A 1115304-nucleotide genomic window follows, 5' to 3' on the forward strand; every position below is an offset into this window, starting at 1 on the left:
TGGACGCATACGCAGAATTAACCCACTATGAAAATAGATTACTCATTGTTTACCGTCTGCACGAAACCTATGGAGGATCACGGTTTAGTTATAATTATTATTAAACCATTAATTACTGGAACTTAATTACTGGAATTGGTGGAACTGGTTTAATTATTCGACCGGGTTTTGGTTAAGGCGCAGAACTTTGGTAAACACCCCTTCCTAAAACTGGATTTACATTTTCAAATCATAATAAGGCCTACTATTCCTGTCATTCTATTCACAAATTCTATTTTCTTCCTCGACCTACCTCGCCTAACATTCTTCTCTCGAATGCCATTGGTCCGTTGCCCTTTCCATTTGCCTAGCCCCGGAGGCCGGCCATGTTTTTTTTTTTTTACCCAGAAGCTACAAGTATACCATTAAACTCACACAACTCGGAACTTAGGCATTTTTTTGTATAAACATATACACGTTTTTTGTAATGAACATATATTTTTAATGCATATGTTTTTATTTATTATATGTTTATTCGAGCGTTATTGGTTTTTAATAACAAATAATGAATTCCCATGGAGACCATTTAATTATGCTTATTGTTTTTTTTCGAATTTCTCATCTAAAGTATTTTCGGCGATAGCCGATAAGTACCCGGTTTGATATATTATCCTACTCTTTCAAAGGGAATTCCTTAAATCATCCATTCCTACGGATATTTCACCCTCTCGCATAAAAGTTGTCGTCCCTGAGCAAGTCATCGCCCGTGTTTTGTCTCTCTCCCGTTTTATTTCTCGCTCTTTTCACAGCTAGCCGGCTTGCGGTTATCCGTGTCCGAGGTTTCCACGGCTGCGATTGTTTCGAATTCGTAGCGATGAGGGAGATAATCCCTTGGGGGTGAGGACTGCCCTGGGCTGTGCGTTGACGCTGAACGGGGAAGGGTTCCGTCGGGGCATTGCGTTAGTGACCTCCCCTCTGCCAATTACTACGCTCACCCTGAAACCCTGTAAATCATGGGAGCCACGGACTCGGGATTCGCTCCGACGTGTATTCATCTCTGTTTCCAGTCCCATAAATCTATAAAAACGGATATCCACGAAAAATGAACGGAACGGGATTTTCCCCCCCGATCGTAAATGGGACAAAAAAAGAGGTCAACGAGTATCCGATCTTTGGTGTCAGCAGGGAATATTAATTCGATTCGAAGGGTTAGTGAAACGTCCTAATCTGAATTAAATTAAGGGATTTATGCTTCTTCTTTTATAGGGGTTGTAACGTCTGATTATCTTTTTATTGCCGTTAAATTCCTTATGCTACTGTTTTAATTAATGTTTAAGCAGTGGTTTCATTTAAATATGCAGTAATTTGGTTGATAGAACGGGATTTTTCCACGTTCGTAAATGAGACGAATAAAAAAAGTCAAAGAGTGTCCGATCTTTGGTGCCAGCGGGAATGATAATTCGATATTGAGTCGAAAGGTTGGTGAAACGTCCTAATATGAATTTATTAATGGAAATTTCAATGCCATTACGTAAGTAGTAACACCTTGGCATTTTATAATATCCGTTTATGTTACTGATGTTAGTTTTTTATTACTGTTTCAGCAGGGATTTTGTTTAAATAAGTGGCTCTTTGGTTGACGGAATGGGATTTTTCTACGTTCGTAAATGGGACGAAAAAATAGTTCAACGACTAGCCGATCTTAGAGTCAGCAGGGAATACTAATTCGATATCGAGTCGAAATATTAGTCACACGTCCTAATATGAATTTATTAGAGGGATTTTTATATCCCTTACAGGGGTTGAAGCGTCTGATTATTTTTTAAGGCCGTTTGTGTTACTTTTAGTGTTTTTATTTCTGTTTGTGCTGCGATTTTGTTTTAATATGATCTATTTTGTTTCAATGCTTAAAATTGTTTTAAGCATGGGAATGCATTTGCTTGTGAGAAGTTTGTTAATATAGAATACGGTATCATGTTTTATTATGGGTAATGAAAGAAATAGTTGAATGCCACGAATGATACCATGTTTTTCAGTTTAGGACCGGTTTGTGGTCCCAGTCAATTCCGAAATAATCGTTGTAAAATTAAAATTTTTCTGAGAATGAATTCATTAAGTGAAAAAAAGATTGTTTGCCGCTACAGCATCAACATAATTTAAACTGAAAATAATAATTTCATCAGTGCTGATAAACGGATCTGATAGAAGAATAAATAAGAAATAAAAAGTAAATTTGATTCATAGTATTTTCAAATAACTCCCTCTCTCCTGAAATATTCATCTACATCTACATACTAACCCATAAGTCGCCTAAAATGCGTGTGGCAGGGGATGTTAGGACGCCAGCCATTTGCACATAAAAGGAAATGCTCTAACGAAATTAGGACTGGCATTTATTGAAGTCCTTTATGGGTCGGGGGGAAAAGGAATTCAAAAATCTATCCGTTCGGCAAAATATCTCTCTTAATTTATCGCTTTTATCGGACCTGGAAATATATTGGGAATCTAATATGTTCTCCGTGTCGCTGTTAAAGATAAATCAATTTTTCAAACATCCTAAGCCTAGCGCGCAGCCTACGAGTCTCCAGCGGCTCCAAATATATATTGGAATATATAATATTCCGGAATATCTAGGCGTGTAACGCGAGTGGTCCTAGGAAAGCTACTTATGGCTACTCAATTAATTTTTTGTGTTGGAAACAAAATTTTTCCCGTCCACTGTTTATATGATTGAAGCATCCTATTATTCACGGCTGGTATCACAGCACCATTCGCCACACGTAAGATACAGCGCACAGTGGGCTAGAATCGAAAAAAAGCTGGCCAAAACCTCAAAATCGTTTTTTTTGAGCTAGGAAGTTGAAAATTCGCATACATATTCTCAAATAAATTGTGCATATTTTTCCAGATTATTTCTTTCCTGTGTTTTCACGTTAACAATATATGTGAGGTCAAAGTTGAACAAATTTAGCGAAAAACGACCAACCACGATTTTTTCTGAAAACTGCCAACTTTATCCTCGTGCAGTGGTTTTATGAATAGTTTTATGGACAAAACTGTTACACCATCTTAAATGACACTTCTTTTTCTTCCATTTGAGGGGTTTTCAAAGATTATATAACATAGATATATAACAAAATAGCGGAGCCTGTTTTCAGCCTATTTTTTACATAAACGTAGAGAAAAAGTAGATATTGCCACGGACTTCCGCCAAGTGACTGATACCACGTCGTTCTATGAAGCTTCTGCATTTTGGATCTAAAGTCAAACCTTGCACCAACTGTGCGGCGGCTCAGATAGCAGTATGTAGAACTATGTATAACTTTATAGATCATACGGATATGATTATTTTTTGTGACCCACTTCTCGTGACTTGCAAAATACTATTCCAAGAAATAGCGGTGCACTTACGTCACTCTAGGAATTCAAATCCGTGAGATTCACACCTCGACTTAAAAAGAAATTCCTTTTATTTTCAATCACGCCTCTCTTGAAATTTGACTACTTCGACGCTTCACCCGTCCTCGATCGACCCACTAACCGTGAGCACGGCGCGACGACGTAATAATGACAACACCGAAATTATCTCTCGTGACCTTTCGGCGGATCGGGAGGGAGGAAAAAATTAGTTACGCCATCTCCGCCTCGCGTCGGTCTCGAGAAATTCACTTTCACTTTTTTTTCCGTGCGGTCGCAGAGATGGCAGAGGTGACTAATACCGTTTGGGGCGAATGGGTGGGTGGCCTCAGGGAAGGGATGATTCAATAGAATTCGCATGCCCCAACTAGTATATGGAGCCCTAGGACAGCAATTATAGTGGATAGCAAATGGTAAGAGGAAACAGGAGGTATGGATGAATTGAGTACTTAAGGGGGAGAGAGGATGCTGAAAACAGTGTTAGAGGGTAGAATGCCGGTCAAATTAGGGAGAAGAAGGAAGAAAAGAGGATTATTACACACAATGAAAGGGTATTTAGTATAAGACTGTTTGAGGAGGCCCAATTCCATTTCGATACCTCCACTGCAAAAACGCTCAACAATCGCCTATCCAATCAAATCCGTTCATCTAGTACTAATGGGGCGACAAATAAGAGATTACCACGACGTAATATTCCGTCTATGGCACACGAAGTGTTAAACTACAGTCCATATTGAGGTTCCGGCCGCATTTCCTAACACCCAACGCCTAATCCTCACGAATAAATACCGGCATTTATACATGATTTGTCATGAGAAAAAAATTTCCCTGGACCGGGTACCGACCACACACCTTTGGCTTTCAGCGCCATTGAGCAGACCACTACGCTATCCAGGTTCCTGATCTCCAGTGGCAATTTCACCGAGCATCATGGTACTCATGGCTCATGAGCCTCGATAGCCATGAGAGATCAGGAACAAAGATAGCGCAATGAGCCATGAGAGGTCAGGAACCTGATTAGCGTAGAGGTTTGCGCAGTTTCCCGGAGAGCTAAAGGTTTGTGGTTCGATTCCCGGTCCAGAGGATTATTTTCTCATAGCAATTCATTTAATTAGGCTGGGAGCCGCTAGAGACTGCTTGAACGATATTGAGAACAGATATCTTCAGGAGTGACACGGAGAACATAATATTAGAGCCACAATATATTTCCAGGTCCGACAGAAGCGATAAATTAAGAGACATATTTTGCCGAACGGGTATGAAAACGAATGAACGAATAGGTATGAGAATTCGTTTTTCCCCCGATCCATAAAGGACTTTAATAAATGCTATTCATAATTTTGTTTGAGCATTTGCTCTATATAATTATACGGCTGTTGTCCTAACACCTCCCGCTATACGGTTATTGAGACGGCTTGCGGGTTATTATGTAGATGTACATTTCACCGCCGTTCACGCTGCAGGCTTTGAAATATTACACGTAATTGTATTAATTGCAACCAGAAATCGCATTAATTTCACAAAATCATCGGCTAACACCGGATGAATCATTACTTTGGCCACCGAGTCAGCCTGAATGATTCATTTGGCTTCCCATCCGGCGGGCTCCTGTTCAAATCCCGGCAGTGGGTGAGAATTTTTCAGAGACCCCGATCCCTACTTGAGTGTTGTGTGGAGGACATTTCAAGCGAAACACTCCGTCTGTCGGATGGGACGTTAAGCCGTGGTCCCCTTGGCGCCTTTCGTTAAGAGCAGGCTAATGCCGACGCCAGGTTTCTCTCCACACTTCCTTACCTACCCTTCCCTCATGGCGCAAATGACCTCAGCTGTCGGTCGCCTCCTCCAAATACCAAACCATACCATACTGAATGATTCATCGAACTGATATTTTTCGCGTCCCGCGTTGGTGGGCGCTGCTGTAAAAAAGGGAACTCGATGCGCTCGACAATGACGCCCACGCGGATGGACTAAGAAACATCCCACGCCGGGGCTCGCGATGGAAGAGGAGGAAAAGGTTGTCGCCGTCGGAGAGATGGACCAACCCGGTATACGGCCAAGGACTCGCGGTTCACGAAGGTGTCGGCGAAGGAAACCCTTCCCCCACCGTTGGTCTGCTGCCAGCCTTCTCGCTTAATGGAAGGGAAAGGATGAGACCCGGCTTCGCTCGCTGGAATTCCCCATCACCCGGGGTCATGACTGCCACCCCCACCCGCCTTAAAGGTCCCCGACGAAAAGTTTCCTAACGAGCGCATAGTCACTCTCTTCGCGGTATCCTCACGCCTAGAATGAGGGCGGCTTCTTATCTCTAGAAAAATAGGAACATCGACGCGTCGTTGGATTACATATAAAAAATTGCGAAATGTGGATGAGTGTTCGATCGCACTTTTGTAAGAAACGAGTTTGAAATGTTGTGTAAAATATGATGACGAATCGCTATCACTCTGTGGTCTGAGGTCGCAGTTTATCTATAGAAAAATTGGAGCATCAAGAAGTCGAGAAGTATTAAAATTGTGAAATTTGGATGGATATTCAATCAACGTTTTGTAAGTTATGAGTTTGAAATTTTAAGTAAAAATATGCTATCGATCGCGAAGTCACTCTCTTTTTTTGTATCCTCACGCCTCACGTGTATGAGCATTCAATCCTAATTTTGCAAGAAATGAGTTTAAAAATATCGCGAAAAATATGCTGACAAATCGCATTCACACAGCGGTCTGAGGTCTTAGTTTACATCTAGAAAAAATAGGAACGCCGAATCTTCGAGAATTATTAGTATTGTGAAATCTGGATGAGTATTCAATCATATTTTCGTAAGTTACGAGTTTAAAATGTCACGAAAAAATAAGCTAACGATCGCGAAGTCACTCTCTTCTCGGTATCCTCACGCCTACAATGAGAGCGGCTTCTTATCTCTAGAAAAATAGGAACATCGACGCGTCATTGGAATACATATTAAGAAGTTGCGAAATTTGGACGAGTGTTTTGCAAGTTTTCAATGCCGGGTAAAATATGCTGACGAATCGCCGTCACACAGCGGTCTGAGATCTCAGTTTATCTCTAGAAAAAATATGAATGCTGACTAGTCGATAAATATTTGGATTGTGAAATTTGGATGAGTATTCAATCACCTTTTTGTGAGTAATGAGTTTAAAATTTCACGTAAAAAATGTCCACGATCAATATGTCATTCTCTTTTCGGTATCATCATGCCTATAAGACGAATTGGGGGGTAGCTATTCTCTAAAAGAAAGGAAGGCTTAAAATTGCCTCAATGTTTTCCCATGCGTAAAATTTAATAATTTGAAATACAAAAATAGTTATTGAAAAAGGCCAACTCTGTAGGCCATAACAATTCGTCACTGAAAAAAATACGTCTAGTTGATTTGCCCTTTTAAAGCTTATGAAACATTTATCAAGAAGCGGAAACCGAAATCGGTACGCCTACGCATCAGGCCAAAATAATTCTGAGAATCGTGTATGTTAAGAGGCAATGAAGCTTTCAAGGTCCTCGTGCGGAGGACCTACAAATTCAAGTTTGACGAATGGCTATCCCAGTGAGATACAGTCATCATATGAGAATTTGCTAACGGCAACCTCTCACGCAAATGATGATACACAGCATATAGGTAGTACCAAACTGACAGAGAAAGAAAAGGTGTACGTGGAAAAATATGCGACTCATGTTCAAACTGCAAGGAAACTTAGCCATTTCATTCCTACAACGGTATTCACTATAAATGGTGCTAGTAAGTCACCTACAAATATTTTTCCTCGGTGAAATAAGAAAAAAAACACCAGAAAACCACTTTCAGATACACTTAATTACGAAAAGACATCGTCCATGTATTTAAACTTGTAAAGACATTCATTTGAACTGGATATTTTTCTGCGGGTTATCCATGAAACCTCACTTTGGATTATTGAAAGTGGGGAACCAGTTGCTGGTTAATGAACTTGCTGGTATAAATTCTCCGAGAACGCAAAATAACGTTATTGATGCAAGCGTAACTCACTTTATGCAAAAGCATTATGAAAGTATTCGAAGTCAGGAGTTGTCCAGAGTATCTGTCTACAGGGCAAACTCGCAGCCAATGCAGCCAATGGAGCGCTCGTCTCAAGTTTCAGCGATTAAAAAAAATGGTGCGTTTTCGGCATAAAAACCATTGGTAATTTTTATTAGTATCCAGGATTAAAATTTCGTTCCACAATTTTTCTCCACCCTGTATACTTTGAATCATTTATGAATACGGAATCAAACAAAATAATATGCATAACCGATAAGGGTAGCTTCCTTCATCAAAGAAAACGAAAGGCATTGTTTGTGATTCGTTACCGACCATTAGTGTATTCATAGTATACAAATTATTTGGTTTTGGAAATCCCAGTTTAGACGCATGTTAATGATAAATTTTATCCTCATTTGAAAAAGGCCAGATTGGCGCCCATGCGATGCCACTCCACGTGACGTCACAGGGACCGAGTAGATAGGAGTTTTACATCGTCTAAGATTACCAATGCATGCATATGGCACAGAGCACAGGGGAACTTTTCTTAATAATCACCTATTAAATTTGCCTAAGGTCGGAAAGTTTCCTTCGTTTGAAAGGGTATTAATAATCCTTATTTAAGCCAAGCGCTACCTGCTAGTAGGGTACTCTGCTACCTACTAGCAGCATGCATAGTAGCGGCGCTCATAGCCTTGCACCAAGGTGGCCTCACACGGCGGAAGCCGGAACTAGAATGACGTCTCAGGGGCTTTTCCAAGCATTCATACTTAACCGTCGCGTTTTCGCGCGCCTGAAATTTTTCACTTTTCATTTAATCGCGAAAAATAGATATCGTCATTTAAAAATCTAAAAGCGTGAAATACGTACTCCAGGAGTAATAATCTTTCGATGTAGGCAATAAAAAAATAATACGAAACCACCCTATTTATGACTTAACTTCTATAGAACCGATTTTTTATAAATACCTTCATTGCATCACGTACAAACTAAACTACCTTGTTTGAAAAATGAGATGGTATTGCTGAAAAAATCAATGGAATGCACATCAGAAAACATTCCGTATAAATGGGGTTCAATACTTGCCAACATTTGTCGAAATGGAGGTACTTTGGGGGTTTTCTTACTTTCGGGTACTTGGCATGCCGTCGCAAAGCGCTGACAGTTACAACGGCAAAAGTAAATTTAAATCCAAAGAGAGTCCCAATGGTATCAGCAACCCACACATTAACAGTATGATTAGCCATCAACACAGAACAATCCTTGATTATTTTCTCCACAGGTCCCCGAGGAGCCCATTTTCTTATAGAACGACACTTAGGCATGTTGTACCAACACTGACGTCACATGTGACACTCAGCTCTCTCTGTGAGAGAGGCCACTTTTATCTACACCGGATGTAGCGAGCGAGAGCCGAGGCAACCAGTGGGATGGGGACCGGAAACTGACGTCACCATAGGGAATTTATAGGGGGTTGATGTAATATACTGTTTATTAACCTTTAACATAAAATTGTACATCACCAAATACACCTATGGAAGCAGAATCTGGGGTCAAATCGCTTTTACAAAATACAATTAAACGATCTTCAGGTTTAAACTTCATACACCTCTTAGAAGTTAACACATTCGAAGAAACAGAAGTACAATGCTCCTTCTGATAAGATTGGAAATTATTCATTTGAATAGTTTTAAAACACAAAACATCAGATGAAGGAAAACTCTCCAAGCCACCAATGTTCATTGTAACATTATCCTTGCATAGCAAATAGTAAGCCAATATGATCCTTGTGCATTGTGATCGCTGGATTGGAAATTGTCACTCCAAGACTGAACCACACGATCATTTTTAGCGTCCCTCAGAATGCTAGCTACAGCAACAGCTTTTCAAGGACCAGAAGAGTGATCGCACAAACCCATCATTTTCTTATTTTGAAACCACCCTATTCAGTGCAATATTTAGCAGCTGTGATGGCTGGCTAACAGAGAGAACCATTAAGTGAAGTTCTACACTAAGGGAGCTGAGACATTACTTCCACATTTCCGCTGAATATATTTAATATCCCCATTAAAATTCCCCACCAGTTATCTGGAAAGTTCAGGTACCGACCCTTAGGATTTCACCTCATGCACCCATGTTTGAGCTTACGAGATAAAAGGTCGGAAGATTTTATTTTATATCTTCCCAAATTCTTCAAAATGCGTTATCTTATAGGAAGGATGAGAGGATTATGAATTTTTTATCTTGACGTTTTCCCGGTATTGAAAGCGGGCATTAATAATTCCGACCGCACAGGAAAAGACTTGATCCGAAAGAAATTCCATCCTACCGTGGGATGCTCTGGGGATTTTGCGCGCTAAAAGGGATTAAAAAAAAATGAGAATAACGAATGCGTGATGGGATTATACTAATGATGAGAGTTGAAGCGAGCACAAAATCGGAGCTTAGTTCTCACAACTCCCAATCGTTGGGGGGGGGGGGGTCCACAAAGTCCCGACATGACATAGTCATTACAAGCAACGACTACCGAGTTATATCACACCCCCCCCCCCCCCCATTTCGCGCCGCGGGGCGCAGTTAAGATTTACCCACCTCGCACGATGATATGCAATTACGATCGGTAATACCACAATTCGAGACCACTTAATCGGGGATTCGTCTCGATTGCAGTTGAATATGGTAATCTGTGCAATCGTCCGCGGGACCGAACTCATGAAGCAACGCCAATCCTCTATAATCCAATCTCGATATCACTCCGTCCATTTTAATAACGAAGGGAAGCGAGGAATTCCACTGCCCCCTTAAAACTATCCCTGAAGCTTGTAGCTAAGGGGAAACAATTTGCCTAGTTGAGCAATTGATTACCAACGCTACCGTTACTGTGGTGAAGAAGAAATAATACCAATTATCTACCACGGTGACACAGCATTTACGACGATCACGCTTGCGAACGAGCCCACTTCACGAAATGACGAATGTCGGAGATGGAATCACCACGCTAATAGAATTTCACCTAATGGTCTCCGATGAAATCGATAATGGTAATAGTAAAATGTTTACACGAAAGCAATCAAACATTGCTAACAAACACGATTTAAGCATGCATGCAAAATGATAAATATAACATCATACGCCGAAAAAAGTACCTAGTATCTATTTTTTTCATATAATTCACAAATTTAAAGGAAATTTTATAGAACCATTGCATGGTCTCCAATGAAATCGATAATGGAAATAGTAAAATATTTAAAAGGAACCAATCAAACATTGATTACCACCACGATTTAAGCATGCACGCAAAACCATGAATGTGACTACTTCATACGCCAAAAAAAGTACCCAATACCTATTTTCCCATTTAATTTACTAATATAAAAGAAATTTTATGGAGCCATTGCAAGAAGGTAAAAGATTTTTGTTGGCATTAAAAATATACCTACGTACTTACATGTTCATTTTATTCCTTTTGGTAGCAGGAGCAACAAATACTCTGACTATAAATATTCTATCTGATAATTCAATAGAAAATTAATATAAGCACTTTTTTGAGATAAAAATTTATTCAAACATGAGGTAAGTGTTACAGAAAAGGTTTCGACCACCAAATGATATAAGGGTGGCTATAAACGACATTGCTGCAGGGTATTTCTGCAGCTATTGGAACCAAGTCATTGAAGTGATCATTGTGTCCGTTCGGGCAACACACGAAAAACATTGTATCTATGTTATCTTTCAAAAATCTCAATCAAATAACCTCCAAAATACTAAATAGGATGATACAAGTATAAGCAGGATCTGAGCACAATACGTCGTGATTAGATTAAGCCCAATGGGCTCGTTCATTAATTTTTATATGTCTAATGTAATAGTTTAAGAAATGAAAAGAAGGTCATTTTTCCTTGCCTTGATCATTCAAAAACCTCTTTAATATTTTGACATGCGAAAAATCTGCAGTATTAGCATTTCTGAGGTTTAGTTGATGACATCACTGGCTCCTGACAAGCGGGTCACCGCTTCTCAGCAAAGGACTCCTCTCCTTCTCGCATGAGCCTTTCGTTTTTCACACTTTTTAATGCGATCCCTCCCACAATTAGTGCATCTCTTTGAAAGAATTCATGGACCTTAAGGATGATGACGTCACAAACTCACGGAAAGCGGGAGGCGACTTTCGCGATTTTTTTTTTAGAATTTAAACTTATGAGAGGATTACTGAATGAGGAAGATTTTTTAAGCCGTGACTTCATTTTTCGTGCAATCCACCATTTGAGAACCCTAGAATCCAGGGGGGTACAAATGCAATTAAATTATTTTGGAGATAGGTGCAGATAATGGTTGTTGGGATACACAATACCGTTGAGGTAAAGCAAGATATAAAGATTCATAAATAAATACTGGTATACAATGTTGTCAGGGAGTTGTCGATAAAGATGATTGGGGGATTGCTGCGAAGAAGATTGAAAGTTGATTGAAAGAGTGAGACAAAAAACTAATTTGAAAAAAGTAAAGAGGCTTTTGGAAAAAAACAATAGTTTGACGTTACAAAGTGAATCACTGAATCCACATACTTATCTGTTATGAATTTGTATACCTTTGGCACATCAATATTGTGTACCCCAACAACCATTATCTGCACTTAGCTCCAAAATTAATAAATTGCACTGGTACCAATCAGCTTCTAGGGTTCTCTATTGGTGGATTGCACGAAAAGCTAAACAAAATCTAAAGATAATCTTCCTCATTCAGTAGTTTTCTCTTAAGTTTTAAAAATAAAAAAAGCAAAATTCGACACCCGCTTTTGGTGAGTTTGTGGCGTCATCACAGTTACGGCTCATGAACTTGTCCTAAGAGATACGCTTATCGAGGGAGAGCATCGTACTCAAAAATGCGAAAAAAAAATTGAGCTGCGAGAGCCGATGCGAGAAAGAGAGGAGTACCTTCCTGAGAAGCGGTGACCCGCTCATTAGGAGCCGGTGACGTCATCAACTAATCTGCGGAGAGACTAATGTCGCAGATTTTTTACCTCCAAAATTATAAAACTGCACTTGTACCCATCGGCTCATAGAGTCCTCAATTTATTTCAATGAATTGCGATTTCGAAATCGAGCGAACGGCTTCATTCCTTTCAAACAAGACTGAATGCTGAAATGAAATGAGTCAAGCAGTGAACATCTCGGCGCGGGGGCGTCTCTCCGTCGCTGAAGTGCTGCCACGAAAAGAGAATACAAGGAGAGCCGTAAATGACTTCATGACAGATCAAGGCAAGGCGGGTGGGGTGCTTGAAACGGCCATGGGGAAATTGCTGGCCGAGAAATTCTTGACCAGACCCGCCCGGCTATGCACAGCTTCCTCGTCAGCGAAATAAAGTGAGGAATGTCTCACCTAACGAGAGAGCGTGAGTCATAAAGATCGGAATACTTAGAATATTTCCAGCATTGCTAATGGGATTCCCCTTCAATTTTACCTCGAGAGTAGTATTTCATGGATATTTTACCACTCCCCAACGCATTTCAACTGGGACGCGCTCGTGGGAATGCAATACAAAAGCCTTGTTTTGATCGCAGAGGCATTGAAGCACTAAGCGTTTAAAATTAGAATCCCAACGATATTTTATGATTAAAATTTAGTTGCCATAAAATTTTAGACGTTATAGTTGAACTCTCCTCAAGAGTGACATTTCTCAATTTTCTCTCCGACATAAAAATTTACCAGTAGTATCATTGATCCTGGATGATCCTTGAAGTGAGTGCCCTCGAAGTCAGGTAAAAAAGGTGACGTGCAAGTCAAAGAAGTTCTTCCACTTGCGAGCTGTCTTAATACCGCCACGCAAGCGAGTCATGTTTACCGAATTGCATGATTCCTTGAGCAATTATTACAGCAAAGAATATTAAATCATGCATTTTATGCATGAAAAATGGTCCATTACTCAGTAAAAAAGAACCAAGGTCGAAGCAACACAACGGGGATAACAATAGTGATTTCGCGAGACGGGCTTGCCTAGGAGTTTATGAGATATTTATTAACTCTTTCGAACTATGAAAATGCATTGCAATAAATGCATTGTTTAAAAAAGAAACAAAAATGACGGTTGGGTAAAATTCTATGGCATTTTATAAGTAGATGGGCCCACAAAATGGTTTGAACGAAAAAGAACTTGTTCAATTTTAAAACTTTTACTTCCTGTTTATCATTTACTAACAATCGGGTGTGCTTCGTAGTGCTCAGATTAAAAGAACTGTTACACAAGATAGTGATAGTATTAGCTCTTCAAAAAATACTCCAGTTAGATAAGAAAATGATACAATAACATCTGCTCCAGATTCTGGTGAAATTTTACAAGCTTCCATAAATAGAGAATCTGAGCCCTTCCTGGTGAATAGCATGGATGAAAGTTTCTCGGGTTTCCAACCGGGTCAGGGTCTGAATTGTGTAGGCCAACACAATTCAGACCCTGACCCGGTTGGAAACCCGAGAAGCTTTCATCCATTCCATAAATAGTCTCATTACCTCCATTTATTCGAGATAATATCGATTCCCTTAATTTTCATTTCGACAATTTTAAGCTGCTTTTTTTCTCATTCACTGAGAGTATCAATTAATTTTTTTTATTTTCTTTTCAAATATTTAATACATTTTGAATTCCGGTATATAAGTGGTAAATAACAAAACCTGAATGTAAATAAGGATGTGAAACTTGCATTTATACTGCAGAATAATGAAAAAATAAGTTTACTAATATCTCCGAGATGAACATTTCCCTGCGCTATAGATAATAACCAAACAACTCCATAAAAAAGACCCAATCGATCGACCATTAAAATAATACTTGATACCCACAAAAAATGCCCCCCATGCTTCATTAGAGTTGTAAAGAAGGAAAATATATGTATTTCAACGCTCCAATTAATATTTCTACTAATTAATTGGATGCCACGACATTTACGTCCACCATAATTCAGATAGACTCGATGCTTGCTAAATCTCTGAGAAAAAAACAACGTAAAGTTTTAAAATAAATATAAAAACAAAAATAAGTAACAATAATAACTTACTCGTTTTATTTTCACCAACTCATCCCTCAGTGCTCATTCATAATAATGCAGTCGTATTTCAGAAATCGATTCTCAGACCAAGAATGCCAGGTGTTTGCCAACTTTTTCCTTGGAGTGTTAATGAAGAATGTGATAAAAAATTAATGTGTTCTATTAAATTCACTTTTTCAAAGTCATCAATGGGAGCAGTGATTTAAACAACTCGTAACACAAAACGACCTTCATAGGCGAAATTCATTAAAAAATAACTTTAGTGTTACGCACCGTGATCACCACGATGTTATGTACCCTACGAATATAGTGTGGCACACTTGCATTATAATGAAAAAACCATATAAAACGCACAGATAGTAAAATCTCTCAAAAATCCGACTATTAATGGATATTACATGAAAAACTGTCAATTGTTAGACAAGAGTTTGTCGGGGGTGAATAGGGAACGAGTGGTGGATATTGAAATGAAGAGTAGCCTAAAAGTTAAGTTCTAAAAGTGAAAAACATATTAAATGGCAGCAATTTTTTTATTTCCACTTCATTGAAGGAACCTAGATATTATGTATGACCAATATGGACAGAATATACAGAGGAATGAAGCAAAGAGGATTCAAAGAGATATGTTTTATGCGGACGATCAAGAATTAATTAAAGACCATCAACAATCTCCAAGCGATGAAAACCGATCTCTGAATTTCCATGTCTCTTAATCAAGGGGACTGTATATAGGATATGCCCAATTTCATCCCATAGAAGACTGATTTCTGTTGCCACTTCGGTCGCATTTTAATCGGTTTACAAAAATGTCCGTGACGCGGTGTTGACCGCACTTTTTCCAATATTTAGCCGTATAATGTTTTTAATGGCGAAGAATAGCATTAAACTTTTATGAAATTGAAAGACCTCATCATCATTCACTCATATAAATTTCGATTAAAACCGCTGATTATACCTTATTTACCCATAAAACTGAGATCAATATGTCCGTTAGAGGAGCGAGTGGCGACTTCGTAAACCCATTTAAATGCACGGTGGTTGACATCGCATTTAGAGGCCGACTTAAGGATCCTCTTTCGTAATATTCGTGCTCTTTGTGCCTTCTTTTACTTCTTAAAGGCTTCTTTCACTCCTTTCTTCATTAGTTTCATTTTTCTCATACGACGTCATCTTTTGCCGTTCTTCGTGCCCACTTCTGCTTCGATTCCTGACATTGTCAGACCATCCGGTGTTATTATTGGATCAAGTTAGTAGTAATAAGAACTTAATAATGAGCAACGAGATGCTTCTCATACCGCTTTTTTTAATGTGCAGATAACATTTTTCCTGTAATCTTTAGTGCCTGATTGACAGACCAATAGAATTTGTTGAGTTTTCATCATATCTAAATAATTCCATTTTCAGATTGATGGGCTGCACACCTCGACTTTACCATTTCAATCTAAGGAGCATTATTTTAGTAGGAAAATATGACTTTAAAAAAATAGAAGATAGAATTTACTTCCCTAGAAGGCGAGTCTTCTAACTCCATTATGGCTTCAAAACGCTGTCCTCACGAATAAGAGCGATTGTCATATTGCCAATAAAGCGCAAAATTAATCTTCCCTTAATTAAATGATATCTACCACATCGATCCGCGGCAATGGAGATTTCCGCGCATTTTTAAACTTTCGAATGATAAAATTGTGTTTTGTAGGGCATAATAATAACGAATTTAATTCTTGATCACTTAGATAAAAGTTGCATCAACAGCTTTTTTGAAATTTAGTCATTGAGAAGGTTCAATTAAATATAGGAAAACATTAATATATATTACAAACATATTACTACTTTAGGAGGAAAATTTGTTCTTAAAAATCGAAGGTGAAATTGACTTACCAAGAACACAAGCCTTCTAGCTCTAATAAACGATTCAAAAATATATCCTGACTATGAAGAGCGATTGGTTTATTGCCAATAAAGGTCAAAGCTCATCTTCCCTTGATTAAATAATTTCCACCTCATCGATCTGCGAGAATTAAGATTGGCTAATGGAAAATCCAAGGCATAATAAAAGCCTCAGGCGACAACCCCTTGACACAAGCTTATCCGCCACCGTCGCGGTCTGATATACGGCATTTGAAAACGCCCCCGCCCAGAAATCTATAGGGATGATTTTAGGGGGGCAAAGAGGAAATGACGAAAAACCTCCCCACGCATTAAGGACACAATGAGACCCTTGAAACTGTGAAGCTCTTTGACTCCCTCACAAATACGCAGGCACGCTTTCGCACATTCACTTTAAAACTTTTCTTGGACTTAGAAAATGCCTCTCGCAGAAACAAAGGGAGGAAAAGACACAGGGCTCTTAATAAAAGAAGTCTTTGGAAGGGAGAGGGCCTTTGTTTCCATCTTGCTGGCCTCGCTGCAATAAAACTTTAGATTGGGAGACCGAAATGGGAGAAGGAGTCAGGGCCAGGCCAAATTCCGTAAAACCTCTGGGGCTAGGGGGAATGAATGAGCAATTAAAAGCGGTCTTTCGGGCGTAGGTAGATTTCGAAGTTCATATTTATAATGGAGGTGATGAAAATAAAATACTATTGCGCAAAACCCTACGTAGCCAAACAAAACTTTTTCGGAGGGACCTGAGGGATTTTCTTGGAGTGGGTAATACAATTTTAAGGGCTTCATTTGTATGTGGTACGCGTAAAACTGCATTTCATATGCATTTCGGAGAGTTTTGAATCCCTCAACCTCCTTTCCCATGAGCCTTAAAAGCTAAGTATTTGTACACTCTCGAACGTTAATGTTCCATTAGTAGGCAATAGCCTATTTGCAGCAATGTGTAATAACAATAATATCGAATTTAATTTTTAACCACTTAAGATAACATAGTTGCCACAGCTTCTTTTTGTTTGCTTATTGAAATATAAAGTTCAGTAAAATAAGGGAAACATACATGTGCCTTAACCGATTATGTACATAGAAACAAAGGCAAAATGCTAACATGTCAAAATAGAAATATACTAAAGAAAAATCCGTTTCAATGGTAACTGCAAGTGTATCAAAAAAAAAGTTTTCGCTTCCATAGCTCAGTAACTAAAGCCTGAATCTCATGATAATTTTTTCGCCATTTGCGAATGATCACTCCAGCAATTTTATTTTCGCGATCACTCCAATGATGAGGTTTCCCATCACTTTCTTCATCACTCGTCTGGTCGCTTTTTCCGTCGTTTAAATCATCACTGAAACACCATATCAGCCAATCAGAACGCATGCCCGTATGGAGCGATAGCAGCGCAACGTTTGACAACCGAGGAAACGACATCTATCTATATACCATAAAGCCCCTTCACGACCACTCATTCATTCATTCACTCACTCATACAAATTTTTGGGGTGAAGGAGACGAGATACGGCAAAAAGTCTTATGAAGACCCCCTCTAAAATTGTCTGAAACCCCAGGAAAAATTATGAAAACACTTAATTTACCATTATTTATCTGTCTATTCATATAAAATTGAGTATGGGGATTAGTTCAAAAAATGGCCACCAAATTCCAATGGCGGCGCGGCAGTCATACAAGCAAACAATCATAGCAACATATTTGTTTATGCAAACAAGAGGAGCTAAATTGGGAAAGAAGATAAAGGAAATAAAACGAAAGAATGATAAAGATAAGGGGGGATATTTACTTTGTAATTTTTGAAAAGTCAATCTCTTAATGGCTTCTTTCCGTATGAACAAAAATTTGATCACATCAAAGCGTATTCAAAGGAAAAGAGGAGAAATACAAGGTAAACAAACCTTCCTTAAGAGATAGGTAGGTAAAAACGATTTTGTTTTCATTCTTTGTGATGGCGATAACGTTTTATTTTTCTTTGCGTCCTTTTTCTGTTACTAACCTTTGTAATGTGCAATGTTATCCGTGAGCTGGTGAATCAATGGCAGTGAATAATAGAATATGGAGAATAAGTGCGATTATAGAATCAAAAGTGTGGGTGTTATTAATTCCATAGTTAACAAGTGCACATAACGTAGTTCCTCTCTTGTTGACAATACACGATTGCAGTAGAAAGATATCTAAACAACCTTTTCTTAAAAGATAGGAGGGTAAAAATTATATTTTGCGTTTTATTTTTCTTTACGTTCTTTTTCTGTTACAATTTTTTAAATGTGCAATTTTATCCGTGATCTGGTGCATCATAGGAAGTGAGTAATAGAATATGGAGGATAAGCGCAATCATAGGTATTTCTTATTCAATTACTTGTCTTACGAAAAGCACGTTTCATTGAGTGACTAAGTTTTTAGCTTAAATATATTCTAAATCATGACATTTATGATGCCTTGTTCATTAAAAGTTGTCATCTGCTACTCAGCAGATGATTTAATTTCGCATTATATTGGATATTAAAGCTGTAAGGAGATGTTTGTGTATACCGACTCATAAAAAAAATTATAGAGGTTTTCCTGGAGTGGTATCATTTGCGATCATGACGAATAATCTTTCAAAAAATATTAATTTCTAAATTCGTCATAATAGGCCCAATTCATGCTAAGGATCTCCACTTATCAATTAAAATGTAGTTTACTGTAGTGCATTGTATTTCGAGCGAGCGAGCAAAGCGAGTAGGTAAACATATACACGCAATATATATTTTCTTGATGCGGGTCCCATGACAACGAGCCATGATATCGGGAATGATGCGAAAGGCGACGGCGGAAGGGGCCGTGTGATTCAGAAAAATGATCACTCGAGCGATCACTGTTCCGGTTGCGAAAAGCGATCGCTCGAGTGATCACTAATATGGACGAAACGAATGATAGTGTGATTCAGGCTTAAGGAGTTGAGACCCCATGTTTATGGACAAAAATATGATTAAAAATATCTCCTCTACCACCTCCTGAAGTATTTCAGATTCCTCATGAAACACCTTTTATGTACAAAGCCATAACTTAGCTAATTAATTCATGGGCGTATCCAGCGGGGGGCAGAGGGAGCAACTGCCCCCCTAGAAGCAAAAATAAATTTAGTTCATAACAAAAGTTATGACCAAATTTTTCTTTTGAAGAAAAATATTATTAGTATAAGGTATGGAACTAAAATAATCATTAATTTTTCAAGCAAATAATTATAACAACTAATAAATTGCTGTCGTAATTTCCTTTTGGTTTCATTAACCTTTCCGGTACAAAAAAGTAACAACTTGAACGACCACAGCTAGCTGTGCCTCCCCACCCCGTAGTTTTGATTCTGGGTACGCCCACGAATGAGTTGATAAGTTTTTAACAATGCAAACTAATTAAATTTAAAAAAAATAACTGTACCCATTTAATACAACTGGAGTCTACTAAGATGCTTAAAAATGCCTTAAATTGTACCTACCAGCTCTACTACCTCCTGAATGATTGCAGATTCCTAATGTACAATAGACGTGGAGAATAATTGCACTATCTGACGTGCGTACGAAGTTGCAGTCGAAATTGCGTCGTTTAAAGCGATTAATTACTGGAAATCATGCGAGAATGCATAAACGTGAGATGGAAAAATAGCCCGTTCTAATTTCGTAAGTGCATTCACGCAATTGCACGCCGTAATGAGAAATGAATGCAGTAATAACCTGCACAATTACGTGCCTCGTGTAAAACGGCGTCAAGGGAACGACAAGGGCGCAACGAAAAATATACCTAACACATTAGATAGACCTCAAATTTCAATTTATTTAAAGGTCCCTCGGTGGAATTCTCTCGTGAGATTGTCTTTTGAGAGAGAGGAATGCAAAGTGATTGTTCTCCTCGTGGCGTGTGCGATGGAATGGAATAAACCACGCTTAATTTTTTTCCCTCGGAGTCAACAATGGGCAATAAATGGTCCGCGTAGGAGAAACGCCCTTTCCTCTTTTATCATGGTTTTCTCTTCGTCTTATAATAAAAAATATTCGGGTCACCAAGATTAGTTCTCTTCCATTAAATGAGGGTTATAAATATAAAAAATATACGGATGGCGAGGCTAGGAAACGAGTTAAAAGAAAGCGGAGATTCCTCGCTGATAAAAAAGGGAAATCATAAAACACAGGGAAGAGGACAAAGGACAAGAAGGGCATAGGGTGACACGGGTTCCTTAATGAAATGCTCCGGTCAAATTCTTCCGAGCACCCCTATCCCCCAGCTTCAGGCTAAATAATACTGGCTAAAAAACTGTAGGTGTATGATATTCGCTGTTGTAAAGAGTTATTCCGTCAACAAGGAATAATTCTCGGGTTTATCACTACATGTGGCTTAGGGTAACTTCTCCTAAAGTTTTGAAGGCTGATTCTGCCACCGTCTTCATGGGTAGTATGTGGAGTCATTCACATAATATACCTATATTTCACAAGCGTTTCCGCTGTCCCGGTAAACCATGTCTACCATATCACCCAGTTTACAGCACAATGTTTTTTTGCGCATTTGTTTATGTTGTGAGTATAGTGTTATGTTTACGTTACCAGAATTTAAATACTAAACAATGGATCATATTAGATTGAAATAGTTATTAATACATGACAACAAAAGAAATAATTTGCTATCAGTCCACATATAAATAAATTCAAAAAGAATTTTTTTAAATGTATTTTCTTGCAAAAAGCAATATACTTAATTTAATTTATCATTTTTTTTCATTATATTTTTTATATTTTGATTCATTTTCTTATTATTATTTTTCCTCATTTTTCGTGGACAAGAAGCAACTCAGTACAATAACAGTAAACTTTCTTAAACTAGGAGAAGGAAAGACAAAGGATAGACTCAAGTTCTTGTCGGTATTTATACCCTCGAGAACCTTTCAAATGAGCCTTTATTGGTACTTCCACGATTGCTGATGTTTTCGTGCGTAGTGATTCATTATGTTCTTCCATGTATTGCTTATCTGGAAGCCTTTCTCTCTACCGATGTTCTTTTCTAATAGGCTTATTTGTATTGATTCTTTTACGATGTGATTTCGATAATTTTCCGTGCGGCATATAACCTCAGTTTTTTTTAAATTTATTCCATGTCCGAGGTCCAACAAATGATCTGCTACCGCTGCTTTCAGTGGTTAGAATTCAAATTCTACATATCCCTGTGCAAAAAAACCACAGAGAAAAAAATCATTCGCCTTGACCGGGATTCGAACCCGGATCCACCGATTTCCGATCGAGTGCTTTAGCCAGATGATCTACCGCGGTATCATTCTCCTCTGTGGAAATCCTCCTTGTGAGTTCGAATCCCGGTCAAGGCGAATGATTTTTCTACGTGGATTTTTTCGAAACCCCGTAAAGATATCACCGCGGCTAGTCCCGGTATACTTAAAAATTAATCTATATATTTCGTCGATATTCACCGCAGCTTGCTATGGCTTATGTGATTGAATGCGTGCTGTAAATTCAATGAAAATGAATTTATTAATTCTGTCGTCTAAAACCCAGGTGACAACAACTTAAATTGGTAGAAATTGACTAATTGTGAACCAGACCAATTAATTACATATTCCTTCAACCACGAAAAAAACCGCGCATCCATCGTAAAATCGATTCCAGAGGACTTACGATAGTTCTCATATGTATCGGACTAGTTTCAAATACTTCTTATAAATACTTCTTATACATACTTCTTATACTTATACATACTTCTCTGACAAGATTGAATATTTAATCTCATGACGTTTCCTATTGAATGTGCCTGCACACGCATGTTGACAGATACTCCAGTAGACGAGCGATCACTTATACTACAAGTAATTAATTTCTTGAACGGAGTTGAACAATGGTTTTCCTGCTTAAAACTGCTCTCTATCTAACGACCTACAATTTCATTCCTGCCTATCTATTCCCCACTTTTTTACAACCTTTTCATTCCTCGACATTTTTTAACATTTTGACTGAAATTCCTGCAGGAAAGGAATTAACCGATTTGGAACCGAAGCAAATATATAAAATAAGGGTTGGTAGATACATTTTTTCGAAAATATTAATTTGCATAGAGAAAAATATAGCAAACTGAGAAAACCTGGTACACACACGTCAAACTCCCAACGCGATATTTCTACAAATCCCCAGTCTCTACCTATGATTAAAGAAGCCTACGCTGCATCAAACTTGTGTTCCCCATTTTATTTACGTACATACTAATCAAAGTGAGGGGAAGCTTGGTAGACAAGGCAGCAGGATGCGAAAGAAAGAGCGATAGATTTTCAAAAAAAAACTTGATACACGCCCGATCTCATTACAGCGAATTGAAACCGAAATTGAATTTTCCAGTTCAGTCAGCATGTACGGGTGGTGGCGCGACAAGGGTTTGGAATGGAATAAAAAAATAATAAAAAAAAAGAGATGGAGAATGGATGGATAGGAATGAAATTGCAGGCCGATAGAGAGGGCGTCAAGCAGGCACGGCTGCGCTCATTAGGGCGAAAATCCGAAAGATCAAGGAAAGGTAGCAGCGGGAGAGAGAGAACGCGATTAGATTCGGATTTCTCGCCTCCCTTGAACTTCAACCAGTCCCCCAGAGGGAATCGGAAAATATATTTTTTATTTCCCATTGAATTACGACCGCGTACCGGAGTCACTACTATTGGATAATATTACTAAGGTCCACTTCTCCAATCTTCTTTTTCTAGGGTCACAGGTTTCATTTAAACGTACTATCAATGATTAAACTGCATCGGTATGAAGCAAGCCATCAATAATTACTTTTACAATATGATAAGAAATGTTTAACTTCAAATTCTAGTGAGTAATAAATACAAAAAATCTCTAATCGTTGAATCAGGTCGTATATTTTCTGTCTCGATATTTATATTTATGTGTTGGAGTATAAACGTGGGATTTAGTTTTGAATATCGAAGGTACTTTTAGCTAACTAGAGTCATTTATGTCATCATTAGAGTGTACACTAAACTTATAGCCCAAAAATGTTTGTTGATATTTATTGCTTCGTGCCAAATTAATATCCCTAGGCTCCGTTCATGCATCGTCTACAGTACCCGCTTCGGCATTGCATTTCCTTCCATTCATCGGGGGCGAAAAAAGTAATTTAATTTCCTTCATTGTCTCCTCGATGGAAGAAAAAGAAATCAGAACAATAATAAATTTCACCTCACTTTACATACTGAAATTATATACTCAAAGTAAATAAGTTACAAACTCTAGTTACGAGCACATGTGATGCGTGAAAGAATAGATAAAGTACTGAAAATTATTAAATTTATGACGTAATGGCACTAATAACACATACGCACACTTTTAAAAAATCCAATTAAATCCATATTCGCTATCACGCAATATTTAAACTGAGCAAAAGATACTCTTAGATAAGAGATAAGAGCGTATTTTGTAGAACTTAAAAGGGTTGGTATGAATAATAATAATTCTTTTCAAGGGGTGGGAAATTGAAATAAAAACAACGGCAGCTAGATAAATAATATAGTTTAATTATCAAATAATTAATGTATGAACGCTTACATAAAATTACACAGTAAAATTGGCGACGCGCTACAAAGAGTTGGAACAAAACTTGCCTGAACCTTTCGTGGAAAATCAAATGGGTCATGCTGATAAAATTACGCCGGTAAAATTAGGTACTGCTAATGCCATTGGATTAAAATGTTTCGTTTTGACCCAGAAATCTTTTTACACAAATGTTCACACATACTAATCGCTACCTTGGTTTGACAAGGTTCTAACCAACATTTTTGCAAAATTTGGTGTTTTCACTCCAAATAACTAAGTTTATGTTTCTATGTGTGTTCACCGGTTTTTATTCCTTTATGTAAAATATTAACAGATTTAGAACAGTGACAAAGTTCCAACTGCAAGGAGAAAAAAACTAATATTTGGTGTGACAAGGTTCTAACTGCATTTTAATTATTTTATTACTCATATAAACATGTAAAAAAAATAAAATAAATAACATATTTTCTTAAAGTAATAATTACTAGTGTATCTAGTGGATCACTAGTGTATTGCCAAAAATCAAAAATAAATTCCTATTAACAATAGAAATAGAGCAGTTTAAAACTTTGACAAGGTTTTTCTCAAAACCAGCTGAAGGTCAGTTAGAACCTTGTCAAACCAAGGTAGCGACTTGGTGATGGTTTTCCGGGTTTACACCGCGTTGATACATGTTTTGCGGACGACAGTTTAATGTATGAACGCTTACATAAAATTACCCAGTAAAATTGGCGACGCGCTACAAAGAGTTGGTACAAAACTTGCTTGAACCTTCCGTGGAAAATAAAATGGGTCATGCTGATAAAATTTCGCCGGTAAAATTAGGTATTGCTAATGCCATTGGATTAAAAAATAAGTAAAATGATAAATATTTCCCTAGGCTGATAAGGGAGGCGATTGAAATAGCGAGTCACCCAAAGAACTTCAATAGGGAAGACGGCTATCCTTTATCCTCATCTTTCAAACGGCTTTTCCAACAATGGAATTAAAGTCAACATCCGTTTGACTCGCTGTAAATAAATAAGGATCACAGATCTGCAAATCATTTGGACCCGAAGACGGGAGCTGGAACGCGCCCGAAACTGTCGTCCGCAAAACATGTATCAACGCGGTGTAAACCCGGAAAACCATCACCAAACAACTAACCGCGGAAGCCTCCGTAACAAGGTAGCGACTTGTTTATATTCTTTGACGTTTCACTAATAGTGTATATTGTATATCTTTTGTATTGTAACTTATTTGTATTGTTTGTGTTTATCTACCATTTTTTAATACGTTTTATTGCCGCTATCGAGGGGTTGGGTGGGAGAGCGGACTTTTTAGTCTCAACCTCGCCCGAATAAAGGCATATTTTTATTACTGTTATTAAAGGGAAACGATAAAACGAGGTCTAGGTTTAGTTTCGTCCCTGCACCAAATTAAAATCACCTAGGAGTTTAGTTTCCACCCGGGACGAAACTTTTCCCCCAGGTACGAAACTAAATTAATCGACTCTTCTGCTCGTAGTAAAGTTTCGATCCCAGAAGTTGAGTGGAGGGGGATAAGAGGGAATAGTTTCGACCCATTAAATTTGAGGTACGAGTAGAGAGGTTAAACATTGAGATAAAAAATCGTATAGCCAGTTTGCGTTCACCGTTCTCCAGTAAGTGGTAAAAAAAATGAGTTTCCCATGGATCTAATGGCTGTCGGACGAGAACTTATACTTCATTTTCCCGAAACATAATCTGCGTTTCATTTCATCCCAGAGTTAACTTGCATAGAGAAAAGTATAGCTAACTGATCAAACCTGGTACACACACGTCAAACTCCCGACGTCCCAGGTAGTCTAGTTTCGACCCTGTCGTTAGTAGTTTTGATTCCTATTTCGTGTCGACCCTGAGTTTAGCTCCCCGGGTCTAAATCCATTTGGTTTCGTTTCTACATTCCGCTCCTGGGAAAAAACTATTGAAATTTTACAGGTTTTGACTTGCGTTTAGCTTCGATTGCCAGCCCTGAAAATAATCCACCAACCAATCCAATAATAAGAAGGCAGTGAAGAGTTTCAAAATTCTATCAAAAGCGTATAATTTTGAATCGAGAAATAAAGAATATGTCGCGCAGATAGCAGCGGTAAGCTTGTGCTGAAGTCATGAAAATCGAATGGGAATCAAGTCGTGCTTCTGAAGGGAAGAGCATCTCACATGCCTCGACGTTTTCAGACATTTCACCTCTGCGGCCCGTCTCTTCTCGAAAGGTCAAGCGAATTATTACTGCAAGCGGAATCAAATTGATTCCTTGGAATGCCGTTCGGCAGATGTCGCAGGGGGAGGAGGAGTTGGATGAGGAGGACATACGAAGAAGGCGGAGGAATAGGGAGAGATTTACTTACGTACGGAATGCCTTTCACTAAAAATATTTAAAAAGAAACAGAATCTGAAGACATCATTTCTCGAATAAGGAGAAATTTTGTTCTTTCAAAAAAACATACGAGTTATCACGAAATCAAAATAGCAAACCTTTATTATATCTGCGTTCGCCTACGGCATTTCATAAATAAGTGGAAATACGCAGAATAGGAGACGAAATTAGATTTTTCAAAAAATATTTCACTTCAAAACATCGAATAATTCTTGTATTGCAGCCCACGTAAAAGGTACAATTGTCCCCAGTTACGGCTTTCGTTATTTAATGCAAAACGCACGCATAAATTCCAAATGAGCTAGGAAACGTTATTTAAAAAATTCTTAGCAATACATTTTTTATATATGATGTGGTATCACGTCATCCGCACAGAGTGATAGACAAGTGCTATGGGTTGCTTTTTTATTTTTTTTCTACGCGATGTAACAAAAAATAAATACGTGGGAAATGAATTAATCTTGTTACTACTTGTTTTTCCATTGATATTTTACTATTTCCATTAGAAATATTTGGCTTTCATGGATGTAATAATAATTATTAGTGCAGGGAATCGCCGTGAAAAGCTGTGTGAATGGGATCGTAATTCAGTCCAAGGTGGTTCGTACTATTCCTTGCACTAGTACGCCTTAGTATAGGGGTTTGTAGAATATTGAATAATATTTTTATTTTCTTCTCGAGCTACTATTCTTATCAGTGGCTTCCATTACACGTTTCTTGTTTTCAGCAACAACACTTTCCTCCCAGCGTTGCATATTTGTCTCCGAGTAAGGTGTACCGTAAGCTCACTTACGCAGGCACTCTTGAAGGACAGCTTAACTTGCGGGTGAAAATGTCACCAGTTGTTTCATGAAGCAGAATTCCCCTCAAGCAAATTCCCGCACTGCATTCCCTCGGAGGATATATGGCCTCCACCGCGTCGCGAGCTTTTCTAACCCATCTCACCCTTCCTCCCTTCCTTATAAATGAATGTAACAAGGTAAGGGAATTTCTGCCTGCTGTCGCCGGCCCTCCTTCCACCTCCCTGAGACCTTATACGCATGCGCGGGTAAACTGACTGATTAGCGAAAGGCATTATTCTGATCCGTGTATTCGCTGACATAATTTTTCTGCGAAAAATGATATCAGGGTTCGCCATAAAGCAACACTATCACAGCCAGGAAACCAAAATGCGAAGGATTTCATCAAGAATAACATTGGGGAATAATTTTTAGCTTATTTTCCTTCAATACTCCTTGTTTGACTTCAATTTTTGAGCTGCTATTGGGTAAAATAGGCATACTGATTTAACATACTGAAAACTGTAGTTAGTTTCCTTCTATCACGTTAAGTTTTTTGTTACTACTCCTTGTGTGTTTCAGCAATGGTGGATATATGGGGGGGCTACGGGGACATCCAACTTACACTAGATAGATAATTTTTAATAATAAGATAGGTAATTTTTGTTCGGACCCGCAATACTTTTGAGAGTTTATCCCACACTTAGCCCGCCCCTTGTCCCTATCCTGGATCCGCTACTGTGTGATTGCGAGCACTTTCTGCTAGATCGAGGGTCGGTCACAAGAGGCATCAATGCTCCTCAATTGGCTGACGTTGACCTTACAGCCCGGTCAAATTAGCCCAAAAAATAGGGGTACCCTTACATCAATTCCCAACAAGCTGAAAATTTACATGAACATTAGGAATACCACTCTAATAAAATGCTGAATAGTCCCCATCGATTCCGTGTGAGTAAAAAAAATCATTCAAGGTCAGAGGTCGCAAACATGAGTTTTTTTGCATTTTGTGGGCAAACAGTTATTTTTTCGATAAAACTTTCTCAGACTAAAATTGTAGATCAGGAAATTATCTACAAAATTGTCCCCTTACTTTTTTCTCTGAGATTTACCATTTCTGAGAAGAAGTCATTGAAAAGTTAACTAGAGCTGTCCAATGATGTTCGCAGAGCGCAACAATATAGTCATACACATTATTGAGAATGCAGCTGCAGCTAACTTTCAAATGTCTTTTTCTCAGAAATGGTAAATCTCAGAGAAAAAATTTCATGACCATTTTGGAGATATGATCTAGAATTCTAGATCATATCTAGAATTTTGGTCTGAGCAATTTTTATCGTAAAACTAACCTTTGGGCCAAAAAATGTAAAAAAAATCTCATTTTTTAACCTTTGACCTTGAATAATTTTTTTTACACACACGGGATCAATGGGGACTTTTCAGGATTTCATAAAAGCGGTATTCCTGCAAAGGTCAATGGCTATTTCGACCGGGCTATTATGCTAATGTTGCAGGGTGTCAGACGCCATAGGAGGCCAGCTACAGGTGCATAGTAGTCTAGTTATGCAGGAGATACTGCAATTAAACTGTCCAAAATTTCATTCGTAGTCAATGATTAAGAACGACTCGCTCATCGAAACGTCGGCCTTAACCGAAATCCCGAGTAATCCACGTTTACAAAATTTATTTGAATACAAATAAAATTCATTTTGTTTTTAGCGAAAATTTCTCAGAATTCCGTTCAAAAAGTTAAAGAATTCCATTGGGGACTTTCCGCCGTCGCTCGCCCAGCCTTCTTTCACATCCCAGGGACCTGACGCGCATGCGCGGGTTTAACTGACTGATTAGCGATAGGCATTATTAAACGGGAGGCCTGACTGAGCGAATATCTCGAGTGCCCTTAAGGTGTGCTAAGTCGTTAGCATCGAGGGGCAAATCGTGGGAAGGAGGGAGGATAAGGGCCTGCTGGAGGTAGGATCGTTCCTAATTGTACCCCCATCTCTCTCTCTCGCCCGGGAAACCCTATTTCGGGCGAAAGCAATGCTTTCCGCAGTCCTAACGACAATTTTCTCGACTTTCGTCATGTTTGCGCTGGTACATCGGCATGAAATTTTTCTGTAATTGATATTTGCTACAATGATGATGGATCATCGATATTTTTTATCCTATTTACTTGTTATCTCCCTCCTCTTACTTTTTAACAATGGTTTCTGTACTGTATGTGTATCCAGTCCCAAGAAAATAGGCTTTACGATCAATAATTTCATAAGAAAAATGTTGATTAGAGCTTGAATATATATTTAGTTTTGATGAAAAATTAATAGGAATTAAAGTATATCAAACTTACTAGAAATAACATTTAAAAATTCACCGTATTATATATATATATCTAATCATTTGATCCATTTAGGTGAAAGAAAGGACAAAGAAGTATTTCACAATGGATTTCGTGCCCAACTATTATTTCGTATTTCTTATTCAAGTATGATGCCCACCTTGGAAAGCGTTAAAAACGCCCAGTTGAGATAAAATTTTCTTTTTGAATTATATTTACATAACATCGGAATGAATTTTTTCCTGCAATTGATATTTAATACAATGGCGCTGGCAGATAAATTGTTTTTTATCCAATTTACTTATCCTCCTCTTATTTGTTATAAATGGTTTCTGTATCCCATTTACGAATTTGCAAATCATACAATCCCTTTTAGTTAAGAAAGGACTCACAACTACTTTTCCACCTATGATTTCGTACCTAATTATAATTTAGTAATTCTTAACCAAATATTATGCTCGATTCGGAAAGCGTTAATATCAAGCGTTTAATCAAAAATTTGTTTATTATTTATGTGTCAGTATATTGGAATGAGTTTTTTCTATAGCTGATATTTTCTAAAATGACGATGGGTGATCGATTTTTGATCCAATGTACTTATTATCTGCCTCCTCATTTTTAGTAACGGTTTATGTGCTATATGAGTATTTGCAAATCATATGATCCCTTTCAATTAAAGCAAGGACTCACAATTGGTATTCTAATTAGAATTTCGTACCTTATTATAATTACTTAATTCTTTATCGAATATTATGCTCAATATACAGCGTAAACATCATCCCATTGTGATGAAAAAATTAATTTTTCAATTAATATATGATGACGGGTAGCCAGATAAGATGATTGGTGATCGATATTTGTTGATCCAGTTTACTAATAGTTAAATAGTACCTACCTCTCCATATTTGTTATTAATGGTTTTCGTACTTTATGAATACGTGCAAATCATTTGATCCCTTTAAAACAAAGCTAATAAGAAGACTAACCATTATTCCAAACGTTGTCGACATCCCGTTGAGATTTTTTTTATAAATATAGCCAGAGGAAAAAAATAGGTACTGAGGGCTAAGATTTTCGCTGACTGATTGTATTTTCCCAAAGAAGTGACGGACCAAGATACACACATACACATCTCTTTTTTGGCTGTAGATGAATCTAAAACCGGTGTTTCAGCGCTGAAGAATTGGGCTGGAGAGGGAGTGATCAATTAACTTTGTCAATGAACTTTTTATTGTTATAATTATTTAACTATTGTTATATATAATTTATATAAATAATAATAAGCTATCAATATAATTGACTATAGAAATTGAAATGATATTTAAAGAAACAAATAATATTTTTTATTAATATAATAATTGATGTGATAAATATTTGTGGCGCATCAGTCGATGATCTAAAATTTGATGGGCATGTTTTGCAATAATCATCAAAATAGCATTTACTTTATAGATTCAAAAATAAGCTTTGTTGCTTCCCACGCAGCATTTTATAAGAAATTCTTCCGGTTACGACCTTTTCAGGTCAATATCAAGAAAAAAACTACAAAATTCAACAACAGAATTCAAAGAACAAACAACAGATTATCAAGAGGTAAAAGAATTATTTTTGTTTTTTTTCTCCTTTTACCCCTTGATGATGACCTGAGAAGGTCGAAACAGGTATAGTTTCTTAATAAATACTGTGTGGAATATCACAAACTTTTTTTTTAATCCATCATGTCACCATTCCACGAAGCGAACTTGCAAACCATTGATGGCATTTACTTTGTTTCAGCGCATAGTCCAGAGATTATAAATCGTAGAGCCCAGTGGATCCAGAATAGGGGCAAAGGGGGGGGGGGCTAAGTGGGGTTAACCTACCATCTGTAGTGGGCGTCTAGAAAAAACTACAATTCTCTCTAGTGTAAATTGGATACCAAATGGGGGGGCTATAGCTCTCTTAGCCACCCCCACATAGATCCGCCCCTGGTAGAGCCTATTCTTTTATGACATCCAGTAGATACAGTAAAATTTGAAGGCGAAGGGCATATTCTGCATTTTTCATTGAAATGGCACATACTTCGTTTTTCCCATCGATTTTCCTAAGCGTTTAATTGGAAGTCGTGGATTCGCGTCTTGATCACTGGCAAAGACTTCTCTTTCCGCTCTAACAGTGTGGTTACAGGTAGGGAGACTTCGGAGCCTTGTTAAACACGCCGACTGGATGAAATTACCGACCGAAAGGGGAACTCTGATTTACTGCAGCCTCGGCACACATACCAGATGGTGACGAACGGAAGGATGTGCTCAACACAATCTCTTTCGATCTCTCTCTCTCTCTCTACGCTCTTACACCTCCTTCGTTCCCTCCTTCTCCCTCCAAGTTTCCAAGTCACCGGACGTTGATCTTGCCCGGGAGATTAACCTAGTACAGAGCCCAGAAACACACCGGCACCTCATTAGCGCTCAGCTCTTGCAAAGAGGTCCTTGAAATTTCCTTATCGGCGTAAATTGATCACTACCCTCTCCGGCCCGAAACTTTAAGGCTCGGTAAACACCTGAGTTGGATCCGTTAAATCCATGTATATGCAACACGCATCATTTTTCGACGATGTTGCATATACATATATGTGTCTTAGGCTGTCACGTCTTTACTAAAACAATATTGAGGAAATTTTACTTTTTTTACTCATATAAAACAAACATTTATTACATTAATTAATAACTATTAATTCATTCCCTAAATTTTATTTCAATTTCTATAGATAATTGTACATCATTTATGTATATTATAACCTAATAATAGTTAAATAATTATAAAAACAATAAGTTCATTGACAAAGTAAAGTGATCATCCCCCTCTTTTCCAAAATTTCAACGCTCAGTAAACACCTGTGTTAGATCCCTATACAGCCAGGAAAGAGATTTATTGGATAAGACCATAGGCGGATTTATGAGAGGGGGCACAGGAGTACGATCCTCAACCCCCCCCCAAGACGCTTAAAAAATAGACAAAATTTTTAATACGGTTATCATTACGTTCGTTTCGTTTTTTGAATTACGGAGCCTCAATCATTTAATTTCATATTAATAACTTTCATGTTAAAATGAAGAGAATATTTCATGCAGTAATTACTGTATGTTGTTTTTAACCTCAAATATGAGAAGACCGTTTGTCAGTCAGGCTCCTCCCCCTCAGAAAAAAATACTGGATCCGTCCGTGGGTAAGACACGGTATAAAAGTCAATGAAAGGCACAAACACATCACACGTAATTTGGTGACGTTCTTAAATTTTTTAAATCATGATTCTTATAGTTTGATGAATACTGAATCATTTTTATGTCAACGTGACCCATGTTTTCTAATACCAATAAAAGTTCTTCCTATTCTTCTTACGTTTCGGAAAATCTCCCTAAGATCACGTGTAAAGCTGCGGATTTTCGAACGCAAAGTCCAGAAATTATACGAGTGTTTTTCTGTGCCATTCTGGTCTTTTATAATGTATCTCACCCAACCTGGGATATTTAAGCTCACTTCTTGATATTCCTATATATATTTATATCTTAGGCTGTCACTTCTTTAAAAAAAGCAAATTGAGGAAATTTCAATTTTATTCTAAATTCCAACCTTCCCTGAGTTGTAATGCTTCACATTTTTGTAGTTACGTTCTTACAGACTCCGGCTAATATCTCGACCTTTCATGAATTCCAGATGATCATCATACGTCCAAAAGCCTAAGAAAATTATGTCTGTCCATTTTCCCATTAAAATTCATGGGGGCGTTTGGCTTAAAAATGGAACACACCGTTTTTCCCACAAAGGAAATGTATGCAACGTTTCGACTTGGAGAGGGAGTAGTGCTAATAATGACCACCCTGAGGACTTTGATCTAAAATAGGGTTTGGCGACACACAGGCAGCATGTGGTCCCTTTAGCAACTTCATACCGCCAGCATCACAAACAGTCACCAATAAGTTAGTTGATATTAACAATAATGAGATTACATGATTGATTACATGAAAGATGAAAGATCGTATAATCGAATTTTACTGAACTAATAGTACTTTAATGAAGAGATATTGGGAAAGTTTGACTCGGAGGCTGCGCGTTAGGCTTAGATTTCTGGAGCCATTGGGAATGGATATCTTTAATAGCGACACGGAGAACATAGATAATATTAGAGCCGCACTATGTTTCCAGGTCCGACAGAAGCGATAAATTAAGAGAGATATTTTGCCGAACGGATAGATATGAGAATTCGTTTTTCCTCGGTACCATAAAGGACATTAATAAATGTTAGTAGTCAAGGGTGGATCCAGATTTTTTCTAGGGGGGACACAAGGGCCTGCCAGGCAAACGTTCTTCTTGTATTTGAGATTTAAAACAACATACAACAATTACTATGCGAAATATTCTATTTATTTTCTTATGAAAGTCATTAATATGAAATGAAATGATTAAGGCTCCGTTTCACGCAAAACAAAACGAACGCAATGGTAACGTATTCAAAATTTTTTCTATTTTTCAAGCGTCTTGGGGGGGCGTGCCCCCCTATCCCCACCCTAAATCCCCGCCTATGTTAGTCGTAATTTTGTTTTGGTATTTGATTTTTACATGTAAACGGCTGGTTTCCTAGCACCCCCTGCCACAGACATTTTTAGGCTGCTTTCGGGGTAGTGTGTAGATGTAGATTTCCATCCCACGTAGCTTTTCAAATTTAGGGTATCAATAAATCAAATCAGTTATTTTTCAACAATTCATGCAGTAGCAAGGACAACATAAACAATTTTGTGGTACTAAGTATTTTGTTTTGCATTTTGGTTTATGTATATTATTGTGTAATAACTTTATGTTACCACCCGACTACATGGTCGACTTGTAACCAATTATTTAATAATAATAATATGTACTATTAGACTGCAGAATTGGCAATGAATAACCTGAAAACAGCCCTCTAACAAATAAAGCAATAAACTGAAGAATTGCTTGCGATCCTCGGCTCCAATTGATTCGGTTTATTGTCTTCGAGACACGTTTTCACGTGATATTCCAGAGACTCCCTTCCGCTTGAGATTTTGTCTGAGATTTTCCGTAACATTTCAACAAGTAACTGCGATGAAACATTCTATTCTCATTTCTGAAAGGTCAAGGAGATAAACCAAATGGCAAAGAAACAAACGCATACCCGACCACAGAGATGGATACAACATCACTGATGAATTTCATACCGTACTAGCGGGCCACCTTGCGTTGCTCGGGAAGGATAGTATCCAGAGATGAGGGAAACTCGGAACCTCCCCCTCTAAAGGCCGTTTTACACGGGGCATGGAATTTCGCAGGTTAGAGCTACATTAATTTCTAAAATGTCGTGGAATTGCGCGAATGCATGAACGAAATTAGAACATGGGCTATTTTTCCATCTCACGTCCACGGATTCTCGCATGTGTTCTAGCAATTCACCGCTTTACACGACGCAATTTTGACTGCGCTTTCGTACACACGTCAGATTGTGCAAGTACACACCCAGTGTAAAACGGCCTTAAAGATTACCACGGTATTCTTAAATTTGAAGGAAGACGGTGAGCTGAAGACGCTGAACAGTGATAAGAAGAAGAATACTATTTCCGTATAGCGCGCACGGAATAAGCTTATACCTCGCTCCACAAGATTGATCATTATGTGTGTGCGTACGTGCGTAGAGCAAAAACGTCGTGTGAACGTATAAAGGGTAGCATAACGCATATAGGGTCAACAGTTAAGTGTAGAATCTTTGAGTTATCTTTAAGCTTTAGATTATTATTTCCCTTTGAGCGCATCAAGAGGTGTGCCTACCCGGCGGAATATCCAACCACAGATGCTGTATAATGTGACGCAGTGGCGTAACTAGGAATGTGCTTTGGGGGATGGGATGGTCCAGGCAACATGGAAAAATTTTGTAAAATGACATGCCTGGAAATACATTTTATATCATTTTTGCACTAAAAAATTAAATTTAAGCAGATGGAGTTTTAATATGTCAAAACTAGAAAATAGCTTTAATTTTTTTCTAATTTCTCTCGGGCTTTGGGGGGGGGGATCTATCCCCTCGCCCCCTCCCCCATAGTTACACCACTGATGTGACGTAACAAACGGTATTGAGAAAACGACGCAAAAGACACCTCGGACGCAACCTGAAGTAGTACTACGTGGTTTGGGAGCATGAGATGCACCTATGCAAAAACTTTGGTCGCAACCCATTCAGGCGTATGGAAACACATAGCAGACAGACAAATGGATATCCCCTTTTATAAATATATAAGATAGCCTATACCTCTATGACCTTGGACCTTCGTATTATCCTTGGAGGTCATTTAGTGGCTTAGACGGATATTAGGACAATACTAATGACTTGGGCACCCTTTAAAACCTATTGATCAACAACTTTGCTAGTATGCCATTCTTTTTGCCTCGCATATGACTTTGATTGCGACGTTTCTGGGTCAACGGTTGAATTTTCGTAAATAATAGTCATCTTAGTCACTGAAATTCAGACTCTTTTCTATCTCGATTTCTTTAACATTAAAACCCCATAAGGCAAATTCAAAATTTTAGTTTGGACCCAAAGTGTGAGGTCAATAGGTCAAAATTGTAAATTTTGCTTGCACTCAACAAAAATTAGGACTTGTCCCCATAGGCATGCCAATTTTCACCAATATTGTTCCAGAGGAAGTTACTAAAATTATAGGTCACAAATGACACACGACTAGCGGGACAGTCTGTATATTCGTGGCCCACGGAGTGAGTGCATTAATTTACAAATAGCACATGAATTATTCACGCAGAAACATAAACCACGATAATACGGAATGGCATTTGTATAAATTCCAAGAATTTTTAGCAATATGAAGAGGATTTATCCAAATTGGAATAAGGAGGTAAAAATTAAAAAAAAAAACTTCAAATTAACTTTTCAAAATTATGGAAATAAATGTTTTTTGTGAAAAATTGCATCTAATTATTCAAATTGGGCATTCGTGTCCCAAATTTACATACCTTCCTAAGATAAAACTTTTTAAGTGCATCTCCTAAAACCGATTAAAATAAGAATAAAATCCGAAGATCCAAGCGTGGAATGGAGTGAAATTTTTCTCTTGAAGATGATGTAGGAACGTTGAAATCTAGGTCGGAATAAATTTTATCGCCGTGAAAAATTGCAAGTGTTTATTTCAATATAAAATAGGAATTTTGTTTAACATGAAGAGGTAGCCGGGATGCTCTTAAAAGCAAGTCAAACTCCGATATAAAGCCTTCCTTCTAAAGAGCCAGGCCTTTTCGAGGCTTTGATCTCACCGAGAAATTAAAAAAAAAAACAAATTTTTACATGACTGCACTAAAGGGATTAATAGGAGGATTAACAAATTATGGAAATAAATGTAAATTTAATGGAAAATTTCATCAAATTATTCAAACTGGGTATTTGTGCTTCAAAAAGCCGAACCGATTCGAAGATAAATCTTAGAAGTGTATCTTCTTAAACCGTTTCAAAGATAAAACTTTTGTATCTCCTAGGAATTTAGTTTAACATAAAGACGTAGCCGGCAAGCTTTCAAAGCTATCCAAACTCTGATGCTGAAGCATTCCTTCAACACAGCCAGAGGCTTCCTGAGGCTTTGATTTCGTAGAGAAAGTTAAAAGGACAAATTTTGACATGACTGCACTTAATGGATCAATAGGAGGATTAAGGATTAACAAATTATGGAAATAAATGTAAATTTATTGGAAAATTTCATCAAATTATTTAAATTGGGCATATGTACTTCAGATAGCCGAACCGATTCGAAGATAAACCTTAGGAGTGTATCTCCTTAAACCGATTCTAAGATTAAATTTTTGTATCTCCTAGGAATTTAGTTTAACATGAAGATGTAGCTAGCAGGCTTTAAATGCAATCCAAACTCTGATGCTTAAGCATTCCTTCAACACAGCCAGAGGATTCCTGAGGCTTTGATTTCATAGAGAAAGTTAAAAGGACAAATTTTGACATGGCTTCACCAAAGGGATTAATAGGAGGATTAAGGATTAACGAATTATGGAAATAAATGTAAATTTAGAGGAAAATTTCATCGAATTCAAAAAACCGAACCGATTCAAAGCGTGGTTTAAAAGAACAGAACCGATTCGAAACCGAACCGTGGCATAAACCTTATAAGTGTATCTCCTAAAACCAATTTGAAGATAAACCTTTTGAATCGCACCTCATAGGAATTTAGTTTAACATGAAGACGAAGCCGGCAGGCTTTCAAAGCTATCCAAACTCTGATGCTACAGCATTCCTTCAACACAGCCAGAGGCTTCTTGAGGCTTTGATCTCGTAGAGAAAGTTAAAAGGACAAATTTTGACATGACTGCACTAAAGGGATTGACAGGGGTAAAGAATCATCAAGCGGTCTAGATTATCTTCGTCGTCTTCCTCCTCGCAGGATGCTAAACACGGTTCCCTCCTCCTCTGAAGATTCGGATGAATTTCGACACCGGGTGCTCATCATGTCTCCTCACGATTCCCTTCGCTCGCTGTGATGAAGCGAGCATGATGACACGGTTCGGCGCGCAAGGGGGCGGTAAGGCGGGTCGTGCTAGTCAAGCGACTGTAACGCCCATCCCCCCTCCCGAGAGAGAAGTTGAAAGGTCGTCGGAGGGAAACACCGCAGGTTATAAAAGGTTACAACGAGGTCCCTTCCCTTTCTTGAACCGAGGCTGAGCATATATTAAACTTGAGGATTGATGGCGCCTTGTCGCGAATTTTTACTTTTCTTGCACCCCTGAAAAATGCGCGGTCCAACCAGGCAACAGACACAGGGAAATTTGGCGACAGAGTCAAATTAAGCCAGGTAACTAATATCGATAGCCTAACTAATGTTATGCCACGACTGCGGGATTTTGTTTTTCATTTTTACTATTTTCTATTTTTTAATACAGCAAATCAATGATTATACCAAAATATGTAACTGAAATAAATTGCACAGCATTAAATTTTTAAGTGGCAGTTTCACATTAAATGCACGCTATTTAATTAATTTAACGTTGTGATCCTGCTAAGTCAATATTGGCTTAGCAGCAAGTGCCTTTTATGGTATAAATTTAAGTCACTGAAAATTATTTAAGCCTTAAATAAAATTCAGTGATTAATACAATTTTTAAATTGTTCTCACTTCCATTAACATGATCCATGTTAATAAGCGAAACTACCGAATACATTATGCAGGTGAACTATAGGAAGTAGCTTTACAGTACCACTTTTTTAAGGTACTTGATCATACCGCAGTTTTCAATGTGTTTTGATTTCAATTACAGAATAACTTCGTCAATAACTCATCGATTAGTACGGTGATATATCTATGCTTCATTTCGCCGTGCTTCCTTCGTTATGAGTCACTTTATATCAATTTCCGTTGAAATAACATCCACATTCTGTTAGCAATCTCCATTTTTTTCTACGCCCAAGCTAGTACTGCTTTGGAACCCGTTGTATAAAATGTCTGATTTTATAGTGCGAGTTCCAAACCACAGAAAGCCTAATTTTTTCATTGACTGACATTAAAGTGCAATAAGGAGGGCATATTTCACAATTCCATGAACACAACATTTCTTTTACAGCGGAACTCATATATTTGACTGTCGATGACATCAAAGGCCCTTTTACACGCGGCACGTAATTGACGTGTGCACGAGGGCCAGTCAAAATTGTGTCGTGTAAATCGGTGAACTGCAAGAACGCAGGTGCGAATATTAGGACGTGAGATGGCATTTCTATTCTAATTTCATTCGAGCACTCTCGAACTTGCACACCATTATGAGAAAATAATCCCGTTCTAACCTCCACAAATACGTTCCTCACATTAAACGACTATTAAATACTAATCTTAAGAGCCAATCTGGCAATACCAAGAAATTTACTAAGATTCGAAGCAAAACTTTTTAATTTGTGTCAACTGAATTTCATCAAGGGCTACACGTTTCACAAGTTGATAATCTAACGATCACCTCAAGAGAATGAAAGCAAAAAGCAAAGGAAGCGGGAGAAAGTTTTCTTTAGGATAAAAGAAAGACTGATTTTTCAGAGTTGAATTTTTAAGGTGAAGGAAATAACCACGGACTAGCCAGTAGCGTATCTTATAGAAGTCACCCGTAAGCACGGACTGAGATAAGTTAAAAGAACCCATAGGCATTATATGTCTGGCAGCATTAACCATCTTGTCCCATGAAGCCAATAACTCCGCTTAGCAAGAAGATGGGCGATCAGTGTTCGAATTCCCGTCACGGAAAATGATTTTTCCACTCAGGAGTCTTCGCCTTTCAATATACGTGAAATAATTCCGCAAATACATGGAAAAAACTTCGATAAACAAAAATATTCGATACCTCTATTCCGCAAACACTCAACAATCGCCCACCGAATCAAATCCGCTCATCTAGTGGCTCCATTAGTACTAGATGAACGGTTTTATCGTAGCCACCGGTGGCTACGATATGCAGTGGAGGTGTCGATATAGGAAGCTGAATAATGTTTACGAAAATAATTCAGGGCTCAAAGATCTCATCGAAGAAAAACAACGCCCTAAAATAGTATCCTCTCAAAAAACAGACAGGTTTGTGCGAAAAAACATAAGCCTGTGCGTGACGTGATAAGTGGATCGGTGGTGAATGAAAATAAATTAAATTGAACATAATCACCCGTCACTTTCTGAAATCTCATCATAATTAAGGTCTCGAAGAAAACAAAGAATTTCCATTCGGCTAACATTAAATTAGCTTCGCATTAACACGTAGAGGCCTTTGGAGAATACCATGATTCTGCCTCTAGAATTCCATGCCTTCAGAACTTTATACCGGAAAAAATTATTAAACTTAAGAACAATGTTGATTCGCAGCTCATGTATCAAAACATGACGTATTTCTTCGCTTAAACTTTAGCGGTTAATTGTAGCTGTTGAATGTTAATGATGTTTTTCCGGGTGTACCTCGCGTACTTATTCGGTTTGTTGTCCGACGATAATTCCCTAAGATTGCCTAAGAAATAGTGACCAGCAATGGCCAAAAATCGTCACACAACAAACAGAATAAGTACGCGAGTTATACCCGAAAAAAACATCATCAAGAACACATGATGTGTATTTTGTGAAAACATGATGTGTGTGATGTGATTTTGTTGTGCGAAAACTTTTGAAAAATAACATGCCTGGAAATACATTTCACATCATTTTCGCAATAAAACTAACTTTAGGCAGACGCAGTTACAATATGTCAAAATAAGAATATTTTTTTTTATATATTTTTTTCTCTGAGGCCTTGGGGGGGGGGGATCTATCCCCCTCATCCCCCGCCATAGTTACGCCACTGTGTGTAATCACTTTCAGTGACCCACGCCAGAAACTTATTCCTTTGCAGAGTGGAAGGAATGATGAAGTGAAAAAAAAATTGAATCCGTTGCCTTCGCATGCCTGAAATAAAAGCAAACAGAACTTAAATTCAGTTTGTTTACAGCATAAATAACTAGGGCCCTCTTAATATATCTATATGTTGGGGGATGTGAATGTCGACATTGAGCGTATTGTATAAATAAATACATATACAGTGGAACTTGGTTATAACATCATCAAAGGCACCAGAAGATTTTTAACGTTATATCCGAGTGACGTTATAGAAAAAGCAGCCTTAAATCTGAGTGAAAGGACAAAGTAAAAACTCAAATGTTCTGCTATATACAACACTGTTTATTGAAATCTACTCGTACATTGGAATATGCATAATAAAAAACGTTAATAAAAAATGATATTCACAATTAAATATGTTATAGCCTAATAAAAACCTTACTTTACTGTCGAAAAGAATCTGTGATCTTCTTTTGAACGGTCCTTTCAGAAATATAAATTCTCTCCGTTGTGCAACAAACGTCTTGAAGCGCGCTGAGTGTTGAAGCGGTCGTTTCCCTGAAGTTTGATGTTTCTACACATGGTTTCTATGAACGTTGGGACATAATACAATCACATTACCACTTTTGCAACCTAAAAATAGCAAAATTTTTGACGCTAAACCCGAGCGTCGCAATATTTGTTAACGATTTAAACGGGTTTTCGTACACTATAAAATGTTCAATTTTGGCTGGTCTGTATAAAATGTGACGTTAAACCCGAGTTGACGTTACTGCCGATGACGCTATAACCAAGTTCCACTGTATATTGAGCGTATTGTATAAATACAACTCGAAGGAAAATCGCGAACGTCATCCAATCAGACGGCTCGTAAACTTAAAGATAGATGAGAACCAACGCCTCTTTCAATTCGGGATCGCGCCTTCGAAGAGACTAGCGTTTTTCAACGCACGCGACCTTACGTCATTACCGAGATTAAACCGCAAGAAGCGTGCCCAGCCTTTTATTCATCTCCGTCGCAATTTGCCGTGCCGCTTCATTTTCCATACATTTCTTCCCATCTCATTCCTTTGGCAAGGTTGAGTGAAGATGAGACCGCTCTCCCCCCCATATCGCTTTAACGGTATTCGAAGAAAGGATCCTCACGCGACCATCAAGGTTGCCGGGGAAACTGTTCAGCAGAAAGCGAGTTGGGATGATTCCGCGATGTGCCAACGTCACAATAAAACTGTAATGAGACGCAATATATAACCTAGGGAGCGCTGTCGACAGAGTATCCTTTTCCGCCTAACGTTTCTGCTAATAGAAATCGCTGGGTTTTCCACACCGCAGAACCACATTCATATCCGGGTAGTCGCAGGCATAATTGTTCGGCGATAATGATATCAGGGTGCTGTTGAAATATGAACCCATAATAACCCAATGTTGCTTGTAAGTAACATCAAAAAATTATACATTTTCAGCTCAATTCTGCAAATATTTAAACAACGTGTTCTTTCGTGATATAAAGTTCAATGACGACACAAGTAGCTACCACAATAATTATGATTGAGTAGAAATATTTCGCATTTTTAAAATGAGAAGTCTTGAAATTTGATTTCTCTAAGGAGCTATGGGTTAGGAAGGGTCAATATGTTGGGCTCTTTCAATTGTTGTTAATTGCGGCTCAATTGTTTGTTAATTCATGTCTGCTCAGACTTTCTAAGAGTATGGATTGATCGATTGTATCGAGCAGTCGATTCTGTGCTTATATAATGGCCCGCTCAGATTACGATTGTCCGAGCGATCGTCCTAACGATAGTTGGCAGAACTAGCTGTGTGCATGCATGTCTGGACAATAGTTCTCGTAGTTCCTAACGTTGCCACTTTACGGTGGTTAGACGCTGCTCGTGAAGCTCCCTTCGCTCTATTTTTTCATGGATTTGTCCAAGCAAGGAAGAATAAGGGCGGAAGAAAAAATTATTCGTTCAATACACATTGAACACAGTCGTATCTTGACCCTTGCATACCTCAACAGCTTTGCTAACCGTCAATATCTCGTTCACTTTAGATGTCAGCACTAGAGGGCAGCACAGGTTTTAACCATCGTTGTGTGAATACACGATATTTACAACGATTGTCGGAACAGTCGTAATCTGAACGAGGCTTAACTTCCAGTGCACGCGATGAGGAGTGTTTTCGCGCTTTTCTCGTATGTTGGTGATTTGCTACATGAACTACACATTTTAAAATAATTAAGTGCGAGTATCCTACTTATTACCACTGCCCGAAAACCTGAAAAAAATTATACCAGGGTGTACCTTAAATGCATTACTATCACAGCCAGTAAACGAAAATGCGAAGGATTTAACAAAAGTAGAATGATCGAAAATATTTTTGTACAAATATCATTGTACTTCAAATGGAGCAATTCATCATAAGTATAGTAAGTATAGTACATCATATATTGTATGATATGTGTCACGTTGTGTTGGAAGTGATAAATATTATCTAAATGATTGAAATTTTTCTGCTGAATATATTTGATCAAGGCACGTTTCGATGTTGAACTTTGCTGAAACAAGGGAACGCGCCGAGCTAAAGTTATTTCAGTGGCAATTTTGCAATGATTCATTTAACCAGTATGTAATATGGTATGGTATTTGGAGGAGGCGACCGACAGCTTAGGTCATTTGCGCCATGAAGGAAGGGTATGGAAGGAAGGGTGGAGAGAAACCCGGCGTCAGCATTAGCCTGCTCTTAACGAAAGGCGCCAAGGGGACCACGGCTTAACGTCCCGTCCGACGGACGGAGTGTTGCGCTAGAAATGTTCTCCACACATCATTCAAGCAGGGATCAGGCAGTCTCTGAAAATTCTCTGCCACAGCCGGGATTTGAACCTGAGCCCACGGAGTGGGAACCCAAAATTCTAGTCACCACACCAACACGATCCCCAAAAATATAATATGAATTACAGTACGATAAAATAACATCATAATTATATGGATAACATAAAATTAATATTTATTAAATCATATTACAATTTGGATTAGAATTAGAAGAAGCTCTCTTTGCAAAATAGAGTTTCATATTGGCCCTGCCGGGTACAACATACGAGAAAAGCAGCCTAAACCTCCTAATGTTTGTCCTAAAGACATGAACTTTCAATTATCCCACAAAAATTCATGAATCAATGTGATAAAATTAATTGTTACTGCACATAGGCATATTGGGCGACCTCTTTACGTAAAACAATCGACCTGATCTTTCATCAAATTAGATTGCACTCCACATTGCACATTTAAGAAGTTCAAATGAAGACTCCGAGAAAAATTAAATAAGCCACACACTGATTCCTGAATGAATCGAAGAGAGAGCATGCCCGAAGGTACTTCGTGAGAAGCTGCAGCTGGCACGGGTTAAGCAAATACCTACTCTACCTATCCCTGTACTAGTTTCGCTCGCCTAGGGAGACGTAGGTCCTTCATGGGCAAACACAGGTGAGTCACCTAAATTGGTTCACTAGGTAACGCAATTACTCCCCACAGCACATGGTATCACAGAGAAAGAAAAGTTTCAAAATATTTTTTAAACTCATCAGTGAGTTGCCACTAAAATTCACTTTTGCAATTTTAATATATTTGGAGCCTCGATAACAATAATAATTTCGTCTTTATTATTCAAGGGAATTTAGGACAACATTGTCCTCTCTTACAATTAACTTGACTGACAATCACAAACATCCATGCCCTGGATGGTGGTCAATCAACCCAGGCGGGATTCGAACGGACGACCTCTAGGTTAGCAGTCGGGGACTTCACCCCGGCGCCACCGAGGCCGACAATTGTAGAATGGTGGAACACTCGATGTTGGAATGAAAGCGTTGACGGATTAAAAAATAGATTAAACAATATTGTTATTTGCGTCAACGAAAGACAGAGACTGAATACGGAAAATATAACACAAATTTAATGGGACTTATTCTAAAGACTGATTTGTTCAGAGAAATTAATTGTTTTCTTATTGTTATCTTTAATGTCAGTCATGAACGATTAAAATGTCTTCTTTATGCTGTTTATTTACCGCACCTCCGGCTAAAATTTGAAGTGCCCATGCTTCACTCAGTTTTTTTTTTCAAGGCTTCACGGTCAAGAGAAAGAGGAGACAGGAGATAAATAATTCAAAACTTGACACTAATAATTGGGTCAAAATATACGTGCTCAAGAATTTCGAGAGCAGGTTTATATTTAATATTTTTTTGCGAGAGAGAGGGAAATGAAAGATTGCTGCAGAACGGTCGTACATCAAAGATGACGCGATTCCTAATTTGTAAAAACTGGAGGTTGAATCACTTCGTCCCTCGCCTCTCTGAATCACGGCATAAGTAAATTTTAAAAAATAATAATTTTTCACCAATTCAATCAAGGAATAGGTCGGGCTGGGACCAAATTCATGGCCATAAAGCCACTACTTAACTTGACTAGTAAGTACTCGTAATTTGAGGAGGCGACCACATCAAAGATGACACGATTCCTAATTTATAAAAAAATGGAGATTGAATCATTTCATTCCTCGTCTCACTAGATCACAGCATCAGATAAAATTAAAAAATCAATTTTTACGAATTCGTTCAAATCAGCAGAAAAGCCCGAGCTAGGACCAACATCACGGCAATCAAGTTACTTTGCTCGACTAGTAAGTAAGGTTTCTTGGAAATTTCACTTTTACTTATTCCACTCATTTTTTATGTAACGGGACCTGGGTTTCGTTGAGTTATCATCATCTTCAGGCGTAAATTATGATGTATTTATCTTATTATTGTTACCTAGTTACCTAACGGAGGGAGAGATGAATTTTAAACTTGGACGACAGAATGGGGGAAAAGGATGGGTGAAGATATTCGTTTATCAGATTGCTGTCCTGACTTTCAATAATTTCTAAAATTTCCAACTGCTCTCTGGAGTATAATTCACGGGGGTTGTTGCATAATTTTAAAATAGTCATTTATAAAACGCTCCTATGGCAGTTGCATATTCACTATTAAGCAAAATTACTTTTACTATCTTTCTTATTTTTGTAAGCACTTAAAAGTTCTGTCTTCCTGACTTCGAAGCTTCTTCCTGTCTGCCTCACGTAGGCACCATTGCCATCGCTTCATTTCAACGAATACACTCCACATCTTTCTAATTGTATATCGGATCCTTATATTATACAAGCAGTCTTATAAGAGTGGCATTACGTTTAAAAGCCATGCGAAATTTGTCTCTAGGTAAATTATGAGCCATTTTCATAGAAAGTGCATCGAGGTACTTCACTCTGCACGTCAAAAACGGACTCCAGAATCGGGGAAAAGGTGGGTAAAGATATTCGTTTATCAGATTGCTGTCCTGACTTTAATTTTTTTTTAATTTCAACTGCTCTCTAGTTTTTAAAATTCATCTCTTCCTCCGTTAGGTAACTAGGTAACAATAATAAGATAAACAAATCATAATTCACGCCTGAAGGTGGTGATTACTTATCGAAACCCGGGTCGGGTTATATAAAATACTAGTGGTGTAAGTAATAGCGAATTATCCAAGAAAAAATTTATTCTTAATTACTCCAGAAATACTCTTCACAACTAAAAGTATAAGTTAGACGACAGAGCAATCCAAACTAATCTACGCATATATTTGAAAATTAGTCATTTTTAAGATTTTCGATCCAACCGTTCCGACCGATGTTTTCACCCAACAAAGGCGCTTCGACTTCAATCATAGCATCCATCAGTAGATAATTAGGTAGAAAACGAAAAATAAAAATATACGATTACCAATTTGCATTTATAAACCTTATAATGGAATACCACACGGTGAAGAATGAGTTAGTGGATTTAGTAAGTACGTACTGGTGTTTCGGGGAGGCGACGACCTTTTTACTCATTAAGGCCATGAGGTAAGGGCGAGGACGGAATGATGGAGAAAAACCCGGCGCCCGCATTAGCCTTCTCTGGCCCGCGACGGACGAAACGCTGTACGTGAAAATCCGACCACAAAACACTCAAAGGTCATATGAGGGGCTGAGAGGCCAAGAGAAGCCCAGTGGTTTTCTTTATAAACCGAGTTAGCTACAGAAATTGATGTAAGAAATATGCAAAATCTTGGTGCCCAAGGGATACGAATGAGTCTCTGCTCTGTGCTGACATTACAATCTGGTAATTAATTAATTGTAAGTGATTCGGAAAAATATCCACGAAAGAACCTCAAATCGATAAACAACAATTTTTCCATGGAAAAAAATCATTATTTGTAACACAAATTAATTTATTACTTTGTAATAAAGGGATGCAACATCAATTCTATTTCCTTTTTATAATCAACTTAGTTGATATTTTTGGGTAATCTTAATAATAAACATTGTACTTCATTATTGATGTACCTAATCTTGGCACAGAAAATTTATTTAACATGTTTTTAGGCAAGCTTATAACCCGCAACGAAAACTTTTGAGCAATAACTACAAAATATAAAATTATAATTATTATGACGTAAAAATTTCCACAATTTCAGCTTCCCTTTCAAGTATTCTACCGAAAATGCAATGAGATATGAGTGGGTTGGAAGCCAGGGGGTACAAGTGATTTCTTATTTCTAAACACGGTTAGGTATAGAAAACAAACGAGATCAATTAGATATTTGGTACTGCTTATGATTTTACACTCGATGTCAGCACAGAACTGAGGCTCACTCGTATCCCTTGGCAACCAATTTTTTGTGTATTTCTTCGAAAAATTAACTTTACCTAACTCTGATGAGCAAAAAATCACTTGTACCCCTTGGCTACCACCCAACTCATATACAATACGTTAACGAAACAAAAGAAACACAGTGCTGCGTTTTAATTCCGTCAGGGGAAAAGCATTGAATTGACGTGGTGGAGGTTTTATTTTTTTTCTACAGAACAGCCACAACTTTTGGAGCGTAGACAGATAGGTGTACACACGGTAACCATCCGTAAAACCAGTCATCCTCACGGGGCGACCGCGGAAGCCCATATTACAACCACGTGTGTCCCGCACAATGACGACTGGGCTCGTGAATCCACGGGAAATAATCAGACCCCCACACGCGACACGGCTGCGTTTTATACTGACCACATCCATTCTTCCCTCACCCTCTAAAAGCGTTTTATACATCCCCCGGATACAGTACGTACCTACACGTTTTCCTCTCTTCAATAAAAAGTCCCGGACGCCAAACGAACTCACTCAGCCGCCATTCGCGTCACAAGCGCCGCAAACCAAAACACATAAAAATTGAACAGCGAGGAAAAAAAACGTAAAGAAATAAATAAAACGCGAAACAACTGAAACGCATCACGCGCACCCGTCGCATTTTGGATACGCCCTTGTAGGCCGGGGAAAGAAAAAAAATTCATGAAAATATAAAAAAAAGCTACAAAAAATAGTGGCGTCTGTTGTGATGGAGAAACGGAGAAAAACATAAAAATAAGTATTGTGCTAAAAGAGGAAAGAACTTTATAATTTGGAGGTTTAGGTACGAAAAGAAGAAAAAAGGTTTGCTCATTAAGGAGGCAAATTCGAGATGTGAATCAAATTTAATTTTCATGCAAATTTCGAGCTATGCTCTACCAATAATACCTCATTGGCTAACGTCCACGAAGAAATAGGATTTCTGAGTTATAATTACCGAAAAATAGATTTGAATTCCACATTTAATTGAAGGCTATTACGGTGAAACTTGTCTTAACGTAGAATAAATGCAGTTTAATGTTAAAATGTATGCAACCCTCAATCGAAAAATTGATACAACGTTCACTACACCATAATATTAAAACTACAGTTTCGTCACCAGATTACTTTTCGAATTATAAGTAAATTATAACTGTAGTCGCATCCCCTTGGTAGGCAATATGAAAATAGCGCTACCGTCGGCTAATACAGCGTAAAAAATAAACTTAGAATTGAATGATACACATTCAATTGTATTTTGTGTTTATCAGAATGGATGCCCTGTATGGCTGAAAACATTATTTTAACACTAAGAATGCCTTTAATTTCCATATCCTGACAGTTTTTGAAATAATATTATAAATATTTTAACCATCGCGCAATTAAGAACCCACATTTGTGCTGCACGTTACGTGAGCAATGATGAAGGACCACGACCACGTGGCTCGCACTATGTCGCATCCATGCACGACAATAAAGCACAAAAGTCCACGGGGAGGGGGAGAAAACTCCGTGTGCGAGACACGGAAAGCCAATGAAAGCCAGCAAGGTACAAGATTAGGTAACATGGTGCAATTCAATGTCACCATTTCCATTCATTTCCACCATGCCAGTCGACAGGGTAACAAACCTTTCGGTGCTACACGCACGCATGAGTACACGGCGGGAATTCGAACGTCAATCAGCTCCGACAAAGTTGTTTTTTTAATCCTATTCAACCTCGAAATCCTCGCTCTCCCGCGACTAAATGCTGCAAAAATAATCATGACGGTCGTGGAATGGATTGGAACAGCAATGGGAAGCACATCCAGCACTCTCTAAGCGTACGTTTTAAACGGTGCGACTGAAAACGGATTTCGGGAAAGGACGCTTCCCAATCGTTCAGCTGGGGCTTTTTCACGAAGAATAACTCGTTTAAAACTTACGCCATCAACTGAAAAAATAATTGCGAAAACCGTATTCGATTCGCGGAAGCGAATTCATATTAAAATTGAAAAGAAAATCGAATACTGAAAAAGAAAGCAATATAAGAATTTAATTATACACATTCAATATAATTAGATACTGCGTTTAACCAGATTTGATGTCTTGTATGACGGAAAAGCATTATCTCAATGACGTGAGGGAAAATTATTTGTTTTGAACCATCGGGATTTTGAATTTAGAATCCATATTTCCGGTTTGGTACAAAAAATATTCAAAATCCGAAAAAATAAATGAAAAATGAAAATATGACTGCGTCAATCTGCAATATTTAATTTTAATCATTGTTCTTTTTTTGCCAAATTGTTATTTTTAAGTTTCCTATTCACACAAAAAAATCAGTTTACACCATTACGCAAACTTATGCGCCAATTAAATTTCAAATGTTTTTTTAACTATGTGGTTGGCGTGGTTCAAGGAATCACTTGAATGCAAAGTTGAAAGTACAATATGTTGTAGTGAAATAGTAGACCAGCATTCAAATAGTGACAATTCTTAATCACGAGAAATATCAGTTTGGCGCCAGGATAACTGTTCTTTAAAATCACGCATGATGTTATAGAGTAAAATGAGCACCCAGCGAAAATATTTTTTTAATCAGTATTTATTATAACATATTGTGCACTAAAAGCACTGCGTAGTCACTTAGGACTCACGTGTCATGTTATTACTGCATTATGTGGTACAAATGAAATTCTAAAGTTTGAATAAAACAGTCAATATTCGTCAGTTTAACGCGAGAGGCTTCTAGTAAATTCCAATTTATAAAACCAGAGTATAGTCACGAAATAGTGAGGTGTCTGTACTCACTGAAATCATAGGTAACATTTTACCTGGAATACAATTGCAGGACATACAGTTCAATATAAAGGAGAGAGTCATTCGTTGGAACAAACTGCCCAACATTAAAAAAATGTTGTTTTCTTTACATGGGGCCAAAACTATTCAATTTACTGTCCGATAAAATTTAAAAAATTAAATCCTTAAATAAAATTTTAATATTTGCTAAAGACTGAATTTTCTCTCAAGAAGTGATTGAACATTTATTTTGATGTCAATTCTTTAAAACACTTATGTAATGTTTACCGCATTATTTTTTCGGCATGCATTTTTGTTATTTGATGGTGGCTCAATAGGGTAGTTTCCTTCATCAAAGAAAACGAAAGGCATTGATTGCGATTCGTTACCCACCATTAGTGTATTCATAATACACAAATTATTTGGTTTTTGAAATACCGGTTTAGACGAATGGCAAGGGTCAAATTTTATCCTCATTTGAAAAAGGCCAGATTGGCGCCCATGCGATTCCACTCCGCATGACGTCACAGGGACCTAGTTTCTACACGAGAGGATAGGAGTTATACATCGTCTGAGGTTACCAATGCATGCATGAGGCACAGTGCTCAGGGAAACATGTCTTAATAATCACCTATTAAAACTGGCTAAGTTCGGAAAGTTTTCTTCGTTTGATAAGGTATTAATAATCCTTATTTAAGCCAAGCGCTACCATCCAGCAAGGTACTCAGTTATCCGCTAGCATCCTGCGACGTATCAGCGCTAAGCCTCGCCTCAAGGTCACCTCACCGGGCGGGAGGGGGAACCAGAATACGACGTACGGAGATATTTCCTGGCATTCATACTTAAGCGTCGCGTTTTCGCGCGCTTGAAAATTTTCACTTTTCATTTAATCGCGAAAAATAGATGTTGTCATTTAAAAATCTAAAAGCGTGAAATACGTACTCCAGGAGTAATAATCTTTCGATTAAAGCAATAAAAAAATAATAGGAAACCACCCTATTCTGGTCCTATGACGTTGGAGACCAAGGCTCCTTATCTTTGTTGCCTTTATTATTCAGCTGTAAATCAAAAAATAGGAGTAAATAAAATCGTTAATCAATTATAATACCTATAAATTTTAAGTAAGAAGCTTAAATACTTACTGGAATTTTTTCAGCCAGTATGAAAAGAAACCGAAGCGGTTCTCACGAATTCATTAAAGCAATAATTTTTTTTATTCGTCATCCACTATCCACCAGACAAAGTTAGAAGTAACTTTTTGCAAGAGAAAAATCCTAACCTGTTTTTTTTTAGGACTTAAAATTAGTCCCAATTGAAACGACCTTACATAGAAATTGCTAAAACGCTTTGCCATGGCAAACAACGCATTTGCGCTAATCGAGAAGTAGGGAAGAGTATCGCTGTGTCTCCAAATGGGAGTTTCCCATTAAAAGGTCGCTGGCCAGCAAATCAACTCGGCGGAAATGATCACGGGATCGGATGGGAAATCCAACTACGTACTCCACACAGACCGAATGCACCATGCGTTTATCGCTTAAGCCCATTTAAACGGGAATTCACCTCTGCATTTTTGAAATTCCAGCAATCGAAAGGGTTTCAGAGGACAAAGAGGGGGCTGACAATACGCAGGAAATAAAATTGAAATCCCTTACATTTCGGATGAGGCTGACAAGTTTTCCACATTCCGTACCACGCAGAGGACCCTAGCATAGAAATGACTTGTATACGACTAGCGAAATGGCAGATTTTGCTATGCATTTGAGCAAGGGCGTATCTAGGATTTTTTCTGGGGGCACCAGGCTCTGACAGCCTTCTAAAAGGTCTTCTAATATTCAGGATTAAAAATTACCGGGAAAATAACTATACGATAAATAGGTTTAATTTTAATATAAAAGTATTATTGTGTAAATAATTAAAACTTTTGTATTAGTAAAATATAAAATTTATTGACATTTCGCTACCTTAGTTTGACAAGGTTCTAACTGACCATCAGCTGGTTTTGAGGAAAACCTTGTCAAAGTTTTAAACTGCTCTATTTCTATTATTAATAGGAATTTATTTTTGATTTTTGGCACATACACTAGTGATCCACTAGATACACTAGTAATTATTACTTTAAGAAAATATGTTATTTATTTTATTTTTTTACATGTTTATATGAGTATTAAAATAAGTAAAATGCAGTTAGAACCTTGTCACACCAAATATTAGTTTTTTCTCCTTGCAGTTGGAACTTTGTCACTGTTCTAAATCTGTTATTATTTTACATAGAGGAATAAAAACCGGTGCAACACATAGAGAAACATAAACTTAGTTATCTTGAGTGAAAACACCAAATTTTGCAAAAATGTCAGTTAGAACCTTGTCAAACCAAGGTAGCGATTTGTATTAAAAATCTAGTATATTTTTTAGTGTCTGGGGGTCACGTGCCCCCCTTTAATCCGCCTATGCATTTTGGTGCCAAGAAAACTTTTACAAAGGAGGCTTAGTCGCCTTTCAATGGTGAGCACCAGGGGACACTCAAAGATAACCGGACGAAATTTTTTTAAATTTCAGAATTTATTTTTTTGTGTTACAAAGGTTTATCACATTCGAAGCACTCTTCCATTAACCCTGATATATTGGCTCAAACGTTTTTTTTTCACTGTGCGAAACACCTTTGGTACACGTCTTTTCCGATGCCTTGCAGCGCCGCCTTCGATTCTCTTTTTCATCTCCGGAACATCATCAAAACGTTTCCCTTTCATCACCCATCCGGGGGAACAAATAGAAATCACATGGTGCGAGATCTGTGTTGATTAGAGTGGGTGAGGAAGAGGTGTCATACGGTTTTTTGCCAAAAACGGTTTGACCAGGAGTCAACTAGCGGGGGATGAACTTCTTCGCGATTCGTCTCATTTGCAAATCTTCAGCTAAAATGCGCAGCAAAGAACTCGGCGAAAGATCAGAATGTTCAGCGAGTTCATCAAAAGTACGGATCCTATCCTCTTACTCTAGGGTACGAGTGTTCTCACACGCCCAATTGTATTAGGGCTCAACTATGTGGAAGTTAATACTCGAAAATGAAAAGGAGACTTCGTTGATTTCCACTAATTTATTTTGTCCTTACGATATGTTTCGAACCGTAGAGGTCATTATCAAGTACCTTGTAGTAGTAGGTACTTGATAATGACCTCTATGGTTCGAAACATGTCGTAAGGACAAAATAAATTAGTGGAAATCAACGAAGTCTCCTTTTCATTTTCGTTTTTCACACGTCTTCATCAGTTCTGGACTCGAAGAGGGTGAATTGTAACCCATATAGTGGTAGAGCGACGCGCGCAGCCATTCCCGTCCGGTTATTTTTGGATCCCCCCCGATAAGGTTAAAAACGCTCCAATACATTGCATTTCATTTTGACGTGCGTCTAATTATTCCTCTCAGGTCCGTGCTGGGCCGCCGGGTCACCGGGACGTATTCCGGTGCGCCCTTCAGCCTGGAAATCTTTGGCGCCCTCCTGTTCTGAAACTCACAAATTTTACAGCCAGGATACCAACAATGAGCAGTTAACTTGATTTCAATTATGTCTCATTTAACAGCATAAAGGCCGTTTTACACGGGGCACGGAATTGCGCAGGTTAGAGCTGCATTTATTTCTAAAATGGCGTGGAATTGCACGAATGTATGAACGAAATTAGAACGGGCTATTTTGCCGTCTCGCATCCACGAATTCTCGCATGTGTTCTAGCAATTCACCGCTTTACACGACGCCATTTTGATTGCGCCTTCGCACGTACGTCAGATTGCTCAATTCCGTGTACCGTGTAACACGGCCTTAATAAAAACCGTCTTAAGTAAAGAAAGTAATAATTAAAATTAATATTATTCAATCTGGTGAGATTCAATTCAATCTCAAAAGGGTAAGGATTGAAATTTCAAAATTTATTTATTATATTCCGCAGGGGCGCAGCTAGGAGTTAAAGCTAGGGGGGGTTTAGATGAAACTAATCCCGGAGTGTGAGGGGGTTTGGAATACCCACCAGGATAAGTGGCAGGTGCGAGATTAATAAATTGCGGAATTTTAAGATAAATGGTTCAAAATGGTGAGTTTTACGGCTTTCTTAGGGATAGTTTATTGATCTTTCACTATTCTATTTGTAATATCAATCCAATCAAGTAAAATGGAAAACTTAAAAATTTCTCTGAGCTCTTGGGAGGGGGGGGTTTATGCCCCAAACCCCCCCCCCCTCGCTGCGCCACTGATATTCCGCACCCCCAGACCCTCTGGCCATGGCCGTCCACCGCCTTAATAAGGGGTCCAGCACGGGCCTGCTCTGGCCCATTGATGTTTGAATTTCCCACGCCACGCGATACATGTGGCTGTGTTCATGGAAGACGGTGCTACCCACCTGCTCTCCCATGATCCTTACTCTAAGGTGGAAAGGGAGTTTATTCAAATCGTATTTTTTTGCCAATTATTATAAAACGATGAATAGAGAGTGAGCCTTGAGTTCGTCTCTAGCCCAAACTACGATGAATAGTTATACAAGAAGGAGAAATTATATTTATTAGTTGTGGCTACGTATAGAAATATCGGCAAAATTATAATCAATCTAATGACAATTCTATCAATCAATCTAATGAAGAATTCTTTATCTACTTGGTGTAAGGAATAAATGTTTTTAACAACCATAGTTCTTTTCCATTTCTCCTTACAAGAAAATTTCTTCCGTGGTGCAACGGAGTACTTTTTATCCTTCTAAAGTAAAGTAAGTTCATCTTTAGAGCAAACTGCAATGATACGATGAAGATAAAACCAACAGTTGTATCATTCCGAAAAATACCTCAGTTCGTATTCATTCATCTGTATGTACTAATGCTGCACCGTGAAGGTAAATAATACTATATAAATTCAGCGTGATTAATAAAGCCAATATAATTTCCTCACAAGCAGCTGTATACAGGAAGAAAATAATTAGTTTTAAAAGTTGATAAATGCCATACCTTGGTAGTTTCCTTGGATTTGGAGCCATTCCACTCTTTCCTCGTGAAAGAACCCGAATCCTAATATCTGAGTATCGTTCGGTATGTTATTCCTCTTCTGTAAATCTCACAACAAGCTACACAATGTAACAGCCACCACAGGATGCTTCGCCACGTACACACCATAGACCACACGAAAACATTATACCATGCGCTGACCTAGTGATCCCCAAATTCAAATACTTTCTCACTCCACATAAACCAATGCACTACTTCACAATTCACTACGAACAATTTACGTGTTTTAGATGCATAAATCACTTCCTTGATGTTTTTTTTTTAATGGGAATAATTACTTCACGAGACGGAGAAGACATGCCACTCAAATATAAATTTCAATACTCTCCTCACATGGCTGTCTAGCAACTGAACTTATTCTGAGACGCTTCGCACCGATCCGAAATTTTCTTCACCCTCAACCCTGAATTGCGTCATGCCGTTGGCCTATATACACTGCCTCTTCCTACCGTTGGTATGTACATGACTACAATCCACCACCAGCTTTTTGTCCCTTAATAAATACGTCTGGTTGAGCGGGAATGATGCATCGTGTTAACTGCCCTTGTGAATGTTAGCAATTATTCATGATGACATCGTACGGAATCGAGACTTGTGTCTTCCCTTTGTACAATAGGAAGCGAGGGATAAAAGGCCAGCCCTCGCAGCGGCATACGATAGATTCGACTCAAAACTAAAAGTATAAGGTTAGACGAGGACTCATAAATCTATACGAAAAAATACCGGTCACCATTTTTCGCCATCAGCTGAGGCATAGTCGCCCGTGAGACATACCATAAGGGCTGAGTACTACATGTGGAAAGAACTTCGGCCCATTTGGTCAAACCGGTAGAGCTAAAAGGAAAATTCTGATGTAAGAGGCACGGATTTTAAAGCACGAGGATTCTCAACTAAGTTGCCACTCATCGCGAATTTACACGGCTTTACAAAAGTGGCAAAACAATCCGATTTTCATGGGGAGATACGCTGATAATAGGGATATTAACCAAAACTTTTGTTCGAGATGATATAATCTATTAGCCCTCCGTCAGTCGCGTCACATTTTCGATCGCAATTTGTCGCGCGGCGTCTCACAGACGCCATTATGGAATGGTTAAAGAAAATACATGCCAGTAGATATAACTGTTTTGCCTACAAAAAATTATAATTGCCATTCGTATAATATATAATTTCATGCATGGGCATCAAATATATGCATGATAATTATGGATATATTAATATTAATAAAATACTCAATAAACATTCTTTTACAGTTTTATTACATGTAAATAATGTTAACATGTTAACTATCATAAATGTGTAGCAAAAAGGCGCGTACCCCAAATTTAATGCTCTAAATAGTTGTTTATAATGTTTTTTTAATTATTAAACGTTTTAAAAAACTTTGCCATGAATATCGCGAAGGAATTAGCTTAAAACGTATTGTACCTCAAGTTGTCGCATGTCGTTTACCGGACGCCAAAAGCAACAAAATATTCGTATTCATGCAAGAAATGCGACGAAACATAAAATCATATTGGTGACTAATTCAGAAGTATGGAGTAATAAGATACAAGGAAGGACAGTTTCCTAACTTTGAAAACACCATGTGGGTAAAGAAAAGAAAATAGCGACCAAAGGAGGGTTAAAATTTATTTCCCTTCCACCCTATTCCTCGCGATTTCAGGAACTCTCACCCAAATGGAATGGGAATAAACTGACCAGTCAGCACTCATCGCCGGAATACGACCGTATGGAAAACCATTAAAAATGCGTCACAAGTAACAATATAAACGAAGCTTCTACAGGATACAAAAAGGGTCTCATTTTCATGTTGATTCATTTTCGAGCATCAATATCAAAAAAGGAAACCCTCTGGACTAAGTTTTTTTCTGGTAAGAAAAAAAATAACTTGACAGAATAAAATCCAAAACAATTCACTGCAGAAACAAGTAGCTTTGAGTACGAGGTAAGAAAAAAAGGCTAGACAGAATAAAGCACTGCAGAAGCAAGTGAATTGTTCGGTAAAACCCACCCCGAATTTCACTCTAAGAAAATAGATTGGTGGTGTAACTGGCTAACACACCTGACCGGCAATCGGGAGATCCGGGTTTGAATCCCGGCTAAGTCAAATATTTTTTCATGTCGAGCTTCAACCTTTGGTGTATTTTCCAAAATAATGCACTCTCACCAAGATTTAGAAAGCTTCCTATCTCTCATTGATCGTGGAAAAAAATACATTCTGAATCTTTCTGTTCTACAGTCTATCTCTCTTATTTTATTTAGATGATCTGATCTTCCGTAGCATGTTGGCGTCCGATATAGTGTGCCGAAGGGAAGCTGTGGTTCAGTATGATTCTAACCGGTCCATTCATTCAAAAGAGAAGTATGAATGACGTCGAAGCGTTTAAAACTCTTTAGGGTGAATGTATATCGTGGTGACACTACGTCTAGCATGTGTTTTTCGTTACCACGTTTTAATATCGAGAAGAGTTAACACGTTGCCAACCGAGGTATTCGTATTCATTTTAACCTTCCGATCCGGGTGTTTTTTAAAGCTGACCAAACAAACATCAGAAAAAATGCCATAACTGTGTGATGCCTAACTATGTGCCAATATGCGCGAACTGCCTTTGATTTAAACATGGTTAAAGATCTAATGTTTTAAATATAACTTTACCTTATCAAGCACGATACGTCCATTCGTGATAAGTTACAAGCAATATCTGTAAAATTACTTACTAATAAATACTTATAAAATCCTTTTTTTAAATAAAGTATGATTTAAAATATTTTTAGTCGACGCGTCTAAATAACGAGAGTTCTTCACTAACTCTTTAAGTCCTTTTCCCAACACTTTCCCCAGGTATGGAACACTCGGGAAAAAATTTGTTTGGTAAAATCGAAAATAATAGGCCATAAGCAATATTAAAGCTCAGCGTAAAATAGCATATTGCACTCCTGAATAAGATAAATCAAGTTTATTATGATTATTTTACGGTGACTGTCATTAATATCCTAAACATATGGAATTCTGGCGGATTCTGTTTTCATTTTCACTTGCTACATGGCAACAAATTCAACATAAGGTTGTACCCTGATCCTCGCCCCATTCCTTAACTCGCGCTACGTCATTGAGCTCCGCGCAAATTTTGATCAAAATCCGAGAGCCAAAACGAGAATCGCCTTAGAAATACATACTAGGGAATCAAAAAGTAAGCTATGCTGTTAGAATTTCCCAAGTCACCAATGATATGCCATAATCGCCATGCGTGTACATCTTAAACTGATTGATTAATTTTGAATCGTGGCAATAATTTAAAATTATGGAGAGGATAATTAATGAAGGACTTGCCTTAAAAGTTGCCTTAATTATTAATTATTATATGAGCTAAAAACACGAGGAAATCAGCATAAAAATTGGATGAAGGAAACCGCACATTAAATTAAGCATTATTTTAGTAACACGAGCATTCTGAGAACGACATCGCCGCAGACAATCCATTATTCGAAATGTTTCTGCGACATGAGTATATGAACGATGCGATCGAGTGGATTGCGATAAATCATTCAACATCGGCTTATCTGGCCAAAGTTGAGTGTTTTTTTTACCTTTTTATCCCAAATGACCTCCCGTCGCAGTCTATGATCAGAATTCAAATGTCGCGGTTAACTCCGACTGAACGACGCGATCCTAAGATGTTTTTTACTTCCGATCTTAGACCATTTAAGTAAGTAGACGTGCCATTCAGGCGGAACGCTGTGGCCAACATCGCACGGCGGGGAAGTGAGTGGGATGAGGGAGCGTGACGTCACGGTTGGGACTGCAGACGATATTCCGTATGCGCGCTTGAGATATTTTAACGCTCATTCGCTGCAAAGTCGCCGAAAAGTGACGATATTGGGCACGCAAAATGATTATACATTTAATAAATATATTTTTACGATGAACTAAGGCATTTTATAGCCTTGACTGTGCGCAAAAAGCTAAATAAATCAAGATGAAGCTAGAAGCGATCGTATTAAATAAATTGATTAAGAATGTCATATGTAAACATGGGCGTACCCAGCGAAGGCCAGGGGGAGCAGCTGTCCCCCTAGAAGCAAAAATCGCAAAATTCTTTAAGCAAAATCAGTACTGAATTGGAACGAAAGTATTCAACAAATTTTCTTCAAACCAACGGAAAATGATATGTATTAGTATAAGTTAAGTATCTGAAATAAAACTATTTTTTCAAGGAAATGATCTCATAAACTAATAAAGCGCTGTTATAATGTTCTTCATTCATCTTTTCCATGCTAAAATGTCTCAACTTGGCTTGCCCCCCCCCCTCCTAGAACATGGCTTCCCCCCCTAGACCATGACTTTCCTCCCCCTAGACCATACCTTTTCACCCCCTCTAGGTAAAAAGAAGGGGTCCTGGCAAGTATCTCGTAATTTTTTCCGCAAAAACCAGTTTATTGCGATCTCGGTAATCTTCAATAAAAATAATTAAACAAATCGTTTTATTTATAAGCCCAGTACAATGAAGCCTAGATTAACGTATTTACACTGAAAATACGCATTTTGAAAAATCCTACGTGAGATTAGAAAGAAGGCGTGGAGCAAAATCCCACGATATCTCACAAAGGATGAAGGGAGGGGTCCATAAAAAGGCAAAATTATTTTAGAAATATTGCTTATTACTAGTAGATTAACCTAACGGTGACATTCCTAGAAAATGAATATTAAGACTGTACCAGCGGTCGTGTGTCATTTTTAACCCGTAATTTTAGTAACTTTGCATAGAGCAATATTCATGAAAATTGGCACACTAATATGGGGAAAGGTGCTAAGTTTTGTTGAGTTTAAGCAAAATTTTACAATTTTGACCTTTTGACCCCACAATGTGGGTCCAAACCAAAAATTTTAATTTGCCTTATGTGGTTTTAATGTAAAAAATCGAGATTGAAAAATGTCTGAATTTCATTGACCAAAATGTCAATTGTTGGGTTTTCTGACGCAAGAAACCCAAAAAAAAAACACTTTCATTTACGAAAATTCAACCGTTGACCCAGTAAGGTCACCGTCAAGGTCGTAAGGGTGGCAAAAAGAATGGCATTCCAACAAAGGTGTCGATCCATGGATTGTATAGGGCACTCAGGTCATTGGTATTGTCCAAATACCCGTATTATTCACTAATTGACCTCCAAGGTTAATACGGAGGTCAAAGTCCATAGAGGTAAACGTCCGGCCATCGTGACACCCAGGTATCGAACCATATGTTTTGAAGGGTGCCAAAGTCGATTTTTCAGTTAATAGATCCGTATTGTTGATTTGTTGACCACCGAGGTCTCAATGGGGGTCAAAGGTCATAGAGTTAAATGTCTGGCCATCATGACAACCAACGTGTCAAACCATAGGTTTTGAAGGGTCCCAAAGTCGGTTACGCAGTTCATTCATCCGTACAACAATTTATTTTGACCTCCGAAAGTCATAATACGGGTCAAAGGTCATAGAGATTTTAGTCGACCGCTTTGACTTTCTGACCGCTTTTGATTCCGATATTTTAAACTTCATTCGCTACTTCGATTACCAAAATTTTATCTCCCTCAATAACTTCAATAGCATTTTAAAAAAGGTGATTGTTTGTTTTTAAACTCTAGCTAAATTTGAGGATTCTTTTTTCAAAACTCTCTTCTACAATTCTAGGCCATTAAGCCTGATATAGAAAGTAGGAATTCATGGGGTGGTATAATTTAAAAATTCCATCTACAGCTGACGAAAGAGGTAACTAGCGCGTTTTACTGTAACCAAGTATTTTCTTATACATGCGACTTCCGCATTTTCACAAAATTCGTTCAGCATTTGAAGACGCACAGTGTAATGTAGAAATATAAATATATTTTAATGACAATATTTTCCACATCTGCGGGCAACAAAACAGCAGCTGTTTGAACGGCCTTATGTATCATGTGCGCTGCAAAACCGATTTGATAACTTGTGATGTACAGACCTTAGATCTGAAGGAATGACTATAAAAAATAGAATGGAAATACATCCTTCTGCTAATGCTAGTTTCTTTTCTTCGTTTTCATAAATTGTTTTTACTTAAAATTTCTGTATTTTGGAGGAAGATAGAGCAGTATTTAAATATCTTTTATGGTCTTGCGTCTCCAAGTGCTTCGAAATATCATACTGCCGTGAAAAATAGAAATTTATCCGTTACATTTCACACATTTGACAGAGTAATCGCGTCTGGATTTTTTTAATAAAATGAGATTCACTTCTTAGATGATCTTTGAATCCACATCCTCTTTTCTTACGTATTGTGACAAGAATATAAAAAATTATGTCGTAAATTGTTTAAAAAAATTTAATTGAAAACTCTGTAAGTACATACGTACAAAATTACATAAAAATATTTAAAAAGTTATTCAATATATTAAATATAATTGATTGTTATAAAGCAAATTTATTTTTAAAATTATTTTAATCCAATCCTCTCTTTCTTTCTAATTATAAATATGTTAATAGGTATTATTTATTCCCAGAATTTTCCGTAGCGTACGTAAATCGTAGGTGTCACTTGCAAAGCCGGCGCTAGACCTTTTTCCACCATCGCAAAATATATATAACACGAGAGTTGTCTGCTAAATAAAAAATTATGCATTTATGAAATAACTAAATTACTTAACTAAATAATATGAATGCTGATTTGTTGACATCCCTTTTTAGTAGCGCTAGCGCGCAGCTCAATTTGCATCGCATAATTGACCGTTTAAAAATTACTATATGCGAAGGCGTTGCCGCGTTACTTCGTGGATGACCGGCAAATTCTTTACACCATGACCCTTTTCCTCTCTAAAATTCCCCCCGTTTACAACTTTTGTACAAGATTTCATGTTTTTATAACGATGTTCCGAATGAAGCTAGATCGCTAACGAGATAAGAAAAAAATCTGCGGAAGTTTACAAAGGGCTTTGTCTTCATTTTACTGCCACAATATTTTTTCGTCGCTGCCAATGCCGAAAAATGCCACTGTCCATTAATTGTAAGTTCACCAACCCAACCATGGCTGAGAGAATACTTGTCATACATAACGCAATAAATATTAGTACTTTTAATTGAAAAATCGCGAAGAAAATGGTCAAAATACCGCAGTGATACAGTGAATCCCCATTCGTAGCCATGCGCTACGACGATGAGCGTCCCAACCGTGACGTCACGCCGCTTTAAAAGTGGGTGGGGAAGGAAGGGAGCGGAGGGGAGATGTTGGCCACACGGCGAGACATGGGTAGGGGTGGGGAATGGCGGGTCTAGTTCTTATATGGTCTAAGCTTCCGATCAAATAATTACAGCAATGCATATTTTGCTGATATACGCACAAGCTACCTATACTCATGAACAAAAGTCAAGAATACACTACATGTATGCGAGGTATTGCAGAAATATCTTAAAAGACGTCAAAACTGTACGTGAGCAACGAAATGTAGAGGTGCATTCTTTGAAATATAAAAACTCTGTCCAGAGACATTCCATGGTAATAAATGTCAAAATACGAAGCATCTTAATGAGATGAAAATGATGGCAATTACATTTCCTTGTAGTTAAACTAACAGCGAAATTAACGCATAAAATAACTTGTGTAGCTTCCATCACAACGGCCACACCGGCTTCAAATCACAAATCAATAACAGACGAGACACTTAGACGCGAACCATGGTCCTCAAATGAAGCCGCAAAGGTGATATAGTGACATCACAACCGAATACATTCTTAAAGTTAAAAAACATGGCGAAAAAATGACCGAGAAACACCAGAAAAACTAATTCGAGAAGCAAAACTATGAACGTTACGTATTCTAATACGTCACAACTACCCATTCTCCGACACGGAAGCAGAGTGGCGCAGTGGAAGCGTGCTGGGCCCATAACCCAGAGGTCCGTGGATCGAAACCACGCTCTGCTAACTTTTTTTTCCTTTTGTTTCTCGAATATTTTTCACTTTTATGGATTATGCCAGCTCACAATCTTCATCGATCTCGTTAGCCGTTATTTTTTCACAATGGAGACCGCAAAATTTTTACCACCTCATTGATGAGCTCAGATTTCTTATTTTTGTCCTTCAAAACGTGTTCATTGAGAGCAGGCTACTGAAAATTTATAAGGGTAGTACTACTTAAGCGTATCGATGAATATCTTCAAAGCACCTCTTACGCTAACGTGTAACAGCAAAGGAAAAGTTATGTGGACGATTCATGCCTCCAGCTTAAAAGCGAAATAAATTAGTAGCATGCTGGAGGAAAATGGAAAACTCCATTTCGAGGATTAAATGTTTTCGGTTCACAGATTCATATATTTACAGTCTTGCAGCCATCATGCAATCAACTGCTTGACTTAGCCAAGAGAAGTTAGCTTTAATAATTGTAACTACGTAAGGAGAAAACGGCAAAATTATAATTCATCAAATGATAATAGGAATGAAAATTGTACAAGTAAATTTCTTCCATGCTACTGCATATCCACTACAAATTTTCAGCCATCAAGTGAACGAGTGAGGAAGTAAAATAGTAAATAAGTTTCATCATATGTTGGATGAAAAAAAAAATGGAAAAATGAAATTACGTAAGCAACAATTTTTTCAAAAATAAAATTTGTAAACTTCGATCAAGGATATCACCATCAATGAAAATAAGGACTTCATTCCATATTTAAGCAAAAATGTTCAGAAAATAATAAGGAATTAGGAAAAGGGCAAAATCCTACCTATTTGGAGAAAAATTTACAACACCCTTTTTGACGTTCTATAATTAATAAATTAATTCCAAATAAAATATTTAAACAGGAAATAACATTTTGTGAAATTCGTGGAAATAAACAATCAAAAGGCAGATTATATAAGATTTCAAAACAATGTTGATGGTTATTACTATATTGGTTGTAACACTTTTTATCGTACTGGCCTCTTTCCCGAGCTTAATATCCGCCCATGTTACCCTCTGCAGTTTTAATTAGCGGGACATATATTTTTGGGTTAATATAATATCCAGCAAGTCTATCTGAAATGAAAAAAGCAACTTTTTTTACGACTTACAGTCTCCATAATTCCGTTTTGGGAAGTATAAATATGATTTTTCATGCAAGTATATGAAGAGGTCATTTATTTATTCAATGCAAGGATTGCTAAGTCATTGATTAATAAGGAAAATTGTTATGATTATTTGCTTTTCACCTGGTAGATGTTTTTACAGTGATATCGCCCATGCGTGGAGTATACAAAAATTGGGCATTGGGCAGAGATGCTCGCAAGAGAAGCATTCTTTCTGTCATAACACCCAAGCCAGTAATAAGTGTGTCAGCGAATGAGAGAGGCTGTTCCCGAGTCTGTACAAGCAAACCTTTACCCCGAGCGATTTCCAAATAACCACTGCCTTGCTCATAAAAGATCATATCTGGTCAACAATTATAAGATTGGTTTGAAGTAGCTCTCGACTCAATTCTCCTATCAGCCAATCTTTTCACACCTGCGTATTCATTCTTTTTCACATATTACTTTACCTGTTCCATATATTTTGTTCGGGGTCATCCTTTTCCGTTCTTGTCATCCACTCGTTCCTCGACGATAGTCTTCGTCAGGCCAAAATGTTTCAAGATGTGGCCTATAAGGTTGTACCTTCTTCTTATTAAGGTTTTCATGAGGCTTCTCTTTTCTCCTATAAAGTAAGTTGGGTAGGTGCGACTCCTATGCATGTTGCTCATAAAACATCCCATTAAATATGCTAAAAAATTCCAATGTTTGTGGAAAGACATTTGCGTAAATAAATACAAATATTTGTTTCCTTCCCAAACAACTTTTCGAAAATTCCAATCTCTCGGTCTTTACACCGTGCAAGTTACGGTCATCAACAAACATATCATACAGTAGTATTTTTCCATCGGTTGAAACGGCAGAAAATCAGCTGAATCAGGAGCTCATCATTATAATTGCTTCGGAGGGAGGAGAGATATATGATAGCCTAAGAGAAGTACTGACCGTTTCAAAATTGAAGTGACTGTAGTTTGAAAGCTAACATCCTAGTCACAAATTTAATGAAATGTGCGACAGAAAAATAGATTATTCTCTTCATAATTTATCGGACTAACGGTAGGATACGAATATAATAAAATATTTCCACGGCCACCCTTGTTTACTTGGTGCTAACAAGGTTGCCATCAGTTTGGTATTCACAGTGTAAATGTAGTATGGTCTAAATCACAGCACTTATGGGTGACGCAATAGTGTATTATTGAGGAACAACGTTCAAGAATGGATTGATTCCTTAACGTGGTACGCTATTTGCAATATTTGTGCTAGGTTTCTATATATCCCTCCTGTAGGCACGCGAATGGCAAATTTCCACATATTTAAGTCTCTGAGCTCTCCGTTTGGCGGCGTTATTATTAGGAATACCCCCCGCGATTGCAGAAATTATTAATAATGCAATAAAAAAATTAATCATTGTCATTTTTCCTCGATAGGAACAAGTGGACCCACCTTAAGCGACAAAAAAAGCTCAATCACCATCGTATGAGCACATAATGAAATAACTATTGATTAGAAATAATTTACATGCCATCAGTCTACACAGAAATCACGGGCATACCCAGAATCAAAACTAGGGCGGGCAAAACTAGCCGTTGTCGTTCAAGTTGTAACTTTTTTGTACAGAAAAGGTTAATGTAACCAAGATTTTAAGGAAATTATGACAGCAATTTATTAGTTTTTATAATTATGCATTTTCTTGAAAAATGATTTTTTATTTTAGTAACACGTCTTATACTAATATCATACCTTTCTTCAAAGGGAAAATTTGTTCATAACTTTTGCTTTGAACTAAATTTATTTTCGCTTCTAGAGGGGGGGGCAGTTGCCCACCCTTCCCCCCGCTGGGTATGCCCATGGCAGAAATCAACGTGTTTAAGTATGGTGTATTCCGCTTTAAAATCGAACGAGCGCGCGGTCTTTGATGTATTAAACTTAAAAACCTGTGTGACAGAATTATGGGACGGATGGTAAATTTATTAATTTATTTCACAGTTCAAACCAACGTAGCCAACCGTGTACTCGGTTACCTCGGGAACGCACAGCAATGACGCGTGGTCCCACTAACCTTTACGAGACGACTGGCGGCGTCTCTTTTTGGAATTCTTTGAAAAAGTAATGAACCCTTTCCCCTACACATCTCCACGAAAGGCAGGCTTTCCCCTTGTCCGTCCACACCGATGTTCGCTATTATGCGCGTCGCACGGAGACAGATGAAGCGACCCGTTCTTCCACTCTTGTCTTTTTAAGGCAAGTAAACGAGTTCCTAACCATCCCACACCACTGGGTCAAGTCCTCCCCCTGTATTCGTGGAGGCCGTTTCATTGCGTACACTTGCCTCCGTCACGTGAAGTTAAAGATTAAAAATATTTACAATTTTAAATTTACCGTTTAACTGCAGTGAACTACTCACTTCTTATCGTTCCTTTTTGAAGAATTTCAGTTCTTTTTAGTTACTAGTCACAAATAAGACGGCCGGTGACTTCAAGTCTTTCAGGTAAATTTCAATGAGAAAGGTCAGCAAATTAATCATAAATCAAATAAGCAAATATGCAATAACTATAACTTTGTAGCAAAGAGATTAAAAGCATCAATAGATATGGTCACCGAAAAAATAATAACTTGATTAAACGTGAATGACTTAATTTAACGTGGTCACAATATAACGCTTAATTTTAAATATCCAAATTAATAAGTAATGCTTTTGATAGGAAATGTATGAAGCAATGTAGCAATATTTCTTCATATTACTTTCTTATTGGTTAAGTATAACTATATGGATGAATTATGCATGCTTAACTGTTTACAAGGTTCCTCGAAGAATTGCCAAAATTGTATTTAATAGCTAAAAACTTTTGATATCAGCAGCAAGATAATTCTTGCTTTTGTACATACCTTACTGATGAAATTATTAATATGATTTAAAATAAAATAATATAATGGATGTAAGCATAGGTGGAATGGAATCAGGAAGATCTTCAGGCAGTCGGAATAGTGATGTAAGTGGTCGCTTAGACAATATTGATAAGAATTTGTGTGAAATCACGCATAGCATTAATTTCATGAGTGCACGGTATGATGAGTTGTGTGAAAATATTAGGGTGGTCAAGGAACTCAAAGACATTATTTTTGATTTGAGAGATGAGTTAAATTGTAAAAATAAAGTGATTGATGATTTAAAAATTAGAGTGAATGAGCTGGAGCAAAACGCAATGATGGATAAGGTGGAAGTAGTAGGGATAGATTTAAATTATGTAGATACTTCTCCAATTGAATTAGTTAATAAGATAGCGAAATCGATTAAAATAGATAATCACAAAGATGATGATGTTCGAGATGCCTTTTTCGTAAATAATAAGTCCCCAAACAAAAAGTCTAAGCTGGTTATCTCCTTTACAAATAAAAAGGTTAAAGATGCATGGATAGATAAAAGAAAAGGGTTGGATAACAAAGATATTACTGAAGGGAAAATTAGTGGGAAAATTTTTATAAATGAAGCACTCACAGGTTATTATAAAAATCTCCTGTGGAAAACTAAGGAAAAGAGTAAAGAGAAAGGTTTTAGGTATGTTTGGGTCAAATTTGGAAAAATACTAGTAAAAAAAGATGAACATTCTCAAATCATCAGAATAAGGTCAGAAGATGACTTAAATAAATTTTGAAATTGCTAAAAACTTGTGTGAATATAACTTTTTTTTAAATACTAAGTATAAGAATGGATTTGTTTTCTATCATAGATGATGATTACAGAGAATGTCATACGTATAATTTATCTGAAAGTTCAAAAATAGTTAAGACTTATGATGAAATGTGTTTACACTTGAATATACGAAGTCTCCGAAAAAATTTCAATGACTTAATTATTCTTTTGCATCAAATTAATATGAATAACAAAGTTGGAGTTGTGGTTTTAACGGAAGTTAATATAAAGGAAGAAGAAGTTGAGAACTTCCAAATACCGGGCTATGAAATGATATTTAAACTTAGAAATTTTGGTAGAGGAGGTGGCGTGTTAATCTATGTCTCTAATGATAAAATTTATCATTGTATTTCGGTTAATAGTATTTCTTATGAAGCGATCTCTTGTGTTGTAAATATATTAGGAGTAGATATAACTGTTATGGGACTGTGTCGACCACCTAACCTCAAATTTAAAGATTTTTTAGAGGAATTTTTTGAAGAAATTATTAATTTACGAACTAGAGATGTACTTATATGTGGAGATTTCAATATTAATTTCATGTCCAATCTTGGCACAGATATTAATGTTTACAAAGATGCATTAGCTCAAAGAGGATATATACAATTAATTAAAGAAAATACTAGAGAGGTGATAGTAGATGGAAATTTAGTTTCCTCATGCATTGACCATATACTCTACCGAGGGAATGCCTTTCATTGTGATGGGGTGATATTTCAGACTTGCATATCGGATCATTATGCTGTAGCAGTTGGTATGGTTAAAAAAGATAATTTTCCCTCATTGAAATTGACTACTTTAAATAATACAATTTCTGAAACGTATGTTTGTGAAAGAACGGTGAAACAGCTGATTTCAAGCCTTGATTTAAACGATCTTCAAATGTTAGATTCGCAATCTCCTAATGATATATATCTAGAATTATCACGTCTGTTTCAAGGAATATACAGTAAAGCCATGAAAAAACGTTCTCGGAAGGATAATAAAGATAATAAAAAAACTTGGATTAATAAAGAAATAATTGAAAAAATTAAAATTAGAGACTGCCTCTATAAGAGATGGAAAAATAGTCCCTCGAATTTGAGTTATAGAAGGGAGTATCAAACTTTTAGAAATCAAGTTACTAAAGAAATCTGCCGAGCAAAAAAGAGTTTTTACTATCATAGTATAATTCGTGCAGGTAATGATGCAAAAAAGATTTGGGAACTAGTTAAGTTAATCACTGGAGCAGATAAAAATAAGGGGCTTGATCAGTGGCGCCGACTCCATGGGGCCTGAGGGGGCTCGAGCCCCCTCAAAAATTCGTTGTGGGTGTAAGGAAAAAATGTGTCAGGCTTGCCGATTTTCCCCGGAGTGTCCAGATATCGAGATTCGAGTTATCAGGGTTCTAATACTGATCATATGACTCTTCTTAAATGCTTAAAACACTTAAAATCACTACCTATATAATTTCCCGAGGCAAGATCCCCGGTTTAGGCCCCCCAATATTTTTTGTAAGTCGGCGTCCCTGGGCCTGATCATACTATTGTTAAATATTTCTCTGGTAAGATGAATTTAAAATCTGTGGTCAATCTCTTTGTAAAGCAGTACTCAAAAGATAACGAAGAGCTTAGAATAAATTGTTCAGAAGTTTTATACGAGTACAGTCCTGTTACAATAAATAATAGTATAGTGGTAAATTATGCAACTGAAAAAGATGTTAAAAATATTCTTAAGAATATTGAAAATAAAGGACCTGGAATTGATGGGATGAAAATTAAAGACTTAAAATCTAACAGCATCTTTATACCGGTTTTAAAAAAATTTATTAACATTAGTTTAGAAAATTCCATTGTTCCTGTTGCATTGAAAACAGCTATTGTTCGTCCGGTTTATAAAAGTGGAAATCACCTTCAAACACAGAACTATAGGCCCATATCTATCTTACCTTGTATGAGTAAAATATTAGAAAAATATGTGGCAGACATGCTGTTAAATTTTTTGGACAAAAATAGAGCAATTTTTGAGCATCAATATGGTTTTCAAAAAAAGAAAGGTACAAAGGATGCCTTAGAATACTTTTCAGAGAATATTCGAAATAATTTAGATAGAGGAAAGAATGTTGTAATAACTTACATTGATTATAAAAAGGCTTTCGATATGGTTGATCACACTTTGTTGCTTAAAAAATTATACAATATTGGAGTGAGAGGGTTGTTGCTTGATTGGTTTAAAGATTATTTATTTAATAGAAAGATGGTAGTGAAAGTTCAAAATGTTGTTAGTGATATTACCAGCATAAAAATGGGAGTGCCCCAAGGATCGATTCTGGGGCCAATTTTGTATTTAATTTATGTTAATGATATGCATGAATGTATTAAAAATTGTAATTTACTTTTGTATGCTGACGACACAGTCTTGATATCTAGTCATGTCAACTTCAAAAATGCCGTCAATAATATGCAGAATGATATCAATAATATGTTAAAATGGTCCCATGACAATAATTTAATTTTAAATGAAAAGAAAATCTAAAACAATGCACATCACTTATCTTGCTTCTAATATTAAATCAATAAATATTAAATCTCACGGTCATGAATGTCTACATTCCAGCATGATAACTTGTAACTGTAATATTTTAGAACAAGTGAACGAATATAAATATTTGGGTTTGATTGTTGATTGTAATTTCACTTTTAATTCTCATGTATCAAAATTGAACCAAAAGCTCAGATGCATTATGTACAAATTTTATTATCTGAAGGACAGCGTCACGAAAAATGTACTCACAATGATGTATCACGGTCTTTTTGAGAGCCTTCTCAGATATGGCCTTACTGTGTGGGGATCATGTGGTGTGACTAATATGAAAAGATTGAAGTCCAACCAAAAAGGGATTTTAAAAATGATTCATCAAACTAACTTTGAGGAAAATGGTGGATATTCAGGTGACTCGTATTTTAAAGACCTTGGTACATTACCACTTGATAAATTGTATCAGTACATATTAATAATTGATAATTATTTTAATAATAGCCACAAAAGGAAAAGAAATATTAATAGTAATATCGATTTAAGGGCTTTAGGAATGTATGAGATTCCGCGATGTTATACGCATAAGGGTTGTAGGCAATTGAAAGTTGTTGTACCTAAACTGTTCAATAATTTGAAGAGCGAATTTAAAGAGTTAAAATCTTTGAATGAAGTAAAAAGAAAAATTAAGACATGGATATTGTCTGGTTGTTGATAATGGAATGTAACAGTATTTTATATATTGATATGCTTAATTGCTATTAAGAATGTTTTTTTTAATGAAAAAATTTGTTTGTTAGTGAAATTGTTAATTTAGTAATTTTTACAAGACACAAATTGTAATGCTTAAGTTGGCACCTGCTGACAAGCCAATTTCGGCTTAGCGGGACCAGAATGTTTGTTTTCATTTGTAAATTTACACTGTTGTATAAACATTATTTCTTGTTTGTGCATAGTTAAATGAATAAATAAATAAATAAATTTAAAAAAATAGCCATAAAATCAATGAAAATTAGTCTTATTGATTAGATCAACTAAAATCATCAATGAGGAAAGACTTCGCAGAGAACAGCTGCCACCCTTTTTTGCAATCAGCTTAATTAAACTAACCTCACGATGCGTGAAGATTAATCTTCTTCAATTTTGAAAAAGAAAATAATTCGTACCTCAACTGCCTTGCTATAATTCGTTCAGAATAAAATTTGGCGATGTTACGATCCACGAACCGCAAGGAAATGTATTCGGCACGCCTCCGCTACGCCACACTGTGTATACTTGGAAAAAATGAAAAAGTATGCATACATTTTATATATTTATGTAAAAAAATGAATTGAATATTTTTAACGGTCTGAAATGAGTGATTTATCTTAAACGCGACTATAATAGATTTATTTTGGATAAGTGAAAAGCAACTAAGTGATTGACTTCCGTATATGTCTACATTGTTATTTTGGTCTTAGCGTGCCACACATTATTTGGTTAACGAAATTTTCCGGTGGAATAGATTAGAAGAAATGGCAAATTAGGCAATCACGGTGAAATAAGCAGTCTCATAAGGAACCATTAATGCACGTGGCCGTATTTTTAGTACCATACTAGCAGCGTAAGTCACTATTTCACAGCATTACTAGATTTGGAGGGTCAGCTACAACCCAAGCCAGGGCCACTTAGCACGAGAAGGATGTTTGCTTGGGGGAGTTCGAAGACTACACTGAGCGTTTGAACTTTAACCCTGAGATCAAGCACTCCAATCACAAGCCACCAGGAGTGACTCAAACTTATCTATAAACTTAAATAGTTAGACAGCGGCGTAAAATATAGTAACGTAGATACAAAGTTTACTATGAAGTCCTAACCCATGAAGAAAGACTTTAATTTAAGTATCCACGTCGATAAAATTAACCTTCATCATCATCAGTCAACAATATTAAGAATGGTTTGACGAAGATCTCCAATCCTCTCTCCTATCTGCCAGATTTCTTCTCATTAACATCCTTTACAACCTGTCCAATGTAACTCATTCGTCCCTTGCCCTTCTTCCCTTCCTTACCTGCCCTTCTACGATTGAATTCATCAGATCATCATGCCTCATAATGTGGCCTACTATATTCTGCCGTCCTCACCTTAAGGTTTTCAAAAGACTTTTCTCCTCTCCCACTCTTCTTAACACTTACTCGATCTGTATAACATAACTGAGGTCATGCAGAAATTTTTGATGAGGTCATTTAGAAAATAACTTAAATGCACATAGCTCGACTCATCATAAGTCAACAATCATAACGTTGGTTGGACGTAGGCGACCCGTTCCGCTCTTCTATCCTCAAGCCTTTTAATAGTGACATATTTCTTCTCTGTTACATCATTTACAACCTGTCCTATGTAGCTTATTCGGGGCCGTCCCTTGCCCTTCTTCCCTTCCACATGTCCATCTACAATTAATCCTATTGACGACAAAGCAGAGCGATGTTGCAAATTTCACATCATATCTCGGCGTGTCCTTTCCCTTGTGAGTCGCAGCACACAAAAAAATCATATCCCATAGAGTACGAAGCATCCCAAGAGTCCTCTATTGCTGAAATGTTTCAAGCGCACAGCAAGGGGGACTGTCAGCATGAAGCGACCGAAATGTGCTGAAAATGACATTGATGGCAGCGAGGCGAGAATATCAAGCCAGGGATATTTTTCCTGCGGGAGGATGCGCGCTTCAGCGCGTGGGAATGCCTCAAATGTAGTGAGCGAGGCGAGCACATAATTGGAGAATAAAAAGTTCCTTCCCCGGCCCTCCCTTACATGACGTCCGGGGGTCGCGAAATCTGGACTCTACCCCTTCGCCGCGATGCATTTTGATGCACGAAAATCCGTACTCTGCGAACTAATCTCATCCGATAGACCACGGCACGCGCTCGCGTTCCAGCGAATCGTCCAAGCGGGCCCGACCGTGAAGGGTCAAAGATCAATCCGTCAACGCCGAAATATTGAGCGTGGTCTCATTAATGCATCCACGGGTGGATGGGTTATGTGTGCACGGAGGAGATTTTCCGCTTCGCGGATTACGCAAAGATTACCACCACCACTACCGTCCAACCCAACCTCAATCTGACACACACACGGACATGTGCTCTTATTAACCTCCAAAACGATTTCGCCGATCCCTTTAACTCCTACCGTTCGGATGGGCATCACAGGCCTTTTTTTTAAGTGGGGGAACACAGATAATTAATTGGGTCCAGCGTGCAATGGAATAAAAAGTTATGACGCTGCGGTGGCGGCGGTGAAGTCTGACGAGGGATTATATCCGCCGCGATTTGATAGAGGCCAAAAATGGCCGTCGCCAAAGGTTCGCCGGCCAGCCGAATGATGATTGCTGCGGTGAGCGCGAGTGTGTGCTACTGTCGTTAATTACGAAAGCGAGTCTCCATAATTTTCCTCCGCGGTGAGTCGGAATATGATGAATACGAGCGTTTAAGGGTGTCACATACCTCCCATTACAACACGCTAGTACAAGTTCCCAGTCTGGACGCGATCGTCTGTGACGATGTCTAAGTGATTTCATAGCAACCATGTTCGCGAAAAATTGATCTTCGAGAAGGATTTTCAGTTCACCAAAGAGGCTGTGCATATTTTATGCCTCACACTTAACCTACCTTGTTGTTTTGAGAGCAAGATTGTGAGGGGCGAGGTCAGGAAGATTTGGTGTTTTATGGTCACTCCCCATAGCCGAATTTGGCACAGGGAATAGGTGGTTCTTCGGGAAACGCATTCAGTGTTGGTAAGTAATTGAGTAAAAGTAATCGGATTAATTTTAACGATTACTTTGCAGTAATTTGTACTTGTAATGATTACTCTTATGAAATGTTATTTTTATTCGTAATTTACTCCTTACGGGGAAAAAAGAATCGTTCCTTTCGTAGTAATCGTTACTTGTTCGACAATCACTTTACAGATTTCACTCATTTATCGATAACTTCGTCCGTCCGTTCCCCTCAAAAATCACCCGGGCTTTATACGCGGAATCGGTCCAGCTGCCGGAAGAAGATTTCCGACTTTCCGATCGAAAAATATTAATATAATTTTCCCGAGTTCGCCAATGGGTAAGAAATTTAAAGTCAGTCAACTTTTAGGGTATCAACAGCTACTAAAATACAAGCCTTAAGAACAGGCGACGAGTTGGAATCCGTAACGCCAGGTCATCCGATGGCGAGACCAAGAATATGACATCCGGTTTATTCGCCGGGAAAATAAAAAAATCAAGAATACAAGAAATTTTGTTCTCACCTTTGATTTTTTATAACCGAAACCACAGGTTTAAATGAATTTTTGCGATGGCGTGATACTTTGCATGGTATTCTATCAAGCTTTAGAATTTTTTTCGTAGAGTTAAAAATTTAAGTAGAGTAAAATATTTTTAAACTTAGACTCGCCATAGAAGTAAAACAAAGATAGAGAGGAACAATTTTAACAGGGACACCGACCTAAAAATAATTTGCACTTGGCAACCCTTAATTATTAAAAACACCCGCCTAACAATGACTATTCTCACCTCCTACCCACAGATACCATATTAATTACAAGTGTAGCTCACACACTCGATAGGTAAGTGTTAAAATCCTACCCTTCCTTGGAATAGCATTTCTTAATTTTTCAATGATGGACTCGGACTGAAAAACTATTGGCATAATGTAAAAAAATCGATAGTTATACAATTAATAAGTAGCAACATATAATTAATAATTAATAAATATTCGAAATTAAGGTACAAAATTAGGAGCGTAGGTAATAACTTCAGAAGCAAGGAGAAAATTCTAAGCTAACTACATTTAGAAATCGGCTTCGAATATCTTAAATTGAAAGAAAAGTCCAAATTGAGAGAAACGACATTTTATCATACAATTGACTGTTGGTAAATATGAATCTTCTTCTCTTCTTCATCCTAGCGTTTGTCCCGCGCTATTGCAGGGTCCGCTTTTCTGCAAAGTCTTCTCCACTTGGCTCGATCTAGGGCGTCTACTGGCGTGGCGTTGATGGTCTTCATGTCCGCCTTAATTTTGTCGAGCCAGCGCATCTTTGGTCGTCCTAGCGGTCGTCGTCCTTCAGTACTCAGCCGCATTGCTGTTTTGGCCACGAAGTTCTCATCACTACGCACCACATGCCCATACCACCGCAGTCGAGCCTCCCGCATCTTGTCTGTGATCGGTGCAACTCCCATTCTTTTCCGAATGTCTTCATTCCTGATGTGATCTAGGCGGGAGATGCCTAGGATCCATCGCAGCATCCTCATTTCCATGACATGCATGGCCTGTTCTTGATTTCCTGTGGCTGGCCAACATTCTGTTCCATATAGGGCCACTGGGCGGACTATGGTCTTGTATACTTTGGCCCTGAATCGTTCGGGCATTCGACGGTCGCACAATAAGCCAGTCACTTGGCGCCATTTCAGCCATGTTGCATTAATTTGGTAAATATGAATCAGGGAGATTAAACATCAAACTGTCAAAAATGAATTGAAAATAAATTCTAAAACTAGCAGTGTACTTGGTGAGACAACAAAGTTTAAATAATTAAACAATTACAATTGTTGAATTTCCTCCCTCACCAGATTCCCTTGATAAAGTGATCAGCATAAGTCGGGAATCTTTGGGGCCACTCAAAAATTGACGCGGCCATATAGCTCAAAAAGTTTTTAAGTACCATGACTTAGATTTTATCAAGCTTTCTGACACACTCATCAAATACTCAAAGGAAATTCACATCGTAAATATCAATAGGGGTAGCATCAGCGGCTGGAAAAGTCACAATAGCCAGCGATTGGCGACCTAGTGACCCAGACATCTGATCACCCAAGTTAACGACTTTTCTGCAGAGAAACTCACGATGCGGGGATGAAGCACAAAGAAAATATAGGTTCAGTCATTTTTTTGTCCCACATCTCGGCATCCAGAGGTTATTTTAATCTCCATTCATTTGGTTCTTATGCTTCGATGAGCGTCCACCACTTTCTCTGCTCAGCTGCTTATTTTATATGTTACACGCTTCCATCATGCTTTCCGTTACTTCTCCACGTTCACCAAGAAAACTTCTTCTGAGAATTAAAAATGCCCACCGCAATTAATCCATTTCATCCATAAAAAAATGAATAAATTCTTAAATAAAATGTTAAGCTCGCCATAAAAAATATTTGACTTAGAGAGATAGGCAGAGCAAAGTTGAATACATACACCTTAAATATTTTTCACTCCGACAGTGCGTTCTCTAATGAAAAATGTTGAAACAAAGTTCAAAAGTTAATTGGCTATATAATTAATAATCTTTAAAAAAATATGTTATGCATTTCATATGAACTTTTTATTTAAATAATTAAATTTAATGTCAAAATGCATAATTATTTATTGCTAACTATTATTTTAAATGAAATGTTCAATCTCTACTGAATCGGTCCGAATAGTCGATTTTTGGTTTTTTTTCAGTCTCCACGAATGTGTTAAAAAAAACTCCCGGGGTCAATTTTTCGGAAAAATATCATTAGATTCATGTTATGTAGCCTGAACGAAAAAGTTGGAAAGATTTTATCGAGCTACTAATAAAAATATGGAAGATATGATTTTTAGCCAGGTTTTTTCGATTTCAGCCCACTTTGCGACAGTGGCTTAGTAAGCACGACTTCCGCCACATGTGCCATTACGTGGACTTGTGACGTCAACACCTTGCTCGGTAAAAACCACCCCTAAGTATGCTCTGAGAAAATGGTCTGGTGGTGTAACTGGCTAACACACTCGACCGGCAATTGGCAGGTCCGGGTTCGCATTCCGGTTTAGTAAACTAAATACTAATTGTGCTAATAACATAACAAATAATAACGATGCTAATTTTTTCATGGTGAACGAAATACTTTGGTTATTTAAATTTGCACCCGTTCGCGTGACTGCGTTTCCACGAAAAGCCAATTGTTTAATGCAGTGCTTTAAAATGTTAAAACTTGCTAAATACTGGCTTTTTCTGAGAAAAAAATTAACATTTATTTGATGATTAGTCATTGTAAAGGCCCTTTTACACGGGGCACGGAATTGCGCAGGTTAGAACTGCATTAATTTCTAAAATGGCGTGGAATTGCGCCAATGGGCAAACGAAATTAGAACAGGGGCTATTTTTCCATCACACGCCCATGCATTATCGCATGCGTTCTAGCAATTCACCACTTTACACGACGCAATTTTGATTGCACTTTCGTACACACGTCAGATTTTGCAAGTACGTGCCCCGTCTAAAACGGAAAAAGAATATGCAAGTGGCAGTTTTTGCCTTCGTTTTTGTAGCATACATTTATTTTTTCATATGTCGGTAGCTCAATTGTGGTCCTTTGACCTCGGAGACCACCTAAAGCTCTCTCCTTTGCTTTGCAATTGTTATTACATACGTGGCACCTGTAATATATTGTAATTACAGGTCGTTCAAATATGTAAACCAGGTAGCGGTCAGTAGATGTTTTACGCTCTTTCTTCAGTAAATATTTCGCTTTCATTTCATTTAGGAGTTGGAGGTTTACGGAAACTCAATATTTTGAACGAAGAATGCTAACTTTGGGTACTGCAGTGTACATTTTTTCATTCCGATTTTCATAGTCAACAGAAATATTTCTAACGGCTAGCTCACGAAAACAGGAAAGTTTTATCGAAAAAACTGAGAGCGCTGCATACTAAGGATTACGCCCCGTGTCACCAGTGACGTAATGGCAAAATTAGCTGTCCCGGAACGCACTTTCCTTAACTTTTTTTAGAAGAGAAATATTACTCTATGTTTTTTTTCATTGCAAGTCATTATTTACATTTTATTACTAAATTTTTTGTTTTGGTTACGAATGTATATATTAGAAATTTCGAGGCAACAAAATTGATGTTTTATTTTTACTATTTCGTCTCTTGTTAACCAGTGCCGGAACGGCGTTGCGGCACCTTGATATTTCTGCGTGTCACAGAAAATTTCAGCCCTTTTCGATGAAAAAACCAAAAAAAAAGAGTGGACTAAAAAATCTTATACCGCTCATCTAATAGCGGTACCTAACCGACCACACGTGGTTAAATTAGGAACACTATTGACCCATCTATCTGGTATAGATGGTTCATTCAACTCATTGCTAGTTTGTCTCATATCTATTTAATATTTATTTTTATGGTGTGCAATCACAAGTTATCTGAATTTTTTCTGCTTGTTCTCATCCTTTTGCTCGATACTATTTTCTCTCATTGTTTTCCTCCGGTCATTTTTGCTTTCGATGTATTATTTTTGTTTTTTTGTTGAAAATAGAAATGTGCCTGGCGAATATTTCATAGCGTCAATTTTATTTGCATGTTATAATTTTTTAAATATTTGATTGCGGAAATTTTGTTGTATTTTGTATTTGCTCTTGTGGGGAAACCCAGAGCAAAAATGAACGTTCATTCGTTCATTCATATCTTTTTCCATTGTTCTAACACCACATTGACATACTGCATGAATTACTAACCGTTGCTCTGACAAGTTTTTGCCTTTTATGAATGTGAACTGTGCCTGTATTTTTTGTTATTATAGGCATTTTTTATGGCCGTGTGGTGTGTCAATGTGGGGATCCTGCTGGTGATTGGCCAACCCCTGCCAAACACCCTTCAAGTGGCTCGCAGGGCATTTTTATATCGTAGATGTCAAAATGGGTGAGTTTGCGCAATTGCATTGTTAATAATAGCTCAATTATCACGTTTAATTAAGCTCAAAGTCAGATAATTTTAATAGCTGAATTTTCGCCGGCATTTAAGAAATTCAAGTTCCCAGTTTTGCAGCTGTCTACTGAGAGTGTATGGATCAGTTGGTTTCACAGTTTTTTTTATAATTTACGGTTTGGTCATGGCATAGTATCAGTTGTGATTAGATGGAGGTGGGAATTTTATGTTTAGCGGAGGGTGATGGGGTATAATCCCAAAGGGAAGTCATCAATTCATTTTTGGTGGGGATTTCTGGAATAATATAAACCGCACATTTTCGCCCAATCTTAATTAATACTTAATTTTCTTTAAAATCCATGGTATTATAATAAAATTTGAAGAGACTGAATACCCAAGAAAAACCGTTTTGCAAAATGCATTGAAAAATTTTGGTTCTAAGGTTTCCGCAGCGATTAGATGCATTATTACATTACATTTTTCGGGTGCACGTCTGAGTGCTTAATATTTAACTCAAATTTAAAGAGAGTTAAATATTAAGAACGCAGTATTAATGTTTGCGTTGCTATATCTCACTAACTAAGGAGTTGTCATTCCATTTTTATGGTCAGAAAATACTTTTCTCCCCCATTACCTCCTGAAGTATTTCAGAACTTGTATTTAATGCTGAATATCAAATCACGAAGGTGGCAGCTTATTTTTTCAGTCAGAGAAGTTACTGAGACCTCCGAAAGATAGCGACTTCTTCGTTTTTAGTTCTTTGTTGTTTTTTTTAGTAGGGTCAGCGTAAACTGACGAACGAATAGATTTTCTTTTAGTATGGACGGAGAAAATAGAGGGCCAATCTCATTCCAAATATTTTCTCTCGAGGAAACTTGGGCGATGTGGATCGACACGACCTTATTTTGTATGCATAAAAACAGGCCTCAGCTAGCTCTACGCTATTACTTCCGCACAATTCCCGTGAACCTATCTCGATCTTAAGGCTATTCATAAGGTACCAACTGAGGAACAAAGATAAGCCTTCTCACTAAATTACCGGTGACGCAAGGCAGTCTCATGCAAAGATAATGACGGAAAACGGCAAATGGCCCTATTTCCAAAGTAAAGGGATTACTCTGGCGGCTCCATTATCTTAACGCACTCTCTGGTCCCTACCTATGCGTATATAATCCCTCCTTTCCCTCACATACCCTTAACAATGGAGGCCATGGGTAAGGTCTACTCCCGCGCCAAAATGATAGCACGCGAAAAAATTGGATTTTATTAGCAAAAACAACGATTCCGCCATTACCCGAAATAACTTTTGCGACCGTCCACGCATAATTACCAAATAAAATGACCCACGGGTCGCAATCTGTTTTTTCCTTATTCGAGAATCTACGCAAATGAGACGTCAAATACCGGAAGTACCTATGGCTCCGAAGATATCAAACCTTAGAAAACCACATTGGCAAATAATTGGCATTCCTGGTTATTTTCTGATATCTGTAATTATTTTGTTGGTACCACAACGTCGTCAGTAATATATTTTATGCATTCATATTTAAGTGAATGACCTTTCAGAAGCCGTTCATTGCTACAGTTCATCATTTACTTTGAAGGTGGTTTCTAGGTCCGCAAATACTTGCCTACATTTCCAACGTAGGCCATGGGTAAGTCTACTCCCGCGCAAAAATGATAGCATTCGAAAACATTGGATTTCATTAGAAGAAAAAAAAATCAACTCCGCCATAAGCCGAAATAACGTTTACGACCTTCCACGCATAATTTAGCCAATAACCTGTGGGTCGCAATTTGGATGCTACATTTTTTCCTTACTCGAGAATCCAGAAAATTGAGACTCCAATTTCCGGCTGATTTCGAAAGTAAAGCTCCGAGGATACCAAGTAATTACCATTGGAAATCATGTATAAACATTTGACATTGTTGGTTTTTGTTCTGATTACTCGTGTTATTTTGTTGGTATAAAGCCATCATATCATCATAATTAATATATCTTATGCTTTTAAATTTAATAAATATAATTATGAAATATGAAAACATAAGTATTATGTTTTCATCTTTAAATATTACTTATATATTATTTATTTATATGGCCTTTCAGTTGTCATTCATTGCTACGATTCATCACCTACTGTGATTGTGGTTTGACGGTTGAAGGCATTTATGGTAACCAACGTAAAACACTTTTTCTTCTCTATCCAGCTAAGAATATTGTTTTTTTTAATCGAAGTCCCGCATTTATGGCCATTAAGAACCCTTTTAGTACTCACCGTGAGCTCGTAGCGGATATTTTAACTATAATATATTATTTCCTTGATTTTTATTGCAATATTTAGTTGCCCCTATGTATTGAAATACCTCCTTGAAACCAATAAAAATATTCCTTCTTTTTTACTACTTTATTTTCTACTTATATCTACTCATTATAAACTTTCTACTTTACTTTTTCCATTGGCACGACGATTCCACTCATTACACCTATTTAATCATCAAAACCATGGTCCTTCCGTGATCACAACATTATACTCGTTGCGTCTTCCATATTGGAACATAACTTCAGAGCCTTCAGCGCAGCCATCCGTGATTTGAGGCTCGAATAGAAATAGGGGTAAATTTGTTCCAAACTACTCGCATTTTTTATATCCAAATTTTGGGAGGAAATAATGACCTCAAATAGGAGAAAAGGTGGGTAGCTTCAAGGCAAGAGGGTATATTCACCGTGAAAATACGTTTATATCAGCATATAGATAGTGGACACTCAAATCTCAAGCTTCAATTCCCTAACGTTTCCAGACTTTCAGATTACGTTTTTAATTTTCCGGACTCGTAGATGATCTGTTTATTCAGACCTATTCAATGAAAAGGTAGATAAAATAAGATAAAATACAGAAAAACATTAAGTGCAAAACAAATTTTTATGGCGAACACCATTTGTTTTTAATAATTTTGTAATAATTTATGCAAAATGAAAAAATAAACTTTTTACTAGGTAAAATAAATATTAATGAAAAAGAGCGACTCGGGTTTATTCACATTGTTACATCACCATGTTCCACGTCAATAAGCTTTTAAACCCGGATCGCGCTTTTCCAAGTATATTAGTGAACCTAATTAAATGTAAACTTTAATTTTCCATAGTGGAAAACCTTACACATTTAAGACTGGAGTTGTCAGTTATTTAATAATTTAAATTATTTATTGAGATTAATTACTTTCCAAAAATAATGAAAACAAATCATTTTTACGACCACAATCGAAAACCAAAATTTTGTCTCGCGGCATCGAACGCCCAAAAAAATCCTTCCCTGATTACCTCATTGATGTAATCCTGCTGTAACTTAGCAACGGTCTCCGTGCAACAATGTATGGCCTAGAGTGGCAAATGGCGCTTCATTACGGGCATTCAGTCTTTCTCCCCCATTCTCCAACATTATCTTAATGATTGATATTATTTATTACGATATTTTACATTCCAGAAATCATGATAATAAATCATTTATTACCACAATAAATAACCAATATTTTCTCGTAGGTTTGAACACTCGAGAAATCCCTCCCTGACAACGCCATCGAAATTACTTATTATGATATTTAACTTTCCACAACTCATGAGAACAAATCATTTTTTGCAACCACAATCGAAAACCAAAATTTTGTGTCGTGGCATCGAGCTCCCAAAAAATACCTCCCTGATTACGCCATTGAGCCGTAGCTTAGCAACGGCTGACGAGCAACATTGTGTGGCCTAATGTGGCAAATGGCGATAATTCTGGGCATTCAATCCTTCTCCATCCTCCAACACTAACTCAACATTCTTAATCACTATATCTTAATAACTGATGTTATTTATTACGATACTTAAAGTTCCAAAAATCATGAGAATAAATCTTTATTTACCACAATATATAACCAAAGTTTTCTCGTACGGTTAAACATCCGAAAATCCCTCCCTGATTTCGCAATTGATCCTGCCGTAGCTTAGCAACGGTCTCCAAGAAACAATGTGTGGCCTAGTGTGTCGTAATAATTTAAGTTATTTATTATGATATTTAACTTTCCAAAAACCATGAGAACAAATCATTTTTTGCGACCACAAATAAAAACCAAAATTTTGTGTCGTGGCATCTAGTACCCAGAAAAATATCCCTCCCTGATTACGCCATTGAGCCGTAGCTTAGCAACGGTCTGTAAGCAACAATGTGTGGCCTAATGTGGCAAATGGCGCTTCATTCTGGGCATTCAGAACTTCCCTCCCTTTCGCGGCGTGGAACCGCCTCAGCCATTCTCCCCCACCGTGCCCTTGCGGTGCGGTGATATTTGAGAACGTCACGCGCATCATTTCGCGCGGAGAACTACCCATTGCGGACCGCTTCGTGAATGCCATCGGCGAGCGAGCGAGCGAGCGTGCGACCACGATGGAAGGGCGCGGAGGTAGTGTTCGAGAGGGATCGCTGGAGGCCCAAAGAGCGTGGGAATGGACCCAAAGTGTGCGAATGGATAGATGGACGCGGCAGATGATCTGATGAAAGGGGCTGGGGACTATAGGATTGAGGCATCCTCCGGCGAGGTCGCCACAGTTCAAAAGGGGGGCAGCGAAGGAAACGGCTTTAAACTTTGCGATATAATATTTTTAAATACATGTAGTCTGGTCCAAATAAGTTACTCAGAAAGAATAATAATTGAGAGGATTGATTGTTGGCCTTTTAACCCTTTCTAACCTAGATCTGCTTCTGGGTGAAATCGAATTTCAAAATTTTTCATCTTGAAAACTTCAAAATTTTGCGCTCAACCATAAGTATTGCTACCGCTAAATATTTCGTCGTTACAATTTACACCACAAATTAATCCTTGGTTTATATATTTCCTAAATAGAGCAGGAAATTTATAAATTTTTGATGTTGCTAAGAAGCAACACTGGGTTATAGTGGGTTGAATGTTATTTTAATATTTAAAGCAATGATCGACCGAGGGTTTATTCTTTGATACTGCTCAATGCGTTATATCTCTTGGAAAGAGGGACGTGGTAGATGATCTGAGAAGAAAGGTCGCGGAGAAGAGAATTGAGGTATCCTCCAGCGAGGTCACCACAGTTCAAAAGGGGAGTAGCGAAGGAAACGGCTTTAACCATTGCGGTCTAATTTTTTTATTGCATGAAGTCTGGTCCAAATTAGTTACTGAGAAAAAATAAATAATTGAGAAAATCGATTGTTGGCCTTTTAAATGTTCTTATTATACTATTTAAAGCAATTATCGATCAAGGGGTTTATTCTTTGATACTGCTCAATGCGTTATATCTCTTGGAAAGAGGGACGTGGTAGATGATCTGAGAAGAAAGGTTGCGGAGAAGAGGATGGGGTAGTTTCCTTCATCACAGAAGACGAAATGCATTGATTGCGATTCGTTACCCACCATCAGTGTATTCATAATATACAAGTTATTTAGTTCTAGAAATCCCATTTTAGACGAAGGCTAATGGTCAGTTTTAACATCATTTGAAAAATTCCAGATTGGCGCCCATGTGATGCCACTCCATGTGACGTCATAGGGACCTAGATTCTATACATCTATAGTAGTCGGGAGTTTTACATCGTCTGAGATTACCAATGTATGCATGTGGCACAGAGCTCAGGGGAACTTTTCTTAATAATCACCTATTAAATTTGCCTAAGGTCGGAAAGTTTCCTTCGTTTTATAGGGTATTAATAATCCTTATTTAAGCCAAGCGCTACCTGCCATTAGGGTACTCTGCTACCTGCTAGCACCCTGCATTGTAGCGGCGCTCATAGCCTCGCACCAAGGTGGCCTCACCCGGCGGCAGCTGAAACCAGAATGACGTCACAGGGGCTTTTCCCAGCATTCATTCTTAGCAATCGCGTTTTCGCGCGCTTGAAAATTTGCACTTTCCATTGCATCGCGAAAAATAGATATCGTCATTTCAAAATCTAAAAGCGTGAAATACGTACTCCAAGAGCGATAATTTTCGATTTAGGAAATTTAAAAAAAATAGGAAACCACCCTATTATTTATCAAATATAAATAATTGACAGGATTGATTGTTGGCCTTTCAAATGTTATTTTACTATTTAAAGCAATTATCAATCAAGGGGTTTATTCTTTGATACTGCTCAATGCGCGATATTGCTTGGAAAGAGAGACGTGGTAGACGACCTGAGAAGAAGGGTTGTGGAGAAGAGAATTGAGGTATCCTCCGGCGTGGTCGCCACCGTTCAAAAGGGGAATAGCGAAGGAAACTCCTTGAACCCTTAGCGGTCTATTTTTTTTCATTCGAGTAGTCCGCTCAAAATTAACCCTGATATTCATTTTGAAACACCCAGCATAATCTGCTACTTCATCGACAGATTCGTCGTTAATTCAAGCAATTTTCCCATGTCTAAAGACTTATACCATGAAGAAAAACACCATCACGATTTTGGCGTATAGACATGTAGTACTCAGTAACCAGAATATGCTTACAAAACTGCTTTACCTGCATGTGTCAAAATATTACTCTTAATGTTTTTATTACATCATAAATCATCCTGTAGTTTACTTCGTATCATTCATCTAATATGCCAAAATTTATTTGAAAGGTAATTACGAGGCTATTATCTGGCTTTTAGCATGAAAATGTATGCTTCCACGGACTGCTAGAAATGCATTTTATATTTCGTTAAAATAAATTACATTTCTAGCAAAGCATAATAGTTCTCGCACGAAATTAATTTGAAAGTAGTAGAATGCAAAGTTTGCACTATTTTCAGGGTCAAAATAGAGACAAACATGGTCATTGGCATTCCTATAAATCCCAAGTGTTCCAAAACGGATGGAGAATTTAACGGGGAAAACATTTATTTTTAACGAGTCAGGAAAATGCGTGCCCATTCATAATTTAGGGAATTACCTTCGTTTATTTTGAAGATTAAAAAAGCAAAAAATAGCCATAAATTTGGATTCGAAGCTATTGAACGTGCTTCGAATGACATTATGAATGTTTTTTCAGAGGTAATATTTTTTCCATATTCATTCTTTGATAAGATCGATATTAATTCCAGTTCATCTCACTTCTACGCGCTCACTAGTCTGCATTCCTCGGTAAAGTATTAAGTGCTTAGAGACATAATTTCCGCGTCATTATTGAGCCTAATAGTGGGAATTGAGACATAAAAAGTTATGAATAAGCTAAGTTTTTGCATTAATATATACATCTGACCTATTCTCCAAGAATTATTTTATCATTAATTAAATGAGGTCAAGATAAGAAGAAAAAATCTAATTATAAAAAGTCTTTCAACAGTCTACAGTTAACTACTTGGAGGGAGGCTTTTCCTTATCTTCTTCAGGCCCATGAGTCTCTAACCTGTTTTATTTATGTTTCAGACGCCTTTAATAATCAGAGTGGATGGAAAAATGTGAAATTTGAAAGAAATATTCGCTTACAAATATTATGTAGTAGGGTGGGCCGAGAAAAGGTTATTTTTTCCTGATCAAATTTTATTTATGCGGGAAAGTTGCGAAATGATATCAGGATCTCGCACACAAATTTTTTTCATAGCGGATGATATTAACCACTGCCACCCGAGCTCTAAAGTTTAAAATTTTGCGAAAAATCAGGCTGATTTCAGAATCAAACGGTTATGAAGACTAATGTTATGCAAGTATGGGATAATGAATAATATTAAAGAGTGGATAAAAGTTTATAGTTTATAAAAAATGAAATTTGTAGTTTATTTGACAAAATATATGGCTCAAACAATGTCTATGAATAAACTACAACAGTATAGGATACATGTCCAGTATGGTACACATGTAAAGTATGGTGCACATGTGTAAATTTACAGTATGTATAAATATACAGTATGGTACACATGTGTTCACTTTGGTATTTTACGGCAATATTTTAATGTCCTCGATAATGCGAAGAAATTATTCCCATCAAGAGTACTTTCTCATCATTCATTATTTTCAATTGATATAATCTTTATAAACATTATATATTAGTTTTAAACAACTGGATACATAGCTGAATAAAAACACTTGCGTCGCTCACTCATCTCGCTTGCCGTTGTGATATCCATCTTGTTTTACGAATGCAAAAAAAATAAATGTGTCATGTAGTGGTAGAATCGTGTACTAAAAGGTACAAAGAAGTACAGTAGTGGGTTTAAACGACAATAATTCGCACTTGAAGGATATTAATAATAAAATCGTTGTGTTGCACGTGTATGTACCTTGGATATTAAGAGTTTAATCCCTTAGTTGATAGTCTCCTAATTACCTATCAAATCAATTTTGGTTCATAAGATGAATGAAATCAATAAAATTATAGTACGAATTTTAACATATTTAAAACATTAAGAATAACACCTTCACTTATACTGGATAAATCAGTATTGTAAGCATATTCTAGTGCCTACTGAGTACAGGCACAATTTAGTAACCTACTTATTCCTGAATGCAATGTATCCCCTGCTAAAGCCTTCGTAAAAAATACCGGAAAATATTCTCGAAAAAATTCTCTTGAGGAAAACTTTCTTTATCAACAGTAGGATTCGCTCTATTTATGCTAGATATCAATTTTGTAATAATGATTTTTATAATAATTTAAGAATAATTGCCTGCAATATGAGTTTAGGGGAAGCATGTTATTTGAATGCCGTGCTCGGCACGAGTAAAGCGTAATTTTTGAAAAGGTAGAGGTAATCGATTGTATCGCCGTAGTTGACCGGTCGACGGCGCGGCTCGACTGTGAGTCGACTGGTGACTTCGGCTTCGCCCTGAAAGTAGTCAGTCTCGTACTGGACGCGCTCGGGTGCAGGTGGCCTACCACCTCTCTAAGAATATACCTGTTTTAAAACTACTTTCGTAGCCTATCATTTATCGAACACGTAAGAACGACACTTCTTTAGAACCATATGCCCAACATGTTTCCCCCAAAGCTCATATTGTATGCGATGGCAAACCAAGCTTGATAACATCATATAAAATAGGCATATCGTTATTTATTGAAAACATCTTCAAGTATTATTTCCAAGTAGGTATTCTTCTGAAGGTATTAATTCGTACCTAAGTGAGAGGGTACAAATATTTGTATGGCATTGCAATGAGAGATTTTAGGAGAAATATTTCCAGCTAATCACGAGTCAGTGAGTGTAAGGTTACTACATTAGTGCTGGATGCTGAATTAATTGCTCAATCTCTTGTCTTTGTTAGCCCCAAGAGGACTGCATAGAGGAGGCCCAATTCCATCATACAGAAGGCTAATTTCTGTTCCCATGTCGCATTTTAATCGGCTTTCAAAAATATTCGCGGCGCAGTGATGAGTGCAATGCGACACTTTTTTTCCAATATTTTGAAGCATAATGTTTGTCATTGCGAGGAATAGCATTGAAAAAGTAATTCATTTGATAGATCACGCCAAAATTTGTATAAATTTCGGTAAATACCCCGGATTAAACCTTATTTCCCCGTGAAACTCGGATCAATTTGTCCGTCAGCGACGCGAGTGGCGACTTTTGAAAACCCATTTAAATGCGCGGTGGATGACAACACATTTAGAGGCCGAGTTGAGGATCCTCTTTTGTTATATTCTTGGTTACACGATCAAAAACCAATTCGGTCAACCTCGGCTATCCTTGGCTCGACTAATTCCTTTAGCCCCTTTCGCCGGAGAAGCAATCGCCGAGGGCTTTCGGGTCTAAAAATAACGCTAACACCTGCTATCAAAAACCTACAGAATGAAAAAAATTGGAAGCCTCCGGGATCGTAGATTTTGTCCAATTCGCAGCGCGAGGTCCTTATTAATGAAGCGATCACTGAGTTATGCAAATAACAGGCCACACATTCGGCTTTCTAGCGCCTCGGCCGGCCCGCCGGGGAAATACTTGAGGCGTTGAAGGGCAATGTATTAACCACTCTTTTCCCTCGTCCTTCAAGTCAATAACTCTCCTTTACTGGTGCTACTTACGGCTCTATTTAAAGGTAATTGGTCATTTTTATCGACTTCTTCCACCCAGTTCGTGATTCCTAGTATTTATGTCTCTGCAAAACCAAATATTTCCCGAAACGGAAAAATTCATACCAGAAAGTTTCCAATAATTATTCCCTGGATTATTCCCGTTATTAAGGCCGTCACGAAACATTGAGTCATCGTGTAGGCAGAATAATTAATTAATATATAACGTGTCCAATGTCCATACAACCGAATAAGCAAAATATAATTCAGGTCACCTCATGACGAGCTGAGATTGTCCCACTTTTTTATATAAACCATGGCGTCAGGAAATAAATCAAAATTTAAAAATGAGTAATGGTGGTGTAATAAATCTCCACCGCAGGGGAAAACTATATTTGATATAAAAGAGTAGAATTAGTGAGCTTATTACAACATAGTTCATATTATAACATTCCAGAATTGGGAAAAAGTCGGTCCAGTTGACGGTAACGACAAAGCAGGAAGATTAAAGTGAAACTATCGAAATAATTATTATCAATAGTGAAAAAACATAGAAATTTAAACAAATTTCAAAATATGCTGGCCTCGGTGGCGATGGGGTAAAGTCGTATTCTGCTAAACATATTATGTTATGTTATTTTATATTTTATTATATTATAATATAAAATATAAACTCCTTCCTGCTCTCATCGCAATATTTTCTGCTGGATAATATCAATGAAATTTCTTTTTGTAGTTATTTAGTCCTTAAGGGGCCTTCCTATCATTCTCGCTAAAGCATAATAACATTGATCTCTTCACTAGGAGCTGCACTCCCTAATTTAAATACGTGAACTCCAAACTGAATATGAATACTAATAATGTCGTCTTTATTAAAAGCGAATTTAGGATTATATTGTCCTTTCTTACAATTTTTTTGTTTGGGAATCACATACAACCATTCTATGAATAGCAGTAAATCCACCCAGCCGGGATTCGAACCCACGACCTTTTGGTTGGCAGACGGGGAAATAACCCGTCGCCACCGAGACCGGCAATATGCCTAAGTTTATTGATTATATTTACTGCCGATTAATTATTTATATTTAATTAATTATATTTACGGCCGATATTAAGTATAATTGCTCGCAGAATCAAGATCTGTAAAACAAAAAATACAATGGACAGCAAAGATAAATAGAAAATAAGATTTTTCTACATGATAGGAAGCAAAGCAAGAGGGCTCCGTTGTCAAAGGATTTCACAGCCTGAGGCACCAAAATTAACCAAGCGAATGTGTGCACAACAATAGGATCACAAGGATCGCGTGCAGGAAGGAGAAAAAGACATACGTGCCGAGTTTCTTCCGCCCAATTTGAAATCGAACCCGGGTCCTCGAGAGAGAAGGAGCTCTCTGGCTCTCAAAGGCTTTCCCTTGACCTTAAATCTCAAGCGAGGCGCAACCCTGGTATATCGGTCAAGTTTCCAAAGAGATGGAGCTCGTGAACTGATGTTCTCGCCGGCGCGGTAATCACAACACGCCAAAGCCGCGTCTATTATTCTTTCGTCGACCTTCAAAATAAAAAATAAACGCTCGAAAAATCGTAGGTATCCACTTTCTAAAAAAAATAAGTCCATGAAATCTATTTTTTTTTAATAATACGCTATCTTCCTCGGAACCTTTTCATTTTTTTACACTTTTTTTAAATTGCCCTCGCGTCTGCCACGGTCAAGTTGTTGGAATGCTTTTGGTTGCCAGGGTGACGGAATCTCGTGTGCTCGACCGGCTCGTGTTCCACGACGAACTCTAATTCCTCTATAGAGGGAAAGCGCATCAAATTCTTGGAATAACGACAAAAGTTTCGAATGATAAATCAAGGAAGTCCACTCTTGGGACAGTTGAGGGGAGGATCTTCATTTTTACCAAGGTTACATTTCTCTAGATACAAATGCTTCGACTTTCCTCGACCATTTTTCTTTGCTAAGAATCCCATGTCAAAAACGTTCATGAGCTAATGCGCCTTACCTCAGCGTGAAAAAATGGATGGACGTTCATGAGCTCTGGCGCGTAAAAAATGAATGGATGTATATTTCGGTGGTATTTCACTGCCGAGATGCATGTGGTAAGGCTCATCGAACCAAGAGTTAAACCTAGTAGAACCAACTGACAGATATCCAAACGATCCATTGATAAATAGCGAATAAGCAAGGAAAGTAGCATATGGCTGCTTTCCTCTCTACCTTTGAATTCTTCGACTTTCCCCTATCACATTTTTTTTTCATTTTTCCAGCCTAGGATCCCATGTCAAATACTAAGCCTTTGAGATTCACTTCACAGCGTGAATAATGAATCGAATGCATCTCTTTGTGGGAATAAAAACTGTTGAAATAATATGAGCGTCATATTGTACGAGATGGATGTTACCGCAACATTACGATACACGCGGAGATATGAAAAACGTAAGGATAGAACGGACAACGGCACCGACAGCCACATTCGGAGGATTATATTCCATCGAAAATGAGTAATGGTTCACGAAGATGACAGAGAGTATTCGGGGAGCAGTATATTTTAGGGCATCTAAGGCTGCATAGACTGCATAGGCTTGCATGTCCTAAAATAAGAACGTTGGAACGATATTTATTTACAATCATTTTTTAAGTTTATGTTCATCACTCCGACAACAGCGCATCAAGAGCCTTTACAGCGGGGGGATCTAACGAATAACAACTTAGGGCGTTCACAAACATCAACAAAAGAATTAACAGTAATAAGGACGAGAGGGCATACGTCGAGAAAGTGAAAAGGATAAAAAATATCACATAGCTCAGCCAAAATTCATCATAATATGGTGCTAGTTCAACAAAAGTTTTCAGGGTCGACTGGACCCAGTTGGGCTACAACGCGATGACTTTTTTTTCGGCCTTCCTAGGGTTAATGTGCATATTGCTCCGAGAACGGGATTCGATCGCATTGCTTATCTCACAACAGTATCAATCAATTTTTAACTGACCCATTAGTTACTAATGTAAGTTTGTAAAGGGTGCTTTCCTTACAACAATTTCAAAATTAGAGGCATAGACAATATGTTATTTGCAAATTTAAAAAAATGCCCTTCCTTTTATCGTAAGTAATTGGAACAAGAACTACGAGAATAGCTAGCCCTCAAATCTGGTGAACTTGATTTTGTGGTCAGTAAAATGCGTAGTTTTTGAGAAAAAAATGAAGTATGCGCAAGAAAAAGAGGCAGACAACTTTTTTGGTACATAACCTAACGCAGGTTTGTACATCAGAACAACAATTTCTCATGCTTTTTGCTACATTGAAAATTCTCGCTTCGCTTGGGCGTTACACCTCCTCGAACTAGGGAGCACGAATATTACAAAAGAGATCCTCAAGTCCTCCTCCAAATGTGTAGTCACCCACCGCGCATTTAAATGGGTTTACGAAAGTCGCCACTCGCGTCGCTGACGGACAATTTGATCCGTGTTTCACGGGGAAATAAGGTATAATCAAGGGTGTTAACCTAAATTTATACACATCATGATGTGATCTATCAAATTCATTGCTTTTCAATGCTATTACTCGCAATTACAAGCATTATATTGCAAAATATCGGATGAAGTGGATTGCATTGCGCTGAATACCGTGCTGCGAACATTTTTGAAAACCGATTTATATGCAACAGTAGTGGCAACGGAAATCAGTCTTATATGGGAAGGAATTGGGACTACCCTTTACAGTCCCCTTGCTAGGGAGTCTCGCTATTTTTCAATGGTATAAGACACCCTGTCAAAGATCATCAACGCCTCCCGAAAACTTATTCTCGCCATAAATCTCGCAAGGCGTTGTCTGAGTGAGTGAGAGAATCGGAAAGACTACCGAAGACAGCCTTCGCCCGCGTGAGTGAGGAAAACCTTCGCCGTCAATGGAGGTCAGCGCCTGGATGACGTCTCCCCTCTAAAAGCCACCGTTGCTTTTTCACTCTCTTTTCCCTCTCCACCCTACAAACCGCTCGGATAACTGACCCCGCCCGAGCAGTCTGAAGGAGTCGGACAGCTTCCGCAGATGGCAATGACTCTCAACTCCGGCGGGACGTCACCCATTATATTCCCGTTTCAATCTCCCGCTTCGTATCATAGAACAAACGCAAACCCTTCACTCTCCTCCATTACTTCCTCTCCGACAACTTTTATCCACAAGTCTCTCGTCAGGTGCACTTTGAATATGGCCTGAATCACACGATAATTTTTTTTCCTTCCGTCAGAATGATAGCTAAGCGATATGATACGCAAAAATATGCGATATGTGTTATGAATCGATATGCGATGTGGAGCAATTTACGATAAGAAATGATGCACGAAATAATTCGATTAGATACGAATGAGTAATAGCCACAACAGTGATGGGTTTTCAGGTACAAAAAAGTGGTCGTTGGACCCATCACTTTCTAAACACTTCCTGATCATATTTTTCAGTCCATCAGAATGATAGCCAAGCCATATGATACGACATGAGACGCTACGATATTCGATATACGATATGAAGCGATATAATACGCTAAGATACGCGATATACGATGTAATCGATTGAAAATATTAAGTGATATGATACTCTACGATACGGGATATACTACGTTAATCCATTGACGATATGAGGGGAGAAGATACGCTACGATACGCGATAAACGATGTTAATCGATTGACGATATGAAGCGATAGGATACGCTAAGATACACGATATACGATTTGAATCATTGACGATATGAAGCGATATGATACGCTAGGTTACGCGATAAACGATATGAAGCGTTATGATACGACAGAATAATAGTCATACCAGCGATAGGTTTTCAAGTATCAAAAGAGTGATCGTAGGACCAATAATTTTCGTTATCATACGGTCATAACCACCGTCCCTTTTTCCATCACTTATATCGTCACTGTCTGTATTTACAAATGTCATTCATTTAAAAGCCTAGCGTGGAGCAGAGAACAAAAACCAAAATTATTGAAGAAATATTTGGTGAGGTTACAGGGCTAGACAGGAGCGCTTTTTGAGGAAAAAATAGTTATCCGAGAAAAATACATATTAAGGAAGCGAAACGTCACTGCTACATTTGACCATACGCCTTGGTGAAAACGATTCCTGCAAATTCACTTACTATAAATATTTCGTTATCCAAGCATTTCGATTTGCATCCGTAACGAACAAAATAATTTTTCCTGATTGCAGTCGAAAATACCAGTATTCGGATTGCTTGGACAAATCTGCGTCACCACCATCTAACGCATTTAGAATTCAAAGTTGTTAACGTCATAGTCTTAAAAAAATATAGGTAGGGGAGAATGTATCAAAGGGAGAATTAGTAAAATATGCTTATTTATTGCATTGTAGATATTTTAAATATTTTTAAGTATCTCCTTTCTCTAAATTTTTCTACCTGGCTTGGCTAATTTTCTTCTTTTTTAACTTTTTAGATGGATAATCGAGTTACCACTACCGCTTGAAAAAATAAATTTATTTCACGACAGGATTTCCGCCATAATGAAGTACATTAAGGAAATGGTCGTAGGAAAGTGTATTTTTGACATAAAATTTCATTGACTTTGTGGTGTATATTTTTATGATTGATAAATACCTCCGAGTATCCCGTGAAATAATGTCTTTTAAATTAAAAACTTTTGATGAAAAATGTAGAAAATTACGATAGGAGGTAGGTATACACAAATAATAACAACCTGATAATTCTTAACATATCTGATGAAGTTAATTGAATAATAACATTCTATATTGCTCAGTATTTTCTTAAGCAAGGAGAATAAAAACAAAAGATTGAAAGGAATATTTTTAAATATTTTCATATAATCGTAAGTCGAGTAGATTCTAGCTTACTCGATAAATTAACTCAATATTTCATACTTAATGTAAAACTATTTGGATGTCCAAATTAATAAGAAAAACATCCCATTCTATCCTAAAACATGCCTTAACTACACTCATACCTGTCCTTACAGACTAAAAAAAAAGACAAGTCAAATAAAGCGAATCTTCATTTAGTTCCAAAGCTGGCAAACAGATATCACAAAAGCTTGGCTCTCTTTGATCTCCGAAAAAGCGTCCCGGCACGTAACTTCAACAATTCGTACCTATTTGCTTTGAAAATTACCTCCGGCAGAACGATTGTAAGAATAACAGAAAAAACGGCAATCTTAGCTTGAAGTAGGACGATTTGACCTGGAGAAATATTTTTCTTTCTCTAGCGGAACGTGCCATGCTTCGAATGAATAGGACGATGAACATTTTTTACTAAAAAAATATTTAGAATAGCTGTACGAGAGCTTTCAAAGGAACAAGAGCCCAAGAAAAACATTTAAATATGACGCAAAGTATGTCAAGCCAAAATTCACAACGGAAAAATGATTTGAAACTAGTGATTGCAGGAGAAAATTAAAATCAAGGCCTGTTTGGGAAGGATAATGAATATCATTTATTAAATTTTCAAAAGGTTCAACTCTCGGAGAGCTGGAAACACATTAGGATGTCGAAATATCTCTTACTCATAAAGCAAACTTCTATCAAACAGATATCCTGAAGTATATCATACTGCATACGCCCAACTTTTCCAAAGCAGCAGGGTTACAAAGATAGAAATACTGAAATCCCAATACCAACTCAGAAGTTTTTAACGGATTCATGTGAGTTTCAGATATTCCTCCACAAAATCTCAAGCCAGGGTCAGCTGCAGAACATATAGATTCAACCTATAGTTCTAGTATTATTTCCTCTCCGATTATCAAATAACACATCAGGGGTCCGCGGAAGATGGCCACGGAATAATTTATCATCATCCTTATTTATTTATTATTTCTTTACTTTCATCACCCCGAATACAGCACTGTTTGGCCTTTACATCGGGGAGGTTTACAACAGGGCAATTAAATTTGTGACGGAATTACCTTCAGAGAAATCTATGCAATGGGATATAGGATGCTACATATGGAGTATGTTTCTCTATGGAAGCGAGGCTTGGACGTTGACAGCAGCAGAGAAGTCAAGAGTGGAAGCATTCGAAATGTGGTGCTACCGAAGAATGATGAAGATAAAATGGATTGACCGTGTGAGTAACCAGGAAGTGCTAAGAAGAGTGGGAGAAAAGAGAAGCCTCCTAAAAACATTAAGCAGAAGAAGGGATAAATTAGTTGGCCACATTGTGAGGCACGATGGTTTGATGAAGACAATCGTTGAAGGACAAGTGGAAGGGAAAAAGGGCAAGGGACGGCCCCGAATGAGTTATATAGGACAGGTTATAAAGGATGTAAAAGAGAATAAATATGTAGCTATGAAGAGATTAGCGGATAGGAGAGAGAAATGGAGAGCTGCGTCAAACCAATCTTAGGATTGTTGACTAATGATGATGATGAGGATATTTCGATGAAATTGTAAAATACAAAAAAATGTTGCCAAACTTCTAACTAGGCAAGATCAAAAAACATTTATGAAGGTGATTTTCAGATACAGAAACAAAATAAACGATCGAAATGCCTTCTAAATATGCCCAAAATTAAGATATGACGGAACTACTGCCAGGTCAACCTCCTAAGTGTAATGATTTCAAACATCTTAAAAACTGTGTCGAACGAAGTATAATTTGAAAACTTTTAATAAGGCTCTGAGTAATGTTTCAAATACTGATTTCATAAAATTAAATCATTTAGCTGTTGATTCGTCAAGATAAAATATTTCAGGCCTAAATTTTAATTTGAGAGAAAAAGTTGATATTTTTATGGATATTCCCAACAATTAAAATAGGACAATCGCAAATAAAAAAGTCCAGGTTAGAGGTAAGCTACCCAGGCAGGACTCAAACCCGCGACCTTCAGTGTGGCAGGCGAGGACTGTACCATGGCGCCAACGAGGCCGGCATGTAGTTATAAATTAATATTTGAATACCCTAGATTAATAGCTTTCGACATCGTCACACTATTCACAACAACATTGGTACGAACACATATTTATTCATGGATAAGGCGTTTATTTCATCTACTTGCAGTGGCACCGACTCCATGGGGCCTGAAGGGGCCCAATCCCCTCAAAAATTCGTTACGGGTGTGAGGAAAAAAATGTGCCAGGGTTATAAATACAAACTTTCCTGAGGCAAGATCCCCGGTTTGGGACCCCCCAATATTTTTAGTAAGTCGGCATCCCTGTCTATTTTAATACCAATTCGCCCCCAGGATCATCAAAGCTTCTCCTACCCTGATGGTCCATATGTTAAGCTTTGGGCTCAGAGTAGAGGTTTCATTTTTTGTTTTTAAAAAGCACTTTCACTCAAGGCTGGAAATTTTTTAACGGAAGGCTGAATAAATTAATTTTCTGATCCTTTACATCAGTTTTCCTCAGGCAAAGTATTTTCCTGTAATCAAGTTATCAGAAAAAAAATCTCCCAATTTTTCTCTGAAATCAACAACTTTAAAAATTTCCTTGGCAAGAAGAGATGAGAAAAATAATAATTAAAAATTGTAAATAAGTATAGTATTAGGTGAATAAGTTTGACATTATTCTGTTCAGTGCTTAACGTTATACTCATAGTCACTTCTCTTTCGACTTGTGTTTTAAAATGCAAACTGACAAAAAGAAATATGCCCTGGTAGGAAAAAATCTTGCACGTTTTGCTATTTTAACATAAACCTTGAACACGGATTTTTTTTCTTGAATTCCACTCGGCAGTTGCGTAACTAGGAATATGCTTTGGGGGTGATGAGGGCGGTTAGTGGGGGCTACCCCGCAGAAAACGGAGTTCAGGAAAAGTTTTGAAAAATAACATGCCTAAAAATGCATTTTACATTATTTTGGCTTTAAGCAGATGAAGTTAATACATATAGATTCCAGACAAGATTTTTAAATATTTATTTTGATTTCTGTGAGGTTTTGGGGGGGATAAATCCCCTTTTCCCCCCCATAGTTACGCCTCTACCACTCGGATTATAAACATCACCGTAACCAGCCTTTGGAAGAGCGCGTTTCTCATCGTCTTCAGGGCAGTCTGATGTAGTGATCGACCAACCGTGCTTATGCACGATTGCCCAGTTTGCCGCATGTGATTGGTACCAGTCACAACCGGCTTGACCCCTAGCGAGAAACATTCAGAGCTCACGCACGCCAAGAGGGGGTCTCTTTAATATATAAACTTTGAAAGTGACAGGGAAGGCAACAGCTAATAAATGTTTCCTAATTTTAATTGACTTTGAACGCACACTTAAGTAAATCTCAAGTACTGATATTTGAGTATTGATTTCATTTCTCAAGTACTGAAAGGCCAATGGAAATGGTAAAATTTATTCAAATGCATATTTTAGAGAACAATACTTATAAAAGTTTACAAATTCGTGATGATATAAACAAAAATGTTATTATTATATTTTTTTAGATTTTTGTAATGCGGGTACGGCCTATGCTTCCGTAGATCAGGCATCCGTTTCACGGCGAATGTTTCAGCTTCATATGAAGTATAAACTTGCGAAATGCACAACTCACGCTTATTTCCGTAACATTACTTCCTTCCGCAATAACCAATCATCTCAGACCGGAGAGACTCCGGCATTATGAGACCGGAAATAAAAATTCAACGCGTTTTATGCTGACGATTTTCTTTCCTTTGTCAACATTCAATCGCCATGGCAACGATTTTACTCCATTCACGAATAAAGCATATGAACGCAATATTTTCACGCGTCATTGAACGTAATCGTTCAAGTGCAATATCACACTTGTGATGGAAAAATCGATTTCGATTAAAATCTAAAATCGAGCCATAAAAATGAGCCTTAAGAGTTTTGACCCAAACTCGATTTTTCAACTTCGATCTTGACCATTTCGTTTAATCTCAGCAGCGGCTAATGATAACGTCATCCATTCCAAGTGATGGACTTTTATCTAAGGCTGGTAAAATTGGAAAGGCACACCTTCAATCATCAAGAAGGCATCTCAATCGGTTGATCATTCTTAAAAATTCCAATTCGCCCGATTTTTTTCTAGCAGTAAACCCAACACTTTAATGCACGTGCATTTGTAAATTTTTACTAAGGCTAATTCAATTACATAATAATAATTTATTACTCCACATTTGTTTTTTACATCTTAATACAATGAAAAAAGAGAAAGAGCTTTAGGTGTTCTCGAAGGTCATGGACCAGAATTGAGCCACCATCAATGAACAAAAATGTATGCCAATAACATAATAATGCAGTACATGATACATTAAGTTTTATGTAAATAACATCAAAATAAATTTTCAACTGTTTCTTGCGAGAAGAGCCAGTCTTTAGCAAGTCTCAACATGACATTTGTGGTTTTATTTTTTTTAATTCTAGCGGACAGTAGATGAAATAATTTTGGCCCCATGTAAATAAAACAGCGTTTATATACAGTTAACTTGGGTCTATTTGCAACTATAAATGACTCATTCCTTAAATTATATTTATATTTGTCACTTACACTCGGCATATTTCCACTTCTGGCAAAAAACAATTTAAGCACTTTGTATAAATACAAATTATGTATTGTGAGTACTTTTTTTGGAATTTCTTATACCACACAAATATGTATTTTGCACATTTTCGAATAATTAATAAAATTTCTTTTACGTACTGTATTTTTTTCAAAAAAAAGAACCGTCGATTATTATTCGATTTATCCATACTTTGGCTCAATTTTTTATTTTTGTTGAAGAGTCGGACTTTTCAAGTCGATTAAAAATCGAAAAATCGATTTTGACCGACATTTTTCGATCACAAAATCACACCTCCTTCTAGCATACATCTTCCCATGCACACATCACATACGAAACTGCTCACCCGCGCGACGAGAGCGAACTGCTGCGGCCATTTCGTTCACCTCACTCCCTAACGGCGAATTTCCTTGACGACTCAATGCTACTACCTCAAGAGGACGTGAATCACAATTCGAACGTCACATGGGCGTGGCAGTGGACTCGGTGCCCATTGCAAAACTGAATCAAAATGAGGGAAAAAAAGTTTATTGAAATGGAAAGAAGTGAACGGCATTTTGAAACCAGTCCGTCTCGAGGTCTTTGCTTCTGATCCCGGTCGCGCCGCCTTCCACAATGGAAGCTCAGAGAGGAGTGGCAAAAAAAAAGAGAAAAACTAATAAATGGGAAAAGAAATAAATGAATAAACTGGAACACATCGTCGTATTACCCCCTTCCAGGGCGTTTTCCCCCAACTCACCTATTGCCACCACATTTAAAATGTGGTACAGCTTGTAAATTCAAGATAACTTCCCCATCGGTGCTTAAAAAACCACGCCTTTGCCACGTGAGCTTTCTACACAGAGACAATTTCGGAGGACAAAAAAATGGATTAACTTAGGAGACTTTTCGTTCTCACCTGCTATACATGCCAATATCTCCCCAATGCATTTTTATGACATGTCAGTTATTCATCGCGAAATGATACCCTTTCACTCATCGGTCATAGGCGGGTGAAATACTTCGATGTTTCTTGTTTTCCTACTTCCGAGAACGTTTTCTTGCGAAAAAAATCGATTTCTCGCGATACTTTTTTCAACAAACTTTGATTTTTTTAATTTGTTGTTATGACTTTTTCTACTATTCTCCTTCCTTTCCAATGATCGCAGCGCTACCATTGGATTTGGGTGGCCATTTAATGAGCAAATCTCCTAATTTAATTTTAAATTCTGAATAAAAATTGAGATACAGTTCCAATCATAATAAAATTGTTCGAATATTACATTGTCACCTGGTTCTGAATTATCCTAAACAGTTCTGATTGGTAGCCGATCGAAAATTGGGTTAAAATTGAGTTCCAAGTTCCCTGACAAGACGACAAACAACAAAGCGAGTGTCTAAAAACGTTGTGATAATATTAAGTATACCGGGACTAGCCACGGTGATAACTTTTACGGAGTCACCCGCAATTCACAAATAGTGCGAAAAATCCACAGAGGAAAAATCATTCCACTTACCCGAACCGGGTTCGAATCCCGGTCAAGGTGAATGATTTTTCCTCTGTGGATTTTTCGCACACGTTGTGATAAAATGGGGGCCGGCATCGAAAGCCTTAGCGGCGGAACGACAACGAATTTTATTACAGTACGCAGTGTATCGTGCTTAAGTATCACTAATGGATTTGCATTGTGTTTGCGTGACGGTAATGAAACCCATGGAGGTCAAGAGAGTTCCAAGGGCAGCCAACTGATCGCTGCACACTGATGCAATCGAATTCAGCCAGCATTCACTTCGAAATGGGAAGATGACGGCCCAGGAGTTTCAATGCCAACCACTCATTCGGTGTAGCGGTCGCATCCTTATTCCGCACTTTTTAAGACCGTCAAAAAGGGTCGAAAATAGGTCCACTAATCCGCACGCCTGTATTCCGCAAATGGACGGCATGTATTTATTCGGAGCGGGTGTAGGGGCTGTGCTTGGGATATTTCTGCAAGGTGCTAGGTGTATGACACAGTGCGAAGTTTTGATTTTATAGTATTGCTGTTACACTGAAACCTTAAAATTGAAATTTACTTTATCCTACTTCACTGAAACCTGAAATTGAAATTTAACTTTCGTTTTTGGTTTGGTTAGTAATGTTTACTATATACATCGAACAGCTAGAAAACGCATTTTTTTAAATACAAATTAAGATGTTTTCTGCCCTTACGTACCAGACAAGTATAACTATATACCTTTGGCGTAGCAGAAATATGCGAAGTCTGGACGCTCGCGGTCAAAAAATTTGGGTTATGGGTAACGTGCGGAATACGGGCAGTTGCGGTTAAGGCAGCTTTGGGTAACATGCGAATGATGGACGTTCTTATCTACCGAAGCAGGTAAAATGTGCGAAGTGCAGATGAATCGGGTTTAGCCACTCCACGTCCACGGATTCCTAAACGTTTACATTTCTACCCTTATATTTCGGTAAAACCTTAATTTACCCTCATCTTACAAAGAAAGATCCCATTTACAAAGACATTAAGTTGAGAGCATGGTAGTCTAGTGGGCTCCGACTGATTGCAGAGTCCAAAATTAAAATCTGGGTGAAACTTTCTGAGACTCTTAAGGCCGTACTTACTACATGGGACACGTAAATTCACAATCTGACGAGTGCACGAAGGCGCAGTCAAAATTGTGACGTACAAAGAGGAGAATTCTTGAACGCTTGAGAGAATTTATGGATATGAGATGGTAAGGTAGCCCCTGTTCAAATTTCATTCGTCCATTCGCGCAATTCCACCTTATAATGAGAAATTAATGTAGTTCTAACCTGCACAATTACGAGCCCCGTGTAAAACGGCCTCAAGACACTCCGCAATACAACCTCGCATGATGGTAAGATGCCAACTGAAAGGAAATCAGCCGCCCGGCCTGAAGAGAAATTCATATCCCAAAGGTGATCCAACCACTAATGCCAATCACGACTGTGTTCACGTTTATTAACGTAGATATTTAAAATATATTTATATCCACACTAGAAAATTTTTACGACAAATTTTACTATCACCGGGAACGCCTCTTAGTTGTCATAAATTCACTACATTTGACCTTTATTTATGGTAACGTTTGAATACTTAATTTTCACTACCGTCATTTCCCTTGTGACGACGACAATAGCAAGGAAAAACCAATATGGAGGACGAAAGTTAGGTTTAATTATCCCCTAATACCATTGAGAACCGATTTTAAATAATTAACAATGTTTGTAATATCCATATTCACGCTAAGAATATAATTACGGAAAATGCTGAATCCCAACGCCTCCGTGGCAACACCCAATCGGACTTTACAAAGCACGATGGCAATACTGTCTTCGTTGCTTCGAACAGATAGGATTCTTATATCCCCTTATACCATTTACGACTCATTTACATTTTTATAATGTTTATAATAACCATATGCACGCTGAGGATATAATTACGGAAAATGCTACATCCCTACGCCTCCATGGCAACACTCAAGAGGGCTTCACGAACCACGCAAGCGGTAACTGTCTTAAGATTGAAGAGAATAGATGGGAGACTTATCTCATCAACGCTGACGCATTATTTCACGCGCCGCCAAACTCGGCACGCCAAAACTTCTCCTTCACCCTTTGTCGACCTTCTTTGCATTCAATAAGATTTTGTGAGCCAGAAAGTAGTTCAGGGGGTGGAGTGTTTGGCTACACAATGGAGGAACCCGGGCTCTCATCCAAATTCCTCTTCCAATCCACTTCCAACAAAATGGGCCCTGTATTATTTCCTTTAAATCGACAACTCACCTCATATTTTCACCAGCAGCTTCGCTTTAATGAGCTTCTCTTCATCGTAATTTCCCTGTATCTCAAATTAATAAATTTTATGCATGGAAAAGTATAGAGATCATCATCATCATTAGTCAACAATCCTAAGATTGGTTTGACGCAGCTCTCCATTTCTCTCTCCTATCCGCTAACCTTTTCATAACGACGTATTTCTTCTCTTCCACATCCTTTATAACCTGTCCTATGTAACTCATTCGGGGCCGTCCTTGGCCCTTCTTCCCTTCCGCCTGTCCTTCTACGATAGTCTTCATCAGACCATCATGCCTCTAAATGTGGCCAACTAAGTTGTCCCGTCTTCTGCTTAAGATTTTTAGGAGGCTTCTCTTTTCTCCCACTCTTCTTAGCACTTCCTAGTTACTTACACGGTCGATCCATTTTATCTTCATCATTCCTCCGTAGCACCGCATTTCGAATGCTTCCACTCTTGACTTCTCTGCTGCTGCCAACGTCCAATCGTATTGAGATCATTTTTCTTAATTTGTGATGTATATTGTTGTCGAATGGGTTTTTGCTTTAGATAGCATTAGGTAACCCTATTTTTAAAGATTCAAGATCAAGAAGGATTTGATTTCTTACCTGAGAATGGTGGCTGTGAATTTCTCTCGGGCTTTCCACCGGGTTAGGCACTCCATTTCTCCCCACGTATTGATTAAATACTTTTTCATTGTCCTCGCGGCTCTTTGAGGACGATTCATCAACCAGTCCTGAGGGCGACGGAAAACTGTTTCGTCGAAAAATCGCGTCGACAGAAATGGAGTGCCCAACCCGGTGAAAAGCCCGAGAGACCTTCGCAGCACAATAATAAGGTGGTTTCCTATTATTTTTGATTGCCTAAATCGAAATATTATTACTCCTGGAGTACGCATTTCACGCTTTCAGATTTTTAAATGACGATATCTATTTTTCGCGATTAATTGAAAAGTGAAAAATTTCAAGCGCGCGAAAACATGACGGCTAAGTATGAATGCTGCGAAAAGCCCGTGTGACGTTATTCTGGATCCCGCTTTCGCCGTGTGAGATGAACTTGGGGCGAGGATATTGTGCGCCGCTGCGATGCTGGCTGCTAGCAGGTAGCAGAGTACCCTGCTAGCAGGTAGCGCTATCTACTCGTATAGAAACTAGGTCCCTGTGACGTCAAGTTGAGTGGCATCGCATGGGCGCCAATCTGGTCTTTTTCAAATGCAGTTAAAATTGACCATTGCCATTCGCCTAAACTGGGAATTCTAAAACCAAATAATTTGTATATTATGAATACACTAATGGTGGGTAACGAATCGCAATCAATGCCTTTCGTTTTCTTTGATGAAGGAAACTACCCTATTCTCTATCTCCTTTCCACTGTGACTGAACAATTAAAAACAAATTGGCACTTGATTCTAACATGTCAGTTAAATTGTTCAAAAATACTGGTTCTGCATCACATCTACATATTACTACGGGTCAATAGGCGTTTGGCGGCAGGTGTTGAGACACCAGCCGTTAACCTGCACAAGAATGCTAAACTAATTTACGTGGCGTTGTGAGATATTTGATCGCGCAAATTCGAACCAGCCTTAATTATAGTCGTTCGTTTTTCAAACAAAAAACATATTTCCACACCTAACCTTTCGGAAAAATACGTATATTATGTCGCAGTTTCCGCCGAAACTGGAAATATAACGCGCTTTTAAGGTAACGTTTTCCGTGTCGAACTAAAAAAACATTTTATTCTCATTTACTCCGGAAACACTCTTCACTACTAAAAGGCTAAGTAAGATTACAGAGCAATCCAAACTAGTCCACGCATATATTTGAAAATTAGTCATTTTCTCAATTTTCGAGCTAACCTTTACGACCAATGTTTTCACGCAAAATTGGCGCTTCGGCTTCAACCATAGCATCCATTAGTAAATAATTAGCTATGCAACGAAAATTAAGGGTATTTGTCAGTCTTTCATTTATTCGTATCGTAATTTTAATGACGCATCAAATAACTATGTATCAATTTTTAGCCAAAGTGGCGTTAGAATTCTAGTTTTAATGAGCATTTTCCAAATTCTTCAATTCACCATTAAATATGCCAAAGGCTTAGCAGACCCACCTGCGTACAGGATAATCTTATTTACGCTTCGCAAATTGCGATGCATAGCGCTTCATTTGTTACGCAAACAAGAATTCTATCGCAGTAATTCGTAACTTGTCGTGAATTTACACGGCGAGAAATTTAAGACGGTAGTTCACGGATGAGAGATAATTGGGAATGGAAGGAGAACCGGTGAACTATATACTTTTTAAAAATAAATCCATGCTAATGAAAGGGATGGGGGGGGGTAGGAAGGAACGCCCTCCGGAGTGTGTGGTTGACGACCTCCCTCCCTTTCACCTTGATCTACTTTTTCTTCTCCCGCTAAAGCCTTAATGCATGTGGCCGACACTTGGCCATCCTCGCCACGCCCGTCACAACGCTTGCCATTTCGTTTCATCCCCGCTCAATTTTTTTTTCGTAATGTAAAAACCTCGTTTTGCTGAATGCGAGGCTGGCTCATCCTGGAGGGGCTCTTGGGGAATACACAGAATGTGAAACCAAAAAAAGAGGCCTCAAATAAAACGAAAAACTTGAGCGGAAAAACGTCACTTTTTAAGCCTCGCCCTGTAAAACTATGTTTTTACTTTACCAGCCTCAGTGACGGTGGTGTAAAAGCCTAGCCTACCTAATCGAAGGTCGCTGGTTCGAGTCACGTCGTTAATCTTAAAAAATTAAAATAGGAGAGGCTCGCGTGGAGGACTGGAAAATATATGAGAATATCTCATCTGTTCCGATTTCCGGAAAAGGGAAATTTGTACCCAGGATTATAGCATGAACTACTCAACTTCCGCTGAGAAGACGAATCTCAATTCTGAGGTGCTGTGATTATTTTCGGAGTTTATATTTAGCTTACACGCACTACTCACTCGTGCGGTATTGAGGAGTAAGATGTTAAGCTGCGATTTTCGCGATCTTTATATTTCCCATCTTTCCCGACATCGATCTAAAGACGCCAATAGTGTCACTAGTGAAACCGTCGTCAATCAAAATTTTAAAATGCGGTGATAACCCGAAAAATTGAGAATCACTAGAAGTCGTACAACAATATCGGTCTAAAGAGGGTATGTTCTCTTTAAAATGCTTAAAGACTTTCTTACAGGAATGTATGCTATAAGTGTAAGTTACAATCAATGCTAATTACAATTACCTCAAGGCAAAAACGATGATTCTTGTTTTGAGGAAAATTCTCGATCATAAACACAGGTGATCTACGACCCGTGGAAACATGAGAAGCGAAATTTGGGATAGTTACTTATTTAATCGCATTCAAAGAAGTAAAGGCCGTTTTACACGGGCCACGGAATTGCGCAGGTTAGAACTGCATTAATTTCTAAAATGGCGTGGGATTGCGCGAATGCATGAACGAAATTAGAACTGGGGATATTTTTCCATATCACGTCCACGCATTCTCGCATGTGTTCTAGAAATTCGCCGCTTTACAGGAATTTTGACTGCGCCTTCGTACACACGTCATATTGTGCAAGTACGTGTCCCGTGTTAAACGACTTTAAGAATATTGAAGGAGAGAAGAAACAGAGCGACTGAAACCGCCTATTGAGCGGCTCATGAGTCATAATATCCTTAATAGGTGTAAGAGAGGAATGTAAAAAGTAGGCTGATTCACCTATAGAGGAATACTGAAAGTCATTGATCATACTGAGTCCGTGTGTCACAAATGGAACGAACGTATAACGAGACATTATAAGGGACAGACGTAATTTTTTTAAATGAGAGGATACTTAGATAATGAAATCACAGATGAATGTGACATTTTCTCTTCAATTCTAGCTATCATGTCTAAAACGGTTCGGAGGCTTTCAATTCAAGCGATAAAATACCCTGGTTTGAGAATTGGTATGCAATCAGGGATTGAGGACACTACGATAAACAATCAAATTCCTTTACCAGTTGCATTAACTGGCACCGTAATGACATAAATACCTATCATGTCCCCCGGGGTGACCAACTTACCCTCAGAAATTTTATACGTATAATTAAAAGAAGGTTATAGCCCTTTAAGAGGTTCAACTTTTTCAAATCATCCAATCGAAGAAACTTGTTTTTAACAGTCCACGGGCACGGTGAATGGTGGATTAACGACAAGAAGATGAAACAACTTCAGTTCAATTTGGTATCATTCAAAATTCACGAATCACGAGTCATAAACCGAATCGCAGAAAAGCAGGCAAGGCAGCAGGGGAAAAATGTCATTGAGGCACTAGTCGCCCATATTTTTTCGCCCTCCTCTCACAAGACATCAAATTATAATCGGCGAGCACGAGAGCTGAGTTACGAAAAGCTTTAATGGATGGAAACATTGAAATAAGTAGGCCATGTTTCTCATTAAACTTGACTTTCTACCGAGGTGAGAAAAGAAATCTGAATGGGGGAGCCATCCAAAATCTCGGGGGCCCAATGAAGCGTCCTGAAGAGTTGGCCAACTCCTTGCCGAACGGAATAATTACTACTCGCCACAATTTGGCACTGGCGTATAACGAGTAACAAAATGACAATGCTTCCAACTATAATTCTTTGTTGAAAAATTTCTCGGGATTCCCACCGGGTGTGGTATTGGGTTAATTCTCCCAACGTTTCAATGGCTGAGTATGCATCGTCTTCAGGGGTTTACTCTTAATGGTACTTTTTACGGTACTAAAAGGTACGATTTTTTAATGGTACTTTTTTGCGGTGTTTTGGTATTTTTCATCAATCTATACGCCGGGAAAGCCTAAAATTTTATATTATAATTCTTAGTGTTCGTCGTGACTTAATGGAATCGACTTAGCATAATTAAAAGGAAAAAAACTTTTAATTCCACATAAATTTATTAAAGTAAGACCTAGATTTTGACGAGGCACAAGATCATCTGGTTCATTTGAATAAAATACTAACATCATTCTTCCATTCAAATATATCAGATGATGACGTCGACACTTAGGTCGTACTTTAATTATAACAGGAACGACCTAGTATTTACTTTTCATGATGTTTTCAACTATCTTTCACTTTGAGAACGAAATATTAGACGTTTAAAATGACGTAAAATATTTTAAAAATGGTTGTATTAATTTAGCCTCCGTGGATAAAAACTATGAGCAGGGCTTCGTATCAAATGTACAGCTTCATTGGTAATAAAATCACTAAAAAAACGAGCTTTTCCCGGCAAGAAGGGAAATGGGATTACCAAACGGATATTGAATTCGAATACCTAATTGCTTCGCTGCGTTTCAGGCCCGTTTCAAAGCAATGCTATTGATCAACCACTACTATAAAATACTATTTCACTACTCTATCCTGATGCTCTGTTACAATACTATTTGAATGATTCATTCAAATTTTGATTTAATGGCAGCAAATGCTAGATTTAGTCAAACAGATCTGTGACACAGGCATGTGCCGCAAATATCGCCAAACCATGCGAAGTCATTCGCACAATCAAAGATGTAACGCAATATTTTCACAAAATGATAGAGGAAGAGATTAATAGTTGAATAGCTCTTTCACAAAAATGAAGGATAACACAAAATAGAGCACTATTACTCTCATGTAACACTCTTGGTTGGTTACTGACGACTGTAGCACCATCCGGGGTAACTCGGTGGAATTCATCCATCATGGAGATAGAATATAAAATGCAATTTACGTAAGTACTTTTTTTATTGTGATCTTTATTTCGACACATTGTTATATCTTTAGAAGATCAACATTAACACCATCTAAATAAATTTTAAATACTGTTTTTTTGCCAAAGTTTCGGCATATTTGCACACCTCATCAGGGATTGGAACAGATATAACTGCATAATTTTGATACATTTTATTATTAAAGTATTCCAGCGATTAAGGTAGGTCTCCATGGAGTACTTAAGAAGAATTCTGGGAGCCTCACCTTCCAACAAGCACTTCCCCCTTAAATTCACAGTAAGGCCGACTCCCTTTCATCCTACTTAAAAACCCTATTATTTACCTTCCTCTCCCACCTTTACCTAACATTCTACCCTCTAACAACGTTTTCAACATCCCCTTCCCGTTAAGTAGTTGCTCCATCTGTATCTTCGGCCTCTGTATCTCATCTAAAAGTTGCCTCTCCTCACCCACCATGTCCAGCACTTCGTCGTTCCTCCTCTCCGTCCACGTGACCTTCTCCATTCTTCTCCATACCCACATCTCGAATGCCTCCAATCTTCTCTCGTCTTCTTTCCTCAGTGTCCACGTTTCCGCACCGTAGGGCGCCACACTCCAGATCAAACTTTTCACTAACCTTTTCTTTAAACTCTTACATAACGATCCTCTTAGAAGCTCCTTCCTGTTCATGAACGCCTTTGCAAGCGCAATTCCCTCCCTGATGTCCTTACTACTGTATCCGTTTTCATCTAACGTGCAGCCTAAATAGTTGAATTGCTCTACCTGCTCAAGTTTTCCCCACCCACCTTTATCTTTGGTCTCACATTCTTCGCTTGCGATGCTTTACAAAACCGCATTGCAATGGTCTTCTTGTGATTAATCCTCATCCCATAGTCCTCGCAACGCTCGTTTAATGCATCCAAAATATATGTAGTCATTCTCATTCCAAGCCCTGATAAAGATGTATACTTACACCGAAACTTTGGCAAAAAAACTGTACTTCAAATTTTCCATTACCTACAATCTTAGAAAATAATCTAATATTATTAAATTATACAGGCATAAATGCAGCGTTTAAATGTCTACTTCTTTGATGAGCGCCTTCACTGAGGTCAGCAAGTAACATTTCAAAATTTTTACCATTCAATCGTAACAAAGCAAACAATGCCAATCGCTAAACCGAAAAAAAATCAATAGAAACGCATCATTCACTAGTTCAGACCAATTAGAGGTAATGTTTTATTTTTCTTGGGAATCCTCAGCATTGAAAAAATCTTATTTAAGATACTTGACTGAGGAAATACCTTAAACGACTCGCCCCTCCTCGTGGTCACCTCGAAATCGTTGACTTGGCCGTGAGTGAGCGACCTATTTTCGAAGGGAGAAGAAGACAGACGAGCAGTCTCGGCCAGTCGGACCGACCGACCCATCGTCCCTGATTGAGTATGATCAATCAACGCGAGAAAGTTACCCTATCGAGCGAATGCCGATGCCTTCCCCGGAAAGACAATTAACCCTCTTTTTTTCTCAATCACTCACTCTCTACGTACGCCATTCACAGTCGCCCTATCAGGTATCAAGATGTGCTTAGAGTCCTTCAGTGGCGGAATGATAAAGAAAACGATGCTTCCTGAGTACGTAGGGGAGGCTCAAGGAAGAAGCATAGTGCGGGTAAGAAAAATAAGCGACTTTTTTCACAAATTTCTAATAGATGGCGTCACGATACGCGTAGGCCGGGTCAGCTGATCAGTTTGGCGATGCCATATCAGTTAAAACAAAACCATACAGACGCGAGTTCGCCGTTAAAGTGAATAAGAACGTCGTTAAAATGAACAATAAATCTCATTCCTGCTGTTTTCTTACGATTTTCGCTAATGTTGGTTTGTTTTTTTTTTGCACTAATTGTATAGTGACCAATCATAGTTTCTATTTGTTTGATGGCACGTTTCTGACTCTGAAATTTGTGAGTGAAGTCTTCCACTGACCGCCAAAGATATCTGAAAGTTTTATGAATCTTTCTAATGTTGTGGCTAGGGGCAAGACGGATATGGGAAAAAAGGTTAGGTACACGTTTCGGGTGAGAAACACAACTTTGAATTGACTACCATATATAACATGAACAAACGGGTGTGAATAGCAGCATAACTACCACCATCAATAGTTTTATCTATCAAAAGCAAGAGCCAACTAAGAGTAGTGAGCGATGCAGAAAAAAATCCACTGAACACTAAATAATATTATTTGCTTCTGCAATGAAGTCGGTTGCTCTTTTCTTAAGGTTTCCGCAGAGGTTTATAAATATTTTTTGTACCAATTGTCTTTAGGGCAAACAGAAGGACTCAGTCCAAAGATTGTGAAACAAATTATTGATTTATTATGAAGAAAGTTCTGTTGATCATACATTTGTACCTTTTTGTCTACACTTTCCCTTAAAATATGCGTCTTGCCCAGCCTCCCCTAACTAACCACAGTTACAAACTGCATATCTGCGAAAAGCTAACAACACTAAAGTTAGGAAAAGTTGGTGCTTCGAAACTAGTCAACGATTAACGGTTGAGTCGTAGAAAACAAAGTTTGATATTTTTCCTCACTTAAAGTGGAATTCTACAAGGTTAAGACCTCAACAAATCAGTACTTCCGATGCTATACTAGAAAATAATTTACGTCTCTGAGCTCCGGTAGATTACGTCGTTATACTATTTGACGATTTCATGGTGTCGCAATTAATTTTTTTCTGATTGTTCTTACTTGATGATGGATCTGACCTTACTTTACTTTTTCATCTATATATTTCAAGGTTTGCACTACAGTCTCAAGAATGAGCCCTTGGATACATTGACTAAACAAAATATATAAAACTCCAAACAAAATATCCCTTTGAAATATCGATGCTCCACGCAGATACCAAGACGCAATCGATGATTGACTCGACGAGCCCAGGATAGCTTGAGATTTGCACTGGATGTTAATTACATATCATTTTTGTGATTGCTTAAAAATATGACCGAATTGTATTTCATCGACTGAAGGCCACATGAAAAGGCTATGCGTGACATAATACTTGAAACGCGTTTAAAAATCCACATCTTTACTCAGGCTCTAATAGAAGTGCTTGTTTACGTATCGGAAAAACGTTGAATACCGTTGGAACATAAATGAAATTTAATGTTTTTTTTAACTGATATGATTTTCATTTTACCTTACGAATGATAACATAAAAAAGAAACGTAGACGCGTCACTGGATTTCTTTTGAGTCATTAGCCAATGAATGCTATAATTAAGATCAAATCACGTCAGTTATGTAAAAATAGAAGAAGGTATAGTAAGTAGAAGGAATTGCAGCGAATAGGGAGACATAGTGGGGTGAGGTTTACCCTCCAATACTAAGATCGTAACATGTTAGACTTGAACTTGTCAGAGCCACATGTGCAATTGCAAGTTACGCTTATAAGCACGTTCGCACTATTACCTTCAACAAACACAGATCAGCCGAAAAAATACTTGTTGAGTTTTCAGTAAACCATATAAAGTTCAAATGAATATTGTAGGCATGCATACAAATCGATACCTCCATCGCAAAAACGCTAAACAATCGCCCACCGAATCAAATCCGCTCATCTAGTAGCCCAACAATAAGAATCCGCTCAGCTAGCAGTGTCCTGAGCATAAAAGCTCATCTCCTATTCTCCAAGCTTAGAGGTGAGCGTTACCCTACGGACATTGTAAGCTGAGCGGATTCGTATTGTTGGGCAACTAAATGAGCGGATTGGATTCGGAGGGCGATTGTTGAACGTTTTTGCAGTGGAGGTATCGAAATGCGCATTGCACCTTTGACGAACAATGTTGACCGCAAATCTATGACGACTATTCGAATACGGATTAATTAGGAAAGTCTGACCAGAAATGAATAGAAATCTTCAATATATAGCGCTGGAGAAGGATGCTGAACAACTATGTGAACGAAGGAATGGTTTAGTAGAGAAACATTTACCTGAATTTCCACAACAAGTCTGTCAGCCTAATTTATTTAATTCGTTAAAATCTCTATCTCAAAACAATTCAAAGCAGGATTTTCAGTAATACGTATGGGATCTGAAAATTTCTGCGCAAAAGAAGACTCGCTCGCTCAATAAATAATTCTAGAGAGCAAAATTTTTGAAAAAAGAGAGGCTATCTTAGGCAAAGTAGGTTTTTCCTCGGGTGGAAACAGCAGGCCGCATGTTCATTAGCCGCGATCGGAGCCAGTCCGTAAAAGTCCGGGAAAGGGGGAAGATTCTAAAGAATTCGATCTTTCAAACAACTGCGTGAAAAGAGGAATCCCCAGCCAAGTAAAAGGAGAGATTATGCTAATCTTTCGTGGCCTGGAATAATCGTATTCGCAGCTCACGCCCAAATGGGTAAAGAAGGCAAAGGGGAATAATTCGGAGCCAGTGGGGTGAAGTGAACTGAAGATATAAATTAGAACCGGAATTAATTTGATGGGGAACGCTCTTCAATGGAGTTCAAATCTCGTTCTTGGTCAAATGACGAGGAGATAGACAAAGAGATCGATGAATCGATGCTTCCAGCATTGCTCTCGCTCTAGTTTACTCTACACTTCGATAACAATTCCAGTATTTTTATAAACCGTAAATACTACATTAAAGTAAAATTGGACATTGCAATGTTTCCACTGAGTTTTATTTTGACACTACGCGTTTCGTTGAAACAAACAACATTATCAACACACTTGATAACATTATCAACACACATGATGTTGTTTGTAACAAAGAAACGCGTAATGTCAAAATAAAACTCGGTGGAAATATTTCAATGTCCAATTTGAGTTATATTAAGAACTTCCACCACATCATGCCTAACATCATAAAATATATTCGTAAATACTACCTTTAAAAACCTTTTTTGTTGAATCCTACAGTAGGTAATTATTCTGAAACAATTCATTTTTTTATATTAATATGCTTTTTATTCATTAATTAGTTGATGAAACACCGTGCGGCGTTTTTACTGTAGTACTCCTGTACTGTAGTGCTAATGCTACTCTTCTCTTATTGGGTTAATTTCTTCAGGTAGTGGGAAAATCGTCAAGTGCAGTGAGTGAATTTATTCATCAATTCTCTGATTCAATTTTTTTCGCGTATATATCAATGAGCAGGCAGATCTAACAAAGTATGTAAGCGTTCTGTCTGAGAAACTGTCAGTAGAAGTTCTTCAAATCAATAGCAAAAAGTTTGCGGAAGTAACTAGCCACGTACGATGATATTGCAACTAATTATTGATAAATGTAAAATAAGTTGCTCCAAAAGCCGCAACGAGTTACTTTTGTCCGTTTTACATCGACCCGGATTTGTGAGTGAGTAAGTGGCTTACCGGTTGAGAGGCTGTATTTGGTCCCTGCAGTCCTTTTCTATCTTTGCAAACCATTGCAGCAAACCTGGGTCGGTGTGAAACGGACAAGTGTAACTCGTTACGGCTTTTGGTACAACTAATTTTACATTTACCTGTCAAGGCCGTCGAGCTAATTCCCTCATATTTAGTAATTATTGATGGTGCGAAAATTCATAAAAGAAAAAGTCGTTCACCTTAGCCGAGATTCAAATCCTAATACTCCAACTTTCGGTCCAGAGCTATAGCCAGGTAAGCCACCGAGGCGTCATACCCCTCGGTGGAGTGACTCCGCATAGTTATCACCCGGTATTAATTGTTGATATTTCACTGTCCAAGATTATTCAAACCAATTTTCTCGAAGAGATATTAATTCTCGCAAAATAATCATTCACAAAATATAAAGCTGCCTACCAGTGGCGGATCCAGGATAGGGACTAAGATTACGATTCTATCGAGTGTAAATTGACTACCCAAGGGAGGGGCTATAGCCCCTTTCTGGAGCTACCTCTGGATTGTAATATACCAAAAGTATGTTAAATAGGCCCTAAGTTTAGAGATAATTTGTATTTCAATTCGTGAAAGAAGGTAAATGTCAAGGAAAATATAACTAAACACTTTTGTGCAAAGAGGTAACTTCCAAATACTTCGATTTTACTTAGTTTGTGTTGCGACCCATTGGGGGTGGCCATAGCCTCCTTAATCAACCCCATAGATCCGCCATTGCTGCCTACCCTTACTCCACCTTACCCCAACCATTCATTCTACTTCTCCAACTACCTCTCAAAGTACAGGGTGTTTCAAAAAGGACTTTACAACTTGTTGTTGCAACAATTTTTAATACCACAGATTGATGAGGATGACCGAGAGCGAAATGTTTTATTTATGCAAGATGGCGCACCACCACACTGACGTCCGGGATTTTCTAAATGACCGCTTCCCAGGTCAATTGATTGGCCGTGATGCGCCAATTGCATGGCCCCCCCGTTCCCCAGACCTGACACCACTCGATTTTTTCTTCTGGGGTTTCATAAAAGATATGGTGTACGTACCTCCTTTGCCGGCCACTCTAGCTGAACTTAGAGCAAGAATTTACGCTGCTGCTGAGCAAGTTACACCTGAAATGCTAGTGAGAGTCTGGGAATAAATCGACTACCGATGGGATGTCTGCAGAATAACCAACGGAAGCCTCATAGAACATCTTTAGTTTAAGGTAAAAAAACACTTGAAGTTTTTTACTTGAAAATAACACCAAAACTAGCTCTGTACCTTGTTTAATAAAATTTATATGAATTTTCAAAGTTGTAAAGTCCTTTTTGAAACACCCTGTATTTTGTGAATTTTCTCCGAACTTAAACCCCTTAAATAGGCAGTTGAAGTTCAAGAGATATCCGCCCAACATCATCCCCGGTTGATGCCGGATCAAAATGCCACTGCTGACGAAGCCAGGAAGAGAAGAAGAAGATAAATGGTTATTCACATAACTCGCCCATGGTTCTGCGAATTCCCCAGAGATAGATCGCAAGCTTGTGTGTATTCACCAATACATATTTTTCTCCCAACCTCGACGGAAAACGGAATTCCCAAGCATTGTGATTTTCGCTTTCACCCTCTCCAGCGCTATGGGAAGTGGAGGATAATTTTCTCTCGATTTAATAACATCTCCGGAGGGAGGCAAGCCAAGCGCGCGCGTTAATGAAATTCCTCGACACCATACGCTGAACACCATTGAAGCTCCACGAAGCGGCTTCGTCGAAGCGGAGCGCGGTGAGCGAAAACGCCTTACGCTAGATTTAACGATAATCCAAAAAAAAAGTCATATGAATGAAGGATATACGGAAGGAAGCGCGATGGAAGATTGTTCGAAAGAAGGAAAAAAAGGGGAACTTGGCGCGTCGCCGTAAAATTTCGTTTTCCGGGAATTCCAAGTCCAAAGGAGCTCCACGTAAAAGAAAAGAATGGGGGAAAAATTAAGGCATGCAGGTTAATATTCTTTGCGGTCGATGATGCATTCCGTTCTTCGTACCTAATTTTAATTCAGTCACTCACCCAATTTTACAGCATGGAGAGAGAAAATAGCTTTTTGCAAGGCCATTAGTCAATAGAATGAATATTATCCTACGAGTTACGAGTTATCAGACAGGGTAAACGAGTATCTGGCTTCGTACGTGGCTTGGTAACTGGCTTCGTCCGAGGTGGCATTTTAACCCAGTATCCGACGGGGATGATGTTGGGCGGATATCTCTTCAGCTTCAACTGCGTATTTGAGGGGTTTAGGTTAGGAGGAAATCCACGAAATACTTTGAGAGGTTGTTGGAGAAGTAGAATAAAGTAGTTGGTTGGGGTAAAGTGGGGTGCGAGTAGGCAGAATTACATTTTGGGTACTATGATTTTTCGAGAATTGATATCAAACAGGGTAAACGGGTCTACGCCTGACGCATGCTTTAGGGCCTGCATGCGAGAGAAATTACTTTTTCTCGAAGTCAATGCTTAGTTTTACAAAAAAAAAACTATGATACATTTAATATAATACATACATATTATGTAAGATAAATGTAATACGAGCATATTTAAACCTATACGTACGTACTAAATACAATTTTGGTTTTACAGAGTAAGTACACATATAGATAGCGTAATCGTTATTTTGGTACATTTTTGCTTACATTTTTATAAATATTATTTCAATAATTTTTATCACATTTATTACTACCTATTTTAGATTAGCCCTTTCCAACCCTGAGATGCTTCTGAGAGAAAAAAAAATCTCAAGACTTCTCATTTATAATGTGTAAATTTTCTTCTCAACCATAATTATTACGGCAGCTACATATTTCGCCTTTAAACTTTGCTGAGCAAGAGAACGCGCAGTTTAAATCTTTCCTGAATAGATCTGAAACTTTATACATTTACGATGTTAATTGCAGCATTGGGTTATAATGGGTTAATATACTTTGTCGCTATCCCTATCAATAGCCCACTATATGTTTTCTTCTCTAACTCAAAATATTCATACAACTTCGTTTCAAAAGAGGTTAGCGTTGAACTTTGTTTCAAAGGTAAATGGAGTGAGTTCCAAAATTTCTTTGATGTTATTTGGACTGAATTCTGGTAGTTAGTAGCATGATGAATGAGGATGAGGAAAAGATCTAGGTTTTTGAGCGAGTGATATTAACCGAGTACTGAGGATTATTATTAAATATTTTGAGAAAATAATACGGATGACTATTTCCTAAAAGTTCATTTAAAAGCACTTCCAAGCGATATTTTCTCTTATTTTGAACCTTCAGCCACCTCAATCATATTATGTGGGGAGTTATGCTTTACACAGCTGTAATAACAGTTCGTATTCACACAGCTGTTATATAAATCTTAAACGTGAATTTTAAATGTGTAGTTAAAAGCAACCAGGTCATGAGAAGAAAGACATTACTACGGAATCTGAGAGAAGTTTTCAATCTTTTTTAATATTATGAACAATATATGGATAAATACACGTGTTTAAATCATCCAAAAGATGAGTTGCTTCCCTAGATATTAAGCTAAGAATATTAGAAACAACAAAACGTTTTTAGGCGGATACTGTTTTCACTCTGTTGAAGCTGAACTTATATTTGATTGCTAAGCGTATTATAGTCTACCACATTGAATTGCCTTGGAAAAATCGGCGGGTAGCTCCCCTACCATTTATTTTATTCATTGTGTGAAGAAGAAAGGAAAAAAGGGACAGGATTCGATAATTTGATATTGTATAGCCAGCAATAGTCTGATTGAATCATAAAAACCGCGATGTCAAAAATTACCGCTCTAATGTATGTAAACGTTGTATCCTAGCGGAGAATGTACCTGATTCATGAAAGGATAAGGGTGGTAAAACGCCACTATCTTCGAAAGTACAAAAAGCATTACAAATACCATAAAAACGACAGAGTTAATTGCTGTGGCAGCAAGCAGATGAGTCAGCTCGTTTGAAATAGGAAAGATAATGAGAAGCATTCCAGGTACGTATATTTTTAATAGCTCACAATAATTGCAATGCCCAGACATGTTAATTGCTTTGTTCTAACGGCTCGTCTAAGTAAGAACGCGTAAGGGGAAGAATGTAATAACCACATTCCTATACGTAATTTCAAATCGCGTAATGAAGAATGCCTGTGAATTGCATATTGCTCGAAGATTGTCAATGGAAAAGTACTACGGGGAACGAGCAAGAGATGATGAGAGAAAAATGACTCGTTCAGAAAAATTGAATAAATTTATAATCTCTCTCTTCGTCACAGCTGAACTGTTCAAGTGATAGGATTGCCGTGGAAAAAAATTTCTGCGAAGGTACTGTTCATTGACTTAATCTCACACACCTCATGACCCACGATATTCTAAGGACCAGTAAAAAAAAATTCCCCAACATTTACGGGACAATTTCCTAAGTGCTCCTCCTCACTATTATGGTTAAAACCACAAACCACATTCGATTGACCAGGACGCTTTATGGCTTAATGGTCTGGAAAGAGAAAAGTAGGTACACAGTCACTCAACCCTTGACTGAAAGAAAGCGAAACACCAATTGACAAGCCATAAAGAACCCAAACAAAGGAACGATGTCCCAGTCAGCAAGATGTTCTCACTATGGAGATGAACAAGGAATACTCCTCTTCTCTTTCACTTGATGTATTATTCATTGCTATAAGTTAAGTGTATTAAATATTATAAAGCGTTAAAACCCCCTATTCATTTTGAAGCACCCGGTATTAACGCTAGTTTCAATGTAGCTGAAGGAAATTTCCCTAAGGTGCGCTTGTAAATCGAGTGGATAATCTTGTATAAAGACCCAGGCTTACTACTTAACCTTCCAATGCTTTCTTTTGGCTGAAATCATGACTGAAATTTTGTAATGGGCCTGATGAACAGGTAAACCGAACAGAAGAAATTAGAGGGCCAGGTGCTAAATAATATTGCAATTACAATAAAACCATTCCCCTTCCTGTCCTTAAAATTCCCTCAGCCCAACGCTCCATAGAACAACCATGGTACTGTTCCGAGATCCATGATAATAATTAACATAAATGAATAGGGGTAATAATCTCCTAGTATTCTGCCAAGCATTGATTGATGTTGATAGGGCCGGATTTAGGACGTGGGTGGCCCGGAATCCATTTTGCTGGGTGGCCCGGAATCCATTTTGCTGGGTGTCCCGGAGGTGCCACTAGTTGTGTTCCGATCTACATTAACAACGCCAACGGATGAAGTGTTTTTTAGCAGCGTTAAACATTTATTAACGACAATGCTGACGACTACATGTTAGCCAAAAAACAACCCAACTTCACTTCGAATCTCCTCGTTCATTTGTGGAGCCAAGAGTGGGGACTCGAAGAGAGATGTTTTGCCGAACGGATGGATATGAGAATTCGTTTTTCCCCCGAATCATAAAGGACTTAAATAAACACTAGTCCCGACTTCGTGATAGCATTTAATTTTTTTATCTGTAAACGGCTTGTGTCCTAACACCCCCTGCCAAACGCCTTTTAGGCAGCTTACGGATTATTATGTAGATGCAGATGTAGATATGTTTTTTCTTCTGTTTTTTTTCGTTTTTGTGAGATTTACCTCTATATTGGTGGAAGGCTCATGGTTTCTCAGGCCTTGTTGGCCCTGGGTGGGTGGGTGACCCAGGGCCCGGGTCCCTTGGTCTCTTTGATCCGGCCCTGGGTGTTGAGTGCACTTGAGTTGGTTCAAAAAGGGGATTATTTTACAGTTACATAAGAAGAAGGGGAAGGGGAGAGGGGGGGAAAGGGAGGGTAGGGTTTGTTTTGGCTTTTAATGGGCGATGTTTAGCCCGGGCGTTTCAAACGCCCTTTCAACCCAGATGTGGGCCATCTCCCTAGTCCTCACCTCGATGATAGTTGCCCTCTCTGGCAAAACTTCAATGAAGGTTAGGGAAAAACATTGGTCGAAGGTACTGTTGTGTGAGGAAGTGTGAATGGGGATGGGTTCATGAAAGGGGGGAGTTTTGCAGGAGTGCCTGTGGTTATTCATTCGGATGGATATGGGTGTGGTACATTCTCCTATGTAGTACGAGGGGCAAAAATTACAAAATAGCCTGTATACAACGTTGGAGGAAGTGCAAGACGGTGTGGAGGAGGATCTATTGATGACAGGTGAAGTGGTGGGGCGTAGAAGGGGGCAGCATTTGCAACGGGGGCGGTTGCATGGAGTCAGGGAGGAAAGTGGGGGCAGTGCGTGCCGTAAGAGGGGGCGGGTGGATTTTAAAATATTACCTAAGTTAGGTGCTCTTCTGTAGGCAATGGAGGGGCAGGATGGAAGAAGAGCAGCCGTGATTTTGTTTTTGCTGATGATAGGGTACAGATCTTTTAATATTTTTTTAATTTTTTGAGTGCCCGGGAAGAATGTGGTGGTGAGATTAAGTTTCCTGGTTTGTTCTTTTTTGGTGCGTGGGGTGTACTGTTCGGAGGGAGAGAGTATTTTCTTTTTAAGCAGGGGTTCTGGATACTCTCGTTTGAGGAGAGCATGATGGAGGTTCTGTGTGGCTCTTTGAAGAGATGGTGAATTGTTGCAGATGCGATGGGCACGGACTGATAGGGAGTAGGGGATTGCGTGTTTGGTGTGAGGTGGATGGCAACTGGTGTAGTGCAGGTATTGTTCATGGTTGGTGGGTTTTTTGTGGATGGAGGTGCTGAAGGTATTGTTTTCAAGGCGGATGTTTATGTCAAGGAAGGTAAGGGAGGAAGCAGAAATTGATGAAGTGAAAGAAACGGATGAGGTGGAGTTGAGGGATGCAATGAATGTGTCTAGCGAATCACGCCCATGGGCCCATAGTAAAAAAATATCGTCGATGAAGCGGACCCACAGGAGAGGCTTAAGGGTTTGGGAATTTAAAAAAGAGTTTTCCAGGTGACCCATGTAGAGATTTGCGTAGGCTGGGGCCATTCTGGTTCCCATCGGGACTCCTCGCTTCTGTAGGTAGATGGTGTCGTTGAAGTTGAAGGCGTTTTTGTTTAGAATCAGTTCAGCTAATTGGGTGATGAAGTTGGTGGAGGGAGAGTGAGGCTGAGGGCGTTGGGCAAGAAAGTAGTTGAGGGCATTGAGGCCTTCGTGGTGGGGAATGGAAGTATAAAGTGAAACGACGTCAATTGTCGCCATTAGGAGATTGGTACCGGTAGGGATAAGGGTTGAGTTAAGTATGCTTAGGAAATGATAGGAGTCTTTTATGAAAGATGGGAGGGTGGTGACAAGAGGTTGCAAGTAGTGATCTAGAAGGGCTGATATTCTTTCGGTTGGGGAATTGCGGCTAGACACAATGGGACGGCCAGGGTTATTGGGTTTGTGTATTTTGGGGAGAAGATAGAATTGTGGAGTGTTGAAATCGGCAGCTGATAGAAGATTAATATCGGAGGGGCTTAGTCCTTCTGCGGGGCCAAAATTTTTAAGAAAGGAGAAGATTTCTTTTTGAAATTGCGGATTGGGATCATTGGGGAGGGGAGAATAGGAAGTCGGGTCGTTCAGTTGCCTTAAACCTTCCGCCACATATTTCTCTTTGTCGAGAACGACTACCGTTGAGCCTTTATCCGCTGAGGTTATGATGATGTCTTTGTTGGCGGAGAGATTTCTTAAGGCCTGAAATTCCAGGCGTGTGAGATTTTTAGGTGGGGTGAGAGAATGGAGGAAATTGTGATCACTGATTCTGTTGAGAAAAAGTTTGATGAATATTTCTACGGGATGGTTAGCATGGAGTGGTTTAGGCTCTCGTACAGTCGACGCCAACGAGCGGGCAGTCCTCAGCAAAGGATTATCTTTTTCACCCACGCCGAGAGTTAACCACGTGAGCCTTGTGACTGACGCCCTGAATTTTTGCCGGAACCTGCGATGGAAAGCATTCTGGCAGTCTCAACAAAATACATCTTCCAACCATGACACTCTTCACCCATTGGCTCAATTCGCCCCACCGTCTGTACGTAACATATTAAAATGTAGCAATACCTTTGTCAAATTTTGATTCCCTATAAGATAGATTCGAGGCCAATAAGGGCTAATGTTTTTTAAAGGGTCAAAGTTGCTTGGCGATTAAGGGCGGAGAAGAACACTTCAGGAGAAAGCTGGCGTAGTCATCTAACCACCACCACCACCAAAAACGAGTTTCTTTTCGCATTTCAGAGAACAACACAACACCATCGGCTGTGCTCGTCTTGTGTGTGGACTATACTTAGGACCAAAGAATCAAAATGGAGAGTTTACAAACATCTTTAACCCATTTCCGAAATTTTTCTGCATGCGATGGTGAAGTTATTTACGTACGTCGCAATGGTGGTATTTAGCTATCCAGTGAATCATTTTGGTTAAGCATCAATTTCCTCCTTCAGAAATGACCCGTAATGACCCGTAGAAGTCACCGTGTGGTGACTACTATCGGCGGAAATAAGGGAGATCGCTGAACTTAGAGCATTTGTATGAAATTCTGCCGAAGCTCAATGGTGCATTTTTGTAGTGTGCATGCCGCGGGGTGATTTTCGTTTGTGTGGTTTATTTTAAGTAATATGACCAATAAAAAGATTTCCTAGCGTGAAAATTTTGGAAATATTTTTTCCATGTAGTATAAGTAACTTCGATATCCATGTACTTTTCTAAATCTCGGAAATCGAAATATACCTTTCGGCCATTTTAAAAATCAGAGAATGGGTAAATTTTAATTTTAAAAAGGTATTTGTGATGCGGAGTTGTCGTTTTCTCCATAAAAAATACAATAATATGCATCAATCAAATATTTTGCCCGTGATGGGATGAAGACGACGTTTCGCCGTTCTCATAGTTTTTCACGTGTTCTTCTTCTCTCTTTCGACCGTAGAAGCTATACGTTTACGTTTAAACAATGTTTAATGATTTATTGTTGTAGTCGAAAAAACAATGAGTAAAACGATATATGTCACGGTCCTATGGAGATTCGGCAGACTTTCATACATACATTCAAAGTTCAGCGTTCTACCTTTTTTGCGCCGATAGTGGGTTAGAATCTAACGTTGTTTACTTTCTACGAGTGACCTTGATATAAAGGATCGAAATGAAAATTTTCAGGGAAAGTATAATCAATACAATTTTACTAATAAAAATAAACTATGCAATGCCATTTCCACTTTATGATACTTGCATGTAATTTACAGGCAGTAGGCGTCCATCTTGAATTTTCGTTTCGCACCCGTCTCTTTCCATCAGCGGGCTTATTCCGATTGGATCCAAAAAATGGACTAATAAGTTAATTAAGTAGTTGCAAGCTTCAACAACACATTTGTGGAAATTCGAAACAAAAAAGGAGTTCGGGTTTTCTTCAAGAGACTTATGTACTCAGAATGGTATAATGTAACTATATGGCCATGGTGAGCGGAATGGATTAATAATCTGAAAGAGACTTCTATCTGTAGGGGTATTGTGTCCCCCTTTTTCTTGGAAGGATAAGAAAATAAAGGCAAAGGTTAATGTGTTGAGGTAGATAGAGAGAGAGAGCTAAAGAGAAAATATTTTATTTCGTAATCCCAAAAAAGATTTTTTTTCAAATACACATACTCGGAGGCTACTCATATCAACATTCTAAACATTTACGAGAAAATAATCGTCCGTATTGCACAAATATTCCAGTACTTAGCGAAACATTTTTTACAAGAAATACAAACAAAAAAAAGATACGTTGATAAAGGCAACCCAACGAGACAATTCATAAACTTAGACAGAAACAAAGTTTTGCGCAAATATGCCATTTGAACAAATTGCATTTCATAACATTTACTATGGTAAGGCCGTGATCTTTGTTTTAGAAACAGGTAGTGAAAGAGTCTTTGCCTAAATATACGGTTATTTTTGTAACTACGTATTTCACTGGATAAGGCAATCCATAATGCCATAAGGTAGGGAGCGCGATAAGAAAAATGTTTGGAATCGCAATTCTAAGAGTTGCTTTCCCTAGCAAATGCCTCTTCCTCCACCTGACCTCAGCCTTAAAAGCAAGATTCGTCCTTTTTAAGGTCGGTCGTTCAACTCTTTTCACACCTACCACCCATTCTCGGCAGCTGTTTTCGCTTTCCCCATTCCCTAAACTGGCAGACCGAACCGTGAAAGAGGAATCCCCCAAACTTCTATGAAAACGTTTGGCCGACATCGGATCATAATAGACGGAAGAAGAGTATTAATACCCGGGATAGCATAACCCTTAAGACGATATATTTAACTATGATATATTATTTGAAATGTTTTCAGTTTGTTGAAAGAATACTAGGAAATTGCGACGAGAAATTAGCTACAGTTCCCTCGTTAGATCCCTTTTGGAACACGCTTCTTATGCCTCGTTAATGTTACTGACCTCTTAGAAAGACTCGAATGGAAATCACTGTCGGAGCTTGGACTGAGAACTGGACTAAACCTATCATGTAAATTTAAGAACAGTCTATTATCAAACGAAGTAAGCCATTTGAAAGAAAATAAATTCCCTAAGGCCGTACTCTTTGCTGTGCATAAAGGTCTTTTGTTAGAGTAAATCAGCTAGGTGAGTAATTTGATCCTTAAAGTAAATCTGCTATGTGTGTGAGTGAGCTTACGCGATTGTTTGTTTCATGGTGTTTCAGCTTAATTTTTGTCTATCACCCCACCGTCATCCTTCCAACTACTCCCTACCCTCTTGCATTTTTGCCCAGCAAATAGTACGGCCTTGGGGAATTTATTTCATTTCAACTGTTATAAGCCGTAGATTGTTTAATCACCTGTATCATGAAGTTAGCCATGCCTTACGAACGCCAACATACTGCGGAAGATCAGATCATATTAATAAAATAGAAAGATTGACTGTAGAACTGATAAGTTTATAATGTCGTTTATTCCACGATAAATAAGAGATTATAACGGCATAGTTAGAACTCACAAATAGATTAGATGACTTGTAGTGTAATATTAGTGGTTGCTTTCGAGGATTAGAAGATTTAGAGAATGAGAGGGAAAATTCTCTTGAAAGACTCCCAGTAGGAGGAGTGAAACGTCGAGCAGATAACGTTACCTACGCAGCATTTCCCGAAAGCAACCACCAACATTCATTAAAGAAGCTGTGAAAATCTTCATACAAAAAAAGACTTGTAGTGTAGCCTACTAACTTATGTATACCTCAATGCATGATTATGAATTTTCTTATTATTTCTAAAAGCATGTTTTACGTGTTTGACTAATGAACTATGGTCCCCTCCCCACCTTTGCAGCGGTTGTGTCTCCTGGCAATCCACTAATCACCACACAAACCAACGGCGGTCGATTCCCTGCCATTAAGATTCTCTGTAAGAAAGTATTTAACAAACAATCTCAAGCTAAGCCGGTAAATCCTCAATCATACGTCGATGGTGACCGCTAAAATAGTCTACTGTGATCTACATCTACATAATACCCTGCGAACAACCTCTAGGGTGTTCGGCAGGGGGTGATCAATCACCAGCATGCAGCATGCAATTGGACTCCCACATGCACACCATACAATTCTCCAGAAATTAGCTAGATGAAAATATTACATCCACGCCCAGGGTCATGAAAAATGCACCCATGCAGGACTCGAACCCGCGACATCTATGCTAGGAAACATGTCAGGCGAGATTTTCACCCCATCTCCAAAAAAACTGGCAATTTGGACTTAGTACAAGGTTAAAATTAATAAAAACCATGACTCTCAATAGCCAACCCGTTATTTCTTTGAGAATTAGATAAATGTCCGCATTTTTTAGTTAAGAAGGTAAATAGTCAATATTAAATGATATATTGCTATTTAAGTGTTCTCCTGGTAGTACCGAAGGAAAAATTTTACTATTCCAGTCCTTGTAATTTTTGTTGGCATCAAATGGCCGTCAGAGAGAAATTAGACCCTAAAAATCGACAGATCATCGATAACTCATCGAGGCGACCGGCTCAAAGTGGATAAATTACAATCGTAAGTCCATGGTAAAATTGAGTATTACGATTTACGGAGCAAACATATTACAAACATACCTAATGGAATCATATATATTCTCATTTAAACTTAAATTAATTATTGCAGTACTTTGAGGAAAAACCTGGCGAAAGGGTCTAGCAGGTTAAGATGGTGAAAAGTGCCCCCCGATATTTTGAGAAATAAAAAATATACACTTTAATATCAATAATATTAGAAACTGATCAACAATAGTTGCTCTCAACAATCAAACCAAATATCCTCCTAGAATGCATATATGCAAATGGCGCAAAGCAGTTATTCGGGTTTTTGACCCTGTTCCACCAATTTTAAAAATTTTAAAAAAATTACGATTATACTTTAAGATAGGGGTAACAACATATATTTTTTTCGGCGTGTCTATTGTTTCCTAAAATTTTTAATTTAATTTTTAAAATTTGAAACTTATGTAAAAGTTTAGTTTTCGGTTCAAAAATCTTGAAAAGAATCAGGATGGTGGACCATAATAGTATACACAATTTAAAATCAAGAAAACGATATTACAAAAATACAAACTGGAGATATGGCTAAAAAACTAAAAATCGTGTTTCAATTTTTTCTGGAGTTATTTTCCATTTTTGAGGCCTGAAACTTTGGGTAAACTCACAATTTTGGATAAACTTTAAGTGTATATTTTTTATTTCTCAAAATATCGGGGGGCACTTTTCACCATCTTAACCTGCTAGACCCTTTAGCAAAAAATCACATTAATAGAAATTTCATGAAATTTCTCAATAAATTTCATGAATTAAATTCAATTTAAATGTTCTTAATTACTTGCATAAAAAATCCATAGTCACTGAAAATGACTTTACCACCGCGAGTAGTGGCGTAAGAAGAAATATACTTTGGGGGGTTGGCATAGAATGGGGTGGCAACCCCCTTCTCAGATAACGCGGGATCCGGGAAAATAAAAAAAATTGACATGCCTGGAAATACATTTTACATTACTTTGGCTCCAATCCCCTCTATCCCCTCATTATTCATCGACGCGAAGTGCCCAAAGTGGATCAAATACAATCGTAAGTCAATGGTCCAAATTGAGTATTACGATTACGCATAGTTACGCCACTGACCGTGAGGAACAGTTGGCAACGAAAAAAATGCGACAGCAAATAGTAACTCACTTCACATTCGGCGTCCACTAACAAGACGTAGCAGCCTTAGAATAACAGTTACTAGGGACGTTACTAGAGATAATGGTCGATAGAGCAAATATTACTTGGAAAATTTAATCACTTATCACTTCATATCTAAATCCCTAGGGCTACAACGACCACGAAATGAGAATCACTGGAGTAGAAAACAACTCAGCGCCTGCAATTGAGAAAAAAATGGGGGCTCCTTGAGGTGGAGTGTGACATTTTCCGCAAACAAGGCACGCCAAAACAAATTGTCTTGCAGATTAATCTGGATACAGAGGATTTTAATAATTTATTAAAAACAAATAACCAAACAGAAGAGAAAAAGTACTGTTTCCAACAGATACAATTGAACTAGAAAGATAAATTACCGAACGGATAGGCAAAACAATACGAAGTATTCTATAACGAAAAGATAATTAACAATCCCTAAAATTTTATTGATACGAGTATGTACGTACTATATTTCACGATAATGGGTGGCGAATAGTAATACACCATAATGATAACATTTAACAATGATAAGTTTAATATGCATTGCACCCCAATCTCGCTAAAAGTGAGATAGCTTATTTACAATTCTGTTACAAGAGTCTATGTTTTTAACGTTAATGTTTGATAGCCCTCCACAAGGTCAATTTCAAGGTCTGCAAATTTCACGAAAAAACAAATCTCATTTTTTTTAGATTTATTTTCGATGAATTTTAATAATATTGCACATTGACTCAACTTAAAAAACATATTCTGCTACAATAACTTGTGTAACTTGGAAACAACAAGCTAATCTAACTGTAAAATGAATAAACAATATTTATAAAGTGGTTTAAATAATAATCAGATCATGCACCTTCTAGTTAAGTCTTTCTCTCAACCTCTTAATAATTTTAACTACCAATTTAAACTAAACAATTTAAATAATTTTGTTTTTTTTTAATTTGGGCCAAAGTTACCTTGAATTGGGGTAACTTTGGCCCAAGCAAATGAAAAAATATAAATCTAGTTCTAAACCATGAGTTTGAGCAAAGTACTGCACACAGAGAAATTTAAGTATACCGGGAGTAGCCATGGTGATGACTTTACGTAGTCACTCGCAATGCAGAAATTGTGCGAAAAATCCAGAGGGAAAAAATTATTCGCCTTGATCAAGATATCTCATAGAATTTTTTCTTATAGTGTTCCTGTGTTCAAGTGATTTTAACCTGTAACTTTATTTTACTTGGATCCATTTATGGACCTTGATTCAGGAGTGAATCCAGTGATGCTATCTGTCAACTTATGCAACAACTAAATGCAAATAGTAAAATAAAGAAACATGAATCTTTTTACATCCCTAGACCTAAGTTATTCCATTTCACGGTACGTAAAAGAGATAGGGTGAATACAATATTAACATGTTCAAAAACTTTCAGTCAAGCCTTATGAATTTGGCAGACAGATTTAGAATGTCTATTTTCCACGATCAATAAGAGATTAGAACAGCAGCGTTAGAACTCACAAATAGATTAGATGACTTGTAGTGTAGCCTACTTACTCATGTATAACTTAACCCATGTTTCTGAATTTTATTATTATTTCTAAAAGCATGTGGTAGTATAATTTTTTAGTATGCGTGACGTTTTTGGGACCGTGTGGTGTGCATGTGGGAGTCAAATTGCATGTTGGTGATTGATCACCCCCTGCCAAGCACCCTAGAGGTGCCTCGCAGGGTACTACGTAGATGTAGATGAATGTAATACACGAATTTTGCACCGCCCTCAACTCCAAATCACCTTTACCGTCAATAGACTGGCAAATATTCAGCAATAGGGTAATCGGTCCCGGTATTGTTCCGAATGAATCATATGACAAACGGGAGTTAAGTGAATGGCTGATCGATCTTAAGGGAAATTCCGTTAGGGAGACGAACAGACGCAGAACGAATTCCCTCAGCAGGGAGTGAGAATGGATTTGAATCGGGACCACCAGTGAGCGAGTTAGGGACTGTGGTTTCGCACGCCTCGCTTCCAGCTGCTGTGGCCACGGACCAGCACGACCAACGCAACGTCCGAGAGAAAATAGGGTCGAGCAGGGAACAGGTGACCTGACTGCAAGGACAGCTGGAACAACCGAACGCAAGGCCACGGGGGAATAATGATGCGGCGACCGTCTGATAAGGGGTAAGGGTGTGGTCGGTCACGTAGCTACATCCACGAGGTACCGTGCAAGCCACCACCAGGGTGAGTGGCACAGGGTGATTTGACACCAGGTGTGCAGCATTCATCCTGGCCTTCATCAGAAACGCACTAGCTAGTCCGATAGTTCATATTTACAAATATAAGAAGTCATTAACTATACTCATTTCGAGTTGAGCTATCCTAGAGCGAAACTATCGCAGGTGTTATGGTCCCTAAAGGCCTGTTTACACGATACATTAACACGTACGAGTTAATTTACGTATGCGTGAATGATTTTTGTGGACCGGAACGGAACATGAACCAAATTAGAACAGGTTCTATTTTCTGTGCATGCATTCGCACAAGTTGGGTGGTTACATGGTGTATTTTGGCGTTCATTCTCGCGTTCATACATTTAGACACTAACCCGTACGTGTTAATGCACCGTGTAAACAGGCCTTTACTCTACGCGGAAGAAAAGGACAACTCAAATCTATCGGTTCTGCAGTCTATTTCCTTAATATTATCTTTGTGATCGTTATTATCATAATAATTAGGTTCTCTAAAAATATCTTGAACATCGGGCGAAAAGTTTCCTACTCGAAAATTCCACAAAAGATATCTAATTTTTCTCTTCGATCGGTTAGACTTTCCAATTCTACGGAACTATGTACCCAGGTGACACATCCACCAACCCAATTGTTAAGAGCAGGGCATAATTGGGATGCGCGGCATATACATGCATCGATATCTACATCTACATTGTACTCTGCGAGCCACCTCTAGGGCGTTTGGCAGGGGGTGATCAATCACCAGCATGCAAGAGGATTCCCATATGCACACTACACGGACATAAAAATGTTATGTATACAAGCAAATTATAGTTTCACATTCATGCAAAGGCCAAACTCACCAATTATTCATGAATGTAATCTGATAATAATACTAGAACACAAAACATATGCTGTTAGAAATACTAAGAAATTCAGAACATGCATTAAGATATACATAAGTCATTAGGATACACTACTAGTCAACTAACCTATTTGTAAGTCCAACGCTGCCCACTGCCGTTATTGTCTTTTATTGATCGTGGAAACAACGACGTTCTGAATCTATCAGTTCTACAGTATATCTGTCTTATTTTATTTATAAAATCTGATCTCGCCGAGTATGTAGGCGTTCGTAAGATATGGCTAACTTCTTCGGAAAATACACTACTCTTAAATTTACCTAATATTTTAGTCTATTTTTCAGTCTACAGTTAGATTCCCATCCGATTTTACCTAAGAGGTCAGTAGCAGGTACATGGCTAGCTAGCGTAACTATCGTAACGACTTTTCACGCACCTGGAAGGTCTTCTATGCACGCGTTCTAAATCTGTTTTTAAGCCTATTTCATGAGAATCCTAGCACTAGCAGCGTATTCTAAATTTGGTATAACGAGGGAGAAGTAGCTAATTTCTCTCACTTTTTGTTTGAAACCCTAGGAAAATTTTTGAAAGACTAAATTTTCTATCTATTAGAGTGCTGCCTATTGCCTCTATGATGTATGGACGACGCGAAGCAAAGCCAGAAAGAACTACATCTTCATTCTCATGGACCCGCAAAGCCTTCATGGGGTATTATGATGAACTCCTTTCAATTTATTTTGAATTCTCATATTGAAACCCCTCCGATGGGAATGTGCAAATAGAAAAATCCTTTTATTTCTCGCGTTTTGCTGAATAAACTTAAGCAGATACAGCAAACCTTGTGGATTTAATGTTGTTTTGTGAAACGTAGAAATAAATTTGACTTATGAGACTGATCGAGGCCATAAAAAATTCCATTGCGTTCTTATGTTTTAAAATTAAAACTTGGAAATATGTAATGTGCGAAAGTTCCTCAGAGAAGAGTTTACTTTTTTATAAAATAAAATCCCAAACAAATTTACACTTGAACTATTTCGCGTTCTATCCTCAGAAAAATACCGAAACAGAAATGATAAGAGAAGAAGATATTCTGAAACAACACACTAGCAAAAGGAAAGATTTCCGGTTCAATAAAGCAGCCGCGAAGGAACTTTCTTAAGGGCTAAAACACATGAAAATTTAAAGGGCATTCGATATCCTTTGAACAAGGGCGAGCGGGTATAGGAATAATTAACGATTAACCTCAGTATCTCCAGGGCGGGGAGTCGAACATTAATTAAACCACACTCTTCCGGGGTATTCAGGATATAGGGGAACGAAACTTCAAGAGGAAATGCTGGGCCGTAGCTTACCGACGCGTTCTGGATTCGTGGATCTTCCGGATATTCGCCGCGTTGGTTTTCAGAGGTTGAAATCGGTACGATACCCAAGTAGCAACTAATATCCCAAAAGCATGCAGACAACATTGTCGGCGTTAACATATGACATCTGTACAATATCCATGCATATCTAATTTACGTTGTAAGGGTATATGTCAAATATTCAAAGGACCTGCCTGACAACGCTGCGACGAGTCGCAGCGATTTCCAACAGTGGACTTGCAGGTCAATATTACATCATCTCTTAGATGAAATCGAAAGAAGAGTGGATGCCTCGGAAATTCGGGAGATAGCAACAAAAGGAAACCTTGTTAACGACATAACCTTTCCCAACCCACCCCCCTTAATACTCATCACCCCCTCAAATCCCCCACCCCAACTCGAATGACAAACTAAGTTTTCCCCTCCTTCCCTTCCAGGAATTTACCTAAGCCCAGCTCGGAACCAACCCCACTCCATTAACAATCATAGTACGTATAAACCTGTCCCCACCATATTTTTTTACATTTTCTGTAATTGATAATGGTGTCACAGCCGAAATAGAAATAGAAAATAAAAAAGGTCATAAAATAGAAATTTTAATAAATATTTTGTGGGTGTAATAAAGTGTCTATTTTTGATAATATCTCTTATATTATTCACAACGTCTAATGAGTAGATAGTGGATGTACTTATTATGGTTTTTGGCAATCCCCAGACATACAAACAAAACATTTGTGCTCTTAAATTCCATACAGAACAAATGCTATACTATTTGGAATAACAATTTTTTAATGCCACGGATATTAAAACTTTGATATCTATGCAGTGATACTTTTACAACTCGTCGTGGGTGTTACAAATATGATACCTATGTAACGTTGTCAAAATATCCATCATGAAATAACGTCTTTTGGATATATCAACCTTATTTAGATATCCAATGGATATCGTCTGCTGCTTGGGTGGGGGCACGATAGACCACATGTTTCCTGCAATAAACAAATATTTCTGCCTAACTGCCCATCCTAAAGACTACCCTCCCATCGGTGCGGGCAAACTTCAATAAAAAAACTACATGAGCCTCTCACATGACTACCTTGGCTCAAGCTCCTTACTTTGAAAATCACAATAAATTCAAATTATGAAGACCGCTTACGTAATTTTAAATACTTTTTAGCGTCTTCAATGTCGAAAGCTTAAAACTAAATTAATGGTTGCCAAATTTTGGAGGCAATAAGGATGTGTCAATAGACCGCATGTTTTATGCAAAGATCAAACGTTCTAAAACAACTCCCTCCTCAAGGCTACCCACCGCCAACCATACTGTGACTATGATGCCGACTACCCTATCTAACCCAACCTTTTCAACCTCCGACAACCGACGCGGCGAAAAGTCTGGAGGAGACGACTAAGCACAACGTGACGTCACGTATTATGTGGGATTGGAGTAAGGCGTGATCGAAACTGAATTCAGAGTTGATCGCATCACTGGTATCACGCACTCATAAGTTTCAGTAAAATTCTAAATTCTTGCGACTTCGATTATCCATATCTCCATTATTTTCCATATCTCCCCAATTTTCTCAATTAATAGCGATGTTTGGAGGGAAACCCGGTGCTCGGTGCGGATGATTTTACCCAAAAAGGGGAACAAATTATGCTTACAAATTACAATTAAATTAAATCTCATACAAATTAAACTTACCAAGAGAAACAAAAATACATATTGCAAGTGAATTTCCATAGGAATAAGATATCTATGAAGTAACCCTAAAATTTAGCGACTTTTGGAAAGGAAACCTGGTTATATAGTATGGATTATTTCACGAAAAAAAATTAAAATAAATACTATGTAAACTTACTATGGAAAAAAAAAACAAAATATAGCAAGAGAATTTCCATATGAATACGCGATTTATAGAGTAACATATTTAAATTGGCTATATCTCTTCAAAATATATTACTCCACGACCATTCGACGGAAAATTTCAGTCTACTTATCACGAAGTATTTTTATTGCAAACAATAATCCCTTATTGTATTTTTTCTGTTCTGTCAGGCTCCACGATAATACACAAGTCTTTTCAGCCTAAAATTCTGACCAAAATATCATCCCCCCTGCCTCAAACTAGGGGTGGTCTTGCCGGGAACTGAAGTGATTTGCACGATCCGCGAGTCTGACCAAGGGCTGATAGCGGGTGCAGAACAGCGACCTCTCCATTCTAATGGATGTATCCAACCCAATTATGATTTGCTACCAAGACTTTCACCCCTTCCTGCACGGAGGTCCCATGGTGTAATGGTTAGCACTCTGGACTCTGAATCCAGCGATCCGAGTTCAAATCTCGGTGGGACCTAAACTTTTTTCACGTCATGCTGTCAACAAGTGATAAACTTGGGTATCAGGTGCATTTTAGAATTCTTGAAAGATAAAAATTTCCATTTTTTAATGCCTTGTCTGTAAGCTGAACGATGGAAAGTACAGCTCTCACTGGCCACCATGCCCAATTCGCATTAAGTAGTGCTTGTAAAACTTAAATTTACTCGTTAAAACTTTGATAGATTTTTTACAGAATACGATAAAAATTCTCAATTAATTAGCCACCCGTAAAATAACGCCATTTTGCTCAAAATCGTGCAAAATTGCATGATGAATTCATGATGATGTTACAAAAGAAATATTTACAAATTTATAATACAGGTCTCTAAAACACGAAATTACGATATTTCGTGAACCTCCACATATGAAAAAGACGCCATATCAACTCGTTTACACTAGGGGACATTGCAAATAAAAGGTGACGGTACAGAAAGCCTCAGTTCAACAGGTTGCCTTTAAAAAAAAGTCTACTCTCAGAAGACGTGAGCGAAATCCTATGCTTTCGAGCTGTGCCCACGACCGTTAAAAGCGCTACGTAACTATATAATCACTCATATCTCTGAAAAATTCCGAGATGCCGATTTTTCTATTGCTACCGTAGCACCTACATTACCTCGACCCCTCCATCAAAACTGGCATCAAAATAACCCATAATCATTATGGGCAGAGAATTTAAGGTCTGAATAATTTAAATAGACTGAAGAGTAATCGATTGATGTCATCCTGCGTGTATAAACATCACAAATAGATTTAAAAATCCGCACAATATATCCATAAAAGATCCCAAGAACAAAATAGATACTCCGAAACAGCTTTTAGACTATGAGAAAAATTCTTTCTCATATGGCGGGATAGGGGAATAGAACGGGCTACCAAGGGTAGTTTTTTAAGCCTTCCCTTGTAAAATAAAGACCATCATGAGAAGGTTAAATAATATTGAATTATAAGACTCTTTTTTATTTTCGAATTTTTTCTATGTGTAGGGTAAAGTTTACATTCTATTTGTTTACGTGTTTATCCATGTATACGTGTTTTTATCCATAACAACGTCATGTTTAAGCTTGGGTAAAACCAATCCATGTTACCACCTAACCGAATGGATGACTTATAACTTTTTATTTAATAATAATAATATTGCACTGAATTGTTGAGGCCTTTACTTTGTAGAATTCCATTATATGGTTGGAAGGAAATTAGTCCTTCCAACCAAATAATAATATTAATAATAATTACAATAATAATGACAAAATACTTTTTCCTTTCGAATGTGGTTTCATTTATTTTCCAAAAGTACTAACGAATCGTTGATAACACTCCTTCACGGTGCGTTTACTTTTTAAACTAGGTGTTTAGCTGACTACATGATATTATTGGAGTTGAAGGAGTAAAACCGTGGCTTTTTCCAAATTTCGTCCGACCATGATTTCGTTACAGAATAACATTTTCAAGGTGGTTCAAAGGTTTTATTTCGGCGACCTCGAAAATGTTACGGTGTAACGAAACCTTGATCGGACAAATTAAACCGGCCTCGATGGCGGTGGTGTAAGTCCTCGCCTGCCAAACCGTAGGTCGACGGTTCTAAACCCGCCTGGGTAGGTGGTCCCTTTTAATGGCATAGATGTTTGTGTCTTGCTATGTTAATTTCTCCGTTGTAAACACCAATATGTGCTATTTACGGGGAAGTTGAAAATGAATTAAACAAATTAAATAAATCACCATGCGGAAAAAGCCAAAGCTTTTTTTCCTTCCTACTCATACGATAAAGGACTAACACCATGCCCGCTGCTATTAATTATATATGATACTAGCTGACCCGGCGAACTTCGTACCGCCTAACAATCATTGAACTTACAGTTTACTTACACCATTTATAAATCAAGAGCGGCTGTATCGTTTTTAATCATGTTTAATTTATTGTAATAAAATAAGGATACAAATCATATAAAAATACGTAAATGAGTACCAAAATTGCTTGTCAGAAAGACATTTTCTTTATTGAATCTTCATAGTGTGAATCGGAGCACGTTTACGCGGATTTTTTTCAACAAATTTTCTTACGTTTTAGCTTAAGAAATTTTGGGCATTGTGGTTTAATAAAGCAGTTCATGGAATAAAAATTATACGCATTCAGTTGTTGGCTATTTGCGTTATTAGCTGTAAAAAAATGTTTTTAGGTCCAAGTCTGTTGCATACACTGGGCCCATTCAGGGGGCAGGTTGACACGACCCCAGACCGACGCTTGACTGATGCTCAAAATCATGCAAGAAAAGACCCTATGAAGCAGCATTCGCATTAAATGACTTAAGGCGCGCCAGTTTTAGTATCTCTGTTTGGAAAAAATGCACTGCGTAAACGTACTGCATGCGTAAACGCACCACGGTGAGCCCTACACATTCGGGTTTAATGTCTTGCGTTAAGCACCTTCTGAGAAACAACAGTTTTTGTTTTGTTATCAGGCGCAAGATGAAGCGGATGAAGCTAAATAAATATAGCGAAGCAAAGCAGTGACGCAGCGAGGGGAGGTTTTGGGGGATAAACCCCCCCCCCCCCCCAAGAGCTTAGAGAATTTTTTCATGAAAGATTTTGTTATTAATATTAGGGGGACGGATGACTAACAAACAAAACATATTTAACTATTCACACAGCCACAAAACCCACTATTTTGAACCATTTATCTTAAAAAATGTCTGGGGGAAGTGCCCCCACACTTCCCGCTTACCTTAGCGAGTTTTCTATTCCCCACAGACCCGTGGTATTAGCTGCGCCCAAAACCCCCTATCCTAGCTACACACTTGAAGCGAAGGAAGAAATAGAGAGGATGGTTTATCGACTCGTGAACATAGCACGCTAAATTGACCATGAGAAAATCATGGGTTTTCATTAGCACATGAGCACAAACAACACAAAAACTGAAAGAATGGCCATGCGATTTTTTAATCGTTATCACGAATGCAACACGAATTGTAAATTGAATACGTTTAAGCTCAAAAGGGCATATGAGTTGAGATCATGGAATCTACGGAATGAGGACTTCCTAACCTTTGAATTTTCCTTTGAGTAAAGTTGCGTGAATCACATTCATCACCAATTTTTTTAATGATCAAACACGTTCCGTTGGATAGTTATGATTGGTTTAGGCTTCGAAAGATCATGAGCACAGAAACTACATTTTTCTGTAAATCGTGCCTTGGTAAGCCAGGTACGTCCAAGGACTTAAAATATTCAGATAGATAGTTGGTGATTTCGTCTTCGTTTGTTACACATTTAAAAGATTCGAATCCATGCAGAGTACGAACTATTTGAATTTACCTCGTTTTAGTCATCCACATCTTCGTTCTTGCTCGCTAAATCAACCATCTTTGATTCTTTTGGTGATCAATCATATTCTGGGACTCTTTGTTGATGAGCTCACTGAAACTAATTTGCAATCATTCCAAGGAAATGAGTTAAAACTACTCGATTCCTTGACAGGAACACGGACATTACCGTTTGTCAACAATTGCTTGGAGATTTGTTTACAAACACGGTAGTGAAGTGTCAACTCGAGCTGGGCCACGGCTGGGCTTATAATCAGCTCGAATTAAATTTTTTAAATGTAATTTCAATTTAATTAATATTTTGAATATATTTAGTAATTAAAATGTTATATTGTTACTAAATTCAGTTATTAAAGTGGTAAAAACAAAACAAATTATTTAATTTGTAGTTTTGACCGACTTATCAATTGTTGTGTTACTATAACTCCTAAAAGCATGCCCATAGGAAAGAGATGAATTTTTGTGTGAAATTATCCTTTTTTTAATGGCCTATATGTTAACCCCGCCTGAGACGAATCTAAAGAACCAAATCTCATTGAAATCGGTGCAGCCGTTCTCGAGTTATAAGTGTTCTAACTAACACGATTTTCGACTTTCTTTTATATATATAGATTAGACAATGATTAAGATGTTAACTGCACAAATTCATCACTAGACTAATTTAATACGAATGAACAATGGTAAATAAATAACATACGATTTAATAAGCCTCGTCAGATGGGTTACTCGTCCATTTCATGGGTTTCATCCCTTGATTTTTTCCAATATTTAGAATAAACACAGCATACAGCATGGTAGGCCCAGGCGTCCATCATAATGCAACGAGCTGGGAAGTGCATTTGCAAGTTTTCTACGATGCTTTCCAGCCGCCGTAAGCGTTCGTGAAAGATTCAGGACTCATGGCCTGTGGTTTTCAGCACATGCAGCGGCCGACCCTCGCGTAAGCTGTTACCGTACCACTTCCCTAGACACGATGCAAACTGATACGTAATTCTGGAGAACATGGGATGGCGACCGAACAAGAACGGACTCCCACAAGAACATCCTCCTCGCACCTTGTAACAACTCGTAACTTGTTGAATATTTAGCGATTTCGCCCTCAACAAGGCGTTAGTTGTTCATAATTATCATCGACGGGGTAATTTTAATAACAAGAACTACATGCGCCTCTGACTTGCTTACCACGGTTCCAGCACCTTACATTTAAAAATACTAGTAATTCAAATTAAATAGAACACGAGCGCAAATTTAAATATTTTAGTGTTTTCAATTTCGAAACTTAAAAATTAAATTAATGGTCAGAAAATAAATGTTTTAAACGATGAGAAAGTGTTAATAGACAGCATGTTTTTGCAAAGATCAAATTTTCCAAATCAACTGCCCCTCCTAAAAACTATCTAGCGCCAACTGTACTATATACGACTATAGTGCTAACTACCCTGTCTTAAGACTTGTTAAATGTCTAAATGTATGAACGCGAGAATGAACCCCAAAATGCACCTTGTAGCCACCCAACTTGTGCGAATGCATGAAAAAAATAGAACCCGTTTCAATTTGATTCACGCATTCGTACACGTTCCATTCTTGTCCACAAAAATCGTTAATTACATCAGACATTAAATTGTACGTGTTGATTCATCGTGAGAAGAGGCCTTAATCCAATGTTTTCCAAGAAATATAAAAGTTGAATGTTCGTCCTTTAAAAACAATGAGTAATTTTCAACTTCAGGAATAGCGGCAGCGTCATATGATTGCATCAGTAAATGACAAGTCGTTAAAATCAGTCTCCAATGGAGATTATGGTTTTCATTAGACCACTGGGAAACATATATCACTAATAAACCTTTATGGGAGAGAAAAAAGCTAGGGAATCCGTAATACAACGCTCTATCGTGAGAAGGCCAACTAATTTAGTCGCAGAACTCAACTATTCCCTCCACAATCTGTTTTTCCCTTTCTTCGACAAGTCCAGAATTTATCGGACTGCCAAGCAGTTCCCAAGAGTCCTCCTCACACAAAATTCCCTACACGACCTTCCTCGCCCGCAAGAACGCAATTTTCGACGGATCCGATAAAATTTCCCCATAAAGCGATTTCCCACCAGCCTAATATATGGTCTCCTCGCCTCTCCAGCCTGAGCCTCGTGAATATTGACGCGGACATGGAATGCGACGCCCGCCCGCCTGGCACTCAAGAACCCCGACCGCAGGGAGAGTAGCATGGCTGCATTCCATCTATTCCTTCTAGCAACCAAGAAAAGCCTCAATGATTCCCGAAATAAGCTATTATTTATGAAGGAATTTTTGTGAGTATGTAAGTTCTTTGTAAGTTTCAATTTCCTTTTAACCCATTAATGCCCAGAAGATTTTTTTTTCAAAATATTCAACTTTCTTCGCTTAAAATATGATTAGATATGATATCGAATGCAGGAAAAAAATGTTTTAAAAAATCTCCAGCATTTGCGTAGTACTTAATCCTATACTTATTTTAAGTTACATATAGGCACTTGAGGGGTCAAATGGGTACGCCATCATTTAATTGAATTCAAGTTTTTGCTAAACAGTTTATCACAAGTCACTATCAGCAGTTTTTAATATTAAAATATGAATTTTTATTGATTAAACAGTGAAATGTTGATAAAGTTTTATTATCCATACAATATACAGAAGCATTTTGAAATTTTATAAAAATAATCTAAATCACATTTATACTATTTAACGGCTTTCTTCTGTAATATTTGGTAAATAAATTGAATGAATAACAAACCGAAGAGATTTTATGATTTTTTAAAGTATGACGTATCTAGAGATGCGTATAGGCTTTAGTGGGTTAATATCTTAAATTATAAGCATGATTCATTGTGGAACCTGTCTGAAGTGGCCGGCCACCTGAGACGCAATACTTACACAATCATATTGCCTAAAAAAATTTTCCGTCGTCTCATTTTTTTCTGATTTATATTTATTTATATGGATGATTTAATGTAAAAATATAATTTAATTTTTTTCAAATAGAAGAGGAGCTATGCCACCTGTCTACTTTAAAAGAGCAACAACATCAGTCAAAATGACGGCTTAAGCGTTTCTGTTTTATTTGTAACGGCAACGCGTGTTTTATTCAGGTACTACATTACGTCTGGCTATTTTGACGCTTTAGTTAGCAAATTTATGCATTTAACATTTCCTATTGCATTTTTAATGGAAATGAGCAGCATATCTGCCCTACAGAGTGGCGTGTGTCAGGCCAGTGTGTGGGAAGCAGGAGAGACGTGGCCGATGTTCATTTAAAAATTTTTATCGTATAATTTTTCTCAAAAAAATTACTCAGTTTTATTGATAAATAAAGAAATGATTTATATTGTATGAAGTTATCAATTAATATAAACATAGACGAAGAATTATTTTAAAGAATTACTACCCGTCATAATTATCTACTTCTAAGCAGGGATGGCAAGTGAAACGAAACGGAAATGTTTTGCAATTTTAGCCCCGGAGGGGAACGAAAATACGAGGCCTAGGTTTAGTTTCGTTCCCGCACGAAACCACCAGATGTAATCACCAAGGAGTTTAGTTTCGACCTGGGACGAAACTTTACTCCCAGGAACGAAACTGAATTAATCGAAACTCCGCTACTCATGGTTAAGTTTCGATCCCAGAGGTTGAGTGGAGGGGGATAAGAGGGAATAGTTTCGCCCATCACGTTTGACATAGGTTAGAGTGGTTAAAACATTGAGCTTAAAAATCGAATGGCCAGTTTGTGTTCACCGTTCTCCTGTTGGTGGTAAAAATATTAGAACCCCATGCATCTAAAGGCCGTTTTACACGGGGCACGCACTTGCACAATCTGACGTTTGTACGAAGGCGCAGTCAAAATTGCGTGGTGTAAAGCGGGGAATTTCGAGAACACATGCGAGAATGCGTGGACGTGAGATGGTAAAATAGACCCTGTTCTAATTTCGTTCATGCATTCGCGCAATTTCACGTCATTTTAGAAATTAATGCAGTTCTAACCTGCGCAATTCCGTGCCCCGTGTAAAACAGCCTTAAGCCGGGCGCCGCATGCACGATTTTCCCCGTCCCTACAACACTCAGTTACGAGTATCCCATTGGCCGCAGAGATCTGCAGTTTTCTCAATTTCATTGAAAAGTTGTGATTCGTATGAAATGTTTCAGTATTTTTTTTACTCCGATATGCGATTACATTTATTAAGGCTAACTAGGATGGCTCCTGTTAAAGTGACAGCATCAGAAATTTCACAACTTTTCTGGATAAATACGTGGATTCACTTCTTATGTGCCCTCAACGTAGGAAATTACCAGGTGTAACAACTAATGAACTGTCCATTTCTGAAGTCCCTTATAGGTATCAAGTCTTGGAAGTTATAATCATAGATAATGTTGAATGAAGTTTCGATAGTTCGGAATATAAGCTATGATTTAAGTCGTCAATAGCAAACGGTTACATCAACACTGCGTCGGATTGGTGTAGGTGAGGATCAGTGCTGTAGTTCGGAGAAAATTTAAGCGGTACTCACCAAACATCACTTAAGGAGGCTCCAGATGAACTCGTACTGGACTTCGTTGAGTCGGTCACATTTTCGACACGCTGTTTCTTTAGCCGAGCTGAAAATGTACTACACATCCGGGCGCGATTGAAATGTCAAACTCCAACTCTTATGGGCCCAATTAGTTCCAAGTTGTGCCACGAGATAACTCTGAACGAGTAAATAATCATTTCCAATCTTTCTTTCTCAAATCCATTGGACAATTTACAGTAGGGATATTTTGCACAAATTTAAAAATTTGTGCAAAAGAGGCATTTTAACCGGTAATTACGAATTTGGATTTTAAGGGGTACGCCGCACCGGCCCAACTACACCAGGGATGCCGACTTACAAAAAATATTGGGGGGTGCCCAAACCGGGATTCTTGCCCCGGGAAATTTTATAAGTAGTGAGTTTTAAGTTTTTAAGCATTTTAGAAGAGTCATATGATCAACATTAGAACCCTGATAACCCGAATGTCGAAATCCGGACACTCCGGGGAAAATCGACAAGCCTGACATATTTTTTCCTCACACACAACGAATTTTTGATGGGGCTCGGGCCCACTCAGGCCCCCTGGAGTCGGCGCCACTGAACTAAACCACAGGTGAGGATAGATCCTGCCTCCTTCTAAGGAAGTAGTGTGGTGCGGTATTTGTGGAGGCATCCGGTTCTCACGACTGTTGCGACACAAAGTTGAGGAAGAATTAGCGGGGAAAAACCCGGCGTCGATTACGTCAGTCTTATCATGAAAAGCGCCAAAAGGATATTGGCTTTACGTCCCATACGGCGGACCGAGTGCTGCTATACTTTAAGTGCCCTCCACTTTGCGCACAAGTACCCCCTGAAAAGCCTCTGCCGCCTCCGGGATTTGGATCCGGACCCATAATGCGGAAAGGTGACCATATTGCCTATCGGTTGTTACCAGCCTCTTTTTTTAGGCACTTCAAATTTTCCACAATGTTTAAGACATATGAATAAATTAGCAACGGGTTAAATGGATTATGAATGTCGTTACAAGGAAATCGGCCTTATTATCGAGGAGTTATTGATTTTTTTGTTGTTTTTTCACATTGCTATAATTAATTAGGTTCAAAAGCCATAATAAATACGAGGAATATTGATAAAGTGACGGCAGTTTGCTCACAGGAAAAAATATACTCATATGAAACACATTTTATTTGCACTTTTAGATAGAAACTTACTTCACTTCTCCACATGATCGCCGTTCACTTCTAACCATTTTTGTACCGCTGGAACAGCTTCTTTAACCTTTCTGCATGGAAGCTAGACGCCGGAGAATTGAAACAATTGACAACGCCGTTCTTGAGTTCCTCTTCGGTTTCGAAATGTTCACGGCACCATTTTCTAGCCTTTCTTTCACTCATAACTGTAACATAAACTAGGGATAACTCCCGATGAATTTCAGCAGTCGACAATCTTTTTGCACGTACAAGAATCGTTAACAAAACGAACTTCATAGCTGGCGGGATCAACGATTATTGCGGTCATTGTTTTTTGCATGCACGGACAAGCAAACGACTTCTGAAACAAAACAAATGCTGCTATAGTTTCTCATTGAATCAGTAGATGGCGTTGTAAAATTGAAACTGTGTTCTTGGGCGCCAATATTTAATTATCAGCAAACGGCCCTTTCTTTACGAATATGCTTCGTACAATCTACGTATTTTTTTATCAACTACACTCCTTCGTTGACGACCATAGTATTTTTCTCATTACCTCCTTGCCCGCTCTGAAATGTAGCGTTGCCTCTCAATAGGAAACTTTCTATTTAAGGTATTTCATCTATTGGTGCCATGCATTCGAAGACGACACAAGTAATTTTTGAAGATTTCTTAGAAGGCCTGGGACTAACTAGAGTTGTATTGATTTAAATAACATATGATATTGAATGCATTAAAGTATCTATGCAAGAGTACATTTCGATCAAATGACTTTTATTTCATAATTATGTTTGGAGTGAACTATTCCAGTGGGGAGGAGGCTATACTACCTATCGCGCGTCGTCCGAAGTGTATGTCTATTGAGCTAATAATTATAAATTTACGCGTGCATCGAAATATTATCTCATCTTAATATTTGTTGCGAGTAGATATTGAACTCTGGGACACCCTGCTATCACATCCCGGTCATGTAAGTTCTCCCTCGGCTCGACAACTCAGAAACTTTTGCAGTAACGCGATTCCAGCTCTGTAGATAATTGTAAACTCCATTCGTTATTGGTTAATGATATTTTTCGATGCTAAGAAGCAAAATAATGGCGCAAGTAACCCGAAAAAATGTAAGATTTCACTTTTTCCCGGCGTATTATGGCGGTGAATTCTTCTCGGGTTTCCATCCGGGTGAGCTCCATCTCCATCGCTGCCGACGTTTCGATAGAATCCTTTTCTATCGTCATCAGGGCCGATGATGCCAGTAGGAAAGTGCCAGGTTTATATATCCTCGGTCGTTATGTTGGGTCGTTCTGATTGGCGGAGAAAGAGTGCGCTTTTCCCGCCACTTTCAAAATCGGGTTCCATGCCTTACTCAAGTTGAAACCTTCGTCTCTGTTGAAGTTTTTCTTGGAGAGTCGTATTTCGTAACCGGAAAAAATCTTTTTTTCCCTAATCTTTTAGCCAGGCATGACAAGTGAACCGATACGAAAATGTTTCGTTTCGACCCGGAGGGAAACGAAAATACGAGGCCTAGGTTTAGTTTCGTACCCTCACGAAATTAAAATCACCAAGGAGTTTAGTTTCAACCTGGGACGAAACTTTACTCCCGGGAGTGAAACTAAATTAATCGAAACTCCGCTGCTCATAGTTATGTTTCGATCCCAGAAGTATAGAGGAGGAGGGGATAAGGGAGAATAGTTTTGACCCATAACGTTTGACATAAGTGTAGGGAGGTTAAAACATCGAGCTTTAAAATCAAATGGCCAGTTTGTGTTCATCGTTCTCCCGCTATAGTATAATGGAAAAAATATGAGTGCCCCGGGCATCTAATGGCGGTAGGTCGAAACTCTACCTCATTCAACCATACTTCGTACTCGGTGTGTGGGTCGAAAATAGACTGTTTGGAGGTGAAGCACGTGGTCCATCCGGTACGAAACATTATCTGCGTTTTAGTTTAGTTTCGACCCCAAGTAGTTTTGACTTTGATTTCGTTTCGACCCTGAGTTTAGCTCCTCGGGTTTAAATCCATTTCGTTTCGTTTCTACATTTCGCTCCCGGGAACGAAACTAATGAAATTTTATTGGTTTTTACTTTGGTTTAGTTTCTATTTCCATCCCTGCTTTTAGCCGAGTGTCTGCTTTCATTCAAGTTGCATCATTTGATATCATCTCTGCCATTAATTTGCTGTCAACTCCATAATTAGAATGGTTAAGTGCTCTAGTTTCATTTTTGTGGTCACTTTATATGTCCTTATATGTACTAATACCTACTAGTATTTTTTGACAAAAAGACATATATTCTAAATGCCTGGTTACACGATACATTAACACGTACGGGTTAATGTCTAAACGCGAGAATGAACGCCAAAATGCACCGTGTAACCACCCAACTTATGCGAATGCATGCACAGAAAATAGAACCTGCTCTAATATGGTTCATGCATTCGTACCTACATATTCCGTTCCGGTCCACCAAAATCAGTCACGCAAACGTACGTTAACTTCTACCTGTTAATGTACCGTGTAACCAGGCCTTAACTGAAAGGTTCATATTTGAATTGAAATGGAAAAATTAAAATAAAACAATCTTAAATCGAATCTATGGACCGAGTTCATCCCAAATATTCTGTTGATCGTGGGAAAATTACTAGGAACATATCCCTTATCACATCGGCCTGTCCCTGAATAAGTTCTCGTCAACCAATGGAATGAAGTGAGGGTTATATTCTTCAAATTGAGAACAAAATCACATTTCATTGAGCTCGGATCTTCGTTTGTGATCGAAATGAATATTTTTGGGTAATCAGGCATTAAATAATGTGAGGAAAGAAAGTTTTGATGAACGAAACTCGGAGAGCCTAATTCTATCGTTGCTTATGGAGAAAGTCGGCGCGTTTTTGTTTGCGAGAGCTGTGGAGAAATTTTATTTTTAGGCTTCGGTTTTAAATTCCTAAGGTTCGATTGTTCATTCCTCCCAAGATCCTCGAGAGCTAATGGTGGTATGTTTTCATCCTCCTCCGCATTCATGAAAAAATATATATAACCCCACAATCCGTCAATTAAAGGATATGTTATCGCGCGTTTCCATTCAACGAACTCGTCAAATGTTTGAAGTCTCCCTGTTGTTATAAAAGAAACGGGAACATATTAATTCTCAAGTCCTACTTCATTGTTTGCACTACCACGGTTATAGTGCTCCGATTCTCAGCACTTCCGGTAGGTTTTTTCGAAATGTTCACGCATTTTCTATCAATGGACTAAATTTAATTTGGGTTGTCTACGTCTATATGTCAAAAGCTGGACTCACCCCGCCTCATAGGGAGGAAAGATCACGCATTCAAAATTAAGTTCAGAAAACAGACATTTTGAAATAATCCTTCCTACATAGAGGAATAAAGGAGTGGGACGACCTACCTGAAGTTATTTTTAAGATATTCCCCGAATGTACCAAAATTTTTAGGAATAAGTGTTCATCATACCTTGGTTGATGGCATAGTGGTTTATCATGGAGTGTTTTAAATTTAAATAGTTGGGTAAATGTTCATTTGTTAGTTGTACGTAATTAAAATTAATGTATTTTATGGAGTGTTTGAAATTGGGTTTTTTAGGGCAATGTTCAATTGTTAGTTGCATAATATAGGAGTTAATGTATTATTTTTTATAGGCGTCTTTACTGTATCTTACCATGATATTAGATAGGTAGACTTATTATTCATGTGTGTAAATCTAATGCTACCGCCTGGCAATAGCGTACTTACAGCAATATTTAATAATAATAATGCACTGTGGACTCTCAAACACTAAAATATTTCGCATGCTGGGTAGATCATCACACCCGTTTGTATGCGAAAATTTCTTCTGGCTTGGAAATGGAAAAAAAAAAACATTTTTCATCCATTCAAAAAACTGTCACACCATAATAATAAAAACTCTTTCCTTCTTCGATAGCAGGTTTTACAAATATTTTTATTACAAACCATTGATAAATAACAAAATGGCAGTGTCCGTTTTCAGTCAATCATTTTCACATAAACAAGCAGAAAAAGTAAATACTTCTGCCGAGTTCCGCTGAGTGACTTATAACACGCCTTTTTATGAAGCTTCTACATGGTGAATCTAAAGTAAAATATTGCTCATACTCGCAACTCGAAATTTGACATAATGTTTTCGACACGAGGGCATTAATGAAGTTTCTATCTCGGTGGGAATCCCGAGAGAAATACAATTAATTTCCTCCCATTTTACCAAGCTTGCATGGCTGAAGGCCAAAACGAGAAGAAAACATTTGCTCAGTTCCTGCATGCATTGTCGTTTTCAAAATCAGCGACCGGGTTATCTGAAGCAATTTTTTTCCTCCAATTGAGGTAAACCCACATGATTCGTCGGGAAAGCATCAAATCCTTTCCCAGATAAAACCATTCCTGACGTCGGTGGCCAAACTGTAGGTCACGGATTTGAATCCCGCCTGGGTAGGTGATCCCTATAGAGTATGAGCACCCGGGAGGAATACGATTGAAATGCAGTTTATTCGATAAAATGTATCATAATTACCATTACTTTCGATTAACAGCATTAATTGTAGCTTAGTTTGTGTAATAATTAATATGCATTGTTTTCGCAACGATATTAGGCAGACGAAACCCCTCATCTATTGGCTCCTCGGTATGTGACGTCATTCTGTTCTATCTCATCAGCGGGCAGGTGTTTCTCGTGTTATGATCGTGTTTATGATTCAATAAACTACGTGTGCATTGGAAAACGTTGGTGGATCTGATCTGTGTAAAGGGAAATACGTTTAAGTGCATATCATCGAATCAGGTTTCTTCAAATAATATCCCGAAGGTGGATGCTTCAATGATTGACCGTGCTGATTATGTTGGACTATACCTACATGCCTCGGCACGAAGTTTTAATGTTGAACTGGAGCTTTTTAGTTGTGTTGCCTCATTCATAATAAAGAGCAATCGACGGGAAACCTCATCAAAAATTAGGTAAAAGTGAATTAAGTAAGAGTGTTTGTAACGGTAGGTAATTGGCCAAAAGTTTGTAAGCACGCAGGGCATGGATGATTGTGCCGTGCTTTGTTAATTCCTCCGTTGTAAAGGCCTCTATGCACTGTTTACGAGGAAGTTGGAAATAAATAAATAAATTACCTATTTTGGTCATGCAGTTAATCCACGAACTATCTCTCTCTCTCTCTCCTTTACGAAAAGGTTTTTCTCTAGATACGAATTCCAGCGACACGAACCACTATTGAGGATGCTCACTGATCACCGAGCAGCCAGACGAAATACCTCGGAAGGACTTTTGCACGCCCGTGAGGCGAAAAAGTTTCCCCTCCTCCCCAGCAAAAAGGAAGGAACTTCCAAATGAAAAAAAAAGTATAAAGACAAACGGACCCTCCGACGGAGCTGTTTCGGTGTCGAAAGCACGTCGCGCATTTCGACGTCGGTTTGCTTTTGAAACGCAATGAGGGTAATGGAATGTCACGCCACAACCAACTCCCCAACGTGGGAAATGGCCGTCCCAGCCTCCAGCGGACATCAGGGGTACTCGGAGCGTAGATATGTTCTCCTGGAAATTTACACCTTTCGATATATCTCTGACCCAACTAAATCCAACTTATTTCCTGACTTCGTAAAAACTATAGTTGTAGAAGCCAGATGAGTGCATTATGTTTTTGGTATTTACGACAGTTTTTTATTAAAATTTAGGTATGTTTGGATATTTTTTAAAGTTATTTTAATTCGTTAATTTCAGATTAATACTATAACTTAATGGCATAATATACCTATAAATCTGTACAGACTTCTGAAAACAATCGTGAACATGCACTATCGATGCTGTTTCACGATTTCATATAAAAGGAAATATATGTTGCAAGCACAACCAGTCGGACGATGTACTGCCTGCGTATAATTCTTTACCTAAGTCTACATTAATCGAAACATAAATCACAAAAAAAGTCGAAATAAGAATAACCTCTTCATACCAAAGGTACACACTCGTGCGTCTAAAAGTTTTATTATTATTATTACAATCCTTAAAGTGTGAATTATTGTCATTTAAACCCACCGCTGCACTTCTTTGTACATTGTAGTACACGATTCTGCCACTACACGGCACACGTGTTTTGTTTTGCATTCGTAAAACATGATGGATTATAAAACGGCAAGGAAGATGAGTGTGTGTCGTCAAGTATTTTCATTAAGCTATGTATTCAGTTGTTTAAAAGTAATAAATAATGTTTATAAAGATTATATCAATTGAAAATAATGAATGATGATAATGCATTCTTGATGAGAATAATTTATTGGTATTAATGTAATGCATAAAAATATTGTCATAAAATCCCAAGGTGCACAAATTTGTACCGTGCCATAAATATTTGTCAGTAAATATTTCTCGAAAATTTCACTGTAGGTAATGTTATTTTTTCCATCGGCTCTGATTATGAAAGGAGCCTGAAACAGAAATAAACAGCTAAGAGCCTCGTGGGTCTGAAGAGGATAAAAGCTTAATTGATATAAAAGTTTCACACACAACTCAATCCGATTTGAAATGGCAATAAATTTCAAACCCACACAATCATAAATCATAACAGCGGTCACAATCTATTTGGTATTGAAACTTGTTGTTAAAAAAATCTGCTTTTGTTGATTGCAGTGAGATTTGTAACTTAAAAACAAGATTTCCAACAACCATGCCGCGTAAAAGGAATTCTATTTCATGAATTGAATTCTTCACTTATTCAGTCATCCGATTAAAAAATTCTTTACCCTCGATCTTGAGTGCGGAACAATCAGAAGAAAAAAATTAAGCTGCTGGACTGACCCTAATAGTTACTATAGGGGCCACTAGGGTGTGGCTTTGGGGGCTCTTACGGCCAGTAACAACAACACAGTAAAAAAAAAGGCTTCATGAGCATACATATATAGGTGAACCGTTGTCGGAGTCCATTAATTTCGGATTAGTCAAAATTATATTTCAGTCATTAACAATAACGATAATCCGAAAATGGATGTCGAAAGTTTAAAGAAATTATTTTTTTAACTGCAAACATAGTTTTCATCATAATTAGTCAAGGATCCTAAGTTTGGTTTGTCGTAGCTCTCTATTCCGCTCTCCTAGCATCTAGCCTTTTCATAGCTATGTATTTCTTCTCTTTTACATCCTTCATAACCTGCCTTAGGTAACTCATTCGGGGCCGTCCCTTGCCCTTCCTCCCTTCCACCAGTCCCTCTCTGATTGTTTTCATCAAACACGTCGCAGGTTTAAATATGTTAATTTGTAAGTTTTATAGCTTCCGTTGAATAAACCAAAGCTAGATTTAGGGACGTTTGGCGCTTTTTTTTACTGTGGGCGACCCTTTCGGTAAAAGTCATCCTTAATACCTTATGAAAGTGAGTTATCAACCTCGTCCCGTTCTTTGTCGCTTCCCTGCGACATTTAGTACTGCGGCGAGCATTCCACATGACCGCGAAGCCCGGTTGTAGGGGAAGAGAAGAGAAAAGCTCGGCGTGAACAATAGGGAGACAAATGACTGCTATATAGAAAATGCGGTTGGATGTTTGCGGAAACACGGAACGCGTGAAAAAAAATTAAAGATGGCAAAAAAAAAAGACTGCAGGGCCGCGCTCGCAAGTGCTAAACCCGTTGTTACGCGTTCCGGCGAAATGGCCACACCGCTTTGTGACGACTGAATAAATGCCTACGCTTTCCACACACACACACGAGCATGCATACCCGAACGATAGTGGTCGGGGCGTAGGGTATCAAACACTAAACTCTCCACGATGGATAGGGGATCGCCGCATTCCACGCGAGGAGTGAGCTGAAGCCAGGTGGATCACATACAGAAATATCTCGGCCCATTTAATTAGTGAATGTGGAATATGCAAATATGAATTCGGCTCGGCTTTTCAAATTAAATATGTACATTTAATCAGCGTCTTGGAGCGTAGACCTTGATAAATTTTAAAATGCAATTTTTCGCCAACGTTTCGGTAAATGTATACACCTTCATGAAGGCTTGGCATGGATATGAGTACATACATACATGTGCACATTTTGTACAGTTGATACATAAACACTTAAAAAAAAAAGGTTTTTTACAATAATAAAATAAGGGGAAAATCCGTTTAATCGATGAAAAAATAAGAGACTAGAACTTTTAGTATTTCTTTCTAATTAATTTACAACTGAGTTGTTTTTCTTTATTTTATATTTTTATTCTGAAAACATATTTATAATCTTTAATACTGTTTATGTATCAAAATTATGCACTCATTTCATTACAAGCATTGATTAAGATGTATAAAAGTATACCTAAGCGTTAGAAAAAAATTGAATTTAACTTTTATCAAGTCCCACACTCACAAAATATTCGATAGCAATGAAGAATAAGGATACATGGTGGTGGCGATAGTGGAATATTTATTATTTCTATTCCATTTTAATTTTATTCGACAAACTACGTCTGTAACTAAAGGTCTAAGCCTTCGATGATGCTTGCGAAAGGCGAAACGTTGGATTCAAGCAAAATATCTATTGAAAGAACGACTAAACTTTCCAGAAATAAAGGCAATCATATCAAAATGGTCAAAAAAGGAAACATCATGTACGTCAACAATTTACTTTTGTAAATGCGCTAATTGCACTGAAGGAGTCCAGATTGACCATCTAAATCGCAGTCTAAACCGACGCATATGAATAAAATTGTGCTGCGCTGTACGAGAAGTGGTCCGCCGCAAGATTCGTGCCATTGCTTTTAGCTTCAATCGTCATTCCAAAAACAGGAACGTTATTATGGTGTGCATACCAAAGGAACTACGTCACGCGCATACTTCCTGCTTTGCAACCAGCGCCTATCGGCGTAACCAAAAATATTCCTTCTGTTGGCTCACTCTCTCTCTCTCTCTTACTCGCTATTGCGCTATATCCCAGCGATAATTTCCTCCCCGCTTAATCCTCATGGATAATTTGCTTAGATTATGGGGCGTTGTCGTCGGCTTTGCTGTCTGGCGTTGGGTTGGCTTCCATGGTCCCCTTCTCTCTATAATCCCGCCCGACTTTCGCTCTGGGGCTTTTATGGTGCGAAATCGTTGTTAAACCCTCTTTCGATTCTTCGCCGGAATGATAACGATCCCTTGTCCCATAAAATGTTACCATATAATTTGATGACCGTGAATATTACTGAAAATATCTTTATACGGATACACTTACATTCATTGCTAAGTACTTAATGTTAACGTAGACTGCAATCAGATGATTATACATTAATGAATTCATCTCGGGTTTCTAACCAGGTTAGGGTCTGAATGTTTTAGGCCGACGTTTCGTTGGGAGATTTTCTCACATCTTCATAGCTGAGGATACCGGTGTCAGTGGTGTTCTGGTACAAATACCCCTCTTCCTCACCTAGGTGGTCCCTGATTGGTTCGTTTTGTTGTTGATTTTCCCGCCCTTCTTAAGATCAGCTTCCAATTGCTGCCTAGATGAAGTCCTTTATCTATATTCGTGTTATTTGAATAAAGGCGAATCTCCATTGCTTTTTTGGTTATTCTGTCCCTATAACCTCAAGTCCTTCCGATGCTTGACTTAAAATGCTCCTCGGACAATTTTGCTGTCCTGAAAGCCCCTAAAATACCACTGGCATTATTCAAACTTGTATTGAAGATGGCACAGATTATTTAAAAAGCCTTAGCAAAGGGAAGAAAGAAATTTTCCGTACAGCCACGACTATTCCTTGAAATATTGACGTGATAGTCGGCACTGCAATGGTTACTACACTACTCTTCAAGTAAATACATGATAAAATCTTGTCTCCACACATAAAAAAAATTTAATTGCTCGGCGGTAATAAAAACTATTTTTCTCGGCATATGTCCGAAAATTGGGTACTAAATTCCAATAAGTGTCATCGGATTCCCAAGGGACAGAACCAGTAGAACTTAATTGAAAAAAGGACATAATACAAAATTTTCTTAAAGAATCTGTAGCGAACATTTCCAGAATGCGATTTCAAGCTATGCATTAGGCGTATTTAATATTCTACGTCCAGCGTAGACTATTTTTATAACGTAGAAATCGTTTCGGGCTTGACGCGGTAGAAATGCGATGTATCTATGATGAAATACATGAATATGTGATGCAATAGTGCTTTTAAGTGTGGAAATCACTAGTGTTGTTTATATATTATAACATGGATAGCCTATTATTGTGTCTTTTAAAGGTAAGTCACCAAGGTATGTCAAATGCGCAAGGAGAATTTTTTGAACGATACATCCATTTGTTAATTGGAAATAATTGAAACCGCCGGCCTCGGTGGCGGCAGGGTAACATTTTCGCCTGCCAAACAACAGGACGCGGGTTCGAGTCCCGCCTGGGTAGGTTTCCCCGGTCCAGGGCATGGTCGTTTGTGTACGTTTACTTGTTACATTTGTTGAACACCCCGGTGTAAAATGTCCTATAAGAGCTGTATTCGGTGTTTTGAGAATAAAGTAAAATAAAAAATAAAAAATTATATATTTTAAATTGCACGGTAACGGCGGAAACTCCTTCGAACCATCGCTAGTCGTCCAAAAATTACGCAATACAAGGAGGGAGTCGAAGATGCATATATATATTTAAAATTTCCTCGGTCAGGGGGATCACTCGCTTAACCATCCCCACACACAATCTAAAATGTATACCAACGGCGTTTCGAACGCAGCAACGTAGGCCAAATAAGACCAAACGCTTCGTTTGTTCCGGTAATTTCACCCACTTTGCGTTGTGTAACCAAATGTCTTTCTCTTCTTTCGCTTACGTTTTTTTTTCGAAATCGAAGCGCGTCTTTGTTTGCGGACTATTACATGAACGGAAAGAGCAAATATGTCCGAACGGTGAAAAGTTGGGGAAAGCAAACGCCGGACTCATTCGCCGGTCAACGAGCGTTACGACGCGTCGTTAGGTGTGTATGTGTGTACCCTATTCTCCCCTTGAAAACGCGCGAAGCGGACGAGGAGTTAGCGACTCGCGCCGGAAAACGTAAACAAACTCGCGAAGCTAGAAAAGCGCGAGGAATGAATGCGTGGATGGGGAGAGGTGACTTAAAAACGGTAAATATGCGGGTCGAAATTTGTCACTCTCACAATTTTCCGAGGAGGACCATTACGGGGGGGTAATCTATTCAGCAAATTTTCGAAAAAAAATATTTTTCATCACTTTTTCTAATTATTCGCAGTAACTCACTTTGCGACGAGGATAAGCGTATTTGTCAACTTTGAAACCGGATGTGCATGAATATTAATATGCAAACGGGACACCCTAGCAGGCGAGATATGCGAATATTCCTCTAAAAGAAATTGGCGAGGAAAGCTAACAAGGCTCCATAATTCAAACTGGAACCCATTTGCTTTTGTTGCTGTTCATGAACTTAATAACACAATGAATATAATTATAATTTCTAAGTGCATTATTTAGCTTAATAACTGTATCAATGAATAGACGAGTAGGTTAAATCATCTAATTTATCTAATATAAGACATGAAAACTATAAGTTAAGTTGTGGAAGGTTACACGGGATTTCCACCGGGTCAGGTTCTCCAGCTCCATCTTCTCCATCTCCATCTCAGCCTAGTATGTTAAAGATGGAGTTGGAGAACCTGACCCGGTGGAAATCCCGTGTAACCTTCCGCAGGCTTTCCCGGCGTATAGAATTGTGGAAGGTTACACGGGATTTCCACCGGGTCAGGTTCTCTAACTCCATCTTCTCCATCTCCATCTCAGCCTAGTATGTTAAAGATGGAGTTGGAGAACCTGACCCGGTGGAAATCCCGTGTAACCTTCCACAATTCTATACGCCGGGAAAGCCTGCGATTATTCTATAAGTTAAGTATCTAGTTAATCTAATTTGTAAGTTTTATAGCTGCTGTTCGATAGACTAAGTCTACATTTCGGGACATATGACGTTTGTTCTTATTGTAGGAGACCCCTTGGTATAAATTAGTGGCGGGTCCAGGATAAGGACAAGGGGAGACTAAGATTACGATTATATCTAGTGTAAATTGAATACCCAAGGGGGTCTATAGCCCCCCCACCCCGGCACCTCTCTAGATCTACCACAAGATTGTAACAAACTAAAAGCGTGTAAAATAGGCCCTAAGTTTAGAGTTAATTTGCATTTTAATTCGTTAAAGAGGGTAAGCATGTAGGAAAATATAACTAAACACTTTTGTAAAAAGTGGTAACCCCCAAGTATTTCGATTTTACCTAGTGTGTGTTTCGACCCAATATAAGGGGGGGGGGCTATAGCCCCCTTAGTCGCCATAGATCCGCCAAAGGTAAATCGTCATTGTACCTTTTGAAAGTGAGTTATCATCATCAAGTGAGTATCGTTTTTTTCACTTAAATTTCTGAAAGCTTGATTGAAATAATGAGCGTAGCAAAAAATTGACCGGTAAGTTATATGGTATACCAAATAAAATTAATTAAAAATGGGTCGAGGAACTTATGATAGCAAAATTGTATCGTATTGTCACACATACTAGTCAAAGGCCTTAAAAACTTAAACTTACATGGGTCACTTCCCGCTGCTTCTTTTTGTTCACGCAAGAAACATTACATAAACTTGATATGGGGGGCGCCCGGATATTGACAAGGGGCGTTCAACACTTTTGGAGTGGAGTAATCACCATTGAGAAAATTTTCACTTTCTCAAATAACTAACAATATATATAAGATCATTTTGACGGCGTCGAAATTTACAAAAGAGAGTTTCCATTGAAAAAATGCAGCGGAGGATTAAATTTCACTTCACGCGTCCCACATTTTGAAACATTTCAATGCCCAAAAACGAGTTTCAAAAGTTTGCCAAGGGTTAAAATACACGGCTTGATATTATTTGACAAAGCCTGGGTCGTAAATTCGATTTCGTGATGTTTAGCGATTGATTTCTCCATTTCCCTTAAACACATATTTCGGAGGGCGGCACGTATACACCGTAAATAAAGAGATATGGGTCATGAGGGTATTAAGTAACAAAGAATCAATAAAAAACGAAATATCTTATATATTATTGCAGAAAGGTCTTTTTCTGTCATTCCGTATATTCTCCGTCAATACTGCATCTATAGTGATAAATAAGGTATCATTTTAACCCTTAGTTACAAGCTATGCGGGGATTTTGCCGCATTTTCGAAATTTCGAAATAGCGCGTTTACTGCGCATAGATCACTAAGTAGCACACTTTGGTATTCTATTTCTGTACTTTTTCCTCGACCAAGAACCTTATCGTCCGCAATCCTTGAGAAAAATTATTCAAAGTATTTATCAATAAATTTGCATATTAATACTTATCCTTTATTTTTGTTCTTAAGTGAAGGATGAAAATATTTGAAGTGATTTTAATTATTCGAACTTGTCCAAACGCGTTAAAATCCCTTAAAGTTTTCATGAATATTTAGGAAAACAAAAAATATTCAAGTGCGGCAAAAAAGCCGCAAGAGTGCACTGGCGCTATCCTCGCGCGCGCGTGTACCTAAGGGTTAATCTTTGATTCGCCGGCTAGTGACAGAAAATACAATCTCGAATTCCACTATTTACTAGAGATGGGTCGAATGGTATTTTTCTCGAATTCGAATATCGAATATAAATACCTATTATTTCCGAATACCTATTCGAATATCGAATACTGCATTATTAGATACTGAAAATACATTTTTCCGCCAATTTTAAATACAGACGGCTATAAAAATAAAAAAATGCTGAAAACTTTCCAAGTCATCAATCACTTCAATACGGCTCCTTAATCCTAATGCAACTGTCATCCACGATTGCATCAAACTTGCGCGTGAGGCGATCACCGCAATTCTTTTGTTTTTCGGATTTGAAGATAATCACGGACGATCTGTGCTGTGTGTTCGAAATTCAAATAATTGATGACTTGCATGATCGAATGTCGAATGGTATAAAAAACTCATTATTCGAGATATTTGGTGATTCGACTATTCGAACGTCCCATCCCTACTATTCAACCATTAAGTTGAGTCAAAAGTTTCGATTTTTCATGTAGATTACTCAATCGTGGTATATCCACTCCAGACCTTTTTTATAAACTTCAATAAAAGGTCAAAAAAACGTTAAATTCAAAAATAAACCAAAGAAACGCAACACAAGCAGGCAAAAATAGTAAAAAAATAAAATCTAACAAGTTTGAGACATTGATATTTTTCTGTTTTTTTGTCCATGCAAGTTGCGTGCAATTATTCAGTAACAGAAGACAAGATTGTTCCTTCTGGTACTTTATATAAACCCTCTTACCTGTATTGTATTCATGTGTTTTGTATATTTTTGCCAGAATACAAGTATAATGAAAGTACATTATGATACACCTTTTTCTCCGTTTAAACCCCAATTACACCGTTTCCTCAACATACTTATTCCCTGTCAGCGTGAAAGTGCGGAATTTTCGCTCATGTTACCTAGTTTTATAATTAGTATTCTTCCACTTGAATTATCGTCACCCAGCGAGTTCAATATTCGACACAGAGAGACAGAGAGAAATTTAAGTCCGCTTGGGTGAGCTATTGGTAAAAAAAAAAATCGTTTTTTGGATATGCATTAGGTAATTACTTCGCAGGGAATCAGTCGCGAATAGTCAGAGGCAGTGAGCGCTATTAACGGAGCTTTCAAATCACAAAAGAGAGTATCTCGGAAGCTCGAAATTGAAGATTCATCCTTTCATTACGGTGATACAAAGCTAAAATTTACTTCCACATGAAAAGGATCTTTCAGCGCCATTGAAACAAATTGGACAGTTATTATTTTTACTTGGAAAGACTTCCTGCTTTGCGAATTGGGTGGTACAATAGGTCATATAAAATCAGGTCATGGTGAATACGGGTACCTACAGGTGTTTGTTGGCGGAAAATCCTCTGCACACGGAAAGCAAATGATTTGAAAAGAGGTCAACGCGGATGTATGGTTGCATCCATATTTTATTCGTTTCGCACAGCAATAAACAAAATGGAATACCAAGTAAAAAACTAATACGAAGTAGACTTGGGGGGGGGTTAGGAGGGTGGAAGGAACCCCTCCCCTCAAGTCTACAGTCACCCCCCCCCCCACTCGCTCTGGCTATATGTAAGGTATTTAAGCATGTTGAACCACTGTACTTGTCGCTTGAGAATGACGCGGAGCGTCGAAACCATGGTCGTGTAATTATAAATATATTCTGTGGAAAAACAAAGTTTAAAATTTTTTATTCATCAGAGTAAGTTCCACTCAGTAACGCCTCAAACCATCAACATTATCTAGCATTCGTAATAGACCTAATCAGTATCCACCTTTATTCTCCGAGTGGTGAAAAGCTTACTTTCAACTGCTCTCGGAGAAATCGTATTTTTTACCTTTTTTAATTTCTTTATTGGTTATTTTTATTTCATTTTTTTTAACCCCAAACCAAAACCTAACACACCCAATGCACGTCAGCGAGATCGGCCGTCGAGATATTATTTATGAGCTCTCTTTGTACTTTGAGGATACATTTCAAAACGCTCGAGCTGCATATAAATCTTCCTCTTGACGCGGTGAAGGACTGACTGCCTTAGTGGTTGAAAGTGACAGTCATATTGGATTGGAGAGAGAAAAAGCTCAAATATGACAGCACATATTGCACAAACTCAGGATGGGTGGGCCTGATGTTGACGATAATAGTCATACTCTTGTCCTCGATTATCAAGCGAATTTCGGACTAAAAAGTCGTCTCTGATAATTAACATGATGGAAATGCATACGCAACCAAACCCTGAATGGGCAAAGCCCTCCTATGGTGAGATTCTAACCCGCGGCCTCTAGATTAGCAGACGAGGACAATACCCACATCAATAACTACCGCGGCCGGCAAAGGACAAGGGAGATTTTAAGGTAAATGATGGAGAGAAATCCCAGGTCGGTATAAGCCAGATACATCGATTACTAACGATTCATTCTGATTATCTATATAAATGATATAAAAATGAGGTAACTCACTCTTACTCGAAATGGCAATTCATGATATGAAATTCGGTAGATGGAAGAGAAATATACGTTGCGATGAAAAAGAAAATTTCCTCATTCAGCTACTCTCCCATCGGTACAATATTAATTTTTTTATTATTGTTTCCGCCCACTTTTCATGAGTTAATGACGTCATGACTGTTAAATTTCATTTACTTGTTCAAGGAGAACCACTCATTGAGGGAAGGAATCTCACACTGGAGAGTAAACCATAACGAATCACGTGAGACGGAAGGGTAGATAAGAAGCGGTGACCTTCTCGGAAGGAGCGAGTGACCCCATCAACTTATCTGCGAAAGGGTTAAGGCCACCGATTTTTTTCCACAACTACTTGGAGAACTATGTGATGAATCTGAGAAAAAGTAACAAGTCTCAACTTTTTATTTTTCAAATTCTTACACGATGGACAATTTAAAAATTGTCGAGCGAGTCCATTGCCGACCGATGATGATGATGATGAAAAAAAAAACAGTTGCGAAGGAGCGAGGGCAAAAATTTTCGCGAAATGCTGTTTTTTTTCCAAAAATAAAGGGACAAACAAATGAACATGCAAATGCGCCTGGGAGCTAGAAGAGTAAAAGTCGTCCGAGAGGATCATTTTCAATGAGATCTCTCCTTATGAGAGGCGATGAAGGAACTGACCCTCTTGGCAGTTACCAGTGCCAGGGGCTGCTCTCCAATGAATCGCTCTCTCCGCACATGTATGTGAACGTACTTGCGGCTCATCCAGCAGAAGGCGTGGATCAGGCGAAGTACATGATTAGGGATGCATAGCGTGACGAGGAAACGCGAGCACCTGGAACCCAGAGAAATATTTTGGCGGCTCCACAGCCCCGGTTTTTCCCCTACGAACGTGATAAATTTCTAAAACAGGCGTGCATGCACGTATCTAGAACAATTCGCACGAAAAAGGGAAAAAAGGGAGAATGGTATAGTGTTGGAGATGAAGTTATTTTTATTAGGCGAGCGATTAGAACTTTTGACAATGAGAGGAGTATATATTTCGAGCCAAACGTTAATGAATTCACCACATAACTATTTCCTAATCTGGATAACGCTTTTAGCTTGAAATGACAATTTTCACGAAAATGAGGAAAAAGAATGGTTCATTGAATTGGAGAATTGGACTGAATTATCTTTCGATTCAAAGACTAATGAATTCAACTTTTTGCTATGTCCTTTTTTACTAGGCCTTAAGCTTAAGATCCGTTGGAGACAGTGGTGAAGCCATCCAGGGATGTCCGGAACCCCCCCTCCCCCTCCGAAATATAAAAGCACCATTATTTTCCTTCATAAAAGAAAACAAAATATTGAAAAATCATGAATTTACCAAATTTTTCTTTAACAAATGAAGTTTTTTCGATTATGAAAAGTGTTAAAATTAGTTTAAAACTCTCTACTTAGTACCCTGTTTCTCGAAAATCCTCCCCTCCCCCCTGCTTTTGGATCCCCTCGAACGAATTCCTGGCTACGCCACTGGTCACAGAAATTGGGTCCACTATGACAAATATTTCTTTAAATTCATTTTTGGAGACTTGGCAACCATGCTCGACTGATAATCCAGTTTATTTACAGAAATTGAACCAAGGCTAACGTTGATCCTGCTATTCAGCAAAGGTAAAAAAGGTATGTCTAGTATATTCCTGTCAATTTTTTTTCAAATTCGTTTCAGTAGTTTTAGAGCGCTTGAGTAGCACATAGTAACCACTCAATTTGTACATGCTAATGCAGCATGAGGATCGATACACTGAACTTAGCAAAATTATTCAGCCAATGAATTTAAAAATTGTAAAAAAAATAAATATCTTCTGAGTGAAGTGTAATAGAGATAAATTGAATCCAAGTGACTCACTATCCCACCTCACACGCAACACACAAATTATGCTCAAATATGCCTGCATTGTACGAATCCAATATACCGGATAAATACCGGTCACTCCTCATTTCAAGACAATATTCACTCTAAGCTTAACTTATTTTTGGTGCAAAAATGTGTTTACTCCGTTAGTGCTAGAAGCCCCGCAGCTAACGTCAGGTAAGCTTTACACAAAACTAAAGGAAAAACAAATAGATTCTCAGAATATTCGAATCAGAAACTTATCATAAATAGGAAATTCTGAATAGAGAGAAAAACTTGATAGCATTCAAAACAAGTTTCCGAATATGTTTTTGATTCGATTCTATTTGGACGAAAGTGTGCCCCTTCATTCCAAAAGATGTAATTAATGAAATCATAATTAAAACTTTAATCGATCAAAGTTCGCACGGAATTCAGTACCGAAATGAGAGTAAGTAATTCAAAACACCTTGGTCGCAACAAGCATGTTATGCCATACGAGCGATGCAATAATGGCTTAATGGAATTTTCAGAGATACAGTTATTACAAAATAAATGTTTCTATACACTGAGAGAATAAATATTGGTACTAATGGTTACTTACAGATATCACACTAGCAGTGAATAATATTTTTACGTGCAAAGACGTAGATACAGCAGACGCATATACTATCACAGCTCATGACGGATAGGTTGGTTCAGTGGTAGAAGAGTTGTAGAAAAGTTAAGAACACATTTATATTTTCATATAGAAAGCCAACGAGTAATCAGACGCTCATGCTATAATGCTAATGGAATCAAATAATCTCGCTTGAGTAATTGAAAAAAGAAATATTTAATTAGAAGTAGCCACTGTTATCTGAAAACTAGATTCTCTGCATGAGCTTATGCATTACGTTAATGGGAAAGGAGGAATCCCCTCAAGTCCACCTCCACACATTTTATGCTAATCAAAATAATTTAATAATTTGGTACACAGAATTATCTAGAGATAAAGCGAAAAATCTTCGCTCATGATGGGGGAACGAAGAATAAGTACAAAATTGGCAAATAAATTTTTTTTTAAATTTAAACTCTGAGGTGGGGATCAGATTGTGTTGGTGGGTGGAGTGTTGGTCTCTCACCCCGTGGGCCCCGGTTCACATACCGGCGGTAGCGTAGATTTATTCTACACTAGTCAATCTCTAATTCAGAGCTTCAAGAACAACACTCCGAACAACAAATGGGACGTTAAGGCCACGGTGGGCGCCTTTTGCTGAGAGAAGGCTGATGCCGACGCCGGGTTTCTCTCCACCCTTCCTTAATTACCATTCCCGATGGCGCAAATGAACCAAGCTGCTGCCCACCTCTTCCTTATATCGACCAAACAAAATACCTTTGTATGCTTAACAGCAAGGTGTGTAAAAAATCGTTTCATGCTTGATTTTGTGGAAGTTTGCTATATCCATGACAAAAACACAGATGGTAATTTCCACACTATTTAATTTAACACTCAACGACTGACCATGGTTTCAACACTTTGTGTCATTTTCAAGGTTTCAAGCCATGGTCGGTCGTTGAGTGTTAATTTAAATAGTGTGGAAATTGCCATTTGTGTTTTTACCATGGACCAAATTGTGTGTTGCATATTGCCTCAGTATTTCGGAAAGCCCCCCAGCATAGAAATTTGCGAATGGATACGTCGTTGATTACGATAATGCAAAACCTTTAATGCCCAATGAACGGAAACAGAGATGAATTGAATCAAATTGATTCACTTTACAGTTACATTTCATTAACTTGTTCTAAGAGAACCGTTCACGAAAGGAATCTCTCACTGCAGCCAGTAGGGTAGCCAGGAATTTCGTTCGGGGGGGATCCAAAATAAGGAGAGAAATTTTTTGAAAAACGGGGTACTAAGTAGAGGGTTTTAAACTAATCTCAACACTTTTAATCGTCGAAAAAACTTCATTTGTCAAAGAAATCTTTTGTAAATTCATGACTTTTCTACATTTTGTTATCTTTTTTGAAAGAAAGTAATTGTGTTCTTTTATTTCGGGGAGGGGGTCCGGAACCCCCGGACCTCCCCCTAGCTACGCCACTGACTGGAGCGTAAACAACAACGAATGACGGGAGGCCGAAGAGTAGATGAGAAGCGGAGAACTCCTCGGTAGGAGTTAATGACGTCATGAACTTAACAATGAAATCATTAACGCCTTCCACTTATGAGCTATGACGTCATCAAATTATCTAACGATTGGGTAATTGGCACATTAGCGAGGGTTGACATCGTGTGAAAAGATAATTCAGCGGTGGACCGACGATCAAAAAGTAAAGCTCAGCTCGTTGAATAAAAAAAACGAAGCCACTAAAAAAGAAACCTTAACCCTTAACGCGTGACATAGAGAGCGGCTCCCTACTCGCGAGTAAATCCTAGCAGAAATAATGATCAAAATGGCACTGTAGACGGCAGGAAGAGCGAGAAGAGGGGTACCGCAAGGACACCTCAACGGACCCATCTTTCTGACACGGCAAAAGAGAAAACCACCGTGCGTGCTCCAACGAGGAACCGTTAAAAAAAAGGACAGGCTGACTGAGTGTGTCCGACTCCTACCCATAATGCCTCGGGGTGACGGGTGAAACGAGGCCAACTAGTGAAAGAGAGAGGAAGGGAGGAGGAGGGATGCTGGGAGGCAACAAGTGAAGGGCGAGATGCGTCGGCGAAAGAGACAATAAAGAGTTGGCCGAGAAACTAAGGAAGAAGTGGTGTGAAATAGAGAGAGAAAGTGAATGAAGGAAATAAAAGGGAAAGGACAAGAAAGGAAAAAGACAATGAGGAGAGATGAAACGAAAGTATCGCTGTTTACATACAGTGAATTCCTCTTACCTGGGACGCATAGGGGTACTATTGACCCATTTATCCGAAGCATTTTCTAATTATGCGAGCATTGGCGTTTAAATGGAACGTAAAGAATAAAGATGCATAATTACTCTATCATCCATTGGTTAAATTACAAATTAGAAAAATTCTAAAATTACAAACATTTTATCCAAAATTAGTAGTATCAGCAGATAAAAAAGTTAAATAACGGAAACTTTCAGCAGCGGTAAGAGAGACGATACAAGAGGATGGGTAACCAGATTTGGTTCAGAGGAAATGGACAAATTGGTTTCTATTATTTAAAAATATGCATGGATATAACAAAGGTACGAATTGGCAAAATACTAGCGATGTATGAAGCTGTTTAAGTGACCTCCTTATCAAAATAAGTGCAAAAACCCGTATAAAACTTTAGGAAATTCTAAAATGGGGTCGTTTCCTTGGAAAATTGTCCCAAAAAAGTGTGCCCCTAACAATATCGGGATGATAAATCGAGATTTGAGGAAATCGCGGACATAAAATCATTTCAATGAATCTCATAAAAATATATCACCATGACGACGTTTCTGTAAGTAACAACTTATCCTGCGTCCAGCTCTTCATTCGATTACCCAGTAGAACATTGATCTTTGTATATTGAAGTACATACCTGAACTCAAAGCGCGTACATTTGACAAGGACTGCACCTGCAGAAATTATCTGCACTTTGCTATGTGAAACTGCACGGATCCAGTACTAAATATTGGGACGGAATTTTTTTAAATTGGTGAGACTAGAGGTAAACAAAAAATTCTTCCAGAAAATATATGCGGAGGAAAGCAAGCATGCTCGTGCACTAAATTCGCGCAGACCGCAGCTGCTACCTCTCTCGGTAAACAGGTTCGAGAACAAAAGCTGCGTAGAGGAAGTGTACATCTAGAGGGGCCTAATAAAATTTGAAGGAGAGGAAAAAACCTGAGTGTATTACTTACGTTATACCATCGGGAAATAGTTTATGTAAAAAGAGCGAATGCATAAATCATACCAATAATCAGGTCAACTAGACTATTTTGAGCTTTGAACGAGGACTAAATATCTCACCAAATTACGGGCGTACAATTAAAGTTATACATCTCCATCCTACACCGAAAACATGTTCTTTGCACTCTAAATCTATTTCTTCTAATCCCAACTAGAAATATGAATATGTCGATTTTTCTTGTAATTTCTTGTGCATCGCATTTGTTTATTGACATTGACCCTCAAGTTTCTGATGAAGTTAGCCATTTGGTAGACTGCATGACATATAAAATCAGTTTAAAGAAGCATATTCGTGCGAATAATAACCTTATAAAGCATGATAAACATCTGATACAAAGCGGAGGCAAACATCCTACAATATGTAGAATATCTATGACACCTTCAGAAATGTATGGACGGAAGCGTTGCCCATAATTTTTAATTCACAGGAAGAGTCACGCAAATCAAGATTCGATGATAAATTTTCATGGGTTAACACTGTATTACATTGAAAATAGGAGCTCAGTTATCTGAAATGAATACATTTATGATTGTTATTAAAATAATAATCAATTGTTAAAATGAATCAATCGCTCTAACGCTCTTGGGCAACTACGTGTTAATCACGGCATAGTATTTATTTGAAACGTCAAGGAGTATTGCATGAAAAGCTCACAAAAATTGGAAAGTTTGAATATTTTATAAAGAGTATACAATATCCCTTCCTCAACTCCTTGACATTCTGAGAAAATACATGCGAAACATGTCTCCCCCCTTTGTTCTATAGGTCTTCTCTGGCTAAATCCTTCATTTGTACGAGATCGTGAACAAGTAAGCATACCAAAGTTCTTCCTAAGCCATTGTTTTCTCTGAAGCTATCTTAATTCCCAATCCTACTCAGTGAAAATGGAAAGTGGAGTCAAGGATTTTCCCTGGTCGGGGAAAAAGGTTGATTTCCTACAGGTGCAATGACGCATGGGCAATTAGAGTGGGATAATAAAGACATTTTTGTCTCTTTTTACCAAGCTCTAAAAAGAGGATGAGAGACGGCTACAACAGATGCGTCGAGGTACAAGGAAAAAATTATGACATCCATGTGCCTTAGCTAAACCAAATTTTACTCTCATAAATGAAGATAACCACTCAAGTTTCCTAAGAGTGAGAAAATGCGCAAGAAACTGCTCTGCACAGAAAATAATTTTTTTAGTGAATCAAACTGTTTTCAATGCTATCTAATAAAATTAATCAAAAATACACCAGTGAACGACAGTAAAGGACAATGAATATCTAAAAAAGAAATTCAGGAAAAAAATCATGGTAAATGAAACAAAAAGAATGCTTTAATGTGCTTCAAGATATTTTGCAGAATTACGCATCATAAATGGGGTGTCTTCGAGTAATTCGAGTAATCAGTAAATCTGAAAAAAACTCTCTATTTGTTTTACATTTGTGAAAGCAAACGGGCTAAAAGTTTCCGGTTCGTCGCGGGAATTCCATATGAAAAGTAGTAGTTACTATAATCCCTAACGAGGAACTCGGGTACTTCATGTACCACCATTAAGTGCAAAATTATGGACTTGATATTGGTAACACTTCTCGAATGCTCACTAGTAACGCAATAAGTATGGAGCCATTACCAAACAAAAAGGCGATCCGCGGAGCAAAGAAAGGAGTCATCCTAACGGAAGACTGGAAATTTGAATTAGTCGATTCAGGTGAGATAAGAGTGATCTGACTGATAATCCTATCTTTTGTGCATCTCTACCAGACGATGACGTACCACGTGGAAACCTAGGCCGTACATTAAATATTTATGTGGAATTTTAAAAGTTTGTTTACTTTTCATTATGTCAAGTAGAGTTCATAAAGTCACGCCTGAAACACCTGATTGTATCTAGGTTCGTTGGAAACGACCAGGAGGGAAATACCCAGCTAACCGGATACACAGAGGAATTAGTTTTTTCTACGGGCAAAAAAGGAATAAGTGAAAAATTGAACAATAACCAAAACATTCTCCAATCATGCCCTTAATTTTAAAAATATGTGCACGGGTTTTAGGCTAGTATTTTCTGGCAATCCCCGTCACGCGATTATTGAGGTGACTTGGGTAATAAAAGGTAGTTAAAAGCTATTTAGTAATAATAAAAGACACTTTGTTTCTACCACAAGTTTATAAAAATTTATATTTTATGACCGATTTCGGCTATTACACCATTATAAAATACTATAATAATATTAACAAAATACTATTATAACAAATACTATTATAACATTAACAAATACAATAAGTAACTATAAGTAAATAAATATAGCCGAAACCGATAATAAAATGTAAATTTTAAAGATTTTTATAAACTTGTGGAAGAAACAAAGTGTTTTTCACTATTAATATGGAGCCCTTCCACCAAATACGTGCTTCAAGTGTCGATTTAAAAGCTATTTAATTGAACCGGAATTTGCAAAGCACCGAACAAGAAAAGGTGTGGAGGGAAAAGAAAAGAAGTTTAAGCACTCAAAGACGAACGCCACCCGAAAACGGTGTTTAATCTCCTTGTTTGGATGGAAAGTCCACTGTCTCTCCAGGAATCTTCTTGTTTGGAACCTTCACAACATCACGTGAGCCTCACGTTCCGGTAAACGCCCACCGCAAGAGGTGTATAAACGTGTAAATAAACACACACCACTTTCTTAAGGTGAGATCGAGGAAGTGACTTCAACGCACGATGTTGCTTTCCACGCTCTATACAGGATTTGCTTATCGGCCCCAGCGGGGTCGTACACAAACTGCTTTACTAATTCGCATTAAGGGTCAAATAAAAAATTATCACGGTTAACTAGAGTCTAAGCTAAAGTCCTTGCCAAAGAAAAGCATTTTTTTTTTCCTCACATCATACGTGAGGCTATTGAAATGGAAAAAGTGGCAGACGATTTCAGTAGGGATGATGAGTATAGACTAAATACCACACGGAAAAGACACGAAAAGGGGAGCCAAAATCGAGGTCCACGACGTCGATTGGTCGCGCCACTGGTAGGCCGCCCTGAGGAGTGCCATTTCCACACGTCGGCCCTCAGAGCTGATCTGAAGACTTGGCCAGCATAGGTCACGAAAAGTCGTTTTGAAAACAACTAAGCTAACCCGAAAACAATGGACAGAACTGCAATTATGTACATGTTTCCATCAGGTCCACTAAAGTCGTTCATGGATTCATACGTAAACTTGTACGAGATAATTCATCCTGTAACCAGGGGCCTGATTCTGGTTCTTTCTGGCTATAGCCAGCGCGATTTGTCGAAGATATTGGCGAATGGTATGTGCATTCGTATTCTCATTTTCATTCGCTAGCTATTTCAACATGAATGCTTCGCGTCGTATCCCTGGCGACGAAAAAGTTATTCTCGTTCTGACTGGCGAGCATATATCGAACGCAAACATTCGCCATTGCTTACGTCACAATCTTTCGCCAAGATAACGAAGTTACCCGAACTGAAGCGATTAGCGGGGCGAAAAGAAAAGAGAGTAATCGAGTAGAAAATTTTCACTTCGTTTCGAGTTGCCTTGGCGAAGCGAAGACGCGGGCGAAAGGAGAACGGGAATCATCGCCAAGGCCTTAACATGTGCTAAAATATTTTGTAATTTCTCCTTTCGTTTTAAAAAAATTCTGAATACGTACTTCAAAAATGTGTTCAAATCAAAGTTGGGCGTTGAGTCATCACCGGTGGTCAGAATGACAAGGTGCTGCACGAGATAATAAGAGCCCAAAATTCGTTCGCGCCCACATTCCAAAACTCTAAAGTCATGTGCATTGTATACCGTTCTATTTTTGGAATCGACACAGTGCAAGGGAGAGAGTGTGATATGGAGGATGAGGATCCGCCGTTAAAAATAGCCTTGGAATGCGGATCTCATCCATATGGACCGAACAGAAAGTGATCCTCACTCTCAAACCACTACGGCCGCCCGTGCTTGCTTGGCGGGTTCGGGAAATATTATGGGCGACAGCAGCGGGGGAAGCCGGCGAGAGAATGGGAAGGAAGGGAGAAAAGAAATAGGGCCTGTGTGCCCACTAGTGGGCCGAAGAAATCACACCTTCGAGGAATGAAGGGATGGGTGTTTTGGAGACGACATTCCAATCTCACCACCTCCAATGTGTCACTCGCCCTTATCTTTTTCGCGCCTTCCAGCGATCGGGCTCTATCCGAATACTCTCCCTAACGGGCAAGTAGCCAGGGGAATTACCCTATATTTCTGGATGAAAATGATCACATTCGGAGAGCCGTCGGATCTCCAACTGAATCCTTCAATGAGTCACTGATTTAAATCAATGGTTCGCGAGTTCACTTCGTAGAATGGTGACATGATAGATTCAAAATAAACTTTATTATATTCCACATTACATTTATTAAAAACTCTACCGGTTTCAACCTTTTCAATTCATCTACATCTACATAATACCCTGCGAGCCACCTCTAGGGTGTTTGGCAGAGGGCGATCAATCACCAGCATGCAATTGGATTCCCACATGAACACCACACGGTCCAAAAAAAGTCACGCATACTAAAAAATTATACTACCATATGCTGTTAGAAATTATAATCAAACTAAAAAACATGCATTAAGTTTTACATAAGTTAGTAGGCTACAGTACAAGTCATCTAATCTATTTATGCCGTTACAATCTCTTATTGATCATGAAAAAGGACGATCTGAATCTGTCTGTTCTACATTCTATATCTCTCTTCCTTTATTTATATGATCTGATCTTCCTTAGTGTGCTGGCGTTCATAAGATATGGCTAACTTCGTTAGAAAAGACACTGCTCTTGAATTTATATAAAAGGTTTGGTCTATTTTTCAATCTACGGTCTGACAGAGATTCCTATCCGAGTTTATCTAAGAGGTCATTATCAAGAGGTAATATATATAATAGATACATAGAACAGAGGTAACAGATAGATGACAGATTTCTGTTACCTCTTAATAATGACCTGATAAGGTCGAAACAGTTAGTTTTTAATAAATATTGTGTGGAATATAACAAAGTTTATTTTTGATTCTATCGTGTCATGAATTTCTCGAGGCTACATAGATTCATCATCATAAGTCAACAATACTGAAATTGTAAATGATCGTAGTTTTTCCCGGCGAATCGAATGAATAAAATATTCTCGGGTCAAATATGGAGACCGCTGATAAATAAAATACAACGGTCGCGGTCACAATTCAGACTCCAAAACCCTTGAGCCAAATTTGAATCGGCTGGTCAACAATGGGCCTCAACCGTCCGTTGGCTAGCTCGCTATAAATACCCGGCGTAGACCAAGCTCGGCATTCAGTCTCAGCCCTGAAGACGATGAGTGAGGTACTCATTGAAACGTTGGCCTCAAAAAGCCTGACCCGGTGCTTAACCCGAGAAGATTTTATTCAATACTGGAATTGGTTTGACGCAACTATGTGTTCCTCTCTCCTTTCCGCTAGCCTTTTCATAGATATTAGTATTTCTTCTCTTTATCATCCTTTAAAACGTGTCCTATGTAACTCATTCGGGGGCGTCCCTTGCCCTTCTTGCCTTCCACCTGTCCTTCTTCGATTGCTTTCATTAGGCCATCATTCTTCATAATGTGGCCAACTAAATAATCCCGTCCTCTCCTTTAAGTTTTTTTGAAGACTCCTACAATGATTAAACGATGGCAATGAACCGTTCCCGAGGAAGTAAGCAGTTTCCCGAGCGCTGCAGGCGAAAGGTTTAATAATAGGAAAAACAATAGAGTTTCAGTTTACGAGAAACGATCACATCAAGAACAAGGCAATAGAGCAAGAATAAGGCAACAGAGAGGAATATAATCTTAAGTTCTTTAGATGAACGGAAGAAAAAAGTTAGTATATAGGAAACATAAAGAACAGATATCCTTATTATTCTGTGGATGCAACTTTTCGATGAATTTATCCTTCCACTGTATTACAAAAGTGAAATGGACCACTACCATTAACGCCAAAAGACCGCAGGCGAGCGGAGGCGAGTTTAATAATAAATACGCATTAAGGCGTACGTTCTACTGGCCAACTGTAACATTCCGTACACTGAAATTACAAAATGGTCCGAAGAATGGAAAAGTAATGAAATCCAGTTGGAGACGTGACTTAACACCAACCAGCTACACACTACATATTTCATTTAGCGGCACAATAAAAATTTGCACTCCTTCAGCGAAAAAATGAACTTTTGTTATTAACCGGAAACAACTAAAAAGCCAACGACTGAAGCAAACTTGTGAACGAGAATGCAATACACAAATTCGAAATAAATAAATTAAAAACTTAGTAACGAGGTAACCAGGTTACGAAACCCGGGTCGTGCCCATAATTAAGTAAAAGTGAACCTTACAAAGTTTTTCTTTCTTTATTTCCAATATGGAGAGGTTTCACAAAGTAAAGCCTGAAGTTATCAGTTATACGATACACATTTTTTTTCAACTTGAGGTCAATAATTGAGGCATTTCAGCTGAAGGCAGAAAATGTGTGAGTACTTAATGATAAAGCAAACTATCTATTGCATTGATCCCCATTTTCAAATTACAAATCGGAAAAAGTGCTCCTGTTATAGTCACCTCATATGTCTCACCCTGCAATAAGTTGGGTGATGCTGGAAAAGTATAAAAATACCATACTCAAAAATTTTATAAGTGCGTGGAAGAATCTCTACAAATTCATCAGTGGATTCGTTAACAATGCCTTCTGAGTCGCCACCTTAAATACTTCAGCTCATCATTTTGAAATCCAGCAGGCAATCAACTAGGAAGACACTCTTCAGGAAATGGGGCTCTGACTACCTTCACCTTCAGAGACACCAATAATAAACTCAAGAATTAATGCGACTTGGATTGAGTACACCATGAGGAAGCCATTCGCCATCAAATAAGCCAATGCGTGAATGGAATATAAGTATCATGGGGAATGGCAGCGAGCCAGATTTTCAAGATATATAACCCTGTTTCCACAAGATCGGCAAGTATGCATGTGATGAATATAAATTCATTGCATAGAAGGACGCCTGGTTCACTTAAAATGGTTAAGGTGCTCTTCATGGATTCCAAGGCTACCGGGTTCGACTCCTGGAGCGGGCAAGTAAATTTCGTCGCGTGCACCATTTATTACTCGGAAGTGAAAGTACTGTTTCACGGAAAGTAGCCTACTGTGCACCACCACTGACTAAGGCTACCTGAGTAACACCGAAATACAGGGTTGAGCATAGTCAATGCTGATGCATGTATCTAAAACTGCTGGTGTACGACCAACGGATCGCAATATGGACTTGATCCGAGCCTGTCCCCGCATAGAAGACCATAATACCAATATGGAAAATGTCATAATTATACGAAGGAATAATTATATCGTATAATTACGACATTTATCATAAATGACAAACGACGAAGTGCTACACATGGTGGGTGAGGGGAGGCAGCTTCTAGATGAGATAGGGAGGATATAGAAGGAATGGATGGAGAGAGTACTCATCTGGTGGGGTACGCTGAGAACAGAGTTAGAGGGAGAGAATTTTAGGTAAACGAGGAAGAAATAGAAAAAATAGCATTATTTAATAGAATGAAAGGGAGTAGGCCATACTGTGAACTTTAGAGGGAAGCCCATGAAGGAAAGGGAGTCATGCGTATATTTACTTACTATCCCGTAAGATACCTCGATAAACGAATGGCGTGAGGAGTTGGAACACAAGCCGTTGTATTGTATGAGAAAATAAAAAATTGGGCGTGCGTTGGGAGAGATGTGACTGCCTGAAATCACATCCAAAGAAAAATCTCAGGACCAAAATCCTCTATAGGTTGGTCGTCCCTTTAACAATGAACTGTCTGAATCTTTTTTTTGCGTTATGACGAAGCGAGATGGAGACGGAGCGTCGCGTTTTTTTGTGCCAATTATTGTGGATTTCACCGTCGTTTACGCGGCAGGTATGAAATAATGAACCACTACACAATATTCAATAATCAGATACTTGATTTTTTTCAATTGCACTCTTGCTCATAAAATAAATTTACAAATTGAAAAATTGTTTTTAATTTTCTCAATAAATGACGTTAATTTTCTCTTTAACTTTTGACAGCGACAGTTGTCAGAGGAAACGAATTCAAGTCTAGGCCATTCCGAAAGTCTGTTTTTCAAATTTTAACTTTTCTCACGATCAGTTTTATTAGTAAAATTAGTACTAAATAGAATTGTTTTGAGATTCGACATTTTCAGATATGTCGAAATGTAACCGAGTAAAAAAATCGATTACATGATTCCCAAAAAAAATTGGGACTTCTCCGAGAAGTAGCCCCTGGCGCCCTCTTCCCTTCCATAAGGAGGGGAAATGTCAGTCTTTTGACTTCATCATCCATCTCTATTCAGCCATGCGAGTCAAAAGGTCAGCCGTTTAAGTCCCTCTTCCTGGCGCACGCGAGAGAGTGGGGTAGTTTCCTTCATCAAAGAAGACGAAAGGAAATGATTGCGATTCGTTGCCCACCATCAGTGTATTCATAATATACAAATTATTTGGTATCCGAAATCTCAGTTTAGACGAATGTCTATGGTCAATTTTAACCTCATTTGAAAAAGGCCAGATTGGCGGCAATGCGATGCCGCTCCACGTGACGTCATAGGGACATAGATTCTATACGAATAGTCAGGAATTTTACATTGTCTGATATTAACAACGCATGCTTGAGGCACAGAGCTCAGGGAAACTTTTCTTAATAATCACCCATTAAAATTGCCTCTGGTCGGAATGTTTCCTTCATTTGATAGGGTATTAATAATAATCCTTATTTAAGCCAAGCGCTACCTGCTAGTAGGGTACTCTGCTACCTGCTAGCAGCCTGCATCGTATCGGCGCTCATAGCCTCGCACCAAGGTGGCCTACACGCCGGCAGATGGAACTAGAATGACGTCACACGGGCTTTTCCCAGCATTCATACGTAGCCGTCGCGCTTTCGCGCGCTTGAAAATTTTCACTTTTCATTTTATCGCGAAAAATAGATATCGTCATTTAAAATCTAAAATCGTGAAATACATACTCCAGGAGTAATAATCTTTCGATTTAGGCAATTTAAATAAAAGGAAACCACTCTAATAGGGTGATTCGAGAATAAATCTGACTGCTGCACTTCCCTTTTTCCCCAACCTTTCTCACCTTACGCATCGAGCATTCCCTTCCCACTCACTTATTACCTTCTCAATATATTCTTAAAGTCTTCCGATAAATACGCGGGTGGGAGGGAGGTATTAAAGACTTCGTGAGCTATTCGCTTTTCCCTACCCCACTCTCTCAAGGTGAAATTCCTCCTCGGCTTTCTCTCCTGAGTTCCCAGTTGCCGCACTCGGCTGGATGTTGGCTCCAATCCCATCCTCCTTCCTCGGAGATTAAGGGAGGGAGAGGTTTACTTCCATGTAGTAAGACGACTCTGAAGGTCGAGAAGAAAGAGCTTTATGCCTCGTCGTTCGCCGGTAGGAAATGCACGAGTCTATTCAATACCTCAACTACATAAACGCTCAACAATCGCCCACCGAATCAAATCCGATCATCTAGAACCACTACGGCTAAAATAGATGAGCGGCTGTGATTCGGTGGGCGATGGTTAATAGTAATAGATGAGCGGATTTCATTCGGTGGGCGATTGTTGAGCGTTTGTGCAGTGGAGGTATCGTATTGTCGTCGCACGTTGTATCGTTTAGTTTCCTTAACAGTTAAATATACCTCACCGAGTAATGGTTTACAGAAAATAAAGTAAAAAAGATTAAAAATCACGCTTTTACGAAAAAAACAGTGTAAAAAATGCGCTCAAAAGTACAATATACATTTGTCATCGCTCGTGGTAGAAGAGCCTGATTGGAGAGAAAGGATTGTATTGTTTGCAAGAAAGTATTGGCGCGGACTATCAAAACCTATTCACCACTTACGTTTATTCTCCAAGTGATGAAAAGCTTATTTTTCTAATAAAAATAATGCCATGAGCCGACCTAGCAAATGACGCCATTAATTCTATTGAACGAGACGCCGCGCCGTTTCTATCCTTAACGGATTACCTAACGGATCCTACGAGGAAAGAATGGCATTTTAAATATCTCTGTTTTGCAGTCTATTTCCGTCATTTTCTTCTCGTGATCACGTCTACCATAGTGCGACGGTAAACGAAGGATGTGTTTCACGATACATGATATCCATTTTCACAAGAAGTGAAGGAAAATTAACATCATAAAAAATGTTGGGGGATTATGTCGTAACTGTAGATCGCTGATTGAGTCACGGTAAAAAAATGGCAAAAACGTGGCGAAAATTTTCTCTTCCTCCATTTATATGTCAACGGAATGGTTGATCCATAATCACGGAAGGCAAGCGGCTACTTCCTGTTGGACTAGGAAGTCCGGAAGAACAGGCTCGTCGACTTCAAAGAGAGGGAAAACAAAAAAAAAAGCAAAATCGAATGAGGATGTTCCCAACGCGCGAAAGAAACCAACTTTCATCGCGCCGTCTCTTTCGGAAAACAAGGTTCCCAGTTCAAAGACAAGAAAGCTCTCAACTATGTTCTCCCAGTCCAAGAGAGATGCATTGTCAAAGAAGACGCCTTCGCAACCGCCGAGCCATTCAAATTACCATAGAGTAAGTATATATACGAAGGACATAATTAATAAGAATTCTCGAATAAGAGTTCTCGTTTTAAGAATATAAATAAGTAAGAATATACTTACCTACTCTATGATATTACATCCGGAGATATCTTTACGCCCTACAGATATCGGTCCAGGATTTTCTTATACCAAAAGATATATTGTTACCACCATATTTTGAAACAAAAAAGCCGCATACAATTCTTGACTTCGAAATCAGACGCAATTGAACTAATTTCAATTTAAAAATTATTATTTCGGCTACGTTTCAAAGGAACTTTAATCTTAAAAATTCACTCTAGCTTCAAGTAAACTCCATTTAAAAACAGTTTTTCTTTACGTGTAATTATTTTTAAAAAATGTTTATAGTTTTTGTGCATTACTTCCATGAAGGCCCTAGAAAATAAAAATTGACGGATCTCTCATTTTATGCAAAAATTCTGGCATAATAATAACTCAAAATAATAATTAAATAGTTCCAAGACCTAAATCTACACAATTTTCCTATCTATAATGTATTCCATGCCTACAAAATTTCCTAAATCGCCTAAATGAATGCCAAAACAATGAATTGGAGAATAACATACGGAGAAACTTATTATAAAGGACGGAATTGTGATTCTTCGTTTATCGATACTCATCTAATAGGAAAATGACATTAAACAATAATTTTCTATGAATGACTCAACAATGCCACTTAGCATTCCACTGGAGTTTGAGTCGACTGTGGGTCCATTTCTATTTAACCTACGTGCTTTGATATCATGTACAGCAAAAGGTGTTTTATAAATCGGAAAGTATACCGGAGGGCAATCTAAGTTCCACTATCACGCTTTTTCCCGTGCTTTGACGCACCCATTACGCACCAGTTCTTTGTCAAAAAGAGATATATTTTCTGGCTATGATATACATTTTATCTACGCATGGACAAGAATCGTCTTAGAACCTATGCAAAATAAGTGATTCTTAAATGTGCAATCTTTAATTAAATAGCACAAAAACACAAACGTTATCAACGACAAAACAGTAGGAGAACTGATATATTTCCCCACATGAAATGATTTTTCCTCTGAGGAATGTATATATACTCTCGCAGGCGACTCCTTAAAGATGGCTATGCCTCGGTTATTTCTTTAAATAACAGCTGGAGGATAATTGGAAGGGCATATTTTGAAATTTTCACGAAAGTATTCGAGTTTATACTCATATTATGGTACGGTGCTTAAAATAACTCTCACGAGCGGGGCATGAACCAGCTTCCTCGACGACAGTAGGAAAAGGTCTCAGTCGGGTGATCAACCGAGGTCGTATGAGTCAGGATTACCCCCAAAGGGCAGAATGGCTGGCATTGAGACGGTGATGTGGACCAATTTTACCCTTCCAAACGCTCATTCTTCAATGTTTTGATTTTGGGAGGAAATGCTTGAAGACTTGAGTGTGGAAGGTATAATAACGATTACAGCATTATTTGATACAAGGACAGCCGAAGTACTTCACCTGATTTCAGAAATGAAATGCATCCCCCAACACAGTGGCGCAGCGAGGGGGGGTTTTGGGGGATAAAACACCCCCAGAACTCAGATGAATTTTAAAATTTAATACATTTTACTTAATTGGATAAATAACATATGGAGAGCGTTGTAAGGATTAATAAAAAATCCCTCAGAAAGCCGTAAAGTTCACCATTTTAAACCATTTATCTTAAAAATTTTCTGGGTGATGGCACCCGTACCTCCCATATTCCATACCCCCCAGTATCACGTGCTACTAAAACCCCCCCTAGCGTTAATTCCTAGCTGCGCGCCTGCCCCGGCATAAGGAAAATAACTCGTTGAAAGAGAAATTAGCATTGAACTCGCTATCATTGTTAATTGCCAGCGTTGTGCGGTCTCTTTCGGTGGCAAAAAGAGTTAGTTAGCAAGTTATGATTATGCATGCACGATCACTTTCACAGAATTATTCACCCCTTGTGGGAAAGCGAAGTATGTAGGGCGTTCGGCAACAGATCCAAGGTTCCCGGGTTCCGGGTGAAGTCTATGGACAATCCTCGAAGTTTATAATATTCTAGGGTAGGGAACTGGCCTGAATCCACGCTGTGTTAAATTCCTACTCTAGTGGATTAGTCCAAACCAGTGGCGCAGCGAGGGGGGTTTTGGGGGATAACCCCCCCCCCCCCCCAGAACTCAGAGATATTTTAAAATTTAATCCCTTTTACTTAATTGGATAAATATTACTTATATCATAGTGCAAGGATTAATAACATAAACTCAAAAAGCCGTAAATCTCACCATTTTGAAACATTTATCTTGAAAATTTTCTGGGGGAGGGCACCCACACCTCCTGTATTCCATACCCCCCAGTATTACTTGCTCCAAAGCCCCCCCTAGCCTTAATTCCTAGCTGCGCGTCTGGTCCAAACCATAGTCCAAACTCACCTCAGTCCATAACGATGAATCACGGCTTAAGAGTGTACTTGATTTAAAAAACGCGAATTACAATTTTTCTCGTGCAATTCCTACGAGATGAAATAGTGACATCAGAGGCTTCACCGAAAATGTACATGTCTGAAATAAGATATGTACATTTTGATGCTTTCCCGACGAATAATATGGGTCAACTTTTTTTGGGATTCCTACCGGGTTAAAAACTCCATTTCTGCCGACGCTTCCAGCTCAGACTCGGGGATCGAAATGTCGGCAGCTCGGGCTCCGAATCTGTTATACTTTCCGATTTATAAGACAGTTTATGCTGTACATGATGTCAGAATAATAGGTTAAATAGAAATGGCCCAACAGTCGACTCAAACTCCAGCGGCATTGTTGAGTCACTCATAGAAAGTGATTGTTTAATGTCATTATCCACAGATGAGTAGCGATAAACCGAAGAATCACAATTCCTTCCTTTAAAATAAGTTTATCCGTGTATTTTTCTCCAATTATGACGAGATATCATTTCTAATTCTTGTATTTCCGATAAATCCTAATTACCTCGGCCAACGTCAGTATTGAAGTTCCTGGTCACCAAACGCCTACTTCCAGGCGAGACGAAAGCAAAATAAGCTCTCGAAGCGAGTTGTTCTGGGAGGCAGCAAATTTGGCTATTGCAACCATACCGCTGCCTTCAACGGCGTGTGCAGAGCGGGTCGCCCAAGAAATAGGTCACCGCCGACGCGAGATCCTCACGCAAGAAATTTCGACTGCGCTCGACTCTGGTCAAACAGGAATTCATGTTCTCACGCGCAACTGAGCACACGGATAAAACCATAGGCGGATTTAGGGGGAGGGGTACAAAGGCACGTTCCCCCCTCCCCCATACACGCTAAAAAAAATAGACAAGATTTTAAATTGGTCCCGTAATCATTTCGTTTGTTTTTTTGTAATCAGTAATAGAGTTAAACGTAGAGGGTAGGTACTCGTAAAGCTTTTCTTTCGCACGTATATGCAGGTGTTAAAAATTAATTACATCCCTCTTAAAATAAAAAAGAAGGTAGCGAACAGTGGCGCCGACTCCATGGGGCCTGAGGGGGCTCGAGCCCCCTCAAAAATTAGATTTGGGTGTGAGGAAAAAATGTCCCACGCTTGTTGATTTTCCCCGGAGTGTCCAGATATCGATATTCGAGTTAAAAGGGTTCTAATTTTTATCATTCGACTCTTCTAAAATGCTTAAAAAACTTAAAACTGACTACTTATAAAATTTCCCGGTGCAAGATCCCCGGTTTGGGCCCCCCCAATATTTTTTGTAAGTCGGCGTCCTTGGTAGCGAACCGAGATGGTCTAACGCTCAATGGTTTCCTGCTCGACTATGTGGAAGTTGAAGTTCACAAATGACAAAATGTCTTCGATTTATTCCACGAATTTATCTTTTTGGTACAACATATTTTAACCTCACGAGGTCATTTTCAAGTACTTGAAAATACTTACTATTATTTACTTGAAAATGACCTCTTCGGGTTCAAATATGTTGTACCAAAAAAAAAATCTTTGGAAGAAAACGTAGTCGTTTTGTCATTTTTTTATGGTATCACGCGATCATCAGAAAATCATTACGGCGAAAGAGCATATCATGCAAAAAATTTTAAAAATCTGTACTGATTTTTCCGCTATTGATCTCGAGATAATAATAAAAATATAGGCTGTCTTAAGGACAAGCAAAAGAAAACTGTCGTTATTACATACGCAACTTATTCATATTTTCATTTTGAAACTTTTATCTTCAAATAAAAAGTATATTTTGTGAATTAATTGTTTCACGTTGTTCTTAATCCCAACTATGAGAAGAACGTTAAACCTTGTGCCTCCCAAGAAAGAAAATTCTCTATCATCCCTTGGACATAACCTCTCATCCTCTCGTTCGCAAGAGATGATACAAACCCAATTCCATTTGACAGAAAAAAGTTTTCGCAAATGAGACATGTACATATAACCTAAATCCCGCTGGGTAAGAGTGAATCGAAAAAGCTAGCGATAAGTCTGAAGCCTGAATCAGACGATATTTTTTTCCGTCCCTCAGAATGATAGCTTCAGTGGTAGCTTTCCAGGGACCAAAAGAGCGATCGCTCGAGCCATCATTTTCTGAAGCATACGTTCATTCCCACAGTCTCTTTATCCATCGCTTATTCTTTCATTTTCCGTATTTACAACTATTCATTCAATTAAAAGGCAAGCGTGGCGTTACCATCGCTGTTGGCGGCCGTACGTCCTGCTTGGCTGAGGGACGGTGCAAGTTATCGTTTCAGCGACGGAAAAAGGGACGGGGTGAGAGATGGAAAAAGGGATGGAAATCCCGTCCCTGGAGCCATCGCGGAAAATGATCGCGAAAAACGGTCATTTTTTCATCATCATTGGAGCGATCGCTAAAGCTGTCCCTGGAAAGGGATGGAAAAAATGATTTTGTGATTCCGGCTTGATGCAGCGCTTCATGAAGCGGAAACGAGGATAGAGATGAGGAGGAAAATAAGGAAGAAGTATAATTAATATGTATGGGAATTGGGGGATCCAGAGAGGGGCTATACGCCCTTGAGTATCCAAGTTACACTTCTACTACTGCTGGGAGGTCCTCCACCTAGCCCCCCCCCCCCCCTCAGTGGCGCAGTGAGGGGGGGGGGGGCTTTGTGGGATAAACTCCAGAGCTCAGGGAAATTTTTAATTTCGATCCAAATTACTTAATTGAGTTGATTTTACTTATAGAATAGTAAGGATTAATAAAATATCCCTTCAAAAGCCATAAAAACTCACCATTTTAAACAATTAATCTCAATTTTTTTCTAGGGGAGGGCCCCCAGATATACCGCTTATCCTGGTGGGCATTCTGCACCCTCCAAACTGCCCAGTATTAGTTGCACCCCCTAGCCTTAATACTTAGCTGCGCCCCTGCCCCACCTTGTCCCTATCTTGGATCCAGCACTGAATATAAGTAAGGAGGAGAATGGAAATGGTGAAATGAAAGGACAGAAAAAGGAACAAGGAAGTCCAGACCCCACCTAAATATAAAATGCAATTATTTTCCTTCATAGAAGGAAACAAAATATTTAAAAATCATGTATTTACAAAAATTTTCTAAGACAAATAAAGTCTTTAAAATTATGAAAAGTATTGAAATTAGTTTAAAACCCTCTACTTAGTACCCTGTTTTCAAAAATTTTGACCCCTGGTTTTGGACCCCCCCAAAAAAAATTCCTGGCAACCTGTATGGTCCACGATGTGGTGGATGAGAACAAGATGCTTCAGAAGGAGAATAAGGAGCAGGCAGAAGGTTTGGTCGGAGTCAATAATAAGCGTAGAAGCTATGGAAACCGAGAAAGACAGAAGAATATTGGGTTGTGGGATAGGGCTAGAAATAAAAAAGGGTTCCACACCTATACAAATAGAGAAAACTGTCTTTAGCGGGTACCAAAAGAGTTGAAGAAAATTGGCCGCTTTAGGAGGAAAGCATCGTATACAGTTGAGACACATAAGGTTCTCAGGAATGAATACTAATAATATGAGTCAGTAATTGCTTATCGCACAATTTGTGAAAAAAATAGTGACATGTTAAACTTGGGTTGCACTAGCAGACACATAAGTCCTGAAAATAATATCCATTGCCACTGGATATCATTTACAAAAAATTTGAAGATAACAAAAAATTGTGAAATTTCTATCATCTGAGTTCCATAATAAACTTCTTACAAACTTCTTTATTACTAATGCTAGATATCTGATTAAAATTCTACTATGATTAAAAAATTATGGTTATTCTTATTTAAGTGTAAATTATTAAAAAATCAAAAATAATATTTGTTTAAAAAAAACACAGATGATGCAAAAGTGACCAAGGATTCATGATAAGAAAGATTTAGAGAGTTGAGTGCAGTGGCTGTAGTAGCAGGCAAAACTCCAATCCAAAAAAAGAGCTCCATAGAGAGCGGTTTAAAATATTCTCATGCTACTCATAGCACAGAAACATTTTCCTCTTGTAGGCACTGGCAGGAAAGGGTTAAATTTAAGCTTCAATGCGCTGGTGGTAATAGTTAATATTATCCAATTTTAAGATAATTTTTTATCTGACAGCCTGATCTCCAGAGAGTACGGAATACACCCCCAGAAAGAGAGGCTTTTTCCCATGTAAAATTGCGAATGAAGACACGAGCCATATGTGATTGAATTCTCCCACATTAGGGACTAATAGACATGCATTTGCGTAAACACTCCCTTCACTCCTTAACAAGGATACAAAAACTATTGAACCAATATACAGTGAAACCTCGATATAACGACACCCCACGGTGCACTAATAAACACTCGCTATAGCGAATCGTCGCTTTACCGGAGGTGGAGCAAATAATAGCCAATATACCTGTTGCGAACAGATATACAGGAACAGGAGTGGTGTGGCGACAGATAAACATCTATCCGATAAACGTAAGCATAAATCCAGACGAAAGGCGATGTTTTTTTGCATCACTAAATTTCCTTACTCAAATAACGACCAACTATTCAAACAATTTATAAGCGCCACACTGAATAAAAATCATGCAAAGCATTGTTTCGTCATCATTATATTTATCGATCGACAGTTTACCACATAAATTTGAGACTGAGCACTCCATTAACTTCATTTCTAACAGATCGCTAGCAATTACAGAGGTTAAGGAGTCTTCATGGAAGTCTTCCGGCGGTGAAACCCTCGCTATGGCGAGAGCCAACAACGAAAGGGTCTCGTAAAAACGAATTTTTTAACATGCTTATTATAGGGTCAATTGACGGTGCATCGGCTATCTCTCGTAATAGCGGGGGTGTCGCTATATCCCGTACTCGCTTTAACGAGGTTCCACTGTAAATTATAAATTTTTGATAAAATTTTTATGATTTTTGAATTCATGACCCCTGTGACCCCCTAAATCTGCCACAGTCTCAGTCAAAAACTTTATAATAGTTAAAAAAAAAAGTCCGAGGATAAGTTCCCCTGGGCTATCTGTAAAAAAATCCTAAAGGGAGGTATGGTGGGTATTTGCCACAAGGGCAAATATTTCAAGGGCTGAAGCCCCCAAGGCTCCTGATACACATATGTGCATGGAAGATGAGAAATGCAATAAAAATGATGTGACAATCACGGTAGCAGCATGAGGAGTAAACAAGAGCATTGCAAGTTTCTTATTTGTTTAAATGCCACCATAAGGAAAATACAAGGTACTAAGTATTCAATAAAACTAACAACAATGCTCAAATTTGAGTAAAAATATTTTCCACAAATGTTTTATTCCAAGTCAGAGGAATATTTTAGACAGTTTAAATATAAAACTTTCAACCCCTCAGTAAAAAAAAACAAACTTTCATTCACTACTCTAAAAGAAAATTTGATGACCGAGGTAAAATATTTAGTTTAAGAGTTGTACTTTCAAAAGGATAAAGTCAGTTGAAAATAGTTTACTATTCAAAGTGATGAATCATGCATAGAATTGAGCATCCACTAGGTCGTAAGTGGATGCGTTTGGTTAACTGTTTACATGGAAAGGCCTCATGTCACATTTCCTTAAATGGACTACATGTTTGTGGATATACATGACTCTGGTTTACATGTGTGCAATGAAGCTATAAAATTAGCAGGCAGAAAATATTCCTCAGTCTGAATAAAATATAGTGACTATTTTCCCACACATTCCCATTCACACACCTTTGAACAATCATTCGAAAATCAACTTTAACAGCACACAATCAGCAGAATCACACTACAAAAATACACATCTATCCATTTTGGTTGGTGTACAGGTACATGCAAATTTTTTCCCCTAATTCTTTGCACTTCCATCATCTTTAGTCTCGGCAAGTCCAAAATTTGCAGCGATGTAAAACACTCGTGAATAAATATCCCACAGAACAAGACACCTTTTTTCATCTTGCTGATTCCACAGTTACTTCTTCGAATCAATCACACCAAATGGACATCTTAAGGCACAATTAATGAGAGAATTATAAAAATCATCAACCACATTCAACCCAAACACACATGGATTTAAAATAATTCCATACACACGCTGATGCTCACCAAAGGTGCATACCCCCAAACAACCGTATGCATCAAACACCGCACATTCCATCACAACCACACACGGAAACTTGCTCATCTTCTAGTAAAATCTGCATATATAAAGTTCTTAAAACCATCTACTTCTACAAACACAATTAATTACATTCACTGAATATCCACACACTTAAGATGTTAAGGTGATCGAAATACGCCAGCAGCACAATCACATGATGGACGACGATTGATAAAGAAGCAAATTCAATAAATAATTCCTGCAATAAAATGACACTAACTGGAAATGATAAATAATTTGTTCAACATTACCGTGTCCCAAAGTTACACCATGAAGACTAAAACAACACATTCTTCCCGATTTGTGCACTCCAGTATCAGGGCAGCAGGTATTTTTTTTTGGCATAGATTCGACAAAAGAAGTACTTTCACTTCTATACATAGTTTGTTGGCATGGCTAGTTACTTTAATCCATGTAAAAGTAAACTAATGTAAGCATATATGAATGGTAGGCAGATTAGCATAGTTCACCATTCTGAAAAATGAAAACGATGAATCATTTCTACTTCCTTAATATAAAAAAATACATCGACTGTTCATCCAAACACTTACTTAAGAACACTTTGAAGGTTTTCCATGAGTTTTTGAGCCAAAAGAATCTCAGCTCAACTAAACCTTCAATTCAGTCACTGATCCCATCAGGGATGAGCCAACAGTAAACATTCAGAGACGACATAGATTCTTGCATCCATCTGCTGTTGGGTTGGAGCACTGTGCGCATCGAGGCATGGTAGTCTTTAATGGTGGAAATGACACTGAATGGAAAAAAATTTCCACAGACCACTCCAGTTAATCTTCCAATGCCATCAGGTGATCTCAAAAGAAAGGGCAGTTCGTTTTTCACCAAGACTACATAATGCAGTCTCAGTCTGTTTTCTCTGTCGATGCCATTGGAAAACGAACAATACGAAGTTGGTTTCCGTAGTCACACAGTGCCTCTCCTCCCCAACCGCCTGCGCCACCGTCCCTCAGCAGAACTATCTGCTTCACAAACACGCAAGAGTCACAGTTTCCAAGCCTCACGATTCTCACTGGATCCCCTGTGCGTACGTCCCACACAACCAACGAGCCCTGGCAAAAAAAAACATGCAAATATGAGAAAAAATTCTCTCAGAATGAATTATAAGACTTCTTTATTACACACCAAAAAAAAAAAACTTTCACTCAATTACTCTTCCTTTGGGTTAATATGATAGTAAAGATGATTTTTTTAATACAAATGAATTTGATGACATAACTGATAACTTCAGGCTTGACTTAGTGAAACCTCTCCATAAAGGAGAAAAATAGAGGAGTAAAAAGAAATAAAGAGTAAAACTTTGTCAGGTTCACTAAATAGTGGTCGTATCCATATTAATATGATATTATCATATTAATGTTATTATTCAGGTACAAACTGACAAAGTTTTACTCCTTTATTTCAAATTTGATGATATTTTATGATATTATGATTTCTTAATTGTCTATGAATACTTTTTTAGGCCAACTTCAATGAGAAAAAAATGCATATCTAGTACATATTGGTGTGAAGTCAATTCTTGATTGCCAGTCTTCATTTTAAGGAAACCCTAATACTTTTGATTCCAGCGATGCAAATATTATTTTTAAGTTCTTTTCAATAATTATCAACCTTATGTGATAGTCTTAAAAGTCCAAAAGAATTATTTAATATAATGTAGCTGAAATGCAGCAATTTATACAGAAAATCCAACAAGTTGCCTATTATATTTATCATGATAGAACATCAGATTATGCTTGAGGGGAAAGCTGATTAAACAACCTCGGTTTTGAAGTAAGACTTCACCTTCTTTGGGTTAAGAGCTAACGATGAGTTCTTACTTTGAAACACAGGTCGTTTAACATGTTGACCAACGTGGTGTTTTCATACACGTTTCCCCTGACACAATCGGTGTTATTTCAATACTAACGTATTATTGATTCATGTCACGTAGAAATATCATTATAATGAATCTAAAATAAAGTTTACTATAATTTGAGGTGATTCGGCCATAATGACCACTTCGGTCATGGTCTATGCCAAAATATCTCTCCTGGTAACCGTTGAGGTGAGAAAATTGCGAGGAAAAAAATATTCAGAAGTTTGCAATGAAATGACAAATGATCAACCTTCTTCACCACAAAAATGAAGATACATTATAAAGAATGCCACATAAAAAACTTAAAATATATTTTTCTAAATATTCCCAATAAAAATATGCACATAACTACCATGTCAATGAGTCACATGCATCATATTTACCTGTTTACTCGTGATCAGAAGGTTGTGAGTCAGCATCACCATGCTAGAGCAGTACGTATGAGACTGAAAGAAGATAAATCATGAGATCATTCCCGAGTCAGTTAACAATTTCAGATTAGGATAAATACCTATCACTACCATTTGAAAGATACATATTTCTGCTGTAAAGCATACATGCTTGAAGCTAAGGTGCATGTATAGGCCAGGGGAAAAAGCTCCACTCGGTGCCTGGTGTGCCCATATGGGTATGCTAATTTAAAGAGCAAATTAAAATTTAAGCTAGCAGCAAGGGAATTTAAAACTGGCCGATTGAGGCTAATGGACTCCGCAGTGGGAAAATTTTAATTGGAATGAAAATTAACGATATTGATTAGGAGAAGAGACTAAAACTACAATAGCAAGACAAATTAAGTAAATTCAAAATTCATGAAAGAGGAAATGATGTCGGAATCTTAAATTTTGGTGCATTTAGAAAATTAATTTTTGACACCAAAGTGTTAGCAGCGTTTGAATTCGTGCTAGTATCATGGCAGAGGGATACGTCAGGCTGACGACTGATGTGGCGGAAGGAGCGCCGCTAGCGTGCGCGAGGAGAAGGAGAACTGACGACGTGCTAAGCCTGTCCGGAGGCGGCATATTGGATGCGAGCCCTGGCCTGAGCACATGCATGGTCAAGTTGTCTTTGTGCTAATAAATGTGTAAAGCCGAGAGTCTCGTGTCATTTTTAAAAGATTTAACAAAAGTATTTAATCTGAGGCCAGACAAGAAATGATAAATTGAGAGCAACTTTCCTGAAAGAATATATTCAATAATATTTCCCTATAAATTCATAGTAAATAAACTACAATTATTTTTCTAAAAAGCAAATAATGTCATACTACCAACTTGGTATGCAGTCACGTGGACGGATACAAAGAAAGAAATTAGCATTGATAAAAGATTTGACTTGACCAGGATTCAAACCCTGGATCTTCTGGTTGGCAGTCAAGTGTACGGCTACCAGTCTCACCACCAAGCAATAACTAACTGAAGCCAATTTCCTAAGCAATTTAACCAAACAATGCTTGCACCACCAATCCATATCGCGGAAGATGCAGTAATATTTCTAAAGGCAGAGAAAGTCAGCAATTGCTTCCTTCTTCAACAATCAATAAAAATCTCTAACATACCAAAGAAAAACTTAAAAAATATTTTAAATAAAAAAATTTCATTGATTCCCGAAAACATTCCTGAACCATCAAATACAGTACATATGATATAACAGTAGATAATCTTCATTCACACATTTCCATCAGCTAAAACACTACATATTGTGCACAACATGAGATGGAAGATTGTCATAATTAATTTAAATGCCACAATTCTCTATGATACTCACCACTTGTATTGTGTTGAGGAGATGACCTTGGAATCTTTCCCAGACACACAGCCTTTCATCAGTGCCAAGACTGATTACATAAGATGCTGAGTAGCTAAGGGCACATATGCTCCCATCATGAGCCTGTATGCTATACATGCAGGCACCTTGAATTGAGAAAAATCATTAAAATAGCATCACCCTCATATTTTTAAAAGAATATTCCTATAACCAACCTACATGTTTCCTTTCACGGAGAAGAAAAATTTCTATGGAGGTAATCAAAGTGACTGAAAAACTCTCAAAATAAACATATGATCTAATTATCTCCATAATCCAAAAGCATTGACTGATATGGAGGGAGAGAGAGAGGAATTTCCTTCCTAAAAACCAAGAGAATAACTACAGATTCAACACTTTGATACTCATCATCAATCAATTTTGAGCAGAATTATTCCCAAACATAAGATAAATTAAGGGACAAATAGTATATTAATGAAGAATAAATATTTTAAGCAGAAGAATATTTCTTATATCATTTATTTATCATTTAACAACTTATGATGCTCTATGATGTGATGTATTTCCAAAGCTCCAAAAAAGATTCCCGTTCCTCTGAAATCCATAAACAGTTGTACAACCCAAATCCTAATTCCCTATTCAGAAAGCACCCATAATCCAGAACATTTTCAGTAAAAAGGTGTTCTTTGCAGAAAACATATATATATGCTAATTATTTGAATTTGTCTTCACCATATGAAACTGCTAGACAATTAAACAGTAAAAAATTAACAAAAATTCTCCCTGTTGTCTCTTTTGAAATTAGGAGACACAGTCACTCTTAAAATTGTTAATTGCCACACCAGAAATTGATGCATACACTGTACAGATGACTCGACTTACTCAGGCGATTGGCTTGATCTAAACTGTTTTATTTACCATATCATAGAAAATTTGCAAATCAAACTACAGTGGAACCTCGTTAAAGCGAGTACGGGCTATAGCGACACCCCCGCTATTACGAGAGGTAGCCGATGCACCGTCAATTGACCCTATAATAAGCGTGTTAAAAAATTCGTTTTTACGAGACCCTTTCGGTGTTGGCTCTCGCCATAGCGAGGGTTTCACCGCCGGAAGACTTTCATCAAGACTCCTTAACCTCTGTAATTGCTAGCAATCTGTTAGAAATGAAGTTAATGGAGTGCTCAGTCTCAAATTTATGTGGTAAACTGTCGTTCGATAAATATAATGATTGACGAAACAATGCTTTGCATGATTTTTATTCAGTGCGGCGCTTATAAATTGTTTGAATAGTTAGCCGTTATTTGAGTAAGGAAATTTAGTGATGCAAATAAACATCGCCTTTCATCTGGATTTATGCTTACGTTTATCGGATAGATGTTTATCTGTCGCCGCACCACTCCTGTTCCTGTATATCTGTTCGCAACAGGTATATTGGCTATTATTTGCTCCACCTCCGGTAAAGCGACAATTCGCTATAGCGAGTGTTAATTAGTGCACCGTTGGGTGTCGTTATATCGAGGTTGCACTGTACTTCATTTAAATTTTATCTCATTTTGTTATACTTCATCAAATCCCCGCATAAAAGACATCAGAGTCCCCATAATTAAACCACGGTTAATACTTCATCACCCAAAATCCAGCAAAGTCCCAAATCCGGCATCACCCAAGTCCCGTGGTGCCATACTCGGAGTACTCAACTCCATAAATCTGCTCTGGCCAACTTTACAAAAAATGAGATATACATATTTGTTCACATTATTGTCAAGGTGCACCAGAGAAATCTTAAAAAATGAAAAAAAACACATTGGCACATAGAAAGTAAATAACAAGAATAGTTCTTCAACAGAAACTCAAAAGTAATACATGCCAATAAATAAGTTACCTCTTTAAACTGAATAACACAATTCCAGTGGAATTTCAAAGAATAGAGGCAGCCATGAACTAACCTGTTACTAAGTCCCAAACACAAAGCATTCCATCTTGGCTGCCACTCCCGGAGAGAAGAGGAAACATTTTATCAATGAACAAAGCCGTGATTGGCCCACAATGGCCGTGAAGTGTATACATCTGGAGATGGTCTTCCAGTCGAAAAACCTGAAGTTTTGACAATTCAAAACAAAAAGCATTATATCAATACTCTATATAACATGCCAGTTTTATTCACAATTTTTCTTTACAGAGGAAGCCGAATACATAAAGAAGTGGTTATTTCAAATAAATAAATGCAATAATTCTTGAATTAAACATTAATTTCACTCCATTCTCTAATGCTATTCAAGAGCCTTTTCAATGATAACAATCCCTTATTCTGCCACTGAAAGAAATCCATTTTTCCATTACAGTAGCCATTATTCAGTCTCAGCAGCTCATGAGAATAAGGAGCAACATTAAGTTAACTTTGGCTTCCAGAATAATGAACACCACAAAACATGATAAAAAGGGTAGTAAAATTATCACGTTATCTATTTATCACAAAGCATCAAAACGATGGCTTGAGGTATTATTGCTTTTGCAGTCACAGAGAGCTTACTCGAAACTCAGGTTATGAGCATACAAGTGTAGAAGGGTAGGATAAAATATATGGATGACTTTTAATTGATTTAAAATGGAAAGATTTCCACCTCTAAGACATTAAATGTGAATAACAGTCTAATGCAAATATCCTGACCATGTACATGATTAGAGCAATATAGAATTGAGTCTAGAAGAGCTGTATACTTAACACTTAACACTAACCTTCAGTGTATGATCTTGGCTTCCAGTGAGGATACGTCCTCCTTCAGAATCCAAAACAGTAATAGGCTGCTGGTGAGCTCGAACAGATCCCAGGCGAACGCATCGAATGTCTTCATCTGATTGCAATATGGAGTCCCAATCCAGTGAACCAGCACTTCCAGTTCTTACATGAGCTGTAAATATAATAAATATTATCTTGATGAGCTCTTGGGTTTACTTTTTCAGCATATTTGTTCCGTAAACAGAGGTATATTTAGTTCTTGTAACTGCCACCGGAGGGCGTAGTTGTATTACGATGTTCAGTTTTGTGTGTGTGTGTGTGCTTACGACGAGTCGTCGTAATTCTCGAAGTGAGTTGAATCAGTGAGGCAGTCAGCGAGTGGAACTCATGGTGAAAGTGCGTGGTGCCAGCAGTTGCCCCGACCACTCCCCCGGCCCCCAAGTGTGCGCACGTGTTGGCCAAACGACAGACAGGAGGATTTGCTGACTGACTGATGGGTGAAGTTGCCCCCACTATTGTACTGATTTGTGAAAGTCATTATTATTTGTTGCTTTCTTGATATTGTTAAGTTGAGAATATATGTATTTTTTTGAACGTTTAAAACTGTGTTTCTCTGGTCCTTCGGGTGATAGTTGAAGAAACATCGTTCCTTTTGTCCCGCAACAATATTACTTTTAGGAAGAAAAATTCTAATCCTGTGTAATGCCGACATGTGGTTAGAAAAAAAGCAAAGACACAGATTAACCTGATAAATAAGTATCCCACCTCATCCCTGAGTGAAAATTCCAAAGAGTATGTAATCAATTAACTTGAGTGGGCTACCCTGAATTTCTTTGAAAGATTGCCCATATTCCTCTGTACTATGTGACTTTGTTACTTCAAATTAACCCTTACTCAATGAGGCCAGAATATAATGAAAATGCCATTAAAGTTTCCTTTCACATGCATGCTTCCAGTGGGGCTACACACCTTTTTCTCAGTCAAGGGACAGCGATAATTTTGGTCACTTTCCCCTTAGATTGACAATTTAGGCATACATTTTTTAATCAAGTATTTTTTATGAAATGATTTTGCTAAAAATATTGTTGCCAAAGCCAAAAATACTGTTAAATTATAAAATTATTATATTTTTACCATCTCTTTATAGCATTCTACGAAAATCTACTATTCAAATCAAGCTCCCCACCAAAAAATATCATATCAATGGTTAAACACTCAACTAAGTTGGAAAAAACTGCAGAGTTCATTTTAAAATATGCATTAGTATACATAAGCATAAGGAATGAACTTAAAATCATCAATTAACAAGCAATGAAAAATTTCCCAAGTAAAAATATGCTAATTTTAGCTAATTTTGTTTCATATCTTTGGTTTCAGAGAAAATCATGACTTCTTGTAGCAAAATAAAAACAAAATGTAAAATGCAATTGAGAAAAACAAATTAAAAACTCATCGTTCAGCAAATACAGTGGAACCTCGATAAAACGACACCCCCCGGTGCACTAATAAACACTCGCTATAACGAATTGTCGCTTTACCGGAGGTGGTGCAAATAATAGCCAATATACCTCATATTATTCCTTTATTTTTATTTTCTCGCTTAGACGTGTTTGGTGTTTTTTTGGCCATGGTGTGTTCCATAAAATGATTTCTCTTCATGCAACTCATGGACGTGCGGGTATGCTGACGACTGCTTTCTGCCGCTCGAGGAACAAAAGAAGATCAAGCATTCGCAAATGCTAATGCCACAATATTTTCACCAAAATTAACTACTTATTTATCGAACGACAGTTTAACATATAAATTTGAGACTGTGCACTCCATTAACTTCATTTCCAACAGATCGCTAGCAATTACAGAGATTAAGGAGTCTTGGTGTAGGTTTTTCCGGTGGTGAAACCCTCGCTATGGCGAGAGCCGACACCAAAAGGGCCTCGTAAAAACGAAATTTTTAACATGCTTCTAATAGGATCAATTGACGGTGCATCGGCTATCTCTCGTAATAGCGGGGGTCTCGCTATAGCCCATACTCGCTTTAACGAGGTTCCACTGTACAATAATTATGTAATTAGTTGATGTAAATGACTGTGAATCACATGCTAGAATGGACGTGTTTTGAAAGTGTCAGCAATAAACTTTAACTTACTGCGACGATGATAAGAGTTGAAATTCCAGTCCATCTGCTTTCCTTTTCTGTAACTTTCAAGTTCAAAAAAGTCTATGGATCCACTCAACTTAGCAGCAACCACTCTGTTTCCAATTATCATAACTGAAGTTATTCCAACACCAGAACCATCTTCAAAAAGACACTGCGAATGGAGAAAGAGAAATATAATACTTTTGATTTTTGTCAAGTAAATAACAGATACATAGTGTTCTTACAGACCATACATCATCAGCTATATAGGCAGTAAAATGCCGATGCAAGGCAATTTTAAAATGGATTAGAAAATTATCACTGGGATGAGACAAATCACGTTGGTAACAAATATGGATGAAAAGATCACAAGACACTGAAATAGTAAGCAAATACCATGACCTATTCATTACGACCCTGCCAGCAGAGAATGATAACTGGTGTTTCAAATGCATTAACATGTTTTAAATAAATACATAAAAAACTTAATCCAACTGTCAAAAAAATTTCCTTGTTAATACAAGGCACAAGCATGAATCGCAGCATATAAAACCTAGAATGATTACCGAGTGTTTCAACAGAGAGTAAAATCGACAAATACATACACAACTGGATCTTTTCACTTAAAGGCTTACCAGGCAATATAAGATCGACTAATTATTTCACAGAAAATTCTATCAAATGAGTTCGATCACGGTCCCCAAAATTTGTTAATGCGCTTTTGGTATGCTACAATCCAGTGGCAGATTCAGAGAGGGACTACCCTTGGGTATCCAATTTGCACTGTAGAGAATGGTAATTTTGTTTGGACCCCCACTACCGCTGGGAGGTTACCCTCTACATACTTCGCTCCCCTTGTCCCTATTCTGGATCCGCCACTGCAATCCATCAACCACATTTGCTCAATTCCCAGGAAAAATGAATTGAAACTACCAAATCTCACCTTGAACTTTCCAGTTGATCCATCCCACAGTTCCAGGTGGCCATTAGCACAACCCAAAGCAATGAGATTGTCCCGAAAATCTATACACCACACAGGAGGAGCAGTAGTAACAAAACGTAGTCTATCCGAACTTCCATTTTGGGACATGGTACCCGCGGCCGACATCTCCACACTGGATTGCAGAGGGCTTCTATTTGGAGGGGATTTGTCCATCCAATTTCCATTTTCTTGAGCTGTAGAAGTAATTTTACAATGAGCAAATGAAATTAAACCCTAGCACTGAAATGCCATGTCTAGCTTGTCATGAACTTTTGATGCCAAAACACACAATGACAATGTGTGACGAGTGTAGCTCATAATCAGATTTACATAATTTTAGCAATATTTAGGGAAAGAATATAAATATTTTGAAAGTTTAGCAATGTTAAAACACCCAAAATGTACATGAAGAACTCATATTTCATGAAATATGATGCATTGGGAGTAATAAAATGATTTTATACCACTAGCGACGGCTGTGATTTTGATGCATTAAACTAGATACGAAATATGAAATAATAATCACTTTTTATTTCACTGATCTATGTTCATTGAAATCAAAAAAATATTATATCATTTTCTATCATTCCATTCAAAGAGAACTACAACAAAAATAAATAGAGGATAGGAGCACAACGTTCAGAAAATAAATTGAAGTGGAAGGGGTTCAAACACACAAATTATTACAGGTTTTAAAAAATTAATGAACTTTGCTTTAGTTTCTGAGAAGGAAAATTATACTCAAGTGATTGAAAACATCAATTAAACCTTCTGCAACATGGTATTTACTCATAACTTTCAAGCTCTTTATTGTACTTTTAACAATCATTCAATTATTTTCTTAAATTCAAGTTTGTAGCCTAATAATACCAACCAAAGAAAGCATAGATTGAAATTTATGAAACTATTCCTGCCTCGCAGCAACTAAAACGTTCAGAAATTAAAAAAAAAAAGATGATTAGGTCTATTTCACACTTATAACCAGGGGCAGATCCAGGATTTCTTTCTGGGGGGGGCACAAGCAAGGCCGTAGCCAGGATTTTGTTCTGGAAGGAGCACTAGGATACCTCGTAATACAAAACCAATGCAATGATAATGGGATTTTATTAAAATCTTCAATATTTTTTAAAAGTCTGGGGGGGGGGGGCACGTGCCCCCTTGCCCCTCCCCCCGAGATCTGCCTATGCTTATAACATTGGCAATATCCTAGCATCTCTTGCAATGAGCATGAACCAACCTGTTGGTAATGAATTGTGAGGCATCCTGACACGACCATTTCCCATTATCTTCTTTTCACTGGGCCTCATGCGTCTCTGACTTATGCCATCTGGAGACAGCCCTTGGTCTCTCTGCGGTACTTTTACAGCCATCGACCGCCTCGGTATCAGGTTATTTCTGGTTGGATTGGTGAGCCCTAAGGAAGTATCAGGCTCCCCAAGGTCCTCTTCTTCCATTTCTGCATCATCCTCCTCAAAAGCTGACTTGCAATGTTCCTCGTAGAGGCCTCGATAGCGCTGGCCAAAATCGTACCCTTGCTCCTTCAGATTGATATTATTCTGTTGCTGGTCTACTGCAGATGTCTGAAAATGAATGTTGTTCAAAAGATGGTAAACACTTATATAATTTCCCTAATTTCTTAACAATTACCCATTGTCCGTGAATTACAAATATGTACTCAACTTGTAACCATCGAAAGTAAGAACAAAATTATGGGATATCTTTTTATGCTTTGCATTTTAAATCTAAGTAAATACCTTCACAAATTCAACATATCGTATTACCTCATTCACCACGCCATTGGCATAGTCTTTTCATCGAGACTGATAGTTTCACTTCATATTAATTATCCTACTTCCATTAATCGAGGTTTTGCTGCTAAGGATACTCATCTGTTCTCTTAAAGTTAACTATGTTATATATTTTGCTAAATCAGTAATTCAACTTTAAATTCTTGTTTGCATTCATTGTATACTACTAATAATGTACAAAACTAAATCCCAGGCTGGAATAGCCTTTGGTAATAAATACTGTTGCTTTTTTTACATATTTTTTTAGCTTTAGGATGCTACAAATTTCTCTGTAAGCATGTGCAAACATGGCAATAGTCACCACTATAACACTAAGAGCAGCTCTGTAATATTAGTGCATATTTATCCTACTGATAAACTGCATTTTCATGGCTAGTACAACATGAAGCAATGAAATCACCATTTTAAGCCCCTATCACAGTAGGTAACTCCACAGAGTTAACCACAGAATCAACTATACAGAATTATAAAAAGAACAGGTTACAGACAGATGTGATCATGTCCACAGCAAACGAAGGAATGAGGTTATATTCCCATAAGGGTTTATTTTCCCTCATATGTACTTATGTCCTGCTTAATTTGGCAGAGAAATTACTGTTACATTATTAACATATGGTGCGATATACTTACTTTTGACCGACTGGCTCCAAACTTGGTGTTGATTGATGGCCTAAGATCTGGCATACTCCACATCATTTGATTGTTTGGATATGACCCATGTCCATTGAATGAATATGCTCCATGATGTTCCTTTTTCTGGTAGCTACCATCTATCCTAGGGCACGCTAGTTCACAATCCATCTCATTAACTGGAAAACTCCCTTTCCTGAAAGAAGGACCAAAAATCAACACATTCTCATTAGGCATTTATAAATATGAAATCATTTTCTTAAGTAATATTTATAAAATTATCACTGTTTCAAACACTAAATCATGACATAAGCTACATAACTTTGTACATGGAAAATTAATGGCAGTACAATCGAAAATAACCAGCAAAAGGTAGTCTTAAGGTTACTTATTTCCAAGTACATATTAAACACAGAAGATCTATCTAATTATCACCTGTTGCTGAGACTGCTTGGTGAAGCAAGGTCATATAGAGAAGCAATCTTTCCTCCCTCCCCCTGAGAAGGAGGAGAACCAGATTCATAATCGGAAAGGACCATTTCTTCCATATCATTCTCAAGGTGAGGGGCAGATGATGAAGGTGATTTCCCCTGAGAGGAAAAGAAACTGAAAGAAAAACAAAAGATGCAATCGACTAAGGAACTGATGGATTAAGTCACACAAGTGATCTAACATTAAACAGTGTTTAAAATGCAAGCCGTGAGTTGCATAATACATTGTATTTAACCGAAAATCCTGCAATCGATCAATTCCTATTACACAGAAACAAAATGTACCATGTAATGATCTGAACCCTTTCTGTAAGTAAAGCAGAAATTTCAATGTGACAAATAAATTCCTTCCTTTTAATGATCACAGCACTGCCATCAGTTTTGATGTCCGTTTTTTTAAACTAATTCCCATATTTAATGTTAAATTCTGAATAAAAATTTACACACACTTCCATTCATAATAAAAGTGTTAAATTATTTCATGGTCATTTGGTTCTGAGTTATCCTGAAATTTTCAGCTTGATAGAATGATAGCTAATCAGAAAGTGGGTTAAAATTGAGTTGCATGATTGTACCCTGACAGGATGACAAACAACAAAGCCAGTTTAGAAAAATGTTGTAAAATGGAAAATTTGCCCAGCAATACGTCATTTCCCATAGCTAACACCACTTTAATTGAAGGCATAAAAAATTAATTCAATTCAATAAAATCAATCATCTATAACATAAGTTTTGAAACTTACCCTTTCCTATCAACAAACATAAGGAGTTCCCCAGTGGCCTTATCCCACACCCTAAGCTGGCCAGCCAAACAGCAAGATGCAACAGAACCTCCCGATGGATCGTTCGCCATGCATTCGACTTCCTGAGGATGGCCTTCCAAGGTAAGGGGAACAGCTTCCAATACAACCTGCAAAAAGTAATGATGATAATTACATAGTTAAACTGACTGATTCTTCAAAAACGATTTAAGCTGCATAGTGAATTATAAGAGAGATGAGTCTCAAGCAAGTTAGACCCTGAATAAGTTGCACCATAGCACCATATTAGACGTCATATAAGATGCACTTTTTTTCCATAATAGGTACATAATTGCTCAAAATAATCAACTGCATCTTATACGTGAAGATTCGACCTCCATAGGTTAATATTCATAATATTGACTCCATTATATTTATTTACTAATTCACTTTATTTACTAACTCCACTATATTTATTATTCAATTTAAGTATATTGTAATTATTATGATTATTACTAAGTCCATTGTCACTACATGACTGTATTTATTGTTTCTTTTTTATATTATACATTACTATCATTTTACAAGCTTCTGAGATATCCAAGGAGATGGGAGCGAGATATCGAACGAGCTTGATATGCACATATGATAAAGTTCGTGTGATATCTCGCTTGGATTTATAAAATCTTACAAGATCTAAAAGGAACTAACTGAAGTTGTTGGGGAGCCATGCCTTGGCACACACTTTTTTTCTTGCGCGTGCCATACTGAAATGAGGGTGTGTCTAATATACCACTACGTCTTGAATGCTGTCAAATATGGTATATCCCCGAGGGATCTGCAAGGATCTCAATCCAATTATAAGCCATATTCACTATAACAGGCATCTACAGTACCTGAGGAGATGTATCCTGTCCATTGATGCCTGTGCTTTCTTCTCCTGACCAGCTGGCTCTCCACTCTGCATAGTTCCGAGAGCACACGCATCTGTAGAGGACAACCATTGTGTAAGAAACAACCGCCACAGATACAATGCAGAGGACAGATGTGAGGAAGAGTTCCATGGGTGATGATGGCACATAAGGGGCAGAGGATGATGTGGATGACACGGAAGCTGGTCCACCAGGCTGAGATGAAGATGATGGTGTCGTCGCACCTCCACTCTCCAATTCTGAAAAAAATAAAAACACAATAAATAGGGTGAGGATCATTCTAAATGGGGCTCCGTGAATGTATGCATCATTGCAAATCAAGGGCATTCATTTCCCAATGAACCACAAAATATTTCCTTAATATGTCATAATAACAAAATGAATACTGAACCTACTAGAACAACGGCAAGGAGCACAGATACACTGCTTTTATATGCAACATGCTACATTGTATGAATCTTAGTCTCGAAGACATGATTTCATTGTATAAAAAGGTGAGTTTTGGGAGAAAACACCATGCAAGTATGAGCCGGTGTGATCGTCCAAACTCATGTCACAATGTCTCGCATGTCCAAATTCGCCCCAACCCACAGTTATGTACATATTACCGTTATATATTACCATCATTTTGTTTGCTTCTGAGATATCAAAGGAACTAGGAGCAAGATACCAAACGAGCTTCATATACATATATGATCAAGCTCATGTGATAACTCGCTTTGATTTTTACGATCGTATACGATCTAAAAGGAGCTAACTTAAGTAATATATTACGGTACTCACTTAAATTTCTATAATTTTGCCCCTGCAGTGCAGATGCCCTTAAGCAAATCAATGCTAAAACCCTCCATCACATAGCATAATATTGGTCTATCTCACCAGAGAAATCTAGTGGATCCAGGGCTGCAGCGAGGGCTTGCCATTGGAACTGTCCCCCTGGACCTCCTTCCTTCTCTTCCGGATGACGCATGTGCAGGGCCACTTCAGGGGCAACAGGGATCCAGATGCTGATGGGAGGGAGGATGCTGAGGTAACTGCTCGACACGCTCACATTGTACATGCCCAACAATGCTGGCCAGTGTCGGTGAGAGAGACTGCTGCCCTGGTTACGCCACACCTGCTCCTGCCTCATGTTACTCGCAGCTTCAGACTGAAACAATGACCAAGTAATAACTTAATGTTCATCCACAGGATAAGTGTTTTTAAATGTATGCCATTAGTCACTTCAATACTTTTTCACTGGAGCATTACTACCTTTATATTATTTTAACTTATCATTAAAATGCTTGCATCACTTTATTTTTTTACATCAGGATTTTTTTTAACTTAATCATTAAACGTACACGAACATCCATGCCCTGGATAGGTGAAACCTACCCAGGTAGGACTCGCACCTGTGACCTCTGAATATTTTAGCATAAAAAGAATTTCATTAATTATTAATTAGAAACCCTTTTGCTGTCAGTCCATTTTGTGTGGTGAATGTGACCACTGCCAACAGCTGTTTTCAGGAAGTTTGCTACATTTCAGATTTTTTAATTATTTTCAGTACTTCCATACAGAGATGGGTCGAATAGCATTCTTCTCGAATTATAATATCAAATACAAATACTTAATTTTTTTCCGAATATCTCACTCAAATATCGAATACTTCATCACTGAATACGGAATATGAATTTTTACACCAATTTTAAGTACAAATGAAAATTAAAATAAAAAAATGCTGAAGACTTTGCAAGTCAATGTACTTCAATACAACCCCTAAATCCTGAAGCAACTGTCACCCACAATTACGTAAAACTTGCGCCCGTGGAGCTCCGCAATTCTTTTGTTTTTTTTATTATGTGCATATTAAAGGTTTTATTATTACTAATGCCTCATCGCATTCATTACAAAACTTAAATTAAATAAAGAATTGAAAATTGCTTTGAAATTAGAATATGTAAAACGTAAATTTCATCATGTACAGGGAATCAAGGAAAAGGAATAGCCATCTAGCGTGCATTTCAACGTATGCAAACATTCTTCTTAGAGTTGTTCCCGTGGAGTCGTCAGCATTTTACATATTTTAGCACTCACTTGATAAGTTTTTGTAAGAATATTATTAAAGAATTGAACCAACCAAATATGCAAACTTTCATGTAAGACCCAACCATTTTCTACGGATTTGAAAAGAATCAAGGACGATCTATGCTGTGTATTCGAAATTCGAATAACTGATGACTTCGTGACTTTGAATACCAGATAGTTTAAAAAGCTCATTATTCGAGGTATTCAGTGATTCGACTATTTGAACGTCCCATCATTACTAATATTACCTGATGCATCAAGATTTTCTCCCAATGATGAATATATTTTAGGAGATTATTACCAAGAAATTATACAGGTTTTATATGATTTTAATTGGGAAAAAAACAATTTTTAAATTATTTTTGAACCTGAAGGTCAGGTTCAATAGTACAAGAGAGTAACATCAGGAAAATAAAGGATCAGTCAAAAAATTAATAGCAAAGATACTCCAATGGGTCGATTTATGATGAGGGTTTTTTTCCTCCCAACTCCAGTTGAAAAGAGAGCTCGTCTTAAGGCCGTTTTACACAGGACACAGAATTGTGCAGGTTAGAACTGCATTAATTTCTAAAATGGCGTGGAATTGTGTGAATGCATGAACGAAATTGGAACAGGGGCTATTTTGCCATCTCACATCCATGCATTTTCGCATGTGTTCTAGCAATTCACCGCTTTACACGAAGAAATTTTGACTGCATCTTTGTACACACGTCAGATTGTGCAAGTACAAGCCCCGTGTAAAACGGCCTTTACAATCAGATGCAAAATTCTCAACTTCAAATGCAGGCAGCATAATCTATTACCAAGATCAAAGGTAGATATTCTGAGATGAAATCAATTCCAAGGGAACAAACTAAGGAATATTTTTAAATAAAGGAAATCGATTAAGAACAAATTAAGAATTGCAGTAATTTCAATACAGTCAGTTCTTACATATATGTAAAAGTTAAGGCTAGCATGAATTGATTGTAGTTCCATTTTGAAATTTCATTTTTTCATTTTTTTAAATCCTCTCAACTCACCTCAGAAACATGATGGACAAATGGGCTTCCACTAAAAGGAGGTGATATGACCTTGCCACTGTCATTCCTAGGTGGAGCCACAGCTTCTTCATGACCCCCTGTCCCTTGGTCAACGTAAGCCAGCCTATCCACAATTCCAGTATTGTACACTATGACGGATATCCAAACCACCATTCCAAACATGAACGCCCTCTGAATTATCCTCGTCCTCGCCCAGAAATACAAAAGTTTCAAACGTTTGGGCAACTTTGCCACCAATGCCGAGGAGGCAAATTTACCACTGACAGGCACAGGAGAAGCAGTCACGCTATGGCCCCCAGGAGCAACCACATCTGCAGGATATCCACCGTTGAGCAACCGCGGATGAGAACGAGACCTTGAGAGTTTTTGTTTCTGCGGACGAGAGCCACTGCCAAAGCAGAGTCCCGGCCAAAACATGGAGGCCATCCCGTCTTCGCCCTGGGATGGCCACCCCTTGGCTGAGATTTGGTTATCGAGGACTAGCGATGATGGGTAACCCATGTGGCCGTGATGGTGATGGCGCTGGTGTTGTGCATCGAGGGATTCCAACCGTTTGATGTCAACTGCGAGAACGGTGGCAAAGAACATCATCTGCAGAAAGAAGTCGGAGAGCAGGCCAACCACAAGGAAGATGCAAAATTCCTATGAGGAGAAAACAAAAATAACTATCATGAGAATTGGAAAATCACAGCATGATTCAGTGACATAACGGGAAAAAAATTATGGGAATTCCACACAAATAATAGTTAATAATTTGAAATTTAAAAAAAGCCATTCCTTATCCTATCTGTCACCAAAGTAGCTTGTACCCAAAGATTCTTGCTGTCTTTTTTTCTGTAAAATTATTTCTTGTTTCCACTTGCTATATTGCTTTTTCGTCCTCTAATTTATGTATTGTTATACCTGTGCTATATTATGTACCTGGCCACTATAAAATGGCAACTATATGCTGTATGTGGTTCTCTTTCTTTAAAATTAAATTATAAATTATTAAAATTAATTAAATAAAATTAATTAAATAAAAATAATTAATTTAAAAAAAATTAAAAAATAATAAAAAATATAATAAAGTCACCACAAAAAATCAATTATAACCTTAGATTGCAGGTGCTTTCCTTTCGGTTTGCTGACGACATATGGATAAATGACTCTACACTTCATCTTATTTCCACAATATCATGACCACTCACTTCCTGAGCTATGTTCTTTCAGTAATTGGTCACATTTGGGCTCATGTAATTTCATTAAGCTCTCAAAGAGCTCACAGTTTCCTTTCATTATAAATAAATGTGCATGCACTGTCAAAATATTTCCTGCATAGTAACTGATAATGTCACCCAGAAACAAAAACTATGTGATATTAAACTTGTAAAAGTGTGATTCAAATGCCATCAAGGCATGATGAGAAAAAGGAAACAACACTAAATGTCCAGTAAAATGATAATATTTGGATAAATTTTCATTGGCATCAATCAAAAAATTGTGAAAAAATAGCTAATACCATTCGAGATTTTAAATATCATATTCAACATGAGTAAACTGCCATATAAATCCTACTAAACATCTCACATGCATGAGAGATAAAAAAATAGATTTACTAAACAGCTGTATGCATACAGGTAATTACATATATTGAATTAAATGCCATCTTTTGAAACTTTGGAAAGTTTTCCAGGTGATATAAACTTATAAATTATTAACATGAAATCATAAAACTCTCTTCCTTGGCCTTGTGACATAATATGCACTCAGTTCATCAATCATAGCCTTGAAGCAAAAATATTTGTTTCCTATGAGACTAATAATGATTAATAATTTTTCACACCATGCTTTTTTGTACGGCCAAGTACTTCCATCCAAAACTAGTTACAATCCACACATTTATACCATTTCACAAAAACTAATTCCTTATGTTTTTACTCCAACTCCATTGATGCATATTATATACTAGCAATTTGCTTTATGCTTGAATACTTTAGAGATAGTGTCCAAACTGACTGAAAGTATCAACAGAAAAGAACAAAACAAAAATGTGGTAATTAACACTTAACCCACTGTATCCACACTGAAAGCTATTTTCCATTAAATAATTAATTAAACAAAAATGGAGAATAATAAGCATATGCTCATCCTATGATACTCATAAACAATATTTTGAAAAAATTCTTATATTACAAAACCAAAAAAATGTGGAGACTTGATAACTTCAACCTGAAAATAACACCAATTATTTAAGAACTGAAACAAAAAATACATACTTGTTGCCAGCTGGCCATAAAAAAATCATATATAAGGTTCCATAAAAAAATCATATACCTGTATAGCAGGGACAAAGGTAAAGAATCCAATGGTAAGAATTGTAACTTCAGCCAGGAGATTCTTGGTAATGGACCAGCCTTCTCTGCTGAGAGCACGGGCGATTCTGATTTTCGTGTCAAGGTGCGGAGGGGTGGATATTGCAGCTCTGGTCAGCACCAAGACATTTTCCAGTCCAACCACTGCGACGAGGTAAGGGTAAAAATCTCTTCTAGCACTTCCCTTCCCATCTCCACCATCGAGGGAGAGGGCAAGCCCAAAGAAGAAACATAAACCCACAGACATGCAGAGGGAGGCCAGAACTGTTGCCACTGCAGCTAGAGCCACTCCAATCTGAAAGGGGGGCAAATGTAAAAACCTAAGTCGATGAGAACAAGCAAATTTCATCGGCACTCAATCAATCACTCATTTATAGAATTCTGTAGGGACACAGTAGGTAATAAACTTCATTGCAACGTGAATCACATTCAGAAGAAAACCTAATGAAATACAGTCAATATCAATGCCATAGGTCACTATGGTTACATCTTAGAGTAATGCTCATAATCACCTGAAGTGATAATTGTGGCTGTGTTTCATTAGGTTGTCTTCTGAATGTGATTCATATTGCAGACAAATGAAATTTTTCATAATCATGGAATGTAAGTAGCAATTTCATATCCAGAAAATTTTTAATCCATGAACTAATTTTAGACTTGGCAATATGGCAGGAAATCGGTAGAGAAAATAGCAGAACATAACATTTCGGCATTGAATTACAGCTTACCTTGGATCGAACAAGTTCCATCTTCCGGACAGAGAAATAAATGTAGAGGAAGAGGACAACATAGGTTGCCATCAGAGGAAACATTCGATGAAGGCTGAAGTGGCCTGGGTAGTAAATATGCAATATACTTTCTGGGTCATCGGAAGCATTGCCAGCCACCTCTGCCCCATCACCTCCGTCTCCTACAGACCCACTGCCACTCTGATTGGACCCTTTCTTCTCCGGTGGATGAAGAGATGTTAGCTTATGCTTCAATCCGTCAAGATATCTATTAAAAACAAGTAAGACAACATATAAGTCATGCCCAAGTCTACAAGTAGAAAAATGACTATAAAGGTGGATTACATTAAATCAGATTTCAATTCTCACTATGAAATTAAGTCCCTTTTAACTGCTAAAACGAGTGGGTTGCTAACTAAGCAACTTAAATAGTCCTTAATTGCCTCTAAATTTAAAGTTTTTTTTCACTATTCCACATCAGTCACACTACATTACTTAATCATTACATAAGGACTTATATAGCAAAGATAGTGTAATGAAACAAAGGTTCTAAAATCAATATATGCAAGATCAGTCAACGTGCCAAATAGATTAGAAACAAACTAAAAATAATCAACCATTTACAAAATTACGTATATCCACAATAATGAGACAAATACCAAAACTTTTGAAGGATCTAACCTAAATACAAAGGCCTAACAATACCAATGAAGTCATTTTCTTAAACAGAGGTAATAAATATCTAAGGAATCAGAAGATAATACCAAAGCTAACTCCAGATAGTGGTTATTGCTTTTACTTACAATGTACAAGAAAAAACAAAGGGATAAAAAGAGTTTTGGAATCCTACTTACATTGGGTCATATTCCTTGAGTATTATAGTGATAGCGTATTGTACGACCCTCTGCCTGGTCCTCAGAGGATACCGTTTAATGCCCGTGTCTTTCATACTCATGCCAAATAGGAGCTCAGCAAGGCTGATCTTACCCTTCTGTATGCTCTGTAAAGGACAATTAACAGAAGTCAAGCAGAATATATATCATAAATACACTTATGAAGTATCGCACACTAAACACATTAAAAAAATGGAAAAATGTATTTCACTATGGATAATGACAGCTTTTTTTTAAGAATGATATTGGGCATTTTGGCAAAAAATATCCACTAAAATCTGAATTTAAAATATCCACTAAAAAAAACACCAGCAATATTGGATAATACTTATCATTTGGGATAAATTTTAGAGAAAATCTAAGCTCATTAAAAAGTGGGTTGAATACCATTGACTTTGACAGGCATTACGTATTCACAACCCATTACAGCTTGATCTACATTAAAAAAGATACTCATAATCTATATCTAATCCTGAGGTCGGATGAATTGCCGGCCTCGGTGGCGGCGGGGTAAAGTCCTCGCCTGCCAAACCGAAGGTCGCGGATTCGAGTCCCGCCTGGGTAAGTTACCCCTATCCAGGGCATGGATGTTTGTGATTGTTAAATGTTATCAACCCTGATGTAAAGGCCGAACAGTGCTGTTTTCGGTGGTGTGTGAAATAAATAAAAATAAATGAATGTATTTGTATTAAAGTCCAAATATTCTTGCAGCAAAATACACTTTTCTATTGCTCTAGACTACTTTATATTATTTTCAGGTTTATGATACACTAGTTTTCATTCTTCACAGACTTGAGTTTTCAAAATAGTTTTGAAGATTATGAGGATCTCAGGAGTTCATGCACTTGACTTCATGATTTGAATTTTAATAAACGAATGAAAGGCACACACTACCTGATAGTTGAAAATTGTACTCAAAAGAGTAGGGTCTGCCTGGAATGTCCCCTTATCCTGCTGCCACAGGTTTGCTGGGGAGAGCATCAAACAGTTATATTCTGGCAGGACCATTGCTTGTCTTTGTGCAGATTTTGTCTTCACAGCTTCCACATGTAAGCACACCTGACTCAAAGTGCGTCCCCTAATGAACGATAAATTGAAAGCAACAGATAAAATACATGTACCATGCAAACCAATGTACATAAACCACTACATTAGCAGCAATAGTATATATGTACAAGATAACTTACCTCACAGCATTTTGGTAATTTCTTATGACCTCTAGAAGATCGAATACTTCCGACAAAGGTGCACGGAAAGCATCAGTGAGAATAAGATTATCTGTCCATGGAGTGACAGCAGTCTTTACAAGAATCTGCAATATAATTAAATGAGATTACAACTTTGTAGGAAGAAGATATAAAAATATAATAAACACCACCATTAGTGCCATGCCCCATAAAAACATGAAGTATGAAGAATCAGCAAAACAAAATCAAAGGATGCCATGTGGCAGGGTTACCCTTACCACAAGGTGACCTTCCACTGCAATTTATTTTCTGAATATCGTACTGCTATCCTCTACATATATTTTTTCTGAGGTTCTTTTTAAATGGAATGGTAAGTAATGAAATTACACTTTGCAGTTTATAATTAACATAGAATAGTGAAATTAAAAGTGATTACTATTTCATATTGTAAATTATCTAGTTAAATACATCAAGAACACAGCTATTCCTACTCGTATAAAATCATTTGTTAGTTCCAAAACATCATATTTCACGAAAAATGAGTTCTTTATGTACATTATGGATGTTTTAAAATTTTTGAACTTTTAAAATATTCATATTTTCCCCTATTTTGTGCAAAAATAATGAAAATCTATGATGGGCTACACTTGTAATAGCATGATTTAGCATCAGAAGTTCATGACAAGCTAGACTCATCATTTCATCACAAGGGGTTAAAAAAATAATAGTCAAAAAACTCGGTATAAGTAAAGAGCAGCAACAAATGAATCACCAAACGGTAAAACCATCAAAAATCAGAGAAAGACTGATAAGCTACTTCACCACAAGGTTGCTTTGCATTTTTGCACCTGAAAGAAGTATGTACAAAGATTACATAGGTAAAATCAAAGAAATATTGTCAAGCACAAACCTGTTGGATGTATCCAACTGGAGATCCCCTGTACCACCACGGGAGTTGCCCCTCAGGCACTGGGGACTCCCCATTGTTCTTCCCCGCGACGGGGCCATTTGTGAAATTCCCACCGTCAAGTGGGCGTAAACCAGGAACTGTGTAGTTAGTGACAGACGTCAACAACTCTTGGGGTACATTACCAGGTAGCGGGAGGTTGAGCAATGGATAACTGAAAGAAAAGAGAATGTTTGAGAGTTAACACTTCTATTTATCCATAGGATTTTAAGTACAATAACAGGGCTGTTAGAAGATTCATGAATTCAATTGCCTTGCATTGCCTTGCACTATTTATCTTCATTTACAATGACATTTTTGCACTCTAGCAATTGGCTTGGGTCAATTATGGTCAATTTTACTTATGAATCAAGTTTTCTTGGGAAATACATACACATCACCAGGGGCGGAACCAGAATTTCTTTCTGGGGGGGGGGGGGGGGGCACAAGGATTCCTCGTAATACAAAACAAACGCAATGATAATGGGACCGTATTAAAAATCTTACATATTTTTACACGTGCCCCCGTATCCCCCTAGATCCGCCTATGCACATCCCAGTTCTTACAAGTTATTTAGAGGATCTTGAATTGCGGCCAAATTATGGGGTTATCACCCAAACCCCCCCCCCTCCCCCTCACTCCGCCACTACTCAGTAAAAGAGGAGGCCCTCAACAAACTCTCCACCTCCCCCCTCCCCGTTTTCGCGTTTTTATTCATGTGACGCTCTTAGTTCGAGCCTCGGTTCATAACGTTAATCCGCATAATGTATTTCTCAATAGCCTCTCTGGTAATAGTACAATAATAATCTCTCGACAAAAACCGATCACTCTTACGAGAATTAAAACCCTTTAGCTTCGAATGATTTCATCGAGACGCACGCTTAAGCTCTGCGGTGACATAAAATGCATTCCTGGGTCGAGCACTGCGACGATACCAAAGAAAACATGTTAATGCGATTACAAACTTCGATCGAGAGTGTTAATGAGATGTGGAAACCTTGAGAATGCACGCCGCAAGGGCAGAGCTCGGTGAGGATATAGGTTTAATGCACTGGTATCCCCAGTATTGAACGTGAATAGGAAAATGTGCAAGAGTTCGACCGCGAAGAACTGATTCCATATTGGGATGAATCTAGGGTTACAAAATACAATCGCAGTAACACTCAAGTCGTTAAAAAGAAAAAGTACACTTCCCGGACGGCTATTACTCAACGCAACACAGTTTGTAGTGAACCGTGAATTGAAGTTCAATGGCGCACGGACGACATTTAACTACACTCGACGGCCGTGAAAAGCAAAAAGAAAAAAAAAAAATCTCTTTCGCGGGCACGATAAACGCAAATGTTCGAGCACATACGGAAGGGAAAAGAGTATGCAGATAGTTTTGCAGTAGCCGTATTACGGCGGCGACACCAAAAACAAACGCAATTTATGACTCTACCTTCTCCAACAGGGTTTGATACGAAAGAAAGGATGGGTCGGTTCCTATTCCGATACAATTCCGGCCCCATTCCGATACGGTTACGGCATCGGTTCTGATCTTTGTTTTTTTTCTTCATTTCAAAGTCATGTAAGTATTAACTATTAACTTGAGTACACTATAACCAATACTTTGAGTAAACTTGTGACCAATTTAAACGCCTGGGTGGCAGGTTCCCCCCACCCAGACGCTTAAAAAATAGACGAGATTTTTAATACAAATATAAATAAATTTTATATTTTAATATGAAAGTCATGAATATTTAAATATTAATAACTTTTACATAAAAATTAAGAGTATATTTCGTAGACTGATTGTAGCATGTAGTTATAATAATGTAAAATAATCCTGGATCCACCCTTAATTATAAGGTCATTGGCCTTGCTGTTTAATTTTCCTACAATTTATCGAAGCCTTATGCTAAATTAGGGTACCTGAATTTAAACTTAGGCACAGGCAATTTTTGAGCTTAGGACAAATACCATTAACCAAATACGATGCAATACCTGCCATTCCTCTTAATAATGTATACGATAGGGTTAAATTAAAATCTGTACTCAGTTAGATATCCCTTTCCGCAAAGCTCTCCTTCTTTAACTTAAAGAAAATATGCTAAGAAACATATCACTAAGCTTTAATCCAAAGCTTTCACTTTCAGCGAGTGAAAATTTCTGACAATGGCTAAAAAGTAACACGAATAAAAATGTTTGGTAATCTTTCTGGACATCATTACCTTCATTCCACGAAGTCAAAAGTCACACGAGCAGATTCAGAGGCTATGGAACAGATTTCCATCAACATAACCTTCCTTAAGTTTTCAAGCAACAAATAAAAGCTTGAAATTAAATTTCAACACGTTCCAAGAAAAAACACGCAACGGAAAAATAACCAGAAACCAATGCATAATGCTGAAATTAAAAAAAAATCAACTTTTAACGAAGATGAAGGAGCAAATATTTATTATAAAATATTCCCACCAGAGCCTTACCAAAGCCCTAATTATAAAATGATTTCCACTTATTTTGGGTGAAGTGGACGCAGAGGAAAAGGAACGACGAAGTGCTGGACATAGTGGGTTAAGGGAGACAGCTTTCATATGAGATACGGAAGAGGCAGAAGGTACCTATGAATGGAGCAAGTACTTATCGGGGTGGGGATGTAGAAAACAGTGTAAGAGGGTAGAATGTTGGGAAAACGAGGGAGAAGAAGGAAGATAATAGGATTTAAAGCTAGAATGAAAGAGACAAGGCCTTATTGTGAATTGAAAGAAATTTCATGGAGGAAGGGGGGGGCAGCCAGAATGCTTCTAAAGTACTCCATGGTAACCAGGGGTGCCGACTTACAAAAAATATTGGGGGGGCCCAAACCGGGGACCTTGCCCCGGTAAATTTTATAAGTAGTGAATTTTAAGTTTTTTAAGCATTTTAGAAGAGTCATATGATCAACATTAGAACCCTGATCACTCGAATCTCGATATCTGGACACTCCGGGGAAAATCAACAAGCCTGACACATTTTTTCCTCACATCTGTAACGAATTTTTGGGGGGGCTCGGGCCCCCTCAGGCCCCATGGAGTCGGCGCCACTGATGGTAACCAACCTTAATCGGTAGAATATTTTAAATAATAATTGCTAATGTATAATCACTAAAGATGGGACAGAAAATGAAGTACACGTTTTCATACAGTTCTCGCACATTAGCGTGGTTGCAAACATTAATACAAAACCATTAATAAGACGTCTCGCCACAATGCTAAGGCTGAAAGCTATTGCACTCTTCCTCATTGAGCCTTACGTCAGAACGACAAAAACATACAATATGAATAATGAATACAGAGACAATTTCCTTTGAATTTAAATGAAAAGGACATTTCTTTCATTCGAATCATGCTGATGTACGAGAAGAGCCAGAGGTGAACACGAAATTGAGAAATTCATTTGAGCTATCAAAAAAATTTAACCCGGCTCTTCCCACGCACGGGCAAAACAGTGGGGAGACACCGGCGACGTCCTTGGAGAAAAGACCGCAACGCACGCACAAAAAAAATCGAAGCCAAGCCACCGCAACGTTCATCGGCTGTGCGGTGGAGTGCGTCGAGGTAATGCAACTCCATGAGCGGCGCCGCACCGCATGTTTCAAACATGCTGCACAATAAATAAGCATTTGATGCTGGATAAGTTTAGCAAGACATGCCTACATTCTGTAAACTAATTTACCATTTTGAAGTCCCTAATATCGGGCAAAATAAGTAATGAACATTCTTGCACTCACATACCGCACATTTCAAACATGCTTCATAATGCACTGAATGGTTGAGGCCTTTACCTAGTAGAATACCATTTAAAGTTAGGAAAAAATCAATAATCTTGAAAATGATAAATAATACGTTATACACTATATATTCCCTGAAAATTTTAAGATGATAACGAGTCAATCGTCTCGAATATAAAAGACGAAGAATGATCGATCGAGAAAGAATATTTCGTCCTCTTAAGGAAGCATTTACGAAAACACAGACTCAGATAAAATGGTCCAGGAGAAACAGGTCACCCTTGCTATTTCTACTGCTTTCATAAGAAGGAAAAAAAATGACCCGCGTAATAAATGAAGGAGATTGAGGGAGCATCTTCGTCATCGCTGAAAACGAAAGCATGATTTTTTTCAAGAATCGCTGCGAAGAAAAAAATTACCACCGCTTAGTCAGGATTCTCAATTTATCATTTTGGTTTTTTCGAGAAAGCATTGCGATAGATAAAGCAAATATTATCGCTGGATTACAGCATCTACTCGTACACAGTTTTGAGTAACTTTTCCGCTATATTCCAAAAACCTTTCCGAATTTTCCTGTCACCCACAGTGTTTAGCAAAGTTGTGTGTTATGAGTGCTTGTTCATCTAAACTGGATTTTATATCTGAGGACTATGTACAAACAAATTAAATAATATCCAAATTATAACAAATAATAGGTGAATAGAGGGAAACCGTAGGCGGTTCAACATGCAGCTTTCGCGAAAAGACGATTCGTTATGAATGCGACCATTCTGCAAATAATTTCGACACGGCTTATAATTGCCTTGGTAAGTAGCGACGAGTGAAGTAGAAAAGCAGTAGGCTATGTACCGAGGTAGTCATTCGCGCATTACGCCCAAGCCTTTGTTGGCCTAACGTACGAAGTGCGATAGCGTAGTAGGGTGCGGAAGTCTAACAATAAGATAACGTACATATGGCTGTGTTTGCATTTGAGTAACTACCTCATTCACTCAGTGATTCAGGTTGATTTGGATAGATGAGGGTAAAGCTCACCCCAGAGTAAGCCTCAAGCGTGTGATATCACTCATTTACGGTTGACGGTCCAGTTCCTTTCCCAGGGCCACCTCGCACTTCAGGGGTTTTTGTCAGGTGTCCGAAGACCTTAACCAGGATAAGAACCCGGGTCCCTTCGATCAGAACCATAACGCTCTACCCACTAGGCTGCCACCACCCGCAAATGCATAAATAATTTCCAAAATTATCGACATGAAAACATATGAATTCACGTTAAGACAGACCAATATAACATTGACACCAAAGAGGTCACAATATTACATTAATACTAACTTTTTAAAATATTCAATGAGTATTGCTTCAAATGCGGCAAAATTATCAAATGGTTGGATATAATCGATGGAATTTGCATTTGCTATCAGAAAAAAAATGGATAAGATTTAAATTTTCAGACAAAACCAAGCAAAAAATCCACTCTTCGAGAAGGAATTAATATTTGAAAAAAAAACATATTCCTGGCAAAATCGAAGCTTAATATCGATATTCCGTTAATGATTTGCTCAGCTCGATATTTCTTCGATCCCTTGCAATTGGCAAATACGTCCACCCAGAGAGTGGACGGATTATTATTTGAGATTCCACTATCAGTGCTCAAGTTAGTGACCAAATGGAGGGATACCGCGCATTTGCGATAAAGAGGACAGCTCAGAGATAAAACAATAAACAGCCCCACAAGGAAACTGAGAATAACCAAGGTCATGACTGCATAGCGACCGACTTTCGATAACGTGCGTGATATAACGTATTAAAGGAGAAGATTTTGGCCATTTCGGGAGCATGACTTGTCGGAGGGCAGACTTCATAGATAAGATAATATCGACATAAATGAACACTTAGAATGATATACGATGAGTATGATTAGTGACAATAATAAAAATGAAACGGCAATCTTTCACATAATTTTGAAATTAATATTGTCACCATTAGATAATTGCAGGTTTACACGACTTAGGAAGCCGCAAGGGACTTGGCTGATTCTCATCACGCTTTTTGTTAGCATTGAAACAGTTTTTGAACCAAAACAAATACCTTGAAAATTTTAGGATTACAAAGCAGGCCATTATCAGCATTTCCTTGTACCCAAAATTTGATGAAAACATAAATATTTCCATCACAAAATATAAAACAACAATTGTAATTTCCACACTTATACGTACAACTCCAGTACCGACCATGGTTTCGACACTCTTATGCCATTCTCAAGGTGTCAAATGTCATAAGAGTGTCGAAACCATGGTGGGTAGTGGAGTTGCATGTCTAAGTTTGGAGATTACTATTTTTGTTTTTTAGTTTATCATGGATGTATCGTATTTCCACCACGTCAAGCCTGAAACGATTTCATAAATCAATACTTTCTCGATTGTAAATTTGAAATCTGAAATACAGGCGAATTTTGACAAAGGTCGGCTTGAATTGAACCCCTTGAATATTTATTGAGGACGACTGAATATTTAAAAGTTTTATTATGCTAAAAATATTTTTTTAAATACAACCGGTGGATAGGAATAAAGCGTCCTCTAAACAGGAACACTCGTATTAAAGGTTATTTAATTTTCATCGCGGAAATTTTCCACCCTGACGACCTGTGACCACGAATGAGGGTTGAAAATATTTCTTGAATATTGATTAACGACGACTGAGTTATTAAAATTGTATTATTTCATCAAAAATATCAAAAATACGGCCGGCGGATGGTAATAACTCGTCCTCTTAACAGGAACACTCAAATTTGCCTGCCTCGGTTGCGGCGGGGTAAAGTCCTCGCCTGCGAAACAGTCGCGGGTTCGAGTCCCGCTTGGGTAAATTACACCTATCCAGGGCGTGATTGTTTGCGTACGTTAAATTTTTAACATGATTATAACCCCGATGTAAAAGGCTGTACACAGCTCTTTTCGGTGGTATGGAAATAAATAATAAATAAATTAAATAGTACTTCATTTTCATCGTCAAAAAATTCCAGCTTTGCAATCTGAGACCACGAGTAAACGTTGAAAATGTTAAAAAAGAAACTCTTCCCTCCCACAAGACGATGAAAACCCTAAATATCAGCTCCACTGACAGTTAATTCTGTAATCATTGATGCCCGAGCGATAATGAGATTCGAGTACCTTGTATGTGCATCCGAGATGCCGACTGAAGATTTAAACGATTGTTATTTCGCTAAGAAATATTTTTTAAATACGACCGTTGGATGGGAATAACGCGTCCTCCTAACAAGAACAGGTATGGGTCCACCGGTTACTTGGGACAGCCGCTTAATTGGGGTAGATCTTGAAGAACAGAACCCAATAGAGGAATATCCCAGAGTATTCACCGCTTAATTGGGACAGCATGCCGATTTATTGGGCCATGAGTCGGCGACATAGACTCTATACTCGCGACGATTTTTTTTGTTTTTGTTATAATTCTGAAAAATTATAATAAATTTACTAAACTCGCTAATTTTTTCATCAAATTAATAGTTTAATTAACTTATGTTGCATTATAAACATTCTTTAGTCTTCTTTCTATTATTTCAACGTTTTTTTATGCCCATATACAGGATAGTTCGCCTAATTGGGGCAGCCGCTTAATTGGGGAAAAGTGCAAAAGTCCCGATATGTCCCAATTAACTAGAATCTACTGTATTAAAGAGTATTTCATTCTCATCGTGAACATTTTCTAGCCTGACATTCTGAGACCATGAACGAGGATAGACATTTTTTTAAATAAACACTTTTGCATCCCTCAAGGCAACCTAAATTCCACCATCACAGGCAGTTAGCACTGTAATCATTAATCCCCAAGCGATACTGAGATTGGAGTACCTTGTTGTGTGAGCATCCGAGGCGCGTGAATGGCTGCCCTTGGTCGCGGTCAATGCCGAGAGGGTGGCACTAATCGATAAAAGAGGAAAGGTCCCTTTAATGCATAGGGGTTATCTCCATCACTCTCGACAAGCATATCTACGTCATCCCAGATTTCGGATGCATCTCCAGCCAACACACTAGAACACGAAGGAGGACTACACGAACCTAAACCAGGGTTCCCACTCTAACTAAAATATAAAATTCACGGTTTTTTTCCGGTTTTCACGGTCTGAACGTCGTCAAATTCACGGTCTGTTGATACGCCATTTCAGGTAGAAATATTGATCACGTAACAATCATCGGCCGCACATTAACTACAAATTTAAAAAAACGCGACAGACCGTAGCCACCGAGCGGTGGCTACGGACAGACCCCGTGAGTGCAAACGCAACAATGACAGTGCTATCTCACATGACGTCACCGAAGTGAAGAAGTGTCTGATATTTCGCTAGGCTTAATGAACACTTTATCGGTTACCAGTCTTCCAATCACGGGTCAATGTGTCGTCATGGCACACGGACCAATAACTGACCGTTGAATACACGTGTGTAGATAAATGCGTGGACAGCGTCTGCGCGTGACTCGCGTGGCCTTGAAACATGATCGAAATATCGATTTTTCTTATCATCTGTCAATCGTGGTTCTACAACCAATTTGGAGAGATTTTTAAGGTTTCATGATGAAATAGGGTGGTTTCCTATTATTTTTTTATTGCCTAAATCGAAAGATTATTACTCCTGGAGTACGTATTTCACGCTTTTAGATTTTTAAATGACAATATCTATTTTTCGCGATTAAATAAAAAGTGAAAATTTTCAATCGCGCGAAAACGCGACGCGTAAGTATGAATGCCGGGAAATCTCTCCGCACGTCGTATTTCTGGTTCCCCCTCCCGCCCGGTGAGGTGACCTTGAGGCGAGGCTTAGCGCTGATACGTCGCAGGTTGCTAGCGGGTAGCTGAGTACCCTGCTGGCTGGTAGCGCTTGGCTTAAATAAGGATTATTAATACCTTATCAAACGAGGAAAACTTTCCGACCTTAGCCAGCTATAATAAGTGATTATTAAGCAATGTTTCCCTGAGCTCTGCGCCTCATGCATGCATTGGTAACCTCAGACGATGTATAACTCCTATCTTCTCGTATAGAAACTAGGTCCCTGTGACGTCACGTGGAGTGGCATCGCATGGGAGCCAATCTGGCCTTTTTCAAATGAGGATAAAAATGGACCATTGCCATTCGTCTAAACCGGCATTTCTAAAACGAAATAATTTGTATATTATGAATACACTAATGGTGGGTAACGAATCGCAATTATTGCCTTTTGTTTTCTTTGATGAAGGAAACTACCCTATTCACGGCTTTTTCCATGTTTTTTCACGGTTGACTAAATTCACGGCTAATTCACGGTTTTAAGGTTTTCACGGTTAAGTGGGAACCCTGTAAACAAATATACCGGTCGTTTCAACATTATTAGCGGGGATTTAACGTATTATAATATTATAAATGCTACGTCAAATGAAAGAGCAACTCAAATAGTTTTGTTTGTTGTCAACACTTTGCATGTGCACACAAATTTTCCGCTGCCGTCCAGTAGGGCCGTTATACACGGGGCACGTCAATGCGCAATCTGACGTACGTACGAAGGCGCAGTCAAAAAGTTACGTCGTGTAAAGCGGTGAGTTGCTAGAACGCATGCGAGAATGCGCGGACTTGAGATGGAAAAATAGCCCCTGTTCTAATTTCGTTCATGCATTCGCGCAATTCCACGCCATTTTAGAAATTAATGCAGTTCTAACCTGCGCGATTCCGCACGTCACTGCGCAATCAGACGCAGACAAAATTGTGTCGCGTGAAGCGGTGAATTGTTACAACGCATGCGAGAATATATGAATGTGAGACGACAAAGTAGCCCCTGCTCTTAATTCCGAGCTCGCATTCCCCAATTTCAACAAATATTTTCGGTGCTAACCTACGCAATGACGTGCCCCGCGTAAAACGGCATTTAGAAAGAGTTAGCAGCAAATTACTCAAAAGACACTAATACAGGTTTGGGAAGAACTCTCATATGTTCCGTGTGATGAATGGTAGCTACATTGAACACTTGTATGCTTTTATGTAAAACCTTAACAGTTGTACTTTCATTTTTAATATGATTTATAGTTGTTAAGTTTAGTGTAGTAAATATTAGAAAGCGTTAAAACCCTTCTATCCGTTTTGAAACGCCCGGTAAAAAATAATTATCGCAAAAAATTTCTTTAAAATACTAATATAATACGGTTGAGAATTACTGTCCATATCCACGATAGGTATTCCCATTAATAATAAAATGAGCTAGAGGTAACTAAAACAGCCGGTATTGATTGACTAAAAAATTTCTAATCTTCCCAGTACTTTTTAACACTTCTTTAGTTACGGTATTTATTTTGCGCCTTATGTATTACATTTTACTCAGAGCAACGCGTTCTAGGCTACTCTCAGCAGCGCTTAAACAAAGATGCCACGGAAAGCACGAGTGGCGTGCATGCATATTTACGAGAGAAATTGGGTTATACAGCTTATTAGTGGAAAAAAATAGTCTAAATAACGCTTAAAGTATAATTAAAAATACAATGAAACCATAAACTTGAACAAAACCCAGCGGGTGATAAAAAAAAGCTATCTCTTTGAAAACAGAATCGATTATAGTGATTGCCCGCAGCTTTTACAGAGCCTGGATAAACTGTAGATTACTTAAATAATCCGAAACGGATAATTTTTAATTCATTTCTTCGCAATGACCGCGAGCCAAAAATAATTTCTGATGAAGTGCACACTTAAGAAATAAAACTATCACCACGTCGTAATTTCACAGCCTAAGATGATGATGAAAAGCATTCCGCGTTGACAAAGAAGATGGGAGTTTTCCCTTTAGCCAGAAATCTGATATTACGCAATGAAATCAAGGGGACGACCGAATCTTTGGACACGAGAGAGGCGGCCTTTGGACATTTGAATACGGTCAAATACGGACAGTGCACCCACGAGAGTAGAGATAACTCTAGTAACGTGGCCCGCATATTTCATCATTCATCTAATACTTGAATTTTCTATTCTATTAGCGCGGGTCGCATTAGAGAAATTTACAAGTTTTCTTAGTTATAATTAGATAGCATTCAAGGAAATGCAAACAGTTTAAGAAGAAAAAATACTTTGTGTCATGGAAACGATGCCACACAAATATATTTACCTGAAACCAAAATCTGCTAGACGCAAATATTTCATAATACGCAGACAGCAGCTGAAATCACGTTTAATCATACAAAATACTCTCGAATCTAAAATATGAACAAAATTGTGAGAGCATGAGGACCAAGAACTACAAAGAGGTACCTTAAACACGGTTCAGTTAAAATAAATATATTGAAAAACCGGAAAGGTTCACGAAATCCTGCAGGTAAGAATCTTAATATCTGCTTATAGCACAATAATACATGCTTCAGATTCCATGGAGAAGAAAATTTAATTATTATGAGTAATGAAAAATGCAGAAGATATCTTTCGAAATTAATAGAAATGATGTGCAATTCAACGCAATCAAAAACACTCTCCAAGTTCGATGACATTGTATCATCAGCAGGCGACGATAGCGCAGTGTCATCGAAACCCAAATCGCGGTTCGAAATATAAGCTTTTTTTTATAGAGGCGACCAACGTATAAATTCTTTTCATTTCGACGAATTGTAATAACAGGCGATATTGACGGTGACAACCGAAGGCATCTTTCGACGACGGCAGAGGAATCAGTAACATTTTTATTCCAATATTTCACATTAGTAAGCCGGCAACCACACGTAAAATTTAATTATTCAGCTCGCCACGTATACTACCTCATACCATGGACAGGGGCGGATTCACCATCAAAATTTGGGGGGGGGGGGTGTTAATCACCTTCATTCTGGGAGTGCGGAATACCTCCGGGGAGAGAGGGGCGTTCTTCCGAAAAAAATATTTTAAAATACCGATTTTTACGTATCTTGGAGCATAAAATTTCATTTTTAATCTTAATAACATGAGAAATAGAACAATTTTTGACATTAAAAGACACATCAACTGCGAAACTAATAAAAAGTAAACGTTTATGATAAAATTTGGAAGGGGGATCATGACCCCTTTGACCTCCCCCCCATAACTCCTCCCCTGACTATGGTTGGTAAAATGAAGAATCTGAGTTTTCCCTGGTGAATGAATTCTTCTTGGATTTCTAATCGGGTAAGGGTCTGCATTTTTATGCCGACGTTTCATTGGAAGACTTTCCCAATATCTTCAGGGATGATAGCGTAGGAAAAGTCTCCCGACGAAATATCGGCCAACAACATGCAGAATCTAACTCGGTTGTAAAACCGAGAAGAATTAATTGAAATGGATAGTTTACGACATTATGATGGATATGTGAAGCTTGTTCTCTTCCTTCCCCTTTATCGATTGCTCCATCAGCTTATCAAAGACTTGCGCATCCCTTCGCCAATCGCTACTTTCTCCAACCACTTACTCCCTCGCCTTATCATTTCCAGAATTTTCCTTCCTTGCCTCACCAAGTCGAGAACTTCCTCTCTCGTATTCTCTATCAAGATAAACAACTTCTCCATTCTCCACACACAGCACGACACAATGAGCGGCAATATGGCGTCAAATAAAAATGTGATCGAAAATAACCAGAGACTAAAGACAAGTTGCGGATTTTACTTCCTGATTCAATATTACGTCCGCGTTATTTTTCATCCTAGGTGTCTTCTTCACAGTTAGAATTAACAAACAAAGGTTACACTGCGCACGGAAAATTTGAATACGACACCGAACGTTCCAAGTTTCACGCACGAATATTACAACAGAGGAATCTCAAGGTGTCCTCTAATTGTGTTGCTACTCACCCCGCATTTAAATGGGTTTTCACAAGTCGCCACATGCGTCGCTGATGGACAGAGTGATCAGAGTTTTATGGGGAAATAAGGTACCAATATTTAGGGGTGTCAACCGAAATTTATACCCATGATGATGTGATATATCAAATTAATTACTTTTCAATGCTGTTCCTCGTAGTACACAGACTGTCCCAAGGGTCGTGTGTCATTTTTGACCTGTAATTTTAGTAACTTTCCATAGAGCAGTGTTCATGAAAATTGGCACACTTATGGGGAAAGGTCCTAAGTTTTGTTGAGTGTAGGCAAAATTTTAAAATTTTGACCTTTTGACCTCACAATTTGGGTCCAAACCAAAAATTTGAATTTGCCTTAAATGGGGTTTCAATGTTAAAAAAATCGAGATAGAAAAATGTCTGAATTTCATTGACCAAGATGTCAATTCTTAGGGTTTCGGACCCGAGAAACCCGAAAATCACACTTTTATTTACGAAAATTCAACCGTTGACCCAGTAAGGTCACCGTCAAGGTCATAAGGGTGGCAAAAAGAATAGCAAACCGACAAAGGTGTCGATCTATGGGTTTTATAGGGTGCCCAAGTCATTGGTATTGTCCAAATACCCTAAGTAGATTCGATTATCAGATTTATCATGCTTTTTGCTCCATTGAAAATTGTCGCTTCGATTGGGCGTTAAAGCTCCTCGAACTAGGGAGTACGAATATTACAAAAGAGAATCCTCAGGTCGTCCTCTATGCGTTGTGAACCACCGCGCATTTAAATGGATTAACGAAAGTCGCCACTCGCAAATTTTAATAATAATAATAATTCCATAATTTTATTTACTTCTACGTTTTGACTTTATAGCTGAATAACAAAGACAAAAAGAGGAGCTTTTGGTGGTCTCCAAGGTCACAGGACCAGAATTGAGCCACCATCAAAAAACAAAAATGTATGCCAATAAAAGAAAATAGTAATGCAGTAAATAAATATTACACGAATATTATAAAGAAACAACATCAAAAATAAATGTTCAATTGTTTCCTGTGAGATAAATGCGTCTTTGGCAAGTTTTAACATTTTATTTGTAGGATTTCATTTTTTAATTTTAGCGGGCAGTAAATGAAATAACTTTGGCTTTATGTAAAGAAAATAACGTTCATGTAATGTTAACCTTGGTCTATTTGCTACGACAAATGCCTCACTCCACTCCACTTACAAATTCCACCAGGTTACGCGCAATTTTTTCCTTAGAAGCCGCCACACACGAATGAATAACGGAATCTCACGCTAAGTGCTTCGAATGATTTATGGCTATTTTTTCCATCCCAACCGGCATAAAAGCAAAAAAAAAAAACATTTCTAAAAAACAAGCCCAACAGAATCATAACATTGTATAAGAGATGGCGCCACCAAAATCTTATCCTACTCCTCACACGAGGATTTAACCACGAATATTACAAAAAGGGATCCTCAAGTCACAGGTCTAAATGTGTTGTCACCCATCGCGCATACAAATGGGCTTACTAAAGTCGCCACTCGCGTCGCTGACGGACCAATTGATCCGAGTTTCACGGGGAAATAAGGTATAATTAGCGGTTTGTACCGAAATTTTTACACATGATGATGTAATCTATCAAATGTATTAAATCTCAATACCATTCCTCGAAATTACAAATATTATACGGAAAAATATTGAAAAAAAGTTGATCAAATTGCACAGGTCACCGCGCCGCAGACACTTTTGAAAACCGATTAAAATGCGATCGAAGTGGTAACAGAAATCGGTCTTCTTTAGAATAAAATTGGGCCTCATCTATGCAGTCCCCATGGACTGAACACCACACAATTTGACTTCCTATGCTTCTCTCCTTCTTCAATAAGGTGCTCGTCATGTTCTAACCGAGAGATAAAACGCCTCCTTTGGCGACGTTATACTGATATTTAAGTGCGCATTGGTGTGTCTGTAATCCTTCAGATTTAATGATGCTCACTCTACTCTGCATAATCGTACCACAACACGCAATCTCGAATCATTAATCATGAACTCGTTTTCCAAATGCTAGTTTAGATTTTCCTTTGCATATTGAAATATCACATTCAACGTCAAAATGGAAAGAAAGATACGACCTTTACCCTAAAGTAAGCTCTTGGAAATAATAATTTTTATGGTAACTTTCTAAAGATTTTTTTTGAAAACTCAAATTCCACGAGAAAAGTTACTTGACTACTTTAAGAGCGTGTTTTCTCTTCGAAGGAGCTGAGTACTGGATAAGATGTTTTTCTTTTTTATGAAAAAATGATATTACATAACATCCAAAAATTACGCCAGGTACAAAACCACAAGGAGGAACTAAAAAAAGAAACGAGGAATCACAGATAAATTAGTCTGCAGCCAAAGTGCCAGAAGAGGCCCGTTTTTTCATTGGATTTCTTAACGATCTCTGCCTCCCAACCATTTAATTTCAGTGTCTTAGATACCATCTGACGGAAGCATGCGAACTTCTGCGTGAGAGAAAGAAGATGTAGGTACTAAGGAAAAAACTAATGAAAACAAAATTAAAGGCAGAGCAAACGAGAAAATAGGCACCAAAATAAATCCACTGCGTCAGCGCTGGCCTCATTTCTTGATGAAAACGACGCTGCAAAACCCTTTCCAATTAACTGCTCATCGCGGATTTTTAAAAACTCTTAATTGGTTTCGAGGGCGCTAAAATTCTGAAGAAGCTTAAGTCGCAAGTCACACCGCAACCAAGGATTGGCGGCTCAGCGCCGCAGTAGGTACGAGAAACAGTAATTAATTGAATCTTCTTTCCAACTGAATATATACTATCATAGAGTATGTGCATACTCACTCTATAATAATATGCAACAAGGGAAATAAATGTATAAATTCCTTTAATTTTAGTTCACGTTAAATTTTTTATTTTTTTTTATAGAGAACCTATTACTACTTAAGAAAAATTCTCTACCGCAGTCAGGCGAGAATAAAACAATGCTCAGGCTCGACATTCATGAGGTGCAATGGTAAAGCGTGAAATGATATACGGCTTAAAAGTAATAAGTCTTCTCAAATAGGACAGTCCCTTTCGTCCCAGATGGAAAGGAGTAATCACGAATAACGTAACGCTCACAATATATCTCAGGAAAAGCGAAGAATTACATCACAACTTTCATCAAGACGCATGCTGACCGATATTTATTTTTACACACAAGCAAAATATTTTATCACACGTCATGGCATGAAAATAATCTAGAAAGTACGCATACATAACAACTAGAACTAGCAAACTAATATAAATCACCATAATAAATTTTCATCAACTAGCAAATAAAAACCTACGCAAGAGATTTCCTTCGACTATAATTTGTACGCTTAAGCATATATACCAGCATTTAAACATTCTACACGTGCCCCGCTTACTAGATAATGCGACCACTGATAACCACACTAGATGAGCTGACATACAGTAACATACATGCGCATGAATTTGGTTCACGCATTTATCACCGTTATTATATTATATTGCGTTACCGTGTTTTCATTTTGAACCTAGTATCCCACCCAGTATCACAGTAACCCAGTATCAAAAAATTTATGGAGGCGTTAACATCACCTAATTTTGAAAGGATGTTTCTTCAATAAATAAGCTTCGTGCATCAATTTTTTAACAAGATTCGTCATCCCCGTCAGTATCAACTTTGAAGTACTATAATCGGGGCTTCTTTGAAATTATGAAATAATATAATAATAATAATAATTCGCTTTTATTGCGCGGGATTGGGACTAGAAAAGTCCAATCTTCCATCTAACCACCTCGTCATACATGAACGTCATATTTTCTGAGGAATACATTGCCAAGTTACTCTTGGAATTAAATGTAGTCAAATTTGAACAAATGAGACAGATTTATGCATTTAAAAAAACAACATAAAATGCACAGTGAACAATGGTACATTTGCCAAGTGTAAAAAGACGTGAACAAAGGTGGGTAAAACCTAAGGATATAGACTTTCGTCCTCATTGAAAATAAAACCCCACTGCAGGAAAACGCCCACATAAGACGGAGATGTCTTTGAAAACCTGTCAAAACCTAAAGTGGCTCGGTTAGCGGCAGACCCTGTGTGGTTGCGTTGTGGTCACAACACCCTCCCCCTCCGAGACAGTAAGTTCTATACCCTGGAAGCTTAGAAGAAAGACATTTCTGCGGGCGTAAAACAGGAGATGATAAACAGTAAGCCCCACAACGCATATATGGATAGAAAATTCTATACGCATGTTTGAACAGCATGGGAGCAAATTGGTTGGACCTAACATAGATATAGACTGATAAATCTCATTCAAAATATGGAAGCTATAAGGGAGGTTAAGAGGAGGGCAAATGTTGCAACGAACATAAATAATGTTACTAGAAATATGTAATAACTCTGCCGATAAATCATAAAATGCACCTGCTTATAATCCAAGAGTGGAATGCCCAAAAATATTTTGAAATCATCACGAAAATGACACTGGTAGAATAGTCATTCGGAGGAGGCGACAAATCAATCCTTTAAAACGAACTACATCGTCTCGAAATGATCAGGGATGAAAGAGTAGAACCCACTCAGCATTTTTCTGTACAACATGAAGGGAAGAATTTAGGTATGGGGCACAAGGGTCATGACCCCCACTCCCATTGATGTCATGGTAAAATTAACAGTGCCGGAACGCACTTCACTTAATTTTTTTGGAAGTGAAATATTACCCTATGTGTTTTTTATTACACTTTATTGCTTACATTTTATTATAATTTTTTTGCTTTGGTTACGAATGTACGTACTAGAAATCTTGAGGCAACAAAATTGATAAAAATATTATTTGACAATTATGTCTGTTAACCAGTGCCGGAACGGCGTTCCCGCGCGTTCGGGCACCATAACACCACTACCCCCTCCCCATATTTTATCATATATACTTTTAAAATGTCATTAGTTTGGTAGAATTTTCATCCATGTAAAGGAGTAAAGGGAGTTTATATGCAAATGTATGGCTACAAGTCCCAAACGTGAGAGAAGTGTGAATTATATGTACCGTAGACCGTAACACTCCTTACTGTAAAAACGCCCCTCTCTCCCATGTTAATATTCCATAATCCCCAAACCCAGGTTATGACCCTCAACCCCCCACATTTGATGTTTAATCCGCCCCTGACAACAATCATAAACTTTTCACATCTTATAAAATACTGGGGTAAAATTTTAAAACTTGCGGTACAGTCAAACGTTGATAAGGGTCCACACTATATGGAGGGCTGATAAACATATTCGTGTGAGTGAATTTTTGTTGATTTTGAGATACCCATGACAACCGACTCCAAAATAGTCTATCTACCAAGAATATAATGATGTCAGTCAATATTACACTTGGGAGCCAAGTAGCAGCAAATACCGGGATCCCTCTGCACAGTTTTAACTACTTTGCAAATTATTATTTAACTAGCAGGCCACGCGGAGTTGCTCTTAAGGATAGCACCTAGAGGATGAACTTGGAACTTGGATTTCATGGTCATACAGGATTTTAATGTTTCCTCTTTAAGCGTGTCAAGAGGTGTGCCTACCTGGCAGGATGTCCAACCGCAGAAGTTGTATGATGTGACGTAACAAACAGTAATATGATAACTATTCAAAATATAATAATAATAATGTAATAACTTTAGCCGTAATCCGAGCAGCCATATGGAGACGCACTGCGGGCATAAAATCAAGCTGTCATACACATAGGTTATTGAAACTTTGATTTTTGACTTACACCATTATCGATGGCTAAGTTCTAACGACACGGACCTCAAAAATGGCAACTTTTCAGGAGAGCAAAAAAAACTATTATTTTTTTAATTATATACAATTGTAATCGAAATTAAAAACCAAAAATAAATAAAATATTAAATAAGAAGCTTAAATTTGCACACAAAGAGTTGTTTTTATGCTTGAATTTTATTTTTTATAAACAGTATTACCAGTATTTACTCATACCGGCCAAATTTTGAGATACGAGTAGTTTGAACTTGGGCATCGATATGTTTCTAAGCCCTCCATATGTACCCTGAAATTTTCAAACAAATAGCTTTGTTTTGAAACGAGCGATTCGTCGAGGAAAAAAAGCCGGTCGTGCGGGAACGATGAGAGGCCTACTCACCAGCATAGCAGCACGACGGCGATGACAAAGGAGATGAGCGCCCACGGGTGGCTGGACACGAAGAGTCCGTGCGAGTAGAAGATCTGCGCCACGCGGTCCGGGACGCTCAGCTCCCGGGAGAAGCAGCTGCGACCGCCTCCGCCGCCCCCGCCTCCGCCCCCGCGTCCTCCCCCGCTATCGGAGGCGCTCTCGGAGCCGGTGTCCACACCGCTGCCCCCGCACCCCCTCCTCCTCCCCCCTTGGACCAGCACCGCGCCTCCGCCGTGGATCACATCCTGCCTGAACGCGCTGGCCATCAGGTGCTCCTCCCAGGTTGGAAACCCAGGTGGCACACCGCTTCGTCCCGTCCTTGCGCGCCCACCGCGATGATCTGCCTTTTGGTTTGCCGGTCCGCGTTTGAGTCCCTCTCTCGCCGCCGCCGCCGCCCCCCCGCCTGCCTCCGAGGCTTCAACACAGCCTCTCCCGCCCCCCGGTCCGAGGGTCTATCTCACGTCCATCCTGCGAGAGAGAAGAAGAAAAAAAATGCAAAGGTTAATTTCATATATAAATTTGACATTTGAAATTTCTTTACAATTTGTGCGAAAATTCCACATAGAAAAAAACATTCACTTTCACCGAGATTCGAACCCGGATCCCCCGATTATCGGTCGAGTGCTTCAGGCAGATCGGCTACCGAGGCGTCAGTCCCATCTATATGGATATGGTGTTGACTAAACCGGACAAGATGGCCTGGTAGCTTAACAGGCTAAATACTGGCTAAATATACTGGCTACAAAATACAATTAGTAAAGAGGGAGCACCCGACAGCACCCCAACGTGACAAGATGGCCTGGTTCCCAGAGGCCCGAAAGTATTCGGTCTTGATAAGGAAAATCAGTCTCACCCAAATAAAGGCCGTTTTACATGGAGAACGAAATCGCGCAGGTTAGAACTGCATTAGTTTCTCATTGTGGCGTGCAATTGCGCCAATGGGCGAACAAAATTAGAGCAGGGGCTATTTTTCCATCTCACGCCCATGAATTATCGCAGACGTTCTAGGAATTCAAAGATGTAGATACTAGTTTAATTGAGCGTTAGGGTACGTCGACGGCCAGGTCATTCTGCACCACTAATCAATAATTTGATTCAAATCATGTAATTAGAGGATCGTTACTGCACAATTTATTTACGTAAAATAAACAGGAACTTTTAAATTTTATTAAACAGACCTATTTCCTTGAGAAACAAAATTATACTATTTAAATTAGTAGGGTGGTCTCCTAGCAGGGATCCAAGGTCTCCCCCCTATATTGAACCGTATCCGCGCGACACGGTATTCGTTACAACTGTCAGGATGTCTAGAATGTTCTATGTTCTAGAATTTTAAATCTTTAGACGATGCCATTTTGACAGTTCTGAGGCTATCGTACACACGTCAGATTTTGCAATTATTACGTGCCCCGTTTAAAACAGCCTTAACGATAAATTTCATACGTTGAAGCACGTGATGGGTTGCGAAAGAATGGAGCGGAAAATTACAATGGCGGTGGTGAGAAGCCAAAGGGCAGAAGTGATTTTATTTCTACACAGAGTAAAACTAAAACACAACTATACAAAAATTATAAAAAAATTTAAAAAATAATAAATAAAAATTTAAAATATTTTTTACAAAAATTTGATGCCAAGGTATACGAGTTCACGTCTCTGTCCTGCGCTGACCTCGACTGGAAAATCAAATGCACTAATTAATATATAACAGATCTCGTTTGTTTTCTTTACTTAATTTCAGTACCTAACTCTGTTTAGAAAAAAAATTCACGTGTCCCATAATAGCAATGAAAGACACTTCGTTACTCCCACAATTTATTTAAAAATTACTACCAGTTTCGGCTGTTACGCTATTATCAAGTAAATAAATACCAAAAAATATGGTTAGGACAGGTTCACATATACTAGGGTGGTTATTAGAAGGGGGGCATTATTTGCTTCCCCCCACTCCTTACCAATCCCAGCTCCTAGCCACCTCCCTCTAAAAACCACCATAGAATATATAAACCTGCCCCACCATATTTTTTGGTATTTATGTACTTAATAATGTTATGTACTTTATAATGGTATAACAGACGAAACCGGCAGTAATTTTTAAATAAATTGTGGAAGTAACAAAGTATCTTTCATTGCTATTATGGAGCCCTTCCACCACGTACAAGCTTCATATTTCGATTTAATCACTTGTAACCCTTGGCTTCTCACCCCATCAATTAAATGAGTTATCTACGTCAGTGGCGTAGCGAGGGGGGTTTTCGAGGATAACCCCCCCCCCCAAGAGCTCAGAGAAATTATTAAGTTTAATCCATTTTACTTATTTGGATCAGTATTACTTATAGAATAGTGTGAGGATTTATCAAATATCCCCTAGAAAGCCGTCAAATTCGCCATTTTGAACCATTATTCTAAAACAATTTCTGGAATAGGGCCCCCTCAACTCCTGCTGACCCTGTTGGGTACGCAATACCCACCCTAAGTATTAGTCACCCTAAAACCACCCCTAGCCTTAATTCCTAGCTGAGCCCCTGATCTACGTTACCATGTGCGAATGGATTATAGCGGTGCGACCTAGGACACCCAGTTCGTCTCTGATAATCCATGGGAAGTCCGTCGGCGACCTCAGTTTCTTCAAGGAGGGATGTGCTTCGAGACGGTTGCAAGGGGTAGAAACTTACCACTCGCCGCCATTCATCCGCCTTTTGTCGTCGAGGACAATGGGCGACGCAATCCCGCTCCATTACCGCGAGGACTCGGTGCCCCTTTCATTATTTACTTTCCCTCCCGTCCCCTTGGATCAATTCAACTCCCTTTCTTGCCACATTAGCGCAACTCAAAGGCTCATTCTGCAAATGTCCGCCCGCGTCTTTCTTTCCCGCTGGCGAGACTTCCTCCACCTTTCCTCTGTGTGCGAATTGTCTCGCCGCTCTAAAGAGGATATATTAAATAAATCGCACACTTCTCGAAGACTGTAAGCGGTTGGCCGGTCGAGGTCTTGACGCTCTTGCACACATCAACCGCCCTAATTGTACGCCCGAGTCCATAATACAAGAGGGAATATCCACAAGGTTTAGCCTAGCATAGAATAGAAATTTTCCTTGAACGTCTTCTTCCACTAAGAATGTAGAACAAAGTTCGTATACTGGTTGGAGGAAAATTGGGTCCGGAAATCTCGACCATGGATAGCTCGGTCGAAAACGTACCATTTTTAAATTGCAGAAACTTGGAGCCAAGCGATCCGATTCAGGGGCGCAGCTAGGAATTAAGGCTAGGGGGGTTTTAGGTGCAACTAATACTTACGGGTTTGGGGGTATTGCATACCACCAGGGTAAGCAGGAGTTGCGGGGGGCCTCCTCCAGAAAAAAAATTAAGAATAATGATTCAAAATTGCGAGTTTTACGGCTTTCTGAGGGATATTTGATTATTACAAACACTATTCTATAAGTAATACTAATCCATTAAGTAAAATGGATTAAACTTAAAAATTTCTCTGACCTCTGGAGGGGGGTTTTATCCCCCAAACCCCCCCCCCCCCTCGCTGCGCCACTGATCCGATTGGCCGCGAGTTTTCCCTGTTGCCAGATGCCTTGGATACATCGCTATCTCTGGCAGGCAAAGCATTCGAATTCGTTAGTTGTCTAGGGCATCTGGCAACAGGGCAAACTTACAGACAATCAGAGATCATGGCTCAAAGTTTCAGCAGTTTAAAAATGGTGCGTTTTCGACCTATTCACAATTGTTAATTTTGGTTCTTACAAGCATCAGCTGCCCACGGTTAAAATTTCGTGACACATTTTTTCTCCACCCCATATATTTCACCTCGATAACGCACCGATTCTCACAGCAATTACATTATTATGAACAATAGCAAAAATCCTTCAATGAGTTTTTGCACACTTAATTAAATTAAGACCCTACTTGGTTGAATAGATTAAAAAAACATTTTTTGAAACTAATACTGAACTTTATTTTTAATGTCGGTAGGAATAAAAGTATTCGACAACCTGGCCCCGGTAACTCACAAAGTTTTTGGTAATTATTAGCCCTGTGTAGAGAAAGAATAGAAGTATCAGGAGTCATTCGGGTGGTAACATCAGCCATGTTTCCTCAAGGAGGACAAAATTGTTCCAGTTAACTAGGCGGCTGATTTTGAAAAAGGCAAAACAAATATGGACCAAGCAAAGATTTTCTTCTGGTTTTGCCCTTCAGCCATGTATGCCAGGTAAAATAGGGAGCAATATGGTCAATTTTCTTGAGATTGAAGATAAAACGAACACGCATTTATGCATATCAGGTTTTAGGAAAAATTTACGGAGTGCTCAAGATAATCTTCTCACTAAAATAGAATTCAAGATAAATGAAATTGACCCCGTTAAGTTGGCTACAATGCCTAATCGACGCATAATTTAATGCAACATGCTTCACACGTCGCGAGTTTTTTGGCCCCTTAAGAGTGACGAGTCCTCACAAAAACCCCAACGTGAAGTGAAAGAGACATAACAAAGGCTCAAAGATATTCGGACTTGAGAAGGGAAATCAGCCTCAAGAATAGAGCGGAAAATTAATATTAGTTACAATTACAAAATTTCGTTATCGACTTCACACTCATCAGCACATATCCATTCCAAACTACACAACATATAATCACCTATAATCGACTTCTCATTTACAAAAAAAAATAACAAGCACTGTCCACATTGCTAAATTTTTTCGAAAGAAAAGATACCCCCAAAAATATTATCGTTATTACCCCAAAAATTGGGATGCTTAAATTTTTCATAAAGTCACTAGGGCCGCACGGTCCACGAGGAATAAACGGTATAATTGGAAGAAAGTTGGACATAGGCATAAGCGCAATATGAGTTCGCGAAAAAATAGCGTAAACACACGAATGTTTAGACGACCTTCACCGGAAATTCCTTTGACGACTGGAAGAAACTTTCTCCGGCACATTCCGAACTGTCAAAACAGTTCAGTTCCAGCCACGCGATCGTAAACAGCAAGAGTAAGTGATAATAGAAAAAGAAAATAAAGATCAGGAGATAGGAGTTTCAGTCGTAAAGTCAATGCAAAGTTACCCTAGTAAAGGGAAAGGGCGTACAGATATTTCGTACGGTTGCACGAACACTAAATTTTCAACTCAACTCGAGCTCGTCAACAACTCGCGAGTTTTGAGTCAAGATTGAGTGTCTATGCTATATTTTACATTTTTAGCTAAACTTGAAATCATTAGTCTAATTTAATTCTAGATAAACTTCCCAACCGTCATCAATATCAAAACTGAAAAAATACAACTTGATATTGAATTGAACTGAACAAAACTTCCTTATTTTTCCTAAATAACGAGTAAAAATGATGAAACACTTACTTGCAATTTTCCACAAAAATAAAATTTTTTACTACGACTTAAGTTTCGATGATACTACATCATTTTCAAGTAACAACAAAGAGTTGTTACTTGAAAATGATGTAGTATCATCGAAACTTAAGTCGTAGTAAAAAATTTTATTTTTGTGGAAAATTGCAAGTAAGTGTTTCATTATGAATCAATTCCACTCCATCTCGCTTGATTCCTCGAATTTTATGAGTAAAAATGATTTTTTAATATACAACTCTGTAGACGAAGGAAGTATTTCTCTCCTAGTTTCAATATGTGAATTGAAACTTAATAAGCGTGACGGTAGCTACATTGAAAATTTTTAACCGTGAGAGAACCGAGTGATATAGCGAATTTCTTCATCGTCGCTGACTCCGGTGAATTCCCGGTAATTAATATGTCCATGCCATTTATTACCAATATACTAATTTTCTAAACTTATTCATGCTATTGCTGCTTCAAAACACGAGGGTTATAAAGTTTACCTGATGAAGCTAATGGCTGTTGATTTTTTTTTTAACTGTCGAAGCACACATCTACGCGGAGAAAATGATCTTCGTTTGGCGTGGCTTGTTCGGAGTGGAAGGTTAGAGCTCGCTGAGTAATGGCTCCATGATCGTCTAATCTCTATGCGCTTGATCATATCCTGTAGAGGAGAGGCCGGATCCGTGATTGTTGCGGTGAGAGGCAAGAATGTCAGTTCAACGACCAATGGGCGAGCGTTGCGTGATTTCGCCCTGCGCCACAAATGTGGGCTATTACGTCGCGGCGGCCCATCGCGCCTTCGTTTTCTCCGTCCTTGTTTCTCCCTCCTCCTTCTACTTCCCTCTGCTTCCATTCCGATCAGTGCTACCGCGCCCTCCTTCCGCTTTCAAGGCGTTTCTTACCTTCTCCACCTCATCCCGCTCTTAGAATTCCACCAGTGGTCACCGTCCACCCCTCCTATCCCTTCGTTAGCCGCCAGTTTCCCTGATTGGAGCCGTGAGACCATCAATAAACCCCTTTTTGCAACATAACGTTGCCGCTGGGGCACTGAATGTTTCCAGTACATTATTTTGAATTAAAAAAAGTATTTTAGAAGGAAAGATGGAAGTGTGCGGTCATTTCGAGAGAATTTAGTTCTGATTTTGAGGACCAAATGACGTAGCATTTTTGCATGATTTCTATAATCCGTAACAGAAAGATAGATTGTTATAGATGCGCACATTGACTCAATTATATACCGTATGAAATCAGAATTCAATATTGGGTGGCTCATGTCTTGAATAAACTTGCAAACTCAATAAATCAGGTACCTGGAAAGTCATGGAAATGCAAATTAAAATTAAGAACAAGTGAAAATTCGTCTTCGCTGTAAAATTCACGCGGCATTATTCCTAATTTTACGATTTTATTTTCATTATTTATATTGCCACATTTTACGATCATTGTATGTTACAATAAGCGAAACCTTCCAGAGTAACAAACAGAACATCACCTTCGGAACGCTCTTTATTCCTCGGAAAGTCTAAGACAGATTCAGGATGTTCCTTTCCGAGTGCTATTTAAGAAATAATTAGCTAAATTATTCAATGGAAGTGGCAAAAAAAATGTTCGACTCTAAAGGAGACAATAAAAAATTCAATCAAAGATGCTCTTCCGAGGAAAGAAGCCATCGAACTGAAATGAATTGGGAAAGAGGAAAATTCCCTCAATGGAAGACAATATGTTTTTTATATCAATAAATAAAATTGCGCGTTTACCACTGACCGCACATAATCATTCATCACTCTCGAAGAGCGTATTAACCTTGGGGGCTAATGTCGAAACTAAGCTTCTCCGTATCGCAAGCAAAAAAAAGTCACTCGAATGCATTACCTAGAGTACGCACTCCGGGCGCTCCATAGAGTTGAGAAATTTTTACCAGTTTAGCGAAAGATAAGAACCTTGAGTGCCTCCTTTGCGAGCGACAGAGCTAATACGGAAAGTGGGGCATCTAGGATGGAAATGACAAATGGAGAAACCTGCCAATCAGAACCTGAAATCTCGAAGCAGCATAAGATAAACGAACAGGATAATCCGGAGAAAATAAAAACACCGATTTGTCCACAGGTACGTACATGCAAGTCACAAATATATTTAATTAATAAATTACTAACCATGCCAACTAAAATTCTGGTTATATAAGTTTTAACAGAAATGTCCACTCGATATAAGTTTTTCTTAAGGGTATTTTGAGCTTATATGTACAAAAACGAGAATTGTTTCCACTTACTAAATACAAAAATTTACCTTTCGCCATAATACACAGTCATTAGAGATACGTGAAAATCGCACTTTCATCTTTATTTTATCGCACTTTCAATAACAGTTTATCGCATTTTATAGCATCTATTTTTTATTTTCATAAAGAGGTAGATGACGACAAAATGTAGTGAAACACAGTTATATGATAAAACACAGAATATTTTAATAATTATGTTGTAAAACAATAATAAATTAAGGAATAAAACATATAGTGGCGGAGGTGTAGCTTGCGCCCACTTGTAGTTCGCGGCCACGTAGAGTCCCAGCCAACTAGCAGCTGGACAGTCGCTCTCCATTTAAACTGCGCTCGGCACAAAATGTACGAATTTTGCCGTCGAAAAGGCAAATTTGCGTAAAAATATCATAAAAGTCGAGTCATCGCATCTATGTCGCATTTATTCGCGCACATCGCATCTATATCCCATTTATCACATTTGCAATTTCCACGCATCTCTAACAATCATTAATAACCAAGGATGAAATTCGCCGTGAAAAAATCAAACCGACAAGGCATGAAGTTGATGCGTAGTTTTCCGCGGCGTTGTCTAGATGATGTCTCCATGCTTCTGGGTTTCACCGCATGGATTTTCTTTGCGACGACAGTTTCTCCGGTATCCCAACCGGCGTCTTCAGGTCGATGCTGACTGGTTCGACCTGAAGACGCCGGTTGGAATACCGGAGAAACTGTCGTCGCAAAGAAAATCCACGCGGTGAAACCCAGAAGCATGGAGACATCACCGATAAGGCATGCTACCAGCTACGTCACCAGGATTCCTGACCGGCAAGCGGGAGATCCGGGTTTGAATTCCGGGTTGGAGAGTTGTTTCTTCCATGGTGAATTTCATCTTTGGTGTATATTACTTTGCACCCGCGCGCATGACTGCATACAACGTCATTTGTTCAATCCAGTGCTTTGATACACAATCATATCAATATACAGCTTCACAGTAGTCTACTGAGAGGATAGTCTAAACGATGAATATGCTTTCACCAGAAGTCTGCATCACGAAAATGATTAAAGCATCCTATCACTCGTTTCGATTAAATATTATTTGCCTACCTATAAGAAAACACTTATTAAAACGATTAAAAACCATATTTAAGGCTTGATCATTCTTTTAAATAAAATCCTGGAGCGATATCAGTAGATTTGGTAGAAAGTTGTGCTTTGTCAGGTCATGAAAGGAAAAGGAATGGGAATACATTCAAAGCATTTAAAGCGCTCTTTTCCAACAACTCTTTCCTTCAGTTAGTTGATCCAACTTAAATCATGAATTTTTTCCCGCCACCAGCTAATCCACAATCGTGTGAAATGAAAATACGAAAATGAAGTTTAAATATGCGACTATTCTAAAAAATTTGAAAAATATCACAGAGAAAAGCCTCACTTCATCATAATATTAGCATTAAAGGTTTTCAAATATGGATGACCAACGAATATAATCCTCACTTGTAAACAAACCCAAAAAAGACTACATGCATTTCCATCGACATTTGACTAATGGATTAGAACAGGAAATAATAGCTATTGTGGCTTTCGCGATTCGTCCGCAACTTCATTTTCGAAATCGAATTTATGGCATCGTTTCCGGATAATCAAATGTGACGCGGCAATCACAAACTCATTCTTCTGACGTCCATTGCGGAATGGAAATAAACTGCAAACTTCCTACCTTGAACTCCCCGAGCTTTCCACAATCAGTGGATCATAAATAAATTTTTTTCGCGAGCAAGAAGAGATTCCTAAGCGTATTCCTTTCGCTAGCTCGTTATATCTCATAACCGGGTCATTCCATGTGAATTCAACACACCACTCCACCCGACCACCTCAGATTTCTTTCAAATTTGGTGTATTCAATGGTACACTGGTAAGTGATGGAAAAATACCAATTTGTAGAGGTCAATGATGATTTTGACAAAAGTTACAGGTCCGCAAATGTTGTGAATTTGTCGAAATTTCAGTGTGTCTCTCTAAAGATAAATGACTATAATTCCGGTTCTATTCAAGGTAGAAAAATAAAACTTATGGTTTTGGAAAGGTAATATATAGGGCTTTACAATGATATAACAACACGGCCTATTTATAATAATTTTAATACTCGAGGTCATTGACTTTGACCTTTGACCTTGAATATCTCAAAACACCCCCCCTTCAATTTTTTTATAAAAATATATGTTAATGCTCATACATTTCCGCAGAAATCAAATTAGCTGGGATTCTACAGAACAATACTTTCAACCTCGTAACTCCAACCCTCGCACTAGTAATAATATTAATAATAATAATTTTATTACTCCACATACAAATTACATAACAATAGCAAAATTGAGTTATTTTAGGAAGCCTCAAAGGATAACCTGTTTGAGGCTACCATCCAAAATAATAATAATACACTATGCTTAACAGAAAACGTAGCTCAGTTTGTGTTACCTTTGTAGTCCATGTTAACAAAGCTTAAGTGCGTACATAAAAAATAATGACGAAAATTGTGTTTATAATTCATTTAAATCACTATTTTATAACAATAGTTGTTCTACACTTTCTTTAGTGAGAAGCCAAGAATGTGCATTTCGCAAATTAGTAGGATTGAGATCGAGAAAAACAACAAGATCATTAGACCATTTCTCTATAAGTTCAGAGAAAAAGTCAACGGCAGTTAAAATGATTACTCTTGGACACCATTATTTTCTGGAATGGCGTACTGGAAATAATTACGGTCCATTTTTTCCATCACTCATTTCGCATTTTCAATCTCCGATAGTCGCATTTTCAATCTCCGATCTTTTCCGAAAAAATTGCTGCAGCCAATCAGAGCAAGGATACAAGCAATTGTTGTCGCCTATTAATGGAAATGATTAACACTCACGATCCCGTTAGTAAAAAAATGAATAACTTGACTTTTTTGTCCAAACAAATTGAATCACATTCCTTTAGTCACAGCACAAACCGTGCATCGACCGTGAAGTCGATTCAAGGGAACTTGAAATCCTTTTTTCCCTCTCGATATACGAAAATATCTCACTTGACAAGCTACCGGTTAATTCCCAGATAAATTACTGATTTTCTCAAAAAATAAATTACCTAAATAAGTAACTCCATTTCAAGCCATTTTAAATCAACTGACACTCTTTTAGAGCTTTCAACTCCATAGTTACGCCTAGATAAGTCAAGTTTAGTGGCCGTGAGCAACGCTTTAAGGCCCGTCTACCAAGGTACATCAGCTCGTAAAAGTTAATGTCTCAATCCATGAACGCGAGAATGAACGCCAAAATGCATCGTATAACCACCTAACTTTTTTGAATGCGTGATCAGAAAATAGACCCCATTCTAATTTTATTCATGCATCGCACATATTCAAACCTTTTCCGTTCCGGTCTACTAAAATCGATAATGCAATCAGACATAAACTCATACGTGTAAATGTATCGTGTAAATTGGCCTTTACAACCACAAGACTACAAGTAGTCAATAGGAGTAAAAATGAGCTCATTCATTACAAGAATAATGTGAATTCGTACCTCTATAATCGCCCGTGCCATTTCCCCGATACATAATGGAAAAGCGCAGCTCAAGTGATCGACTCGAGTATAAAATGATCCAGTACTTCAGGTTGCACAAATGCGAGCCTGGGAGACTTGAAGAAATGACAGGCAACAAACAGACGGAGGGTAAAAAGCCAATCCCCATCGCGAGAGAGGTAAGCAAATGAGAAAATCTCCAGAGTCACTAGACGAAGATGAGAAAAGGGACTCCTGACGGCGAATCAATCAAAGTCTTCGGCCCAGAAATCGAAGAAACTTCTGCGAAAGACATTTCTTAATGGAACGCCCATCTACGAAGATGACGTTCCGTGGACATAATGCGGACTAATATAAGTCTTCAGTTTGGATTCAAGGAGAGCAGGCGTATTACAGCTTAGAAAGCAAAAGCGCCAAAAATAGTCGAAATCTAATGCACGAGATGGGGACTACTATGAAGATGGCCCATGGAAACTTGAAAAAAAAAAGGTTTTACCACAATCTCTAAGGCACACGTATGCAAACTATAATTGCCCTTTGTGATTTTTCCATTACAATTTGTGTCACGAAGTGGCAACGCATGAACTTAATACCATAACCCTCAAAGCTCACTGAAAAAGGCCACCGCAATATTTAAAGGAAACTCAGCACATATGGCCTTAGCTTTAGCAGAAATTTCCTTCGCTTATCGGAAAAATCTTCGCCTATGATAAGAGTCCTTAAAATGGTGACAATCTTGAACGGCACAAATTTCGACGCATTACCATTTCGAAATCGATGCGATTAGAAGCCATCACTATTAAACTGAGGAAAATAGAAGGGAAAGTTGATTTTTTCTTATATCGAGGGACTGTACGACATCCGGTATGCTTTAATGCAATTAATTTTAACTGAACACGGAATAAATGGAGCGGAAATGTCGCCACTCGTTTACCTAGAAGAATATACAACCCATAATAACGTGACCCACATTGGCGTTATTCCGGAGAGAATGATAGCAATATATCATGCCAATACTCGCAAGTAAAACACGAGAATCAAAAGTAGGTATATCAAACTTCGTTTTCATGGAGTTCATTAGTCGAGTTCATGTGGAAAGTTAAATAGCAACTGCTCTTCAAATTCTCGTTCAATGAAAGCTTGGCGGAGTTTGTGAATATAAACATGCAGAAATGTTTATAGCGATTTTAACTTTATTCATAACCAATTGTATTTTTGTAAATCGTGAAGTGGCGATGGTTAATTAAAACTTATAATACGGCAGGTCAACTGATAGAAATTAGCTCAGAGGTGAAATTCAGGGTTATTGCGGAGATTTATTTGTCGGCTAATTTAAAGTGACAAAAATTTTTATAGTTAGAATTTAATTAGCATGTAAATGAAGATCGTTTCATATAACACCGTGTTTCCGAAAAATAAAGTTGAGATGGTGTCAAAAATTTATGACATTTATCGGTTAGTACGTATTTTCGGAGAATAGACAGAAGAATAGGTTCAATAACAATAATTACTGCTAACATGTTCTCCCAATTATAAGCATTTTACTATTATGGACGAAACACGTTTCATACTACTGATGGCAATGATACCCAGGCGGGACTGGAACCCACGACCTCCTGTTCCGCAGACGAGGAAACAATACCGCCGCCAATGAGGCTGATTTATTACGAAAAAAAACGAAATTATATACATTAAGTCTAAAGAGAGTGAAATGAAGTACCTAGGAGTTTTCCAATGATTCCTTAATTTTCCAATAGACGAACTCAAAAGAAATTGAAAAAAGCAGTCAAGGCTTATTGAGAACTTTCCACGAAAAATAAATATGGCCCTTTGACAACCAACTTTCACGAAAAAAATTGTGATGCTACGCTTTTCTCTATAGAGAAAGGCACAGACCGCCAAATTCAATATTAAATATTGAGTTCCCACAATAACACAATGTAAATATAACGTAAAATCTCTATGATCCTGAATGACGCATTTGCCCCTATCTCAGAAAAAAGTCAGTCAAATATAAAGAATAAATCGAGATGCTTCATCCAGGTAGGGTACCTTACAATACCGACGTAACGCCAAAATGACACTGAGGCTGCCAATAATTAAGAAGACAAGGCTAAGGTCAGTAGGACACGATTTTTATCATCTTAAAATAACCATCAGTTTTAAAACATCGTTACGACATATCGCATTCCATAACAAATGTCAGGGGTACACTTTCCATCACCAAGGCCAAATAATCTTTCGAGGCATTCGTCAGTCATCGGATACAATATAGATTACAACATGATTGCTAGTATTCGACCATAGGTATTTTTTTCCATGGGAAAGACAATCTTCCCAATAGGAAGTTCGGGTTTTCACTTTAGAGGATTCAAAACCTTAATAGTTAATTTAAATTTAAAGATACATTAAGTCAACACCTCATTAATTTACTAACAACGTTTTTCTTTGGTCGGCCTATGAAGTAAATGACATTTGCTATAAAAGCTCCACAATATTTAAAAGTAAACGATGAGGAGAAAATTCAAGGAATGGCGACGCACATGGTAAATGTCATTTCCTTCATAGACAGAAAGAAAAGGAAAATGTGGTTTGTAAGTAATTAGTACCTAAACCTTCTTCGTTTTCACAGTAGTTTTAAACAAAATGAAATCACGACTACCTATTGCTAAATACCAAAATGTGTAAAAGGCTAGGAGAAATAACCCACCAGAAGAAATAAACGGCGAATTCCACACTATGACATTTAATATGAATTGAAAAGGAAAACACATAATATTTATATATTTCACGATGCATGAAATAGATAGCGTCATTCCTAAATTTTGCAATATGAGATACTGCAAAGCAAAAAAACAATTACTTTTCTTTATCGTTTTTTTCTTTCAGACCGGATTATACCAACTGGAACCAGTTACCAATCCAAATACAATTCTGGATATCATATAATAAAGTTCGCCACAAAATTGTCAAAATAAAAAGCTTAAAAAGGACGAGTCATTCCCGCTCAACTTGTTTTCTTTTCACCCGGAGTTACTTGATATCAAAATCTACTTGTAATGTTTGATAAAAAAAACTTTTGGGCTATGTCGCCACGTCAATTTTCCGGTGGCCCCAAGTTTCCCGTCCAATGCTGGTCGCTTTTTCAGGGGATTCTGATGAAAGTTTATCAAAAGTTTTAACGAAGAATCTGTACTTGTAAGAACGTCAGCTTAATATTTTCAAGTCATAAAGAGTACCTTCATTCTTTCCAACATATACCTGTACTTCACATTTGAAAAATTTACATGATTATTTCCGCGGGAGCGAAATATTACTACCTATATCAGAGACAGACTAATGTTGGCATAGTTCTAATCCATAAACCTTGAAAATTTGAAGATTTTTAACGTAAAGTGCAACTCAAGGCTACATAAGATCTAATACGACCAGTCGAGAGGAAGAGAAGCGTCCTCTTAAAGAAGCATTTACTAAAAAGGTCAAATAGCCCAGAAAAGAAATACCCGGATGTACCAATATTGTGGGCTTTTTTATCCAAAATAGCAGTTATCGAGAGAAAATCGCATCAACAATTTCCCAGGAATCGACCGTATTTTTACCCTAATAATAGCAGATAGTAATGCCCCCAAGTCACGCCAGACCACTACGTTTAGCGGAAATGGAAAGTGCCCAGACAGGCAGATAGACCTGCGGGAGTAACAATGAGTCACGGGGTGGGTAATCGATATTGAGGGCACACCCCTCTACTCGGAACTGGCAGAATTTCAAACGGGCTCTTGCATTTGAATCTCAAATTTTAGGAGCTGGATACGAGATACCAATCACATGTAATTTTCCAAATGTGCAAATATTAATTGCATTTCATCGACTGAGGGCTACATAAAGATAGGCTCTCCGTGCCAAAATATAAGGAAACTGCATTTTAAAAATCGCATTTCCACAAAACCTGTCGGTATGGTATTTGGGGGAAGGCGACCGACAGCTAAGGTCATTTTCGCCATGAAGGAGGGAAGGGTGGAAAGAAACCTGGCGTCAGCATTGGCCTGCTCTTAACGAAAGGCACCATCGGGACCACGGCTTAACGTCCCATCCGACGGGCGGAGTACTGCACTTGAAGTGATCTCCACAAGGCACTCTTGTAGGGATGGGGCAGCCTCTGAAAAATCTCTGCCACCGCAAAGAATCTAATGGCAGCACTTTTCTATGGACATGAAATTATTGATTACTGTCATAATACGGACGCCATTTTTGAAATGAAACTTTGATGATGTCCGTTATACATAAATACTCGTGAGGAAATAAAATATATGCACATCACTGTGCTACTTCTCGAGTTATTAGCAAATGAATGCTGTGATTGAAGGAAAATCGCGCTATATTTATACGAAAATGGCGTAATGTTCGGCTAAGTTAACAAGTAAAATTAATGATTTAAAAATATAGGTAATACGTGATCAACGTTCTGTGCCCCCTTATTTTGCTGTTCAATCTCGACGGATATATTTGAATAACATACGCGAAAGGTATTTGTGTTAGATAATGCAATATACCTCCTTCACATTCTCGAATACCCAGAGAGGACAAAAAGTAAAAATATCATGTGACTGCTATCCACAATAGATAAGATTTTCTGAAAAAATAACTTTTGACCTAAAACTCCACAATAGCACGGTACAGACATATGTATCGAACCACGAAAAATTCATGCTGATAGAAAGAAAACCGTATCTTTATGGCCACCTATAAACATTCACACGAAACACATTTATTACCAGTCATTATCAAAATTACACTTCGGAAAGAAACCCCTCCATACTAGACAGCGGAAACACGCCGGAACCCAACATCCATTTCACCAAGACAAGAGTTTCTCGACCCTCCTTTTTGATCAACGGACCCTAACGTAATAAAAAGAGCGTAGATAAAAAGTTGATGCTAAGAGGGAGGGAGCTATGCGTATAATATATGCTTCATAATAAATCATTTTAAGTATGCGAAGTACGTATATATAATGATTATAGAAAAACAAAGGTGGAGAAAATCATTTGGGACATTATACGGTAAAAGATACTGCTAAGCACATGTACCCAAATATTCAACGAGTAGTCACGATACTCTATCCAATAGAGCCGCAAATGAAAGATAAACTGATTTCCTTCTAAATTGAGCCTAAGCCGTCGTATATTAGATACCACAACCGAACTTCATCGCCTGTCATTTAGATTATACATGAGCCGGCTTTCAATCAATCAGAACGCAGGCCGGCGAGAGTAAAAATTTTCGAGGTTCACACTGAATAGAGTAGACCCATTTCAAATTCTGCCCCTATCTCAAAATAAAACACCTGAGAAAATGTTTAGGTTAAACTTTTAAATTTTAGTCAGAGCCTTTTTTTAACTCAGTCATTTCAATCCGTGTCATTTTCGACAAAGACTAGCAAGATCCATTATTTTCTCCCAGGAAAAGGACTACGACAAACAACAAGGGTGTATTATTCCACACTCTCAGTTCCACTAGATCGTAAATTAGAGCACCTACGAAGCAGGAAACGCTGCATGCAGGAATAAAGGAGGGCCAGAAAGATAAGACGAAAATGCGGCGGCGAATAACAGGAACTGAAAGAGGAATGAACGGAGGGGGCGTGACAGGAAGGCACCGGCTAAATGCTTCGTGGAAGAATGCGGAAAGGAGAAGGCACAAGGGATCAGCGCGACGAAGGTGGAGACAATTGGAGGAGAAAATACTTAAGTCCGCGCTTCTTGGAAACTATTAAAGATTGCGACTCAACCGTGAACACAACTGACGAATATGGACGATCATAGGGCTGTTGGTGATTGTTGGCATGTATCGGTGCAATAAGATAAGAATATACCGGAGGGGGCACCACTGGTTACAAGCGCGGAGCGAAGTGTGGCAGATATGAGGGGGATTAGGTAGGATACGCCACGCCTAATTTGTCCAAAACATTGGCAATTTTAAAAGGGTCAATGGGTATTTTTAGTAAAATATTTGGTTAACACATTAAAATGCACTATCGAACGCACACAACAAGCCTTTTTCTCTTACTTTCCTAGTGGGGATCGCGAAGTTGTCTTAAACATCTTTTCCCAGGGAAAAAATATTATCAATCACCACGGTTACGTTGTACAACTAGAAAAGCTCAGCTGAAAATAAAATTTTACAAGAGTAAAATAGTCATTTACTTGTACTTCCACTGGTATTACATTTGATTAAAGCTCATGGTAATCTAGCGTTCACGGACCGGCCACGATTATAACACGAAAGCATGTTTACGAGGATATCCTCAGCAGAAACGCGGGTAATAGGACACGGATAGTAAGTAACACGAATGATCGGAAAACTCCGATTATAATCACCGGCTAAAGACAAGTTATTATGGCAGTATGGCAGTAGTTCTCATTTCACTCAATGCATTTTGAAGCACAAAGTTTAACCAACTCAAAATATCAGTCATACACTCAAATATCAATGTATATTAGAGATGATAGTGTAGATAAACATATAAATGAATTAAACGTAGGAAAACTTTCCAAGAAAATCATTACGCTAGCATAGAGAAAAATATCAAATATAATTACAAAAAATGATTTACATTATCTCCCTGTAATAAAACAAACTTTCCGAAGTAGAGAATAAAAAAGCATAAGGGTGCTTCTTCTTCATCTATACAATAAGTTCAGTATGAAACATCATCTGATTAATACTGAAAGCTTAATATGTCCGAAACGTCACTAATACGATAAATAAATAATGGGAAGGACTCAACAACCAATCCGATGCCATAAATATTTTATGGCACTCGGCGATCAAAGAGTCCTTTTAAAACAGTCATGAAATGTATCTCGTGAAAAGCAATATCCACAATGTGCTCATTAATTTTCTAAACCCTCCGACGGCCTTCGGTCAAATCATTGGATTTGTGGTTTCATCCCTTGCATTTTTAAACGTTTGATATCCGACGGTCGAATCAATTAATGCTATGGTTTCAATCAAACATAAAATAGTTAAAACTCCATTATACAGAACCTATTCACTGCCGAAAGGACGATTTTATTTAACGAGGCAACAATTTGAGGAATCTCCGTTGTTTCAAAACAAAAATAAGCAATATAAGAGTCCCCTCAAAACAGGACATAGGGATCAACATTCGACCGAGCGTCAGCATGAATTTTACGCAATTAATGGGATTTGAAAACACATGATGCTTGTTTTGATATATGGTTTTCATAGGATATAAACACACGGAATGATTATTTGGACTATACCCTCAAAACTCTGATGTTTATAACCATTTTGAATGAAAAAATTAAACTTCGTTATTTTATTATCACACTACCACGGTTACGACGCTTAACGTCATCTTCTAGTAAGGACTACATTGGTCCATCATCATAATACTTGGCATGCAAACCAAGAAAGTGGGGGAACTAAAGAGGTATCGGAGAAGGTTGGAATTTGGGAGTGTCGAAAGGGAGGGGTTGGACCTTCCCTAGGTTCCTATGTTGTAAAAGCCAAGGCAATGTGGGACGATGGGAAGGTAGGTAGGTCCCAAAGTACTTAAAATACATATTTTAAGGGCCTTGAGTGGGGCTGATGCACCGAAGATGACCGCCTGCAGTGAGATCACTGAAGCACAGCACTAAATAAATTCTGTGGAAAAACAAAGATTAATCTTTTCATTAAAATGCTCAGCGAATTCCACAGAAACCACTAAGTTTCTATCCATTTTGAGTGCATATTCGTTCCAGTTCTTCCAATATCCTTAGGTTTTTCCCACGCTTGCTAACATATTTTTACACTTGGTAAATGGTAACTTTGTTTACTTATAATATTATTTTTTTATTGCAAATGGAACTTCTATGCCTCTTTATGCAATTTCTCTGCATGTAATTTCACGAGCAACTTCAATACGTATTTAACTGCATATATTTCATGTTTGACGAGGGGTTGGATAAAATATAGGACTTTCTAGTCCCAATCTTGCCCAATAAAGACGTATTATTAATATCCTTCCTACATTCTCCCAATCCACATCTCGATTGCCTATACGTTTGTTTTATTTCCATTCCTCAATTTCCTTGAAACTACAACATATAACACGTCATTTCATACAATTTTTTTCACGAGACTTTAGTAAGGTCTTTCCGAAGGGCTCACTTCATTTGCTATAATCAGCACCTGAGAACTATTCTCTAATTCACATTTCTTCTTTTCAAAGCCAAATTTCCCTATCGTACTAATTGGATACAAATTATGGATACTGGCGATAAAAATGGTTATCTAATCTCAGCGACCAGTAAACTTTGAAGCCATGATTTTTAAAAATAACCAATCGAAAGGTTTTGGGATAACAAGTGTTTTCGCAAGTCTCGAGAGCTAACGTATTATGGTTCAATTATCTATTTATTGAACTTCCTCCTTGAAACTGCACAGACATTTAAAAATAGACCTCTTAATTAACCTTTTCGAAAAACCCTTTAAAAGCGGCTGCTTCCTTTTTCCCAAAAAAGGACACAAGGAATATAAATATATCTCATTTATGGGGAAAAGTTGAAGTGGTGTCTTTGGTAGCTTTTTAGATATGCAAAGAAAGTGGAAATGTGATGTTTTGGAACTAAAGGCTTCACTTATAAATTGGAAAACTACTTAAAACATAATTTAAAAATATATCACAAAAAAAACATAATTTAAAAATATATCACTTCGTAGACTATTTTTGACTCAGGAACATTTTACCAACACTTCCGATAAGATTTACAGCCAATCCATTAAATCAAATTTTTTCATTTCATTTTGCAACCCAAGAAGGTTAAAAGAAAAAAAAACCTTCGACATTTCTGGAGAAATTGAATGTGTTCGTTATTTTTTGCTTTAGAAAGACGTGTGAGGTCTAGAGTAAATATTTTGCGGCATAGAATTCGCAGATTAAATGCGAGTTTACATCAAAGTGTTCCGCTTTCAAGTAAAAAATTGATGTTTGCCCAGACTCTTCAGATAACAGAACGTTGGTAGGACGCACGCAACAGACGTCAGAAAAGAAAACAAGTGAGTTACTTCGCATCTGAGACTAATTGAAAAGGGCGACAAAAAATATGAAAAATATAAAAGATGGACGAGAAGCATGAGAAAAAAATAATAAAATATTCAATCCGGAGAGGTACTTCTCTACATTATCGCAAAAAAACCTCTGTGTAAAAAAATGTGAGCAAATGAATGTATATAAAAAGGTAAGATAAACAAAGGCTAGAGAGATAAGTACGGATTATGGCTGGTAAGGTACAAAATACCGTTGTGGCAAAGGGATATAAGTGAATCACTGATAAGCATATACGTATAAATTCTGATTTACATGTATCTCTTTGTTGCAACAATATTGTGCACCCAACCAACCATTATCTGCATTTATCTCCAAAAAAAATTGCACTTATCCCCCTTTGCCATAAGGGTCATCAATTATACCTTAGGACTGAAGCAATGAGTCAGTGTGATGGTACGACGTAAGCACGAATATTACAACAGAGGATCCCCAAGTCGCGTCGCTGACGGACAAATTGATCCGAGTTTCAAGGGTAAAATAAGGTATAATTAGGGGTGTTAACCGAAATTTATATACACGATGATGCGATGTATCAAAATGCATAACTTTTCAATGCTATTCCTCGCATTGACAAACATTTTACTGCAAAATATGGGTAAAAAAAATGAATCGTATTTCACTCATCACCGCGCTGCGGACATTTTTGAAAGCCGATTAAAATTCGACCGAAGAGGCAACAGAAATATACCTTCTGTGGGAAGGAATTGGGCCTCCTTCATGCAGTCCTCTTAGACGTAAGCATTGGGTGACGTCAAGGAAAACAAATGAGGTACTGATGACAAGACAGGAGGGATGATAAGGTTGGCGAAAGAAGGGTAAAAAAATAAACAGATGAGAAGTGTCGAAAGAGGGAGAGTGAAAGGAAGATACAGACACTTGTAAAGAAAAAAATAGGAGGCTTTAAAGAGAGAGGAAGACTCAACTTGGAGGGGCATTCAAGGGGAAAGAGTTGTTTCCCAAGAGTAAAAGAGGGATAGATGCAGATTCAGTGGAATTAAGAAGTGTCATAAGATGTGGTCACGTCTCAAGGAGCCACCGCGTTCATTGTTCGCAGAATAAAAAGGTCGACCATAAGAGTACATGACGAGAAATGGGAAGGGAGAAGAGTGAACTCCGAGCTGGCAGATAAATACTTGAAAGAGTAAATAAACAGTGTGTCCAGGCAAGCAAAGAAGAAAGATTCATGCAGGATTCCAGGTTTTCCGGGGAAATCTTACAACATTCCAGGCAAATCTTACGTGATTACTGGGATCAGTGGCGTAACTAGGAATATGCTGTGGAGGGGGGGGGGGTGAGGGAGATGAGTGGGGGCTACCCCCCCAGGAAACTGGGAGATCGGGAAAAAAATTGAAAAATAAAATACCTAAAAATTCATTTTACATCATATTGGCACTTAAAATTTAACTTCAATCAGATGCAGCTATTATATATCAAATCCAGACAAGATTTTTAAATATTTATTTTGATTTCTCTAAGGTTTTGGGCGGGGGATACATCCACTCATCCCCCCCTTGTTACGCCACTGACTGGGATAGATAAGAATTTCAAAGCACCAAAAATTGCATCAAAACTTTTAAAAAAAATTTATATTTATGTATTATTTTACGTTCCTAATTTCAAAAATTACAATTAGTAATAGAAATTTTACATTTAATTTATGAATGTCTCACTTGGCACCTCAAGAAATACGTCATAATTTAAAGAAAATGGGCGCTGAACTGGCAAATTTTCACGCGGAATGAACTTGAAATAAAAGCTATTGAAGTTCCACGTGGGAGAAAACATTCATTAATAAAATTCATGCCTAATTCCAGGGACTAAAAATTCACGCATAATTCCCGATGCACCAGGTTTTCCCGGTAACCGGACACCCTAATAAACGAAAGAAATCGATGGTCTCTTTTCATTGCAATTCGGAGATTGAAAATTTTGGAGATTCCACTGATAAACAAATTAAACGCCAGTACCATGAAAAACTCATAGCAGTTTCTCCTAACTTGACGTAGTCTTCTTTTAAAAAAACAGGTCATCTTCACAAAAAGTTGCTGAAGAGGCATTTACAAGTAGAAATTCGAATTTTATCTCGTCATTATCATGAAAAATTCATAACAGACTCCTAATTTTACATAGTCTCCTAAAAAATTACGCTTTCAAAACAAAACATTCCGGAAGATTCATTTATAAATTAAAATTTTCCAATACGATCTCATGATTACGTTTGTGTCCGAGTAGAAAGAAATGTAGATTACAACTCCAACATAAAAGTCGTTTAATAAGAAAGCTCACATAAAATTCATTGAAAAATAAGATCCAAGAAAATTTATACATTGCGACCAAGAAAACAACTTCCGGAGTTACTAACGAAATAATTAGCGACTGAAGTTAAAATATGCCTGCTGTATACAAATAGCGACATTTTCACATCAACCTATTGAACAAAGATTTAGCTGAATTAAAAATTCATTGGATAATCCGCATGCTGCGTATCCAAGGATTAAATTTTAACAACGAAGGATTACATGCGCAAAAGCGGTATTTTTAAGCGTAACAAACGAAAAAATTGGAATGAATCATTCTTTTAATCACATATCTATTCGATACTCACATGAATGAGCATAAGAGGCATTGGTTCACATCAAAGTCCCCAAACAACTAGTGAGGAACGACCACTAGAGTGATTCTACCGCCAAAATAGTCATCACGGAGGAACAACGCGGGGGACTTGACTCAATCGAGTAAAAGTAGAAAATGGAAGCAAACAGTATTGTTTTATTTATCATTTTTGTTTACCTTCACCACCCCGAAAAAAGCGCATTTAAAGCCTTCACAGCGGGGGAATCTAACGAACACCAACGTAAGACTATCACATACACCCATGCCCTAGATAGGGGCAACCTACCCCGGCGGGAATCGAACCCATAACCTTAGATTTGACAGGACCCCGCGGCCACAGTATGAATGTCATCAATGAATTTGTCTTTCCACTTCTCTGCCCATAGTTGTAAAAGCCTTCTCTCCTCGCACCAATTTCTCACAGCGAGGACTTTCGCCGGTGGTTTTCAAAGACTTCACCCTTATTTCATCACTTTGACCAGTATCCCAACTCTCAACCCCTTAGTCTACTAAGCCCACATGGGCACATTCACGGGGGGGGGGGGGGAGAACTTAATCTTGCCCACACGAGATTATGCGGGTGCTAACATGGCATTGTGAACCAGATCGCGCCCTTCCAGGCGACGTGAGAGTGAGGCAACACCCCGAACCCTTCTCTAAGGGTTAATAAAGGCGGCGCGGCGTGAAGCCCTTGTCCGGTTTCTCAACCCCTGTATTCCTCGCATTAGCGCCAATTCCGCGGCGGATAATGGAGTCCAGCTGTTGCGCGACCACAAAACAATACAGCAAGTTATCGAGGAGGGATTCAGAGTAAGGAAGGCGGGGTGGAATTGGAGGCCAGCTGACACCCAGTAGAGCCCCGCTTGCGCGCGTACGGCGGCCTCCCTAGGGAAGCTCTAATTAGAGACGCCACATTTCCCCTAACATCCAGTGAGGAACGACCACTACAGCGATTCTATCACAATAAAATTCATCATAGAGGAAAAGATAGTATTTTTTTAAACACGCTTTTTCCAAGAACAGATAAAACGCACCAGTGGCGTAACTGATATGCTTTGGGGGGGGGTTTGGCTTGGAGCGGGAAAATAAAAAAAAATGACATGCCTGGATATACATTTTTACATCATTTCGGCAGTCGAAATTTAAGTTTATGCAGATGCAGTTATTATATTTCAAAACTAGGCAATATTTTTAAATGACTTTGTTATTTCTCTGATGCTTTGGGGGGATCTATACCCTCATCCCACCCAATAGTTACACCACTGAAGTGCACAAAAAAGTCATAAATAATCTATTCACAACTCAGAAAACAAAGTATGGGCGATGATTAGGTTAATTAGAAATTAGTGTAGAAGGGCCTGATAGGTGAGTCAGGACTGGCACCAAACCAAAATTCTAAACCAAATCAGCACCCCAGGAGATGAAAAGCTTATATTTTACTTTTTAGTGCATTTTATGTCGCTCTTGGAAAATGATTTTTATAGTATAACTTAAAAACTATTTCATTAAATCTTTATCTACTTCACTTTAGTGGTGAATCATGTAATCGATTTAACCACAGCAGTATAAGAAACTTCTGCCAAAATAACATAACTAAAGCCATGAATTGAGAAAAATTTTAACTGTTTTTTCCAAGTTGAAATTCAGTTAATCAGAGCGCAATGGAAAAAATGTCACATTTCCGATTATTGAATATTTTATATTCATCATAAGCAAGCAAGTGCGCATAGATAAAAAGGCACATGACATAGATCACAATTCGGTAAAAACTCTTTCAAGACTTAAATGCTTAACCCTACAGATATTAATGTTTTTTACAGTCTTTATATCAACTCACCAACCTGTCTGTTTGTCTGGTACAAATCTTGTAACTGAAATTTGACTCACTTCCTGTGTAGCAAAAACGCTGAAATTTTGCACACTTCTTCATTTCCGATGACAATACATGAAAATATAACTTTTTCTCTCCAACCCCCCTTTAACCACCCCCCAGTCAACCTATAGCCCCCCAAAACATGTTTTTGATCTAAGAAGTTCCAAATGGTCGATTTTCGTGTTTCGTGGCATTTTTAACATAGGGGTAGGCATTTAAAAGCATAGGGGTGGCATTTTGAAACACAGGGGGCTTACCATTCACTGAAAATTTAATAAATATAGTGACTTTTTTAATACGTCACTTTTGGTTTTTCAGGGTCACTGAGTTTTTTTGCTTTGTGTCATATATAAACGTTGCTCATCCCCTGTAATCTAAATATTAAGGCTGGTTTAAAAAAAAAAATTTTTATAAGAGCTTATTTAATCAATTTTGAAAAGTAGGAAGCGAAGAAAGTCCATTTCACTGAATGAGGAACGGTGCAGAATAATAAGAACCTATTTCGAAGCTTTACGAAAATGATATGCGCCACGATAGAATATGGGTGAGACTGTCCAATTTCATTCTTTTTGATGACGTGACTATTTACCGTGGATCGACCTAATTAGTATTGAGGAAGTTCTAGGAATAATAGGAGAGATGAGAAGCCTAATGAAAACCTTGATAAGAAGTCGGAACAATCTTATAGGTCATAGTTTTAATATAATGGCCTGATGAAGACAATCGTCGAGGAACAAGTGGATAGCAAGAACGGAAAAGGAAGACCTCGAATGAAATATATGGAAAAGGTAAAGAAGATTGTAAAAGAGAATAGATAAGTAGGATCAAAAATATTAGCTGATAGGAGAATCGAGTGGAGAGCTGCGTCAAACCAATTTTGGGATGGTTGACTATTGATGATGATGAACTATTTGCACGATTATCCGTTTATCCATCCGATTATCCGTTAAGTTTAACATTCTATATTATCCGTATAGATTCTATATTATCCGTTAGATTTTCCCATTTAAATCTTTTAATGCCGTTTTACACTGGGCACGCCATTGCGCAATTTTGACGTATGGACAAAAGCACAATCCAAATTGCGTCGTGCTAAGCGGTGAATTTCTAGAACACATGCGAGAATGCGCAGATGCGAGACGACAAAATAGCCCCAACTCTAATTCCAAACTCGCATTCCCGCAATTTCAATATGTTTTCAGTGCTAACCTGCACAATGTGACCCGAGTAAAACGACCTTTAGATGGCCAAAAAATACACCCAAAAAATGTCAAAGGATAAAAGCGAATCCAAACGAAACAATTATCATTCACGTAATCCGTTACCCAACAGACGGAATATATGCATAACCCTCACCCACTACTTGGCAACTCGGAAATTTACGACTGAAGACAAACGCCGAGGAGTCACGATTATCTGACGGGAGAGTTGGGGGGTGAAGAGGGATCCCAAGACGGGAGGTCAGGGCTGCGTGAGAGGTCACTGTGCCTCTTCATGCGAGGCTATGCGAATTAAGGCCCAATACTGCACACTGCGTGACCCCAGGGGGCAAGACGTGAGTTTACCGTCCGCTGCTGATTTAGTCCTTCCCACAGCAATGCAACTGGATTTTACTTTCCACCATTTCATAAGCTAAGGAAAGAATAACCGTACATGCATACAAATTACCTCAAGTTCTCACCCTTGCTATAAAATAACGTAGGACCCTGCCGCCATCGAATTTTAACAGGCAGCTCACATTTCTACATCCAGCTAAGACCCTCAACTCGAAATAAAAATAAGAGTGTGTAGAGCATATTCATCACTGTATTGGCATAATGACGCCTGGAAACTGGGATATGCTCTAGCTTTCGAGCGGCGGAGGCGGTGTCCACAGAAATATGATCACGTAGCACGGTCATTCGTGACAAAGGTCACTGAGCAGTGCCGACGCGGTTAACTTCTGAGACCGGAAAGAAGGCTCTCGAAGACTGACTCACAAGGTCGGCGTTTCGGACCTCTTCGGCAAATGGATGCTGTGTTGTCATGCACTGATTACTCCGAGATACGGGAAGGAAAAGCCTCGTTATCTGCGGAGGAGGAGGCTAAAATAAACTCAAACTGAAATTCATTATCGAGCGAGACGTAACAAGTCAAGAGAGTAAGTTGAGATTAGCACAAGGAAAGGAAGATATCATTGCAAATACGAAGCTTGCATGATAATTTTTGTGAAATATCTTCTTTTTTTTTAAACGTTACAAAATCATTGTATTGTAAAAGCTTATTTTATTGACAGACATAGTTTTAGACCACACTGTAGCTACCCACTTTTATTTAAAAATTTATTATTTAAAGTTTTCCTGGATATCATACAATTCCTTATACCACTTCTTTCTATACAGAGCGCGACCCGGGTTTCAATGAATTATCATCATCTTCAGGTGCAAATTATGATTTGTTTATATTGTTATTGTTACCTAGTTACTTGATGAATTTTAAAACGTGCGCCAGAATAGTGGAAAAGGATGGGTAAAGAAAATAAATTCATCAAGTAACTGGGTAACAATAATAAGATAAACAAATCATAATTTGCGCCTGAAGATGATGATAATTCATTGAAACCCGGGTCGCGCTCCGTAAAGAAAGAAGTGGTATAAGTAATTGAGTGATATCCAGGAAAACTTATAATGGAATACCACAAAGTAAATCAAGAATTAGAGAATTTTTAATTATTTAAAATTGATTTCCATGAATTAAAAATTTCAAAATGCTTCACCCATTACCATGCTAATGTTAATAAACAACAAACACTGCAATCAATCAGCAATCCACCCCGAGAGATGATTAGAGTAGGGCTCACCCCAGAACAAATCTCAAGCGTATGAAGTTCACAAATTCAGGTTAAGGAGACAAGTTCCCTTCCCGGGGCCACCTCGCGCTTCGATGATTTTTATTTTTAGTGTGCCCAAGGACTTTATCCGGGATTTGAACGCGGGACCCCTCTGCACCCCGCTAGAGACTCGGAGAATGCGCGATATGCTTAGATTGCTTGAGCAATTGAAAATAGATATCTTTAAGAGCGACACAGAAAACATATTAGAAACCCACTATGATTCTTCATCCAATAGAAACGATACAATAAAAGAGATATTTTGATATCTATAGAATTTCGCTTCTTCTCCTAACAATAAAGGACTTTAATAAATGCTATTACTAATTTCGTAGGAGCAATTCCTTTTCATTTGTAAGTGGCTGGTGTCGTTACACCCACCACCACACGCCTGTTTAGGCGGCATGTGGGGTAGCATGTAGATGTAGATGAAGCACCATAAAGCTCTAACCAGCTGCCCCATCATGGGAAAAATAAAATGAGGCAAACGTAGCACTTTAATACTGAAAAGAAGGAGGAGAAAAAGGGAAGTATATACATACAAGCATCAGGTGCCCACAAAAACGAACTTTCCATGCATTTGGCTTCTTATTTTGCTGCAGTTGATGGCCATTCCGACCACCAACTCCCCTTCGTCCTTGACCTCGTACACCATAGAGACCTCGGAGATACCGATTGTTTCTTTATTTTAGAAAAAAAAATTTATGGAGGGTAAAATAGCACGAAGAGCGACGTCAATCCACATCACGCTCGAGGACCGTGAGATAATACCAAATTCATTCCTTCCACATGGAGGATGTCCACCGAATAGTGATCCCTAAGGTTACTGAGTACGGTCGGCGGGTTTGACTCGTGGTTTGACCCACTGTGATCTTTTTCAAATATCTTCGCGACTGAGAGGCAGACTCAAGCTTTTTGGGGGGTGAGGCCGTGGCGTAGTGGGAGGGGAGTTCCATAGGTTCCGGACCTCCTCCCCTTACCCGCCCCCAATTAAAAAAAAATAAATAAAAAAATTTTTCCTTCGTTAAAAAAAATAAAAATATCATGATTTACAAAAGATTCCTTTGATAATAGGGTAGTTTCCTTCATCAAAGAAAACGAAATGCATTGATTGCGATTCCTTACCCACCATTAGTGTACCTATTCATAATATACAAATTATTTGGTTTTAGAAGTCCCAGTGTAGACAAATCGCAACGGTCAATTTTAACCTCATTTGAAAAAGGCCAGATTGGCGCCCATACGGTTCCACTCCACATGACGTCACAGGGACCTAGTTTCTATACGAGTAGATAGGAGTTTTACATTGTCTGAGATTACTAATACATGCAAGAGGCACAGAGCTCAGGGAAACTTCTCTTAATAATCACACATAAAAAATTCCTAAGTTCGGAAAGTTTCCTTCGTATGATAGGGGAATAATAATCCTTTAAGCCAAGTAAGCCTTTAATAATAATTTAAGCCAAGCGCTACCTGCTAGCATGGTACTCAGCTACCTGCTAGCAGCCTGCGTCGTATCAGCGCTCAAGCCTCGCTCCAAGGTCACCTCTCACCCCGACAGCTGGAACCAGAAATACGTCACACTGACTTTTCCCATCATTCCTACTTAGCCGTCGCGTTTTCGCGCGCTTGAAAATTTTCACTTTTCGTTTAATCGCGAAAAATAGATATCGTCATTCGAAAATCTAAGAGCGCGAAATGCGCACTCCAGGAGTGATAATCTTTCGATTTAGGCAATAAAAAAATAATAGGAAACCACCCTATTTAAGTGTTTTCCATTATTAATACAGTTTAAATTAGTTTAAAGCCCTCAGCTTTTTACCCTGTTTTTTCAAAAAATTTCCACCCTAGTTTTGGACCTTCCCCCGTCCTCCTCTCCCCCCCTCCCCCACGAACGAAATTCCTGGCTATCCCACTGAAGTGAGGGCGGCGGGCACATGACTTCCTGAAAGCCAACAAAAAGACGATAGCTGTGCGCGGAGGGAGGGAAAGAGGATCTAACTTCAATATGTCACGGCTATGTTGTAGCACAGCCTCTATTTGGACCGAATGGAATAAGTTGGGTGGTTCGGTGACCGTCACCCGCCGCGTAATTTATTGGCTTTACAAAAGTCGCAGGTCTTGTCGCTGACAGGTAGAGCGATCCGTATTCCTAGGAGAAATAAGCTATATTTGAGGCTGTAAACCAAAATTTACAATCCTGATGAAGGGATTTATCAGATTCATAATTTTTTCGATGCTATTCCGCACCATTGCAATAACTATAATGCAAAATATTGGGAAAAAATGGATTGAATTGCACCCGTCGCCGGGCTGGGGGCATTTTCGAAAACCGATTAAAAAGCGACATAAGGGCATATATGGTGGAATTTAGCTTGGATTAAGGCTGCCAACCAAAATTTAAAGTCCTAATGATGTGACCAATCAAATTCATAACTTTGAAGTGCAATTCCTAACAATTTCAACTACTTTAGCGCAAAATATCGGGGAAAGTGGATCGCACTGCGGGCATCGCCGCGCCGCGAACATTTCCGACCTCCACTATGCATTACGGGCCGGGCAAAATACAGGCCGAGGATTATTTGAAACACACAATACCGCTCTAATTCTATTTGAAATGCAAAATACAAAATACTTTTGACTTCGGTATTTGAAAAACAAAGTAGAAAATAGTATTTTAAATATCCTTTAAAATACTAAATACATTTGTACGGAAACTTAGAGATCTTTAAAAAGGATAACCTGCCTTGGCAGGTTAAGGATAGTTGCAAGCATGAAGAAAAAAAAACGATTCTAACGAAAACAAAAGCAGGTAGCGCTTGGCTTAAATAAGGATTGTTATTCCCCTATCTCTGAAGCATAATGTTACAGAAGTGTTATCAGAGATACTTCAAAAGTACACAATTTTTTTATTTTAGAATTGGAAAATACCAAAATACAAAAGTCTTTGAAATACAAAATACAAGAAACATTCAGATATTTATTAGCTCTACACAGCATTATACATCGGGGTTATTAACATGTTGACAGTTTATCGTACACAAACAACCATGCCCTGGATAGGGGTAACTTACCCAGGCGGGACTCGAACCTTACCCCGCCACCACCGAGGTCGGCAAATTGAAACTTTATTTCAAACACGTATTTTTTAATACTTGTACTAGAAATGCTGCCCAGCCCTGAACGGAGTCCCCTTGCACATCACGGTGGAGGAACGAGAGACGAAACGAAAATCCTTTCCTTTTCCAGGGTGGATCTCAGGCGAATAGTGACCCCAAAGGTTACTGAGCACGCTGGGTGGGTTTGACCCGCTGGTCGCTCGGAAGGGGGCAAGAGAAGAGCTCCCTCTCGACGACAGGCGGGCGGATGGAGGAGTGGAGGGAGCAGTATCTCAAGGAGAGAGGACTCCCACTCAATTCTGGGAGCTGAAGATGTAGAAGGCTGCGGTGCGGGGAGGACGAGAGGGAGCGGGAAGAAGATGCTGTACCATGAGCACCATTAAAACGGGAGAGATGCCCTCCATGGGTGAAAGAGATTGAGATGGGTTGAAGAATAGCAATGCTCGCTGAACTTGGGAAGGGAAACTTAGCACTACTGTCCAATGCATACGGTTATTTTATTTATTCATTTGTTTGTTTATTTATTTTACTTATTTATTTTGTTTATTTATTTATTTTTCATTTTATTTATTTATTTTGTTTATTTGTTTATTTAATAACCCCTTGCGGTAAAATAACAAGTCTAACTCGTCATGATCTTCCAATGCCAAATCGCGCAATGACAAGTGTAGCTTGTCATCAGATTTTCATCATTTTAGTACTATTCACGGGAACCTTATAAATATCCGGTTAAATAAATGTAGGTTCGGGATTCATTAGGCACATTAATATGAGATACAGAAAAGAATTTGATAATTCAAATAAACCTTTGTACCTGATGATGACGCCGCTGCGTCGAAACCAGTAGTACCGCATAAATAAATTGGTGGATTAATGCATAATTTGTTCGCTTTTATTTATTAATTCAAATAAAATTGAGCATGATCTTTAGACTGCTGTCAGAGGGTACTCAAACTTCATACGACCGATAACAGATTTGAAAAAGGTAAAAAAGTTGAGACATTGGTAAACTTTGGATATAAAATAGCAGAAAAACTCAGAAAAAATAATTGTGTTTAACAATGCATTTAATGAATGGCCTAGAGACCGGGCGCATAGTCTTCTTTCTATCGCCTTACCAGTATCGTACTAAACGCTCCTTGCATATTACACGTTTTCGCCCGTGCGGGAAAAAAACCGCACGGTTTTAAATCGTGCACGACTGAAACCGTCTAGTGTGAAAGTGTGCATTTGGTTACGTGGATCACTAAGCAGAAAGACGATGCGGTAGCCGTGTGGCTCCAGTAGCACTGGACTACTGCAATGCGGCTAAAAATCGTGCCTGTGTTTTAACCGTACATTGTACTTCTTCAGTGGACGAATAGAAAAAGTCCCGGAGGTGCTGGAGTAATGGGTGGAGAAGTAATAGTGCTAGAGGAGAATGCTGAGGATGAAATGGATGGATAGAGTAAGAGAAATGAGGGCTTATATAGAATATAATAAAGAGAAGAAAGAACACTATGGATCAATGTGCGCCAAAGAGGAAAACTGTGGATTGGCCACATTATGAGAGACAGCAGTTACGTGGCGACGGAGGGATAAATTGATGGATAAGTTTCTAGAGGAAGACCATGGGACAAGTAACAAATAAATATCAACATGTATATGGGGAAAATGCGCCTCACGGAGATGAAATGACTGTCATGGAATAGGGAGAAATGGTGGGCTTCAGTAAACCAATTTTAGGAAAGAAATATTGTTTATATATTAGCTTAAATCTTAAGCTGGTTGTGTTTCATCCGTAATATTTCGATAGCGGACTGCGGGGTGAGTCAGTTCCAAGCTCTTTTTCCAGGTTTGCTAATGCTAAAAATGAAAAAAAGCACAACTACATTAACTGTGCGTATCAGTAATAGACAAATGTCATTTTTATGCTTAATTTCAATGGTAGGTATGGCAGGTATGTGGTAATTACTTACGGTAATAGCTAAAATGCCCTAGCCCTTTTGCTGATATTTCGTAATTTTTTGCAATATTTGTCCGTATAATGATGTGGATGGAAACCATTAATCCGTCATCCAAAAGGTCCACATTTTGTCCATGTGGAAGTATTAGTATGGTGAAAAAAATTTTAGGTAGAACCTAGACAACACTGATCTGCGTCTGAAATTTCAAACATTTTGCCTCAAAATTTTCTCAAACTTAAAATTTTCATATTTGAGAAATAAGTATACGTTGACAACAGTGACATTCATTTTTCAGGAAAATTTCAAGATAATATCTTAGTAATATCGTCACTCCATCTCAACTGGTTGTATTTTTGTGACGAGTTCTCTCGAACGTAAACAGTTAACCTGTGCGAGAGTTTAAAATTGGAATCGCGGACTGAAAGCAGCCAAGACAGCGCCTATTCAGATTGATTGGATACCGGATCCTGCTGCTGATATCGTGAACGAGTTTTCTGAGGAACGACTCAGGAGCTGTTCACGCACAAGATAACTGCATTGCATGGAGCTATCACGTGGGTCTAAACTATAAGACTTTGGTCAAGTCCGGTCGTAATTTGAGAGAAACGCCACCCCCTCTTTATGGTCAATGTTTCATTGTTACCGTTTTTAAGTTTTCATTATTTCTTTACGTGACGTATAAGGCCCGAATGAGAACAAAATCGGTTGTGGCGCAAAATAATTAATCCAACACGAATTTAAGTATCTAGAAATTCCATCTCTTTTTACAATAAATCTCTCTCCTTTAAGTCATTGTTCTTTTTTTACGAATATCAGCGCACTTTCCAGTCTACAATGATATATTTTAAAAAATTCCGTAAGTGCCTGTGGCGTTTAAACGATCAAGTTATAATGACTCAACATCAAATGGCTATAAAATAAAATAACAACATGCATCAAATTAATGGTGCTATCTTTCAAATTAATGGGACAGATGGCTCCCGCTCAATGAATAGCAATTTTTCGAAACGAATTACTCGGTTAAAACTTGCTTTTCCATGTTATAATTTCTGAGTACATAAATAAAACCATTCCCAAAATATTTCGGTACCTCTAATTTGAAATATGCAACTAAGTACTTTCTAAGATGCAAAAATTTCAAATTTGTGCTAGTCACGCATTGACAAGAATCAACTCTATATACCCTGTAATTTTCAACGTGATAACATTAAGTTTACACAAGTAATACGTCATGAAAAAAGACGAAATTATACCGATTAAGCGGTAGTGATGTGTCTCTCAATCGAATAATTGTTCAACCCATAAATGTTCCGAGACATATACATTTAATCATATCATCATTAATATCAATGAGTAGTCTATGTAGGCACAAAATTTTGATAGCAATCGTATCGAATGAATAGAGATGAGATTTGAGACCCCGGGGGTTTCCGGTCCAGACACAACGCATCATCTCAAGGCCAACCATCTAACTGGACCGGTAAGATTCTTATTCTCCTCCCTCATGCATGAACTTCCGGGCTTGGAGAGGGCAAATCGTTCGTCAGCAAGACGCCGGGGATCGTATTATGCATGCATGGCGGAGCAAGGTGAATGAGACAAGGGAAGACGCGTCCGTCGGACATGACAAGTGACGAGAAGTGGAAGCTGAAAGATAGGGGGTGGTAGGCTGGCAAGCATTCCACGCGATACTGAGGGAGGATTATTTAAGCTATTTAACCGGTTAAGTGAGGCTTGCGTGGAACATATCGTAAAATTCGCTCATAACGAATTTCAGGAGACCATCGTTCTATTTTGCTATGAACGGGTTTTCGTTGTATCCATAATGAAGGATTTTGCTGAATACATCACAGGATTACCGGCTAATATTCCGAAAAATCGTCTTTATTCAAGCAACAGGTCCGTATCCAAGGGACCGAAGAATAATTATTCGCTAAATAATATTTCGTAATAGCGAGGTATAATATAATAAATATATAACTCGCTATTACGAATTATAATTATATTAGAATTATAACGAGGATTTCGCATCATCCGTACGTGCATGCGGGAGAATTAACACTGTCTATTTTAGGAAAGTCCCGAGGGACCGGTAACTCACCTCGTTGTAGGCGGGATTTCTTTACTGGCTAATATTCCGTAAAATCGTCTTTATTCACGCAACAGGTCCGTATCCAAGTTACCGAAGAATAATTCGTAATAGCGAGGACTTCGCATCATCCGTACTCATCGCATGCGGGGAAATTAACATAGGCTATTATAGGAAAGACCAAGGGACCGGTAACTGACCTCATCATAGGCGGGATTTCTTAACATGCGTGATCGCTAATAGCGAGTTTTACTGCAATTCATATCACCCCAACTATCTCCCAGCCCTAAATTAAAATTTATACATCAGTACCTAGTCTTGTATTATTTATTTGCTAACGTCTGGTGTCCTAACACCCCCACCATACGCCTATTGAAGCAGTTTGCGTGGTAAATCGTCGATAAGGTCTATTTTCTTTCATTCTATCCTAAAATAAATTAGAGCCCGGGCGGCAGCGGTTAACAATTTAGGCTATTCACCTTTCTTTTTATTCTCGCATAAAGAGCTGAGGAGAATATTGGCTGAAAACTTAGCGAGGCCAAAGGAGGATGAGAATGTGAGAAAAAAATCGCAAATTAATCAGACAATAGCCATGAATAATATCTCGATGGATCGAAATGACATTCTTATCACTGGGAAATGGAACTATGCCGATATGAGACGACAGAGAGCTTCTCAACTTTTTTTATTAAAGAAACGAAACGTACGACACTGAAAAAACATCAGTTCAAGGACACGATTCAACCATTTTCCTAAGGTATCTCAGTTAACACGTAGACAGAATAACATACGTTCGTCAATTATTTATTTTTCACATAAGAAATTAAATATATAACAATTAATTTCTTAGAATTTAAAAAATAGATAACCATATTTGTTTTTATTAATAATTAGGTCTATACAATATAAAAATGATTAAATACATCTAGGATGCAATAAAAAATTATTGCTTTACCGGATGAAATTCTCAAAAAACTAGCAGTCCCAATTCTGATACAAAAAATTGTAAATAAGTCGCTGACAACAGTAACAATGCTCAGGTAAATTAGCCGTAGGATACGGAATGCATCACTGCCCGCTACTCATCAACACTTCACACAACATCGACGCCACCATCGGATGCGTTCCACGCCACAGATCAAGCGAGACGGGACAGTCTGCAGGAGACAACTAGCCATATTGGAGAGCACAGAAAAAGGCTATCCCTCTCAGCATCAAGGAGGCGGAGGGATGAGAAGGTCATTTACTCCAACTCGCCGAAGCAGAAGCCTCCCTTTGGCGGCAAAATCCAACCAAAAGCCGTTCGCGTAGTAGTGATGAGTTTTCCGACTCCGTAGAAGGCTTCGGTCACTGGTCACTAAGCACCATTCTATTTTTTTAACTGAATAAAACATAAGTAATTGATGACAAAATTAAACAGCTATTTTTTATTCGCGACTAACATGAAATAAATCAAGTCGTCATGTATAACGCGGGAGAATATTATTTGTGAAAAACGTGTATTTCACGTAGAAAGGTATGAGACTAGAACGTTGTAGTGGCGACAACGCTTGAATTACTGGTGTTGGACAACGTAAGTTAAGAAACACCAAATTAACACCTCAACCTGGACAAAATGTGGACCTTTTGGATGACGGATTAAGGGTTCCCTTCACATCACTATACGGACAAATATTGCAAAAAATTACAAAGTGCCAGCAAAGGGGCTAGGGCATTTTAGCTATTACCGCAAGTAATTGCCACATACCTACCACACCTACCATTCAAATTAAGCATAAAAACGACATTTTCCTCTAACGCAGAGTTAATCTATAAGGGCATTTTTCATTTTTAGCAATAGTAAACCTGGTAAAAGAACTTTGAACTCACTCCGCTATCGATATATATTGGATGAAACACAACCAGATATATCTCCCAAAATGCCGACTTGCCGAGAATTCCATAATACATCTAAGTAAAAATAAGACCATCACGAATACGTATAATATGAAGTCGTCACCTAACTACCTTCATCCTCAGCGAAAGCATATTTTATATCTAACGTCCCCTCAACACAGAATACTCCAAATCGATCCAACTAATTACGAAATGCTATCTCAAGAAAACTGCAAAACTAAGAAAAAATAGAGATTAGGAATGGTTTGCTCTCACACCATGGGAGAGTGAAAAAATAAAAATATAAAAGCGTGAGAACTACCATCTTCATCTTGCTGGTAATTACACTCCTACCTTTGAGAAAAGAGGTATTATTTGACACTAGCGAAAGGTTATTTTCTCAAGAGCACATTTTTACTTAAGCGTTATATCGACGTGGAACACATCGTTATAAGGACTTGAAGGCTATAAATAACAAATTACTATCGCATAAAGGCCGCCGCACCATTTATTATCCTCCGACAAATTTCTTCATTTCCCAAGATTACGAAGCTGATGACGGCGCGAACAAGGAGCGGCATTTGAAAATTTTACGACTTCAAAAGTGATACGCATTCGACGTTTAGTAAAATATCTCAGAGAAAGGTACGGATAAATAATAATGCGTCATTAAAAAACGCAGTCCTATTAGTAGAGTCGCAACTAGATAATGAGCCCGAGCCTCAGCGTCCTATTCCTCGCCCTTGATTTTAGACGGAGTCCTCTAGATAGCATTCAACACTCAGTGGCGCCGACTCCATGGGGCTTGAGGGGGCCCGAGCCCCCCCAAAAATTCGTTACAGATGTGAGGAAAAAATGTGTAATGCTTGTTAATTTTCCCCGGAGTGTCCATATATCGAGATTAGAGTGAACAGGGTTCTAATGTTGATCATATTACTCTTCTAAAATGCTTAAAAACTTAAAATTCACTAATTACAAAATTTACCGGGGTAAGGTCCCCGGTTTGGGCCCCCCCAATATTTTTTGTAAGTCGGCACCCCTGTCAACACTACTCCGTAGCCACGTCCAGTCGTGGCATACGCTTCCCACTATGGGGAAAGAGGTGTCCGCCATTGTTAAGCTAAACGCCCATTGGAGTTTTATGAGGAAATGGGCCGATATCATGTTTAAAAGGTTTATTGAATGTAAGAAGATCGTGAAGCATGCAAGAAGAGTTCAAATGCTTTCCATGGCCTGTAAGAACCAAACTACAAAAATTTAAAGCCTGATAACCATGGGGGTGTCGGAATGAAAGTGAAAACCCTCACGCTCTTTTTTGTGCAGTGTATGTTGCAGACATATTGTGCATTTCTCTTAATTTTCAACAGAAAAATTAAAATAAACTAACTGCACACGTCTCTAATTCCATACAGTCCGCAATTAGTTATGTGCCCAACAATGGTGGGCTGTCACGATTCTACATCGAAGTTATTAGAATGATCTCTAGGTTAATATGGTTTTAGCCACTCAGTAAACATTATGTAAAATCTTTCGTGTGCGGTAAGTGAGTTATTGTAAAGTGAGAGTATTTACTGGGAATCAATTCTCCAAGCAGAAATCAACTTTACGAGACTCGCTCCGACGCATTAATTTCAAAAAATTAAGGAATGCGACGGGGAAACCCCGACTGATTGTGTACCTTAGCCGCAAATGCAGACAATGTCACTGAAGACAAGCTGCATAATTTTATTTCCGGAAATTCAAAACTATGACTTAAAATGTTTTGCCTAAAGCGTCAACAAAAGAAATATCAAACAACAGTGAACTCATGCATGTATTCATATCACATTAAAACGTGAACATATAATTGAGCTCTCCCCTGGGAGAATGCAAATACAGCAGCAAATAGAATTACACTAAAGTGTAGACTCTTGCAGTTTATTTTGTTATGTTTTTGTGAGGAAAAAAATCTTTTCTTTTGCAAGCCTAAACCTTCCGCAAAATAAACAGTTGAGGAACGGTCAGTGGGTGTCCAACCGGAATTTTTGGCTTGACTATGTCTTTCAACAGGCTTTCGCATAACTTCGGGGTGGGCGAGTGGTTCAAGGTCAAGGCCAATGATTTTCCTCCGCGAGAATTAAAAAATTCTAAAGCATTTACAGTGATCATATATTTGACGATGAGAAAAATCAAGATCACCGGGAAAACTTACGAAGATGTAAATACATCCACTGATAAGAAAAAGACTATGGATTTAAACTTACAGGCTATGCATTCCTTAACTAAATCCGTGAAACATTATTCAAAAAATAAAGTCGGATGTCAGTACAAAAACATTCACAAAAATATCCGCTCGAACCCTAGGATCCAAAACCCTGGGGTGTAGACGGAATTTCAGTCGGAGGGTGACTCCTGGACCAAAAATACGGAATGGTAAGCTGGGTGAAGCGACAGCACTATTTTAGATGCGAGGTAAAAAGGGGAATCCCTTTTAGGATGGAGCCCCAAATCTTAAGGACGACAAAAGCCCCACCAAGAAAGCGTAGAATGCATAAGAAAAGGTGGACAGCTCGTCACATAAAAAAAGGATATCCAATCAATCAATCAATACCATACGCAAGGCTCGGACAAAAACACCGAAATTTTCGCCTACGCATGTATGCATAACTAGCACAAACTAAGTTGAACTAGGCCGATGACATCACTTCACGATTAGATCCGGCTTTTCCCGGTTATGGCTGTTACAACGATTCGCTCCGATGATCCAATCATTAGAAAAATGCGGAGAAACAAGCCGCGTTCCAAGAAAACTTTTCCCACGTAAACTCAAAAAAAACGTTTAATTTAACGCATGACGTAAATAATTGACCACGACAACTACAAATAGAGGGTATCTAAGTCCACCAGCACTTAACAACATTTTTTCTTGTACTTAATGCAGGTAATGAACACACATTAGTTCTGGTGTGGAAAAGATACATGACATGCTGATGATAATGACATCATTTTCGAAAAATTACATTTTTGGTCGTAAAAGATATCATTTCAAGAAATTATATAATTTACAACCAAGACATCTATAGGAAAGAAATTATATTCAGCCATGTTGCTAAAAAAAACTAAGACGTGGCGATATATTATAAATACAATGGCAACATCAGAACAACCATTACCACAGCGACGCAATCATTTTACTTTTGTTTTGTGCTTCATACGTCACCCCAGTAATCAAGAGCTCCCTAGATCGTGACGGTCAGGAATATGCCGCACTTATAAACACCTTTATTGCTTACACGCTGCTTTCAGGAACGATCTAATAATCTAAAATATCGGGAAAGGAATCTGGTATCGAGTAAATTTGGATAGGTTTAACAAACACTAATTAAGAAACTACTAATAAGTTACGTATATAATACGGACAGTTTACGAGCCCCTTCCCACTTGGGCTATGCTTTTATTCGAGCGCTGACCAGCGAGTGACCAATGCCTGGCAAATCTATCTTCCTGACTTGAGCTCAGGGCTAATATGATTGATGCTACGTAATACACGAAATAAACCGAACGTAATGATAGCAGCATTAAAAATCTTGTCCATTTTAATGCATCTGGGGGGCCACGTGCCCCCCCTAAATCCGCCTGTGCCTGCCATTGCGTTTTCCGGAATAAACTACTTCAAACTGAACTGTCGCGTTTTCGGGGGTTTCGTAGCTCGAATGCGATTGTCTTGACGCGAAAAAAATTTTCGTGATTTCGCCAATGGAAGATCGCAACCAAAAAATTGGTGTTGCTGGACGCGTATACATACTTAATGGTAAGAATTTACCATTTTCTGTCATACGTCCTGATTCGAATCCGGGCCTCTCATCTAATGACCGGTTTTTCTAACCGCTATACGGTACCGAATAGTAGACCTTAAGTTTACTCTCCATTCATTAGAGGTGAAGAAATTTTTTTCATCATGCGGTATTTTTTTGCTTCATCATGCCAGAGGAAATAAGGAGGTACTGAAAAGAATCCCCTTATGATAGGCATTGCAATTTTTTTATAATTATGCCTCTTTACCAGCTGCTGCTAGCAGTTAAGGGTATCAAGTATTGGAACTTCTGTGACATATTTTCCCGGTGAATATTTAACCAGGTTAGAATCTTCACTATCTCAAAGGTAGCTAAGGCTTGAGTTTGTAAAATGAAGAAAATGATTGAACCTATTCTAGCAGTATTACACTGCTAATGTAGTAATAAAACTTCTTTATCGATAATAACAGTATTTATTGACCCATAGATTTTTATATAATACAAAATACAACATTTAATACGTGTAAATTGTGGAAGTGTAGCCATAAGATAACATGAAATATCCGTAATTCGTACGTTGAATAAGAGCGACAACGTAGAAATTTTGCTTATCCACAATTACACTTTCGTATTTTATAAAAATGTCTTCGTTATTCTCTTCGGTTTTTGAGGCATTTTTTGTTAATTTTTTTATGTTTTTACTATGAAAATAAAAAATCGCTGCGTTGTGGAAGGTGGATAAACCATGGAACATTTATATAATTATTATACTAGTGGCAAATTCTGAATTATTTTATACTACTATACCTTCCCCCTTCCTGTAGACTGCGGGTAAAGCGAAAAACCGCATATGCTTGGGTCGTCGCATCCCTCACCCCTTCCTATTTCCCCTCAATGCCGTGGGGTGTCGCCTGCATTACATCCCTCCCTACGGCGAGGGCGAATAGAACTCCATTGAGGCCGTTGCCCTTCCCAAGCCTTGCAATCCCAGCGCCGGCGCGACCTTACCCTTTTCATTCATACAGTCTTGACTTTCATTTTTCGCCAAAACTTATATCCCCTGCCCCTTTGCAGTAACGAGCCGCTTCCCTACGAAAGCGGCTCCCATTGCCGAGAGCTATATTGGCCGGGAAAGACCCAGGAGAAAGTCTGAATGCACGATTGCGTCACGTCGCGTCATTTTCTTGGGGTTTCCGTTCGAGAATCAGCCTTAAAATATTTATGTAGCGCTCCAGTTTGTCGGAGAGTTGAGCACAAGAAAGTGTTGGGATGGTAGATGGCATTACACATTTATGTGTAGCCAGGGCAAAAACTGGTAGTTTTGCCTGGGGGGGCAAAGATCAGTTTTCCAACCCGTCTCTCCTGACCCCGCTCGCTCATTCCCTCATACTTCCCCACTACTAAAATATTTTGCAATCGTTACCTATTTTTTTTGAGAGGCGGAACTTGAAATTACGCACCGTATGTATTTGCAATTAAGTTTTATCGATATTCTTGTTTAAAAATTTATAAAATAATAACTATTTTTTAAAATAATTTAGTTAGAAAAATTAAATAACTTTTTAAAATGAACTTCAAATTTTGCCGTCCCCTAAAATATGCTACCCAGGGCACCTACCCCTATGTCCCACCCTAGTTCCGGGCCAGTGTGTAGCGCTCTTGCATCTTTTACAAATAAGTGATGGAATTATACGTTTATTATTTTTGCGCTGAGTGTTTATATATGTAAAAATAAAGATAACATAACATACAGTAATAATGGTATGTTTTTTTCGTGTCAAATATGAGAAGACCGTTTAGTCTGTCAAGGCCTGTTTACACGATACATTAACACGTACGGGTTAATGTCTAAATGTATGAACGCGAGAATGAACGACAAAATGTACCGTGTAACCACCCAACTTGTGCGAATGCATGCACAGAAAATAGAACCTGCTCTAATTTGGTTCATGCATTCGTACATGTTCCGTTCCGGTCCACCAAAATCATTCACGCAAACGTACATTAACTTGTACGTGTTAACGTACCGTGTAAACAGGCCTTCAGACCCTTGTGCCCCCCACCAGAAAAAAATCCTGTATCCGCCCTCGATAGCAGGAGAGTCTTGCGGACAACACGGAGAGGTGGGGGAATTAGAAGTAGGAGGGGAAGGCAGGTGTGTCCCCACTCCTCAGCCGAATGACACTTCGACCCCACGCGAAAATAATAAGAGATATGAAAGGGGAGGAGGAGGAGCAGCAGTCTGGCTTCCGTTATTCGATGCATCTGGCACGCGGCCGTCCTCAGCGGGCTGCATTGGCGAGACCAGGCACGATATCCACGAGGAAGAGTCTCCCTGCCCTCTTTGATCACCAATAATTGAGTTAAGATTCACGGCTTACTCGATAGGCTATGCCTCGTGTTGTTGGTCGCGAGGTACAGGGAAGAATGGAATCGGAAGGAATGACAGCTGCCGAACGAGGCCCGGGCAAATATTTTCATCCTTTCATTCTTATCAAATTACGAGGTAGTATTAATTAAATAACACCGCAATCAATCAATTAATATAATTTTTTAAATCAATGCATATCCTTTCAGGGGCGCAGCTAAGCTGGGAGGAATTAAGGCTGGGAGGGGTTTTAGGCGCAACTAATACTGGGGTGTTTGGGGGTATGGCATACCCGCCAGGGTAATCGGGAGGTGCGGGGGCCCTCCCCAGAAAAAATTTAGTAGATATATAGTGAGTTTTATGGCTTTCTGAGGGATATTTTATAAATCCTTACACTATTGTATAAGTAATATTAATTCAATTAAGTAAAATGGATATAACTTAAAAATTTCTCTGAGCTCTGGGGGGGTTTTATCCCCAAAATCCCCCCCTCGCAGCGCCACTGTATCCTTTAGTTTCTACATCATTAAATGACTAATAGTTCAATGGTACTTCCACGGGTAATAAGAAAATTACCATTCGCACTACACCTGAGGCTATAAGTCGGAAGACTGGAGTACAGTAATTATCGTATTAAAACTTTCGCGGTCCTTGTTCGTTCGGCTTTTGGGGTGACTCGCTTTAAGACTTTAAAATGGCCATCATTTCCTCTCCTATGCTGGACACCTCATCAGGGCAAGTGAGCCATTAGCCTTGATGAGGTCTTCGGCATAGGAGAGGAAAATTTTGGCCATTTTTAAGCATTGACGCGGGTAACCCCAACAGCCATTCATCGTGGTCCCTAATGTTTTTCGAATTGGTTTCCTTCCCTCACTGATTCAACCCGAAAATAGGTTTGTATAGGTGAGGGTAGAGCTCACCCGGAACTAAACCACAGGCACGTGAATTTCACGCATTCATGGTAGGGAGGGGCCAGTTCCTCTCCCTGGGCCGCTCCAAATTTCGGGGATTTTCTTTGGGGGCGTGAGAAGACTCCACACGGGATTTGAAACCAGGACCCATCGATCAGCAGCCAAGTGGTCTACCCACTATTTTAACCAAGGATACTGCATGGAGGAGGCCCAATTTCATCCGGTAGAAGACTATTTTCCTATTATCACTTCGGTCACATATTAATCAGCTTTCAAAATTGTCCGCGGCGCGGTGATGAGTGCAATGCGATCCACTTTTTTCCAACATTTTGCAATATAATTTTTGTCATCGCGAGGAACAGCATTGAAAAGTTATGAATTTGATAATTCACATCATCACGAATGTAAATTTCGGTTGAAACGTCTGATTATGCCCTATTTCACTGTGAAATTCGGATCATTTTGAACGTCAGCGACTGAATAGCGACTTCTGTCGACTTCTTTAAATTCGCAGTGGCTGACAACACATTTAGCGGACGACATGAGGATCTTCTTTTGTAATATTCGTGATTTTAACTATGCTGAATATAGAGAGCGTAGTAGTCCAGCGATAAGAGCGTTGCGCAACATTATGCAGGGTCCAGAATTCAATTCCCAGGAGAAATCTTCCAACGCCCATTAATAATTAAGCTCGTGGTGCGCGGTCCCTCCACCCCGCCCCCCCCTAACCCTAAATGTGTGAAATCAAACAATTTTGGCGGAGTCAAGGGTGAGCTCCACCCTTACTTACCAAACCAGCCTTCTCGTTGAATTACTGAGCGAGTGAATTCTGTTAGTAAATAGCTTAATTTTAATGATGTCTCATTAATCAGTATAAAGTATAATCATGTACATAAAAATTTTCTATATATCGTAATACAAAATTAAGAATTAAAAAAAAATTACAATAAAAACATACATTTTGAATTTACCGCCCATTATTTGTGCTGTGTTTTTGGATTTGATAGCACAGAAGGCGCGCGTGCGCTACATAATAGTTCACGAGACAGCCGTCTATATGTTTATGTATACACTAGCGATAAAAAAATTTTCTCCACGTGTTTCCTTTCTTATACTTCTACAATATATAATTGTAAACACTTCACATTTAAAAATTAATTTTATGGCAAAAAATTCAAATTAGGCTACTCTAATTGAACGTATTAAAAGGAATTGAGTTATGTAGTACTAACCTTCACTATTCTTGTATCGAGTACAATCTCCTGCACGAGTATGGACTTGTGACGGCGATGCGAGTCTAATGGTTCGTACCCCTCCACAAGTACCGTGTATATAGGGAGTACACTGTGTATATGCAGAATATACACAATTATGCATATATGTAATAGCGGTGACGGTGACGCGAGTCCAATGTCTTTTACCCATCTACAAGAGTGCTCAACACGACATAAGAAGATTTCACTTTTACCTATCCACAAAAGTGTATATACAGCATTATATACAATTACGCATATATTTAGTAGCGGTGATGGTGACGGTGACGGCGATGCGAGTCCAATGGTTTGTACCCCTCCACAAGAACTGAATATACAGCAAGTATACTGTATATACAAAATATACATAATTATACGTATATGTAGTAGTGGTGACGGTGACGCGAGTCCAATGTCTTTCACCCATCTACACAAAGTGCTCAACGTGACATAAGAAGTTTTCATTTCGAAAATATCAATAAGATATCTGGCATCCCATTCCATACTAAAATGCCGCGTTGCTTTAAGTCACATAGCATTCCAGCGTCAATGACGCACAGCCGGGACCGGTCTATTTATAAATTGACGAGCATATAGGATGTGGTAATATTCGACCCAGATAGAGGGGCCTTAGTTTCACGAATGTGGAGGGTCATGAGTATTTATTGCCACGGAATATAATTTCGATTCACTAGAGTTAAAACGAAAAGCTATTGCATTTCGTTTAGTTTCTACGTCGTTTAATAACTAATTTCCCAAGAGAATAAATATCCACGTAGAGTGAGGTGGCCCGCCAACCCTGAATGTATGAAATCACATACATGCGACATAATCAGAGCTGAGCTCTACCCTTACCTGCATAAATCAACCTTCTCGCTGAATTACCGTGCGAGTGAATTCTGATTGTAGTATTTTAGGTTATTCAATGGTTCATCCACGAGTAATAAGAAATTTACATTCGCTCTTCACCTGTGCCTACAAGTCAGAAGATAGGCACATATAAGTTCTCTACTCGAGTCACATTCCCATTATTCTTCTAAAACACATAAAATATATGAGGGGGCGAGAAGCCAAGGGGTACAAGTGATTTTTTTCTCATTAGAGTTAGATAAAGTTAATCGTTAGAAGAAATACACAAAAATTGGTTGCCTAAGGATACAAGTGAGTCTCGATTCTGAGCTGACATCGAGCAGAAAATCAAATATGCACTATATCAAATATCTAATTCATCTCGTTTGTTTTCTATGCCTAATTTCTGAACCAAACTGTGTACAGAAAAAAGAAATTACTTGAACCCATTAGCTTCCAAACCACTCATATCCATTTTCTCTCTACAATACTTCCTTACCGTAATGCAATCCACAAATTCCTATGACGGATTTTATGAGGCATACACAGTTCATTCCATCACACCAAAGTTGCTGCACAGGTAAAAAGGTTACGAATTATTTTGGTGGATTTAATTTGACATAAGTCATTTTTAAGAAAAACATAATACCCGTAGGACTTTCCATAGCTTTTTCATGATTAAATTAATTAAATATGCTTTTCAAATTTTACCCTAAAAGCTCAGAATTAACATGAAGACGTAATAAGTGAGCGCATATTTCGAAAAATCTTAGATTCAAATTAAAATTCGGCTAAAGAGAGTTATGTATTGGCGGGACGCAGCATAAATGCTTTAAGGAATCGCTCCAGCGTTGGCGACGGCTTTATACGTCCTTCGCCCTGACAGTCTTATCGAAAGGAACACGCTTCGAGATCCGAAGTGCAAACAGTGTACCATACCTAATCTTGATTTTCCACGACTCTCGACTGGAAATATCCATCAAGGTCAGACGGCTGCAATGAAAATAATGGTGCTCGACCGAAAATGTTAAATACGAGAATATTTAGAGTCGTGCTTAGAGATTTATACTTTATGGAGTCCTTAGAGGAGGAACATTATGCAATTTATCGACATAATTAAATATTTCTATAAAATTTTAACTCCCTAGGATCGGAAAAATCGTTCACTCAGTACAATGAAATGCGCGTTACCATTTGTATTTCCGCAAAAGATACGACAGCCACCAATTTCACGCTATTTACGCCCTAGGCGTACTGGCTTTTGGACCATTGAATACAATTTGTTTCAGTTTAAGTCGTAAGTACTTGGCTAACTTCCTTTGAAAATACACATAAACGAATAAAACATATTTTTTACTGACTAATTGATAAGAAGTAAGAAGATAATAATGAAATACCAAAAACACAATGTTCGTTAAGACACCTTCAAATTTTTTAAATGCAATCATGCACCTCCAGAATTTGGACGAAACAAATTGCTGCTGTATGAATTATGAATGATAATTCTGCCCTATGAACACCCACGATAGTGTGCCCCAACCAAAACGAATGTATATGGGTAGCTAAACTGAATTTCAACTTCTATGGGATTAGTAAAAAAAAAAATAATTGTCATCCTAACGTAACGTCATATTTAAGGCGAACCTTCGAACTTAAATATGCGTATCTCCAGGGCTAGAAGAACCCGATATTCGAATTATTACATTGTCAAGAGGGCCATTCTCGTTAGGTTAGCATTGACAGCTCATAAGGAATGACAGGCAAGACTTATAGCTTCCAAGCTTCTTTTTTTTCTAGAAGAAAAAACTAGAGCAGTTAATTGAAAAAAAACATTTCCAGCAGTGGATTCCCAGCACGAGGTGGATCTGAGAAACGGCGGCAGATGATTATCAAACAGACCTTCCAAGAGCATCGGGAAAAGCAAACACGCTGTCACGGACCTACTTGAGTACGGACAAGTTGGCTTTCCATAACAAGCATGGTAACCACAAACAAATCTGATCAAACATTTCACCGGCAAAAAGAAATAGTCGAAGGTAACCTTACAAGGTGTCGAATGACAGACATTCAATGTTGAATGGCTGTCACTACAATATCATCTGTATTGATACATTTTTGTGAAACGTTATACCAGTACTTTGATATACTATTTAATGAAATATACCATAAATTCAAAAAATTGTAAAAATTCTCGGAAACATGGAAATACATGGACCTAAGTTCATGATGACTTGGATAAATGTTAGTTCTTATACTTGTATGCCATGATAAATAAATAATCAAGTGATCTACTTGAGGTGATGCTAGGTTAGGTGGGTAATCATAATCATAAGATTTTTATTTACATCCTGTTTTTGTTTAAATGGACTGAATACTCCTTCAAAAGAAATAACCAACTTGATTTATTTCCCAAAATACCGTTTTATATCGACATATGACATTCACTTTGCAATCCATCGACCAATTCAGACATCGAAAATCGGTACTCAAAAATTGCTCGTTGAGCGAGCATATCGCTCCAAAAACCAGTGACAGGATAACTCACGCCAATTCATGAAAAGAGATCTCCTAGGCAAATGGCTCGCTGAAAAAGAAATCCACCCACCAAAATCACGAATATAAATAAATACTCCTCCGAAAAATTTATCATAAGAATGGGAGAGAAGCCAAGGGGTACAAGTGATTTCTTTTTTCTATAATTGCATAGTTAGGTACAGAAATTAGGTATAGAAAACAAACGAGATCAATTAAATATTTAGTAGTGCATTTCATTTTCCACTCGATGTCGGCACAGAACAGAGACTCACTCGTATCCCTTGGCAACCAAGTTTTTGTGTATTTCTTCTAACAATTAACTTTACCTAACTCTGTCAAGAAAAAAAATCACTTGTACCCCTTGGCTGCTCAACCCCTTACATATGGTCGCTTGTAAAGACCGAAAGAAAATAAGATTTTCATCGCTCTCAAAATAAAGCGTGGGTGTTTATTAGGCTTATTTGAAATAAGTGAAGAAGAGCCTGATTGGTGAGTAACGATTAGCACGCTATATTAATATTTAAACCTAACCAGCAATCACGATTTATTCTCAGAATGATTAAAAGCCTTTTCTAACTTTTTATAGCATTTTATGCTGTTTTGTAAAATGCGTATTATTTAATCTTTATTATTTTATTGTTATTTTTTTAAATTTTACGGTTGAATCGTGCATTGGTTAAACTAGACATGTTTCTTAATTGAAGAAATTTCTAACAAAAAACTTTTAACCAACGTCATCTATAGATAAGTTTTAAAATATTCTTTCTAAATTAAAATGTAGCTAATAAATCAATAGAAAATAAATTGGAACTAAATTACAAAATTCCGATTATTGAATATTGTATTGTCATCAGGAGCAAGCAAGTGTACAAAATATCAATGTGTTCCGACAATGGGAAGTGGATCAAAAATCAATTACAAGATTCCACAGACAAAAAGACGAAGAACATAAAGAAAAATCGCGTAAAAAGTAAGTTTTACCCGGTGATTTAAGTAGATGAAGCGGAGACGTATCACTGTTTTTTTTCAAAAGGATATGACAGCCCCAGGCGTCACTGATGCGGCTAACCTGTGGCTCTTATGCCACCGTACGCGGCATCGGTCGATGATTAAACAGGAAACGTCTCCGACACGTCGCGACGTCACGATTTGAGAAGATTTAATGCATATATTTTCATCATTGAGGAGCCCAAATGCAATATATTACGATGAACTTATGTTATCGATCACAGCTGCCAAATTTGGTGTAGATAGATGACCAAAATTTAAATAAATCGAATGAAATGACTGAAAAAAAATAGTGTCATAATGGTTCTCTTAGCTTCAGTTACCTACATTCGTAATTTTAGTGAGTTTTCACAGTGGCTGCATAAAATAAAAATTCAAAAATTGAACTTTTTCGATATATATAGATAGACGATTTATTCATTACATTAGTCTTTTTTATTTAAAAAGGTGCTAGAGCTAATCAAAATTAATACACGGAATTCGTGAAAGTTCATAATATTAAAATAAAATTCCATGGAAATAACATAAAAGGAATTTAATCCAATGAATCCTTAATCCAGCCAGTACCTTTACGCTAAACGCATTGGGTTAAATTTTTTCCCAACGCAATAAGCATGGAGAAAACAATAGTAAACACACTACATTTCATGGGTCCAATGCTTAATCAACGACATGAAATTCGCCATTGGCCAATATTCCAGTTTTTTCCCTTAAAACAAAACAGAAGTAAGTAAAAGAAAAGAGCGAAAAACTTTCTTTTCATTTATTTTCATTGATTCACGAAGTTCATTTGATTTTCAATTGCACTGCCATACTGAGTTTAAACTTTCTATTAGCACATAAAAGTCATCGACGTTCGCACAAAGATACGATAAAAGTGTATATATGAGCTATATCTTTGCTCAATATAATTACATAATAATAAGTGGAATTGTCACTAACAATAAAAAGCTATTCAAGAGCATTTATGTCAGACAAGGAAAACTATTATCTACGAATGTGTATCGGTGTGATGAAAGCGATTAAAATAAAATCTCAAGTTACTCCTTGGCCTATTATGAGAGATTAGAGACTGAAAACACGACAAACACCACGTGGAGAAATTTCGCATACACCAGAGGGAAAAACAGATTAGTGTCGAGGACTACGAAAATAATTAAGGGACGCTGATCATGAATTTAATTTAATGTATTACGACTGACAGTATCCCATTATTGTTAACGGTCTAATGGTCTTGTAAGTGTTATAAAAAGTACTTCGAACCTTTTGAAGAACAGTACACCATGACTTCACATATATACTAGCTATTGCGTAAAAACAGAAAAAAAAATTAACAGATAATGTCCCTGTGTCAATGTGAAAGATGCTAGTTCTCAATCGTTTAAGTAATCTAAGCTTAGTCTCGCGTATTTCCCTATCCATGTTCTAACCTGAAATGCCGTTTATACACACTCTAATCGTTCGCAGCATTATTTGAAAACCTAAGTTCTACCTTTTACCGTGGAGAGCAAAAATTTAATATCGCATTTTTATTAGAAAGTATGACCTATTTAAATCACTACATGTTATGAAATAGAACTAACCGACAGCGCTAAACCTTATATCCGAAGCAGAATTCGATCAATACAGTAATAAAATTTTCTATAACCACAAAAAAATATTCTTTTAAATACCTTTTTACATTGTGGCCTGTTCAGTAATATTGAAGTATATTATGTATCCAATAAAGGTGACAGAAAATCGCTTTACTTGAAAAAAAATTGTCAATAAGAACAAGGGGCAAAGAGGAAGCTAAATGCAATACGAAAATTCCACGCTGACATAGATCTGTCGCGGCAGGAACTTTGTAACAGCATGTTATTCAACTTAAAAGTAGGATTCATATTAAACAGTTCAACATTGCCGTTAATTTATCAAAACAAACCTATTATCAGCTTTGCGTTTGTGGCCAATAGAAATGCGGGCCTCTACGAGACACAAAAACAAGAAAACAGAACAAAATCTAGTACAAACCCAGAGCGAAAAAAGATAAAGTCGAACGTCAATCACCAACATGATTGCAGCAAAGTAATCTCAACTGTCTCGTTGCTCAGGATATTAACTCTAATAACAAGATAATCGCGCGGCTATGCACGCCACTTCGATTTCTTCGAGAGAGCGAGACGGGGAAAAGCCCATGATTCACGCTAGGCGTCTACGAGAAACATGGCGAAATCGCTTAATAATCTCGAAATGATGGAAAGGGACTTTTGGACGAATCGCGCCGCGGTTTATTTTTCGAAGACTTCTATATTCGCACGCAATAATATCCTCATCAATCGATTCGAATCACGGAAATGTGAAGGTACGTAAGGGAGCTAGGAACCTCCTTCTGATTGACGAGAACGCAGAGTCAGATGGAGACGAGATTGATTCAGGTGACGAAGACCTATAACTGTATTTACTCAGGTATGCATTATTTTCATTTCATTAGTCATTCATTTCAAATACAGAAATATGGTTTTAACTTCTAATGGAAATAATCGAAAAATACTTGCATTAATTTCCGTGGAATGCATTGATAAAATCCATATCCTTAATGTTATATAGATACCACGCATCTATACATTCTGTGATGTATCGATACATCACGGTAAAGTTGTTTAGAGTTATGTATTAAAGTTTCGAAGTCAGTGATAGTACTTGTATGAATATAATAAGCATCTAACATGCATCGCTTTTAATATTAAAATTAGGGAATTTTTACTGTTTCCGCCATTTTATTTTAGAGAGGCCCCTGGTTGTTCTAGAGCAAAAATAACATTAGAATCGGATTAAGGAGGTGAAAATAATATAGAATCGAAAAAATCGTGGATCTACATTGAATAATAACGGAGATATTAGTTTTGTCAAGCTTTTTTCGATTTCCGCCCACTGTGCGCCGCTACCCTTGATTTTATTCAGTTCGCGGATTAAGTCTACTTGCGCCCTATCCATGCGCCGCATTGGAGGTTAAGTGACGTGGGTGGAGTACCACCTCTCCCTATCATCCGAGAACCATCCCACAACACGGTGACCAGAAGACGGTCGGTGTATATTTCAAGCGTGAAGACACGAAACGAGTCTGTGAAAAGGGATCACCCTTGCGTTGGTTTTTGCTTTGATTTTTTAAGCACCGATTCGAGCGCAACTTCCCACAAAAGTATTATTTTATGGTGCTCCATTGTAAGTTTGAACACGTATAAGTGAACGACTAGTTTAATAACAATCCAATGCAATTGTAGCACATAGTTTTTAAAAATCATAACATAGAACACAAGTAAGAATCGATTGGTCCGGATAAATCTCAAGCGGCAACGTTGATTTAGCTTCGCAAGCAAATAATATAGCTACATAATTTTTTAGCTTGTTTGGATTCTCGAAAAGCAATTAACTATAACGTATAAACCAGGCCTAGTTCACTTTTCACGGAGCGCAATCATCAAACACGATTCATCGACAACTGAAATTTTTCAGCTAACTCCATCTCGAATCGATAAGTACTCTTAATAAAAGATACGCTTTTGTATGTTCCACAGAAGTTTTAACAATTTGCGTGCCATGGACGTAATATTACGTCCTTTTAATCTTTCTGAAGATTGCCATGGACGTAATATTACGTCTTTCTATTCAATAGGCTTTGTACGCGTGAAACCGTAATATTTCGCCCGTGGTACTTTTCCACTATACTGCTTAGTGGTTCTGTTATTTCAAAAATCAAATCCTCAATGGAAAAAGAGTTCTTTTAATGTCTTGAGGACGAAAAGTCCTCTGCAGCTATCGGCATCCTTATCTTAGGCCACTTGGTGTGAAAATTCTATGGCGGAAAGAACCGTTCCTTGAGGGTGCAGTGATCCTTTTTGTCATCCAGGATTTATTATTATTTGCTTGGAACAATGCTTTTTTATTAATTTCCATGCTTTGAATAGTTCAAATTGAGTGTAATAAAAAATTGTTATGCATTTTATGGCGGTACATCATATGTTGCAACTTTTTTTATTTTTCAAAAACAGTAGGTTTTAGTTGTTAAATTATATATTTAAAAATTAGCAATAAATGTTATTCAACACATTCATAAAGAAGAAAAGAGTCTCATTTTTACTGAAATACACATCGATATAATTATATTTTTGATGCTAATGTTTTAAAAAATGTGCAAATTTAGTAAAAATGGCTGGATTTTTCAGTAGGGCTTTAAAATTAGCATCCGGCACTCAGAAGTGTTGATATCCGACCCAGATTTCGACATTACAATGTGTCGAAACCTGGGTAGGTTATTAAAACTTCTGTGGATCATACAACAAAGTATATTTTATTATGTTTCCTGTCACCAAATTCCACCACGTATCGCCATCCAGCCTTAAGTTAAATTCTCTATGTACCGTAGGCGCAGGATAGAGAGCCTTACCTCGGTTGTGGTTGCCAAGCTTGTACTCAGATTCATATAAGACGAAAAACCTAATCGCTTCCGAAGCGATGGCATTGGGCACGTGTGACAACTTGGATGGAGACTTTGAGTGGGGAGGACCAAGGGGAGAATGGAAGTGTTATGCGGACGGAAATAGACCTGGCGACTCGGGATCGCACTTAATAAGTGAAGGCGTGTGCTTGAGAGGACATAAGGGAGTACAGTTTTTTTACCACGATCACGTTAATTTCAGCTTTAAAAGTAAAATTGATAACTTTATCAATCCCAATACAACAAAATTAACAAAGTAAAATTAATAAACTAAATATTTACGACGTTACCTTGTGGAATCGTAACATGATGGATTAAAAAGTAAAATGTTTTGTATTCCGCACAGTATTTATTAAAAGACTCAACTGGTTTCGACCTTTTCCGGTCATTATCAAAAGGTGAACAAATATATATACAGACAGAGTGGTACATATGCTTAAGAAGGGTCTCACAACCATTGAACGGGGGAAAAGGATTAATCTATAAAGTAAAATTAATCTCAGATGCACGTTCTCAACATCATATTCAGAGCCGAAAATACCTATGGGCTAAATACGCTTCAGTCTAAGGCCTCATGATCAACATGAGCTTACATTCACACTAAATTCACGACTTTTTAAAATGTATTGTCCGTAACAAATTTTTTTATAAAGGTTAGTACAAATCACAACTTTTTTCACTTAACAATTGTTATTTATCAAAGCAATGATGTACTCTATTATCTCCCATGTCATGAACAAATTAAAATATGGGAGGTGAAAGGATCTCTTAAGTGAAATAGCCAAGCGCGAATAGGTATAAAATGTGATAAATACTTTTAAGGGAACCCTCGAATACTGAGCGAGAAGACGATTATACCGACGGTAAATAGTCGATGGTGCAGGAGTCTGGGTGTATTTTTTGCGGCGAGAGAATGCGCCAGCGTCCACGCCGATGGCCTATTGCGATTATCACGTATCATAATTCTGCTAATATCTGGGTTTGCACCAAAAACATGATATGAGTGGAAACATTGACATTTTAGTTAGATACTAGACATGAATAATAAAGGTCTACGTCGCGAATAGGAGACAACAATGGCGAATCACAGTGGTCACGACCCCCCAAGATTGATGTTCGTGCCCCTAATTAATATAACACCTAGTTTTTAACTTTAATGTATTTGCTTATCATCACTGTAACCCTTTTCAAAATAACTATTTTACATTTTCTTCTACATGAAATAATAATTTTATAATTATTTAGGCTTCAAGTTGACAATTTATTTCTTCTCCATTGTAAAATTGTTAAACGTCTAAAAGTGCTCAATTTCATCTGTTGTTAAGAATAAAAACGAAATTTTAGGCTCCTAAATGCGTGAAAAAATGGGTATTTTAAACACGTCGTGTCGTGTATTTCTTACACTGTCGTGTATTTCCTAGTGAAAATTGGATATAGTTAACAGGTAGCGACGTGAGTGGCAGTTTTGAAATCCGATTTAAATGCGCGCGGAGCGTCAGCAATTCTAGCGACGGACTTGAGAATTTTCTAATGTAATATTCGTGGTTTCTGCGATGAAGGTGAAAGTAACCTTTCAGTAAGCGAAGCGGCAGCAGGCGATTCGCTGACGACGCATCCAATGCCACGGACGCGAGCGAAACCGAATACAGAAGCCGGGAGCAAGGTCACGCCAAGTTGTGGCTACTGCGGGGGCGAGTGAATCAAAGGCAGGGGTCGGGACCACACATCAACTGTCGCATCAATGTCTCATTTTTTTCCCGTCCAGCCGAGTCCACGAATAGGATTTTTTTTCTAGCGAACTGACTTTTCGTGCCAAAGCTGAAGGTCAGCTTTAAAAATAAAAAAATTCAACAAAACTTTATGTACAAATATTTACGCTTCGCAACGACCAGTCTTATTGAATTCATAATCCTGAATAGTTTCATTTGGCACCCAAAACATCCGTATAGGAGCCAAAATATGTTGTAAAATGAATATTTTGATACCCCGCGGAAAAAAACTAATTAAAAAGACGAAGGTTATGCGTTTTTGTAAAGCTTCGCGAGCTAGAAATGTGAAACTCAACGTAAAAGTTGGCGGGGAAAAACGTAAGAAGGTAGCGCAAACCAACTGTTTGGGCAGCACACAGGAAGAAAAGGGATACAGAAGCTAAGGATATCAGGAAGAAAATTGCGTTAGCAAAGGAGGCATTCATGAAAAGAAGGAGCTTGTCAGAGGGCCGTTACGTCAGATTATAAAGAAAAGGTTGATAAGGAGTCTGATTTGGAGTGTAGCCCTTCGCGGTGTGGAAACATGGGCTCTTAGGAAGAAGGATGAGAGAAGATTGGGCGCGTTCGAGATGTGGGTGCAGAGAAGAATGGAGAAGATTAAGAGGACAGAGAGGAGGAGGCACGACGAAGTTCTGGACATAGTGAGTGAGGAGAAGCTGCTTCTAGGTGAGAAGGGGAGGAGATAGTAGGTATGGAACGAGTACTTATCAGGGAGGGGATGTTGAAAACTGTGTTAGAGGGTAGAATGTTGAGTAAACAAGGAAGAAGAAGGAAAAGAACAGGATTTTTAGATTGAACGAAAGCGAGTAGACCTTATTGTGAATTTAAGGGGGAATTTCATGAAGGGAGGGGAGACTACCAGAATACTTCTTAAATATTTATTTATTTATTTATTAAATTATTCAAACACAGCCATAATGGCCTTTACATTGAATACAAAACATAAAATCTGCAGCTTTAACAAATATAAACTATAAAAAAAACTATAAAAAGGATATAAAAAAGAAAAAAAAAGGGATTCAGTAGATGGCTTTTCGAAGTTGCCTCTTGAATAATCTTATGGGCATTGAAAGATCCAGGGAAGGGTGAGTACTCGAAATGGAATTGAAGGAGGTAGGGAGTCTGTAAAAAAGTGATCTCTGAGAGAGAGAAAGACGGAATTTAGGTTGGTGTAGCAGGTGGTTATTACGGACGGCGCGGGTGGGAATGTGGAGTGAAAAGAAAGGCAGCATATCTGAGGATCGGAACTTGCCATTTAAGGCATTTTAAATGAAGGAAATATCGTGGAAATTCCTTCGGGAGGATAGTGGGACCAATGATAGGGCAGACATTACTTCAGAGCGAGAAGAATTACGGAGGTGAGGTACACGGTGTCGGACTATTGAAATAAAGAAATTAACTGGGCGTTCAAGAATTTTAAGGTTGGAGGGGCTGGCAGTGGAGTAAATAACGGAGCAGTACTCGAGGATTGGGAGAACGCAATCGGTGAAAATAGCTCTCATGGCGATTGGATCGGTAACAGAAGTGAGTCGATAAAGAACACCCACGACTGACATGGCCTTGGTTTTCATTTTATTTAGGTGCGGAAGAAAAGTTAGTTTGGGGTCGAAAGTAACACCCAGATCATTGATGGTGGACTCTATCGGAACAATTTCATTAAAAATAGTATATTTATGAGGATTGAGGGTGCGTTTTAAAGAAAAGGGTATGTATTTTGATTTGCTTGTATTAATTTTATCATTAGTAATACTGGTATCATCTATTCAGAGCTAAACTTTCGAGACAGAATTTTCTCCATCCTGTACATCAATATTCGTATACGTGGAAAAACAAAGTAATTCTTGTTATTTACAGGTTTTTTATTATTTTTATATATTTAATTCTTATTGTTTAAAGCAGGCTTCGGTGTCGGGTGGGTGAAGCCCTTGCCTGCCACACAAGACGTCGCGGGTTCCAGTCACGCCTGGGAAAGTTGCCCCAATTCAGGTCATGGATGTTCACTTTCGTTTAATTGTTTAGTTTAAAATCCCGATGTGAAATGCCAAAGAAGCTGTTTTCGGTGGTACAGGAATAGATAAAGGATAAGTAAATTCCCCAACGTCACCACCGAAATAGCGGAAATCGCCAGAAAAAGAGACGAAATACGACCGTTCGAGTGAGCGTCCTCTTGCGAAGATTATTCCTCAGGATGAATGGAAGTTCCCCCGAGTGCGACTCTCCACCAATCCTCCGAGGGAAGGTTGAATCCATTGCAAGCAAAGGTTCGCGGAGTAACGCAGCGGGGGAAGGGTTGAGGGGAGCGGAATTATCTTCGCCGCAGAATCATGTACACAATGACGCGCACGGACGAAAGGTGATTGGTAGGAGGTGGGGAGAGAATGTGAGTCATTCCATCCCACAACTCAGAGAGAGAGCGGGAGCAAAGTAATCGCTGTATTCCGCGACCCTTTCGGAATTGACGTCGCGTGCCCCCCTGCGACGGAAAAAATTGACGAGCGACGCGCGGTCAAATGATGCAGATCAACGGAAGGCGGAGGAGAATAAGCATTCAAAAACGACCGAAGGGTACGCATCACTCCCAATCAACCGATCGTATTTTGTCTTTTATCGCAACGTTACACTTGCTTAAAATTTTCCTTTTCAAACTAAAACCGTCATGAATTTTTTTCAGGGTATCAAATATCAAGATCATTTTCCCTGATTATCATCACCATTAGTCAACAACGTTAAGATTGGTTTGTCGCAGCTCTCTATTCCGCTCTCCTATCCGCTAGCTTTTTCATGGTGACGTGTTTCTTCTCTTTTACAACCTTTATAACCTTTCCTATGTAACTCGTTCGGGGCCGTCCCTTGCCCTTTTTCCCTTCCACCTGTCGTTACACAATAGGGTGGTTTCCTATTATTTTTTTATTGCCTAAATCGAAAGATTATTACTCCTGGAGTACGTATTTCACGCTTTTAGATTTTTAAATGACGATATCTATTTTTAGCGATTAAATGAAAAGTGAAAACTTTCAAGCGCGCGAAAACGCGACGCGTAAGTAGGAATGATGGGAACAAGTCCGTGCGACGCATTTCTGGTTCCCCCTGCCGCCTTGTGAGGTGACCTTGATCGAGGCTCTGAGCGCTGATAGGACGCAGGATGCTAGCGGGTAGCTGAGTACCTTGCTGGCTGGTAGCGCATGGTTTAAAAAAGGTTTATTAATACCTTATCAAACGAAGAAAAAATTCCGACCTAAGCCAGTTTTAATAGGTGATTATTAAGACATGTTTCCCTGAGCTCTGTGCCTCATGCATGCATTGCTAACCTCAGACGATGCATAACTCCTATCCTCTCGTGTAGCAACTAGGTCCCTGTGACGTCACGTGGAGTGGAATCGCATGGGCGCCAATCTGGCCTTTTTCAAATGAGGATAAAATTTGACCCTTGCCATTCGTCAAAACCGGTATTTCAAAAACCAAATAATTTGTGTATTATGAATACACTAATGGTGGGTAACGAGTCGCAATCAATGCCATTCGTTTTCTTTGATGAAGGAAACTACCCTATTGTTTTCATCGGTCCATCACGTCTCATAATGTGGCCAACGAAGTTCCAACTAGCTCCGTCTTCTCCTAAAGGGCATTTAGAAGACTTCTCTTTTCTCCCACTCTTCTTAGCACTTCCTCGTTACTTACACGGTCGATCCGTTTTATCTTCATTCTTCACTCTTTGGTAAATTAACAACTTATAAGAGGAAGCAATCTTTTTAGTAAAAATATATTTCATGATGACGCAAAAATGCGTCGCACCTTCGGTGAAGATCTCATTTAATTCGGTCCCCTGAAAAGAGCGATATCATTTATTCTATAGGCATGTAATTAAATTTTAAAAGCCATTAGGGCAAGTAAACGAGAAGATGACATCGCCTGTGCAGTTGCAAGATTGCCAAGTAAGATAGGTAGATGGGTGGACGGACGAAATTAAGCGACAAATTATTAGGTCAAGTAAGGAAGTTTCAGGCAATCTTCAAATTACGCCATTTCAGCCTAATTCACAAAGACTGAGCGTTATGATTAAGAGTGATTGAGCTAATATTACCGTTTTTCAACGTCCCCGGAAAATATCAATCAATTCAGGGCTTTAAAGTCAAACAAGAACTTGAAAACAAGACGCATGATAACACATGCCGCCCCGTTGTACGGAGGAGAATTCGAGCTCCGTTAGCAAACATATGGAAAAATTTTATGTGACTTCAAAGTTGAGAACTTGTGAAGAACAGCTTTCAAAACTTAAAAATTATGTATTTAGAACTAGTTTATACAACTTAAGGCGGCGTAACGCACTAGAGATGGCGATGAACTAACCTTAATTTCTTGCAAGCCAATAGCAAATAAAATAGCTGTGTACCTATATCGAAGCTCTAAAAACTGCCAATGTCCTATAAAGTCCATTTTCTAAATTAATTAGAGGTCTGAGCCACTGAAATTAACATAATGAATGGAATAATGATCACTGGAGACCGCGCACGAGATCTTGCGAATAGGGCCGACGTAAATGTGATGTTTTTAATGAAATTTTAAATTGTGAAAAAGTGCACAAAATTTCATTCTTAGAACACTGTTTTTTAATTACTTTAACTCTCACGAAGAATTTCGGTAAACGATAGTCCAGAATGTCAATCAAAACGGAATTATGTGATCTGAGGAAAAAAATAGTTTCACTAAATTGGCACCGATAAAAACGGAACGGAATGTTCGAAGGTCATTCCCAAGAAGGCCGAAAAAGCACAATTTGTTTGCTTCAATAAGGATGGGATATCATGATCTGCGATTGCATTAAGATCTGTGATCTGAGCTCTGATTATGATTGGAGAATGACTGAAATATTCATATGTCCTACAAGCTAAGTAATCATAGTGATAGAGACACAAAGAAGATTAGAATTCTCACTTTGAATCTTTAGTGTCACAATAAAATGATTCTTCTTTCGACTTCACGAAGGAGAAGAGAAAAAAATATCACATGAACGACACCATTAAATATCATTGGAAAATGTGCAAATTTTAGCTGATCGCACATTCGGGGAAATTCCAAGCTATTAGTAACAATTGAAAACCCTTGAAAATCCCGACGAAAGGATTACTCTATTTTGGAGCAATCCTTCAGTCAAACTTGTAATGAAATAAAGCGCTATGTAGTTTACATAATAGGCTTCTCAAAAGCCAACGAAATGCATGAAAAATAACTTTTGTGCTTCGATTCTTTTTGCCAAAGGTGTTTTTTCACACAGCACACTTACACTCAAACGATCATGGTTTCGGCACGTATTGCCAATCTCAAGTTACCCCTCTTCACAAAACCTATTAATAAAAAATAAAAAAGGTAGCTTGTGCTAAGCTTGTAAACAAGAAGGTGCACTTTTAGAATGGAATAAAGGGCAGAAACCTTGGTGGGTAGAGTTTTAAATATATTGTGTGAAAAATTGCAACTGTGTTATTTCGACATAGACATTAAATAATTCCACGAAGTGAAGCAATATTTTCATCGGTGATGTCACCGGTTAGCAACACTTGGTGGTAGATACTTGATTCGAAAATGACATTAAAACGATTAAAAGACACGAAAATGACGGGAACTCTTATTTGCTTGCTTCGTATAGTATTTTCTTTCGTATTGCCGGCTTCGGTGGTGGCGGGGTAAAGTCCTTGCCTGCCACACAGGAGGTCGTGGGTTCGAGTCCCGCTTGGGTAGGCTGCCCCTACCGAGGGCATGGATGCTCGCGTAAGTTTAATTGTTAAGTAATAAACTCCGATGTAAAAGGCCAATGGTGCTGTTTTCGGTGGAACTAGTAGAAATAAATAAATTTCTCTAGAAATATTCGGCACGTAATACCATTCTCCAGGTACACCTCCTGCACATTGAGCCACTGATAAAAAATAAAGTAAAGTAGCTTGTGTCAAGCTTGTAAGTTGTAGATAGTGTCAAGCTTGTAAGCCGTAGCTTATGTCAAGCTGGTAACTTATAGCTTGTCAGCAAGCAGTCGCAATTAGCCATGTTGGCTAATTTTAGATGCTACGACAAGTGATTGTACGTAGCTGTGCAGTGACGTAACTAAGAATATTCTTTGGGGGGGGATGAAGGGGACTAGGAGATGATCCTCCCTGCAGGCAACGGGGGTTCCGGAAAAATTTAAAAAAATTAAATTCCTGGAAATAAATTTTTGGCACTTACAATTTAACTTTAAGCAGATGCTGTTATTATGCGTCAAAACTAGAGAATATTTTTAAAGGATTTTCTCATTTCTCTGAGGCTTTGGGGGGGGGATCTATTCCCTCACCCCCCCCCTCATAGTTACGCCACCGTAGCTGTGAATGAGGCTTTACTAGAAGCAGAGGACGCGATCCAAATCAACGGCGAAGGAGGATGACCGATGCTCTCGTCTTGACTAATGTCGACCCAGACAAGGGCCCACGCCAAATAAGAGGGAGTCGCCATGGGGCGTAACGAGCGCAAACGACCCGAGACGGAGCGCATTACGGACGAAAGTGAAAGACGGGCGGGGCAGGGAACGATTGAGGAGCGTGGGAGATGGGATACAGCTGCATCCCGAAGCGAGTCTTGAGGCGACGAGGGACATCTCCCTACAGATGATCCCGGGGCTTGCTGCAGTTCTCGCATCCAACGCTAGGTGAACACGCCAAACAACCCAACCATTTCCGAAAACCATACAAACAAGCGACGTTGCACTACAGCAGCGGTTTACAACCTTTTTTCCTCCCGTACCCCCCTATATGCATAAAACTAATATTGTACCCCCAAAAATGTAATGTGCGCACTTCCAATTTCTCCATGTTTCCGGTGCAACCGCGTGGGTTCTTGGTGATGACAACAGTTTCGCTGGCACTGCTGCCAGCGTCTTCAGGTCGAAGATGATGTTGTCATCACCAACAACCCACGCGGTTGCACCGGAAACATGGAGAAATTGGAACCTGAATACCGCGGAAACCTACGTATACACAAGTGCACTACAAGTCACAAGTACAAGTGCGCAAGTTATTACTACAAGACCTAGCATGCATACCTGTTAGAAGGTTGATTAAATCAATATTGTTAGTAGTGGTACTGTTATAACCAGCAACTTCAAGAAGATTAACACTCAATACTTTCTGGTAAAGCTCAGCCAGCCATGTGGCTGGTAGATAGACTAGTACACCACTTCCATGCACCTCTTCAATGAATGAAGTGTTCCTGGAATTGGTAAGTTATGATAATCCTTCATTATTTTGCAATAAAATGTGCATAGGTGCATAGGTGCACATTTTATTGCAAAATTTCAGTAGGGGTAAGCGACACCTTTAGTTATAAATAATTGTATAAATAGAAATTTTGTTTTAAATATCCCATGTAATATGTATACATATTTCCTGGTTAAGAGATACATAGTTCCTGGCGTCGGCCATTCCCGATTATTTTCGGCGTACCACCACCGGTTGGGAACCGCAGCACTGCAGTAAAAATCTCTATTTTTTCTCCATGAACAGCATATAAGTAAAGGCTGTAGCTGCATGTGTTTATGTAGTAGTAATCTATACACAATAAAACCCACTTCCAACCACTGACTGCCTGACTCATACAAATGTTTGGAGTTAAAGTCTTTCCTCTAAACCTATTTTTAATCAAGCTAAGGTTAGATGTCAACGGAAAAAAATCATCCTTAAGGAACATACGGCAAGCAAAAATTGTAAGGACAGGGAGAGTAACCAGAGAAGGCCGCAGGACAAATTTCGCCGGTTTAAAAACAGGGATTTCATTACACATTCCAATATTTAATAGAGTGAGGTCAACATTACCAAGGTTACTGTAATTAAAAAAGTATCCTACCTTGATGGACACCCGCCTCGGATCATGGGTGTCGAACGCCACCAAAAATCTGTTTCGCACACGGTAGCACGAATGATCTGTGAAAAGAATGAAGGTGGGATAAGGACAAGCGTTAAATACATAATAACAAAATAAATAATATTAAATACATTATAATAAAATCAAATGAGAACTGCAAAAATGCTCTCTAATTCTAAATGCCTAATTCTATTACATTTCTAAACCAATGCACACATAATTCAAGAAGCATGCGTACAGAGTTATAAATAAAACTCGCAAGGAAAATTCTTGTTCGCAGAAAAGGCGTTCAAATCAATTGAGAACTTGAGGAATAATACGAATTTAAACCACCAAAACATCTTATTATTCAGGAGTGAAAAGTTATTTCCAAACAACAAGTTTGAGCTTATTTTTTTTTAATCTCATGTTTCATGATAATATGTTCGCGTTTCATGATAATATATTTACGAAAGACGAAGAATTACAGAAGAGGGGAGCAAAAGCAGAAGTAATATTATTTGTGCGATGGCTTATACTTGAACAGAGCATAGTAGGCGGGGCCCTTGCCTACTTATCAAAGGATTCCAGGGTCAGCTTCCGGTTGAAAACATCAGATATCCCCAATAAATATTCGCGAGGAGACCCAGGCAAATAAGAGATCCTTCTACCCTGAAAGTGCTTCACTCATCAAAGGCTTATTATAGGTCGAATCACTGATTGAGTGAGCATATCTAAAATAATAACTCCAACAATATGGGAGGATCTGGTTGGAGAGGTGGCTAGGGTATAGCCTTTCCACCCGGTGGAATCGGGTTCAAATCCCGGCGATGATATAAAATTTTCAGAGACTGCCCGATCCCTGTTTGAGTGCTGTGTGGAGGACGAGTCGACTTAATCTTAACACTTAACACTCTTATCTTAATCTTAACACTTGGTCCGTCGAATAGGACTTTAAGCCGTGATCTCCATAACGTCTTTCGTTAAGAGCTAATGCCGACGCCGGGTTTCCCTCCACTCTTCCCTCCATACCCTTCCCTCATGACGCAAATGACCGTAGCTATCGGTCGCCTCCTCCAAATACCATATCCAGCAACAGGGCGTGGGGATGGAAAATTCTCTTATACTTGAACCGATACTTTCCCACAGCCATACTTTCGACCTCCGAAAAAAAGCCGAAATTTCAGATACTTAAAGTACTTAAACGGAAAAATTATTAAAATAAATGATACATACTACGAATTATATACATAGTTGTAATAAAGGATTAGACATCGACAATTTAAGCAATATTTATTATTATTATTATTATTATATAATTGATCAAAATTGATAAGTAACTATGAACTATATGAACTTTGTTACCATGGATAAACAAACCCAATTCACTGCAAAAATAATATGCGTTCATTTTAAAACATTATTATGCATTGATGTTAAAACTGATTTTTTTTATAATCGTAAAAAAAAACATTTTTATAACGTTTTAGGCCTTTTATGGATCATAATTATGTACTCAAATTAATCCATAGCCATATGACGGTTCATCAATTTCCCGAAACGTAGTCAAATATTTGCTTAAAAATTCTACTAGACTTATATACTTTAAGACACTGAAACAAAATTAAACATAGAGGCCAAGAGATAGAAAAAAATCTACTCCACCGCTATCCATCAAAACGATCCATGCTACGATTTTTTTACGGATTTTAACATGCAAAAAAAAACAATTATAAGAAGTGTCATGCATGAAAAATGGCTAATGAAGTCTGTCCACTGCCTAACGAACGGACCATTTATGGGTCAGAATGGCGAGGCATGAATTTGCACGGGCAAACTTTCGGCGGTGAAAGTGAGATACGTGGGTTGAATCACGCGCTTGATGGAAGAAAGACCCTCGCGCCAAATATCACCAGACGGCGAACTTTAAAAGAGAGCGAACCCTCCTCCGATAGAACTCATGTATTTATAAACGCGGCAACTGGCGAATGAACCACGTAAATTTGGCTTCAATCTTTCCCTCCCATAAAATAACGCGTGACGAGAGAGGAATTTCAAGCTCGTTTCCAATATAAAGCATGAACTGAAGGTATTCGCACAGATGGCGTACCTCCAGACGCACAGCTTAAAGCATCGGGCCCGATGATAAGTATATAACGAACTAGAAATCTAACGAAAAGTTCGATGGATTGAGGAGATTATTTTCCTAATCAATTAACGCCAATTTTTTTCAGGAGCGAGAAGCAACAGTTCCCAGGAACTTGCAAAGAAATTAATTGAAAATGAATTTTTTTAATCAAACATTCTTTATGTCGTATATTTCCGTAAACTAGAGTTATCTGAAACCTCACATTTAAAAGTGAAGTTGGCCTGAACATTAATTTAACTCGTATTGCGTCCATTACTCGTACTCGCTTCTTTACCGCACACCAAAAGCACCCATTGCACTAGAAAGGTCCTATCCATGAGACAAACAATGACTTATCGAACTAAAGATAGAACCTTTTTCAAATCCTTCAACAGCAGAGAGTTGATAATTCGGATTGACCGACACATTTCTTCCCGCAATTCTCGGTTCAGCAATAATTTTTAATATTTCGCGCAAAAATGGGTTTAGAAAATATGATACGGATGAATTTTGAATCTTTAACTGGAATAATTAATTTCCAAAAAGATAAAAAATTTACCAGGTTTTAGCTTAGAGACATAGCGGTGAATCGACGCGTTAACGATGACTGCAGAGACCACCATCGCAGCCACGACATAAAAAACTTGCCTTGAATAGACCCCGGGAGATGATTAATTACAGACTTCGCAGCGTCAATGCACGCTTTTTCTGCAAGAATCCAACATTAAAGGGGAAAAACTCGCCGAGAGTGTCCATTTCAACAAGCATAACAAAACGCAAAACAGATTTAGGATCATAACCATCCTTCCAATGAATATTATAACGCTGCACCGATACAAACATCATTTACAGACAGATTATGTATAACCTCACTTCAATCACTTAAGCATTTTAACTTGAAGCGACTAATTACGACAATCAGAACGGCTGGAAAGGTTTGTCCCTGAGAAAACCAATGACTTACAAGGAGACGTCGCCAAAGTGATGTTCAGGATCTGGATGCGGATGTTATTTTCTGAAACTATGTAGGTAAGGTAGAAAAAAATGTCACGGCTTTCTTCCACATAGGCCCGGGTTCGATAGATATTCGCTTGTAAAGACTTCGTGCAACATGAAATCCCTTGAGTAATCGCCGTGGTTAGGCACAATTCGCAGTTTCGTTTAAAATCCATAAATTGATATTAAATTTAAAAAATCGTGAAGTAACTAAATAAAACGAATGGGGATAAAATGTAACAGTGATTTCAAAAATTAGAAGAGAGAAAAACACGACTGTAGTTAAGAGGTAGCGATTACTCAAGGGATTTCATGCAGCGCGAAATATTTACAAGCGAATATCTCTCGAACCCTATGTCTCTATGTGGAAGAAAGCCATGACACTTTTTCTACCTTACCTATATAGTTTCAGTTAATAACATCCGCATGCAGATCCCGAACATCACTTTGGCGATGTCTCCTCGTTAGCGAAATAAATGTACATACAGGAAAGTTCCAAACTATCATAATGGCAGACAGACGAGAAAAAATTCTAATTTAAGACTCAGCAAAAATTTGTAATACTTTTCGTAGAAAATGGATGCTGACAACTGCGCATTTAAATTGGCTCTTATGATATAAAAGAAATATAACTCTCAAACAAAATTGCGCTATTACAAGATATTATTAGAGTACTATTAATTTTGAAGCGATAGAATAGTGAAGATATTCAGGTGTGGTCATGGAGACTGAAAAACCTGTAGCTGAATACAGATATATAATGGATGTCAAACACGCAAGAGGAAGTTCTTCATTCACATAAAGTAAGAACAATGTTACAAATAAATTCCACAGATGGATTTAAAAAAATTTTCAGGGAAGGCACCCGATTTTAGGAAAAAAGTTCAGACTAAGGAAAGTTATCTTAGTCAGTTATTCAGAAATGATATCTGGGTAGCTGAGATGTTTTGACACTACGCTACAGCAACAACTTACATACACGGAAGATTGCGATAACACAACTGCTTTCCGCAAAATTTCCCAATTCGCAGGAACTCATTCAGAGTTCTACTGTGTACCAACCTCGTGTATTAAACCTCTCAAGAGAGGTAAGTGAAACCTCTCAAGAGAGGTATTTTCTGAACCGGCGAAAAATGAATGGCGTTAACCTTAGGATGCGAGGGATATTTTCCAAAATATCACGAACCTAACCTTATGCCAAGGACAGTGAATGCAGGGGAGAAAAAATATAGCGAATTGGCAAGTCTTCCCACTTACTGCACGGAGCTAACGGAGAATTCATTACCTTCTTCACCTGCTGATGCTAATAATTCCTGAGAACCCACACACGAACTATATCAATACAAGAAAAGGTAGAACTAACATAAATCTACTAGCATCTTAAATTGCCAAATACGCCTACATGACATGCATCTAAGCCAATCTTCTAGTTCATTTAAGAAGCTAAAAGAATAGTTAATTTTGGCTACGAAAATTTGCAATAAAATTTTCCCAAACTGTGTCGACACCGTAAAATGAAGACGTGAAGACGAAACCATTTAACCTATTTTCAACCATATTTAAATGTAAATCAATAAATTACTTCATTATTCACAAAATGTTTGTAAATTCCACTTATATTCACATTATAAACTGACCGCGGTTACTACTGTCCACAGTCATTTTCAGTGTCTTATTCGACAACTTATACTATCTTCAACGTACAATTTATATCACTAATTTTCGCCATAAAACAAACAGAACACTTGTTTTACGGACAAAAAATCATTTAATGTAGAGTTCTAAATATTTTTCGCTGTAGTCACTTTCCTAATGCCTCGTTAACATACACACTCATTATTCAACGACGCAGTTCTCCGCGAGTATGCAATGCATACACCCTTCTTTCACGCCCATGGTTAAATCTCTTAATGGACCAGCGCTCAAGGTCAAGCATCGCGCTGAATGTACACAAAAGCACCGTCTATACACCTAAGCTTCGAGATACCCTTTTCATCCCGTGAGAAGCGCAGTACGCCTGGTCCACTCGTGAATTTTTCATGCAAGCAGATGATAAAAAAATATTCACCATATGTAGAGAAGAAAATGTGCCGGAGCATGGGAGAAGGGGGTCAAATCCGTCAAAAAACGAAATCCTTGGGATGTGTGCATGAATATCGACGCGAATTCACAAGTACAGTGAAAGACCACGCTCTGATGACGACGCTAAACACAAAGTGATTCCGTCCGAGCGTGCTTGGTGCAGTGATCCACGTGGAAGCTTTCTGGCTTCCAAGCGGAATAAAAATTCATCACAATATCTCTGGAGGCTTATACAAGAAGATGAGAGATGAATAGAAAAAAAACAAGTAAAATGATTTGTGGAAATATCATAAAACATACAATTTTTAACATAAAAATGTCATTCACTGCTCTAACAGAAGTTAGCTACGTAGGACAAATTAACGACGACACACAGAAACAGGACTCGATCATAACGTATACTTTACGGCTTTACTTGGTGGAACTCCATGTTTACATATAAATTAATAAATCGCTTAATTTATCATAAACCTTTTTCTAAGTTCCACTTAAATATTTCAAATAAACCGACCGCGATTTGAACTGTTTCCAGTCATTTTCCATGTCTTTGTCGAGAATATATACTTCCTTCAGCTTAACAAAAACACTTTTAAATGATAAAAATTTCACTTAATAATTTTCTTATGTTAGTGACATATTTTAGGCTAACTTTATCCGAAAGTGAAACTAGGATTTACTAATAAACTAAGAAAAAAGATGATGACATAAGTGTCGACGGAGAATAATGACTTCGCGAAATAAATTGAGCAAGTCACAACTGATGCATTAGTCTTATTATAGCCTTTGTTTTCTAATTAATGGATTTATCTGCTCTCCGCATGATAGCGGACAAAGTACACTATCCATCCCCCCATATGAATAAAAACTTTTCGCATCGCCGACAGGTGCACGAGAAAGATAAATACAAAAATCACAGGCTGCAGCGGTGGGATATATCTAATCACGAAAATCCACACCCGATTTTACCTACCCTTCGACCCCCCTCAGCAGATTTTAAAGTTTTTCTATCTAACCCCAACTCTCAAGAGCATCCAGACACATACGGCTGGAATCATTTCATATACTTATATAAGTAAACGAACAGATTTACATGAAACTATGCGCGTTATATTCCAAGATTTGCATTCACACATAATTTCTGGATATTCAGCAGATTTTAAATTTTTTCTATCTAACCCCAACTCTCAAGAGCATCCAGATACATACGGCTGGAATAATTTCATATACTTATATAAGTAAACGAACAGATTTACATGAAACTATGCGCGTTATATTCCAAGATGTGCAATCACACATAATTTCTGGATATTTATTTTATAACACAACAAGATGACAGAACATGTAATAAACTTCGATAAGGTTCTATTACGCGCACAAAGATTTTTTTAGGAAGCCTAACAATGCATGAAAAATGCGTTAAGTTTCATTCAAAAATTAGTAATGAATCCTGCAAAATTATAAATTAAAGGTAGACATTTCAATCCTCGGCATAATACGCATTCCCCATACGCATTTACGCATTCCCCTATTTCCGTTAACCTTACGTTAACCTTCTCATTGTCAACTTAAAACAATATTCACCGTATTAAGAACCAATGGATAGCAGTATTTATAGCAGATACTCATTTATACTATCATTAATACATTTTATCTATCATACTATAAATGCATTACAGAATAGACCATAGCCGTATTATACCCAGCAAAATAAGGTTTTAAACGGATATATTTCACGTAAGCATTATTCATAGGATATACGGCCAGTACAGTATAATTAGTTTGGTTAGTTGTATAAGCTTACATGTAAGGGAAAAAAAACCTTTATGGGAACGCATCATAACCTCTCGACCGATAGTATTGTGTCTTTTTTCCTCCAGTATTAATTGCATAAAACTAAAAGCGTTATCATGTTGAAACTTTCAGGGCACAATTAGTAGACCTTTGTTCACATTTCCTGTGCACCAAGCATAATAAAAATTACACACAAGAAATTACTGAGGTAAAATTTTCAAAGGGCCAACCAGGATAAGTTGGTGAAATCAGCCCAAACTCCGACTGCAACCAGGCATTTACCACCATTTATTGTATCAACAATTATGCTTTGTGTCAATTGTTATTTGTCATGAACGAGGTCACGTGACCAGTCTGGGGTCAATCAAAGGTAAAACGGTTTTTTTTAGAACTCCGCGACCAATCAAGGTATTGAAAAAAAATAAAAAATAGACCCTCACAATACATATCTAATCACTAATACACATAAAAAGTATCGTTCTCGACCCGTCTGGGGTCAATTGAAGATCAAACGGTTTCTTTTGCTAATTACTCTGTGACAAAGTAAGATATTGAAAAAAATTTAAAAATAAAACCAGTCAATATATATCTAATCACAAATACATATCAAAAGAATCGATTGCATGAAGGAGACTCCTAACACCGGGTCATAGTCTCTCGCTTCGATACGTAATAAAATCGTCCAATCGTAACACGCTTAGTTCGGACTACGGACTACGCGTGCCACAGCATCGCTACGTGATCCATCGTCACTACATTTACGTCACACAGTGAGCCGAAATTAAAAAAAAAGCTAGCAAAACATCCAATGCTAGATATATTTTATTTTCAGCTGAGAATGAAAAATGAGCTTTTTAGAAAATATACGAGACACGTAACGGTAGGCGATATCTTTTCAACGAAACCCATGGAATTGTTGGAGCTTTTCAAAATGGAATAAAAGCCAATGAAATCTGTAATGAGAAATTTTTACGAAACATCTCAAATTTTGTTTTTCTGTAGAAGAAATACAGAACCTTTTTGGATCGTTTTAACCATGTTCATTGATAATGTTATTCTTCTATATAATTCAGCTCGCGGCTGAGCTTTAAACCACCGAGTGAGTCCACCGCGTTGCGTACGGTGGGTCGGCCTCTAGATGTAGAGTTTAACTGCGAGCTTACCTGTAGAATACTCTCGTCAACAAAAAGCGATGGCATTCCAAGTCGGTATGGGAAAATCCCTGGTTAAGATAGAGAGGTATATACTTTTTAAACTAAAATTTACTATTATTTAATTTCGGTTCCACGCATAATAGCCAAAGAAGTTCACCTTTCATTCCCGTATAAAAAAAGGCTAATTTCATCAGCATGTGAAACTTTTACCACGCGTGACTACTTAACTAAGAATATGATGATGAAATTATTGTCGACGGTGAATAGTGACTTCGTAAATTATATTGAGCAAGTCACAACTGATTCACGAAAAGTAGACTTTGCTTTCATTAATGGATTTATCGGTTCTATGCATGACACCGAAAAAATGAGACAATCCATCCTCCGTATGAATAAAGGACAATTTTATCAGCTAGCTAAGTTTTTATAACGAGTGCCTGGTGCGATCAACGGAAGCATTTGATACAAACTTTAAAGCACTGGCGTTGAATCATTAAATTGATCCGGCGTAGTGAACGAATTTATTCAATTAATTTATGATTTATTTAAAATCGCGCCTACAGCACAGGCGAGAAAAGAAAACATCTTTGGACGCTGGGAAACGGGTCACCACACGTAAACAGTCTTTCCGGAGATCACGTCTTCAAACAACTACGGCACACACTATACGTGCCGAATCAAGCCCCTTGGAGCCTGAATCACAGAACAGATCAGGTCACTCGCGAGATCCGACGCATTAAGGCCTGGTGTCGCGGGATCAAAGGAAGCCCGCCAGCCAGTGCATGGATGACGACCGGCCGAGAGACGCAGCGACCACGACAAAGAGGTCTTCTTCGCCACCACTCCATATGTCAAGCACTGATAAGAAATCATACAGTTTTGCCAGGTGAGATTAACGGAAGCGTATAAACGAACTTTACACCTTCGGCGTTGAACAATTAAATTAATCATGCGTAATGAACAAAACAACGACTAAAATATATTTTTAATTTCATTTCTTATTATTATATTCAAATATTTATGCGAATAAAATATTTGAAATACAATTATTTTATACTTAAGTTCTTTTTGCAGTATATCCTATCCTCCAGTCTAAAAATTATGAAAATCATTCTGTTAACGCAGTAATGGAGCTCGGGGTTATACAATTCTAGTTTTCAGTGCATACATAAATGCTTTGCTCAACACTATTATATTTTCGTCTGATTCCGCAGAAGATTATAAACATAATATCTTTTATTTTACAACAAAGTTTATTACTAAGACTAAATTGAATTCTCTCCGAAAATTATTTTTACAGAATATCGAAGGACATTTTTCTTCTAAAATGAATATAAATATATCATCATAATAATTTTGAGTACAGAGCCTTTACTCAAATTATTACACACATCAATTGATATCAAATGACTACCCCATTTTCAAGCAACCATTGTACCGCGTTATAATAATTTTGAAGCCTAGATTCGCAGGTGCAGTCATAGAATTCTATTATCAGTATAAAATTTATGTACCAGGGATTTTTCCCCATTGATAACATGGCCTACACACGCATGTATATAATTAAGGCCGGAAACCAGGCGCTACAGTTACGTAAATCAAAGGATAAGGTTTTAGTGGGGGCATGGACCTAACATCAATAATGAATGGGCACAATGGACATTGTAAAAGGGAGCATAAAGACTTAAAAGCATTAAAGTTCCTTTTACTAACACAACCGAAGTCCATAAAAGGATTTAACACCCCATAGCAAAGAGAAATTATAAAAGATGATATATGGCACCCAAACAACGGTACCGATCAGCACCTGAACCTCAAGGGCGATAAATCCATTTGCCAAGGAGTCGTCCCTGACCCACAATAGTGTCTTCCTCCCACGGGTTAAATTACCTACAAGACACACCCACGAGTAAACGAAGGGAATTCATAAATGAGAAATCTCCATAGCCTGACTCATTTCAATAAATTATTCATGAAACGTGTCATGGTTAGGAATTTCATTCCCAAACTTCTCAATAAAAGCCTTGAGACGATGGTGAAATTCAACTGGAAATAGTAAAAAAAAAACTATACCGTCTGACGAAAAATTATGAAGGTATAGTCACTCTCCTTTACAAATCTCAAAAGGGGTCATGGAATAACAAAAACAAGAGAATATAGCGAGTATTAAGACATGGTAAAACCAAACTTCAACTAAATATATACCTATAATGAGAAAGATTTACGGTTTATTATGCATTCATAACCCAATATGGAAAAAAATATTTTGACACTTACCAAGGGTATACAGGGAGAGGGAATAGATGAACTACATCGACATACTCGAACGAATGCAAATCGAGGGAACTAAATAATTATTTATAAGAATAAAAGTAAGTAAATTAGTCTCGCACGGCCTAAAATTAACCTATTTCCCGACGACCTAGGGATTTTTGACACGAAATAACTTCATTCAAGATCTCCACACCATACTTACGATATAATTATACAGCTACTCTGGCAGGCAGCGAATTTCAACGGTTGACTTCCTCCCAAAACCTGCCATTGCGGGGTACGTCTTCGTAAGCACCCAAAATTTCCCTGGCAAGCGCTCTGAAGACGGGTTTATGGCCTCCATTATGTCATCGAGGTTAAATCAGTTAAGATTAGAGCTTCATCTCGTACATCTGGTGGGCCAACTGCCAAAGAAAAATTACTGTGACGAAAACGTTCGTAGGTATCCACGACGTTGGTTCTAGCATTCAGCTGACATAATTCGAATACATGAAATGCTAAAAATGCATTCTCCGCATTACTAGCTTTCTACACGAAAAGTAACTCCCGCCAAAACTTTGTGAAGTAGCATTGAATATTTAATTCTTTCCAACGTCCAACTTTCGCATCGGGGACCTCTGGTATGCCCTATAATTTCAATCAATAGCTTTTTTCCTGACCAGTAGTTTTTAGACACATAATAAGTTAACCAAACAATCCTGATCGTAGTAAAATCGGGCACCCTCTAAGGTCAAGCTTGAAAACTCCATATTCGCTTGTTTTCGGCTTGAATCCCTAACCGACCGCCATTCACAGCATTGCTTCCTGTTCAACTTTTATCGGAAAGTGCGATAAAATATTCGTTAAATCCTGCATTTTCTTCTACGCGAAAGAAATATTAAGACTAAAACATGATCATAAACGTCAGTTTGGCCAAAATACTGATAAAAAGTGTCTCGTATCCTTACAATCACGGTAAAAATATTACGCATAAACTTAATGCTACTACTTGCAGAATATTATAAAATTATTGCTGCATAGGAAGTTAAAGTAAGTGAGTTAAACACATACTTCCCACGATGTCAACGCAATGATTTCATCTTCCCCGAAAATCATCCTGAGTGAAAACCCAAAAGGCTCGAATCAGGATCGCTTGATATATAAAAATCCGTGGAAGGAGAGAAGGACATTGTGATACCTTATATAGGAAGAGTAAAACTGTCCTATTGAAAACGGCGGAGAAGTTCGATATCGGCTGACGCGAAAATAAACGAAATTGGGTAAAAATACCAAGCGCTTCAACCTACAGATGGGCACCGCGAAAACCAAAAACCTCCTAATGCATACCGCGGCGCTAACACCGACTCTGTTCAATTTTTATCAGGAAACGCGATTAATTATTCGTTAACTCCTACATATTCTTCTACGCGAAAGAAATATTAAGATTACAACATGATCGTAAACGTCACTTCGGCTGACATATTGATGTCCATTAATTATGTGAGGTGATTCTAGCGATTTGTTATAGATTGTTAGATTACTTTTATTTGAGATTACTAAGATCGCAATTTTACACTGTTTCTTGCGGAAAAAAATTACGTGATACTTGCCAGAACCCCGCAACATCTTACGTGAGATTTGGTGAGATTCGGCAAACCCCCCCCCCCCCCCCAAAAAAAATGCCTCACATAATGTATGGATGCCCCCTAAAAAAGATCGTGAATCGCCTTAATGATAGTATAAAGAGTTCACTTGAATCTTAGCGAAGAGCAATTAATTCTCAGAACACAATTTCAATCGTTGATGACCGATTTGCTCCATGGAGACCATCGGGGAGAACGTCGAGCGTCGTAAGCTGCAAAAGATACTAGGCGACGTCGCCGCTAACGACTTATTATTGTGAATACACACATCTACTCCAGACGCAATTAATTAAATTCCGCGAAGTTCAAAAGACCCAATAACCATTTCTCTTAAGTATGTTACATTTTCACCAATTAGTAGACATCCGACTGATTTTCACCTACTTCCTCTGGAAGTGGAAAAATTCGAAGAAAAAGAACCTCATCCTTCTCCAAGCGTTGACGCTGATCATGACAGCTACAAGCTAGAAAACAAGTCCATGCGGAGAGAGAATGGCTTTTCGAACTGCTAAAGAGATAAGAGACAGTAGATACACCGAAGGGATTACATGACCATGGTTGACTTTGATCGCGAACACAATCTTTGACACTCTACAGCACTCAGATAAAGAGAGCTTAAAAGAAAGAGAGATGATAAAGCGAAAAGTAACATAGGATCATTTTCTACCCGAGAAACTTGAAACCTTGAACAAATTAATACGATGTCGCCAGTATCTGTGAAGCAACATGGAATGAATCGAGCTAAGAAACACTAGAATCGGAAATCTAATCGAGTACTTAAGCGTTCCGGATCAATGCGAAGACAGCGACCGAAGACTTTTTTTTACGTTTCATAACCTCCCAGACGGTGTTATATTCACTCCGCAAGCAGAGGGCATTGGATAAGCGTAACGTGTAACCTATCATCAATAAAAATCTGACTACTATTACCGCAACCTAAAAAGTTAATCACCACATCGAATTCAGATTAATTCCGTTTTATTTAATACCTATCGAGAGAGAAAGCCAAAAGGTATAAAATACGAAAGATGAGACTAATTCAATTGACTCGACACCGGACAAATTTTTCAGTTATTATCGAAATGATTGTTTTAAATTAAATCAAATTACGTTAACTACATGAAAATAGCGCTACGAATGTTCCCGATAGTCAAAAAAAAGTTCAATTTAAAAAATTAAGGAATAATCAATCAGAACTGATATTTCTTTTATACGTCCGCTGGTGGCCGGGGTAAAGCCCTTGTCCGCCACACAAGAGGTCGCGAGATCGAGTAACACCTGGGTAAGTTTCCCCTATCCAGGGTATGTATGTTCGTATTAATTTTTAAATTTTAATTTTTCATTTTCATTGTTAAAAAATCTCCATGTAAAATTTAATAGCGCTTTATTCGAAGTATAAATGAATAAAACCTTGAGTGTGTCATCTCCAACGACTAACAATTTTTTTATTGCACGCGAAAAGCTTTTGGAACACAAGTCGCGAAACAAACCTCTTAAAAATTAAATAAGTTGGGCCGAATACCCATGAGAGCGGTCGCGACGGGTTGATTGTTGGCGAGCGAAAAAAAATACATTTCCATTATCTTGTCTTCTCGATTGATCTGATAAAAATCCGTTCACCTCATCCGTCTGGGGCATCACCTTCGAAGGTGGAAGAAAAAGTCGTTTCACTCGTGAGAAACATTCACCACGCCGGGTCATTCCCGTTTGGACGCCGCAAAATAAAGCAGGATGAACACAGTCGCCCTATTCTTAGAGCCGCTCAATACGCCACTAAATATAGGAGTGAAGGACCCTTACCGAAAAAGAAGAATTAAAGGCTTCGGTCTGCTTTAGGTCTGGCTCGAAACTAGTCGAGGCGTCAGGAACAAAAGCTGGGAAAACGCATCTTAACACAGGTGAGCGATCATTTCATTTTCCGCGAAAATTTCAATTTTACGTATTCAATCATCCCGTCGAAGTCATAACAAAAATAATCAGCAGAATGCAATTAATTAATATAAAAATTGCACATTAAAGCAATAAATAGCTAGGTAGTGTCTCGAGTGGATTTTTGCCGTACCACTACAAAAATATTTTGTCAATCTGCTATGATTGAAATGTCAACTGAATTCCTGTATAAACTAGGACAACATAATTAAAAACTTTTTCCGTGCATTAATGCTTGGCCAACTCTGCAATGAATTTTAATTTTTATCACCATACAAAATGACTTACTGGTACCAAAAAAATACAAAATACTATACTTAAACATATACGTGCCAAATTCCATATACCAACGAAATTGACTTTTAATATCCTTGTTAGAGTGAGAGACGCAATTAAACGAATTCTTTCAGCGATAAGAAAAAGAATATTGAACAAGATAATGATATGTAAAGAGTTAACTTCATTCATCCACGCCTAACGCCAAACGAGATAGTAAGACATGGACTTATTCAAATCAGATTTTACAGGAATGTATTTCACGACGAGTCCTCGGTAAGTCACATCATTTTGAGAATACATTCGTAGACAATGGAATACAACAACGTTATATTTTCTCTTCAAATCTCACGTGAGTAAAATTACAGGTCGAAACACATATTAGAAAATATTAAAAAAGTATCTATTCGAATGGCGACAAAGAATCACGTCACGAACACTGATGACTGAACAAATGCGAATTTTAAATATTAACAAAGTTTTGGTGGAGTAAAATAAATATACATATATGTGCATTATTCGTCTCTGTGCCTTAGACCATATTTCCATAAATATATAACCATAACCCCAAAATTCTGATAAAACCCACAACTTCCGATTTCATTAGCGCATCCTTCAAGGTAAAAACAAAAAATCTATACTATTTATTCAGTAAAACTCTTACTATTCCAGTCATATCAATACGACCCCTGCAATCAAAGCTACGAGTATCACTGCAGATGTGTGGAAATGTAAAGCAGGCTATGACGGTAAAATAGAGTCGAAACTAAATCGTTCAAAATATCAATTCCGCTAGAAATATTTAAATTATCTCCCTAGAAATATTCATCTTATTATAATTTTAATTAAGTACAAAACTAACTATAATTAAATGTATATCTTACACCATAGTAGGTGTGACATTGCCATACTGACCATGTGATTTTTTGTACTGACCGCAAAGCGTTTTACTAGTCGTACAACTAATTTCCGGCATAACGGTAAAATCGAAACAAAAATTCGAATTAAGCTTTAGTGGATAGGCTAAAACTAACATCATGGGTGCATCTAATTCGTTGGAAGCTGAACCTTAAAAATCTAGGGAGTAATTAGAAAGCTAAATTTTTCTCGTGGAAAAAAAGAAAAGACTGAAATGAAATAAACTACATAAGTTCAATCGCATGCATGTCCACTTTTACTGAAGCAAATTCGTCAACCAAAAAAAAAAAACAAGGGAAATAAAATCAACGATTTCTGTATATGTATCACGTAAAAAACTTTGTTCCTAGGCAATATTTGACACAAATTCGAGGGAGTAAACATGATAAAAATGCCTTAGTTGAGTCATTACCTGAATAATTAGATAAGGTCACTGAAAAAGTCACTAAAAGTTCAATTTATACGAATATGACCTCGTTGGACACCGTAGATGGTCACGCATTCAATGAAAAAGAAGCATACAACTGGCATGCTAATTGATGGATTTGAATGTGAATTTTAAATGGAAGAGGTTCTCATATACTTATATTATGGTAACTCGAAATAAATTAACTAAATAATCTACATGGAATTAATTTTTCATAACTTTGAAGCGCGATGGAATAAATCTTGCAAAGGATAGATATAAACCGGGCAATAATTTCCACGATTATCATTGATTATACCTTAAATATTAGAGACATATCTTCGAAAAAAATATTACTGCAATATGCATTGTAGGCACACAAACGCCTTCTGATTTGTGTTCCGCGAATAGACATCGACCTTCAACATCTGTTTCGCGGCTAACAGTCCTTGCATTGGCAAGCACCAGCGCAAGGCGCCAATAGATATGCAGCGGTACAATACAGATCAAGGAGCGCCAGCAAAACAAACAACTGAATGGCTTCGAGACCAAATTAACCTCCCCCTAGCAATAGAGAGTACGTTCCTTGCTAGAAGCAAACCAGAAGGTATAACTAACGCATGAGGTATCGAGAAAGCGTGAAGAGCTAAGAGTATCTCTCATTAAACAGTAATGGAACAAAAAGAATCTTTAAATTATACTTCGTCCATAGATATGAAGGATGTTAATGTTTATCCACTGTAATTAAGGAGTATGACTCACAACTGCGAGAACCAAACAAAAAACTTTTCGCAAATATTACTTTTAAATTTTTTTTTCATATGGACGATATTTATCGAGATTGAAAAGCAAAAAGGGAGTACCGAGAATGTCAATGATTCCACCCTAAAATTTGTAAATAGACAATTTTTCCATAGCTCTATTTGAGCTGGCCGTAACGTCATTTTCACGTAAATATAGTCTACAAATAAACAGTGATTTTATACATTGATATTTTATAGTGAAGAGCCTAAGTTGTATTTTAATCGCGATTTTCGGGAATGAGGAACAGTATCTCAGTTTTGTGGCCATGAAGTATTTATTTCAGGACTAATCGACATTTCTCGTATACTTAGACAAGTCATCATCATCATCACTGGTCAACAATACTAGGATTGGTTTGACGCAGCTCTCCACTAAGTTCTCCTATCAGCTAATCTTTTCACACCACGTATTCCTTCTCTTTCACATCCTTCTTTACTTGTTCCATATAATTTGTTCGAGGTCTTCCTTTTCCGTTCTTGCCTTCCACTTGTCCCTCGACGATTGTCTTCATCAGGCCATCACGTCTCAAGATGTGGCCTGTAAGGTCGTTCCGTCTTCTTGTTAAGGTTTTCATGAGGCTTCACAAGTATGGAAACAATAACCTGTATATAAATGTAGATTTTAATATACACTTTACGAAAAATAGCATGGAAAGCTAATTTCAAGGTCATAGTCAGTCACAATCGACAATAAACAAAATCGACAGCACGATGTTGAACGAGCCCATTATCACTGTAGATAACACTAGAGAAGCGGATCGTGGAATCTTTCGCATGAGCGCGGCACGAGCCGGACCCGTCCCAAGCACACACAAGAGTGCTTCTTCCTCGACAGCAACCCCTGGTCCACCCCACATCCCAACCCCAGGATATCGACCCGATTATGCTGGAGGGTTCCGGAGCGAGAGAGAGGGAGGGGGCGGAAGATAGGGTGTATTCCTCCCGTCCATTCAGGTGCTGCCGCCAAGCGCCGCGCTTCCTACAGACGACGAGAGCAGGTTTTCCGGGTCTTTCTGCGCCGTTCACATTTCGCTGCTTTGGTTTCACACAAGATTATAAAAGGCATTTTGGCCATGCACTGAAAAATTCCTAGGACATCTATGCTATGGGGTGATGTACTGATAAGGGGCGAAAGTCAATATCCTAAGGTTTTTCCGACGTTTGTCCACGTCTTTTCACACTTGGTAAATGTAACTTCGTTCACTTAGCATTTTTGTTTTTTTTTAAGCATACTTCTACGTCTTTTTTGTTCTAATTTCACTTCATTTAATTTCAAGAGTAACTTGGCAATATATTCATCTGCAAATATTTACCGTATGACGAGGGGTTAGATGGAAAATGGAGCTTTCTAGTCCCAATCTAGCCCAATAAAGACGAATTATTATTAATTTTGTTGGTATGTTAGTCTTGTAGTGGACATGTGAGCAAAAATCCTCAAATGCAAACAATGTATTGAATGATAATGCATGCATTGCATTTTTACTTCACCCAGAAAGATTGCGACCGCAAGAACGACTTTCTCATAAATCTCACAAAAGGATAAATAGCAGCAAATAAAACTTCACCTAGAATCCACCACTCTATTTTAAATATAAAAATAAGTTTCAATCTATGTTAGAGTCTTTTATCTCCTCGGTTATAAAATTATGTAATTACTAACAAACTTCCTTTTCTTTACGAGCATTATATCTAGGGGTAGCTTGCGTAGCTAAAACGACGGTGAAAGATATATTCCATACTATAAAAGGGGACAACTTTGAATCCTTGAAAAGACTATTACCCAACTTTCGCCTTGAGAAATTTCTCTATAAAGTTAAGGACTAATTTATAAATATTTCAGTATAAATATGCTTTTAATTTTCCTAGTATGTCTTTTGAAATTTAAAGAGTTCTATGCATTCCTTGTAATGTCTCTAGAACAAATTACGCAACGCCTCCTCAAAAAAATCAACTAATCCTTCCAAATATACCCTAACCCAAGGGCTTCGTCGCGCTCATAACGGTGAAGCCCTTTCGCCTTTATCCTTCCAAAAACAGATCCCCTTTTAAGGATGCAGGGTGGTAAAGTCCATTGACTTGTAGGCCTGTGAAGAGTAACCCCTCCAGGTCGGAAGATTTCGACTTCATTGAAATTTACCTCGAGAATGACGGCATGAGGTAAAACTCCGAAACGAGACATAAAAAACTGACTTTCTCCGCACTTTTGGTGGAAAATGAAAGGACTAGAACATGACAATGCAAAATTTGACGACATTTTTTCAGAAACACAAAAAACTGTACGAGGTCAACTAATTTCTGTCAAAACTAAAGAGGGCGCGGTTGGAAACCCTGTCAAAGCAACGGAGCCATTTGGCTATTAGCAGGCCCGTTAATGTAGAGGAGGGTGAGTGAAGACTCCATTACGGGGGTTTATATAGGATGTCAGTAAGTAATGTGATAGGTATCAAAGATTGATGCCACAAGGGAAAATCGCAGGCTTAAATCCAAATATTAAAAAATGTTTCGCCATTTTTTCTCCTCTCCATATTTATATCTTCTCTAATGAAATTCTCCCTTTAATGGGCAAATCTGGATATTAAAGACCTGCACAGATCATGCAACACTGAATGTGCACCACACTTAAAAGTAAATGATGAAATATTCACCGTGAGTTTTCTTACGCACATAGTAGCACAATGGAACTTCCATGATGCAAAAAACGCACCATTTCGGCAATCGAACAACAGATCTTCACCTTTCTAATGCTATATGAAAATAACCTTTTTTAACCGTACGCAGCCGTTTTAAGAGGAATAATGGATGACTCGCAGAAAGCTTCAATAGCTAAATTTATCGACCAATTCACTTAATTTCCAAAACTTAAACCTGACGTATACCTCACTCTTCTTAGGTGGCTATTTTTTCGATGACTTTTGCTACGGAACTGTAAATAAAATTCATGAAGCGATGTAATTCTAGATAGCCGAAAGGGTTTTCATTAAAAAAAACTTTAGTAAGACTCATTTTATAGCCTAAGAATTATGCCTCCCTCAGCTCAAGTCCTTTAATTAAGGAAAAGCCGCAATTCTGAACGCATACAGCGAAAGCGGAAAAGGCACATATTCTCGCGACGAGAGGAATAGAGATGATACCTACGGGGAAGAGGAACTCCCGCCGTAAAAGCGGAGTACAGATTAATTCGCTGCATGAAACCCTTAGGCCTTTTGGAATCTTGCCACAGTCTCTAAAGGAGGCCATGCAGCATTTCCAACTAACCTCACCAAAAATTCGGTAAGTGGCAAGTTTTTTTTTTTTCACCTAGAAAACCGCATCTCCACTAAAAGCATGAGTGCCATTGAATTTTCAAGTATTTGTGGCACCGACCCATGTCCATGAATGCTGAGTAGGGTAGACTGGGTACGGTAGTGACAGTCGTCATATTAGCAAAACTATTGGGAATAGCGGAATATTCAAGGGGATAGAGGCATGGACGTACCTAGCGAGTGGTATGGGGGGGCTGCTTTTGGAGAGTGATATGCTTACAGTACTAGTCTATTAAAAATTAAAATATTTCCTTCGAATAGTTATGTATACAAAAATATAATATACATAAAAGCTTCCCAAGAAAAATCAACTCAGCTTAACAATCGAAAAAACATCTTGGAATAACATGTTTGCTAACGTCACCAGCCAAAAGTACGTCAAACCACGTTTTAAGGAAGGGAAAAAGTAAAATTTAATCATGCAGTGATTCCAATACAGCGAGATAAATTGACCTAAACTTGTATCTTCATCAGTCCTCACAAGTAACATCCAAGTATTATATAGGCGTAGTTCACACGTGGGCTCTCAGAGAGTGTCCGAAGGAAATTAGCGATTTCCCGATATCTTCAGAGAGATAGCCAAGTGAGAAGGGCGTTTGAATACGGACCGAAATATCCAGGGTCCGAATCCAATTTCAATGAACATCTATCAGGCGCGAAATGGCCCTGTGAAAGAAACTGGCCCACCAAACTCAAATGGTTTATTCACAGGGGCCTGCCCCTGAATCAGGGGCTACCCTCACCTTTCGAAAATAACCTTAATTTTGAAATAATAGAGTAAGAGAGGCACCTTAATATTGACTAAAACTAAGATATACACTAATTCGATAGTTAAATCAGTTTCTCAACTAAGCTTAATTTTCCAAGCACCTGGATTTCATGAATTTTTCGGGAGACGTGAAATAAAAGAATTCCGATGAACCAGCAACATTAGGCAGGATAATTTACAAACCAGCCCAGACCATGACTTCTAAGATTGTGCTATCTTCGGACGGCCTCTATCAAGTAAACCCAATGACACAGCAAATAGAATATATATCTCCTATCGACTTATGACTCAAAGTACACAATGAGATATACTTGTTGAGAAATGTGCAGCAGTTGCATGCTCGCGCAAGGAAAGGAATATGAACCAATCCAAGACACCAACTGCCACACAAAGGGAAATACGAACCCGTTTCAACTGATATAGTGATTATATTATGAGGATCGTGGTAGCCTAGTGGATAGAACGCTTGGTTACTCGAAGGCTCCCATGTTCAAATTTAGGACTTTAAAGACACTGCCAGCAAAAATCCTCGCAGTGCTACGTGGACCAGGAGGGTGTTTCAGTATCTCCCTTTCCGAGCGGATCGGGAGACTTGACGCGGATTCTACGTCACTTACTATCGGCGAGGCAATCCGTGCATTTCAGACTGCTTCCTATCGACTCAAGAGAATGAAAGAACAAACTCGTTTAAAATTTACCTTCATTCCCATAAGTTGCACAAAACGACAGGGGATTACAATAAAAAAACTGCAAACGGACAATTCTAAAATAATTTTATCCCGCAATAGCGTCGATTATGTGACATTCCATCAATTAGCACCTATGTATGCCCTTATATATACCTCTCGCCTCCATTGTGAAGTGTCAAACCTGGCGAGAAGTTGTTTTCGCTGCTCACTTGTCTCTTGAAAATTGTGACGTTTTATCGTTTCCCGTTGAGGATGACTATTGACGTCATATCAAAAACGGAACGCTCTCCGATAGTATGTGTGAAACGCACGGAAGACGAGGTATGATAGGTTCCCGATCGACTCGAACTGAATCCGTTTCCGATGCCGCCAATCCTATGAGACTCTGAAACACCCTCCTGGGAAAGGAATTGGACTCAACAACCTGAATACGTAACACACACACACACTAATTTATGAAGGACTATTTTTTATACTGTATTTCAGGGCTTCCTCCAGATGAAGTATAGGATGATCTACATCGCTGTGCCGAAGAGATAAGATGCGGATCACTCGTTTGGATGGTTCTAAAGCCATCCGGTAATATTCAAGCAGAAAAGGAGTTCATGGCAGGGAGAAAAGACCGCGACCAGGTCGTCTCAATTCCCTGGAAGCGAACTATCCCTGCCCCACCGCTTCGGTCACACGACGTGTCACATGACGCACATCTGTTTTATTCTTATTAATTAAGTTTATTTTATCGAAAAAAATAAAATAAAAATAATAACAACACACACAGATTTAAGGCATAGTTGGCGCTGAAATTTACCCCCACTCATTCAAACCAGCCTTCCGGTGGAATCAGATTAGAGTATAACTGAATGAGCACACTGTGGTATCTGATTTCTACTTCCAGTCCCAAGAAAAAAGAAATGAATACGTTCATATGGTCAACATTCATTTTTTTAAATTTGCAAAGGATAATTCAAACTCTCCATCGCCTTAACTACTACTTTCATCGGGTTAAAACAACTAAAAAATTCGCAGCTTTTGATATTATGATTCTGATTCCACTACACCTTTATCTCACATGTTTAAACGAAAGTATCATACTATCAACACTTATATAACAGCCCAAATTTGAATTGAGAGTAGCCTTTAATGTCTTAATCAACCATTCTGTATAGTATAGTGGTTGAGATAACCGGCCCCCTCACGGAAGGTCTATTGGCTCGATTTAATTTAACAAATTATTAATATTATCTACAAAAAATAAAATGAAAAATCATAAAAAGGCACGAAATATAACCTTAGCTCCAATTGCCCTATTTTAATACCACCATTATCTTAAGACCACCATTTCTTCATTCTTCATATCATTTTTAAACCCTGACACTGAAGGGAATACGAACAATAAATCGCTTACTTGAAGCATGGGCGATCTCAGAGCACACCAAGCTAATACAGAAGGCAATGCCAAGAGTCAGATGATAACGCCTACATGGATGAGAGTTTCCACAGAGCTTTACCGCGAAATAAAAGGACGGTATCCAAAGAGCGAAATGCAACCCAAACAATTAAATGAGAGGAAAGCAATAAATCGCAGCTGTTCGCAGTATGAAATCACTCAGAAGCTTCTAGATGAAGGGAATACCGGCAGTGCTGAGATAGGGAAAAGTCTACACAATTTACGCTACACCCTATCGATCGTCTTTTTCACATATTAAAATAATACCACCGTAAATAAGTAAAGAACGTATGAAGTCTCAACTAATTGTTTGCATAATATAAGTCAATGTTACGCCACAAAAAAATTAACTTTATCATTGAATATCAAATTAAACTTCGCCTAGGTGTAGTAGAATACGGGTCTATTTTATCTTACAAGTCAAATGTCTACTTCAAATCTTTTTTTAAAGCACTTTCCTCATTCTTCATATAATATTTCTTCCTCAAACTAAAATCTGACATCACATAGAAGAAAATTGTATCCGCTGAAACACCTCAAGTTTATACGAAGTAAGTTTTTCTTGATCTTCTTAATGAGATTTTTCATGTAATAGACCACTTTTAGATATTTATTCAGGTAAAATCTAAATTGGGGAAGGAATAACTACACAAACATCTAGGCAAGCAAGACGTTATTCTGAATTTGGTCATTTAGCACAATTGACCAGTCTAATTTGTACTTGGTTTCATTACATAATACACTTTCCTTCCTCTCCACATAATCTGACCTTCTTTAAAATTAATTCTAACAATATGTAGAATAAAATTTTATACGCTGAAACACATCAAGTTTTTAAGTTTTTCTAGGGCGTAGAGAACGAGAATTCTGATTCTCCCTCTCATTTCACTAAATAAAACGACCTGCCCGAACAGTGGACGCGACAGGCATTGGGGGTTGAGTCCAAAAATATCCCTCCTTCCACTGTCATTCTCCCCCGCATACCTAGGCATTCCTAAATGGAGCGCGAGAGACATAGTGGCGGAAGGCTGAAGTACACGCGAACGATTTAAGTGCAGATCAACATACGCATGGTACAATTGCTCATTAGCGCATATAGATCATATTATTTGGATGACCAAAATGAACGTAATGTTTGGTTAAGCATTTTAAATAAGGACGCATCATCACAAGGAATAACAAGGAATAAGATATATGTACGTAAGACTTCAAGAAAAGTTAAATTATGAACTTTACCAGTGAAGTTAGGAATGGCCTCTGTGAAAGTGAATTGAAGCTATTCATAAACCAACCCCCGAGTAAATTTCAGGGCACGGGCATGGTTATTATTTTTTTTTAATTACCTAGCTGCCAGCAACATCTACAGAAAATAATTACTAAGCATTTCAAATTCTTTTCAATGCATATAAAATACGATATTGCATTATTACATAAAGTGACGCCTCCTGTCCTCGGTGATAAGAGTACACCATATATTTTCTTTTTAAAACATGATGGAAATTAAACATCAAGGAAAAGTGATAATACTATAATTGGATAGGATTTACGACGACAGATCTAAACGACGGGGAAGGCTATACAGCTTAAATGTTTATAATTTTCTCCACTTCGGTAGGGGGGACCCCACCACCTACTATACCGCCATACTCTCGATAGACACCAACAGCGTTTGGAAGCGGGTGAGGTTTTAATAAACAAGTACTTTTCTACAAGCAAAAATGTTTTAGATGCAACCGAATAATACGCGTACGACTTAGTAATCCACAATTCATTCTAATACACGGAGTTAATAAATGCTACATTACATTTCGAAACTGCATTCGATTTAAATCCTCGAGTGCTTTTATTGTTACTAGGCATATTAACAAGTGATCAACGCATACGGAACAAGCCAAATAGCAATAGTACTTTATACAAAATTTCATGTAAAATCGTGATAAAAGCCTAGTCATAAGTCCATCTAAATTCTCGTTTTCGATACTCCACCTAAGAAGTTTTCCCAAAATTAAAAATTTCATAGTGGCACTTATGAGAAAGTTCACGCGGCTGTACTTAATCTCTTTAAACAAACGAATACTACCGTGAATTAAAGCCAAGAGGCCACACATGCCATAGTATTTTCCTCACCCCTTCCCCCCCCCCCACATGACGAATTTTGGAGTGCCAAAAAAATGACTAAAGCAAGCAACTCCACAACTTTTTGACGACTTCAAAACTCACAAAAAAACTCTAATTCTAAGATAAATATAAGTAAACAAGGACAACGAACTACCTCCAAAGATAAGCTAGTTCACAAAAACTTTGGCACTCAACGGGTTGAGTACAAGCAGAATTTTATCGAAAAAAATATACGAAAAAACAAACAGTTTCCATCCGTTATATGTTTCCTGGATATCAGACAATTACTTATACCACTTATTTTTTATCAGAGCGCGACCCGGGTTTCAATGAATTATCATCATCTTCAGGCGCAAATTATGATTTGTTTATCTTATTATAGTTACCTAGTTACTTGATGAATTTTAAAACGGACGCCAGAATAGGGGAAAAAGATCGGTAGAGATATTCATATATAAGAGTACTCTCCCGACTTTCAATAATTTTTAAAATATCTAACTGCTCTCTAGAGTCCAGTACATGGCGGTCATTGCAAAATTTTAAAATATTCATTTTAAAATCGCTCCTATGACAGTTGCATATTAAGTGTTTAGCAAAATTACTTTTTTCATTTTTGTTACGTTTGTAAGCACTTAAATGTTCTTTCTTCCTGATTTCAAATCTTCATAATCACATAGTAATAATAGTTTACTTCATAGTAATTGTCTGATATCCAGGAAACTTATAATGGAATACCACAAAGTAATGCAAGAGTTAGTGATTTTTTTCCATCCGTTACCATCTTACACTAACCTTGACGATGAAAACGAGGAATCAACGATGAAATTAGGAACCCCGCGGAATCGCGCCCTGCCCTAGATCCACCTATCGCTGGACGGTAGTAAGTATAGTGTACCTTCCGCATGATCTGAGAAAAAGCTTCGAATTTTAACAGCCAGTGATCTAACGCTTTGTAATTTCTTTCCCAAATTGAGATCAGTAACAAAGATCCAGGACGGATGAGTTTTATATCGACCGATGACTCTTCACTTCCCCGAAAACAATGACTCCTCGTGGAAGAGGATCGAAGTGTGATCACGACGTGATACAAGTGCAAGAGCCTTCTCACGTCCATCCCACTGGTAATTAGAACGGAACTGAATCGTTTTTAAAGGACAGTGGGTCGCGAAGGGTTTTTTTTAATCCTCACGTCGTCCAAAACTAAAGGTTTCGCGTTCAAGCCGTCTTATTTCTCAAGCTAAGAATACCACTGGTCATAGCGCGTTTCTCCTCACTCGTGGAGAGCGTGAGTACGGAAAGCGCTGAACAAGAGCGCAAGAAACCTCTCCCTGGCTATTTTCACTCTTATGATAGCAAGTGGGCACAGCTAGTAAAAGAAACGATTTTGCGACATTCCATGAATTTAAATTGAAAAAAAGCCAACGATGGTATAAGTTAAAGGTAGCTGCACATTAACCAAAAGCCGAAGTCAAAATAGAAGCCTCAATTTCAGTAATATATCACGGGAAATTAACGACAGTCAGCAAGGCTGTAGTTGGGCCGGTACTCCGTACTCCCAAAAATACAAATTCGTCATAAGCGTGCCGGTTAAACTACCTTTTTAAATCCGTAACAAAACCGCGCTAATGTAAATTGTCCAATGGATTTCAAAAAGAAAAATCGGAAAAATTATTTACTTGTTTAGAGTTATCTCGTGGCACAACTACGTAATAATGTAAGAGTTGGAGTTTGACATTTCAATCGCGGCCGGATATATAATACATGTTCATCTGTTGGCAAAATTTGGTGAATACCGCCTAAACATGTTTCCCAACTACAGCACTGACAGTCAGTACAAAAACACGAATATATATATTTTTTTTTAATCTTGACACATTTCGTTCATATAGGGTTCAAAGTTGATGCATATAAAATTTCCAATCGAAAGAAGAATCATGAAAACACAATATCGTCGTAGTCAGCCAATAAATTCATGCTATGATCTCGCATTTTGGCATCTCAATCTCGATTCCATACGTAGTAACCGATTAGCAATACGAAGGCAAAAAATACACTTGTAAGCTATAACTTTTCACTAGTTATAATAAGTTTTCCGAAGCATTTTTTCTAGTCAATACTAGTAAGTGAATATGCACTAATTGCTTTCACAATTAGACTGAGAAATCACCAAATAGAATAGGTGGGCAAAGCTTCCGACAAATCTATATGTTTTCAAGAAAACGAAACAGCCACCAAAATGCGATAACCAGAGCCAAGTAACAGCAACGAAAGGCCGAGGCCAATATTGATACCTCAACTTCCGAATTATCATGCGCAATGAAAACAGATAGCATATTAAATGCTTGGAAACGGTAAACAAATTCAATCAATAGGTTTCATTTAAATTCTGATGCTAATTCTATTCATAATCAAAATAAACAACATAAAACAAACGCTGGCGTCATAGTCAGCTAATCAGATTCATCGCATCAATCACGTGGTATAGGCTTTACTATTTCAATCTTGGCCTCATGAGTAGAATCCAATTAACCCTATAGTTTACATTCCAGAAGTAACAGAAATAATCAGAAGTAACACCAAATACAGCTCTGTATACTTTAGATTGTTCTTTAGGCACCACGAGGCATGTTGTTTGCTAAAAGATTTCATTCTTGAACCTGAAACAGGTCATATGTAGGAGCTAGTATAAGGTTCAATCGAAGGAACAAAGGGCCCCTTATAAATTTATAGATGATAGAATTCTCCAAAAACCGATAAGGAACTGGATTAGCGGAAATCAACGCTGCGCAGCAACTTGAGAGATAACGGTCTTCTTTGCCTTCCGCCTTCGAATTTCAACGAGGCAAAGCCATTCTTCCACACAGATCAGGTGAGCGTCAATTTGCCAAGTGAATCACGAGGAAGAAAGCCAAAGGGGGAGGACAAAGCTCCAACGTATGACTCATACGAGATGAAGCAAAATGCGGCCGCGAGGACATCCCACGAATTCTCCGAAATATCAATAGAAGCCCAACTTAAGCATCAGATCAGAGCAGAAGAGAAGATACGCGTAAAATTCCTACGGTGTATTACTAATGGAGTAAATGGAGTAAACCATGCTTGCTGAGGCGCAATCGGTTTTGTAAGTACTTCGTCGGTGTACCGCACCATAGAAAAGTTATCCAATCCAAGCTCTGCAACTACAGCTTTTTGAAAAGCCCGCAACGAAAATAATTTCTTCCCAAAATTAATTTTTTTTCTTATCCTGATAATGATGCGCCAAGGTGTCCTTTCTTAAACAGCTATCCGAATAAAGTTTCTTTTAAAAAAATTCGCGCAGATAACATTTATATTACAATATAATATTTACAAAAACTTATATAAAATTCAAACGGAATAAGAATCCAGCTATACTTATTTTGAACATGTCATTTGAAGTTTAGCATAGGTCAACGTGCCCTTTCATAAACAGCTATAATAATAATAAAACTTTTATAATAATAACTGTAATAATGACAAGAAATAAAAAATAATGATAACTTTTATAAAAATGTCGTGCAAATACTATTTATACACATTTAAAAAAACGTTTATAACATGACACATGGAATATAAATGCAATGATACTTATTTTGAACACATCGTTTGAAGCTTTTCCTATATCACAGCAATCTAAATCCAGCATATTTTCTTTAAGTCCTTCCAGATTATGACATAACCAAAACTGATCAAAACTAAATGGGCTGAGTATGGAACGCACTAAAGTTTTCTCCCTCCTGAAATGCTATTCATTTGTCCGTTGAAAATAGTAGCATTGTATCATTAACAGAACGCATCGCTATCGCAAAACCGGTCTCATTCGCGGCGAAGAACTCGTTTAAAACTTCCGCTATCATATTCAACATTTCAGAGCAGAATGAACTATTGTCAAGACTTCTCCGCACATTAAGTTAAAAAATTATACCTTAGCATTTTCTCGGATGTAATTTTTTTTGGGTAAGGTAAATGAAAGTGTTGAAAAAATTCTACTCTACACGCATAGAAAATGTCAAGATCATAACTTACTTTTTAAACGAGTGACTTCGTAACAAAAGCCAAAAAAATGGCCGATGTGATGCGTTCCCTTTCAGACGCCAAAGATCGAAAAGAAACAAAATGCGAAATGTTGGCAAAGAAAAAATATTGATCAATATTTTTTCCCTTCAAGCGAACTTGTACAACAGATTAGTCAAATAAACACCTGGTGGGCGTGGTCGGTCAGTCCACTATTACTCCACAGGCGAGGAAATTCGACGTATGCATCTCCTTACACAAGAGTGGCAAGGTTCACAAAACGAAGGAAAAGCAGTATTTCAAGATAGAAAGGGGCGAGGCACTTTGCGAGCTCAAATGGAAGACTCTCTTCGATCCGCTCGTAATTTCCTTAAAAGCCTCGGGAAGTTTCAACGCCCCACATAAATTTGTATTACAAGGATCCCATCATCAGCGTAACATCATTAATGTCTCCAGAAAAGGGAGGACGAAAAATTTCCCGGGAATATCATGGCACGCTGCAATTGACTAATTAACTATTGCTATGTCAAACTTAAACAAATTTACGGACTTGAATAGCAGAATAATCACCTTCACGAATAGAAGGTAGGGCAAAATGAGGTTCTATCGCCCTAGGATTTTTTTAAATAAAGTGAAGGCATAATTCAACTGTACTTTGCACGGTAACTATTTCCAACTATTTTACAATAATTGACACTAAAATCATATCACTTGTATATGCATATATTTTCATTTTTGGAGCCTAAAATGTTCAACGCAACAAGGATAATAGTGGGGACAGCGGAAGATGAGGGAAAATAGCACTTCCCAACCGACTAACATTCCCTGAATTCATACCCCGGTTGAAGCCTTGATATTCTCAAACCTGTGACTTATTCTGGGGTGAGTTATACCCTCACCTATTCAAACTCACCCTCTGGTTAGACCACTGAGTGAGTGAAAAGTAATAATAGATTTCTAACCAGATTATCGGGTAAAAAATTCCGAAGAACAGATAAATCTAGACAGCTAATGAAAATTGGGTACAAAAACCGAAACAGGTTTTTTGTGCTAAAGCAGACCTAAACCAAAGAGATAATGATTCCGAGATCGCAAAAATGGAGTTAGAGAAGAAACTAGCATTCAGAAAATAGATTTCGCCGAAAAATACACTGATTCAATGAACCTTCGCAAGGATGAATAATAAAACAGAACTTTTTTCGGTAACAGTACAGTCCATATTTGATCAAACCAACGACAACGAAGTCACGACGCTTAAAAGGTCGTATACCTGCTGCTCGAATTGTCATTTTTCGCGACAAAATACTGGTTTCATACTTAAGATATCACTTTGAAATTCGTACGGTTTATACAGCCGACCCACTTAAAAATGTTAGCTGTGAATTCTCATAAAATATTTGAAAAGCAGGTAATTGTTAGTAATTTTTTATTCAGTGGAAGCTGATTATTTCAGCACGATAACCTATACTTTCGAAGATTAATTCGTCACAAAAACGGCAAAATAAGACCGGACGAAATGGAGTGATACGTGCGCTTAATATTACGACGACGATGACTACTACTGCTATTACGACGCATTTCATCATCTACAGCGTTATTTTTCATTATTCCATATGCACTTACAAAAAACCTCACCTGACTAGTCTGAACTCCTACAGCTTGCTGGACCCATAAATGGAAGACTTTACGACTGGTTCACACTAATTCTAAAAACAAAAAGACAATGCTGCTGCTGGTGACGGACCAGACAATGAAAGAGCAAATGCTCGATAATATATGCAACCGACAGTGCACCGGAGCGCAGTTATAGTTGCCTGTATCGCGCGTCTCTGCTCCCGGAAATGGAATTTTTAGACCAAGGTCACCCACATAACTGCAATTAATCTTCCAGAGACACACCCGAATTTCGTCATTGAACTTAGTCACCCTGAATCAATATTTACGAGTCACCAAATGGAACTACATCGAGGAAGCCAGTGGGAGAAGTGAGATCCCCGATTTCGACCAATGTTCCATGGAACCTGTATCTAATTGTAAGTCTACGAGGTGAAAGCAGAAAATGACGGGAACTGAATATTTAAAATTTCGCGAATTTGGAGATTCCGGGAATCATATTTTTATTTTTTTATTTTGCTATACATTTCTATTACTAATTGTAAGTATGATAAACTTGTCAGCACAATTCATAGTTTACTTTTCCCGGGGCAGCCACTAAGATCAGACCTTTTATAGACTCGGCGATTTTCGACTCACACTTCATTGCTTGTTCAGGTATTTTTGGCCAAAAACAATAATGTAACGATGCCCCACCCTCCATATTCGCCAGACAAGGCTCCATTTGACTTTATTCCATTTCAAATAAATAAAGAGCACCATAAGGGCCGCCGTCTTACAAGCATAGATGACATTTAAATAAATCACTGACAGAGCTAAAGGCTATCCCAAAGATCGAGTTCGAGAATATTTCCTATGGATTGAGACTATTAATTAGGGAATGATCACAACAAAGTGGGAAATTTATGAAAGTATTAGCTATAATTAAAAGACAGGAAAAGAATACAAAGTCTTACGGTAAAAGTGTTGTTCATTTACCGAAAATTAAAAATAATTTCAATTCTTCAAAAAAAAAGTCTCGTGGCATATTTTCAGCAAAATAAGTAAAGTATAAAGCCTTTCACGAACAGCTAACAAATAGAAAATCGCTGGAAAGTGCTAAGTTATATAATATACCGTAAAAAAGGGTCATTTGTAAACTTAGGTAACTCCTCATCCACTTCTCAAAGTCAAGGGCATGGTAAAATTTCAAGTTCGCGAATTATCTGCCGAAGATTACAGATACTAAGGAGATATTGGGAGGGTAAAAGAAATCTCTTTTTCCAAGATAGCGAACCGGTTTGGTCCTTCCAACTTAAAAGATATAAAAAAAATGTCTCTTCCATGGAGGAGACGGCATACTTTTTCACGAAAAGAAATATGGCCCACAGGAATTGGAATCGTACACAATTAGAACAGGAAGAAAAAATGATTCTCAATAAATGAACAATAGCCACTCAAGTGATTGCAAAACGCCATGTCAGGTCGTAAATAAGTATTACTGATGAGATATAATATGAAGATATTTAGAGCCATTAATCAGATTCAATACCCGTAGCAGTGATAAGAAAGGCAACAAAAAGTTAGCACTTCAGCCCTGTTACCAAGCTGTCGGAATGGAAATGGTATATTATACCATAGAGTAAGAAAAAGAAGAAGTATGGCATATATACTTACTCTATGGTCAGGGCCAGTTTAAGTGGTAAGTAAATTACGCAGACGTGTAGGGCTCAAAGCGAGCGCCCAAGGGGCAAGGAGGTTGCAAATATCTGGAGGGGGCACCCCTAGTTTCGAGCGTGGAGCGAAGTGTGGCCGGAATGGGGGTGCTTGGGTAGGACAAGCCACGCCCACTTTGACCAAAACATTGACAATCCCATAAGGGTCAATGCTTACTATTTGGTGAAAATTTTTGCCATAACTCGTTTATACATTAAAATAAACTATGAAACGCAGAATTTAAACCTTATTTTCTTACTTCATTGGTAGGCTTCGCGAAGTTATGTCTCAAACATCTTTTCCCAGGGAAAAATTATCATCAATCACCAAGGTTACGTTCTACAACAAGCTCAGCTTAAAATAAAATTTTACGAGAGTAAAAAAGTCATTTACCTGCACTTTAACTGGCCAAGATTAACCCTTTAAAAATGCCTTTTTAAACTATATACTCCGCCAGAGTCTTAGAGTCGAAAAGGTTCTTCGACCATGACCATGAAAACAGTATTTTTGGTCTCCTTTCTATGTGCGATTCCTTTTTACCATTATCACTGCTCTCTGCCAGATTTCTAATCGCGAGACTCATTTTCCGCGCTTTGTGAAGGCGGGATCCATCCTCGGCGCTCATTTTTTCAGAGAATTTTTTACTCCTTCCACGGCTTCCCACATTACAGGCTTCTCTTTGTCGATTGTTCGAACTCCCTGAAAACAATGTCACGGCCAGGATACCTCTCCGGGCGCACTGTGCCGGCCGAGAGTAGGAATGAGGTCATATCATCCGAAATAAATCCACACAAGACGGAATAAACAGATTTTCTGAAGTTAACATTGATAAAGCCACACTAATGCCCATACTCGTAAATTAAAAACCAAGCTTCAAGAAACAGAATCTTCCCGATTCGCACGATGGGTAGCTTCGGAGAAGGGTTGCATTTATTTCTTATGAGTAGCCTTATGCTATTAGGGTAGTTTCCTTCATCAAAGAAAACGAAAGGCATTGATTGCGATTCGTTACCAATCATAAGTGTATTCATAATATACAAATCATTTGGTTTTAGAGACCCCAGTTTAGACAGATGGCAATAGTCAATTTTAACTGCATTTGAAAACCACTGCCAACCCACGTGACATCACAGGGAACTAGTTTCTATACGAGTAGATAGGAGTTTTACATCGTCTGAGATTACCAATGCATGCATGAGGCACAGATTTCAGGGTAACATCTCTTAATAATCACCTATTAAAACTGCCTATGGTCGGAAAGTTTCCTTCGTTTGATAAGGTATTAATAATCCTTATTAAAGCCAAGCGCTACCTGCCAGCAGGGTACTCTGCTACCTGCTAGCAGCCTGCATCGCAGCGGTGCGCACATCCTCGCCCCAAGGTCACCTCACACGGCGGCGGCGGGAACTAGACAGACGTTACACGGGCTTTTCCCAGCATTCATACTTAGCCGTCGCGTTTTCACGCGCTTGAAAATGTTCACTTTTCATTTGATAGCGAAAAATAGATATCGTCATTTAAAAATCTAAAAGAGTGAAATACGTACTCCAGGAGTAGTAATCTTTCGATGTAGGCAATAAAAAAATATTAGGAAACCACCCTATTATGATGCATTGAGAATGACGAGTGAATTACTGGTCAAGGCGTATAATTTTGCCTCAGAATCATTTGCGCTATTAATTGCACCGAGGAGACACTTGTTTAAGGTACACAACCGAATATCCCCCGGCATTTTCTACACTGTTTGCCCAAGGTAACACTTTGATTCTTACTCCATTTACCTTAGCATTCATCTGCCAACTCAGACCCCGAGAAACAAGAAATTTTAAAAATTCCAGCAACATGATATAACGTATTGTTCAACCATGATAAATTATGGAGAACCTGTCGGAATTACCACTCGAAAGATAACAGCTTTCAGAGCCTTCTAATCTCGTGATGAATAAATTCTCGACGCCAGATCTCATAGAGGAATGATTAAATCCTTCTGATAACGTACACAAAGTATAATATCCTGCGAATCATGCTCAATAGTAACTCCCTTTTTCCAAGCTTGTGTGAGTTTAACTATCACTTCGCGCAAGTATGTATTTCGAATCATAGAGCAACTAATGGTCTAATAGAAACTTGTAACAATGTAACATGGCATTCAAAAAAATTAAGATGAATAATACTAAAATGAAATGCAAAACTGTTAAACCTTTTTAACTCTAAAAACTCTATGCAGTGATTACTTTGCTATAACGAGGAGTAAAATGACACTTTAAATATGTTTTCCTAAAAAAACGTCGAAAAAATAAAAATATGAATGATGTAAACTAACAAAAAAATACTACAATCCAATGATATCAATAATAAATATGGTAGTTTTATCGGTAAAAATAATACAACGGTCCATATGAATCCACGAGAATGATCTCACTGCTTAAGCGCTAATCGAAAGTCTCTATGGTATGCTTTATAATGGTAGCCAAGGTACTAAGTTCTTGACCTTTAGGAAGGTGTTTCAAAGTAATCTCCTTATTAGCTGCCCAGAAAACAGCTAAGAGACGAGTCTCCGTCCCTTAAACCGTCCGACAGCAAGGAGCCCGAAAATTATCTAGCCGTAGATAATGCCACAGCACAAAAAATAGATCGCCCGAGGGAGATAATGTTTCTGGGAAAATATAAAAACCCTAGCGGCCGGAAATTGTGGACGGAGATGACTCCGACGCATAATTTTAAAGTTGAGCGGAATTAGGGGCCATATAAGTTACAATTATGAGAAATGATACCTCAAAAAATTAAAAGCGCTAATGATTATGTTTCACCGCGGAAGTTCTCCGCCAAATAAGGCATTTCATTCTCAAAAATACAAGAAATATCGCGAATTTGATCATTATCTTGCGACAGGTCATTAGCTAGTTGGGGCCGATATTTTTCCATCGAATCCAAAAATTAATTATGAATTCAAATCCAAAAATCATATTCATCGTCATAATAAATCAACAATCGTGAGATTGGTTTGACTTGGTTCTCCATACCGCTTTCTATCTGCTAGTCTTTTCATGGTGGCGTACTTCTTCTCTTTAATAGGGGGATCGCGTTGGTGTGGTGGCTAGAGTGTTGGCTTCCCACACTTTGGGCTCGGGTTCAAATCCCGGCGCTGGCAGAGACTTATCAGATACCGCCCGATCCCTGCTTGAATGTTGTGTGGAGAATATTTCAAGGGCAACACTCCGTCCGTCGGATGGGACGTAAAGCCGTGGTCCCCTTGGCGCCTTTCGTTAAGAGCAGGCTAATGCCGACGCCGGGTTTCTCTCCACCCTTCCTTACCAACCCTTCCCTCAAGGCGCAAATGACCTATGCTGTCGGTCGCCTCCTCCAAATACTATACCATTCTCTAAAATAACCTGAATAATTTAAATTACTTATTTTAATATAATAACTCCTATGTAACTTATGCGGGGCCATCCTAGGCCCTCCTTCCCGTCTACATGCCCTTCGACGTTTGCAACATATTTCGAATGCTTCCACTATTGACTTCTTATCAACGTCCAAGCCTCGAAAAGATAAAGAAACACGCTCCATATTTACAATCCGATGATTTTTTTCCATACTTGTATTCTAAGCCGTAAGTAAATTCTTCTTTCTGTAGAATGCACTCTTCGCCAGTGCCAGTCCACTGACGACCTCCTCCTTTCTTTGCCCGTCGCATTCTAAGCATCGAATTCCATTCCAAGTTCTCAAAGGCTTTCTCCAAGTTTATAAATGCTATGAAAGTAGGTTTTTTTCTTCTACAAATGATTTAAGCACCCATTTTAATACGCCATTTCCGTCAAAACTGACGTAAAAATTTCTTTCGCGCTTCATATAAGAATTTTTTCAATAGCTACAAAATTAATAATCCTATTATAAATATTTATTCATTTTTTAGTATCCATTTACCCCGAAAACAGCATATATGCATCCTATTACGACGGGAAATATCCAATCATTAAAAATGACCGATCACAAACACCCATCCTCTGGATAGTGGTACCAACCATGGCGGGATTCGAACCCACGAACTTCAGAATGGCAGGCAAGAAATTCACCCCGCTGCCAGCGAGGCCGATAAAATCTTGGATTTTGACATCTACAATCTAAGGTTTCATAATATCCACAGGCCTACCTCAGACACATCTATCTGAACATAATTGTCATCATGGAAATTTCCCCAAATACCAAGAATATGCTTGCAATCTTTCAATTCGTGGCAAGAAAGATTAGATATGCATTTCACGGGATTCAGTGAGCGAAGTACTAAAACTAATGATTTAGAGAAAGCCTAGAACGGTTACAATGGAGCTAAACAATATTTTAAGAAGAAGAGAATTTTTCAGGTGACTCGTCCCGTTCAATTTGGATAATAAAGAAATCAAAAGTTATACTTACGTTCTCTGTCACTCCGCCAGCACTAACTTCAACGCCTCGAGAGAAAACCAGGCCGAGATTTACACCTGCCAGAAGCGGTATATATCCTCACCCTCAACACTGTCAACTCTGAAAATGACAAAAGAAACACATCAGCTACTAGTACCAAATATCAAGTAATTCGGATGACCATTCGTTTAAATAACCTGTTTATTAGAAGAATTATGCGGAGAATAAAGCAGGAGATAATTTTATTCATAAAGCAGTGGAAGAAAGTAGCAAAACATCGGAGTGGACTTAAAGTAGCAGTTGAGGGAGTTCTTGGTAGAAATTAGGTAACGGAGCGATGACGGAGAACCGAAGAACAAAAAATAATTTCATTAGAATGTACGAGTTTTGAAAAAAAATTAAACAATCTAATTTTTTTAATTTGTCAATTAAAGAAAATCAATACATTTTATTATTTTTTAACTCTAACATAGTGGTACACATACAGCAAGACTGCCAATTTATAGTGTACTTATAACAACAAATATAAAATTATTAAATAAATAATTATTTATTAAAAATTTAAATAAAACATACGTGTTATTAAATTAATTACTTTTATGAATTTCAGAATTAATATCAAGAGGATTAAATATTTTAGTGAAAATTTTAAAGGAGCGACATGTCCTTAAAATCTGAGAGAAGGAAAAAACAATTAACTTTCCAATAGCAGATCTTCATCCTACTCTATCACTAGCAATAGACGGAGAAGCATCTCCAACCTTTAAGGAAAAGGGGCGAGGAAGGTTGTTGACGAAAATCGGTGCTCTCTGCCAATCAACTCGGGAGCAAAGTAACCTTATCTCTCCCTGAATTCTTCTCGACGTCTAGACATGTAAAATTTTGTTTTGAGGGTTTTTCTACGAAGAATAATGTATAAAACCCGGTGTTTTAACGAGACAAATTGGGATTGGCGCAAATTGAAATAATGAAGAGCAATTTTCCACATAAATACCTATAAATCCATCCCGTAGTTTCAATTTCACTACACAGAGAGGGTAAAATATTGCTAAGTATTTCCGTAAAAAAATTGGCTACACTTCAAACCATTTGCGACCCGACGATTTAAATCCAGGTCAAACAAGTTATTTTGCAAGAATACTGCACCTCATTACATGCATACCTGTGCATATATTTAAGTAAGAGAAAGTATCATAGGAGGCTGAAAATCAATTTTAACTACCGCTTATCGAGTATTTGGCTAAAATTGTAAAATCATGTCTGAGTGAGAAATAAATTACAATAACATAATCTGACTTCAAACTTCAAAAGTAAGCAGTGAACTGAAAAAGAAATCGCCAAGTATTGATTCACCCGCATACCGCGGGGCGGCGCGTCAAAAGAAATATTGAAATACCATGAATACGTGAACCGAAAACAATTTACGCCAGACAGGAATTGAATTCGATAAATTTATGCAATAGCCTTACACAGGCGACATTGGCATTCTCCAGCAGGTTTCATCATTATGCCTCGTAAAGTTCCTTCGCGTCTGTAAGTTCAAGGAAATTGGCTGGCAAATGAAAACCTCTTATGAGTTATTTCAGAGTTCGAGGAAAGTTACGTTCAGCTAGAGACCTTCCATGTACTACGGGGATACGATATTTCACTTATACGCTCCGAATAAACGAACTAGCTCCCGAGGACCCAACATCTACTCATAAATATCATCCAATGAAATACTCCAAGGTATATTACCAAAAGAAAATATTTAAAAAACCACGAGCGAGGAAAGATGAGTTATGAGGCAATAACCTAACTCTAAGAAAGACTGTATCTTCACGACGGAAGACAGCTACACTCACACTCTGAATTTTATACAATAAATATTAAATATCATGTGAAGTCCTTTTCATTCAAAAGTTTTATTTGCCTTTTCTCTGATAAAATCAATTCTTACGAGAATATATCACTATAATTGAGCACACAAGTATTGAAACAAGAAAACCCTTGCCCAATAACTCGGAGAACACCGATAAAGCACAGACCAACACAGACCTTAAATAGCCATAAAACATTCGAAGGAAATGGATGTTTTCAGCGGACTCGTAAGCATAATAACGAAACAAAAAACAAGCCGACCTTAGACTTACTTGGCAGTCAAAAGAGGAACTGAAAGATGTGACGAAATTGACGGACAGCCAAGGACTGCATACTTGGCCTAACGAATAGTTTTTTCAACACCTCACATTATTTTCCCAGCCAAATTTTCGCTCGGGGGGAAAAGAAATATGGCAAAATTTTAATAATCCCCATCCAAAGGTAAAATGTCATTTTCAAAATTCCAAAAAAAAGACTAACGAGAGAGCAAATATTATAATAAATGATACAAATAAACATAAAACCACAGTAATCTTCCTCTACAAAAATTTAGAGAAGGAAATAATTCCTCCACACCTGTTAAAGTTTTTGTTTTACTTTCAGGTCCACTGTGAGCCTAATTTGTCACGCAACAATTTTATAAACTAATCACAATGGTATGTTAAATTTTGGAAAAAAGACATAAATAAGGACAAACGGCCGTCAGTCTCCCTGTAAGAAAGTAGTAGTACCCCTTAAGTCAAACACAACTTGACCACAATGGCTCAAGCATCGTTTTAAAAATTTGTATTAGTGTTCTCCTTATGAGCAATTTTGTTCCTTTTTCTACCATGCAAAACAATATCGAATATACATAAGTAGAAATTATAGATGCTCCTAGCGCTCAGTTTTGCCACAGAAATTTTACAGTCAATTATGCCATAAAAGTGGTAAAAGAGAAGCAATACATCGTTACGAAAAGGTTAGCGGATAAGAGTGGATAAGAGCTGCGTCAAACTAATCTTAGCATTGTCGACTAATGATGATGAATGGTAATGGCGGCATAATTGGCTGTAAACCTGGTCGTTGGAAGAATGATCTCTCTTCAACTGGTCGTTGGAAGAATGTACTACGGGGATACGATATTTCACTTATACGCTCCCAAAAAACAACCTAGCCCCCGAGGACCCAACATCTTCTCATCAATATCATCCAATGAAATACTCCAAGTAATATTACAGAAAATATTTAAATAATCACGAGCGAGGAGAGTTGAATTATGAAGCAATAACCTAACTCTAAGAAATACTCTATCTTCACGACGGAAGACAGATACACTCACACTCTGAATTTTAAACAATAAATATGAAATATCATGTGAAGTCCTTTTCATTCAAAAGTTTTATTTGCCTTTTCTCTGATAAAATCATTTCTTACCACAGTATATCACTATTGAGCACACAAGTATTGAAATAACAATGGTATCCTGTTCCGTATTTTCTTTCGGCAATTGTTCAAAGGACGCATCACTGGCTTTTCGCCCGCTTTTGGTTGCGACGATTAAAACACACGTGATCACCCTGAAATGCTTAAGAGTGTAAAGAGTGGACCTTGTTTGGTATTAGTTTGTATCTCAAAATTAAAAATGTTATTCCCGAGAAAATAATGAGATAAACTTTTCAAACAACAACAACACAAGCAAACGCTTACAAGGATCTACTTCACATAAGCTGAAATTTTCAAGCACGAAGTAAGTTTTAAAAGAATAAATCGCCGCTAAAATATCAGGAGTTACGCTATCTTCAAAAATGTATAGTCACTCACAAAATGCCATGGAAAGGGTGGTTTAAGCCTCTTGAATTCCGATAGAGATTGATGTCACAATGGACCATGCTGAATGACTAATTGAAGGAGGAGACGATTGTAACTGCAGGTTGATGAGTGTTACTTAACGCACGACCCCGATGACAGCTTTCGCCAGGCTTTCACCTGGGATGGAAAGCTAATCGACTTTCCGAACGAGGATTGGTATCCTTCATAATTCCACAAAAAGGTATTTTACCCGACCACAAAGAAGTGTAACCTTTTACTCCATAAAATTATGATTTGAGAAATGAAAAAGTGTTTTGGAGGAGATTGTGACAATAAAAACACAGGTAAGACATAACTTCTCGCCATTTTCATGAGTGCAAGGTCAAATATGGAATGAAAAGAACTTTAACGGTTTGGAGGGGAGATATATATTGAGAAGGATTTTGACAAGTAATTTATTTCAAAAAATATTTTACGTCGTTCTCCTGGTTTCGAACGGAAAATGCCCAAATAGGTAGGGTAAAAAGTATACATATTTTTAGAATACAATAAAGACTTTTCATATTCATGATTTCTCCACGATTCTACAAAGTACACTCGTCGAAAGTGGATTTTATTTTGTTCTACAGGAGATCTGGCACACAATTAAATTACAGGAAACTTCAAGGGCAGGATACCAGTAAACAGTATTAAAACGCAAAAATAAACGAGATTAATGACTATCAGGATAAATGTATATCACAGTTGCAAGCAGACGCGTTGCTACTACCCACTTAAGCCCATTATTAACCCATTAACGTAAATACGCACAAGCAGGAAAGTCTATGAGTAATAGGATCAATGGATAATTTATGAAATCGCGGTACAGACAGAGGAGCGCGGTACCGTAATGGATAGAGAGCTCTTGGTTCTAACCGAAAGGAAATGAGGCTTTCTGCCACCCCCACCCAATATCCTCTAAATAAGGGCTAAGAAATGGCCCCCTGACCGGCGTGATTGTTATGCTGTGGGTTCGTCTGAAGTAAGCTCTACCGTGAAATGTCCAAACTAACATAGGGTTAGAAACCAGACGAGTGGTGAGGACACTCCAGAGGAATGCAACATAATATGCACATTAACAACAACGGAAATCCACAAGGGTGGCCTTCACATCAATTATTTTAACCAAGATATTCTCACTACAATCACTCCATTACATTTCATTTCCCCTAGACTGGGAGTTCAAAGTCATCGCAACCCCCAAGTTCCCACTTTCCGCCACCGTTTCCGGGAAATTGAATATCCACGAATACATTTCCTCACAGAAATCCAAAGCATTTCCCTTTCACTTGGAACATAGTTGGATTAACTTCCGCAATTTACTTGAAGAGATCATTTCATGTGCAAATTAGAAAGGCAGCAAAGGACTGAATACTTACGGACCACAAGTTTCCTAATTTTCCAGTGAAAAAATACGTAATAGCCTGATAAGGACACTCGTAACTAATCAATAAATTCGCCAGTTTACGCTTCGTTCTGTCACGCATATTTGCAAATAAAACGTATTTACCTAAGCAGTTGCAGATTCACGGCCAAAAGAGAAAGTTGGGAAATTTCACTCTAGATGAAAACTACCTTTCAAAGAGAAATAAATTGTCGCAATGAGGCTCTCTCAAAGATAAGTATAGCTGGAATCACGCGGTAATTTTTCAAGCAAAGGATCAGGAATAACGACGACGACAAACGAACATTCTCAAACAGTATCATTTTCATGGACGGTGACAACGATAGGGATCGCTATCCCTCTTACTCATAATTTGCGACCACTTAATTTTCTCCTCCTGAAAACACACGCGTAATATTTCCCGATAATAAGCGCACAGCACCAAGGTCAGAACGCAGGAGTTAGAGGTTCAAGGGTTTAAAATCGTAGCTTCAATGATTTGTGGACTTAAAGCGTTAAAAAATAATAGCCTGATTCACGCTTAACTTACGCAGTCAAAATTGCTTAAAACTAGAGACCTAAAACACAACCAAGGCAAAGGAAAAAAAATGACATTAATACGGAGCTAATCGATAAACGCTGTAAAAAAATTTCGTTCATAAAACGTTTCGGAATGGAAAAAAATTGCCGAAGAAATAATTAGACATGGAAATTAAGGCAAAACTAAAATTAGAGAAATCGCAACCTCGAAAAGTCCCATTGACCCAGAAATGACGTTGATAACAATGAAAGAAAGGATGTACTATTAAACTTGTATCACGGAGGATGGACATGATGTTACTAATGAAATGCAGCTTCAGAGTAACGAATAAAACATAAATTTATATTTTTTTTCACGAGATCTTCCTACATGCAATGCAAACACCGTGGAAAGCCAAGATAACCAGTTTTTATCAGAATGACGGTTATGAAAGAGATAATTTACATGCGAAGGTCAAGATACAGCTGAGTTGAAAGACACTTGACGGCTAGAGTGCATGGAAGGTTCACACATTCTAATCATAGCGACGAGATTAACAATTTTCGCCCCACTAATTTTATCTGACAAACAAAAATCATGGAACTGGGCGCTATCGTGAAAATTCAAATAGTTTAAGTTAATTGGTGATGTTTTTCGTCTTATCTACGATTTAAAATAATTTCTTGTTTTCTCAGGGGTTGGTCGTGATTTTTAAAATAAATGATAAAATATCTCTAGTTAGAGCCAGTGTTTTGGTCTTTACATAAACATTAATTAGGCTATGATAATATCGACTCAAGGTAAATAATAAAAACTTAAATTGAGACAAATTGATGGGGAAAATATCTGGACTAAATCCAATTACCATGTTGTGGCCCCAGCTAATTGTGTTAATGTAGACCAAAAGTGTGGCTTAATGAAAATATTCCTAATAATTCAAAAATAACCTACTAACCTCACGGAAAAATTTATTATTGTTTGAATAATTATTTTAGCCGACAAAACTAGACACGTCATCCCATTGCCACACATTTGGATTATAACTGAAAATAATAGAGATTTATCCATAGAAAATCTCCTCTAACACCCCCCAGGGTTTTCTAACGAAACTGAGGACATCCCAAGGGTTGCAAAGGAATTGACTAGAGCCAATATTTTCACTTCGTATTAAAAATCCAAATTAATAAGCAACTGTAGCGGCAAGCGTGGATGCAGTTTCAATTATCAGATGGAAAGAGGTCACGCACAAAGTTGCATCACAACTGTCATCAGCTCTCTCCTTCCCAAGGTCGAAGATCCCCCGCTGAATACTGTCGCGAAAGAGCTAAAAGAGTTTCTACGGGCTAGGAGACAGTTTTACATGATTCTGATTATACCACATAAACTTTTACCGAAGTTAGCTTCATTAAAGTTATACCGCAATCGTACCTGATTCACCAGATTGTTGTTCTGAATACTGGAAAGTTACAAACACCGAAGCTGTCTCCAATTCGTCCTGCATCGGGTCTGTTCCTAGTTTTCTTGTGTACCCACCTTACGTACGACCGAGCAGAGCGCGTCTCTAATAAATATGCGTTTACACTGTGTACCATGTTATGTAAAAGTGTTATATGTAACAAGTTACTTGTAACACTTGTTTTATATGACATTTGTATTATAACAAGAGTCCAACGGAGCCAAAAATGCACAAATAACATGCTACATATTCAGTCCTAGCCCACCCGTCAACTGGCTATCCCCACCATGCACCTCACGTCTTTTTTGTACCATATTAGACATTTTCCTACTTTGTGTAGAAAACCAAAGACTTGTTATAGAACACTAAATTTTTGTTTTCTAACAAAATGTTACATGCTACTTGTTACACGGATTTGTAACTTTTTCGTAGAACATATTTTAAGTAATTTGTTTATATAACATGCTACACGGTGTAAACGCACCTTTACACGAATTAGATCGGGACCCGCAAACGACTCAGGGGCAATATGCTAAGATAGCAAAAGCAATTAAGAAAATATCAATTTCTTACTTCATCCCCCCATTTCACTTATTATAGCCTCTCCCACACCCATGGAAGAGAGGACAACAATGTCCTAAATTCGCTTGAGAAAATAAGAGGAAATAATAATAATAATAATGACTGAGACGCAAGGCATCACGAAAATGATCAACAAGCCGTTCATCTCACTCATTCGAGATATATCTTCACAGTGGATATCCCAAGAACAGCACAAGAGGAAGAAAAAGAATCCACATCCCAAAAAAAGGACCCACAGAACGCCTCAATAAAAAAATTATAAATATAAAAATGAACGGAAAATTATTCAAAATACTTTTTATAATCAGCTCAAAAAGATTCATCTTTTAAAAAACATATAATTTATCAATTATTAGTAAATAAATTCTGCATAGGCAGTCAGTTCGGCAGTTTAAGACCTTAATGCAAAACCAGATATGGCCAATTTTTGCAAATATGAATTTTCTCACAACCACAAGAAGCCCTCCTACCCTTTACCAGCAAAGTTATTTCAAAGAATAAGTTTCGAAAAAGTTCAACAGACATAGATATACAAAACTTTCGCTCTACTCACTGATTGCAATAATCATTCTTTTTTCTCATTTTTCTCGAAACTTCGCCCTTGGAAATTATCTAGTTCTTGCATTCAACTCTTCAGTACTGCTTCGGCTTTACAGAAAGTTACTTTTAAGAACAAAGTAACTTTCTGTATCAATAGCATTACGAATTCAAGTGCTTTCGAAAGCAAATCACCAACGGCCACCTTAAACCAAACATGATTGTGAGCGCACAAAATAGCTTTACTCAAATGACGACGATGATTTTATAATTGCTACGGCAATCAATAAATGTTGTCTTAGCATATCCCAGCAAACAAATCCAAAGGTCTTCTTAAAGTACATATGTCTAGACGCTCTCGGGTAATACGCAAAGGACGATTAGATTGCCAGAGTTCACATATCACAACTTTAGTCTCTTCGTCACATATTCATCAATATTTCATGAAATATCTGCAAACGTCATCGGCATAAATTAAATAAAATGCAATGAAGTTACTGACAAGGCAATTATGATGTCACCACATTACCTTCATGAATATTCCTAACATTTCTTCCAACAATGAGTTTCCAATACAGCTCATGAATACAATACAGCACAGACAGTATGAATGTAATAGATCCCTTGAGAATGCAAGAGCTGGCAACAACTTTCCAATGAAATAAGTGTAAAAGAAACGACACAAAAGGCGTTTCGAGAGATAAAACGCAGGTTGAGAGAAAAAACTATTTGATCACAAACGAAGAACAACCCAGGCGAGGTTGTATCAGAAAACGGTTCCTTAGTCCAAAAAATTCCCTTTCGGCATGGTCTAACGACGTAAGTAGATTTCACATCGCATAAATGGAAAATAATTAGCCACTCATACGTAATCTTATGAATATATGTCTGTCTTCTATTCAAAATCTACTTAGAGAATAATAATCAAGATAGAGACCAACTGTTTCCTTTACATAACGGAAGACACCTTATTATTTGTATTTTATGAGACCTATTCTACATCTACATAATACCCTTCGAGCAACCTATAGGGTATCTGGCAAGGGAAATTCACGTAATAATGTCAAGGGTGTAGTCAACACGCTCCATAAATTTCAAGAGTACGGCATTAGTTTTAAAACAAGTAATGCGTAGTGAAAAGTATCAAAATAGTACTACTGGTAGAGCGGAGGTAGGTGCGAGAAACGAAGAGCATTACCCTTCCATCAAAGTATTAAAATACGATACATTCATCCTTGATCGACTATCATTTCCAGAAGTTTCATTTGAAAATCAGCATTTTTACACTGGCCCTACGGCATTTAGTGGAGAACGACGCGTTTCGTTGTTACAACAACATTTTCAAGTGAACGTTTGATTAAACTAACGTTACTAACATCCACCACGTAGTGCCACATATTATTCAAAATATTCCAGGATTTTTTTCGGGGTTGCAAAGGACGATTTGCATGAATCGATTTGCACGATCCGGTTGCATGAAGGCTTCACCCAGGTTCTATTGTACCTATGATAGCAAAAATTCTTCCCAATAACGTACACAAGTACAGTACACTCACACCCTAAACGTCACTATATGTGTTTAATTGAAAAAGGAAGCCTTAAAAAGATTTTTGTGCATTGCGGTTGTTTCCTGTACGCGTCCAATAATCTGGAGTTTTCGATACTCAGGCTATCGGCTGCATACGAGTCGGATTACCGAGATCGCAAGGTACCTACTACAAGGTAGAACTTCTAGTTGCGAGCCGACCTCCTATCGTGAAGTCGACAGTTAGCAGTCGTCTGGGCACGGAGGACTACCCACTATCGTCTCGAGCACGAATACTAAAAAGAGGATCTTATGTCTTCCTCTTGTCACCCACTGCGCATTTAAATGGGTTCACAAAAGTCGCCACTCGCGTCGCTGACGGACAAAGTGATCCGAGTTTCACCTGGAATTATGGTATAATTAGGGGTGTTAACCGAAATATAAATACATAACGATGTTAACTATATCAAATTGATAACTTTTCAATGATATTACACGCTATTACAAACATTTTCTGGCCTCGGTGGCGGCGGGGTAAAGTCCTTGACTACCGAATCAAAGGTCGCGGGCTCGAGTCCCGCCTGGGTAAGTTACCTTATCCAGGGCATACATGTTTGTATGCGTTCTATTGTTTCATACTATCTAAAAATCCCGAAGAAAAGGCTGAATAGTCCTATTTTCAGTGGTGCGGAAATATTTTTTTTATCGTAATGCAAAATATTGGAAACAAGTGGATCACATCGCACTCATAATAGCACCACGGACATTTTTGAAAACCGATTAAAAGTCGACCGAAGTGGCAACGGACATCAGCCTTCTACGAGATGGAATTGGGCTTCCTCCATGTAGTCTCCATGGTATTTAAAGTCGCGAGCTTATCTCCTAAAGGCCGTTTTACACGGGGCACGGAATTGCGCAGGTTAGAGCTGCATTTATTTCTAAAATGGCGCGGAATTGCGCTAATTCATGAACGAAATTAGAACAGGGGCTATTTTGCCGTCTCGCATGAGTTCTAGCAATTCACCGCTTTGCACGACGCAATTTTGATTGCACCTTCGCACGTACGTCAGATTGCGCAATTCCGTGAACCGTGTAAAACGGCCTTAACGTGAAGTTGACAGTTTGCAGTCGCTGGGCCAGGGAGGACCACCCACTATCGTCTCGAGCTACGTTTCCGAGACTCCCTCCTAAAACAGGTAACAGGGACCGCAACCGGCGTAGGGTGAGGAAGTGGAGGGACTTGTGTTCCTTCCTAGCCTTCTCGTTCTGGGACACAAGCCAGTCTTGCGACTCTCCGGCGTCGAGTCTCGAGGTCAATGCCAGGGGGAGGCAAAAAGCCCTCTCTCTCTCTCCAAAGACTGCGACGGCGGCCATTGGGAGAGTATCCTTTCGTCCAATCACAGAACGAGACGAAAAGAGAGGGAAAAGAAGAAAGAATGCGACCGGAAGAGATCGGTGGGGGGAGAGGCGGGTGAATGCAGGTGCACGGATTAACTTTTCACTCGACTCATCGATTGGCGGAAGATAATGGGGGGGGGGGAGAAAAACCGGCGACCGAGATTACTCAACATGATTGGGTTCGTTTCCTGAGTTTTGTACGCTGAGCGATTTTTTCAGCTGCACTGCATCGGCTGCATGTGCAATGAGACGCGGAGAAATTAGAAGCATGAGATGAAATATAAATGAGAATATGAAATACAACCGTGAATAATTCGTTGTCTCGGGCGCGACTTCATGGAATCGACTTAACACATCGAAAAGTAAAACTTTTTAATCCCACTTAAGTTTACTAAATGACGAGCTAGGTTTCGACGTTGCCCGTCATCATCTGGAGTGCCACGTAAAAGGGAAGGAATTACGTTTATAATTTACGCTTAGTAAATTTATGTGGAATTACAGTTTTACTTTTCATAATATATAACAATAAATAAGTTTATTGAGCTAGAAGTATTTTTCGCCGCATACTTTACTAACTAACCTGACAGCCGTCCATCGTGTTTCACGGCATGAAACAACTACTTGTATAGCATGTAACTTTTTAGTGTTTACGGAAGCATCAGTGTGTAACTATTTTCATATGCCCTCAATTGTGATAACAGTCGATCGGGGCTTGAACACTTCCTTAAGGCCGTTTGACACGGGGCACGGGATTACGCAGGTTAAATATGCATTAATTTCTAAAATGGCGTGGCATTGCGCGAATGCATGATCGAAATTAGAACAGGGGCTGTCTTGCCATCTCACGTCCACGTATTCTCGCATGTGTTCTAGCAATTCACCGCTTTACACAACGCAATTTAGACTGAGCCTTCGTACACACGTCAGATTGTGCAAGTACGTGCCTCGTATAAAACGGCCTTAGGAACGCACAATTGTGAGAGCCAGCCTCTGCCACATAAATGCACGTATAGTTGCGGTAGCACCTTCATGTAACTGAGTTCATGTTGGGGAAAAGCACTCACCCCCTGCCGTAAACTCTACGGTGGTATCATGCAGGGTATCAAGTAGATGTAATTAGGTGCCAATGTTACTCATCGAAAAATGTTTTAAAGATTCAATAAATTATAATTCTAACTTATGGTTTGTGGAAAACGAGAAGATGAAAATTCCGAAAATAAAAAACGAAAAAAAATACTCCTATAAGGGGGTGAGGCATTTCTAATTCAATGAAACTCTAATTTAACCATTTATTAATGGTTTATATAAAAGATATATCCCACTCCTTAAGGTAGCAAAAATGGCACCAAGTACTTGATTTCGTACATGGCTAACATTACACCATACCTTTTATTTAAGTACTACGATATATTTAAGAGAGTACTTCACAGGAGCTCAGGTAACAATAAAAACTGAGAGACTGCAAAGAAATAATGGAAAATCGACCACCACCTGACCTTTCGCGATTAAAATCATTTCATTTTTTTACAATGTTTTTTACCTCGTTAAGGTTCTGAAGGGCCTTTACATTTCTTTTACGCGATAAGCACCCATGAGGCTGCCACCTTGCGGAAAAAATATCCAGCGAGATCGTCAAGGTATATTCTTTCCCTTTTTCGAGGGACTGGGAACCCCGAAATCCAGCACGCTCTGATTCGCCAGCTTGCTTCAAGCCCCCTTGAGCACACCCGGTGAATTAATATCCAGTTGCTGAGGCGAACACGCAAAATGAGACTTTCCACGGGATATTATACATGGGCAAGCTGAATTCGGTTCCGTGCGATGACCTCGGTGTGAGTTCCGTTTCTAAGAATTCACAGAATACCACTTCTTTTTTTTTATATAAATTGACCCGGGTTTCGATGAATAATTATCATCATCATAGGTAAATTCTTAGCTATTTATCTTATTATTGTAACCTTAGTTAAGTAACGGAAGAAGAGATGAACTTTGAATGCACGCCAGAATGGGGTAAAAAGAATGGTAAGTGTATTCGCTTACGAGAGAGTTGTACTGGTTATTAATATTTTTTTCTAACTGCTCTCAAGAATCTAATACGCGGTAGTCTAATTACTGTAACTAAGAATACGATAATAAGAGGAATAGCTAAGAATTTACGTCTGATGAGGATGACTATTCATCGAAACTCGGGTCGCTTTCTTTAAAAAAAAATTAGTAGTATAAGTAATAGTTATCCATCCAAGACTCCTTAAAAGTTGCCACTTGCTATTAGTTTTCTTACGAGATCATTTACAATTTCACTCGTATTTAAATAATGCTGCATAAATTAGACGTGTGATTAACATTATCACGTTAAATTTGATTGCAGATCTCAACAGTAATTTTATCAAAGTGACCAAAGTTCCAGCAACCTAGTTCCATTACTGAGGCATAACGATTCAAGAGCTGCCTCGCTGTTATACTTCGATAAAGGCACTCAGTTGCAGAAACATGGGTCGATTTGATAACAGTTAAAAAGTAACTTAGAAGAACTTTGATAATACCATCGTGCGACTGAGTCCGAAGGACAATCATCACACTCATACAGGAACAACCATATTAACGCTGTACTAGGGCTACAAAATTTAACGTGGAGTTCCCTCACTCAACATAACAGAAAATTCTCCGAAATCAGCCTGTGCCATGTGGCGCATTTAAGCTAAAATTATTAATTAAAGCCACGAGATGAGACTCCAATTTCTTCACATCTCCTTAAATCGTGAATTTGTTACCATGACATTGAAGTAAATTTCTTCTTAAGTTTTTAACAGTAAAAACATAAAAACCGTACCCAAAAATAACTTCGATCTAAAACTGTATTCCACGTCGTTCAAAAATCAATTCGAATTACCACACGGATAATATGACCAATACAAGACGACGTTCCTGACAATTCACGATTGGAAAGGTCGCTGATAAGACAATCCGAGAGGTAAATACGAAGGCCTTGACAGTGAAAAAAGCTACATCGAGCGCAAAACACTCGAGATGATATGAATAATATGTTTAAAAACCTTTATTGCTCATGAAGGTTTTTATCATTCAATTCGCTATATAAGGAAATAATAAACTATTTTAGAAATAGAGACTTCTTCGAAAGGTTAAAGCTTGATATTGAATCAACGGTTCGCGAGTTTACTCCGTGGAATGGTGACATGATAGTTTCAGAAATAATCTTTGTTATATTCCCCACAGTTTTTATTTAAAAAAATCTACCGGTTTCGACCTTATCAGGTCATTATCAAGAGGTAACAGAATCCAATCTACCTTGATATGAGTTGGCAAAAAAATAGATATTTCGATGCACGATAACCAAACAAACAATAGGCGTCAATTACATAATTTTTCAATCCAAACCGGATACGATACCACCTGGCTCTTCCGACCACCGGAACGAGACGATATTCATCCCCACCGACTCCATCGAATATTACATAATAAAAAATTCTGCCCACGACAAAAAACTCTGGACGGCACGGCGGGCGCCAGCCATCATAGTTACTGAGAAATTGGGAGTCATTGGCCAGAGCAGGCAAGCCATAATCGGATACCGAGAAATTAGAGCCGTCAGTTGGGTTGAGGGAAGGACTGCATGACCAAGGCACGCAACCGTGAGGAGATCGCGCGCGGCGATCGGCAAGTTCCTCTGACCCTCGAAGCACGCACTGTTCCCCCGGGAAAATCACACAGCAACGAGACGGCTGGGATCCACGGGGTGTCTCGAAGCGGAGTGTCGAGGTGTCCAAGAAGCACTCAACTCACTCAGAGATTCGACCCGAAGGTTGATTGAGATCGGAGGAGGATGAGCTCACCCGAACTATCATATATATTATTTCCACTGTATAGATACCTTTTCCTCAACTTATACGCAACCAAACTCTACAAATGAGGTACCAAAATGCACAGAATTTATCAGAGAACATGCGACGGCATATCTTACTTCCTAAATATTGCTATTGTTTCCTAAAATTGGTTTTTAAATGATTAAAAAAAAAACAAAAAAAACTGTAAATATTCCTGGCGTTAACGGCGCACAAACTGATACATTTGTTCATTTGCAACAATATCTCGCATTCTTTAAATAACTTTTATCAAAATGCGGCTGATTCCACACTCAAGTCTTCTGTTGATACGTAAGTATGAGTCATCATGTGCGTTTAACAGAGGATAGTGTAATTACTTCCAATGTTGTGTTTAAAGAGGTCCTCTGACCTCAATGTGTACATGAAAATTCCAATTAAATTTGTACATAAGACCCTGCCTTTTTTTCCACATTTTAAAATTATAAACGCGCCTATCCCTCTCTGGACCTGCATTGCAAAGAGCGGGGGAAGCCCGCTGGGAGCGGGCGCAGCACGCTCGTACTTAAATAAACACTAGCAATTTTCTACGATTATGAAATTTTAAATGAAATTACACAACCCTGGTAACTTTTCAATGGAAAATTACCAGGGTTGTTTATTTTCATTTCAACATGGATTTTCACAAAGGAAAAGCCGAATCGATTGAATTCATTATGAAATTTATTTATAAATTTATTCTGACCTAAGTTTCGATGCTACTAAATCATATCATAGGCACAAAAATGGTTTTATAATCTCGGAAAATTGCAAGTGTTAATTTCAATATAGATATAATTCATTTCGTCACGCTTGGGATCTTGGGATTTTATTCACCCAAACTAAGCCAGAGTCGTGGGAATTTTTACAATATTAGGGTAGGGGGGCCAGTTCTATTACCTGGGCTACCTGGTACTTATGGTGCTGGGGTGTTTGAAGGTTAAGCCCCATTGAAAACGTTATAATGCAGTATAAGAGGCGATAATCAATCATTTTCATCCCATAGGCAGTGTTATTAGGATAGCCAGAGCCAGGGGCGGATCCAGGATTTGTTTCTGGGGGGGCACAAGCAAGGCCGTGTCCAGGATTTTGTTCTGGGGGGGCACAAGGATACCTCGTAATACAAAACGAACACAATGATAATGGGACTTTATTAAAATCTTCCATAATTTTTAAGGTTTTGGGGGGGGCACGTGCCCCCGTGCCCCCCCCCCCCTATATCCGCCTATGGCCAGAGCAAGGAAAACGTTTTCAGATATTCCTCGTCAGTCACCATGAAAATGATGAAATTAAGAATTATGGCAATTTTCTTAAAGACGAAAGGAAATTTGGCGTCCTTTTTAAGGCTTAACTAATGCTTGCTGGCAGCAAATTTTTATATCGCAACTGAAATTGAGGATGCTCAAACTGAATTTAATAGAATATGTCATCATGAATGAATCCTCGTTAGCATTTTACTTTCCATCCATTTCGCTCAAATTTTCTTGAGCAGTGTAAACCCTTTTGACACAGCCGGACAGTGGATAATCGTGTCAATTATCCTTATCGCTGGCACAGGGAAGCATATAAGTAAGAAACTGTACCACGCACCACAATCTAGCACGCAAATCTCATCTAGCAGGGCTCAACCGAATCATCAAGAGAACACTTAGCACCAATTCTCGCCAGCTGCGAGGCCCGGAGGAAAAAATTGGGTCGGTTTCCTTCTTGAATTCCTCCGTTGAGCTCCAATCCTAGAGAGGAGTCCTCGCTTATTTACTTTAATTACACACTTCGCCTTGCGCAACTTGATCCCTCTAACTAAATGGAATGCTGTCCTTCTCATTTTCAGCCCAGCCTCCTCCATCACCGCCAGGGACGACCACCGAAAGCCTTCTCACGAGAGAGTGTAACTTCCAAGTTCGACGGATTCCTCGCCATCTTCTTTTCCGGGAATTTAGGAAAACGACGCGAGCGGGTTATAGCGAGGAAGTTCCGGGAACGAATAAGGTAAATATAAGGAGATGAGTGAGGGAAGGATCAACTTTAAAGGACAAACAAAGTGCCATTCATAGTAAAAAAATTACTCATAATTACGATCAACGGGCTACAAATAATCAGGACAGAAAACGCCATACTGCTATAACCGAAGTAGTACTTATTGCAGAGTTGTAGGGTACCCAATACATACACCGTATATCTTTCACGCTCTACTCTATAATCAGTCCATCATTGACGAAAAACAAGAAACTATTTCATACAGAATCACACTCCCTTGATTACCTAGTGGATTTTATTGCACGCAAAAATACGAATTTTATCTTTCTAGTGATTATATGCAATAACGTAGAAGATAAGCAGAGGGCACCGCAAATATCTCCATACACGACATATTAGTCAAGATTTCATCAGGTAGCATAAAATTCTGCTGAGATGTCCTTAAAACCTATACATGGATATGGCAAACATAGGCTTGAATATCACCTCTTTATCACCCGCTACTATTCGCTGCACAGTTCGCTCTCTTCAGGTATCAGACATTACTATACTCGATCATCAACGAGGGCATCTCCAAAAACCAATTATCTCATCCACATAAAATCAAGTCATCCCTCCCACCAGCTCTAGTGCAAAAGAAAATGAAAAAAATATGGAGGTAGAGGGAATCAATCGGTCAAAAAATAAGACACGTTTTTGCCCACGAACCGAAAGAGATGAGGGCAAGATACTCTGTTCGCGAGTATCGCTGGTGCAATTGGATATACGCATCCACAACAGGGAAAAGTTGGCTTAGGGCCAGAAGAAAACGAATGGAAGGAGAAAGTCGCCGATTACAACGAGAAAAAGGAGAGTATACGTATCAATGCGAAAAAATCCTGGTATTAAAAACCATTCGTTCAAGAAGTAAATTAATTTATATAACAAATGAATTACTCCAACTAGGAGTGACCTTCAGCGGTGACTCCTACTTCTCTACCGTTAGCAGAGTTTTCGTATCAATTCGAAAAAATCCCGGAATTAAAAACCATTAGTTCAAAACGTAGCAGATTTATGTATTTACAAATGTATTACTACAGCTTGGCGTGATCTTTAAAGGTAACACCTACTTTTTTATCGTTTTAATTCAAGCGGAAACGTGATGGGTTGCCGTGATCACGTACGAAAAAAACAGGATCACGAGCCCAGTCTGTTGTGGACGCATAAAATGCATTTCTGAAATATTGTTCGATTTCTGAAACTGCATTACACTAAAAGTTTACTATTGTATATGAAGTTGTAGCAATATCTATCTTGACGACTCCATGAAGCAATAAATTTATTACAGTCGTCGCAGTATTTTTTTTAAACTTCATATGAAATGTTATCGTACCAAACACGCAGGTTAAGCGAATAACTTTACAAAGACTACAGTCAGATGAGAAATGTGTTTATATATTTAAGACTCGTAAACAGAACTGTGACGAAGCAGCAATCAGACATTGCTCAAAAGACATTCAATGACGGCCAATTCAAATTCAACCTCCACTATTTCGAATGCCCTAAAAAAATAATGAAGTCCCATAATTTTCAAGCAAAAACTACTCCGTCATTATACATTTCAGTTACACAACGGAAATACCAAATTCACCATTTTGTAATCGCGAAGAAGTATTCTCGCCGAGTCACAAAAAATTTCAAATTACTGCTGATTACGTCATCGGTAGTACCCTATTATACGCACCTTGGGTAGTACCACGCTTTCAATGTACTCCATAGAAAATAAAATGAAATCACTTTCTTAAAAAATACGACATTGTTCAGTTTTTTAAAGTAATTTAGTCAAAAGCTATGGGACAATATATACTTAACGATTGGGACAACAATTATATGCTTAACAACACAGAGGTACCAGTTTTCTGGGCTTTTATCAGGACGGAAAAACTAATTAAATAAGTTAATTCCTTGCACGAATTACTTTTCAAAATAAGTAAATATCAAGCTTTTTTAACAAAAAAAGTATTACATAAAAGGAAACGCGCCTAAAACTAAATTATGAACTCAGGATGCATGGTAAGTATTTTCTACATGACCTGATGAAGCTGTGCTTAACCAATTCTTACTCCAAATTCAAAAGTGGAGAATCAACGAGGAACTAACAGCCTAGACATTTCCTTTCAATTAACAGGGGTTTCTCAATAGGTGCAGGGACATCTTCCTTGCACGAGGAGTTACAAATGATTAGTGAACAAGGTCTCTGATGAATGCTGAGGCAGGCACTCCCACGATTTAAAGAGCACAAAGCTGCATTTGTCCTATCGCACGACCCGATGATGAGTTTAACTTATATAACTGGCAATTATGAGAAAAGGTACACAGAATTAAAGGCATAATTTTAAAATATAAAAGAGAAAAAACAGGGATGCACAACAATAAAGAGGCAACGAATGTTTAACGGCAAAAACGGGATCAACCAAATTTGTCTAATTTATTACATGGAAATCAGAGGGTTAACTAAGCTAGGAACGAACGACGCTTCAAAAATAATGCTCTCGCTCTAAAAAGATATTTTCAAGCTGCTGGACATGAATGTAACATAAATGAATAATTTATAAGCTCTTCACTCTTGACAAAAAATTAGGAATAGAAAACAGTTTTATTTAGACATTTTCCAATAAAAATTTCGACCATAAAACTGAATCACAAACTAAAGTAAAACAAACGTTTTTGGACTGAACTCATACCCATATTATAAAAAAGGAGATCTCGTTTTTAACCGCCTCACTCCAAATACACACGCATATAGGGTGATACTCTCGTACTCATAGCAGTTATTAAATGTAAGGCATTACTCTTTAACTGATTCTGCGGTAAGCATGTGAATTTAATGTTACATAATGCGCGTACAGCATTGACAGGAGAGAAATACGAAGTGCTGGTACGAATATATACGCATAGCTATACGCATCGAGAAACCTATATTTATCCAAGTGCAGTACAAACGATAGCGATAACGACAGCGATATTGGAGTGAACGATAGAGGCACCTTATTGCACAATAAAAATGAACGCGCTTTCAAGCGAAGTCCACCATATTTACCATCATGCCATAACAGTGGGGATTTTTTTTTAATGCGACGACTAGAGCTAATTCAATAGTATCTACTCCTAAGACCATCATCAAGCAATTAGAATACCTACTTTCCTGGCTAATACAGAGAATAGTATCGGAGAGCGTCATCTCAACACCCACAGCGGTAATTACCACTAAACGATGACACAAGTGAGTAGGGTGTGAGGCATTCAAGAAGTGACTCAAACGTCCAAGCACGGTATCCTGTTTCACTGCAAGAACGAGTACAACGTACTTCATTGTTTAGCTGAGGACTTCTTTGATTATGGCCACCTTTTCTAATGAATACTTTGATTGATCAAGAGATATTACCTACACTGGATCAAATAAAAGACCTCGAAAGGAGACAAAATACGTTAAAGTTCGTCTTTCAATTATCTTTGAAAGTACATACAACAGGCCATTCGACGATTTCATAATAATATAAGATTATAATCATAGGCAGCCATTAAAAATAAATCCCAACACATGATACCACATTACAAAATCATGCTATACATCAAGTAATAAGGCAGAACAAGCCATAGTTTACTGCATAAGATACGTGAAATCTAAATTTTAAGGCAAAGTGTAAAACTGCACGACATGGAAACGCTGAATGAACTTAAATGAAACAGAGCATTGTAATAGTAAGAGCCAACAAAGACGAAGAAAATAGCATTCGTGGGACACTAGAAGAGATATTTAGCGCCCATTAGCATAGAAATGTTGCGGGAAATAATTGCGCAAAAAGATTAGGTGAATCACAATAGCCATAATTCGGAGATAAATAAAAAGAATTCATGGTGAAACAAAACCCAGAACTATTCCACAAACTTTTATTTTAGCTGTCAACTAGTTTCGACGTTTACACTGTCATTGCCGGCCTCGGTGGCGGTGGGGTAAAGTCCTTGCCTGCCAAACCGTAGGTCGTGGGTTCGAATCCCACCTGGGTAGGAGGTCCCTATCCAGGGCATGGATGTTTGTGTTGTGTATTGTTTATCCTCCGTTGTAAAGGCCTTAAAGTGCTGTTAACGGGGAAGTTAGAAATAAATAAATAAAAAAAAAATATCAAGACTGACAGAAGTTTGTGGAATAGTACTAGGTTTTGTTTCATCATGAAAATTTCATCGTTCCACCAAGTAACGCCAAAATGAGTTAATTTTATTCAATAAAAAGAACATTTCAGTGACTTTAAGATTTGGAAGTAGTCAGATAAAAATGACTGAAGGCGGTAATTCGGTGACGCCATTAATTGGATGATATTAATGACGCGAGAGAGGTAGATTCAACGGGGGAGTTTCTGGATTTTTATCGAGAGCGATACGCCAATGTAAACAAAAAAATCCATCTTACAACGCCGCCTGCCCGTCCATACTTCCTCATCCCATCACACTGCATAAAATCAGACGAGGATTGAAAATGTATCCATCATTGGTGTAAACTGAACGACTTAGGGATGTTTTAAGTAAAATTTTTGAAAAGGCTTACCTCTCATGATCAAATCACTACAAATGTAATATTTTGAAAAATTTTACTACACGAATCAATATCAATTTCTTTTCATCTTTAGGTTCATGCAAATAGTATAAATTAACATTGATGAATCTCTTGACTATAACAGAAATATTACAATACATTTTTTAGGACACCACACGAGATCACGGTTTTTAAAAACCCATTTAGGCTCAGGAGGAGAAATACGTAAACCAAATAATATAATTGTTGTCTAGCTTCGGTTCTTCGACAGGTGGAACGAAACCCTTAGGACGGGTTCGCGGGGTACACTCCTGGGGCAGGGACTGCAAGCGTTAGCTTTTCTCCTCTACCACCAGAAGGGGAAGGACGGGAAGGATCAAAAAAAGGAGGCGCCGCCGCGATGAGAGCCCGACGACGCCTCCAGGGGAAGGACGGGGAAGGAAGGGAGAGGACGAGGAATCCTGCTCCGTCACAAGGCGGGCAGGTCCTACCATCAGCGAAACCAAGCATACACTATTAATATTCTACCAATTCTAGTAGATTTTCCTATGAGGAAGAAAAATCTATCGATCGAATCGGTAGTTCGGTTCTTCGACAATGTATTTTCTTACTATACCATGCCTACAAAATAAAGAAAATTACGCCAAGTAATTGCTCATTAATGGTACAATGAACTTTCGTTCCCATTAAAGCACGTACATGTAAATCAACAAATTTTAAAGCTCATTCTCCAACACAAAGAAACATGTTTCGGAAGTTATAACGAATATTCTCAATGCTTCGTAGACACAAAAAACACTCACATTCTGCGGCCTAAAAATGTGTAGCACGGAGGTATCAACAGTAGCAGCAACCCTTCTAGAGAGGTGACCGGCAAGGGTCGCTGACATGCTCGAAATACATCGATAAACAGAAAGGTAATAACAGTAGGAAAATAAATAACGGAAGAACATCAGCAATCATATCAACGAGGAACAAATTTCCTCCCTCGAACGCAAACAAGATCCGACGAACCGAGAACTGTGATTGATACTTATAGAAAAAAAGCGTCGACGCCGACGGCTACTTTCCTTTCTCTCTGCGCAGTTTCGCAAACCGCTCTCGAACAACAGACGCGCGAAAAGTTCGACGAACTTGGGGGGAAGGGGTTGAGGAGGGTGAGAATCAGGAAATGAGGGGAAGGAGTCGAGGAAAGGGAGGAAGACTTTCAGGGCCACAAAGTGACCGCGGCGAAGGAAAAAAATGCATTAATTGCAGGCACACCTCCCGCAAGGGGAATGCAATCTGTCGACCGATAGGCGCCTCAAGGTTTTCGACGCTGAGTTTACAGTCAACCGTCGAAGTCTTCGGCTTTTAGCCACGAACGCATTCATAGTCATTCAAAGTATTGAGTATGTTATATGCCAGAAATCGCACGAAAAAGTCACGTAGTACCCGAACAATTTAAATGATTATTATTTAGGGTTTACCACGTAAAACCTTTCGATAATGGGAATCAATAGAATGAAGCTGCTAAGGTATTGTGTAAGGAATTATGAGAGAGCCTCGGTAAAAGTAAAAAGAATTTGATGAAACTTTGGTCACATATTCTTTGAAAGACGCACTTTCGACGATCAAAAGAAAAAGGAATTCGCACGAGCCGTTTCTGAGATATTTTAAGGTAAAATTAGGATAATTTAACATGAGTTCTTCTGAATAAGTAACGTTTTTTCGAGCTAGCGAAGCCGTTTATAACAAGACGTTGTTGATACTGCATTCATTAGGAGCAAAATTTTGTGACGAATCTAAATATGTACGAGAAAGTATAAGTTCATGATGATGTAAGAAAGATATTTGCGAAAAACTTCCTGAAACTGGCAAGATGGCCGCCTGAATCTCTGGTGCCAATATCGCAGAACGAAAACCACTACACAGAATTCGCCCAAATTACGAAAATACATTTAGTTTCTCGGTTTTTACACACGTCTTACGCATCTTTCGTTTATAAATAAATATTTTATTTAGGATTTACCAATTAGATTGTGAATATTAAGTTAAGGTGTGTCGTCAACATTCCAGGGTGAACAGGTTCGAAGTAGTGTTGAAACTAGTCAGGTTGACAACTGTAAATACACTTAAAAAATTATTTTTGAAGTTTGCTGAGGCGAAAAATTGCACTCAAATTTCATCGCTAACTATATTTTCTTTTGTTTCTTTGCGACTCTTTTGCGTAAATAATAGGTAGCTCGAGTACATCACTTGACTTCAGCCGATGCCGCTAACTACGTTTACAATAACAAAAACAGATGAGTGTAACTAAGATACGACACCTAGGCCGAGCCCAATAAACGTCCCAAATGAATCTTACAAATTTTGATCCTCTTATATTACGTAAATAAAATTCAAGGGAAGAGTCATAAACTCTTACAGCATACCTTTGAAATTTTCGACCAAGATTAACATAACATGAAAGAGTCATCTTGAACACTAGGCTAAAGACATTTATTAGACGAAGCGAAAATAATACCTGACACCGACTGGCTTTTCCAAGAAATGATAAGGAAAATTACAAGGAAGCCTAATTTGAAGCATCAAATGCAGTTATTCTTTTGTGTGATAATAAATGGTAGACAAAATTAAATCATTCCCACTCACATAGCGGCCCACTAGACGGACTGAGTATTGATTACAACCTTCCCATTCAATCGCCAATGACGGGTCTTGATTGTAGCTAACTGTAGTTAATAACCATAAAATCACTCCACTATCGTCAGCTAACTGTTGGCACGAAATTCTAAGACTAGGGCAGAACATAAAGGCAGGATTCGTTCTTCCAACAAATAAGACAAGTTTTTCCTATCGGCCATTCATATACCGGTTTTTTATGGCGATAATAAAATGACATAATTTACTTTATCTAAAATCTCTTTCACCCGTGAAATAAATCACAGAGATTTGCGAAACGACGCTTCAAAGACTCAAACAATCGGAATATCGGAATTCTAATTTACCATTTGCTTAAGCCATCCTCAAGGAGTGCAAAACGTCCGCGACAGAGAGAGAGCAAAACTTCTTCTTCGAGAGATACGCAAAATCGATCGTTTTTCCATAGATATTAATTATTCTTTTCAGTAAACGACTTTTTACGATATATCCTTCCTTACTTCGGAATTTGGTCACTGTTTTTACATAAAAATCCACATCACAGCCAATATTTGTCAAACTCCATTCAATCCATCGCAGCTCCATTCAATTATATATAATATTATCGTACATTGCTTTTCAAATTTAATGAAATACAAGAAATGGAAAATACCTGGGTAATTTTAACTGATTTTCCTGATAATCGTGAATTTTTTAACAGTATTGATTTTTATTTTAAAGAGTGGTGGAAGTCCTTCATGAGATGTCAATTGTAATGCGACCCAAAGTCGGAATAATCTCGTTATATTTCCTGAAAACAGGGACCAATTCTCTATAATGTGAAGCAAGACATACAAATTTATTAGAGTTTATCACGGTATGTTATTTTCCCGAGCCATGTACTACATTCCTCTCAAGACGTTTCAATGCAGGCGTCGTCCGTCACAATCAGGTTATAGACAGTTAAGCAGGCCGGGATTCGAACCCGGATCCCTCGATTTCCGCACATTTTCGATTCTTCGATTACCACACATTCCTCCAATTTTGCACAGTTGTGCCCTGCAGGTGACTCCGCAACGTTATCACCGCAGCCAGTCCCGGTATACTAGAACCAATTAAATTAACTAGACATCATAAATCGGGAGAGTACCCGATCATTTTTCAACTTGCTCCACGTTGCAAACCACGACTTGAAGGAGAGCAGGCGGCAGAGATCACAGTCGCCCATCTCACGGTTTGTTTTCGCGATGAGATGCTGGACCAGCACACACCAGAAAATAATAAACGGCGAACACAATGACGCCATCCAAAAAGGAAAGTGCTCATACGTCAAACGTCGGTGGTTGAATGCCAGCGCCACCACCGAAAATAATCACGACGACGCCCTCCGCATTGCAAAACAACTTATTGTGGGACAGGCTATTAGGCGCACATTTCTCCTCCGCGGCCTACGCAGAATAATCTAAACACACCCAACGGTGGACTCCAATTCATTAAGAATTCAAAAATCATGAAAAAAAACACTCCAACGATGGAACAAAAGTTCCGAAAATTGAAAAGAATGAAAAGAATTTGCCTGACCTGTAAGGTGCATTAAAGTTCTAAGGCCTCTGATTTTTTTCTAACCCGAAAACTATGAAACTAGTGTTACTCCTCGACGTAACCTCCCTGCAGTCGCATACACTTATCACAACATTGACGCCATGGTTCCCTGGTCAGGGCGAAGGCTTCTTTAGGGCACTGTTTTCACCGCAGGAAAATCGCTGAAGTAATAGTGGCACGGCTGGTGAATGCGCAGTCACGGAGTTTTTCATTGTTGGAAATACTAAAAGTCACTAGCATAACTCCATCACCACAACATCCCTTCAACTTTTGATGAATTTCAATTGGTGTCACAACACGAAAATGGAGCAAACGATTGATAGGACGACGTTGGTGTCATGAAAAACGTCGTCATTTCATGCATCTAGAACTTCTCTCATTCTCGACGTTACCGAAATACTTCTATCTGAAGCCATTTCTGTCACGTAGTAACAAAGAGTTCATTATCATTTTGAAATAATACATATGTTTATATTTCTTTCCAGTCTGGATAAAAAAATCGGAGGCCTTAGTACTTGGATGTACCTTGTTAAAGATACACTCGATCATTTAAACAGGTCGTACAACAACAGAAAAAACCGTAAGACTAAGTTCTATATCATATTCGAATCCTTCCTTGACTGCAGAGAATCAGCCTGCCTCAGTCACTTCCATAGACACTATATGATTGCTGAACACAATATAAGAGAAGAAAATGCATAACTGAAATTCTATGAATTTGAAACCTAAAATGTTTAGATAAACTTCCACAAGAGCTTAACTATAGACTTTGTAAGAATATAAGGAGAAAACCCGTTCAACGTTCTGGTGAGAACAAATTATGCATTAAAGCACGTGGTGCACTCACATTAAATAAACAAATGTACGTATAAGAAATAAAAGTTTTACTTAATCATTTATTACAAACGTAAGGGTATCAAGCACAGAATCATTCAACAAGCTTTACACCCCTGTAAAAGTGTTATAACTGCATCAGACTCCACCCAAGGTTAAACAGGGAGAAAGTTTTTCCGAAGCACAATCGCAGACATGCAACGGTCATAATCGGTCAGAGAATACGATTACCTGCGCCGCGCCGAATAGATTGGCGCCGTCCGCCGCGAATATTGATCGGGGTACTTTGACAGAATGGAATTTGCTTTCATCAAAGGGTTGTGCGTCAGTCACTGAACGAGAAGAATATTTCGCTCATAAAACGGGATGTCAACACACGATTTTATCGATTGATAGAAGATTTTGGGATGAAATCAGACATCCAGAGCGATATGAAAGCTTTGTAAGTAAGGTCATCCACCTCGCTCCGATTGGGTCCCGCAGATAACGTACCAAACAGCGCAGTTCTTAACAGTAAAAAACACTAACTCATAAAAATACTTGAGCTGGCAATAAAACAATTACGTCATGGACGGAAACGTCATGCGAACGTTCCATGTAATATTTCAGAGTGAAAATGGATCACAAAACAATTATTATCGAGGTAAAATAATAGCACTGGAGTACCAATTCGATTGTCACAATTTTACCATCAACCGCAAATTATTCGTGATTTTTTTCTGGGTTAAAAGTTCCATAGAATCCCTCACCACAAAAACAGTATCGGACACGACATTGAAAACCTGTAGAAGAAATTCAAACCCTTTTCACACTAAATTAAAATCTTACAAATAAAATAGAAGGCCTTTTAGCATTGGTCAAAATCCACAGTTGAGCAGTAAATGAAATTTTTTACTTTACTTATCGGTCCGACAGTTCAACAGAATCTCCCTAAAGTAAATACGAGTCACAGATTACAGCGGCTCACCTTGGTAATGCAAAAAGCTAGAAGAGAACAGCAAGCGAAGAGCAACAACTCATTTCAAGGCAATATGTCAGTTAACATGCTTGAAATAGGGAGAGATACAACGGCTCAAATTTCAGCGAAAGTACATCCTGCCACGAAATCAAGGATAAAAAACAATATGTGCGCACACTTACCCGTGCAATTAAAAATAGCAACATCTTAGTCTACCCATGACAGAAATTGGTTGGATTTCGCGAGGTACAAATGCTTCACAAGAAAGTAAAAATATGACAAAAATGGAGGATACAAAGCCTGACAGCCAAAAATTCCTCGACTCACAAAGTGGAAACAAGACTATAAAGAGCAAACGCGTTCATTTTTTTAAGCCGCCACTAAAAGTCGTGGAACCAAAAAATGTAGGTACCACCGAACGCCGAAAGCAATGTCATCATAAAACAAAAGAGCAAAACTCAGCAGCGATCTGGAATTTTAACCACTTTGCAGTTTTAAAGCACAGGCAGTCGCCCGAAACAGATTTTTTCCGTCTCGATGAGACGTTAAACCTGAAGAAAACTTGGACTGATTGCAAATGAGGATTCATATTGAAAAACTTGTTAATTTCGACTATCCGACATCAAAACGTTTAATAATAATATTTCATTTATTTTCATGAGCCCCTGGTACATGAGAAAGTACATGTACATTACTTTTGACAGTTCAGATTCGAACCATGTATAAAAACAAAATAAAAAATAATGCACATTCAAAAAAATGAAGCCAGTGCGGACAGCCGATACTATGGAGACAATTCAATTAACAATAATGTCAAACAAACATTAATGTATGCAAAAAAGAAGGAACACACAGAGATGTAACAGAAACCATTACATATTAAACACAATAGAGAGAATAAAGGTCGCACCGTGATCTAATAGAACCTAAACTTAATGTACATGACTAAAATATTATATACTCAAAATTGCATAATTTAGGAGTAGTAGATTACTTGGATCATTTGGCAATAGGCGACAATTATTAACCAGCTCTTATGGTTGATTAGAAATTAATTATTTTATCACAAGGTAATATTCCTAGCCAAGAGCAAATTCCCTATCTCAAATACGGAATCAAATGGTTGCCCTATGCTCATCGCTGCAGATCGGACATTTTTGAAAACTTTTTTCAAAAAGCGAGCTAATAGGCATCGAAAAAAGTCTACCACGGGTAAAAATGGATTGATATAATAACTCGTCTTTCAGCCTAGGTAAATTCTGCCACAAAATAAAGAGTAAAAATCAGTATGTACGTGCACTTACTCGTACAATTAGAAATAGCAAGTCAAACGAGTCAAAAATCACAGCGACGGTCGACTCTTGGGACTCCTCTATTGTGATACCCTTGGGTAAAACGCTCTAGAAGACTCTGGCCTCCTAGACAAGTCGCACCACAAGCAAACGCGCACTCCATGAGGTAAGTGAAAGGCAAAAACAAAGCGCAACCTCACATAACAAGCGGGCAGTCGGGGAATGCTTTCGCATCGTTGGCAGGTCAGTGGAGCAACGACCTGAGGGAAATTCACAAGGGCCGCGAAGTCCAAGACTGGGAGTCTTGTTATGGCCACGACCGAAGGCGTGAATGAAAAGTCAAAGCAAACAGTCGACAGAACACATGAAGACAGGAAAACGTATTTTTTTACATCTAACAACCCGTTGACTATCCTCATGAACCCAACTCTATTCCGTCCAGGAGGTAGGTTCAAAACAGCACGATCAAATACAAACATTTTCGTAAATGGCAGCTCAAAAAGATTTTAAAACCGTAGTGGACAACTAACGAGGCTGACAATCAAAATTAGGAAACAAAAAAGGTGGATTTTTCAATTTTTATACTTATTGATCGAAACTCTTTTCATACCTTCTAGCCGAAAGTATCGCCATGTTCATGTAACTAGCATGATTACTGTTTTCTGTATTCCTAACAGCTAACGTGCCGAAATGTTATTACGATCCATAATAAATACCGAACAATATCACAGATTTTCGTAAAAATGATTCAAATGCAGCAATAAATTTTTATTTAACTAAAGCCGAATAACTCTGTCCTTTGATTTCACAATAACCGTCATAACGGGGTGTATAAGAATGCTGATTTCCAACGAAAATTTCCAGATTAAATAAACAGGAACGCCAATTTTTCTGACGTCTCGGTCTTTGAAGTGCAACTAGCATAGCAAATGAAAATGACATATTCGTCGTTAATTGCGTCAACCTCCTTAATGGTGCAAAAAGATTGACAGCGTTCGTTCATTCTTTTCGGGACTTTTAAGGCCTCCAAAGATAAACATGAGAAAACTACGGCATTGGCGGGAAAAATAAAAGAACGGAGAGTCATTAAAAAGTTTTCATTGAGCAAATAAAAAAGAGAAACACAGCAAGCACCAACAACGGACGGATGAGAAAGTCGGACACACGGGGAGACTCTCGAACGGGTCAAGCCGACCGGTTGCGGGTCAAGGCCGACGACGTGTATACGAGCAGTGCCCTCTGGGAAGAGCAGCGATTTTTGAAGTGGGCGAGAATGCTAATAATCCCGCCACTCGTATGGCGCTCAAACTTTCGCACGTCGTACCCGGCACATGCCAATGTTTGTTTACCTTATCTTCCCAATCCTTCCAGCGGGACTTCAATCGCTGAGAGGATTTCGGGGGACGCGCAAAAAAGACGTAAAAGAAAGATACTACAGTGAAACCTGTAGTAGGCGGCTACTGAACGGGTTGGGCAAGAGAGGCCGCTGAGACGTAGCTTCTTGATTGTGAGAGATTACAAACATTGACAACTGAAGTTTAGGAAATTGACATAAGAGCAATTTTTGGTCAACAAGTCAGGTCACATAAAGCAATTGAGTACAGCATCTAGATTTTTGACGGGTAGTTAAGATTAACAGGTCGTCTAATCCAATTTGTTAAATTGTGTAGTCAACGAAACATTATATGAACTCAGCTATTTTTCTCACACTGACAGGTAGTTAAAAATGATGTCGCACGAAGGAAAGATACAGCCCCTGAAACCTCTTCTCTGAACAAGAATTTAAGCCAATCATGAACACCATCTCAACGAAACAATAGGGTAGTTTCCTTCATCAAAGAAAACGAAAGGCATTGATTGCGATTCGTTACCCACCATTACTGTATTCATAATATACAAATTATTTCGCTTTAGAAAAACCGGTTTAGACGAATGGCAATGGTCCATTTTTATCCTCATTTGAAAAGGGCCAGATTGGCGCCCATGCGATGCCACTCCACGTTACGTCACAGGGACCTAGTTTCTATACGAGAAGATAGGAGTTATACATCGTCTGAGGTTACCAATGCATGCATGAGGCGCAGAGCTCAGGGAAAAATGTCTTAATAATCACTTATTAAAACTGGCTAAGGTCGGAAAGTTTTCTTCATTTGATAAGGTATTAATAATCCTTATTTAAGCCAAGCGCTACCAGCCAGCAGGGTACTCAGCTACCCGCTAGCAGCCTGCGTCGTATCAGCGCTCAACTCGCCTCAAGGTCACCTCACAGGGCGGCAGCGGGAACCAGAAATACGCCACACGGAGAAATTTCCCAGCATTCATACTTACGCGTCGCGTTTTCGCGCGCTTGAAAATTTTCACTTTTCATTTAATCGCGAAAAATAGATATGGTCATGTAAAAATCTAAAAGCGTGAAATACGTACTCCAGGAGTAATAATCTTTCGATTTAGGCAATAAAAAAATAATAGGAAACCACCCTATTACAGACAAAAACAGCTGTTCTATAAAACCGCCCAAATTTCTGGTACTGGTAGGCCCAAGGAAGAAGCTAGCGAGCCAAAGGAAGTAGAGAAAGAAGAAGACGAACAAGCACCAAAAGGAATTCGCGGGAAAGGTGAATGGATGTTAATGGGAAGGCAGAAAGAAAGACGCTTGAGGTTGTAGAGAATTACTTCCTGGTCCAAATCATAGGCGGAAAACGTCACGACTGTGAACTTTGACCACAATCTCCTGTCTTCACTCACCAGCGCTGGAAAACGACGTGAACTCGCAGTGATGGGAGGACGAGATGACAAGCCTTCCGTCCCGTAGGCATTGCCGCACAATCGTAAAACAGCGAGGCCAGCGCCATAGTGATCTCACTCCTAATCTTACCTAACCGCACACCTGGCTGCAATGCTTAAGAAGCAGAGAACACGAGCGAGGTCACTAAGAGAAAGGGTAAGCACTGAGATTTAGCGAAGTAGAAATATTATTACGCACTCTAAATAGAAGTCATAGTGATTCTATCGACGTTTGAACGAGCTAAAAGAAAGATTATCTCGTCGGCTGTTATGCAGGCTTCCTCGGGTCTAATCTCAACTAGAAATTCCACCACAAAAACGACCCTGAACAAGCCTGTACACGACTCATGGTATCTTCAAGGTATTAGAGCAATTTCTTACCATGTATCTCAATTACAAGTTCGAATTTGAGAAAATGCTGAGGTATAAATAAAGATAAAGGCAAATTTCAAAGACGCTCTACACCACACGTTCTTCTATTCAGAATTTCAGTCCACGTATATTAGGGGTTGACCCAAATAAAATGCCAAATTAAAGATAAAGGCATATTTCAAACATGGGGGATGAGGGGATGTCACCCCCCCCCCCCCCAAAGCCTCAGAGAAATCAAAAAAATATTTAAATATCTTGTCTGGATTTGATGTATAATAACTGCATCACTTAAAATTAAATTTTAAGTGCAAAAATTGTGTAAAATACTTATTAGGCATGTTATTTTTCAACATTTTTTCCTGAACTCCCCGTTTCCTGGGGGGGTAGCCCCTACTTACCCCCCTTATCCAACTCCAAAGCCCCCTCATCCCCCTCCAAAGCATATTCCTTGTTACGCCACTAGTCTACGCCATACGTTCTGAAAATTTCATGATGATGTCGTCAGTATTAATATAATACGAACAAAGATAATACTTCTTAGCCACGAAAAAGACCGCTGTGATGCGTCCTCTTGACCACACCCCCGCCAGCCCCACTTCCTGCGACCCGAAGCCACGTCAGCCCTTCCCTCTCCTGCAACTGCCTCACGTCAATTCCAGAGGGCATGGAAGGAGGAGGACCCAGGAGTAGAGGAGTGGGAGGGGGGAACTTTCCGGCGGATGGCAAGTTCGACAGACCGAAGGTGAAGGACGCAGCCCGACCACTTGAGAGAGAGAGAGAGAAAAACGGCTAAGGCGAGCGATCGCCCTGCATCGGCCACTTCAAAAGGCACCGGCCCCCCCGATTACGTGACGAACTTCCAAGGCAGTGGCGCCAACGCCCTCTAAGCATCGATGCGTGTTTATATTTTAGGTAGCACACAGAAAGACCGTGACGCCTCCAAATGAACAGGAATTTTCCACCTGTGGGATAGCTAACACAAACGTCGTTAGGCGAGTTGAGTACACTAGATTAATATTTGAAATGAGCTTCCCGAACATTAGGCCTACTTGCTCACAAACTTCGCTTCAATTGAATAAAAAAAAGTTCAACTACATTTCTTTTGGTATGACAAAATCCTCGTACGTAGTTGAATTTTCTCCATTATCTTGAAGATATCAATTTTATAGCATTAGCTTTAGTCGAGCATCACTTCGATAAAAAGACAAAAGAAAAACGATTAGTCGTGATGAGAATGATGCGTATCTTCTCTTCGTATTACGTATAAATGCTCACAGCCTTTTAGTGAAACCTATGCCATCACCTTCAGTTTTAATTTTTTGATTTTAATTGGACAGGGGCTCACGGTAAACAGCACGGTTAACAAATTATTCAGCTTCCACATGAACCGAACCCATTTACTGCACTTCTATCTGTGTAAATTAGAATTAAATTTTACTTTAAAGATTGACGTAGAGACCAATATTGTAATCAGCTCAACCTGAATTACCAATGAACTTTCAACAGAATAATTTAGCCATTTTAAATGCATTTCGGCGATAATCAGGGGCCGGAACGCAGGATTAAAATTAATTCCATCGCCGACGACAAATGAATGCGGAAAATCGAAAGTTTAATGCCTCTGTGAAAAATCAAGCGCTCCATATTGTAGCGGGTTTCCGCAAAGAAATAATTTCCGCTTCCGAGGTCCGCAGACTCGGCCGGAAGCGTCGTTACTCACACCCGAGTTACTTTCACTTCCCTACCGCACGCGCCCACTCACCCAAGTAAAGAGGTAGTCCAATTTCTCACAACGAGCCAAATGCACATAAATATTACTTAAGTTTACACGGAGCAATTTACGAATTACATTGTCTCGTCACCCCTTCAAGCTGAACTTCTCTTTCCAATTCCCAATAAGATCTAATAAGATCAATTCATTCTATCCATAAACCAATTTCTTTCTTCGCCTACCCTTAAATTCTCCACCCTGGCCAAAAATACCAAAATTTTCATGAAATATACAATGAAGAGGAGGTGATATGTATTAGTAGTGATATCTATTGAGTAGGTGGTCTTTCAATCGTGGCAACGAATGGTAAGTACGTAGTTGTGGACTTAATCTATTGACCAATGAGCATGAGAGTGACCTAAGTCATATTGCTTCATTACGCAGTATGTAGTGGTAGCTCCTTTACAATCACTGTTTCATGGTGAGGACTAATGACTGCCACAATAACTTAGGTGCCAATAAAAAGCTTCTCCGCGATGTTCAAATTCCTCATTACCATCGATTTTTTTACCCCAAAAAGGCCCCAATTTTGTAGAGGCAGCTGGCAACACTTTCAAAGTTAGAAAATTTAGTGTTTCTACAATTATTTTAGGGTTTCAATATATTTTAGAGGGGGTTGATTCCATGAGTTTTTGTCATACGTCGTCTCGTTCACCCCAAACATTTTACGAGTGAGTCAGTCAGTCAGTGGTCGAAAGAGGGTTTTATAATATATATAGATAGATATCTGAAGGTACCCCACCGATTAAGATAGGTTTATATGGAGCATACTGCGAATCGCCCCAGCCTGTCTCCCCCAAAATTGGACTCCCGTCATGAATTCCCTTTCATTAAATCTTAAAAATCATTCTCATCCTTAACCTCTCTCGCTTGCCTCACATTATCCCCTCTCAACACAGATTTTAACACCCTCATGCCACTCAATGCTCGCTCCTTCCAAGCCCACTTGTCTCCTCCATATCTCAAGTTTCCTCTCTTCACCCAGCACTCACAACTTCGTCATTCCTCTTCCTCTACATCCACTAGACCTCAGTTCTCGTCCATATCATCATCTCGAACGATCTCAGTATTGTATCCACCGGTTTCCTCAGCGTCCAAGTTTCCGCACCGTGAAGTATACGCAAAGAGGTGTGCTACAAGGGTACAAAATCGTTTCAGGTTTGACGAAGTGGAAATGCGATAAACCCATGATAAAATGTTAACAATAAATGATAATTTCCGCGATTATATAACTCCACTACTGACCATGGTTTTGACACACTTAGGTCATTTTCAAGGAAACCATGGTCGGTAGTACAGTTATACATTAAATTGTGGAAATTACCACTTGTTGTTGATATTCTACCGTTTATCGTGTTTATATTCTATTTGATTACGCGCATAAATATTCGAATGATCAGGGAAATCCCCCACAGCACTCACGTAGTCAAGGAAAGTAATCGGCCAACTCTATACGAGACAAAGTCAGACAAAAGCACGTATAAATAACCCATTTACCCTCTATATGGACAAACCTATCAAAAGATGAGACGTAAAAAATAGCCAAAAATAATAAAACAAAGAATTTTTTCACCAAAACTTATGCGATGAGAGTTAATATTTTACAATATGCAGGTTCTCTACTTGAGACAGTTGACGCAACAGAATGGAGGTAATTTTTTTAAATCCCACTTCACTGGTGTTCAAAATCGTAAACTGAGAAAAGAGGCAGGAATGATACACATGTGTCAGGTCACACATATATATCTTGTCTCTCCACGCTTAAAAAACTAGAAAATCACGCATTATCGTTGAGATGCTTCATAACATAAAGAAAGAGGAAAAACGTAACTTCTTAAAATGCAGTATGAGTGTAACAGGGTTCCCATTCAAACTAAATTGTAAAATTCACGTTTTTTTCAGGTTTTCACGGTCTAAATGTCGTCAAATTCACGGTTTGCAGTAAAACCATTTTGGGCAGAAAAATTGACCGCGTAATATTCATCGGTCGCACCTTACCAAAAATTTAACGAACATAACAGACGCTGAGAATGCAAACTTAGCAATGAAAGTGATATCTCCCCTGACGTCACATATCGTTTGTAAAATTCAGCTTCGGCTAAAGGTTTTGACTGGGAAGATGGAGGGACCAGGGTGCCAGGAAAGTTAAGAAGTGTCTGATTTTTCGCCATGGTTAATGAACGCTTTGGTTACCAGTCTTCCGGCGTTGATACAGGCTTAGGGCCCCCGCGCACTGGCAACTTTTACAAAGCAACTATTTAGTTGCTCTGTGGATGTTCAAATGAAACACACGAAATTGACTGTGGCCCCGCGCACGGGCAACTTTTTAGTTGCCGCAACTGCCGTGTGTTCCATAGGGACTTCCTCAAAGCAACTAAATAGTTGCTTTATAAAAGTTGCCAGTGCGCGGGGGCCCTTAAGGTAATGTGTTGTCATGGCACACGGACCAATAATTGCGCTTCGAATATTGGTGCACAGATAATTGCGTGGGCAGTGTCTGCGCTTGACTGACCTTGAAACATGATCGACACATCGATTTTTCTTTTCATTTGTCAACCGTAGTTCTAAAATCAAGTTTCAGAGATTTTTAAGGTTTTACGACGAAATTCACGGCTTTTTCCAGGTTTTTTCAAGGTAGACGAAATTCACGGCTAATTCACGGTTTTAAGGTTTTCACGGTTGAGTGGGAACCCTGTGTAAGGTCCAATACGTAAGGCAAGTTACCGAACTCATGCGGAAATTCATAAGAGCTACAAATGGAAGTATGCCCTTTGCTTCCGCGCGAACAGACGGGATCGATTTTTATAAACGGATTCATAAGAGATACTAGCGGGAGAGAAGCCCCGGAATGTGGAGCAGACAGCATGTCGCCCTGCACATTTACCAACGGCAACGTCAAACGTCAACCGCACAGGGAAACGGCATGTGTGTAAAAACTAGATCCACTGCCTCAAGTGACGCAGGGAAACGTACAGTAGAACTTACAGCGAGGACGACTACTTTTACGCAATAAAAGGCAAGAAGCATACATAGGTTCACGTAGTTGAGTTGGCTAGCGTGTAACCTACTTTGAGTGGACAAATCAAACGTAAAAACTAGAAATTTCTCATGACGGAAATTATCTACAAGTAGGCTGTCAATTATCCCTAAAACTGCCAACACCTAGTATCACTAACGAATGTATTTTTTTAAATTGCAGGTTCCATGATGATAAATTTTCATGCACATAAAACCATGTCATATATAATAATTAACTACTCGGAACTCGACGGAAATTATCTACAAGTAGGCTGTAAATTATCCCCAAAACTGCCAACACCCAGTAGCACTAACGAATGCATTTTTTTAATTGCAGAATCCATTATAATAAATTTTCATGCACATAAAACCATGTCTTAAATAATTAACTACCCTACTCACTCACGTTGCCGTCCTCGGTGGCGGCGGGGATAAGTTCTCGCCTACCAAACCGAAGGTCGTGGTTTCGAGTCCCGCCTGGGTAGGTAGCTCCTACTCCGGGAATGGTTGTATGTGATAGCCCTTGTTTCATGTTATATCCCTGTAAAAGGCCTTAAATGAGCTACTTTCGGGGAAATAATAATATATTTTTGAAAATTATTAAAACAGAATTTCTCCCAAAAACAACTAACGTCCATATCGAATGCTCCGGCGACTGAGACTTGACGTCGGCCGGGGGCCTTGAAATATGGGTCGCGGTCGAGTTATTCGCCGGAGTGAACCTTACGCAAACAAAGGAATGCTTCTGTAACCCGGGAAGAGAAATTTCCTACGGAGAGGGAATCCGGATTTATTACGAATCCACGAGCATTACTACCTACCTTCCACTGGAGTAGACTTTCCCTAGAAGGTGGCACCCTAAACTTACTCGCGACACAACTAACAACAATACACGCAACCAAAGCACAATACATACACTTCTGATTGTTCGTGCTAACTCCCAACAAAAGCGGAGAACCAAATCTAGGATACATAAATTATCCGATAGTTATCATACATATAGGCTTTCTCGGTTTCATTTCCCAGAAGCGCGCCATTCAAATAAATCTGCGTTAAAAAACTATGGCACTCTGGATATGAGAATTTCACAGTCATATTAGAAATGTGACACATTAAATAGCCCGTATTATCATAGCCATATTGGAAATATTTTAGAAATATTAGTCTAGGAAGTCGCCCCAATTCACTAGCACAGATGGTAAGGGGAAGCTTATTTTACCAACTTCCTTAATGTACGGTAATATCAAAGCAACCCTTATCATTTCTGCAAGTATAATATATCAACATAATAACACCCATCACATTTTAAACACGGGTTGTGGGATTTGAACGCGGTAATGTGCTTTCTCGATCCAGAGACCGCTGCTGGTTAACTGTTGCTGTCTGAAAATGTGGTTGGTAATCGTTCAAGTCCCCTGCGAGACGACATTTCCTGAAAAATCATTCAAAATGGACTGAAGGAAGAATTAGCAACGCGATCGATATAAAAAGACCGATACGGTATTCCATTGAAAGAGGTGCACACATTTTATAGTCTAGCCATAAATAAATTTCTCCCTTTCTACGTTAAGTTTTTCTTGCCAAGTTTTCCACCATCAAATCCATATAAAGACATCATACGGAAGAAGTATTAGGTAATATTCTGTAACAGAAAAAGGTGAGTACGGTTGATATCCAAAAGATAAAATATAAAATAAAAATTCGCACAAATAACTTGACTTTATGGCAACAATGAGGTGGTACACACGTGAAGGTCGACAAGAGTTCCCTTCTCGTGGAGAATAGCGCAGATTGCCCTTCCGCTACAGTTCTATTTGCATGACGAAACGTCATATCACAACTAAATCGCCAATAAAAGGCGGAAAGTGAAAAGTGCCGCGCATTCCAACCAAATAGTTGGCTTCACCGCCCCTCTTCTCGGCGTTCACAACTCCCCCGCTTCAATGCCACCTGCACAGTCGACCAAGGGCAAGGTCATCCACCTAACTCCCACCTGACTTTGACAACTAAGTGCCACACAGCGTGGTGAAAGATGTTGCAAATATGATCCCACACAATAGATCCGGTGACTTGGATATGATGGGGAAAATATGAAATCAGAGCCAGCCTTTCATTAAAACGAACTTTCACCAAGCACATAACGTAATGTCTCAAAAAGATATTTTCCTCCTTTACTAACCTAAGTTGCAATAAGTGATCGGTTAAGGTTTCTATATACTCTAAAATAACTTGTCACGGTTAAGGGCAATACAGAAATCGAAAGGAAGATCTTATTATCATAAGCTTTCGGCAGCTAAGAAACACACTCGAGCAACATTTTGACGAAGAAAACTACAAAAACGCATGAAAAACAAAGTTCCCTAATACTAAACAGAGGGGCAATATGGAGAGTCAAAACGCAAAAGAAATACTTCTAGATTCACAAAATTATACAACACGACATGAATTAAATCAAATCAAACGCTAAGTTAACATTCATTTAAACTTTATACCACACATGTTTTAATCACATTCGTTCAAATATGAAATTTCCCACATTCTCTCCCTCCCTTTTCTGTTTCACATCGAAAATGAGTTCGTAAAACCAATCATTGGGTCATTAAAAGTTTCCCCAAGGGAATTCAATGCGATGCCAACCCAAAGCGTAACGAACCATTTTCTTTTTCAGGTTTTTTTTATTAAGGTGTTGAAGGCTGACGCTTGAAGCTGACGCTCAAGCAGTAACCATTTTAAAAAATCAAACCTGCTGTTCACATTGAAACACATTTCACACAGACCACCAGGATAACGCCGCGGTGTAAAACAATCAGACCCCATGGACAGGAGCCGCACTGAAACGCAGGTGGCGTAAAACGTTTTTGCTATAATACTTACAACACAAACGAAATAATTTCACTAAAGGAGTGGCTCAATAATTGCTACCTCGGTTAATATAAACTCGAAATTAAAAAATGTCGTTCGTTTTTAACTCGGTTCACAAATTTGAAGAAGCTAAAACGATTTCATTATGATTCAAGTACAGATTTCCCAAAATTGAACGATATTCGCAAATGAAACTCACCATACCGTGTCATTCACAACTTGAAACTACGCCGACGTTTTACACAGAATTCCCTGCGGTATCTTCAAACCGCTTTTTTTTCCTTTCCTCGAAGGCCACCCTTCCGGAGAATATGACCGGCCAACTACCTCTAGAGCTACGTCATGAGACCTATCACAGCCGCGTGGCTACGGTGAAAGAAAAAGGCCACAACAATGATCGCAAAGCCACTAGGCAAGCGAGCTACGCAGCATCCACGAGACGAATCTCTGATTGTGCTCGAGGTAGCCGCGAAGAAAATGAAATGATAACGGTCCTCCAAGAGGTTGCCAGAGTTCCTTTCCCTTGTTATTATAGGTACCATCGTGTCATGGTAAAAAAATCATGGAATAACAAGATTGGAGAAATTAAATAAATTTCAGCTAATACTTGAAGGTGTCTTCGTAACCTCAGAGCTTCATGCGACACTTCGCAAATGCTTTTAATTTTTGATAATATAGGATAAAAAGGAGAAAACGCTTCGAGTCACCGACTTCATTCCATAAACATTCAATCCAATTTTAACAAGTAATCTTACGGAGAGTGATATACATTAATGCAGAATTACATTACAAATATACATATTAATTCTGAGTAAGCAATAAGTATTACCTAATTATAAACCTTTCCAAGAAAAATAGGTTGATTGCCGATTGAAATAATCGAAAAAAAAAACTTAAAATTAACATTTTTTCTCATTTCATGCATCAGAAATCAAGTCAAATTATTTTTTAAGGAAGAAAAAACAGTAAAACGTAAATTATATTGGATTCCATTACTGCGAGAGTTCCATTACTGAGAGAGATTTTGGCCTCCAACTTGTTTATGCTCTCATGTGTAACTAGGACTTAAGATTTTTGAAAAGACTCGGAACAAACGAGCTTCCATTGCGCTAAAAATAACTTGATATTCTGCATATTTATAGATTACCAATTTACGAATTTAATTAATAAGACTAAATTAATTCCATTAAATAGATATTGGAGATATAAGGCACTACAGTATAGAGAAATACAAAAATACGACCCAATGGTCGCTTATAATAACAAAATTAAGAGATATAAGAAACGGCAAGAAGGGAGTAAATATATAATAAATAACTAACCTATAATAAATAACTTGCTGTGGCAGAATCCACACTACTACGGCAATTCGAAGACTATATGCATTCAAAATACGCTATAAATACCCAAAGAACCGTTATTATACTTTACCAATGTCTCATGAATAGGAGGAAGAGATAAGTGATCCAACTAATACGTTCTTACAAGGCGTTACCGACAACTAAACTATCAGGCAAAAACCGCGGTGCACTTTCTATCGCTATATTTAATCGTCGCTTGACGATGCTGGATTTCCATGAAGCGCGACTGCAATGACCTTCGTACCTTGATCTCGCACGTTAAGCGTGTGTCGATTCTCTCTTGCGACTTAAGATTATGTAATAATTCATACGTACTGAAATCACACGGTAAAAGACAACCCACGCAAATATTCCCGTTAAAAAGAAAGCCAACATTAGGCGATTTTTAAAAATAGGAATGCAAAAACGACCAAAACTGTTTCTCAAATCTTCATTAATCCAAGCATTAACTCAGGAACGAACATGTCTGATGCAACAACCAGAAGGCATTTCTTACCACTGTCATTAGCATAGTTAGAGGCAAGTTGAATACTTACAGCCTTCATTTTTGTGGGAAAAATCAATAAAATCCATGCTAGCAAAGAAACAGCAATAAAGCATTGGAGTTACCACCCTAAATTTAAAAAAACATTGAATAGCTAAGTATATAACAGTTATAAAATTATACCGCTCGGAATTAGCTAAGACCGTAACAATTCCTTCCTAAAATGCATATTGAAAACTTCTGATTTTATGCTATTTTATGACTAGCATTAAGTCAATTTCTCGTCCATGGTACATGAATATAGAATCTTGAAGTGAGGATTGCGTCTATATTTCATCGCTACTACAGTCGATACTGGCAATTCTTCATCAAGTAACATCTAGGCGATCGTGGGGGTCAATTAAGCAATTTCAAAGGCGTCAAATCAATTGTTGTTTCTACGCTACCGTCAAATAAATTGACCACTCACCATAGAAATAATGCGTGTCTCAATTGAAGACTGCCTCTTGTGACGCTAGATCATTTATATAAGTGACCCGCAGAAGGTTTCAAGTGCAACACTATGACAATACCAATAACATACATCTATCTGCGAAAAAAGGGTGATACCGTTGAACGACGTGATTCTTAACCATACAGGTTAAATTTCAAGCCTTCTCATGAGAAGTACGGAGTACCATTGAATCGCTTCCGGTTAGTAAAAAGTATTTTAAATATTCCCACACACTTTCTGGTCTGATATGCACCATGATTTCCATACATGATCTTCAAGTAATTCCTACAAACGACCATTAGGTTACCACATAACACCAAATATTACGTGAGAAACACTATCACAGATCAAATACATATTCGAATTTTGATTGCCTCCACAGAGAGGTGCAGAGAGCGCAGCCAGGTTTCCGGGTTGTCTTCCACGTCGATTAATACTCGTGACGACAGTTTCCCCGGCCTTGCAGCAGGCGTCTAAATCGGGTTTTGAAGCTTTGTCGCCGCCGAAACTGTTGTCACGAAGACGAATCAACTAGGAGGCCAGCTGCTTCTACATATTCGAATACCTCGCAAAAACATAACGGACTCAGATGAGATAACTAAACTCGTTATATTATAAAAATCTCTCCACCCACAATTTTATCCAAATCTCTCGGCGGTTGACGGTCGGACCTAATATTTATAAGGGTTGATGATTTCCAGAAAGCCCGGCAATAGTTCGTAGGAAACCACCCTACCTTGCACCAGTTGTCATTGAGTAATCAGGCACACACGAACTAATCAATCCATCACCCCCAAAAATATGTCTGACTCCACGCCTATGCCTTAGGAAAGTTGCAGAAGAAGATAAAACGAATCTCTAAATTCGCGAAAAATTGAGTACAGTACAAGAAAAGAGTAGTAACACCACGTTCAAAATCGTAAAGCAACTACCAGAGAAGACCAAGATTCTCATCGTCAAAGATTATCCAAATACACAGCGATTCCTGCAGTGCTTTCGTAACTACATTCGCGAGAATGAGAGTGAATTAACTAACACCAAAGGAGTTTATTTTCAAAAGCGAGATGGTAAAGGAAATGCCACTTGTCATCTCAAGAGCGTAACAGCAAATAACTCGATTTAGACCAAGGATAAACAGCCAGTTATGCCGAGATGTCAAGTGCTCGACCCGGGATCTGAGCAATCACGAAGACTATGCATTTAATCTATTCCGTCGCAGGCATCGATTCCCCATCGCTGTTGCAAGGGGTGTCAAACGAATAAACAAACTTCAACTCGCGGAATGCACAGTGAGGAACACGTGGAGAGAATGAATGCAGATATGAACAGATTCGTATACTATATTCAAAACCCTTTTCCTACAAAACTGGGCCCAGTAAAACCACAAGTGACGGCTATTTTTTTTGGATGAAACGTTTTCTAAATAATTATACAGATTCCAAGGCCCGCATCAAGGCAGTTGCGAGCTCGTCTAGGTTTCTGGGGAAATTTAACCTCCCCTTACCTGAGATTCTTGGGAAATACAATGTCAAGCGTACCCAATCCAAGAAAACCCACCTGAAATCTGTGTACCTACCTCCTCCACAATCAATCCCCCCCAGACATTTTCCGGCTACAGTCTTAGCCGGCACACCTTATCTCGTCGGTTGCACAAACAAATGGAAGGATTACCGTCAGAAGATTATGGAAAATAAATTTACATTTGGCGAAAAAATGTTGATTTCCCTTGAAATTTCCCTACAGCAGAATGACATTAAAGAGCTATGATAGGGACGCAGCTAGGAATTAAAGCTGGGGGTGGGGGGGAGGTTTAGCTGCAACTAATACCAGGTGTATGGGGGTATGGTATACCCACCAGGATAAGCGGTAGGTGCGAGATTAATAAATTGCGGAATTTTAAGATAAATGGTTCAAAATGGTGTTTTACGGCTTTCTGAGGGATACTCTATTAATCCTTACACTATTCTATAAGTAATATCAATCCAATTAAGTAAAATGGATAAAACTTAAAAATTTTCTGAGCTCTGGGGGGGGTTTTACCCCCTATACCCCACCAGAAACCCCCCCTAAAACTCGCTGCGCCACTGAGGACAAGTGAAGGTTGTGAAAACTTACTAAAGTTATGTTAGCAATCACACTTATTGTCAAATTGGTAAAAATAATGGAAAAATGAACGAAATTATATCTTTAATCAGTACAGAAATTGTTAATGTGGTGTAAAACAAGTATCGGCCACTAACTACTAAAACGTCGTGCACTAACCAATTTGACCCCGTTAGTCGACGATTTCCCCTGACCATTCTCAAATTCCCTGACTTTTCCATCCTTTTACCGTGACTGTAAGCTTTCTCCACTAACAGGGGAGCTGACTGATGGGGTGCTTAGGTGCTAAAACATACTACTCCCGTACACAGGAAAAATAAAAGAAAGTAAATAATTACTGACAGTAAGCGCCCAATTTATGGAAAGTAACTTTTTTACCTAGTCAAGCATTACTCTAAAAGTAAACTTGATTCAAACATATTTTACCGAGAAACTACTTAAATTTGTATTTCTTAGATTTCTTCCCTTTCAATCAATTTATGCAAAAATATTGATAAAAAAGGCTTCAACCTGCTTTGAGGGTTCATTATCGTTCATACTCGTGGATATTGAAAATTTGCACGATAGACCGATTTTTTTATGGCTTTCATCAGCAATTTATGACTTACAATAGTTGACGTCCCCAATGGCCCTCTCAGATTTTTAGTAGGGTGAATAGTTTAATAGACAATGATCAATTAAAACTGATATACAACCACCTCATCAATCCACGATAACGACACAAACAAATGAGCGATTTCCCTGAAAAATACTTCAAGCTACGAATGGGTAAATTTGAATCAAAAGTAGGTATGCATACGAGAATCAGCCGACGATAGGCCGTCACCCTTGATCGGCCATTTACACTCGTCAACATACAATATAACGCGTACGCATGTACCCACCCCGAACAATGAACATACTTGAGACACAGGTTGAAAAGATTAGCAGTTAGAAATTCTTGGCAAGCAACCGAGGTATAAATATATTTCACCCTCATCAATCATACCCAAGTATGTATCAAGCTCTTACAGGCATTTTCAGGACCCAAATTTTGGCACCCCGGACCCCTAGAGCAGGCACCGAATAAGCACGCATTTATTGTAAGTTGCACAACCTGATTTAGGAATGTAATCCTATACGGCGAACAAAAAGAAAAATTTGCATGCATAATACGGCACTGTGATACGAGAATACGTTGCTGAGAAACAAGGTCCCAAATAAAAGTTCGATTTTTACGCGCTTTCCTACATTTTAGGCAAGACGCATGCATTCGCTGATAAATAAATGTATCCAAGATTGGTAAAAAAAAACTCCTAAAGAAAGGAAGTCAACAAAATACTTTAATAAATAAAAATCCTCATCCATGAAAAAGCTTTTAACTTTTAAGCCTAGACTTAACCAACTTCGCGGCTTAAATGGGCGTCATTCGCTTCGTCGTGGGCTTGATTACAACGAAACCCAACGAATGTCAACGAATTCATATCCGTAGCTCTCATTAAGATCGAGAATCCTGTAAAATGGATATGATGAATAATATAAGTGTCTATAAATTCAAACTTCACGAATTGGTATGAATGAGAACCAACTTCGCGTGAACAAGGATTTAAGTAATTTATATTAGGTTCCGGATGAGATTAAATGAAATTGCACCAATAATTTACGCGTACAATCATGGGATTCCGAAATGCCGAAGGCGAATCCAAGGAATAAGTTAACCACGACGGAAATCACCTCGTAAAACAATAATTGATAGCCGGATCCCATAAAAAGTACTAGCAAGGGCATACTGTTGAATGTCAAAACAAAGCATCCTCGAAGAAAGGGAAAACAAGCAGCAATTAGTACCCATAGAATGATGAAAGGGTGCAAATTCGGAACACGATAAATGTTCAAAGTAAAATAAGACCTTCAATGGATAGAGTGGTACACAGTTTGCAAATCAAACCATAAAACGGGTATCAATTTTTTCACCAGAAACTGAATAAAAGCACATCGTATGAAATAACATAAAAACGAAAATAGTTCGTAAAGTTAAGACCTGAAATACATATTTATAAAGAAAAAATTCACGCAAACGACTCGAACGTGAACCACATAAAACAATGAGTTGGTGTACAGGTAAAAATCCGTCCAAAGCCGATGGATAGAAAGCTAAGGAAAAAATTACGAAACGTCATTCCCCACAACCAACTGGATGAAAAATTAATTATTTCGCAATAAGCAGGGAGCAGAAAAGCCGAGCAAAGACGTCAATGAAAACTTTCCGTCTCGAAGGAGTTTGAACGACAGCAGGTCACGATGCATACGCATATATCGACCCAAGACAGAACACGTTACGTTGTGTCATCTATTAAGAGGGGAAAAGCTATCCACGAGCCAAGGTCATGAGGTAAATTATCCAAACCGTTGTACAGTCGACGAATGAGGCCGGCGTCAATATCTTCCACGATGCAAGCAGATAATAACATAAACAAACACGCCCTTATAACACTTACATTTATGTCCCATGATAAACCAGGACCTCGGGCATCATATTATTTATGTTTTCATATGCGGAATCCATGAGATACTATCAAAATACACTGACGCTACCAAAGTATTTTGTCCAAGTAATGCTCAACAAGATAATATGTACATTGAAAATCATGTACAACTGGCATAAATTTAAAATGGAATTTTCTAAGCTCGAAAACTAACTCACGATTAATTACAAGGAAAATCATGCAACATCGCTAAATTTTCCCACTGAAACAATAGCATTCAAACAAATACGTAAAACGGAAAATTTTATAAAAACATAGCTGTTTGACAGATACAAATACCGAATAAACTATGAACCAAGGTCCGCATTCGTCTGAAGGCCAGAAGAAGTTAGGGTAACGAAGTTTCGTAAAAATCCATCTCCTCCCAATGACTTTTCGGGTAGCTCGCGAGGATATTATAGGATGGAAATGGCGATTTATTTTAGATTCCATTGTTTTTAAATAATACACGTGTGGTACTTTCATCGTACTGTTTTATAACCTAAAAACCTGTTTCGAATCAAACATCACTAAAATTAATTTCCCAAGAATACCACCAGCCCGTGGCAGGGGTCTTCAAACTTTTCAATGTAAGGGCCACATAATATATTTCCCACATTTATGAGGACCGAAGGCATTAAAAAAAAAACAAATTAGTGCCAGTAATTTAATTGCAGTGAAGTTTTCTCGGGTTTCGCACCGGGTCAGGTCCTCTGGCCTAAGGGGTGATAGTGGTCAATGCCCCGTCCCCCACCCTGTTCGACCGGTCTTATTATGCCTTTTTTTCGCGTCGCACTCGCTGAAAACTTAAGCTATCGTAGTATAAATGCACAAATAGAGATATTAAACCCTTCCAGTTGTCAATGTTTTCCTGCAATTCGAACACAAAGATTTCGCAGCGAAATAACGAAAATACTGTGTAAAATATTCAACCACGAAATAGGTATTGGAAAATCTTCTCAAGATTCAAATCAATACACGTCATGAATATTTCAAGACGATAGTGAAAAATTAAAACGAGTAATTCGAGACCAAAAGAGACCCGTCGAGTACGAGTGGCGCGTCCTCGTCGGCCACACAGTTTGCATTGGGACAAAAGAATTGCATCGGACGTGAAATGGATACAGCCCTTTAGGGGCATAAATTAACAACGTGAAATGATTTCGGCGATTTTTGGCACCCTTCACCAGACCCTTAGCGAGATGTCGTGAGATTTGGCTCGAATCTCACTCACCTCCGCCTCATCTCACCTGGCATTGTTCAAAATGCGTATTTTTGGTGTCTATACGTTAATCTTAGCAAGGGCGAACACAGGATCAAAACTATAGTTTGGGTCTATAGGGGGAGGGTCAAGCCATGGTTGTTCAAGTTGTAAAATTTAAGCACGGAAAAGGTAAATGAAACCGACATTTTAAGGAAACTATTACAGCCCTTAATTATTTCCTTAAATTATTTGCTAAAAAATTATTTCAGTTACATATCCTGTACTAATGTCATTTTGCGTCGGTTTAAAGAAAATTTGTTGAAAACTTTCGTTTCAATCAAGTCCTAATATTCCTTCAAGACTTATGCGATTTTTGCTTCTGGGGGAGGGGCAGCTGCCCCCTCCTTCCCTCGCTGGGTACGCCCACGAATCCAAGCTTCATTGCGTTGGATTTATTAAAACAACAATTTACTCAATTACTTTCACTTAAGGTTAGTTAAGACAAGTGTTTAAGATTACTATGATCGCAATTTTACACTAGTTCTTGCGGAATAAAAAATAACGTGATACCTGCCAGGACCCCCACCCCTCTGCCCCACGCGAGATTGGGTGAGAATCGGCTTCACTCCCTCTCCCCCCTAAACGCCTCAAATAATTAATGGATACCACCTTTCCTACTTTTTATTAATAAGTGCTGCTACATGGTGGGTTTACTAAATCCACAACTGGAATCGCCCGCGAGTACCTGCTGCAGAATAAAGCCTCCGCCTGACCCAAAATATTATTTTTTAATCATCCCCACCAGGTTGCCTACAATCCAACCCCGTCTTCCCGCCTTCCTTCCCTCCAGCCAAAATGAAATACGCTGTCCGACTGGCGGGAAACGTAGCCGCATAACAGTTATGCAGTGTTGAGCGAAAAAAATACACTTGTTCCATGATAAACGACCCAAAAAAATCGAAGAAAAGCGTTTTCGATTTTTTGCAACATTAATCCTTCATAGCTATAGCTTCAATAAATCGGAATTAATTCTTAGTTGAGAAAAAGGAAGGCAAATCATTCCCTTGTCATAAAATAAATTTATTTTAAGACGTATTTACGGAAAAATGATAGTTGGCAACAAAAAAAATCGTAGGTAGTTTTAAAAATAATTTTCAAAATCCAAAAGGAGCCTTGTAATTCGTTGTAGTGTACCGCGCATTAGAAACATTGTGAAACACTTGTTGTACTTTATAAAATAATAACACTAACGTAAGATAAAAATATTACTACAGTAAACGGAAAATAAAAAAATCTGATTTCAAGAACATAAATTTAAAAATTCAAAGGGTTGTGGATGTCCTGCGCACATTACATGAGTGCGTCTTATACTTGAAATTTCGGAGACAGTTATCTTCTTGTATAAATTGTACGAGAATACTTGTAAATTCCATATGAAATGAGTGAAAGGCTGAAAACTTTCCAGAATAAAAATTGTAAAAAAAAATAAAATTACTAATTTGAAAAGTCGGAGAGTAAATATATAGAGATTCTGCTCCAAACTCCAGAAAAATTATTAGTATTTTAATAATTACATTGTGTGGCATGTATCATGATATCATTCGCAAACTTTCACATTATAAATATCACCAAGAAATAGTGTTGTAAATCCCAAATCAGTAGTAAATCATAATACTTGCTTTATGGCTCCTGTTTTTTCAATATTTTTTGGCATGTCATGCAAACCGAATATGCCTTCCAAAGGTACGTAGACCGTGAAAAGCTATCGGTAATAAACATTCTACTATAAAAATAATCAACATCAAATATAAGAGGCACCTTATTCTAGAGACATATCTGACAGATGCACGTATTCTCATATTTTTACACAAGAAAATGTTTGATTAACATATGCAACCATCGATACACTACTATTGCCATTATAAATAAGTTTACCCCAAGCCGTAACGGTGAGGACCATGGAAAATGCGACTACTACTTCAATAAAAGAATACCAAATGAATGGAATCTATTCTTCTTCCAGTATGCCTGACGTGGAATCTTAGCCAATTAACTACACAAAAGCTTCTCCGCGGAAAACGGAGGAAATAATTCACGAGTGGTCACAATAAATTTTTCCCCCTTTCATCATCGGATGGTAAAAATAAATTACACATTAAAATGATACTAGTCACAAGGCTGAAGTCAAATTCTATTCGAATATCTGAGGCGCATTCACATCCAACTCTAATGATGAGAATGACAGGTTCCCATGATCGGTCACTCGCCCCTAAAATCCAGCGACAACCCCGAGAAGAAACGATAGAAGAAAGTGACTACTTTCTCAAGCTCACCCGAGCAGGATCAAGCGCGGTTTCAGATCAATAGTAAGAAGTACAATCGATGGTTCATTGATATGAGCAGTGATTTCTGTTATTGGCCACAGGCTACGATACAATTCAGTTCAGAAATGTGGGCTTTGTTTGAAAGTCACTCCCTCAGAGAAAAGGGAAATATAAACACTAAGGGCAACACCGAAATATTGGCAATTCCTCAAAGCTAACGAGAGATAAGGAATTAAAACCATATCGACTAACATTTAAACTGCATTGCACAACATTTTTGTTCGAAGATCGAGTCACACGTGCAACAGAAGTAGGACTACTCACATAAGAAGATGCCTTCAAAGACTACCAAGTTCGAGGGTCAACGCAGACAATTCAGCGAACTCTCAAAAGCGATGTTAGGATTTCAAAATAATTGGTTATCTCGCAGAAATTTTCCAATTGGGGATTGAATACGCTAGGTTCTTATATTTCCCTATATGCAAGAGGGACTTGGTCATACGAAGGTAACCCTATCAGTATGTACTTACATGACAAAAAGAAGAAGGTCCGCTTTCAATAAAAGGTCGATTTACATTGGAATATAAAGACAATTTTCGGTACCTCACTAACACATGATAAGTGAATACTAATTATACTCAATTTTAACCAAGACAATAGGCAATCACTAAGAACGACAACATCAGCACTAGAAAATATTCACTTCGATAAAAAGAAAACTTCAGACAGCTGATGCAAAAGCCGAATATTGTTGATCAACACTACTGAAGAACTGGCATATTCAACATACTTAACATGAACAGGCAATGTATGAATTGGCGAAGCGGAAGATAAGAGATAAGAAAATTATGCTGTCTCAAAGAGATAATCAACTAGTATAAGCAAAATTAGGAACGCCCTAGGGAACTTCATCACTAACTCCCAAATGAACTACATAATATTCCATAATCCTTAAAGTCACGTTCCCAAAGCCGTATACATTTTCAACAAATTACAAGCATTAAAACAGAAACATACTCCAACGTCGGATGGATAATATGAGGCCAGAAACTTACTATTTATCAAAACCCAAAATTACCGGTTGAGGAAAACGTACTACATCATAAAGAGATAAATAAGCACCATGATAAAAAAACAAGACTCCTAATTGCAGATATCCACAATACCTAAGCTTGACAACCGATTCACATAAAATTGAATATAGCACACATCCACTTAACCAAAGCTAGATTTCGGTAACAAATAATACAACAGAGAGACTGTAATTCAAGAAAAGGTTGGCCCATGTAGCATTACGTTTTGGTCTCAGCGGGCCAGATAACCATTGACGTGAACTGATTGAATAACTATGTTACTTACATAAAAATAATCCAGATGGTTAGAGGGTCACCGAACCAGGAATCGTGGCACTTAACAACAAACACTCTAGCACTAAATTAAATATCACACCTACGTCGCACACCAGCAAGAGCTTCATCCATGACTGAATAAAAAGCTCCAACAGGCAAAGCAGCCAGGAAAAAACAAACGAACAGCGATATCTGAGCTGTTTTAAGTTTACATACAATAGGTAGCGCCATAGTATATTTCAAAATTTAACTTCCTTGAAAATTTAATGAAGCCGTTAGATCTGCACCGATTAAAGCACTATTTTTGTTTATATTCACCATAATGAGTACCTGAAAGTTTAAACTAAATACTTATCTTAAAAACTTAGTTCCGTTTCTCTCCCTGGACGGTGAAAATAGCGCAGAATTGAAATTGTCTAGTTTTGCAAATATCCTATCCATTTTATTAGTTCCTTTTGTTAACCCCATCTTCTTTATAATCCAGTTTTCCGTCCCTAGAAGAGTCAGCTGTTCAAGCTGAAAAAAGCCGAGACAGTCCATTGGTATGTATGGGCAACTGAATATGCATACTGACTGAATAGGTATAGTAAAACCTTATTTAGTAGCAATGCACCTGTAGGCAGTGCTTAATTTCGGCCGGAAAGGCGTTCCGGCACCTCTTATGGGAATTGGGTACTATAATTCGGTGTTGCGCCGGCACCGACAACGACTGAGCTCAATGGATGTGTCACAGTTGCGTAGCCAGGAGGAGCCACGGGGGGAACAGGATGAACAGGGACCCAGTGGTGGCTTGCTCATAAGGACTCTCGGTCGCCGCCCCTCCCAAAGATTTGAAAAAGGAAAAAAAAATAAAATACCCATTCGATTATAATTACACATCTAATTAACCAAAGTATTTTTTTCAATTGCATACATCGAAAATGTAGGAAAAACACGCAAAAATAGCACAGGAAGTTCGCATTTGTAGCCGCGGGGCACTGGCAAATGTCCCAACCCATCAACATGCAGTTATATGAAGAGTGGTAGTGGTGTGGTCTGCTGGTGCTATGACGCAAACAATCATGTGCCTTATGGAAGTCTTGTGATGCCATCCAAGCATGCACAAAGCGACGTATCCAGTGAGTTGACAATGCCGCAGAATCTTGGTGTTGCAGTGTTGCAGAATACCTTGTTTTGGTGACCAGTTGACTTATTATGTGTAAATTGTTTTATTGTAAATAGGCCTAGCTGTAGTTGATTTAATCGATTCCGTGATTTTTAGTGTTTTAGTGAGTCATAATGATATCTGGATTTCCTTAAAAAAACTCACTAAAATACACTAAATATTAATAAATTTTGACCCCCAGTGGAGTGTGGCCCTCCCAGCATTTGACTCACGAGCCGCCACAGCAGGGACCCCCTTCAAAACCAATTCATTTTACCTGAAAATTATTAGCCTATAAAACATTTATTTTACTCCACCAATACAAGGAAGCAAAACTAATATTTTGGGTAGAGTTCAGTTTGTTCTTCGAGTAAAAGTGATATTTACTATACTAGAGATATTTCTAAAAAAAATTCATTTTTCCAAAATTTATATCTTACAGCCTAGAATGTTTCACCAAAACAGCTTCCCGGCAATCCATCAATTAGTAAAATTTAAAAAGCCAAAATTGCATAAAATTTGATTTCTAAAGATAAAAATGTTCATATTTTCCCCGGAGCAGGCTTCAACCCAGTGGTGGTGGCAAAACTTTTTTTATGGGCCCTCATATAAACCATGTTTGTATGGTTATAAAAGAATTAAATGCTTCCTATTCTGTATTAAAACCTACAAATGCTTTTATGATTAAGAAAGTGTGGTTTACGGCATTATCTACTGGTTATTATTTTTTCCCTGCTCATCACAGGGGTGCTGTGGGGCCTGCGGGACCCTCATTGCTACCACTGGTTCAACCCCTTGACTCCCCTGGCCCTATGTGTCATGTCTCCCTTTCTCCCCAAGTACATCATCCTAGCTATGCCCCTGATGTCTCATGTGTATCCATGGTATGTCTAGAAAGAGTATATTTGAATATCTAGTAGATTTCCTCTGGATATGCATAAGATATCTATGGATATCCAATGCATGTCACCGATATCAACAATGAAAATCCATTGAACGTCCAATGAATATCTTTGTGCTGTGTGGGTAGTGTCTTTCTCCCTTTGTCCTCCTTCCTCTGAATGTAGTAGAGGGTGGTCAGACTAAAATTGGAATGGGTTTATGGGTTGAGGAGAGGTATGGGATCGATTCCTCTTGAGTCCCAACCTCCAGCCAAGGCAAAATTTAATGGGTACTCATCAAAAACGACATCACAAAGAGGCTCCAAATCAGTGAGACCCCCACTCAGCACACGCTCCCTTTCACCCCCTCCCACCTCACCTGTGCTTAACCCTTCCAGTGCAGCAGGCTGATATATTGGCTTTTGCCGCTTGGGCGTAAAGTGCGGTGGGATGATATATTGGCTCTTACATAGTCCATTACTTACTTTTCTATAACTTATTACATTGCCATGACTTATTTCAGTAAACATAAAAATATTTTGTCAATATTAATCAGTTCTCATTTAGACATTAACACTTTGCGTGCCATGGACGTAATATTACGTCATATTAATCCTTCTGAGGATTGCCATGGACGTAATATTACGTCTATCTATTTTATTGAATTTGTTTGCGTACTTTTCAAGTTTACTGCTTAGTGGCTCTGTTATTTCAAAAATCAACTGCTCGATGGAAAAAGAGTTCACTTTATGTCTTGAGGACGTAAAGTCCTCTGCAGCTACCGGCACCCTTATCTCAGCCTACTTTGTGTGAAAATTCTTTGGAGGAAAGAATCGTTCGTTTATGGTGCAGTGACCCTTTTTGTCATCCAGGGTTTGAATGATTTGCTTGGAACAATGCCTTTGTATGATTTCCATGGTTTCAAATGCTCAAATTGAGCGTGATAAAAAAATATTATGCATTTTATGGCGGTACATCATTTGTTGCAATTTTTTTATTTTTCAAAAACAGCAGGTTTTCATTATTAAAAAATATATTTAAAATTCAGCAGTAAATGTTACTCAACTCATTCAATAAGAAGAAAAAAGTCCATTTTTATTGAAATACACATCGATATAAATATAATTTTGATGCTAATGTTTTTAAAAAATTTGTGAATCGAGTAAAAATGGCTGGATTTTTCAGCAGGGCTTTTAAATTAGCGGCCGGTACTCAAAGTGTTAATCAGTTATCAGTTTAACCTCATCAATTAAAAAAAAACTGCATATGGATACGTAATAAATTAGCTTTGTATTGTTTTTTTTCCTAATTGCTACATTTTATGAAAATACCCTCCGCATTTCTTGCCAGTACCCTTGAAAGAATGATAGCACTAAGAGGGATAATTTTGGCTAGAACAGCATTCCACAGCTGATACCTCTCAGAGAAAATTGTGTGATGGGGACACGCAGGGGCGCAGCAAGGAATTAAGGCTGGGGGGGTAAAGGTGCAACTAATACCGGGGTGCGTGGGGGTATGGAATACCCACTAGGATAGCGGTAGGTACAAGATTAATAAATTGCGGAATTTTAAGATAAACGGTTCAAAATGGTGAGTTTTACGGCTTTCTGAGAGATATTTTATTAACCCTTATACTATTCTATTAGTATTATCAATCTCCCTCCTCCAGAAAAATTTTAAGATTAAAGGTTCAAAATGGCAAGTTTTACAGCTTTAAGAGGGATATTTGATTAATCCAAACAGTATTCTATAAGTAATAATATTCTAATAATTAAAATGGATTAAACTTAAAAATTTCTCTGATCTCTGGGGGGGGGGGGGGGTTTCCTCTTGCTGTGCCACTGCCCCCCAGACTTTTGAAAAATGGACAGGATTTATAATACGGCCATCATTATACATTCATTTTGTTCTGTGTATAGCGAAGCCTCAATCTTTTGATATCATATTATTAACTTTCATATTAAATACATTAAGACAATGAGTAGATCATTCGCCTGATAGTTCCTTGTACCCCCTCAGAGAGAAATCCTGGATCCACTATTAGATACTACATAATTTGGTGATGTGCCAGCACTGACAAACAGTGAACTTAAATAGTTCATCACACATAGTATGACGTGGTTGTTAGGAAACAGTTCTAATTCCTATTTTAATTCAAGTTCGAATGAAGACAGTTTTTATGAAGTGAATGGATGAAGAAAATTTGTCTTCGATAGGATTAAAATACGATTTTTCTTCATTTGTGAGTATATTTTTTTATGTTTGATAAAAAATGAATCATCATTGTAACTTTAATTACAAGTTTTAAAAATCAGAAGCTTTTAGTGGGACACTGCGAAAATTATGCGTGGATTAAATGTGTAGGGATATGCATTCCAGTGGTTGAAATTTTAGATATTAAGCACTGTACCTCACCCTGTAAAGGAGGATATCATCTTCTCTTCACCACCTCAATCCCAGCATGGGATACCAAAACGTGGTACACTCTGAAAGCAGTAGAAGAATCAATACCTAATGGTGGGGGATGGAGTAAGTTAAGTTGGAAAATGGAAAAATCAGCATGGATTTCTCTATCTGAAACCATTTTCAAAAGATTCACCTTATTTTTCTCCTCAACCTATTCATTTATTTTGATTTCACTAATTAAAAATCAGTATTCATTTTAAAAGGTGAAAAGGTTACTGTCATTGCGAAACATGCAACTTAAACCTTTAAATGAACTTCACTTATGGCTCCTTGGCACAGTATTCAATCGTCATCTTTCATCATCTGCTGTTTTTATCATATCCTAAAAACTCCTAAGACTACTATATGGATAACACATTTTCTAAAATATATACATAGGTACTGTTTCATCAGACTTCCCAGACGGCACAGGAAGTTTTCGTACCTAAATACGAGGGTGGACAATCAAGATACAAAAATCGCGCTTAGGAAGTTACTTAGAAGGTTTTGTTTCTTTATTTCCTTTAATGACGAAAAAAGATGCAAGAGGACTGGCAAATTCATATGCATCGATAAAATTGTATCTCATCGATAAAACTGTATTCGGTCTGGGACTATTTTCTTTCGCGGGTGGTGCCATCGTGCCCTATCCTCCTAGAAAGATCACATGCCTTCACAAGCCGTTGGAGATCGCGTCGTTTACGTCACGTCTCACTACATTTCAGGGATTTTTGTGGTTAAGTTAGTGAAGAATAGAGTGTCTGGTAATGGTGAAGTTTCCCTTATTCTTTAATTTCATTCACTGGGCTTCAGAAACGTGTTTGTGAGATATTTTTGTTGGAAATGCCTTTCGTGTGTGTATTGTCGGGATGTAATGGAAACTCCGGGACATATGGTTCAAGTTTTTAGCTCTCCAAAAGATCCTGAGTTGAAGAAGAAGTGCATTTGGGCGATAAGAAGAAAACATTTCACCCCTACGAAAAACTGTGAGGTATGTACTCTTTCTCGCTGTAATTATTTGGATGTAATTTTAAGTCAGAAGTGGCTTCGGGATGTTGATGCATCAACATCCCGAACTATTCAGTACTAAAAATGGTGATTCAAAATATTGTAGCAGCAATTCTTTTGAAAATTCTTGCATTTTAGTTGTCTTTTTTGTATTAATTCATTCGGTAAACGTGTGGTTAAAGGAGAAACTAGGAATAAGCTGCCAAGTTTATAGGATCGAATATTGCTTCTTAGCTTGCCCTATGGTGTATTACACGTCGGCTTTCATCATTTCAAATTATCTTATGCTATAGTTTAAAACAATAAAAATATCAGGCATACAAATATTTACTATATTTACGAGCCTAGTAATTTGATTTCTCATGCAGAAATACCAAAAATTGGAAATGATTTGACCTAATAAGTTACATGGAATTTTATTATTTATTAATTTTAGGTGTGTGAGCTTCACATTGCACCATTGTGATATCAGAAAGTAATCTGTGGCCTTGGACGAGAAGACGAGGAGAAAATTCTTGCTGAATGGAAGGTGCCCAGATTGGAGGAAGGTACCATTGCTTCACTGTTACCTGTCGCCAAGAAGACAGACATTGTGGCAGAAGTGACATATTTGTGGATGTGGATTTGATTTGTGCAAGTTGGTGCAGTGATAGTGGACGTTCATCGGAGAAAGTATTGACGATAGTTTGTATGTATCGACCAGTCCTCTTTTAAATAATTTTCTATTCGAAAGAGAATAAGAGTAATTGTTTCGCTAAATTAGATGTGGGATAGAAGAGAAAATTGGAAATATTATTGTGGTTGACAATAGAAAATACATAATATATGTATTGTATTTCTGTGGGTTTTTTCTTTCCTGCCTCTTTAAAATTTCTTGCGGTGGTGACTTCATGCAAAGTAAGTATAAAATCGGAGGTGTGATCTAAGAGATAACATGTTTTATTTTACAAGTGTTTATGCTGGTGATTTGGCAGGACTTTCATATTTTTAATAGGTTGATACATTTACTGCAGTTACCTAGGGACTTTTACTCATACCAAATAATTTTTCAAATACTTTAGCGCCTGATATGGGTAAGTTTTAGTAGCTGAGACTGAACTATACGTTAATTTTTGCTTGCATTTTGATGAATTCGATCATACTAATAGCAGATGTGTCAGCAATCCTGTTTCATCGGCAATTTTTATTTAAAAATCTTATTTCGTCAGGCTTTAGGGTAAGCTTTTTAATGCTCGTGGGCTATGTGATGTCTTATTTTGTGTCAAAATTAATAAGAATTTACTCTCATTAACATCTCAAGGTTTCCAAGTAAGTACGAGCCACTTAACAATGCTGGATGCTGGTGGTGCGTGAATTAGCCGTGAGAATCTCATTTTTCGCAGAGTTATTTAAGTGGCCGAGTAAGTTTTGTAAGTTCTCAATGGGTAAATAATACTATATCATGAATTCTAATTACCATGAAAAACTCACAACCGACAAAAACTTTGTCGGTCGTGAGTCTTTCATGGTAATTAGAATTCATGATATGGTGTTATTTACCTATTGAGAACTTACAATAGGGTTGTTCACCATATTTTTTTTATTTGAGAAATCGAAAGATCGTGCTTCAGAAGGAGCAATGGCAATAATATTATGCTATTTTCTTCATTGTACATGTTTAGAGAAGGCTTTAAACAGTGACAAATTTTACGTTACGCCAAAAAGCCCTACTTCCATCTTGAATTGATGTGTGACGTCACAAGCCTGTAGATGCCCTACTGCATTGTTGTTTAAGTGGCTCAGCAGGGTTATTCCACTTTTTTTCAAGATCTCCAGCGTCTGCCGCCAGATCAGTGTTTAAAGAAAATCCAAATTTATCCTTTAGTAAGAGTAATAATAAGCAAAATTACCCTTACTTGTACATGTTTATTGCTCATCATATCATAAATAGCACTACAACGTACACATTTCACGAGTTGTCATTTTGATACATATAATCAGTATATTCCGAATCAACTGATTCAATGAAAATCTTGACTCACAATAAATATAAAACACTAATAAAACATGATAATCGGTTTTCCAATCACTCTGCACACGCTAAAAGAATTTGCACTCCTTGAGGTTCGAAAGATTCTCCACACCTCACTTCTCACTCATCACTAACGACTTAGAATCAGTTTACGTTATTTCACATTGACATTTCGAGGACAATGAAATGAATAGGCTGAAACAAATTGCTAAACCGGTTATTGTAACATCAAAAAACTTCGAATTTCACTATTACTCTTACCGTAACCAAAATATGACCAAAACAAAAACAAACAACAGCGCAACGAAATTCGTGAAATGTAAACACTCGTGAATGCTCAAAATGAATAGGTAATAACATCAAACGGAACTTAGAAGCGAATAAACGATTGAAAATTAATATGCGTTCGATGTATCCCTAAAGCACAACTAGCTCAAATATGATACATATCCCCTAGGCAATAGTTAGATACCTTAGATCGAAATTTATAGGGTTGATTGAACTAGCATGGAAGAAATAAATAATTTCGTCAAAGCAGTTACATTCACAACTCACTTCACTCTTTACTTCATCGTCTATATGCAATCATTCACTTAGGGGTACATCAAGGGCACAAATTGTGTTCACTTGCACTAGAGGCACAATGAAAGTTCACTGCACGTAGTTTCCTAGCATATGCAGCTATACAAAACTTTCAATTCCTGTCAACGCTACATACGTTGCCTGCCTAACTTGAAGAATAGATTTCATGTCGCCTTTATCCATCCGGAAGCTTCATGCACAACATAGGCCATTTCAAAATAAGGAATAACCTTGGCAAATGTCCAGTCGGCATGCAGAGTACTCAGCTTGGCATCGAGCGAACGAGGGTACAGGCCAGCCGTACAGGCTTGTGTCGTCATCACCTCTATTTCAAGATGGCCGACCGTTTTTGGCGGCGTTTAAAATTGTTCGTATTTTGATTGCTAATAATTCCATCATTACTTTTTCAACGCATCTGTCATTCATCCCAATCGAAATGAAATTACATCAGAAGTGATATACATTCGTTTTTTTAGACCGTTCTGATAGGCTTGAACAACCCTATTCATTCGTATCAAGGTTCTCGCTACGGTCGGTAGTTATCGATTGTGTTGCGTTCGATACATTTTTCGATCGTGCGAGTTACGATATAACTAATTTCGACCTAATCGATTGAGATTAGCCTGAGTGCCGTGTTCCTGCGCGCTATGTATCCAATCGTACGTGCTTAGTAGCGGACATTCACATGCTGCGTACGCGCTTCGTCGACAGGCCGCGAATGGTATGTATCCATTGACGAAAAGCGACGGAGCGGCACAGTATCCCCTTAGTCAATGGGTACTATGTACATACGAATTAGATACGGAGGGTTCTGTGCCGTCTGGGTTGCTGATAATGAAGTATTAAATTTGAAAATACTGCATTCTATAACCTTATTTATGGAGGAAAATACTCTCAAAAAATATAGACGCCTAATATTTAAAAAAATTCTACCTCTAGGGTAGAGGCTACCATTTGCAAAGGAAATATGTTACCAAGCCTCACTTTTAAACACTTATTTAGGCATTGACACAATCCTGGGGCGCAGCTAAGAATTAAGGCTAGGGGGGTTTTATGCGCAACTAATATTTAAGGGCGTGGGGTATTGCATACCCGCCAGGGTACGCAGAAGTTGCGGGGGCCCTCCCCCAGAAAAATTTTGAGATTAATCGTTCAAAATGGCGAATTTTATGGCTTTCTGAGGAATATTTGATTAATCCTTACCCTATTCTATAAGTAATACTAATCCAAATAAGTAAAATGGATTAATATTAAAAATTCTCTGAGCTCTGGGGGGGTTTATCCCCCAAAACCCACCCTCGCTGCCCCACTGACACAATCAACATGTTAAATGACCCAAACCATCACCTCGGTAATTCAAACTTCCCTCCATCCGCAACTTTGCAAACCTCTTTTGTTTACTAAAACGAAACGAGAGACCTCTAGCGATAGCCAAAGTAGTTATTAGGCATCCATTTTATTTTCGCTGCCCTCGCTACAAATGATTCAGGCGGGGTAAAAATGGCGGAACTGCCAAATCGATCAGCTATAGAGAAATTCACCTGAGGCTATATTTTACTGTAATGTTGAAAACTCGAGTATCTAATCTATTCTGATTGTACTTTTTATTTATCCAGTGCAGTCGATAATGCTCTGTAAATAATTTGAGAGTTTGTGGGGAGAGATAATGTAACTTGCTTCCTGTGGGTAACCTTATTGTATTTCGAGTAACCTAGTTTCGACTTTAAGGCTTCCTTCCAATTGAGTTTATCTGTATCGTTTAAGTTAACAGCTAGTTGTTTGACTGCTAAGTGGAATTGTATATGTGTAATCGTGAAGGATTTACAGATTGTAGTTAACGTCACCGTCAATGCGATCATGATTGTTACGAAGTTGTTTTGTCTTCCAATACACTGATAGTTTACTCTTCGCCTTGTTGTTGCTGTATAATTTTCACTGCATCATAAAATAGTAGTTACCTCGCGATATTGCTAAAGCAATAGGTCAAGATGATGCAGTTTCATACACCACCCCCACCTCTCCCGAACTTGGGAGTGCCACCTCCTACGGGTTTTCCTCCACCACGATATCAACAACCATTCGATGGAGGTGCAGGCGGTAACCAAAGAAGAATGCATTACCATTACCAGCCTTACCGTCCTTATCCAAGGCCTGGCCCAGACAATGAATTCGACGGTAAAAGGTTAAGGAAGAGTGTAATGCGAAAGACTGTCGACTATAATTCCTCTCTCATCAAAATGCTCGAGGTTTGTAAGGTTTCTCGGCATGTTAATTTAAGGGCCGTGAATTAAAAGTCCAAGTCATGTAATTCAGTGATCGTGGATATCTTTGGGAATTCTGCTTAATGCTCCATTTTAATCGAATCACCTGAATTTAACTGTCACTCTAGCTTACCCATGGCATTCACCCTATGATAACCCTTATCCTAAGAGGTTATCTGTTGGTATAACCTGATGGTGCTACATAACCGCAGAGTTATTTGTTATTGCCGGAGGGTTTTCCTGTTCATTATGGTTAACACATGGTCTTGTCATTGTAGAAATTTTAATATTTAATGAGCTGATTAAAATTCATTGAAGCCAGGTTTTTAATTACCTGGTCAGGTAACTTGGTGATTAACAGGACCAGGCGGTACTGCTTAACAGAACTCCGTAGCCTATTTCATAATAATTTTCTTTTCTTTACAAAATCTCCATAAAATCTGTGCTCCATAAAATGAAATTTCATTTTGAAGGTCACTGACCCCTTTTAATGTATTTGATTGGAATCAATCACCTTTAGTTGTATGTTTAGCAGTATTTTTTCTATCCTTTTGTATTTAATGAAGTAAATACAAAAGTGATAAAGGTATACTTACCATATCATTCCAAGACCTACAATCATTTCATGCTCTTGTAGGGAAGAGTGTGGCAACGAGATGCCAGGGATCGCCGTATTCTTCAACCAGATGTATGCTATTATCCAGAGCTGCTTCCACCGCCTTCTTATCCTGATAACCCAATTAATGCTGTCACTACACGTTTTGTGAAGACAGCAACTAATAAGATGAGGTGCCCTATATTTTGCTTAGCATGGACACCAGAAGGTAGAAGACTTGTAACAGGAGCTTCGTCTGGAGAGTTTACCCTATGGAATGGCCTAACTTTCAATTTTGAAACTATCCTGCAGGTAATCCTCGAAAGAAAAATAGGATCTTTGGCTTAAAATAGGGGGATTATAGATGTAGATAAGTTGTTGTGTTGATGGATGCATTTTGAGTGGATTTAAATTAGCTGAATTCTTAATGTCTTAATTATTTTCAATGATAGCTTTTAGCTCTCAATCTGGATGAGAAAAAAGTAGGAACTGATTGACCTAATGTTTAGCTTCTCTAAAATTCAAAGATAAAGTTAATAGTTTTATTTGATTTTGCCTATTGTAATTATTCTTTCTGTTTTTCCCTAACTAAGAAAAATGTTTTTCAATCAAGTCCAAATTGCTCAGTGGAAAATGTTCAGAACTTCTTTATGAACAGTTGCTTTGTTTAGATTAAGCGAAAGGTCATTTATGTTTACACATTTGAATTCCATTAAGGTGTATCGAAGAGGTAATTCATTGGACATTTAATTATTTTGGCCAGTAACTTCTGGGTTGGGATAGTGCTACCTCCCTTGTATTTCATTTTTTGAATAAGGCTGCAAGAGTAGTTGAATTATAAGCACATTCATCATTGTCATTGTGCTGATGGAATTCAGGATATTTCACTGATAATATAACTATGATTTTGTGAAATAGAATTGTCAAGAATTTGTTTAGTGCCTAAATTTAAATTATTTGCAATCTTTAATTATATAGCCATCCACACAGCTTGTTATAATGTAGATTTTACTCAAATAATGAAATAATGTTAAACTTCAATTGGTGGATCATTTTTTTATAAAATACTCGAGCAGTAACTAGTTGCTGTGAGGTGACTCAACACCATTTCTTTATAGTGTACTTTTGCAGTGAATTGACTATTTGAAAGACAGGCTTCAGGGCCATGGCGTTCGGTGTGCTTATTTTTGTGGATTTCAATTCTAGGCTCATGACAGCCCAGTGAGGACGATGGTTTGGTCTCATAATGATGTCTGGATGGTGACTGGGGATCATAGCGGCTATGTCAAGTATTGGCAGTCAAACATGAACAATGTCAAGATGTTCCAGGCTCACAAGGAGGCCATCAGAGGGCTCAGGTACAGCGAAACTGCTTGGAAAATTTCAATCCACGTATACCTCTTTCACTACTTCATCATTACACATATTTCCTATTTTCTCATAATAAAGAATATCTCCATACCTTCCTGACACATCAAAACAGTCTTGCTGAATCTTGATGCTGAGGGATAGGGCTTTTCGACTGAATTTTATTAATGAATTTTTCATCTCGTTAATTTATACCTGCAGTGAAGAACATTCTGAAATGTTTTTCTGTGTAATGCAGAAGATTTTGTCGTCTATTTTTTCAGTTAGCGGCAATATCAGTGATTCATTCAGTAATTACTGCAGTATTAGGCTCTTTAGAAGTGACGGCTGATAATGGGTGTAGATTATCCGGTGGACAATATGCTGATTCATAGAACAAGCTGAAATAACTGATTGAACCAAAGCTGAGGTGATCCATCTACTTTTTCTTCAGAGAGTTCATACATCATCACTTTTAGTAGACACGATAGAGTGATATCAGTATGAGAGATGACTTGGTAGCAAGGCATGAAACTTGGTGTAGCACCCTGTCAACTGTATTGTTGGAAAGAAAAGCCCTGAATTTTTATCAGGAAAACCTTGGATTCCACTATGGGCTATGTCTTTCTCATTTGCCAATGTCTAACTTTTGTCAATGCTGAGTATAGTGTCATCTTAAGGACAGATATATCCCTTCCTTGAGCGTAATCCTAACTTTCTCTTCATAATCACAGGTAAAATGGAACCACAGCCTAGGATAAACGTAAGATGGTAGTGGTGTAGGTTTTCTTTGCTGTGCCTTCGTTACGACAAATTGAAACTCTCAATGAGAGATGAAACATAAGCTGGAGGTTCAAGGAGAAGGATTTTAAGAAAATATTTAAATCTGAAGCAGGGACAGATCCAGTCCAAGGATGTGTAGATTAAGTCTGCAAGAGGGCATGACTATGATCTGGGCTCAGGCCACCAGGGAAAGGGCCAGAGGAAGGCAAATCCTAAGGTGTCCAACTAGGTAATAAGGGAATTTGTTGTGGAGTCCGTAAATTTGAATATATGGATGGTTAATGAACCTCATACACTTTTATATTGTAACAAAAGTTCATTGGGTATCAGTTGCACCACAGAAGTAGTGCATCATTAGTTCCTATTTCTGCTGCTCAACGCTTGCCACAAAAGCCCGTACCACTTATGTGTTTGCAGAGGAGTCTGCCAATGTAGCTTCCCTGATGTCTGCCAAGATTTGTGGTATAAATCACCTTGACATCAGTGTTTGCATTAGCTCAGCACTATCCTCTCCCCACCTGCTTCATCAGCAAACTAAACTATATACAAGATGTAGGGGCTGTGCGATATATTCACAAGTATGATGTTAGCTTCTAAGTGTGCCGGCACTTGTTTTTCATCGAAATATGCTCGTTGCTGCATTTATGAAAGTTTGTAATAATCCATATGTTGGCTGGGAAATTTCAAAGCTTATATCTTGGATCATCTCTGTTCACTGAATTTGACCAGTATTTCTGATGTCCTGACTGACACAGTCACCTCTAGCGTTGTGGCCAAACAGTAGAACACAGCGGAGGCACCTCTACCTTCTTCGCAAAGCAAACAGAACTCCGCAATTTTGTACGAAATGCACATATTCCATGTGTGTCACGACCCCGCTCCTAGATGTAACTTCAGGATGGAGTTTTGCGATGGAAGTTGAAGAAAATGGGATTGGCAACCTGCTGGCTCCATCAGTCACCGGCCCTCAAGTGTCACCGTCAGATCTCGTTCAAATTCTGCTAAGTGATGGGAAATGGATATTTGGTTTCAACTGCCAATGCTCAATATTTCTCGAGATATTAGTGAGGAAGAGTTCCAGAAAATGCATAAATTTATGCAGCCTGAAGCTCAACAATACACTCAGTGCTCTTCATCCTTGCTAGGGTATTTAATGTCTATTGATGTGATGCATGTTACATAAATGTAGAAGTTTTCTGATACTTCCAATTGCTAATATCTCGAAAATATCAAGCATGGTCGGCTGGTACAAAAACTACATCTAATGGGAATCCATTTCCTATCACCTAGCAGAATTTGAATGAGATCTGGTCGTGGCACTTGAGGGACTTTCCTTGTCAGTCTAATACTTAGGTTGCAAAAGTCTGAAAATTATAAGTCCCCAGTCCTGGTGCATTCTTGTGGCAACACACTAGTGGGGCCCCAAAATAAATGCCCTCTAGGGTGGTCCCTACCTGTTGTGGGCCCAAATGGTTGCGGCCCTATGCTTCTCCAATTCCTCTACCTGCTCCTATTAACGTAAGGCACCAACTGTAGACAGTCGGTAGAAGGAGGCCCACCTGTTGGTCACACTGCTCAGAATGGGTTGTACCCGTGACCCATCGGTGGGTTTCACCAGATTCTTAACCCAGGAAGAGAGATTCAGCTCCGCTGCAAATGTGTTAAACCTCCTCCATCCTGGCTCTTGAATTTCATCTTTATTCTTAAGTTAGTGGGTAAGAACCTTTGCTATGAGCTTCCAGATGTCGGAGATTAATGCTAAGTGTTCCCTCCAAGTCCGAAAGAAAACTTAGAATTCATGGCATGGCTTTCCTTGTGTCTTTTACTACATTCATGTCCTTGCATTTAGCCATGCTTTTCCGAGAATCACTACTATCGATGCTGGCCAAGGAAGACTAATTGCAGAGCTCACAATTTGCAGACACCCCTATGAAATCATTACCGAGCCAATGGCAACATGAAAAATGACATCTCAGCTCTGGAAACATGGCAGAAGCGCATTTCAGTGAAATGTTAATGTTACAAAAGTTCTAATTTATCATCTCAGTAAAAAACCATCTTACCACTCCGAGTCTCAGGATTTAGCTTAGTTGTGACTCAATTTGTTTTTTTTTCATCTCTTCCATAAAAAACGCTGTTTACCTAATATCGAAGGATTTCCAAAACAAGTGAAAGGAGCTGAAATATATTTAATTAGATGCATTGTGTTTACACATTGAGTCTCCTTCTGTCAAAAGATGTCAACTGTGACCCAGGCATAACTATTGTCATTTTTGAAAATGCATGTTTATTCTCCGGAATTTTGTCTCAAAGCCTTATGGTTCTGTAAAAAGAGAATATTTATTTACCTTAAATGGTTCGATTCTACTCATCCAGGGATTAGGACCTAATCGATGAAACAATTAGCGAATGATGCATTTGGACAAAAAGTGGGTTAACTAGCTGTGAACCATTATGGAGTGTCTCACAAATTCGCTTGATGTGTAAAAATTTGTCAGTGAAAAATAATATCCCTTCATCTGGACTTGAACCAATTTCTCCAATCTCTACAACTCTAATTAAATGTAACGGCACAAATTGGGAGGAATTGGTTCAAGGTTAGGCCAAGGGATGATGTTTCATCTGTGGAATTTTTGCACTTTGAATTAGTTATGTCAGTACATATACATCAAAACTGTTCATTTTAATATGTATGTCTGATATAAAGGCCTCTAGTTGAAGATACCCTTTGAAATTCAACTGAGAATAAAAAAATAAATTTATTACTTCTACTCAACAGAAATTATGCTTCCATCTCCTGAAGCCTGTTCTCATTTAACTTCCTCAGTGTCCCAATTAATTTCTCCTTATGCTGTGACACCTATGCCAGGAGTAAGCCTTACCTGTTTGCCCCTTTTCAACTTTCTTCATTAGCTTAGTCCTATAGTCCTGTTTCTGTCTGTTGAATGAGCCCTTCTTGCTTATGCATTTTATTTGTTCAAGAATGATTTACCATCTGAAGTTATCACAAACTTTTGTGGATCACAATAATATATTGGTTCAGTTAGTTTTATTTCCATATCTCAGGACTGCAGCCAGGTTTATTGGCTGGAGGGCAGAGAGGTAAGGTCGAGCAACAAGTATAAACTACTAGGGGGGTATATTGAATTCAATTGTACAATGCTTGCAGTTCAAGTTATCCAGCAGGGTTATTCCACTAATCGTATGGCCGGGCCATAAGTCGAAATCGACCATAACTACGGCCTCGAGACATGCATATGGCTTCGAGCGGTTCTACTCTGACCGAAAGGCCATAAGTCGGGCGGTAGCTATGGCCTAAAGGCCGTAATACTATGGCCTGCCTAGGAGGCGGTCATAACTCGGGCCATACGAAATAACATTGCTCGCCTACGGAGTTATAGAAGAAATTTACGGAGTGTCGTCGATTATATAGCGATTGTTTCAAGAAATATATTAATATTGCGAGGGAGTACATATACGGATTCAACGGGCATTGGCTAGATATATAAAATGAAAACGCCGATTTCATCTGGAAAGAAGGAGTATACGGGATACGTGTAATCCGTTCACATACGATGATGGATATTTTCATTAAATATTTCCGCGCATCAAAAGAAGTTGTTACTTAATTCGTAAATAGATATAGTGGATGAACTATAAAAAGTTCGCTTGTAGTTAAACAGTTAGAAATACTTTTTAAATGGATGATCTGTTAAGGTGAACAGAGGAACGGGCTTTTATTTGCTAGCAGATTTCTTACTTGTTTCGAAAAGCTGTAGGTAGCTTGAAATATCTGCTATTAAATGTTTTATATTTTAAGATTCTCGTAGCATTACGGTTCATGAGGGAGTATATCTAAGAAACATAGGGCAACACATTTTTTTGGCAGTAAGGCAATCTTCAGTAAGTCGATGCTTGAAGGACAAATTTCGTCCATAAATCAAGGAAAGAATGATAGTCTCATATTGATATTTTAATCTTATACAACTGCCTAAATATAAGCCTCTGATAATAAAATTAATGAAACTTAAAGTTTCAATTTCATCTTTAGATTTCGTGCATTGGCTGGATTTCTACGGCTTTTGAGGGCAAATTATTGCAGCCATGAGACAATAGTTACACCATTGGAAGGAGAGAAAGGGGGTTGGAACTACGATAGGATGTCATGTTCTAACTCTATCCACTACATGTACAATTCACGAATATTATAATACTGTAGGGTACAAATTTCTTCTGCTTCTTTACGTCCGTGATTTGCGTTCTTCACGTCCGTGATTTGCGTTCTTCACTTTTTTTAAAGATCTCCAGCGTCTGCCGCCAGATCAGAGTTGAAAGAAAATCCAAATTTATCCTTTAATAAGAGTCCATTTCAGTTAAGGAACATAGATTAATTTTGTATACACGTTGGAACAAACTTCCTTCTCAAAAAATGACTAGTGTTAAAATAAAATGAACCCAACTTATAGTACCAATTATAATTTTCATACTCGCCTGCAGAAAGGGCGTTAAGACTTTTGGCCGGGCCATACGATATGGCCCCTCGAGAGTGGAATCGGTATAGGCCGTAATTTCGGGTCAGGCCACAAGAAACTTACGGCCGGCCATACGTATGGCCCCATTTAGTAGAATAGCCCTGCAGGTCGGACAAAAATTCTCCCAGGTCGAGCCTAGCCCCCTCCCCCACTATGGTCCAGCCATAAATATAAAACAGACTAGGAACTAAGCGTATTTACCAGAGATGGGTCGTAACTGAGTGACTCGGTTATCAGTAAGGATTATACGAGGGTTGTTTTATAAGTAAGGGCCGTTTTTTTGTATAAAATAAACCAAAATTATTTTTTCAAAATTCTTTTATTTTTAGAACTTTCATACTTTCCTTTACATTTCCATATAGTTACCTTGTTTGTTTAGGCACTTATCATACCTTAAAACTAAGTTTTGAAACCACTTTCAAAGATGCTTGCTGCCTGCCCTGACAACTAGGAGTTCACGTGAAATCCCTTGTCTTTTACTCTGAATGGCGCCTCGGAGCCTGACCACGGTTGCACAGTAGGCTTCTGAGTTGATCATCATTTCTCGTGTCATAAAGTCCATTAGCAAAACACCATGCCTGTCCTAGAACACCGTTGCCTTGATTTTGCAGCGTGATAACGTTTGTGATCAAAGATGGCTGTCCTGAGTGAACATTTTCTCGGCCATCTTTGTATTCTCCGAACCATTTCCGCACTTTACCTTCGCTCATTGCATTAGCAGCATATACTTCACAAAGCTGAGGGTGAATCTCTGCAGCTGACATGTTTCTTGAAGTCAAAAATCGTATCACCGACCGAATCTCACACGTAGTGGGGGATTCAATAATCTTAAACATTTTAAATATCCACAGTAAAGCGTAAAGGTTAGATACAGAGCTGCAGCTGACTTGTGGTTGTTCGCAAGGAATGCCGGGAGGCGGCGCTCACACTCGTTACGGACTGCATGCGAACTGCTACAGTGTAAAAAATAAAAAATAGCTCTCGTGTTTCAGGTATTTTTTACTTTTTATCTATTCATTGCTTTCTGGAAGTAGTCATTGCTTCCCCATTATGACTGCACTGACTGGTGCATGCCAAGAACTTGGTTCAAACTGAAGTTGTCCTACTCGTATTACTCTGTGTTATTAACAACAGAAATCAATATTTTAACTTCAATTTTAAGGAAACATGTAATAGATTATCTTCCATGAATCTCATGGGTAGTTTTTGTACGGTTCTACAAAAAGAAACTGTAACTAGTTTCTTTTAGATTTGTAACTGTCAACAAAGTTTGTAACTGAAACGATAATAACTACCTGTAACTGATAGCATAGTTTAACCCTTTCATTGCGTAGCATTTTCTCAGAGTTGTTTCACATTGGCGGAGAAATTTTTTTCACTGCATTCACTTTGTTTTTCGAAAATATGAACACAATTTCAATAAAAAAAGGATTTTTATATTCATTTGAGTATTTATTAAACAATTTGTGCATGGCATCACAGTGATGCCATCCGCACCCATGTGATATATGCTCCGGATATTTATGCAACCCGTTACACAAACATAAGGAACGACGGACAACATATTTTTACGTAGCAACTAAGAAGCATGAAATAATTTTGAAATGATGGCGGAATTGAATTATAAATAAGATAAATATTTTTTCAGATGTCATCCACTATCCCTGCATCATATTTTGGGTAAATAAAAGTTTTCGAATTTTAATTTTTACTTTTCTAAATTTTTAAATTTACTATTAACTTAGATTTGCATGGAAACATTTGAAAGTTATTTTATATTTTTGACATTTTATTTTGCGTTAATGCTGCAAAAATTAACTAATAATTCTGAAAGGGTTCAAACACAGCCCTGGAACTTCTGCACATCGTACACCATCAGAGGTATACTGGTTCGCCACTTTTTAGTCGTTCTTAGGACGTGAGGAGGATTATATCTTCTGTTTTTCCTTAGAGTTTCAGTGGTTCAGAAAATGAGTTGCAAATATATTATGGAAGAATTTTATGAGTTATGACGGCATTATGTAAATATTAAGTTTGAACAATAATAAAAACAGCAACAGATTATTCAACTGTGTTTAGCGTGTATAAAGTGACCGTATTTTGAAATACGAAAATATTTTTCGTCGATGAGATGGAAGATTGTCTAAATATTGTTTACAAAAATTTTAGTAGGACTAAAAAGAGAATAATAACCTTCAAATGTGGCTATATTTAGTACAAATATTCAGAATTGTTAAGAAAATATCACATTAAAATTTTTTGTGATGCCGAAAAATCTTACAAATTATAAAGTACTCCATAAATGTTTTTAAAAATTACTCAACAGATATGAACTTTTTTTCAAAAACGGAAGGCACATCCAGGTGGCTTAATCCATTGCGTGTGCGGGTAACCATCTTGAGAGTAGACAGAACAGAGCGGAGGAGCGTAGGGAGCGATTGAAGGACATAGGCCGGCGTGGCATCAATGTAATGCCACCCGCCCGTTGGCAGGACCTACGCTGGGCATCAATGCTATGCCATCCGCACTCAAAGGGTTAATAATCAACTGTAACTGAGCCCATTTGCTTTTTTTTGAGACTCCACCCATCTCTGATTTTTATAGACAATGAGAAATCGTGCCAGTTTGTATCTTTTACAATTATGGAGATGAACTTTCTGAACTGAAAGAATGCATTACACCCATGTCTCGTATAGCGCAAGGGATGCGTTCCTTGGGGTCTTTGCGCTATACGAATTTGCGTTATACGAGAGCATTTTAACATAGGGAAGATAGGGATGCGTTCCTGGTAGCATAGGTCTTTGGTATTGAATTTCCTCTAAAACATCTATATTCCCGTAAAAAGCCTTAGAAAACATTATTTCTATAAATATTTATAGTTTAAAACAGCTTTAAAGATAGTATTCACGCATTCAAAGACTTTTATTCACATTTAAAAAAATTCTTACGTGCTTTCGAAATTCCATCCTGTCGTGCGGGTGGGCTAACATCTGCTATCTCAGAGGATCGTAATGCGTTGCCGGCAGTTGACGATTTTTCTAACTAGTCTAAAAACAACTATTGCGTCACCCAGGCCCTTTTGTCGCTCATCGAAATGACAGGAAAATGCTACTTTGAATGCCATTTCATAGCTAGCGGAGTTTATGAATGATAAATCATTTTAATTTGAAGTCCTCCGAGTCATTAGCAGCTACGTGAAACAGTCTTTAAATGCCTTGAAACCTGACCCAGGTTTTCCTTCCCTGAAAATGAATGAACGAGAATGCATTCTTTTCCAAAAGAATATCGTCTCGTCAACACTAAATCTAGTTGAGGGGGAAAGGAGCCACTTTCAATAACAGCTTGGAGTTCATCAGAAAATGTTGTGGTGGCTGCGCTATCAACACTTGCAGATTCACCTGATATCGCCGCACTGAAAATACCTGCTTGTCGTTTAAATTCTGGAACCAACCGCTTGCACTAAATGTCTCGGAGCGATTACCACTCTCGTCTTTTTTTACTGATTCACCATGAACTTTCCGTATGTGTAGACCGCTTGGTTGAAGTTGGTGCGGCTGAGGTCACTGATATTTTAGCTTCGTCTTTATTCAGAATAAGGCATCGTGAGTTTAAACTTCCACGCAATATCGCTTTGACGCTCTCCATTTTCTAAGCAATTGACCTCTCTCAAGTCCTCTTCTAGGTTTATGGTTTTTCTTGATAAATTCTTGATTTTTCTACACGCATTCCTATTTTTTGCCATATTCTCTTGGTTTTAACTCTGTATGGCTCTATCTAAATCACCTTCTTCTGCTGAACTGTATTCCTGAGACGCAGAAGTCCTATGACTGCGGGGAGGGAACGAAGCCATTGTGTTTGAGACTCTATAGCGGACCCTTTTATGTGTTGATGCTATTCATGCGCAACTCGGCCACCGCTCCATTTCTCCCCCATGAATACCGATGACCTTGAAGGCTTTAGCGTAGACCCTCTACCTGGAAGTCAATCGCCCGGTAACCTACGACGGCAAAAATACGTCTCCAACCGTATTGCTGAAAAAAAAACTCATTTCCACTAGCCCCACGCTTAATTAACGATGTAAATTATTTATTATCATTCTGTTAAGGAGACGAGATAAATCTTCGGTAGGCCGGCTATCTGGACCCAATGACGAGTAATACTTTTGGCAATTGCACAGCAATGAATTTCGATTAATATATAAATAAAAAAGAAGATTTGAGGCAAGAAATAATATTAATATGCGTAAGTTGATAGAAATTACGTGTGTACTTAGCGCAAGTTCACGTTTTATCACGAGAGCGTTTAAAAGTTTTGATTAGGCTACACTGCGTTGCAATGTTTCCCCGAGGAACGAATTTGCGCTATATCGAAATTGCGCTAATCGAAATTGCGCTATACGAGACATGGGTGTATCCTAATTCATGAAAATTTGTTGCTACTGCAGATGGTGAATCGTACTTCGTAATCATTTCAGAGACAATTTGAACTCCTAGAACATATCCTTGGGTAAATATTTCCAGAATCGCAGTTGAATTTTCTGTCCGTCAATGGTACACTCTGTGACTTGGACATTAGTCCTAAATTTTATCAGCATCAAGAATTTAGCAATCCTATCCCACACCTTCAATACAGTGTAGCCTTTCATTTGATACATCTTTGCACATTTATGTCAATTCATACATTCCTATTGTGTAAATAAAGATACCCTTCCTGAAATTTTAGAGTTTCTACAGAACAGAATAAGGTTTTTGTACCTTAATCACATGTAACTCAAGTGATATAACTTAAGAAGAGATGAGAATTTCAAATATAAATTTATTTTGTTAGTATTTGTGTCAAAAATAAAAAGACCTACATTCTTTTATACCCTGTGGTGACATGTTAATAAATAAAATTCAATCATCACTACATATCCAACCTACCTTAGCCTAATTTATGTTATGATAAATGCCTATTTTTATTCTTAATAAATAAAATTTTATGTTTTCTTACCTTATTGCCCTGTTCTAGGAGTATCCATTGATCTTTAGAATATTTCAATAAAGCTGACCATGCGCTCCATTAAACCTTCAACCAATGAATATCCATTAAAGATCCTACAGTGAACCCAATGCATAATTCCTAATGTAAATAAAGAATTTTACCCTCCTTGATTAACTTGTAATGATAGTGACATGATCTTTCATTTGTGCTTTCTCATTGGTATCCAAATTAAATTGGATGTACCTGGCATCTTTTTTGTATTGTCGGATGAGCACATTGGCTCACCATTTTGTGGATTACTTGGTGGGAAAATTGAATTTCAGAATTGACATTATAGTTATTTTTTTCGTGGTGTGTACACTGTATCTGCCATGTGTAACTTATTTTTCAATTACAATAAAATCATTTACCTCAAACAGTGTGATAATTTTGAAAAAAATGCACCATTTAATTACGAATAAAGGATAATTTTAATGAATACAAGCAGTGGGCTGTTTTGCTAGATTTCTCGTAATGCACCCTGCACCCTCTCCTTCACAGCACAGTTCGCATCGTGAATGGCATTCTGAGGTAGTGAAACTCTCTCTTGCAAGAAATCGGGGAATGGGGTTCCAAGTGCGTTGAAAAAGATTGGGCATCTTACATATTCATGATAGGTTTATTAGTTAGGTACATGCAAAATGTCATGGGTCGATTTCAGTCCCATTATTATCCGTAATTTGCTCTTGGGCATGATGGTAATTCTGATGACATTAGGTCAGAAATTTCCTTAACCAAAGAAGTCCACGATCTCAAAGCATGTACATACGTTTAGTGTAATTTGTACAGTATCTGCAGATACATTGATGTGTGGGCTGTTGAAATTTTGAAGCTCTTTTAGTATGCGTTTGATGGTGTTGTTGTTGCCTAACTGGTTTATCAGGCTTTCAGCGTTCTGACATTAGAAAATCTTCTACCTATCCTAGCTTCAGCCCTACGGATCAAAAATTTGCTACATGCTCTGATGATGGCACAATCAGGATATGGGACTTCTTGCGGTGTCATGAAGAGAGAATTTTACGAGGTAAGTCAGTCCCTCACCCTTTTATCTGGTTAATATTGGAGCCATCTTCGAGTGATGGCTATCTTTCTTGTCAGAGGTTATATCATGGCTTTATTGTTGAGAAAATAAAATTCCATTGAGCAAAGCCATAGAAAAAGAGTTTTTTGGTATTTATTTTGAAGATATCAATGTTTCATTATCCTATGTAATAAAATGTTTTTGATGGGGTGATACCGATCTATTTTTTGTGGATGAATGTATTTTATCATTTGATGAAGAAAAAGGATTTAAGTCGTCAGTTTGGTGTATGTGTGGGGAATGTTGATATTGTCTTAAATTTTTGATTGGTGTAATGTAGATTTCAGCAGTGCATTGAAAAAAAAGTGCTTATATGAAATTTAAATCAGCTTTCTATGATAATGTGTATTTGAAGGTTGAAAGTTTTCTGCTGCTATTTCCATTATCCTTGATTTTACATCTCGTTCAGTAACTAAAAATTTTACCTATCTTAAATGACCAGGCAGAAGCTTCTCTAGTGTCATCATTTGTACATTGTTGAAGAGAGAAATTTTTTTATTGATTGTGGATTGTATGGGAAGTACGTGTGTTGATTCTAAGAAGATGTGTTATTTTGCTTGGTGCATCCAACTTTGAAAATATGTTGCATGTAAAAATTATTTTGAGTGATGTTTCGCTGTCTTATCCTATGGGCCTCAACCTCATCTTCCTATAGGACATGGTGCAGATGTGAAGTGTGTCCATTGGCATCCACAGAAAGGTCTTCTCATCTCAGGAAGCAAGGACAACCAGCAGCCAGTGAAGCTTTGGGATCCTAAAACTGGGCAGTCACTTGCTACATTGTGAGTTAAATGTCCGTTCGTGGGTTGGTGTGGGTTTTGAATGCAACAAGAATGAGCTTACCCAAGACAATTCATGTGAAAAAACATGAGACAAAGTAGATGTTTCTTCCTAATGATGAAGGGGTCTATTTAGAAAATGTTCAGGTGCATAGTAAAGTATGTATTAGACAAACTGAATGGTGAAAATAGGTTAATATGTACAGTTTTTTACAGACTCAATGAACTGAGGACACTCCAAGATCACCTTCGTAACTGCACTAATTTCTTTTTTTTTCCAATTTTCAAGGGACCATGAAGTTACATGCCAGAGGGTTTTACTCAGATGGCTATTTTTTTTCATGTGGTTTACATTGTCCGAAATGATTTCAGCAGGTTATTTCTTCGGAATTTAGCTTCGGTTAATTGTTTTTAGTTCAAACTTCTTTGAAATAAACATATTATCGTGGTGTTAAGATAGGCTGAGAGGAATTTTCATGGAATCTGAGAAGCAGTTTTGTTATTTTTACGAAAATTTATCCCTTGTTCCTGTACATAATTAAAAAAAATACGTTCTTACTTTGCTGTACAGTAATTCCTATTCTCGATTTATCAAAACTGGAAAGTATAGCAATGTTAAAGATTAAAGTGGCATGTGATTATTAAATTTTAGGTGAGAAATGCTTCATATCACTAGTGATAGAGCTAGTGGTGCAGTCTTAAAATGACACTGGTCTTTGTTGCTAGCTGTATTATGAGAAGGGAAATGTTATGTGCACTTTTTATTTTTCTGTTCAGCGCTTATGCGAATCCATACAAGTTCTGTCATGCACTTCATTTGAATGCTTACAAAAATTGGCTCTTGTCATTTGCATGGAGTTGAAGACATGATACACCAAGAGTATAGACCAAGTGGTCTGATTGGTTGCTTTTGTTGTACATCTCATTGCTGGCTTACTCAGGAAAGTGATATTGTAATGTGGGTTAATGTTGTCTGAGGTTTTCCATGACTAACTGATAAGCTTTTGTCATCAAGATGGTTTTAGAACAAGGTGTCTTCAGGATGCCCTTGCTGTCATCATGGCTGCGTGATGGTACTATTTAACTCAAGATTGACAGGAACGGAAGTAATTTTATGACGATTTCCAGTATATGTTGGGATATCAAGTACCTCTTAGATCCCCTATACCTGTGTAAGGACTAACAATAAAATATGGCATCAACGTCAGAAATTCCATAATTGTACGATGAAACCACCATTTATGGACACTTCAGACCAAAGGACAGTATTCTGCTCTCCAGTATAATTTAGAGTGGAACTGAATTTGGTTCATCCTAATTCCTTGCTTTTAGGTTATTAGTTCAATAGTAATTTTATCGGGCAGTTCAATAGTAATTAGCTGAGGCAGAGGTTAATGGGACACATGCCATGGTTTGTTGCTAATGGTTCCCTAGAGCAACTGGTATTAGCATGTAAAGTGATGACCTAAACCAACAAAAAAGAGAAGCATTGGGAATTCATTTTCAGGCAGACTCATTCATTGTTGGAAACAGAAACGAAGAGCTGGGGAAAAATAGCGACATTTTTTATGGGACCTCTTTCATTTCTCTCTAGCTGACAGGTGCTCACATGCAGGGACAAATTTAATTTGGACCAGTACCATCAGTTAGAGAAAATTTTCTTACGGTCACAAAAGATCTACATCAAAAAATGTAAATTTAGATGTAAATATTTAGTGTTATATCAAGGTCTTTAGATTTAGATCAAGGCACCTCAATAGGCGTGTGGCAGGGGGTGTCTTAGTCACCTTTCTTGGCTCCATGAATGAGCATTGTTTCAATCTGATGATAGAATTTCTTAGTCAGTGTGATTAATAATTTTGTTGAGTATAGATGGCAGCCTTGTAAGCATATATTATACACATATATTACGGCTAATATGGGAGCTGAAGTCAATTAGGTATATACATAATAAACAAAAGGAGGTTAATGACGCTTCCTTGTGGGATACCTGTTTTTAGTGGTGAAAAACCTGGTGCATATATGGGAGACCCAGGTTTTAATCCATGTGAAGATGAAAGTTTTTTCATCTAGTGGAATTCTTGCTCTACGAATTGGGCTTGAACATAAAGGATCCTGTGAATCAAAGTCGTCAAATCCGTGGCCCTGTGAGCCTAAAATTCACTGCCTTGCTGGCATGAGGCTTGGAATTTTCTCATAAATATTCCTTCTTATCATGATGTTGCTGAATATCTTGGGGCATGTACATATTGCTTGCTAGATATACCAATTGAAATAAAGAAAAAGGTATAATATTTGTATTTCTGTGAACAACCTTATTTGCAAAGTCATTATCTAAATCCATAGCATAAGGAATTAGACAAGTTATTTAACCCACGTATGAAAAGATTATGAACAATGACATGATTTTTGGCTATACTGCTTGTATTTACTAAAGTTAATAATTTTTTAAATTATCATTTTCTTTTAACGGTAGTTTTTTCTCTTTAGTCCCTACCCAATATCCTCTCCTATGCTATAGTCCTTAAAGGGATACATTCAAAGAAGCTTTTCCACTGAGATCAAACTTCACCAGTTGTGATCAAGCTGCCTGTCATATGCTCTTAGAAGGAACTCAAAAATCACGATCCTTCTAGACAATGAGGGCAATGCTGCAGTAATTATGGATATCATGGAGTACCAGCGGAGGATTATGGACATTCTGGCAGACATGACTTACCGCTCCCTGAATGGAGAGACAATATTATGCTATTACAAGAAAGATGATCAAGCTACTTTAGAGATTCTGAATTCTCAATAAACCAAAGGCATCGGGTGCCAGCCCCATCAAGGATGTTTGGGCTTTCAAGAATTCATAGAGGGCATGCCACGATAGACAACATCCATTTGTGGAGCCAAGAGTGGGGACTCGAACTTAATCTGAGCAAATGCATGACGGTTCATTTCTTGCAGAATTTGTCCAACTATAACCATGTTTATGCAGTGGATGGTATTAACATAAAGGCAACAGATGAAGTGAAGTACCTAGGAGTTACAATAACCTTGAACCTCACGTGGGTAACACATATAAGGAATATTTGCGGCATAGACTTGAAGTTAGGATTCGTCAAGCATATTGTGGGAAGATTTTCGGATGAGAAAGTTAAAGAAAGGGCTATTTTGCACTCGTCATCGACAATCAAAACAACCAATCATGTATATAATCTCAAAAGATGCCATTTTCCTCCAAGCCCACATCTCTCCAACCCACGAAAGCTTCAGGCAACTACTTTCTCGCTTCCCACACCTTGAATATGCAGCGAGCGCATGGGATCTAGTGCAGAAAGACTTAATCCGCGAATTGAATAAAACACAAAGGAAGACTGCGCGTTTCGTCAAAAACTGCTACCAGTGTACAGACAGCGTTACCCAGATGTTAAGTGAATTAGGCTGGGAGCCGCTGGAGACTAGGCTTAGATTGCTTGAACAATTGAGAATGGATATCTTTAAGAGTGACACAGAGAACATAAAATTAAAGCCACTCTATATTTCCAGGTCCAATAGAAGATTCACTCTATATTAAGAGAGATGTTTGGCCTAATGGATAGATATGGGAATTCGTTTTTCCCCCAATCCATAAAGGACTTTAGTAAATGCTAGTCCCAACTTCGTTAGAGCGCTTCATTTTTTTATCTGTAAACGGCTGGTGTCCTAACACCCTCTACCACATGCCTTTTAGGCAGCTTGCAGGGTATTATGTAGATGTAGATAGACTGATAGTCAGTGCCATTGGCTCACCAACCGTATTCAACATCTGGCCACAATTGGGACACCAGATTGTAAGTGAAAATGGAGAGGTGTATGTGTATTGGAGATATGATCCAGACCATTGAGACGAGAGTAAAGGAACAGTGTCACATCTGGCTATCCCAATCAATGAAGTTGGCAGTTTTGGTGCATTCCATTGACCTCAGCATTCTGTAAGACGGGATCAAAGAACAATGTTTTGCCATTTTAATGAATTCTGGGATAGAATCACTAAGGATGCCACAGATATATATCCTGTTAGCAACAAAGATGTAGGGCTAAACCTGAGAGAATCCCATTTAAAAATGATAACACCTGACTCCTATAATCACACCACCACCACCCATGATAGTGTATAAGCCTGTCACCTTAACACTTGGCATCAACCAGCCTGGAAAAGATGGATTTCCAGATGGAAAAGTATTCCATCAAAATGTCGGCAGAAACAGAGAGCCGAACTCTGCCATAATCCAGAGAAAAATTCATCTCATTAGTTCACTGGTAAAGCATCAAATCCTTAAATCGAAGCTTGTACTTGGTGGAAGGGCTCCATGTTATCAATAACACACTTTGTTACTTCCGAAATATATATATATTTTTTAATTTTTGACCGGTTACGGCTGTTACACCATTATCAAGTGGTGTGTATGGTGCATAACAATAACAACCTTGTTGGTGACAAGGTTGTTATCGACATAATCTTTCCCAACTCATCCCCCTTGTTACTCATCGCCCTCCAAAATCCCCCACCCCCACAACCTGAATGACAAACTTTGTTTTCCCCCCTTCGTCTCCAGGAATTACCAATCCCAGCTCTGAACCACCATTAAAAATCATAGTACAGCAGGCTCCCTTCATCCAGCTGCTGTTTATCCTTGTTGCAGATTATCCGTGCATGATTTTCACTCTTGCTCAATTTTTTCCGTGATCTTTTTACAAAAAAATAAAATCGAGTGCAAAATCATCGGAATTTATTCATTAATGCTAGGATACACCGGGCTCATTACTTCCATTAGAATCCCCTTCGTAAAACAGAAGCGATCACGTGCTAGCTGCATTCACGGGAGCACCGTGTTCCTGTTTTCCAAGCCTCGCAGTGCGCGACCGCACTCCGTGATCACTGATACATGTCCCGCAGCAGTTGCAACCCGGGCAACTTGTGCGAGATGCGACTACGTAGCGTGGTGCGTGATAGTGTAGTTTCCGATGTCGAGCAGTGGTTTTGAAGCATTCGTGCAAACCACTTTTCTGTCGCTGTGATCACACAGCCACCGATGTGTGGTTTTCGTAACCAGGTCTTACATGGAAGATTAATAATACGAGTGCAACCATGTTATCACTGCTAAAAGTATCGTGAACTGGCAAAGAAAGCTCTCACTGAGTCCGGGAAGCACTCTAAAATGACAGAATAACTGCATAAATAATAATAAATTGTTTGTTTGAGGCAAATTATGAACATTGCAAGACATTTAAGTTTGAAAGTTTGGGTATCCGTATTTTCCAATTACTCGTGCCGTCTCTCCCCGACTTTAGCCCGGATTATCGGGAGTGTGCTGTATGCATAAACCTGTCCTTACCTTATTTTTTAATATTTTTTGTATTTGATAATGGTGTTACAGCGGAAACCGGTCGAAAAATATTTTTAAATATATTGTGGAAGTAACAAAGTGTCTGTTATTGATAGCATCAAATCCTTTTTATACCTCCAGGAGCTTATCTTTATTCTCAACTTGAAGCTATCTAATGCTGCATGTGCATTTTATTCCTCTCATCCATATTTTAATCTGTCTCATAAATATTCATGTCTTTCTACCTTGAGGATCCTATTTTAAGGTATATTTTGGTACTCCTTGAAGCAATTAAAAAATGAAAAACTGGTCGAGTCTGTAGTGTTGGGACTGCTTTCATCTAGTGGCTTGTTGGAAAAAGAATCTTGATTTCTCTCTTGAATGGTTACTATGAGATCTCCCTTAAGGAAAACATTTCGAAGGTCAAATTTCGTGTTCTTAAGCAGTCACTGGGATTGCGTTCAGACTGGTGAAATTTATTATGATTTTCTTGTTGTTAAAAGGCTTTATTGCTGCTTTGTCAATGTTTAAGTCATCCATTAACTGCATCAGAAGCCACTATCTGGTTGTTAGCCTGACTAGACATTACTAAACGCATTTACTAGGAAGTAATTAGAACTTCCTGCATATTGATGCATCATAAAACTATCAGTGTGAGAAAAATCCACCTCAATCATCTGGAATTATTAACCTTGAGATGCTTGCATTTCTTACAATAATGGTGGTTTTCCTGGTGTTGTTGAAGAGCAGTGTTAAAAATTTGATGCACTGAATAGTAGAGGCCTTCACGTTGTAGAAATCCATCTTACTGATTTGTGAATGAAAAACTGGAAAACTGGTTGTAGAAACAGCAAAGTTTTTCATTCACAAATCAGTTAAAAATTTGACCGTACTAATCAGCTCAATCCATTGCAAAGGTACTGATCTTTGATGTACTAATGATTTATTTTGGAACTGTTTTCAGGCATGCTCACAAAAGCACTGTGATGGATGTGAAATGGAACAGCAATGGCAACTGGCTTGTGACTGCTTCCCGTGATCATTTGCTCAAACTTTTTGACTTAAGAAACCTCAGCACTGAAGTTCAAACATTCCGAGGCCACAAGAAGGAGGCGAGCAGTGTGGCGTGGCATCCATATCATGAAGGTTTATTCTGTAGTGGTGGATCAGATGGGGCTATCCTTTTCTGGCATGTCGGGTAAGGAGAAAAGACCTTCTAAATTGGTATTACCAAGCAATTTACCTTTAAAGCACGACTTCGTTTTGATTGGAAGTGTTATGAAAGTCTTGCAGAATTTGATGCTATGTATTTTAGTGGCAAAGATTAAATACAAGACAAAAGAATACTAAATCAACCTATTGTAATAATCATATTACTATTTTAACCCGGTGTGGTTCAATTCGTTAACTTAACACTTAATCCACTCATCTTTTTAGGAGGCTCATGAAAGTACAACGGATCTATATGTATTATAGAAAAACTTTTTTAAATGCAGTTTTTAATTAATTAACAATTTGAAATACTGGAAAAGGATTATATATGTACATATTCATTTTTATTGATTTTAAATAGAAATTAATAACGCATTGATTTATTTTAATTTAATGGGTTGGGTATGCATTAAGGGCTGTGGATGCATGTAAATGGTACCTTCCCAAAGTGATTTATGTTGCTAAAAGTTAAATGTTATAAACGCATTAATCATTCACCTTTAGCTTCAAGCAAAAAGTAAATCATTCTCATTTAAGCTTGTCTGAGACTTCTGTCTCTGCCCTCCTTTAATATGGGAAATACCTTTGAGATTTCAATTTCTTGGTCAATATACACATTGCAGCTGGCAATAATCACCCGATGCATTATCTACTAGTGAAGAAATGGGCAATTCTTTTTTTAACAGTTTTCTACTCTTTGAAATAACTGTAAACTTGCTGTTTCCTTTAGTGAGTTGGCTATGGCAATTCATCAACCTAAATATTTCCACTTATGACCTGTGAATGTTTTTTTTTCAGAGCTGATAAAGAGGTTGGAGGCATTGATGCTGCTCATGACAGTATTGTGTGGGCCCTGGCATGGCATCCCCTCGGTCACATTCTTTGCTCAGGCTCCAATGATCACACAAGTAAATTTTGGACCAGAAACCGCCCTGGTGACCAAATGAGAGATAAATATAACCTGAATACACTGCCGGCAGGATTGGCTGGATTTGATGATGCTGATATCGGTATGCATATGAATTTATTGAGTGCAGTCCATTCAAAATTTGGTGGCCCTTGCACGAAAGCCAATTTTGGGCATGCTGAAGAAGAACCGTCTCTCAGGGTTGTACGTTAAAATTCCCATTTTTGTTTCTGTCTTGATTCCATTTGAGGGCTATGCTTGGCTTAGGGCTGTATTCTCTGTTGACCCTGCATATGGGTCCCTTAGTAACAAGAGACCCCTACATGCGTTTCTCAGTCGACCCTACATATGTGGTGGGGGGGTGATTCTGTCATCAGGTTCTCTAAAATGATGTAGGGTATGACGTAGATGATGGCGCAGTGCCAATTTTCCACTCTGGTTGCGTAATGGGAACTAACCATGAAACTAAGAAAAGAAGTCCGATAATTTTTGGGTACATTGTCAGGGCAATGGCTCAAGGTAAATAAACATTCGGTGTCGTCCACCAGGTCGTGTCAGTACATTAATCATCGCCACAAATACTCTCATTTTGAGCCAACAGTAGAATCATATTGTCTTTAAATCCTTCAAAAGCTATCTGTACAAGATAGTGATAATTACAGGGCAAATATGATCATGGATGTGGGAACTTATACTGCATCATCAAGGTTTGTCATTTACTTTTCGTAGTTAATTTTACTATGTGGCAAATAGTGGCATGAAAATACGTTTTCTATGGTTTTAAGTAAATGATATTGGTTTCTCAAAAGCATACCAAGTGCCAAAAGGGTTGTTTCCTTCATCAAAGAAAACGAAACGCATTGATTGCGATTCATTACCCACCATTACTGTATTCATAATATACAAATTATTTCGTTTTAGAAATACCAGTTTAGACGAATGGCAATGGTCCATTTTTATCCTCATTTGAAAAGGGCCAGATTGGCGCCCATGCGATGCCACTCCACGTGACGTCACAGGGACCTAGTTTCTATAGGAGAAGATAGGAGTTATACATCGTCTGAGGTTACCAATGCATGCATGAGGCGCAGAGCTCAGGGAAACATGTCTTAATAATCACTTATTAAAACTGGCTAAGGTTGGAAAGTTTTCCTCGTTTGATAAGGTATTAATAATCCTTATTTAAGCCAAGCGCTACCAGCCAGCAGGGTACTCAGCTACCCGCAAGCAGCCTGCGTCGTATCAGCGCTAAGCTTCGCCTCAAGGTCACCTCACAGGGCGGCAGCGGGAACCAGAAATACGTCTCACGGAGAGATTTCCCGGCATTCATACTTACGCGTCGCATTTTCGCGCGCTTGAAAATTTTCACTTTTCATTTAATCGCGTAAAATAGATATCGTCATTTAAAAATCTAAAAGCGTGAAATAGGTACTCCAGGAGTAATAATCTTTCGATTGAGGCAATAAAAAAATAATAGGAAACCACCCTAATGTGAAAAATATTAATATACATCCGCAGAAACAAGGTGATGTATACCACTGTATTGTACCTGTAATACTTCAGCCAATTTTATTATTTATTTCATTTGATGGGTATAATGCGGTATTATTATTACCTTTACGCTGTGTTTCTGTACATTTTAAAATGGTTCCTGTGAGCTTGTCTCCTTTAATATCCAATATCATGTAGATTCTTTAATCGTAGTGATCAGCAGACCAAATTTGGCCGCCATGTTTTTGTAGGGTGTAGGGCTAGTTTGGGTACCATACATTAAGTAGGACCCGTTTAGTACCAAAAATGGCCATATGTAGGGCTTGATGTGGCATATGTAGGGCGAGATCGGTTTATGTAGGGGATGATGACGTATCCAGGGTCGGTTGGCCCTACAGGGTCGACTAAGAATACTGGCCTTAGTCTAAAGCACTTTGCTTCCCCTTGGCAGTTCCCCCACCAGAGTTTTTTCCCCCCTTCACTCACTGGAGTTCTGCACATTTCTGTCTGGAGTTCTGGGGGCCTCCCAAGTTTTGACTGGACTGTACATAATTATTTTAAGCACAGGCAAAGAGACTCCGTTTGGGTTCAACTGAGGTGAAATGGTCACTCATTAAGGCCCTTTGATATTGGGAGTGACCACCCCTGTGAATTTACTAGGGCCACGGTTGGATTCTTCACGAATAAAAGTGTTTCCATTGTTTTTCTATGCAAAAAAAAAACTAAGAGAATGATATTATCTCCAGGAAATTCAGACTTTTTTCTATCTCAAAGTTTTAACACTGAAGTCACGGGAAGCAAAATTTGATTTTGAGGTTGGACTCACGTTATATGGTCATAAGGCAAACATTGTAAAAATTGCTTTCACACTAAAAACATAATATTTCCTAAATTGTTTGTCGGATTTCATTAAATTCTTTCAATTGTAAGTGCTTAAATTTAGAAATCAAAAAGACAAATCATTAAGGAGAGTCTGTTCGTAACAAAAATTACAGAATGTATTTATTGGTTACAGTAGAAATTAAATTGCGTAAGTGTTCTTCTATATATGTCAGCTTTATAAGTGTTTTTTCATCCACTCTGGATCCCTTGATTATCATTGGCCAATTTAAAGGTGGGTGAGTACATATTCTCCCACTCACTAATGATTTGAATATTAGTAAGTATGATTTCAATTATATATTCCACTTTTCATCCTAGTTTTACTATATACGCCAGTAAATAGATGTACGTAAGCTTTGTATGTGGTGTTTCAACCTGTTTTTATGGCTAGAAAGCAAGTTCATAAGGATTTTCATGAATCAATAAGCGAGAAATTTTACCAAAAGATCATTATATTTTTGGTGCTTAAAATTACACAACTGTTTATCATAGGTGATTTTAAACTTCTTTAATGTGAAAATCTGTGTAAATGACTGTCTTTCAGATGAACCAGCCACCATTCCAGGAATGGGTCCTGATGATAAGGTTGACCTTCCATCAAAGACTGATGCACAGATTCCTGGGTTGGACTTTGAAAATGTTCAAGATCAGCAGAAACCTACGAAAAAGGTGTGCTTTTAGAGTATTGATTTTGCTCCTTTTTTGAAAGGAGATGATATGAACCTGTAAAGCCATCTGAAAATCAAGATTCTGATCAAGAACTCATAAGGGCCTATGGTTTCTTTGTATGAAAATCGAAAGTAACTGTGTTTGTGACGCAGAATAAGTTTGTAACTTTTTTGGCAATCTTTTGCAGAAATTTCCAACTTTTTATTATTATTTGGTATATCTCATGTAGCCTATATTTAGGTAATGCGCTCATTTGGATGAAAATTGGGGATGAGGTAATTGAAAAATTTTCAATGCATTTAATGCTAGGGAGAATGAATTAAAAAATTGGTGACTGTATAAGATCCACTCAACAGATTTTAAAATTTTTAAAGAGGATAAATACTTTTTTTCAGGAGTAATCAACTGGTATTAATTTTGAGAAATGACTAAAAAAGTGAGATGATAATGCTTATGTACCATGGGGAAAATACTCTTTTACTACAATCATTCCTGCTGATAGCAAATTCATATCAATTTTGTGAACTTTCAAATAATCATAAAATTTTCATGTTGGTCATGTCTTTCAAATGTGAATGGTTACTTTTATCATTGCATAGGCATAATTCCTTAGTTCTTCATTTCTTGTATCTTTGCTATGGTTTTAATGTTATTGAGTGCTAATCACGAGTGTCAATTGAAAAATTTAATGGCTGCATATTAAATTCCAGGTGCCGTATGCCAAGCCAATTCCAAAGAATTTCCAGGCTCAGTGGAATGAAACAAAGAAGCATAACCATGAAGATGGGCGAGGTAATCCCTCCTCCTTTGGTGGAATGTTTGTTTTTGGGTGTTTTAGCTTTAATCTTTTACTCATAAGACTTTTTTCATAATTGATTACCATAAATATCAGGGGTCTGGCCTGGTGGCTGATAAATCAGCTACTTGAGATTGTTAGGGTTACATAACAGCACTGCGTTTTTTGGGCGTAAATGGTTGGAGTTGACATGGCAAATTGATTGGGCTGTTGTTAGTTTTCAGAATATTTTGTGGCTGTGCATGCTAGGTACAGTAAACTCTTGATTTTATATAGCTGGATAATGTGATGAAAAAGTATAGGTCCCAATGAAAAGCCTTTGGTAAGCGCATGGCAAATTTGTAAATACGTAGTTTAAAAAGTACAAAATATATCGAAACAAATAAGCTCGACCTGGGTCTCTACCAGTAATATAACTTAACCATGTAGTATCTCTACTGTAGGTAACGGTCGGTAATATATTAACCAGGAAGTAGAAATACATGTTTTTACAAATAAATATAACTGGAAAAAGGCAAAACTACCAATAACGACATATTGGCAATTGCAGTTTGTTTTATTTGTGTATTTTTTAAAACTATATCTTGCATTGGTTGGTAAGACTGGAAGATGGAAATTACATGGAACGACTGGCGGCAGACTGAGGACAAATATGATAGAATGGGATCGTGCTCATAGAATTATCTTCCTCATGTACTACATTGATGCCTTTTGCTTCCGGGTCACGTGGAGCAAAAATTTTAGGGTATTTTAGAGTGTGCAAGTGGTTAATTATTCTTTTGGGGAACGGCTTTATTACCTAAGGCAGTGAATGAGGGATAGAGTGGAACACAAAATGAAGAGTAGAAACAAGCAATAGAAATAATTTCTCAATATCCAAAGCAAGATATCTGCAGGACATTTGTGACCAGATTAAATTTGTGATCCTATATTTCCTTTTTTTATAGTTTTGAAAATGATTTTTCTCAAAATGCTACGTCGCTGTGGAAGAGTTGTTTTAGTGTTTAATTTGGGCTCACGCCAAAAGAGGGTTAAGAGGTTTTCAAGCCTCATGTCCTTGTACAGGCTTAACTATGAGCTAGGTTTTCATCTCCCCGCATTTTGATGTGCTCACTTTAAAATCTGAATGCAAGTTTTTGGGTTCTATCTAGGTGCAGCAATTCACAATTTTGAAATCAATTTTAATGGCTGTTCAAGTAACATTTTAATTTGTTTGATTCAGTATACTTCACATTTCTTCTCTGTTTTACTGTACTAGTGTTGGCATATTGAAACCTACTCTGATATGGTATTGTTCTAGATCACACAATGGTGGAGTTGATGTTAGACATTAAACTCTGAAATGGGTTATCGTTTTTAAATTGGAGTATATTTATCCATATAATCACATGAGTTTGTTTTTAAGATTTTCCTATGAAGTCTTCGGTTCAAATGTTTTAGTAGATAAAGAAAAACAATTTCTTATCATTAATTAAGGGTGAAGTCATGACATGTGAAATGTTTAATGTATTTTGAACGTTTCATTAACAATCCTGAGGATTTACATCGGTCAATTTGAAGATGGTGCTCTAGAAACTTGTCATATATGTGAGAACTCCAAAAAAAAGCTTTTATTCAGAAAAAATTCATTACTCCGCTACTTTTCAATATTAAGGGCTATAATTTTAGGATTGTATCCACAAGATATACTATTACAGTAAAACCTCTATGTAGTGAACCTCTTTACATCATTAACCTCCATACATCATACCATCCCTACGGTCCCGTCAGATTTACATGTAAATTTATAGGCAAACCTCTTTGTAGTGAACCTCTTTATATCGTAAAACCTCCACTTATCATACCAAGGAGATACCCCCGAGACGGCCTAACTACCTCTTCAAAATCAAACCGAGACACCATTAATGCAGCCACGATTATGTACATGGAATGGCATTTTCAGTGATAAATGTTTCACCCTTATTATTTTTTTTCTTATATACCTTTAATATGCTGTAATTTTCACGTTAATCATTAGTTGTGGCCATTTTGTTCCATATGAGAGCATACCTAACAGTAAATAAGAACAAAGCTATCTAACTATCCTAATCATTTTAAATGACTGTTGAATTAAGAGAGATCTCATAATTTTCTCTCAAATTGTAGTAAAAATCATGTGATAGCACACGCTTTCTGTAATTATTATGTACATATATAGGTAATAAATACAGTGGAACCTGTTTAGTACGTTTCTGAAGGGACCACAAAAAATGAACGTACTAACCAGGAAAACGTGCTAACGAGGAAAGTAAAAAATAGCAGTCGGGGTAATTGCAATCTGTGGAAAAGTCGTCACAATTACAATTACTATCGGTAGTTCTCGTAGGATCGCCTTCCTGAACTCTTTTCACCTTTAAAATAAAGAAAATGGGCGCTACATTGAAAAACAATACCTTGTGAATAAAAAATCACAATGTTTCATAGATTTCCCGAAGACAATTACATGAAAACGGCGTCTTTCTCCCGTGATTTATCCCATATTTATTTATAGAAAGAGGACAAGTATAGCTAAGTCATTTCTTTTTTGTCACAGCATACTCGGAGAATATAAAAACAACCCTGAGTATGTCAACGGGTTGTTTTTAAACATCATAAAAATTGGACAAAATTAGATTAACCTTAAATTACGGCAACAGCCGTACACATTCGCGCTTCTGGAATAAAGCCATATCGATTGCTATAGCGATCGATATATCGAATAATAACACGCAAGATTATTAGATTACGAGGTAATTACAAGAAGATTTTATATTATACAATCGAAATTTACTTTAAAATTTGTTTAATGTCGTCTGCTTTCGTGCCGAGATCAAGTATTTTTAAGCTAAGCTTCGCGTGGAGATCCAGAGCATCGTCTGCTCCCGCAGCAGTAGTCAAATACGCACGTACTACGTAGCAATGACGTCGTGCAGTACTGCTTTAGCTAAAGTGGGAATTGGATAAGACTCATTTCTTCATCATGATAACTCATGCAATAGCAACAATTGCCCACTCGTGAAATTTGTGCGCAGTGGGCACTGCAGAGGCAATAGAAGGTGAGGAGCTCGGGGTGGGGAAAATTGCGGCTTCTCATTGGCTGCAGTCAGACATTCCTGATAAATGGCCATATTTTATTATTCATCGCCTCATAACAATTGAGAAATGCATTTGGATAAATCACGGTCGAAGAAAGATATGTGGAATGAATGCAAGAATTTTAATGGCTAGTAATAATAAATTAAATCATGAATTCGGAGCTTTACGACCCTTAAGAAGATACTGGAGAACGAATTGCGGGTTGCGTCACGGCTAGCAATTGAGCGTACTAACCAGGAAAGCGCAATTTTTTCAAACGTACTAACCAAATACTTTTACCTGTATTTTGTTCCGATAGTACCGGGACCGAGAGAAATCGTCGTACTAAGGAGGAAAACGTACTAAGGAGGAACGTACTAACCAAGTTCCACTGTATATGTTCACTAATCCATGCATGTTTGTTTAAACACATACATATAATGGTTTTATAGACAGTAGTGCCTTTCGTTTCTGAATGATATGAAAAAATGGTGCCTATCACTGAAACCTCTCTATAGTGAACCTCCATACATCAAAATGCCCAAATTTTGGTCCCCACCGTTACGATATAAAGAGGTTTTACTGTACCATGCAAAAATAACAATATCCGCTGATCTTGCAAAATGTGTATTTATTTGGCAAAATGACTGTCTGGAAAAGTGGAGAAAATAACACATCATAAAATTTGTTTTTCTTTTGTGCTTTTAGTGGCTTAGTCTAAATTGCTCATAAGAGCAGCATTTAAAAAACATTTCTGGTGCTAAATATGCGAACATCATCAGTGAACAGTTCATCAAAATGAAGTTTAACCCACCTCTAGATTGCACCTCTGTGAAAATTTTTTTATTGGCACCCATGAGTCTTGACCATTAATTTGTTTTTTCATCCATTCTCAGGTGATGATGACAGTGATGATGAAGATTCATCTCGTTCACGGTCAAGGGGCTGGGATTCTGCAAACAAGGATAATTATCCATATCTTGACTCGGTTGTCATGGTAGATGGTAATGAGCAACCTCAGATCAAAGTGCCTTTAACAGATCTTCAACCTACAGCTCTCATTATGTATGGGAAACTGGTTCCTGTAGAACGTAAGTATTGTGGGCATGACTCTTTCTTGTACCATATGCTTTTTGGTAAGTAAGGTGTCTGCCCGTTTCTTCATTTTTTGGTTTGTGTAAGTAGTCCCTAATGATGTGTTTTTATGGACTTAAACCTTTATCCTTGATTTCAATTAAAATACTAAGCTGCTTATGTTTGACTGAGCACTACTGTCTGTTGGTGAATAGCTTTAAAATCAAATGGTATTTATGATATACATACAGTTATACTATCAGAGTTAATTCTTCATTCATGTCTACCTTTGCTATTCACATTTTTATGAATATGAAGTAGAGGAAAGTAATGCTGCATGAATAGCAAAATTCAGCCATTAAAATCACCATTTATCATATTTTAGGTTGTTTGGGTAGTTTTTTCTAAGCATTTAAGCCTTAAGAAAACTCACAAAAGTAGTCAATTTCTAGAAATTGCTGTTTTATTGAACACAATCCATAGCTCAGTAACTTTTTTGTTAGATTATGGATATAGGGGGACAACTAAATCAGGAAATGTTTTCTAAATCTATTTGCATTAGGTGATATTCATGGGAATTTTTTTTAGCAATTTATTATTTTACGTGGTGAGAATTTATAAGAGCGGAGATGTAGGTCCATCAGTCTTATCTCTACGTTTATTGTTTTGCATCAAAGTTATCTTTTTGCTAAGGTTTAGACAGATTTAATGGACCTTGTGCCTGAGAATTTTTTTTTCTATTTTATAGCTGGCTCTACTCTGGCCACGGCAATCGCTGGAGGAGCCGATGAGCTGAAGAGGATAATAGATTCAGGTGAAGTGGAGGAACTCCGCGAGGTCATCAGCCAACGTGACGACAACTATGAGGAGGAGGAGAATGACCTGAACAGTGCCCCTGATGTCGCCTCCAACTCAGAGCAGATGTCAGCTCCGCCACCACAGCGCCACTCAAGGTTTAATGATGGGCCACCAGGAACTCCGAACAATGATGAGAACATGTGGTACAGGGATAGCAACGGGGGTGGAGGAGCAGGAGATATGGGAGGAAACTTCCGGCAGTTTGATTCCCGTGGGCCCGGTGGGCGAGGGGGAAGTGGTGGTGGTGGTAGTGGAGGAGGAGGTGTTGGTGTTGGCGGTGGTGGTGGCCCTGGTGTCGGCCGTGGAATGCACCCGTTCATGGGGGGAGATAGGGACATGAGGATAGGGCCTCCGATGAGGATGGATGGGTCTATGGACTCGAGAGGCCCCAGCAGTGGATTCTCTGGCCACAGGATGGGAGGTCCTCCCCCGCAGATGGACAACTCCAGTGCTAGAGTACCGCCTAATGCCGGGGAAGCCCAGTGGCCCGGAGTCACAGGCTCGGGTGACATGGATTTGAGGATGGACATGTCGAACATGCAGAACATGGGGATGCCTCATCACATGGGTAGGGGTGGTGGCATGGTGGGCGCTATGCCCAGTGGTGTTCCCGGCACGGGCAGTGGCCCACCCCCTCACCAGCGTTTCGAGCAGGACCAAGACTTCCGGCAGATGGGGGGACCCCCGCCGAGGGGTAGGGGCATGCGAGGCACGCCCCCACCCTTCGGTCGCGGCATGGCCCGGGGGGGTATCCCCTCAGCTCCACCTGGGAGGGACGTTGACCACCGCATGCCAGGTGGTGGTGGAGGCGGCATTGGCAGTGGTGGTGCAGCTGGAATGGGCAGTGGTTATGAGGAATTCGAAGCACAGCAAGGTCCTGGCATGGGCCGGGGTGGGTACCAGCAGGGTTCGTCTCACGGTGGAGGCAACATGAACCCCCGTGGTGGTGTTGGCGGTGGCGGCATGAACTCTAGAGGCTACAACATGAGCCCTGATAGGGGAATGCGGGGTGGCCCGTCGAGACGTGGGATGGGCCGTGGGGGTATGGATGGACAGGACGAATGGGGGGGTGGTGGCCAAGGCGGACCAGGAGGCGGCATGGGTGGACCTCCTTCGGGTCCCCCACCGCATAAACGGAGATGGACGGAAAATGAGGAGGGCAGCGGGCAGATGATGGATGGAAGGGGTGGTGGTCGTGGCAATTTTCGGCACGGCCCGAGCAATGATGGTGGTGGAAATTGGGATGGAAATGGACCTGGAGATTACCAGGGTGGGGATAACAGTGAACAAGGAGTCGCAGGTGACAAGCCTTATTACAGTGGGGCTGGAGCTCAACAGTTCCAGGATAATTTTTCGAAAGGGGGTTACCAGAGGGGAGGTGGATTTCGAGGTAGAGGTGGAGGTGGTGGTATGTCTCGTGGAGGTGGTCGAGGCATGTTTCCCCGCGGTGGTCGATCCTCTAGAGGTCCGCCTCGGGGCAGGGGTGGTAACTATTGAATCAATCAACTCGAATTTCCTCCCATTTCTTGTTGGGCTGCTGGCAGTTCATAATCCTCTACAGACTTGAGACTCAGTCGGCACGCTGAGGAGCTAGAGGAATAAATTATTGCCTCTTTTTTTTCGAAAGTTTCAGGGAAATTGAATTCCATGTGCATTTGAAGTTTTATGAGCAAATATCGGTGGTGACCTTTGGTTATGCTGCTACTGTAGGAGTGTGTAAAATATTAGCCATCAGCCTTCGTTGTAAGGCATTGCTGTTGATTTGTTTTATTATGTGGCTCAAAGGAAAACTCTGGTGTGTACATTTTTTTACATACAAAACTGCAAAATGCTTATTTATAGAGAGAAGAAACTGTTCTAATGTTGAGGTGGAGAAAACTTTACCCTGAAGACATAATACCTTGTTTTGTTCTGCAGACTATTTGAAATTAATTATTGATGATGGCATTGGGTAGGGGCATGAAATAAAAAGAAACATCACCCATCACAGATTCACCTTTCCAGCTTTGACTCCTCTTCACCCGATCTTCATGTAAAATTACTGGGATACACTTTCTCTCACCTTTAGTCAAGTGTGTACCTACTAAGGCATGTATTATGCTTTTGTCATGCTTCCCCTATGGAAAGCGTGGTGAGATGTTGGTATGGTAAGTATTTAGGGATGGTGGGCAACATCAAAAAAGGAGATTAAGGCAACTTTTACAACTAACTATTTGCAATAAAAATGTCATCCCGTTTTCCCGTTACCTATTAAGATTAAGTGTCATTCTTTGTATTATTATAAAAGCCAAAGTAATGTTTGAGTATTCAGAAGTCTTCATGCGAATATAAGATATCCTCAAGAGCTTTCTTGTGAGGACATATTTATCACATTGGTCTAAGGTTTAGAATGTCCTCTCGTTCGCCATTACGCAGAATTAATGTAGAGAAAAAGATTTCCATCGTCGAGTACAATCCTACATCGGCAACGATAACAAATTGCAACGTGAGGGCACAAAGAGTTATTTGATTCTTGGAAAGTAACGATTCCATCATAGATTTGTAGATAAGCTAACTATGCAGAAGCGGCATGGCATTATGTACTCTTACAACTCTCTCAAAGTACTTCCCATCTTCATGCACGACATTTTTTCATTACGCCTTCGCGCGGACTCTGAATCGGCTCGCGCGCGAGTTCAGTGACCGTCCTTCCGTTAGTTGAAATCACCGCCGCAGGTCCTATCGGAGGCGCTTCTGAAGAAGATTCCTCCCTCCCACTGGCGCTGTTCCCCTTCCACGCTCTACGAATTCTTGAACAAAAGCGTTAAGGTCTCCAGTCACCATTCATGGCCTTCCGTCTACCTGGACGGAGGTGCATATCTCGTCCCTCGCCAGAACATCTCTCCAAGATCAAGAACGACTGAGGCGGGACATACATGAAGAAGCTTCAGTGTTCTTCGCCAACGCTTTGAAAAATCAAGAAAGCTCTCTTAAAAATCGTGACAAACTGCTGGTGAAAGTGTTGGGAAGAAGATTTTGAAGATGGCCATTCACGTACATATCTTACAGATTATTCTCTTGGCTTCTTCGGCTGTTGCAGGTAAGTTAAATGTGAAATAGTACTTTGAATTATCTTAAGTTTTTGATTGGAATTTTGGATGAAAAAATTATTCGAGCTGTATATCAGAGAATACCGTTTAGAGTTGAAATTGTTTTACCGCTCAATTGTAGCTGGCATAGGATTAATTAATCATGATGTAATGGTAAAACTTTGGATCCATATATTGATTGAAAGAAGTTTACGCATTTTAAATGTGTCTTCATAATTATGCGGGTATTTAATTTTTTGTCCATGTGATGTAAGAAATTTTAAGTCTGCGATAGAGTTTCGTTTTGTTATTTTTTCTTGCCTCCACGTCTGCACAAGTATAAAACGTCGTCCTCGCAATTTTGGGATTGGTCGACGTAAGTTTTTGAGATTACTACGGAAGAACTAGCGACGACTAAGGAAATACGCACGATTTCTTCGTGTCAATAAAAAAGTATTTTCCATTCTTAATCTTAGTTCTCACCACCTGCACCGGCCGAATGGCTTTATAATTTAGCCTGTTAACTTGAAAGAGGCATAATTAACCCTGTCAACTCAGTGTATTTAATCCCAATTTTAATGCTTTAAGTAGTTTTTTGTACTTCTCATGGATGCTTTTCGGAAACATGGAAGTGGGCCGCTGTCATTCCTTACTCGAATGACCCACTTCCGTCTCATCCTAAGTTTGCAGGCTTCACCCAACACTTCTTTTACCGTGGGAATCAGCGGGAGCTCTATAGCTTATTCTGTTAGAATTAATCGAGATTTCTTAATTCAATGTTTGGTTTAATTTTCTTTAAGTGTGATTCAAGGTTTAATCATCTGTAAGTGTGAGCATGATTAATCATACAAATAACGTCCAAAGATCAGCCGTTTCTTAAGCCTTGACTAATTTTTTTCCTGAAATAATTTTTTTACATCGGTGGTACGTCGTATTTTAATGTCAGCATATTCTGAGAATTCTAAAATCATCCAATTGGATGATTTAAAAATTCTCTTCAAAGGTCATTAAGGTATGGAATACCCGCTAGAGTATGCGGGTGGTGCGGAGGCCCTCCCCCGGAAATTTTTTAAAATAAATGGTTCAAAATAGTGAGTTTTACGGCTTTCGGAGGATTTTTATTAATAATTGCACTATTCTGTAAGTAATATTAATCCAGTTAAGTAAAATGGATTAAAATTTCTCTGAGCTCTGTGGGGTGGGGTTTATCCCCCAAAACCCCCCTCGCTGCGCTACTGTACGTTTTTGTATAAGTTTTGTATTTTTTTATACGTTTAGAATGTACGTGCGTTCCTTTCAGTGTCTGCGCGAATTTTGCCTACCTAATCGGTTAAATGTCATGGCCATCATTAGGTGATATCATGTTCCTTAAAATCTTTTTCCCTTCAAAGACAGAACAAACGAATAACTAGTGGGAAGAGGGAATTTAATCACTTGTACTCTTGATCCACCAAAAGTGGTGATACTTTTTAGGAGGAGATTTGCTTTCTTAATTTCTCTTTTCAGCTACCAAAATTTCAAAACGTAAGTCAACGTACATTCGTACCCGTCCAAGATGTGTTCTTTACAATACGTTATTTTAATCTTGTGTTCATATTTAAATAATTTAGTGTCACCTAATTACGTTGCCTTGAGAAGTTTTTCATTGTATATCATCTCGAGCTTAAGGTTTTTGTGGCGAAACAAAAGAGGAGTATTTTAAATTCCCAAAATTCACCTTCCGTGTTCCTCTTGTTGGGCAAAATGAAAAATACACAACCTTAGCATCATTACACATCGCTCGCGGATGGATGTTATCGTAACAGTCTTTGCCTTGACGATGCTGAACAATGTATTCACTCATTCGCAGCCAATTCGACGATTGTTTCTTCACCTGGATATATCTCCTCACGTGATCGGCTCATCTCTTGAGATGCCGTTTTCCAAGTTAAGACTTCCCTGCTCCCTTGCGTGGTCCAAGGTCGCACACCCAGAGCCGGCGGGCTCTATCTGGTCTCCTCATCGCATCTTCGATGTCTTTCAAATTCACTTTTCATTCGTCCGTTCGAAGTACCGCTATGCGCGGACGACCGTAAGCTCAGCACCCCGCGTGTTCTTCGAGTTTTGGCTTCAATCCACCGTAGTCTTGGATTCAGTTTCTGAGGGGTGCCCACTCGGGGTTTCATGGGTCCAGGGGCGCAGCTAGGAATTAAGGCTAGGGGGGGTTTTAGGCGCAACTAATACTTACGGGTGTGGGGTATTGTATACCTACCAGGGTAAAAAGGAGTTGCGGGGGTCCTCCTCCAGAAAAATTGAAGAATAATAGTTCAAAATGGCGATTTTTACGGCTTTCTGAGGGATATTTGATAAATCCTAACACTATTCTATAATTAATACTGATCCAAATAAGTAAAATGGATTAAACTTAAAACTTTCTCTGAGCTCTGGGGGGGGGGGTTATCCCCCACAAATCTCGCTGCGCCATTGCATGGGTCTGAGTTAGCCGTTTAAATTGTTATTTTTAAAGTATTCTATGGATTAAGGTAGGTTTGCACGGAGTATTTAAGAAGTATTCTGGCAGTCTCGCCTCCCTTCACGGACCTGCCTCTTCACTTCATAATAAGACCTACCATAAGACCTTCCCTTTCATTAGTGGCGGATTTGGGGGGGATTAAAGGTATGGCCCCCCAAATTTTATAAAAAATTTCCATATTTATAATTTTAATATTTTTTGTATCCTTAAACGTCTTAATTTGTTCAATTTATTCCGTAGTCTTTTATCCCCTCTCTCCACGAGGGGGTATATTCCATACTCCCCAGACCCAGGTCATGACCCCCCCAGATTTGATGCTGATTCCGCCCCTTCCTTTCATTCCATCTAAATCTCCTTTCTTTTCCTTCCTCTCCCTATTTTATCCTAAATTCTGCCCTCTAACACAGTTTCCGTTGTAATTCTGCTGAGAAAATATTTTTTAGAAGGGTTGTCAAAATAAAATAAATAAAACTGTTTATTCAGTTAAAATATTAGTAATTAATCCTAATCAGTTTTTGACAGTGTGAAGACATCTAGGGTTGCGCGTTACGAGTCCCGCCTAAGCATGATTTTCACCTTAAGCCCTAATCACACGATCATTTTTTCCATTCCTTTGGAGGGACATCTACAGCCGTGGCGGAAAAATGACCCTTTCTCGCGATCATTTTCTGCAATGGCTTAAAAAATTAGACAAGATTTTCAATACGATTATCATTACGTTAGTTTTATATTGTGTATTAAGGAATAATAAAGAATAAAGATATTTATTCCATATGAGCCTTAATCATTTAATTTAATATTAAAAAGTTTCATATAAAAATAAAGAGAATATTTTCTACAGAAATTGTTGTACATATCTTGTTTTTAATCTCAAATATGGGATGATCTGTCAGACCATTCCCCCAGAAAAAAATCTTGGATCCGCCACTCCTGGCTCCGTCCTTCAGCCAATCAGAACGTAAGACCACTAACGGCGATTGTAACGCCACTCTTTGCTTTAATTTGTTTATCAGTTGTGAATACGGAAATTGACGGAATTAGCGATGGAAAAAGGGACGGTATAACTAGCCGTGTGATTCAGAAAATGATGAGTCGAGCGATCACTCTTTTGGTCCCTGAAAAGCTATCATTGGAGCTATCACTCTGAGTGAAGGAAAAAATGATCGTCTGATTCAGGCTTTCGGGCCCTTGGTGGTACGCTAAGTCCCTTCGTTTCTAGGAAAACTCGATGATAGGCTGCGCCTGTTGGAAGACGCAGAGAGGAGTGCCAGCAGCTATTATTATGTTAAAAAATAAATTTAATGATTAAAAAGATAGCTTATTTATTGCATTGTATTTACATATAAAGCTGGTTTTTGAGGAAGGGGTGTTGACTCGCGCGTAATTTTCTATTCGATTACGTTTTTTTTAGGGATTCAGGGGGTTGAACCATCTAATAATTTTCGAAAGGGTCGTAAAAATTTAGGAGGGTGGCCACCGTAATGTTTCGCGTTCAGCTTTGTTCAGAGAAGGGTTGGGATGGATCGGCTGTAAGGGTGAATATATTAGCCTACCATGAACGGGTCACTTGTAACTCTTTTCCGGAATGAAAAGGCTACGAAATCATAGAAAGAAATCTCTTAATTCTCTCTCTGAGAATATGATGATGAACAGAGAAAATAACTTTCTCATTGGATCCTCAAGCGTGCATTGCAATTTAAGGAATACAAATATACCATACGAGCATACACATGTAAATTCGAATGCGTACTCTCCAGGCATAACACAAGAGGGAACTAGGTTCTAATCCAGGCCATTACAGAACATGAGGACAAAGTGAAGTTCTCGAAGGCTACTGAATACGATCAGGAAAACCTGCGAAACTAATGAATTAGCCTGTTCCTCTACAATGCTCCCTGATATTCCACTAACATTCTGTAATTGGTCGTTTCGAAAGCATTTTCCTCCCCTGCTTATCGCTTGACCGTGGCATTGCAGTAAGGGCTTTTAGTGGGATCTGTTGAATGCATTGTTTTTACGTCGTTTATGCCTGAAAACCTCCCTGATTGTAAGTGGTGGCCCCGTAGAACAATGGCGTTTGTTCAGAGGAGCGTACTATTCCATCATGGTCCTTGCAGTAGAAATGAATGTATTTATACATTTATTCGTGGTAAATCATTTGAAAGACATTGAAGGAGGCCAAACAAGGCTCAAAAAAGTAATTAACTTGTAGAGGTCATTTTACCTAATCAATATTTAAGTTTCGTTTCACCCATGTTTAAATCAGAGGCATGTTTCAGAACTGCGTAAAACTATTAGAGGTATTTCTTTACTGTCTATTTTCCCTCAAAAAATATAGGTATTCACTTGTTTGTAAAATCTAATAATAATTTGGATTGGTATTACTTCTGTACTCATTATATTTGTGCCACAGGTCTGGAAGCTAATGCCCCTTGAGTGGATATAGCGCCTCGTGAAATTGAGGGCGATGGTCTTCACTGTGGATCTTTTGACTCATCTTTTCTGTTAATTAGTGTTCGGGCAAATTAGTGGAACTTGTGCGAGTTAATCAGTTCACCATGATCATACACTTTCATTGTGGAGTCTCTAAGATGGTCCCAATTTTTAGCCGACTGATTTTCATCACTGCGCGGAAAATCCTAAGTCGTAGAAGCTTCCGGTCGGAGAGGAATTTTTGGGATGCCATCGGGATAAGTTTGGAGGTGTGGAAGACACGAACAGGGTTCTCAGAAGACAGCATCTCTGAGAAAATTTTCAAGGTGAATAGGCATTTTAAAGCGAACTTAATTTTCAGCTACCTGGTAGATTGAACCTAAGGCAGAATAGATTCTTTCACTGCCTAATCCTTGATTGTCCTGCCGACAGAGTTGCCATTAAAACAGCTTGAATCGCTCAGCTACGGTGCAATCTTCTTCGACGACCTTTTTATGTGTAATGAATAAACTTCTCTAGGGTTTGAGCGCGGGTAAGAAAAATTAAGGCTGCCAAATTTTAATTCAATTTAAATTTAATTAATATCTAGTAAAATTTAAATTTTATAAATTCAAATTTTGCTAAATATTTTAATTTTTAAATCAAACACATTTCATTTATATTTAACAATCTATTTATGTTAAGTATAAACTGCCATTTTTTTTTACCCGCGCCAAAACCACAAAGAAGTTTATTCATTGTATTCGCTGGAAAAGTGTTAAATCTTTTATGGTTATTACTCATGTTCCCTTTTTTCTGTTTTATCACAATTTAATTTTTCAACACTTTCTAACGCAATTTTTCACGTTATAAAAATCTAAAAATATCGCGAAGAGTTATACCAATTTTGAGTTCCTATGTCATCATTGTTCTATGCTGATGAGATCATGCTAGACCTCATTCATGCCATAAATACGTAGGCCTAATTTTTCTCGCTTTGGAACTCATTTGGTAGCAATTGATATGTTGCGCTCGAGCGGTGTAGTGAAACTTTTGAGTAATGCTAATCCCCGTGAACGCTAAAGAAATCGTTTAGCTCTGAAAATCTTGGTTCTCATGTGTGGAAACGCAGAAAAGCGTGACCCTAAGGACGTGAGTCTGTGTTTCTTATTAGTGTCAGTGTTCGGATAGGATCGTTCTAGTAGGATCTCTCCTAGGTTTAGGGTCAAGGGCCAATTCTCTTCATTATCTTTTGTATTAGTCTTTCTTTGAGGGCATATTTCCCGTTTTCATCGCAGTGAAAGTGCCGAATACGATGGCTGAATTTCACAGTTGACCTCTCGTTGAAACTGACGCAACAGCGCGCTCAGTATTCTAGGCAAAGATGTGGGAAACTATGTGGATTCTTTTAATATTAATAAATCTATTCTGAATATGCGAATCCTTCAATAGGGTAGTTTCCTTCATCAAAGAAAATAAAATGCATTGATTGCGATTCGTTGCCCACCATTAGGGTTTTCATAATATACAAATTATTTGGTTTTATAAATCACAGTTTGGACGAATGGCAATGGTCAATTTTAACTGCATTTGAAAAGGGCCAGATTGGCGCCCATGCGATGCCACTCCACGTGACGTCACAGGGACCTAGTTTCTATACAAGTAGATAGGAGTTTTACATCGTCTGAGATTACTAATGCATGCATGAGGCACAGACTTCAGGGAAACAACTCTTAATAATCACATATTAAAACTGCCAATAGTCGGAAAGTTCCCTTCGTTTGATAGAGGAATAATAATCCTTATTTAAGGAAAGCGCTACCTGCTAGCAGGATACTCAGCTACCTGCTAGCAGCCTGCGTCTATCAGCGCTCAAAGCCTCGCCCCAAGGTCACCTCACACGCCGACGGCTGGAACCAGAAATACGTCACACGGACTTTTCCCATCATTCCTACTTAGCCGTCGCATTTTCGCGCGCTTGAAATTTTTTACTTTTCGTTTAATTGCGAAAAATAGATATCGTCATTCGAAAATCTGAGAGCGTGTAATGCACACTCCAGGAGTAATAATATTTCGATTTAGGCAATAAAAAATAATAGGAAACCACCCTATTGATTCTACTAGCTCTCGCGATCCTATGTCCTTTTTAAGTAACGATTTCTTCATCGGTACGGGTCCACTTGGCAGAAATTTGGAATGGAGAATATTTGTATATCTACGACACTACCAAAGCTTTTAGTCGAATTTTTTAACTGTTGACGGATATTACTCTGTTTAAAATATCTAATAATGATATAATGTTGAGTGGGTGTCGGTAGCTCCTATGGTATGGAGAGAAACTGATTTGTTACAAACCTTGGCTTAATGGGCATTTGCAATTTTGGGATTGCTTCATTTCTTTCTATGGATCATTCTCTGCAAATAATGTTTATCTGATTTACGAATGCTCTTCTTCCTGGCAAATTAGAGAAATTTTTGATCAATCATTAACGCGTCGAACACGTATGAGTTCCTTTAAAAACACAGGCCAAGGAATTGTCTGAGGGTGTGCAAAAATCATATGCAGCTAACAAAAATACATCTTGATTAGATGCATTATGATTTAGTAGTAAAAAAGAGTAGAGATTATTTATGTTAAAGAAGAAAGTCCTGGATTTTCCGCAAGATATTATTTATTGAAAATTAAAATTTTTATTTGTGAATTGAAATTGGAGACGAACGAAAGAAATTTTAATAAGTACCGTCGTGCATCCTTTTGGCATTCAGAGGCCGTCACCATTCAACAATATCGGGGTGCATTTCGAAGGGGGTTGGGTCAATTATGAGAGGGTTGCACTCCAAATGCTATCTCCCTAACATTTCGGTGAAGATTTAAACCTTCTGTTTCCCTCAACCTTCTCTACTGCTCGCTAAGTCATGAGGAATTTCCTTTCAGCTTCTCGATACAGTTCCTCCCAGACCCCTCTCGTTTGATAGTATTACAAACTCTTTTGGTGCGATCAAAATTGGTAAACTTCATCCGTCCTTGCCATGGGCGGAGTTTAGATTTTTATGTTGGGAGAGGGGGGGGGGCTGTAATCCTGCTGGGACTATGGAATACCCCTCCGTGAAACTGGGGGCTTCCCCGGAGTCCTCCCCTGAAAAATTAGTTTAAACTAGACTCTGAAAACAGAATTTTAAGTACTATCTGAGACTCAAATGTTCTTGTATTTATTCAGGTTTCGTACTATTTTCGGTCAAATTACCATGTCATTTGCCGGCTCCCCCTTAACCCCCAAAAAACTCCGCCCATGATCCCTGCGTTGAGTGATGGTGATTTGGATCGGGTTGGTGTGGTAGCTAGAGTGCTGGCTTCCCACCCCGGGGGCTCGGGTTTAAATTCCGGCGGTGGCAGACAATTTTGAGAAACTGCCCAATCACTGCTTGAATGTTGGGTGGACGACATTTCAAGCGCAACACTCCGTCCGTTGGATGGGACGTTAAGCAGTTATCCCCTTGGCGCCTTCTGTTAACAGCAGGCTAATGCCGACGCCGGGTTTCACTCCACCCTTCCCTTTACACCACTGATTGGCAGATTCTGCGCTGATTTCCATCATCGTTAAAAATTTGATATTGCACAGATCTAAAGAATATAGACAGTGAAGATTTCTTGGGTTTCACACTGGGTAAGATCTTCCATATCTCCATCCTACGTTTCAATGTCCAGCTCACCCATCGAATGTGGGAAGGAGATATGGAAGACCTTACCCAGTTTGAAACCCGAGAAATCTTCCATACCCTTCCCTCATCGCGTAAATGACCTCAGCCGTCGGTCACCTCCTCCAAATATCATACCATACCGTAATGGTTACGTACCCTGTCAGTCACTCCTATCAGGGGCGCAGCTAGGAATAAAGGCTGGGGGGGGGGGTTTAGGTGACATCTAATACCGGGGTGTGTAGGGTATATTATAGCCACCAGGATAAGCGGTAGGTGCGAGATTAATAAATTGCGGAATTTTAAGATATGGTTCAAAACGGTGAGTTTTACGGCTTTCTGAGGGATACTTTATTAATCCTCGCACTATTGTATTAGTAATATCAATCCAATTAAGTAAAATGGATTAAACGTAAAAATTTCTCTGAGCTCTGGGGGGGGGTTTATCCCCCTCTCGCTGCGCCACTGGTCAGTATCGCATTTTAAAAACGATTTTTCGAGCGACCTTGGTAGATATCACCAGTTGAGAGTGGATGAGTGCGCGGTGTATGTATTGGGGGAAGGAAAAAGACTTCAACGCCCGATTATACGGCTCCACCCAGACCTTCATTTATTCCTGTTCTTATTTCTTTGAGGTGTGCTTTTAGCTCTCCCGTCCGGACGTCGCGACCATGGTCGCGACACTCGGTCGCCTCTGAGTCGTCCACCTCTGGTTCACTCAACTCGGGACCCCACTGCACGGTCGGTGGACGGACATCTTACTTATCCGAATTGGATTTTTTTTCAACGATTTCCACCGTCGAAGATATCATGGTGCGGTCTGCTTCGAAATGATATCCATTGATTCGGAACGCTGCGGTTTTGAACCTTACATTGTTGGAACATTACTGAAATTCCTCTGTATGGCATGAAAAGTGAAAATTGTGATTTTTTTCCATGCATTTGTGTGCCTTCATCTTCGTCAACATTCTACCTCCCAAGCCGGCTGAATAGGCGTGTGGTGGGTGTTGTTAGAACAGCTGCCGTAAACAAAATAAATAAGGGAATGCTCTAAATGCGTGAAAATGTGTTTACGCTTTTCTGATATGAAGACATGGTAGGATTTTACATTTATAAAATTGGGAATAAGTATGCCTAAAATACTACGAACAAATGAAATTCGATGAGTAGGTCACAGTTCTGTTTAGTTTAAAAAATTTATACATTGCACGGTTCAATAACATTGATTTTCTTGCCTTCTCTGTGTGTAAAAAATCTTTCATCGCTGATCCAATTACTTATGTTGCCTCGCAGCCTCTTATCATGGGACCCTATTCGTTGTCTTTCCCCTCCTCGCTTACCCTGTACCCTTTCCTCTATCCGGGATTTTTTAAATACGCAGGAAAGCAGCACAGCTCGGCAAAAAATACTACAAGAAAGCATAGAGCTATACCAGCTATACTCATCTGTCACACGGATTGGGCAGGGCGTCGACAGATACTCGGAGGCTAAATTCTCGTCTTAGATAACTTGGGCAGTGAAGAAGAAATACCTTTCGGTGAGGCTCGGAAAACATCGTATAGAAACCTCACTATATATTTGAAGTTTCACCAGAAACGATAAAACAGGAGAGATATTTTTCCGAACTGGTGGGCATAGGAATTCTTTTTACCTTCGAAAAATAAAGGGCTTTAATGAATTCTAGGTCGAACTGAGGTAGCCAAATCTCTCATTTCATCCTGTTTCGTCAACTGTTTAGCTGGTCTACACTTTACAAGGTGAAATTCCATATAAGACATCAATTTTTTTAAATATTTGATAAAAATAACAGTTGTCACTTATTACATCTCATATTTCATGGAGACACGGAGAACATCATCCTAGAACCACACAAAATTTCCTATTTCCTCAAGAGGGATGAAATATGAAAGATATTTTTCCAAAGGGTTAGGTACAGGGATTCGCTTTTCCTTCGAACAATGGACTTAAATACATTCTTGGTTAAACTGAGGCAGCCAAACCTCTCGCCTATTTTTTACTAACAGATGCTTTTTCCCTTTTGTATTCGATCGATCCACATCCTCTGCATTATCGTAATCGCAACTTGCAATTTCTTCTTCTCGCCCACCATGTCGATCACCAACTAGTTCCATTTCCTCTCTACCCATCTCGCCTTCTTCGTCCTCCATACCGGCGTCTATGGCCTTATTTCACCCTATTTCCTCAAGCGTTCGACTTGTCTTCTCCGTACAAGGTGACACTCCATATTAGATTTTTCGCCAGTCTTTTCTTTATGCCCTTATATCAGGGAGGAGCAAGTTGACGCGGTGGCTATGGTGACTGCATCCCAGCCCGATCGCCCGGGTTCAAATACCAGCGGTGTTGAAGATTTTGCTCCACAGAGAAAAATCTTAAACACCGCATACGAGGAAGCCGTATGCTTGCGTGGGTTCAGGGTTCGTATTTTACGGTTAGCGCACCATCCTGACTCCAATTATCTCTCTTCATTTTTTCTCAGTCGGTCAATCCGTTTTTTGTAGATATCACCAAAGTTTGAATGATTACGCTCTTAGTTCTCTCTTTCTTTCGTCGCACAAAAGGGTAAACATCAGTTTTCGAAAATGGTCAGCGAAGGAGGTAATCAAATATTTAAACTTTTCTCGGGTATTGGCGCGGGTAAGATATTCGGAGAGCGCCGATGTCCGGGTAGATTGTTAGCCTTTGAGTAGCCTTGAGAATGGGTGACGAGTCGGAACCCGAAACGTCGGCGATCTTCGAATATCTTACCCGCATGAAAACCCGAGAAAATTTTTAATATTCTGTTCGCCGGGAAAGTGTAAAATCATACATGAGGTAATCAAACTCGGCTCTTGTGTCTTCTTCCCTCTCTTTGAGATGTAGTCCAGTGAGCAAGCGTAAAATGAGGAAAAAAACCGGGTAGTCTATGTCCACGACTGCAGCTGAACTCTGAACGATATGATGCTAGAGGAGCCGTTTTCCAATTCGCAATTATTCACCCTTCGTGCACTTTTCGATCGTCAACTTACGGATGTGACGACAGCAAGGGTGGATCCAATCGGTTGAGGGCGCAAGGGAACGAAGGGTAAGTGAACTAGGGAACGGGGATGCTCCCTCGCTCCCTGCCCCTCGTAGGAAGTGGACATCAAAATGGCGGCAATGGAAAACTCAGAAATCTTGAACTGGAGTTTTAAGTAATTTTGTGTTTATTATGTGAGCTCTTCTACGTTATATTATATCGGCATTGTGAATTCTTGCTCTTCGCATGCAAAAATATAAGTATAAAGGTGAAATTGATTCTTAAATCAACCACCAGATATTCTAACCCTACCCCGTGCGTCACATTTCGTTACTGCCAATAGTTCGCATTATTTCCGTTCACACTTTATGGCGCCAGTAGAGCATTAGTAAGGGAACAGGGTGCAAGGGAGAAAGGGATCAAGGGAATGAGTGCATACTACGTGGATTGGAAAACGGCCGAAGTCATCAACTAGTGTGCACAAAGTGAGAAATTTCAGGATGAGAGAAATCTCCTTGGCCTTCACCTGTAATGGAACCAGGATCCCCCTAATTTTTGCTGACTACTCCATTCACTCATCAATAGATGACGTTTTCTTTAAATAAATAATTAATTTTTATGTTCGGAGTAAATTTTACTTGAAACGTACACGTAAGATCGAATGCCACTGGAATGCATTTTTTTTCAAAAATTGTAAATTCTGTAAGTAAACTTTTACACCTTCAGTACAAATGCATAAGGGCCTTTATTGAAAATTTTACTTTTTCTAGTTATTCACGAAAGACCTTAACTAGTGACATTTAGGGGTATCATTACCCCCGCTCAATCCCTCGGGGGCCAGAGGCTTAATGGGTTGTTCATAAAGACAGGGTAACGAAAAAAACAGCAATGAATTTAAACTAACTTCGAAATTAACGAAAAATTTGTTGCACCACTTTGGAGCTTTCATAGAAAAGATTATCGCGGAGTGGACGCCGTGAATCACTCTTCTGAATAACTAACCGCTTGCTGCCACGCGCACTGTATTGGAGTTAACCCTTAAGTGGTGACTTCGGGTCTGTATGAGTGTTTTTTAATTAATACAACTTAAATTCAGTTAAATATTTTAGCAATTTACTTCCCATGTAATCTCAAAGCATACTTTTCTCTTTCTTTTCATGTCATTATTTTTGTCCTGATACATGAAATGTGTATCATAATTTAGCGTTTTGACCCAATGCGAGTGTTTGCGTCTTCAAAAATACCGTTCTACGACTCGTCGCGAGCGTTCGTGAAACAATTTGGACATACGAAGACAGTACTTGCAAATTATCATTAAAAATATGAATTAAACCACGGAATTTTATAGGCAAACAGTATGGAAAACTTTAAATAGTGTTTCAGGTTTTTGTTACTAAAACCCAGAATTATTTCCCATTATAAGGCCATTATTACTTAAAAGGTTTAAATTCTGGGTCAATATTACCCAACGCGAGTAGGTACGTAACTTAATCTCACGCGACTACTTTAGGGTTAAGAGGTTTCTCACTTGCATCGTTGTCTTTTCCGTAGTTAACAAATTCACTTCATCCCAAGATGACTCCCTCCATGAGTCAGTGCACGAATATCACAAAAGAGGATTCTCAAGACGGCCTCCCACTGCACATTTAAATGGGTTTACTTAAGTCGCCCCTCGTGTCGCTGACGGACAAATTTATCCGATTATCACTGGGAAATAAGGTATAATTGCGGGTATTAGCCGAAATTTAAATACACGATGATTTAATCCATCAAATTCATTACTTTTCAGTGCTATTCCTTGCAATGGCAAACATCATATTGCGGAATGTTGGAAAAAAGTGGATCGCATTGCACTCATCGCCACGCCGCGGACATTTTTGAAAACTGATTAAAGTGCGACCGAAGTGGCAACAGAAATCAGCCTATTAGAAGATGGAATTGCTCCTCCTCTATGCATTCCCCTTGATTCAGGGTTTGAATCAAAAAACAATAAAAGCCAAAAATAGCGGCGCGCCGCCTTTAACGTACTGGGTACCGGAATCACACGCTAAGTACTCCTAAGGAAAATGTATCGCTAGTTTCTATCTATAATCCGGCCTTATGGCTTGGCACTGTGCAAAAATATGCGAATACACGATATTTTCCTCTATTTGGCCAATTTAGACGTCCGTTTAATGGTGCAGATAATTCACAGAGAAAAAAATCATTCGCCTTGACCGGGATTGAACCCGGATCCCCCGATTTCCGGTCGAGCGCCTTAGCCAGTTAAGTTACCGAGGCGTCATTCCTCCTTGTGGATATTTGCTGTGGGCCTTGCTCTCCGGTTGTGGCGCTGTGTGCACGATTTGGACTGCTTGTGGCATCATGTGCTCAGCAGTCCATACCACCTTGTCCGGTCGTGTCCACAAATATCCACAGGGAGGAATGATGCCTCGGTAGGTTAAGGTAGAACCTCTACTTTAAGGACCTTCGAAAACATGCCCTGATATTTCCATACATCGAAGAGAAATGATGCCTTATGCCTCGTTCACATTACGATCGTCCGAGCCGTCGTCGGAACTATCGTGCATTCACATTACGATGGTTGAAACCTGTGCTGCTCTCTAGTGCTGACATCTAAAGTGAACGGGAAATTGATGATTAGCAAAGCTGTTGTGGTTTGCATTGACAAGATATCACTGTTTTCAACGTGTATTTACCGAATAATTTTTCTTCCGCCCATATTCTTCCTTCCTAGGACAAATCCATGAAATGTCCATGAAAAAAATTGAGCTTCACGAGCATTTCGTCTTTCTCTTGTCGCTTCCGTTTCCGGTCTCCCAGCGCCTAACCATCGTAAAGTGGCAACGTTCGGAACTACGTCAACTATAGTCAGAACTTGCATTCACACGGCTAGTTCGGTCAACTATCGTTAGGACGACGGCTCGGACGATCGTAATGTGAATGAGGCATAAGTCGATCTGTGAAAAAATAATAGGGAGTCAGCACTAATAACTGGATTTGAAAATCGTGATATTCAGCTTAAAATGACATTGCTCTTATGGCGGAACACAGTCGTCCCTCATTTCAACATTTTATTTCTCAAGATTTTCCCCGATTAGGCTACCTCAAAAACAACTATATGGCGATCAAATAATCAGCGAATACAATTTATTTTTTCAGGTTACCTTAATGACCATTTAATGCAGATATTTATGATTGAAAAACGATGATGAGCAGCCGACCGGAAATCGGGGAATTCGTTCGAATCCCGGTCAAGGCGAATTACTTTTCCCTCCGTGGATTTTTCGCACAATTTGTCCATTGCGGGTGACCAACTTAAAAGTTATCACCTTGGCTAGTCCCAGTATACTTTAACTGTTCGTTGAATGGACTAATGTACGAGACTGGTTCTTTGGGTGAATTCAATCGTAACTCATCCACGTGGAAATATGTGGACCGGAAGCGATCCTCTTCTCATCGGTCAAGGAGGGCAATTAATTAACCGCTCTATAGTACCATGCTTCTTCTTCGGAATCTGGCCGACTTCCGGAGTTGATTCAAGATTCTGCATATTTTCATTCCCATCGAGGTATTGTTGTTTTGGGGCTTTTTCGTGGAACTTTGGAGAGACGGCAATTTCTAAGGGTTTGGAAATACCAATGAAAATAATTCTTTCTTTGAAAAAATTTCCTCCTGAATTTCTCTTTTTTAACGAACAGAGACTTGGCTTCCATTTTTCTATCCAATGACTGTTGAGTGTTTTACAGTTCAGAATTCCATGTTCTGAGCTTTTTGTCTCTACCTTTGTCATTTCACGTTGTCTCGTTCTCGCGCATATTTTGGTGCATTTGTTGCCGGACGGTGACGCAGGAATTGTTTTCATTTATCCGACTCCGTATTCGTTACTAACTTATCGGAAGTGTTTGTTATTTGTATGAAATCCATTATTGCATATATTAGGCCGTGACGAAAAATCTTTAAAAGCTACCGCGTAAACCAGGGAAGTTCGCTTGTTATTTTTGTTTATTGAAAGCCGAAGCCACTTTTCTAAATTCCAGAAAATTTAATGCTATAAGTTATACTTTTGTGGGTGCATTAAGTTTATATTTCCCCTTAGGTTTTTTACTCAAGTTTTTAGAAATTAACATTTCACACTTGCTGAAGTTGAGAATAGAAAAAATTGCTTTTACCATCCTTCTATGGCTATATCAATGCCGGTGATAATGAAACTGTGTCCCAAATATAAACTTTTTTCACGAATCTGTAAAACACTCCTACGCGTTATTCCGTATATCTAGCTGATCATTTCGTGGGTAATTCGTTGAAAACCTAAGAATGTGCATTATTCTGTTATAACCAGTCGTATTTTGGCTTTTTTTAAAGGCGTATAACTCATTTCCCATTTATCATCTTAAAATTTTCAAAAGTGAAGTCATAATAAATTTTGCATCTGAGGAAATATACATGTAAAATTTCCATATTTGCCCTACAGTTGTATGTTAATAAGAGTTTATCATATGCATTCTGAATATTCCAATAATATATTATTAAACGATGTATGCGAAAATATATTTCAAACGAATGTTGCGTCTTTGAAAGAGACGCTGCGTAGGGAGACAAATTTTAAGAAATGCTAATTTTGAGTCCTTGCTGGTGGAAAGTTGGCGTTAATAAATTCGTTTCAGGGAGCGATTAATTATTTTCTCTAGTTTTTTAAATTAGTTTTCGCTTTGCTTGAACAGGATCATGACGATTTGGAGTCGAGTCGGATATCAGTCTCTAATTATCTCTACTGATCATGGGATGCTCGGATTCCCTCAACGAATAATGCCCCAGTCTCATGTCTAAAGAGACTTCATTTTATTTTGGTAGCAATGCAGAAAAATGTGATCAACCCAACATCAATGTGAATCGTTTACATTTTTTGTTTACCTTAATTAAGGCGTTACAATATTCGTTGATAACGGCTTCCGGGTTCAGCTGCGTGTTGCGCTTTGTCGTGCAAGCTTTCGCGACCGTTGCAGGACGCATCATCAGGCGATGAATGCTTCATCATCATGCTTCATCATGAAGATGCTTCATCGCCTTCGCCATGCTTCATCGCCTGATGATGCGTCCTGCAACGGTCGCGAAAGCTTGCACGACAAAGCGCAACACGCAGCTGCACCCGGAAGCCGTTATCAACGATGCCCCTCGCTGCGAAAACCTACGTTCAAAGCGTTACAATATTACTGGTCTTCATTACAGTCCATTACAGAGAGGGGAAAAATGAATTGACAACACGATTAAAGCAAACCACTTTTAGGAATGCAATGGAACAATCTCGTGAACATCAGCGCTAACCAACCGAGCATGCTTGGAAGGTTTGTGGGAAGCGAAGCGAAAGCTGTTAAAACATTTATATTGGATATAGTAGGGCTAACTCATTAGTTCCATGCTCATGGATGCTAGCAAATACGGTATCGTCAAACAAACATACCGTATCGTAGGAAGATGTTGTCTTTCCATGTGAGCTTCGATAGTAATGCTGAGCAATCAGGGCCGGCCTTAGGGCGGGGCGACCGGGGCGACCGCGCTTTGGGGGCCGCCGCGTTCGTGAAAAAAAATATACGATAGTTTTGAAAACGGTATTGAAAAAGCGCGCTTTTTATGTTTATTTTACGTTATAATTTTATGAATAAATATAATTATAAATTTTATTTGTATTATACTATTTTGAACTCAACTGCGTGATGGTATCATAACGGCGTAATTACCAAGTCTGAATTTGGGAGGGGAACACATGCTCAGCCAGAGAGTGGTAGGGATTCAAAATGCTCGAGTTTGTAGATGGGGTATAGAGTTTAATATTTCAAGTGAAGGGCCCCGCACTGAAGGTTCGCCCCTAGCCCCGCAGCTGCTAGGGCCGGCCCTGTGAGCTATAGTTTTGGGTTATAATTTAGGTCTAGATGAAGATGAATTTTGAAGCAGGCGTTGGTGGCTTCGTAAAGTTTTTACTGCATTCTCGACATACTTATGTGACGATTCATACTCTTCAAACTTCAATTATCCGTGTATTTCACGCATCTTCACATTCATTGATCCACAAAAATTATAAATTTAATATTTTTATTAGGGATAAAAAAATCTGGAATTATCTGGAGGAAAATATCTGAACCATCCCCACTCGTACGTTGGTTCTCCATTTCTCTAGGAATGGTAAAGTTAAGGTTTCTCTAGTGGTGATGTCGGCGCTAGAATTTACTTTCCCTGAAGGGCGCCTACCTTGGGAGATTCTTCGTGCTCATCACGTCGGAACCTCCGACCCTAATTCCTTCCAAGGTTCCGTCTAGTCTCTCGAGAACTTCCTGGGGAAAAAGCCCGAAGACTTGCATACCCCCGCTTCTGGAGCTTAACCACGCGAGGTTGATGGACCATGGTCGATTCCATGAATGAAACCGCGGTCCGTTCTTTATAAGTAAAAAAAAATTGTGTGGAAATTCGGGGTAAAAGAGAAAATGGTAGCTTAGTAGGCAAGACAATTAATTGCTGACCAAAAGATCCCGGGTGAAGCTTACCGATCTCCTCTATGAAGTCCTCGAATTTTGAAATGTTCTAGAGGAAGGAATTGGCCCTCCTACCATATAGCATCTAGTAGGGAGAATAGAAAGAGAGGAGTTCTGGATCCCCAGTTCAAACCCCGGACGAAGCCTCCAGAAAAACCCAAAAAACTTCTTGAAATGCGAGATAGACCAGGAGGAGGCATTGCCCCCATATCCCGAATGTATGAAGTTCATTTGCCTGTCTTAATCTGGGGTGAGCCCTACCTTCTTCTATTAAACCAACATTCGGATTGAATTACTAGGTGATAATAGTGGAGGTTGTCGAAAGACTCGCTTCCACTGTTAAAAGAGCTGTGGTCATTTTTTATCATTGTTAAAGTTTTGTACCGGTTAGGGCAGGTTTACGTGGAACGTATTGCGAATTATTCCGCCTGTCCCCCATCCGAAAAATGAAATTACCTCTTCAATTATCGTTTAATCCAATTCGCTTTCATTTTATCTATTAATCCTATCCTCTTCGTCCCCCTTCCTTCTCCCCTCCCCTCTCCATCTCCTCTATAAGTTTCCTCTCATTGTCCACCATGTCTAGCACTTCGTCGTTCCTCTTCCCATTCGACTACTCTACCTTCTCCGTTCTTCTCCACACCCACATCTCGAATACCCCTATCACATCCTCTTCCATCAGCGTCCAAGTTTCTGCTCCGTAACGCGCTACGTTGTAGATAAGACTCTTCGCCAGGCTAATCTTAACACTACTACATGAAGATCCTCTCATTGGTTCTTTCGTATCCATGAACGCCTCCTTTGCTAACTTAATTCCTCCTGATTTCCTTGCTGTGTCTGTTTTACATGTCGTGTGTGTTTACTCTTGTTGATAATTAGCATAGATAATGAAAGAACTATTTGGAAATACCGTACCATCTAAAATATCCTCTACACCAGTGGCGTAGCTAGGAAATTCGTTCGGGGGGGGGGGGGGGGGGGGGGGGGGAGGAGGGGGGGGGGCGGGGTCCAAAATCAGGAGGGAAAATTTTTGAAAAACAGGGTACTAACAAAAGTTGAGGGTTTTAAACTAATTTTAACACTTTGCAAAACCGAACAAACTTCGTTTGACAAAGAAACTTTTTGTAAAATCATGATTTTTCAATATTTTTTTTCTACGAAGGAAAATAATTGTATTTTTATGTTTCAGGGGGGGTCCCGACCCTCCCCTTAGCTACGCCACTGCTCTACACTCACATACCGAACGCATACTGTCATTTTCGCGTATTTAAATCACTTTGTTGTGAGGAAAACAAAATTTGGCTAATTTTGGCGCGGAGATCTCCGATGTCTCTAATTCGCATATTTTCTGAGTTTCCATTTCTCCAGCTCATGTAACATGATTTTTATTTGACACAGAATTGTGGCAGCAGGAGATTGGCTCGAACATGGACTTCGGCTCTGCGGTGTCGGAGGCGGCGGCTTCTGGCTTTCGTCGCGTCCACCTCACGTGCGACTCCAAGGCCATCCAAGTGGACGTGGAGACGGAGGAGGACTTCTCTGGAGTCATCTACACCCGCGGTAGCTTCCACAAGAGGAAGCCCCCTTGCTTCATGGACCCCCTCGGCGGGAAGTCTTTCTCCCTCAGATTCCCGCTCGACCAGTGCCGGACGTCGCGCGTAAGATATACACTATCACCCACTTTTCTTGGGGAAACTAACGAATTTTATGTTTCGTGTCGATTGTACTCACCTTGAGTCCAATATTTATAAAAATATTCCAAAAATTAAATTAAGTACTCAACGAAAAGTAACTTAAAAAAAATAATTTAATGGAAATAAATTAATTAACCTAAAGCATATGATTAAATCGTATCTAAATTTAATTTATCTAAATCTGTTAATTAAAAATAGTTTTAAAAATTAATCTGAGTCCTCTACATTACATTCTCAACACTACCCCGTCATTAAGTCGAATCGTCGTTTAAGCTTCCACTACTGAAAAGGCAGTGTCCGCCATTATTTGGCTAAACGCTCCCTAAAATATGGTGAGGGAATGGGAAAATATAATGTTTTTTAAAAGGTTTATTGAACTGATGAAGATCGTCAGGCATTCATGTAGAGTTGAGATTTGTTCCAGAGCGTGCTGGATTCAAACTACAAAGATTTGAAGCGTTACAACTATTGAGACGTCGGAAATGAAGTGATAGCCCTGAAACTCATTCATGGAGATGTAAGAAATGTTTATTGCTGACGAATGCTCCAAATGGGAATTTTTCCAAAGACTTTCATGAAAAGTTTTGAATCACGCTGTCGCATTAATGTATCAAGTTGAAGGCTTTAATTCAATTAAATACTGCTTTTCCACGGTAGTAGCGGCATTTTTCCTGAAATCACGTAATTTCAATGTTCTCCCCAACTTTCAGTCACAGCACAGCAGCCAGAAATCCTGAGAGGTCAGATTACTTGTACTCAGTGGGTGCTGCGTACGAAATGTAACTCTGGGTATTTATGCTTGACACGGATTGCTATTATTGTGACTGCTTTCATTACTAGCGGTTGATTCCGAGTGCAAGAAGACACGACTGGAATTGAGTGCAACATTTTTCATCCCGACTCACTTTAGTCTTTATACCATAGGGTGGCGCACGGGCCCGCCAGCTACCTGTGCCGCGAGTGCCGGGGGGGGGGGGGAGGGAGGAACTGGGTATAATAAGGCTCACAAGGTATTGTCGTAGGAATTATTATTCAAAAATACAATTTATTGTGTTAATTTTAACACCAAAATTTGCGTAATAAAAATGACCTTGTAGGAGCAATTGTAAATGGAAAATTTATCGTTTGCTTCTAGAGCATCATACTGATGTAGTAAACTGGCGTCTACTTTAATGGCAATGTCTACTTTTGGCATTTAATGGCATTGGGCATAAATGTTTTGTAATCCATTTATAGGAAATACATACTGGTGTGGATTCCATTGGTTTTTTATGCTATACTATCTCATGTTCCAATAAGGTGTTTATTTTAGTATGTACGTGATACAATTTATTGATTGTGATAGTGGTATTTTTTATTGATTCCATAGAATTCAACTCATAAATTGTCCTCAAAAATGACCGAGTTGGGGCTTGACCATAAGAATGATTGTACCTATTATATACGTATGTTTCTACCTGGGTTTAATTACGAGTGGCGGGCTCGAATTGTTGTAAATCCTTTTTCGTAGGAGTTGAAGGCATAAAAACTTTGCTTTTTCCACATGGTGATTTATACTGTCCGACCATGTTTTCGTTACAGCGTAGCATTTTCAACCAAAAAATAAAAGGAAAAATAAGCAAAAAAGTAAAGTTTTTATGTGGAAATTTTTTTTGTGGAAAAAGCAAAGTTTTTATTCCTTCAAACTGGAATTTTAATATCAGAAACATTATCGAGATATTCTAACATCATACATAGGTATATTGTAAGTTGTATCCATTCCATTTATATGCCTACCTTTTTTAAAGGTATCTACATTTGTTCATATACTATTTGTAATAATGAAAGTGCTGAGACAATTTCCAATCCTGCGTGCTTCAAACATTTACGGTAGTATTTAATAAAATATTGTCACTTTAAGTGCGTTAAAACGGCATACCATACACAGCGAAGATCGTTCCATCTCGACAGATGTTGGCAAGTAATCCCGCCTCAGCCGAAGATCATTACTCCGAGTCACCGTTTGATGGCCATTCCTCTTCAAATGGGGGTGAACGCACTATTCCTTCCGTAGCGAGTCCATTTATTTCGTTTACTGTTTCCATCACCTCTTTCTCCTGCAGGGGGGCGTGTTCGCGTCTTATTTTTATCCCCGAGCAAACGACCTTGTTTACTCCCGTAGCGGCCTTGCCACTCAACTGTTTCCATCCGCGGCACAATTAAATAACAAAAAAAAATGAAGACGCAATCCGATTGACGTGAAGGGCGGTCCGGCCGGTTGTCGAGAGGCATCAATGATGCCCAGGAGCATTTTCGACCAGTGTATGAGTGATTGCCAACGGTTCTCAACTCTCGCAGGCGTTTTACTCGGTAACTATATTCGATGGAATGCCTCCCGACCTCTGGTTCCATCATGAATATGTAGCATCACTTCCAAAATAAAAAAATTAGATAATTCCACAATTTTTTTGTGGAATCGCTCAGGTCATTATAATTTTTTGTTTAATTTTGAGAAATTGGCAAGTTTTTATTTAGTACTGATGGTGATGGTCATATTATTTCCTAGTGATGGTTACATCTCCATTCGATTACGTCTAAATCTTCTAAATTTGATGAGTACGTAATATTGAAAGAGCTTCGAACGTGGTCGGATATGTTGCAAATTTTTCCTCTTCTGCTTATGAAGATTGTAAATGAGAAGATATACGTAAATTTGAAAAGATAGTGAAAATGGCTCATATGTTTGTTATATGCCATCGTTATGAGATCTGTATTGTTATTAGTAAAGGAATTTTAGGTCGCTTTGCGTGCATCATTTTGCGATTCACTCCGATTATCCCGTATTTCACCCTGCCAGATACCCTAGAGGTGGCTCGCAGGGTATTATGTAGATATCCTCAAATTGAACTTTCCTATTCAATGGACTTTTTTGTTACCATGGCCAATGAACTTCCATTAAATATGGATGTGTAAGAATAGGTCAATTTACTATGACTTTCGCTTATAGAAATATCATTGCGGTCAGATGATTAAATTTGTGGATGCATTAACAAATGAATGCACTCATTGATTAATTCACGCACGACCATTTTATTCCGACCCTTCCGAGCGATAGCTTCAGGGATCGCACCAATGATGGCGGAAAAAATGACCGTTCCACGCGATCATTTTCTGCTATGGCTCTAGGGATGGAAATTCCATCCCTTTTTCCAACACTCGGTGCGTCCATTTTTCCGTCGCTGGTACCGTCTTTCAGCTAATAATAACGCATGTCAGCTAACAGCGATAATAACGCCACGTTTGGCTTTTAGGCGAATGTCAGTTGTAATACGGAAAGTGACAGAACAAGCGATGGATAAAGGGACGCTGGGAATGACCGTGTGATTCAGAAAATGATGGATCGAGCGGTCATTCTTTTGGCCCCTGAAAACCTATCCTTGGAGCTATCATTTTGAGGGACGGGAAAAATTATCGTGTGATTCAGGTTTAGATTAGAGTGACAATTTCCAATGCAGCGTGTTGCAAATATTTAAGCTAGCGATGAGTAAATTATTTTAACTTTAAGTGCTTTGCAACGGAATGCCATGAGCCGCCCAAGTACCTTCATTTCGACAGATGTCGGCAAGTATTGAAGCCCACTCACAGGGAATGTTTGCTGACGTGGATTCCGTTGATTTTTTTTGCAGTACTATCTCATGTTTCAAACAAGGTGCCCATTTAAGTGTGTACGTGATACAATGAAGCTATTTAAAAAAAATAGTTCCATAGAAATTAAGTCATAAATTGTCCTAAAACGTGATAGAGTTGTGGCTGGACCATGAAAATGACTATACCTACGATATGTATTAGTTGTTAATATAAAAAAAAATATTGGGATGTACTAAGCTGTATTTATTTCATTTAGTCCTCTCCTTATTTTAGATACCTTTGTGTGTAATATTTTTGTTGAGTGACAATTTGCTATCGGGTGTGAAGCAAAAATTTAAGGTAGCAGTTAGTAAAATATTTTCGCTGCAGGTGCTTTGAAACGGCATACAATTCACGGCGAAGAAAATTATTGGGATATACTAAGTTGTATCAATTTCAATCAGATATCTACCTTTAAGCGTATTGCAAGCTACCTTCTCACTGGAGAAACTTAGGGAATGTCATTACGTTAGGGGGTGCTAATGTCTTCATTTACTGCTCACACGCTTGGACTCTCAATTTCTTTCTTTTTTTCAGGAGAACGACGTGTACTCGAACGTCGTGGTGATCCAATACGACGACGAACTCATAATGCCGGGAGACGTGGCCTTCACCGTCGAGTGCGACTTCAGACCGAGGGACGTGACGGTCAGCGCCGGGCTCTCGGCTGGCGACAGGTGAGGGAGATACTTCGCGAACTCATTATCATTCTAACTTGGCGCCCGCCAGCGGGGTCATGAGCGTACATGAACTTGAACCTCTATTGTATTGACTGTGAAAATGAATGTACCTAAGATACGCAAACCGGGGTTGTTTATATCAAAGAAATGATTGGAATATACTATGTTGTATCAATTTCATTTAGATGTCTACCTTTTTTTAGGTACCTGCGTGTGTAAAGTCATCGTAATAATAGAAGTTGGGAGAAAATTTCCAATCCGGAGTGTACCAAACGCCGATGTTAGTAATTCGTAAAATATTTTCATTGGTCCTTGTATTTCACTTAAAAAGGTACCTGAAAAAAATTAGCTAAGGAGTTTCCGCCGTAATTGTGCGATTCAAAAGAATTGCATGTTCCCAAATTTTCGTATATAAGGTTTGAAAAATACAGGGTGGCGTGGTGGTCTGCGCAGTGGCCCTTAAAGCCAAAGTCCAAGGTTCAATTACCGAAAGAATTTTTCCCTTAGCAGTTATTGAGGATTCCACAGCCGTTTATGTGACCGATTAGAAATATATCTTTCTGTCAAATTTTATTTACACTTGTTACATCCCTCGCTATTTAAAATGGAAGTTAAGCTACTCATGGTGCCATATCTGATATTCACACCTGAGTGAAAAGGGTGGGATTTGTTTAATTTTTATCGATTTAGATTAAAATTGGTCCAACAGTCGACTAAATCGTAGAGGGCCTTACGGGTTGTAATTCCTTTAAATTAACTGCGATTCTTTAAAAAATTTTCCTGTGATAATATTTGTCAGATTCAGAGATTTGTATTTCCTTCGGAATATTGGATGTAAATATTTTTTCTCATGGAGTTAATTCCTTAACGATTATCACTTATCATCAGTTGATCAGCATCATCTTCCCTTAGCGAAAATAATTTTTCAAGGTTTATGTTTCTTGAAGATCTAATGAGGACAGAACTTTCTCCTCGAGATTGCTTAATATCAACTTAACCGGAATTAGATTTCATTATGCCTCTTTAAATATTTTATGACGTTTCCTTTTTCCGGCAGTGAGGCTTCTCTTTCCTCTGTAGGTAATATCTCACAATCAGTGATTACGAAATTTTGAATCTACCGTTCATTTCCTCAATCCAATCCTCGATATATGGCTAATGCATTGTGTTAATGATTTTTGTACAGAAAAAGCGCATTTTTTAAAGAGACCAATATTAATGTACGATATTTATTTTAAATAATTTGATATCCTTTAGTGGGCCATGATTTAATTTGGCCCTACTTCGTCTGCTAATATTTGATCTTGATCTTCTGTGAGTGTATTAGTTTTTATTAATTTTTACTCCAATATTCTCCGTAAAAATATCATCGGGTAAAGTAGTGATGTTAAGGTCTAGAAGCAAGCATAATTCCTTTGTGATACTTTCAGTGCCACGAAAGACGGCTCCGAGAAATGGTTGAGTGCTCAATCTTAGCTGCTACGAAGCGGTTGCATTCAGTGAGAAATTCCCCAACTGTTGTGGTGGCGCTGTGAGCGCTCTCTCTCCCTGAGTGCGCCCATTGTAGGTCCTGACCGCTATCGGATGATAACTCACCTTGAAAATTAGGTCATCTCTCTGCAAGCAAGATCGATGGAACTCAGCCTCATATCATATTTTTTTAATCCTCTAATTAATGATATTTAGGAAGCGGATGTGAGTGAAAACTCTCGGGAGATCTCTTTATCTTAAGGTCTTCTGGAATTAATTTTTATAACTCCGGGAATATCAAGCCTTGATAACTAGGGTTCAATCTTTTTCGAAATTTCCGAGAAAATATTTAATTCGATTTTTGATTGCAACATAATTCATTCTTTGTAAGTTATTCATCCTTTTCTTATAAATGCAACTATTTTATTAGTTTCCGTTTTACCTTCTGCGGGTTAAAATACTAGACATCATTCTGCCAATTATTTTTTCGGACAGGGGTGTACAAATTCTTCGTGTTTTAGTTTGGAATCTTCTGAAGGCGAATTCATATGTTCCATTAAAATTGTGGTGTTGATATTTTATTACCATTCTAAGCTAAATTTGGAGGACTGTGGACGAGACTTTAATAAAGAATAATGAACCGAAACCTTCATTCAAAATCTAATACCTTAATGCATAGCTAGCTACCTATTTATTTATTTCCTCGGTTAACACCATTTTACAAAATTCAACTGATTAAGAAAGTAACAACAACTAGAACAAAAAAAACAAAACTTAAATGTTTAACAAGTAATAACTATTTTATAATTAATCAGTCGTAACATTTTTTTTCTTGACTTTTCCCGACACTTAACTGTTAATACTCGATAAAATGATTGCTCTGAAATTCCATCCATAATTTTTCTGTCGGTACAGAATTTTATAACTTGATTTCGTCATCTTGGTTCAAACAGAAAGGCAGCAAATACCAATCTACTCATTATTATTGGGGAGGCAGGCCCCTAGGGTCCATCCTTATGCATATAACCCCCTGGCTTCGCAAGTTTGATAAATTGCCCAAAATGAGCGAAAGAGGACCATTTTTAATTGTTGAATTTCGTTGGATGGAAAAATAAAATTCGTTGGTTCTCTGTATGCGACTTGCCACTGGATGTTGCATCGAATTTGCGGGGGTTTGAGGGAGAAATTGTAATGCTGTAAAAAAATCCTTCTCTTTCGCTTTCCTGTTTCAAGAACCTCGCTCTCCCGCATTCCTCCGTACAATTACAAGCAGCCTGCGTGTAACCCAATCTCCCCGACAATTGATCTTGGCGCCGGACATCGTAAATTTCGGTTCGGAAATCGACAGCTCGAACAGAAAGAACATGGCGGAATGTGTCACCAGATGGGCTAAAAATAACTCTAGCACCGTTATATTCTTAACGATTCATTAATCCTATCCACTGGCCTCAGTCTCTTCGGAAAGATTTTCTTACGTGAAAGACCATATTTTTTGTTCATCTTTGAGGCAGCAAATAAATTTATCGCCCACTTTCATGATGGATTCTCTTCGTCTCCTATCTGCACTAATTATATCTGAATATTTTTATCCCTTTGTCCCGACAGTGTTTCGGAATAACTTCACGCCTGATGAACATCATTGCTCATTATCGTGCTCCAAAACATTTTTAATTTTATTAATTACTCATCAAAGATGTATATTTTGTGAAACTAAAAAAAGTTAACAACTGTTGAAAGAAGAGAAAAGCACCGCTTATTTTAACTTTTCAGATTTAAATAGCATTGTTAATGAAAAATTCATGATCTCATAACGTATACTCATCACATATTACTTATTAATTTGCAAATATTTCACCGTGGACTATTCTCGCGGATTTTTTTCAAAATTTGTATCCAAAAATGTAGAAAATTAGTCAGAAATTCTTAGTTTAAAATAGCACAATTTATTTAATTAAAATTAGTTTTTTAACTAAAGGGCAAGTGAAAGCGAAGTATTTAAACAAAGTATTTTTCATCGGTTATATTCATAACTTGAATAAATTCAAGCCTGATGTGATTTATGAAGGGTGGAAGTTGCTAAAAATAGCTCAAAATTGATATTATTTGAAAATTGTTTAAAATTGCTAGCATTTCTGGGTATTAGCTTGATGACGTCCTTGAGCCACTGTTACGTCAGGACTAAATCTATTTTAATCAATCATTTTCTTTTCATTACTTAAATTTTTATTTTTTTCTTGAGACTATGAGAGCTGAGTTTACACGAGATCAGGGCTCGAAAGGCCAGCTCTAGTAAAGTAGAAAGATTAGATTACAACATAAGTAGTTGCGATATTCTGGAAAGGAGGAACAAGACTATTCTCCGTTGCAGGGACCGCGAAAGTGCGAATAATTTGTTGAAATATATAAGTTAAAAACAGACTGATTTTTATATTGTATACCACTAATTTTAGTGCATCGATGCAGCGGATGTAGTTTTGCTTACTCACGCTAAATAAGATTCATCGCATAAAATAACGTTTACCTACTTTTTCATCGGAGAAGATGTACTGCCACAGAAATGAGTCGGAAACTGGGAAAACGGTTTTTTGGTCCCATTCTTACTTTAATTTGTAGCTATTCTGGTTTCTGTGCGTAGTGTGTTGGCATAGGCGGATTCAATGGGGGGGCATTGGGGCTGGTGACCCCCCCTAGACGCTTATTGTGTATAACGGAGTAAATAAAACGGAGATAAATACAAAAATATTTTCCCAGTGGGAAAGGGGCTAGTGTGGGGACCGTGAATGGCCTTAGCGCCTGAGAGCAACCTTGTGCCCCCCTGTCAGACCCTTGTGTCCCCCCAGAAAAAATCCTAGATCCGCCCTTGTCTGTTGGCATTAGCGAAGCAATTGTGTCATTCGAGGGAGTGGCTGATCAGGAATGCTACCATTTTTTTGCTCGGATGCACTTGAAATGCAAGCGGTGAGGAGCTTAATTAATTAGGCTGGTAAAAGATGGTGGCAGGAAGGAAGATACGAGTTCGGCATAATTACCGTGAATAATTCAAAGTGAATTTAAGCTTTTCTCGCTGCGCCCTTATTTTGAGAAGGGTCAACGAGAGTTAACCGGTTGCCAATTAATGAGGCTACTTTTTTCTTTTACCTTTTCTCATTGAAATTCCACTGGGATGATGTCACGATTGAATTTAACCAAGGCCCTTTAGATGTTGTTGATTGGTCAATTTGAGAATTTGAGTACGAAGCCGTGTAGAAGGAAATGTATAGTAAAAATGTGTGGTCATTTGAAGGATGTAAATTAATTTCAATTTGTTTATATGTTCTACCTGTATTCATTGGGAAATACAAAACAATTTATTATAAATAAGAATAATATGACATCACACTGTAAACGTGCACCGAGGGATTTTCGTAAAAATTGATTTTTGTGTCCCTTAAAATAACCTTTTCAACATTAAAACCCCCAAAAATTTCCGGGGGAGGACCCCTTTTGCCCTTGGCAGTTTCCTATACACCGCGGAAGGGCCCCGACATCTCCTGTGAAGCATTTCAAAATCCTGGCAACGCTACTGCGACCGAGTAAGTAATGACGTATTGCTAAGAAGAGTGGGAGAGAAAAGGAAGTATTTTAAAAACCTTAATAAGAAGACGGGGTGCGTTTACTCTGTGTAACATGTTATGTAAAACAAGTTACATATTACATATTTTGGGAAAAATTTACAAATCCGTGCAACATGTTACATGGAACATGTTACACGGATATTTCTTAAAACACGTTATATGTACCTTGTTTTCTATAACATGTTACACAGTGTAAACGCACCTTTAGTTAGCTACATTATGCGGTATGATAGCCTCATGAACACAATAGTAGAAGGACAGGGGGAAGGGAAGAAGGGTAAGGGACGGCCCCGAATGAGTTACATAGGACAGGTTATTAAGGATGTAAAGGAGAATAAATACGTCACTATGAAAAGACTTGCGGATATGAGAACGGAATGAAGAACTGCTTCAAACCAATTTTAGGATTGTTGACTTAATGTGATGATGGTGAGATGAAAGTGGCGAGGAGGAATTAGCTATGGATGCCATACCGATAAGCGGGCATTGCGAGACTCATTGGGAAGGATCGCAGCATTCGCAGAGTCGTTTGCTAGCGATAAAAACGGCGCCGGGATTAACGGTCTTCGAACTTGGCGCCTCTAACGCATGTGAACCGGTTTGGCGAAGGAAGCAGGGCGAGAAAAAAAAACATTCGATAACGCCTCCGCTCGAAAAACAATTACGACGAGGTGGCGCGTAAATTAGTACCATCGACGGCTGCCGATCGACGCGTGCTTGGTGAAATAAACAGGTAAAAAAAAATGAAAACCAATGAAAAAATGTTATCCACGCATGAATTGAAAAAGTCCTGCTTCCTGGAGGATTTATTTAATGCTTGGGATATCGATTGAATTTGTAGGTCACATCGGAATGAGGAAAGTATATATTTAGCCGCTCGTAAAAAATGGGTTGCATGCTGAGAGGATATTGATAACGAGGTGTCTTGGTCAAACCGACTTTCATTTATTTTATGTGTTGCACTATCGATCAGTGATGAATAAAGGAAAAAAAAACAGATTTTTTCCTTCTCTGAACATTTTAAACTCTCAACTCATCGAGATTGGTACAACTAAGTAGGCACAACGCCTATCTTTTAATAATGATAAGTATTCTTCTCACCCAATTGTTTATTAAAAATGTTGCAAGCTTTGAGAGCGTACTACCTGATTACATCATCTCCTCATTTCGGAAAAAAATATTTCTGCATGTATTGTGGTGTATATCTATTATTTTCTTTCTTAGTCAAAACTTCGTATTAATGAGTCACTATCTAACATTCGTCTTTGTAGAGATAAACGGGACATAGATGATGACGATACATTTGAAATTTAGGGCAACTGCAGTTAAAAAATTGTAATCGACCAAAATATCGAGATTTAACCTCATTTTTCGTGGAAGGCTAATGCAAGATGGGAAGGCCACAATAATGGCCGAATTTATACGTTCGAGTACTTCGGTTAAATCTTGTAAATTAGCAGATTGTTTGAATAATCTTCGTCGTGGTGAAACAACTAACATTTTTAACATCTCTCTCATAATGTACCGATTTTTCCCTTGCCGAGACGAAAATTGGTTCCCACTGAGGTTTCTCTTAACTTTCCACCGTTCGGTAATAAACCCATTAGGGACACGTAAGCAGTCGTCAAACATCGGAAGAGAGAGTTGGAAAAGCATAATGCGAAGTGGTGAAAATTGAATCTGTTGACATTTGGTTGCGGAAAGCGTTGAATGATGAGGTGTCGTCACTGAATTTCTAATCACTTCTACCCCATAAGAATACTGCACCCGGATACTGCACCTGGATATTGCACCCGGGACACTGTAATTCAATAGCCATAATCAAATACCTGGAGATCGTTTATCGTGTCTCCAAGACAGTGAAATCTAGCTGGACCACCTTTTCGTTCATGCATTACACGTCCATTCCTTAATTTAATATTGTGACTATGTCCCGTGGCGTAGCCTGGGGTAGAAATCGCCCTCGAAATATAAAAACATAATTATTTTCCTTCATACAAGAAAACAAAATAACGAAAAATCATGAATTTACAAAATATTTCTTTAGCATATGAAGCTTTTTCGATTATGAAAAGTGTTAAAATTAGTTTAAAATCCATTTTCCCCCCCTGGTTTTGGACCCCCCCCCCCCCGAACGAAATTCCTGGCTACGCCACTGAGTATGTCTGATTATGAAATGCGTCAAAATAGGTGTTAGCTGCTACACACTTCATTATCAGTTGTTGTTGTGCTTTTTATTGTATTAATCCATCTTCTACTCCACATTTTATTAAATCTAGGTCACTGAAGCTATACATGTTATATGAGGACGAACGTAGCTCATGCTTGGAGAGCCTACAGTTTGTGCGGTCTAGTATGTGAAATTCATAAATGTACCAATTTAATAATGGATAAGGAAAAATTATCGGGTTACGAGCACTCAACTGTACTCAATAATCCTTTTCAAGAGAAAAAATGAGGTCAAAATGCAACAATATTAAGGACAAAACGCAATTTGGGTTGAAAATAACTTGCTAAGGCCTGATATACAATACAAGGGTCCAAATCTCATGCACATCGACAGTCTCGCAGAGGTCTAAGTCGTAACTAACCTCTCTATTGCAAAAAATTGCCATTTTTTCCTCTTTTCTTTTAGGGTTAATCTTGAATCGGCGGATTCATGTCGCGGATATTCGATTCCCGAACGTATCCCGCACACTACGAGGTGCGACGCGAAAAAATAAGAAAAAACTAAAAACAGTGGCAGAGAAGAGGTTGAGGAGATGCCGCGGATAAGAGTAACGGAACGAGAAAGCAATCAAAGAGCAATGGGTTGAGGGAAAGGACGAGTCGTTTCAAAAACATCAACGGCTACGCTGGCTCATATTTTTATTGCGGCGTTACTCGATATCTCCCACTTCCCGGAGGCCGGTTGCAGCTCCAATGGTATGGGAGATGACTTGATGAGGTGCGGGGGAGGACGACCTTTATCTGGGCACTGCGAGAGCCATTTGGGCTGATTATTTTCATAACTATTTGGGGTCAAAACTTAAGGATGTGTGTGCAAAGATGGGTGACACCGGCCCTAACAACCAGTCCACGCCTAGTTTAAAATCCACCTTTTCACACTTGCCGGGATAGAAATACCTACTTGTTAAAGAATCGAAAGTCAAATTTGGAAGATAAAAACGGAAGCCTACGATGTACCTAACAAGTTTTGATTGGCATTATTTTTCACGATATTGAACAGCAGAACAGTAATTCATCGGATGGTAGTACATTCACGACGTCTTTCATTTTTACCCTGCCAGGTCTTCTCAGTGTGAATTTCTATGTGATGATAAAATTTATGAATTGCATTGCGCCGTCCGTGGAGAGTCGGATCGTGCTCTTGTCCCTAATATCGATGTCCATTTATGTGAAGATGGGACAATTTATTATTGTATTTTACCGATTAAGGCAGGTTTCCATGGAGTACTAAAGAAGTAATCTTGGAGTCTTCCTTTCCTTCCAGCACTGCCTTCTTCAATTCACTGTACGGCCTACTCCCTTTCAATCTATCTAAAAATCCTATTGTTTTTCTTCCCCTCCCTCGTTTCCCTAACATTCTACCCTCTAACACTGTTTTCAACATCCCATCCCCACTAAGCACTAACTCCATCCAAACCTTCTGTCTCCTCCGTATCTAATAAGTTAAGTAAATGTTGCCTCTCCTCATCCACCGTGTCCGGCACTTCGTCGTTTCTCCTCCTCTCTGTTCATTTCACCTTCTCTATTCTTCTCCATACCCACATCTCGAATGCCTCCAATTTTCTCTCATCCTCCTTCTTCAGTGTCCACGTTTCCGCATCTTAGAGAGCTACACTCCAGATCAAATTCTTCACTAACCTTTTCTTAAACTCTTACGTAACGATCCTCTCAGAAGCTCCTTCCTGTTCATGAACGCCTCCTTTGCTAATGCAATTCTCTTCCTAATGTCCTTACTACTGTATCCCTTTTCCTCTAATTTGCTGCCTAAATAGTTGAATTGCTCTACCTGCTCAAGCTTCTCCCCACCTACTTGTATCTAGAGTCTCACATTCCTCGCTCGCGATGCTTTACAAAACCGCATTACCTTGGACTACTGATTGGTGACTGAATGATGGGACAAAAGCGGTGTAATATATTTAATTTTATCGATTTAAATGCCAACTTGCATTTTGCTTCAAAAGAGGGCATGATGACTCACTCATCAGTGATCCCACTAGATGGTTGGTTTGGGTTTACGTGGGTAGAACTCATCCTGGAATAAGTGACAGGCATTTGAATTTTACATATTCAGGGCAGTGAAGCCCAGTGGCGCAGCGAAGGGGGTTTTGGGGGATAAAATATCCCTCCCCCCAAAGCTCAGAAAGATTTTTAGTTTAATACATTTTACATAATTAGATTAATATTACCTATGGAATGGTTTAAGAATTAATAAAATATACCCCAGAAAGCAGTAAAATACGTCATTTCGTACCATTCATCTTTAAATTTTTCTGGAGGAGGGCCCCCGCACCTCCCGCTTACCCTGGTGAGTATTCCTTACCCCACCAGTATTACTTACGCTTAAAACGCCCCCAAGACTTAATTCCTAGCTGCGGCCCTGGTGGAGCCAATTGTTGCCCTTCCGTCCCCTCGCACTCAAGGATATTTGTTTGCTGGCTTCGGTAGCCTTTTCTCGGGTTTTGAACCCGAAACCTATTCATCATTAGCCCAACCCCATCCAATCTTCCTGGGTGCGTATTGTGACCATCGCGTTCCTCTTAACCCTTTAAGGTCCATAAATATTGCAGCCTTTAGATCGCATAACAAAATACGTTTTTAGGCTAATATTATTGCGTGTATTCCAAAAATATTTATATGAAAGCGATATCTGTAACGGTTTTATGAGATACAGTCTACATGATATGATAGTAATATCGTCGGTGAAGCGCTGCATGTTGATTTCATCTTCATTAACCTTGATTCCTTGTTATTCTTTGTCCTTCATTGCTTCCTAATTATGAGTATTGGAGAGTGCTAGCGATGTATTACATCCTTTTCGGATCCCTTCTCTAATTTTAATAGCTATACATCTCTTCCTTCCTGAGTGCGTATTGTGACCACCTGGTCCTTGTAGAGCTAGTGGATGATTCTTCTGTAATAGTGATCCGAGCTAATTTGTTCCGTCGTATTGAACATTTTATTCGACACGTAATTATCAAATACTTTTTCCTTCGTCTGCCAAGGCTGTGTAAAGTGATAGAATCAAAAATGAACTTTGTTATATTCCACACAGTATTTATTAAAAAGCTCTACCCATTTTGACTTATCCAGGTCATTATCAAGAGGTAAAATAATTCCAAAAGGTAGCAGATGTTCTGTTACCTCTTGATTATTACCTGATGTGGTCGAAAACGGCAGAGTTTTAAATAAATAACGTGTGAAACATAACGAAGTTTATATTTGATTCTGTCATGTCACCATTTCACGAAGTGAACTCGCGAACCACTGATTTGATACGTTGTACAGGGGTCTGATCAACACCCCTCATGCCTGTTGGGAGAAACACAACAGTAGAGAAATGTGCTGTGGCGGTTCGGCTGTTTCTAGGATAAAAGAAATAAGAATCGAATGAGTATTGGAGGAGTGGAGGCCAGGGAAAAATTTCTCCGTCAGCCAAGGCATCGCCTGAAATCCTCGATTCCACGTTCCACTTCGGTGTAACGCATCCGAATCGACTTACGCGACGTCCTAGCCCCGATTCCAGTTTTACAGACGACGTCCCATTTTTTTCTTGCTCGGGAGAAGAAGGTACGAAAAAAATGAGAAGGGGTTAGAAGACAGAGAAGAGATCGCGATTTAGATCGCTAGTAAATCTCGATGAGAGTAGCACTCTCTGCGATTCCTGGAAGACGAACGGGAAAATGTCTCGTCGATGCTTCTCCAGTCTCGGTACAGAGCGGCGGTCTTGTCTGCGGGCGGTCGTGGACAGAAAGTAGACAGAGGGATGAAAAAAAATGGCTGAGTCTCGCATATGGTCAAGGGCGGTGGACATTTCTTTTTCTTCTAACTTTAAGGAGAACGCCTAGGGAGTACCTCACCGTCGTCTGGACGTACTGCATGGTTTATTCATTTGTTTTTTTTCTCTCCATCATCCATGGACCCGTTTTATCGAATCGAATCAATTGGTTAGACGGCTAGCGTTCGTTAGGCTATCGATAAAAATTTATATGGTCGATTTGTATTCCATTGACAGAGTTCGCGGATCTGGGTCTGGGCTCTTGCACCCCCTTTTCTGATGAGCCAGTTAGATATCTTCTGCCTTCGAAATCGAATTCCGAGAAAATCTTTCTGATTAGTTTGCTTGAGATGATTTTTATATGAAATAGGGTTAAACATCCTCTGCATTAGTATTATCGGAGTTATCGATGTCGAGCGTAATTCCTAGAACATCACTTTACCCCTTGAATTATGGTTAAATTATTTGTACAAGTGTTATCGGCATTGCAGTGGTACTTATCGTCGTATTTTTAGAGTTTTTGATAAACTATGAATCTGATCCCTGATGCATTTATAATTTCTATTTTAGAAAAACCGAAGCTGTTTAACGTATTATTGTGTATTCAACTGTGGATGATATCAATGAATTTACTGGAAAATATAACGTAGCAAAGTTTTTTCTCCAGAAAACAATGATCAAACAGGATATACATTAAATGGAATTTTCTGAGATCACTTACGTACTTCTTACTGAGTAAACTGGAATGAGGATCGATTGATGCCTTGGGGAGTGTCCATACGTGTGTTTGATTATTTAAATATCCACTACCTACGTCGATTTTAGGATGTGATGACCTGATGGTCGTAATATTCTTTGGCATTTTGATTTATAAACCTATAAGAGTCCTTTAGCTTCTGCAATCCAGCATTTATTTTTCATTGCATGCTATATTCTTCGTTTGCAATTTAATCGCCCAATTGAGTCGTGCATTATAGTGTAGAACATCCTCTTTTCTCATTCTATTGTCCTTATTAGTGGATTCGATTGATGTCAACCATGTAGACCTCTAATGGTTGACCAAAATATGCACTGCTATTCGTTAACAATGGCAGAAAACTTTTAACATGAGGAAAATGGAGTTTTAAGTGGTGTATATAATAGCATTACCGATGAGTTTGTCGCTGAAGAGGCGGATGGTTTGTGTCATTCTTGGAGACTTAAACGCTAGAAAAATTTTCATATTTGAGATAAAAGTAAATGACTGGATATACCATTATAATTTCAACATGAAGGCATCGTTTTAAATAAGTAATTGGTCAATAACAAAAATAAAATATAGGATCGCTTGGACGGAAGTGACGCGACCTCTTATGGAGGTTCTATCTTTGAACTAAGTAAATGCTATACTCGTGTAAATTTGAAAAATATACTAATCTAATTGTACTTCATCGTCTTTGGACTAAGTAAATGCTATACTCGTGTAAATTTGAAAAATATACTAATCTAATTGTACTTCATCGTCTTTGGACTAAGTAAATGCTATACTTGTGTAAATTTGAAACATATACTAATCTAATTGTACTTTATCGTCTGTTCATAAAAAAATCTCATTTTAATTACATAGACGACGATGCTCTTAAGTGCGTGGAAATAATAGAGATTGCAACTACATCACAAAATTCGTTGAAAAACAGATTTCTAAAACTGTTTAATACTATTATTGCCTCATTATGAAACTTTTCCGGCGCTTGACCACAAGTACTGAAGTGAAAATACGTAAAAATAAAATAAGGAGCGGATACTAATCACTGGAAAATGGGGATTTGAAGTATGTATTTACATATTTGTGAAATCTTCTCGGGGTTTCTACTGGATGAGTTTCTTGTAGGCCGACGTTTCAGTAGATACATCTGCCATCATCCTCAGGTCATGGATTCTAAGTAAATGGTATACTCATGTAAATTTGAAAAATATGCTATCCTAAACGAACTTCATCGTCTGTTCATAAAAAAGCGTGTAACCCTGACGATGGCAGAGGTTGGATGGATAGCTATCGAAACTCCAGCTCACAAGCAACTTGTCCGGTAGAAAACCCGAGAAGATTTGTCCAGTATCATACGCCGGGAAAGAGCAAAATCATATTTGTATTTTTTGACTACTAACTTGCTTCATACCATGTTGCCCAACTATTCAGCATCGAAGGGTACGACTAAATTTAAAAAAATAGTGGGAAACATATGCGCGCTTGGAGCGACTGTCACAATGATGAAGGAGGGATAACTTTCTTACGATGACTAAAGGAGGAGTACGTGTAGAAGAGGGCCTTATGTCCCTCACGTCCCTGGCGATGGTAATAGTCGCTCTGTGGAAGTCCTCCCACGCATGTACATTGCAACGTGGTCGGAATGCTAACCGAAAGGTGTCAGGCGCGTGGACATAATATAGATCACGTCAAAGTGCATCCATCTGATCTTGCCTCCTACGATTGAGACGAGGGCAGACGAATCGGCGTGAATGCCAGGAAAAGAGAGATCATTCTTCGAAGAAAGGTACATATAATGTGCCCCGTTCAGAAAGTTGTTCTATTTTGCAATTGAATCCGCTCCAAAGCTGATGCTTGGAAAGTAATGGCTATGTATTCAATTCTGTTGTTAGGGGTGATGATCGATTTTATTGGAATTTTCGGTATAATTTCTGTAGAGAGTACTTCGTTAGTCTGCCATCATGTTTATTGACAGGAAGAATGCTTCAGTACATCAATGAGTTCACGCTTAATGCACGCGATCGGGTGCTTTAAAACAAATGTTTTTCTCATGTGTTATAGAAACGATATAATTTTAAACGACCTCCATCGAGAGTAAAAGGCAGTGTAAGAGTACGGTGAATGTGTATGATATGATTATTTTTCAATTGAAAACCCTTTTCCCTGCTATTTGAGGCGACATTTTGATATTTCATGTGAAGAACGTGATCCAATCACAGTATTCATCAACTCAAAAAGATAGAGATTGACGTTCGTATAGTTTTTTTAATTATCGTGACCCTGATGGCATAACGAATTATCATTTTTGGTTAAATGGTGTATATAATCCAGCGGTAACCAACATTTTCCTACGTTTATGCAAGTGCTGTATGAAAACACTGGTTTTAAAATGCAGTTTCCAGAAGATATAGCTCGGAAATCCTATATTTTTTTTGGCAGTCACTGGATAAAGTACTATAAGGGGAGGATATCTTCAAATCTTCTTCTTCGTTCCAGGATTAGGCTACTAAGCCTGTTCCGGAGCCACATTACCATCTTTTTCTTGGTCTTCCAATATTTCTCTTGCCAATTGGTGGATATTCCATTGCTTGTTTTGAAATTCTTTCATTTGGCATTCGAAGTATATATTCCTTCCATCTGTGTTTGTAGTCTTGTAATTTATCAGTGACCTCCTGGACACCCAGTTCATATCTTATTTGAGTGTTTCTTAATCTATCCAACCTTTTGCAGCCTTTCACTGATCTTAAAAAAAATTCATTTACGATGATTCTATCTGCCTTAATTCATTCTTTTTTGGTACCCAACTTTCTGATCCGTATAGTACAGTTGGGACTGCCATCACTTTGTAAAATTTTAAGAAACACAAAAAATTTTATATTTTCAAATTTTCATGAATATTACATACATATGATTTCTCCGACCTCCCTTCTTGAGAAAACGCATTGTCCCGTTCAACCGTTCGTAGTTGGTCTTTTATCGAGGAGGATTACTTGTTTATAGCTTAAGTTTATTATTATTATAGATTTCTACCAACTAAGGTAGGTTTTCATGAAGTACTATCATCTGGAAAATTTCAGGGTAGATATCTTTAGAAACATTTACCTGTATCCCAATTTTTTTTAAATTACGACAGAACGCGGACGTAAAATTTTCAAATGTGAGACACAGGCAAATGTAAAAATGTAAATGATACGGGCAAATGAGTTTAAAGTTTACTCAGTCTAAACTGGGAATAACCGGGCGAGATACTTTGTAAAGTGGCGTAAAAAGAGAGTATCAAACTTAATAAGAAATAACTTTGTAAAGTCAATGAAAAAGACCGACCAAACTGAATCGCGATCAATCGTGATCGCGATTCAGCTCGGCTGAATCGATTGATCAGACGATGGAAAATTATACCATTGTGATTATTATTACTAAAGTATTCTACCGATTAAGGTAGGCTTCCATGGAGTGCTTAAGAAGAATTCCGTGAGCCTCCCCTTCCATCATGTATTTCCCTCTTCATTTCACGATAAGATCTACTCCCTTTCATTCTATCTAAAAATCCTATTCTTTTCCTCCTCTCCCTCGTTTACCTACCATTTCTTTCCCTTGGGCTACAACCTTGTCGCGGTGGAAAGGCTTGCGCGTTTCTATGACCCCTAGAGCTGCGGTGGCGGGATTAATTCGCAATTATTCCCGGTAGGGCCACCCATGTCAGATAGGTCGAAGGGTGGGAGCCAAACGAAAGGTAGTCCACATGATAGTGTCACGTAAAAAACATTGTTGGAATGGAAGTGGGAAACCCTACCAAATATCTCTTCCCTGAAAACATGGATTTTGATCGAACCATTGTGATCGTCAACAAAAATGGAGACCATGACCCGGTCGTAAGCTCGGAAAATATTCATCTTCTCTAGAAAAAATCACCTCTGCGCAACGTTGAAATTCTCCGAGCGTAGTCGTCAGGGCACCGATGCGGAACATTCCTGCATATCTCACGTCCGGAAGGGAGTGCATTCTCCAGACTGCGCGAAAAAAAACTGATATTTCTCCTCGCGTCTTACGAATATATATATTTTTTTCTCGTTCCAGGTCCCAGCTCGTGGCCAGCTCTTCGAGCATCAGCCTGGCGGACCCCGACCCGGCGGGCAAGGAACTGCCGAGACACCGCCGATCCACCGTCACCAACGAGTCAGAGAGCGTGTCTTTCACTCCGTCGGACGTGAGGCCGAGGCCCGGCGGCGCACGGAGGAGCAAGGGAGGCGGCGGGGGCAAGGATTCTGCCGCCCCCAGTAAGGACGAGCTCTGAGGGTCCCCCATGCGAAACGCGAAGATGATGGAGTGAAAGAAATCCATGAACCCTATGCGAAAAAGGGGACTTGTTTGGGAGGGATGGCAGAGTGTGCGAATTCGGGCTCTAAAGCCATCGTTAACAATTAGGTTGCTGGTTAAAATCGTTTCAGGCTTCACTTGGTGGAAGTGCGATATATCCATGATAAAAACACAAATGGTAATTTCCATACTTGAATACAAAACTGGACTACCGACCATGGTTTTGTCATGTTACCTTGAAAATTTCATAACATGTCAAAAACATTGTCGGTGGTTGAATTTTGTTTTCATCTACATCTACACGCTACCCCGCAAGCCACCTAAAAGGCGTGTGGCAGGGGGTGTTAGGTCACCAACCATTTGCAAATAAAAAGTAAATTCTCTGACGAAATTTACGACTGGCATTTATTAAAGTCCTTTATGGGGCGGGAGAAATAGCAATTCCCATGTCTATCCGTTCGGCAAATTATATTTCATAATCTATCACCTCTGTCGGACCTGGAAATATAGTGGGGCCATAATAATGTGTTCTCCGTGTTAAAGATATTTATTCTCAATATTCGAGCAATCTAAGCCTAGCGCGCAGCCTCCGAGTCTCCAGCGGCTCCCAGCCTAATTCGCTTAACATCTGTGCGCCCGTAGCAGTTTTTGACGAACCTTGTAGCCTTCCTATGCATTTTAATTAGTTCGCGGTCAAGTATCGCGATCAAGTATTCCTGCACCGGATTTCGTATTTAAGTGTGGAAAATGCCATTTGTAGTTTTTATTGCTGGTTAAGTTCGACCGATTCAGGCGTAATATAGAGGAAGTTCTGCATGTTGTAATGAAAGGTTGTTGCACTTTTCCACTAATATTTAATACGTGCAACGCGTTTCGGCTCACAGATTCAGGGTATTGTACCAGATGATGGCTCCGTGAGCCGGAACGAGTTGTGCGCATTAAATTACTGTGGTAAAGTGTAACTACCTTTCATTTCAATGAAGTTGCTGGCATACTCACTGTATTACACGGCTGTTCTGCCAATATACAATCACGGGGAAGGGTAGCAGCCGAAGAGATTGTTCATTTTTTAAATAGATAATTTAAACTTTTACTCTGCCTACAAGTGATAGAAAGATCCAGATATAATGGCATCCGAGCCCTTATTTCGAAATATTTAGTTTTCGCCTAATCCGGGTGACATATCCTAATCCTCTTCGTTTTTTATCAATTTCAAATTTCCTTATATTCTTTGACGAAAATTTTGCGGCTGCTATTTTTCAATCATGTGCGTGTTTTTTCGAGTTTTCATGTGGAAGATTCTACCCTTGATGACCCTTGTGGTTGCTTCTTTTGTAATCAGACGTAGTGACCAAAAGGGGACACCAAATATCATTGTAAAATGGTTTCACCAATTGTAATCATGTTAAATGCCTAAGGGAAGTCTCCGCAAGTTCTAATCTGAAGAATATTTCAGGTTTATTTCGACCTTTTCTGCAGGATAGGCGAAGTATGGAATTCTGACAGATGCGGGAAAACTGAATGTCCTTCAAAATTATTTTTCCATCAAAACACTCTGTCAGTATCAGGAGGTATGAGACCTCGTATTCTTAAGGGTTGAATATATAATTATTGAAAATTTAAATTCTGCAAAACCGATTAACGACCGAATTCATCTCTTACATGTCACTGGGGAAATATATTGGCCGTAATTCCCTTGAGAATATAGCGTGAGTGTTAAAACCGGTCTTGTGTTATTACGTATGAATTTTAAATGAATTCACAAAGTTTTGATCTATTTTTAAAAGTTTGAATTCGATGTTCCACAGAGTTAGATCGCTAACTATAGCGGGTTCAGTAGTCTACTTATAAACAGGCAGGATAACAAGTTATTCGTTTTTGTTCTCGAGGAAAAGTAATGACTTCTTTTATATGAATTTGATCTCTGTCCAGTTCTTTCTTGGTTATCGGCTCCCTCAGGGATTGATTAAGAGTTTAGGATCTTTGGCATGGACGCCGAAGAAATCATCATGGTGTTGGCAAGGAATGTTGAGTGAATGGTGCATTTACCATTTTATGTTTAAGTGAAACCGTCCCAATCTCCGTATATATCAATGTTCGCACTCCTAACAACATTTTTGAATTAACTGCTACGAGTGAAGATGTGTACGAAAACTCCTCTCAAGGAATTTATAACCAAAGTGCCATTATAGTTGAGATGTCTTGGTGGTTGTGAATTTTTATGTGGAATTCTCTAAAGAAATAGTTTCAAATTAATCATTTTTTTTGGAAAGCAATATTAGAAAATACTTCCAATGGCTTCACGGTGTGAGATGTGTTGAAGCACCGGGAAGTTTTTATAGCAATTTGTATATAAACTATTTCTTGAATGTTGATTGTATCATTTTCAATAGTTTTAAAATTTTAATTCTCTATCCGCTCTTTAGGGATTCACTTAATAATCAAATATACTCTCAAGATTAATGCATTTCATGAAAGCAATGACTTTTGCGGCTAAATGCGTATCTTAATGTGGAGATGATTTTTAAATGACAACAGTTACCTGAGCTGCGGTGAGACGTATTCCTTATGTCGCTACTTTGGTCGTCCTATAGACCATCTAAGGTTTAATTGTGGGATCAATTCCAGCACATTGCATTCCCAAAAGGAGCTCCTGGGAGGGGGGGACAGGCTGTAAAATGAGTTCTCTCGTGGTTTAAAGGTTTTTAGAACGTATATTCTGTTATAGATAACCTCCAATTTGTTTGGAATGCAGCAAGCCCAGATGTGTCGAATACGGTAGTGATTAAATGGTAAACTGACCTGCGGAAACATATTTTTTACTTTCATAGCGAGACGTTTATAAATTTAGCATTGCATACTAGTATTTAGCAAATTTAAAGAATAAATTATACGCTTTATGATTAAATTAATGTATTGAGCCAAGTTGGTGAATGAAATTCTTACAAATTTATGCCGCTTAGAATTTTTGCGCTGTTTCATATCTTTTTTAATTGTTTCCTTTGTCCGTATGCACCTCGAAATTTTCCAAATAGACGTGATTTTCAGTTACTGACTAATTTTTCTCACTGGGGCAATTTAATTCCACCGCTTAGACGGAGAAGTTCCAAACCAAAGCGGTCTCTCACGGCCTTCCTTGGAACCATTTGAACGTGTAATTCTCTGCGAATACCTGTACACGAGCAATTTGAAAAAGCGTGCAGTAGGTTTCCCTGTAGCTCTGCAGAGGACTCTGAGATCACAGCGCGTCGCTGAAGCGAATGCGGAAAATATGCCAACTACTTGTTAGCGCGGCGCGAAATTCAACCGTAGAAAGTGCTCGAATAAATTATCACCGGCGTTAAAATAAACATCAAATCCTATCTATAAATATACAAGAGCCTCTTTAGACATAAGTATTTTTCAATACGTGTAAATTTTACTGAATCTTACTTCGGTTCAAATTTTTTCAGATACAAATCAAGCTGAAGCAGATAATGAAGTATTTTTTCTGACTTCTGCCTTTAAAATTCTTTATTAAATTCAAACCGTAATTAGGCCATACAAATACGCGTAGAGCCGATAAATGTCCATAAAATTTAATTAATCTATGCAATTTTTTTGCTTAAGTTTCAGTTTTTTTTAGTTAAGTTTTTTTGTTTATTTCAGAAGCGGTCAACGTGCATGCTCAGAGACCAAAATGAAGATTGACTCAGCAAACAGTTTTTATGACATTTTTCTCACAGAATCACATAAAATGTATTTAATAATTAATATTTTGGTGCACAGAATGCCACATTGGCAAATGTTTGCCAAACTTTCATGTAAAACAATAAAATATTTGTTTTATACAATTGTTTTATTACTTAAGTGTCGTAACGGTTGATGAAAATTTGAGACAAAATTTATGGATAGCTACATTCAGTAGGTTGTTTTGATGATTTCTCTCTTTTTCTTAACGATTTTGATCCAGAAAGTTGATTTGAAGTATAAATAAGCAATCCGAAGGGAATGAATTCAGAAGCGGTGGATTCTAGTGGACAATGTAGCGCGCTTTACAACAGCTTTCAGCGTATTGGATGAATTATTCAAAATACCACGAAAATAAGATGTCTTTGAAACCCCCCTGGCATTCATATGATTTAGTTTTTTTAGAAAATTAATGGTCACCTGATAATATTGCTATAAAAACGAATGTCTCATTAAACTAATAAAAAAATAAAAAATAGCAATCTGACGTGAGTGGATACATTGAGAACTTTCGGGAAAGAGAACTTTACTCATACGAATGCCTGCATGATTCAAATAGCAAAATCATTGAAAAGAAATCTGAAAACCATAGTTTCATGGTGAAAGAGATGCAACTTCGATCCTAGCGCAGGTTCAATTTATCACGGAATGTGAATCCGTCGTTAGAGGTAGTTGATTATCTAAGTATGATTCCATTAATTAAATGTGCTCGAATCATGGGCGCACCCAGCGGGGGCCAGTAGGGGTTAGAGCCCCCCTCGAAGCAAAATTGCAGAAGTCTTTAAGGAAAATCAGGACTGGATTGAAACGAAAGTTTAAAAAAAAAATTCTTCTAAGGAAAAATGACATTAGCATAAGACATGCAACTAATATAAAAACATTTTTTCAAACGAAAAATTGTAAAAACTAATTAAGCGCCGTTATAATTGTCAGCTTTTTCAATCACCTTTTTCCATGCTAAAATGTTACAATTGTTTGTATTGCACTTACATTACAGTTAACTTGAACGACCATGGATTGCCCCTCCCCTGGTTTTGATCCTAAGTATGCCCTTGGTTCTAATAAGAATTATTAGCTATGATTATATTATAAAAACGAATGCATTGCTTGATAAATCATATTGCAGTTAATTGGTCGAGTAAATTTCATCCGTTTACAGGTTATCTTCAGTATTTAGAGGATTTTAAAAACTCTACTTTATTAATTGAAGATGTTGCCATCCAATAATGCTTCTGGTCGTCCAAGGAAGTAAGTACACTCAAGCATAGATCTAGAAAATAATTATCTCAGCTGAGGACTGTGCGTTTTGAGTTGGCATACCGAAACTAATACACAAATCGTGGTAGGTGTTTTTATGCCAGGGTGTACGTTACTACTATCATAGAGTAAGTATATTCTTACATACTTACTCTATGCTACTATGTACACGTTAATTATTGCCATTAAATCAAATTTTATAATGCAATACGGAAGGTTAAATTCAATAACATTTATTTCGAGTCAATATCGATTATTATACCTTACGGGGGCACAAGGGTGCCCATCCTCGTCAATGCTGATGGCACGTCCCCAGGGGCGGATCCAGGATTTTTTTCTGGGAGGGGCACAAGCAAGGCCGTATCCAGGATTTTGTTCTGGGGGGCACAAGGATACCTCGTAATACAAAACGAACGCAATGATAATGAGACCGTATTAAAAATCTTGCATATTTTAGAGGGCCTTGCGTTCCATTTTCGTTGTAATTATGTTTTAAAAATCAAATTTATATTTTTTATAAGAATTATCACAGCTCTAACAGAAAAATGGATCCATTTTAAGCGAATAAATAACTTATTCATCACCAATTGCAGTTAGCATTCCCACAGAGATCCTTTCAAAAAGGTGGCTGAAGCTGTGCTTGATAGCATCTGCCACCTATGGATCAAAGCCTGCACTTAATTACTTTTGTCAAGTTTAAAACTGTTAAAAGGATCTTTTCGGGTCCTATTTTCAGAAAAATAGATGGAATTAGCTTTATAAAGATTTTTAAAATTATGTTTATATTCCCATTACATTGCAATTACTTAATTTACCGTATCAGCGGTATCATCGTGAAAACAATTGAACTATGAAAACCAGTCGCGGTGCTTAAAATGGGTGGTCGGAAAACCTGTGTAGTTGTGGGTTGTTTTTTGTGTATGAAATCATTTCTTCAGAAATTCATTAAACAAAATATTACCTTAATATATTTATGAATGCAGGCAGCTCATATATATCTCTCATGAACGATTCACATTATATTTATTAGGTGAATGGTTGTCTATATATATTGTCTGTTGTATTTTGGATTTTTGATTCTGTCAGGTAAGTTTTCACATTCTATTTATAAGCCGGGAAGTTTTTAATATGATATAATTTATCCTAAAAGAGCGTTATATATAATTTAAATTATATATTCTCAGGCAAAAAGAACAAGCTAAGTCATTGGGATTTCGTCTTCAAAATGGATTTTCGAATGAATGGACTTTATCATATTGGACAATATCAGTTTATTTCCGTCAAATCATTAGGTAATGAATTGTATATCAATTTCAATGTATTCAGTTATTATATATTAAATTTTAGTTCCAATTTTGTTGCTCATAATAAAATCTCTGTGTGTCATGATAACCCTGCTTGCCTGTTGAATCCCATATACGTGGTAGCTAATTTTTCATGCCTGTTCGAGTTTTTTATGAGTAAATATAACTGTTATGCTATTCCAGATCATATTTATCTACCATATGATTATAAAGAGGATTTACGCTGATAAAACTGTGGGATAATGCTCGCAGCTCCATCTTGAATCCTCCACCCTGCTTACACAGCAAGAGTTCGGAGTTTTGCCAACAGGTGGCGTACGCACTCGAAATGCGTTCGACTCCCCCTCCCCTCCGCTGCTCCACGAAAGCACGAAAGCCGTAGCTGCGATCGTCGCGAGGAGAAACAACGTGTGACGTCAGTAAACTAAGGAAGCACAATGGCGTTGAACGTAACGCTGTGGTTGTCGTGTTTGCTCGTGTTTTTTACCATTTTAATTGGATTTCCCTCCTGCTCTTCTGATAAAGGTGAGTCATTTAAAGCACGTTTTCTCATATCCTTTAAAAATCCTGACTAAAACTTAATAATTGCTATAGTTAAAGCCGAGTTTCGTGTCTCGTCCCGTGTTGTTTTTTCCGCGGCTGTTTCCGAGCGGCATATTTCGTTCAGTTGAGCTATCCCAAGTGGTTTTATTTTGCGGTTATTTCGCACGTAATGGTATAACATCGTAATAGCTTTTCATATACCTGATGTTATTCACCTATTTTAATTTCCCGTACTTTTATTTTCTAAGTTCTCGAAGTTTCAAACTCGTTCAACGTGATGCTAGTACGCTTTTCCCTTGTAGTTCAATGTCTGCGTAGGGGAAGAAAATCATATGTTTTGTTTTGGGTGTCAAAGTAAACTCTATTGCTTGGTATTTCCGTAAATACTGCTTCTGTACTCCTTTTTGCGCGTTAAATTGTATATGGTGTGTCCAAAATAAACTAAACTTAATAAATTCTCATGTGACACTTTTTTTTCTTACTTTGTCGGGCCTCAACATTTTTTTAAAAAGTGATATAGGAAAACCATTTGGCAAGTACTAGAGAGAAGCCTCGTAGTTATGAAGTTTTTAGATCAGATTTTTCCTTTGTCAGCCGTCCATGTCTCCCTTGTCTCAACGAGAAACTATAAGCCGTTGTCCTTGATTTTACTGTCAAGTATTTCCTTTCATTTTTTTGCGTGACAGTGAAAACCGCGGAAAGTTTCGAGTTCACTTCTCGAAAAACGGTGTTCGCCCGTTTTCTGTCATTCGTGCCATTCGTGAGAACTTAGATCATTGACCTTAACGTTGGGTATGTGAGATTGCATCCGCTAAAATGTACTGAGATCCGCTTTTGGTGTTTAGGTACCGTGAATAAACTTGTCTCCCCCCACCTCCACCTTCAGCGAGCTACGAGACGAAGAAACCTCTTATTATATGTATACTATTTACGTTTCGCAACTACATTTGTCAATCCGGCGTCAGGTTTCTTTCTTTCTTCCCCTCAACTCTTGCCACCTGAATTCCTTTATCCAAAAAAAAGCTGCGGTGTCAGAAATAAAGTGCACTTGAGAACGCTCTCGGCACCGCTTTGCACGCCTTAGGTTTTTATTCGAACAAGTTTTGGTCTTTCATTTCTTTTAACTTTAGTTTAACTCTTAATGCTTGCATGTGAACATTTTTTTGCGTTTGATCACGGATGCAGTAAGATTAGTGGAGGTTGCTGAAGGGAAGTGAATGTCTTGCACTTCTGTGTCGTGTTGTATGATATAAAAATTTCTGACGCATGAAGGTTTTCGGATTGTTCAATTATGGTGTGAATTATTATGCAATTTAATTCTGATGATTGGTCCCGAAATCGGTGTTGCCTCATAAATTCGCGTGGGTGCTCTTGTAAACAGAGCGAGGAGTATTGTGATAGCATCACTTCAAGAAAGTGACCAATTCTTTCTTTTCATTATCTTAGGCATTCCAATGAAAATGATGCCAGTAGTGAAAGTCAGAGCTCTTTTTATTTTGGGGCTTTCAAGTGTGACCATCGGTAGCATAACCAGGAATTTCGTTCAGGGGGGGGGGGGGTCCAAAACCAGGGGGAAAATTGAAAAACAGGGTACTAAGTAATGGGTTCTTAATTAATTTTAACACTTTTCATAATCAAAAAACTTCATTTGTTAAATTTTTATTTTTTAAATTTATGATTTTTCAATATTTTGTTTTCTTTTATGAGGGGAAATAATAGTGATTGTATATTTCGGGGGGGGGGGATAATTCCGGACCCCCTGAACCCCCCTGGCTACGCCACTGGTGACCATCGAATACGTCAAAAGACCAATTAGTTTTTTGTAAGTTATTCCTTCTCACGGCGAAATGAGAAAATAATGATACCGCATTCCTCAACTCCAATGCCATCACTATCGCGACTTCATGTTAGGAAATGAATGCGGATAAATGCAAAGTTACTACCCGTAATATCTCCTAACTAACTTTTTATATATACGCTAGTAATTCTTTGAATCTTTATTTTGTATCCAGAATATGAAGTTGTTCTTAGAACGATTACAAAAAGTTACATCATTCGTCGCAGTGTAGGCAATCGGGGAAGCAGTTCTTTTGCGCGTAGGTAAACAATTTCCTCATAGGGATGTAGAACCGAGCATTATAATATGTTTTTCTATTCACTTATTTCCTGCTGCAAGTATTGCAGCCTTGAAGCACCTTTGTACAAATGAACCTTTGGTGAATTACATAGGTGAGGTAACAGCTCATTTTTAATCATTATCATTGGGCTCTTTATCATTGTGCTTAATGGTAAAAAGTATGATGAAACAGATCTAAGTTTCGATGGACGAAACAAGTTTAGTTATCAATGAATATTGAATTTTCTGAAATTGATTTCTCGCCTAGTAGGTGATAATCGTGAGTGTGGTTTATGTCTTAATGTAACGGACAGAGCGCTCAGTTGATTCACGTCTGGACTCGTGGAGTGTGCCTCTCTTATGGGTCGCCTTTGAGAACCAGCTCCGTCTGGCCACTCAAAGTCTGCTAGCTCACGCAGCTCGTCCAGCCAAGGCTTCCTCGTCGGCCGTCGGCGCCTCCCCGACGGACCAGTAGGTTCCCTCCCGCTTGTGAGTGAGGGGAGTGCGGGCGAAGAATGGCTGGCGGCACATACCTTACGCCTTCTGAAATGGATTTGTTACGTTCGCCTGGCCACTGCTGGGTTTGCTGCGGTCGTTTACAAAGGACGGGACATCGGCGCTCCGTAGACGTTTAAGCAGTGGTCGTAGTTCCTTTCTATGGACCAAAATTGACGACATTTTGACAACAGTGGTGCAGCGAAGGGGGGGGGGGGGATGTTTGGGGGATAACCCCCCCCCTCAAGAGCTCAGAAAATTTTTCTTATATGAGCTAAGTGGTCAAAGAAAGGACACTTCCCCCTACCCTCACAAGTACTAGTTTATGACTTTCGCACGACTGTGAATTGGTATGAATGAGGCGAGCTCTACCAGCTCTACCCTCACCTTACCGTGGAGGTAAAATAACCGAGTGAGTGATTTCTTGCCTCGATTCAGAGAGTTGCTTCATTTTCGGCCTCTTTGCATTGTAGCCAGCTAGCCAGTTTCATCCATTTCACTTCATTGGATTAATATTACTTGTAGAATAGTGTAAGGAATGATAAAATATCCCTCAGAAAGCCGTAAAACTCAATATTTTCAACCATTTATCTGAAAAATTTTCTGGGGGAGGGCTCCCGCACCTCCCGTTTACCCTGGCAGGTATTCCACTCCCTGCGACCCCTCAGTGTCAGTTGTGCCTAACACCCCCCCTAACCTTCATTCCTAGCTTCGCCCCTTTTTTAATAACCCTGTTAAATTGCTGACTTTCGTGACGGGAGTCCTCGCGTGCCAAGCCGAAAGTTCGACTCCTGCCTTGTCTTGCTCGTGGTTTATGCGATTGGTGATAGGCTTATTTCAAGTATGGCATGTATTAAAAATATCTATTATGTAACAAGTGGAACGCGGAGGTCAAGTCGGTGGAACATTCAGCTCGAAGGTTCAAGCAAAGGTTCGAGGCCCTCAAACATAGCAAACAAAAATCTTCTATGAGCGAAGTGGACAAAGAAAGGGAACTTCCCCCTACCCTTACAAGTACTACTTTATGAATTTCGCACGACTGGTAGGGTATGGATGAAGCGAGCTCTACCCTCACCTTACCATGGAGGTAAAATAACCGAGTGAGTGATGTCTTGCCTCTATTCAGGGAGTTGTCTCGTTTTCGGCCTCTTTGCATTGTAGCCAGCCGGGGTATTCGTGAGTGATGCAGTTTAAGCAGTTGTAACTAGTGACGTCATGGCAAAATTAGCTGTGCCGGAACGCACTTCCCTTACCTTTTTTTATAAGTGAAATATTTATCTGGCTGTTCTTTGTTACAAGCTATTATTTACATTTTATTACGTTTGTTTTTGTTTTGGTTACGAATTTATACATTAGAAATTTTGAGGCAACAAAATTTTAAAAGTGTTATTTGATTATTATGTATTTTGTTGAGCAGTGCCGAAATGGCGTTCCGGCACCATGACACCTCTGATTTTAACATATTCACAGCCCAATTTTCGGTTCAGTATCTGTTTTTAGTTTCTAAATGCTGTAATTATCTTTATGCTCCAATTATCGATTTTCCTCTGTGCTTGTCCCTGGTTTATCGCGGTTTTGTTTCCCAATTATTCTTTGAGGATTATTATTAAAATATTTCACTAGTTATTTTATGCGCAATATACAATATGATGGTCATTACACACTTCTTATTCCGAAATGCATTTTTTGAATGGTCGGATTTGGTTTTGCTAATGACGATTTTTGTCAGAACGAGTATTTAAACTTGCAAAGTGTAATCACGAGAGAAGGAACGAGAGCTCATTTTTGTGGGAGATTTTTATCTTCTAGCTATGGACTGCATGTCTGCACGTTTCCATCTTTGCCTAGTTTGTGGGCTCACTGCGTAAAAATTCTCTTGCGACGGATTTCTGCGACTGGAAAAGGCGATCTTAATATGAACTTTCTCTGGAGCGGCGACGCCCGCGAAGATTTCGCAACTGTCGTTGGGAAATTTTGAAGAATAGCTGCGAAAAATCCGTGTCTCGTTGTTCACGTCATTGTTCTGCCTAATAGTTTAACTGGGTAATGAATTTGTGCGTCTTGAATTATGTAGTCTTTTGCTCGTTTTAGAAGTTTCGTTGTGTTCGTGGCTTTTTGTTTTTTAGAAGTACATATTATATTCTCCGTGGTAGTATGAACCAGCCGGAGCGCAACAGTTTTCGATCATGCAGACAGTAGACTTCAATATGGAAAAATGTTGGTGTCGACTTTTTACGATAGCTAGTCGAGGAAACCGACGATTTAATCACCTATTTTTTTGTTTGGTGGTAATGTGTTCAATTTATAGTATTCGTGCGTCTATTCTTAGACCATAGTAACTATTCTAATAGCTCTATCCTGAGATTCCATCAATACAATTCCGCACACTATGTGGATTTTATTAATACTTTTTGTTTTTTTATTATTTTCCGCTTGCGGCTTTGAAGCTTGAAAGATTTTAATGTTTTCCGTATTCATTAGCGTATTTTCACGTGATTTCATATTCTCTACGTTTAAAAAAATTGGAAATAAGTGATATATGACCTCGGGCACCTTGATACCGAAACAGGCTCATAAACTTAAACTTCATTTTTCAATGTGTGCAACTAGTTAATCGTTGCCAGAGATGACTTCTGGTCAGGAAATGGAAACCAAGGACTCGTTATTTATTTGGCGGAAAGGTAATAATGACTCTTGCATTGGTTTGTGAATTGAGCGGATATAATGTGCTTTCTAAATCCCAAGTTGCGATTGTTTTTCTGCTTCGAGGAATAGTGATTGTTATCTCCACCAGACTTGCGATTATCTGGCTCTACTTTCACTCTTACTTTCTTCAGCTCTATCTCACTCTCTTTAACTCGATCTCAATGGACTTATTTTTTTGCACTTTTGCCGAAGCCCTAGAATTGTACCCATTCGCTTTGCTTTTTTTGTCGCGGACACTTTGTTTCAGCGCAAGCCAATCCGCGAAGGTTTTTTGGTGGATGCCCTCGGATTATATCGGAAGTTATTCGTGGTTAGCAAAATCGAATCCCTTGACCTTCGAAAGAATTGGGTGAGCTAGGTTTTTTTTTTTTGTTTGAGAAAGTCGATTCTAGATAGTTCTAGAGTCACAATCCATGCTGATATTTTCGGTGAATAAATTTTCTTTTCGCCGAAAAATGTGTCCTTGAATTGCGTACTATTTTTCTCTTTTGTGCATCTCGAATTGGAGAAGAGGATTAGTATGCCTCTAAGCGAGGGAGGATTTTTTCTGGGGGAGAGGCACAAGGGTCTGACAGGCAAACGGTCTTCTCATTTTTGAGATTAAAAACAACATACAGCAATTACTGTACGAAATATTTTCTTTATTTTAATGTCAAATCAATTTATTAATATGAAATTAAATGAATGAGGCCGCGTAATACACAAAACTAAACGAACGAATAATAAACGTATTAAAAATCGTGTGTATTTTTTCAGGCTCTGGGGCTCGTGTCCCCGTTCCCCCATCTCGCCCTCTAAATCCGCCAATGACTCTAAGGAAAGCGAAGGGAATTCCAAAAATGATATGATAACTTCGGTAGGTGAGGGATAGTTGAAATCGTTTGGTCACGTTAAGGACTGTGCGGTATTGGCTACAGGGGCGTACAGAAGGGGTGGGAGCTGGGGTTTCCAGGGACAACCCGAATTGAGGAATATTTTTACAAACCTTTTGAAAGCATTCTGCCGACCGTCGCGTAGAGATATCGTAGCACTTCCTGTCCATCTATAATTACTATCGTGCTTCGTTAATTTCTTGTTATTTCACATTTATTTTAAATGCATGATTTGTCATGTACTGTCTTCATTTTAAATCACTTAAACTGACCTTACATTGATCTCTCGCCCCCAAAGAAATAATCTGCATACGCTACGGATTGGATTGTTTTAAGTTCGTGAAAGGTCCGCATAAACCTAAGCTCAGATAGGAAATTATCAACTTTCGATGGATTGACAATAATTGCGAGGAGTGTGATTTTCACTTTAAACGCTCATTATGTAGAAAGGAATATTTTGGACTTCGACTCTTTGGTTCGGAGTAGCCATCATTTTACCTGTGACAAACAGTGGTTTTCATATTGTTTTTTCCTATCACACATTATAAATAGCCTATGAATCCGGTGTCTACACACATGACTTACATGGCTCCTGTGGGAAGTCGCCAGTTTTTCGTTATTTATGTTTAACTGTTAAAAAATATGTAACGTGAATTTAAAAAAATATATAACGTGAATATCAACGACATACCACTATGTATGCGTTGTTTGGGAATTAACTGAGATTGCGCTGCGATCGAGGATAAGGTTTACATCTTCAAATCTGTTGTTATGTGGTTTCGTAATATTTGTGGAGCGCGAACGATGAAAAAATTTCCTATACACTATCTATATTAAGGGTTTCCACCCCTTAAGCATTTGATATTGCAGATCGCTAAGTTATTAATACAATTTAATACCATTTTTTTTCGAAAATAATGTGATATCGACAAGTTTTCAGACAGTTCGTCACGTGTACCTGCTCATCAACGTGCATCTCTGGTAATATGTATAATTTATCCAATTGCTAGTACGAAATCCATTTCATCTACATCTACCTTGCAATCCTTAATCAGACGCGCGCTCGCTTGCAGGACACGGACCAAGCGCACAGGACGATGTCACGCGGTCAGACCAGAAACTGAGAGAGTGCTAACGACACGAACATGCTAGCGTGGAAATAAAACTATTTGTTAGTAGGCAATGGGTAGTCTTTATCCCATGTTTCGTTCCCTATTCTTGCTTACTCGGACTCTTGGTAGGGTTTTATTGGTTTTGATCGTGCACGGATAGCTATTTTTCCTGTGTTTTTATTCATTTTTGGGCAGAATGTTTTGAGAGCGAGAAAACGTAATGCGGATTGATCTGCTTAAGCGTTTTAGGGACGGCCGGGCAGTCTCGTGCTCAAAGAGTGGGAGCGGCCACCCGCTCGAAACGAGCTCGGGGTGCTGTAAAAGATGGAAAATAAAAGCGCTCCCAAACGGAAATCTCAGTTGCCGCTCTCGATTGGGGGAAAGCAGGAAAAAAAGAAAAAAAAAAACAATGCCAGCTCGTGCCTGGCGCTTCTCTAACCTTTGACTTCTCACCACCGACGCGAATTTCAATTTTCTCGTTTTCCTTATGAGGGAGAACGTTTTTCGGACGGGTGGGATTTTGGAGTGGTCCATGAAGAGATCTGGAGAAGTACTTCTCCATGGTCCCTCATAAACCAATACGTGAATGCGACTAAGGGATGAAATTTGGTTCAGGGACGGATTCAGCATCAAATTTTGAGCTTTCGACAAAGCTGTAGACTTTTTTGTTACAAAATTTGGTTGAAATTACCCTATAAATTCAGACTTGGTCAGTAATTAATATCAAAAACCAATTTTTTCCTCTTTCAAAAACAAGTCAGGTCTGAAGAGGTCCAAGATAAGCCCCCTCTCTGGATCTGTCACTGGATTGTAACATGTATAATCTTATCTTTTCCCTGCGTATCAGTTGATGGAAAGTTTCTCGGGTTTTCCACCGGTTGATGTCGTCCATGTCTCCCATGGACGACATGGGGATGACATGGAGAGACATGGACGACATCAACCGTTGGAAAACCCGAGAAACTTTTCAGCAACGGATTGAAACATACTTACCAAAATCGTGTCAAATAGGCCCTAAGTAAGTTTAGAGCAAATTTTTATTTAAATTCGTTGATGTCGGTAAATATGTAGGAAAATACTTTTGTACAAAGTGGCAACCTTCAAAAATTTCGATTTTATCTAGTAAGTAGTTCATCTATGGCTATAGCCCCCTATCCCCTCATAGATCCGCCACTCCAGGTTGTTATTGCATGCCCTTATTTCTAAAAGGGACCTAGCATTTCTGCAAGTAGCCGCAAAAGTCATTAATGTGGGATCTCATTGTCAGATACCACTTCAAGCACATGAATGCGTATACCACAGCTATGCTCTCTGATTCTTTTTGATGGATCCCAACAGCGGAAACGTTCTCTTTTTGTTGGGAGCCTCTCGCAGCGTATTTTGGGAACTTATCGATACACTATGATGGGATGCTGTGCTTATTTATAGCTCTCGGTTTTTTGAGCGCGCCTCGAGAGAGTTCATTAGCAGTGTTTTTGGGGATATTGGCCTCTTGGCCGCCGCGTAGCCCATTTTGCTTTTGAAGGTCATCATCAAGCGGATGTCTGCCGAGAGTATTTCCTCTGGATGGTCAGGGCACGAATATTACAAAAGAGGATCGTCAAGTCGATACGGCCACTACTCACATAATGGCTACCCGGCATGGTGATCCATAGCTAACACTCACCTACACAAACTTACAGTACTACAAAATAAAACACTCAGAACAATCACGGGAGCCCCCTGGTTCGTCTGCAGCACTTACATTCACGAAAACTTAAAAATAAAAACAATGACACAATACCTTAATGACATGGCAAAATCATTCCAACAATCACTCAACAAAACCAAAAACACTCTACTGACACCGCTATGAAGCTACACAGGCAACCCACACTTCAAATACTCAAGATCCAAAACAGCAATTACACGACCAAAACAATAAAACAAAAAATAAAGCCACATAACACACTACCGCCACACACAATAAAAAACGCCAAAACGTCGATTACCAGCAACGGCTGAACATCGAGTGAATAACTGTTAGCAGTTACCGAATCTAGCGTAGCGTAGCTTCTTAATGTATTGTCAACCACCGCTCATTTAAATGGGTTTACAAAAGTCGCCGCTCGCTGACGGACAGGAGATTTTCGCAATGCGGTTTACATCGGAGGCTACGTCTATTTGGATGACTTAACTCGTTTAAATAATTCAGTATTGAATTTTTGCTGAGTCATCTGCATGGATTATGTTGATGTTAAGAATACAGACGCAGGTGAGAGAGACGCAAATGAAGACTCGAAAAAGCTGTGGAAGAGAGAATGTTTCAGGAAGGTGCGTTCGTTGAACAGTTAAAATAGAAACGTCAACCAAAGCTGTTTGAAAAGTGGAACGTAGTGTAATACGTTTTTAAAACCACCTTTAGTACCCTGTTACGATTGCGTGTGCTTAGATGGAAGACTTGATGTAATAGCTGGAGGCTAGAAATTAAGAACTACCAATGATATGACGTGCCCTGACTGTTCGTTATGAACAGATATGTGGAACTGTTGTTACGTTTGGTTCTTTCCTGGCGAACAATGACAGCAACTCGCCCATCGTCTTCAGGGAATCAGGGTAATTGGATTCCCGAATCCCTGAACGCGATGGGCGAGTTGCTTGTCGAAACGTTGGAAGGAGATATTGAGGACCTGACACGGTACATAACCCGTAAAACCTTTTCTGTCATTTGGAACTGTTCTTTTTACTGGAAAGAATGAAAATGAACCGATCGTCAAAATGAACAGTTCAAACCACCTCTCATCATCATCATTAGTCAACAATCCTAAGATTGGTTTGACGCAGCTCTCCATTTCTCTCTCCTATCCGCTAATCTTTTCATAGCTACATATTCCTTCTCTTTTACATCCTTTATAACCTGTCCTATATAACTCATTCGGGGCCGTCCCTTGCCCTTTTTCCCTTCCACTAGTCCTTCAACGATTGTCTTCATCAGACCATCGTGCCTCAAAATGTGGCCAACTTAGTTGTCCCTTCTTCTGCATAAGGTTTTTAGGAGGCTTCTCTTTTCTCCCACTCTTCTTAGCACTTCCTCCTTACTCACACGGTCAATCCATTTTATCTTCATCATTCTTCGGTAGCACCACATTTCGAATGCTTCCACTCTTGACTTCTCTGCTGCTGTCAACGACCAAGCCTCGCTTCCATAGAGAAACATACTCCATATGTAGCATCTGATGAATTGTTTCCTTACTTCTATGCCAAACCACCTCTAGTCCAGTGGATAGATAAAATAAGTACGTGATTACTTCCGGAGAGAGTGAGGGGCTCTTACTTTTGATGATGTTGCTTTTCAAAGGCGTGTGGTAAAAGAATCCTGGGGTCATCAACGGGACGAGAAAGTGAAATGCCTTCCTGTTTGAGTCAAGGAGTGAGGATGCGACTGAACCGTCTTCTCAGGAAAATCTTCTCTCTCCCAACTAGCGATGCTAGTGGATTGACATCTGTGTTTGAAGGCTTAAGGTCATAACCATTCAACATCTGGTAGGAAGTCGAGGCGTTTTCTTACACTGTTTACAAACTCCTTACGGAATGACACACGCGTTAGAAATGGTTTTTATGGATTTGCTTGTGGATGTTGCTTTAACTGCATTCCTTAGCTTCTGGTGACGCTTTCAAGGTTGCGTATGTGGGTGGCTTATTATATTCCCTTTTTATTTGTTCGAGTCTCAAGCCAGTGTTCCATAAAACTCGAACTCTTAATCGTCATAAAATTAAAAAAAAATATTCTCATAAAATAATAATTATTGATTAATTATTATTAAATTAATTATAGGTTAAAATTATTATCATAAAATAATTATTATTGGTTATCATAAAATACTTGTGCCGTTTCGAACATGGGTTAAATGAAAACAGAATTACTTACAGTTTATGTTTTTCATTTTTCGATTTTTTTTGTCTCAAACGCATTGAATCGTTTCAGGCTTGACGTGGTTGAAATACGATGTATTCATGATAAAATATGAAACAGCAGTGGTAATTTTTACGCTTCTTAAGTAGAATATATAAGATTTTTTGTCGTACGGAGCGTGCATGACGCGACATGTTGGTCGAAGTAAATTTTTATCCTCTGGTGAATGTTGGTGAACCATCATAGGATGTCCCACTATATTTCCTGGTCCGACAGAAACGATAACTTAAGAGAGATATTTTGCCAATCGGATTGATGTGCGAATTCGTATTTCCCCCGAGCAATGAAGGACTGAAAATAATGCTAGTCGAAATTTAGTTGGAGCCTTTGCTTTTTAATTGCCAACGGCTGGTGTCCTAACACCCCCTGCCACAAGCCTATTGAAGCGGATTGCGGGGTAACGTGTAGATGTAGAAAAGTCATGTGTTTGGTCTCTCAGATACCGCATCAATCTTCTGAATGCGTCTACCACTGCTAGTTACGCTCTCTGAAGCTTTTTGATTGCCCCCAACAGCGGAAATATTGTTTTTTTTTTGGGAACCCCGCAGTGTATTTTGGGAACTTATCGATACACTATGATAGGATGTTGTGCTTATTCAAAGCTCTCGAGTTTTTTTAAACACGCCTCAAAGTTCACACCCTGCCAAACACCTATATAGGTGGCTTGCAGGGTAATATATAGATGTAGAATACCTGTGATGGAGTGTATTTGGCACACACACACACCTTCCTTCGAATTGTCGTCTAACTCATTTGAATCGGTCTGTCGCGTGATTAAAATCTCACCCGCTTCCCAATCGGTCGTGGTCGAGAGCCGATCAGACGGAGCAGGAAGTGATCGATAGGGTGATGTACGGATTCCCCTCGCCTTTTTCTCTTCCATGACCGTTATGGGCGGGGATCGGTTTCGTCTGAAACCACGCTCTCCTCGCTTTTGCCATTTGGTCGATGTAGTAGGGGAGATGGGTATTTAGCTTCTTATCCGCGAAGGCACTCTTTCCCATCGTGATTATTTGCATCGAAATCTACATAATTGTCAGTAATCTAGGCCGGCTGTCTTCGGGAGAGCTGTATCAAACGTGTTCTATGCTTTAAAATAAATTCTTATACGAAACATAAGACGAATAAATATTGTACAATAAATTCTTATGCGAAACATAAGGCAAATAAATGTTGTACAATAAATTCTCAAGCGAAACATAAGACGAATGAATGTAGTACAATAAATTATTATACGGAACGTAAGATGAATAAATGTTGTACGATAAATTCTAATACGAAACATAAGATTAATAAATGTTGTACAATAAAAATTCGTATAAATTCTTATACGAAACATAAGACGAACTCGTACGCTCTCATTTATTTTACTGGCCCAGGTTGCGGCGGGATAAAGTCTTTGCCTGCCAAAAAGAGGTCGCGGGTTCGAATACCGCCTGGGTAGGTTGCCCCTATCCCAGGCATGGTTGTTCGTGCTCGTGTAGTGATTAAGTTGTTGAAAAACCCCGTATACTGTAATGCTTATGAATTCAATAACGTCAGCTATCGTTATGAGAAGGACAAAGATTCACTGTCAATAATGACTTAATATGCTTGGATGGAGGAATGATGAAACAAAGCTGCTGCCTTCAATTTCTCATAAACTTGTGGCTTCTGTGGCACAGTTTAATTCTTCTGTATATTCTTAGCAAAGGAAGGATTGTGCTATCATCGCAATATTTAGCACAGTTTTGTGTGAGCGACTAGGAAAAATATGCTCAAAAACGATCTGTTAACGTACCAAAACATAAATTCCTGCAGCTTCGACCAAGATAATAAAGATATCTGCACGCAGAAGACGGAGTAGCTGCATTTATTGATTCTTTATAATCTGATAGAAACAGCATTCATTACTACAATTACAATAAAGTGCTAAATTATTTTAAATATTTACGAATATATGAGTCTTTTTAGCTGATGTTTCCCCAGCATTCGGCAAATCTAAAAAAATACGTCAGTGGGTTCTAATGATATTACGCAAGGAGACTGCATAGAGGAGGCCCTATTCCATCCCATAAAAGGCTGATTTCTGTTGCCACTTCGGTCGCATTTTAATCGGCTTTCAAAAATGTCCGCGGCGCGGTGAGGAGTGCAATGTGATCCACTTCTTTCCAATATTTTGCGATATAATCTTTGAAATTTCAAGGCATTGCATTAAAGAGTAATACATTTGATAGACTACATAATCAGAAATACCAGTTTTCGTTAACACCCCCTAATAATACCTTATTTCCCCGTGAAACTCGGATCAATTTGTTCGTCAGCGACGCGAGTGGCGACTTTTGTAAACTCGTTTAAATGCACGGTGTATGACAGCACATTTAGAGGCCGACTGGAGGATCCTCTATTGTAATATTCGTGATGTTACGGTACAAATCTGTACGAATGCAGCGTTGCAAAGAGTCTTCATGCGAAAGAAGAGGAGGACCAGTCACTTCTATAGGTTTGCGAGAGTTAAGATTTCCACCTAGGTATTGAACCCCGCCCCCCCACTTCAAAGGTTGATGTTCCTTCCACCCGCGTCACGCTCACAATCAGTATTCACGCATTTGCCGTGGGAATCCGGAACGTGGTGGCTCACGGTCATTTTCGATGGCCTTCGCCTCTCTCCGCAGAGCGAGTCGCTCCGTCCCAGTGCTCACAAGAGCCAAAGCCGCCTCTCGCTGCTTCCGCGTCTGTATTGCCACCCTGCCTGCGATGCTGGTGTTCATGATCGGTAATTTTCCTGGTCTGGGCCTGGCGGTGTAGGCGTGGATATAGTCACGCTCTCTGTGGCCTTTAATCTTGGGATTCTCTTCTTCATTCATTAACCTACCGCCTCGTGCGAAATTCTCACCGAACGAATCACTCCGTCCACCACTTACGGTGTGAGATTTGTATCATAAGCCTCTTATTTAAATGTTTTTCATTTTTTATTTTAATATTTTTTATAGTTAGATGAGTTTTGGTGGTATATGTGGTAAATCCCATAGAGAAACATGCGCCATATCGGTGGCGTAACTATGGGGGGATGAGGGGGTAGATCCCCCCCAAAGCCTCAGAGAAACGAAAAAAAACCATTTAAATCTACTGTCTGGTTTTGACTTGTAATAACTGCATCTGTTTAAAGTTAAATTTTAAGTGCCAAAGTGATGCAATATGTACGCATGCCAAGGCATGCCATTTTTCAAAAATTTTCGCGGAACCCCAATTGCCTGGAGGGGGGGGTCCCCAACCCAGGTCCCTTCATCCCCCCAAAGCATATTCCTAGTTACCTCACTGCTCCATATGCAGCATCTGATGAACGGATAAGTGTGAGTATTAGATTCCGGAGAAAAGACAAAACAAATCGAGTGGGAGTAATGCATGTTCTCATTAGAAAATATCTGAATGCGGCTCACGGTCCTCCTTGCTGCCTCCTTCCAATTTGGCTGATGCAATTCCCCTTCTTCTCTCACACCGTCCATTTTCGGGTTCAACGCGTCTCACGCCTTACCTTACCTCTTCTCTCCCCGAAAGGAAAGAGGAAAAAAGGTCCGTGGTCATCCGCCATAGATTTCAATGCACATGGAGCCGTGTTTTTTTTTAATCTACCTACCTCTTCTGCTGCCCATCCCCTAATCGTTTTCCCACCTTCCCCTTCTTTCGTCCATACCCACCCCGTAGTCTGGCACAAGGTCGCGTCCATGAGGCGAGACGGATACCTTAGCCGTAGGTGGGTAGCCGGAGAGAGATGCTCAGCTGCCAGGAAGGATGAGATGCGCTCCCATGCGTTCCTTCCTATGATCTGAGTAGAGGTGTGCGTCGATGGTAATAATTCGATGAAGGCGTCCGGGTTCATTATCTGCGCCGCACAGCGTAGCGCGCACTGGCGTATATGACGAATGGCACGATTTGGTTCTTAACAGTTAACAAGATTTAGGAAGCGTAAAGCCTGAATCGCACCATATTTTTTTCCATCCCTTACGAGGGAAGTTCCAGCAATCGCGGAAAAAATTGCCGTTTCAAGGGATGGCTCGAGGGATGAAAATCCCATCCCTTCTTCTATCACTCGTCATGCTCCTTTTTTCGTCGCTGAAACCATCCCTGGAACCGTCATTCAGCCAATCGAAACGAATGGCCGCTAACAGCGATTTTAACGCCACGATTCGGTATAATTGAACAGCAGTTGCAATTACGGAAAGTGACGATGGAAATGACCGTGTGATTCAGAAAATGATTGGTCAAGCGATCATTTCATTGGTCCTTGAAAAGCTATCCCTCAGAGCGACGGAAAAAATTATTGTGGGATTCGTGCTTAAGAATAAACTAAATATCTAGTATGCATCCTAGACTTAATAGTCCTGTATGGGATTTTCTGTCATTGATTGTTTTTGTTTTACTCATTACTGTGAGGAAGTTGTATTGCTTTCAAGTTTACATTACGCATGTAGTGTCTCATGAGTATTGGACATGCGCGTGGCTCCTGCGTGTGGTCTGCTGCGAGCAACTTGCTTATTTAAAAGCGGAGGTAACCTGCATTGTATAACAAAAAGAATTTCCTCAAGGCAGTGTTAACGATCTTTCTGGCGCGCTTGACAAGGTGTTCTCACGTTAAACACGCAATCAGCCTTTCCCATTGTGTACGTGATCTGTTGCCTCAATTCTTCTCGTTGTTTTCAACTTTGTCACTCGCGAGTGCCATTCAGAATTCATCGTACATTCCCCAGAGGCGTGCTTTGTCCTTGCCGCCGCTTCTTATTTACTAACATGTGTGTACACATGGTTACGGGGTCATGAGTTTTCTGTTCTAGTGTAGTTTGCGCATGGGTCATCAGTGGCTGCTTCTTTTTTGGATGACGAACTCTTTTCACGAGGAATAAAATGGCTCAATAAACATCCTTTTCACTCTGTTTATCCAACCAGCTGGAGCACACTTGTGCCATAGTAATGGGATATGCAATGTGGTGAAGGATATTGTTCCTGATAGGTGCCCCGGGACGGAAAAATATCAAAACCAGCAAAGGTAAAATCAAAAGTCAGCAAAGGTAAACTATTGCTCAAATTTTATCGCATAGCTCGAAGAATATTTTCTCTTTTTATCTCAGGATTCGATTATATTGAGATCGAATTTTTTTACATGGCCTTTTCAAAATTTAGACGTAGGCAAAATGCCTCGTACTATAGTACGTAAATAAGTAAATAAAATATGTAAAATTCTAGTATGTAAATGTACTTTTTGGGCCACTTAATTGTTTTTGTTATCTTATTCCATTCAATTATTAAATTTTAATGGCAGAAATGCTACTGAGAAATCAATATCCAGCGTATAAGTGTGAATGAGAATCGATGGAATCGGGTATCGGTTTGAAGGAATTGGAATCGAAAAATGTGGAATCGACTCATCCCTAAGTTAAAGACCATACACCCTTACTCTCAACGCCCGCTTCGGCCTTGGAAGCACTCTACGCAGTCGTTGTCGCAGTCGCCTGTTATCTGCATTTCCTCGTATCATTCTCAGTCAAAGAGTAGCTAATTATATGCTAGAGGACTAAGTAGTTTCATCCTTTCGCCGTCCAGGTTTTAAGTGTGTCGGCTGATTGCCTCTAGCAATCGATTGCGAACAGGTTTACTAGTGTGGCGTTAAAGCCTTGCGTTGGCTAATAAGACAAATAATTGGTTCCTTCTGGAAATGTGCCAGGTTAGAGACGAAGTTCTCCAAGAATATTGACCGTGACTAGATCTGAAATCGTTCAATTTATTTTACTTAGATTTATGATTAATTTTTAAGAGTTATCTATAATTATTTTACTATGGTGAGAATTAAAACGTAAATTTTCTCCAACGTCAAATAATTAATTATGTATAGTTCTTCAAAAATTAATTCTTATAAATCTGAAGAAGATATATTGAACGTATTTCAGCTATAGTCACGCTCATTTTTCTTGGAAAACCTCAGAAATATGTCACTATGATGAGATAAGAGAGAGGAATGAAGATCTATGACAAACCAATTGACTTACAACGATGAAAATTATTTCAACGCTTTTGACAGCTTATTCAGAGCTTTGCTTTCAATTCTTGGTTATCTTTTCATTCAGTTTTCGTGTCATTCCTTATTCGAAAAGAAAATGCATGAATGGCGATCGAAACCAGGGTACGGCTATTTTCATACCTAGGTAGTTTAAGTATGGAAGTGATTGATATTTGTATCTTTTCGTGAGCAACTTGGCATGTGATTTGATTCGTATATCCGTGCACTTGGATCATTGCGGTGCTGCTAGTGTCTCAGAAAAGAAGTTGTTCATTTTCAACGCTATTGTTTTGGTATACCAATACATTGCCGTTGACCAACATGTGGTTAGAAATTGCTGAGATAAATAGAGTGATTGAAATTGACATTGCAATTTACTCTTAATGTCACCTGCTTGGCCTAAGCCCAAGGTAGGTACGTATTCTGCGTCCGCGTAATTTGTTAGAATTGCGTAATATAAACTTCATAACTACTGTAATTATATACATGTCTTTTTCGTGTAAAATTACTTTCACGTGTTTTGTGACCTGATAGGTTTTGAGCCTCTCAAATACGGAAACTGGTAAGTGTTCATTTTAATGTGAATAAATTTCCGTTTTAATTTTTCGGTATGCCTTGGGTACCTAATTTAGGCTTATGGATTCCTTACCATGTTGGATAAAGCCTATAAGAGTTTACTTTTAGTTTTATGTATGACTTTGACTTGGCGATGAGTTTAATGGACAAGAATTTTTTAATGCTCAAACGCTTCACCGATTCCTTGAAAACAGCGGTCCTCCCCGTTTTCATATGGTTACGTTCCTTTCTGCGTTCGCCGCCCTTTTTCATGAGACAAGACACTGGACTACTCCTGAATATTGTGGCATACTAACATACATGCAAATGTGTTTCTGAGGCAGTACGTTTGGTGGTAATACTACTTGTGAACTTTCTACGTGCCCACTTAGCAGAAACTTTTAACACTGTTGCTTATCCTACTTACTATTAGCTGTTATTAAAATCAAGTTGAATTAATTCCTATGGACTCCAGTCGATGCTAGTTGGCGATAAAACGAACGAATTATTGGTAGAATTCCTGAATCCTGGTGGATATAAACGTATTACTCGTTTATGAGGCTAGATGAAAGTGTCTATATGCGTGTCTGTAACTGCATAATTAGCGTACCGCGGAGCATTTGCGCGGAGCGGAGGATTTGACGCACTTCTTATAAGCGCATATGACGCACTTGTTAAATAAACATCGAGATATCTTAATTATCTCTTAACCCTCTTATTGTTAGTGCCTCTTAGTTGGAGTGGCTCTGGCGAGGAATTCCAAAGGTATTTCAATGAAATGCAACATTATCGAGAAAATAAATGGTATGCCATTTTTTGCTATATCAACATGCTGTTTTTAAAAATTTTATTCTAATAGTATTAGTGAATCTGTACAATTTAACCTAGAAGATTTTTCATTCAAAAAGGTTAGTTGCTGCATGTATGTTAATATGAACAATTAACCACCTACCATAAAGCAGATATATCGGCCCACTAAGGGGGTTAAACTTGTTGACAAAGTCTTTATTTCAGTGCGTTTTGTTAGGTTTGAATTTCTTTCAAATCCTTTCCATTTGGTTGTCTTTTTCTGCCGTGTGCTTGTCTCATGTCGGTCGTTGACCGGCTCCCTGGGGAGTGTGAGTTTCTGTTGGTTATTCCGTTTGGCGCCTATTGTGAAAATGAGTTGTGGGTCCTTTGAATAAGGAGGTTGGTAACTTCGGGATGCAGTTTCGTCACATGTAACGGGAACTCTAGCCATAGGTCTGCGTTTTAGTGTGCACTTAATGTTGTTTCGACCGTTTTTTATATTTCCTCCGTAAGTTAACATTATCTGTTACTTTCTCATATAAAGCCAAAGTCTGTATTCCTTATCATAGCGTTGAAAATGGATAGCTTCAAAACAACGCGAATTTAAGTTCATCTATTGTTTCGTGTTTTCATTGGTTCTGTCCAGACCTTTCTTGTTTTAATCCCATTTGGACTGTAAGTATCCACATGCGCGTAATTGCCTAAGTTTTTCGAATCAGTATAGTTAATCTTTCCTGATTAAAAGGTAGTCCTACTTATGCGTTTTAGAGTTCATCATAGTATCATGAAAAGTTATTTGAATATCAAAGACTGACAATTTTCCACGAAAATTATTTTATTTCTGTTAATTAAAATTAATTATATCAGTTTATAATTAATTCTAATTTTTGGGGGCAGTGGACAGTTTTTTTTGTTTTTGTGTGTTTGAATTCCACCTAATTAATCCTGAAAATACTCCTATAGCACTACAATGAGGTAGTCGCCAAGTCTCTTCGTAGTTATTCGTGTAAGGCTGTGCGGTACCGTGGTCTATACGTAAAGAGCATAGTCTTACTGAAGGACATGGATAGGAGGTTTCTAAAATAGATGCGCGTTTTAGTCCAATGTTAAATGATTTCCACGACGATTACTCGGAAATAAATAAAAATAAATATATATAAGTAAATATAATCATTATAGTCAAGGATCATTTTTGTGGTTATTCAACAGTTTTTTGTAATAGTACGTTTTATATCCTCCAAAGTAATCCTGAAAATAACCCTCTTGTCCTACTGTGAAGATGCCGCCGAGTTACTTCGTAGTACTTGGTGCAAGGCTGTACCTTGGACGATACTTGAAGAGGATAGTCTTGCTGACTGACGTCGAAAGAAGGTTTCTAAAATAGATGCGTGTTTCACTCCCATGTTAAGTGATTTCCACGACGATTGCTGGGTTGGAAGGAGAGGGTAGAAAATATATTCTCGCGGGAAGAGTCGGCTCCCGCGTGGCGATAGCGCGAATGAGAGAGGATTCGTGTATCTATAACAATAAGTCACCGTTATCCAAGACTTCCGGTTGCGGTTTTTCGCCGACTTCCTCCCCCTCTTCTCAGTCGAGGAAGCGAGACCGGCGTTGCGCCGACGAGAAAAAAAAGTGGAAAGAATATTCGTGCCCACATAAACTGGAACGTGTCGCAAGATAAGACGAATATGTTTGGCGAGGATGGGTGAGTCCATTTCGAATCTTTTGAGAACGAGGTACCATGAAATATTTAACTTTAAAAGACGCAACGGCACCTCTCTGCAGGTCTTTTTCCGTGACGAATTACTCGCCTAATACTTCAGCTCAGTGGCGCAGCGAGGGGGGATTTTGGGGGATAAACCTCCCTCACCCAGAGCTAAGAGAAATTTTTAAGTTTAATCCATTTTACTTAATTGGATTGATAGTACTAATAGAATAGCGTAAGGATTAATAAAATGTCCCCCAGAAAGCCGTAAAACTCACCATTTTGAACCATTTATTTTAAAGTTCCGCAATTTATTAATCTCGCAACTACCGCTTATCCTGGTGGGTCTTCCATACCCCCACACACCCCGGTAGTAGTTGCACCTTAACCCCCCCCCCCCAGCTTTAATTTCTAGCTGCGCCCCTGCTTCAGCTTCATCATCAGCATCATCTATGTAATGAAATGCAAAAAAAACTTTATAATTCCACAAAAATTTAATACTGCACGACGTAGGTTTCAACGCGACACGTCATTATCTGGTGTTATATAAAGTTTTTTGCATTTCATTTTGTCAAGTCGTTTCCATGAACTCACCCCCGAAACAAAGAATTTTATCATCGTTATCTCTGGCCAACAATCCTAAGATTCATGTTGAATTAAAACTTTTGGGCTATGTCGCCGCGTCAGATTTTGGGTGGCCCCAACGTTTCCCGACCGATGCTGGTCGCTTTCTCAAGGGAATCTGAATCAAGGGAACAGATTCCCTTGAAAAAGCGACCAGCATCGGTCGGGAAACGTTGGGGCCTACCAAAATCTGACGCGGCGACATAGCCCAAAAGTTTTAATTCAACATGACGAGCACCCGCGAAAGTTTTAACGAAGAATCCTAAGATTGCTTTGATGCAGCTCTCTACCCATTTCTCCTGAAAGCTAATCTTTTCACCCCTAGGCTTTATCTTCTCTTTCACATCCCTCTTTTCCAGTTCCATATATATTTTGGTCGAGTCATTCCTCCTCCGTTTTTGGCATCTATTTTTTCCTTGACGATTGTCTTCATCACGCCACTTAAGCTTACGTCATCATCATTAGTCAACAATCTTAAAATTGGTTTGAAGCAGTTCGTCATTCCTTTCTCCTATCCGCAAGTCTTTTCGTAGTGACGTATTTATTCTCCTTTACATCCTTTATAACCTGTCCTGTGTAACTCATTCGGGGATATCCCTTGCCTATCCTCTCTTCCACCTGTCCTTCTACGATTGTTTTGATCAGGCCAACATGCCTCATAATGTGGCCAACTAAGTTGTCCCGACTTCTCCTTTAGGTTTTTAGAATACTTTTTTTTCTCCCACTACCCTTAGTACTTCCTCTTGACTTCCTTAATCCTTAGACTTACACAGTGAAATATTTTTTACTATTGAGATTTTATAAAATTAAAACTTGTCTGGTTTCACTTGCATTCGTGAGGTCCTCGTCTAGAGGGCCAGATTTGCAATTTCATGACGTCGATGAGGAAAGGGGTGTAATCCTTAATTTTTTGTAGTTCAGTGGACGCAGTCTTACAACGACATCAAAATTCAACCAATGCATCGTTGATGGGGAAATTCCTCGGCTATTCCTTCGATTAATCAAACCAACAAAACTTTCTTTCCAGAATTCGCACGTACATTCGTCATGAGATAAGTGATTGCTTGGACGTCATAAAATGTGTCGACCTCTGGCTTATCTTTTTTTTTGCCGTCAGTGAATTCTTAATCGAATTTTGTGCCAAACTTTGAATAGCAATTATCATTCTTGGCGATAAGACATACTGTGGTGTTTTTTGTTCTCACTTTCAAAACGCCCACTCAAATCCTTACTTCTGTCGCCTTTCCCGAGTTTCGCTGATTGCTACCTAGTCTTTTCCTCCTCTCTCTATTTGTTTCCAAATCATCTAGGAGCTCAGTTTTATTGATCTCTCAGTTATGAGAAAGAGGGTTAAATAATGTCGAAAGGTTTTAGTCTTTTTTGGTCGTTGTAGTGATAAATAAAAAGTTTTATTGGCCATAATACCGGCAGGAAAAAATGAATGGGACCATTTATATGTTGCTGTTTCTAACCCTTTCTATCAACAGTTTTTTGTACAAGTAAAATGCCACTTTTTATAACCTTGTTATCCTTCACCTGATTAGATGATCTTCTGTAATATTTTTTTTCTCCAAAAATCCCTTATATTTTCTTTATCTATTCTTGCTTTCCCTTTCATCTATTTATGACGAGGGCCAATTATATTGTCAGGTGACTAATAAGCGAATATTTCCTCTATTTTTCCTCTTACCAGCCTCCGAACTGGTATTAAAGATTATAGGTTTGTTTCCGTGGGAATTTGAATGGAAATTCCATAAGAGACCTAATATTTTAATAAAAAACATTTATGGACCTCGTCATCGTCTTTAGGTCTCTATGAATCTTTATTTGCTTTTATTGACCATTATTGTTGGATATCTCTATCTTCGAACCTTTCCTCATCAGCAGGGAAAATAACTAAAAGTGCGCGTTTTTACCTATTATTAGCATATTTATGTTTTAAATACCGTATTGAATAGTATGTTCACACTTGGATAAGTGAATAATCGCCATCATTACCTTTCATGTGTTACGTTTTCCACTGAGGCAGTAGCCCCTTAAATCTGTCCCGCTTGAGTTTGAGGAATAACGAGATGATGACGATGACAAATAGGGTTCCATGTTTTGATAACCTTTTTAACGTATAATATCCCACATTCACCTCTAATGCATCCCGTTGAGAAACGCCTCATCATTACACTGAAACCCAAATCACAAGATCCTTTTTTCCTTCCCTGTCAATGATAGCTCCACCGATAGGTTTACAGGGACCAAAAGAGTGATTCTGAACCATAAGGTCTTTTCCATCTTCCTTTTTTTCATCTCTTATTCCGTCAATTTACGTATTTACAACTGTCGTTAAACTGAAAGCCAAGCATGCCGTTGCATTCGCTATTAGCGGTCGTGCGTTCCGATTGGCTGAAGGACAGTGCCAGCGGTGGTTTCAGCGACGGAGAAACGGACGTGCGATGGGAAAAGGTTCGGGATTTCCATTCTTCGGGCCATCCTGGAAAATTATCGCGTGAAAAAATCATTTATAACGCCATCATTGGAGCGATCGCTTTCGACCGGTAGGTTTCTATGGAGTACTACTAAAGAAGTATTCTGGCAGCATCCATTCCCTTCAAGCACTGCCATGGAGCAGGGGGCACAGCTTGGAATTAAGGCTAGGGGGGTTTTAGGCGCAACTAATATGCCACTCTGGGGGGTATGGAATACCCGCCAGGGTAAGCGGGCGGTGCGGGGGGCCCCCACAGAAATACATTATTAAGCTAGATTGTTCAAAATTGAGAGTTTTACAGCTTTCTGAGGGATATTTTATTAATATTTACACTATTATATAAGTAATATTAATCCAATTAAGTGAAATGGATTAACTTTTAAAATTTCTCTGAACTCTGGAGGGGGTTTTATCTCCCAAAACCTGCTTGCTGCACCAATGCTATTAGTACCTATCTCGAAAGCGATGGACAAAATAATCATGTGATTATGGCCATATCAAGTAGCAACAGTAGGTGCAACTAATATCGGGGTGTGTGAGGGTATGGTATATCCACCAGGATAAGCGGTAGGTGCGTGATTAATAAATTGCGGAATTTTAAGATAAATGGTTCAAAATGGTGAGTTTGACAGCTTTCTGAGGGATATTTTATTAATCCTTACTCTATTCTATAAGTAATATCAATCCAATTAAGTAAAATGGATTAAACTTAAAAATTTCTCTAGCTCTGGGGGTTCATCCCCCAAAACCCCCTTGTTTCGCCACTGATACCGAGTATCTTTAGGGAATCCTCCATCTCAGGCGTCGCTTAAAGTTCTTTTTATCTCCAGCACGTGTGTGCCCAAGAACTTTGTCGTGTCGCAGCCTCCTCAGGAGTCGATTCCATCCCGATATCTCTATTGAATGGGATCTGGTTATGTGAGTGTGTGTTCGTTTCTTATTTCCTTTTCTCACACCCCGCACATACATATATACCTACCGACCCGGTTGCTTTCTCTCCTCTCGCGACGTCAAGGACGCGATACGATTTTTCGTCCCTCCCCCAGGACCGTCCTTGAATAAAAAGAAACAAATGCCGCGAGGAAAGCGGTGGCGCATGTTTTCAGAGGATGACGGTGGCTGCGAGATCGAGCCGGGTCGTATCTTGGCATTTCGATCTTCGCTATCCAACCCGACGAATAATCCTTTGCTCGTTCGATCGGGTTTTCTTTTCGGTTTACTTTTAACCCGTAGCCATGTGGCTACATCCTATCGTGCTGGGCAAATGAGCTGGGCTGAGCTCTGTTTTGCTTTAACATTTTTACAAATATGCTTCTTAATGCATAAAATCGTTTCAGGCTCGGCATGAAGTTCGATGAATCCATGATAATTACTACAAATGGTATTTTCCACTCTTTAACACTAAACTCATCTACCGAACATTGTTCCAACGTATTACGTCATATTACGTCTAGGTATTTCGCCGAATAAATTTCCTCCAATTAAATTTACCAATTGTAGTTTTTATGATGGATATGCTAGTTAATGTTTTGTCAACCTAATCCGCTTATTAGTTTATTTTTTAAGCTGGTTTAAATAATCCCACTTGCTGAAAGAGACGGGAGCACGTCGTAATAATGATAAGTCTTCGCTAACCAATAATTGTCGATCGCCTTTGGTATTCGCATATCGTTATTCTTCCATTGTACATCGATATGTCAATGTTCGTCGATTACGTCGGCGCTTAAGCACTTAAAATATTCTGTATATATTAAGGACAGAATGTATTTGTACAGTTATTACGTGCGTTTCATTGATTTTGGGTGCAAGTTGAGGAAAATCATCGTGAAAGTACCGTTTATTTATTTTTATTTTGTCAACATGTTCATATGGAGCTTTTGAGCCCTAAAAAGTTATTTTTATAATAGCTTTATGGATGATTAATATGTCTCTGCATGATCTGTACGCAATAACATATCAACAAAAATGTTATATTATTGTTTACCATTCGGCGTTTTCAAAACGAACTCAAATGATGCTTTTTTCAATTATATGCTGAATGTTTATTTTATGGATTCTGTATTGATTAGTATATTTTTTTCAAAGATAGAAGTAAAATTTATATTAAAATTGGAATTAAATTAGATTTAAAGCGTTTAGTTTAATTCACAGCTGCATAACTTGATGTATCTTTTCAGTTTAAAACTCTAAGGGAGCGATTTGTTTCACAGAAAAGCAACCTTAAACGGCCTAACTTCGACTGAGGATAGTCATAAGTTTGATAAACTTCTAATTTCTCCTGAAAGCAACAAGTAGTGAAGGAGTAAGTTTTTGCCTATCGAGGGACATAAAAACCATCAAAAGTCAATTGAAATGGATTTTACGATAGATGCGCGGAATTCCTTTGATTAAAGGAATATATCATTGATTATATTTGGCTCTTAATAAGACGCATTACGCACGCTATGTTAAGTTTTTCTGTACGAGGCTTTACGCTTTCCGCCAAGTCAGTGCCCCAATAAATCTTTCGCTGAAACCAACTTGAGTGGAATGTGAGGAATATCATTCCGATAACGATGAAATATGGGGAGTGAATTCTGCGATATGCTTGAAAAATAAACTCATTCGGACGTGTGGATGAATGGCTGGACCAAGATCTCGTTTTCTTATGCGACAGTGATCACGCTTGTCAGCCACGGCGTCCGCGTGGTTCCCGTTTATATCGGTCTAATCTTGGGCAGTAGTTGCTCCTCTTGTTTTCAACCCAGACCGAGGGTCCTTCTTATATAAATCATGATCTCTGGACGTTGTATTCGAAGGCTAAAAACCACGTGATACCATACCGTGCTGTTCACAGTGTTTCTTTTGCCACGATGTTTACTGAGTCGTCTGCAGTTCTGCGACGGCCTCATGTTATAACGTGTTCGCTGCTCAGCCCAAGATGTGATCTTGGATGGGATCTTAATCTACGTTGTGTAATTGGTAGCCGTCTCCGCGCAGTGGTCTCTAGTATCTAAAAGAGCGAGAAGTAATTTTTTCGGTTTTTTGTAAAATGTTTGAAAATTTAAGTCGCGTGAAATCAGTCGATTAATTTCATAGACAAATTTAAGACATTTATTTAGGAAAAAATGCTCTGAAATGCTTATGCAAACATTAGTGTAATAATTTATATTTTATTACATTTTAGTGTTGTATGATAACTGCAATTATATTACATCTATAATTGTGCTTAATTTATATTTCATGCGTTTTTGAAAAACTCATTATGTTTACCCCCGAATCCTCAATTAAAATGTGAAATATCGCTTGTAGCCCCAGTTGCCTTGACAGAGTCAATGGCATGAATAAGAAGGGTATATATTAAACTAAACCTTTCAGTAAAGAAAAATCTTGATTATTATTATTATTGAAGTATTCTACTGATTTAGGTAGTTTTACATGGAGTACTTAAAAAGTCAGGCAGCCTCCCCTCTCTTCATGGTTTCCACTCTTCTGTTCACAATAAGGGTTACTCCACTTTACCTAAAATTCCTATTATCTTCTTTCCTCTCCCTCGTTTACCTAACATTCCACCCTCCAACACAATTTTCAACATCCCATCCATGCTCAGTACTTGCTCAATCCATACCTTCGGTCTTCTCCGTATCTGATCTAGAAGCTGCCTTTCCTCACCCACCATGACCAGCACTTCGTCGCTCGTATTCATCATATCCGTCCACTTCACCTTCTCAATTCTTCTCCACAACCACATTTCTAACTCCTCCAGTCTTCTCTCGTCCTCCTCCTTAAGTGTCCATGTTTCCGAGCCGTAAAGCGCGACACTGCATATCAGACTCTACACCAAACTTTGATAATATTTACTGATTTGGCCTCAATGTTGATTTAATTATTACTGTGCGATGCACGCCGCTCTTGTTCACGACGGCCAGCGTTTAGGGTTGGTGTTCGTGCATTCCCTCCATAGTCGTTTTTGGTGCTATTTTCCCCTCTATGCCTTCTTTGCCTATTGTAATATTTTACTGTTACGTGGTTACATTACTGATGCGTTTATAGACTCCCTTTGTTGTTTGTCATCCTCTCCGGATCAATGCTTGCTTTATGATTTATAACTGTGTCTCGATTGTTATTCAGAATTAAAAAATTATTTTAAAGATTAGTTTTTAATTGAAAATTGCCAAAAAAAATCTGATTTCTGCGCTTCGATTATTAAAATTAACGAGCATAATGAAGAGTCGTAACAACAATTTCGTTTACGTGAACGTTTGAGTGTAAGTCGATTGAACGAAAATTTACAAATAAATGGAGAAGTAGGAGCTAAAACAAAAAGAGGAGACAGGTGAGGTAGGAAATTTACAATATAACTATTGAGAAGTCAACTTCTTCATGGCTTGTGTTCATACGAACAATTTAACGCTAATTAATTATGTTGTAATCACTTAAAACTCGATATTCCCTTTTGTTTAGTAATTATTACGTAAGCAATGATTACTGAATATACTCGTGAATACAGTTCGCCGACTACCATCTAAATAAAGCAGCTGGGTGGATAAGTAATGTGTACTTCTCTAGTTAGTTATATATAATTCTACCTAAAAACGTGTTTTTTTTACAAACATTTATTATTATTTTTTGTTACTTATTTCATGGTGTTCTTCCCTTCTGAATGGCTTAATAATATTTCTAGAAATAAAACTTTCAATGGAGAAGTATTTTTTCAATTATTGAGTAAATTTTTAGGGATAGGTAAAATAGGTGAGAAAAGTGACGAAACTAGCTCAAGGACTCGACTGGATGCGTCTGAAGTCTAGCTTACATTATTCTATTCTCCTAAGATTCCCAATGCAGTGCTAGGTTCGTTACGAATTGGCTGCTTAAAATAGGGTAGTTTCCTTCATCAAAGAAAACGAAAGGCATTGATTGCGATTCGTTACCCATCATTAGTGTATTCATAATATACCAATTATTTAGTTTTAGAAATACCGGTTTAGACGAATGGCAATGGTCCATTTTTATCCTCATTTGAAAAAGGCCAGATTGGCGCCCATGCGATTCCACTCCACATGACGTCACAGGGACCTAGTTTCTATACGAGTAGATAGGAGTTATACATCGTCTGAGATTACCAATGCATGCATGAGGCGCAGAGCTCAGGGAAACATGTCTTAATAATCACGTATTAAAACTGGCTAAGGTCGGAAAGTTTTCTTCGTTTGATAAGGTATTAATAATCCTTATTTAAGCCAAGCGCTACCAGGTAGCAGGGTACTCAGCTACCCGCTAGCAGCCTGCGTCGTATCAGCGCTCAAGCCTCCCTCAAGGTCACCTCACAGGGCGGCAGCGGGAACGAGGAATATGTCACACGGAGAGATTTTCCGGCATTCATACTTACCCGTCGCGTTTTCGCGCGCTTGAAAATTTTCACTTTTCATTTAATCGCGAAAAATAGATATCGTCATTTAAAAATCTAAAAGCGTGAAATACGTACTCCAGGAGTAATAATCTTTCGATTTAGGCAATAAAAAAATAATAGGAAACCACCCTATTCGGTGAGAGTTATTGATTATATATTTTCAAAGTTTGCAAAATAGTCCGCGTCTAATATTTCGTACAGCAACGGTACATTTTGAGTGACACGAAGTCAATATTGACATGACTCATTTGCCTCCCACGTTAATGAGAGAAGTTTCACGTACCTACTCGAGTACTTCCTTCTATCCCATATTTGTCTAGTTTTTTGTATCCGAGAGAATAATGTTGATCTGTTCATGGTTCGTTAATGTTGTGTAAACTTGGGAAATTATTGTTGATCCCATTTCGTGGAGCAAGAGCTTATTTGTGAATGTCGGAATGCGTCATTTAGTCACGTGTAGAGAACGGTACTGAATTTGCCTACGACCTATTGTCAATATTGTTGCTTCATCATCGATTATGCTGTCACGCGAATATACTCGCACGCTTAGCATATTGTTTCTTTCTCTTTTTTCCACTACTAGCTTAACCCGTTAATTTTTGTCTGGCCGGTGTTTATTTTGTATGTTTATTCATCTCACTGTGTTATGAAGTGCATTGTGACGTGCATTACTCGACTCTGGGATATGAGATACCCATTTCCATTGCATTGTAAATCTTATCAGTTCATGAAGCTCTTCAGAAAAAAGTATGAAATTGAGATACCGTTTTTCGGCTCTCATGTTTACACAGCATTAGCAAACCGTCAAAAGATCTACGGAATTCTCTCGGATCCATAACGAACTAGACAATATGGTCGAGAAGGAAGTACTCGTGTATTTGAAACTGCTCTCTATAACCTGGAAGGTTATTGATTCATGTTATGTCAGCATGAACACCTTATCACTCAAAATTTAATGTTGCCGAACGAAATATTCGGAGCGGGTAATTTTGCGACATTTGAAAAATGTTTGCAGGGATGAATTTCATATTATATAGAGGAGACGCGAACGGTTTAGTAGGATTAAGAGATAGAAATTAACTTTCTTTCAATTCCAGAGTACTTCATAACACCTGTTCAAGTAGTTATCACAACTTCATACTCGGGTTTACGAAAATTACAGTAGAGGATTCTTCAGTCGGCCTCTTAATGTGCTGTCAATCACTGCGAATTTAAGTGGGTTTACTTAAAATCCCTCGTTTTCGGGGGTGGAGGGCGTAATGTCTCGGCGTGCGTTATGTCAACATGTACTCCGTATAACTCAAAATTTACCGTTGACGAACGAAATATTCGATACGGATTATTTTGCAAACTTAGAAAAAATGTTATTCCAAGTATGAATTTCTCATTACATAGAGGAAACGCTAGTGGATTACTAGGATTAAAACATTAATCTTTCAAACAACAATAATCTTTCTTTCAATTCCAGACTATGTCGTAACAATTGCTCAAGTAGGGAAACTCTTCTACTCACATTATTCGCCGGTAAAGCATCAAATCATATTTAACTGTTGAAGTAGTCATCAAAACTTCATACTCGGTTTTACAAAACTTATAGTAAACGATTCTTCAGTCGTACTGTACACTCACTGCGAATTTAAAGGGGTTTACTTAAAATCCCTCTTTTTCGGGGGGTAACGGGCGTCATGTCTCGGCGTGTCTCATGTCAACATGTAATCCTTACCATTCAAAATTTCAAACGGGAATGGATTATTTTGCAAACTCAGAAAAAATATTAATCCAAGGATGAATTTCTCATTATATAGAGGAAACGCTAGCGGATTATTAGGATTAAGATTTCTTAATAAACTTTCTTTCAATTCCAGACTACGTTATAAAAAATGTTCAAGTAGTTCGTGTTTACTCACATTATTCGCCGGTAAAGCATCAAATCATATTTAACTGTTCAAGTAGCTATCAAAACTTCATGCTCGGTTTAAAAAAATAACAGTAAACGATTCTTCAGTCGTACTGTACACTCACTGCGAATCTAAATGGGTTTGCTTATTCTCCCTCTTTTTTTGGGGGGGGGGGGGATGGATAAGGCGCCATGTCTCGGCATCCGCGCCACTCCGCTTTGCACACCGTTTTCGTCGCGTCCAACGATTATTTTCGTTTCGAGCCCCAGGCTTTTTGTCACCCTGCACCCCTTCACTAGCACATCTTGCGGTTGCCCAGTATTTTCGCGTCATCCGCACGCATGGGCCAGGAACATTATGTATATCGTAATTTACAAAGGGGAGGGGACCACCTCTCTATTTGAATTTTCGAGCAGTATAGGGGGGAGTTGTGTAAAAACATTTCTTGATTTTTTTTAATTTTTGAGGGAAGAGTTAGAATTTTTCATGAAGCCCTTCAGTGATTCAGCCGCACATTCAGTCGCATCTTGCGGTTTCCCGGTATTTTCGCGTCCTCTGCATGCATGGGCCAAGGACTATTTCGTAATTTATAAGCTAGGACCTCCCTCGATTGGACTTTGCGAGGTTTATATGGAAGGTAAATATAAAATTGCTCATGTGCTTATTAAATTTTCGAGGGTAGAGTTGAATATTTTTAAACGCCTCGGCTTTGACATATGGCTTATTAATATGTTCTTACTAATAAAATTAGGCTTCAGGCAAGTGATTTGCTGATATTTTTGCCCAGTGAAAATATTCATAAAATGAAACTTGGTGATTTAAATTCGCTTCATGGAGAAAAATTATCAAACCCCATTTTTGTCGCGGACAAAAAGTATTGGGTGGAGTTAGATATTTTTGAAACACTTAGGCCTAGACATATGACTTAATAATATGTTCTTACTAATTAAAGTTAGCTGTAGGAAATTGGTTTGAAGATCTTTTTGTCTAATAAATACATTCATAAGTTGAATGTATTTAGCTAGCCGAATTGAATTCGGTTCATGGAGAAAACTTATCAAGCCCCATGTTCGTTGGTATTTTGATTGCGTGCCGTAAGTGTAGGGTACTGTTAGATTTTTTCAAAACCCTCGGCTGGAGGTGTGATATATTAATATATTCTTACTAATTAAATGTAGTGGGAAAGTGGTTTTCAGATCTTTTTGGCTGGTTTATTATGGCCAATATTCATAAAATGAAACTTGGTGAATCGAGTTCGCTCCACGAAGAAATATTACCAGGCCCCATATTGGTTGTTATTTTGATTGCGTGCAAAAAGTCTGCATATAAGATTTTCTTGACCTTATTTTTACATAATTTTGTTTATTAATTTCTAGTACCCGCATTTGTGTTAATTGAAATGTTCTAAGGAACTCCTGTTAACGTTTGCGGTGTAGGATGAAATTTATCTACCAAATCTTTGAGCTTGGTTTTCAGTCATTTCTCTGCGTAAACGCAATTTCGTTCACGTCCGTTTTTCTGCTGTGTACCACAGAAGTTGCCGACCTTAGAAGTAATCGGCCGTTATATTTAGGCTACGTTACGTCCGTTTAATGCAGATTGCTCTCTGATCAATGCTCATCTCTGTGTTCTCTTAGGCGTGATCGCATGGACTCTCGCCATTTGATGGCTTCCCGTGTGCGCATGTTTGGTTTATTTTTAACGTATTTCCGGTTAAAATATTCTTTATTTTGCTTTTCCTGGTTTGGCAGAGGTCGTTAAATTCGTGCATTCTGCAGCAGACGCTTAATTGAGTCCGTCTGTGTTTGAGCGAGTGAATACCCGCGGGGTGATATCTCGTTATATTCCTCTCCCCCCATCTGGATTTCCCTAACCGTTTTCCTCTTTCGTCATGGCGATGAAAATCGAGTGTCCCCCATCTTTTTTTTCGTGTGCAGCAATTAAAATCAGCGCATAATTATTATTGATACGAGTCTGAATGTTTCGTTTTTAATTCCCAACCTGCGTTCTCTTTAAATAATAATGTAATGAGTCTTCATTCCCGTACATGGGCTTCACTTGGAGTTCACATTACTGGTCGTAGTCACTTTATTTTGTATATTCTATACCGATCGTTTTGAATGGTTCAGCGTTTGATGATGTAGGTACATATTAGTGACGAATTAATATGGGACTCAACTTTGAGAATGTGGTAGCCCAAATTGATATCCCTATTTATATTTTATGCTGAGTTAGAAATTTTACAACATTTGGAATGATACTCGGAAAAGGATGCTAAACAAAATTTACGTCAATGATAGAATTGACGGATAACATATCATTTTATTGCATAAGGATTCAAAGAGGCCGCATGTTTGGGGTTCAAGAATTTTTTTACCGGTATTATAATATATTTTGTCTGCAGACTATCAAGAGGTATATTTTTTAGCGTGACACCTCTGGTATATACCGAAGTACGTACTTCGCCATGAAATTGTCATTTCAATTTCCGTGATTTTTAACCATATCCCTCACTTGCTGGAGAATGAATTAAACGGGCTTAAAATTAGCAAATTAACCTATCGTATCATGAAACGCGATGATATTATTTAATGATCCGTGAATATTATCTAGAGAACCATGTTTTAACTGGTCTTAATCTTTATTTCACGAAAATTTGCTAAGAAAATAGGTAACAATGATGTGATTAGAAAATAGCCCACCATAAACCAGATTGTTACATTACGAAGAGTAAAATTGCTTCAGATTGAGTTCGTGATTTTTTGGTCAAAGTTAAGGAATAGATTTTCTCTACGCATATAAAATATAATTTTTCCCTGTTGAGTTACTTAAGGATTACTCGGCGCTCATTCATTCCTTGCTCGAACCGTTTGTACTTCACAAACGTTTCGACTCAAATGCTTTGTTAGGCATTGCTCATCGTCCTATTCGGATTTACTAACCTTCACAGTGATGAAATCAAATACATTTATATGCACAGCACCAGTCTTCCGGTTTGTTGTCATTCAATAGATGATTTCACTTTCGCTCCTGTCATCATAAATCATTAATTAGTTAGCCGTTTTAACTCGAGCCTATTTGAGCCGCATCGCCGACTCGATAGTAGTTATGTTTGTCGATGTATCGTATGCTATTTCTATAATGCAAATTTCGCTTTTTGGAAATTTTTGGGAAGTTTTGTGTTTATTAATTTATTAATTCTCAAGTAGTTGTTAATTTTAACTTAAGTAGGAATTCCTTTCCTCGTATGATGATATGAGAAGGAAGTTAGTGAAAGGCATTGCCGGAAATTATGAATGTTGTTGATACTTATCAACCTATGACACCTCTCCTTTATGCCAGACGCTACTCCATTGGTCATTCAATTTCCATAGAAATTTATTTTCCAGTTTTTTACAATACTTAAGAGGGTTCATCTCAGGCAGTCAATTCAAGCACCTAGTCAATTGTATTCTTTCGTATATACGATTTAAAAAAATACTGCGTTCACATTTGATGTCCTTTAATTATAATTACTAAAGCGAGACTTCTTTACCTATTGTTCCTGCACAAACGATTCAATGAATATATCTTTTAATTCAAACTTACCCTTGTTACACACTTTGATTTAATTTAAAACTTTTATTTAAATATCTCGTAGATTTGCCTGTTTGGGCGCCCATTCATTATTATCGCTATTATTACGTTACGTCGCATCTTAACTTAATTTTAAATGCGAATCACGTATGTATAAATTAAACGGTTGAAGATTTCATGTACCGTTGAAGAAGCATGGGCGGGCAGACTTCAATTATTTATTTGATTTCAAATTATCAAAAAAAGTAATGAATAGAAATTTATGCGTAAAATTTCCCTAATATTTTTTCTTCTAAGCAGTTTCAAGCATTGTTTTCAGAGTCTTAATTGGCTTTATGCCATTTGATGATATATTTATAGAAATAGTATGAAATTTCTTACCGTTTGAGGTTTGGATCGATCTGTGATTGACTCTCCGTGGAGGTGGTTGCCAGGCTTGATGCGCGAAATATTGGATGTAATAGGTCGGCGAATAATCCTATCATTTGTCAGTTGCTGTGTTGACAGTTTTTTCCGCTTGTATCCTCTCAACTTAGATTTACTCTTTAGCAAATGTGAGAGCCACTAATCTAATAACGGTTGGTTCACTGCTCCCAGATTTAGTTGTTTTCTTGACGTGTTTCAGTTATGCTTGTTGCTTGGTGGGGTTTCAATCTCTATCTGTGCAGTGACGCCGACTCCATGGGGCCTGAGGAGGGTGCCCCCTCAAAAATTCGTTATGGCTGTGAGTAAAAATGTGTCAGTCTTGTCGATTTTCCCCGGAGTGTCCAGATATCTAGTTTCGAGTTATCAAGGTTCGAATGTTGATCATATGACTCTTCTAAAATACCTTAAAAAAACTTAAAACTCACTACTTATAAAATTTCCAGGGGCAAGATCCCCGGTTTGGGCCCCCCAATACTTTTTGTACGAAAAATAAGCGCTTTAGTATCATTTTAGTTTAGGTTAGTAAAAGGTTTCATGATTAGTATTTGAATAAAATTTATATGAAGTATTAGCTGGAAACATATTCACCAATACAGTAATATTATATGAGTGGGTGAGAAGCCATGGGGTACTAGTGATTTTTTTATATGCAGTGTTAGCTACAGAAATCAGGTATTGATAACAAACGAGATCAATTAGATATTTAGTGGTGCACTTGATTTTACACTCGATGTAGGCACAGAACAGAGACTCACTCGTATCCCTTGGCAATTAAGTTTTTGTTTATTTTTTCTAACAATTAAGTTTACCTAACTATGTTGAGATTAATATCACTTGTACCCCTTGACTTCTTATCCCCACATATGTTATACATTTCTTAGGAAATTTATTCTCCATTTTCTATAACAATATTATTGTGTCTGTGTTTATGTTTCCTGTTACGCAGATCCAACAAATATCGCCATCCACCCTTTAGTTGGAGGTACATATTAACTGTAATTTTGTGGGATATTTTTGAGTGCTAAATGTCGTTGTTCCGATAAGTTACTGTGCTTCTAGTTGGTCTGCTTCATTCTGTCGAACGTTGATGAAGTGTCGTTGGTGTTTCTCGTGTCGTTCATCGGTTTTTTATTATTTTCGTTATTTTTTCAAATTGTGGAGATATATTCACTTATACTCTATCAATTCAGACATATTAATTGAATACTTACTTCTTCTTTTATTTTCTACTGGATACCAGAAAAAGTTGGTAATTGAAGCATGTCGGCTTACTTTCCATCTAATTCAGTTTCTGTATCCCCAGATGGGTGGTCACCTAGCACAATGGGATATTTTTTAAAAGATACCTATAATCAACACCTGATGAATTGAAACATCGAAATTAAGGTAATGTGACCGGCAGTGTATCAGATCTATTAATGGCTAGAGGTTAGCCAAGTGGGCTCTATTCCAAGTGCGAATTGCAGGAAACGAAACTGCAGAATTAAATGGCCACGTCACTAAATTCTAACTCTGTAGGCGCATATGGAATTACCGATCGACTTTTTCTCTGTGTACCTTTCCTTCATTCTTCGAATAGCATAATCTTCTGATATCCTTAAAGATTCTAATAAATCCTCGGAAATAGAGTTCACCCAAATAAAATGTTGTGTCTCGCATATGCAGGTTAGTAAGACGTTGTCGTGTCGCTTATAAGATTTCTTCTGAGGACTTCAAGCGGCAAGGGACCATGCAAGGAATCCCGTAGAAGTTCCTCTCGTGCCAAGGGTTCTTCACTTTTACTCCTTGTTCTGTCTAAAATACTTGGGGCTTCACTTTCTAATTTAGCGATATTTTTTCCTAAATTGTCACTCTGTTACTCTCATGTCCACCTTGTAGATGAAATCCAAAATTAAAAATTCATCAGATGAATGAAAAAGACATCAAAGCCTCGCCCCAAGGTCACCTCACACGGCGACAGCGTGAACCAGAATGACGTCACACGGGTTTTCCCAGTATTCGTACTTAGCCGTCGCGTTTTCGCGCGCTTGGAATTTTTCACTTTTCATTTAATCGCGAAAAATAGATATCGTCATTTAAAAATCTAAATGCGTGAAATACGTACTACAGGAGTAATAATCTTTCGATTTAGGCAATAAAAAATAATAGGAAACCACCCTATTGTTGCTTATGCCTATTGTTCACTCCTTGTGAGTTGATAGTATGTTCTAAATGTGTTCAGACTCCTAGAAGGATAAATTAATTTCTAATTATTATTTCCCGTCGGGTAGTATTCTACATATTTAGGGGATGGTGCGGGGATTCTCGCGGCGCCGAGTGCAGACAACCTTGAGGGTGTCGCATTGCAAGGATGCGTCTTCACGCACCCGTCTCTTCAAGTATACCCTCTTCCCCTTCCAAAGGGTTGTCTCTTAACCTCCCTCCCCCTATCAACCCTTCCCCCATGTTTGGCTTCCGTCCAAGATGTGGACCTCGCTCCCTCCTTCATCTCAACCCTCCCACGCGATCTCAAGTCCCCCAGTCATGTTTCTTCTCTTTTAAAGACCTCGCTATTTATTCCTTAACACGCTCCCCCTCAAAAGATGTCTTTCAATGTCTCCTCCACTTTCTTCCTCTTCAGTTCTTCTTTGAAGTCTCTTACTGCTGGGTCTGTTTATTATCATTATTGCTCCCAAAGTTAAGTTCTTTCTCCCGTCTGACTCGTAATCTCTTAGTAGACAAAGTTTGCGTGCATTCGTAAATGCCGTTTTACACGGGGCACGGAATTGCGCAGGTTAGAACTGCATTGATTTCTAAAATGGCACGGAATTACACGAATGCTTGAACGGAGTTAGAACTGGGGCTATTTTGCCATCTCACGTACACGCATTCTCGTATATGTTCTAGCAATTCACCGCCTAACACGACGCAATTTTGACTGCGCCTTCACAATATCCTCAGATATAATTTTATAACATTTGAGGTACAGGAAAACGTAGACCAAGATCTACTCTGTATTACTTGAAATTAAAAGTTTATAGAATTACGTTAAAAAAAATAAGGATTAAATTTCCACAAAAAAGATAAGTCCCATCACCGGTAATCTTATTAACTTTTCCTTATTCCCTTCCACACTTACTCCTTTATGGAAATTACTTTAGTGACCTAACGATGATACGTACTTTATCGTAACTGGTACTGTTAAAGCTTTTCTTTTGTTGCAACTCTGGAATTCTGTTTTATTGGTATGTTAAATTTTCTCCAGATTAAGACTGAAAACATTATATTGGTGTCGTGAGTTTCGAAATAGTAATACGTCACGGAGAGAGGAAAAATATGGAGGGGGCATGATGCTTACTCTTAACAGTGTAACTATGTCGGTGAAAGTGATGTTTATACAGCAGGCACGAGGCAGCTCTTGAGGGGCGTGACCCTCAGTAAATATTTTGGTGCAGTTTTTATGGAGCGAGACATCGTTTTCTTTTACTCCCTGATCTTGAAAGCAGGGAGGATGAGACCATGGCAGCACTATCATCAAATGTAAGTAAGTGTGAGATGGTGGAAAGATTAGACATTGAAGTATTTCTGACGATGTTTTCATTTTTTTTAATTTTATGAGCTCATATACATTGGGAGAAGAGCTTCACGAAAGCCCGTAGATCACGATGTCCGCCATCGGGAAACTTAATTATTTCCTTTTAGAAACATACCTTTTATGGGTATGCAACGAATGCTTAAAATGTTAGGTAGGGGGTGAGATGTAATCAGCATGGGATGCCCTAGTTGGTATAAAATTTAAAAAAAATTGCTTCAGAAAAACTTGCTTACAGTAAATGTTTATGGACGACTTTATCTTTTGGAGAAAGGCCTCTATTTTTCTGTAATTACAGGCATTCCTTTCGCTTTCGCAACATCATTCACGTTTGGGTCTTCAGTTTTGCTATATGCAAGTTAAACAGAATTATTGTATAATAAATCAGGCACATGGCACAAAAAAGCTATCTTTAAAATATATGCTTTCAAGAAAATTTCTTAAATTGTTCTTTTATGTGATTGAATTTGAAATATGTTGGCTTCTTCTCTGAATTGTCTCGTCACGGATAAGAATACACTAGCAAAGTTTTTAGTTTTCAACCGCTCAAAGAAATTTAAAATTTTATTCCACAGCAAGTTAACATTGGCAACGCGTAAGTCTTTTTTTGGGCTATCCATCTTCCCTTGTCCACAACTTAAAAAGAATTTTCTCAATTTCATATTGAATTTCATGACATACACTCGTACTAGTGTTTTATCAAGTACTAATTTGTGCTATCGGGTTATACCTATGTGGTTCTTCGGAGAACGTTGGAGTTGGTCAATGTGACCCGTATCCTTTTCAATACTGTCGTACCCTCCTTCACCCCATGCGATGGCGCGATGTGGTGTGGATGTGGCAACGCTGGAAGCTCATTTTCAAGCCTTGGAAAAGGAATTTTTGCGGCTTCTCCGTTATCGTTAGGGCTTAGGCATGCTCTCTTTCACTTTAATGGCAGGAGGAATGTATTGGTGTTCGGCCACATTCTGTTCTACCATCAATTAGGTCGAAACGAATTACCGAGCGAAGAGTAATAGGGATTCGTTTTTCCCCCGAACAATAAAGGACTTGATGCTAGGACGAACTGAGTCGATCAAACCTCTGAGATCACGCTTCTCATATTTTTATTGTTCCTGTACCAATTAACGGCTGATGTCCTTACTACTCCCGCCACATGTCCATCGAGACGGCTTGAGGGTTACTATGCAGATGTACTGTCTGTGAAGAAAAGCAAAACGTCCGAGTTTGGGGAGCTCTGTCGTCGAAACGAATCAGCCATTGTCTACGCAAAAAAATTATAGGAAAGACTATTTACTTCTTCGTTGAATCATCATCGTCATAAGTCAACAATTCTAGGGTTAGTTTGACGTAGCTCTCCATTCCGTTCTCCAATCCGCCAGCTTTTTAATATTATTACTTACCTTTTAAATCATTGTTAATCTGTCCTATGTAACTCGTTCGGGGCCTTCCTTTATCCTTCTTCCCTTTCACCTGTCCTCCTACGATTGTTTTCATCAGCCGAATTATCAACCGAAAGCACATTTGTAATCCACTTTTGCCAGAAAGGCGATCGTGTACTTCAATTTTTTTCTCCCTATTCAGCTTAACGACTTTGGTCCTAATACCTCTAGCCAAACGCTTGTCGAGGTGGCTTGCCGTATAGTATTGTACAATTTTCATGTAGATGCTGCCCAATCGTCATATCTTTTACCGAGAATTCAGAATCGTGTTTTATTCACTTTGTAGGTAGTAGTCGAGTTGGCTGGCTCGGGTAGTAGTACTCGAGTAGTCAAAAGGGTAGTATTTTATAGTGTTCATGTTCGTAGTTGCTGTCCAGTTCTCATATCTTTTTCATACTCTCTCAGAATCAGCGTATAAATTCGTTTCAGGCTCGATTTTGTGGAAATTCGATGTATCCATGGTAAAATAACACAATGGTAACTTCCACGCTTTTAAAACAAAACTCAAAAACAGACCATGGCTCCATTTTCAAGGTATTCTTGAAAATGGCACAATGTCATGTTGAGTAAAAACTTTTGGGTTATGTCGCCGCGTCAATTTTTGGTGGCCCCAACGTTTTCCGACCGATGCTGGTCGCTTTCACATGGGATTCTGAATCCCTTGGGAAAGAATCCCTTGAAAAAGCGACCAGCATCGGTCGGGAGACGTTGGGGCCATCCAAAAATTGACGCGGCGACATAGCCCAAAAGTTTTTATTCAACATGACGAGTACCCGCGAAAGTTTATACGAAGAATTATGACACAATGTGTTGAACCATGTCGGTTGTTGAGTTTTGTATTAAAAGTGTGTAAATTACCATTTTCGTTATTTTATCATCTCATAATCAGGTTTTCTTCACCACACTTTGGGAAGTAATATTGTCCAGTTGGCGGAAGTCAACGTGAGTGTCGAAGGAACCGGTAAGTTCTCGTGTGCGCACAGCCGGTCTCTTCCTTATTTTTTTCTCGGAGGTGTAATCTTGTGTAATTTCCGTCAATAAATGATTATATTCTGTGGTGTTCTGAGGCGGTCGGTCACCCTTTCGTGGTCGGAGGCAGTGGTGGGGAGGGAAAAGAGATGGAAGGGGGCCCATCATGCCTCCCACGGCCAGGCGAGAGTAATAATCTATTGAGTGCACGATTGGAGAGGCCTTGCGGAGAAGCCCCCCATACAAGAAACTCTAGCGAGAGCGCCTTCCTTCCTTGTCTTATTGGTGCCTCTTTATTCCGGGTCGTGGGTGGCGGCTGATCACGGATTCCCGAGTTGTTTGGCGGTCGAATATTAGCTTAGTCCGTGGTGAGCTCTACCCTCACCTAACCATATTTTCGATTTCAGTTAATAGTGAGAACCAAATTACCGAACTGAGAGTGATAGGAATTCGGTTTTCCTTCGGAAAATATGGGACTTTATGCTAAGGCGAACTTAAGAAATCAAATCTCTGGCATCGTGCCTCTAATATTTTTAGCGCCCTCATTCAAATTAACGGCTGATGGCCTAACTATTCCCGCCACACGTCTATTGAGAGGGCTTGAAGTTTACGACGTAGATTTACCGTACATAAGGAAATCCAGTACACCCGATTTTGAGGAGCTCTATCGCCTAAACGAAGCAACCAATTTCAACAAAGAGTATAGGAGAAACCGTTAATTTCTGCGCTGGTTGATATGCATTAAAAATTCTCTGCTGGATAGTAATTCTTGTACTTAATTTTTTCTTCAAAAAGTACCTCTTTTTGTGCGTAAAATTACTTTGCTCAGATTATAGCGAATTACCGAATCATCTATACTTAAAAGTTAAATATGCCCTTCATGCACCTCTGAGAATGGATCTCCGGGCGTGATATAAAATTAGGATGCGTGGGAAATGAATGCAACTTTGATAATATTATCCTTACAAATATTTTCTTGTATCTAATATTTCCGATTGGATTGTGATTTGTATGAAAAATAACTGGGATCCCTTGTTATGTTAAAAGAGCTTCTAAAATCATTCTCAAATTCGATTTCCTCTCAATATCTAACTTAAAATACTATGACTATAAATGTGCGACTGCCCTTTCCTTTACACTTTCACGTGGTAATCCTCCGCCTTTAACGCAAATTCAAAGCGTTGAATTCTCCACGCTTCAATATATATTTTATGTATCGAATTCAAATCTTCTCTTGGGTAACTCGTCCTCCAGTATCACTCAGGTAACTGTAGCGCCCACATAAGGATCGCATCTACTTGTTCTCTCAGCGGATTGTGCGTCAACCACTCGAGAAGGTTCGACGAACTTGAAGAATACCCTCTTGTCGGCTTCATCTGTCTTCATCAAATCCTCTTGCGAAGCGAAACTCGCTTTTTTTGCTTCGAAGCTCGTCGGCGACAACTTGTTCAGTATTTAAGTCGATGGCATCCTTAGCGATGGACAAGCGTTGACTCTTTCTATATTTTCCTTCGAGAAAAGAGTATGAATATGCATCCTGCGACCTCTGCATGTACTCTGTAAAGTCAACGAAATAGGGAGTTAATCCAGGGGTTTGGTGGAAGAGTTTCAGCTACGTCATGTTATACTGGCAGTAATGAATTCAGGATAATAATTATAAGTTGAGGAAGTTGTTAAGCTCTGCTTTCATTGCTTTTGGAAAGCTAGCGACGTGACGTTTAATCCCTAGAACAAGGGCCGTCAACCCACGGCCCACCGGTTAATTTTTCGCGGCCCATAGAGGTTAACTCTTAGCTACACGCACCCGCGAGGATAGCGCCAGTGCACGCTTGCGTCTTTTTTGCAGCACTTTAATATTTTTGGTTTTCCTGAATATACATTAAAATTTTAGGATATTTCAACGCGTTTGATTGACTTCTAATAATTAAAAGCGCTTTAAACATTTTTCTCTTTCATTCATGAATAAAAATAAAGAGAATTAGATCTCTGCATTTCTTCAGGGTTTTCTTCCGCGTCAGCTTGTTTGTGGACAACAGTTTCGCTGGCTATCCTGCCAGCGTCTTCAGGTCGAAGAACTTTGAATAGTTTTTCTTATGGAATTGCAGCCGATACTCTTCTTGGTCGAGGAAAAAGTACAGGAATAGAATACCAAAGTGTGCCGCCAGTGATCTACGCGCAGTAAACGCACTATTTCGAAGTTTCGAAAAATGCGGCAAAATACCCACTAAGCGTGTAACTAAGGGTTGAAGAAAATACTGCATCGCGAACCAAATATCGACTTACTCGTCGCTAATAAAAAAATGCAAAAAATCGCATAGATTGATTGACATTTTTAATCAATAAAGATACTGAACTTTGAAATTATATATTTTTTAAAATTTTATTGATGTGGTGGTAAAGTAACGTGGAATATTGTGGCCCTCCGGACGATATTATATCGATTTTTGGCCCGTGAAATGAAAAAGGTTGAAGATCCCGTAGTAGATGGTATGGATAACAAATTATATTAACACTTGTGATTTTATTTTTACTGGAAATAAGTATTTGACTTAGATCACATCATCATCAGGCCGAGTTGAGGATAAATGAGATATTGGTATTTAACCTCAATTCTACTCTTTTTTTGGTTGGTTGGGGATAAAGAGTTTATCAAAATCAAAGAAATTTTTTATTATCTCTCTCATTTCTTTCAGCTTAAACCGGTTTCGATGTATTTACGTCTTTTTTAAATGTTACGCAAGGTAAATGACGTAGATGAAGAGAGTAATAGGACTTCGGTGACTTGTAAAATCCAGTATTTATTAACCCCAACTGGGCACGGAAGTTCAATTTTGTTTTTAATTTTTTAGGATCTTTATTTATTTCCTTGATGAGATAACTACGGAAAGGTTTCAATAGAGGGAGAGGGTGTTAATAGTCCACTTAAACTTTCATTATCCTCGTAACCCAATTAGCATAGAATTTCGTCCGCTTAAAATATAATTATCACCTCATTAACACTTGCTAATTCCCTGATGGATCGTGTTAATATCTTTCCTTTATTAGTATGCTTATCTAATTACTTGAAGATCGAAGTCCAATGCGGGTTATTGCCTCATTTGTCAACCATTCATTTATGTGGAAGCTGTTCAACATTATCGATTTCACTTGACTCTAAGATCTTATTCCTGCTCGTAATGGAAATAGTAGTAATTAATCATTCTAATTAGTATAAGGTGCCTCGAAGTCGAAAAAAACGTTATTTTAGCTTTTAGTTTAAATGTCTCAATTACATTGTTTTTGTTTGTTATTTTACTTGTAGTTCTCACGGCATCCGAGGTGGATCCGAACTAAACCAGCCCTGTGTGATTCTATATTACCGAATAATTATCAGATTTACATTGATTTTTTAAAATAATTTCTCAATGCGACCTCGCCGATTTATTTTTATCATCTTTTCACGATGCGTTCTCAATTCGCATGCCTTTTGTCACTTTTCATCTGCTTCCACGTATGTAATGCTCCCTTTATTTAATGTTTTGTGCGGAACTTCCTCACCGGCTTCGCTGCAGTGTTTTCTCCATTATCTCACCCCATCTACATCTTCACTAAGTGCTGTAGAATAAGTTAATCCTAAGCGACAAAGTAAATGAAAATCAAATATTCAAAAGCGGCAATTGAGATGGGTAATGAGCGGGTAGTTCCTCGCTGGGGAATCGAATGTTCACACCGATGATGTACATAGTTAATTGGGGTGGCGATCGAAAGTCCGTGTGATCACTGTGGTTGATGTCGTGGAGTTGGGTTGGATTGTTGGGGAAGACTGGATAGAGAGATTACTGTCATTGTGTCGTGAATCAAAAACATATTTCTACTGAAGTAATATATTTTTACGGAATGAAATATCTTATTTCATACTCCTACATATGTAATGTTATATTTCGATCCTGCCACGAATGCGGCGGTGAAATTTACATGAATTTCCTCGAGAAAAAAATTCCCTTGGACCTAGGTCCAGGGTCTTTAAATTCGGTAAAATTCCCGAGGGAATTAAAATCTGTTCTGATTTTTTTATTATTTTATGATGTTTGCTATCTCAAAGTAAAATCACGGGTGTCTTGAAAGTGAGGCGTGACACTAATTAAATAACATAAAATTAATTTAACTATCTGGATGGCGTGGTATGCGCAATGGCTCGCCAAGCCAAATATTCTTGGATCGATTTCCGTTCTAGAGGAAATTTTTTATCACGGAAAGTCACGTAAACTCCTGCAATTAATTAGATGAAAATAGTATAACCAGTAATTTTGTGATCTTGCATCTGTAATACCTTTTTAGGGACATAATAATGCTCAGCAATAGATACTTTATCCCTGCTTATAACTTTGATTTCGACGAACAACTTATTCAAGATGAAGAGTGATCGAGGAATCGAACCCGTGGCTTTTTGGTGGCAAGCAAACCCCTTCAACAATCAAGCCAGTCAGATCCTTTCATCCTTTTAGAGACTGTTTTCCGGGGCTTTATATGCATGCCATAAACCCAGTTGTGGCGGTGTCGTGATTAATAGCGGCGCAGTTCGTTAATGAGGGCGCATTTGCCCTCAGATAAAATAGAGGAAAAGTAGCAGATTCTCTGAATGTAACGCCAGCTCCGAGAACTTCGGGAGTGGTAAATTCGATTTCCCTGTGGATCATATTGTCGACAGGTAATTAGGAAACTTCCGCGGAATTGCGGTGGATAGAAGATCCCTGTCTCTTTGATTTGAAGCACAATCCCTTTTGCTCCCTAAGGAAATAAAGGGGCTCGCTCTCGCATGAGTTAGAAATCATATCTATGAGTTTGGCGAAGTGTTAAGAAGTTATTACTGTGAATCCAATGACCAGGATTGAGGCCGCGATAGGTAAGTAGCACATTATACGATGGAAATATTTATAAACACTATTTTTTGATTTAAGCCTTTGGTAGAAATTCATTTACTGAGGTCGAGGTTTCTAGCGACGTGAACATTGCAGATGGTCGTGTTTTATGGTGCTAATGATATTTTTATAAAATATCATTAGCACCATATCTTATCATATTAGCTAATGATATTTTTATAAAATATCATTAGGAGTGGGAGTAAATATTATTCTTCTAAAAACCCTAAAAAGGAGATGGATTGATTTGATCGACCACATGAGACATGGTGGCCTGATGAATAAAATCTAAAAAATAAAATAAAAAGTGCAAGAAGGCGGTAAGAAAGTCAAGGGAAGAGTTACATGAGGCAATTTTTGTAGATGCTAAAGAAAAGAAATAAGTAAATATGAAAAAGGTTAGCTGATACGAGAGTGAAGTGCGGAGCTGCGTGAAAACGTTCTCCGGATTGTTGACTTCTGATGATGATTGAAAGAGCAAATCATTTTATCCTGTTGATCGTCTTTAATGTTGAAATCGGTTTTTACAATGTATTGTTACTTTTTTGGACGGATTTTCATTCGTCCGCATTATCGGATGGCGTGCGCAGCCAAGAGTTAACCATTATGTACAAAATGTAATTGTCTCGGGGGTTATTGCGTGAAAATTTCAATGGCGGAAATAAACAGCTTGAATTTCACTGTACAATTTTACCAGGTGGCTCTGAGAAAAAGGAGCTCGCCTACCCTAAATATCTGTGATATTCAAACGCCCGTGGCTAAACCTGGGGTGAGCTCTGCACTCACCAAACCATACCAGCCTCCGGCATGAATATCTGCAATCACGACACAGGTTTCAACCTGTCCTGTTCGTGTACCTGAAGATGGCATGTTAGTTTCTATATGATGCCATAATTTTGCCTTGCGCTTTTTTAATTGAGAAACGTAAGGTGTGTTCTTTGTGGCTACGCTCGTGCGGCCATGGGAAAACAGTTGAGTTGAGGAATGCGATTACCGGTCTAAACGTTTTTATTCTTCCATGTTTGAGGTAATAAAAGTGGATTGTAAAAATATGTATTCTCCTCAATCCGAGATATCACTATGACATATAAATAGATAATCTGCTGATTGAGCTACTACTAACAAGTTATACAGCTCTTGATGAGATGGAGTGGAACCAGTGGCGGATCCACAATAGGGACAAGGGGGGGGGGATAATTAAGTGGGGGTTAATCTACCACCAGTAGTGGGGGTCCGAAAAATATTACAATTCTATCTAGTGCAAATTGAATACCCAAGGGGATCTCCAAGGGGATCCCCCCCCCCTATAGATCCGCCACTTAGTGGAACGATCAGGCTGGTGGTTCCACGTTTATTATTTTATGAATGATCTTTATGTGCACGTGAAATTGTACTGTTTTCTTTTTATTTATAAGGTATGCATTGGCAGAATTCTACTCAAACGTATTGCTTCTCGATCTAGGTTTAAAAAATATTATTATCATGGTACTATGCTTTGTGAAGGAAATGTTGCGACGCGACGTGGACCGGTTGTCTGAGTTGGCTGCACCCAAGTCTAGTTTGTCGTGCATGGCGTGCATGAGGGGATGGGTGGAAGGGAGGCAGTGGTGTGAAGGACGTGGCGAGGACGTGAACTTGTTCCTTATGTACACAATCAACTGGACAGCGAGTTACGCATGGAATGAGGGGAAGGAAGGAGTTCTTTCGGCTCTTGAAAGTCGAAGCCCCATTGTGTTGTGTCCATCCAGCTCATACTGGCGGGGTGGCGTAGGCTATAGTTGCGTGTGTACGAGGGGGTCGCTCACCCCGTTAGGGAGGCACCAAACCTCTCCCCCTGTCTGCTACCCCCCCCCACCTCTTTCCCATTAACCACGTCTCCAATCTTAAGGGTGGGGACACCCTCCCCGCTTCCGGTCAGGCTATCGGCGACCTTCCGAGTGGTCAGACCGAGCCTATAGTGGCTTGAAGGCGTTGCTAACTTCCCAGCGCTAGCTCTCTAGCTATGGTAACTGTCAACCTGCGTAAAGTCAGTTGTGGGAACGTTCGTAAAAATCAAATCATGGTAGATTTTCGTACGCTGCTAGAGCCAATTGCGTAATATCGTCAACCGTGTTTAGTTAATTGTTTGTTGTGGGAACGCTTGTGCGGCATTGTGAAAACAGTTGAGTCGAGGAATGCGTTATCCGGTCTCAATGCTTTGTATACTCCTATGCTTTAGGTAAAATAAAGTAAGAAAATAAAAAAATCTATTCTCCTGAACCCTATATAGCCCAATGATATGTGGGTAGATAATCTGATTGTTAACCTACTGTCAGGTTGTACGTTTCTTGGTAAGATATGGTGGAACGAAATTTTGAAGTTAAAAGTATATATTTTTTGTAATTTCCATCTCTTTTTATGTCGATGGTTACGATACTACACCCTTTTGACGCATTGAGTCGCCTGGATATCGTCTTAAGGTCGCTCTAATCATTAACAACTGATGTTCCGGTAATCATGCATGTTCTTTGTTTCTTATGTTTGTAATTTATTATTTCTGTATATCTGTGCTGTAACAAACAAATCGTTAAGGCATTCAGTGTTAATTTTTTATATTTTTATTGACTATCTGCATAGGAATTATTGGGATTTTGGTTACTTATACGTTATTAAATACAATAGAGTTACGATGGTTGAAGGAAGCCAGTTGTAAGGTAGGTTGGTTTAAGGGTGTTAGTGCGAGAGACGAAGTTCAAGACATTTTTTACGAATTATAAAGTATAGCTAGCTGTGTGCACTTCATTGAATAATATCCACGAAAAATAGGTTTTCTGTGGCATAAGTTATGGAAATAGGTTTTGAAAATTTTAATTTTTATGCAGGCTATGGTTTGCTAGGAAAATCTTTTCAGTGAAAGAAAGAATCGCTTGCAGAGTTAAAAAAAACTGCGAAGCACGTGATTTTCGAAGAATTTCAAAGGAACTTTAATATGAGGAAACCGACGTGATACTATAATAACGTTAATCGATTAATTTAATTATTATTTTTTTCCATTCTCGGATATATTTTTTCTGGCCATACTGAATATCAACGCAATTAAAGTGTATGAAGTTCTCATTTCTTTAATTAATTTGCCTCCCCTATGTAGACTTATTGCCTAGCACGGAAATGTAATTTTAATATTTGGTCTCTATTTTCCTCGCGCTTTCACCAGAAATCCTGTTTCATTGATTCTTTGAATTCAAAGCGCAATAAACCGACCTTATCGACAAGTACCAAGCTTCGGAGCAATTAGACTGCATAGAGGAGGTCCAATTCCATCCCACGCAGGATTAATTTCTGTTATCTCCTCGGTCGCATTTTAATCGGCTCTCAAAAATGTCCGAAGCGCGGTGATGAGTGCCATGCGATCCACTTTGCTCCAATATTTTGCCGTGTAATTTTTATAATTGCGAGGAATAGCAGTGAAAAGTAATGAATTTGATAGATCACATCATCATGAACGTAAATTTCGGTTAGCACCCTTAAATATACCCTATTTCCCCGTGAAAATCGGATCAATTTGTCCGTCAGCGACGCGAGTGGCGACTTGTGTAAACCCATTTAAATGTAAGGCGGACGACAACACAGTATGGGACAGGCTCGAGAATCCTCTTTGTAATATTCGTGCTTTGGAGCATGGAATACGACGGAATATTTTTCAATGCGAACATTATAGTCCACGCAGAGAATTTCCGTGTGGGTGCGAAAGTGAGATTAAATTCAATCTGAATCCGGTGTTTATTTTTCTCCCTCCCTCCTGGGACTGACAGGAAGGGAAATATATCCTTTTTTTAAAGCCCAGTCATTAATGCTCAAGTTGTTGGGGAGCCGGACGGAAATTAACCCCAAGCCCTCTCAGCCTTTCAATATAATACACGCCCCCGTTTGTTTTCCAACGGAAGGGTCGGCAACCCTCCCTCTCTACGTGGTACGATGCTTACGGTCATATACCAAGGGGAAGTTTACCCCTATTCAAATAAAAGGCATGCCGTAGTAGTTTAAACATGGCTTTTCGAGATAAGTCACTCAATACTTCGCAGAGATTTAATTAAGCCATCGTTCATGCTGAAACCAGGGATAATTCAAAAGATTTATTTTTGTAGTAAGTGATTCATGGTTGAAGTTATTGCATGCCAAGAAATGAATGTAGATAGCTATTATTTGGCAAGGATAGTAAGTTATTAACTACACGTGCAGAGAATATTTTACATACAAAATTCACTAACTCTTGGTTTACTTTGTGGTATTCCATTGTAAGTTTTTCCTGGATGTACACAATTACTTATACCACTTATTTTTTATCAGAGCGCGACCCGGGTTTCAATGAGTTATCATATCTTCAGTCGCTAGTTATGATTTTGATAATGATTTATTTGATTATGATTTTTTTTCATAATTAGCGCCTGAAGATGATGATAATTCATTGAAACCCGGGTCGCGCTCTGATAAAAAATAAGTGGTATAAGTAATTGCGTACATCCAGGAAAAATTTATATTTTACATAGTCTGAGTTAAGCTATCGCAGAGCTAAAGTATCGCAGGATTTGTGGTCCCTTGTTGTACGCGGAAAAAAGGGCGTCTTATATCTATCGGTTTTTCAGTCAATTTCCCTGATCTTATTCTCGTGATCATCACTACCATAATAATTAGGCTATCTCTTAATATCATGAACTTTTATTGGGAAAGTCAATGATTGAAATCTTTTATTGGGGGTATGTATTGGAGAAATATCCATCGGGGAAGAAAAAATATCAATTAAATGTCATTTAAATAATTAATGATTGAAGTGTTAGGACAATCGGTCTGAAGCGCATACGCCACCAATTTTATGGTAAGTTTGTAGTAACGGTTTGTGCATGTTCGTGCGATGATATACGATTATGTCTCTTTCAATAACGCATGAATGAGTTAGATACTGTTCAGCCGTCCATATATATTCGCGTTATACGCTGTGCCTTTTCCGCCGGTCGTTCATCCACGCGTCGGAATTCACAATAGGAACGAGTAGAAACAGAGCTGCGTTTCGCTCGGACTATCATGCCCGTTGGGGGTTCGGTAGGGTGGCAGGGAGAAGCGTTGGCTGGTGGCTGAATTAATCGATTTCATCTCTTCTGGTCGTGGAACCCCTCCCCAAACGGCCAGGGTTAGAAATGTATCCTTGCGTCCTCACCCCCGAAGTGAGCACTTCTTCCTGCTCCCCCTTCACACGGGACTGCCTTGTTTTAGCCCGTGGATGGAAGAGAGTTCGAAAGCGTTATCTGGTATGCCGAAAAAAATTATCATCATTGTAAGTCAAAAATTCTAAGATCCGAATCGATTTGCGACACTCACCATCCATTTCCAATGTTGCAGCTCTCATCGCAATTTTATGCCCAATTATCCATTCCTCCTCCTCTCTCCTCTTGCGTAGAAAAACAATGTCCATGGCCGACGTTTGCGAGGCGAGATATGGGATAAGGAACTTCTTACCTCAAATACCCTCACCTCTAAGCAGTGAAGATTTCTCGGGATTTGCACCGGGTCAAATCCTTCATATCTCCCCCCAACGTTTCGACAAGCAGCTCCCCTATCATCTTCAGGGAATCAGGAATCCAATGAAGTGATTGATTTTTCGATGGTAACGAATCGTATCGTCATCATATTTCATGAATATTACTCATGGGTTTGCTGCTTGTGGAAACGTTTGAAGGAAATACTTATCCAGGACCTGTCCCGGTGCAAAACCCGAGAAATCCTCAATGCTGTTGTTCGCCGGGAAAGAACCAAACATTGCGTGTCCTAAGATTGGTTTGACGTAGCTCTGCTTTTCGCTCTCGTGTCAGCCAACCTTTTCGTATTTATGTGTTTCTTTTCTTCAGCTTTGCAAAAACTTGCTCATGTAACTTGTTCTTTCTCTAGACTTTCTTACCGGCCGCTTGCCCTTCGAAGCTTTTATTCACCAGGCCATCGTGTATCATGTGGCTCATTGAACCAATCCATCTTCTTTTTAGGGTTTTCAGAAGACTACTTTTTACTCACACTCGTATGAAAATAAAATGTGCAGCACCATAAACCACGACTATCTGCACTATTTTTGGGTGTTAAAGTTCCACATATCTATTTTGAAGTCCTGGAAAATGGAAATACTTTTGATTGGTTTGACGCAGCTCTCCATTCCGCTCTCCTGTCCGCTAGTTTTTTCATAGTCACATATTTCTTCTCTTTCATATCCTTTTTAATCTGCCCTATTTAAATCATTTGGGGCCGTCCCGTGCACTTATTCCCTTCCCCGTGTCCTGCGTTAATTTACATCAGGCCATCACGTCTCATAATGTGGTCAAGTAAGTTGTCCCGTCCTCTCATTGAGGGTTTTAGCAAATACGAATAAATACCTTTTCTGTCGTTCGTTATTAGGCCCTTTCGTTATACAGAGCCTGTATTGGTTTGATATTTTAAAGGAAAGCAGTATCGTGTTCTCTTGATTGAGATGGGAAGGTTGTGCTTGAAAGTGATCTGAATTTTTACGATCGGTATTCGTAATGACTCCGAGTGGTTGGCAAAGCAATCGGAATTGTTGTTGTGTTAATATTTCCGTTCCTCAGTTACCAGCTATCATTTGCAACCCACAAAAGTTTGTTTATTACTTAAACTGTTTACTAAACTCCATAAATATTGTAGTAGTAATATAATCCCTATGTTACACAATTAACCCTCCTCCTCCAACGAACACATTTCATCTAACAGTTTCCATTCTCGCTCCTTGGTGATCTGTCCTCAGCCCCCGCCTTCTAAACGAATGGTTTGAATCCTGCCTAAATTTTAAAAAGAGAATAAGATTTTCCGGGAAGTAAGATTTTCGTATCTAGGCCATGTATGTTTGTAATTTGAGTTTGTATTATGCGTGCCGTTCATTAATTTGGGCTGTCTCGTTGTAGATAAATAATCTTTCGCTACTCGCTCTAATCGAAGTGAGAGAGAATAAATTAGCGTGTAAAATTATCACGGCTCTTTTGCTTCTCAATCGGAAGCATATCTTCATCGATCGAAGGCATATCACCTTTGCTATCGCAGATGTTTGGTCGGTCGTAAAGGTTCTATGGATTATTTTCGTAATGGTTTAATTTTAGCGATTGTGTGAGACTTGGTGGAGAGATAAGCCTCCTTTGCGAGTAGGAAGGTCAAGAGGACGGGAGATCGCACGTGACCCCGATCGGCATTAGCGCTTGCGACGCTCTTGGAGCTGACCAAAGAGCGCGCAAAAACCGCATGGATGTTTGCTACTGCTTACTCTGTCGGAGCATGGTGTGAGGATCCCTGCCTCTTTATCTAGGCCGGTTGGGGTGAAGAAAAACTGTTAGTGGATGCAGTGGCGGATATAGAAAAAACACAAGGGGGGGGGGCGCAACATATCTTCAGTAGTCTTTACTTTTATCGTAATAAAAGATCAGTCAAGTCACAGCCAAAGTATAAGAAAATTTTATTTAAAGTGATTATATACATGTAAAAGACAATGCCATCTTATGACGTAAAAAAGTTACAATTGTGGTTTTACAATGTTCGGCAATACGGGCGGACCCGCAAGGGGGGGGGGGCGCCCCCTGCGCCCCCCATCTGTATCCGCCACTGAGTGGATGTCATGAAGGTCTTGAACTCGTGGTGTAAAAAATGTGAAGAAGAGGTCGGTGTAACAATTGGTCAGAAAGGGGTCATCCATTTCAAGTATTTCAAATATTTGAAAAATATTAATCGTGAAACGGTTGCTGTGGGTAACTGGAACCTGACATGTCTGTACAAATTACAATTATCATAATGTCCTATCCTTCCATCTTAAAAACAGAGTAAAATAGGGGGCTAGGGGTATCATAGATGAAGGTTATGAGCTCATGGTGGAGAAAACGTGAGAAAGAGATCGCTGTAACAATTGATCGCAAAAGGATCATCCATTTCAAGTATTTGAATTATTTAAAAAATATTAATCGATAAACGGTGGCTTTGAGTGAGTAATTTTAACCTGTATCACTGCAAATTACAATTAATATAATAGGTCATAACTTCAAAAAGTAATCTTTCAATACGCTGAGTCATAATAACCTACCATTCGTTTTTTGAGGAGGTCCATTTTTGAAAAACTGTAAAATAAGGGGCTTTTCATGGGTAAGATAATGATAAATTTTTCTCGGGTATACCGCCAGTGAGGCTATGCTTAAACAATTCACCTGGATGTGTACCCCGGAAACTTCATCCACCGAGTACAAAATTTATTGTGGAGCGCTCTCACTCAAATGTTTCAACCCAAAAGTTCGTTTCGAGAGGTGAGGCTTGACTTCACCCTAGACTTAGCCACGAGCTTGTGAATTCCACGTGTTCGAGGCGGGGTGGTCATTACCTTTCCTAGAGACGCCTCGCAGTGTACACCGTAGGGATCTCCATCCGGAAAACTAGATCAGCAGCAATCAACAAATTATTCAATGCGAAATATCATTCTTGGCTACTTCCGTGTTTAAAATTTTCCGTTGGCCACTTCTAATTATATTTGTCGTATTTATAAATATTATCGTAGATATTTGTTTCGTCAATAAGCAATGATGACATTTTTTCTCCTATTCAATCGCTTCGATATATTTACGATAAAATTATGTGCTTCCTTCACAAGCATGGTTTGAATTGTACTTTATACAAAACTTATGAGTTTCTCGACTACTTTTAAATTAATTATTTTATTATTTTATGATGTTTACTATCTCTAAGTAAACTCACGAGTGTCTTGGAAATAAGGCGTGACGCTAATTAAATAACGTAAAAAAATACTTCGAAAGTAAATTTGTGAAGAATGAAAATATGCATACAAAGGCATGTCGATTGGTATAAACTGTCACAATTTATTCTTTTCAGAAATTAGTTGCGCAAGTAGTAGCAAGTGACCTCGTCCTGAAAAAAACTCGTTAAAAACCTCAGAGTAGTCTGACATTCTTAGGAAAAAAATATCTTTTACCCATCCAATCCGCTTACTATTTCAATAATTTATCTCGTAGACCTCGCTAGTGCAGCTTGTTCCCTCAGCGTAGGTACGCTGATGTAAGCTTTTCGGAAGGCTATAAGTGTGATTCCACAGTTGCCTCTGTCTTCGTAATGGTCTGGCAATGGATAAGCTTGTTGGCGCCCACGAGAGAATCAACGCCAGACGGCATCAGGGAGCACTGCCAGGTGTCTTAATTCAAAGTACACGAGGCGACTTCTGGGTATCGCGAGGTCTTAGAAGTAAGTAATCCTATTTTACTGCATCACGCCTATTTGTGTGAGAGTTTTCCCCATGGAGTAGCGTCAGTCGGCTGGCGGAAATTGAATTCTGCGAAATTGAATCCTCTTCCTATCGCATCAACGTAATTTCGGGTCCTATACCTGAATAAAGTTGTGTGGTATGCACTCTTATTACTTTTCATTCACTAATTGTAAGAGGAATTCACTATGCTCATGGCGAATTGCTGGTTGCGGAGTCTCGAAGTGATGTTGCAATTTGTTAATCGGGTGCTGAGTCTTTAGATATTAAGCATAGAACCTCAATTTCGTCCGATACCAAGATGGAAGAGAATTATCGGTCACTCATACTTGAGTGTATGCTGTAGAACGTATTATTTTAAATTTTACACAGCCCATCTAGCCCAAGTGAGTCGAGTTGAAATTAGTTTCTAAAATACGAACTCTAACTCAAACGGGGCAGCTTGGTTGGCCACATTTTGAGGCATGATGGCCTGATGAAAACAATCGTTGAAGGACTAGTGGAAGAGAAGAAGGGCCAAGGATGGCGCCCAATGAGTTACATAGTAAATGTTATAAAGGATGTAAAAGAGATGGATACGTCGCCATGAAAGGCTAGCGGATAGGAGAGAGGAATGGAGAGCTGCGTCAAACAAATCTTAGGATTGTTGACTTATGATGATGATGATGATGATGAACTCAAATTCAACTGGAATATAAGATCTGAACCACTGAGGTAGAGTCAGGACTCATGATTGAATCAGGTTCTGAAATATGGCCCTTAACTCTGTAGCTTTTCATTTCAGTTTCTCTCTTCATCGTTTGGGTGTGCTGTTCGTTTTATTTCTCGGCTTTTCTCCCCTCCTCACCCAGCTATAGTATTTGCCCTCCCATTTTCTTTACTTTGCGCTCCCTTTCATCAGAAGGCGTGCCTGCGGTACCCTTATTGATGTGTACCCGCCTATCCCTGCACCATTCAGGGTGGGTTGTCTTGGGATATGTCTCGTAATGGGCGACGCGAGCCCTTGGCGCAGCGAGGGGAGGGTTTTGGGGGATAAAACCACCCCCAGAGCTCAGAGAAACTTTCAAGTTTTATCCATTTTACTTCATTTGATTAATATACTTTTAGGAGGATGTAAGGATTAATAAAATATCCCTCAGAAAGCCATAAAACTCACCATTTTGAACCATTTATTTTAAAAAATTTCTGTTGGAGGGCCCCCGCACCTCCCGCTTATCCTGGCGGGTATACTACTCACCCCAGATCTATTTGCGCCCAAACCACCCCAGCCTTATTCCTAGCTGCGCCCCTGACGCGAACAGCTGGAACGGATCTGATATTTTTCACATGGGCAACCCTTACTTTCCGGCGTCTGGAATATTGAATATCATGATGGTGGGAATCCATATCGCGGAGGAAAAATCGATTCGGAATTTTGTGGATGGAACAGGAAAATCCTGGTTGAAATGAAGTTAACCCGTAAGCTAGACATTAATGGCATGGAAGCGGTGATCAAATTTCCTGTCAATTTCCTCCGCTTCCTTCAATTTTGTGCCGTCTTCCTCGTGTCAATTTTCCTGCAACGTCTTCGTCATTGAGATAGGCAGCTGATTTTGGAACGGTTGGATTTCGTTAGCTGTGATTGGATGACTTTTCCTTTCCTGTTCAATTATGTTCAAATTCCTGTCGCGTCACCAACCCATCTTAACCTCTCATCATCGAAATACATAGAAAAACGTAAACGGGTTGGTGATTCAATATGTACTCTATCCAGAGCGATAGAGAGCATATAATTTACCTTGTTCGATAATTTCGTACATATAGCTAAAACTTAGGAGTTCAGAAATTCATCCGTGAGTAAAAGTTCCTCAGTATCACCAGTGTTACCAAAGCGTATAGTAATGAGCTGGTATATCGTAGCGCGCAGCAAACTATTACGTCGCTCCTCATCTACAAGGTACTGTGCAAGCTACGGCAAGGGTGTGTGGCACGGGGCAATTCCACCCCACGCATGCAGCATTCGTCCTAGCCTTAATCAGAAATGCATTCGTTTGCCGAACACAGGTCGAGCACACAGGGCGACACGCGATCAGAACAAAAACTAGGAGAAAGCTAAGGACACTAGCGTGCTACCGTACAAAAAAACTATTAGTTAGCAATAGAGAAGGAAAAGTTAGCGTGGTAACTGATTCGTGCATGAGTTGTAACTTGCCTAAAATTCAGCAGATAGTTTGTATTTACAAATATATTAAGTTGATAACTATGCATGCAGACTGCAGAGCCTATTTTACCTAGTCAAGCTATTCTAGGCCCAGAGCAGCATTAAAGACGTTAATGGCGGGTATTTTATTAACATACGTGATTCAGCGGGCGATTTATCTTTGATTATGCATTAAAATGGAGGCCATACGTGTGGCAATTAACGTGTCGGGGAGGATATTTGTATAAACGTGACGAGAGAAAATCTGGATTCTAATTAACATTTCAAGGTATAAAAGTTAATTACACCATTCGCACGTTTCTGAATTAATGCACCAACCTTATGATCATGGCACGCTGAAATAATATTTTTAAGTCGTAAACAATCAATTCTGCTTCGTTCGTTTTTTCGCTCATCCGCTTACGTTTCGATAAGCTCTTATTCAAAAGAGACTGGTAATTTCTCTTTGGGCGGTCGCGATGTGATATTACGCAATTCCCGCTGAATAATCCCCAGAGTGACTGCTACCGACCGTTTTGAATATATAGCGTCTACCACAGTGGCAGTACTGCGTTAAGTTTCCATTATCGGCATCACAGTCAGTGCTGGCAGTACATTTCGGAACGTGCCGTAAGTCGTTAGTGTGGTTATAAAAACGCTCTTTCCCCTCGAACCGATTGTTTTATCTTGAAAGGGTATAATTTTCCAAACACGGCCTTATAAATGTGTATATATTACCAAGTAAGTTCCGGCTTGCCAAACGAGAGGTCGCGAGTTCGAGTCCCGCCTGAGTTTTTTTCCCCTAACCCCTGCCCTTGCCCCTAAGGTCGTGGGCATGGTTTTTTTGTGCACGAGAAATTGTAAAATTTGTGGAAAAACCCGATGCATAAGGAAATATGTAAAAAGTAAAAAATGTATTGTTTTCGGTGATATGAGGATAAATAAAAAATATAAATATTTTGCTTAGCAATACAGGTTTTGGCAATGGTATGCTGATTCATGCAGAATGAGTGTATCGGAAAATTTTAGCGGTATAAAACGCGGGCTTAAAAAAGATATTTTATCCTAAAAGATAAGTAATCTTAAAATGATATTAAATCTTAAACAGGTTTTTTATTTAAAAAATATTTTATCTTACAAAGGTATATTATCTTAATAGGGTATTTTATCTCAATAAGGTATTTTATCTTAATAAGATTCAAGTCTTAAAAACACATTTCCTAATTCCGAGGAAGGTGTGGTCATGTGCGTTTTTTTGTATTTATCATTGTCTTTTGTACTGTTTCTTACCCAACATGTGTCGCATTTGCGTTAAATACCTCATCGAGGAATATCAAGAAGTATTTATCTTCAAAAGATATTTTGCCTTAAAAAGATATTGTACAAGGCATCATCGCGCGGTAAACCAGACGTTCTATCTTGATAAAACCATCGAGCAAGCATGCCTCTTCTACGTGTCGGCTGTCTTTCGATTTGCACTTCAGCCCCTATTCTCCTTTGTGTTTTCCACCCCAACCCTGTTACCGGACCTTAATATCCCTTTCCACTCCGTCGCCTTCCGGCGGAGGAGAAAGGGAATTCCCTTCGTGATCAGGTGCCATAATTCCTTTTATTGGCTCAAGCTTCCCTTGAGGCCACCATTCCCTCCGTCTGCCTCCTCTCTCTCTCTATTTCGAAGTCCCATCGCAGAAATCGAGCGCAGTTTGGCCTCCGGTCATGCGGACGGAAGCGCCTCTGGGGGAGAAGCCAAGGAGGTACGATTGGGGTGGTGTCTACGGGGTCAGGGCGTGGCGTTGTAATCATCTTCCTCCCCTTGTTCTTAGACCAATTCCAGTCCTAGAGTGTGTAATTGTCGACTCGTTCACTCAGACCCGAAATCACAATTCCTTAATGGAATTCTGTGATAGCAGGGAAGCTATGACGAAATTTGTATCTTTCTCTTTCAGCCATTCTCTAATTACATCTACATAATACCCTGCGAGCCACCTCTAGCGTGTTTTGCAGGGGGTGATCAATCACCAGCATGCAGCATGCAATCTGACTCCCACATGCGCACCTCATGGCCCAAAAAACGTAACGAATACTAAAAATTTGTTGAATAAAAGGAAAGACCAAAGTTTCCTATCACTTTTCATGGGGATTTTGAAAAATATTTCTACTTTATTTACCTTCACCGCCCCGAAAATAACGCATGAAAGTGGCATAACGCATGTTTTATAGGTAGGCGCAGTAAGGTTTCCGTGTTGTTCTTAGCGTCGATTCATCTTCGTGATGACAGTTTCGCTGTCTTCAAGTTTGAAGTTCGAACTTGAAGACGTACCTGCCGTAACGCCGGCGGAAAAGTTTCGCTGTCTTTAAGGTTGAAGTTCTATCTTGAAGACGGCTGCTGTTACGCCCGCGAGTTTTTCGTTACGGAAATGTATCGACATGAAGGACAACCTGGAAATCTTGCTGCGCCGATTGAGCCACTCCGCGGAACTTACATCAACATATGATTTAACAAAATCTCGCAGCAGTACTTTGGGATTAATATATTTCTCATAAAATGTAGTAACAGTGTGAAGATAAAATTGAAATCTATTCATTTAACTTTTGTTGCTCACCACTTTCTTTGTACATTTTCAATGCGATCACAGGAATAGCCAGGAATTTCGTTTGGGGGGGGATCCAAAACCAAGGGAAAATTTTTGAAAAACAGGGTTCTAAGTAATGGGTTTCAAACTGATTTTAAAACTTTTCATAATCGAAAAAACTACTTTTGTTAAAGAAATAATTTGTAAATTCATGATTTCTTTCAATATTTTGTTTTCTTTTATGAAAGAAAATATTTGTGTTTTTATATTTCGGGGGTGGGGGGGGTCCAAACTCCCCTGACCCCCCTGGCTACGACACTGATCACAACCATCGCTTCAACGTATCCCCATCGATAGATGGGTTACTTTATGCAATATCCATCTACAGAAAAAATGAAAGCAACAGCTCCTACAGCCCAAACTTCAACTCCAACTTGAAAATTTATTGCTCTTGAAAAATGACATCACATTTTTCTAGTTCGATGAAGGGCACAGCTGGAAATTTGTCGTTCCCTCGCTCGCTAGACGCATTATAACAACACTCGCTGTCGTAACTTTCGGACGTTGACAATCGAAATGCGCACGTTGGGCATTGAGTTCGGATTCGATTATGACAAGAGCCCTTAATTACATTCCATTGTATTCATATTTCTCATTCAAGCCATTATTCAATCTATTTTTTTGGATATTTTTAGTGATTTTGTTGCTTTATCATAGGAGTTAAATATTTTTTAGATGTGCCTTATGCTGAGAACTCCGGGAGTCACTTATTGAGTGGTTGACATAGGAAAGTTTTTCCCTTCCTTTTGCTTTCTTCGAACTCGTCTATCATGGGGTAAAGATATTTTCCTTTTAGCAAAAGAGTAATAGCTGTTTTTAATTCACATTACTCTCATTACGCTATTTCAATTACATTTTGTGCAGAGGGAGAAAAAGCAGCCCCTGCGAAACTCTAAAACAGTAGCAGAGAACATGTAAAGCTAGATGGATGAGTACGGATACATCAACTGTGACGGTTAGCTCCATAATTCAGGTTCGAGCGATTTATTCGAAACCATTCCATTCGGCGTCATGTCCTGTTCCTCTGGAGATTTTTATTTTCCTCCACGTGCGATTCAGCTTCAGCAGTGACTTCATGGCCTTAGATGTCGCTCCCAAGCGACTCGATGAAGATGAAGGTTTAGGACTTCCAGCAGTTCGAAGCCATCCATCTTATTTACCTTTCCCTTTTCCACACCCCAATTCTTCTCCTCGGGGAAAAGTCGCTTTAGAAACCTGAGGGGTTGTGACCTCTCCCCCGTTCCGCCCCGAAATAATGGTGTGGGATGTGCTGTGCAGCCATGCGTGGGTCCGCTTGCCATTAGACCTCGTTTCCCCTGGAGACGCGCCCGCAATCTGCACCTGCGATCTGTCTCAATCCCGGGAGTCTACCCACAATCATTTGGGCTGCACTGATTGCCCCTACCTTTAACTGAGAATCTGAGAATAAAAATTAAATTTGAATATTTGCCCTTTGAATAACGCATTAAGACAGAAACAGCATTATGATTCCATGTTCTAGCTTCATAGGCAGATTGCCTTCATGACTAGTTGGCAAGTTTTGCCTTTGTGCATGAATGTGGAAGTATATTTTGTCAGTATACGTAACATTTATATGACCTAATGGTGTGCAAGTGGGAATTCTCTTGTGCTGGTGATCGGTCATCCCCTGCCAAACACTCTAGAGTAGGCTCGCAAGGTATTATGTAGATGTAGACACGATCATTTAAGGGAGATATTCTGCCTAACTTATTGGTTTAAGAATCCGTTCTTCCCCCGAGCTATGAAGGACTTTAATAATAGCTAGGCGTGATTTCGTTTGAGCATTAATTACAAAGAGAGGGTGTCTTACTAACCCCCGCCACACGCCAAGGCGGTTTGCGTTGTAGTATTTAGATGTAGACGGAATCACATCTTCAGATACCATCTCGGACACCGACTCGAGGCTGCACGTTGCGAATGTTACGTTCGAATGCCTCCGCCACCGAATTCTAACGTCGTTGTAGCGACCAACATCTAATGATATTGAAAATCAGAGCAAGAATGAAGTGTATATTTCAAGACATTAAATGCGAAAGATTACCCTTAATGGAACTTTTTGATTCATATAATAGTACAAGAGGATTATTGAGACATATCATTGTCAGATACGTCGGCTCGGACGCCGACACGGGGCTGCATATCCCGAGAATTACATTCAAATGCCTTCGAAACCGAATTCTACCGTCTGTATTGCCTCCTTCATCATTGGTTATTGAAAATAAAAGCAGACGAAGGAAAAAGTAATTTATTATATTAGAAGCGAAAGCGACGACTTATTATTAATGTAACTAGGCCTCATACCGGACTTGTCTAGTCAAATAATGTTTTTACACTGTGAGATTTATCTTTTGTAAACTTCGTCCCCGTGCGCTCTACTGCGTACCAAGTCATTTTTCATGAAATGGTGTGAACAAGTTTTTATTCTCCCCGATACATTGGTCTTCGGTTTCACGCTTTTGAGTCATCGTCGCCTCGAGCCACTTTCTTCTCCTCCTCGATCACGGGACGTGGTTAACGGTCCAACGATTCAAAGGATCCTCCTCTTCTTCTACCCACCGAGTGAGAGTTTTCCTCCCCCTCCTATGCATTTCCCCACGAGGCCCACTGCGGAGTTGAAGGTGGAGAGCGGGCGGTGAGATCCCCGCTTAGATTCTGTTCGTCATCGTCCCTCGAATCTTTCCCTCTCGCACCTTCGGAAGAAAATAAGGCGGTCCCAGATGGATGATGCCGTATTAAAACTATATTCATCTATAGTCTGTCCAATCAGGGAAGGCGGATGAGAGATTTAGGCAACGCCCGAGAGCCAACACTAGACGCCGTCCGCCAAACATTAACTGTGGCCCGGTCGACCTCATGCACTATAATGAGTCACGAATCGCGCTCCAGTATGGAAAATTATCGCACAGAATTAAGGGTGATTTGAAACCTTGGAGCTTTGATTTCATGAAAAAAGAGTCTTAACATGATGGAGTTATGTCAGTTTCCTAACCCTTACAATTAGTGGTTGCAAAACATTGTATTTTGCTTTCTTTTAAGTGTCACACTGAGTGTAACGAAACTAACTGACATAACTCCGTCGTGTTTTGACTCTTTTTTCATGAAATCACTAATATAAATCAAAAATGTAATAAAAAATTGCTCGTTATAGTTCACGCGGTCGTCCAGACCCCGGCTAATGTTTTGCGAACGGCAGGTCCGCGGCTATTGCTGAGCTCTCGAGCGGTGCCTTAATCTCCTACCCGCCTTTCTTGTTTCGACAAACTATTCATATTACCCTGCAAGACACCTATGGAGGTGTTCGGCAGGGGATGAACCATCACCAACATGCAACCATGACCAGCATCCACCATGCACAACACCATTTATGGGGATTAAAGTTTACTTTCATGAACATGCACTACGCAACATGTACGCTACATATGACATAAGCTATGAGATTAATCTATATCCTACTTACGAAGGCAATCTGCAGATGAAGTTAAAACACGAAAAAAATGCTGTTAGAAATACTAGAAAAATTCATAAACATGCATTAAGGATTACATAAGTTGGTAAGCTACACTGTAAGTCAACAAGCCTATTTCTAAGTCTTTCCATATATTACATTTGCAAAAACCGGCAGACCCGTGTATAACTCTTCACTTCAGAATATGTGCAAAAACCCTAATAGGAGAGGGTAAATATTCTTATTTTTTGACAATAGATTTGCCTTGAGCTCAAGACTAGCTTTAGTATTAGCTAAGTAGCTTTGACTCAACGAAAAGATATGTGACCAAATTATATTTTAATCCTCAAACAGTATTCTTTGCTACATTTCTCTATCAATACTTCTATATTAACGAAATGCTAAGGATACATGGTATAGCCGCTTATTTGAGACTGTGTACCGGTCCCAATGTGTCTAAATTAACTGGAATGCACTGTGATTGAAAGCATGCTTAATCAAAAGCGTAGCTCGCCGGCAAGTAGTAATCTAAACCGTACATGAAGTTGGTAATTTAACATTCTTGCATGGCAACGGTGAAGGATGATCGAGTCCAGATCACTTAGCGTGATGGACGTATCGGAGCAACCAGGCTTTTAGTCTCACTCACGCCTACGCTTCCTTCATCCCCACTCAACCTGCCTTCTCTCCGCTCTTTCGAGTTTCAACCCGGAAAAATCGGTAACTTGCAGACTTGAATGAGATCTATTCTAAGAACGATGTGCTTGAATCATTAGGTCAGTATTTCCTCCGAGCCATATGTGCCGCGAGGAAGTCCCATCTCGGTTCGCTTCATTTTGCGGACGGCCTTTTAGTTCCGAACAATGTCATGTATGCACTATTGTGATTCGCCTTTAAAAATCTCAATTTCTAGCCTTCATTAATATGATAGAGGGTAACCAACTATTTCTGAAGACAAAATTGGGGAAATTTTAATTTTCTTGTCCAAAATTAAGGGAGATTGAGCATATGGTAAAGTTTCGCTGAATAGTAACGCAGTGTTTGTGAAAATATTAGAAAGGACTTTAATGTTTAGTCGAAGAAGCCTGGATATATTCTGAAACAGAGGTAGGTCCTGACAAACCCTTGGGTGAAGTTTTTTTTTCTACCGCATTATAGTTGTTACTTTTTTATTTTTACTTTTCAGTTGAAAATTTAGACAAAACTTTCTGGCTGTCGAGTTCCAGGAGAGATTTCATAAAAATTCATGGGATTTTACCTTTTTCTCTCTCCTTATTCTCGTTTTCTTACAATACGAGTATTATTCAGTTACCTATTCACACTAGAAACCTTCTGACATTCAAATACGTTATTAGCGTAACCACCTAAAATTTATTGTCTGCTATGAAATGCCTTAGTGTAACAGGTTATCACCGATCAAAAACTGAATTAATCCAGCCGGTTCGAGATTGTAAAAAATTAAGTGATCTATTCCATTGCGATCCATTCCTGCTTTTAACAAACAATCCTTCCATTTTATCCTATACCATCTGAATTGGGTCTATATGTGCTCATACTAATCTTATATTCCTTGCTTGTACCCTTCTTTTCTTTGCCAAAATGGTCAGACTCTTAAATCGAGCATATCAGTATATAAATTTTATGATAAGAAAATAATGTTTAACGGTTAATGGCGAGTTGTTGTGTTACATGTTTGATGTGAAATAATCAAAGGTTAATGTGTATGTCCACTTAAAATAACCTGATGTACAACAATTTTGGACGCTTTTTGCGTCGATTATATGTAGGTACTGCTACTGACCATCTGTCGTAATTATAGTAATGGTAATAGTCTATAGAATTTGTAGTTATATTTAAATAGTTGTACTTGTGAGGTAAATTAAAGTGGGATTAAAAGTATGCAGTTTCATATTTCAACAATGACTGAGTATTTTGCTGTAAGGGATTGTAAGGGATTGGTAAAGGGATTGTTTCTTTCCCAGAAATGCTTTCATAATCGCTCATTTGAGTATAAAAGAGCAGGTGATATCTTATCATGAGGGTTGGCAGGAAATGGGTTCATGCTAATTATGCAGAAAGGGAAAGTGCGATATCGGTATAATCAACGGCTGATTTTGTGTCAGACTCCTGCTCCCCCATTCCACTTTGTTTCCGGTAATGATCTTAATGAGATGGAACTACTTACAGGTTGTGCCAAAGCCACAGGTCAAATCGGTGATAAGGGCGCAAATCAGTATTTCTCCCGTCCGCTTGGGAAATATTGTGTCGTTCACGTTAAAAAAAACCTGTTTTCATAGCGCGTGACACGGAGAAGTGCCAAGAGGCATTGAGTCTGTCGAAAGAAGATAATTGCGTCGTTGTAACACTTTGTAATTTAATGTAAGCCTTTAATCCATTCTTGTCACTGTTTTCGGGAGTTCCTCCGCGTAGTCTTTGTTTAGAGGCGACGATAGTTTCCCTAGCGGGATGGCTGTACCAATGTGGAGAAGCGCCACGGAAACCTCAGATCCAAGCCTTTAAGCCACTTCACAACGACTGGACTAAACTTAACTTGAATCAATAGTTCAAAAGAATTACAGTGAAATATTCCACCAATCACAAATCGGGCCCTGTATAAATCAGGATATAGATTAAAAAGAACATTCAATACTTTATATGGCTGTCGGTTGAAAACAATATCTTCCTTACTACCTCGCATTCTGAAGAGAATTTTTTCTTTTTTAAACTAATGATCATTCCAAGTCGAGTTTCGCCGCTTTAATTTATTTTGAACTGGTAGACGCTCTTCTCAAGTGTTCAACCCTATTTTTACTTCTTGATATGTCGAATAAAGTTGTTGTAAATGACGCCTTGAGTATCCGAGTTGACGTAGCAACGAGCGAATACGTAGCTTTTTTCCTCTTGCCTTTTTTTGTAGCTCTTATTCTTCATGGTCGTCTTGGCCTCCAGTGTTGTTGCTGCGCATTGCCGATTCGGCCCAAGAAGAAGAAAAAGCAAAGTGGATTGTATTTTCTGAGTGCAAATAATCCACATAATGTGTTTTTGCGAAAGGATTATTTTTTCTCTCTCTGAATTGCGGAGAAAAGAGTCGATGGCCTTTCAATCCCTTGTTTTTGTCTCGCTAAACGAAGGCAAGTGAAAGTCTGTGATGGAACTGGCTGGAACTGTAACTGGGTCACAGGCGCATTCTTGGAAGAAGCGTTATGAATCATACCGAGGGCTTACATTACTGCTTCAGCCCAGAGGCTAATGCCGTCGTCTGAGGTGATCTGTCCCCCTAACAGCTCAAAGCAACCATTTAAGGTTGAATCAGTGAGTTAGTGTTTGGTGAAGGTATGACGTGTACATGTTTTTACCCATTTATCTTGGTCCATTTTCTTTTTAAAACTTATTAAATTATTGGTAGTCAATTAGGCAACGTCCATGACGTTATCTCCACTATGGCTTGAACGAGCGCTTCCATTTTTTCTGTTTTTCTGCCTGATCCTTAGGATTATAAATTTAATTATTTATTCCTGTTCCATCGAAAACAGCGCCTTTGACTTTTTGCATCGGGGTTTATAACGGAACAATCAAACGTACATTAACATCCTTGTTCTGGATTGGGACAACCTACTCATACGGGACTCGAACCCGTGACCTCTTGTGTGGCAGGCAAGGCCTTTACCCCGCCGCCTTCGAGGCTAGCGTACAAGACTAGTTCTAGTGTATATCTTAAATACATAATTTATCTTAAACCCCCGATTTATGATTAAAAAGAAGCTCGATTTTGGCCCTGATTGATCCCTGTTTTTGCTCTGGAGGGTTTAATATGTACCCGCACCGCTGTTATAAAACACATTTTGAACAATGCAATTAAATTTTATAATGTAATTTAAATATGAATTACAGCGATCGGAATGGAAAAACTACCTCACCGAGTATTTTGGTGGGGCGCGTGTACCTCAAGGGTAAGTAATGACCCCTATAGGATTTCTGGTCTTGCCGTTAAATGTAATTCTTCTTCCTCTACTGTCCCTCCACCCCCACTTTCATGCGAGTTAATTCGTCTGCGGTTCAGCGAACCGCGCAGTTTCCCCCTAAATCGCTTTTCCTTATCTCTGCATCCTGCCTTCCCTAACGTGTCGAGGGAGTGTGCGCCGTCAACCTCCTCCACCCATTCCGCCCGTATATTTATACATTATACCGAGCACGAATATAAATACTGGGCCTTCGCCAACGCTCGCTTGAAGTGAGCGTCTTTGATTTCCAAACTTCCGTTTCTTTCGGAAAAATATTTCCATCGTCCGCCTAGGACTTGTACGCCATTTTAGGCTTCCAGTATCAAAAACTATTCGTGTTCATGTTACCTTAAAAAGTGCGTCATATCGATCCACATGTATTAAACACTTTTTTCTTAATCACCTCCACGTCAATTTATTTTCTGAATATCGTGCTCCTATCCTCTATTTATATTTTTTGTGGTTCTTTTTAAATGGAATTGTCGGTAATAAATGATATTTTGTAGTTTGTAATCAACGTAGAACAGTAAAATAAAACGTTATTGTTTTACATGGTGAACACAAATATCTCTACTCGTGTAAAATCATTTAATTCCTTCCAATGCATTACATTTCATTAAATTTGAGTTCTTTATGTGTATTGTGACTGTTTTAACATGTTTAAAATTTCAAGGGGATCAGGTGGGTGTGGTGGCTAGAGTGTTGGCTTCCCACACGACGGGCTCGGGTTCGAATCCCGGCATTGGGTAAGAATTTTTCAGAGACTACCCGATCCCTGCTTGAGTGTTGTGTGGAAGACATTTCAAGCGCAGCACTCCGTCCCGCGGATTGGGCGTTGAGCTGCGGTCCCCTCGGCGCCTTTCGTTAAGAGCAGACTAATGCCTACGCTGGGTTTCTCTCCACCCTTCCTTTCCTACCCTTCCCTCATGGCGCAAATGACCACAGCTGTCGGTCGCCTCCTCCGAATAGCATACTATACCTTAAACTTTCAAATTATTTATTTTTACCCCCTAAATAGAGCTAAATTTACGAAAATCTGATGACGTGCTACACTCGTCAATGCGCGATTTGGCATCGGAAGATCATGACGAGTTAGACTCATCGTTTCAGCGCAAGGGGTTAGCTTGCTTCGCTTCTTTGTTCGTTTCATCGGTGTAATCTTGTAATGGTTTTTTAAACCACTTCCCACTGTCGGATCGGCTTGAAACTGTACACATTTTCTTGCATCTGATGACAAAACAATATTCAGCAATCAAAATTTTGAAATTCTCTTCCATTTTGTTCCAATTAATTAACCAAATTTCCAAAAATCGTTTCACTTGTTCTCAATAGTGGCATTAGTAATAAATTTTATTTAGGATATTTCTTTAACAGCTCTGGTTTAATCTATAACCTGATTTACCTCTACAAAGTAGAAAATAATAATAAAATAAAATAGGTTAATAAAACAAGATTTTTCGGGGAATAAAGCTTGGGTACTGATTAGTTTTAGATGTTAATATTGTCGGTCAATCCTGACCCACCAATCACGCTCTTCTTTAACTTATTTATTATAATCTCAATTATTAACCTACTCTTACCTCTACATATGTTATTCGTAGGTGATAGTTTATTGCGGTTGCGTGAGTAAATCGGAGAAGGATTATTAAAGATAAAAATCAATATGGAAAAATATAAATGAAAAAACACCTTTCTCTGTGAAAAAGCGTGAATGCTGATTGGGATATTAATATTACTTGTCAATCCTTACCCGTCATACTCTTCTACACGGATTCATAACAATCTCAATTTTTAACCTATACTTATATCTTTGTTTGTTATTAGTAGACGGTAGTGTATGGCGGTTGCGTGAGTAAATCAGTGGAAGACCGAGGGAGGGTTTTTTTTCTTCTCCACTCTGGTGGAGTTTCTTCGCCGCGTCGAAGTCGTCTCGTCGGACATCCGGCCTCGTGTGTCGCTTCCCTTTGTTAGCTTGCATTTTCCATTTCGTCCCTCCTCCACCTTGAATTTTAATAGAGCGTCCCTATCTTCCGCCGGTCGTCTTATAAATGCCTTTCTCGTGTGAATAGGAGGTTCCAATTGACATGGTGGTCGCTTTAAACAGCTGACTAAAGAGCCCAGAGAAAGCTGGTTCATATTTATTTATTTATACGCCTCCGGAAACAGCACTATTCGGCCTTTACATCGGACTTTATGATAACATGTAACAACCAAGCGTGCACAAAAATCCATGCCCTGGATAAGGGTAACTTACCCAGGCGGGACTCGAACCCGCGACCTTTGGTTTGGCAGGCGAGGACTTTACCGCCGCCACCGAGGCCGGCAATATTCCTGCTTATAGGGTGGGTAGTCGCTCACTAACTAGCAAGGTGATAGAAACTATTGACTTTATCACCTTGACTAACCAGTGCTTAAACCGAAGGCTTGTTTAGGAGCATGCAATGCAGGGTTATACATTGAATGCTTTGCTCATTTCCATGTGCGGCAACGATTGAGTGTGATTGAAACGCTAAAATCATGTTATTCTTGATTTATACGTCAATTATACGTAACTTCTATTTTACAATCACTGATATTTAATAATTAATTGAATATAACCGACATTTTAGCGTAATTTTGGATGAAAATTAATGTATTTTGCGGAAAATAATAAATATTTTCCGTTTTTGGCTTCATGGATCATTGAATATTTAGGAATCATTTTTATTACGATAGACGACATCGTCAGGCTATTGAAACCGATCGTAGAATAAATAATCTGTACAATGTAAGCCACAGGTGTGTGAATTTGACTCATTCAGCGTGGGGACTCGTTTTCCTAAGCTTCGCGGCAAGTCGAGGACTATAATTTGGAGGTATCCGAAAGGTTTTTGTTATTTCTGTTTGACATTCATTCTTGATTTCGTGGTCGAAGCAAAAAATTATTATATTGCGAAGCAAAACCTTGAAGGTGGCTAAAACGATGTTTTTTGTGAAAATGTACAGGTTTGAGTGAAGCTTAGCGCATATTTTTTTGTAATATTCCATGATAAATTTGAAAAAAAATAACAAATCAGCAACTTAAGTTATTCTGCAAAATTGTTACTCATCGCTTCACACAACATGATTTAAATATTTTTAATGATTGTCTTTGGTTAAGGAAAATTTCATGCGTATATAATACTTAAATAGATTTCAAAGAAAAAAAAATACGAATTTCTTCAATTTTTTGTATTATGCAACACTTGCTATAACGTATAATAATAAATATGAAGTAGATGCAAAACTTGTAAATACTCTTTTACTTAAATCACTCTATCATGACGCAAAGATTTAATCTGAGTGCCGAATAAAATTATCCTTCCGCAACTCTAAAACTTATACTATGACAAAAAAATATTGTTTTTTATCTGAATTTGAGAAAGAGTAAATGGCAATTCTAAATAAGCCATAGGAAATAAATAAACTGGTGGTATTGCGGTGAAGATATACCATTAAGTCGTGACTTGAAGTTTACTTTTATGAGAACATTGTTTCGCAGCCTGCTATAGTGCCATCAATGTGGACCACGAAAAATTTCCATACTTTATTTATTGCCTTAAACAATGGGTGAAGGTAGTCGTAAAATTGTGCTTATCCGATCCATTTCCATTTACAACTGAATGAGTGAATAGCATGTCTTTATAGATGATATCATTTACCGAAATTGGGCATTCGTCTTTTACCACATCATAATAGCTTGCATAACGGTATACCAGGCTACAGTAAGATTTTTCATATAAGAGTCTCGACTTCCGGGCGTTCATAGGTGACAACTCAACGCGGAGGAACGCCCGAACTCTTATGAAGAAACGCCGCGGAAACGTTAGATCAAAGATATCTCATAGTTCAAGAGAGTTAATTGTTTTCCTTCGCTTGCACTGACCGTTAATGGTGGGATTCCTATTTCCGAGGAGTCTGTGATGTTCTTTTTTCACATTTCTTTCTTTTCTAATTTTAAGAAGAGCCGTCTTAATATTTTTGCGCATTTTGCCTCGGACAGTATGCCATTGTAATTAAATTGTTTTTCGTCTTTGCAGATGGAAATATGGCTTTGACTGGGAAATGATGTTAATAACTTCATTCTGGTGTTCATAACATCCTTCATAACCTTTACTGTGTAACTCATTCGAGGCCGTCCTTTGCCCTTCTTCCCTTCCACACTAGTCCTTCTTCGAAGATTGTTTATTATGAATTATAATGTAAAACTTCAGAAACGTATTTCGGTGAGCTTTGCTTCGGGTTTCAACCAAAAGGTTTTGATGGCTTTGATTTAGCCAAGCGTCTACAATGATTCCATCTTGACTTTCAAACAAATGGTAGCAGCCTTATTTTCCGCAGCAACCTCTCTGTCTTCAATTATACGGCCGTGAATCTTTCCTTCTTTTTTTTTGTCTCGGCCAATAAATTACGGGCGTTCATCGGCGTGGGTTTTCTATTTTACGAGTCGAAGTTTTTCTCGCGATTCGCGGCGGCCTATGACGAATTAAAGATTCATCCCTCCAGCGCTGCATGAGGTTCCTTTCATCTCCAACCGGTCCGTGGAGGATGAGTCACAGGTGGCCGTGAGCACGTCTATTTCTGAGAAGATGCATCTAATTAATGTCTTCCCAGGAATGACGCCAATCCATTTTAGGTTGACCCGTATTTCAAGACAAAGCTCTCCAGGGCGTTCCTCCTCCAAGGAAACAAAAACCTGTTCTGCTGCGACTGGTATTTTTTTTTAATTCGTGTGAATTTTCGATTCAAGCCGTTTTCATGCTTGTAACGCTTGAATCGACGCGTCTACGTTGACTGAAAGGTGAGGATTTCCTTTAAAATGTCAACTTTTTCTCTAAAATTAAATATTAAGATGGAAATAATTTATCTTGATGAATCAACAGCAAAATGATTGAGTGCTATGAAATCAGTATTTGAAACATTATTGAGAGCCGTATAAAATTTTTCAAATTGTACTTCGTTCCACAGAGTTTTAAAGATGTTTGAAATCATTACACTTAAGAGGTTGACTTGGCTGTAATTCCGTCACTTGTTAATTTTTGTCATATTTTGAAGGTATTTCGATAATTAATTTTGTTTCTGTGTACGAACATCGCCTTCATAAATGTTTTTGATCATTCACAGTTAGAAGTTTTACAATTTTTTTGTATTTTACAATTTAATCGAAATATCCTAGTGCATAATTTTCTCTAAAGGTAATTCCCTCTCAAATGGAATTGTCCAGGTATGATATTAGTACGGAAACGATATTTCGCCAAAATCACTCTAGTACTCTTTCGTGATAGCAAAAATGGAAAAGCCAAAATCAATTGGGTCGCTTACGAGAAATATTTTCATCTCTTCTGATTTATGAGGAAATACTGTTAAATTTTGGCTTTGGTTTCTCAATTAGAAACTGGGTTGGATGATTTGAGGAAGGGGCATTCTAGTCTATAGATTATTGTTTAGGAATTATTTAGGTTGGTTGCAGCATAGAGAAAAGGCACTTTTAAAACCAAGTGACGGATTAAAATGCCAGTGCATAAATTACATTCGCCCAGGTTGGGTTAGGAATATGTACGTGTTGTTTTTTTTACTATTTTTTATAATAATGAAGTGTGAATGTGGCTGGAAATGAGTCACCAGCTGTTGAACGCCCCGTGCTGAACACTCAGGTTGGGTTAGGAAAACCCAACTTGAGTGAATGTATGGCATCGGTTTTTCCTATTGTCGGCGTTACTCATAAAGATAGGAGGAGTATTGTAGATATTTTTTATTTATTTATTTTATTTATTTCCATATCGCCGAAAACAACTTTATATGGCCTTTTACATCGGGGTTATTTAAATGAGAACAGTTTAACGAATACAAATGTCCTGGCTAGTGATAACCTACCCAGGCGGGACTCGAACCCGCGACCTCCCGTTTGGCAGGCGAGGACCCAGGTTCGAGTCCTGGCGAAGGTGTGACGCCGGTACAGCTGAAAAACTAGAGGAAATAATGATTGTTTATCGCGATCTTCTGCGAGTGTGGAGAATGCAACGCAGTACAGAGGCGTCTTATCCTTACCCTGTGATCCAGTCTTCGTTTTATTAAGGAGTACCTACCACTTATAGGATTGATTATTCTTTTCGTGGCCGAAGAAAATATCTCTGTGCGCCAGTTACCATAGTATGCGGAGATCTCTCGGGAATGGACATCCAGTATGAACCCTCATGCTCCAAACCTTTTCAATCCGGCCTCCTCTATGCCGTGAATGCGAATGACCAGCCTCTTTTTATGGCATTGCGTGCCGCCTGCTTTTTTTTTGTCTTGTTCTCGCGAATTTAACTGGAATGCTGCACGGTCACGAAAGCCCTATTTTTAAAGTTGTGGAAGCTAAGGGTGGAGACCGTGGTAAAATGATTAATGTACTTTACATTAATTTAAAATGAAAAGGAGTGTGCCAAACGATGAAGATATTTCCGCTTTCATTTTGTACTGTTTTTGTCAATGGAAAGTGTTTGGTATTTTCTCGGGAAACTTCGTGTTTTATGAGAAATATTATGGCCTTATTCACTCAGTCGTGCATCAAATCTAATTAATTGTATCAGTTCTTGAACTATTAGTATTTATACGAATGATAATTATTTATTCCCTAATTATTTTGTAATTGAAATGTACACATTTATTTCAAGTGGTGGGAGTTAAAGGTTTTGTCAATTAATCCCATTTTCTTATTTTTGCAGGTAAGACATCGTCTCGTTCACATAATGGATTAAGTATTTAATGGGACATACCCCTGCCTGGTGCTGGATGCGGTGAGTACTTCATTTGAACCCAACATATACTACGCATATACTTCTAGCAGTCAATTTGCCTTATGTGCCTTATATCTTGTATATCCATATGGCTGAACATGATAAGGTGGCTCTAGTGCAAAACAGCGAGAGACGTTATTAGACGGGACGAGAGACATTTGACGAAATTAGTTAGACGGGAGATACGTGTTAGGCGAATGAAAAAGAAATTTGTCACAAACTATAAAGGAGTTAAGTTTTATGTATCATTTTAGTTCTTTTTTTAATATCATGATGAATTTGAGTAGTTGATGAGTTTCTGACGAATTGTAATCAATGTTGATTACACACGTCTCATTCCAATCAAAATATCATCTCGTTAAAATTCGGAGCAACGCTTCATTTTCTATTTTACAAATTTACGATATACGGACTGAAAACGATTCACGGAACCTAATTGAATGGTTGTCACTGTATGGGAGTTTGTATCTTTTGACAAAAGTACTTCTCAGAATAGTATTGTGATTCATTTTCGGTCGTAGTTAGGAAGGCATGAAGGATAAAACGGACGCACGATCAAACACAAACCTATATTTTCGTAGCTCGTTTCAATGGATTTTTTCATCAGGCATTCAAATTTTATTAATTGGAGATGAAAATGTGGACACTTTTTCAGGGTTAAAATATCGTCCGATGAATATTGGTCGAACGCGTAGTGAAACCCCGAAAACCTGCTCCCTCATACTCATCAACCCAATCATCGCAAGTTAGATTCAACTTTTTGTCGCTCGATTTGTTTTAATTAATGGTATAGTTTTCGTTAGAGAGAGGACTGCATAGCATAGCAGTCCTCTGACTCCTCTCTGTAACGAAAAGAAGCACTTCTTTATATCCACACTTCTTCATTTCTACCGACCCAGGTTTAGTCAAATATTGGGACCTTGAGAAATAAAAGACATTTACAATGGCATTATGTGTCCTGACCTGGTCGATAGAAAAAGAGAAGTGTGGAAATGGATGAGTGCTTTCATTATGTAAACTATCAAAGATTTACGCCGAATTTTGGCGGAAACTCTGTCTTTTGTGATAAAAACATTGCCTCCTCTGTGTAAGGAATACTATTTATTCTCTCTCTGTGAAGGAGAACCTTCTTATTTCCGATTTCCTGTTAATAATAATTAGAATAAAATCAAACTAAAAGAAAACTTTCCGCACGAAAAATAAGTGCCATCTCTGGGCATGCGCGCAGCTCGGAATTAAGGCTAGGGGGGGGGGGGGGTGGTTAGGAGCAAGGAATTATGGGGGTATGGAATACGGGAGGTGCGGGTGCCCTCCCCCAGAAAATTTTAAAGATAAATGGTTCAAAATTGTGAGTTTTACGGCTTTTGGAGAGATATTTTATTAATCCCTACACTATTCTATTCTATTGACCGTGTGAGAAACGAAGAAGTGCTAAGAAGAGTGGGAGAAAAGAGAAACCTCCTAAAAACCTTATGCAGAAGAAGGGACAACTTAGTTGGACACATTTTGAGGCACGATGGTCTGATGAAGACAATTGTTGAAGGACAAGTGGAAGGGAAAAAGGGCAAGGGACGGCCCCAAATGAGTTATATAGGACAAGTTATAAAGGATGTAAAAGATAAAAAAATATGTAGCTATGAAAAGATTAGCGGATAGGAGAGAGAAATGGAGAGCTGCGTCAAACCAATCTTAGGATTGTTGACTAATGATGATGACTATTCTATAAGTCATATTTATCCAATTTAGTGAAATGGGTTAAATTTTAAAATTTCTCTGAGTTCTGGGGAGGTTTTATCCCCCAAAACCCCCCTCTCGCTGCGCCACTGTATCTGGGAGTGGTACGCAGTCATTTTTGCGCCATGTTTATGCGTATTATTAAAGGGCGGGCTCGGGGCGCAGTTTCCTTTCCAAGTGTGACGAATGCGTTTTGTGGGGTCGTTATTATAAGAGACGGGTGGGCAGGGAAATTAGTAGACTGCTGCATGAGAGAGTGGCAGTATTGGGGGCTTTGCAATCGGGACACAATCGCTGTGAAGTGTGGGATGCAAAATCATTTTTGTGATCGTGCATCCATTTTTATGCTTCATGTCTTCCTACCTGCGATCGGAAACGAATCATAATGCCACTCTTAGAAGTGTTGAAAGGTATTGACTTTAATACGTTGACACTCCAGTTCGGTTTCGTGAATCGAATCCAATCCGAATATCGCCTATTTATCGGCCAGAAAGTGAAGTGCTGCATCGCATTTTTTAAACTAGAAGATTATTTGATTGGAATGAGACCAGTGGCGCCGACTCCATGGGGCCTGAGGGGGCCCGAGCCCCCTCAAAAATTCGTTATGGGTGCGAGAAAAAATGTGTCAGGCTTGTCGATTTTCCCCGGAGAGCCCAGATATCGAGATTTGAGTTACCAGGGTTCTAATGCTGATCATATGACTCTTCAAAAATGCTTCAAAAACTGAAAACTTACTACTTATAAAATTTCCCGTGGCAAGATCCCCGGTTTGGGCCCACCCAAATATATTTTGTAAGTCGGCGTCCTTTAATGAGACCTGTGATCAAAGTTGATTGCAATTCGTTAGAAACGTATCAATTGCCGAAATTCATCATGATATTCAAAAATGAACTAAAATGATGCATAAAACTAAGCTCCTTTGTTCTTCATGATAACTTCGTTGTTCAGGCTCTTGCGTGGCGTGGTTTGACATCTATTTTCCAATAATCTTATACGAAATATCGATGGTCTGATCCCAAAAATAATTAAACAACTTAAATTAAGATACAAATGAAACCTACAAAAACAGTACAGCAGTAATTTAAGAGAAAAGAACTTATATATCCGAATATCGCCAATTTATCGACCAGAAAGTGAAGTGCTGCATCGAATTTTTTTTAACAAGAGGATACAAGAGGATATACGAAATATAAAAAGGCAGCAAAAACCCAATCCTAACATTATTCCCTTGAAAAGGTGACCAGCAGTCGGTCGTGAAACGTCGGGGCTATCTCCATCACGGCATACACCCGTATGTGACTTATTTTTAATCATCATGAGCCGCGAAAGCTTCAATCAGGAAACTTAGAATTTTGACAACACATTTAGTGAAAAAAGCAACTCATGGCTACTAAGCTTAATGGCTACACATCAATTTATTTTTTTTAATTACAATTAATTTCAATTTTAATTTTTTATTTAACTGCAATCAGAATCATCCAAACTTGAATTTTGTTCTCCTCTCATATAATTCGAGTGAAATGATGACTTGGTTGATAAATTACCTGTATGCCGCACGATAGCTAAGGCAATCCAATACGTATTATCTGCATTTATTAATCTTGATCATTAGCTCACATAAAATACATGGTTGTCGGCCAGGCTTGGAGGTCGCGGACTGGTTTCAGCCTCTTTTCTGCTGATTCCGTGCGCCGTGTATGACGCCCAGCATTCACTTATTCTGAGTGGAGTGATATTCTGAGGTTTATGGTACTGGTAGTGTGGAGACCTGCGGCAATGTAAGCGATCACTTGGTTGGCTCGTAGGCGGAAGTGGGAGTGACATGACTGGTGGACCATCTTACGACTTCCGTTCGTTCGTTCCAAGGTGGGCGTTGGGGGAAGTCGGCATAGTGATGGTCACCACGCCGACTGTATGCCAAGCACGAACGCGTATTGACGATGCTTGTACACAGTAGCTTGCCGCTCCGTTCCCCTGCTTTTCTCTCCATCCCGTCCTCGATGTCAAATCAATCTCCATGAGCTCTGTAAAGTCCGTCTTACATCCAATTTACACTGATTGCAAGATTAGATTAGCGCTGTGGTGGATGGGATAATTGGGATAGAGAAATAAACTGAAAATAAATTATTCACTAGGACTAGAGTTTTTGTAGTGGCTTGAGTGTTGGATTGTGTACCCGGGTTCGAGTCCTGGTGGTAGCTGAGATTTTTCAAGGCCGTTTTACACGAGACTCGTAATTTCGCAGGTTAGAAGTATATTGATTTCTCATTATGGCGTGCTGTTGCGCGAATGCATGAAAGAAATTAGAACAGGGGCTATTTTGCCACTTCGCGTCCATGCTTTCTCGCATGTGTTCCAGCAATTCCCACCGCTTCACACGACGCAATTTTGACTGCGCCTTTTATTTATTCAAGTAATTTTTCTCCCACAGCCGTGACGCCAATTAACATTGAATTTTTTTTAACAATAAACACACTTCGTACACTCGTCAGATTGAGCAATTTCGTGCCCCGTGTAAAACGGTATTAACACGTTGCGTACGGATGGCGAGAATTCTCGTAATTTTTTTCCCGAACGTTCCGGACGGATGACGAAGATTCTCGTCATTTAGGCGCGTCAACCTAAACAATTTTAAAGCGTACAATACGTATTCGTTCGTACGTTTTCAGTTGTTGTTCGTTATTCATAATGAATTGATGCATCATAACGTTTGATTGGATAAAGTTATATTCTAAACATTAGCTTTTTAACCATGTTTAAACCAAAGGCCTTACGCCCTAATAGGCACATATTTCCAATCTCGGCGTTCCTAGGAATTTAAATACCCCGGTACGCAATGTGGAAGTGCCAAGGCAAAACTCGTCTTAGAATCGAAACCAGTACTCATTACAAAGTAAGCATTCATGACAAATAGGCCGTTAATCTACTTCAATTTCGCTGAAATGGTGACAAGATAATGCGTGATGATTGTGTAGACAGCAGCATTTCTACGGATAAGAAGCATGGATAATTAGCAAATCTGGCCAGGAAATTTAAGTCTTCGAGACCGAATGCTGAAGTTCTAATGGACGGATAGGGTGAGAAACAATGAGGTGCGCCAATGAATAGAAGGAGAAGGGAATTGCGTGCTAAGAAAGAAAACTCAGTGGGTGGATCTTATTTAAGACATAATATAAGGCGTCCTGTAAATATGGCACTGATGGCTAATTTTTTTGTGGCTGCCAGTCTATGAAGTACAACTAGACCATTATAATGACAGAAGCACAGCTTTATACCATTTCGTCTACCCTACCCTGGATCTCTTAACGGCCTTCCGATCATACAAGAGGCAGCTTCGAAAGGCTATCTTCTCCTGAATATGTATTTTATCATTAAAATTTTTTTTTTCAATAGTTAAAATTTGTTTAAGCTGCTGATTCTAAGTTATAATACTCAAAGTAAAGGCAATTTTGGCGTTTTTCAATGATAAAATAAATAAACAGAAACAAGTTTTAATTATCGTGAAAATGACTTGCATTTCGTTTTTCGGGCTAGATTCTTCATCGATGAGCTTTGTGTCTATGCACTGGCGTCGATCCTGTGGGGAACGCCTCTCTCCCAATACTTGATATCGATGGCTGATTTCTAACAACACACATCTCAAAACTAGCAACTTTTCAGGAGAGCAAAAAAAAAGATTTTTTTATTGTACATAATTTTAATTGAAATTAAATACCAAAAATACATAAAACTGAGAAAGAAGCATACATTTTCAAACAAAGAGTTGTTTTTTGCTTGAATTTTATTTTTTAATAACAGTATTAGCGGTATTAACTCAGACAGGCCAAATTTTGAGATACGTTTTGGTAGAACTTAGCCATCGATATGAAGGACGTGTACAGAGGATTTCTTATCATTTACCGAAATAATTAAGCTTTTTATTGTTTTTTCTCCTGACGGGGTAAAAAAGTGGTACTAAATTGGTTAATATAACTTAGAACTTCAGGCTTGACTTTGTGAAACCTCTACATATTGGATATAAAGGAGTAAAACTTTGTCAGGTTCACTATTATATTAATATGAGCACGACCCGGGTTTCGTAACGTACTTACATCTTCAGGTGACTGATCTCACATGCTTCTTGTTGTATAAATCACCTGAAGGTGCAACAACGTTACGAAACCCGGGACGTGCCCATATTAATATAATATTGAACCTGACGAAGATTTACTCCTTTATGTCTAAGTTGGTTAGAATGGGGTAAAAAATGCTTTAAAATTATAATTTACATATTTTTTGTATTTCCGGGTGTGGGAACCCCGGACCTCTCGTCCACTGGAACATGGGTGTACCCAGGATGATAACAAGGGGGGGCAAGCAATGGGATTTATGAGATTATTTCCTTGAAAAAATAGTTTTATTTTAGTTACATATCTTCTACTAATATATATCATTTTTCGTGGGTTTAAAGAATTTTTTTTTAATACTTTCGTTTCAATTCAGTATAAGACTTTCGCGATTATTGCTTCTAGGGGGAGGCAGTTGCCCCCCCCCTGCCCCTCGCTGGGTTCGCCCATGCACTGAGAGGTATTCCATACCCTCTTGACCTCAGGTAGCCCGTCCCTCACAAAGTCTTCCTTCAAACGACGCCAATGCCTCTGTGATTCTGTTCCTTCCACGTTGGGTTTGCCCGTCTTACTCACCCGTTGGCCTTGTTGTCAGCATTCCCGCTGTCTCCCTTCTCGGAAGAAAGGGGCAAGGGGAATGGAGGAGTTTTTTTTTTATTTTCTCCCCCTCTCCTACCTTTCTTGCGTCCGCTCGTAAGTATTCATTCTCCTGCGTAATATCGACACCGACACGTCTCCTTTTACCGCTCCTCTCGCAGAAACCAGTTTCCGCGACCACCGCGCATTTCTCGTTTTTATTTTTTTCATTCCCCCACCATCGCATTGTCTTGTCTCGGCGAAAGACGTCGTCGAGGAATCGAGAAGAATCGGAGACTTCAACGAGCGCATGTGCCTGAGCTCTGGCTTCGATCGGAAGATGCACCGAAAGAGTGTCTATTCGATCCATTCGAGAGTTCTGTGCGATGAATCCTTGGAAGAGAGTAGTCTGTTATAATATAATATAATATAATATACATATAATGGGTGTTTGCTTGACGGTTTTGGTGGCCCGGAACGGAATACACAGGAATGCATGAACTAAATTATAACCGGTTCTATATTCATGCATTTGCCAAAGTTGCGTGGTTGCATGAAGCATTTCTGTGTTAATTTTTGCCTTCATGCAGTGACGCGTACTAGTTAATTTATTGTATAACCAGGCGCGTTTTACTGAAATGTTATCAGGGCCGGATTAAAGGGGGCACAAGGGGTCCAGGCCCCGGGATACCCACCAAACCAGGGCCACCCACCAAGCGTGAGCCTTCTGCCAAAATAGAGATATATCTCACAAAATCGGAAAAAAACTATCTTGTATGAGGGGATTTAAAAGTTGGGTTGTTATTTGGTTAACCTATAGTAGTCAGCATTGACGTCAATAAATGGTTAATGTTGCTGATTAATAAACACTTTATCCGTTGTCGTTATTAGTATAGCTCCGAACGCAACTAGTAGCGCGCCAAGCGGTCCCGTTGGCAACACGAGTTGCGCGAGTAACTCTTTGAGTTCTTAGTCCTCCCGCCAAAATGGACCCAGAGCCACCCACATCCTAAATACGGCCCTGAATGTAATTACTATTTGGGAAAAAGTAGGCCAAAGTTTGTGGCACCACCATAGGTTTACAAGAGAATCAGTTTCTTCTCCGTTGGGATTTTATTCTTTGGTAAAATTCACGAAAAGGAAAATTCAAACGTAGCATAATCGCAGCTTCCCTGTCCCGACTAAGCATCTATATCTATGTAAAACCCTGAATGCTATCTCTTGGGTTCTAAACAGGGGTGACTCATCACCAGCATACAAATCGTTCGCCACATTCGCAATTCATGGTTATTAAAAAAATAAGTATAAAAATAACTTGTACTTTTTTTGTAGGTGGGTGTTAGCTACCACCAAACGTGCATCGCTCCATAGAACCCAAAATTATGACACATATGCAGTTACTAAGAAATCTTCAATTTGATAAGGACCAGCAATTAAAATAAGGCCTTCCATGAAAACTGACAATGAGTGCATCGTTGCATACAACACAAGACTAAGACTCAAATTTCGTAAAAAGCTCCAACTTTGTTATTAAAGTAAGTCCTTCCGTGAAATTTTTGAATCGAGCAAACGGTTTACCGCGAAGAAATAAAGGCAAAAAGGTACCCAAAAATTATAAAATGACAAAATGCATAGCAAATATTGAGAGAACAAAATATACAAATGGAAAAAGAAAATTATGTAATATGTCGTCCTGGCGAGTCCCGAGGTTAATTTTATGAATTGCGTAACTGCTACTGCCCCTAATAGGACGTGGAAAAAATGGTATCATAAATCTTATTTCGGACAGACGTTCTCGAAGCACTTCTTACGTTCGCTCGTAGGTATTTGTTCTTCTCCGTAATATCGACACCGACGCGTCTTCTTTTGAACGCCCCTCTTACAGAAACCTGTTTCCGCGACTGCTACGCTATGTCGTTTTTTTTATTCCGCTGCTCCCCACAGTCGCATTGTCTCGTCTCAGCAAAAAAGTAACTTAAGATAAATTAGACGATCAAATTACGTATTGAAGCATGGCCGTGTGAGGCTTTATCCAGTGGCGAACCCGAGAAGGTTTTGTTCATATCAGTGGCGTAACTTTTTTATAGTTTTGACATATAATAACTTCACCTGCTCAGAGTTAAATTTTAAGTGCCAAAATGATGTAAAATGTAGTTCCAGGCATGTCAAAGTGGTAATGAAAGGAAAATGTAAATTGTAGCCTTAATAACAGCCTCTTCTCGACAAGAGTTCAGAATTTAATACAACCATTTCTATCGATAAAATAATCCTTAAAATCCAATCAGTGATCTTTGCGGGCATTGGTATCAGCAAATCACCGTTCGTCCTGCCACAGTAAGGTCGGGTTATGACTATGAGTCCCGTAACTTCTAAATTGCCCTTAATTGCGGCCTAAAACGCAGTGTTAAGTTTTCATTAACCTTGAATCGTCAGTAGTCTTCCCCGAACTGACGTTGCTGAGGAGGCTACGACTTAACATACCCAACTTAAGGTGTACCTAATGTGATGAGATCACCTATTAAATATCTGTAAAATATAGTTGTGAATCCGTCTAAAAATTGTTCCATGCTCTCTGTAATTACGACTGCCTCGTTAGCCAAATAGACAATCAGTAGTTAATTTATTTCTAAAATGTCACGTGCATTTATGTACATAATTATTCAGAATTCAGGAAATAATTTTTATTTTGTTTGGTATAGTTTGGTTTAGTATCTAAGTTTGGTAATCTAATCTAATTTGAAGTCGCTCATTAGGAATATCGCAATCGTCAATCCCTCTTAAAAACATTGAACCTTTTTATTTCAAATTTTCATACGACAATACCACATATCGACATGTTACAATGGCTGTGGTAGACTTCATTACGGTCCTTGCTAATGGAAGCGAGAGGCTTGTATCGTTTTCGCTTCCCGCACGATGATGATAGTTACGTAATTTGCAATGAGCTTTAAGGTCACGCATGAAACCCATCATCACATGGGAGACATCCGACAAGGAATACCTAGCTGCGTTTCATAGAGATCTTCATGCAGTTAGAAGAGATTGGGACGACGCTATTCTCTTTAAGACTACTCAGGTCAGCATCCGATCTACGAGTATTCTTTTTCGTACTTAATTCGCCTCAACAAATCTCGTTTGACGCGATAGGAAATAATCTACAATGGAGTGGATACATCCCGAAATACGTTGTCTTATTGATCGTTTGTGATATTTAATTAGGTCGAGGATTATTGAAGATAAAATGTGTGCATTTCATTGAGAGAGTTTTCCGTAGTAAATCTTTCATTGAATCAAAAAGAAAGGGTTCTGTCAAATAAAACCGGATCACTTACCCATGTGGTGTTTTTGTTCTACAAGCTAGTTTCCTTTCCACCAAAGAATCGAGTCAGGTTAATAGTGTAATTTTGTCAGGGCGCACTTTATTTTGGGTGAAGGTGAGTTCAGATAATTAAAATGTTCAAGTTAGTTTTGAAATCATGGCCATGGGAAGCTTAACCCAGGGGCTTACTCGAGAAGGATTTGTTCATATTATTATTTGGGAATATGTACGATCTTTCACTTCGTATATCCATTGTTCTCATTAGTCATTTTAATCCCTTCATCTCTGAGCAATGATTCAGTGATAAATGGGGAGAAATTGTGGAACAGTATCTCACAGTAAGGAAATTAATCTTTTACTGTGTTGACTGTAATGCTTAATTTCTACGCGTCTAACTCCTATTGGTCATCATCAGGACAAGCATTTTGTGTTGATGTCACCGACGAGGCGATAGAAAGTAGTGATTTTAAGAAATTGATGACGACACCTACAATTTTGAGTCATCACTGTTTGAGTGATTGGTATGACATATAATGAATTAATTTAACTCTTGGCCACTAAAAAATTTAATAGATATGGCTTAAGTAAATTTTGAATCTCTGGTTGATTTTCCCCATGTTTTACTAGATTAAAATTCTTAAGCATGTTCTTGTTGTGAACATCGGTTTTAATGTATGAGTGGGTTGGAAGCCAAAGGGTAAAAGTGATTCCTCTTTTCAATACAGAGTTAGGTACAGGAATTAGGTATAGAAAACAAACGAGATTGACTAGATATTTAGTAGTGGATTTGATTTTCCACTCGATGTCACCACAGGTCTGAGATTCACTCGTATCCTTTGGCAACCTATTTTTGTTTATTTCATCTAACAATTAACTTCACCTGTGTTGAGAAAAAAATCAGTGGTACCCCTTGGCTTCTCACCCCCTCATATAAGAAATTTTCATGTAATACTGCGTGATATTTTAACAATTTTTATAATTTGCATCTTAACTTGTTATTGAAGCTTATTTTGAGTTTTATTTTTTAGACAATGTAAAAAGGGCGGATCCACGAGAGTCTGACAGGCAAACGAACTTCCCATACTTGGGTTTAATAACATCGTACAACGATTACTAATCGAAGTATTCTCTTTATATTAATGTGAAAGTTATTAATATGATATTTAAAGCTTGAGGCTCCGTAATAAAAAAAAAACAAAACGAATTTAATCTTAAGGGTATTAAAAATCTTGTCTATTTTTTAAGCGTCTGGAGGGGGCACGTGCTCCCGTGCTCCCCCCCTAAATTCGCCTGTGCAACGTAATTAACTCCAAAAAAGACCGTGAATATGCTAAATTATCGGCCAAAAAGTAAAAGTGTTCATGGTACCATTTATTTTGATAAACATTCAAGAAACGCAAAGGTATGCATGGAATGCTTTTTTTTCTTCGAACGTCTACTCCTGACCAATATCATGCAAATTGTGATTGAATTAGATCAAGGTCGTACCCAGGATCATAACTATGGGAGTGGGGGCAAGCCATGGTCTAGGGGGAGGCAAGCCAAGTTGTGACATTAGTTTATGAGATTATTTCGTTAAAAAAAAAGTTTTATTTTAGTTACATATCTTATACTAATACATATCATTTTTCGTGGGTTTAAATGAAAATTTGTTGAATCTTTCGTTTCAATTCAGTACTGATTTTGCTTAAAGACTTTTGCGATTTTTGCTTCGAGGGTGGGCAGGGGGTGCCGGCTCTTCGTCGATAGATATAGGTGAAGGTTGTCTAGCTGAAATAGGTCTTTTTAATTCGTAACGGTCGGCGAAGAGGAAGCCCTGTCATCATGTGATTTCCGTTTTTTAATCACTGGCAATTAAAGTTGATCGTGTGGACCTTACTAATTGCTTCCCCTCAATCGGAGTCGTGTTGCTCGAATCCGGATCCGGATGTGTCGTGATATGGCGTGTCGGTGGATAGAAAGGGCGCCGACGTGATGCTGGACGCAATAATGGGCGCCCATTAGGGTGGAAATCGAAACCGGCAGCGCCTCACTACCATGGTGGTGGTCTTCTAAGTTAATGCGGCCGGCCGGCAATTTAGACGCAAGATTATCGACTATGCTCAACTCGCTGGCCGGATGTTTGGATCCGCTTTCTTCGGCTCAGCGTATGAGTCGTAAGCCGTATGGTTACAGTTGTTTGGCCGCGTGCCTCTTGTGAGACTGAACCGTGATTATTATTATTATCATCATTACAAATTGCTGCAAGTAGACTATTGCCTGGTGGCTGCATTATGTGTATACACTTGAATAACAACCTATCTAATACAAAGTTTAGAAACAGAAAAGACACCCATGGTAAAAAATAATACATTAATTCTTATGTCATACTACTAAGAATTTAATATTGTCCCAAACCAATTTCAAACAATCCATTAAATACATTAATTCTAATATAATACAACTAACAAATGAACATTGACCCAATTAACCCAATTTTACACTCTCCCTTTTAAACCACCATGTAATTAACAAATAAGTGACGAGCACTTCTTCCTAAATATTTTCGCATTTGCAGCGAAGATCTTAAAAATAACTTCAGGTAGGTCGTTCCACTCCTTTACTCCTCTAAGTAGGAAGGATTACTACAGCTGATTGCTACAGATACTAACAGTGAGGCCGTTTTACACGGGGCATGTCATTGCACAGGTTAGTACTGAAAACATTTTTGAAATTGCGAGAATACGAGCTCGGAAATTAGAGTAGGTGCTATTATGCCACCTCGCATCCATGCATTCTCGAATGCGTTCTAGCAATTCATCGCTTTACGCGACGCGATTTCGACTGCGCCTTCGTACATACGTGAGATAGCGCAATGACGTGCCCCGTGTAAAACGGCCTATAGGGCGTTGGGAGCGGCGTATTAATCCGAACTGAGTAGTTTTGCATGACCTGCCGCAAATTAATACTTGGTAAAGTAAAATATAATGAAGTTCTCAAGCATGTTCTTATTGTAAAAATTTTAATGATATTATATGAGCAAAATTTCTTTCTATATTGCGTGGTGTTATTACACTTGTAATAATTTTTATCTTAACCTGTTTTTGTTGCTTATTTCTAGTTTTACTCTTTACTCAATGTTTAAATCTTGGGTATTTATCCTGCTTCTGTAGGTTGAAAATTTCCTATTATCCATCTCTGATGTGGGTGATGACACTACACACACCAGTGTAAGTTTGCGTTAAGCCTCCTTTCCCCTTGAAAACAGTGCCAGAGGGCAGTAACGGATACAGAAAAAACTTAAGGGAGGGGGGCGCAAAAGATATTTTGAGCTACCTATACCATTATCGTAATGAAAAATAATCAAGTTACATGCAAAATTTAAGATTTATTTAAACTGATTATAAGCGTACACGAGACTATGCTATCTTATGATATAAAAAAGTTACCATTGTGATTCTGCAATGTTCGGAAATGCGGGCAGCCCCGCAAAGGGAGGGCGCGCGCCCCCTTCGCCCCCCATATGTATCCGCCACTGTCAGAGGGTAGACTGTTGGGTAAACGAGGGAGAAAATAGAATTTTTGGATAGAATGAAAAGAATAGGCTTTATAGTGAATTTAAGAGGGCAGTCCATGGGAGTCCAAGTCCAGGGAAGGGATACTGCCAGAGAATACCACTAAAAATACTCTACGGAAACGTACCTTAACCGGTAAAAGACTTTAATATGATTAATCCTGAAACGTTGTACTATAAGCCCTTAGTTTATCCCTTTCCCAAGCAACTACTTTTAATTTCCTGAATTCCTTCTTCCCTCATTCATTTGTCTTTTCGCTAGGCCTTCCTCATGGGACTTATCCATCAAATTTTCCATCGGTCACATTCCGCACGTAATTATTGAGTCGTATGACAAGGGCTATCTACCATTCCTCTGCCTTACGCTGAGAGGTAATGTGATTATTGAATTCGCTCTGGCGATAAGTAGTGAAGGGGACACCCGTCTTGTCCTTTCTGGACCTTTTTACCGTCCTGACCGGGTCCCATCCTTTCCCCGTAGCCTACTGTTCTCCCACCTTGTCCTTTTCGGTCTCCTGCCCTGTAGTCCTTCGCTCCTTTCCCTTTTTCCCCCTCTCCACCCGTCCTTCACTTTCGAGGAGGCCGTCAGAGGGAGAGTTCAATAGCCCGCCCCCTCTTCTGACCATCTCTTCCTCCGCCCGCCTCCCACATCTCATTCCAGCCGTCCATTTCCGCCGCTGCCTCCGCATGGCTCCCTGCCCTCGGCTGGGATATGCCAGAAGCATGGTCATTATTTCCTCTTAGAAATCTCCCACTCGTCCTGTAGACAATGCTCATTTCTCTGCGCCGTGGCTGCCTTGTTATTTTGATGGTAGTGTTGGAAATTGTTGCTGATATGACGCGGACACTCCTTCATTTCTTGGCGTAAATGACCACATAATGGAAGGAATTGAAGAAATTAGAACTTAGCCGTTTCCATATGGGGCCATCATGTGGAAACAGCAAAGTTTAAATTCCTTCAATTCCTACGATAAAGGATTTCCACTAAGTCACGGCCGCTGCTATCACATATTGTAATGGGAGTATAAACCATTATTTTTTTAACTAAACCATTTAGTATTGTTATAATGAACGAAAAAGGTGACTTCTTTTACTGTTATGAAACGTTTGGGGCATTGGGTTAATGATTTAACATCAGAATTTTTCATTTTCTTTGACATGCAAGTTAATTCTGATTATTAATGTAAGTAATTAGTTGTTTCAGCCGTGATTTTATTGAGTCTACTTAACATGATGACAGGTGAGGAAAAGTTTGTGATTCCAATAAATACCTCCTATTCCTATTGATGTGGAATTACAAATTTTTCTTTACTCATCATTATATATGTAAGTATCTTATTTATATCCCATTCCTCCTGGAGACAATGCTAATTTTTCTGCGCAGAGGGTGCGTTGTTATTTATATGGTCCCGTTGGAATTTGTTGCCAATGTAACTCGAATACTCCTCCGTTTTTTATGTTTCAAGGCGTAAATGGCATTGTAATGAAATGAAATTTATTCCAAGTTCTGGGTAGATACTCCTAAGAACAACAAATGTAGAAATTAAAGTGACATTTTGGGTTTATATTAAGTGAGAATAACACTGCGAACGTATTATAATGTGTGTAATAAAAAACAGACATAATTTCATACTCCTAAAATAACTGTCACATAAAGTAAAAATAAATAATTTGATTAATGATTCAGCAGGTGTTTGCAGCATTTGTTCTTGAGTGATTCCACAGTCGTACAAGTTTTTATATTGTTTGGAATTTCATTTCATACAACGTTAGATCTGAGTATGGACGATTTACTAAACATTGTTGTTCTATGTGATGGTAAATACAGATTAGGCTCTCCGTGTTCTGGTTCTGGTGTGTTTTGGTTCTGGTTGTAGGCGCGAACTGAAAGAGGTCAAGTAAATATTTCGATGTTTTGTTTTGAGAGAGAGAGGGAAAATAAAAAGATACACAGAAGGTATTCCCGCCGAGAGTAAATAATGAGCCAGAAGTTTTCCCTGTGAGGCGTCAAGTGTTCATTCCAGCGAAGGTCTAAGATGAATCTAACACATGAGTTCTGTAACCGTTGCAATTTCAGATTCAGTTCGCTTGTCAGATCTCTGGAAGATAAGGTTAACTTTACATGAAGAAAGATATAGGTAGTGATTCATAGCTTCCTTATATGCAGATGCAAATTTTTTTAATTCGTTTTAAGCTTATACTATATACCATAAACTCTGCTGGAAGTAGCATGAATGTTAGACCAATCTTTTTTTTAATGAGCTTTAATTATTGTACAAGTGAGCGAATTCCTATTGACGTCAAGATGTAACCTATGATGGTACGTTTTTGTATTGTTGGAATCTTTCTGAATTTTTGTGAGAGCCTTATGTTATCTCCGAGTAATTATAATTTTTTATTCAGCCACCGCTTCAACAGAGATTTGCCGCAACAAGTGACTTTTTGTGAGAGCCTTTTGGTATCTCCGAGCAATTATAATTTTTAATCCAGCCACCACTTCAACGGAGCACTGCAGAAACAAGTGACTTTGTACTTTGCAGTCACGCGCACGGGTGCAAAGTTGAGTACACCAAAGGATGAAGTTCGGATCTCCCGGAACCTGGATCATCGGGAGATCCGAGTTCAAGTCCCGGCTAAGTCAAATATTTTCAATGGCGAACTTCATCCCTTGGGGTATTTACCTTCAACAGAGATTGCGGAAAATATATAATGCGAAATATCAAATGTATGAATTGCAATAGATATATTGAGCTGGTAAAAATCCAAATAAAAACACCATTTTAGGTGTTGTAATGTTGTTTTGGCTGGTTAGACGGCTCTGCTACGTTAATCCGATTGTCTCAGTGGCTTATCGCCGTTCTCCTCCGGGCGATTTTCATTCCCTCCCTTCTGGTTCGATATTTCAGGGTATTAACCCCCGCTGTGTCTACCCTCCAATCGGTAGCTTTGTATGGGGTGTAACTCCCCTCTTTGCTAAGCCTCACGGCGTGTGAAACTCACGCGTACAGGTTGGGGAAGGGTGGGCAGAGACATTCCCCATGCCATCTGTGGTTTCGATTCATATTCATGCGCCTGGAATTCACCCCGGTGGGATTGGATAGCCTCCTCCTCTGCCGCTCAGCCATTTGAATATGAAACAAGAACGCGGGGAGCATTCTTTGAGTAGTCCTGTTTCTTTCATTTCTGAAATTAGGCCCTAGAAAAAAGATGGGATGTAGAGGTTAGTTGGTACCAATATTCAGGTTTTGAGTATTAAAGATCTGATTAGAGAGTCGTTATGACTTATCGGTTTATGAAGTACGTTTCAGAGGTTGTTATAATTTTTTCAGTTGTTTCAATCGTATGCTCAAAAATTAAAGCACTGAAAATATTTGCTTTTCGCGCATGATTTGAAAATTTATCAGCAATGTCTTCCTCATGACCTTTAGGATGTTTTTTTTAAAGGAAAATCTCGTATTCTGTTACGTAAAATATAACAGAGAATACTTGGAATATCACTCGTACCCTTGAATTACCCGGTCAGACTGAGGAGTAAAGGGAAACATGAATAATGATAATGGAAAATGAAAGAATTAACTTTGTTTGGTTCACTAGTATATTTGAAAAAGCACGACATGGGTTGCATATCATTGTTACATTGTCGGATTATGAAATATACATTTTATGACACACGAGTTGTGCTTTTTCAAATATATTAGTGAATCTAGCGAGGTTTATTCTTTTATTTTCCATTATGGAAATGTTTCAAACAGTTAAGCCTGAAGTAATCAGTTATAATTAGAATAATAGTAGTGAGTATCACCGTGATAAATTGTGATAGGTACAATTTTTTTATAAATCCATTTACACGATCAGTGGCGTAACTAGGAATATGCTTTGGGGGAGGGGGATGAGGGGCTTATGAGGGGGAGCTCCCCCGCAAGCAATCGGCGTCCGAGAAAAAAAAAAAAAAAAATGACATGCCTGGAAATGCATTTTACATCATATTGGTACTTAAAATTTAATTTTAAACAGATGAGGTTATTATACATCAAAACTAGGCAATTGTTTTATACTATTTTTTTTCTCTGAGGCTTTTGAGGGAGATCTATCCCCCTCATATCCCCCATAGTTACTCCACTGTACACGATCATCCCCATATCCTCAAAATATCTAGTTCTATCATTCATGGTTTCATCCCTTACAAGTAGTGAGACTGTTATCCTCTCATCGACGCGTAACCTCTCAGGCGTGAAGTTCGGAGCACTTCACCCCTATCGATGGGAGTATGGGGAGGAAGTCGTACGAGGAAATTCTGGCCGTGTAGCAGGCGGGGAGGAGTGGTAATTTGGTGAAAGTGTGAGGTGGCTGGAAGGAACGTTCTATAGCGGTGATAAGGGTGCGCTGAAAGCCATGATAGAAGGGGAAACGTTGTTTAAGCGGATTATAGTTGTAAAGGGCATTAGGATTTTAGCGGGAGATTTACGAAGTGTTTCGTAACGAGGAAGGCAAACGTGTCGAGGAATTTGGTGCCTGCAGTCGTCTGGAATGAGATATGATTATTTATTTGTCGTATAATGCCCACGTTACACGTTGGTCCCAACGTAGGCGGATTTAGGAGGGGCACGTGCCCTCCCCCCCAGACGCTTAAAAAATAGGCAAAATTTTTTGTGCTGTTATCACTGCGTACTTTTTGTTTTGTGCAATACGGAGTCTGAATAATTTAATTTCATATTAATAACCTTCATATTAAAATGAAGACAATATTTCTTACAGTAATTGTTGTTTCTTGTTTTTAATCTCAAGTATGAGATGGTAGTTTACCTGTCAGACCCTTGTGCCCCTCCACTCCCCAAAAATCCTGGATCCGCCCGTGGGTCCCAACGCGAAAAATGCTGACCATAATCGATAACGTCGTAATGTTACCAACCTAGTGAAGGCTATGGCTGTTTCATATCGATTTGAATGGCTTAAATCCGATAAGAAATTATTTTGGCAGCATCATCACATTCTAACATGTTATTGGCATCTTATTTTTGAAACAGTTATTTAAAGTCTACGATCTAAGGGATAAGGAGAGGTTAAAATCAGCTCTATATTTTAGAACGTAAATCCGTACTATTTGAACGAAACATAAGAATATATTTCGGTTAAAATCCATGAAAGAATCTCGGAGATAGATTATAGGGTGCTTGGCAATTTTGTTTTGGGGTGAACAATCACCAGCATGCAGCATGCAATAGAATTCCCACATGCACACCACACGGTACAAAAAAAGTCACGCATAGTAATAAATTATACTACCACTGTCACGCATGGCAAATATTTCCAACTAAGTTATTAGGCAACACTAAAAGTCAACTATCCTATTTATAAGTTCTAACGCTGCCGTTATAGTCTCTTATTGTTCGTGGAAAAAACGACGTTCTGAATCTAATGGTTCTACAGTATATATACCTTTTTCTTACTTAAATATGATCTGATCTAAGTAGTATGTACATGTAGATGAACGCTGGAGCCAGAGGTAGTCGTCGCCGAGGGAAACGGAAGGCACTTTTACCCCGTGCCGCGGCGTGTCTTTTGAGCAGTCGCAGCTTCCCCGGAATCTCTTAGACGTCCGTGCCTGTAATAATGCATCGGGGGATTGCATTCGATGCAGCGGCGGTGACCTCCGCTCTAAGGAGTGTTGTCTGGAAGAGGGACTGGATAGACGTGCTCCACCTCCATCTTATTTTTATTCTCCCTCTCTATCTCTCTTCGTCTTAAAATTTTATCCCTCCCATGCAGTGCTATAGGGACAGGATTTCCCCTTGTCGTCTGTGGAGTCGTTTTTACGTCTCCGACGTCTGTCACGTCCGGGACTAATGGCCTCTATTATTACGGTACCATAAAGGTCTTCTGAGGTATAAGTACACTTTCCAGACGTGATCTTCTCAGGCGCATTAGTGCATTCATTTTGTTTACCTCATGGTTTTTTTGTCAGCATTTGGATATTATTTTCTTCCTGTACTGAAGATAATAAGTCGTTTTGAAAAAAAAGTCCTCGTTTGGCAGAGCTCGTTTGTTGTGAGGTTTTGATCGCATGTTGCCTCGGGAAACCAGTTTTCGCTTTTAGTCATGAGAAAATTTAGGCTGTCGATTTGTCACATGTGGTGCTGTGATATGGCGTTAACTTGTATAGGTCATCTCGTGAAACATATCCTACGTTTACCGTTGCACTATGTTAGACGTAATCGTGAGGAGAAACTAAAAGAAATATAAATAAAAACAGAGATTTAAACTGTCATTCTTTTCTCGTTCTATTAAGGAAACCAACGGTGTTTCAATTCATAGAATCAATGGCGTTACTCGCCAGGACGACTCATTGCATGTTTTTTATTTATTTTTCTTCTATTGTTCTAACCTTGCATGGATTTTCTTTAGGAATTACTTGCTATTGGCGAGTTATGTCTCTGCATGAATATGCACGATATTTTTCTATTGTGCGTAATATTTCTACGACCGTGCGGTGTGCATTTGGTGGTCCTCTTGCATTGAATATTGGTAATTGATCACCCCCTGCCAAGCACCCTATATGTGGCTCGCATATAGCTATGGCTATGTAGATGCATATACCGTGTCAACTCAGCACAAAAAAGTTGTGGCATTATCAACCCGACCCTCTCGGTTTTATTTCATATCTGGCATCCTTAGTGATCGTTGTAAGTTAATTAAAATACAAATTTCTAGATTTCTACAAAAATTAACAAGGAAAATTCGCATTCTTCGAACTGTAGTTTAACACTATAAATAGTTATTATAAACTTATATTGAAGGTTCACAAAATTTGTTTGATTTAAAAGGAATCCTAGAGGATCGAATTGACTATTAGGTAAAAATAACGTGGAATGGCCCTGTGTGGCAATTTTGGTCCAGCGCCAGTTATTGAACGAAGACCCCTTAATTTGTCGACCATACGTGTCAACTCTAATTCCCAGGTTTACTTCATTGACGTGTTTATTTAAAAGTAATATAGCACATTCTACGGTAATTGAATTAGAAAATAACTATCGTAACTATAAATATTATGTAGGTAATGGAAATCCTTACCGTTGGTTATCAGTTCCTTCTGATTTAATTTATAATTATCCTCTATGATAGGTTTGTCAATACAGCATTAAAATTGGGCGAGATAGTATCGAATTCCATATTTTGTAATTTTACCATAGCTGAGGTGCTTCTTATTAGAAAGCAGTGAGATATTTTTATTTGAAAAAAATGTATTCTAGTGGTAAATAGTATTTTTTATCGTTTGACGTTGAGACAGATATGAACGTAGGTAGGTGTCTTACGACTCTCTACGAGTCGTTTCTGTGAAAATAGAGTCATAACGATGTTAATATTTATATATGCTGCTATAAATTTAAGCAAATTTTGTGACTAATAGCAGCCCTATTAACGGTTGGGGTTCAATTTATGAATTTTGCCACTGTCATTCGAATCACTACTGGGTCTTTCCTCCTAAATTCCTAACAGAATGGAAAGATGTCTCCTTGGTGTATATCGGAATTTCACCTATGTTTAGCTGTACGCAATACCCTTATTCTGTGTTCTTCAATGACCAATTTTCCGTCCTCGTTAAAGGGACTTGATTCCCCTGAACCTATTCGCTTGACAGTCCAGGTTAGCTCGTTGTCGAGCAATAGAACATGTTTGATTGACTGGTACACCCAATCACGGTTCATTTCTCAATTTTCTCGTTGTGAGCCTCCGTTTACCTCTGGCAAGGTGAATGAAAAATGGCCCATGATTTGCTGAGGCGAATGGCTCTTGGCCCTATTTGGAAGAGGTCCGTATTGCGTTGCAACGAAAGTCGATCTTGCAGGACCTTTTAGTAATTCCAAGAATCTCTCTCCCTCTACCATTTGGTACGTCAGTGACTGGTTTTTCCCGTGAGTGTTGGTTTGTTGGGATTCACTTCGAACATCCTGGATGTTGTGCGTATTCCTTGCGTATTGATTGGGACATATCGTATGCTTTCAGCCAAGCTTGTGTATTTCATCAAGGTTGAAGCTTAAACTGTTCGAGGTATGAGTGGTACGTTGAAATCACTTGAAATGGGGATTATCATCCTGCGCCAGTAATTGAACCAATAGTCCTTAATTTTGTGATCAAATGCGTCGGTAACTTCCATGCCCAGGTTTTTGCTCATTGAAGTGGATGCTTAGTATTAGCAGAAAGTTAAGCAGTAAATTCTACAGCAATCAAATCAGAAATAAATAATATATTTTTTGTAGTTTATTGCTAAGAAATTGCAGGCTTTATCCCCATGAAATAGTACCTATATTTAATATGAAGGTATGAATTGGACGAGAGGATAACCGGAATTATTTTTCAAGGCCCTGTGGAAATACCTTCGACCCTTAGGTTTTTATGTATAGATGAGGGTCCAGGCTCACTATGAATAAGCCACGGATATGTGATAATGTCACTTTCTAAGTGTATGGGGATAAGTTCTTTTCCCTGGGTCTCCACGCCTTTCCAGGACTATATGACGGGAAATTACGAATCATTAAATTTTAGAAGCTCTCTCTGATATATTTTTTTAATGAGCTCATTGTTTATTATAAGTGATGTCTTAAGAGCTTAACTGTGTGAAACCTTTCCATTGTGGAAAATGAAAGAATAAACATAGTTACATCGTTACGTGTAGAGGTAACATCGATAAGACCTGACAGTATAACTATGTTATGAAACCCGGGTCGTGCTTTTTTAAGTATACCTATTAATGAACCTAAATAAGTTTACTGTTTCTTTTTCCATCATTGTTTATTGTTGCTCTATCGAAAGCTATCTATGAGTCCCACTGATTTCTTCCCTCATCTTTTTTTTATTTTTTCTATTGCGCGATTTATTTTTCGTGTTTTAACCGATTCCTTCAATTTCATCAAGCGCTCAGATGACCCAGTGTGATTAGGGCGGGTTGGAAAGCTTTCTATATTTTTTTTGTTGTGCCAAAATTGCCAATGCTAACGTTCCCCTGATTGCGTGAAATCGACCCTCCCAGTAGCCGCTCTTTATGTTCTCGTTAGCACACCTTCTCGGGGGAGAAGATCTTGAGGCTCCTCATTTGATCTCCTTCGGATCCAGTTCGAGAATTAATTTGAGACGCAGGGTGGATAGGGGAAGCAGAGGACGCCCGGAGGTAGACTCATCCCTGCCCTACCAGCAGAGATGCTATCGCGTTCCGTATTATAAAAAAATATTGGAAAACTGTTGCTCGGCCGAGTCCTCGGAATGCCGGCCTCACGGAAGACGGAGAAGCATCCGTGCTTCATGCTTCTCACCAGTTTTTGAACTCTTCATTTTTGCGGTCTCCGGGGCAACCGGAGAAAATTCCCATCATGCTTGCTGGCTCTTATTTCTTTCGATTTAATACTTTTCTATTTTGTACTGGAGTTTCTCCGTGGTATTTATAGAAAACGGGAATCGTGAGCCGCCATGGCTCGAACTCATTAATATTATTCTAGGTGTTTTTCGGCTGTTTTGTTTTGTAAGCATAAAGGGATACTAAACGATTTTAATTTCTCCTGGTGAATTATGTTGATGAATTCATCTCGGGTTTTCAACGAGGTTAACTCAGTCAATTGGACGACACCTGAGCCTTATTGTTCCGCTCGCTAAACAGTCCATCCGTTTCAGTGTGAAATTGGACTTTCATTGAGCAACCCGCCTAGAAATTGGGAGACAAGTCGTCTTCTGAAACGTCGGCCTAAACGACTGAGTTAACCTGGTTGAAAACCCGAGAAGAATTCGTCAGAAAAGAGATACTATTTTCGTTTGTCTATTGATACACTGTGCAGTATTGAGAAGCCCTGTTGTAAGATTTTGCATTTATATTTTTTTACGCTATAACTGTAGTGTAATGGTGTCAAATGTTTTCCTCTATGTTGGTTATGATTGGTGAGTTTTCATGCTAAACCATAATAATAACTTCGTAGACATCTCCAGGATGATTTATTTCACCTGATGATGAAACCTTTCTTATTTAATACATCATCATGTGGAAGTTCACAAAGTCTTTTGTTAGTGGTTCAACATGAATTATAGATTCCACGATCTTACACCACATACTATCTTATTTGTGATGAAGGTTTTATATGCATGAAGTGAAACTCTGATGAAATTAAGATAAAATTTGAATGAAAATTAAATTAAGCTACATAAAATGAAAAACCTAGTCACACAAAGACAAAATGATTCCCCAAAGAAGCGGGACATGAAGATTTTCGGAATTTTTTACGTCACTTTCGTGGTTGCTGTAGCTTCGGTATTATCTGCGAATAGTTTGCTAGTAAACCGTCAGTTAGTAACTTAATCTACGTGAAAGTGACTGACTTATCACTCACTTTAGTGATGCTATTTTCAAACAAGACCCTATTTTGAAAAGTTGTTTTTAATATCAGCAATTTGCTTTTCCTGTTTCATAAAAGGTATTTCGAAAAAAAATAAGCTGTAATAGTGTATGTGTCATGCATCTTCAACGCAGGTCTGTGGAATCCAGAGGGCCCGTCACTCTTGACCTTTTCTTGGACACGTAATTTCCGTGAAATCTCTATATTCCCCAATATCACTCCAAAACTGTAGCGCGGTGGAGACTTTTTCTCCCTTTCTAGAAGATAAGGATTCTCTGCGTTTCTCTTTTCCTTCTTATTTCCATTTTTCCGCCAGAAAGACAGCTCTCAGAACTCCCCTCTCTGTCTTTCTGCCCCATCGATTTTCCTTTCGTCCCAGGAACAGCTCACTCTATCAACTTTAACCGCAGTTGACGTAATTAATTTGAAAATGTAAAAAAAATCACAAATTTCCTCGTGTGGCATTGAAGTTTTTGTTCAAAATAGATAAATGTGGTTAACCAATAAAAATTTACCCTTGAAATTTAGGGAAAACTTTAATGAATGTTGAAGTCTCGTATAATTCAAGGAAAGTTATTATGATTCAGGAGTTATCATGAGGAGACGTAGCATTGCCGTTTTTAAACTGCGGAAACTTTGAGCCAAGCGCTCCGATTGGCCGCAAGTTTTCCTTGTTGCCGGATGGTCTGGAGTACTCACGACTTCGGATGCTTTGCCTGCATTTGTCTTTGCCTTGATCCAGAGTTCCAGCGAAGATCCAGAGAGATCCAGCGAAGGCGCAATCAAAATTGCGTCGTGTAAAGTGGTGAATTGCTAGAACACATCCGAGAATGCGTGGATGCGAGACGGAAAAATAACCCCTGTTCTAATTTCGTTCATGCATTCGCGCAATTCCACGCCATTTTAGAAATTAATGCAGCTCTAACCTGCGCCCCGTGCCCCCTGTAAAACGGTCTGTGGAATCGCCTCGCTTTCTTGTCCATTTTCCAGCCGAGCGGACGGCTTCTTCCCAAAACTACGTTCTCCTCTGGTCTTCCTTTCAGCCTCATCTTCGTTTACCCTTTCGTCACGGGAACACCTTACTCCCCCCCTTTTGCCGTATCTTTTCTTCGCCCTCGGTCCTGGGCGCGCGAAAATGTTCCGGTCTCCCCCCCTCTTTTCCTTGGGCGGGACCCCGAGGCGGGATGGGCCGGCGAACGAACGCTGGAGAATCTTGTTCTGATGAAAAGTCCACTCCGTTTCATTGTTTTTTTTTTATTTTGAGGGACCGTGATGTTTTGGATTTCCTACCGGCCCCGTTCGACGAGGTTTTTCCCCCTACGAAAATCCTTAATTCACTTTCGTGCATCGCGCCGCGTGATGTTCTTTTTTTTCATTTCCCGTCCGTGATTCGGATTGGGTGGTGACGGTGAGGATATAAGTGGAAAAAAAGAGCGTAAGATTCTTGCGTGGTTTTGTGGAATCCGGATATAATGAAGAAAATAATATGCCTTTTCCCACATAAGTCCATTTATTTCTGTCTGGGTTACTGTGTGCTCTACCTCAACCACTATTGCAATACGAAGATTGAGGTGTCGCATGCTGAGGGATAGAAAATTTGCTGAAGTTAAAATTTTTGTGATAACTAATAAAGCCCTCTTATCATGTTCTTGGAGATTGATTTGATCCTGGTCTTGCGATAGAATTTTTGGTACCCTAACAGTGATTCTAAATCAACGCCTGAATTTTTCCTATCTCCGAAAATTTTCACATTTTTCTTGTTCATCATTGTTACATAGGCTCATGAAGCTCAATACGGAATACTAAGCGCAATTCAGTTATTATTAGATTAATTTATTTTCCACGCGAAAAAGTATCTGTATATATTGTATCTCGCATAATGTAACGTTTATTTTAGTCCTATAGAAGACGTTATTCATTAAAATTGCATCAATTTTGTCTCACTGAAGCACTTCAATTCTGGATAGCTCAATCAATTCAGGTTTATCATATCGCCGTCAAGTGTCTTTTGAGAGGTTTTCATTCTCTATAAGTTAGGCGCTAACCCCTTCATCGAGCTGCCAATAGTATGGAAGTGATGCTCACAGCAATGTGACGCGCATCGCTTCCATTCGGCCGATCGGATTTCATATTTTTTAGTTACGTATTAGTAGTAAAAAACCTTAAGTTATAGTTTTGAAAATTTCAGGCTATGTATAGTGTAGATCCCTTTCAATGTTTAGGTGCATCTATGACATAAAAAAATTGTCTAGAGGAAAATGCTGAGAATGAGTTAAATGTTTCATTTTTTTGAGGCTCTATCGTGTGTACTCTACTAATTTAAAGAATATTACGTTAGATTTAAGCATGCTATACGTCATGAATAAATAATCGATCGAGCTTGAGTCGGAAATGCAAATCCCCTATTTGAATACCAGTTACTGCTTTAAAAGATATCCTTTCGCTACCCTAATCGTAGCTTCTCGTCTCGAACGCCGTAATTAACCCTTCCATAGTTAAATATCCTCGTAATTCAACCAAAATTGGATTTAATTATCGCGGTAAAATTTCATTGCGTTCCAGGACTTGCAACTGGGTCTATTGCGCGGTGTTTAACAAAACGATCGTCCACTTTCTTGACACGTAAACGTTATCTGTGCGTCACGAAACATTGAAATTATCACCAAATTAAATGGCCGACTTTCTTTTTTATTTTTGCCATAATATTTAATTCCTATGCGAATGCTAACGTCCTAATTATGACTGCTGCGCTGTGTCATTTCTTCTTCTCCCATCCGAAAGACGTAATAATTTACTAAAATATCGTAATTGGGGTGACCGCTTAATCCGTTAATATTTGAAAGATGTAATTGTTTAAGGAATGGTCTTTAAAAAGTAATTTGTTATTAATCTACATTAAATAGGGACGCTAACCTGGCTGCATGAAGAAAATTTTAATTTTATGAGTGAATACCATTGATATGGGAATGAATGAAGCAAGACTGATTCTTTCCTATGGTAGTATAACTGTAGTTTTTTAAGCTCAATTTTATTGTTTGGAGCGATTTTAGACGCTCTTTATTGGAAGGTAAAGTTTGCAGATTAATTTAGAGCTATTCCTAAATTATATTCCGAAATATTTTGCAGAAGTAAAAGTCGTGAGCTGTCACTTACGGTTTGGCTGCTGGCCGGAAAAATATGGCCTCCGGCCGTTGTAAAGGGTGGCTGCTGAAAAGAGGTAGAATTTACATGACTTTTTATGCTGGAAATACCTTTGGTTCTATGGAATACGGAAGTGGACGCTGAAGGGAGGGTTTCGTTAGTGCTGGTTTCACTGTATTGGGAAGTATAGGGATGCAGAATTACCTAGGAAAAGAGATATTGGGTTGATATTTACGTTGCCTCTACACGAAATAGGTTCGGTTCCATCGAAAAGTGGTCGCTAAAGGAAGTGCCTGCTGAAGAGAGGTGTTGCTTTGTGGAGGTATTATTGAACTGGGTAGTAAAACGTTGTAGAATTAGCTAATAAAAGATATGGTATTATGAGATTTATGTTGCTTACACACGAAACAGGTTCGGTTCCATGGAAAGGTGGCCGCGAAAGGAGTTCTCGCTGAAGATAAGTGTCCGTTTGTGCAGGTTTTATAGCATTGGGATGTAAAAGGATGCGGAATTACATAATAAAAGAGATCGTAGTATCAGATTTACGTTGCTTATAAGGAAAATTTGTTTTATGCCGTGGGAAAGTATCCGCTGGTGGAGGTGTGTGCGCTGAAGATAGGTGGCCGTTTGGACAGGTTTCACTGCATTTGTTCTCCCGTGGGCATAATTCCGGACTTGTTTCCTCACATAAACGCTAACCCCTATCTCTCAACTGCACATTCTTTTTCTTCAACGCGCTTTTCCATCCCAGCCGACACTTCTTTTCACGCCCTCCCCCGGTGCTCGTGGGCGGTTTACGAAGAAGAGCGGGCTAGGAAGAAGACAGGGGTTGGGGTGAAAGTGGCTGTACACCCGGGGGAGGGCCAGCCAGGAAGACGAAGAAGCCCTTTACCGTCTCCCGCTCCCCCCCTGGGGAGAAGCAGGGATGGGTTGGCGGGGGCGGTTTGCCACGGCTGCCTGTGAGGGGCGTCTTCTTCTTAGGAGGTTTAATGGGGTGGCGGAGGGGAGAGGGGCGGGAAAGGGAAGGATGTGCTGTTAGGGGTAGAGTCGGAGACGACGGATAACAGCGGGATTCAAGGGGTGAGAACCGTGTTGGGTTTATATGAGGAGTTTGGACCGAAGGACTTGGGAACACTTTCGCGACTGAGTATCGATCTCATAGTGGATCTCATAGTCTTCTTCCATAAATCGTAAATATTTCCATTCACCAGGTATACTTTCAATGCTATGTGAGAGTAATGGTTAGGTGCGTAAGGGTGGGTAACCTTCATCATTATCATCCCAGGTCAAAAATCCCTAGATGGATTTGAGGCAGCTCTCCAATCAGTTCTACTATAAGATAATTTTTTCACACCCATGTATTCCTCTTTTTCACGTCCTTCTTTACCTGTCCCATGTATTTTCTTTGAGGTATTCCTTTACCGTTCTTCCCATCTGCTTTGTTAGCTGTGTTGCCGAGTGGGAAGAGGGCTTTTGAGACAGTCTTCCTTTTCCATTCACTGACGAAGTGTTTTGAGGAAACATGGCAACGCCTACCACTCGCTCTTTCTCACCCCATCCCACATCGTCAGTGTCGTAGGTCCCACCTCCTTCCGCGACGCTGCTCTAAACATTCCGAGCTCGCACGATGGGGCCAGGCGCCAAGATATTTGAAAAGGATTATAGTTACCTTATTCTCATGGGATTATAGATGCAGTTTTGACCCGATATCGAGTAATTGAAGCCCTTCGGATGGATAAGGGTAAATTTTATTATAAAGCAAACCTTATTGTTGTTTGAAATCCGTGAGCCAGAGGGGTATTACCAGTTCTTTCAAAGCCGAGCTTATTCGTCCTTCCCTTTGTGTATATTTCGTTATCTCATTGTGTGGTGATTATTGCTTACGATGCGTGAGAGGTCATCAGGGTGAAGCTTCGAACAATAGGATGTCTGCGATGTCTGAAAAAAACTATCAGAATCTACTCCCGTGTCGATAAATATATATTTTGCCTAGAGTTTCTTAATTATTTTTTTTTAGTCGTGCATTATTACGCATTCGTAAAATCTTGCAGTTGCGGAATTATTCATAGAGTATGCGGATTAACCTTGTGTCGAGTTATCATGTAGATACCGTTGCGAAACGTCAAGTTTCTGCGCTTCATGCTATTAGTTTTCATCGGATAGCTTCAGCGTTTCATTGTTCGATGTAACTTGCCGATGCGTAGCATTCCTTACTCTCAGGAGCGTTTGTAATCGTAGATACCTTTAGACCTTTAGCTGTGTGCTTCTATAGAAAGGTCAATATCCCCTAATGTGGAAAGCAGAAAACATCCTGTTGAACTGAGATCTTGATATTGGTATCCCGCTTTAATTTTATTGAGAACTGATAGAATAGAATAAGCAATAGAGGTTGACTTGTAAAGACAGCAAATATGGAGCTTTGCATATTGCTATGCTATACATAAAGCGTACTGATCACTTTTATACTTCGTTCTAATTTCGGATGAGTTATTAAGTTTGTATTGCAGCTTAATTGTTATTATTAAATATGAAAAATCTGTGTTAGCTCGTCCTTTTCAAAGGAAAGCAGTTTGTTTTTTACTTTAAGCTCGAATATGATACTCCTCACCCACGTATCAAGATAATATCGTAAGAAATATCGCAGTTATAGCTCGATGTTGAGGCATGTCTTTTGGTTACTGAGGCGAGAAGTGCTGGGATCAAATGATAGCGAAGGACTCTAGTAAAAAAATAAAATCCCCACGATGGCCCAGGGACAGGAATTATATACAAAATGTAGGAAATTCTCGTGCTTTAAGTCCGGGATCGCATTTACCCTCGTCTGCCTTGAGAAAAAAACCTTCAGGTTTAGTATTCAAAACCTTAGCATTCATACGTTTCGTAAGAGGAGATTATTGGTGATGCATATAAGATGATACAAAGTGGTCCATTATCTTCCCTTAATAACCTAAATGTGGGAAATTCTCGTGTCAATGGCTAAGTCCGGGGCGATATTTACCCTAACCCACCGTAACAAACGATCAGGTTAAACTGAGAAGAGTGTGAAATTATGGTTTGGAAGTTAGAAAACACCCCTCCAGATGTGACATCTCCTCTGAAATATTTCTTTTGACAGGGGACTGTCGTGTTTTGCTCATGAATGAAACTATGCCGCAATCGACATCTGTATGGCGTTTAACCGTCAGAAGGAGAGAAGTGCTCCCACGTGGGGAAGGCATCATTCATCCTTCTTCGCAATTTACGACCCTTCTCTCTTTATCTAGATCCTTCAAACCATCTCGTCATTGCCTCAGCTGTCGCAATATTTCGCGCGGATGTGAAGGGCGTCATCGACTTAGCGGTTTAGCCGCTTGTCTTAAGCGTCCATTGCGCCGAGCACGATCATTACAAAAAAAAAGGATTCTCAAGTCGACCTCTAAATGTGTGTGTGTGTCTCCCATTTAAATTTCTGAATTAAATTGGGTTTACAACAGTCGTCACTCGTGTCGCTTGTGGACAAAGTGATCCGAGTTTCACGGGGAAATAAGGTATAATTAGGGGTATTAACCGAAATATATATACGTACGTGATTATGTGATCCATCAAATTCATAACTTTTCACTGCTCTTCCTCGTAATTATAGACATTATACCGAAAAATATTGGAAAATAGCGGATAGATTGCACTCATCACCGCGTCGCAGACATATGGAAGCCGAACAAAATGCAACCAAGTGGCTACAGAAATCAGCCTTCTAAGGGATGGAATTGGGCCTCTTTTATGCAGTCCCCTTGGCGCCGAGCTGAGACTCGACTGTGACAAAAAAATGCCATTTACAAGATGGTAATTTGGCAAGTAACGTAGTATGTGTTTACGATTCCGTCAGTAATATACTTAACTGCATTGATGGAAATCCACCCCGTGGCTTGTAGAATTGGGCTTTATTGTTATAGTAACGTCAAATTATATAGTAGGACATGTAAGGGAGATGATGGTCCTCTTTGCTTTATCTTAATTGCATTACAATTAATATCCTTTGACGAAAAGTATGAGCACTAGTAGAAAATGTAATATAAATTGTGGAGGAATGTTTACTTATATCAGCTCAGGAGCCTGAAAGCGACAAATTTGGTTACAAATATTCTTCCGGTTTTTTAGAGCAAGGAAGTAGTACATGATGCATAATACTTACAAAAAGAAGTATTGTTAGTTTGTTATACCCATTATAGCGGATTTTTGACAAACAAATAAATTCTTTCCGTAATTTTTATGTGTGTAGTTTTTTGAAGCTTTTGCAAGTACCTATGCCGATATGTGACGAATAGATTGGATGCTTACAATTAGTAGCAGAATTTATGGGAACCGATGACATTATTTTGCACGTTTAGGTCAATATCGAATGCCCATGACGTAGTCAATAGTCTACTTTCCTTGGTTATTCACGGACTCCAGTGCGTTCTTTTACTAAATTATGTCGCCAGTGCCAAAGAGACGCGGGTGAGTAGAGGTGAAACTCGTGGTGTTTTCGGTAACAGTGGTCGTAAATGTTAGAACGTAGGTTTCCGCGGCGATGGTTTGATCTCTGCATTTCTTCCGGGTTTCCTTCCGCGTCAGATTGTTCGTAGACAACAGTTTCGCTGGCTATCCTGCCAGCGTCTTCCTGAAGACGCTGCGAAACGAATTCCGTACGCTGATAGGTACAATATTGCATCAAGGTGTTAAGTCTGCAAATATCATTCAGCTGGTTTTCTAAGTTCTGTGAGTTATGATCAGCAATGCTATCCTTCGACCTGAAGACGCTGGCAGGATAGCCAGCGAAACTGTTGTCTACGAACAATCTGACGCGGAAGGAAACCCGGAAGAAATGCAGTGGTCGTAAATTTCACGACGTGACCGTAAAAGTGGATTGCACTTATCCCACTCGATTTTTTTTCGCAGTTCGAACAGTGGAAGGGTATTCTGATGACATGTTTTCTCTGATTGCTTAGCTTTTCATCGTGTGCGCTCATCTATTTCCTAGTCTGCCACCAAGTGTCCGTATTATTCTGAAAATTCGCCACCTTCCTTGTTAGATGCATGGTATTTTTATTTTTGTGTCTACATCTCTGACCTTAGCACTTTTACCTACTGATTCAGTAATACTAATAATTATGAATAAATCAAATATTTAGCTCCAGCGGGTTATTAGGAATAAATTGTGTAGCATAATAAGCAATTGACAGTTATGTGGGCTGTTGAGCAAAAAAACGTATTCCGTACGCTGATAGGTACAATATTGCATCAAGGTGTTAAGTCTGCAAATATCATTCAGCTGGTTTTCTAAGTTCTGTGAGTTATGATCAGCATTGCAATGCGCTGCATGTTTTATTGTCACGGAAACAATTAACATATCTCATGACTGTCTTCATTGATCACAAGCGTTGTCAGAACCTTAGTTACAGTTGGAGATGATTTCTATTTGAGTACCCGTTGAGTTATCGATACTCGGTATTCAGTATCGGATAATTAATATGACAGTGTTTGCATTCGAACTCCTTTCGTTTTTGACAAAAAGTGGAAACATTCTTACTTGAAGTGTTATGTATTAATAATTTACCTAACCACGGACGTTAACAATTTAGGTTGAAACTGAAAGAGATTTTTTCTTGCATTTTTTAAATATAGTGAACGGTAATTCTTTGTATTAATGTTTCTATTCGAATTGCGATCAAAAAGGCACGTTTTTTTAGACTTAGAAATCGGTTCAAAAACTCTTCAAAGACTGATTTTTTGAAAACTTTTCTTAATTAATCGATATTGTAGTTAATGGAATGTAATAAAATCGATCGATAAAATCGCATAAAAGCATAGTAGTTAGTATATAATAGTTATTTTATACTTAGTACATGCTTGCTTCAATGTTGTTTGCCACTAGACGAACACCTCTCGACGGGCAGTTCATAGTTTGACATCTTTTTTTCGCAAAGCTTTCGATTTGGTACGGTTTCGAAGATATCCTTTCCATCACGTAGGCTCGAGGTTGAGGTTCTGCCCCGGTAATTGTCGGTGAAACGTCCTCAGACTCAGCTATTTTAGCATGTTGATTTCTCCTGAATTACTTCACGTGCACAAATCCGTGTCGCTGTTCCTTTCTTTTCTATAGTGGATTTAATAGTTCTTGCGTAATTCTCTTTTTCCCAAGAACAACAGTCTCACTCGTTTGGTATTGCCAAAGGATCTGCCTATCTGATCATTCTCGATCGTGTTGTCTCTGCTGTAAACTAAAGTTACTTGGCAACTTTATTTGTTTATTTTATAAACTAATTCTTATTTTAGCATACTAACTTACGTTTTCCTTAATGCATGTTTCTGGGTTTTCCTAGTTATTCTAACAGCATGTTTTAGCTTCATAGGCAGATTGCCTTGACAAGTAGAATATAGGTTAATCCCATAGCTTATGTGTCTTAGCGGAAATGCCGAGAAAGAGATAAAGGATAAGATAAATAGAGGTAGGCCACATGTGAAGCCAAAAAAAAGAAATAGAATCGGAGAAATGTTCGTGGAAGTAAAATTTATTCCCAATAAATGGTTTATTGCATGTCGGATTTCGGTGATGGTTCATCCCCTTCCAAATACCTCTCTGGGTGGCTTGCAATGTAATATGTAGATGCATGAATTTTTCCCATTTTTAGAATTTATTGAGTCTTTTCACATGGACACAAGATAAGAAATAAATTTTTATTTCATCTTCTACATTCCTCCTATTTGTACACATTTGTCTAGTTGTACAGTAATGGTACTGGATCAATAATGTCCCTCTTCATTCCTTATTGGCCGTCTGCCTTTTGCAGTCTTAGCAGGCAATACTATTATTTTTTCTATCTGTTATTGTTTTTGCTTCACTTTGGATCTTAATTTACGGTGGGATCTTATTCGAACAAAAAAAGAACATAAACTGTGACCTTTAAACCAGGATGTCTGTGTGTCGTTGAGTCATGGTATCTTCGCATTTATTGTTGCCAAACCCATAAGTTGCGTGTTGGCTGTGCTACAATGATTTCATAGCCAGTCATAAAAAACCTTCAGCCAATGTTCATGTAATAACGTACCATATATCGTTATTTTTACCATGTGTGGTGACAAGTGACGGAGCAGAAAATGTGCCAGGCTGTTCTATACATTTTAGGGAAGATATCATAATGTCACTTAGTTGGTAATGCTGTACATGGGAAACCAACTCTTCAATTATATTTGTTTACTACGAGCAAAGTGACAAACTTTATGTTTGACGGATTCGCGCAAGTCCTTCCAATTATTTGAGGAAATGTCAGGGATAAATTATATTTACTGTTATTGATGTCATTGAGTTATTAATATAATTCCTCTTTACTTTCAGGTGAGTGTACTCCATGAGACTTCACTAGTGGTTGAGAGTTTCCTCTGCTGAAGAAATTGATATATCTGTGAGTAAAATTAAACGTTCGCCGATTGAGAGATTTTGTAAAAATCCTGAGTTGCAATTGGAATTTTAATGCATAGATAGAGAAAAGTACGATCCTCTTTATTGAAGCCGTGGCCTATTGGATACTGAAAAAGGACTCATTGAAATTCCGAGAGCTGATATTTTCTTTTAGCGAAATATGTTTCTCAAAGATGCTAAATTTTTTTGATTCAATTTTTTCCATAAGAATGTGACTAAATTGAATGGATGGTGTCGAATATGTAATTGAAAAGCTCATAATTGTCTGCGATGTTTCGCTGGTGGATATCTTTATTTAAAATCATCGATTTTTTGAGAAAGTATCATAATGTTTAAGCAACACGTTGCTTTCTTCGTAAATGGAATCGCTTGTTCAGTACCGCGCGCAGTAAATGTATCTTGGTAACTACTCTCAGAATAGCGCGAAAAGCCTCCGAGTACCTCGCATACAATTTATCGTTGTCGAAGTTTGGATAACGCTATACTTTATGCTACCTTCACGGTCGGTTCCCATTTAAAACAGGTGGACGCCCCGTATGGGTAGCTGATGTTCACAAAGGGGGGAAGTGTTTGATTTCACACACATCCATCCGAAAGTTATTTTCATTGAATTTAGTTGGAAGAAACTGAAATTGAGGCATCTTGAGCCCTCTTGCGGATATTTACACTATTTAGTTTCATGCCGAATCACTTGGTTGAAGATCGAAAGAAGAGAGAGATGGGACGGTAAGAGTTGCGTAAAGTCTTTTTTCCCCGGGAGCTCCCCATCTCTCTCGCTTTTCCCCCGCCAACACCGCGAACGCTTAGAGTGAATCACACGGTGAAAGGCGGAGGAAGGTGCGGAAGGAGAGTAGAAGTATCACGGCAGAGAACTTCCGACGGCTCTCCGCGTCGCGTCGTCACGTCCAGCGGAACAGGATGAATAACCGCGGATCCAACTGCGCAGTTGAATACCACTGAGGAAAAGGAGAAGGGACAAACGATCGCTCTATTGTTCGCACCACTTCTAAGAAGTTCAATTCTCTAAATATATACGGGGGTGGTGAACAAATGAGTCACGAAATTTTAAACTCAGGAAAACTGATGCCAGTAGGAACCAAAGTTAATAGTGATGATTAGGTCGAAATCACACCATTTTTAAACTACAGAAACTTTGAGACCAAGCACTCCGAGTCTGCCCTGTTGCGAATGCCTTTGATACATGGCGAGCTCCGGTAGGCAAAGCATCCTAAGTCATGAGTTGACCAGAGCAGTCCGTTCCGTTGACGTTTGAGTTATCTCACCACTTCGGACACATTCTAATCTGTTTTCCAAAATGTCCGCAGCGCGATGATGAGTGTAGGGCGATCCATTTATTTTCAATATTTGCTATCTAATTTTTGTTATCGCTGGGAATATCGCTGACAAGTTTTAAATTTAATAGATCACAAACTCTGCCTTAGACTGTCCCGATCTCATCTCCAATTTAACCTTTCAAGTTCCATGCAGACCCACTCGCACGCATACGCTCTTCCATATGACCATTTCCAGATTGTCAATGACCAAACGTTCCCTCTTCCACTTCTCTTCCCTAATAAATTCTCTTCCAGACCATATTGACCCGTTTTCTTTGCCTAACCACACTTTTACAAACCGCGCTCTTTCCTATCTGAATAGAAAAACAAAGGACCAATATGATTTCATTTAATGCATATTATTTATTTAAATTTATTATATTTAATCGTGTTTGTACTTTTTATGTTTGTTACATTGTGCCACTGTAAATTGGCAAATGTGATGCATGTGGACAACTTAATAAATAAATAAAAATCATCACGAATATAAATTTCCGTTGCCATGCCTAGGTGTAGCATATTTGTCACTGAAATTCGGATCGCTCGCTCGATAGAGAAATCATTCTACCGACCTTAGAGTTGCATGACGTAATGGGTAATAGTAATCGGGTGAGGTGTGATCGTGATAACTGCTCTTAAGCCTTGTTTTTTTCCGTAGTTCATCATTGTTTTCCGAGTTAGTTATTCATATCGTGACGCTCTCTTTTGCTCTGACGACTATCGTAGTTTTCTATCTTTGCTTGTGCAAAATAGCTCACCGATGTGTTTACCATGTGGGCAAATAACCTTATATGGGGACGATATGGCATGGAAGATTAGAAGAACTTGAATCATGAGTAAGACAGATAAATTCCAAGTGCGGAAAAGAAATTCTCCGAGCACCAGATTAAAGGCGGGTTTTAAGTTGACGGGGATAAGTTTGTGATTCTAAGTAATTGAATAGGGTGGTTTCCTATTATTTTTTTATTGCCTTCAACGAAAGATTATTACTCCTGGAGTACGTATTTCACGCTTTTAGATTTTTAAATGACGATGTCTATTTTTCGCGATTAAATGAAAAGTGAAAATTTTCAAGCGCGCGAAAACGCGTCGGGTTTGTATGAATGCCGGGAAAACTCCCGTGTGACGTCGTTCTGGTTTCCGCTGCAGCAAGTGAGCGAGCGCTTTGAGCGCTGATACGACGCAGGATGCTAGCAGGTAGTAGAGTACCATGCTAGCTGGTAGCGCTTGGCTTAGATAAGGATTATTAATACCTTATCAAACGAGGAAAACTTACCGACCTTAGCCAGTTTTAATAGGTGATTATTAAGACATGTTTCCCTGCGCTCTGTGCCTCATGCATGCATTGGTAACCTCAGACATCTACATCTACACAATACCCTGCGAGCCACTTCTAGGATGTTTGGCAGGGGTGATCAATCACCAGCATGCGGCATGCATTTGGACTCCCACATGCACACCACATCGTCCAAAAAACGTCCCGTATAATAACAAACTATACTACCATATGCTGTTAGAAATAATAATTGAATTAAGAAACATGCATTAAGTTTTACATAGGTTAGTAGGCTACACTACAAGTCATGCAATCTATTTACGAGTTCTATTGCTGCCGTTATAATCTCTTATTTATCGTGGAAAAAATGACTTTCGGAATCTTTCTGTTCTACAATCTATCTCTCTTATTTTATTTATATGATCTGATCTTCCGTAGTATGTTGGCGTCCGTAAGATATGGTTAACGATGTAAACTCCTATCTACTCGTATAGAAACTAGGTCCCTGTGACGTCACGTGGAGTGGCATCGCATGGTCGCCAATCTGGCCTTTTTCAAATGAGGATAAAATTGACCCATTGCCATTCGTCTATACCGGTATTTCTAAAACCAAATAATTTGTATATTATGAATACACTAATACAATCGAATCGCAATCAATGCCTTTCGTTTTCTGTGATGAAGGAAACTACCCTATTGTTATGGAGCCATTCCATTATGGAGGAGACGTCATGCGCAGTTTTGATCTCTGAATGATGTGAAGAACCTTTTAGCCTTGCGGTGCAGTGTGTGCACCGTCGACGCAGACCGTGAGCAAGTAAATATGAGGCAGTTGTTTACTTCTGGGATTAGTCTTCATGTCGCTGCAGCGCGAACGTGATTGACAGGGATGGGCGAGTAGATAAGATAGCCTGAGAAATTGCGTTGAGGGGTTTGGTCACCTCAATGCAAATAATTTCACGGTGCTCGCTACCGTGCCAGCCCTGTGGTTCTCACTCATAGCGCTTCAAGTGCTGGACTGGGGAGATCAGGTTTTCAGGGTTATTTTAAGTTGAGTCATTGTTTGGAGAAGACTGGCATATTGCACAGAACCAGTGTATTTCTCGATATAGATCCCTTATTTTTTAAACCATTATTTAAAAATCTACGAGGGTTTTGTGGAAACTAAATTCCGTTCGTGGATTCACTTATCTGTTTGTGGACATACGTGGAGTTCATGTGTTTCTGAGACTTGTTCTTTGGCCGACCTTTTCCCGTATTTTTTTTTACAAAAATAGCTCAATTCATTTTCCCACACAATTGTCATGCATATTTTGGCCTTTTTCATGCCGGGTAATAAGTTATCAAATATTTAGAGAATGTTATTGTACCGCCAAGCCATTCATTTAGGCGCTCTCAAAAAATTGCGTTAAAAGCCCTTTTTTTATGGCTTAAGAACAGATGAGAACGGCTGAAGGAAATATGGCAGTTGCTTGAATGGTGGAGAACATCCCATCCAAAACATTCCAGGGTTGATGCTGCAGTGTCATCACTGGTGACACGCTCTCGACTGAATTTCGTCCGCCATCAGTTGTAATTTTTGAACTGTGAAAATTATGTATACCGTGCATATGAAGGACATTTGAGTATATTTAGATGCCTGTAGCAAAAATAAAACGTTAGTCACTAGGTATTTGACGTTCAAAAACATATTAACACTTAAAAACATATGCAAAGTATTTTCCTGGAGCTTTTCGGACATTGACTTTATCCTAAGCGGATACAGATCGAGTATTGATGTTGAGTAGGTATATATATTCGTGGTTATAACGTTTTACCATAGTTTTAAGTATATTATTTGATAATTATGTGTCGAAAATTTCTATTAATTAATTGAGTATTTTGAAAACCCAAAACGGAATTTAATTTCAAGGTCTTTTTGCTTCTATAAAATGTACAGAGGTTACGCTAACCAAGCTGTCAGCTGTGTATCGCGTAGGTGATTCATTCGTATCTGTGTGGTTTTCCCTTTGAGGATCATGAATGCGCCTGTTACGCCTCAATGAAGAAGAACTGTGTTGTCCCTTTGTTTGCATTCTCTTCTCTCTCCCTGGTGTGATTCAGGGAGGTAGGCAATAATTATATTCATGGCACACATGTAGTATCATGCTCTTCGGGGATACGTTGGTACTCACCGTAACTGTCCTCCAGAATTGATAGTATCTATTTATATGCATTCAGGTTCTAAAACGCTGTCATTTCTCTTGTGTTCTTTTATCGTTCGTGGAAAAAAATGAATATTTTTAAATTTCCCTCCTCTTGATTTTGTGACCATTGAATATTATAAACTAAACTAAATAGGTAGTGTAAAGTAGTCTCCCTCGATAGATAGGTTATTTTTGGAAAATGTTTTCTTTGTAGGCTTCCTCAAAAGAAAGTTATTTTCTCCCCGGTGAAGGGCTAAGAAAAGGTTGACATTCGTGTCTAATGTACATATACGAGGTAGCGTGCAAGCCACCACTATGGTGTCTGGCACGGGGCGATTACACACCAGGCATGCAGCACTCATCCTAGCCTTAATCGGACACGCGCTCGCTTGCCGGACAAAGGCCTAGCATACAGGACATCGATATGCGATCCTGCCAGAAACTGGGGGAGTGCTAAGAACACGAAAAATCTACCATATTAGTAAAACTATCAGTTATTAATAAAAAACGAAAAGTTAGTGTAGTGAGTGATTCAAGTATAAGTTATGACATGCTAAGAAATGAATGCAGATAGTGTCGACAATTATAGTCAGTACAGATATGGCATATTTTACCTAGTCCGAGTCAAGCTGACCTATAGCTAAATAATCGCAGTAATTATGGTTCCTTATTGTATGCAGAAAAAACGTCATCTTAAATCAATCGGTTCTGCAGTCAATTCTTTTCATCTTATTCTTATGATCGTTTCTTGCAGAGACATAAGGCTCTCTTAATATTATTTGAAACATTTATTTGGGAAATTAATAATTAAAACCTTTCATTGGGGATATGTAGTGGGCAAATTTTCATAGGGGAAGAATCATTATTAATTTAATGTCAGTTATTAATTTTATGTGAAATAATTAATGCTTTGAGTATCAGGGCAATGGGTCTCAAGCGTATAGGCCATTAATTTTATGGTAAGTTTAATAGTGCCGGTTTGCATGGTCCCTTATTGTATGAGGAAAAAAACGACATCTCTAATCTATCGGTTGTGCACTCGTGATTTTTCGTCGTATGGCTGCTATCGTTCGCTCTGAAGGATCAGATCGGACATTCCTTCTTCCTGCTCCGCCTGGAAGGTTGAACCGATGTCAGCTTGAAAATCCTTATAGCGCTCTGCCAGCTGTTATTTCCTCCTCGATATATGTATATGTTCTGCCCGTTTCATTTTTTGTATCATCATCCGCTCTCCGGTTTTCATATTTTTTTTCAATCTCGTCTTGATTTATGCCGTAGGAAGTGTGAGCTTTGTTCCGCTCTGCATCATCCTGAGCGGGCAATTCAGTGAAGTTTTGCAGATTTTTTTTCGCATCACTGTCCCCCACGCTATCGCAGTGCATTGACGCACCATTTAAAGCGGTACTGTTCCGTCGTTCAGCGGCGCGAAAAACGGAAGTGGACCTCTTCTCTCTTTCTTTCTTTTGTCTAGCCATTAGTCATATTCGCATGACGTGCTATCGACACGGGCCAAGGGCTCCGTCGCGTTTAAGAGAACTCATCGCACTCGCTCTACAGGTCGTTTTGGGTGATGCATTGCTACTTTAAAAATTTCGCGTTGAAATGTTCAGGATTTATAGAATAGCCCCTTGTAAAAATGTGTATAGATCTCAAATTAAAATCTGTTTCTCGGCTACACCGTACTCCGCATATTTTACTTGCCTTGGTAGAAAAGAACGTCCGTTTTGGGCATATCGTGTCGTTTTTGGTGAAGTATTGCATTTTTTAAAACTTTCCTGTTAAAATATTCCGATTTATGGAATGCCACCGTGTAAAAATTTTAAGCATCTCAAATTAAAATCTGAAAGTAAATTTCTCGGCTCATCTGTAGTCCACACATTTTACCTATCTCGGTAGAAAAGAACATCCGTTTTCCGCACATCGTGTCGTTTTGGTTGAAGTATCGCATTTTTTAAAACTTTTCTGTTGAAATATTCCTTATTTATGGAATGCCACCGTGTGAAAATTTTATGCATCTCAAATTAAAGTCTGAAAGTAAATTTCTCGGTTCATCCGTACCTACTCCGCACATTATATCTACCTCGGTAGAAAAGAACGTCCCTTTTCCGCACACCGTGTCGTTTTGGGTGAAGCATTGGTTTTTTTTTTTAACTTTCGCGTTGAAATGTTCAGGACTTGTGGACTATGCCCTTGTCAAAAATTTGTATGCAACTCAAATCGGAGAAGAAGTATTTCTCATTTTATAATGTTTATAAATTTTTAAATTTAAAACGCAGGAAAATTTTGAAAATGTTCTCGACCACATCATCAATACGAGACTGTAACGGCAGCGTTAGGACTCACAGATAGATGACTTGTATTGTAGTTTACTCACTTATTATTATCTCTAATAGCATGTTTTGTACGTTCTAGCTTTATTGGCATAAACCCTTAATGAGTAGTTGGCAAGCTTTGATTTTCATTACTGTGGTAGTATAATTTATCTGTGGTAGATCGTACTTTCTGATTGGTTAAAGGACAGTGTCAGCGATGGTTTCAGCGACGGAAAAAAGGGCGTTCCCTGTTATGGAAAAAGGCATCCCTTAACGCATCGCGGAAAATGTTTGTTAGAAACGGTATTGTCGTTTCCCCTAGAAGTAGTGGCGTATCCAAGACATGGGATAGTGACAAGGGGGGGCTTAGAGGGGGATCTGAGGGGTAACATTCCAGCAGTACTCGGGGTCCGGGAGTTTACGAAAATTTTGAGAAATTCGAGGCTTGCAACAACACTCGTTGTCTCACTACTAATTTCCCAAAGACTTAAGTGACCTTTGAGCAAGAATAGATTAACTATTGTGATTTCGAGGCTCTCCTTTTCTATTTACCTATATTAAAATTAAAAATTACTATGCTAATCAAGCAAAATTACCATTTTCATATGACGTAAATTGGATACCTTAGCCCTGCTCTGGATCCGCCAGTGCTTAGAACTGATACTGTGTCAGCGAACAGATCGAGCGTGAACGTTAAACGGCGCGAGAGAGTCGTAGCAGTTAATTCTGATCGATGGCTACTTATCGCTGATTAATTGCGTGAAATCGCCTCAGTACACCAAGGACATAAAATTGCGGGGTGACAGCACGAGCTTGTGGTCATGAGGGCACCTTATTTTTATCGTCGGTGTTCAAACGGAAACAACTATCTTCCCTTGGGTAAGCATCCTGTGTATTTGCCGGCGGACGGTATCTCTCCAAACACCGTCGTAGATATCCTGGTTGACCGGATAGGTATTTGTTCTTAGGCTGTTACTATGTGAATTTCAACCCGCATTTCTTTTTTCCGTCTAAAACACTGCCGTAGAAATATATCGTCTTTCGTTTGGCATTTAGGTTTCATACTTTTTCCTTCAGATTTTGTCCTTTAAGATTTTGTGCTAATCCTCCCGAGAATAATTCCTACTGCTTCCGTCTTAGCTATGAACCAAACTTTATATTCGCTGTGGTGTGATGTTTCATTCATCACTTTTCAACAGGGATGGCAAGTGAAACGAAAAGAAAATATTTCGTTTCGACCCGGAGGGAAACAAAAAAATACGAGGCCTAGTTTATTTTCGTTCCCGCACGAAATTAAAATCGCCAAGGAGTTTAGTTTCAACCCGGGACGAAATTTTTCTCCCGGGAACGAAACTAAATTAGACTCCTCGAATGAAACTCCTCCTAAATGAAACTAATCGAAACTCCGCTACTCATAGTTAAGTTTCGATCCCAGAAGTTGAGTGGAGGGGGATAAGAGGGGATAGTTTCGACCCATCACGTTTGATATACGTGTAGAGAGGTTAAAACATGGAGCTTAAATGTCTGATGGCCAGCTTGCGTTCACCGTTCTCCTGTTAGTGGTAAAAATATGAGTGCCCCGTCCATCATGGCGGTAGGGCGAATCTGTAATTCATTCAACCATGCTTCGCACTCGGAGTGTGGGTCGAAACTAAACTGTTCGGAGGTGATCGTGGTCCCTCCGGTGCGAAACATTATCTGCGTTACGTTTCGTCCCAGAGTTTTATTTTAGTTTCGACCCGAAGTAGTTTTGACTCCGATTTCGTTTCGACCCCGAGTTTAGCTCCCCGAGTTTAAATCCATTTAGTTTCGCTTCTGAATTTTGCTCTCGGGAACGAAACTATTGAAATTTTACTGGTTTTGACTTTCGTTTTTTTCTATTGCCATCCTTGCTTTTCAATGCTATTCCTCGCGATTGTAAATAGTAGTAAATTTTGAGAGGAAATTGTACGATCTCGCCTCGTCGCTGCTTTGCGGGCATTGTTTAAATAGATGAGAAGACTGAAAAGCGATTAAAATGCGCCTGAAGTTGAAATAAAAATATAGCTTCAACGGGAGGGACTGGTGCTCATTTATGTCCCCTTGATTTACTCCCGCATGGTCAAATGCCACCCTTGGCCGCCGTACGTATGATCTGATCTCGCCGGGGTGATGACGCGCAACTGCAGTTCTGGTTTCCAACCACTTCTTTCCGAGATCTACGTCGCGGGCGCCTATTGCTCGCATGTTGTTCGGCCGATTGTGATCTCCACTTTATGTCCTAACCTTGCATAGGACTGCCCTTCTCCTCCAGCGCCCTCTCTGGAACAACATTACGGGCTCCCACTGCCCCATTCACTCCCGCGTCATACTCTTAACCTCGCTGCTTTGGCCTTCATCTATTCGCATCGCACTTATGCTGTACATTAATGCCTTCATGCCTGTCACATGACGAGGTTGAGTATAAATGTCATCTTCTCCGTGCCTCATCATCAGTTGTAGTCAGTAATCCTGGGATTAAAGTGAAATGCCTTCAGGTATTCATTTTCATCTACATCTACATAATACCCTGCGAGCCACTTTTAGGGTGTTTAGCAGGGGTTGACCAATCACCAACATGCAGCATGCAAGAGGAGCACCACATGTACACCGCATGGTCATAGAAATATCACGCATGCTATCAAAATGTTGTTAATGTCTTGGTGTTATAGGATGATGCAATTGTAATATTCGAGTCCAAAACGTCTTGGGACATCGCATGCATGCACCAGCTTCATATAGGTGATCCCAAAATTTGTTCTCCTGTCACATGTACGGAAACAAGCTTGTATTGCAGTGAAAGACTGTAGAAATACTTTTTGGATCGATTCCTATCGAAAATCTTCAAGTTTAGAAAATATCATCTCTTGGCAGATCAATTTAATTTGACGCATACGTCCGAAAAAGATTTTTGCGCCCTCACTCAGGAATTCTTCATTTGGAAAACTACACTGCATCACTCCGTCTTTCTTGAAGAAATAGAACTACGGCATTCAATCCCCCACTTATCCGACTAGCGGCATCTATCCAATCGTACCTGTCACAGTCATTTCAACATCTCCTCAACTAAACAGGCGAAGCTGGATGATTGATATCCTTACCTGCTTTAAACCATGATTTCAGCAGTTTATGCAGATAATTTATGTGCAGTTTGTATACAAGGATGTTTTGAGGTAAGGGCGATATCTCTTCTACCTGTATTCATCACTTGTTTTTTTACCGAAACGTAATAAGGTTCTCCTCTCGGCATATTTTGTTAAATTACCGATGTGTAAACATTGCCAGAGAGCGCTGGTGATTGTTTACATCCTTGCCGAAACCTTTTGTTAATATTTGCTATTTCTTTCTCCTTGTATGCGTATATTGGCCACTTGGTACATGTAGAGTTTGTAGATGATTCGTCTGACATTGCAGTCTATTCCAAGCTTCTCCAGCGTATTGCCATCTTATTCCCTTCCACATTAACGAATGGCTCTTCCAAGTACACGAAGGCTACATATAATTAATTGGGTAGCTTTCTCAACCATTAGTCTCTTGCATAGAATAACCTCTATTGTCCCTCTATTCTTCCTAAAACCAAATTGGCATTCTGACAAGTTTTCTTCGCTATTGCCTTCAATACATTTTCTTATCATCCGAGTGAGGATTTTGGAGGCATGTGAAACTATCCTCGGCGTTCGTTGACTTTTCCGTATGTCTTCATTTTATAATGTTTTCATAAACTGGCTTTGTGCTCTTGTCTGGGTCAAATCTTGCTACTCCTTGCTACTCCTACTGCTTAATTTTAACCCACTTTCCGATTAGCTATAAAGCTGACATTTTCTGGATAACTCAGAACCAGATGACAATGTATTATTCTAACAGTATTATTATGATTTTTACTGTATCTCGATTGTTATTCAAAATTCAAAATTTAATTCGGAGATTAGTTACACAAATGACCACCAAAAACCGATAACGGCACTGCGACATTTAAAGGAACGAGAATGACAGAGTGTCATAGCTGATAATAGCAACAAATTTGTTTTCATCAAAGGTCATTCAATGATGGATTGATAAAAAATTACGTGCATTTTTTTAGTTGGCGAAAAAAAAGGGTTTTTTAAAATAAAAATATTTTCATTTTGTATTATTAACTTATTTCATTACTTGTTCTTTGTAAAACTTGAATCTCTCTAACAGTTTGCCTGCATTTTGAAGAACACCGCGACCCACCCCCACTCGATCGCTGCTGCCTTTTTTTATTGTGTATTACTCGATAATTATTCCCCTCTCCCGTATATTGAAGTCGTGAGTTGTGTTCCTGTCGGGACAAGCATTGCTCTTCTCGGAGGGAGTGTAATACGACGACAGAGGTGTCTGGAAGGCATCGTAGGGGGGTGTGGCTCAACGAGAGAAAGGCGTAGGAAGAGGCGATGAATCATAGGATGAAGGAGAGGGTAAAGGAAGAAAAGATTTAAGCGAAGGGAGGGATGAACTTAAGGAAAAGCAGGGGTGTATAGTCCCCGCGAAAACATTCTACTCTGCGCAGTAGAGGACTAAGAGCAGTTGTATTACAGAGAGGATCCCCATTCCAACCCGTGAAAGGTGAATTTCTGTTATCATTATTGGGATCTTCATGAATTAGACTTAAAAACAGAGTTAGAACACGTGCAGAAAGAAGAGCTGCCCGGTACGTGAAAAGTCGTTACGATAGTTGTCTTATCAGTTTTATTGGCCTCTTAAGGCCGTTTTTCACGGTACACGAAATTGCGCAATCTAACGTACGTTCGAAGTCGCAATCAAAATTGCGTCGTGTAAAGCGGTGAATTGCTAGAACACATGCGAGAATGCGTGGATGCGAGACGGCAAAATAGCCCCTGTTCTAATTTCGTCCATGCATTCGCGCAATTCCACCCCATTTTAGAAATTAATGCAGCTCTAACCTGCGCAATTCCGTGCCCCGTGTAAAACGGCCTTTAGATAAACTCGGATGGGAATCTCTCAAATTTAGACAAGAGCACTTCGGCCTCAGAGCATTGGACTAAGAAGCTTCGATTGTTTGATATGGCCATGCTGACTGGCTATCGCGCTGCCCATGTCGGTCGCCAAAGGTCGTAAAGGCAACCCAAAGGTATAGTGAGAAGTTTGTTTCGTATACAGTCTCTCCTTCCTGAGGTACGAGAGGTGCAAGCGTGTGTTGGGCGAGAGAGGAGAAATAGTTTCGCAACCTTGTTGGCCGTGACGGGTCGACCCCGAAGCAGCGGGGAAGAAAAGAGTGGGTGGCAAGGGGAACTGGGAATGAAACCAATGGGATTAGCGGAGGGAGTTTTGCGGTGGAGTGGTGGGTGACTATGGCGGACGAAGGTGTGGGAGTTGCCGAGGAAATGAATCGAGCCGGTCGGTCCATTTCAGGACTTCGCCGAGACCACTTCCTCGCCGCCCGCGACCGTAGAGGTCGGATGTGAGACGCTCCACGCGTTTACAGATCGCAGAAATAGAGACGGGAGAGGACAGTTGGGGACAGTTTTTAGTTAAAGAAATCTACATAATACCCTGTGAGCCACCTCTAGGGTGTTCAGCTGGGGGGTGATCAATCGCCATCATTCAGCATTCAAAGGGATTCCCATTTGCAAACCACACGGACGTAAAAATGTTATGCATGCTGACAAATTATATTTCCACATTCATGCAAAGACAAAACTTGCCAACTACTCATGAAGGCACGTTAAAACATGCAAAACATCCAATTACAATTAATGGAAAAATTCAGAAACATGCTTTAAAATACACATAAGTTAGTAGGCTACACTACAAGTCAGCTAACCTATTAGTAAGTCCTAACCCTGCCGTTATAGTCTGTTATTTTGTCGTGGATATTCCAAATGTATCTGTTTTACAGTATATCTCTCGTATTTTATTTATATCATCTGTTCTACCATACTACCAATGTTGGCCTTCGTATGATATTGCCAACTTCGTAGGAAAATATAGTGCTCTTGAATTTACATAATAGGTTTAGTCTATTTTTCATTCTACCGTCTGGAAGAGATTTCTATACGAGCTTATAGAAGAGGTCAGTGACACTAATAAGACTCTCGTAATGACTTTTCGCGTACCTTGCTGCTCTTCTCTGTACGCGTTCTGTGTTTTTAAGGGCATTTTACGTTGATCCCAACACACTGGCAGCGTATTCCAAATTATCGCCATGACACATGATCCGGTGTAAAGTTTAAGTATTCTCTCCATTAGTGGCTATACCCGTGTTGGTTCATGCCGCTCTGATAAGATTACAGTGGCATATATAAGGGGGTGGGCATGGGGACCGTAACTCTCTGATATGGGGAATATATTTAGCGTCTAAGATACATGTCTACCGCCCGTCCCTCAGAGCTATCGCACAACACGTACTTCCTATGCATCCACTAAAGCTATTGCATTTCCTTATTTTTTTAAAACTCAAATTTATTTTAATAATAAAATATAATGGGGCGCCCTTGCAAAAAAATTACTTGACCAACTTATTATATGTATTTAATTTGAAATTTTCAAAGTATACTGTCCTAATTGTTGTGACTTTTCGATTGAGTGGCCACAGAAAATAGCATTCGAAGTTAGGTTTTTGTAAAGGCATATATATTTTTTCTTTTCTTTGTTTTTTTTCCTTTTTCCTTTTTATTTGCACTTATTGAGCCTTGTTGTCGTGGTTTTTTGAACCTCTATTAATTGATAATCTTGAATTGTAGTGTTATTGTAAATATCCCATGGGCAAGAAAGTCCCACGTTAATAATTGAATTGAATATTTATTGTATTGCAAATATAAGTCTACATTTCAATACAGGTTTTTATGGCGATGCTTTTTTGATCGTGCGAAGAATTTTTATTAGTGCTACAATATATATGTGGTCATTACAAAAGATGCTGGCATAATATAATGCCATGTATATCACGATGCAATTGAAACGCATGTTTGTCACCGAACTACCGTCGGATTTACTAGCCAAAGAGTGTTGACATTGAAGTCAAAGCACTTCCGTTACTTTAAACAGGCGCTACGATTAAAAAAATGGATGGGAATAGTATTCACTGAAAAATTATTCAATACTGATTGAAATACTATTATTTGTACTCTAAAATTGCTTTTCAACCTCGGTAGATGTCGTCTGTGCGATAAAACATTTATTAGAATATCAGAAGCTTAAAAAAGCTTTTTCAGACTCTAAAAAGTTTTAATGGTAGCAGTCGCGAGCTTAACTCTATAAGACGTATATTATAGTGCTATTCGTCCTTATTTACCCTCCCTTTTATCTAACTTTGTCCCTATCTTCTCGCGTGACAATATTGCTGCTCGAAGAGAAAACAGTTCATAGTGTGTCTTCGAAACAGCCAAAGCCCAAGTAATCATCCCCTATCTACTTGTTCTTGGTATCGGTGCAAACGACCCTGGTGTCGATGACTTTGGCTGTTTAAGTGTGATATGGCTCTAGTCTTTCGGTGGAAACAGACTTGTGTGCCTTTTGAAATCTCCAGGAACTGTATCGAATTTCGATGCACGTCTTCGAATTTGAGAGACGAATAAAAGCCGAGAGAGAAAGTTATAAGCTCCGGGTTACGGTACAATTTCATTATATCTCTCATGGACTAAAAGATACTTTATCATTTCTGGAGGAACAAAAATAGCATGCGTATCTGATAATCCATCCTGATTTTTCCAAGTGTTCTAGCGCAAGCATTTGACATTGGAAGGTACAAGAATTTCAACATGCCATCGACCGTATATGAATCGCTAACTGATGAAAGGCATCATGTCCAAATAGGACAATTTTTCTTTTTTCTTCTTTAAGTTGTTGCTAGGTGCTAGACTCAACGTTTCCTACCAAAAGGAAACATGTTGTGGAAACATATGCTCGGTGTTCTTAGCATGACGTGTTTCCTTCTATTACTAAACGTTTAGTCTTGCACCTAGCAGCAGCTTGAATTAAGAAAAGATTAATCGTCCAATTTGTACATGATGCCTTACTGCAGTTAGCGATTCATATATAGAGATAAATGTATTCAAATGTAAACAATTCACTCGCTGAAATGAACTTCATTTATAAAAGTGAGATAAACTCTCCTCTCTTAGTCTTTTGTCTCAAATTGTGCCGTGGTGAAATAAGAAAACATATTTTAAAAATGATAACTAAATATTGAGGCACCCAAAACATGTTTTCTATCTTAGGTCATGGTATATTCAAAGTCAGCATATTAATTCATAATTGGAAATACGTTTAAAGTCCGTGGAGCAGGGGCGTAGTCAGGAATTTCGTTCGGGAGGGGTGGGGGGTCCAAAACAAGGGTGGAAATTTTTGAAAAACAGGGTACTAAGTAGAGGGTTTTAAACTAATTTTATCAGTTTTCATAATCGAAAAAATTTCATTCGTAGAAAAATATTTTGTAAACTCATGGTTTTTAAATATTTTTTGCCTTTTACGATGGAAAATAATCGTGTCTTTATTTTATATTTCGGGGGAGGGAGGTTCGGACCCCCCTGGCTACGCCACTGCCGTAGAAGCGTTTGCGCATTTTATGCGATTACAGTGTTTGCATGTGCTCCTATTATACATTTAATTGCAAAATACGAGGAAATTTATCCTCAAAACACATTTAAATGAATCAGTTCCGGAAGTAGACACCTAATTTAATTGAATTACAGCTTCAGGCTTTCGCGGCGCTGGATTGCAGTTCTCTCCATATGCTATTCGGGTTAGCTGCGTCGAAGTTGTTTTCTAGATGACGTTTCGTGGCCTCTGCTGGCCACATCTTCAGATTAAGTCTTGAGTCTTGAAAACAACTCCGACACAGCTAACCCGAAAACCATGAAGAGAACAACCCTACTTCCTAATTTTTTTTTAGTGATTTCGAATAAATTTCAGTTACGGCAGTAACTTGGTTTTGAATTAATAGTTACAATCTCTAAAGGCCATTAGATACGCGAAACTTAATGTTGGCGTGTTTTCATAATTTTTAGCAAGCAGGTCGGCAGTTCTAATGAATATTATTCATCACAAATGGTATTACAAAATCTAAATCACATCTCTAGCTCTTTTATATCGGTATTTATAAATACAATTTCCGGAAGCCTGCATAGTTTTGTGCGTCATTCGGGGGTATTTGAGAATGATCTAGTTTCGCGTTTCGCTATCGAAAACAGCGAACATTGAATTGACAGCAAAGTTGGTGACTCTTGTCAAAGAGATGAATGAGTGATTCGAACCGGATCTCAGTCATGTTGAAAATATAGGGAATTCAATCTCCTTGTTGCGAAATTTAGGTCAGGAATGTAAGCTAATGGTGTCGCGGTGTTTTGTTGGAATAGCTTGGAGAAGAAGTGGAGCCTTTCTTATAGGTCGGGTCACACTAGTACGAGGAGAACGGGTTAAAAGCGTTATTATGTGATCTCATTAGTCTTATTTTGATGCATCATAAATTGTGTCATTCCATTATACAGTATGGTAAAGAGTTACGGGAAATGGTTAAATAGGGTAGGTCAAATTTAATCAAAGGACGTTTCTCTACGCACGCAATTGGCCTTTTAGGTAGAATTATTCGTAGAAGAAATATTTTGTAAATTCATGGGTTTTCAATTTTTTTTTTGTCTTTCACGAAGGAAACTAATTGTGTATTTATATTATTGCAAAATACGAGGAAATTCATCCTCAAAACACATTTAAATGAATGAATTCCGGAAGTAGACACCTAATTTGATTAAATTACAGCTTGAGGGAGTTATATTCAACGGTGTTCGGCTACATTTTGTGGAACATTTTGCAATGATTTTGCCCATCATCTTCGCCATCATCAGGCACATGATTTGTACCTGATGATGGCAAAGGTGGTTCGCTGAAACGCGTCGTACGATAATAAATACTGTGGACATGCACAAAGATTTTCATTTTCATTTATCAAAAAGGAGAGCATTATATTATAGAATTGAAAACGTAGGATACCTTGTGTCTGTTGAGGAGATTCATCACTCTCTCTCTACCAATCCTATTAAGTCGTTTTTCGTCTCGTGTTACTCGATTAATAATATTTGCGTTTTCATTTTGAAATATCCAGTTTAAAATAAAAACAATAAAAGCATACAATGAGTCGACCTGGGGAATGACGCCATTAATGTTATTAATAGAGACACCGTTGTTATCCCTGATAGTACGAGGAAAGAAAGACATTTTGAAATCTCTCTGTCTTGCTGTCTATTTAATTTATTTTCCTCTCGTGGTCACGTCTACCGTAATACGACGCTAAACGAAAGATATGGGGATCGGGTTGGTGTGGTGGCTAGAGTGTTGGCTTCCCACCCGGCGGGCTCGGGATCAAATCCCGGCAGTGGCAGAGAACTTTCAGAGACTGCCGGATCCCTACTTGAATGTTGTGTGGAGGACATTTCAAGCGCAACACTCCGTCCGTCGGATGGGACGTTAAGCCGTGGTCCCCTTGGCGTCTTTCGTTAAGAGCAGGCTAACGCCGACGCCGGGTTTCTCTCCACCCTTCCTTCCACACCCTTCCCTCATGGCGCAAATGACCTCAGCTGTCGGTCGCCTCCTCCTCCAAATACCACGAAAGATATGATTGACATTGTATCAGAAAAAATCTTAGAATTTACTGAGTAAAGTACTTTTCTCTACGATCCTGCAAATATCCGCATCCCATCCCGCCTTATATAATATTGGAAACGTTGCAATGCATGATTCCATGGTTTATCATTTTAATAATTCCGTTTTCGTTTGGAGTGGGGTGCTCGCCGAAGAGTAAATTTTGCCTCCAGTGATTATATAATTGCCTGAGGCGTGTTACAAAAAAGAGACTCATCAAGTAAACGGATTCAGCTACGGTGTAGATGGCCAAGTTTTTTCCTGGTGAAGAAAGACATGGAAAAACTTTGAGTTGGAGTTTCCTCCTCCTTACCAGGAAAAATCCGCACCGGAACTTCCGACCCTGCCTCATCTTCTCTGGACCCTCACTCAATCATTGCTTGGCTTCCTCCAGCTCATCTGAAATCCCAGCTTCCAATTGAGTTACGTGGCAATCTCGTGCCATGGAGTTAGTTGCCATCTACGGCAAACACTCCGTTTGTATGGAAAGGCATGAAGTGAAGAGGTGTTGCGACAGTCAATACTGTATGCTAGAACTTCACTCCTCTCTCTGTGTTCTACGAAGTTTTTCTTTTCATCTCCAAAACTCTTTTATTATATAGCATTTGCGTGGCGTTTTTGATATGTGTCATTCTGGTATTTTACGAAGAGATCTAGCGAAAGGAATCAAGGGAGAATCCATACATATATAACATTGGAAGGTTAACTTCTTAAGTAGGATATAGTAGATTACATGTCGCAGGGTCACAGCTAGGAATTAAGACTTGGGTTTTTTTGGCGCAACTAATACAGTGGGGTCTGGGGGGGTATGGAATAACCTCCAGGGTAAGTGGGAGGCGCGGGTACCCTCCCCCAGAAATTATTTAAGGTAAATGGTTCGAAATGGTGAGTTTTACGGCGTCTAATTAAAGTCTAATTTCTGAGGGATATTTCATGAATCCTTACATCATTCTATAAGTTATATTAATCCAATGAAGTAAAATGCATTAAACTTAAAAATTTCTGTGAGCTCTGGGGGGGGGGGGGTTAATCACCGAAAACCCCCCTCACTGCGCCGCTGACATGACGCGTAGTGCGTGTTAGTGGAAGTTAATTTTAATTCTCTGTTGAACTTTGGTGATGTTTCACTCCCTGCCATACACCTCCGTGGGTGGTGGCTTGCAGGATAATATGTAGGTGTGGATGAAGTGTGTGGGAAAGTTTAGGGGAAATATGCTGTAGACAACACTTGAAGAGGTGTAAGCTAAGATACTTAGGTCAATGTGGTGGGACGGTTTCACGGTTGATGCGTAACTATTCCACTAATGAATGAGGAACTTGCATGGGTCGTAGATTGCTCTAAAAACTATTTTGAATAAGTCAAATGGATACATTAGCTCGCAAAAATACCTTCAGTTTCTCCATTCAACATCAAAAGAAATAAAAAAATTGCATTTAAAATCGAGAAAAATTTCTCTGAGCCGACCACTGCGCGAAGACACCCGAGCGTTGCCGAGGCCAGGCGTGACGTCATAGGTGCCTAAACAACCGTAGGGAGTAGGGAAATACGCTGAGCGCATGGTGTAAAATTTGTTTTGAGGGAGTATTTAGCCGCTCATCGTCACTTTATTTTGTTCTGTTATTCTTGGGAAAGTTTTCCTATTGCTATTGTGCCTAGATTATTACTTGGGATATTAATAATGCGGCATCGGGATGATGAAGTACAAGCGTTTCACTTCGTATGTTTTCGTTATCAGAAAAATGGATGATAACGTTGCCACTCGTTCGAATAGTACACCTGAAATTCATCTACGTCTACATAATACCCCGCAAGCCGCCTAAAAGGCGTGTGGCATGGGGTGTTAGGACACCAGCCTTTTTTTAGGACACCAAAAATTGATGCCACGACCCTCATGGAATTTGTTAAGACAAATTATTGCTATACGTAGGCGGCAAATCGAGTTGTAAAAGAAACTTGTAATACTGGAGGATAACGATCGTAAGCTGTTCTGTTGACATTAGAGTAAGCTGTGCTGTTGAATTTGGCAACGCCGGATTAACGGAGAAGGTAGTCCTATCCGCCCTACGGTACGAATTCACAGCAAAACAGTCTGCACACAATCCACATGTGAGATCGCGAATCGGTTCCGCTGCCAACACACACACAAGCTACAACCTATTTCAATAATATACGTAAATCCATAAACAATATACTAGCATATACCATAATAATATAGTGGGAAATAGGCAAATACTCTTATCAAAAACTGGATGTCACTATCACATTCTTATATTCATCACGTACAACTTACAATAACAGAACTCGTTATGATGAATACAACTATTTATTCACTGATTTAAACCCTTAAATTATCCCACACAAGTGACACAGGTGACATTTCTCACTACTATTCGTTGAAATAATGGAATAACAAACTTCACACACAGTTTTTATTTCAATAGCGTGATCGTGAAATGTCATATCTACGGTGAACAACGGAGATTAGCACGCCACTGACAATTTTTACACTACTGTTAGACATTTATCGATAGCGTAGTAGCACTTTTTACAATTCAATCACGATGGAACACTGATAACTCATAGCCGATATTTTTCAACCTTGTCAAACTTTGTGCATTACAACCACTGGCACTGTGATTATTAGCAGTAGCTTAACGGGAGATGTCACGTTGAAAATAACACTATTTTGGCACAAAAATGTTCCTAGATGTCTCCAATCAGCGAGCAAAAGTTGCATTGACTGGAATTCACCTCATAATACAAGCACAGACAGTCCTAAACGACGAATTCTCCGGTACCTACGAATAAACGGATGAAGTTATTGTATACAAAAGCTAAGCGGACATTAGTAAACATCAAAATCGTTCTAATTACATACTTAAATGAATGATATGCCGTCGATAACATCAACTTACAATTAACGTATCCCCTTTCCAATGGCCGTGGCTCAGACTCCTACAACGATGTTATTTAGGTATTATCAAATTTTTGGTTTAACTGCTCCAGTTTTATATTTTATGCCCTTACTCAGATATTAATATTATAAATAATGCAAAATACGAGGGCTTCCTAGCCTCTATCGTCGGATATTTATCTTTAAATATAAAATATTCAACACGTCTAACAAACGAAGCTCTCACAACTGCTGGCAACTATCACAAACAATCACAACAATAGCTTCGCGTGATGTTTAGGCACCTTTGACGTCATCGAGGCTTCGTCGGCAGTGGCTTGGGGGGTGAGGGAGTTTTTCCCGCGCTTTAAAATTCGTAATATTTATCATTAAATATCTCGCGAAGGAAAACTCAGATTTACATGCGGTTTTCTTTGTTGTATTCAGAAAATAATTTTCTGTCCGCCTATGAAATAAAAAAAAATCATGCAAGTTCCCCATTAGGCACAGTTTTCCTCAATTCAGACTATCTGTTTCAAATCTACATCTGCATACTACCCCGCAAGCTGCCTCAATAGACGTGTGCCAGGGATTGTCGTGACACTAGCCGTTTACATATAAAAGGGAATTGCTCCAACAGAGTTCCACCTAGCTTTGAAGCTCTTTATTGCTCGGGTGTAAATCGAATTCCCATACCTATAGTTGGGCGAAGGCACTGTCTCATAGATCCGAATATGATTCCGTGTATTAGAAACCGATCGCGTCAATAAATATTTATATGAATTGTGGAAAATTCCATTTTTTTTCGCTGGTAGACATAACGAGGTGTTGAATAAATTTTTTTGGGTTCTCTGGATATTAAAACCTTGTGTTAAATCCGCTATTGTATTCTTTTCCTTGAGGAATTTCTGGACTTGGTGGTCAAGAGGAGAAAACTCAATAAGGAGATGAAGAGGAGACAGAACATTAGGATGGAGCTTGCACTGAGTGGGTCGGGGGCGCTGTAAACAGTAATTGCGAGACGGATAATGATTAAGTGTGGAAGGTTAAGGAGGAGAGCTGGTTTAATGCATAGTGTGAGAGACTAGCCCACATTACTTGCATTAGACGGAAGTGCATTGTTGGGAAAAGGGATTGGCGTATTTCGTTGGAAATATATTCGAGGAGAAATTTCTATCCTACCAGTAGATTACCTACTTATTAAGTGTGTTTTCTAATGAATCACCTGCCAAGAATAAACCCATTGAATATTACATAAAGGTGCTTTCAAAGCGTCAAATTATAGCCTCAGCATAAAATGTTTTCTTTTCGATTTGGGGCAAATTTCCTCTTCACCTTGCTGGAATAGCCTCTGAAAGAATTAATTCGTGTTCCTATTTGTGTGGCGTGTTGCTATGATCGACTCGATTTTTCCATGTGAGTTGAAATGTAGAATTAATTTTTATAAACTGAAAAATGAGAACATTTGGGAGAGATTTCTTGTATTGATTAATTATCAGAATATATAGCCTTAATTGTATGCACCTGAGGTAGCTGAAATAAAGCTTCAAATATTTTTGAGGCAATATATTACTCTCGTGTCACTTAACTGTCAGTCTTTTCACAAGTTCCTGCTCCATTTATCGGCATATTACACTAAGCAATTTGTCAATATCAATTTGAGGTAGAGCTTTAATTAAGGCTATATAAATTCTCAATTTATTCAAAGGATATTTATTATGGTTTCAGAATAGTTTTCGATTTCTTCGTGTTACGAGCGAAAACATCGACGGAAATGTCAATATCAACGTACTGCTCAATCTAGATATCTTGATTCATCAGCACTCAAATTTCCTCTCTCAATTTCTATCTAGAGTTTTCCTCGTCAACCTCAGGCATTTAACCTTGCGTGGGAATATTTTTTCTCTTCCACGACCTGCTATTGAAGTGAAACATTCATTCTAGTGGAAGTAATCACTATTTATTTTCGAGAAATGAAGAGGAAATGTTATCATCGACTTTCAGTTAATTGTTCTTCATGATTACAAAAAAAGAAACAAGATGACGCAAGCAGTGCGTGGAAGGTCATAGAGTAAATGGCGCTAATAAGACGGAAATCTAGAATTGACGATGGCGGACCATGGTTAAAATTGACTTACGGATGTCGGGTAGGTCACCGATTTTTATACAACTGCTCAATGTTGCAACTAGAGGCTTTATCGGTGGCTGGCAGAGAAATAACCGTCATCCTTGCATAGAAACTACTGCAAACATCCATTTTCATGCAATTTCTCTACCACGTGCGAAAGACTCCTATTCGGGACAGGGAACAATTTCTCTTCAAAGCCTACGAGCCTGTAAGTCTATTAAGGCCGTTTTACACGATACACGGAATTGCGCAGGTTAGAGCTGCATTAATTTCTAAAATGGCATGGAATTGCGCGAATGCATGAACGAAATTAGAACAGGGGCTATTTTGCCGTCTCGCATCCACGCATTCTCGCATGTGTTCTAGCAATTCACCGCTTTACACGACGCAATTTTGATTGCGCCTTCGCGCGTACGTCAGATTGCGCAATTCCGTGTACCGTGTAAAACGGCCTTTAGACTAAACATTGGATACTACTTTTTAACTTTCTTTTTTTCTTTCCGAGTTCTCTCACTCACGAATTTACTAATGAAATTTTGCGTCGCGACACGTCCGAATCGCATGTCGCTGGGGAGAATATCTGAATGAGACGCCGAGGCGAGACGCATGCACGTAAACCTAATTTCGCTATACTCCGTGGCCAGAATTGAATTAATATCGTAAAACTTAGGCTGTATTATTCTCGGTGGAAGTTTTTCGAGGAGAAAACAATGTGGTTTTATGAGTAAAAAAGTGTTTCTTTTCTCTTTGGGTGCAATTGTGAAACAGGATTTAAAATGAAAGAGAGATCGCAATTTTTCCACAAATTTATTTAATAATGTACGACGCGTTTCGACCATCAACGGGTCATTTTCAAGTACAATTTCAAGTCATTTTTAAGTACAATGGCAGTGTACTTGAAAATGACCTGACGGTCGATATGTGAGTACGTTATGAAATAAGATTTTGAAAAAATTGTCATATCTCTTTCACTTTAAACCAGGATGTCATTACACTACATCTCTCCTGCCTCAGTTACCAGTTAAACAGGAATTGCCGCAGGTTAGGTGACTAATTTCAATTAAGTCTTCCAATTCTAATTTGGAAGGAAATTGTTCTTTGTTCTTACTGTCGTGAATCCAGCTCTTGAAATATTAAGTGGGACATAATTGTAACGAGTAATAAAGTCGAGGATCCACATGTCGGCCTCTGTATTTGTTATCATCCCTTGCGCATTTAAATAGGTTTACAGAAATCGCCACTTGCTTCGCCGACGGACAAAGTGATCCGAGTTTCAAAGGAATTCGGGGAAACAGTAGCGTAACTAGGAATATGCTTTTGGGAGGGATGGGGGATCTAAAAGGGCGACCCCCCCCCTGGCAACGGGTGTCCGGGAAAAGTTTTGAAAAATGGCATGCCTGGAAATACAGCTTACATCATTTTGATCTATGATCTACAACTTGTAGTTGAATGAAGTGAATGAAGACTTGAAGTAGATGCAATTATTATAGATCAAAGCTGGGCAATAGTTTTAAATAATTGTTTGATGTTTCTTTGAGGCTTTGAAGGGGATCTATAGTGCGCCATAGTTACGCCACCGCAGGGAAATAAGTTATAATTAGGGCTTCTAACTAAATTGTATACATAATGATTTGATCTATCGAATTCATAACTTTTCAATGCTATTTCTCGCATTTGCACAGACCATACTGCAAAATATAGGAAAAACTTGGATCGCATGGCCTTCATCTCAGCGCTAAGGACATTTTTGAAAATCGATTAAAATGCGACCGAAGTGGCAACAGAAATGAGCCTTCTGTGGGATGGAATTGGGCCTCATCTATGCAGTCCCCTTGATTATTACAATAATACGGCTATCATCCTACGCAAGTCCTTATTAAGTGTACGAATTATTTTTGTTGGGGTTAAACGGGCCGGAGTGTCCCATTCGATTCTTTTTATCTTCGGCAAACCACCCGGCTTCTTTTCCCAATCCAAATAGAGCCTCTCTTCAAATAAAGGGAGAGCGGAAACGCGGGGGGACCGAACGGAAATTTTCTATCACCCCTCCCCGTCTTCGCTTCTCGTCTCCTTGGAGAGGGAGGGCGCCTTTCATTCCAGAGACCCCTCGTCTCATTCTCCACCGTCCCTTGATTGGATTCCGTCGATCGTCTAGTCCAAGGAAATTTAATTTAAGGGCCTCGCCGCCGTAGTCCTCCTTTATCTCGGAGGATGTTTTTATCAATTCCTGCGAGCAATTTTCCAGGAAATTGAGAGGATGCATCTCTTTCGCGTTATTGGTCGTACTTTTTTTATAATGACGTATCACTAGTTTGGCCAATAAAATTTCAGCTCAGATTTTCAATTATTTCCTATAGTTATTACTGTTAGTACATTTGCATTTATTGTCAATGCTGAAAAAAATATTTGGGACCTGAAACCAAGACAATTGTGAGGGCTGGGTTCTATTTTTGTAGAAGATAAAACAACGATTTGATTAATTTAATTGTAAAAGGTTGGCCCGATTAATTGCGGCGTGGTAGTTTTTGTTTGGGCCAATTTTTATGAAATAATTTTTCAATTTCGATTGAATTTTCTCTTATATATCAGTACAAATACGCTATTTCTCTCATTCATGGACCATACTCTTATATTTATATCCTTTTTTTTGAGATAAATGGAATTTTTATACGCTCTGGTTATTTAAAGATTAATAGCGGGATTTTAACGCTTTATCGTATTTATTGCACTTAACTAATTACAGCTATAGATTATGCATTAAATGAAAAAGAACTCAAACAGCTTTGTTCGTCGGCAACAATGGGTATATACACGTAATGTTTCCGCCACCTTCCGTAAGAAAGCGCTGGCAACAATTACTCGAGAGAGAGAGAGAGACAGAGAGAGAACAATCAAGTTTGGGAAAAACCTCGCATATGGTCTTGACGTGTGCCGTGTGACGAATAAAGCTCACATTCAAATCTTGTAAGCTTTTATGTAAAACTATTTGAGTTAATCTTTCATTTGATTTGTGATTTATATCTGTAAGTTTTTCGGCAATAAATAATAGAAAATGTTAAACCCTCGCTACTGATTTTAAAATACCCGGTATTTTACTTTTATCCTGAATGTGTTGCCATTTCTTCCGTTGTAAATTTGATTTCTTTGCTTTTATAGAGTCCCTCTTTTACTTGGCGTATGATTTATAGCTGTGAAAAAATAAATTTAGTGTTGTGAACGTTAGAAAGCGTTAAAGTAATCGATATTCATTTGGAAACACCCAGTATTTTTTTCGCTAATTCCGATCTTTGATGTATATTTTAAGTAAATATTTCAAATTATTTACAAATTCGTGTGATAGTTGAATTATTTGGATACTCTGAGTTTTTCAACTTTTTTTTTATGGAGTTAAGTTTTTCAATGAGGAGCAAACGTTTCATATCCGGGAAAAGGTATTTCCGGGTAAGCCGTGAGAAACAGTTTACGTTTCGTTTTTGTCAAGGGGTGGATTTCGAATTGATACTGGGGGAAAGATCTATAAGATGCAGAGGATCGTGAAATCAAACTCTGGAAATTACTTTGGAAAGTCTTTCACCGAGTCATCGGTGGAGCGGAAGTGGCAGAACGTTCCGAAAACGAATCTTTGATAGTGCGAGTGAAGACGAACTTCAGCCGAAGGAAATTGACTTTCGCAAAGTTGATGGGAAGTAATTGGAGGAAAGAGGATGAGCCTCTTAAGTGTAGAATCTTGGGGATCGATTTAATATCTTGGGACATGCAGCGACTCAAATTTATGTTATTTTCGTTCGCAAAAATTCTAGTGCCAGCTGCTGTTGCACCTGGATCTTGTAATTTTTCCTCTATTCCGGCCACCAAGAAATTCCAATCGGGAACAGTTGGCAATGTTCATGTTACGGTGGTAATTAGTGTATTCACTGATATGTGATGCACATATCCATTGTGTATTCAGTATTTAAAATTCCCAACTTCGGCGTTCAATATCGCTCTTTTAACCCTCCGACTCCACCTGGGGTCTTTTTTGACCCCAGGGTTGATTAAATGCCTGCAATTTTTTACTCAATTCAGATAATCTTTCCATGTCACAGATATGCCTTCCCGCATGTTTTGTCTTTAAATTCATAATAATTTGAAATTAAAATTTTGAGTAATTAATGGATGGGAATTTTTTTTTATGGGTGGGGTCAAATTTGACCCCAGGTGGAGACTGTGTAGGTATTAAATTTTGAAACGTATATCTATGGAAATATAATTGATAAAACGTGTTGAAAGGTAGATAATCGTAATGTAGGTTTTCATGGTGGGATAAATATTCAGAAGCAAAGTTTCCGGGTTATACACTGCGTGTCTTTCTTCATATACAACAGTTTCGCCGGCATTGTAGCTAGCATCTTTAGGTCACTGAAGTGCAGAGTGGAGGTAGAGATCCTCTTTTGTATCGTTCGTTCATTCTGGGCTCATCTCATTGGTCAATACTTCCTCGTGTTTTCCATTTTTCCCTATATTTTTTCCGTATTATGTTGGAGCATTCTGTTCAACATCTAAATTTACATGATAAACTCCTAGCCACCTCTAAGGTTTTAGGCAGGGGGTGATTATGTTTTACTCAACTTGTACTATTTTCCATGAGTTAGGTAGTTGGTTCCCGTCATTCCTGCTGAAGATGTTTGTAGATTCCATTATCTTTTCTTCCGTTTAGAGTTATATTTTGAGTATAAAGTATCACAGATATTGTAACGTGGGCCCAGTGAAGATTGAGTGAAAATAGCCACCGTCTGCCTGAGTTCTCTCGGAGGGTATCATGTTGATGTATTATCCTCATATTATTCCATGTCAAAGACTTAGCATTTTCACTCATGAAATAATAACAGCATGTAACGCCTATGTCAAAAGCATTTAACGCCTATGTCTAAGGCACTATTTGGCCTCTGAGAGCATCGTAATCCTATGTCATCAGAGAGTGCATTGAGAGAAGGAAAATAAAATACTCTATGGGACAATTTGCCTCAACTGTGACGGTGGTTCATCACCTTTACTTTGTCGCAGGATTTCCCCTTCCTCCTCATTTTCAAACTAGCCACCGCTGTCTTTCACACAACTCTCATGTCAAGGAGGACAGGCCATATTTTCGTTTCAGCTCCATAGGTGCATAGTCCATATCGCAAGCGATTTTGTGGGATCAGTAAAAAATTGTACCTTCCAAACGTTGTAGTAAAGATGTATATATTTTCATTTTGATTGATATTTTGCCATTATATTTCATTGATATTTTTCAAGTGATATCCAAAACATTAATAAAAATATAAATATGTTACTTTCAGCTATCTAAATGGGTGGATTTGGATATCATAGAGCTAAATTCTTTCCTTGGTCTTCTGATTATGTCTGGTGTCCAGAGAGGACGAGGAAAGCCGCTGCCAGAGTTTTGGTCTGCATACTATGGCTTACTAATATTTAGAGCTACAAAGTCTCGTCACCGGTTTCAAGATATTCTTAGGTGTCACCGATTTGATAATGAGACTCGTGCGGCTAGGCAAGAGATATCAAAAAATAAAGTGGAGGCAATAAGATCTGTGTTTGAAATGTTTACGGAGGCCTGCATTTTATCATACAAACCATCCTCAAACATTACAGTTGATGAGTATTTGTGCCAATTTAGAGGTAGATTTAGATTCAAAGTGTGCATACCATCAAAGCCGGTGGAATATTGAATAAAAGTATGGGCAGCCGTTGACTTGAAGCTCAGTATATTGTAAATGCACAAATATACATTGAAAAAATTGAAGGATCCCGGTAAGTGAATCAAGGTAAACGCGCAGTTCTAGATTTGGTTTGCCATTTGCAAGGCAGTAGAAATAATATAACTACGGATAATTTCTTCACAAGCAATGAACTGGGTCAGGAACTCCTAAAAAGGAAATTAACACTTGTAGGTACACTAAGATCAAATCGCGAAGGAATTCCGAGGGTGATGTTACCTGCCATGCATTGGGAAGAGCATTCAAGTATTTTTTCTTATGCAAAGAATACGCTAATGGTTTCATATATCCCAAAGCCAAGAAAGGCAGTTTGTCTACTTTCAACTCAACGCCGGTCATTTGATATTAGTCGTGGTAAACATAAAAACGTAATTTTATTTTATTATCATACAAAATCCGGCGTCAACATTAGATCTAATCACTAGCCATTACTCAGTAAAGCATGGGACAAGAAGATGACCTCTTGCTCTATTTTTATATTATTGATATAATTGCTTTTGTTTTAATTCGAAAAGGTTCAACGGGGAAACAGGAAAGGGAGCAAGGAGAAAAGTTCTTATTGAATTGGCAAAGGAGCTAGTAAAACCAGAGATAAGAAGACGATTGAAAAATCCTCGGACACGAGTACAAGTAATTAGGGAAGCAGTTACCTCTGCAGGATTTGAACATTTATTCCACTGCAGCGTAGAAGGGATTTGCCACTACGTAGAAAAAAACGTGGACGCTATTCATTTTCTATGAGATAATCCGGTACGAAAATGAATCGGAGGTGTGAAAAATGTGGAGTCTTTGTTTGTAATGATCATGCAAATATCATAATATCCTGCAGAAAATGTGAAGGATTGTAAGATAGATTAGTTACTATTTCTGTTCGCGCAATCCGGCCCGAAGGTGGCACAGAAGAAATGCGCGCGGGGACGTGTGCCCCGGGTTATGATGAAATGAAAGGCGAGGACACCTTCAATCGAATTTGGTTTATTCGCGCGCAACTTGCGGGGAAGCGCACGCCGAAACTCCGCGTCCACACGCTCCCGGTTTTCAGTGAACACTGACAAACACCCACGCCGTCGGCGAGGGCATCGATGCTTGGGTAAAAGGGTTACTGACCCTAAGTAACGGCACTCCCTCACTCCAAAAGGGTGTGAGTCGAGTCCCCTTGGCGGAGACCAAGAGAAAGGGGTCCGAAAGGGACTTCGCCGGGCCTTGGGAAATCCCGAGGGTGACGACACTCGCCGCAGGGGAGGGGGGGAAATACCCAACAATTTCAATACATAATTTTATAAAAATATTTGTTTTTGTCTTGGACTGTAACGGAAAAATTATAGGAGAAATTTTCTGGATAAACAATAATTTGTTGAGCTTTCTAGGATAATTGTTATTGCAGTTAAAAATGTTAATATTACTTGATAAAGCAATTAAATTACTTATTTATGTCTTTGTTATGATTTAAAACTGTAAAATTCAAAATATCCTGAAAATTATCTGTTTATTTATAAATTTACGGCATGGGGTCAAAAAAGACCCCAGGTGGAGTTCACGTAAGTATTGAGCAGGTGGAGGCCGAGGGTTAAGGATTTAATATGCAATAAATTGATGAGTGCGAACTGATTTAGTGATGGAAAATTTGTGCATGTTAAACTACATTTTGAACTATGCCCTTGAAAATTACCAAGATATATTCCAAAGTGTAAGTTTCTTTCCCAAAATGAATTTTTATAGCCCTTTGTGAACTCTCACATATGCTGTAATGACCGCCAAACATTTACATTATATCGCCAGTTAACTATTGCGACAAACATTTAATAAATATCTGCCACCGATAAGCCAAACAGATACAAGAATTAAATTCCAATGAACCTCTCCTCATAGTAGGATGATACGTTTGTTGGATATTGACAATGGGTATCCATTTCAAATTAAATGCCTGAGTAATATTTCTGATATGAATATTATTATATTCCTAGCAGGCATATTTGTAATCTATTTTATTATAATGATATCATTTGCCTCGGTTTTGATGCGTTCGTTAGTAGCTCATTATGATCGACCGATTGGCGTTACAATGAAATATCCAGGCAGAGGATGTTAAATCGAATTTTTGCCATCAGAAGAGAAGGGGCATATCCATTGGTGGTTGGTATCCATTGGCGTGAGTTCGGAATTGACTAGTAAAATTAACAGGCAAACGAATACTAATTTTATTTGAGTCACGAAGGAGAATTTTTCGCAGCAGTAGGTCATGTTTTTCTATAGCATATTCACTGCATACTTTAACTGTTGTTTGATCCAAGGAACTCCTTTATAAGGAATTAACCCCTCCACTTCAATTTATGTTATGAATATCGTGCTCTTATGCAATTTTTTTCTGTGTTTTTTTAATGGAATGGTAGGCAATGAAATGATATTTTTTAGTTTTTAATCAACGTGGAACAGTGAAATATAATTTCGTATAGTAAAGTATCTGGTCAAATTAGTCGAGAACACAGAAGGATTTTAACAAAAGGAAGGAGGGTTAATTCTTGCGAAAGATCCACAGAGAAAAAAATCATTCGCCTTGACCGGGATTCGAACCCGGATCCCCCGATTTCCGGTCGAGTGCTTTAGCCAGTTAAGCGACCGAGGCGCCATCCACAGGGAAGAATGACGCCTCGGTAGCTTAACTGGCCAAAGCACTCGACCGGAAATCGGGGGATCCGGGTTCGAATCCTGTCCCGTCACGTGGAGTGGAATCGCATGGGCGCCAATCTGGCCTTTTTCAAATAAGGTTAAAATTGACCGTGGCCATTCGTCTAAACTGGGATTTCTAAAACCAATTAATTTTTATATTATGAGTACACTAATGGTGGGTAAGGAATCGCAATCGATGCATTTCGTTTTCCTTGATGAAGGAAACTACCCTATTCGCTCAACATCTGATTTACGCTGTCTGTACGCCTGTAGCGGTTTTTGACGAACCGCGCAGCCTTCCTTTTTATTTTGGTCGGTTCGCGGATTAAGTCTATCTGCAACGGATCCCATTCGCCCGCAGCATTATCAATCATAATAAGTCTGTTCTTAATGCCAGCCACAAAAATAGTTTTTCTTAATGCCAGCCACTTTTATATGTTGGTAATATTGGTGTATCAATCTTACATAACTTATAATTTTTATTTTAGGTGATCCCTCTCCGCAATAAATACATTTGGTTAAAATTCGATGTTGAATACCGAATGTATGTCTTCATTGTTTCACGTTCCTGATGCTCTATATTACTTGCGATACTGCGTTGTATTTTTGATTCTGTCTGGGAATTGTGTTGTATCCTGCACTGGTAGCATAATGAGAACGTTTGTTTCCCAGCTCTTCGATTTTCCCCTGTCGTCATGAATTATTCTGCGGAAAGGGACCGCACAATCTGAGGAAACCGCGTGGGAAAATTTCTCTTCTCTCCCATTGATGGAGGATCACATGCGTGTATACACATAATCACTTGTTGATGTCGATTTTACGATGAGAGCCACGCCTTTAATGTGTCTCGGCAGGAAGAAGGTATACATGCTCTATTTATACGCCAACTTGTTTGCTACGATTGTATTTTTTTGTGCGCGACTAATGACGCTTTATTTGTTCTAATCATGCTATTAACTGCTTTTTAAATAACGTGTTATAATATCCCGCGTGTGTCCCAGCTTGCTAAGTGGGACTAATTCTTTTACCGGTACATCTAAGAAATAAGAAGGAAAGCGCTGCGATTCTTCAAGCACTCACACGAACGAACATACAGCTTTTACACGAATCGGGTTGTGAGCCGCTGGAGATTCGGAGGCTACCCTCTAGGCGTAAATTACTTGAGAAATTTAGAAGAGATACCTATATCAACTCAGGATCAACTTAGTGGAAGTTCATTTTATCGTTAATGAAATGAAGCAATTTGTGGTATTCCACCACAAGAGATATCGCTCAGAGAGACTCGGAGAACGCGCTCATAGAACCATCCTTTTGTTTACAGGCACTACAGAAGAAAGGGATTTATATTTCCGAATGGAAGCATGTAGGAATTCGTTTTCCCTCCAGTGGTGAATAATTAAAATAAATTTATCTATTTATTTATTTTCATAAAATCCAAAAACAGTGCAAAAGACCTTTTACATTTGATTTTCATTTTTATTTTTAAGAAATATAACCACACACAGCATATACTAGCCATTTTATAGTGGTCAGGAAGCAATACTTAAATTAGAGGACGAAGACGCAATATAACATGTAGAAAACAATAATTACATTTACAAAAACAAAAGGACAACAAGAAACTGCAGTGACAGACTACCTCGGTGACAGATAGGATAGGGAAAGGCTTATGAAGGATTTCAATGGAAGTGCAAAGGGGTCGATGTGTGGAGGGAGTGAGTTCAACATTTCATTCAAGATTTGTAAACAAATGGTTAAATAATAAAGTGTAACTAGCAACAACAACAAGGAAAAAAACACGAATTCAATATGCTCAGATATCACGTAATACTTCACTTGTATGAATGCCTCATCCGCTCATTTGTAATTTAGGAAGGGCGAATGAAAGAAAAGAGGGAGTTTAAGAGGAAGTTTCCGGATGGCGATGAATGTTAGGTCGAAATTCAGGCAGTTACATCAATCTCAAGATTCACTTAATTTTTTGAGCAGTATCGTTCGGGGTATCGGTTATGGTTGTATCTACTTCCACTTAAGATCCTACAAGCTACCTCTTCGGCGATTGGAATGATCGGATTAAATAATTTTGCCCAGATTGCATTAAGCTGGATGCTGCATATTTTTTCCGCGGAGGCAGGTGCTTATGTGTGACAAGGTTTGGCTGTTATCTAGAATGCAACCAAAAAGTATAGAGGACTATTGCTACACTTCATAAATACATCATTATTCCGCTACCAAAGGAGTTACTTTTGATGATCATTAAAGCTAAAGATAATAGAAATTTTGCAATCTTATTATTCTGGTATCCCGCTTCTGACCAATTCTTACCTTTCATTCAACTGGGGTATTTCTATGAGGGGAAATCTTCCTTAGCATCCAAGGCTAAGAATATAGGCCGTCGTAACCAAACACGTCTTGATTTTCGAATGCCTTCATTGAAAAAAATACCTAATGCCGAATATTTATGGGGAAACAATTTTTATGGCGTCATTAATTTGTTTGCACTGCCCTTTCAGTTTTTTTATTCGTACTGCTGTTAAAATCCTTCAATTCACCGGGCCATCGCCAGAGAAATGGCGATTTCTCAGACGCGGAACCAGTCGAGACGAGTTTGTTTTGATATCTTCCGAGTTTTTTTTTCGCTTCCTTGATATGTTTCATTGTGACTGGAAGGATATCATGAAGTGGAGCTGCCAGATCTCGCGTCTGGTTTTGACAGTAGTGGCCGTATCAGAGTTTTAGTGCTTTTTTGAAAGGAACTCTGGCAAAGTAAATTCATTTCGTTCTTCTATAGCCTTCTAGCTGTCTTTGTAGTGTCAGATTTTAGGCCGTGAGGGTGATGTAACATTTGATGTTTAGGTGTTGATGTTGTGAGGGAGTTGTTGATGGGAGGAGATGAGGGTTGTTGAATTGGGAGAGAAAAAGGAAAACTTTTTCAAAGTAGTGAGGTAAAAAGAAACTGTATCTTAAAGAAAAAAAATAGGACTTGGAACAAAACAAACCTACGGCGTTACAGTCAGGGCTGGGCAAAATAAAGGCCGAGAGATATTTGAAATATAAAATACTAATCCATATGTATTTTAAATTTGATACAAAGTAACATTGACTTGGGTATTTGAAAAAAAAACTAGAAAATAGTATTTTAGATACCTTTTAAAATACAAAATGCATTTGTATGGAAACTAAGGGATCTTAAAAAAATACAACCTGCCTTGGCACATTCAGGATTGTAACAAACACTAATAAAACGATTCTAACAAAAACGAAGTAATCTCTGAAGCATAATGTTACAGAAGTGTTGTAAAAGCAACTTCAAAGGTATTTCACAAACGTATTTTTTATTTTTGAATGGGAAAATACCAATAATATATATTTGAAGTAAAATATACAAGATGCATTCAGGTCGTGTATTTGAAATATCAAATACAAATCGCAAGTGTATTTCATGCATGTATTTTTAAATAATTGTATTTAAAAATAGAGAGGGTCTAGGGGAGGTCCTGGCAAGTATCACGTATTTTTTTCCGCAAGAAACAGTTTCAAACTTAATAAACAATTTCAAAAACAGAAACAATTTCAATCTTAATAATCTTAATGACTAGTCTTAACTAACCCAAAATTTAAATAATTTAACAAATATTTTTTTTTATAAAATCAACGCAATGAAATTTGCAGCTAAAATATCGCTCGCTTGCCGATCACAATCCATGCACTCTGGTAATGGTATTTCATGCATGATTCCAAGTACTTCCGTGGATTTGAAAAGGAGTGGTACGAGGTGTGGTAATCCCAAGCAAAGAACCCCCAAATGTGCCTTAATCCCATCCCATATTCCCTTTCCTACCTAACCCCTGCTATGCCTTGACTGAAAACTTCACTTCAAAATGCAAGTATATTATATGAACCAATCCCGTTCCTGCAACGCTGAGAAGACAGCTCACTGGCCGGGATCAGGTGCACAGCTAGGAATTAGGGCTGGGGGAAAGGGGGTTTAGGTGCAACTAATACCGGGGTGTGTGGAGGTAGGGAACACACTTCAGGAATTGCGGAATTTTAAATATAAATGGTTCAAAATGGTGAGTTTTATGACTTTCTGTGGGATAATTTATTCATCCTTACACTATTCTATTAGTAGTATCAATCCTATTAAGGAAAATGGATTAACCTTAAAAATTTATCTGAGCTCTGGGGGGGGGGGGGTTTGATCCCCCAAACCTCCCCCGCACCCCTCGCTACGCCTGTGGCTGGGAGCTCGGACGAAGACCATAAGAACGACTCCGCTTGGTTTGGAGGTGTGGTAAGGAAGGCAGGGAGGCGAAGTCGAGTTGAAAGGGGATTGGGAAAGAGAGGGGGGATTCAGATTTCTGGTGGGGAGTGGAGTGATTGGGGAATTGTGTCGGTAGGAGTTGGTTATATAGGGGGTGGGGGTTGAGAGGCAGAGGGGAGGGAGGAGAAAGGGTTGAAAATCTCGTTCTGCGCGTCCTTGGCGTCCTTGTGAAAATTATCCGTTTGTTCGTCAGTCGGGAGGAGGCTGGGCGGCCATTCTCCCCTCTGCCGGTGGGTTGGGGAAGCGTGGAGAGCCTGTTCCATGAAGAAGACGGCCGAGTGGTCCATCTCGTTCTTTGACGGATCAGATCACTCCCGTGCGCGCCAGGGTCGCGCGCTTTAATGCGCAGTAGTTTAAAGGAGAAGGTATCATAATCATGGCAAACGTTCTCATGGTCCACAAACATTTTTATTTACCGACCTAGGTAGAGAAAAACTGTGCAGTGGCGTAGCCAGGAATTTCGTTCGGGGGGGGGGGGGGGGAGTCCAAAACCAGGGGGGGAAATTTTTGAAAAACCGGGCATTAAGTAATGGGTTTTAAAGTATTTTATCACTTTTAATAATCGAAAAAACTTAATTTGTTAAATAAACATTTTGCAAATGCCGGATTTTTCAATATTTTGTTTTCTTTTATGAAGGACAATAATTGTGTTTTTATATTTCGGGGGGGGGGGGGTCCGATCCCCCCGGAACCAGAGTTCTCTTGAAATCGTCTTAAAAACTGATGAAAAGTTAAAAAAAAAAAACTTTGATTCCATATGAATTGGTTACTGCAAGAACTTTTCAACGTGTCTCATGTTAGCCTAGGTCTACATCTACATCTACATAATACCCCGCAAGCCGCCTAAAAGGCGTGTGGCAGGGGGTGTTAGGACACCAGCCGTTTACAGCTATTAAAAAAAAAAAAAGTGCTCTAACGAGGTTGGGACAAGCGTTTATTAAAGTCCTTTATTGTTCGGGGGAAAAACGAATTCTTATATCTATCCGTTCGGCTAAAAATCTCTCTTAATTTATCGCTTCTGTCGGACCTGGAAATATAGTGAGTGAGATTATGTTCTCTGTGTCGCTCTTAAATATATCCATTCTTAATTGTTCAAGCAATCTAAGCCTAGCGCGCAGCCTCCGAGTCTCCAACGGCTCCCAGCCTAATTCGCTTAACATCTGGGTAACACTGTCTGTACGCCCGTAGCGGTTTTTGACGAAACGCGCAGCCTTCCTTTGTATCTTATTCAGCTCGCGGATTAAGTCTTTCTGCACTGGATCCCATACACTCGCTGCATATTCAAGGTGCGGTCGGACGAGAGCGAAATAGCACCTTTCTTTTACTTTCTCATCCGAAAATCTTCCCACAATACGCTTGACGAATCCTAATTTCTTCAGGGCTATACCGCAAATATTCTTTATATGAGTTCCCCACGTGAGGTTCGAGGTTATCGTAACTCCCAGGTACTTCACTTCGTCTGTTGCCTTTATGTTAATGCCATCCACTGCATAAGCATTGTTAGTGTTGGACGAATTCCGCAATAGAGGTCGTACAGTAATAAATTTACGTGGAATTATGAAGTTTTTTTTACATTTTATTATGTCTAGTCGATTCTATGAAGTCACGCCTGAGACAGCGAATTATACTTAGCAACTGAGTTAGAGCGCTCGCATAGATTGGAAGTTGATTTTATTTGTTTTGCATGTTGGTGATGAGCACTCCTGCCAAATACCTCTGTAGGTGGCAGGCAGGGTAATATGTGGATGTGAGTTAGATACAGTAGTGTTACATAGCTTTTTGAAACTTTGGTTGATTATTAAAGAAACTCTATGGAGCATACTAAAGTTTGCCTGTGATTATGTTACCTGTTGCACGGATCTACTAAACATTGTCTTCTACTCCTACCATTTTTTGTGGCCGTCTATGTGTGAAGAAAAATCAGTCGATTATATTTTGAAATGAAACAATAGGGGGTTATATTTGATAATGGCATGCACTTCCTTTAATGCACAAACCTCTTTGACGAGCGCTGTGAGGTGGATAAAGACACGGACCTTTTGGAAAAAATATATTTCCTGCAGGGGGAATAAAAGATGGAACGACCTAACTGAAAATATTTTTAAAATCTTCCCCGCAAATACTTAAATTTTTAATGGTTATTGTTTCTCGATTCTTGGTTGATGTCATTGTTACTTATTGGGAAGAGTTGGAAATTGGGTTCATCGATTCAGACTTCATGTGTTAGTAGTATGGTATTCCAATTAATGTATAATTTGTATTCTATTGGTGTATTTTCTGTCCCCTTACTTTTCTCTTAGGTAGGGAGGTTTTTATTTTAAATCTCATACCACCATCAGGCAATAGCCTGCTTGTATCAATGTATAGTAATTGATAATAATCCCTCTATATTTCATGGAATTATCATTTAGCGTTCTATCAGGGATGGCAATCGAAACTAAACGAAAGTCAAAACCAGTAAAATTTCAGTAGTTTTGTTCCCGGGAGCGAAACGTAGAAACGAAATGGATTTAAACCCGGGGAGCTAAACTCAGGGTCGTAACTAAATCGTTAAACATAACTTAAATATGAGCAGCGGAGTTTCGATTAATTAATTTCGTCCCCGGGAGTAAAGTTGCGTCCCGGGTTGAAACTAAACTCCTTGGTGATTTTAATTTCGTGCGGGAACGAAACTAAACCTAGGCCTAAAAATTTCGTTTCCCTCGGGGTCGAGACGAAACATATTCGTTACGTTTCACTCGCCATCCCTGGTTCTATCGCTTGGCGGCCTCAATTGTCCCAATGAACTTTCGTACAAAGACGAAAAAAGGGGGTAAGGATTGGAGAAAAATTTCCAGGCTCCAGTTATGCTTCTCCATCCCTTCATAATCGTTGACTGGACGCTGGCGAGACCGCTCAATGCGTATGACCTCCAAATCCCCTACAGCCTTTTGTTCCTCGCTCAACGTACCTCTCCCATCCCCTCCACGACACGAGGGTAAGTCGGCCTTTGTCAAATCCATCGCCCTTGATGCGAATGCAGCGTGGAAAGTGAGGGTGTGATGATGGAATTGACTCACGACGTCACCGACGTCTCTCGTAGGAAAACATGCTGATGGTGTTCGTGGATGAACTTGATGGAGAAGCATTACCTGTACCCATCCGTTGATCTTTGCTTGTCATCTCGTTAGCAATCGTAAATAGACAATTGAATTCGTGGTAAACAGATTTCAATCATGAATCCGAATGCATTGTGTTGCTGATGGCGCTTGGACGGTATGCTTTAGAACGTATATCATGGACGGGAGGAACTGAATAGTAAATTATGTCCATGTATCGATTGAAGTAAAGTAGATGGCGTTCAAAGAAGCAGGAGTGATCCGCCCTCTTAAGGATTACTTGTAACAATTTTTGTTGGCGACGTGAGAAAACAATAGGAGTTACGTAATGGTGAAAATTGGTGTATGGTCGTACGCGTCGTCGCTTCTGATTTTTATTTGAGGGCTTCTCCATGGCAATTTTTGTTCGTTATTTATGTAATAATTATATTTCTTAAGTTAAGGTGTACGTTTAATACTAATACTTCAAAATCGATCATTTACAATCATGCCGTGCGAATGATTTGTGACAGGGTTGTTGTAGCATTGTGTTTTACTATTTTGAATTTACTTTTTTTATTCTTAACACATAGCTTTTGGGTATAGAATAGGCTTTTTTGCCTTATTGCTCCAAAAAATGAGTTTAAATACATATATATTTTGCAAAGTTCCGTGTCATTTTCCTAGCGAAAAGTTTTTGTAAAGGTAAGTAAACAATTTCTACGTTTTTTTATATTATTACATTGATAAACAGAAACACATTTTATGCCAAAACAAAATTAATACCTTAGAACATATGAACCGCTAACTGCAGGAAGGCATCTTACCCAATATGGCTAACTTTACGGGAGAGAAAAAAACTTACTATATCCACATACACCACGCACATATTTAAAAAAAAATATTTTTGTTTTATATGAATGGACATTCAGAACTTGTATTTACACCCTTGCATTTAGCAACAACTTACAGAAAAAAGAAAAATCTTTCATTTTACACATGATACCTTTCTGCAGTTTGCGATTAACACTAACACTAACTGTGCGACACATAACACTAACTGTGCCTGCTGTCTATAGTTAATGCGCACTGATTTGTGTGAATAAACAAATCTAAGTTAACATTTGTTTCATGGTGTTTTTCACGTAGGATAAGTCATCATGCTGACCAATGGTACTTCGCATCGCGTGTCGAGAGACCGAACATGGAATTTCCGTTATAATTCCGAGTTCATCTCTCAATTTGGGAGCCAATCTACCAGTCGTCAAGTCATTCCAAATTAAAAAAAAAAAAAAAAATATTGACCCCATACATTATATTTGAGTTCGTCTTGCGGTTATCGGCGTGTGAATGCAAATGACCGTCAATCACCTGTTCGCCAGTGGGAAAAAATGATGGGATGGTGGTTTCTTTTTGCGAGGGCAGTCAGCGACGCGTCGAGTGTCACTCTGAAAGGTGACGGGAGATATTTTTGAAGTCATTGCACTCGTCGGAATGATTTTCGTGTCGTGTTCGAGGGTGCATTGCGTCGCCTGCATTCACCACACACTCCCCCGACCGCAGAATAAATTGAAAAAATCGATCTTCGAATTCAGCGCATGCGATCGAGATTGAAGTAGCGCATTATTACATGATAGGGGACTGCACAGAGGAGGCCCAATTCCATCCCATAAAAGGATAATTTCTGTTGCCCCTTCATTTAATCAATTTTAATCGATGCTTGACAAATTTGAGTGTGAACTTTGGAATAAAAAAATAAAATAACCAAAGATTCAATATTCCCAGGTTAATTATTCGGCAAAAGATGATATGAGAATTAAGTGGAGAGCTACGTCGAACTAATCTTAGGATTGTTGACCAGTGGATATGATAAGCAACTTCTCAATTTTAATGCGGGTCGGCAAAGAAAAATAAACGGAAAACATGAGTAAATAAAATTGAAATTATATTAGGGCTAATAATTAAAAGTATCATAGACATTACAAACATAATAACTAATAAAATGAAACGTACAATAAATACACCTCCTTCCATATAATCATTTGTATAAAAAATGGCCACAGAAGAAATAAATAATACAAGCCAAATCATACCATAAAACAAAGCCATATCAACAAATAGAGAGTGACTTTGTCATACATCAACTTTCTCACTGAAAAAAGGTTAAATTTTAAAGGTTTGGCCATCTCTTTCCCACTTCGCGGCGTCCCGAATAGCCTTAATTGTGGGGGGTCATTCGAATAACCACCATTGTAGTAGCCACTTCTCACGGCCGACAGGTGGCGTCTTCACTCTAAACCCGCGATGGTTATTTGTTCAGGGAAAACGCCGTGGATGAGGCGAGGAGAGATCCCAGCCCGTGATTATTCCGCTGCGATCCTCACGCGATGTTGGGAACCGCGCCGCCAATAAACGCTTATTCTCGGGACAGATCAGAGATTACGGCTACACTCGAGAGCAAAAGCAAGGAGGTACACATCTTCTATATTATTTGTACTGTATAGATACCTTTTTCTCAACATATACGCAACTAAAATCTACAAATGAGGTACCAAAATGCACAGAATTTATCAGAGAACATGCGACGGCATATCTTACTCCCTAAATATTGCTATTGTTTCCTAGAATTGGTTTTTAAATGATAAAAAAACTGTAAATATTCCTGACGTTAACGGCTCACAAACAAACGGATACATTTCTTCATTTGCAAAAATATCTCGCATTTTTTAAATATCTTTTATCAAGATGCGGCTGATTCCACGTTCAAGTCTCCTGTTGATATGTAAGTATGAGTCATCATGTGCGTTTAACAGAGGATAGTGTAATTACTTCCATTGTTGTGTTTAAAGAGGTCCTCTGACCTCAGTTTGTACATGAACATTCCAATTAAATTTTTACGTAAGACCATGCCTTTTAGTCTACATTTTAAAATTAGAAACGCGCCTATCCCTCTGTGGACCTGCGTTGAAAAGAGCGGGGGAAGCCCGCTGGGAAAGGGCGCAGTACGCTCGTTTTGATCTATTCCTGTAGGAAATCTATCGAGCAAACTCTAGGGTGTGTGGCAGGGGGTATTTACAAAAATGTACCCGGCCTCATGTAGGTGTTAACAACAATTGAACGTAAAATTATAGGGCAGAGCACCTAGTCTTACCAAGTATGCACAGTTTATTCCGCTTACTATGACAGCTCTTTGGCCCAATTAGACATGCATCGTAAACTTAGGGGATGCAAACTCAGGGCAGAGAAAAGCTAAGTACACATCGACCAATTACATCTGCATATTACTTAGCAAGCCGCCTCAGTAGGCGTAAGGCAAGAAAGTTTGTACAAGAGCCGTTTAAGCTTAAACAGGACATGTTCTAATTAAATTACACAATGCATAATATAAGTCCTTTATTGTACGGGGAGAAACGAATTCCCATGACTATCCATTCGGAAAAATATATCTCTTAATTCATCGCTTCTGTCGGATGTAGTTGGGTTCAAGATGATGTTATCCGTTCTATTCTTAAGTGCTCAAGTATTTAGTACTACTAGGTACATTATTCAGTAATAATAAGTATAAAAAATAACTAAATGGACAAAATGTCAAGTGAATGATTACTTTTTATATCGCGGTCAATTCTGAAGTTTTTTTTATCGTTCTCGAAGGAGGTGAGTTTTTTAACCTCTCAATTCTGGAATCTAGTTCCTTGATTTCGCGTTCATCCTCCAATTCACTGAAGTACTTAAGATCTGTAAACATATCCTTGTCTTCTGCTAATATTTCACCGGAAAACTTACTCAACAAATAAATTATGAGATTTGAAATACGTTCTGTATGAATTGTCCATCCTATTTTTTGTAGTAGATTCTGATTCTTATTGAAATATCGCATGTCTAGTACTAACGACGAATTTAAAAAATCATCTCTTGTCCTTCCTTGTAATAAAATGAGAAAAAATGCCTTTTTGAATAATTGCAACAACAAAAGAGTAGGTACAGTATACAACCAAAGTCATGAAAACGAAACAAAACTTTTCATTTCCTAGTAGTCATAAAGATATGTAAAGTATATTTTTACTGCTAGCAGATACAACAGCAATGCTGCTTCATTGAAGAATGCATGTAACATAAGCATCATCAATTGATATATCAGGGAATAAAGAAATAATGCAGGTCGTACACCATATAACTAGAAGCTCATAATTAGTGAAAGAATATTTACGGAAAGGAACAGTGAAATTTATTTGCATAAACGCAATGGGTAGTTAATACACAAATCTCAGCAATTCGAAATTATGGTAAGAATACTTAAGTAATATAATTTAATATTATGCTAAGAATGCTAAAATAAACTTTCAACTTTATACAAAAATCAAAATACTGTTCAATTAATATGCAAGTAATATAAATATATAGAAGGATGAATACATCAACTGATATTAAAAAGGTAAGCAGGTCCGAACTTAAGTCTCACTTAAACTTAGGTCCGAAGGTAATCACAGTGCGCATTCCTTGAGTGGAACTTCTTGTGACACATGTAATAGTTTTCCCATGAACCTCGTAGTTGCCTCCGTAGTTGCCTCCCAGATATTAGTGAGGGCATAATTCCATCCCCCGCCGTGAGGTTGGAACCCGAACCCCCGGGGTGGAACTTCAGCTTTTCCCAAATTAATGGCCACCATTTCATCTTGAGAAGTCTTTCGTCCATGCGGCTGGCATTGTTTAGTGCGGGAACTTCTAGATGGCAGCAGTAGTTATGTATTACCGTCGCTAATTGCCGATCCTCTTCTCGCCGGCCGTAAAATATCCTCTGGCTTCCCATTCCTCACTCTCTTCCTTAACTTCCCTCTCACCCACTCAGGGCTTTTTCCAGGTTTGATTTTCTTTGAATATAATGAAAATAGAATGGTAATTAAGCTCGCGGATTACATCCTGATTGCAGAGAAGCGGTTTTCTGGTTGTTAACTTTCTGAATTAATAACTCCAGTCGAAGTTCATGCAACTGATTCGTGTAAGCAAAGGAAATTCCTGTAACGTTATTAATCCGCACTGTTTACGCCTTGCTGTCAATAATGTTTACGAAGAAAATTGGATTTAAGAAGACGCAACACTTCCTCTCAAACGGTCCGCTTTTGTTTACTTTTGCGACTGATTAATGGATTAGAATCAACCCACGTTATCGCCTTGAAATTTTCCATGTAGAAGTAGACCGATATCAACATTTGCTTACATCTCAAATGTTAAGAAAAAAATCAAATCCTTGAAAATATGGTGGTAAAATTTTTTTTCTGGTGTAGTAAATGTGAAGCCATTGCATGCCGATTGTAATACGATAGCATTTCTTTAGGCCCTGAAGTTGCAGTAGCGTAGGCATTTATTTCTGCGAATTGCCCATAAGTTTATAATATCCGAAAATGGTCCATGAAGGTGAATTTTGACCGAATTTTTTGCTCGTATTTTCTTCTAATATATTTCTATTTTCCTTGCAGGTAAGGCGTGGCGAATGGGGTTTATCTCGAGTTTACTTTATCTGAGAGAGTTATGAAACTCTGAACTATAATAGACTAAGGATGATCTGTAAGTAAATGTGTTCCAGAAGAATATTCGGTTTAAACTGTGAAAATTAAATTTTATCCCTCAATATCAAGTAAATATTTTTCAATTTTTGTCCAATTCACCTCTTTGCCAAAGGAAGTGTTTATTTAAAGCTTTTATGAAAGGAGGTTATTGCGAATACATCATGGATCTTTTTACTGATGAGTATGTTTAAAGATAGAAAGAAGTACATATTACGATAACATATTACGACGCGAACAGATTGCTGGATTTTTGTGCTAATATTAATTATTTAAATCGTCAGTTTGGGAATGTGTAATATTCCGAGCCCTCCGCGTGAAGGGAGTTGAAATTTACGTGGAAAATTTCCCTGGACCGGGAATCGAACCTTTGGCTTTCCGGGTCACTGAGGTCACTACGCAATCTAGGATCCTGAATTCTAATGGTAATTGTACTTAGTCTCATGGCACGAGATGTTAGGCCCTCGCGCATATCTTATAGGCTTAGAAAAACCTCGTACCATGAGCAACGGTAAAATTCCCATAGGTAGAGGCCGTTTTACACGGGGCACGGAATTGCGCAGGTTAGAGCTGCATTAATTTCTAAAATGGCGTGGAATTGCGCGAATGCATGAACGAAATTAGAACAGGGGCTATTTTGCCGTCTCGCATCCACGCATTCTCGCATGTGTTCTAGCAATTCACCGCTTAACACGACACAATTTTGATTGCGCCTTCGCGTGTACGTCAGATTGCGCAATTCCGTGTACCGTGTAAAACGGCCTTAAGGAAGTGGTCTGCGCATTGGCCCGGGAATCCGAAGGTGCGTGGTTCGATTCCCGGTCCAGGGAAAATTTTTCTCGGGTCAAATCAAGTAACTATCAAACCAGTGGTGTGTGTTATTTTTGTGAAAAATTTCTATTGCAAATCTGAAAAAAAAATGCTTTTTGGTGGTGCATCTCTCCGAGTGCAGGAGAACCGTTCGTCGAACATGTGCCAACTTTGCGATTGTGTCTGCGTACGCTGAATGCTCCAATCGGCCTTCAAGTGGAATCGCTTTTTTATTCCACGAAGGGCATTGTGTCGACTCACCTTTCTTTGAACTCTGCCCCTTACTCTCGTTGACGTCCTGATTCTTCTGACCTTCACGCATATGCCTTCTCTTTGAGCTCAATTCATTGAATGGGGCTGTTGGTCCGAGGACAATAGACTTTTTAAGGAAGAGTTGACTTTCGTTGTGATTCGAAACTTCTGAGAGGAAACGCGTTATTGCGTTGGCTTCTTTCTTTTCCATTTCTCCCGCCATGTATTAGCCGCACCATGACAAACCTCCGTTGCAAAAGAACTTGCTTGCTTTTGAGCACCCACAAGTAGTTCCCTCGTTTCATTTGAGACGTATCTTCGAAGATAAATCATTGCAGGGTTGAAAGCAACCCTGATTGCCCTATCTGGTCCTATAGATAATATTTTTTTATGTTGTGATGTATCAATTGATATATTATAACGTCTATTCGCCGTCTGATGCACGTAATCATTGATGCCCAAAGTTGCTCCATTCTTGTTAATTTTTGTGTTTGAGACCACAAGAAAGACCTGAAGTGCTATAGCGGCGGGAAAATGGATCAAGCGAAAATATTTCATTGCATGGTATCCCTATGAACAGTTTCCTTCGGTCAAGGTAAATGGTATGTTTACGTAAAATATTTCAAATGGTATGCGATGTGAAAAAGTTGCAAAGTTATTTTCACGATCATTTATTTAAATAAGGAGGTTGTGTGAGAAAATTGATGTCAACTGAGAAAACATGGTATTTTCTGTGAATATTAAAAAAAAAGAAAAGTTTCTTCCCCGAACCTCGTAGCAAATTTTAAGAGTCGCTAGCGTATGCCCTACTAGGCGAGGAGGTTTCATTTTTCGCTGAGCTACTTTTTGCGGAAACGAATGAGTACAATAAGGCGCGATTTTTTTAAAAATGGAAAGCATTCTAATGATAACTTATTATTTATCTTTCAATCCTTGAGACTTTCGCCCTTTTGTCCGTAAAAAAAAACTTTTTCATACCGCACGGTCTTTCCGTGTGCGCTTTTTCAAGAGATTCTGCAAGTAATCGTGGCGATTTAACCAATATGACGGTTAGCGATACTAGGAAAATTCAGAAACATTCATTAAGGAGTACATAAGTTAGTAACTCTCACTTACTTAGAGTTAGCAACTCACAAATCTTACCCACCGTTGTGTTTTGGCGATGGTAAGGTATGGTTAACTTCCTCGGAAAACTTAACTACTCCGGAATTTATTTCTTCAAGTTGATTTAAGAGGTCAGTAACATTAACAAGAGTATCGTAACGGCTTAAGTAATCAAATATCTTACAGCTACAAATACTCCTGCTCGGTAAATTCTATCTTCATTGCAAATGGTGAATGATTTTGGGAATCTCACTGTCTGAATCATCATCAGTTTGCCAAATTTCTGTTCCTATAATGATGTTACACTTCTTAGTATGAATAGAATTGTGGGGTCAGCAATCTTGAAAATAACGTCGTCCAAGTACGGTTGGTTATCCTCTTCGGAATGAAGGAGAATTTCTCTCGAAGGAGTGCACCAAAAAGTCGAACTCATTTGGCCTGGTCGAGGGAGTTGTGAGTGAATCTGTTGAGCTGGGTGCTTCAGGTGCGACGGCATTCTTTTGTTTGCGGACGTCAAGTTCCGCCCACTTGCTCCGCCTTTTGTGTGTGGTGCTCTCTTTTGTGCGGCAGTCTTTTTGTGTGCATCGCGTGCTCTTCTTTCTCAACTGAGGGTTGGAGGTGAAGGGGAGGATCTCTGAACTCCGTCCGTTTCCACCTTTCGCCTTATCTGTCCCACTACGAGCAAGAAAACTTTCTTCCGCCCTCTACTGCGCTCGGGTGGTTTACCGAGTATGGATTTGATGTTTGCACCCTATCTGCGGTGTATATGGTACGTGTTAGCGGAGTTTCTTCGGAAACTTTTCAAAAAGGGTTGTTTTTAGAATATTCTTGCCTTTCTAATAATATGATTGTTTTTGAGGCGATTCCTGATGCTTCGGTCATACCTGGATATTTGTATTTAAATGGTTACTATTAAGGTTTCAGACCGTTGCTTTGCGTTCACGATGGGTCATTATCATCAGCACTAGTGAACAATCGTAAGATTGGTTTGACGCAGCTCTCCACTCAATTGTCCTAACAGCTAATCTTTTCACGCCTATGTATATCTTCTCTTTCACTTCTTCTATTTCTTTACATGTTCCATGCAATGTAGTCGAGGTCTTCCTTTTCCTTTCTTGCTATCCACTTGCCCCTCGATGGTTGTCTTCATTAGATCATCATGTCTCAAAAATGGCCTTTAAGGTTGCTCCGTCTTATTACTAAGGTTTTCACGAGGCTTCTCTTCTCTTTTAGTCTTCTTAAGACTTCATCAGTACTTACTCGGTCGATCCATTTGGTCCTCATCATTATTCTGTAGCACCACATTTCGAAGGCTTCTATCTTTGCTCTGTCTGCTGCTGTCATTGTCCATGCCTCACTTCCATACAGGAGCATACTCCAAATGTAGGTTCTTATAAATTGTTTCCTTACTCTGATATTTAAGTTTCCCGCTTCAAGTAGGTCTCTCTTTCGGTGGAATGCTCTCTTCGCTTGGGCTACTCTGCTAATAATTTCTTTCTTGCTTCTCACGTCGCTAGCTTTCCTGCTTCCCAAGTGACGGAATTAACTGATGGGTTACGCATTAAAATGAAAGGTAATTGCACTTTTCCATTATTATTCATCAAACGAGTCTATCGTGAAGTATCGAAGGGTGTAGGTTAAAATTGCCTCTTGTGCTTGGGGCTTGACTTTATCCGAGGTTGTGTTTGACTTGGTCCGAAGAACTTCAATTTCCCTCTTAAGTTCCCCCACTGCTGTAATTTTCCCTTCCACTCCCTGGAATTCTGCGCATTTAAGGACCAACAACTTTTTAGCGGACTTTACATTTTTATCAGCATTAGCTTCAAACATTCTACGCGAAGAAAGACGAGAGCGAGGGTGATGGGTACCGCGAAGCTGTCCCGTCTTTTTACGGTTGTCAGTAGACTTCTCCCGCTTTTACTATCTATTCCTCATCTTTCGTTGGAGAACTGTGAGGAAAAAGTACTCCCAAGAATCCCTTTCTTCATTTCCAACAGCTGACGAAAGAAATAATTGTTTCCATGGTATGTGTCTGTTTGGATTTATCCTCCTCGATAATTTATGATACAGCCTCTTACAATATGTTCACTCCAAATTCATAACATCTACATAATACCCTTCTAGTCACCTCTAGAGTGTTTGGCAGGGGGTGATCAATCACCAGCATGCAGCATGCAAGTGGATCCCTACATGCACACCGCAAGGTCACAAAAATACGCATAATAATGTATAAAAAATTCGTGCGCATTCAAGCATAGGAAAAACATGCTGATGGTTGATAATTTCAATAGCCAGTCCGTGCATGGTTATTTCAAGGGAAAAATAAAAACATGCAATGAGCCGTCCGAGCGAGTGACGTCGTTAATATTATTAACCGAGACACCGTTTCTATCTCTGATATTACGCGGAGAGAAAAAGATGTTAAATGTCTCTGTTTTGCAGTTTATTTCCTTCATTATCTTCTTGTGATCAGGCCTACCATAGTGCGACGGCAAACGAATGATATGCTTGACGTCGTCTGAGAAAAAAATCTTCCTCGAATTTACTAACTAAATTTAGCCAATACTTTGCTCTTTGATCCTGCAAAGATCCCCATCTTGTGTCGCCTATCATATTGGAAACGCTGCACTCTTTATCGTTACAAGTCATCGCGAATCTGGCCGCCCTTCGCTATATTGGTTTCTGCTATCAGTCCTTCGTCACAATTGGGTAGGTTCCTTCATCAAAGAAAACGAAAGGCATTGAGTGCGATTCGTTACCCACATTTGTGTATTCATAATACACAAATAATTTTGTTTTAGAAATCCCAGTTTAGACGAATGTTAATGGTCAATTTCAACCTCATTTGAAAAAGGGCAGATTGGCGGCCATGCGATGCAACAACACGTGCGTCAGAGGGACCTAGATTTTATACGAGTAATCAGGAGTTTTACATCGTCTGAGTTTACCAATGCATGCATGTGGCACAGAGCTCAGGGAAACATTTCTTAATAATCACCTATTAAAATTGCCTATGGTCGGAACGTTTCCTTCATTTGATAGGGTATTGATAATCCTTATTTAAGGCAAGCGCTACCAGCATGCGTCGTAGCGGCACACATAGCCTCGCCCCAAGGTGGCCTCACGCGACGGAAGCTGAAACCAGAATGACGTCACACGGGCTTTTCCCAGCATTCATACTTAGCCATCGCGTTTTCGCGCGCTTGAAATTTTTCACTTTTCATTTAATCGCGTAAAATAAATATCGTCATTTAAAAATATATACATGAAATACGTACTCCAGGAGTGGTAATCTTTCGATTTAGGCAATTAAAAAAAATAGGAAACCACTCTATTGTCCCACACGCGGGCAGAATATTCCAAGTGAGGCCTTACTAGAATCAGGTAGCTTATCTCTTTCACCTTTCCATGGCATTTACCGAGAATTCTTTTTGCGAATCCCAATCGATATTTCAAACGATGTTTGTTCTCAAATTGGAGTCGACAATCCCCGTCGACGGCTTCAATCGAATCGTTATTGATTTATTTATTCCTCGACGAATGATAGAAACTATCAACCTCTCTCAAACCGCAGTCGTGCCATCTCGATTTCGCTTGCTTCGCTGCACGACGTCTACGTCCTTATGAAATGAACGTATGACCTCGTCTATGCGGTCTCGAGTTCCACCTTTCTCTCGCTAGGTGGTGACAGGTATCAGATATCCCGTCCGCTGACGCTTTTATTAAGGCGCGTTTTACTGAGACATTGGGTGACGTAAGTAGACGCGTTATACCTACATGCACCCATACCTATCCGCGGCTCAGAACTAGCCGTTTTGAGTCTATGATGCCAGTGGAATAGGCCAGGCTATCTCCTCGCCTTCCTCAACCAATATAGTAAACCAATCAACTTAGTACCGTACTAGCCACTTCTAGGGTGTTTGGCATGGAGTGATCAATCACCAGCATGCAGCATCTTCCTCCACAGGCCCTCTTCATTAGCACTAAATGGTCGTAAAAATGTTTCGCACTGTAGCAAAATACAATCTAACGATTTGATCGTTGGATTATTCTTCCTCATAGAATACTCCTCCAAGATCGTTAGTATATTAATTGCGTATGCTTGGTTTCGCTGATGGTAAGACCTGCCCGCCTTGTGACGGTGCAGGATTCCTCGTCCTCTCCCTTCCTTCCCCGTCCTTCCCCTGGAGGTATCGTCGGGCTCTCATCGCGGCGATGCCTCCATTCCTTTTTCCTTCCTGTCCTCCCCCTCTCGAGAGGCACGGGCGTATAAGTCTCAAGCCGTGTCCCAATTGGCCATTTGGCTATGCCAATTCCAGGATTTAGCCATGACGCCATCTTGGAAGGATGTCCCAACTCGTTAGCCAGCATAAGGGAGGGAATTTAGGCAGCTAACGCGGCCGCCAGATTTAGGCATCGAGGAGTGCATCCTTCGCCCCACTTTTCCCATGATTCAAAGCGTGCAAAGCGTCTTCAGGAGAAAGGGCATCATGGCTGTCAACAAGGGATAGTAGGTACTTGTTTGCAAGTAGTGTTGATATTTTGAGACTTGTTCCAATAATTATTAATTTTTATTTTGTTTATAATAATGAAATTGCGTTAATGGAAGTGTAAGAATTACGGAGAAATTAGTTAAAGAGAAGGCGGCGTTAATTTTAATGCTAATTAGTGTTTATATGCTTCTTGTGTATGTATATGTTATTTTATAACTTTTTATACCGATCACATGTAATGTTTTGCTACCGTTTACTTTTCTAACGTGTTAAATAATGCTTATTGATGTTTATATGCTTCTAATATATTCTTAATTATGTAACACTATGTCTAAATTCTTATTTAACACTTTTTGTACATTAGGTTAACACCGGTAAGAATAAACAATTATTATTATATGTTATTGGACAAAGTCCCGAAATTGGAATCGGAATAAGTAACAAAAATTAAAATGTATGGTGATTAAAAGATGATACCGAAACCTGATTTATGTACGTAAACCATACTTGAAATAAATTTTGAAAATAAATCCCAAATCAGACGGTAACCGTTTGAATAGACTAAATAGACCTGTTCTAATAATACAAAACTAAAAATTAAATTGCTAAAATATAAGGAATTCAAAAAAGTACTTGGTTGAGAGACGATTTAAATATTACAAACCAATTAAAAGGGATATACGTTAACATTTCGCTACCAACTTAGCTAAAACCTCTTTAACAAAACCATACGGAACTAAAAATACGAATTTGAAAGTATACCCCTACTTTACTATTACAAAAAGGTTGTCTAAGATACTAAAATTATGATTAAATACTCTTCTCCGACATCTAATACTCAAAATTACATTTTAACAATTTAGGGTGGGTTTTGTTCATCATTTGTTCAAATCATTCCGATTATCTCTTGTTTTGCATTGGCCTAGTGCCCAGTAGATGGCAGCACCTCCGTAAGGATGTCCCAATTCATGCTCCCTTGTGGTTGGCTGCCCAGAATCTGGCTGGCTTAAATACATGATGCCTAATGGCTAACGAGTTGGGACACGGCTTCAGACTTGGTTCCCGGTCCTCGAGTTGTATCCTCGCGGGGCCCGCCCTGGGACCCCCGAATCCACTGTAGCAAAATACAAGTCGTCTTCCATGAAAAGACGAAACTTGGAACGGTTAGTAATTCCCATTTCAATTCCAGGCAAATTTAGTGCAAAGGAATGAAATAAAAACATGCAGTGAGTCGTCCTAGCGAGTGACACCATTCATTTTATCAATCGAGACACCTTGATATCTTTAATAGTACGTGGAGATATATGGGTATACCTACCCGCGGCGTGGAATTAGCCGTTTTGAGTCTATGATGCCAGTGGAATAGGCCGGGATATCTCCTCGTCTCCCTCAACCAATGAGGTGGCTGGATCGCGAGAGAAACTGTGGGGAGTGACTCTAAGCCACGTTCGGTCGGGAGCTCATTATTGCTGTACGTACTCCATCATAGAACGGTGAGAGTTGATGAGTGGGAGTGTTTTATCTGCCGGGTGACCGCGCGACCGACGTAAATAAACACGTTTAGTGCGTGATTCGTGCGAGGGGGAACGAGGATATTTCTAGGCCACGATGGTATAGCGGAATAGGAATGGACCTGTTTACTTAAGATATGGCTATAACTTCGTCGGAAAAAGAAATTGCTGGTAACGTTTATTTAAGAAATTAGTGCGAAATATGAAAACAGTCTATGGAAATGGTATCGCAAAATATGATAGTCGTAATTATCTTCAAATTGCTTCTGATTAAAATGGTACACTAAGTTGTTTAAAGCGCATTTTCCGTGTCTTGCTTAATTGAACTGTGATAGTGGAACACTGTACCGTACTCTTATAATCTTACCCGCGCGGTATCCCGAGAAACGTTTTTACATGTTGTTCGCCGGGAAAGTGTTTAATCATACATACTGTACATAAATATGAACGCTCTGGAGCTTTGAAGTTAATTTTTTTCTAAAAATTTTCATTCTAATTTTCGCCAATAAGACTGTTGTAAATACAAATCAGCCACCGCACCCGGGCGCAGGATGTTGATATCAACTACCAGAACACTGTTGGCTCTGTATCGTGAGTCTCCTTAACCGAAAAAGACGATTGTGTATGAATCAATTTCATGTCCTCTAGGTATAAAGGCTATTCCATCACAATCATTTTTCAGCGACCCAAAAATATTCCGGGTCGTGCTGATCCTTGAATCACCCCCTCTCTGCCTGCGTGTCTGGAGAAGCGGTTCTTTCGGTCGGACCTGACTGGTTTCTAAGCAAACATGCCATTATCAAGGGACAGCACCGTTGATAATGAAACCGGTTAATGTTTACCAATCAAAAGAAATGAAAAACGTAGTCATTTTCACCTCCTCTTATAATAGTCGCGCAACAAAAGGAATTCTACCAGGTGACGTCACGATGACGGTTGTACAGAAAAAATCTACGTTCTGAGGTAGTAGAGCGACCCGTTTAATAATGCCAAATATCTTGAAAATTAAATTCTGTGTTGAACGCAAAAAATCTTTTCAGGTTTGATGTGTTGGAAATGCGATATATCCATAACAAAATGTAAAACACCAATAGAATAATCCACACTTAAATGTACAACTCCCCTACCGATCATGGTTTCGGCACTCTTATGACAGCTTAAAAATGATAAAAGGGTGTCGGAACCATGGTACGTCGTGGAGATGTATATTGAAATGTGAAATAGCAGTTCCAACCTGCCTGTTCCATAGCCGGTTTGACTCTGCTGCGCTACTGGTCGTTGCCTTGTCGCGTATCGTTGTGGCGCTGTTGCTTGTCATAGTGTTGTAAATGTTGCCGGTTGCTAGAGTTTTGTAAAGGAGAACCACTGCAGTGGAAAGGCAGGAATCAATTTTGCCTTCCCACTGTTTTTTCTCCCGTTTTGTGGGCAGGCTGTTTTTGGTCTATTTTTGTACGTTTTCTTGTCAGCAATGTTACGCAATGCCGATCTGCAGCGCTGGAACCAATTCTAAAATGCGTCGAACGCACCAAACCCCACCCCTGTAGCACTTGGTGCGACCTAGATAGACCCTAAAGTGTGACTGTCCAAAATGCACACAGACTTACACGCCATAAACATAATGTATATAGTGCGAAAGATCCACAGAGAAAAAATCATCCGCCTTGACCGGGATGATTTTTTCTCTGTGGATTTTTCGCACGATTGTGCATTGCGGGTGACTCCCGTAAAAGTTATCACCGCGGCTAGTCCCGGTATACTTTAAATAATGTGTATAGATTTCACCGTTGGTGTTTTCATTTTAATATCGATGCTGAAGCCATGGTTGGTGCTAGTCAACTGAAATTGTGGATTGTACGAAGCGAAGTTTCATTTTCTACAAAGCCCATTAGTTCGGGAGAATGTTTCCGTAGCAGTGGCACGTGGTCCAATTATGCTCGCACTTCGCACGCCGGCTTCGTTACGTCCGGAGCTGAAGGAAATGTGGAGGTGAGTGAACCGGTTATTTCCTCACATGCAATACGCACCCTCAGATGTACGCTCTCAAAAACCAGTTTTCCATTTAGCAGGCGGTACTCTTTAGGAGTCTGACGCCGGGACTCGAACCTCGGCGAGTGAACTTCATTCTTCTGTTTCCGATTTTCTCCGTCGTTCTTGCTTTGTTTTCATCGCCAGTTCGCGATTTCGCGCGATGATAAAAATCGGGGACGCGTTCGTTATTTATTGCGGGGAAATAAGTCCAAAAGACCTTCGATCGTCGGTGGACTTAAATCTCCTTGGAAGGGCGGTAAAGGGTATGCAGCGTCGGCAACAATAGAGTCGTAAAGTAAGATTTTGTGCTTTCCCGGCGTGTTATATAAACATTCGATCATACACGTTGAAGCAGAGGCATTCATCCGTAGCCGTAAAAGTTTCTGACTTGAACATTAACATTAGCTACATCTAGATGTTAATATTACGTGCCAGTCCTTGCTCACCTATCATGCTCTTCTACCCTCATATATCGGTATACATTTATGAAAGAGGTTGCCTGTTAGTATGTCCGCTATGCATCTCCAAACTGCTGCACGGACTGCAACCAAAGTCAGTACGTAGGTGCGTCTCATGCTCTCAAAGCCCGTAGTGCTACTTCTGGTTGTGTCCAACGCCTCCTTTGCGTCATTTTCTCGTAGCAATTTTTACGTCATGTCATAGAACTTCTGCGGTTGGATGTCCTACCGTGTAGGCACACCTCTTGACACGCTCAAAGAAGAAAACGTTTAAAAAATCCTGTATGAGTATGAATGCCAAGTTTTCCACTTCTTTGGGTATTATCCTTCCCGAGTAACGCCGGATGACCTGCTAGTTTCTAATAAACCTTATCAGCCCTCGCTTTATTCTCCAAGTGATGAAAAGCTTATTTTTTATACTTATTTTAAAAAGGGTGTTTTTAAACCTTTTTATTTTATATTTATTTTATTTTCCCGAGTATGTCATCCTCGCCCCGAACACTTCGTAATATCCTATCCCCTTCTATTTGTTAGGGAGCGTGGTAGCCAAGTGGATAAAAGCGCTTGGCTGCTGATCGAAGGATCTAGGGTTCAAATCGCAGTTGAAGCCTTCGGACACCCTCAATTAGCGTTACTGACCTCTTTGAACAACTCGGATGTTCACTGTCGGACCGTATTTTGAAAACTAGACTAAACTATTTTGTAAATTCAACAGCAGTTTATTTTCTATCGCAGTTAGCCATGTCTTACGAACGCCAAGAAAGTACGGTAGAACAGATAGATTTAAAATGTCCTTCCTTCCGTAATCGGCAAGAGACTATACTTATGGGAATCGTTAGGACTTACTAATAAGTTAGTTGACTTTTAATGTAACCTACTAACGTATGTATTCCTTATTGAACATACATGAATTTTCCTAGTATTTCTATCAGCATATTTAGCATATTCTAGCTCCATAAGTATTTTCCTTCATAAGTAGGATGTTGATTAATCCCATAGCTTATGTTACATATGTAGCGTAAACAATGCGTTGTGCATGTTCGTGCAAGTAAATTTTAATCCTCTGATGGTGATGATTCACTCCCTGCCAAACACGTCTGTTGGTGGCTTGCAGTGTTATATGTAGATGTAAATGAGAATATTCGAAAAGCTAGGTGACCCATGGAAAGGAACTGGCTGGTATCACTACATTGAATGTGTAATATTCTCAGCCTAGTTGCTTAGGTTGGGGTGAGCTCTACCCTTACCTGTTCAAACCAACCTTTTGGGTTGAATCAGTGAGTGAGTAAGTCATGCATCCAAGCCCCTTTCCCCGCTGTCCGCATTTCGAGGTAGGGGTAGCATTGATGGGGGAAGGGGGGGAAGCGATTGCCTCGAATGCAAATGCGTGATTTCTCCCCCATCCCCTTCTTCCATTTCCCCCCTCCCCTCCGTGTTATTCCTGTCGCCCCTCCCCCCACCACCTCCGTCACAACAACTGCGCGATTCAGGTCGACCCTGATCCGATCGCATGCGTGCATGCGCCGCGACCTCACTATTCTTCCTCATTAAACAAGCGAGCAACGACGACCAACAGCGAATACCCGCTACGTGTGCATCAAGGCATTAGTCTTCTTCTCGTATTTTAATTGCTATAACTATAAAGATTTTTGAGAATAGGTGCGAAAAAAATAATCCTGGAAAACTAATTTCCATGTTACTTTTAAATTTTCGATTTCACTGATTAAATTTAATTTGGTGATGTATTTTCATTACAAACTATTACCATTGCATATTAACTGTTACCACCTGGGGAATAGCAACTTGTAAAATATTATAATATAATAATAATGAAACTATATTCCAGTTTCCTCATAACTTTCCATTTCTGGTTTGGGTCTGTTGATATTTGTTTTCCTTTTCGCCAACTATTTTTATCCAGCTGGATGGATATTAATCCACTTAATAATTTTATATTTTACCATTGTTGTAGTCAGCTTGCAAGGATTAATGCATGATCGGTGAGAACTTTTACCGCCTTACTTCGTGTAACCCTGAGTTCATGTTTAATTAAATAGAAGAAAGTAGAAACTAGTCTCAGGCTTACAATTAGCCTAGCGGAATTCTAGCATTCAATAATTTAAAAGTTCGAGCAGAAGGTTACCGGATTGTCCTCAGCGTCGATCTTCGTGGACGAAACTGTCTTCACGAAGATGAGTCGACGCGGTGCACAACCCGGAACCCTCTATGCACCTATCGCACCACTCCGCAGAAGCTTACATCAACAATTTCAAAGTTGCTAGCAATTTTCCACAAATTATTAAATTTCCCTAGACAACCGATTTCAATTCATTTTGAAATATCTTCAGGTGAAATCACTATTATTCCTCATTAAAGAAGCCAACTACGACGCCGTATGCCTCGGAAAATAATAAAAGTGCATTGAAACGGGTAGTTAAAGGAAATTGAGGTATTTATGGAAAATTGACAGAAATTTTTTTAAATTCCAATTGGTTTTGGTTGGTACACCCTGGCCGAATGCAAAACTCTCGTGTCATTATCAAGAGGAATATCTAGGTACTCCTCAATATATAAAAATGGTAAAAGAATGATGAAACCAAACGGTGAGTAGCAATAAAAAGTATGTCGAATTCACAATTTTCTTACGCATGAACTATAGCTTTTTTAAATATTTATTTATTGCCTCACCGCTGAAAACCCTACGTGGCTTTTACATCGGAGTTTTCATAAAATTAAACAATTAATCGTGCACAAACATACATGTACCGGGTAGGGTAGGCAAACTACCTAGGCGGGTCTCAACCCGTGACCTTCGATATGGTAGGCGAGGACTTGAACCTACCGCCACCGTGGCCTGTATTACCGGTGATTGCATTTCCCTTTATTACAGGGCTAAGTCCCGCATTTTTTATAGCACAGCCATGTATCGTCAATGTCCAAAACTCAATATCGGACGTCCGATTTATTTAAAAATCGTCGTATTTTTCTGGATTTCCATTTATCGCCAAGGTCTGCCTGCGTGAAGTCTTAATTGGGAACAGTGATCGTCTCCTGGTAAAGCCAGCGGCACCGAACGGAAGCCGTTAATCTCAAATCCTCGGATGAATGGAAAAACGTTATCCGTCATGCTTTCTTTCCCTCTCACCTCCGCTTGTCACCGATTTCCACCAGTTGATTCTTTCTCGCCTGTTAGCCGTATATAGAGCGAGTAAGATCCACGGATCGATGTCACTGGCGTCCCGCGTGTATAACTCTTTGGAAAAAGAGAGTGTTTTCTTGCGTGACTCTGTGCTGGCCAGACACTTTTAACCCTACTCCACCTCTTCCAGCGAACTCATATAAATTCCCCCGTGAAAGAAAGTGACTTCTGTATGGGATCGGGAGAGACAGAGCCCCGCTCAGACGTCTGGTGATTGATATCTTTGAGACTCGTCTGTTGGGTCGGTAATGGCGCAACTTCACTTTTCTTGTTCCTTTTTATTTGTTTATTTTTTTAATTTCCACTATTGCGGTCGAAGTGTTGCGCTGGCGGGAAATGTCTTAGCTAATGTGAGACGACTCCATATTATTTCCTGCGGCCTTGTTCGTACTTGTTTTCAATCTGGGTTGTATTGCATTGGCCGCCGGATATGCGCTAAATGGGCCTGAGGAATATATCCTTCGCCTCATTAATTATTGTCGTTTTGTCGTATGTGGGTACGTTGGAGAGGGTGTATGACGCAGCCTTCATACCAACCTCTTGGGGTAGAAATAAATCCCTGACTCAATGATGGTAAGTGAAATGCCATCACTGTAGTTAATTTTTATGATCGTAACCGTTAGTGATCTGTGTCTATTGCCCAAATACATTTCATTAAAGATTCAAATTTTTATAAAGGTAAGTTTGAATATTTAATGAGCTTGCAGACATTCATTTCGTTGCGGTATAGTTCTGTTAACTCTTTCCATCCTTTCCATCTTGCCTCTGTCCCGTCGTTCATATCTCTAACTTCCTGCGATTCTCTCTTCGCCGTTGACAATTTTTAAATCATTAGAAGCAGATGTTATTTCGTGTTTTCATTGTAAACCTTAACAAAGTCGAATTAATTTAACTAAGTGTCAGAGAAGTACTTTTAAATTTATCAGGCATTCTTTCTTTCCATCTGGTTTGATATTTAGTAGCACGAAGGCCAGTATTGATGTGGGATAATGTCGATATCAGAATCAAAGTCTCTATTAAAGCCATTTTTCGATACTTGGGGCCAAAATTATTTAGTATGTTACCAAGCAATGCGGCAAAGAAGGAGAAACATTGGGGATTCGCATCTGACCTCGTAAATGGCTATGGAAAAGTGGAGCTATTACTAAGAAAGGTAGCATAAAATGTTCTTAATTAACAATGAACGATTGTAGCCCTAAAATATTATCATAAGCCAAGGGGCACAAGTGATTTTTTTCTCAACGCAGTTAGGTAAACTTAATCGTTAGAATAAATACTCAAAAACTTGGTGGCCAAGGGATACGAGAGAGTCTCTGTTCAGTGCTGACATCTAGTGGAAAATCAAATGCACTGATATATATATCTAGTTGATCTCGTTTGTTATCTATACTTAATTTCTGCACATAACTCTGTTGAGAAAAAAAATCTCTTGTGCCCCTTGGCTTCACACCCACTCATATGGGGTACCTAAATGTCCCACTGCTTTGTTAAGGGTAGACTTAAATTGCGTATGAGTAGAATAAAGTTATTGTATTATTATTTCTCCTTTTATCCATGTCAATTTTCTTTTGCATTCTCAAATCAAGTTGGTTACTTAATATTTCCTACACGGTCCCCTCAATCTTGCACATAATCCCCCTTTGATCCGGGCATACCACATAGCGGGGGATCACTTTTCTACATTGAGTCGCATTAGAGCAGTATCCTACCCGCTGTTTGTCATTGCGACGGTCTCTTCCTTCTCCAAGATGTTCAGATCAAAGGGATTGAGGCACATTCGCCGTCCGCTCTCTTTGTTCGGAGGCAGCGTGGGAAATCCACTAGCACAAAACAGTTAAAAAGCCGTTGAACGTGATCCTCTTCTCTTCCTTGAGAGACGTCACTGTTCTTCGCAAATAGCTCATCGGAGATCCATGAGAATCTTCTCATTCCCTCCGTTTTCTTTGTTACACACTTCTACTGCATTTGTGCCTTACGGACCTACAATGAAGGATATGAAAGAGAAGAAATTCCCAAAAGCGAAAAGAATGGTTCATTACAGGATTGAACTTATAGCTACGTTAGACCAATCTTTGAACTGTAGACCAGTGATGATGATTATCGTCGAGTGAATATTTAGTAATCTGATATTGTAATAGAGTCGTTTCATAACGTTAACTGATTTATCTCTTATGAAATACCTATTTCTGGCTATTTTTGGATCAAGAGAAAGGGCATCGTCGGTCATACGAGTTCATATTTACGTTTTAGCTTTCTTCAGGGATAATGAAATGTAAAAAAATTGTAATTCCACATAAATTCATTACCTTATGGCCTAGATTTCGACGTGACACGTCGTCATCAGGCACATTCGCATTATTTTAAGGCGATTCCATGAAGTCGTGCCCAAGACAATGAATTCCTCAAATGGCGAGGTTTTGCTAACTGCACCATTTCCTTGAACCTGTCACAACAACACTAAGCGTCTCCATGGAAACATTTGCATTCTTCCAGTCGATGGCAGTGGCGTAGAGACCGAAATAGATAAACAATTATTTTCCACCATGAAAGAAAACAACATTAGGAAAAATCATGAGTGTACGAAACAATTATTTGAAAAATAAAGTTTTTTCGATTATGGACAGTGTAAAAATCAGTTTAAAACCCTCTTTTTACAATTAGTACCCTGTTTTCAAAAATCCCCTTCCCCGAACGAAAGTCCTGGCTACATAATTGGTCGATGGCGTCAATATTCAGACATTTCCGCCGTTCGAAAATCCAGAAAATTTTCTGCATGTGTCACCCGAATGCCATTGCCTGATTCAATCGTAACTTTTCTTTCGTAAAGAACGTGACTATCGGATCGTGTATCCTTCCATTGTTCGCGTTCTAGGGTTAAACATTGTGTTGAACATCGCTAATTTATTCCCAACGTGGTGAGAATCCCGCGAAACATTCATCCTTGATTTTTAACTTAGTCCTCTGTCAAAAAATGTTCCCCTTTTCGGGGTTTCCGTCGAGTCGTTCCAATTTTTCTGGGCAATACCTTGCCTTGCTGTACTCTCAGGAATGTTCTTCGATAAAAGCCCCGCGGTGACCTAAAACAGCACTATTTACTTCGTCTAATTCTTTGAAAATAATTTTCATGCCCGACATATTGATTTGTATAAAATAATGTCGGGCTTTTCTTTGGGGACATTGTGAATATCCATTGTGAATTGAGAAAGGTGGTAAAATCAATACTACACAGTTGTTTCAACACGCAGTGCTATCAAGGTAACATTCATAATGACACCATGTGTTGAAATCATGGTTGGTATTTAATAAACGTTTAGTGAGGAATTTTAACAGTTTACTCATTTCAATATGGATATTTGTTTTTGTGTTAAATGTGATAACGTGATGCGGAGATCCTTCCGTTTCCGTGGACTATGAAAAGAGGCGTATTTTTTAGTCTCCCTGGAGAACAAGAACGTAATTTCGACTTAAAGAATTATATTTGTGAGTGAGAGGAAGGAAGTATTCACGAGACGGTTTTGAGAGTCGACGATCGAGAGGGTGGAGGTTCATATTTTTAGTCGGTCGCTAACATGACCGGACGTGCGAGAAATTCCTTGGACCCAAACTGGTTCAGTGGTCACATTTGTGGCTTCTTGTCCCCTCTCGAAGCATTTGTAGCATTTTTACTGATTCAGCAAGATAACAGATGGATAAGGAATCAGTAATTGACTGCTGATTGGGAGATCATGATCTGGGTCCAGGAGGTATGGAATACCCCGCGAGGGAGAGGGGTGTTTTTACGCTAAGGAGTGCTACGCTCTAAGATAAATAAAAGTCAAACTTATCTCACGTTTGGGACATGCAGCCATGTATTTGCATATACGCTCCCTTTATTATCTTACAAGGATACAAAAACTATTAAGCTAATAGAAATTAAACATAATTTTGATAACATTTGGGGGGATCATCAGCCCTGATGACGATTATCTCACGATGGTTTATTTGGAACGGATTTTCTACTAGTATGTTACGAGTTGAATGAAAGTAATGCAAAAAAATGTTTGCATAGTATAGAAATAGCGATAAAAATAACAGCTTAGTCTGGTTACCGGACTACTTTTTGAATTATCAGCAAATGAATACTGTAATTAGAGTCAAATCACTTTAGTTAAGTGAAGGTGCGCCACGGTCAGCTCGAATTGGCGAAAAAAGTGATAACTTAAAATATAAGAATCATCCGCGTACTCTGTAACCTGTATGGTGCTGGTGACGATTATCTTGGTGTTTAAGATAGCGATACGCTCGTCGAAACGTTGGAGGGATAGATGGAACACCTCACCCGCTGTGAAATCCGAGAGATCTTTTCCTTTATTCTTCGCCGGCAAAGCATGCGGCATTACTTCAATACTTTTCTCCTTCCTGGATGCCCGTTGAGTCTCTCGGTATAGCACGGCCCGTAATCCGCCACTGTGCACTTCCTTCCCGTTTCCATGGCTGCAACTCCCCTCTTCCGTTTAATTCCTTTTCTGGAATGCAGAGCGCGTTCTCTACCTCGCCGGTTTCTTCCGTTTGAACGAACCATTACGCGTTCAGCAACGGCGGTGCTTTGGCGACTTATGGCACGGAGGTAGCGTTTGTTTCCCTGCGCGGAACGTGCAAGCTATTCATCCACGGTGGTGTAGTGGTGGGCGTGTATCGTGGATGCGCTTTTGGTTGCCATGCACGCGTTGCGGGCGTCCATTCTTGACTTCCATACAGTCAGGAACATCGTGCGGTTTTCGTTTTCTCCCTTCCGCTTCTGTAAGATATGGTGGGAACTCCTTGTACCGGTTCAGGCTCAGATGGAGGATAGAACGTAGCCTTAAGGCTGTAGAGTAGTCAGCGGGGAGTGCTGCGTGAGTAAGCCTTTGATCCATTAGGGCCAATTTCGGTATCAATTAGGTTGGTCGGAGAAAAGACTATGTTTTTTCATGATTATTAATTATTATTGAAGTATTCTACCGACTAAGCTAGGTTTGCATGGAGTATTTAGGAAGTATTCTGGTAGCCTCCCCTGCCTTCATAGACTTTTCAACACACAATGAGGCCTACTCCCTTTCATACTACCTAGAAATCCAACTCTCTTCCTTCCTTTCCCTCGTTTGCCCAACATTCTACCCTCTAACACTGTTTTCAACATCCGCTCCCCGCAAAGTTCACTTTCCATCTATATCACTATTAATATGCCTTTCTAATTGTACGCACTTCATCGAATCACCTTCACATAAAATGGATTTCCGTGCTGCGAGTTCTCCGTTGTTTCCTAGAAATTTGCTTTTATAATATTTGAAATATTTTTACAGACTCTCAAGGCGATGACTATCCAAGCGTATAAATAATACATAATAATGAAGTAGTACGTAATTATGTCATTTTAATAAAAAGACTGACGAAATGTTTATTATATCTAATGAATAACGATTAAAATAACAACTTAGGCTGGTCGCGAGGCTAGGCACTTTTTGTGTTAATAGCAAATGAATACTACATTTAAAGTAAAGTCGTTGTGAAGTCTTATTGAAAGTGGGTCAAAAGGTTTGCTCGAGTAGCCGAAAATTGTGTTTACTTGAAGTATAATTGTGTTTAAACCGGATTCTCTGCATCCTTATGGTGCTGCCAAAGTCATTTTATGTCCTCTTTGATGGAAAACATTTTTTCAATACTCATATATCAAGTACGATCTTATTTTGAATCGCGCAAACGCGAGCTTAACTCTTTCAGAAATATACTCTTTAGAAATGCTATTGATTAAAACTCATTTTCAAAGTATTTTGTTAGACTGTTTTTGGGTTACCTTTGTGTGCTAACTTGTCTAATAATCCTTGGAAGTCAAGATCCATAAAAATTGAAATAACGGTGATAGAAAAATGTTTAAATTTGCTACGAATTTTGCTCGAACCTTTTATAAATATATTTATTGAGTGTATTAGGGAGGAATAAAAAATATAGAGCTCTAATATATTAGAAGAATGCTATCTGCGCAGTCAGCAAGAAAACCATATATATGCGGTTGGATTCCCGGTACTTATGAGTTTTCTCGAGAAAATCAAGTGAATATGTAATCTTCCAGACGATTCTAAATTTTCACTTATCGCATCCTTTTTCAGCCTAACCTCAACCGAAGAGATAAACTCGGAACACGGTGGCCTACCCAAACGAGCAACTTGAAGGAGCTTTTGAGACACATAGGAGGCCGGTTGATAACCTCGTCTGACGTCTTATGATTTCTAGCCTCCGAGCCCATTATCTCACCATAAATCTTCTTTCATAAATCATCTGGCTCTGATTTCTTTATCTTCTCTTCTCTACAAAAATTCCTCTGTCTTCCTTTTCCCCTTGGGTTTTTCATTCCGAGATCTTATTCTGTCTTCGTTCATTTTTTTGGATGTTCGTTCTGGTTTAACTGCTTACCGTGCTGCTAAGGCTGAGCTCATATCAATGCGTTTTTATCGTTTTTTCTTATTATAATACACTTTTATAATGTAATTTATGATTACGGTTACACATCTCACTCTTAAAGAAATTCTCACCAAAAATTATAACTAATGCCATCTAATGAAAAAATTGAAAACTATATTTCCACATGGCAATTTTTTTAATTAATTAGACCACTGTGAAACAAAATTTAAAATATCTGATAATTGAATACTGTATTGTCATCAAGTAATTGCGCAAAATTTCAAGCCGATCGGACAATAGAAAGTGGGTTAAAAAATTAATTACGAAATTCTATCGATGAAACAGTGAAGCAGATGAAGCAAGTTAAGGAAAAGCATTTTAATTCAAGATAAAATTTATACATTAAACCCTGCTGCTTCATGACGGTAGGTCAAAACGAGGACAATGGGGAAAGTGTTACAGGTATATCAGCAACTTTCAATTCAACATTCTCATTCAAGATTTCATCGGTGAAATGTACAAACTGTCGAAGCAAGTCAAGGAAAAGTGTGTAAAAATGAAGTTTTTCTCGAGTAACGTAGGACACCACTCACATTAGTCCACTTTTTTTTGAGTTTTTTCGCTGAAGGATACTACACCCTTATCCTCATGTTTTTTCCCACAAACAGAAGTCTTTTATACATAAAATTTTCACATATAGTTGTTTATATTTTTGACATTTCACAAACAGTGTATAGTGTGTATCCTTTGTATTGTAAACGTTTGTCTACCATTTTTAATTTGTTTGCATTGACGCTATTGAGGGGTTAGGTGGAAGAGAGGACTTCTTAGTCTCAACCTCGCCCGAATAAAGGCATTTTATTATTATTTTTATGGGCCTCGTTCCATCGGTGAAACAGACAATCTGACGAAACAAGTTAAGAAAAAATGTTTAGAAATTAATTTTTTCGCGTAACTCCTAACTTAAACACCTCCTTTCAGCCAACCTTTTCATGGACCGTTACCGTCCGAAAGTGAGAGGAAGTGAGTTCCATTATATTATAGCCTACACTCGCGACCCCTATCGGGCCAATAAATTCGCCTGTGATTCGCATCCCCAGATATCCAAGCGGCCGAGCTTATTCTGAATTTTTGATCCGATCGGCTTTGGAGAACTCCTCGTCTCGATATGGAAATATTGCACTTTGTATTCAGGAGCTCCGGTCTCTCCTGAGGGCGTTATCCGTTGCCCCTAGCGCATAAATGCATTCTGAAATGGGTGCTCGTCGCTTATCGTTTAGCTTTTATTTTTAGCTCTGACGAGCGTTGTGCGTGATTTGCATCGTGAGCGTATTATTGAAACATGATTGATTACGGTTTTCATGGATTCGACTGTTCGTTTCTTCGTCGGGTTATCGTGATACATTACTGCTCTGCTACGCGCAGCGATCCAGGTCATTGAGGCTGCTTTGTGATTGTAATGGCTGAACTTAAATCAATAATATTACACGCAGAGTTTTTCTTCCATTTCCTAAGAGAGTAAAGATTGTAGGAAGAGTATGCATGCATTACATAAGAGTGTGCAAAAAAATGAAAAAGATAAAATACACATGTTAGGACACTAGCTATTTGCGCATAAAAAGGAAATGCTCTAACGAAATTACGACTGGCATTTATTAAAGTCCTTAAGGGTTCGGGGGAAAAAGGAATTTGCATATCTATCCGTTCGCCAAATATCTCTATTAATTTATCGCTTCTGTCGGACCTGGAAATATAGTGGGGTTCTAATATTGTGTTTTCCGTGTCGCTCTTAAAGATACCCATTCTCAATTGTTCAAACAATCTAAGCAGAGTCACCTGGCGGAACTGGAAATTTTTTGTGCTTCTAGTATGATTTTCTCCGTGTCGCTATTGAATGCGAGTTTTAATTAGTGATAACTGGCATGTTTTAAAAATTGGAAGTATTCGTGCATTTGTTTTGTATCTTTCAGTCGCTTAGGAAGAACAATCTCATGAATTCCCTGATAAATCGGTGAGCACCTTTTTCGTGTGTGTGTGCACCAATGAAACTGCAAAGAGGAGGTCCAATCCCATAGAAGGCTGATTTCTGTGTCCATTTCGGTCGCATTTGAATCTGTTTTCAAAAATGTCAGCGGCGCTGTGATTAGATCCACCGCAATCAACTTTTTCTATCCACTTTTTTCTAATATTTTGCAGTAAAAAGTTTGTTATTGCGAGGATTAGGATTGAAAATTTATGCATAGGTCACATTATCATCTGTATAAATTTCGGTTAAAACCCCTAATTTTACCTTATTTTTCTCGTGAAACTCGGACCATTTTGAACGTCAGCGACTGAGTGGTGACTTCAGTAAACTTAGTTAAATGCGCAGTGGTGGTTGACAACACATTTAGCGGACGAATGGAGAATGCTCTTTTGTAATTTTCGTGATTTTAACAATGTTGAGTATAGGGAGCGTGGTTGTCCAGCGATAAGAGCGTAGCGCTACATAATGCAGGGCCCAGGATTCAATGCCCAGGAGAAACCCTCCAACACCATTTAATAAATTACCCTCGTGGTGCGAGGTCGCTCCCCCAACCATGAATATGTGAAATCAAACTCGTTTGGCTTAATAAAGGGTGAGCTCTAATTTTGTCCGTCAGCGACGCGAGTGGCGACTTGTGTAAACCCATTTAACTGCGCTTCGGATGGCAACTAGAGATGGGCGAAGTTCCGCCGTAATCGATTAATCGTGTCAACTGATCATCGGTTCCCAAGCTGCGATTCAGTGTAAAAATCGGGAAGTGATAATCGATTATTTTGAAAATCGGTAGAAACATGATTTTTTAGTAGGCATCGAATCAGATGATTCTGCCGATTATGTGCAGGCAACGAATCATATGATTTTTCAGTAGGCATCGAATCATATGATTCTACCGATTATGTGAAGGCAACGAATCATATGATTCTACCGATTATGTGAAGGCAACGAATCATATGATTCTACCGATTATGTGAAGACAACGAATCATATGATTCTACCGATCATGTGAAGGCAACGAATCATATGGTTTTTTTAGTAGGTATCGAATCATATGATTCTACCGATTATGTGAAGGCAACGAATCATATGATTCTAACGATTATGTGAAGGCAACGAATCATATGATTCTACCGATTATGTGAAGGCAACGAATCATATGATTCTACCGATTATGTGAAGGCAACGAATCATATGATTCTACCGATTATGTGAAGACAACGAATCATATGATTCTACCGATCATGTGAAGGCAACGAATCATACGGTTTTTTTTAGTAGGTATCGAATCATATGATTCTACCGATTATGTGAAGGCAACGAATCATATGATTCTAACGATTATGTGAAGGCAACGAATCATATGATTCTACCGATTTTGTGAAGGCAACGAATCATATGATTCTAACGATTACATACAGGCACAAATCCGATTATACCGATTCTATGTTGGATAATCGCGAGGATATCATACGATTTTTCGATACGAATTTTTCCCTAACACAAGCAATTCAAATATACTGCGATATAATTCCTATTTAAAAAATGTAGCCACCGGTACTTGATTATCATGCGATTAGAGATATATAAAAAAACTAGTGCCTCTGATTTTTCAAGTGAAGATCGAACTTAAATAATCGATTCAAAGATTACATCGACACCCCATAATCGATGACATAATCAAAAAAATCGGACCACAGTAATCGATTATCATCGAAAATCGATTCGATATAATGACAACACATTTAGAGGGCGATGTGAGGATCCTCTTCAGTAATATTCGTGGTGTGTACATCGGGAACTAGTGGGAGTCGAATGCTTTATGGAGGCCTTGAGGTTGGAGGAGAAGGGTGTGAGGAGGTGTAATCTGTGCTAACAAAAGCCACCCCTCTTCTTCGAAATGGGAGTGAATGAAATTGGCGCGACGAGAAGGAAGAGGAAAATGCGTTGCAGTCCCCTCATCCAATCTTATCTCTTTTTCCTTCCTTTTTTATATTGTGCCTTTTATTTTCGTCTCCGGTCTTGTGAAAGTGGCGCGCGGTCGCCTTGTATGGTCTCTGCTCGGATGAGGTCGTAGGTTCAAAGCCCGCAGAGGATGGAAGTTGTCTGTTGGGTTGGTTGATTGGCTCGTCTGAGGAGTGCGAGGGTAATGACGCTTGGAGACACGGATGAGGGAACCCGTATGAATGCCTTATGCTTGCTTTTTATCGCTGCAATTGCATATGTTGAACTCGTCATGCGGGTACTAGTAAGATCATTAGTTTTCGCAATAGATCCTGTTGAAATTATTGAATATAAGTAGCGTTTTAGCTGACTGTGCGATGAGGTATTTTGTACTTCCGTGGTTAATTTGTGGGAAACATTAATATCCTTTATGTGCATGTTTAAATATCTTTAATTGCCTCAATCTGAAATATTGTGTATGCTCGCTGTTGAGGTTGAAGGTTGTGAACCTCGATAAGTGGGTTAAAATGTACTCTGTCGTTGGTGGAGCAAAGTAGTGAAACATTTCTAACCCAGTCGCGTGAACGGCGGTGAAATGTGCAAGAATGATAATGAGAAAAAAAAGCCAAAGGTCCGTGGTTCGATTCCCGGTCCAGGGGAATTTTTTCTCATGGCAATTCTTGTATACAAAGTAGTGAAGCTCATTGATGCTTGCCAATGATATAAGATTGGTTTATACATGTCCATTACATTATTTTTCGTGCAGAACTATTACTGAGACAAATGTGACGAAAGTATATTTGTATCCCAAATCGTAAAGTGGAGCTTTATTTATTTGCATTAAATCCAAAAACAGCACCTAAAACCTTTCACTTTGGATCTGTGAACGAATGGTTAAATAATAAAGTGTAACAAGAAACAACAACAGCAAAAAACGCGAATTAAATACACTCAGATATCACGTAATAATTCACTTGTATGAACGCCTCATCCGCTCATTTGTAATTTAGGAAAATCGGTGAAAGAAAAGAGGGATTTAAAGAAGAAGTATTCTAATGGCGGTTGTAAATGATGAAATTGATGATGTTATATCAACAGAGGGAGCTTTGATGGAATTGTCGTTTAGAGGTAGCCGGTAGGTAAGGGATCTCTAGGTCAAAGATAAACGGAGGAGAGGTAGATGGTAAAGAGATGAGTTCCAAGTTTTACGGGAAGGGTCACGGAGGGAGAACATTGAGAGAATGTCGTTTGACCTGGCCATTCATGATTCTATCCAACCATTTGCCATCCAACTCCAAGCTCGCTGTCCATGGTCACTCTTGAAATTTCAAACAATACCCTTACGTGACTAAATGAGTGGCATCATCCGAATGTTAGCCCAAATTTGGAAATTAACTAACAAAAATTCCTCCACCCTCCCCCGAGAATTCGACAGAAATTTTTACTTGGCCAAGTTAGACTTCTGGCGGACTCCTAAGTTGTTGTGCTGCGCATACCTTCGAGGGGACCCGCCTCTCTCAACTCACGCGTATGCGTTGTCTTGCGATCAGTCGTGAGTAGAGCGTGCAGGAATCCATTGGCTACGATGATGAGAGAGTGAGCGGGGCAGAAGCAGTGGCGGTCGACGGGGCGGCGATTCCACAGGGATGAAGACAGGGCGCGAGGACAGCCACGCCACAGTGGCGGCGCGGGAGAGGGGGTTCCGGACCCCCCCCCCGAAATATATAATCACACTTAGGTACTTTGCGTCACAAAGGAAAACCAAAATATTGAAAAATCATGAATTTACAAAAGATTTCTTTGAAAAATGAAGTTTTATTCGATTATGAAACGCGTTAAAATTAGTTTGAACCCACTACTCAGTACCCTGTTTTTCAAATATTTTTCTCACCCCCCGGTTTTGGACTCTCTAAAACAAAATTCCTGGCCACGCCACGCCGGAATAACACTTTGTTTTTATTTTTGACGAGTCCCAGCCAAAGGCTGTCTGCGGGTCGTTTGAATCAGTGTTGTTAAAAGTACCGAGAAAAATTAACTGGGCTCAATTACAGGTACTTCGTAAAAAAGCAATCAGTTTATTGTGAAAATTGCTAATTTTAAAAAGTAATCAGTGTAATTATTGATAAAATTACAAATACTTCTTGGAAGATTGTTCATTACAGAGACCACCTTGATACTGTCTCATGGTGTAGTAAAATGTGAAATGGAATCATAGAAATTGCTAAAGTTGCAATTTCCCTTGCGATAGATACAATTATAATGGGTGTAACAACGCAATGTGTGTCATATTTTGAACCCATCATAAGTAGTCTACAACAGAAGTGTGCCTCAACCTAAAAAAGACAATTATGGTACTTAGGAATTCGAAGTTATCTGCCGGCCTAGGTAAATAAGTGAAACAAGTAAATAATCGTCGATTACGAGCAAGTAACCAATACTACGAAATTAACGATTCCCCTTTGGCCGTTAGGAGTAAATAACTAGTTAAAATTGACTTTCGTAAAATGTAATCGTTACAAGTACAAATTACTGAAAAAATAATCGTTACAAGTAATCCGATTACTTTTACTCTATTACTTACCAAAACTGGTTTCAATAAAGGTCATTTCAGTTTAAATGTTGACAATTTAGTCACAGTAAGGCTTATGGCTTGATTAAGGGGAGGGTACATGGTTGGATAAGAGGGCGAATCATGGGATTCGGTGGGTTACTTTTGCAGACGCTTCTTGCTCCCTAACGGAATCTAGTAGTGGATTTGCAGTGACGAGTAGACTTTTTTTTAAACGAGTAAACTTGCTTTCATTTTCGTAATTATTGGTGTGATATATAGGTCTCTCCGTAAATCTTCGTTTCGTACCTAGTAGTGGATTTTCAGTGGCCAGGAGAAATTTAAAAAAGAGTAAATTTGCTTTCATTTATGTAAGTATTGGTTGATATGTAGGTCATTCCGTAAATCTTTGTTTCGTATGAACCATGGCGCGCCAAACAAATGTATTATGAATGAATTTGGAGTGGTTTTTATGTTTTGCAAGTGTGATTTCGTTGCCGTCAGCCATATTGGTGAAGCGTAAATCAAAATAAGTTTTCTTTCATAGTTCTGTATAGAATGAGTTATGGTCTTTGCAGAATTGGATCTGAGGCATCAGTAGTGGCATTTGCGAGGGCAGCGGAAATGTCTTCTTATGCATGAGACGGGCCCACGCGTGCCGCCAAGTCACCGTCGCGTCGCTAGCCTAGGGGGACAGTGTGGTTGACCTCGCGTGTCTGCGCCTCTGTACACAAAACAAACATTTCCATTGCGCCCTTCCAGAAGCATTAATGGAGTTATTTCAGAGCATGCGGATCATATTCACTGAGTTTAACACGAGTTGCCGGCCTCGGTGGCGGTGGGGTAAAGTCCTCGCCTGCCAATCCGTAGGTCGCGGGTTCGAATCCCGCCTGGGTAGGAGGTCCCCGTCCAGGGCATGGATGTTTGTGATAGTCTATTGTTAATGTTGCAACCCACGCTGTAAAGGCCATTCTGTGCTGTTTGCGGGGAAGTGAGAAATAAATAAATAAATAAATAAAATAAATAAATAAAATGTTTATTGGCAAAGCTGCCTCAAATTTTGCACCTTCGTTTTAACGAGGGAATGGAAATACACTTTTCCCTTGGCGCCGCGATCTCTCAACCACTACCGATAGGGGGCGAGTATGGTGCAATGGTATATGGAGGAGGCGACCGACAGCTGAGGTCATTTGCTCAAGGCGCCAAGGGGACCACGGTTTAACGACCCATCCTACGGACGATGTGCAGCAATGTCCGTACCTGAAATACCTCGAGCGTATCAATGGTAACGCGGTATTGATTCACGTGACTTGCTTACGATTAGCGAATGATAAACTATTGCTGTACATTTGGGTACCAATAAAAGTCATTTAAAGGGAGCTTAGTAGCATTTCGTCATCGGTGAACTTAGTAAAAACTATCATCATGGATTATATTAAATTTTTTACATGTGCCTGATTTTTCCTCGCGAAATTTCTCACGCCACGTAGGAAATTCTCATCACTCTACTTTTTCTCTACTTTTCCTTTGGTTTTATCATTACTTTAAGGATCCTAGAGGACCCTATTTATTCATAATGTTATACCTACTTCAAATACTTTCTGACTTGAACATTTTTATGCCGTCAATTTCTTGTCCGTTTAGAATGTTTGTTTAGAATGAAAGATGTCGATTTTTCGCCACGAGCAGCTCGAGAAGTAGGCTATCGATCGAAAAGCGGACAAAGAAGGCTCTTATTATTTTTCAACCTCAATCACAATCATCAATAATAAGAAAATGGTTAGCGATCCCATTCGACCGTCGACGAACAGTTCAGCCCAGAAAACCCTCAACCTTTTCGGTCTACCGCTCTCACCACCCGTTCATTCATTGAAGTTTGCTCTACGAAACACCACGTGGCGCCTTTCTCAATTGAACCCGCGCCCGCTCAGAATGACGTCACTGTTGCTGATGACGTAATTTCGTTCCGTGGGCAGAGGAAGTGAAGGATCACTCTGATACCCATTGCCACAGCATTAAGCTCTGCTCTTTTTTTCAGGCGTGAATAGTCATCGCGAAAGAGGTTCCATAATCGGCACTCATTTGTTTCATGTTAGGTTTGTGGTTTCCTCGGTGTTTTTCAATATTTAAATAGGATTTCGGGCGACAATGTTCAGAGGAGTCATGGCGTCTTATGGTCGAATTTTCGGGGGTCAAAATTCCCCTTATCCATTGTGAAGTCCTCGGAAATTGATATTCTTTTTCAATAATAATAATATTTGTTTGCATTTTTTATTTTATGAAGTCATTGATGGCTATTCTGAGATAATATATCTATTATCACTGCATAGTTACCCAGTATTCATGCTTGAAAATTTGCTGAGTCTTGTAAATGTGGGTGAATATGCTCTGATCATCAATTTAGAATCGCGCTTCTCTCTGATTGGCTCTCTCTTCGAGAAATGAAAAAACCTTTAAAGCCCCGAAGAAACGCAGAGATCAGACCATCGCCGCGGAAACCTACGTTCTAACATGAAATGAATTTGTATTCTCAGTGTTGAAAATTTGCTGAGTCTTGTAAATGTGGGTGAATATGCTCTGATTATCAATTTAGAATCGCCATCAATGAATTACTGAAACAATCCAAGGGCTGGGTATTTTTTTAGAATGCGAAAATACCAAAAATCTCTATTTTGAAGTACAAAATATAATATACATACAGGTATTGCATTTGAAATACCAAATGCAAATAATACAAGTGTATTTCAAGTTCGTATTTTAAAATATGTTCTTTTATTTGAAATACTTCCCAGAACTGAAACAATCACGTATAAAAAGCTTCATTTCATTGGTAGAAAGTATAACGATGGCTAAGTTCTAACAACACGTATCTCAACAATAGCAACTTTTCAGGAGAGCAAAAATAGAATTTATTTATTTATTTTTTAATATAATTTTAATTGAAATGAAAAACCAAAAATACATAAACTGAAAACTAAGCAAAGAGTTGTTTTTTGCTTGAATTTAATTTTTTATTAATAGTATTAGCAGTATTAATTAAGACCGGTCAAATTTGAGATACGTGTTGTCAGAACTTTGTCATCGATAAGGTATTCGACATCCCTCTGTAACTTTATCATCCGAAAATCTTCCCACAATGCGCTCGACGGACGAGACCACACGCCAACGCGATGAGTGAGTTGATTGACGCGAGGACTTTTTCAAGTTTACAAGCCTCCTCGTCTCGTTTGAGCACGCAGCACAACGCCCGCGTTCGAGACGACCTAAGTGAAACTGACGTTGGCGGCCTCTATAGTCACGAGTGGGAAACAAAGAGAAGGGGAGTTCGGTGACGTCATTGCAAGGGGAAGACGACGGATTAAAAAAATGAAAAAAATAAACCCACTTGACCAATTTCAACCAATTAAAAAAAAACAAATAGTGTATTTTTTTCTTGTTCAACGCCCGACCCTAGTGCCTTTGTTTCCCTTCCTTTAGAACCCCAAACAGGACGGTCGTATTCTCAAGGCACGTGCAAAATGAGAAAATTTGCCGTCGTCGAGCCTGGAGAGTCGGCTCTAAACTGCGCTGAGCCTATCTATGTCCTAGCCATTAAGGTGGTTTTCTAATTTTTTTTAACGTCTAAATCGAAAGATTATTACTCGTTGATTACGTATTTCACCCTTTTAGATTTTTAAATTACGATTTTTCGCTATTAAATGGAAAGTGAAAAATTTCAAGCGCGCAAAAACGCGACGGCTAAGTATGAATGCTGGGATAAGCCCGCGTGACGTCATTCTGGTTCCGGCTGCCGCCGTGTGAGACCACTTGGTGCGAGGTTATGAGACCGCAACGATGCAGGCTGCTAGCAGGTAGCAGAGTACCCTGCTAGCAGGTAGCGCTCTTAAATAAGGATTATTAATACCATATCAAACGAAGGAAATTTTCTGACCATAGGCAATTTTAATAGGTGATTATTAAGAGATGTTTCCCTGAGCTCCGTGCCTCATGCATGCATTGGTAATCTCAGACGATGTAAAACTCCTGACTACTCGTACAGCATCTGGGTCCCTGTAACGTCACGTGGAATGGCATCGCATGGGCGCCAATCTTGCCTTTTTCAAATGAGGTTAAAATTGACCATTAACATTCGTTTAAACTGGGATATCTAAAACCAAATAATTTTCATACTATGAATATACTAATTATGGGTAACAAATCTCAGTGAATGCCTTTCGTTTTCTTTGGTGAAGGAAATTACCCCATTTATGACTCTAAGAAGCTATGAGGTGCGCAGAAGATAATGGAACTATTTTTATCACAAACAGAGTATAAAAACGTCAATATGCCATCGCGGAGAGTTAAGCTATGGTCTTGAGAGTCCCAGATTCGAAACTATATGAGGCCTTTCAGCAGCATCGCCACGAATGCATATCCATAGCAGTGCGACGCAGGCTCCGAAGTTTCAAATTTCATCTTTTGAAATGGAGTGATTAAAAAATCTTTTTTTTACTGTATTTAACCTAAGATCTACTGCGATTAATTTATAGCAATGTGGGTGATCATCATGTAGTTTCTTAAATTTTTAATTAAATTTGAAATTTAAAATTTTAATTTATTTAATTGTTTTAGTGAACCCATCTCGTGTCTTCTACCGGGTGAGTGTCTTTAAAAAAATGAAGAACTTGAAAAGAAGTCGTCATCAGGAGCTTCTTTCAGTTTTGATGAGTCAATGATCGGAAATTCGGCAGAAACGGAGCCGCCGACTCGGTGGAAGACCCGAGAAAAGTTCACTCCAATGATATGCCGCGAAAGTACCAGGTCTTTATTCAAGAAAGCATCAGCTTATTGTCCTCGTTAATGAATTTAATCTCATTTCTCGGAGTCTCTAATCTCGGAGTGCCTAAGAATAAGAGAAGACAAGGAACTATAAAACGCCATGCAGCAGAAAGAATTCGGTCACGTCTTAAGATGCAGCAATTACGTGAGGAATGTAATAGACAGAAAATGTGAGGAAAATTCCCGTCAGGCCTACACATAATATAAGTTCTCGGGACAGATAAAGAAAGACTTTGGAAAGATGAACATAGGGGATGTGAAGGAATTAGTTTAGGAAAGGGATAGGTAAATGGAGGGCTGAAATGTACCAATCTTGTGGGTGCAATTTTATTTTATTATCAATTTGCCCTGAAAACAGCACTAATATGACCTTTTACCACGGTGAATATTCAGCAATTAACAATGAACGATCACAAACATCATTTTCCTGAATAGGGGCTACTTACCCTCGCGGGACTTGAACACGCGACTTTCGGTTTAATGCTGTAATAATGATAATAATTTCATCTCCCACCCTTGTGGCAGTGCAGTAGGTTAATCACCAGTGTCTTGAGTGATGTTAATGTGAAAACGTGGGCGGGTGAAGAGAGGGAAGTCTGTCTTAGACTCACATTCACACGAGTTGGGGATTATCTACCGCCCACTTAGTATAATGTCCGAATTTATAACTCGGAGCGGTGTTGGCTTTCATGGGGGTTGAAAATGGACCAGTGAATACCGAGCAGGAAGTGACTTGAATCGTGCTGATGAATACAAACGACATTTGGACGTAGTAAGCATTCCAGGGTTTAAAGTCAAAATTTAATAAAATGACTTGTGGTTTTGCTGATCACGCGCGATCGTATTAAGTCTTAGGAAATCGACTTTCGCCTGTGTATCTGTAAATCTGTATTTAGATGGCGAAAAACCGATAGTAAATCCTATGAATTGCTTCGTTGAAATTTATTGGTTTCGGTCTACAAATATCAATACAAAATAACAATTTAAAAAAAATCAAGATAGTGAAGCTATGGTAGTTGCACTAGAAAAATCTAAAGGTTTAACGCTTTAGATCTCTTAAAATTGAAGTGGTACTTTTATAATTTATTAATACTTATTTATGCCAATAAGAGGCCTGAGTCAGACTTTATAAACTTTTTGAAGACTTTTTATATTTCGATAGTAGGGAATGAAATACAATATCAATATCCTTCAGTAATATTTGGGCTATCCTTGGGCATTTAAATGCACGAAAAGAGTCAATTTATGTTGTTTTTTCGTGTAGGAATGCTCCAAGTACTCCTAGAATTAAATTAGATCGCAACTATTAAAAAGATTTTTTTATTAAGGCTTATTTTTTCACGAAGTTTTATCACGAGTTTGCACAAGGATGTTTGTGGTTAAAATATTTTGTATTTCTAATTATTACCTGATAATTGGAGGAAAGCGGACAGCGGTAAGTGTATCAAGAGAGAATTGGGTTAGCAATGGAGATTCTTATGAATTGTAAAAAGCCATTGAGAGGATAGTTATGTACAGTGCTTGGAAAATATTATTGAAGTGTCCGATCTGGAGTCTAGCGTTTTACGTTGCGGAAACGTGAGTACTTAGGACAGGGCCGCAGCTAGGAATTGCGGATAGGGAGGGTTTTAGGCGCAATCAATACTGTGGAGCTTGGAGGTGTGGAATACCCGCCAGGGTAAGTGGAAAGAGCGGGGGTCCTCCCCCTGAAATTGTTTTAGATAAATTGTTGAAAATGGTGAGTTTTACGGCTTTATGAGAGACATTTTATTGATTTTTACTCTATTCTAGAAGTAATATTAATCCAATTAAGTAAAATGGATTAAACTTAAAATTTTCTCTGAGCTCTATGGGGGGGGGGGGGGTTATCCCCCAAACCCCCCCTCGCTGCGCCAATGACTTAGGATATATCTACGACTATAAAGGACCGGCAGCGCTCGACTTGTGGGTGTGGAGGAGAATCGATAAGATGAAGCGAATGGATAGGATAAGGAATGACGAAGTGATCGACATTATGAGCATACTAAGAAGAAGGAGGGTCTGTATAGAGCGAATACTGAGTGGGGAGGGGATGTCAAAGCCGTGTTAGGGTGGAGAACGTTGGGTAAACGTGGAATGATAGATAGATGTTAGTATATTTGAATAAATGGTAGAGGAGTAAGCCTTACTGGGAAATGAAAAGGGAAGCCCAGTTTAGAGAAACGCAGGCGAGGGCAATTCGCAAAATGCTCTTTGTAAGCCTCAATTTGACTGGTGGAATACCTTTCATATATTCTGGACTTATATCAAATAATGTTTTCCTTTTCCTTTTGGAGTTGCAGGATCTTATCAGTACCCATTAAGTTACATGGTCTGCAATATCTAGAAGAGTGTAATATAACTAATAACTTCAGGCTTTACTTTGTGAAACCTCTCCATATTGGACAAAGTTTTATTTCCTTACTTCCAAGAGAGTGTAATATTTTAGATTATGAATATTTATGTGTCTCTTAAACTTGGATTTTCATTCAGAGATTTAATTTTCATAAAAAATAATTAAAAGTATGCTAATAAATCATTTCAAGAAGGCTTTTGAACATTTAACAATAACAATAGTAATAATAATGATAGTATATTTATTGCTCCCAAAACCATATAGACATTTAAATATCATAGATACAAAACCAATTTTGAACCTTTAGGTGAACCTTGAGGTTCTTGTCTGTTGGAGGGATCTCCTTCAGAAATACAATCGTAATACTGTGCATATAGTTACATAGCAAAAATGTCTTTCAGACGACCTTTGGAGACAAGTAATATAAAATAAGGATCCCCTGAAAAACAATGGGATTGAAATCGAATTTAAAAAAGTAAAAAATATAAAAGCATCCAACGCGTATTTTAATCAAAGGATGAGTAAGTTTATAAAAATAAGATTGTTAAATCCGAATTCAATTGAGTATCTACGTTATCACTTGGGTTTTTCTGTTTGTGTTGATTATAAAAGGAAACGCGTCATGGTGAGACAAGGAAAGCCTGAACAGGAACGGGAAGCCTTTGCGACTTTTCCATTTAATAGGAAACGCCGGAAGGATATGTACCACACAGGCAGATATCATTTCCAAGAATTTATTGCTTTTTTTAGGGGTGTAAAGTGAAAATAAGGCGGTGAAGATGCGAGAGTTCAAGCTAAAACTGTCGAAAAATCTTCATTTGTTTGAATTTACAAAATAATGGGATGTGAAGAGTGTGATCCAGGAGGTATGATGCATTTTGGAAATTATTTTTGGATTTGGGTGGAGATAATTATGTACTAGGATAGATGTTGTTATGTATTGGGGTATGACAGTGAATAGACATCATTTTATACTTCATTTTACTGCGCAATAGCAGGCCTCCCGGCGTTGCCCGAGAAAGACAGTTTCCAGAGAGATGGGAAATTAGGATCTTGGAATTCATGGTCACATTGCAGGATTTTTAGGCTCGCGGAACAGCAAACAATTAAAAAAAGGACTACTATACACCACGCACGGGATCAGGTTATACCCCACTTCACAACATTTATCTTTATGTGTGTCCTTACGTATATAGACTCGTAACCCCAGCAAAAAGTTTTACACCGAGAGGATAAATGGGTAAGTGCGCCCCAGGACGTATCCAGGATTTTTTTCTGGGGGACACAAGGGTCTGACAGTCAAACGGTCTTCTCGTGTTTGAGATTGAAAACAACCTATAACAATTACTGCACGAAATATTATATTTATTTTAATATAAAAGTTATCAATATAAAAATAAATAAATGAGGCTCTGTAATACAAAAATCAAAATGAACGTAATGATAACCGTATTAAAATTCTCGTCTATCTTATTAAGTGTCCCTTCGTGTCCCCCCCCCCCCTAAAACCGCCTATGAGTGTGGCATTATTTGAGTTATGATTTCCTTTTGATAGATAAAAAGAGGTGTGCCTACCCAGCAAGATGTCCAACTACAGAAGTCGTATGACGTGACGTAAAAAATGGTAATACAAAAACGACGCAAGAACGCTTTGGACACTACCAGAAGTAGCACAACGGGACTTGGGAGCATGAGATGCACCTAAGTTATAACTTTGGTTGCAATCTGTGCAGCCGTACGGAAATGCATAGCGGAAAGACAAACAGACAACCTCTTTGACATATATACATGAGGGAGCATAATTAAACCAAATTTGAGTTAATTTTCTCTGAAACCAGAGTTGATGACTGTATGTCTCTTTCGTCTGGGAAATTTCTTTTGTTTATCCACTTATGCAATCACCCAGAGTATTGGCAATCTGACAAAGCTTCTTTGTTGATAATAAGTACCCCTAGAGTAAATGTATAATGGGGGTTCGAGGTGAATGAGCATTGAGGAAAAGAGAACCTTCGGTATTGGCATGGAAAATGGAAACAATTAACAAATTCAATCCTTATAAATAGATGAGTGAAGTTGTGTGTAGTGTTATGCATTTTTTGCCACAGATCGTTTCACGCACTTTGGTTGATATCGGACTAAAGTGGAGGTCGTATTATAATTGATAAAGGTTTGAGTGGAGATTGTATGAACGGGGCATTACAGTCGGCTGGTAAAGCGACGGGTAAACAAGGCTTCATGCCTCGTTCAGATTACGATTGTTCCAGCCATCGAAGGAACTAGCGTGCATTCACACGAAGACGGTGAAACCTGTTTTGCCCTCCAGTACTGAAATCAATAGTGAACGAGAAACTGCCAGTCAGCGAAGCCGTTGAGGTATAGTATAGGGTTAAGACATTTCTGTGTTCAACGTGTATTTAACGTATACTTCTTCTTCCGCCCATATTATGTCTTTCTGGAACAATTCCATGAAAAAAATGGAGCGATGGCAGCTTCACAAACTGTTTGCCTTCTCTTGTTGCATCCTCTTCCCAGAGTCCTCTGGATTGTCGATAATACTCTACATATCAGGACATGACATTAAGTTTGACGACGCCAAGGTAATAGTGAAAGAAGGCAGATATTTTCCCAGACTCATCCGCGAATCCATTGAGATAGCCCGGACGGACAATTTTAACAGAGACGACGGCTACCATCTGGATGCCCATTGGAGGAGGCTCATTAGGCGGACCAATAAGAGAGCGGCAGCCACAACTGGCGGGACTGACCCCCTATATAAGGAGGACGAAAATCGTGGACCGGCATCATCTTCGACCTGAAGACGCTGGCAGCAGTGCCAGCGAAACTGTTGTCATCTCCAACAAACCGACGCGGTTGCACCGGAAATATGGAGAAACTGGAACCTGAACACCGCGGAAATCTACGTAGTCACAATACTCTACATATTTCAATTAGCCCTCAAATTCCTCGGTTTATATCCATTGCACCGTTTTCATGGAAGTTTACTCGGATATAACGTGCGAAATTTCTTTCGATCTGAAGATAACAGTTGTCTCTCAGCTTATATTTGACTTTCCTAAAGTTGAAATTATTCCTCTGACGAGAACGCATCTCAATATAGTGTCCCTGAGAGCAATAATAGTAGTTTCGGGAATGATTTACCTTGTTTCACACTTATATATGTGAGTTTCATATCCTGAAAAAGAATCAGTTAATCAAAGAATTTGTTATTTTTCACTATTTAAAATTTACCAGACTGAATTGATTATATTTCACGATTACCCCAAATGCGACGAGATTCGCATATTTACGAAAAAACTTAGTTTGCCTCACTTTCCCTCATAAGACTCTACAGAGACGGAAGAACAAAAATGGCGGAATCCTCTATTCCCTCTATTCCTATAGTGGAAGTGTATGAGACGACTCGACCCTATGAGGGAGTAACGTGGACATCTGCCATCCAGAGGACTTTGCCTCTTCTGGTTTAGCAGCGCCTAATTATCGTTAAGAGGCAACGTTCGGAACTATAGGTGTACTATTTTCTGGACCCGTGTTCACACCACTAGTTCTGCCAACTATCGTTAGGACGATCGCTGAAACAATCGTATTCAGAACGAGGCGTAACAATACTCCTTAGTGAAGGGTAAGATTCCCTCGGACGATGACTGCGGATGGTTCGCTAGGAAGCAGTGCTGATCGGGGGAGAGGAGTGCCGTTCCTGTCACGAATTAGCCCCTCCGCGATTGCCCGCGCCAGGAACGGCCTCAGTATTTCACTTTTTATTTCCTCCCAATCCCTCGGACCGTTTCGCGGGGAAAGTCTTGACGCTCCGAGACGGTTGATGTGGCCCAATCCTCTCCCTCTTGGCGGGAGAAAAATTGAGCGGAAAAAATGTGAGAGCAACGAGAGGGAGGCTTATACCTGTTGATCGGGTCAGCGAGTATTACTACCGATGGAACTGCTCAGAGGATGTCCAATTTTATCTCATAGAAGACTGAATTCTGTTGCCACTTCGGTCGCATTTTTGTTGGTTATCAAAAATGTCCGCGACGCGGTGATGAGTGCAATGCGATCCACTTTATTCCAATATTTTTCAGTACTTATAATATTTTTAACTGATAACTTAAGGCTTTACTTTACATTTTGAGGAAATTATGACAGCAATTTAATATTTTTTTAGGCAATTGATTGAAAAAATAATGATTTTTATTTTAGGTCCATGATTTAAACTAATATCATTTGTCTGAAAAACAAAAATTTATTTTCATTACGTTTTTGACTAAATTTATTTTCGCTTTTAAGGGGGGGGAGAGCTGCCCCATTCTATCCCCGCTGGGTATGCCCATGAATGCGTCCAAAGTGGTGACGAAAATCAAACTTAAATGACACAGACTAGTGCCTCATCTAAACCTGTAGTCCCCGTTATAGGATCCAACTCTTCCCTTTCGAAACCATGCCTTTAACCCTTTCTAATCCAGAGCTGCTTCTGGAGGAAATCAAATTTCAAGACATCTCATTTTAAATTAATGACTATTTTCTGCTCAAGTATAATTATTGTGGCAGCTACACATTTCAAAATTACACTTTACAGCACAAAAGAACACGTAGTTTAAATCTTTCCTGAATAGATGAAAATTTATAAATTTTTTAATGTTACCCAGAAGCAGCATTCGGACATGATGGGTTAACGCCCCGCTCTGAGTTCTTGCATTAGTGGAAGGACAAGTAGCGATATGAGCGTTTCCTCTCTAAGTTTTCCTGGATATCAGACAATTACTTATACCACTTATTTTTTATCAGAGCGTGACCCGGGTTTCAATGAATTATCATCATCTTCATAAGATGATATATAAGTATAAGTAATTGTCTGATATCCAGGAAAACTTATAATGGAATACCACGAAGTAAATCAAGAGTTAGTGAATTTTGTTCGTTTCCTCTCTGACTCATCGGGCGAATTTTCCCTTGCGGAGAATGCTACTCCGTCGTTTCTCTTGTCGTTTCAATTAAATAGGTGGATTTCTCGTGGATGTAAACTGTAATAGCAATCGCCTATTGATAACGGCTACCTACGCTGGATTCAAACGGGTTGACAGTGATTTATAGAAGGGAGAAAAACTGGTTTTATTCATTTTAGGACTTCCTACAGAATACCGTGGGGTATTCATGAGGAGTTTTTGGTTGTTTTTACTCGTGGAGGAAAATTATGAGTTGATTTTTCTCGCCTGAGTTTATGAAGCTCCAAACATCCGCACACGGAGTTAAGTTTAAGTCAAGGCTAATAATGTTTCCTCGTGTAAACTTCTGCGGGAAGAGGAATTGGTGCCGTAATTTTTCGAAAGTTTTTTCATAAAATGAAGATTTGTTTTTACGAAAGATTTACTTTTGCATAATAGAGTTCAATGATTATATAAAATTTACACACCCATCATCTTTGAAGGAATATTTGTTGAATAGTTTGACAAATTTCTCTTCGTCAACTGAACAGAGCTATTATTATCTATCTATAGTATTCGTTATTTATGATGATATTGATTGACATTAATATACTTTCTTTTTATTTTCAGGTAAGCGTAAACCATGATCCGTCACAAGAGATCGGGCATATCTTCTCCTGGTTATTAGGTTAAAATCTGTGAGTAAAAACGAGTATCCACTAGTAGAAGTAACACTTTAAAATGATGAATAATAGAATTGTGGTCTCGGTGGTCGTGGTCTCCGAGAAATTAGGATATTTTCGCAGGGAATATAATGCAATGCAATTTTGCGCATAATTCAACTAATCTATATAAAAATGTTGAATAACTTAATTGAATTAAAGCTCAATGGTTTTAAAAGGCTCGGCTCTCCGCTAACTCCTACATAAGTGGCACCTGGGTCTAAACAAGGCCCTCCAATTGTATATTATTAAAATTCACTGAAATGAATTTTATTCCCTGGACGCTCTAAAATAATTCCTATTAGGATTTTTTTTAGAGCGTCCAATCACGTAAAGATTCCACAGTAATCCTGTTTGAAAGGTTATCTCTTTACAAAGCTCTTGAGAAAAACGTCTCTCTATACGAGAGAGACTTCTTTATATTCAAAGGTTTAAAGAATGCAGCAGGAAAAGGTTTCAATATTTCTGCCGAATTTATCTGCAATGTTTTGAGGAACTTTTATTGAAGTATAATGGGTTGTTATTATAAGTAAGTGGAGGTTAAATATCTGTATTTAGAGTCTAAAATTACGGAGAATCCCTCCACTTATATTTATCTTCAAAGAGTTAATCGATCGTAACGCCCTTGGGGTTAAGGATGAAATTGAGCGAAAAGCCTGTATAAAACATCTTGTTATCGATTAATTATAGTTCAGGGGAAGAAGTCGATCTGTAAGAGGCATTTTTCCTACGAATTATATGATAGAAATGTTTCTTGGGAGTTATGTGCGGAAAAATGATGTTATCAATTTTCATCAAGCGATTTTTCTTGGACGAATGGGAGTTTTTTTGTATCCATCAGGAAAACGCTTAAGTGCCCATTCTTTGGTTAGCATGCTGATGGAATGGTTTGATTTAACATTCGTTGTTTTGACGTTTGTCTCGTAGTCTTACGTGACGTTATTGTTTTGTTGATATCCAAATCTTCCGGGATTTCGCCGCGTTGCTTTTTGTCATAGGTTGAAAACAGTTTCGCCGGGTTTGCACCAGGCGTCTTCAGACGAATAAGATGGGAATGTTTTATTTATCTTTTCTCCTTTTATAATATTTAAATTTACGAATGCAAAGTGAACACAAGTCTTCGACCTCCGATTCGATCAAAGAGTCGTTGTTTTGCTGATTTTATGGATGAATTTTATATTCAAACGTTCATGTAGTATCTTCTCTCATGCTCGTGAGGCTTGTGTACTGGTTGTACCTTGTAGTCTACGTCCTTAGAAGCTAACTTATCCCTTAATTTTTTCATCCTCGCTGTGGTTTTATTTTTCTTTTATCTTTGTCATTTTGTGGTGATTCATAATCTCTATGAGTCGTGGAAGGATCACTTCGATTACCATAGGTCAATATTTCTTGAATGAAAGGTTCCAATGTAACAATTTGAAGTATAACTGTGGTAAATTTGTGATATTATTGTAAATTTTAGCTTTAGGAAAATCCCAAGTAGTGTTTTCAGCGAATTGGAATGTTGTATTAGCCTTTTCTCCTCTTATGATATTTAAAAGTTACGAATGCAAGGACAACAGAACTGTCATATATGCGACCCCTTGGGCACTCCCGAGAATAAAGATCATCGCTTAACGAGATGATCCAGGGAATGAGAGAAATTGATATACTTACCTGTAACGTAATATGGGATGAGCTCTACCCTCAAATAACCTACATGAATTTCGTGTTGAAGCTCTAGCTTAGGTGAAATTATCTCCTTCTGTTGACTAATTTAATTTGAATAATTGCAAGCAGAAGTATTCCGAAATATGTACGGCGTGTAGGCAGAAGTAGCATGAACTGAAGACAAAAATAAAAGAAAATTTTACTTCCACAAATTCTCGGAGAAATGAAATACCCGTATTCAGTAAGAATCATATTGAACCATACTATATTTATACGCACTAATAGAAGTATACACTTTAAAATGATGAATTATAGAATTGTGGCATTGAATATCGTGCAAAAATAATATCACTTTAAACTTTTTATAAGTGTAGACATTAAAATTTATTTTATCGTAATCTCCCCGATGCAAAACGCGTCAGCAGTGCGTGCAAGCCAGAAAAAGACGCCATTTCGTCTTTCATACCGACGCCAACGATATTTGCTTCCATATAACAAAAGCAGGCCGGTTAACACCTCGTGATGTGTTTCTGAGTTTTTTTTTTCCTTTTAAAGTAAAAAAAAAAATTTTTTTCAAGGTGACGTTAGTAATAGGATCGGCAGCACGCAACTTGCCACGAAGCGTGAATGATGATGTAACCTCGTTCACAATGTACTCTGCCTCATGAATGTATGCTTTACCATTTTTTAACCGTGTGTTTTTAGATATTTTTATGTTATTAAAGTGGTTCTTGTATAGATAGCTTGATCCTAACTAAATTAAGATAAAAGTTTTAAATAATACATGCGGTTGTTCATGAAGAGTCTATAGTCGATGAAATTAACCAAAAACTTTGATAAGAGCGAAAAAATGAAAAGATCGATTGAAAATAAAATTCAAAGCGATTTAAATGTATTGCGCCAATGATGTGTAATTAACGTAGTTTATTTCAATCGTCGATTATTGAGAGTATTGATTCGAGATGATTGATACAAAGATATATTGGTTAGAGGTAGTTACCCTTGTAGTGTTATGACGTGCAGGGACGAAGTTAAGTAATCCTCGATTTTTATACTCATAATCGGACTGTTGTCAGAGTTCTCGATCCCTGAATATCTCGAGAGCCAGTTATAATTACAAAGCCTTTTTATGACCATATAAAACCCCCTCATATCAGAGAGAGCAACGCTAAAACGATGATTATGTCACTCATGTTCATTCATTATTGATCTATAATCATCAGAAGGGAATGAAATTATATTTTACAAATTTGGAAGAGAATAACGCAAACAGGAAAGCATGCAGGTTCATTTTTTCGTTACATTTTGGTTGGTAAGAGCAATTTTTAGTTTCACGTGCTCATATGCCGATACTTGGGTCATTGTTTCCCAGCTCTCCTACTTCTGTCGTTTTGGAAAGCGCAAAAGTATGAAGTTAACTTATGTTAGTTGGGAGTTCATTTGAATTTCGAGTACTCCGAGCTGATGCGGTACTCTCGAAATATGTACCTCCAGCCAGGATAGGTAAAAGTGCCGAGAAAAAGTAGCTGGGTTCAATTTAAGCCGCTTCGTTGAAAACGTAATTAATTACGAGTACAAAATTACTCATTTAAAAAAATTATCAATAAAATTACAATTACTTCTTGTAAGAGTGTCCACTCTAGAGACTACCTGGAAACTGTCGAATAATGCGGTAAAAATATGGAATAATTCATTCAAAGAAATTGCTAAAGTTGCAATATCACTTGCGATACATACAATTTCAACTGGTGTAACACCACAAAGGGTGTCATATTTTGTACCCATCATAAGTAAGCAACAACATACGACTGGCTGAACCTTAACGAGCAAATTATGGTACTGAGGGATTGGTACGTAGGCCTAGGTACATCAGTGAAGTCAGTAGGTATCGAATTTCCAATAATACCGTAAGTAAAAACTGGGATATTTGAATCCGTTTTTCAACTTCCGTGCTATTGACCGCAGTTGACGGGGGGCATAGGAGTTTTAACTCTGGAAAACTTTTGAGAGTAACTGAAAGTAACTATTCAATTTCAATGATTTTTTTTTCAACGGGGCGATGACGGCATATTATCACCTCCGTTGCAGATAACTAGTTCGAAATTGCAATATGAAATCGCCGTACTCAATTTTCTAATTAATTAAAAAATAAGGGGCATTGATGTTTGCCGCCTTCGCATTGAGCCTTCATTTTTTTCAGAATTGCCTACTTACGTACGTTTTTCCGCGAATGTAATTTTTCAGTACCACAAATTCCTCTTTTACGGTAAACTTTCGTAAGATTGGTTACCTAATCTTCCCATGTGGACTAATTATACCTCTGGGGGAGGATCTCCTCGCGATTGAACCTTTCGGCCTCGTGCAGTGGAAGAAGTTAAAAGTTATTGGTGCTCTCGTGTTGCCCCTTCCTGCTACCTTCGATCTTTTGTTTCTTTTAAATCGATCCTTAACGTTCCCAAGGCAACGAATAAATATTGGCGTAATTACGGGGCCAAACAAGGGGGTTTGTTGGTATTAAAATATTTCATTAACTGCCCTCTTTATTATTTTGCAAGCAGCAAACATTCACGTTAGGGTTTCTATTTAACCCCCGTTAGTGAGCACAATTAGGTAGTCAAATTTTCAACGCATGGCCGAGGGCTTGGCAAATGTAGCTTGCTCGCTTTCTTTTAAGGCCTGTTTACACGATACATTACCACGAGGAGTTACTGTCTGATTGCATTGACGATTTATGTGGACCGGAACGGAACTTGTACAAATGCATGAATCAAATTACAACACGTTCTAATATCTGTTAATGCAATCGAACAAGTTACCCGGTGCATTTTGGCGTTCATTATCGTTTTCATACATTTATACATTCACTGGTACTGTAAAAAGGTCTTTAGGTATTGCTTTGAGCGTATACCGTATGGAGGAGACAGTACGATCTTAACCTTTGCTTCGAATCAAGTCGATTCGGTGGGGTCCTTGGGGTTTTTATCAAACGGCTTCCTCTCAATTCAGAGGAAGCCGTTGCAGAGGAAGGGGGCTCGTAGATATGACTCACGGGTGAGTCCATGCGAAAGTTTGGACGGCAATTATTTCCTTCCTCTTTGGTGGGCGTACATTAATGACGTGATGTGATTTTGGCGATTTTCTTGCTCTCTCCCCCTACCTCCGATAGTGAGATATCGTGATATTTGGCTCGACCCCCTCCCTCTAATCTCACGTGAGATTTTCAAAATGCGTGTTTTCTATGTAAATACTGTAATCTATGCTTCATTGTGTTGGATTTATAAAAAACAATTTGTTTCATTGTTTTTATTTAAGATTAGCTAAGAGTAGTATTTAAGATTATCAAGATCGCAATTTTACACTGTTTCCCCTACCCACCACGTGACATTGATTATTATTATTATTACATAAATTGTTACAAGTCGACAATAAAGTTGGGTGGTAACACAAAATCAGGAAGTATAAAAAGACAAAAAATATATAATGTGATGTACGAGCTTGGTTGATAGGTATCATCACGCACAAAAATTTTCAAAAACCAAAATACAAAACATAAAATACTAAGTACAAAACATATTGTAAAAGCCCTCAAAAACCATTTTTTACACAATACATGTCCCCATGTACTCCAAATCAGCAAGAAAAAATGCATATTAGTATTGGGTGAGAATCGTGATGACCCCCTTCCCCCTTGAACGCCTCACTTAATGTATGGATGGCCCCTTAGGCGTTATCATGAAATGGTCCCATAGCTATAGGTTTCATAACGCGGCGTCTGGGGATTCCACCACGAAACGAATTAAATAGTTCCTAGGCTTTGAGAATATTTTCTTTTCCTTATTACTTCTCAGGTTGCAGTTTGGGACTCCTTCATACAATCATTGGTATTCATTGTTCATGTGAAGATATATCATCACCCTTTATTGCATGGATATACATCAACCATATTCATGTGACCCTCCTTTTTGAGTTTCCCATTCTGTTTCATCATTGGACATTATACCCTAGTTTTATCTCTCGTTTGCCACACGCATTGTCAGCATGGCATTCGATATCGTACTTATGTAAATAATCCGTTTATTGTTCATTTCATAAGCAAAGAAAACATTTAAGGTCACGCATTCCTCCCTCTTGAACGTTCTTCTTTCGCGACGAATTAATATGTTTATACAAACCCTGTCACCTTTAAATATTCGGAGTGTATACAGTACTTCGAGCTAAACATTTGCCGGCGCTAAAATTATGAAAATTTTACCTTAGGACTTTCTTAATTTAAAATTTTAATTTAATATTATGGCAAATTTTGACAAATCTTTACGATACGTGCCCTGAAAATTTGAATATGATAGCATAAATTTGAAACGAGATACATGTCGCGGATTAAGACCTCTTAATTTATTTAAATGAAAATATTTAAGGGAGAGGAACACCGCTCTCGGCCTGTCTTCCTTCTTGACGGATTAATATCTTAGCATTTACATTTTTACCTTTAAATTTACTGAGTACATGAATTGAGGAGACCGAACTAAACATTTGCCGGGACTAGAAATTTGAAAATTTGTCCTCAGTATTTTCCGAGTTAAAAATTTTTTGAATTTAATATTATGGCAAATTTTTACAAATATTTACCAAATATACACTGAAGATTTAAATTTAATTGCATAAATTTGAGATGAATAATACGTCGTGAAATGGGACACAGTGCAACCGATGGAGCAGGAATTCTTTAATTCTTAATTCGCGCATAAGTTTATATGAAATTAATGAATGGCATAATTGACCGAGCAATAGTTGCGAATAAATAAATCGGTAAGTATATTTCCGAAGCGGCAAATTAAATCGGTGTAGTTGGAAAAAGTTAATAATATTAATGATATGTTCGGCGTAGAAATTTTGGGATGTAGGTCGTCTATCGCCCATATCCTCCCACATCTCTCGATCATCCCCGTGACGTTGGTGAAGGATTCCAGAGAATTTAATCCCGAGTAATATTTAAGAGGGAAGCACGCTGGACGAGGAATTCGCGGCGGCAGTTATTCAGCCGCCTATCGTGGGGCTTGTGCCAGCCCTCTCCGGTTTTCCCCGTTTTTCCGTCTCCATCTTTCAGCATCCAGAGGGTGCTGGCCGTTTCATTCCTTACGCACGAAAAATCCCCCATCCTCTGGTGCTCCCAGCGTTATTTCTTCCGGAGGGAAATGTATTCTTTAATTTTCTCCGATGGATGTGGGAAACGTGTCGAATATCCAGACTCAAACCACCTCGACCGGTGGTATACTGCCTTCTTTCGCACTCATTGGAGACTTATGTTTATTGTACTGAAATTTTCAGGTAGAGTCAGGGTCGTGGCTAGGAATTAAGACTAGGGGGGGTTTTAGGCGCAACTGTTACTGGGGGGTCTGGGGGTATGGAGTATCCGCCAGGGTAAGCGGGATAAATGGTTCAAAATGGTGAGATTTACGTCCTTCTGAGGGATATTTTATTAATGCTTAGACTATTTTATAAGTAATATTAATCCAATTAAATAAAATAGATTAAACTTAAAAATTCCCCTGAGCTATGATTATCTCCCTACCCCCCCCCCCCCCCCCCGCTGCACCATTGGGTAGAGTGGGCCTTCGTCGGCATCCGCCTGTATCTCATGTGTAAAATTTTTCTACCGAGTGAGCAGGTAATGCGGTTAAAATTTCAATTTCGAGACAGACACTAATTTTATAAGTTGCCATCATCATCTACTAGTTTTCTGCCCACTAGCAGGTCCCAAAAACGAAAGTTGTCTTTAACTCTTCCTTTCCCGTACGTCCTCCTTAGTTCCCTTCCTTTTACCTTTTTTTAACCTTACTCTGTCTGTCATCTTTAGCTTTCTACTTCCTCTTCTCTTTTCCTCTTTCACTGTCCCCTCAACTGCTTTATTTAATCCCTTTCCCTCTTAAAATATTCCCCATTCAATTGCCATTACTATTCTAAGAAGAACCTTTTTTCTGTTTGCCTACTCCATGATATGAAAATTTCAAGATATTAGCGTTATTTTTAAAAGAGTCATCAGTCACGAATTAGGATCGTAGTGACGCGTAATCTTAAACTCAACAACTTTGTCGATTCCTCAAAAAAATACTATCTAACTGGCGAAACATTTGAAAAAATGACGCCATCCGTTTTCAAACCCAGCAGAGCCATCCATTTTCAACTCAGTGTTCAAATTTTTACGCCCATTTCGGTTTCATCTGATCGTTAGTGCGGTCATCATTCCAATCTTTAGCTCCTTGGGTTTCCTTGGTTATTTTCATCAATCTATGCTCGGTTGCAGGAAATCTCTATGAAAAATCCATCTTCTTGTGATCTTGTCGCAATGTAATCTCAGTCTATGAATTCCTCTATTTTAAGCTCTAGTATGCGTTCCCTTTGATGTATCTAGCCGCTGATTTGGAGCGGAGAAGGTTCCTCTAACCTTGAAACCTCCTGCACCGACAATAGTAACGTTAGGCTCTAGCTCAGCGGGCGAGTCCATTGGCTAGCCGAGGTTGACACGAGTCACGGCCGTGATCTTGTTATGTCTTGGCTCCCCTCGCACCTGTCGTCGTAACAAAGTTTACGCATGGAGGAGCTCTTCATGAAGGCCCTGATATCGATTTTCATTGGCACTGTCCCTCGAGGAACACGGTTGAAAATCTGCCTTTTGTTTCCGTCGGACTTTTGTTTTCTCCTAGTGGCGCGAAACCGATGTCATTAATTACGAGGGTGAAGAAAGGCTGGCGTAATCCACGGCGTAATGATGGCTGGAGAAATAGCTCGCGCGTGTTGTTTCTCAGCGCCAGCAGATCGTTTTCTTGTTGTTTCCTTGAAGTGGAGAGATTTTTTCTTTCGCATCAATTGTCCATTTTCTGTCGCATTGGGAACTCCGAGAATGTTTCGGGAAAACATTTTTTCGCCCGAATGATTATTGCGTTTCCGATGTTTTCTCGAAGGAGTTGGCATATGCTTTGATTTTACTTTTGATCCCGGTTGCCAAGGTTGCGGTTGGTTAACACTCTTCCTCGTAATAATTTTCGTATGCTGTTCGAAGTAGGTACTGCTCAAACATCATTGGCCTTTATAGATATACCTGCGTGTAGGGTGGGCAAGGTCAATGTAGGGTTAGGGTAATTAATTTTAAATTATGACACCTTATATTTTATGCGATTAAATTTCAAATAAAAAATCCTATGTATTAATTACTAGGAGATGGATTGAAAGTACTATACATAAACCATGACGGCAATGCTAGGACTTAGAAATAGGCTAGTTGACTGTTAGGGAGTCTTACTAACTTTAATCCTTAATGCATGTTTCTGAATTTTCATAGTATTTTTAACAGCATACTTAGCATGTTCTAGTTTCATAAGCAGATGGGCATCATAAGTAGTATATAGTAGATTATGTGTCATATTTAGAGCACATGTTGCGAAGTGTATGTTTGTGGAAGTAAGTTTTTAATCCTCTGGAACATGTTGGTGATGGTTCACCCCCTGCCAAACACATTTGTAGGTGGTTTGCAGGTTAATATGTACTTAGATGTATGGGTATAACTATAGTTGTGAGTAGCGGGCGATATATATTGTTAACGATGATGATTTTCTGTTTTCGGGGGAGGCATGACCACCTCCCAAGTAGATGCAGCCCTGTCATCTACCTATATCCATATAGTATATCTGTGATTCATTAGTATACGGCGTATTGAGAATTTTATTTTTTAATATTCACATACTTAATTGTGAAACTTCCCGCACTTATTGGACTTCGAAATTTATTATTAAATTATCTTACGTGAGTTGGGAACATGGTATGTATAATTTATGACAGAGTTTTGTAAAATAATCCCAGCTTTCCCATTTCCCACTTTGAATCTCCTACTTCAATCCCTCCCATTCCTGGGCCACATCGCACTTTACTTAGAGTTTTGCTTAGAGCTGTGGCGTAGCCAGGAATTTTGTTCGGGGGAGGGGGTGTCCAAAACCGGAGGGGAAAATTTTGGAAAACAGAGTACTAACAATAAGTAGAGGGTTTTAAATGAGTTTTAACATTTTTAATAACCGAAAAAACTTCATTTGTCAAAGAAATCTTTTGTAAATTCAGTATTTTTCAATATTTTGTTTTCAATTATGAAGCAAAGTTACTGGGTTTTTATATTTCGGGGGGGGGGGGGGGGCGGGGCGGACCCCCTGGATCTTATTACGCCACTGGATCGAAGGTGTCCGAAGGCTTCACCCGGGATATGAACTCAGGACTCTTCGGCAACCTATCGCTGTGCCCACTTGGCTACCACGCTCCCCTAGCCTTGCCATTATACTCGCTTTAGACCACCTCTGTCGTCCTCACCCTAGTCGACATTGGTGGGCTGAAATAAATGGAAACTAATGACTTGCCTTTGGTTCCCTCGGAGGGTGGGCGAATTCAGGATGTGCTTCTTTATCGACAAGTGCCGTGTGTATTATCGCAAGGTCGATTTTCATTTAAGCCAGCTAGCGCGTGCACGTTGTCGCGCGGCCTACTCCCAACCATGTGGAGCCCCGCCTGCGGGAATCTGTGTTCCCAGCGCCACCAAACGCAGGGGTCGGCAACTCGCGGCATGTTAAGAGGAAGCATCACTGCTCGTCCTGCTGGGCCATACGTATTTTGTTTCTTTCGTGGCGTATTACTTATTTAAAAATTTAACGAAATAGTACAAAAGGAAGGCCGTGAGATACGTACAGTGACGGAAAATGTCGGTCAAAATTTATTTTTCGTGCAATCGATTTTAATCGAAATAAAAATCTCGAATTTTCAACGAAAATTGAAATCTGAACCATCTGATCGATCGGAAAGAACGCTTAATCGAAAAAATTGGCGGTCTTGTAAATAATACTGTACAATAATATTGTACGTTCATTACTCATTCGAAACATACTCAAAATATACATTTGAGCAGTAGTAAGAAATATGAAAAAACTGCACATGATTGAATTTTTAGCAGTAAAGATTTTACTAGCGCATGCACACAAAAGTCGGGGATCACCGCTTGGAACCCTTCTGCTTCAATAAAAGTTTAAAGAAAGATCAGATGATGGCGATGTTTCCTTGATGATCGAAGGCGTGCCTTTTTCATTTTACCGGTCTTGCGTAATGCTCAAGATCGAAGTTAAAAAATAGAAATTGGATCGACCGTCGATGTTCATGGCTCGATCTCCTCCACCCTTGACTAATAAAATTTGATTTTCATTTTAATCGAAGTAGATTTTTCCGTAACGTCATCACAATAAAATTGCCTGCGTAACGGATATGATAGAAGTCTTTGGATGGAACGCACTCCGACCAAGAAGGAAGACTAACAATAAGTGCATTCCACAGGATTGTCTCGGGTGACAAGGGTTGGGGTAAGCTAAAAGATACCATCGAGAGACCTGACTATTTAGGTAAAAATTATCTCTCGTATTAAGTAAAATGAAGAAGTCAGAAGGCAAACATCGCCAAGTACCTACTCCTTTTTAAATAGGGATAATCTTAGCTGAAATCTGCTGCCTGTTGAAATTTTCGATCGCATACCTAAAACCTTAGCATTATTTAGACGTAATTTTTTTAGCTTAACTATACATTTAGATAAAAATGGTTACTCGTATTAGATAAAATGAAGACCAAAGGCAAATACCGCCAAGTATTCCTAATTTCAACGGGTATTCTTGGCTGATATCGGCTGCCTGTTGAAATTCGAAGGGTGAAAGGGTTCAATCGGAATTTAAATCACGGTTGAAGCCGTTGACCGTTCGGAGAGTAAGTCCAGCGCTCTGACTCCCAAAAGTAATATCTAGTATAATAAAAAAATTACAGTTTGTTAATAATTACATGACTGAGCACATAGTATCGCAGAGTTTACTGCATGTCGATTTAGTTGATTCCATTATTTCTGTAAGCTGACCGCCAGGTTGGTCTCACGAAATAATTCTCGTGCACCCGGTAGTGGTAAGGAGGGCGCTTTTAGAAGTCAAGGCCTCCCGACTGTTGGGAATACGCGAAGACAATGATAATGATAGGGTGGTATGGGAGGAGAAACATTGGCGGCGGAGGGGAAGTGGAGGGGAAGAAAGGTTAGTTCCCTCCGTCGCGTCGGGGAAATTCCCCCCTCTCCTCCCCTACATCATTCTGTTACTTACGCAAACTCGCGGTCGGATTCCCGCTCTTGCGTGTTTGTTGGCTTGCGATCGTCTCTTGTTTTCTTTTTAAGCGGGTGACCGTCATATGTCGTCTTGATTTTGTTTTCTATACGCATCGGGTGTCATCACCGGACGCTCTCCAGCGACGTGTCTTTATTTTCTTGGTTGGGCATCATACCTCAACTGATTTCGATTACGATTAACAACTAAATTTTTCTACTAACAACAACTACGATTTTCGACTAATGCTCATGTAAACAAGATTGGAGAGGTAACATTCGAGATAGCGGGATGGATCTGATCGACTGACTAAAACGGTGGCGATTTTTTCCGTATGATATTCAATTGGAAATGAATATCCATGAAATTTGTTTAAGAAGGAGAAGTATCAAGATTTAAATAAAATCAATTTTAAGATAGGAAAATAACAACTTTGCTTTCTACAATTTAATATTTAATCGCCGACTTGTTCGGATACACTGTATCATTTTCAAGACCAGTTGAGACTAAGCAAAGTTGTTACTCTTCTAAACTTAAGTCGCTTAGTCTCCAATAGTCTTGAAAATATTGCAGTGTATTGGAACAATTCGGTGATTAAATGTTAAATTGTAGGAAGCAAAGTTGTTGTTTTTCGTAACTTAAAATGGATTTTATTTAAATCTTGATATTTCTCCTTCTTTAGTGGGGGCTATGTAAAGTTGTTATTTTTCCAAACTGAAAATGGAATTCTAGGAGGTTAAGGCCTCAGCAGATCAGTGCGTAAATAAAATCCATTAATTAATTTCTTGTGGTAGCTTTTTCCTTCATCATCATTTGTCAACAATCCTGAAATCCTGAAACGCAGCTCATTATTCCACACTCCTAACCGCCAGCCTTTGCACAGTAACGCATTTCCTCTCTTATACGTCGTTAATAACTAGGTCTATGTAACTCATTCGGGACCGTCCCTTACCTTCTGCCCTTCCACCTGTCCTACAATTGTTTTCATCGGGATTTTCTTTAATAATACTGAAGATGGGTTCCAACGTTGGCCATCGATTTTGTTTCCTGTTTAGCCACCTTGAGCGCTAATGCATCTATTTATTTCGAGTACTTTCCGCAAATCAGCGTACCAGTCGTCATTTACTGGCTTAGTTGAATCAAGGCTGTCGTTTTGTTTCGATTGTCGTCCCCTTGCTATGTTCATAAGCATTGTTTTGCCCCTGAATGGTATGCAGTTGAAAAGAAAAATGACTAACTTTCCTGAAGGAAGACTAAAAGTTTGTTCAAGGCTAATTACCTCGAGGTATTCCACGCTTACCGCATGATAACACGTTATCTTCGTTGGTGATATTTTTAATCTAGGCAGTGAATAACATTCAGTGATGCTAACTCTCCCCTTTTGTGAGTGTGGTTAATAATTGATTTCATTGTGGACCTTTGTTTCTTTAACTTCATCATAACTTAACATCAGTGTATCACGGAGATGTTTGATTTGTTTGTCTCCACTAATTATGAATGATGCTCAAGAATTCTATGGGTCCTTTAACGTAGCTGAAAGTGACTTTCTTTGTTAATGTGGGTGGTCAATATTACGAAAATCCGTGAGTTTATGTAGCATTCGTCTGTTAGTAGCCTCACATGGACTGGTGGCGACGCTTCGCGGCCGGTTTCAGCAACTTTTATCACGCCGAAGTGCGGAGTTTGCCATTCTTTAATTTTTAAATTATTGTAATACAATAGGGTGGTTTCTTATTATTTTTTTATTGCCTAAATCGAAATATTATTACTCCTGGAGTTCGCATTTCACGCTTTTTGATTTTTAAATGACGATATCTATTTTTCGCGATTAAATGAAAAGTAAAAATTTTGAAGCGCGCAAAAACGCGACGGCTAAGTAGGAATGCTGGGAAAACCCCGTGCGACGTCATTCTGGTTCCCGCTGTCGCCGTGTGAGGTGACCTTGGGGCGAGGATATTGTGCGCCGCTGCGATGCTGGCTGCTAGCAGGTAGCAGAGTACCCTGCTAGCAGGTAGCGCTTGGCTTAAATAAGGATTATTAATATCTTATCAAACGAAGGAAACTTTCCGACTGTAGGTAGTTTTAATAGGTGATTATTAAGAGATGTTTCCCTGAAGTCTGTACCTCATTGATGCATTGGTAATCTCAGACGATGTAAAACTCCCATCTATTCCTATAGAAACTATTTTGAACCGTTTATCTTAAAATTCCGTAATCTATTAATCTCGCACCTACCGCTTATCCTTGTGAGTATTCCATACCCCAACTCACCCCGGTATTAGTTGCACCTAAACCCCCCCCCGGCCTTAATTCCTAGCTGCGCCCATGGTGGGATATGATAGGAAAACTTCTTTGCTAATATCATATGCCAATTTTTATAGTTTTAAACGTAACAGCCGCGAGGCTGCCGCCTCAAGGAAAATTTTCAGGGTGATTTCTATCCCTCCCCTTCCAAATCACGCGAGGCTATTTTTCTGCCATTTCCCGCTCGGGCCGCCGCTGACAGTCGGCAACGTTTTGCGGGTCCCACAGGAAATCCTGCGCTCTCCCCCTCCTAGTCCCGGGACCAAATGATCCCTCTAATATCCTCCCCCCGCATTTTCCTCCAAATATCGTTATCGAATGATTTGATGGAGGTGGGGCGAATGGCGGTTATGTGCCAGCTCCCAGCGGTGCATCACATGCACGAGTCGGTACGCGCGGCAACAAACGTGTTTTATAGATTACTTCGATTTTTGCCAATAAATCCAATTACAATATTATTGGGAAAATAATTTGAGTTTTTCCCGGTGAATGAATTGAATGTATTCTTCACAGGTTTACTACTGAGTTAGGGTCTTGTCTGCGTGTTGTAGGCCGACGTTTCATTCCAAGAGTTGCTTTGACGGAGTCCCAACCTTAAAAATGGCGGAAAGCCTACAACAATACGAACCAATCAGGGACCACCTAGATGAAGGAGGAGGTGTTTATATATATGCTGTAAAGTGTATTATTTAATTTAGCATGTTTTAGGAGGATATACTGATAATACCGAATTCATATTAGCAATAAACTTTATAGCATTGAACAAGTACGATTTCCTTCTGATGCGAGAACAGCCAATGATCATCAAAAATCATCCAAAGATCAATCAAGATCCAAGCATCCAAATTTAGGACTTAAAATGATAGGCCTGGAACTAATTTATAATATTGATAACCCAAAAGAAGCAATGAAACCAATTCGATATTTTTTTTGTAAAAATTAAATAGAAATATGCAAATTTAAATAGCAGAATATGAATTAAATTATATTTAATTTAAATGAACAATTTTTGTGTGCAATAGTTTCATTATATTAATCGCAGGAAGTCAGTTTTCAATGGAGAGTTACGCAACTGTTATAAATTGCTCTAAGTTCTTGAGTTGCGATATTTTACTCAAGGTAACGAAAGCAGTCGATAGAATTTTCCGTAATTACTTAGCGATTTGTTCATCTAAGCTATCATGTATAATCATTTTTTCTTTGTTTTTCTTCCAGGTAAGACCGAGTACACCGTAGTCAGTGTCCCGCCAATCATTCCAGTTCTCATTGATCGTTTGAAGTGGCCGTAAGTTTCCTGCGAAGTCTTTGTGAGCATGATTTGTGTGACCTTACCAATGGATATTGCCTTCAGTCGTGCACTGTTTGTCTTCTTCAATTATCAGCATTGTTTTCTCGTATCTGATAAGCTTAGTGTGATCTCTAATTATGTTTTCTAGGTGAAGCGTATTTTTTTTGTTTTTATTCTCTCTTTGATATCTCGGAAATTGAAATAAAAGATAGTTGCATTTCTACACAATTATTTTAATGAGTACGGCGCGTTTTTACTCAGAGAGCCATAATTTCTCAATAGATACAAGAATTCTCGTGATTAATTCTACCAGACGACGGAGCCGAAATGCGTCGTACGTATTAAAATAACTGTGGAGAAATTCAACGACCTTTTGATTTAATATTTCGAACTTCCCCTATATCACGCCTGAATAGGTTGAATTTATTCGAAATCTCGGGTATTTTACTTTCGAAAAGATCGATAGGATCCAGCCGCTCTTTGTTACTCCTAATTACGTTTAACTCTCTCAGTTCTTGATTGGAAGTAGTTCAATATTGGCTTCCGTGATATATTAATTTCAAATGAAAGAACCTTTACGATTTTGCTCGCGTAAGTCGCGTGCTTGATTACTATTAAGGATCACAGGATACATCTAAGTAATGTTTGCACCGCGTGATTGTAGCTCATCAAGTAGTATTATATGATTTTTAGGGATTCGTTTTTTCACCCATGGAGAAACGATGTAAACGTAAAAGTTTTATCTTCAGAGGACGGAATTTCCATGTTCCTGAGTTTCGAACTTAATATGGTTAAAAAAAATCGTCTCAGTTCTGTCCCTGTTTTGTTGCTGGTTTTGTGTGTCTGACTGGATTCTTCCTTAGAGCTGTACTCCTTGTTTCTGATTTAGGTATTTAGACACTTGATGTTGAATTCATCCCCTATGAAAAAATTGTATAAACCTGTTTCAAAATTTTATACATTGCCATGGCATTGTATAAATTGTAAAAATTTTGAAACAGGTTTATACAATTTTTTCATAGGGGATGTTACTTCATTGGTAAAGGTATTTAAAAATTTAACAGAGATAGTTAAAAATTTACGACTAACTTTTGTAATAGTTTATCATCCATGTTCGTTATGGCATTCCTTAAGAGTATTTTTACTTGAAAATTAGATCTTGCACATTCGAAAGTGGCATTGGGTGACAGTAATAATATTCGTTTCTTTGGAAAGTACGGCTTGGTGATTAATTATTGTTTGGTTATCGATTGCTAGTAAAATCCTTGATATTCTTCTTTTCACTTGTGATTTCTCTGAATATCCGCGAGAAAATTGATCAAGCAGTCACTCATGGTTGGTTGAGTATCGCATCTCACGAATCTGTGGTGGTTAGCTAATTCTCTACGGCTTCCTTTACTATGCTACCAGTGCTTTCTCCTCATAATTTTTCCTCTCCGATCGTGTTAAGAACCTTTAACGTTGCATTGGCAGTGACCGTGATTTTCGCTATAGGGCGGAGGTTAGGGAGAATTGACGTCATTGATTTCGTTACGACAGTAAATAGAGAACTACAGCTGATCGGTTTTGGAACTATCCCTGAATTCCCTATCAAAGGTTAAACACGCTCGTTCGGATGTTGACTAGCTGTGTGATTAGGTCGATTGGATGTGTCCTTGCCAAGAGAACCTAAAGGTTTTGTCGCGATGCCAAACAAAGACAGTTTTCATCTCCGATTCCTGCCAGCTATTTAAACTTGCATGTGAATTATAATAGAGTTGATAAATTCTGATAGCGCATAAAAGCCACATCATCACTGTTTTTCTATTTTAATGTTTTTTTCAAATACACTGCTGAATTTATAGGCGGAAATTTACTCGATTTAAAGAGATATAAATACTACTATCCGGACATAACATATTACATTTTTGAGAAAGGATTAGGAATTGTGCATTGCGGGTGACTCCCGTAAAGGTTATCACCATGACTTGTCCCGGTACTTACAATCAAGGATTTGGAAGTTAAAAGAAAGGAGAAAGTCTTTCACGAGAGAAAGTAAAAGGTGCTACGAAAGGCGCGTAAAAATAGAATTGCTGTTGTTCATTATTCATTCCTTTTGATTTTTTGCTGTGGAGAAATGCAACTACCTTTTGCTGCTGTGATGCTGTGCTGTGGAGAAATACCACTCATAGGTGTAACCCTAGAATTACTTGGGTGTATTGTTGTGTAGCTCTTACACCGTAGACATCATTTGACACATGATCCCGCAATGCCTTTCACTGGAACTTTTAACAATCGCGCAACAAGAGTAGAGCTATAGGTATAGGCTGAACACCTAAACGTTATGAGGGAAACTTTATGTAAATAAATGGATGTGGATATTGGTCCTTGAATAGGTAAATAGTTGCACTAAAATGAGGAGAACCTACATTATGCTCGCTTTTCCATACTGTCAAAATCATGCAATATCTGATTGTATTTATTTCATATTATGTACTTTTATTGTAGAATATATTTTAATGGTGTTACCCCTTTATTTCTTCAGTTTTATTTTCTTAGTGCGATTGGGCTTTTTCCAAATCGCTTCATTTTTGAAGTCCACTAAGGGCGCGGTATGTCAAGACGCACGTGTTTATCGGTAGTAAAACTGAATATTTTGGTTAACGACTTGTTTACCTCACTCTCCGCTTGAAGTTGTGTCAATTCTAGCTATTTTATACTCTTCGTTTCAGCTTTAACACATTTCTGTTAGTTCCATCATCACGAACCTTGGTTCAGAGTGCCAACTTAGCTTTATGAGTCTGTTATACGATTCGATCACTCTTCTCTGGTGTGTCAGTTATCGACCTTTTCGCACGTCATTTTCTCTTTGAGTGATTTCTCCTTTGATGCGAAATGATTTCCTCTCTCGCAAATTTCGCGAGCTGCGAAGTTTCTTGAGGACATTTTCCTCCGTATTAACCTCTCCTCATCGCCTCCAATTATCTTCACAGTTTTCGTAGCCTTCAAGACACATTTCTCCTCTGATCTTCGGATCGGAGAAGCTTAAAGAGTGGAAAACCTTTCTACCGTCGAATAAGGAAAAATGTATCGTCGTCCTCTTCCCTCGGCGAGAGGAAGGCATCCAACATCCTCCGTGTTTGATGGCGCAATTTAAAGAGTTTGCAAGCGTTCGATAAAATCTGCGAGGCAAGGCTTCCGTTCTTTCTAACGAATTTCTCCTTCATCAAACTTAAGACTTATCGATTTACTGGGTGTTTCAGGAGGAATCTTCAACACTTCTGGGGGTTGTTAGGGGAGATAATTTTGCATTTTTTGTCCGTAAGCATGGGGTCGCAACTCGTTAGTTACTGAGCTATGGCAACGCAAAAATGTATGTGCAGTTTCCATGAAAATGGTTGTTTTTGTGTATCTCGCCTTTTTGGCATTTTATTCAATACTCTGGATTTTTAAAGATATTAAATTATTAAGGTTGGGTGAAAATGTGCAATTATAATTGAGGGGGTGAGAAGCCAAGGGGTAAAAGTGGTTTTTTTCTCAACAGAGTAGGTAAAGTTAATTGTTAGAAGAAATATACGAAAACTTGGTTGACAAGGGATGCGATTGAGTCTCATTTCTGTGCTGACATCGAGTGGAAAATCGATGCACTACTAAATATCTAATTGATCTCCTTTGTTTTCTTTGCCTAATTTCTGTACCTAACTGTGTATAGAAAAAAGAAATCACTTGTACCCTTTGGCTTCCAACCCTCTCAATTGTCTGAAACAATCCTAAAATGGGTGAGAATCCGCAATAGTATTGTTGATACTCTCTCCAAGCTATCGTTTAATTAAGCTCAAATATTGATTTTTTCAGACAATTATAATAGTGCATTTGATCCAACTTAAATTATTTAATGTCCTTAAAAACCCAGAGAACCAAATAAAATGTCGGACCCCCCCCCCCCCCGAAATATAAAAGCGCAATAACTTTGCATCACAAAAGAAAACCAAATATTGAAAAATGATGAATTTACGAAAGATTTCTTTGAAAAATGAAGTTTTTTCGATTATAATAAGTGTTAATATTATTTTAAAATCCTTTACTAGTAGCCTGTTTTTCAAAAATTTCCCACCGCCCCTAGTTTTGTACCCCCCCAACAAAATTACTGGCTCCGCCACTGGTCATTAATCCTCCATCCTCCAACACTTCGGTCAATTTCTTTTCATTCCTAACTCCGTCTGCCTCACTGATATTTAACATTCCTTCTCCACGACCACATCTCCATGATTTTTGTCTCCATTCGTGTTTTATCCTTTATTTTAGGGATGAGTCGATTCCACTTTTTTTCGATTCCGATTCCAATTTCGATTCCTTCAAATCGATTCTCGATTCCGATTCCATCGATTCTTGTTCATTCTAACTGGTGGGATTTTGATTTATCTGTAGCATTGCTGTCATTAAAATTTAAGAATTGAATGGAATAAAATAACTAGGGATTGACGGATCCAGGATTTTTGGAGCGAGATCTTTCGAATCGGATATTTTCGAATCCAAATGCATTTTCGAATTCCTGCCATTAAACAAAGTCATTATTCGTTTATTGTGGGTACATACAATCAATGGATTGCTTCTTAGATTTTCATTCACATTCTAATATTTTTATGAATTAAAAATTATTTTATGGGCTTTCAAGTTGTTTTTTAAAAACATCTTCACATACTCAGGGCCTAAACTGTTACGCTTGGGTTTGGAAATGAAAATAGGAAAAATCTTAGGATGAACCACTGACCAGTGGCGTAGCGAGAGGAATATAAATATAAAAAACACAATTACTTTCCTTCATAAAAGGAAACAAAATATTTAAAAATCATGAATTTACAAAAATGAAAAAAATGAATCTTTGAAAAATGAAGTTTTTCTAATATGAAGGGCGTTAAAATTAGTTTGAAACTGTGTTTTTATATTTCGGAGGGTGAGGTCCGGACCATCCCCATGGCTACGCCACTGGGAAGGAGCACGTGAAGGAGAGGTGGAGAGGAAGGAGCCCGCTCCCTCCGTATTTCAAACAACAAGGCTACAAATGAGGGAGTCGGACGAAGAAATCAGATCTTGCTTCAGTGACGTTGTTGCCTTCAAAGCGAAGCCGGGCGCGCTACGTGATATATGTAGTTGGCGTTTCCAATCCGTCTCTAATTGTTTGAGGGGTTAATTCTACGCTTGTTTCTTTGAAAATTATGCTGTTTGGACAATCAGTAAAGTGTAATTGTAGAATTGTAGATAGAAAACTGAGTGGCAATCAATTAGAGCTGAAAAATAAACAGAAATATCGTCAGGAATGCGTCTCGTTTGGTCTAATTCTTTTTTAAATCCCGTGCATAGCATCTAATTGTCGAAGCTATCAAGATATCTTCGGACCCAAAAAGTCACTCTCCTAGCATTTGTCGTCTAGAAATAGAGAATTGAAGCAGGTAGGCCAAAAAAGGTCAGTTGGTGAGGCGAGTTAGGGATGAAACACGCTTCAATTGTTTTCATGTGATTTGATATTTTCCTTAGAAGACAATGATTTTTGGTCCGTGTGATTTCGGATACAAAAAAAAACAACAGAGGCACGGCTGGTGGACGGCCGAGGGTGGTTTTCTGAAATCTGCGGCGTAGTTACTTTTGACGTGGTTATTATCCTACGGCGCTGAAATTCCTCCGATGATTGTTCAATCTCTTGGGAAGAGTCACACTATGTGCCAGTCGTATTTTGCCTTTTTTATTTTCTGGCTGAAAATCCTGGCCACGGCTGAAATTCTACTCGCAACCTCTGCGAGAGCTTTCAAACAAAACGGTTCATGAGTAGGACAAGAATCGCATGCGACAACGCATTCGAAGAGAGAATCGGAACTCTTTCCACCCTGATGGGGCGTTGCATTCACTGAATCTATTATTTAAAATTTCGGATCCAGATCCGATGTCTTTCGCGACTTTGGATCCGATGTATCCGATGAAGGGCAATATCCGCGGATATTTGGATCCGAGGTATCCGATCCGACCATCCCTAAAAATAACAATAGCCGCGGTGGCTACATTCTCGTTTGGCCGCGGTGGCTAAACAAGAATGTAGCGTTCATTGCGTCCATACACACTAGAGCAGCCTGGCGGGTGCGCGGTGGCGGCCGAACGCAACCTGTCGAGTCCGCCCGGAGGCCGCGGCGGCTTATGCCAAGCAAGTATCAACTTCCTCAAGGGTTGCATTGATGAAACTGGGCTATACAAACGCGAATGTGTCTAATTTTTTTGTATTGACGCAGACGCGTGTTAGTCTAAAAAAGTTACGTATATAAAAAAACCCGCTCTCAGCGCGTATTTATAAGAAACTTTTTTCACAGGTAAACTCGCTCTCTGCACGTTTTTATTATCATCAGACTTCAAATATCATTCGAAAATAAAAAAAATATATTTCGATCTATTATGCTTTAAAATTGGTGGTCGAGATGAATTCTCCGAATGTGATTCATAATCGCAATACTTTGATTTGCCGTGACCAGCGGCTAATAAAAGAACGGAAAACGCATGCATTGCTTCCCGATCCCGAGGTTTCCAATTTTTTTTTCTCTTAGAGTTGCTCATGATCACGCGCCATTTCAGGGTTCGTCGGTTTGTCGCTCTTGCCGACATTTTCATGTTTCCGAGGCCGCTTAGGTATGTTAGTCGCAGCACCCGCGTGCCGGGCGTATCCTCCGCGCAGGCAAGGCTGACATCGCGGCCGCTTAGATGTGTGGCAGCCTTTGTGCCCCAAACTCAATGTCTATGCTCAAAACATTTATCTTCCTGGAATCGATGGAATCGGAATCGACTTTAGGCGATCGATTCTCGATTCCGATTCCGTGCCCGAGAATCGGTGGAATCGAGAATCGACATTTGGAATCGACTCATCCCTACTTTATTTAGTACTATTTCTACGCATTTCATTTTGCCCTGACCTCCTCGTGAACTTGTGTGTGAATATGTTGCATGCACGCCCAAGGAGTTTGGAGTTACCTATAGCCATGGCGCAGAAAGTGCCGGAATCGATATATAATATAAGCGATTTAGAATAAAACTTATGTTGAGTATAACATAGTTTTTTTTACTCTCTTCACGTCGAAAGTCCATATAGCAGAGCCAGAAAATTATGATCCAATTTTGGATGTTAAGGTACGAGAATTATATTTTTGGAAATGGTATTTTATAAAAATAATAGCCAGGAAAAGTGGGGAGTGTATAATCCTGAACCGGTATAGTTGTGTTAAATAGGGATGTGCGAGTACTCGAAAATTCGAGTCCAGTCGACTAGTTGGTACTAGACTCAAGTGCTTCGAGTAGTATTACGAATGTCGAGTCGAGTAGATTCGGTTACAAAACTGTCGAGGCCATTAAGTTCAAAAAGCTGCCGACAAGAGGCGCTATCATAAAAGCCATGTAATAATACCGTTTTTAAGGACGATAAGTCGTTCTACTCCCATAGCCTATGCGATTAAGCTTGTTGTACACGTAGCAGTCAACCACCATAGTAGCCGACGTGGGTGCCGAATAGTTTTTTGTCAGACGCGGAGGCCGACCGTCTTCCGACCCGGCGGCGTAATCGGAGTGAACCGCTGCAGCGCGCTGTACCGCTCATATTTTCTTATGCGATACTTTTGTTTCCTAGCATTCTTTCTATACTTTCATAATTCTGACACGATTTACGTCAACGTTCCTCATAATCTTTTCCTTTTTACATAAAGCTTAGTATTCAGAATAGAAAATTGGGGATAGGAAACATGAGAATATGTTGGAGCATGCATTGCTGTAATGCCTGGTTTACAATCGCCACACTCGACTCGATTCTCGCGAGTAGTTTTCAACTCGACCCGATACTCGACTCGACATCAAAAAGTACTACTCGAAAATTCTTAGTGTTAAATGTCTCAAAGTTATTACTACTCTCATCATGACGAAAGCCCACGTATTAAAGCCAGAAAATGATGATCTAGTTTCCATTTTTGACGTCAAAGAATAATATATTTGGAAATGACATTCTCTAAACAATAGCAATGAAAATTGAGAAGGATGTATTTGAATCGGAAGGAATGGGATGGGACACAGCCATCTTGAGGAAGTCACGTAATGTCCTTGTGTTGTGTTTTCCTCCCTTCCGCCTTAGGTGATCTAATCGACCGGAAATCGCGATTCGCTTTCCCAAGCAATCGGGGGAACGCAGCGCAATCATCGAAGCGAAGATGATGGGAGGTTCTGGGGAAAGTAATTGGACCGACACTCGATTGGTCTCGACTCAGGTGACTGCTCGCTGATTTGATGCAACTCGAGCAATCTGATCTATTAACGCTCTTCTTGACTCGAAAAAACATATACGCGACGTCACTAATTTCTGCTGAGTTATATTACGTCGAAGGCCTTCTCATATGGTCAGTTGATTCTCTTGCTCTTGCTTGGCGGGACTGTAATTGTAGAAAATTTAGAAGGCAGGTTTGCTAACGCGATAATCAAAACAAATGTTTTTCGCAGGTGTAATTTAAAATATTTGTTTTTACATCATAGACGGCATCTACCAAAGGTAAAAAGTAAATGAAGGGTGAGATTTTGGATTACACTATCCTTATATTTTTAATGCATCATTTTTCTAGCTATTTTAGCTGACGCGACCGTAGCGCCATTTTCATGTTGGTAATTGACATGATTTGACTGCAATGTCAGCAATTATTTACTCGAAAAATTACTTAATTATCTCATCAATCAATTCGAGTTAAATCTTGGGAAATTGGATGAAGTCCCTATTGGGTTGTTGGTGGCAGAAAGTTTTAATTTTTGGATAAAATTGTGAGAAAATCATAGCTCTTTGGTTTTTTAAACTCGTTAATGAAAATTTTTACACCCCAGGTAATTGATGAAATGAGGCAAAGACAATATATGTATTGAAGTCAGTTGTATTTCAGTGTTGGAAGCAGACATTCAAGTCAATTATTGTTTCTATTAGTCATAGTTGTTTGAAGAATTCCTGTATTGTCTTTCAGTAAAGTAATACGTACTACAATGGAGTAGCCTCGAAAATGTGATTAGACTCCTTCAATCGTTAGGTGTGGAAATTCTCAATCCTTCACCTTCCGTGAATCTTTGTGTTTAGTTTAAAGGTATCTATCCAGTATCCATAGAATTCCATGCGAGCACACAGAGCAAACGACCTCTTTATGTCCACATTTTCGTAATACCTTAAGCTCCATGAGGGAGCTAATAAGAGTATTCTGTCTGGCAGTCGAGGAGGTCGGTTGTTTTTTTTTATGTTTCTATCACAGAAATGTATTGGGAAAGTTTCCGTATGTGCTAAAAACATGAGCTTATTCGTTAATATCCATTCGCTCGCTGAGGGCAAGACGCCGATTCGTAGAGGTTGAAGTTGCTCAAATCTTTTTTCTGCTGAAATCGTTTAGACTTAATCTCGAGGCCAACACCCATTGTGTAAGCGGCCTGTGATCCAATGCGACTAGACGTTAGGATCGCGACCCCGACAGTGAGAGTTGAGGAACAGATTGCCGGCCGAGAACGTTTTAAAATCTAGTGGAGGTTTCGTAACTGCCGTCTCGCATCCCTCTTTCATCAAAGAGCTTGCTTTTTGCTGCATCAAAGGATTGCTTTTTTCATTTAAACTCATGATTTTACCTTTTTTTTTAGCACATTTGCAACCCTCTTGAATATTTTTTTTCGATTGGCTTTATTCATTCGTTATCTTATTTGACATTCTCTTACGTCATACATGGTTTGGCAGTAAACGTCTCGATTGTCTGGAAGAACGTATTGCTCGAATGTGTTGGCATTTATTTTAGCTTTTTCCTAGATCGGTTCCTATATTCGCATTTTTGGCGAATGTAGGTACTAAGTGAATATATTATAAGTGAATGGCATGAGTAAGAAGAAGTGAATGTATATGCACGTATTTCGACAATCTTTTGTTTTGTAAATCAAATGATCAGAAAAAAATAAAGGGAACTTTTCATTCTGCACAGTTTGCCTTTCCCAAATAAAAATTTTTTGAAAGCCACCATGGTTTCTTCACAAAGCGACATTAACAATGCCTTCATTTCATCCTCTCTCCCTGTGACGAATCCATTGTCGATTTTGAAAAATCTTCATGAGCAGAAACAGCTAAGTTTGCAAAATTATTTCAGAAGTTCGTAGGATTTAGGAGGTATGCGTGGACATGCCCGCAACAAATACTTTAAAATAATGACTTTTTAGGTAGTGAGGTTTCGCTTAAATTCTTTATTTATGTTTAAATCCTTGGGCTGCATTATGGTGCCTGTGATTGCATATTCATAGCACAATACAAGCTGACTCTGGCCTCTTCTAATTAAAACCATAATGCGTTGGATGTCTCTGCTCTCCAATGCAGGTGGGAGAGGGAGAAACGGAAGGCTTTAGTGTGAAAATCTTAGTATTGTTGTACGTCGATGTGAATTTTTCAAATTTCAATGTTGCTAGTATGAGTGAAAATACTAAGGGTTGAAATGGTGAAAGTGTTCCATCATCTACTGGTAATTAAATCGCATTTCCACATAAACGGCATCAAAAATGAAAACTCTAAATGCATTACCAGTCGATGTAGAGCTGATGATCCTTGGAAGTGTATCGTCAGACATTTCTTTTTTTCCAAATACTATTTATTTTCTTCAAGATACACTTTTCTTTTCACTACTTTGAACAACTTTCCTCTACAATCCCCCCTCACCTTCCCTAAAAACACCAACGTCGATATTTAAATATCGAACTTTACAGAATGCAAATAATAATATTGGAAGCCGAATGAGATGCTGTAAAGGGTATATGAGACGCATCAATTGCTATTATGTTCAATGTAGTGTGAAACTCTCTGGTGATACATAACTTTCCAATTGCTGTTTCTGACCATTAATGTGCGCTCTCGTTGTGCAGTTTTTAAATGGAGGTTTGGGAAATTATCGAGCCCGGTGAAACATGTGAAACTCACACCGGAAAGCTCTTTGATATCCCGGGATGTGGCTTGATTTTTAAAGGGGAAAGATCCCTTGTAATCGAGCATCGTGGTAAAGTTGAAATGATCCTCCATTTACCTTTCCCTCTGAGGAAAAAAAAAGTCGTAAAAAAGTAAGAGTCGGGGAAACCTGAAGCTTCACTTCCGATCCGCCTATCGCGGCCGCGTCACCCTGTCTGGGGGCGTGGGACTCCCCTTAGTCATGAGGGGTGCCAGACGACGAATACGAGAATGTACGGGGTAAATGGAGAGGCCATAGCAAACGTCTTTGCGTGACTACTAGTAGTCGTAGGTACCCGCGCTTAAGTGAGTCAACGTATAGCAGTGGCGCAGCGAAGGGGGGTGTTGGGGGACAAAACCCCACCCAGACCTCATAGAAATTTGAAAGTTTAATCCATTTTACTTAATTGGATAAATATTACTCATAGAATAGTGTAACGATTAATAAATTATCCCTCAGAAAGCCGCAATACTCAACATTTTGCACCATTTGCCTCAAAAGTTTTTTGTGGGAGGGCACCAAGGCACCTCCCGTATTCCATACTCTCCAGTATTAGTTGCTCCTAAAACCTTCCCTCGCCTTAATTCCCAGCTGCGCACCTGGCGTATAGGAAGAGGTTGCGGGATCAACATCACGTGCAGTATTATTGGGAGTAACAAGGGTCATGACCCCATATTTTATTAAAATTTTTTATCAATATTAGTTTAATCGTTTTTGTATCCTTAAATAACTAAAATAGATCCCATTAATCTGTTATTAAGAATAAAAATGAAATTTTTAGGCTCCAAATTGCGTAAAAATGGGTTTTTAAAAAGTTGTACACGGAAGAACAACCCTCTCTTCCGGGGAGTATTCCATAGTACCCAGACCCAGGTCATTATCCTTTTTCCTCAAATTTGATGTTGTATCCGCACCTGATCAACATGAGCTCGTGTAATGGGCGACTGAGGTGGCTAACTTAAAAAAATACTGCGATTAGTGAGTGAATAATTCATGCATATTTATTAATTTAAATTCCCGAATAAAATTTTAAAATGATGTACCTACAATTCAGCGACTGGTGGTGTGATTTTATTGACGCATCCAAAATTGCTATCAGGCGCGATATCAATAATTGCGTAATTCGATTAGTAACGATTAAATCATCTCATAATATAAGTAAGATAAAACGAGTGGAATATGATTACTTGGTACCCAATAAAAATGACTGAATATACCAGTTGAAAGTGTCGCAAAAACTGTTTATTATCATTTTTGCTGACCTTAGGGATGATTAGTTAATCAAATAATGTTTCTTAAAGGAAAAGTATAAATATTTCCTGCTTTCATTGCTGCAAGAGTAATCACTGCCAACTTCCTTTTCTTTATCGTTCTGTGTTACTCTGACCTAGTTTTTTATGGTATATGTATTTATGTATATGGGCTCTCAGAGACCAACGATTTCCTCATAAACCACGTCAAGCTATGTAAGGTATTCATTCAGCGTTTCAACTCCAAGTTTGGCTTAGATAGGCGAGGATAGATTTCGCTCCTAAATAAGACTTTAACGTATTATTTTCACACGTAGGGAGTAGGAGAGCCAATGGGGTTAGTGTCCTTCATCAAAGAAAACGAAAGGCATTGATTGGGATTCGGTATCCACCATAAGTGTATTCATAATATACAAACTATTTCGTTTTAGAAATCCCAGTTTAGACGAATGTTAATGGTCAATTTTAACGTCATTTGAAAAAGGCTAGATTGGCGCCCATGAGATGCCACTCCACGTGACGTCACAGGGACCCAGATGCTATACGAGTAGTCACGAGTTTTACATCGTCTGAGATTACCAATGCATGCATGTGAAACTCAGGGAAACATGTCTTAATAATAACTTATTAAATTAAAAAAGATTAAAATGCCTATGATCGGAAAGTTTCCTTCGTTTGATAGGGTTCTTATAATCCTTATTTAAGCCAAGCGCTACCTGCTAGTACCCTGAATCGTGGCGGCGCGGTCGTAGCCTTGCACCAAGGTAGCCTCACACAGCGGCAGCCGGAACCAGAATGACGTCACACGGGCTCTTCCCAGCATTCATACTTAGCCATTGCGTTTTCAAAAAAAAATTGAAATTTTTCACTTTTCATTCAATCGCGAAAAATAGATATCGTAGTTTTAAAATCTGAAAGCGTGAAATACGTACCTACTACTCCAGGAGTAATAATTTTTTGTTTTAAGCAATTAAAAATATAGAAAACCACCCTATTCCTTTACCTGAAAGAACATCGGAGATTTTTAACTTTAGTTCGTGCCAGGTTGACAGTAGATAGTAGTTGATATGATATTTCACCATCACTTAACCGATCAAACGAATGAACTCAGTGGTGAGATGGATTATGTGGCTGCGCAACCCCTAGAGGCCTTGCTATGACTGTTTGTTAAATCTTATGTTTTTTTAAATCAACGCATGATATTCTTTCTTTACTTACTCTTACTCCTGTGGCCATTGTAAACCACAGTGGTCTTTGGCCTCACCAACCATGCGCCTCCATGCACTTCTGTCTTCTGCCAGCTCTATGTCTGCTCCCATTCTTCTCAAGTCCTTCGTCACCTCGTCAATCCATCGCATCCTTGGTCTTCCTAGCGGTCTCCTACCCTCTGGCTTGCTTGTCTTATCATTTCTCTCTCATTTCTGCGTTGAATATGGCCCAGCCACCTCAACCTCCTACTTTTTACTACGCCCACAATATCTGGCTCCCTTTACAATTCTTTCAATTCTCTATTCTTCCTTATCCTCCATTTATCTCCTTCTTTTATCGGTCCAAAATCCTTCTCAATATCTTATTTTCGAAAGTACTGAGGCTCCTCTGAGATTTTTTTGTGAATGTCCACGTTTCTGATCCATATGTAACTACAGGTTGTACTATGGTTTTATACATTCTTATTTTAGTGGTTTTTGATAGAATTTTGCTTTTAAATAATTTGATTAGGCTCCAGTATGATCTTTCAGCGGCTGCGAGCCTGTTGCGAATTTCAATGTCTTCTCTATTATTGTTTGCTATTGTTACTCCAAGATATTTAAAGGTATCAGTTCTCTGGAACCTGTAATTTAAGACTTCCAAGTAGTCTTCTTCATCGTCTTGTCTACTAATTTTCATGTAGTTGGTTTTACTTTCATTTATTTGTAAGCCTACTTTTCTTGCTTCCCACATTAGTATTTCTGTCAGAGCTTGAAGATCACTTTTGTTTTCAGCTACAACGGCTACGTCATCTGCAAACGCTAGAAGGTTTATTTTATCAGGAATTCTTGCCCTTTCTTTACTCTTCGAAATGATTTCTGAGTGACTCTGAAACCCGTGCCTGATGTCGCTTGGCTGCGTTTGGCTTCCTGCGTCCTCGCTTTCTTTCCGCCATTCTCACGGGAGCGGAAAATGACATCGGCGGCGAATGCAGGAGCCACGAGCCGAGACGAAATTTGCGCACGGCAACAATATCCTCCAGAACATTAAGACACTCCCGAAGGCTGGCTGAAGTAAAGGCTTGAATTAGGAGGAGATGAACTTTGATGCTGCATCTTTATACTAATTTTCATTGGCATAAGAGATATAATACGCAGTATAAAAGACGCATTAAAAAAGTGACTCATATGATTTTGAATGTTCTGTGGCAGAACCACCTTTCTTAGAGTTAGGAAGAAGAAGTAATCTTGTATCTTGTTGTGGGGAAAACCCACAGAGAAAATATCATTCGCCTTGACCGGGATTCGAACCCGGATCTCCCGATTTCCGGTCGAGTGCTTTAGCCAGTTAAGCTACCGATAAATGCTTACCGAGGAAAGGTATGTGGAAATTTAGATATAGAATTTATCTACGGTGACTCCGTTAACTTATCATTGTGGCTTATCGCGGTATACTTAAATTGTATCTTGTTCCTAACTCTGAGGAAGGTAGCAGTGCTACCGAAATTTTAAAATTGTTTGAGTCTCTTTTTTATTGTGTCGTTCATAATCTAACGATGTGATCGTTGAATTGTTCTTCCTCATAGAATGATCCTCCAAAATCGTTAGAACATTAATAGCTTTGCTTGGTTTCGCTATTTAGTGGGCCTTCTTCGCTTCTATAGCGTTGAAGTGTTTTTCCCCGTCCCATCCCTTCCGAACCTATCCTTACCCAGAGGCGTCGTCGGGCTCCTATCGTGGCGGCGCCTATTTCCTTTTTCCTTCCTCTCCTCCACCTCCCCGTGTGTTCGGGCGTATAAGCCACGGGCTTGGCTCCCGGCCCAGGTGTGTTGTATCCCTGAAGGATTCTATTCCTGATTCACCTTGAACCCTCGTACGCTCTGTGTCTTTTATACTGAGTCTTTCCCAACCTAGGATATATTTGTGGTAAAAACCTTATGAAGTTGGCGTAATTACTGGGTTATTGCCTTACAGGCTTCCTATCTTCCTTGAATGGAAATACTTACCTGTATAATCATGTGTATGGAAGAATAAGTAAAAATATTATAGTAAATGTTATTACTTGTGAGTGACTCCATAGCTGCACGCCGCTGACTCGTTTTCGACTATTTCTTAAAAGAAATGGAGGTCGTCGTATATCACTACACTGAAGTAAGGAAATCTCTGTTCCATTCTGTATCCCACTCGGACCGTAGCCTTGCCTTTCGTTTTCCCCTGCCTCCCCTGAGCTTTGCGATGCATTCCTCCATCCTCGCCGCTGTACTCGCGTGACCATCAGAGTTTGTTCCCCGAGTCAAGAGAGCATCACGCCTTCCCACCCACGAGTGAAATTACGTACCACTCCGGAACCAACTCGCCCCCCGTAACGGTATTCCCAGTATGCGGGCCGGATTAGCGTTTCCGTCGCGGGTCTACGGCGCTTAGCACTCTTTGGCGAGATAACCCCGCTCTTCTCTTTTAGCGATGTTTTCGTCCCGTTAAGTGACTTTTTTCGTCGAAATCCTACTTTCTTTGTAGACCATGGTCAACCCAAGGGGAAAGCGTTCTGATTTTTCCTCCTCCCGAATGGCAATGGCCAGCGAACGCAGAGCTCCAGAAAGTTTCGGCAGATTTGGCCTAAATGGTGAATTATTCATGATAAGATCTGTGAGGTTTGAAATCCAAGGGGTACGAGTGATTTTTTTAATCAACAGAGTTAGGTAAAGTTAATTGTTAGAAGAAATACACAAAAATTGATTGCCAAGGAATACGAGTGAGTCTATATTCTGTGCTGACATCGAGTGGAAAATCAAATGCACTACTAAATATCTAATTGATCTGGTTTGTTTTCTATACCTAATTTCTGTACCTAACTCTGTATAGAAAAAAAGAAATCACTTGTACCCCTTGGCTTCTCACCCACTCAGTCATAAACTATAAATGTAATTTCCAAACTTCAATATATAACTCCACTACCGACCATGGTTTAGACACTCTTTGTTATTGTGTCGAAACCATGGTCGGTAGTGGAGTTGCATATATCAGAGTGTTGAAGTTACCATATATTTTTTATATTTTATCATCGATTTATCGCCTTTCCACTACGTCAAGCCTGAAAAGATTTCATACAGTAGTAGATGATACTCTATTCTGAAATAAAGTTAACAAAATATAATTCAATTTTTAAACTTTCTTTGAGTGGTAGGAACGTGGCTAGTATTTTATTTCAGGTGTCGGGGGAGGAGCCGAAGTCTTAATTATAATTGATTATTCTATTCTGTAGAAATTAGTTGATTAACCATTTTATTGAGATATTCGAACAAAATTGTATCATTTTACATTGATAAAAATCAAGGTCTTACGTAAATGATCTCACTCTTACTAAGAGTGTGTGTTAGTGGTTAGTTAGTCGCAAACAATAATAATTTTGGGGAAAGTAAAAAATTTCGGGGGGCGATTCAGCCCCTGTAGCGCTCTCCCTGGCTTGTTGCCTGTTAAATAATGAAATTATATTATATCCCTTGAAAAATTATGACGTATTTAATGCTGGTAATCTAATGGTGGTAAAAAAATATGGTGAATGTTTTTCTGTCGAGGAATCTAGTATTAACTATTGAAGGATGAACGCAGCAGGTCACATCTTTGGGACTGAAATACTCACCGCTAGAATTGAAGTGTAACGCACAGTTTGTATATGGAATCATCGTTACAAAAATACAATCTAGAAAAGGGGGATATAAGCCTCATTGAATACCTGTGTTTAACATAACTCTTGACAAAAGTCATATATTCCTGCTATTTATTAAACTGGTAATGAATTCAGGGCTAATTATTGAAATCGTGGAATGTTACAAAACAAAGGTAGCTTTTCATGCAAAAGACAGTGATCCGGTATTGTTACTTATTGTTAGTGTCAGATTGGCATTGTGAAAGACCACTCGACAAACTTGGGTGTGGACAGTAAGCATGGTGACTGGTGATGCTTCCGAATAAGACACTGTGCTTTTTCTAATTGAAGTCTCATAAACACGGTTATTCGAATTTTTAAACCACTCCAACCTAGTTTCCTGAATTGGGCCACCGCAGCCTTGCGTGGAGGTCAGTTGTAACCGCAGGGAAATCTCCACAATAAGGCTCTGCCCTACTTGCATTCCTGTCTTCCTGTGGCCTTTTCGCTTACGTTTCAATCAAACTAACGTCTCGACTGCTATTCTCAGTAAAATATTCCTGGGAATCAGAAATGGTGAGACTTTCACTGTAATAACTTGTGCTGTTCAATATGCTTAAAACTGAAGTTCTTCGCTGAGAGCTTCCCAAAAAATTATAATCCTCTTAATTAAATTTTTCGAATTTATTTGGCATTGAAATTATGGGAAATATTTTATGTCGTCTTTTTTTTGGAAGGATTTTTGATTCATGCTGAATTAAAGACTAGTAATCATCTTTAAATGTTAAATGGATAAATCGACCCAAGTTTCGGCTACTAAGTGCCATTTCCTAAGCCTATAGCTAAGTGTTTGTATAAAATGATTGTACAGTATTACCAGTGGTTGTTTTATTTTGAAGGATATGGAATGTTAATACCGGATTGTGTTAAACTGTTTCCGGAGTGTTTTGTAGGCAATGTAGTCTACCTCCCTTTACTGTTACAGTATTAGAAGTTTCAATGGACTGTCATTTTTCCCTTTTATACGCCTAAGTGTCTTGGGATCAAAAATTGTGGTTTTATCCTGTTATTCTAAAATAAAGTGACTATGTTTTGCATTTCCCATTCATGTATTCAAAGCACGGTTCGTCTTTACGGCTATGAACTCGGCTCGAATTCATTGGTCCTGTACGTGATCTATTTAGTAAAATCATTGTTTTAAATTCAAAGTTGAAAATGCTGTATCTTTAGGTGCATTATTTCTTCTTCGAGTGAGTGCACGGTAAAATATTCGTTATCCGCGAATGACTCGTTATTTTGCGCACGTATTCCACATTCCGATTACTGAGCATTTATGCTTCCCCAAGCTTGGCCTTGGTGTGGATTCTTAGATCAACGTGACTGAGCATACTTGCTTATTTCTTTGATCAAGAAGCGTCAACATGTGACCATGGACACCCTTTCCACTAAACTTATTAAATAAAAATGGTCACTACTTCCACTATATTACCACCACAGTAATTTAGGAATGACTCATCATTGAATAGATCCCAAAATTTCGCGTTCAAAATATTTACTGAATTGAATGCTAAAAGGTAAATAGGAATGTTAGAATCTTTTCTCTGGCAAGATCAGGTGATAACGATGCGCTAAAACAAAGCAGAAGGAAAAAAACATGCACAAAATAAACTATCACAACGAATAAAATTAATACTTAAAGACTAAGAAGATTATTAAGGATTTTAAGATTATTAAAGATACTTAAGGTTAGATAATGCATGGGTTCTGAATGTGAAACTAGTAAAAGAAATAATATGTACTTACAATAAGGTAATATATGGGCTCGGTTTGGTATTTTGAAAAGAATACCTACGTTAGACCTGGCATTTCTTTATGTCATTCTCCTGTTTTCAGTGCATTAAGTCAAATTCTATGTTTATAAATACAATCATAATTTCCTTGGATCCATCTCCGATGTAAGTGGTTTTCTCATGCATTTCATGTCAATTTTATCGCCATTCGTACTTCAGATTTGAAATTTTCACTCAAGCGTCGGTATAATTGAAATTACATGTTGATCCTGGGTTCTAATTCTCATTTGTAACTCGACCTCATAAGTCATCGACTTTACCGAAGTTTCGTCTCGTTCTTATTCTTGTTAATTGTAAACACGTGTAAGTCATGAAAATTTTGCAGCTTTCCTTGCACACCATAGAAGTAGTTAAGGGGTTAAAACAGTTTGTAGTTTTCATTCCAAAATTTTGCTTTCGAAATATTTAATGAATCGACTGGTTAAAAATAAATAGGAAGGTTAGAAACTATACTGAGATCAGATCATGTGATAATGACCAATACTTTTAGCGATTAAAATTTAATTTAAAAAGATATTTTTAAAACATACTTTCACGGATGTCATCTAGCTGGAAGTCGGAATCCGGATCGGACAGTATATCTTTCGAATTGGTTAAAGTTTTTATTTCGCTTTGTGATTTGATTAGTGCATATATATGCAGGTCGCGAAAGAGGGAGGAATAGCTTTTAGTCCTTATTTACGGTTTGGCATTGGGAGAAGGCGACCGACATCTGAGGTCATTTGCGCCATGAGGGAAGGGTAAGGAAGGGTGGAAAGAAACCTGGCGTCGGCATTAGCCTGCTCTTAACGAAAGGCGTCAAGGGGACTGTGGGTTAACGTCCCATCCGACGGACGGAGTGTTGCGCTTGAAATGTTTTCCATACTACATTCAAGCAGGGATCGGGCAATCTCTGTAATTTCTCTGCCACTGACGGTATTTGAACTCGGGCCCGCCGAGTGGGAAGCCAACACACAAGTCACCACACCAACCCGATCCCCGTCCTTATTTATATTCTGGTACTTATCGGTGGCAGACGGTGAGGAACTGAGGTCCCGCTATCGACCTGTGTTTTGTAAACTCCTCCTTAGCGGAGTATCCATTTCAAATATTTGTTTTGTCCGGCGTGCTGTGTGGCCAAAGCGTTCTCGGCACTGATTCGATATACGTTCTAACGTTCTGCTGTTTACCGATCTATTTCATCGGCTCCCTCCCGTTCGTGACGCACGAGGTCCGAGTGAGCTCATAAGCTTGTTTTCGCTACACCAAGTAGGTAGTTGATTCGATAAAAGTATTATTATTTTACTATTAAAGTATTCTACGGGAAAGAAGTTAATGGAAAATGTAATGGTATACACCACGGGTAGGGTCTCGCGGCTTGAGGTAGAACGATGAAATATTGTTGGAAGGGAGAGTCTCGTGGAAATGTATTTTGGTTTCACCAAAATAAAAGTATTTTATGGAATTCTGAAAGCCAATGATAGTCATTTAAATCTCCCGACTTCGCCGGTTTGGGGCGGCAGTTTCACCAGAAATCACTGATAGCAAAGATTCAGAGTATAGGTTCTGTATCAACTGTCACATCTTCTTGCGGGAGTGAAGTTCACAGAATCGGCAAGGATACTGCAATATGGGATGTGACGGGAAACTACCACATTACCACCCCTAGAAGATGTGGCCTTGAATTCAAAGTATGGCATGATAGTATCCTTCACGGTAAAATATTGTGTGCGTCTGGCTACGAAGGAAGGGTAATTGATTTTCATGAAGGTTGTGGTTCAAGGATGTTTTAAACGTTCAAAACTTTACTGTGGATGACTGCGTCATCATTTTTTTAGGGGGCGCTGGCCTTGCTCCCTAAAAATACATAATTATACATTTTTCTTATACTATCATTAGTGTCATTAACATTATGCACGCTTTTATTCAGCATCAATAGAAATAAAGCTAGAATAACAGTTGGAACAGCCAGTGAGCACTGCTGTGGAAGCTAGGTGTCGCTATTTGGTATGATCAAGAAAAATTTTTTACCATCAGGAGAGACACATCAATGCGAATGGCTTGAGCTTATTGGTAATTAAGGATTTTAATTACATCGGAGAAGGAATTCAATTACATCACGAGGAAGAGCGGATTTCCTCGAAGGTGGGAAATCAAGGAATTAATTTGCGAAATATTTTCCTTGGAATTGATTTATTTACTATCCATCTTTGTGCTGTCGTCGCTTCTGTTAAGTGTTCAAATATTTAATGTATATGGGAAGTTTGCTTTTTTTTCCGTCTCATTTCTATCGATTTCGGCTCGTACGTTTTCGCTTCTGAATTTTTTTGTGGGATGCCTGTGAGGGGGATTCCAGGATTGGGCTATAAGCAGGTGAATCCTGGCGCGACGGTGTGTAAACAAACAGATGTATGCTCGGCTTATCGCTAGAGTCTCTTTTGTCGGGAAAGAGAGTGACTTCATATCCGGCGTGTGGTCGCGTGACGAAGTGGATGGTCGATCATGTTACAAGCGACAGGGACTTAAGTAGCATCCTTTGCAGTTAAATGGAATAGGGTAAAGTGCTAAAGTGCTGACGGGTTTTTGGGCCTTATGAGGGAACATCGATCTACTATATTATTTCCACCGTATAGATACCTTTTTCTTAACTTATACGCGTACGAACTCTACAAATGAGGTACCAAAATGCACAGTATTTATCTGAGAACATGCGACGGAATATCTTACTTCCTAAATACTATTGCTATTGTTTCCTTAAAAAAATGTTTTAAAAAATGAAAAAAAATTATAATCGTTAAAAAAAATCGATTCCGGCAAGATTGTCCTCATCCCAAGAATACAGTTAACGCCGTCGAATCCCACCATGCCTTTTAATTTGACTCGGAGACAATTTCCCATTAAGGTTTCCTATGCGATGACTATTAACAAGGCTCAGGGTCAGACTTTGCAAAGAGCTGGCTTATTCTTACCTGACCCTGTATTCTCTCATGGCCAACTTTATGTAGCATTCTCTAGGGTAAGATCTTTTCAAAATATTTTTGTAAATATTAAGGAAAACGCTGAACAAGTATTAACAGAGGATAGTGTAATTACTTACAATGTTGTGTTTAAAGAGGTCCTCTGACCTCAATTTGTACGTGAACATTCCAATTAAATTTGTACATAAGACTCTGCCTTTTTTCTACATTTTAAAATTAGAAACGAGCCTATCCCTCTGTGGACCTGCATTGAAAAGAGCGGGGGAAGCCCGCTGGGAGCGGGCGCATCACGCTCGTAGGTCCGAAATTTGGGATATGTGACATTCCCTGGCCAATTCGCAGACTACCAAGCTATCCATGTTCTTCAATTCCCATGGTAACTTTATCGAGGTTCATGGTGCCTTTCACTGTCCAATCAAGATGGCAATGCAAAGGATATTGGTCTCATTTCAATTATTTCATATTTTTTCATTTCGGTAGATTTTTTGGTCACAAATTATCTTTCCCTTAAGTCAGCCGAATTCAGTTAATGAATTGCGATTTCAGGTCTAATCGCGAAATAATCCCATTTGAGCGCCCATTGACCAGTTCATCTGGCGATACTCCGAATCAAGAGAAGAGATCCTATCCACGCATTCAAGTGAGGGAGGACGAAACAAGCCGTATTAAGGCCTGTTTACTCGGTTCATTAATCCGTACGTGTTAATGTCTAAACGTATGAACGTGTGAACGAACACGAAAATGCACCGTGTAACCGCCCAAATGGTGCGAATGCTTGTATAGAAAATAGCAACTGTTCTAATAGGGTGGTTTCCTATTTTTTTAATTGCCTAATTCGAAAGATTATTACTCCTGGAGTACGTATTTCACGTTTTTAGATTTTTAAATGACGATATCCATTATTCGCGATTAAATAAAAAGTGAAAAATTTCAAGCGCGCGAAAACGCGACTGCTATGTATGAATGCTGGGAAAAGCCCGTGTGACGTCTGCCGCTGTGTTAAGCCACCTTGGTGCGAGGCTATGAGCGCCGCTACGATGCAGGCTGCTAATAGGTAGCAGATTACCCAGCTAGTAGGTAGCGCTTGGCTTAAATAAGGATTATTTCTACCCTTTCAAACGCAGGAAGCTTTCCGACCATTGGCAGTTTTAATAGGTGATTATTAAGAAATGTTTCCCTGAGCTCTGTGCCACATGCATGCATTGGTAATCTCAGACGATGTAAAACTCTGACAACTCGTATAGCATCTAAGTCCCTGTGACGTCACATGGAGTGGATTCGCTTGGGCGAAAATCAGGCCTTTTTCAAATGAGGTTAAAATTTACCATTAACATTCGTCTAAACTGGGATTTCTAAAACCAAATAACTTGTATATTATGAATACACGAATGGTGGGTAACGAATCGCAATCAATGACTTTTCTTTCTTTGATGAAGGAAACTACCATATTGCGTGGAGCTTACACGGGATTTTGTACACCTCCACCGCTTCCCTAGCCTTCATATCACGAAGGGCTCTCTCGATTTCCGCGTCATAGATCCCCAGCCCTAAACCGTCCTCCTCCCTTGTACTTAGCTCCTCAATGATCAATCTTACCGGCCTGTCACTACTGTCTTACAGTTCCTCGAAGTACTCGCTGCGCGCCTACCTCCCCTTCCATCTGAAACTTTTTCATGTCATCACGATGTCTTTTCCACCGAACCGCCTTCGCCTTATTGGTTTCTCGCCGTACTCGACTATTTCTTTTTCTATTCAATGCTATTTGGTCCTGCTGCGTGTCCACGTCCTTCCACTTCCTTCTCTCCTCTATTTATTTTTTTATTTCCTCCGTTATCGTGGGTTTCTTTGTCCATGTCCACTGTCCACAAAGCCTTTTGACTTCTTGGCCGATTTGACTATTCGTATTTTAACATTGTCCCACCCTTCCTCTATACATTGCGTATCCGTAATAGCCCAGAGAGTGGCGTAACTATGGGTGGGATTAGGATATAAATCCTCCCCAAAGCCTCAGAGAAATGTAAAAAAATATTTAAAACTATTTTCTAGTTTTGATATTTAATAACTACTTCTGCTTAAAGTTAAATTTTAAGTGAATAAATGATGTATAAATGTAATTTCAAGCATGCTATTTTTCAAAAATTTTCCGTTTCCTCATCTTTCCAATTTCCCTCAGTCTTTTAAATCTTTATTCGTATTTCACAAGAACTAGGCTGTGATCTGAATCCGCATTCGCCGCAGGGAAGCTGCGCGATTTTTTTTTAACTTTTCTCCTAAACCTTCCTCCTCTGCCTTACCATGATGTAGTCTATCTGGTACATTCCCATGACTCCTGGGTTTTTCTGTTTTGCACATCCGCTCTTTAAGATGATTTAACGAAAAAACATCCATTTTATTCACCGGAAATGCACCAGATATATCATTTTTTTAATGATTATTTTCCGGGCTCGAACTTGGATTTTGGTCAGGGGGGAGTGAAAGATCAGTTTGCCGCCCCCATTCCCTGATCCCCCTAGCTTTTTCCCTCCCCCAAGGCTAAAATATATTGCATCCGTGAGTTACTTTTTTGGGATACGATAGTTAAAATTACTCAACGCTACTAAGAATTTTTATTCATATTATTGTTTAATAATTTATAATTTAATAACTATTCTTAAATTATTTACTTAGAAAAATTATATCACTTTTATAATAATTTTTTTTTAATTTGCCGCCCCCTGATATCTGGCGCCCGGGGCACGTGCCCCCTTTGCCCCGCCCCAGTTCTGGGCCTGCTTATTTTCATATATAAATTCATGCTGGTAGTAACAATTAGCGCGTAGTATTTTAGAAGCATAACGCACACGCGCAAAAGAAAGTCGCTCGGGCACTGTTATCGCGAGACTGGGTATCACTTAACCCGAGTACAGGGCCGATTGCAATGTTGTCGTGGACTCACCTCCTCAGATTGCGCTTTGTCAACAACACTCTTCCGAAAGCTTTGGCGTGAGCGCTTCATCTTCCTTGCGGGGAGATGTCTCGGGCTGCGATAAGGGGAAGACGGGCGGGTCTTCTCCGCCTTGCGATAACCTCCGGGCATTCCAAAGGGAGAGGACATTGAATGAAGGAGTTGTGTTTGAATGTAAGGGGAGATTGACGCTTTATATCCTCTTCGTGAGTGTCGCTTTGTTTGATGGTTGTGCTAATCAAAAACCAAACAATGACATTCTTGAGACTTCCGATGTTTATGGCAGACTTTTTTATTTTGTTCCGATGTCCATTGGTTAGTCATTCAGACGGAAAATATTAAAGTACGTCCATCGGCTCCTGTGTGGTCTTCATTCCATTGTATTAAGTACGTTAGGTTAATAATCTGTACCCTCTTTTAGAGCTTCATTAACATTTTTGACGCTTATTATCTATAAAGTGATTGCGTTTATTTTAGCGGAAAACCAGGGTATCTCACATGGGGACTGCATGGAGGATGCCCAATTCATTCCCATAGAAGGCTGATATCTGTTGCCATTTTGGTCGCATTTTAATCGGTTTTCAAAAATGTCCGCGGCGCGGTGATGAGTGCAACACGACTCGCGTTTCTCTAATATTTTACAGTATAATGTTTTAATGGCGAGGAGTAGCATTTAAAAGTTATGAATATGATAGATCACATCATCATGTGGGATTTCTAAAATCAAATAATTTGTATATTATGAATGCACAAATGGAGGGTAACGAATCGAAATCAATGCCTTTCATTTTATTTGATGGAGAAAACTACCCTATTCCATCCCATAGAAGGCTGAGTTGTTGCCACTTCGGTCGCATTTTAGTCGGTTTTTTTTATGTTTGCGGCGCGGTGATGTGTGTGATGCGATCCATTTTTTCCAATATTTTGCATTTTAATAATTGTAATTGCGAGGAGCAGTATGGAAAAGTTATGAATTTCATACATCACATCATCATGTATATATATTAAGTTTGGTTAAATCCCTTAATTATTGCTTATTTCCCCGTAAACTCGGCGTTGAAACTCGGATCAATTTGTCCGTCAGCGACGCGAGTGGCGACTTTTGTAAGACCATTCAAATGCCTGGTGGGTTACAGCACATCTAGAGGTCGACTTGAGGATCCTCTTTTGTAATATTCGTGGTATCTCAGATATTCATGGGCGCTTGCAGCATGTCTACTGTGATCTGATAGTGGAAAAAAGCCCGGTCAGTCGTTTGGCAACGCGTGTCTCATCATCGCCGTTACGGGGCATGTTATTGGTGAATTACGACGTTGGCTCCGACATTGGCCAGTGGAATTGTACCGTGAAGGTAAGCAGGCCCTCTTTTCAAGGTGGCGTCAAGCCGTAAGTACCATTGCTTGGAGATTACGTTGAAAAATAGTTTTATGTAGCTAAAAGATTGGTAAATAACGTGGTGTATTTGAATGCTGAATAAAATAACCCCTGTTTTAGAAAAAAAAATTGCATTACTTATTAAACTCCCCTCGTATAAATGTTATTTTCTCATGTTCCGTGATTTCTTGTACCAGAGGATGGCTCTGTGAGCCGAAACGTTTCGTACGCATTATATATGCCGGATCGCTTGGCTAGCTCGGGTGTCTTGGTGAGCGAGGAACTACACATTTGCTAGATGATACTAAAATAAACATATTTTGACCTCAGTGTAGGTAAATTTGACCCTTGAGCGACATATTACCGTAATAGTGAATATCGAATGATGGTTTTCATCCTAAGTAAATATCTTCTTACACGAAAATAAGGTCTGTATTTACGTCGATGGCATAAAAGAGCGTTCTCCCATCCTAGTGACTACCCTAGACAATTTCAGGCATGATTTCCACGTTTTGGACTGATAATGTCTCTATGTATTTATTTTTTTATTTTCATGCCACCGAAAAACAGCACTATACGGCCTTATACGTCGGGGTTATTAACATATTAACAGTTTTAACTTACACAAACAACCATGCCCTGGATAGGGATAATATACCCGGGCGGGACTCGAACCAGCGACCTCCTGTTTGGCAGGCGATGACTTACCCAGCCGCCACCGAGGCCGGCGTTAAACCACCGGCGTTAAATTAGTCGTGGAAAAGTGCAACTGCCTTTTATTTGAATTGGACTTATTTTTATTTTTTTAGTTAAGACCATTTTTTATTTTTTACACGCATCCGAGATTAATTAGTGGTGGGAACTGTGTTTCGGCATACGTTCGCGCGAATGAAAAGCATGTGCCTTTTCACGTCGCGGTCTCCCCAATTTCCAGACGTGCGCGGGGGGGGGGGGGGGTATTGCGTACTCGACGCACGTGTCCGGCCACGCGTGCGTCGTGGAGGACGTGCGGGTTATCCCATTTAGTCACGTCGACGCGGAGATGCATTCGAGCGTGCGCGATCGATATTTCAACGGTAGCACTCCTGTGATCCGTCAATAAGGAGATTTTTAGTTGGTGGTGGGGTTCTTAGCAATATACGAACAGTAAATATGCTGGTTTTTTTTGTTTGTTGTTTGTTCATTCAGTGGAATAGTGAGAATCTTCATTCACACGAACGTGCAAAAGCCTTCGCAAGAATTATTAACTTCAATCTATCATTTCTAGAAAATCTTAATTGGACTGACTTTATAGTTTCAAATGTAAACTAGATGCCCCTGCCCTCATCTTGCTTTTCAATGTCGCGTGTCATAAGTAGGCAACTTTTTTCTATTCTCAAAACATAGGCAGTTCATTATGTGGATAATAATTGTGAAATTGAAATAAAGGGTTTGAAATTTTTTAGTATAGGATTTGAGTAATAATTACTGACAAACTCTAAATTTAGAGGTCTGTAATTATTACCAAAGTTTGTAAAAAAACAATGACTTCTTTAAACATTCAATATCTTGACCATATAGTCCGTGGGTTAATCAGAATGTATCAATGAGATCCATCAGTTGGTTGGAAATTTGTGTCCGATATATTGGACGCCGGGTCTGAAAAGGTTAAAATGCCTTTAATAATTAGTAGAGATTCGTGAAAAAAGCACTTTCAGTTACAGTTTATAGCATAATGTAGCATCTATTTTTTTCTTTATTTTCATAATGTATCACTAGTAGTTGACGACAAAGTGTGATTAAACACAGTTATTTGAAAAAATACGGAATAGTTTAAATAATTATGGGGTACCTATAGCAATAATGTATTAGGGAATAAGATATAAAGTAACTAATTAAAAATGGTATTAGTAGTATAAATATCATTTACAGTAGTTGAACATCAACATTGAACAAGTTTCAACACTTTCTTCCTTCAACCGGTTGCGTCTGTCAGTCATAACTAGATTGTACTGGCTGAAAAACCTCTCTGCTTTCACATTGCTAACTGGTTTCCAGATTGTGAGGAGTACTGAATTTCCAAACTTAGCTTTTTTCTAGGCAGATAGCACGAAATATTTACTTAACATAGCAGAAGCTACCAATGTTCTCCCTCAACCTCTCTATTAGCTGCCGTTGAAAAGTCATGCGACCATCTAAGAAGCAGTAAGGCCCAACGTCCAGTGGCGTGGCGAGGGGCGGGCTCGGCACTTAACGAATTTTACCATCGTAGCGACGAATTTGCGGTTTAAATATCATAACAGTCCTGTCGTCGCGCCTATGTCGCATTTACTCACGTTTATCGCATCAATATCGTATGTGCGATTTTCACGTATCACTAATAATTAGTATTTTTAGCGTTTTGGCTCGATCATCAGCAATTCAATATCATTCACGATCATCTTTATTCTCAATTATGGTAGTTGCCACGTGCATCGTACTGTCTTTTCCGCCTTTTTTTAACTAGCGCTAATTCGTGTATGGAGATAAATTTTATTTTAACCGCAGCCCACGTACGTAAATCATCCGTGATCACTTGGAGCTGGGGTCACCTCCCACGCCGCCGTCCCGTCGTCCGCTGCCGAGTCGTGTGAATCGCGTGGGTGACGGCGAAAAATTCATCTCCAGCCCAGATTTCCTCTCATCATGTCATCTCTCAAATTAGTGTTCTCTTTGCAGGTGGGTCTGGTGGAAAAGTCATCCTTCGTACTCATGAGGAGTTAGAGGGATCATGGCTTCGTGCATCGAAGAAAATGCTCAATGCAAAAAAGTAGTTTTAAATTAAATGGATTGATTCTTTTTATGCGTGATTATGAAAATTACATTTTACTATGAATTTAATTTAACTTTTTATAAAAACCAACTGCGGTTTTACTAGAATTTATCTTGAATTAGTGATATTTAAATGCTGAATTACGGGCCAGAATACCTTATTAATGACATGTTAACCCTATCAGATCCGGCGTCCAATAATATTGGGCACGGATTTTCAACTGACTTATGGACCTCAGTTTACTACCAACTTATGTACTTCTGGTTGCTCCAACGTTCTTTTTATATGTGATTATGAAAATTATAGCTATGGTTTTCAATCGCAAAAATAGTGTTACGTAATTTTTAGGACTTGTCATAAAAAATTAAGAATCGAGTGGTTAGATCTTTTAGAACTGAACTCCAAAGTGGTTCTTAGTTGATTTGGGGGACATGAATATGATACTAGATGTTGAATTTCGGGTCGTGAATTGAAATTACCTCTGGTGAAACAGGCTATGTTTGATCTTTTTCCACATGGAAAAATGTATCACTATCATCCGGAATGCTGCAAATGCTTACAAAAGTTATTTGATCGATTATTTTTACAATTGTCTTAGTTTGAAGTGTATCTTTACCCTAAGATGAAGAGGGGCTACTGTTGTGTTATATCAATCTCGTACATACTACCCCCAGCCGCCTAAATAAGCAGAGGCGTAGCGAGGGGGGTTTGGGGAATAAAACCCTCAAAGGCTTTTTTAACTTTAATCCATTTTACTTAGTTCGATTAATATTACTTATAGAATAGCGTAAGGATTAATAAAAATATCCCTCAGAAAGCCGTAAAACTCGCCATTTTGAACCATTTATCATAAAAATAAATTCTGGGGGAGGGCCCCCGCACCTCTCGCTTAACCTGGAAGGTATTCCATATCCCAGGCCCCCGGTATTTGTTGCGCCAACTTCCCCCCCCTCCCCCTTAGCCTTAAAAGGAAATGCTCTAACGAAATTACGACTAGTGTGTATTAAAGTTCTTTATTGTTCGGGAGAAAAACGAATTCCCACATCTATCCGTTCGGCAAAATAACTCTCTTAATTTATCGTTTCTGTCGGACCTGGAAATATATAGTGACTAATTCTAGAAATAAAGTGAAAATACGGTGGAAAATAGATTGGTTCAAATATTTGCGTGAATTCATAGCGGCAACTTTAACATTTTAACTGTCACTGGTGTTCGCTCGGACTAATCATTCTGATTAACTGACGCTGCTATCTCCGCTTTGAAATTTAATGGGGAAATCATATATTTGTAGGCGAAATGTGGGTTTTTATTCGCAGAGATTCAACCCCGAAGCCACCATCGCATGTCTCACTCATATCAGGTGTCTCCTTTCGATAGAGCCAGACAACTGCCGCGAAGGTAGACGGAAAAAAAGCGGTCTTGCTCCTAATTTGTTCGGATTCTCGAGATTTTTTGACGGAAGGCCCCACGTCGCATGTCTGCGCAGGCAGCCTTTCATTGGTATCCGAGACTCACGACCGGAATATCATGTCGTCGCGAAGGTAACCCACCTGATACCCCTCTCACGTGACTATCGTTCACATGTTCGTTCAATTCGTACATGCATACACAAACAAATGATTATTATAGCTGTGCTGCCCTCCAGTACCCCTACGGCTGAAATTCAAATTTTTAATACTTCCACGTACGAACTCCACTGTAAATGGACAAAATATGTTAAAATAGTTGTGCGTAATTTGTTTATAAAATGCTTTAAACGTTGCTAAACATATTTCCCAATTGCATTGGCAACTTCTTAAAGTTAGAATATGTATACTTACACCTCAGGAACCAATCAAAAATTAAAAGCTCATTTTTACACCATAATAGAGAATTAAGGCGAGTGAGCATGAAACATAATTATTACTGTGAGGAATGCCATTTTCGTAATCGGCAGAAAATCCAAAGAAGAGAAAATTCAGAATTTATGGTTCTCCAGTGGTGCAAAACAGCTAGTTTAATAATGACATCAGTATTCCTGTAATTTGGAAGTTGTATTTTTACTTATAAATGCCACAGGAAATTATTAGTCTCCAGCATCTCCCGGCGTTACTTCGTTGCATCATCTCGTAAGGGCCGGTTAGTGGGGAGGAGATGTTGATAACGTTATGAGAGGGTAGATCATTGGGTAAACGAGGGAGAGGAATGAAGAGAATAGGATTTTTAAATGGAATGAAAGTGGGTAGGCCTTATTGTGAATTGAAGAGGGAGGTTCTTGAAGGAAGGGGAGGCTGCCGAAATGCTTCTTAGGTACTTCATTGAATACTTACCTTAATCGGTAGAATACTTTCTCAATATTAGAACTCTACAAGCCTCTCTTACAATACGCATACCTCATACGCATACGACCAATACCTGGATGGAAAAACACACTCTGGTGGGATTCGAACCCGCGTCCCCGCAGGCATGTTTTCAAGTTTATACACCTTTTCACTTGTTGACGACCAGGGGCGGATCCAGTATTTTTTTCTGGGGGGAGGGCAAAAGGGTCTGACAGGTCTTCTCATATTTGAGATTAAAAAACAAAATACAACAATTACTGCGGAAAATATTCTCTTTATCTTGATATGAAAGTTATTAATATGTAATTAAATGATTGAGGCTCCGTAATACACAAAATAAAACGAACGTAATGATAACTGTATTAAAAATCTTGTCAATTTATAAGAGACTTGGGGGCCATGTACCCCCGTGCCCCCCCCCCCTTTCATCTCCCACCCTAAATCCGCCGTTGGTGACGACGAAGGTGAGGCCATTCGTAGAGTAGATTGAAGTAGGTGTACCCATTGCTCTTCTCTCGAATATTACATTAGAGGATTCTCAAGTCCGCCGCTAGAATTGTTGTCGTTCCGCGCAAATTAAAATCAGATGTCAAAATCGCCAATCGCGGCGCTGCGAGTCATCGATTTCCACTTTTCACGAGGAAATAGTCGGTAATTGATAAGTAACTGAACCAATAAATCATACAAACCACACATTTAACGCATGCGAGACGATTGTCGAATCAAGATCATCTGCAAAAGATCACACTTCCACTACGGTTCGCGGCGAAAGTCACACTGAACGAGATGCAGCTGCCTAGTGACGCTGCCGAATAGAACGCGCGCGAAACGCCAACAGATATACCGCTTAACCGCCATGTTCTTAGGCCTCCTTTAATGGAGTCCCCTTGGCTCTTCTTATCCGCGCTCTCCGTTATTCATTTTTTTCCATAACGGCTCGCGCGCGTCATCATCATCCATTCGTTGGCCACGCGCCTGCTCTTGATGGAGAGTCACTCTCAGTTCCTCCCTCCCACCATCAGTGCTGTCACCTTCCGTACCCACCCCGGAGTATTTACCCTTTAACCTTTCTACCGACCGTTAAAACGATCTGGAGAGACATCCACGTCACAAAAAGTGACTCGGCGAACATGAGCGTTAATCCGTGGACGTCTTGGTGTCTTTCGTTAAGAGTAGGTTTAAGCCGACGCCGGGTTTCTCTCCACCCTTACCACACGGTGAGAAGGACCTCACGTGTCGGTCGCCTCCTCCAAATACCTTACCATGCATCAGCGGATCCCAACGGGTGGTAAGCTTACCATCCGTTGGGTACCCGTTTTGTTTTAAATTTCTTTTTGTTTGAGCTTTTCATCGCGATTAAAAATTGATTTCGATCGACATTTTCCCAACACTAATGCGGTGTTATCATGATCGCGTCCCAACGGAGGTGATGTCTTTAGAAAAATCTTCTCGGGATTGCGCGCGGGTTAGATTATTTAAGTTTGGAGGTGATGTCGTGACAGTAGCGGATACAGAAAAACTCTAGGGGGTCGCATAATATATCTTGAGATGTCTTTACTTTTATCGTAATGAAAAATGATCCAGTCACAGGCAGAGTAAAAGAAAAAATTAATTAAAGTTATTGTACACATATGTATAGACAATACCATCTTATGATATGAAAAAGTCACAATTGTGGTTTTGCAATGTTCGGTAATACGGGCGGACCCGCAGGGGGGGGGGGCGCCCCCCTCGCCCGTCACTGCGTCGTGACGGCGACGAGGAGACAAAAGCCGACGCGTGGTATACCATGGCCTCCCGGAAGGATCCCGCAGTCTGGGCAAGGGAAGAGGTCTCGTGGAAATTGATCAATTATGCCGAACGGCCATTGAGCCAGCCATTTTGCTCGATTAATGAACAGTTTGTGGGCGCCCTGGAGTATTATCTCCCGTAGAAGAATTGAACCCTCCCTCTGCATGCGGTCCATCAGCACTTACTCGCGACGGGCACTCTAAAAGACGTGCAGCATCGCACGGCGCGGAGGCTAACCTGAGACCTGTACTCACCTACAACGACGAGTCTTCTAAGGAGCGTCATCTTCGCCGCGCCGCCACCAATCCAAGTCCTCGTTAAATTGGCGTTGGTTAAGATTTTTCAGAATGTAGCAATGTTTCCTGTGAAAGAAATTATTCCAAGGGATGAAGAATTTCCTCCAGGCCATGCTGGCTACAATTACTGCATTGACGGGAATTTACTGTGTGAAAGATAATGGGGGTGGTGGTTCGTGTATTCATTGCAAGTGAATTTAATTCGGTTACTGACTTACTTTCCATCTTGTAGTATAATCACCTAAGTACCACTAAAAGGTTTATCACATCCATCGTCATAAGCCAGCAATCCTAATATTGGTTTGAAACAGCACTTCCTCATTAATCACTCGGTCAATCCATTTTATCTTCATCATTCTTCGGTCGCACCACATTTCGAATACTGCCACTCTAGACTTCTAGCTACTGTTTAAGTCCAATCCTCGATCCCATAGAGAAACATGCTCCTTATTTAGCATCTGATGAATTGTTTCCTCACTTCTATACTTGTATTTTCAGCTGTACGTAGATTCTTTTTTTTAGAAAGCCCTCCTCACCTGTGCTATTCTACCGACTATTTCTTTCTTGCTTAGTCCATCTCCGTCCACCGTATTCCTTGGTCCATGCTTAGCGAAAAGATTTATAAGTATTTTTATTTTTTGTGTCTCTTAGTCGATATTTATTGGACCTAAGTGAAAGGGTAAGGGGCGGCTTATTGGTTCAGCTGCGTTTGATGGAGTTAGTTCTCCTGTTTCCCACGGAATTTCGTCGCCGCATTCCTCGGCGAAGCCCCTGTTCATTCCATCAGCCTATAGGGCCCGATCTGAGGTATTACGGGCGTGATTTGGTGGTATATTTTTTTTTAGGAGCGATCGATCACCGATTCATCAAGTTAAAAAAGAATTATCTCGCCTGTTGCACTCTCTTTTTTTTCTCCGTCGAAGGTATGTTTACCATTAGGTGTGCGATATTACTAATCATTGAATAGGTATAAATATGGTCATATATGCACGTTTCTCGGGATATCCTCCGCGTTGATTACTCTTATATAGTAGTTGACTGAAAAAAAACTCTCTTGAAATATGCTAATAATTTTTTTCCTCTTCTGTAATGCTAATACCTCTCCCTCTTTGTGAGTAGGTATAATAAACGAATGGAAGTTGATTTAAAAGTCGAAACGAACCGCATGCAAACAGACGGAATCGTTGTGGTCATCTATTCAAACTAGGGTTTGAATGAATGACCAAATGGGATCCCGGGATTCGTAACGTGGTTTCATCGTCAGGTCTATGACGATGACCTGACGATGTAACCACGTTACGAAACCCGGGTCGTACCCATATTAATATAATAGTAAACCTTGCAAAGTTTTATTTCTTCATTTCCAATATGGAGAGGTTTCACAAAGTAAATCCTGAAGTTACCAGTTATCATCACTTCGTTCCGGAATTTGTCACATCAGTTTTTGGTCGCACGCGTGTATGTTTCAGTCGGCCTGTCTTTCATTTTCTCTCGCTATTCACGCAGCATTCAGCAGATTCCGTGCTCTGCGTTAAGTGATCGTGATTCCAGTGCATTGGGTTTAGTGGGCTGTGATCGCTTTCGAGAATCGCGGCACGTTCGAAATCGGATGGCGCTCTTATGATGCCCGCCGTTGCCGATCTGTATCATGGCGCAACCGTCGCTTGCCCCAACCCACCTTTGCCCTCCGACCTCGGGTGGCGCGTCGCACGCTGCCCCCTCCGATGCGTACTTGTTCTACGTGAGCTCGCATCCGTATCATCATTCCGACCCGAGCTGATTCCTCCGTTCGACCTCTTTTAAGTCTTCGCTCCGATTCGATCGGTTCGCGATCAGATTCGCGAATTCATTCTCTCAGTCGTGAACGAAATGGAGTGAAACACGCTTATAACGAATTTCAGGGGAGGCTATCGTTCGATTTTGTTATAAACGGGATTTCGTTATATCCATAAAAAAGGATTTTTTCCTGCAAATCTCTGGGTTGCCGGCTAATATTCGGTAAACCTTATTTATTTATGCAGCAGATCCGTAGCATGTAACCATCATTCCACCCTCTCCATCAAACGGCTGTAAAAAGGATTTTAAGATCAACGGTAAAACTGTGTGGTGGTGGGCACTCGTGAGAACAGCTGGTGATAAGGTTAGGAACGGTCTAATAGCAAAGATGGCCGTAATTTATTTATAAAAGAGGCGAGAATTCCCCATGGGACCAAAGAATAGTTCGCAGCAGCGGGGATTTTGTATCATCCGTACTCGTTATATGCGGGTAAAAGGAAAGGATTATAGGAAAGCTCATGCGACCGGTAACTCACCTCGTTGTAGGCGGGATTTCGTTACATGCGTGATCGTTTTAGGCGAGTTTTACTGCATTTTGTTTGATTCCCAGTCGTTTAATACTTCTATCTAAATCTATCACCGAGAAATTTTCGTGTAATCATTTTCTCACGGCATGAGTGGAATCCATAGTCGGCTTCTAGGTGTGCTGTTCATTTATATCAGTGGCGGATACGTATGGTGGCGCCCCTCCCTCCCTTGCGGGGCCGCCCGCATTGTCGAACATTGCAGAACCACCACATTTGTAATTTTTTTAATCATAAGACGGCATTGTCTTGTATATGCTTGATATCAGTTTAAATAAAACTTTTTTAAACTTTGCGTATGACTTAATTGTTTGTCGTTACTAAAAAATTAAAGGGAGCTCAAGATATCTTTTGCGCTCCCTTGAGATTTTTATGATTCCGCTACTGATTTACATGGATTTATAGAAGTCGCCACTCGCGTGGCTTATGGAGCGATCCGGATTTCATTGAGGAATAAGCTACAATAGGGTAGTTTACTTCATCAAAGAAAACGATAGGCATTGATTGCGATTCGTTACCCACCATTAGTGTATTCATAATACACAAATTATTTGGTTTTAGAAATACCGGTTTAGACGAATGGCAAGGGTCAAATTTTATCCTCATTTGAAAAAGGCCAGATTGGCGCCCATGCGATTCCACTCCGCGTGACGTCACAGGGACCTAGTTTCTACACGAGAGGATAGGAGTTATACATCGTCTGAGGTTACCAATGCATGCATGAGGCACAGAGCTCAGGGAAACATGTCTTAATAATCACCTATTAAAACTGGCTAAGGTCGGAAAGTTTTCCTCGTTTGATAAGTTATTAATAATCCTTATTTAAGCCAAGCGCTACCAGCCAGCAGGGTACTAGGCTAGCCGCTAGCAGCCTGCGTCGTATCAGCGCTAAGCCTCGCCTCAAGGTCACCTCGCAGGGCGGGAGGGGGAACCAGAAGAGACTTCCCAGTCACGCGGAGAGACTTCCCGACATTCATACTTAAGCGTCGCGTTTTCGCGCGCTTGAAAATTTTCACTTTTCATTTAATCGCGAAAAATAGATATCGTCATTTAAAAATCTAAAAGCGTGAAATACGTACTCCAAGAGTAATAATCTTTCGATTTAGGCAATAAAAAAATAATAGGAAACCACCCTATTAGGTCTGTTGTAACGTGTAGTAACCGAATTGTTCGTCTTGATATTATAAATTGAATTCAATCCTTTTTCAAGTAATTCCTCACGATTAGTGGGTCATGGGCGTACCCAGCGGGGGGCAGGAGGGGGCAGCTACCCCCCAGAAGCAAAAATCGCAGAAGTCCTTAACGAAAATCAGATTTGGATTGAAACGAAAGTCTTCAACAAATTTTCTTATAACCCGTGAAAAATGATATTAGTATAAGGCATGTAACTAAAATATTTTTTTCAATCAAATAATTTTATACATTAAGCGCAGTTATAATTTTCTTAAAATGTTGGTTTAATTCACATTTTCCGTGCAAATATGTTAAGACTTGAACGACCATGGCTTGCCCCCCCAGTTTTGATCCTGGGTACGCCCTTGTCGTGGGTATCTTCCGGGTTATCTCCGCGTTGGTTGACATAGGTTGACGAAGGTGCTTTCATACCTGAAGATGCTTGGTGGAATCCCGGCGAAATTGTCGTCAATCTCTGCATTTCATTACTCTTGGAAGTATTTTCAAGCCAATTTCCTTTTTCAATTTGATTTCAATGCCAATTATTTCTTCAGTTTTTTAGTATGGTACATAGCTTATGCATAGAAATTTCAACTGGAAGACATTTTTGTTCAATATTAGTAACAGTTTTACGTCTTTTTCTGAAGATAATCCCTGCCACAGGAAATAGCCTCTGGCATCACCTGAAGCTCCAAATCTGGTTATGTAACAGTGACGTAGCCAGGGTGGGGGAGACCGGGGGGTCCGGACACCCCCGAAATATAAAAACACAATTATTTTCCTTCATGAAAGACAAGCATATTGACAAATCATGATTATTTCTTCAACAAATAAGGTTTTTTTTCGATTATGAAAAGTGTTAAAATTAGTTTAAACCCTCTACTTAGTACTCATTTTCAAAAATTTTCCCCCCTGGTTTTGGACCCCCCCCCCCCCCCCCCCCGAAAGAAATTCCTGGCTACTCCACTCTTTTGTGTCTATTATATTTAAAAATGTTTAATTTGTTTAAGGAGTAATAAATATATTATTATTACTATTTATTTCTCCCTGCTCCTGAAAATTTTCCTTCGGCTTGATTCTCCAGTACTTGGAATGACGGAAACGTGTAGTGAATTCATATCCGTGACCGCGAAACCACGAAGTCCCGCAGTGATTTTGGGGCGTATATTGGTTTTCTTCAACATCCGCTAGGGCCCGCTTGGCATGTGGGAAGTTGTGGTTTCCTGGATTATCCGGAGGAATTTGAAGCGCTGCCGTCGCACAGTGGGCTAGAATAGAAAAAAGCTGGCCAAAACCTCGAAAACGATTTTTTTGAGCTAGGAAGTTGAAACTTCGCATAAATATTTTCAAATAAATTGTGCATAACTTGACAGATTATTTTTTTTCCTGTGCCTTCACGCTAACAATATATGCGAGGTCAAAGTTGAACAAATTTAGCGAAAAACGACCACCCTCGATTTTTTCTGAAAATAGCCAACTTTATCCTCGTGCAGTGGTTTCGTGAATAGATTTGTAGTTAACAATTTGCTATTCTGCTTGTTCATTCCAATTTTAAAATAATTGTAATTCTCTTTTTCACCGGAAGTTTTTAAAATGTTCCATTTTTTTTTACTAACGCCCGTTATTTTTATAATTTCGTAGAAATCAGAAATTTTCGTTTTTCACGCAAAAAGTCAACGTAGAGGTTAACTGTTTTGATTAAAATATAAAGTCGCGTAAATAACACGATGTGCTTTATGTATCTGGAGATTTAGAAAAATAACGCTTGGAAAATTTAGTAAAAATGGAGTATAACTTGGAAAAAAATGATCGTAACTTTTTGCATTAACAGTGCAATTTTAGGTCGTCAGAGTACCACTTCCTATTCAGTTGTATAGTGTGCCAAACGCAAAGATTTATGGCGTTAAAACGTCAACCTCTCACAAAGGCGTATTGTGCGTCGTAAATGAATGAAGAGCAGGTGTCTTCAATTTATGTGACGAGGTTTAAAATTTTAATGGCAGACTCTTCCACCGAACCCTAATCGTATTCAACTCGCAACGTATCATCGTCCACTCATAGCGGCCTTAATTACTACATACAGCCTCCCTCCTTCCTTTATGGATGCAAACTTTTGAATGGAAGCCGAGGAAGTCGTGGGAGAGTTGCCAAGCGACCCTGCAAGGTCCTACGGTGGTTTGGCTGTGGTCCATACACGTGGATATAATGGCCGCAATTAGTCCGCAGAGTTGAGCGAAAGATTTTTTTTCCCGAGAGAGCCGAACACATTTTGACTGAAGATAGATCGATCCCTATCCTTGTATTGCGGTACCTATTGTATAGTTTTACGTTCCTTTTTTAAAAAAAAGTTGATCGCTGGTGAAAGCCCTAATTACTCGATACATTATGAATGATTACAGTGGATCGGAATGGAACCCGCATCAATAAAGAAAAAAAATAAGTTCTATTTTATTTTCATGTATTCCTACAAATTGGGTGGCGTCACGCTTTTTTACGCCCGGTCTTGCATCCATGCATGTAGAAATTATATCGCTCGTATACCTTGCAACCAGGGCTTACGAATCGCTCCACAGAGGCGTATATAAGAGGGAAGTATTATCCTTTACCACCCCCACCCCCCTCCGAAATTAGGAAAATATTTTGCGTTTAGGTTACCTACCGCCCGCTTTGACTTTAGTACTTCCAATACATAAAATAATACTTTCGTTCGTCATAATTTTATAGACCTCATTTGAATGTAAACATTAAATATCATTCGGTGACTTTATTTATTTATTTTTTTTTTTCATATTTCATATTTTTTTTATTTGTTTATAAACACATTACAATACATCAAAAATACATATCTCAAATATTAAAAAATATATAATACATTAAAAACATTCCCTTTACAAATTCTTAACACGCTTTTCACTATATAACCAACACATATTCTGACTTATTGGGCAAGAAAAGATAAAAGAGAAAAAAACCCTGATATTACAATATTTTAAGAATAAAAAAATATTTTTACAATTAGGAGACCTTCTGAGCCAAAACAGGCTCATCAGCAGGTTCTCCATAATTCATTTACAAGAAGTTAAAAACATCGAAAAACAATGAAAGAAACGATAAAAAACTTATATGTCTTAAAATTAAAAATTAAAGTCCTCAAGTAGATAATTTAAAAGTTTACTTTTGACATCCGAATATGTGGTTAAACCATGCATTTCTTTAGGTAATTTGTTAAACAATTTAGGAACACTAACCACCATTTTGTTTTCACCGTATTGATTGAAGCATTTGGGGATTTTATATTGGTATAGATTCCTCTTTTCCATTTTATGAAAATTGTCTTTCAGTGTTTTGTATTTATTGGAAAAATAATTATCTATTACTAAAATATAGGTTAGAAGTTTTTCGAGTGGTAGTATTCTTAGTGTTTTATAGAAATTATTTGTATCGTGAGAGTCTGAGTTAGCTGAAATTACTTGAACTAATCTCACGTTGATCGTTCCCCCAAAAATATTTTAATGTACGCTTCTGTCACTTCATAAAGGAGAACTACTCAGCATAGGCACTAATGATATGATAAAGGCAAATTACTAATGATTTTTTTTATTTTAGGTAGTAATTTTTATTTTAATACTGTTGCAATCTCAAAAATAGCTGTAACTCCGTTAAACAGATGGGGTGTACTTGAAATCAGTTAATAGTACGTGAAATCAATGGGAAGTTGCACTGTAGATAGTTCGTTGGAAGTATGAACCATTGCAAAAGCTAATCAAAATAAAAACGAAAGCCTGCGAGACCTGGTGTTTGATCTAGGATTTTTTTAGGATTTTCCATCAACTTCCTTTATTATGAGGAAAAATAATATGCTGTCAATCACTTAATTTTTTCGATATTTTCAAGTAATTCGTTTAGCATTTTAAGGTCACCATACATAATGAAGTTTTTAAAGGCTCGGATGTTAAGTATGATTGAAAATTGTCATGAGAACGTCTAAGTTTGTGAAATATGTAAATTGTCGTAGATTAGTATTTTCTGAATAAGGTCAAAGAAGTTGAAAGATTTATTTTCTTCATCGACTACACTCGCATATTATGCTTTTGCGTTACATGTTTGCAAAATATTAAAAGAAAATTTGGATCTCTCTTATTTAAGTAAAAGCGAGCCGCAGTATGGTATTGTTGTAAATTATTGTCGTTTTTACTGTCTTTTATTCAAAGCCCTTAAGTTTTGTAGTTATTATATATTACCCATCGACTCAATCTTACAATCAACGCTGGTTATTTTTCATGCATAGATCTGTGCAATATGATATTTCTCATTCAGTGTCTGATTATGCAAGATTACTATTGATGCCGCCGCAGAAATTGCGCGCATAAGATGAAGTAAGCAAAGATTTCACAGATACCTCTTGTTATTTTGCTCTTTAGACCGGGAAAAGGAAAAGCATATTTTCTTTATAAATGGTCTGGTGACAATCACAGGCGTGGTGAAATCTTGTATGTTTATTTATGTATACTATAACATTGATAGGAAGTTGAGATGTGTTTTTTATTCATCGCTCGACAGATTTTTTTCACCAATCAGCTCTTTTATTTATGCGTAACATAGCACTCAAGCTTGTGTTTCGCACGATTCGTGCCTTTCTTTTTCCAATGAGTGCTTTCAAGGAAAGCGAAGGCAAACCGGTGAACACAACTTAACTGCTAAAGATATCAAATTTAATCTGGTGGTCAATGTTGGTAACTTTTCCCTCAATTTGAAAGTTTTCTTTTTTCATTACTGAGGAAAGACATTTCTCGTCCTGAATAGGTGATTTTATTGGAAGATGAGCATTGATCTCGGGTAAGAATATGCATCTCTTCAGAGGCCATTCATTAAAACCAAACTTAAGCTAAGCTTATATTACTAATTATGATAATGGTAGATTCTGGTTGGTTGATATGGACAGGTGAGGGTATAGCTCACGCCGGTATAAGACGCTGGCCAGTGAATTTCACACATTCATAGTAGGGTAGCATCTTCATTTGTCTGTACCATGGCGACTACAGGACTGATTATTGGCGCAATAGCTTCGTGGGAACAGAATAGCCCACGCCGGTCTAACATAAGCCTCTGGCATATGAACTTCACACATTCAGGGTAGAATAGCTACTTCTCTTTCCTGTACCACCACGAATACATGGCAGTTTTTGACGCCATTGCTTCGTAGGAAGAGATTAGTCTGGCTCGGTAAGGGTAGAGCTCGTGTCGGCCTAAACCTGTCATGAATTCGGGGTTGGGCCTCTGGCTATTTTCCCTGGACCACTACGAACACGTGGCAGATAATCGTCGCAGTTTCGCTTTGAATAGTCTGGTCTCAAATTTAGCGTAGTCATGCTATTGCGCGGATTGATCGTCACGTGTCGGGAAGTAAGTAAGTGCTCCCTGCCCCCCGTTGACCCAATCGCGGCGATTAGTCCGGGAGGATCCGTCAAGGTTCCTCGCATGCTCCTCGGCGGATTAACGGAGATTAGGCGTGGGTGAAGCCAATGACTCGGCGCGGCTATAATGTGCGAAGGACCTTGATGAACAACTTCTTCGCGGTGTGTCTTTTGTCTTTGGCGGAGCCGTTATTCGTAACGAGAGAGCGTGAAACGCTCATGTTTTTTTTGATTCTGTCTAGACCCTCAATAAATTATATTCTTGGCAAACTTTCATTACCGAGGAATGAACTGTAAATTAGTCGAAGACTACGCAGGATCAGACTTGATGATCGGGGTAATGCTAGAGAGGTCAACGGTAAAGCTGCTACCAACTTTTACCGTCGGTTGAGAGTTGGTAATAATCGCCATTCATATTTCAAATTCATCATCACCATCATCATTAGTCATTATTACTAAGATTGGTTTGACGCAGCTCTCCATTTGTCTCTCCTATCCGCTAACTTTTTATAGCGACGTATTTCTTCTCTTTTACATCCTTTATAACCTGTCTTATGTAACTCATTCGGGGCCGTCTTTTGCCTTTCTTCCCTTCCACCTGTCCTTCAACGATTGTCTTCATCAGGCCATCGTGCCTCAAAATGTGGCCAACTAAGTTGTCCTTTTCTTCTGCTTAAGGTTTTTAGGAGGCTTATCTTTTCTTTCACTCTTCATAGTACTTCCTCGGTCAATCCATTTTATCTACATCATTCTTCGGTAGTACCACATTTCGAATGCTTCCACTCTTGACTTCTCTACTGAGGTCAACGTCCAAGCCTCGCTTCCATAGGGAAACATACTCCATATGTAGCATCTATGAATTACTTATTCAAGTCAAATATTATTTTAAAATTTTCCAGTTAATGTTAACGTACAACATGTAGTGACTATCGCGCTATCGCTATATCGGGCCCTATAAAAATATCACTATAAAATGCCGTGATATACTCGTATCACCCGATGAAATATCGCCATCCGATAATATACCACGAAAAGTTTTATATCAGACAATTTATACGGAAAAATGCTCACCGTAGACTCGAGGACTACATGGGCTACTGGCCACTCCACTTCTAATGAGGTATTTCAGTCATTCTTGAAATTAACCGATCATATCCTCCCACCAAGGACAATTACTTACTTCGTACAGTTACAGTCACTTTTCATGCAACTTGTTTATAATGAAATGAGAAGTCCACGAAGGAGGATCTCGTATGCCGTTTTTTTAAGCGGTAATTTTTCTTCTGTGACACCAATAAATGAAGGCATTATTTTTTTAATAACCCTGCTAGCATAAGGACACATTCACTACATGTCATCTTTTTCGTTTATTTTTCACAATTAGGAGTAAGTTTAACGAGCCAATTAATTTATCTTGTTCTCTCGTATGCTCCCTCGGCTCGGAGGTTTAACGTGGGTGAATAAAATGACGCGGCCCGGCCATAATGCTCTCAATCGCCCGGGAACTTGATGAACGGGTGTCCCCACATTGTCGCTTTCGTCTTTTGCCGAGCCGCTATTAGTGAATGATGAGCGTGAAATTTAAAAAAAAATTTGATTGCCTGCTTGACATTCATTGAGGATTCCTTAGGATTGAAACGAATTAATACATTTATATCCCACGTACCTGTTTATAGAATCTAGAATCAAATAATGGAACTACTAATGTATTCAGAATTGTACGCAGGAACACTCGTAAGTGTAACAAAGGAGAAATGGCTTTTCAAATTTAGCTTCAAGTTAAGTTGAGAAAAAACATGGAAAACCAGGAATATTTACTGTTAAGTTATGAAAATATAGCCAAATTATCCTGTAGTTCCTTGGTTGATAATTTTTGTAATTATCAGATAACACGTAGTAAATTACAGTTTCCGGGAATAAAGAGAGAGAATATTGATCTAATTTATTTTCTTGCTGCTCATAAAATGAGATAAAAGAGTAGAAATTTTCCAAACCTCTCTAAAAGAGATCATTAGATCCCAATTACTCGGGGAAAATTATCCGTTGTGTAACATGAATGAATGTATTAATTCACCTTTAAAATACAGGATTGAATATCCGAAACTAACATCAGCAGCTAAGTGGCTCTTAAAAACAAATATGTAATTTTCTTCGTGTTATTCTTTTTTATCGAACACTAAATGTAAAATATATCTCAGGGGTACTTATCGTTTTGCCCTGATCCCCCCTACCACGTCTTCGCCGGTATATGAGTATCATCCGCCGTTGCGTTAAGGAATATCTTTTCCACTTTTCATTGATTTTTTTGCATTTCCCAATACACAAATTTTAATTTTACCCGCAACGGAATTAACTACACAGATCCCATTCTTTTATATTTGAGTTGGATTGGAAAAGTGAATTAAAGTGAAAGTCTCTTGTTTGCTGTGACAAGTTGAAAAAGGGAAGCTAATTAGCGGTTCTAATTAGAAACCGAAGGAAGATGGAAAGATATTTAATTGGAATGAAGACAGATTAACTAATTACGGCTCCCAAGTAAATGAAACGCGGACCCAAGTTAGTGAAATAAATTGGGTTTCTCTCCGCTATTCCTTCCTTGATCGCCGGCCTCAGTGGCGGCAGGGTAGGGTCCTCGCCAGCAGAGCAAGAGGTCGCGGGTTCGAATCCTGCCTGGGTAGGTTGCCCCTTTCGAGGGCGCGGTGGTTCGTACACGCGTGATTGTTAAATATGTTGAACACCCGGATGTAAAATTGCCAATACGTGTTGTATTCGGTAGTATGTGAATAAATTAATGAATGACCTCAGCTGTCGGTCCCCTCCTCCAAAATTCCGTACCATGCAAACGCTTTGGTATCACAGATTGCATGAATCGAGGCGTAAAATTAGGTTAAAAAAATATGGACAGTTGAATCCTTAGCAATGAATTTAACAATTTTCCTTTTGTAAGAGCCGAAATTTTCAAGTTGTTGACGTGACTTGGCTTCAATCACAATATTCATTTTATTATAGTCGGAATAGGAGACAGTGGCGTACTTGGGTTGTATTTTTACGATTATGATTGAGATATATCGTACAATACGTCAGTTCTGTTTTCAAAACTACGGATATATTCTAGCATAAATCAGCATTGTCATGTGCTGAAAGGTAATTTACAACCATGATAGAAATTTTGATTTTGAAATGCAATTTCTAGAAAAACAGCACGGGAAGCCTTGCTGTATCGAATCTACCACAGCAGTTGAAAGAAAGTGAAGGAGAAATCATTACATCATAAAGTCTTCACATCAGAATCCGATGAAAAGTAAAAATTGCCGTAAGGGGGCACGCTACCTCGGCGGGAAGCATGGCGCTCCTATAGGTGCTGTTGTTTCTCTTTTTTATTACGAGCACTATACAATACTAATTTTATAATAAAGTTATATAAAATAAAATATTATTTAATATGTGATATAATATATTTATGGTTATTTTGAGGGTTTTTTTCGATAACTTCGTGCAGTCATTAGTGAAAAATCTCAAATTATCCGTAAAAATTTGGAATGGTATTCTTTTATTAATAAAGGTAGTAATGCATAGATTCGGCGTTATTAGTGTTTAGAATCGCCTGTGAAATTGATATGCTTGCAGCAATTACGAAATAATGTTTGGTGTCGAAACTGTATGAATATATGTTGGAAAACTTGAGTAAAACGTTATTGATAAGTCTATTTTTCCTTTAGTCCAACGCTAAAATGAAAAATAGCTTGTAATATCAGCACAAACTCGTCCTTAATTTAACTCGTTGCGTACCGGGGTATTTCATTTTTTCGATTAAGTGATTATTTGGTTCAAATTTCGATGTTTGCTGAAAAGCCATTGATTAAGCCTAAATTTCATTTCCATGCATAATCGATAACTTGAAAAATCGAATACGACCGACATTTTTTCATTGATACCATTGGAATGCATACACTCAACTTCAATTTTTTAGAATAAGTGGGCCGCTCGGCGCTAATCATTGCGCTGTGCACAAAGTTGAAAACCAATTAGAGGAACGACGTACCTAGGTGGAGGGATTTGGGCCAACTGCCTTTGGTTTAAACATGGTTTTAAAAAAGCTAATGTTTGCAATATTACTTTACCTAATCAAACATTATATCACGTACATTGATAATATTTAACAGTAAACAACTGAGAAATAACTTCCAAATTTCAATAGTTTTCTTTCAAATGTTTAAGTTTACACGCCTATATGACGAGAATCATCGTCATCCGTCCGTAAGGCTCGAGAAAAAAATTATGAGCATTCTCGCCATCTGTACGCAACATCTACATCTACGTAATACCTCGCAAGCCGCCTAAAAGGCGTGTGGCAGGGGGTGTTGGGACACCAGATGTTCTTACATAAAAAGGAAGTGCTCTAAGAAAATTAGGACTAGCATTTATTAAAGTCCTTTATGGTTCGGGGGAAAAACGAATTCCTATATCCATCCGTTCGACGAAACATCTCTCTTAATGTATCGCTTCTGTTGGGCCTGAAAATATAGTGGGGCTCTAATATTATTTTTTCCGTGTCGCTCTTAAAGATATCCATTCTCAATTGTTCAAGCAATCTAAGCCTAGCGCGCAGCCTCCGAGTCTCCAGCGGCTCCCAGCCTAATTGGCTCAACATCTGGCTAACGCTGTATGTACGCCCGTAGTGGATTTTGACGTCAGCGGTTTTTGTGGCAACGTGTTAAGAGTCCGCGGAAATATTTATGCGAATCTGGTAACGAATTGGGGAATGTTTGACGTTCTACAACTATGTATTTCGCCTACGTAGTGAGCCTCCTTAGATATAATCGCCACTAGTAACTCATCTCTGGATTTGGATAGTAGGTACGTATGTGGGGGTAGGTTGGGGTGGGATAAGCAGTTTTCCGTCTTACGGTGTTGCTCATATTCGCGGGCGCACCTGTTGTGTACAGCCTACGGTACTCGGTCTGAGGCCTGTGGTCATGTACGCTGCGAAACGAGTTGGGGTGACGGTGGCTGGCGCGATTGGTATTCGAACCCGCCCTGACTTACGGATCGAGGGCGAGGGAGAACGGATAGCTCCAGCCATTACATCGCTATAAGGAGTTGAAGGTAATACAATGTGGTGTAGTCTGAAGAATTTTTTAAAGCACAGGCTATCGAATTATTTTTCAGGTTTCGATTTATTCAGCTACTTCGTAGTTCCTTTTGTAGGTTGAAACCTATATCAATTCTTAGTTGGGCAAATTTTGGATTGCTCACATCATTAGCGATATAAAGAGCTTACCTTGGCAAAACTATTAATAGCAGCCAATTATGGACGGAAAAATACCAAATGGTATAATGATTTTATGTGATCCATTTATGCGGGTGAGGTCAAGATACGTGACCCCTTAATCCTGTTAATGTTTAGCGTTTCAGCTGAATTTTAACGGAAAAATACAATGACTGAATTATCCTCCTCCTCTTTACTCTTACCATAGGCGGATTTAGATGGGGGAACGGGGGCATGTGCCACCCCCTCTCCCCCCCAGACGCTTAAAAATAGATATAATTTTTTATTCGGTTATCATTACGTTCGTTTTGTTTTGTCTATTTCGGAGGCTCAGTCATTTATTTTCAAATGAAAATAAATTGAATATTTCGTATGGTAGGTAATTGTTTTATCTTGTTTTTTATCTCAAGTATCGTTTGCCTTCAGACCCTTGTGCCCCCCACAGAAAAAATCCTGGATCCGCCGTTGACTCTTACTTACCTTTTTTACCTTGATGGATGCCGCCTATCGCATAAAATGTTTCATCATCATCACTGGTCAACAATCCTAAGATTAATAGATACGGTTTCCTGCGTAATGCGGTGGAAATCTTTGATATTTAACACAATGAAATCATTTGTCTATTTCCACTCCTCTTTATTTCAACCGACCCAAGTTTCAATTAATAATGCCATTTTAATGCCTTAAAGATGGCATTATGTGCCAAAGCCTGAGCCGGAATGGGTAAAGAAGTGTGGGAATAGTCTAGTGCTCTCATTATGTTAAATCCTAAGATTGGTTTGACGCCGCTCTCCACTCAATTGTCCTATCAGCTTATATGTTCACCCTTACGTATTTCTTCTCTTTCACATCTATCTTCATCTGTTCCATATATTTTGTCCGAGGTCTTCCTTTTCCGTTCTTGCCATCCACTTGTCCCTCAACGATTGTATTCATCAGACCATCATGCCTTAAGATGTGGCCTATAAGGTTGTTCCGTTTCTCATTAAGGTTTTCATTGCGCTTCTCTTCTCTCCTATTCTTCTCACGACTTCGTCATTACTAACTCGGTCGATCCATTCGATCTTCATCATTCTTCTGTAGCACCACATTTCGAAAACCTCCATTCTTGAATTCTTTGCTGCTGTCATTGTCCATGCCTCACTTCCGTAGAGACTCCATATAAGTTCTGATAAATTGTTTCCTTACATCTATGTGTAAATTTCCTGCTAAAGGCAGATCTCTCTTTTAGTGGATTGGTTTCTTCGCTTGAGCTATTCTGCTGATAATTTCTTTCTTTCTTTTCCCATCGTTAATTTTCCCACTTCCCGAATAACAGAATTCAATCACCTCCACCAGCTTTTATTTCCCTATTTTAATGCTAGTCTTGACTTCTTCCCTTCTGCTGTATACTTTGGTAAAATCAATAAAAAAGACAAGAGATTAAGAAAACGTGTTGTCATTGTTCATACCTCACTTCCGTAGAGAAGCATAAAATGTTTGCAGCGGAATGTGTGAAAAGTGTCCGTTTTATATCGTGCTGTCGCGAACGTGCCAACCTTTAATCCTTCAGTCCTTAATCCGCCGGCCACGAAGGCATTGACCCTGTTAAGTGACGGAAAGAGACCACCCGCGAGCATTTTGCTAAGTTTTCCGATGAGGTTTGACAGGGGTAACTGACATCGTCTCCTTCCGAGTGTCTGAGGGCTGGGGTGGGGGTGATGGACAAGAAGAAAAAGCTGACCACGGTGGTTGTCGCGCATAACTTGAGAGTAGACGGTTTCGTGTATCGTGGATATGAGGTCAGGGTCCCCAGGACAGGACTCAAGTTCTTTTTATTTACTTTTCTTCTTTGTCCGAAGCGGAGGAACACGAGAGCTGCAGTACATTCATGTGAAATATGTATGGGGCTCGATAATGCTTCGGGAATTTTTTAAATGGCATATGATTAAAATACTTTTTGTGTTATGCTTTTAAAAATATCTTTTTTTTAAGTACCTTATATTTAAAGTATATTGTTTTGTTCTTTCTTTCGGCTATGAGAAGCTAATATACAGTGTGTTTAAGGAGGAATCTGAAATACTTGAGGAGGTGGTAGGGGAGACAATTTTAAGCATTTTTCGCCCGAGAAACTCTGGGTCGCAACTCCTATGTTACTGAGCTATGGCAACGCGAACATTGTTTTAGATACACTTTGCAGTTAAAGCGAAAACGGTTTTTCTTGGCTATCCAGCCTTTTCGACGTTTTATTTAATACTCTGGATTTTCAACCCCTTCCAATTCGATTAATTTTCCGAATATCGTGATCCTATTCTCTATTTATTTTTTTCTGTGGTACTCTTTTAAATGGTAGGATATGAAATGATATTTTGTAATTTGTAATAAACATAGAACAGTGAAATAAAATGTGATTATTAAACATGGAGAACACAGCTATCGCTACTCGAATAAAATCATTTTAATCCTTCCAATGCATCATGTTACATGAAATATGAATTATTTATGTATACTATGTATGTTTGAGCATTTTTAAGCTTTCAAAATAATTATATTGTTCCTCTAAATAGCGCTAAAATTATGAAAATCCGATGGCGAGATACACTCGTCATTGCGCGGTTTGGCGTGTAAAGTTCATGACGAGCTAGACTCGTCATTACAGCGCAAGGGCATCGAATAATTAAGGCTGGTCGAAAATGTGCGATTATAATTGTTTGAAACAATCTTAAAGCTTAGTGAAACGGGCGAGTATCAACAATACGATTGTGCAATATAACACATTTTCAGAAAATGATGGGTCGAAGGATCACTCTTTAGGTCCCTGAAAACTTATCGCTGGAGCTATCATTGAAAGGGACGGGAAATGATGGGTCAGCCGATCATTTCTTTGGTCCCTGAAAACCTATCGCAGGAGCTATCATTTAAAGGGACGGGAAAATTGATCGTGCAATTCAGGCTTTAGGATTGTCGACTATTGTTAACGATGATGAGATGAGAAAATTGCGGATTGAGATGATTTTATTTTCGCCATAATTTATCCTTAATTTTGCGTCCACTCTATTCGTGTAACGTACCTATTGCAATTTCGGTGATCGAGTGAATATAGCCCCTTCGTGAGATTGCCTGCGGGGGGTGGAGCATGGTGCTGCTGAGGTGGTGTTAGAGGGGTCGCGGCCTCTCCTGTCCTCTCCAGGAATCCATGCCGGCTTTAATGCGTGGAGAGAAATCCGTTCGACCCCCGGAGACTGGAGCGGCGACCGCTGTCGACGTTGCGGTCACGGCAGCGGAGGAGCTTGTGGTTTCGGATTGGAGAAGTCGGGGAGATTGCAGGAACTGCAGCGGGAACTGGACGATATCTATTTCTGCGTTGAATATTATGCTTGGTTTAGGCAGTAGCGGATACAGAAAAAACTCAAGGGGGGGGGCGTAAAATATTCCTTGAGCTACCTTTAATTTTATCGGAATGAAAAATAAGCCACGTGCTAAGTTTGATAATTTTCATTTGAGCTGATTTTACACATATACAAGATAATGCTATCTTATGATATAAAAAAGTAACAATTGTGGTTCTGCAATGTTGTGCGATGCAGGTGGGCCCGCAAGGGGTGGCGCGCACCCCCTGTGCCCCCATATGTATCCGCCACTGGTTTTAGGTTGAGAGAGCTGCAAAATCGAGTTTTTTTTAGAAGTAGTGGTTGATTACTAATTGGGTATCAGAAGCCTTTCGGATGTTACACTGTGTCTCATTGCAGAAGGGAGTTTAGATCGTTGTTTTGGGGGAGGGGCGGGTAATTGCTTTGTGCTGCGCCTTGGTGGTATGCAATACCTATCAGCGATGTTTTATCTAATGTCTGATTAGCATCAGAAAGCAAAGTAGGTACCTCAAAGCCACTTGATAGGAGGCAAGTGGCTAGTAGGTATTCTTAAATTATTTTTAAACATTGTTTACTAAGCTGGTGAAATAAAAACTTTCATTGAAAACCCATCTAAAATGTTACCATCTTTTCTATTTTTGCCAGAAATTACAGGGGGGGTAGCATCACCAGTCTTTCCCCCTTTAACCTGTCATTGTCTCAGTGCCTATTGTGGAAAATGCTAATATTTTTATTTTTATATTTAATGTATTGGCGTATGACAAAATGTTAGGAGGCCAGATGTGTGAATGATTAAGAGGTTACAAGCCGAGGAAGCTTTCCGTGCTCTTAACTGAGTGAATTCGTTCATAGTTCCTAATGGTTCGATGACCAAGTCCTCTCTACACTTCTGGTCTTGTTTCGAAGGACCAATCAGCAAGCGCTACATCATCAGCAGCACATGAAGTCATGTGGAGAACATGAAAAGTCTGACCGATTTTCACCTCTTTATCATTAACACGTGGTACATTAACAAATAGTACCTCCTGAAATCGAATTGGTATTCACAAAGAAATTTCAGTGTTGTAAAATGTGGTAAACGATGAGTGTCTGTAATTTTCCAACTCTGCTGCCCTCATGCAGTATGTTGCTATACATTTTTCCTGCTTTGCATATCTCTTGTCTAACCAAGTATTTCAATTTTTGTACTTTCAGGCCATGAATACCTCCAGTATGAAGTGGACAGTCCATTGACTTCACATAGTTTAAACATATACTTGGAGCCTCTGTATAGGCCGCGATACAGAAGAAGTCCATTGGAGAACTTTGAAGAGTCTGACACTTTGGCAGAAAACACTGAAAACAACAGGAGTAGCAGCCCGAAAAAAGTGCCTCCAAGTAGCTCAGTATCTTCCAATGAGTCTTCGTCTGCAGATTCAAAGAAGATCTTGGATAAGCCTCGTCCGCGACCCTCAGCAGAGCCTGCTATAATTGATCCAGGTAATTACCACCTTAGAGTAGTTTTTTTCTTTCTCTTGACATCAATTTTTAACGTTGATTACCGCTTTGGAGTGTAGGTCTTTGAGAAGTAAATGCAAAATTTTTGGCCAATACTTTGGTATATTTTTATACCTTCTTCAGGCTATGAATGAATATGATTACAAATAAGATCAACTGATTTGGGCATTACTTGTTGGAATGATGAGGTGTTCATGGTGAATCTGATTACATTGATTTGATACATAAAGATATGAAAGGGTATTAAAATGATTTTTACAACAATAAAATGTTTAAAAAAATTCAAATGTACATTAATTTAAAAGAAGAGACTAAAATTTTGTGCTTTTTTTTCAATGAATGCGATTTGTTCATTTATCATATGTATTAGTTTAGCTACAATCAATAAACAAATCATGTTCATTGTAAAAACGATATGTCGAAATTCTTGTCTCTTCTTTTTGATGAATGTTCAATTGAATTTTTTTCTTCTTTTTTTATTTACAAATGCTATTATTGTAAAAAAACATTGTAATAACCTATCATGCATAAATGTATCAAATTAATGTAATCACACTCAATCACAGCCCTGAAGAAGGTATAAAAATATACTGAAACGTTGGCCAAAAGTTTTGTATTTCATTCTCAAAGACCTACACTCCAAGCTGCTAATCAAAATTACCACCATTTGTTCATTTATCTTCATCACCTGAAAAACAGTAGGAATTATTCAATTACACATTTTTTTGTCCCCTCAGGATAGCACTAAAAGGGTTAATATATGATCTTTAACTTTAAGCATATGCAGTTATTAAATGTCAAAACTGGACAATAGTTTTAAATAATTTTTTTCATTTCTCTGAGGCCTTAAGGGGGATATATCCATCTCATACTTATGCCACTGCTTTAATATCATCATCAATTTCTTCATACCACTTGAAACAGTAGATGCAATATCAATGCATGCAAGTAGTTTCTTTGGCTATTAATTCATTTGTGTCAATGAGAGCGAAGAAAAGTAGCCTCATCGATACCTCCACTGCAAAAGCACTCAACAATCACCCACCGAATCAAATCCACCCAACAATACAAATCCGCTCAGCTGCCAGAAGCTGGAGCATAAACGCTCACCTCCAATTCTCCAATCTTCGAAGGTGAGCTTTTGTGTTTCGGCTATTGCTAGCTGAGTGCATTCGCATTGTTGAGCTCCTAGAAGAGCTGATTTGATTCGGTGGGGGATTGTTAAGCATTTGTGCAGCGGAGGTATCATCATATTTCAGTCATAATAAAGTAATCACTTCAAATATAAATATGACATTGCAAGGAGGATTGCCATTGAGGTCTTTACATTGGGGAGGATAGCAACAAGTAACAATGGACCATAACAAATGAAAAATCCCCTGGTTAGGGGATGGATGTTTGTCTCTACTTATTACGTATTCCATTTTGTATGTCCCCCCTCATTAGTTATTCAAAGATTTTCTTCAAATTCTCACATCTATTGCTTAGAAAACCCTACATGTCTTGTCCAAAAGTTATTACTTTTTTACATTTTGTGTATTTATTGTCTTGTTTTTTTCTTTGTAGTTGGGGCAAATGCAAGTATTCCAAGCAAAGAGGCTGATAAGGAACCCCGACCATCAGTTGCCGCAGTTCCTCCTACAAAAGTTCCTACTTCTACGACTGTAGCTCCAAATAAAACGGAATATTCTGGTGATCGATGGGTGTTCCCGGAAGAGGTCAACAACAAAACATTGGCACAGCACAATATTACGAAGACAGAAGAGGTGAGTCTTATTATCAAACATTGTTCAGGTGAAACACCTTATATATGTGATCAAGAAGTAAATATTTAAACCTTTAAGTGCTAACCATAATACCATAAATGTACCTTTATAGCATCTTGGACTTTAGATGAAATTATTGAATTTTTTTTCTTTATTTATATCTCTCTTTATAATCTATTTATATCTTTCTTTATAATATCTCATTTTTTTATTTTTTCTTCTTTTCAACTGAAAAAAATTGTGGGTTCCTAAATAAATGCTTTAATTTGTTGTAATATTTTCACTTTAAGTGCATTTGTGGATTGCTCTATAAAAGTAAACCACTGCATGACCTACTGTTATTCCTTGATATTTTTAACTATGAGAGGCTTTATTTAATTTTTGTCATACTGCTCTTTAGCTAACTGTTGATCAGAGTGTAGATTGCCTATTTATTCCTTAGTTCTCATGTTTCATCTGCTATGCCGGAAGGTACAGTTTTCCTAATTTTTTATATGAATGCTTTTAATGTCAAAAATAATCTTTTATAACTTAGGGCCGCTGTATTTTGGTCTATTTTAATTGTTGAAATATTCTAATTATGATAATAATTCAAAGATTCAACTAGTATTTATTTTATAAATTTTTTCAGCAACCTCAGGATCCGATGATCTGTATGTCCCATCACTATTTAAGGGTATTCCTAGTCTCCCATTGTCAGTTTATTCTTATAAGTTCAACTTTGACGGTAACCGCTTTTGTTTAGCATATAGATAGGAATATTTTACTCAATAAAGTCATTACTTATGCATATGTATCTATTTTAGCGCCAGCATGACATAATACGAAATTTTGGGAATTATTGTACCTACATAGGTAAATTCATTACCACCATTCTTGAGTGAGGAGACATTTGTAAATGGGTTTGTAGTGTGTAGTCTTAAGTTAAATTACTAAGTAAACCCACACAGCACACGGGCATCTTTAGGACGTCCGGTGACTGTCCGCCAAGTGGCCTACGAACGTCCGTAGGTTGTCCGCATTTATGCCAAAGGATGTCTGCTGCACATCCGCATGTCAGTAAAAAAGGCAGCCTACAGACATCCTGAAAGTGTCTGCTCCGGACACCTTCAGGACGAACACCTTCTTTGAGAAAAATGTGTTGCCTCATTGACCTTGTGATAAAATAAGCATTTAGAAAAAATGGATGAGAAGATACTTTTTCCATGAAGAATCTAGACAGCTGTAATAATAAGCCAATAGGAATGTACTTACGGATAACAATCCTAGCCAATCTGAGGACTGTGAAGAATCACTTACTGCCAGCACCAGCTAAACTAAATTCTGTTGCCTTATCATCTCTGATCACCCTTCTTATAATTCACCAAGTGGCATCTGAGGCAGTATTTCTTCCTATTATCCTCAAGTTTAATATGATTGACAGCTTAGAACATTGTTTATATAGCCAACATAACATATGGTACATTGAAATATGAACGTCAAATATTTTGGAATTACATGTCCTACCATCTTATCAGCGACAGGTTCATTTTTTAATAACTCCTCCAAGGTCCTAACTCAGCCTCTGAGGATATATTGAAGAATACTCAATAAATTAAAATTGTATAATGGATTAATATTCTCTTGGGATTCCCACTGGGTTAGAAACTCCATTTCTGCCGACCTTAAAAGCTCGTACTCAGAGCACGGAACATTGCGTAGCCGACGCGTCGGCGGAAAGGGAACTTATAACCCGGTGGGAATCCCGAAAGAAGTTAATCCATATCAATCACCGGGAAAGCATCTTTTTGAAAATTGTACTCTTCTTCTAAGAACAGCTGGTGCTGGGCTTTGCGGTACGATGGTTGCCATTTATATTTGGAGTCTTGATGATGCAGCGACTAGAAAATTTTGTCACCGTGAAAAAATGTGGTTAACTCACAGACACTTTCGTGCAATGACTTTTACAACTTTTGGCGTGAATTATCAAGACATCCAGAATATTTGTATTAAATATCTCTTTTTACGGCATTATACTTTATTTGATGCTCATAAAACAAGCACGATGTAAATTCTTTGCGTAAAAAAAGGGTAAATTAGCAATTTTATTTGGATGTCTCAATTTTCATTCTTTCGTGCCTAAGTGTGTGACGTTAAGAAAATTTTTCGAAGAAACTGTCCACATTGATTTTGGTCCAGTAGGACTTCGCAAGTGTGGTCAAAACTTTTGGACAGACGGGTCACTGATTGGACGTCTGAGATCGGACAGTGTGTGGACGGATGGCAAGGACGGCACCCGGTCGTCCTCTGCCTATCGTGAAAATCCGCGGACAGCGAGAAGACTCGTCGGACGCGCAGCGGACGTCCTTTGGCAACAATGTGCTGTGTGGAAATGTATCAGCCATATTTTTTGTTCTGATTCACATTTATAAAGCTGAGAATCCAAGATAACCTTTTTTTTGATTTTATCCATTGCAAATTTGATTTTATCCATTGCAAAATGTAGGAGTTCTGTTGGTGAGTTGTTTCTTAATCTTTGTAATTTTTTTACTTTTTGTCGCACAGGATCACCACCAGTACTACAATAGCTCTTTCATTGTTGATCCAGAAATTGGCCACTCATATTGGGTCAACCTTACGCAGAAAGATGGAGTCAGAGTTAATGAAATGCTGTCTAAGTCATATAGGCGTGCAGCAGTAAGTAAAAGAATGACTTTTCTGAACTGTGTATTGATTTAGCCAAATGGGACCTGTGATAGTCAGTTAATTTTTGTTATCACCCATTAGTAGATTTTAAACTGATGCCTCATCATGAGTGAGTAAATCATTTTATACAAGTAAAAATAATTTACTCACTGTGGCAGCATAATTACTGATCAGGACAGTCGAAAAATAAATAAAATTAATTGAAAGAAAAATTTTAATTCTTTCTTCTCTGTGTGCTTTGTTACTTTGTCGCTGATAATTCATTTTTATCTTTGTTTGTTCTAAATAGTTACAACTTAATGGTTTTATTATAATCACTGATCGGTATAGTTAAAAATGAAAATCCATTCTGCACTATGTCTTGAGTTAGTCTGTCACTGATTATTCATATTATCTTTCTACATTCGTAATATTACCAATATAATTAATGGTGTCTTTAAATTATCTCTCTTCTAGACTGTGCAACTTTTATTTGACTTCCCATTCTATGGAAACTTAGTTCGGAATGTTACAATAGCAACAGGAGGATTTCTATACACAGGAGAATATGTCCATTCCTGGCTTGCAGCAACGCAGTACATTGCACCTCTCATGGCCAACTTTGATACAAGAATCTCTAATGACTCCTTAATTATGTACCATGACAATGGTGAGTATATTTCCATTCACACAGTTTCACTCAAATTTTGTCCTTACGGCCGTTTTACACCTGGCACGTACTTGCACAATCTGACATGTGTACAAAGGCGCATTCAAAATTGCGTTGTGTAAAGCGGTGAATTGCTAGAACACATGCGAGAATGCGTGGATGTGAGAGGGTAAAATGGTCCCTGTTCTAATTTTATATGCGCGTTTGTGCAATTTCACGCCATTTTGTAAATTAATGCAGTTCTAACCTGCGCAATTCCGTGCCCCGTGTAAAACGGCCTTTAGACTGTGGGAACGTTTTTAAATATTTTGTATGCTCATTGCAGGACATTGCATTTTTGAACATTTGAACATTGCTTGATTACCTACGGCAGTTTCCCAAAATTTTTATTGCTACCTGGGTGTGCCCGGGCAGAGCCCAGTTGCAATTTCCCTCACCATAGGGATTGCTAAAACAGCATAACCCTTTTACTGGCACCGGGACCGATATATCGGCCCTCGCTGGTCAAGCGAAAACTGCCAGGGGCCAATTTATCGGCCCAAATTATTTCACTTTTTTTTCGTGATTGTGGCCTTTGCAACGGCTGTATGTAAACCCCCATAATCTGTCTATGGTTATAAGATATAAATACAGTAAAACCTCTATGTAGTGAACCTCTTTACATCGTAAACCTCCATGCATCATACCACCCCTACGGTCCCATCTGATTTACATGTAAATTTATAGGCAAACCTCTTTGTAGTGAACCTCTTTATATCGTAAAACCGCCACTTATCATACCAAGGATACACCCCCGCTACAGCTGAACTACCTTCGCATATCGTACCGAGACAACAAGAGACCATTAATGCAGCCACGAATACGTACATGGAATGACATTTTCAGCAATAAATGTTTCACTCTTTTTTTTTCTTACATACCTTTAATATGATGTAGTTTTCACGTTAATCATTAGTTGTGGCCATTTTGTTCAATATGAGAGCATACCTAACAGTAAATAAAAATAGGTATCCAACTATCCTAATCATTTAAAGTGACTGTTGAATTGAGAGAGATAACATTGTTTTCTCTCGAATCATGGTAAAAATCATGTGATAGCGCCCGCTATCTGTAATTATTAAATAATAAACAGATGTTCCCTAATGCATGAATGTTTGTTTAAACACATAATTATAATGGTTTCAAAGACAGTAGTGTCTTTCATTTCCGAAGGATATGAAAAAATGGTGCCTACCACTAAAACCTCTCTAAAGTGAACCTCCATACATCAAATTGCCCAAATTTTGGTCCCCTTCATTACGATGTAAAGAGGTTTTACTGTATATCTTAAGAATTGGGAAAAAATCTAGATGTATGAAATAAAATTAAGAAACTGAAAAATTTTTAAATCTGAAATGTTGCTAATTCCGGAAAATAGCCTTGGCAGTCTTCGTACATCCCACCTGAAATGGGCTGGCAGTGAAAGAGTTAACTCTCCCTGGCCATCCCTCACTGTAGGGGGTGCCTCCTGGTATTTCCTATCATATTACCCATTTTGTATTGTTTCCTTCCTGCTCCATGATGTTTATATGCCTGCGGCAAGTGCCCAAATGTAGGCCCATACGTCCATAGGCAGATCCAGGGGGGGGTGGGAGGGGGCCCCCCAGACCCTTAAAAATATGCTAGATTTTTAATACGGTCCCATTATCATTTCGTTCGTTTTGTATGACGAGGTATCCTTGTACCCCCCCCTGAACAAAATCCTGGATACGGCCTTGCTTGTGCCCCCCCCCCTCCCAGAAAGAAATCCTGGATCCGCCCCTGCATACGTCGGTAAGAAGATACGTAGGTAAGGAAGGGTTGCCCCCACGGGCGTACCCAGCAAGGGGCACTAGGGGGCAGCTGCCCCCCTAATTTTTCTGCTGCTCCACAGTTTTGTGCATTTGTCTCATGTGATTATTATTTGCACCCTAATGAGTGATGCTTTTCATCAAGTTCAAGATTGAACAAGTTCATGAGCCAATATTCCTATGGCGTTGCCGAAAGTGGGTGGCAACCTTCGCATTGTTTCATTTTTAAGTTATAAGATGATGACTGAATGAGAAAGACTTTTTTTTGCCATAATTTGTTTTTCCCTTTTACTTACCAAATTTTTTTATTGATTTGAGATTTCAAGTCTGAGGGAATGACCCCATTTCTGTTTGAATTATTAATTTTTATCATAATTTATGACGAATTTTTTTCTCTTTCAATCTTCTCCATAATTCAGATAAAATTTGCATACCAACTGAACCATTGATGATCATTATCTGAGTGATGAATCTTACGTTCAATGAAATTAAAGTCCTCTAGTGAAATTTTACTTCTGGCAACTTCATTTCCATTCCAGCACATATTTTCCCTTTTAAAAATGATTTACGGAATGGTGGCCCAGTTGTTAGAGGATTGGGCTGCTAAATTAAAGGGTATCATGTTCAAATCCTGGTGAAGTCTTTGAAAATCACGGGGAACAAAAATCCTTGAAGAGTGAGGTGGCACAGGGTTACAAACTGGCACTCCTACCCTTACAGTCCAGCCGGCGAGATTTGTCCGATGGCACTTTAAAAGGATGGGCGGAGAACCCTGCGCCAACATGGTTTGCAACCAATCGCTGTCCCCAAAATGCACCTCACACTCTTGCCTAGTCATACAACGTTGTCTCATGGATATGAAGCACTGAAACAAGCCTGAACCACCAAAAGAAGCCCTTTCTGCGAATCGTCAAAACAAAGGATTCTTCCTTTGGATCCTTCACGCTCGTCGTCCCTTCTGGCTGCTATCTTCACGGAACTCTTTTGTTTACATGTTATGTGGGCGTTTCCCTTTCTTACCTGGCAACCTTGCCCCCTACCCCTTCTAGCTGTCAACGGACAACTCTCGGCGCCCGGACTGTAGTGTGTGACTTTCATATGCCGGTGGCCTAGTCTGGGGTGAGCTTGGTCCTCACCTTTTTAAACCAACTTATGGTTTGACTCACTGAGTTAGGGAAAACGATTGTGGTGCGTAATCTAATTGTTTGCCAAATATTTTTACCTTCCAGGAACTGCCTTTACTGTGCAATGGGAGAAGGTGGTCCTCCAGGAGCATCCAAACGAAGGGGACTTCACCTTCCAAGTCACGTTGCATAAAAGTGGTGACATCACCTTCGTGTATCAGAATGTGCCAATCATAGTTGAGCAGATCAAGGACTATCACCATCCTGTGAAAGTGGGACTGTCAGACGCTTACATCATTGACCGCACCATTTTCTGTGAGTTTCCTTGCAAATCCCTTCTCCTGTCCTAAGGCCAAGGAATTTGGGCCTAAGGACCCTTGTGGGACTACCCATCTTCTGGAGGCTCCTCCACTCACTTCAAGAGGGATTGTTTCTCCCCCAGATTAAAAAAAATAACCTTGTCATAAGTTAAATTAGGCTTAATTTCTGATGGAATTCTTGTATAATATTGAATTTTTTTTATTTTTCCACCTGTCAAACTTTTCTCAGGACCCTCATGCTTTTTAGGGGTGGGCCCGCATCTCTTCCCCTGGCAATCCCATGCTCGTTTTATTATTGTGGATGCCACTCAAGGATTGGCTCACAATTTTTACTTGGCTGATGAATTCCATCACATGTTTCTCATCTATATTTTTCTTCCAGTTTATATCTTAATTTTTTTCAAAGAAATTGATCAACTTTCAACATATATTTCATTTGACAAAATAGGATTTTAACAAAAATTTCATATATCCTTTTATCATATTGGATATTACTATCAGTGTGAAATGTTTCAAGTGTACTTTTACTTCTCTGCTCTAGTGTTGCAGGAGAGAATGAGCAGTGGAAAAAACTCGGAGTAATTTTAGCTGGCTATTCTGAGATGTCACATAACAATATATTTATGCATATTTTGGAAATGGAAATCTTCCATTTCCTTATCACTACACTGGCATGTTTACAGCATGACCAGGCAGGGGCACAACTAGGAATTACCGTATATGTCTGAATATAGTCCCCCCTTTTATTCCAAAAATGCATGTGGTAAAAGTAAAGGGGGGACTATATTCAAATGTATTTTTTTTTTACTTTTCCCAAAACTGAAGCCTCAAAATTAGGGGGGAGACTACATTCAGAGGGGGACTACATTCGGAGAAATATTGTAAGGCTGGGAGGGGTTTAGGCACAACTAATAACCATAACGAATTTTTGAGAAGGCTCAGGCCCCATGGAGTCGGCATCACTGACGGTAACGTAAATTTATCAATTTAGCAACGAATCACAATTTCCTATATTAGACCACACCCAAAAAGCATTAGGAAGTTTTTTTTCCTCCCAAGCCAACCCAAAAATGAGGATGCGCAGGATACATTAGTGTCCAACTTACATGAATAGATACGGTATTTAGATATCGGTTAAAAATGGAGAGTGTTGGCTGGAGTAAAATCAAATGTCAAAAATGCCAGAGTAACTATGAATTCAATGACTGTTGGAGAGATCTCGGTGACTCATATGTTACTCACTCAGTGATTCACCAGTAAGGTTAGTTGGGATAGGTGAGGATAGAGAGGTCAGTTCTTATCTGTGGGCCACCTCTCATTTCAAAGATTTTATTTGGGAATGTCCGAAGGATTCACCTGGGACCCTCCATTCTGTTGCCTAATGCTATATCCACTGGGCTACCATGTTCTTCCCCCCCTCCTCATTCATTAGGGCTACAAATTTTTGGTTAGATTACTTTTTTGCCAATTCCAAGAAACATCAAGATATTAGGGTTAAAGCAAAATATTATTCTCATGAGTGAAAATTATTGAAATGTGTACTGTTGTACCATATGGTGAAACACCTATTTAGAGTGATGAGTTGTTTTTATTTTTTACCCATGCAAACATTCCTGTTAATGAAAATACACAATCCTGGTAACTTTTCACTGGAAAATTATTTATTGGTACGACACGTTTTGATGCTCAGGCGTCATTCCCAAGTACACTGTTTATTATTTAGACAATCCTATAAATACCCAAATTCTAGGAGGGGGGGAGGGAGAAGGGTGATGCAGGGGGAAAACCTGCTAGAATTTGGGTAGTTATTGGATTGACCGAATAATAAATAGTGTACTTGAGAATGACGCCTCAGCGTCGAAACGCATCGTACCAATAAATAATTTTCCAGTGAAAAGTTACCGAGGTTGTGTATTTACATTTCAATATGGATTTTCACAAAGTAAAAGCCGAATCGATTGAATTTGGTATGCCGGCCTCGGTGGCAGTGGGATAAAGTCCTCGCCTGCCAAACCGAAGGTCGTGGGTTCGAATCCGGCCTGGGTAGGTGATCCCTATCCAGGGCATGGATGTTTGTGTTGTATGTTGTTAATCCTCCGTTGTAAAGGCCTTAAAGTGCTCATTACGGGGAAGTTGTTAATAAATAAAAAAATAAATAAATTCATTTCAGTTAATATTTGATTCCTTTTTCCATAGTTGTCAGAAGAAAAACGATTTATGAATACCATCGTGTTGACTTCCGAAAGGAGGACATCAAAAATTGGACCGTAATCCACCTCAGTGCTCTCAGGACTTGCTTGGACCTGAAGGACTGCTCATCATGTGTGTCAAACAATATTGGATTTGAGGTATGTATATTGTGGAAAATGATGGGCATAAGTTTTTCGTATGTTTTTACAAGTGTCTCCACAAGATCAATTTTAAACGTCAATGTGTGATGAAAGATGAAATTATGAGAGGTACTGTACTTGAAAATATATAAGATGCATCATCATATAAGATGCACTCTCATATCAGTATGGCATGCACAAGAAAATAAGTCCACCCGAAGAAGTGGCACCCCCACAGCTTAAGTTAGTTCCTGTTACTTCTTATGTTTCAGAAAAGCCAAATAGGTTGAATAATCATAGATGTAATTTCCAAAAAATATATAAATTTTTTCATAAAAGTAATCAATACAATTAAACATGGAATAAAACAAAGCACAGAACTGAGGGAAAACATTTGCAATTTTGTTTTAAGACTTCAGTCACTTTCAAAGCCATGAAACCCTGTGTCTGAATCATTATCAATGTCATTAGAGATGAATAAATTGTCATTGCTTCAGTTTCCATCATCACAAGTATCGGGGGCACAGCTTGCACTTGTAACAGCAATGAAAATGGAAGCTCAGAACCACAAGATGACGCAGGACCCAAAACCCTTTCAATTCGTGAATTGCTGCAAAAGCCTGTGATTGAAATTAATGCATAACCTTTTGTTTCTCTCCCCGTTCCTGTAGTGCTCGTGGTGTGAAAGTGCTGGAAGGTGCTCGAATGGCTTGGATCGTCATCGTCAAGATTGGCTGATGAGGGGATGCGACAAATCCTTCATCCTGCACCAGAATCAGTGCATTGCCCACGGACCTGATGTTGCGACCACGGCTTCTCCCATACCTGGGGATATGAAAGACACGGCCAAAGATGTTACTCGGTCATCTGAGTTTTCACTGCAGCCGCGGGTAGCGGACAACAACTATGGTCATGATTCACATGGGACCGCAGGACCTGAATGTAAGTAGATTCAGCGGTGTGAGACAAGATGTTTTAGTACATGTTACACTGAAGAAAATATTTTGCAATGTCCACATAAGACTTTTAATGAAGTATAATGCATTTCAACACTTCTGAGTTATCATTAGGTATGCTGGTTTTTAAAAAATAGAATTTTTTCTGCATATAGTCTGCGAGAATGGGTGTGAAGTGAGGTAGCGGGAGTTGCACAACTTGAACCTTATTGCAGAATTGTACGATAATGATTGTACTTGATGATGACATACTCAATTAAGTCTAAGTGGATTTTGCATAATACATACTTTTTTTTATTACTTCTGAATATAAGTGTTTTCATTCCTTTTCCCATGGTCTAAGAGTGATTTTATTGGTAATTGACCATAATGCTACTTAGTAGCACATTTCTCTGCCATGAACTGACCCCTTTTTTATGTGTATGTGACCAAAAGTTGTCTTCATTTTTGGTCTCAAGCTGTTCATCTCTATTTTTTTCAGCTCTTATATGTGTTCTTACTAGACCATTGTGGCCCATATGCTCAAAACCAAATTAATGGCTTATTTACTAAAATATTCTTTTCAAATTTTTGGCTTTGTGTATTATTACCCATATTGTTCAAGTGTATGAAGAAAATTACACATTGATTCATAGGAAACATTTAAATGCATAACATACCGAAAACGGTGGTCAAAAGAAGACATATTGTCTCTCTGTGTTCAGGTCAAGTTTTCCCCTTATTATCTTCTCCTGAAGACTCCAAATATTTGCTTATGGAAATAATAATCGGCCCTTGTGGTGGAGTCTAGCTCAGCACGCAAAGCTCTGGTAAGGAACTGCAGGGCAAGGCAGGTGAAACTCCTCATTGGAGTAACGTAACCAGGGCTTGCAAATTGACTTCTGCAATTGAAGAGAAGCCAAATCAGAGTGATAGTTGGTTTGCTAAGGGGCCACTATTGAATTATGAGAAACTTACACCTTGGTGTGATCAACACGATTACACAGCAATTCATCCTTTACATGAGTGTCCCACCATCATGAGGACCCAAAATTGATGCCTGAACACACTATTTTTGGACACCAGAGATGTTAGGGATTTAACCGTAGAAGACCTATTGGCCTTTGGTAAGGAGTTAGGGCTATATGCGTAACCTATTAAAAGTGGGTAACACAATGGACCTTATAGATCTAACTGCCCAGGTGACTCCTGATGTTGCCCTCCCATTGAGGAGATCTAATTTAATCTAGGCCAGGGGTCTCCAAAATACGGCCTGCAGAGGGCTTTCCTCCGGCCCGCGTACTCTTTTCAAGTAGCGCGCGAATCTCGCTCGTGTAACTCTGTGAGACACCGCTAGGAGAAATGCTGTGCTGTACTACACGTCAAAGTCGCCTTCAACTGCTCGTAAATAAGAAATACGCCACCGGATACTTCAGTAGACGTTGGAATCGAATACTTCAGTCATCGTCAAATTTGCTATCCGCCCCACGGGGCGATTTGGATCTTGGAATGTGGCCCTCGTGGCCTAGTAAATTGGAGACCCCTGATCTAGGCTGTGGTGTTGCTGGTTAGATTTTTGGATGAAATAACCTTAGTGTAACGTCTTGGTGAAATAATCTTGCTGTAGTACCTCATCAAAATAATGCAATCAGTTGTGACTGCATCTAGTGCTAGTCTAGCCATCCTAAATGTGATTGATCATGATAGACAATTTTTAACTAACTTTATCTTTAACTGTAGCAAATGCTATTTTAGTTAAGTTTTTTGTTTTAAAATTTTTACCATGCTTTTTTTCTCTCAATTTCAGATGGGTCCCAGTCAATGCCAATCAGTGCTTCTGCCATAGTTTTATTGGTCCTAGTGGCTACCCTGATCACAGGCATTGGGTTATGGGGCTTATATGCGTATCGCAATCCTCATACGTTTTCAGGACAGTTCCTTATTAAGGTAAGTGAAGTACTCGGTTTACCACCCAGCTTGGATAGTGCTGAACTCAAAGCAGCAAAAGAAAGAAGTAGCTTAGGGGATTCGAAATGCAAATTCACGAGAGGGTGAAAGCTTTAAAATTTTGCTGGGAGGAACAAATTATTTATCATATATGTAAACAGAGTTCCACCATCATCATGGTTAAAGGTAATCATGGAAGTCCATGGAATACAGGGAAATATGAAATAGATTACGCCTTAGTTCGACAGAGGTTTCGGAATAGTGTGAAATTTCCTGTGGTAGATCCAGAATCAGACCACAAACAAGTGATTATGAGATGTAATGGGAGATTCGTGAGACAAAAAAAAATCAGAAAGAGGATGAAAGGGAAAGTAGAAGCACGGAAGGCACTTAGGGAATGGAATACCATAGTGGCGTAACTATGGGGGGGATCAGGGGGATAGATCCCCCCCGCCCCAAAGCCTCAGAGAAATAAAAATGATATTCAAAACCATTGTTTATTTTTGACGTGTAGTAAATTTTAACGTAACCTGTAATGAAACCCAAATTTTAAGAGCTAAAATTATGTAAAATGTATTTACTGGCACGTCATTTTTCCAAAATTTTCCCAAAAGGGGGGTGAGGGGTGGGAGGTCGCCCTTCCATAACCCCTCTCATCCCCCCCCCCCCCAAAGCATAATCCTAGTTATGCCACTGGAATACCAGGACTAGTGGAGAAGAGTATCCAAGAGATATGTGACATGGAGAATGTAGAGCAAGGGTGGAGTAGGATAAAAACAGGAAAAGTGAAGGCAGCAGCAAAGTCTATGGGATACTTATGTAGAAAGTAGAGGGATAAAGGAACTGTAGACCAATGAAGAAATGATAAGGATAATGGAGGAAAGAAGGAAGTAGAAAAGTGCAGACTCAGACCAAGGCAAAAGGGAAGGTACTGGGAAATTAATAATAGATTATTGCAGGTAACCACGAAGGCATGGGGTCCCACACTATCCAAATCACCACTCACCGAATTTCGGACTCCCGTCGATGGCTTTCTCACGTAGCATTGCCTCAAGACCCTTCCAAGAGGACGACACTCACAACTCCAATGTTCACGGCCAACAGCCACAAAAACAATAACTTTAAACAAATTACACTTGTGCCCAACGGGTGCACAACAAATAACAAACCAAGCGAGTGGTGATTATAGTATAGGTCTCCCTATGACTCAAGGGATGGCATTCCCATCCCTTTTCCCATCACTTGGCACTTATCTTTTTCTGCCGCTGAAACCAAAGCTTCCACTATCCTTCAGCCAATCAGAATGCATGGCCTCTAGCAGCGATTGTAATCCAGTGCTTGGATTTTAATTGAATGAAAGTTGTAAATACAGAAAGTGATGGAGTGAGCAATGGAAAAAGGGACAGTGGGAAAGAACTTGTGATTCAGAAAAGGAAGGGTCAAGTGGTCATTTCTTTGGACCCTGAAAAGCTATTGCTGGAACCTCTCTGAAGTACGGAAAAAATGTTCGTGTGATTCAGGCTTAAGTACAGTGAAACCTCTCATTAACAAACACTGAAGGTCCTCAAAAATGTGTCCGTAAGTGAGATGCGTCTGAAAGTCGGAGGTGACCTAAAGAAAGCCTCATTTTTACGTTCAATTTTTTGGGCCATTTGCAGGCCTCCGTGGCAGTGGGGTAAAGTCCTCGCCTGCCAAACAGGAGGTCGGGGGTTCAGTCCCACGTGGGTAAGTTACTCCTATCCAGGGGCGCAGCCAGGAATTAAGGCTGGGGGAGGGGGGTGCCACGGCAAAATTAGCAGTGACGGAACGCACTCTCCTTAGCTTTTTTCAGAAGTGTGTTTTCTTATTACAAGTTATTACTTAAGTTTTATTACAATTTTCTTGTTTTGGTTACGAATTAGAAATTTTGCGGAACCAAAATTGACAAAACTGTTATTTGAGTATTACGTTTTTTGTTAACCAGTGCCGGTACGGCGTTCCAGCGCTTTCTGGCATCATGACACCACTGGAAGTATGCTAATATCGGATTTACCCTTACCCATATGCGAACAGGGTGCTCCTTTTAAAATGACTGCTTGCGGCAGGAGCGCAGCTAGGAATAAGGTTTGAGGGGATTTAGGTGCAACTAATACCGGAGTGTGTTGGGGTGTGGAATTCTCACCAGGATAAGCGGTAGGTGGGTGATTAATAAATTGCGGAATTTTAAGATAAATGGTTCAAAATGGTGTGTTTTACGGCTTTCTGAGGGATATTTTGTTAATACTTACGCTATTCTATTAGTAATATAAATTCAATTAAGTAAAATGGATTAAAATAAAGCATTTCTCTGAGCTCTGGGGGACCCCCAAACCCCCCCCCCTCGCTGCGCCACTGCTCCTATCCAGGGTATGGTTGTTTGTGTATGCTAAACTGTTAACATGATAGTAACCCCGATGTGAAAGGCCATTTAGATCTGTTTTCAGTGGCATGGAAATGAATTAATTAATTAATATTGCCCTGCTAGTAATATACTGTAGGAATGTAAGCCAGCTGAAAGAAATTCTGTTATTATAAAAACTAAATTTTTGAGAGATAGGTTGGAAACCCATGGTAATGGTGTCTTTGAAAGAGTGAAATTGTGTCCAAGTGTCTGTGACTGTAAGTAGGAGACATGGGCGTAACCAGCTGGGGGCTGGAGGGGTCAGGTAGAATCAAAAGTGAAATTAGTTCAAAAAGTAATTTTTGAACAAATTGTCTTTAAATCCAAGAAATATGATATTAGTATAAAACATGCAATTAAAATTTTAAAAAATTTCCAAGCAAATAATTTTTAAATCTTAGAATGTGCTTTTATAATTTTCTTGAACATGCGGTTTCATAACCTTTTTTCTGCATTACAACTTGAACCACCATTGCTTGCCCCCCTCTGGCTTTGATCCTGGGTTTGCCCTTGGTAGGAGAGTACATATACTAGAGGTATACTATCCTTATACAAGGGCGTACCCAGGATCAATACTGGGGGGGGGGGCAAGCCATGGTTATTCAAGTTGTAGGTAAGATTTAAGCATGGAAAAGGTGAATGAAATCAACATGTTAAGGAAACTGTAACAGCTCTTTATTAGTTTTTAAAATTATTTGCATGAAAAAATATTATTTTCCTTAACCATCTCGCTGCTGCGCTCTCTACGGAAACCTACCCGTCACTTGCGGCAAAAGTGCTAAAGGGATGGCAGGTAGGAAGAAAAGGTACGTTCACAGCAGCCTGTCGTGCGAACGTACCAGTTAGGTTCACAGCAGTGAAAGGGTTAAAGACATTTGCGATTTTTACTTCTGGGGGAGACAGCTGCCCCCTCCTCCCCCTCGCTAGGTACGCCCATGTCCTTATACAAATGCATACCCTTCTGCAGGGGAATTGAATACTGTCCTCAAGTCAGATCCTTCTTCCTCGTAGAATGGTCCTAGAAGATCGTTAGAACATTAATGGCTTTTCGCTGGTTTCCTGCCTGGTTTCGCTGATGGTAGGACCCGCCCGCCTTTGTGACGGTGCAGGATTCCTCGTCCCTTCCCTTCCTTCCCTATCCACTCCCAGGAGGCGTCGTCGAACTCCTATCGTGGCGGCGCCTCCTTCCTTTCTCCTTCCAGTCCTCCCCCTTCTGTGGTGCAGAGGTGATAAGCAGACTTCAGCCCAGGAGTGTAACCTCGAGAGCCCGCCGTAGGGTTTCGTATCCACTGTCACTGTATTCTTTCACTGTATTTCATTCAGGGGTGATTTCACTGTATTCTTAGAATACCTGTCATCTTTGACTGATTTTTTTGTCCGTTTTTCTCCTCCAACAGTACCGCCCAAGCCAATGGAGTTGGAGCCGAGGAGAAGCACGCTACACAGCTGCCACCATCCACATGTGACAGCATTCTGAAAAGTCAATGACGAACCATGATTTGCTGCCACCATCTTGTACATACGGTTGATAGATGCGTGCCGTCACTTTAATTCTGCAATCCCAATTCAGCCAGCTGAATTCTGACCACAAAATAAGATCATATCAAAATATTTTGTCTGTTATCAACATCAAAATGGATTGACCTTGTTAGTGACAATGCCCATTTTTTCCTACAAGAACTGAATTTTTACTTGGGGTGTTGTGCAGGTGGTGAGTAATTGAAAATAGTAATTGCTTGTCCAATAACGGTTGTAAAATGCCAGGCTCATCTACTGTGCCTTTATAATCAACTACACAGTGCTCAAAATATTGAAAAAAAAAGCAATTCCCTCATTGTAAGGAAGCTGTTGGAACTAATTTGGGTAGAAGTCTTCGTGGTTTGGTCTTAAGTCCATTTTTATGAACATTTTTTTTATGCTTGATGCTGTGCGTACGTTTTACTCGACAGTGAGAAAATGCATAATTTTTGTGAGGAAAATGTTGACGGCAAGCTAATGAATTGGGTATCGAGCATGCATGTCGCAAGAATGATGTGACTGCTACAGCTGTGTATATATTTCAAAGGCAAGGTGTTTTTTTGTGTAAAGTTGTACAGCATTTTTGATGTTCTTCTAAAATTCTAAGTGGTGCAAAATTTTAATCTTTACATTTTTGAATTTTAAATGTGTTTTTTTTTTACTAAATCTCTTACTAATGACAGTTTCTAAATTAGTTGTTGTTAGTTTTTTTTAATGGATTGAAAATTATATCATGAATACATATATATATGAAAAAAAGTTCTTGATATTCCTATGAACAGGAAATTTTTATTTGAACTGAATTTGTGATGTTCAGTATATCGACAATTTCTGTGCTGTGCACATTCGTTCTAGTAAAGTGTGATTTGGTAGATGAGAAATAGTGTTTAAATATGTGATACATTGCTATCCATTCCGATTTGATATTAAGAAGTTCATAATTCGAGGGACCAGTCATTTCACGCTTTCTGATGTAACAAAATTCACTTATATCCATCCCGTTTTGTGTGTAATTTTCAATTGAAGCATCTTCAGGAGTGATTTTACTTAAAATACTTATTCTTAGAGTAAGAATATACTCTTTGAGCTTTTTATTTCTTGACAACGTATAAAAAATGGACATTGATTGCATGAGAGATTTAATTTTTGCAGCGTATTTTACAGGCACAGAACTAATGATATAATTATCCCTCTTTTAATCCAGTGAAATTACACATCTATCTGATGGAACTTCATTTGATCATATGATATAGTTTTTCTCGCAAGTTTCAACAATATCTTTTAAAGTTCCACAGGGTGACCAGTAACTATAGCTGCATCTTTTATGATTTTACGCATTGATGTGATTTTACTGGCCAACTACTGGCTTTTGCAGATTGGAACTGAATACACATTAAGAAATGATAGTAAGATGAAAAAATATTTTTCTATATGATATTGTGACAATGGATGAATATCTTGGTCGATAGTCCTATGGATGTGTGAATGGAATATAGAATTATGAATTTCTCAATGAATGAAATATAGAATTATGAATTTATCCTGTTGTTTAAGTTTGGAAACCTTTAGCTTCTGGTCACCCTAAATGCCAAAATTCATTTTAGCAGTTAGTTTTCATGTGCTTGTATCAAGTTCAGTGAATTCCTCTGCTATCTGGAAGAATTCATTCAATATGAAATACAAATGCTGCATCATGACACCTGGGAGCTTATCAATTTTATTTTATTTCTGGTTTATATTCTTGATAAACTTAACAAAGATTTCTTTCTCTGATTCTAGTTAAATATTTAGTTCATATCAATGTTTGGCTAAGTGTCTAAATTTCTAATATATATAATTTTTGTTACCAGCTTGGAGGCAATTACTGTCTCTGTTAACATATGCCCGTAAATTGCATCATTTAGTTAACTTAATGTCTCGTCATTTGAATGGAAATATCTCGTTGTGTAATGATAAATTTAAGACCATGTATTTCATGAAATAAATGTACGTCACTAGACTAACTCTCTGAAATGCGCATCGTTCATTAGCTAAAATTTTTTCTAAAGGCAGTTTGTGGAAACAAGTCATGAAAATGGGTGCAATTTTTGTAATATCATACTATGATTGTGCAAAGCAAAGTCTTTAAGTTAATAAATTTCCTTACCTTTTATGTGGAGTACTTTTCTCTTCCAATGTCCTATGTATTTTTTTTATTTGTGATAATTTGAATTTGTCTATTTTATTTACCCAATAGAAATGGATTAAAGCTTGGCATATTGAAATATTAGTTAAAAGAAAATTTGAGAGGAATCAAGCCAATCCTGATATTGTTGACTGGTGATAATTTTTACAATAACTACCTAATATATTTAAATTTTAGCCCTATTGAGCAGTAGTTGAGATTGTGTTACTGCATGCTGAGTATTGGTATTTGTACATTCATTAAAGAAGGACTGGTAATGGTGGCAAAGATGACAATCAAGCTTAGTCATCATATGCTTGGTGAGTGGCCCATTTCTAGGGTCCCCTTTGGTACATGGACTTACCCTGAGCAGATAAAACAACTCTTAAAAATCGATAGATCAATGCTGGCCCAAGAGCTAACGGTTCCAGACATCCTTGGGAAGCCTGCGATCCTCCCAGCACGTTCCATTTTCCATCGGCCAAGCAAGACGTGAACTGAAAAATTAAAGAATATGCAAAACCCCTGCAGTCTTTCTTCTCTTTCTCGTTAAACCTCTCAGCATTGTTATTATCAAGATAAATCTTGAATGGTAGCCCCATCTTGCTCCCTTTTAGGTTTAATTTTCATATTTTAACTTTTAACAGCTTATACTCTCGTTTTCTCCTTGGGACTGTGGACTACATTAATGCTGAGGCCCTTGGCTTATTAGTCCTTCCCTGCACTTTGGGTACTTTTAAGTGTAACACTTGGTGTACGAAGAAGCCTAAGTACTCATTGTATGCATATATCCATTCAGACATCAGGAATGACATAGTAGATAAAATTTTCAATAAATGAAAATTTAAACATATGTATGTATATGATGATTTGGTGGCCTCGGGGAGCCTTCAGAGAGGGATGAAAGGAGACATAGTTGGGGTGGTTTGCTGAGCTGATGAGTTAGTCGATGGGTGAAGAAAGAATTGTTGGTCAATGATGCATTATAGGCTAAGAAAGAAAGTACAGATGGTCACAATGATTATTTCAGAGAAATTCTACTGTTATGAAAGGATGGGAAGGTTTTCTAAGCTTGTGAATATTTCATTCGCAAGCTTACCTGCAATATTTCATTCACAAGCATATCCACTCTGAACACCACCTCAACTATCCAAGTACGTAACCATGAATTTGCTTCTGGGAGGGCCTGGGTGATATGCAGGTTGCCCACCCTGGTAATTTGTTGCCGTGCATTGGTAAACCATGAATTTCATAAAACAAACCTTCCATTTTGTTAACCTGACATTGAAAGTCATCATTTTTTTTATCAAAAAGGCCATAGTAATTATGGTCTCCATCAGTTTTCATTTCCAAATCTGCCTGATTTTTCAAAAAAATTTAAGCTTTTTGGCTCTGCTACCTGTAGTTAATATTGTACCATTTTGAGCAAATTTCAGATTGGAGGCTGTGATCTCCGTCCGCAAGTTTAACAGGTTGCGTGCGGATGGCGAGAATTTTCGTCATTTTTTTCCCGAACGTTCAAGACGGATGACGAAGATTCTCGTCATTTAGGGGCGTCAACCTAAATTTGAAATTGTTTAGGTCGACGTGCCTAAATGACGAGAATCTTCGTCATCCGTCCAGAACGTTCAGGGGAAAAAGATAACGAGAATTCTCACCATCCGTACACAACATGCTAAATACATAGTAGAGAGAAAGAGGTTTAGTGCCCCTATGGTATTAGTCCCACAAGGGGAACGCAGGCAGGCAGTCGCCACAAAGGACAAGTATATTATTGGTGGGCTGAAAGGCCAAAGGTGTCTCTCTATGCAATCTGCCTGCATCTACCAATGGCCCCTCATTCAGGGCTAAACAATGGAAAGATGAGGTCTTATTCCTTGCTTTCTACCATTTCATTTCTTCATTACCACCTCACTTACTATAACTAATTATCTTAGGTTTTAGAACAATATGCTAGCAAAAACTCCATGTCTGCCACTTTCTGGTACATTGCTTTTACCTGCCTATTTCCACAGAGACATTTTCAGCTTGAGGAGAATGGGCGCAGCACTATGGGCCTGTATGGCAGCTCTTAGCACCTCAACTCCCACCCATTGCCAATACTGAAAGAAAACATTCATTTTATATTTTTGCCAACCTTTTCTCTATATAGAAGTAATTTCTCTATATTTAAGTCCACTGTACGATGTCCAGAGAGCATGAGGGGTGGCCATGGCTACGTAGTCAAAACTGATTTAAACTATTAAAACATGTATTTTTATTATGGATGTATTTTGCAATTACAAAATACTTCTCAGATGCATTTTAGTTGGGAAATGCAAAATGCTTTCAAAAGTGGTTTTTCCGAAATATAATTCAAATAGCAAAAGTATTTAAAATGCGTACCTACTGAAAATTCATATATGTATTTTCAACTCTGACCACCTCTGTGGGATTCAAAATCATAAATTTTTAAAATATTTAAATGACATGAAATTTGCGATGTGCATAGACGTGATTAACATTAACCAAAGGAAAGAATAAGTGGTTAAAAATAAAATATCCGCTGTAAAGCTTCAAAATGAATCTATGTAAAATATTCATATGAAACAATATATCATTTTCTTTTCATTCTGTGTTGGTAAAAAAATATGGAGTCTTCTTGTAGACACTGGTTTAATTTATAAGCATTTGAATGGTGGCGGTTAAGCAATGGAAAATCGCTCTACGATTGGCAGTTGTTTTCTGTGGCGGTAGAAGGAACTGATGGAAGAAGATTGGAAGGCGAAGTGTTGACAGAAAAACGTAACATCTACTTGCTGACTTTGGGTGTAACCTAAACAGGCTGTGAGTACTTTTGAGAATTATAGTTTGTGCTGGAATATCTAGCTACGTAATGTCTACGGTTGCTTGAAGTTAAATGGGTAACTACAATTGAAGGGTGTCTTATAAATCCATTTTTTCTCATTGCCAACATTTGTAGGCACCTGAAAGAGAAGGTACATGCCTACAATTCTAGTCATAACATCTATTAAAACATGTGTCGCTCTTCTATTCACGCCCTATTTAGATCTTATTAAGTTTTATTGGGCATGCGAAAAGTTGGGAATAGTATGAAAGCCATGCTAAGCTAAATATATTGCCATTGTAAACTGTCTTTAGTGTCTGCAAAAGTTGGTCCCGAGGTCGAATGAGCTGAGCCAATGAAACAACTGCAAACTTTAGTGCCAGAGCAATTAGATATGTGAGTATCGGCATGGGTATGGAATATCACAGAGGAATTTAACTCTCAGTCAGGGTCGGATTTAAATGAAATGAGGCCCATTCACCTCCCATTTTTCAGTTTTTTTTTTTAATTACACTAGAGATAATAAAATACATCATCATTATTATATATATGAATATGTTAAATGAATCATGTTGTGACTGGTAATAACTTATAAAAAAATGTGGCACTCTATTTTAGTGTTCACTGTCTTCAGAATGGTATAAATTTTAATTTTTCTAACAACTTGATCGTAGGACTCTCTTGATTTTGAAGCCCATGGGTGCTGCTAAGAATTAAGTCTAGGGGGGGTTTTAGGCGCAAGTAATACTTAGGAGTGTGGGGGTATTGTATACCCGCCAGGGTAAGCAGGAGTTGCGGGGTCGTCCCCCAGAAAAATGTTAAGAATAATGGTTCAAAATGGCAAGTTTTACGGCTTTATGAGGGATATTTTATTAATCCTAACACTATGCTATAAGCAATACTGATCCCATTAAGTGAAATGGATTAAACTTAAAAATTTCTCTGAGCTCTGTGGGGGAGGGGGTTATCCCCCTCGCTGCGCCACTGTTGAAGCCTACTTAGCCTATAAGAAAATCCGTCTCTGCCCTCGGCGGATTGATGAATACGTAATTCCTGGAATTTTTAGGTAAGTGATTTCAAATTTAGTTCACTAAATCAATTTTTGCTATCTTTTTGATCGTAGCCCCAGCTTGAATTGTTTGCAGTCCGGTGTTCCCGTTTGGAAATCGATTTATTAAAAATTAATTTAAATTATATTTCGTATCTGTGATTACTGTTATAGCTTTTACTATGTAAATAAAGTATAGAAGTATTTTTTAAAGTGAATCACATGACTTATGTATACATTGGTCGTTAATTATACCTTTTCAAAATTGTTTTTTTTTAATCAACTTTGTAGTGAGTTTGCGGTTTATTCGATATTTTTTCCCTGCACTCTCTCTCCAGTTACAATAGGGTAGTTTCCTTCATCAAAGAAAACGAAATGCAATGATTGCGATTCGTCCTTACCCACCATTAGTGTATTCATAATATAAAAATTATTTGGTTTTAGAAATCCCAGTTCAGACGAATGGCAATGGTCAATTTTAACCTCATTTGAAACAGGCCAGATTGGCACCCATGTGATTCCACTCCACGTGACGTCACAGGGACCTAGTTTCTACACGAGAGGATAGGAGTTTTACATCATCAGAGATTACCCATGCATGCATGAGTCACAGAGCTCAGGGAAACATCTCTTAATAATCACTTATTAAAATTGTCTAAGGTCGGAAAGTTTCCTTCGTTTGATAAGGTAATAATAATACATATTTAAGTCAAGCGCTACCTGCTAGCTGGGTACTCAGCTACCTGGTAGCAGCCTGCGTCGTATCAGCGCTCAAGCCTCGCTCCAAGGTCACCTCACAAGGCGGCAGGGGGAACCAGGAATACGTCACACGTGCTTTTCCCAGTATTCATACTTACTTAGCCGTCGCGTTTTCGCGCGCTTGAAAATTTTCACTTTTCGTTTAATAGCGAAAAATAGATATCGTCATTTAAAAATCTAAAAGTGTGAAATTCGTACTCCAGGAGTAGTAATCTTTCGTTGCACTAGTGGGGGGGGGGGGGGTTCGGCTCTCTCTTCCCCCTCGGAAATTTTATCCCTTGTGGCGGCTACCCTAGATGGAGACAACTAGCCCAGGAGCATCTGTCCTCCAACATTTTTCAGTCGATATTCAAAATATGAAAACAGGCTCTCGACGCAGCCTCAGAGTAAGGCTAGGCGAGAAGGTTTTTGGCTGCGTATGCGAACAAAGTTGAAAGGGTCAGGGTTTGGGGTAGGTCAGTGGCGTAACTATGGGGGGAATGAAGGGGATAAATCACCCCCCCCTCCCAAATCCTCAAATAAATAAAAATATCATGCAGAACTATTGTCTAGTTTTGGCATATAACAACTTTTAACCTAACCTTTTCATGAAACCCAAATTTTAAGCGCTAAGATGATGTAAAATGTATTTCCTGGCATGTCATTTTTCAAAAATTTTCCCGCTGCCTGTTCTGTTTTTCTTTTTTGTGTCCCCCCCCCCTCCACGCCCCCTCTTCCTCCGGAAGCATATTCCTAGTTACGCCACTAGGGTAGGTCACGTGATATCGGTGGTATTCGCTGAAATCTGCCATTTGAAGGCATGGGATTTCTGTGATAGATGAGTTATTTTGCGGTTCATTCGGCAGGAATATTCCTATGAAGGTGATTCGAGTCCACTCACGTTGAAAAAGAGGTATAGGCTATTACTTACTCTGAGGTCGTAGTCAGCCAATCAGCCCCATCACGTGATCTCAGATTTTTGCCGTTTAAAATTGTTCCCATACGCAGTAGCCGACTATCCCTCTTGATAATATTTACTCATAGCGTGGAATCGAATATAATCTAACGACTGTCTATATTTATTATGCCCCGTCTTTGGGACATTGGCCGAATCTTTCACTTTCGAGGTCGTTGCGCCATCTTCGGCGAATGACACCGCGAGAGGTTATCAAGGTTCCAACCTACTTAAACAAAACAATGTCACCATTCCAAGCATTTCTCCCTCAGTCTGCTTCGTGTAGTCTTTTCTGTTCCAGGAATTGGATTTGGTCGGAGTTGTAAATATATTGGTGGCTTCTGACAATGAGTTAGAGAAGTTCCAATAATGACAAAAGTTTAGTTAAATGAGCAAAATGGCCTCTCTTTTGTCAATTTCCATGTAGTAATATTCTTTGAAAGTCTCGGTGAACACTTTTCAGCATTATTTTCTCTTCCGTCACGCCACGTCAAGTCGGATGATTTATTGTTCTTAATTAATCATTTCGTCTTCTGCTCATGACCCATCGGAGGTTGTAAAAAATACCTCCCTCGTATAAAAATTTGAAATTGTTTAAATGTAATATTTAAATATTTATAATAATAATATGTATTAAATACAATTTACTTCTGTTTGAATTGTTTAATGATGCATAAAATTTAATTTGTTTAAATTTTTGTATTGTTTAATAATTTTATCAGAAAAATTAAACAACTATTTTTTATAAACTTCTCAAATTACTACGCCCCCTACATAGTAATAAATACAATTTACTTCTGCTTGAATTGTTTAATGATACATAAAATTTAATTTGTTTAAATTTTTGTATTGTTTAATAATTTTATCAGAAAAATTAAACAACTATTTTTTATACTTTTCAAATTACTACGCCCCCTGAAATCTGTTCCACTAGTTCCGTACTTGTTCAAAGCACGAGAGAAAATTGTGAACAGCCAAGCTTCTAGATGCGTTTAAATCTGGCCGGAATACGACGAGTATACGTGTTAACTGCTGTGTTATGTGTGCCCCCGGGTCATTAGAGATACGAATAAGTGGCTAAAGGCAGATGATCTCGGAGTCACCGATGAGATCAAAGGACATTTTTTGCCATAGCTGCCGATGTTTCAAACCGATCAAAACGAACGAATCCATGCGTTGCATGTTCATACCAGTGAATCAATACTGTGAGGATCAATTCCCAATGTATTATTCATTTAGATTATCACCATACCATAAAACCCACTTTCAACCCCTGACTGACTGATTCGCACAAATGTTCATTGTGAAAGAAACGACACACGACAAAAAGTCACATAATCGACCCCCTCGAAAATCGTCCGAAACCCTAGGAAAAGTTGTCGAAACACTACATTTTCTATATATTACAGTGTAGCCAACTACCTCTATTGCTCTACTTTTTGATGGCATTTGGGAGTCAAAACATCGATGGTAGTGAGTAATTTAATTTCGCGGAGAAACTTGTTAATGGGACCAAAGTCATTGTGGCAGCCATTAATCCACACCTTGTAAGAGTCAGAAAGCCTGGAGCCCAAGAAGTGTTTTGTACTCCAAGGATTCAATTTAATTAGGTCAAAAATCACCGGAAAAAACGATTCTTGATGAAAAAACGGCAGAAAAAATTATAAGAACTGGCAGAGTGACCAAAGGGTCTAGGGGGAGAGCCCTCCCAGCGAGCGAGAGGTAGGTAGTATTCAGTGGCGCTGTCTCCGTGGGGCCTGAGGGGGCCCGAGCCCCCTCAAAAATTCGTTATGGGTGTGAGGAAAAAATGTGTCTAGCTTGTACATTTTCCCCGGAGTGTCCAGATATCGAGATGAGAGTTATCAGGGTTCTATTGTTAAATCATCATCTAGAATAAGGTCTACCTGGGATGGCAGAAAATACTTTTTCTGGTTTCACTATCGTTTCATATTCATCGGTTTATCTTGTTTTTCACTATTTTCATTTTTTAGTTCAGTACCTCATTAAAGCCTCTCGTATGCCTCATCCAAAAATTCAAAGTACCCATGCATAGCGGCGGATTGAGGGTGAGGCGATTGCCCCCGGCGTAATTTCTGGAAAAATTGAATATGTTGATAATCGGGGATTAGAGATCTCACTATTCATTATATCTGTCTCTTGTAGTAATCTCTTTACTTTCGTAGACTGATGCTTCTGCGATGTTATGATGGAATCGTTGAAAATACAAATCTGTAAAAAAATAAATAGTTAATTAACATTCCGTTATGAATGCGGGCGTGCTTGGTTTTCAAGCAGTTCTAAAAAATCAAGGCTAAAATAAATGAAGAGTCTCGTTATACCGGTAGAATGAATATTGCCGATACGAAAGTTTTTTTACCGAACGTCACCATGCGTAGTAGCGATGGTGCAATACTGTTTTTCTTGGAAGGAGTGATTGCGCTCTGTCTTCTCGAAGTGGGTAATTTCATGAGTACGTGAGGGAAATTGGTTAGAGAGGGTTAATATGACACCACAATGTGCTCCATATCCCTACATTCAAGCTTACCCTGGCGAAGCTCCATGTCTGCCTGCGTGGACTTTATACTGGGTGTATATAGGATGGATAAAATTTGTGTCACGAAATTTTAGCCCTGGATAGCTGATTCCAGCGGGAAACAAAGTTACCAGTGATAATTAGGTCGAAAACGCACCATTTTTAAACTACAGAAACTTTGAGCCAAGCGCACTGATTGGCCGCGAGTTTGCCCTGTTGCCGGATGCTCTGTGCAACTCATGACTTCTAATGTTCTGCTTGCCGGAGATCGCGATGTTTCCGAGGCATTTGGTATTAGGGCAAACTCGCGGCCAAACGGAGCGCTTGGGTCAAAGTTTCTGTAGGTTACAAATGGTGCGTTTTCGACCTAAACGTCATTAGTAATTTTGGTTTCTACTGGAATTAGCTATCTACCGATTCGATCGATGGATTTTCCTTCCTCATAGGAAAATCCACTAGGATCGGTAGAATATTAATAGCGTAAGCTTGGTTTCGTTAGTAGTAGGACCCGCCCGCCTTGTGACGGTGCGGGATTCCTCGTCCCTTCCCTTCCCTCCCTATCCCCTCCCCGGAGACGTCGTCGGGCTCTCATCGCGGCAGCGCCTCCTTCCTTGTTCCTTCCCGTCCTTCCCCTTCTGGGTGCAGAGGAGAAAAGCTAGCGCTTACAGTCCCTGCCCCAGGAGTGTATCCTCGCGAGCCCGCCCTAGGGTCTCGTTTCCACTGGCATTAGCTATCCAACGATTACTATTATCAAACGATTTGACCGATGGATTTTTCTCTCTAATAGGAAAATCCTCCAAAGTCGTTGGCACATTAATGGCTGATGCCTGGTTTCGCTGGTGAGTGGGCCCTTTACGCTTCTATAGCGGTAAGGTGTTTTACCCCGTCCCATCCCTTCCAACCCTTTCCCTACCCCAGAGGCGCCGTCGGGCTCCTTATCGCGGCGGCGCCTCTTTCCTTGCCCCTTCCCTTCCAACCCCCTCCCCGGGTGATCGGGCTATATAAGTCTCGGACTTGGTTCCCAGCCCCAGTGTGTTGTATCCTCGAAGGGCTCCCCTGAGCCCTCATTCTCTGGCATTAGCTATCAAAGGGTTAAATTTCGTAACACAATTTTTCCCCACCCTGTACATCAAGGTATCGTGCTCGTCGTGTTGTCATGGTGGCCTCCCCAATCACTCGCTCACTCATTAATTCAAACCGAAGGTTGTTCCTGGATAGGTGAGGGTAGAGTTCTCCCCAACTTACCAAGCTTTCTATAGCCTCCTAAATATCAAATCCCTGATTTTTAAAGACTTTCCGTACTATTTTCACAATTTTCCAGACCAATCTATAATAATATGTATTTTTTGGAATTTTGATCTTTATGGGCGATAAAAATGTGATTACATGTGGTGAAAAATTAGCCTATTTTAAAAATGGTGCATTTTGGACCCTAAACATCATTTGTAATTTTGGTTCCTGCTGGTATCAACTGCCTAAGTTAAAATTTCGTTACAATTTTTCTCCATCCTGTCTCTAAGGTCATTCCTAATCTATAAGCCTAAGAGCCTAGTACTCCTAAGAGTACTTTTTAATTGCTGGCATGGTCGGTGGTGAACCTTGGGGTGGTAAACGGGCCCTGCCCTCTCTTCCATTTAGCTCTCTCTACAAATCCTTCCACAATGCTTGATTGACAAGTTATAGTCACAGGAAATATTGAGTGTAAGTCGTTAATTTGAGTGATTAAAAAATCATTATTTTACAGCGTTTTAGTATCAATTGTACTCCACTTTCAGGACTCACTGGAAAGAATAATTTGAGGGTGCAACACGTACATCTGACAACTAATTTAATTTCTAGAGGGATAATTACCTTAGAATTTGTTAAATAGTCACATTATTATTGCTAATTCATATTAGTATGTGTACTCCAGAACACAGAGGAAATTGAATAAATGTAATAATATTACTTTTAAAAAAATACTGAAGCATGATGTCTTTTGGAACCACAAAAAGATACTTCTATGAGTCAACGTTTATCAATGAAGAGGTCGGGAAGGATGTTATTGTACTTTACAAAAAGTCATAGTCACACGGTAGCTGCAATAATTTTTTGTTCTCCACTCACATGATTCGGATGATATTGCGACGAGGAGTATAAAATACCGAGATCCAAAACTAATGTTTTTGACCCCTAAATGCGATATCCTCTTAATCGATTTTTAACCATTCTTCCGTTGAAATATATGGCTGCCGACCATGTTTGGCCATCCCCGATAGTGATAGAAAAATCGATAAACGTTTTAAAATATCAAAGATCGATTGAATCAAGATCGAGCCTTTATCTGCGAGTTTCGATCAAAACTTGATTTTTCGACTTCGATTTTGACCGAACGCTAGGAAATGGATACCTAAATACGTATATTTTGCAGTTGATACAATTTTATGAGCCATATAAAAGTTTGTTTCTTATTCGCATGATTTCATTCGAAACTTAAGAAGCACTAACTTCGTGGAAATATTGGACGTCCATGTTGAAGTATAACCTTTTATATTTCCCTCGCTTTCGATTCACCTGCAGACCATGGTGTCTGCATGAGGTAACCGTGATCAGGAATGGCGTGCCGAAACTATGAACGGTGAAAGGGTTGAAAGCTTAAAAGGTGCAAGTAGTTACAGTGTCACTTTAAGTAATTTCGATCGCCGGATTAAAGGAGGAGCCGCTATCTTGAGACGATTTTCCAAGACTAGAACACAATTAAGGAATTGCTCTAAGTGTCCTGAGGGTAGTTGGGGAAAACCCGTACACGCGGGGCACGTATTGGTGATATTTTCTCAATACTTGCGTAATGATATCCAATCTTTAAAGCACAAGAAACCAATTTGTTCATTACCTTTCTCCATTGAACTTATTCTGAATACATATCTTCTTTCATCACGTAAGAACACTCGCTCCCATGCATGAAAGCTCGAGTTTCAAATAAATACTTACATTTTAGCACATATAGTAAATAAATTTAAAATACGAGGAAATAAACAAAAACGCATTCAATCCTCATATGGCATTTTTGTGTAATTTCAAAGTCTATTGTTTCTTATTTACGGCAACCAGGGATAAATGAGTCAGCCGCTGCATTCAGGCAAAGTGTCCCGAATTGTCCCAATCAAGCGGAATGTATTGTATTTATCATGAAAATGGATACTTTTACTCTGAAATTGGCGTCGTTAACTGGATCCGAAATTGCAATCAATTTAAAAATTCGGTCGCTGGAACGATAAGGTACCTACGACGAAAAATATTTTCCCCATTCAGCTATTCTCTCGTAAGTTAAAAACAAGAAAATACGGAAGTTTCTGTCCAACATTTTTAATAAATTGGTGACGTCATTAGAGTTTCGGTTCATTTAGTCGTTCAGGAAGATTCTCGTTTAGAAGGGAAGGAGTTCCTCACCACAGTTCAAACAGAAATAAACCATGCGAGGCCAATATGTAGGGCCGAAGAGTATCTGATATTGGTTATCATCTTTGCGTATTTATTTTAGTATCACGGCACGAATTGTTAGCCACTATATATTGTAGTTTGTTTTAAGTGTGTCACGTCGTGTAAGAAGTGAAAGTAAAGTTGAGTATTTCAAGTATAAGAAGATTTTATTTATTAAAGAAGTTTACCAAATGACCTATATCTAAGAAACTGTTACCCACTGTAACCCTGAAGCGCGGTGTTAATTCAGAACATGATGTACACCACTGTAACACTCTTCTGTTCAAAGAGTTCGTTTTCAAAAAATCTCGGAGTGGGGATACATTTTCGTGACAAACTGAATCCGCAGTACGAAATGGGATCCCCGACCCACTGCAAGATCGTGCGCAGGTAATTAATTCCAGCCTCAAGGAGACGGAATTGTGACCATCGTAACATGTTTTCGTATCCTCCTTCAGGGAAATACGACTTCCAGGTAAATTCATTCTCGACTGTTGGTGCTTCGTTAGTGATTCCACGAAAGAGTTGGAGGGGTGATCTTGTCCAAATTCCTTTCCGAGAAATTTGAATGTTTTCCTTTTCTCGAAAAAAAAAAAAAAGAATGCGGTCGAAGGTCGTGTGTCCCTTTTCCGTCGCTGGGAGGAACCAGAATTTTTTTTAATGGGGGCGGGACCATTTCAACTTTAACCGGTCGCTGCTCACACGGCAGCTTGGCGATTTTTATTTGTTTTTCCATTTTTCAAGAGACATGGGGTCATGTTGGGAGATTTTTTTATTGAAGATAGGATTGTCATCGGTACAAATTCAGGTTTCGGAGGTAGGCTATTCAAAGTGAATACGTTTCGTGGAATGTATCGGTAATTATATTTACCATTGGGAACGAAAAGCCATAACTTAGTAATTACCCACAGTCTATTTAACCCGCCATTGTTTCGATGTGGAGCGTCATCATCAAAAACTAATAATGGTACATACACACAGTTATATAGGTGCATGCATATATACATATATATTTTCTTGAATCATAACAATATTCATTTGAATGAATGAGAGAATTCAGATTTAAACAAAAACATTTTATTACTGCATTAAAACAAGTGAGATTGCACTGATACAATTATTCTTTTTTTTTAAGTTTATGAGGAGTTGTAGGGCTCTACCCTCCTCTTTTCTGTTCAATCTGATTCATCCTCTCCCAAATCTAAGTCCTAGTTACGACACAGTATTTTTGCATTAATCAACATTTTTGGCATGCTGAGAGATGGTGGAGCCATGGAAACCTGTATTAAAGAGCTAATTTTCGAATGCCATTCCCAGAAAATATGCACCATCCGGAAATTTCCCTTTGATTTATGCTATGCTCATTGCTATATTCTTGTGACCTCATAATCGAACCATTGCCTGTGGATGAAAAAAATCGAATGAATTACCGCGGCATAAAATCCTTAAAATATCGTCTCTCTTCAAAACTTTTTCAATCAAAAATAAATGTCAAATCAAAAATCAGATATTTTGTAACATTATATCCATGGAAATGTTTGGAAACCAATAAGGAACTGATATTGGAATGTATGAAGGATAATATCAGTTTTGTTCTTGTTCCCTCAAGTTCCAAGTCAGGAAGATTAGTTCCGTTACTGTTTCAGACAGGAGTGGATTCAGCATAAAATTTGGGGGAGGTCATGACCTGGGTCCGGGGAGTATTGAATACCCCCCGGGAGGGAAGTCTCTCGTTCAACCATGTAAAAATATTTTAAATTACCCAGTTTTTACGCATTTTGGAGCATAAAATTTCATTTTTATTCCCAAAAAAGATGGAATTGAACAATTTTAGCCATTAAAGGATATATTAACTATTGAACGAATAAAAATTTAAAATTTTTGATAAAATTTGGGGCGGTGGGTCATGACCCCTGTACCCTATCTGAATCCGCCCATTGTTTCGGGTCTGATCTGACTAGATTCAGATGTGAATTTAATTTGGAACTGTATAACATTTTTGATGGGGTTTCTACTGTCCAGCTATTTTAACTTGCTATGCACGCTGAGTTTAACTTAATGCTCGTGCTCGAGTGAATATGCTGCAACTTTGCCGTCAGTCAAAGTCTCTGACTCCTTCTCAGTTTTATCTACGCGTCCTCTTGTTTCTGCAGGAGAAGAAGTACAGAAATTCGCTATTAGTGATTGTGATTGCATTTTCTCCACTCCATTGAGCACGGTCGTTGTATGAACTATATCCTAGACGTCATGCAACCACCATTTCAGATCTTTTTCAACCCTCTCCCGTCTGCCCAAATGCATGTCTTTCTGCGATTAATTCTTTATAGCTCCTGCCGGTTGCCAAACTACCGACGAATGTTTAATCGAAATGTTGTAATTCTAACAGGGCATTATAAAAAATCATTCGGGGGAAGGATATTTCGGAAACGTATTCGTTGCTAAAATAGTGTGGAATCAAAGCGGTTCTTCTAATTGGAAAATGACACATTGTTATAAATATTTGCTATGTTGGTGTTCTTTTTTGTTTAATGTTTTATTTTAAATTGTGTAATATCCAAGAAAACTTGTGTTGGTGTTCGCTTAATCATGCGAGTTATTGCGAGAAAATCTTCGTAGCATTTCGTCTGGTCTTATAATAATCAGCTGCTATTAATCAAATGTATTACCAAAGGCACTTAATGCTGCCATCTTTCACTATATGACTTTTTAGTTTACTACCTTTTAGTTACCTTAGCTGAGCTAAAAATGTACTTTGACGTGTATGTCATCAGTGTTAATGAATAATTACATCCTCTTCATGGTCTCCTATAGGGTGTCTTAATTGTCGTCTATCTACAAATTAGGTCCTGAGGAGTAATTTGAACATATTTGTTAAAATATTTTCTTTAATATCTTATGTTCGGTATTATGTAAAGTAGGACACTGTATTCATTTATAATTTAACCTGAACTGACTATTCTTCATTTCTTAGTGGCAAAAGTAGAGTTATATTGAATATGGACGGAAGGAAAGCAACTCTGAAAAATAAAAATTCCCCGGGTTCAATTCTTAGAATCTATGTTGACATATAGTCGACGTTTACTGTTATGTGACTGCAATGACCTCACTCTAAACCTTCGCGACGTAATAGCGAAGTCAATGATCAGCTCGATATACTCTCTTCTTGGGATACATTTCGAAATGTACCGATGAGTCATCAGACTAGGAGAGAAAACAGAATGTTGTGTCTGGATGTTGAAAACTCGTTCACACAGTGATTTTTGCTTTGAATATTTTTCCCACTCATTTCATATAATGAATGTCAGAAATAAATGTTGTATCTGAAATCAGACGGTATGCAACCATGTTTCCATGGCAAAATGTCTGGCAACCATTAGGGAACACGTATGACTTTATGGAGAATAATATTTGATTTTTATTGTGCCTTCGAGTTGAAAGCAAGGAAATTCCAGAATATGTGGTAGCAGACCGCCAGACAGAAAGTGGAATCTAATCAGAATCAGAAAGTGAATCTTCTATATATATTAAGTTTGCATTGTTAACCGTCTATTCGTCTGTCTCACTTTTACTCTTAACTTGCGTTGTATCAGTGCTGTGATTGCTTGGGAGACTTATTTCGGACAGGCGTGCCTGTGGTCATCACGCGTGGATCATTCGGTGTCCATTGCTGAGAATACCTTCGTATCGGGATATTTTTCCATGAAAACATCATGTTGCGTTAGCGGAAATTCAATGAAAATATAAAAAAAGCCATCCGGAGACCTTAGCTGATATCAATACCGAGGCTATCGGAAAACAGAGAAATTTAAACACGCTTTCGTAGAAGTTTGCCGTGGTTTTCGGAAAAAGTCGCAAAAATCGTCCGTAATACTTTTAAGTACGGTACAAACGATCGACATATATCATTGTCCGTGGCTGCGGGATGACAATAAGTCGACATTAATGTTTTTTGGTGAAAAATCGGCGTTAAATAAGAAGTTTTTCCAAAGAAAAAAATAGCTCGTTCTGCAGTACTACGTAAGATCTAGCTGCTTGCAAAAAAAAACGCGTCATGAAGTCGTGTCTGTAAACTAGAAAAAACAAAAATCATGTCTTATAGTCGTAATTAATACAGTTTGTTGAATTTTATCTTTAAAAGCATGATCTCAAGGTATTTTTACTTATTGACCTCCAAGGAGATTAAACAAAGTTTTATGAAACTTAACTTTAAATACCTATACTTGGAAATGTAACTAGGTTCTCCTGGGAACTGTAATTGGCACTCGTGGCTGATTAGTTAATAGTAACTGTATCGCAGCCCAGTTACTCTTGACACTCTGTCTGAGGAGTTCACCTCAGACAGAAAAACAGCAAGAGGAACATTCATGTAAATGAATGCAGAGTCACAGCGAAATGAGCCAATATGGCATTACAAGCAAGGGCGTACCCAGGACCATAAACAGGGGGGGGGGGGGGCAAGCCATGGGATTTATGAGATTATTAAGTATATTGAAGAAATAGTTTTATTTTAGTTATATATCTTATACTAATATGCATCATTTTTCGTGGGTTTCAAGAAAATTTGTTGAATGCTTTCGTTTCAATCCAGTACTGATTTTGCTTAAAGACTTTTGCGATTTTTGCTTCTAGGGTGGGCAGTTGTCCCCCTGCCCCTCGCAGGATACGCCCATGTCTACAAGTCAATCATGTATTCACACACCCCTTAAGGTAAATAAATGAATTCATTCTAGAAGAAGAAAGGGAGATAATATAAGCGATTATTAGCTCACTCCGGTACTTAGTTATGGCGTCCATATGGGCTATATTAAGTATTTGCAACTGAGGTAAGGGAAACATTTACGAAACTTAAAGGAAGTTAGGAAATGCTATAATATATGCCCTAAAAGACATTTTGTGCCATTTCTTAGTCCCCCCCTCTTGATTTAAAGCGCCCTGCTCTTCTGGTTCTTGGCGCACTGCTGGATCTCACAATACTCTTGCGTCATCGGCTCCATCCTTGTCGTGGGTGGGTGGGATGTCTGGGCGTGTGCGTTTATTCTTCTCGCCTCGCCACTGGTCCATTTTGTGCCTCCTGTCCGATCTATCTCTCTCCCACACCGTAAGTCGCGGGACAAATGAATTGGTGGCGCGGCGCGTGAGATGGGCGCGACTGAGAAGCACAAGGCCGACGGGTTTCAGCTGGGGTCGAGAAAAATGGGCCCCCCCCCCCCCGCCGGGCACCACGAGATGGTGATGCCCATGATGGGTGGCAGGAAGAGGAGTGTATCGCACGCTGAGGTGCGAGCAGCCACACCATCATTGGTTCCCTACATCGTCGTGACTATAAAGATACGTGAAAGTAGCACTTTCATTTTAATTTTATAGCACTTTCAATTACAGTTGCATTGCATTTTTTGCTATTTGTTTTTTTAGCATATATTTTTTTCTTTATTTTCATAATATAACATTAGCAGTTGACGACAAATTGTGATAAAACAGTCATTTGAAAAAATACGAAATAGTTTAAATAATTATGCGGTACAACAATAATAAATTAAGGAATAAGACATAAAGTAAATAATTAAAATTGATATTATTAGCCTTAATATCATCCGGCATTCATGGTGGCCGGACGTGTGTAGCTCTGTAGCCTAAAGCGTCTATACATGTGCCTTAAGTTGTCTGCATATTGTGATTAATACGTATCACGTAGCACTAATCAACAAACACTAACTATTTACGAACTCACAAAGCAATTTGAAATCTTCATGAAGTGCAACAAGTGTGAAGAAGATATTGTTGACGAGGAGTTCGTCAATTGTTACGGCTGCTCGTCAAGAATTCACTTCAACTGTGCCGGCATCAGAGAGTCGACATATAGGTCTATGTCCTCGAAGAAAAAAGAGGCTTGGAGATGTGTTACCTGTCGTTGTGCTGAGAATTCAAAGCAAAATGAGCAAAGCAGAAATCCACCAGCTGCATCCGTAGAGGCTCAGCCAGCTGAGGAACAACGAGAGAGCTGTTCCACTGATGCTGTTCTCACGAGGGAGGATGTACTACACATTAAGAAGAGTCTTACCTTCCTCAGCCACGGCTATGATGAGTTTGTGAGTACCATAAATGCTTTTAAGAACACTGTGGGTGAGCTGAATAACACTATCAGTGACCTAAAAGAACAACTTAAACAGAAAGACACTCTTATTTGTGATCTCCAAAAGAAGGTTAACCGGTTGGAGCAAAAACAGCTAGAAAACCGCTTAGAAATTGTGGGTATTCCCTTGGGTGATAGTGATAGCAGTGAGCTCCTGACTGCTAAAGTTATCGATGTTGCCAAGGATGTTGGCGTTGTAATTGATAGCAGAACTATATCTGAGGTTTTCGTCCTTCCTAAGGCTAAAACAAAGCTACAAAAAATCGTTGTTGAGTTTAACAGCAAAGTTGTGAGGAAATCTCTTTTAATCAACAGAACCTCCTTGAACAGCCCTGAGAACAGGAAAAAGTACCCTAATGCAAAAATATACATCAATGAAAGTCTAACTCCTTATCTCAAAAACTTGATGTGGCAAGTTAGGACTAGGGCTAAAGAACTTGATTTCAAATTTGTCTGGTATAGAAATGGTGGAATACTTGTCAAAAAAAACGAAACCAGCCGAATAATTAAAGTGGAAAATGAAAATGACCTATGTAAATTGATATAATATATATTTCAATTGATTATATTCCTGTTTCTTATTACTGATTTTGTTATTGTCATTAAGTATTTAACACTATAAGACACATTAAGTGTTCTATCTGTTTGCTGTTGAAATTGAAAGATCTTTTGGCATCATGGATCCATTGTCATCAATAGCTAGTGATGTTGAATGCAAATCCTATGAGAGCACTGGTGGTTTCTTGAATAATGTAAATTTGTTTAAAGGTTGTATTTTTTGTTCGTTGAATGTGAGGTCATTGAAGAAAGGTTGGGATGAAGTAAAAGTATTGCTCAATATGCTGAATAATAGGGGTCAGGTATTGGCATGTTTGTTGACTGAGGTCAATATAAAATCATCAGAAATGGGTCCTTACAACCTACTAGGTTTCAACTCTTTCCATAAACTGAGGGAAGAACGAAAGGGTGGAGGTATGATTGTCTTTCTGAGGGAGGTCTTGCCTGCAACGGTAGTTGATTTCGAGTTGGACGAATGCGAGTCATTGATCTTGAAAATGGTTTATGATTCTAACACAGTGTTATTAGTATGTGTTTACAGACCACCACATTGTAAGAAGAAGGATTTCCTCATTAGTCTGGAATCCTTCCTCGAAAGTAGATCAGAAAACCAGATTATATTGATTGGTGACTTTAATTTGAATCTAAAATCGAAAAAAGATACTAATGTGGACGCATACAAAAATTTACTTGCATCCAATGGGCTCACTGCTTGTATCACAAAAAGCACTAGAATAGAAATAAAAAAACGTAAAGTGACAGCTTCATGCTTGGATCACATTAACGTTAAAGGTTTCCACTCAAAACTTGATGGTTTCATTATCAAAACAAAAATATCTGATCACTTTCCTGTTGGTGTTTTCATACACACAGATAAGAGCTTACCTGAAGATAAGGTTATGGGACAATCTAATCATCTTTGCGACCGGAGGGTAACACAATTAATAAACAGAATAAACTGGTCGACACTACTTACACTCAATGATTCTGACAGCATTTATCAGCAACTGTGCGAAAAGTTAAATCATGTTTATTCATTATCTAAAATCAGGCAACGGGAAAATATCGGTAATAATACATTTAAACTTCCGTGGATGAATAATGCTATTTATTCAGAAATACAGATAAGAGACACACTATTCAAAAAATACAAATCCAATACAACAAACAAAGTGCACAGAAATAATTACAGAACCCAAAGAAATAAGGTAACTTCCTTGATAAGGCGATCTAAAATCTCTTATGTTCGCTCTAATCTCGAAAGGAACAAAGACGACATTAGGAAGACTTGGCTACTGATCAATAGCCTTAGGGGTGTCACCAGTAAGAAAAGCATTGATATGCAAATAAAATCAAATTTTAAGAATATTAATTTAAACTATGTCTGCGAATCCTTTGCATCTCAATTCACTAATGACATACAAAAAATACTGCCCCAATGCTCACAACACATTCTCAACCCTGGTGCTAAAAAAATAATTCCATCTACCTTTTTATTGTTGCCAGCAACTCCAGCTGATATCCAAAGTATATTACAGCAATCAAAAAATAAATGCCCAGGGCACGATAATATAAGAATGATCGATCTCAGTTGTAAACATGACATCATTGCTGCAACAACCCACTGGATAAACAAAAGCATAACTGAAGGTAAATTACATAACGATTTAAAGTTAGCGGTAATCAGACCGATATATAAACAAGGAAAGAAAAACGACACAAACAATTATCGTCCCATTTCTATTCTACCCTCCTTGGATAAAGTCATAGAAAGATATTTTGCGGTACAATTAATTAACTTCATAGAAAAATTCAACATTATCACTACACATCAATATGGGTACCAAAGAAATAAAAGTGCACGATCGCTTCTGGAGTACTTCAGTGAAGATGTACGGAAAAGCCTAAATAAGAACTGGTCCGTTCTCGCTGTATATATCGACTTCACTAAAGCTTTCGATACTATCGATATCAACATCCTTTTAAAAAAACTGGAACGATGTGGAATACGAGGAATACCGCTTACATGGTTAGAAAGCTATCTCACCAATAGGAAATTACTTGTAAAATTATTTGAACATAAGAGCACGATTAAATCTGTCACCTCTGGTGTGCCACAAGGCTCTATATTAGGGCCAATACTCTTCTGTATATATGTAAACGACATACCAGAATATATTAATCATTCTAAAATATATATGTATGCTGATGATATAGCGCTAGTTTCAATCAGCAAATCTTTTGAAATGGCTAAGGAAAAAATGCAACAGGATTTCTATGCGATACAGTGCTGGTGCCATGACAATAAATTAGTAATAAATGATAAGAAAACGGTAACCATGCAATTCCGAAATGCCAAGGCAACGAGAAAACTAATAAAATTAAGATTTCATACGCATTTATGCCTTCATACTGGTAACCCTGGCCATAAAAAGAGTAACTGTCATTTATATTCCTGTTCATTTATTTCCCAAGTCAACTCCTTTAGATATTTAGGATTGACCGTAGACGAAAATTTTGACTTCAGTGAGCATATTAATCACTTGTGTAATAGACTTAGATGTATTTTGTACCAACTATATTGTGTGAAATATACCTTACCAATTCAATTTAAAAAAATGTTGTACTTAAGTCTCGGTGAAGCAGTACTCAGATATGGTTTAACGATCTGGGGCTCCACAAATAAAACCCTGTTGAGAAAGGTGGAAAAAATCCAAAACAATATGGTATTACAATTGGATCCAAGAGAAAGAAATGTCTTTAAAATTTACAAAAATCTAAACATGCTTCCAATACGCGATTTATTACACTACATATTAATAACAGACAACTATTTTAACAATAGCTACAAAACTGTAAGAAATGTAACACACGATATAGGACTCCGAAGTACTAGAATATATAATGTACCTAGTTTCATCAACGCTCACGGGAAAAGAACCTTGGAACACGTAGTTCCTAAATTGTTTAATACGCTACCACAAAATTTGCAATCAATAGAAAATATTTCTCTACTAAAAACGCGTCTGAGACATTGGTTACTAGAGAAATATAATGATACCGATATATGAGAATTATGTTTGCTTATGTGATAATACATTTATTTCTTTGTCTTGTATGTATGTTAAAAATTTGTTATGTTATGTACACATGTTAAAAATTTAATGACATTATACTACTAAAAATGTTAAACATTGTTTTGTTAAAAACTAATCAAAATTTATGGTTTAAACATGTATAAAGAAAGATACATATATTTTGTCTTTATTTTGTCACATATATAATTTCTTTCTTCCAATACGAGAAATATCTCAAATGCAAACACGTTATATATTTTAAAAAAAATTTAATACATATATTCCTGTAATGTTAATGTGTATTTATGTATGTACTCTTGCTCCCTAATAATTTTATAATATGTTTTTGGCAATAGTGGAAACATTATTAGTGAGAATTCATGTTTGCTAATGTGATAATACATTTATTTTCTTTTTGCTTAAAGTTATAAGTTACTGTTACTACTCAGTTATATAAGTTTTATTATAACCTTTTCTGCTACCATTTCTAATCTCTGCCATTAAATTTCTTATATTATAAAAAAGTCTATTGTTAAAAAATTTTATTACATTATATTGCTAAAAATTTTAAACATTGTTTTGTTAAAAATTAACCTAAATTTATGGTTTATACATGTATAAAGAAAGATACATATATATTGTCTTTATTTTGTCATATATATTTTTTCTTTCTTCCAATACAAGAAATAACTCCAATGCAATCACGTTATATATCAAAAAAAAATATTTAATACATATATTCCTGTAATGTTAATGTGTATTTATGTATGTACTCTTGCTTCCTAATAATTTTATAATATGTTTTTGGTAATAGTGGAAACATTATGAGATACACAATTTTAAAAGACAATGTACGACCACGAATAAAAAAAAACTAATAGGCACCTGCTGACAAGCCTTGAAAGGCTTAGCGGGACCTAGACTTTTTTTTCACATTGTATTTCTTGTAAATGACATTTCATCTTTGATTAATGTTATCAATTTTTGTAAAATTTCTTATCTCTGCAATAAATATTATTATTATTAAAAAAAAAAAAAAAATTTACGCTAGTTGAATATCAACGTTGAACAGTTTCTAAACTTTCTTCCTTCAAACGGTTGCGTCTGTCAGTCACAACTAAATTGTAATAGCTGAAAAACCTCTCTCCAAACCTCTGTCCAGATTGTGTGGAGTTCAGCATTACCAAACTCAGTTTTTTTCTAGGCAGATGGCACGAAATATTTGCTTAACATCGCAGAAGCTACCAGGGTTCTCCCTCAACCTCTCAAGTAGCTGCCGATGAAAATAAATATAACTATCTATGCAGAAGTAAGGGCCAACATTCAGTGGCGCAGCGAGGGGCGGGCTCGGCACTAAATTTACGAATTTTGCCATCGAGAGGGCAAATTTACGGTTTAAATATCATAAAAGCTCATTTATCGTGCCTATGTCGCATTTATTCACGTGTATCGCGTCAATATCGCATTTATCACATATGCGATTTTCACATATCACTAGCCATGACTGAAGCCTGAAGGAGATCGGGTTGTTGTGGTGGCTAGAGTATTGGCTTCTCACCCCGTGGGCTCGCGTTCAAATACCGACGGTGGGAGAGAATTTTCTGTGACAGCCCGATCCCTGCTTGAATGTTGTGTGGAGGACATTTCAAGCGCAGCACTCCGTCGTCAGATGGGACGTTAAGCCGTGGTCCCTTTGACGCCTTGGTTGAATAGATGTTAAATCTGATGAAGCCTGCGAATGTACAAAATGAAATTTCACTGGCATATTTGAATATTTTCAGTTTCCACGGTTTGGAAGGTGTAAGACTCTTATTATGAATATAATCCTTCCATGGTATCTATCATATTTTCCCGTAGTTCTTGTCTGAATACCAGGAGTGGGAGATTAGTTTCTAAAACGGTGTCACGACATTTAAGATGTGAGGTCATTTGGTCTCTTCTTCTCCTCGATTGCGCCTTCGCCTGTGTCATAACTATTTCCTGAGGTGTCGGACGAGGACGGCAAAGGTTTATGGACCAGAGGTTTAATTTTTAACTGCGGGTGAACCTATCACCTGTCCGTTTTCTCCAATCTCATGATGTCTTCGTTGAATTTTTTTTTGTTGCGGACTGAGCGCTTTTCTCTAATTACCCAATGTTTTAAATAATAAATAATCAACATAATTAAGCTCTTTAAGAATTTCTTGCTCAATGATTTACATATATATCGTCGGCTCCGTCCTCAGCTTTGAATTTTTTAGTGGCGCCTTTGCGTCGAAATCATCTCCGACAGTCGTGTTTTTTATTATTATTTTTTAAGAGAAGGACTTGTCTCAAAATCGTGTTCTGCACAACACCGCAAAATTGCGCTGGGACTATACAGCGGCACTTTTTCAAATTCTTCTGACCTTCAGCAATGCACACACGTCCACTTTTGATCATGTATCACTTTACATGATCGTAAATCTGATTTTAATCCGCGGCGTCTAATACTTCTATGTTGGGGCCCGTTAGTACGAAATCACAGTTGAATTATAGAACTAGCTACATTACTAAATTTTGATATGATTGTTGTAAACCTTTCTCACGCTAACCGCAATGCTCATCATTCTTTAATGACTTCATTAAATGTTATGCCGGTTGCCAAAATACCAGCTTTAATCGTAATTGTAATGGGGGTGTTTCCAAAAATTATTCGGGGGAAGGGTATTTTGAAACATTTCAGGGGGGAACACTTGCTAAAAATTTGGGGCAACAAGAGTTTATTTTTAAAAAGTGGTAGAAGAGGGGGTATAATTTAGACCACGAGTTCCATAATCTTACAAATACAACCTCGAGGTTGGAGAAATGAACTCCCCCAATCGAATCTCCATTGTATTCAAAATAGTGGCCATTGGCTCGAAATTCATGAGTCATTATCCACTCGCATACTTTTGGAGGGGAAAACCATCGGTCATGCCGGGTCTTAAGAACTTTACCCAGTAGTATGTCCTGATAACAATTCGTTTAGATATTCTCTGTAAATACTTATGCTAATATTGACGGTGGAAAAACAAGATTCGTCATCGTATGCTATCTCACCGCAAAATATTTACCCTCATTGACGTGCTACGATTTAGCAAATGCTGTTATGAACTTAGAGAGGGCCGATGTAATTGTATTTCTCCAATATTTTTTCATTTTAAACGATAAATTTCACATCATTAGTTATCAAAAACGACCTACTGCTGCCATTAAATTTCCCGTACAGTATGAGCTTCTTCCAAAATAATAATATTTATTGTACTTATTCATGACATTTCAGGACGTGCTCTAATGACGATGGACATGGAAATGTCGGCCATGATGGAATATCTGACCCGATGGAAATCCCGAATAACCTTCCACAATACAATTAGCCGGGAAAGCCAGCGATCAGCTTTTTTACCTTTTTTTGGCGGTAACGCTACTTTGATTTTTACTTATATGTCCTCTTGTTTTTTTTTTGCCCTTAGTTTTTACTCGCTGGTAGCTTTACTTTCAACACAGGAAAATTTGTCCACTTTTAGTCCAATACCAGGTAACGGAATTCGCTCCAGCTCATGATTGCCTAATTAATGACTGCATGTTCCCCTACGGAGATCACTATCGCTGTTTTTATGTCTATCCTCAGCTGTATCTCTTAATTCTATCCTCAAGGTTGGTATTTCTCGGGTTCTTCTTTTACCCTGACCATCAAGTAATATTCTGTTGCTAAAATAACTATGAACTTGATTCTTTCCGCCTGCTTTTCTGTATCATGCGAAACAGAAGTTTTGTATGTCTTTCCGCACTTGCACTGGCAATCTAACCAAGAAGCCCGTTATTCGCGCCGTGTACTTTTACCAGCAAAATTAGCTGGCGCCTAGAGCATGATGCTAAGTATCAGAGAGAGGCCTTAGTATTTTTGGCTAATTTTTGAGTGAGAAGGTTTATGCTACCAGGTTGGGCTCGTTTACCAAGTATAATTTATCGTCGATCGTTTTCATGTTGTAAAAATGAAGTGACCCGTATTTTAACGTATTACAACATCGGATTTTAGCGAACGACCCTATTACGATGACAAAAAGCAACACGCATTGAGCCGCAGTTCCGAAGCTCCAACTGAACTTTCAACATCAGAGGCATTGGTTGGCCAGTAGGTCGGTATTTGTTCGAGACTAACGGCAGCTGTGATCATTTCCACCATTGGGAAGGAATAGTGGCATACATATTGGGGGCGCAGGGGGTGCGAGCCCCCCTTGCGGGGCTGCCCACATTGCCGAACTACAATTGAAACTGTTTTATATGATAAGATAGCATTGTCTTGAGTATGCGTATAATCAGTTTATATGAGACTATCTTAAACTTTGCATGTAACTTGGTTATTTTTCATTACGATAAAAGTATAGGTAGCCCAAAATATATTTTGCGCCCCCTCCCTCCTGAGATTTTTCTGTATCCGTCACTGGGAAGGAAGGGTGAAGAAGCGACAAACGAGTTGTAGACATAGAAATAAAGTCCTAGACACATGTCATAAGGTCTGGTTACACGATGCATTAACGCGTATTGGTTAATATCTAAATTTATGAAGGCGAGATTGAACGCCAAAATGCACCGCGTAAACACTCAACTCGAGTGAATGCATGAACAGAAAATAGAACATGTTTTAATTTGGTTCATGTATTCACGAATGTTCCCTTCCGGTCCACCAAAATCATTCATGCAATCAGACATTAACTCGATCGTGTTAGTGTGTCGTGTAATCAGGCCAATAGATAGAAAGGCATAGCTTAAATTTCCATCCGATGGACGGAGTTCTGTACATCAGAGAAGTCTGACAACGTAATTGAAACGAGGCTTCCGTGTGAACAAAATGGGAAAACATCCGGCGCTTCCGCATTGCAGAAAAATAAAATTTTCATTGAAAATCATGGAAATAATTATGTACACCAGGCTTTTGTAAAATGAAAGGTAGAAAATAATTATGTAAAGAAAGTGCCGCGTCCAAGGATCGAACCTAGGAATTCGGGTTGGAATCAATTTCCGTAACCACCGGACTATCGCTCCTAATAGATAATAAGTTTTTTCTAAGGGAATATAATGAACCTGTAAATGTTTAGCTGATTTTTTTGTTTAAACTATTGGTTATATAACCTGATATAGGGGCGATTCGTAGACAGCTCTCGATGGACTACAAAACTACGAAGTTAGATTGAAATCTGAGACCCAGTTTTGTGGCACTACCCTTGTGAGATTACGTAGTGTTGAGCGACACTTCTGCCCTCCACAAAGCACTCAAGAAGGGATAGGGTAACCTCTGAAAATCTCTACCTACGCTGGGATTTGAACGCGGGTCCAAGGAGTTGGAGGTCAGTACTCTAACCAGCACACCAACTCGAATCCAAGGGTATTCGGTCATTGACTGATTTTAGAAAAAAATTACATGGACTATGAGGATGGAAATCATGACTGAAATATTCCAAAAATTAAGCTTCACTTTCAGCCCGAGGTTAAAAATTTTTATTTTGCCCAGATCCGAAAATTTTGCCGAGCGAAGTCTGCCGTCATCTATAGATGACGCTCGGATCTGGGCAGTGTCCGGCACGTCATTTATAGATGACGCTCGGTCTCAGAGTGTTAAGTCCAAGGCTTTTGTGATGAACTGAATGAACTTAATTAATTTTGGACAAATTTTCTCTTTTGTTCCCATCATCTGCGGAAGTGATTTTCTCCTATTATTAAACATACCGTTTCGTTGAGAAGAGCCAATCGCAAGGTTGAGGCTGGTGAAAATTAGTCTCACTCTGAAAGCATTATGCTCGCATGAATCACCACCGCGTGACGCATTTTCGCGAGACTTAATAGCGAAAAAAATACGTTCGACCTTCGGGAACCGCAGCAAGGTTTTCATAATGCGCGTTGAACGCAAGGTAATGAGGATCCTCCCCTCTTCACCTTCTTAATGAGTGATTTGTCCGGTAAGGAAAGGCGCTGAAGCTCGTCGATTTAGACACTTGGCTCGAAGACGAGAGTCTTTTGTTTTGTGTGGCTGCCGTACAGTGGCGTAGCGAGGGAGGTCCTTTGGAGAATAAACCCCCCTCCCCTCCCCCCGAAGCTCAGAGAATTTTTAAAAAAATTATGTGATCTTAAATAAATATTATCTGAGGTAATTTAATTGCATGCTATATTTTACTTCAAAGCTCTTTCAACTTTCAGAATACTATTATTATTATTATGATCATATTGTATTATAAAATACTTTCAGTTTAATCAATTTCACTTAATTAGATTCACATTACTTACACAACAGTGTAAGGATCAATAAAATATCTCTCAGAAAGCCGAAAACTCAGCATTTTGAACCATTTATATAAAAATTTTCAGAGGGAGGGCCCCCGAACCTCTGGCTTGGCGGGTACTCCATACCATCAACACCCCCCAGTATTAGTTGCGCCTAACCCCCCCCCCCCCAAATAGCCTTAATTCATAGCCGAAGGAGAAGCATTGCTGCTCTGTGCTTAGACCATACCTGCTAGCTGCCGCATCAGAGTTTGCTGCACTTGTAGCGAACGTTTAGGCTCCTCAATCTTTACTGCTGCTGTGAAGAACCTTATGGCACTTAACTGTATTCAATAAACTATAAACGGCCATGCATAGGCTGGAAGCCTCAGCTTAGTTTTTCTTTATCAATTCAACGCACTTTTTAATGTATTTTTTCATAGTACGTTAAAAAGCGCGTGAGTCTCAGGCACTTAAGGGTCGGCTCAAATGGCTGAAATATATAATATGAATTCGCCCATATTTTATGTACTATTTTTATTATTTGTTCACAATGGATGTCATTTATAAAAGAAAAACTTTTCTTAAAGGTATACGCGAACAGCACTTGTTTTGAATCGTTCAGGCACGATCCGATATTCTTAATCGCCCCATAAATCCTAGCTTAAATTCTAGCAAAATGTAATTTAATATTATTTTTGTTTCTACGGAATTTTTCCTGAACAATCAATATTTTTCTATCTATCTATCTAAATCCATCAGTCTTGGAATTATTTCTGACTTTTAAAAGTGACAGTAAATGGCACAGGCGCTGACATATAGGCACTGTCATTCGGTTCAACTCCTCGAAAGTGCTCAGAAAGCTAGTCTTCATATTGGCGAGATCCGTCCAGGTTTTGTTCCGGGTCATACGCAACGCCGACGCGTGAGCGACAGGTTCGAGTCGTACATGCTTTGCCCTATTCTCTTGCCTGTTTAAGTCGCTGGAAATGCCGACATACCCAGAGGAAAAAACTAGCAGGATTCACTCACTTCATGCGTCGGTAAAGCTTCACAATTTCCATATTTTTTTAAATAATACCACGCCAGAAAAGGCTTGTGGCTTGGGTTAGCTCTCACCAAAAATATACTACGTTGTATAAAAGTTTTTGCTCCAATATCATGAATCGAAATCATGTATAAATACACTTTTTAAACCGTCTTATATAAATGCATTTTTGAACCGTCTTATATAAATACATTTTTCTAATATCTCTTGTTAGGTGTTGCTGTCATTTGATTTTTATGCTGGGAATACGTTGTACAGGTGACTACATCGAGTTTAAAATGGTATTCGCATGTTTTTTCATGTTTTCCAATATATGGTTAAGAAATATGAAATTTTTTCTCGAAATTTTGTTTGATGTGCAGCTCGAAAGCTGAAAATAGGCGATTGTACCGATCTAGTTATCCCATTTCCGCCTTAGTATGGAGTAAGTGACCATAACCGATTAAATGCAATTAACTTAGCCGATGAATGCAAGATACAAGAATAAATATAATAAAGATAATGAATACAAGAATATATTTCACTCTTCATTTCTCTGTAACTTACCATGTGTATCATATATATATTCAGAAATATTCTTGATCCTGGCGGAAGCATTTTAGAAATGAGAAGGTTATTTTATTAAGGAAAAGGTCATTGTAATAAGGAAAAGGTTTCAAAGTAATAAGGAAAAGGTACAGTATGAGCACAATTGGCCTAGTTCCTTGGAAAATGCGTTAATCGAAGCAATAAATTTACAGGGTTATCATAAAAGAATAGTGCAGATTTGTAGATGGTTTGAATGAAAAGAGAATTAATTACAGATTATGTTTTTCATTTTTCCAATTTATCGTCTCAAACTGTTTGCTACATAATTAATAAATTTTTAATATGTGCGCCCTTAGTCGCTCGACAAGAGAGAAGCCGTCCTAATGAAAGACGCCAAGGATACCGCGGCTTAACGTCCCATCCGACGGACGGAGTTCTGCACTTATAGTGCCCTCCTCAAGGCACTCAAGCAGGGATCGGGCAGCCTCTGAAAAATCTTTGCTACCCAAACCCCACTATCTTCCTATAAATTATTGAAACCGCACCATTCTTGAATGATAACCCTGTATTAAAATCAATGTCATGGCCTATATGATGGAAGATGTCAAGGTAAAATCTTTATATGAAATTTAATTCGGTATCCAAGCTCCGTTTATGCGCGTTAACCTTAAGATTTTTTTTAAAGTCCCAGCCGAGGAATCTCTTGTGGTGGGATTTCAGCCTTGTGCGGCCGTGGTTGGAGTTCGCATTTCGCGAGTTTGCTTGCTGCATTTTTGAGCTCGCAACTTGTTTTAGTCTTTGAGCCTTAAGTGGCCACGCATCCTCTATCAACGGAAGAAAAAATATATATTTAAGAGTTTTACGGTGGATTGAATCCATCAAAAGTAAAGGGTTTCGATTCGGGTGATGATTGGAATTAATGCTGGCATTTCGTAAAACGACTTGATTTTAATTATGACGTCTTGTCCCTACTCATTCAGAATGGGGAGCATGCATGAAATTTATTTATCATACTACTAAGACATAGACAATTTTCTCACGAGTCCAAATATATATTTAAGAGTTTTACGGTGGATTGAATCCATCAAAAGTAAAGGGTTTCGATTCGGGTGATGATTGGAATTAATGCTGGCATTTCGTAAAACGACTTGATTTTAATTATGACGTCTTGTCCCTACTCATTCAGAATGGGGAGCATGCATGAAATTTATTTATCATACTACTAAGACATAGACAATTTTCTCACGAGTCCAAATATATAAGCCAAAACTCTCCTAGTACTCCACAAACTTCATTAAATGCTAATAAAAAGTTCTCGAATATTGCTTGAAGTCATGTGACCTGAAACGCCTTGTGACGTCATCGCACGGTACACCATTCATTTCGCATTTCATCTTGATTGAAAGATATCGAATAAATAACCACCGTCGAGCTTTGTAGTAGTTCTCCTAAGCTTTCTTTGCGTCAACAACGCCTTGGCAAGCCAATACATTCACAGTCTGCAGTCTGACGCTAGAACAGCAATTATTTTCGGATACCGTGGCGTGACGTCACGTGCGGGTGCTCCGATGACGTCGTGTTTTCAAGCAGCCGACGAAGAGTAATTTTTAAAGACGTTCTTCGTTAAAAAAATTAATCATTACCGAAATTTTCGGCGAGCAGATTTTAGGTAGGAGTTGAGGTACCTCCATATTCTAGTACTTTAAAAAAATGTGCATGTTCCCCATTCAGACTGACTCAAAGTAATCGTTTTCTTATGTCCAAAACTGGAATGAAAATGCATATGATAGGCTGGCGTATCTCGCTGGAAGTAGAAAAATTTTACGGTCTTCTCTTGCGTTCTCTAATTTAATTTACTACCGCTCTCCAGCTTTTACTCGAAATCCATTGTCCCTGTTAGAATTATTGGAATTTTAGCGGATTTTAATGACCCCCTTGACTGAAGTTAAGTCATTGAGCGACGATTTGTGAGAGAGGCAAAGTAATCTTAAATTTCACATCATCATAACTTTTAAAGAACATGAAACATGCCACATGCTAAGTAAGGGCTAACCCAAGCCACATGTCTTGAAAAATATGAGAACTTATGTGATTTTACCATCAAAATAAGTGGGTCAGTTCTAGGTGTGGTGTATTTTTTCTGGATATAACGGCATTTTCCTCTAATTCAGACTCGGTATAAAGGTCGGGAAGAGTTTTTATTGAAAAAATAACTTGAATATCTCAGAATGTTGGCCTTTTTATAATTTCCATCTTTAACTTACGATTTTCGTCACGGTCTGTGGAGAATTTATTGGATGTTTCTATTTTTGTCTTCTCTTTTTTTCTCGAATACACATCTTCTTTCGCACGTCTTATTCTGGCCAAGAAATTCCCACTCGAGTTAGCCATTTCGAATTACAAGCAACTGCCAGTGGTCTTGAACTGAATTATGTCATGCCGTCACCCGAGAACGTGAGAGGAAACGGTATCCAGACGGAAAAGTCCATGGGCTATTTCTTCGGAATCTCAGGGTTTATTTCCTTTGAAAACTGAGCGGCATTGTTTCTTAGTGCTGGACATATCTTCACTATTTATAAGATGAGGGAAACGGTAGATGAAGCATGTTGGTCTGAGAAATTTCAAAAATGCTCTTTTCATCATGCTTGTCAGCATATAGACGGCCACAAAAAAGTCTATCCATGCTGTATATTCGCAGATAACTATGGTGGTACCCGAGGACATTAAAATGTTGGTCAAAGTAAGGATATATTCGTCTTTTTAACGATAAGCGGACATGATGGTCGTTATAGTGTGGAAATCATGACATTTAGAAAACATAGGCTCATCACTAGACTAAGTCGCGCTATGTAACACATAGGAAACAAATCTTTTCTACCTAATTATTGGGCTGAAATGAGCACCACTCTTACGCGAATAAAAAATTTACAAATTTTCAAATTTCATTTGTGTTGGATGTCATTCCTATAAGAAAAAGGAGTTCGGTTACATTCGTACATATTTTTGTAAATTGATGGGGTTCATAATATTCTAAAATTGCCCAATAGTTTGATTGATTTTGAATTCCTTATATATTTGAATGAAAAGTAAACAATCGTGTCATAACTCATGCTTCGCTTCTCGTCCACGTGATCTCGCGTTGGTTGTCCGCGTTTTGTGAGTCCCCCTGCCTCCATGTCCTTGTACTCTACGGTTCGCTAATCGGTGACTCACTAAGTTCTCGCGGAGTTGAAATTTTTTTTTATTTCAACTGCCCACTCACCTTCATGCGGTCGTGAAGGTAGGTTCTCGGCAGAGGAAAGACTCGTTTCCTATTTGCCACGCTGCGCGAATCGGTACTGAATTTAATAATGGTAATACATTTATTCCATTTATTATTAAGAACACTAATGAATAAAAATTAACATAAGGAATACTTTTCGGAGGAATATAGGAAAATAATTTAATAAATACATATTATTACATGATAATAAGTATATATATCGGAGTTACTATTGGTTACATTCAGCCATTAGAGAGCAATATGGTCATGGCAAATAAATGTCCACAAAATTTAATAATATTTTTAAAAATTGATGATAACACTGATAGTCGAAGAGCATGTATTAATTATTTATTATCTTTTTAACCATACATATTTACAATCAATTACTTCTACATGCAAGAAAGGTATCAACACAATTCACGTTTACATGATCTATTCAAGACCTTTGAATAGTTTCTCCATTGCTTCTATTGTGAATAACCATATACTTAGAACTCTCATAAACTAAGGAACAATATGTTAAAACATTTATCAGGAAAGGATCGGAAAATTTTTGAAGCGGTGTAAAAATAACACTGTTTACATGCTCCATCCATAGTCTTAGGTGTCATTATACCCAGTTAATTATAGCAATTGTTGTAGTAAGCCAGTCAAGCTCATCACGTGATATCGAATTTTGCCATTTCAAACTTGGCTCTCTACGCAGTGGCCGAAAATCGCTCTTGTGTAGTATGTTTACTGTCAGATTTTGCCCGCATCTTATGGTATTACGTATTATCCAGGAAGGAAAGTTGTGCGTGTTGACATTCCAATTTTAACCGACGCTCCTTTGCAAAATGGAATTCTGGAAGATGTCGAACTCTGAAGAGGAAAACAGATGATTTCCTTGTATTAAGAAAAGTAAACTCTTAGTGAAAACTGCTGTTGTGAAGGCGAGTTCATAGATTTTTCATCCATTGGAACGTTATGAGGTTCTACCTCCAAAAAAAGTGAATAAAGTTGAAAATTTGCAAATTTTTCTACATTTCTTGACGATTTTATTTAATTATCCTTATTTTATACACAAGCTATAATAGCAATGCTTGTATTTGCTTAGCAAACATCTAAAATACGACTTCAAAATTTCGTCTTGACATAAATCTAAGCAAAAGTGCGTTGTAGAATGGAAATCGGGGTAGAAGCAATTTATTCCAGAACATCTTCAAAAATGCTGTGAATTGTGTTCAAATACGTTGCTTGATGAGGAAACAGCGCTCCTCTCTGACTGCTGGAATAGATATGAATTGAAAAATATATTCCATCATTAATCTGGTTGATATATTGCCTCACTTTCCTGTATGAATAGTCGGAAAGAAAAAGAGATATCTATTTTTTTTTAAGAGAATTGCGTAGCATTTTTTGCATGGTGATGTCATGGCAGAACCTGTCCTCTTTAAAACGCCAGTGGAAGTCGACCGGAGAAGGTTGAAGATCTGTGCTTTAATGACGAACGAAGCTAAGGGCTCTACGAAAGCCCATAGAAAGCATTAGGCAGCAGGAAATAAATTTCGCGTCGCTTTTCGAAGACTACTTTCGATTTTATAGGGCGTCTGTCTCTTGAGGCGACTCCGAAAAGAAAGGGTGAGTGCTTTCCTTCGCTTCCTCGCGTAATCTGACGCGTCCCAAATCTCCATCAAGCGCCAAGTGCGACTGCGGTCCAGCATCAAGTCAAACTCGGTTACCTCGCCGAAAAAGCGACTAGTGCTGAGTAATTCATTTTAATAAATGCTGTGAGGAGATGGATTCGTTTGCATGTGTGTGCGTTTGACGCGGTCTTCAGTGGCGTATCTACAATGAGGCAACCGGAGTTGTGTCCGAAGAATTTTAACCCATTGCACTCGGAATTAGGCAGCCCGTATATCAGGAGTTCGAACGCCAACACACTACGGAAGATTAGATCATATAAATAAAAGAAGAGAGATAACTGCAGAACAGACTGATTCAGAATGTCTTTTTTACGATCAATAAGAGATTATATCGGCAGCGTTAGAACTCAAGAATAGATTAGATGACTTGTGGTGTAGCCTACGAACTTATGTATACCTTAATTTATGTTTCTGAATTTTATTATTATTTCTAACATGTATGCATGTGGTAGTACAATTTGTTAGCATGCGTAGCGTTTTTTGTACCGTGTGGTGTGCATGTGGGAATCCAATTGCATGTTGCATGCTGGTGATTGATCATCCCCTGCCAAACACCCTCGAGGTGGCTCGCAGGGTATTATGTACTTGTAGATGTAGTCCACTCGGAATTTCATATTTAAGTATCTTGAATGGAAAATCGCGCTGGAAGAAAGTCTCTCCATATTGTAATTAACTATATAATGTTTTTATTTTGCCTAAAATTGTTGCTTACCGAGTATTCCAACGTAGAGAAATAACGTACCTGGGTACAGGTGTCGATATTTGTGCGAATTTGGTTGAACTTCCTTTGGTTTGAACATGTTTAACAAGCTAATGGTGTGGTAGATAGAGTGTTGGATTCCCAACCCGTCATCTCGGGTTCAAATCCCGGCGATGGCAGAGAATTTTCAGAGACTGCCCGATCCCTCCTTGAATATTGATTGGAGGGCAATTTCTAGCGCAACATTCCGTCCGTCGAATGGGACGTTATAAGCCTAGGCGCCTTTCGTCAAGAGAATGTTTATGCCAACGTAGGGTCTCTCTCCATCCTTCTCTCCATACCCTTCCCTCATGGCGCGAATGACCTCAGCTGTCGGTTGACTACTCCAGATACTACCCACCACCACTAACAAGCTAATGTTCAAATATAAATTTACCTAATCTAGCATATCGATACGTCCATTCATGATAAGTTACGGGCAACAACTAAAATCATAATACCAAGTACCTATAAAGTTATTTTAAATTGTTTAATTTGACGCGCGTAAATGAGGGGAATCTTCTTCGTCCATCCGGAACACTCAGAGAAAAAATAATGAGAATTCTCGCCATCCGTACGCATTGTGCTAATAGTAAAGAGTGAATTTCCACAATTTTATTGGGAAGGTACTATGCCACAGTGTACTTGAAAATGACCTAAAGGTCGAAACGCGTCATACTCATTTTTTTATTAACTCAGGACGCCCTTCCACTACATCTCGCCTGCCTCCGTAACTTCTGTATTCTCTTCAAATCTGTTTTTTTTAGCACCGTCTTCAATATGTTAAACTATACCATTGCTATTTCGTTTTATTTCCTCTTGTCCGACCTTGATCTTCAAATGCAAGCAATTTGTCAGATTTTATACTTCAACGAATTATCTCCATGGGGAAATTCCTAGAGTAACCTCCGGATTCCTCGTGTTTCCTCCTTCTCACTAATCAAAATTCTGGGGAAAGTCGGCAAAATATCGTTATAAACTGGAGCTTGAGCTGACCTTCGAACTTGAATCGATTATGTAAAACGGAAAGTTTATGGCATAATTTCTCTCAATGAAATCAAGGATCGTTATCTCTAATTTTATCAAGCCTCCTTTTGAAAATATATAAAATATCTGTTTTATATTACTCTGTGCCTTCGCCTTCATGAGGGAATCTTTGCCTCTACCAAAAATTCTCTAAGCTGACTTGCATTGAATATAAATATCAAATATTTGGAGAGTTTACGGAAGAGCCATTGAGCTTGGCAACAGAGTATTTTCATTATGATTAATTCATAAAGAAACGCTTTCAGGCGTTTCTTGATGGAAATCAACTTTGAAATAAATAGAAATAATTTATTTCATAACTCTCACCAAACGAATCATACTTCATAATAGGTTTTAATTTACTTTAAGGTTAGTTACTTTACCTAAGAGATGGTCTATATTTCTTTTAAGTACGTAATTCTTGAGTTTGCCGTACTTAATTTCCACTTCGTACTTAGGCAAAAAAAATTTGGAGCCCTTGGAGAAAAATCGTCATTTCATGTGCTCTTGATGTGGTAAATGCTGCAAAAATTTCATTGAGAATTATTATTTATTTAAACGCCAGCGAGCCTATCTGAGTATACCGGGTCACTGCTTTTGTAACCATAATATATAGCTTCTTTCTCCTTATTTTAGGAAGTTGCCATACAATTGATCAGCTAGATGCCTACCTGAGATAGCTACTCTTAGTACTTAGACGAGTGTCGTGATGATCCGAACTTATTAAATAACTCCATATCTTGAAATCAACTTTATTATCGTCGCAAAATATTCGAAGATCTTCATTACCTGAGGCGTTTACTGAGTAAGTGAATGACTGACTCCGTGATTTCAATTATGCATTCAGCAAAGAAAGTTATCGTTTAACCAGATCAATTTCATCTCTGACCCTAGGAAAGGAACCTTATATTGAGAAAACTATCTTCAAATCCGTCAGATATCCGCTGTAAGCACTATTTATGTACTCCAGAATTTTATGTTTTAAAGGTTACATAAAAAACGTCCTAATGAATTAAAATTTATTTCCACTCGAATTACATGCCTCTGTAACCTTACATAGCTCGACAATAAGGTCCTAATTATAGAAAAATATGCATAATGAAATGTGAATGCAAATTCACTGTGAAGGTTACTTCGAAAATTACTCACGCAATTATATCCAAATACAATCCATAACTTTCTTGTGTGCTCTGAGAAATTTAAATTTACGTACTTAACATACACGAAACACTAAGCAGAAAGAGAATGGAATGAAATTAGTAAAATGGTTGGGATATATATTGATAAGATTCCATACGATTACCGTTTACAGGAAATCAAAGTAGTGATGTGGGAAAATTAAAGTCTCGCCTGAGAGCTGTTTCATTTATTCGAGAAAAACTTGATACAAGCAAACTAAACTGCAGCGTTTTGACATTTTTTCCCGGATTTGGGGATTTTTATGTAAATTATTTAAATAATTATGGTTTAGTTCTCCTAGATCGAGTTTCTCTTGCTGAACAATCTCGGTCGGTCCAAACACAACCTCGTTGGACACATATAGTTGTGATGTTATTCTCAGGGACCTTAACGACAGAGAAAGGGAGGGATACAGAGTTACCAAATGTATGGATTAGAAGATTCAAGAGATGATATAGACGCGAAGGAATTCAATGGCCAAAATCCAAGTCAATGACTTTGCATGCGACCTTTCAAGGTCAAGAAGATTTTCGACCTCTCCCTCGAAACAAGCAAAGCGAAAGAGCCAATGGAGGAAGAGGAACGAAGTTTAGGAGGAGTGGATTTTAACGCTTAGGTGATAGTTTGGTGAGGCAGGATGGAGGGGGATTGTTGATGGCTATGACGTAATGGTTTTAGAAGGTGAGTGGTAGATTTATGAGTTATTGTTTTCAAAGGAGCGTCATATCCGCTCATCCGTGCTCCGCACATTTTACCATCGTAGATTAAGCACGTTCGTTTTCCTCACAGTACCCAAAGCTACCATGACCGCGACTACCTACTAACCCGACTTTCCTGACTTCTAACGTACTGTGAAGTCATCTCCCATACTAGCAGAAGCGAAGTAGCCTATATCTCAGTATTAAATTAACGAAAAGCCTCTCGTACGTAAGAATGAAAATTTATTGTTTGAAGCGTCGATAGATTCTTTTAGAAGTTACTTCCCAAATGCGTATACATGTACTCCATTTACTATGGAATACTCCATGATTACTACATTGCAGCTGAAATGTTTGTTTACATATTTTTTCTTAGTGATAGGAAATCTGGAGACATCTTTTTTTTCTTTTTTTTACGTTACGTCCACCATTCGTCTTTTTATGCTGTACCTTATGAATATAAATTAAAATAGAAAAAATATTTTTGGATAACTGTTTTTACACTGTATACGAATTTTTGTCCAAGGAAAAATTGTGTATTTTTTATCCAATTATTTTGTTTTACTATTAAGTGCATAGCCATTTTATTGTACATCCTTTGGTTACTAACGGGTTTTATCTATGTACAGATATATCTTCCTGGACCGGTAAAACTATTATTATTATTATCTAAGATCCAGTAGGAGAGTGTCGGCAGTGTGCCAATAGCTATTCAGGGGATATTTTCGTCTCCGATTCCGTCTGTGCTACGATTTGTGACTGAATATTCTATTCAAAGTTGTCGCTTCCGAAGAAATTTTAGGTCAAGCTTCAGAGGTCATCGGCGTTTGAGAGCTGTCTGGCGTAGAGCGATGGAAACTGGAACGACAATCTAACTTCCAAATGGCAAAGCTATGAACTATGTCGAGGTTCTTCTCATCTAAAAGTCATCAGCTCCGCCGTTCAATCACTCATCTGGTCACTCACAGTTTTCTCGTTCTTTTCCCTTTCTTCGTTCCTATTCTAGGAATTGGGTCATTCACTCCGACCTGAAATCGCTATTCGTTGAAAGAATTCGTTAGATGTATAGGAAAGAATAGCTACGACGAAAAAAATATCTTATTCTGCCGACTCCATCTTTAGAGTTTTCTCTCGCGTGGATTTTTAACAAGCGGATCACCGATTCACAGTTGCTCCATTTCTTTCACCCTGGACGAACGAAATCTAATGACGTCGCCAACTCACCTCCTACGTCCTATGCCTCGGTCAAACACTTACCTCAATCCTTGTCTCGTACCTAGTTGTAATCTCTGGAATTCTCTGCCGTCAATCATAAAAGATTCCTCTTTCCTATCCATTTTCAAACAAAAGCTTTTTTTTTTATATTACCTTATACGTAGGTAGAACTTACGTCACTGAATTATATTTATTTTCATGGTGTGTTATCACAAGTTGTCTGAAGTTTTTTTCTCTGATTTTTCTCTTCCTCTGGTCCGTTTCTGTATTTTCTCATAGTTTGATTGGGACATTGTTTGCTTCGTTGTACGTTTTTTTGGTAGTTTTTGCAAATAATATTGTGTATTTTTATTTTCGTTGTTTGAGCAGAAATTGTTGTAATTGTTTGTATCTGCTCTTATGAGGAAATCCACAGAATTTATAAACTTTCATTCATTCAACTGACGAAAAGTAGGAGGGAACTTGAGAGTTGTTTTATTTGATGAGATAATCGCTGAATTAAGGTTTTTAACATTGAAGGATTCCAAGGGGCTCCAATGCTGACTCCATTTTGCGGGTGTCCTCCAGCGTAGATGTTTCTCGGTTGACGACGGTTTCCCGACCGATGCTGCTCGCGTCTTCATGAATGGAAATTCACACTTACTTACCCAGGCGGGATAATAACCCTTGATATTCGGATTGGCGGGCCATAGATTCGCTCGCCGTCCCATGTGCCGGCAGTTTTCAAACAACTAAAGTCAAATTAAGTAGGAGAATTCCGTTGCTGTGGAATTCATTACCAATTCCTACAGAATACTCTGTGAGTATTTCGAAGACACTAAGTAACTAAATTTTAATTTAGCTCGAAATGTCTCACGTCATCGACTTGAGTTGGATTTGCCTACCGCGTAACCTTTGAATTTGTACAGTCAGGGAATTATTTGAGATATTTTTAATTGCCGGAAAAGTGAGATTTGAATTTCCTTAGATAGGTAGGTCTTTAACTTTGGACTTTCGTTAACTTTGCGCCTTTTTGATCGTATGAACATGTGGAATCAATATTATCGGTCAACAATATCAAGACTGGTCTGGCGCAGTTCTCCATTCAAATATCCTACCAGATTATCTTTACTTGTCCCCTTACCCAGGCCAGACAAGAACCCCTGATATTCGGATTGGCGGGCCATTGATTCTCACGCCGTCACCGATGCAGCAGTTCGGAATTTCATTAAAAAATCATATTAAGGAGGAAAATTCCATTGTCATAGAATTCTTTACAGACGCGTGCATTATGCTCTGTGAGTATTTCAAAGACATTCAGTAACTCAAATGTTTAATTAGTTCCAGATGTATCTCGTAAACAACTTGAGTTGGATTGTACTACCTCGAAACCTGTGAATTAATATGATCAGGGTATCAGCTGAGATATTTTAAATTGTCGGAAAAAGAATGTTTGAATTTTCTTCGAGAAGTAGCTCTTTTAACTTTTGACTGTCGTGAACTTTGTGTCTTTTTTAATCTTATGAACTTTTAGTATCATCGGTCAATAATCCCGAGACTGCTTTGACGTAGTACTTGATTCACACACCATACTTATCAGCTTATCTTTTCCTCTCCAAATCCCGTATCCAGTAACCATTGAGTACATATACAATAACAGTACCAACGTCACGACTTTGTTGGTGTTCCATGTCAGATATTGAGGCACAGATGACTCTATTTACCGCGCTAGGATTCCTCATTTTCTCCTGGGATCAAGTTTTCCCAGACGCGATTAGTTTACCTCCCCTCTTCCAACGGCAGAGCTCCGAAAGTTCACTGAATGCTTCACGGGCTTTCATTCAAGTTAAAAAATCCGTCGTCGCCAAAGTTTCGAAGAGCACCTTGCTTTCTTCTTCTTCATCTTTAGGCCAATCTGATGCAGTGATCGAACAACAGGGTCTTACATGAATCGCTAACTGCAGAAAGGCATCATGTCCAAATTGGACGATTTTTCTTTTCTTTAAGTTGTTGCTAGGTGCAAGGTCAACTTTTCCTACTGAAAGGAAACATGTCATGCCAATAACACCGAGCTGACATGTTTCCTTTTAGTGGAAAAGGTTGATTCTTGCACCCAGCAACAACTTAAAGAAAAAAAAAAGAAAAATCATCCGACTTGGGCATCATTCCTTCCTGCTTTTAGCGATTTATATACGATTGCTCAGGGATCAAATGCTTCAGGTAATGCTCCTGCTAAATCCTCTAGCACAGTAACGGATCCAGGATTGAGACAGGGGTGGGGAACAACGTACGGGGTAGTTACTCCCAGCAGTAGTGGGGGTCCGAAAAAAAATTGCCATTCTATCTAGTGTAAATTGGACATCTAAGGGGGTCCATAGCCCCCTTAGCCTCCCCCCCCCCTATAGCTAGATAGCCACTGCTCTAGCAAGACGATTTTCGATAAAACTAAATGTGACGCTAATGTAGCAATTAATAAAATCTCTCATCCAAACCTTTATTATGGTTTATTAATTCATTATCAATAAAATCTATGATTAACTCACTTAGTAGATGACTAGTAGCTTCTTCACTGAACCATTCAACATTAAATCTGTTTTTATCAGAATTTTAAGGCGGGTTTTATGGAAATAAATACATTTACATGTGGCCCGTGGAGTTATGATGCTTTTCCTAAGTGGCCTACAAGATCATTTTGGTTGTCCCCCTGTACAGAATAGGTGATTCTAAATCTCTTAGGCTAATAGGAGATCTTGAATTATCAGGCTTGTGTACGACTTGATGATTTTTCCGTATTTTTTTAAATTTTGGACGTTTCTGCTATTAAAAAGTTGTCCCTACGAAAATGATTATTTGTAATAAACGGAGAGATACGCTCCATTTGAATTGTTAAACCACAATTATAGGCCAAATTTATACATACTCTTGAGGACCGTAAAAAAATGGGCGTCCATTATCGTTCTTCATACTTTCGTCCGTATGCTCCACATTTTCCGTCCGGGTTTAATGATCCATGAATTATGTATTTTACGGCATCATTGCGAAATGAGAGATTCTGCCTCGTTTTCACAGCGCGAATTTAACCCCCAAGGTGATACATCGAGAAAGCCGGACAAGTCAATTAATATGACTGAACGTTAATGAGCCAGTGATATAACCCGGATTTGATCTTTTAATTGATCGAATTTTATCGATTTTTTAGGTTAAATAATGGGCGCTTGGTAGAAATTTTGGACTGCTATCTTAGGTTAGAATCTGTGGATCAAACAGCATTTCTTATGTTTAATTAAAAACGTATTCTACCGATTGCATAGGATTCCATCGAATATTTTGTTGTCTCGGGTAGGTTTTCAGGCTAGATGGAAATTAATTAATAACATGAATCTTAATGAATGTATTGTGCTTATAAGATTCATGTTATTAATTAAATGTCTCTGTTGTAAGGTTCACAAACCAGTGGTGCCGACTTACAAAAAATATTGGGGGGCCCAAACCGGAGACATTGCCCCAGTAAATTTTATATGTAGTGGATTTTAAGTTTTTAAGCATTTTAGAAGAGTCATACGATCGACATTAGAACCCCGATCACTCGAATCTCGATATCTGGACACTCCGGCGAAAATCGGCAAGTCTTACACATTTTTTCCTCACATCTGTAACGAATTTTTGGGGGGGCTCGGGCCCCCTCAGGCCCCATGGAGTCGGCGCCACTGTCACAAACTGAAATACGGTGGAATACCCACCAGGATAAATGGTAGGTGCGAGATTAATAAATTGCGGAATTTTAAGATAAATGGTTAAAAATGGTGAGTTTTACGGCTTTCTGGGGGATATTTATTAATCCTTACACTATTTATTTGTAATATTAATCCCATTAAGTAAAATGGATTAAACTTAAAATTTCTCTGAGCTCTGAGGGGGGGGGGGGGTTATCCCAGGGCTGTGCGAGACTCTCGACCACCCGATAGTCTCGACGGTCGAGACGAGAATTTCATTTCTGGGCATTGTCGGGACGAGACTCTCGGCGCGGCGAGAGTCTCGCCTTGGTCGAGAGTCTTGACGAGAGTCGAGAAGTCTCGCCCCTTCGAGATTTCTCGACACCCGTCGAGACTCCCGGGTCCTCGAAAACAATAGAACTATTTCTATTTTAGATATTGAAATTATTTATTAAAAGTTTATTTTAAGACATGTTATATATTTCCAAAAGCAAAAATAGTTGTAATATAAGATCGACATTGCTAACTTAAGCACATTTTGTCATTTAATTAACCAAAATTACAGATAAATATGAACCTTAGTTACCATAAATACACATTGCAAAAAGAATTATATAGAATTCTATAGAATGACAGTGTGATCTCTTCTTTTTTGTAAATTTACAAGTTAATGTTTCTTTTTTATTATATTACTATAATAAGAAACATTGATGTAACCCTTTAACATGCCTATGTACCAAAATTGTATGCTCAATTTCATTTTAAGCACTGATAATGGTTTGTAAATAAACGGAAACGTCGGCAATATTTAAATTTCAATTTAAAGACGTACACACCAAGATTCCAATTTTATATTAAATATTGAGGTCAGGAAAAGGAAATATTTTTTTTCCAAATCCCTAGTCGGGAACTCTACTAGCATCGCGCATACTCTTTAAAAAATTGGATGCAGAGGGTAAATCATTAAATAAAATATTTTTATTATGTGAATAAATCCATAAAAGTCGTAAGGGATACCCCAGTAATCCCTATCATCGACTGTTTGCGGTATTCATCGGAAATTCTCGCCTTGCCCGGGAGTCTCGACCGGTGTCGAAATCTCGAAGGGCCGAGACTTCTCGACTCTTGTCAAGACTCTCGACCCAGGCGAGACTCTCGCCGCGCCGAGAAATAAAATTCTCGTCTCGACCTCCGAGACGAGACTCTCGCATAGCACTAGTTTATCCCCCAAAACCCCCCCTCGCTTCGCCACTGCTCCTGACCCATTATGTCCAGCATTTCATCGTTCCTCCTACTCTCCGTCCACTTCACCTTCTCCATTCTTCTCCGCACCCATATTTATAATGCCTCCAGTCTTCACTCGTCCTCCTTCCTTAGTGTCAACGTTTCCCCTCCGTAAAGCGCAACACTCCAGACCAGACTCTTCACTAGCCTTTTCTTCAGAGTCTCACATAACGATCCCCTTTTATAAGCTCCTTCGTGTTCATGAACGCCTCCTTTGATAACGCAATTCTCTTCCTGATGCGCTCATATTTAAGTACCTGGCTAAATTGTAACAGAAACTTTTAATCGGATGACAAAAATGGTCGCGGGTAATCAGAGCCCCTACACGCTAGTGGCTTTTTCTTCACGCGGTTTGTGGATGCCCCCTTGAGGGAAGATGTAGTGAAACTCTTTTGAGATGCCGCGAGTCTATTTCTCTCTCCTCCTCCAAGACGTCTCTTCCTTGTCTGAGGTGTCGCCCCTCACGTGGCAGACTTGAATTTGAATAATGCATGTTCTTGGGTGGATTTGCCTCTGGGCGTATTCAACAGCCAAAATCGGTCAGCTCTCTCTTTATCGATTCGCTCTTTGCTATCGGTCTTCGGAGGAAATATAAGAAAATTATCTCCACTACAGTGGCTTAGCGAGGGGGGAGGTCTGGAAGGTCCGGACCCCCTCGATACATTTGAACACAATTACTTTGCTTCATAAAAGAAAACAAAATATTGAAATAGCATGCATTTAAAGATTTCTTTGTAAAATGATGTTTTTTCGATTATTAAAAGGGTTGAAATTAGTTTAAAACCCTCTAATTAGTACCCTGTTTTTAAAAAATTTCAACCCCCGGTTTTTGGACCCACCCCCTCTAACGGAATTCCTGGCTACGCCACTGCTCCAGTATTTATTTAAATCGTATTCGTAATGTAATGAATAATGTTTGGAATTCTTTACAAATACTTGCAAAATACTCTGTGAGTATTACCATGGAGCAAGTATGTATACTTACTCTATGGTCTTATAGTAGCGATACAGAAAAAACTCGAGGGGGGGCCGCAAAATATTTCTTGAGCTACCTTTACTTTTATCGGAATGAACAATAAGTCGCATGCAAAGTTTGACAAAGTTTCATTTAAGCTGATTTTACGCGTATACAAGATAATGCTATCTTATGATATAAAAAAGTTACAATTGTGGTTCTGCAATGTTAGGCAATTCAAGTGACCCCGCAAGGAGGGGGCGCGCGACCCCTGCGTCCCCCATATGTATCCGCCACTGCGTTGTCCCGTCTGTATACATTTCTCTACCTCAGTATTTATGTAAAAATAAACACTTATAGAAAGAGTCAGCCAATAATGCAGTACGGATAGAAATGAAATTGGTTTTAAAATTCACCTACCCATCACTAATAATAGTTACAATCACTATTTATTACTTGTGTCACTGGTTGTAAAAAAATGTTTTTTTTTCGATTTCCGATAAATTATTTTAGAGGATGTGAGTTTTTTGCTTAAAGCAAGTACATTTATTTTAGGTATTTATTTTTACATAAATACTCAAGCAGAAAATTGCACGCAGAGGTATGCGTAACGTACATGCATGGAACAATCCTAGGATTGGTTTGATGCTGCTTATTTTATTGCTTATTTTCAGCTTACATCTACTCATTAACCTACCCTGAATCTTTTGTAACCCCTCTCTGTTTCTGCTTTGACAGCTATATCATCGGAAAATCGTAGCGTGCTAGCTTTGCTCCATGGATAATTAACTCCCGAGGCCTTTACTTTGATTTCATTAATGGCTCTCTCGATGCAGACGTTGAAAATTACCGGTGGACTAGCAGAGCCTTGTTTCAACTCCTTTCCTTATTGTTGATTCTTTATACTTAGATCCTGGTCTTACCACCACCTCTTGGCTTTAGTAAAATACATAAATATGACAGCTGTCGTGGTGATCGGCAAAATGAAATCGAAGCAAGCACTGATGCCACGGCAAAATTAGCAGTGACGGAACGCACTTTCCTTAACTTTTTTCAGAAGTGTGTTTTCTTATCACATGTTATTACTTACGTTTTATTACAATTATCTTGTTTTGGTTACGAATTAGAAATTTTGCGGAACCAAAATTGACAAAACTGTTATTTGAGTATTACGTTTTTTGTTAGCCACTGCCGGAACGGCGTTCCAGCGCTTTCTGACATCATGACACCACTGGAAGTATGCTAATATCGGATTTACCCTTACCCATATGCGAACAGGGTGCTCCTTTTAAAATGACTGTTCACGGCAGGGGTGCAGCTAGGAATAAGGTTTGAGGGGGTTTAGGTGCAACTAATACCGGGGTGTGTGGGGGTATGGAATACCAACCAGGATAAGCGGTAGGTGCGAGATTAATAAATTGCGGAATTTTAAGATGGTTCAAAATGGTGAGTTTTACGGCTTTCTGAGGGATATTTTATTAATCCTCACACTATTCTATAAGTAACTAGCTGACCCGGCGAACTTCGTACCGCCTAACAATCAATGAACTTACAGTTTACTTACACCATTTATAAATCAAGAGCGGCTGTATCGTTTTTAATCATGTTTAATTTATTATAATAAAATAAGGATACAAATTCAATAAAACTACGTAAATGAGTACCAAAATTGCTTGTCAGAAAGACATTTTCTTTATTGAATCTACATAGGGTGAATCGGAGCACGTTTACGCGGATTTTTTTCAACAAATTTTCTTACGTTTTAGCTTAAGAAATTTTGGGCATTGTGGTTTAATAAAGCAGTTCATGAAATAAAAATTATACGCATTCAGTTGTTGGCTATTTGCGTTATTAGCTGTAAAAAATGTTTTTAGGTCCAAGTCTGTTGCATACACTTGGCCCATTCAGGGGGCAGGTTGACACGACCCCAGACCGACGCTTGACTGATGCTCAAAATCGTGCAAGAAAAGCCCCTATGAAGCAGCATTCGCATTAAATGACTTAAGGCGCGCCAGTTTTAGTATCTCTGTTTGGAAAAAATGCTGCATGCGTAAACGCACCACGGTGAGCCCTACACATTCGGGTTTAATGTCTTGCGTCAAGCACCTTCTGAGAAACAACAGTTTTTGTTTTGTTATCAGGCGCAAGATGAAGCGGATGAAGCTAAATAAATATAGCGAAGCAAAGCAGTGACGCAGCGAGGGGAGGTTTTGGGGGATAAACCCCTCCCCCCCCCCAAGAGCTTAGAGAATTTTTTTATGAAAGATTTTGTTATTAATATTAGGGGGACGGATGACTAATAAACAAAACATATTTAACTATTCACACAGCCGCAAAACCCACTATTTTGAACCATTTATCTTAAAAAAATGTCTGGGGGAAGTGCCCCCACACTTCCCGCTTACCTTAGCGAGTTTTCTATACCCTACAGACCCGTGGTATTAGCTGCGCCCAAAACCCCCTATCCTAGCTACGCACTTGAAGCGAAGGAAGAAATACAGAGGATGGTTTATCGACTCGTGAACATAGCACGCTAAATTGACCATGAGAAAATCATGGGTTTTCATTAGCACATGATCACAAACAACACAAAAACTGAAAGAATGACCATGCGATTTTTTAATCGTTATCACGAATGCAACACGAATTGTAAATTGAATACGTTTAAGCTCAAAAGGGCATATGAGTTGAGATCATGGAATCTACGGAATGAGGACTTCCTAACCTTTGAATTTTCCTTTGAGTAAAGTTGCGTGAATCACATTCATCACCAATTTTTTTTAATGATCAAACACGTTCCGTTGGATAGTTATGGTTGGTTTAGGCTTCGAAAGATCATGAGCACAGAAACTACATTTTTCTGTAAATCGTGCCTTGGTAAGCCAGGTACGTCCAAGGACTTAAAATATTCAGATAGATAGTTGGTGATTTCGTCTTCGTTTGTTACACATTTAAAAGATTCGAATCCATGCAGAGTACGAACTATTTGAATTAACCTCGTTTTAGTCATCCACATCTTCGTTCTTGCTCGCTAAATCAACCATCTTTGATTCTTTTGGTGATCAATCATATTCTGGAACTCTTTGTTGATGAGCTCACCTTCCGCTGAAACTGATTTGCAATCATTCCAAGGAAATGAGTTAAAACTACTCGATTCCTCGACAGGAACACGGACATTACAGTTTGTCAACAATTTCTTGGAGATTTGTTTACAAACACGGTAGTGAAGTGTCAACTCGAGCTGGGCCACGGCTGGGCTTACAATCAGCTCGAATTAAATTTTTAAAATGTAATTTCAATTTAATTAATATTTTGAATATATTTAGTATTTAAAATGTTATATTGTTACTAAATTCAGTTATTAAAGTGGTAAAAAGAAAACAAATTATTTAATTTGTAGTTTTGACCGACTTATCAATTGTTGTGTTACTATAACTCCTAAAAGCATGCCCATAGGAAAGAAATGAATTTTTTTGTGAGATATAGATGTGAAAGCAATTAAGTAAAACGGATTAGAAATAAAATTTCTCTGACAATTAGCTCTGGGGGGGAGGTTTATCCCCCCCCCTCGCTGCTCCACTGGTTCATGGCATACAGTTATCAATGATCATTGCTTTCGTGGATGCGCTTTAGCTTTGGCTCAAGATAAGAATAACTTTGAGTATTGAGGGAACTATTTTACTTCTGGGCTGACTTCCTAGGGGTCGCCAATTCGCGCCATTTATTGCTCAAGTTGCTGTGCTCATCTCAGCCAGATGTAATAATGGCGAAAATAACTATAAATTTAGTTCTGTACTTTTTCAATTACAAAATTTCATCTATTTTTTCTTTCCTTCGGTTTTTATTACAGCTTGATCCCGGTTATTTGACGTATCGTAGGTACATTAGAGGTAGCCGCATATATGGGACAAATATCCAAGAACAAATAACCGTGGAGGAATTACAGGGAGCTTTCTCCGGTTAATTGGAACTAAAAGCCTTTCAAACTATCCCCACGTAGGGTGGTATTTGCACATTACTTCGTGGAGAAAAACAAATTCTTATACGCTGGAAACTGATTTGGAGGCTGAGAAAAAACGCTTTGTGTATAATTTACTCTATGAATTTTAGGTGAATGTTTAGATTTTCAGTATTTTGCATTGCTATAATTTAACTAATAGATAAATAACAAAAGAGTATTTTAATTCTCAAATAGTCTTCTTTGTTGCATTTCAACGGCCATGTAGGGATGACGGCCGTTTTGTTGAGGCGAAACGTAATGGTCACAATATGTTACCAATTAGGAATCTACTTTATTTATTCACGTGCACGATAAAAGAGTGGTTGGTTACCACGGTAACCATTGCTTCCTTTGTTTCAATACTATTCCCTGCGATCCCTTACTGCTTTATTATTATCTATTCTAATGCGTCTTTTATCTCTTCCATAGAAATATGTCCACCATCCATCAACCTGCCTTTCCAGCCGTCTTAGCACACTCTCTCTGATTTGGCGGATGGGCGATAATGGGAATGGCAAAAGCTGACGAATTAGCATACGCCGCGGGAGGTTGGATTGGTTTTCTGGATGGATGTGGAAGGAAAGGAGCGAAAAACATCATTGTTTGTACGCGCGAGCGTTAGGTCGGAAGCACCAAGGATATGTGGTGAGGAGGATTCTAGGAAAAAAATAATAAAATCAGACACGGCTGTGACCAGTACCGCCGGCCGGCCGGCCGACTCCGAAGGCCTTCTCTAGTTGGTCTTCTCGCCGCATGGAGCTCTGCGTGAGGGGAAAACACTTCAGGAGGAGGGTCGGCGGTGGGGAAAGGTTGTAGGGGAAGGAGGTCTATATCAATGGGTTGCGAGAGGGAATCTTTGCTCAGTAAGTTGCCGCACGCCCGATAAGCGTTTACTGAGGTAAGTGAATATCCACTTTGGGTTACCTCTTTCGTTTAGCGTGAGACTATTCAGGATTCGCGAAAACTGAAGAGGATACAAAAAAACATTCTCATGGCCTCGTACCGGGATTTGAACTCAGCATTTTTAGTAATCCACCTACCTGACCATGTCCTTCCCTTGTGGATTTTTGGTGGTTTTAGCTGGCTGGGGAGAGTTCTACCCTCACCTAACAGAACCAACCTTTGGGTTGCATCGCTGACAATGCGTGAGTAGGAAGCGAAGCGACATATTGCTCACTCATTGACTCAACACGAAGGTTGTTCGGATAGGTGAGGGTAGAGCTCTCCCTCATTGGGGATGTGGATTACCCATGTTCGGAGTAGGAGGAAGGGGTTGTTTTTTATATATAAACTTTTCTCGGGATTCCGTGTGGGTAAGATTTTGTAAGAGGTAGTTTTTTTGCTGAGCCATCTCGCACCCCGAGGGTTTTTTGAATGAAGGTAAACGTCTTCACCTGGAATTGATCCCGAGGCTCCTCTATCAGTATCCAAATCATTCATCGTCTAAATCCTCCACGCTCCTATTGTATGTTCCAGTTTTTTTTCTCTGCATTTTTATCGGAATTGTGATTTTTAATGCAAACTTCTACTTTTTTCCGAGTGAGTATTTCGATATTTATTGTGCTAGGTGATTGTCTTGGGAGGAAGCATATTTTGGCTATATTGTTTGTTTCAACTCTTTTGAAAACTTGTAAACCCCCAAAAATAAAATTGAGTAGGCATAGTATTATATTATTAGTATTTGTATTTAGTATAATTTGGTGTTCTGACGTCTTTTCAAATGTTTGAAGCTTCTGAAAAAAACTTAGAAAGTGAGTTTTTGTGTGATTATCTTGAGTGAACACCACCACAAGTATTTCAAATAAGAGATATTGAAATAGTACCGGTTTTCTATGTGTTTGCGGTTTTCTTTGGATGAAAATTACAACCTAATTAGCTTTTAAAGAATTACCTATTCATTTTCATATCCTTAGTAATCCCACTATTTTGCCTATTATAAATCAAGCTCTCCGTATATTTTAGGACTGCGATATTAATTTTTCTTCTCTGAGGGTCGAAGTAGCAGTTACGCCCAAAATTTACTCTGAGGAAAAAAATCTTGTTGGGTTCTAAGTCGAGTTTTCCATTGCTGTGTCAAGTTTTAATATTTGAGGGAAAGCAATGACTAAAAATTTCATGCACGGTAAATAAATGCAGTATTAGACAGGATATATTTGTGCATTATAGAAATGAGTTCTAGTGACAAAATGACTAAAACTAAAGGTTTTGAAGTTTTCCTCCACCTTGTGATTGGTAGTAATGCGACCGCTTCGTTTCAATTTAAAGAGTGAGTTTCATGCGTTTGAAATCAAGATTTATGAAGATTTTTATTTTTGGATCCAATGCCTTTTTAAATTCCTGTCGTATTAGAAGATTGGTTTGAATGGTTATACTTAAAGCCATTTCCTTATGAAGACAATGTATTTCTGTTTTGGAATTTCCTAAACCCTTTAACATTTTATCGCTATATATTTATGCATTTTAATCCACAGAATAGGTGTGGGAATTGACATTGATGAGTATTATGTGTTTGAATTTCATTCAGTGTTTATCCCTATTGCGCAATCTAGCCTCTGAGAGTGTAAAAGCCAGGATATTATGCGTCAGGTGCATTTTTTGCTTTGACTTTGATACAGTTTATTTTGTAGGATTTTAAATTGGTATTATATTTGTACTTATAACATTTAAATAAGTGGGGTGAAGTCGTACTGAATGGATTTTATGGATTTAATTTTTCATAGGAAGTTTTCTATTTGATTTAATAATCACATATTTATTTATTTCTAATCATGCAAATTCAAATTCTGCAACATTAATATTACCTTTGCTTGAAATAAAAGGCAAGACGATAAGTTAAATGATTTCCGGAGTAAATTTGTAAATTTTATACATTTTGACTCAAAATCAACTGAAGAACAAGAACTCGTAATATGGTTGTAAACATGCGAGCGCTGTGGTTGAAGCTTTTGAATTCAAGGTTAGGCTTCGTTTTCGTGTCAAGGAATCCTCCTATTCGCAATCTTCTCCAGCTCCAGGTTCTATTCCAAGATGTTGTGGCCACTCTGTATTTTTCTTTCATCATTTGTTGATTTCTACTATCAAATGCAACGGGGTATATCAGCGCCATAGTATGTTCCCATGTGAAAGTTTCCAGAAGTCGTGAGTGGTTGAAATTTATACGTATATTGAGAGGAGTTAATCTCGAGAGCTTGCTAGACCAGTCGGTATAGTGTTGGTCTTTTGACAAATTCCTCGTCTTCCATCGGGCTCATACTAATAAATCATTTAAGTTCAAGGTGGTCCAGGAAAAGGATATTCCCTCTCTCTATGATATGTAGTATAACACCAATCTGGATTAGTTTGGCGTGAGCTCTACCTCACCTAACTATACCAATCTTTAAGTTGAATCAGTGGCAATGAATGAAAGTGATAACTTTATGAATAAATTCTATTTTTTAGAGCGCAGTCCCCTCGTTAAATATTTTCAGCCTTCCTAAAACTTAATTTAAGGAAAATTATACTGGTTTCAAATTAACTTTTGGTACATAATTTTGATATTATATATTTTTTGGTATCAATGTTACGTATTATACAAATTGGTAGTATGGAATGGTCTTAAATTTCCTTGATTTTCGTTCCCAGAGATTTCAGTTCCAAGAATAATGTTGGTATTCAGTAGGGGGCCTTGATGTCGTTGATTACCGAGCAATGGCTTTTCAATGTTTGGAAATCGTGAAGTGGATTCACGTCGCTATTACCAAATTGTCATGAGGAATCGGGTCATTAGTGCCCTATCTCAGTCTCTCATTAGGCATTATTTGCGTACCGACTCCTCTATTAATAGCGCATCGATAATTTTCTGGAGCATATCAACAGGGGTTAAAATGTCAAATAACAACTGTGCCGAAATTGTGGGGAACCTTTGAATTATCGATAGCCCTCAGAGGGGTGGTTCAATGATCGGAGAAATCCCGATAAGCAACGAAGAAGAAAATGTTTAGTCTGCGAAACTACCGCGCACACTCATAATGATTTACTGTAACCAATTAGTTTCCTTGAATAATTCTGATTTATTTCTATAATGAAGATAGTCGTGTGTTCTTTTGTGGTAAAACACGACTTGGTCGATTCATGGAGTGCAGTAGTGTACGTATATTGTGTCTTTAGGGAGAGCTAAGATCAAGCTAAGGCTAGGTTAAGTAAATTTTACTAAGGACATCCCAATGTATTTTGTATTCAAAATAATTAATTTAACATTAAATACTTGAAAAATTAGTTTATAATTAAAAAGGTGAAACTAAATGTAAAAAGCTAGTATGAAAGTACTTGTAGATGGATCGGAAGTATGTACCCATTAGTGGTGGGCGGAAGACATCTTAAACTAAAGAAAGAAAATATTTTTGGATTCATGTTGGTGTGGTGCCCAGAGGGTTTTACCTCCCACCCCGTAGGCCCGAGTTCATATACCTAAGGTAGCGGAGATTTTTCAGAGACCATCCGAGCCCTGCTTTAGTGTTTCCTGGAGAGCACTTCAAATTACAGCACTTCATCCGTCGGAAGGGAAGTTAAACCGTGGTCCCCTTGGTGCGTTTCGTTAAAACCAGACTAATGTCGACGCCAGGTTTCACTTCACCCTTCCTTCCCTACCCTTTCCTAAGGCGCAAATGGACTTATCTATCGGTAGCCTCCTTCTGATACCTAAAATTATCCCTCATTTCTGGGGAATTGGGGGCGGGCCCACTGGTACTTCCCTTTTGTGTAACCAGGTGGTGGTGGTGATACTCAATTAATAGATATCAAAATCAGTGGCGTGGTGAGAGGGGAGGTCTGTGGGTCCGGACTCCCACGAAATATAAAAACACAATTACTTTGCTTCATAAAAGAGAACAAAATATCGAAAAATCATGCATTTACAAAAGATCTATTCGAAAAATGAGGTTTTTTCGATTATGAAACGTATATAAATTAGTTTAAATCCCTCTACTAAGTACCCTATATTTTCTAAATTACCCCCCTGGTTTTGGACCCCCCCTCCACGAACAACATTCCTGTTTACACCACTGATCACAATACAGGGTATCGTAAAAAATGGTGCATTTTTGAACATGATTTAAAGAAAACATAATAGCTTACACTTTATTTTTCGTCTCAAACAGTTTTTTTTGCATAATCAATAAATTTCAATAAGCAGGCCCTCAGTCGTTCGACCAGAGAGAAGCCCGGAGTCTGGTATTATCCTACTCTTAAAGAAAGGCACCAAGGTGAGCGCGGCTTAACGTGCCAGCCGACGGACGGAATGTTGTACTTGTGCCTTCTTCAAGGCATTCAAGCAAGGGCAGACTCTGAAAATCTCTGCTACCGCCGGGATTTGAGCTGGAAACCTATGGGTGGGAAGACGGCATTTCAGAAATTGGCTAATTTCGACGCCGGGTTTCTCTCTCATCGAGCAACTAAGGACAGCATATTGGAATGCATTTAAAAAACTGTTTGAGATGAAAAATTCGAAAAATTAAATACATAAACGACAATCAATTCTGCTTTCATTTAAACCATCTTCGAAACCGCACCATTATTTTATTATTGGGTCCTGGCACCCTGCATTATGGGTTCCTTAGAGAAGGTGATGTCATAGTGAGTTAGGAAAGTCATTCACGGCTCTCGTGCGCCTTTGGAGACTGACGCAGACACGTCCGATGGAGCTCTCTATTTGTCATTGAGTAACTTGTTTGAACTGGGTAGCCACTTCTGTGTCGGTGATCCCTGTTGACTTGAGAAGGAAATTTTGATGAGCGCTTTTCTAGTGCTTTCTGTCAGCATTTCCTCCCCGTTAATCCGCTCTCATCCTCTCGCGTATTCAATTACTTATTTTCCTGTATGTGTTTGCTAATTCATAAAATATTTTGTTCTCTTTTTCATATCCCATTTGCAAGTACTGGCGAAATTGTTTGCCAAAGACTTCTAATTTCAATTTTTTTAAAATTCTGAATGAGAACTATTTGCTTTCCTTGATATTTTGCAATGAATATATTTCTAAATAAATATCAACATATAGGTTTTGAGACTAGATGTCATTTTTTTGTATTTTAATGTGACAAACATCAAAAGACGCATTATTACGCTAACAGCTGGTGTCCCCCGCCTCTCGCTTATTGAGGAGGTTTGCGGGGCAGTACCTATATAGATGTAGATTCATGTGTAAGAGGCTAAATTTAAAGGGGCTCTCGTAAGCATAATTTGAATACTTCGCGAAAAAATCCGCAACACGCCAAAGCCAATAAACCCGCCGGCGCGGAGGCGATTTTCTCTCCTCGTGGTGAGGACAATTTGCAGATGACTCGAACTCAGTACACGTACTTGCTCGATTGGCCGAAATCGTTTATGCGACCATGACAACCGCCGTAAGTGGTTGGGCTTCAGTGATCGCCACCCTTCGTCATGCCTTAATATCTGGGGGCATGTGTTATTGCCGTGACCCCTCGTATGTCACGTCATTTGACCATTATCCTCATCTCTTTCTTTGGCACGGTCATGCGATGACCCCTAGATACGAGGAAAAACGTTCTCTCTATCTGCGACTTTACGGGCTGAAAAATGCCAACTAAGGTCTTTGGCTGGTGATCATTGCCTTGCATAAGAACGATGATTTTGAAATGCAAAGTGAGACGATTTTCAGTTTTTTTCGGCTTGTTTATATCATTGTTAGTTAATTTCACTGGCAAGTTTGAGTTTGCCATCGTCCTACTTGTATTAATATTAGTTTCAAGGGATCTAAGTGATAACTTAAAGAATTCATGTGTCAACTGTGTCAATCGTATGCTTTGATCTATTGTGATCATATGCTCATGAATTATTTATTATAAATTCTCAGGAAATCAGAATAAAAATATCCTCATAAAAACGTATTAAAGATTTTCTAGATAATATTCATGCATTTCAGGATTTAGCAATCATGCGATTTACTTGGACTGTCTTTTGCCTTACTGCTCTCCGCGAACTTTTATGTGACATAGGATGGGCCATTGCTCCTCTGGACTTGGAAGATCTTTTTTTTTCACGTTTTGTCCTTACAGTGTCTCGCGCTGGAGGTTTTTTGTCCATGTGGAAGCCTTTTGCTTAATTTTAGCGTCATGCTATGGCAATTTACTTCACGGTCTCAAAAATTAAGTCATTGTTTAGGGCAGCCAAGGCCCTTTTGGTCATCATTCTTTCTTTTGATGTTGGCCTGTGATTAAGGAAATCGTGCGGAAGTGATTATCATCTACCTCGCAATAGATGAGCTTCGCGAGGGCTTCCATGAATTTTCAATGTGGGAGTATGCTAATTCAAGGGCGTACCCAGTTTCAAAACTAGAGGGGGGCAAGCCATGGTAGTTCAAGTTGTTTGTAAGATTTAAGCATGGAAAAGGTGAATGAAATCAACATTTTAAGGAAAATAACTGCTCTTTATTAGTTTTTAAAATTATTTGCTTGAAAAAATATTATTTTCCTTAAAGACATTTGCGATTTTTGCTTCTGGGGGGGCAGCTGCCCCCTCCTGCCCCTCGCTGGGTACGCCCATGTGCTAATATCATCGTCCCAACGTCGTTCTAGTATTCAGATGAACAATAATGTACTGTTTTTATTTGTTCTTGATCTTTGTTTGGTTGAAAAATGTTCTTTGGTAGTCTCAGCGTACGTTAATTATGTTTGAACTATTTTCATAATTTTAACATACGTTTGTTTTGGGCGAAAACATTATAATCACAGCTCCCAATTGAAAAAAATAAATATATGTAGCCTTGGTAGTGGGTTTTCCTCGAACCTGAAAGCTTTTTTGCGATCGATGGAAAGTGCTTTTCAGATTTTCAGCTCATAAATAGTACCAATCGTACCAAATATCATGTATTGAGTGCATACCACGGCATTATATCAGTTACTGGTGAGATATAAACCAGAAACTATGATAAATATTTCAAAAATATAATCAGATGTTTCTGAGCTTCTTACCAACTAATAGATCAGTTATCATTTTTTGTGTATCTTAGTTATTAGTAAAAACACTTCATGAGTGACTGACGGAAATTTACTGATGAATTTGCAGATCGGTGTGATGGAATTTATGCGAGATAAAAACGCAATTCAATTAAAAATAAACTTTTATTTCTTAGGCCTCTAATTTGCATGAATACATTTCAATATCTCTCAAACTTTACTCGTCGGTTACTCTTTTCCTTCGGAATGGCTAAGTGTTCAGGTATTCACCCGCGAAGACTTGAGGGAAACCGGCAAGACCCCACGTAGGCCGCCGTGTTAATACTTAAGATGATGCGCCCGTAGTGAAGTCGTTCGTGTCACCGATTGCAATATTTCATGGAACTCTTTTCCTCCGGAATGGAAAAATGGCCCAGCATTCGCTCGAGACGTTAGGAAAACCGGCAAAAAAACCCACGCAGACCGCCGTAAATATTGCTTCCCGAAACTTCGAACAAGATATTGCAGGACTCACAGGATGTTTAGAATACCTTTACAGGGAAGAGGTATTCTGGAGGATTTCCCCCAAAATTGCTAAAATGACAAGTTTTTCAAGGTCTATTGTCTCCACACAATAACTTAGTATTGGCTAGACAACGACCTGGTGGATAGGTCATGTCATAAGACAGAGCAATAACACGAGGAATATAATTTAGGGAGAAATTGAAGTAAATAAGCATTTGGGGTAGGTCATAAGGATCACAATGGCATTGGGAAGAAGAAATTATGGGAACCTAGGGAATTAGTATTGGGAAAGGTGAATTGGAAAGCTTTCAGTATACCTACTAATCTTTGGATTGCAATGCTTTTAATGAATGACTTCCTTATTTACCCGAGAAATTTCGATGTCAATCGTGTGGTCAAAAAAATTTTAATCGAGAAGTACGGGAAAGAAGATTAAGGGGTAGCATTTATCACCCTTTGACACCTCGCAATTAAGCTCACCCGCACAATATGCATGCAGTTATGTCACCGGCAATTATCCACTTGACCTCTTCCACCCGCGCCGATAAATTCGTATGGGATATAACGCACGGTTGCACTTCACACACCATTGCACCACTGAACACTCCATTGTCCGCGGAGAAACTGAATCGTTTGTGCCTGGATTTAATCGAAGGTTTTCACATTTTCCTTTCAGATCACCATGGTGGCGAAATCATTGTTGGCCCTGGCTTTGGCCGTGACCGTTTCGGCGACCATTGTTGCTGCTCAACAAGACTACAAAGTGGTCTGCTATTATGACAGCAGAGCGCATTGGAGGCATGGTAAGAGAATCCGATTTTAGTCAAATTTGTTGGGATATAAGTTAAGCTTATGTTCTTTTTCATTTGAAACTTTTTTGCATTGGGATAGTTCCTTAAACCAAAAGTGTAAAAGTTGCATTAACGATTTCTTAAATTTACTTTCCATACGGCAAATTTTCTATCACTTTTAAGATAGTATTATCATCAGATCATCAATTTTGGTATTTTGCTATTAAATCCTTTGATTTGAATAAGGGTTTCATTATTGCTCAATCCTTGAATAAACGGAAAGCAGATTACCATGAAATATAACACTTTTGCAAAATTATAAAAATAAATGTAGCTTAGTCACTGGACTATTTCTGGAATTATTAGCATATGAATATTGTGATTTACGTCAAATCACTTTAGTTACAAGCAATTGCGTTACCGTTGGCTTCAATAGTTCGAAAAATGATCATATTTTTAACCTTAAGATTGACTCATCCATTTTTCTGCGCCCTTATTTTGCTCTGTAAACTGAAAAAAAAAAACATTTTTTTGCAATGACATAGGTACGCGATAAGTTTCCATTTTGAGTCGAGAAGTCGCGAAACTACCTTTTTACCAGTGTACTCACGTGACTTGAGAAGATAGAGAAGATAAAACTGCCACAGGAGAATTATTTGGGTGAATTAGTTGTGTCAATTGACGAGTGGTGCCAAGTTTTACGGCCATTGGAGACTCTCCTTTAGTTTTGTATTGCCAAGAGGTCGTAGAGCTCAATTTCCCTTTATTTAATCATTTTTTTCTGATTTTCTCACAGGCCAAGGAAGGATGAGGGCTGCTGACATCGACCCGTCCCTCTGTACCCACTTGGTTTACGGTCCTGCGAAACTCAACGTCGAGAACTACCACCTTCAACCCTACAACCCAGAGCTTGACCTCGAATCTGGACGAGGCAACTACATGGAGGTAAGTTACGGCGTCATTGAAAAAAATCAAATTATTTTTTTCTATGCTGGTTTAGTTGCATCGAATAGGGTAATTACCGTCATCAAAGAAAACGAAAGGTATTGATTGCGACTCGTACCCATCATTAGTGCATTCATAATATACAAATTATTTGGTTTTAGAAATCCCAGTTTAGTCGAATGGCAATTGTCAATTTTAACCTCATTTGAAAAAGGCCATATTGGTGCCTATGCGATTCCACTCCACGTGACGTCACAGGGACCTAGTTTCTATACGAGTAGATAGGAGTTTTACATCGTCTTGAGTTTACCAATGCATGCATGTGGCGCAGAGCTCAGGGAAATATGTCTTAATAATCATCTATTAAAACTGCCGATGGTCGCAAAGTTTCCTTCGTTTGATAAGGTATTTATAATCCTTATTTAAGCCAAGCGCTACCAGCTAGCAGGGTGCTCTGCTACCTGCTAGCATCCTGCGTCGTATCAGCGCTCAAAGCCTCGCCCCAAGGTCACCTCTATTGCGGCAGCGAGTACCAGAACGTCACACGAGGTTTTCCCAGCATTCATACTTACCCGTCGCGTTTTCGCGCGCTTGAAATTTTTCACTTTTCATTTAATCGCGAAAAAAAGATATCGTCATTTAAAAATCTAAAAGTGTGAAATACGTACTCCAGGAGTAATAATCTTTCGATTTAGGCAATAAAAAAATAAAAGGAAACCACCCTATTGTTTATTAGGATGAGGATCCACTTTTGTAATATTTGTGGTAGTTTTTTTTCTTCCAATGCGAAAGGTCGAAATGTGCTGTTTTCGCGGTTGTTTGGAATGAATGGTTGAATTTGCGTCTTCACAGAACTTGTGGTAATCTTTCTCTTCCTCCTTTCAGATTGCTGGTCTGAAGGCCAGGAATCCCAGACTGGTCGTCTTGCTCGGAGTGGGCATCTGGCCCGCTGGCATCGCCGAAGGCCTGGACCCCGTCGACCCTGAGGAGCCTGACTACTTCGCCGCTTCCGAGCCCTACCAGACCCTGATCGAGGACCACGACAAGCGGGACGCCTTCATCGAGTCCGCCAGGTCCCTGGTCAAGAGGGCAGGGTTCGACGGCATGGACCTCGCTTGGCCATTCCCCAAGGAGCCCTTCAAGAAGGATAGGGGCACCGTGGGACAGTGGTGGCACAGCGTCAGGAGGAAGTTCGGAGCCGGACGATCCGACAGTAAGTAAATCCAGATCATCGACTCCATTGATTCCCCCCTGTCGCCGTAAATAGTAGCGTTCCAGTCGCTAGGATACTTTTCAATATACATATTTTCCCGCAATAGATAAGCCACGCGGTGAATTTCATCGTTTATTGCTGAAAATTAAGCTCTAAGTGTTGACTAAAGCTGGCACATTGACTTTGGTTCCAGTGACAAACTTCTCCTCGATGTTCAAATTACTTATTACACTCGATGTTTTCACTCCCAAATGTCCTCGAATAGTAGAGGCAGTTGTAAACACTGCAATGGATTGAATATTTAGTGTTTCTACAATTTTTGCTACGGTTTCAGGCGAAGTTAGAGGTGATGGATTCTATGACTTTTTGTCGCATCTCGTTTCCGTCACGTCAAATATTTCTATGAATTAGTCAGTCAGTCAATCAGTGGTCGGCAGTGGGTTTTATAGGATATAGACCAACCGCACAAGGTTGATGCGAGATTTAGAGGAGATGCTGAGATGCGGTGCCCGGTTCGGCAGAGGTCGGTGACGTCATCAACTTATCCACCTACGAAAGGGTTACGTCGACGATTTTTCGTCGCGAGTAGCTCGAGGAATATGCGCAGCATAAAAAAATAAGGGTATCTTCATTTTTCAAGCCCTATTAAAATTATCGATTTTTGGTGAACGAGCTTCGATCTGTCTGAGGAGTGAAAACCAACCTCCTCTCCGTGAAAAATCTATTCTCCCCGAGTTTCAGGCTCGATATATGAAGCTGACTTTCCGCCTGTCCCATCAACTTTTATCGTTCTTAATTTTGAAATTGTGAAAAGAGTATCATCACAGTAAAATACTAAAATACTGATAGAGTAAAAAAATAATTTCAAAATCAGATATACGCGTTCGAAGATGTTGGGAAGCAACCATTTTCGTTAAAAAGTTAGGTTACAGATGGACTTTATTTTTTGGTCAGCTGTTTTCGACTTAGGCCCACAGTGCGTTGCCATCGCATCATTTTGCGCAGAGACTGCGTGTACATCGTACTCACCTCAAGTTATTTTTTATTTGTTTGCAAAAATCATCAGGATATAACGGCAGCTGAGGCCGTATGACGCGATCTGTGTACTCGCTCAATTCAATTAAGTCCTCGAGAACTTATTCACGGTGTCGCGAAAATTTTCCCAAGGGGACCTAGAAGTTTTCGTTTAGCACCTGATTCAGTGTGGCATATTGCCTACGCTCAGCGGTAACCTCCTCCCGCGACATTATTCCTTGACCTCCTCTGACAATACAGAGTGAGGGCAACATAACTTCCTTTTTTCAAACCCATTGTATGAATCAGAATTTTTTATAATGCAGGCAGAAATCTTAAGTTCTGTTTACAGAGTTTTGAAGATCATGAAGTAGATGACGTCCCCCAATCTCCATACACTGAGTAAACCGATTTCTGGCGTTAATAACTCTTACCGGCATAGCAGGGGTTATGTTTGCTATTTCTCCCTGGATTATGGTCTTCAAAGCTTGTAGGACCGTTGGACGTCACATAAACACGGGATTACTAAAAAAAACTGACAGAAAAAAATCACAAGGGGCAATCGGGAGCCTCTCTAAATCGCCCTCAAAATTTGCCCGCTCGAAAAATAGGCCTCAGCGGCAAACGAACGTTCCTCATTGATTCAACGCATGAGAACAACTCTTAAATTTGTGATAACATAACTTATAGCCACGCCTCCCAAACGAGCCTCGCTATCACCAGCGCTCCGCGACGACATCAACCTAATGAATGTCGCGGATTTTATAAAAGGAAGTCATGCTGCCGCACTCTGTATTTATATCGATTTAATGTCCATTTCTTTACGTTCTCTACCATTCTTACAACCAAAATTTTTGGATCACAATTGTTTACATTTTTGCGCATATCTATTCATTTTGAACGAAGGGAATCAAATTGTATATATAAACTTGTCTCGGGATTTCGCACGGGTAAGGTTTATTACGAGAGCCGACGTTTCGGGTGTCAAATTGCTATCATTGCCTCGTTATCCATATCGTAGGAAACGATTTAAGACGCATCGCACACATATCGCAACCATCACCTCGTTTTTTATTTACGTTAGTCTCGTTGAAAAGCATTTTTTCGTAAATACAGCCAGTAGCGTAGCCAGGAATTTCGTTCAGGAGGATCCAAAACCAGGAAAAAAATTGTTTGAAAAACAGGGTACTAAGTAATGGGTTTTTAACTAATTTTAACACTTCATAATCGAAAAAACTTCATTTTTTTTTGAAGAAATATTTTGTAAATTCATGATTTTTCGATATTTTGTTTTCTTTTATGGAGGAAAATAATTGTTTTTGTATATTTCGGGGGAGGAGGTCTGGCCCCCTAGACTCCCCCTGAATTCAGCATACACATACCGAATATTCACGTCTCATAACTCTTACCAACTTGGAATTATTTTAATTGCTTGAGCGACCAATGTTACAGAAATCCAGAACCCAGCGCAGTCAATCACCTATTGTTTGCCTTGTATGACTTTTAATGATGCGTGATGTGCACAGTGAGATGATTGATAAAAGAAGCTTAACCATTTGTTTGCTTAAGCTTCGACAAAAGTCCAAGACCACTACGACGACAGAATTCATTTCCATGATTTTTATTCATTTTTCGGAAATCACATTACCATTAAATTTTATCCCCTCGAAGAAGTATCACAAGTTTTCACGCCATATTTATAAGTATTTAACTTCCTAACTTCATCCATTCACCATAGTAATACTGTCGTGTTGGTTTCTGTGTTGACAACACAACTTATGTTTACTGCGCAGCCAGCTGAAGCGCTCTTGTGTGTATCTTCTCTGAGGTCGCAGTTCTTACGGAAGGTCGCTGAAGGCTCAGTAATTGGATTGATATTCTCTTTGCTCGCACCTTTAAAAGGGCCGTTTGAATTCTCTAGGCGTGATCTTTTGACCATTCGCGGCGATTGAATAATGGACTCGGGTGACTTCAGGACTCTCCGGCACCGATCAAAAGTGAAGGAGGAAAGAAATGCGCCCCTGTTCGTGGTTCCAAGTCACGTCCTGCTGTTGGCCCATCCTTCCAAAGGGGTCCTTGAGTGGGTGACATAAGCACACCATTTCGTCCTCCCCCTCTTCTCGTGGGCCAAGGTCGCGATAATGACCATGAATCCGTGAATAAGCAATACACTCCGTTCCTCTAGTCGATTTCGCTTTCCAGGAACGAGTGACCTTCGGAGGGGCCAAGGTTATTATTCATGCTATGCTTGGCACGTAAAATGGTCTCGTGATGCCTTCTGATAAGTGTATTTTTTATGGTTTCCTCCTTACTTTAAAGTCGAGGCTGTAGCGACCGGGATAAGGATAATGTGCGCACCCAGAGAGGGAATTGGGAGGGGGGGGGGGGGGCGAGCAGGCGGGAGCAGTGGCGCAGCGACGGGGGTTTTGGGGGTTACTTCAACAGTCCTGACATTGTTTTGTACTTCAACATCAGAGTACCTTCCTGCCACACCCAATCTACCTCTTTACTCCACATTCCTACACTCAGGCTATCTGTTAATAAGCTCTCTCTTTACCATAAACTTTCTTTTCCAATAAATTATCTCCTGGGTGATATTGATCCGTTTTCTCAGATAATTAAAAATTTTACTCACCCGGCATCAACATATTTAGCGCATGATTGACTATGTAGCTGGATAAATGTTTGTTGTTTTCACTTTTGTTTTATTTAAATTTGTAATAAATAATTATTTATTTCATTATTTAATATTTGTTGTTATAACTGCACTATAAATTGGCAGTCTAGCTGTATGTGTACCACTTTATTAAAATAAAGTAAATAAAATAATATGAGGAGCTTTAACTGGACCACTTACATCATAATCATCATGAGTCATGCTGTGCATGCTAAACCCCGAACCCCTTTAAATTAAACCCATTTGATTCCATTACAGCCAAGCCAGAGCCTGATGATGTTGCAACTCGCAGACGAAACGGATTTGCTGCTCTTGTTCGTGAAGCCAAGTCAGCCTTCAGCCGCAGTTCCACTCCCTTGTACGTGACCATCTCTGCACCGCCCACCACCAACATCACCGCATACTTTGACGTGCACTCCCTCACCACACAAGTGGACCAGATTCATCTCATGGCTTTCGACTACATAACCCCATTCAGGCAGAAGACCAAGGCCAGCCAACCAGCTCCCTTGTACGTCACAGACCCCCGCCTCCACTCTGTCGACTCCACCGTGAGGAAATGGCTGAGTTTGGGTACTCCCGGACGTAAGCTTGTCCTCGGAATCCCTGCCTTTGGCCGTACCTGGCGTCTCCCAGACGGTGTCCTCCCGACAGCTTGTCTGCCACCCGCGACTTCCGAAGGACCTGGCGAGGTCGGTCCTTACACCAACACCTTGGGAATGCTGGCCTACTACGAGATCTGCCACAACATCTCGCACCCTGGCATTGGAGACACATTCGGCCTCTCCAATTTCCCAGACCCAACCAGGAAGATTGGCCCTTATGCCTATCGTGCCGGTGAGCACAACCCCATATGGGTGGGTTATGATGACCTCGACTTTGTCGGAACCAAGGCCGCTTATGCCAAAACCAAGGGTCTTGGTGGAATAGCTTTTTGGGACATCAGTATGGATGATTTTGGTGGAGTCTGCAGTGTGACCAAGTTCCCACTTCTCCGAGCCGCCAAGGCTAGGCTTGTGTGATGAAGTAATGGACATGAACCAAAGATGTCATCCTTGTCATTTATCCACCTTCAGCTTTTGAACTGGTGACTCACCCAACGTCATTCTCAAGCTAAGTTTTTGTATTCATTTCCCTAGTTCATACTAAATCAATTCCTCATGTGATAATTTGTATGTATTTCTTTTGTAATACCACCATTTCAGAATGTTTGTGGACTTTTCTATTTGGTTTATACTGTAGTAGCATTTATCTCTGTATGTCACTTGTGCCAACTAATGTTCTGCCAACCACAATTTACAATAGAAATACATATTTCATTTATATACAAAAGTTGAAAGTTTTCACTTATTCTTATCCCTAAACTGGTGTGAGAGAAACATCAAATACTTTGTATACATGAAATGGAGTGCATATGGTAATCAGTACCATTGCCATGGGAATTCAGGAACCTGAATACATACATAGTGTAGTGGTCTGCACAATGGCCTGGAAAGTAGGGATGGATGGATCCAGGATTTTTTTTGGATTGGATACTTGATTTTCTGTAGTGTACTTGAATGACAACCGACACGCTTGGATGCAGAGCAGGGACTGTCGCCAAAATGGCGGAGTCCAACTTTATTACATCAAAACAATTGACATATGAATTGCACTTCCAATATACTACATCCCTCCCCAGGGAGAAAAAAAAAAATACAACATAAAGAATGCAAGAGATACAAGGAGAGAGAAAAAAAAAAAATAATGATGATGATAAATCACATACAAAAAGGCAATTACACTCATTCACAAATTCAATCTCTTTTTCGGCACTCTCTGCCTCAAGGGATATCGTCTTCCACAAGATTCCAACCTTTCTCTAGTATGAGCACTCGAAATTTCACCAACTCCCACATGTTCATCGGAGGACAGTCCCTTAGACTCCCAGTAGCCCACAGGCTCACACTCTTCATCAGGGGAGGACACAGGCACTGAGGGGAACACTGACATTGGGCTGGCTAACCCATTCATACAAACTTTGAAAGGCCCCTCTTTTAATTCACTGCACTTGGACCTTCTCATTTGGTTGATGTGGCGATGCCACCGCTGTCCCTTTTCCGTGAGGACGCGGTAGTTTCGGGAACCCAAAACATCCTCCACTGTGGCCTGCACCCAGTCTCTCGTGCCACCTCTGTTGTAGGCTGTCACCCACACTTCGTCGCCCACCTGGAAGATCCTCAACCCATCACCACTCTCCTTCAGCAAACTCTGTTTTAGGGCCACTGTCGAACTCAGATTCGGTTTCAAGAGTGTCAGTCGAGACCTCAGTGTGCGACCAAACATAAGTTTGCTGGGTGACTCTCCTGTGACACTATGAGGGCTTATCCTACAATTAAACAGGTATTGTGGTAAGGCAATGTGCAATGGAACCCCTGAATGTAACAAAGTTTTAATTTTATTTTTAAAACATTTAACTAAATTTTCTGCGGCCCCGTTGGTGGCTGGATGGTACGGAGGTGAGAATGTATGAAAAATTCCATTTAATTTACAGAACTGTTGAAACTCTCCTGAAGTAAAAGGTGAACCATTGTCACTAACAATTTGTTCTGGCAGACCAAAAGTGGAAAACAATCCCCGCAAATAATTAACGATTTCCCCAGTTCCCCCATTCCTTAACTGGACCACCTCAGGCCATTTGGTTGAACTATCGACCACTACTAAGAAAATTTTGTTCAAAAATGGGCCGGCCAGATCAATGTGTAAGCGCGTCCATGGCCTCTCCGGCCTTTCCCAGCACTTGAGTGGCGCTTTTACCGGTAATGGTTTATTTACGGCACACGGCTCGCACGAACCCACCAAGGACTCCAGGGACTCATCTAACTTTGGCCACCAAACATAGGACCTTGCCAAGGATTTCATTTTGACAATCCCCTGGTGGCCTGCATGTAATTCCCTCAAAACCACGGGTCTCAATTTATCAGGAATGATCACCCTGTTTCCCCAGAGTAGGCACCCCTGCTCCACAGTCAGCTCATTCTTCCTGTGCATAAAGGGTTTGAACTCTACATCCGGTTTGGTAGGCCACCCAAACATACAAAAATCTAGCACCCTACTAAGCAATGGGTCCCTTTGAGTCTCTTGGCGAATGTCTTTTGCCTTTACCGGGAGGAACTCTCTTTCACCTAACTCAATATAGGAGAAATCTTTTACATCAGCTTCCTCTCTCTGTAAGGGTAACCTTGAAAGGCCATCTGCTACTTTATTGTCTGCAGCTCTAATGTACCGTATTTGAAAATCGTACCCCTGTAAAATTATAGCCCAACGCTGTAATCTATTAGCTGCCATTTGAGGAATTCCTTTCTTCTCCCCAAAAATATATAGAAGCGGCTTGTGGTCAGTTCTTAAAACAAAATTTTTTCCATAAATATACTGATTGAACTTTTGCACCCCAAACATTATTGCCAAGGCCTCTCGATCAATTTGCGAATAATTTCTCTCAGCTTTACTAAGAGACCTTGAGGCAAAGGCAATGGGCCTTTCCTGTCCATTTGCAAACCGGTGCACTAAAACTGCCCCTAGGCCAAAAGGGGATGCATCGCACTCTAAGATTACCGGAAGAGATGGACTGTAATGTGCCAAAACTCTGCCTGAAACAATTGATGCTTTCACTGATTCAAAGGCCTTGTCACACTCCCTTGTCCAAACAAAATCAGAGTCTTTCCGCAGGAGACTGTGTAAGGGAGCCAATTTAGATGCTAAATTTGGTAGAAACTTTGAATAATACTCAACCAATCCCAAGAAGGCTCTCAACTGAGACACATTCTCGGGAATCGGGGACTTGGTGATGGCCTCAATTTTTGAATTAGTAGGATGAAGTCCCTTTTTATCTACTCGGTGGCCCAAAAACTCCACAGACTCGAGCATAAACTTGCATTTCCCTTTGTTTACCTTGAAACCTAAATCAGCCAACTTATTCAGCACCCTTTCTAGGTTCCTCAAATGATCCTCATCATTCTTCCCAGTAATGATAATATCATCCTGAAAGGAAGCAGTTCCTTTCAACCCCTGCATGGCTTGATCCATGATTCTCTGGAAAATGGCTGGGGCTGATGCCACTCCAAATGGTAATCTAGCATAACGGAACAACCCTCTATGCGTGTTTATGGTACAGGTCTCCTGGGATTTTTCATCTAACTCTAACTGCTGAAAGGCCTGAGACAAGTCAATTGTGGAGAATTTCTCTCCGCCCTGCAATTTACAAAAAATTTCCTCCACACGTGGTAAGGGGTATCTCTCAATTTCCAAGTTAGGATTGAGTGTAATCTTAAAATCCCCACAAATTCTGACTCTGCCATCGCTCTTTGCTACTGGGACAATAGGGGTTGCCCATGCACTGAACTCAACGGGATACAAAATACCCAGGTTGACCAACCGATCTAGCTCCTTATCCACCCGGTTTTTGAGAGCGAATGCTAACGCCCTTGGAGCACGATACACAGGTCTTGTACCCTCCTTTAAACTCAAAGAAACTTTTCCCTTACTAAAAGTCCCTAAACCATCGTCCCATAATGAGGGGAACTTCCTCAAGATGCCCTCTAATGTCGCAAACGACCTTTCCGCCCCTAAGTGAAGCATCTGAAAGCTAAAATTTAAGGTTTTCAGCCAATCTCTGCCCAAAATGGGAGGACCACCATTCCTCACGACGAAAAGGGGTAGTTTGTATGGGGCTCCCTGAAACTGCACATGCACCCGAATGATACCCAGCGGCCTAATGCATTCATTAGAATAGGTTCTTAGTTTCACATCCGTGTATTCCAAAGGGGAATTTAAGAAATGCCTTTTGTAGCAGTCCTCTGATACTGCTGAGATGGCAGAACCTGTATCAATCTCCATGCCCAGTTCAGTACCATTAATGTTAACCGCTATTTTCCACATCGTACAATCAACCCCGGACCTTAAATTTAACAAAGATGGGAACGTATTTTTCCTAAGGTCCCTTACTCTCTCATTATTCTTCAACACACTAGTATCCCCACACACCCGTATTCCTCTGGGGCTTCCCACATAAGACCCATGAAAGAAAACTTTCCGGTACTCACCGAAACGACCCTGATTGCACATTGCTTTAAGGTGCCCCGTACGGTGACACAAGTCACACTTCGCCTTTTTAAAACGACATTCGGCCCTTGTATGGCCCCTCCGTCCACAGCAATAGCACACTGTGGTGCCCCTTTCTTTTGATGCCGCCGGATTCCCTTTCGGCTGCCTTCCGCTCCTCCGAACGGCGACATGATGCACCTCCGCCTGGTCGCTCGTCTCCGATGCGGTTTCATTGTCAACGTAGTTGACGCCAAGCCCGCACGCACCGGGCCCCGCCTCGACGTCCGCCGTTGGCGGGAAAAGGCTGCACGCTACGGCATTTACGGTAGCCTTTTCCCGTGCCGCTGCGATCTCCACTGCCCCCTCAAAACTTAACTCCTCGCTCTCTAAATACAAGGCGCGAACAATGTCTCTATCGCGTAGCCCCAGGATGAACTGGTCCCGCATAGCCCGGTCCAAGAATGCGCCGAAATTACAACCTCGCGCTGCGTTCCTCAGCTCCGTGGCGAACTCTCTCACCGAACTCGTCTTTCCCTGAACCCGTTGATGAAATTTATGCGTTTCCGCGATAACCGACTGTTTGGGGCTAAACTGTTTCCTTAAACACTCACACAAGTCCTTGTAAGAAAAACTAGAGGGCTTCTCCGGCGCACACAAATTTCTCAGGACGCCGTACGCCGACTTCCCCATCGAGGACAATAAAACTGCTCTCTTTTTGTCCTGAGTCTGAGTCTCTGCCCCACCCAAATCATTAACAATGAAGTATTGCTCCAACCTCTCTTCATAGGCATCCCAACTCTCCTCCTCGGGGATGAACTTCTCCATCAGAGCCGGCATCCTCGTCGCCAATTTGTAGTGTACTTGAATGACAACCGACACGCTTGGATGCAGAGCAGGGACTGTCGCCAAAATGGCGGAGTCCAACTTTATTACATCAAAACAATTGACATATGAATTGCACTTCCAATATACTACATTTTCAAAGCCGGATCTTTCGGATCGGATATTTTCGGATCCAAATCCATTTTAAAATTCCTGCTATGAAACGAAGTAATTATTCAAGTTTAATCTGGGTACATACAATCAAAGGAATGCTTTTTAGATTTTCAGACACATTTTAATATTTTTATTACGTAACCTCTGCGAGCTCTTTCAAACAAAACATTACGAGTAGGACAAGAATTGCATCCAACAGCACATTCGAAGAGAAAATCGGAACTCTTTCAACCCTTATGGGGCACTCATTGCAAATGCATTCACTGAAGCTATTATTTAAAATTTCGGATCCAGATCCGATGTCTTCCACAACTTTGGATCCGATGTATCTGATGAAGGGAATATCCACGGATATTTGGATCCGGTGTATCCGATCCGACCATCCCTACTGGAAAGTCAAACGTCTATGGTTTAATTCTCAGTCCAAGGGAATTATTTCTCATGGCAATTATGAGAATTTCATGGTGATGCTTAAACATATGCATCGTTCTTGGTCTAAAAGATTCTACCCTGTTTCATGTGACAATCATTCATTTGGTTTTGCAGTCAGCTTTCTAAGGCATGTTGTAGCAGAAGAAACTGTAGTCAGCTAATGCTCTGATGCCGGAGAAACTCAAAAGGGATCACTTCATTCAGTCTTCACCTGTGGGAAATGTAGATGCACCTGTACGAGTGACTGCAGGAAGTTAGACCATCAAAAATGCTAGACCACCTCTTCTTTCCTGCTCTCCCAGGAACTTCTTATCATTTTGGCCCAACCTCTTTCTTTCACGAATGAGAAAATTGGCATCCCTCCCTTCTTAACACATTCAATGCGGGCCCGATTTTCATGAAAGTCGTCAGAGTCAGCCGATAAAATGAGAAAGAAAAAGAGAGAGAGGTTTTCACGCCATAACTTCCATTCAAATACTGCTATTTACAAACGTTTTACACAGGTCGAAAGAGGGAAGTTTACTGAAGGCCATGCACGTGATCGGAAGACTCGGAAGTGGATATCGGTCACGTATGGAGGCGGAGAAAGGGCTCCCGGCCCGACCGGCCGAGCACATCATATGACATGCTCCGTATCTTGGCTTGGACAGGACCACGTCAATTGACGTGCTCCACGCTGAATGAGTCAACCAAACTAGTCCCTTCCTTGCTTGTCCCTCTTTTGCTTCCCTGTCCTTCCATTAGGCCCAGCGCACACGGAGCGACTATTTTGTGACCGCAGTTGGGAATCAGTTGCGTCTGCGACCAGTTTGAACTGAAACAAAACTCCTGTCCGCACACGGGTGTAATGACAATGGGCTGGTTGTAAACCAATTTCGTCTATTGTGCAATCAGTGGAGTGTTTATTTAGTGTGGTACGTGTTGTTTTTTAGACCTTGCCTTGGCCGTCAGCACTTACTATCACATAGTCAGGCAATGAAGATGCTGTGAACTATTATCAATAGTAAAGACGTTAGATAGTTTGTATTTGTTCAGGACTTCATACTTCTCTACTGCTCCAACGAGCTTGATGTTGATTTCTTGATCATTCATTTTGAGATCGACACTAAACGGCCGTCAAAATACCACCAAAACACCACGTGGTCTCATGCAACTGAAGTCTGCAACGCAACTGAAGTCTGCAACGTAACCTGGGCCTTATCCTCTCATTGCGCTGTGGTGAATTGATGCAAGATATTAGGTGCATAGAAGAGTTTTAAACAGTGAGAGCGTATTTCCATGGATTTTCTTAGCATTTAGCATAAAATAAAAGAGAAAATTGCTTACAAACTTTGTTTTATAATTATTTTGCAGAGGTTTGATGATGAAATACTTTTATCAAGTAATCTGCAATTTCACAAATTCATACTGTAATGGGTGAGGTCCTCCCAATAGGCCTTCGAGAAAAAGATCAGCAGAAGATTACACAGGGCCGGATTTACCCAAAGTTACACCATAGGCACCTCTCCATTGAGCACCCCTCCTCACTTGAGCCCCCTCCCTCCCCGATTTTTATGATTAGGTGTAGCCACTCACATGAGATAGCGGAAGGTGCCCCTTGGACTGTGATGCCCCTAGGCATGTGCCTATTTTGCCTAACAGAAAATATGGCCCTAAGATTATGGAGGTCTTTTACCCACTCTCCCGGAAGAAGAAAGGCTGAACTCTGGCAAAGTTTCCCACACATAGTGGAAGATTAGCTATTTCAGAGAACACCACACCATAAACCACCAGAAAACATCACCAAAAAGTAATGGCAAATTATATGCTTGCCTTGCTGGTAGTGAGTCACTGTTCTCAACTGCCAAACTGAAGGTCGCAGGTTCGAGTCTGACATGGGTAAGTTACCTGTAGCCAGGGCACGGATGTCAGTAATCGTCCATAGTTATGTGTTGTTGCCCTCCAACGTAAAGGCCAAATAGTGTTGTTTTCTGAGTGATGAATTAAAATAAATATATACACTGTACAAAAATCAAATAGTGCCCCATAGGGGATCCTGATGGTGCGATATATATAATTGGAAATTTATTTTTTAGAGATGAGTTTGGAAATCACAACGCAGTAAATAAAAGGACAACTTCGAGGCAGGTGTGGATTCAGCATCAAATTTGGGCATTCATGACCTGGGTCCAGGGAGTATGGAAACCCCACGGGAGAGTGGCGATTTTATTATAGGGACTGCTACGCTCTACTATAAATAAAAAGCAAATTTATCTCACTTTTGGCACTTGTACCCATATATTTGCATATATGTACTCTCCCTTTATTCCTTTACAAAGATATAAAAATTATTAAACTAACAAAAATTAAAAGAATTTTACAAAATTTGGGGAAGGGGTGGACATGACCTCTGTAAGTCCCCTTATTGCCCCATTTCCAGGAACTCTTTCACTCAGTGCATTGTTTTAGTTTGGAGTTCGGCTGCTGGTGGACTACGAAATGGCCAAATAATGCTTGTACAATGCTCATCTTCCGCTGCATGTTAATATTTGAGTCACAATAATTAGTCTTGAGAGGCGAGATACCTACCTCTTGAATACTTCATCTCAGCTAATTACCCAGAGAGACAAAGATAGGCAGAAAAATTAACAGAGGCTAATGCAAGACAAATAAAAAATAGTCAGTGATGAACTGAATAAGGATAACCACAGCATACGATTGCAAATATATGGTAAGTATTGCACACACATCCTCAAGTAAAGTAATTATTTTTAAGGGGAAAACAGGCCTGTATACATACTTCGATTCCAATTGCTTTACTGGAGCATATAACTCAAGTGCGAGGCAGGCAAGTTCACCGTCACGACGTTGCCATGGTGACTGAAAAAAGATCGTATTTGAATTTCCCTCGTCTCGTTTCACGGATTTTATACCGCTAGAAAGGGAATCCTTTCTCTTGCGAAGCGATGGTGGTGGCACAAACTCTGTTAGGATACTTTTTTCATGAACATACATATACATTAATATATATTCATGACTTTTTTCCCCCATATAGTACACCTTTAGTATATACCTACCTTAATCATTTCTATCCTTTCTAATGTATGCGTATTGTCCTTAATTAGTTTTCGGAACATTAATTTTCAACCTGGTGATAATTTTTCCTCTTTATAGTACTATTTTACACCTATAAAATATCAATATTCAACGAATCTCATTAAATAATATCACTCACGGTTGGAATCGGATGCAAAAGTCCCTCCCTCCCATGATCGATACTATCGAAGGTAGTCGAAGTCGTAGAAATCGCAAATCGAAGGACATCGAAATTGCTAATCGGTTGTTTCAGGTTGTTTGTTAATGGCGATTAGGAAACATTTGGAAGTCTTCGTTGTATTCCTTTAACAATGTCGGAGGAGGCAGCTGTAGTGAATTCCGTGGATTTAGCGAAACTTAAGGTATGATTAATTCCTGGACTAGTATAATAATCTTTCAGTTCACTGGTTATGATAGTATTTCCGGAGTTGGAGACGCGTGTGTGCAATGTCAACATCGTTTTGCCGGTCCATGCTCGTAGCACTTAGGTCTTTAAAAATGAATTTGCTTTGATTTTAGGTCGCCGATTTGAAAAGAGAACTGAAAAATAGAGGTTTGTTAACCACCGGAAACAAAACCGAACTGTTGGAAAGACTTCAATTGGCTCTCCATGGAGGTCGGCATCAATTTTCATTATTGGCTGTGCTTCTCGGCTCCCTTTTGGCATCATGTAGTTTTATTTATCTTTTGCTTTTCAGATGGGTCTCTGGTTTTGGAATCAGATTCCGTTGTAGTTGATGCTGAGGAAATGCTCGATGACGACGACGTTCTGGCGGTAAAAAAATTTTCTGTAATTGACCCTCTGCTCTCTTCCAATTATTTTCCAGTGTCAATTGCTCCTAATTCTTTTGCCTTTTTAGGATGACCCGGAAGAAGTTTTGGATTCAGAAATTTTGAAGACTCCCACCGATGCGGTTTCTCCTCAGCTTCCACTGAAAAGTTCTACTGAAGACTTAACTAAGATTGAAAAACAACCTGCCAAAAAAATTGTACTCAATAGAACTACCGTGCCAACGGTTGGGAAAGAAAACCAGGAAGCTGCAGAAAAGCCCGAGAAAAAAATCATAAAGCTTTCTCAACTTACTACGAAAGAGGTAAGCTTTGGGCAAAACTTTAGTTTATTCTTGTGGTAATTTTGCAATTTAAAGGCTACTAATGATACTCTTTTTGATGATTAGTATTTTATGTAATATTTAATATGTATGTTTTCTAAATTTATCCATCAGCGATTAGAAATGAGATCCCAAAAGTTTGGTGGAATGGCTAACGTTTCTGAAGAGGCAAAGAAAGCAGCTCGAGCGGAGAGGTTTGGTATCACCCCTGTCGTCACCTCCGCGGGAGCGAAGAAAACTGTGGTCAGTCAGTATGTTAATCATGAATTTACTCTATGTGACTTTTACAGTGTTTTAACTGGCGTATTTTTTTGTCTAGACTGCATCGTCTGATGCTCTAAGCAAAAGAGCCGCACGTTTTGGAATCACTGCCCCTGCAGCTGCAGCGAAAGTATGTAATATTTAATATCGTCCTTTACAGGGTTGTGGTTGCATTATGAATGTGCTTAAGTATTTTTTAAAATTTATTTTAGGGAGCCACCGTGGAAGTGTTAAAGAAAAGGGCAGAGAGATTTGGACAGTCGGTTTCGAGTACGCTAGAAAAAGTAAGTTAAATCCCTTTAGGAATTTTTATTTTATTTTTGAAAGTGTTAAGAGAATCTCTAACGGTTAGGACACTTATATTGTTGATTGAAATCTAAAAAACTTAAACCAGTAACTGTTTAATAATTCCAAAAATTCCATTTCAATAGATTTAAAAACAGTCATAACTAATTTCTTTTCATAAATGTCAACTCTGATCTAAGATATTAACGTCTCACACTCTGTCGTGGGCTCTTATTTAGGTGATGGCTATTGTTGAGTTAACATATATAGAAAGTTTTGGTACAGGGTGCTTGCTAATTTACCTAGTTTTTAACAGAATTATTTTTTGTAACGTTTTCATTTTTAAAATGGAATGTTCGTGTTTAAATTATGTTGTTAGATGGTGCAATCGTTGCACAAAATGGGGTGTTTGCATAAAATTTTTTGCTCTTAAATATTTCTTCATCGTATAGAGGAAAGGAAGTAGATGAAGAAAACATAGGCTTTAATGCAGTAAAATGGAGAAATATATTATTAAATGAATAATAAAATCGCTAAAGTGCCAAGGAAATCAGCGGGAGAAGATACGGTTGGTGATGTCACTTGCCCTTAGTTACCCCTATGAGGCCTCATTGCGACTGGGAAAATTGTCGAAAACATGGTATTAGAGGTAAATTTTGATAAAGGAAATACAAATAATCTACCAAAAGTAGATGTATTTATGGTGGCGGAGTATTTGAAGGGAAATGACTGCTTCAGCTTATATGTTTATATACTGCTTCAGTTTATATGATTATAACTTGAGCACGGAGGCTTTCGCATACTTTATGTTTCGGCTGGTTAGTGTATACAATAGGAATATTATGATGTTGTCACCTGCGACTTCGGTATGGTATCGTCCTTATAAGTTATTATTATTTGTTATTATGTTTCTAACTCGGTATGTATTTGTATTTCTAATGAAGCAAGCATATACATTCATTTCAAACAGAAATTCTGTAAGGATTTGCTTACGTCCTTCTTACTCGACTTCAAAGGTTTTATGAAATGAGCTGCAGTTCCACTGATTTCAATCTTACCTTAAACATAAAACATATTGCCAACAAACACATTTCCTAATACTATGTAACCTACTTAATGTAAGTAGAGAAGTTAATTAATGATTTTAATAAACTTGATTGTTTCTGGCTTTACTTTGTGAAAATCCATTCTTAATAATAAAACGTTATTGTACTTTTCCACACGATTTAATTAATATGACCGGTTTCGTCGCTGAGGCGACATCATCAGGTACAGAATCCGTTATAATAACAGTTATTTTGTTCTTGTTTATCTGGTTGCTATTACGTTGGTAGGGGAGGGTTGCGTTGGGGTTGGAGCGTCACTCAACTTCAGGGGAATCTCCAAGAGCGGGGAATAGTTTACAAAAATATTTTCATTTGCTAAAATTCCATTTTTTTTATATGCTTCCTTATCTCCAACTCCTCCAAGCAGTCCATCCTTCTTCCCTTTCCCTCAAGGTGGTGAATTTCCGGAACAAAATTGCTCCTGTGGTCACTCTCCCATAGATGTTTCGCAAAATGCGATTTTTCTAACTCCCCGTTTCTCAAATGCCCTCCGTGTTCCTCTGCTCTTACTCGGAACGAACGTCCAGTCTGGCCTATGTAATAGGCCTCACAGTCACTGCACTTGAGTCTGTAAATGCCACTTTTATCATTTAAGTCAATTTTATCTTTTGTATTGCATAATAACGCCCTTAAATTAGATGTGTTATAATATGCTACTTTAAAGTCTTCTCTGGGAAAAAGGTTTGCGGTTGCCTGTGAAATATTTCCATAATAACTCAGTTTGCACCAGCGTTTCTTATGCTCATTATGAATGGATGAATGGTATATCATTTTCTGTGCCCGGAGGGAGTATTTCTTCCTTAACAATTTATCTATGACACTTTCTTCGTATCTGTTTTTAACTGCAATGTTTTTGATGGTTTTGATTTCCATGGCGAGGTTCTCGGCAGAGAGGGGGATGTTGAGTGCTCTGTTTAACATGGCATGAAAGCAAGTGCTCTGTTTAACATGGCACAGATTCTGTACCTGATGATGTCGCCTCTGCGACGAAACCGGTTGTATTAATTAAATCGTGTGGAAAAGTACAATAACGTTTTATTATTAATTAATGATGCTAAGTAAGTAATCTACATTATCCCGAATTCATCAGAGTATGTGTAAATGATTGCAGCTAAATATGATAACTTAATCATCAACCACAAAGCAGCGTAGAGTTATTATACGCATCCACCCTAATTCAGCAGTGGAACATATTATCAAACAATACCTCTTGAAATCCGAAAATCATTAAAGATGGGACTTTTAGCTGGAATTAAGTTTTCCTGGACATACTTTGAATACGTGGAAAGGAATACATCTTTACCGATTGACGGACGTCGGAGAACTCTGTTGTTACTTACGCAACGATTAATGCCGATCAGATTAACTAATTTCATATTTTACGTGTTTGCTCAGAGATATTTATATGATGAAACAGGTGAAATATCAAAGCTGCCTCGTATCTTATGTCATAGATATTGTATTAAAAACATCAACCCGAGTCGATAGATGTAAACAAAAGTCCGCCATATTCACAGTGAACGACTCGTCATCTCCTGCTCTCTGAAAAGAGCTAAGATCGCTCAAAAAGAGCCAAGCTACAAACTTTTTAAAATCTCTCCGAAGAATTACCTTCGATCTTTCCTCCTGCATTAAATGCTACAATGTGTTTGGGGGAACATAATGAACATTAATTTCACTTAAATGGAAGCGATCAAATCCCGAGACTGAAAAGGATGAAAAAATATCTCACCCACCTAATGACCCGTTCTCCATATATTGAACCATGAAGGCTAGTGTTGGTTTGCTGAATATACCCGAAAACCATACAGTTTCTGAGCACAATCTTTGTGGAGCGAAAGTGGCGCTGCCTGATTTGGTACAAGACTTTTGCAAACAATAGTACCTATAAAGAATTCCCATTATAAGACTGTAATATTCATCAATTCACATTGAGGCTACAAATATCTTTAGAACCAGCCTAGGGAGGGCTGCATATGTATAACTTACACTCAGTGTGTCTTCTATTAATCTCTGCTGAGTCCTCTTCATGGGCAATTTTCGTGTGGTTGACGCAAAGCTCTCTGCCGATCTTCCTGGCAGCCAAATACGTGGGGAAAAGCACATTTTTTCAATAGCTTATGCCCTCCTACCATTTTGCACCTCATGAAATTTTCCATGTCGTCCTCCATCTATGAACAAAAGCATTAGGTATATATTTTTAACTGTACATACCAAAATCATAGCTGAAACTGTTTACTTCTGATCTACTAGATGCTTCCTCCAAGGTTTTCTTCGTCAACAATTTACATCCTTTGAATTACAGTTTTTTGGAAGCATCTATTTTCCATTTCATTACGTTGGCTATCTTGTCCGATTAATGGATTCATTCAGCAGATGTTAAAGGCTCTTCATCATGAATAATTTACGTGTCATATACATACATTAGCATCTATTCAATAAGCTTCAGTAATAAATATTAAAATACCTTAAAATGGTCCTCGCAGCAATAAAGGGTTGATTTCAGAGAGACATTGAAGTCTCTTCTTGCAGCTCTAAACCATTTCTTCCTCCGTTTCTTTTCCTTCGGAACCGCAAAAAACACTTTGCTAGGGTTTCTGCTGCTTGTATTTGTACACTCTGGTACAAAACACCATTTATATGCCGACATTGCGCACAGTTCATCTCTGACTTTCGTTCAAGAGAGCGCGTAACCATTAGCTACAGCATAGCCGTACGGCAAGTACTCGAAGTTACGGGCGCGTGATGTCACAGGCGGCCACGTTCATTTTTCTTGTTTTTGCGGACGTTCAAACCGGGTAATTTTTTACGCAGTCAGAATTGGCCAAAATTACCCAAAATTTAAGTTTAAATAGCATTTCCGTATCTAGGATGAAGTGAAGTTTCCATATATTGCTAAAAAAATCCATGCAAACACCCCATTGTTCATATGTACATCTGTGAAATTCAGTGAGTTATTTTATTTAATATGATGCAATTTCCCCGAGTAATGCCTGAAGCTAATGATAATTATGATTATCACTCCATTTTCTCAACTTTTTAGATGCCATGGTAAGTCTTGATTAAGGTTCATTTTGTTTACATGCTTCTATAAGTGAGAAAATAAATTTTCAGGTGGACCAGGAGGAGAGGCTGAGAAAACGCAAGGAAAGGTTTGGAGTTGTGGAACCAAAGAAAATGAAGACTCCATTAGGATGAGCTACACTGTAATGTATTTGCTTGTAAAATTATTATCTTGTTCAAATTTGTTTTCACCTCAAGATCTTGAAAATATAGATGAGCATTCAAGAAATTCATCTCTTAACAATGAAATGCCAATGTTTTTTATACTTTATGCGGATGTAAGTAATGAACATTATTGCGTTACTCGTTCATTTTGACCACTATAAATGATGTGTAGATTTATGACCTGTGGAATATTTTTTTGTTTTTGGTTCAATGTTTTCATTTCATGAATAAATATAGTTTTTTATCATTCAACCAGATAAATTTTATTGTTTGATGGAAAATTAGGATTGCCTCTCTCCTTGCAGTTTTTTCCTCCTTATGATTTGATTTTGAAGTGATTTTATCCTCACTTTGGAAATGTTAAATAATTTCCCTGCAGTTGAAGGAATATCTGCTGTTCTTGATTGATGTAGGAAGTGTAATTTTTGGGATTATTAGTTTTGCTGTCAGTAATTGTATCCCTGGATTACCTACTGGATATAGATACTTGATTGCCTGCAGTGCCAGAGATGGTGAAACCAAAGATTCTGCTCCACTGTTTGTTGTGTCGGTAGCGAATGTATTATTTGATCTGATCTGAGTCTCACAATGTGGAAAGGTGGTGATTTAAATTGAGTTGTGATGACTTTTTGTCCCCCCCCTTCCGTTTTGTGGCAGCAGGTAGACTTAATGAACAGAAAATTCCTCAAGATCATGTACTGAGTGTAATCAATTATTTATTGTGTCATAGGTCTCTTAAAATGTTCCTTTCAAATGTTATACAAATGGCACTACTATCAGGAATTAAATATCATTTGCAAGAGGCAGCCGATGTATTTCTCCCTTCATTCCTTTCCAACCCAAGCTCAGCATTTTCTCCTTTCCTTTCGTTTCCTACGCACCCCAACATCCAGCCTTCAGCTGGTGGAAGTGCTACATGGCCGATAAAGGCAAGAGGTAAAATGAATGGAATCATGCATCCAAGCCAATAACTGCAGGATAAAGTGCTGGTGAGAGGGAGACGACGGCATAGTAGTCAGTTGGCATGGGTGTGTTCATGAAGTGAGACAACAAAGCGTGAGTGTGCCCGACTTGTGAGTTCTTCCTTCTTTCAGTGCAACTTTTCCTATTCTTTGCCGGTGGGGGACGATGAGAAAGCCGCAGTGACTTACACATTCTGCTATATTAAGGTGCGTTGTCACTGGTGCGGCCAGAGCGATAGTCGTTGAACGATTATCGGTGGACGATCATCGCCGAGCGATGATCGTTGCAGTGGTCATTGTCACTGATGCGATTAATAAACATTAGTTCAGTTGAGGTTTGACTGTTGCTAAGTGAAGTTCTGAATGATGAGTTTAAGAATACGGCTACTGAGTTATTTGTTAGTTGAAGATTTAGAAGATGAAGATATTTTAGAAATGTTAAGTGTACCACGACTTAACACACATAATATATTCACAAAGAGAACAGAAGAAGGTTACTTCAAAATATTAATAAACAATCATTTGCAAGCTGATGAGAGAATGTTTTCTGAGTTCTTTAGACTTTCCAAAGTTCAGTTTCAGTTTGTGTCTAGTTTAATCAATGAGGACCTTGAGAAGTTGTCTTCAAACTACATTCCATATCCAATCACAGGAGATGAGAAGTTAGCTCTTACGTTAAGGTAGGATATATTTTTTATTCTTATTTAATTTTTGTAAAGCAATGATTTTTTAGAATGATTATAAAAACCCATATATTGTAATAGGAAAAGGTTCAAGTAGAGCTTTTGTTTAAGGAGTGAGAGTATAAAGGTTTTATGCTTCGGTTAGGTTTAAATACATCTTTGCATATAAAAACCCAGCCGCATCATGTTGGATTATTTAATTGCAAAGATTACCTAATACACCTGAAATTCAAGAATATTTCATAATGTATGGGACCAGCAAAGGAGGGAAGGTTGAACAAGGGAAAGTAAATTCATTAACTGAGATTGCTCATTTTGAAAATAACACAATTTTATTAACACAAGAATAAACAAGCAGACGCATAAGTTCTGTGCTGGTGTTCAAAATGATAAGTAAAAGTAATTTGAAGAAAAATAAACCTGATGTGAGATATAAACTCCGATAAAATAATTATCAAATACACTTAGTCTCTTTAAATCAAATTAAGTCTCAATAAACTAACTCATGAAGTTAGTGAACATTGGAGATTTTCCACTGGGCATATTGTATGGATCCATAATTGTTGTACTCTGATCATACTGCTGGGTAGATAAAGTTTGCCCACCACACTGCTGAGTTTGGCCATATTGGGACGTTGATGACATTAAACTGGCATCAGAAGACGAAGGCGAAGAGATCATAAACATTTGGTTATTTGCAGATGTTCCCTGACGTGACGCCCACATATCGGATTCTATATTTGAAATTAAAGTTAATGTTTCCAACTTAGCTCGCTGTTGCAAGCTAGGGGGCATCTTTTGAACAGTTTTTGCAATGCTTTTAAAAAATAAAGTTATATCGTCTGTTTCTTCATCCTTCTCAAGCAGATTCTTGATCATTGTATCTCTCTCTTTGGAGCGTTTTTCGATTGCAAAACAAACTTTATCGCGGAAAGTAGTTTTCTTTGGCAGAGTAGTTTCGTTCTTAGACAAGACTTCTTTGGTGGACACTTGTTTCGGAGGCACAGGCTGAGGCGAGGATCGAGCTGCTGCATCTGTTTGCGTTTCTTGCTCAATTTCAGATACATCGAAAGGAACTGAGTCATCATTTTCGTCATAAGCACTCCCTTCGTTGTCCTCGGTGATGTTGCAGAAGCTTCTGAAAACAAATAAAAAATACTAGGTAACCTGTTGCTCGTAATAAAAGATTTAATAATGAAAACATAAACTGCTAGGCCTTTACAGTTTACAGTTGGCCCAAAGTATCTGCGCGCGTGGAAGGTACACTACTAACCAGAATAAAACATATTCTCAATACAAATATTGATATACCATCAACGTTAACCCTTAGTATATTATTTAACTTACTTTCGTTTAACATCCGCAGAATGGAGGAAAGCAAGTTGTTCTTGTAACTGCCACTTCTTCCCTTTTTTACATGGTGGGGCCTCAGAACCAGTTTTGCTGTTTTCTCGCATCTTCCTGTCATGTGTATCTTTTATATTTCTCCAACGTTTCTTGCAGTCAGCAACTGAAAAAGACAAATATTTTTATGCAAGTTTCCTTTTAGATGCATAATTTAGATAGTATGTCATAGTTACAAAATAGTTGTAATTACAAAATTACTAAGAAATTTAACGTTACTTCTTGTTTTTTCCAGATTCTTGGCTACTGGAGAGTCATATCACTCTTTAAGATTTCAGTACAGGATTTCAGTTAGTGAAATAAGCCGTATTATAAAACAAACTCTGGCTGTTTTGAAGGAGAAGCTAGTGCCACTGTTTTTACCAAACATTTCTAAAGAAGGACTGGAAGAGAAGTCTAACGAATATTATGTAAAATGGAATTTCCCAAACTGCATCGGAACCATCGACGGAAAACACGTACGAATCAGGTGTCCTATGAAGTCTTCCTCTTTGTACTACAATTACAAAGGGTTCTTTTCTATAGTATTGCTTGCAGTTGTTGATGCTAACTACAAGTTTATGTTTATTGATGTCGGCTCCTACGGGAAAGAGGGAGATAGCGGGATTTTTGAAAAATCTACCTTGGGGAAAGCGTTTTTCAATGGCACTCTACTTCCACCTCCACGAAGGCTTCCAAACAGTCAACTTTTGCTGCCACATGTGTTGATAGGAGATGACGCATTCAAGCTACATCCTAATATGATGAAACCTTACCAAAAATAAGATGCTCTTGCAAACAATATTAAAGGCACGTTCAATTACCGGTTGTGCCGTGCTCGCAGAACCTCTGAAAACGCCTTTGGCATTTTGAGCCAGGTATTTCGAGTTTTTTATACTCCAATCAATATACTCCCAGAAACTGTTGACAATGTCATAGTTGTCAGTTGTTGTTTGCACAACATGATGAGGGAAGGCTATCTCTCTCGTAGTGGAAGAGCGAACTACGAACTTGACCCAACCGAGGCCCTACCGACAGAAAATTTGATCCCCCTAAGAGCTACTGGTGGTTATGCAAACGTTAAGGGTTTCACCGTGAGGAGCACTTTTGCCTCATACTTTGTGGAAGAGGGGAAAGTAAGTTGGCAAGAATCAAGTGTACAGAAAACAGACAGATCCTAAACCAACATGTCTTGAGAGTTTACGCTATTGGTTTATTAACGAAACAAACATTTAAATGTTCATTTTTATGTCTTAATAAAAAGGTTTTGCTGTATTTTTGTTTCTTTACTATCACAGTTACTTCTTGTAAATTGAGTGATCACTTGGCATACCGCTTAAGGCGAGCCACTAAGGCCTACCTCCGAATTGTTAAATTCCTCTTTAGGTACTCTTGTCTAAGAAACTACTTAACCTATAGGTAAAAAAGGTATAGGTATAGGTATAAAATATCATCCAAAAATTGGTAAAAAAATCGCCCCTATTTGCTTCCCGATAGGAATAATTAAGTTTGGAGACCTCCAGATATAGAAAACGAGTATCATCAACTACAGTTATTTTTTATTGCTTTTTTAAATTTTGTAAGGCAAAAAATATGATATTTTCTGAAAGAAAGTATTCTAAAGTATAAAAAAGAGCATAATCAAACTGTGGGGGTTATTAGTTTGTTATATTAGTTAATTATGTGAAATACACTTACCTGATCTTCCAACTTCTTCAGATATAACCACCCAAACATTGTCTTTAGCCCTTTGGTCCTTATACTGGGGATTTCTCAGGTCATAAATCAAAGGGTGAGGAGAAATCGCCTCTACTAGTTTCTCGTCTTCCTCAGGTGTAAAATTTAATTTTAGAGCTGTTTTGGATGACATTGCACAAACACACTTACGCACTCAATCAAACTCGCATGTGCACCCCTCGAAAATCGGCCAACGACTGCGATTATGACTGCTCCAGCAGCAGACCCGTACGACTGCAGTCAGCGACTCTGGCGACAGTCGCGTCAGTGACAACGGCGCCATTGAAGACAATGCACAGCAGGCGCTCTACGATTATCGTCCAACGACTGTAGTTCAACGATTATCGTTCCAGCCGCACCAGTGACAACGCACCTTTAATAAGGTAACCAGTCAACACGAGAGTAAAGATTTGGAAATGGCAAGAACAATGGTAGTTTGATTGACAAATGATAAACATCGTCAGTAAATTTTTCCTGCACATATGTGATATTTTTTAATGCTTTCTCATAAGCTGAGTCTCAGGAAATCATTGTGCAATGATATATTTTAAGCATATAATGATGGTGCCTTGTGGGAAGAACATTCTCCCATATCTCATTCTAATTATCTACAATACAGGCTATTGGATGCCAAAATATTAAGGGGAAATTATGAAATTAATTATTAAAGATTCCAAAGTGTTTTCAAAATTTGTGAAATTTTCTTAGTCCAACGTGGAAAATCTAGATTCTACCAATTCTAGGTGCACCTACTATGCATTCCTTCATAATTATAAACTGATAATTAAGATTAGCAGCACAAGAAAAGTTAAGATTTCTCAGGTTTCGCACCAGGTCAGGTCCTGCATGTCTGCTTCCATTGTCTCCTTTGGAAGGAGACATGGAGGACCTGACCCAGTGCGAAACCCAAGGAATATTTAATTCTATTGATCGCCAGGAAAAAAACAAACATTACATTTGCAGCACAAGCAGATTTTATGACATGTAAAGGTGCCAGTTTCAATATATTGATGTCATTATTTAGAGAATACTGTTTGATTTCAAAACAATTCCCCATTTGACATATACATCCACTTAGTGGAAGATCTATGGGAGGGGGGCAAAGGGCTATTGGGTCAAAATATACGCTAGATGAAATCGAAATTTTTGGAGGGTACCATTTTGTACAAAAGTATATAATAAGAATAATGACCTAGAAGTCATATTAAAGTATACCGGGACTAGCCGCGGTGATAACTTTTTACGGAGTCACCCGCAATGCACAAATACGCTCGAGGGATCCGGGTTCGAATCCCGGTCAAGGCGAATGATTTTTCCTCTATGGGTTTTTCGACCTAGAAGTCTTGTATACATAGGATGATCATCAATGGCGGATCCAGAAATTTTTCTGGGGGGTAGGGACACAAGGGTCTGACAGGCAAAGAGTCATCTCATATTTGAGATTAAAAACATGGAACAATTAATCTACAAAATACTCCTTTTTTAAATATTAAAGTTATTAATATGAAATTAAATGACTGAGGACCCGTAGTAAAGAAAACAAAATGAATGTATAGATAGGGAATTAAAAATATTGCCCATTTTTCAGTGTCTGGGGGTGGGAGGGCACTTGCCCCTCCCCTAAATCTGCCTATGATGATATTGATACAGTATCTTTTTAAGTATGAAAATGTATAACTTTCCATCAGGAACAATGTTCCAAAACACATGCATGGTAGGACACACTTTAAAACATTACAGACCAATTTACTCTTGCTCATATCGAATCGATGGAGCAATTGAGGTGAAAATTATGATACTCTTAACAGAAAATACATATTAATGTCAGTTGAAAAAAAACTTCAAGGAAGGTAAAAATGCATCCATCATACAATAGTGCCGTACTTGTAATGAGTCAATTATTTTATCCACATCAGTGAAGATGCAGAGATTCCCCTTACCATTTCCAGTTCTAATTGTAAATTAAATCTGCTCTGAAGTACACGCAAACAAACTCACAGATGCATCACCAGTCAACTTTGACTTCTTTATCCTCTTAAATCCTGGGTTTGACCCCTTGGTTGTCTGAATACTTTGCCTCATACCTCGGTTACCTTTGACCTCCAATATCTAACCATAGGAGGGCTTCATCAACCTTAAAACCTTATGTTTAGGATGGCTGGTTGTCCAGATAATGGGGAACAACGTTAGTGAAGTTTGCCCCTCACATGATCTCAGAAGGTCAATGAGCTAATAACATGGGTATTTGGGTATTACCATTGACACCCTTGTAAAGCCAAGGTTTGATACCTTATTAGCCAAACTTCTCCTTTTCCACCCATTTAGTCTTAGTGGTCGTCACTCTAGTAGCCTAAAAATAGTCACAATTAGGATGTTGTTCAAACAAAATAAGTTCCATTAATGGAATTACTTTAACTCGAAATATTGTTTTTCGCATGCCTAGAAACCTAGGGTATTTAATTTCCACGAAGAAAATCAATTTTTTTTCTATATTGGAAATTTTAACTTTCAAATAAAGTGAAAACAATTTTTTTTTGTTTCGACCCTCGTCATGAAGTCATAAGGTCAAGACTGAAAAATTTGGTTTGCACCAAACAAAACATGAACCCTGTGGCAATGGGAGTGCCAAATTTTAATGCATTAAGACATGCAATTTTAACAACGAGCCCTCAGGCAAATAATTATGAAACCTTTGAATACTCACTATATGGTGTTTTTCCAAAATTAATGTTCCAACTTTCGCTTCTAACGGACATTTTTTCCTGATCCCCAGCTCCATGTTTTCCGAATTTTTGCACTAAATCCGGTTTTCGTGCCTAACCCGAAAATTGTTCTGGTTTTGCGGAACAGTTTCCCGTTTGGCAATGATTAGCTGACACACTTCCACTTGTATACGTAAACACCTCAGAGTAAGCTAAACACCCGTGTCAAACTTGGCGGGTGCATTCCGTAGCGCTGCGGTTCGGGAATTGTTGGAACTCATTAAAAAAAAGCGCGAGAGCCGATAACAGTGACCGATATCAGTGACTGCCTCCCGCGGCCTTTGGAATTCCTGTACCACAAACTCCATGATATAAATGTAATATCATAGATTTGATATTGTCGCCATAAAATATCTATGGTCTTTCAGCTCATTCGGCGCCACGATGGGCATTTTCCCATATTGCGGCGGAAGTGAGTCTTCTTTGATGATGAGTTGATGAGTGACCGACTCTTTCTAACGAAAGAAAACTACATCGCCTGTGATCTTCGCAGATCTTCGAATGTTTGATCAACCAGCGGGAGCCAGTGAGATGCGAGGGATGCTGATCTCATAGTGAAGTTGTACATGCTGTGTGGGTGTATTAAGGCGTTGATAAGCACCGAAAATAATTGAAAATACTTTGCAAGTATGCGTTGTAACTCATTGCTGCATTTAACTGTAGTATATCCTTGTGTCATCTTGAATGTAATGCCGTAAGGTTCGCTACATTGGACAGTGGAGGCTCACGTGGGTATTGCGGGTGGTTCCTACTTGCTCTAATTTAAAATGAAGCTGCACGAGCCTCCGCGTTGTGTAACCAAAAGTGTAGAGTTTGCTGCTGGAGTTGTTGATTACGTAGATGCCGAAGATTATGAGAACAGAACATACCCGCTGTTGGGAGGGTTGTCCCGAGGTATGTTTGTTCACTTTGTTTTATTTGTCGTTTCTGTTGAATTTTGAATATCTATATATGTAATTTCTTGGTACAGATAACCGTTACGCATGGATTAGCCGCGGGCCAAAATTCGAGGTTGTGGCTACTCGTAGTGGAGGTAAAGTTGCAGCTTGGACATTTGGAGGCATATTGAAAGATACCAACACTAAAGTTACTTGTGCTGTGGAATTACCTACGGTGGAAAATGGATACGGCCCATCTGTTTCCTCATTGTATGCGGTTGGTTTGGATTGTTACATGTCTCCTGGAATGGTGTGTTTATTTGATATCCGGGGGTCTAAGGTGATTAAGGCTATCCAAGTTCCCGGCAAAGTAAGTACCTTTAGTTATAGTAGTATTTGCATCTTAGAACATTTAGTTTCTAGAGAGATCATCTACTTAATAACCAATCTCTCCGTCGTTTACATTTTAATTGATGGTGGGCATCCGTTATTGTTAATGACTAATGGTTAACGTGTAGACGGTTGGCAGAAGTAGGTATTCATGAAATTTCCCTGTTTTTCTCGTATTGGATTTGAATATAGCTTTGTATTTAACTATCGTTTTATCATGTATCTATCCACTTAAATGCCAAGTAAGTTAAGCTGTATTTTTTCTAAATTTAGTTGATTGCCTTTGGAAAGCAGGAGTCATTATTTTTACTCTGTTAATGGTGGTTGTATTTGTAAATTTATATTTTCTCAGCCAATTTTTGGGATTCCCACGTATATCATCCCAGAATTATTTCCCAGTATCTAGTTAAAACCTTAGTGAAGACAAATCTATAATATTCTGCCCCAAATACCAGTCTTTTTAAAGAGAGGAATGCTTAATGATACAGCTTCCAGCACCCTTTTTTTGTGCTGTATTATTCATTTCTGTAAAATAATAAATCATAAAATCATATGATTACGAAGGTCATATAATTCCATGAATACATTTTATTAATACTAGGATTAGTTTCAAGATGTTGCAAGTAGTACATAGCTGAGAATCAGATTGCTGTAGATATTTTAAATAATTTTTAATTAAATGAGCTATGTCATATTAAAAGTAATTGATGTTAAACCTTAAAACTCACACCAGTAAGCACAAGGGATACAGGATGATATTAATAACTACACAAGAATCTTGGAGTGGAAAGTAGTCTGAAGCATCGGTAATCTGCGATTATATTCTCAGTAAATTTTTCATGTGGAGTACTTGTTTTAACAAGTCTCCACACAAGTTTAACAAGTTTTATTTTAAGGATAAGTAAAGTAAAAGAAGAAATATCATCAGATAAATGGACTGAGAAGAAACCTACATCTCACATCTTGGTAGGAAACTCTTGGATGAGTTTGTCTTCCACTTAACATGCAACAATAAAATGTATTGTTTGGCCACTATCAGTGGTGAGAGCAATTTGGGGTTTTGATTCCCTGAAAGAAAGTTACCACATGTAATATCAAAATTGCCAGACCTCAAGGTGTCCCTATTTAGTTATTAGCTCTTGAAGAACTGGTATTTATCAAAAAATAAAATAGAGGACTAATGGTCTTCAATAGATATACCCACAAATATTTTCAAAATTGTTTCTTAATGTATACACTCATTAAGTTAATATTATGCTTAGCAGTAATTCCTATTTTTATTGCTGTATCATTTTAAATGTGGTTTTTAAATGCATGTGAAATTGTCACTCAATGACCATGTTTGAATACTTATAACACAAAAAGTTAAGATATTTGTAGCAAAATTAGAAAAAAAGCATTACCTGACCATAGTGCTTGGAAGTTTTATGCATATGTAGTTTGCTTCCTTTTGTTTTTATTGCAATTCAAAAATGGTTGATTGTCGTAGAATGATCTACGGACAGAATATTCTTCTGTTACTTGGTACATAGGAACAGGGGTGGCTCAAGGCATAGAAAGGCTCCCTTAAGCTGGCCCTGCGTAGAAACTCTCATATATTTAACTAAGGTATTGGTACCTGGGCCAAAATATTTAGACTTTACTCCAATAAGGTTGTAATGATTTGCTGGGAAAAAATTATCAAAATCTGAGATGGTGAGAATGGAGTATTGGTGAAGTGACATGACCCAACTATGAGCTTAATTGAATCAATTCAATTACATATATATATATATATATATATATATTGTGTACTTGATTTCTTTATGGTGGGTAAAATATTGGATCAACACTTTTTCCATGCTTTTAAATTTGTTTGTTTTAATTTAAGTGAGATAAGTGTCCTTTCGATAAGTTTAAATCTTATTCTATCTTGCAATTGTTTATGGCTAATTTTTTGTCTCAACAGGTGACATCATTGGCTCTTGTTGATCCAGGCCTCATCCCTGAGGCAACAACACCATTAGCTCCACCGCTCAGGTTGGCGCGAGGTATTTTGGCTGTTGGCTTGTCACCTGGTGGTCAGGTTTTACTCTTAGATCTTTGCTTGTCAGAGGAAGATGGTGCTGTCTCCGAGGGAGCTCCCCTTGGTGAAGAGGAATACATGTGTGGTACAGCTCGACCTCACCTGGAGCATAGTGATGAGTTGAATCCATCAACTGTTGTTGTCCACGCACCAGGAGATCCTGGCACTGAAGGACCGGTGGCTCCTGGGGAACACTTGGCCATATTTTTAAATGGTGAGAGATGAAGTTGATAGTAGGTGAATTCACTTTGTGGAAGTTATGGATAGTGATAATAAAAGGTACTTAGTGCTTTCCACACTGGTTTAATAATCAGCAACCGGTTTCAAAGTATTCTACGTCATTATCAAGCACGACTGCAGTCGTTAACCAGCTGCCGACAGTTAAACCAGTGTGGAAAGTACAATGTGCATTTTATTATTGCTGTTGAGGGATATTTCATTATATGTATTGTAGCATACATATAACTATTGGATTATCTGTCAAATACAGTGATTGGAATGAATTTTTACATTTTTGTAGTGACATGATTTTTGCAGAAATGCTTTTTTCGCTACGAGCTTTTAGTGTATCGCATGAAATTACAATAATTTTCCCTTATTAGAATGTTACCTTGCTCAGGTTATGAAGACTATTTTTTAGAAATCTTTTTTTCAGAGTTTGACCCTTCCCCCCATTTGCTTAAAGCACTAGATTAAATTTTTGAGTTCTCTTTAAGTATTGAATGATTCTCTTCAATCTATCCCATTCTTTTTTTCTTTGGCACCTTACTCCCCTATGTAAGGTTCCTATTGCTTCTAGAATTTTAGTTTATTATTATTAATTTGAAAAGGAATGTTCCGTAAAATTGTTTTTTTTTTTTTGGAGGGAATCAATTTCTCCTTCATGATTTAAAGATTTCAATGGTATTGTTGCTGATACCACTTCTTCCATAGCTAATTTATCTAACAAAATCCTGCAAAAAGGAATTACATATTCTAATTCATCCCATTGTATTTCAATAGCTATTAAAAAATGGAAATTTCTCTTCTCTTGGTAATTTTTGATGCCTAAAAGTATTTATTTCTAGCTCTTTCTTTTTCTATGATATCTATTTTGGTTCATACCTATTTTATCACCCAACCAGATTGCCAACTCTAAACATTCATATCAATAAAAAATAGTAAAATTTTCATTTTAATGGAATTTTTATGACCAATAGAGAATGATGTCATTTATATTTTTTTCAGAACAATCGTTTGTAAATAACTACTTTCTGCTCAAGTTGTCTGAGAGCCCATCGTGCATGTACCGTCTACCACCATCACACGTGGATATTACTGCTTCCTTGTATGTTCCTCAGCTGGCGTCATTATTAATTGGATTCTCATTTGGCTGCTTTCAAGTGTGGGACCTAGGAAATCTATCCTTAGTGTAAGTCAAATTGTTCCTTTACGTGCATGGTTATGTATTGTCCATCTCACTACAAACTATTTATTTGAGTTACGTTAACCCCTTGCACTGAAATGATGTCTAGCTCGTCATGAATTTCCATGAATTTCCTATGCCAAATCGCACAATTATGACTTGATCTCGTCATCAGATTTTCATAATTTTAGCTCTATTTATAGAGCAACAATATAAATATTTTGAAAGTTAAACAATGTTAGAACACGCATAATGCACACGAAGAACTCATATTTCATGAGTTATAATGCATTGGTAATAATAAAATGATTTTATACCAGTAGCAATAGCTGTGTTCTCGTTGTATTTAAATAAATTTTTACAATGCAAAGTATTAATTTTACTTTTTATTTCACTGTTCTACATGGATTACCAACTACAGAATATTTTTTCACTATCTACCATTCTATTTTAAAAGAACCACAGGAAAAATTAATTGAAGAGGAAGGGGTTAAAGGGATGCATTTTGCCTAAAAATAAAAGTATAATGTACGCATTATTCAATTCTGTTGAATCTCTAGCAAAAAATCTATTAGTTCAAAAATTTCAGACTGCTTGCATCGGTCAGAAGTACTTACTTAATGTATGGGGATAAGCCAGAATTTTTAGTGTAAAGTAGTAGAAAGACTGTATTTCAATAGTGTATTCTTGTGTGAGTACTTAAAGCTTCTATTTATTTGAGTGAATGTTACCATTTTTATTTTAAATGTAATTTGCAGGCACACAAGTTCCTTATTAGCTGAGCCAAGGAACATCACTTTCTTTGCATTCCAAGAGCCGGCCGATGATCCTAGGAAATACTGCTACGTATGGACTGTGTATGGAAGGAAATGGGACAAAGGAGAGAAGGAAGGGGAGGCAAAGAAGCCTGGGACGAGTTCTGAACCCACTGAAAGCGAGAGCCAAGAAGATCTTGCATTTGCATGCATGCATGACATGTATTACCATTCTAAGGAATGGATCGATGCTTATGGGTGGATTTACCAGGTATGCTTATCTTCATCATTTTCACTGTCTTTTATTATGTTGGCATGCTTCATATGGGCTGAAAGTGGCATAGGTTATTTCACCTTAAAAGTGCCTTTTACGTCAACGTTCTCCAAGATAAACCCAAATGTTGTGAAAAGTTGAATTTGAATTTCTGGAGCATGAAATGCATAAGAAATGTCCAGTTAACATTTTCTTGCTGAATTGTGTTATTTCTGTAATGCTGAAGCCGTTCATAGAACTTATTGAAATGTTTTTTTAGGTGTTATCTTTAACACCGTTATGTTAAACTTGTTTGCATCATTCGTGTTAAATTTTTGTTGCATAGTTAAGCACCCCAAACACCATACTTTCCAATTCACATTGGTTTGTCCACTAATGGGCAACTTTGGAGAAACAAACTTCAAGAATTAGAGGAAAAATAGTGCATGGCTTACATGAGAATCTGGAGAATTCATGTAAGCTGTGCACCCTCATATTTTCACTGGCATTTCTGGAAAAGAGGTGCTTAGCTTACACATGGGTTCCAGGGAGCGGTAAAACCGGAATTGAGAATTTTGCGTGGATTTTTAGTTCTTGGAATTATGTACTATTGTGCCAATGTTCATGAATATTTGCTCCGACCTGGAATTTCAAAATCTTTTACATCAAATTTGTTTCATAAAAAATTTTGCCAGTTCAACACCTATTTTCTTTAAGTTTGTTGAATATGTTGAGGTGCCAAGTGAGATATTCTTGAAGTAAGTGTAAAATTTCTATTACTAAGTGTAAGTCTTTAAATTAGGAATTTAAAATTATACATAAATACAGTCGGATCCGGATTTAACGTCTTCGCATTTAACGTTTTTCCGCATTTAGCGTTTATTTTTTTGGGTCCCAATTCATTCCCTATTAGGACAATGTAAAAATTATCCGTATTTAGTGTTTCCGCATTTTGCGTTTTTCCGCATTTATGGTCGTAAAAATTTGTCCCGCTCAAGATTTATTTGCTCGATTTAACGTTTTTTCATGACGGTTCATCCAAATCTTAGAATTTATGCTCATCAACAAGAACAGTCTCATGAAAGTTTACCAAGAGTCGATAGAATCTACCGGGGAACGCTTCTTCAACTGCTTTCTTCCGCGAGCGCAGCGCTGCGACCTTCAACTCGCAAGCTGGGTGATTTGTCTTCTCGTAATGTTTCGCTCCCCTTCTGATCCAAACACCAGGCACTTTTTGTATCAGATCCGATCTAATGGAGCAAAGTCATCCCTTAATAACCTCGAACTACCTTATCCTTCACTTCTTGAACTTGACTTCGATGATGCGTGACGACTGATGACACGAGTTATCCTCCGAGGGCCGCTACAATAATGTTTTCTCGTGATGTTTTCAATTGATGGCTTATGCCCCTTTCAACTCTACTCCCTACGGGCAGTCCATTATTAGCCCAATACTTTTTCCAGTCGGCTACTTTCTCTTTTCAAAAGAGGAGGCCCAATATCAATTGCGCAGTTCACTCGAAGATTCTTTCTGTAATCCATTCCAAGGTCAGTTTCCACGGAGGAACAGCGAAAGAACAGAGGAAGTGTTTCCCCTGTCATGACCGTGAGTGAGAGCATTCTTTCCCTGCGGAACAACATTATTTTACATCGTAATTTAGATATCCCGGAGCCAATTTACCGACATGCGGCTGGTTGATATCGACGTCGATTCAAAAATATCTATCTGGTGCTAATTAATGTCAAAAGAGAATGACAATCGGAGTTTTGACGAACTATCACGGTCCATGACTCAAAATATATCGCTCATACTGGAAAAAAAATTACCGCATACTCACGGTAGAATAGATGAGCGCGGAAAAATACGAAAATCCGGCAGGTATCCCTTGGTGGTTGACTTCAACATCATAACCCTGACGAAATTGCCAAACTCCAGAGGCGCGCCGCGTAAACAACTTCTCCCGGGAGGCTTTTTAAAGGCTCATAAATCCCTCGTTTCGCCGAGGCAACAGAAAATGTTAAGTTGGTATAATTCCAGAAAACCTCCCTTTTACTATAGATATTCGGTAGTTTAGATTTCGGGATTAGCGATCTTCTGCTGTCCCTTTATTTCACTCATCTTTATAGATGCAATGACGATTTTTCGAGTACCTACTTACACCTTTTCTTATTATATTAGAAATGCTATAGTCACCTACATGTCGCTTTCACAGAAAAATATTTAAAATTTCATCGAGACCACTGACATTAGGTAAAAATGGAATCATTAATTTCCATAATAATATTCCGTGCTTTTCAGTTGCTGCATTTTAAATTTTTCTTTAAAACATTTGTCATCCTCTCATTACTTATTTTTACTACCTATTTTTTTAGCTGATTCCTGAAAAGTATTATCTGCAACCTTCATAGGGCTGAAAACACTTAACCAATGAATTTTTTGCTGCATGCAGCACCTTTTAATTACGTAAAATAATATTTTTTATTCATAAAAAGCCATTTCAATCATTACAGACCCTAAAACCTGAAAAAAATGTCAGGTCCTCATTTAGTGTTTTTCCGCATTTAGTGTTTTAAAGTTTGTCCCCCCTGAAAAACCTTAAATCAGGATTCTACTGTATATATAACACTATTTAATCATATCGAAGTAATTTTGGGTGTTACAAAATTCTTATCTATTGCAGTAATCAAGTAAGATTAACCTGGAATTTTGTAAAAAATTTTCTGGAAAACCTGGAATTATGCATGAATTTTTCTGATTTTATTGGTTGGACGAGAAAATATTGAAGATAACATGCATGGGCAATAATGTTGACTGTAGCGCTTCCGATCTTGTATTTTATTTTTATTATGTTCTTGTTATTAAAATCTTTTATAAGTACATATGTACTTCATGAAGTATGTGAAAATTACTTGAGATAATTTTTTGTTTGTATATATTTACAGAATTTTGTGTCAATCCATCGACGTTTTGAGATAGAATTATCCCTTGGAGATTCAGCTCGAAGCATTAGCCGTTGCATTTCCTGTTTCTCTCTCGATGGTAACCGTGGAAGGGGTCGTGCTCCTTATCTTGGACGCTTGGAAACAGCTGAATTTGATGAAGGTAAATTCTTCCTCTTTTGAGAAATAGGGATAGGTAATAAGTGTAAATAAGAAAATGCTGTTAACTTATTCAACTCAGGCTATTGTAATGCTTAATTAAACAAGGCATACCATATTATTTAGCAATGGGAATAGCAATGGGTGCAAATTGGAGTCCTTTGCCATCCTGGCAGTGTATGCCAGATGCCAATTCTTGTCTATTGTATGAATGCCTTAAGCAACATACACTGGTGTGTTGTCTGAAAACTAATATCTTTTTTAATTGATGATTGTAATTGAACCACTCGATAAAACAGTGCTTTCTCAAAATTTTTGTTTAAGCTAGCAAATGGATGGATATATTCAAGTGTGATTTTTTTCCAGTGCTTTTTTTCATTTTTACTTTTGTAGTGGAAAGGATCCCTTGTTAGTGATTCTGAGGTTTCTTTTTAGGAGGGATGGGTCGAATAGCAGATTTCTCGAATTCGAATATTAAATCATTGCTCGAATATTCGAATACCTCGAATTTCGAATACCTCGAATACTAAACGATGAATGCTGGAATGTTTGACTCGGTTGCATATGCAGCAGGCAGCACAAGATTTTGGGGAGTAATTTTGATTTCCTTTAAAGGATTCGAACAGGAATTTAGCTGATTAATGAAATATTTTAATTTTATGGAAACAATTGGGTATATAATTAATTCAACTAACATCGCTTTACCCCCACTACTGCTGCCAAGTGCTAGCTGACAATCTGAGGCATTTTGCAAAATACACGCGCTTCTCCACCGGATTTTCTTCGATTACTTTTCAGTCCATCTTTGGGAGTTCTCACGAGATTAGAAGATGAATTGGAATTGCTATCAGGGAGAAACCAAATATCCTGAGAAAATATCCCTTCGTCTGGGACTGTAACAATAAAGATTTATAGCACCACTCATAAATTGTAACTTGATATATGTTTTCGGAAAAAAATACCGCATCAACTTCCGAGAAGCTCTGCTGCTCATATCGAGTCTCGCCAGGATGCCAAGTCTCCGTCGTATTTTGACATTTATTTCTTTGCGTAAAATGCTTAAATAAACTCAGAAATACGTTGTGTTTGGTCTTATTCTTTTTTAAATTACGCGCACATTACTAATACACCCATGTCTCGTATAGCGCAATTTCGATTAGCGCAATTTCGATATAGCGCAAATTCGTTCCTCGGGGAAACATTGCAACGCAGTGTACCCTAATCAAAAATTTTAAACGCTCTCGTGATAAAACGTGAACTTGCGCTAAGTACACACGTAATTTCTATCAATTTACGCATATTATTTCTTGCCTCAAATCTTCTTTTTTGTTTATATATTAATCGAACTTCATTGCTGTGCAATTGCCAAAAGTATTACTCGTCATTGGGTCCAGATAGCCGGCCTACCGAAGATTTATCTCGTCTCCTTAACAGAATGATAATAAATAATTTAGATCGTTAATTAAGCGTGGGGCTAGTGGAAATGAGTTTTTTTTTTTCAGCAATACGGTTTGAGACGTATTTTTGCCGTCGTAGGTTACCGGGCGATTGACTTCCAGGTAGAGGGTCTACGCTAAAGCCTTCAAGGTCATCGGTATTCACGGGGGAGAAATGGAGCGGTGGCCGAGTTGCGCATGAATAGCATCAACACATAAAAGGGTCCGCTATAGAGTCTCAAACACAATGGCTTCGTTCCCTCCCTGCAGTCATAGGCCTTGTGCGTCTCAGGAATACAGTTCAGCAGAAGAAGGTGATTTAGATAGAGCCATACAGAGTAAAAACCAAGAGAATATGGCAAAAAATAGGAATGCGTGTAAAAAATCAAGAATTTATCAAGAAAAACCATAAACCTAGAAGAGGACTTGAGAGAGGTCAATTGCTTTGAAAATGGAGAGCGTCAAAGCGATATTGCGTGGAAGTTTAAACTCACGATGCCTTATTCTGAATAAAGACGAAGCTAAAATATCAGTGACCTCAGCCGCACCAACTTCAACCAAGCGGTCTACACATACGGAAAGTTCATGGTGAATCAGTACAAAAAGACGAGAGTGGTAATCGCTCCGAGACATTTAGTGAAAGCGGTTGGTTCCAGAATTTAAATGGCAAGCAGGTATTTTCAGTGCGGCGATATCAGGTGAATCTGCAAGTGTTGATAGCGCAGCCACCACAACATTTTCTGATGAACTCCAAGCTGTTATTGAAAGTGGCTCCTTTCCCCCTCAACTAGATCTAGTGTTGACGAGACGATATTCTTTTGGAAAAGAATGCATTCTCGTTCATTCATTTTCAGGGAAGGAAAACCTGGGTCAGGTTTCAAGGCATTTAAAGACTGTTTCACGTAGCTGCTAATGACTCGGAGGACTTCAAATTAAAATGATTTATCATTCATAAACTCCGCTAGCTATGAAATGGCATTTAAAGTAGCATTTTCCTGTCATTTCGATGAGCTACAAAAGGGCCTGGGTGACACAACAGTTGTTTTTAGACTAGTTTTAAAAATCGTCAACTGCCGGCAACGCATTACGATCCCCTGAGATAGCAGATGTTAGCCCACCCGCACGACAGGATGGAATTTCGAAAGCACGTAAGAATTTTTTTTAACGTGAATAAAAGTCTTTGAATGCGTGAATACTATCTTTAAAGATGTTTTAAAATATAAATATTTATTGAAATAATGTTTTCTAAGGCTTTTTATGGGAATATAGAGGTTTTAGAGGAAATTCAATACCAAAGACCTATGCTACCAGGAACGCATCCCTATCTTCCCTATGTTAAAACGCTCTCGTATAACGCAAATTCGTATAGCGCAAAGACCCCAAGGAACGCATCCCTTGTGCTATACGAGACATGGGTGTACAGTAAAACTTCGATTTTACGCACTTCGATTTTACATCAAGTCTCGTTTTTACGCAGCGGCACTCAAGTCTGGCCGGAAAGCATAGGGAATTGCAATGGTGAAACTTCGATTTTACATCTTTTCTTGATTTTACGCAGTTTTTCGATTTTGCGCAGCATAATCCCAGCCCCTAAGAGGTCGCTAATCTTGATTTTACGCAGTTGTCTTTCGGCTTGTTTTGAAAATCCGACTAGAGCAATATGCAGTTAGGTTATTATTTCGTCTCAATGAGTTGCAAAAATGAATACAGGAACGGTTGAAATGACATCGCGCTGTTGAGCGTGAAACTAAATACATCGCGAATCTAATTATTGCTTCCCCGTGAGCCCTCTCAGTAATATTTCAGGCTCCATTACGAACGCGAATGTTGCTCTTAGTTCAAATTCGCCGTAGAAGGATATCGAAACCTAAAACACACGGCAATCGCCGTGTATGCGTAACTACTTTTGATTAAGACATGATCGCTGGAGATATTAACATTATCTCCTTTCGTTTATTATTCAACTTATTGATCGACGCTGTTTATATCCAGAATTATGAGCTACGGAATATCTATCCCCAACTCAAGGCTTTCTAGAATTTTGCCAACGCTATGTTTTCCGTCGCCCCAGCGAAATATAACGGCGAAATGAGTCGTTAAAAATACTCCCGTGCCAAAATTTTGGCTTCCATGGTGATCCAAAAAAGATAGTCGTACTTCTAGTATGGACGTAAGTCGATGGTGATTCAACACGATGGTAAAAGCAACATGCATTGTCTCATTCCCAGGCTAATCCCACATCTGCGGGACAAATGGAGGCGAGGGAAAATTGCTTGCGCTGCGCGCTTATCAGAACCGACTCAACTTGTATCTCATTGTCAGGCGGTTTAAGTTAAACATGGTTGGAACTTGAATAGCTATTAGCTTAACTCCGCTAGAGGGCAAGCGTTTTAACGGAACGGGAGTTAATGCCCTCGGAGAATAACTCGCGTCGTCAATCGTCATGTAATCATTGAAGTCAAATTCAAGACGTGAGTGATAAGGCAGTCCCTTTAAACTCAGGAATGGCTTAGTACCATTAAATTGAAATACAAAAAGTGTCCGGTGTTGTTATCAGAAATGAGGAAGCAAAATATTACGTGAAGCTGAGTCACACGGCTTGTGAGTCGAAGGTCCCGGCGCTGAATTCGCGAAAGAATGCCGACAGAGAAGCTATTCCCGGAAGAGTCAATCTACTAATGCTAAAATTTCATGGGGAAATGCTTTTTTAATGTGTATAAATTATAAAGAAGGAAAATTGTTCATGACTATTAGTCATTTTTTATTCATCACGGGCGGCATGACGGCAGTTGCGCGGTCATTTAAATAGCTCACTTAAAAAAAGTGATCTAAGCACCGTAAAAATCTGAATTTCCGAATATCCCGGGTCCTGTGTGCTCCGTATTATCTATGGTATGCTATTTGGAGGTAACCAACAACTGGGGTCATTAGCGCCATGAAGTAAGGGCTGGGGGGATAAGAACCCTATGTTGGCATTAGCCAGGTTGTAATGATAAGCTCAAAAGGGACCAGGACTTAACTTCCCATCTGATGGACAGAGTGGTGCACTGGAAGTGCCCTCCACATTAGACTCAAGTAGGAATAGGGCCATCTCTGATAAGTTTCTGCTACTGCCAGGACTTGAACCCCGGCCCACAGGGTGTAAAGCCTTTGTGATGTATTAGCAAAATTTTGCTCCCTGTTAATGGGGTTAATTTGGATGACTATCCTCAGGTATCTCATTTCTTCAATCTCCAATCTTTGTTTGTCTGCTGGTGGTTAAACGGATATCCTGAAAACATGCTTTTAATGAGAATATTTTCGAAAATTAGCTTCTCTGCGAGCATTTAGTATCACCATTCCGAAATTTCTCCTGGGTAACAGAAGTCATCTTAGTGCCAGAAATGCTGGCATTTCAACCATTTTGTTCAACCATGGGAAACACTGTTCAGGAATGCAAAGTTGTTTCTCTTAAGGTAACACATCATCTGTGGTGTTGCTTTTGAGTAAAGAAGATTATTAGGCTTCATTTTCCGAGCAATAATGAGCTAGTGTTATCCTGAAAACTATACTCCTCCTCAATACCAACTCTTGATTTTACACACTTCGATTTTACACAGTGCTCATATCTCGGTCCCTCCAACTGCGTAAAATCAAAGTTTTACTGTATTTCAATCCAATAAAGGTGTAACATCAATTGACGAAAGTCATTCTTAGACACCTTTTGTGCTAATAGATGACTCATGAAGCGGTTGACCTCCACAGAAATGGGGAACTTCGAAGCTGGTAGGAAAAAAAAGGTCAGTGGGGGAGAAAAGGGAGGGCCCGAAACACGTTTCTATTGTTCTCGTGTAACTCGGTATTTTTTCAAAGCTAAGGTCTTCGTAATATGAACCCTGCGCGAGCTGTGGCCTTTTTTTATTTCAAAGAAGAGGAAAGCCTCAGAGGGGGGGCTAGTGCTGAATGGAGGGGGATACCAGATCTTGGGAAATGCGCTTATGTAAGTATCCCACGGTGCTCACGCAGCAGTTGACCTCCAGAAATGGGGAACTTCGAAGCAGGTAGCCAGAAAAAGGTCAGTGGGTGAGAAAGGGGGGAGGGCGTGAAACTTTTATATTGTTCTCGTAACTCGATATTTTTTTCGAAGCTAAGGTCTTCGTAATGCGATCCCTGCGCGAGCTGGGACCTTTTGTCTGATTTTGGAGAAGAGGGGAGGGGGATAGCGGATCGTGGGAAATGCCCTAAGGTTGCTATCCCACGGCACTGAGGTTCTTCTGGTGGGGGGAATCGGGGATTTTCGGATTTTATCACCCGGATCAATTTAGGTTCCCCACGTCAAACTCTTTTCACCGCTCTAACCCGCGCATTTGATGTAGTTCGTCAGCTTGCCTAAAACGGCGCTGCATGCACTAAACGACTAGAGTTCTCAACATTTTTCCGAGTCAACTACCAACGACGCGTGCGTGCGACAGTGTTCGACGCGAAATTCAAAGTATTCGAGGTATTCGAGGCGTTACTTTTCGCATAACTATTCGAGACCTCGAATATCGAATACTTTCTAATATTCGAGGTATTCGAGTATTCGCGGATACTATTCGCACATCTCTACTTTTTAGCTATACTAAAGGAAGGTATCTTCTAAAGACTTTTATCCTGATACTTGAAAAGTAATTTTGTGACACTGTTTGAAAATGAAGTCATCCATCTCAGTCTTTTCATCTTCTAAGTTGTTAAAATATTGAGATTTTCATATATACCTTGTGTATATTTTATTTCTTAAATTGTTCATTATAAAAAATTTAAATTATTCTGAAATGAGAGTAACTAATATCTGTACTAATTATTATTAATTTGTATGGTAAATGTTTAATATTAATGTTGCTGTACATTTATCATACTAATCTGGCTATAGTCATTATACAAGTTGTACAGGAAGTGAAGAAAAGTCATTTTTATGATGTTCACTTTTGAAATATGAAGTTGGTAATGGGGAACTTGCATGAATTTTTTTTATTTCATAGGCGGACAGAAAATTATTTTCTGAATACAACAAAGAAAACCGCATGCAAATCTGAGTTTTCCTTCGCGAGTTATTTAATGATAAATATAACGAATTTTAAAGCGCGGGAAAAACTCCCTCACCCCCCAAGCCACTGCCGACGAAGCCTCGATGACGTCAAAGGTGCCTAAACACCACGCGAAGCTATTGTTGTGATTGTTTGTAATAGTTGCCAGCAGTTGTGAGAGCTTCGTTTGTTAGACGTGTTGAATATTTTATATTTAAAGATAAATATCCGACGATAGAGGCTTGGAAGCCCTCGTATTTTGCATTATTTATAATATTAATATCTGAGTAAGGGCATAAAATATAAAACTGGAGCAGTTAAACCAAAAATTTGATAATACCTAAATAACATCGTTGTAGGAGTCTGAGCCACGGCCATTGAAAAGGGGATACGTTAATTGTAAGTTGATGTTATCGACGGCATATCATTATTTAAGTATGTAATTAGAACGATTTTGATGTTTACTAATGTCCGCTTAGCTTTTATATACAATAACTTCATCCGTTTATTTGTAGGTACCGGAGAATTCGTCGTTTAGTACTGTCTGTGCTTGTATTATGGGGTGAATTCCAGTCAATGCAACTTTTGCTCGCTGATTGGAGACATCTAGGAACATTTTTGTGCCAAAATAGTGTTATTTTCAACGTGACATCTCTCGTTAAGCTACTGCTAATAATCACAGTGCCAGTGGTTGTAATGCACAAAGTTTGACAAGGTTGAAAAATATCGGCCATGAGTTATCAGTGTTCCATCGTGATTGAATTGTAAAAAGTGCTATTACGCTATCGATAAATGTCTAACAGTAGTGTAAAAATTGTCAGTGGCGTGCTAATCTCCGTTGTTCACCGTAGATATGACATTTCACGATCACGCTATTGAAATAAAAACTGTGTGTGAAGTTTGTTATTCCATTATTTCAACGGATAGTAGTGAGAAATGTCACTTGTGTGGGCTAATTTAAGGGTTTAAATCAGTGAATAAATAGTTCTATTCATCATAACGAGTTCTGTTGTTGTAAGTTGTACGTGATGAATATAAGAATGTGATAGTGACATCCAGTTTTTGATAAGAGTATTTGCCTATTTCCCACTATATTTTTATGGTATATGCTAGTATATTGTTTATGGATTTACCTATATCATTGAGATAGGCTGTAGCTTGTGTGTGTGTTGGCAGCGGAACCGATTCGCGATCTCACATGTGGATTGTGTGCAGACTGTTTTGCTGTGAATTCGTACCGTAGGACGGATAGGACTTCCTTCTCCGTTAATCCGGCGTTGCCAAATTCAACAGCACAGCTTACTCTAATGTCAACAGCACAGCTTACGATCGTTATCCTCCAGTATTACAAGTTTCTTTTACAACTCGATTTGCCGCCGACGTATAGCAATAATTTGTCTTAACAAATTCCATGAGGGTCGTAGCATCAATTTTTGGTGTCCTAAAAAAAGGCTGGTGTCCTTAAACCTCATGCCACACGCGTTTTAGGCGGCTTGCGGGGTATAATGTTGACGTAGATGAATTTCAGGTGTACTATTCGAACGAGTGGCAACGTTATCATCCATTTTTCTGATAACCAAAACACACGAAGTGAAACGCTTGTACTTCATCATCCCGATGCCGCATTATTAATATCCCAAGTAATAATCTAGGCACAATAGCAATAGGAAAACTTTCCCAAGAATAACAGAACAAAATAAAGTGACGATGAGCGGCTAAATACTCCCTCAAAACAAATTTTACACCATGCGCTCAGCGTATTTCCCTACTCCCTACGGTTGTTTAGGCACCTATGACGTCACGCCTGGCCTCGGCAACGCTCGGGTGTCTTCGCGCAGTGGTCGGCTCAGAGAAATTTTTCTCGATTTTAAATGCAATTTTTTTATTTCTTTTGATGTTGAATGGAGAAACTGAAGGTATTTTTGCGACCTAATGTATCCATTTGACTTATTCAAAATAGTTTTTAGAGCAATCTACGACCCATGCAAGTTCCTCATTGATTAATGGTCAAATTGCATGAAGTAAATGCCATTGCTGAGGGTGATCCTGACCTCTCTTTACTAAAGCTTTCATTGCCAGTAACCCCATGAGAAGTAAGAGCTTTTTGTGCCACTAATTGAGGGGTGCTCATGTGAATATTCTCGTTTTTTTTGCAGTGTCTTCATCAGAGAATGACTTAAGTCTCTGCTGCTTGGTGTGGCAGTCATGGCAGGTTGCCGAGGATGGAGCACCGTGCAATCTGCAGCATAATCTCACACTATTTGACTTGAATCAGTGGTATAGGGAGCAAATGCCAAATTCAGCCAGTCCGTTGGTTCTCTTCTCATCCGACTTAAATGGCGATCCGTCTTCAGAAGGAGGGAACAGTCACCTAGGGCAGCCTCACTTGGTCACATATGCTCTGCCGTTTGTAACAGAGATGACAATGTCTGCCAATGGACTGCCTCTGCTCTTTGCTCGTATCAACCCTGCTTCCATTTCAAGGTTCTGTCCAACTGCTGTCCCAATCCCTGAGGAGCATCTTTTTCCATCTGCTCTGGCCTTTGGTGAGTTTTCAATTTTGGCGATCATTAAATCACAGAGTACCAAGGTGTCGGGCCTCTGTTTCTCATTTTTCCCTAAAAAATGATGGAATAGAAGATTACAGTTGCCTTTTTTGTGAATACAGTGTAAATGTAAGAAGTGCATAGGTAATATTGGGCTAGCAATTGACTTCCCATCGAGGGGAGGTAGAATTGAATTCTCATGTCTGATTGCACTTATCATCTTTGATAAGTTTGGACTTCTTCTCAGCCAGTGAAATATTTTGGTTGTTTTACTGCTAAACTGTGAGTGGTATTTTTCCTGTGCAATGGAGGAAATATCATTTGGAATGGAATTTGCCGATGATGAAACTGAAGACTGAGAACGATGCAGTATGTAATATTCTCATATCACATTTGAATGCATTTCATGGCGTAGTATTATGTGGTATTTGATCGCCAATCATGTAAACAAGACCTAAATTATTATAAATTTATTATTATAAGCAATTAAATTAACTACAGTGGAACCTCGTTAAAGCGAGTACGGGCTATAGCGACACCCCCGCTATAACGAGAGATAGCCGATGCACCGTCAATTGACCCTATAATAAGCGTGTTAAAAATTCGTTTTTACGAGACCCTTTCGGTGTTGGCTCTCGCCATAGCGAGGGTTTCACCGCCGGAAGACTTTCATCAAGACTCCTTAACCTCTGTAATTGCTAGGGATCTGTTAGAAATGAAGTTAATGGAGTGCTGAGTCTCAAATTTACGTGGTAAACTGTCGTTCGATAAATATAATGATTGACGAAACAATGCTTTGCACGATTTTTATTCAGTGCGGCGCTTATTAATTGTTTGAATAGTCAGTCGTTATTTGAGTAAGGAAATTTAGTGATGCAAAAAAACATCGCCTTTCGTCTGGATTTATGCTTACGTTTATCGGATAGATGTTTATCTGTCGCCGCACCACTCCTGTTCCTGTATATCTGTTCGCAACAGGTATATTGGCTATCATTTGCTCCACCTCCGGTAAAGCGACAATTCGCTATAGCGAGTGTTTATTAGTGTACCGTGGGGTGTCGTTATATCGAGGTTGCACTGTAGTACTTACACATTAAAATTTTGTACAAACTACAGAGTATTTTAAGACTTTTATAAAAAAGTATTTCGATGTTTCTGAAAAGAAACATTAGAATAAAGTTAAATAATATTAACCTCCAAATTTTTGGTCCCATTTACTTTGAAATAATGAGAGGCTGCTTTTTATGTAAAATTTGTACCTCGTTCTCTTCTATAAATAGTTTGTAATAGTCAGGGAATTTAGATTCATAATCTTAAGACCTCTCAGAGGTCAAAATGTCATGAAAGAAAATTATATGTAGTTCTAGATTTTCCTTATGAGGCATGACTTTTTAAGGGTCATCCTAAGATAAAATAATTTGTAATTAGTCCTGCAAAACTCATGTGTAAATGTTGGCAGACTATTCAATTATTTTACCAGTGGTCAATCTGTCATTGTAATCAGTCTATTAAAAATATAAAAATCATAAGCTGATTTGGTATAATTATGACATTTATTCCATCTAGCAAGGATATTTTAATTCTGTATTTTGCTCTACTTGTTTCAGAGTGTTCATTTCTTTTGGGATCTCAATGTGTCATAAATATGACTACACCTGGTCTTCAGAGGAGTTTGTTGGCCACTCTACTGCATCGAGGATCAAAAACCTACCTGTACCCATCTGCTCTGTTCCATGAGTGCATTGCTGCTGGTCTAAAGCCGTCATATGTTGACATCCATAATCCTAGCACTACTCCTGTGGTAATCATGCTTTAATTTTTGTGTTTTAATCGATTTTATTTTGGTGAGTGAATTTTAAATGATTCTTTTGTCATGTAGTGACCAATCTGCTGAAGGCATAACTTCTCTGCTGGAACTTAAATTTGAGTGACATTAATAGACAATAATGCAACTTGCCAACTTAACCATGAAGTAGGATTTCTCTCTGCCACCGGGTTTTGTCTGTAACCTACCCCAGTATCCTATCCAGCATGCCTATCTGATATTCAAAACATGCATAGTAAGTCCATGACTTGCTCAGTTTCTAGTTTCTTGATTCTGCAGTTACTGAATTAGACTGAAAGGAACATTTAGCCTATTGACATGAACATTTAAAAAAATATCAAAAACATTTAGATATATTATAGGGATGAGTTGATTCCACTTTTTTTTCGATTCCAAATCTTTCTAATCGCTTCCTGATTCTCGATTCTGATTCCATCAATTCTTTTTCTTATTATCAGGTGGGATACTGATTTGTCTGAAGCACTGTTGTCATAAAGATTTAAGAATTGACTGGAATAAAATAGCAAAGACAATTAAGTGGCTAAAAGTATTTTTATTAAAAATGATGAATCAGTATTATAGTTATATGTCCTCAGATTTAATAAAATAATAAACACTCAAACTGTTTCAGACGTAAATAGTTAGCTCAATTATGTATAATGCACAATGGCTCAGGTGTGTGGTGGCCTTTACGCTCCAAGCTTACAGTCTATTTTCAAAATATTTATCTTCCTGGAATCAATGGAATCAGAATCAAATTTAGGGGATCGACTCAGAGTCCGTGCCCAAGAAACAGTGGATTCGAGAGTCGACATTTGGAATCCACTCATCCCTAACATAATTTATTCAGGGATTTGAATATCTATTTACCAGATAGTGTACCTCTGCACTTTGTACAAATAACATGCTTTATTATTTTGTAATAAGATTTGAATGTAAGGAAGTTGCTTGTGCATGGTGTTTTGTATGGTTGATGTTAACCTTTGTTGTTATCTTGATTTCAGGATGAGCAGCGTAAATTTCTTCTGTCACTAGCACTAGAGTATAATATGCTCTCGTATCTAATTCGGTGTGCTGTGGACACTGCAGATGGTTGTGCCAGTTCACTTGGTGTGACCCTGAGCTTCCTAATGTCGTGGGTGAAGCACAGGTCTTGTGTGCTCAGAGAGTGTATTAACAAACTAAGCAAACCTCTGTTTGAGTGTGGGGGCACCCTACTATCAGACCCTCAAGCTGCAAGGCTCATGGCTGTTTGTGGAAGGCAGTTAAAGCATTTGTCTACCATTCTGAAAGAAATACTGAAAAGGTGCACTCCATGGATTTTTGTCGATGGTGAGTAGATTTCTTGTGCATGGTAAGTTCTAAGAAAGCAACAAACAAAGAAATTCTCAAAGCAGGAGAAATAGATGTTGAGAAAGAGGGTTAGTAATTTCAAAATTTTACATTGAAAACCTAATCAATGAACTGCATACATTGGTGTTGGGTTGGCAATTGGGTTGCCAACCCCATCATATCACATGAAATTCCCAGTATTCCCTTGATTGACACAAGAACCTTGTTTTCCTTTCGTGCTATAAAGTTAAGGCTGGTATATGAATATGTTTCTATGTCTTTCAGTGCGTTAAGAATATATTTTTGTTCTCAACTCTAAAACTGTGTTTTCCAGTTTACATTTTTTGGGTCTTTGATCGCCTCCCTGTATTTTGTTTTCAGAAATATTTTGGTTCTCCTATTCATGAAATTCATAACGCTGCATCTTAACCTGTCAACGCTCACGGGTGCCATATGGCACCCAGTGCAGTGCTGAGCCAATACTCTGGCAATGTATTTAATATGTGAATTTTAGCGTACATGTTGGTGCACATACTTAGTAGAAGGTTTCCTCCATTATTCAGTCAGTTTGAATTGCGTTCTTTGTGTTAAGTTCATATGTATCATATTTTTTTAAAGTGAAATATGTGTGAATTAAAAAAACACTTTGGGTGCTGACGGGTTAAAATTCTTATCTAGCTATCGCTGCACTGAAGTACAAGAATTTTGGACAGTAGTATATTTTTGTGTATGCTGTGTGATGGGAAAATTTTATGCAGATCCTAATCATTATGAAGGATGTAATGACATTTGAATCATTTTAATTTTCGGTTAGGCTTTTCCCAATTGGTAGGAATCTTTTCTTATCTAAAAATAAAGTTGACTGTCTGTGCAGATTTTTTTACCTAGTACACTAATTTACAATTCGTATTCTTAGCTTAAGTTTTCTATATCTTTCAGCCCTTTCGAGCCGGACCTTCGTTGAGGGAAATTCTTCCTCAACACGTCTCTTGAAAGTTTTCTTTACTCCCCTGCACGAAGCTTTTTTGCATCGACTGTGGGCAGTGGTTCCCTCCCTAACCATTTTTGGACCCAACTCAGTGGGGCGCCGATCCCTTTCCTCGGCCTCTGTCCCAGACCCTCGAAGGATTAAAAGCCCCTTCCTAGGACGAGTCCGCAGTCAACTGGCTAAAATATTAGTGCAAAATATATGCAAATATTTGTTGTTCGCATCGATTTTTTACATTCAAAATGAATTTTGTGTTTCTTTTCTGAGCGTGCAGAAATTTTAAACGAAGTTCTAACGTTAATTTAGACGGATTTAGTATATTTACTAGTTGGTCTATAACTCCTTTGATATTAACGTTAGAATTTTGTTTGAAATTTCCATGTGGTCAGCAAAAAAAGATGAATTCATTTATAGCAATAGATATGAAAAGTAAGCAACAACTATAGTTTTGGAAAACACACTGCAAATAACAGTAGTTGACCGCATGGAGAGGATAAGAAAGGGTCGACCTGAGCGGCCGAAGATGGGACTGGGCTCGCGCTAAGGCGGATCACGAGGGGCGACCGCATCCGTTGGTCTATTGTGTCCGCCACGGTCACTTTTTTCGACCTGTGCCGCACAGGCGTGGCATTCGTTGCTTAGGTTAGGAAAATTAACGCCGCACAGGTGTGGCATTCGTAGTTCATGGAAAAAAAATCCTCGCCGCACAGGTGTGGCATTCGGCGCGAAAGGGTTAAGTACTCCACCCTTTATTGCTCATGTAAAAAAAAGTAAAAGCGCTCTTGTCCATTTGTCATAGGAGTGATCCTTACTTAGGATTGAATTCGTGTCTATCTTATTTTTGAATGATGTAAGCATCAAATTCTCAATTACTGTTGCCTCTAGATTTTGTTGTGAATTACAATTATTGCCAATTTTTGATTGAAAACATGTTACAAAAGATGTCTTCTCTCTTTGGGTATAACTACAGCTCTATTTGTTTGAATATTTTTTTACCAGAACTGAAAGAAATTGAGCAGTGGTGTGAAGTTCTTGGCATCCTGGCTCTCCACGCTGAGGTCGTTCAGTGGTTTTGCCATGTAGGACTTCTCCCAGAACTGAATGAAGAGGACTCACATGCTGCTGAGATTGAGGCCTCAAATATTGGAGTTCCTCGTATTCCTTATCCAGCTTCTATTCTCACGGCAATTTATGAAGAGAGGTAAGTTTATTTTGAGAGCATTGTCTTATCATATGGTCGTAGTCGATGAGCTTAAATGCTCAGTGATTCAATTTAAAGGTTAAAGCCTGAATCTCACAATCATTTTTTTCCATCCCTTATGAGGGACAGCTGCAGTGATGGCTTCTATGATGTGGAAAAAAAGATTGTTTCACAGTATAATTTTTTGCGATGGCTGGAGGGATGGAAATCCCTTCCCTTTCTCCATCACTCGGCACATCCCTTTTTCTGTCACTGAAACCAATGCTGGCACTATCCTCAAGCCAATCAGAATGCACAGCTGCTAGTAGCGATTGTAACTCCATGCTTGGTTTTGCAGAAAGCGCCAAAAAAGGGGACAGGTGGAATGACAGTGTGAAGCGGAAAATGAAAGGTCAAGCAATCATTCTTTTGGTCCCTGAAAATCTATTGCTTGAGCTATCATTGTGTGGAACAAAAAAATTATCTTGTGATTCTGGCTAAAGAGTAAGCCACAGGCAAGAACCACCACATATTCAGGGAAAGGGGGGCTGAATTCCTTTCCCTGTGCTTCCTTACTTGATGAGCATTTATGTTGGGACGGGTCCTAACGCTTCACCTGGGATTTTGCATAACTACCTTATTGTTAGAGGCGACGAAGTTTTGTGAACCTCTATAACATGACAATGTAATGAAATTTACTTGGTTTCATGAAAATTTGTGCTTCTGCACTTTTTCGCACGAAATCTTGACCTGTCCTCAAGAAAAATTAGAATGAAGTTTTAAAATTGGTTTAATAAGAAATGCAATCATCAACCATTCAGTAGCTAAGCACAAAAGATTGGATTCGGTTGTCTGAAAATGGCTTCTCAAGAACAATTAGAGTGAAGTTTTAAAATTGGTTTTATAAGAAATGCAATCATCAACCATTCAGTAGCTAAGCACAAAAGATTGGATTCGGTTGTCTGAAAATGGCTTCTGTTCATGAAAACATAACAGTATCTTCTCATTTCATGTAAACAGTCTGAAAGAAAGCTCTTAAATGTAAGACTAGATGCAAATGAAGAAAACGCCACTCAAGTTGATGTAGACCTTGTTTTTTTTTTGTCATTTCGTTAAATCAACTCTAATCCAAGTGTGCATGGGTTTTTTGGTTTGACTGTTGAGCTTAATTGTTTCACTATGGCCATCTTGACACCTCTATTTTGCATCATTGCTTCTATTTAGTTCTTTTTTTATCATCATATGCTTTAAAACAAAATGTGATTTAATTGTTTCAGACGCAAGATGTTGAAGAGTCTTCCTGGAGTGTCAGATGTGGCTGATGTCCTATTCATCGACGGGGCAGTCCGTGAGTGTGGGGAGCGTTTGACTCAAGAAACTTGGAGAAGAGTGGGTAGTGAAGCGTCTGGTTCTTACCCTCCACCATCCCTGCAAGCCTTACTTCGCACATATCTCCTTGATGGGCTTCCAGTGGAAGATAAGCATTGCCTTGTCATTTACCTTTTCTTGGACCTTGCAGGACTGCTAGACAATGCAAGGTTTGTGCCCATTCTTGTATTTTTTTTTCCAGTGTATTAATAATGCTGTTTACAATTGTAGCAATTGCTACTCTGAATGAAATTCTTATGAAGTTGCTGTAGAGGAGCATTTATTATACCATCATAATACAGACTGATTTGGTAGCTGAGATGGCTTGCTGATATATTGGTGGCAAACTCTCTTGAACACCGCGCCGGAACTTCCTCGAATAATCTGGAATTTCTCTGGAAAGAGACAAAAAATACTGGCTGACACCAAGATTTGGACGCAGGCTATCTGGCTGAAAGTCAAACGCATATCCAACACCTTGTTGTGGCAAATGGTGCACCACAAAATCAATTTTCATTGCCTGTTGAAACATAACAATAATGCATAAAATCCCTATTAACTTCCCTATATTGAAATCACCTCGTCTCATAATTTCTATGGTTTGAATCATTATAATTTTTTGGCTACGCTGTTCCCAATTGGTAGGAATCTTTCTCTTACCAAAATAAAGTTTATTATCTGTACAGCTTTTTTTACCTAGTAGACTTATTTACTATTCCTATTCTAATAACGGAAGCCTAGGTTTTCTAAATCTTAAGTACTCCACCCTTCATCGTTCTTGTAAAAAGAAATAATAGTGCTCTTGTCGATTGGTCATGGGAGTGATCCTTAGTTAGGATTGATTCAGTGTGTCTATCTTATGTTGAATGATATAAGCATCAAATTCTCAATTACTGTTGCCGCTAGATTTGTTGGGAATTACAATTACTGCCAATTTTTTAATTGGAAACATTTTGCAAAAGATATCTTCTCTCTTTGGGTCTAACTACAGCATTATTTCTTCAGTTAAAATTTTTCCTCATTAATTTAAAATTCCAATATGTGGAGTTGTTTCGTTTCCTCTTCTCTTTAATGATTTTGTTTCTTTCATTTGACAGATATGCTTCTTCCATTAGCCAGCTCATAAAATTTCCATCAGCATTTTCACTGAGCCCTAGCATCATCAAACTGACTCAGGCATTTTGGTTGTTGGATCACAAAGATTTTGAGGTGAGCTACTTAAATAATTTTATATGCTAAATATTTGTTAATTTTTATTTCAAGGAGTAAAGCAATTTAATTTTTTCTGTATTTCAGAGTGCAATCAACATGTTTCTGGAACCCCTGATATGTCCGCAGGATATTAAACTCTGGCAGCACCGATGTGTTGTTCGAGCATTCCTCACTCAAGGTGAGCCACGTAAGGCTCTGAAGTATGTTAGAGTGAGGCAGCCTCCTGTGGGTGGTCTTGAAGATATCAAGTAAGTTTTGTGGTAAACTTGTGTTGGTAAAAGCGTGTTTCAAATCAAATAAGATTCATATTGAGACTGGCTCTGAAGCAGTTTTTCAGATTGGGTTACTTCACCCTTTTCATTTTGTCAACTGTTATGGAGTGAATAACTTTTCTCGGGTTTGCTCACGAATTGGAGGAATTAAGGCAGCCAACGTTTTGGTTCCTTCGCATTACCCATTTTCAAGGCTACAAAATAATTAATTAGAGCTTTGGTTTGCATGCATTTCTCTTGCATATACATGATCTTGCTAGTTGCAGCAAGGTGAACTGAGTAAGTCCCTGCTGCACGCACAACTTTCAGATCGGTTTGTCTTCCAAACTGATGGAAAAGCTCCCATATCGATCGGTTGGGAGGTACAGAATATGATCCCAGGCCTCCTATGATATCATCAACTCATGCAAAGTGGGCTGGAACTTTCACCATTTTTTATTGAAAATGTATAAGGGAAAGGTGAATTGAGGAAGATTTGTTTTCCCTTCCATCTACCTAAATTTTCAATGAATTATGATTTTGCTATTGCTGATATGGAGTACAGCATGTATGTGAATCATGAAGATTTGATATTTAGACTTCTTTAACTCATTACTTGGAGCCGAAATATTTGTGTTTTATGTCCTTGCCTCGACCCTTTTAGTGCGGTGCGCCTATATATCGGCTTTTACCGCTGGGCTGAAAAGTGCGGTGCGCCGATATATCGGCTTTTACGTTATTGTTATTAAATATGAGGACATTGAAATAAAAAAAGCTTATATATCAGTAAACGTATTAAAATGTTGTGATTATTGTCCAATTTAATCTCATTAATCAAAAAAAAACCTTAAAGATATCTAAAAAATAAACTATATAATGTTTATTTTTCCTAGTTGCTACATTTTATTAAAATATCCTCAGCATTTTTCGACTGTACTCCGGGAAGAAGGATAGCACTATCAGGGTTAAAGAGTCTCCTTGCTTCACTCTCCACTTAGCACATGAGAAATATTTTTTGCACTTGATGTGAGCTTCAGTTTGCTGGGAATGTTCGCTCCAGGATCACTCCAACTGCTTCAAATTGATTTATAATGTTTTGGAGTGCTCGATTGAAAATCGTAGGTGATTTGAAATCCACCTTTAGACTAAGATTTCTTGTATTTGCGTACATATTTATTTCATGCCCACTGTCTTTTCCAGGCTTAATCTCACCTTGTTACTTGAGAATGGCTTGGTTCATGAGGCATTCAACTATCAGAGGAAGCATAGGAATGACCAGAATTCCGAGGAACTTCTTCAACATTTTTTCAATGGTTTGTATAGTTTTCATGCTGCATCTGTTGATACTGAGAGAATTGATTGTTTGAGGCGTAACTTGGTGAAAGCGATTCACAATTAAATTAAAAAGAAGAACTTTGTGCTTTCACATTAATATTTATTCACGACCGTGGTTTCAACGTTGATACTGAGAGACTTAGGGGATGTGTTGCTTTTCCGAATTTTTAATGTGGGTCTCAACATTGTTATAATATTTTCAAAGTAATGCATATGAAAATGAGAAATTCTGTTGTGAAGTTTATTTATAGATTTAATTCCATTTATGAAGAAATGATTAACTACTTCTTTCCATGAGCCTCTAGCATTGAGTATCTTGGTCTTAAATGAATAGTTTCTTCCGTCAAGTTTAGTTTGAGTGAGTTGGGATATTTAAGAAAATTGAGAATTTGTACGTACTTTGGGTCATGAACTTGAGGCCAATTTTTTACATATATTTTCTAAAATCAGCTCCTTGGAATGGGTATGGAACAATTGGGATAAACAACTGTAATACATCTATTGGTTTTAACATGGTTCTACGGTATGCATTTGTGGTTTTGCTCAATGTTCTCTCTCTCTATCAGGCTGTGGGGACTTGCAGGAGCTTCGGTGGGTGCTGCAGAATTCCCTAACTCCTGCTGAAGAGCAAGGTCTCATATCCTTTCTTACATCTCAGAAGGATGCAAAGGCTCATGAACTCCATGTCATGTACTATCTTCAGAGGTCTAGGTAACCTAAAATGTGGTGAAAGTTAAATTTGAATATGTATTTTCCCTCATGATCAATTGACACGATGTTTGTATTCATTGATAAATATATTTTTCCTTTTAAAAGGCCTCAAATACTAGGTGTCTAAGTAGCAAGGGTATTGTTGATAGTCATTACATCATAACTTATGCTGTCTAAATCAATTGAATTACAGATTTTGATATACATTCCTTTTATATTTCAGACTATGATGAATTATTTTGGTAATCATGTAGATGACGCTGAGAGTGATACAATACTAAGTGATACAATATGTTTCATGTTAGATATTTCTGATATGGGGTTAAAATATTCACAAATTCTAAGTCTATATGTATTCTGAGTATATAGTACATATATTTTGTGAATAAGTTTTTCATTGTGTTAATGAATTAAATGTTGAAAGTGGAAAGCTCGTTAGGATTGTAGCAAATTTGAATACATTTAGTTATAGCTTTTGCATGTTTTACTTTATCTGTTAAAACTGTATATTTTGCTGGAAATTGATTTTACAGCTTGAAGAAGGTGTAAGCCCTTGTGGTGTGCAAATACACAAGACAATGAGGTTACCACTTTACGCAATATTGCTCTAGATGACCGAATGATACACATAGATATCATACTCACCACTTAATTTAAATTTCATAAACTCTACTACACATGTTTCTATTGGCAATCATCATTAAGTATCTGATGATAACTGCGAGCTAATTGAAACACGCAGTAGAGTTTTTGAAATTAAAATTAAGTGGAGAGTACAATATCTTTGTGTATCATTTAATATGAAGTTTCGTGTTATCCCAACAGAAAAAGTTGACTTCATTTGTCGATAACCAGTTGGCTTTCCCTTGTTTAAGGAGATTCCTTTGGTTGTTGAATGCTTTGATTCTTTACCTGGCCCAACAATTAAGTCTCTCATTGTTTCTTCCCTGAAGAATCATCGAAGCACTGCGAGTGAACGAGAGTGAGAGGCCCTCAAAGAAAAAAGAGCTTGCAAGAGGTTTAGTTGATGGCCGTAGCAGTAATATGAAGACTGTTAGAGATGCAATTGTGACTGGATATGCCTCTACAATGCCACCCGTGACAAGGCAGCTGGCCACATTTTGTGCGAAACACTCTGCAATCATGAACAGCTGGAAGGAAGGTGAGTCAACCAGGCAAAGCACCACCATAGTAGTTTTAACTTGGGATAACTTCATACTTGATCAACATGCGGCACAAAATCAACTCCTATTTTGGGAAGCTTAATGGTTGTAAATGGGTCATTCCACCTAGATTCAACAAAAATTTCAGCCTTGAATCATGTAATTCCTTTCAGTTCTTCATCAAATTGTCATTTGGCCATGAGTAATGGCTTATGTTGTAACTTTTGGATTGCATTTCATAAAATATTTTCAACCTATCACCATCATTTCATGTTGACACAGTGATTCATTTGGTTTTAGAAGCCTGTCCATAGTGACAGTGAAGAAGCAATTGAAAAATGGTACTTTTTCTCCTCTCACTTCAAAAGTATACCTTTCTAAGGGATTAAAAATCATGAATTGTGCATACTGAATTAACACTTACTATTTAATTTTTCTGTCTTTCCATTTCACTTTCTCCATTCTCGTCAATAACTGCATCCTGAAAGGCTCTTGTCTTTTCTTATCTTTCTACAGGGTAGGCATTTTGGCACCACAAATGTCCATGTTCCATTTCAAGCTCTTTGCTAGCAGTTTCTATATATTTGTACACAATCGTTTACTTATCAGCTCTCTTCTAGTCTTGAATTCTGTCTCTGATGGTATAAAGCTCCTCTTAAAGTAATTCATTACTCCTTGGTCTTTTTATGCCTAATATGCTCCCCAAATAGCTAATGCATCATCATCATCACTGATCAACAATCCTAAAATTGATTTGATGCAGATCTCTGCTCAATTCTCCTAGCAGCTAATCTTTTCACACCTACGTATTTCTTCTCTTTTACATCCTTCTTTACCTAATCCATATATTTTGTCAAAGGTCTTTCTTTTCTGTTCTTGCCATCCACTTGTCCCTTGACGATTGTCTTCATCAGGCCATCATGTCTCAAGATGTGACCTATAAGTGTGTTCCGTTTTCTTATTAAGGTTTTCATGAGGCTTCTCTTCTACTCTTCTTAGGACTTACTCATTACTAACTCGGTCGATCCATTTGATCCTCATCATTCTTCTAGCTAATACATACTTTTCCAAAATGGGGTGCCAAAATTATAAGTGGCGTAACATTAAACATGTTTTTTTTTTTCTTCAATTTTCAGTGCCAAGACCAGTGCCCATGTCTGTTGTCATCAATAAGAGGTCGTCTCCTCTCTCTGTGAGGACGAAGTCAACTTTGATTGGCACAATGATGGATAAGGCTCGCGAGACGTGGAATCCACCTCCATTGCCTGCGCTCCTTCCACCTACACCGCGTCCCAACATCCGCACTCCCCTCCCGCCGCCCTCGGTGCCATCGTCCAGGGCAAAGAGGAAGAGGGAGGACTACGAAGGTTCTGGCATGACACACCTTCCACCAAAGAACCTTTTCAAATCCCCTGCTCGGACTTCCGTTGATTTGATACCATTTATCTGCACACCTGTGGCACCATTTCAGCCAAGGAACAGGAATGGGTATGTTGGAACCGATTTAAAGTTTAGCGAAAAAAATTAACTTGTCATCATTTGTAGGAATATGATATAGGCGAGCCAGCTCAAGTTTTTCCCATTACAGAAGGAAGGAGGAGGGAGAACTCCTGGGATTGCTTGTGTCACTTAACTGTACCTCATTAACAATGTGGACGTGGATTGCCAGGAATACTAGGAAATGCCCTTTTTTCATTATCTCTTTTATGATAAGTCAGAAGCCTTTTATTAATCTCTGTGTGTAGGCATTATATTTTCTAACCTGTCAACGGTGCCCCCTATCCCTTTTTCAACCCTTTTACGTGTCATGGGACAACTGGCTGGCGTGACTGTTCTCTTGTGAAGCAGGATCATCAGGCCTCTTGTATCTTAATCCTCTGAAACTTCTTTACAGTGTAATTACTCTTCTTTCAGGTCATAGTGAGTATTTGGTCCTCATGTATAGTAAATCATACATCTTCCTGCCTTCCCTCCCTTCAGTATTTGTTTTTGTGTGGTGACTCAAGGAATAAATTGTGTACGTGGTTGCATATAACAACTCAACCAGTATTATTGTGTCCATCATCAACCCTATTTTTTATTTTTATTATCATTGCCCTTGACTTTATTTATGGGGAAGCATTGCTCAGAGCTGATGCGAAAATTCATATACAATAGACTCTCGTTTTTACGAAGCCATTCGTTTTGTGCGAAAAATCCACAGAGGAAAAATCATTCGCCTTGACCGGGATTCGAACCCGGATCCCTCGATTTCCGGCCGAGTGCTTTAGCCAGTTAAGCTACCGAGGCGTCATTCTCCCCTGTGGAAATTTTAAGCAATTCGTTGGTTAAATAAGCAATTCGTTGGTCCCGACGAAAAGGCCTATCCAAACTAAAGTATAAGAAACGTTATTATGGAATTACGAAACTCAGTCCCGGGCCCGGCGATTACAAAATTATCTTTATTACAAAGTTCCGCGAAAAAGCAACGGCATTTAGGTGCATATACTCTATGCTACGTTATCATCATTGATCTACGTTTAAGTTCTCTTCTTTTACTGTGCCCAAGAGCATCGATTTTGGTTCTTTCTTCAGTAGGAGATACTTCAATATGCACGCAACATCTTACAATAAGCTTCATTCCTGTGGAATTATGGTGACCCACTCATTAATGCTCGTAAATTGGACGTACAGTTAGTCCTCTTCCTACGCAAATTCTATTAATGAACTTTCAGAGGTACGAACATTCGGAAAAGTCAAGCGTGCCCAAATTTACAAATTTGGTGCCTTTGGAGTTTGCTGATGTGACATGAAGTTCCTCTACGACACGACGTGGCGTAGAGGAACTCGCACTTCGGGCATAATCTGAACAAAGTATTATGTAGTCCGGTGTAAAGTGAGGAACTGTTCAGCGTTTTGCCCATTATTTCTTCCCGCGGACCGCGATTTTTTTCAGCTCTGGTTGCGTTGCAAGTTAGATCAGATCGTCACAATCATGAGATAACGCACGATTGTGATGCAGTGTTGCATTCTGCAGGTTAACCACTCTCCTCGATGCCTTGTATAGGTTTATCAACTTACGAGCAAGGTCTCACTACACATCTTATTCATATATCAAGGACTTGTGCATAATTTAATCGTGCATATTATAAACTTGACTCTGAAGATTATAAGTGCTGGAGATTGAAAAGACAAGAAATTGTGACAAAGTATGTTTTTTTTTCCTTTCACTGATTCCTAAAAGAAACGTTCATATGTACTTTGTCGTTACAAACCTCTGGTTTTTCAGTCCCGTGAACTTCGTAATAACGAGAGTCTGCTGTACAAGTCAATGATTCCTTTTTATCCTCTTTGAATGCATTTCTGCTTTCTTGTAATGCTGTTCCACTGACATCCAGAAAACCAACAGATGGTATGAGTTTACATTCTTCTCCAAGTATCGAGAAGTGAAGAAGATGGAATAAGAAGTTACATTACTATGTTTCATTTATAACTTGTCTGTTTCTGTAATGCTACTTTTTTTACTTGCCTTATGCTTGCACCCAAACCAACAGGGTCAATAAACAGTATTATTATGTATGCAGCACTAGAAGAATTGACTTAAGTTTTACCTCGTTGGTGCTTCTGAAATTTCGTCATATTGAAGCTTTCGTATATTTTCACTTGTCAATTTTATGCAGACTGCATAAATCAGTTTGCAGTCATAAAATTGCTTTATATTGTAATTATGCCATATTTTATTTCATATTGAAAGGTGTTTAAAATATAGTATTCTTTTTTTTTAAGGGATGCGCCATCAGTTGTTTTCCCACCACAAATTACTTGCATTGGCAGTAAGGATGATCATCGTACACCTAGTAAGAGACCTTGTATCTCTTCAAGTGACCAGATACCTGCAGCATCATCTTCAATGGACATAGCAGAGTGAGTAATTTGGAAGTCTTTTATAAATCAGGGCTTGCAGGTAGCATGTGCTTAGTGCAAAGTTTAATACAGTTGACCCTGGCTCTCTGATATTCATCGATTCTGTAGGATTGATGGTAAAGCAGATTCCGTTGTATGTTGAAAATAGGCATTACTTCATGAATGAGGAATCAGGTAAGAGAGTATGTTCAAATGAATACCAAAAACGTTGTGCCTGTTGATTTCAATTTCTAAAACAAATTCTTTCTCTGCAAATGTTCATTGCCATACAATAAATAAAAATCTCCATTATATGATGATGATTTTACATCACTCCATTGGCAAATGTGAGTGGAATGCGTGCCACATTTTTGGTTTTGAAAATGTAGTCTTAAAATTTAAGCATGGTAAACGTAAGACAAGGCAGGGTGGTGTATTTTCTTCTTTTTAGTTTGAATAAAAACATAAGTTTTTAGCTTAACTTTTTAATTTATTGTAATATGTACTTTTACTTTTGATATAAACTTAAAATTAGGTGTGTATGGTATCCATAGCTGGTTGCTGTTTGTTTTATAATATTTAACTCCTTTTGAAAATTAACTTTCAACGAAGGAATTGCGAGAAGTCAGTGGAGCATTGAGTGGAACACTTAAAATTTTTCGAAAAATAATGCCTGGACTTGGCATGAACTACTTGGTCTGTATGGAGATGGCTATTGGACCAAAGTGTACTTAATATGCCAAATTTGAAAAGAATCTGTGGGAGTCGGGTTGAAAATGATGCTTTTGTGTGTGTAAGTTGATGTTTAATGTTCTGTATGTATAATGCAACTGATTTTGTAGAAAAAAATAACCCTATGCGATATTTTTGGTATTTTTATGGGTAATGAAGGGAGAGAAAATGAGATAATTTTTCTTTGATAATATATAGTTTTGTGAAAAATACATAAGATTGGCTTTGTCGTCAAGGTAATAACCGTTGACTTTTTATCAGTCACACGAGGGTTTCTGATTCACGTGAATCCTCTCTAAAGTTTCAATTTTTATAATTTAGTAATAACTTTTTTTATCTTGAAATGGTTGTTAATCAAAAATAAAAAAATATTTTAAAAGATATATCTGAAATCACTGAAGGTTTCTGTAAAAATAATATGTTTTTTTTACTTGAATCATGACTAATTGCTGCTATGGTAGGTCCTAATTTCTTTCGCATTGTACACATTAGTAAATTTCAGCCAGGGATTAGGTGGGTGTACCTGATTTGAAATATGATTTGAATTTTGTATTGCTTTAATATTTTTTATGCTTGGGTATGTCTTTAACCTTTCTCTCTTTGCTTATTTCTCTGATTAGTACTGATTTGAACAAATCTGCATTGGAGCTACTCAATACTCCTGTGGTGCCTCGTAAAAGTAAGAAAGCCACTAGCGTTAATGGTTTTCATAATGATGACGTCAGCACAACTGGAACTGAAGGCTCTACACCTCCCAGAGAGAAACCTCCCAGGACTCCACACTCCATTCTAAAGGTGAAATAATTGTCTGTGTATCTGATAGTGATATAATGAGGGCCATTCTGATGCCTTCCACTAATATGGAGGTAAACTTACTCTTGGTTTATGTAATATTTTGAAGTCTGCTGCTTGAATTAATTTCCATTAAAAAGAAATTCTCCTCGACCAGGAATCAAACCACGGGCCTTTGGCTTTCCAACATCTAGTGCCATGAGCCTTGGTACAATTGCCATGGGAATTTAGGAACCTGGATAGCATAGTAGTCAGTGCAGTGGCCCATAAGGCCAAAGGTCCAGTTTGATTCCCAGTTCAGGGAAGTTTTTTCCATGGCAATACATGTTTATTACTCCTGGAACATTCATTACATGTTATTATGAAAAGGGTGTTTTTTTTGAGGAATGCAAGACTTCCAACTAAGAGTCGATTAATGCAATTTTTGGGCTGAATTGCTCTTAGTCTCAACTGAATTATTTTGTAATACAATAGTCTTAGTGTCCTTCTTATTAGAATTACCTTACTCTTCGGTTCAATTAATCGTCTGGAATTTAGGATGCATGTCTCAGTAAATGCGTTCATTTTAATTCAGGTGTTTATGCATTGGTGCGCATTTCGGCCGTATAGCATGTTGGTTGATTAAATCCAGATGCTGGTAGTTTTTATGTTATTGGAGTTTTGTATACCTGTATTGTTTAATTCCATTGGTGCTAGTCTGTCCATTTATGCACTGGCATAAGTTGGACTGTGAGTGGGAACGTGGAGGTTAGGATTGTGTCAGCGGTGATGTAAATAAGAGGACATCTATTAATTAGGTGAGGCGTTTAGGGGGAAGGGTGTCAGGTCGATTCTCACCCAATCTCATGTGGGGGTAAGGGAGGATTGTGGAAAGTGTCATGCAATTTTTTTCCTGCAAGAAACAGTGTTAAATTGTGATCTTAGTGATATAAAATACAGTGGAACCTGTTTAGTACGTTTCTGAAGGGACCACAAAAAATGAACGTACTAACCAGGAAAACGTGCTAACGAGGAAAGTAAAAAATAGCAGTCGGGGTAATTGCAATCTGTGGAAAAGTCGTCATAATTACAATTACTATCGGTAGTTCTCGTAGGATCGCCTTCCTGAACTCTTTTCACCTTTAAAATAAAGAAAATGGGCGCTACACTGAAAAAAAATACCACGTGAATAAAAAATCATGTTTCATAGATTTCCCGAAGACAATTACATGAAAACGGCGTCTTTCTCCCGTGATTTGTCCTATATGTATTTATAGAAAGAGGACAAGTATAGCTAAGTCATTTCTATTTTGTCACAGCATACTCGGAGAATATAACAACAACCCTGAGTATGTCAACGGGTTGTTTTTAAACATCATAAAAATTGGACAAAATTATATTAACCTTAAATTACGGCAACAGCCGTACACATTCGCGCTTCTGAATAAAGCCATATCGATTGTTATAGCGATCGATATATCGAATAATAACACGCAAGATTATTAGATTACGAGGTAATTATAAGAAGATTTTATTTTATACAGTTGAAATTTACTTTTAAAATTTGTTTAATGTCGTCTGCTTTCGTGCCGAGATCAAGTATTTTTAAGCTAACATAAGCTTCGCGTGGAGATCCAGAGCATCGTCTGCTCCCGCAGCAGTAGTCAAATACGCATGTACTACGTAGCATTGACGTCGAGCAGTACTGCTTTAGATAAAGTGGAAATTGGATAAGGCTCATTTCTTCATCATGATAACTCGTGCAATAGCAACAATTGCCCACTCGTGAAATTTGTGCGCAGTGGGCACTCCAGAGGCAACAGAAGGTGAGGATCTCGGGGTGGGGAAAATTGGGGCTTCTCATTGGCTGCAGTTTTGCATAGTCAGACATTCCTGATAAATGGCCATATTTTATTATTCATCGCGTCATAAGAATTGAGAAATGCATTTGGATAAATCACGGTCGAAGAAATATATGTGGAATGAATGCAAGAATTTTAATGGCTAGTAATAATAAATTAAATCATGAATTCGGAGCTTTACGACCCTTAAGAAGATACCGGAGAACGAATTGAGGGTTGCGTCACGGCTAACAGTTGAGCGTACTAACCAGGAAAGCGCAATTTTTTCAAACGTACTAACCAAATACTTTTACCTGTATTTTGTTCCGATGGTACCGGGACCGAGAGAAATCGTCGTACTAAGGAGGAAAACGTACTAAGGAGGAACGTACTAACCAAGTTCCACTGTACTAGTATCAACTAATCTTCAATCAAAATAATCAAACAAATTGTTTTTTTTTGACAAATCCTATCCAATGTAGCATAGACTAATGTACAGTGAGTCCTCGTTCTACGTCACCCCGTTTAACGTCATTTCGCGATAACGTCACGAAAATTTTACGACCGTGATTCGTTTATCGTCCCTTCGCTTCGCGATAACGTCACGTATTTTAAATTTCGCGCGAGAAAAAAGGCGAAGTGGCAGGCGTTACCGCGTTACAGGTTGTTTGTTTCGTGGGCGGTAATACGGTCAGTCTACTCAAAGTGTAAATCGGTGTGTAAATTATTAATTGCGATTACGGTTTTGGCAAATTTTAGCATCAGAGACATTTCCACGACAATGTCCAAGAGAACAATGTTCACAATAATTTTGGTTCCTGTTACTGCGACGATGTTTCAGCGATGATGATGCCCAGGCGACGCCCGCCCGCCTCAATTTGCAATTAAAACCATCTCTTCGATTTCATAATCCCAGTTTGCCCGCCCTCGCTCATTTCCGCCATTTTGATTTCGCTCCTTCCCGGTCCGAAAAGAAATTCTCGTAGCGAGGGTAGGGTGGGGTAGGGCCTATGGACCGGAGCACCGGATCCCCGGTCTTTAGCGTCTGGTAGCATTCATTGGACCGCACTATAGCGAAGCCGAAAAGCAAATGCGGGAAGATACAAAAATGGAGAAGGATTTACGTCACTGCTGCTATTGTCGTCGATGAAGACAGGAACTCGTACTTATGCCATAGTTTGGCATTCCCATCGTAAAAAATGCCCCAGATATGATACGCCAAAATTTTTTCGCATAGGAATTGTGAGGTCTAGGAACCGATATTCAATTTTTACATTGTTTTTATGGGATTTTATGCTTCGATTAACGTCATTTCGTTTATCGTCACATTTTTCAGGAACGGTAGGTGACGTTAAACGAGGACTCACTGTATTTATGCTGAAAATATTTTAAAAAGTATTTTGAACTATCTCACGTGAGGCTAGTGGGAGGGGGTTGTGCCAAATCTCTGGATATCTCACCAAGAGGAGAGGGTCCAAAAATTGCCAAAATCACCTTAAGTAATTAATGGGCCTTTAGGGTAATTTTGAATGCTGCAGCATAATGCTGGCATAGGATACCTAATGCCTCAATGTAAGAACATAGTTGTACACAGACACACTGAATAAACCTAATTTGAAACAGGTATCAGTATGCAGTGATGTACAGTGCAACCTCGATATAACGACACCCCACGGTGCACTAATAAACACTCGCTATAGCGAATTGTCGCTTTACCGGAGGTGGAGCAAATAATAGCCAATATACCTGTTGCGAACAGATGTACAGGAACAGGAGTGGTGCGGCGACAGATAAACATCTATCCGATAAACGTAAGCATAAATCCAGACGAAAGGCGATGTTTTTTTGCATCACTAAATTTCCTTACTCAAATAACGACTAACTATTCAAACAATTTGTAAGCGCCGCACTGAATAAAAATCATGCAAAGCATTGTTTCGTCAATCATTATATTTATCGAACGACAGTTTACCACATAAATTTGAGACTGAGCACTCCATTAACTTCATTTCTAACAGATTGCTAGCAATTACAGAGGTTAAGGAGTCTTGATGAAAGTCTTCCGGCGGTGAAACCCTCGCTATGGCGAGAGCCAACACCGAAAGGGTCTCGTAAAAACGAATTTTTTAACACGCTTATTATAGGGTCAATTGACGGCGCATCGGCTATCTCTCGTATTAGCGGGGGTGTCGCTATAGCCCGTACTCGCTTTAACGAGGTTCCACTGTATTTGACTCAGATGATGTATTCAGATTTGACTCAAATGATTTTTACAAAAGATTGTAAAACATTACTGTGGTTCAAAATTTCTAACTTCCCTAAGTTTGCATTATTTTAAAAAAATACAATGGCCCTGTATTCAGTAACTCTCATTTTGAAATATGTCCTGCATTGTTTTATTCAAAAAGCAGTATTAGACTGCATTAAGGCATTATCATTCATTAATTTTTGGTAGCAAAATGGATGAAGTCAGAAAACCATTTTGAGGTAGAGGTAGCTGTGACTAAAGGTTATTTAAAGTTGAAGTGGAATTCATCCAAGTTTGTGGTGGAAGGAGCCTTATAGTCACGACTGAATTCAACCATTTTTGCTGATGTATTTTCATATCATTGTAAGAAGTTGTGGCTCAAATTCACATTCCATGCCCAGTTAAATGTGTTTATATTGAAAGTTTCTGTTATTTTGCTGACTTACCATGGAAATAAACTTTTGCCGGGTTTATTTTCCTTGTTTGTATGCCTATTTTAGAAATTCTAATGTTTACTTGATTTTCTTCGTAGGTGCGCAAAGCAAGAGAAGTGACTGCAGATTCTCCCAGTTTTGTCGATGATAAACACGAGGCTGAGCAAGATGGTAAGGAAATTTTTTTTTTCGTTGATAAATGACTGTTTTATGAAGGGAATACCTTCATAGATTTAACTAGGTAAATTCTTCAAAAATTCATCTCCCACACACAAACATCCAGTAGTTTTCATCTGTAATTTGTATATCCTTTGACAAGGTTTATCAGCATAGTTTATTGTATATTCTTACTTCCATTAAATTGTAGATGCAAATTCCTCGGCTCAGAGTTTAAATTTGCCTTTGCTCTTAGAAAATTTGTCTGCAATAAATGCTCTTCCGATTGACAACTGAACTAGGATGTGCACTTTCATGGGAAAACTTAAATCATAGAGTAAAGTATTCATGATTATCCAAGCAATGTGAAAATGTTATATAATTACTGGATGGTAAAAGGCTTCACCATTTTACTCCCTTAAGGCCTGTTTACACGGTACATTAACACATACGGGTTAATGTCTAAATGTATTGATGCGAGAATGAACGCCAAAATGCACAGTGTAACCACCCAACTTGTGCAAATGCATGCACAGAAAATAGAACCTGTTCTAATTTGGTTCATGCATTCATACATGTTCCGTTCCGGTCCACAAAAATCATTCACGCCAACGTACATTAACTCGTACGTGTTAATGTATCGTGTAAACAGGCCTTCAGAAAATTTGTCTGCTAAACATGTTCTTCCAATTGATCAGTATGAATTAGGATGTGCCTTTTCAGGGAAATCTTAATTCATATGGTAAGTTATTCATGATTATCCATGCAAAGTGAAAATGTCATGTGATTACAGAGAGGTAAATGCATACTATTCAGGGGAAATGAAGATTTTTGTCTAGGAAAAGTTCGGAAATCTTTTAAAAACCTTTTTTCTTTACAATATCTCAACAGTTGTTAGCCTGGAAGAGGGGGAGGAAGAAGGGCCAAGTGTTGGCCGACTGATCCGCTTCCAGTTGCCCACGGGATTGACTCCATCTCCAGCCCAGGCCTCCCCCTTGCGATGGCCCTCTTTCTGTAATGAAGAGGAGGATAGCACCTCGGAGATTACTCCAAAAGTGTCCACTACAAGGAGCCCCCTCTCCAGATCTCCTATCAAGACTGCTGAGCAGCAGACATCACAGCCGGAGGTTCAGCCCAGTCCAAGGGCTAGAGCTAGCCCACGAACGCCCCTCCGTGCCAGTCCTAGGCTCGCAATGCACGCCAGTCCTTCTAAAAGTCCAGCAATGGTTGAAGTCAGGTTAGCTGTTTTTGTGTGTATTATAAATAAGACTGAAGCCATTCCTCTGTGTGACTATAAGTATAGGAAATCGAAGAGATTAGAAATTTTGACGTAGTATGTTTTTTTTTCGATGACTCCTAAATGAAACATTCAATTTTATGACGAACTTCCGGTTTTTTGGTTCAGTGAACTTTGTAATAACAAGAGTCTGCTATAATACATCAGGTTATTTCAGAAGTGGTTGAATCTATGACATCCCACTATCTAAGTTATATGTTGTAAATTATGTCTAACAAAAGTTTTCAAGCTGGTTTGTGTGTGTATTATTTTGGTATTTTTCACTATCTTTTTGGCTTTGATTTCATTTCTAAGCTCAAGAACGGAGAACCAAAGTGTAACTGCACCATATCTACTGAGATGAAGTCTTGCTTGCATTGTATTTTCATTTCTCTTCATTTCTCTTTTTTATTGTAGGAAAGAATTCTCTTCCTCAACCAAGACCACTACTAGAGTAAAAATCATGCGAGAATCATCGGTGGAGAATGAGGCAACGATGGTGGAAAGTACCGAACAGAGAAGGCCTGTCACCAGGAGAAGTATCCATGAGCATTTGGAGATACCATGCAAGAGAAAATTGGAAGTAGACGAAAATGGCGATGACAGTGGTGAATTCTATAGTTTTGAAGAGCCAAAGTGTGAAGGATCTGATGAAGGAAGTGAAGTGGGTCGTAGCCAAATGGCAAACAAGAGTGGAACCAGAATTCTAACCGATTCATTCGTTAAGCTATTTGGTTCACCCTATCCGGAGCCTAAGAGACGTCAATCGCAGCTTTTCAAGGAGGAAAGTGAGGAAGTTGATGATGAAGTTGAAGTGGATGATGAAGAAGTGGTAGAAGATGAGGTTGAAGAAGTTTCGGAGCAGCCAGTTGAAGCAGTGATTGCTACTGTGGCAGCAGATCTGGAAATAGCTGAAGGCGAAGGAGATGAAGAGGTTGACGATATTGCTGATGATGAAGTTGAGGTCAAAAATGCCCAAGTGGTTTACAGTTCTACCACAGAAGTTGAAGTCCAACCTCTGGATCAGACAAACAAGGAAGATGACATGCCGAAGGAAATGTCTGTGGTGGGGGAAGTTGTCCAACAAGGTGATATTGTTAATTTGTCTCCAGAGGCCAAGAAAGTGGAGGTACACGTCACAGTAACTGATGAAGAGGAGGGAGTTGACTCAGATGGCCCTCCCCCTCTTGTGCCCATTTCCCCATCAAGAAAGGTCCACGAGGTGGAAGACGTGGTCGATCAAGAAGAGCAAAGAGAAGAGGAAGTGCATGAGATTGGTAGTGGTGGCGTTGCTGAGGTGGAACAGAATGAAGTGCTCGAATTGGGAACTAGTGGGATATTCTCTGATGACACTGAGGAGGACATTATCGCCAAGTTGAGCACTGTCCAAGAAGTGTCCAGCCGCGTAGAGAGGGAGGAAGAGGAAGCGAAGCCTGTGAGCATGTCTGCAGAAGGGCAAAACATCCTGCATGGAATTGACGAGGAAGAGGAATTGGGAGAGGAACCAAAGGCAGTCGTGCAGCTGGAGACTCAAGAAGACGAGCAAGAAGGCAAGGAAGGTGAGGAGGAAGCGGACGAACTCAACACAAGCGGAAAGAGTTTAGAAATCTTGTCTTCAGAGGGCGGTGGGGAAGAGTCAGAGCGTTCCGAATCTGAAGATGATGAGGAGGAGGATGAAGAGGAAGAAGAAGAAGAAGAGGAGGAGGAGGAAGATGAAGAAAATGAAGTTGTCGTGATCAGCAGCACTGACGAGGAAGAAGAGCATAGTGAGCGAGAGAGTGTCGGAGTTGAAACCGAGAAAGGTGAGGATGATGAAGATGGTGCTAACGTGAAGAAGGAGGCACGCGACGCCAAAGAGTATTGGGAGGAATATGGCTACGAGGAAGAGATGGAGGAGTACGAGAAGAACAGGGAGGAAGAGGAGGAGGAGGAGCTGCAGCCTGAGCCTGGCGAGAGTGAGGAGGGAGAGAAAGAATCATGGATTTCCCAGTGGGAGAGGGAATCTGGGGTGAACCGCACGCTCTGGACGGATCAAGAAAGGGAGGAAGAGGAGGAGATAGAGGAGGTGCCTGAGGATTACAATGAAGGAGGAGAAGGTGATCACGAGGAGCACGAGGGTGGTTCATCGAGGGATGTGGCCGGGCAGGAGGGTGCCGGTGTTGGAGTTGGACAGCCGACCGCGAGAAATGCAACCAAGTCTTTGATCAAAGGATGGGAGGAGGAATATGGGTTGAAGAAGGAGGATTTGGGAGAGCAGCAGGAATTGTTCGATGAAGAAGAGGAGGTTGATGATGAAGCGGAGGAGGAAGAGGAGGTGGAGGAGGAAGATGATGAAGACGAAGTGGAGGAAGATGATGATGATGAGGAGGAAGAAGAAGAAGAAGACGAGGAGGAGGAAGAAGAAGATGAAGAGGATGATGATGACGTGGTCGAATTGATTGATGAAGAGCAGGAGAAAGTGGTGAAGGCACAGGTCAAAGTGAAAGAAGTGGACGATAGTGAAGAGCAGGCAGCTGATGAAGGCGTTGAGGAATGTGAAAACGTCGAGGAGGAGGAGGAGCAGAAGGTTGTTGCTAGTGCTGGTGAGGATGTAGTTGAATTGGAAAAGGAGGTGGGTGAACCTGCAAAGGATCTCAAGGAAAGATCCATTGATGGTGTTGAAAGTGCGGTTGGGGAAGAACCTTCCAAGGAGTTGCAGACCCCCCATTTGAAGGAGCATGGCGATAAGGAAGAACTGGTTAAGGGGAAGGATGATATTGTTGAGGAGGAAAATGTTGTAGAAGGACATGAGATCACAGAGATGGAGAGTAAAATGGAAATTGGTAACACTATGATGGAAGACGATATTATTTTGATGGACGAGGAGAAGTTAGATGTGTTCCAGAGGAAAGCTCGTCGAGAGGGTAAAGCCACAGGTAGCAAGGACAGTGTGAATAAGGAGGAAGCCAATGTCCAAGCATTGGGAAATGAAGTGTATTTCACAGTGTTGTCTGATGTCCAACCCAGTGGTAGAGAACTGGGTCAAAGCTCTGTATCTGATGTGGTTGAGCATGACGTTGTCCCGAAAGAAACTTCCGTGGACTTACCTAAAGGAAATGAGCCAACTAAGGAGGAGGAGGAATCCAAACTGGTTGAGGAAGTGTTGGAAGTTGGCATTCCTGAAGTGGCTGAAAGTATACGTTTAGAGATTTCCGGGGAGAGTGAAGATTTGCAGGTGATCGCGGAGAAGGATGAGAAGTTGAGTGTGGATGGAAGCAATCAAGTAGAACTGGTCAACATTGCACAGTCGGAGGAACCTGTTGCAGAGGCTGTGGAGGTTACGGTGAAGGACCAAGGAACTGTGGTTGCAAAGGAAGGAAACGAGGGTGATGTGGTAAAGAGCGTAGATGCAGAGGTGGTTGAGCTTGATGCCAAGCAAATGGAGATTCCTGAAAAAGTTTCAGTGGCGGAAGAGTTGAAGGTGGAGGAGACGAGTGTTATGGTAGCAGAGGATAGAATACCTTTGATAGAATCAGAAAAACCTTTGAAGGAAGACGCAAAGATTTTGGATTCTAGCGTTGAGGAAATATCGCCGAAAGGAGAGGCAGTCAAGGGTGCTGATGTGGTAACACCCACACAGGTGATTGATGAATCAGCCGATATGGAAGATGATGGTCAAGATGTCGCCGAGGAAAAAGTGGAACATGATGCCAAGGAGAGCGGGGAGGAAAAACATGAGGAGGGAGTCAATGTATCGGCAAAGATTGAGGAGTATGCATCATCAAGGAGGTTGACACGTCACCAAATGTCCCTCCTCTCTCGAAGCCTTGGTGGCACCCCGACCCCAACCACGCCCGAGTCTGCGAAAAGGAAGGCAAAGGCAAGAACTCCACCCCGTTCAGTGCGAAAGGATGCTCCAACGACAGTATCCACACATGTGGATACTCCGCCAAGTGCTCCAATGCCCACCACTCCCCTGCGATCCTCAGCAAGAATTCGCAGACTAAGCACTGCAGCACAAGGTGAGGAAGCCTCAGAGGCTCAAGGAGGCAGTCAGCCACCAGAATCTTCCTCCAAGACTGCAACATCTACCGAGGCGAAGGAATCTGCCTTGGAAGTGGTCCATGAATCTGCCTCAGAAGTGGTGCCTGAATCTGTATCAGAAGGGGTGCCTAAATCTACTGCGGAATTCGTGCCTAAATCTACATCAGAAGTTGTGCCTGAATCTGTCAAAGAATCAGTTGAGATACCTGCCGTGGAAACAACCCTGCCTCCAAGTGATGAGAAGTCTTCTCCACTGTCTTGGAATGTGAGCTTGGAGGAGAGGATCAAGAAACTGAAGCGAGCCTCTCCTGCTTCTGGTCAGACCCCGAGGAGAACAAGGCGGGGCAGTGGAAAATCAGTCTCATCTCAAGGTAGTGCATCAGGCTCCCGTCAGGAAAGATCCACCTCTGAGAACAAATCTGGAAAGGAATCCGCTTCAGAAGTGGTGCCTGAATCTTTCCCGGAAGTGGTGACGGAACCTGTCAAAGAATCAGTTGAGGTATCTGCCATGGAAACAACCCAGCCTCCGAGTGACGAGAAGTCTTCACCGCAGTCTTGGAGCGCGAGCTTGGAAGAGAGGATCAAGAAACTGAAGCGAGTTTCCCCTGCTCCCGGTCAGACCCCGAGGAGGACAAGGCAGAGCAGTGGCAAATCAGTCGCATCTCAAGAGAGTGCGTCAGGCTCCCGTCAGGGAGGGTCCACCTCCGAGAGCAAATCTACAAGCTTGAGGCAGCATTCCATCGAGGCAGACTCGCTACCTGCTGGGAGGAGGACACGGCGCATGAGCACCAAGTCCTCATCTCCGCACAGTAGTGCCTCAACTGAGATTCGTATGTCTCCTGTTCCTGAGGGATCTGTGTTGCCCACGGAGGATCCAGCAGAAATTGCTGCAGTAAGGGCAGAGTCTCCTACTCCCTCTGTGGCATCGACAGTGGAGAGTGCTCGTAGCGGTCCCACAAGGAGGAGGCCCACAAGGTATGGCTGTTTTCAAAAGATATGTTTTGTACACCTTGGGCGTAAATTGTTAAGTTGATCACCTACGGTTGTGAGAAGCCGTAATGAGTTGTACCGTAAAATAGTCCTAAAATGGTTGCTTTCTGTCTCAAGTATGAAATTTGAATTTTGGTAAAAAAGTAGAAATTTTGTTTTTTGGGGAAGTAAAAAATATTCCATACATTGTATGTGATCATCTCCAGTTTAATTTGGTGGAGACAGAATATCCATGGTCAAAAATAACCTTTGTTTCAGTCAATTCATCATTATTAATCATGACTGAGATCAAACTGTCGCAGGGGAAATGATGACAAATTATGGTGATGATGACAGAAGTTGTGGGAGTTGAATTTTTTACTTTTTTATTAATATTTTTTTAGGGATGTGCGAGTACTGAAAAATTCGAGTCAATTAGTTGGTACTTGACTCAAGTGCTTCGAGTAGTATTATAAATGTTGTAATGCTACTTGAAGTACTTACTGTAAACAGGCACACAAAGAAGTCGAAATGTTCAGTAATCAGTTAATTCCATTGTGTAGTAATGACTAGGGACATGCAAAAGTCGCAAATGCGATAACGCGAATTTTAACGCGAATTCCGGGATTTTCCCGCGAAATACGCGATTTCCGGGGTTTTCCCGCGAATACGCGAATTTCGTGTTAATTGCGATTTTCTCCAATTCATGGGCGATTTTCACTAACTCAGACGCGATTTTCACCATTTTTTTCTTCAGCTCATGCTCCTCCCACGAAATTATTTTTCGAGACGTACATTTAAGCCGTAATTTTTTCACTGCATTGGCCGCTTTCCGACGCGGCGAATTTCCATGGGCCGCCGTTCACGGCACAGCGCCGTGAGATGTATCGTTAGAAAGTGGCCTGTATTTCACGGAACCGTGCCGTGAACGGCGGCCGGCGAAAAGTCGTTGCGTTTGAAAGTAGCCTCAAGGTAGCACGATGTGTATTTCACGCCATAAACGGCGCACCGCCGGGCCGGATTGAACCTTGCCTCGCTGACCGTCAACAACGCCGTGCCGTCAACTGCGCGAGTCGACTCGCTTGCAGACATGCATTGAGACCAATGGTTATTTAAAAGCACAGTGCCGTGCCGTTGACGACGGGCGGAGTAAAGCAAAAGTCTGAAAGCGGCAAAAAGTGGCTGTGCGCCGTCTATTCCGTGAAATACACACGGAGCTACATTGTGGCAGCTTTGTGCCAAAACGACTTATCGCCGGCCGCCGTTCCCGGCACAGCGCTGTAAAATTCAGGCCACTTTCTGACAAGATGACTCTCTGGATTTCACGGCGCTGTGGCGGGAACGGCGGCCCGCGGAAATTAGTCGCGTCGGTGAGCGGCCAATGCCGTGAAAAAATTACGGCTTAAATTTACGCATCGAAAAACAATTCCATGCAGAGCAGAAGGAAAAATATGATGAAATTCGCGTCTGAGTTGGTGAAAATTGCCCATGAATTGGAGAAAATTCATGGTTTCCACAAAGAAACACCCTCGAGGAAATAAGGCGACTTGTTTGTCCGGAGGATGTCTAAATCGCATTCACGATGTCTACAAAGTAGCCAAAATGCCATGGGAATCTGATGGTTGACTTAATACAATTACTGGAGGGTTCAAACTATCAAATACTCACATTCTATAAAGAGTTAACCCTTTCGCTACTAATGACGAAAATATGCGGCAGGACGTTTCTTGACCCGGGAGACGAAAGGCGAAAATTTATAGCACTGTGTTAACAGATATGAGAACAAAAGTAAAAGATGACAACTTGATCACAATAGCAATATTTCATTTGAAATTACAGACATTTAAAAGTAATTTCTCTCTATGTAAGCTAGAGATATGGTTACGCGAAGGATAAAATATGTAAAATAGGTTAATTCAGTCAATACTCCATGTATATTATTGCTTTAATTATTCCCAATCAATAATATCCTAAATTTAGGGCAATGGGTGGGCCACTGGAAGGATGGCTCTCAATCAACATAAATTATTTTGCCGTTAAAATAACACCGATTTCAGGGCAAAATAACATCGCTTTTGTAGAAAAATAACACCACTTTTGGCTATAAAATAACCCCACCTTTTGCATGTCCCTAGTAATGACTGCTTTGCTATTGATATAAAGTGAGGGAAATTTAAAAAAAATATACTGAAAATCAGGGAAAAGTCGCAGATACAGTGGAACCTGTTTAGTACGTTTCTGAAGGGACCACAAGAAATGAACGTACTAACCAGGAAAACGTGCTAACGAGGAAAGTAAAAAATAGCTGTCGGGGTTATTGCAATCTGTGGAAAAGTCGTCATAATTACAATTACTATCGGTAGTTCTCGTAGGATCGCCTTCCTGAACTCTTTTCACCTTTAAAATAAAGAAAATGGGCACTACATTGAAAAACAATACCATGTGAATAAAAAATCACAATGTTTCATAGATATCCCGAAGACAATTACATGAAAACGGCGTCTTTCTCCTGTGATTTATCCTATATGTATTTATAGAAAGAGGACAAGTACAGATAAGTCATTTCTTTTTTGTCATAGCATACTCGGAGAATATAAAAACAACCCTGAGTATGTGAACGGGTTGTTTTTAAACATCATAAACAAAATTATTTTAACCTTAAATTACGGCAACAGCCGTACACATTCGCGCTTTTGGAATAAAGCCATATCGATTGTTATAGCGATCGATATATCGAATAATAACACGCAAGATTATTAGATTACGAGGTAATTACAAGATTTTATATTATACAGTTGAAATTTACTTTTAAAATTTATTTGATGTCGTCTGCTTTCGTGCCGAGATCAAGTATTTTTAAGCTAAGCTTCGCGTGGAGATCCAGAGCATCGTCTGCTCCCACAGCAGTAGTCAAATACGCACGTACCACGTAGCATTGACGTTGTGCAGTACTGCTTTAGATAAAGAGGGAATTGGATAAGACTCATTTCTTCATCATGATAACTCGTGCAATAGCAACAATTGCCCACTCGTAAAATTTGTGCGCAGTGGGCACTCCAGAGGCAACAGAAGGTGAGGAGCTCGGGGTGGGGAAAATTGCGGCTTCTCATTGGCTGCAGTTTTGCATAGTCAGACATTCCTGATAAATGGCCATATTTTATTATTCATCGCGTCATAACAATTGAAAAATGCATTTGGATAAATCACGGTCGAAGAAAGATATGTGGAATGAATGCAAGAATTTTAATGGCTAGTAATAATAAATTAAATCATGAATTCGGAGCTTTACGACCCTTAAGAATATACTGGAGAACGAATTGCGGGTTGCGTCACGGCTAGCAATTGAGCGTACTAACCAGGAAAGCGCAATTTTTTCAAACGTACTAACCAAATACTTTTACCTGTATTTTGTTCCGATGGTACCGGGACCGAGAGAAATCGTCGTACTAAGGAGGAAAACGTACTAAGGAGGAACGTACTAACCAAGTTCCACTGTATTTGGAATAGAAAGTTGGTATCAAGTGTGGATATAAATTATCTTTTAATTCAAAGTACTCATACATTTTGAAAGTTCCCTATAGGAATATCCTTGAATGCACTTAGAAGTCACATGTTCTCATTCATGTTCGTATAATATCTCATCTTTATTGGTACATGACCAGTAAAATATCTATGTTTCTATCAGGACGAGGGCAAGTGTGGAGAGGTCACCGGTGGAGGCAAATGAAGACCCAACAGCCAGTGGGATACAGCGATCGGGAAGAGTGAGGAGGAGGATTACTAGGCAGATGGAAGACAGTCCAGTGACACCGCAGGCATTGTCTGAGAGTGGTGCACTTCCTGTCTCTGAGGGGGGGCTGTCAGTAGAGGACCCTGCATCGGCTGACCAAGATGGGCAAACAAGGGCTGAATCTCCAACTCCCTCCGTGGCATCGACTGTGGATAGTGTCCGAAGTGGCCCAGTGAGGCGGAGGAGCACAAGGTATGGCTGTTTTCAAAAGATGTTTTCTACTCTGAGAACTTATATCATAAATTTTTTTCCAGCTGTTGTCTGAGTTGATCATTATGTTTTGTCTTTTAAAAAAATGTTTTGGAGAAGTTTCTTTCTTATGAAAGTATGTCATTATAATTTTGTAAAAACATGGATATTATGTCTTCAGTGCAGTAGAGAAAAGTATGTGATCATTTCCAGCGTGGCTTTGTGGAAATTTTGATCATTCATGATATTAAGCTTTTGTCTCGACCAAAATAATATCGCTTACTAGTTACCACTCCGGTTTCAGCTGCTAAGTTCTATTATCAGGATGATGATGAAAAATAGCCATGATGATGGCAGGAATAGTGTGGATTAAAAGATTTCACTTTTATCATGTATATTTGTTTCATTATTATGTATGCATTTATCTATGTTCAGCATTACAAACTTCCAATAGCTAAATATTGCTTCTAATTTGTTACGTGAAAGCAAATGCTAATCAAAATAGCTATAAAAGAGTCAGTTCCATAAAGACTAATTTTATGGAGCATGAGTGGACCCAGAGATGTGGGTTTCTTTGTTGAAATTTAGTATTGTAAACGGGTGCAGAACATAAGGTTCAGCGATCAGTTAATTTCATTTTGTGGTTATAACCAAGGCCGTAGCCAGAAAATATTTTTGGGGGGGTTTATGGAATAGTAGACGAACATAAAATTATTTTTATAAGATAAATAAAATAGCGTATAAGGTTAAATATACATATTTATTATAAACCCTTAAAGGAAAATATAAAAATATTATTATAAAATGGAATTTAGCCTTCTAGCTTTTTTTTGCAGTGACCAAATGAATTAACTCCTCGGTGTCGATGTTAATTCTGCTGTCCTTCAGGAGGCTCATAAGTCACTCACCTCTCTACTAATTCACAGCACTATTATTTCACACACTTGGCTACAACTACACACACTGCACCTACAAAGTCACTTAGATAATTATTGACTTATGTCGCATTGGACTACAAGATGTCTCCGCGCCGCTATATAATATCGTCGTGTGAGCACCAAGCGAACATAAAGTATCTATTTAATTTTTTTCATTTTGGGGGGGGGGGATCAATCCCCCTTGTTCCCCCCCCTGGCTACGGCCTTGGTTATAACAAAAGCCTTGGAGAAACTGATATGAATATTTTTCTTCAGTTATTGCTGAAAATGTTCCATTATTGATTTTTTAAATCTGTGATGATAGCAGTGATTTATATATGGCATAAATAATCTGTGATTTTTGTTTAGTTACAAGGCCCGCCAGAGTGTGGAAAGGGAGGACCCACCATTGACTCCAACGCACGAGACACTGCGATCCGGTAGGGTGAGGAGGAGGAGTATGAGGCTGATGGAAAACAGCCCAGCACGGGCCTTGTCACCAGAGAGATCCTCGCCTCCTAGTGAATCTGGGTCAGAGGGTGAGTATTCTATTAATTTTTTTCAGATTCAGTTTGCTTAATTTACACTAATTAAATTACAATTTAATTAACGAGGATTCTCATAAAAAAATTATGGATGGATCCAATTCCTGCCCTGATCCAAGTTTGGGTTCTCAGTCCCAAATCTTGGATCTAGTTCTTAATCTAGCAGGGTTCCCACTCAACCGTGAAAATCTTAAAACCGTGAATAAGCCGTGAATTTCGTCTACTGTTAAAAAACCTGGAAATACCCATGAATTTCGTCATAAAACCTTAGAAATCTCTCAAATTTGATTTTAGATCTACGATAGACGGAATTAAAGAAAAATCGATATTTCGTTCATGTTTCAAGGCCAAGTCACGTGCAGATACTGTACACGCATTTATCTGCACACGTGTATCCGAAGCGCAGTTATTAATTGGTCCGTGTGCCATGACAGCACATTGACCTTAAGCCTGTGATTGGAAGACGTTAATCCTGGCAAAAAATCAGGCACTTCTTCACTTCCCTGCTACCCTGCTCTCTCCATTTTCCCACTCACACCCTTTAGCCGGACCTGAATTTTGCTAACTATAGGTGACATCATAAGAGGTGACACAGCAATGAAAGCTGCGTTTTCATTCAAGGCATCAGTTGCGTTTGTTACATTTTAGCTAAGGTGTGGCCGATGATTGTTACGTGATCAATATTTCTGCCTAAAATGCCTTATCTACAAACCGTGAATTTGATGACATTAAGACTGAAAACCTGGAAAAAACCGTGAATTTTATAATGCAGTTAGAGTGGGAACCCTGTCTAGTATTTCAATTTCTTTTCTTAATTTTTTCAAAGCTAATGATGATTTTCCGCTTGTTATTACGAGAACTATGAAATAATCGCATCTAATTATTTACAAGTGATTGGTCCCATAACATCACTATTTAAAGTATCATTATGCCTTGGCAACTTCTGGTTACGGTGATAAATGAAGTACCCCTTTTTCATTTCATAAAAATGGGGCAAGATAAGAAATTCTTGTAAGAGACTCATCCTCATTTTCGGCTGCAATTTCTGGGAAAAAGGTTTATTTCTTACATGTGTTTATATGATATATCGCTATGTGGCTGTAAGAAGGTTTTTTGGGGATATATACTTGCTGAAATTCCCAAATTATCAATGTAACAGCAGTTTCATGCACCATACTTTAGAATTCAATGAAATCAACTGGAATGGACTTCATGAAAAGAGATTGATGATGTGGCATCACTAGAATAACAAATTGCCGCATACAGTTAAACCTCCACTTAACAAAATTCATTGGACTGATATTTTGCCAGTTTTTTGCCAGGAAGTTCATTCCTCATAGGTGCTTTTACATATTGCATGAAGTTAGGGAAACATGAATTATTCTCTCTTTTACTGTGAATTTCAGGGTTGCTGGGTTTGTGAAATTTTCACACAAGATTTTATCTTTAATGCCTAATTTAGCTCTTTCTACTCTATCCAACTGGCAAACCAAAAACTCACCAGCGTGCTTTGGTATATCCTTTTCACTACAGAAAATACACCTTTACAACCAGAGTTGTGCACAGTATTTCATTATGTATGGCATTGAAGCTGTCTTCCTTAGCTGACAAGATGAAAAACTTAACCTTGAAAAGTTTCTTGTATTGAAATTGCATCTCTTCTGTCCTTCTGTTACGTGTACTCAGTAGGTTTTGATCAAACTTAGTTTAACCCATTCCATCCACATGCGTACCGGTATGCCAAAGGTATAGTGATATCTATCAGTTGATCCTGCTGCTATATCACGAATTTTTTTTGTAAGTTTTTGGCCAGATAGTGTACCTGATAGTAGCTGCCATCTGTTGGCTATTTTGAATTTTTTTTCCATGGTAAATCGCCTTAGAAATATTTATATGTACCTCAACAAAATGTAAGAGCAGCTAACTCTTAAAAACATGAAAATTTGGTCAAAATCAGTCAACAAATACTCTATTAAATTTCTTATTTAAACCAACACTACAAATGTGTGCAAAGTCAGTGGTGTTTGGGGTCGATTTAAATCCAAGGGGATGGATGTGAATGGATTAAACAGGCTAAATATTTCGTTCAATGGTATTAGGCTCAACTATGTGGAAGTTAATACTCAAAAATGAAAAGGAGACTTCGTTGATTTCCACTGATTTATTTCGTCTGTACAACATGTTTCGAACCATAGAGGTCATTATCAAGTCGGCTTGTCTCCTTTTCATTTTTGAGGCTAAATTTTATTTGGCTCTCTCTTGAATCTTCATTTTCAGTGTCTGGCTACTCTGGTTCGGTTGCCAGTACAAGGAGTCACGCTTCAGCAATGCATGAGGAGAGAGAAGAGGAGGGTGAGGAGCTGGTGTTGCGCAGCGGCCGCAAGAGGGCAAAGCATCCTGTCGCAGCCACCAAAAGTGGCCCTCGGAAGGAGAGGATGTCCAGAAGTGCCAGGTTCTTAAAAATGCCTGAAGAGAATGAAGAAGATGACGAGGCTGTTGCCTCCATGGACACTGCATTCCTATTCTCCCCTCCTAAGCCTGTACACTCTGACCCCTCCTGTAAGTATATACCATATTTCTCGTATTAATTATAGTCCCCCTCTGAATATACCGTATTTGACAGCATGTTAGACCCACTTTTTTTCCTAAATTTGGTCTCAAAAAAGTTACCTGCGTCTTATACGTAAAGGACCAGTGGCGCCAACTCCATGGGGCCTGAGGGGGCCCGAGCCCCCTCAAATTCGTTATGGGTGTGAGGAAAAAATGTGTCAGGCTTGTCGATTTTCTCCGAAGTGTCCAGATATCGAGATTCGAGTCATCTGGGTTCTAATGTTGATCATATGACTCTTCTAAAATGCTTAAAAAACTTGAAACTCACTTCTTATAAAATTTCCTGGGGCAAGATCCCCAGTTTGGGCCCCTCCAATATTTTTTGTAAGTCGGCATCCCTGTGAAGGACACAGGTTAACTTTCAATACTGAATGCTATTTTTAGCCCAGATAAAGGTCTAGACACACGTAACTTTTTCCACATCTGACGTAATTATTTTATCAGGTTTAACTAAATTTTTGCCAGCGAAAATATAGCTCAATAGAGAGAACTGGGATGGTGTCCTCCCAACACCGCACCGTTCCCAGCAAAAAGTAAACTAAACTAGCAGTGCTCGTTCTGTCCTCTGTTGTTTCTGCTTTGCTTTGCCCGCCTATGTTTCTGCTTAGTTTATTTGGCTTTTGCGAAAAGTGAGAAGTAAAGGAATCTGTGTTTTTTGTTGTTTCTACTTTATTTTGTATTTTGTTTGATTGCTTGTCGTTCATTCATTTATTCATTATTGAAATCTACATATCATGTTCTAAATAGCTTGCCGTTCGTTAATTTTCCTTAATGATAATGTTTGGTAATTGCATTCAGTGATTATTTATTTGGCGTTTACGAAACGTGAGAACTAAAGAAACCACAATTTAAGTTATTGTGGTACTCACCTATCGTGCGGATTATTGAAACTTTTTTTCCTTGTGTGTGTGGCCTTCTAAGGGTGCATCTTGTATGCCGTCAAATACGGTAGTCCCCCCCCCCCCTTCCCTTAATTTTGAGGCTTCAGTCTCGGGAGAAATTAAAAAAATGTGTTTGAATATAGTCCCCCCTTTACTTTTACCATGAGCATTTTTGGAAAAAAAGGGGGGACTATATTCAGATACATACAGTACGTAATTACTCTTACTTCTGTGACCATTGGAAACTTCAAAGGTTAATATGGCCTCACCAACCAAGCACCTCCACTTTCTACGGTCACCTGCCATATTCATATGGGTTCTCATCTTCCTCATATCCTTCATTACTTTGTCATGCCTGCACATTCTGTCTTTCTAACAGTCCTTTACCTTCTGATTACCCTTGAAGAACTTGTTTCTTCAATTCTTCTATGGAGGTGGCCCAGCCATCTTAATCTCCTACTTCTGATGATTCCCACGATGTTTGGTTCTTTGTTTAAGTCTCTCAGCTTTGTGTTTTATCTAATTCTCCATCTTTCTCCTTCCTTCGGCAGACCGAATATTATTCATAAAGCTTTGTTTTCAAACTTTCTTGCAAGTGTAGTATATTTGTGTTAAATCAATATTTCCCATTCAGTGGTCTATGAATTACAAATTGTCTGAAAGATATTTGCTTGTTGCCTGTAGGTCAAATTATATTGTTGATAATATTTCCTTAGTTTTGCCCCTGCAAATATGGCAGGATTGTTGAAATGTTTCCTCGGGATTGGTTTGGTGTGGTGGCTAGAGTACTGGCTTCCCACCTTGTTGAACCGGGGTTCAAATCCGGGTGGTGGTAGAGATTTTTCAGAGGCTGCCTGATCCCTGGTTGAGTGCCTTGTGGAGGGCACTTAAAGTGTAGCACTCTTGTCTGTTGGGTGGGACGTTAACCCATGGTCCCCTTGGTGCCACCAGGTTTCTCTCAACCATTCCCTCCTTACCCTTCCCTCTGGTGCAAATGACCTCCACTGTTGGTTGCCTCCTCCAAATACCCTTGAAATGTTTCCTGCCCAATGCGTGTTAATCTTTTCAAGGGAATCATTTCAATCTATGGATCGGAATCAAGCCGGCCTCGGTGGCGGCGGGGTAAAGTCCTCGCCTGCCAAACCGAAGGTCGCGGGTTCGAGTCCCACCTGGGTAAGTTACCCTTATCCAGGGCATGGATGTTTGTGGTTGTTAAATGTTATCAACCCCAATGTAAAGGCCCAACAGTGCTGTTTTCGGTGGTGTGTGAAATAAATAAAATAAAAATAAAATAAAAGGAAATTTCGTGGGAATTCATGGTCAGAAAAATTAGGGAGCATTGTAACATATATGTGATAGCAGTACTCAAAAGTTTTTATCGATGTGGTTCAAATATTTTAGTGGAAATATAAAACGGTTACCATTAAACAGGGATTTGGAATGAGATTGCAATAATGTCTTTTAGTAGTTTTTTTTTAGTGTTTCCAAGACTTCCGCTTATTGGGAAATGCTGTGATAGTTGTTTTTTTACTTTTAACTTGAGCTGATCAGGACTTAAGGGGGACTCTTAAGGTCAAGGGCTGAGTCAAGTGTCTTTTCTCAATTTTTATAAAAGTAGGCTTTAATTTGTGGCTATTTAGGCATTTCCCACCTCAATCAAATCTCAGAAATGTACTTTTTGCCAGGAAGGATGCACCTAAGGGAAAAAGCATTGGAGTTATTTTTAATTTATCCATCTGCACTTTCTTTCCGTTATTTTAGATGTAAAGTAATTTTAGACTGGTGAATTTTAGATTGTTTGGAAATAATTATTGCAGTGGCTATGTAAGATTTGATATATTGGCCCGCCATACTAAGAGGGTTAACTGCAATCATTACTATGTCCGTTAGCATGTTGATATTAATATAAAATATTCCAGAAAATTATGTAGGTTGTCTGAATAGGTAGGGAATTCCACTTTGATACCACCCTAGCGGTAACACTGAGTGACATTAACCATTTTACTTTTTCTTCCTTGGCAGCTTTTGAACCTCTAAAAGAATCTGCAGAGTTCGCCCTATCCCCTCCGAAGATTGTTGCTCCACCCCCTGTTGTAGCCACTGGACGCCGGCGTTCCATGGCTGCGCGTTCGTCGATAGCCAGCCTGGGTGCCATTCCTGAAGATGGTGAGATCTTGCCACCTGAAAAACCAAGCGAGGCTAAGCTCGAACAGTCCGTCGAAGATGTTCTTCCAGCCACACCACCAAGGAGGAGAGGCAGGCACTCTCTCCCCGGTGCAAAGGTGTCTGAAAAACTTGTGCAAGCAATGTGGAGCAGTCCGAGGAGGGCTAGGGGGAAGAGCAAGGAGGAAGCAGGTGAGTTCCAAAATAGTCTTGCTGTTGCACATGCTAATGTAAATGGCACAGTGAATTCCGGTTAATACATAGTTTTAGATCGTCTGAGATTACCAATCCATGCATGAGACACAGAGCTCAGGGAAACATCTCTTTATAATGACTTATTAAAATTGTCTAAGGTCGGAAAGTTTCCTTTGTTTGATGAGGTAGTAATAATCCATATTTAAGCCAAGCGCTACCTGCTAGCAGGGTACTCTGCTACCTACTAGCAGCCTGCGTCGTGTCAGCACTCAAGCCTCACCTCAAGGTCACCTCAGCGGCAACGGGAACCAGAAATATGTCACACGGACTTTTCCCATCATTCCTACTTAGCTGTCGTATTTTTGCGCACTTGAAAATTTTCACTTTTTGTTTAGTCGCGAAAAATAGATATCGTCATTCTTAAATCTAAGAGCGTGAAATGTGTACTCCAGGAGTTATAATCGTTCGATTTAGGCAATAAAAAAATAATAGGAAACCACCCTATTAGGACAGCGGGAGTGAAGCTCTTAACCCCAATTCAGCGGGTGTCCCATTTATCTAGAGAATTCCGTCAATATGCATTCATGAATGGTGAAACATCAATCTGTGTCCACTCTGTAATTAAAACTTGATTTCATCCTCTTGAAGTACATTAGAGGACCTCAAATTGGGAAAGCTTGGGAGCAATAGGGTTTCTGGATTTCTAGTTTTTTGGGATTACTGGTCTTCAGGGCGTGGAAAAAGTGGTACACCTTTTTGAGAATTGTAATGCAATATGTGTATGTCAAATCACAACCTTAGCTTCTGAAGCATAAACTATACGTGCTTAATACTGGATGAGAATGAGTAATAAATACACCTTTTTCTTCATGCTTGATAGCTTTCGTTGTTCGCATTCGCTAGCAGACATTGCGATATCTATCAATACCTTCCTTAGTCGGGCAGTAAATCTATGCATATGCTTCTATATTTTGTTAATTAATTTATTATAAATGCATTCAGGCTCTTGTGCTTGATATTTGGGATCCCTTCGTGTCCCTGCTTAGGTTGTTAGCATATGTTCATAGCGTGTGCTAACTTCCCACTCGTTCCAGAACAAGGCTCGAAGAGTGGTGGCAAGTCAAAACAATACACAGAGGAATTTTTAAACATTCCAGATTTATGGTTTTCTGAATTTCGGATTTGAGGTCGTCAACTGTATATGATGGAAATTATGTGTATTCTTACACTGAGATAGACTTCTTATTGCTGCCAACATTTCTGGGTCAGACTCTGGCTCCATTTTTTTAAAATGAGAAATGAAGAATTTTCCCTTTGAAATCATCCAACAATATTGTTGTGGATTGCCTTGGAGACTGCATTGTCGCTTTGTCTTATTCTTATCTTTAGAATTTGAAAATGCCGGACATGTTGATGATGGCTTCCAAAAAAAAGTCATTGCGTAAAAATCCAAGGTCATGTGTTAATTAACATACTCTCTTTATTTTAAATGATCAGCGCAAGCAGCAGAGGAATCGGGAAGCAAGGATGCAGAGGTTGGATTGGCCACGAAAAGGCGTGGGAGGTATAGTTCTGCTGGCAGTCTACAAACTATTAAGGAGCTCCATGATGAAGAGGACAGCAGTGGAGTTCAAGGGCAGAAAAAAATGCATCCAGTTCTGAGGAACAAGAGGTCTTCCCCTGCTAGGTAAGGATGGGATATTGTGATGCTTATTGCTTTTATTTGCGTTAAAATTTACTGCTAGGGACTACCCGTTCCAATGTCTCCATTCTTCTGGTGCTACCACGTTGGTTGTCGGTTAAGACAACAGTTTCGCTGGCACTGCTGCCAACGTCTTCAGGTCGAAGAAACTGTTGTCTTAGCCAACAACCGATGCGGTAGCACCGGAAAAATGGAGTAATTGGAACCTCGACACCACAGAAACCTACATAGCCACGTTAGGGACCACCAGTTTGTTTTATTGATCTAACAGTGGAGATTACCTCCTTTACATTCTCACAGAATTTTGAGAATGTGGCATCCTGAACATGTCCTAACAGAAATTTGAAATACAATGCGAATGCCTCCATGACTTATTTTGTTTGTTTGAAACTTGTTTTGTGATGACAATGTGGCTTGAAAAATTGGCACCAGGAAATGAGCCGTCCAAAAGCCTTAACTGGCACTCATCGTTACTTTGCCCTTTAATCAACAATGTATCATTTCCGCTAACTCCATTGCACGTTCAGAAACAAAATATTTTCTGTGTTGCAGTGTTGCCTACATCCAGGTAACTGATCTATTCACTGGAAATATGTATTATTAATCTGGAATGTATCTGATTCCAAGCATTCCGGATAATCTATATTCTGCTGTATCAATATCAAAGCTCACTCTACTCTCTAGATTGTCATTTTCCCTAATTTGTAGGAACTGATTATACCGATTGTTGTTGGTAAAGGGTAATTAGGTTCCCCCTCATACAAATTGAATATTTCTGTCCACAAAGCTGAACAGTGAGCGAGAGTGTGGTATTGCTGCAGAACTAAAAGAAAGGCTCTTTAACCCTCCAGTAGATGTGTTCAATTTTGTTATGCAGTTGGGTGTTAGACCCACACTTGTGGCCCAAATTAAATTTTTTTGCTATTTATTACTAATCTTGTGCCGAATATTAACAAACAACTATGTGATGCTTTCGAGGACTAAATAATGTGCCTACACTGAATCTTTTTATCTGATTAATTGACCCCCTTTTGTTCATTATATACGTTAATGACCTCTGCTCCCGAATTTGCAGTAAAATACGTTTATTTGCAGAGGACGCTGTCATCTATCTCAAAATTTGTGATCACTCAATGAAATTCTATCATCAGATTTAAACTACGTTTATTTGTAGAGCCAAGAGTGGGGACTGGAATTTAATCTGAGCAAATGCATGTCGGTACATTTTTTACAGAGTTCGTCCAACTATAACCATGTTATACTGTGGATGGTATTAACATAAAGGCTCCCGACGAAACGAAGTACCTGGGAGTTACGATAACCTCGAACCTATCGCGGGGAACACATGTAAGAAATATTTGTGGCATAGCCCTGAAGAAATTAGGATTCGTCAAGCATATTGTGGGAAGATTTTCGGATGAAAAAGTAAAAGAAAGGTGCTATTTCCAACTCGTCGGACTGTGCCTAGAAATATGCAGTGAGTGTATGGGATCCGGTGCAGAAAGACTTAATTCGCGAACTGAATAAAATACAAAGGAAGGCTGTGTGGTTTGTCAAAAACTGCTGCGGGCGTACAGACGGCATTACTCAGATGTTAAGTGAATTAGGCTGGGACCCACCAGAGACTCGGAGGCTGCGCGCTAGGCTTAGATTGCTTGAACAATTGAGAATGGATATCTTTAAGAGCCACACGGAGAATATAATATTAGAGCCCCACTATATTTCCAGGTCCCACAGAAGCAATAAATTAAGAGAGATATATTGTTGAACAGATAATTATGCGAATGCCTTTTTCCCCCAAACCATTTTGGACTTAAATAAATGCCAGTCGTATCTTCATTAGAGCATTTCCTTTTTATAAGGGTAAATGGCTGGTGTCCTAACATCCCCTGCCACATGCCTTTTAGGTGGCTTGCGGGGTAGTTTGTAGATGTGGATGTATGTTATGCCATCATAAGAAAAATGGCACATGAATGCCTACTGAAGGGTTAAGTATTTCATACCATGAATTCTAAAATGCCCTCTCTCACAGGAAATTACCTAATTGTCCTAGCACCAATCGTTTCAGATAGATGAAACTCATTCTCCTTAGGGGTGTCTGTCATTATTTTGCTTTCTGATATCCTGAGTGTATTTTTTATCCTAGAGAGAATATGGTATTTCAATGTCGTGTCATTTATTATTTTGCAGGTCAGTGGTATCTGAAGGTGCATTGGACCAAGATGTTGATGCTGACTTAGAGGAAAAGGACAGTAACAGGGCCAAAGATGATTCTGACACTCTACCTAGAAAGCGTAAAAGCTCATCAAGGAAGAGGAAAGTGATTGTGCCATACAAGCCAAGGAAGTCAGCTAAACTTTAGTGATGTCATAGGTGTGGTGATTTTTTAAATTGTGGACGTATTAAACCTTTGCTGTTTGTGATTAGTTATATCATTTGCTGAAAATTTTATTCAAGGCCATTTCTGGACTTACCACTCTTTACACTATCAACAGTCACTTCCTCTTAATTTGGTAATGAAAAGTTACATGTAGAAAGATTGAAACCAGATTTTATTCATTCAGGAGATATTGTGGGGGCCTACGGAGCCAAATCCCCTGATTAACAGATTTTGATTAAGAAATTAAAGCAAAATAATATTCTCTTCAAACCAATTTTGTAAAGTATAAGTTCTTAAGAAAAGTTAGTGAACCATGGAACACCAGGCTACAAGGATGATAGCAAGTGTACTGTAATCTGAAGGTTAAGTGATAAGATTTTTTAACATCCGGCATTACTTCTCAAACTATTTTTTTAAACCATCTAAACGAAGCACCTACCAAGTGTTGAATTTTGCCCAAATATCTTCTACAGGGCAAAGGTCCAGTTATATGGCCCCTCTTCATTTTATAGGTAACGATAAATAATTTGAATTAATAAGAAAAATCTGTGAGCATATTGCTCAAATAAAAAAGCATAAAGCCAATCATTAATTTTTTTTAATAATCAACAAATGCATCAGAATAACGTGTTTGAATAATTTTTTTAGCAAACTCTTATTCATCAAAGAATACGTTTATAATTTATTTTATCCTGATTCAGTTTATATGCGCTTTGAATGTCTGTTGTTTATTTTTATTAAATATGGTAAAAATTATTTTCAGTGTTTTGTGTAATTATTTAATCCTATAATTAGGGTAATTCTTATGCAATTTGAGTTGTATTGAATAGCAATTTCATTCATCACTTAAAATTTTCACTGGTTATTAGGTATTAACTTTCATTGTGCTAATTTCTATTATGTAATATTCACCACTTACAGTCTGTTGAAAACTTGGTGGCCCCTGAATACACAGAACTCGAGGGAGTGGGGGGGGGGAAGTGCTAAATAAATACAAACAGGGGAAATGAATGAGAAGGTAAGTGCATCAAGGTTTTCATTGGCCGGTTCAGGTAAGAATACTGTCATCGTAGAATCCTGGATAAACAATGTACAACAGTAATGTATATCATAACAAGGCTTTACTTTATTTTCATGAACCTAGGACAAAAAAAATCAAACTATCATTGTACATAATGGTAGCTAAAAAATTGGATTATTGATTTTTTTTGTGTTTTATAGAAATGGTAACTAACGTAATACATGCATGCTATATTTATTGGACAGGCCTTACCCAAGATTGTTTTGAAGTGGAATTTGTTGAGGGAAAGAAGTGAGAACTTACAGAGCTGACTTAGACCGTATGATGATTCATCTGTACCTATCCCATCATCCCATTTACCACTGCATGAGGAATTTCATACACGTAGCTCCCACTCCCAGGTATTTTAGAGTTTTATCCTTGGAAAGATGATCTAACATTCAAACCAATCGGGCTTTAATTAATGAAATAGTCTTCATCTCTCCTATCATGACTTCAGAATTCCATTAAGTTGAGCTAGCAACAGGTAAATTAATGCAGAGATTGATTTTTCCCTGCAAATTACTCTGTTATACTTATATTTCATTTTACTCTTATATATTTCTTTTCCTTTTACATCCTAAACCTTTCGTCAGGTGCAATATTGTAATTGCAGAATTCAGGCGCAGTGTGCCTGACAGGTGCAGATGTGGAAAAAACATTATTAACGCTTAGCATAGCTCAGTGCCATAGTAGCTTTCCAGGGAAATTTAACAACATTCCAGGTTATTCTTACATGATTACTGCGATGGATGAAAATTTTAAAACACCCAAATTCACTTCAATAATTTTAAATAATATAATATACATGTATTTAAAAGATAAAATTAGTAGTAGTAAACATTGACCTTTAAAGTTTGAAGCACCAGTATTAGTGTAGTGATGTCTTTCCTGCTTTGCATGGACCCCTTTACATACAGCCACATGGCCCCAGACTGAACCAGCAAAGTGCGATTTAAAGTACTCTGTAGGCTATTAAGTGTTATTATAGGTCATGTATTTTAGCATGTGGATCCTAAAAGGTCAATGTTTTCCTTTCGCTAGCTTGTTTGTCTAATAATGGTTTTATTTTGCTATATTGTGCCATTATTTTGCTATATTATACTGAAAAATCTGCCAGTGATCTGTCGGCATAAATACGAAAAGTGAAAGGCTGCACAGAGTGTTACAAAACAAAAAGCTACTATGTTTGAGTTACAAGGGTTTAGTGTAAAATATTTTATGAGATGTTGATCTTGTGAACTCAGGCATGACTCGCACTGTAAACTTAAGCACGTTGTTGTGTGGGAACCAGGAGATGTCCAAAGGCAAAAAACTGTATTAATGATTTAAATTGCCATCCATAGTGAAGCATTCATACTACCAAATTTTATCTTTTAAATACATGTATATTATATTATCGTACCGCTCCTTTCAATTTCAAACAAATCATCTATTTTTGTTACGAAAGATTCTCTTCTCTTCATCTCCACTGTAGTTCGCGCTCTCTTTATGTCGTTGCACGTTCATCCATTCTTTACGTCATTTTTCTAACATTTCAATCTCCTTATTTACCGCAATAACAAGCATTCTAGTTTTGTACCTTGGTTGAGACGCATTTCTCACGGTTTTTCTCGCACTAAGTCTTACAAATTCGAACCCATTAGGTGACAGAGAAAACACAGTACTTATCTCACTCTAGGTAAATTTGAGCCGAGTATTTCTTCACTTTCTTTTCCAACCAGTTCAATGCCTGGATTTAGTCTTGATTACATGCCTTTCCTTGTTGGTCTATTCTTAAAATGAAGGTCACGTTCATGATTAAGTATTTATTTCACTACTTTTTTTCTTATATCCTTAAATACTTAGCACCTTCTATCCTTTGCACACTATACACAAGAACTATCTCTCCACAGTGATCTACATCCGTGAACTGACTACCTCGTTTCGTCTTCCTTGAATATTTCTATCTACTGTTGGAGCCCTGTAAGCCCTGCTCATTCCCTTCATTCCTTTATAATTCATAGACACAATTTTATCACCAGCTCATAATATTTTGTACATAAAGAGCACTTTGGAACAAAGCCTGCTGGAGTGGTTCGCGGCCGTATGGCGGCAAAAAATCAAGGTTTAGAGGGTCGGTACCCAGTACATAGGACAGCGTTGAAGGGTTAAAATTGACATTATAGGCTTTAACAACATTAATCATGACACAAGAGGAACAACCTATTCAATGCTGCACCACTAGCATGTAAATCTTGTCATCAGGAGCAAAGTCTTTGCCGAGGGAGGGGAGGGGGTTGAGGGGAAGTCTGTAGTAAGTGGTGCGGGCCGTACCTCAGCGGTGCTGCGGTGCAGGGTGGCGCCCTGGGGGGGATTGCATTACGACGGACGATATCTCCTAAACGCTTAGAGATAGGTCAAAACAAACAGAAAATTGGCCCTTTAGGGCTTTACTTTTACGTTTTACATAGGTATAGCACTTTTTTGACCCCAAAAAACTCAATTGAGGGCCCTTAGTACTTAGGGCCCTTGGGGCACGGGTTGCCGTTATTTTAAAGTAACCAAATTTAAACACGTGAATAAAGACCTCATTTGGATCATTTTGAGACCAGGAAAACATAACTTTTCGCAATTCTGAAAAATAAGGGCCGGCCTATTGGATACCCTGTGTGTAAAGGTTTGCATCAGTGCTGTGTCAGAGCTCTGAGTAATCACACCCCCTGAGTGAAATTGTGGCTAATGTAGTCCATATATGTACATATTTCTCATGTAGTCGTCCTCAGTCATTTTTCATGCCCACTTGTCATTCGCTGATCATAGTGATGTGACAAGCTGTTGTTTCCTTCGGTTAAATATAAGGGAACGGAATGTTAAGTATAACAGGATGGTTTGTTCAATCATACTTCAGCCAATTTTCAACTACATACATTATTATTCAGAAGTACAAAGTTACATTTTCAGATGGTATGCAAGAATATCAACATAAGCGTGTACAATTAGTGTCAAATTAGGAAATGCGAATGGATTATGAGGAAAATTATTTGACACTTTTCTGGAAGGGATATTTTTATAGGTTACATATTTTCTTAATTCAATTCACCCTAAATGTTGTGGCTAGGGCCAGATGCATTGATCCAGTGCCCTGTACATTTGACTAGTCCTTGAGGCCGACCATACTTATTGATAGCATTTTTTTCAGGGAAAGTACAATAATACAATTAAACTCTCACAGCTCGAGAACACTTGCAAGTTTTTAAATACACATCTTCATTATCAATATATTTTTTAAGTATATTATTTTGCAAGACTGAACGCTGGCCAAATATGTAGTCCAAAATATTTCCGTAGAGAAGAGTCACTAATCACACTGCAAAAACAAAAATATGTGATCGGACCACTACTGCTGGATGTGGAAACACCTTTTATTTTTGTGTGAGCAGACCAAAACATGTTAAGATCTAAATCTAGATCTGAATAATAAATTAGCTATGTAGTAGGTTATGGAATTAAAGATGCAAATACCTGAGAACTTCAATAATATTCAATAGGCAGAAATCGCATGCCATAATGTGCATGTCACAATTTGTGCTGGAATGATACCCGTGCAGTTGAAAGAGAGTTACTGTTGAGTTTTTTGTTTGCTGTGAGAAACTATTTTCTTTACAATTGACAATTATAGCAGTAGCAAAACCCATGTAAAAGATTAAGCATATTTGTGTGTGGTCTAAAGTTATCGCAGCCTCATAGTTGTGCATGGTTGCCCCGCCATGCACCATTCTTTGCGGTAACTACAGAAATGAGGAAGGAACTGGGTTAAGTAATGAAAGTATGTTTTGGTATTATAATTTAGGTCACATACATCTACATATTTATTCCTGAATCCTCGGTTGGACCTTCACCTTGCTAGGATTACAATTGTAACACAGAGCAGGCACAACAGAGAAAATTCCTCGTCCTCGCATTACTTATATTTTTAGGTCAAACACACCCAATTTTATCACCTAAGCTGAGTGGGTGAGCACTTAAGTGAGCAGATCACCAATCTATTGCCTATGTAAGTTAATACTTCATTTTTGACATTCTTGCATTTAGAAACTTGCTCACCCTCATGTCCGTGAACTCTATTGTTATACATATGGTATTAATAGGAGGATTTTAGGGGAGGAAGGGATGGGGCAACAGCCCCCCCCTGATGCTCAAAAGGTAGATGAGATTTTCAATACAAATATTAATAAATTTTATATTTTTATATAAAAGTTATAAATATTAATAACTTTTATAATGAATTTAAAAGTATATTTCATAGAGTAATTGTTGTATATTGTGTTCAATCGCAAATACGAGACTACCATATGCCTGTCAGACCCTGGTGCTACCCCCAGAAAAAATCCTGGATCCGCTCTTGATGGTTTCGACATCCAGAAGGACATGTGACTATGTGATGGCACAAAATTTTCCCTGAGTGGCTAGCAAAAATTATCAATCAGATCAAGAGGTTGAGTAATTGCACTAATTGCAGAGTATAGCAATTGTTGGTTTTATGCAACAAAATTGGAGAACTGTAGAAGTTTTGTTTGGCATATTTGTGGCAGAGTTCCCCACAAATCAGCTGCCATTCATTTTCGCTTGAGAAGCAGAGGCAGCTCTCTGACACAAACAGATCTTTGAAGATCTGAAGAATTTTGTGGTAACTACTCCTTATTCTTAGATTGACTCAATGAGATGATAAAATAGTAAAATTTTTTTGGAATAGTTGGAGGGGGTTGAAACTATCCGCACAATACAATTTCCTATCGTATGTAGGTAATACTACGTTAGCATGTTCCATTTTGCTTATTATGGCATTAATTCCATACAGTTGGTTATGTGTAAACATACCATGTGATGTTCATTGGCATTGGTCAATGAATTTAAAATTGAATTTCCATTATTAGACCTTAGGTTTAGTTCCCTTGGCTATTATAGTTTCACCTTATCAATGCCATATGTCTGCCATTCAACAATTGGACTTGTTAGGATGATCATGTCTTTATTATGATATAAACGAGATTTTTCTGAGAGACAGTGTTCTGACGATTCAATGCTTAGTGAAGAAGGTGCCTTGAATTCAGCTGGGAATTTATTTACTCTCAATCAAGTAAATTCTCAAGTGATAGCTGCTAATTTTGGGTAGAATATAGGCCTCAACCTTCTCTTGAATTATTAGCGGCATTTGGAATGTAAAATAGTTTCCATTAAATTCAGGGAAAGTGGATGATAGGGACCAAATGCATCTTTCCCCACCTATAAGGACTAAGAGAACAATGTAAGTAATCTCATGAAGTGCACGGCCTAACTGTAATCTGTCAGACAGAATTTCAGTTGGCGAATACAATTCTGGCCATCAATTGGCGAATTGAAGTGGCCGGGAGAGATATTAGATGAAGTCTTCTGAATAGTCTGCTGTTCAGACTTTATTAAATATTGGAGTTGCTTTTGCGTTGCACTGCCATAATATTTGGGAATCATCTTTAGAGCTTGATAATGCCATAGCAAGTGGGACTGGGTTCAAAACCCAAATCCTCTAAATTATAAGGGATATAGTATTAAGCAAATCCACCTAAATTATTTTCTGGCTGTGGCCTAGTGAATGTAAGTTACAGAGAACGAATTTTAATTGAAGCAAAAATTCTGGGTGGGACCCAGCCCACCGATTAAACCTCAGCAAAATAACCAACCCCCTCCTGTATTAAACCCATCCTCTAATAAAATCCCACCCCAGTCTATATCTGTCCCAAAAGAAACCCCTTCCCAAATCAAACTCTACCACAAAGTGAAACCAAATCACGGGTTGACTTAAGTCCACTGAATGAACCTCCTCAGAATGACTACGCATTCCTCCCAAGTTTACCCCAACCCTGAGGGAAAACTAACGCAAAGTGAACCCTCACCTCAAGTTACAACCCACCCCAATTCAAATCCCACCCATAATGTTCCCCCATCCCTCATTAACGTCCACTCAGAATTAACTGTCAAAACCAAATCAAAACTCAAGCCTAATTAACTCCCACCCCAAAAGAACCCTCACCTCATTTTGAACCTGCACCCAATATTTACCCCAAGCCCTTATGAACCCCCACCCTAAATTAACCTCCACGCCAAAGCAAAACCCACCCAAAATGTACCCTCACCCCATATTAACCCCCAATCAAAATCAATACCCACCCAATATTTAATTACCCTGAATCACAACCCCACTTATTATATAACTATTATAACTATTTTATTATTAATGTTAACTATTTATTATTATTGAATTTAACCTCCACTTCGAAATTATGTAACTCCCTCCCCAAATTGATCCCTACCCCATATTGAACCCAAAACCCTTATTAACCCTGACCCCCAAATTGACCCCTACCCCATATCGAACCCAAAACCCTTATTGAACCCCGAACCTTTATTAACCCTGACCCCCAAATTGACCCCTACCCCTTATTGAACCCCTAAGCCTTGTTAACCCTGACCCCCAAATGAACCCTCACCCCAAGTGCACCCCCACTCCATATTAATCCCCAACCGAAATCAAAGCCCACCCAAAATGAACCCCATTCCATCTTGAACTCCAAATCCAACACCAAATGAACCCCCACCCCCAGTCCATATTGAACCCCACCTCATATTAACCCCCAACCAAAATCAAAACCCACGCTGAATTAACTCTCAAATGAATCCCCACCCCAAATATAATCCCCACCCCATATTGAACCCCTCTCCAAACATTTTCTTTGTTTCGGCCTTGCCTTTTGCGCGGAATAGACGAATAAACTTGATCACGAAATTATCCAGTCTAACTCTTTAGTTCTTTCGATTCTGGAAAGAATATTCCTAAGAGGACACTGAGTGAGAGACGTTCACTTCTCCTCCAAGGCCTATGGTGGAAAACCTTTTTAAAGAAATACTGGAGCGAAAGATACGTACATTATCTGTTACCTCCATGCTTGCGAATTTCATCACAGGGCCCCGACAGCCTTGCAGAGGAATAAGGGAAGGCATTGTCTTCTACTCCCTCAAAAGTGTGCCTGTTGCAAGCAGGAATGGAAGAAGAAATGAAATCACAAGCCCCAACAGCGTTAGGAAGAAAGAGAAATTGCGAGTTTTGAGAACTCGAGAGAATTCTTCAAGCGAGGGAGCGCTCGAAGTCGGATCTTTAATAGTGATCCGAAAGTAAGAGAATAATTGAGACGAAAGTATGTGTTAAGAGAGGGTACGATTCAACCTCGCACATACTTATATTTGTTGTGACTCATTTATTGTTGCGTTGTTGATGCGGCTGCGGCCAAAGTAACGCCCGTAAAGTGAACTTTCATTGATGTACGCCGTATGTATATCGCAGAGATGAAACTTCCCGTCAAGCCCCGGTCATAGTTACCCCACACAGGGCTACTGAGTTACAGGGGATTTATTGGGGGAGTAGTTTTCGTGAGACTTCTTGGAAGAGCGAATTGTCTTCTACTCCCTCTAAAGCGTGCTTGTTGTAAACAGGTGTAGAAGACGGAATGAAATTGCACGCTCCAAGAGCGCTAGGTAGAATGAGAAATTGCGAGTTTTTGAGAACTCAAGAAAATTCTTCAAGCGAGGGAGCGCTTGAAGTCGGATCTTTAATAGTGATCCGAAAATAAGAGAATATTTGAGAAGAAAGTATACATTAAGATAGGGTACGATTCGGCTTTCCACATACTTATTTTTGTTGTTACTCATAGATTGTTGCGGGAATATTGGGTGCTACCCATAAAGTTAACTTTCTTGGCTATACGCCGTGCTCCGATGGTACATTTTATGAAATTGCATTTACAAATGGATCACATTGTCCCCGGTTTGTCATTATTACTCACTCTGGAGCCACTATGCCAGCATATAAGGGGAAGGAGGGAAGATCCACGGGACTGAGGATTGTCGCGCGAATCAAGAAATGCGAGCATGTGACAAGGGGGGCATGCGGCGGGCGCCTTTGAGGCAGCGTTTCGGCATGAAGAAATCGAGATACGACAAAACGGTTGAAATAGTTTTTCGAAGGACTCTTACATAACATGTTAATCACAGAAAGCGTTTTAATCCGGGTCGAAAACCTCAACACTCAAAATAACTGGATTTGGGCCCTTTCGTCGACTGTTAACCGTCATCGCACGAACCTAGGGCCTTTTTTCTCACCGATTCGCACATTTTGAGACCACGAATTCTTAAATCGGATCATTTTTTAAATATTAAAGCGCCGGTGTAGTGCTCCATGTTTCTGGGGATGGTGGGATATTAGCGATTTGAAAGAGGTAGAATAACATTAATGGGATGTATTTAATTTTTTGCGACTCCTTGGAAGAGCAGTAGTGCTAAGAAAAGCGTCATTTAGTGCCGCCGTTAGGGTCATTTGTGTTCATGACGTTCAAAGCGATTCTAACATAAATCGCCAATGAGAAGAGAGGAAGGGAGGAAGAGAGAAGCTGAGGACATAATGTCCTCCAAATGTCTCCGTGCGGCCTTGCCATAAAGTAAGCCTGATGTCGTCATTTGTGACTTCGCATTACTTGTAAAAAAAATTAGATATCATGTATTGTATAAAAGACTGGGGAAAAGGAAGACCTACGTTTTTTTAGGTCAATTTGCACACACGCGGAAAGTTCGTGTTGTGACTGACACAAAGAAAAAAGAGAAAATTGATGAAAGAAGTGGCAAATCATTGCTCATTCTTATTTTTTCTTGTTAGCGAGGATTATTTGGGGTAACTCCTCTGATTTTAGTCCGCGAACTAGTGAGTATGCGGACTATTCATTAGTCGAAGTCTGGTAATGTCTTTGCGACCCCATTACTTTTCGTGCCCGAGCGCTGGGGAAAATCGAATTAATGTAATTGCTAATTTATGCGAAAGAGTCAGAAATCTGCCTTACCCGTTCCATTTGATGTTTTAGACGACGGGGAGGGCAAGAAAAAAAAGAGCCACTTTTGAATTGGCCTCTTCCGGTCGAAAACGTTAAAAAAGTTCTCATCACGCGTTATCCATAAGTAAAGAATTATTTCATGAAATGTTTTACAATATTTTATTATTCATAATTTATCTAGATAAAGAAGATTGTATTATTGTTTCATTATTATTATCATTATTATTTATTATTATGATTTATTATTATTTCTTAATATTGTTATTTATTATTATTTATTATTTTTATTATTTATTCATAGTATTTTCTCTTGTAAGCTTATTTTACTCGCACCTGATATGAGGATTAGGATTTTCTGTGTTCCATATTTTTTATTAAGTCATTAACTAGGGAGAAATCCATTTATCCAGGGTAATTTTACCGCACCTTCCCTATTAAGAAAGATCGTCGAAAGTTGTTACTGAAGTAGAGAAGACGGAGTTATGTACCTTTTGATGTTTGTTTTCAATCAGGAAATCAAGCCGATGTAAAAATAGGTGCAAGATCCATTGTTTTATTCCTTCAATTTTGTGTGTTATCTGATTGATAATTCATGCAAGCCAATATAAACTTGAATCAAATAGCATTAAGCTTCTACATCCAATTCATTTTGTGCACCACACTCTTCAAGTTGTTTTACAAGCCCGTATTAGACATCGTTTCCTTGATTTTAGTTGACTTTGGGTCTTTTCTTTTAACCCTTTCTGACTCAGAGCTGCTTCTATGAGAAATTAAATTTTAAGACTTTTCATTTTAAAAATTGAAAATTTTCTACTCAATCATAATTATTACTACTACTACTTACTACATATTTTGCCATTAAATTTTACAGTACAAAAGAACTCGTAGCTTAAATATTTCCTGATTAGACCTGCAACAATACATATGTATTGTTGATGTTACCTAGAAGCAAAATTGGGTTTTAATGGGTTTAATCGCCATTTTGTGCGAAGAAGTATGGTATACTTATATAGATATTTGTGTGTTCTTTAGTAATTACAGATAAATTTTCCAACACATTCTGTGACATTTCATCTTTTTCCTAATGTTTTGAACATTTTAGACGTCTTGATTATTAGTTGGTACATGTACGTGCCGTAGTTTTGGGTTAAATATTATGACCGAATCGAACAAGAAGATGAAAGTGAAGGTCAAAATTTCGAACAAAAGCGTCAAGTCCAACCTGAGGAGGAGTAATTATTTTCGTAGAAAATTTAAGCGAGCAGTTTTAAATTGTTAAGCCTCGTTATTTTTAGAAAGATACCTTCCGAAGTTCCGAGCTCTGAAATCATTCGCCCCATTCGAATGGCAATAATCATGTTTGATCTTTAATTGCTTTACTTAAGGATTTATCTATAAATTTTCGAATTAAAATACTGCATTTCAGTACTTTGTACTTAGTATCCACGGAGACGCTGACGCCTGAAATATTTCACTTACGTAGTGTGCTCCGGTTCAATTATTCGTTATCGAGGTTTTTCCGTCATTATATAATTATTTATGCCAGTATGAGTTACTCTTGCTTGGTGCACAAAACGAATAAAGGGAAGGTAGCTTCCCTCCGATTTTGGTTTTCAATCAAGCGCTAAGAATGGCTGCAATCGCTGCAAGATATTAATTTTTTAAAGAGAGGTACTCTTTTCAATTGAATGGAACCTTTAGAAATATGATCACCTTTTAACATCAGCGAAAGCAGAAGTTTTAGGTAGACTGAAGCTTTGAGAAGAGCAGTTTTGGTGAAGCCTTAGGCTCATAGAGAAGGCATATGAAGTTAAAACTCAGCCTCTTCATTTTCGCTGACCATTCGCTACAGATCATGGGTGAGGAATTTTTCTTTCGTGTCACACGGAAACGGCTTGAAACCTCCTACTGCCAGCGATTTCCTGGAGATAGCCAGCAAGCAGTTGAAGGATGTTTTTCTCTTCATCAGTTCCATAGCATCCGCAAACTGCAATTGTCCTTTCTGGCTCGTGAACCTTCCTGAAATTAAGATAATAGTTATGTCATTCTTTGATATTGGACACGTGAAGGTTTGATTTTAAACCTATAAATAATTCTATGCGATGAAGCATTCCGCACCATGTTGGACAGCATAAGCCCCTCATGTTTGCGTTTTAGATCAAATTCGACGATACGATTCGATTCACTATGGATGGAAATTTAAATCATAAATACCTACAATTTTTTGCCTTCGGACATTACATGGTTCCCACGCAACAATGCCCTTACGTTTACTGTGCGAGTCATGCCTGAGTTAAATATTTTACGCTATTACGAGTATAAAATATGATTTTAAAATATTATTTTATGCTCATAGTAATTATTTGACTCACTGGTATTTAGCATACACATTAGGGTTATTTTTCTAAAGTTAACATTTCAAAAATAAGTTTCTCAGAATATGCCATCGTCATAAATTATATTAGCATGTGCTAAAGTATCTTCTTTACTCATCTCAATGGGTACGATGATGCGTGCGTTTTTTTAGGGGTGCGTCGACAGAGACTATGAGGGTTCTAGGTGAACCCTCTTAAGGGTACAACGCACCGGGGCCGGAAACCAAGCCCGTGGCTTATACGTCCGATCACCCGGGGAGGGGCTGGAGAGGTAGGAAAAAGGATAGAGGCGCCGCCGCGATGGGAGCCCGACGACGCCTCTGGGAAGGGATAGGAGCGGAAGGGAGGGGACGGGGAAAACACCTCAACGCTACAGAGCGAAAAGGGCCCACTAAATAGCGAAACCAAGCATACGCAATTAATTTTCTACCAATCCCAGTGGATCTTCCTATGAGGAAGAAAAATCCATCGATCGAATCGGTAGATAGGGTGCGTCGACAAGAAATAGAAGAAGTGTGAGGGTGCGTCGACACTGAGATGATACATTCGGGTGACTCTTTTGACGGAAAAGAAAAAAATAAAAAGTATCTGAGAGTTAAGATAAATAAATAATATGGGCCAAATTATTAAATCGTGAATGAAAACATATTTCATTTTTATTTATTCCTATTTTTTCTTATTTTTCAGATTTCATATTTGGGATAAAAGAATTCCTTTCAGAGTCCTTCAATTCTTATTCTAAAAAATATATGAGCGCTAAAATCATTTTGAAAAATGAAAATTTTCACGGACAACCTTCGACCCTACTCTCGAGCACCTTTGACTTGAGGATTTTCACAGACCGTTTCTGTTAACGTGAGGTTTCGCCTTATTTGGTTAAAGAGGCTTGAATGACCGAACACTTCCACCCCCCAATCGTCACAGTCTTCGTTGAAACTCATCAAAAAGCTTTATCTTTAAAATGTGACCAAATTGCGAGCTGCTCCGTATATGCCTTAAGACAGACCTGCCATATTTTGACTAATATATAATAATAATAATATCGTTTATTTTCGTAGGCACTGGGGCCCATGAGAAAATATAAGTACAGCTTTCTATATTTCACATTGAGATAGATAAATAAAAGACAAAAAGTAAATAAATATATATATATCTATATTATATACAACCCGATGTGTGACAGATAGCTCACTCATTCATTCACTCATTCACGTATACAAATTCCCGACCACTTCCGGACGTGCTGGGAAGACGAAATTTTTACAGGTCGTGGAGAAAAAATATTCATCGGGGGGAAAAGTCCGAAAACTCGAAAAAGTCGATAGGTATTCGAGATATATCGTTCCGAATTAGCATTGGAGCCTTATGGGACTAAAACTTTTTCCTTTCATCGCCTACTTGCAAATGTCTTAGGAACATGAAATTTCACTGACGGAAACTAGATTTCTTGGCTGATTTTTTGATGTGAAAGTTTTTGCCATATTTTGATTATAAGTATTTTTTTTAATTTTTTTAAATTTCCAATGCTTTTCTTATGGGCCTATCTTTGGATTTTTTTTAAACCAACTTTAAATCGTTGTAGGAATAAGTCCTTAACGTTTAAGATACTAGATTTTTCGGTTGATTTTTTGGTGTGGTCGCCTTTGCAATTTTTTGTTTAAAAGTATTTTTTTTAACAATTTAAAATTTCCAATGCTTTTCTTATGGGCTCACTTTGGGAATTTTTTTGACCAATTTGCAATAATCGTAGGACCAATTCAATTTAATGCAAGATACTAGATTTTTTTCTTAATTTTTTGGGAATATGCTCATATCCATAGATTCAACGAATTTCGAGTAATTAACGATTATGTATTTCCATTGAAATTGCGACTCCTACAACGTTTGGTAACTTACAACACATCCGCCGTGAAGTTTGCATTCCCTCAACACACGATTTTAACTTTTTCGGATTTTTTTTTCGCCACTTCCAGACGTCGCACGGACACCAAATTAACGTGAGTGACGTGTTTTGGGTGCCCCTACGTGCCGCTACCCGGAGAACGCAGAATATTGAATTTAAACGGGTGACACCGTCGAAAAACCATGCTTACACTACAGCTAAAGAGCCGAAAATTTTATCGAAGGTAAACGATGCCGCGTTATACGGGACAAGCACAAAATGTCCCCCGATAACCCCCTGGGACCCCCCCAAAAAAATAAAAATTATTTAATAAGTGGTATATTTCGTGTACCATTCATCCGAGTTGTATCGTTTTTATTTATTCGGACTGGGAATTGTGTCGGCTATATTTACGCGTCATGTTCAATTATCCTGCCCCATTTACACACCCGCAATAAAACTTCAAATTTTTAAATGTACATTTCTTAACAAAATAGTAGAGGTATAAAATGGCTTCCAGGACAAGGACACCTAAAAGCGATTTTTTAAAACCACTTCCCCATAAGGTACGGCTACGAAATTCACACGAGTTATGCCTTATTACAGCGCCTATGCACCGCTATGTGGAGAACACAGAATTGGTTATATAAATGTGAGTAATACGAGAAAATTCATTGTTCCCCTAAAGCTAGATCGCTGGAATTTTTATTGTAGGTAAACAAAGACCTTTTATGCAAGACAACCCCTCGAAATTTCACGTGGCTTCCTATAAGACCGGGGAAAAAAATAATTTTTTTTCTGTAAATAGCATGTTCTTCGGTGTTTTCGCATATTTTACCAGTAATTCCCTTCTCCTATGACTCATCGCTAAGGAATTTTTTTGGATGATTGTGACCGTTGTCACTACACTCATAAAAAAATCTGGAAGCCCCCCGGACCACCGTCAAAACATCGTCATATGCTAAAATGCCACAATCACGGCTAGCATGCGTCTACATTCTGCCACATTATCCCCCGGTAGCCTTTGTAAACGATGGGGGATAGCTGGTAGTACGCATTGCCCTGTGAGGAGTGAAAACCATGGCTGCGATGCTGCCCCCGCCCAAGGAACGACGGAGCCATTCCGAGGAGTCAGAGGCGCGGAAAACCTCCGAGAACCCTCGGGCGGCAATTCCGCTCCAACACGTGGAGCAACCGAATGGGTGCCTTACGAGGGGGGAGGGCGCCGATACCCCTTGGGCGGCAAAGCCACCCACAGTCGAGGAACGGCGAAGCCGTTCCGAGGAGTCGACGTCTCGGGGGGACACTAATAAGCCTTGGGCGGCGAAGCCGCCCCATCACGAGGAAGCTTACGGGGGGAGGGCGCCGATAACCCTTGGGCGGCAAAGCCGCCCACAGGCGAGGAACGGCGAAGCCGTTCCGAGGAGTCGATGGCTCGGGGGGAAACAGAGTAAAGTAAAGAGGAGTCGACTTCCCGGGGGGACACATGTAAACCTTGGGCGGCGAAGCCGCCCCATCACGACGAGGCTTAAGGGGGGAGGGCGCCGATAACCCTTGGGCGGCGAAGCCGCCCATACACGAGGAACGGCGAAGCCGTTCCGAGGAGTCGACGGCTCGGGGGGACACAGTAAACCTCGGGCGGCGAAGCCACCCCATCACAAGGAAGGGCGATGCCGTTTCCAGGAGTCGACGCCTCGGGGGGACTCGGATAACCCTTGGGCGGCGAAGCCGCCCACAGACGAGGAACGGCGACGCCGTTCCGAGGAGTCGACGGCTCGGGGGGACACAGTAAACCTCGGGCGGCGAAGCCGCCCCATCACGAGGAAGGGCGATGACGTTACCAGGAGTCGACGCCTCGGGGGGACTCGGGTAACCCTTGGGCGGCTAAGCCGCCCTCCCACGATGAACGGCGAAGCCGTTCCGAGGAACAAGCGGGTCTCCGTCACAGGGCTACGTCGACATCTGGGCGGCGAAGCCGACCCCTGACGAGGAACGGCGAAGCCGTTCCGAGACGCCGCGAGTGGGACGGCGAAGCCGTCCGGCGGCGGCAGCCGGCGAAGCCGGATGCGGGGGGGTTTTAGGGGGCGTAGCCCCCTAACGAGCGCGCGCAGCGCGGCGAGTATATATATACAGTCAAATGTGAACAGTGCATATCGCCTAGTGCATGATAGAAAACAATACAATAATTTCGACAAAAAAAATAAATAAATAATCGCTCTCAGATATAACACACTAATTACAAAATTTAAGGTGACAAACAAAAGAAATATGAACAAGAAATTTGAACATAAGAAAGTGAATATAAACAAGAAATACGAACAAGAATATGAATATATGACTGAAATGAAGTTCACAAGCTATTTTTTTTAAAGTTCCCATTGTAAAAAATACGCTTTAGAAAGAATTTTAATATATTTAAAAAATAATATTGTATGTCCTTACTCAATCCTTCATCTCGAAGGCTAATTTGGATAAAATATATTGTAGATCGAAATAAGTGCCTTAAGTTAGCCAGACATGAAAATAGTGCAGAGCAAAGAGCTGCCAATCTTTGGGTTGGTGATTGATAGTGGGATTCAAATTATAGCTCTATTTCAGTGTCCTTTGCCGATCCGCCCAAGTTCAAAGTGTGATAATAACATATTTCAAGTTATATGCGATTGCAGAGTCTCTAAAGTGAGTGAATCACAGTTTTTTTGTAATTTAATAAATGGCAGTTTCACCGAAACCCCTAAAAATTCTGTTTCTGAAGATCATTAGTTTATGGTGATGGTTTTCCGGGTTTACACCGCGTTGATTCATGTTTTTGCGGACGACAGTTTCGGGCGCGTTCCAGCTCCCGTCTTCGGGTCCAAATGATTTCATTGATTTGATGGTCATTTGGGCCCGAAGACGGGAGCTGGAACGCGCCCGAAACTGTCGTCCGCAAAAACATGAATCAACGCGGTGTAAACCCGGAAAACCATCACCAATCAACTCACCGCGGAAGCCTCCATAATAATCATTAGTGTATATTGACTAAGCCTATAGTACAATTAAAATAGCTTTCTCTCCGAAAAAAGAGTTAATATTATTATAAATTATTGATTTTCAAATGATGGTCTCTTTCTGTTTCAAGGCTTCAATACTGTGCCAACGTAATTGCGGGAGTTTCCTGGCGTTTGATCCTAATCATTTGTGATCCCAAGAAAAGTTGGATTTATTGGTATTTTTACGCTTCGTTAGGAAGTGGGATTGGGCGCGCGTAATTTTTTTCTGCCGGAATGGGCAGATTAAGCTTCGAGAAAGAGCATATGAGTTCTCTTTCTTCCACTATGTGCAAGGTTGAACTACTTAATGTGAAGATTAAATAGCCGTTAAGTTAACAAAAACTCATTTATGTTGATTTTAAAAATATCTCTACCAGTTAGCATTTATATATTTCTAGATGGGCATAACTACATCAATATCCCTTCGAGTATGAATAATATTCAATAACTAATCGGGAAATTCATTTCAAAATATATTTTCTCTCTTATATCTGGGTTTTTGCAGACGAGAAGAAGTCGTTCAGAACATTGATATTGGAATTGAGTTTTTAAATAGCTCCTATCACCAAGGAATGCTAAGAAATATTCAATTTCACGATACTCTCAAACTGTTGATAGCCGCGTTGTTGAACGCGCTCAATTTCCCGCTCAAGGGAACAATTTTTTATTTAAATTTCAGTCTAAAGCTCCTTAAGAACACTTTTCATCTCACTCTCTCGCGCATTTTAGGATCGCATTTTCGCGGGAAAGAAGAAAACTTATTTTTTTGTTGTTGTAATTCACTCCAAAAAGGATTTTTTTTTCAAATGAGAGGATGCAAATGTAAGCGCGTAAGTTTTATTGATTCGCCAGAATTCATGTCCTTTAGCGATTGAAGATTTAGTTAGGTCGAATCTAGTGAAATAACTATGTTGCTGTATGAGTTGAATTCAGTTGTCTCTCTAATTTTATGTTGTAAAAAGTGAGATGGTGTCTGGAATTTATAGACATCAGTTGCTGTACTGAGAATCGCACTGAGTCAAACATATATGTTAATAACAGGAGGCAAATGAGAGGCAGAAGATCGAATTTCTCTCTGACGTGGACTATCCTGGTAATAAATGAGATGAGACTCAGTTCGCGGTTACGGCTTGGGAAGATTTTTTGAAATGAGCAAATGGGTGACTTTAACTATTTTAAAATCAATCACTGACTATTTTTTAGCGTTGCGGAAAGTTAGGATTCACTCGTAGTGTCCCCCTTAATGGCGATACATAACTTTTTTTGAAAGGTCATTGGCAGTATTGGGCGTCTTTGTTAAACTTATAGTAAAAATATTGCTCCATCTCCCATAATATTTGTCATAATACTATATGTTGCTGCCAAAAACTGTTCAAAAATTGTTGGGGGTGAGGTAATATTCGCCTATTTTTATTGAAAGCAGCCGATTTTAAATTACCTATTTACACTCTCTCTTCCTTCCCAAAGCGACCACCTGATCCAATCCATGAAGATAGGGTCAAGTAATCGTGAACCATTAGTTTACTGCCCATCCTTTCTCGTGTAACTGTCTCCTTCTTTGACCATTATAATCAAAATGCAAGCCTCGGCCACATCGATAATTTTCCCCGACCAAATCCAGAGGTTCCTTAATCTATATCCAAATCATGATGATGGCAGCTTTTCATTTTATTTTTTTATATTTATTTCCATACCACCGAAAACAGCTCTTTACGGCCTAAATCATCATTACGATCATCGAATCAATATTAACGGCGTGTGGTAATGACGTTATCCTGTACAGTGGCGCAGCGAAGGGGGGATTTTGGGGGTTTAACCCCCCCCCCCCCCCCCCCCCCCAGATCTCAGAGAAATATTTAAGTTTAATCCATTTTACTTAATTGGATTGATATTACTAATAGAATAGTGTAATGATTAATGAAATATCCCTCAGAAAGCCGTAAAAAATCACCATTTTGAACCGTTTATCTTCAAATTCCGCAATTAATCACTCTCGCACCTACCGTTTATCCTGATGGGTATTCCATACCCCCACACACACCGGTATTAGTTGCACCTAAACCCCCCCACCCCAGCCTTAATTCCTGGCTGCGCCCCCGCTCCTGTATGCCTTCTAATCGTTATAAACGGGACAGGAAATTTGTTATCCTCAGGCTGCATATTTTTCTCAATGGAGCGTGAAATAATTTAAGAATTAGAGCCGTAGCTATTTTGCCAATTGAAGTCCAAGCGCATCACAGCTTTGCACGATGAATTTTGAAAATCATTACCGTTCGTGCTCCAGGTTGTGGATTTAATTGCCTCGTATGAAACGGGGGCTAGGTTAGAGGATATGAATAGATAGGTTCTATAGTATATTTTATCTTTAGGTCTATACGATATAATATTTCCTGGAGTTTAGGTAAATTTTAAAACAAGTTTCAGCCAACGTTTCGATTTATTTTTAAATCATCATCAGGGCTATGTAAGAAAAAAGTATGAAAATATAAAATACAAAGATAAAATACGAACCCGATTGTACCTTTTTTTATGTATAAATATTGTATATCGTTTTAATCTTTGTATTTTATATTGTTCATACTTTTTTCTTACATAGCCCTGATGATGATTTAAAAATAAATCGAAACGTTGGCTGAAACTTGTTTTAAAATTGACCTAAACTCCAGGAAATATTATATCGTATACTAAACAAAGTCAAGAAAAGGAAAAAAAATATAATAATTATCTTTAGGACTCCGTATGTTGAAAGAATTACTTTCTGAGAAAGCGCTTCCTCATAAAATGGACGACGGAACAATCTTATCACTTGGCGGTTGGTGAAAATGTCCTAATTTACTACACATCAAATAAGAAAACTTACCGTCTTCAGGAATCATTGGTTTTTTCTGTATCCTTTTCATCTTTGCCGCTTGTTGCTGATGTCCCTGATTTTCTCAATGCCTCTGTTCGGGTTGACTCTCATCTGCCAGTGAAAAAAAGGGAAATTAACAATCGATCACCAAAATATTGATGGAGAACGCTATTATTTTAAATTAGACATTAGGGGTTCAGGAATTTTTTAAAATGGGATTTGGTGAACAATTGATTATTATTGGTCGTACACCAAGGATGAAATTTGCCTTGAACAATTCAGTTGGCTCGAGCGTGATTTATAGCTGACAGGCAGTAGTAGCGGATACAGAATATACTCAAGGGTGGGGGGGGGGGCGCAAAAGATATCTTGCGCTACCTTTACTTTTGTCGTAATGACAGATAATTAAGTCAATGCAAAGTTTAAGAAAGTTCTATTTAAACTGATGATACGCACATACAAGGCAATGTCATCTTCTGATTTGAAGGAGTTACAATTGTGGTACTGCAATGTTAGGTAATGCGGGCGACACTGCAAGGGGGGGGCATTGGTTATTAGGTTAAGAAAACAAATGAGATGAACTAGATATTTCGTAGTTCATTTGATTTTCCGCGCGATGTCAGCACAGAATAGTGAGTCACTGGCACCCCTTGGCAGTTTTGTACATTTGTTCTATCAATTTATGCACCAAATTCTGGTTAGAAAAAAGCACTTGTACCCCTTGGGTTCTGACCCTCTCATATGTATGTGCAATGATTGATTATCGCTGTCCCTGCCGTCATCCTCGCCTAAAGTAAGTGCGTGCCCCGTGTAAAATGTCCTTAATAGGGTAGTTTCCTTCATCAAAGAAAACGAAAGGCATTGATTACGATTCGTTACCGACCATTAGTGTATTCATAATACACAAATTATTTGGTTTTAGAAATCCCAATTTGGACGAATATTAATGGTCAATTTTAACCTCATTTGAAAAAGGCCAGATTGGCGCCCATGCGATGCCACTCCACGTGACGTCCCAGGGACCTAGATTCTATACGAGTAGAAAGGAGTTTTACATCGCCATGCATGCATTTACCATTTACCAATGCATGCATGAGGCACAGAGCTCAGGGAAACATTTCTTAATAATCTCCTATTAAAATTGCCTATGGTCGGAAAGTTTCCTTCGTTCGATAGGGTATTAATAATCCTTATTTAAGCCAAGCGCTACCTACTAGCAGGGTAGTCTGCTACCTGCTAGCATCCTGCGTCGTATCAGCGCTCAAAGCCTCGCCCCAAGGTCACCTCACTTGCGGCAGCGAGAACCAGAACGACGTCACACGGGAGTTTTCCCGGCATTCATACTTACCCGACGCGTTTTCGCGCGCTTGAAAATTTTCACTTTTCATTTAATCGCGAATAATAAATAAAGTCATTTAAAAATCTAAAATCGTGAAATACGTACTCCAGGAGTAGTAATCTTTTGATTTAGGCAATAAAAAAATAATAGGAAACCACAGGGAGGAAGAGGGTAAGTTACCATTGGATCGGACGCTTCAGACGAGACCGTGATGGGACGCCCAAATCAACTGCGGAGAAAATCCATAGCCGCAGCGTCGACGAAGCTATAAGAAGCTGTCCTCTCGTCCTCCGCAGCTGTCGTGTCCCATCTCCGTGTTGCGTCTCCGGGGGCGGTGGCAATCCCACACCTCCGACAGAGCCCCCAGGCTCCGCCTGCGGGGAACGATCACTGAAGAGTGAACGGCCGTGTCACTACGTCTTCCTAATGGCCATTTCCCATCCTCGGATCCTTCCTTATTGCGTATGAAAAATCGTAAAGATACCGAGACAGCGGGGACGGAATTAAATTTTTACGTCGGCCGTAAAGATAATCGGTTCCGTAAATTTCAATCGTCACACTTTTAACAATTTTGACTGAGCCGGTTTCCATGATATCACAGTTCATAGGTTATCCTCGCTTTTCTTCTCCTATCGCCCGCCATACGCTAAGGCTGCGGTGTCCTTTCGAAATTATATGGTATATATGTGATTTTTAATTTATTTTTAAAAATATAGACGACCGTAAATTTTTTATGGGTGAAGAAAGAAATAGGACGGCATTGTCACCCTAGTTTTACTGGTTACAGTATGGCTAGCCATATGATTAAAATATTGTTTTTCTTTTGCGTTGAATCAACAATATATTGTTTCAGTTTTAATAAGTGGTTAATATTATCCGAATAATTTGAGGGGATATACGTTAGTATTTTTATGGTACTCAACAGGTGATGTTAGTAATCTCAGATCCTCCCGTTTGTATGTAAAATGAAGATTTATTGTTTTTATTTCCTTTGTTTACGCGCCAAAATTTCACTTCAAATACTGATTAACTACATAATAGGGCTGTACAACAGTACTCCAGCATTATTATATATTATTTGTTAACCAAGGATTAGCATGAAATTTTCTCTTACCAGTTAAACCAAAACTTGAATGCTTATTATTCTACGAAATTTCACAGAGTTAGAATCATTCGATATCATCGAGATTCGTACCCGGATTTTTCTATTTCCGACCGAGTGCTTTATCCAATTAAGCTACCGAGACGGCAACCTACTCTCTATGAACATTTGTTGTCGTGGGATCCGGGTTCGAATCCCGTACGAGGCGAATGATTATTTTTTCCTTTGTGGAATTTCGCACATTTGAGCATTGCGGTGACTCCGTAAAGTTATCATCGCGGCTAGTCCCGGTATAGTAGAAATATTATTTTTTAACGTAGTTGTTTCTGATTTCATTATTTTTTTATTTTTTCGCCTAAAAGACCTTCAGAAAACTGTGTCACTTCGCCCTTGAAAATCTATACTCATCTTTCCTGGAAATCTCTACGCGAGCAGCATTTCCACGGCATGTCAAGATGAAATCAAAAGTGCAATGCGCCGTGTAACCAGGGCGTTTTAATTTCCATTCAGGTCAACAGAGAGATGTCCCAGTTTTTTTCAACGGGAACTAATTGAATCAAGCTACCAAGATGGAGACTGATAAATCGTCGGTCCCTGTGCATCGTTGCCACCGTGTTCGCGAGATAATTGATGGTGTTTTCACATCCGGCTTTTATTTCGATGAGTTTTCTCCGGTCGCGCGTTGCAGTCGGCGGTTTTTAGAAAAGGGCCACTTTGCGAAGAATTCATCCCGCTAATATATCTCAAGGGTCTTCACTTCATTCCCTCGGCGTAATGTGGCTAATTATACACCCTCACGGGGTTCAGCAGGTGTTATAAAATATGCATTCTCGTATCTCACTGAATAGGTTTTCGAGCTCTCTTTCAAGGGTTATAAAATAGTTCGTAAACAGCCCGATTAGCTACTCCACGCCGTCTTCAAATAATTTTTCCTCTCTCTCCATACGAAATGTTTCCATGTGGACTAATCGGTGTCGGCGGGGTAAAGTCCTTGTAGGTCACACAAGAGGTCGCGAGTTCGAGTCCCGCCTGGGAAGTTTGCCCCCAACTAGGCCATGGAATTTCGTGTAATTTTACCAGGGATGACAATGGAAACTAAAAAAAAAGCCAAAAACAGTAAAATTCCAATAGTTTCGTTCCCGGGAGCGAAATGTAGAAATTAAACGAAATGGATTTAAACCCAGGGAGCTTAAACTCGAAACGAAATCGGAGTCAACACTACTTCGGGTCGAAACTGAAGTAAAATTATGTGACGAAACGAAACGCAGATAATGTTTCGCACCGGAGGGACCACGTGCTTCACTTTCGAACGGTTTAGTTTCGACCCACACACCGAGTACGAGGTATGGTTGAATGTAGTAGAGGTTCTACCTACCGGCATTAGATGCCGGGGGCTGTAGGGTGGTCCTTATGTTTGAAGTTTCGAATTTATTTTGGGACGCCCCCCAGTTTTGTTCCAATTGGTGAGAAAATAAATCATGAAAATTATTTTTGTAATCGGATACCGCCATCCCCCATTCTCATTCTCTCATTCTTTACTCACTCTTATTTACCACTCATTATTTACGACTAACAGGAGAACGGTCAACATAAACTGGCCATTCGATTTTTAATTTAATTAATACGATTTAATACGATTAATTTTAATACAAATTAATAGGCCATTGTTGCTTTTTTCGGTCGAACGTAGGAATAAATAAAATAAAATGAATGCTGATTTATTTTGAATAAAATATTTCGAATTTTTTTTCTGTTTGAGGCTTTCGCAGCGCTGAATTGCAGTTCTCTCCATGCTTTTCGATTTAGTTGCGTCGAAGTTGTTTTCAGGATGACATGACGTTTCGTAGCCTATGCTGGGCTCATCTTCAGATCAGGTCTGAGAGTCAGCTCTTAAATCCTGGGTGTAGTCTTCAGATATTCCAAATAAAAATCCTCGCACGAGGTAGCCCAGGGAAAGGAACTGCTATTCCATATTCCTATTTCATAGTCTAGGGCAAGGGTATTCAACCCACGGCCCACAGGCTAGTGTCCTGCGGCCTCTAAAGGCTAGAGTAAATATTATATCGCGCCACTCAATATAAAATATATATAGACACACTTGTCAAAAATAAACTATGCTCAAAAAGCGCATTGATTGGTTGAAATTTTTAACCAATAAAGATTATTGCACTTTGAAATGATGCTGTTTTTTAAATAAATTTTATTGATGTGGTGGTAAAGTGACGTGGAGCATTGTGGCCCTACAGACGATGTGAAGTCGAGTTTTGGCCCTTGCATTAAAAAAGGTTGAAGACCCCTCGTAGGTTGAAGAGACCTCGTCTAAGGTAAGCCCCATTCATTTAAACCTCCATTGGGTTGAAACACTGCGTAAAAGAATATAGCCTAGGAAGTTGGTTTGAGAAACATATAAAATGCCATTTTCATGAAAGCTTAATGAAAATGGCATTTTTTTATTTTGCTTCTTCGACTGAACAAAAAATTGGCTTTGTTTTTTTTTCTGAAAATTGCGTTAGAGGATCGGGAATTTCATTATGGTTCACACAGACATTCCTTCTTATTCTTTCTCATTAATGCAAATTTAAAATGTTCATTAATCCTGGAACATACGTTTCAATGAACGTTAATGGCCTGACAAAATATTTAAGGGAGAAATTTACTGGGAGGCTTGTTCAATAATTCAGCCGATTTACTGTCTAATTGTCTACTTTGAGTCGCTTTTACAAGAAAATGTTATGACATACGTTTTACCGTATGAATATGAATGAAACTGATAAAGAAATACTACATGATAAATTATAAAAAGATAAACTACTTCATGATATAAATAAAACATCGGCTCGTCATCGGATAATTTTTTGAGTTTTTCATAGATTGGTACAATAACAGATATGAAAAACGCTATAGCGTTAAAAGGTATCTGCATTAAAATGTCGTTAAGGTTGGCTCAAGTAGATGCAAGAAGTATCAAATTAAAAATATAAGGATTGAATCATTCACAGTCTGTCCACCCCAATTTCGTTTTTTTTACCTCAATGAATGTTGTCTTTTATGGCAAAACATTTCTCATTGAAAAAAAACATGCAAAGTAATATTTTTTAGTCAAACAGTCGCGAGATTGCCTGCTTAGTTATCCAAATTGCGCTCCCTGATGAATTCGTGAAGTAAATACATGAGAGCAAGTTTGATAGCAGTGTTTAATTTTATAAGAATGACTCATTGTATGATAGAATTAACTCTACCAACGCCTGTTTTTGTTCGCTTGCTATCGTTCATCAGCTTGGGTTGCGTGTCCCAAAAACGAGTTATAGCAACACCTACGCTGAATGTAATTCAGTGCCGATATAACACGCAATATTCGTGAGGGGGACCATGTTAAAATTTTCGTCAGAAGGTCAGTGTCCAGGGTCGCGACCTTTTAGAATTTCAGCGAAAATATTTAAAATAGTTACGTTGAATGGATAAATAATCATTCTTGACAACGATGTGGTGAAAATCCTTGTTTAATGTTTGCAATTGTGTAACGCAAATGAGGAACAATGATTATGACACGCATTTTCTAAGTCTAAAATTAATGCAGGTATCACTGAAATCATTGAAACTGGAGCTGTACAAAATATGTGTTGAATCTGTCGGATATGATTTTTTTATTTATATAATATGAGCATGATATACGCATTATAATAATTCCTACTTATAATTTTTTAAATCATGATTAAAATTTTCAAGTATGGGTAAAACGTGATTTTTTTCTACAAAATGTTGTGAATGAAAAACTAATTTTGGAAGAAAAATTGACTTTGATAAAGAAAATCACTCCATCACCGAACCCACAAAAGATGCCTAATCGTGCCCATGAAAGTGCTGCGGCTGATAATATGGGTTTTATGTCGCAAGAAGGGTCAAAATCATTTACTCTAAATGATTAAAAATATCTGTTTAAGCCTAGAAAATTTTGATCGAATACCCTACTGTCGCCCAGATGTGCAGGGGAAGGTGGGGCAAAATCGGGACGATAATGTTTAATTTTGTCTATTATTCTAAAGATTCAGTAAATTAAACAGTATAAGGCACATTTAAAATACTTAAGTTAAAAATGAATGCAGTAATGTAGGTTCGAAGATTTTCGCGGCGTTGGTTTGATGAACTTTCCATTCTATTCGGGTTTCTTCACCGCGTTTGTTGTATTTTGAAGACAACAGTTTCGCCGAAATTACACTCGGCGTCTTCAGGTCGAAGGTAAAATTTTGGAAAAATTTTTTCCGCCTTTTATAGGCATAAAATTTTCCGCCTTATATAGGCGGCGGCGGCTGCTGATCCGCTGCTGCTCTCTCATTGGCCGGTTGTCCATCTCTCATTGTTGGTGGTCGGAGAATCCTCTTCCATGCAGTATGCAAGCTGTAGCCTTGATCTCGGTTGAAATTTGCGGGCGTTTTCGCTATCTCAATAGCCTCTCTGATCAAGCGAGGGACGTATTTATTCTCTTTAGCTATTATCCTGGCTACGAAAAACAAGCAGCACCAACTCTCAGCCATATCTGAGCATGCTTGGAGTGCACCTGGGCATAACATCCTCTTTGAAGACGCCAGGATAATAGCTAAAGAGAATAAACCCGAAGAAGAAACCCGAATAGAATGGAAAGTTCATCAAAAATGAATGCATATGTGTAAAAAAAGGATTATGATTATTTGTTAAATAATATCTAGTTTTTAATGAAAAACATGTAAAAATCAGATTTTGCCCCTCGGATAGAGTTTTTAAATTTAAGTTAACAAAAATGTTTTGTTTAACAGGAATAAACCAATTTCAAAACTGTTGAAAGTTGACTAATGAATAAGAGCATACCACCAAACGCTTTTCCTTCTTTGGGTTTCTTTTTGGTGGGATATAATTAAGGTCAAGGCTGAATTAACTTCTACATTTTTTGTGCGCGGGCAATTCCTCCATATTAAGTCAATTCTTCTGACGGAAGCTCTCTCCCCAGTAAAAATATTTTCTTGGTTTCAGTTAATTCTTGTGGAGTTCTCTAATGTGATCACGACAAAAGCCCGACGCCATGGGCCGCCGCGCAAATATGTCGCTGTCGACCTTGTGGCAGTAGATCTCTTTGTTGTCAAACTTTTTGCTGTCGAACTTTTGTGGTATAACCCCTCCATAATACTCCGCATCGTTGAGGACAACTCATAATTCTGGATTGTCCCTTAAAATGCATTTTATTTACTTGTTAATGTAAGCCTGTTAGTGAAAGGTTGGTCTAAAGATGAATTCTCAGTTTTTCGTGGCATCTTTGTAACGGAAGAAAATTAAAAGGGAAGCAAAAGTAAGGAATAATTGATTTGGACAGTGAATTTCTAAAATGTTTTTTTTTTCCAAAAGTAGGAATGCCAGATATTATACCATCTTAAATATAAAAAAGGCCGTCAAAACTGATACTGTTTAAACATATGCTTGCTTTTCCCTCGCCCTAGACAGGAAATTATCCTGCTATGGGTAGTAAATACCTATCAAGTTAGAAAAATCATTTATTCAATGAAATAATATAACTCATCTTATCCACTTTTAATTTTGTGCTAGGATGCCTTTAATATTGTGGTTAGTTGCAATGAGAATGATTTTTATTCGTGCAAAGTCGTATTGTTAACTTCCAAATAAGTAATGAGAGTTTTTGACACTTAACTTGTTGCTTTCTTATCACAAAATTTTACGAAATTCTCACGCCATTTTCAATCGAATATGTTCACTACTGCTGACAATTCACCTGGGTCATCTATGCCGAAAAATCGTTAACTTAGAAGCCAAAAGGAAACTATTTTCGGCACTTAATTATCATTTCATTTGGGGAATAATCCTTGGAATCATGATGCCAGTGCGATGTAATGTAATATTTTCTTTCTGTGCAATGCATCTTAGAATACATATCTGTTTTAAATAGTTCTGGAGTCATCTTAATTTAATTTTTTAATCTCTTATTCTCTTTTTGTCCAGGGAGAAAGAGATTACTTAGATAATTCATGTGTATGAGACGTTTTTTTTTGTTTTATTCAATTGCTTTGTTCAATAGATGTGAAAACAATTCAAATTCCTTCCACCCATTTTCACATTTTCTGCGTGAAGCGTATTCCGAAGAAAATTTCATTCACTGCATGTTCATGAGTGCTATTTCCCTGTTTCCCGGTGGCAGTATACGTACAGCACTCATATCAAACTGATGAAAAAATTTTGTTCGTTGTTTAGCAATGCCAAGACAAAGTAGAATAACTGGTATATTACAAAAAAATATTCGTTTCTCATAAGTCGTCCATGGTGACTGAAACACATCTTCCTAAACAGTAGGCTATCCATTAAGGATATTATGGATCTTCTCTGGGGCAGTATTTTCTCCGATGTGCAGTGAATTATTTATTGCTAGCAGTAAATTCTTCAGCTTGAAACTGTGTTAGCGGCTTTTCGTTTAGTGTCCTACTTCCTGTATTGTAGTTTGCATCCTTGAGTTTTCGATTGGAGAGGTAGCCGCAATTTGGGGTGATTATTTTTCAAATTCTTGGTGCAAAATTTTTTGAGTATCATTTGTATTCCATTGTATTCACTATGTAAAAAGAGTTTTGGAGAGTCATTAATATTCAATTTTATGCACAATGTACATTGATGATAAATTTATTTCGAGTTTTTACCCTTCGTTTCATTTTGTGTCATATTTGATACAATACACTCATTGCCGGTTATTTCTGAAGAGCGCAATATTTCCTCTCTAACGCATGGTGCATCAAATATGATGGACCCCGTCGTTATACTATGTGGTTCTCGAAGCAGTCAGTAGGTGCCAAAGGAGATAAGCTTCTGATTACGTTGAAGGAAGTCAGTTCCCCGCATGAGAAGCAAATAATATTTTTTCATGCAAATTATTTAAAAAACTAGTAAAAAGCTGTTATAGTTTCATTATTATATTGATTTCATTCACCTTTTCCATGATTAAATCTTACCTACAACTTGAACAACCATGGCTTGCCCCCTCCTCCCACCCAATAGTTTTGATCCTGGGTACGCTCTTGGCTTGGCAGAGGATTTACCCGGGTAATATCTATATATGTAATTAGTAAATGAAGTTTTCGATGAGTATGTGAAATGAAAACCTATTGTGGAGAATTGCCAAATCTGTGATATACACCCATTTAATGTAAAATTCTATGACCATAATTTATCATGGGTGATGCATATTAAAATGTTTCCTAAACAATATCAGAAAAAGTTGTTAAAATGTAGCAATTAAAGCATTTCTGGATACATTTATAAAGAAAAATATTTTGACATGTATTTAGGAATTCAGGCAGTTAAGGGCTAAGTTAAGGTTACCGTTAGACTTACGGACCGTAATTATGGCAATATCATGGCTTCAATGTTTTTCTTACCAAATTTCAATTCCAAAAATACACCTTAAGGCCGCTATATACGGCGAATGATTTGGCGAATGATCATGCTGAATGATCATGCGAATGAAATCATTCGCCGTGTATGACGGAAAAATTCGCGAATGATCCGTCATGCGCATGATCATTCAACGAAAATTAGAACATGTTCTATTTTTGATCGCATGATCCTGTGAATGATGGATGTGCGCTAGCGCGCGGCGACCATCTTGTCTGTTTTTGAAAACGGAACTATGGATGAAGAAACGGAACCAGTGAACCATGACTTGCCCATGGAGTTTCTCATACCAATATACTGAAATTCGACCGTCTTTTATTAAAAAAGCGGTGTTTTTCACTAGGGGTAACGGGACTTCTGCTGGTACTGTTACGGTAAGTGGCGTCTTTTTTCCGGCGAGAGAATTTACTTCACTTGAGAATGGCGGCGTGGAACCGAGAGGAAGTGGAGTTTTTAATCCATTTAGTCCGGGAGCGGCCGACTTTATATAACGTCAAAGACATTAATTACAAAAGCAAAGTTAAAAGAGGGAAGGAGATGGAATCGGTAGCACAGGAGTTATGTGCGATAAGGTGAGTGTTTTTTATTCATTGCAATACAACGGTGCTATTGTGTGCAGAATTTTATGATTTTATGTAATGCAGAAGTATATTGAAATATGTAGTGAGAGTGCAATGTATCAAATGAGAGATGCTTAAATGAAAAAATAAAATTTAATAAAGTGTTTTGAAATCGGTAGAATTATGTAGCCGACCAACAGAGTTGGAATTAACATAAGGATGTTGCAGTTACCTGTTCGGCATTTCTCATAAGGTTGACTTAATAAATTCTTTATGAAATTTAATAATTAGATTGATGAAAACCTGCAATATGTTACTATTAAACCAACGCCTCAATACGGAATTATAAATGGACTTATCAATAGCACCGTTGACTGATTAATTTTTAAAATAAGGGTGTTTGTTAAGCTACAATATCAGGGAAAGGCATGATATAATTGAAAATTTTCACTATGGGCAGGCCCAACACCACCGCTGAGGAGTGCCGGAGGAAGTGGCGTGCCCTCCGCACTAATTATATGGCGGAGAAAAGGAAGGTGCATGCCAGCAAGGCAAGTGGTGCTGGCGCCGATACGGTATGTACATTCATTTCAATAAGTCGATTCCGCCAAATTCCTATAGTCTGGATATTTTACGCATTTAATTTCACATGCTATTCTTGCAGGTGCGAACACCCTCCCTGTATTATTACGAGGCGACGGCGTTTCTAGAGGAGACGATGGCGATCCGGCCCCATACCTCTCCCTTGGAGGTGACCGAGGTAAGCAGTGATATGGAAATGAACAATATTTGCTATTATTGCAACATTTGATCTGCTTCATAATGCTTCAATGATATTTCGTAAAGAATAGCTAAAGGAAAACAAGAAGCAGTTTGAAGTGTTTAAAAGTAGTTATATCTCCTTAGCATCATTCCACAAGGGGTGAAATACATAAGAAAATGTAATTGCTTCTGTGAGTGGCTTTCAATTCATGTTTTAAGTATTGAACTCATTGCCAACTAAACTCATTAACGCTCACAAGGGTAATAAGGAAATGCATTGCTTGCAAGTGAATTCAAAATTGCTCCAATTTGTTGCTTCTTTATTTCCGCCAATGTCTTCTCAGAAGGTCCTTATTCTACAGATAATTAATTTATCCTTTCCAGGAAAGTAGTGTCCCTGGTAAGGAGGGGGAGTGGGAGCTCCTCTTTGGTGAGGATGGATCCGTCCTGGAGGTGCAGGATACTTCAGACACTCCCTCACCTGCTCCCTCTGACAGCAGCAGGTCAATTGCAGGCCCATCCTCCTCTGCTGCTAGGGGAAAGAAGAGGAAGACAGAGTCCCCAATGCCGGAGCAAACTGTAGAGCTCCTGCAAGCGGCAGCTACAGCATTGGGGACTCTGGTCGACCAAGGGGCATGCGAGGAGTCGGAGGAGGATGCGTATGGGAAGTTGGTGGCCCAGCGGCTAAAGGGCATTAGCGACAGGAGGGAGAAAAGTCGCGTCATGTTCGAGATTGAAAAACTGTTTTTCAATTCCAGTATGAACAGAGAATAAAGAAAAAAATCTTTAAATGGATTAAGCACTAATGATTTATTACCTTCAATACTCTATCTACTATATGTATGTTCATTTAATTCTAAACAGCCATGGGAGCTTACCTTATTATTTTAAGTGTGTTAAAGAAAGTTAAGTATTATCACTGAAATGGAAGCCATAATTCAAACGTAGGTGACTTTCGCTTTTGGGAAAATAGTACTTGGAATGTCTCCACTGGAGTGTGTTATGACTATGCTCTTTCCTAGTCCCAGTTGTACATTTAGTTTCAGTGATTTTCTAATAACAAAGAAACTGAAATATTGAGAAAAAGAAATATTGCTGAAAAACTTTCCCTCTCACTAACAAAAGTAGTTATCAAAACACAAGAAATTACAATACCTCCCACAGTTAAATTGAAATCAAAACATTACATTTAAACAGCACATTTAAAAAATCACAAAGTCACTCTTCCAAAGAATTAAAATAATTGGAAAATTCACTTCTAATATTGAATGCCAAGTTCCCAGGCCTGTTTCCCCCTTGCTGAGGTAATCCAGGTAGGGCATTAAAGTCTTCTACATTAGGCGTAGGTACGTTCCTCCCACACAAAAAGTTATGTAACGTAACGGCAGCCAGTGTCACCACTTCCACTTTCTCTGGAGCCAGGTTTATGGAGGTAAGAAATACACGGAACCTATTGCATAGAATACCGAAGGCATTCTCCACCACCCGACGGGCCCTTGAAAGGTGGTAGTTGTACCGTCTTCTTTCTGCAGTTAGGCCCCGGAATGGGAAGGGCTTCATTATCCTCTCCGTAAGGGGAAAGGCATCATCCGCCACAAACACATAAGGGACGTCCATGTCCCTCCCAGGGAGTGTCTCATTTGCAGGGAACTGCAGCAAGTTTCGCGCAATGGCAGCAGCGAGAGAGCTCTCCCGAAAAACACCACCATCGCTCACACGGCCATTGACGCCGACGTCTACATAAATAAATCGATAATTAGCGTCGGCAACAGCCAGCAGGACGATGGAGTGGCCCCCTTTGTAATTAAAATAATAGGAACCAGCAGAGGCCGGCGGTTGAAAAAGGATGTGTTTGCCATCCATTGCCCCTAAGCACATTGGAAATCCCCATTGGGACTCAAACTGTTGAGCGATTTCCACCCATTCGACAGCTGAAGAAGGCACCTGGAAAAACAATGTTTACCTTTTAAAAATCTTCATCACTCCATCAATAAGAAGAAAACGACATTGGCAACATTTTCATGTATTTCCATGCAGCATTTCCTTATCAAATGAATGACACCATAAGATATGATATTAATGGAAACTAACCTTTAAGTATTCGGCTTTCATATTCCGATAAATGCTCACGCATACTTCAGGAATTATTTTTCCAATCGTGGTCTCATGGATTCTAGTTGAATACATTAATGACCGGAACGACTCTCCAGTAGCAAGAAACCGTAGAGTTAACGCAAGCCTGAAATCAGTTATTTATTGGCAACATAAACAGTACAATATTCATACTTTCACCATGACAATGGAGCAAACATAGTACCTCTTGTCCGCGGATATGGCTCCTCTCATGAGAGTGTCGACCTTCTCATAATCCCGACGGGTTATATTTAGAACAGTTTCAAATTGTTCCTCCGTCATTCTGAGGGAATTCTTGAAGGCTGCCCGGTCCTCCAAAAGCAGTTCCTCCTGAACCATGTTCAGCGTCCCTCGGCCACTATCTCTCCTCTCTATCCACGGCCTCGTCCAAACGTTCCTTCTTCTCCTACGGTTTCGATGCCTTAATTGCACGGCCGCGGCAGCAATAACGGCTACGGCCGCAGCAGCGGCTATTCTTCTTTGCCTGTTGTTCATCTTTACACCACCACGCAAGCCGCAAAGGTAAACACAAAGGTAAACAAAACAGCTCTATTGTTGCTAAGGCGTACCATTGCGCATCCTCTGGGCGCAGATCATTCGCGAATTTCATGCGCGTCGTCATGCTCCGTGTATAACCCTCAGAGTAAGGATTGGGGTAGAGGGCGCTTTCAGGCTGCGCAGTAGCAGATCCTTGTAGTCAACATGGTTACCACGTGACGGTGGGAAGAAGTGCGGGAAATTTAAATCTACCGTAGCACGGGTGGCATGAAGTTACCGTATTACGGTGATACAATGAGGACTAAATAAATACAATCGGGCTCAATTACTTCGAAAAACTCGAAAATAGTAACAAAGACTCTTAGAAAAAGTAATTATTGAATTATATCTACAATTAATTTCCATTTTTCTCTCACATATGATTTAAATTTTCAACTACGAAATTTATGTCGTAAAGCTTTGTTTTTCTTTTGTATGCTTTCAGCATCTAAAATGGTCAACAATTAAATTTTTCAAAAGAATATCAGAAATAGCAAAGTCTAAATTCAAATTTTGCGTAAGATCCCCAACAACTACTTAAGTAAAATATACCTTTTTCTACACTAGGGGCTTACTTTACGACTCGCAGCTCATACATTGCGTCAAGAATAAAACGTTCCAAGATTTGGCTGTATTTATAATATTAAACATGTAATTTATATAATGATAGTAAAATTATTTCACCATGGAAAGTAAAAGAATGCATAGTTTTAAACTATTCCCACTATTACTAGTCTACAGTATTTGCATATCCACCAAAGCATTAAAATAATACATTTTTCAAGTTTAATAGGATTCCTTCTGGACTAAACAATGCACTTGATGTTTTCCACTTTTATTTGGAGATAAATGCATATTTTAATGATAAACTTTTTTGATAAAACACATTTTGGTGCACTTGCTGGGCACGAAATATGCTCCTTTTACATTCCTCATCGATGATTTCCTTCTTCTTCACTTGCAGGAAACCTAAAGAGACACTTTTTATAGTTAATACAAGTCAGCCGTAAGAAATATCTAAGTAAAAGCCCATATTTTAAAGGAATAATCAAAAGGTTAAAATATCCCCATTTCAAGGCGTGTAAAACATTCCAAACACACTACACACAAATTCCATTATAAAAGGAATACCGTTGAGGCTAGAAGGGTACGGAAATTGTATGAACACTGACACTGTGAAGAATCAATCTAAAGAAATTATCAATGAAAATGAATTCCACTTCCTTTCGCGAAACATTGTTTACAACTCAATGCATAGCAAAACATTGCCATGCTGACGCTACGGTATTTTAGAAATTAAGGGGAGAAAAGAATCTAAACGCCCCAGATATATTCAGTATAACAAATGAAATACATCGAGAAAGGAAATAATTATCATTCACTCTAAGATCACGGTTTTACTTTAAAAACTACTCACCTTGTCGGAAATTCGTATGTTTGTTTATCTTACGGCGATACGGTATCCAACGTTTCAATGTCACGTGACACCATCTTGACTGCGTGCGCAGTAGCCAAAGCGCACTCTCCCCATCCCTCTGAGCTTCCTTCCCACCGTCACGTGACACCATCTTGACTACATGCGCAGTAGCCAAAGCGCACTCTCCCCCATCCTTACTCTGAGGTATAACCCCATAAATTTACATCACGGCGAATGATTTCATTCGCATGATCATTCAGCATGATCATTCGCCAGATCATTCGCCGTGTATAGCGGCCTTTAGAAATTCAAAGATGACAACATTTTTCTGTGTGGTTCGCAGAGCTGTCAGTGCGTCAAGAGCATCGTAAAATTCCGCGAGCATTTATGGCACGTATAACATTGAAAGCTACAATTTTACTTCATAAATCAAATTAGCACATAAATCACAAACGCAATTGTCCTGGATAAGTCCTCACGAAGAAAAATCAGGAGCGACGACGCATACGACCGAACACCACCGTTCACCATTTCATGACTCCCATTGTTTTCTCACGTCGTCAACAAGACTTGTTGCCCACCAATACGTGACTCTCATATTGTTCTCACGTCGTCAATGACAACTGTTACAACATGAAATATATTAATCATTTCCTCACAATCGTGTATGGCCTGCGATCGCTGCTTTTGATGGATACGTCGTGGAAATGGAGACCAGTTTGTGGTCCGTAGTATACTCCCACTGGGGTGCAGTTGTATTTAGCTAATAAGTTTGGTGTCATATTTTTTTACCAAAGCGGCAATGAAGGCAGGGTCGAAGGTGATAACATCAAGGCTGTATAGGGTGGAGAAAAACTGTCACGAAATTTTAACCAAGATAGCTGATACCTGTGGGAAATAATATTACTAATAGGGTGGTTTCCTATTATTTTTTTAATGCCTAAATTGAAAGATTATTACTCCTGGAGTACGTATTTCACGCTTTGAGATTTTTAAATGACGATATCTATTTTTCGCGATTAAATGAAAAGTGAAAATTTTCAAGCTCGCGAAAACGTGACGGCTGAGTATGAGTGGGAAAACTCCGTGTGACGTCGTTCTGGTTCCCGCTGCCGCAAGTGAGGTGACCTTGGGGCGAGGCTTTGAGCGCTGATACGACGTAGGATGCTAGCAGGTAGCAGAGTACCCTGCTAGCTGGTAGCGCTTGGCTTAAATAAGGATTATTAATACCTTATCAAACGAAGAAAACTTTCCGACCTCAGCCAGTTTTAATAGGTGATTATTAATAAATGTTTTCTTGAGCTCTGTGCCTCATGCATACATTGGTAATCTCAGACAATTTAAAACTCCTATCTACTCGTGAAGAAACTAGGTCCCTCTGACGTCGCGTGGAGTGGCATCGCATGGGTGCAAATCTGGCCTTTTTCAAATGAGGATAAAATTGACCATTGCCATTCGTCTAAACCGGTATTTCTAAAACCAAATAATTTGTATATTATGAATACACTAATGGTGGGTAACGAATCAATGCCTTTCGTTTTCTTTGGTGAAGGAAACTACCCTATTATGTTAAGGTCGAAAACGCCCCATTTTTAAGCCACATAAACTTTGCATCAAGCGATCTGATTGGCCGCGAGTTTGTCCTGCTGCCGGATGCCCCGGACAACGAATGATCTCGAATACTTTGCCTGCAGGAGATCGTCATGTATCCAAAGCATCCCACAACAAGGCCAATCGGAGAGCTTCACTAAAAGCTTCTGTACTTTAAAAATGGTGCGCTTTCGACCAAAACATCATCAATGCTATTGGTTCCTACTGGAATCAGCTGTCTGGGGTTAAAATTTCGTGACGCAATTTTTCTCCACGCTGTATAATTGAGGTATGACGAGGAAAATGTAAAAATGAGAATTCCTCGACTTTTTGTTGTATCTCGTCTCATTCACCCAAAACATTTGTATTTGAAACATTTGTATGAATCAGTCAGTCAGTCAGTCGCCGGAAGTGGGTTTCTAGGACATGGATTAAAGGGAAGTAAGTCACTAACTCACCGATAGTGGTAACATATCTCTTGAATGTTGAGGGCTGAGTTAACCCTCATAAGTTAACATTCAACGAAAAACAAACGGTAAAAACTCAAAAGTTTACGCCCTTGATAATATAAGGGCGTAAACCATAGAAAAAAAGTTTCCTTACTGATTACAAAATGCTCAATTTTGTCTCAATTATATGATGCTTCAGTGCTTCAGATGCTTCAGTCTGTGATTCCACTCGAAGGTCCGTATGGATAAGTGAGTGTAGAGCTCACCCTAATCTAAGCTTCAGGTCTTCAGCTTCCACGCATTGGGGACAGCGAAGGCCAGTGTCTTTCCCCGGACCACCTCACGCTTCGAGGATTTTCGTTTGGAGGTTTCCGAAGGCTTCACTCGAGATCCAAATTTTGTTTAAACCCTGGATTATATTTTTGGGCCTGTTATACTGTGGTTAACAGCCAAGGGTTCTACCCCCTACAAAACCACGCTCCCATTTATTTTTTATTTATAAGTTATGTAGGGTAACAATTCTCCTTGACGACGGGAGGAAACAATGGATTCAAATAATAATGGACAATAATTCTCCTTGACGACGCGAAAATAAACAAAAGGGGAGTCGTGTGATGGAAATAGTGGCGTTCGGTCGTACCCATCGTCGCTCCCGATATTCCGTCCTGTTTACTTATCAATTGTGCTTGCAAATTGCGTTAATTTGTTTTTGAAGTAATGATACGTGTCAACACTCCCGAATTTTATTCGTAAGTATTCACCCACGACAATTGCGTCCATAATATGTGTTATTGATTTGTGAAGTAATGGTACGTGTCATCGCTCCTGATTTTTCTTCGTGAGCACAATTTCCTCGTGAGTATAATAGTACACGACAATTGGGTTTGTTATGTGTGTGAATTTTATTAGTGTAAAAATGTAAACGTGGAAATAGGGATCTGCATTGAATTTTCCACTCGATTCATTCAGTTATATATTAAGTGAGTCCAGCAAATATCACATTTGACTTGGTGTTATTTCTTTTGAGTCAGACGCAGTATTTTGTTGAACTCCGTGTTTGAAAATAACTTTCATAAACGTAGCTTTCCGAAGAGTTTACCTCCGCCCTCTAGCACTTTATCGACTCAGGACAATCCAAGGCGTAAAGCACTCAAGGGCAGAGTTAATAGGGTGGTTTCCTATTATTTTTTTATTGCTTTAATCGAAAGATTATTACTCCTGGAGTACGTATTTCACGCTTTTAGATTTTTAAATGACAACATCTATTTTTCGCGATTAAATGAAAAGTGAAAAATTTCAAGCGCGCGAAAACGCGACGCTTAAGTATGAATGCCGGGAAATATATCCGTACGTCGTATTTCTGGTTCCCCCTCCCGCACGGTGAGGTGACCTTGAGGCGAGGCTTAGCGCTGATACGTCGCAGGATGCTAGCGGATAGCTGAGTACCTTGCTGTCTGGTAGCGCTTGGCTTAAAACAGGTTTATGAATACCTTATCAAACGAAGAAAACTTTCCGAACTTAGCCAGTTTTAATAGGTGATTATTAAGACATGTTTCCCTGAGCTCTGTGCCTCATGCATGCATTGGTAACCTCAGACGATGTATAACTCCTATCCTCTCGTGTAGAAACTAGGTCCCTGTGACGTCATGCGGAGTGGAATCGCATGGGCGCCAATCTGGCCTTTTTCAAATGAGGATAAAATTTGACCCATGCCATTTATCTAAACCGGTATTTCAAAAACCAAATAATTTGTGTATTATGAATACACTAATGGTGGGTAACGAATCGCAATCAATGCCTTTCGTTTTCTTTGATGAAGGAAACTACCCTATTGCGTATCTAAATTCTGTGCGTTGGGAGGATTATAATTTCTCTCAGCTACGTCGAGTTTCCTTGTTTCGATGCGTTCCTCGTCACGGAGCTAGGAATGTTTATTTACATACTTGGGGATGCTACTCGCGATTAATTATCCGTGACAAATAAGATTCTCGTGATATCTTGTGACGTGGGATGTGTTTCCTCAAGTTTTCTCGCCGCAGTTTGTGTTGCCTTGGGAGACGCTCTTCTTTCAAGAGACATGTCAATCATGTGACTACTAATAGTTAAATGAATGAACTAATGCCAATACATTATTAGTACGACGATATATACATGTGTCGTCTCTTTATGGTGCCTTTCGTGATACTTTCCTGACACTTGTGTCCTTATCAGCTTTTCCTATATTTTTAGTGACGTTCTATCGACAGATGACTTCAGTGGACTAATTATTGCGAGTAGAAATCACATAGGTTTTTGTTTTAATTCATCAATCGCTTGGGATGCGAAAGAAAAGAATGACTGCCAGGAATAATGGTGAAAATCTTAGAACAGCGTTTTCACTCTATGTTGTGTTAAAAATTCTTCCTGAATGTCTTAAAGCCTCTCCAAAAGAGGAAATGGTTAAACACCGGAGTAGTTCGTTGAAGAGAAATGGTGCGCAGATAGCGAATGTTGCCAGCCGAATGAAATATTAGTTTTATTTAATATTTTCTCTCATTTCAAGCATTCTTCACATACGGTAGTAGCGCCAGTTTGCAATGAAAAATATGAGAAATTCGTGAAAGAGCACTGACTCATCATAATTTTGGTCAACAATCGTAAGATCGGTCTGATGCAGCTCTTCACTCAATTCTCACATCACCTAATCTTTTCACAGAAAGAGGACGAAAAGGAAAAAGTAATATAAAAATTAACAAGGAAGAGCCTAGCATTGAAACGGGAAATGTATAGTTTATTCGAATGTGGGTAATAGATTGGGTGGTGACATTGTTAAATCCAGATAAATGGATCGTAGATGGGAGGGAGTGAATTTAGTATGGAGGAGAGGCGAAACATAGGTGAGCTATTTGTGAGAGATGTCCTGGGAATATGAAGATACAAAAATGAATAAAGATAAAAAGATGAATAAAGATAAAAAGATGAATAAAAAATAAATTCAAGCAAAAACAACTCATTGTTTGCAAATGTATGCTTATTTTTCAGTTTAATGTATTTTTGGTTTTTAATTTCAATTAAAATTACATGCAATTAAAAAAAATAAAGAGTTTTTTTTACTCTCCTGAAAAGTTGCTATTTTTGAGATACGTGTTGTTAGAAATTAACCATCGATTTGTGGGCATATAGCGGAAATAAGGGTCTCTGTGTGTGACTATTTCGGTGAGGAATATAATGTAACATGAATATATATTTATATACAGGGTGGCAAAGAATTTTCAGAGACTGCCCGATCCCTGCTTGACTGTTGTGTTGACAACATTTCAAGCCGTCCGTCGGATGGGACGTAAAGCCGTGGTCCCCTTGGCGAGTTTCGTTAAGAAGAGGCTAATGCCGACGCCGGGTTTCTCTCCACCCTTCCTTACCTACTCTTCACTCATGGCGCAAATGACCTAAGCTGTCGCTCGCCTCCTCCAAATACCGTTATATACAGGTATGGGAGATATCATTTTTAACATTTTTTGTCCATAAACATGGGGTCGCAATTGCTCATAGTAACTTAGCTATGACACGGTAAACATTTTTTTAGATGCTCTCAGCATTCACCATGAAAACCGCTAACCCAGAAACCATAGAATACCGCCAAGTTATGATTCGGGGTCATGCGATCCTCTCGTTTTCCCAGAATTTCGCTGTCATCTTAACTCTCGACCGGGCACGTGGCGTACTTTGTCCACAATATATGAATTTAAATGATAACACTCGATTTTTGTTAAAATTTATCTTTATTTGTAGAAATTATTTCAATCTTTTACATTTATAGGTGATATAAAGGTACACAGGCGGTACACAGCCGGTCGCGCGCGTAATTTATTTAGTCGGGTTCCTCCTGCCAATAAAAAAAATGCAACAATACTCTGCACTTTAAAAACTCACGCTATATACAGTCAAAACGGCATTGTAATAATACACGAGGCCATTCAAGTAAAGCAAAGCACGTGGTACACGGCCGGTCGCGCGGCGTACTTATACGCCTCGGGTGTCGGTTCCTCTTGCCGATCTAAATATAAATCAGCTACAATACTACGAGCTTTGAAAACTCGCACAGTGGCGCCGACTCCATGGGGCCTGAGGGGGCCCGAGTCCCCTAAAAAATTCGTTATGGATGTGAGGAAAGAATGTGTGAGGTTTGCCGATTTTCCCTGGAGTGTCCAGATATCGAGATTCGAGTTATCAGGGTTCTAATGTTGATCATATGACTCTTTTAAAATGCTTAAAAAACTTAAAACTCACCATTTATTAAATCTCCCGGGGCAAGATCCCCGGTTTGGGCCCCCCCTAATATTTATTGTAAGTCGGCATCCCTGAACTCGCACCATACAGTCAAAGTACGATGTAAGAATACACGACGCCATTTTAGACCATAATGTACTTACAGCGTTGAAATCCTTAGTTTTCGAAGATTGGCGCACTTAATACGCCAGCGCGCCCGCTTGAGAGTTAAGGAAATTTATGGATATAAGCATTTGTATCTAAATTGTTGAGTATAAGTAGTCCAAATTGCTTTGTGATTAGATACCATATTTAAATCTTTGTCGTAAATAGAACGAAAATAAGAATGCTTATGAGTTTTGGTAGAAACAAATACCACGGGCTCTATCCACGCCCAAAGAAGTGATAAAGGCAGTATGAAAAACCTAAATCACGTCGAGGTGCGGCTTGAATGTTCCGGGGAGCCATAGTAAATGTGTCTCATATACAAGGCCGAGGTGTTATTTTAAACTTAACCAAAGAATGCGATTATTTTTAACTGGCAATTACGATTTCAACTTGACGCCATCTTTCTTGATTTTTCCAAAGCCTTCGACACCCTTAACCATAAACTTCTCCTGCATAAACTCGCCTCCCGCTTTAATATCCATGGCAACTTCCTCAGTCTCTTGTCCAGTTTCCTCCGTGATAGATCCCAAAGAGTAATACTCGCTGGTATCTCATCTTCCTGGTCTAACGTTACCTTCGGAGTGCCTCAAGGTAGCGTTCTTGGACCTTACCTCTTCAACCTATTTATTGATGACCTTGCCCCCATTGTCCGTTCTTCCCAAGTCAATACATTACTCTATGCTGATGACTGCAAACTATTTAAAAAGATAAATAACCTCGCAGACTGTAATATGCTACAGGACGCCGTAAAAAAGACCACAGAGTGGTGCATTCTCTGGAGGCTGCAATTGAACTTTAAAAAGTGCACCACAATGACAATATCTGCGAAGAAAACTCCTATCCTTTTTGATTATGCAATTAACTCCTTGCCTCTTAATCGTGTGTCATCCATGAAAGATCTTGGAATTATTGTGGACCAAAAACTTCTGTTCTCTGAACACATTCATGCGATCAAATCTAAAGCCATGTCACTATTAGGACTACTCTACCGGTTCACGGATATCTCCAGTACTAAGGCACTCCAATCCTACTTCTCAACCATAGTTCTTCCGGTGATCAACTATTGCTCCCCATTTGGTCAATGTCTGCCCCCACTAATCTTGCCACCCTTAACAGTGTTACAACTTTTTTTGCAAAAATTGTAAAATTTAGAAACCCAAATCTCTGCGAGTCACCTACTAGTGCCGTTTTATCCTCTTTATCCGTCCCTAGTTTATCCCTTCTCCGACTTCAATCAGACATCAAGTTCATTTATAAAACCCTTAACTCCCACTTCGACAGTCCTGATATTGTTTCCTTCCTCAACATTAGAGTAGCTTCCCGCCACACCCGATCTACTTCTTTACTCCACATTCCTACACCCAGGCTACCTGTAATTAAGCGCTCACTTTTCCATAGGCTTTCCCTTTTAATAAATACTCTACCCAGTGATATTGATCCGTTTGGTCTGACACTTAAAAATTTTACTCATCGGGCATTAAAATATTTATCGCATAAATGACTAGATACCCGGATAAATGTTTGTTTTTCTTTTTTATTATATTTGAATTTGTAATCAAATAATTATTCTTTAATTATTTAATATTTGTTGTTATAAGTGCACTTTAAATTGGCATTATTGCTGTATGTGTATCTCTTTATTAAAATAAAAATAAATAAAAATAACAAATAACTGCCGTCTACCGTCTTATTACAGCGACTCTAAGTACTGTATTATTGGAGCGCATTAAATATATCACGATAGGATATGATAATGCACCACTCGATAAAAATCTTCTCCTGTTAAATTACTGCGATTCTTCATCGGGCGCAATGGTGCGATACTTTATCGTTATATTTTTATCGGACACGATATTTTGAATTTTATAATCTTGCAGTATTTAACATTTTATCAGAAAAGTTTATATGTCGCCAATGTTAAAATCTTAATATCGGAATTCCGATATGTATTTAAATATCTTGATATTTCCCGATATTCGATATACCGCCCTGGCCTATATCAATCAGCCTGGGTGTTTCAAAGAGATGATGAATTCAATTCCTGGATGACATTGATTAAGAGTGTTTTATTTTTCCTTATATCGATCTCTTATATACGAGTTTTTTTTTTGTTCGTTTTTTATGGCGCTGTAAACGTCACAAGGTATATCCATTGTTCAGTCAGACAATGACTCAACCAGGGGGTTAGTTTGTTGTCCATTGCTTGTGCTCTCAAATATTTTCTTGTCGGAATCATATTTGGTTCTGGGCATTTTTTTCGTTGCACGCTGGTAACACTACGGCAAACAAAAGGGCAATCAATGCCAGTCCCAAAAGCCATTTACAACCTGTCGTAAAATTAAGGTTTTATTATATTTGAGTAGGATATTGCCAGTTACCATGTGATGGATCAACCTAATTCCCGGTGTAGTTCGAAATTTATGGCGATTTTTTATATAATGGAATGGTTTAAGACATAGAGGAAATGAGTTTATATGGAAAATATGAAAGATATTCACTATTTAATTCTCAAGTAAATTTACAATATTAAACGAAATAATTGTTCTCTATTATACTGAGAATCCTGCCTCTCCGTATAAATTAATGATTTACTATGAAGAGTCATGGTCCAAACCATGAAAGGGGATGGTTATATAACTCGCTGATCCCTCTACCATGCTCTTTCCCTGGATATAAAAAAATAGCAAAAACCCACGGAGTATATTAAAAAATGGCTAATGGAGAGCATGGACGCATATTAAAATTTGGTAAACTTTGACTTTGGTAAAATGACGTGACAAGTTATCGAGAGAGAAAACTAAACCTAGTTTCAGACGCATTGGGGAAAGTGCCCAAGAAAAGATTTAGTTTGTCTAGGTGGTTTCAGTGTAAAATATGATTGAGGACTTCATTGAGTGAAATTCTTAAATAAAAGGAACCATTACTTGTGAAAAATAATATCCCCAAAAGTGAACTTATACCAATACCTATACACACCTTGTTGCTAGAGCAACCTGGAGCGAGTTTGGGATATGACTCTCGGTTTCCGGGCGTTCCATCGCGTTGAGTTGTCCAACCTATGAGGAAACGTTGCGGAAACCTCAGATCAAATGAGTTTGGGATAATCCGAGCAATGTGCATCAAGACTAAAATCCCAAAAGATGATCTTGCTCGCTACTTCCGATTTGTCACCGGTGGATTACCGTCAATTTTTCGAATTGTTTCCAAAGGAGTGGGGGCCACAATACTTAGAGTTTCATTAGGTTCTCTCGTGCTACTCCGTATCTCAGTCTGTGCTTGATTTTTCTTTCACTTCGCTTGCTTTTTGATATCTCACTCACTATATTTAATTTAAAACTCACTCACAATTATACCCGAAGTGGTATTTAGCCTCGCCAACTGTCTGCCTCCAATAGTTTCTATCTTCTGCATCCTCCTCACTGACTTCCATTTTCCCCATATCAATCAGCACCTCATCCTTCCATCTTTTACTCTTTCTTTCTGAAGATCGTCTTCCATCAGGGTTTCCTGCCCGGACTAGTTATACTAGATCCTCTTGTTCGCTTCGTATTATATGCATCGTACAAGTGCAGGTAAATGTCTAGTTTACCCTCGTAAAATTTTATTTCCAGCTGAGCTGGTTGTTGAACGTAACCGTGGCGATTGATAATAATATTTCCCAGGGAAAAGATGCTCGAGTCATAAATTCGCGAAGCCTACCAATGAAGTAAGAAAAAAAGATTTAAATTGTGGGTTCCCATAGGTTATTTCAATGTATTAACGAGTTATGACAAAAATTTCACCAAATAAGAAGCATAGATCCTTGTGGGATTGTTAACGTATTGGTCAAAGTGGGCGTGGCTGGTCTTACCCAAGCACCCCAATTCCGGCCACACTTCGCTCCACTCTCGAAACCAGTGGTCCCCGCTCCAGATTGTGATTCTGTCTTTACGCACTTTACTGCGGCGGCACGTTGAATGGAGTGAGGACCTCGGCCGATGACGCACAGAGGGCAGCACGCATCTCCTCTTCTCTTTATGCTGGGGAGGGCGTGGCCTTAGGCAGCGCAGAAAGGAAAACAAGGTTAGGATATACCCACGTGTGTTTGCAGGTGGAATCTTTACCTGGAGGCTCAGATAAGTGCGTTTGCTGGTAGTCTACCGTGCCTGTCAGTATACTTTGGAGTTTTACTATTAGCGTTGATTTTCAAAGTTAAAAAGAGTATGAGAATATTTTTACCCAAAGTTTGATTTTTTTATTACGAGAGTTTGATTATTTTATTATTCGCATATAGAGATATGTTCGCCCAATTTGGCCGTCAATTACCCGAAGTGGCTTCGCTGATTCAAGTGGAACCCGAATGTTGATTTCGAAATATGAGGGCAGAGTTCACGCCAGTGGCGTAACTAGGAATATGCTTTGGAAGGGATAACGGGGGTTAGTAGAGGCTACCCCCCAGGAAACGGGGAGGAAAAATGTTGAAAAATATTATGCCTGAAAATGCATTTTACATAATTTTGGCACTTAATATTTAACTTAAAGCAGATGCTGTTATTATGCATCAAATCCAGACAAGATTTTTAAATTATGTTTTGATTTCTCTGAGGCTTTGGGGGAGGGGGATATAGCCCCTCATTCCCCCTCCCCCATAGTTGCGCCACTGGTTCTCGTCATATTATGCCATTAGAGTTGACATATGGTCTAAATGATACAGAAAACACTCGATAACTTTTAGTATCGAAGTTGCCATGGAGGAAACAATAACAAAGTTGTTGCTGATTTTGGGGTGTTGGAAAAGAACACCGAAGTTCACAATTATGCACTTCAAATCTTAGAAGAAAATAAAGAAAGAAACATAATAGATTGTAAATAGTGATCTGAAAAGTAATTCAATCGCTGCTATACGACAAAGTGTAAAACCCAAACATTTAGAAACCCATATCCTTTCCCTGAACCACATTGCTCTCAGAGAATTTTATTTGAGGATGTCCGGAAGTCTTCACCCGGGGTATGGACCAACGACCTCTCGGTTCGGGCTCTCCCGGAAGTAATTCTTTTTGGAATGAGGGAATGCCTCTATTTGTATTTATACAAACCTGGTCCTTCTAAGCCATAATACTTGTCTGAAGGTTCCATTATTATATTGCATAGTTGCATAATACAAGTATAACATTTAATAATCTGGATAAAAATTACTCTACTGGTATATTGTTTACATTGCATTATAATTTTAATGTCATTAATAAATTCAATAAAAATAATATGATATTAAAATTTTTATAGAATACTGAAACCAAAATAGGAGACTTAATTATTTCCTATGAATATCAGGTTATTTTTAGGCATTACATGTTCACAATATCGCTAATTAATCAAAAATCTTCATTAAAGCCGAAAGTATTAATATAATTAATACTTTAGATTATTCGATAATCATCAAACTAATAATACATATAAAGTAATAGCTGAAGCTCAAATTCCAAGGCGTAACGACGCACATGGAGGTATTGGGCGCAGAAAATTTACCCCAATTTTTCAATCCGTGTATTTATTAGTCACCATCCAAAATTTTTCGAACAAGTGGTAAACAATGAATATTGTATGGTAATTATAGAATGCTAGCAATTATTTTTTTATCAAAAATTCCCTCATTAAACGATTGCTGTTATAGTTTTAGCTATAATAGTAAAACAAAATTTGAAGAAAGGCCCCAGGAATCCATTCTCCCATGGAGACATGCCAAGTCCTTCCTCTTTGTAGTCCACCGATGATAATGACATAATTTGTTTTGGTCATAATCAAGTATTTACGATGGCAAATGCACAGTGAGAATGGTGATAAAAGCGAACTTTTAAAAGATCGTTTGATTGGCGGAAGGATAGCTTGAAATACCGTCTCTTAGTTGCATGAAGATGTTTCGTTTAAAACTGAATGATTGAGTGAGTTAAACCATGTCTCGTAGTTACACTGAAAATCTCGGCGCTATTTATATAACGAGTGGGAGAATTTAATCATTTCCATACATACCCTGTGGTATTATGATTAAACGTGTATGCGACTTTTCAATAATATTTAGGTACTTCTGAGAGAAAAAAATGATTCAGTCGAACTTAGGTTTTGGTCAGACTCAAGGTAAGTCAATAGAATATTATACCTATTAATATATATCTTTACTCACCTTGGGTCAGACTTATGCGTCCCGAGGAAACAGAAAGTTCGAAGCCAAAAGAAGGGTCACGGGCCAAAAGGAACTACGTGGCGAAAGATGGGAAAACAAGATAAACCAGAAGAAAAGAGTTCGAGGGGAGTTATTTGGTCGGAGGAACTTTGAGAGAAGGGGTAGCTAACAGTAGAGGGCTGATTGTGGATACTGCGAGTCGTTTTAGCAATATTTTATGTTATCTTATCTTATTTGCAAGAACTGTTTTTTTCGTTTTTGCTAAAATATGCACTAAAATCAATAATACTCCGTGGCAAAGTGCGCTGAAAATTCCTTGAAAATTGCTTTCAAATTATAAAAATAGATGGTGCATAGAATTGTGAATGAACTAGTTGTGTAGGACAAGTTCAACCTTTGTTTTGAGTTTGAAGGATGAGGAATCTTTGTACTCCGGTTTCCCATATCGTATCGTACTTGCTAGGAGATTATTTTGTTCATAATCAAGTGGTATAGAAAGTTAAATCATACTCCTTTATTGGTCTAAAAATCGGCGTGCAGTTATTAAAATAGTCCTTGAATCGTAATACTTATTATCACTTTTTTCCGGGTGCATTTCAAAACAAAGCATAAGATGAGTCATGGGTATCTTGCAAATAAAGAAACGCTTAACTCCCTGTATTCTCTTAACAGAAAAGGGTCTCTAGGGTACAGGAAAAAAGGGCCTGCGTGGCCGAAGAAGGTAAAGCAAGATAGAATATGAACTAAATTAAATCATGTTATGTCAAAAAATGCAATAAGGATCATGAGCTCAGTTTCAATTACTCTGCACATATTCAAAATACGTTTTTTAAATTCACTGTGAGCTACACTCAGTTGGTATGCTGAGAGCAAAATAAGGATATCTAGGGTACAGGCAGAGAGCGACTGCGTGGATAAAGATGGAAAAACTTGATAAAATACTAACTTAGTTAAATAATATTACGTAACAAAATGTGCTTAAATTGCGCCAAAAATCATAAGCTCGGCTTCGAGTACCTTGCACATTTTCATATCGTACATTTTTTTTAAATCATCGTGAACTACAGTCACTTGGTACGCTCTGAGCAAAATAAGGGTCTTTAGGGTACAGGCAGGTAGGGACTGAGTGGATGAAAAAAAGAAGGAAAAAAATACAAAATGTGAACTAAGTTAAATCATTTGCAGAAAAGTTTCTCGGGTTTTCCACCGGTTGATGTCGTCCATGTCTCCCGACGTTTCGATCCGCGACTTGCTGATCATCCTCAGGGGATCTTCCGAAGATTCGGAATGCAAATGATACGCCGGGAAAACCTAAGATCATACAAGTTAAATCATATTACGTCGCAAAATGCACTAAAATTGTGCTTAAAAACGTAACCTCAGTTTCGAGTACCTTGCACATTTTCATGTACGTTTTTTGAAACTCACTGTGAGCTACACTCACTTGGTATGCTCAGAGCAAAACAAGGGTCTCTAGGGTACAGGCAGAAAGGGACTGCGTGAAAGAAGAAAGAAAAACAAGATGGGTTAGTTGTTGGTTGTTTGGGGGGATGAGGAGACTTATATGGTATGGTAGAGGAGGAACTTTAGGATTGAAGGATGATTATCTTAGCTTTGAGGATGAGTGGTATAAGGAACATTTTGCTTAGGTTTGAAGTATCGTACCATACTTTCAATAAAATGTTTCTTTTTATAATCAATTGATATAGGAATTTAAATCATAGGTACTCTTTAATTACTCTAATAATCGGCGTAAAATTAATAAACTAGTCTTTGAATCGTAATTATTTTCCCTTTTTTTCCTGCTGTATCACAAAACAAAACATAATCTAAAGCCTAAATCACGCGATCATTCGTTCCGTCATTCTTAGCGATTAGTGGATTAGCTCCCGTCGCGAAAAGTGATCGTTCGAGTGACCATTTTTCTGAATCACACGGTCCCTCCCTCCGACACTTTTCGCATAATTTTCGATGTCACAGCTCGTGGCCATAGGACCCGCATCACGAAAATGTATAGCGTGTTCGTGTTTACCTATGTCGTTCCCACGATTGTCAAACGTTGCGCTGCAATAGCTCCATACGGTCATGCGTTCTGATTGGCTGATATGGGGTTTCAGTGACGGTTTCAGCGACGGAAAGAGCGACCAGTCGAGTGATGAAAAAAGTGATGTGAATCCTCATCATTGGAGTGCTCGCGAAAAACAATTGGGGGCGACGGTCATTTCCGAGTGATCACTCGAAAATGACGAAAAAAAAAAATGATCGTGCGATTCAGGCTTAAGTTCCTAGTATTGTGTACATTGTCATAAAACGAATGGTCTCTAGGGTACAAGCAGAAAGAGAATGCGAGGAGGAAAAAAAACACGAACAAATATGCGTTAAATGAAATCATATTACGTAACAAAATCCACTAAAGTATCAGAAGCTGAGTTTGAGTACCTTGCACACTTTAAAAATTCGTTTATTGAAATTCGCTGTGAACTACAGGCACTTGGTATGCTCTGAGCAAAATAAGGGTCTCTAGGGTACAGGCAGAGAGTGACTGCGTGGATGAAGAAGGGGAAAACTAGATAAAATATGAACTTAGTAAATCATATTACCTATGTAACAAAATGCACTAAATTTGCGCTAAAAACATAAGCTAAGCTTCGAATACTTTGCTCATTTTCACATACATTTTTTGAAACTCATTCTAAACTACAATCACTTGGTATACTCTGAGCAAAAGAAGGGTCTCCAGGGTACAGGCAAAAACGGACTGCGTGGGTGAATAAGGAGAAACTTGATAAAATATGAACTTAGTTCAATCATATTACTTAACAAAGTGCTCTAAAATTGCGTCAAAAAACATAAACTTAGCTTCGAGTACCCTGCACATATTCATATACATTTTTTTGAAACTCACCGTGAACTACAGTCACTTGGTATTATTAAAGTATTCTACCGATTAAGGTAGGTTTCCATGGAGTGCTTAAGAAGAATTCCGGGAGCCTCCCCTTACGTCATGCACTTCCCTCTTCAGTGCACAATAAGACCTACTACCTTTCATTCTATCTAAAAATCCTATTCTTTTCTTTCACCTCCCTCGTTTACCTAACATTCTTCCCTCTAGCACTGTTTTCAACATCCCATCCCCGCTATGTACTCGCTCCATCCATACCTTCTTCCTCCTCCGTATCTCATCTAAAAGCTGCCTATTCACTTGGTATGTTCGGAGCAAAATAAGGGTCTCCAGGGCACAGGCAGATAGGGACTCTGCGGAAGAAGAAAGGAAAACAAGATGGGTCCGTTTTTTGATGGCTGGAGGATGGGGAGAGTTTCAGGGTAGAGGAGGAACTTCAGGATTGAAGTATGAGTAGCGTGTGCGTGAGGGAAGTTTGAGAGCGAAAAGCGCAACTCCCTCCCTCCTTCCTCCCCTCTACCTCCCCGCCAGCAACGCCCTCCGGCGCCGTCAGCGCGAAACTTGCGTTGCCGCCTTTCAGTCGTCGACCGTCCACCAGTCGGACGTCCTGTCGCCGCCACAAAGCGAAAGAAGGCGGGGAGTGTGGAAAGACAGAGGCGTGTGTTAGGGGAGCAAACAGACACTCATCCCCTTCCGCGTCTTCCAGTGCACATTCTCGACGCGAGGTAAACGCACGGAAGAGGCGGTTTTTGTGAAGAAAAAGACATCCTTCCCGACGTGATTGTAGAACAGTGTCATTCCGCAGGACACATTTCTTTTATTTATAACAAAAAGACTATAAGGGTGGGAGCTCTGTGACTTTGTTCAATTCAACGAAACGAAAAGGACCTTACTACACATTTCGGCAAAAACTATAAGAAGAGACTTATTACTGTGAAGGTAATCGACGTAACTGTCGTGATCGAAGAACGATGTCAGTGATGGTCCAAGCGATACATTTTCTTATATTTGTAAACCAAAGACAGTAAGGGTGGGAGCTTTGTGAGATTAATAAATTCGACGAAACGTTCATCGGCCTTACCACACATTTCGACAAAAAACGTCAAGTATAGACTTATTATTGTGAAGGTAATCAGTTGGCCAATGCGTGGGAGCACACCGCGAAGCATTTCTTCAGCAAGTTATTGTAACGGCTCGTGGAATTAAAAAGTTCAACAAAACGTAGAGGATTGTGTGAACGTTTCGACGGGAGGTGTGTTGGTTATCTAACTGATCGTATGCCGTGTCATTTTCGACTACGGTGTCGCTGACGCGTGTGTGAAGAATCGGACGGAACCAGCTCGGCGTTTTCCTCTTTTAATCTTTGCGACCAGCGCAGTGTTTGCATTCGATAAGTGTAAGTGAGGAGTTGGGGCTTACGGAAGAAGGGACCAGAGGGTCTCTTTCTTTGCTTGTCCTCTCTCGCTGTCAGTTTTCCTTGCTCGGCAGGCGGTTGGGGCCTCTACCGGCGGAAGACGCGTTGGATCCTTCCGTGGCTGGGTCAGCGGAAAGAAGATTTTGTCGGCTGAGCCGGTGTCGTCAGAAGAGAAGGACGTGTGGTGAGCAAGCATTTCATTCTCTCGCTCCGGCTCCAGGTTGTTGTATTTAGGCCTGGTTACGCGGTTCATGAGAGCCTAAGTTCTATTATATCTAACTTTGGGTACCGGAACGCATACCCTTACATTTAATCCACACATGATCAAATGGAAGACGACGTCCCCGGAAAACTTGTGACTTTTTTTAACAGTAGAAGGACCAGACACTTAATTTTTACGAGTAACATCTACTTACATTGTCATATTTCCAAGAATTTTTTTCTATTGCCTTTTTTCAGACTTTAATTTATTTTTATTGTACTTATCCTGTCAAAATATAATTTTATTTTTTCACTTAGAAATGCATGCAGTTATATCACCTGTCTACTTAAAAAGACCAATACCACTTAAAATGACGGGTTAAGTGTTTCTACTTATATATTATTTATAACGGTTACGCGTGTTTTATTCAGAAAATTACTAAACTATGTTACGTCTGGCTATTTTGATGTTTTAGTCAGCGCATTTATGTATTTGATATTCCTTATTACATTTTCAACGGAAATAATCAGCATATCTGCCATGTCGAGTTTTCTATCGCCTTTTTTCAGACTTTAATTTATTTTTATTGCACTAATTCCGTTAAAATATAATTTTATTTTTTCATATAGAAAGGGAGTTATATTATGTCTACTTAAAAAGACATATGAAAATGACGGGTTAAGAGCTATTTTATTTGTAAAGGCAACGCATGTTTTATTTAGGAAATCACAGCACTATATTGCGTCTGGCCATTTTCATATTTTGGTTAGTACATTTATGTATTGAACATTCCTTCTTACATTTTCAACAGAAATAAGCAGCATATCTGCCAAAACCAAATTTTTCTGTCACCTTTTTTCAGATTTTAATTTTGTTTTTACTGTACTTATTCTGCTAAAATATAATTTTATTTTTTCACCAACATTTAGATATGGAGTTATATCACGTGTCTACTTTAGACCGACACCACTCAAAATAATGGGCCAAGCGTGTCTGTATGTTATTTGTGACGTTAACGCGTGTTTTAGTCAGGAAATCACTAAACTATATTATATCTGGCCATCTTGAACTTTAGTTAGCACAGTTATGCACTTTGCATTCCTAATTAAATTTTTAATGGAAATTAGCAGCATGTCTGCCGCATCGAGTAGCGTGTGGTAGGCCAGGGCCGGGGAGGCAGGAACGACGTGACCGTTGTTCATTTCAAATTTTTTATTTTGAAATGATGTGTAAAAAATTACTCGGTGGTTTTGATAAATAAAGAAAAAGGTTATATTTAGTAACTTTATCAATCAAATAAAACACAAACGGAGAAATATTTAAAATAATTACCACCCTTCAAAATAATGGGTCTTTCTTGGTAGCTATGCAACCCCGGTCCTTCTGGAGTTAAACTTGTAATAAGAGTTACAATGAGGTATCATGTCTTACCAACCATAAAAAAACGATGACTTTTTTCTTAAATAACGCAATTTTCTCTGAGAGGTGCCGGAACGCCTTTCCGGGTGAAATTAAGCTCAGCGCTAGATTGTTCAGAACGAGTTATTTTTTAATACAATTTTATGTTGTTCCCATTTATATATCGTATTACCGCAAGCATAGGGAAGTAGTTCACTTTACAGCCTAGTGGAAATTTATTATATAAGATGAGTATCCGCTCCTAATTTTTGTATTTTATTTTTTTTTCACGGAAAACTACTCCTAACGTCTAAAACTTGCATCGTCATGTTGAAAGTTTTGGGGAATGGAGAGTACAAATTTTGCCTAAAATCTCAGTAATAAAAATTTGCGTCTGAGAAAACATTGATGTGAAAATTTGGAGTTTGAGATTCAGGGAAATATCGACAGAGGTCTACCTTATTAAGATCTAAAGTTTCAAGACGATTTTATAAATATTAAACGAGTGAATCGTAACGAAAGAGGTATAGTCAAGTGGCATTTATGTGGCCTCTGTTGCTGTTAAATTAATGGTGATTTTTTTTTCCTCAGACTCTAACGATACTGCTGATTTTTTGGAAATCTTATTTAGTCTTAAGTTATCATACAAAAATCCCTAAAGATATGGAAATGAAGAAGTTGTTGGAAATCTTTGGTGATTTTTAAGGGGAATTTTACCTCAAATTGTGATATGCACAATTCTGTTTAGTATTTTTTAATATCTTATTTCTTTACCCCTTTCCGAGACTTTCCTTTTCCCGTTTTCATAAGAATTCAGGCCCACCTATAAGCCGCAATGATATAAGTTTTAAGACAAAATGTCAATTTTTAGATATTAAAGTCATTTTCCCTCCTTTATTTATATCTTTTTTCTACGCCCGTCTTGATTTCATCGGTTTTCTCTCTTGATTTCGCTGCTGATGATCTAATATAAAGCCTAAAAAATTATGGGAAATTAAAAACATTTTGAAACCTCAGGTTCGTTTAAAGGGTAATTTTTATTCAAATTATGATGTGTATGTACCGCTCTGCTGAGAAATGTTTTATATTGTTTTCTTTCCTTCTGCTTTTCTCATAAATCATCTTTTATCAGATACAGTGGAACTTGGTTATAACGTCATCAAAGGGACCAGAAGATTTTTAACGTTATATCCGAGTGACGTTATAAAAAAGCAGCCTTAAATCTTAGTGAAAGGACAAAGTAAAAACGCAAATTTTCAGCTATATTTAGCACTGTTTATTGAAATCTACTCGTACATTGGAATATGTATAGTAAAAAATGTTAACAAAAAAATGATATTCACAATTAAATATTTTATAGCCTAATAAAAATCTTACTTTACTGTCGAAAAAAATCTGTCATCTTCTTTAAACAAAAGAGTTGCATCCCGTCACCAGCACAACGTCCAGCTTGTGACCTCTTTTTACCTTCATGTTTCTACACATGGTTTCTATGAACTTTGGGACATAATACAATCACACTTCCACTTTTACAACCTAAGAATAGCAAAATATTTGACGCTATACCCGAGCGTCGCAATCTTTGTTGACGATATAAACGGCTTTTCGTACAACATAAAATGTTCAATTTTGGCTGGTCTGTGTAAAATGTGACGTTAAACCCGAGTTGACGCTACAGCCGATGCCGTTATAACCAAGTTCCACTGTATACATTAAATACGTTAACAAGTATTGACGGTTGAGCTTCGTTCAAATTTTGAAAATTCTCAGAATAAAACGAGGAATGCAAGTTGCGTGCAAGCAACGATTATCCATATAGCTTGTTCATATAAACGAAGCATGATTGACTGCGAACCAATGCCGCTGGTCGGGTTATGAACCCCAAAAGGAGGGAGCCCAACGACCCTTGGAGTCCGAGATAATGCGGAGTACCCGCTTGGACGGATCGAAAAAGGTTGGTGCTGATAGTGCGTCATTATCAGCGAGACCCTTCTTAGCGAATGTCCCGCAAAAATGCGTATTGAGGGTACATAAGAGTCTCTTGGGGCTCAGTACAGCAGTCATGCTAAGGCGAGCACTCCACCATCTCGAAAGGGTTAAATACGTTTTGCCTTAAATGTGATTTAGGTATTCATTTTAAGTTCTGCCTAGGAAGTTGATTCCATCTTAATTATGAGGGATCATTTCCTCCATGGATGCCACTTTTCTCGACATTAGTTTCTATCGAAGTTAATGCTGCATGATTATTTCAGTGTGACTTTCCGACGGACATTTAAGTATCACGGTTAATTCTTTCGCAGTAGTTTGTGTGCCCCTATGAAGAGCCAATTTTCTCAGCAGATTCGCTCGAACGAATCTTATGGTTGTCGCGGAAAAGGAAACCACAGATCTTGAGCTATTCGCTTCAAATGTCACAAGAGAGAGCTTCCGAGAAGACAGTTATGTCACACACGCGTTGATGACTTGTTTTTAAAGCGCAATCTTTTCTTATAATCGTGATGTACATGGTCACTCAGTTGATTGTTTGATTGTGCCAATCAATTTTCTACCTGGTGGGCATGTAAAAATTACCTGTTACTTATGGATGTGCTTTTTTTTAAATAATTCGAATATTCTAAATATTTTTCATTCCGTAGAAGCAACAGTTTATCATTCGGGGCGAGTAAGAGTTTCAAGTTTCAGTATGATATATTTGAAATAGTGCAAAACATTCGTTAACGGTAAGTTGGGGAGTAAATATTTCTGAAACATTAAGATTGGTCCTAATTGATAAAGTGAATCGAGCTGAATGCGCTTGAAAGTTCTTTCAAGGCCGTTTTACACAGGGCACGTAATTGCACAGGTCAGAACTGCATTAATTTCTCATCATGGCGATTGCAGGAATAAAATTAGAACGGGCTATTTTTCTATCTCACGCCCATGCATTCTCGCATGCGTTCTATCATATCTCCGCTTTACACGACGCAATTTTGACTGTACCTTCGTTCACGCGTCAGATTGTGCAATTTCGTGCTCCGTGTGAAAGGAGCCTTCAGACATTGCGATAGACTTTAGTGCGTTTCGCTTTTTTAGAAATTATAAGATTTTGGAATTAGTTGGACACTAAATATGAATTATGATAGATTTTCAGTATTTCAGTGTGATTTATTATCCGGTGATTATGAGGTATTTGAATTGGGTATTCCTAAAAATGAGTTGTGAATATGACGATATGGTTGGGTAAACATTAAATATGTATGAGGCTAGACTTTCAGTCTTTCCAAAAGCCTTCAGTGTGATTCGTATGCAGGGATGCCGACTTACAAAAAATATTGGGTGGGCCCAAACCGGGGATCTTGCCCCGGGAAATTTTATAAGTAGTGAGTTTTAAGTTTTTTTAAGCACTTTAGAAGAGTTATGTGATCGACAATAGAACCCTGATAACTCGAATCTCGATATCTTGACATTTCGGGGAAAATCGACAAGCCTGACACATTTTTTCCTCACACCCACAAAGAATTTTTGAGGGGGCTCAGGCCCCATGGAGTCGGCGCCACGGTTCGTATGTCAGTTACTATAAGTATTTGAATTTGGCATTGATAAAAATGAGACGGCATTGCGAGTGTTATCTGAGTTGTTAATATAACATATGTGGAAGTATATTATGCAAAATTAGATGCTTAGCCTAGTGTAAACAATAAAGTGAAGCAGTACTGGTGTAATATGAGGGATTACACTTGCTAAAACTGATCGATTTACGCCACCATCTTTGGCGGAAGTAGATTATGTTTTATTTCCCTTAATTCCAGATTGAGCTGCAGTAAAATATACATGATTATTGAAATGGTCGTTTTCCTTTACCGACAATTATTATGAATCGGAGTGCAACGCTCCGGAACTCACGCCTACTTATCAATTCCTCCCATTTTCTCTATTCTATTTATAGTCTTTTCATTCCTGCTTTATGACCAATTACGCTCCACACGCTGTCGATTCCAATCATACTACTGTCGTCGTAATGTGTTCGTGAAAATTGCTCTCTTCCGTATATTCTTTGGACTGGTTCGCCCACGCGCCTACAGCAGGTACGACAAATCGCTTGTTAGTTTCATATTACTTGCCATATCCTAAGACCGTTCGACTCGGATCGAGTTGAGATTGTTGGTCACCAACAGATATATTATTTGCGTATTTATGTAGGCCTTTATTTTACTTACTATTTACTCCTACTCAGGGGCGGATCCAGGATTTCTTTCTGGAGGGGGCACAAGCAAAACCGTATCCAGGATTTTGTTCTGGGCGGGGCACAAGGATATTTCATAATACAAAACGATCGCAATGATAATGGGACCGTATTAAAAATCTTGCATATTTATAAGCCTGTTCACACGGTACATTAACACGTACGGGTTAATGTCTGAATGTATGAATGCGAAAATGAACGCCAAAATGCACCCAACTTGTGCGAATGCATGCACAGAAAATAAAACCTGTTCTTGTTTGGTTCATGCATTCGTACATGTTCCGTTCCGGTCCACCAAAATTTCACTCAAACATTCACGCAAACGTACATTAACTCGTACGTGTTAATGTATCGTGTAAACAGGCCTTTAGGGTCTGGGGGGGGGCACGTGCCCCCGTGCCCCCCCCCTGGATCCGCCTATGCTCCTACTGTTAAGGAACAAATCTTGAATCTGACAACAGATTGCGCAAACAGTATAGTTACTGTTTACCATGACAGCGTGAACTTCCGCAAGAGGCTTCCCAAAACTGAAAGCGGCCCATACACGGTCGTGCGCCGCGCGACGTGCTCTGCCCGCCAAGCATTTCACGGCACGCCAAAAATGCGTAATGTGTCGTGCCGTGGAGTGACGATGTCAAATAGCTTGTTATGCTCCCTATGAAAGCTTCCCCTAATTAAATCAACCCTTTTCTTTGTGAAATAAACCAAGGGCGTACCCAGGATCAAAGCTAGGGGTGGAGGCCAAGTCGTGGTCGTTCAAGTTGTACCTTTTTTGGCACAGAAAAGGTTAACGAAACCAAAATGTTAAGAAAATCATGACAGCGATTTATTAGTTTTTATAATTATTTGATAGAAAAAATAATATTTTTTATTTAGTTCCCTGTTTTATACTAAAATCATTTTTCTTCAAAAGAAAATCTGTTCATAACTTTCGTTTTGAACTAAATTTAATTTCGCAGCTGTCCCCTGCAGGTTACGCCCATGAAGTGAACGTTTCAATCAGGAACAACTTTTTTTTAGCAAGATCAACAATTTCGTTGTAGGTATTGCCTTTTAATTGTTTGTTTGAGTGCTCCTATGATTTTATAAGGCGCAAAAAGCGATGACTAATGAATGTATCGATAAAGTTCGGCAAAAAATTTACTGATGTAAAGACTTGTTGGAGTCAGCCATGATTCCCAGAAAAACTGCACAGTCACAAACAAGTATCAAAACCGCAGTCACAACTGACCATAATCACGATCACTCTCGCACGTCTGCCTCACAGCAGTGCATACACGTGCCTGATTGCCCGTCATGCAACGCTCGTCGAGCCAAAATTTCTACTTAGTCCAGATTCAGACCCGCCGTGCGTTGCACGTCGCAGGGCGCACGTTGAAATCCACACACGAAGTTTTTTCATCTAGCATTGTACGAACGTGCAGCGCACTACCGGATATGAGCCGCTTAAATTCAACATAAGTCGTATGTCAACTTGAACAGTGGCGCCGACTCCATGGGGCCTGAAGGGGCCCGAGCCCCCTCAAAAATTCGTTATGGATGTGAGGAAAAAATGTGTCAGGCTTGTCGATTTTCCCCGGAGTGTCCAAATGTCGAAATTCGAGTTATCAGGGTTCTAATGTTGATCATATGACTCTTCTAAAATGCTTAAAAAACTAAAACCTCACTACTTATAAAATTTCCTGGGGCAAGATCCCCGGTTTGGGCCCCCCAATATTTTTTGTAAGTCGGCACCCCTGAACTTGAAGTCTCACTATTGCAATCCATTTTTCGGGTGTACTAAGTCTACGTGCTTCATATTTAAACTAGACATTTCGTTCCTCATGCTGAGAACGTCGTCAGGAGACACAAAAATGGATTGTAATAGTGCATCTAATCGCTGCGTAAACCTTAAAACCAAAACTTGAAGTCTCGTTTACACCATTATTTAATGGCAATTTTTGCCACCTGCTTGCGTAAAATTTATTGTGCGCGTTTATCACCAGAGTGTTCGCAGTCTTTCAAATAAAATGTTAAACTGTCATAAAGTTCCAAACTGTCACAAAAGTCTGGAGGTGAAAAACTCAATGGGATTGGAACCCGTCGCCTCAATTATTGCAAGGGGAAACATAATTCCGCCGCCACTAAGGCTGGCAATTCATACTATTTCGAGAAGTCCAGGGAGTGATAAGGAAGCCTCCTCTATGATCAAGCCTGATTTTCTCTCGTGAACAATTGAGGGAAGAATTTGGCTTATTTTAAGCCTTTCTCACATTTGTCTTTAGACGCCTCTGTTGAGGCAAAAAGGAATGTAATTGTATGGAAATAATTTATTTCTCCTTGCATTATGGTGAGAATTATGAAGCTATAAAAAATCTTTCTTTGCAGATTAAATTGTTAAACCGTTTTCGGTAATTATAAGGTGACTCGACTCCCTATCTTTTCTAGAATATTTTTTTGCAATTTTAAAGCAATTTGGAAGTAAGGAATATCTAGCGGTCTTAGAGAAATTAATCTATTTCATATAATTTGAGGCCTACCGTCAACGCAGTTGGTGTGTAATTATTAGGATGAGATCGAAATAAAGTAAAATGGTCTTGATAAATCTCCACCACCACCTGGATTTGAACCCAGGTCCTCCTAGTGGAAAGCGAACGCTCTTGCCACCACAAAAAATATTCGGAGCGAATAATCTATTTTCAGTCTATTTCTCCCTCCCAATTACTCCACCCACCACCGCGCTAATCTTATCTTACAATCACTGTAAATTTAATCTCGTCCCTCTTTTCGATTTCATTGCGTTTACAAGGTTGAGTTTGAACTTAAAAAGATAATATCTGACACACTGTGAGTATCTGTCTCTGGGATAATGTTAGGATACGATCGGTTTTTGGAATTTGGTATTTTTACTCATCTCGCGTGCCAAGTTGGACTTTGCGTGACACGTGAATTTCACCGATTCCGACCAATTTCTAGCTTTGAGTCCGAACCCTACCCGATTCTAAACCATCGATTTTTGATGTGAGGTGGGGTAGACCGGGGCACGTTTAGGCGGGTTTTTTCAATGAATTATCTAATATTTATGTCGAACTTAGGAAGTTTTAAACATTATGATTTTAGAAAGCAGTTAATAAAGTCAATATATGTGTATTTAGCTGCTGGCTTGTTTGTGTTTTTAACCGTAAAAAAATTATTATATTTAGGTCCAAGTATGTTCCATATATGTTGTTCGAGGTCTTCCCTTTCCATTCTTGCCTTCCGCTTGTCCCTCGACGATTGTCTTCATCAGGCCATCATGTCTCAAGATGTGGCCTATAAGGTTGTTCTGTCTTCTTGTTAAGGTTTTCATGAGACTTCTCCTCTCTCCTACTCTTCTTAGGAGGAATGTGTTGAAACCAACGTCGGTTGCTGAGTTTTGGAATCAAAAAGTTTGGATATTGCCAGGGGCGGATCCAGGATTTCATTCTGGGGGGGGGGCACAAGCAAGGCCGTATTCAGGATTTTGTTCTGGGGGGGCACAAGGATACCCCGTAATACAAAACGAACGCAATGATAACGGGGCCGTATTAAAAATCTTGCATATTTTTTGAGTCTGGGGGGGGGGGGGGGCACGTGCCCCCGTGCCCCCACCCCCTCCTAGATCCACCTATGGAAATTGCCATTAGTGTTTTTTCATCATGGAGTTATAACTGGCGCGCCACCAGTCATGACAAATTGATGCTGCTTCCTAGCCGGTATCGTAGTACTATCTCAAACCTTTTTAATATTTTTAGATATTAATCATGCCGTTAGGTAATACTTTAACGGAGACCATCATTATTTCCATTCATTGCGTAAGCAAATGACTGTGAAACCAGCGTAACGACCCGACAAAAAGGAATTAATTTCAATAAAACGCCTGTATCGGGGCGAGAGTGATAGCACCAGCAGCTCGATTCTGTAAATGTCATACCTGTGCTTCGCGTGGTTCGAACCACAGTGGAGTTCTCACGCCTCTCACCGTGAAAGACGTTCAAGCGATCCTGTAAGCCTGTGTCGTGAGATGTTTGACGGATTGCGAACGATCACTTCAGTTTCTTATGTTGGTAGCTGTGCGGACGCGAGGAACGAATCAGAATCTCCGACACAAACTTACTTCAGCGGCCAACTGCAACTTCAGTTACCATAGAGAAACATATACAATGCCGTGGAATATTCACTCCCAAAGTAAATAATACTTCTTTACTCAATTTTGAGTGAGGTCTTTTCTTTTAAAAGTACCTATTAATGATAATTTACGGTTGTTTAATTAGTTTATAGCTATAAACTGTACATTACCTCTTTTATATGTTGTCAAGTGCTGCGTATCAAAGTCAGTTATCACGTAGCGGGCTCGTAATTGCGCAATTAGCTCTAATTTCCTCATAATATGGAGCTAATGCTTACGCGGAATGAGAACAAGTGTTATTTTATTATTTAATAATGGTTCATTCTCGTACGCGTTTGAGCTGTTCTCATCATTTCAGTACATAATTTTAAATGCGCTGTGGTGCGTATACATATATGTCTGATTATGCAAGCAAATGCCACTATTCACGATTTATACTGATGAAAATGTTTCTGGCGCGAATACGAGTAGATTATCAACAGTTTCTGCTAGAGGACGAGATGTTTACATGTCTTAGTATTTCTATAATGTCAACAGAAAAACGAATCATGTTGGTCGTGTTACTGAACGTCAGCAATAATGCATGGAAGAGATGGAATAGATGATCAATGTTTATCTTAACGTACTAAAGTATGCCCGGCAAGCCATCTAAACGTCTACGAATTAATCGTGGTGTGAACTCAGCGATCCATCGCCAATCTCACGTCTCGAAGGGATTGTTGATATCGCGTATCTGCCGCCGAAGTATGTGCATCTATTGCCTCCGTCGACATTGGTGCTCATGCAACAGTAGCGGAGGTATGTAAAGAGCCTCCATTCTCGTTAATAAAAACAAATCTAAGGCTTGAACTTACGCAACAAATATTAAATAAATCTGTTAACATTCAATACCGCACAATACTTTTACCGTTGGTTCTACTCCAAATTATTATGAACATTAAGTTGTGAGTATTTTACTTGTACATTCTAGAAGATGCACAAATATAAGATAATTGTCAAACCCTCAGCGCAAGGTTTAACTTCCCACCAACTTCAATCGCAATGAAGGCCAATCAATTTAAATACGACGCGAATGTAAATTTAACTTTACGCATTTCTTTTATTTGTTTTTAATACATATTACTTATGGGAAGTGACAATATGAAATAGCCACCATCGTAATTAATTAATAATGTGCTATTAATTATCAATCACAGCGTAAATTCATAATGAAAAATTAGAGCGCATTGCCGCGACGAAGCTACCACGGGCCCTCTTCGGCGTGAATACTTTCACGGACGCGGCTGTGAGAGTGACGTCACTATAAAGTTTCAGAATCGCTCCAGCGTCAAAGCCGTGAATACATTGACGAAATCCGCTTGTGACGGCCATATCACATTTACAGAATCGAGCTGCAGGAAATCCCTAACTCGGTCGATGGTGGTGGGATAGGAGCGGTGGATGATGTCAGCAACTTTCCTCCCCTCTCCTTGCTAAAGGGTTAAGACATTTGACGTTCCTTCACCGGTACCCAGTGAATTATTATCATTTTGAAGTTATTTCGGCGATGAACGTACGAAATTTTGCGAATCACTCCGCCCTTTATCCACCCACGTATAACCTCCCTCTTCAATTCACCACTGAGTTCATTCCTTTCCATTCTATCTATAAATCATATTCTTCTCATCACACCTTCTCCGCTGTTGGGGAGTGAATCGGGTTCTTTTAAGACTTTTTCTTAAAATGTTTGCGCCAGTGGCGTAGCCAGGGCGGGCGTCCGGGGGGTGCGGACACCCCCCGGAAAATAAAAACACAATAATTGTCCTCCATAAAGGAAAAAAAAATATTGTAAAATCAGGAATTTAGAAAATGTTTCTTTAACGAATTAAGTTTTTTCGATTATGAATAGTGTTAAAATTAGTTAAAAACCCATTAACAAAATTAACTAATTCTTGATTTACTTTGTCGTATTCCATTATAAGTTTTCCTGGAAAGCAGACAATTACTTATACCACTTATTTGTAAATAATATATTTATTATTAGTATTTTTATTTATATTATTTATAATAAATAAGTGGTTTGCAGGAAAATTTAAAAACCCATTACTTAGTGCCCGATTTTTCAGGAAAACTTAAAAACCCGATTTTTCAAAAATTTTCCCCCCTTGTTTTGGAACCCCCCCCCCGAACGAAATTCCTGGCTACGCCACTGGTTGGCGCCTCAGTCAGGGTGGATGAGTGACGTTTTCTTTGAAAATAAATGCCTAGGAATATAATGAAGTATAAAATCTATCTCACTCGACAGTTAATTCTTTCTTATGACACGGTTTCTGATTTTACCTCTTCGCTCCGTCTATCCAGACCCTATTAAATCCTCCGTATCTCCTCTCTTTAAGTGCCCTATCCTCACTCACAATGTTTAGCACTTCTTTCTTCCCTTTTTCTCCTATCATAACATCGTCCTATCCTCCTCCTTTCCTTCCCACACATGTGTTGGCGAGCACTTGCAGCACATGCGTGAAGAGGAATGGAGGTCGATACCACTTACGCCACCATAGCAGAACTACCACTTATGAGAAATCTTTCTCTGTTGTCGGAGCACGATTATAGAACATTGTTCCGAAGGACCTGAAGGATTCTGTCTCTTTTTCTCTTTTTAAAAAAGAATTTTTTCGTTATATAAAAACTTTCGAATGTGTATAACTTTTGTTGTTACTTATTCTATTAAATATCTTCATGCTACTTTCAGTATAATGCATCCGTCGGGCGCGAACTTATGGTTACCATATCAACTCTAGGGTTGATTGTTTCTGGCTTTACTTTGTGAAAATCCATTCTTAATAATAAAACGTTATTGTACTTTTCCACACGATTTAATTAATACGACCGGTTTCATCGCAGAGGCGACATCATCAGGTACAGAATCCGTTATAATAACAGTTATTTTGTTCTTGTTTATCTGGTTGCTATTACGTTGGTAGGGAAGGGTTGCGTTGTGGTTGGAGCGTCACTCAGCTTCAGGGGAATCTCCAAGAGCGGGGAATAGTTTACAAAAATATTTTCATTAGCTAAAATTCCATTTTTTTTATATGCTTCCTTATCTCCAACTCCTCCAAGCAGTCCATCCTTCTTCCCTTTCCCTCAAGGTGGAGAATTTCCGGAACAAAATTGCTCCTGTGGTCACTCTCCCATAGATGTTTTGCAAAATGCGATTTTTCTAACTCCCCGTTTCTCAAATGCCTTCCGTGTTCCTCTGCTCTTACTCGGAACGAACGTCCAGTCTGGCCTATGTAATAGGTCTCACAGTCACTGCACTTGAGTCTGTAAATGCCACTTCTATCATTTAAGTCAATTTTATCTTTTGTAATAGCAACCAGATAAACAAGAACAAAATAACTGTTATTATAACGGATTCTGTACCTGATGATGTCGCCTCTGCGATGAAACCGGTCGTATTAATTAAATCGTGTGGAAAAGTACAATAACGTTTTATTATTAACTCTAGGGTTATTCTTTGGTTCAACGAAGTGAAACCGATATCGATGGTTTTAGTGGGATTCAGAGTCGACTGCTGGAAAGAATTAGTACATAATATTTTTTTCCTTGTGAACTTGAAATTAGCTTTTTATGTGTTTTAGTTTTTCTCAGAAATTAAGTGTTTTATTTTATTATAACGTAGCTTATTTAATTTTGGTCATCATTAGGGGTGTAAATAATACTATATAATAGAATATTTAACGTGTGCTTATTATCCCTCGGCATATTTAGGTGACAATACAAAAAATTCGTATACAACCTGGCAAGCACATACGTTAACAATTTACAGAATCTACGAGTTAAAAGTAAACATGAAGCGGAATATTTTTTGCATTATATTTGTCACACAATCGCTATATTTAACTTTTATCGCTATATTTACGTTAACCTACACTCCAAGAAATATTTCAACATGCTTTATTGAACGAAAAATTTGGTCAAATTTATGGAGAAAAAAAGACACGTATTTTTTTATTCAATGGTCATTGTCTGTCGATGATTATCCATCGTCGGTTGTGAATTTACAACAATAATAATAATTAAGGTCCAAAAACGAAAATTGATTATGATTAAAAAGAATTTACTTATTTATTTCACGATCGTTACTTATATTGCGATACCCATCATAATTAATTATAGGGATCGAAAATCAACTGCAAAAATCGCCCTTTCCAAAATCTTGGCCTAATTAATGCGTGCATTTATTCCATCAACTTCGTGGCAAGGATTCAATTCGTCCGTGCACCTCTAAAAAATGATAAGTAAGCCACTTCTCTTATAATTATTCCTATCATAATTTTTATACTGTTAAACGTACTTTTAAGTGTAGAATTCATCGGAAAAGCTCCACGTTGAATGCGTAAGCAACTCCCTTTTCTGTGGAGACTAGCAATGTGTGGCTAAAAATATACATCTTCAAATTTTTTGTGTTATCTTAGATTTTCTTCGGTGTCTTCTCTGTTACACTTAGTCTGATTTCTTTTTTGTATGCGTTTCGAATCCAGCGTCAAAATTAGGGTTTCAACGCTCGCGTTCATCTTTTGATGCCAACTCGGAGAAAACAAGTCGTTTCACGCTATTGAGATAGCAAAAAATATAGAATTTTCGACTAAGAATCTTCACGGTTTCGTCATTGTTGAAGGTCAGCCTCAAATAATCGTTCCTCTGGTTAGACAAGCTTCGAGCTGGTATTCTGGTCGAAAAGAGGGTATGTGGTTCAATTGTCATTTGATGTCAGGTCTTTATGATAAATAAGTTTGCGTATAAAATTTGAAACATGTTAATGTGAATTAATAAAACAGATGTAAGCTGCCGCGTTCATCCTATTTTGTCTCAGAAATTACTAACAGAAATCACAGATTTTTGTCACAACTAACGAAAACAATGGATGGATACAAATTGTTATATTACTTCCCGGAATTGTCAAAATATGCCAGGATATTGCTACAAAAATATTATTTTTTAATGATTTTTTGTCTAATTTACGTGATCTATCTGAGATACTGGTATGTGTTCCTAAGCATTATGCATCAAGTTCTCTGAAAATTTTATGCCAATTTTTATTGAACTCCAATTTGTTCAATATTTTAATGCGTTTATTTTACATATTGTTTGTAATGCTAACTTAGCCTATCGTAGAGAGATAATTATATCTGTATCATCTGTAAGTTTGGACGTAGTGCGAATTAAGTCTTTGCTTCTCACTTCAATACACAGGGGTTAGATGGAAGATGGGACTTTCTAGTCCCAATCTCGCCCAATAAAGACGTATTATTATTATTATTATTATTATATTCAATGAAAATTAATTAAGATGGTTTGGATGATGATGTGAATGAAGATTAATATGATTTTGAGCAGGTTAGATTAATCACCTCAGCAGAATCAAACTAGGCTACCTCCCCATCGTTTCCGTTTGCCTTCGCGTAAAATTCTCTGAAAAGGGAAACCTGCCAAGTCATGAAATAGACCCCCCACATCAAGGCTGAAATGATATCCCCTCTGTCGCGGTCATTCCGTCTTCACTGCGGACTTCTCGTAAAAGCAGTTGTGAAAACCTTTTAGAAGTAACGAGTCAGTGTTTTTATTTTGATTCGCCAGTGTTATTCATACCTCATTGTGTTAGAACTGATTATATTCGTTTTGTGAGCAAATTACATTTTCTATTATTATTAATATTATTATTACTATTACTATTATTATATTATTATCATCATTATTATTGTTATATTTTTCGATATCTTAATTGAAAATATATTTCCGTTGAACATGTTTATTTCCTTTGCATTCAACTTCTGAAGATGTAATTTTAAGTGTAATGCAACTATTTGGGCAGCACATTAGATGGAAACGGATACAGTTGTAAGGGCATCAGGAAGAGAGTTGCATTAGCAAAGGAGGCGTTCATGAACAGAAAGGAACTTACGAGAGGATCGTCATGTAGGAGTTCAAAGAAAAGATTAGTGGAGAATCTGGCCTGGAGTATAGCACTTTACGGTGTGGAAAAATGGACACTTAGGAAGGAGGACGAGAGAAGACCGAAGGTGTTCCAAAAGGGTGAGTGGAGAAGAATGGAGATGGTGAAGTGGACGTAGAGGAGGAGGAACGACGAAGTGCTGGATATGGTGGGTGAGGAGTGGCAGCTTCTAGATGAGATGAGATGTATACAGAAGGTATGCATAGATTGAGTACTGGGTGGGGAGGGGTTATAGAAAACGATATTAGGGGGTAGAATGTTGGGTAAACGAGGGAGAAGAAGGAAAAGAATAGGATTTTTAGATAGATTAAAAGGGAGTAGGCCTTATTTTGAACTGAAAAGGAAATTCCTCTAGAACACTTCCTAAATACTCCATTCAAACCTACCGTAATCGTTAGAATACTTCAATAATAATTCCAAGTGTAAGAATAGGTTATTAAGTAGGTCCTTAAAAAATGATTCACTTTAACGAAATAAAGAGTATGTTCTTTGAATTTTCGGCTTTGTCCTTCCGCTTTTCCTTCGGTACATACGATTTGGATTTTTCCCGCCGTATTAATGTTACCTTAAGTATTCTCCTTCCACGCGGTGAAGTGCCATAGGGACGTATCGCTTTATGAATGCCATCGAAGCAACAAAGTGTTGCCAGAGCTACACCTCGATGCGTGATGTTAGCGAAGACGAAATTTTCTATTACAAGGGGAATCCCCCATACAAGTATACCAATTCGAATAGCAGCAGCTATAAAAAGAAACATTCACGTTATCAGTGACGTCATGAGAGAGATTGCTGCCGTGGAAATCCCAATTCATACATCCTGTGCTACTTCCAAGAAATACATACTCCTAAAGGATAAATTCAATTCATACAATGAGATTATCTTTGGATTTAAGTGAGACTTCTGCTAATTCATTTACATCTAGATACTACCCCGCAATGTCCCTAATTAGGCGTGAGGTTTAAAGTGTTAGGAAATCAGTTGTTTTCTTGTAAATACAGTAAAAAAAACTATGTTGTGCGTTTTTAATGTGAATTTACAACAATAATAATTGAGGTACGAAAACGAAAATAGATTATGATTAAAAAGAATTTACTTATTTATTCCACGATTTGTTCTTATGTTGCGATACCCATCATAATTAATTATAGGAATCGAAAATCAACTGCGAAAATCGCCCATTTCAAATCGGTTATTTCAAAATCTTGGCCTAAATAATGCGTGAATTTATTCCACCAACTTCGGTACTACTAACTACTATTACTACGGTATAGTGTTTATTCAAGCCATTTTCTGCTATATGGGAAAAACTGATTGTGCTCTAACCCATTTGGTAAAATATCTCTTTTATTTTATCATATCTGTCGGACCTGAAAATGTAATAGCATATAGATAATGTTCACCAAGTCACTCCCAAAGACATGTGTTCTTAACTGTTCAACCAATTTAAGCCTTGCACTTAGCCACCGTCTCTTGCGGCTCCTAGCCTATTCCGTGCAAACGTTCGGTTCGTTCGTGGCAGTTTTTGACGAATCGCACCGCTTTATTTCGTATTTCATTCAGTTCGATGTCTAAATCTTTCTACCCCGGATCCCACATGCTTGCTGAGTATTCGAAGGGCGACCGGACGAGCGCGAAGTGGCATCTCTCTTTCTCTTTTTCATCTGAGTGAGAAGCTTTCCTAAACACGCCTTATGAATCATAGCTTCTTTGGGGCCTTACACAAATATTTATTATTTTTAGAAGGCATCTTATTGATATCAATGAAATCCAAACACTTGGATTTCATGCATCGCCGCGGAACGCATAGCTTGAAACGTCTGCGAGACACGGTCATAGGAAAGGTAGGTTATTTGCGGCCAAGGTTTATCAGCAAGGACGGATAAGAACTTGCGCGTGCTTCATTCAGGGAAAATAAACCGCTACGTGTTGTATAAAACCGCGACTTCTGGATGAGTATATTTTCCCTCACCGCAAAGGTAGGGATTGGAATTAGCTATCGGTATCCAACGACATTCAGCTATCGTAAGATGACGCATAAATCTCGCTCCACCGGTCTTTTTTCGTGATTTAATGCGTACTCTAAACTCAGGATGTCATGTGTAATATTTAAAACACTGCCGCGTGAACGGAGGTGAACTTAATATGAATTTCCATGAGAAAAAAATCTTATGGACCGGGAATGGAACCACGGACTTTTGGCTCTCTGCATAACACAATTGCAAAATGAATGAAAGATTTTGAATAGCGTAGGGATCCGCGCAGTTACCCGGAAAGCTAAAGGTCCGCGGTTCAAGAGGTGATGATCGGTTCAGAGGAATGTTTTCTCGTGTCAGTTTCTGTAAATTTCGTGCTGTTATCTTGAAATTTTGGTATATGTGGAGTAGATCTTTTTCAAAATTTGCTTGAATCGAAATTTTTAAATATTTCCTAGCTATTTTTGTGATTTAAATTTTTATCTTTGAGTTACAGACAAAAGTTGAATAAGATCCACTCTCTGCTCTCTGAAAATTTCAGCCCGTAAATCTATATATAAATTTCCATGGAAGAAAATGCACCGAAAATTTTAAATTAATAGAAATCTGTAATTTATACTACCGGAAATTGAACGGTTGAAAAGGATATGCGTCCTATAAAGTATGGGCTCTCTGAAGATACTGTGAAATGCAATGTTATTTCGATAGGGTTCAGTCTAATTTCTTTGAGAAAATCGAAACATCCTCTCCCACGTTACTTTTCCCTTCGAGGTTTCCATCGTTATTTTAGGTACGAGAAATGTTTACACGAGGGCAATAATTAAACAGAAGTCTATTTACCGCAACTTAGGCGGCGGGGTAAAGTCCTCGCATGCCAAACATGAGGTCGCGGGTTCGAGTCCCGCCTGGTTAAGTTTCCTCTATCCAGGTCATGGTTCGGTTGGATTGTTCGTGTACGTTTAATTGTTAAATTTGTTGAGTACTCTAATATATAATGGCCTTTGAGAGCTGTATTCGGTGGTTTGGGAATAAAATAAAATAAATGAAATAAAAGTATCCTCCTCTTGCGATAAATTGGCTGATCACTGCTAATCATGCTATCAAGTCCATCTTTCTTGATAACACTAATCTTCGTTTCTTAAAATCACGGCACATGTAGTGATTCCGAATCGGCTTTTGTGCTGGAGATTTTGCAAAGGATGTGACGCGAAGCACTAGATGTTTCTTGATGAGATAAATTAACATGAATGCTATTTGTATAAGTCTAGCTATTTTCCGAATATCACCACTGGTGAAGGTTAAGGAATCTAAGTTGATATTCTTTTTCCAAATGGCCCTATAAAAATAACGCTTTTTAAGGACTTACGTAATTAATAATTGTGTGATTACAATAATATGTTGTTTGTGCTCAGTAATACACGAGGGGGACCCAATAATAACCGGACGGAAATCGCTGCGCACATAACTCTTATATTTCGGGCTTCTTCCACTATACGGGTGTTATTTCATCATTTCTGAGTCAGTATGTGTAATGGCACGTGGCTTTAGACGGTTGTAGCGAGCCCCTGTGGCAGTTTACATTCGAAGAGTTTTTTTGACTTCTTCGATTTTTGAAATGGCTGATATTCGAGAACAACGTGCAGCGTTGAAAATTTTGTTCTCTGCTCGGTAAAATTTTGTTGGACACGGTAAATCTTTTGTCTACAGCTTATAAAGAACAAGCCTTAAAAAGAACTGAAATTCGGAATTCAAACGCGGCAACATGTCGATCGAAGACATTCAACGATGACGAAGAACTGATGAAAATGTGGAGAAAAAACATCGTGCCCTTATGCACGAGGATAAGAGGTGAACTATTCACGAACTCGCTGTACAATCTGGTCTTTCTTTGACTTCATTGCAGTGAATGTAAGCTGAAGATTATAAAATGAGACGAATCGCGGCGAAATTCATCCCCCGTTCGCTGACTTCTGATCAAAATGCGGCACGTGTTGCTGCTTGACGCGATTTGAATTTTTGGTAAAAAAAAATTGCGTGACACTGCTTTTTCGCCAACCCTAATCACTAGATCCCGCACCTTGTGATTTCATTTTGTTCCCCCGGTTGAAAATGGTGAGGAAAGGGAAATGTTTTGATCATACTACGGAAGCGAAAAGAAAATCGAAGGCGGCGCTGCAAGGCATGGGAAACAACGAGTACCAAGGTGTTTCGCGCAGTGGAAAAAAAAAGTTTTAACCAATGTATCAGTTAAAATGGAGAGTATTTCGAAGGTGGCAGGCGTGTGTAAGACAAAAAATTAAATTTCTGAATTTTTTAAAAGTTGTGTCCTGTTATTTCCACCGGTTGATGATTTCCATGTCTCCCGACGTTTCGAGCAGTGACTTGCTGTTCATCTTCAGGGGATCTTCCGAAGGGTGTTTACAAGAATTTTTGATTCTGAAGTTCCCCTGAGGATGAACAGCAAGTGCGTGCTCGAAACGTCGGGATACATGGAAAACATCAGCCGGTGGAAAACCCGAGAAACTTTTCTGCAAAAAGCATGTGGCATGTAGTGGCAGGATCGGGTACTACGATGTACAAAGAAGTGCAGCGGTGGATTTAAACGGCAATAATTTACACTTGAAGGATTATAATAATAAAAACGTGAAAGTGCTCGTGTGTGTATCTTAAGTCTGAAGAGGCTAGTGGCTCCTAGCCTAATTCGTGTGAACGCCCTGTTCGCTCGTAGCAGTTTTTGACGAATCGCACCGCTGTATTTCGTATTTAATTCAGTTCGATGTCTTTCTACCCCGGATTCCACATGCTTGCTGAGTATTCCAAGTGCGACCGGATGAGTGGGAGAACTATCATTAATATCAATAACAAATAGAATATAGTCCTGAGGAGACTTGCCTAATCATTGAAAATGACAAAGGTATCAGGACTCCTAGGTGGGTCCTCTGAAGGATACAACACACCGGGGCCGGGAACCAAGTCAGAGACTTATACGCCCGCGCTCCCGGGGAGGGGTTTGGATGGGAAGAAACAAAGAAAGAGGCACCGCCGCGCAGTAGCGTAGCCTGGAATTTCGTTCGGGGGGGTCCAAAACCAGGGGGAAAATTTTTTGAAAAACAGGGTACTAAGTAATGGGTTTTTAACTAATTTCAACACTTTCATAATCGAAAAAACTTCATTTGTTAAAGAAATAGTTTGTAATGTCATGATTTTTCAATATTTTGTTTTCTTTTTTGAAGAAAAATAATTGTTTTTAGATTTCGGGGGGGGAGGGGTCCGAACCGCCTGGACCCCCCCCCCCCTTGGCTACGCCACTGCCGCCGCGATAGGAGCCCGTCGACGCCTCTGGGGTAGGGATAGGTTTGGAAGGGATGGGACGGGGAAAAACACTTCAACGCTATAGAAGCGGAAAGGGCCCACTAACTAACTATTGATAATGACAGTCGCAATTAAAGTAGCTGATGTCAGCATTATCACAAGCAGGGCCGGTTCAAGACATTTTTCTAGTGTAAGCGAACAACATTCCGGCCGTCCCCCTCAAAAGTAACCTGAGATGTAGGGGGATTAGTACTGAACATTGGACTGAGTGCTTAGGCGCCCTTTTTGCTTGGCGCCTTACGCGGCCGCCTACTTATCTTACCGCTTGAAGTCATAAATGCATCGTGATAAAATTTCTTACAGTAGGGTGGTATCCTTTTAATTTTTTTCTTGCCTTAATCGAAAGATTATTACTCCTGAAGTACATATTTCACGCTTTTAAATTTTTAAATGACGATATCTATTTTTCGCGATTAAATGAAAAGTGAAAAATTTCAAGCGCGCGAAAACGCGAAGGGTAAGTATGAATGCTGGGAAAAGCCCGTTCGACGTCATTCTGGTTCCGGTTGCCACTGTGTGATGCAGCCTTGGTGCTAGGCTATGAGCGCCGATACGATGCAGGCTGCTAGCAGGTAGCGTTTGGCTTAAATAAGGATTATTATTACCCTATCAAACGAAGGAAACATTCCGACCATAGGCAATTTTAATAGGTGATTATTAAGAGATGTTTCCTTGACCTCTGTGCCTCATGCATGCATTGGTAATCTCAGGTGATGAAAACTCCCGACTACTCGCATAGCATCTAGGTCCCTGAGACGTCGTGGAGTGGCATCGCATGGGCGCCAATCTGGCCTTTTTCAAATGAGGTTAAAATTGACCATTAACATTCGTCTAAAGTGGGATTTCTAAAACCATATAATTTGTATATTATGAATGCACTAATGGTGGGTAACGAATCTCAATCAATGCCTTTCGTTTTCTTTGATGAAGGAAACTACCCTATTGAGTGGGCTAGTTCCCTTGTATTCCTGGAATAGATCCTTCGATGTGTTCCTACGTCATCTTTACATTTTCTTGGTTCTTTCCTCCCTCACGCTTCTTGCTGCAGACGTTGGAAAAGCATTTGAATAGTTTTCGAAAGCGAGTCGAACTGTCGCATCGTGATAACGGGGTCTTCTGTGGGTTTGAACAACTTTGCAAATAAAAAGCAGTCATGTGTGAAGAAAAGGTCACCGTCTGCCCTTTGTTATCACTTGCCTGCGGACCTCTGTTTGAGCCACAAACCCTGAACATGATCTCTTCGAAAACAAGAGGAATGGGCAAAATTTCCCCTCTTTCTACGGTGGAGTGTCACTTCCGTCCTGTCAAGCGTTGTATTTCAAGCTAAATCTTCCCACTAGTCCCATCTCTTTTGGCGCCATCAAAGTAAAAGATTTGGTGTTTTTTTTGACATCTTTACTCTTTGATGACGTTCCATATCAAGTTTCTCAACGCTCTATTTCATTTAAAAGCGTTACAAAAAGAAAAATGGAAATGGCTGGTTTTTGTGTATCATCAGGAAGCAGTTTACCTTTAGAACGGCTTGGTTATTGTGATTGGGATAAGTGGATTGTATAGCATGGGGTGAGGAGATGAGTTGGAAATTTTGGGAAAAGTATCCCAACCAATTTTGTGCCACCATTGTGAGTGAAAGAATAATAAATGATTCGTGAGGAAAATTTTCTCATATAACTATAGCGTCGGCACAAACCTTTTCGGAATAATCTCGCCCCTCCTAATGCATGCTCCAGCAAGTTATGAAATTGGTTTCTGATGTGGAAAAAGAGTTAGGAGGGAGCTAAATTGAATTGAGATAACCGGAATGAGACCAAATAATTCAACAATTGCTGACCTATAGAATGTAAATATGGCACTGTTATAGATGTTTAAGTGAATCCAGTTTTTTGAAACTGTCACTGTTAAGTTTAATCATAGGTTAAAATCTTTTAAGTTTAAGTTGAAGTCTTGGTAGGCTAGAATAAATGTTGTTTTACCTAGAGAACTCTAGTTTTATACTCGTAGATTTCTTCGGAGCCTCACTTTTTGCATTCTTTGCTGCTATTTTTAGTTGCTCCTGATAAATTCGTCCTTCAGGATGCCGCAACTTTAGTGACGCTACCTACAATGAGTGTTTGGAAACTTGAGTGCTATTCATAATTTGATAATGGGTCCTCCTTGTCGCCATTCGTGGTTTCTTATACCGCACGGTGAGTGTTGCGCAGGAATACGGGGGACTTATTGGTCAAAATATCTTTTTTTCCCAATTCCTCTTTAGATCTCAGACTTTCCCGATGAATATTTTTCGTATTTTCATCCGGGTAACTCCATAAGTACAATTATGACGAGTACAAATTTAAAATCTCAAGTTTTGATCTTTTATATCCTTATCCTTCCTGATGAATGTAAAAATACGTGTTATAATTTTAACAGGTTTACCGGGCATAGCAATTTCCGCTTTTCCCGAATTAACGTGGTCATACGAAGTTTGTTCCGGATTGTCGTTGCTTTTTCTCATTGTTTTATGGTCTGGATCATTCTTTTTTAAGTCCGTAAGTTTCACATCATTTTTAGGTTCTTTTTATGTAATTACGTTTCGGATTATCATTACTTTACTTTATTGCTTTACGGCTTAGATGATACTTTTTTTTGGTCTGTAAGTTTCATATCATTTTTTGGTCTATTTTATGTAATTATTTTCAACTTAAGATCGAATTAAATGCACTCCTTGTTTTATTTCAATCCACCGTGCGTCGGTTATAATGAAGCAATTCGTATAATTAAAAACCCTGGAAGACATAAACCTGCCTAAGAATAAACAAAAAATTCTAACCGCTTCATTACAATTTAGGCAGCCGAATTTTTTTAGGAACCAAGGCAGATAAAAATTATGTTTTATGTAATTGTTTAATAAATATACCATCATCCTCAAAGAATCTAGAAAGACTGTATCTTGCCCTCCTGCATACGGCTGCCAAATGAAAAAATTATAATAGTGCTATTACTGAACGATAAACACAGAATGTGAGGAAAGATATAATTTTTTGTAGAGGTACGTTTTTAATAGGGTGATGAAGGAAGGTGGTTTAAATGGGACGCAAAGTGGGCTGGGTAGAGTAATTGAGGAGAAAATCTTCCGGTAAAAAAAATGTTTGTTCGTTTGGACGAGTACGAGTAGTAATATAATACAATGAGTTGATCGAGGCGATTGAGGAAGCGAGAAGTTCGAGTTTGTGGTTTATAAGGAAAATATTTACGTGTGCGTGAGAGAAGATCGTAAATACATCACCAGTTTGAATGGGTTGATGGCTAACGGAAAATATGCGGGACTGAAATTGCATAGGGCGAAGAAAACGAAATTATTCAAGCGATTCGCCAAAATAAGCCCAATTCCATAGCGTCAAATAAATGAAATAATATTACAAAATAATATCGTAATGCAGCGAGTGAATTATTTTTCTGACCACTACTTACAGTTTATCATATTTCTTTCTTTAATTTTCCTCTTAATATTTGACGTGCAAAAATTATAAACTTCCATATTCTTTTATTTCGGTAAAAATCAGCAACAACTTCAATTTTGTTTCCTCCTGGGCAAGTTTGATATTCAAAGTTATTGAGGGTTTTCAATATCATCCAAAATATTCGTCAATAAAAATAATTTTTTATGAAAAACAACGTTTTTCTCGCTAAAATTTGCTAAAATTTGGGTAAAAATAGTTATTCAGATAACTATTTGACAAGTACGACTAGTTGTGTGACCTCTTTATAGGATGGACTAAGATCTTAGTTCTTGATCACTCCTATCGGATATTTTTTCTTTCTTCTTATTTTTTATATGATTATTTTGAAACAAGAATATGCTTTCAGCTATATCACGTACAGTGAACGTTGAATGCCAAGTATGACGTACAATTTACTAACCACTTTTCCTACACAATTATTAAATATAGTTTATATTTTATACTATTACACCGTCACCCTATGACAAGGTGTGATTGCTTCATTAAAAATAACCATTAGATTTCAGGAAATAAATGAAAATTTAAAAATTAATACTTTTTTATTTATTTAATATAAAATAATAGCATTTAAGGCATGTTTAAGCGTATTTAACCCTAAACCAGTGACGTGAAATTTTGGTACACTACCAGTGACGTGTGGTCTGGGAGACCGCAATAAAACAAAAATTCTTAAAACGTTGCAAAGTAATTTTTATTGCTTAGTTTACTGTTTCTTTGACTTTTCAACTATTATAAAACTTATATTTAATGTTATGCATTCCAAATACGAACCAAATTTTTCAGTAAAAATTGTTATTTGAGACAGGATTTAAAAAACTGATATCAAAAACACTTGAGTATTTTATTTTTATTATGGTACTTTTTTTTAATTAAGTACTTAATTATCCACGTTATGCAACTAGAAATGCTTCCTTATAAATTGATTATTATTACTGTTATTCTTGAAAAATCTCTGGAATTGTTTTAACAACTTTTTGAATCATTTTCACCAGCATTGCGTTTATTGGATTTCCAATTTAGTGACGTGAGGTCTCACAGACCGCTACTCAAAACTCAGTTGCAAATTTTCAGAAATAAATAATAAGAACGTTAAATTTTAAGGGTGCTATGTCCTTTTTATGCAAAATTATGACGGTCACGAGGATTATAGATATTTTGAAGTAGCAATTTTGGAAATATTCATAATTTTAGAAACGCAGCGGTCTCTCAGACCGCACGTCACCGGTTATGGGTTAATAACTCTCAAAATTGAGATAATGTCATCCCAGTCGATCATTTTATCGTTGCTGAAAAAGCCTGCAAACGACCACTGGAATTGAGCCGAAAATTTTTCGTGTGAAGCGCCTTGGTGGTCTTTGCCCTTGGAAAATTCGGTGGCTAGCTGCCATAATTGAAAAAGTAAACCCTAAGTGTGGACGCCCCTCGCTCATACACGACGTCAGATATATACATCCCCTTGGAATCTTTTTTTAAAGCGTCTCGTAAACAAACATTGAAAGATAACAAACTACCTCTGTCGCTGCGTTATCCGGAGCGTTTACCGATTCGCAAGTTCGCCTTTTTGTTACTTTAAAAGCGAATGGGATTGAATCTTGCCCGCGGCTCGAGAAATATTTCTGTATCCAATGTGCTGCCTTGTCTCCGAGTAAACTGTTTCTCTGTCCTTGTCTGTTTAGACCAAGTAAATGTTTTTATTTGTGGGATTCCTTACGCTTTCACTATCATTGTGATGAGTTAAATATATGCGATACTGATGTGGAAGCCACTGGAGAACATTTAACGTGGAGGCAGTGGAATATTGAAAATGACCATTAAGAGAATTTGAGGAGGTCGTCGCGAGAAACGAAGTGTATGTCTTTTTTAATAAACATTTCAAAATACTCTACTTCTACAAAATACTTCATCGGCCGGTGGCGACAACAAATGCGATTTCCGTACTAAAAATATCTGGGAATTGCTCTAAAAAATACGAAAATTTCCGAATGTTCTTTTGGCAATGGTCGTATACGCATGAAAAAATGTAGTTTATTGTTACTGGCAATGTTGATGTAAAAATGATTAAAAATCATTATAAAAGTAACATTTACGCATGGCACGTGTTGCTTTTTTTTGTTATTATCTAATTAATGCTGTTATTGAAGTCAAATGACGTTGGTAATGTGAGAATGGCCACATTGGAAAAGTATTAACCAAGGAATACGAGGATTGTCTAATCCGCATTACGTGTGTCCTAATTTTGCTTTTTATCTACGATTAATGTCGTCTGTGACGGCGAAACACATTTAATAATATGAGGAAAAATGTATTTGTTATTGGATCGCGCAATTGGTCGCCTACCTCGTAAAAGGAAGATGGTGTTGTGTTTTGGAGCATTCTGATTGCAAAGAAACATCCTCCCACGGAAATTTTTAACTATTCCGCATTTTTTAAATTTTATTGGACGTTTTAAGGTTCGACCGAACGATGTTTGAGTATTGACTATTTGTTAATTTAAGTCAAGTTAGTTTCCTATACCTCATTGAATTTGTAAGTGAATGAATTATGAAATATCGTGTCGTACATCAAGTTTATGGTTTTGCGCTTCGTGTGGGAAACCAAAAACTGTTGCATAACACGGATTTTTGTTTTATAGCACAATGTTGCTTGTAACATGTTACACAGATTGGTAACTTTTCGTAAAACATGTCTTATGTAACTAGTTTTATATAACATGTTACAAAGTGTAAACGCGCCGGAAGATTTTTCTATGAGGAGAAAAATCCAAAGATCATTTCGTTGGATATGTCCTATGTACCACACCCTCTGTCAATTTCTAGCATAACTCTGTTGAAGGTGAGTAGCAGCCTCATTCATATTCCCGCCTAGTGAGAACTGAAGAGAGACGGCCACAAAACTTGCCGAATTACTTCAGCATTGACATGTTCCCGGACATTTGGGGCATTTGTCGTTGAGCGGCGTAAGTTACGGGAAGACGTACGTCGAAAATTAACCACAATTGTACTTACTATTTAGCAATGGCATTATTTTTACAGTCTTTATATCAACTCACCAACCTGTCTGTTTGTTTGTCTGTTTGTTTGTCTGGTACAAATCTTGTAACTGAAATTTGACTCACTTCCTGTGAAGCAAAAACGCTGAAATTTTGCACACTTCTTCATTTCCGATGACAATACATGAAAATATAACTTTTTCTCTCCAACCCCCCTTTAACCACCCCCCAGTCAACCTATAGCCCCCCAAAACATGTTTTTGATCAAAGAAGTTCCAAATGGTCGATTTTCGTGTTTTGCGACCACAGTAAAAGTTATCCACCATAAAATTTCCCATCGACTCAGCCCTAGCTTGGGGGATTCGTCTTGCTTTACTCGGCGAGACCCCCGCTTTCGAAAATTTTTCAAAGTCCCTCCGTCGTCTCGGGTCCGGCTTCGGACTTGGAAAAATTTCGTCCGAATTCCGTCGTCCCAGGTCCGGACTCTGGACTGAAATTTTTCGGCACTTAGATTTTTTTCGAAAATCGTCAAAAAAATTTTCTTCCCTTCGAGCGCCTGCAGATTCGTAGTATATGGTGACTTTTTTAATACGTCACTTTTGGTTTTTCGGGGTCACTGAGTTTTTTTGCTTTGTGTCATATATAAACGTTGCTCATCCCCTGTAATCTAAATATAAAGGCTGGTTTTTAAAAAAAATTTTTTTATAAGAGCTTATTAATCAGATACTTTGTCTTCTATACATATACTATCTATGAAAAATCGTAGGATTTTCCTACTCATAGGAAAATCTTTCTTTTTTGTAGAAACATAAAATTATGGTTTCGCTAATACTAGGACCCGCCCGCCTCTGTGGCGGTGCGGGATTCCTCTTCCCTTCCCTTCCAACCCTATCCTGTCCCAGGAGGCGTCGCGACGCCTCGTCGCGTCGTCGGGCTCCTATCGCGGCGGCTCCTCCTTCCTTTTCCCTGCCTTGTCCTCCCCCTTCTGCGGTGCAGAGGTGATAAGTTCGGCTTCAGACTTCGGCCCAGGAGTGAAACCAGCGAGCCCGCCTTAGGGTTTCGTATCCACTGTCTTCTATACATGACCCATCGGAGGTTGATGTAATACAAAATAAAAATATTTTTTTAAACATTCATATTCCCGCCGAGTGAGAACTGCCGAGCGATAACCACAAAGCTCGCCGAAAGACTTCAGCTTTGGCATGTCTTGACCTTTATGTCGATAAAAGAGGTCATTAATCCGGGGAAACGATAAATGCAGCTGATCAGTGTGAAACATTACGCCGATTGTACGGAGCCATTCAAAACAAAAATAAGAGACATGCTGACTGATGGAAACGATCTGATCCATGGCATTTCCCGTCCTATCAGTGCTGGTGCAGCCCAACTGTTCCTTGTGTGAGCTCTATTGGGACATGTTCGATCACCCGTTGTGCAATCCCGATGTGCATTGCGAAAACGCTTCGTTTTGCGACACGGAAATAACATTATTGAAAGTAGGCTTCTGTTTGAAAAAAATGGAAAAATAGCAGACACTGCCACATTGCAGAAAAAGATTTCCTCGCAGAAAAACAAACTTTTCAGTGACAATCACGGAAATTATGATGAATATCAGGTTTCTGTCTAATTAAAATAAAAAAAACAAATTATAAAAAACATTTTAGCCTCCGAGAATCAATCCTGGTGCGAATACGTAATAAAACTAAATATACATAATAAAACTTTCGGTTGAGAATCGTGCATCGTTGCCACCGGGCTTCATTACTTCCGTGGATGGGATAAGTTTTTAAGGGAATATAATGGACCTGCAAATGTTTAACTACGTTTTTTGTTTAACCTATTGGTTATATGACCCCATATGTGGGGTGATTCGTGGACAGCTCCTGATGGACTTCAACACCACGAAGTTTTGTATGATCTTAGGTTTTCCCGGCGTATCAGTTGCAGAAAATATTCTCGGGTTTTCCACCGGTTGATGTCGCTCATGTCTCCCAACTTTTCGATCCGCGACTTGTTGATCATCCTCAGGAGATCTTCCGAATGAAGTATCGGATCGAAACGTCGGGAGACATGGACGGCATCAACCGGTGGAAAACCCGATAAACTTTTCTGCAACCACGAAGTTCGATTGGAATCTGAGACCCAGTTTTGTGACACTCCACTTTTTAGTGACTTCTACCTTGTTGTTGATGTGCCTAGGTGGGAAACGTTTTCAAACGGACGATGAGCTGTATGGCAAAGTTAAAATTCTATAAATGAATAAAAAGATATTTTAAAAAAAGCACGTTTTTTCCAAAAACTGCTGATTAGGTTTATTAAAACTGAGTTTAGAAGAGACTGGTACATGATCGAGAATTGGCCCGCAATATTAACATCTAAAGTTAATCAGCACCCACGAATTATTCTCCAAGAGAGCTTATTTTTACTAATAAGTGTATTTTATACCGTTATTGGAAAAATCTTGTTTTCTCAATCTTTTTTATTTGATTTTTTTCTAATAATCAAAGCTTGTTTTAACATTTGTCACGAAGCGGCGTAAGTTACGGGAAGAAGAAAATCGAAAATCAACCCTCGTAAATTGAGCTGATTCGTCGCGATGTGGACCTATCGTCGGTTGATTGGAGGCGCACACTAGCTGCTGGTTTGGTGGGAAGCGAGAATGGAATTGCCGGAAGCTTTCGTGAGTTAGAGAGATGTGGGCTTGGAGAAAAATGGCATCTTTGGAGATTATACACATAATTGGTTGTTTTGACGATCGACGACAGAGTACTTAATAGTTCTTATTTTTTTGTTTTGTGGAGTTAGCGCTGTTTTTCCCCAGACTGGGTTATTATCCAGGGATGCTAAGAATGATCGCAAGTTTCTTCCAAGGGCGTGGCGGGCCTGGTCTCATTTGGTCTCGAGTTTAACCTTCTACATTTTTTTGTGATTCAGATGGTAATGACCGCAGTCTGACCAAGGGCGCCAGAGAAGGACGAAGAAAATTAATTCACTATCGTTGGAAACTGGTTGTCTGTTTGTAATCAGTTCACTTGAAGTTGCTCACACCTTAGCGCCATATCTCGGCGGAAAGAGTAGCCCTTGAAAAGTTCCATCAGTAATTGGAATCTATCTTTAGATTGTGGCGCTATGCAAGAAATCAAACGTGCAGTATAGAATATAGGGACGCATTTTGAAGTTTATTCCTAAGGGAATGCAAACTTTATTGATTTAAAAATCGCAATATTCGTTTGTTTTTTCAATATTGCCATGAATTCCATAAATAAAATTTGTAACATATTCTACTTTTATTCAAAGATATTCAAGACCGGTCTTCGGAACTATTATGTAATATTTTACTTAAACTGCACGAGAGAAAGATGAAAAGCCAATTAATATGACTTTCTTCCTTGGAATCTATGCTATAATGAACAACGCCTCGTTTGTCTTTAAAGAATTATCTGAAAAAATATGCTTAATATGTAAAATAAAAATAAAATGCATAATAAATAATGGCCAGCCCATTTTTAAGATAACTTAGTATGGTGAATCAGGTTTTGTCTTAAAACGTATTTGATTACATTCCCGTATTTCCACGTTTTGAGATGTTCCGAATCTAATACCTAATTCATTTACATAGTATGAGCCGTCAGATGCAGATTATGGTTTGCGTGAACTACGAAAAAAAATCCTCCAATATGAGAGTGAAAAGTGGTTCTTTATTCGTGGAAGCCGCCTATTGCGTGTCACTCGTCCACGGTCAAGGCTTCGAGAAGCTCAGCTTGCTTCAATCTGCATCAAGGGAGACGGTGAGATGGGACATGGCAGACGCAGCTGCTCGCATCCCTCTTACATATGAGCTTGGCATTGGATGGTTGAATGGACCCATTTAAAATCGGTCCAATCCTCTGGTTCTTCCAGTCCGCAAAAATCGTTGGGAAAAGATCCGTTACTCCCACTTGCTTTCTATTTTTGACAAAAAAATATTATTTTTAGAAACATGATGTTTTCAGTTGGATTACGTTGATATAGGGGTGGTTGGGAGAAATTTTAGCTTGATTTTTTGTTATCCTCAATCTTTGGTCCAGTCAAAAGATATGCCATGATTTTCAAGGGAGTTAATAAATATATTAATTCGATCAGTCGGCCTTATGGACCTTTAGGAATTAACCTTTTTTGTTATCTTGTAAATTATAGTGAAATTATGGTATTTTTTCCCTCGGAGTCTTTCTGATTTTTGACTGTGGAAGAGCTCAGAGGAGAAATATTTCTCTCTATAAACCACTTTACGTGTGCCAGTAAATACTGTTTTCAAGGGCGTACCCAGGATCAAAACTGGGGGGGGGGGGCAAGCCATGGTTGTTCAAGTTGAAGGTAATATTTGAGCATGTATGAAATCAATGAAGATGAATGAAATCAACATGTTAAGGAAAATGTAACAGATCTTTATTAGTTTTTTAAAATTATTTGCTAGAAAAAATATTATTTTCCTTAAAGACATTTGCGATTTTTGCTTTCGGGGGGGGGGGGGGGGGTTAGCTGCCCCCTCCTGTCCCTCGCTGGGTACGCTCATGGCTGTTTTAAAATTTTCAGGCTGTCTGTCGGATTAATGTAACAGCTGCCTTAACATTTACGATAAAATCCACTATCATCTCCAGGGCGTTGATGGGAGAAATCGGCCTCGACTCATTTTTACAGACACTTTTCCTTTCTCAGTTTCTCCAGCACCTCCGATTAGTGGCTTTGCTAAATTCTACCCATCACGCTAATGCTATTCCACGCTGATCCTCTCCAAAATTAGTTAGTTGAATAAATACATGGCAGGATGAATTTTAGTTGAAGGTGTTGATTATGAATTCCCCTCGCACTCAGCATGCGGAAAAGAAACGACGCAATTACGAATACATTTACGCGATGCGTTGAGACATTCCGAATGTGCATGGTGATGAACCTGTTGCATCACTACTATTTTCGAGAAAAAAAGACGGAATTTTTCTCTCGAAGACATGACTGTAATACAAATAGCATCATAGATAAAGCATTATCGGTTTATAATATTCGATAGGTCTTTAATAAAATCAATTGGTACACAGCAGGCAAGATTTACCGAAGTGATATTGCAGTTAATTCCTAACGCCGTGGACACGTTTTTGATTATTAAAAACACTCGCAGTATTCGTTTGTTTATTCAATTTTGCGATGATATCCATAAATTAATGTTGTGACACATGCTGTATTGTAATACAACGGTAAATGACTGTTATTTACAGCTATTATGAGATATTTAATTTTTTCGGATGAAAACTGAACGATCGAAATTTGAGAGACAAAATAACTTTGGTTTTATGACTTTTTCTTCCTTGGAATCAACTCCCTAATGAACAACGCCTCGTTTGACTGCGAGCAATTAACTTTAAACAAAAAAATATAAATTGCATGTATTATAGGCAAAAAAATTATATGCATAGTAACTGGTGGCAGTCCCCTCTCATATGCAGTGGCTGCAAATTTTCTTCGAACTAAACTTTTCTATTCCTATATAAAATCGTTTCAGGCTGACTTGGTGGATGTTCGAAATATCCATGATAAAAATTACAAATGGTGATTTCCAAACTTTTATTCAAAACTCAACTACCGACTATGGTTTCAGCATATTACGAAATTCGAAAAAGGCTATTCGGGCTTCCAGCCGGATTGTCTCCCTCCATTCTGGGCAGAATGGAGGGAGACCACCCGGCTGGAAGCCCAAATAGCCTTTTTCGAATATATTCGCCGGGAAAGCATCAGATTTTACTATTACGAAATTACCTTGAAAATGACATGATACGTTGGAGGCTGGTGGTCGCCTCCTCCAAATATCTACTTACCTAAAGTATATGCGTCCAAAAGCATCGTAACAAGCAAAATCCATGTATTTTTCACCAGTCACAGTAAAATCTGTCTTGAGGTTGCAATTCTATACAAATTTGACGTGCAGGGAAGGGCTAATATTGAATTTGAAACAACTTTTTTCAGCGACTGTTTCCTATGTACTTAAATAATTTAAATGTGAAAGTCCATGACGCAAGTTTGCTTATTATGTGCACCGTTCTTTCATGGATGAAGCGAGCGTATGATCTTGCTCCTTCCTCACCATGACTGTTCTTCTGGGACACGACTTTATTGTAATCCTTAGAGGATCGATTCGTTCCAGCGATCTTAATGAAGCTTTTCCTCTTGCCCAAGCGACTAAACACTTTCCGGACCTTGCGTAGTGCTGCGTATGTTGTTTGGTCGTTTGCCAAAAGCAATGGTGAGGTAGCCCTCGTCTTATCTTAACGCATTCCGGGGCGATGCACGCATAGAGAATTTTAGAGCAAAACTCAGGTATTTAAAATAGGAACTACTGTAGTGATACATCAATGTAGTGTTGAACTTCTGGCATCGTGAGCAGCATGGCATAATGAACTCATAGAATATTTTTTTATTTTGAAATTCTTTTCACAAAAAAGTAGCGTGATTAACTCACTATTTTCTATTGTAATCGGTTTGGCAAAACAAGAGGGAAATATTTTGAAGCTTTGTTTAATGATGTTTACTTTATTTTGTGGTGGAATCTCTTTACATTTGAAGCATTAAAATTGAATGCATTTTTTTCACGAAGGCTTGCTAACTCGACGGAAAATGTAAAGTTTGAAAGGTGGTAGCAGAGAATGCTTCGTGATAATATTATGATAGCAATATACATTACTGTATTCATGGATAAAATGACAAGGTAAGGAATAGAATAACGAAATTTTAGAGTTTTTTTTCACTAACTCCATGGATACGAAAGAAACACGACAATGCATTCATATATTCCATAGTATAGCTTTATATTCATACGCATGCTACTTTACTACGAAGATAAAGAACTAATGTATGCATGCTGCTGTTACGCACAGTATTTCTCTTTAAGGGCAGAAACAACATGAAAGCGGGCTGAAAAAATAGCATTTAGAAGGCAAGTTTTTCTTCAGCATCATAACTGAAATGAAAATTGCCTCATACGAACTGCAAGTATCCATCCTTTGCGAATAATATACAAATATCTTTATTAGAGCCTCCACGCTAGTCAATGATAGTACCCATTACTCACACTCAACCCGCATTTGCTCGTGATGCATAAATGGCTTAAAGCTTATTCTTACCCTCAACTATTTAACCGGATGGTTGTTTCCATCTACATACTACTCCGCAAGCCGCGTAAAAAAGGCGCGTGGCAGGGGGTGTTAGGACTTCAGCCGTCTACATATAAAAAGCAAATTCTCAAAAAAAAAATTGCGACTACCATTTCCAAGCTCTTTATGGTTAGGGGAAAAACGAATCCGCATACCTATCCGTTCGGCAAAATATCTCTCTTAATTTATCGCTACTGTCGGACCTGGAAATAAGGTTGGGGCTGTACGGTGATTTGGATAGGAGGGTATACAGCCAGTGGCCAGTGAACTTCATACATTCAGGTTATAGGGACCAGATTCTTTCCTTTGGCCATGTTAAAATTCGACTTTTTTGAGTATGCGAAGGCTGCGCTCAGGATTTGAATCTAGGTATCATATATGAAATTTTGTGATCAGCATCTTCGCTGGCTTAAAGCTTTTACATTGGAGATATAATATAGAAGTGCTTCACTTAAGCTGGCTCTATAGGGTTATGGGAAAGTCCTACAACAACCGAAATGAACGAGTACGAGATTTCTAAAATAGATATGGGTTTTGATTGCCTGAGATATACCAGATCTAGATCTAGCATTTATTTAAGTCCTGTATTTTACGGGGAAAATTAATTGTTACACCAGCCAGGTAAATGCTGACAAGGGTTTACTCTAGGTAAATTCTACCCCAGTGGCGCAGCGAGGGGGGTTTTGAGGGATAAACCCTCCCTCAGAACTCAGAGAAATTTTAAAATTTAATCCATTTTACTTAATGGGATAAATATTACTTATATAATAGTGTAAGGATTAATAACATACCCCTCAGAAAGCCGTAAAACTCACCATTTTGAACCATTTATCAATAAAAATGTTTGGGGTAAGGCACCCGCACCTCCAGTATTCCACACCCCCCAGTATTAGTTGCGCCTAAAAGCCCCCCCCCCCCGCCTTAATTCCTTGCTGCGCGCCTTCTCTACCCTGAAAACTTTTAGATAATCGCGTAAGTTTTGAATGCATAAGTCACGAGAAAAAAAATAGTAGGACAGGTCAAACGTAATGTTGGCGTCCTATAAAGCTCCGGAAGGAATGATGTATTTGAAAGAGATGCAGCAACATTTTCTAAGGAGCCTCAACTTCTAGAATACGTGCCGCTGGGAAATAGATTTCTCTCATTCCGTGAAAGATGATGTTTTCTCGGGAAACACGTGAAGAAATTTTTGTACAGAGGACTGAAGGTACGATCGAGAATTTCTAAGTAAAAATTCCGTGAAATAAAATTGCTGATAAGATCCTCTCCCTGGATTGGTTAAGAGCTGCTACACCTCTGTTTGATGACAATTCAGAAGACATCAGATGAGCTCTATATAAGTTGATATACAGTGCGAATCGTTATCAGGCATACGCGTGTAGAGATAATTTTAGCATGCTTTTCAAGTCTGTGGTGTTCTTGTGCCAGTAGGAGAAGTACAAATTATCGTTGGAAAAGCAGTCAAAGATCAATTTAACTCATTGAATGCGAACCGCTGTATTTTTACGCTTTCAAAGGATAAATTTTTGAGGTAACTTAACGCGAAAGAACCAAATTGACAAATACTTTTGAATGCTCCGATAATTGCAGTTTTGTGTAATTTCAGATGGTGACTATTATGATAGACCGTTCATATCATTGCGCCTTCTCCATAGTGATGCAGAGGGTACGTTCTTTGGCATGCCATACCTGCGCCACCAAATTTTATTGCTTGGGTCGCACGGCCTTGATGACAGGCAGACCTTACAGAAGTTGTGGATGGAAAAAAGCTGTATGTAATTTTCAAACTTTGCTAAATTGATTGTACTTCGTCGACTGATGGCCATAGAGAATCCGCTTTCCGTCACATAATTTCTGTAATTTGCATGTTTACGCAGGCACTTGTCAAAGCAAAGGAAAAATGTTGTTTACTGCCGGAACATACGTGCAATTTGGGATGGAAACTAATACAACGTTCGCTTTAAGCTAATTATCGTTGTAAAAATTAAAATTTAGACTCGCAACTGCGCTATTTTTTTAAGTACTAGCAAATGACGGTGGCGGCGGGGTAAAGTCATCGCCTGCCAAACAAGATGTCGCGGGTTCGAGTCCCGCCGGGGTAAGTTACCCCTATCCAGGGCATGGTTGTTCGTTAACGTGTATATGTTAAAAGTTGTTGAAAAGCCCCAGTGTGATGGCCAATAAGAGCTATTTTCGGTGGTATGAAGATAAATTAAAATAAATACATAAATCCTAAAAATGAAATCTGTAATCGAAGCCAAATCTGCGCGAAAATGGTACTTTTTCCGGCTTAAATAGCTGTAACAATCGCTGTAATAGCTTACATAACACGAGACAGTATTTTTAAAAAAATATATCAGATGGTGCAATGATTAAAAAAAAATAGCGTTTTTATCTTTAACTTGTTTTGTGCCAACCTGGTATTTTATTTTGATCGTCTTTTCATTTGTATTATTTTTAATTTAAATTCGCTGCTGCGAATGTGATAAGACTTTATGTGCACCGATATAATTATCTAATTGCCTTTTGTATCCAAATAATCATCCGAATCAGTGGCGCAACTAGGAATATGCTTTCGAGGGGGGATGAAGGGGCCTGGGGTGGAGACCCCCCAATTCAACGGGGATTCCCGGAAATTTTTTCAAAAATTAAATGAGTGGAAAACTATTTTACATCATTTTGGCGCTTAAAATTTAACTTTAAGCAGATACAGTCATTATATGCCAAAACTAGACAATAGTTTTACTTATATTTCTTATTTCTTTGAGTTTTTGCGAGGGGATCTATCCCCTCATCCCCCCATAGTTACGCTACTGATTCGAATACTCGAGTCACAATGCGTTTCTATAGTGTAAGGCAATTCTCTGATCTTTATTGCTCAGTGCTGCCCCCTGGGGACTAGTGTGAGAGCTGAGTGGCAGAGGGCGTTCATTCACTCCCCGATCAAACAAGGGGAAGAAGACAACCTTCTCCCTTTCACGGTCTTCGTCGGCGGCCTCTTTAAGATGTCTCCGGCGGGAAGCGTATCCGCCTTCCGAAAACTTGTCGCCTCGCCACTTCCCGGATGAGATACGAGACGATTCGGACGACACCTTTCACGGCGTCCATTCCTCTCTCTTTCATAAGAAACATTTCTCGTCTGGAGAAATGGTTGGAGCGATTCTTTTTAGAGATTCCATCCTTTCCCTTCGTGAGCTTCATACCTTAACCCTCTTAGCGCCACCGAAATTTGGTGGTACTAGCGAAAAGCACCAACCTAAATTTAAGAGTTTTGTAGCACTTAATGAAAAAACACAATGTGAAGTTGATATTTGAGATATCAATGTAATGTTTTTTTATTCTACTAAAAATGAATTATTTGTTCATTATAATATTCTATTACACTGGATAAAGGATAAATATAATTATTATAACAATATTAGTTTGAATATTCGGTCTTTTTTTCGGTCTTCGGTCTTTTTTAGCACTTTTCGCCCGCGGAGCAAAAGCCGATATATCGGCCCGTGGCACTAAGAGGGTTAAATCAGAATCTTCATATCTTTCTCTGCCTCTGCCAAGACTTTCGTCAGCAAATCGCAACAAACTAACTCTTTCTCTCCGTGGATACTGACACCTGAAGCTTTATCGATGCGAGCACTAAAAATTACAGCGGCATTGCAAGCCCTATTCTTTCTTTATTTATTTCCATACCACCGAAAACAGCTCTATACGGCCTTTTACATCGGGATTATTAACATGTTCACAGTTTTAACTTACACAAATAACCATACCCTGGATAGGGGCGGGACACGAACCCGCGACCTCCTGTTTCGCAGGCGAGGACTTTACCCGAAATAAATAAATAACCTTTACCAGAAATAAATAATAAATAAATAAAAATTACAGTGGCAATCCAAGACCTATTCTCGCTACTTGTCCTCCTTGTTCTTACTTCCTCACAGTTGGGACCAGACTTCAATTAAGAGCTTATTTTGGAATTTTCAAGAAATTGACATTTCCTTGTAGATCTGAGGTTTCCACTGAGTTTCTCTTCATTAAATAGTGCAGTTGTTTCAATTTTTCTTACATTCATGGCTTCTACGTTTTTATTCTTGTACACTTGATTAATGTTACAAAATTTGGATTTATTTTCTGTGTGGTATAGCCATTTAATTTTTGCTGCAAAATAAAAATGCTCAAAATGCTGAGAATTTAAATGCGTACATTACTTTTTCTTCAAAAACTGTTTAATAGGATCTTTGTCTACATGGCGATGCTAGTTTAAGCACAGAGAAAATGTGAATGTCTGGAATATGAAATTCGTTTTGGAAAAAAATAAAAGTCATAGTACCTAAAGAATCTTGATTTAAAAAATACTTCATCGAATCACGTAGTCAAGCTATTATTAAAGACTCGCTATAAATGAGGCCAAATCACATTAATTTCTTCAAAATGGTGCTGCTGTCGGCTTCTTAGGTTTGAAAGAGCATTTACTTGTGGTTTTAATCGGATTTTCTACATTCTGTATACCTTCACTTTGCTTGTCAACATCAGTTGTTGCCACCGATGACAGAATTTTTAAAAACAAAATGTGTTTACAGTGTTTATTTTGAGTTGTTCAGTCGCGGTAGAACTTCCGTAAGGAGGTGGAACGCAGTGGGGCGACCCAAAACGGATAGGTGTTTTTCGCGTAAAAAAAACGACACATGCAATACCTTAACAGGCAGTAACTTAATCTGAACCTATTCAGCAGCCTTCTTACAGCTAAACACGGACTACCGTATCTGATTTCGGGCTACGTATGTTTTTCTGTTATATAGATGTTGATATCTTCATATAGTATTGATCGTTACTCATAATAGCCAAACCCAGTAATGATCACTCATAAGCAACTTGGTTGCAGTTTCTTTTATCAACTGCCGGGCTACGTATATTTTTTTCTGATTGTATATGGCAATCGTTTTCTTTTACTTACTGATATGTAGATATTTACTCCTATAAGCCAAGCCCAGGAATGATCAGTTTCAAATCCCTTGGTTGCAGTCTAAGTGGTAAGAGTGATACCATGATTTTCCACTTATATTAGAAAAAATTCTCATCTTGGCAGAGACATAAATATCCGCTATGATACTAGTGAGATATCGCTGGCGCGAAATATCGATATATTTCGATAATATTGGGAATTGCGATAATCGGATAGCGATTTAAACTTATATTAAATATTACTGATATTTTTTCCGTATTGCGATGAAATTGCCGATTATCGCCATTTATCGTCAGTTGTCAGAGCTTAATCTCGTAGACCAGCGGTTTCCAATCCGTGGTACGCATACCTACCTTCGGGGGTAGACGACGAACTAGTCGGTGGTACGCCGAAAATAATTGGTAATGGCGGAAGCCAGGAACTCTCTCTTAACCACGAAATATGTGTGCATATTATAAAGGGTATTTCAAGCAAAGTTTCTATGTGTACAATTGTTTATAACAAAAATTTCCACCCACCCGTAGTGAAATTGTGTAATAAAATATGCACGTTACATTTTTGGGGGTACAATTTTAGTAATATACATATAGATGGGTACGGGAGGAAAAAGAGAGGGTGTGAACCGCTGCCGTCGACGATGCATCGACAAGCCGAAGACGACTGGCCACCGACTTTTGGATCAGCGTTAGATCACGAAATTTGTCTGGAATGCTTTGAATAGCCCTGCCCCTTTGCGGAGGAGCGATTTGTGTTCGCTAAGGGGTAATTTTGGACATCCTTTCGTCGGTAAATTTTTGGAGCGCCGTCTCACTCTCGTAACAACACTGGATCTCTCGGAATAATCCTTTCCCCTCCTCATCTAATTTTAGACCAGAGTTTACAATCGTCTCCACTCCACCGCAAAAGTTCCGTAAACGCCTTTTGTGAAGATTGATTGTAAGAGTTCTTGTATCGTCATAACTGCGCTCTAAAGGAAGCTTGATTCATAAAAGTTTCACGTACGAAAATCGTAAATATTTGGCCAAAAATGTCTTATGTGTGGCATAGTAAGCACAAATAAACTGTATATGGAATGATGTGTAAAAGGAGGAGCAGTTGCGCTTTACGCTCACGTAAAGGCGTAATTAGGTGTAAAAAGAAGATTAGCTCAGCAAAAAATTAGAAGCATAGACGGGAGAATGTAAACAGAACGAGATGATGATCATTAATGTTGGAATGCATGTAAGCTTGCATGCATTCCCGCTTGCATGCATCTGGTGATGCATGAAAGCGGGAATAGTCTAGAAAAATTTAATATAATTGAAGAAAGAGGTAAGGGGCCCAATTAAGGAAGAAGGTACAGTGGATAAGGTAAAAGCATTATCAGGCGAAAAAAAAAGACTTGCTATACCAAAAATTAGAGGCAATAATGAGAGGATGTTAACAGTAGGATATGATGATCATAATAGTGGGATTTAATATCCGGAGTGCATAAAAGCGGAAATTGGTTAGACAAATTGAAAAGGAAGAAAAGAGAAAGAGGAATTATTGAGGGAGAAAGTGCATTGGATAAGGATAATCTCGGATCGGGGACCTGAGACGCGGAAATAGACAGGGCTTTCCGGAATCTAAAGTCTTAGAAAGCGGAGGACGTAGACAAAAATCCGGCTGAGGCAAGTACACCCACGCTGAGACTTTGGGCTATTGGAGAACTAGAGAAGATGAGGAGGAGGCGGTTTTTCCAACTCATCCGTAGAATATACGAAGAGGGGTTATTGTCCTGAGCAGTGGCGTAACTATAAGGGGGAATGAGGGGATAGATCCCCCCCCCAAAGCCTTAGAGAAATGAAAAAATTATTTAAAACTATTGTCTTGTTTTGACATATAATAACTGCATCTGTTTAAAGTTAAATTTTTACTGTCAAAATATGTAAAATGTATTTCCAGGCATGCCATTTCCCAAAAACTTCCCCCATTGCCTGTGGGGGTCGCCACCCCAGGACATCCCATCCCCCCAAAGCAAATTCCTAGTGACGCCACTGGTCCTGACGATTTCATAGAGGCATTTCTTATTATGGTACCGAAACTAATACAGCAGTTGAATGCTCAGATCACAGGACTATTAGCGTTTCATCGCATGCGGTGAAAAAAGTGCCGAAGATTATTAAAAGACGTAAAGAGGCGAGGTCAAACTTTATCTCGGCGAATATGAGTTGGGTTTCTGGAGAGGTAAGTCAACTCATGATGCGATAGCAATAATTGCAAACTTAATATCGAGGAATATTGAATATTAACCAGGCGTTTGTGTTACCTTAACATTAAGTTAATTTTAGAGCCGTGTTAATATTTACCGAAGTTTCATAAAGAAAAAAAGCCTTATTTTCTCCCGGTGGGCTGAATTTATGATAGTTGAAATAGAAACATGAACGAAAGTTCGAATATTGTTCTGAGCAGCGCTACCGTGACCAAAGAAGCTTTAAAAGACTATCGCGACCTTAGCTGCGAGAACTTGTGAAGAGTCATTTTCAAAAGTTTCAGGACAAAGTTTGTGGCGCCACTCAGACTTACCTAATCTTACAGCAGACGTTCTTCAATTGGCCACCGCAGGTGCGTGCGAAGGATGGCTTTTAAAACGAAAGATAGAAGCGTGGAGTGAAAACCAGGGCAAGTACGCAGTAAATGCACACGAAATAATCATTGTATCCAGCATATATCGAAACAGAGTGATAAATTTTCGATAATGCAAATTTGCAATAACTTCTCCTATTAAGTGCATGCATCTTCACGTGCAAACGAAATATTTGCGGTGCATAGTCAAAGACAACTAAAGGCGTAAAGGAAACTAAATTTCTTTGAGAAGCAGAAGTGGTATCACAAATTTTTTCCTAACATTTTTGAAAAATATTGCATCATGTTTTACCTCTGAGATTGTTCTCGCTCTCAAATTCTCTCCGGAGCATTCACGAAAAACAGCTTGACTGAATTTTATCGGGAATTATAAATTTATAAATATTAAAAGGCCGATAATGTTTTACATTAATTGGCCCTCGAAACCGATTTTAATGCAGTCACAAACACGGGGAGAAAAAATAATCAATCCTAAATCAATAAAACTTCGTAATTTTTACGACTCGCCAAATAAAATTCCAAAGTTTTGTGATATGCATTTTGCAAGCAAAAGTTCCGTATTTAAAGGCATTTTTAAAAAATATCCCCAGCACCTTGTATAAAATATTTTTATATATATGTAATTGTAAAAAGAATAATTATAAAATATTACAAATGAAATACATATGACTTAAACTTTTAAATATATTAAATATAATGAAACTTTAACGTAATTGGTTTAAAGCACAAAAATAACCTGATTGGAAGGTAAAAAAATAGGGTCGTAAAAATGACGAATGTTTAGTGACCACGTGATTCTGAGCCAGGTTTACTAACCTAGGGTTAACTATGTTTATTTGTTTCGACAAATATTTAGACGGAACACAAATTTCACGTCTGGTAGACTCCATTAATTTTCAAATCACTTTTTATTTTAGAAGCACTCAGGCTAATTAGAACTTGCGCTTGTATCTCCACGAAGATTTTTTTAATTTCACTTATGCCACGTTTTCCTTTTACTTTCTTTTTATTCCATGATTAATCGTAAGTTTCGTACATTTTAGTTTTGTTGAGCTACGCAGCGGCCGTGATGTGCATTGTGGAAAGTGAACTGTCAGGCGTACTCGGAGAGTAATTCCGCGTCTCGCGTGTCATGCATTCGCGATAATGTTAATTTAAATGGGTGCCACGCTTACCCGCAACAACTAAGGGGTCATGATAAGGCCTCGACAACAAATTTATCCGGGCTCATTTGCGCTAAGTGATTGTATTTTGTTTAAAAAAATTGGTATCGTACCCGCGACGATACTCCGATACCGTGACAGAAACTCCCAAGAAGGGGATCGGATTGGTGTGGTGGCTTAAGTGTAGGCTTTATACCTAGTGGACTCGGGTTCAACTCCCGGAGGTGGCAGATAATTTTGAGAAACTGCCCTATCCCTGCTTTTAATGTTATGTGGTAGACAGTTTTATATTCTTAATGTACACGCCAGGTTTCTCTCCACCCTTCCTTCCATACCCTTCCGTCAAGGCGCTAATTACCTCAGCTGTCGGTCGCCTCCTTTAAATACTACATCACACCAACTCCAAAGAACGCATGACACCACCCTAAAATATCTAGGAGTTGCGATATCTCCAAATCTATCTTGTAGAATGCGCATCAGAAACTTTGATTGCATAGGTCTAATGATACTAGGATTACGGCGATATATTCTTAATGTAGATAAGCTCTATTTGTGCAGATAAAAAGAGAGCTATCCTTTTTTCATTATCGATAAAAAAAAAAATTTTCCGCCAGAAAAAATTTGGAGTGTGAGTATTTTCGCGTGTTAAAATCATGTAACTCTTAATAATCGGGCCCCGTACATCAAGCGCCCTAAGTATTCCGAAGCGATTTTCATATGCCCTTTTAATGAGAAGCCTTGAGGTGAATCGAAAGGTTTTATGTCGATGCATACGTTTAGTACTCGTTATACATTGGACGTGCGTGTTATGTCATTTTTGATTATACCATTCAGCTACAATGGAACTGTCTCACAGTATGTTTTCAGTTCTCAGGAAACTTTAACTTTGTTTCTAAATTCTAACCCTAGTAAGAGGGTAAATATCAGAGAGATTTAAAATAATTTCTAAAATTGTCGTAAGTTTAACTGAAAAGATGAATGCTGAGTCATCTCCGAAGTATTTTTGATATTTTTTATATTAATATGAAGAAAGAGGTAGTGGTATATAATGTATCATTTAACTGCATGAGGAAAAATGGCATCGAATAGGCATTAGAAAAAACAAAATAAATTATGTATTATCGAGGATGTTGAAAACATGCCTTATCTTTTGACGTAACTACGCATGAATAAAATGTGGTTTTCTGTGACCGCAAAGAGCACTTGTCAGCCCATAAGAAAGTTCAGGAAGCTTGAATACCCCCGTAACATTGGATTTCCGACTGTAGCATTGGACCATAGTTTTATGTAAATTGCTCGATATTCTATTACTCATTCTCTTCTGATGCATGCTGATATCTTGGTTTTCTTTCTGTTTATTTTCAGCTCATATCTACCCGTTACCGCATCCATCCGTATTAACTAGAATCTTTTTCAAATCCTTCTCTGTCTCTGCTAAGGTACCTACGGAGGCTCACAGCAAGTTTGATCCTTCGTTTATTGTGGTTATTCCATGTTAACCTGGGCAGAAAATTCAATCACGCTGCAGATAGCGTTGTCAGGTGCTGGATATTTGTGCTAAAATGTAATGGGATACAACCAGGGCCGAATTTTGATGAAAAGAGGCTATTTCCACTTATGAGGACCTTTTACCTCCCATTTTTAAGTTTGCAAATTACATGATATATACATTATTATTTACATAATAATATTTATTAATATTAATTACATAATAATATCCTTGGTACTAAATAAAATACATGGAATTAAATGATTATTTAGGAACTGAAATTTATTTTAGCAAATTTAATTGTTGCCTGCAATTGAAAATATGCGTAGTTGTGACAATGAAGAGCGTCGTGCTAAATTTAATTCAGGGGAAATATTTCAATGTCATGTTTAACAAATATTAATAACTTCCCTTACGCTGTGCCACATATCAAACAAGACAACTGGTGGCTGATAAACATTTTCCTCCATCGTTCAAGCCACGCTTTTGTTTGATCTCTTCATTCAAGTACCATTTAATACAAGTATTTTGTGCGGAATCACGCGCATAGGTGCTAAGGGAGATAATACGATCGGGTTCGTAATACGTCTTGTCCAATTGATTTTTCCCGCGTGGAGTATCTTTGATATACATTATTTAGTTAAAAATTGTGGATGTCATGATCAAGAAAACTAATTGTACTCGCTGAGTCCTCGACTACCAAATCGAAGGTCGAGGCCTCGAGTCCCGTGATGGTAGGTGGTTCTTATTCAAGGAATGGGTGTTTTTGTTGTTCATTTGTGGAGTCGAAAACCCTGTTGTATGTTCTATTTACAGTGACGTTGGGAATAATAATAAGAAGGGAGCTTGTGGCCGCATAACATCCCTGTCACTAATCACTACGGAGAAACCCAGAGAAACTTTTAAAAGAGCTGCGTTCCTCCTATCAGGGATATCTTTCCTGTTTCCCATCTGCGTTTTGAGTTGGAAAAATTGCGCTGCATAATCCTCTAACTCAGTATTTTTAAATTCTGGAGCCAATTATCTCTCGAATGGTGTCAAGGCCAAACTTAATCAACTACGCCCTTTCTTCCGTCTGGCTTTTCACCTTGCCCCCTTTTATAGCGGATCTTAATTTGCTAATTAGCGTGAAAAATACTTGCGGTGGTTCCCCTCATTTAGTAATTCATCGAAGAATTAAGTAAAACACGAGGCTTGAGCAACATATTATTAGAACTTTAGTTTTAAGTACTTTTACTGGGATGTGATTTAAGCATTTTTTTTTGTCTTAATTTCCTTAATATAATAAACACTATCGCTTTCACAGATATAATTCTTCTGTATTTAAAATTTAATAAAGGGTAAGTGTTATTGCATTTAAAAAAATCCTTTGATACTAATTAACTTTTATAGCTGTTTCGGACGACTATTAAAATATTTTTAGTTCTATCACAACGTTATTTTGCTTATAATTTAGAAATTCGCGTCTGCGTGTTGTCAGTATTATTATCTTATTATCTTCCCAATGGATTCTCATCATCTGACAATTTCATAAAATTTTCTCAATCAGGTTCTTTATGAATTCGTTGGGAATCGGTCCCTTGAAAAGTAAGAGACATTGTCTGGCGTTTCATTTGATCCTCCGTATCTCAAGGTTTTGTTTTATAATACATACTTCGTAGAAGAGATTTTTTAATATCGGGAAAGGAAATGGACCGCTAGCTTAAGTGTGTGAACTTAACACGCGTGTGGCTTAATCCGGGGTGAGTTCCACCCTCACCTGTCTGAATCAACCTTAGGGTTGGAAACTGAGTTGAGTGATCTTCTGGGAGGATGCGCGAAGACTCTTAAGGCCGCTATACATGGTGAATAGTAATATTGAATGAGCACGCCATCATTCACGGGATAATGCGAGCAAAATAGAACATGTTCTAATTTTCACTGAATGATGATGCGCATGACGTATCATTCGCGAATTTTTCCGTTATACACGGCGAATGATTTCATTTGCAAGATCATTCACCGTGTATAGCGGCCTTCAAATACCTGCTTTGTAGCACATCTGTTCCGGGAAGGGAGTCTTTCTTGAAAACCTGAACATAACTTTGAATTCCAAAACCAACTGTGTATATCGACGGCTAAGTTATAACGACACGCATCTCAAAATTTGGCCGGTTTGAGACAGATATCTTAAACAAAGAGTAATAACATTGAAAAATTAAAATACAAGCAAAAAAACAACTATTTGTTTGCAAATGAATGCTTCTTTTTCAGTTTTATGAACTTTTTGTTTTTAATTTCAGTGTACAAGTAAAAAAAAATCAATTGTTTTTTTTTGCTCTCCTGAAAAGTTTCTATTTTTGAGATACGTGTTGTTAGAACTTAGCCATCGAAATGTGGTAAATGAAATGCTTCCTTCCCAATCTCCCCTCCTGTCTCCTCTGCCCCCCGTAATGCAATTATTAACAATGCTCCTCCCCCACCCCACTCATTTCGGACCAGTCATGCACTCCTCGCCTTTAGACTCCTTCCCCTTCCTCTGCCTTCTTACACCCACCCTCACTCTGTGAGAGAGTTGTATATGAGGAGCTCGCCTTTTTGGGGTCCAGTTCCTTTCCCGGATATGTATCAAGCGTTCAGGATTCACTTTGTTGAACCACATAGGTATCTTTAGTGCGAAATAAATCACTTTGCAATGTTCCACAAAACTTTATTATTCTGACCCTGGGTTTCAACTTTAATTTAGTTCAGCGGAGTGACTAGGGGGGGTCCTCTTGGTCACCATGGTAATAACCTTGGTCACCTGGTAATAAGATAACCAGGTCACCTTGGTCATCTGGTAACCTTTGGTCACCTTGATAAGAACTATATCAGTGGCGTAACTAGGAATATGCTTTGGGGGGAAGGGGGAGCCTGGGAGGGCGACCCCTCCCCTCAGGCAACAGGGGGTCCGGGAAAATTTTTGAAAAATGACATGCCTGGAAATAACCTTTACATCATTTTGTCACTTAAGATTTAACTTATATCAGATGTAGTTATTAAATATCAGAATTAGACAATAGTTTAATTTTTTCTGAGGCTTTGGGGGGATCCATCCCCTTCTATTCCCTCCCATAGTTATGCCACTGAACTATATAATAGATGAAACCTATGGTCGGAATAATTTTTGTGGAACATCACAAAGGGATTTATTTCGCAATATAGATAGATATCTATGTAGTTTCACAAAGTGAAGCCTGAACACTTGATATATATATCCGGGAAAGGATCTGGACCACAACCTTCATTTTGTTAATTTTACACACGTGCGGATTGCGGGTTAGTCCATTGAGTTCTACCCTCACTTATCCGAATTAGCCTTGTTGGAAAGTTGGAGTTGGAAACTGAGTCAAGTGATCTTCTGAAGATCTTCCGAGAGGATGCACGGAGACTGCGACAAATAATCCGGGTCGCATAATGTACGCGTACTATTTCATAGGCTTTGAATGTGCGGGGAAGGAAGTGGTCTCAGAAGGCGGAAGGAAGAGCATTAACCCACGGTAATCCCCACTCCTTCTCCCGTACGGACGTCGCGGCACCGAAACGTCAGGAGATCCCACTATTGAGTTGAAATGGGACGGATGGAGCGACGTCGCAGGAAGCTCTGTAACCACTTCACGCCTTGTACTAAAGATATATATCCATTCGGGAGGTATTCCGTCTTCCCTTCTCGATTTTCGAAGACCTGTGCATTTATTCCGGCTCTTCCGTTAGCTACATCTAATATGAGGCAACCATGAGAATATAATACTAGAATAAAATAAAATAACTTTGTGATGGGTAACCTTATGATAGCATTATATGCTGAAACCCGGGTCGTGCTATTTAAAATAAAGTGTGGAATAGAACAAAGTAATTTTATTTTATTCTATGATGAAGCAGTTCCACGAAGTAACGCCTGAGACCGTGTCTTATAGAATATAATACAACTATATGATATTGAAGGCTGCATTTTTCCGGGTTTTACCTTAATCACATTAATATCATTTCATTCGACTGAAATCATCGCCACTAAATGCTTTACTTAATATCATAATTCTACGACGCCTTTAAGTGAACGGAAAACAGTGCCAAATATTTACTATGGAACCCTGGTGAGTTAACCCAGTTATATAATATTAGTGTATTGGACTGTAGGTCTTGATAATTTTGAAAAATGCAATTTTTGCCAAGGTTTCGGTACATTTGCACACCTTCATCTGGGCTTGGAATGTAAATGAGTGCATGGTTTTGATACTCAAGCAGCATAAAAGATGTTAACAATGTTTTTACGAAGTAAAATAAAAAAGAAAATATATCTGTTGTAAATTGACTAATTTTGTTCTTTTTTGTTGTCCTAATCAGTTGTAAATCAACAAAAAGAACGCAATAAGTTCATTTACCACAATTTTTTTCTTATTTTTTTATTATTGTAAGAAAATTGTTATAACCTTTTATACTGTCCATGCATCAAAATTATGCACTCATTTCCATTCCAAGCCCTGATGGAGTTGTATAAATATACCGAAAAATTAACAAAGATTTCATTTAAAAATTTATCCAGATATACACCCCAAGACACTGATATAATACATATTCAATATTGAGGTCAAGAGAAATAACAAAAACTCAATTTATGATAATACAGCTATGGTAACGACAATATTTACAGAAATTATCAATAAATATAAATTAGGTTTAACGAAAAAATTAACTTTAAGATAAGGCATTCTATAATGTTGCTCTCCTGAGAAAGTTTTTATTTCACCATCTTAAAAAACAGCGCTTGTAAATGATAGATAAATACATAATAGCCACTTGTTTACGGATCTCAGTCCCCAGGTGCATTTTGTCTGAGAGGTATTGCATATCACCAATGTGCCGCGGAAAAGTGAAGACTTAAAAAATGCGACCTTGATTTGACCTTGCTATTGTGCTCAGACTCCCCCTCATGAAATTGAAAATATACATACGTCATTAACGTCAGTCTTTCGGGCCTTTCTCCTTGTAGTTTTGTCCAAAGGCGACGACAGTTTCAGCGGCCATCCTGCTGGCGTCTTCAGGTGAGAGTAAACAAGTCAGGACGCCAGCAGGAGCAAGGCTGGAGAAACTGCCTTCAATCAAAACTACGCGGAAGAAAGCCCGTAAGACGTTACTGACGTGGAGAAACGCCGCAGAAACCTCAGATCCAATATGAATCGCTAAGTGCAGAGCGGCATTATGTCCAAGTTGGACGATTTGTCTCTTTTGTTTTCTTTAAGTTGTTACCGGGTGCCAGACTCAAACGTTTCCTACTAAAAGGAAACATGTCATGCTAATAAAACAGAGCAGAATAACGCCACGGTTCTGCAATAATTGATTAGAAATGATCTGATAATTTTATCTCAAAACTGGCTATTCCGTAGACTTCAGCTAGTTGAGGACGACACACCTCTGGAACAATCTCCAATCACCCGCTTCCAGTGAAAACCAATCCAATTCAAGCATATCTTCCCAGCTACTTCTCTAATCTTCCTCATCCCCATGGAAACCGCGGCTAACATTCCACGCTCGCTTTAATTTACGTCATTCCTCTCGGCTCTTCCTGCTCCGGTCAAAAGACTTCCGTTTATTCTCATCCTCAACCTTTCTTTTAGATCCCGAAGGCAGAAATCGCGGAAAAATCCCAATCGTGAGTTTACCATAATACCACAATTAATTATCACCTAAATATCTATCCGTGGCGAGTGGTCCTTCATCGTTAAGCGATTCCTATCTTGCTTTTTTCTTGTAGATGTAGAATTTCATGATTTTTTTTCAATAATGAAATTTGATTGATATTTACTCACGGGCTTAACCAAGATTATAACTCAGATTCCTTTTTAAATTACTATGATTAGTTTACCAGTAACATATTAGGAACCAATGTGTGCCTAAAAATGTCAATCACTCCTTCATTACAATTTAATAATTATTAGTAAAAGTAGAAAACATTCTTGTCTTTGTCTTTAAAATGATAATATTTAATAATTAACCCGCATTTTTCATCTTTTTTGAGCGAGAAATGTTATAAACGAAACAAATCGCTGCATAATACACGGTAATGAATGTAAACTAAATTATTTTGGCTTGGTTATTGGCTGCAAGTATTAAAAATGATGTAAAAGTTTTCATTTTCTTGAGAGAGATGCCTCTGCCAATAAATTCAACCTATGCATCTTTATTACCTCTAAGTGAGGTCAGTAGTGGCAGAGGTTTTGAAGAAGCAAATAATTCTAAAATTATCTTTGCGCGGTGATAATAATATGGAAAATGCACTGGTATGAAGGGTAGGAGAGAAGAGAAGCCTCATGAAAACCTTAATAAGAAGACGGAACAACCTTATAGGCCACATCTTGAGACACGATGGCCTGATGAAGACAATCGTTGAAGGACAAGTGGAAGGCAAGAATGGAAAAGGAAGACCCCGAACAAAATATATGGAACAAGTAAAGAGAGATGTGAAAGAGAAGAAATACGTAGGTGTGAAAAGATTAGCTGATAGGAGAACTGAGTGGAGAGCTGCGTCAAATCAATCCTAGGATTGTTGACCAGTGATGATGATGATGAGTGTTTCCAATCGCATGATAAAAATCAATATAAAAATATATCTCAGTTTAAGATCTCCATCTGTGGTACCCATTAATTCAAGTCTCGGGTTTATTTTCTTTTCCAATCTCTTAACTCATTAACCCATCAACCCAAGACTTGAATTACTCGCTACGGTGGATGGAGTTCATTAAATGAGGCATGTTTTTAATAGCGATTTTTTTCCATGTTATTTGAAACATTCAGCAGTGCATAAAATAAAATTCGACTAACAGTGTGTTTTCAACGCTTAAAATATTTTTGGTATTCTGATATGAAAAGTTTTCCTCAGAAATGAATTATAAATATACACTTAAAACAAAGTGGTGGGCATAGTAAAGATAAACCTAGCAAAAAAACTACAAATTGAATAGATATTGCATTTATTCTTTTTGTAGCCCTAACTATTATAGCTCAAAATATAAGTTTTTATGTCTACGCGTTCGAGTTTTATCTTACATGACCTAGATTTCGGTGTAGTCCGTCTCCATCATAATTAATCATGACCAAACTAGTTCTAAATTTGGTCGTGAAACATGTAAGTGCACCAGTGGCGTTACTAGGAATATGCTTTGGGGGAGGAATGAGGGGAGTTTTGGGGGATACCTTCCCAGGAACGGGAAGTTCAGGAAATATATTGAAAAATAACATTCTTGAAAATGCATTTTATTTCATTTTGGAACTTAAAATTTAGATTTAAGCAGACGAAATTATTATACATCAAATCCAGACAAGATTTTTAAATAATTTTTTGATCTCTCTGAGGCTTTGGGGGGGGGGGGATACATCCCCTCATTCCCCTATAATTACGCCACTGAGATGCACTGAAAAAATGAAGTTCTTGTACCAATTTTGAACAACGTGAAGAAAACAGCCCATGATACGGAAGGAAGGATTGTTAGTAGTTTCGTAGGCATGGTTTGATATTTGGGGGAGACGATAGACAGCTGAGGTCAGTTGCGCCTTTAACCACCACGAAAAGTAGTTTTGCGCCTTAATTTTCTTATTAAATTTCATTCCTATAATTTTTTACATTTTATCCTTCGAAAAATATATCATTCCCATTGAATGTTATGCTTGAGAAAGTTTATCTACTTTATACTTAGAGAAGCAACTTTTGATACTGAAGGATAGTAAATGATTTCTGTGTTGCATTTAATTTCTGAGACATTTAGTTGATTTTGTTCATCACTGATTATTTCATTCCTGTAGCATATAAGGTGCTCGGGGGTAACTAGGACCATGAGGTGACTAGGGCATAGGAAGATCATATGCATATTTATGGGAATTTTAAGTTCGTCAGGTAGGCACACCTTCTTCTTATGTTCCTTGAACAACATGCCTTACCTCATAACTGAGACGTGAAAATAATATTAATATAAAATACTGTAAACTGGTAGAAATTACATTCAAGTCACATAATGTGCTAGTTCGATTGTTGATAAATCATTGTGTTTTTTCTCAACCATCCATCGGTGTAATCTGCCCAATAAAAATGTTTGAAAATGGTATTGTACTATCACATTGAAAAACAATTCCCCAGTTACCCCGTGAGCACCGTAATACACGAGGAAGTTTATCTATTTTAAAATTGATCTATGAAAATAATTATGCATCGAAATTTACAATTCTGCATGCTTCCATGAAAAATCGCAGTAAGTTTCGTGGAAGAAGAATCTATGCATAAGTTTTTCCCCCATTTTAGAGGACCGTTTAATTTAATTCACGCCTGAATCCTACCAACCCACTTAATCGTGGCTCTCCTTTAAAACCTCAACTTTAAAAACGGTGCGTGAACGCCTCGCCTTCCATTCACTCGCTGCGAATTCGAGCATTTTTTTTTCACGCCCTACGAATAATTTATATCGTGGAAATTTCGCCGCGGAGAGACCACAGTGTGTGGCCGTGGCACTTTGGGAAGGTCGCGTTAATTAGTGCAGCGATCCCAACCTCCCCCCCCCCCTGTGACCCTACCCGTTCCTTCCTAGCCTGTCCTTTGCTTAGAATCGGCTTTGAGCACGAAACGGAGAACGACTGTCACGGTTGTGTCGCGCCACGAAAAGTCGAGATAGTGAATAAGAGGCACGTCGTTTCCGCTGTTCATTCTCTTCCAGTGTACGCTGCAACAAGCTGTAAAGGCCTGGTTAAACGATAAATTAACCACTTGCGTTCGGATGGCGAGAATAGGGTGGTTTCCTATTATTTTTTTATTGCCTAAATCGAAAGATTAAAACTCCTGGAGTACGTATTTCACGCATTTAGATTTTTAAATGACGATATCTATTTTTCGCGATTAAAGGAAAGTAAAAATTTTCAAGCGCGCGAAAACGCGACGGGTAAGTATGAATGCCGGGAAATCTCTCCGTGTGACGTATTTCTCGTTCCCGCTGCCACCCTGTGAGGTGACCTTGAGGGAGGCTTGAGCGCTGATACGACGCAGGCTGCTAGCGGGTAGCCGAGTACCCTGCTAGCTGGTAGCGCTTGGCTTAAATAAGGATTATTAATACCTTATCAAACGAAGAAAACTTTCCGGCCTTAGCCAGTTTTAATAAGTGATTATTAAGACATGTTTCCCTGATTTCTGCGCCTCATGCATGCATTGGTAATCTCAGACGATGTATAACTCCTATCTACTCGTATAGAAACTAGGTCCCTGTGACGTCATGTGGAGTGGCATCGCGTGGGCGCCAATCTGGCCGTTTTCAAATGAGGATAAAAATGGACTATTGCCATTCGTCTAAACCGGTATTTCTAAAACGAAATAATTTGTATATTATGAATACACTAATGGTGGGTAACGAATCGCAATTAATGCCTTTAGTTTTCTTTCATGAAGGAAACTATCCTATTCTCGCCATTTTTTTCCCTAGCGTTTCGGACGGGTGACGTAGATTCTCGTCATTTAGACGCGTCTACTAAAACAGTTTTAATTCATAATATAGATTTTTGGGCGTACGTTTTCAGTTGTTGTTCGTGACTTATTATGAATGGACGTATCGTTATGTTTGATAAGGTAAAGTTATATTTTAAACATTAGCGTCTGTGTGCTCGAGGCGAGTTGTTGGCACGGATTTGGCAAAATAACTATTATTATTTTAGATCCAGGGCCAGTTCCATCTTGGAGCCAATTATAGAGTCGAAAAAACGCAGAGGTATTCATTGTTCTTGTAAACTAAAAAATATCTTAACAGATTTCAAAACGGTTTGAGACCTAGTCGTTCTTTTGATTGGTAACTTTTTAACCATGTTTAAACCAAGGGCAGTTGGCCCGAATTGGCATACATTTTCAATCTCAACTCATATACCCATGTACGTCGTTCCTGTATATTTAAATACCGCGGTACGCAACGTGTTAACACTTACGGGTTAATGTCTAAATGCATGAACGCGAGAATCAGGGGCGCCGACTTATAAAAAATATTGGGGGGGCCCATATCCGAGGTCTTGCCCCGGGAAGAGGTTAAATTCAAAGTGTCGCAGCACCGAAACACTATCATGATTCACACCACCTGATTCAGTCAACCTGCTTCACCTTATAATTATTTGTTTTAACACATTGTTGAATTTATTTTAAAAGGTAACTATCGTCAAACATGGGAAATAATAATTACCAATATATTTTTTTTATTTCACAAAGCATAATATAACTTAATTATTTTCTTGAAATATTGAGGGGGCTCCGCCCCCCCAAACGAATCTTTGAGGGGGCTCGGGCCCCCTCAGGCCCCATGGAGTCGGCGCCACTGGCGAGAATGAACGCCAAAATGCACAGTGTAACCACCCAACTTGTGCAAATGCATGCACAGAAAATAGAACCTGTTCTAATTTGGTTCATGCAGTCGCACATGTTCAGTTCCGGTCCACCAAAATCATTCAAAACAAACGTCAATTAACTTGTACGTGTTAATGTACCGTGTAACCAGGTCTTAGCACAGGGCTACTACTCTATCGATACTGAATGCATCGGAAGTGTGGTAGCTTGGGGCGAGACCGGACGAGAGCTGGTCGGCAATGGCCGAGGGCCCCGAACTGAGGGGGCCCCCACCAGTGGCGCAGCGAGGGGGGGTTTTGGGGAATAAACCCCCCCCCTCAAGAACTCAGAGAAATTTAATCCATTTTACTTAATTGGATAAATGTTACCTATAGAATAGTGTTAGGATTAATAAAATACCCCTCAGAAATCCGTAAAACTCACCATTTATCTTAAAAATTGTCTGGGTAGGGCACCCGCTCCTCCCGTATTCCATTTTTCCCAGTATTAGTTGCGCCTAAAACCCCCACCCCTTGCCTTAATTCGTAGCTGCGCGCCTGACCCCCGCAACGCTTGCGTCTATCGTAGAGCGTACATGAAAGGCGTCACAAAAAAAGAATATGATTACTTGAACCAAATTTTTTTTATTAAAAAATTTAAAAGAAGCAAATATCCACAGGGAGGAATGACACCTCGGTAGCTTAACTCGCTAAAGCACTCGACCGGAAATCGAGGGATCCGGGTTCGTGTCCCGGTCCAGGCGAATGATTGTTTCCCTGTGGATTTTTCGCATTAATTCTGCTGTTTGTTAAATTCAAATTCATCATCAGAGTCTGGCTACTGTAGCCTATATATCAGTTTTCTTTGTCTTCTTCAGTTTACGCATCCATTATTCACTGATCCAATAATTGGATTCCTGAATCCCTGAGGACGATGAGCAAATTGCACTTCGAAACGTCGAAAGATGGTACGGAGGACTTTACCCAGTGTGAGACCCGAGAAATTTTCACTGCCATTGTTCACCGGGAAAAAATGATATCATTTTAAAATCAAATGGTACATAGATTACCCTTTGCCAATTTTTATGAGTTTCACAAGTATTAAAAAAATCCAATCATGAAAACATGCGATTTGATTTCTGGGTGGGATGTTAAAATTTGAGATTCAAGATAATATATATATTAGAGTCTACTAAAGATGCCCTGAAAATTTCAACGTCATAGCATTAGTTTTGAACGAATAATTTCTCACCAAAATGTTATACCCCTTGAGCGAGAGTTGTACGCCATCTCTACGTTCTATGTTTGCACAGTAAAATATTAATTTAAATATTTGTGCGAATTACTGTCGCGGATCCGTAGAACCATAAGAAAGGCTTTCATTGAGAAACCCGAAGTAAGAAGGAGTGAAGATGTTCACAGAGGTTCTATACTTAGATCAAAATGCGTGTGAAGCCAATGCGGACGATGAGCGAGGTTAACCCACCTGACCGTATTCGCGAAAACAAACCGAATTTATGGTGTAAACATGAGTCCAAACAACCACTTTGAATGTCAGTAGCGCGATGGAATTGAAGCGAGAAGAAGGGGTCTTAAAGAAGAGGCGTGGTTTACGTCGCTGTGGGTGTGGTTTCATCTTTGGTTGCCACGGGTTTAGTGTTCGGTGATTTGCTCCACGAACTCTCGCTGTCAAAGATCGTTATCCCTTTTTTTTGACGTTTTGTTCGAGGAATTGAGAGCTGCTGAGCTAAAGAAATTCCTCCAGAGTTCAGTGAACCCTGAATTTTTTCAAGGAGTCCGCCATGTCTGAGATATTGAATTCCATAACAGTTTCAATTTTTGTGGACCAAAATACTCTTTATCCAATTTTTTGGCGAAATAATGTATTTTAATGTATCTTAGACCCATAATTAAGTGGGAAATTCTCCAAAATTCCAGGAATTTACGTTTTGTAAAATAACCGAATTATATTTGGAAGTTTCCCCAGCCAAGTATGATTATTTTATTTTACAACTAAAATCTAAAATATTAATTAAAATGCATGTTTTGTTTAGTGCATGTTTCTTTTAATTCGGCCCGATGGCTCCATAATTGAGGTGCAGAGACAATTCTAATTAAAGCCTTACTTATCTGTGAAAAAAAGGTAATACATATATTAAAGTCAAGAGTTTCAGCTTTGGAAATCAGTAGTATGTTGGAGTTACCTTAATTTGTTTTTGGAAATCCAACTTAAACTTTGCCTCTTGGTTTATACATATACGATCTATAAGTATGTCGCTGTAAAGGTCGGACACCCTTCCACTGAGTCTTTTGACGATTAAAATTGTCCTATTTCGCAGCAAGTCTCATATACAGTGGCCATTTAAATTCTCTTGCCGTCCAGGACTTCACGCTTCCATCTTAGTAAACGATCACCTATGAAAAGTCGACATAGATTTGAATCCCAGATGTTGCAGAAACAATGGGGAGAATATTAATCCGCATTTTAGTTGCCACTGTGGTATTCAGCCTCTGGGAAACATTCGGTAGTTGGCTATCGTTAATTTGTATGTCAATATTTATTCTTCGGAGGCAATCTGCGATAAGCACGATAAAGGTATATTGGCTTGGTAATGAGACTTGTGAAATCTTTTTTGTGTATCTAGGGACTTCAAACTTAAATAGTCGAATCAGTATATTTCAGGAATTTGATCAAATAGCATCAAAGTTTTTTCTTGGTAATTTATTGGCATTTAACATCAGGCAATACATGATCAATGAAGTATATCACATTAAAAAGTTAATGCATAAATAAAAGAATTTCTTATATTCATCGTAATGTTTTTTATATTTGTGGCATTTTATAATATTCAAAATTAATTGAAATACCTACATATAATCACATTAATTAAGCTGACATATACTTTTCCGTCTATTGGAACAATAATAGATCTTCTCAGCTAAATTTGGCCGTCTATAAAATTGTAATATATTAGTAGTGATTGTTTGGAAAGAGGATGAGAAGTTTTGATCCATTTATGACGTTTTCCTTAGGTTCATTCTGATTTTTTTCCTCCAATGATTTCAACTCGATGACAGCCCTTGTGAGGAAGATATCTTGTTTTTTTTAATTTCCATTTCTTGAGTGATGGTACAAAATACCTACTGAACTTAACAAGCAAACTCCTGCTGAAAAAAAAGGACTACCTCTTATTAGTTTTAATTTCTTCACTTAGGTAGCTATCAAAGTTATTTTTTTCCTGCGTGCTTCCTTTGCCATTGAAAAGTAAGAATACGTAGGGTGGTTGTAATTAACACTTTTTGAAACCAATATTTTTATTCAGATCTTCGTTATTAAAAAACGGAATTGAGTTTATTCCAGAAAAAGGTGTTTAAACACTCTTATTCAAAGCATTCCTTGATAGATGTAGTTGTTGACTGCTTAACTTTTACCACAGCATTTTACTGTGTAGACTTTCTGTGCTATAATGCTATGCTCTACGGTCCACTGTGAATACCCAGTACCATAGACCCAAGTGTTGGCATCTAATAAGGGGCTAGAAGTTCAATCTAATTTCTTCAAAGCTCAAACCATGCAGAATTCTCTATTGTGAGGTAATTATATGTATCATTTCCAGTGAACGCCTACCCAGTTAAAGTTATTTTGCTGAATAAATATTTATTAATGATTCCTTGAAAACTTTTTTTACTGCCCATTAATTTTTACTTTGCACGAATTTGGTCTTGAATCATTTAAATGAGCGTGTTTTGCTCCGAAAACTCTGATTGGTTATCATGGTAATTTTTTTATTGCCGCTTTTCGTAGCTGTTCGAAACCTTTTAAAGCTTCTCTACTCGCTTTTCTGCGTTGTAACTGTATTTAAATGCAAGTCACAAGTCTTATTTTTATGATGGTTCCTTTTTCTATCTCTTAGCGTGCTTTCATTTTCACTTACAAATGTTAATAACTTGCTAAATAGTACGGTGATCATCCTATATTTTATTTTCATCATGAGTCCCGTGGGTTATCGAATTTTTTATCACTTATTTTGGTCGTAACGATATTTACCTTCTAGTTTTCATCAACTACTCTCCCATGCCTAGAGTAGCATCGCCATCGCTCAAAAATATAAAATTTCTGATTTACAAATACAATCCTAGAAAAATTATCTTAAAAAGTCATATTATTTTCACAATTGATGAATTACAATTTTAGGAGCATATTTTAAAATTTTTACGAAAAAAAGTTTTCTTTCCTCGCTCGACGAACCTTTTCAAGCCTTCATTTCAGCTGTAGTGAAATTTCTCCCCTTAAAAAGAGAAAAAAGTGATCTCGTGATCCAAGCTTAGCCATTGGATTATTTAAATAGTTTTAATCCTGTTGACATATTTTCAAAAATTTACACCATCTTAGGATGTGAGCAAGCGACGCCACTCACTGATTTACGAATCACAAGACTTTGACCAATGGTAATGCTTTCCATACAATCCCGAAACTCCTATGTGTTTCTGTTTTTATACTTAAATATTTCATTTTTCGTAAACATCAGGAAAAAATACTTGCAGAACCGGATACATTAATCCTAATCGATACCTCCACTGCACAAACACTCAACAATCGCCCACCAAATCAAACCCGCTCATCTAGTACCACTAGGGCTACTAGATGAGCGGATTTGATTCGGTGGGCGATTGTTGAGCATTTGGGCAGGGGAAGTATAGTAATGTTATACGATAAGAAACTTCTTCCAAATACACGATAGCAGAGCGATATTATTTTAAGTGTCTTAGCATAATTGTGCATAATTTTGCTCCGTGAAAACCTATTATTTTTTTCTTCGTACATATTAATTTTTCCACGCATTGCACATTTTTACGTATGAACTATATAATGTATGCCCTAATGACATTCAGAGATCACGTGAAGGTCATCCTCGTAGGTTGCGGGATATAGAGTGGAAATTAAACGCGGCAGAGGATGAAATTTATGGGCCATGATGAATGAAGTTATGATGGGCCATATGAGTCACAGAGGGACAGAATCGTGAGTTATGACTCCCTTGATGGGGGCAAGTCCAGCTTAGAAGACTTAATCCTCTCTGAAGAAGTATAAGAAGCGGAACAATTTTTTTTCGGGAAAAGATCCCCATAAATGCGTAACGATGGAGTGTTTGAGGTCTCCTTTACGTCTCAATTCTTTTTACGATCGCAGTTGGAAGAGGAGTCTAAGGGATAGCGTTACGTTCCTCTCTCGTTGTAACTTCTGTGTGCGGAAGTATGAACGATTCACGCGAGCCTCATTTCTTTCTCAAAGTGCAGTCCCGCTGCGCTCTCGACAAAGACGTGCTTGAAACGAGGATCTCGTCTCTTAAGCGTTTTAGCCATACGTCGGCTCAGTTTGTACTCGCTTCTTTTCGATTTCAAACGAGAAATTTCTCTCTTCTAGATGTTATAGGGGTCATTTCATCTCAGTTTAACTAAAAAATCACCCTTCGGGTCTCAGGTTTTCATTTTATTTTTGTGAATTTATAATCAGCGATTATACACATTCTCGGCGTTTTGCTAAAATAGTTGTGACTTTCTTCTTACTTTTGCCAAAGCCTTGAGTCATATTATATGGTACCAATGTCTATGCAGAGTGTAGTGGATTTATTTATCGAAAATTTAATGGCTTAATCTTGGGTGAAATATAATTCAAGTCGATCACTTGATAATTCAAAATTTTCAGCAGTGATGAGGAAAAAAACTGTTGAATAACTTTTGTCATTCAATCTCAGAATTAGACGATTTTTTAAAACTTTAATTTATCTTTTGGAATGAATATAGAATAATGAAAAGAAAGTTTACCTTTGTTCGATTAATGCTATTGTACACGAAATCTATCAAAGATAAGGAGCAAGAAATGGTACATGACCGATTCATACGAGCCTTATTGCTTTTTCTACGTACAGTCCCACAGGGCTCTCGAGAAAGACACGTTTGAATCGAGGATCTCGTATGTTTAGCGTTTTGGACGTACGTAGGATCAGTTGTTGTCTGCGTTTTCTCTTTCGCTTCTATTCATTAAAAAATGAGAATATCCTCTCTAATAGATCTTTTGGGGGTCATAATGTCCCAATTCAACTAAAAACTCCGTTATAGGGTCTCTGATTTTGATTTAAAAATTGTCCATGAATTGATAATCAATGGAAGCAAACATTCTCGGCGATTTGGTAAAATAATTGTGATTTTCTCCTTATTTACTCAAAGGCTTGCGCTGATTACTTGGTACCAATGTCTCTGCAGAGGATTTATAAATAGAAAATTTAAAGGCTTAATCTTGTTTGAAATATAATTCGAGTCGATCTCTTGATATTTCAAAATTTTCAGTTTGTTATAAGGAAAAAATCTCAACCAATCCATCTCAGAATAAGTCGAATTTTTTACCTAATGAAAATGTATTTGAAATTTAATCTACTCATATTTTCGATTTAGGCACATTATAGTAATATTTCATGTAAATTCATATTTTTAAAAGTATTTAAACATTTTGATATTTCTCTCGCAAGCGTGTCGAATCGTGGAAGTAACAAGAGTTTTTTATCCTTTCAGACTGCTGCCGGTGGTATTTTTTACCTTGTGGACCATTCTAAATCATCTTTATCTGATCTCTAGCGGTCATATCCTCCAGAATTCCACGCCAGCGCCTATACTGAGGGTGTCGAAAATCTCGCCCAGGCACGAGCTCCAGGTAAGCACCTGACAGTTTTATAAACATCCGCCCTCACTTTCGTAAGTTTTATAAGCTTTCATTGATACGACTCTGGTCATAAAAATCAAGTTCCCGGTGATGGAAAGCAGAATATAATTCAAGCGTAGAAAGATAGCACAGAGAATAAATTAACTTGCGCTACAGAATAATATTAGTAATAGTAATGGATATGTTTTTTCACACAATAACTATACCCATGTACGCTTTTGTGTATACTCAAATATTGTATTTGTCGTAAACATCCGGAAAAATATCAACTAGAGCCGGATAGGTTAATTGTAATGTTATCTCATAAGAAACGGCCTAAAAATCTTGGAGTAACTAAGCTACTTAATTATGTAATGTTAAGTAAAATCTTAAATGCGTAATGTTTAATAAAATCTTTTCAATTCCCTTCTATCTATAAATCTACCATACTTGTATCTTATTACAGACTGTAGGCGTCCATATTGAAATTTCAACTTGCACCCATCACTTTCACCAATTACGGTTATTTCTACCTGCTTCGGAAATTAACTTATACATAGATTAGGCTAGCAAAATATTAAGGAGCGTATTTGTAACAATTTGAAAACAAAATAATGACCCTCATAAAGACCCTCATTTGCCCAGCATGTAACCACACGGCTATGGTGGGTGGAAATGGGTTATTGCTCTAAACATTGTTTTTCGTTTCTTCCGCGTTTGACTGATGAGACTAATATTATTCATGCTGCTGAGAATGGTATCTAATGATTTGATCGTCGGATTATTCTTCCTCGAATAGGATAATCCTCCAAAATCGTTAGAATAGCAATGGCTGTTGCCTGGTTACGCTGGTGGTAGGACCCGCCCGCCTTTGTGACTGTACGGGATTCCTCATCCCATCCCTTCCTTCCCTATCCCTTCCCTGGAGGCGTCGTCGGGCTTCTATCGCGGCGGCGCCTCCTTCCTTTCTCCTTCCTGTCCTCCCCCTTCTGCGGTGCAGAGGTAAAAAGCTCGCGCTTATAGACCCTGCCCCAGGAGTGTATCCTTGCAAGCTCGCCCTAGGAGTCTCGTTCCGACTGCTAAAAATGGTATGTAATATACCTACTTTGAAGAATTAATGGAATTGCCATCAGCGAACCTTGACGGAGCCATCGGAAATTCCTCTTGATATGCAGCGATTGGATTTGTGTAAAATCTCTCGCATTGGCCCGAACTCGAACGAGAAACCCCCGAAATAACGCCCGGTGTTTTCTCGAATTAAATTACCGCGGCATCCTTATTCTTTGGGAATTTTGCGGGCGCTACAGGCCGAGATAAAATACTGCTGTCGGACCGATCACATGGTAAAATATTCGTGAGCGTAAAATAATCGAGAGTAAAATATTCGAGTATCGCCTCACCGAGGCTTTTGTCGATGATTGAACACAATAATTAGTCATTTTTTGATTGAAAACGAGAGCAAAACAGCGAAAGGTGAACCTTTTTTTTTAACCCTTTCGCGGACCGTAACTGTCAAGATATCTTTCACAGGAACAAACCTAATTTGATCCACTAATCCCTGTCCCTCAAAAATGGACGGCTGGAGACGTCATGTCCAAGGGATAACACAACTCAAACACGGCTGTACCCGTCTTGTCCGAGTAAGGGTTAACAAAACCCAAGTATTGTCAAAAATTTACATTAGTTTGTAAGAGATTATAAACGCGTTTTTTCATAAAAACGAGAAATTAGTTAAATACCGTTTTAAGATATACGTTAAACTATGCGTTTTACGTTGCAATAATGTATTTTTTAGTGCGCCCGCAAAAATTGTTGAAGGAAAACTAAGGTCGTTTGAACTGATTGATAGTGGTTGTGTCTACTAATTTGCCTTTTTTAAATTTGTTTAGCCTTTGTTTTTCTATTTCCTAAAAGACTTAAGATCTTTATTTACAATTTTTTATACATTTTACATGTTCGCTTTGCATGAAGGTGGAAGTCGTATCTTGGTCTACTTTATTAATAATGCCAACGCTTCAACAAAGACTAGCTTTTCGTATCAGTATCATAGAAAATCACGCGGGCTTTTAGGGCAACAGTCACACCTATTGTCTCAGCAGGTAATATTTGTCATAATTGTTTCTTTAGTCTCGTAAATAAGCAATTAGAATATTGTTTCGGATATTTATTTAGTTGTAAGTAATTGTTTGTACTTCATTTGATCCTTCCATTTAACTTTTTATTTTTTCTATAGTCGGTGATATTTTCAGAGAGTTTTTCAGCGTTACCAAATTTACTCGCATGCTTTTGAGTCACGCTATTCCTCCCTGATATGCGTCTTATCGATCGCTCCCAGATTATCCTGCTGCTTGCATCATGCGCCTGGTGAGTATATCTTTTAATTCCGCGCGTTGCAAGCTGCAGTGTTTGCCTTGGAGAGTTGCTCTCTCTTGATGACGAACCGCATTCCTTTAATATAGCAAAAATACTGCAAGTTACCAGCAGAATACTATCGAAAAACCTAGTAGGTGAAAATATAGTCAAATGATAACAATATAATAATAATAATGTTTATTGTTACGGGTGTTAACCCATTGTACAAAAACGTATGTTACATAATGAAGCATTATAAAAAATATAAATTACAAGGAAAAAATTATTGCACAAAATAGAAAATTCTCAGAAATATAATATTCAAACAAGGTAATGTTAACAAGAGAAAAAAGGAAGGAAAACAAGAATCATAATAAGGAATATACACAGTAACATGAAGTTAAAATACAGATAACATTAACCAAGCGATATCAATCAAGTGAAAAAATTTAACTAATTTACAATAAAATGTAGCATAAGCAAAGTAATGATCACAAAAGAATACATAGGATGACAAAAGCAAGAATTGGTTGTACAAAGTAATAATAAGTTTAACAACATACAATCATCACATAATTTAACAATAGATTATAAAAGAATAATTTACTTACGACGCAGAGAAAGTATAGTAAAAAGGATGGCATGATTATAAGATGTGATACAAAAGATATCTTACCGTCTACTTAATTTTAATTAATTTTTTTCTTCTTATCTTGACCTCATTTAATCAATGGTAAAATAATTCTTGGAGTATAGGTCAAAAAACCATTCATTTAAAGTTAGGTTAATTTGAGAAAAAGACTTTTCAAAGAAATGGTTAACATATCTAAATCCATTAACAGTTGTAAAAAAAACAGACATTGAAAACCTTAGCAAAATTTATTTTTATTTAATTAATCAAAATTAATGGTAACTAGGTTTGGTAATAGCTTGGTAACGTAATATCAATAAATTTGTGCAAGCTAAGGTATGTCAAAATATTTTGTGTATTTTCTTCTTATATACATATTTCCGGTCGCGCCTTTATTTGTATAAAAAATGTTGTATATCATTGTATTTTATATTTTCTCATGTTTTTCATTCATAGCCCTGATGATAGTTTTTAAAAACTGAAACGTTGGCCAACAACTTTTTTAATTGATCAACATTAATTTTAATTGCACAAACTCTACCACACATGTTTCGACTGGCATGTAGTCATCATCAGGTGCTGGGTACTGCTGTAGGTACTGATGATAATCGCAACGCAATCGAAACACGTAGAATAGAGTTTGTGAAATTAAAATTAAATAGACAGTACGATATCTTTGTGTATCATAAAATTTACTATTCCACGATATCTCTCCAGAAAAAGTTAACTTCGTTCAAAGATGTGTTCGAGTACTATTATAACATATTCCGTCTCAATAGTGGAAAAAATTTAAAAATTACTCCTACTTATTATTAGATTTTTAGACAAAAATACAGTTTGTGTTTATATTATTATTAGCATTTATGATGTCGGTCAAGTTCATATTCTGCTGTTCTCTTTTTGTCAAAGATAAAGGTCATTTGAGGCGTTGAAATTTTTCGAAATCTCAATCCTTTGTCAAAATCCAGAGCCAAAAGCTATACGGCAGCGTTCCTTGTGTCCTTCCTGTCCATTAAACTTTTTCTTTACATCCTCATTTGCCTGTCATCCTTCTCGTCAACCACGCATTTAAGTATTGAATGGCCCCCTTTGTGTACTTTTTACCCGCTCCTTTGGTCTCCCCTATATATTCATCCTGCCGTTTACTCACCTTGCCACCTACGGAAGCTTTTCCACATTTTTTCAATTTTTTCTACACGTAATATTCCCTGATCGTCTCCATACTTCTAGAATATGGAAACAATTAAGTTTCAACAGGACTTCCGAACGACTGGTTGTATATTTTTTTCATGGCGCATTTCTTATTCAAAACTTAATCTACTGCCTTGAATTGTCCAGATGATAAACTATAAACTTTGTCAATATACTCATGCATTTCTAGAATACAAATTTTACATCTGAGTAAGTGCTGTGGTAAAGTCGCTCACCAATATTGTTTTTGCTGACGATTGTAAGAAAGTTTAAGACGCATAATTCTTTGCTAAAACTTTCGCGGGTACTCGTCATGTTGGATAAAAAATTTTTTATTCAACATGTTAGACGTATATTTTTCCTTTAGACGATCCATGACCAACTTTTCGAGGTATTCGCGACGAAAAATCGACCGCCTCGACTCTCAACGCCGATAAGTTGATGACGTCACACACTGCTGCCTAGCGAATCACCGCTTTTCAGCTACGCCTCTCACCCCCGCAACGGTCTCGCATAGATCATTGTTTATTAAACCGTTGCGGGCGATTCCTTCTCTCCGTGAACGAGTTCATGAACCGGAATTTTGAGCCAAGTAAATGTATGTAAGTAAAGTATGTTTTCCAAGGGCGGAAATTCTGGTCATTCTCAACGGGATGACTAGAAAAGAGCCACGCTCGTGCTCAAGGAGCAGGGACGCGATTTTCACTTTCACAAGGTGGATCAGTGGATCGGGATAATGTATTAATTGGTCTATTAGGTGAAACGAAAATCCCCATTCCGCGCTGACACAGGTTGGCGAAGTGCAAAAAGATTACGAGCCCCTCAAGTCATTCGTGGTGTAATTAAGAGATTGAGCTAAGTTGTTTGGTTTATCATTTGACATAGTCTCATTATAAAAATGTGGATTTCTCCTAACTGTAAAATGAACTGGAACTTGAGGATAAATAATGATGTACGTAATGGATTTTATATGCATTTACCATAGTCATTATAGTATATTAATTAAAAGCCGGGAGTTTTTTTTAATTAGGTAAAGGAAGAACCTAAATGGCTTATTTAAGTAGGATAATGTGCAACAAAAATGCTCAAAAATTTTGACTGGATCATTGTTTTTTCAGTAACTGCATTGTTCTCAACTCATAAAGTTTTGTTACTCTCAGAAGTTTATCACTGTTTAGAACGTAATTCCAATTAACGTTTTTGAATATGGGTAATGGAACCAACGCCAGTTTCGGTCAATTGTAAAAGTACTACCGAAAATTAAAGACGTACAAATTCTGATAATAATATTCGTGACAATGTATTAGTATATGCTACGAAAAGTTGCTTTAGAAACAAAAGAAAACTCTTGTTACACCATTGCGGTGTTATTGTTTAGGTGGTCAGAAATTTTTTACAGCAAAGAAATGTTCAGGAGAATTGAATTGGAGAACTGAAGGAAAGAATTCGTCCTTGGTTTATTTATTGACCGAAAAAAGCTTTTTAAAATGTAAGCAATTTTACGTGCGTGAAAGACACTGTTTCAAGTATGTAGGTAAATACACTGGCAAGATGTTGAGTTTTGTATCTACTGGTTTAGTGGATGGTCTTAAAGGACCTGTTTCATTCCTTTTAAAATTATTTTCCGTATCTGAAATATTTTTAATGTAATGGGAGGATACCCATAGGATAATTTTTATGGTATTCATGAAAATATTTAACGCAGTTCAATCAGTTACATGAACAGAAAACAAAATATACAACTTGGTTAAATGAGTGACGTATACAATATCAAGAGTGCAACACGAAAAGTAAATCAAAGTTGAGAACAGCAAGAGTTTTCCAACAACTTGAATTGTCGTACGTGCAATCTTCCAGACCTATGATTAAAATGTTGCGCCTATCCTATTTCAGCCCGTGCATCAATCGTTAAATCGATTGAACAAAATTTTCGATTGTCTCAAGACTGTCCTCCCTCGTGGCATACGATATCATACGATACCATTTAAGAAGTCGTAAAAATAACTTTTTTTCCTCGCAGTACAGTTCCCCCTTTGAGTAAAGGAGGAGATAGGGGAAGTCTGTTTGATTCGATGTGCCACAAAAGGATGTCTCTGCCGATTGGAGACCAAATGGTGATTGGAGTCATAAATGTCGCACAATAGAGTGCTTCCTGCTTTAATGGACTCATAGTTGAACGCACTTTGTCAATACCGTCCACTCGTTGCGCTGCGTTTGATGGACTGTTCCTCTTTTTTCTACCTACTCTCATATGGATTCATCGCTTATTCTAGTCAAGCCTGGACTCACATTTTCTCACTTAAATACGCGAAATAATTTACCTCACGGAAAATAATTCCCTTGCGAAATATTAAAAAAAAAAGCTTACTATTCTCCTATTTACTTTAAATGGGATTATCCGGGAAATAGACAATTTATTTTATAAATTATGAACATAAACGTCAAATATTGGCATCGCGCAATTCATTCGCAACAATTGTGCCGATTCAGTTTATAAATTAAAATAATTAATGAAAATAGACGTCCGGTATTGATATCGTGCCATTCATTTACAAAAATATTCGCCAACTGAGATCCTAAATTAACTTTCAAAAATAGAAATTCACCTGTTTTAGAAAAGTCTCTTATGACGTTATTTCATTTTTCTCGTCGTTTCTCTAGCTCCAGATGGTCGCAGATGGGGTTTGTGAGAACTAGTTCACGTATCATTTTCATGAAATTTTCAAAATATGATCCTCTAATTAAACTTCATGGACTTACGACCGAAAAATGTAAACTTTCATCGCTATACGTTTTGAAAATATCATTTGAAAATCGGCATTTTCACCCAGGCTCTATGGCAGCTAATAAGAAAAATGTCACATACTGCTAAATATATAATAATATGCTGTTATGATTTTAGCCTTACCATGAGAATTATGACAAAAATATTGTAAACACGCTACCGCACTTTTTGAGTTATTTTCAAATTAAAGCTGTAATTGAGGACAACACATCTCAGTTCTGTGAAAATGGCGCTACTATCACCTATAATTGCAGGAAGAATTATTTTATTTTTTGCAGGCCGCATTCCAGCCCTTTATTCTGTGGCAGAGTCGAGTGCCTTTCACACAGAATTGAAAATAATCTATAATTATTGAATTGTGTGCACTTTAACATTTATTTTTAACCCGTATCGGCCATAATCCCGTAGGTTTGTACGTTTCTCTACGCGCAAGGAAGTAATTATGTCTTGCCCTCGTCTAATCCTGCGAAATTGTCATACGGTAGAACTAATATTCCTATTTTTCTCGGCTGATCATGTCGTTTATTGACACGGCATCGTGTTTTCATCTACCTGATGACTATGATACTACCCTTGACCTAGGACTTTATCCTTCAAGATCACAAACTGGTGTAGCTTTGTGTCGCTCCAATCATCCCGGGTATATCTCATGGACTCCCCGTCCCGTGGATGCACCTCTGCACTTAATCTCCCGGAGTGCTACCCCTTATTCCTCCGGGTGTTGGGCATCTCCTCGGGATGGTCTTTTTCCGCTATGAATGATCCCAACCCTCGCTGACACTTCTACGCACACGCCCACTGATATAGACATCGATAACCTTGAGCCTAGAAATCATCCCTTAGTTGATGCAATGCACTGTTCTCCTCCTCATCACGCTAAAACCTGTGCAAATTCGTGTGAATGGCACATATTACCGGCCTCGGTGGCGGCGGGGTAAAGACCCCGCCTGCCAAAACTAAGGTCGCGGGTTCAAGTCCCGACTGGGTAAGTTATCCTAATCCAGGGAATGAATTTTTGTGCGCGTTTAATTGTTGAATGTAGTCATAAACCCTGGTGTAAAGGCCGAACAGTGCTGTTTTCGGAGGTGTTAAAATAATAATAATAAAATAACGCATTCGTGTCACGAAGAACCTCGATTATCATTGTGCTAATAAGTATATGATAAATATAACATTTACCGTGCTTACCTAAGTACTATAGATCTGTACCCCAGTGCTGGTCATTTTCAATACTTAGGCGTTATTTTTTAACAACCGACCTTTGACGCGAGGAAGTGTTGTTCGGTATCCTTTTTAAGAATGAATTTTGCTTTGTTTTGTTTCATTTGTTTATTTGGAGTTTAGTACCGATTTGTTAAAAAAAATCCGCAAACTACGGTTTTTTTTTAAAGGTGGATACGACGCCCTTTAAAAAATTCGAAGGATTTCACGTGGCGTAATGTTACCCTCATAGCACGCAAAGTGATAATTTAATGAAACGCACTACTTTGGAGTTATTTTAAATATTTTCCATTTAAGAAAACATGGTTGGATGGAAAAATTCGCGAAGTATTGTATGCTTACCTTTTTGCTTGATGGGGAAAATTTTATCTCTAACAAAATCTCTATTGTTAAAAATGAATCAATGGGTTAAAACTATGTTAACTACTAAAATTATAGGTTTAGAAAGTTTTTATTATAATTTTGGTAATTTTTATTAGAAAAAGCTTTCGCACTCATCATGCAAAAACCTTTATTAGCGATCGTAGGTTTCGTAAACATGTGTCTGAAACGCGCAGGAGAAATTTTGAGTACCTTACCACGGAAAAAAATGGTTGGAGGAGGCAATCAGGAGGCAAATTTATACTTATCTTTTCACTCGATCGCTATAATTTATAGATTGAAAAAGGGAGTTTAAGCTTGTCAATCAGAAAAGATGATGAAATCTTTAACAGATTTATTTTGCACGCATATCATCCCTGAATTTTTCTAAAAAAATTATTTTCTCGTTCAATTCTTTTGAAAGTGGATGTTGTACGCAAAAAAACATCATTTACTGTTTTGGATGCATGCTTTACAAATGTCGTCGGCGGTTATTGTATGCTTTCAAATTCATGCTCACAATGCCTGTGTGTTAATTTAATATATGCTTGGTGTTATTTGTCGACTATTTCATCCCAATGGAGGAAATACTTCGGAAACTATGTCCTTTTCAAGGTTTTTAACCGGTAGCGAATACATAGATATTATATTTTATGGTGCGGGGCCGGGATGAGTGTAAGGTTAGGTCAAATAAATGTTATTAAGGAAACAGCAATGTATTTTTCGTATTTGAAATAAATTTTAAATTAAAATAATTATCGAAATTCGATAGTGATAATATTTGAATAGGAAGCACCATAATTGCTCTGAGTGGAGGGGTGGTAGAGAGTGTAAACCCTAAATATTTCCCTTATTTCGGGGAAGTACTGTGCTTCCCCCTCCCCTGTTTATATATGTCCCCAACTGGGGAACTCCTCTGAGAATGAAATGAAAAGAGTTTAAAGGTCAGGACATCTCTTGCGTCACGTGAGCGGGAGACCACACTCGTCTGATGCAAGCAAGGTGCAATTAGCTTTTAGAGCGAAACGCATCCGTGAAGATCGATTTCGATAATTTCGATCATTTGTCTCTTCTCCACGCCACTTGGATCAATTTGAAACCTGTCGAGGTTATGTCAGTTAGCGATATCCCTGTAAACGTTGGCTTTCATCAAGAAAAGAGCGACCCGGATGGCCAAATGATGCTATGGGGTCGGGCCCACCTTCCTGTTGACGCTTCAAATGATTTCTCTCATATCTCCGGCGATAAAAACTTCCATAGCCTGTTCCCGGAAATTTTGTATGCTATTTATCAAATAAATTCGTCGCCCCTCTTTCTAACATTTTGACGATTTTTACTATCAGTGAGTGTTTTATTTTTATTCTGATAAGACTCGTGCTGCAAATCACATAGAAGCTTCAATGCTTTTTTGGCTCTAAAGGGATTTTTTTTTAACTTTCAGGTATTTAATTATGTTGCGTAGCCGGTTAGTCCAGTAACGGATACAAAAAAAACTCAAGTCGGGGCGCAAAAGATATTTTGAGCTTCCTATATTTTTATGGCAATGAAAAATAATCAAGTTACATGCAAGGTTTATGAACTTTTATTGAAACTGATTTTACACGTACACAAGATAATTCGATCTTATGATATTAAAAAAGGCACAATAGGGGGGTTTCCTTTTATTTTTTTTCGGCCTAAATCAAAAGATTTATTCTCCTGGAGTACATATTTCACGCTTTTAAATTTTTAAATGACGATATCTATTTTTCGCGATTAAATGAAAAGTGAAAATTTTCAAGCGCTCGAAAATGCGACGGCTAAGTATGAATGCTGGGAAAAGCCCGTGTGACGCCTGGCTGTTGCTGTGTGAGGCCACCTGGGTGCAAGGCTGTGAACGCCGCTACGATGCAGGCTGCTTGCTGCCGAGCATGGCGGTAGCGTAGAGTACCCTGCTAGCAGGTAGCGCTTGGCTTAAATAAGTATTATTAATGCCCTATCAAACGAAGGTAACTTTCTGACCATAGGCAATTTTAATAGCTGATTATTAAGAGATGTTTCCCTGAGCTCTGTGACTTATGCATGCATTGGTAATCTCAGACGATGTAAAACTCCTATCTACTCGAATAGCATCTAGGTCCCTGTGACGTCACGTGGAGTGGCATCGTATGGGCGCCTATCTGGCCTTTTTCCAATAAGGTTAAAATTGACCATTAACATTCGTCTAAACCGGTATTTGTAAAACCAAATAATTTGTATATTATGAATACACTAATGGTGGGTAATGAATCACAATCAATGCCTGTCGTTTTCTTTGATGAAGGAAACTACCCTATTGTGGTTCTGCAATGCTCGGCGATGCGAGCGGCCATGGAAGGGGGGGCGCGTGCTCCCTGCGCCCTCCCATATGTTTTTGCTACTGGGTTAGTCTCAAGTTATTACGAAATATTTTGAATGATTCCAAGAGTTTCACCTTTTTCTGCTAAAACTTAATGTAGAAGTTCGATTCAGAGACAGTTCGAATTCTAACTCTATAGTTGGTTGGTGTTGTTGTCAAACCAGTGCTCTCTACTATCGGTGCAGAAAAGGTAGACCGCTGAACTTTAAGAAATTCTGCGGAACCTCCGTAGGGTCATGTTATATGTCGTGTTACTATTTGTTTATTTGACTACAACAGTAAATCATTAAACATTGTTTACACATTTATATTCTACGGTCGAAAGAGTGTAGAAGAACACGCGAAAAACTATGAGAACGTCGAAGCGGTCGTCTTCTTCAACTCATAACGGGCAAAATATTCGATTGGTGTATTCTATTATAGTTTTTATAGAAAGAACGATATCTTCGCATTGCAGGTATCTTTTTTAAGTTAAATTTTACCCATCCTTTGATTTTTTAAATGGCCGAAAGGTAGATTTTAATATCCGAGGTGTAGGAAAAGAAAATGAAAATCGCAGTTGCGTATGCTATACGTAAAAGATATTTCCGAACCCTTCGTGTAAGGAAATGTTTGTATTGTTCGTCTTACTTAATACCCTTAATACCAACAAAAAAAGACGAAATTCGTCGTTTTGATAGAGTGCATTGCCACGAGATAAAGGAATTATCCCTCATGCCAGTACTAGTAAAAATTTATGCCCTTGACTTGCATTGGCCAAGTAGATAAATATTTAATATAAATGTTAATAAAAATAACCACTTAATGATATTCATGGCCATGTCATGGCTAATGGTTTTTTTTAATTACAAGTATAGAAAATAATATTTATCCGTGTTTATTTCTTTATAAATGGCTCGTTGTGGGTCAATCAAAGTTTTTTTTCCTAACGCAAAATCAAGTTTCCATTTTACGTTCTTCGTTCCTTACGTAGAAGCCTAAAATTGCCCTCATATTCTTCCAGCGAGCGTGTTCGCCGATTCGTGCTTGCATCTTCTGCGCTCCCTCACACTCAACTGTTTAGATCCGTATCGCCCCGGCGTTATAAGTCTTCCGCTCTTTTTCCTCCCGAAAGAGCGCGAATAACAGCTGCGGGAGATCTCTTTCAGGGCAGAGCCCGCTTTGGGGCTTGTTTACGCTTCATCCTCCTTCGTTTGTTATACGTGGGGCGCGGAGGGTGGCGATTGGCCGGTTTGATCGCCGCGGCGCACATCGGAGTCGTGGAGCGCCCTTTACAGTGCCTCATGCCGAGTGACAAATCGCCATTTGCATTTCTTCTACTTTGTAAGTACGTATTCTTTTGCGGCATTGGACCGCGCAAATCCGGAACAACTTGCGATTCATGCATCCCATTTCTATTCCTGATGGTCTAGTTTTTTTTGCCCGTAAAATCTACGTCTATGAAAACATACAAACAATTACATTTCTGAATGTGCAAAATCAATGCACTTCGACACAGTTTGCACAATCACTATGAAAGTGGGCGCTTGTTCGTAATTTATTGAAGGAGAAGTTTATTAACCTATGTATTTTCGTGAAACTTGTCCTTAGTGTCCTCCACCTGTTGGTCATGTTAAGAATTCGTTCAAGTGCAGTGGTTTCATTTTCTGCATTTATGAGAACTTTTACTCTAGATAGAGGGTTTGGACTTTTTATCGGATGTAAAAATATGTAGTATCCAATTTCTTCAATCGAATTTCCCTTAAGCTTGTCGGAAAATCACGTTTTTAGCTGAAAAAAACTCACAATTTATGCTGCAATCAATTACACTATATTTCTTTGACAACGAGTGTTAACAATAGTAAATGATAATAATTGCGACTATGATTAGTAATGGGTGAGAGAGTTTGAAATGAAATACACATATGCAGTGGCGGATCCAGAGAGAGACTAGGGGGCTACTACCCAGGGCCCTCAGGTGGTGAGGCCGCGCCCGGGGCGAGATTCTGTCAAGCGCCCCTCCCCTCCCCCCCCCCCCCCCCCGGGGCGATCGCACCACAACTTACACTCAAAACCAAACACAATGCGAGCGGCAGGTGTTTACAGGAATTCAGGAATCCCGAATCACCAAATAACAACTTACATATTTGTTTTTAACATTTATTCACAATCCACGTACAGTATTGTTGAAAATATTCAAACCAAGATAATATACATATGTACCTACCTACGAATGTTAAAGTTGAAAGGAAATAAACAGAGGCACTAAACACTGAACGGCTTTCGTCTGGCTTTTGCATGAGCAAATTTTATGAGCACATCCTTAAAATCTATTTTTCTCGCCAGTTCGTTTTCAATAGATAAGATGGCTAGTGAATTTAGTCTTTCCTGTGACATTACGGTTAGGGGGCGCACAACTGCAGTGATTGAGTAGGTGCGTAGGGGCTCCGCTTTAGAAAACGTAAACGAAAAGCACGCATATTCAATTACTACTGTAGCGCCGGTTCGCAGGAGAAGGATATTCAAAATAACGTTCGCTCACTTCGAGATTCAAAACACAACTCTTTATTCTCTCCCTTTTACAACGGGCCCCAAAAGCCCTTCTCCCGTCGAGGGCTTCACGCCCCCACCTCCTGGGTTTCCCCCAAGAGTCCATGTCCTGAGTAGCGGACAGCGCTCCGCTACACTGCCCCCTCCTTTCAAAGGCGTCGCGCCCTCGCGACGGTCAGCATAGCTGGAACCTTCGCTGTCCTCGGATCTCGGAAAGTTGGCGCCTTTATCTCCTTACCTCTGAAACGAAAAGAAAAGAGACCACCCCTCCGGAATTACTCCTTCCTCAGAGCCAGGCTTGAAACCTTTCTGGCTCCCTTGTCACCCGTCTGGGATATCGCATGGTCGCCTCAATAACCGCTTCAGCTGGTGGCTCCTCTCTCGCTGCCGGAGTCGCTTGGCCCTGCTGTGTTGGTGGAATGGAGAAAAACTTCCATCCACCCCCTCCGCGGACGACTGGTTTTTCCCTCGCTGTCTCGGCCTCTCTTGGCCCATCTTTTGTCTCTTCAACTCCGTCCGTATTCTCACATTCCTTTTCCGTGTCTCCTCCCGGTCTTTCCTCCCACCTTTTGAGTCGGTTGAAGTGTACCACTAGGCGGCGGCGAGGATTATCCACCTTCTTCACTCGGTACGTGACCTCGGACAATTTCCGTATGATTTGGAAAGGACCCGTCCAGGGGCGATGGAATTTGCGACACTTCCCTCTTGCCGTAGCGGGATCGTGGAGCCATACCCTTTCCCCTTCCTCAAAGGGTGCACCGTGACAACGGCGGTCGTATTGTTCTTTTTGCCGGAGGTGGGCCGACCCAAGCCTCTGCCGTGCGAGATCATGGGCTTTCTCGAGGCTCTCTCGCAAGCGTCTCACAAAGTCGCCTTCTTTCTGCGCCACCACCCTCTGCACGTCAGGGATCCCCCACTCCAACTCAATGGGGAGGCGCACTTCCCTCCCAAACATAAGAAAATACGGTGTAAATCCTGTGCTGCTGTGTTTGGCCGACCGATAGGCTAGCATGACGGAATCCAAATGCTCATCCCATTCGGCTTCCTTCTCCGTCCACTGGCTCAACATAGCTAATAATGTTCTATTGAAGCGCTCGACTAGGCCGTCCGACTGCGGGTGGTAGGGTGATGTTCTTGTTTTAACCGCCCCAATCACTTTACACATCTCGTGGAAGAGGCGGGATTCGAATTGGCGTCCTTGATCAGTGTGGATTTCCCGAGGCACTCCCCACCTGCACACGAAGCCCTTAACATGATGCGCCACAGTTTCCGCCTCTTGATTATGCATGGCGTACGCTTCGGTCCACTTGGTGAACTCGTCAGCGACCACCAATATATATTTATTTCCTGTCTTTGTTTGAGGAAGTGGTCCTAAAATGTCCATGGAAATTCTTTCCATCGGTCCTCCCGTCGGGCAATGACCCAGTGGTGCTCTTAGCGGGTGAGGCGGGTATTTCCGACGCGAACAATCTTCACACGTGCGGCACCAAATTTCCACGTCTTTTGTGTATCCGGGCCAATAGTAGCGCTCTCTCACTTTACCTAGAGTTTTCTCATACCCTAAATGGCCTCCGACGGGCGAATCGTGCTTTTTCCCTCTCGCTCGCTTCCCTTGGGTTGAAGCGCCGCCCCAACGCCTCCCGCGCCTTTTCATAGATCCCTCTGTTTTCCTCCGGCAGATCACGAAACGCCGAGAGAGCGTTTCCTGTGAGGCAGAGTCTCAGGTAGAGCGTCTTCTGCTCCTCAGGCCATTTATTTATTTCCGCCACTGTTTCAAATTGGAAGACCCAGTCTTCCCACTCCTCCGCACCACTAAACTTCTCCGGCATCACCATACCCGCCATGGCTGCCGCCGCCGAACCGCACGCAAAATCTCAGGATCGAGAACACAATCCTACCGGCTGCGCCAATGTAGCGCCGGTTCGCAGGAGAAGGATATTCAAAATAACGTTCGCTCACTTCGAGATTCAAAACACAACTCTTTATTCTCTCCCTTTTACAACGGGCCCCAAAAGCCCTTCTCCCGTCGAGGGCTTCACGCCCCCACCTCCTGGGTTTCCCCCAAGAGTCCATGTCCTGAGTAGCGGACAGCGCTCCGCTACACTACATTTTGAAAAGATAATGCCTTAAGATAACAAATATTTTTGTTATTATTGCAGAATGTTAATTTTGTTATTGTAAAAACAACTTTTTAAATATTCTGGCAGTAAAAATTTTTGTTTTCCCTGCCTCAAGATTCCCGTTTATTCTACCGTAAAATTCCCGTTTTCCCTGCCGTAGCGGCGCCCCCCTGGCCGCAGCGCCCGGGGCGACCGCCTCGGTCGCCCCACCCACACGACGGCCTTCCTACTACCCCTCCTGGGGTATCCAATTCACGCAAGATAAAGTGGTAATGAGAGGTTGAAGGGGAGACAATTTTAAGTCTGTATTTTGCATAAACGTGGGGTCGCATCTCATTATTTACTGAGCTATGGCAACGCAAATAATATTTAGGGTGCACTTTGCAATTACATTAAAAACGGTTTTTCTTGGGAATCCACCCTTTCCGAAATTTTCTTTAATACTCTGGATTTTTAAGGACATTAAATAATGAAGGTTGAACGAAAACGTGCGATTATTGTCTGACGTAATTAATCTCCAAATGGGTGAAATTGTGCAATCGTGTTGTTGATACTCGCTCGAAACTCTTGTTGTCTAAACTAAATTATTAATTGACCCCATTTTTATGGACAAAAAAATGCTTAAAATTGTCCCCCTAACACCTCCTGAAGTATGGCAGATTTCTCCTGAAACATCCTCTTCAAGGTGTCCATGTGAAGTGAGCACCTCAGACAACCACTTGAAGCAGAAGAGAAACTCGGCACTGCAAGAAATCGCCAAAAATTTGTAATTACTGTTATTACAATTATGATTATAAGTATTGATATCGGTCACGCTTTGCGTTATTACTTTTTCCATCATTTTGACTAACGTTATTAAAGTCAATTTTAATCTTCTAAAACAGCGTGAAAGGCTGTTCAACTCGATTCCAAATATATGTTGCTCTTGAAAGACTCTTGAAAGACCGTCCCGAATGGTCTTGAATCTCATTTTTGCGTTCAAGACGGCTAGTTCCACGTTCCTTGTTCGAGACATCGCGTGTAGTATGAAAGATGCTGTAGATGGATGAGTGTTGGGTGGTAGAAGCGGTAGGAAGAGAATAGGATTTCTATGAAATGATTGAATGAAAGATAGTAGACCTTACTTGGAATGGAAGAGGGAAGTTTAATTTGTGGATTGGTGACACTGACAAGGGTGATTCCCAAAATTCTCCACGTAAACCTTCCTTAAGCGGCAGAAAGCCTTTTTAAATATGCAGGCGCGGATCCTGAAGCCAGGTTTAGGGATGGCTCACCAAAATTAGCCCTCGTTCTTGGAACTTTTCTTCTTCGTTGGAAAAGCAATCATCGATAAATATTCCGCTTCTTGTCTCCGGTTGAACCCACGTTTATTTTCTTAGCTTGAGCGTTAGAATTAGGGTTTTCCGCCAAGGGCGTACCCAGGATGAAAACTGGGGGGGGGGGAGCCATGGTTGTTCAAGTTGCAGTTAAGATTTAAGCATGGGAAAGGTGAATGATATCAGAATTTTAAGGAAACTGTCACAGCTCTTTATTAGTTTTTAAAATTATTTGCTTGAAAAATTATTTTCCTAAAAGACATTTGCGATTTTTGTTTCTAAGGGGGGGGGGGGGCAGCTGGCCCCTCCTGCCTCTCGCTGGGTACGCCCATGACTTCCGCCTCGCCTCCTCATTTCCTCGGATAAAATGAGATAATGCATTATTATGGAAGCTTCATAGAACTCTTGATGTTCAAATCATTTTCGAAATACGTTCTTGTGGTTTTTACCCAGACATCGTCCGCGTGGAGTGGAAAGGCTAGACAATTTGACATGCTTGAGATGTTGGAAATTGTGCAAGAAGGGGGCATTTCTTTGATGAACGAACAAGCATTGATCAGCCACTCCCGAGTCTTTGCCATCCTATTCCCCAAGTGCACTAACAAATGACTCACTTCCCTTCCCTCTTTCCTCAATCCTCCCAAACCACTCATCCGTACTGCATAAATAAAGTCTCTCATTCCAACAATTTCACATTGTACTTGAAAATGATCTGACGGTCGAAAAGCGTCGTACATTATTAGATAAATTTGTAGAAAATTACCATCTCTCTTTTTCTTTAAATCGGTTCAAATCGTATTAGAATTTGACTCTAGTGGTCCTTAATGTAAGGAATTCATTGGAAACGCAGGAATGGTATTCAGTCTTGTGTAATTACCGTTAAAGAAGTGAAGAAAGTGTAACAGCTATGGTAAGGTGTTTAGGATGGAAACCTCTAACAGTGAGAAGAACCATAAATAGGTTATGCGGGGTGTACAAAGCCTTTAATAAAGAACGGGGTTGGAAAGAAATCAGTCTATAGCTGGACTCACCCTGGTACATAGGAAGGAAAGATCATAATTTCAAAATTAAGTTAAAAAAAAGAAAACAGATATTTTGAAAAATTCCTTCCTGCATAGAGGAATAAAGGAATGGAACGACCAACCTGAAGTTATTTTTAAGATCTTCCCTGCAAATGCGAAAACTTTTAGGAATAAGAGTTCATCATTTATTGGTTAATTATAGAGTGGTTTATCAGGGAGTGTTTGAAATGGGGTTATTGGGTCAATGTTCATTTTTTAGTTGCATGATACTTATTAGAATTAATGCATTTTATGGAGTGTTTGGAATTGGGTTACTGGGATCATAGTTAAATTGTTAGTTGTATGATATTAGAATAAATGCATTGTTTTTTTACTATAGGTTTCTTTTCTGTTTCTTACTTAGTTATTAGATTGGTACATTTTTTATTCATGTGTGTAAATCTAATGCTGCCTACAGGCAATTGCCTACTAGCAGCAATATGTAATAATAATAATAAAATAATAATATAATAATAATTATTATTATTATTTTAACATAAAATTTTATCTATTACAATATCTTCGTAGACTGATATAGAAGCCTGGAATGCGTCTCTTTAAAAAGAAAGGATAATGTTCATGTTGACTGGGTTTCCCTCCTCCCCCCAGCCTTTTGGATGGAGTAATGATGCATTGCGCTGGCTCGAGCCTTATTTCTGGCATTTCGAGCAGAAGTTTCTAACATCCATTTCAAAAATTGTCAGATTTGAAAGCATTTTCATGCAACGCACACTCAAGGACATTTTTCCAGGGATGCACTTTACCCATTTGAGGATCAGATGGGGAAACCCATCGACACGAAATTAAAATATTAGTTGATAGATATGCAATGATTGCACCAGTCGTAATGGGAGAATGTATTCCCGTTATTATGTCTATGATTTACTAAACAGTTTTTACTGATTAGTTCAAGTGCCTGAGATTGATTTATTTTCCTTATAAATATAAGTTTACGGACAATGGCATAGAAATAAAAAGATGCTTTTTTATAACCATTGCCAAAAATATGTAACGCTCTATTGGTTGTGTAGGTTTTGAATATGATTTACTTTTAAATTCCTCATACCATTCAATAGTAAATAGATAAACAATGAATTTAATCCATGAATAATACTCAAGAAGAATTTGTACTACTTGAAATATGGCACCATTATATGATTAGGCAATTATATTGATGAAAACACTGAAAATAATAAATGATCAATAAATTATTTTGTATTATGTGTCTAAAATCGTTGAGACAGCTCATATCTATATTTGAACCGCATTATTTCTTTGTCTTTTGGTAGATACTCAGTAGTTCATTTAAATCTGTCAAAATTTAAATTTAATTTTGACAGTGTCTAATTATTTTTTAAAGCCTTTTTTCGAACACATATTGCCTATATACGAGGAATATTATTTTTTCGAGGTCCAAAACCAAAACCACAGAGAAAATCGAAAATGTTTAATTTCCTGTATTGGAACTGTAATATTATAGGCTAGGTACTGCATTTTGCAATGTATTTAATTAGGTACTGCATCTTGCAACTTTTCTACATAAATGCCGTTCCGAATTATAAATTTTTCACATAGTGTGGCAGCATCTTCCAACTCCCGCGTCATAGATGGAATCCTCCTGTGATCTCAGCCAATTCTCCACTCTGCGATTGTCTGCAGCTCTTTTTCTGAGCCAAAATTCAGTCCTCTTAGCCTCCTTTCGTGTAAGCATAGGGATGAAAACCAAAGAGGCAAGTACTCAATACAGAGATTGTGAAACGACCATCTTCTCGAGTAATTTGATTCACCCGCTGAACAAGATCATTATCCTTCCTTCAACGCCTGCATCGTGAACGTTTCCTCGTCTTCATCGTCCTGCTTCAGCGTTTCTGAATTGTTGCCGCACGTTGCTTCTCTCGCGAAAGTTACATCGTACTCATTATTCATTCGTCAATGAATTTCGGCAGCATTAGAGATGAAGAAATCGAATTTTGAAAATACTTTCATAAAGCTCAATTTTTCCATATACAACATAAAATGCTCTAAAGTAAGCTTTTCATCACTTTGGCACCCACGCTTTATTCTATTTATAATGATCAAAAGCTTATTTTTTACTTTTTACTGCGTTTGCGTACTGCTTTTGAAAAAAGCGTGTTTTTTATGTTTTTTATATTAGTTTTATTCTTTTAATAATGGCTGAAAGTGAAATATAAAAAAGTTAAAATTCGAAAAACAAAATTTCGGAATGCGCGGGGCAGTGGCGTAGCGTAGCGAAGGGGAGGTCCGGGGGGTCCAGACCCCCCCCCCCCCGAAATATAAAAAATAATTTCTTTCCTTCATAGAAGAAAAGGAAATATTGAAAAATCATGAATTTACAAAATATTTCTTTGAAAAATGAAGTTTTATCGATTATGAAAAGTGTTAAGATTAGTTTAAAACCCTCTACTTAGTACTATGTTTTTTTTTTTTCCACCCTGCTTTTGGAATGTAATTCCTGACTACCCTACTATTGCTGGGCTTGAACTTATTTACTCCGACAACTTTCAGTGAAATTTTTGGAATTTACAAACGCTATTTATATTGAGAAAATGTTAACTATTTTTCCTTACGGAAGTTTATTTAATTAATTAAAGCACAATAGAACAAATTTTCAAATATTTGATTATTGAGTATAATATTGTCATCAGAAGCAAGTTAGTTAGCAAAATTTCAAGCCGATCCGGCAATGGGAAGGGGTTCAAAATCAATTACTAGATTCCATCGATGTAGCCAGGCCCCCTTCTTAAGGCCTTGTTACACGGTACATTAACACGTAAAATTAATGTACGTGTGCGTGAATGATTTTTGTGGACCGGAACGGAACATGTACGAATGCATGAACCAAATTAGAACAGGTTCTATTTTCTGTGCATGCATTCGCTCAAGTTGGGTGGTTACACGGTGCATTTTGGCGTTCATTCTCGCGTTCATACATTCAGACATTAACTCGCACGCGTTAATGTACCGTGTAAACAGGCCTTACGAATGCATGAACCAAATTAGAACAGGTTCTATTTTCTGTTCGTGCATTAGCACAAGTTGGGTGGTTACACGGTGCATTTTGGCGTTCATACATTTAGACATTAACCCGCTCGCGTTAATGTATCATGTAACCAGGCCTTTATAGCGGTAGACGGCCATGGCCAGAGGGCGCCTGTCACATTATGCGGGGGGAAGACTGCCATGGACTACCGGCAGACGCCTGGTTCCACCACCTCTCTCATCACTTGCTGATGGCGCACCGCGCGAGTACCTACTAGAAGAATCATAATTCATTCTGTAGTAGCCTAAAGTCGCAACACTGAACGCGGCCGTTGGGCAATATCGACGATAAGCCTCGTCTTAGAATGATTCGGATTGAATTACATAAATTTAAACTATTGTTTTGTTTACTCAAGACGGTATTTATTATTCTGTTGAATGAGACATCAATTAAATCAAGATAACAGTTCAATATTGGTATTGTTACCGTAAAATCTGTCAGTTTCGGAACAGCAGGGCAACAAAGATTTCCAGGCTGAAAGGGGGCTCCGGGATACTTACGTCCCCATGTCCCAGCGGCCGAGCACGGGCCTGGATGTAGCACACAAACAGACGAATTAAGTTAAGAAAAAGCGTGTGATAAAAAGCAGCATACACTTCACACTTGGCGGGAGATACTGTTGTTGTAGACATGTTTAAGTTCTCACTGGGCGCTTAAAACTAACAAACGTAACGCGGTCTGCTAACATACTAGAGATACGATACAGCACATTGGCGGAAAATCAAGAGGATTTTCATTGCGGTTGTAATTGTACGACCGATTGGACATTGAAAAAAAATTAACCCTCGAATTCATGGACTCATTTATCTCTAATCAACTGACATAATTGTATTCAACCGGAAGTGTAACCATCTCTTCCACTACAAACTTTATTCACTGTTACTAACTTTTAACACTCGCCACTCTATTCTGAATATTTACTTTCCAGTTCAGCTAATCCTCATCTAAGTCACAACCGGGGCTTCAACTCCTATAAAATTGCCTTCCTGCTATTGATAATCATGGAACTATATCTTTTCCTTCTTTCGTTTCCGTAATTTTGTTGATAATTTTCTAATAAGAGGTAATATTGTAAATGCAGTCAAACCCACTTATAACGAATTTCGGGGGACCAGAGTTCTATTTTGTTATAAACGGGATTCCGTTATATCCATAATAAAAGATTTTCCCCCAAGTATTATAGGGTTGCCGACTAATATTCCGTGTATCGTCTTCATTTGAGCAACAGATCCATAGCATTTAACCACGTTCCACCATTTCCATTTAACGACTGAAAAGGGAAGGATTTTAAGGAGGATCGACAGAAAACTATGTGGTGATGGCCACTTGTAAGAACAACTGATGGTAAGGTCATCATCACTGGTCAACAATACTAAAATTGGTTTGACCCAGCTCTCCACTCAGTTCTCCGGTCAGCCAATCTTTTCACACCTACGTATTTCATCTCTTTCATATCCTTTATCTGCTCCATTTACATATTATGTTCGAGGTCTTCCTTTTCCGTTCTTGCCATCCACTTGTACCTCGACGATTATCTTCGTCAGGCCATCATGTCTATATATGTGGCCTATAAGGTTGTTCCGTCTTCTTTTCAAGGTTTTCATGAGGCTTCTCTTCTCTCCTACTCTTCTTAGGAGTTCCTCATTACTAACTAAGTCGATCAATTAATTTTTATCATTCTTCAGTAGCACCACATTTCGAAGGCCTTGCTTTCTCCGTTGCAGTTATTGCCCATGCCCCACTTCCATATAGGAGCATACTCCAAATGTAGGTTCTAATTGTTAGATGATAAGGTAAGTAACTTGTACCTCGTTAAGTGAAGTTTAAGTGAGTTTCCGGTTAAGTAAACTCATCCTGAAACTCACTTCGTTATTGGCTCTCTTTACATGCGTGTCGTTATATAAGCTAGTTTTATTGTAATACGGTTTGATTTTGTGTCAACGACCAGCAACGATCTATTCTGTGTGATAGAGACCAGTTGCCTCTCGACTAACGTGCTTCCTTGTAAATAACGCCCAACGCTAACCCATATACATAGCGGACTCTGCCACCAATGGCATTTTTAGGCTATGCTTGGAGCTTAGCATAGCTTAAACAGCAAAACTGGTGTTCGTATATTGTTCTGCTTCTTTTTAGTCCTTTTTTTTATAAGCTTGCTAGCGGAAGTGGAAAACATTTAGTCCAAACAAGTTGCCGGCGACGTTGGTATAAACCCTATGGCGAGGGAAGATATTTGAAGCCAAAAAAATATTTTGGCCCTAAAGGAAGAGTTCAAAGTTCTCTACCCACATCAACTTATCTTTTTTGCTATTCCGCCTTTGAATTTTAATGGAATAACAGTAAATATTTAAGATTTTTTTTCTCCTGTTGTATTCAATTTTAACTTGTTACTTTTTCAAAATTTACCAGGATGAACGATTTTCTTTACTTTGACCTGAATTTACATTGACTAGTGTTTTGCGCAAGGGACCTACGTCATGCATTACCGAAAGACTTTAATTCCACGTGAATTGCCTCAGAGGTAGGATGTTATTATTCTCTGCGTACTAGCAACGATTTGTCTACAAGCGACTTGCAAAAATCATAATAACCGTCTAACAAAAATCATAATAACCGTCTAACAAAAATCATAATAACCGTCTAACAAAAATCATAATAACCGTCTAACAAAAATCATAATAACCGTCTAACAAAAATCATAGTAACCGTCTAACAAAAATCATAATAACCGTCTAACAAAAATCATAATAACCGTCTAACAAAAATCATAATAACCGCAGTAGCCAGAGGAATTGCCATAGACGGTAGAGAGCGCAGAAGATCGCTTACACAATAAATAGTCAGTATAATTACTGGTTATTTAGTATGTAACCGAAATTTCTATGATTGCAATTCTTTTTGGGACTAAATCGCTTTTGATGAAATATTGAATAAAATAAAATAGAGGGTTATTCATGAATGTTGTCCAATAAACTACAAGGCTGAGATGGAGGCGATTTTTGTGTTTTATCGCATAAAAGTGGAGAAGACACTCCTTAGTGATCAAGCTTCGACAGCGTAAAAAGTAGCTTGAATGCATTTTGCAACTCACTCGAAACCTTTCAAAAGCCGTGTAAAAATCATAGAAAAAACTTATCTAAATTTGTGTGTCCCTCCATTAATATTTTCTTAGTACTTAAATATTTTAAGGTGGTAACAGTAATCGAGAAAATTTACTTTGTATGAAAAATTGCTTTTTAAATGATGGTATTATATGAATTTCCACTGCATCGGACATGAAAATGTTAGTCTTTCAAATTACCTCACCATGGTCATGGTTGATAATTTCAATTGAATTCGCTATCATTCACGTTACTTTCAGAAATCTCAAGAGTGTCATAGATTTCCGCTGTGATCCATCCTTTCTCACTTCATTAATCCATTATATTTTGTTGCACAAGGATGTTTGCTCATCTGGTCCTCGAGCCATTATTTGGGTGTATGTGATAAAAATCTATGAGGAAACTAATAATACCGTTCTCTCTCAAGTAGGGAGAACCACCAATTGATTTACCTCACCGCAGATAACATGTATTTCTTAGTTCCTGATGCGGTGCTGGATGTATGTGCTTCTAATGAATGGCTTCCTCGCACGATAGCAGTTGAAATGCTCTTTTCCGACTCAAATGCGTCGAAATAAATATGTCTACTCGGCGAATCACGAATTTCCTAGCATACTATCGACTTCAGGAGAATCAGTTAGGATATATTATCACTGTTCTATAGTCATTTTTTTATATTTTTTAAAATCTCAATTACTCCCGCAAACAGCACAGTGTGGCCTTTAAATCGGAATTTTAAACCAATCAACAACCGACGATGACACACACCCACGTCCTGGAAGGGGAAACCTATCCAGGCGGGACTCGAACCCGCGATCTTCGGTATGGTAGGCGAGGACTTATCCCTGCCGCCACAGAGGCTGACAAACGAGTTTTTCTGGGGTGAGCTCTAACCCCACCTATATTGACCAACACTAAGGGTTATATCAAAGAGTGAGTTAATTTGGCTGTTCAACGAAAGATGTTAAACTAATAATCATTTTGGTCTTCTCGGAAAAATGTTCACTTCTAGAATTATAAAGCTTCAGAAATATATTTTGAAGCTATAGAAGCTCACTTCAACTCAGGGTAGTAATACCAATTCGCAACGAAATCAATACCATTTAAGGTAGGCAGGGCCGGATCCAGGATTTTTTTCTGGAAGGGTCTGACAGGCAAATGATCTTCTAATACTTGAGATTAAAAACAAGATACTTAAAACAATTACTGTACAAAATATTCCTTTTATTATTATATTAACGTATTTAATATTAAATTCAATTCAAAGCATTTTTACCATACATGTTAATCCGAATTTTGCATATATATACTTTTGCCTAGCGAAAAATAATATTTATGATAATGTGTAAATAATAACATAACCTTTCCGAGCAGAGATGGTATTTCATTTATGATATGCTACGAATATGTACCTGATATTCTTCTCAATATGAGATATTGATGCATGGTCTGCGTTAACTAAACAAGCGATAAAAATACAAGAATGTTTATTTTGTATACTTGTTCTTAAACTTGTCATTAAACTTATCATTATTTTGTATACTTGTTCTAAAACTTGTCATTAAACTTGTCATTAATAAAAAAAATGATTGAGATTCCGTAGTATACAAAACAAAACGAACGTAATGATAACTGTAAAAACATTGTCTATTTTTTAAGCGTCTGGGTGTGGCACGTGCCCCCGTTCCCCCCCAACACCTAAATGCGCCTATGAAGAAAGGTATAATTCGCTGTCTCGGGCGAGACTTCATGGAATCGACTCAACATTGTGAAATATAAAAGACTTTGTAATTACACATAAATTTAATACTGTACGGCCTAGATTTCGGCGTGAAACGTCATCATCTGGTATATTTGCATCAAAGACAGAGAATATGTGACTATTTATTCTCTGTCTTCTATGGAAATGTACCAGATTATAACGTCCCACGTCGAAACCTAAGTCATACAGTATTAAATTTATGTGGAAATACAAAGTTTTTTTTACAATTCATTGCATAAACTACATCAGATCGTGCTAATAGGGTGGTTTCCTATTATTTTTTTATTGCCTAAATCGAAAGATTATTACTCCTGGATTACGCATCTCACGCTCTTAGATTTTCGAATGACATTATCTATTTTTCGCGATTAAACGAAAAGTGAAAATTTTCAAGCGCGCGAATACGCGACGGCTAAGTAGGAATGCTGGGAAAAGTCCGTGTGACGTCATTCTGGTCCCCGCAATCGGCGTGTGAGGTGACCTTGGGGCGAGGCTTGAGCGCTGATACGACGCAGGCTGCTAGCAGGTAGCTGAGTACCCTGCTAGCAGGTAGCGCTTGGCTTAAATATAGATTATTACTACCTTATCAAACGAAGGAACCTTTCCGACCTTAGACAATTTTAATAAGTTATTATTAAGAGATGTTTCCCTGAGCTCTGTGACTCATGCATGGTAATTTCAGGCGATGTAAAACGCACATCTACTCGTATAGAAACTAGGTCCCTGTGACGTCACGTGGAGTGGAATCGCATGGGCGCCAATCTGGCCTTTTTCAAATGAGGTTGAAATTGACCATTGCCATTCGTTTAAACTGGGAGATCTAAAACCAAATAATTTGTATATTATGAATACACTAATGGTGGGTAAGGAATCGCAATCGATGCCTTTCGTTTTCTTTGATGAAGGAAACTACCCTATTGCATTAATTTCTCGTTTCCGTACATTGAGTACTGCAGTAACAATGGATGCATTATTTATATTTAGAAATGGAATAAATATTTTAACAAATTAAACGGGACCAACAGTTTAAAAAAATCCTCGTTTCATTGTATTGGTCCAAGAATCGCGTGATACGACAAACCGCATTTACTCAAAACATCACCGCACCCAACGACCCTTGGCGGCCATGAGGAAGCATTTATACTCCCCGGGAAAAAGATCATTCTATTAAGCCCATTCACGCGAGACAGAATGGCCTTTTTCCTCATCATTATGCAGCGAATTTTACCGAATCACTTTTCCTTTAAAAAATAATTCTGGAATGTCTAGCCGAGCAATAAAGTTTTTGGATGACGTCTCTTCCATTGTCCTCCGATCTGTAATGAATTTCTGCAGGACTTCTCTCCTGCGCTTATGTAAATGCGTTCATTCCGGGGGGGGGGGGGGAGCATTGTTGTCTCCTTCTTTCCGTTGTTTTTATAACTAACAGTTTCCATTCCCTGCTTACAAAAGTCCCTCAAGGGTCATCACCACATCGGGTTCAAATTTTGGAAGGTGATGGGATGGCTCACGAGGTGTAGTTTTTATTTCAACCGACAACGCTGAATACTTCTCGAGATATTTACGACAGAAAGTACTAGCTCTTAGCAAACCGCAGCGCTACAATAAGGCATGAGTGGGTCAATCTCCAAAAACGTACATTTTCTACAGGAAAAATTAAAAAAAAAACTAATTTTTGCTTATATTAGAACCAAAATTGTGTTAATACAGTTTGTCAATAATACAATCTAACGATGTAAGTGGCAGAGATCTTTAGTATTATTTACACTGTTTTTTATATTTTAATTTCGTGTAGTCTGCGGACATGATGTATATGTCCACGGACACAGCAGGAAAGGAATAGTGTGTTTGCCCACGAGAAAAAGTTTGTTTTATTTGTCCTTGGATTGGACATTCTATTACTAGTCATAGTGTGTCATCATGTCCGTTACCATCAATCATGTCTATGGGCTGCAGAGTTCACGGACATGACGTCCACGGACATGACGGTTACCTCAAAATTAAAGTTGGGACTGACAATAAGTTAGGACATTGTCCTTACTACATTGAACTTGCATCTCATCATCATCATCATCACTGGTCAACAATCCTAGGATTGGTTTGACGCAGCTCTCCACTCAGTTCTGCTAATCTATCAGCTAATCTTTTCACACCTACGTATTTCTTCTCTTTCACATCTCTCTTTACTTGTTCCATATATTTTGTCCGAGGTCTTCCTTTTCCATTCTTGCCTTCCACTTGTCCTTCGACGATTGTCTTCATAAGGCCATCATGTCTCAAGATGTGGCCTATAAGGTTGTTCCGTCTTCTTATTGAGGTTTTCATGAGGCTTCTCTTCTCTCCTACCCTTCTTAGGACTTCCTCGTTACTAACTCGGTCGATCCATTTGATTTTCATCATTCTTCTGTAGCACCACATTTCAAAGGCCTCTATCCTTGCTTTCTCCGCTGCGGTCATTGTCCATGCCTCACTTCCGTATAGGAGCATACTCCAGATGTAGGTTCTTATAAATTGTTTCTTTACTTCCATATTTAAGTTTCCCTCTGTAAGCAGGTCTCTCTAGCTGCAAAAAAAACATCTCCATTGTAATTAGTAAAAGATTTTACTATTACTAATTTTTACTTGCCCACGGATATGATTGATGATCCTGGTTCTTTCAAAAGCTGAAGTAAAATTTTTCTTCCAGCGTTAAAACATTCACTAAACCAAGTATAAACTGAAACAACCCAATATAGCCGACAATTTCCTTCTCTACACACTGGTTTTTCACGGGTGCCACCATTTTCTATGAATAATCCCCCTTTTTCCTGTGTCTCCACGGACATCGCTTTCTTAGGTAGGACAAATGTTTTTTCATTTGATAATACATATTATGAAATAAAAGCAATCCAAAAAGACTATTTTGGGATGTTTCTGTTGTTGTAACTTGTTTAATGATAGGTTTTATAATAAATTATTTGGTAAAGGTTGTTAATGCAATAAACACCTCTTTGAAAATCCATGATGGACTGTCCACGGATATGACGAATCATAGTATGTGGACATTAAATTTTGGGAATATAATTTTTTGCTTTACTAATTTGTCACTAAAAATAGTAAAATGGTACATAAAATAATATGCCAGTTTATTTTTGGTATAACAATTTTGGTTTTTTATTGCAGTCCACGGACATAATTTTGTACGATTATGGGAGAATGACCCTTGTGTTCTTCATTCTGGCAACGAAGTGCAAGGGTCTATTGTCGTGCTCCGGGCTGCATAAATTTAGGCGTTGCCCTGGTAATTTCCTTCTCTAATATCTCGAAAAGTAATGAGTTTTGGCGGCTGAAACAAAAATTACACCTCATGGGCGTGCATTTTCTATCACATAGCAAAAATTTGAACGAGATATGGTGGTGGCGCTTGAGGGTCTTACCTTATTATTGTACACCCTCAGTCGAGAATCAAGTTGTTCAAAGTTGTTCGGTATAGATATTAAACAGGGAACCGTAAATTCGAAAGATTACGGAAAGAAGGAGACAATAACCACCCCCCGGATTAAACGGATATGTATAAGCGCAGGATGGAAGGCCTGCAATTCATTATTGCTCTGAGGAAGATGAAAGAGTGTTCCCTCAAAATGTCATCCAAAAATTTTATTGCTCGGCTAGAAACCCAAGAACTATTTATCAATATGATTCGCCGAGAAAAGACGAAATATTACGTCATAACTTTGTTCGCAACAACTGTATTTGAATTGACGTTAGTTAAGCTCTTGAAAAGAGTGCCTGCTGTGATCGTTTCTAAATCCATGACGTTTGTGAGCGAGTAAGAAAAACTCTGTGAAAACGCTTTGCTGTCAAATAGGGTAATGAGATAAATAATACACGCACTTTATAGTCAAAAGTGTTCTAGCGGTTAAGATAAGTTTAAATGGTCCCATATCCCTCTCTTAACTCATCTTCAGTTTTCATTGCCCAGTTCGACCTTTCGTCTTTCGCTCTATCTTCAAATCCTAATCCTACCCCTTCGTCGCTTACCTATTATTCGTCTGTCTAACACGGTCTTCAAAATCGCCTCATCCCCGCTTATTACTGGCCGTAATAAGCTCAGCTCATTCCTGGTAAGGCTCTTCATTAAACTTTTCACTAACACTCTTACATAGCGATCGTCTAGTAATGTCTTCCCTATTCATGAGCACCTCTTTTTATAACATGATACCTCTTTCTGCCACCCTTACTGCTGTGTCTGTTCTCCTCTATTGAAGGAGGCAAAGAATTTCGACTGTCCAGAACACGACAGTATATGTATAAAGTATATGTTTAGGCTGGAAATTGAATTTCTGCGGCCTTAAATATAAAAATTAATGTATAGTACGCAGCAACTGTGAGCGGCGAAAATATGCTTGGTATTATTCGAAAAAAGCTAAATTTTTTTCCTATCTGCTGGCAAGGAGTGAATCGATAGAAATTAAAGCAATCAAAATTGCTCAACAATCCATTTCATTACTAATGCTCTGTCTTCGAATTTATTGATGAATGACACAGCTATTAATCTTGCTCGTATTGACTCAAGTTAATATGTAAAGAACGATGATTCTTATATCTTATTCAATGCATAGTTCTGTGCACGGAGAGGCGTGCCACCAATGGTACTAATGATATTTGCATTTTCCACTAAAATGGATCGTTGCATTATACATTTGTATTGAAATCTAGCGACTCATCAAGAAATGCAGTTCGGTTGCATTAATCATTTCATTGCAAATGATCTCCGCTGTGAGCATTGGCTTTGGGAAAGGAACAGAACCCCTGATTTGAACAGAGACTTCGAGGGTTCTGGGCGAACCCTCACCAGGGTTACAACGCACCGGGGCCGGGACCAAGCACGAAGCTTATACGCCCGCGCACCCGGGGAGGGGGAAGACAGGAAGGAAAAAGGATGGAGACGCCGTCGCGATCGGAGCCCGCCGACGCCTCCAGGGAAAGGAAAGGGCTGGAAGGGAGGGAAATAGGGATAAAACACTCCAGTGCTATGGAAGCAAAAGAGGCCCTAGCTAGCGAAACCAAGCAAAGCTATTTCTCTGCCACCATCCCGGGGAGATTTTTCTATGAGGAAGAAAAATCCCAATATAGGGACAGTGGGAACCCCTGATTTGAACAATGGGAAATTCAACACGCCTCTCTTAGTTTGCGTTGTGGCCGAACACCTGGCTCACATATCCATGCCAACCTTCCTGTCGAATCGCCGAGGGAGAGTGATTCAATAATCAATCATTTTAAGTCACTCATCAATCAAGTCAATCTTGAGCAGTCAATGTAGAAGGATCGAGAGAGAGAGAAAATAAAGGTTCAAAAAATGCGGAAGGGGAAATAAGTAAACATCGTCTTATAAATCATCGGTATTTTCAGCTCGTAGGATGTTGGTATAGTCTCCTCCCGGAATGCCGTGAAGAAACTTAATCAGTTGTGGAAACCGAAGAAGGGTTTTTAAATCAACATGGGTCGATGCGAAAACTTGAAATCTTTCTACGTTTCAGAATCAGTATTGAGGAAAAAAAAACCGATCAACTAAAGATTCGTATATTGCGTGATTTCTCCAGTCGAGATCTCGATAGGTTTTTAAGAGACTGGAGACAAAAAATGAGCATCATGATGAATAGAAATAATTATTCTTGTCGAACCTCTTACCTATTAGCGGTGGCATTATTACAGCGTTCACATTTTTAAAACTGTTACCTTCTCAAATGATTGCCAAGTTAAAAATAGTCCGTTAGGATTTGAATTGAAATCAATGCTACAGGAATATCAAATTTGGAATCGTTAGCAATGAATGCAGATTATTTTACAGAAAAAAATTGTGTTGATCAAAGCAGAAGAGGATGTGTAAAAATGCCATCCTCTGGACCTCATGTACCATTACACCCCGTAGGATGTAATGAAAGTCTCCTTATGAAACCTCCGTAAGAATGAAAGAACTAAATCTTCTGAGAAAATCGGAGAAGGATAATACATCATCATGATTCGCAGAAAATATCCGTTAATTCCCCAATTTGTAATCCAATATTTTTTTCTTTAATTCTTAACAATATTTTACCGTGACAACAGTGATGGAATTTACATTCATCGACTCGATTTAAAAAAAGTTAACTCGCGGAGGCAAATATGCACTCTGATATTGGGAATTTTAGGTCAGCTACAGATCGTGAGAATAACCTAGGTGTACCTAATACTACAGTGTATATCACTCTATGATAGTACGATGGATTTATCCTGGATTCGTCCCCGCCTATCTTAAATGGTATTGATTTCCTTGCGAATTGGTATTACTACCTTGAGTTGAAGTGAGCTTCTATAGCTTAAAAATATATTTCTGAAGCTTGGTAAAACTAGAAGAAGACCAAGAATCCGAGGAGACCAAAATGGTTATTAGTTTAACATCTTTCGTTTAACAGGCTGCGAGAATATACCATTTAGATTTTCACAGCCAAATTAACTTACTCAGTGATATAACCCTTAGAATGGTCAATATAGGTGGCGTTAGAGCTCACCCCAGAAACACTCGTGAAATGACTATAGCACAGTGATAATATATCCAAACTGATTCTCCTCAAATCGGTAGTATGCTAGGAAATGCGTGATTCGCCGAGTAGGCATATTTATTATTTATTAACCATTTACGATATGCCGACCGGTCGCTCCTGCGGAGGCTATAACTGTCCTTAATTTCGATCGCCCATGACTCTCGACCACGTCTTAATTTTAATTACTCTTTCTTTGGCAATCGTAATTATTCCTTTGAAAATATCATTTGAATAATGTCAAATCACGCAAGTAATTTATAGCCTAATAGTTTTATTTTTACGGGTACGTGGAGTGAAAATTACATATGCTATCTGGAGGCTCCGCTTAAGAGAAGTTCATTTTTTTCTAGCATTGTAGGAACTAAGCCGTTTTTTACCTTCTGAAGTGCTCCATTTCGATTCTTTGAAGTATTATTTTTCGATTATTTGCTCAGAATTTAAAAAGGAGTGGGTGACACGGTTCTACCCATCGTTAGCGAAAACATCTATGATTAGACGGCCATGGAAAATCTGTTGTCGATTGCCAACCGGAAGATGTCAATAATAGACTGTCGATTTTATAAAGAACCCTGAAGTAAATAGTCCATGCCTACCATCGACTCAGAAAATCTGTACCAAAAAGTATTGGTGACTATATAATATAATAATATAACGTGTAGCAAGCCTAAAATTCCAACCTTTTAAATCCCAACTTCGTGGCCGTTGAAACTATCAGATGCGCTATTATTTTTCGTAATCTCTCAGAACAAAACAATTTCATTTGCAATAAATGTATGGCCTAATTGTCAGATATCATGGAAGTAAACGTGTGTCTGAGATTTTTCGCTAGTTGTTTTTTTAAGATTTACCAAAATGCAATTATTGTACTGGGTGTTTAACATCACGTGACGACTCCTAGGTTTTGTAGTTCCAACTTCATCGAGTCCGTTGAAACTATCAGATGCGCTATTATTTTTCGTAATCTCTCAGAACTAAACAATTTCATTTGCAATAAATCTATGGCCTAATTGTCAGATATCATGGAAGTAAACGTGTGTCTGAGATTTTTCGCTAGTTTTTTTTTAAGATTTACCAAAATGCAATTATTGTACAAGGTGCTTAACATCACGTGGCGACTCCTAGGTTTTATAGTCCCAACTTCATCGTGGCCGTTGAAACTATCAGAGGCGCTATTATATTTCGTAATCTCTCAGAACTAGACAATTTCATTTGCAATAAATCTATGGCCTAATTGTCAGATATCATGGAAGTAAACGTGTGTCATAGATTTTCCGCCTAGTTTTTTTTTAGATTTACCAAAATGCAATTTTTGTACTGGGTGTTTAACATCACGTGGCGACTCCTAGGTTTTATAGTCCCAACTTCATCGTGGCCATTGAAACTATCAGAGGCGCTATTATATTTCGTAATCTCTCAGAACTAGACAATTTCATTTGCAATAAATCTATGGCCTAATTGTCAGATATCATGGAAGTAAACGTGTGTCTGAGATTTTTCGCCTAGTTTTTTTTTAAGATTTATCAAAATGCAATTTTTATACTAGGTGCTTAACATCACGTGGCGACTCCTAGGTTTTATAGTCCCAACTTCATCGTGGCCGTTGAAACTATCAGATGCCCCGTTCACATTACCATCTTTCTTAACCAGCGTAAGATGACGTCAGAACCAACGCGCGTTCACACTCAACCATGGTTAGACCCTGACGACATCTGATGAGTGGTAGAGTAATTCCAAGTGAAAAATGAATTGACAAGAGCGAATAACTTGTTGGAAGGAAATATAGAATGTGCAGGGAAAAGTTCTTGTGTTAATTGCAATGATATAAATGATGAATTTAAACATATGTGCATATTATGAGCTGCTTATGAATTAAAAATTGCATTCCAGCGTCGACAATCATTGTTCCTTGCTACGTAGAAGGTAATTCAAATGTGTTCGTCCAACTAATCATTTCATCCATAGTGTGGCTTGCATTCTTCTACTGCTCTATTTAATACGAATGAAAGCGAATATTACTGATAATTAGGTTGATATCAACAACATATACTACTACTTGCCCTTGATTCGGATGTGTCGACAAATCATTGATGTAGGTGAAGAAAATCGAGGACCCAACCTTGAGACTCGAGCCTCAATTTGAGACACTTGTGATTTGGGATGGAGATACACTTTTCGCTGCATTACATTCTTAGCTATTATTGTTTTCTGACTTTGACAAAGGACATGATCCACTCTAATGCTATACCGTAAATTAAAACTCTTTTACCTCTTCTTCAAACGTGGACGAATAACTTGCAGAAATGTGACGATTGTTGAAATTTAACTTATGAAATAAGAGAGAGAACGTGGTAATTTTTGCGATATGTGGTATCACCCGACGTTTCTAAATTTATTTTCTATCGTTACATCTGACTAGCCGTTAGCCTGATACTTTATATTGATATGGGAAGAACTTTTGTTCAAGGATGAACATAAGTGATCTTTTTCAAACTGGGACAAAGAACTCTTACCAAAACATTAAAATCATTGTGACCTTCGGATTTTTATTATGGTAGTATTGCACATTTTACTTAATTCTAGCAAAATATTAATATAGATTATTCAATCTGTCCGTAACAATTCAATACGAGCTAATAGCTAATTCACTACGAACTATAAAGTATATCGCATAACTTAAATCAGGTTTAAAATCTCATACTATACAACACATTACGGAATGAATCAATAGCACTTTCCTTTGAATTAATTCTGACGAATATAATTCAACAATAACGGCCGTCTCCTCTTCGAAACTTTATTTTCTGTTTTCTTTCCTCCTATCCCACTTCGTTGCTGCTTCGCCTTCTTCTTTTTCTAACCAGCTTTTAACCAACTTGCGTTCACACACGCAGCCCCCTCCAACTCCCGGCCGCTAGGTGGCCCCAAAAGCTCCGTGCGAGGGAATCTCCGATAGATGGTGCTAGTGGGTGTTTGCGCGTCCAGCATTACGAAATTGCATTGAACCAAATACAATACTTGATCGCTGGAACAACGAATTTAAAATGCCTTTAACTGAATTGAACACTAAGAAGCAATTTAATAGCCTTTTAATTTCATTGACAGCCAGTTAGAAAGTCCATGTACAAAAAACATTGCCTTTACAAGAAATTGAAAATGAGATGTTGTCGTCTGCTAGCAGTCGTATTTTATTAGCTCTACTTCGTAAAAAAGAAGTTATTTGCGTCCTGATCATCATATATTTATCGCTAACGGCATACTGCCTGACATATAATTATCAAGGTATCGGTCCCCCAAAAAAAATTGGCAATACAGACAGTCGAGTCGGCGTTTCCTCCTCCAAGGAACTCCAGCGCAATTATGCTGAATGGGGAAATAAGTTTTGGCTGCAGAAATCTCCTTTAAACTCTCATTAGGTCACCTTAAACAGGCAATCCTAAACTGGTAGCTACGAGGATACGGTTATCTCCGATTCAGAAATTACAAGATCCGCAATGAGAAAAACTGGCCCAAAATTAATTACTGAAAGCTTCACATAACGACTCATATTAAGATTAGATTAAGACTTAATGGTTATTCTGAAATGGAAAATGTACGTTTGGGAACCCTAATTAAGACTTTAGGCACAACAAAAACACCTTGCTAAATTCTTAACCCAAGAAAGTCACAGAAATACACATCACAAGATCAACCGAAACAGCAACCAATGTAAAGGAAAAGGGGACGTCTGGGAACGGTAGTTGAAGGAAGTGATTGTTGTTAAATTTAAAATGCATTTATTCATGAAAGCACAAGCACTATCATTAACACTGTACAGGCGAGCTTAAAGGATAAGGGCAAAGGTTGGAAGTGTGAAAAATGTAAATAAATCTGGAAGTTCATGAAGATTTGAGGGTTTTCCACGGTTGTGGCAGTATCACTTCCACCAAAAGATCTGGAGATGAATGACCGCCTAGAAATAGAAATTTTTCAAAATTAGGCAAAATTTAAAAAAATATATTTAAAAAATGAGTAGCAATCCTAGGTCGTATCAGTTATAAATGTGGAATGACAGTACTTTTACCACGAAAAATCTCCACAGTTAGCTAATAATGGTGTTACAAGAGGTTATGTCACACCAAAAATGTGAGGCTTTGAGGCACGAGAAAAATATCATAATGAAAGGGTGGGGCCAAATTTTCGATTGCAAATATCAAGAGCTAAATTCATCCTTTCAATTCTTAATAGAACCACCATTTACTCTATTCTCATGACTTCCTTTTTTATTACAGATAGTAACCCCTGCCCCTTCTCAGCAAAAAATATCCTGACCACATTACTGTTGTTGCACTTTGTTTACAACTACAACAATTTCTAAACTGCAATGGCAGCAAATCCACAGAAGTAAAAAAAATATGAAATTATTTATATCTCAACATCCGTAGGCGGATCACCGTTAGTCCGTGTATATTATTGTCCGCTAAACAAAATCAATACTTGCATAAAATGAGCATGGATGCAAGTATAACTATCGCTAGGGCGCCATAAATCTTATCCCACCAAATAACAGAAGCTACCATTATAATTTCACTGTCATTAAGTCCTAAAACTAGAGTAGGATGCACATTAACACTTTCACCATGATCATAAAAACATAAATTCACTGCACAACTGTATCTAATAGGAATGAAATAATACAAGTTTTCAATTCGTGGTGGAGCGATATTTTTCCTCCTCTTTCTGTACTGACACAAAATTCTTCACTAAATATCTAAAGCCATCAATTAATTGCAGAGCGAGCTACGAAACCACCTAGGTTATACAATTGTAATTACGTACAATAACACAATTAGTAAAAACTGATTGAACTATGCCTCCACGGCAACATGGCATGATATTATTTCGGTATTATGTGAAAAACATGAACCAATGATTTCCCGCGAAGATAAAAATAAAAATTTCCGTAAATAAATATCGGATGCTTTGCCATATCCTCTTTAAAAACAAGAGAAAGGACATGCATAGAAGAGTAAACAAAGCCGCCATTGCAGATACCGCAGTATTTCCGCTATCTATTTGCACCGCTAATTTATTCTTAGCGAATAACACATATTTTCAACTAAAAAACGAGGTCACTTAGATCTAAAACCACGAAAAAATTACCAAATTAATGATAACAGAGCCATAAAACTAACATCGGTAACCCACCGCATTTTGAGTACTTACCACTGCTTTGAAAAAACTTTTATTTTCAGCTCAGCATTCCTTCCTGGTTTTCCTGTATCTTGTAGAATTATCGGACACATATCAAAAGCGCGATGCACGAACCATCTTCAAATTTAATAGCTTTTCAGCAATATAACACATCTTCCAAGTGATGAGCTTCGCTGGTTCACCATTGAAATGAATGTAACAGCAACGCGATACTGGGCGCGCGACAGGCTCGCAGCGCCACTCTGTAATGAACTAAAAAAATTGAATAACGTGGGAGGATTTTGGGACCAGCCAACCAGCAGCGTAACAGCCGAGTTGGAGGGGGCTGCACACACGCATGAACTACCGCCAACCATGGTCGGAAAACGGTGGTCAGAATCCCAACCACGGTTAACGGGAACTTGCGTTCACACCTCGTTTTGTAACCATGGTCGGGGCTAACCGGCGTAAAAAGGACGTAGTGTGAACGGGGCAAGAGGCGCTATTATATTTCGTAATCTCTCAGAACTAGACAATTTCATTTGCAATACATCTATGGCCTAATTGTCAGATATCATGGAAGTAAACGTGTGTCTGAGATTTTTCGCTAGTTTTTTTTTAGATTTACCAAAATGCAATTATTGTACTGGGTGCTTAACATCACGTGGCGACTCCTAGGTTTTATAGTCCCAACTTCATCGTGGCCGAGAGGCGCTATTATTTTTCGTAATCTCTCAGAACTAGACAATTTCATTTGCAATAAATCTATGGCCTAATTGTCAGATATCATGGAAGTAAACGTGTGTCTGAGATTTTTCGCCAAGTTTTTTTTTTAAGATTTACCAAAATGCAATTATTGTACTAGGTGCTTAACATCACGTGGCGACTCCTAGGTTTTATAGTCCCAACTTCATCGTGGCCGTTGAAACTATCAGAGGCGCTATTATTTTTCGTAATCTCTCAGAACTAGACAATTTCATTTGCAATAAATCTATGGCCTAATTGTCAGATGTCATGGAAGTAAAAGTGTGTCTGAGATTTTTCGCCTAGTTTTTTTTTTAGATTTACCAAAATGCAATTATTGTACTAGGTGCTTAACATCACGTGACGACTCCTAGGTTTTATAGTTCCAACTTCATCGAGTCCGTTGAAACTATCAGAGGCGCTATTATATTTCGTAATCTCTCAGAACTAGACAATTTCATTTGCAATAAATCTATGGCCTAATTGTAAGATATCACGGAAGTAAACGTGTGTCTGAGATTTTTCGCCTAGTTTTTTTTTTAAGATTTACCAAATGCAATTTTTGTACTAGGTGTTTAACATCACGTGACGACTCCTAGGTTTTATAGTTCCAACTTCATCGAGTCCGTTGAAACTATCAGATGCGCTATTATTTTTCGTAATCTCTCAGAACGAGACAATTTCATTTGCAATAAATCTATGGCCTAATTGTCAGATATCATGAAAGTAAACGTGTGTCTGAGATTTTTCGTCTAGTTTTTTTTTAAGATTTACCAAAATGCAATTTTTGTACTAGGTGTTTAACATCACGTGGCGACTCCTAAGTTTTATAGTCCGCATGCCGCGCCTTAATTTTATAAATGTGATAAAAGTCTTTTTCTATGACTAACTATGGAGGTCACAACCAGCACAACCCAAGGTATCAGATTTAATGACGGCTTTTGGTCGCTACTTTCACCATTGCGTGTGCTGAAAATTCATAAGCGACACCTGTTTTCCTTTCCCACTTCATTTTGTTGAAAAAAAAAACATTTATTAACCTATCACGAGAGCCAAAAATATCCCAACTCACACGTTAGACTCTTTTCCTCGTATGAATGCATTAAGGTCCCCCGGAGAATATTTTTGCTTAAATACCCCCGCTATTCGTTTTTCTTCCGTCAGCATAAATTAATAAAACATTTAGCCATAAAGTACATTGAAATGGTAATAACAGAGGACGAATATAAACCGTTTTTAGCGACCTCATTCTTAGACGCATAGTGCTCCTGATTGTTCTATATTTTCCTATATTTATATACCTCCTAGTTTCTCACTATATCCGTATTTTTTATCTTCATATTCTTGCACCAGGACTTGTGGGCTTCTCCTATGTTCTGATAAGTTTTTCTAACGATCCATGCTTCTTATCCGCTGAGTGTCATTACACCAACGAATATTTTCCTTGCTATATTCACATGCTTATTGTCGTTTCAGCTGAAATATTTTTAATTTATATATTATGTGATAAAAGTCTTTTTCTATGACTATAGCAATGCAGGTCACAATAAGCACAACCCAAGTTATCAGATAGGGCCAACGATCTTTTTCTCGTTTTTTCCATGCTTATTTTTTGCTAAAAGGTGAAATATTGCCATTTGTCTAACTCCTTGGTTTTATGTTCCTCATTAAGCTGCTTGCCATGCCTTACCTTAATATGTTATCCGATACAAGTATTTTCCTATGACTAACAATGCAGGTCACAATCAGCATAACCCAATGGATTAAATTGCACGAACACCTCTTTTTCTCGTTTTATTCCCGTAAATATTTCTGATTGAGCTACAATATTGTCATTTGTCTCGTGAAAGCATTTTAGAAACAACCGCAGGCAAATTGCATGTCCATTGCATTTTTCCTGACGATAAATAACGACTTTCTGCTCGAAAAGTCGGCAGCAGAGGAAATTTTAACATGGTGTAATCAAATGAATGCCTCTGTTTTTTCATAAGAGTAGAAAAGGCTATAATCGATGACGTGAGAACGAAAAATAATTAAAACACTGATAATTACATTCATAAAAATATTTAGTTGTTACGAACTAGAGATTTTACGGTAAACGTTTAATATTTTACGTTTTATCTCCGTATGATAACTTTCATTGAACTTCTCGGTGAAAGTAAGCCAATTAATAATATAATAACACAAACTAAGGTAGGAGTTCACCGATTGGGTAGAAAGTTCTCAAAATTTCACTTAAAATCGTTATTTTAGCGTTTAAAAAATAAATCACCGTAGTTGATGAAATATTCTGAGCGAGATCATTACTAAAAACTCTTATTTCTTGATAACTGTCTTGGTAACTGTTTGAGCCTTGTATAGGTTGATTTAAATAGTTATTCCGTATCTTGGATGAAGCATCTATTTCAACGTACAAGTTTGCTTTCTCATACGATTTCATAGATGAGAACACACTAAGTATTCGTTATTGCTAAAATTTTTAGTACTGCTTCCATTTATAAATTGTGATAATAGGTACTTCTCATTGAGAATTGTTCAAAATGAGGGATATTCTCCGCTAAAAATTTTCAATTTTAGGAAATAAATTTTTCAAGATATTCTATCCTCTATGCCATTCTCACATACAAACTTTTCGTGAATTTATTCCATTTCTCGTGCGATTGGTTAGACCCAACGCCCGAAATAAATGCGTATTCTAGCGGCACATAAATCAGAAGGCACAGTTAAATGGAGGGAGAGATATCGACTGGCCGCCAGAAGGAGAGAGAACTGAGTTTGCCGGTAGAGTTATTGGGGTTAATAAATCTTTATATAAATATAAGATATAAAATCCGCCATGCTTGAAAAGAAGTGCGTATGAGCTGAAAATTCTAGCCAAGTAATCAGTAGCTTGGATTAAAAAAGCCTCTTGTGAGATTGAGAAATGCGATATCCTCACCCAAGGGAACATGCTACTGGATACGACAGAGAAAGCTATAATGAAGAAAAACAATAGATTATCTTTTAAGCAATAAATAATCTTTGTGGAGCATTTAGCATTACATTCCAGTGCCCATCCATTACATGCGCCGTTCATGAAGAAATTGGCGCTGGAACCTGGTGAAATTATTGCGATTTTCATCCAAGTTTTTTTAGTTCTAACGAAGAATCGTAGCAAAGACACCATGAAAAACAACGTGTATATAAACTGGTATTTAAAGTTAACTCCAGAAAATAAAGTGGTGCAGCTAAGAAATCACTCAACTATTTCAGGACCTTATGTGTAGTTTGCTGTTGCAGTAATGCTGAAGTATATAAAAATGGAATCCAGTCTACGCTATTTTTTATGAACCCCACGAAGCCGAGAAGCTATTTTTTTCATTAATCATAATTTATATTCAATTATATTTTTATAAATCGACCCTAAAATCGGATTAAAAGAGGACACTAAATCCTGGAGGGAAAAATCCATAGGTAAATGTTTCACATACTTCACTATTCCGTTGCTCAGGACGACGGTAAAATGAGATTACCTTTGAGGGCCCAACTAAACTCATCTGCAATGGTCATATCGATACCTCCACTGCATGAGCGCTCAACAATTGCCTACCGAATCAAATCTGCTCATCTACTAGTCTTAATAATACATGTGTCTAGTCTAGTATTATTAAGGCTAGTGGATGAGCGGATTTAATTCGGTGAGCGATTGTTGAGCGTTTTGGCAGCTGAGGTATCGCTATACCCTCACGGAAAGATTCGGCGCTGCATTAAAATTCGCGTCGTAAGTTCGATTGTGGCGGCGTCAATCGTTCCTGTGGCGACTTTGGAATCACTCTCCACGGGAGTGGGTTACTCCAATGAACCACTTTTTTTCGTTATTCTTAGCACAATTTATCTGTAGCTACGCTTCTTTCACGCAGGGTTTTGTTCCTCAGCCTCTGGCCTCAACATGATCTTCGGGAAGTCCAGCTGGATAAAATTTCGCGGAACAAGAGCGGAGATGAATAGATCACAAAAAGGAAACTAAGTGGGACGGACGGAACCCTTTCCGTGAGTGACGTGGATCAACAAGAGCTTGTGTGCATACGTGTGAGAAATGAGATAGTCGGAGACGGAGAAGGATATCATCATCATCCGGACGAAAGTCATTGCGTGTGCTGAGAAAAGAGAGAAAGAGGAAAAAAGGCGGAGGTTGGACAAACATTTGCGGAGCGATGGATTAATGGCGAAAGGATTCCTCATTGCCGGCGTCGGTTTGAGGGGAGGACAATAAAATAAACACTGGGCAATGGACGGGGACGTCCCCGAGGGCGTCTCTCGCGGTGCGCGCCCCCTATCGATTCTTTTTTGTCCTCTTCGTGACGCTCTCCGTCCACGCGCCCGCGGGATCACGCGAAGGAAAAAAACACACGATGACGACGCCGCGTTATTTCCTGAGCACATGCGGTTCCGCGTAATGGCGGCACTGATGACGCCCTGACGTCAGAACGTTGTAGGAGTGACAGCCCTTGACTTTCCATGGTAAATCACTGTATTTGAGAAGGGTGCTCGGGATATTGCCGTTCGATAAAATACCTTTCGCATTCGTTATGATTTTTAAATCAAATAAGATACCTATCGCAAACTAAAATGAGAGTTTGACAATTTGGATAGTTCAATCCTGGCATTTTTCAGTCAACCTTTTATTTTTATAAATAATTTTCCAGCTTTTTGGCCCGACATGTAACTAACGTGATTTTTCGTCAGTTACGGCATGCATTGGCTGATAACTGGAAAAAAGTAGTTCGGTGGCGGGCCTTAATTTTATTTTTGTCGTATTTTCGTAGGTATAATGAACATAATATCAGTTTTTATCCAAGTAGCACATATATTCTAGCATAAATCAACATTTTTGTTATGATTAAATTATTTTTCCTTAAGAACTTGCACAAAAATATTGGTAATTCAAAATCAATTTCCAGAAAAACGGAAAACCTATTTTTTGTGGCCATTAGTCGATGGGTCGCCACGAGACGAGCGTGTTTAAAAATTTGCATTAAAATCACTTGCGCTTTGTTTTTGTAGCCAACCTCCTTAACCCTCGGAAAACCTAATTAAATACAATTTTCGATATAGCTACGAAGAAAAGTAGTAATCTGTCTGTGTCATTCTTTTGAGAGGTTTTCAGACTGCATTTTGTTCGAAGACTAGGTTGTTTGAATATTACCGAAGAAAGGAATACTTCGAGCACAAGTAAATAAAATGGAAATACAATTCACGAAAAAGGAATTTAGTTTTACCAAGGCAATCATCTCCGTGTAGAAAACCACCGAGAGCATCGCTTCTATATTGAATTTATATGGCAAAAATAGTTATCAATAACAGACAAAATATATTCTATACTTTATAGTGGTGTAACAGCCGTAACAGGTTGAATGTTTTAAAATATATAGTGGAAGTAGCAAAGTGTCCGTTATTGATAATATGGAGCCCTTCCACCACGTATAAGCTTCAAGTTTCGATTTAATGACAAAACTATTGTTGGAAGTATTGCATATTTCTTAAACAGACTTCTCTACATTCTGTTGGTAAACAACAGAAAAAGCGACCAAGTGATGTAAAATTTGGCATTATATAGCCGAAAAAACATAGGTTAGATGTTCCTATTTTCGAAGTCATTTTCGTAGATATTCCGAACCAATGGTCGAATTTGAAAATTCTTTTAATGGTTGGCAAAAAATGATAGGGAATTTAGTCGCAATTCCGGCGTAAATGTTTAAGAATAATAAAGTGATAGATAGATAAAGAATGATAAAGTGAAAGAAGAATAAGAAAGTTTATAAATTACTGGTTGGGAATCATCAACCACCAAAGGAATCACGTGAAAATACCATGAAAATGAGTGGCATTATAGATTACGAAAAATATATTATAATGGACCTCCACGGTATCTATAGCCATAAGTTTCATCATGATCCCACTGTAAAGTTTTCAGAATAGGTGTGTAACCACGTCAAATTTTCAGTAAACGTTTTTAAAGTTTATCTCCAATAATATATGAAATATTAGGTTGTGGTGAATAGAGATGGGGAAACATAATTACGAGAGGATTTCAAAAACCTTGAATTCCCAACCAGCTATGTATCACTGTGAATTGAAAAGGTGCTTGCCTTTTACTTTATTTGTATTTTATTGGCAGGTGTATATTTTTATTTGTAATGATAATAGGAGAAGGAAATAATAAGCCATTAGGCGTTTATATCCATTTCAGTTGTTCTATCCTGTGCCATATACACTGTTATATTTAAGGAGAGCAATTATCGAATTAAATGCTATGGGGATATCGGCGGTAACCCTGGGAACGTTTTGTACGAAGATTATCCGCTGGGGAATACCGGAAAAAGTAATCCGAGGCATTATGAGAATTATTATCATTCGCCATAACTCTTTTAAAGGCACATTGCTATCGCGTTGCACCTGGCCTGTGTCACGAACTTCAGTCCCCAGTTTGGGCACCGTCTTCCAAAGAGGTTAGCTGGAGGGAAGCCCGTGGTGACTGTATTTTATAAGATACTAGCAGGTCACCCGACGTTGCTCGCGAAGGATAGCACCCTTAGAAGTGGGGAACTTGGAACTTACCGCAACAAAAACGTTTGTACCAAGAGGATTAATAGGTAAGTGTAGAACAATTTGAGTTATGTTTTCCCTTCGATCGTGCCAAGAGGTGTGCCTACTCGGCAGGATATCCACCCACAGATGTTGTATGAGGTGACGTAACGAACGGTCATGAGAAAAACGACGCAGAAGATTCATCGGACACAACCAGAAGTAAAACTATGGGCTATAGGAGCATGAAATGCACCTATTTACTAACTTTGGTTGCAATATGTGCAGCCGTATGGAAATGCATGGCGGACAGACAAACAGATGTCCTCTTTTATATATCACTGCCATCGAGGAGACAGAAGGTATGGATCGAGGGAGTACTTAGCGGGGAGGGGATGTTGAAAATATTGTTAGAGGATAGGATGTTGGGTAAACGAGGGAGAGGAAGGAGGAGAATGAGACTTTTTAGTTTCAATGAAAGGGAGTCGGCCTTATTGTGAATTTAACAGGGAAGAACATGAAGGAAGGGGATGCTGCCAGAATGGTTCTTAATACTCCATTAAAACCTACCTTATAGGAATGATACTTTTAAAAAATCACTGCCAAAATTTCCTTTTAGTATTATATGCATTTAGTTTGGGGAGAGATGTAGCTTTGATAGGCTGATGGCTGGGCTTCTGACTGAAGAGTCCTGAGCTATAGTTCCGGGTGAAGCCTTTGCATAACAATACCAAAATCTTTGAGGGATGAGATAGCCCAGAGATGGGAATCGGCTCTCCGGCCTGAAATATGTGTTGCATACAAGCATGTGGCTTTATCAGGGGTGCCTTCCACCCTCACATATCCAAACCAGCCTTTGGGTTGAAACTCTTGAGTGAGTGAGCTTCAGGTTATCAAGTTTTAGCCATTAATGACAAGAATCTTTTTTGGTCATCATGGGCGTTCTCCATGTTTCCTATTATCTTAAAATAGAAAACAAAGCTAGAAATATAATATCGTTACTCTTTTGCTAATTGAAATCGTATCATTTCAGCCTCCGCATAATTTAATGAATCGTTGTGTACATTTTCTTACGATGTTCTTGATTGTTTTGGAAGTGATCCGCTCCACTTTATTGTATGTTCCATGATGAAATATGCCACTGTGCTCATTTTTTAATGTGCAATTCATGGCTCTATTACTTTTTTATTACTTAGATTTTAAAACCACCAGATCTTCAATGTGGCTTGACCTGATCACACTATAGCAATGAATACTGTTACTGTAAGTTCTTACCCCCAATCTTTTTTTAATTTCGTATTCATTGATATAGATCTCTCTGAAAATAGGCTAAACCATAATGAAATGAGGAGGCAATGAGGGGCTTCCTTTGCTGCTCCTTAAAAAGTACAAAAATCGTGATTCATGTGGTCTAGTTTGCACAAGCATAAACGTTTTCACCCAAGTTTACAGCCCTAACGCATTTCTTGTATGTATTACAAGTCTATTAATAATTTCCATCAGATTCGCAATGACCACTGTTTATCTTGTAGGTTTTTAATACCCTCTAAGCGAGGAGCCCCAAAAAGAAGTGAACTGCCCTTTTCCCCCGAAACGATGACCTTAAACCGTCTCTCAGTGGCTTTATTGATTTGCTTTTCATATTAACTTTTCCGATCGGTGCCCGTAGCTCATAAATAAAATGGCATTGGTAAAATTATTTGTGGTCGGAGGTGAAAATACGGAAACTGATTTCATCTGGAGAAAATTTATTCTGGTTTAATGGAAAGGAGAGATAGAAATTTTTCCACAAATTTATTTGAGAATGATTTGATATTCGACGCGTTTCGACCTTACAGGTCATTTTCAAGTACAAGGTCACAGTTTGTACTTAGACGGTTGAAACGTGTCGTACATTATCAAATAAATTTATGAAAAAATTGCCATAACTCTTTTTCACTCAATCAGGATGTCATTCTACTATATATCGCCTGCCATAGTTACATTTAAATTTTTTATTGGTTTTATTACTAGTGCAGAAAAATATCCTTCTCCCGTACTCGATTTCCAAGTGATAAATTTTTCCCACGCTAATTTCCTCCGATTCTGATCGTCGGTCTTTTGGTAAAGAATAACGCAAAGCAAGTTCCAACACTCTGTTTTTGCTATGTCGTATGAGTTGCTATGTTACTTTCTTACATTTTTTTATATTTAGTCCGCAAACTAATTAAAATTGAAAGGAAAGCGGATTGAATAATCAAAAGAGCGTGTCAAACAGCTTTTACGTGAATTAGAAAGGGAATCATCCGAGATTCGGGGGCCACGTGCTAGGTTTAGACCGATTGAGCAATTAAGTACAAATTCCTTTCATTATAACGCGGATAACATCATCTTCGAACATAGCTATATTTCCAAGTTCAACAGTTACAAAAAAAGCAGTTACGAGGAGTATCCAGCCAAAATCTATCTATCTTTACCGGCCTCGGTGGCGGCTGGGTAAAGTCCTCGCCTGCCAGACAGGAAGTCGCGGGTTCGGGTCCCACCTGGGTAAGTTATCCCTATCCTGGACATAGTTGTCTGTGTACTTTAAACTGTTAGCATGTAATTAACCCCGATGTAAAAGGCCTATATAGAACTGTTATCGGTGGTATGGAAATAAATAATAAAAAGGATAGGTACAGTTATTTTTAATATCCCCCGAACATTAATTTACTTTAATAAACGCAAGGTCTAACCTAGGCACTCAAATCTATCACGACGTGTGCCTAAAGTTATTGTATTCTCATAAATATTATTTTATGGTGTCGTAACACCTCCCGCCACACCCCTTTTGAGGCGGCTTCAGAAGTAGTATATGGATGTAGTGCTTTTTATGAGAGACAAGCGGTAAGAAAAGAAAATGAGCTTGAAATAAGGCGTATAATTTAACCAAAGTATGTGGAATTTTGGTCGATTCCATGTGGTTTATTGCGATTTTAATCCTCGATCATAGAGTATCAAGCCCACATCGTGAATAAATAAAGTCGATTTTTATTTTTAAAACCCCTTTCGTGACTAAGGCTTAGCCCTTGGTAAATTTACTGGAGTTGAGGGTCACTTTCTAAGAGTCGTTTCCGTGGCCCGGAAAATCGCTTTAAAAATACCGTGAATTTATTGCAGGACTGTTGATGAAAATCGCCCCGCAATCATAAGAGCAACTAGAGTAGTTGTTAAAATCGCAATCGTAGTTGTTGAGGTATCTAGTTGAAAATCGCTCTTACAGACATAAAAGGCTATTCGGGCATCCAGCCAGGTTATCTCTCTCCATTCGGCCGACCTTTCGGAACCCGAGTCGCATTCCTTCATCAGGGTTGATGTTGGAGCGCGACTCGAGTTCTGATGCGTGAAGAGAGAAAGCCTTGCTAGAAGCCCAAATAGCCTTTCTTTTTACTATATTCCCCGCGAAAGTATATGATCTTACTTCAGCTCAATCAGACATCGTAATACTTTTGAATCTGATGCCGCGGTTATGAATTTAGTCGGCTGTGATTGACTCCAGAAAAATCGGTAAAAGTCCTCCAAGGCAATCCAAGATACACATACTTTGGGCAGAAAATGAGGGACAGAAGAAAGAAGAACTTCAGGAACTACCTTGGGAAAGGGATAAATGGATGGATGGAATATACCAATTTTAGGATCGTATTATTATGAATGAATGAAGGGCTCCAGTTAATCCTTTGCTTTGACTTGATAAATGATATCTTCGATCATGAACCAACCACAAGTCTTACAAGAATCTGGTGGACTCGACTAAAATCAACCCTTTCCCGGAACCTGCTTACAAGGTAGTAGGTATGGTATTTGGAGGAGGCGACCGACAGCTGAGGTCATTTGAGCCATGAGAGAAGGGTATGGAAGGGTGGAGAGAAACCCGGCGTCCTTATTAGCTTGCCAATAACGGAAGGCGACAAGAGGACCACGGCTTAACGTCCCATCCGACGGACGGAATGTTACGCTTGAAATGTCCTTCACACACCATTCAAGCAGGGATCGGGCAGCCTCTGAAAATCCTCTGCCATCGCCGGGATTTGAACCCGAGCCCACAGGGTGGGAATCCAACACTCAAGCCACCATACCAACCTGATTCATACAGGAAAGTAATTCTATGAATGAATGAATGAATGACTCCAGTTTATCCCTAGGTTTGATTTTATATATCATCGATCATGAACCGACCTTAAGTCGTACAAGAATCTAGTAGACTTGACTGAGATTAACCCCTTTCCGAAACCTCCTAACCATTTTTGTGGCGTGCGCGTTTAGTGCCTTCTAGCCTTAGTTCCTATGTGTCTCCTTGCCGCTTCTCCATCAGTCACAATGCTTACGTCCTTTCGCATTCCATTTGCTGCTTTTTTTTATTTCCTTCTGCCTGAGGCCCTGATCTCGTCACTGCTGAGGCGCCACTGTACACATAACCTTTCACTCCTAGCATCACTATTTTCCCACGCCTGAGCGGCGTCGATTTTTTAGGCGATGACATCGTGATTCTCGCTTAAATATCTGTTTTCTGTCTTGATATTAAATAATTTAAATATTTTGCTGATATATTCAGGAGGGGTGATAGAATTCAATTTATAATCATTATAAAATAATAACTTACGATTTGGTTTATGTACCTCCGAGACTCCGCGTAAAAGTATGGAAAAACTTGTAATCACGTTTCTTTGTACGTACTCCACTCAAAACGTTTCCAATATAACCCTCATACAATACTATGAAGAATAAAAATCACAGTTTAAATCAGTCTACAAGGTTGGCAGCAGACCTTAAAGAAAACCTCGTTGTAGGTCAAATAATTTTAGCAATAATTATAAATTCGAAGGAAAGTCATAAATATTGCGAAATATCCCAGGAAAATTCTTGTATTCTTATCACTGCACACCCTGATCATATACAGTCTCTATCAAAGTTTTGAAATAAGTGCTTTATTTGTCTTCTCGATATTGTGTTTAACCTATTTACCTAGCTTTAATATAGCTCTGTGATAAATGATGAAGCTTATTCTTGCCGCATAGAATCACAGCTGTTCACATAAATATTTTTACCACTCAATAAGTTTTCAACAGTCTTTGCAATTTCACTTTCTGTTTATCTATCCACTCATGCCCAGCATTACGACCTAAAGCTCGAGGGAGCCAATATTTGAGGCCGGTATTACTTTCTTATCGCCGTAAACACTGTGTGGTTTGATGTGGATAGAAGGTATTCGTAGATTGGAATCTCTACCAGACTTTATTGTGCGCTAATGTTATCTACTTTCAGTATTGCTTCAATGCTGAGTCAAATCACAGCGATTCCATGAACAATTATAGACTCGACATATTTTATCCCATGAACGTAACGTCATGTTTTGCCCATTATCCTTATTTATCCTGAAATCCAATGCCTAAACTACACGATTATTTTTCACGTGCAAGACCAGCTTTCATTTCAATTATGATTTTTAATGACAGGGAAAATGACTGCTCAAACCATCATTTTCTATATTAATCGGTCATATGAAGCGTCCTTTGTTTTTAATACGATCGCTATAAGTGACGTTACGGCAAAATTAGCAGTGTCAGAACGAATTTTCTTTAACTTTATTTAGAAGTGAAATATTACCCTGGATGTTTTTAATACAAGTTATTATTTACATTTTATCACAATTTTTTTGTTTTGGCTGCGAATGTATATGTTAGATATTTTGTGGCAACAAAATTGATAAAAAATGTTATTTGACTATTATGGTATTTGTTAACCAGAGCAGGAACGGCGTTCCGGCGCGTTCGAGCACTATGACACCATTGATCGTTATCAAAAATCTCGTTGGTGTCGCCACAATATCCGTTTGGTCTCGTTCGCTGATTTTATGCTGCTGTATTTAACGTAATAACGTCTTCAATAATATGTAGACATCCTCGTGTCCCGTTTTATTGACGGGCCAAGTTGGTGAAAACTTGGAAGGTTGACAAGGCAAGGCAAGGTTGATGAGGCAAGCTTCATCATTAGCTTTTACACCACCAACAGCCGACGAGGACGGACGCGGATTCGACCGGGTTAGCGAAACGGCAGTCAAACTACTGGGGCAAAACTCCAAGCGGATGGATTGCACTGAGGAAATTCACGTCCACGTGCACGTTGGATCGTCGGAGTGTTTTCTTTCGGGCTCCGTGGCGAGGTTTTCCTCTCTTTGTATTCATATTTGGACCCACGGTGAAGAATGTAACTTGATCTTGAACGTGAAAAACGATCTTGTGATTCTAGCTTAAAGGGTGTTAAACATTACCGTCGGTAATATTACCGTCACTAGCCAAGGTAACATTAAAAAAGGAATTCAAAATCTTGAAGAGGTGAAAGAGTTATATTAACTAGGAATCCGAAGATGGAAGAAGCAAGAAAGAAATAGTAAGTTGAATAGCGCAGGCAAAGAGGGCATTCTACAAAAATAAGAACCTCTGTTACGGCTGAGAATACAAACAAAGAACTAAGGAAACATTCATCAGATGCTGCATATGGAATATGTTTCTCTATGGCAGCGAGGCTTGGACTTTGACAGCAGCAGAGAAGTCAAGAGAGGGGCCATTCGAAATGTGGTGTTACCGAAGAATGATGAAGACAAAATGAATCGAGCGCGTATGTAACGAGGAAGTGCTAAGAAGAGTCGTAGAAAAGAGAATTCCTCTAAAAACCTTAAGTATAAACCGGACAATTTTGTTGGCCACATTCTGAGGCATGATGGCCTGAATCGTTGAAGGACAGGTGTAAGGGAAGAAGGGTAACGGACGGCCCTGAATGAGTTACATTGGACGGGCTTTAAGGGATTTAAAAGAGAATAAATATTTCACTATGAAAGGGCCAGCGAATATTAGATCGGAATCGGGATTTGCGTCAAACCAACCTTAGGATTTATGACTTATGACTATGATGACTAACCAAGGTGTAGAAATCCATTTTACTTGACGTTCAGTCTGACATGTGTGATCTGCATTCTCTCTTCGTGCGGTGGCGTATCTATGTATTTACATCTTCGTAATACCCTGCGAGTCACCTCTAAGGTGATTTGCAAGGGGTGATCAATCATCAACATGCAGCATGCAAGAGGACCGCCACATGAACACCGCACGGTCATTGAAATATTACGAATAATAGCAAAATACACGCGCATATTCATGAAAAGAACATGTTTCTTGCATGCATGCATATGATCTATAAGTTTGAATGTTTTTGGCTTCACATACGAATTTGTTTTTGTTTCCAATCGAGCAGTCACGGCGAAACTTCTTCAATAAAATACTTCGCAGCGTAATTATTTTGTTTATTTTCTTCCACAGGGTGTGATTGCGTTGTGGTGGCGATGGGCGTGCTGAGGGAGGATCGCTGGGCGATGAGACGGAGGTGAGGCGCCACATCAGACGAGAGAGCGCGCCCTGGCGGCCAGCCATGTACCCGGAGGCGTGGACCGCCACCAGCCCCCTCCCCTCCACCCCCACCGCCCCCCCTAACCACCACCTCGTCTCCATGGTCACGAACAAATGCAACGACACCATCAGCCCCGAGGCGTAAGTTTTGTCGATAATTTTTGTACGTATACGTAATTAGAGACTCGTAATTCCAAAGGGTGGAAGTGCCATTTTACTTTTTCTTTTGTTTGTAACTTCATCTGTTTGTTATCCGGATATTTACACTGGAATTAGTCCATATATAACCTGGGAATCGGGTTGGTGTGGTGGCCAGAGTGCTGGATTCCCACTCAGTCGATCCCGGTTCAATTCACGGCGGTGGCAGAGATTTTTCAGTGGCTGTACGGTCCCTGCTTGAGTCCCTCGTGGAGAGCGCTTCCTCCGTCCTTCGGATGGGACGGTTTGCTCATTTATCCTCATGGGCGTACCCCCAAAGAGGCAGGAAAGGGCAGCTGCCCCCCCCCCCCCCTAGAAGCAAAAATTGCGAATTTCTGTAAGGAAAATAATATTTTTTCGAGCAATTAATTTTTAAAACTAGTAAAGAGCTGTTACATTTTCCTTAAAATATTGATTTCATTCACCTTTTCCATGCTCAAAATCTTACCTACAACTTGAACAACCATGGCTTGCCCCCCCCCCCCAGTTTTGATCCTGGGTACGCCCTTGTTTCTCCTCCTCAATTCAAGGACACTTAATGTTTAAATCATTTTTATTTTGCCAAGGTTGTCTAATTCGTTCAGTTTTTCAAGCGATTATGTTGTCATTATGTTTGGAGTGGAGCATTTGCATGGCATTGAAATTTTATCTATTTTTTTCAGGTCGAAATACCATTTCTATGGCTGGGCCTTTGTGGTACCGATGGCCTTCGTGCTCATCGTGGCTATGCTGGTGACCGTCTTCGGGAACATCCTGGTCATTCTAACAATATGTGAGTTGAAATTTTAGTTTATTTTGCGAATTTGGTTTGTAATCATCCAAGCTGTCCGTGTTCAAAATTTTCATAAATGTCTTCTTTATTTTGATTACATTTATCTTGCTATTTCTCGTCCCTAAAAGTTAAGTTTTTTCATATTGAATATGTGAAACGTAGGCTCTTCTATAATTAGAACCTTTAAAAACGAGTCTCATTATGACTATAACGTTATATATGAACCAATAACCACAAATAATATCCACCTCCATCTGTCTTATTCATATGGTATACCTATCAAGCTCTTTTGTTTTAGTTTATTTGCCATTCTGCCTTTTTCCATTATATATGAGCCATCACCTTTCCTTACGTAATTTTAATGTCATCCCCTTTCTTCATTATATTATCTTTCCCTCACTCTCACATTAAAATAAATTTTTCTGTTTGCGTGATGAAGTCACATGACAACAAGAATGGTATCTACTGCTTAGTATCACAGTTATGTAGTCAAAAAACAATTCGGATGATCTGTATAAGTATACAAGTAGACCATTATTATCTGCATTCCTGCGCGTAATCGTTTGTTGACTTGTGTCACAATAGTCGGCGATACACATAGAATGGAACACGAAAACCGCTACACAAGTCGACTTATGTCGACGTGTGTCGATGAATGGAAAGCACCCAATGTGACTTGGGTTTATTGTTTGCAGGGCGTCACCACGGCATGAGGACTCGCACCAACCTCTTCCTGGCGAACTTGGCGCTGGCGGACATTTTGGTGGGCGTGCTGGACATGCCCTTCTCGGCGGTGACTCTCATCCAAGGCGACTGGGAGTTCGGCTCTGGCCTCTGCCAGCTCAACGCCTTCACCAACGGACTCGGCCTCATGACTTCCACCCACACCCTTATGCTCATCAGGTATTCATTACATATAAGGTCGGATACAGAAGTTGTTTCCGGGGGAGGGGGCACAAGACCGGCAACGGTCTTCTTATATTTGAGATTAAAAACAACGTACAACAATAGCTATACGAAATATTCTTTTTTCCTTAACCCAGGGGTCTCCAAAATACGGCCCGCGCACTCGTTTCAAGTAGCGCGCGATTCTCGCCCGTTTAACTCTGTGAGACGCCGCTAGGAGAATTGCAGCGCTGTACTGCACGTCAAAGTCACCTTCAACTGTTCGTAAATGAGAAATACGCCACCGGATACTTCAGTAGACGTTAGTAACGAATACTTCAGTCACCGGCAAATTTGCAATCCGGCCCGCGGGGCGATTCGGAACTTGGAATGTGGCCCTCGTGGCCTAGTAAATTGGAAACCCCTGCATTGACCCCTTCCACTTCGATTAATTTTCTGAATATCGTGCTTCTATTCTCTATTTATTTATTTTTCTGTGGTTCTTTTTCGAATGGTAGGTAATGAAATTATATTTTGTAATTTGTAAGTAATCAACGTAGAACCGTGATATAATATGTGATCATTAAACATGGAGAACACAGCTATCGCTACTCGAATAAAATCATTTTAATCCTTCCAATGCATCATGTTACATAAAATATGAATTATTTATGCATACTATGTATGTTCTGACGTTTTTAAACTTTCAAAATAATTATATTGTTCCTCTAAATAGCGCTAACATTATGAAAATCCGATGACGAGATACGCTCGTCATTGCGCGGTTTGGCGTCGAAAGTTCACGACGAGCTAGACTCGTCATTACAGCGGAAGGGGTTAATATCAAAGTTATTAATGTGAAGATATTAATAAGTTACATATAGTGGGTGCGACTACGTAACTTCCTTTTTTAAAATGGGCGCCTTTCAGTCGGTTTATTCTTAGCGGAGCGCCAGTGGTCTCGTTCGGGATGCGTGAATATTAATTTTTGCTTCTGCAAAATTCAAACACTATCATGCGTCGTTCAGTCGACTCACACTTCAAGAGCAGAGATAGCTTTTTTGAAGGAACACTTCCCTGAGCGCTTCATCTCAACTAGGGACGATTTGGAGTGGCCGGCCCTCTCTCCCGATTTGGCCCCTTGTGATTTTTTCAATGAAATATTTTTACATCTCATGTTTATGTGCACAGTGCAAGGACCCTGCAAGCTTTGAATACCAACATTAGGGATGAATTTGCCAGCATTACCCCCTGATATGCTGGTAACAGCCATGACAAACGCCGGAAAACAGTTTACTCATTGTCTGGAGAATGGGGGGCGTCACCTACCTGGCTTGGTCTTCAAAAATGTGTGAAACAGAACTTTAGATATGTGTCTACATTATAAAAAACAGTTTCTGATAAATACAATAGAATTTAAAAAGTTTTGAAATAAGGTCAATTTTAACCTCATTTTACAAAGGCCAGATTGGCTGCCAAGCGATGCCACTCAACGTGACGTCACAGGGACCTAGATGCTATTCGAGTAGTCAGAAGTTTTACATAGTCTGAGATCACCAATGTATGCATGAGGCACAGAGCTCAGGGAAACATCTCTTAATAATCACCTATTAAAATTGCCTATGGTCGGAAAGTTTCCTTCGTTTGATAGGGCATTAATAATTCTTATTTAAGCCAAGCGCTACCTGCTAGCCGGGTACTCTGCTACCTGCTAGCAGCCTGCATCGTAGCGGCGCTCATAGCCTCGCACCAAGGTGGCCTCACACGGCTGTTTACCTATGTCGTTACTACGATTGTCAAACGTTGCGCTGCAATCGCTCTCTGATTGGCTGATGTGGTGTTTCAGTGACGGTTTCAGCGACGGAAAAAGCGACCAGACGAGTGATGAAAAAAGTGATGGGAATCCTCATCATTGCAGGAAAAACAAATGCGCGCGACGATCATTTCCGAGTGATCACTCGAGTGATCGCTGGTGTGATCAATCGAAAATGACGAAAAAAGATCGTGTGATTCAGCCTTAACGAAGTAAAGAAAGATTGTTTTGATATCGCGGTGAATTCTGTTCTGGTATTACGAATATCTAGTAATGGCATAATCCAAATGAATCCAGCGACTCTAGCAATAAATGTTAACTCCACGCGTTTTGATTGCGTTCATAATTTTGTTATTTGAAGAGTTTTCACTACGCAATCCGTAATATAAAAAGCGAGCTGGGTCCTTACATAAGCATTACGACTGATGGAGTCCGTGACAGTGGTTAGAAAGCAACCGCTTAAGGATGAGTCAGAAGCCGGAGCAAGCAGACCCGTTTATGCTTTCTTCCCTCGTTAGATAAAGGCATTACCACTTCCCGTTGTCCCGAAAAGTTGAAGGATAAGAGGAAAAGAACCTTTCAGTTTTTTTTCCGTTTACATCCAACGTCAACGAGGAGAGATTTTTGTAAGTAAAATGAACTCGCTTGACCTCCGCCGGGATGCTTTAAATATCCACCTCTCACGATAGCGGAATGGAAGCTTGCTGTTCCTACGATAAATACTAATTTTCTTTCGTTTCCATCAACGACTGAAATCCCTTCCGTCATTTCTGTACGTAAATCTGTTTTTATAGCATTCTCCGTTCCTCGGAATGATGTGAAGTTCTTTATCCGATTTTATTTTAAGCCTGAATCACACGATCATTTTTTTTTCGTCGCGAAAGTGATCACTATCGAGATCACTTTTCCCGTCGCGAAAAGCAATCGCTCTAGTGATCATTTTTCTGAATCACACGGTCACTCTCGCCGTCGCTTTTCGCATCATTTCCAATATCACAGCTCGTTGTCATAGGACCCACATCACGAAATTATATAGCGTGTTTGTTTATTTATGTCGTTCCCACAATTGTCAAACGTTGCGCTGCAATCGCTCCATAGGGGAATGCGTTCCGATTGGCTGATATGGGGTTTTAGTGATCGGTTTTAGCGACGGAAAAAGCGACCGCACGAGTGATGAAAAATAGCGATGGGAATCCTCATCGCGATCGCGAAAAACAATTGCCGCCGACGATCATTTTGCGCACCGTTCGCGATAGTGATCACTTTCGCGACGAAAAAAAATGATCGTGTGATTCAGGCTTTACATCGCATTCTCATTCAGCATACAACAGTTATCTTCTCATTTTAAATGGTATGCCTTTTCCAGGCGTGTCCGTGCATGGGTACTTTTTAATTCAACCTACCTTCGTTTGCGGTAAATTAATGCAGAACCAATTGGAAGAAATTACTGTATGCAGTCATTACGGCATAAGCTACACTATTCATCCTTGTCAGTGGCACAGCGGGGGGGGGGGAGGTTTGGGAGAAACCCCCCAACCCCTGAGGCTTTCTCTCAGAAATGGTAAATCTTAGAGAAAAAGTAGAATGACAGTTTTGTATATAATTTTCTGATCTAAAATTTTAGTATGAGCAATTTTTATCGTAAAACTAACCGGTTGGCCAAAAAATGCAAAAAAATTGTGACCTTTAACTTGAATAAAATTTTTGCTCTCACGGGATCGATGGGGACTTTTCAGGATTTCATTAGGATGTTATCGTTAACGTTAATGCAAATTTTACGGGTTGTTGGGAATTTATGCAAGGGTGAATTTCTGTTTTGACCGGGCTATAAATAATGTAATGGGCTATAATTATAGACATTTTTACGTAATTTATGATATGTGCACGATTTATTGCACCCTTGTCTTCTGGCTGATTACACTCTTACCGATTGTTAACGGAAGAAAATTCCTCTCTAACCGCTGTTGACACAGGAATACTAAATTTTTAACTTCATCCGCTACTTCGATTACCGAAATTTTATCACCTTCAATAACTTTAATAGCATTTAAAAAAAGAATTGATTGATTGCGAATAATCTCTAGATAATTTTGAGGATTCTTTTTTTAGAAGTCTCTTTTAAAATTCTATGACATTTCGCCTGTGATAAAAAGTGGGACTTCATAGTATGGTATAATTTCAAAATTCACTCTACAGCTGACGAAAGAGCAAACTAGCGCGTCATTGTCTATTTTGATCGACTGCAATTAGATTCAGTAATAGGGTGGTTTACTATTATTTTTTTATTGCCTAAATCGAAAGATTATTACTCCTGGAGTACGCATTTCACGCTTTTAGATTTTTAAATGACTATGTCTATTTTTCGCGATTAAATGAAAAGTGAAAATTTTTAAGCGCGCGAAAACGCGACGGCTAAGTATGAATGCTGGGAAAAGCCCGCGTGACTGCATTCTGGTTCCGGATGCCGCCGTGTGAGGCCACCTAGGTGCGAGGCTATGAGTGCCACTACGATGCAGGCTACTAGCAGGTAGCAGAGTACCCTGCTAGCAGGTAGCGCTTGGATTAAATAAGAATTATTAATACCCTATCAAACGAAGGAAACTTTCCGACCCTGGGCAATTTTAATAGGCGATTATTAAGTGATGTTTCCATGAGCTCTGTGCCTCATGCATGCATTTATAATCTCAGACGATGTAAAACTCCTGATTACTTCTTTAGCTCTAGGTCCCTGTGGCGTCACGTTGAGTGCCATCGCATGGGCGTCAATCTGGCCTTTTTCAAATGAGGATGAAATTAACCATTAACATTCGTATTACCTGGGATTTCTAAAACCAAATAATTTGTATATAATTAATGCACTAATGGTGGGTAACGAATCGCAATCAATGCCTTTCGTTTTTTTTCTTGATGAAGGAAACTACCCTATTTACTTTTACCCTTTTGCCACAACAACATTCCTCTACCCCGCCAATCATTATCTGTTCTTATCTCCAAAATTATAAAAAGTGCATTTGTGTGTCTCGGCTTCTAGTGTCCTAATGCGTGGTTCAATGTGAATGTCCATCACCAAACAATACCCATTTTTCTTTCCTCCGTGCGTCTTATTTTTTCTTGGCTGCTTTCTTTTTTCTTTCGTGAGCCAGACGATCGGAGAAGTTGACGGAGTGGAAGATGATTTATCGAATGCGTCGCGACACGTAGATGGTTAGATGGGGCAGGATGGGGAGGAGTGAGATATTGGTGGAGGCTGCTGGAGGAAGGGGAAGAAGATTTGGGGGAGTGCCGAAATAAAACGTTTGCCCTAGGCATGGGACACGAATTTTGCCGTTGGAGACGTGGCGCACGATTGGAGCCTATTCGAAGAGGAGCAAAATGCGATCCTCAACCCGTAGCCTTTCCTGATTCTAGTGTAGACCGGGGCACGTTTGCGCGAATTTTTTTTCAATGAATTTTCTAATTTTTATGTTTTACTGAGGAAATTTTAAAGAAAGTTTTATGAAGAAATTAATAAAGTAAAAATTTGTGTATTTATATTTTGGCCCATATGTGTTTTTAACCGTAAAAAATATATTTTTTAGGTCCAAGTCTATTGCGTAAACTTGTCCTGGGAACGGGGAAAGTTTACGAAATCGATGCAGGGCTTATTACAAATGAAAATGCATAAAATCCTTATCCAATTTCCATCATGTGTTACAGTTTTTACAAACAAAAAATAAAGTACATATTTCCTTTTGCACACTTGTCATGGGACCACCTTTTGCATCTAAGACACTGAACTCAGTCTTGTACTTTTTTGGGTTGGTTTAATGGTATCGTGCATATGATTTGTTACTAAATTAAACATGAAATGATGATTTTCAAAATTAAATAGTCTGAAAATACTAAAACGTTTATTACTGTACGGAACAAAAAAGCCTCAGGGCCACGTTTACGCAGTATAAACGTACGTAAAGGTGCCCCTTCGCCATGTTTGGATCTATTTATGACGTGCAACGAAAATGCATAACATTTCTGTTCTCAAGTTTTGCATCTTGCACGGTTGCATGGCGAGGGTTGTGATTTAGTATATGTAATTTGCTTGGGCAGCGGTTTTGTTATTTTTAAAATGCTGGCCAGATTTGGTGGTCTTTTAAAGACGAGTGAAGGGCATCGCGGGAAAAATCTGGACGTGGTTGCATTGTCAGAGAGGATGGGGAAAAGGTCTTTTAGGGTCCTACGCAGTACGTCCACGCCCGGAAAAAAGGTCGTGCAGAGGGAAAGAAACTGCGACGAATTGTCCCCGCCTAGTTGTGTCGGGACATACGATTTTTTTCGGATTTTCTCCTGGGGTATTACATACAATACATCGACGTTTCAATTTTGGCTTGCCTAAGTGCAATGCCGTTATTTTTATTAGTTCAGTGCGTCCTGGTGAATGACAGAATCATTCAGAAGCATGATTCACAGAAATCACTAGTGTGCTTTGTTAACACCTAATTAGCCAGAAATATGTAGATATGTCCCACGGCTGAGGAGGATAATATATCTGTGGGCGTACCCAGCAGCGGGCAGGAGGGGGCAGTTCTCCCCCCCCCCCCTCCCTCCCAGAGGAAAAATCGCAAAATTCTTAAATAAAATCCAGGACTGGATTGAAACGAAAGTTTTGAAAAAAAATTCTTTTAAATTACTTGAATTGAATTTCAGTAAAGACATTTCAGTAAAATATTTTTTTCAAGCAAATAATTTTGAAAACTGAGAAAGCGCCGTTATAATTTTCTTAAAATGCTGGATTCATTCACAATTTCCATGCTAAAACGTTACAAATTGAACGACAATGGCTAGCATCCCTTCCCCGAGTTTTGATCCTGGGTACGCCCTTGAATTTACCCATGAATCTTCTTTGCCGCAAAGTGAATTTGCCGCGAAAGTTCGTGGAATGCTTGGAATAAATGCTTCTCCTTTAAATGGAAGGTGTGTTTGGGTCATGTCCACATTGTGTCCCTCAAAGAGAGAGATAAAGGCTTGGTTGGGCCAACTCCGACGCTCACGTCAATGAAGACCACTCACGCAGACACCTCGCACGAGTCTCGGCTCCGCAGGGCGTATCGTCAACAAAGCATCATGGGAAATTGACCTTGTGGGTAGGAGGTCTCGAGTCCCTGTTTATCCACGGACGCACGGCCACTTTTATTGATCTTCTTTTTTTTTTTATCCCTTCTTCCCGTAGAGCTGAGAGCATGTTTTTGTTTCTCGCCACGAAGAGAAAGATGAGCCGATGTCCTCCTTATTAACTGGCGTCATCGTAAAAAAAATACTTTGTCGTGGGTGTATGTCTGGGAGTAAATTCTGACCTTAGTGGCGGTGGGGTAAAGTCCTTGTCTCCCACCCACTAGGTCGCGGGTTCGAGTCCCGCTAGGGTAGGTTGCGCCTATCCAGGTCATGCATGTTCGTGTGCGTTTGATTGTAAAGTTAAAAACCCCGATGTATAAGGAGGACCTTTTAACTGGTAATCTTTATTTACTTCATCATATTGAGTAGAATTTTTTCTGTCGTCTAAATTTTTTCTGGTTTTATTCTTTTTATGATACGCATGCTGTTAAAATATAATTCAAACATTTTGCTTAGAAATGGAGTTATACCATTCTGTCCAACTTAAAAGAAATTTTATAATAAATGTTTTGAGGGGTTTAGAATTTCTATTTTAATTGTAACAGTAACGCGTTTTTCATTTAGGAAATCATTACATTATATGATGCCTGGCCAGTTTGATGCTTTAGTTCTCACATTTATGCATTTAACATTCCTTATTACGTTTTCAATGGAAACAAGTGGCATATATGCGTACCGAGCGGGGTGGTGGGCCGGGGCAGGGGAGGCAGGAACGACGTGACCGCTGTTCATTTAAATTTTTTTACTGTGAAGTAGTTTGCAAAAATTACTCTGTTACACTGATAAATAAGGCAAAAAGTTATACTAAATGAAGTTATTAATTAATTTAAGCACAAACGAAGAAATATAAAAAAACAACCAATACCCATCAACAGGGGCGGATCCAGGATTTTTCTGTGGTGGGCTCAAGGGTCTTTTCTCATATTTGAGATTAAAAACAAAATACAACAATTACTGTAGGAAATATTCTCCTTATTTTAATATGAAAGTTATTAATATTAAATTAAATGATTGAGGCTCCGTAATACACAAAATAAAACGAGCGTAATGATATCCTTTATTAAAAATCTTTTATATTTTTTAAGCGCCTGGGAGGGGGCAAGTGCCCCCCGCTAAATCCGCCTATGCGCGTAAAAATGACGGGTAATGGTCCTTCATGGTATCCATACAACCCTGATCCTTCTATTATTAAAATCCTGATGCCTATTTGCACCTCTTCGACGGAATTTTATTTATTTGAAGTAAATTTCCTATCTAAATAAACAGCGTGAAAACAAGCACCATCGTCATAGCCAATCCTGAGAGGGAATATACTATAGATGCGCAATGACAAAAGCCGAGATCAAAACTGTCACCCTAAATTTCTTATTATTGTGGAAAATGGAAAAGGTAGCATCGCTTTATTGTCCTGTACTTATATCATTTTTGTTGAAGAATGTCCTGCAAAATATTTATTTTTTTATTAAAAATTAAGCGGATTTCATTTAATTTTACCTCGAATAATGTAGTTTAATAGGAGGTTAGCGCTAAGGAGTCTATCATACGGACTTGAAGCCGAGCACTGAATTTGGTGAAAGCAATACGTGACTACATCGAATCAAGAAAAAACCAAGTGTACCTACTGTTTTGTATCTAGCTGTAGGAAACTGGACAGTCATCAGTGAATAGTATTGAGCCCACCTGTCACTGTTAAGAACTGATTTCTGAAAACCATGCATCCTTGGCGGCGTGATAAGCGATAGCGTGATCAAGTATCCGGGAAAGTGGTTTTTGCAGCGATGCCTAAACAGCAAGGTTCTCCTAAACAGCTGCCGGACATCGTAAACGACAATGTCACCACGCCGCGTAGTCGCGTCGCGCGCAAGTTGCCCGAGGCGCAACTCCTGCGGGTCGCGGTTCAGCGATGACGACGAGAGATTACACCCCTAGTCATGGAAAAACGTCGGTCAAAATCGATTTTTCGAGCAATCGATTTCTAATTGAAATTAAAATCTCTAATTTTCTACAATTACCGAAATGTGAACCAAAATATGGATCTATCGAAAAAAAATCGAGTGTTCTTTTTTGACAAAAACACATTTCGTACAAAATCACGGATATCATGGAAAAACGTCGGTCAAAATCGATTTTTTATTAAAATTAAACTCTCGAATTTTCTACGAAAGTCGAAATGTGAACCAAAAGATTGATCTATCGTAAAAAAATCGACTGTTCTTTTTTGAAAAAAACATATTTCGTACAAAATCACGGAAATCATGGAAAAACGTCGGTCAAAATCGATTTTTCGAGCAATCGACTTTTAATTAAAATTATAATCTCGAATTTTCTACGAAAATCGAAATTTGAACCAAAAGATTGATCTATCGTAAAAAAAATCGACTGTTCTCTTTGGAAAAAAACACAAATGGTACAAAATCACGTTCATTATTCATTCGAAAAGCACTCGAAACACAAATTTCATTGTTACAAAAATCACAAAACCAATACTCCAGAGTACATAATTGAATTATTAATAGCAAACATTTATAAAATCACGCCCATTTATGTTTTGGGATCTCCGCTTGGAACCATTCGGCTCCACTAAAAATGTCTAATAAATATAAACTGGTTGAGATGCTTTCTTGATGACAGACAGGGGCGGTATGGCCAGGTAGGCTGGTCGGCAATCGTCGAGGGCCCCGAACTGAGGGGGCCCCCGAAACGCACGCGTCTATCGTGAAGCGTTTATAAAAGGTGTAATAAGAAAGACTCAGATTACTTGACCCAAAGTTTTTTTTTGCAATTAATATATTCTACACTTTCATTAGTTGCTTTACACTGCATGCATACTCAGTGTAGAGAGATTATTAAAAACATTGAATAAAATAAAGGAGTCAGAAGATAGAAGAGAAACGGATGCTTTTTGGAAGGGTTTTACGAAAAGGTTATTTTAGAGAATTTTTAGATTTTAGCGCAGTTTCAATTAACAATTTCACTAAATAATTAATAATGAACCTTAATGCTTTATTAAATTATATAAATTGTGAAAGTCTCACTTTTCATATTATTTTTTCTTAAGATATCGCTACTTTTTTATTGAATTTTTATCTAGTTTATAAGGGCCACAATAGCGTCAAAATCCATTGTTGGGCGTACAATTTCCTAATATTTTCTTGGGAAGGACCCCAAATCCCCGGGTGAGGGGGGCCCCATCATGGGCCCCAGCCGAGAGCCCCTAATCATCCCAGACCGCCCCTGATGACAGAGGGCGTGTCTTTCCAATTTTACTGGCCTTAGATAAAAGCCTTTACCAGGAACGGATGACGTCATCATAGACCGGAAGTGAATGACGCTGCTGAGATCAAACAAAATGGTGATGATCGAAGATGAAAAATTCGAGTTTGGATCGAAACTCGAAGGCTCCTCGATCTTTGACTATTATAACTCAATCTTCGATTTTAATTGAAATCGATTTTCCGTCACTACACGCCTACTCCTCGATCGAGGTCGTCAGAAACTATGATCCTTTTCAAATATACCACTGGCCCAATATTTAGAGCTGCGTGGCGGCAGAAGATGGGATCTACGACACTGGGGAAGAGAGACAGAGGCGGGCGTTGTCATGTTTTCTCAAAAGACTTTGTCAGTGAATGGAAACGAAAGAATGTCTCAAAAACCCTCTTCCCTCCAGGCAGCACAGCTAACTTACTCACGAAGCGTACACCTCGTAGATCTGAAAGCGACTGAATTTCCCCGAGGTTAGGCTCCGCCTATTGCATTCTGATTGGTATTCAGGAAGTCACGTGCTCTCATCTCCCGAAAAACTTGGGCCTGCCTCTCAGACGCAAAGATATTTGAAATGAACTCTAGTGACACGGAGCTCCCGTCAATACAGCTGGCGCGCTATCGCGTCATCGCGCATCGCCCAGCGATAACTGGAAACCGGGGAATCATGCCACAGCGTGGGAGTAAGGAAAAAATGCCCCTAGCAGAGACCCTGACCCACCATGTGCTTGTGTCGAATTAGTTGCATAAACTGTAGGATACTGCAAGGGAATTCACACGCCTGACAGGGTACAAGAATTGCCATGAGAAAAAATTCCCCTGGACCGGGAATCGAACCACGGACCCTTGGCTTTCCGGGCCAATGCGCAGACCACTACGCTAATCAGGTTCTTTAATTCTCTTGGCAATTATACCGAGGCTCACCCAAGTAACATTTTTGGTTGGCCCTCTGTTGGCAGATGGTGGGACACAGCGGTTGGCCCATGGTATGATTTGGCCACCTCGCCAACCGTATCCCAACCAACGATTCCCCAACGATGGGCCAACAGAGCATTACAGTCGGGCCTTCGTATTCCCAACCCAAGGCCAACAAATCTCCAACGATATACCGTTGGCCCTTTTACATTCTGCCATCCGTTTCCCAACAAAAGCTATATTTTACTGGCATTTCTCATTTTTATAGAATGAAAGTTAAATTAATTTACTTTCTCACTTGATACGATACCGGTAGATAGAATCTTTACCTTTAACTCCCTATAAATCAAAATGAAATTAAATACATTAACAATCAATGCTATGGGACAAAGTAAGGTTACAGTGGTTAAAAGTGGAAAACAAAAAATCAATATCAGTTCAGAAGGTCCCCAGCTTTTATTTTCACAAATTAGGACAATTTTTATTAGGACAAAATTAGGAAAATTTCATCAGCACCTTTCTATATTACAATTTGGCACACACAAAAACTGTCCATCTTCTTCATAGGGCAACAGAACACACTTAGATAAAATCTGGGTGGACTGAAATTTGCATCCAGGTACTAATTTTTTTACTACAAATATACCAATGGTACCACTTCTAAGAGGTAATTCAAAGAAACCCTCCTTGTCACACTGCAAGATGTACACCCCTGAGTTATTTGATTCAATTGCCTTCACAATTCCTATTCTCTGGTCTTCGGTAACGAAATTTTTAAGTTTAGTCCATTTTACTTAATTGGATCAGTTATAAATTAATTAATCCTAACACAATGCTAGATTAATTATAGCATAGTGTTAGGATTAATCAAATATCCCCCAGAAAGCCGTAAAACTCGCCATTTTGAACCATTGTTCTTAAAACTTTCCTGGAGGACGACCCCGCAACTCCTGCTTTCCCTGGCGGGTATGCAATACTCCCACACTGCTAAGTATTACTTGCGCCTAAACCCCCCCCCCCTATTGGAAAATTCTTATAAGAAAATTTCTTATCAGAAATTGGACATATTTCTTATGAGAAATATGTCCAATAATTTGTTCTTACATAAGAAAATTTCTTATAAAATTTTTCTATAAGAAAAATTCTTACAACTATCAGCTACAAAATGTTATTAATAAGAAATTTTCTGATGGAAATATTTATTATAAATATCATATCAACATGCTTAAAACACTTGGGCAAACTTCTATAAAAAGCTACATAAGATATACATCCCTACTGAGAGTACAAAGTTAGCGTTATACCAAATTCAATCCAAATGTAGACGCCTATATCTGGTATACAGCAAACCTAATGATTTCCCATGAACCAAATGTAGATGTCTATCATTGGTGTACATCAAAAAGGACACTCAAGCTCTGCAAAGGTCACCTGACTGGCCAGACAAGGCGATGTACCATAGAGGTCTTTCAGGGCATGGGTTCTGTATAGGGTTAACGTCCTCACATGCTAAAAGAAACTAAAATCAATTAAACCAACGATAGCCTAAAATGATGGACTGATAATTGAATACGACTTTGGCAATCACTACGCAATGAAAGATACAGGAATCACAATATGGAATATGATTTAACCTGGAAAATTAAAGAAGCAAATGAAATAAAATTCAAGTTCGACTGGGGATAGGTACTTCAAGAAATTATATGGGAAGGAAAAGTAAAATTTGATAAATCAAATGCATATGAGCAATGTTTATTTAAGATACCAGAGAGATGAGACCTCTACATGCAGATTTGGATAGATAATGAAAGAAATAAATAAAGCAAAATGGAATTTGATGCCATTGTGGAGAAAAGGATATGTAGAATATGGCTAACAATGAGTGCAAGATTTAGGGATATTAATAGGAGTCACAGAAACACTGATTGAGTATAATAGTTGATGTATTTTCCATAAAATAATAACTGTGCAGATGTTATTTAGGTTTATACTCATACAAATTCAATCTCATTCTCTTCAGAGAGGTCTACATCACTCACTTTGTCCATTGAAACACTGTTTTCATTAAAACTTCCACTGATACTAGATATGCCACAATCTGAAAAAAATATACATATCGATCTCTCTAAATTAATGATGAAAAGTTTAAAATTCCACGAAACTATCTGTTAAAGGTAACATGATTTTAGGAATGCCAGTTTTGTAAGACTTACCAAATGAGGTCAATGACTTATTTTTGTTAGAAGCACTCGAATTATTTTATTTAACTGCTATCACAAAGACATAGTGAATGATTAACATATAAAAGCAATCCCTAACAACCAAACAAGTTTTGGTTGTTAGGTTGCTAGAGAACCATGTGAACCGTATCCTGCAACGTATGCAATAGTACTATAATGTTATGATGTCCCAACGGTGGCCCAATGATAATTCATTTCGTAGGGCCATCGTTGGGGATTTCCGTTGGGCCAACAGCATAAACCCTTTCGTTGGGCCGACGAACAATATCTGCGTTGGGCCAACAGTGGAATTTGGTAGGCATATCCACCCACAATGAGCCAACCGTGACTACGGTTCCCCAACCGAGGCCCAACGGTCAATGTTACTTGGGCATGGCACTAGGTTCCATGAACAGAACGCCTGACAGGGACTGTTCAAGATCTCGTGGTGCCAGCGCGGAACACTTGTTTACCTGGGTGAGGTCATTATCGTAAATACTGTAAAGGGGGTGTTATTACAGTTTGAAGAAAGCCCTTTCTCGTTTCCAAAGAGGTCTTATTCCGTTTTCTGCCGGTTCCTGCTTTTGCTAACCATGGTAAACATACAATTCCAGGCCCTTGCTAAATTCCTTTCTCTACTGTCTCTCAACCATAGGGTAGGTTTTTCCTCCAAACAGCGTTATCCTCATAGTAACTCTTAAAGCAGCGTGTCCCTCTAGGGCCTGTTTTATGGCCACTTCTGTTTCTCTATAGGTATTATCGAGCAATATGCACATGCAGTAAATATATCTTAAATGTAAACAACCTCCAAATTCATTTTATTGTCGATTTAAAGGCATTTTTAAATCCATCTCGAAAATCCAGATTGATATTGATCTCAGACCGAGAGAACAAAAGTTTTCCATCTGAAATATATTCAAAACCAAATCAATGATCATTGGTGAGGTATTTTCAAGACAAAATTTTTAATTAACTTTGTGGTTGAGCTTATTAGCAGATCTAATCTTTACTCAAATTCTATCTGTGGCTTAGATATTACTATGAAAAATAGCCTGACATGGTAAAACCAAATTTACTAAATATGTATACTACCTATAAAAGAGTAAATGGTATTTTATGTAAGCTTAAGACATTTAAATAATTCTGCCTTTTTTATTTGTCTAATCTTTACCCTCCGGTGCACAGAATTACTGTGTTCCAAAATTATTTCAAAATAAAACTACTGCTGTATGCAATACAATTAAAAAATAATTAAAACCTTGTACCAATCTGCAATCATTAAAGTGTGAATATTACAATTGTCTGATCCAACGATAATTAATTGATGTTTCATTTAATTTTATATCATTTTATTATCATGGCATCAATTTTATTTGTTTTCATGTAAACTTTGTATTGATGTTAATTTAAGTCCGGTTCCTAATACATATCAACTTATTCCTTGATGTTTTAATGTTTTAATTGATATCATGTGGATTATTTCACCTCAATCCAACAATCATTTGACCCTCTGGATCTCAGATTATGATGAGTTATTATATCAACAAATATTTCATTAAATTTATATACACATGAATAAATTTATCAATAGCCAAATAAATGCCTGAAAAACTTTGATACCAGCCATATTTTTAACTAAAAAGGGGATTATTGTATAACTAACATTATATAGAGTTAACTGATGTCAATACCAGCTATCAACCCTAACATGTTCAATTTCTCTCCTTTTGCCCAGCATACACAAGTACATATCCATAACTCGGCCATTCAGTCAAGTCATGACGACGGGGGTGATTAGTTTGATGATCGGGGCCGCTTGGCTTTGGTCAATCATCTACAATTTAGCACCATTTTATGGGTGGACTAAAGTCAGTAAGTATACCTTTTAGTTGGTAATTTTAGATTCATTAAGATGAATTTGAATCAGCTGTATGAGATGTTTGTCATAGTGTATGAAAGGAAATGCATTAAATAGTTATTTGGGGGCTTTTTTTCCTGTTAGCCATTATCTGCTGAATTTTGATAACTGAAGGTCGATGCTCTACCATAATGAAAATAAAATCACATTCTTCAGGTTATTTGCCTATGTTTGGTTGAATTTTGGTTCAGTTGTTCATAGGGCACACTGCTGCCTTAAATTTTTAAGCTCAAAAATTATTTTTTTTTCAAACAGAGTATTTTCATGTATCCATTACTTTTCAATAAGATGCATTATGTGGTTCCCAAGTCTATGTCACTGGTATAACAAACTTCCCAAGCAAACATCCAACATTCACCCCTCACTTATGTAATATGATCCTTATCATTATCACTCTTATTACCTACTGAATTATTTGAGTGATGTTTATCAATTTAGCTTTAAAGATCTTATTTTTTAATTTAAATGATTCAGTACAATTGATTTAATAATAAAATGCTTCATACTACAGTCATTATTCTTTGCGTAATTATTTTGAGCAAGATAACTTATCGCAATTACTTTACGCAAGTATTAGACATCTGTACAGTGTGAAGTACTAAATTTTTTTCATCAAAAATCTTAGTTAAAAATATTACAAGTTTAAGAATAATTATCAAACTCTATTTTTCAAGAGGTTGCCTTCACTTTCAATGAGTTTAATGGTGAACGTTCTTTTACCTTCTTTATAATGTTTCTTACTGCCTCTTTGACTCAGTCTATCTCAGTGATGAAATAAATTCCTTTTGAGCTTCAGAAGCTAAGTATTCTTAATTTCTTGGTAAGCTTTGATTCATTCCAGCCTTCTTTTTGAGTGAAGAGCATTGATATTATTTCACCCTCTTAAGTCTTACAGTTGATTATGTCAGTATGCAGCTATTTATTGCATGTCATTGTCATAATACCTTATACTTTGTAACTTCAGTTTACAAGAAAGGAGCAACGCAGTGTGGGCCTGTTATGCCTTGCACTCTGCTGGAGAGGACACACTCTTATTGTAATACTTTAATTAATTTAGTCACTCCCATTGTTGTGATGATATTCTGCAATGTGAGGATATTCAGGGCAGTTGGGAGACATTTGAATCGGTAAGTTCCTGCGGAAAATTATATTCCATCATGTTCAAGCTTCTACTTTTTTTAAATTCATATATTTATCATAAATAATCGTGCCTATATTAAGTCTGAGTAGAGCTTGCTCTGAAATTATTCCTTTAAATAATATAGCTTTACAACATATCTACCCGTATTTTGCTATTCACAGTTTTTTGAACCACTAAATTTTTGGTCTTGCAAACTGTGTTATCATAAGTCTCCTCTATACGTACGGGTAAAAATGTAATAAAAAACGATGCATAAGCGTTATGTGTTACTAAATTTCTTAACTTCAATTTAAACCCATTGGGTATTTTAAAGAATTCACAAATTTTATGAAATTTTTACTTTTTTATTGGAATTAATTTTTAGGCTATCGTTATACAATTTGTGGTCATTTCATTTAGCCGTTTATCAAATTTTATTTTGATTTCATGGTTAATAGGTTCTTTGAGAACTCTCTGTGGGACATGTAAATTAATTTAAAAAACCTTGTACAGGCAAAAGTTACTAATGATATGGATATAGAATTAAAAGCGGTCTTACCTTTCAGTTTCAGTTCATCTTATTTTTTTTAATTTTTCATTCCATATTTTTAGGATGAGACAAACATCAAATATGGATTTTAGAAACACAGTCCTGCAGCAAAGAAGGATAACGGTGACATTAGTTATTGTTATTGTATGTTTTTTCTTGTGTTGGACTCCTTACACAGTTTACTCCTGCATGATAGCCCTCAGCAAAAGCCATGACTGGGTTCCTCTTATTCTGAATCCAATAGTAAGTCTTTAAACTTCTTTGGTTCTTTGATAACACAAAGATATAATTATCCCATGGCACTAAATTTCTCATATTATCATTTTATCAATTTAATAATGTTATTTCTATTCTTTTAGTCATATTGGTGTGGCTATATCAATTCAGCCTGTAATCCTGTTATATATGCCCTTAGAAGCCCTTCATTCAGGCAAGGGTACAAGGAGATTCTGTTTGGAAGGTCAACTGATGGTGTTAGCACAGGTATGCTGCATACTGTCTACCAAATATCTTCACATTTTTTGCAGAAATCTGGGCTAAAATACTTTTTCGCTTAATTATTCATAGATATACATGAAAAAATTGAAATAGCCAGCAGATTTTCTTATGTATACCCAGTCCTTTGCTTTAACAACTATGATTGAAGGGAGAATTGTTTATGAATATTTCTTCTTATACATAATTACTCAATTTTTTTCTTTAATTCATAGTGGTAATCATGCTTAGATGACAAAGGTCTTTTTGCAAATTTCAATATATGTACTACTCAGACCAATGTCCTGATTCTGAAAATTATAATTTTTTGTGGCAGGAAAGCTATAAAATTAACCAAAAACAGAAAAAATATTTTGTAATAATTTTTTTTGTAAGTTGAACATTTTTTTCCTGGTTTTTCCATTTTTGGTTAATTTTCCAAATTCTCTGACGCAAAAAATGATCATTTTCAGATTCATAACATTGTTCTGAGTACATATAAAACAAAAAATTTGCAAAAATTATTCTAATGGCATAATTACCTTCTAAGTGTAACATATTTTCCATTTCAACTTCAGTAACTATCACTATTGTATAGAATTTTCATGAACCAAGGCATTTACTGTATAAAAGATTAGTTAAGCAACTACCTCATTAATGCATCAAAATGAAGGCTTAAAAAATACTGAAAATCTGCGGAGAGAATGAAAACTTCATTATCCTTATTATGTCAGTGGGAAAATAAAATATTTTGTTGGATCAAGTTCAGGAAAAGTATAACACTCTAAACTGAAGATATTCGATAAAATATATGTCCTAAGCCAATACGTACAGACTTTATTTCATATTGGCCTTACTTCATATAAATTTCCACAGTTCATAGTTACTCCTCCTCTTTCAAAAAAAAATAAATGTCATGTGTCAGCTATAATACCTTTGCCAGATTTTTTTGGGGGATTAATCCTGGCATTTTTATTTGGGGTGATGAATTTTTCCCTTAATGTTGGTGAAAAAAAAAGTTATGCATAACAATTATTTTTTAATGACATCAAGTGTGAATTATAGCTAGGCCATTATCAGATAATTATTTCCATGTTAGTCAGCGGTGCTGGCAAGTATAGATAATATATCTGGGGGAAGTGCATCAATTTAAGGATAGGATGAGTAATTTCAAATAATGGCACTCCAGGAGAATTTATATTTAATATAAATGTACCGTTTAAAAAATTAATGGAGTACTATAGTAATAGAAGATGGATAGGAGGCACAGCTATAGCTTCAGCCCCATTTAAAAATATGAGAGCACTTAATTTTTTTTACTGTCCTCATTTCAAGGGTCCTCTTGGTCCCTTCCCCTGTTCATTCACCCCTCGTTTAAGGGTCGTTCATTCAGGACTATACACCTTAAAATATGGGGGAAGTTGAAACCCTTATTCCTTCACCCCTGCTTGACCAGCAAAGGGGCCTTTTAATTCTCTCAAGATTGATTAGCTCCTAGTGATAAGTTTTGCATTTCATCTATCTCTTTCTGAAAATATACTCATCCTGGAGATGATTGTTCAAGATTGGCCAAAAGCCACCATTGTCCAAGGTTGTTGGAAACTAGATATTGCCTGCTATTTACGATTGACTGGTATTAATTTGATCTTCACCTTGTCATATGCAAATTAGCATAAAATAGAGAACTTTCTCTTTAAAAGAACTCTGACGGTTAGGTTTTAAAATATTTACATACATACTTAAGTAAAATTGTGTATTTTAAAGAATAAGTGGTTTCATATCCCATCTCCGCTTATCTATACTGTCACCATTTTAATATCACACAAGAAAAAATAAATTACTGGCATTACATCTTAAGTACGTCCTTGCTGGAAGGGCACCCTGAGGGAAAATTGTATGCTTGATCAAACTACAAATGAATGAGTAACCAATACATTCACAGTCCAACATTCCCATGTATTTGTCTTTCTCATTATATGGAACCCCATCCTTTGTGCTCTGTATGAATTTTAATTTTCATTTGTTGCAGATAAGGCATTTCAGCTTGTGTTTAGAAATTTTGAAAAATCCATTTATTTATTGTAGAAGCAAAGATCTATCCAAAACAATTAAGTATTCTCAACCTGTTTGTGTGCTTAAAAAAAAAGTTATTGATTTCATGGAGTTGCCTGCATAATCTGTGTGTATTTACGTTTGTGGCAAAATGCCATTAATTATGTCCTGAGTGGTGTTTAATGCTTTGGTTCTTATTGTGTGGTATTAATAGTTAAATAGAGTATTTGTGATATTTTCCATCAAAATTTTATTTCAGTTTCAATTTCACTCGGAGGTTTTAGTAATGAGCATGCATTTAAAATAACTCATTTTGCATGGCCTTTACACTTAATTAGTTAAGAGAATGCATTGGCATGAACTTGATTTAGAGTATCAATATTGGTTATTTTTTATTCCACCACAATGGTGCTTGTATTGCACTTTTATTTTGCCTTATTGTCTTTGTATTGCGGTTTCATTTTTAGGGAGTTTCTACAGTGGCACATTGACCAAGGCTTTCCGGCACAACTCCAAACCAAAAGGAAGATTTTACAGGAATCGAAACAACAGTGAGATGCTTTTCTTAGTGAATTCTCCATCACATAACAATGTATATAATCACTATAAAAGTAGAGCAGATCTTCACTGACTCAATCCATGCATATTAATCCCTATAATCACCCTCTTCAGTCAAAGCCACAGGAACTACCTTCTCAGCACAAATATATTATGAAAGCATAAATATGAAGTCTGAGCACTTATCTAAAAAATTGTGAAAATTTCAATTTTTTTCAGACTAGAAGCCAGCCATTGAGCATTAATATATTTTGTGATATTTCTTCATGTCCTGATCTTCTGGCTTCAGATTTCTAATTATGCAAGGGGAAGAATGTAGTCTGCTATTTCCAAGAAACTCTGATTTCCTATCTGACAAAGGAAGTCCCTCAAGTGTCACCTCCGGATCTCGTTCATATTTTGCTAGGAAAAGGATACCCATGAGGTGCGGATTTTGTTTCAGCCAGTGGCGCAGCGAGGGGGGGGGGTTTTGGGGGATAAAAGAGCCCCCCCCAGAGCTGAGAGAAATTTTTAAGTTTAATCCGTTTTACTTAATTGGATTGATATTACCAATAGAATAGCGTAGGGATTAATAAAATACCCCTCAGAAAGCCGTAAAACTCACCATTTTAAACAATTTATCTTAAAATTCCGCAATATACTAATCTCGCACCTACCGCTTATCCTGGTGGGTATACCGTACCCCCAAACACCCCGGTATTAGTTGCACCTAAACCTCCCCCAGCCTTAATTCCTGGCTGCGCCCCTGGTTTCAGCCGGCAACGCTCAATACTTTTCGAGATATTAGCGACAGAGGATAACAGGAAAACGATTCAGTTTATGCAACCCACATCATAACTGTAGGCCCTGATATTCCGTTGCTAGGACGTAGAGCACTGATGGTGTATTAGCGTACTGAGGGTTGCATAGATTTAGGCTTTTCCCTGTTACTTTCCATCACTAATATCTCGAAAAAAGTATGTGTAATGTATCTGCTCCTTGCATGTGTTTTGTTCAGTGTATTCCAGTACTCCAATGTTTTTCCCGCCAAGGATAATAAAGCGAGGATGCTGCAGGTGTCTCTTGTTAACCAGCACCTGTTGTGTCAAGTCATTACAGTATGGAGCATCGGTGGCTGAAACCAGGGGCGCAGATAGGAATTAAGACTAGGGGGGGTTTGAGGTGCAACTAATTCATGGAGGCCAGGGGGGTATGGAATATCTGCAGGGGTCCTCCCCAGAAAAATTTTGGGATAAATGGTTCAGAATTGTGAATTTTACAGCTTTCTGGGGGGTATTTTATTAATCCTTACCTTATTCTATAGGTAATATTTAGTCAATGAAGTAAAACGGATAAAATTTAAAAAATTCTCTGAGCTCTGGGGGGGTTTTATCCCTCAAACCCCCCCCTTACTGCACCACTGGCTGAAACAAAAAACATTTGGGTATCCATTTTCTACCACCTAGTCAAATTAGAACGAGATCTGGTGGTGACACTTGAGGGACTTCCCTTGTGAGTCGTTAGTTAGAGCAAGGTCAATGTCCAAAGTTCAACACAATATGACATTCGATTACTGTCTACTAATCATAGGGTACCAAGTGTAGTTGAGCCTTGGACACCCCCAAAAATATCATCTCTGTGCAAGTTCAGTTCCTTGGAAAGGAACTGGCCACCCTTCCTGAATGTGCGAAATTCACAGAGGTTTGGCTTAATCTGTGGTTAGCTCGACCCACACCTACCCAAGTAAAGCTCTAGGTTTAAGTGCAGAGATTGTGTGTGATTCTACGATGCCATCCCTCAGAAGTATGCATTCACAGATTATGATATATGTGTACTTTGAACTTGTGAATGTCAATGAAATAGTTCATTTGGTTGAACATACCTCATAACCTATTAAGCTTGGTGAGGGTAGCATTGTTCCCTCTACTACTGGTAATTGTGTTTCATATATTTCCTGGCCAGCAAAAGAAAATAAGAACATTACCTTGCAACTAATTATAATGTAAAATAGGACTGTTAGCTTCCAATGTTTTATTCACTGAAAATGACCAGCTTTGGCAAACATTTTTAGATTTTTAATTCAAGTTTGCAAAAAATCATTTCTTTGCTCCAATAATGTGTAGATCTAATATCCTCCCCATTTCTCTTGAATGCCATTTCTTCTGCAGCAGTCATGGAAACTATCCAGTAAGGAGCGAACTGAAAAAATTTTCTCTTATGTTTTCATAATTTCTGTGTGCTGAAGGGGTAATGCCATGTAAACATTTTAAAGCATCACTCATAACTTTAATACATATAATTTTTGTTGAATATATTTTCATTCTGTTATTACAGCTTAAGAACATAAATAAAATCAGATTTATTATACCTCATAATAGTTGTTCAGAATAAAACTACAATAATCATAAAATTAAGTTTCATTTTGAACAACTGCTGTATTCAAACTCAACTAATGGTGGGAATCGGTCACTTGTAATTTTTTCATCTCTAATTATTGTAGAAAAGGGACTAATTTTTTCTGAAGGTGCAAAAAGTTTAGTGTCTTTAACTTCTTCCATAATCACACATAACACTTAAAAATATTTTAAAACTATCTTTTATTTGATCTTCATCTGATATATTATACATAATTCATTTAGCTAAGATGATTGCAGAAAGTATACCTTCCTACTAGATAAATGATTAATATATGCTGGCTTTCTCAGGATATCGCTGGGATGCAAGCCGATGTGGCAGTTTTCCTCCTCTCTTCATATTTCATCCAAGGTCTAGGCTGATATTTCTTGTGAAAGCCTGCATGCACAAATTATTATTTTTTTTATTTTTATTCAGAAAAAAAATTGTGGTACTGTTTTGGTTTTTTACCATGATTTGAGATGGCACATTTAAAATTAAATATGTACGCTGATATATTTTGGAAACAGTCCTCTACAGAAAATTTTTTCAAGAGCTGCAAATTTTCTAATTCTCGACCTGAAACCAAATTGGCAATGCTGCAGAATCATGTTGCCATTGGAAAGAGCAACAAAACACATTTTCCTTTTACTTCTCCTTCTATTATGCTTCATATTCATTAATAGATCCCATCTATTATACTATTGATTTGTGGATTTATAGTTATTTTACTATTCCACCTTACCAAGGAGCCATTTGCATACATTTTTGCCGAATAATGCTGAAACATATTTAATGCATATGCAAATATGCAAGCTAAATGCTTTTACATGATCATTACTGATAATCCTTATATTTCAATAATAGCTGCTGTCGTCAATAATCCTTCCAATACTGCTTAGGTACTAATGGCATAAAATAATGGGCCGTAGTTTGATAGTAATCTAGTCCTAAAATTGATTTATATACTGCAACCCACCATTATTCCCTTTCCCAAGCTAATTTCTTAAGTTTGCAGACGTTCTTCGTCTATCTTTAACCGCCTCAAATACCTGCCTCTTGGTCTTCTGCAAGAGACTTCGCCAAGACAAGAGACTTAGCCTTCGAATTTCCTTTCCACTATATTTCCTCATAATTACAGTGTCTTGTGACATGGCCTTGCCCTCCTCTCGCATAAGGTATTGTGTAGCTCCCTTTCTTTTCCTACTCATCAGTACACATTTTTGTTTCTCGTCCTATTCATTCATTTCATCTTCAGCACCCACCGCCAGTACTACGTCTCAAAGACGTCAAGTCTTCATGGTCAGATATTCTAAATGTCCATGTTTCTGATCATTTGAGGGAGGTAAATTGACAGCCCAGACGGCACAGAATCCTCCGTATCTAATTTGTATGCACATAGTATCCATTGAATATCGCCCCATCGCTTTTCATCAATGGATACTATCTGCATACGAATTACATACGGAGGATTCTGTGCCGTCTGGGAGGTGAATGGTTCTACTTCCTCCAATCTCTATTTTTTGAGGCGGGATGTAAGTCACTCTTTTAATTCTCTCTCCTGCGTACTTCTTATATCATGGTTTTCTACCTCAGATTTTTATCATTTTCCCTTAACACTGCTAGAACCTCATTTTTGAAAGAACTTTCAAAGGATATGTATGAAAACACTACATTTTTATTATTGCGGTTATCGTTATTCTTGAAATTGTATGACATACATAAGGTTTCCTTCAAATTAAAGAGGTCTTTATGCGTTTATAGCACCATAAAAAATCATTTTACTTAAATAATTCTAAAAAAGCTTGCTGGGAGTGAATTGAATCAGATTTAGAAATCCAACCGCAGTGTACATATTCCTTCTATAATTTCATCATCTGCTTCCCCCTTTTTGTACAATGATCATTGTCATGAATTGATTGCTGGCCGCCTTGAGAGTTGGTATGAATGGCTTTCTCACGAGAGATAAATATAAATTACTGTTGTATTTTTATGCATGAAAATAACCCTTTATTTAACGAGTTGCTAAAATCAGCATGTTTTGCATTTCCTGGATTTTTTTGGGGAGATGATTTGTTTAAATTGAACTAACTTCCAATTGCATGCTCTACATTTTATGTACTTTTCATTGAAGATATTTTATCCAAATATGTTTCAAAGTTTAAGTTTACAGGCAGTCCTCTTATATTTTATTTGCCTCTGGATGAGGATTTTTCCTTCGTTACAGCTGGTAAATTTACCTGATAAAATTGACTGAATTTAAAGTTTTTCTTGCTAAAAAGTAACTCGTCAAAATAAAAATATTGTCCTCAAAAAGTATCAGATTAAAGTACATTGAAAAAAATTACTTTCTCAGTCACTTTCACGTGAAAAACTGAAGATCATTATTTAATTGGCAATAGATGTTGTGTTGGTGAGCCTGTGCACCCTTTCCTGTGTTTATCAGTATGGTTTGGCATTAGGAGAAGGCGACTGAAAGCTAAGGTCATTTGCAATATGAGGGATTGCATCTGAAGGCCTTTTTTTTAAGTTTCAGCAAAAACATTCTCAGCCCCACTAAATTTACCCACACCTTAAGGTAAGAGAGAGCTAAAAACCTCCTGAGAAAAAAAGGGAAAATTGCCTGCAGTCTCCGATTCTGAAGGCAAGCCATTGAATAATATTGAAAGATTTTTGTGTCATTTATGCAACATACCCATAGATATTTAGGTTGAAAGCATAAAATAGTTTTCTGAAATGCGATTCATTACAATATTTTTCTAGCCTTAAATGACGTGAAAGATTTGCCTCAGTTTAGAATTTTTTACTGCATAAAATTCACTGGAGGAAGAGATAATACACAAATAATGAGAAGCTAAGAATGCATTTGATCATTAAGAAATCCTGGATGCAACCCCCCAGATGAATAAATAAGCTTGCTCATCTGATCAAAAAAATTAGATAAATTTTGGTATATTGGCTGGTCAGGAGGATGCAGTCCACCTGGAGAAAGATTATTTAGCTACCATCTATTTTTTAATAAAAATTATATATGCCATTCAGATTCAACATAATGGAAGCCAATGGGCATCTCTCAAAGAGCGTTCCCAGTTGGAAAATGAGCTGCTACAGAATCCGGAAAACTGCAGGATATGCACCTTGAGGGTTAATATTTTTGGCAAAAAATAAATCTGAAAATTAAGTTTCTGATTGTGGAGGACTGGCTGTAAATTTAAAAATAATTCATTGCTTGAGGCAGTAATCTTGTTCAATGAGCAAAAATATCCATATAACAACATGGCTTCTATTGGTTACTTCATGTATATCCTGATCCATTTCAGCTTCCAGCCTTGGGGTAACATGTACCTCAAGTCGCTTGGAACTTTACTCCACAATACCACGACATGCTTCAATACCCTGATGCTAGATGGCTTTTATTTCTGGGCTTTCTCTCCATTCAAGATTGAGGTAAAACCCCAAACCTTTTCTGAGTAAATAAATTTAAAAGTTTTTGTCATTAGTTTTTTTCATATCAGATGAAGACTCATTGCATTGTATCAAATTGAATGAAATCCTGAGCCAGCATCAAATTTAGTTGACAGAGCTGACAGACAAAACTGAGTTTCATTGCGGTCATAATTTCAGAGCTAAATTCAGAAGAACTATACACCAGTGCCGTCTTAGGAAGTTTTGGTATATAGTACGTAAATATCCATTTTTATCATTATTATTTTTAAATTCAGAGACATTGATATAAATCAGTCAATGCCATACTAATTTTGTGCAAGGCTTCCAGATTATATTCTTGCAAAGTAACTAATTCATCAATTGCTGTGTAATTAATATTTAATTTTGCTTGAGTGGCTTCCTTGGGACATGAAGGATTTGCAAACCACATCCCTGCCACAGTTTTTTTGTTTTCATTGACCCCGTTCCATGAGTTATAAATTGAAAAACTTCTTTGAACATCCCCTTTAAAAACAGGATACATTACATATTTCATTTGCTTGCCAACGTCCACCTGAGGTAATTGTAACTGATTGCTTGTATATTTGCTTTTATTTTGAAAGCTTCTTTGTTTCTTCTTCAAGTTACAACCTCATTTCTATTACTAACCCTTACTGTACTTTGATTTAAAAGAAAACTTTGGCTACCTTAATTTACAGAGGGATATACCAATTCGTACAGTGGGAGAGCAAAGCAGAACAAGCTCCCTAAGCTGCTAAGAGAAAGCTCCGCTCCTGCATTGTTTGTGGGTAAGGAGGGTAAATCAAATAAGAAATTCCCCCTTGTAAAAATCATAGGTACAATAAAAGTGATGATGTATGCCTATTTCCTTTTACTGTTCACAAGATAATGTAATAGGATCTTTACATAAAGTATATATCACGTGCTTAGGTTTCACTTGGTAGAACCACATATCTATAATGTGCTAAATAAATCACTTTGTAATGTTCCACAAAAACTTTTACTGATCTGACCCAGGGTTTTGACTAGTATATAGTGTATAGAAGGGGTTCACAGTGAACCATTTGGTCACCTTGATATTGACTGCATATTTGTCAAAACAACAAAAGTTTTTGTGGAACATTACTATGAGTGATTTATTTTGCACATTTTACATAAAGTGTTGCAAATCAGCCTATCTAATAAAAATTAATTTATTGAAAAACTTACGGCCATACAAATAGTCACATTCTTAAATGGTGACTTTCATCATGCTAAATCTTCCCCCCTTGAATACAACTAATTTTTAACTTCTCAAAGATGGTGTGAAATACATTCATTTTCAGCATAGATGTGATGCAGAGTTTTCCCAAGTGGGGATATTAGGTCTGTTCTTGAACCTGGAATCTTTAAAATCAAATATTTATGGCTGAGGGAGTGCAATCCTTAGCCAACATTAGACTTAGAATTGCAAAGCATGAACTGAAGCTGTTTTCTGAACCTCAAGTGTGTAATAACCCCTGCAATAATGTTCCACTTTCCTGACAATTGATCAATTCTGATTGATGATGGCAATATGTTGACCAATTCAGCTTTCTGCTTTAACTGAATCCAAGCTAAGTGTGTCCTCAGAATTAACTGCTTCCCTATTCCATTGCTAAATAATTGCAATCTGGAGTGGAGATAGTCTTACAGCGCAGGAGAAAGTGAATATATATACATGTTTCATCATTATACCATATGGACAGACCTCATCCATGACATTTTTCATTATTTTTTTCCCTATCACCATTTCTGATGAGGACAACATATGCTCCACACTAGAGGGTGGTGCAGAGTTTCTTACCCCCACCCCCAAATATGATAATGATAGCTCCTGAGGAAAGTTCATCATCCTCTCTTATAATTTCTTCCCCTTGTCTAAGTTGAAAAAATATGTATCTTGGACCAACCCTACCTGTGGATTATCTGCTTTATCACAAACAGTATGATGTATAAATATGAAGAATCTCTTCCAACTCCATAAAATGAGTACTCATTTAAAGTCTAAGTGGACATTGCAAAATCTTTTCTTTATTAATCCTCGAAACATGATCCACAACATCTCATCTGACACCATTGTTTCTCCAATTGTTACAGGCAGTATCATAACTAGGAATATGCTTTGGGGGGATGGGATGGCCTTGGATGGCAGCAGGGGGTCCAGGAAAATTTTTGAAAAATTACCTACCTGGAAATATATTTTACATCATTTTGGCACTTAAAATTTAACTTTAAGCAGATTATACGTAAAAAACTAGACAATAGTTTCAAATACTTTTTTTATTTCTCTAAGGCTTTAGGGGGGACCTGCCCCCTAATCCCCCTCATAGTAACGCTACTGGTTACAGGTGTTACTTTAAATGCATAAATCCTGTTAAATTGAATTTCAAAAGTTTCTGTGGGTGTTTGTGTGATTTTTTTAATATCCTGCTTGATATTTTCCTCCACGGTTTGGTTTTCATAAAGTAATTAGGTACTGACAAGTGATGTGCATTAATGCACAGTTGTGGAGTATATTTTTACTACGGTTTGTTTGAGGATTTGTTTACTATTTGGTTTTGGGTGTTTTATGATATTCCAAAATATTTGTTCTTACTTGGTGAATTGCTCTGGCTAGTTTGTAATCATATCAAGGGCTTACACATAGTCTGTTGAGAAGGGAAAAACTAACCCTTATGGAATGATTTTGCTCTGGAGGTGGTGATATGGTGAAATTTGGCTATAGCATGAATACTAACGCAAGGGGGGTGTTTTTAATTGTCCATGTCTAAAGAATGCCAAGATACTAGGAGAGACTTGAGATATGACTTTCATCTCATTATTTTCAGGTAAATGCATGGAATTTAGAAGCACTCAATTACAGTTGGTTCAATATCTCGCAGGTGCCAATTTTTCCACATTTCTTGCTTTCACATATAACACGTGATAGTATGTTCTCCTCAAAAGCCACATAAAATAGTGATGTGTGACAAAGAGGGATGGCACAATGAACATGTATGTAGTTTCACAGTACGTGTAGTTTTGTATGCAGTAAGTACATGTAGCCACCTAAGTAGTCCTGTTTATTTGGCACCATTTACTTTCTTAATCACCTATTTGAGGTTGTACTAATTTCAGTGTTTGTGAAAAAGTATGCTTATGAGGACTGTCATCATGAGAATATCTAAGATTTAGAAAGCACTATATAGTGGAAAAATTAATCATCTCATTTGCATAATTAAACTCAGCCAAGTGATACATGGATTTGTATGTTAAATGTATCAGCATCTGCCAGAAGGACTGAGGGCCCATTGAATTACCTGGACTGCGACCCAACTGTACCTAGCCTATCATTATACATACATACATGGGTTATATTCCTTGTAAATCAGTTACATAGATGTAGAACTGGATTATGTTTTGATGGTTAAGGATTGTGACAACAAATGGCGTCTAAAATTATTTTCTTTCTTCTTTAGGGAAAGTTAGGCATCGCTCAATCAACCTCTGAATGTTTAATGATCAAATTCTTATTTTAGGACAGAATCCTTTAAATAGCATTTTTCAGGTGAAATAAAAAAATTAATAATGAAACAAATACCAATCTAATCCACATCCATTTTGTAACTCCTACAAAGAGAACACTCGCCTGTTATATTCTCCCTTTGTCCCCAAGATTTAGTTTTACATAAATCGACAACATTCTTTTATTCTAGGGTTACAGTTGTCCCTTACTACACATGAGCCCATATGAATGCTTATTCACTGTAGGTAAGAGGGCATCCATTGATTACACGAGGCGTTTAGGGAGGTGAGGGGGTTAAGCCAATTCTTATCCAATCTCGCGGGTAGGGTGAGGGCCTAGGGGTCCTGGCAAGTACATATCACGTAATTTTTTCTGCAAGAAACAGAGTAAAATGTTATTCTAGACTATATTCTTAGTAATCTTAAATACTATTCTTAATTAATCTTAATATATAAAAAAGTAAACAAATTGTTTTTTTATGAATCTAATGCAATGAAGCAAAGATGAACCCTTTCCTGCTGGTGGATAGCATAGGAAAATGTTTTTGTGCTACAAGTAGCATGAGAATATTTTAAACCTCTCCGTACAGAGCTCTTTTTTGGGGGTGAGTTGCCTGGGTATTTTTGTCCCTCAGATTTGGGACCCACCTGTCCCTTACCCAGGCCTCTGGTCTACACTCTCTAACCCTATCATAGCACAAATCCACGGTCAACTTATTGTGTTACCAGTGTTTTTTTCAAGCAAATATTGTACATATTTGATTTTCAATAATTTACTCTTCTAAAAGAATAACTAACATTTTTTAAGTATTGAGGATTTTTAAATAGGTTTCTAGCATTAATAACAAACAAAGTTAGTAAATACTAAAAGGTAATAAAGCTTTAAGTCCCTAATTCCATTATTTTTAATGCGAAAATTTCGTTTACTATTTGCTTACGCACAGAAAAAAACAAAGAATTCATTTCAAAGTATAAAAAAAATTGTAGTATGTAACAAAATATATCATTGAAAAAACTATTGACAATATAACCACTTTGCAATGGATTCCTGAGGTGAGGATGATCATATATGAGTGGGAAGGTGGGGCATAATTGCCGAGGAGTAGCCCTAAGGACTCGCTAAGCTGGGTCTCAGGCTGGGCCTGAATGCATCCGACAATTGCTACCACAGTGGTTTTTTACTTCCCTTCCCTCACATCAGCCAGAGCCGACGTCTGGTCGTTTGTGTTGAAAAATCCGCAACTGCTATAGCCGACGTCAGGTCTTCTACGCATGAAAATACCCACCTATGGCTCCACCCGATGTCCGGCACAAAAGGATTTAACGTGTTTACTCTGAATGTACACATTTTGACCAATCTCATGTGAAATTAGAGTGGGAGGGGAGAGGGTCGAACCAAATCTCACGATATCTCACTGAGGAGGGAGAGGGGGGTCCATAAATCACCAAAATCACCTCACGTAATTACCCTAGTAGCAATGGATATCCATATAATATCCATAGATGGTTACCAATATCCAATAAGCATTATATCTAAAAGTAACATTGTATGGATATTGTGAGGATATTGATATGTGCTGGCTTTTTGAAAAAGCATAATAACCAAAAGTAATACTGTGTTGATATTGTAATGATCTTAATTTTCTGTTGACTTTTGGATATTAATGGGAATGATAGACATTTCTTTAATTCCATTCAAACATACGTGAACATAATTAGTGAATACATTGTGCACCAGGGGAGCAGCCAGGAATCAATGGTTTTAGGCGCAACTAACACTGGGGGGTCTGAGGGTCTGGAATACCCACTAGGGTAAGTGGGATATGCGAGGGCCCTCCACTAGAATAATTTTCAGATAAATGTCTCAAAATGGTGAGTTTTACGGCTTTCTGAGGGATATTTTATTGATCGCTCACACTATATATTCTATCAGTAATATTAATCAAATTAAAAGAAATGGATTAAACTTTAAAATTTATAATGGATGCAGCCTTTTACAAATTAGTTTTTTATCTATTATTGTGTTTTTTGTTCATGAATCTATAATATTTATAATTGTTCTGAAAATGAGAAGACTTGTGGAATTCATCTTGGTACCTACCTACTCTCAAATTAGCAGTACCTACTGGTAACTGTTCTGTTCCTGGGCTTTTTGTATTAATCTATTGTTTTGTAGTAGACAGAATGGCCATTAGTTTGATTTTTTTTCTGATGGCCTACAATGCATCCAAGACTGCTCTCTAAGGAGCCCATGCCAATATGTATTAATTACATGTATTATGATTTAATTAGTGACAAGAAATATCCTGGAGACTGGAAACGAAACTAAAGAATAACATAGCACACTGAAATAAAAGAGTAACTCTATGACTCACAAATACTTTCTAGGGAGGCAAAGACCACTCCATTGCTCTTCCCTAAACCTCATATGGCTTTCACAGTTCACATAATGAGCATCTAGGAAAATTGGAATTTTTTATGCATTTTTTATCAGTGTGTAATGTATACTACTTGTAGGGCATTTGAAGGTAACCTGAAAAAATTAGAAAACATTAAGTGAGTTGCTCTATTACACAATTACTGCAGCTCTTTGATTTGTAAATGTTATCTGTACCTCATTCCCATGTCATATTTTTTTTAAATATTGAATTTATAATGGAAAAGAATACGAAACCGTACATTTTTCATTCATACACTTGTGTTTAAAAATTAAACTGAAAATATACCTTTGTGATTACTTTAGTCAAATTATCATACCATTGGTGAGTTAATATTGGTTTATTGATTCTATCATACTCTATTCTGTTGTAGTGTATTGATGGCTCAATTGATACGTGATTGTCCTCTTTTCAGATGTGCTTCTTAAATCCAATAAGAATATCAATAAAAGTAATGGAGCCGCTCATCATACCTTGAAATCATCACAGTCATCTCCCAATATCTTAAGCACCCTACCAAATGGCATTCACGCAACTGATAAAAGCAGTGACCAAATTTTAAAGGTAGACGACAGCATTGGAAAACCATGGAGGTCGATACAAATCCCGAACAATTCAAATACCAATGGTAGCATCCATGGATCTCTCGAAGACATTCTGTCGCGCCGTAAAGTTGGTACCAGTGATGAGTGCATCGAGATGAGAGGAGTGAAAAAATCAAATGATAACATTGATTCGGATGAGGTCAAGGTGAATGATAAATTACTGGCTCCCGAGTTGCCATTGGTGACAATTTCACGCATGGCCGTGAGCTCAGATGTAGGTGTGGCCGAAGCAGCTGATGAAAACCTAAAGGAAGACTCAAATCTGGAGACACTGAGCCTCGCGCTTGGGGGATCGCTTGAAAAACTTCACCGTCAGATCACCCAGCGAAGACTGAGAAGACACGGAGGGGCTCTTCACAGGGAAGGTGCGGACACGCAAAGCAACAAACTTTTGCATCCAAACGATGATGCCGTGTCCAGCAAATCCTCGAAATCTCTTCGCTCCTCCTTTTACGCCCTTTTCCGAAAGTCGACCGATATTTTTAACAGTCAGACTAAATGTTCGGACGAGATTGAACTTCCAGTCGATCGAAATGAAGGGAAATAGATACCGATGCACAATCTCTCACTTTCTAGTCTTAAAACATGGAGGGGCTGGCTGGACCTAATTATTTATTTTTCACACTTCTCAACGTTTGTCAATGCACACAGTGGGTATATTGCTTAATCTTGGTGTGCTTTGAATGTGTGCCTGTGGAAATCATGTGCGTGAACCAAATTTTAATTGTGTGTCTGTGTACAAGTGCCCAGAAAAAGGATTGATGGCCCCTAATTGCTTTACCATGACATTAGTTTTAATGTTACAGTGACTCTGCATCATTCTATTTGTCATACAATTTAGTGACAAAAATTTTTTGTTGCAATTTCAAAATATGTAATGCTTGAGTGCATACACATTTTATTTGATACATGTGTGGAGAATGAGTGTCAAATCTCTTTTTTTGTATAAATCTCATTGAATGAATAAATTTTTTTATGCTTAGGGTGTGTATAAATTAGAGATGGGTCGAATAGCAGATTTCTCGAATTCGAATATCGAATTCGAATATTAAATCATAGCTCGAATATTCGAATACCTCGAATTTCGAATACCTCGAATACTAAATGATGAATGCTGGAATGTTTGACTCGGTTGCCTATGCAGCAGGCAACACAAGATTTAGGGGAGTAATTTTGATTTCCTTAAAATGATTCGAACAGGAATTTAGCTGATTAATGAATAATTTAATTTTATGGAAACAATTGGGCATATAATTAATTCAACTAACATCGCTTTACCCCCACTCCTGCTGCCAAGTGCTAGCTGACAATCTGAGGCATTTTGCAAAATACAAGCTCTTTTCCACCGGATTTTCTTCAATTATTTTCAGTCCATCTTTGGGAGTTCTCACGAGATAAGAAGATGAATTGGAATTGCTATCAGGGAGAAACCAAATATTCTGAGAAAATATCCTTTTGTCTGTGACTGTAACAATAAAGATTTATAGCACCACTCATAAATTGTAACTTGATATATGTTTTCGGAAAAAAATACCGCATCAACTTCCGAGAAGCTCTGCTGCTCATATCGAGTTTCGCCAGAATGCTAAGTCTCCGTCGTGTTTTGACATTTATTTCTTTGCGTAAAATGCTTAAATAAACTCAGAAATACGTCGTGTTTGGTCTTATTCTTTTTGAAATTACGCGCACATTACTAATATTTCAATTCAATAAAGGTGTAACATCAATTGACGAAAGTCATTCTTAGACACCCTTTGTGCTAATAGATGACTCATGCAGCGGTTGACCTCCACAGAAATGGGGAACTTCAAAGCTGGTAGGAAAAAAAAGGTCAGTGGGGGAGGAAAGGGAGGGCCCGAAACACGTTTCTATTGTTCTCGCGTATTTTTTCGAAGCTAAGGTCTTCGTAATATGATCCCTGCGCGAGCTGTGACCTTTTTTTTATTTTGAAGAAGAGGAAAGCTTCAGAGGGGGGGCTAGTGCTGAATGGAGAGGGATACCGGACCTTGGGAAATGCGCTAATGTAAGTATCCCACGGTACTCACACAGCAGTTGACCTCCAGAAATGGGGAACTTTGAAGCAGGTAGCCAGAAAAAGGTCAGTGGGTGAGAAAAGGGGGGAGGGCGTGAAACACGTTTTTATTGTTCTCGTAACTCGATATTTTTTTCGAAGCAGGGGTCTTCGTAATGCGATCCCTGCGCGAGCTGGGACCTTTTGTTTGATTTCGGAGAAGAGGAAAGCGTCAGAGTGGTTGAGGCGAGTGCTGAATGGAGGGGGATAGAGGATCGTGGGAAATGCCCTAAGGTTGCTATCCCACGGCACTGAGTTTCTCCTGGTGGGGGGAATCGAGGATTTTCGGATTTTTTCACCTGACTATTTTCGGTTCCCCTCGTCGAACACTTTTCACCGCTAAAATCCACGAACTTGATGCAATTCGTCAGCTTGCGTAAAACGGCGCTGCGAGCACTAAATGACTACAGTTCTCTACATTTTTCCGAGTCACTACCAACGACGTGCGTGCGACAGTGTATGACGCGAAATTCAAAGTATTCGAGGTATTCGAGGCGGTACTTTTCGCATAACTATTCGAAATCTCGAATATCGAATACTTTCTAGTATTCGAGGTATTCGAGTATTCGCGGATACTATTCGCACATCTCTAGTATAAATGCAAATATTTTCATCACATGAGGCCTTGGTACCAACATAAAAATGTATTCTTGATCTGCTGAAACACTAAATACTTTGACCGCCATGGTGTTTTAGTTTATATTTCCTGAGACGCCAACGGTGATTTTGTCATCATTTAGGTATTATTATGATTCATGTCACGTAGAGTCATCAATATAATGAATCAAAAATGAATTTCACTCTATTTTGAGGTGATTCGGCCATAGTGGGGTGGTTTTGCCAAGTCGGCAATCCCCGGGTGTAGGGGCCCCCCACAATCCTCACATCTATCGTGAACTGTGTATTAAAGGTGTGATAAAAAAGAGTCACATTACTTGAGCCAAAGCTTTTTTTCCAATAAAAAAATTCTACATTTTCATTTGTTGCTTTACATATATTTACAATATAGGTACTCTGCATAAAAATATAATATAAAAAAATAAAGGTCTCAGAAGATAAAAGAGAACCTGATACGATATTGAAAGGGTTATTGAAAAAAAGGGTTTTTTGTGGTTTTTTTATATTTCAGCGCAGTTTCGAGAAGCAAAATCACCAAATATTCAATAGAATCATAATATATTGTTAAATTTTATAAGCAGTCAAATTCTCACTTGTCATCGTATTTTTTCTTACCAAATTGCTATTTCTTTTTTAGCTTTTATCTCGTCATTAATTTACAGAGTCAAAATCCATGTCCGAGCATGCAATTTCCTAAAATTTTCGGGGTGAGCACTCCCGAGTCTCCCAGTAAAGGGGGCCCCATAATGAGCCCCTGCCGACAGCCCCCAATCAGCCCAGACAGCGCCTGTGGCCATAATTTATTTAATGCAGTCAAAAACATCACAAGGTCAGTTAAAAAGGACTCATAGTAACAAAGAAAACAATTAACTAATAAATGGTAAGTACACTGCAAACAACAGCGAGCAAAATAATATTCAACTATATGTATTATCAAATAACAAACAAAGAAATGGCAGTATTCACAGGGTGGTGCTAGGATTATAGGGAAAATTACGATGGAGACGGTACAAGATAGATGAGGAATGAAAAAAAAGGGTCAAAATTTGGAATACGTTTTGAGTACGAGTTAATGAGAGAAGGAAGTCCTAAAAGAAAAGAATGTTTAGAGAAAAAGTTTTTATCTCCTAGGCGAGAATAACATACAAGGAGGTATCCTCGTAGGTTGCCCAACTTAAGCGAAAGTGGATAAGTGGAGGGGGAGTTTTACAACAAGCCTGCCGTTCAAGGGAGAGACTATAAGCCAGCCGCTCAATAGCCAGTCAACAACCACGAAAGCTGCGTGGAGAAACGTAAACAAATTCTAATGACACCATTTACGAGCAAACCTCTTGATATAACATACGACACTAATAGCCGGCTTCGAAAATGGCGATTTTTAGAAAAACCCGACGTAAAAGAGGCAAAAATGCGAGAATTGATGTTTTTATCTCCACGGCGAGTATAACATACAAGGAGGTATCCTCGTAAGTTGCCCAACTTAACTTGAGCTGTTGGCGCACTATGCTCACACTTCTCCCCCAATGCCCTATTTGCCATTGTCTGGCATGGTGCTCAGCGAAAGTGGATAAGTGGAGGGGGTGCATTACAACAAGCCTGTCGTTCAGGGGAGAGACTATAAGCCAGCCGCTCAATAGCCAGTCAACAACGACGAAATTGCGCGGGAAAACGTAAACAAATTCTAATGACACCATTTACGAGCAAACCTCCTGATATAACATACGACACTATAATAGCCGGCTTCGAAAATGTCAATTTTTAGACAAATCCGACGTAAAAGAGGCAAAACTGCGAGATTTGACGCTTTTATCTCCACGGCGAGAATAACATACAAGGAGGTATCCTCGTAAGTTGCCCAACTTAACTTGAGCTGTGGGCACACTATTCTCACACTTCTCCCCAATGCTGTGTTTGCCAATGTGTTCAGCGAAAAGAGAATAAGCGGAGGTGATACATTATAACTACACATCCTTTCAAGGGAAGGACGATAAGCCAGCGACTCAATAGAAAGTCAACACCCACGAAAGCTGCGTGAAAAAACATAAACAAATTCTAATGATACCATTTACGATAATACCTCCTGGCAAAACATACGGCACTGATATTCAACTTGGAAAATGTCCAATTTAGAGATAATCCTACGTCAAGAGGCAAAATTTTAAGATATTTTGAGGCCTTTATCTCCATGGCGAGAATAACATACGCGGAGGTATCCCCATAAAGTGACCTACTTGACTTGAGGTTTTGCTGTTGGCAGACGTCTGCCCACCCTACTTCCCAATGCTCTGAATGCCATTGTCTGGGGTTGTGCTCAGCGAAAAAAGGATAAGTGTAGGGGGTGCATTACGACAAGCCAGCCGATTAGGGGAGAGACGATAAGCCAACCGCTCAATGGGCAGTCAACAACCACGAAAGCTGCGTGGAAAAACGTAAACAAATTCTAATGACACCATTTACGAGCCAACCTCCTGATATAACATACGACACTAATAGCCGGCTTCGAAAATGTCCATTCTATAGGGAAATCCGAAGTACCAGAGTCAAAAATGCGAGAATTTCTGTATTTATCTCCACGGCGAGAATAACATATTAGGAGGTATCCTCGTAAGTTGCCCAACTTAACTTGAGCTGTGCCGTTGACGGATGATACTCACCCTTCTCCCAATACTCTTTGGCCAATGTCTGGCGTGGTGATCAGCGAAAAGAGGATAAGCGAAGGGGGTGAATTACGACTTCTCAGCCGTTCAGATGAGAGACGATAAGCCAGCCATTCAATAGAGTCAACACCCACGAAAGCTGCGTGGAAAAATTAAACAAATTTTAATGATTAAATTTACGAGCATAAGTAATCACACAGCGTACGAAGCTAAAAGCCTATAGCATGGGGTTTCTAGTCTACGAAAACGTCATTCCTAGGAATTAGTTTTTACGATAACATCTTCAATTGGCATTAGCGTTAGTTGATCATCTATTGCCTCCATATTCAAATCACTTCAACATTGCTCTCTTTCGATTATTTTCTTTTTTAAGACTATTATTTTCGACCTTTCACAGTAATAGTACGATGTAAACATACCTGAAGCAATCAGTAGATAGGGTTACCTAAGACAGATGCATATGAATGAAAGCAAATTTAAATAGGCAACAATAATATTTATTAGGAACCAGTGCAGACTTTCATAATAATAACATAAATTTGCGAACATGTCAGATCAGTATAAAATATATCTTGAATGAAGTTCTTCATGAAATCCTGCATAAAAACAATAGAAAAAATTAGTTTAAATGTTTCAGGCGTTAAATGAGAAACACTCCTTATGAAAATACAAGAAAGTAATTCGAAATGGTACGACTTAATGAATTTAAAGCACAATGAGCTACAACTAAAATGGCTATTAAGGAGTGTTACACTGTCAAATATAATTATTTTGGGAATATTAACTAAAACATTTTAGATAAGACGGAAAAATAATTCCTTCTAGTGCGGAGACAAGCAGTACTAAGAAAACTTTAAGAGTTTATAATTATAGAATTAGGCTATGAACTACTATGACCATTAGAACTGAATTTTCACGACGCTTTAAGGATTTTAAAAACTATTTTTTAATTTGAATACAAATTTACATTCGAAAGTTTCCAATATTTAACATCCATCCACTGCATAGCCGACATAGCGTTACACTACATTAATAAGCGCTCGTGGGTGGAGTAAAAATGGTGATGATACACTGTGGACAGGTAAGATTACGAAATTTCATGGCAAACACTTGGCTGTTTCAATCAAACAACGCGCATGGCCGGCTGTAGAGCTCCGAGAAATAAAAAAGCGTGTATTGGCTGCATCGCGGATTGCGTACTCAATGACACTGTTTCATCGAATTCTGGAGTGGTAGCAAAACTCAGATATTAACAAAATTGGCTAAAATTCCAAGACGTTACAATTCAAACATCTTTAATTGAAATCTCGAAAGATTGAATGAGTCGCTTTCGAGCCATTGAGGGACACATTAATTGGAATATTTCAGAATTTCAATGGCGAATAACCAGAGCGCAGGAAAAATGTTTTTCGAATTTTTGTACACGAAGGACTTTCTAGTTTCAAAATATGAATCTTCACTAATTACATCAAATAAAACATTTGCAATAGCTTTTTGAGAGTTTTTTTTTGGACTTTTTCCGATAAGAAAAAAAGAGTTTTCTAGAAATTTTTTACTTAATCGTTTCCTTAAGTTAATATACGGTATCGTGATCAACTTCGTACAACACACCATCATATCCAATCGCTCCATATCAAATTGCCTAAGACGTGATTGTGAATATGAGATCCCAAGGAAATGGTCGAAGCATGGGCGTACCCAGCGGGGGGGAGCAGAAAGCCCCCATAAAAGCAAAATTGAAATTAGTTCAAAACGAAATTTTTGAAAAAAGTTCTTTAAAGTCAAGGAAAGTGACATTAGTATAAAATATGTAATTTAAAGCGGTTATAACTTTCTAGGAATTTTGGTTTCTTAACCTTTTCTATATTATAACTTGAACGACCACGGCTTGTCCCCCTCTATTTTTGATCTTGGGTACGCCCTTGGGTCGAAACCCATCGTTTAGTCCGTTTCAGAATCGCGAAGAAACAATCTTTCCTTTTCCCGCAACTGAGTTTGCAGGTAAAAGGTCGAAGCAGCCAAAAGGAATAGTGTCGATGATTCGCCTCCGCACGAGGTGATAAATGTGATTGATCAGAAAGCTGATACTTGTAGAACTCCGTGTAAGCGATAATATTAGGCGAAAATATGCGTCTATTCACTTTCAAAGGTTGAAGGAAGCATTTACTTCCAAGGTTAACACTTTCATGTTGTTGCCCTACTAGCATTTTTTACCGATCTTACGATTTGAAAAATAGTAAATTGCTGTTTTTTCCACTCATTAAATTCATATAAACCTAAAATCCTGAGAACCTGGACTATTTACGAATAATTACGTTGAATTTTGCAATTCTCCGACAAAATACTTAAAGACTTTTCCCCAAATTATTGGGAAAACTCTTTTTCTAAAAACTACTTTTTCGGCGAATTTTTCGGAAAAATTAAGGACATTTGTCCGCCCTCAACGAATAGCAGTACAAAAGGCTTTATGACATGGGAGACTGCGACAAAATAAAATATCTTACAGACTCATGTAATAATTAAAGTATCATAGCACAACGCTGTGTTGTTGCCGTAAAAATAAGTAAACTCCGATCCGGGTTTCGGCCTCTTTATTCAGTAGCCACCAAGCAACTTTACACTGTCTGGTTTTACAGCAAAATAACCCCCCCGTCTGCCGCAAGACACGGCCTTTTATATCCGTCGCTCCCGCAGCTCCGCGACCTCGGCGCCCGCTGTCTATCCGGGGTTGTCATTAAATGGGGCCTCCGCGACGAACCCGCCACATCTCTCCTTCTGAAAAAACACTGAATAAAACAGGGAAAGGAACAGGGAAACGGGTCTAAGGAGTGTATCGTTTAGGGGGATGCACAAGTCGTCCGTATCTCGTCCTGAATACTCCCGTCTCTGGTGGGCTGTGGCTCTTCGCTGTAGACTCGAGGTCTGGAAAAAATGCTTCATAATCACTCGAAATACTCGGCTGCCGTTCAGCTAATGTCAGCGCCACCCGATTCCTCCTGATGACTCCACTACGTCTCAATGAGATGGACCGGGGATGGCTCGACTCTCCGACAACCGTTCCATACTCCCGACGATCTCTCACCCAAACGGTGGCTCCCGCAGGCAATAGGGGTAGTTCTTTCGTCCGGTGTCGTCGGTCGTAGTTCCTCTTCTGTCTCTCCGCGATGACCTTATTCTTATCCCGTAGGACCGTGAGGCTGGGCCATTTGGGATTCAACTTCGTAGGATGAAATGGCAAAGTCGTTCTCAGCTTACGTCCCATTAGTAGTTCCGCTGGGGAATACCCCGACTCCATGGGTGATGCACGGTATGCAAGAAACCCCAACCACGGGTCTCTTTCTTTCGCCAGTATGTTTTTTACCGTTTTCACCGCTGCTTCCGCTAGTCCATTACTCTTTGGGTAGTATGGACTGCTAGTTACGACCTCCATTCCGTATTTGTTCGCGAATTCCTGGAACTCTCTTCCTCCAAACGGTGGCCCATTGTCCGTTCGGACTACTTGTGGGATTCCGTGACGTGCGAATATTGATTTTATTTTCGCTATCACGTTCGTGGCCCGCGTATTTTCCAAATACGCGACTTCAGGGTATTTTGAAAAGTAGTCTACGATGACTAAGTACTCACGCCCTCTGCTATGAAAAATATCCATTCCCACCATCTGCCAGGGCCGTGCCGGTGTCTCCGTAGGTCTCAACGGCTCTACTCGCGATGGACGACGTTCGAGACATTCCGGGCACTTGCTTATCATTTCCAGTATTTGATGGGACGCTCCTGGCCACCACACCGACTGCTGCATCCGCCTCCGGCACTTTGAAATACCTAGATGACCTTCGTGGATACGGCTCAATATCTCTTTCCTCCATGATTCCGGGATGTAAACCCTGGTCCCCTTGACTAGTAGCCCGTCAAGGAGGGAAAGATTTGCTCGTTCGTGGTAGAAGCTGGTATCCTCCAACAGCAGTTTCTCTTTACGTGGCCAGCCTTCTTTCACATACTTAGTTATTCGTCGAGTTCTTTCATCTTCTCGTTGCGCTTTCAACACTTCCTTCATGAGTTTGTCGCTCATTGGTAAATCCGCTTTCACAGCTTCGACGTACAATTCCACGTCTTCATCGGTGAGAATATCGCCTTCTTTTGGGGTTTTGGAGATTGGTGATCGTGAGAGAGCATCTGGCGTATACAATTTCTTTCCGGGAACATAAATTACCTCATAGTCGAAACGCATGAGGCGCATACGGAAACGCTGCACTCTGGCGGACAATTCGCTGAAGGGTTTTGTTCCCAATAGTGCCACGAGTGGTTTATGATCCGTACATAGAAGAAATTTCTTGCCTACTAAATAATTTGCTAATTTTTCACACGACCAGGTAAGCGCTAATACCTCCTTTTCCAATTGGGCGTAGCGTCTTTCGGTATCTGTCAACGTCCGTGACGCAAAACATACCGCTCTCCAATCACCATCTGACTGCCGCTGCTCTAGTGTAGCTCCCAATCCATATGACGATGAGTCGGCTAATACTCTTGTCGGTCGATTTGTCTCGCACATGGCTAATGATGGGGCACTAGTTAATCTTTGCTTGATTTCTTGGAAAGCTTTGGTGTGCGTAGCAGCCCATGGCAAAGGCTCTTTTTCCCTCATCAGCTCTCTCAACGGTTGGGTAACATCCGCCAAGTGAGGGAGAAATTTCAGATGATAATGCACAATTCCAAGAAATCGACGTATCTCTGCTACCGTTTCGGGCTGCGGCAATTTCTCTATTGCCTCACACACCTCAGATTTCCCAGCCACCCCTTCCACCTACCTTCTTCCTCCCGATACCACATGATATATAAGGATGTTTGTTTCTTTATAGCCTTTGTACCTGATGATGACGCCGCTGCGTCGAAACTAGTAGTACCACAAAAATAAATTGGTGGATTTATACATAGTTTGTTCGCTTTTATTTATTAGAATGAACCTCCACAAAGTTGAGCCTGTTACGATAGAGATTCTCTATTGCCGTAATTTTTTCAGGATCTGGCTTGATTCCATCCTCGGCCGATATGACATGACCTAAGAATTTTGTCTCTGCGACCCGAAATCGGCATTTCTCGCGATTCAACGTGATCCCATTTTCTCTAAGACGCTGGAGGACGGCGTTCAATCTCACGTCGTGCTCCGGCTGCGTCGCTGCAAATACGAGTATGTCATCCATAACGTTGACTACTCCCTTTAACCCCGTCAATGCTTCAGACATTCGTCTTTGAAAATGCTCTCCAGCTGAAGATAATCCCATCGGCATCCGGTTAAAACAATACCTTCCAAAAGGGGTAATGAAAGTAGTCAGCGGACGGCATTCCCTCTCTAGTGGTATTTGGTAGTATCCTCTGCAAGCATCCAATTTTGTGAAAATTTTCGCTTCTGAAGCCTTCATCAGTGTTAGACATTCATCCACGGTTGGCAGTTCGTGCTGTTCTTTCCGAATGCATTTATTTAATTTAGTGAAATCTACACATATTCGAACTCCTCCGTCTGCTTTAGGCACTACTACCATGGGCGCGCACCACTCCGTCGGCTCTTCTACCGCCGTTATTATTCCTTCCCCCACCATTTTCTTGATTTCTTTCTCAACCTTATCTCTCAATGGCAAGGGCACTCTTCTCGGCGTAGATACCGCATAGGGCACGGCTTCATCCTTGATGCGAATGACGTAAGGTTTCGGCATTCTTCCTAGCCCACGAAAAAGTTCCTGGTAATTTTCTTCCGGATGGCCAGTTGTTATTTCTCGCAGCCAAGTCAAAATTCCCAGGGATGATATAGCTGGACGTCCCAAGAGCGCATCTTCAACTCCATTCACCACGAAAATCTCGTCCTCGTACACGCGATCCTTCCAACGTAGAAGTGACCGGAATTTTCCTTTGGCCTGCAATCTGCTTCGATTTGGGCCGCGGAGGAATGTTGTGGTGTTTTCGAGTTGTATTCCCTTCAACGTTTTAAATAATTCGGCGCCGATGACAGTGACATCCGCGCCTGTGTCGACTTTGAAGGGGATTTCTTGGTTACCGATGACGAGTGAGACCCTCCATGGTTCTTCTCCCGTCGAAATGCTTCCCAAAAAGAAATGGTCGTCTTCACCCGGTAGCCGCTTGTCAATTTCAGCAAACGCCTTCGTTCTGCAAACTGCTGCCCAATGTCCTTTCTTTTTACAAAGGGCGCACGCAGATTGACGCGCCGGACATCGTGCGAACGCGTGCTGCGGCGTTTTCCCGCACCGTGGACATTTGCGACCACTCACCTTCATTTGGTCGGGTAGGGCGGCTGTTGACGTCGATGCCTTCTGGTGCCGTGGAGCCTTCTTCCGCACCACGTCCACCTCAGATCCTCGTGCCTGCGAGTGGACTGTTTTATCTTCCCCTGAGTTACTCCTTATCAGCGTCTGTTGCCTGTGCACGTCTTCTGCTTGCCTCGCCTTTGTAACGGCTCTCTCCAGCGTAAGCTCCGGATCCAATTGTAGGGCTTCGGACAACTTGGCGTTCCGTAAACCAACTACCAGACGGTCCTTCACCAATTCTTCACGCAGGGTGCCAAATTTACAGTTTTTAGCGAGAATATGCAGATTACGAACGAATTCTTCCACCGTTTCGGTCTCTCCTTGCAGTCGCTTGTTGAAACGGGCACGTTCGTAAATTATATTTACCTTCGGGACAAAATGCTCTTCAAACTTTCCAAACACGATACTGTACTTCTTTTCTTCTTCCGCCGATAGGTTGAAGGATGATAGTATATCGTCCGCGTCGTCACCCATTGCATAAATCAATGCGTCGACTTGCTCATCTTCTGGCTTTTTGGCGAGTCCAGAAGCTCGTCTGTACCTCTCGAACCGTCGACTCCATCTTGGCCAATCTTCCGCCACGAAGGAAAACTGCTGGGGTATGGACCACGTAGGACCTCCTATCCCTTCGACTTGCTTATTCGACATAATAACACACCTGACACCATGTGTTGTTGCCGTAAAAATAAGTAAACTCCGATCCGGGTTTCGGCCTCTTTATTCAGTAGCCACCAAGCAACTTTACACTGTCTGGTTTTACAGCAAAATAACCCCCCCGTCTGCCGCAAGACACGGCCTTTTATATCCGTCGCTCCCGCAGCTCCGCGACCTCGGCGCCCGCTGTCTATCCGGGGTTGTCATTAAATGGGGCCTCCGCGACGAACCCGCCACAAACGCATCATTAAAAACCATACCAGTGGGTGATAGAGGAGAGAAGGTTCAAAAGATACAATCAGTCGCTCTAGTAATTCGACTGGGAATCTGATTTTCCTTTCTTAAATAGGTCGAGAAGTAGGCGGGCCTCAAATCGAAAAAATACGGGTCACTAAATCGTTCAAATTATATCACGATTTATGACAAAAAATTGTTAAGTTGTCCATCCTTCGGTAAAGAATAAAAATTTGGCAAACTTAATGCAAGGACACAGTAAATGCGAACCATAAATTGAACAAAAATGGTAATATAATAATGGATTCATCGCACTTTAAATTGATGGTGAAACCGGTTTTACTGTATAATTAATAGGTGTATATTGTGAGAATATCCTCTTCATAACCAAAAATCATTCCCATGATAATAAATTGTAAACATTTTAGCAAAATATCACAGACTAAAGCAAAATTATAGAAAAAATATTAATTTAAAAAGTAATCCGACGCCATATGCGATATCCAAGTTCTCGGGATTCCAGGATATTTCGAATTCCATATTTCAAGAAAAATCATTTTGTGACGCATAATGAAGCGTGTATCCTGGGAGGTATGCACTCAACTCGTCAGGGGAATGAGGTGGATAGCGGATAGTCAGGATTCCTGCGTTGCGATTATTTTCCTAGCGAAGGCCAGGTCGCAATAGGGGCGTTGCCGGTCGAGGCTATAGTCCGTCCGAACAAGGAAGGCGTAAGAGATTCAGGCACCGCTCGAGAGACCGTACCCTAACTCCGACGTACAATAGTGGTTGCAAAAAATTGTATTTTGCTTTTTTTGTAAGTGTCACCCTTAGGGCTGGTTTTATAATGTCTAGTTAGTTGGACCATGATACTGACGACACCTTAACTTAAAAATATTAAAAAGTTAAAATAATGAAAAGGGGTTCAATATAACTGTTAGTTAAACCGCTGACATCAAGAAGATAGAGTAAACTCCGATTTGTATCCTCCGGAGAAATCTTAACCAGACATTATAAAACCGGCCCTAAGTGTTACATTAATAATTAATATAACTCCGTCATGCTTACTCTTTTTTTCGTGAAATCACAAGAAGAAATCAAAACGGTAATTTAAAAAAATTACAAATTACGCTTACCCTTATGTTATAACTTTTCGGAGTGGAGTGCGATTCGTGACTTATCATAGCGCACGCGTGTGCGGTCGACCCGGGACCCGGCTATTGTATGGCGAACGGAGGCTATGCGGCTAGCGTTGGGCTCTCGAGCGCTGCCTTGCTTGTTTGGACAGACTATAGAAATCACGAACGTTACAAAAGAGGATCCTATAAATGTGTTGTCACTTGTCACCCACGGCGCATTTAATTGGGTTAACAAAAGTCACCACTCGTGTCGATGACGGACAAACTGATCCGGGCTTCACGGGGAAATAAGATATAATTAGGGGTGTAAACAGAAATTTATGTACATGAAGCTGTGATCTATCAATTTCATAACTTCTCAATGATATCCCTCGCAATTACATACATTTTACTGCAAAATATTGAGAAAAATGCGAATCGCATTGCAGTCACCGCGCCGCGGACATTTTTGAAAAACGATTAAAATCCCTCCGCAGTGGCAACAGAAATCAACCTTCTGTGGGATGCAATAGGGTGGTTTCCTTCATCAAAGAAAACGAAAGGCATTGATTGCGATTCGTTACCCACCAATATGTATTCATAATATACAAATTATTTTGTTTTAGAAATACCGGGTTAGACGAATGGCAATGGTCCATTTTTATCCTCATTTGAAAAGGGCCAGATTGGCGCCCATGCGATGCCACTCCACGTGACGTCACAGGGACCTAGTTTCTATACGAGAAGATAGGAGTTATACGTCATCTGAGGTTACCATTGCATGCATGAGGCGCAGAGCTCAGGGAAACATGTCTTAACAATCACTTATTAAAACTGGCTAAGGTCGGAAAGTTTTCCTCGTTTGATAAGTTATTAATAATCCTTATTTAAGCCAAGAGCTACCAGCCAGCAGGGTACTAGGCTAGCCGCTAGCAGCCTGCGTCGTATCAGCGCTAAGCCTTGCCTCAAGGTCACCTCGCAGGGCGGGAGGGGGAACCAGAAATACGTCACGCGGAGAGACTTCCCGACATTCATACTTAAGCGTCGCGTATTCGCGCGCTTGAAAATTTTCACTTTTCATTTAATCGCGAAAAATAGATATAGTCATTTAAAAATCTAAAAGCGGGAAATACGTACTCCAGGAGTAATAATCTTTCGATTTAGGCAATAAAAAAATAATAGGAAACCACCCTATTGGGCATCCTCCATGCAGTCACTCTCTATAGGGGCGTTTGGCGTTTCCGTTTTTTGGACCCCCCTTAGTGAGATATCCTGAGATTTGGCTCGATTCCCCCCTCCCCATCTCACGTTTGATTATTCAAAATGCGTATATTTTCAGAGTAAATCCGTTAATCTATGCTTTATTACGTTGGATTTGTTTAAAAACAATTTGTATAGTTATTTTTATTTCAGACTAATATTCAAGATTATTATACTATCGCAATTTTACACCGGAAATTGGCGGAAAAAAATTACGTGATACTTGCCAGGACCCTCCCCCCCATTCCCCTACATGAGATTGGGTGAGAATCGGCTTGACCCCCTCCCCCCCTAAACGCCTCACGTAATTAATGGATATCCCCTATTACGAGGAACAGTCATATGCAAAAGCATTCATGGGTGACACCACTGCCCTAGTATGATAGCCTGCTGATGCAACCAATAGTTTGTCAATGTAGACATGGTAAGACGAGTTGGTTGCTAGGGCAGTAGTCGGAGAAATGTTGAGGGGGAAGTAACAACGAGCGTAATCACAGCCGCCTAGTCATGAGCTGAGTATTTTGGAGGATAGGGTGAGTCTGGCCCCTCGAACGTCATGGTAACTCGTCCGAAAAAAGTACGTAACCAGTACATTCAAGTAAATTAAAAACATCAAAAGTTTCAACAAGTTAAAAACATCTTGGTGTCGTTTCCAGGTTAATTATTTAGGCGTACTAGATGTAGATTTTGGGTTCTTGAATTGATGCAATAAAAATATGGCAGTATGAGAATATGTAGTGGCAATACCCGTAACTGCAAGTGAAAACCCGGGCATCGGCCCGTTCAGTGGGGGTATTCCAAGGCAGGGTCGCAGCTAGGTATTAAGGCTGGGGGGGGGGGGGGGGGGGGGGGGTTTAGGTGAATCTAATTCAAGGGTGTGTGGGGGTATGGTATACCCACCAGGAGAAGCGGCAGGTGCGAGATTAATAAATTGCGGAATTTTAAGATATGGTTGAAAATGGTGTGTTTTACGGCTTTCTGAGGGATATTTTAATCCTTACACTATTCTATTAGTAATATCAATCCAATTACGTAAAATGGATTAAAATTAAAAATTTCTCTGAGCTCTTGGGGGGGGGGGGGGCTTATCCCCCAAACCCCCCCACTCGCTGCGACACTGCTCAATGTGCACTTAATCCCTCGCATTGCTGCCTCACAACATGAAACTCCACCCATTCAGCCAGTGAGTACATATTTATTTTTAACATATGTGCCTACTATCATAATTTGTATAACCTATTGCCGATTGTAAACAAATTGAAATTTTACGATTAACATACGAGTTTAGATAAAATTCTGCTAATCCTTCCATTTGTTTTAACATTCAAAACAATTTCCAACAATGTTTTGCCGCAAAGTTGAGTATACTTCTCTGGATTCCAGGATATTTCGTATTCCATATTGCAAGAGAACTCTTGTGTACCCTGGACATTATTTTATTCAAAACCCGACATGCTGATGGAAATATTACTTATTCCACTAAATTTAGTAATTTCAAATTGATCGACGGGGTAATCAATGCAGTCCCAATCATAGCCGCTATGAAATTGTCATACTTGGCTTTGTTTAAATGTTTTAGCCCAACGGGCGTAGTTAAAATAATAGTTATTGCATTTCCCACATTGACGTTGGGTTGCTCTTTCAGTAGCTTCCCCAGCTAAGTTTAATAATTTAAAAGCAGACATTTGAAAAACCAACTCATTTACAGACTTAACTCATGAGTAGAAATGCGTGAAATTAGCATTTTTTTGCTCTTTCAATAACAGTATATCGCAATTTGTAGCTTCTATTTTTTTATATTCATAATAAGGTAGATGACGATAAAATGTAGCGAAACACAGTTATGTGATAAAATACAGAATATTTTAAATAATTATGTTGTAGAAAAATAACAAATTAAGGAATAAGACATAATGGGTAGCTTGCCCGCGCCCACTTGTAGTTCGCGGCCACGTAGAGTCCCAGACAACTAGCCAGTCGCTCACATGCTTTAAGCGGTGAGTGTCGGCGGATTTAAACTGCGCTCGACACAAAATGCACGAATTTTGCCGTCGAAAAGGCAAATTTGCGCAAAAATATCATAAAAGTCCAGTCATCGCATTTGCGATTTTCACTCATCTCTACCCATGAGTTACTAGTTTCTTCATCCTACACATTGGCTGAAACAGTAATGTTTACCGAGTTATCACAAATTTTTAGAACTACGACTTCCTAGATAGTCCAAGAAACTTATGAGGTCTGCACGCAATCCCCACCACTCACCCAGTAACGGAGGACAAACCTTGAAGCGCTGACCTCACCATCTATACAGTCCGGCCGCCGAAAGCAAGGTCGCCATGTGAGAAAGGGAAACTCCCACGTCACATGTAAACATGAGGTGGAAGGGACGACGGGCGTGAAGGACCCAAAGGAAGAATCCCTCGTTTGGGTGATTCAAAGCAAGGACTCATTATGGCTTTTTTCAGTACCTCAAATGCATGTGACGTTGTATGACTAGTCGAGGGTGTGAGGTGCGTTCGGGAGACCTCGATTGGCAAAAAACAGTGCTGGCTCAGTTTTCTATACCCCTTCTCTTGCGCTGTCATCGGACAATTCTCGCCGGCCAGACTAGGTGAAGTATACCCCCCTCCACTCA

The 1115304-nt window shown here is 38.7% G+C and overlaps 13 protein-coding genes, 4 long non-coding RNA genes and 2 other non-coding genes across 24 annotated transcripts; 11 read left to right on the forward strand and 8 right to left on the reverse strand.

Moving 5' to 3' along the window:
• Positions 1-63173: 63173 nt before the first annotated feature.
• Trnam-cau lies at positions 63174-63245 on the forward strand. The gene has a single exon. It is a non-coding gene; the product is annotated as a tRNA-Met (tRNA).
• Positions 63246-134459: 71214 nt separating this feature from the next.
• On the forward strand, positions 134460-134531 carry Trnaq-cug. The gene has a single exon. It is a non-coding gene; the product is annotated as a tRNA-Gln (tRNA).
• A 49167-nt stretch (positions 134532-183698) lies between these two features.
• LOC124163205 (sterol regulatory element-binding protein cleavage-activating protein) lies at positions 183699-378170 on the reverse strand. 2 transcript variants are annotated; one of them, XR_006865731.1, is made up of 25 exons: positions 378026-378170; positions 326574-326681; positions 290116-290192; positions 226602-227099; positions 207842-208052; positions 206932-207056; positions 206639-206822; positions 205706-205851; positions 204852-205119; positions 204086-204418; positions 201749-202411; positions 199536-199806; positions 198621-198895; positions 197728-197894; positions 196929-197099; positions 196494-196689; positions 195293-195635; positions 194017-194249; positions 193083-193245; positions 190936-191108; positions 190146-190293; positions 188197-188342; positions 186819-186881; positions 185111-185629; positions 183699-185033 (listed from the first exon to the last, which is right to left on the reverse strand). XR_006865731.1 is itself a non-coding variant. In XM_046539937.1 (24 exons), the coding sequence occupies exons 4-24, from the start codon at positions 226895-226897 to the stop codon at positions 185423-185425; spliced, it is 4782 nt and encodes a 1593-aa protein (XP_046395893.1). In that variant the 5' UTR covers positions 226898-227099; positions 290116-290192; positions 326574-326681; positions 378026-378170; the 3' UTR covers positions 183699-185422. The 2 variants fall into 2 exon arrangements, 1 of the variants encoding a protein (XP_046395893.1); XM_046539937.1 differs by having other exon boundaries at positions 183699-185629.
• A 9376-nt stretch (positions 378171-387546) lies between these two features.
• On the forward strand, positions 387547-420811 carry LOC124164553 (pre-mRNA 3' end processing protein WDR33). The gene is made up of 11 exons (XM_046541924.1): positions 387547-388332; positions 388985-389254; positions 390149-390300; positions 401553-401650; positions 402363-402489; positions 408805-409038; positions 409851-410062; positions 412877-413001; positions 413712-413793; positions 417787-417981; positions 418713-420811. Exons 1-11 carry the CDS (start codon positions 388075-388077, stop codon positions 420317-420319), a joined length of 3360 nt encoding a protein of 1119 aa, XP_046397880.1. The 5' UTR covers positions 387547-388074; the 3' UTR covers positions 420320-420811.
• An 805-nt stretch (positions 420812-421616) lies between these two features.
• LOC124164554 lies at positions 421617-466065 on the forward strand. Its single transcript, XM_046541926.1, has 5 exons — positions 421617-421901; positions 441452-441711; positions 445951-446090; positions 462004-462203; positions 465892-466065. The coding sequence occupies exons 1-5, from the start codon at positions 421844-421846 to the stop codon at positions 465924-465926; spliced, it is 693 nt and encodes a 230-aa protein (XP_046397882.1). The 5' UTR covers positions 421617-421843; the 3' UTR covers positions 465927-466065.
• A 2864-nt stretch (positions 466066-468929) lies between these two features.
• Positions 468930-748590, forward strand: LOC124164583 (plexin domain-containing protein 2). Its single transcript, XM_046541986.1, has 10 exons — positions 468930-469058; positions 728614-728898; positions 730483-730682; positions 733227-733358; positions 733824-734016; positions 737075-737284; positions 739486-739637; positions 740291-740561; positions 742362-742501; positions 746318-748590. The coding sequence occupies exons 1-10, from the start codon at positions 468971-468973 to the stop codon at positions 746384-746386; spliced, it is 1740 nt and encodes a 579-aa protein (XP_046397942.1). The 5' UTR covers positions 468930-468970; the 3' UTR covers positions 746387-748590.
• Positions 621357-676517, forward strand: LOC124164584. Its single transcript, XR_006866072.1, has 3 exons — positions 621357-621425; positions 660965-661032; positions 676383-676517. It is a non-coding gene; the product is annotated as an uncharacterized LOC124164584 (long non-coding RNA).
• A 49703-nt stretch (positions 748591-798293) lies between the features above and the next one.
• Positions 798294-813924, forward strand: LOC124163297 (chitinase-like protein EN03). Its single transcript, XM_046540102.1, has 5 exons — positions 798294-798397; positions 806629-806755; positions 807540-807688; positions 808574-808901; positions 812851-813924. Exons 2-5 carry the CDS (start codon positions 806635-806637, stop codon positions 813612-813614), a joined length of 1362 nt encoding a protein of 453 aa, XP_046396058.1. The 5' UTR covers positions 798294-798397; positions 806629-806634; the 3' UTR covers positions 813615-813924.
• Positions 813925-814380: 456 nt separating this feature from the next.
• On the reverse strand, positions 814381-818511 carry LOC124164409. The gene is made up of 2 exons (XM_046541732.1): positions 816089-818511; positions 814381-814960 (listed from the first exon to the last, which is right to left on the reverse strand). Exons 1-2 carry the CDS (start codon positions 818509-818511, stop codon positions 814381-814383), a joined length of 3003 nt encoding a protein of 1000 aa, XP_046397688.1.
• A 1946-nt stretch (positions 818512-820457) lies between these two features.
• LOC124163780 lies at positions 820458-822307 on the reverse strand. The gene is made up of 2 exons (XR_006865840.1): positions 821882-822307; positions 820458-821691 (listed from the first exon to the last, which is right to left on the reverse strand). It is a non-coding gene; the product is annotated as an uncharacterized LOC124163780 (long non-coding RNA).
• Positions 822308-822403: 96 nt separating this feature from the next.
• Positions 822404-828421, forward strand: LOC124163779 (SAP domain-containing ribonucleoprotein). Its single transcript, XM_046540863.1, has 8 exons — positions 822404-822539; positions 822697-822793; positions 822876-822952; positions 823038-823271; positions 823404-823532; positions 823609-823680; positions 823763-823834; positions 828056-828421. The coding sequence occupies exons 1-8, from the start codon at positions 822489-822491 to the stop codon at positions 828137-828139; spliced, it is 816 nt and encodes a 271-aa protein (XP_046396819.1). The 5' UTR covers positions 822404-822488; the 3' UTR covers positions 828140-828421.
• A 1757-nt stretch (positions 828422-830178) lies between these two features.
• Positions 830179-835016, reverse strand: LOC124164410. Its single transcript, XM_046541733.1, has 4 exons — positions 834929-835016; positions 832896-833051; positions 831162-831324; positions 830179-830952 (listed from the first exon to the last, which is right to left on the reverse strand). Exons 1-4 carry the CDS (start codon positions 835014-835016, stop codon positions 830313-830315), a joined length of 1047 nt encoding a protein of 348 aa, XP_046397689.1. The 3' UTR covers positions 830179-830312.
• A 1015-nt stretch (positions 835017-836031) lies between these two features.
• On the forward strand, positions 836032-897393 carry LOC124163206 (protein ELYS). The gene is made up of 28 exons (XM_046539938.1): positions 836032-836590; positions 836667-836944; positions 838913-839243; positions 840257-840440; positions 841193-841460; positions 844386-844545; positions 853179-853568; positions 855176-855369; positions 856398-856725; positions 858713-858914; positions 860171-860431; positions 861359-861470; positions 861558-861721; positions 862925-863037; positions 863626-863770; positions 864724-864932; positions 866070-866421; positions 868699-868836; positions 870168-870342; positions 874940-875012; positions 875889-876234; positions 876691-881271; positions 884951-885247; positions 886531-886700; positions 888984-889265; positions 892220-892552; positions 894053-894242; positions 896448-897393. Exons 1-28 carry the CDS (start codon positions 836464-836466, stop codon positions 896617-896619), a joined length of 10575 nt encoding a protein of 3524 aa, XP_046395894.1. The 5' UTR covers positions 836032-836463; the 3' UTR covers positions 896620-897393.
• A 10061-nt stretch (positions 897394-907454) lies between these two features.
• On the reverse strand, positions 907455-918468 carry LOC124164131. Its single transcript, XR_006865965.1, has 3 exons — positions 918248-918468; positions 916738-916839; positions 907455-908610 (listed from the first exon to the last, which is right to left on the reverse strand). It is a non-coding gene; the product is annotated as an uncharacterized LOC124164131 (long non-coding RNA).
• An 8229-nt stretch (positions 918469-926697) lies between these two features.
• Positions 926698-928705, forward strand: LOC124164218. Its single transcript, XM_046541449.1, has 4 exons — positions 926698-927160; positions 927609-927723; positions 927813-927908; positions 928295-928705. The coding sequence occupies exons 1-4, from the start codon at positions 927009-927011 to the stop codon at positions 928682-928684; spliced, it is 753 nt and encodes a 250-aa protein (XP_046397405.1). The 5' UTR covers positions 926698-927008; the 3' UTR covers positions 928685-928705.
• A 423-nt stretch (positions 928706-929128) lies between these two features.
• Positions 929129-930157, reverse strand: LOC124164411 (putative nuclease HARBI1). Its single transcript, XM_046541735.1, has 2 exons — positions 930002-930157; positions 929129-929854 (listed from the first exon to the last, which is right to left on the reverse strand). The coding sequence occupies exons 1-2, from the start codon at positions 930095-930097 to the stop codon at positions 929129-929131; spliced, it is 822 nt and encodes a 273-aa protein (XP_046397691.1). The 5' UTR covers positions 930098-930157.
• A 1047-nt stretch (positions 930158-931204) lies between these two features.
• LOC124164090 lies at positions 931205-932196 on the reverse strand. Its single transcript, XR_006865958.1, has 2 exons — positions 931998-932196; positions 931205-931549 (listed from the first exon to the last, which is right to left on the reverse strand). It is a non-coding gene; the product is annotated as an uncharacterized LOC124164090 (long non-coding RNA).
• A 15902-nt stretch (positions 932197-948098) lies between these two features.
• LOC124163635 (trace amine-associated receptor 6-like) lies at positions 948099-1098728 on the forward strand. Of its 5 annotated transcripts, none has more exons than XM_046540674.1 (12): positions 948099-949106; positions 1011021-1011159; positions 1063386-1063613; positions 1064333-1064442; positions 1065138-1065345; positions 1080422-1080558; positions 1081569-1081731; positions 1082337-1082517; positions 1082634-1082757; positions 1085268-1085351; positions 1091877-1091966; positions 1097557-1098728. In XM_046540674.1, exons 3-12 carry the CDS (start codon positions 1063495-1063497, stop codon positions 1098291-1098293), a joined length of 1953 nt encoding a protein of 650 aa, XP_046396630.1. In that variant the 5' UTR covers positions 948099-949106; positions 1011021-1011159; positions 1063386-1063494; the 3' UTR covers positions 1098294-1098728. The 5 variants fall into 5 exon arrangements, with proteins under 5 accessions (XP_046396630.1, XP_046396635.1, XP_046396634.1 ...); XM_046540679.1 differs by lacking the exon at positions 1091877-1091966 and adding an exon at positions 1091052-1091178 and having other exon boundaries at positions 1097557-1097606; XM_046540678.1 differs by lacking the exon at positions 1097557-1098728 and adding an exon at positions 1091052-1091178 and having other exon boundaries at positions 1091877-1091963.
• Positions 1098729-1105831: 7103 nt separating this feature from the next.
• On the reverse strand, positions 1105832-1109731 carry LOC124164548 (uncharacterized protein K02A2.6-like). The gene is made up of 2 exons (XM_046541921.1): positions 1108093-1109731; positions 1105832-1107854 (listed from the first exon to the last, which is right to left on the reverse strand). Exons 1-2 carry the CDS (start codon positions 1109371-1109373, stop codon positions 1105914-1105916), a joined length of 3222 nt encoding a protein of 1073 aa, XP_046397877.1. The 5' UTR covers positions 1109374-1109731; the 3' UTR covers positions 1105832-1105913.
• Between the last annotated feature and the right edge of the window lie 5573 nt (positions 1109732-1115304).

Source organism: Ischnura elegans, chromosome 8 (assembly GCF_921293095.1).
Source record: "Ischnura elegans chromosome 8, ioIscEleg1.1, whole genome shotgun sequence".
Classification (NCBI taxonomy): Eukaryota; Metazoa; Arthropoda; class Insecta; order Odonata; family Coenagrionidae; genus Ischnura; species Ischnura elegans.

Bases quoted from the DNA above. Each gene is read 5' to 3' on its own strand.
- LOC124163205 (XM_046539937.1), bottom strand. From the start codon at position 226,897: ATGGCCAGCGCGTTCAGGCAGGATGTGATCCACGGCGGAGGCGCGGTG. The intron at 207,057-207,841 runs GTTTGTGCTTGA...ATTATATTGCAG, and splicing joins CAGTTGGATACATCCAACAG to ATTCTTGTAAAGACTGCTGT. The intron at 191,109-193,082 runs GTAAGTTAAAGT...TTATATTTACAG, and splicing joins CAACTCTTATCATCGTCGCA to CTCATGTAAGAACTGGAAGT.
- LOC124164553 (XM_046541924.1), top strand. From the start codon at position 388,075: ATGATGCAGTTTCATACACCACCCCCACCTCTCCCGAACTTGGGAGTG. The intron at 410,063-412,876 runs GTATGCATATGA...ACTGTCTTTCAG, and splicing joins ATTTGATGATGCTGATATCG to ATGAACCAGCCACCATTCCA. The intron at 417,982-418,712 runs GTAAGTATTGTG...TCTATTTTATAG, and splicing joins GAAACTGGTTCCTGTAGAAC to CTGGCTCTACTCTGGCCACG.
- LOC124164554 (XM_046541926.1), top strand. From the start codon at position 421,844: ATGGCCATTCACGTACATATCTTACAGATTATTCTCTTGGCTTCTTCG. The intron at 421,902-441,451 runs GTAAGTTAAATG...TATTTGACACAG, and splicing joins GGCTTCTTCGGCTGTTGCAG to AATTGTGGCAGCAGGAGATT. The intron at 441,712-445,950 runs GTAAGATATACA...TCTTTTTTTCAG, and splicing joins ACCAGTGCCGGACGTCGCGC to GAGAACGACGTGTACTCGAA.
- LOC124164583 (XM_046541986.1), top strand. From the start codon at position 468,971: ATGGCGTTGAACGTAACGCTGTGGTTGTCGTGTTTGCTCGTGTTTTTT. The intron at 469,059-728,613 runs GTGAGTCATTTA...TTGTACTTTCAG, and splicing joins CTCCTGCTCTTCTGATAAAG to GCCATGAATACCTCCAGTAT. The intron at 728,899-730,482 runs GTAATTACCACC...TTTTCTTTGTAG, and splicing joins GCCTGCTATAATTGATCCAG to TTGGGGCAAATGCAAGTATT.
- LOC124163297 (XM_046540102.1), top strand. From the start codon at position 806,635: ATGGTGGCGAAATCATTGTTGGCCCTGGCTTTGGCCGTGACCGTTTCG. The intron at 807,689-808,573 runs GTAAGTTACGGC...TCCTCCTTTCAG, and splicing joins GACGAGGCAACTACATGGAG to ATTGCTGGTCTGAAGGCCAG. The intron at 808,902-812,850 runs GTAAGTAAATCC...ATTCCATTACAG, and splicing joins CGGAGCCGGACGATCCGACA to CCAAGCCAGAGCCTGATGAT.
- LOC124164409 (XM_046541732.1), bottom strand. From the start codon at position 818,511: ATGCCGGCTCTGATGGAGAAGTTCATCCCCGAGGAGGAGAGTTGGGAT. The intron at 814,961-816,088 runs GTCTCTTAGTAA...GTTTAATTGTAG, and splicing joins CCCATTGCCTTTGCCTCAAG to GATAAGCCCTCATAGTGTCA.
- LOC124163779 (XM_046540863.1), top strand. From the start codon at position 822,489: ATGTCGGAGGAGGCAGCTGTAGTGAATTCCGTGGATTTAGCGAAACTT. The intron at 822,953-823,037 runs GTAAAAAAATTT...TTGCCTTTTTAG, and splicing joins ATGACGACGACGTTCTGGCG to GATGACCCGGAAGAAGTTTT. The intron at 823,835-828,055 runs GTAAGTTAAATC...ATAAATTTTCAG, and splicing joins TTTCGAGTACGCTAGAAAAA to GTGGACCAGGAGGAGAGGCT.
- LOC124164410 (XM_046541733.1), bottom strand. From the start codon at position 835,016: ATGAGGCAAAGTATTCAGACAACCAAGGGGTCAAACCCAGGATTTAAG. The intron at 833,052-834,928 runs GTTTGTTTGCGT...CATCCAAAACAG, and splicing joins GACTGGTGATGCATCTGTGA to CTCTAAAATTAAATTTTACA. The intron at 830,953-831,161 runs GTAAGTTAAATA...ATTTGTTTTCAG, and splicing joins TCTGCGGATGTTAAACGAAA to AAGCTTCTGCAACATCACCG.
- LOC124163206 (XM_046539938.1), top strand. From the start codon at position 836,464: ATGAAGCTGCACGAGCCTCCGCGTTGTGTAACCAAAAGTGTAGAGTTT. The intron at 876,235-876,690 runs GTTAGCTGTTTT...TTTTTATTGTAG, and splicing joins CCAGCAATGGTTGAAGTCAG to GAAAGAATTCTCTTCCTCAA. The intron at 892,553-894,052 runs GTGAGTTCCAAA...TTAAATGATCAG, and splicing joins GAAGAGCAAGGAGGAAGCAG to CGCAAGCAGCAGAGGAATCG.
- LOC124164218 (XM_046541449.1), top strand. From the start codon at position 927,009: ATGGCGGCGTGGAACCGAGAGGAAGTGGAGTTTTTAATCCATTTAGTC. The intron at 927,161-927,608 runs GTGAGTGTTTTT...CACTATGGGCAG, and splicing joins CAGGAGTTATGTGCGATAAG to GCCCAACACCACCGCTGAGG. The intron at 927,909-928,294 runs GTAAGCAGTGAT...TATCCTTTCCAG, and splicing joins CTCCCTTGGAGGTGACCGAG to GAAAGTAGTGTCCCTGGTAA.
- LOC124164411 (XM_046541735.1), bottom strand. From the start codon at position 930,097: ATGTATTCAACTAGAATCCATGAGACCACGATTGGAAAAATAATTCCT. The intron at 929,855-930,001 runs GTTAGTTTCCAT...TTGTTTTTCCAG, and splicing joins TGAAAGCCGAATACTTAAAG to GTGCCTTCTTCAGCTGTCGA.
- LOC124163635 (XM_046540674.1), top strand. From the start codon at position 1,063,495: ATGTACCCGGAGGCGTGGACCGCCACCAGCCCCCTCCCCTCCACCCCC. The intron at 1,063,614-1,064,332 runs GTAAGTTTTGTC...TATTTTTTTCAG, and splicing joins GACACCATCAGCCCCGAGGC to GTCGAAATACCATTTCTATG. The intron at 1,080,559-1,081,568 runs GTAAGTATACCT...TTGTAACTTCAG, and splicing joins TTATGGGTGGACTAAAGTCA to TTTACAAGAAAGGAGCAACG.
- LOC124164548 (XM_046541921.1), bottom strand. From the start codon at position 1,109,373: ATGAAGGTGAGTGGTCGCAAATGTCCACGGTGCGGGAAAACGCCGCAG. The intron at 1,107,855-1,108,092 runs GCAATAGAGAAT...GAGGTGTGTGAG, and splicing joins CAGATCCTGAAAAAATTACG to GCAATAGAGAAATTGCCGCA.